The 824,068-nt window shown below is 45.3% G+C and overlaps 2 protein-coding genes across 4 annotated transcripts; both read left to right on the top strand.

The window, feature by feature from the left end:
• The first annotated feature begins 19,608 nt into the window (after positions 1-19,608).
• Positions 19,609-522,615, top strand: LOC115099247. Of its 3 annotated transcripts, XM_029616734.1 has the most exons (16): positions 19,609-19,736; positions 34,223-34,379; positions 60,259-62,482; positions 71,060-71,174; positions 113,284-113,366; positions 139,068-139,202; positions 165,737-165,798; positions 201,122-201,275; positions 263,165-263,334; positions 282,834-282,988; positions 311,236-311,313; positions 342,467-342,657; positions 416,082-416,209; positions 450,615-450,731; positions 509,430-509,540; positions 522,065-522,615. In XM_029616734.1, the coding sequence occupies exons 2-12, from the start codon at positions 34,227-34,229 to the stop codon at positions 342,567-342,569; spliced, it is 3,432 nt and encodes a 1,143-aa protein (XP_029472594.1). In that variant the 5' UTR covers positions 19,609-19,736; positions 34,223-34,226; the 3' UTR covers positions 342,570-342,657; positions 416,082-416,209; positions 450,615-450,731; positions 509,430-509,540; positions 522,065-522,615. The 3 variants fall into 3 exon arrangements, with proteins under 3 accessions (XP_029472594.1, XP_029472613.1, XP_029472603.1); XM_029616743.1 differs by lacking the exon at positions 34,223-34,379 and having other exon boundaries at positions 19,629-19,736; XM_029616753.1 differs by lacking the exons at positions 263,165-263,334; positions 282,834-282,988; positions 311,236-311,313; ... (3 more) ...; positions 509,430-509,540; positions 522,065-522,615 and adding an exon at positions 229,210-229,343.
• Positions 522,616-559,020: 36,405 nt separating this feature from the next.
• On the top strand, positions 559,021-773,742 carry RASEF (RAS and EF-hand domain containing). Its single transcript, XM_029616719.1, has 17 exons — positions 559,021-560,018; positions 614,832-614,978; positions 657,928-658,018; positions 692,783-692,878; positions 695,891-695,968; positions 701,301-701,416; positions 701,527-701,595; positions 715,357-715,441; positions 724,665-724,756; positions 735,219-735,453; positions 739,460-739,606; positions 739,709-739,856; positions 742,368-742,449; positions 743,649-743,763; positions 764,626-764,745; positions 768,641-768,717; positions 771,534-773,742. The coding sequence occupies exons 1-17, from the start codon at positions 559,672-559,674 to the stop codon at positions 771,637-771,639; spliced, it is 2,151 nt and encodes a 716-aa protein (XP_029472579.1). The 5' UTR covers positions 559,021-559,671; the 3' UTR covers positions 771,640-773,742.
• The last annotated feature ends 50,326 nt before the right edge of the window (positions 773,743-824,068 follow it).

The following is an 824,068-nucleotide window of genomic DNA, read 5'->3' as shown; positions in this document are numbered from 1 at the left end:
CCGGCACCTCCAGCAAAGGGCACGAGAGTTGCGAGTCCCGCAGAGGCATGTGCAACTCGCTCCATTGTTTTCACGTCCCATTGCTCTGTTACTCATAGCAACCCCTGCCTCAAGACTCCATGAAGAACCAATGCAGCTTGGGCAGAGCCACCTCAAGCAGGAGGAGAAGCACTGTCGCCATACCCTGGGGCTCTACTTTTACTATGAAGGGAAGGGGCACCTGCTAGCTCAATGTCTAGTGAAGCAGGGAACCACCCGAGCCTAGGAGTCAGTGGGGAGATGATCCTAGGCTACAACACTTCCGCTCCCAACTTACCCTTCCAGTGGCAATAACTATGGACGAACATGAATTCTCCACCCTCGCTCTGGTGGACTCCGGTGCGGGGAGAAATGTCATCATGAAGGCCCTAGTGGACCACCTGAAACTACCAACGGTCCCCAGGGACTCACTGCTGATCATTTCTTCTATCTATGGAGAACTTCTGCCTAGTTGGATCACCGCGATGACTGCACCACTGAGGCTATGCACCAGCATTCTACACCAGGAGGAGATAATCTTCCATATCATTAAGGTGGCCATGCACCTGATTGTGCTGGGACTACCCTGTTTACAACTGCACACTTAGCTTTGACTGGGGATCCCTCAAACTGACAAGGTGGAGTCCTCAGTTCCACACCTCGTGCCTCTTTCCTGTTAAGCCTCCCCCTTCTGTTCCGCTAGGCACAACTTCACTGGGGCTGCCACCGCAGTATGCTGACTATGCGGATGTATTCTCCAAGAAGGCGGCAGAGACCTTTTCAGAGCTCTGTTCCTTCGACTGTGCTATTAATCTTGTGCCAGGGACCATCCCACCATGGGGAAGGGTGTATCCCCTATCTCTTCCAGAGACCAAAGCCATGTGCCAATACATGAAGAAAATCTTGACAAAGAATTCATCAGGCCTTCCACGTCTCCGGCAGGTGTGGGGTTCTTCTTTGTAACCAAGAAGGATAGGACATTACGCCCCTGTAGATACTACAGGGGTCTATATGCTATAACCAAAAAGGACCTTTGCTGCTTGTCCCGGAACTATTAGATCAACTGCAAGGGGCCAAGATATTAAAAAAGCTGGATCTGCATGGGGCCTGCAATCTCATTTGAATCAAGCAAGGCGATGAGTGGAAGACCGAGTTCAATAAGCGAGACGAGCATTACGAATACCTGGTCATGCCCTTTGGCTTGTGCATCGCTACTGCTGTATTCCAAGCCATGATGAACGAGATCTTCAGGGATCTCCTATACGGATGCATGGTGGTTTACCTAGATTATATTCTCATCTTCTCCAAAGACCTCCGTTCCCATCGTTGCGATGTCCGCCAGGTTCTCCAGAGACTACAGGTCCATAAGCTATATGCCAAGCTGGAGAAATGCACTTTTGAAAAGGAGACCTTACCCTTCCTGGGGTACATAATTTCTAGAAGTGGCTTCTGCATGGATCCCAAGAAAGTAAAGTGCATTCTGAATTGGCCTCAACTCTCCGGTTTTCATCCCATACAGAGATTTTTGGGATTTGCAAATTTCTACTGACACTTTATTCCCAACTACTCTCACATTGTGGCATCCCTTTCAGTGCTCTCCAGGAAAGGGGCAAACACCAAGGACTGGCCTCCAGAGGTAGTCACCACCTTTCTTACACAAAGCAGGCCTTCTTCCAGGAACCGTGCCTCCACCACCACATGCCCTTTCATTCTAGAGGTTGATGCCTCATCTGTAGGGGTGGGGGCTGTTTTGAGCCAACTCTCTGAGAAGGGAGGCCTCCGTCCTTGCTCCTTCTTCTCTCAGAAGTTCTCCATGGCTGAACAAAATTATGGCATTGAAGACAAGGAATTACTAGCTATATAGATGGACCTGGAGGAGTAGTAACAGTGATTGGAGGGAGCACAACACCACATCATAGTACATACCGAATACAAAAACCTGGAACATCTTCTCTATACTCAACAATTAAACGCTCATCAAGCACAATGGTCCCTGCTTTTTGCTCACTTCGACTTTGAGGTAAGATACAGGCCTTCCACCAAAAACGTTTGAACCGATGCTCCCTCCCAGTCAATTGAGGTTGAAGATACTATTGAACCTCTGGGCCAAATCATGGATCCAGTGCAAATTCTCCTGGCTGCTTCCATGCCCGTTCCTCCAGAGAAGACGGTTGTCCCACGCCGTCTCCGTCAAAAAGTTTTGGAATGGTCCTATGATTCTCATGTCACAAGGCATCCTGGTCAGGCCCAGACCCTTGCACTACTCCACCAGTATATCTGGTGGCCACAGATGCAGAAAGACGTCAAAGCCTATGTGGACTCTTGTCCTACCTGTGCCCAGTAAAAACCTATAGTAGGACGACCTTGGGGGCTGTTACAGCCATTGCCAGTCCCCAAGGAACCCTGGACCCATCTGTCCACTGACTTTGTGGTAGGCCTCCCTCTCTCTAATGGCTGCCATGTTATTTGGTTCGTTAATCATTTCTCTAAAATGGCCCACTTCGTGGCTCTCCCTGGCTTTCCCTCCGCACCAGAACTGGAAAGATTGCTTACCACTCATATTTTCCATCTACATGGTCTATCTCGGCACAATGTCTCGGATCGGTGCATCCAGTTCACAGCTAGATATTGGTGCTCTCTCTGTTGAAAATTCAGTATTTCATTGGACTTTACCACAGCTTACCACCCCCAAGCTAATGGTCAGGTAGAATGCATAAACTTCACATTGATGACCTTCTTGAGATCATTCATCAAAGAGCATCAAGACAACTGGGCCACTCTTTTATCGTGGGCTGAATTCTCCCACAACTCTCACACCAATGCCGCTACCGGGACTTCTCCATTCCTGATTGTCTATGGGAGGCAACCAGCCCTTCCACTACTCGTTCCGCTATATGTTTCTTCCCCAGCAGCTCAACTGACTGTGCATGAACTTCAGGAGTTATGGATCTGGATCGAAGCTATGATACAGAAGGCCACCCTTAAAGCAAAAAAAACAACAGATATGCACTGGTGCGTAGCCCCACAATTCAAGCTTGGAATCAAGGTCTGGATAAGTACTTGCCAGATCCAGCTTAGGGTACTCTCCATGAGACTCGCACCATGCTACATTGGGCCTTTTTCTATTACCTGGCAGATAGGGCCTGTCACCTATCAATTATGCCTACCTGCTTCCCTAAAGGTCCATAACGTATTCCATGTTTCTCTTCTCAAATCTCTAGTACTGTCTTGGCCTACCCAAAGGGTCCCAGAACACTCAGAGATTTCTTCCAAGGAAGACCAATTATACCAAGTGAGAGAGGTTCTGAACGAAATAAGAAGTGGGAATATTTTTCTATTGGGATCTATATGCAAATAAATCTGGTAAAAAAAAACAAAACTGCATATATAATTTTGCTACAGGAAATGTTGCAAAGAAATAACTGTAATTCATATTTATTTTGCTAAGTTTGGCCCGCACAGTGAATTTCATGCATAGTTTACATATGTGCTAACAGTTAATGAATGGCTTTGCATAATTTACATCACAACAGCTCATTAACTATTAATAAAAATAAAATTCTGCCAATGGAGAACTATGCACACAATTTTACTCTTTGAAAACAACAAAAATCTCAAAGATGGCTTTTGCATACTAAAATGGCAAATACTGCACACTATTTACCTTTTTTGCGACAAAGCCATTTTTGTAACATTTTTCTCTGCTCAGTACATCAACTGAAACGTATGTTGAATTTATTGAGATGTTTTGATATTTCTTTTATATAATGCTATACAGTTTTATGTTAACATACTGTATTTTGAATGAGGTGTAATAAAGCAACACAGTCCAAGAGGCAGACAAACTTATAATTATATGCGCACCTTGTGTTTAAGAAAAATTAGTATGTAAAGACTTTTAAATAATGAAGGTATCAGTAAACTGGTGACCACTTTATTGTTAATGGTGACTAATCGGGCTTCTCCATCATTTACCCTCAAAAGATTATTCTTTTTAAATTTTCTGATTGCATGTAAAAAAACCCTTAAAAGACAAGAAGTCCCAAATCCAGATATTAGCTAATGTTTTGTATCCAAACTTGCAAAAGTAAATGAAGCCACCTCTTACCTGCAGAGGTTTGGCTGTCTCTTGGACTGTATTCCTTGATTTTTAGTGAGACAGCATTTTGCTCTTTTGTATGTTGCGTAATGCCACTTTGAGATTTTCTGGAATTGTGGCTTGTAAGTAAATAAATTAAACTATTTTAAGAGGTTCTCAAATCACTTGTCAATTTACAGAATTCAGATTTTCACTTATAAAAGAACAGGAAAAGACTGCCCTCTAGTGCCCTTGTAGCATAGCTTTTCATTTCTTCTGCTATACTCAATATAAATTGTAACAATGTGCTAAACATTAATCTGGCAGATACTGTAAAATGGAAAATCAGTAAAACTGCATGTAATACCTTTTTATAGTCGATTGTTCAAAATAATTTGTATGTAAAGTTTAGAATGATTTGTCAAAAAAGAAATGAGTGTATTATCATCATCACCATCATTTATGTATGCCATGTTTTTCTTGCTGATGAGTTCAAAACATGTTACAGCAAAATTAGGCATTAAAGTTCAGTCAGTATATATTACAGAGGCTATAGTTAGATATTATAAACAGAAAAGATAGACATGGTACATAAACATTGTAAATACTAACCATTTTGGATACCAAATACAGTGAGTTTAGTATAGTTAAAAGGGACTATTTGGTAAGGAATGTCTTTGGAGTCTTTAAGAGTCAGGGAGACTAAGGTAGAGGGTCTTGGAGAGATTCAGAGCGTGGTTGGGGTCAAAGGCTATTAGAAATTGCAAAGATTTCAGTCATTTCCTAGATGTGAGGAGGTTTGGGATAAGTCTGATGCCCCTAAGAAACAAGCTTTGTATGCCAATAACCTTAAACTCCTGCGAAATGTCTAAACTGAGAAATAAACTATGGGCAAGCCCCCTTAGTTCTCCCTTCCACTTTAAGCAGGGGCCCCGCAGCAGCAGCAGGAGATGATGTCAGGATAAATGCGACTCATGCTGCCTGGGGTTAGGGATCGGCAGGGGTTTGGTTTATCCCTGCCCGATCTGATGTTTGACTCAGGGTGAGGCAGCGGCTGCGGCAGAGGTGTTTTGGAGGGGCAATTTTTGACGCTTCAAAATTCTGCCCCCTGGGCCCACTGCCTCACCCTGCCTCATGATAGACTGCCCCTGTGCTATAAATACTTACAGAGAAACAACATGCTAGCCGAAATACTGCACCTCTATCACACATGCGCAACAGAGACAGACCCTTACCCAATAGGAATAAGAGACTACAAATTAGAAAGAGCATGCACACAAGACTGAAATAGAAAGCACAAGAATCCAGATTCTGTGAACAGTGGAATATTGAAGAAAAAGAAAAATACAAAGTAAAATTATTTTTTTTTTACCATTGTTGTCTGATCTTATTTTTTTAATCAGTTGGTCCCAGTCTCTTTTTTTCCCCTTGTCTGACTTTTTCTAATTCCTTTTGCAAGGTCTCATTTATTCTTTCTGTTTCTTCTCTCTCCTTCTGTCTTCTTTCCTTCCTCCCTCATAGTGGCTCTCTCTCACGCACATGCTTTCCTCACACAGGCTCCCACTCTTGCATGCTTTCTCTCACACACATAGGCTTCCACTCCCACACGCTATCTCTTACCAAGGCTCCCACTCTTGCATGCTCTCTCTTACATGCAGGCTCCTACAAGCTGTTTCTCTCTCTCTCACACCCACATGCTCTTTTTCTCAAACACACTTATAAGCTCTTCACTCCCACATACTATCTCTCTGTCACACATACACACAAACACATACACAGTCTTCTCACTCCCATGCTCTCTCTCATACATACATACAGACTTTTTACTCCCATGTTCTCTCACACATACACACACACACACTGACTGCTCACTGCCATGCTCTCTCTCACAAATATATATACAAGATTCTCACTCCCATGCTCTCTCATACATATACACACACAGGGATTCTCACTCCATGCTCTCTCTAACACATTCACACACACTGACTTCTCACTCCCATGCTCTCACACATACACATACAATTTCTCACTTCCATGATCTCTCACACATATGCACAGGCTTCTCACTCCCATGTTCTCTCTCTCATACATACACACAACCTTCTCATTCCCATTCTCTCTCTCTCTCACACACACACACACACACACACACACATATATACACAGGCTTCTCACTCCCATACACTCTATCAGGGCCTCTCCCTCTCTTCTGGGCTTCCTTGCTGTGACAGGACTCTTCTTCTGGGGCCATGCAGGATAAGCTCTGTAACAGCCCTGAGTCGGGTCTCCTCTTCTTGGGTCACATGGGATGAGCACTGTGGTGGCCCTCTTCTTCTCAGGCTGCATGGGATAAGCTCCTGTTGTGATCTTGCCTGTTATGCAGCCTCCCATCCACTCAAAGTCCCCATGGAGCTGCTCCTACTATTGCTCCAGTCATAGTCTCCATGATCCCATGACTCTGCAGGGCTTAGCCTATCTAACTCTGCCTCTGGCTTTACTCAGTACCTTGTCATTGAGTCTCCCTAGGTCTATGCTTGACCCTGACCTGCCTTGGATTGTTTTCTGTCTCCAGGCTTTCTAGACTTGTTTGCCTTCATTTGTAGCCTTCTCAGGCCTTCTGCTCTTGCCTTGTCCTGTGGTCTTCTCATGTCTTCTGCACTGTATTGCTCTGTGGCCTTTCTGGCCCTATGCTCTAGCCCTGCCTTGTGGCCTTCTCAGGTCTGCTTTTTAGCTTGTTGCCTTTGGGATTTTGTGTTCCTTGTCCTGTTCTGTTTAGTCTCTCCTTGTCTTGTCTTATCCTGTCCTGTTCTGTCTGTTCCAGCTTGTTACAGAGTTCCACTCTTACCCTCCCTCTGTTCCAGTGTTCCAGTCTTATCTGCACTCTGTTCCAGTGTTCCAACCTAACATGCACCCTGTTCCAGTGTCCCAGTCTGTTCCAGAGTTCCACACTTACCTGCACCCAGTTCCTTGCCTCAGTCTCCAGCCCTGCATCACCTACACCTTTTAATCCAGCCACAGTCTAAGTCCTACTGGCCAGCAGAACTCAAGGGCCTAACCTGCGGGGGAGGTGACTGGTATACGCCAAAGATCCTCAGTTCTGTCTGTGTCTGTCCTGAAGTCCTGGACTGCCCCTGTGGGGGTTCACCAGTCCTAGCTAGGCTCTCAGTTATAACAGCTCCACTCCACTTTCTTCTCGGTGTCGAGCAATGCTGATTGGGTGGATCTGAGTGTGAAGTGGGTAGGCCATGGCCCACTTAGGCCTACCTGTGAACACGCCACTGGCTTGAACAATCATCTAAGCAGGGTAGGTCTTAAGTTTAGCCTTGTTCTTCCCCATGATGTTCTCTGTGGTGAATTAACTTTGGATTCATCCAACTAATGTGGTATGTCCTCCTGCAACATGCATATATTCAGTGTCGACCATATTGCTTCCTTTCTCATTGTAGGTTTCTATGGGGAAACTGTCCCAGAATAGTGAAAATGGAAAAATTTTGAACTCTCACTCTTTTTTCTTGCCATCAGAATACTTCAGAAAATGCCACTGTGTCTTACTTTTAGTAGTTTGAAAAACAAAGATCAGAATTGATAGAAGACTTAAAAACAATCAATTTTGTTTTAATGACCCGTCATGGGATGCATCCTGGAGTCTTTCTTTTTCCCTTTCTTTTAAAAGCAGAGGGGTACCTATTTTAGAGAATGGGATGTTGTAAAAAAAAAAAAAAAATGCTGAACAGGTACAGAAATATTGCTACAGTATCATCATGCAGAGAAGATGCTTTAGGGGCTATGGTTTCCGTGGCAACAGATGAAATCCAATGACATGCAAATTCTAGGAATCAAAAAGTCAGCTGGCTCTGATGTTATACCCTAGGGTCAAGTATGATCATGTTCTACGGAAAACAAATTATACTGCCAAAACATTTTTATGCTACTGTTGCAATTCCAGAGAGAAAAAAAAGTATCTTATTTGTGAAAATTTGCTTTTGCAATATTATTTCTGTGGATGTTACAGTTGTCACTCTTTAGTGCAATCTACCATTCCAGGAAAAATAACATGATTTTTATCCAGCAGGAGAAAACCAACCATTCTTTAGTGACAGTAAACTTTAGGGTAAATGAATAAAAAAAAGAAAGGTTTTTACTATATGGGCTATTTGAGGATTGAAGATGATTTCACAACTTTTAGATGGCGAGGGAAATATAAGATCTTTCCAAGATATATCACTTGAATTTGACTTGGACCATAAACATGTTTTGAGTATTTGCAGATCAGATATTACATTCAGTCCCTTAAACTAAACAATTGGTTTCATGCTAATAGGGACACAATGTCTTTATTATACTGTCATTTGATGGGAAGAAAACAGCCCCTAGTTATGAAGAGCTTGAAATGAACTTGATGGAGGATCAATATGAGCATTTAAAAGAATAAGATCTATTACTTGTTATGTTGCGTTACATAAAATGCAATATAAATTCTTAATGAGGTATTACTATTCTCAAAAGTTAGCAGATTTCATTACAAAAGCAATGTCAAATGCATGTATTAAGGGGCAGATTTTCAAAAGGGTACGCGGCCTTGGAGGGAACTTTCCACCTCCCCCCACCTTCCCTTCCCTTCTCCTCCCTAACCCACCCCCCCGGCCCTATCTAAAACCACCCCCCCCCACCACCTTTGTCGTAGAAGTTACGCCTGCTCGAAGCAGGCGTAACTTTGCGCGCGCCATGTTCCGGTCTGGGGGCTGGTCTGGAGGCCGCGGCCATGCCCCCGGAATGCCCCCGGGCTGAAACCACACCCACAGCACTGCCCCCGGATGATGCGCCGACCAAGTCACAGCCCCGACACGCCCCCCCGATGACGCGCTGACCGTGTCACGCCCCCCGACACGCCTACCCCAAGAAAGCCCCGGGACTTACGCGCGTCCCGGGGCTTTGCGCGCGCCGGAAGCCTATGCAATATAAGTTTGGCGCACGCAGGGTCGTTTTAGAAGGGTTACGCGCGTACCTTATGCACGTAACCCTTTTAAAATCCGGCCCTTTATGTGCACAAACTGTACTCCTGATACAGCAAGATTTGCATACAAAAAATGTGCACATAAAACTGTGTGTGCTGCTCAGTGCACTCACATGTAAGTTTAGGATTAATCTATTTTTTGTACGCCGATGACGTGCAAATTTTGCTGCCTATTAAAGACTCATTGCAATCTACTTTGAAGATATGGGAAATTTATCTTTCCGCGATAAAACAGCTGCTTACACAATTGTCTTCTCTCATTAAATAGTTCTAAGACAGAAATTCTGTTTATATGTAACAAAATCACGTAAAAAATCGTAATCAACATTAATTCAAGCCCATCCTTTAACATAAAACATGAGGTTAGAGATCTTGGCTGTATCTTGGATACAGAACTTAATATGAAAGCCTTTATTAAGACCACTATCAAGGAGGGCTTTTATAAACTACAAATTCTAAAAAAATTAAAGCCTTTTTTACATAGTAGCGATTTCTGCACGGTGTTGCAGGCTCTTCTTTTAACTAAACTCGATTACTGTAATGTCCTATTGTTGGGATTCCCCGCTTCAACTATCCGACCTTTGCAGCTGCTGCAGAATGCAGTGGCATGGCTTTTGACTAATAAAAGATAGGATCATGTTACGCCACTATTGATGGAGCTCCACTGGTTACTGGTGCAATTTTGCATTCTATACAAGAGTTTGACTTTAATTCATAAATCTGTCTATGGCAATAACTCTTAATGGTTAAATGCCTCTTTGTATATACACACTCCACAATGAAACCTCAGGTCTCTGGGAAAAGCCCTAATATCTATTCCTTCACCTAAATTATCTCACTTAACCTCAGTTACAGAAAGAGCCCTCTCATTTGCAGGACCAGCTCATTGGAATACTTTCCCACTTGATATTAGGCTTGAGACAAATGTAAGCACATTTAAAAAATCCTTGAAGATGTGGCTGTATGAGCAGGCATACATGCAACCCGGCCAAGCTTAGAGCATAATTTCCCTCCCTATTTAGGTTTATTTTATGATGATTTTTATGATGATTTTATTTTATTTTTAATTATATTTTTACTATGGAATTAGTCCAAGATAATGTTTTAGGCATGTCATATCTGAATTGTTTTAATATGTTTAATATTATTGTAATTTGAGATTATAACTTTTTGGGCAACGTATATTGTTTTAATTTTGTTTTAATTTTTTTAAGAATGTTTTGATTATTTATGTATTGTCTTTTAAAGAATTCTGTAAACCGGCTTGAAATTATTTACGAAAGTTTCGGTATATAAAATGATCAACTTGCCCCTCCACATACATAATGAAATTAAGGACCCCTTGGGGAGGTATATTATATTGATAGCTGAATTATATCACACTCCGGTAATTCTATGTAATCTTTACGCCCCCAATAACCATAGTCCCAGTTTTTTTGGGGAGATATATCAGTTTTTGCAGCTTCATCTAGTTGATCTTATCATTGTGGGGGGCGATTTTAATACAATTGTTATGACTGTCGCTGCCCGATGTCTCCACTCCGCCCTCCTTACCTCTCTGGTGACTCCTCCCGCAGTTGACGGATGTTTGGCTGCTGCGGCATCTGCCTGCCGTCCTCTCCGGCGTCCCCGGTCCGGCTTGGGCACTGCCTCCCGCCATGTTGTCCAGTGGCCTTCGGGTGCGCGCTGCACGGCCCTGCTTCAAATACTTTCTTTGGCGCGAACCTCAGGGGCGTCCCCCTGTGATGACGTCATGCATCCCGGATACAAAAAGCCTACACTACTGCTAGCTAATCAAGTTAGCAAGGGTCAGGTATTCATACTGGTGAACTTCTTACGCATGGGATTTGCTCTCTGTACCTAGCTACTCTGCCTCTCCATTATTGGACTTACTCTATTTGGGGTACCCGCTCCTCGGGGGCCTCTCTCTTCTCTTTCAGGTCGCTGTCTGGAACCGGTACTCACTCCTCGAGGCCCATGTTCCCGGACTTGCTGCCTGGACTTCACTTCTGCCTGGAAGATACCGCTGCCTACACCATCAGTGAGTTACTATCTACTTCTCTCTCAGAGCTGTTCTCTGGAACCAGGTATTCGCTCCTCGAGGGCCTGCCTCTATTCCAGCTCCTGTGATTCCTACCGACAGAAACCGCTGTGTGAGTATTCAACCAATGAGTCTCTATTCCAGAACCCTGCACTGTACTCACAATCTCAGTTTCTCTTCACTACAGCACAGCCATTGTGGGATCGCTGTTCCAGAGCCCTGAGGGACTACTAGCCCAGCCAGGCTTCATCTCTGCTCACTACTGCCACCTCTGGTGGCTCCTCAATACTGTTAATAAAAGATCTATCTGTGTTGTGTGTCCTAAAGCTGAGCCTGACCTGTGGCCCCTCACGGGACCTCCCCCTGTGGGTGTGGTCAGCAGCCACAGTGTCCAAGGGTCCACCCAAAATCTTACAAACAATAACAGATTGCTAACTCCATGGATCCGGCACAGCTCAATGCCCTGCAGGCCATTCCGGGCCTGGCCCTGCGCATTTCTGAACAGCAAGACGCATTGGAGAAACTCACTTCAGCATTTCATCAGCTGCACACACAGAAGACCCAAGGCGCTAATTCCAGCAATGAAGGTCAGTTACATGAAGTAACTTTAAAGACTGCTGTACCGCTGGCTGCCTTCTCAGTTCCCCACAGCTTTTTCCAAGACTACTTACATTCTATCTTATCTTGATGGAAGGGCCTTATCTTGGGCCTCTACACTGTGGGAATGCAAGGATCCTATTTTGCAGGACATAGATGGATTTTTGGACTTATTTAAATCCATTTTTGATGATCCTGCTCGAGTTACCGTTGCCGGTTCTGCTCTGGTGGACCTGAAGCAAGGCAACCGACCACTGGCTGATTTTGCGATAGAGTTTAAGACTCTTGCTAAAGAACTCTGCTGGGACCCCAAATGCCTGAAGACCCTCTTCTTCAGAGGCCTGGATACTCGCTTGAAAGACGAGCTGGCCACTCGTGAAACACCTGACTCACTGGATGAACTAGTGGCTTTGGCAATAGGATCGATCACCGGCTTCGGGATAAGGTGAAAGAGCTCCAGCCTAATAGAGGATCTGGTCAGAAGGAGGCTAGTGCTAAACCTGCACCTCGGATGGTTCCAGTAATTCCTGCTGCCAGTAGAGATGAACCGATGCAACTTGGTCACGGACATTTGACTTCCAAAGAGAGAAGACTTCGGAAGAGGCATGGTCTATGCATGTACTGTGGACAGACTGGTTACGATGTCCCAACATGCCCAATTCATCTGGGAAACGGATGGGCCTAAGTCCTGCAGGAGGACTGTTCTTAGGCCTTACTACACCCTCTCCTCCTCTCTCTCTCCCAGTCTCCTTGATCTGCGGACCATCTAAGGTTCAAACTCTTGCCCTGGTGGATTCAGGGGCAGGAGGCAACTTTATTCTTCGACGCCTAGTGGAACATCTGAGGATTCCCCTTGTCACATTGAAGGTTCCACTACTCCTATCCTCCATCCACGGAGAGCCCTTACCGGGTAACATGACTTGCCAAACTGTACCGGTAACTCTCTGCAACGGAGCTCTCCTTATTGAGTCAATTCCCTTCTTTGTGTTAGAGAAGGCCATGCACCCTATCGTCCTGGGATTACCCTGGTTGCAGTCGCACCAACCCCAATTTGACTGGGCATCCTTGGAACTCTCCCGCTGGGGCCCAGGTTGTCATGGGAAGTGCCTTAAGGAGATTGCTCCTGTTATCTGCATGCCTATTACTCCAGCGATGCCAGGACTGCCGCCCCAATACGCATCTTTCAGTGATGTGTTTTCCAAAGAAGCTGCTGACATTCTTCCTCCGCATAGGTCCTATGATTGTGCCATAAGACTGAAACCCAATACTGAACCTCCAAAAGGACATGTCTATCCACTCTCAGCGATTGAGAACAAGGCGAATACATCGAAGAGAATTTACAGAAGGGGTTTATTAGACCATTGAAGTCTCCAGCCGGCACAGGCTTCTTCTTTGTGGGGAAGAAGGATGATACCCTACATCCTTGTATCGATTACCAAGGTCTGAACGAGATCATGATTAAAGACCGCTACCCCCTGCCTTTAATCTCAGAGCTGATGACCGGCTTCAGGGGGCCAAAATATTCTCAAAACTTGACCTGAAGGGGGCCTACAACTTAGTTCGCATTCATAGTGGCGACGAATGGAAAACAGCCTTCAACACTCGAGACGGCCATTTTGAGTACTTAGTTATTCCCTTCGGCCTATGCTACGCACCCGCTATATTTCAGAACATGATGAACGGCATCCTGCGGGACCTGCTGTATAAGAGTGTCGTGGTTTACCTGGATGATAGCCTGATATTTTCCCAGGATTTTCTCACTCATCTAGAGGATGTCAAGCAAGTACTACGCCGACTCCGTGAACACCGGATCTACGCCAAACTTTCCAAGTGCGTATTTCATACAGACTCAATGCCTTTTCTTGGCTATATCGTGTCTAAAGATGGCTTCCAGATGGATCCTCAAAAGCTTGAGAGTATCAAAAATTGGTCCCAACCTACCAGCCTGAAGGCCCTGAGACGATTCCTGGGGTTTACAAACTATTATAGAAGCTTTATAAAGAACTTCTCTTCTTTAACAGTACCCTTGACCGTAATGACCCGCAAGGGTGCCAATGCTTCAAAATGGTCTGCGGTGGCCATTTCCGCGTTTGAGAAACTAAAGACTGCCTTTTCCACGGAACCATGCTTGCGGCATCCTGACCCCAACAAGCCCTTTATCGTAGAAGTTGACGCTTCTGATGTCGGTGTGGGGGCTGTATTGAGCCAGACTGGAGACTCTAAAGCCTTACATCCCTGCTCTTTCTTCTCATGACATTTCTCCCCTGTGGAGAAGAACTATGGGATCGGCGATAAAGAGCTCTTGGCAATAAAGCTTGCATTCGAGAAATGGCGGCCTTGGCTCGAAGGCGCTCAACATCAAATAACCGTATTCACGGACCACAAAAATCTAGAGTATCCCCGCCATGCGCAACATCTTAACCACAGACAAGCTAGATGGTCCTTATTTTTCAATCGTTTCGACTTTGTGCTTAAATATCGCCACGGAGTTGAACATGCCTATTTCCCTATTGGAGGTTCTTTTGGTTATCCGACAGGCTAAGCATTTTAAAGCCCCAGCTATGGTGCTGAGTTCTATAAGTGTTTGGCAGATTTTGTAGGCACTCCCTTGGTATGTGCCTTCTCCGAGATGTTGGAATTAGGCTCCTTCCCGGCTCATACCAATATAGCCAATATTACCCTTATTCATAAGCCAGGGAAGGACCCTTTATTGCTGGAATCCTATCGCCCCATATCCCTATTAAACTTTGATCAAAAGATTTTTGCTAAAATATTGGCCAATCACTTGGTGGAGATACTTCCGACACTCATTGGGCTGGACCAAGTGGGCTTCATTCGAAAACGTTATGCTCTCGCAAAATCTTAGCTGCCATGACAATGTTTCAGCAACTGGGGACCCCATTCCTTGCTATCAGCTTCAATGCTGATAAAGCATTTGACCGGGTAGAATGGGAGTATTTATTCCATATACTGCGTAAGATGGGTTTTGAGGGCCTTTTCCTTAATGCAGTCTGTCTCTTATATCAGGCTCCTAAAGCGGTTGTAATAGCTGGTGGCTCCAAATCCGAGCCCTTTGCTATTGCTCGGGGTACTCGGCAGGGCTGTCCCCTGTCCCCGTTATTGTTTATCCTTCAGTTGGAGCCCTTACTCACATCTATCCAACAAACTAAGGAGATACGGGGGGTCCGGTTTCAGTCAGTTCTTTTCAATTACACAGCCTTTGCGGACGACATACTTGTTTTTCTCACAGATCCCCTTAGGTCTCTTCACCTTTTCCTTCAATTAATTTGGGCTTTTGGAGTGTTTTCGGGTTTATGGCTAAATATGCTTAAATCCACAGCATTGGCATCCCTGCCTGATATACAGAGGGACTGGGGGGGAAGATTTCCCTCTTCAATGGGCAGCCAATTCGTTTATTTACCTGGAGATTGTTATTCCCCATATGTTTTCACACCTTTACAAATTGAATGTTCATTCCCTCTTTAAGGCCACTCAAGATACGTTATGCACCTGGGCCTCCTTGCTGCTGTCACTGGGGGGACGGATCAACCTTTTCAAGATGAATATCCTTCCTAAATGGCTTTATTTCAGAACTTACCTCTTTTAATGCGCAGAGTTGACCTGTTGCAATTAGATAAAGCTCAGCGGCAGTTTTTTTGGCGGGGTGGGAAGGCTAGAGTCCCTTTGACCTGGTTGAGAGAGAGGTGGGGTCGAGGAGGTCTGGGGGTACCTGATTTGGCGTTATACAACTTGGCCAACAACCTTCGACTCATCCGGGATTGGGTCCTGGACATGTCCACTTTTATTAACGTCATAGCTGACACAGCGTTAACTGCTCCTCTGACGCTCACCTTTGTTTTGCAATCTGAGTCTACTAGGCTGCATATGTTCCTGGTGCAAAATGTTCTTACTAAACCAATTCGTCAGTCTTGGCTTAAACTTGTGCGATTATTAAAGATTGATCGAATTTGTGCCTATCTTTTGCCTGTTCAAGGGAATCCTGACTTTATTCCGGGCTCACAGACGAGTGCCTTCCGTCGTTGGGAATGCCACGGCATAACACAGTTGGGACATATCCTAACGCCCGAAGGGCAGACCTTGCCCTTTTCGGAGCTACGCGAGCTCTGTGCTCTCTCCGCGACAGAGGCGTTCCCGTATTTACAAGTTCAACCTACATTGCCTCGTTACCCTCAGCCTCACAACAGGCTTTGACCTTTCATTCTCTGGATAATATTTTTTAGTTTGAAAAGACACAGGTACCCTCGCTGTCCACCTATTACCGCCTACTTAAACAATTAACTGTAATTGACACTTGTTCTATTTTAGTGGAGCACTGAAATAAAGATGGGGTTTTCCTGGTTACTGAATACATTCTTAGAGCATGTTTCAAACGAGTATCCCAAATCTTAGTAAACATGTACTACCGCGAAATGCAGTACAAATTTCTTTGACGAGGATATATTGTGCCAAAGACGCATTTAACTTTAAGATATCGCCCTCTGCTGCTTGTGGGCGTTGTGGACATGTGTCTGGTACTTTATCTCATGCTTTTTGGGAATGTCCACCTATTCAGCATTTTTGGACCAAGGTGGTCAGATATTTGGTGTATGTGTTGGAGATTCACATTCCCTTCTCTCTGTGGCTACTCTTTGGTTGCATTTCGCACTGCATGTGCGAGCTTTGGGATCTTGGTTGTTTATTCATAAAGCTTGTTTGGTGGCCAAGAAGGTAATTTTACTGCACTGGAGAGAAGAAACACCTCCGCCTTATTGGACATGGCGTAACTGCCTCCATTGTATGATGCAAATGGATGCTGCAATTATGCGACAGTGGCTGCGACTAACGAAGACGTTCTTGACTATTTGGGACTCATACATACAACTTCTTCCGCATCGCTCCCGCAGTTTGATCATCAATGAGTGACAGTGCGTAAGATGGCAGTTCCTATCCTGTTTGTTATGGACAGTGTTTGATATTACTGTAGCTCTTATGGACAATCTCTTGCTTTGGGGAAAGGGGGGAGGGGGAGGTGGAGGGGGTGGGGTTTGGCTTGTAGCAATTTGCCATTTCTATTGTTCAGTTTGTTCTCAGACAGTGTCTCAGGAACACGACACTCTCTGTATTGTTGTGTGGCACTTACAAAAGAATAAAAATTGTTTTACACTAAATAAAATTGGCACTTAAAAGTTGCGTTATAAGGACTTTTCATGATGTTCTTCTTACCATTCGCATTTTTTGTTAATCTTCTCAGGTATGCAAGTGGTTTAAACCATCAATCTCCTTGTATTATTTATTTTATCTTAAGAAATCAAATCACATTATTTTTCAGTTATGTTGTTTGGCTGCCTTGTAGTTCCTGAACATTTCCTCCTATCGGACATTCATGGGGATGAGGGTTTGTTTTATTAGTACAATCACAGCCATCAAAAGCCTATGTCAGTGCGAGTTTAGGGAAGGGGCTCTGAAAGGCGAAAAAAAATGAAACCACGTGTCAATTCAAGCCTACGGAATGCCCATTGTGGGTGCACAGCCAGGTCTCCTGGGAGCCTGATACATTTGAGCACTAGGGATGCATAATTCTTCCCTAGTATGTCCTTTTTAATACAGCAGCTCATTAAAATATTACATCAGGTGCCTAGGAGATGTGGCTGTGCACGCTTTAGGAAACATGCGCGTCTTATTGCATCAGCCTGTGACAGCACAGATTGATGCAATTTGGTAGACAGGGAGTGAAACACAGTTTGTGCAGTGCAATCCGATAGCCACACGTGCTCCCAAGTGCATGATCTGGGTAGGTCTCATTTCTCCACACCATGCCCCCCAAGAGAATTTACACTTATATGTTTTAAAATAAAAATGCATGTGCATTATTTCCATCCCTGCTAGGGTTGCCAACTGTCCAGTTTTGGACAGGACAGCCAGGTTTTCAGGCATTCTTTATATTGTCCACTCAGAAGTACCGACCAGATGCTAAATGTCCAGTTTTGCAGGTGGATCCTCCTTTTTCCCACAGCCTCTTAGTTAGAGGAAGACAAAGGCAGGTTGGACCCTATCGGAGGAGAGCTGTGCTGTATCCCTGTCTCCTTTCCCATGATGTGATTGGACAGCATTGTGAGAGGAGGTGGTGCACAGCACAGCCCTCAACTCCCTGTAGTTCTGAAGATACATAGATACACTGTTTAGGCAGTTCACTGGCAGGATTTAAAATTTATGCAAATGAGGGGGTACCATTCTCCCACCCCACCCCCCTGATCCTCAAGTGTCCTGGTCTTTGGAAAATTTGGCAACCCTAATCCCTGCCCAGGCCTCACCCCTTGCAATACATACAGGGCCCGATGAAAAATGATATGTGGTAAAACTGTGCACTGACATTCAGTGCAGTTTTTTAACCCTTGTGGTAAAAAATGTAACTCCCGATGCAGTAAGCAAATACATTAAGCAAATGCTAATGCATCAGGAGTTAAAAAAGCAAGCAAACCCAAGTTAAAATGTGCGCTCAGGCTTTTGCTTATACTGAGCGCACATTTTAACTCAAAAGGATAGGGAAAGGAGTTTATGTGCATGCACATCTTTCCATTTGCTGCCATTTTTCTCCAAAATAAAAACTATCTCCATGCTCACTCTTTGTCCTTTAACCGTGGCTCACAAATTATCTTTTACATGTATAAAAGATGATTTGTGAACTGGAAAAAGTGGTGGCCATGGCTGCAGGGAGAGGAATGGCACTGAGTTTTTTATACTCTAGGCCAGGGCATATTCATTGTGGGTATCCTGAAAACCCTACTGGCTGGTGGGCCCCCAGGACAAGGTTAGGGACCACTGCACTAGGGGATAAGGAGTGAAGTTCTTATGCTCACAGCAACAAGGGTAAGGCCAGCTCCCAGCTTTGGGTGAGCCCCTGCCCCACGAGGGAGCAAGAACCAGCCTCTGCCTCTGACACTGCAGGTAAAGCACTGGGGCAAATGAAAAACTGCCTTCCCCTTCTTCCCTTCCATGCACAAAAAACATGCCTTGGGTGTTTTCTGTGCATAAAATATGATTATGCATACGAAAAAATGTTTTCAGTGTTGAAAATATTTTTATGTAAGTATAAAGCATATTTTATACACATAAAATCGATCTACAAGTTCTGGCACCTAAACCACAGCTTCTTCACATAGACTAACGTTAACCCTGGAAACTGTACTCCATCTCGGACTAGGAGTTAAGTGTCCAATGATGCATATGGGGGTTGGGAGGTGGGATAGTAGCTACTAGCTAATGCTATCATTAACATGGGATTTGCATGCGGGCACTAATCTGTAGGTACACTGCTGTAGGCAAAATTCTTTTCTGCATTAGCCATAAAGTGATTCAACAAAAAATGTATAGAAAGTGCACACAACTGCAGGTTAAATTGTGAACTCTGCTGAACCCCCTTATCACATCATCCGCAGTCAGGCATAGACTTTTACGCATATATGGGTTGCATAGTTTTCTGAAAGGGCCATTTCTGCTGCTAAAGCACTACTTTACCCCAGAAGTCCCTTTGATAATGACCCTCCCTATTTATTACTTTGGCAACAGATGTAGAAATCATCGAACCAATAAAACTCCCTGAATCGGAATCTGCAAACATTTGTCTTTGCAAACAAATTCTCTCTTTTCGAAATGGGTGAAATCGTTAGCACCCGGATCGCAAGTACAGCTCCATCTTCTCCCCGCCTCCCCTCTCCCAATTAGCCGCTCTGCTGCTTTTCGGAGTTTCTGGTGAGCGCGATAGATTGGGCACCGTCGCCCTGCAGCTCCTTGCCCCCACCTCCCACCTCCTCCGCGCGCAGGTCTCGGTCGGTTACTAGGGTGACTGTTTGATTACAGTGGGTTCACGTGCACGAGCACGCGCACGGCAGGCCGGATGAAGCCTGAAGCGACTTCTGTAGTTTCCCGCCGGTAACGGCCGTCGCCACCTTGTAGCTCGCGCCAACCGTCCGCAGCCGCTGCGTGAGGTAAGGAGGACCCCCATCGCTTCCCGCGTGAAAGACGTCACTACTCACCCCAGACAGTGGCGCGCCGGAGTCCAGATAGTGGGCTGCAGTCACACTGCAGAGAATGTGTGTACGTTACACACAATTGTATATTGTTTTGTTTTTAATTTAATTTTTTATTCTTTATATCTTAAGGTATTACAAACCTTTTCTGTCCACTAAGTCGCTAGGAACTGCCGCTTCATGGCTTGGGATTTATAGAGTGTCAATGATGCGGGCAGCTACGAGTGACTGCTGTAGAGAGGGCAGGTATGCAGAGCTATTAGGTAATAGTGATGTTCTAGAGATCACTCCTGGGGGAATTCTGCGCACAAAAACGTAAAATTCGGCAAACTTTATATTGGTCAAAATAACACAATCTACATGACAGACTTTAAGTAATTACATTTTAATACAGGAAAAAGTTATTACTTGAAGATGCAGAATTTTAAATATTTTGAGCAGAATTTCCCTAGAAATTCACTGTAAGCGTGTCCCTTCCACTCTCTCTCCCTACTCCCCTGGCCACTTTGCCCTCTCATGCCCCAACTTCTCCACCTGCCAGTATCTCTCCCCTCCACCTCTAGGCTCAACCCCTTCAACACTATCGCCAGTCCCAGAGTTTGACCCTGTTCTCAGTACTGCCCCTCACACAGGCTCCCTCTGTCCCTCCCTCTCTCACACACATGCTCCCTCTCTCTGGTACACATACACACACCCTCATACAGGCTCCCTCACTCTTGCACACACACATCCCCTCATACAGGGCCCTCGCTCTTGCATGCACACCCACACAAGCTCCCTTTCTCACACATACATCCTCACACAGGCTATGTCTCTCTCTCATGCACCCCTTCACACAGGCTCTGACTCACACATACACAATCCCTGCACCCTCACAAACACATGATCCCTTTTTCATATACACAAGCTCCCAATCTCTCAAACACATACACACTCCTTCACAATCTCCTCATATAGGCTCCCTCTCTCTTGCACCCACACTCAAGCATTCCCCCAAATGCTGTCTCACCCCCCTGCTCGCTCTCTCACTCCCCCATCTCTCACCCTCCCCTCTCCTCTCTCACACCCCTCCCCTCTCCTCTCACACCCCTCCCCCTGCTCTCTAACCCTCCCCTCCCCTCCCCTACACCCCCTCCCTCTGCTCTCTCACCCTTCCCTCCCCCTTGCTCTCTCAAACCCCTTCCCCCACACCCCCTCCCTTAAGCCCCTCCCCTCTCTCACATCCCTCTCTCTATCCTCACACACACACACATTCACTCTCACCGGGGCTTTCATCTTCGCCGCGAGCAGAGCATGTCCCGTGGCACGAGGGGGCCTTCATCTTTGCTGCAAATGGCGCATACTCCGCGGCACACAGGGGTGTTCATCTTTGCCGTGAACGGCGCGCCGGGGCCTACATCTTCACGCGCTATGTTCGCGGCATTCCAGGGTCTTCTCTGCCATTTTCTGCGCAGAATTGCCAAATTCTGTGCAGGGGGAATTCTGCACAAATTCTGCACTCCGCAGTAGTGCATAATTCCCCCAGGACTAAGAGATATAACTATTAGAAAACCAAGAAAGGTGTGTTAGATAAAGCAGAGTTGCTTACCCGTAACAGGTGTTCTCTTAGGACAGCAGGATGTTAGTACTCACTCATGGGTAACATAATCAGATGGAGCTTGACACGGAAAACTTCTGTCAAAGTTTCTAGAACTTTGACTAGGCACACTGAGCATGCTCAGCATGCCGCTATCCATGCGTCCACATGGTGTCCCCCTTCAGTCTTGTAAGATAGAATTATGAAAAAATAAAATAACAAACATAGTAGAAACCCAATTCCGTGGGTGGTGGGTGGGTTTCTTGAGGACTAACATCCTGCTGTTCTAGGAGAACACCTGTTACAAGTAAGCAACTCTGCTTTCTCCTAGGACAGTTAGGGTGGTAGTCCTCACATATGGGTGAATACCAAGCTGTAGGCTGCTCCCAACAACTGCTGTGGTGTGGAAAACCTAGGGAGAAGCCTGCCCCCAAAAAAGGATATGTTACCAGTGCCTGAAGTTCACTGACTCTGCGTTCCAAAGTAACTGCAATCAAGAAGATAACCTTCCATGTCAGGAATGCAGTTGCTCAAAGAGATCTCGCATGAGACGAGCCAGAACTACATTAAGATCCCAGCACACAACAGGAGGCCGCAGGGGAGGTTTCAGCTGAAACAAACCCCACATGAACTGGCTCACCACAGGATGCATGAAAATAGGTGAACCATCCACTGCGTGATGGTAGGCCCCAATAGCACTGAGATGCACGCTGACTGAGTTGGTTTTCAGACCAGCATCGGAAAGAGATAGCAAGTAGACCAACAACTTGGGAGTAGGACAAGAGAATGGATCCAAGCCATGATTCTCCAAATGGAGAACCACTTTCACTTCAGAGTGTATGATTTCCTGGTTGATGGCTTTCGAGAAGCTACCAGGACCCAAGACATGTCCTCAGAGAGGTCAAGTGGCCGCAGGGCTAACCTCTCAACATCCAAGACATCAGAGACAGTGCCCGGAGGTTGGGGTGGCGCAGCCTGCCTCGAATCTGTGTGATCAGGTTGGGGGAGGTCCCTAGGCTGATCGGTTCCCTGATGGAGAGGTCCCGAAGGATTGGGAACCAAATTTGTCTTGGCCACCGGGAGGTCACAAGAATCAAGGTCCCCCCTGTCCTGCCGGAGCTTCAGGAGAATCTTCAACACCAGTGGAAGCAGAGGATATGCATACAGAAGGCCCTTGTCCCATTGGCGGGCAAAGGTATCTGAGGCTGGTCTCCCGGTTCCCCTGAGAAAGGAGCAGAAATTGCTCACTTAGTTGTTGTAGGGGGAGGCAAAGAGATCTATGTTTAGTTCCCCCCAGAGGCAGAAAAGGCAATTCGGCACCGCCTGGTCCAAGGACCACTCAAAGAGGTGGAATGCTTGACTCAGGCGACCCGCCACCACATTCTCTGACCCCGCTAGGTATACAGCCCGGAGCAGAATTCCCTGGGATTGGGCCCAGGACCAAATTTGGACAGCCTCCTGACAGAGGAGGAGTGATCCAGTACCTCCCTTCTTGTTGATGTACCACATTGCTACCTGGTTGTCAGTCTGGATCAGGACCGTTTGACTGGTTAGGTGATCCCGAAATGCCCAGACCGCATACCTGATCGCCCGAAGTTCCAGGAAGTTGATCTGGCATGAAGCGTCCTGGGCCAACCAGCGATCTTCTGTGTGGAAGCCGTCCACGTGCCCCCCCCCCCCCCCCAGCCCAGGATGGAAGCATCCATAGTGAGCACAACCTGGCATGGAGGGGTTTGAAAGGGAAACCCCCCACCCCGCTCCAGGTTGGAGATAATTTCCCACCAGGACAAGGAGTCCTAGAGGGGTGGCATGATGCGCCCCTTGCACATTGGGCTCTTCACATGTGCAAGCGGGCTAAGGGGGTGACATGGACCGAAGCATAAGGCAGGCCGGCATCTGTCATCTGCAGCGGACCAAACTTGCCAGAGACACTAGAGCAAGCACTCAGTCATGAGGAAAGAAAGCCTAGCCTTGGGTTGTATCCAGGCGGGCCCCAATGAAGTCCAACTGAGTCGATGGAACTGTTATCGTTTTGAGGTGTTGAAGTGGATTCTTGGGTACTGCGGTGATGGCTACTCCCACGGGGAGGAGCCCTGTGAGGAACCGCAGTACTAGGCTAGACTCTATATATGCAGACACAGAGATTTTGTATTTATTATACAGCTTGATGGTACTGCCCGGGGTGGGTAGCAGTGAAGGTAACCCAGGTAGCCAAGTCCGAGGGTACAGGTACAGGACTTATGCTCCCTTGGGACCACTCAAAACCCTGTGGCAGGGCTTTGCTGGGGACCACTCAAAACCCTGTGGCAGGGCTTTGCTGGGGAGCCTGCTGAGGCCTGGGAGTCCGCTGTTGTCGAGAGTGGCTCCTAGAATTCCCTCACAGCACATGAGTATGCGGGGGCCAGAGGATAATATTTCCTCTAGTGATAAAAGGACCTGTCCTGATGTGAGGACTTCCTGGCTGAGGATGGAGGGTCCGAAGTGCTGGCAGAGAGATGCTGGGGGGTCTCATGGTGGTCTTTCAGCTGAGCCATAGTATCCCGGACCTTGTCCCCAAACAAGTTCTTCCCCAGTACAGGGCAGGTCTGCGAGCTTACCTTGGACTTCCGGTCAGAGGTCTAATGTTCGGAGCCATGCCAGCCTACGGGCTCCAATGTCCGCTGCTGCCACCTGAGTCACAGTCTCACTGAAACCCTGCTGGGCAATGGCCAGGATGGCTTCCTGCTGTTGCTGGGGAAGGCGTTTGACTACCTGATTCCAGAGGTTATTTATTTATTTATTATTTTTATATACCGACAATTGATCTGAGATATCACATCGGTTTACATTCAGGCACTGTAGGTATTTCCCTATCCCCAAAGGGCTTACAATCTAAGTTTTGTACCTGAGGCAATGGAGGGTAAAGTGACTTGCCCAAGGTCACAAGGAGCGAATAAAACTGGTAGGAGGTGATGCGAGTGATCAACTTCGCACGCTGATACACCTTCCTACCCAGGGCATCTGCAGCCCGGTATTCCCTCCCCGGAGGCTCCGAAGCATGGTTATGGGAGCATTTAGCTTTTTTGAGGGCTGACTCCACCATCGCTGATTCCACCATCACTGACTAGTGTGAGAACTGGCACCTTTCGAAACCTAAGGCCGGCTGGACAAGGTAAAGTGTGTGTGCCTTATGGTTCACCGGCGGTACAGAGACTGGGTGGTCCCACATCTTGAGTAGTAACTCCTTAAAGATATCATAGATGGGGATAGCAAGCACCTCTTTTGGGGCATCTACAAACTGGAGAACCTCCAGCATCTTGTGATGGGCGCCCTCCTCCGCCAGATGCTGGAAGGGGATAGACTCAGCCATGGCCCACACAAAGCCCGCAAAGGTCAGATCCTATGACGGGGATCTACACCTCTCATCTAGAGGAGATGAATCTGAGGGGATGTCTCCAGAGTCCTGTGACGAAGACTCTGAGGTATCATCCCCCCAGGGATCATTTGGGGCTTCCTCCTCCCTGAAGTCCACTGGGGCTCCCCAAGGAGGGCCCCTGCCCGAGACCTCTGGCCTCAGAACCAAAGACACCGATGGAATCGAGGGCACAGATGGCCTCGAGGGCTCCGAGGGCCCTGCTGGTTAGTTTACTATTTTACCACAGGAGGGACCAGGGCTCTTCATAGTTGTACATAAATGTAAGGTGTGGTGCACATTTATTATTTATTTATTTAAAAGTATTCATATCCTGTGCCCTTCAAAGTTTGGGGTAGTGCACAATGCTGGTATCTCACCAAAAGGACTCATTAAAAAATTATAGAAATGCTTGTTGGAGCAAAAAGGTCTTTAGCATGCTCTTGAAAGTTTTGGGACAGTCTTTCAATCACAGCTTATATGATAAAGAGTTCCAAAAGATGGGAGCGACTACTAAAATTCACATTTTCTTGTCTTAGTAGAGCCTGGTATAAAAATCGGATATCACGACATCCCCTATGCGAAGAACGCAGCAATCTCATGGAAGATTATAATACTTCAGAGCATTAAACCAAGAAAAAGCCTCAATAGCTAGCAAATTGTGCACAGTCAGCACAATTTTATATTTGATCTTCCATTGGATGGGAAGCCAATAAAGATCAGATAGAACGGGCGTTATATGAACTTTGATCCTACAGCTAGAAATCAATCTTGTAGCTGCATTCTGTAGTAACTGTAATGCTTTTCTTGTCAAGGGTACACCTATGTAACCTGAATTTCAGTAATCCAACATAGGTAGCTTCACAGCCTGAACAACAGAATGAATATCTGAGGGCTGTAAGGGAGACTTAAGGTAGTGCAATATAATCAAACACAACCAACAATACCATCAGGACATTACGATTACAACTTCTTTATAATATCTATACTCCTTGCCCCCACCTACTGCAGGTGTGTTGTGGCTTCCCAGCGTTCTTCTGCCCCGGTTGTGCTTCTCTCCCTCTCCTCCATTCAGTGAGATGCAGACATTCTTCCACTAACACTGCTGCTGTTCTGCTCGGGCAGGAATGACAGCAATGTTAGTAGAAGCTGGCAATATTAGCGGCATGACCCTTTCTTCTTCCCGCTCCAATGGCCTAGAAGAGGAACTGATATACAGTGGGGCGTGCGGGAAGAAGAGAGGACCATGCTGCATAAAGTAGTAGCAGCAGCAGCAGCATGGGCCCAGACTAAAATGAAGCAGAGTTGACGATCAGTGATAGGAGAAGAGCAGCGCTAGCCCCCTTAGCAATGGTGCCCTCAAATGGGATTCTTTGTTCTTGGGCCGCAGGGGGGTTGGAGGAAGAGGCTGCTGCAACTGCCATTTGTGCTGGGGAGAAGGGGGGCACGTGAGTGAGAACAAGCCAGAGGAAGAGAGAGCATGTATGGAGAAGAGTGATCCTTGGAATGAGGGTGAATTGAAGGGAGTGTTAATTAATGCTCATTCATTAAACAAAAAGTGGCTTGATTTATGATTTAATTCAGGAAAAAGGATTGGATGTGGTTTTTATCACTGAAACCTGGTTTAATAGTTCTCACAGGATAAGCAGGATGATAGACCTCACATATGGGTAACGTCAGTGGATGGAGCCCTGTTACGGAAAACTTTTCTGTCAAAGTTTCTATAAAGCTTTGACTGACACTGGCACACTGAATGCACTGCGCATGCTCAGCCTGCAATTATCCCTGTGACCACAGGTGTCTCCCCTCAGTCTTCTTTTTTCCGTTCTGCAGTAAGCATAGCGGTTAGGTGCTCTGTGAGAAATTCTCACAATTTTTCCACATGGAAACACTTAAACTTTTACTTCACAAACGCTTTTTCCCTGCCGGGGCTCCCTTCGTGTACATTTAATCAAAGCTCGGTGAGTACTATGCCCTGTTTTTCGGTCGGTTCCTGTCACCTCACTACGGTTCCCCGGCCTACCAACCAAATTGCGGCCTTCCCTCTCCCTATGTTTTCACAGTTAGCCCCACATAGCCTGCGAGTGTCCTCCTGTGACCCTCTGCCTGGTTATTAGCGCTAGTGGGATAGGGACTTTCACGGTTACCGTTGCTGCCAGGGCCTCTGTCGAATTCATACCTCGGTACCTTCATGCAGTCGATGCCCCCATCGCTACTGTCAGTACCCCCATCCAGGCCGTCCTGCCTTTTTTGATGCCATCGACACCCCTACCTCCACGGTCCATCGATGCCATCGATCCCCGCATCGATTCTTTCAGTGCCATCAATGTTTTCATCCATGGCGCTGATTTTTCCATCGATGTCATCGATGCCCGGGTGGATGCCATCGATGCACACCTTGCTGTTGTCGGTGCCATCGTTGATTCCATCGATGCCATCGATGCCCATGTCGGTGCCATTGATTCCATCGATGCCTGTGGCCATGCCTTTGATGCCCGTGGCCATGCCACTGATGCTGTCGATGCTTCGATGCTTCGTTGTTCCTATCAATGTGGCCATCGATTCTGTCAATGCCAGTATCAGTTTCCCGATGCCATCGATGTCTGTTCGATTCTTCGATACCACATCGTTTCCATCGATACCTACGCTGATGCCGTCGGTGCCTCCGTTACTGTTATCATTGCTCTGCCCGGGCCATCGACGTTTTTTCATCTATATTTTTGACGATACCCTCAAGGCCGCTTCTATGCCGCCATCGATACTGTCAATACTGACATAGCACGTACACGCAATGCCCTTGCCTAAACACAGTGCTCCATGCTTTGGGTTCTTAATTAAAGCCCCGTATCAGCCTACGACACTACATAGTGCCAGGAGCAGTGCAGGCATGCTGACAGTCCGTCATCATTCGCCATCCAAGACAGCGAGGGCATCCACCTCGGCGCTGGGGAAAGATCGGGCCGAGCACCATGGCACTCATTGTCACCGGCACAGTGACCGTCCATCACCGATGTCATCCAAGACATTGGTGCTATCCTACTCAGTGCTGGAGAATGCCTGGGCCAAGCAACATCGCTACTGCCACCGCCACTGTTCCACACGGTGCTGGCAGTCCTCGGTGCTCCAGAATGACCGGACCGAGTTCCGAGGAATTCTGCACTGGCGTCACGATACATCAAGCCGCTGCAAAGAGGGCCAGGTTCATGAGTCATAATGGCTCCCCTGTACCCGAGGTGTTCCCCACCAACACCGGTGCGGGGTTCTGACCCTCTACAAATTACTGTGGTAGTGCCAGACATGCTCAGCCTGTCTCCTCTGTACCTGCGCTACCATACCAGGTTACAGAGTTGAGTCGGATGTTTACGTCCTTCAGGATGTTCCCGCGATGCCTCCTGAAATCCACGGAGCCATCGATCTTCACCGGCTCGTCCTTCTGCGATCCATGACGGATGGTAAGTACTCTAATTCCGCTTCAGCGACAGTCCCATTGAGACCTGTTCTCTAAATCGGGCTATATGGTTCGAAAGTTCTAGGTTGTCTTGTCTTCCAAGAACCATATTAGTGTCACATATCGCTATTGCCAGCTATGTCGGACACAATACCAAGAGAACCTCTCTACCAATCATTTGGGATTGCATCAGGACATCCTCCCGTTGTCAGCAACGGGACGCTGTACTGATTAATACTCTGGCTTCTGGATCCTAATTAAGGACCGAAATCCCAGATGCATTCGCTGATCTGCTAAACACAAGATCCAGCAAACACTGCCTCAATTGCAAATCCACCTTGAGGCCTGGCGACAGGTCTCGACGTTTTCTTGTACAGCACACAGAAATGCGGGTAAAACTTTTACCGCTCACGCTCCCGTGGGAGATTACATGATATCTAGATTACATCAGCTCCGCCAGTTGGACACCTCCTGGTCTCTCAACTTGCCGGATATCAGAGCGGCCACCCCATTTGGTACCAAGGTTCAGGGTACAGTCCCCCGGATGCTACAAAGCGCAAGGGGGTAGGGTGGGGGAGTTTTAATCTCACTATTCTTTCTTTCAACAGAAAGTAGTTACTCTCCGCCCATCCTGGACCTCAGAAATATCAACTTTCTTCAGAAGGGACAGGTAAAATGGTGTCTCTTATCACCATACTTCCATACCGCAGTAAGTAGGGCTGCCTCTCTCCTCTAATCTTTCTATGTGCTTCATGGTGAGTCAACAATATTACAATCCCAAGCTCTGCCGGTTGCTCCAGCTTCGGCAACTTGGGTATTTCATTAAATCACTAGCAGTGACTGCTGTTTCTATATGGAGTAAAACATCATTCACACTTTTCCTTGCATGGACAACTGCATAACAACAGTCAATCCAAGCAAGGAGCTCTTATCTTCTTGACAACTCATTATAAATCTACTACCTGGGATTGCTGTTAACTACCATAAATCCCATATAGAACACTTCTGGACACCACAGTCACAACAAACTTCCTGTCCAACAACCGTGCAGACATTCTGACAAATTCCTATATGTCTCTGCGCGCATGCAACATAACCTCAGCCCCTCAATTCTTTCATTGCTGGGCCACAGGATTTTTTCACCATACATTTTACTCATAGGTCCAGATTTGCTATGAGTAAGATTCAGTGAAATTTCAATTATCAGTGGATCTAAGCTGTTCAACTGCTTTCGTCCCTGATCCATATTGCAGATCTAGAACCAAAACCTAGGCTGGTCCTGGTCATGCTCGCATTTACTCAGGGTTGCAGAGTTCGAATTAACATCTTCTCAACCCAATATGCGTCTATTCCACTCCATGCAGAGTTTCACATCAACTTCCTGGAGCTTCGAGCCATGCGTTATGCATTTATGCCTTACAATACTGCCTCTGCAACAAACCTTTGTGCATACAGACAGACAGCATAGTGACAATGTGGTATTTCCAACACACAAGCACGCACAACCTCTTAGCTGCTCTGCTAGGAAGCTGCGCAGCTCTACTCTTGGCCCTTGCTCACTCCATGCATCCCCGGGCCACTTATCTAACAGACTTACTGAACGCACTAGCAGACCTTCTCCATATAGGTTTCCATCCTCTCGGATGGTCTTGGACTACATGTGTAGCGAGAAAATTTTCTAGCGCTGAGGTCAACCAACCTTGCCCTCTGCGTCTGAATCAAACCATACGGTGGACAGATTCTACTCCCTACACATGTCTCGAATGCGTTCCCATGGACGCCTTTGCTGCAACAAAGGCCTCTTATATGTGTCTTGTTCAATGCCTCTCATAGCCAGCACTCTTATTATGCTGCATCGGGACGGGGTTCACTGTTTCTCAGACCCACATCCTGGCCAGTATGCTTTCCCATACTTCTCAATCTATCACACCAGTAACCAATTCGCCTTATCACAGGTCAGTCTCATATCATGGACTCACTGATGTTCTCAGGTACTGGTAGCATCACAAAAACCTTCCACACATACATTTTACCATTCAAAATGGCATGATTTACCACATGGCGCATACAAAAGGGTATTACCCTCTTTTTTTCTACACTACTCTTTTCTCTTACTCCCTCGGATTCTGCTCCCCAGACATCCTCCACATGGTACACCTCGGTTCCAATTGGCGCACCACTTGGGAGTGGGGATACCCAAATAACGGTTCAACCCTTTCTGAGTCAGCTTACCATGGGTTATCCACTGATTAAGCCGTCTCTATTTATACTGGTTACGGAATGGGGCCTCTATTTAGTGCTTACAAGACTCATATGTTCCCTGTTCGAGCCTTTCCATTCCTCTCACTTAACAGTCTGGCATGGGAAATTGTTTCCCTCGTAGTCATCACTTCTGCCAACAGGGTCAGGGAGTTCCACACCTTGTTACATACTCACCCGACCCTGAGTTCCTCCGTGACCGAGTGGTCTTATGTATTCAACTATTCAACTTCATATCCTTCTTAAGGTAGACGCAGCATCTCACCTTACTCAGAATATACTCTGCCCACTTTTTCCCAACACCTCTCTCTCACCAGGGTGAGAGGGTTTTCCACTCCTTGGACTGTAAAAGTGCACTTGCATTCTATCTAGACTGCACTACACTCCATAGGTATTACACCTAACTCTTTCCTTCTGTGGCAAAAGCCAAGCTGCGAGTTCCAGTGGGCAAACAGACCTTTTCCTCCTAATTGACGGTCTGTATCTCTTTTTCCTACCAACATTAGGCATTTCACTAAAACACCGTGTGTAACCACACTCTGTTAAGGCCGTACTGCCTCAATAGCTCACCTTCGGCCGGTGCCGCTTGTACATATTTGTAAGGCTGCGACCTGGAGCACTCTCCATACCTTCGCAGCCCATTATTGCTTAGATAAGACTGGCCGGCATGCTTCCATGTTTGGCCAGTCCATCTACTCATCTTCTTTTTGGTGTAACTACCCAACATCCTTCCACCAACCCGTTAAGGGTTTCAGGATGCCCTCCTTACCAAATTCCACCCCCGTCATTGTGCCTTTTGCACGTCTTTGGGTGCATTTGGTGCACTTTCGTGCATCCTCAGCTCGGTACTCACCCATATGTGAGGACTACCATCCTGCTTGTCCTGTGAGAAAGCAAATGTTGCTTACCTGAAACAGGTGTTCACACAGCACAGCAGGATGTTAGTCCTCACGAAACCCACCTGCCACCTTGCGGAGTTGGGTCTACATACGTTTTATTATTTTAGTTTCGCTTGCGCTTTTTGCTGTAAGTCGAGACTGAGGGGAGACACCTGTGGTCACAGGGATAATTGCAGGCTGATCATGCTCAATGCGCTCAATGTGCCAGTGTCAGTCAAAGCTTTATAGAAACTTTGACAGAAAAGTTTCCCGTAACAGGGCTTCGTCCACTGACATCACCCATATGTGAGGACTAACATCCTGCTGTCCTGTGAGAACACCTGTTACAGGTAAGCAACATTTGATAAATTAGGGTATTTCTTTGTTGCAGGTTTGTCCGAAGGATTATGAATTAATGTTTTATAATAGAGTAGGTAAAAGGGATGGGGGTGTGGCAATCATTTATAAAAAATCTTTACCAGCTAAAAGAGTGGTTTTAGAACTTGTTAAAGGATGTGATGGTCTATTATTGAAGTTGGATTTTGCCATTCCTATTGTTTTTTCCCTCTGGTATTGTCTACCTGACTCCACTCCATTTTGTTACAAACAGGTTGCAGAAGTATTGCTCTTCTTGGTGACTCGATATATTTATTTGATTATATTAGGAGATTTTAATCTTCATTTGGATAAAAGGTATGTCTTTTAAGATAGTTGATTTTCTATCATTGTTGGAGATTTCAGATATTTCTCAGATTGTTCAGGGACCAACACATGAGAAGGGTCATATGTTAGACCTTATTTTTGGTTCTTGTTTTGCTTGTGTAGATGGGAATTTGCAGTTTTTAGGTACTGAAAAATTGGCTTGGTCTGATCATTTTGCAGTATATTTTAAGGTTTGTTTTGAAAAAATTCCTTTCAAGAACATAAGAAGATGTGGGTAAAGCAGATGGTTAAAACGTATTGAGTTTTTAGAGAATTCATTGGATATAGAGGAGAAAATTGACAGAGAAGATGGAGTAAATTCTATGATATTTAGGCTATATCACTTACTACAACTAGGAATGGATTTTGAATGAAAAGAGTATGAGCAATAAGAGTATTAGATTGCCTTGGTTTTCAGATAATTTGGCTGATTTGAAGAGAATTTGTCATCGTTTAGAGAGGTTATGGAAAACATCAGGTTTACATGAGGACCGGGTTGAGTGGAGAAGGGCGAATACAATTTATTTTAAAGGTATTGTACAGGCTAAGAAACAGTATTTTACTAATTTAATTTCAAGTGCAAAAGGGAATTCGAGAGTCTTATTTAATACAGTGAAGGGATTGCTCAGATCTAATAGATCTGATCATCTGGTGTATAATGATTTACCAAATTGTGATCAAGTCACAAAAGTGTTTTTCAACAGAAAGTTAAATTGATTCAGAAAGAATCACATGTACCTATGCATCAGGAATTAATTTGTTATAATAATGCAAATGGAAATGGGCTGGATAAGTTAAATTCCTGTTTGGAGTTGCCATTGTCGAAATCATTTTGAGAAAGTAGTTGAGGAAAATGGCTTTGCGACTTTTGAAACGATTTCACTAACAGAATTAAAATTAGTTCTGAATAAAATGAAAATTACCAACTGTTTATTTAGATCCGTGCCCTTTGAAACACTTTTTGGAATTTTTCAGACAAAGTGTTAGATTTTTGTCTGTTATCAATGCATCTTTGGAATTGAGTGAAGTTCCTTTAGTTTTGAAAAAAACAGTGATTAAACCTCTTTTGAAGAAGGATAATTTAGATACGAGGAATTGTAAAAATTACAGATCAGTTTCTAATTTACTCTTCTTGGGAAAGATTTTAGAGAAGTTGTTTTTTAGTCAAATTTCAGAATATCTGATGGAAATTAATGCCTTGTATGATGCTCAGGAAGGATTTAGAAAATATTGTAGTACTGAGACTTCGATGGTTTCCTTGAGAGAAAAACTTCTCTCAGCTTTAGATAGGGGAGAAACGTCTTTGTTAGTTTTCATAGATCTGTCCAGTGCATTTGATTTGGTGGATATTTCAATTTTACTGCATTGTTGCAATCTTGTCGGAATTAAAGGCCAGGTTTTGAAGTGGTTAGCAAGTTTTCTAGATTGTAGAGAACAATTAGTTGTTTTTCAAGACAAGTCTTCCTCTTCATACAAACCAATTTTGGGGTTCCTGAAGGTTCAACCCTCTCCCCTCTTTTTTTCTAATTTGTTTCTTGCACCGTTAGGAAACTTAATAAGATCATTTTGGTTTATCCTGTTTATTTATGCAGATGACATTCAATTTTGGCTCACTTTGGAAATTGACCTTTAGATGTTGTAAACAACTTAAAATGTCTGTCTCCGAACTATTGCTCAGTGGTTCATAGAAAATAAATTGGTTCTCAATTCAGATAAGACAGAATTATTGAAAATTGGATTAGGGGAGCTTCCAGTGGGTCTTACTTTGAATGGATCCCAGCTAGTTCAAAAAGATTATGTTAAATCTTTAGGGGTGATTCTTGATGCAGATTTTTCTTTTGATAAACATATTGCATATATGGCATGTAATGTTTACCCCAAATTGAAAATGCTGAGACAATTGAAACTATATTTGGGGTTTAAAGCATTTAAAGCGGTTGCTTATGCATTAATCCTGTCTTCATTAGATTATTGCAATGCAATCCTTATGGGTTTACAAAGTAAACTAATTTGTAAATTATAAATGCTTGAAAATACTGCGGCAAGAATCATTTTGGGTAAATTTTGTAGAAGCTCTGCTAAACCGTTATTGTATGAATTACACTGGTTTTCCATTATGGATAGATCTATGTTTAAGAATTTGGTCTTTGCATTCAAAGTTTTAAATGACATGGGTTCTCTTTCTTTAAGGGGAATGCTGGAATGGAATGTCCCAAAAAGAAATTTACGTTCAACAGGAGGACCATATTTACAATTTCCGCCAGTGAGAAAATTCAAACATTTACGTTTGGGCCATAGGCCATTTGTGAATGCCATCCCAAATATATGGAATACTTTGCCTAGAGAGGTGAGGGAAGAGAACAATTTGTTAAGATTCTGTAAAAAATTAAAAACCTGGTTTATGTCAATGAACTACAAGACGTATTAGTTATCAGTACGAGTGTGATGGTTTATCCTGCTTGTTAGGCATTAGTCTCTTTATCAGGAAAGATAATGTTAACTTGCTGCAGACATATATGTCTATGAATTGTCTATGGTTTTAGTCATTTAATGTTATGATTATTATTGTAGTTTTGTTATTTTGTACATCGCTTTGGTTGATAAGATTTTATCTGGAAAGCGATTAATAAATGCTAATAAATAAATAAAATGTATATTAGTAAGAGAGCGAATTTGTGCAAGTGTGATTGACAGCATGTGTCTAAGAGAAACCATGTATGTGATTGATAGCGTGTGTAAGTAAGAGAGAGCATGTATGTGAGTGTTGCGACCATTGCTGCCCGACGACTCCACTCCGCTCTCCTTATCTTCTTAGCGACTCCCTCTTGCTCATGTGCAAGGTTGGCTGCCGTGGCGTCATTCTGCTGTCTTCCTCTGGCGTCCCCGGAGCGACTCGACGCTGCAATCCACCATGATTCACAAGGGCCTAAGGGTGCGCGCGCGGCGCGGCCCCGACTGATGTACCAGCAGTGGCGTGAACCTCCGGGGCGTCCCCCTGAGATGACGTCATCCGTACCGGATATATAAGGTCTCTGAAATCACTAACTAATCGAGTTAGCAAGGGTTACACTACCTAAGCTACTCTGCCTCCTCGGACTTACCAGGGGTACCCGCTCCTCAGGGGCCTCGCTCTCTCTTTGTTTTTCAGGTCACAGTCTGGAACCGGTACTCGCTCCTCGAGGGCCCATGTTCCCAGACTGGTTGCTGAATATCTCTTCTGCCTGGAAGTCATCGCTGCCTACTACACCAGTGAGTCACCATCTCTCTCTCAGAGCTTTCCCTGGAACCAGGTACTTGCTCCTCGAGGGCCTAACTCATTCCAATACCTGGGCTACTTCTATGAGACTGTTTTGTGAGTGTTACTATCTAGGTTCGGTACCGGAACTCTGCATACCATGCCTACTCACTATATTTAGTTTCTCTACAGCTCAGCCATCCTGGGATCACTGTTCCAGTATCTGAGGGACTACAGCCCAGCTGGGCGCTTCCAGCTCACTACTGCCACCTCTGGTGGTTCCATATACTATTTAATAAAAGAAATAGTGTGTGTCTGTCTCCAACCTCTGAGCCTGACTGATGGTCCCTCTTGGGATCTTCCCCCAGGGGCGTGGTCATCTGCCACCGGCCTAAGGATCCACCCTCAACTACCACAAATAATAACAGATTGCTAACTCCATGGATCCGGCACAACTGAATGCCTTGCAGGCCACACCGGGCCTGGCCCAGTGCATTGTGGAGCAGCAAGACGCCTTGGAGAAACTTACTTCAGCGTTTAATCAGCTACACACACAGAAGGTTCAAAGCCCAATTTCCAACCATGAAGGTCAGTTACAGGAGTTAACTTTGAAGACTGCTGTACCACAGGAGGCTCCTATCTGCTTCTCCAGAGAAATCCAGAAGACCCGGGGTTTTTTAAACCAGTGCTGCATGCATTTTGCCTTACAGCCATCTTTATTTCCTACGGGTCTCTCCGACTACCTATATCCTTTCCTATCTGGATGGTAGAGCCTTGTCTTGGGCATCCACCTTGTGGGAAAACAAGGACCCCATTTTGCAGGACATAGAATGATTTATGGACTTATTTAAATTCGTTTTCAATGACCCTGCTCGAACTGCTGTAGCCGGTTCTGCTTTGGTGGAATTGAAGCAAGGCAGCAGATCATTGGCTGAATTTGCCATCGAGTTCAAAACACTCGCGGCAGAACTTCGCTGGGACCCCAAATGTCTCAAGACACTCTTTTGCAGAGGCCTGGATACCCGTTTAAAGGACGAGCTGGCTGCTCGCGAAACACTTGACTCGCTGGACAAATTAGTAGCCTTGGCCACTCGGATTGATCACCGGCTCCGGGACAAGGTGAAGGAACTCTGGCCCAAGGTGTTACCTGGGTTGAAACAGGCTATCTGCACCTCGGATGGTTCCAGTAATTCTTGCTGCTGATAAAGGTGAACTGATGCAACTTGGTCATGGATGTTTGACCTCCAAGGAGAGAAGATTTCGGAAGAAGCGCGGCCTTTGTATGTATTGTGGTCAGCCCGGCTACTGTTCTTAGGCCATACGGCGACCTCTCCTCCGCTCTCTTTCCCAGTCTCCTTGACCTACGGACCGGTCATGGTTCAGACTCCTGCCCTGGTGGACTCAGGGGCAGGAGGTAACTTCATTTTCCAACGACGAGTGGAAGACTTGAGGAGTCCCCTCATCAAGTTGAATGATCCACTGTTGTGTCATCTTTTGAAGTGGGCTATGGACGTTCCCCAACACTGCCACTTCCACTGAAGTTCAGTGATGTCCCAGCAGCTTATTCCACCTCTGCTGTTATCCATACACCTTTTCAGCAAATTTTCTTCCACATTTAAGATCCACTTGTCATCAATGCAGAAGACTACTTAGATGCTAAGTCGAAGAGGATCTAGATGCTCATAAAAGAGGCAATACTTTTGAATACCATCTAAAATGGGAAGGTTTCGGCCCTGAAGAAAACTCTTGGGAGTCTCAGACCAATATTCTGGAGAAAGAGATGCTTCGTCGGTTCCACCTCGCGCATCCTTCAAAACCCAAGCCTGGTACCCGAAGAGGAAATCGCCCTTTGAAGGGGGGTACTGTTGCAACCTTCGGTGCCCGACATCTCCACTCCGCCCTCCTTACCTCCTTGGCAACTCCCTCTTGCTTAAGTGGAAGGTTGGCTGCCGCGGCGTCATTCTGCCGTTTTCCTCCGACGTCCCAGAGCAGCTCAACGCTGCAATCCGCCATGATTGACAAGGGCCTAAGGGCACGCGCGTGGCGCAGCCCCAACTGATGTACCAGCAGTGGCGCGAACCTCAGGGGCGTCTCCCTGAGATGACATCATCCGTACCGGATATATAAGGTCTCTGAAATCGCTAACTAATTGAGTTAGCAAGGGTTACGCTACCTAAGCTACTCTGCCTTCTCGGACTTACCAGGGGTACCTGCTCCTCGGGAGCCCCGCTCTCTCTTTGTTCTTCTGGTCACAATCTGGAACCGGTACTCACTCCTCGAGGGCCCATGATCCCGGACTGGTTACTGAATATCTCTTCTGCCTGGAAGTCATCGCTGCCTACTACACCAGTGAGTCACCATCTCTCTCTCAGAGCTTTCCCTGGAACCAGGTACTCGCTCCTCGAGGACCTAATTCATTCCAACACCTGGGCTACTTCTATGAGACTATTTTGTGAGTGTTACTATGTAGGTTCGGTACCGGACCTCTGCATAACCTACCTACTCACTGTATTTAGTTTCTCTACAGCTCAGCCATCCTGGGATCACTGTTCCAGTATCTGAGCGACTGCAGCCCAACCGGGCACTTCCAGCTCACTACTGCCACCTCTGGTGGTTCCATATACTGTTTAATAAAAGAACTTGTGTGTATCTGTCTCCAACCTCTGAGCATGACCGGTGGTCCCTCTCAGGATCTTCCCCCGGGGGCGTGGTCATCTGCCACCGGCCTAAGGATCCACCCTCAACTACCACAAATAATAACAGTGAGCATGTGTGTTATTGAGAGCATATGTGTAAGTAAGAGCATGTGTATGATTGAGAGAGAGACTGGTGAGGGAGGTGACTGGTATATGAGTGAGACAGGCTGGTCAGGAAGGTGACGTGTGTGTATGTGTGAGAGAGCGAGATTGGTCAGAGACGTTACTGGTATATGTGAAGGAGTCAGACTGGTTAGGAAGGTGACTGGTATATGTGAAGGAGACAGAGACTAGTCAGGGAGGTGACTGGTGTGTGAGAGAGAAAGACTAGTAGAGAGACGATGTGTTTGTGTGTGAGGTAGACAGACTGATCTGGGAGGTGACTGGTGTATATGTGAGAGAGAAAGACTAGTCAGGGAGATCACTGGTTTGTGAGAAAAAGACTAATTGTGGGGTCTAATTGTGTGTGTGATTGTGTGTGAGAGAGAGACTTGCTGTGGGTCCTAAGAAAAGACCGTGAGGATAGAGCTTCAGCAGCACTGCTGCTTTTGATGTGTGCTATTGGCCTGCAAGTAAAAGGATTAGGAGATTTGGTGAAGAGAGTAAGTAAAGGTGATTTTTAAAATTTATTTTTCTTGATTGACTACCATTTTAATTATTGGGTATTATGTGATGTCTGCTGTTTTGAAATATTTTATTGGTATATGGAGAATGTTTGAAAATTTGTAAGAGTTTTTAATTGTTGGATGTTATTTCCTTTTGATAGCAGGTCTAAATTAGCCATGCTGTCAGGGGACTGTCTGTCAGGCATCGGAGGTGGAGCTTAACCAAGCTGTTACAGAGTTTAGCTCTGTGCGGCTGTGCGTGTGTTCCCGTGTAGGAAGGCAGATTCTCCTCAGTCTGTCCTTTCTGCGAGTGGGAACGCATGCAGAGCTGCTGTCTCCTCAGCCGGACAAAAAAAACAAACCATCCACCAAATGGGAAAATTTCTGCCGATCCTGTTTGACTCCGCAGCACATCAGCGATACCACGACCATCAGGGTTCAATCCGTGTGCCTGCGGCAAAATTATGTCCATCACAGATGGACATGAAGTCTGCTACATCTGTCTTGGCCCTTCCCATGACCAGGCGACATGTAAGCATTGTGGATGCATGTTGCCTAGGGCCCAACGTCAACAGGCCTTGAAAATTGAAAAATTAAAATTAGCGCTGCAGGGCTCATATGCTCCCCCCCTTGGAGGCTCATTCCTTACTGGGGCCAGCGCCAAAACAGGCCCCCTTTCAAAAGCAAGCAGCCTCCCTAGAACCCAGGACCTCAAAAACAGGTGGGGTAAAATCGAAGGGCAAGCACCGTGGCATGAAGATCGTGATTCAGGCCAGAAAACCTGACGCGATTGCTGGACCTCAGAAGAGTCGTCTCCGGCATCGCCACCGAGGCCTCCAAAGTCAAAGAGCGCCGATGCGGCCTTGACCACACCGACACACTTATGGACGCACAAATCAGCGGCATAGCCATTGACTCCTTCGGCGCTGCCTTCGACGCATCCACTGACGCACCCACCGACGCATACACAGATGCACCCACCGATGCGTCCATCGACGCATATATCCGCGGTGCCTCCATCGAAACACAGGATGTCGAAGCCAACATCGAGGCACTCCTCATCAGAACGCCCTCCGACGCATACAACTCCAACTTGGCCTTCCACTTCGAAGCACCATTCAGATCATGGGTCTTCCAGGCATCTGACACAGAAATCACCAATGCATGTAACAAGACCACTTTTACAACGTCCTCAAGAGCCACCATCCCTGGGGAGTCATACTCCACTTCCAGGTTCGGACATGACCAAGTGAACACCTGACCCCAACAGACCAGAATCCCCTTCTGGGTCAGATGAGGAATGGGTGGATGTTTTGTCGTACTCCACCTCATCTTCCTCTTCGGTACAGGTCTTCTTGGACCTCTCCTCAGTTTCTCGAAGATGGCTTTCTTTTACGCAGTTGCAGGAACCCTTATCTAAAAGGAAACGGGTTCAGGAGGACCTGGGGCCCCACAAACAACACCCACAGGCCTCAGACTCAGACATCCTCCTGGCGGCCGTTCCATATCACTGAAAACGTGCTAAGCCACAACACACACAACCACCATTGCCAGATATGGCACAACAGGCCATCACTTAAATCGCAATGGCCCTCTCAGGATTCTTTTCCTCTCTGCAATCAGGTTTCTTGTTCCCACAATCTATTCCAATCAGCCCCCACGTGTCTCCTCCACAATTGCCGGAGCCTTCTCCGGACATGTCACCGAGGATACACTCACCTGCGCCTCAAAAGGTATCTTGGACTATCGCAGGAAAGTCACCAGAACATACTGTTCATTTGCCTGTGCCCTGAACCTCACCACAATTGCCTCTGCAGCCTGACTCCTCACCATCGTCACCAAGTTCATCTACAGTATACCCCTCCCACCCTCCAGAGGGACCCCAGGAACCTTACTCTCTACCGGAAGATCTCTCATATCCAAAGTTCATCGATAAAGTTGGCTCCACCCTCAACATCGAGGTTCACAAAATGCCGGATCCCAGGACAAAGACCTTGGGCATTTTGAAGATATTTGACCTTCCGTCCGAACCAACAGTACTCCCATCACTCCGTGTACTGGATGCGGTCCTGGAGAAATCCTGGGAAACACCATTCACTATAACTCCAGTTTCCAGGAAGACCGAACAAAAATTTTGTATGCAGCAATCCCCTTTCTACTCACCACCTCAACTACCGCACACTTCTATTGCTAACTCGAATAGCTAGCAAAATAAGAGACCTTAAATATTTGGCGATGATAACGTCATCTCAGGGGAATGCCCCTGAGGTTCGCGCCACAGCTGGTACTTGAGTCAGGGTTGCGCCGCGCGCGCGTGCCCTTAGCCCTCAGGAGAACATGGTGGGAAGGCAGCGTTGAGCTGGTCCGTTGACGCCGGAGAGGGTCAGCAAGATGATGCCGCGGCAGCCAAACTTCCATCAAGCAAAGAGGGAGTCATCAAAGAAGAAAGGAGGGTGGAGTGGAGACGTCGGGTAGCGACGGTCGCAACATTGGGACAAACAGTGTTAAAGAATTTCGCTACGTAAACAATCCAGGCAGGTTGTCCACAGTTGCAAGGTCACGCTTGAGCAGAAATGACACCGCTACATAATCCATCGCGTGACCAGGAGCTTGGGACTCCCATGACAGCATGGCTAATTCAGCCCTGCTATCGATGGGAAAAAGCAAGTTTGCTTACCATAAACAGTGTTTTCATAGATAGCAGGATGAATTAGCCATGCTGGCCCACCCGCCTCCCTGGACAGCCTTCCCTTACTGCTATGGTATAGACTGAGGAGAATCTGCCCTCCTATGTAGGAACACACGCGCAGTCGCACAGAGCTAAGCTCCGCCTCCGATGCCTGACGGACAGTCCCATGACAGCATGGCTAATTCATCCTGCTATCTACAGAAACACTGTTTACGGTAAGCAAACTTGCTTTTCTGTTCATCAGCTGTTTTGCAACATTTATTAGTATAGCTTTACAATTATTTCTGTGTGGGGATCTATAGCAGCTTGGCTTGTTCTGTTTTCTTAATAGAAGGTGTATTGATGTTTAGGGCTTGATTTAATATTTATAGTGTTGTCTTTTCATAGGTAAGGTTGTTTTCCATTGATAAGGAGGCTGAATTAGCCATGCTTACCGACGGCGCACAGTGTGGACCCTTCTGTAATACTCTGCCCCTGCGTGATTGCTCAGAGCGGCATCTCCTCAGTTTGCTTTTTTCCACATCAAGGCACAGGCTTGTGGAGATCCTTCTCTTTCTCTTCTCAGATTTTCAATTTTTTCACTACTTCACAATCCCAAAACAGTACTTTACAGTGTTCATCATGTCCAAAAAGACCCCTGGCTTTAAGTACTGCCAGTGCAGGTATATTATGTCTGTCACAGGCGGATATAATTATTGTTATATTTGTCTGGGCCCAGACCATGACCAAGCTGCATGCCAAGATTGTGGCTGCATGTCATCATAGGCTCAGCAACAGAGGGCCTAGAAGATTGCCCGACTGCGAGAATTATGCCCTTTTCCACAGTGGTCCAGGCAGTCATCCCTGGGTCCAAAGGCACACCATCAGGGCAAGCAGCAGTGTGCTGCATCCATGGGCCTATTGGAAAGGCCTAGAGGGCTTCAAAACCAAAAGCGAAGCACCCTAAACAACTTGAAGCCACAACTCTGCCAACCAAGAGTGGAGCTTCAGTGGCCAGAGAGATGGAGGTACATAAAAAAAAAAATGTTGTCTACCTTGTCTTCCGTACCGTCACACAAGAAAGCTGTGTCGAGGGCTTTGGCACACAACACACACACCGATGAAACACACATATGTCATCTTGCAATGCACAGCTGGTACCAAAGGCGTCATTGATGCAGAAGAAATCCATCATGCACTGTGCACCTCCAATTGCAGCGATTGACGCGCCTACTGGACAGGTGTACAGACTGAAGCATAATACGCAAGATACTACCAGGTCCACTTCGATGCATAAAGGGACGATGCAAAAAGCTGCGATGCTAGGGAGCGAGAGAGCCAAATATCATATGTCATCATATCCCAGAAGCATCCACCAGTTCCAGGAATTTCGACATCCCACGACTCAAAGAAAAGGATGCCTCACCCCAGACTGATGTCCTAATCTGTGTAGAACCTGTGCTGCACACATTTTCAGCCAAACCATGGTTGTCACCATCAAGACCACATTCAGTGATCTCCTCCAGCTCCTCTCAAAGTGACATGAGGATTTACTCCAGCCTGTCCTTGGAGTCACTTTGAAAGTGGAGGTAATCCCTCAGGAAGGCATGGCTCTTCCTGAGGGACAAAACTCTAAGGGTTCTCCATGGGAAGAACCCTTAGAGGATACACCACGTCATCCTCCAATTTCTGAATTTGAACTAGCAGCTATTTCACCACCTAGGAGCAGAAGACACCCAATAACTTCACCGTCTCATTAGGCAATCCCAGTGGGCAAGGAACCCGCTTTATCTCGAGTGTCTCAACTGATGTAGGCAATGGAGCAGATTTCTTTTACATTAGAAATCTTTTTACGTCTCTGCACTTGTAGGTGCAACCACTGGAATTCCCATTATGTGTCCCAGAACAGGAACCGGCTGAGTCACAACCTCAGCACCTTCAGACCACACCTACTCCAGTAGAAGAATCAAGTTTACCGGTTTCTCCTCAATTGGATCGATCCCCAGCTTCATCTCCAGCTGCCTTCGAACACCCCGATGAGCCCCCGGAGCATTCAACTCCACCAGAAGATCTTACTTATTCAAGATTTGTGGAGAAAATGGGAAACATCTTGAAAGTAGAAGTACGTAAGATACCTGATCTACGTAGAGAAATATTCAGTATCTTAAAGATTCTGGACATACCATCAGAGCCAACAGCTTTACCTTCACACACTGTCTTAGATTCAGTCTTACTAAAGTCATGGGAGTCCCCGTTTTCAAACTTGCCAGTTGTTAGGAAACTGGACCTTAAATTACACCTTAAAAAGTCATCAGGATGAAGAAGGAAAAGAAAATGAGACTCCACTCCTACACTCCACCAGAGAAGGGCAACAGAATCTTGGACAACATTGGCCGTAAAGTATTCCAAAGTTCCTTGCCAACCTTCTGTATTGAACAGCACCAATTTTATACGGTGCAATACCTATATGAATGCCTTCAACAACTGAAGCCCTTTGTTCAATTAGAAACCGGAGAAGAAATAACACCGCAACCGCTTCATGGTTTGGAACAAGGGCTCAGACACTTGCTGCGCTCAGTTTATGAATCATTTGAGACGACATCCCGTACATCTGCAGCATCCATTGCAGCTCATTGATGGCATGGTTGCAAGCTAGTGAGATCAAAGAGGAAGTAATGAAAAGCTCTCTGATCTTCCATGCTTGGGAACAAACTCAGGGAGACAGTCTGTTATGATTCTGTGGATCCAAGGAAGGAAGTAACAGTCTTACCTCAAAACTGGAGACCGAATGGAGATTGTAGAGGAGTATCGGGGGTCTGCACACAATCCAATCCATTATCCAGCAGACAAACCAAATCCAAGACCTGCCAGTTGTCGAGGCAGGCAGCAGACAAACCAAATCCAAGTCCAGCAAGGGGTTGAGGCACGCAGCAGACAAACCAAACCCAAATCCAGTCAAGGGTCGAAGCAGGCACGAAGAAACTCAAAGACATTGAAACACAAGCATTACACAAGCCTCTTGCCGAGGCAAGGAAGTACAGCAGAGATGCCGTTTATATCTCTAATGTTCCTGCTCTCTACTGCGGGAACTTCCGGCAGGGATGCTCAGCGTGACAGGGAAGAGGAGCCACAATGGAGCACGCTTCCCGTCACGCTCCTCTCTGAAGAAGCCATCACCAACGGCGGCCATTGCTTTTGTTTCAATGTCTTTGAGTTTCTTCGTGCCTGCTTTGACCCTTGACTGGATTTGGTTTGGTTTGTCTGCTGCCTGCTGGATAATGGACTGGATTGTGTGCAGACCCCCGATACTCCTCTACAATCTCCATTCGGTCTCCAGTTTTGAGGTAAGACTGTTACTTCCTTCCTTGGATCCACAGAATCATAACAGACTGTCTCCCTGAGTTTGTCCCCAAGCATAGAAGATCAGAGAGCTTTTCATTACTTCCTCTTTGATCTCACTAGCTTGCAACCATGCCATCAATGAGCTGCAATGGATGCTGCAGATGTACGGGATGTCGTCTCAAACGATTCATAAACTGAGCACAGAGACATGGTGGAAGGAGGATAACCAATGGGAGAGTGCTATACCGGGGTACAAATTATATTGCAATGACAGAGAGGAGCATCTGAGAGGCGGGGTGGCGCTTTATGTCCGGGATTTCATAGAGTCCAACAGGATAAAGATCTTGCAGAGACTAAATGCATAATCAAATCTTTATGGGTAGAAATCCCTTGTGTGTTGCAGAAGAGTATATTGATAGGAGTATTCTACCTTCCACCTGGCCAAGATGGTGAGACGGACAGTGAAATGCTAAGAGAAATTAAGGAAGCTAACCATATTGGTAGTGCAGTAATAATGGGAGATTTCAATTACCCCAATATTGACTGTGTAAATGTAACATTGGGACATGCTAGAGAGATAAAGTTCCTGGATGGAATAATGACAGTTTTATGGAGCATTTGGTTTAGGAACCGACGAGAGAGAAGTGATTTTAGATCTAATTCTCAGTGGAGCACAGGATTTGGTGAGAGAGGTAACGGTGGTGGGGTCGCTTGGCAATAGTGATCATAATATGATCAAATTTGAATTAATGATTGGAAGGGGGACAGTAAGCAAATCCATGGTGCTAGTGCTAAATTCTCAAAAGGAAAACTGATAAAATGAGAAAAATAGTAGGAAAAAAACTGAAAGGAGCAGCTACAAAGTAAAAAGCGTGCAAGAAGCGAGGACATTGTTAAAAAATACCATCCTAGAAGCACAGTCCAGATGTATTCTACACATTAAGAAAGGTGGAAGGAAGGCAAAACAATTACTGGCATGGTTAAAAGGTGAGGTGAAAGAGGCTATTTTAGCCAAAAGATCTTCATTCAAAAATTGGAAAAAGGATCCAACAGAAAAAAATAGGATAAAGCATAAGCGTTGGCAAGTTAAATGTAAGACAGTGATAAGACAGGCTAAGAGAGAATTTGAAAAGAAGTTGGCTGTAGAGGCCGTAGAGGATGTTGGGGAGATGCCAGTTCCAGAGATGGTTTTCAGGGGTGCGGTCTCAACATGGAGCGATACAAAGGCATTATGACATTTTCAGTTTTATTCACCATTCCCTTCCTAATAATTCTAACATTCGGTTTGCTTTTTAGACTGCCACAGCACACTGAGCCGATGATGGGTTTGCATTGGAGGTGGACCCTTGGCTGAGGTGGGGTTGATGCATCCCCTAGGTGAGGACTTACGGGTCCCCACCGTCAGCAGGTGGAGTGGGCTGAAGCTAGAGGCCGCTGGAGCTTCACCTGTACCAGCCTTTGTTCCCCTTGGGTTGAACCTTTGAGTGCTTGGGCCGGCAGGACTTAAGTGGGCCTCAAGGTTAGCTAGAGAAAAGTAGTAGTTCAGCTCAGAGACAGCAGTCCCGTCCAGGCGTAATTCTATCCTGGACGGGATTTGGTATGGAGGCTCAGGTGCAAAGGAACAAACGGGAACTGGAGACACCCAAGCAAAGGGAGGGCCTAAGCCTTGAAAGTCCACGTCCATGAGTATAGGCGAGGAGAGGCAATCACTGACAGGCTAGGTTCAGAGCTGGGCGGTGAATGGAAGCTGTGGCAACTCAAACGTAGAACTCTCTGGACACAGGAAAGTCCTAAATAGCGTAGTCCGTGCAAAGCAAGGGTCAGGGCGGCGAGAAAACAGAGGCATAGTCAATCCAGGCAGTAGTCAAGTACGGAGAAGGCAAGCGTAGTCAATCAGGCAATGGTCAGGGCACGGAGAAGGCAGGCGTGGTCAGGCATAGTGGAAGTCCGGGGCTGGAGAGAAGCTGAAGAGTAGTCAGGCGTAGCGTAGGTCTGGGGCTGGAGAGAAGCTGAAGAGTAGTCAGGCATAGCGGTGGTCAAATCCAGAGAGTCAATCCAACACATGGACGAACTGGAACTAGGAGAACAGGAACCAGGAAGACAGGAACACAACGATGAGACGATCCAGGAATAGCAACGAGTACTCGGAATACGAAGAGACCTGTTGCAAAGGCAATGCTATGGAGCGAGGCCTGAGCTTTTATACGCTGAGGAGTCTGATGTCAGCATCTGGGTCTGCAGCCAGGTTCCCGCTGCGGGCCCTTTAAAAGAATCAGTGATGTGTGTGCGCGCGCGCCTAGGAAGGGACATCTTGACTAGCAACACTGGTAGCGTGGCAGGGCCGGAGGTACCAGAGGGAACCCGAAGTTGGAGCTGGTGGCCCACCGCCGCCAGCGAGGAGGAGCCAGCAGCTGGAGTCCGTCTGGAAAGGTGAGAGGGCCGCACCGAGGGGCTGCTGCGGGCGGCATGTATAACATGATTTCTATGTATTATCCACTATGATACCTAGATCTCTTTCTTGGGTGGTAGTTCCTAATATGGAACCCAGCATCGTGTAACTATAGCATGGTTTTTTTTTTCCTTATATGCATCACCTTACACTTATCGATATTAAATTTCATTTGCCATTTGGTTGCCCAATTTTCTAGTTTTACAAGGTCTTCCTCGAATTTATCACAATCCGCTTGCGATTTAACTACTCTGAATAATTTTGTATCATCTGCAAATTTGATTACCTCACTCGTCGTATTCCTTTCCAGATCATTTATAAATATACTAGCCGTTAAGCCCGTAACAACGGGCTACATTAAAAAAATTTTTTCGGTCCATTTCCTTCCCCCTCCCCTCATTCTTCTCCCCTCCCCCTCTATTCTCCCTCCCCCCTCCCCTTTCTAGTCTCCCTCCCTCTCTCCTCCCCCTCCCCTCAGTCACTCCCTCCTCCCTCCTCCCCTCTCCCCCCTCCTCTCAGTCACCCCCTCCTCCCCTATGTACTCCCTCCCCTCTCCCCCCTCAGTCACTCCCCCTCTCTCAGCTCATTCACAACCCCTTCGGATGGCACAAACGGAAGATCTCCAGGGGAGGTCCCTCCCTCCCTCGCGTGCGCCGCCGCCACCGCTCCTCGCCGCCGCCACCACTCCTCGCTGCCGCCACCGCCATGTTTTCAAAGAGCTGACGCTCTGCTCTGACCGACGTGTTCGCCCCCACATGCGCAGTAGAGCTGCTCTCTACTGCACATTTGCGGCACGTCGGTCAAGCCTCATTTATCTAATAGATTGAAAAGCACAGGTCCCAGTACCGATCCCTGAGGCACTCTACTGCCCACCCCCTTCCACTGAGAAAATTGTCCATTTAATCCTACTCTTCGTTTCCTGTCTTTTAACCAGTTTGTAATCCACGAAAGGACATCACCACCTATCCCATAACTTTTTACTTTTCCTAGAAGCCTCTGATGAGGAACTTTGTTAAATGCCTTCTGAAAATCCAAATACACTACATCTACCAGATCACCTTTATAAGTGAAGCAGATTTGTGAGGTAAGACTTGTCTTGGGTAAAGCCATGCTGACTTTGTTCCATTAAACTATGCCTTTCTATATGTTCTGTGATTTTGATCTTTAGAACACTTTTTAAACGCTGGCACTGAAGTCAGGCTAACTGGTCTGTAGTTTCCTGGATTGCCCCTCCTTCATAGAGATGTCTCTTAACATAATCATTGTGAAGAAGTCTAGTATGTCCTTAGGCCAGGATATAGCAGACTTCACGGGACTTGAGGAGCCTGATCTTCTGTTTCTTTATGCCTGGTGTGAAAGATGTTACGCTCTTGCCCGCGGACCCCATCCCACGGACAGGCCCTCCACTTACTGGCCCGATGCCGCCATCTCTGGGTGTTGCGGTCCCGACCGCTTCCCTTCTGTTAGGGCTCAAGGCCGCCTCCCTCCGCTTCAGGGATCACCGCATTCCGCCCGCTCTGGACCCCGGGGGCTTCTCTCACTCCATGTGGCGGCCGCCATTACGTGCCTGCTTCCTGTCAGTCTCGCGTGCGAGGACGTCCGTCTTGAGCGCCCAGCTCCTGGAAGCCTGGCCCCGCCCGCGCTGCTGACGTCACGCCCAAGTCCCGATATAACCGGTGCTCAAACTCTCTCTCATCGCCTTGCAACGAGGTTCACAACTCCATAGTTGTTCTTAGTTGCGTTCCTGGTAATCTTCACGTTGCCTGCTTCTGACTCCGGTTTGCTTCTGACTTCCGCTTCAGCCTGCTGCCTGCCTCCGACTCCGGTTTGCCTCTGACTCTGCTTCAGCCTGCTGCCTGCCTCCGACTCCGGTTTGCCTCTGACTTTCGCCTCAGCCTGCAGCCTGCCTCCGACTCCGGTTTGCCTCTGACTTTCGCCTCACCCTGCAGCCTGCCTCCGACTCCGGTTTGCCTCTGACTTTCGCCTCAGCCTGCAGCCTGCCTCCGACCCCTGTTTGCTTCCGACTCCGCTTCAGCCTGCAGCCAGCCCCTGACTCCGGCCTGCTTCCGACTCCGCTTCAGCCTACAGCCTGCTTCAGACTCCGGTTTGCTACAGACTCCGCTGCCGCCCGCTGCCCTGCCTTCAGCCGGCCCTCGGCCCTGTGCAGCCGGTCCCCTGCCTTCTGGGTACTTGGACTTCCTATCCTTTCTGCTTGCTCTGGTCCCGGCCTACGCCTATCTCAGTCCCTGGACTTTCTGTCTCAGTTCCAAGTCCCGAGGACCCAGGACCCTACGGGCTCCTCCCGGGGGGGTCCTTGGTTCCTGGGTGAATGCCTCCAGCTTGTGGCTCCGCCTCCTGGCCTACCCTGCCTCCCTAGGTAGGTCGGCCCAAGGGTCCACTATCTCTCCAGCAGTGTCCAACTGCAACAGTTTGCAAGGCCATGGACTCGGCGGAGGCCCCAGGCCTGCAGACCATCCCGGGGATGGCACAACGCCTCCAGCAGCAACAGCACTGTATCGACACGCTTGCTGCTACCGTGGAACAGCTGGTCTCCCGCCTGGAGGCTTCTCCTCCGGAACCGCCTCCTGCCCCTCCGGCTCCAGCACGCAGTTCGGCTTCAGTGACTCAGCTACCCACGCCGACCCGGTATGCCGGGGATATCAAGACATGCCGTGGCTTTTTGAATCAGTGCTACGTGCGTTTTGCCCTTCTGCCTGCAGTTTCCCTCAGACGCAGTTAAAGTAGCATACATACTCGCTACTGGATGGTAAGGCTCTTGACTGGGCTTCACCCATGTGGGAGCGTCAGGACCCCTTGTTGCAGAATCTGCAGGAATTTGTCCTCAACTTTCGCCTCGCTTTTGATGATCCTGCACGCCAGACCACCGCGGCCTCGGAGCTCTTGCACCTCAGGCAAGGGACACGCTCGGTGGCCGATTACACCATAGACTTTCGCACGCTGGCCATGGAAGTTGGCTGGCGGGATGATTGCCTTAGGGGAATCTTCCTGGAGGGGCTTGCCAGCCGCATCAAAGATGAGTTAGCAGGCTGGGACCTCCCGGAGGACTTAAATGACTTAATTGATATCGCCGGCAGGGTGGATCGCTGTCTTCAGCAGCGAGATAAGGAGACCCGCTCCTACCGTAAGACATCACCGCAGTCGTCCACTGCCACCAGAACCCCAGCACCTAAGGTTCTTCCAGCCTCTGTCAACAGTGGAGAACCCATGCAATTGGGTAGATCTCCACTAACGCCCGAAGAAAGGAGCAGGCGCCGCTCGCAGGGCCTCTGTCTCTACTGCGGAGGCAAGGGGCACTTCCTCGCCAATTGCCCGGAACGCCTGAAGAAAGGAGGAGGCACCGCTCGCAGGGCCTCTGTCTCTACTGCGGAGGCAAGGGGCACTTCCTCGCCAATTGCCCGGAACGTCCGGGGAAACGACCGTGCCTAGGTTATACCGAGGAGCTACACCTAGGCTCTACAGGATCAGCTCCTCTATGTACCTTGCCAGTGACTCTTAAATACCCCGGTGGGGAACTCCAGATCCGGGCTTTCGTCGACTCTGGTGCTGAGGGGAATTTTATTGTGGCCGATCTGGTGAATCAGCTGTCTCTCCCCACGCAACGGAAGGTTCCTCTGCTACGGATATCCGCTATAATACATATTTGGTTGGCTTGAAGTGGTTGCAGGACACTTTTTTGCAGGAATCTAAGCCTCATAGCGAGGAATTTGTATGGACATCTAATGGACTGCCTCCTGCTTTTTAAAAAACTTGCTTAAACAAAGTTATTTAGTACAAAATATGGAATATAAAAACCTTACATCTGCATGAGGTGCTGTATACAGGCAAACACCGCTTTCATTATTCAACAGCCCCTGAAGCAGCTCAATAGAGCGAAACTCGGCCTGAGTCGGGCTTTTTACTTCGAAATATTAATAAATTCCTTGGTGTTTACCGACCTCCTCCAGAAGTCCTTATGTTCCTCGTCCAAGCACTGATGTTCCTAGTCCTGATATTCCTGGTCCAGAAGTACTGGATGTTCTATGTTCCATGTTCCAGATGTCCCTGATGTTCCGTGTTCCAGTCTTGGTCTTGGTGTCCTCCTTGTCTCCAGCTCTTTGTCCTCCTTCCAGGTTCCTTGCTACTCAACCTTCCCGGGCGTGCCACCATCGTGGTCCATGACCAGCCCATGGGGGGCTGTGTAGGGCGCCTCGTGGTACATGTCCTACCTTCATTCCTGCAGCCCAAGTCTCCGGAAGGCCCTTGCTTTTATGCTGAGGTCTGTTCCTGAATTCCGAGTTCAGAGTCTTGAATCTCGAGTCTTGTATCCTGTCCCAGTCTTCGGAGTACCTCGTGCCTGCCCTAGACTCTGCCAGAACCTGCTCCACTTCAGCGTAGTCCGCGACCAGCCACAGGCGGCTGTGTAGGGTGCGCCTTGGTGCAGGCCTTTCCTGAATCTTTGTCATGTCCTGGCTTCAAGTCCCCACTGCCTCGTCTGGAGTCTGCTTCACCTTCAGTGTGGTCCGTGACCAGCCATGGGCGGCTGTGTAGGGCGCTCTGTGATGCAGCACTCACCCAGTACTTTCTCCTGAATCCTTGCCTGAGACTTCCTAGTAACCTGGAACCTTGTCAGAGTCTTCTGAGTATCCTGAGTCTACTAGTTCCTGTCTCATCTTGTTCCTGCCCTTAGCCTCCGTCTGGCCTCATGCACTCGTCATTCCCAAGCGGCGGGTCCAGAAGGGCTATCAAGTGACCGGAGAGCTACTCCTGAGACCAGCAATGTGTTGCTGGGTGTCACTGGTGCGGGTTGGTCCAGTGGAGGGCTGAGCCTGCCTTGTTCCAGTTCCTGATGTTCCTTGCCTGGTTTTCAGTCCAGACTTGTTCCTGCTCCATCTGTGCCTGTACTCGCTCACTTCCCCACGGTGTGCGTCTTTGGGCTCCTCCCTGAGCTGCCTGTGGCCCAAGGGCTCAATCTCCCAGGAGCAGGTGACCGCGCCTCTGCATCCCTCAACAGGATTCGTAGCTCGCGCTCGTAATAAAAGAAAGCTTGGGCCTCAGATGCTGAGTCAAAGAGATGAGTTTGGTTATCATGGAGAACTCTGAGTTTTGCTGGGTATTGCAAAGTGAAGCGAACCTTCTGTCTTGCTAGTTGGGAGCATAATGGCGCGAACAGGTGGTGGCATGCAGAGAACGCAGGAGAATAGTCCGGGAAAAATATAATTTTTTTACCTTCATATTCTATAGTTCTTCTCTGCTTGAATAAGTGCAGATGTTCTTCTTTATGGTGGTAGTTCAGGATTTTCCCCAGAATCGGGCGTGGTCTGTTGTGATCAATAGGCCGACTCTCTCGTTCTAGAGGCCTGCTAGCAGATCTGGGGAGTTAAAGGCCTGCTTTAGCCAGCTTTCAAAGAAAGAGCACAAGTCCCGTTCTGGGAGTAATTCGAGGAAGCCAATAATCCGGAGATTGCTCCCACGGAAGCGATGCTCCAGGTCTTCCAACTTGGTGTCATGGTTTGCCAATTCCATCTGAGCAGCCCGTTCCTGATATTCAGCCCACCCGATTCGCGTATCAGCCATCATGTATGGTCAGTTAAGAGTGACTGAAGCTCATCGAAATGCAAATCTAGCTTGCCCAATTTTTTGTCTATGGCTGAAAGGATCATTGCTGCTATTTCTGTCTGATGTTGGAGGGAGAGCGATGATCTATGATTTGGGGAGTGGGGCCCCAGAGCAAGTCAGGATACGTCTGCTTGCTCGCACTGCATCACGTGACCTCCCTTGGACATTAGTAATTTAAACAATGAATGCAGCCCTTTTGACTGTTTTTATAATGGTCATTTAAAATCAAGTCAAAAGTTTTTCTGAGCATTTTGGTTTTCCCGTTGATAGCAGGGCTGAATTAGCCATGCTGTAATGGGAACTGTCTACCAGGCCTGGGAGGCGGAGCTTCAAAGTGGTGTCAGAGCTTTGCTCTGAGGTTGTGCGTGAGTTCCCGCGCCGTAAACCAGATTCTCCTCAGTCTGTTTTTTTCACGCGCGAGATCGCATGCAGAGCTTCAGATCTCCTCAGCGTTAGTAAAAAAAAACAAACAAAAAAACCCCCAAAAAACAAAAAAAACAAAACAGAATATATATAATGAGGAGGATAAGAACAACAGGAGGACATGCCGAGACCGTTGGGGTTTAAACCCTGCATTTGCGGTAAGGTTATGTCCATTACTGATGGACATGACAAGTGCTAGAGATGTCTGGGCCCAGATCATCAGCAGGAGTCCTGCCCCCTCTGCGACCGCATGTCCTTGAAGGCCCGGCGCCAGAGGGTCGACAAGATCCAGGCCCTGAGAAAGGTGAGGGGTGGGTCGTATGCTTCCCCCCGCCCCCTGTCGAAAGCCCACTCATCTCTGGGGTCCTCCAAGATGCAGACTATCCTAGTACGTAGGGCGTCTGTCCTCCCCTCCAGGCCTGGAGGGGAGGACAGGCAAAAGGGCAAAATGCACGGATCCAGAGGTCGGGACCCAGAGAGATCCGAAGATTGGCATTGACGGGACACGATGTGTCGATGAGCCGTACCAAGCCCGGATCTATGACGCACTTGAAGGCCCACGCCTCGGGCAAGCTGCCGATGCACGATGCACAAGCATGTCGAAGCGATGCACAAGGCGCCGCTTATGAAGCATCTCAAGCTGGCACCGACGCCTCATGCGTCCACGACGCCGGTGTAACGGTCAACGCAAGAGATGGCAGCACGCAGATAGTGCCGTTGTCAGACGCACGATTCCTCGCTCGCCGCACAAACAACAGAAGGCGCACGTCCCAGTAATGTTGACGCAGAGACCGGCGTCGTCGACGCATCTGCCGACGCAGAAGCATTCTTCAAAATGACTGCACACACACCAATTACAGCCCTCAAAGAAAAAGAAAATTGCTGTATCTCAGCATCACACCTCTATGCAGTCCATCCCTGTGTCCTCAAAAGCAGCAATCATGCCGGACCCTTGCCGTCAGCAAGTGTTAGGAGATTCAAGATGTTCTCCATCGTCAGTGGGCCAAAATTCACCAGAATCTCCTTCTAGGTCGGAGGAAGAATGGATCCAAGTGACAAGCCTCTCTTCTTCATCTTCATCAACTTCTTCAATTCAGGACTTCTCAGACTTGTCCTCCACTTCCAGACACCGTACCATGGGGGACATATTGCAGGAGCCGCTGCGTAAGAAACAAAAGGCACCTGAGGTACTACGTACCCACAGGCAGAAACGGACAGCATTGGATTCGGACACTCTGCTGGTGGCATTATCACACCGCCCATCAGTTCCGGTACGGCCGACCATGCCTCCTCACACTCAGCAAGCTTTTACTCAGCTTTTGGAGGCCCTGTCTGGCTTCTTTGAATCCATCCAATCTTCTTACCTACTCCCTCCGTCTTCACCGAGCAGCACGGCTCAGTCACCAAAGCCTTCGGAACATTCATCCCGGGAGCGCCCACTGTTACCTTTACCAAGGGATCCTTCTCCACCAATGCGGAGGCCGGACCCTCAGGATGTTCTTCCACAGCCACTTACTCCGGACCCTCCGCCAACATCCCCTGACACCTTGACTGGTTACCCTTCGGATCCGCCGGAGGAACCAGCAGAGCCAAATTCACCACTGGAGAATCTGACATATCCCAAATTTTTAGAAAAGATGGGCTCTGTTCTCCATTTGGACATACAGAAGGTGCCAGATCCCAGGGCAGTAACCCTAGGCCTGCTAAAGATATTTGACCTCCCGGCAGAGCCTACGTCGCTTCCCTCGTATACCATGCTTGACACCGTCCTAGAGAAGTCCTGGGAGACACCGTTCACACTACCAGCATTCTTGAGGAAAACGGACTTGAAGTATAAGATGAAGCAGTCTCCCTATTATACTCTTCCTCAGTTACCCCATACATCTATTGTCGTTGAATCGACAATGCACAAAGCGAAGAAATCAAGACTGCATTTGGCCACTCCTCTGGGCAAATACCTTCGTTTTTTGGATGACTTTCCCAAATGTTCATTCCAGGTGACTATGTTAGCAGCACGGATTCAACATCACCAGTTCTACATAGTCCAATATTTATACGAATGCGTTCAACTGTTGAAGGAACAGCTTCCTTCCGTGGACCCCAGTGCCTTAGGTCCTCAACCTATCCAGGACATGGAAGAAGGAATCCACCACCTTCTCCGCACTGAGTATGAAGCATTCGAAACGTCCTCCCGTGCTTCCGCGGCTGCGATTGCAGCACGTCAAATGGCTTGGCTACGTGCCAGTGCAAGTAGAGAGGACGTACATGACAAGTTGGATAACTTGTCCTGTAAAGGAGACAACCTCTTTGGCAGCAGATTCCAGGAAACGGTGGTTCAACTTAAGGAGCAGTCTGTGGCCGTACAGTCCCTGACGAATCCTCCATCCTACTCTGCTTCTTCGTGTCATTATTTTGCCCCGCTGCGACGACAGCCGTTCCAACGCCGGGCATACTGCCCATATGCTTTCTATTGCCCACCGGCGTACCAGCCACTGCAGAGACTGCAGCAACCACAGAGCCATGGTCGTAGAGGCTGCCCTCGATCTCAGCGACCCCAGGGACAGCAACCCCCTCCTACATCCAAGATGCCTCCGTCTTTTTGAGGATAGCCATGCCACCGTCACACTCAGTAACTGCAGGGAGGATAACAGCACACATTCAGGAGTGGAGAAAAATCACCACCGATCGTTTGGTGTTAGATATAGTCCAACAAGGTTATCAGATCCAATTTGTGAGCCCACCCCTGCTTCCTTATCTCTCAACCAGAGGAAACCGAATGAATCACACCCAGCTGGGGATAGAGGTAGCTTCTCTACTACAACAACAAGTAATTCGCTGCCTACCTCTATCAACCCAGAATATGGATTTCTTCTCCCCATATTTCCTCATTCCCAAGAAATCAGGAGATCTCTGCCCAATCCTGGATCTCTGAGAGCTCAACAAATACATAGTCAAGGAAAAGTTAAAGATGATCTCCCTCCAGTCCATTCTGCCCCCCTAATCCAACCCAACGATTGGATGTGCTCCATAGATCTGAAGAATGTTTTTACTCATATTCCAGTACACCAATCCTCCTGACAATACCTGTCCTTCCAATTCAATGGTCAGCACTATCAATACAAAATTCTTCCCATCGGACTATCAGTGGCACTCAGAGTATTCACCAAGTGCATGGCGGTGGTAGTGGCATTCCTTCATCAGAAAGGAATCATAATTTTTCCATATCTCGACGACTGGCTAATAGTAGCCTCCAATCCCAACATGCTACGGAAGCATCTTCAAGATTCAATCCTTTGTCTCGACAACTTGGGTCTTGTCCTCAACTACAACAAATCCAGTCTAAGCCCTGCTCAAACCATTCAATTCACAGGAGTCCAACTGGACACAACCCGGCACAGAGTTTTTCTGCCACAAGAAAAAAGACGCATTATCCGCCTTCTCTTACGACAGCTCAAGGCCACAGTCACCATCAGCTCGCCAGGTCCTGACAGTCTTGGGTCACATGGCCGCATCGATTCACGCAGTATCAAACACAAGGCTACACATGCGACGGATACAGTGGGATCTAAAATGATAATGGAGACAACACTCTCAACCGTTGACATGGAAAGTGGCCTTAACCGGAGACATGATAAAAGATGTAGATTGGTGGTTAAACAAAATAACGCTCATAAAAGGAGCCCCATTCAATTTGTTACCACACAATGCAGTTCTCACCACCGATGCCTCCTGCAAGGGATAGGGGGCACACCTAGATCACCTACAGACGCAAGGACTATGGTCCTTACAGGAAAAGCAATTTCAAATCAACCTCCTTGAACTCAGGGCGATAAGTTATGCATTACGAACTTTCGCCTCTCACCTGCAAGGTCGATGAGTCATGGTCTACACAGACAATCAAGTGGCCATGTTCTATATCAACAAACAAGGCAGGTCCGGTTCTTGGACCCTTTGTAAGGAAGCCCTCAACATTCTGAAATGGGCGAATGACCATTCGATTCAATTGCAAGTCACATACCTACCCGGCATGGCCAACACTCGGGCAGAAAAACTAAGTTGTGTATTTCATCCGCACTAATGGTCACTCAATCACAGAGTGGTGCAGACTATCTTCATGAGATGGGGAAGGCCGTCCATCGACCTTTTCGCCACAGAGTGCAACAGGAAAGTAACATGATTCTGCTCCATTTGGCCCAGCCAACACAGGACAGCCCAGGACGCTTTTCTCATTCCTTGGACGGAGACACTACTATATGCATTTCCTCCAATTCCACTAATTACAAAGACTATACAGAAATGCATACAGGATGCAGCGCAACTCATTCTCATTGCGCCAGCCTGGCCAAGGCAACCGTGGTACACACACCTCCTACAGTTGTCCATAGAAACACTGATTCGGTTATCGAACCAAGAGGATCTCCTATCTCAAGAAGAGGGAACCCTCCTCCACCTGACAGCATGGAGGTTGAGCGAATCCTTCTAACGAACAAAATTTTCCTTCACTGTGCAATATATCATTCTAGCATCCAGGAAACCTTCTACAAGGAGAAATTATCAATTCAAGTGGAAGCGCTACGCCTCCTGGTGCGGGACAAAAGGCTTTAACCCATTAACCTGTACACCTGAAGCCTTATTGGATTACTTCCACACATTATATGTGGCGGGCATAGCCACAGCTTCGGTCAGGGTTCACCTCAGTGCCATAGAGGCATTCCACAGACCGCACCTCGGTCAGCCTATATCAACTCATCCCATGGTATCTTGTTTTGTCAGAGGACTAGCACATCTCCGACCCCCGGTTTCAAAGCCACCAGTGCTGTGGAATCTAAACCTCGTCTTGGAAAGAGCTAATGCTATCACCATTTGAATCCATGGACTCAGCTCACATCAAGTATCTCACATGGAAGGTTGTTTTCCTTACAGCGGTAACATCCGCTCGTAGTGAATTGCAGGCGCTTGTTCATTATTAGCCCATATCTTCAATTCTATCATCACAAAGTCCTCCTACGGACTCAACCTTCGTTCTTACCGAAGGTGGTCTTGGAATTCCACCTAAACCAATCAATTGAACTGCCTATTTTTTGTCCAAAACCACATCAAAACGAAAGGGAAAAGCTTCTGCATACACTAGACTGCAAAAGGGCATTAGCCTATTATAAACAGCGGACCAATTCGCCATAAAGAGTCTCTCAACTATTCGTTTCCTTCAATCTGAATGCTCCCGGTTACCGGTAGCTAAACGTACCATCTCTAGCTGGATAGCTCAATGAATACAGTTCTGCTACCACAAACAAAATTCCAAGCTTTCTTCACATCCCAATTCTCATCAAGTACAGGCAGTGGCCACCTCAGTAGCAAACCTACGACATGTCCAACCATGACATATGTAAAGCAGCCACATGGGCATCCCTTCACACATTCACGTCCCACTACTGCTTGGACCAGCACACGGCGGAAGACGCCATATTGGGACGAGCACTTCTACAATCATTACCAAAGTAGACATCAAAGTCGACTGCCACCTGGACTGCATCCTTCTTCCATGCACACAACTTCATGAACCACTTAATCAGTGTGATGGGGAGCTTAGGACTCCCATGACAGCATGGCTAATTCAGCCCTGCTATCAACGGAAAAAAGCAAATTTGCTTATCGTAAACGGTGTTTCCATAGATAGCAGGATGAATTAGCCATGCTGACCCACCCACCTCCCTGAGCAGTCAACATTACTCCATATCCTACTACGCTTGCTTTATTACAGACTGAGGAGAATCTGGTTTCAGGCGCGGGAACTCGCGCAGCCTCAGAGCAAAGCTCTGACACCATTTTGAAGCTCCACCTCCCGGGCCTGAGAGACAGTTCCCATGACAGCATGGCTAATTCATTGTGCTGTCTACGGAAACACCGTTTACGGTAAGCAAACTTGCTTTTACTACTCAGTTTTGGTGTTTACAGTATCAGGAACATTTTTTTCTTATATTTCCAGCCATAATTAACCATTCTTGGGGGATACTGCTTATTTCCATATAATCATAGATAAGCTTGTCAGTAAAGATAAGCTTGAGCCATGATTTACATTTTTTTATTCAGCTCTGTGAATTGCTTCTGGAATTGAGTTCCATATCCTAGATGCTGCCATTGAAAATGCACATTCTTTTGAGTCTGTGACACAAGCCTGTTTCACTGATGAAATATCTAGCAAGCCTCTTTGGGCTGATCTAAGTCGCAGGAGGGCATTGGATCAATGAGATGTGTTGTAACTTATTTGTTTGAATACCATCATACTTTTTTTTAGATTGAATTCTATAGGAGATGGTGAGCCAGTGAAGATCCATTAATATGGTGTAATATGATCCCTGCAACTCCTGGAAGATATCAGTCAGGTGGCTACATTCTGGATTAGTTGCATTGGTTTGATGTTTGATATAGGAAGCCCAATATATACTGCATTGCAGTAATCCAGTAAAAATAGAATTGATGCTTGGATTACCAGACAAAAATCGTACTGGTCTAACACATTTTTCAAGCCACAAAGAGCTCGTAGTTTATAAAATTGGTAATTTCATTGTGGCACGCATGTTAGAATATTTCCTGACTTACACGTGTAAAATCCAATTTACGGGGAATAAATGCATGTAAACTATGCAGGTAAAATTTCCACACATATATTTTTAAAGTTTTAGTCTTAAAGTGCGCAAAACCTATCCAGATAAATTCCGATTTATCCTGCTAAGCAAAGCCGCTACTTAACTGGATAAGTTTTGAAAGCACTTCCTATTCATATAAGTCAGATAGATGAATAAGACTCAAAAAGAGCTACTTATCAGATATAAGTCTCAAATATCCAGATAAATCAAAATTTATTTGGGTAAGTGCAATATGTATTCACACATTATTTTACATGCACACACATGTTGTAGGTTACATTTGTGCATATTTTATAACCTGTGTATATCATATACACCAGGTTATAGAATGCAGAGTAGATTTTGGCACACCCATAAACATGTGTACATGGGGGTATGCACAGCTGTTTGAAAATTATCCTTTCTGCTTTTTAGCTTGACTGCTATATTGCTGAATATCCCCTCTAAGCTATTGTAAACCTTTATCAAATATGCTTTGTTATGAACTGAAAGTACATTTTGGTAAAAGAAAGATTAATGTACCTTACCCTTTTTTTTTTTTGTAGATGGAAGAATTATTTGGAAATCCTGCTGGAAAACCTCATTCTGAGACCATTAATGCAACTGATACACCACGCACAAGAGATGTCAAATTTGTACGGGCCAAACGTTTGGCTTACTTCACTAGAGGAGGACACAAGAACAGCCCTAGTACCAATAATGAAAATTCTCTCTCACCAACTTGTAAAAGTTCAGCCTTGAATTTTATAATGAACACTAAAGAACAAAACCAGATTTTCAGGTTAAATGATTTTCAAGAAACAAATGATGAAAAAAATGGGATCAAACTATTAGCTCAGAAATCATCTGAACCAATGTTTTGTGGGATGAAGAAAGAAACAGAAGCATTTAGAAAAGTAAGTAGTTTGGAATTGGATTATAGCCTTCTTGAAAATATATCTGTGCCAGAAATACAAAAGCTCAAATATGTGATGAATTGGGCACAAGAGTTTCTCAAGAGGAATTGTGAAGAAGAAAATGTACAGAGAAGCTCTTTTTTCCCAGAACTGTTGTTTCAATGTGATGGAAATAAAAAAGAGCCATACTTTAGAACAGAAGAAACTAGAAACTTACCTCCTACTTTGCCAGAATGGCCATATGACTATGATCTCAATGCAGAAGCTGACATTTGCAATAGCATTAGTCCTAGTAAGAACTTGAATGATACAGAAAAATGCACTTCCTTTGAATTTATAGGAGATACTAACTTTAAGAATAAATACAGAAAGGAAAAGACAGTCATCGGGAGGATTCCTTTGGATTCTAGAGAGACCTCTGTAGAACCTACTATTATTTGCCAAGCTGACAGTGTTAGAGGCAACAAATCTTTGATTAATGTCATCAGTACAACACAGGATAATTATTTTTGGGTTCCACTTGAGGATAGCTCAGATGATGAATGTGTGGGCAGAGCATTGAAAACAAATAAACAAATTACATTTTGTACAGAGTCCAAAGACTTTTCTGAATCTAAATGCAATACTTTAGAATCTGAAAGAAAACATTCATCATATCTGCATTCTCACATATTTGAAAGCAGTGTTCCCTCAAGAAAGAATTTGGCTAATATGAAAGAAGAGTGGAATGGAGAAAAAAAGTACACAACAGCAAATAATGAAAATGTGTCTAAGAATTTTGACTCAGTCTTGAAGACTAACAGTTCCCCTGCTAAGCAATATGCTGCAGACAGCATTAAGAGACAATATAAAAACAAACATATAGCTTTTACTGAAGAGTCACCTTTTACAAATCAGGTGTTGGAGGACATAACCTTAGATTTGATGGTACCTTGGCAAAGCATAGAGAACAGACATAAACCAATATTCAGCTGTGGTGAAAAGACTTGTAGGACTTATGAAGTGAAAAACCTGGCTGAAAAAGAAGGAACTAAGAATGGTGCCAATGTAGCAGGATTTATTGAGCATAATAAGGTCAATGACAACAACAGAGATGAAAGGCAAATAGACTCCAGATTATCTAACAAAGATTCCATCTTTTATGATAACAGTTCTGCACTGATGATACCTTCAGAAGGTATGTTATTGAAAGTTTGCCCAAAATGTTCAAGTGAGAATTGTTTAAATATCAACTGGTGCACTGAATGTGGCTGTGTTTTGATTGGCATTTTACCACAGCCTCGTAAACTTAGAATGGATCATACATCAGAGATGATTCAAAACAACTTAGCAAATGACTGTACTGTTTCAAAAGCTATCACTGAATTCTCAGAAAATTCTGTGATTAGTTCAGAAGAATTCCCTAAAGTAAAGATAAATGCAAGTGACCACAGGATAAAATGTTGGGAAGAGGATCCAGAGGTAAATTCAAATTATGATGCTAGTGTATTGGAAAAATATTATTTTTATTTGAACCAACTAAATATGGCTCAGAATAACAATCACGAGGCAGAAAGTCAGTCTTTACACTTCAAAGAATTAATTACTTTCTCCAAAGAGGAGACTTTTTCTAGGAAGCCTGGAAAAACATTTGCTCATGAAAAAATGTCTGAACAAGATGTGACTCAAGAAAGTAATAGAAGTGGCTATATAGATGATGAAATGGAGCTGTTTGGCAACAAAAACATCAATGCACAGCATGAGATTACTCACTTGAAGAGTCAAGAAATAGTTGGAGAAAGATCACTTTCAAACAGTAGTTTTCTGCATCTGCTTTTAGATGATTTGAAGGAAAGTAATGAAACAAAAACCACAAGAAAAAAACCTCTTATAGGTAAATAATTCAAGAAATTTGATTTACATAATGCTGATTTTTTAAACTTAAGGAAATATAGCTATAAATTAATCCATAGATTTTTTTTCTATAAATATTTCTTAATATGTTCTTTGTTGCATGGATTTCAAGTGTTATATAAACACCAATACCATTAATGTTCATTCTGTAATTATTATGCTTGTATGGGTGTTTGTTAATTTTTATATAGAACTTTTCATATGCAAACGGAATTTATGATTTGTTTTTAATCTGAAAATAATTTCTATCATTCAATACTGGAAACAGTATATAGCTGTTCATCTTAATATGTACTGAATTTAATTAGTTTTGATTTTGAAAGAGAACTTTATTTTTATATTAAATGTGTTACCAAATTATTAAATGATAAACCAATATCTCTTTGTTATTGATGCCATTTCATTATATTGTTTTATATGTTTTATGTTTATATGTATAAATAAAGTAATTATGAATTACTGTATACCAATTTTTTGGGAACTAGTTCATTTGCATGTGAGGTTACTGTGCATGTTATTACAGACGTGTTTATAATGAGTTTAAGCAAAAGTAAAATATTTTAGATTAGCAGAGGTATGCTTATAAACATAATTCTCACAGGACAAGCAGGATGGTAGTCCTCACACATGGTGACATCACAGGATGGAGCCCTATATGGAAAACTTTTCTGTCAAAGTTTCTACAAAGCTTTGACTGATACTGGCACACTAAGAGGTAGATCTTAAAAACATTCGCGTACACCAGATTTTATAAGATATGCGCAGGATTTACGCGCGCAGGGCTTTTAAAATCTAGCCCTAAGTGCACTGAGCATGCTCAGCCTGCAATTATCCCTGTGAGCCACAGGTGTCTCCCTCAGTCTTCTTTTTTCCGCTCTGCAGTAAGCAGAGCGGTTAGGAGCTCTGTGAGAAATTCTCACAATTTTTTCAACGGAAACACTTAAACTTTTACTTCACAAACACTTTTCCCTGCACGGGTCTCCCTTCGCGTACATTTATTCGACGCTCGGTGAGTACTATGCCCTGTTTTTTCGGTTGGTTCCTGTCACCTTCCTGGCCTGCCAACCGACTGTGGCCTTCCCTCTCCCTATGTTTTCAGTTAGACACACATAGCCTGCGAGTGTCTCTCTGTGACACTCTGCCTGGTTATTAGCACTAGTGGGACAGGGACTTCCACGGTTTCCATTGCCGCCAGGGCCCCTTTCAATTCCTTCGATTCCTCGGTAACCTCACGCAGTCGATGCCCCATCGCTACCGTCGGTACCCCCTTCAGACCGTCCTGGATTCTTAGATGCCATCAGTACCCCTCCCTCCGCGGTACACTGATACCATCGGTCCCTGCATCGTTTCTATCAGTGCCATCCATGTTTTTCATCCATGGCCCTGATTTTTCCTTGTGTTTCATCAGTGCCATCATTGCCCGGATGGATGCCATTGACGTACCCTTGTCTCATCGGTGCCATCCATGCCCGGGTCGATGCCACCATCGCCCGGGGCACTTCCATCGATGCCAGGGTCATTTCCATTGATACCATCCTTCATTTATTGATGCCATCGATGCCCAGGTTCATTCCATCGATGGGCATCGATGCCTGTTCCATTCCATCGAAGGCCATCGATGCCAGGTGGATTCCATCGATGGACATCGATGCCTAAGTCGATTCCATTGATGGACATCGATGCCTAAGTCGATTCTATCGATGCCAATGCCAATTCAAGGGTTGGCATCAATGCCAATGTCATTTCCATCAATGCCATCCATGCCAAAGTGGATTCCATTGATGCCAGTGTCAATTCCATTGATGGCACCCATGCCAACATCGATTCCATTGGTGCCCATATCTGTGGCATTGAAGCCATGGAAGCCATTGGTGCCCGAGTCGATCCAATCGATACCGTCGATGCCTGTGGCCATTCGTCGATGCCCGTGGCCATGCCACCGATGCCATTGGTGCCCGCCTCCATACTTCGATGCCCTCGACGCCCATGTAGTTTCCATCGGTGTCTTCGACGTTCCTATCGATGCGTTCATCGACTCTGTCGATGCCGGTATCAATTTTTACGATGCCAATGATGTTTTTTTCGATTATTCGATGCCACATCGTTCCCATGGATACCTACGCCGATGCCGTCAGTGCTTCCGTCACTGTCATCATTGCTCTAGCCGAGTCATCGATGTTTTTTCATATATATATTTTGACGATACCCTCGAGGCCGCTTCGGCCGCCATCGAAACAGTCAATACCGACATAGCACCACCACATAATGCCCTCGCCTGAACACAGTGCTCCATGCTTTGGGTTCTTATCAAAGCCCCGTATTAGCCTACGACACTACATAGTGCCAGGAGCAGTGCAGACATGCTGACAGTCCGTCATCTGTCGCCATCCAAGTCAGCGAGGGCATCTATCTCGCTGCTGGGGAAAGACTGGGCCGAGCACTGTGGCATGCATCGTCACCGACACGGTGACCGTCCGCCACCGACACCATCCAGCACATTGGTGCTGTCCTTCTCGATGCTGGACTATGCTCGGACCGAGCAACATCACCACTGCCATTGACACTGTTCCGCACAATATTGGCAGTCCTTGGTGCTCCAGAAACACCGGAACGAGTTCCTAAGAATTCTGCACTGCGTCACGAGACATCGAGCCACTGCGATGAGGGCAGGGTTCACGAGCTGTTAATTAGCTCCCCTGTTCCCGAGGCGTGCCCCACCGACATCAGTGGGGGATTGTGGCCCTCCACAAAATACTACCGTGGTAGCGTCTCCTCTATACCTGCGCTACCATACAGACATCAGAGTTGAGATGGGTGTCTACTCCCTTGATGACTCCTGAAATCCACGGAGCCAGCAATCTTCACTGGCTTGTCCTTCGGCAATCCATGTTGGATGGTAAGTACCCGCTTCTGCGGCATTCCCATTGAGATGTGTTCTCTAATTCGGGCCACATGGTTCGAAAAGTTCTAGGTCATGTACCTTCCAAGAACCGTATTAGTGTCACATATCGCTATGCCAGCTATGTCAGCCACAATACCAAGAGAACCTCTCTATCATTTCTTTGGGATTGCATCAGGGCATCCTCCCTTCTTCAGCAACGAGGCTCTGTGCTGATTAAAGCTCTGGCTTCTGGTTCCTAATTCAGAACCAAAGTTCCAGGTGCATTCGCTGATCTGCTAAACACGAGATCCAGCAAATACTGCCTCAAGTGCAAGTCCACCTCGAAGCTTGACGACAGGTCTCGGTGTCTCCTTGTACAGCACACAGAAATGCGGGTAAGAATTTACCGCTCCCGCTCCCGTGGGAGGTTACATGATATCCAGGTTACATCAGCCCCTCCAGTTGGACACCTCCAGATCTCCCAACTGGCCGGATATCAGAGCTGCCACCCCACCTTGTACCAAAGTTCCCGGTACACTCCCCCAGACGCTATAAAGTGCAGAGGGAGGGGGGAGGGGGTTTGGGGAGTTTTAATTACACTATTCTTTCTTTCAATAGAAAGTAGTTATTCTCCGCCCATCCTGGACTTCAGAAATACCAACTTTCTTCAGAAGGCACAGGTAAAATTGTAACTCTCATCACCATGCTTCCATATCGCAGTAAGTACATTACCTCTAATCTTTCTATGTGCTTCATGGTGAGTCAACAATATTACAATCCCAAGCTCTGTCGATTGCACCAGGTTCGGCAACTGGGGTATTCATTGAGGGGTAGATTTTCTAAATTTCGGCAAGCGCGTACTTTTGTTCGCACACCAGGCACGAACAAGAGTACGCAGGATTTCAATAGATACGCGCGTATCCATTAAAATCCTGGATCGGCGCGCGCAAGGCTGCGATTTTGGGCAGCCTGCACGTGCCGAGCCGCGCAGCCTGCCTCCGTTCCCTCCGAGGCCGCTCCGAAATCGGAGCGGCTTCGGAGGGAACTTTCTTTCGCCCTCCCCTCACCTTCCCCTCCCTTCCCCTACCTAACCCACCCCCCGGCCCTATCTAAACCCCCCCCTACCTTTATCCATGGATTTACGCCTGCGCCAGCAGGCTGCTGGCGCGCCAAGACCCGACCCGGGGACTGTTCCGGAGGGCGCGGCCATGCCCCTGGAACGCCCCCGGGCCGAAACCACGCCCACGGCCCCGCCCCTGAAACATCGTGTCAAGCGCGACACACCCCCAAAACGCTGCGTCACTCCGGGCACGCCCCCGACACGCCCCTTCATGCAAGCCCCGGGACTTACACTCGTCCTGGGGCTTGCTCGCGCCGCCGAGCCTATGCAAAATAGGCTCGGCGCGCGCAGGGGGGGTTTGGGGTAGGTTTTCGGGGGGTACGCGCGTATCCCTTTGAAAATCTACCCCTGAATCACTATCAGTGACTGCTGTTTCTCTGCGGAGTGCAATATCATTCACGCTTTCCTTGCATGGACAGCTGCATAACCACAGTCAGTCCACGCAAGGAGCTCTAACTACTTCATGACTTACTATACATTTACTAACTGGGATTACTGTCACTGCCATAAATCCCTTATACAACACTTTTGGACACCACAGTCATAATGACCTTCCTGTCCAGCATACGCACAGACATTCTTATAAATTCTTACATGTCTCTGCATGCATTTTTCCATAACCTCAGCCCCTCAATTCTTCTTTCTCGGGCCATGGGGTTTTTTCACTATGCACTTTCCTCATAGATCCAAAACTGCTATGTGTTAGATTCAGTGAAATTCCATTATCAGTGGGTCTAAGCTGTTCAAACGCTTTCATCCCTCATCCATATTGCAGATCTAGAACCAAAACCTTGTCTGATTCTGCTCATGCTCACATTTACTCAGGGTTGTAAAAGTTTCACCTAAAAGCTTCTCAACCCAATATACGTCTACTGCACTCCATGCACAGTTTCACCTGAACTCCCTGGAGCTTGTAGCCATGCATTATACCCTTATGCCTTCCAGTTCTGCCTCTGCAACAAATCTTTGTGCATACAGACAGACATAAGAACATAAGAACATAAGAAAATGCCATACTGGGTCAGACCAAGGGTCCATCAAGCCCAGCATCCTGTTTCCAACAGTGGCCAATCCAGGCCATAAGAACCTGGCAAGTACCCAAAAACTAAGTCTATTCCATGTAACCATTGCTAATGGCAGTGGCTATTCTCTAAGTGAACTTAATAGCAGGTAATGGACTTCTCCTCCAGGAACTTATCCAATCCTTTTTTAAACACAGCTATACTAACTGCACAAACCACGTTCTCTGGCAACAAATTCCAGAGTTTAATTGTGCGTTGAGTAAAAAAGAACTTTCTCCGATTAGTTTTAAATGTGCCCCATGCTAACTTCATGGAGTGTCCCCTAGTCTTTCTACTATCCGAAAGAGTAAATAACCGATTCACATCTACCCGTTCTAGACCTCTCATGATTTTAAACACCTCTATCGTATCCCCCCTCAGTCGTCTCTTCTCCAAGCTGAAAAGTCCTAACCTCTTTAGTCTTTCCTCATAGGGGAGTTGTTCCATTCCCCTTATCATTTTGGTAGCCCTTCTCTGTACCTTCTCCATCGCAATTATATCTTTTTTGAGATGCGGCGACCAGAATTGTACACAGTATTCAAGGTGCGGTCTCACCATGGAGCGATACAGAGGCATTATGACATTTTCCGTTTTATTCATCATTCCTTTTCTAATAATTCCCAACATTCTGTTTGCTTTTTTGACTGCAATTTATCACAATCTGCTTGTGATTTAACTACTCTGAACAATTTTGTGTCATCTGCAAATTTGATTATCTCACTCGTCGTATTTCTTTCCAGATCATTTATAAATATATTGAACAGTAAGGGTCCCAATACAGATCCCTGAGGCACTCCACTGTCCACTCCCTTCCACTGAGAAAATTGCCCATTTAATCCTACTCTCTGTTTCCTGTCTTTTAGCCAGTTTGCAATCCACGAAAGGACATCGCCACCTATCCCATGACTTTTTACTTTTCCTAGAAGCCTCTCATGAGGAACTTTGTCAAACGCCTTCTGAAAATCCAAGTATACTATATCTACCGGTTCACCTTTATCCACATGTTTATTAACTCCTTCAAAAAAGTGAAGCAGATTTGTGAGGCAAGACTTGCCCTGGGTAAAGCCATGCTGACTTTGTTCCATTAAACCATGTCTTTCTATATGTTCTGTGATTTTGATGTTTAGAACACTTTCCACTATTTTTCCTGGCACTGAAGTCAGGCTAACCGGTCTGTAGTTTCCCGGATCGCCCCTGGAGCCCTTTTTAAATATTGGGGTTACATTTGCTATCCTCCAGTCTTCAGGTACAATGGATGATTTTAATGATAAGTTACAAATTTTTACTAATAGGTCTGAAATTTCATTTTTTAGTTCCTTCAGAACTCTGGGGTGTATACCATTCGGTCCAGGTGATTTACTACTCTTCAGTTTGTCAATCAGGCCTACCACATCTTCTAGGTTCACCGTGATTTGATTCAGTCCATCTGAATCATTACCCATGAAAACCTTCTCCATTACGGAGAACATAGGGACAATGTGCTTTCCAACCCACAAGCACGCACGACCTCTTAGCTGCTCTGCAAGGAAGCTGCGCAGCTCTACCCTTGGCCCTTGCTCACTCCATGTATCCTCGGGCCACTTATCTAAGAGATTTACTGAACGCACTAGCAGACCTCCATGTAGGTTTCCATCCTCTCGAATGGTCTCGGACTACATGTGTAGCGGGAAAAATCTTCCAACGCTGAGGTCAACCGAACTTGCCCTCTGCGTCCGAATTAAACCATACGGTGCACAGATTCTACTCCCTAACATGTTTTCAATGCGTTCCCATAGACGCCTTTCTTCCATCAAGGACCTCTTAAATGTGTCTCTTCTGCTGCCTCTCATAGCCAGCATTCTTCTAATGTTGAACCGGGACGGGGTTCACTGTTTCTCAGACCCACGTCTTGGCCGAGACCAGTATGCTTCCCATACTTCTCAATCTATCACACCAGTAACCAATTCGCCTTCTCACAAGTCAGTCTCAAATCGTAGACTCACTGATGTTCTCAGGTACTGGTAGCGTCACAAAACCTTCCACACATAAATCCTACCATTCAAAATGGCATGATTTACCACATGACGCATACAAAAGGGTATTTCCCTTTTTCTTTTTCTACACCATTCTTTTCTCTTGCTCCCTTGGATTCTGCTCCCTAGACATCCTCTGCATAGGTACACCTCTGTTCCAATTGGTGTATCGTTTGGGAGTGGAGATACCCGATTAACGGTAAACCCCTTCTGAGTCAGCTTACCATGGATTATCCTCTGATCAAGCCGCCTCTATTTTCACTAGTCACGGAATGGAACCTATATCTTATCCTTATAAGTCTCATATATTCTCCGTTTGAGCCTTTCAATTCCTCTCATTTCACAGTTTGACATGGGAAATTCTTTCCCTCATAAATGTCATTTCTGCAAACAGGGTCAGTGAGTTACACACCTTGTTACAATCTCATCCGACCCTGCATTCCTCTGTGACCGAGCGGTTTTACGTATTCAACTTCATATCTTTCTTAAGGTAGACGTTGCATCTCACCTTATTCAGAATATACTCTGCCCATTTTTCCCAACACCTCTCTCTCACCAAAACAAGAGGGTTTTTCCACTTCTTGGACAGTAATAGTGCACTTGCATTCTAGCTAGATCGCACTACATTCCATAGGAATTCCACCTAACTCTTTCCTTCTGTGGCAAGAGTCAAGCTGTGACTTCCAGTAGGCAAACAGATCTATTCCTCCTAATTGACGGTCTGTATCTCTTTTCCTACCGACAAGCAGGCATTTCACTACAACACTGTGTGTAACCACACTCTGTTGCGTCCGTCCCAGCCTTCATAGCTTCCCCTCGGTCGCTGCTGCTTGTACATATTTATCAGGCTGCAACCTGGAGTGCTCTCCATACCTTCGCAGCCCATTATTGCTTAGATATGACAAGCCGGCATGCTCCATGTTTGGCCAGTCCGTCTACTCTTATTTTTGTCGGTTTAACTACCCAACATTTGCCACAGTCTCTGGCATCCTCAGCTCGGTACTCACCCATATGTGAGGCCTACCATCCTGCTTGTCCTGTGAGAAAGCAAATGTTGCTTACCTGTAACAGGTGTTCTCACAGGACAGCAGGATAATAGTCCTCACGAAACCCATCCGCCACCCTGCGGAGTTGGGTCTGTATACGTTTTTACTTTTATTTTAGTTTCGCTTGCGCTTTTAACTATAAGACGAGACTGAGGGAGACACCTGTGGCTCACTGGGATAACTGCAGGCTGAGCATGCTCAGTGCACTCAGTGTGCCAGTGTCAGTCAAAGCTTTGTAGAAACTTTGACAGAAAAGTTTTCCATACAGGGCTTCATCCTGTGATGTCACCTATATGTGAGGACTAACATCCTGCTGTCCTGTGAGAACACCTGTTACAGGTAAGCAACACTTGCTTTTCTATACCTAGATTCAAATGCTATCACCCGTGGTATATTAAATGTAAACTTTCTGAAATGTAGTTTTCACATATTTTTAGATAGGAAACCTATAAAGGCCAAACACATTAAGCCAAAAGTGACTGCTACTAAGAAGTACTGGGAGAAGTCCAGTCTTGCGTGGTCATCCTACACACATGGAGAAGTGAAGCCAAGGTTTGGTTACCATTTTATTTTCCATGCAATCTCAGTTGCAAAGTAATGCACATTTTACTATTTATATCCAAAAAGTATTGCGAGGGTACTAGATGATCTACAAATGTAGTAATATGAGAAACAGTGCTAAGAGTGTTTCTTATAGACCATAACCATAAACCCCAGTTTATTTTGACTCTGAGGCCACGACAAGTGTTGTGAAATTTGTCTCTTGCCATGGAATGCAGAAAACTGTCCTCTCATCGTACTTTAGCTCTCCTTGCCCTGCTGGTGCTGCTTGGTTCAGCTTGCTGGGGCCTTTGTTTTCCTTCTCCACCACTGCTATTTGGGCGGATCCAGCAGGGCTTCTTTCTCTCCTCACTAGTGCTGCTGAGATCAGGTCCAAAAGAAGCCACTATAGTCCAGAGCAGCTTTGTGTCACCTGATCATATTCAGCAGGAGACACTGGAAATAGGGGCAAGAAGGGAGAGGCTTGATGGATGGAGTGAAAAAAAAGGCTGGGGGAGAGGGAGAAGGGTTGAAAGGGGAGGAAATGAAAGTCAGAAATAAGAACAAAACAAAATAAGTCAATCCTTCCCCCAAACTAGACAAAAGAAAGAGGAGAAAGTAGACCAAAAAATATAGCCAATGTAAAAAATGAGAATCAAAATACAAAAGAATAAAAAAAAAGAAAGGCTTTAAGGAAAAAGCACTTTTCTAGATCTTAAATAGTTTCACTGGCATCCAAGTTTTCAAATTATTGTTCCATTATTGGGCAGAGCCCTCTCTTTTACCCGTACCTCAGTTGTGCTTACTTCCAAACTCTCGTATACCTTAGACAGCTCTAGCAGCAGATGCCACAGCTGGCATAACTGGTTGAAATGCTGGGGGAGAAATTGGAAGGGGAAATTGGAGGGGGGAAGGAGAAGAAGAATTTAGAGGTAAGATCTGGAGGAAGGTGACATTGGAGGAATGACCATATGGGAGAGACTGGCAGGAAGGGAGAAAAAGATGTATGAAAGCAGAGGAAAGAGAGAATTTCATAAAAGTAGAAAAACAGGCTGCAATGAGAGAGGGGTGTGTTTTGAACACAAAAAGAAACAGAACAAAGACAATTGGAGAAAAAAGGAATGAAAAGTAAAGAAAGATGGAAAAACTGTAATGGATAAATGAAAGAAAAATAATTCAAACACACACAAGAAAGTTAAAAAAAATCAAGAGGGCCATATTCAGTAAGCTGGAGAGGGCAAAGTTATCTGAATAAAGTTACCTGTATAACTTTAGCCAAACATTCAGTAGGACAAATCTCCTACTAAAGTTACCCAGATAAAGTAATCTGTAACAGGCCGATACAGTAAAGCGCGGGCCAGCTTGCGCGCTTTTTTACGTGACCTGGACGCGCGATCCAGTATACACTCTACCGCGTGCCTAGTGTGTGCCGAAAAAGACGCATAACAGTTGATGCCCACTGCATGTAGATGCTATGTTAATGGTGTTTAATGATGTATAATGAGCTGATTAGCTATTCCCCTCGATACAGTAGCGCGTGCCCAAAATAGCACGTCTTTAACCTGCACATTTTCTGCGTCTTTACCCTCAATATTTACCGCCTACCTTGATCCTGGCATTATTGTGGTGCTGTGCTCTTGACAGTCGTGAATATCCAACGGACAGCATTGGACAGCGTCATGGACTACATGTATATATTGGCTTTGGCGATCTTTTTTCAATGGATGCGAAGGTGTTTAAGAAATGTTCTGCGAGCGAATTCTAGACGGCCTATTGGAGACAACAGCCAACAGGAGTACCGGCACAAAGACCGGAGGAGGTATGTACATGTTTTGTTTTTTTAATATCTAAGGTAGCATTTTGTGTCTGGGCATCTACAATTATATGTCCCTGAGGTTCCGCTTCTATATATGAAGTGAATAATGAAGTGAATAATCAAGATGTATTAGGATGATTTTCTTGTGTTGTTTTTTACGCAGGCACAGCGGGACAGAATCGTCCATGCACAGGACAGGGACAGAGTCTTCCGTGCACAGGACAGGGACATTGGTAGACCAGGAAGGGCCATTTCCTGTAGTACCCGGATCAGTCCAGACTCCTGGGTTTGGCCCCCCATCTAGCAGATGGAGACAGAAGTTTAACAACAAAACTCCGCCTTATCTGGGCTGGTGCCACCTACAGTCTGGCAGTATTCTTCTGTCTCTAGCAGGTGGAGTAGGTACCAAACCTACAGTCTGAGTTAGGGCCTAGGGGAGTTAGTCAGGGTTAGCCAAAAGTTTCAAAAAAAAAAAAAAAAGGAAATAGAGTAGAAACAGAGACAGACCACAGTGTGTTTCTGCAGGTCGAGGTCTCCCGCCTCCCAGGGGGTTGTGAGGTCCTGAGGGGACCATCCTCCCTAGTTAAAGAGGCTGTGGGTGTTGAGAGTTGAGGACCCATCATTCAACACATGATGCTACTGGGGGTGACACCGGGGAGCCTGGCTCACTCCCCCCAGTAGGTTCAGGACCCAGAGGCGCCAGACAGGTACTTTAAAAAAAAAAAAAAGGGGACATTTTTTGATTTTTGCGACGTTCGTCTCCGGGAACCGCTACGATCGCGAGGGGGTGGTTTTGATATCGTTTCGCCGCGTTTTCGGGGTGCGGGGGTTACTTTTTTTGTCCCTATCATGCCGCGTCGGGCCGCATATTGGGCCTGCAGTGCGGCACGCACGCGCCTCTCGAGGGACAGCTTGTGTGCTGCGTGTGTTTCCGGCGGCGAAGGTGCAGTCGGTGATGGGCGCATTTGGGCAGCTGCCAGAGGTGATCCTTGCTCCGTTCCTGGACAGCGCGGGCATGGGCGCCATTTTAGGTACCTTGGGGTTGGCGACCTCGACTCTGGGCGCCATTTTGCCTCCTTTCCCGGCGGCGCAGCACTGCAGAGGGAGGAGGTTTTTCCTCCGCGTTTGTCCCCGCAGCGCGGAGTCCCTGAGGGGGACAGGATCGCGGTTGGTGGCAGGTCAAATGCTGACATTGATATTGTGGCTCCAGAACTGGGCTGAGGACGTCTCGTCGAAGGCCCAGCTAGTTTCTTTGCCATTTAAAGGTAAACTTCTTTTCGGCAAAGAGCTGGAGGACTTGGTCCAGTCCTTGGGCGAGAATAAAGGGCATCGCCTTCCGGAGGATAAGCCGAAGTCGAGAGGGTCTTTCCCTTCCAGGTCTCGTTTTCGAGGAGGTCAATGGATCCGGACTTCCAGAGGATTGGGTTCTTCCTTTCGTCGCAGTGCCAGTAGTCAGCAGTCCTACACTTTGTCCTTTCGGGGGCGGAGGTTCGGTAGACCCGGTTCCGGCTCAGGGGCACCGGTGGAAAGACTTCACAATGATGGGCGGCCGGCTCATTGCTCGGTCCCAGTGGTGGGCGGCAGACTAACGATGTTTTACGAGGAATGGGTCAAAATAACGTCTGATCAGTGATAAAACACAGTTACGCAGGGGGAGACCATGAACTGCTGACGGGGCACGTATGCCCCGTCAGCAGTTCATGGTCTCCCCCTGCGCATAGGCGCCAAAGTGCGGAGTGGTTCAAGACTCTCTGAAGCTGCTGCTTGATCTCGGAGCCATCATTCCAGTGCCGTCGGAGGAGCTTCGAAGGGGCCGGTACTCCATTTATTTCGTGGTCCCCAAGAAAGAAGCAACTTTTCGGCCCATTCTGGATCTCAAGCGGGTCAACAAATGTCAGCGGATTCCTCGATTCTGGATGGAAACGCTGAGATCAGTCATTGCGTCAGTGTGACGAGGGGAATATCTGGCATCTCTGGATCTCACTGAAGCCTATCTACATATCGGCATCCAAGCAGACCATCAGCGTTTTCTACGTTTCTCCATTCTGGGGCATTACTATCAGTTCCAGGCACCTCTGTTCAGTCTGGCCACGGCACCCAGAACCTTCACCAAGATTATGGTAATGGTGGCGGCATAGCTCTGCAAGGAAGGATATCTGGTTCACCCATACTTGGACAATTGGCTGATCCAAGCAAAGTCGGAGGTGCAGTGTCAGGAGGCGGTCCGTCGGGTGCTACAGTTGCTACGCAACCTCAGTTGGGTAGTCAACCTGTCCAAAAGTCGGCTGACTCCCACGCAGTCCCTGGAGCTTTTGGGAGCTTTGTTTGACACCCAGAGGGGCATGGTATCCCTCACGGAAGAGCATGTGATCAAGCTTCAAGGTCAGGTTCGGACCTTGTTAGCCAAGTCTCCTCCCATAGTTTGGGATTATTTACAGGTGCTGGGTTCCATGACATCGATTCTGGAATTAGTTCCTTGGTCTTTCGCTCATATGAGGCCTTTGCAATCCGCGTTGCTATCCTGCTGGAACCCAGTTTTAGAACAGTTTCATCTTCCGTTACCACTGACGGGATACGCTCGCTTCAGCCTGGCCTGGTGGCTCAGTCAGGACAACTTAAGGCGGGGTGTGCCTTTGGTAATTCTGGATTGGACGGTGGTCACCACAGATTCCAGCCTTTATGGTTGGGGTGCGGTTTGTCAGCGGACCTCAGTGCAGGGCAGGTGGTCCTTGCAGGAGGCCCGTTGGTCCATCAATCGTCTAGAGACCCGAGCGGTGCAGTTGGCTCTGCAGGCATGACTTCCCGATGCTACAAGGGAAGTCGGTACTTATCCACTCCAACAATGCGACCACGGTGGCTTATATCAACCGTCAGGGAGGAACAAGGAGTCGACCAGTAGCTTTGGAAGCTCGGTTGCTGATCTCTTGGGCGGAACAGAACTTGTTCAGTATAGCGGCCTCCCACATTGCCGGGGTCGACAACGTTCGAGCGGATTTCCTCAGTCGACATTGCATAGATCCAGGGGAATGGGAGCTCGCGGACGAAGCCTTTCATCGCATTTGTGCTCGTTGGGGACCACCCTGTGTAGATCTGATGGCGACGTTCAGGAACACCAAGACGCCCCGCTTCTTTGCCCGCCGTAGGGAACCGTGTGTGGAGGGCGTGGACGCACTGGTTCTCCCGTGGCCGGTGGATGTCCTTCTGTATGTGTTTCCTCCTTGGCCACTCATCGGCCGCATTCTTCGCAGAATAAAAGTGCATCAGTCAGAGGTGATTCTGGTTGCTCCCGAGTGGCCCAGGCGTCCGTGGTTCGCTGATCTGATCAATCTGGCCATCGACAGGCCCCTGAGATTTCCGGATCTACCAGACCTTCTACATCAGGGTCCGGTTTATTTCGATCAGGTCGAATGCTTTTGTCTTGCGGCATGGCTTTTGAGAGGAAACCTCTGAGGTCCCAGGGGTATTCGGATGCGGTGGTCTCTACAATGTTGCAGTCCCATAAGGTCTCCACTTCCTTGTCTTATGTCAGGGTCTGGAAGGTTTTTGATGCTTGGTGTCTCGCCAGAGGTGTTGTGTCTACACGGGTGGGAGTCTCGGATGTCTTGAGCTTCCTTCAGGAAGGAAGGGTTTGTCCTGGAGTTTTTTACGAGTGCAGGTGGCCGCGATCGGTTCCTTGCGTGGTAACATACATGGGCTAAGCCTAGCGGCACACCCAGATGTCTCCTGATTCTTATGCAGTGTGAAGCATTTGAGACCTCCTGAACAGGACCCATGTCCTTCTTGGAATTTGAATTTGGTTCTTAAAGCCTTGTGTTCTGCGCACTTTGAACCTTTGCGTGGGGTGTCTTTGAAAGATCTCATCCTGAAGGTAGTATTTTTGATGGCGATTGCCTCCGCTCGCCGACTGTCGGAGCTTCAAGCATTGTCGTGTAGGGAACCCTTCTTGAGGACTTCTGATTCGGGCGTTTCCCTGCATACGGTTCCATCCTTTCTTCCCAAGGTGGTGTCTTCTTTCCATTTAAATCAGTCTGTGAAACTACCAGCTTTCTCTGATCGAGACCGGTCGGACCCCGATTATAAGGATTTAAGGAAGTTGGATGTTCGCCGAGCTTTGCTTCGCTACCTGGAACTTACCAATGAGTTACGGGTGTCAGATCATCTCTTTGTGCTCTGGAGTGAAGCTTGTCGAGGTAATATGGCTTCTAAGACCACGATAGCTCGCTGCTTGAAGGAAACAATAAATTCCGCTTATTTGTTGAGTGGGCAGCCATTGCCAGTGGGCCTTCGGGCTCACTCTACTCGATCCCAAGCCGCTTCCTGGGCGGAAAGTCATCGGGTGTCACCCGAGGAAATTTGTAGAGCGGCTACGTGGAAGTCGCTCCACACCTTTGCCAGACATTACCGTTTGGATGTACAGGCGTAAGGACCAGGGACCTTCTGAGCAGGGGTACTGCGTGCGGGCCTCTCCGGATCCCATCCCATCCCAAGTAGATGAAGCTCTGGTACATCCCAGGAGTCTGGACTGATCTGGATACGTACAGGGAAAGGAAAATTAGTATCCGTACCTGATAATTTTCGTTCCTGTGGTACCACGGATCAGTCCAGAGTCCCACCCTATTTAGGGTCTTATCAGTTTGGAGAGTCCACGCTATTATATTCCTGTCTAGTTTTTTTTTTTGCAGACTGATCACATTATTCTGCAGCCCTTGGGTGCTCATCCCATCTGGGGGTGCCATGAGCCAATTTTTTTTCCGGTTGTAAGGTTGCTGTATATAGTTAGTTTGGGGTTTTTTATAATCCATTCTACTTTGACATTAAGTAATACTGCCAGACTGTAGGTGGCACCAGCCCAGATAAGGTGGAGTTTTGTTGTTAAACTTCTGTCTCCATCTGCTAGAGGGGGGGCCAAACCCAGGAGTCTGGACTGATCCGTGGTACTACAGGAACGAAAATTATCAGGTAAGAATACTAATTTTCCTTCGGCAGACCTGGATGTATCATTCGCCCACGGACAACTACCTTTGGCATGTCGGAGCGAGATATAGTCCGAATCTACAGGCTGAGCTCACAGGCAATCTTGTTCCTCTATGAAGATCTGTGCTACGACTTTGATCCCCTGGCCAATCGCCACCATGCTGTGCCAGGGTTGACAAAATGTCTTGATGCCTTAAATTTATTTGGTACCGGAAGTTTTCAAACCCCCGTGAGTGTCATTGCGGGTATGACATAGGCTTCCTTCTCACGGCATCTGGCACAGGTCTTGAAGGCCATGATGAAGCGGATGAGGAAGTATATTGTGTATCCTACCGATCCAGTGGAGCTGCAACAGATCCGCAGTGGGTTCATGGAATTGCAGGGATGCCGAACGTATTAGGTGCTATAGACTGCACCCATATTGCGTTTACCCCCAGGTCGGAGGAAGAGAGTTCCTTCCGGAATCGCAAGCACTTCCATTCAATGAATGTTCAAGTTGTTTGCGATGCACACCTTCGGATTCTAAATGTTGTAGTGAAGTATCCTGGGAGCTGCCATGACGCCTACATTCTGGCACATTCGTCCATGGGCACTCATTTCCCAGAAGGAAAGTGTGGTGAAGGCTGGCTACTTGGTAAGTGACATCGGCTACAGCCTGGGATTCTATATCTGGGATGTCCGGTATACAATATGTGTTCATTTATATATGTGATGTTTTTGATGCATTCCTGATTATTCCTCCTATAGGTGATGGCGGCTATGGCCTTAAGCCCTGGTTGCTAACTCCACTCCAGTCTCCATGCACTGTGGCAGAAAAATGCTACAATGAGGCTCATGGCAGCACCAGAAACTTTATCGAACGTACTTTTGGAGTTCTGAAAGGACGATTCCGATGTCTGGATCACTCTGGGCTAGCCCTGCAGTACAGTGCAGAAAAGGTGGCAAACATCATTGTTGCCTGCTGCATGCTACACAACATTTGTCAGCGATTTGCAGAGGTAGCAGAAGACTTGCCGCCAGATCTGCCTGTGGAACCGGCTGCTGAGGCGGACAATACTGCACGGGGGAATGATGTCCGACGAAGATCATCGAAACTTATTTCTCCTGTAAGTTCTTATCTGTTATACATTCATTTCTCCATATGGATATGGCGTTTTTATTGTTGCTCATAGCTCTGCAAAATTCAAGATATAATACTTTAAATGCCTGTACACAACTGTATGTTAAATCTTGTGTTGTGTTTCTTTCAGGAGCTGTGATCCATCCATCTAGCCATTTCCCAGCAAGCTGATCCATCCATCAAACCATTTCCCAGCAAGCACAAAAGTCGATTTAAATTAACAAATAATTGTGAAACAAATAAAATAGAGTTTGAATTTTCCCTTGTCTTCTCTGTGTTTTCCATTGCATAATTTAGAGGTCTTGAATTGTGTTCACATTTAATCCTCAATAAATAGCTACCTTTCCTTTTATTATAGCTTCTTACCTTAAGTTATTTCGGCGTCCCTGCGGCTCCGTGGGTCCATCGCAGCCATGGACGACTGTATGGACGCCGGGTGAAGGACGCCGCGCCAGGCCTTCTTCCGATGTCCACAATTAGGCGTCCCTGCAGCTCCGCGGGCCCATCGCAGCCATGGACGCCTGTATGGACACCGGGTGAAGGATGCCGCACCAGGCCTTCTTCCGGTGTCCACAATTAGCGTCCCTGCAGCTCCGCAGGTCCATCACTGACATGGACACCTGTATGGAAGCCGGGTGAAGGATGCGCCAGGCCTTCTTCCGGCATCCACAATTAGGCGTCCCTACGGCTCCGCTGGTCCATCACCTGTACAGACGCCGGGAGCAGGTGGCAGGACACTTGCTTGTGTAACGCCACGCCCGGACGGCCATTTTGTTAAACACTGACTAACAACATGCCACGTGGCAGGATGACGAACTTTACAGAGGGGGATGTCAGGCTGCTGGCATCCCTGATTATTGAAGATGAAGGCCACCTGTATTTCCGCCCTGGGCGCCCGTGGGACCAGGACTGGGCCGATGAGGCCTGGCGGGCGCTCAGGGCGCAATTCAACGCCCAGTCTTCCTACCCGAGGGAGGTAAGTTCGTAGGCCTATGTTGCGGTTGGCTAAGGTCTGGTCTATGTTGCTTGTAAGGTTCTAGCATGCAGGAAAAAACCAAGTAAAATTACATTTAGTATTTTGGGGGTTGTTTTGTATTGCTGTGGGTGAGAAAAGAAAAACTGACACTTGACTTGTTTGAACCAAGTAAAATTACATTTAGTATTTTGGGGGTTGTTTTGTATTGCTGTGGGTGAGAAAAGTAAAACTGACACTTGACTTGTTTGGTTTGAATTGTTTTTTGCCTCAAAAGCAAAGTAAAAGTTGTATATCAACTTGTGTTTCCTATTTCTGTTGTATTCCTGCCAGGTTGAGGCATTGAAAAAGCGGGTAAGGCGCATCAGGCGGGAGGAGCCCGAATACCACCGCAGAGCAGAGGAAGGAATGTGCTGTTAGCAATTGTCATGGTTGCCATGCAAGCGGCAAGGTCTTCTTTAGTAATGTCAATAAGAAATTTAACATTTGTACCATTCTGGATCTTTGCATGCGCAGCTGTGACACTTTTGCTATTTCTGTTTTCAGAGAGCACCATGGAGGGATCATCCACTGCTGAATCTGCTCCTCCAGAGGAACAGCAAGGTGAGGAACAGCAAGGTGAGCCTTTAATAGCATCAGCATAGTTAAAGTATGTGGATGTTTAATGCCGTGTGGCACGCCGATCACATTTGCATTTTTAAATGTCATACTCACTGTAATGCTAGAGGTTAGGGTCCTGTTTAAAAGTTCTCCTTCCTACCATTCTGGATGTTTGCATGTGCGACAGCAGTAACGCTTTCACTTTTTCTCTTTTCAGACACATCGGCAGAGGATGAAGGGGACGATGCACCGCCACCCGACATGGCCCCCCCTACCAGTTATTCCGCCCCTCCCCATTATTGTGCCTCCCCCAGCTATTGAGCCCCTCACACTTATTGAGCCCCTCCCAGTTATTTTGCCACACCCCCTCTCTCCTGCCCCACCTGCCATGGGAGACGAGGAGGACATCGTCATTGATTTTGTCAACCCTGTCTCTCCTGGGCTTCCAGGGGCGGGTCGACGGCCGGAGGCTGGCACAGCAGCCGGGGAAGGGCCTTCAGCCCTTGAAGGGTGCCTGGATGCTGTGCTGGTCCTCCTAGCACAGTTGATCCGCAGCCTGGAGGTCCAGGAGGGAATGGCAGTGCAGGCGGTGACCATCCTGCACGACCTGCGCCGTGGCCAGCGGGAGATAATTGAGCTCCTGTGCACAATGGCAGGAGCTCAGTCCCTGCTTGTCATGGCGCGGGCTCCTGCAGGACGGGCACCGTCTGATCAACGTCAATGACGATGATCCTCCTCTTCCCCCATGGTACGCTCCCTCCCCTTTCCTTCCCCATGCCTGCACAAAAAAATTATTTGTATTTTATTTTCAACCCAAAAAAACATTTTTAAATAGTTTTAAAATATATCTTTTTTTGAATCTAAAAATTGTACGAGTTTGATTTATTGCATGAAACTTTAGTGTGTTGTCGGGTGTGGCATGGCACATAAAAAAGAAACATCAGTTTATGCAAAAAAATAATTTTTATTTCAAATTTTCTCACAGGACAAGCAGGATGATAGTCCTCACAAATGGGTGACATCATCAGGATGGAGCCCAATCACGGAAAACTTCTGTCAAAGTTTCCAGAACTTTGACTGGCCCCTACTGGGCATGCCCAGCATGGCATCAACCCTGCAGCCAGCAGGGGTCCCCCTTCAGTATTCTTTTTTCCACGAAGCAGTTGTCACGCGGTTAAGGAGCTCTTACCACATGCCTGACACGAATTTCTTCACGGACTTCTTTAACTTTAAATTCGCCCCACAGGGGTCCCCCCTGTTTCTAAGTTTAGCCCGCGGTACTTCAGTAAGTTTTTTGCCGTTTTTAGTCGATTACCGTCGAGTTTGGCCTCTGCAGCTTGCTGGCCGTCGACTGTCCCGCGGCTAAATTTTTGGTCAATGGCCATGGCGTCGGGGTTCCGTCGGTGCCCAGACTGTTCGCGCACCATGTCCATCACAGACCCTCATAGAGTCTGTGTAATGTGTTTAGGAAGTGAGCATGATGTCCTGACTTGCACCAAATGTGCCCTTATGACACCTAAAGGTCGCAAAGCCAGAATGGAGAAGATGGGACTCCTTTTCCATGCTCGCACTCCGACGCCATCCATCGCATCAACGTCCTCGGAACCGGCACCATTGAAGTCGCACCATCGTCGACAACCTCCCGGTGACCGCCTGCCATCGACGTCTCCACGGCCATTGACTCCCGTCCCCTCCCCCAATGATCGAGGGGATCGGAGGGAGAAGCATCGTCATCGACATCGCAAATCTCGGACCGTCGAGGAATCGAAGTCATCGACCTCGGTACCATCCGAGCCACCACCGAAGAAGTCTCGACAAGAAGCGGCACCGTCCACTCCTGTCTCTGAGACACCGAGGCAACCCTCACCCAATCGGGGTTTGGGAGCCACGATTCCACCGGTGATGGTGGTCCCTCCGGCTCAGCCTCAGCCTCCTTCTTCCGCGGAGCCGGGTCTTGTTACCCCAGGTCTCCGGGAAGAACTGGACCGGATGGTCCAGGAGGCCATCGACAAGGCGATGCAACGGTTCCAGATTCCATCGGCACCGAGAGTGGAACCGGCCACTGACCCGATTCCAGCAGCACTGGCACCGCTGCTAGCCCGAATGGAAGCGCTCATGACTGCCCTTCCACCGGTGATACCTGGGTCACTGGCACTGATACACTCCCCGATGGCAGTCTCATCGGGTGGAGAAACACCGTATCGAATTCCTCCTTCGGGAGTTGTGCCATCGATGCCGTGTCGTCCCTCACCACCGATACATTCCTCGGGGGCGATACGCACATCAGCGCCACCGATGCCTCCGAAGGTATTCTCGATGCCCCCGGTGATTCCTTCGAGTTTCTCGGAGCCTCAACCGGGGCCTTCGGGTATCCAACCCCCTCGTGGTCCTACAGGTCAGCTACCTGATCCTTATGACATCTGGGGTGATGATACCTCCACAGACACCGATGATTTCCCTTCACCACCCTCTCCTGCTGAAAGTAGAAAGCGTTCTCCCCCAGAGGACCTCTCTTTCATAAATTTTGTGAAGGAAATGTCTGAATTGGTCCCTTTTCAGCTTCAGTCTGAGCAAGATGACAGGCACCAGATGATGGAGCTACTCCAATTTCTGGATGCCCCTAAAGTCATCACTTCCATTCCAATTCATCAGGTTTTTCTGGACCTTCTGAAGAAGAATTGGGAAACTCCTGGATCTGTCGTTCCAGTAAATAAAAAAGCTGACTCTACTTACCTTCTACAGTCAGCACCTGGCTTTCAGAAACCTCAGCTAGACCACCACTCTGTAGTGGTAGAGTCAGCTCAAAAGAAAGCTAAAAGGCTGAAGCCATACTCCTCTATACCTCCTACTAAGGAAAACAAGTTCCTAGATAGTATAGGTAGGAAAGTATACCAAGGGGCCATGCTCATTTCCAGGATAGCTTCCTATCAGCTTTACATGACCCAATACAATAGAGTCATTTTCAAGCAGATACAGGAATTCTCAGATACCCTACCAGAACAATTCCAACAACAACTTCAAGCCCTAGTAACTAAGGGCTTTGAAGCTGGGAAGCATGAGATCAGAACAGCTTATGATATCTTCGATGCTTCCACTAGGGTGTCTGCTGCGGCCATCTCAGCAAGACCCTGGGCTTGGCTTACGTCTTCTGACCTACGCCCGGAAGTTCAGGACAGGCTCTCTGACCTGCCCTGTTTAGCGGATAATTTATTTGGTGAGCAAATTCAGCAAATAGTTGCTGAATTAAAGGACCATCATGAGACCCTTAAACAGCTCTCATCGATTCCTTCTGACTTCCCTTCTAAACAACCATTTAAGAAGGACCCTAAAAGGTCTTTCTTCCGTCCACGGAAGTACTATCCCCCACAAACTAAATCTAGGTCAACGAGGCCTTACCAAAAACCTCAGCCTCGCCAACCTCGGAATAAAAAACCCGTGGCAGCTCCGCAACCAGGTCCTGCGTCGGGGTTTTGACTTTCACTTAGAGAGCAGATGCCTAATCCCTCTACCAAGCATACCAGTAGGAGGCCGATTAAGCCACTTTGCAGCAGAATGGCATCACATCACCACAGATCAGTGGGTGCTAGCCATAATCGCACGCGGTTACCACCTAAACTTCCTAACTCTTCCTTCGGACTCTCCACCTCTGCAAGCGTGGAGACTTACTGATCACTCTCTTCTCCTAGAGCAGGAAGTTTCCCTTCTCCTCCAGTCAAATGCTATAGAACCCGTTCCTCTCTTACAACAAGGACTAGGGTTCTATTCCAGGTACTTTCTGATCCCAAAAACGTCAGGAGGACTTCGACCAATCCTAGACTTACGGGCTCTCAACAAGTACCTTCACAGAGAGAAGTTCAAGATGGTAACCCTGGGCTCGCTTCTCCCTCTGCTGCAAAGAGAGGACTGCTCTGCTCTCTAGATCTGAAAGACGCTTATACCCACATTGCGATAGCTCAGGCTCATCGCAAATACCTCCGGTTTCTGGTAGGCCAAAACCACTATCAATACCGAGTGCTCCCATTTGGCCTAGCATCCGCACCATGAGTTTTCACCAAATGTCTCGTGGTGGTTGCAGCGTTTCTAAGGAAGGAAGGTGTCCACGTCTACCCCTACTTGGACGATTGGTTAATCAGGGCCCCAACCCAGCAAATCGCTCGGTCCTCCCTGACCCTGACTATTCAAACTTTGATTTCTCTAGGGTTTCTTGTCAATTACGAAAAATCCTACTTAGTCCCATCTGAAACCTTATCCTTCATTGGGGCAGACTTGGACACCTTACAGGCAAAAGCCTTCCTTCCTCATCAACGACTCCAAACCCTTGTGTCCCTAGCTTGCCAGTTGCAGTCTCAACGCACAGCAACAGCTCGTCAATTCCTTATTCTGCTGGGACACATGGCGTCTTCAGTTCATGTGACTCCACTGGCCCGTCTGGCCATGAGAGTCATGCAATGGACCCTGAAATCACAATGGATTCAAGCCACTCAGCCTCTGTTGACCATTGTCTGCATCACCGATGCACTCCGTCTGTCTCTTGCCTGGTGGAAAAATCAATCCAACCTCCTACAAGGCTTGCCCTTTCACCCACCAGCTCCTCAAATAATTCTCACCACTGACGCTTCCAACGTCGGCTGGGGAGCCCATGTAAACAGCCTACAAACTCAAGGATGCTGGTCTCCAGAGGAAGCCAAACACCAGATAAATTTCCTGGAGCTTCGAGCAATCCGATATGCTCTCAGAGCCTTTCAAGATTGCCTATCAAATCACATCATCTTGATTCAGACGGACAACCAGGTGGCTATGTGGTACATCAACAAGCAGGGAGGCACAGGCTCCTCCTTCCTTCTCTGTCAGGAAGCTGCGCAGATTTGGGCAGAAGCCCTCTCCCGGTCAATGTACCTCAGGGCCACCTACTTGCCGGGGGTGGACAATGTCTTGGCAGACAAACTGAGTCGTGTCTTCCAACCACACGAGTGGTCGCTCAATCCATTGGTAGCGACATCTCTCTTCCAGCAATGGGGTTATCCCCAAATAGACCTCTTTGCATCCCCTCAGAACCACAAAGTGGACAATTACTGCTCTCTCATTCACAGCCACCACTCTCGGCCCAGAGATGCTTTCTCCCTAACGTGGTCAACTGGTCTGCTGTATGCATTCCCTCCACTTCCTCTTCTGTTGAAGATTCTCGTGAAGCTACGTCAGGACAGGGGAACCATGATCCTGATAGCACCGCACTGGCCACGCCAAGTGTGGTTTCCCATACTCCAGGATCTCTCCATCCGCAGGTACATTCCCTTGGGAACGGACCCGCATCTGATCACTCAAAACGACGGATGCCTCCTCCATCCCAACCTCCAAGCCTTGTCCCTGACGGCATGGATGTTGAAAGGTTAATCCTACAACCACTTAACCTTTCGGATTCAGTTTCTCGTGTCCTGATCGCTTCACGAAAGCCTTCCACATGAAAATCCTATTCCTATAAATGGAAAAGGTATACATCATGGTGCACTTCTCAGTCCCTTGATCCCTTTTCCTGTCCAATCCCTAAATTCTTGGACTATCTTTGGCATTTATCAGAATCAGGTCTTAAAACCTCTTCCATTAGAATGCATGTCAGTGCGGTAGCCGCCTTCCATAAAGGAATCGTGGATGTCCCGATTTCGGTACAACCCCTTGTCACACGATTTCTTAAAGGCTTGCTCCACATCAAGCCACCTTAACGTCCTCCGGCCCCTTCTTGGGACCTTAATCTGGTTCTCGGTCGGCTCATGAAATCACCTTTCGAACCTCTCCTCTCCTGTGACCTAAAATACCTCACATGGAAAGTGTTATTCCTTTTAGCTGTCACTTCTGCTCGCAGGATTAGTGAGTTACAGGCCCTAGTCACCTATCCGCCTTACACTAAACTCCTGCAGGACCGGGCGGTACTCCGCACTCACCCTAAATTTTTACCTAAGGTAGTTTCGGAGTTTCATATTAATCAATCCATAATACTACCTATTTTCTTTCCCAGGCCCCACTCCAACTCCGGAGAACAGACTCTGCATACCCTCGACTGTAAATGAGCTCTAGCTTTCTATCTAGACCGTACAGTTGCCCACAGGAAGAGCACTCAATTATTCGTCTCTTTCCATCCCAACAAGTTAGGGCAACCTGTGGGTAAGCAGGCTCTTTCCTCCTGGTTGGCGGATTGCATCTCTTTTTGCTATCAGCAGGCTGGCATTCCCTTTCAAGACCGTGTTAAAGCACACTCTGTGAGGGCCATGGCAACTTCAGTAGCACACCTTCACTCGGTGCCAGTTCCTGACATCTGCAGGGCTGCTACCTGGAGTTCTCTCCATAAATTTGCAGCCCACTACTGCCTGGACAAAGCCGGAAGACAGGATTCCATCTTCGGCCAATCTGTCTTGCGTAACCTTTTCCCAACATGACGTACCAACACCCTTCCGCCTACGCGGTGGGGTGCGGATGTCCTTCCCAAATTCCACCCCAGTTGTTGTGCCTGTTGCACGCCGTTGGGTACATTTGGTGCAAGTTCAGACATCCTCAGCTCGGTACTCACCCATTTGTGAGGACTACCATCCTGCTTGTCCTATGAGAAAGCAAATGTTGCTTACCTGATGTAACAGGTGTTCTCACAGGACAGCAGGATGTTAGTCCTCACGAAACCCGCCCGCCGCCCCGCGGTGTTGGGTTTGTTTTCTTATTTTATTTTTTGGCACTGCCTGTAGCTTTGAAACAAGACTGAAGGGGGACCCCTGCTGGCTGCAGGGTTGGTGCCATGCTGGGCAGGCGCCCAGTAGGGGCCAGTCAAAGTTCTGGAAACTTTGACAGAAGTTTTCCGTGATTGGGCTCCATCCTGATGATGTCACCCATTTGTGAGGACTAACATCCTGCTGTCCTGTGAGAACACTGTTACATCAGGTAAGCAACATTTGCTTATTGTTTAATGGAATGAAAAGCTGAGGCGACAACTCTAACGGCACCAATCAAGTCTGTCATCATTTCCTTCATCAAAACCACGTGGGAAGCCAGCGCACCATTGATGTTGGCTCGGATCAACCTCATTTCCTGGAGCATGGAGTCATTGTGGTGATCCTGTCGAGAGGTGATTCCATTCATAAACTGCTCGCTTAGGCCGTTTATTCCGAATAATGCCTGTTCCAAGTCCTGTGATATTTCCTGTGCCGGTGAAGCAGCAGCCTGTAGCAGAGATGGTTCTGACGCTAGAAATGGTTCCAAAGCGACAGATGCTTCAGGTTGTTGGCTCTCAGGAGACACCTCGAACAGATTAAGTGTGACCACTTCCTCTGTGGAGACGTGTTGGCTGGGGGAGTCCGCATTCGACATGGGGAATACAAAATCTTCTGGCGTGGGAATGGATTTGTCGCTAGTTACGTCACCATCGTTCACGCGATCTGTGGAGAAAGATGGAGAAAGAGGTTGCAGTTAGCATTGTCAGTTAACCCATCAGGATCACAAAAGTCAACATCCAATGCAAACAAGATATATTTTTATGCCTACCTCGATTTGCTCCTGTGTCAGCGCCGAACTGTGTGTGCACGCCGACGACAACCTCTGGCCTCACAGTACTGAGAACCAGCTTCTCCACAGGTGTCAACACAATATTACAACATGGTCCTCCGCCGGTCCTCTTTGCTTCCGTGTCAGTTTTGGCAGCCTTTTCTTTTACTTCTTTTCTAGTGTCACGCCACCGGTGCTGTACCTGTTTTTACGTCCCTGGGTGTGACAGAAAGGGAGCTCACATCCTGCGCGATCTTCTCCCAAATCCATTTCTTCGTGGAGCAAGAAACCTTGGACTGGAAGAGAACTTTATATTTGTCACAGACAGCACGGCACAGGAACTCCTTTTCTTCATCTGTGAAGCAAGTGTTGTGGGTTCGCTTTTTGGACGGCTGGCTAGAACTTGTGCCTTCCTGCTCCTGATGTTCACTGTACTCTGCCTCGATCTGTGCAATAGTACGTTTTCCAGCCATGCCTGAATGGGAAAAAAAAGAAGAATGAATGGAGATACAGCATGACGGAAATTGACCGCAGCAGAATAAATGAAAAAAATATTGAACCAGAAACAAGAGAGGCCCATGGACAGCATCAAGCAACAGCCTGAACTAGTGCCTTCCATCGGTTGCCGATCTCCGGACTCTGCCTCTACTTGTGCAGTGGAATGTTTTCCTGGCATGATTGAATAGGAGAAAAAAAAAACGGAGGAAAGGGATCAATGAATGGAGCGATAATTAAGAACAGAATGACCCCGAAGGAAGAGGAGCACATGCAGAGCATACAATAAAGATTGAATACAATAAACAGTGAAAATCAACAAAACAGAAGAGGGGCACAGTAAACAGTGAAAATCAACAAAACAGAAGAGGAGCACATCATTGCTATTATTTCTTTGATTTGCATTTCTGTTTTACATTAATTTTGTAGTTCAAATCAACATAGAGAAACACATGCACATATATTGGACATATGGTAACAACCCCTGTTTTAGTTTAAATCATGAAATATCTTAAAAAACATCAAAGTCAATCCATTCTAAAGCTGTTTTTTGGTCAAATCTCACTGAGCAGCCTCGCAAAAAAGTGAAATAATAGCTTATAATGCCATGCATCGATGATCACCCCGGTTCCCCCCCCCCCTTCTGCCCACATCTCACCCTTGTCCTGCTTGAGAGGCTTGGGGTGATAACGAGAACCGAGGTGGAGAAGAAAGCAGATGCGGGGAAGGAGGGAGCTCCCAGAAGATTCTTCTCCTGCCTCAAAGTAGTGCTTGTAAGGGATTTTCTTTTCTTTCTTGTAACGGTGTGGCTAAAGAAAGTGTGCAGAATGAAGGAAAAGAAAACGGTTTCGCACCCGTGTTGATGCTGTGCAATCACCGTCTGACCCCCATTCATGGCGTGCAATAGCTTGTGATACCTCAGGGAAAAGGCAAGCACTTCCTGCTTTAAGGCCGTACATCCCGCCCACTTCACTCCTCTTCTAGCAAGATACCCAAAAAGTCGCACAAGTGAAAAAAGTAGCCCAAAATCCCACAGCTGAAAAAATTTCCCACACATGCTCTGAAAAAATAGCTCAACTGGGTATGAAAACTGCCCATCTGGCAACACTGGGTGCAGGGCCTGTAGAGCTGGGGCTGTGGAGTTTGAAACATGGCTCACTCGTTGTGACTGCTGGAGTCTTCTACTAGGGGCTGCTGGGTAGAATATGCAGATAAGTCTTCAGCCCTCTTCTGCTGCAAGTGGTGCAGGGCCTCTGGAAGCTGGGGCTGTGGAATTCGAAGCCTGGATCGCTTGCTGTGACCTCTGTAGTCCTCTCCTGTGGGCTGCTGGGTAGAATATGTAGATGAGCCTTCCGGTCCTCTTTCTTTAAGAATTTTCAGAAGTCCCCCTCTCCAGTGGGGGGCAGAATCCAGACCTTCCTGGAGGAGTGGCATCAAATAACCAAGGGCCATTGGGTTCTCAAGATTGTGGAATCTGGATACCATTTGCATTTCTCCTGGCTATCATCTCTCCTTCGTTGTTCCAACCTCAGTCCAGATCCATCCCTCTTAACACAACTCTAGAAGTGATATCACTTCTTCAAAAATGAGCAATAAAGCCAGACCCTGTGTCTCAACATGGACAGAGATTCTACTCCCAGTATTTTTTCATCCTTCAAATATCGGGGGGATTGAGACCCATTCTAGATTTCAGAAGCCTAAACAGCATTTTCTCTGAGATAAATTCAAAATTAAGTCCCTCAATACGATTCTTCCCAACATCCAGAAAGGGGAATGAATGCACGCCCTTGATATGAAGGATGCATATGCTCACATACCCATCCATCCTACCCAATGATGCTAACTTTGCTTCAAGGTGGATTCTTCACATTATCAATAAAGAGTGCTTCCCATTGACCTGTTAGCAGATCCAAGAGTCTTCACCAGATGCCTGGCTGTATTAGTGGCATATCTGCGGCATCAAGGTGGACGATTGACTTGTCACAGCCAGCTCCCAAGAGCTTGTCACAGCCATGCACAAGAAAATTCAACTTCTGCAGAGATTGGGTTTTAGGGTGAATTTCAAGAAGTCAAATCTGGAACCAACCCCGAAAATAAAATTTATCGGGGTATGGATTGATTCACTGTAGGAAAGGGCTTTTCTACCATCAGAACATGTGAAGATTGTGATATCACTCTTTCACAACCTGCTGGCTTCGCAATGCTTGACAGCCAGAGTGATTCTAGTGGGCCGACTTAAAAAAAGATGGGGCATCCATTTTTATTGGAGTGGTTTACAGGCCTCCAAACCAAAAGGAAGAGCTGGACAGAGATCTGGTTGAAGACATCCACAGGATAGCAAAGAAAGGAGAAGTGGTGATCGTTGGAGACTTTAATATGCCAGATGTAGACTGGAGAATCCCATCTGCAGAATCTAATAATAGTAGAGAAATAGTAGATGCCCTGCAAGTAGCTTTGTTCAAACAAATGGTAATGGAACCCAAGAGAGAAGGAGCTATACTCGACTTAGTGCTCACTAATGGAGATAATGTCTCAGACGTCCAGGTGGGTGCCCACCTCAGCACCAGTGATCATCAAACGGTATGGTTTAATATCACAAAAAGGACACGGAAAAGAAGCACAAAAATCCAAGTTTTGATGTTCAGAAACACAGACTTTGATGAAATGGGGAAGTACCTGGAGGAAGAACTAAAAGGCTGGGAAAACGAGAGAGATGTGGATCAACAGTGGACCAACCTAAAAGGAGCAATTACCAAGGCAACTAATCTATATGTTAGAAAAGTAAAGAAAAGCAAAAGAAAAATGAAACCTATCTGGTTCTCAAAGGAGGTGGCTGACAAAATAAAGGCTAAAAGAACAGCGTTCAAGAAATATAAAAGATCCCAAAAGGAGGAACACAAAGAAGAATATCTGGTAGAACTGAGGGAGACGAAGAAATTAATCAAGATGGCAAAAAGTCAAGCGGAAGAGAGGATTGCCAAAGAGGTAAAGAGTGGTAACAAAACATTTTTCAGATACATCAGTGAAAAGAGAAAAGTTCAAAGTGGTATAGTGAAATTAAAAGGTGGAAAGGATCAATGTGTGGAGAGAGACGAAGAAATGGCAGAAATATTAAACGAATACTTCAGTTCTGTGTTCACTAAAGAGGACCCTGGAGAAGGACTGTCGCTAGTTAACAAGAAACTGGAGGGGAGTGGAGTAGATGTAACTCCATTTACAGTAGAGAATGTATGGGAAGAGCTGGGGAAACTGAAAGTGGACAAAGCCATGGGGCCTGATGAAGTTCATCCCAGAATACTGAGGGAGCTCAGAGATGTGCTGGCGGGTCCGCTGTGTGACCTGTTCAATAGATCCCTAGAAACGGGAGTGGTGCCGAATGATTGGAGGAGAGCGGTGGTGGTCCCGCTTCACAAGAGTGGGAACAGAGAAGAGGCTGGTAACTACAGACCGGTTAGCATCACTTCGGTGGTGGGAAAAGTAATGGAGTCACTGTTGAAAGAGAGAATAGTGAACTATCTACAGTCGGGAGAATTGCTGGACCAGAGGCAGCATGGATTCACCATTGGAAGATCCTGTCAGACAAATCTGATTGACTTTTTTGACTGGGTAACCAAGGAATTGGATCGAGGAAGAGCACTTGATGTCATCTACTTGGATTTCAGCAAAGCTTTTGACACTGTCCCGCACAGGAGACTGGTGAATAAAATGAGAAGCTTAGGAGTGAGTGCCGAGGTGGTGGCCTGGATTGCAAACTGGTTGACGGACAGAAGACAATGTGTGATGGTAAATGGAACTCTCTCTGAAGAGAGAGCGGTTTTAAGCGGTGTACCGCAGGGATCGGTGTTGGGACCGGTCCTTTTCAATATCTTTGTGAGCGACATTGCGGAAGGGATAGAAGGTAAGGTATGTCTTTTTGCGGATGACACTAAGATCTGCAACAGAGTGGACACGCCGGAAGGAGTGGAGAGAATGAGACGGGATTTAAGGAAGATGGAAGAGTGGTCGAAGATATGGCAGCTGACATTCAATGCCAAGAAGTGCAAAGTCATGCATATGGGGAGTGGAAATCCAAATGAACTGTATTCGATGGGGGGAGAAAGGCTGATGTGCACGGAGCAGGAGAGAGACCTTGGGGCGATGGTGTCTAATGATCTGAAGTCGGCTAAACAATGTGACAAGGCGATAGCTAAAGCCAGAAGAATGCTGGGCTGCATAGAGAGAGGAATATCGAGTAAGAAAAGGGAAGTGATTATCCCCTTGTACAGGTCCTTGGTGAGACCTCACCTGGAGTATTGTGTTCAGTTCTGGAGACCGTATCTCCGAAGAGACAGAGACAAGATGGAGGCGGTCCAGAGAAGGGTGACCAAAAAGGTGGAAGGTCTTCATCAAATGACTTTTGAGGAGAGATTGCAGAATCTAAATATGTACACCCTGGAGGAAAGGAGGAGCAGAGGTGATATGATACAGACTTTCAGATACTTGAAAGGTTTTAATGATCCAAAGACAACGACAAACCTTTTCCATAGGAAAAAAATCAGCAGAACCAGGGGTCACGATTTGAAGCTCCAGGGAGGAAGATTCAGAACCAATGTCAGGAAGTATTTCTTCACGGAGAGGGTGGTGGATGCCTGGAATGCCCTTCCGAAGGAAGTGGTGAAGACCAGAACTGTGAAGGACTTCAAAGGGGCATGGGATAAACACTGTGGATCCATAAAATCAAGAGGCCGTCAATAAAGAGTGGGTGGCTCGCCAGAATGACGGCTACTGCCTGGAGATAATACCCTTATTCAATAAACATACACATGGTTACTGTGACTCCAACATCGCTCTAAGCTACAACAGCAAGAGGAAATGTGGAAAAAAGGATTCGCACTCACAAAGTGGGGAGTAGCTGGCTTGTTACGGCGGTTACTACCCCAAACCAAATAAGCCTGATACTTCACTTTCAATGCATATCCAGCATAGCTCTCTGCTTCAACGGCAGGGGAGAAGAAAAACTGATACTTCACGCATATCCAGCATAGCTCTCTGCTTCAACGGCAGGGCAGAAGAAAAACTGATACTTCACGCATATCCAGCATAGCTCTCTGCTTCAACGGCAGGGGAGAAGAAAAAAGGATTCGCACTCACAAAGCGGGGAGTAGCTGGCTTGTTACGGTGGTTACTACCGCAAACCAAATAAGCCTGATACTTCACTTTCAATGCATATCCTGCTTCAACGGTAGGGGAGAAGAAAAACTGATACTACACGCATATCCAGCATAGCTCCCTGCTTCAACAGCAGGGGAGAAGAAAAACAACCAATAAGGGCTGAATAACACAGTCTGGGTAAAACAAATAAGCATGGGTGTAGCTTGCTTATTGCGGCGGTTACTTCCCCTACTACCCGTAACTAATCAAGCTTGATATTTCACTTGGTTGCAGCTCCATCACTGCTCTCTACATTAATGGTGGGGGTGGAAGGGAAATAGAACCAAAGAGCTAAGAGAAACAGATATGTATGAGAAAAAAAAATGTGTGAAGCTTGCTGGGCAGACTGGATGGGCCGTTTGGTCTTCTTCTGCCGTCATTTCTATGTTTCTATGTTTCTATGTTTATGTATTTATGTATTTATTTATTTAGTGCTTTTCTATACCGACATTCATGATACAGATCATATCATATCGGTTTACATGGAACATAGGGAAATAACATTAACATAACCAAGAAGAAGCGAAAGCTACAATAAAACAGGAGTACTCAAACTGGGAAGAAGAGGAGCCAATAGCGGAGGAAACTCTGAACTAAATAATATCAATACAACCAAAACAAAACTATATTTACAGTAGCGGTAAAGTGGTGTGATGACTGGAGGGCCTTGGAGTGTGCCTGTAGCTGGGGAGGTTCCAGATTAAGGGAAGGCTTGTTGGAATAGCCAAGTCTTCACTTTTTTTCTGAATGTTAATAGACAGGGTTCTTGTCTGAGGTCAGGGGGCATAGCATTCCAAATGGTTGGCGCCGCTGTCGAGAAGGCTCTCTCTTTGGTGGCTGAGTGTAGTGTGGATTTGGCTGGGGGGGGGTGGGGGGTGAAGCGATCCCCTGTAGGCTTCTCTGATGGGTCTTGGAGACGTGTGGAGAGTGAGTGGGTATTGGATATCGATAGGGGTTTGATTGTAAACGGATCTGTGAGTGATGGTGAGACATTTGTGTAAGATTCTGAAGCTTACAGGGAGCCAGTGCAGATTTTATAGGATAGGTGTGATGTGGTCTTTTCTGTTGGCGTTTGATAAGATTCTGGTGGCCGAGTTTTGCAGCATTTGAAGCGGTTTGGTGGAAGAGGCGGGAAGACCTAGTAAAATTGAATCGCAATAGTCTAATTTGGAAAAATGATTTATTTTATTTATTTATTTATTTTAAGTTTTTCTATACCGGCATTCACAATAAATATTGCATCATGTCGGTTTACAATTAACAAGTGGATAAGGAACAAGAGGCAACAAATAACATTGATCTTAGTAATAATAGAATAATGATAATAATAGTGGTAATAAAACATTAAACAAGAGGAGGCTAAGGAATGCAGTTACAATAAAACAGGGGAGTAATATAACTTGGATCGTAGAAAAGAAGCAGGGGTTTAATTGGAGAAAATCAATGCCAGTCATTGTGCTTAAAGCAATGATGAATAGCCCTTATGAGGTAGGGATATTAATTACCATTGTAAGGGCAAAGTCTGATTTATTGTAAGATAAGATTTATTGTAAGATAAGATGATGGACTGGAGTACCGATCTGAAGTTCTGGAAGTACAGAAGCGGTTTGAGTCTCTTTAGCACCTGAAGTTTGAAGAAGCAGTCCTTGGTTGTGTTGTTGATGAACCTCTTTAGATTTAGCTGGTTATCAATTATAACACTGAGATCTCTTGCTTGGCTGACCAGGGTGTTGGTATGGGTCAGGTGAAGGCTATCACTGTGGTTGGGAGAAATAAGGAGCAGTTCCGTCTTAGATGTGTTCAGAACTAGGTTTAGGTTCGTTAGGAGGTGGTTGATGTCTTGAAGACAGTTGTCCCAGAAGTTAAGTGTTTTTGAGAGGGATTTGGTTATCGGGATCAGGATTTGGACATCGTCTGCGTAGAGATAGTGTTTAAGTTTTAGATTCGTAAGCAGCTGACAGAGGGGGAGAAGGTATATATTGAAGAGTGTGGGTGACACAGAAGAGCCCTGAGGTACACCTCTTGTGGAGTTGATGCGAGGAGACTCTTTATTATTGATTTTTACTTTGTATCCTCTGTTACTGAGGAAAGAGTCGAACCATTTGAATGCTGTTCCTGTTATCCCGATGTCTGAAAGTCGTTTGAGGAGAATGGAGTGATTCACCGTGTCAAATGCAGCCGAGATGTCAAGAAGTACAAGAAGGAAGGAGTGCCCAGTGTCCAGCCCCATGAGGAGGTGATCTGTGAGGGAGATGAAGAGGGTCTCTGTGCTTAAAGATTTGCGGAATCCATATTGCATTGGGTGGAGAAAGTTTGGTCTTCCAGGTAGTCTGATAGTTGGTTATTGACTAGTTTTTCCATAATCTTAGCAACGAACGGCAGATTGGAGATGGGGCGGAAATTGATGGGTTCCTTAGGGGCTAGGTTTGGTTTCTTGAGCAGGGGTTTGAGGGTGGCGAGTTTCAGAACGTCAGGGAAAATTCCTTGGGATAGTGAACAGTTTATGATGTCCGCTAGATGTTTGGAAATGGCGTCTGGCACCGATAAGAGTAGTTTAGTTGGGATTTGATTGAGGGGATGGTATGAGGGTTTCATTTTCTTTATTAAGGATTCTATCTCTAGGGTGGATGTAGGTTCAAATGAATCCAATGTAGTTCTGGTGTTTGACGAGAGAGAGATGGAGATGGGAGTATAGGTAGGGTTGATGGGCAGGAGTGTTAGGTTGGATATTTTTGCTCTGGAAGAAAGTTGTGAGTTCATTTGCCTTTGATTGTGCTTGATCATCCAGGATGGGTGGGGTGATGGTTTTCGTGAGATCCGATACATAGGAGAATAGGGCCTTGGCGTCAAAAACGAGGTTGTGGATTCTGTGGGCATAAAAATCTTTTTTTTTGTTCGAAGAGTGGAGGTCCTGTAGGAGTGGAGGACTGATTTGTAGGCAGCTAGTGTGCTCAGGCATGGGGTCTTACGCCATTTGTTCTCTTTCTGTCTGAGGTTTTGTTTAAGTTTTCTGAGTTCATCGGAGAACCATGGTTGTTTCCTGTTAGACGTCTGATTGATTTTTCTGGTTGTAAGAGGGCATATTTTGTTTGCTACTGATTCTGTGATGCTGTGCCATGAGAACAGCGCTGAGTTGGGTGTTGAGACATCTAGGTTGAGTAGTTCCTTTGTTAGGTGCTCACTAAGGATATCAGGGGAGCAAGATCTCCTGTAGTGAAAAGTAGATTGAGTGGGGTGAGAGTTGCGATTTTCTTTTCTCGTGAGGGTGGTGGAAATCAATGAATGGTCCGACTGGGGACTGGGGTGCATTCGGGGGGGGGGGGGGGGGGGGGGTAGAATGTGATAAGCCAGAGTTTATGAAGATGAGGTCTAAAGTATGACCTGCTTTATGGGTGGGTTTGTTGATAATTTGAATGAAACCCATAGCCTTGAGGGAGGTGAGGAATGCTTTGCAGTTGGTAGAGAGAGGGATTGAATCAACGTGGAGGTTGAAGTCTCCTAAGATCATAGCGGGGGCATCTAGATTGATATATCTGGCTATTGTTTCTACAATGGGGGAGGCGTCGGTGTCTAGGAGACCTGGCGGAGCATAAATGAGAAGGATTTGAAGCTGGTCAGATTTGAACAGGCCTAATTCTAATTTAGATGTAGACTTGACTGGTTGTAGAGTTAGCCTAAGTTCTTTCTTGGCCGCTAGGAGCAGGGCGCCGCCTCTCTTTTTTTGTCTAAGTAGAGAGAAAAAGTCGTAAAGATATGTAGGTAGTTGGTTTATCAGGGCTATGTCTGTGGGTTTAAGCCAAGTTTCCGTTATAGCGCAGATGTCTGGCTTTGAGTCGAGGAGATAATCGTTTAGGATATGTGATTTCTTAGTGAGCGATTGAGCATTGAATAAGGTCAATGAGAATAATGTAATGTAAGGGAACCTTTGATAAAATGAGAAAAATTGTTAGAAAAAAACTGAAAGGAGCAGCTACAAAAGTAAAAAATGTCCAAGAGGCGTGGTCATTGTTAAAAAATACCATTCTAGAAGCACAGTCTAGATGTATTCCACACATTAAGAAAGGTGGAAAGAAGGCAAAACGATTACCGGCATGGTTAAAAGGGGAGGTGAAAGAAGCTATTTTAGCCAAAAGATCTTCATTCAAAAAGTGGAAGAAGGAACCAACAGAAGAAAATAGGATAAAGCATAAACATTGGCAAGTTAAATGTAAGACATTGATAAGACAGGCTAAGAGAGAATTTAAAAGAAGTTGGCTGTAGAGGCAAAAACTCACAGTAAAAACTTTTTAAAATATATCCGAAGCAGAAAGCCTGTGAGGGAGTCAGTTGGACACTTAGAGAAGATAAGGCCATCGCGGAAAGATTAAATTATTTCTTTGCTTCGGTGTTTACTGAAGAGGTTGTTGGGGAGGTACCCGTAATGGAGAAGGTTTTCATGGGTAATGATTCAGATGGACTGAATCAAATCACAGTGAACCTAGAAGATGTGGTAGGCCTGATTGACAAACTGAAGAGTAGTAAATCACCTGGACCGGATGGTATACACCCCAGAGTTCTGAAGGAACTAAAAAATGAAATTTCAGACCTATTAGTAAAAATTTGTAACCTACCATTAAAATCATCCATTGTACCTGAAGACTGGAGGATAGCAAATGTAACCCCAATATTTAAAAAGGGCTCCAGGCGCAATCCGGGAAACTACAGACCGGTTAGCCTGTCTTCAGTGCCTGGAAAATAGTGGAAAGTGTTCTAAACATCAAAATCACAGAACATATAGAAAGACATGGTTTAATGGAACAAAGTCAGCATGGCTTTACCCAAGGCAAGTCTTGCCTCACAAATCTGCTTTACTTTTTTGAAGGAGTTAATAAACATGTTGATAAAGGTGAACCGGTAGATGTAGTATACTTGGATTTTCAGAAGGCGTTTGACAAAGTTCCTCATGAGAGGCTTCTAGGAAAAGTAAAAAGTCATGGGATAGGTGGCGATGTTCTTTCGTGGATTGCAAACTGGCTAAAAGACGGGAAACAGAGAGTAGGATTAAATGGACAATTTTCTCAGTGGAAGGGAGTGGACAGTGGAGTGCCTCAGGGATCTGTATTGGAACCCTTACTTTTCAATATATTTATAAATGATCTGGAAAGAAATACGACGAGTGAGATAATCAAATTTGCAGATGACACAAAATTGTTCAGAGTAGTTAAATCACAAGCAGATTGTGATAAATTGCAGGAAGACCTTGTGAGACTGGAAAATTGGGCATCCAAATGGCAGATGAAATTTAATGTGGATAAGTGCAAGGTGATGCATATAGGGAAAAATAACCCATGCTATAATTACACAATGTTGGGTTCCATATTAGGTGCTACAACCCAAGAAAGAGATCTAGGCGTCATAGTGGATAACACATTGAAATCGGCGGTTCAGTGTGCTGCGGCAGTCAAAAAAGCAAACAGAATGCTGGGAATTATTAGAAAGGGAATGGTGAATAAACGGAAAATGTCATAATGCCTCTGTATCGCTCCATGGTGAGACCGCACCTTGAATACTGTGTACAATTCTGGTCGCCGCATCTCAAAAAAGATATAATTGCGATGGAGAAGGTACAGAGAAGGGCTACCAAAATGATAAGGGGAATGGAACAGCTCTCCTATGAGGAAAGACTAAAGAGGTTAGGACTTTTCAGCTTGGAGAAGAGACGGCTGAGGGGGAATATGATAGAGATGTTTAAAATCATGAGAGGTCTAGAACGGGTTGATGTGAATCGGTTATTTACTCTTTCGGATAATAGAAAGATTAGAGGCCCTCCATGAAGTTAGCATGTGGAATATTTAAAACTAATCGGAGAAAGTTCTTTTTTACTCAACACACAATTAAACTCTGGAATTTGTTGCCAGAGGATGTGGTTAGTGCAGTTAGTATAGCTGTGTTTAAAAAAGGATTGGATAAGTTCTTGGAGGAGAAGTCCATTACCTGCTATTAAGTACAGTTAGAGAATAGCCACTGCTATTAGCAACGGTAACATGGAATAGACTTATTTTTTGGGTACTTGCCAGGTTCTTATGGCCTGGATTGGCCACTGTTGGAAACAGGATGCTGGGCTTGATGGACCCTTGGTCTGACCCAGTATGGCATTTTCTTATGTTCTTAAGACCCAGAAGTTGAGTAAAGGGGGAGATCATGATTGGTATGAGAGATCTGGTAGCACGGGACCTGAGAAGCTTGGCTGACTTTTCTTTGGTAAGCGCGCTGTGTTGTAGGACATGGATTGGGTAGCCTTGTGTCATGTTTCTCTTGTGGTGAGGGGCTGGGTGAGCTTTGAGTGAGCGTCCCTTTGTTGAAGAGTTGGGGCGTGGCTGGAGTTCGAGTGAGAGTCCTGTAGAGAGTTGGGGCATGGGTGGAGTTCGAGTGAGAGTCCTGTAGAGCTGGGTGAAGGGTGTGAGTTTAGTGAGGTTCCGTCTGCTGAGTGAGGCGGTTGAGAATTGAGTGAGAGTCTGTTTGCTGTATGAGGAGGATGTGAGTTGGGTCAGAGTCCGTATGCTGCGTGAGGAGGTTGAGTGGGCCTCCTGGTCTTCAGGTCCTTATGTAGGCGAGTGGATGGGCGAGCAGATTACGGGATTTAAGCAAGCTTCACCCTCCTGGACTGAGCATGGAGCTCAGGGTGCGTTATGTTGAGTCGGGTTGGCGTCTGGTCAGATTGAGAGGAATTAGTCGGTGGGTTGGAGATGGGCGACGAGAGTGCACTGAGGGCAGGCCCCTTTATCACGCTCCTTCGGCGTGCGGCACCGCGGGGAGTAGCCTTGCTTTAAAGGGCTTCCTTAGCTTTTTTTTTCTTGTTTCCTGTCCCCCCTCCCAGGCGCTGACGTCAGCGTCAGCGCAGCTCTTACCGGGCTGGTCGGGGCAGGAGCTCAGGGAGGGGAGAGCCTCACGTAGTCGGCGAGGCTGGGCTGGAGGCAGGGTAGGGGCCTGCCGGCTAGATCGGGTCCCGGCTTGCAGGTGGGTCCGGCACAAGAGGACCCACCTGCAAGTTGTCTTGGGTTATATGGCAGCAGCCATTTATTTATTTATTTGATTTATGTTCCGCTTTTATATGTAGTTCATTAGTCCCTATAATCCATATCCATCACCTGAAGTGGGGTCTGTGATGTCAATGGGACCAACTGATTCAAACACTGAAAACCAGAATACAACTCTCCAGAAAAATGAAATGGGAATTACATTGGTGGGTGAACTGCTGGATGGTTCAATTTGGAGCTCTGCTTTGCATGTTCCCCTATCAGCTACCGATGGAAGCCTCCATAAAGGAATGGGGCACCCACACCAGAACTTTTCAAACTCAAGGGACTTGATCCCTCAAAGAAAGTCACTTTCAAATCAATCTGCTGCAACTAAGAGCAATCAGATATGCGCTGTCGACTTTCACGCATCTTTTCCAAGGAAAGAACATTTTAATCCAAATAGACAATCAGGTTGCCATGTTTTATGTTAACAAACAGGGAAACACAGTGTCATGGACTCTCTGTTAGGAAGCATTAAAGATCTGGCAATGGCCAAGCAGGAATCAAGCTTTCCTACAAGCCACTTATCTTGCAGGAATCTTCAACATGCTAGCAGATCATCTCAACAGAGTTTTCCACCCCCACAAGTGGTCCGTACAGTAATCTATAGCTGACACTCTATTCAACTTTTGGGGTCTACCAGTGGTCAACCTATTCGCATTGGAACAGAATAGGAAGCTGAAAAAATTCTGCTCCATTCAGTCCAGCAAACTCAAGTTAGGTCAGGACTCTTTCCTGCTCAACTGGAACATGGGTCTCATGTACGCTTTTCTACTGATACTGCTGATTGCCAGAGCAGTACAGAAAGTGCTATAGAATTGAGCTCGGCTAACCTTCATAGCTCCAGCATGGCCTAGACAGATGTGGTTTGTATATCTTATACAACTTTCCAGCAGTCCACTGATTCATTTGGGGATGGAAGGAACTCTATTCCATCCAAACATTCCATTCCTAAACCTGATGGATTGGATGTTGAACCCTCAGTAATATCTGATCTATCTTTGCCCAGAGAGATTGAAGACATTTGTTTATTTATAATTGTTTATATACCGACATCATAGTTTCAGCCAGGAAACCATCAACTAGGAAAGCCTATGGCTTTAAATAGAAAATATTTTTCTTATGGTATCGGCAAAAATTCCTTGGATCCATTTTACTTCAGCCCAAGAAATTACTAACCTTACTCTTCTTTTCCAAAAAAGGCCTCACTACATCTTTTATAAGGGTACATCTCAACATAATAGAAGTTTACCATGATGTAGTTGATAATAAACTTATCTCGACTCATTTGTTGGTATTGAGATTTATGAAAACCTTATGGCAGGTTAAACCTCTGGTGCAAAAACCTCTGGTACCATAAGACCTGAATGTTGTCCTCTCTCAATTAATGAAGCCACCCTTTGAACCATTAGAATCAGTTTCTCTTAAATTCTTGACACTGAAAATAGTTTTCCTTGTGGCAGTAACATCAGCTAGAAGAGTCAGTGAATTTTAGGCACTGGTTCACTATCACCATATATGCAGCTCTTCCATAATAGGGTGGTACTCCACACTCACCTAAAATTTCTCACAAAAGTTGTTTCAATTTTCCATATCAATCCATCCTATTGGCTACCTTCTTTCTGAAACCACATGCGCACGAAGGGGAGAAAATCCTTCATACTTTGGATTGCAAGAGCCTATTACAAGAAAATAACTCAGCTGTATCACCAAGTTTCACAGCTCTTCATATCTTACAATCCTATCAGGCTTCTCAAAGCAGTCACCAAATGTATTTTGTCTAATTGGTTAGCAGATTGCATTCTGCACTTTCTATACAGTTGCAGGCCTAAAAATTACAAACTCTGTCAAAGCTCATCAAGTTAGAGCCTCTTCTGTTGCTTATCTGCAAGAGGTAACTCTTGAAGACATCTGCAAAGCTACAGCTTGGTCATCAGTTCACATCTTTACATCTCATTACTGTCTGGTCCATCTCTGAAGGACTGATAGTAAATTTAGACAAGCAGTTTTACATAGTTTGTTTTCTCAGACCTCACGGGGAGGTCTGGGTTGCTTATTCAGTAAATGCTCTGTGGCATCCCTCATCTTGGGAGTCCCCACATGTCATGGCTAAATCAGCCTGCTTATTGATGGAAAAAATAAGTTTGCTTACCATAAACAGTGTTTTCCGTAGAAAGCAGGATGAATTAATGATATGAACATAAGACTTGCCATAATGGGTCAGACCAAAAGGTCCATCAAGTCCAGTATCCTGTTTCCAAAAGTAGCCAGTTCAGGACACAAGTACCTGGCAGGATCCCAAAAGGTCAATAGATTCCATGCTGCTTATCCCAGGGATAAGAAGTGGAGATCCCCAAATCTACCTTAATAATGGTTTATGGACTTTTCTTCAGGAACTTGTCCAAACCTTTTTTAAACCCAGCTACACTAACCGCTTTCATGGCATCCTCCAGCAATGAATTCCAAAGTTTAATTATATATTGAGTAAAAAAATATTTTCTCCTATTTGTCTTAAAATGTACCTATTAGTAAAAATTTGTAACTTATCATTAAAATCATCCATTGTACCTGAAGACTGGAGGATAGCAAATGTAACCCCAATATTTAAAAAGGGCTCCAGGGGCGATCCGGGAAACTACAGACCGGTTAGCCTGACTTCAGTGCCAGGAAAAATAGTGGAAAGTGTTCTAAACATCAAAATCACAGAACATATAGAAAGACATGGTTTAATGGAACAAAGTCAGCATGGCTTTACCCAGGGCAAGTCTTGCCTCACAAATCTGCTTCACTTTTTTGAAGGAGTTAATAAACATGTGGATAAAGGTGAACCAGTAGATATAGTATACTTGGATTTTCAGAAGGCGTTTGACAAAGTTCCTCATGAGAGGCTTCTAGGAAAAGTAAAAAGTCATGGGATAGGTGGCGATGTCCTTTCGTGGATTGCAAACTGGCTAAAAGACAGGAAACAGAGAGTAGGATTGAATAGGCAATTTTCTCAGTGGAAGGGAGTGGACAGTGGAGTGCCTCAGGGATCTGTATTGGGACCCTTACTTTTCAATATATTTATAAATGATCTGGAAAGAAATACGACGAGTGAGATAATCAAATTTGCAGATGACACAAAATTGTTCAGAGTAGTTAAATCACAAGCAGATTGTGATAAATTGCAGGAAGACATTGTGAGACTGGAAAATTGGGCATCCAAATGGCAGATGAAATTTAATGTGGATAAGTGCAAGGTGATGCATATAGGGAAAAATAACCCATGCTATAATTACACAATGTTGGGTTCCATATTAGGTGCTACAACCCAAGAAAGAGATCTAGGTGTCATAGTGGATAACACATTGAAACCGTCGGTGCAGTGTGCTGCGGCAGTCAAAAAAGCAAACAGAATGTTGGGAATTATTAGAAAAGGAATGATGAATAAAACGGAAAATGTCATAATGCCTCTGTATCGCTCCATGGTGAGACCGCACCTTGAATACTGTGTACAATTCTGGTCGCTGCATACTCTTAATCTGCCATTCCAGTTCCCCTTCCCCCCCTCACCCCCTCCCACCCTTACTCACTTCCAGTCTCTCTCCCCCCACTCCACCCCCCCCACCCCCGCCTCCCCCCCTCCTCCCTTCCCTCCCTGTCCCAGCCCCCCCACCTCTCCCTCACCATGTATATTGAATGTATATAACAGAATGCATATAGATTGTACATAACTCCTGCCTTTTGTAAATTAACCCCCCTTTCCCTCACCTTTCCCAGCCTATTTAATTTCAAGTTACTGCCCTGCCCCTTCCCTTCCCTCCCCCCAGTTATAATATCAGTTTCAATGTAAAGCCCTGTTGGCTGAATTTGCTGTTATCTGGAAACCCATGTGATGTCTCGTGCGAATGTCGGTATAGAAAAATGTTAAATAAAATAAAATAAATAAAAAAATAATTGCGATGGAGAAGGTACAGAGAAGGGCTACCAAAATGATAAGGGGAATGGAACAACTCCCCTATGAGGAAAGACTAAAGAGGTTAGGACTTTTCAGCTTGGAGAAGAGACGACTGAGGGGGGATATGATAGAGGTGTTTAAAATCATGAGAGGTCTAGAATGGGTAGATGTGAATCGGTTATTTACTCTTTCGGATAGTAGAAAGACTAGGGGGCACTCCATGAAGTTAGCATGGGGCACATTTAAAACTAATCGGAGAAAGTTCTTTTTTACTCAACGCACAATTAAACTCTGGAATTTGTTGCCAGAGAATGTGGTTCGTGTAGTTAGTATAGCTATGTTTAAAAAAGGATTGGATAAGTTCTTGGAGGAGAAGTCCATTACCTGCTATTAAGTTCACTTAGAGAACAGCCACTGCCATTAGCAATGGTTACATGGAATGGACTTAGTTTTTGGGTACTTGCCAGGTTCTTATGGCCTGGATTGGCCACTGTTGGAAACAGGATGCTGGGCTTGATGGACCCTTGGCCTGACCCAGTATGGCATTTTCTTATGTTCTTATGTTCTTAGTGACTTCATTGAATGTCCCTTAGTTCTACTCCACTCATTATTTTATAGATCTCTATTATATATTCCCTCAGCCATCTCCTCTTCAAGCTGAAGAGCCTTAACCTCTTTAGCCTTTCCTTTCGTTCCATCCCCTTAATCATTTTGGTCACCCTTCTCTGTACCTTTCCTAATTCCACTATATGTTTTTTGAGATGCGGTGACCAAACCAGCACACAACACTTAAGGCGCAATTACACTAGGGAGCGATACTGAAGCATTCTAATATTCTCTGTTTTATTATCCATTCCTTTTCTAATAATTCCTAGTATTCTATTTGCTTTCTTGGCTGCCACCATACAGTGAGCAGAGGATTTCAGCATATTATGCACAATGATGCTTAGATTCTTTTCCTGGATGGTGACTTCCAATTTGGAACCTTGAATTCTCTTGCTGTAATTTAGCTTGCTCTTCCCTACGTGCATTACTTTGCATTTGTTCACATTAAATGCCATCTGCCATTTGGTTGCCCAGTCTCCCAGTCTTGCAAGGTCCTCTTGAAATTTCTCACAATCCTCTTGTGATTTAACAACTTTGAATAATTTTGTAACATCAGAAAATCTGATCATCTCACTTGTTGTTCCCATCTTAGCTCACTTATATATTAAAAAGTAGCAGTCCTAGTACAGATTCCCGGGGCACTCCACTTTTCACGTTTCTTCATTGAGAAAACTGAAAATTCATCTCTACTTTTTGTTTTATATGTTTTAACCAGCTTTCAGTCCACAATAGAACATTTCCTCCTATCCCATGACTTTTTACTTTCCTTAAGAATCTCTTATGAGGTACCTGGGAAACCTACACCGGGTTCCCTCTGCTGAGGGTCCCGGGACTGTTACCTCTGGATCACCTCACTACTGTCACCTCTGGTGGTACACATCAAGCTGTATAATAAAAGAGCTAAAATCTGTGTTTGTGCGTCCCGAGTCTAGCCCAATACTGTGGCTCCCCACGGGGCCCCTCCCCATGGGTGTGGCCATCTGCCACAGTACCCAAGAATCCACCCAAACACTGCTAAACCATAACACTTCAGGTACCTTAGCTGATTTTAATGATACTTTGCAGATTACAAACAGTAGGTCTGCAATTTCATTTTTGGTTCTTTCAGCACTCTGGGATGTATACGATCAGATCCAGATGATTTGCTACTCTTTAGTTTGTCAATTTGCCCTAATACATCTTCTGGGTTCACTGAGATTTGTGTCATTTCCTCTGAATGAGGAAATGAAACAAATATTACTTCTGGCATGGCTATCTGCCTTATACTTTCCTCAGGAAAGACTGAAGCAAAGAATTAATTTATTCTCTTCCAATGGCCATGTTCTCCCTTAGTGCCCTTTTACCTCTCAATCATCTAATGATCCAGTTAACTCCCTCACAGGCTTTTTGCTTCAAATGTACCTGAAAAACTTTGTATTTTGCATTTTTGTTTCCACAGGAAACTTCTTTTCAAATTCTGTCTTTGCCTTCTTCATCAATGCTTTGCATCTATCTTGCCAGAGCTTATGCTTTTTCCTGTTTTCTTCATTCAGATCCATTTTTTTGCAAATTTTGTTTTTGGCTAGAATAGTCTCTGTTACCTCTCCTTTACCATGCAGACAGCTGTTTGGCCTTCTTTCCACCTTTTTTAATGCATGGAATACTTCTGATCTGGGCTTCCAAGATGGTATTTTTAAACAACATCGTCCTGATGTAAACTCGAACTTTGCAGTCGCTCCTTTCAGTTTTTTCCTAACCATTTTTCTCATTTTATTATAATCTCCCTTTTGAAAGTGAAATGCTATTGAAGTAGATTTCCTTAGTCTCCTCCCTCCAGTTATCAAGTCAAATTTGATCAGGTTATGATTACTGTTGCCAAGTGGCCCTAACACCTTTACCTTGTTCACCAAATCAAGTGTTCTACTAAGGATTAGGTCTAAAATAGCTTTCTCCCCTTATCTTCATTCTCTGAGGTTCCCTTTTCTTTTGAAAGAAAAGAGAGAGGAGGCCTTGGGCACCTTGATGTAAACATTCAGTTTTTTTTTTAAATTAAGGTAGAACCTACCCAATGCCTAATGAGTAATTCTGACCTATTTACTATGCAAAACTGAAAACTGATTTTCATTGGATGCTATACTATCTGTTTTAGGAATTTAAAAGTCTTTATTTTATATAGTTTTTAAAAAGAGAAAATTGATATGACCCGCTCCAGACATTTATGCTTAGGTAAGCAATCTATAATGGAAAAGGAAAGATGCCATGCCTGCATCACTGGTATGCAAATTGAGCTCCGTCTCCTTTTGTCAGCTCTTCCCTTCCCTCTCTCTGTATTGAACCTGAGCACTGCCCTTCTCTCTCTCTTTCTCTACCTACTCTCCAGCTCTGTCCCTCTCTCTCTTTCTCTGAATTGTCAAATCCATGCTCAATCAGGGCTGCTGGCATCTGCGATTGAGCAGCTGTGGCAAGGGCTAGCCATGTTAAATACCTTTCTGCTTCCCTGAACAGTTGACTGCCTGGCTGGAATTAGTTATGATATCAATTGAGGAGAAAATATATTCCATTTATAGCTAAAATATTGTTATTTTTGTAACAAAAATGTAGGGAATATACCTCCTTGACCCCATCTGTGTAGAATGTATGTGTTTAGATTGTATTATTTTATGAATGTTTTATTTTACATGCCAAACTGATCTCTGGAGGCAGCGGAATATAAGTATTTTTAAATAAATAAATAAATTAAATCATGTTGGATGGGCTAAAATAGCAAAAGTAAGGTCATCTATCACATGTGCCTTTTCTGTCCAACGAGAGACTAGTGGTGTCTCTAATTTCTTTCTCCTAATACAGCTAAGATGTTCTTGAATACATATTTTAATCATCTATGTGGTTTTATCAATGTAAATCAGACCACAAGGGTACGAAACTGCATAAATGACTCCCACTGAAACACAAGTGGTAAATGAGCCAATTTAAAAGGATGCTGATTCGGAACAATTAGAGTATCATCATTAGAAGATCTCAGGGAAACATTGCATTGCCAACATGCAAAGTGACCCTTCTGTAAATTGTCTACATCTTGAGTATTGTGATGGCTAAATGTAGAGTGCAAATCCAACAGATATCAAGGGGATTGACCCTCTCATGTAATGTGGTTGCTCGACATCTCATTATGTCATTTTTATGTTATATATGTGTTTTTATTATGAATGTTTTATTTCTTTTGTACGTCGCTTGTGTTAAGCGATACATTAATTTTAATAAATGAAAATGAAATGAAAGACATAAATAATAAAACCAAAAGCAGTCCTAAAGACTCAAAAAAATAAATTAACAAGATGTTAGCAAGCCAGTCGGTGTGTCTGATAACTTGAAAAACAGATCACCCAGTTAATTCAGTCATTCACCTTGTTGAAATTATATTTTAGTTAGTTTTTAAATGCATCTAAAAATGTCCCAGAACAGTCAATGAATCAGGTTTTTTGTTGTGGTCGTGGACCCTTGGACCGGTTGGGACAATGGAAGGTATGCTATGGAAGACCACAGCAAGCGTCCCAGCCGGGAGGCGGCTCGGAGAGTCTCAGAAGAGGCTTCACCACTGGAAGTCCAAGGTCCCCCCAGGAGGAGCCCGTAGGGACCCGGACCTCTTGGACTTAGGTGGAGTCCTATGCGACCAAGGACCCAGGCAGCGGCTGAAGAGATGGAGGAGGGCTGGACCCAGGTAGCTGAAGAGTCTTCACCCTCGGAAGCCCGCGGCTCCCCCGGGAGGAGCCCTTGAGAGCCCGAGCCGCTGGGACTTAGGAGAATCCTTCTGGGCCAGCAAGTACGGGAAACCTGAGGTGAGGAAGAAGCCGAAGTCGGAGTCCAGGAGCAAAGCCAGGTCAGAAGCCAGGAGTCAGAGAACCAAGCCAAAGCCAGAGACGAAGCAGAAGACGGAGTCGTGTAAAGAGCCGGGTTGGAAGCCAGAAGTCAGACGTTGATACCAAAGCCAAGGGATGGAAGCAGAAGGGAAGTCAGGAAGCAAGCCGGGTCGGAGACAGAAGTAATCCAAAGTATTCGCAGCAACTAGCAAGTCAGGAAACCTGAGGAACCTCGTTGCAAGGCAAAGGCTGATGAAGCTGCAGGGTTTAAATACCCACAATAAACAATACAGTCTAGCTCAAATGAAAGGGATTGTATGTGGTCAAACTGGGGAAACCTCATATAGTGCCAAAATCAGGCTAGAAACTGCCTATATTGGCTACTTATTTTGAATCTCTAACTCCAACGATGTGGTTGTTAGAATACTTGTATAATCATCGGTGACACCAGAAAGACAGAATGCCAAGTAAATTGCTTCCCTTGGCTATCTTGACAATTCAGTGTGAGTCCACTATTGTGGGAGCTGATGATGGTATACTAGAAACAAGCAGAATGTTATACCAATCACAACTCACTGTTATGACGCCAAGTTGCTGTATATGAAACTTCATGCGGTAAGTGTCATAGTCCCGACACTGCAATGTTTCGAATTATATATCTTCCTCAGGGAATCACTCTGAAGCATGGAATATACTTAAGTATCTCGGCTGTAATAACACACTCGATACATAATGGGCAAATATGCTCCTTCTTTCGAGTGCTGTACGTGCGCTGATGGCGAAAGGCTGGCTTTCTACGGTCAGAGTGCTGCTTCTTTTTTGCGCGATTGTGATCTGTATTATTTACGATCTGCTCCTTGCGCTAAGCGCAAGGAGCAACTTGGCGTCATAACAGTGAGTTGTGATTGGTATAACATTCTGCTTGTTTCTAGTATACCATCATCAGCTCCCACAATAGTTTATTTATTTATTTATTTTTGGTTTTTTATATACCGATCTTCTTACATTGTATGCAAATCAAATCGGTTTACAGAGAACAATTAAAACTTGCTTGGTAGCATTACAGATAACGAAGAACTTTTAAGTAACAAATAAATATAAGAGAAAACATATAAGAATAATAAGTAACATGGTATTAGAATAATATTCCTTTTATACAGATGCCTTGCAAGATGCTGGTGAAAAAACCTTATAATAATTAACTTACATATGGATGTATCGAATGAAATTGTGCTTGGATGCAGGGAGGATAAGCAAAGGGAGGACACGGGGGTGGAGGGAGGAGAGGGATAAACAAGGGGTCTAGAAGATGGTGGGTTTAATGGGGAGGGAGGGGGGTGGAGTTTAAAGTGAAGGGAAGATTAAAGCTTTAAGGGGGGTGGAGTTATACAATTAGAGCGAAACAGAACATAATTGCAAGTTGAAAGTAGCTTGTGAGTAATCAGGGAAATGCTTGGCTGAAAAGCCAAGTTTTCAGTTTTTTCTTGAATGACAGGTGGCAGGGGTGTTGTCTGAGGTCTGGTGGAAGCGAGTTCCAAAGAGAAGGACTTGCGCTGGAAAAAGCCCTATTCCTTAGCAGAGTTTTGGCTTGGGGGATGACCAGGGTGCCTTGGTAGGCTTTTCTGATTGGTCTTGTTGATTTAATGGTATGTAGCTGATGGGTAAGATCGATTGGAGCTAAATTGTTTAAGGATTTGTGTATGAGAGTCAGGACTTTGTAGAGGATTCTGTATTTAATCGGAAGCCAGTGGAGATTGTAGAGGATGGGCGAGATGTGGTCTCTCTTATTAGAGTTGGTCAAGACCCTAGCTGCAGAGTTCTGTAACATCTGAAGAGGCTTAATGGTGGTAGCTGATAGACCGAGTAGCAACGCGTTACAGTAGTCAATTTTTGTAAGAATGATTGATTGCAGGATGAGGCGGAAATCGTGTGCGTGTAGTAAGGGTTTTAGTTTTTTCAGAACTTGTAATTTGAAAAAGCATTCTTTAGTTGTGTTATTTACAAATCTTTTGAGGTTCAGCTGATTGTCCAGAAGCACGCCTAAGTCTCTTACGTGGGATGTATTTTTGAGGTTGTCTAGAATGGTTGTAAGTAGATTGGGAGTAGAGATGATGTCTTTTTGTGGTTGATCAATTATAATGGAGGAGATCTCTCTGGGGATGAAGTTGTCATCCTGGGAGATGATGAGGTATTCTGTTTTGTCCTTGTTGATGACTAAATTGAGTTTGGTGAGGAGCGAGCTAATTTCTTGAAAGCAATATTCCCAGAAGATTAAAGATTTTTGAAGTGACTTCCTAATAGGGATGAGGATTTGTACGTCATCCGCGTAAACAAGATGTTTGATTTTCAGCTTAGATAGGAGGAAGCAGAGAGGTAGAAGATAAATGTTGAAGAGGGTTGGGGAGAGTGATGAACCTTGCGGGACTCCCAAGTTTGAGCTGATTGCCTGTGATTCTTTGTTGTTGATTTTGACCTTGAATGATCTGTTGTTGAGAAATGAACGGAACCAGTCTAGGGCAGTGCCTGAAATACCAATGTCAGCTAGTCGGTCGAGGAGGATTGCGTGGTTGACCGTATCGAAGGCCGCAGAAAGGTCGAGGAGAATGAGGAGTGGACTCACACTGAATTGTCAAGATAGCCAAGGGAAGCAATTTACTTGGCATCCTGTCTTTCTGGGGTCACCGATGATTATACAAGTATTCTAACGACCACATCGTTGGAGTTAGAGATTCAAAATAAGTAGCCAATATAGGCAGTTTCTAGCCTGATTTTGGCACTATATGAGGTTTCCCCAGTTTGACCACATACAATCCCTTTCGTTTGAGCTAGACTGTATTGTTTATTGTTGATATCTCAAGTGTCTAGCACTTACTGGACCTCTTTTTTTGGGTTTAAATACCCTGCAGTGTGTGACGTCACCCGGAGGCCCTCCTATGATTTTCCCGCGCTGGCCCCTTTAAGGGTCGAGCCCCCGCGCGTCGGGTCGGCAGCGTTCTCCCTGCTCGAGGGAGAGCCATGGCAGGTGAAGGATTAGGCCTACGTGGCCTAGGAGCGTTCCATACGGGCCGGGCCGGCCCGGAAGTAGGAGAAGGGACCGGAGCATGGCCCGGTCCCTTAATATTTTTATTAAAAAAGTGCAACATGGCTGGTGTTTTGTAGCCACTGCTTCCTCAGGGGCCAAAAATATCAATGTCATGACAAATTAGACTGTTGCCTAAAATGTAAATAAAAGCCAAAAATTTAACAACATCTTCATAGATATAATAAAGCATATAAAAGTTTGTATTTATCTGCAGCTACACTACCGTTCATGCTTTGGACGAAAGGTCTCAGTTGTTTAGAAATGGAGAACCAGAGGGATGAGACAGTGTCTCTTAAATGTCAAGCTGTGCAACAGCAGACATGACGTCATAGGCGCCGCAGCTGTAAAAACAAAAGAGATACTGATGTAAAAAGCATAAGGCAACAAAATGCCAATAAAGACCCTTATATTGAGTTCAAAATTAAGGTCATCAGTGGCCATTATCTGAAGTTTATAAATCTAACGTTGCTCTAAATGTAATAGATTTGAGATTCAAAAAGCTGATCAATCAAGCAATAGCATAAGTCATCAAAGGAATGATTTTTCTCAACACAATGGGTCACTTAAGGTGCAATTCCAATTCCCAAAAATCTCTGACCCAAAAATGAAATCAGCTCTTGCTTCTCCCAGAGCCAACTCAAAATGACCATGCTCTCTATACTTCTAGCTCCACCCTATGCCCTAGGGATAACCATTCACAGTCACCCTCCCTGGAGAGACTGAAATGGAATGGAATATCTCATTAAGCTGATACTAGATGGTAAGGGACCTAGGGCCATACAGTGGTTGACTAAGGGTCCTGCCACACATATCATATTTGTAGTCTTTGATTCTCATTCCACATTAGTTATATCATAACACTGATATATGGAAATAATGCTACCAACCTTTTTTCTTGTGTTGCTCATTGTAGATCACAATATGTCCAAAGATCATGTTCAGCTGAGGTGGGAAAAAGGACAGCAAAAGGGATCTGTCAGAATGTTCACCCTACAGGTATATAATGCAGGCAGAAATCTTAGAACTGTAAAGAATGAATGTTTTGCTTACCATATAGGCCTGTATTTGCAAAATTTGGAAGTGTGTATGATATATATTCCCCAAGCTGGCACAATTGTTTAATTACAGCAATTGAGCATTTACATGGTTCAGGAATTTTGCAGAATTGAGACTAAGCTGAATATAGTTACATTATGATTTGAAATGTTGTGGGCACTGGCCCACTGCTAGAATAAGCACTGAACATCAACAGCTGGAAAAGAGAAATTCTTTATTAGTAAGATATCTTGTGGAGCAATGTGGAGTACCACACCAGAGTAAAGTACACACAGCGCTCAAGGCTTAGAAGCTGTGCAGCAGGTTTTATACATCATCTCCTCCAAACCTGTACACCAGTGGGTAATTTCCTTTTCTTGCATAGCATCTTCTAACTAGTTAATACTCTTATCTCAGTTATGCTAACAATATTGTATTCCTTGTAGATTATGTAAGTTGAGCCCAGATAGTAGAAGCAAAACTTAATGCTGATTTTTTATATATTTTAGTATTCTAAGAGACCTGTGGCATACTTTAACTTATCCCAGGACAAGCAGGATGCTAGTCCTCACATATGGGTGACGTCACTGACGGAGCCCTATCCCGGAAAACTTTCTGTCAAAGTTTCTAGAAACTTTTGACCGGCATCCTGAGCCTACTGAGCATGCCCAGCATGCCATGATCCCTCGAGCCACAGGGTCTCCCTTCAGTCTTCTTTTTTCCGTGAAGCCATTAGCCTCGCGGTTATAGGAGTCCTGTGTGGTGAATTTTCACTACACCAAAAAGTTCAAAAAACTCGGAAAAACTTTAAAGCGCCATAGGGGTCTCCCTTTTTTCCACCGTCGGTAAGTCTTTAAATTTTTCTGGTCGGTTCCGTTACCGCTAAACCGTGTCAGAATGTCGTCGACGGCTGTCCGGCCTTCGCTATGGCGACGGGTTTCTAAAAGTGCTCGAACTGTTCCCGCACTATGTCCATAACGGATCCACACATCGAGTGTATACTTTGCCTCGGCGAGGGACATGACGTTTCGACATGCCCAAGATGCGCCGAGATGACGCCGAAAGGCAGAAGACTGCGCATGGAGAAAATGGAACATTTATTCCATCTTCAGCTAATGCCATCGACCTCAACTTCCACTCAGTCATCTCCAGCTGGAGCGATTTGGAAGGTCGTCCTTAAAAAACATAGACCGGATGAAGCAGGCGATCGGCCTTCACTGACCCCTTCAAAATCATTGATAAAGTCTACATCTGTCATTGAAAAAGGCGTCGAACATCGGCAGAAACATCATCATCGACACCGGAGGCCTCACGATCCTGAAGTGGATCCGATAACCGGAGTTCCATCGACAAGTCTCGAATCAACTCCAAAGAAGCCTTGGAGAGAAGACTCTCCATATCCACCGAGGCCTTTGACTCCTAGGCGATCCCCACCGATATCGGTGCCGGGAACCGTACCTCCACAGGGCCCTGCGGCGGTACCGGTATCGCCATCGCTGCCTCCCCCCATAGCTGCTCTGGTTTCACCAGCTATGAGGGCGGAACTTGACGGTTACATCTGCCAGGCAGTTCGAGACGCACTCTGTGACATGCCTCCGATGCCAGCACCGATCACAGTTCCGCCATCGTTGCCAGCACCATCGCCGGTACCGGTTCCACTTCCATCACCAGTGCCCATTCCGATGCCATCGCCGACTCCATCGCCGGTTCGAATTCAGCCAACACCGATGCTGGATATGTCCTTTTTCGTGCCAATTTTAGCGAAACTGGACACAATCATTGGTGCTATCCCGGTACAACCACCCGATGTCCTGGTGCCAACACCGATGGAAGAAGAAGAAATAGTGAAGGAAGTACCGATGCCTGAACCTATCCCAGGTCCATCGGGTATTTCACATCCACGGCCATAGTTTTCTCCACTATTCCCATCGAAACCACTGGAGAAACCATCGATGCCGTCGATTGTCATATCTTCCTATTCCATCAACTCCGCCTCGTCCATGTTCATCGGACATTTGGGAGGATCCAAATACTGATTCTTCCTCAGAGGACGTCCTCTCAGAACCTTCTCCTCCAGAGGAAAGAAGAAAATCCCCTCCAGAGGACCTTTCTTTTTCAAATTTCATGAAAGACATGGCTGATACCATCCCCTTCCAGCTGGAATCTGAAGAGGATACTAGACAAAAAACTCTGGAGGTATTACAATTCGTGGACCCACCTAAAGAAGTCCTGGCGATACCAGTTCACAAAGTCCTAGTCGACTTAGAACACAGGCTATAGGAGCATCCCTGCACCATACCACCGGTGAATAAAAGAACTGATGCTACATATCTAGTCCACAATATCCCAGGCTTCCAGAAGACTCAACTACCCCATCAATTGGTAGTAGTAGAGTCAGCTCAGAAGAGGTCAAAAAGAATAAAACCTCATTCATCAAATCCTCCTGGGAAAGACAACAGGTTTTTGGATACCATCGGCAGGAAAATGTTTCAGGGGTCCATGCTAGTATCCAGAAATGCGTCCTACCAACTCTAAATGACACAATATCAGTGTAATTTGTGGAAACAAATTCAGGAACTCTCAGAATCTCTTCCCCAACAATTTCAAGATTCCTTCAATACTATCATCCATAAGGGCCTGGAGGCTGGGAAACAGGAAGTTCGTGCAGCTTATGATAGCTTCGAGACATCTAGAATGTCTGCCACTGACATAAGTGCTCGCAGATGGGCCTGGCTCAAGGCCTCCGACTTGAGACCAGAAGTACAAGACAAACTTGCTGATCTTCCTTGTGCAGGGGACAATCTCTTTGGAGATAAAGTACGAGAAGCAGTTTCCCAACTGAAGGAACATTCGGAAACCTTGCGACAGCTCTCCTCTGCTCCCCAGGAGTCCCAGACATCCTCACGAAGACTCCCAAGGAAGGATTCAAAACGCCCATATTATAGACCACGGAGGTACTATCCACCTCCTGCCCGTGGAAGGTCATCTAGACCAGCACAAAGACCGCAGACCCGACAACCAAGAGCACCTAGAGCTCAACCCCCTCCACAAACAGGCCCGACTTCAGATTTTGAAATATCACCGGGGAACAGAAGCCTACCTCCCAATCTGACTCCAAATTTACCAGTAGGAGGTCGGATCACTTTCTTCCATCACAATTGGTCGCACATCACTACAGACCAATGGGTACTCTCGATAACATCTCAAGGGTACCACCTGGACTTTCTCACTGTACCAAACGATACTCCACCCACCTCATCTTGGACAGTAAACAATCAATCCACACTCTTACAAAAAGAATTATCCACCCTTCTGAGAGCCAGGGCTGTGGAACCAGTTCCCCGACCTCAGCAGGGCAGAGGATTCTACTCCCGTTATTTCCTCATTCCAAAGAAAACAGGAGGACTATGTTCCATATTGGACCTCCGGAAACTCAACAAATACCTGAAAAAAGAAAAATTCAGGATGGTATCATTGGGCACCATGCTACCTCTACTTCAAAAAGGAGATTGGCTCTATTCTCTGGATCTTCAAGATGCTTACGCTCACATTCCAATATTCCCTCCTCATTGCAAGTATCTGCGATTCCTGGTAGGAAGTCAACATTTCCAATACAAGATGCTACCATTCGGTCTTGCCTCAGCACCTCGAGTGTTCACAAAGTGCCTGGCAGTGGCAGCTGCCCACTTGCACAAGGAAGGCGTACATGTGTTTCCTTACCTGGACGATTGGCTCATCAGAAGCCAAACAAGACAAGGAGCTCTCAACTCACTCAAGCTCACAATAACTCTACTCCACTCATTGGGATTCCTCATCAATTACCAGAAATCCCACTTCATACCATCTCACCTGTTACAATTCATCGGAGCAGAATTAAACACAGACACTCGCCTCGTTAGCAGGCTGTCTCCGCGCACGCACGCAAATAACAGCTCATCAATGTCTCATTCTTTTGGGTCACATGGCCTCCACAGTTCACGTTACTCCTATGGCCAGATTAGCCATGAGAGTTACTCAATGGACACTCAGAAACCAATGGATACAAGCCATTCAACCACCGCCTTATCCAGTTCAAATAACTCAGCAACTACGGTCCTCACTCCTGTGGTGGACAAACATGGACAACTTGCTCGCAGGCCTACCTTTCCAACGACCGATTATGCAAGTGACGTTAACTACAGATGCATCCACCTTCGGATGGGGAGCACACATTCGTCATCTGCAGACTCAAGGTACTTGGACAAAACTCGAAGCTACATTTCAGATAAATTTCCTAGAGCTTCGAGCTATACATTATGTGCTGCATGCGTTCAAGGACTGCCTTTCCCACAAGACTGTTCTGATACAAACAGACAACACTGTAGCCATGTGGTACATAAACAAGCAGGGAGGTACGGGCTCATATCTCCTTTGTCAAGAAGCCGCACAGATTTGGAACTGGGCCCTAACGCACTCAATGTTTCTCCGGGCCACTTATCTGGCAGGCATTCACAATGTAGTGGCGGACCGCCTCAGTCGTCAGTTCCAACCTCACGAGTGGTCTCTAGATCCAGTAGTAGTGACCAAGATCTTTCAACGTTGAGGCCAACCAACAGTAGACCTCTTTGCATCTCAACTGAATTACAAAGTGGACAATTTTTGCTCCCTGAACAAACAGAAAAACTGCTTACCCAGGGACGCCTTTGCTCGCCACTGGAATTCAGGTCTTCTATATGCGTATCCTCCAATACCGCTAATAACCAAAATCCTAGTGAAGCTACAACAGGACAAAGGGTCCATGATACTCATAGCCCCATATTGGCCTCGACAAGTATGGTTTCCAATACTCCTCGATCTCTCGATCAGAGACCCAATTCGCCTGGGTACAGCACCCACTCTCATAACTCAGGATCAGGGCAGGTTGCATCATCCCAACCTTCAATTCCTATCCCTCACAGCATGGATGTTGAAAGCTTGATTCTACAACCTCTCAATCTTTCAACTAATGTCTCTCAAGTGCTTGTAGCTTCACGTAAACATGCCACACGAAAGAACTATCGTGCTAAATGGAATCGTTTACCACATGGTGCAAACAAAACAGTATTGATCCTTTTTCCTGCACTACATCATCTTTATTAGACTATCTATGGCATCTCTCAGACTCTGGTCTCCAGACCTCATCTGTAAGAGTACATTTAAGTGCAATCTCAGCTTATCACAATACCGTCGGAGATGCACCAATATCAGTGCAACCCCTCGTTAGTAGATTTATGAGAGGTTTAATTCAACTTAAACCTTCACACCGACCACCGATCACCAAATGGGACCTTAATTTAGTCTTAACGAGGCTCATGCGTTCTCCTTTTGAACCCATGGCTTCCTATGATGTTACATTTCTCACTTGGAAGACTATTTTCTTAATAGCCATCACATCTGCGAGAAGGGTTAGCGAGTTACAAGCACTTGTTACATACTCACCCTATACAAAATTCCTCCATGACCTAGTGGTACTCCGTACACACCCAAACTTTCTCCCCAAGGTAGTTACGGTATTCCACTTGAATCAATCCATCATCTTGCCTACTTTCTTCCCAAAACCGCACACTCACCAAGGAGAGAGGGCTTTATACACCTTGGACTGTAAACGTGCGCTTGCGTACTACTTAGATCGCACTACAGCCTATAGGAAATCCACTCAGCTCTTTGTTTCTTTTGATCAAAACAAACCTGGAAAAGCGGTGGGCAAACAAACTCTATCTAATTGGCTTGTAGATTGTATACAATTTTTTGTTATGAAAAAGCAGGCCTTCCTCTCCAGGGGCGAGTAAAGGCTCACTCAGTAAGAGCAATGTCAACCTCAGTAGCACACTATCGTTCAGTGCCAATAACTGACATATGTAAAGCCACGACATGGAGTTCTCTTCACACCTTTGCGGCTCAGTACTGTCTCGACAAGGAAGGACGACAAGATTCAGCCTAAGGACAATCTGTCTTAAAGAACTTGTTTCCAGCATGATCCAACTCCTTCCACATCCAACCTTTCGTGATTTCAGGCTGCCTCATTTTTCCCAACAGTATACCAGTTGTTGTGCCTGTTGCACAAGTTGTACACTGTTGGTCCAATACAAAGATGACACAGCCTGTAGCTTGTTAATCACCCATATGTGAGGACTAGCATCCTGCTTGTCCTGGGATAAAGCAAAATTGCTTACCTTGTAATAGGTGTTATCCCAGGACAGCAGGATGTAGTCCTCACGAAACCCACCCATACCCCGTGGAGTTGGGTCCGATACGTTTTATTATTTTATTTTTGGCTAACGCTCATTGCTACAAACGAGACTGAAGGGAGTCCCCTGTGGCTCGAGGGATCATGGCATGCTGGGCATGCTCAGTAGGCTCAGGATGCCAGTCAAAAGTTTCTAGAAACTTTGACAGAAAGTTTTCCGGGATAGGGCTCCGTCAGTGATGCCACCCATATGTGAGGACTACATCCTGCTGTTCTGGGATAACACCTATTACAGGGTAAGCAATTTTGCTATTTCAACAGCATTGACTGTTTCCACAGGTCTGATCAGTTCAGTCTTAATATGCTGCCTTTATTTTTCTGCTTCTTCAATGCCACCCACTAGCCTGTTTCCACAGAGAATCCCTCGAAGCAATCTTACAGGAATAATGATTCCCAAATCTGGCCTTTGAGACTTCCAAAAAGGTTTGGGTTTCAGGGTAACAAAACATCAAAATATGGAGAACAGATGCAAAATACTATATCATTGGTACCGTATACCAGTTAGATTTTGTAGGATGGGATTGAGTAACTTGGACAGGTGCTGGAGGGGCTATGGAGAAAAGGGCACTATATTTCATATGTAGTGATAAAGATATATTGGATGGAAATGATATCCTGGATATAGATAAGAACATAAGAAGTTGTCATACTGGGTCAGACCGAGGGTCCATCAAGCACAGCATCCTGTTTCCAACGGTGGCCAATACAGTTTAAAAGTACCTGGGAACTACCCAAATGATCTCATGCTACTAATGCTGGTAATAAGTAGTGTCTATTCCCTAAGCCAACTTGACTAAAAGCAGTTTATGGATGTCTCCTCCAGGAACTTGTCCAAACCTATTTTAAACCCAGCTAAGCTAACTGCCTTAACCACTGCCTTAACCACAACCTTCAGCAACAAATTCTAGAGCTTAATTGTGCATTGAGTGAAAAAGATGCTACAGAAATTTTTCTTCCTATGGACCCAGAAACTATTTTGCTGGGCCTCCCAACTTCTCGTAGACATGGGATTCCATTAGTGATCAATTTACTGATCGTGGCTAGAAGAACTATGGCCCAGCATTGGAAACTGCTGAAAATACTGTCCATAGAAATGTGGCTCCAAACAGCATGGAAGATGTTTTCAATGGAACTAGTGACTTACTATGTACTAGACACATATCAGAATGCACCAAAGGTCTGGGCTCCTTTTCTAAAATTAGCTGCCAAGAACTGAGGACGATGATCACCGACTTTATCACGTAGATAAGCAGGATGAATTAGCCATGCTGTCTGGGACGTCCTCCGGTCCTGTAGGTAGCGGGGCTCTCAAACTAAAGTTCTGAGTTTTGCTGTAGTGTGTGCCTGCTTGGCACTTCCCCCTCCCCTCTGTAGAGTCTCCTCAGTCCGTTTTTCTCCACGAGCCTTACAGCAAGCGGAGCTCTCGGTCTCCTCAAGCTTTCTGTGAAGAAAAAGAAAATTCAATGAAAGGAAGTTTATTTTAACTTAAACACCTTTAATAGTAGACTTAACTACTGCTTAAAAATAAGTCGAATTCTGGCAGAAAATGTCTCGTCCAGGCTTCAAATTCTGCAGTTGTGGGAAGATAATGTCAGTGACTGACAGACACATCTCCTGCTATATATGTCTAGGCCCTCAACATGACCAGGCCAATTGTGCTGACTGTGGATGGATGTCTCCTAGAGCACAAAGACAAAGAGCTGCAAAGATCCAAGAATTGAGAAAAACTGTGTCGGGATAGTATGCCCCCTTGGAGGAGTCGGCAAGATCCTCTCTGGGATCCTCCCGCGCTTTGAAAGAGTCGGTGCGTCCACGAGCGATGTCCATAGGCCACTCTGCATCGGCTGCGTCAGCAAAAACGTTTCCGTTGATGCCGAAGCATGGAGCAGGCGATGCATCCACTGCGTCAAAGAAGGCAGCAGTGTCGACCGGCGCTGATGCGTCGACAGGCATTGACATACTGATGCACCATCATTGACGCACCGATACAACCGGCGAAAGCAAATCCAGCCATGCTTCAGGATCAAAGCATGCGCATACTGCTTCGACGCACCAATGTACTACATGGTCATCTCATCATAAAAAGTCCCTGTTCTCGACTCCATCGATTCAAAAGACTCCAAAACAACCGAAAAAGCATGTTTCTGGCCATAAAAGGCAAAAGCAACCATCTCCTCTTTTAATTGTAGATGAGGACCCTTTATCATCTCCTCCTGATGCATCCTCACCATCTCTGTCATCAGACCAAGAGGAGCCCTTGCTCAAACGGCCTAGGAAGTCTTCATCAGGCACCGACAGACCTACTTTACCACCTCAAGCTCCACCACGAGGTGCGCCACCGACTGCACCACCTCAAGGAGAATTAGCATCCCAAGCAATGTCTCAAATTTCCTTAATATTATCTCAATTTCTAGCAATGGTCGCAGATCAAGGAGGACCCAGGCCAGAGCCCCCACAGGAGTCTCCACGTTCATCTCCAAGAAGCCCTAGCCCTGGTCCAGCTCTGGCATCGCCTTCTCTACCTCCGGCTGACCAATCACCTTTATCTTCTTCTCCTGGTTCTTCCACGGGGTACCCATCAGACCCTTCAGAAGATTCAACCAGAACCTGTGTCCCCTCCAGAGGACCTCACATATTCTAAATTTCTGGAGAAAGTGGGTCTAACACTGAATATTGAAACAAGGAAATTGCCAGACTCAAGAGTGGATGTTCTTGGGTTACTGTTGCATTCGTGCTTGTTCCTCGCCCTCGCTCCACCCTCTCTGCTTCTGTGGCGACTCCTTCCAGGTCTGACATACAGTTGCTACCACGGTGTTCTCCTGCCGCATCTCTTCGGAATCCCTGGGCTGGCCTGACACAACGGATCCGCCATGTTCCTGAGGACGTAAGGGCGCGTGCGCACGCGCGCTCCAGACTTTGTACCAGCAAGGGCGCAAATCTCAGGGGCGTCCTCCTATTGTGACGTCATCCATTTTCAATTTAAAAGGTCCTTGCTCGCTACTAAGGATCGAGTTAGCAAGGACTCGAATCTTTCTTCCAGTTACGATTCGCCCAAGCTACTCTGCTTTTGTATTACCAGGAGTATCTGCTCCTCGGGGGCTCTGCTCTCTCTTTTTGATTTCAGATTGTTGGACGGGATCCGGTACTCGCTCCTCAAGGGCCTACGTTCCCGAAGACTCAGAAAACTCCTATTGCCTGGAGGCAATCGCAGACGTGAACACAGTGAGTCCTTATCTGATAGGAACCGGTACTCGCCCCACAAGGGCCCATGTTCCTAATCTCTAAGACTCCCTTCAGTCAAGACGTTATTGCAGGTACGGAGATTGTGAGTTACCATTACAGATTAACAGATAGGAACTGGTACTCACTCCACGAGGGCCTATGTTCCTAAATCTCCTCTAGCCTCTCTTCTATTCCATAAGCCATCCTATACACAGTTATTGTGAGTTCTTATTCAGACTGCCTATAGGAACCAGTACTCACCTGTGGCTCCTGTTCCTGAATACTGAAGACTCTCTGTTGCATAAGAAGACATTACAGATTTCTACAATTGTGAGTGTATCATCTACCATTGGTTATGCCCTGCATACCCTGTCTACTCACTACCTATAGTCTCTCCTTACAGCTCAGCATCTTAGAGATTGTAATTCCAGTATTAGAGGGTCTTCAGCCCTGCCGGGCATATCAACTCACTAATGCCACCTCTGGTGGTTCTACTTCCAGTCTAATAAAGAGCTATCTGTATTTGTCTCAATACTCCAACCTAGCCGGTGGTCCCTCTCAGGATCTCCTCTTGAGGGCGCTGTTATCTGCCATCGGCCCAGGGATTCACCATTTCCATTAAGTGTTAGTACTTACACTAATAGAGCAGTATTATATCAACTGCCACTCTGTGGGAGCCAACCTACAACAGATCACTAACTCCACCTACGGAGTGTCATAAATTGCTAGCTCCTCGCCTTGGGGAGCAGCATTGAACAGTTACTAAAGGTGTTTGAAACTCCAGGAGAACCAGTTGCGCTTCCATCCCATGAAGTGCTGGATGCACTTATGAAAAGAGCCTGGGAAACAACACTTTCAGGCCCATCAACATCCAGGAAGTCAGAATTAAAGTATTGTATGCGCTAGTCTTCTTACTACTCCTATGTACAGTTGCCTCACGCTTCCATGGCAGTGATACAGAAAGCCCAAAATCAAGATTACATTCTAACACCCCTCCTGGTTGCGATTATAAATACATGAATGATTTTGGTAAGCAAGCATACCAATCCGGTATGCTTAACGCCAAATTACAACAGCATTAGTTTGCAATCACACAATATTTATTCGAGTACTTGCAGACCTTAAAGCCAAAACTTCAGGAGCGATCTCCTGATCAACAACTACCTAACAAATTCCATCAAATGGAGGAAGGATTAAGACACCTAATCCGTACAGTTTATGAAGGATTTGAAACATCCGTGAGATCTACAGCAAATGCAATCGCAGCAAGGAGAATTACATGGCTGAGAACAAGTGCTATCAGGGAGGATGTTCTAGAAAAGTTAGCTAACCTCCCCTGCTTACCTGACAACCTATTCGGCGACCAGATTCGGGAAACTATAGCGCAATTAAAAGAGCAGAAGTTAGCAGTTCAATCGCTAACTGCTCCACCAGAGATTTCCTCTTCTAGAAGATATTATTCAAGCTATAGAAAACCGCAGTATCAGTGCCGTCCTCTTAGGCCTTATCCACCTTCACAGCCTATGTATTATTCCACTCCACACCTTCAAACTTCGCAATCTCAGCTGCCTAGGCAGCGTCAGAGGAACCCAAAACAACCCAGGACTTCTCAAGACCAAAATCCGCCTAAACCTTCACAAGGTTTTTAGGAAATCTCACACCACCGCTACCACTTCCAGTCGGAGACAGGTTACTCCATTTCTTACCTGCATGGACTGCAATCACAACTGACTTCTGGGTTTTAAAGATAATAAAGGAAGGTTACTCCCTCAACTTCCAATCTTCTCCCCCTATGCCACACTCAGTACGCACAAGGCAACAGGTCGTACATTCTCAACAAATGCACCTGGAAATCAACAACCTCCTGCAACAACAGTGCATACACGAACTACCTGTCTCACACCATCACACAGGTTTTTATTCCCAGTACTTCCTCATTCCAAAGAAATCAGGAGGCCTCCATCCTATCCTAGATCTCAGAGCCTTCAACAAGCACCTGTTGACGGAGAAGTTCAGGATGACCTCACTCAAGTCCATCCTACCCTTATTCAACCCAGAGACTGGATGTGTTCCATAATTCTCAAGGATGCTTATTCCCACATACTGTTGCACAAGGCCTCCTGGCGGTACCTTTGTTTCTCGGTGAAATCACCGATCCCCATGGCTCCATCGACGCACATCCCACTCTCATCAGGGGAAGAGGACATGTTGAGGCTGGAGCCCATTCCGGGGCCTTCGGGAGTGCCCACACCGAGGACACCAGCGAAGTCCCCAATGCCATCGGTGCCATTTCACCTGGCACCGATACCAGATCTCGATTTATCGATGCCAAGGCCAGGACCATCAATGCTGGCACCGATACCTTTAATGCCAAGACCTCCTCTGGCTGGAGGAGTTCCAGGTTTTCCAATAAGACCTCCAATGGATGCCGGGGATCAACCTTATGATCCATGGGCAGACGATTCCTCTGAATCCCAGGACTCAACCGAGGTCCCGTCGGAGCCGTCACCTCCAGAGGAAAGGCGCAAGTCTCCGCCAGAAGACCTCTCCTTTATTAGCTTTATCAAGGAGATGGCGGAGACTATTCCCTTTACACTGCAGACAGAGGAGGATTCCAGGCATGAAATGCTAGAAGTACTTCAGTTCCTAGATCCTCCAAAGGAAATCATGTCTGTCCCAGTCCATGAAATTCTACAGGATTTGATGCAGCGGAACTGGGAGCATCCTGGAACGGTTCCTTCCGTGAACTGTAAGATGGACGGCAATCTACTTAGTTCAGCCATCCCCAGGCTTCCAAAAGACACAATTGGCACATCAGTCGGTGGTGGTGGAGTCCGCCCAGAAGAGAGCCAAGCGTCCAAAGTCCCATTCCTCAGCGCCACCTGGGAAGGAGCAGAAGTTTCTTGATGCTTTAGGCCACAGGGTGTTTCACGGAGCTATGCTCATCTCACGTATTGCATCATATCAGCTATATATGACACAGTACAATCGAAACCAGTTTAAACAACTACAGGTCTTTGGTGAGTCCCTCCCAGAGCAGCTTCAAGACCAGCTTAATTCCATCATTAAAAAAGGCTTTGACGCTGGAAAACATGAGGTCAGATTGGCGTATGATGTCTTCGATACAGCCTCCCGATTATCAGCGGCTGGTATCAGCGCTCGCTGTTGGGCTTTTCTGAAGTCCTCTGATTTCAGCCCGAAGGTACAGGATCGTTTGGCTGACCTCCCCTGCACAGGAGATAACCTCTTTGGTGAAAAAATCCAGGAGATGGTAGCCCAACTGAAGGACTACAGTGAAACACTTCGTCAGCTCTCGGCCACTCATGCTGAATTTTCAGCTCCCTCCAAGCGCCCGTTCAGACGAGAAGCTAAACGAACAGCGTACAAAGCCCGGAGTTATTATCCACCATCGGCACGGGCTCACCCATCCCGGCCATTCCAGAAGTCTGCACCACGCCAGCCACGGGCTCAAAAAAACTCAGCCTCCTGCCCAGCCTACTCCTGCGACGGGATTTTGACTTCCAACTCGGGAGCGAAGATCATCCCCCTCTGCCAAATCTGCCTGTTGGCGGCCGGCTATGCCACTTCTCCACCATGTGGCTAAAATTCACCACAGACCGGTGGGTACAGTCGGTCGTAACTCAAGGCTACATCTGCCTGTTGGCGGCCGGCTATGCCACTTCTCCACCATGTGGCTAAAATTCACCACAGACCGGTGGGTACAGTCGGTCGTAACTCAAGGCTACCACTTAAATTTCCTCTCATCCTGTCGGACAGTCCACCTCGGCCGGGGTGGACCCCCTCCGACCACTACCTTCATCTGCAGATGGAAGTAACTTCTGTTCTGCAAGCGAATGCCATAGAACCGGTTCCTGTTTCCCAGAGGGGACTCGGATTCTACTCCTGATACTTTTTAATCCCAAAAAAGACAGGAGGTACTCGCCCGATATTAGACCTTCGGGCTCTAAACAAACATCTTCGGAGAGAGATGTTTCGGATGGTAACCTTGGGCTCCTTACTTCCACTTCTCCAACAGGGGGATTGGCTTTGCTCTCTAGACCTGAAAGACACGTACATGCACATCGCAATTACCCCGTCTCACAGAAAATACCTCCGCTTCCTTGTCGGAGGCCAACATTTCCAGTATAGGGTACTTCCATTCGGCCTTGCATCAGCCCCTCGTGTCTTCACGAAATGACTGGCAGTTGTAGCCGCACGCTTAAGAAGACTGGGCACTTTTGTATATCCTTACCTGGACGACTGGTTACTGAGAGCTCAGTCATCGGAAGGAGTTCTTCACTCCCTCCATCTTACAGTGCGACTACTACTGTCATTGGGATTTCTAATCAATGATCAGAAATCTCACCTGATTCCATCTCAGTCCCTCTCCTTTATTGGAGCGAATCTCGACACGATCCAAGCAAAGGCTTTTCTTCCCATGGACCGAACTCACACATTAGTATTACTGGCACAGGCTCTGCAGTCTCGTCGAACCACAAAGGCTCGTCATCTACTCGTCTTACTAGGATATATGGCATCCCCGGTCCATGTTACCCCAATGACTCGTCTGGCCATGCAAGTAACGCAGTGGACATTAAAGTCCCAGTGGTCACAGGCACATCATCCCATGTCCGACATTGTCCATATCACCAGGCAGCTTTGCCTCTCACTGGAGTGGTGGATCCAGGAGTCCCACCTGCTTCAAGGGCTACCATTTCAAGCTCCAGAACCTCAGATGATCTTAAAAACAGATGCTTCTACTCTAGGGTGGGGAGCACGTGTCAACCATCTGCAGACTCAGGGAACCTGTTTGGCAGAGGAGTCACAACATCAAATACATTTTCTGGAGCTCCGAGCGATCAGATATGCTCTCTCTGCGTTTCGGGATTATTTGTCCAGCAAAACAATCCTGATCCAAACGGACAACCAGATAGCAATGTGGTACATCAACAAGCAGGGAGGAACCGGATCCTATCTGCTACCTCAACCCTGTCGTTGCGGACAGGATATTTTGGAAGTGGGGTACACGACCATCGACCTCTTCGCGTCACTTCATAATCGCAAGGTGGACAACTTCTGCTCCCTACATCGCAGTTGCCAAGTTCCACCTCGGGATGCGTTCGCCCTATCCTGGAAGAAGGGCCTCCTCTATGCCTACCCACCACTTCCTCTCAACAGCAAGACTCTCGTAAAGCTATGCACGGACAAGGGTTTAATGATTCTCATTGCCCCCTACTGGTCGCGACAGGCATGGTTTCCCATCCATCACGATCTCTCAGTGCATCCGCAGATTCCCCTAGGCTTGGATCCGTCCCTGATATCTCAGAGGAATGGCCAATTGCGCCACCCCAACCTTCAGGCCTTGTCACTGACAGCTTGGATGTGAAAGGTTGATCCTGCAACCTCTCAATCTTTCGGACTCTGTATCCCAGGTCCTGGTAGCTTCACGAAAACTTTCTACTACAAAGTCTTAACATTCAAAATGGAAAAGATTTTCTTTGTGGTGCACTTCAAAGGAGTTAGATCCTTTTACTTCCCCACGAATCAGTTTTTAGACCACCTTTAGCATCTCTCGGAGTCGGGTTTGCAAACCTCCTTCATCAGGGCGCATGTCAGTGCAGTGGCCACCTTCCATAGGGGTACAAGGGATGTCTCTATCTCGACGCAGCCCCTGGTAGTGTGCTTTATGAAGGGCTTGCTTCACCTGAAGCCTCCTTTCCATCCACCGGCCCCGGCTTGGGATCTTAATGTGGTATTAGCGCAGCTCATGAAACCTCTGTTTGAGCCTCTGCATTCCTGCGAGTTGCGCCATCTCACTTGGAAGGTCCTTTTCCTTCTGGCGTTAACGTCTGCTCGCAGGATCAGTGAGCTACAGGTGCTGGTTACATACCCCCCTTACACGAAATTTCTTCATGATCGGGTGGTCCTTCGCACTCATCCTAAATTTCTTCCAAAAATGGTATCTGAGTTTCATTTAAACGATCTATAGTGCTGCCTACTTTCTTTCCCAAACCCCATTCACTTCCTGGTGAGAGGGCTCTGCATTCCTTGGACTGCAAACATGCGCTGGCCTTTTATTTGGAACGCACTGCAGGCCATAGGAAATCCACCCAGCTCTTTGTTTCCTTTGATAAACTTAAGCTGGGAATCTCAGTAGGAAAGCAGACCCTATCCTCTTGGCTAGCGGACTGTATTTCCTCCTGCTATCATCAAGCAGGCCTTCCTCTCCAGGGACGCATTAAGGCGCACTCCATTAGAGAAATGGCAATGTCGGTAGCACACCTTCGTTTTGTACCTCTTCTTGATATCTGCAAAGCTGCAACTTGGAGTTCTCTCCATACCTTTGCAGCCCACTATTGCCTGGACAAAGATGGCACACAAGATTCTATCTTTGGCCAGTCTGTTCTGCGCAATCTATTTTCAGCGTAATAACCAACTTCCTTCCACACCAGCTGGGATTTTCAGGCTGCCCGTTATCCAAAGAACCACCCCTGTTGTTGTGCCTGTTGCACGTCTTTGGGTGTTTTTGGTACATGCACAGGCATCCTCAGCTTGTTATTCACCCATATGTGAGGACTACCATCCTGCTTGTCCTGTGAGAAAGCAGAGTTGCTTACCTGTAACAGGTGTTCTAACAGGACAGCAGGATGTTAGTCCTCACGAAACCCACCCGCCACCCAGCGGAGTTGGGTACGCTTGCGATATATTATTTTATTTTTCGCACGCTCTATTTTACTATACATCAGACTGAAGTGAGACCCCTGCTGGATGCAGGGTTAGTGCCATGCTGGGCATGCCCAGTAGGTGCCAGTCAAAGTTCTAGAAACTTTGACAAAAGTATTCCGTGATTGGGCTCCATCCTGATGATGTCACCCATACGTGAGGACTAACATCCTGCTGTCCTGTGAGAACACCTGTACAGGTAAGCAGTCATATTGACTGACCTTTCCAAGAGCAGGCCCAGGAATCTAATGCTGCCTGGCACTCCTATCTCATTATCTCCCCTTTTTAGAATCCACTGGTGCCTTTGCCCACACTGGAGCCAGTCTTCAGATGAGCCCTTGTTGTCAGTGTGAGCTTACAGGGTTTCGCCCCATAGGCTGTGCAAACCACACCACACCAGAAAGGGTCCATTCCCGTTATAGCATTGGGGTAAAGTCTACATGTAGAAAGTATATGCATACTTTAGCCTGAATTTTCAAAGCAGATTTGTACAAACAAATTCACTTTGAGAATTAGCTTACATCTATGGAATACAGCACAGCACAGCACACATGTATATCTGCTTGGCATCAGGTGTAAATGTGTGTGTAGATTTTTGAAAATCTAATGTATACATGCAAATGGTTATCCTGCCTTCTCCTCCCCCAGGAATGCCTCTTTCCGGTGTAAGTAAAATATTTGTGAAATTGCTTTTGCGCACACTTTTATAACTACAACATCTCTTGGCAATTTTCAAATGCCATTTTTGCAAATAAAACCAGGTTTTATGCACTTAAATCCTTTTGAAAATTCAGCCCAAAATAAATATTCTATGGAGATGATTTTTGAAAGGATTTACACAATTAAAACCAGATTTTAGATTTGTAAATAAACTTGTGAAAATTGCTACTTTTACATGCATAACTCTTTTGAAATTTCACTCCATAGGGCTAAATTTTCATAAGGTTGTACATGTATAAATGGACTTTTCAAAATTTTTATGATATACGCTACTTTTACATGCATAATTCCTAAACATATATATATATTTATATAGCTGTATCTCTCCCTATATATATATATATATATATATATATATAATGGGTAGGCAATATCAGTCCTGGAGTGCCACACACAAGTCTGGGTTTTGGGTAGTTGAGGTTTTATTTTATATAACCTATCATTAAAATCATCCATTGTACCTGAAGACTGGAGGATAGCTAATGTAACCCCAATATTTAAAAAGGGCTCCAGGGGCGATCCAGGAAATTACAGACCAGTTAGCCTGACTTCAGTGCCAGGAAAAATAATGGAAAGTGTTCTAATCACAGAACATATAGAAAGACATGGTTTAATGGAACAAAGTCAGCATGGCTTTACCCAGGGCAAGTCTTGCCTCACAAATCTGCTTTACTTTTTTGAAGGAGTTAATAAACATGTGGATAAAGGTGACCCGGTAGATGTAGTATACATTTTGCGCCGCCATTTTGCAAAATGGCGGCGCAAAATGGCGCCGGCCATAGACCAACACGATTCGACTGCAGGAGGTCGTTCCGGACCCCCGCTGGACTTTTGGCAAGTCTTGTGGGGGTCAGGAGGCCCCCCCAAGCTGGCCAAAAGTCCATTTAGGGGAAGATTGAGGTAAGAAGTAGGATAGGGATGAGGGTTATGATTATATGGACTTAAAATCAGATTTAGCTATTATGATTATTAAATATAAATTATATCATTTATTTATTTATTATTTTTATATACTGACATTTGATCTCAATTGAGATATCACACTGGTTTACATTCAGGTACTGTAGGTATTTCCCTATCCTCAGAAGGCTTACAATCTAAGTTTTGTACCTGAGGCAATGGAGGGTAAAGTGACTTGCCCAAGGTCACAAGGAGCGACAGCAGGACTCAAATCCTGGTCTCCTGGTTCATAGCCCAGTGCTCTAACCACTAGGCTATTCCTCCTCCTACAATACAATCTGTATTGTATCATTAATGATACAATACAGATTTACTTCATAAAGCACTGATAAATTAATAGTTTTATTAAATTTTCAATAAAAACATTAATAATTTTAAGAAACATTGTTTTGTTGGAATGATTTATTGATTAAATGAGAGTGCTTATTTTTCCCCCATAGTTTTAAGTTGGGTTTTTTTTGATATATATATATATATATATATATATATATATATATGTATATACATACATATACTCAGTCAGAGACATTCTCTAAAGAAGAATATATTTTATTTTACATTAGAAAAGTATACAATTAAATTCAATTGATAAATTTAATTGATTAGGTCAGATGAATTCAGACTAAGGGGGTCATTTTCTATAGTTTTCGCACGTGAAAAGTCTCTTTTCGCGTGCGATAGCTAGATCAGGGCAGAGTCTGCACTGGAAGGGGAGGAGTCGAGGCGGCATCGGGGCAGACACGGCGAAGACATCGCTGACGGCGAAAAGGTAAGGCCCCTTATTGCCGCTAGTAACACGCTCATTAGCACCACCTTTCATGGTGGTGCTATTAGTTTGCGAAAGCCGGCAGCGATAGCACCGCGGTGGTGCAATCGCTGCTGGCTTTCGCAGGCCCGCCCCCTGGTACCGCACGATTCACTAAGGCCTGCGATTTTAGAAAATCCAGGCCTAAGTCTGTTTAAATCAAATTAATTCAGATCAAGTCAGTTGATGTAAAAAAAAAAAAATGACAAAGTGATGCTTACCAAGAGTTAAAATTCTTTGCAAAGCCTCGGGCATGCTGTGATCAGAATAGGATAGCAGCAGCCCCAAATATCTTGAACGTATGGTAAATATATCTTTTTTTCTGTATACTTTTAACAATTTGCAATTAGCATATAACTGGCTAACATAGCAATCCTTTATCCTCGAGAGTTACTAAACTATTAATGGAGTCAGTAGCATGGAATCTTCTTAGCATTTGGGTAATTTCCGGGTTCTTGTGTATTCGGATCTCTCCTCGGTATGCCGGGGGCGGAACCTATCTGAACCTTGACAGCTTCCAGTACCTGAGGATGAAGGTTTACCAGACATTCCTCCACCACTCCCTAACTTACCAGGATTACCTGACTTCACCCAGCAGGCAATGGCACAGATTTCTTCCGCCCTCACAGGTTTATTTGCTTCTATACAATCAAGTTTGCAAATACCACAGGTGCCATCACACAATTTGGAGTCACCGTCTGCACCACCAAACTTACTTCCAGTACTGCCTCAACTTCCACCTATGTCACCACGAAGTCATTCTCCACCTCCACAACCGCAATCGCAGGATCCCACGAAACCATTCCTGCATCCTGTCTCACAACCTACCTCTCCTAATACTTCAACCGGATATCCATCCGACCCTGCAGAGGAACCACAAGAACCATACTCTCCCCCAGAGGACCTTTCCTACCCCAAGTTCCTCGATAAAGTTGGAACAACTTTAAATCTAGACACCCAAAAGGTTCCGGATCCTAGAACGGAGACTTTAGGTATCCTAAAGATCTTTGATCTCCCTTCCGAACCCACTTCATTACCATCACATCAAGTTCTGGATAATCTGTTAGGAAAATCTTGGGAGACACCTTTCTCAATTTCTCCAGTATCGAGGAAATTTGATCTAAAATTCAAAATGAGGCACTCAAAATTTTATTCACCATCACAATTGCCACACGCCTCTATAATGGTAGAGTCGGCACTACTGAGGGCAAAGAGAACAAAAACACACTCCAGCACTCCCCCAGGTAGGGATAATAAATATTTGGACGACTTCGCTAAGAAAATTTCCAGTCCGCAATGTTAGCAGCTAGAATAAATCAACATCAATTCTATATAGTCCAATATATATATATGAGTGTGTGCTGCAATTAAAACTTCTATTTCCACCAGGGGAAACCACACCACACCAACCCCACCCCAAGCACTGCACGATATGGAGGAGGCTACGAGACACCTCCTCAGAACGGTATACAAGTCTTTCGAGACAAATTCTAGATCATCTGCAACAGCCATCGCAGCCTGTAGAATAGCATGGCTCAGATCCAGTGCTATTTGTGAAGATGTCCACAAAAAATTGGCGAACCTCCCCTGTACAGGGGACAACTTCACACGTTAGACTGTAAAAGAGCACTAGCTTATTATAAGAATAGGACACAATCAGAATCCAGACCTTCACAACTCTTTCTCTCATTTAACGCTAATGCGCATGGACTTCCTGTATCAAAGTGCACCATATTGAGCTGGTTGACACAATGTATTCTTTACTGTTACGAAAAGAAGAACACTGTGCTACCTACAAAACCAAACGCCCATCAAGTACGGGCACGTTCCACTTCCATAGCTCATCTGAGACATGTTCCTCTTCTGGATATTTGCAAAGCGGCCACATGGTCATCTCTGCATACCTTCACTTCTCATTACTGTCTCGATCATCAAGCGACTGCAGACACCAAAATCAGTCAAGCAGTCTTACAAACTTGTATAAATCCATAACCAACATGACTGCCCACAATGTCACACCCTATTCTGAAGGCTTAATAAATAATCAACCGTGGCGTGACTAGGAGCTTGGGACTCCCATCAACAGCATGGCTAATTCAGCCCTGCTATCGATGGGAAAAAGCAAGTTTGCTTCCCGTAAAAGGTGTTTCCGTAGATAGCAGGATGAATTAGCCATGCGGCCCCTCCCTCCTCCCTGGACAGTCAAGATTACACAAACATCTATGCTTAATTACTGACTGAGGAGAATCTGTCTTCTTGCACGGGAACACACGCGCAGCCGCAGTGCAAAGCTCTGCACTAAGCTTTTGAAAAGCTCCGCCTCCTGGCCTTGATAGACAGTCCCATCAACAGCATGGCTAATTCATCTTGCTATCTACGGAAACACCGTTTACGGTAAGCAAACTTGCTTTTATTGGCTTTCATTTTTTAAAGGTAAAGGGGAACAGATACCATGTCACTATAAACAAAGCATACCTGAAAATACAATATACAATCCAATACATGTAAACTGAGATCCTCACACTCTATCATTTTAAATTAAAGCATAGAAAGTTCAAGCAAATGTTAAGAAAGTTTCTTGTAAGATTTATACTTTTAACATGATGTCTGCCATTAGAAGTACAGAAATATGGGGAGTCTGGCTAGATTGAAAATCCGGATGCTTTCTTTGGAAGAAGGTAGTAATGATAGGAGCTGCATATGTTAGAGATTCCAACACAGAATTTTGCAATGATTTACTAGACCAGTGGTTCTCAACCGGTGTGTCGCGACACACCAGTGTGTCGCCAAGAACACACAAGTGTGTCGCCACCCTTCCCGTTCCTCCGCTGACTCAGCTGCTCCCCTTCCAGAGCAAAATAGGTCCTCCGCCCAGGCTTAAAATGCTGATAGCCTGGGCAGAATGTGGCTGGACAGCTGGAGTCAGCGGCACCAGCATACTCTCTTCTTCTTGCCCCCTCGCCCCCGGCCCAGAAGAGGAAGTGGTGAGTAGCGGGTACGTGCACAGGAAGAAGAGACCATGCTAGTGCAGGCAGCGTCGGCCCGAAGAAAAAAAGAGAGGTGCAGCCTGAGGAATGAGTTGCGCAGCTCGGAAAAAAACAAAGAACATCATCAACCCCCGCAGCCGATGGGACTCCTTTCTCCGCAAGGGCTGAAAATGAAGAAGGTTGCTGCTGCCTTTAGGGTTAGAAGTGGAGGAGGCTGCTGCTGCCGCTAGTTCGGGGGAGGGGGGGAGAGTGAGTGAATGAGCAAGCATGTGTGTTTGAGATCCTGTGTGTGTGTGTGAGAGTGAGAGAGCATGTATGTGAATGACTGAGAGCCTGTACATGTGAAAGAGAAGTATGTGTGTGATTGAGAGCTGGTTTAGGTGAGGGAGCATGTGAGTATGTGATTGACAGCATGTGTGAAAGTGAGAGAAAGATAAAGCATGTGTGTCTGTGTGTGATTGAGAGCTGGTTTAGGTGAGAGAGCATGTGAGTATGTGATTGAGAGCATGTGTGAAAGTGAGAGAAAGATAAAGCATGTGTGTCTGTGTGTGATTGAGAGGTGGTTTAGGTGAGGGAGCATATGAGTATGTGATTGAGAGCATGTGAGAAAGATAGAGTATATGTGTCTGTGTGTGATTGAGAACTGGTTTAGGTGAGGGAACATGTGAGTATGTGATTGAGAGCCTGTGTGTAAATGAGAGAAAGAGAGAGCATGTTTGTAAGCATGTGAATGAGAGTCTGTGTGTGAGAGAAAAAACAGCATGTATGTGTGTGATTGAAAGCCTGTGTTTGTAAGCCTGAAAAGATAGCAGCATTTGTGTAAATGTGTAATTAAGAGCCTATATAAGTGAGAGAGAAAAAGCACACATTAAGAAAGGTGGAAAGAAGCACACATTAAGAAAGGTGGAAAGAAGGCAAAACAATTAACGGCATGGTTAAAAGGGGAGGTGAAAGAAGCTATTTTAGCCAAAAGATCTTCATTCAAAAATTGGAAGAAGGATCCAACAGAAGAAAATAGGTTAAAGCATAAACATTGGCAAGTTAAATGTAAGACATTGATAAGACAGGCTAAGAGAGAATTTGAAAAGAAGTTGGCTGTAGAGGCAAAAACTCACAGTAAAAACTTTTTTAAATATATCCAAAGCAGAAAGCCTGTGAGAGAGTCAGTTGGACCGTTAGATGATCGAGGGGTTAAAGGGGCACTTAGAGAAGATAAGGCCATCGCGGAAAGATTAAATGATTTCTTTGCTTCAGTGTTTACTGAAGAGGATGTTGGGGAGGTACCCGTAATGGAGAAGGTTTTCATGGGTAATGATTCAGATGGACTGAATCAAATCACGGTGAACCTAGAAGATGTGGTAGGCCTGATTGACAAACTGAAGAGTAGTAAATCACCTGGACCGGATGGTATACACCCCAGAGTTCTGAAGGAACTAAAAAATGAAATTTCAGACCTATTAGTAAAAATTTGTAACTTATCATTAAAATCATCCATTGTACCTGAAGACTGGAGGATAGCAAATGTAACCCCAATATTTAAAAAGGGCTCCAGGGGCGATCCGGGAAACTACAGACCGGTTAGCCTGACGTCAGTGCCAGGAAAAATAGTGGAAAGTGTTCTAAACATCAAAATCACAGAACATATAGAAAGACATGGTTTAATGGAACAAAGTCAGCATGGCTTTACCCAGGGCAAGTCTTGCCTCACAAATCTGTTTCACTTTTTTGAAGGAGTTAATAAACATGTGGATAAAGGTGAACCGGTAGATATAGTATACTTGGATTTTCAGAAGGCGTTTGACAAAGTTCCTCATGAGAGGCTTCTAGGAAAAGTAAAAAGTCATGGGATAGGTGGCGATGTCCTTTCGTGGATTGCAAACTGGCTAAAAGACAGGAAACAGAGAGTAGGATTAAATGGGCAATTTTCTCAGTGGAAGGGAGTGGACAGTGGAGTGCCTCAGGGATCTGTATTGGGACCCTTACTTTTCAATATATTTATAAATGATCTGGAAAGAAATACGACAAGTGAGATAATCAAATTTGCAGATGACACAAAATTGTTCAGAGTAGTTAAATCACAAGCAGATTGTGATAAATTGCAGGAAGACCTTGTGAGACTGGAAAATTGGGCATCCAAATGGCAGATGAAATTTAATGTGGATAAGTGCAAGGTGATGCATATAGGGAAAAATAACCCATGCTATAATTACACAATGTTGGGTTCCATATTAGGTGCTACAACCCAAGAAAGAGATCTAGGTGTCATAGTGGATAACACATTGAAATCGTCGGTGCAGTGTGCTGCGGCAGTCAAAAAAGCAAACAGAATGTTGGGAATTATTAGAAAAGGAATGATGAATAAAACGGAAAATGTCATAATGCCTCTATATCGCTCCATGGTGAGACCGCACCTTGAATACTGTGTACAATTCTGGTCGCCGCATCTCAAAAAAGATATAATTGCGATGGAGAAGGTACAGAGAAGGGCTACCAAAATGATAAGGGGAATGGAACAACTCCCCTATGAGGAAAGACTAAAGAGGTTAGGACTTTTCAGCTTGGAGAAGAGACGACTGAGGGGGGATATGATAGAGGTGTTTAAAATCATGAGAGGTCTAGAACGGGTAGATGTGAATCGGTTATTTACTCTTTCGGATAGTAGAAAGACTAGGGGGCACTCCATGAAGTTAGCATGGGGCACATTTAAAACTAATCGGAGAAAGTTCTTTTTTACTCAACGCACAATTAAACTCTGGAATTTGTTGCCAGAGAATGTGGTTCATGCAGTTAGTATAGCTGTGTTTAAAAAAGGATTGGATAAGTTCTTGGAGGAGAAGTCCATTACCTGCTATTAAGTTCACTTAGAGAATAGCCACTGCCATTAGCAATGGTTACATGGAATGGACTTAGTTTTTGGGTACTTGCCAGGTTCTTGTGGCCTGGATTGGCCACTGTTGGAAACAGGATGCTGGGCTTGATGGACCCTTGGTCTGACCCAGTATGGCATTTTCTTATGTTCTTATGTTCTTATGTGAGCGATTGAGAGCCAGTATGAGAGAGAGAGAAAGAGAGAAGAAAGTTGCAAGCAAACCATCCCTCCTGCTAATTCAAAACAATCTCAGGGCACCTGGATATCAAACGTTCCCAGGTATGCAGAGCAAAAAATTGTTTGTATCCTTATTATTTTTCATTACCGGGTCTTTGTGTCTGCTATTTTGAGATTTTATTGGTCGCTAGAAATTTTTTATATGAGTTTTTAATTATTGGATATGTCATTTATCCACTGTTTTGAAATAATCTGTTCTTTTTGTTAGTATGGTTTTACTGCCACTGATTTTATATTTCTTGATTTGTTTTATAAGGATGGGTGATGGTTTTTTTTTCCTTTGTTGCACTGCATACAGAGACTCTGGCTTGTTGCGGTTTCCAATTCAGTTTTTGTCGGCATGCTTCTAGTTATGCGTTTTGGTCTTTTTATTCTTTGTTAGGTGAGGGTCAGCACATGTGATTCATGTGAGGTTTTCTGCTGGCATGTAGTTTCTGTGTAGGGCTCTATAGCAACCTGACTTGGTCCGTTTTCCTAATAGGAGGTGTATTGGTGTCTTAAGGCCTAGTATAATATTTTCAGTGTTGCCTTTTCTTAGGTAAAGTGGTTACTGTTAAGTGCTGGAAATTGGTGCTGTTTTGGTGTGGGTCTGTTTACTGTTTATGCAATTTCTGTTCAGACAGAATATGTATCTTTTTCTTGTGTCATTCTTAACAATAAAAATAATACTGGACCTTTATTTTTTATTTTCGTGGTATATTGTAATGAGCAGTGTGTCAAACATGTGAGCGTGGTCTGGCAGGGTGTGTCACGATGGGAAAAAGGTTGAAAACCACTGTACTAGACAATACATATTTACAGTAGAGAAAGAAAGAATAGTACTATTTCACTTATTGAGCTTTGTTCTTAAGGCTTTTTTATTACCATACTACAGGCAGCAACAATACCAAAAAGACAAAAGAAAATCCTAATCAAAGACTTCAAAGTACTGGTTGTCATGACACAGCTCAGCTCAAGTCATCAAATCATCAAGCTACAACAGTGACTTACATGAATACATTTAATGCATGTAAGTAATTCTGAGAATTTTTTTGACTTTAAATTGTAATAGTGTCAAATATAGAACAGTGTTATATTTTGTACTGTTACAATATAATGAGGCCTGTGAATCAGTTTGTAACTGCAGTTTTACAGATTTTCTGCTTATCTCTTCATAGACAATAGTCACAATTGTAACCTTCTTTCTCTAGATATACACAAATAGTTGCTTGTTTTATTGCAAGTACAAGCCAGGAAAATCTCCAGGAAAACATGAGTTGTAGACTCTTTGCCCTTTCTCTGTATGACCTTATATATATATTTTGTCCCGATTTTGTGGGAAATATTTAAACAGCCTGTGGTGTTTGCCTTTGAAAATTTCAGCTGGCAAAGACCCTGGCTACAAAAATACTCATGGACATTGTACCTGTTTGCTGCTAGAAAGAAATTTGCCTATATGTTTGAGATATATATTCAGAGCTTACTAAAATGTTTATAGTGCTTTGGACAAAGTACTATACAAATGCAGTAATAGCAATAATAAATGGTTATAATAATGAGAGTTTATTCATTTATCAACCTGTGCATTTGTTCACTAGACTGTATAGTTGAATAATTAGCACAGAGAAATATAAGTCAGGAAAGCTCCTGCAACTGTTTAACTTGAAAGGAAAATTCTACTCTCCCACTGATTTTCTATATTCATGCCAGTAATTCCATTTGCCTCAGTTTACCTAACTATTCAGTTTTGTCTACTGTGCAACATGCCTTACAGATTAGGTAACAAAGGGCCTCATTTTCTAAAGTATCGCAGGCCTGCGTTAGCCAGCAGCAATCGCACCGCCGCGGTGAGATCGCTCCTGGTTTCGCACCCAATAGCGCCACCATAGAAGGTGTAGCTATTGGGCACGAAATAGGATGCAAAAAGGTCCTTACCTTTTCATCATCCACGGCATCTTCGCGGAGTCGGCCCCGGTGACGCCCCGACTCCTCCTCTTCCAGGGCCGACTCCGCCCCGATCTTCGTATCACACGCGATAAGGGACTTTTCGCGTGCGAAACGTCCCTTATCGCCTGCGATCTGTCTGGTAAATGACCCCCAAAATTGGTAACTAGATTTTCTATCTCAGAAATAGCTATCTGTATGTTTCTGAATTTTAAACTGCATTGGGATCTAGTGTTTGAATGAAAGATATTATATAAATCTAAATTATTGTTAACACTCATAAATTAAATTGTTCATGTTAACACTTTTAATGTATATTAACAATTGTGATCATGGTAGTATGCTTTTTAGTACACTGGTCTCAAAGTGGTCCTTTTTTAGCATTTAGAACACAAGTCAGAGTTTATGTAAGTTCTATATAATATCCCATTGAAAATAGTATGTTAGGAATTATTAGGAAGGAAATGGTGAATAAAACGGAAAATGTCATAATGCCTCTGTATCGCTCCATGGTGAGACCACACTTTGAATACTGTGTACAATTCTGGTTGCCACATCTCAAAAAAGATATAGTTGCAATGGAGAAGGTACAGAGAAGGGCAATCAAAATGACAAAGGGGATAGAACAGCTCCCCTATGAGGAAAGACTAAAAAGGTTAGGGCTGTTCAGTTTGGAGAAGAGACAGCTGAGGGGGGATATGATATAGGTGTTTAAAATCATGAGAGACCTAGAACGGGTAAATGTGAATCGGTTATATACTCTTTTGGATAATAGAAGGACTAGGGGGCACTACATGAAATTAGCATGTAGCACATTTAAAACTAACCAGAGAAAATTCTTTATCACACAACACACAATTAAACTCTGGAATTTGTTGCCACGGGATGTAGTTAGTGCAGTTAATATAGCCAAGTTTAAAAAAGGTTTGGATAAGTTCTTGGAGGAGAAATCCATTACCTGCTATTTCAAGCTGACTTAGAAAATAGCCACTGATATTACTAGCATCAATAGCATGGGATATACTTAGTGTTTGGGTTCTTGCCAGGTACTTGTAGCCTGGATTGGCCACTGTTGGAAACAGGATTCTGGGCTTGATGAACCCTTGGTCTGACCCAGTATGGCAATTTCTTTTGTTCTTATGTTCTTAATAAAGTAGTCAACTCTCCCATAACTCTCTCATAATTCCATTGTGGTAGAGAGTGCCATGAAAAAGGCCATGAAGACCTCTTTTCACTCAAACACACCTCTGGGTAAGGATCAGCATATCCTGGATAACTTTGGAAAGAAATCTTTCAGGGCACGAGAATCACGCAACATCATTTCTACGTAGTACAATTTATCTATGATCGCATTCAAAACTTAAAGCCATTCATTAAGACAAAGACTGGTGACAGTTTTCGCCACTTCCTCTCTACGATTTGGAGGAGACCATCCCACACTTTCTCCGGACATTATATGAATCCTTTGATACTACAGCAAGAACGTTTGCTGCTTCGATAGGTGCACGACGCAAAGCCTGGTTAAGAGCCAGCACATTTAGAGAGACTTCCATGATAAACTTGCCAACTTACCTTGTCTAGGAAACAACTTATTTGGGGAAAGTTAAGGGGAAACTGTAGCCCAAATCAAGGAGCAAAATGTAGCAGTTTAATCATTATCCACTTCAGTGGACACACATTTTTCAGCAAGAAGATGATATATGTCATACAAATACCCGTACTATCCTAGGAGATTATACAGATCTTACCACAATATCTCTTGCCGCCTCGGCAAACACATTGACAACAATCGCAGCCGGCTCTGGCTAAAGGACATCCCAGAGAACGTAGACAACAAAAACCGCAATAGCCACCAGCAAAGCCTGGGCAAAATTTTTGATCAAAAGGAATGCATCATCCATAGATCAAGTGGGGGCCAGAATTCAGCAATTTTTAACCTGTTGGATCCTGACATCAAAATATCAGTGGGTTTGAAGATAGTTCAGTATGGTTACCATCTTCATTTCAAAACTCTACCAATAATCCTACATACTGCTGTTTCATCTCCCGGCCCTGCACATCTACCATTTCTGGAACAGGAGGAGAACCAACTCCTACTGCAAAATGTGGTTCAAGAAATTCCTTTTATCCTTCACAATCAGGGTTCCTGTACGTACCCGGATCAGTCCAGACAGTGGGTTGAGCCTCCTTTCCAGCAGGTGGAGACAGACTAAAACTTGCAGGATGCCCTGTATCAGGACAGAGCCTATCCTCTCACCCTTTAGTATTCATCTGTCTCCCAGCAGGTGCAGCATCTCCCCTTCGGTTCTCTGCTGTAGGCTAGTCAGCCTCTTTATTCTCTTTAGGTTCAAGCAAGTATTTCTTTTGGTTCTTGTTTTTAAAAAAATTATAGAAAGTGAATCTCTGAAGGAATTTTTGCCTTCTTTAGTGCCTTTTTGTGTGGGAGACGTCCGTCTCCCAGCTCTTGCCCGGCTCAGGGGGGCTTGTCCCCTTTTGCAGGAGGGGGTTCCCTGTTTAGTCCTGAGTCCGTGTACGCTTCCAGGTGTGGGGACCGATGCTCTCTGGGCCTCGTTCCCCCTCTGGCTGCCGAGAGGGTTTTGAACCCGCTGCTGCGCTCAGTAAAAAAAAAAAAAAAAAAGGAGTTTCAAAGTTTTAACTTTCAGTAAGTTGCAGGTACTCACCTACCTCTAACTTATTTGCAGCAGTTGACCAGCTATTTTAACTTTTTCTGGTCAGTATAGGATTAGAACCGGCAGTCAGAGAAGCAGAAGGCAGCAGGTTCCCCCCTGCTCTCTCCTGCTGTGCAGGCTGTCAATCAAGCTTTGTTTTTTCAGCTTTTTTTTCCTCAGCCGAGGTTGCTATGTCCCGGCTGACAATCTGTGTTTCTTGTGGGCTGTCCTCCTCGCGTTTTTCGCAGCAGGGCCTCTGCACTGCTTGTCTGACGGGTGGGGAAGGTCCCTTATCAGCAGGACAAGCAAATTTAGCCCGGGGCTCCACTCCTCCCTGCATGGTTAGGCCTTTCCCGGGTCGGCAGAGCCCGGGAACGGCCGCCATCTTGGATTTTTCGTCTGGCCGATTTCAGTGCTCCCTGGGGCTGGGGGGCCGGATTTTTTCGATTTAACCCCCGATTTGGCCACCGCGGGTTCCCAGGAAGGGGGGTCCTGACCTTCCCTGGCCCCCCCTCTCCCCCCCCCGGTAAATCCAGGGTCCCTTTTTCTGCGGATTTCGTCCTCCTCATGCACAAATCTTATTTAGCTAGCCTGCATGAGATGGATGAAAGCCCCCCCTTGCCCCCCCCATCTGAAATCCCTCGCTCAGCGACGTTGACCTCTGGACCGGCTGCGGAGCCTCAGGGCCAGTTCGGGTGCGGGTGGTCCCAGGGGTGCCCCCCTCCTCCCCTCCCCCGGTGTCTCCTGGGTCCTCAGACCCCACTGCTTCCTCGGATTCCGCAGATGCCCCCACCCTAGAGGGGGATGACCCCAGAGCCCTTCGTCTTTTTCGTAAGGAGGAGCTAGAGCCTCTCCTCCCTTTTGTTTTGGAGGAGCTGGGTCTGGAAAGTCCCTCCATGGATAATCTCATGGCCTCACTTCCTAAGGATATGAACCCGGTTTTGGGAGGGCTCTGGGCTCCGGCCTCGGCCTTTCCCTTCCATCCCATGCTTAAGCTCCTTATCCTACGGGAATGGGAGGCTCCTGAGGGTTCGCTCCGGGTGGGGCGTGCGATGGATAAGCTCTATCCCCTCCCGGAAGAGGGCTTGGAGCTGTTACGATATCCATCAGTGGATTCTTATGTTTCTGCAGTGGCCAAGCACACCACGATCCCGGTGGAAGGTTCCACGGCCCTAAAGGATTCACAAGATCGTAAGCTGGAGGCTCACCTGAAGCGCATCTTCGACGTCCTGGCCCTCGGGGTTCGGGCGTCTTGCTGTAGCAGCCTCATGATGCGGGCAGGCCTCCAGTGGGTCCAACAGTTACTCTGCGCCCGGGAGCTTCCGCCAGGTGAGGCAGAACAGGTCGAACGTCTGGAGGCGGTAATCGCTTACGTGTCAGACGCCCTCTACGATTTGGTCCGTGTCCAGGCGAAGGCAGTGGTTTCAGCAGTGGCTGCCCGGAGGCTCCTTTGGCTTCGCCACTGGTCGGCTGATCAGTCCTCGAAGACCCGGCTGGGCACGCTTCCCTTCAAAGGTAAGATGCTCTTTGGCGAGGACCTCGACAAACTTATGGACTCCTTGGCTGACAACAAGGTCCATAAGCTTCCAGAGGACCGCCCTAAGGCTTCTCGGTCCTTCGCGGCCTCTCGCTTTCGCTTCAGGGGTCAGCGTCGCTTCGCTTCTCGAGGGCGGGGCAGTACTCCTAGGGGTTCTGCTCGTGCACAGTCCTGGTTGCAGTCCTTTCGTGGCAGGCGGCCCTTTTGCGAGGGCCAGCCTATGCGTAGCACCGCTAAACCTGCCACACAATGAAGTTCAGCTGGCCCATCCCTCGATCCATTACCTCGGCGGATGCCTCTCCCTGTTTTTCGAGGAATGGGTCAAAATCACTTCGGATCAGTGGGTCCTCGACATTATCAGAGACGGGTATGCTTTCGACCTCGTCAGGGAACTTCCAAATCTCTTTCTGTTCTCACCTTGCGGCCGGGCCAAGAGGGACGCGGTGGTCCAGACTCTCTCCAAGCTTCTGGATCTGGGGGCGGTGGTCCTAGTCCCAGAAAGGGAAATTGGCGCCGGCCAGTATTCTATTTACTTCACCGTGCCCAAAAAGGACGGGTCCTTCTGCCCAATCCTGGACCTCAAGAGGGTCAATCGGGCCTTCAAGATGCCCCACTTTCGCATGGAAACCCTGCGGGCGGTCATTGCGGCGGTCCGTCCAGGAGAGTTTCTTGCTTCCCTCGATCTCGCAGAAGCATATTTTCATATCCCCATCCACCGCGACTACCAGAAGTTTCTCCGATTCCACATTCTCAACCAGGACTTCCAGTTTCGAGCTCTCCCCTTCGGCCTCGCGACCGCTCCTCGCACCTTCACGAAGGTAATGGTAGTAGTGGCTGCGGGGAAGGGATTCTCGTCCATCCCTATCTGGACGATTGGCTCATCGGGGCCAAGTCGGAGACCTCTTGCCGGCGGGCGGTGGATCGAGTCCTGGAGCTCCTTGCCTCTCTCGGGTGGATAGTGAACTTTTCCAAGAGCAAGCTTCAGCCCTCCCAGGAGTTGGAATTTCTGGGAGCACACTTCGACACCCGAGTAGGCAAGGTTTTCTTACCTCGGGCGCGAGCCCTCAAACTGATCGGTCAGGTTCAGAATTTGATTGCTCTATCTTTGCCGACGGCCCGGGATTATCTGCAAGTCCTGGGCTCCATAGCTTCTACCATCGATCTGGTCCCCTGGGCTTTTGCTCATATGCGTCCATTACAGAAAGCTTTGCTGTTTCGTTGGCAACCAGTGTCGGAGCAGTTCCACGTAGTCCTTCCCTTCTTGGAGTCTACTGCCGATGAATTACAGTGGTGGCTGTCCCTTCCTCATCTCCTACAAGGGATGCCTCTTCAAGCTCCACAATGGACGATAGTAACCACGGACGCCAACTTGTTGGGCTGGGGTGCGGTCTGCCTATCTCAGTCCACCCAGGGGACATGGTCCCAGACTCAGTCGCGCTGGCACATCAATCGACTGGAAACTTTGACGGTCCGCCTGGCTCTTCAGGAGTTCCTTCCTCTGATCCGTGACAAGGCGGTACGAGTCCTGTCCGACAACTCCACCACAGTCGCCTACATCAATCGCCAAGGGGGCAATCGCAGTCCCCTGGTAGCCTTAGAAGCCAGCCACCTACTCGCTTGGGCGGAGCGTCACCTACAGTGCCTTGCGGCCTCTCACATCGCCGGAAAAGACAATGTTCAAGCCGACTTCCTCAGCCGGCAGTCGCTCGATCTGGGAGAATGGGAACTCTCGGACGCGGCCATGGCTCTGATAGTGGACAGGTGGGGTCCTCCTCATCTCGACCTCATGGCGACTCTGCGCAATGCCAAAGCCAATCGGTTCTTCAGCCGCTGGAGGGAACACGGCACAGAGGGCGTGGACGCTCTGGCTCTCCCTTGGCCAGCGGACATGCTTCTGTACGTGTTCTCCCCGTGGCCTCTGGTAGGGAAAGTTCTCAGGAGAATCGAACTTCACCGGGGTCCGGTGATTCTCGTCGCTCCCGAGTGGCCGTGAAGGCCGTGGTTCGCGGATCTCATCGATCTAGCGGTGGACGGGCCCCTGCGCCTCAGTCATCTCCCTCGTCTCCTCCGGCAGGGGCCTGTATTTTTCGACCAGGCCGATCGCTTCTGTCTAGCGGCCTGGCTTTTGAACGGTGTCGCCTGAGGCACAAAGGTTATAGGGAGGAGGTCATCTCCACCCTGCTGCGAGCCCGGAAGCAGTCGACTTCTCTGGCCTATGTGCGCATCTGGAAGGTCTTTGAGTCCGCATGTACGGAGGTGGGCGTCCTGGCGCGCTCCGCCTTGATTCCTTTGGTTCTTTCTTTCCTTCAGAAGGGTCTCTCTACGGGTCTCTCCTTCAGTTCCTTATGCGTTCAAGTCTCTGCGCTTGGCTCTCTCCTGGGTCGGGTGGATGGTCATGCCTTGGCTGCTCACCCGGACGTCATTCGTTTCCTGAGGGGCGTTAGACACCTCCGCCCTCCCTCTCGGGCCACGTGTCCATCTTGGAGTCTCAACCTTGTCCTTCGTGCTCTCTGTGCGGCTCCCTTTGAGCCTCTTCGCCACGCTACACTCAAGGATCTTACTCTTAAGACTGTCTTTCCAGTCTCTATCTCTTCTCCTCGTCGTATTTCCGAGCTTCAGGCGCTGTCCTGTCGGGAGCCCTTCTTGCGTTTTTCTGATTCCGGGGTCTCTCTCAATACGGTTCCTTCCTTCTTGCCTAAGGTTGTCTCCGCTTTTCACGTCAACCAGTCGGTGGAACTCCCCGTGTTCTCTCCGGAGGAGATTGCGGGTACGGCTGGGGGCGACCTCCGTCGACTAGATGTCAAGCGAGTCTTGCTTCGTTATCTTCAAGTCACCAATGACTTTCGCGTTTTGGACCATCTCTTCGTCCTTTGGAGTGGTCCCAACCGGGGTAAACAGGCTTCTAAGACCACGATTGCGCGGTGGTTGAAGGAAGCCATTTCCTCAGCATATTTTTGTCAGGGTCGTCCACTTCCTGAGGGTCTGAAAGCCCATTCTCTGCGTTCTCAGGCTACTTCTTGGGCGGAGAATCAGTCTGTCTCTCCGCAGGAGATTTGCAGGGCCGCCACTTGGACGTCTCTGCATACTTTTGCTCGGCACTACCATCTGGATGTACACGCTCTGGTGTTCGGTTCCTTGGGGCGGCACGTGCTTCGAGCGGGACTGTCTCGGTCCCACCCAGTTTAGGGAAGCTTTGGTACATCCCACTTTCTGGATTGATCCGGGTACGTACAGGAAAGGAAAATTAGTTCTTACATGTTAATTTTCGTTCCTGTAGTACCACGGATCAGTCCAGACGCCCTTCCCTGTCTGTCTTCTGTCCTCTCGAAGCTTGTTTTCTTGCAGGTCTGCAGATTTCATATTTCCCTTGGTGCAAGATTACTGAGCATTTACACCGGAAGCCTTGGTGGTTATTTTATACCAAGTTTATGCAAGAGCGTATAGGTATACTATGCTTCTACATTAATCTATGGTTGTTGCATTGAGCTTTTGGTTATTTGCTTGATTCTATTCTTGTTTTCTGCTTTGACATACGTTATATTGAAGGGTGAGAGGCTAGGCTCTGTCCTGATATAGGGCATCCTGCAAGTTTTAGTCTGTCTCCACCTGCTGGAAAGAAGGCTCAACCCACTGTCTGGACTGATCCGTGGTACTACAGGAACGAAAATTAACAGGTAAGAACTAATTTTCCTATTATATTCACAATATTTTTTCATTCTTTGGAGGACAGGCAGCATTTGACCGATCCTAAATCTTTGGATTCTCAATCAACATCTCCACAGAGAAAAATTCAAAATGACATCTCTAAGCATGATTCTTCCTTTCATTCAGCAGAATGATTGGATATATTTCCTAGATCTCAAGGATGCTTGTACACATATCCCAGTACAACCTTCCTTTTGTTTCAAAGTGGGAGCTCACCACTACCAGTACAATGACCTTCTGTTTGGACTATCTGCGACCCCAAAGTCTTTACAAAATGCATTGCAGTAGTATTAGCCCTTCTATGACATCAATGACTTTGAGTTTTCCCTTTCTTAGATGATTGACTCTTGGTAGCCTCATTAAGTGACACATTTCAAGCACACCTCCAATTTTTGATTCGATTATTAGGAATGTAGACAGCTGGGTGGCTGGTGGGCATGAGGATCGCCTGGTAACATGCCTACCTGATGCGAAGGTGGCGGACCTCCCGCGTCACCTAGATAGGATTTTAGACAGTGCTGGGGAGGAGCCGACTGTCGTGGTTCATGTGGGCACCAACGACATAGGAAAATGTGGGAGGGAGGTTCTGGAAGCCAAATTTAGGCTCTTAGGTAGAAAACTTAAATCCAGAACCTCCAGGGTAGCATTCTCTGAAATGCTCCCTGTTCCACGTGCAGGTCACCAGAGGCAGGCAGAGCTCAGGAGTCTCAATGCGTGGATGAGACAATGGTGCAAGGAAGAGGGATTCCGTTTTGTTAGGAACTTTTTGGGGAAGGGGGAGTCTCTTCCGAAGGGATGGGCTCCACCTTAATCAGGGTGGAACCAGACTGCTGCGTTAACCTTCAAAAAGGAGATAGAGCAGCTTTTAAACTAGAACAAAGGGGAAAGCCGACAGTCACTCAGCAGTACATGGTTTGGAGAGAGGTATCTTCAAAGGATACTAATGATGCATTAGAATTAGGGCATCCCGACAGTGAGGTTCCAATAATAAGAAAAGTAGTCCAAGTGCCTGTAACTAAAAACTCATCTGAGCTAAAAAATTCTAACTTATCCCTATCAATTAAAAAGCAGAATGAAAATACAAACAAAAAAACAAACTTTGAAATGTTTACATGCTAATGCCAGAAGTCTAAGAAGTAAGATGGGAGAATTAGAATGTATAGCAGTGAATGATGACAGACTTAATTGGCATCTCAGACACATGGTGGAAGGAGGACAACCAATGGGTCAGTGCTAGACCGGGGTACAAATTATATTGCAAGGACAGAGAGGAGCACCCGGAAGGCGATGTGGTGCTTTATGTCCTGGATGGCATAGAGTCCAACAGGATAAACATCCTGCACGAGACTAAATGCACAATCGAATCTTTATGGGTAGAAATCCCTTGTGTGTTGGGGAAGACTATAGTGATAGGAGTATACTACCGTCCACCTGGTCAAGATGGTGAGACTGACAAAGAATTGCTAAGAGAAATTAGGGAAGCTAACCAAATTGGTAGTGCGGTAATAATGGGAGACTTCAATTACCCCAATATTGACTGGGTAAATGTATCATCGGGACACGCTAGAGAGATAAAGTTCCTGGATGGAATAAATGATAGCTTTATGGAGCAATTGGTTCAGGAACCGACGAGAGAGAGAGAGCAATTTTAGATCTAATTCTCAGTGGAGAACTGGATTTGGTGAGAGAGGTAATGGTGGTGGGGCCGCTTGGCAATAGTGATCATAATATGATCAAATTTGATTTAATGACTGGAAGGGGGACAGTAAGCAAATCCACGGCTCTCGTGCTAAACTTTCAAAAGGGAAACTTTGATAAAATGAGAAAATTAGTTAGAAAAAAAATGAAAGGAGCAGCTACAAAAGTAAAAAGTGTGCTAGAGGCGTGTTCATTGTTAAAAAATACCATCCTAGAAGCACAATCTAGATGTATTCCACACTTTAATAAAGGTGGAAAGAAGGCAAAACGATTACCAGCATGGTTAAAAGGGGAGGTAAAAGAAGCTATTTTAGCCAAAAAATCTTCATTCAAAAATTGGAAGAAGGATCCAACAGAAGAAAATAGGATAATACATAAACATTGGCAAGTTAAATGTAAGACATTGATAAGACAGGCTAAGAGAGAATTTGAAAAGAAGTTGGCCGTAGAGGCAAAAACTCACAGTAAAAGCTTTTTAAAATGTATCCGAAGCAGAAAGCTGTGCGAGAGAGTCAGTTGGACCGTTGGATGATTGAGGGGTTAAAGGGTGACTTAGAGAAGATAAGGCCATCGCGGAAAGATTAAATGATTTCTTTTCTTTGGTGTTTACTGATGAGGATGTTGGGGAGGTACCCAAACTGGAGAAGGTTTTCATGGGTAATGATTCAGATGGACTGAACCAAATCACGGTGAACCTAGAAGATGTGGTAGACCTGATTGACAAACTTAAGAGTAGTAAATCACCTGGACTGGATGGTATACACCCCAGAGTTCTGAAGGAACTAAAAAATTAAATTTCAGACCTATTAGTAAAAATTTGTAACCTGTCATTAAAATCATCCATTGTACGTAAGACTGGAGGATAGCTAATGTAACCCCCATATTTAAAAAGGGCTCCAGGGGCGATCCGGGAAACTACAGACCGGTTAGCCTGACTTCAGTGCCAGGAAAAATAGTGGAAAGTATTCTAAACATCAAAATCACAGATCATATAGAAAGACATGGTTTAATAGAACAAAGTCAGCATGGCTTTACCCAAGGCAAGTCTTGTCTCACAAATCTGCTTCACTTTTTTGAAGGAGTTAATAAACATGTGGATAAAGGTGAACCTGTAGATGTAGTGTACTTGGATTTTCAGAAGGCATTTGACAATGTTCCTCATGAGAGGCTTCTAGGAAAAATAAAAAGTCATGGGATAGGTGGTGATGTCCTTTCGTGGATTAGAAACTGATTAAAAGACAGGAAACAGAGAGTAGGATTAAATGGACAATTTTCTCAGTGGAAGGGTGTGGGCAGTGGAGTGCCTCAGGGATCTGTATTGGGACCCTTACTTTTCAATATATTTATAAATGATCTGGAAAGAAATGTGACAAGTGAGGTAATCAAATTTACAGATGATACAAAATTGTTCAGAGTAGTTAAATCACAAGCAGATTGTGATAAATTGCAGGAAGACCTTGTGAGGCTGGAAAATTGGGCATGAAAATGGCAGATGAAATTTAATGTGCAAGGTGCATGCATATAGGGAAAAATAACCCATGCTATAGTTACACAATGTTAGGTTCCATATTAGGTGCTACTAGGTGTCATAGTGGATAACACATTGAAATCGTCGGTGCAGTGTGCTGCGGCAGTCAAAAAAGCAAACAGAATGTTGGGAATTATTAGAAAGGGAATGGTGAATAAAACGGAAAATGTCATAATGCCTCTGTATCGCTCCATGGTGAGACTGCACCTTGAATACTGTGTACAATTCTGGTCGCTGCATCTCAAAAAAGATATAATTGCGATGGAGAAGGTACAGAGAAGGGCGACCAAAATGATAAAGGGAATGGAACAGCTCCCCTATGAGGAAAGACTAAAGAGGTTAGGTCTTATTAGTTTGGAGAAGAGACGGCTGAGGGGGGATATGATAGAGGTGTTTAAAATCATGAGAGGTCTAGAACGGGTAGATGTGAATCGGTTTTTTACTCTTTCGGATAATAGAAAGACTAGGGGGCACTCCATGAAGTTAGCATGTGGCACATTTAAAACTAATCGGAGAAAGTTCTTTTTCACTCAACGCACAATTAAACTCTGGAATTTGTTGCCGGAAGATGTGGTTAGTGCAGTTAGTATAGCTGAGTTTAAAAAAGGATTGGATAAGTTCTTGGAGGAGAAAAGTCCATTAATTATCGTTAATTAATTAATTAATTAATTAATTAAAAATCGTTCCCTGTAAATAGTTACCCAGTTTCTGTTTGCTGATGTTTTTCTATTGTATGCAAAGTTTACTGTTCTATGTAATGGCAGTGCCAAAAAATTCTGTTTAATGACACTGTCAAAAAGTTTTAGTTTTCTGTAAACCGATACGATGTGCAAACGGCTATCGGTATATAAAAACCTTTAAATAAATAAAAATAAATAAATAAATTATGTTGACTTAGATAACAACCACCGCTATTACTAGCAACGGTAACATGGAATAGACTTATTTTTTGGGTACTTGCCAGGTTCTTATGGCCTGGATTGGCCACTGTTGGAAACAGGATGCTGGGCTTGATGGATCCTTGGTCTGACCCAGTATGGCATGTTCTTATAATCACTCTGATTGATACTAAATTTCCAAGAATCCTTACTGCAACCCACAGGACGACTTGAATTTATTGGCACCATCATAGATACAATACAGGTACAAGCTTTCTTGCCTTTGGAATGGGTGCAAAACTTGTACAAAGTAGCCAGTCTGTTGTTGAAACCAACAGTAATGACAGCCCATTGAGTCCTCATGCTTCTAGAACACTTGGCTGCTGCAGTTCATGTCATCCCACTTACATGCTTCCATATGCAACATCAACTTTGGGGACTAAGATCTGAGTGGTTTCAACTTCTTCGGCCACTTCACAAGAAAATATCACTTACCTCACTGGTGAAAGAGGAAATATGCTGGTAGTTACTACCATCTATAATACAGGAGGATGCTCCCCTACAACCAGTACCATGTCAGATAATACTAATTACTGATGCCTCCACTGTGGGTTGGGGTGCTCAAACCGGACATTTCAAAACACAAGGTCTCTTGTTGATTCAAGAATCGTGTTTCCAAATCAGTTTGCTAGAACTCAGAACAATGCGCTATGCCATTCAAGCATTCAATCATATTCTCAAAGGGAAAAACATGATGATACAAATGGACAACCAAGTAGCTATGTGCTACATGAACAAACAAGAAGGAAATGGGAAGCCTTGAATATATGGTACTGGGTGATACAGAATGAAGCAACTCTCCAGGCATCTCACCTGCCAGGCATTCAAAACAATGGCAGACAGGCTCAGCAGAATATTCCGCCCATATGAATTTCGTTAAACCAAAACTTAGCTGATTAATTATTCAGATTATGGGGATGCCCTTGTAACGACTTTTTCATGACCGAGCAGAACCAAAAATTAAATCAGTTCTGCTTCATCCAACCCAGTCTTCTTCGTAAGGCTCCAGATGCCTTTCTGATACCTTGGAGCACAGGCATTGTGTATGCTTTTTCTCCAATGCCACTCATATTAGGAACTATACAGAAACTGATACATGAACAAACCATGATGATTCATGTCATACCAGCATGGCTGAGACAAGCGTGGTATGCGTATCTCATTCAGTTTTCCACAAAACTTCCAATACATCTGGGAGACAAGCCGGTGATTTGGTGCATCCCATGCTACCATCCTTCAATCTAACTGCATGGTTGTTCAACACGTGGTCTTAAAGCAATGATTCCAATTCAAGATGTGAATCTTCAGTGTTAGGCGCACTGGCTGCGGTTACAAGCGGCCGGCTTCCCTCACCTCCGCCTCCGACGCTGGGACCTCCGCTGGAACCTGAGCGGCTGCGGGGAGACAGGCCTGCCGCACGCGCCAGGTCCCAACCACCTTCATGGCTCCTGCCGCCAAACTTACGTTTCCTCCTGCGGCGGGGAGCCGACCACTAACCTCATTTTCGCGGCACAAGGCCGCAATCCAACGGCTCCGGCAGTCCTCTCTGGGCAGGGCGTAGATTTGTTCGCACTGGGTTGCGCGAACAAATCTACGCCCGCGCGCAGGTTTGAAGATCTGCCCCATAGGGTTCTTCTTTTCCTGTTTAATCTTGAGCTCTCCAGTTTTCTCCTGTTCATCTTCTGTGTACTTTGAGGGTCCCTTCTCAGCTGATTGCAGTTAGTGAGTATCCAGAAGGGTAGCTCAGAATGGTCCCTCCCCTAGTTGAGAATTCCTGAAGTGATTTCCTTGGTCCCTCAGATGAGAGCCTTGGTTCGGTAGCTGGTTTTATCACCCAGTATGGACCTAGCTGTTTTAATAGCTGAAAGGCAGCGAGGCAGTGATGGTATATGCCCTCTCCCTCCGCAGCCGGAAACTGTTTCTATACTCAACTGGGAAGAGCTGAGCTCAGGTAAGGCTTATAAAAAAAAGAAAGACAGAGAAGAAGGTTTTTTGTAGGGCTTGCTCCTTCCCCTGATCTCTGTGCTGGGCATTCCTTTCCAATGTTTGTTCCCACATTGGAGAAAGGTTAAGGGAAGTGGGCAGCCTGGCGGGTTGAGCAGCCCTTTTTGGCTAGGCCCCGCTCTTAGACTTTTCGCTGTGCACCACGTGGTAAGCTGTATCGGCGTTTTTGTGTACCTTTTCCTGCGTGTAAGACTGCCCTTTTCAGGATTGTCGGTTTGTGCAAGCACGTCTGGCTGTGTGTCCAGATTGTGTATTCAGTTTTTGGACACTTAATCGGGCATCTGCTTGGACGTCCAGGTGATATCGGCATCCATGTTAGGTGCGTGCTTTCGTTGCGCACAATTTGGACTACATTGGTTGTGTTCTTAAGTTTGGGACACCTAATTTTTGGATGCCTAAATTTTGGACGCGTAAATTTTACAGCAAGTATTCAGCTGGACGCACATCTTCAGTTGCCTGTTAAGTGTATTGACAGACTGATGGCACCTATAAGTAAGACACCTAAGCACCTTTTCCTCTGTGCTACCTTTCACATTTGGGCATTTCAGCCTGGCATGCCTGGGTAAAGATGTATCAGGAGTGGTGCCTGACTTTGGAACTCCCTTAACTGGTTCGTCGGCAGGGGAAGGTAGCTCAGTGGGCACGGCACAGGTGCCTTCTGGTTTTGGCATGGATCCTTCTGCCTTTTCTTGGGTAGAATTTTTTCAAGGATTGCAATCCTTTCTTTAGGTGCAGTCCTCAGCCCTATCCAGTCCTGTCAGATCAGAGTTGCAGGTGGTGACCTCTCATTCACCCGGTACTGCTGTTAAGCGCTGAACTACTCCTAGATTGGCAGGAGGTCTTCCCGATAGGGATCCAGATGACATGGATGATGAGGCCAATACTGATTCTCTGGAGGATGGGGAAATTCCTCTGGGACTGGAATCATATAGGACTATGTTACGTTTCTTTGATAGAGATGAGTTACCGGCTCTGATTTCCCAGACATTGAAGATGCTGGGAGTACTTTGGGCAAATTCCATGTTAGAGCCAAAGAAAAATTCCATTTTGGTTTCTTTGCGTAAAGTTTCTTATTTTTTCCCTGTTATAGAGGCCATTTAAGAATTGATTGATCTTGAGTGGGGTGCACCGGAGTCTAATTTCAAAGGGGGTTGGGTTTTGGAAGGCCTGTACCACCTGGATCCAGTGGTGAGAGACAGCGTTTTCATTTTTAGAAAGTGGATGTGCTTGTCTGTGCCATCTCTAAGCGGATGACTATTCCCGTAGAGTGAGGAACGGCCTTGAAGGATGTGCATGATAGAAGGATTGAGGCCATCCTTAAACAAGCATTTGATGCAATGGCGATGACTTTGCAGATAGCTTCTTGTTGTTTTCTGGTGGCTCACTCTTGTTTACTTGTCTCTCAGGAGGTCAATGAATCTGGAATGAATTCCAGGTTAGTCATGGAGCCAGCAGCTGCCTTTTTGGCAGATGCAGGCTGTAATTTGGTCTGTACTTCAGCCAGAGGGGTGACTTCGGTAATAGCAGCCAGGCGTCAGCTATGGCTGAGAAATTGGTCGACCGATGTGACCTCCAAGGCTAAACTTACGAAATTGCCCTTTAAAGGCTCGCTCTTGTTTGGGAGTGAGTTGGAGAAACTGGCCAATAAGTGGGGGCAAATCCCTGATTCCTTGGTTGCTGGAGGATAAGAAGCAGATGCTGCGCTCCTTTAGCATGAGAGGTCGTGCTAGTAGATCCAAGCGTTTTCGACCCCACAGAGGACTTGACCTTTCAGTAGGTCTCAGTCCTTTCATCCCAGACTGCCCAAATGAGGTGTAGGCTCGTGTAGTGGAACCTCCTGAGCCTTCCAATGAAGGTTTGCTGACCCACCCCGGGGAACAGGAGATAGGGGTTCCTCACTCTTTTTTATCAGAGATGAGTTGAAATCACATCGGACTAGAGGATCTTGGAGGTGATATGAGAGGGTTATGCGCTGGAGTTTCGCAGTGTTCTTCGGGATGTGTTTATGGTGTCTCCCTTCACTCCCCGCAGAAGAAGCAGGAAGTGGAGTATACATTGTCAAGGTCCACTGCCCATGTCTCAAGAAAATATGGGTCGATACTACATTTATTTTGTTGTGCCCAAGAAGGAGGTGTAGGGTGATATCTCCTGTTTACAAATGATGCACCAATTATGAATTATAATAGACATGCACAGGAGAAATTCTGGCAGGCTCAGACCCTGCTACAGCAAGAGAAGGACTTTTACCCAGGTGAACTTTAAAATGCATTGCATCAGTGGATACTAGAGGCCTTATTCCATTGCAGTATAGGAGGTCTTATCAGATGTACCTGTTTGCCAGTTCCTGTGCAAATAAAGAAACCATACAGAAGAGACAATATGACTTAAGATCCTAAGCAAGTGTAAGGGACATTCAAGCAGAGATCCCCGTCCTTGGAAGGAAAAGGGTGGGGGGGGGGGGGGGCAGCCTGAGATAGTGCTGACACTCTGACATACAGCTTGGCCTGCCAACATGGGACCTGTTGGGCTTTCGTGTTGGGCTTTCGTGGACCCTTGCCCTGAGGTGGGATTGGCGCTACCTGTGGGGCAAACCCCACAGGTCTCCACCGTCGGGAGGCGAGGCCAGACGGGAAGCAGAGGCAAGCTGATGCTTCACCAGTTCCAGCCCTCGTTCCCCACAGGTTGAGCCCTTGGGTGCTGGGGCCGGCTGGTCTTAGGTGGCCTTCTGCGTGGCGGCCAGAGGAGGTAGAGCAGGAGCTGGACCGCAGGATGAAGTAAGACCAGGTATGGTAGGAGAGGAAAGTCCGAAAACGGGAGGTAGAGTCGGCTCCGGTCCGAGGTCAAGGCAGGCAGCTGAAGGCATGGTCAGTTCCTGTCCGAGGTCAGGGCAGGTGGCTGACGGCAAGGTCGGTTCTGGTTCAAGTTCAGGGCTGGTGACTGAAGGCAAGGTTGGTTCTGATCCGAGGTCAAGGCAGGTAGTGGAACCGAAGGAAGATGCGGCCCGGAGTCCAGGGCCACGAGGGCTGAAGCCAAGGCCAAGGTCCAGCCAAGGACCTTCAGGGAGGAGAGGAAAATCTCCCGAGAGAAGGAGGAGGCTGGGGCCTGAGACGTAGGAATGCTGAATAGAAGAGCTTCTGGAAGACCCACCATCACAGGAGACCAGAAGCAGGCAGTTAGGAACTCGTTGTCAGGTCGTCTGGGTGGTCTAGGAGAATTTCTTATTTAGTCCTGAGGCAGTGATGTCATTTAGGGGGCCGGACCTGGTTTTCCCGCTGTGGCCCCTTTAAGAGGCAGAATGACAGCATGCGCGCGCTAGGGGGAGTCCGGAGGCTTCAGTATTGGTGGCATGCGGCAGCAGCGGCTTCCCGCTGCAGCGCGGGTGCCTGGAGGCACGTCGGCTGCCTGGTCGTGGGTAAGAGGAGGTGCCCGCGGTCTTCTGAGGCCGATGGCGCTAACAGACCCCTCCCGAAGAAATGGGGGGGGGGAAGACCTGCAATGTGGCAAAAGACCCTCCACCCACCACGAGGGTATGCATGAGCTTATGCATATTTATAATCTGGGAAGTATAAGAAAGGGAGACAAGAAGCCCGGAAAGAAGAAAAAAAAGAACCTCCTGGCAGAGTGACCCGGAATCCAAAAAGGGAGCAGGGAGGCGAGGCATGGACCCCCGGAGGAGCCCCAAATCCTGAACACAAACCCAGGGAGAAAACCCTGAGAGCGAGATCCAGTGCTGAAGTGTCCCCAGAAGTGAAAGGGAGGGTCCTAGACTGATCAGATCTCCCTGCTATCCTGACGGGTGAGAGCCAGCCCAGACAGCTCAGCCCGTACCAAACCAGGAAGCAAGCCTTTCCCCTGCCCATGCTCTCCAGCACTCTAATTGGAACCTGCTTCAGAGGTGAACAGAGGAATCGTCTGAAAGTTCAAATCAGGGGTAAGTAAGATGGAAGTACAAAACTAGAAGTATTTAAATATACCACCTATAATGCACTGTTACTGGATTAGTAGATAGACTATCATACTAAACCTCTCATGAGGGACTTTGTCAAACGCCTTCTGAAAATCGAAATACACTACATCTACCAGTTCACCTTTATCCTAATCTTTATTACCTCTTCAAAAAAATTAAGCAGATTTGTGAGGCAAGACTTCCCTTCGGTAAAACTATGCTGACTGAGTTCCATTAAACCATGTTTTCCTAGCGTGTAGCAGATGGACTCATAACGAATGGGTATAGTGTGCTCGTGCCAGCAGTTGGAGACGGATCTGACGTCAGCACGTAGTACATATACCCCTGCAGGAAGTGCAGGCGCTCAGTAATTTCCGTCTCCAAAGCAGTTTGGAGCTACCTCACGCTCGCTGAGCGTTTTTCCAAATTCTAACGATTAAATTCATAGAAGAATCCTACCTGAAGACGAGCCCCGCACTCCTGCGGTGATACCCTCGGGACCCTACCCCAGTTGAGTTTCCCGAGGTGATTTCCGTGGTCCCTCGGAGGTAAGAGCCTCGGTCCGGTGGCCGAATCGTGGCAGGGACCTAGCCCCCAAGTGAGAAGGGCTCGGGCGCGGCATAGAGGCAGCCTCGGGGAATCCTAGGGACCTGGTGCCCCTGAGGCTAGACTCTGCTTCGCTCTCCTGGGTGGAATTATTCAAGGGGATTCACGCCTTTGTCAGAATGCAGTCTGATCCCCGAACGAACCCATACGTACCATATGACCCTGCCCCGGGACCCTCTAGACCTAGGCACGGCCACTTGCCACCAGGAATCCCCACTTATGGGGATTCAGATTGCTCTGAGGAAGAAGGCGAGCTCCCCGAGCAGGGAGAACTTCCCTCTGGGATAGAGCCGTTAGAAGGAGTACAACATAAATTCACGATCTTTACAGATCACAAAAATCTCGAGCATTTGAAGGAAGCTCATTTGTTAAATCCCCGACAGGCTGCTGGGCATTGTTCTTTGAGCGCTTCTATTTCGAACTGCGTTACCGTCCTGCAGCCAAGAACACTCGAGCGGACACCCTCTCCTGCTCTCTTGAACCAGAGGATACGCCTGACAGCCTTCTTTCTTAAGGAGGATCTCCCAGACCTGGTGTGGGCATTGTTCTTTGAGCGGACACCCTCTCCTGCTCTCTTGAACCAGAGGATACGCCTGACAGCCTTCTTTCTTAAGGAGGATCTCCCAGACCTGGCTGCTGGGCATTGTTCTTTGAGCGCTTCTATTTCGAACTGCGTTACCGTCCTGCAGCCAAGAACACTTGAGCGGACACCCTCTCCTGCTCTCTTGAACCAGAGGATACGCCTGACAGCCTTCTTTCTTAAGGAGGATCTCCCAGACCTGGTGTCTCAATGCCTGTCGGAGCTGGCTATCCCGGGCCAAGGCACCCCAGGGGAACCTAGAATGAACCCCCTGCTAGAGGGCCTTTGTCAAACGGCTCACCATTTTCCCCTCCTTCAAGCAGCACAGCAGCTAATTGATCTGGAATGAAATGCGCCGGAGGCCTCATTCAAAGGGGGTCGGGCCTTGTCTAGCATGTACCCCCTGGACCCGGCAACTAAGGAGCTGCTGGCGAGCCCCAAGGTAGACGCCACCATTCCAGTGGAGGGAGGGGCGGCCCTCAAGGATGCGCATGACCGGCGCCTGGACGCCATCCTGAAACAAGCCTTCGAGGTGGCAGCCATGTCCCTACGAATCGCGACCTGCTGCACCGTGGTGATGCGTTCCTGCATCACCACGGTTCCTGCATCTCTAGGAGACCCTGCGAGGCCCACCTAAGACCAGGCGGCCCGGGTAACCAAGGGCTCAACCTGAGGGAACCCCGGGTTACTATTGGCAAAGCTCCAGCTAGCCTCTGTCTCCTCCTGTGCTTCGCCTCTTGGTGGCAGGCGCTCTCCGGGTCCGACCGGAGGGCCGTACCAATCCTGCAGGAGGCCAAGGGTCCACTCCCTGCGCAACAGGTTGCCAAGGCCATGGACTCGGCGGAGTCTCCCGCCTTGCAGGCCATCCCTGGCCTACCAGCTCATGTCCGAGAACAACAGCAAACCGTAAAGCTTTGACTTCGTTTGTGGAAAGACTACGGTCTCAACTAGAGGAGTCTCTCAAGGCCTTACCGGCGCCTCCTCCGTCACCAGAGGAGCCGATGCAGATCAACCGCGGGCGCTTATTCCCTGAAGAGCGCCTTCGATGAAAGAAGGAAGGTCTTTGCCTGTACTGCGACAGATCCGGACATCTCTTACAAGCATGCCCACTTCGTCCAGGAAACTGCAGAGCCTGAGCCCGGCGGGGGTCCTGAGCTTGGGCACTACTGTGACTGGCCCCAATTACTACTTCTTGTGTTTTTCTCCCGAGAGTCACGATCATTTGCCACCACTGCTCTTGTAGACACTGGGGCGAGTTGCAATTTCATCCTGGACGACATCGTCATACTCCTCCAAATCCCACTCCAGCCTCTGGACATACCCCTCCGGATTGCATCCATCCAGGGAGAGCATCTCCCGGGACATATCACTCATCGCACCATAACCTTCTACCTCTCCGTGAGAACCCTCCATGAAGAAGAGATCTCATTATATGTCCTGAAGCATTCCATGCACCCAGTATTCCTCAGACTCCCATGGCTTCAGGTGCACGGACCTCAATTTGACTGGCAATCTCTACAGTTAATCCAATGGGGACCTCAGTGCCAGTACTGCTGCCTGCGTCAGGTGGGTCCACCGGTCACCACTCTGAACTCTATAACCCTGACTGGGTTGCCTGCTCCGTATACAGACTTCCAAGATGTATTCTCTATAGAGAATGCTGACATCCTATCTCCACTCCAGGAGTTTAATTGACCTATTGAGCTCCTATCAGGTACCACGCCTCCCAAAGGCAGAACCTATCCTCTCTCGCTACCAGAGACTAAAGCAATGTCTGAATACATTAAAGAGAATCTAGACAAGGGATTCATAAGACCCTCTGATTCCCCAACAAGAGCCAGCTTCTTCTTCGTGAAGAAAAAGGATGACAATCTACGTCTTTGTATTGACTACCATGGACTAAACTCGGTAACCCGCAAGGATCGTTATCCTTTGCCACACATCAGCGAACTCTTTGATCGTCTCCAAGGAGCCCAGATCTTTACAAAGTTAGACCTCTGATGGCATACAATGTTGTAAGGTCCAGCCAGAGGATATTTGGAAGACCACTTTCAATACCAAGGACTGCCACTACGAGTACGTAGTGATGCCCTTCGGACTTTGTAATGCCCCTGCGGTCTTTCAATGCTTGATGAATGAGATCTTCTGGGACCTACTGTACTCGTTTGTCATCGTATATCTAGACGATATACTGATCTTTTCCAAGGATCTGAAATCCCACCGTTCACATGTTCAGACAGTTCTTCAACGTCTCAGGGACAACCATCTCTATGCGAAACCAGAGAAGTGCATCTTTGAAGAGACTCGTCTTCCGTTTCTGGGCTACATTATTTCCAATCGTGTCTTTACCATGGACTCTGAAAAGCTTCAAGGAATCCAAGATTGGCCTCAACCTGTAGGCCTCCATGCCCTACAGAGATTCCTTGGATTTATAAACTATTACAGGAACTTACAGAAATAGTAAAAAAAATCTTTCTTTTTTCAAAATACATATGCTGAAAAAACTCAAGCCGTTATTATTACCAAGCGATTTTCGTTTAGTTACTCAAGCTTTGATTCTCACCATCCTAGATTACTGTAATTCACTATATCTTGGTCTACCCCAATCGACAATACAACCACTACAACTTGTGCAAAATGTGACAGCTCGAATGTTATGTAATGTATCACGCAGAGACCATATTACACCTAAATTACAACAATTACACTGGCTTCCAATATCGTTACATGTAACTTGTTACATGTAACTTTATACTTCCCTCTCAGTTACAATATATTATCCCCTGTTATCTGTAAACCGATGTGATATGCTTATGAACGTCAGTATATAAAAGTTCATAAATAAATAAATAATAATCATATCGGATGACATATAAAATTTTGTCCATTATTCACAATTTATTATATAACTCCAACTCCATCTGGCTATGTTCATTACTGAGAATATACAGGCCCACCAGTCAGCTCCACTCCTTAGATAAATGTACCCTGGAAATTCCTTCAATAAAATCTATCAGCTTAGCACTAACCCGAAAACGAGCTTTTTCAGTTGCAGGTCCAACGTTATGGAACTCTCTCCCAGATTATATTCGACTAACAGCAAATCGTAGAGAATTTAAGAAAATGTTAAAAACTCACCTTTTCACACGTGCATACAATTTACAATAATGAACTAATTACTCTGAACTCTAAAACTGCAAGCACGACTCAGCATCTTAATGTAAATGTGATGTATTTTAAATGATGTAAGTTATAATGTTGTGTATGTTTTTCTTGTAAACCGCCTAGACGGATAGGCTCCTACCCCACAGTGCGGTATATAAAAACTTTTAATAAATAAATAAAATTAAAAACTTCATCACCAATTACTCTACTCTAGCTGCTCCACTCACTGCCATGACTAGGAAAGGTAGTATCCACAAAGAATGGAGTCCCAAGGCTCAATCTGCCTTCCATGCCTTGAAAGAGGCCTTCTGCACTGGACCTTGTCTATGTCACCCAGATCCTAACCGCCCCTTCGTCGTTGAAGTCGACACCTCCGCCATTGGGGCAGGGGCAATGCTTAGCCAGTATTCCTCCAAGGGAGTCTTAGTACCCTGCTCATTCTATTCGCACAAATTTTCCCCTGCGGAACAAAATTATACAATCGGGGATCGCGAACTCCTAGCGGTGAAGTTAGCACTCCAAGAATGGCGTCCCTGGTTAGAAGGAGTACAACATAAATTCACGATCTTTACAGATCACAAAAATCTCGAGCATTTGAAGGAAGCTCATTTGTTAAATCCCCGACAGGCTGCTGGGCATTGTTCTTTGAGCGCTTCTATTTCGAACTGCGTTATCGTCCTGCAGCCAAGAACACTCGAGCGGACACCCTCTCCTGCTCTCTTGAACCAGAGGATACGCCTGACAGCCCTAGGTACATCATTGACCCAGCTTGCATAACCCTCGCAGTCCCCAACACTGTGCCAGCGTGGAAGATGGTGGACCCACGCCGTGTCCGCTAACGCGTCCTTCGCTGGGCTCATGACTTGAAGTTGGCCGGCCATCCCAGTCGGGCTTGGACCCTTGAAATGCTAAGGAGATACTTTTGGTGACCTACATGGTCATGAACTCCCACAACTATGTGGACTCCTGTCCCATATGTGTGCAACAGGAATCCCTGACTGGCCGTCCATGGGGGCCCCTCCAGCCTCTTCTGGCACCAACAGAACCCTGGTCAAGCATCTCAACTAATTTCATCACAGATCTACCTCCATCCAAAGGCCACACGGTCATCTGGGTCATTATTGACCAATTCTCGAAAATGGGGCACTTCATCCCACTCCAGAAGCTTCCCTCAGCTCCTGAACTGGCTAAACTTTTCCTCAAACACATCTTCCAATAATTCGATGCATTGGTGCTGTGACCTATCAACTACGACTCCCTGCATACATGGGCATCCACAACACCTTTCACATTTGCCTGCTAAAACCACTGGTGTTGTCCTGGACCTCTCAAAGAGCTCCCGCTCCCACTCAATTTGAGGCTGAACCAGAGGACATACTCCAAGTCAAGGAAGTTCTAGACATCCGCCGATATAGAGGCCATTGGGAGTACCTCCTATCGTGGAGGGCTTCAGACCGGAGGAGAACTCCTGGGAGCCCTCCCATCACATCTACGACAAGAACTTCCTTGCTGAGTTCCACCGCCTTCATCCTGAAAAACCCAAGCTGGTAAGGGGGAGGCCTAGAAGGGGGGGGGGGGTACTGTTCCTGCTCTGTCCAACCCCAACAGTGTCCTCCACGGGCGTCCCCGGTTCCCTCATAGCCTTCAACATGGCAGCTCTCCTCACGCTGGGGCTTGGCATCCTCCTCGGCGTCGGCCCCGCCCCCCTATTACACGCACGCGGAGCTCAGTCTAATTTTAAGACCCAAGTGTGGGAAGACCTTGGGCGGCGCCCGAATCTGATATCACTCATGCAAGATATATATACCATAGCCCGGCCCCTAGCTTGGGGCCTTGGCAATCGTGTCATATATTCCGGTGTCTCTAGTTTGCCTTCCTGCGTTCCAGTATCTTGTTCCTGTGTCTCTTGTTCCAGCGTCTCCAGTTCCAGCATCTCCCGTTCCAGCGTCTCCTGTGTCTCCTGTTCCAGCGTCTCTGGTTCCTTCGTCTCTCCATTCCTGGTATTACCCTTCGGACTGATCTCACGGTACTGACCTTTGCCTGTTCTCTGACTACTCCTGCTCGCTGCCTGACCTGACCTCTGCCTGGAACTCCGACTATTCTTGATCACTGCCTGCCCTGACCTCTGCCTGGAACTCCGACTATTCTTGATCGCTGCCTGCCCTGACATCTGCCTGGAACTCCGACTACTCTTGACTGCCACCTGGAACTTGACCTTCGGCTTGACCTGACTATGCCCAGATTGACCTCTGTTACCAACCATGCTTTGGCTGACCATTCTGGACTGATACTCTGGCCTTGATCCTCGCCATACACTCGGACTCTCTCTTCTGGCCTCCTGTGACCTCTGGTCTTGCCTGTCTGGACACCGACCATGCACCCTTGTTCGTGGTGCGCACTCCCTTGAACTATATCTCTAGGAGACCCTGCGAGGCCCACCTAAGACCAGGCAGCCCAGGTAACCAAGGGCTCAACCTGAGGGAACCCTGGGTTGCTATTGGCGAAGCTCCAGCTAGCCTCTGTCTCCTCCTGTGCTCTGCCTCTTGGTGGCAGGCGCTCTTCAGGTCTGACCGGAGGGCCGTACCGATTCTGCACCAGGCCAAGGGTCCACTCCCAGCGCAACAGACTGCGCTTCTAAGATTGTATTTTTAAACAATGTCCATGCCTGTTGTACACTTTTAACCTGTGCAGCTTCATCTTTCAGTTTTTTTTTTTCCTCTTTTTATCAAAGTTTTCCTTTTGAAAATGTTAGTGTTAGAGCTGTAGATTTACATATTGTCCCCCTTCCAGTCATTCGTTCAAATTTGATCATGTTATGATCACTATTGTCAAGTGGCCCCTCCACCACACATAAAGCAAAAACATTCTACAAGGTGCTGCTTCAACAACAATGGAATGGGGTTAGCAACAAAAGCAAAGTTTTAATTTTACTATCCCTTATGTCACAGACTTAGTACCTTGATGCACATCTACAAGATGAATGAGAATAATAAGATTACATTTACGTGTGTCATCAGCACTGATGTCACATATTCATACAGTAGCAATATAAGCCATCAGTGCCAATGTCATGTTTTCTCAGTCACAACAATGCAAAATTTGATATGCTAAATAAACACTAGATGCATTGTGCAGGGTCACTGTTGAATAATAATACACTAATACAAATACCTTGTTCTGTGGTCTTTGTTTAAATAGCCTGTCACAAGGGTGAGATAATACAATAAATATTTTATTTTGTCAGGTGCCTCATCCAAACAGCAATGCAGAACTACATGCCAAGATCCTGAGGATGCACTGAATAAGGTATGTACTATAATAGCTTTAACATTTCTCAGTTCACACCTTTATTTGTATAATGGGCCAGGTTCAGGTAATGTAAATTTCTCTGTGGACAAGCAGGACATAAATCAACCACACAAGTGAGTTGATGTTATTCAGCAGCACTGGCACAGACCTGCCCTTTCCAAGCTCAGAAAGAAAGACTTTCTGAGCATGTGCCTCCTCAGTCAGTTTTCTTGTGCTAATGTGAAAGGACTTCTCTGCTCTTTCCTCACTGGACTGTTATATTTTTAGGGTTTTTTGCTCAGTTATCTTTTCTGGTTTTGTTTACCCTTTGTACATTTTATTTATTTTCTCAAATCCCCCCCCCCCTCAAATTAATTTTCTTCAGTTGAAATATTGGAGAGGTATGTCGGGTAAGCAAGCCTAGGTATGCAGTAAATGCAACCATAAAATGGCTACAGTAGAGCAGCCTAATCTATGCTTTTGGTGTGTACTGTAGGTAGCTGCCATGACGTCACAAACTATAAAGCTTGTGGCAGAATGTCCTTGAGGGCTATCAAATATGACTTATAGGTATCCAATATTGCCATTTTAAACTTATTTTTGAGGTTTCTTCTACTAAAGCAAAGTCAGCCTCTTCTATGGCACACAAAGGACCTTCAAAAAGAAAAAGGTTGGAATCCTCGAAATGCCACAGTAAGGAGTCTTCTCTATCCTCTCATTGGCAGAGATTTCCTAGGTGCATAAATGCAGACATTAGCTCTCACTTCACTGTAAGAAAGAGCATACATCTGCATTGTCTGTATGGTTTTAAAAACTTCAGTGCCAAAAGATTTGACTCTGACAGTAATGGTGCAGAAAGACTGCATACTAAGGGGTAGATTTTAAAAGGTGCGCGCGGGAGTAGATTTGTTCGCGCAACCCGGCGCGAAGAAGTCTATTTCTGATTTTATAACATGCACGCGCTGCCACGCGAATGTTATAAAATACACGGTCGGCGCGCGCAAGGTTGTGCAAAATCAGCAGCCTGCGTGCGCCAAGCCGCACAGCCATCCTCCGTGCCCTCCGAGGCCGCTCCGAAATCAGAGCGGCCTCGGAAGGAACTTTCCTTCCGCCCCCTCACCTTCCCCTATCTAACCCACCCCCCAGCCCTAACTAATTCCCCCCTACCTTTATTTTACAAATTACGCCTGCCCGAGGCAGGCGTAACTTGCGCGCGCCGGCTGGCTGCTGGCGCGCCATGTTCCGGTCCAGGGGCTGGTCCGGAGGCCGTGGCCATGACCCTGGAACGCCACTGGGCCGGAACCACGCCCGCGGTCCCGCCCCCGGAACACCCCTGATGACGCGCTGGCCGCGACACGCCCCCGACACCCCCCCCCCCCCCCCAGGAAAGCCCTGGGACTTACACACGTCCCGGGCTTGTGCGCGCTGCCGAGCCTATGCAAGATAGGCTCGGCGCACGCAGGGGGTGAAGGGGCAGCTTTTCAGGGGTTACGCGCGTATCCCTTGAAAATCTGCCCCTAATTGTATCACCAGCAATCACATCAGTGTAGATGGACTTGGCACTGACCACATCAGCACCAAAAAAGTTAAAATGGGTTTGACTTTTATTCTAGTTCTGTAATCTGACACCTCCTTAATAGTTTTTCCAATGTAAAATAATACTTATATGCAGAAAATGTGGCATTACATTGTTGACTGTTACAGGAAGAATTTTCAAGCTTCTCCTTGGGAAACTGCCTTTGTTGAATAGACTTGCAGCAGTTGGATTATTAGTCATCCAGTTGACCTTTCCAAAAGCCTCAAGTTGAAGAGCAAAGACCACAGTCTTCCATGCTGTCACATCAAAAAATTGAATTACCTATTTAGATCTTCAATTCAGATTCTGATGAGCAGTTTTAATCATCTTATGGGTCTTGTGCTGAACCTTTGTTACCAGACTCTCCAGGACAACTCTGAACCCGTATCCAGAGACAGCCAGGAATAATATGCTTCTTGAGAACTCGTCTTATCCATCATGTATTCAAAAAATGGTGGATTGAATACATTTCAATTAAAGAAAGATCCAAATGTTGCAGATGATTTGCTTGGAGTCTTAAAATAGAGTAAAGCACCCAAACAGCCCCATGCAAAGCACTTCAAAACCTCCAGTCAAAGATGTGGGCTAATCTGCTTTCTAGATTGTCAATAGCAAGAAGAATAGACCATAAGTACAAGATCAAAGATTGCTCAGGTCATGAACTTGCACAACTCAGTAGTGGTAGATTGAGCACTTCAAAGGGCAAAAAAAATCCAAAATTTACACCAAGTGCCCAGGAAAAGATTACAGACTGCTGGATAACTTTGTTAAAAAGGCCTTTCAATCAGTAATGCTGTAGAGCAAAATATCAACAATCAGTTCCAGATGATGCAATGATCTATATAACATCTTTCAGAAGATCAAGGATGTTTCAGCTCTTTTTCCATCTAATCTCCACGGATCATTTCAACCTCATATTCAAGGTACAGATGTATGTTCAAAGCATTTGATAAAATGAATCTATGACAACTTTGACACATCTTCCACGTGCTTAGCTATAGAAATAGCATGACTCAGACATTCTGGTCTGAGTGATGTTCATTCTAAATTGGCTAAAGTCTTTGTGCAGGGGATAATTTGTTTGGAGATAAAGTAAAAAAGACAGTTGATATCATAAAAGAACATTGTCCAAGTTTACAAACTCTAATTACTGCTACTACAGATAACAGTTTTTTTTAACAATGAAGCTATCCATCTCAATCATTCAGAAAACAATTCTACTATTTTCCGAGGACAAGCAGGATGACAGCCCTCATAAATGGGTGACATCAGCCGATGGAGCCTTGCATAGAAAACTTACGTCAAAGTTTCTAGAACTTTGACTGAGCCTCACTGAGCATGTCCACGCATGCATTATACTAAGCATCTGTGTGGGGTCCCTTCAGTCTTTTTCCATGGAGCCTGATGGTTGTGGTTTGAGAGTCTCTTGATATTGGGATTTTTCTTTTAAGTTCCCAAGGGATTTTTTTCACCTCAGTTGTTCATTGCCGAGTCCCGCAGTCTTCCTGTAGTCTCTAAGTTTCCTTCTACAGTCTGTTCCCTTCTGGGCTGTGATACCATCAGTGCCCATCGCCATCAAATTAAATTTAGTGTCCCTTTTATTTCATATCAATTTGTCCTGAGGACAAATTGACATGGCTGTGGTGAGCAGCCAGGGAACCCCACAGACCTGGTGCCCCTACGGCTAGAACCTGCTTCGCTCTCCTGGGTGGAATTATTCAAGGGGATTCACGCCTTTGTCAAGATGCAGTCTGATCCCCGACCGGACCCATACGTACTGGATGACCCGGCCCCGGGACCCTCAAGACCTAGGCACGGCCACCCGCCACCCGGAAGCCCCACTTATGGGGACTCGGATTACTCTGAGGGAGATGGCGAGGTCCCCGAGGAGGGAGAACTTCCCTCGGGGATGGAGCCGTATCGAACTATGAGACGCTTCTTTCCTAAGGAGGATCTCCCAGACCTGGTCTCTCAATGCCTGTCAGAGCTGGCTATCCCGGGCCCGGGCACCCCCGGGGAACCTGGAATGAACCCCCTGCTAGAGGGCCTGCGTCCAACGGCTCACCATTTTCCCCTCCTACAAGCAGCACAGCAGTTAATCGATCTGGAGTGGAATGCGCCGGAGGCTTCATTCAAAGGGGGTCGGGCTTTGTCTAGCATGTACCCCCTGGACCCGGCAACCAAGGAGCTGCTGGTGTGCCCGTCGGTAGATGCCATAGTTAGCGCAGTTGTGAAGCGCACCACCATTCTGGTGGAGGGAGGGGCGGCCCTCAAGGATGCACATGACCGGCGCATGGATGCCATTCTGAAACAAGCCTTTGAGGTGGCAGCCATGTCCCTACGTATTGCGACCTGCTGCACCGTGGTGACGCGCTCCTGCTTATCACAAGCCAGGAACAACACCCCGGGAGAAGAAATGGAATCAGCCCTCTCGTTCCTCACTGACGCTGCCTCCGACCTAGTCCATACGGCAGCCAAGGGAGTGTCATCCTCAGTGGCAGCCAGAAGACACCTCTGGCTACGAAATTGGTCGGCCGACTCCTCTTCCAAGACCCGCCTTACAAGAATGCCCTTTAAGGGATCCTCCTGTTCGTCAGCGACCTCGAAAAAATGGCTAATAAATGGGGCGCATCTCCGTTACCCCGTCTACCAGAAGACAAGTCAAGGAGGAACCAGTGCCCTTTTCCTAGACCATCCAGAGGTAGAAGCTCTCAATGCTTCAACCCTTACAAGGCTCGCTACCAAGCACCTCATTCTCAGACCAGGAACCAGTCCTTTCGGACCAGGCACAACAAGAGGGGAACCGGCTCGGGTTCGGGTCCCGGCCGCATCCCACAATGAGAATCAGCCGACCCATCTGGGGGAAGAAACCATAGGGGGCAGGCTAACCCTATTCTACCACAGGTGGGTCGAGATTACTGCGGACCAGTGGGTCCTCGCCATTGTCCGGGAAGGGTATTACCTGGACTTCCTTCATCTCCCTCCGGAAAGTTTGTGGAATCTCCTTGTCCGCCCCTCAAGAGGGCGGCGCTGGAAGCTACCTTGTGGAGGCTCCTGTCCCTAAAAGCCATAATCCCAGTGCCTGCATGGGAGATAAATTCTGGGCATTACTCCATTTATTTTATTGTCCCCAAGAAAGGGGGCACCTTTAGACCCATCTTGGACCTCAAGTCAGTCAACCGGCACTTAAGGGTCCCAGGATTTCGCATGGAAACTCTGCCGTCAGTCCGAAGTGTAATACAGCCATGGGAGTATCTCACATCCCTGGATCTGTCAGAGGCTTATTTGCATATCCCAATCCATCGGGATCACCAGCGTTACTTATGCTTCAAAGTCCTGGATCAGCACTTTCAGTTCCGGGCTCTACCCTTTGGGTTAGCCACCGCGCCACGCACCTTTACCAAGGTGATAGTAGTGGTGGCGGCGTCGCTCAGGAAGGAAGGCATTCTAGTCCATCCCTACCTAGACGATTGGCTGATCAGGGCAAAGTCACCGGAGGAGAGCCACCGGGCAACCAACAGAGTTATATCTCTTCTGGAAAGCGTAGGATAGGTAGTCAACATAAACAAGAGTTCCCTGTACGTACCAGGATCAGTCCAGGACTCCTGGGTTGTGACTCCGCACCAGTAGATGGAGACAGACTAAAACTTGTGGGCGGAGCCATATATAAGCCCCTGTGCCAGTCACAGCCCCTCAGTCTTACTCTGTCTCCAGTAGATGGTGCAGGTCCAGTCACAGCCCTTCCTGACCTGATTCTGGTGGTTTGTCAGGTTTGATTTTTGAGTTAGTTTATGTTAAGGTTTGATTGTTCTGTGCTAAATTGGGTTTTCTTTTTAATTCTTTCCCGGTTGCCCTGCTTCCCAGGGGAGTTGAGATGTCCTGAGGGGACTACCCTCCCCCGGTCGAGGCCGCTGCCAGGGTTGAGGACCCGGCTGAGCTAGTGGCAGCGTCAGGGGTGACACCAGGGAGCCTGGTTCACTCACCCCTGCAGGAAATAGGGCTTTCAGAACCAGGGACAGCACGTTTTTTTGTAAAAAAAAAAAAAAAAAAAGTTTTACTTTTATTTCTCGCGGCTCTCCGTTGCCTGGCGTTGCCGCTCCATTTTGGTCGGTGGGGGGGCGTTGCTAGCAGGGGGAGGTCGCCGAATTGCGCCGTTTTCAATTGTTTTTCAATTTTGAATTTTTTTCCTCTGTGGTAATTTTTTCTTCAGCGCGCCTCGTTTTCCCGCGTTTGCTGGCATGCCTCGGGGTTCGCAGTGCAGGGCCTGCGGCTCGGCACGCGCGCGTTTGTCCTGGGACAGCCTTTGTTCGGCTTGTGTCCCGGGTGATGAGGGTTCCTCGGCAGCTCCTCGGGGGGCTAGGTTCCGGGTCGCGCGTTCGCCGCCACGAGCTGGGGGCGCCTCTTTTTCTCCTCAGGAGCTGTTCCCGCTTAGCGCGGGAGTGGCGGCCATTTTGGCCACAGGCCGGGAAATTTCGAAGGAAACAGTGGGGGCTTCGTCTTTGCCCCCAGCACTTTCCCCACAGCGTGACAAGGCGGGGGAAGTCCCCTCGGAAGGGATTCGTTCCCGGAGGGATTCTGGTTCTGATTCAGAAGACTCAGGAGAATTTTCTGAGGATTTTGCGCTATTGCTGCGCAAAGTTCTCAGGTATAAGCGCAGCAAGCGCGTACGGGGGGTTGTCTCGCGTACGGTTGTCCGCAAACCCCCACCACGAAAAGGGAAGGCCAGGAAGGGTGCGGAGATCGCCCAGAGCTCTTCCCAGGGGAAGCGGCTTCCCCGGGGGCTGCCGCAGGAATCGGATTCCGAGGTTTCTCCCGGAACGGATACTGAGGACTCTGAAGAGCCCCTGATGGGGGCCGGGACGGCTGCACCGGATGATACGGCACAGCCCAGTGCAGGGAAAGGTGCACAGGCCTTAGACGGGGATGACCCCAAGGTGGTGCGGCTATTCCGTAGGGAGGAACTGTCACCTCTCATCCCAGCCATTCTCCAGGAGCTGGGGATTGAGGCTCCCCCGGTGGTTGTCCGCCAGGAGGCAAATATGGATCCCGTTCTGCTCGGCCTCACAGGGCCGGCGGTCGCTTTTCCTTTTCATTTCTCATCCACGGATATCCTCTTCAAAGAATGGGATACTCCGGAGCTGGGTTTGAAAGTCAGTAAGGCCATGGATAAGCTCTACCCTTTACCGGAGGAGGCTCTGGAGCTCCTCAGACTCCCAAAGGTGGATTCGGCGGTGTCCGCCGTCACGAAGAGGTCTACCATCCCGGTCACGGGAGCAACAGCCCTCCGGGATATTCAAGACCGAAAGTTGGAGGTTCAACTCAAAAATATTTTTGAGGTTTCTGCCCTAGCAGTGCGAGCTGCCATTTGCACAAACTTTGCTATGCGTGCTAGTCTGCGCTGGGCCCAGGTTCTACAGGCTAATGCGGGTCTCTCTTCAGAGGAGGCTTCCCAAGCAGACAGATTGGAAGCGGCTATTGCATATGGGGCTGATGCGCTCCATGATCTTTTATGCACTTCAGCTAGGTCCATGGTAGCAGCGGTGTCGGCACGCCGTCTCCTTTGGCTACGCAACTGGGCAGCGGATGGTTCGTCCAAGGCTCACCTCGGGGCATTACCCTTCAAAGGGAAATTGCTGTTCGGAAAGGAGTTAGATGACTTGATGATTTCACTAGGTGAGAACCGAGCGTTTAAGCTGCCAGAAGATAGGGCCCGGGCGCGCTCTTCGTTTTCCAGCAGAGCTCGTTTCCGGGGACCCCGAAAGTCCAGGCCACAAAGATCCACCGGGCCCTCTTATAGACCGTCCTCTTCTCGAAACACTCACTGGCAGCAGTCCTTTCGAGGCAAACGCTTTGGCAGGCAAGGAGGGGCCCCGTCGGGTACGGGGTCCAAGCCTTCGCAATGAAGTTCGACCGGCCCATCCCTCGTTGTGTCCTCAGCACGTTGTCCCAAACGTGGGGGCGCGTCTATCCTTGTTCTTCGAGGAATGGGCCAGCATTACGTCGGATCAGTGGGTCCTCAACGTGATAAGACACGGCTACGAGTTAGATTTTGCTCGCATCCCAGTGGACAAGTTCCTGGTCTCACCTTGCAAAGATCCCAAGAAGAAGGCGGCGGTGCTAGACACCATTCGAAGACTAGAAAGCTTGGGGGCCATCTCTCCGGTTCCGACCGATCAGCACGGCAAGGGCCGTTATTCCATTTACTTCATAGTCCCCAAGAAAGACGGCACTTTCCGACCCATACTGGATCTGAAAGGAGTCAACAGATGCCTTCGGGTTCCTCACTTCAAGATGGAGACCATTCGTTCGGTGATCGCGTCGGTGAGGCCAGGCGAATTCCTGGCGTCACTAGATCTCACGGAAGCATACCTTCATGTGGGCATCCAACCAGCGTTCCAGCGGTTCCTGCATTTTTGCATTCTGGGAAGACACTTCCAGTTCCGGGCTCTGCCGTTCGGCCTGGCGACAGCTCCTCGGACATTCACGAAAGTGATGGTGGTGGTGGCGGCGCAGTTGCGTCGCGAAGGCCTCCTAGTTCACCCTTACCTCGACGATTGGCTGATTCGGGCGAAGTCAGAGAAGTAGTGTCGGCAGGCGGTAGCCAGGGTGCTACAATTCTTGCAGTCCCTGGGCTGGGTGGTCAACTACAACAAGAGTCATCTGGAGCCCACTCAGTCCTTGGAGTATCTTGGAGCCGTTTTCAATACGAAACGGGGCAGAGTGATTCTCTCACAGGAACGGATCTGCAAACTACAGTCTCAAGTACGACGTCTTTTGTCTCAGCACCGTCCACGAGTCTGCGATTACCTGATGGTTCTCGGATCCATGGCTTCCACGCTGGCGTTAGTCCCTTGGGCGTTTGCTCACCTGCGGCCGCTGCAGTATTCATTGCTTTCCCGCTGGAAACCGGTTTCAGAGGAATTTTACCTTCCTCTGCTTCTCGAGAGTCAGACACGCTCCAGCCTGAGCTGGTGGCTGGATTCCAAACATCTCTCATGTGGAGTGTCTCTTCTTCTACCCAACTGGACGGTGGTGACCACGGATGCCAGTCTTTCCGGTTGGGGTGCAGTTTGCCAAGGGAAATCGGTTCAGGGTCTGTGGTCAGAAGATCAGACCCGGTGATCCATCAACCGCCTGGAGTCCAGGGCGGTCCGTCTGGCCTTGCAAGCTTTTCTACCCCTTGTACAAGGAAAGGCGATCCGGGTATTGTCGGACAATGCTACCACTGTGGCTTACATCAATCGCCAGGGAGGGACGAAAAGCCCTCAAGTAGCGGAGGAAGCGTGTTCCTTGATGGCCTGGGCAGAGCGACATCTCAGCAATCTTGCTGCGTCTCACATAGCAGGAGTCGACAATGTCCAGACAGACTTCCTCAGTCGACACCACCTGGATCCTGGAGAGTGGGAGCTGGCGGACGAAGCGTTTCTTCTCATTTGCAGGACTTGGGGAACGCCCCACATGGACCTAATGGCCACGTGGAACAACTCAAAGGCTCCGAGATTTTACAGTCGACGCCGAGAAAGGGGAGCAGAAGGGGTCGACGCGTTGGCTCTTCCCTGGCCAGCGGAGGTGCTACTGTATGTGTTCCCACCGTGGCCCATGATCGGCAAAATCCTGCGGCGCATAGAATTGCATCCGTTCAACGTGATCCTCGTGGTGCCGGAGTGGCCGCGCCGTCCGTGGTTTGCGGACCTGATCCAGTTGTCAGTGACAGCGCCCCTTCGTCTACAGGGGTTTCCGGGGCTCCTTCGTCAGGGCTCCGTCTGTTTAGAGGATGCGGATCACTTCTGTCTCGCGGCATGGCTTTTGAGAGGAATCGTTTGTAGCGCAAAGGTTACTCTGATGCGGTAGTTGCCACGTTGCTGAGATCCAGGAAACAGTCTACGTCTCTGGCTTATGTTAGAGTCTGGGTAGTTTTTGAAGATTGGTGCGTAGAGCGGGGTCTGGATCCCACTTCTGCTTCTATTCCTGATATTTTGGCTTTTCTCCAGGCTGGGCTGGCCAAAGGTTTAGCGTGCAGTTCCCTTCGGGTCCAAGTCGCGGCGCTTGGTTGTTTGCGTGGTAAAATCCGGGGAGTCTCCCTGGCTCTCCACCCGGATATCTCACGTTTTCTTAGGGGAGCGAAGCACCTCCGTCCTCCTTTACGGCTCCCTTGTCCATCTTGGAACCTCAACTGGGTGCTCTCGGCCCTATGCTCAGCTCCGTTTGAGCCTTTGAAGCGTTCTACGTTCAAAGATCTCACGTTGAAGACTGTATTCCTGGTAGCGATTGCGTCGGCTCGTCGGGTTTCCGAGTTGCAGGCTCTGTCCTGTAGAGAGCCCTTCTTGCGCATTTCCGATTCAGGGGTTTCCTTGCGGACCGTTCCCTCTTTCCTGCCTAAGGTCGTATCGCCTTTTCATTTGAATCAATCGGTTGAACTTCCCGCTTTCGCGGTTGGGGAATCTTCCGACCCGAAGTTGAGGGACTTGAGAAAACTAGATGTGCGGAGGTCTCTTCTTCGCTATCTAGAGGTCACAAGTTCTTTTCGATTGACGGATCATCTGTTTGTGTTGACGTCGGGTCCGAAGAAAGGTTCTGCGGCGTCCCGCACGACGATCGCCCGTTGGCTCAAGGAGGCCATTGGTTCCGCGTACATTCTGTGCGGTAAATCTCCGCCGGTGGGTCTTCGAGCTCATTCGACGAGATCTCATGCTGCGTCTTGGGCGGAATCTTCTCAGGTGTCGCCTCAAGAGATTTGCAGGGCGGCTACCTGGAAATCGTTGCATACCTTCATTAAACATTACCGTTTGGATGTTCAGGCTACTGATGCTGGGGGATTTGGAGAGAGGGTACTCCGAGCGGGACTCTCTGCTTCCCACCCTCGGTAACTTAGCTCTGGTACATCCCAGGTGTCCTGGACTGATCCTGGTACGTACAGGGAAAGGAAAATTAGTTTCTTACCTGATAATTTTCGTTCCTGTAGTACCAAGGATCAGTCCAGGATCCCGCCCGCAGTGTTACGCTATAGTAACGGAGAGTCCGCTCATTGTTGTTTTAATATGCTGACCCCTTGTTTTGTTCGCTCTCCCGGTTGGGGAGTCTGTTTTCCTGTAGGGGTGTTGGAGTTATATTGTAAGTTTCTATGGTTAGCTATGTTGGCTTTTGGATTTTTTTCTACTTTGACATTACGTATGACTGAGGGGCTGTGACTGGCACAGGGGCTTATATATGGCTCCGCCCACAAGTTTTAGTCTGTCTCCATCTACTGGTGCGGAGTCACAACCCAGGTGTCCTGGACTGATCCTTGGTACTACAGGAACGAAAATTATCAGATAAGAAACTAATTTTCCTTTCCCTACAGCCTTCGCAGTCACTGGAATACCTAGGAGTCCGATTCGACACCCAGGAAGACAAGATCAGCCTGACCTCCAAGAGGAAATCAAAACTCCGGAATCGTTTGCAGAATCTCCTGAGCACCACCTGGCCCACAGCTTGGGATTACCTACAGGTCCTCGGCCTAATGGCCTCCACTCTGGAAGTGATACCATGAGCACAGGCTCATATGAGGCCGTTACAGCGCGCACTCCTATCTCGGTGGCGCCCACGATTACAGAACTACACCGTGCATCTACCTCTACCGGCCAGAGTACGGAATCAGTTACGGTGGTGGCTGCAGCCCGGCCACATGAGCCAGGGGTCAAGGATGTCCTCCCCAACCTGGACCCTGCTCACTACAGATGCCAGCCTGAGCGACTGGGGAGCACACTGCGAAGAGCTAACCACCCAGGGGTGGTGGAACAGAGAAGAGTCGGGGTGGAACATCAACCGACTAGAGGCACGGGCAGTCAGGTTAGCCTGCCTGCGATTTGCCCACAGACTTCGAAACAGAGCAGTCAGAGTGATGTCGGACAACACCACCATGGTGGCATACATCAACCGACAGGGCGGAACCAGAAGCCGACAGGTATCCTTAGAAATAGCCCCCCTGATGGCTTGGGCGGAAGCAAATCTCCAGGACATCTCCGCCGTCCACATTGCCGGGAAGGACAACGCCACGGCAGACTTCCTCAGCAGAGAAAGCCTAAACCCGGGGAATGGCAGCTGTCACCCACAGCCTTCCAGATAATTGTGGATCAGTGGGGGACCCCGGGCATGGACCTACTAGTGGACAGGTCCAACGCTCAAGTACCCAGATACTTCAGTTGCAGGCGAGATCCTCTATCCCACGGGATCGACGCCCTGGTGCAGCCATGGCCTCCAGGGATCCTGCTATATGCCTTTCCCCCATGGCCCCTGCTGGGTGCCATTATACACAAGATTCAGCGGCACAGAGGTCTAGTTGTTCTGGTGGCCCCGGACTGGCCAAGAAGATCCTGGTACGCAGACATGAGAAGACTACTGGCAGGGGATCCTCTACCCCTGCCCCCTCATAGGGACCTGCTGCGACAAGGTCCCATCCTCCACGAGAATCCAGCTCAATTCTCTCTTACGGTCTGGCCATTGAGAGGGCTAGACTGAAGAAAAGGGGATACTCGGGGCCGGTAATAGACACACTCCTCCGAGCACGCAAGTTCTCCACATCACTAACTTATATAAGGATCTGGAGAGTATTTGAAGCCTGGTGCGAAACTCGCAGCACCAATCCTCATGCCGCTAAAATCCCCATCATTCTGGATTTCCTGCAAGATGGACTTCAGAAGGGTCTGTCCCTCAGTTCAATTAAGGTTCAGGTGGCAGCGCTATCCTGCTACGGCCCCAGGAGTGCCGGCAACAGCATTGCCACACACCCAGACGTTTCACGTTTCCTGAAAGGAGTCAAACACATTCGCCCGTCACTGAAGTGGCCAGTGCCCCTGTGGAACCTCAACCTAGTCTTGGAATTCCTAGCGGGACCCGCCTTCATACCCCTCCGGGGCCTGTTCCTCCATTTGTTAACCTTGAAGATGGTGTTCTTGCTGGCCGTATGCTCAGCACACCGCATCTCCGAGCTACAAGCGCTGTCCTGCCGCGATCCGTTTCTCAGAATCACCCCAGGGGCTATCCATCTTCGCACAGTTCCTTCCTTCTTACCCAAAGTAGTCTCACACTTCCACCTCAACCAAACCATATCTTTGCCAACCACGGAAGGTTTGAAGAAGTCAGAAGGTCGAAGACTGCGCCATCTCGACATCGGCAGGCTGCTGTCCAGATACCTGGAAATGTCGGAAGCAGTACGAAAGACGGACCACCTGTTCGTCCTTTACAGTGGGAAGAAGCAAGGAGAAGCGGCCTCTCGGGCGACTATTGCTCGCTGGATCAAGGAAGTTATCAAGGCGGCCTACGTAGAAGCGGGAAAACCACCACCTCTGCGGGTCAAGGCTCACTCTACCAGAGCACAAGTAGCCTCCTGGGCAGAAACTAGGATGCTGTCGCCTGCAGAGATATGTAAAGCGGCAACATGGTCCTCCCTCCATACCTTCTCCATATTCTACTGTCTGGACGTCCAGGCAAGGGCAATCCTAAACGGTCCTCGGGCAGCCTCCCACCCAGTCCAGGAGTAGCTTTTGTACATCCCATTTGTAATGAGTCCATCTGCTACACTCTAGGAAATGGAGAGATTATTTACCTGATAATCTCGTTTTCCTTAGTGTAGACAGATGGACTCAGCATCCTGCCCGGCTGCCGATATACATGGGGTTTCACTGTTTCAAGGTAAGCCATGTTTTATCACATAGGGCATCCACCCTGCCTGCCGGATATCGATGGTTTCCGGTTGAGAACACTGGCGGTCTCCAGCTACTATCAATCGGTCAGGTTAATCATGTTTGGTTTATCAATCGGTCAGTCACACATATATCCATGAAGCTTTTGCAAGGAAGATTACTGAGTTGCTGCACTTCCTGCAGGGGTATATGTACCACGTGCTGACGTCAGATCTGTCTCCAACTGCTAGCACGAGCACACTATACCCATTTGTAATGAGTCCATCTGTCTACACTAAGGAAAACGAGATTATCAGGTAAGTAATCTCTCGATTATGTTTATATGTATGTTTATTCATAGCCCCTGAGGCAGCCACTAGAAGGTGGTGAAACTCGGCCTGAGTCGGGCGAATTTTATCAATTATTTAATATGTCTCCAACCATTAAAGATTTTGGAAAAGATTTTACTGGCATCTATTCCTTTTGTTGTTCCTCACGGCTTTTTTAGATTGCCTACCTTGTTGTTTTTTGGGCCCTTGTAAGACGAGAGTCACAGGTGGGGTCAGTGGGGGAACCGGTGAAGTTAGGCCTAGGGACACTCCCCCAGTGAACCCTAGGCCCTGGAGTTTGATGACTGCACAGGACACTGGAGCAGGAGATGCCCAGATGCTTCTCAGTATAGGCAAAGTCCGGCCCGCAGACATCGCTGGCATTCCTCTGGAGATAATGGACCCTGACCCAGCTGCATAGGTTCTTCAGCGGATTCTTCCAACGAAGCTGGAGAACGAGAACCAGGCGAGGCAGGGCGTGGACGAGTGGGTCCATTGGAATGTCGCTTGACTCCAGCGATTTCAAGGGATCTCTCCTGGAGTCGGTGGTCGATTCTGCCCGCTAAGTCAAATCAGTGCATCCAGGGACGCTGGGAGATCCTGTGCCGCTAGTTCGTCCTTGATTTTGGGCAAAAGGCCGTCCAGGAAGATGGTGCGGAGGCAAGACTCCTCCCAATGGAGCTCGGTGGACAACGTACGAAATTCCAGTGTGTAATCCATCAGAGGGCATCCGCCTTGCTGGATGTGCAGTAGTTCTGGACTGGCTTGGATCTGCCGATCAGGGCTCTCAAACATGGCTCGGAAACATTCCAGAAACCCTGAGAGGTTCAGCAGAATGGAGTCCAAGTGCTCCCATAAGCGAGTTGCCCAGGCCAGGGCTTTCCCTTCAAGCAGTGACAGAATCTAAGTCATCTTAGTTAGGTTATCCAGAAAGAGGATGGATTGCAGACAGAAATGCATATTACACTGGTTGAGGAACTAACGGCACTGCTGGGAATCGCCCGCATAGGGAGGTGGAGCTGGTAAATGAATCATTGGGCGAGCTGCTGGGGCCGCCACTGCGGAACCAGGTTCAGGAGACAACTGGGCAGAAGTGGAGATCACTGAGTCCAGACGAACGTTAAGGCATTCCATAGATACTGCCAAGTATTCCAGGACTTTCTGCTGCCCCAGGATTTTCTGTGCAAGTCCCGGAATCACATGTAGAGCAGAAGCCTCTGCCGGATCCATGGCCTTGGCTATCTGTTAGCAACGTAGATCCTTGGACCGACAGGGAGTTGGTCCCACCAGTGGGGAAGAGCCCCACAGGTGCCCACCATCGGCAGGTGAGGCCAGTGATGCCTGAGACCCTGCTGGGGCTTCACCAATGCCAGCCTTCGTTCCCCTCAGGTTGAGCCCTTGGGTACCGGGGCCGGCTGGACTTATGTGGGGTCTCAGGGAACTGGTCGAGAACAGGCAGGCAAAAGTCTTGGCAGGCAGCATATCTCGTGGTCAGGCAGGCAAGGGCTTTGGCAGGGGGCGTATCTTGTAGTCAGGCAGGCAAGGGTCTTTGCAAGCAGATTATATCGTAGTCAGGCAGGCAAGGGTCTTGGCAGGCGGCGTCGGAGAGAACAGGAACTCAGGAACAAGTAGTGAAGCTTCCAGGAACAAACAGGAGTCAGGAGAAGCCAAGGCAAGGTCTGAGGAGCAGGCCTTGCCTTAAATAGCCTGAGGCCTAGGAGTCCAGGCCCCTCCCGTGGGTGACCCTGAAAAGGGTTCACGTGGCGCATGTGTGTGCGCCTGGGAGCCCGGGGTTAGCTGGGAGGCCAGCACGGGACCTGGCCGCGGCCTGGTCTGCGCGTGGCCTCCCGGCAGCAGCCTGGTCTGGTCGTGGTGGCAGCGTGGGAGAACCGGAGAGGAGGCGTGCGGCAGAGTGTGCCTGTGGCGTTCCCAGCCGCTGCAAGGCTTCCAGGTCCGGTCAGCTGGGGTTTGCGCCAGTAAGTGAAGGGAGCCGGCTGCGGGCCTCTGCGGCCGGTTCCCGTAACACTAGCTGATACCAAACATGACCCCAAGAGGAGTTTGGAAGGTGCTGATAGCAAAAACATCTAGGGCATGGTGATCTTGAGATATGCGGGCAAGGTATAGCCCCTCTGGCTGGTGGGTTGTTGCTCCGCCTCTAACTCCTGGCATAAATATTGTATGGTTTCCTTATTAAAACTGAATCTGCATGACTTCCTTCTCTGACAGATCTAAAAACGGAGTCCTTGTCCTGTAGATCCGTGTGCAGAGTACCTCTTCCTCTCCTCTGTCTCTCTCTCTCCTCTGCCTTAAAGCCACGAGTAACCATATGGTGATTAGAGTCATTTTGAAAGGAAAATATGACCCAGTGTCTCACACCCCTCAATATGTAGCTGCTACTTCTCCTCCAAACCTCCCCTATGGCTCTTAAGGTCTCTGTTTGCTGCAAATTTTTCGTCTAAGGCCCAGTCGAATGCAGGAGGTTGGAACAATGAGGCAGCTGGTCCATACCAAAAAAAATCAATGTGTGGCTGTGACTAAGTTGAGTTGCTGTTGACTGGTTTCCAATTTACTCTGTCTATCTGAAGTGATAGAAAAAGTGATTCACCAACAAATAGAAGAATATTCTCCAAGGACAAGCTGGATGGTAGTCCTCAAACATGGGTGACATTATTGGATGGAGCCCCAGTCCGGAACTTGATCTCAAAGATTCTAGAACTTTCAAACATGCCCTATTGAGCATGTGCAGTCGTTATCACTCTGCCCCCTAGGCAGAGTACCTCATTCTCTTTTTTTTACTGCAGAGCTGTGGGATTGCGGGAGCCATGTGTGTCACGGTATTCAGCTTTGCTCTCTCCTCACAGTTTTTGTAATTGATTTTTTCTAGAGTTGCAGCTGTTTTTCTTTTCTTTACCTTATGGTAGTTTTCTTTTCTTTTTTTCTTTACCTTTTTTCCTCTTCTTTTCACTGTTTGCAAGCTGCATGGCGGGACTTAGTCACTGTGCAGCCTGGTAGAAACTAATACTATCCCTTATTAAATAAATACTGCACCTGCATTAGTATCTATGTCCTCTCCTTGCTCTGTCTGTTTTTGTATCTTTGTCAGGCACTGGCAGGACTGACAGAAAGCAGATCCACGTAAGATGCTGTGCCTGGGGACTCACTTGAGTTCTACCCTGGCAGGAGTTCCATGTCATTTCACCGATCAATTGGCATCGATGGAGGTTCGGACAGTGAAGAGATCGAGAACCACACTGCTCCTGTGGGGAGGAGAGCTCATCCTCCCCTCATTCAAAGGAACTAGTCTCCATGGGCAGGAGCCCTGGGTGACGTAGCCTCCCTTCCTACTTGCCTATGATGGCAGTTCAGTCTCCTTGTGAGAGAGGATTAGCAGGAGCCTGGGTAAGAAGCTTGTTGCTACAAATTTGGTGCCATACCCAGTAACGATTACTTATGCACATCTATGACCAGTGCACCGATGATCTGACATGTCGATGTCAGGACCTCGTTGGGGACCATAGAAACATTTAGAAATATAGAAAGGACGGCAGAAAAAGACCAATCAACCCTTCCAGTCTGCCCAGCAAGCTCCCACACTTATTTTCCAATACTTATCTGTTTCACCAACCACCAAGTTCAGGGTCTTTGTTGGTAACTGTTTGATTCAAATTTCCTGCCCCTACCATTGATGCAGAGAGTAATGTTGGAATTGCATCAAAGGTGAGCATAAGGCATAATGGTTAAGGGTAGTAACCGCCGCATCAAGCAAGTTACCCTGATGCTTGTTGGATGTTGTCTGAATGTAAATCCTGTTTTCCACATTTCCCCCTGCCGTTGAAGCAGAGAGCAACGCAGTATATGTATTCAAAGTGATGTATCAGGCTTAATTGGTTTAGGTTAGTAACCGCCGTAATAAGCAAGCTACCCCCACGCTTATTTGTTTTCCCAGATTGTGAAGTTTAGTCCTTGTTTGTTGTTGTCTGACCAGGACCAACATTAAGCACCATGGTCACCCTTGATGCCGTCGAGGTGACGGGGTACCTTCAATGCCATCAAGGTGTATGACTGCCCTTGATGCCTTAAGGGCCACGTGGGTGCCATCAAGCACCGTGCATGCTTCTAGCGTGCTGGCTGGGCCTTCTGTCTTGTAGGCATCTGCGGGTGCCATAGAGTCTCAATGCACCGGAGAAGCAGCATCTCCCTTAGCATCATCGAGTGCCTTGGGCCTCAATGTAGCAGAGTAGTGGCACCGACCTTTAGTGTTGGGGTCCAGGACTGCCATTGAGCACCATGGTCCCTCTTGACGCCATCAGAGCAGCCCTTGATGCCATCTATGCTATCAAGGCCATCAACACCCTTGATCTCATCGAGGTGCGTGTGTGGCCAACCTCAATGCCATTGAGGTGCATGGCCACCCTCAGTGCCATCAAGGCTCATGGCTTCGATGCTGTGGCCACCCTCAATACCATTGTGGTGCGGAACTGCCTCAATACTGTCGATGCCCTCAATGTCATTGAGGTACAGGGCCGCCATGGAGGCCATCAAGTGTGTTGGCCAGAGATACCATTCATTGCCGCTCTTGACGATGTCGAGTACCATCGAAAAGGCACTGGGATTGCCATTGAATTCTCTGGTCACCTTCCAGGCCATCGACCGCTGGGGCTCCTGAGTGCAGCTGAAGCCCTCGGGTGACAGGGGTTTTGGGCCTTGGATGAACCTGGTGCTGTTGAGCTCTGGCATTGCCATCTACTCAAGGCACCTTGAGCATCGAAGCATCCATGCGCAGTGGTTCAGTGCCCTCGAGGCTCCTTTGCAGTAACCAGACAGGGCACCGAAGGGCATCATGCTGTCCCATTTCTGGCCTATGGCTATCGGGCAACATGGATGCCGATGATCTCGGGGGCCCTGAGCTGCTGGGATCAGGGGGCATCGGAAGCCCTGCCTGGCTTCATGCACCATCGATGGTAATGAGCACAAGGGTTGATGTCGAGGCTATCGACAGCCATAGCCGCTGGCAAGGGATGCCATTGAGTTTGAAGCATTGACGCCCTCGGCCATATAAGTGAGCTGAGGAGAACAGTCATTGGTTCCTTTGAAGGCGACCTTTATACCGCTGGTCCATTGATGCCTTTGGACACCGGGGTCTCTTATCATTGCCACTGGGTTGTCGATGTCCGCGGGCACCTAGGGCACTGGGAATGGTGCCATATACTGTTGAACTGGTCAAGACACGGTCAAGCACCGTCTAAGCTCTGGGTGCAGCATCGTTTGGTGCCATTGTTGTGATCCATTGTTAGTACAAGAGCACCATGGGACCCACGGGCGCCGTCACCATGGTGGGCACTGGTGGATGCGGTCAGATGCCACAGGACACTACAGCAGAGCACCATGGGCACCGTTACTCGCCGTGTACTTCTCTGCTGCTGTTCCATGAGGGAAATGGCGGTAAGCCATTCGTGATATAATTTCAAGGGCTGTGTTCAGCCTCTTGAAGCATTATCAGATACTGGGGGTACCATGGGGATGATGCCATAGAAAGCCACCCACCCACCACGCCACACACCCCCACTAACTCCAAATGGAGTGAATAGGATGTTCCCATTTACTCCATTGGGAGTTGGTGCAACAATGGAGCACAGCATGTGCAGTCAGGTACAGGTTAAGTGCCTTGGGCACTGGCAGGCAGCACTGTCTCTGTTGGTGCAGTACACAGCCATGCTACGGCTCTGTCATCTTGGAGTCAAGATATCAGCCTCATTGTCTGTTCTGCACCATAAGGTGCTAGGGAGCACTGGCAAGGAAGGCATCATCACACACTCTGTGATTGTTTTTTGACAGCGTGCTGCCATCAACTCTAACAGGTGGTGCTTGATCCTTGCTGTACCGTGAGATTCTACCCTCAAGCATAACAAATAGGTTCATAGGTTTGCCGCCATTTGAAGGATGGGATACCCCTGTATGAGTACTGGTCAGCATGCTTGTACAACGGAGGGCACTATTTTTCCACTTGCCCTCTACTGTATGGGTGTGAATGTGTTTCCCTCATGGTGAGCACAACAGATTGTGCTCCGCAGCCACAAGACTGACTTAAGACTGCACTCATGGTTGAACCCCTAATGGAGTGGATACCAGGAGGGTAGTGTCGGGAGTCTTTCCCTTCCTCAGAAGAGGACTATGTCTTTTGACCGCTTCTATGTTAGAAATCTTTCGAACAGTGCTCTAGGCACTAATATTCTTCAGCATTGACTACTGTAACGCCCTTTTACTGGGACTCCCTCAGACAACGTTAAGACCACTTCAAATATTACAAAACACTGCAGCAAGGATACTGACTGGTAAAAAAAAAAAAAGAAGGATCATATCACTGAAACTCTAGAAGAATTACACTGGCTACCAATAGAACACAGAATACAATACAAAACCCTTTGTACAATACATAAATTAATACATGACAAAAAGGAAGACTGGCAGGAACACAGCTCTACAGGTACACGTCCCACACAGAAACCTGAGATCAGCCAATAAAGCACTCCTAACCATTCCTTCAGTCAGGACAGCGAGACTCACCCAAGTTAGAGAAAAGGCCTTATCCTTATCAGGCCCTACACTGTGGAACACAATGCCACTAGAGATCAGATTACAAAGAGACCTCAAAACATTTAAAAAAAAGTTTAAAAACCTGGCTTTTTAAACAAGCCTTTCACAAAGAGAACAGGGAATAGAATGTATGCAGGAACAGGCAGAAGATCACCAGCACAAAGCACTGTCTCAACATGTACGTCGGAGTAGTTTATTAGTTTACCTCACGGCTAACTTAATAGAATTAAACAGAACATGAGACTTATACCTGTAAAAAGTAACTGACAGGTATACATGGTAAAGACTTACCTCACTCAACAAATACGATTTATTATGACATGATGTAACCGAACCTTATTGGCACTTGTTAGAATGTACTACCGTACACATTTAACTACTTTAATTAACGTGCCTCTATGTAAACCGTTGTGATGGTATATAACTTAACAAAGGTATAGAAAAGATTTTAAATAAATAAAATAAATAAATAAATAAATCTCCTTTGTAAGGAAGCCCCTGGGACTCCGTCTCCTGTAGATTTATCGCCGAACCGAAGCCTCGATTCTTTTGAATTGGTGCATCTCCTTGTAGGCCAGGACCGGGAGACAGCAGCGGCGGGCATTGAACTGTTCTATCTGGGGTACCTCCGTTGATTACCGTGATGCCCTATCCCATCCGAGGGTGGCTGCAAGTGGCAGATTTGGTCGCTTCTGAACTTCAGCAATCAGTGACTGTAACCCAACTTTCACCTGGAGAGTTGAAAGGTTTTTTGGGATTGGGAGGCTTCGATTCCCATTGCTTTCCTGTCCCTTCGGGAAGGGGAGATATGACTGGGTTTCCAGGGTGACCCTTATGGGTCCCTCCCTGGACGCCTGGTTGCCCACCCCTACCATTTCCTGGAGAAGAGATGTCACTGCTTCTGAATGGCAGTCGCTCTCTATTCTTCGTGGGATCTGAGAGCCAGTCAGGCCGTAACGCTCTCCTTAGGTCATCCTAAGGCTCAGCAGGCCTATTTCGCAAGACTTGTACTAGGAGTGTCATGAAGATTAGGGGTTTCTCCCAAATCGGAGTTACATTTGATACCTGCTGAGCTCAATGGGTGTTTTTTGGAGGACCACTATTGCCAGTCATTCTTGCCTGTGGGACCCTACTTCAGCGAGGAGGGTTCTAGTCCCATCTAATTGGCAAGTATGCCTTTCAACTTATCGCCATGGCCAGGACTGAGGGACTTGGGGGACGAGGGACCCCGCAACAGAGGTGCTACTCTTTGGTTGCAGTGGCTTGCAACCTATACTTCCTTATTTTAGGGATAACCCTGGTTGAAGACAGGAGAGTCCTGGTTCATGCAACGGTTGTTCCATTTACTGGACCAAGTGCTTCCTTGGAGGAAGTATATGTAATCATGGCTGAGGTAGTATTACCTAAGCCAGGTTGGTGGGCAGTCTGTTCCCAGATCACATTGACCCTGCTCTGGTACCCTTAAGGTTTCCAGGCCAATGAAGAATTCCTGTTCTACAGGGGTTTGCACTTGTGGCACCTGGCTTCCTGTCTTTTAATGTAGTGTTTCTGGATTTCTTCCCTGGGGGATTCCATCTCATTTTCAGTTGTTCCAAGCAGGTTGAGGGCTCTATCTTGGTGGGTAACTCCCTGCTGGAATCGGCAGTGTGTTATTCGCTTGGGGTTGAGATATACAACCTTGTTCTTACCCCTGCAGTCCATCAGTCTGCGTCTTTGTGTTCTTCGCTCCTTCAGACTTCCAGTTGGAATGTTGAGGGGATAGGAAGAAAAACTAGGGCATTTGTGGTATATTTTAGTGTATACTTGCAGGGAAAAATACACCACTTTTTCCCTATATTTTTGTCAAGTTCTGGCCAGTACTGCCTTTAGCTTTTCTCACTTCACTGGGTTGTCCAAAATGCTTTTCTGCTCCCCTGAACTATCCTGTAGACAGGATGGATAGCCCTGCCCTTGACAGGGTGCACCGTTGGTGAGCTTCAGGCTTTATTTCCCTGCTCAGGGGTTTGGACTAGCAGTCCCATTCAGTGATTGCTTTTCATCCCCTGAAACTCTTGATGCTGTCCTGTATGGTTAGCTATGTCTGGTACTTTGGCAAATAGGGTCTGTCACAGACCCTGCTGTTGTTGCTGATTATTCTTCCAAGTGCTGCTTGGGTTTTTCTGCCTATTGTGCATATCAGCCAAACATGAGGCACACTTCTGCAGATGCATTCTGTCCTTCAGATGCCAGTGGACCATAGTTTCTTTCTAGAGAGCTTTCAGGCCCCAGTTGGTTTTTCTGTTGTCTTGTAACACCAAAGGAAACACAGCAGTCTTCAGCCAAGAGTTCTTCTCTTGTTTACATCTCTAGATTTTTCCTGTATCCAGGAGGTTCTAGACCTATTGTCGTTGTCAGGGGTTACTGATGTGAAACCCTGCTTGAAATGTTTTCTTGCTGGCATTCGCATCAGTCCCCTGCCTTAGGCTTTTCTGCTACACATTGGGGTTTTGTGTCTCAGTCTTTTCTATGGTTTTCTCTTTGTAGAACCTAACTCTTTTCCCATCTAGACCCCTTTGTGGGTCACCTGCCTCACAGGCAAAAGGACAGCCTATAGCTTGGGAATAATCCATGTGCGAGAACTGTCATCCTGCGTCTACTCGGAGAAAGCAGAGTTGCTTACTTGTAACAGGTGTTCTCACAGAACAAGCAGGATGGTAGTCCTCACATATGGGTAACATTACAGGATGGAGCCCAATCACGGAACACTTTTGTCAAAGTTTCTAGAAGTTTGACTGGCACCTACTGGGCATGCCCAGCATGGCACTAAACTTGCAGGCAGCAGGGGTCCCCCTTCAGTCTTCTTTTTTCCTTGCAGCAGTAGCCACGCGGGTTAAGGAGCTCCACAGAGATTCCTGACAGGAATTTTCCTCACGGAATTACTATAAACTTTCATACCCCACAGGGGTCCCGCTCTCGAATCTTTGCTTCTGCGGTACTCCAGTAAGTTTTTTACCTGGTTACGGTCTATTCCCGCGGTCTACTGGCTGTCAACCGCACCGCGGCTCAATTTTTCAAAGGCCATGGTGTCGGGGTTCCGTCGGTGCCCTGACTGCGATCGCACCATGTCCATAACAGACCCCCATAAAGTCTGTGTAATGAAATTTAATGTGGATAAGTGCAAGGTGATGCATATAGGGAAAAATAACCCATGCTATAATTACACAATGTTGGGTTCCATATTAGATGCTACAACCCAAGAAAGAGATCTAGGTGTCATAGTGGATAACACTTTGAAATCGTCGGTACAGTGTGCTGCGGCAGTCAAAAAAGCAAACAGAATGTTGGGAATTATTAGAAAGGGAATGGTGAATAAAACGGAAAATGTCATAATGCCTCTGTATCGCTCCATGGTGAGACCGCACCTTGAATACTCTGTACAATTCTGGTCGCCGCATCTCAAAAAAGATATAGTTGCGATGGAGAAGGTACAGAGAAGGGCTACCAAAATGATAAGGGGAATGGAACAACTCCCCTATGAGGAAAGACTAAAGAGGTTAGGACTTTTCAGCTTGGAAAAGAGACGGCTGAGGTGGGATATGATAGAGGTGTTTAAAATCATGAGAGGTCTAGAACGGATAGATGTGAATCAGTTATTTACTCTTTTGGATAATAGAAAGACTAGGGGGCACTCCATGAAGTTAGTGTGTGGCACATTTAAAACTAATCGGAGAAAGTTCTTTTTCATTCAACGCACAATTAAACTCTGGAATTTGTTGCCAGTGCAGTTAGTATAGCTGTGTTTAAAAAAGGATTGGATAAGTTCTTGGAGAAGTCCATTATCCCAGGACAAGCAGGATGCTAGTCCTCACATATGGGTGACATCGGTAATGGAGCCCTATACGGAAAAATTTCTGTCAAAATTTTTATGAACTTTTGACTGGCCCTGTGAGCCCACTGAGCATGCTCAGCATGCCATGATATTCTCAGCCACAGGGGTCTCCCTTCAGTCTTCTTTTTTCCGCGGAGCCGTTAGCCTCGCGGTTAAATTGGAGTCCTGAGGTGATTTTCACCATATAGAAAAAGTTCTGAAAAAGAACCGAAAAACTTCTACACCGCAGGGGTCTCCCATATTTTACATCACGGTAAGTTTTTCTCTTTTTGCGGCGGTTCCATACCGTGTTGTTTAGCCTAGAGTCGTCGACGGCTGTCCGACTTAATTATGGCTACGGGATTCAAGAAATGCCCGATTTGTTGTCATACGATGTCCATCACGGACCCACACTTAGAGTGTGTGCTCTGTCTCGGTGACAAACACGACATCCTATCCTGCCCAAAATGTGCCGAGATGACACCGAAGGACAGAAGACTCCGGATGGAGCGATCCGTAAGGTTGTCCTTAAGCGAAGACCGGATGAAGCGGGGGATAGGTCGTCACCATACCCGTCAGTTTCCTCGATAAAATCGTAGTCGGGCATTGAAAAAGGCATCGAACTCAAACAGAAACATCGGCAACGTCATCGGAGGCCTCATGATCCTGAGACCGACCCGATAACCGGCGGTCCATCAAAGGATCCTGGATCAGCATCTAAGAAACCTCGGAGGGACGACGCTTCATCAAGGCCTTCCACGGTGATCCCCACCGACACTGGTGCTGGGAACCGTACCTCCCCAGGGCCCTGCGGAGGTACCGGAATCGCCATCACTTCCTCCCCCCATAGCTGCTCTGGTCTCACCAGCTATGCGGGTGGAACTGGACGGCTATATCCACCAGGCAGTTAGGAATGCGCTCCTCGACACGATGCCAGCACTAACTCTACCTTCGAGGCCAGCGCCATCGCCACTCCTGTCTCCATGGATTCCATCGACGCCGGTACCGATACCGTTCCTGGTTCCATCGGAGACACCTTCGATGCCACTTCCGATATCCTCACCGGTCCCTTCACTGACTCCGCCAATGCCGATTCTGATGCCACTACCGGTTCCTCTGGAGATACCACCGATGTCGATGCCGGATTTATCTTTTTTTGCGCCAATTTTGGCAAAATTAGATACCTTCTTCGGCGCAATCCCTGTAAAACCTCAGGAAGTACCATTGCCACCGAGGGGACAAGACACTGTTGAAGAATCACCGATTCCTGGGCCCATTCCGGGTCAATCGGGGGTTCCACCTCCAGTTCCACCAATGTCTCCATTGTTTCCATCGATGCCTAAGAAACAACCATCGATGCCATCGGGGCATACAGTGCCTAGACCACATACACCGGATATATGAAAGGATACTGACACCGACACCTCTTCAGAAGCGGTCCTATCGAAACCATCTCCTCCAGAAGAACGAAGAAAATCCCCTCTGGAGGACTTATCCTTCTCTACCTTCATTAGGGATATGGCAGACACCATTCCCTTTCAGCTACAGTCAGAACAGGACGTCAGACAAAAAAACACTAGAAGTGTTGCAGTTCGTGGACCCACCTAAGGAGGTATTAGCAATACCAGTCCACGAAGTTCTCGTAGATTTACTTCACAGGTTATGGGAGCATTCCTGCTCCATACCACCAGTGAATAAGAGAACCGTTGCAACATACTTGGTACAACACATCCCAGGCTTCCAGAAGGCTCAACCACTTCACCAGTCAGTCATAGTTGAGTCAGCACAGAAGAAATCGAAGAGAATAAAAACTCATTCTTCGACTCCACCAGGGAAGGACAATAGATTCCTAGACAACATAGGAAGAAAAATGTTTCAGGGATCTATGTTAGTTTCCAGGATCGCATTCAATCAATTGTATATGACGCAATACTAGCATAATTTATGGAAGCAAATACAAGAACTCTCTGAAACTCTCCCTGAGCAAGTTCAGGAATCTTTCTCTGAAATAATCCACAAAGGTCTGGAAGCGGGCAAACACGAGGTTCGTGCAGCATACGATAGTTTTGAAACCGCATCAAGACTATCAGCAACAAGTATAAGTGCTCGAAGATGGGCCTGGCTCAAAGCCTCAGATTTGAGACCAGAGATATAGGAGAAACTGGCTGATCTCCCTTGTGTTGGAGACAATCTCTTCTGGGATAAAGTGAAAGAAGCAGTTTCCCTCTTAAAGGAACACTCAGAAGCCCTGAAACAACTATCTTCGGTACCTCAGGAGTCTCAATTAACATCCAGAAGACTCCCAAGAAAAGAATCCAAGCGCCTATATTATAGGCCAAGGCGTTATTATCCACCGCCTGCCCGTGGACGCTCATCCAGACTAACTCAGAGAACACAGTCTAGGCAACCAAGAGTGCCTAGAGCTCAACCCCCTCCACAGACAGGAGCAACGTTGGGATTTTGAAGCAATACCAGAGAACAGCAGCCTCTCCACTAATCCGACCCCAAATTTGCCAGTAGGAGGTCGGATTACCTACTACCAACACAATTAGTTTCACATTACCACAGACCAATGGGTACTTTCCATCACTTCTCAGGGGTACCACTTGGACTTTCTCACTGTACCAAACGATACTCCACCCACCTCATCTTGGACAGCAAACAATCCACAATTCTAAAAACAGAATTATCCACCCTTCTGAGAGCCAGGGCCGTGGAACCATTTCTCTGAACTCAGCAGGGCAGAGGATTCTACTCCCATTATTTCCTCATTCCAAAGAAAACAGGAGGTCTACGTCCCATTCTGGACCTCAGAAATCTCAACAAATTTCTGAGAAAAGAAAAATTCAGGAAGGTTTCTCTGGGCACCATGCTACCTCTACTTCAAAAAGGAGATTGGCTCTGTTCTCTGGATCTTCAAGACGCGTATGCCCACATTCCAATTTTCCCTCCTCATCGAAAGTACCTGCGATTCCTAGTAGGAAATCAACATTTTCAGTACAGGGTCCTACCGTTCGGCCTTGCCTCAGCACTCCGAGTGTTCACAAAGTGCCTGGAGGTGGCAGTGGCCCACCTACACAAACAGGGCGTGCACGTGTTTCCTTACCTGGACGATTGGCTCATCAGAAGTCAAACAAGAGAAGGAGCTTTCAACTCTCTCAAGATTACAATAACTCTACTCCATTCCTTGGGATTCCTCATCAACTACCAGAAATCCCATTTCACACCATCTCACCTGTTACAATTCATCGGAGCAGAATTGAACACCTTGACAGCAAAAGCTTTCCTTCCAAAAGACCGTGCACAGACACTCACCTCATTAGCAATCTCTCTACGTGCACGGACACAGGTGACAGCTCATCAATGCCTTACCCTTCTGGGTCACATGGCCTCCACAGTTCACGTCACTCCTATGGCCAGATTAGCCATGAGACTCACTCAATGGACACTCAAAAGACAATGGATACAAGCCATTCAACCACTGTCTCATCCAGTTCAAGTAACTCAGAAACTAAGATCCTCACTCCTATGGTGGACAACCATGGACAACTTGCTAAAAGGCCTACCTTTCCAACAACCAATTACGCAAATGACGTTAACTACAGATGCATCCACCTTGGGTTGGGGAGCACACATTGGTCATCTGCAGACCCAAGGTACTTGGACAAAGCTTGAAGCTACATTTCAGATAAATTTCCTAGACTCCGAGCTATATGTTATGCGCTGCATGCGTTCAAGGACTGCCTTTGTCACAAGACTGTTCTGATACAAACAGACAACACAGTAGCCATGTGGTACATCAACAAACAAAGAGGTACGCGCTCTTATCTCCTTTGTCAAGAAGCTGCACAGATTTGGGACTGGGCCCTAGCACACTCGATGCTTCTAGCAGGAATTCACAATGTAGTGGCGGACCGCTTCAGTCGTCAATTCCAACCTCACGAGTGGTCTCTGGATCCAGAAGTGGCGACCAAGATCTTTCAGCATTGGGGGTTAACCAACAATAGACCTCTTTGCATCACAACTGAATTACAAATTGGACAATTATTGCTCCCTGTTTCAGCAGAGAAACCACTTACCCAGGGACGCCTTTGCTCGCCACTGGGACTCAGGTCTTCTATATGCGTATCCTCCGATACCACTAATAACCAAAACTCCAGTGAAGCTACAACAGGACAAGGGATCCATGATACTCATAGCCCCATATTGGCCTCGACTAGTATGGTTTCCCACACTTCTAGACCTCTCGATCAGAGACCCAATTCGCATGGGCACAGCACCCACTCTCATAACTCAGGATCAGGGCAGGTTGTGCCATCCCAACCTTCAATCCCTATCCCACACAGCATGGATGTTGAAAGCTTGATCTTACAACCTCTCAATCTTTCAACTAATGTCTCCCAAGTGCTTGTAGCTTCACATAAACCTTCCACACGAAAGACCTATTGCGCTAAATGAAAACGGTTTACCAAGTGGTGCACACAAAACAGTGATGACCCTTTTTCCTGCACTACATCATCTTTATTAGACTACCTTTGGCACCTCTCAGACTCTGGTCTCCAGACCTCATCTGTAAGAGTGCATTTAAGTGCAATCTCAGCTTATCACAATACAGTCGGAGATGCACCAGTATCAGTGCAACCCCTCGTTAGTAGGTTCATGAGAGGTTTAATCCAACTAAAACCTCTGCATCGACTACCAGTTACACAATGGGATCTTAATGTGGTCTTAACAAGGCTCATGCGTTCCTCTTTTGAACCCATGAATTCATGTGAGGTTAAATTTCTCACATGGAAGGCTATTTTCTTAATAGCCATCACATCAGCAAGAAGGGTTAGTGAGTTACAAGCACTGGTCACATACTCACCCTACACAAAATTCCTACATGATAGAGTGGTACTCCGTACACACCCAAAATTCCTTCCTAAAGTGGTCACTGAATTCCACTTGAATCAATCCATCATTTTGCCTACTTTCTTCCCAAAACCACACTCTCATCAAGGAGAGAGGGCTTTACACACCTTAGACTGTAAACGTGCACTTGCTTATTACTTAGATCGCACTGCAGTTCATAGGAAATCCAACCAGCTCTTTGTTTCGTTTGATCCAAACAAACCTGGAAAGGCAGTAGGCAAGCAAACTTTATCCAATTGGCTAGCAGATTGCATACAGTTTTGCTATGACAAAGCAGGCCTGCCTTTCCAAGGGCGAGTAAAGGCGCATTCAGTAAGAGCAATGACAACCTCAGTAGCACACTATCGTTCAGTGGAAATAGCTGACATATGTAGAGCAGCAAAATGGAGTTCTCTTCACACCTTTGCGGCTCATTACTGTTTAGACAAAGAAGGACGACAAGATTCAGCCTATGGACAATCTGTCTTAAAGAACTTGTTTCCAGTATGATCCCAACTTCTTCCACACCCAACCTTTCATGATTTCAGGCTGCCTCATTTTTCCCAACAGTACACTAGTTGTTGTGCCTGTTGCACAAGTTCTAAGCTGTTGGACCAATACAAAGATGACTCAGCCTGTAGCTTGCTAATCACCCATATGTGAGGACTAGCATCCTGCTTGTCCTGGGATAAAGCAAAATTGCTTACCTTGTAATAGGTGTTATCCCAGGACAGCAGGATGTAGTCCTCACGAAACTCACCCGCCACCCCGTGGAGTTGGGTCCAATACGTATTTTTATTTTATTTTTGGCTAATGCTAATTGCTACAAAACAGACTGAAGGGAGACCCCTGTGGCTGAGAATATCATGGCATGCTGAGCATGCTCAGTGGGCCCACAGTGCCAGTCAAATGTTTCTAGAAACTTTGACAGAAGTTTTTCCGTAAAGTGCTCCATTACCGATGTCACCCATATGTAAGGACTACATCCTGCTGTCCTGGGATAACACCTATTACAAGGTAAGCAATTTTGCTTTATTTATTTATTTATTTCGAATTTTTCTATACCGACATTCTTGAACAAAGATATCAAATCATATCGGTTTACAATTGAACATAACTGTCGCGGTTATGGCGTTACATCGAACATAGAACATTGAGCAATAAACATAGGACAGGTCAACAGTTCAACAATAATATATAGTGAAATGCTTCATCATAGAGTAACAAAATATATATAAATAGCGGAACAACAACTGGGGCGACTGTATGCGTAATATCAAAATACGTTTAATGAAGTGTCATTATGCAGCTGCATAGTGGATAAGGCGTGGTGGTAGCATAGGGCATAAGGTAGCAATGAGAGTATGACTGAGTGGTGGAGGGAGGAGGAGTATGTAGGCAGGAAGGGAGTGAGGCATTGAAACAAGATTGACGGGATATAATGTGGGAGTAATGGGTGATCAAGTCTCCTTAGAGATCCTTAAGGATCGGGTGACTCCTTAAAGAGTATGGTACGGAAGAGATGGGTGCTCAAGTGTCTCCTTAAAGTCCTGATATGTCTTATGTCCTGAGGTTACCTTGTGTCATGTTATGTCTTTTGACCCGTGTCAGAGTAATGTTGAGATTCAGGAAAGGCTTGTCTGAAGAGCCATGTTTTAAGGTGTTTTTTAAAAGTTTGGAGAGAGGGTTCTTGGCGAAGCTCGGGTGGTAACGAATTCCAAAGGTTGGGCCCGGCTGTGGACATGGCGCGTTTTCTTAAAGTGGTTTTGATCGGTGGTGCGTATAGGGCTCCTTTGTAGGCGTTTCTAATAGGTCTAGCAGAAGTTTGAATGCGGAGTTGAGAGTTTAATTTGAGGTGGGCGATGCCGTGGATGTCCTTGTGAATCATCATTAGTGTTTTGAAGGTGATCCTGTGTTTTATGGGAAGCCAGTGAAGACTTTGGAGTATGGGTGTGATGTGTGCTCTTTTGTTTTAATTTGTGAGAAGTCTTGCTGCAGCATTCTGGACCATCTGTAAAGGTTTGGTAGATATAGCAGGGAGGCCTAGGAGAAGAGAGTTGCAGTAATCTAATTTTGTAAGGATGAGAGACTGGACTACAAGCCTGAAGTCACTGAAGTGTAGAAGAGGTTTCAGATTTTTGAGGACTTGCAGTTTATAGAAACATTCCTTGGTTGTATTGTGGATGAAAGATTTTAGGTTGAATAGGTTGTCAAGCCGCATCCCAAGGTCTCTGACGGAAGAGGTGTGATTTATGAGTGTATTAGTGGATTGTGGTGTGCTTTGTGGATTGATGAGATTGTGTTTTTCATCTGGCGAAATGATAAGGATTTCTGTCTTTGAGTTAAGGATGAGGTTGAGGTTGGTGAGCAGGTTGGTGATGGATTGTAAGCAGCAATTCCAGTGTGCCCAGGTTTTTTGCAGGGATTCGGTGATAGGAAGAAGAATTTGAACATCGTCGGCGAAAATGTAGTATGTTAGTTTGAGGTTGGCGAGTAGATGACAGAGAGGTAGTAGATAGATGTTGAAGAGCGTCGGGGAGAGGGATGAACCTTGTGGGATTCCTCTGTTTGATTTGATTGGGAGAGATTCTTTATTATTAATTCTGACCTTATAGAATCTGTCTTCAAGGAAAGATTTGAACCATTCATGTGCCTCACCTTGGATGCCGATGTCTGTTAGGCGTTCCAGTAGAATTGGAACGCCTAACAGACATCGGCGTATGGAAGGCGTGACGTCACGACGCTTGACGTCACGGCATGTGACTGCCTTGAGTGCCGAAATCGCACGGGCGTACACAGGCGTGCATTCATTCACTGCCGGTGGGGGCTGCCGGAGGCCGCTTTCGCCGCCGGCTCCCTCCGCCTGCATGAATGCACGCCCACCCGCCCGCCAGCTCCCGCCGCAGCCTGGATCGAACACGCACCCACCCGCCCGCCGGCTCCCGCCGCCGCCTGGATGAACGGGCGCCCACCCGCCCGCCGCCGCCTGGATCGAACGCGCGCCCACCCGCCCGCTGGCTCCCGCCGCCGCCTGGATCGAACGCGCGCCCACCCGCCCGCTGGCTCCCGCTGCCGCCGCCTGGATGAACGGGCGCCCACCCGCCCGCCGCCGCCTGGATCGAACGCGCGCCCACCCGCCTGCCGGCTCCCGCTGCGCCTGGATCGAACGCGCGCCCACCCACCCGCCAGCTCCCGCCGCCGCCGCCTGGATGAACGGGCGCCCTCCCGCCCGCCGGCTCCTGCTGCCGCCTCGATGACCGCCCGCCCGCCCGTGTGGAGATGGGGGATTCAGAAAGTGACAGGTATTTATATATATATATATATATATATATATAACAACTTTACGCTGCAAATGTTAGTATATATGGTGCAGTCCGGTACGTAGCTGTTTGAACACCACACTAACACCAGGTAGAGGGTAGGCGGTAAACTAACAGGTTAAGGACACGGCAAAATAGCGGGTTACAAAGGAGATAATCGGAGCGCGTGTCACAGTATCGGAGGGGAATAGCTAATTCGTTCATTAAATAGCTAATTCGTTCATTTACATGTCATATACATGCTGGGTGTGGAAAGGGTTATGCGTCGGTTTCAAGAGGCGTTAAGGACGCGTGAAACTGGAGACTGTATCGCAGGATCGCCTTACGCGTCCAAATTATGCGCCCACAGCGGGTTACAGACGGGGAATCTCCAACCGCACGTTATAGTATCGAGCTGATAGTGTGAAAAAGTTATCACAATTTGCAGTAACTTAGCACTTCACATAGGTATTAGTGCAAATGGCAATAAACTGCCTATTACCATAAAACATGCCCCTTTTCCTATCACATGCAATATTTAGTGCATTTTGATAAATCCTGGCCTGTTAGCTGGATGTGCTATTGAGCAGGTCTAAATTTAGCTGGAGAAATTTATCCAGCTAACTCAAAAGTTAGCGGCACAACTGCACCACTGAATATACCAGATAAGTAAGCCAGATAAGTTTATTTGACTTATCTAGCCAGCTAGGTTTTGAATGTGGACCTCTAAATGTCTTAATTATGGCCATCTTAAATATTTGACTGATGTATTAGTAAAATAAGAGCCTTCTATATTGCAGTGTTTTTATTTTATTTATTTAGGCGGTTTATATACCATCGTTCTAAAAGAAGATCATAACGTTTTACAAATTCAGCATTCATATTCTTGGTCAGCATTCACATACTGGATCAACATTCATATTCTAGATCAGCACAATGGCAAATACATATTAAAGGTGATATTCATACATATTCTAGGTCAACACAACAGCAGTTACATCTTCTAGGTCGATATTTCAACCTCTAGTACAAGATAACTCATGTGCTATCATAATTGATTGTAATCTTTAATTTCCATTTCATTATTCTTCACGTAATAATCAGTATGTTGTCATGTTACACTTTACCTCGTTCATTACTTATTGCTCAGAGTACTAACATTATTTCTGGTGCTGACAGTGAAGTTATCGGCATATTGGATTTTATATTGAATCATAATCATTTCTAAAGAGCCATGTATTCAGTTCACGTTTGAAACTCTTTCTTTCTGTTATCAGACGTAATGACTCTGGAAGAGAGTTCCAGAACTTGGGGGCGCACTATGGAAAACATTTGGTCTCTTATTTGTGTTTGGTGTGTGTTCTGTGCTGTAGGTACCTTTAGAAGTCCTTGCGTTCTTAGGGCTCTCTGTGGTGGGTATGGTTGAAGTGTCACTCCTATTAAGCATGGGTTAATGTTGTTGATGATATTAAAAATTAGAGTTAATACTTTATAATGAATTCTGGATTGTACAGGGAGCCAGTGCAGTGCTATCAGTGAGGGGATGATGTAGTCAAATTTCCTTGTCCCTAGTAAGAGTCTAGCTGAGGGAGTTTGTATTAACTAGTGGTTTTAATAGTCCTGAGGGTAGGCTTAGTAATAGGGAGTTGCAATAATCTAAGTTTGAAAATATTAGTGTTTGTAAAACAGTGCGGAAGTCCTGTACTGTTAGTAATGGTTTCAGCCAATGTAAAATTCTCAGTTTGGAGTATCCTGTTTTAATTAATTTGCTTATATGCTTTTTCATTGTGAAGTTCTTATTGATCTGTATTCCTAGGTCCCGTACTTGATCTGAGGGATTAATGTTAACAATTCTTCACAGCAAGCTTTACTTACCTCTTCCTCACTTCCTCAAGCTCGATTGCATGTGATGGAAGTTCATCTTTTAGACATGTGACATGATATTTTTGGAAGCAATTGCCATATCAAATTTAGATTAATAAAAGTCTATATAGAATCCTATACAGTCATTGGTGATTGGCATAACAGGTATTTTTAATTTTTAAAAATATTTTTTTTATATGTTGTAGCGTAAAACTATTATGGATTTGTATTTTATATTTATTTTATATATCTAATTTTCCTATAGGATGCTTTTATGTTTGTGTTTCATTGATTATGTTTTTGATTTATATTTATTTGATTATTGTTATGTGAAATTTCATAAGCTGTATTTTATTAGTGTTTTGATTGTTTTCCATTGTTGTTTAATAAAAAGGTAGACAGTTACAATTAAATATAAATAAATAAAAATAATAAATGCATACAGGTTAGTTTGACCAGAGTGGGATTTGTTGAATACATTGAATTATAGAATGAAAGCTAGGATAGATTCACCAGAGAAGTCATATCACACAAATCTGATTCCTCTCTTTGGATAATAGGGGAATTAGATTAAGGAAGACCACTGGGTGTAGTTTATTTAGATTTCACTTTCATGCAGAAGAAGACTTGTAAGTATTCAGAGAAACCCCAGGTTGGGTCATAAGATAGTAAATTAGGTTAGAAATTGGTTGACTGATAGGTGACAGAACCTTGTGTTAAATAGAATTCCTCTGAATAGAGATGACCAGCAGGATGCCAGAACTCAGTCCTGGTCCTAGTTTTATTTGATGGATTTGCAAGTGATATTGGAAAAAGTTAGATGGGTTGATGTGTTTCTTTACTGATGACACAGAGATCTTCAACAGTGTAAATGTCATCTGAAATGGAAACAATGAGGCAGAATCTAAAATAATGTGGTGAGGGAACGAGCGTATGATTCCAAAAGTGTACTGTAGCATGAGAACCCCATGGATTATGGGTAGTACCAACAATGCGCAACTCAAGAGTTAACCGAGCCATGTGGTTGGCAGTTTTTGCAAGCAGGGAAGGGGGTCATATGGAAGGAGGAATGATGGTAAGAGTGTATGTTTTTGTGTGAAATAGAGTGGGGTAGAGGTCATGATTCTATGGCAGGTAGCAGATTGTGAATAATTATAACAAACTGGGGGTTTTGATTATAAGAATAACATCCCAAATTTTTATTTCTGCTTTTCCCCACTCCATCTGTCATTATATTGTAAATATAGATGTTACATGTTTATGTTCATGTTTGGTTTCAGGAAATCCAAAGGGAATATGCCATTTTGTCTGTGTGGCTTCTTCTTCCTGAAGAATTATGGATAAATATTTTTTCGTTTCTGTCCCATAAAGAGCTGTCTCAGGCTGCACAAGTTTGCCACCGCTTTCGAAAAATTGCAAGTGATAAAACATTGTGTAAGTTTTCATTTTTTAAAATGTATTGTTGAAGAAATGGAGGACAAGAAGAGCCTTCCAAAGTCATAATTTTCTTTTGCACAAGGAGGACAATTTTCAGAGTGATCTTCCTGGGTAAAGATCCCATGAAAGTGACTAAAAGTACACTCTGGCTTTCACAGCATGCACATATTTACATAGATTAAAAAGAGGCATTCCATATAGCACCTTACATTTGTATTTTCACATGTATACATGCTGTTTATCACTAATTGGTCATCCACATAAATAGCAGGAGCAAATATACGCAGCATCTTTTTATATGTGTACTACTTAGGTAGTTTAGCTTCAAGGTACACATGTACAAATGTGTGCATATACCTTGCAACTAGTGAGAGGGATGGGAAATTTGCCACCTAATAGACCAGTTCATAGTATTTGCCTAATCACATATTAGACTAAGGAGGTAATTTTCAAAGGAGTTACATGTGTAAATGTATCATACTTTATCCCAGGATAAGCAGGATGCTAGTCCTCACATATGGGTGACATCATTGATGGAGCCCTGGTATGGAAAACTTTCTGTCAAAGTTTCTAGAAACTTTTTTTTTTTTTTGTATTTAAAAGGTTTTTATTGAAATGAGGTGCAGAAATTACATATCCATAAAAGTTTCTAGAAACTTTTGACTGGCCCTGTGAGGCCACTGAGCATGCCCAGCATGCCATGATATTCTCTGCCACAAGGGTCTCTCTTCACTCTTCGTTTTTCTGCGCTGCTGTAAGCATCGCGGAACAAGGAGCCTTGTGAGTTTTCTCACAGTGTTTGCTGACTGAAAAGTCATTTATTTTCTCATTCTTTTTCTCCCACAAGGGATCTCTCTCAGATTTCCACTGGCTGGTGAGTAATCATAGTCTCATTTTTACTCCCTGAGTAAAAAGTTTTTTCTCATAATTTTTTCCCTCATTTCATCGATGGCTGTCGATAGAAAATGGCTACCGGATTTAAAAAATGTCCTGTCTGTAATCAGACAATGTCCATTACAGACCCACACCTTGAGTGTGTCCTTTGTTTGGGGGACAAACATGATGTCTCAACCTGCCCTAAATGTGCAGAGATGACTCCCAAAGGAAGAAAACTTCGCCAAGAAAAGATGGAACATCTTTTCACTTACAGCTGCTTCCTTTTTCCTCAACGTCAACAAAATTGTCTCCAGCCGGAGTTTCAAAAAGAATAATATTGAAAAAACGTTGTCCGGAGGGATCCGGAGATCATCCATCGCCATCGACATCGACGGCATCGATAAGGTCAGTAATTGAACACCGGCCGAAACACCGTCACAGACATCGGCATACATCGACTCCAGTGGCGCTTCTCTCCCCGGAGGAACCGACTGCAAAGCGGCTTAAACTACAGGAAACACCGCTACCCTCGACGCTGGGGCCTTCACCTTCCGAAGAAATACCAATAGTCGAACCTCCACAGGGTTCTGTGGAAGGGGTATCGACGCCTCCACTGCCAGCGCGTTCAGCTGCTCTGCCTGCATCAGCTGTTCCGCAGGAATTGTTGGATTTTATCCGGCAAGTGGTGCTCCAGGCCCTTAAGGAGCAGATGCCTATTCCGGCGCCTTCGCCGATGCCGGTGCCTTCACCGATGCCGGTACCATTACCGATGCCGGTGATTGCACCGAACCCGGTGACTACACTGATGCTGACGACTCCGTCGATGCCGGTACCTGTACTGATGCCGACGGTTCTGTCGATGCCGGTGCCTACACTGATACCAGCCAAGGTGCCACCGGCACGACCATCGATGACACCGACGCCATCTTCAATTTCGGCCCCGATATCATCGATGCCAAGCTTACCTGAAGACCCAGGACAACCAGAACTGACACTCTATCAGCTCTTAGTGAAGGGATTTGATGAGGTAGTTGGTGCTCTTCCTCCCATGCCTCGGAAAGAACAGCCTGAAGGCATACCCTTCGATGACCCGCAACCAGGTCCTTCAGGGCTTCCCCATCCACCTAGACCTTCTCCACTATCTCCACCAAGAGAAGAGCCATACGATACTTGGGACGATGGACAAACAGACACCTCATCTGAAGATTTCATGTCAGATCCTTCACCTCCAGACCCAAGAAAGAAATCTCCACAGGAGGATTTATCCTTAACCAATTTCATCCACGAAATGGCTGACACAATATTTTTGACCTTGGTGACAGAAGATGATTCAGGGCAACAAACATTGGAGGTTCTCCAATTTGTAGACCCTCCAAAGCAAGTAGTAGCCATACTGGTCCATGATGTCCTTCTGGACCTACAACATCGGCTTTGGGAGCATCCATGCTCAGTGCCTGCTGTAAATAAAAGAATGGACACAACGTATTTGGTGCAGTCTCTGGCTCCAGCGGTGGTGGAATCTGCACAAAAGAAGTCAAAGAGGATAAGACCACATTCCTCAACTCCCCCGGGAAAAGATCACAGATTCTTGGATTCCCTGGGAAGGAAGGTTTACCAAGGAGCCATGTTAAATTCTAAAATATCTTCTTACCAATTATACATGACTCAATACCAAAGAAATCTGTGGAAACAGATGCAGGAGTTTATACCATCATTGCTACAACAACATCAAGAAGCAACCCAGGCAATTATCCAGAAAGGGCTAGAAGCGGGCAAGCACAAAGTCTGTGCTGCCTATGATGGCTTTGAAACAGCATCCAGAGTGGCTGCATCTGGAATAAGTGCAAGACGTTGGGCATGGCTTAAAGCCTCGGACCTCAGGCCTGAAGTCCAAGAAAAATTGGTTGACCTCCCATGTCTTGGCGATAACCTTTTTGGTTCCTAGGTACAAGATGCGGTTGCTCAATTGAAAGAGTACACAGAAACCCTGCGACAACTTTCATTGATTCCGCAGGATCCGGCTACACAGTTAACTCGTAGGCCTCAAAGAAAAGAACCTAGAATGCCCTTCTATAGACAGAAGCAGTATTACCCTCCAACATCTAGGAGCAGATCTTGTAGGCCGCAACAAAGAGCTCAGCCCAGACAACCTAGGGCGGCTAGGCCTCAACCCCCGCCACAGACGGGACCGGCTGCTGGCTTTTGAGGCCTTTCCCAGAGACCGAAGCCATCTCTCCAACCCTCATCCAGAGCTTCTGGTAGGAGGTCGAGTATCCTCCTTTTACAACCATTTGTTACAAATAACAACAGACCAATGGGTACTTGCAATAAGATCTCAAGATTACCAACTCAATTTCCTCTCAATTCCAACAGATTCTCCTCCGAGACCTCTTTCTCTAAAGGAAAATCACATAATCCAATTACAAGTAGAATTATCCACCCTTCTGAGAGCCAGGGCTGTAGAGCCGGTACCCCGGACTCAGCAAGGCAGAGGATTCTATTCCCGTTATTTCCTCATTCCAAAGAAAACCGGAGGCCTACGCCCCATCCTAGACCTAAGAAATCTCAACAAATTTCTAAAGAAAGAAAAGTTCAGAATGGTTTCTCTAGGCACCATGCTTCCACTTCTTCAAACAGGAGATTGGCTTTCTTCTCTGGATCTTCAAGACGCTTACGCTCACATTCCAATATTCCCTCCTCATCGCAAGTATCTGCGCTTCATGGTTGGTCATCAACATTTCCAATACAGAGTACTACCATTCGAACTTGCCTCTGCTCCCAGAGTATTCACCAAATGTCTGACAGTAATAGCAGCACACTTGCACAAGGAAAGTGTCCATGTCTTTCCCTATTTAGACGACTGGCTCATCAGAAGTCAATCTCAACAAGGAGCTCTGGCTTCTCTCAGTTGAACAATTACTCTACTTCACTCCATGGGCTTTCTCATCAATTATCAAAAGTCCCATCTCACTCAGTCTCACCTGCTTCAATTCATAGGAGCAGAATTGAACACCATCCTCTCAAAGGCCTTTCTACCCGAGGATCGGGCAGACACACTTTTCCTTCCGGCAAACTCGATTCACTCACAGAACAAGCAACAGCTCATCAATTTCTAACCTTACTAGGCCACATGACATCCACAGTTCATGTCACTCCTATGGCAAGGTTAGCCATGAGAGTAACGCAATGGACTCTAAGATCACAATGGATCCAAGCCATTTAGCCACTGTCCTCTCCAATTCAAGTAACCCACCAGCTATGTTCCTCTCTACTTTGGTGGGCGAACAGGGACAATTTGCGCAAGGGCCTACCCTTCCAACAACCAGTCCCACAGTTAACTTTAACTACAGATGCATCCACCTTGGGTTGGGGAGCTCACATAAACAATCTCCAAACCCAAGCTACTTGGACAAAACTCGAAGCAACATTTCAAATCAATTTCCTGGAACTTCGAGCTATACGTTATGCTCTGCATGCATTCAAGGACTGCCTTTCACACAAGACTGTTCTGATCCAAACGGACAACACAGTAGCCATGTGGTACATCAACAAACAGGGAGGTACGGGTTCGTATCTCCTTTGTCAAGAAACTGCACAGATTTGGGACTGGGCCCTGGCAGACTCAATGTTTCTCTGGGCCACATATCTGGTAAGCATTCAGAACGTAGTGGCGGATTGACTCAGTCGCCAGTTCCAACCACACGAATGGTTCCTGGATCCCTTACTAGCGACCAGGATATTTCAACGTTGGGGACAACTGACAATAGACCTCTTTGCATCACACCTGAATCACAAAGTGGACAAATTCTGCACTCTGCACAGACAGAATCACCAACTAGCCAGGGACGCTTTTGCTCGCCCTTGGAACTCAGTCCTTCTATAAGCGTATCCTCCAATACTGCTCATAACCAAATCTCTAGTGAAGCTACAACAGGACAAGGGGTCTGTGATACTCATAGCCCCATATTGGCCTTGACAAGTATGGTTTCCCACACTTCTAGACCTCTCAATCAGAGAGCCAATTCGCCTGGGTGTAGCTCCCACTCTCATAACTCAGGATCAGGGTCGGTTGCGCCATCCCAACCTTCAGTCCCTATCCCTGACAGCATGGATGTTGAAAGCTTGATCTTACAACCACTCAATCATTCAACCAATGTATCTCAAGTGCTTATAGCTTCACACAAACCTTCCACATGTAAGAACTATTCTTCAAAATGGAAAAGATTTACTTTGTGGTGAATACAAAAGAGTATTGATCCTTTCTCCTGCCCCACAACTTCTCTACCAGACTACTTATGTCATCTTTCAGATGCTGGTCTCCAGAGGTCATCTGTAAGAGTACATTTAAGTGCAATCTCAGCTTACCATAACAAGATTTGAGATGCACCAATATCCATACAACCTCTTGTCAGCAGGTTTATGAGAAGTTTAACTAAAATTAAACCACCAATTCAGCCACCAGTCACAGAATGGGACCTGAATCTGGTCTTAACAAGACTCAGGCGTTCTTTCGAACCCATGAATTCCTGTGATATTAAATTTCTCACATGGAAGACTATCTTCCTCATACCCATTACATCGGTTAGGAGGGTTACTGAGTTACAAGCACTTGTCACGTACTCACCCTATACAAAATTCCTACATGACAGAGTGGTTCTCCTTACACATCCAAAATTCCTTCCCATCCTCTCATCCCTTAGACACAATTCCAACCAACCTCCTCATCGCAATAAGGAACACCATTTCAAAGCCAATTGCAGACATCATTAATTGCTCTCTTTCCCAAGGTCTAGTTCCTGACCAACTTAAGCTAGCTATTCTTAAACCTCTACTAAAAAAACCGAACCTACCGACCACAGATCCAGCTAACTTCCGCCCAATAGCCAATTTGCCAATGATCGCCAAACTTATGGAAAAGATAGTCAATAAACAACTATCCGAGTACCTGGAAGAAAACTACATTCTTGCACCATCCCAGTACGGCTTTCGTAAATCGTTGAGCACGGAATCTCTCCTTATCTCTCTTACCGACACTATTCTAGCTAATATGGACAAAAAACAACCACATCTCTTGATCGTATTAGATCTCTCTGCGGCCTTTGACACTGTCAACCATTCATCTTTATTAAAAGGTCTGGCAGACATAGGCATTAAGGGAACAGTCCTCAGCTGGTTCAAGTCCTTCCTGGCTAATAGACAATTCAAGGTAAAGATAAACAACAAAGAATCACACCCGGTCCCATCCAACCAGGGGGTCCCTCAAGGTTCCTCCCTCTCCCCAACCCTCTTCAACATTTACCTTCTCCCTCTCTGTCGACTACTTACTAAACTAAATCTAACACACTACCTCTACGCGGATGACATCCAAATACTCATCCCAATCACAGAATCCTTACACAAAACCTTGATTCACTGGAACAATTGCTTGCAACTAATCAATCATCTTCTCTCCAGCCTTAGCCTCATTCTTAACAACAACAAAACCGAGATCCTAATCATCAATCAAGACGTCAACAACAAGCTGCTAAACACAGCTGACCCACTCATTTCAACCACTCCTATATTAAATCACTCACCACATGTACGCGATTTAGGCGTCATGCTAGACAATCAGCTTAACCTTAAAAAATTTATAAGCACCACCACTAAAGACTGTTTCTACAAGCTACAAGTCCTGAGAAAGCTGAAACCACTTCTTCACTTCAATGATTTTCGGATGGTTCTACAAGCCATTATACTATCAAAAATTGACTATTGCAATTCGCTCCTTTTTGGCCTCCCAACCTCATCCATCAAACCCCTCCAAATGGTTCAAAACTCTGCAGCCAGAATCCTTACCAATACGAATAAAAGAGATCACATCATCCCCATACTCAAACTCCTCCACTGGCTGCCAATTAAGCAAAGGATTCTCTATAAAGTGCACATAGCAATTCATAAATCCATTCACAATATATCCCCACTCCACCTAAGCACCCAACTACGTCTTCACTCTTCATCTAGACCTATCAGAGGAGCATATAAAGGCACACTCTATGTACCCTCAACAAAATCCTCGCTTCAGAAACGTGCCATATCTTCAGCAGGCCCCGTTCAATGGATCGCGCTCCCGCCAGACATCCGTCTAGAGCTCTGCCACTCTTCATTCAAAAAGAAACTTAAAACCTGGCTCTTCAGCCAAGCTTTTCCAGGACCATGAGCACGTTTTTCACCTCCAGCTAGTAAGAGCTCCTCTCCATCGCAATCCCCATGTTCTATACTACTACTTGACACTGTATCTAATCCCTTCTGCAGAACACATGTGACATTTCAGTTATGCTTTATTTTATGATTTTGATGCTCAATGAGACCTGTTAGCTAAGATGTTTTCTTTATGTTCTTAAATTTTACAATGTTAATTTTGAACTAGTTTACCCTGTTTCCAAGTTCCGTAACCTTGTTCCATGTACCGCCTCTAGGCGAAATTTATGTTCTGTTTCAATGTAAACCGATGTGTTCTGTATTTCATACAGGAACACCGGTATATAAAAATCTAAAAATAAATAAATAAATAAATAAAGTAGTTACAGAATTCCACTTGAACCAATCCATAGTTTTACTTACATTCTTTCCAAGGCCTCATTCTCACCAAGGAGAACGGGCTTTACATACCTTGGACTGTAAGCGTGCACTAGCCTTTTACTTAGACCGCCCTGCAGTCCATAGGAAATCCACTCAACTCTTTGTATCTTATGATCCAAACAAACTGGGTAAAGCAGTGGGTAAACATACTCTATCCAATTGGCTAGCAGATTGCATACAGTTCTGCTATGAAAAAGCAAGCCTTCCTCTCCAAGGGCGAGTAAAGGCGCATTCAGTAAGAGCAATGTCAACCTCAGTAGCACACTATCATTCAGTGCCAATTCTTGACATATGTAAAGCAGCAACATGGAGTTCTCTTCACACCTTTGCAGCTCATTACTGTTTGGACAAGCAGAGATGACAAGGTTCAGCCTACGGACAATCTGTCTTGAAGAACTTGTTTCCAGTTTAACCCTAACTCCTTCTACATCCAATCTGCTGTGATCTTCGGCTGCCTCATTTTCAACAAAAATACATTCTGTTGCTTTACTACAAAATGACTCAGCCGCTTGCTTGCTAATCACCCATATGTGAAGACTAGCATCCTGCTTGTCCTGGGATAAAGCAAAATTGCTTACCTTGTAATAGGTGTTATCCCAGGACAGCAGGATGTAGTCCTCACGAAACCCACCCGCCACCCCGCGGAGTTGGGTCCGATATGTTTTATTTTATTTTTGCTAAAGCTTATTGCTACATACGAGACTGAAGAGAGACCCCTATGGCAGAGAATATCATGGCAAGCTGGGCATGCTCAGTGGCCTCACAGGGCCAGTCAAAAGTTTCTAGAAACTTTGACAGAAAGTTTTCCGTACCAGGGCTCCATCAATGATGTCACCCATATGTGAGGACTACATCCTGCTGTCCTGGGATAACACCTATTACAAGGTAAGCAATTTTGCTTCCCACAATGTTCCAAATCAAGTCCTTAAATTGGTGTTTGAATTCTATGCAATGTGTCACAATTGGTGCTTGTGATTTGCTGTTTTTCAAACAACTTTTTATGTTCTGTGATCCTGGTTTTTTACATCTGCTTGGTTTTCCCAATGTATAGCTTCTGCCATGAACATTTGATCAAGTATACCACGAAAGAAGACTAGCAGTTTGTGTAATCATTTAAATAAATGGTCTTGTGAGTGCCCGGATTGTGCCAACTTGGTCCCAAAACTGATTGTGCGTCTAGATTACAAGTAACACAGGGAAAATTACCAGTACCCTTGCTTTGTTCAATGTCCACTGAAACAGGCACAATACACGATTGTTCTGAGGGAGTTTCTTATATACTCTCACACATACCCTCTCCCTCAGCTTGGCCTTGTCAGGCCAGACATCCAACCATATCCGCGCGTCCGGCGTGGACCCATCGAGGTCAGGAGCATGCTGCTGGCCCACCTCCGACCGCAAGGTCCCCAGAGCAATGCCAGTCAAGGCCACACCTCTCTCCACGAGAGGGCCGCCCCTTCGGTGACGTCAACCTGGCGACTCACCTACTTTAAAAATAAGACCGCGACTCCTGGACCTCCCTTTCGACGCCTGCTCGTCCAACTCGCACCGGCTTCGCTCTGCACGTCCAGCATGGACCCATCAGGGTCAGGAGAACGCTGCCGGCCCACCTCCTACTGCAAGTGCCCCCAGAGCAATGCCAGTCAAGGCCACACCTCTCTCCACGAGAGGGCCGCCCCTTCGGTGACGTCAACCTGGCGACTCACCTACTTTAAAAATAAGACCGCGACTCCTGGACCTCCCTTTCGACGCCTGCTCGTCCAACTCGCACCGGCTTCGCTCTGCACGTCCAGCATGGACCCATCAGGGTCAGGAGAACGCTGCCGGCCCACCTCCTACTGCAAGTGCCCCCAGAGCAACGCCAGCCTAGGCCGCACCTCTCTCCACGAGAGGGCCGCCCCTTCGGTGACGTCAACCTGGCGACTCACCTACTTTAAACGTAAGACCGCGACCGTAGGCGTCGCGCGCCTAAGGAGCACAACAAAAGGGGCATGCCCCTTAGAGCGCCCCTTTGAGCAGCACCATTGAGCCTCAGCCAGCATACACAACCTCTCCAACAACCAATAATCAGCTGCCTGGATACTACAACTTGGCTATCTCTATCCAGTTAAAGACCACTCCCTCAACTATCAAGTCCCGTTCGGAGAGACACCGATCTCTGATACATGTACCCATCAATAACTCCTGGGAAAACACAATCTTCCTAGTTTTCTAACTTATCAACGCCCAATCACTAACCAAAAAATGTATGCTAATATCAGAGATTCTACAGGACCAAGAAGCAGACTTTATTGCAGTTACTGAAACCTGGTTTAAAAAAACAGACCATGTAATAACAAATCAGATAGGACAACAAAGGAAGTAGATACCAAGGTCTTTTTCAATTCTTTATTGAAGTGGAGACGTGTTAAAAAATACAGCCCAACTCTGGCCGAGTTTCGCCGTTTACACAACGGCTGCCTCAGGGGCTAAAAATCAATCATAAAAAACATCATTTATTAATTAAAAATCCCAATAAATGAATATAAATGAAAATCAGTCATAAATAAAATTATTAATAAATAAGACATCGTTATTAAACTTCAAACTTGTAAGATTCCTTTTTATATAAAGAAAACATCTAGTGAATGGTGACGACATATTGAAAACCTCTACGATAAAAATTTGCCTATAAAAAATCAATTTAAATTGACTGGATTTTTGGGTTAAGAACATTTTTGAAAAGAAATGTATTACCTTGGATAAGTATGTTTGGACTCAGGATTACTAAGCAAGCTTATAGGCTTGTGCATCAAATTGATCTGTGTGTCTGTGATCCATAGTAGCTTTCAATCTGTAAGATTGTATAAACAATTGTATATATTGTTGTTGTTATAAATTTACATTTTGTTATTGAGGCTGTTCATTTTAATGAATTGACTGACCTTGTCTTTTTTGAAAATGAATCTGTCATGTAGATTCAATTCTTCCATTGGCACCTAAATGCAAAATCCATTATAATTATATAGTGAGAGTAATATATCAAAGATGCCAACCTATTAGAAACCAATGTGTATCATTGGGTGCCTAAGAAACCCCTAAACTTGTGCTCTTTAAATAAAAATTGTAATCATTAACAAAATGCTAGGGAACATATATAATATATGTAAATATGGTTGTGTATTCAGTCATAACTTTCCAAAATTAGAGTGATGTCTTAATGCTTTATTAGTTCGACTTATAAAATCTAGCAGTGATCGCACCCTGTGCCGAAGGTTTCAAAGCAAAAACGTTGAGTATTTATGCCCACTCAAAAAGTAAGTCGATCAATATACTTGTAAGAATAAAAGCAGTGAATTTGTCAATCCCAGCGGAAGGACAGTGTGTCGGTGCGAGTGCAACAAAATATCAGCTCCTTTTATGAAGTATGAAAGTGTTCGCATCAGTGAGAAATCATAGTGCTATAATAGAACGGAACGCGATGTGAAGATTCAAAGCAGCACAAAACACTCAACTTAGATTTTCTGAATGGATCTTTATACAAAAAATATATAAAGATAACACTCAACTTAGTTTTGCTGATTGGATCTGTATACCAAACATATATATAAAAAATGAGATGTGACAGATAGCCCGATTTACAAAAAATTCAATAAATAATTTGTTTACCTTGCGCTTTGCTTACAGATCAGAGTCTCCACTCCAAATGACAAACATTAGGGCTCTATTGCTTCTCCATTTTTAAACTCAAGTTTTGGCGCCAAAGGGAGCTGTCACTCATTGACCCGATTAAGAAACGGGAAAGCAATGAGAAAGCACTCTTAAAATGTGAAATAATCACATGATCGGATTATCAACTTTGAGAAAATGTATTAATTGGAGAGAAGGGGATTTAGATCATTTACTGTTACAACTAGAACAAATATATATATATGAATTTGACACATTGGCTCCTAATGGTCTGAACGCTGAAATAGATTACTCTGTTTTCCTATAGTATGTTTGAGAATAATTTAAATATTGTTCCTTTCAGTTTTTCTTATCCTCATGGTTTTAATTTGCCTATTTTTGTCTTTTACTGTTTTTACACATTCAATTTTCTTATTCCAATTTTTAATTAATATTGTGGTTTTTATACCTTGTGATTTTTAACTTGTTATTTTTGGACCAGGTTTTGCATTTTTTAGTTTTTTATAAAAATAATTTTTGTATTCCCTTAACCCACTTTTAACTGTTGATCCAACTCCCTAATTTTTTAGATGTAATTTACATTTTATATTGTTCAAACGGAACATTTCATTTTTGGTATTACATATAAGCTTTACATACACTGACAATTCTACATTCGCAGCACATAGTCTTTTGAAACGTCATCTTAGAGCCACGCCCCTAGTATGATTGACAGGTCGTTTTTATTCACTAACGAATTAAGTTACATTTTAATTTTAATTTTAAATTCGTATAACATTTTTTATAGTTATGATTATTTCACATTTTAAGAGTGTTTTCTTGTTGTTTTCCCGTTTTTTTAATCGGGTCAATGAGTGACAGCTCACTTTGGTGCCAAAACTTGAGTTTAAAAATGGAGAAGCAATAGAGCCCTAATGTTTGTCATTTGGAGACTCTGATCTGTAAGCAAAGCGCAAGGTAAACAAATTATTTATTGAATTTTTTGTAAATCGGGCTAGCTGTCACATCTCATTTTTTATATATATGTTTGGTATACAGATCCAATCAGCAAAACTAAGTTGAGTGTTATCTTTATATATTTTTTCTATATAGATCCATTCAGTAAATGCAAGTTGAGTGTTTTGTGTTGCTTTGAATCTTCACATCGCGTCGCGTTCTATTATAGCACTATGATTTCTCACTGATGCGAACACTTTCATACTTCATAAAAGGAGCTGATATTTTGTTGCACTAACACAGACACACTGTCCTTCTGCTGGGATTGATAAATTCACTGCTTTTATTCTTACAAATATATTGATTGACTTACTTTTTGAGTGGGCATAAATACTCGACGTTTTTGCTTTGAAACCTTCGGCACAGGGTGCGATCACCGCTAGATTTTATAACTCGAACTAGTAAAGCTGGTTAAAAGACAGGAAACTGAGAGTAGGATTAAATGGTCAATTTTCCCAGTGGAAAAGGGTAAACAGTGGAGTGCCTCAGGAATCTGTACTTGGACCGGTGCTTTTCAATATATATGTATATAAATGATCTGAAAAGGAATACGATGAGTGAGGTTATCAAATTTGTGGATGATACAAAATTATTCAGAGTAGTTAAATCATAAGCAGACTGTGATACATTACAGGAGGACCCTGCAAGACTGGAAGATTGGGTATCCAAATGGCAGATGAAATTTAATGTGGACAAGTGCAAGGTGTTGCATATAGGGAAAAATAACTCTTGCTGTAGTTACACCATGTTAGGTTCCATATTAGGAGCTACCACCCAGGAAAAAGATCTAGGCATCATAGTGGATAATACTTTCTCACAGGACAAGCAGGATGGTAGTCCTTACATATGGGTGACATCGAGGATGGAGCCCAATCACGGAAAACTTCTGTCAAAGTTTCTGGAACTTTGACTGGCCCCTACTGGGCATGCCCAGCACGGCACCAACCCTGCAGCCAGCAGGGGTCCCCCTTCAGTCTTCTTTTTTCCGCGCAGCAGTAGCCACGTGGTTAAGGAGCTCTTACCACATTCCTGACAGGAATTTCTTCGCGGACTTCTTTGAGGTTAAATTCGCCCCACAAGGGTTCCCCCTCTATCTAAATTTAGCCCGCGGTACTTCGGTAAGTTTTTTGCCGTTTTTTGTCGATTACCGTCGAGTTTGGCCCTCGCGGCCTGCTGGCCGTCAACCATCCCGTGGCTAAATTTTTGGTCAGTGGCCATGGCGTCGGGGTTTCGTCGGTGCCCAGACTGTACGCGCACCATGTCCATCACAGACCCTCATAGAGTCTGTGTAATGTGTTTAGGGAGTGAGCATGATGTCCTGACTTGCACCAAATGTGCCCTTATGACACCAAAAGGTCGCAAAGCCAGAATGGAGAAGATGGGTCTCCTTTTCCATGCTCACACTCCGACGCCATCCATCGCATCGACGTCTTCGGAACCGGCACCATCGAAGTCACACCATCGTCGACAACCTCCCGATGACTGTCTGCCATCGACGTCTCCACGGCCATCGACTCCCGTCCCTTCCCCCGATGATCGAGGGGATTGGAGGGAGAAGCATCGTCATCGACATCGCAAGTCTCGGACCGCCGAGGAATCGAAGTCATCGACCTCGGTACCGTCCGAGCCTCCACCGAAGAAGTCTCGACCAGAAGCGGCACCGTCCACTTCTGTCTCTGAGACACCGAGGCAACCCTCACCCGATTGGGGTTTGGGAGCCGCGATTCCACCGGTGATGGTGGTCCCTCCGGCTCAGCCTCAGCCTCCCTCTTCCGCGGAGCCGGGTCTTGTTACCCCAGGTCTCCGGGAAGAACTGGACCGGCTGGTCCAGGAAGCCATCGACAAGGCGATGCAACGGTTCCAGATTCCTTCGGTACCGACTCTGGCACCGAGATTGGAACCGGTCACCGACCCGATTCCAGCAGCGCTGGCACCGCTGCTTGCCTGGATGGAAGCGCTCATGACCGCCCTTCCACCGGTGATACCTGGGTCACCGACAGCACCGGTGCGTTCCCCGATGGCAATCTCATTTGGTGGAGAAACACCATATCGAATTCCTCCTTCGGGGGTTGTTCCATCGATGCCGTGTCGTCCCTCACCACCGATACATTCCTCGGGGGCGATACGTACATCAGCTCCACCGATGCCTTCGATGCCGGCACCGATGACTCTGAAGGTATTCTCGATGCCCCCGGTGATCCCTTCGAGTTTCTCGGAGCCTCAACCGGGATCTTCGGGTATCCAACCCCCTCATGGTCCTACAGATCAGCTACCTGATCCTAATGACACCTGGAGTGATGATACCTCCACAGACACCGATGATTTACCTTCACCACCCTCTCCTGCTGAAAGCAGAAAGCGTTCTCCCCCAGAGGACCTCTCTTTCATCAATTTTGTGAAGGAAATGTCGGAATTGGTCCCTTTTCAGCTTCAGTCGGAGCAAGCTGACAGGCACCAGATGATGGAGCTACTCCAATTTCTGGATGCCACTAAAGTCATCACCTCTATTCCAATTCATCAGGTTTTTCTGGACCTTCTAAAGAAGAATTGGGAAACTCCTGGATCTGTTGCTCCAGTAAACAAAAAAGCTGACTCTGCTTACCTTGTACAGTCAGCACCTGGCTTTCAGAAACCTCAGCTAGACCAGCACTCTGTAGTGGTAGAGTCAGCTCAAAAAAAAGCTAAAAGGATGAAGCCATACTCCTCTATACCTCCTACTAAGGAAAACAAGTTCCTAGATAGTATAGGCAGAAGAGTATACCAAGGGGCCATGCTCATTTCTAGGATAGCTTCTTATCAGCTGTACATGACCCAATACAATAGGGTAATTTTCAAGCAGATATAGGAATTCTTAGATACCCTACCAGAACAATTCCAACAACAACTTCAAGCCCTGGTAGCTAAGGGGTTTGAAGCCGGGAAGCATGAGATAAGAATAGCTTATGACATCTTCGTCGATGCTTCTACTAGGGTGTCTGCTGCGGCCATCTCAGCAAGACGCTGGGCTTGGCTTAAGTCTTCTGACCTTCGCCCAGAAGTTCAGGACTGGTTCTCTGACCTGCTTGTTTAGGGGATAATTTGTTTGTTGAGCAAATTCAGCAAATAGTTGCTGAATTAAAGGACCATCATTAGACCCTTAAACAGCTCTCATCGATTCCTTCTGACTTCCCTTCTAAACATATAAGGTATACTCACTGGGTAACAAGAACTATTTTCTTTATATTTATACAACTTGACAAGTCATAAGAGAAAAGTGTACAGCTTTATTATCATAAGTTTCAAAAAAATGTTTTGGAAATGTGTCCATAAAATATAAAATCACACACACACTCATTCATACCTTAAAAACATCCAAATGTACAACGGTGGTCAGCAAATGAGACTCCAACGAGTCTGTACAATATTACAATGCAATTTCAGTACAATGTTTTACTTATAATCCCTGTGGACATACCCACTTACAATCTATATATACCCAACCCCCACATGTACTTCATATTTCTCTTAGGCATTATATATGATACTGACACATTATTTCTCACAGGACAAGCAGGATGGTTGTCCTCACAAATGGGTGACATCGAGGATGGAGCCCACCACGGAAAACTTCTGTCAAAGTTTAAACAGAACTTTGACTGGCCCCTACTGGGCATGCCCAGCAAGGCACTGACCCTGCAGCCAGCAGGGGTCTCCCTTCAGTCTTCTTTTTTCCGCGCAGCAGTTGCCACGCGGTGAAAGGAGCTCTCTTACCACGTTCCTGACAGGAATTTGGTTTTTTTTCTTTCCGAAGAAAATTTGCCCCTCAGGGGTCTCCCTTCGACAAATTTTTGTCACCTCCGCGAAAGCCGGTAAGTTTTTTGCCGATTTTCATCGACTGCCGTCGATTTTGGCCCTAGAGGCCTGTTGGCACTTACCAATCCCGCGGCTAAATTTGGCCCTAGGCCATGGCGACGGGGTTCCGTCGTTGTCCGGATTGCACCCGGACTATGTCAATCACAGATCCCCATCGGGTCTGTGTTCTATGTTTGGGAAGTGAGCATGATGTCCTGACTTGCACTAAATGTGCCCTAATGACACCTAAGGGTCGTAAAGCCAGGATGGAGAAGATGGGGCTCCTCTTCCATGCACCCACCCCAACGCCATCGATAGCATCGACGTCATCGGAACCGGCACCGTCGAAGTTGCACCACCATCGTCAACCCTCCGGTGACCGTCCTCCACCGATGACTTCTCGGCCGTCGACTCCTGTCCCCTCCCCGGATGGGCGAGGAGATCGGAAGGATAAGCATCGCCATCGACGGCACAAGTCTCGGCCCGTCGAGGATCCACAACCATCGACCTCTGAACAGGCCGAGCCACCGACGAAAAAGCCTCGGTCAGACCTGGCACCGTCCACGTCTCGTTCGCAGGCACCGAGGAAACCCTCACCCTCCCGGGGTGCGGGGGCCGTGATCCCACCGGTTACGGTGGTACTTCCGGCCCTGCCTCAGCCTCCCTCTCCCGTCGAGCCGGGTATGGTTACCCCTGGTCTCCGGGCAGAACTGGACCGGCTGGTCCAGGAGGCCATCGAGAATGCGATGCGAAGATTCCAGCCTCCACCGGCACCGCCTCCGGCACCGATTCCGGCACCGCCTCAGGCACCGACCTCAGCACCGACTCTGCCACCGAGGAGGGAACCGACCACCGAGCCTCTAGTGGAAGCGTTGGCACCGATACTAAATCGTATGGAGGCACTCATGCGCGCCCTTCCATCGGTGATTCCAGTAGCACCGACTACACCATCATCTCCGGAAGGACATTCATCGACAGGAGAAACACCGTTCCGGATTCCCCCGTCCGGTGTCGTTCCATCGGTGCCTTCACATACCTTTCCACCGATTTATCCTTCGGCTCCATCGATTCCAAGATCGGCACCGATTCCATCGGTACCCCCGAAGCCCTCGATGCCGTTCACAGTTCCGCTTGCAGCACCGATTCCATCGATGCCTTTGGATCCTCTACCAGGTCCTTCAGGACTGCAAGCCCTACATGATCCTTATGATACCTGGGGTGATGATACATCTTCAGATACAGATTTACCATCCCCACCATCTCCTACAGAGAGTAGAAAACGATCTCCTCCTGAAGATCTCTCCTTTATAAATTTTGTAAAGGAGATGTCAGAAATTGTGCCTTTTCAGCTGCAATCTGAGACCGATGACAGGCACCAAATGATGGAGCTGCTCCAATTTCTGGATGCCCCAAAATCATCGCTTCCATCCCCATTCACCAGGTATTTCTGGATCTTTTAAAGAAAAACTGGGAATCACCTTCATCTGTGTCACCAGTTAATAAAAAAGCTGACTCAACATACCTCGTTCAGTCAGCACCAGGATTTCAGAAGTCTCAACTGGATCATCGCTCTGTTGTAGTTGAGTCTGCGCAAAAGAAGGCCAAGCGCCTAAAACCACACTCTTCCACTCCCCCTATCAAGGACAACAAATTCCTTGATAGTGTGGGCAGGAAAGTATATCATGGGGCTATGTTGATATCTCGCATAGCTTCATACCAACTTTATATGACTCAATACAACAGAGCTATCCTTAAACAGATGCAGGACTACGCTGACACATTACCGGACCAATACCAGCCACAGCTTCAAGCCCTCCTTCACAAAGGATTTGAAGCTGGGAAGCACGAGATCAGAACGGCCTACGATATCTTCGATGCTTCCACGAAAGTCTCAGCTACTGCCATCTCAGCCAGACGTTGGGCTTGGTTAAAATCATCCAACCTTCGCCCAGAGGTCCAGGATCGTCTAGCCGATTTACCCTGCTTGGGGGACAATCTGTTCGGAGAACAGATTCAACAGATTGTGGCGGAATTGAAGGATCACCACGAGACGTTGAAACAACTTTCGTCTGTTCCATCTGAGGTATCCTCCAAACCACCACCTAAGAAGGACTCTAAAAAGTCATTCTTTCGGCCACGTCGTTATTACCCTCCGTCGACTAGGCCTCGTCCGGCTCGATCCTCCACCAGACCTCAGCTACGCCAACCTCGGAAACAAAGACCTGCTGTAGCCCCACCTCCCGGGCCTGCGGCAGGCCTTTGACTTCCCGATACGGAGCACATGCCATATCCCACTCCCCCACATCCCTGTAGGGGGTCGTCTGTGCCACTTTTTGCAGCATTGGATACGGATTACCTCAGACCAGTGGGTGCTGGCAATTATCGCACAGGGTTACCACCTCAATTTCATAACTCTTCCGACAGACTCCCCGCCTCTTCAAGCATGGAGTCTATCCAGCCACTTGACTCAATTACAACAGGAAGTATCCCTTCTTTTGCAATCAAATGCTATAGAACCTGTCCCTCCCTCTCAACGAGGCAAGGGATTTTACTCCAGGTACTTCCTAATTCCAAAAAAGTCAGGAGGGCTACGTCCAATTTTGGACCTTCGGGCCCTCAACAAGTACCTTCAAAAAGAAAAGTTCAAGATGGTAACCCTGGGCACGTTACTCCCTCTGCTGCAAAGAGGGGATTGGCTATGCTCCCTCGACCTCAAGGAAGCTTATACCCATATTGCGATAACACAATCCCATCGCAAATATCTGCGGTTTCTAGTAGGCCGCGACCATTATCAATACCGAGTACTACCTTTCGGTCTGGCATCTGCTCCACGAGTCTTCACCAAATGCCTCGTAGTTGTAGCAGCATTCCTCAGGAAGGAAGATGTCCACGTATACCCCTATCTGGACGATTGGCTAATCAGGGCCTCCACCCCTCAGATTGCCCGGTCCTCCCTACAATTGACAATCAACACACTCCTTTCCTTAGGGTTTCTTGTCAATTACGAGAAATCTTGCTTCGTCCCATCTCAAACCTTATCTTTCATTGGGGCAGACTTGGACACCTTACAGGCAAAGGCCTACCTTCCGCTTCAACGGGTCCAAACTCTCATGTCCCTAGCTCACCAGCTCCAGTCTCAAGATACGGCCACGGCTCGCCAGTTCCTCATTCTCCTAGGACACATGGCATCCTCGGTTCAAGTCACTCCCATGACCCGACTAGCCATGAGAGTAACACAATGGACTCTACGACACCAATGGATTCAAGCTTTTCAGCCTCTGTCCTCCATAGTCACAGTCACACAAGCGCTGCGCCTATCCTTAACCTGGTGGACGACTCAGGTCAACCTCCTTCAGGGCTTACCCTTTCTTCCACCGGATCCGCAAGTAATCCTAACCACCGACGCTTCTCACATCGGTTGGGGAGCCCATGTGGACAACTTTCAAACCCAAGGGTTATGGTCCAACGAGGAAGCCGAACACCAGATCAATTTCCTGGAACTTCGAGCAATCCGCTATGCGCTCCGCACTTTCAAAGATCATCTCTTTCATCAGATAATCTTAATCCAGACGGACAACCAAGTGGCCATGTGGTACATAAACAAGCAGGGAGGCACAGGCTCCTTCCTTCTGTGTCAGGAAGCTGCGCAGATCTGGGCGGAAGCCCTCTCCCACTCCATGTACCTCAGGGCCACTTACCTGCCGGGAGTAGACAATGTATTGGCAGACCGGCTGAGCCGTGTCTTCCGACCGCACGAGTGGTCACTCGATCCTCTGATAGCGACCTCTCTGTTTCACAAGTGGGGTTCTCCCCGCATAGACCTCTTTGCGTCCCCTCAGAACCACAAAGTGGACGATTACTGCTCTCTCATTCGGAGCCAGCACTCTCGGCCGAGGGATGCATTCTCCCTCAAGTGGACAACCGGTCTGCTCTACGCATTCCCTCCACTTCCTCTTGTGTCAAAGACTCTCGTGAAGCTACGCCAGGACGGAGGAACCATGATCCTGATAGCACCTTACTGGCCACGCCAAGTATGGTTTCCAATACTCCAGGATCTCTCCATCCGCAGGCACATTCCTCTGGGAAAGGACCCGCATCTGCTCACTCAAAACGACGGATGCCTCCTCCATCCCAACCTCCAAGCCTTGTCCCTGACGGCATGGATGTTGAAAGGTTAGTCCTTCAGCCTTTCAACCTTTCAGATTCCGTTTCTCGAGTCCTGATAGCTTCACGAAAGCCTTCCACAAGAAAGTCTTACTCATACAAATGGAAAAGGTACACATCATGGTGCACTTCTCAGTCCCTTGATCCCCTTTCCTGTCCAATCTCCAAATTCTTGGACTATTTATGGCATCTCTCTGAATCAGGTCTTAAAACCTCTTCCATTAGGATGCATGTCAGTGCGGTAGCCGCCTTCCATAAAGGTGTACAGGGTGTCCCTATTTCAGTACAACCCCTAGTAACACGTTTTCTTAAAGGCTTGCTCCATCTGAAGCCACCCTTACGGCCTCCGGCCCCATCCTGGGACCTTAATCTGGTTCTTGGTCGTCTAATGAAACCTCCTTTCGAACCTCTGCACTCCTGTGAGTTAAAGTATCTCACATGGAAAGTGTTATTCCTTTTGGCTATCACTTCAGCTCGCAGGGTTAGTGAATTACAGGCCCTAGTTACCTATCCGCCTTACACTAAGCTCCTGCAGGACCGGGCGGTACTCCGCACTCACCCTAAAAATTTTTACCTAAGGTAGTTTCTGAGTTTCATATTAATCAATCCATCATACTACCTATCTTTTTTCCCAGGCCCCACTCCAACTCTGGAGAACAGACCCTGCATACCCTAGACTGTAAACGGGCTCTAGCCTTTTACCTAGACCGTACAGTTTCTCACAGGAAGAGCACTCAATTATTCGTCTCTTTCCATCCTAACAAGTTAGGACAACCTGTGGGTAAGCAGGCTCTTTCCTCCTGGTTGGCGGACTGCATTGCTTTCTGCTATGAGCAAGCGGGCATCCCTTTTCAAGACCGTGTCAAAGCACACTCTGTGAGGGCCATGGCTACGTCAGTGGCACACCTTCGATCGGTGCCGCTTCCTGACATCTGCAAGGCTGCAACCTGGAGTTCTCTCCATACCTTTGCAGCCCACTATTGTTTGGACAAAGCTGGAAGACAGGACTCCATCTTCGGCCAATCTGTCTTGCGTAACCTTTTTCCAACGTGATGTACCAACACCCTTCCACCTTCCCGGTAGGGTGCGGATGCCCTTTACCAAATTCCACCCCAGTTGTAGTGCCTGTTGCACGTCGTTGGGTGCATTTGGTGCAAGTCAGGACATCCTCAGCTCGGTACTCACCCATTTGTGAGGACAACCATCCTGCTTGTCCTGTGAGAAAGCAAATGTTGCTTACCTGATGTAACAGGTGTTCTCACAGGACAGCAGGATGTTAGTCCTCACGAAACCCGCCCGCCACCCCGCGGTGTTGGGTTTGTTTTGTTTTTACTTTCTAGGCACTGCCTGCAGCTTTGAACATCAGACTGAAGGGAGACCCCTGCTGGCTGCAGGGTCAGTGCCTTGCTGGGCATGCCCAGTAGGGGCCAGTCAAAGTTCTGTTTAAACTTTGACAGAAGTTTTCCGTGGTGGGCTCCATCCTCGATGTCACCCATTTGTGAGGACTAACATCCTGCTGTCCTGTGAGAACACCTGTTACATCAGGTAAGCAACATTTGCTATATCATTTATTCATTCTATAGCTGACCCCTGATGTGAATTTCTTCTATTTGGAATGACCGTTCTTGACTTCGTTATTGATGCTTATTCACGTGGTCTGACCACGTGAATAAGCATCAATAACGAAGTCAAGAACGGTCATTCTTGACTTCGTTATTGATGCCCATGTAAACAGTCTACAAACTCAAGGATTCTGGTCTCCAGAGGAAGCCAAACACCAGATAAATTTCCTGGAGCTTCGAGCAATCCGATACGCTCTCAGGGCTTTTCAAGATTGCCTATCAAATCACACAATCTTGATTGAGACGGACAACCAGGTGGCCATGTGGTACATCAACAAGCAGGGAGGCACAGGCTCCTTCCTTCTCTGTCAGGAAGCTGCGCAGATTTGGGCAGAAGCCCTCTCCCGTTCGATGTACCTCAGGGCCACCTACTTGCCGGGGGTGGACAATGTCTTGGCAGACAAGCTGAGCCGTGTCTTCCAGCCACACGAGTGGTCGCTCAATCCATTGGTAGCGACCTCTCTTTTCCAGCAATGGGGTTATCCCCACATAGACCTCTTTGCGTCCCCTCAGAACCACAAAGTAGACAATTACTGCTCTCTCATTCGGAGCCAGCACTCTCGGCCGAGGGATGCATTCTCCCTCACGTGGACAACCGGTCTGCTCTATGCATTCCCTCCACTTCCTCTTCTGTCGAAGACTCTCGTGAAGCTGCGTCAGGACAGGGGAACTATGATCCTGATAGCACCGCACTGGCCACGCCAAGTGTGGTTTCCCATACTCCAGGATCTCTCCATCCGCAGGCACATTCCTCTGGGAAAGGACCCGCATCTGATCACTCAAAACGACAGATGCCTCCTCCATCCCAACCTCCAAGCCTTGTCCCTGACGGCATGGATGTTGAAAGGTTAGTCCTTCAACCATTTAACCTTTCGGATTCAGTTTCTCGTGTCTTGATCGCTTCACGAAAGCCTTCCACAAGGAAATCTTATTCCTACAAATGGAAAAGGTATACATCATGGTGCACTTCTCAGTCCCTTGATCCCCTTTCCTGTCCAATTTCTAAATTTTTGGACTATCTCTGGCATCTATCAGAATCAAGTCTAAAGACCTCTTCCATTAGAATACATGTCAGTGTGGTAGCCGCCTTCCATAAAGGTATCGGGGGTGTTCCTATTTCAGTACAACCCCTTGTTACACGTTTTCTTAAAGGATTGCTCCATTTGAAGCCACCTTTACGTCCTCCGGCCCCATCTTGGGACCTTAATCTGGTTCTTGATCGCCTTATGAAACCACCTTTCGAACCTCTTTACTCCTGTGACTTAAAATATCTCACATGGAAAGTATTATTCCTTTTGACTATCACTTCAGCTCGCAGGGTTAGTGAATTACAGGCCCTAGTTACCTATCCGCCTTACACTAAACTCCTGCAGGACCGGGCGGTACTCCGCACTCACCCTAAATTTTTACCTAGGGTAGTTTCGGAGTTTCATATTAATCAATCCATCATACTACCTATCTTCTTTCCCAGGCCCCACTCCAACTCCGGGGAACAGACTCTGCATACCCTAGACTGTAAACGGGCTCTAGCTTTCTATCTAGACCGTACAGTTGCCCACAGGAAGAGCATTCAATTATTCGTCTCTTTCCATCCTAACAAGTTAGGGCAACCTGTGGGTAAGCAGGCTCTTTCCTCCTGGTTGGCGGATTGCATCTCCTTCTGCTATCAGCAAGCTGGCATTCCTTTTCAAGACCGTGTTAAAGCACACTCTGTGAGGGCCATGGCGACTTCAGTAGCACACCTTCGATCGGTGCCGCTTCCTGATATCTGCAAGGCTGCAACCTGGAGTTCCCTCCATACTTTTGCAGCCCACTATTGTTTGGATAAAGCTGGAAGACAGGATTCCATCTTTGGCCAATCTGTCTTGCGTAACCTTTTTCCAACTTGATGTACCAACACCCTTCCACCTTCCCGGTAGGGTGCGGATGCCCTCTCCCAAATTCCACCCCAGTTGTTGTGCCTGTTGCACGCCGTTGGGTACATTTGGTGCATGTTCGGACATCCTCAGCTCGGTACTCACCCATTTGTGAGGACAACCATCCTGCTTGTCCTGTGAGAAAGCAAATGTTGCTTACCTGATGTAACAGGTGTTCTCACAGGACAGCAGGATGTTAGTCCTCACGAAACCCGCCCGCCACCCCGCGGTGTTGGGTTCGTTTTTATTTTATTTTTCGGCACTGCCTGTAGCTTTGAAACAAGACTGAAGGGAGCCCCCTGCTGGCTGCAGGGTTAGTGCCGTGCTGGGCATGCCCAGTAGGGGCCAGTCAAAGTTCCTGAAACTTTGACAGAAGTTTTCCTTGGTTGGGCTCCATCCTCGATGTCACCCATTTGTGAGGACTAACATCCTGCTGTCCTGTGAGAATACCTGTTACATCAGGTAAGCAACATTTGCTTTATCCCAGGGCAGCAGGATATAGTCCTCACGAAACTCACCCACCACCCCGAGGAGTTGGGTCTGAAACGTTTTATTATTTTATTTTTTCGCTTACACTTATTGCTACAAACGAGACTGAAGGGAGACCCCTGTGGCTTGAGGGATACTGGCATGCTGGGCATGCTCAGTGTGTCAGTCAAATGTTTCTAGAAACTTTGATAGAAAATTTTCCGTGATAGGACTCTGTCCATTGACGTCACCCATATGTGAGGACTACATCCTGCTGTCCTGGGATAACACATATCACAGGTAAGCAATTTTGCTTTCTGTACTGCCTCCTACTTAATATCGTTGGGATATTAAGTAGAAACATAGAAACATAGAAATGACTGCAGAAGAAGACCAAACGGCCCATCCAGTCTGCCCAGCAAATTTCGCACTTTTTTTTTTTCTCATACTTATCTGTTATCTTGGCTCTTAGTAACCTTTTGGTTCTAATTCCCTTCCACCCCCACCATTAATGTAGAGAGCAGTGTTGGAACTGCATCTAAGTGAAATATCTTGCTTAATTAGTTAGGGGTAGTAATCGCCGCAATAAGCAAGCTATACCCATGCTTATTTGTTTACCCAGACTAAATAATTCAGTCCTTGTTGGTTGTTGTCTGTATATAGATCCACTTTTCTTCATTCCCCCTGCTGTTGAAACAGAGAGTTATGCTGGATATGCGTGATGTATCAGTCTTTCTCCACTGCCATTGAAGCAGAGAGCTATGCTGGATATGCATTGAAAGTGAGGTATCAGGCTACTCCCCGCTTTTTTTTGTGAATGCAAATCCTTTTTTCCATGTTTCCTCTTGCTATTGAAGCTTAGAGCAATGTTGGAGTCGCATTAACTGTGTGTATGTTTATTGAATAAGGGTATTCATGTAGTAGCTGTCATTCCTGTGAGCCACCCACTCTTCATTCACATCCTCTAGAATTTATGGATCCACAGTGTTTATCCCACGCCCCTTTGAAGTCCTTCACAGATCTGGTCTTCACCACTTCCTCCGGAAGGGCATTCCAGGCATCCACCACCCTCTCCATGAAGAAATACTTCCTGACATTGGTTCTGAGTCTTCCTCCCTGGAGCTTCAAATCGTGACCCCTGGTTCTGCTGATTTTTTTTCCAACGGAAAAGGTTTGTCGTTGTCTTTGGATCATTAAAACCTTTCAGGTATCTGAAAGTCTATATCATATCACCTCTGCTCCTCCTTTCCTCCAGGGTGTACATATTTAGATTCTTCAATCTCTCCTCATAAGTCATTTTATGAAGATCTTCCACCTTTTTGGTCGCCCTTCTCTGGACTGCCTCCATCTTGTCTCTGTCTCTTTGGAGATACGGTCTCCAGAACTGAACACAGTACTCCAGGTGAGGCCTCACCAAGGACCTGTACAAGGGGATAATCACTTCCCTTTTCTTACTCAATATTCCTCTCTCTATGCAGCCCAGCATTCTTCTGGCTTTAGCTATTGCCTTGTCACATTGTTTCGCTGACTTCAGATCATCAGACACTATCACCCCAAGGTCTCTCTCTTGCTCCGTGCACATCAGCCTTTCTCCCCTCATCGAATACAGTAGGAGGAGAACTCTTTAAAAAAATAATTACAAAAAAAAGTTTATAAAAAGCGCTGGCAGGGGTTAGGAAAATGGACGCTGATAAATTCTGCGTCCATTCTCCTAATCTGACTACCGGCTCCAGAAGGAGTGTATAAAGCAATATTAAAGTGAGGGCACTTAATATTAATTTATTCACTCCTTCACTTATTGCCCATTGGTCCTTTTCACTGATATTTGTCAGTGAAAGGACCAATCACGTTTCAGGACAGCTTTCTGAAAGGTGATTGGTCCTTTCACTGACATGTGACAATAAAGGGACCAATCAGCAATGTGAAGGAGTGAATAAATTAATATTAAGTGCCCGACACTTTAATATTGATTTATACACTCCTTCTGGTGCCTGTAGTCAGGTTGGGAGAATGGACGCTGAATTTATCAGCGTCCATTTTCCTAACCTCTGCATGTACGTTGTTTAGGAAAATGGGACGTTGATAAATTCAGCGTCCATTTTCTTAACCGGCGGATAGCCACGGACAGCGGACCTCTCTCCGGCTTGTGCTGTCAAGGAGGCGCTAGGGGCGTGCAATCACCGCTAGCGCCTCCTTGACAGCACGAGCCCTAATTTAAATATTGCATCACGCCCCCCAGGAGAGGTGCCTGGGGGTACGCTATGAAAGCGGGCACTGAACACACGCGCCTGCTTTCAGCGCAACATTTTTGCATCGGCCCCATAAAGTGTGTGTGTTTGGGTGTGCCTCTGATACAGGCATACTCTCTCTCTGTTACACAAAATGGGGCTGATGCAATACAGTGCGCTTAGCTGAGCACACTGTATAACCCGCAGTTGGACATGGGTTGTATAGGCACTAACTAATTCTCTTATGCAATAATGGGATTAGTGCCTCTACAACGCACATCCAACGCGGACTGAATATAATAACGCTTATCACATGCAAATGTATGTGAATGAGGCTATTAGGTATTCACTCCCGATGCAAAAATAAAATCTGCATCTAGTACGCACATTTAGTGATCAGAAATTAATGCCTGCCCAGAGCAGGCGTTAATAGCTGAGCGTTGCTAAAACTAGTCAGAAAAGCAGAAAAAACTGCGTTTCTGTACTGCCTCCTACTTAATATCATTGCGATATTAACAAGCTCAACTGACAAGCGTCCGTTCCTGAACCCCCTGGCTGTGCGGCTGTACAATATTAAGGAAAACCGGCGTCGGTTTTCCTAACTGGCGGATGGCCGATGCCGATTGGGTTCTTGTTAGCAAGGAGGCGCTAAGGGTGCGCAAGCGCCCCCCTAGCGCCTCCTTGCTAATGCGACCCGCTAATTTAAATATTGCATGGTGCCCCCAGAGGGGGGCACTGGAGGTGAGTTGAGAAAGTGGGCGCCGACTGTTCAGTGCCTGCTTTCTGCGCATATTTATTGTATCGGTCCCAATGTGTGTGTGTCTTTGGGTCAGAAAGAGGGAGACTCATACATACACACTCAGAGACAAAGTGAATGTCTGAGAGTCTCTGTATATGTGTGTGTCTGATACTGATTGGCAGTGTGGTTTGTCTCATTATTTGGCAATTTATTTCAATAGCTGATTGATTGGCAAGAGACTTTAACACCAGACTAAGAATCCAGTATATATACAGTATATAAAAGAGATGTAACCAAACTTGTTGGAGGCCCAATCAATAGCATGATTGGAAGGGTGACTGCAGCTCTGTTTGCTTATTATTGTTTTAGGTTGTGTTCTGCTACTTAGTTATTCAGGAAAAAGGTGAAATTCATGTTGGAGATTTTTTAACTCCGTTCTTCCAGGCTCCATGTCACATGATGTACCTCTCAAAGGTCAGTTTGGCTTGCCTTTTGGAACTGTTGAAGCATGCACTGCAGGGATAGTGCATGAGAGTCACTCATGGGCTGTTAAAAAAAAAAAAAGGCCTACATTTTCCTGTGTGGTGTCAGTAGAAAGAGAGTAGAGTAGGGAGAGGGACTGTAAGTGATAAGGGTGCCTGGTAGTGTTAACCCATTGGGGATCCTAAGTGAGGGGTGGAGGTGGAAAGGGAAGAAGAAGCAAAGGAACACAGGCAAAATAAATACTAATAAAAATTATCGGGGTACTCAGGTACTTAGGGTCTCTAAGCAATTGCTTAGTCTGTTTATGCTTACTTTCAGCTCTGCTGGGCAGGGAAAGTGATTGGTGTCAGCAATGAAGTTGGACATCAAAAGTGAATGACAATATTAAGGAGAAGGGCATCAAAAGTGCATGTCAGTCGTGATGGAGCAAGGCAGGAAGAGCGATTGTCAGAGTCTGAGGTAAGATAGTGGGATGTTTGAAGGAGAAGTTAAGGAGAATGAGTGAGGAGATGAGGTTACAGCAGTAGTAGAGGGAGAGGTACAGAAGCAGTTGGAGCTATTTGCTACACATCCATGATCTGAAGCAAAATCTGTGATAAAAGATAAATTATGAGGCAGTTGCCATCATAACAGTATTGTGGCAAGTGGGGAGCTGTACTTGTAAGTAATAGAGGTACCAGAAATGTGCTGCCAGGTTATCCTTCCCAGAGAGGACTGGATGTGTTTCTGTAATACTAAAATTGAAAAAGCACTATATGATCCTTTATGGAGGATTAGAAATATATTCCATTTACTATTAGTTTTATCTTCTGTATACATAATACACTAAAGTACCTGACAGCTTTGTCTGTCCATTGGGTCTTGCGGTGTGTACGTGTGATGTGCATGCCTGTGTGAATCTAGTGGGTGTGCGGATTGCAAGGAGGCCCCATTTGGTGGAAAAACATGACTGTAAGCTGGCGGAAGACCTAGCACAATCAGAAAAAGTTTCACTGGGTGACAGCTAGTGTTTTTATATACTGCTAGAGTAGAACACATGGGTTATGGTCATATGCATCTTGAACTTTGAATTGAACTTATATTTTCCATTGATTTGATATGTATTGAGATCCTAGCTCTTTGACAATGTAGGATATCTATTCATTTTTCATTCTTTAGACTTTTTATGGCTGTAATAAATGTCCATTATCTGGCTCCCCATTGTGTTTTGTAATGGGCCTGTTTCTCTATGTCTTTATTTTTTTGGGTTATGTTACTTCATTTTGATTTCTCTATTTCGCAGCAACATTGCCCATTTCTGTTCTGAAGTTTTCCATGAAAAATAAAAGGAAACTACTGTAGAGCAAATACACAGTCAGCATTACTGAGCAAGGAGGTATCCAAAATTCTAGATGCCCTCATGGAAGACCCAGAATTTTTTACTTTCATGTACAGAATGTACATCCTTTCCATCTGCTTCAGTCATAAAAATAAAAACAACAGTTATAAACTCCTCAAGGTAGTTTAGAAAGAGTATAGCAGCGATGGCATCTCAGTCCTGAAGAGCCACAAAGAGTCCAGATTTTCAGAATATCCACAATAAATATGCATGAGATAGATATGCATGCACTGCCATATTGTATGTAAATGTATCATGCATATTCATTGGGGATATTCTGGCCAATTCTGGCTCTCAAGGACCAGAATTGGTCACCCTTGGTAAATGCCATTTAGAATAAAAAATATGCTAAATAAACTGAAGGTTAAATATCAACAGCAGATTCACTGGAGCTGAGTTCCAGGAAATTTTCTTCCATATCAGCAAAGCACTGAGAAGATAAAAATAATGAAATTCCACAAATGCACTTGGAATGCACCGAAAATACTTTGTTAAAGTGATTCCTAAAAATGAACAAGTTCAAGGCTGTCACAGAGGCAAATAGGAATATCTACATGTCACCTGCTGTTATGTGCCTGCCTTAGCTGCTGTGTCATTCTCACGGTAGATTCCAGAACAAACAATTAACACCTTGAGCAAATAAAGGTGGTAATCAGGAGAAGTAGAAGGTTGCATCAAACATGTGGACCAACTTTTAAGGACAAAGTATGTGCTTTTTTTGAAGAAACAATAGTGGTATTTGTGAGGGGAATTGTCTCTAGAGCACCACACAGATAAGTCTGTGAAGTTTAATATGGTTGCATAGCTTGAGGCAGGGTAGTGGTGATGAAAATAAAAGTACCCTCTAGCTTTAGATAAAGTAAATAGTACCGGGGTGGCTGACTCCGGTCTTCAAGAGCTGCATATAGGCCTATCTTTCAGGATATCCACAATGAATATGCATGAATAGATTTGCATGCAGTGCCTCTATTATATGCAAATATCGTATGCATATTCATTGTAGATATTCTGACAACAAGGCATGTTTGCAGATCTTGAGTACTGGAGTTGGTCATCACTGAAAAAATAATTCATTTTCAACTAAAAATTTCTCAAATACTCAATTGTTCATTGTGTATGGATCACATTTGTCTTAAAAAAATATCTTGCTGCCTACCTTATCATGGTAACTGAATTAAAAAAAAAAAAAGAGTTACCTGCAGCCTGCTCCAAATGTACGAGAGAAGGGCAGGCTAAGCCAGAAAGTGGCAGGAGGCTGTTCTGTGCCTCTGCTGCTGTTACTGTGTTCGGGCTAGTCGACAAAGCATAGAAGTGATTGGAGGCTGCTTAATGTCTCTTCTACTAGAGAGAAGCACAGTAGCTGGGAGGAGCGGAAGGGAGCAAAGACCAAACTCCTGCCATTGCCATATGCAGGAGTTGGGTGGCAATGAAGGAAGCAGCAGGGAATTGTTTCTCACTCCTGCATCTACAGAAAGGCCAGCTTGCGGTGATAGAAACAGTGGGGAGCTCCCTGTGCTGGCTCCCACTGCTTTGTTGTGTACAGGTTTGGAGGGACAGCAATGATGTCATCAGTTGCTGTGAACCCTGAAGTGGGAAGGAAGCAGCACCGCTGTCACCGCCGGCACAGAGAAAAGTTTGGGGGCCAATAAACAGTGGGTGCCCATGGAAAAGCTCCCACTGTGGAAAAATGAAGGCCTGGGGGGCATTGGTGAAACAGGTTGTGCCCCGAAATAGAGTCCCAACTGCAGAAAGAGCAGAGAGCACTGTGAACTTTGGTTCCATGCCAAGACGGACAAGTTTAGAGTGTGAGACCTCACTTGTCAGTGTGGGTTAAACTAAGGTAGCTTGTGCTTATTGCTCTGCATGTGGAGTTGATATTTGGGAAAACTAGGTTTAAGGACACCAAGGGATTAACAGTGCTCACTCTTAGGGAAGAAATAGAAGCATTTTATTGATTTTTATTAATGTAAAGTGATCCAAAGTCTGTCCTACATTAAGAAAGGTATTTTGAGAAAGCTACAGGGTGTTTCTTTGAGAATTGGGATTGTGAGTCTTCTTTGTGTCTGGAGGTGTGTTGATACCAGAAAAATTTACTATGTGTAATAAGAAACTGTTGGAGGGTAGATGGAGAGAGATTTTGAGAGGACCAGAAATATATCAATGTGGCTGCTGCAAAGTGATAGAAAAATTAGTTTTTTTTGGTCGAGAGAAAAAAGAAATTGTTTGAAAGAGGAAACCTCTTTAACTCTGGCAGACATGAGTTCTAGGCAGTGGTACAGCTTTACTAGAAAAAGCTTTTGAGAGAGGGTAAGCAAAAGGAGAAATGTGTAGGGTTGAAAAGGAAATTAATTTATCAATAGAGTCACGTGGAAATATAGAATTCTATTGTAATTAAGCATTTGCATGAAAAAAAATGTTTGAATTTGGCTACTAGATCTAAGGTTTGTTTATCCAAAAACTGTAAAAACTGACTGGAAATCAGTGTTCAATTACTGGTCTGCACAAGTTCTTGGCAAAGTGAACTGCTGGTATAAAGTTGCAGTGTTTGAGAACTGTACAGTCTAGTTTGGAACTAAATCTCCCAAATTAATATTTGAGGAAATAAAATTCAGGAAGATTTCTTCACTAAATAAAACCCTTTTCTACTAGTGCTGCATGCAAGGGAGATTGATTCTCTGACAAACTTTTTTTTTTTTTTTAATTCTTTATTTATTGAGTTTTACAAATTATACAAGCAGTAACTTGCAATTGAAATTACAGATATGTATAAGAAAAATGAAAATAGGAAAACAATTATTTTGCAATTTGTTCCTTTAAACATATTCTGTATTTAAACAAGTAAAATGAAAGAAGTGTATAATTAGGAGCATTTTACATACATTAACTCAAGGAAAATTTGTAGAATAATTCCCTTTATTATTATTTATTGCCATCCTTCTCAACCCCCATAAGTGCTCTAAGGTGTTCCGGATCAGTAAATTGATATTTTTGACCATTTAACTTTATGGCACATTTGCAAGGATACCGAAGTGTGAATTGTTCCACCTTTTTCAAGAACATATTTTCTGAGCGCTAAAAAGCTCTTCCTCCTAGTCTGAGTAGCCTTCACCAGGTCTGGATAAATCCAAACTTTGTATCCATAGAATGTTTTTGACATATTCCTAAAGAAATATTTCAATATGTTGTCCCTATCTGATACAAAAGCTAGTGTACCAATATATTCCCCCTTTTCTCAACTAGCTCAATCTTGGGATTTTTCTATAAGGGCAGTTAGATCTATTGATGACCCAGATTCAATTATCTGCACTTCCCCTTCTTTAGTTTGTTCTTTACTTTTTAAAGAAGTATTAATGTAGAAAGCCTTTACTATGGTAGGCATAATCTGATCTGGCATATTTAATATTTGAGTAATATAAGATCTAAATAGTTCTAATGCATTCATCTTTCCAATAATAGGGAAATTAATTACTCGTAGATTTAATATGCGTCAGTAATTATATAGAAACATAGAAACATAGAAATGACGGCAGAAGAAGACCAAATGGCCCATCCAGTCTGCCCAGCAAGCTTCACACATTTTTTCTCTCATACTTATCTGTTTCTCTAGCTCTTGGTTCTATTTTCCCTTCCACCCCCACCTTTAATGTAGAGAGCAGTGATGGAGCTGCATCCAAGTGAAATATCTCGCTGATTAGTTAGGGGTAGTAGCCGCCGCAATAAGCAAGCTACACCCATGCTTATTTGGTTTTACCCAGACTATGTTATACAGCCCTTATTGGTTGTTTTTCTTCTCCCCTGCCGTTGAGCAGGGAGCTATGCTGGATATGCGTGAAGTATCAGTTTTCTTTTTTTCTCCCTGCTGTTGAAGCAGAGAGCTATGCTGGATATGCGTGAAGTACAGTCTTCTCCCATGCTGTTGAAGCAGAGAGCCATGCTGGATATGCATCGAAAGTGAAGTATCAGGCACATTTGGTTTGGGGTAGTAACCGCCGAAACAAGCCAGCTACTCCCCTCTTTGTGAGTGCGAACCCTCTTTTCTTCCCCGCTGCCGTTGAAGCAGAGAGCTCTGCTGGATGTGTGAAGTATCAGTTTTTCTTCTCCCCTGCCGTTGAAGCAGAGAACTATGCTGTATATGCATTGAAAGTGAAGTATCAGGCTTATTTGATTTGGGGTAGTAACCGCCGTAACAAGCCAGCTACTCCCCTCTTTGTGAGTGTGAATCCTTTTTTCCACATTTCCTCTTGCTGTTGAAGCTTAGAGCGATGTTGGAGTCACAGTAAGCATGTGTATGTTTATTTAATAAGGGTATTGTCTCCAGGCAGTAGCCATCATACTGGCGAGTCACCCACTCTTCATTGGCGGCCTCTTGACTTTATGGATCCACAGTGTTTATCCCACGCCCCTTTGAAGTCCTTCACAGTTCTGGTCTTCACCACTTCCTTCGGAAGGGCATTCCAGGCATCCACCACCCTCTCCGTGAAGAAATACTTCCTGACATTGGTTCTGAATCTTCCTCCCTGGAGCTTCAAATCGTGACCTCTGGTTCTGCTGATTTTTTTCCTACGGAAAAGGTTTGTCGTTGTCTTTGGATCATTAACACCTTTCAAGTATCTGAAAGTCTGTATCATATCACCTCTGCTCCTCCTTTCCTCCAGGGTGTACATATTTAGATTCTTCAATCTCTCCTCGTACGTCATCCGATGAAGATCCTCCACCTTCCTGGTCGCCCTTCTCTGTACCGCCTCCATCTTGTCTTTGTCTTTTTTAAGATACGGTCTCCAGAACTGAACACAGTACTCCAGGTGAGGCCTCACCAAGGACCTGTACAAGGGAATAATCACTTCCCTTTTCTTACTCGATATTCCTCTCTCTATGCAGCCCAGCATTCTTCTGGCTTTAGCTATCGCCTTGTCACATTGTTTCGCCGACTTCAGATCATTAGACACTATCACCCCAAGGTCCCTCTCCTGCTCCGTGCACATCAGCCTTTCCCCCCCCCCTATCGAATACAGTTCATTCGGATTTTTCTCTAGATTCTTCATCTTTCTCTGTAACTCATTCTCACTTTTTATCTGCACCACTTGTATCTTTTCAACTTTCAATAGACGTTGTTCTACTTCCTTAATTTGTTTTTGCTGAGCCATCAATATATCCGAATTGCCCTTAGCTACTTTATTAGTTTCTTTTACTACCTCAGTTAGTTTTTTAATAGAGGAATCCATTTTTATCAGAAAATTCCAAACAGTTTCCAAAGTGATAATTGATGGTCTTACAATCACTTCTTGAATGATCTTTTCTGTTTTTTTTGTTACTATCCTGCACAGAGGAAGGAATATCCTTCTGCTCTCTTAATTGCTTAAGATTCTCAGGTGTAGACAGTCCATCGTTAGGTGTTAGTTCTGTTCCTTCCATCACTATACTGATTTGTTCCCTCCTCTCTGAGTCACTCTGGTTGGTATCTGGTAAACTATAGGGCGAATCCCCATCTTTACCAGGTGGTGTTGGTATTTCTGGCGCTCCTGGACTTAGTGAGATGTCCTCGGCCAATAGGTTTCGATTATGCTCCAAATCTATTCCTATAGCGGCCCCCTCAACAGGAGTGATCTGAGGGGAATTAAGCCACTCTGCAACAGTCCTTTGCCCATATTCCATATTGGTGTACTTGAAGATGGAGGCCTTACCTTAGCCTTTTTTTAGTATGGGGCATCTCTACTTCATTAAATATGGAGTATAGTGCTAAGAGCTGAACTAGCAGAGAGAACCTTACAAATTCAATTACACTTCTCTTGTGAAGGAGTAGGAGAACATAATATTAAAGTATTTTAGCCTACCTTAGCCAGACAGCAGAGATCTTTTAAGAGAAGTCCATCTTCTACGGATATGTCTGCAAAACGTTTTAAAAGTTCCTAGAGGCTCCCAGGCGAATCCAGCCGAAGCCGGCCAAAGCCACGCGCACCTTGGACGCGCGACTTAGATGGCGCGGTTGATAGGCACGCCTCGGCAGCTACGCGCCGTAGGAAAGCTTTTTAGGCACCCTTCCGGGTCCTACGATGACGTGGCAGCAGCTGATTGGCTTCCCTCGGCTTCGTCGGGGCAGGCTCCTGCCTACCCCTCCCAGGCAGAATTCGCAAAAGTAGTCTGCCTATTAAGGCAGATAAGGAAATTATCAGCAAGGTAAGAACAATCCTTCTGCCACAGGGGTCCGAGCAAGCTCCCTTCTCCTCAAAGATTCCTCCGTGAAAGAAAGCTTTTTTGCTCCCTTCCGGGTCCTCCGATGACGTGGCAGCAGCTGATTGACTTCCCTCGGCTTCGTCGGGGCAGGCTCCTGCCTACCCCTCCCAGGCAGAATTCGCAAAAGTAGTCTGCCTATTAAGGCAGATAAGGAAATTATCAGCAAGGTAAGAACAATCCTTCTGCCACAGGGGTCCGAGCAAGCTCCCTTCTCCTCAAAGATTCCTCCGTGAAAGAAAGCTTTTATCCCAGGACAAGCAGGATGCTAGTCCTCACATATGGGTGACATCAGTAATGGAGCCATATGTACGGAAAACTTCTTTAAAAGTTTCTATGAAACTTTTGACTGGCACCAGAGTGCCTACTGAGCATGCCCAGCATGCCATGATATTCCCTGCCACAGGGGTCTCCCTTCAGTCTTCTTTTTTCCGCGAAGCAGTTAGCCTCGCGGTCTCTAGGAGTCCTGTGGAATTCTCCACAACTTTAACTTTGAAAAAAGTTTAGAAAACTTCAGCCGCAAAGGGTCTCCCCTTAGTAAACACCGTCGCGGTAAGTTTTTGGATTTTCGCGGTTCCGTTCCTTTTTGACAACTTTGTTGTCCCTGGTCATTGGCCGTCGACGGCTGTCCGGCACCAAAATGGCTTCAGGTTTCAAAAAGTGCCCCAAGTGCACCAGGAACATGTCCATTACGGACCCTCACCAGGATTGTGTCCTCTGTCTTGGTGAATCCCATGATGTTAAGGCTTGTCCCTTATGTGCAACATGACATCAAAGGGCCGTCGTCTCCGACTAGAAAAAATGGAGCAATTGTTTAAAATACAGCTTTATCAGCTCCATCACTCAACACAATCGTCTCCGGCTGGGTCGATTCGAAAAGTCGTGTTGAAAAAGCGTCTACCAGGTGAGTCGGGATGCTCCCTTTTCCTCCCCCTCACCATCGTCCAGGGCATCGACATCGGGCAGTGAAAAAGCCCGCGAAAAGAAAAGCATCGCCATCGCCACCGTAGGCCGCATACGGCATCTGCTACCTCGATACCCGGCGAGCCATCGACAGAAGAGGTGCAACTGCTAAGAAACCTCGGCTCCAGGATCAGGCTTCGGAGCCATCGACAGGGCGATCCCCGCCGATTCCGGCGCAGGGAACCGTGCCTCCTCAGGGCCCTGAGGAGGTACCGGCATCGCCAGTACCGCCTCCCCCCATGGGTGCTCTGTTTTCACCATCCATGCGGGCGGAACTTGATGTATATATACGTCAAGCGGTCAGAGACGCATTCATCGAGGCGATGCCACGACCTCAGCCTTCTACGCCAGCGATGCCATCGACACCGATTCCGATGACATCGCCCGTTCCAGCACCGGTACCCTCGATGCCGATTCCGGCGTACCATCACCACAACCATCGATGCCGATGCCGCCGGTTCCTGCGTATGGACCGCCGATGCCGTCGATTCCCATTCGGCCACCGGCACAGATACCACCATCGATGCCAGGTCAAGAATCCTCCATTTTTCAACCATTAATGGATAAATTGGATTCACTAATTCAAGTTTTTTCTACTTCACCTCAGGTTTGGATTCATACACTTCCAGAACCAGTACCTGGTCCATCAGGGTTATCCACCTATGAGACCACATACACCACTATCTGAGGTTCCTTTAAGCCTCTTAGACCATCAGGTCATCCACTGGATACTGGTACTGACTCAGGGGATGATATATCATCTGAAGAAGATATCTTATCTGAACCTTCACCACCAGAAGACAGAAGGAAATCACCCCAGAAGATCTTTCCTTCTCTAACTTCATAAAGAGATGTCTGACACTATTCCATTCTCGCTTTCTGAAATAGACACTAGGCAGAAGACCTTGGAGGTCCTTCAGTTCGTGGATCCTCCTAAAGAGATACTAGCTATTCCAGTGCACGAAGTCCTGCAAGAGCTAATGTACCGGATGTGGGAGCACCCTGGCTCTGTGGCAGCAGTTAACAAACGAGCTGATGCCACATATCTCGTCCAACCCATTCCAGGGTTTCAAAAATCTCAGTTGCCACACCAATCTGTAGTGGTTGAATCAGCCCAGAAAAAGGCTAAGAGACTGAAACAACATGCTTCCACACCTCCAGGCAAAGACAGTCGTTTCCTAGACAGTTTAGGAAGAAAGATCTTCCAAGGAGCAATGCTGGTCTCACGGATAAACTCCTATCAATTATTCATGAACCAGTATCAGCGTGACCTGTGGAAACAGGTTGAAGCTTTTCAACAACTTCCAGACCAGTTTCAAGAGGGTTTCCTCTCGTGCATAAGGGCCTAGAAGCAGGCAAGCACGAGGTGAGAGCCACTTATGATTGCTTCGAAACGGCCTCCCGTTTATCAGCCTGGTATCACGGCTCGGAGATGGGCCTGGTTAAAATCCTCTGAACTTAGGCCAGAAGTGCAGGAAAGGTTGGCAGACCTACCTTGTCTAGGTGAAAACCTTTTTGGAGACAAGGTCAAGGAGGCAGTGGCAACCATAAAAGACCACACAGAAACCCTAAAACAATTGTCTCAACTTCCTCAGGAGACACCAACCTTCTAGGAGGCCTCCTAGAAGAGAAGTGAGAAACCATATTATCGCCCTCGACGATATTACCCTCCTGCTACCAGAGCGAGACAACCACGCCCTACTCAGCGTTCTCAAGTTCGACAGAGGCCTACTAGGCCCCAGCAGCCTGCGCCTACTGCATCCACATCAGGCTTTTGAAAACCAGCCAGAGAGCAGAACCTTCTCGAAATCCTCTCCACACATACCAGTCGGAGGTCGAATAGCTTTTACCATCAAACTTGGACCTCCATCACAACAGATCAATGGGTACTCTCAATTACAGCTCAAGGCTACCGCTTGGATTTTCTCACTGTACCAAACGAAAATCCTCCTCTTTCATCTTGGACAGTGACTCAACACTCCACAATCCTGCAAGCAGAATTATCCACCCTTCTGAGAGCCAGGGCCATAGAACCAGTTCCCAGGCCTCAGTGGGGCAGAGGATTCTACTCCCGATATTTCCTCATTCCAAAGAAAACCGGGGGCCTACGTCCTATACTGGACCTCAGAAATCTCAACAAATTTCTAAAGAAAGAAAAATTCAGGATGGTATCGTTAGGCACCATGCTACCTCTTCTTCAAAAAGGAGATTGGCTCTGCTCTCTGGATCTTCAAGACGCTTACGCTCACATTCCCATTTTTCCTCCTTATCGACAGTACCTGCGATTTCTGTTGGAAGGTCAACACTTCCAATACCGAGTGCTACCATTCGGCCTAGCCTCAGCACCTCGAGTGTTCACAAAGTGTCTTGCAGTAGCGGTGGCACATCTTCACAAACAAAGAGTGCATGTATTTCCTTACTTAGACGACTGGCTCATCAGGAGTCAAACACAAAGCGGAGCTCTCACTTCTCTCCAGCTCACAATAAAGTTGCTTCACTCCTTGGGATTTCTCATCAATTACGAGAAATCCATCTCACACCATCTCACCAGTTGCAAGTTCATAGGTGCAGATCTCAACACCATCACAGCAAAAGCTTTTCTTCCAAGAGACCGTGCTCAAACGCTCGTTCTCCTAGCGCACTTCTATTCGCTATCAGTCTCGAGTTACAGCTCATCAGTGCCTCACCCTACTCGGGACACATGGCCTCAACAGTTCACGTCACTCCCATGGCCAGACTGACCATGCGACTAATGCAATATGGACACTCAAAGATCAGTGGATTTCAAGCCATTCTCAACCATTGTCCACTCCCATTCAGATAACACAAGATCCTGAGATCTTCCCTTCTCTGGTGGACATCAACGATCAACTTGCTCAAAGGCCTACCTTTCCAGCAACCAGTTCCACAAGTGACTTTAACTACAGATGCAGTCCACCTTGGGTTGGGGAGCGCAAATTGGTCATCTAAAGACACAGGCACGTGGACAAAGCAAGAAGCCTCCTTTCAAATAAACTTCCTGGAGGCTTCGAGCTATACGCTATGCACTACATGCGTTCAGGACTGTCCTTTCACACAAGACTGTTCTGATCCAAACGGACAACACAGTAGCCATGTGGTACATCAACAAGCAAGGGGGAACAGGTTCCTTACCTCCTTTGCCAAGAAGCAGCTCAAATTTGGGACTGGGCCCTAGCACACTCAATTCTTCTACGGGCCACCTATCCTAGCATGGCATCCACAACACATAGCGGATCGCCTCAGCCGTCACTTCCAACCACACGAGTATGGTCTCTAGACCCAACGCTAGCAACCAAGATATTTCAACGCTGGGGTCAACCAACAATAGATCTCTTTGCATCCCATCTGAACTACAAAGTGAACAATTTACTGCTCTACTCCTCTGGCAGCAGAAACAGCTCTGACAAAGGACGCCTTTGCTCGCCATTGGAACTCAGGCCTGTTATATGCGTATCCACCGATACTCCGCTCATAACCAAAACTCTAGTGAAACTTCAACAGGACAAAGGGGACCATGATACTCATAGCCCCATACTTGGCCTCGACAAGTATGGTTCCCCACACTTCTAGATCTCTCAGTCAGGGATCCAATTCGCCTGGGAGTAGCTCCCCAATCTCATAACTCAGGAACAGGGTCAGCTGCGCCATCCCAACCTTCAATCCCTGTCCCTGACAGCATGGATGTTGAAAGCTTGATCTTACAACCACTCAACCTTCCAACCACTATATCTCAAGTGCTGATAGCATCACGTAAACCTTCCACTAGAAAGAATTTATTCCTACAAATGGAAACGGTTTACTTTGTGGTGCTACTCAGAAAGCACTAGATCCTTTCACTTGCCCCCAATACCCTCACTACTAGATTACCTATACCATCTCTCAGACTCTGGTCTTAAGACTTCATCTGTAAGAGTACACTTTGAGTGCAATCTCAGCTTATCATATCAAGCTGGGAGACACACCTATCTCTACACAGCCTCTCGTCAGTAAATTCATGAGAGGCCTAACTCACATTAAACCTCCAGTTCATTCCCCAAGCATACAATGGGACCTGAACGTAGTATTAACCAGGCTTATGCGTTCTCCATTTGAACCCATAGATACCTGTGACCTTAAATATCTTACTTGGAAAACTGTATTCCTCATAGCCATTACATCAGCTAGAAGGGTCAGTGAACTACAAGCTTTAGTCACATACGAACCTTTTACAAAGTTCCTACATGACAGGGTGGTCCTCCGTACTCATCCAAAATTCCTTCCAAAAGTAGTCACGGAATTCCACCTCAATCAATCTATAGTTTTACCAACATTCTTTCCAAGGCCTCACTCTCACCAGGGTGAAAGAGCCTTACATACCTTGGACTGTAAGCGCGCACTGTCTTTCTATTTAAACCGTACTACAGTACAAAGGAAATCCAGTCAACTATTTGTATCCTATGATCCAAACAAACCTGGTAAACCAGTGGGTAAACATACTTTGTCCAATTGGCTAGCAGATTGCATACAATTTTGTTACGAAAAGCAGGCCTTACTCTTCAAGGGCGAGTAAAAGCACTCAGTCAGAGCGATGTCAACCTCAGTAGCACCTTCGCTCTGTACCTATTCTGGACATTTGTAAAGCAGCAACATGGAGTTCTCTTCACACTTTTGCAGCTCACTACTGTTTAGACAAAGAAGGAAGACAAGATTCAGCATATGGACAATCTGTCTTAAAAACTTTTTCCAGTATAACCCCAACTCCTTCTACATCCAACCTGCTGTGATTTCGGCTGATTCATTTCAACAACGATACTTCACTGTTGCTTCACCTTAAAATGACTCAGCCTCTAGCTTGCTAATCACCCATATGTGAGGACTAGCATCCTGCTTGTCCTGGGATAAAGCAAAATTGCTTACCTTGTAATAGGTGTTATCCCAGGACAGCAGGATGTAGTCCTCACGAAACCCACCGCCACCCCGCGGAGTTGGGTCCGATACGTTTTATTATTTTATTTTTGGCTAACGCTAATTGCTACAAAACAAGACTGAAGGGAGACCCCTGTGGCAGGGAATATCGGCATGCTGGGCATGCTCAGTAGGCACTCTGGTGCCAGTCAAAAGTTTCATAGAAACTTTTAAAGAAGTTTTCCGTACATAGGGCTCCATTACTGATGTCACCCATATGTGAGGACTACATCCTGCTGTCCTGGGATAACACCTATTACAAGGTAAGCAATTTGCTTTATGCTCCCTTCCGGGTCCTCCGATGACGTGGCAGCAGCTGATTGGCTTCCCTCGGCTTCTTCGGGGCAGGCTCCTGCCTACCCTCCCAGGCAGAATTCGCAAAAGTAGTCTGCCTATTAAGGCAGATAAGGAAATTATCAGCAAGGTAAGAACAATCCTTCTGCCACAGGGGTCCGAGCAAGCTCCCTTCTCCTCAAAGATTCCTCCCTGAAAGAAAGCTTTTATGCTCCCTTCCGGGTCCTCCGATGATGTGGCAGCAGCTGATTGGCTTCCCTCGGCTTCGTCGGGGCAGGCTCCTGCCTACCCCTCCCAGGCAGAATTCGCAAAAGTAGTCTGCCTATTAAGGCAGATAAGGAAATTATCAGCAAGGTAAGAACAATCCTTCTGCCACAGGGGTCCGAGCAAGCTCCCTTCTCCTCTGATTCTCTGACAAACTTAGGGCTTCATGTACAAAGCTGTGTTAGACTGTATGGTTTTCCTGCAGGTCCTTGGCTTAATAACAGCGACCCTGGAAGTGATGCCACGGGTGAGGCTGCACAAATGTCCTCTTCAGCGCTTCCTGGTGTCTCAGTGGAATCTACAGTCCTAGGATTATTCATTTCAGCTCCACCTGCTGATGGAGGTCTTTCCCAATTGCAGTGGTGGCTGCAGGTGGATTATCTACGGAAAGGAGTTTCGCTATCCCCTCTGGACTGGCTACTCCTGACAACGGATACGAGTTTCCTTGGTTGGGGAGCTCACTGTCAGGAGCTGACAGCGCAAGGGTGCTGGAGTGCAGATTCTCTCTGGAACATCAATCGCCTGGAGGCCAGGGCGGTCCAGTTAGCATGTTTACAGTTCGGCAACAGGCTGCAGGGTCTCTTGGTCCGTATAATATGGACAATGCAATGACTGTGGCTCAAATCAATCGGCAGGGAGGTACCAAGAGTCAGCATGTGTTGCAGGAAATAGATCATCTTATGGAATGGGCAGAGGTGCATCTCCAGATGATCTTAGCCTCGCAAATCACAGGATAAGAAAATGTAAGAGCAGACTTTCTCAGCAGGGAGTTTCTGGACCCAGGAGAGTGGGCGTTTTCAGATGAGGGGTTTCAGCTGATTCGGGATCACTGGGGTCTCCCATTGCTGGACCTTTTGGCGACTTTGTGCACTGCATAAGTTTCATGATTCTTCAGCTGCAGAAGAGATCTGAGATCTTTGCCCTAGTGCAGGCGTGGCTGGAAGACAAGTTGCTGTATGCCTTTCCTCCATGGCTCATGTTGGGCAGATTGATTCGAAGGATCGAACGCCACAGAGGGATGATGCTCTTGATTGCTCTAGATTGGCCCAGGAAACCATGGCATGTAGATCTGCAGAGGCTCCTTGTGGATTCACCTCTTCGACTTCCGGCGCATAGGAACCTGTTGCAGCAGGAGCCTGTCTTTCACAAAGATCAGACTCGATTTTGTCTTATGGTATGGCATTTGACAGGGCTTGCTTGCTGAAATGTGGATTCTTTGCGGCAGTGTTCTCGCTTTGCTAAGAGCTAGAAAGTTCTCCACTTCCTTGGACTATTTGTGGATTTGGAGAATATTTGAGGCCTGGTGTGAGGATCGCAGTACTCTTCCTTGTTCGGTCAAGATACCATTCATTTTGGAATTTTTGCAGGATGGCTTGACTAAAGGCTTGGCCCTTTATTCCTTAAGGGTACAAGTAATTGCTCTCGCCTGTTTCAGGGATCCGGTCAATGGTGGATCCTTGTCGGCTCATTCTGATGCTGTCCGTTTTCTGAAAGGAGTGGAACATCTTCGTCCTCCTTTGCGTTTCCGGTGCCCCTATGGAGTCTCAATTTGGTTTTGGATTTTTTGGTAGGCCCTATGTTTCGATCACGATGTACTCTGTTCTTGCGGTTTCTGACCTTGACCAGTGATCCTTGTGGCAAGTTGTTCTGCGCGTAGGTTTTCCGAGCTGCAGGCCTTGTCTTGCCAGGAGCCATTTCTCTTTTTACCGAACGTGGTCTCTGAGTTTCAATTGAACCAGTCCGTCTCTCTGCCATCTCTGGTCAGGGAGAGAGATGTAGAAGAGTCTCATCTGTTGCAGCCCTTGGATGTCAAGCTGCATATTGTCAGGTATCTGGAGGTCACTGGGCCTTTGAGTAGGTTGGATCACCTGTTTGTCCTCCATGGTGGTAATAGACAGGGAGAGCCAGTCTCATGTGCTACAATAGCTCGCTGGATTTAGGAGGTAGTTACGATCGCAAACGTTGATGCTGGGAAGCCGTTGCCTTGTCTTCTTCAGGCCCATTCCACTCGAGCTCAAGCAGTGTCAGGGGCAGAAATAAGATTGTTGTCTCCTGTCGACGTTTGTCTTGCTGCGACATGGTCCTCCTTACACACCTTTTCCAGGTATTATCATCTGGATGTGCAGGCCCCAGAGGACGCAGCCTTTGCACGTGTGGTTTTGACAGGACCCCGGGCAGCCTCTTGCCCTATTCGGAGGTAGCTGTTGCGATGCTGCCTGCGGGCCTAGCCGCAGCAGCCTCTCACCTTCCCCGCGGCCCAGTGCCGCTGCCATTCCTGCTGTGGTGGGTGAGCTGCTGCTGCCGTTCTCCCTTGCAGCCTGGAGGCCGCTGCGGCTGCTTCCATGCTGCCCGAGCACTGCCACCGTCCTCCTTGTGGCATGGAGCCGCCGTCTTGCTCCCCTGTCCCGCGGCAGGAGTGCCGCCGCTGCCTACTATGCGGCCTGAGCACCGCCACCGCCTGCTCTTCACGGCAGGAAGCCGCCGCTGACCTGCTTCTGTTTCGCGGCCTGATGCTGCCTCCAACCTAATCTTCACGGCAGGGACGTCGCCGTCACTGTCCCCAGTCCTGGCCTCCCTCTAGGCGCACGGCTGCACCTCTCCCGATTATTTAAAGGGCCTGCAGCGGGAAAAGCCCCGTGGCCCCACCTGATGACCTCATCTGGGCGTCCTCTTCAGCCCTATAAAAGGGCCCTTCGCCAGTCCCTCGTGGCCTTTGCAAGGAGCCGTTCCACTCCTGGATTCCTCGTTTGTTCCAGCTCTTCACTTCAGGAGGTTCCGAGATCCATCTTCGCTTCTTCAAGGCCCTCTGTTCTTCGTGGGAGCTCCCTTGTCTTCGTCTATGGTTCCTGGTCTCTCGTCGGATCCTGTGTCCTCGTCCGTCCTGTCTTCAAATGTTCCTGTCTTCAGATGTCCCTGTCTTCAGATGCTCCTGCCTTCAAATGCTCTGTCTCCAGATGTCCTATTTCTCTCCAGCTCCTCTCTTTGGATGTCCTTGTTCTCGGATGTTCCAGTTCTTCGTTACCCGTCTCCTCTTGTTCTAGTACTTCCATTTCTGTGTCCTATGGTCCCTAATTCTCTAGTTCCTAGTTCCAGGTTTCAAGCCTAGCCTCGCCCGTCGGACCCTGCCTCCAGATGACCAACCTGTGAGTAAATATGTATCTGATCCGGTGTCCATTTCCGGTCATTGGAGTCCTGTTCCATATGGTTCTTCAAGCGCTGCCCGGATTCCTCCCATCCTGAGCCTCAGTCCTCGCTTACCCGAGTATCCTGAAACCTTGCCTAAATCTCGAGTATCCTGAAACCTTGTTCGAGTCTTCCAAGTATCCTGAAATCTTGTCTAAATCTCCAAGTGCCTTGTCTCTCCAAGTCTCCAAAATGCCTATGTCTTGTCCAAGTCGCCAAGTGCCTTGTCTTCTCCAAGTCTCCCAAGTGCCTATGTCTTGTCCAAGTCATTTACCTTCTCCAATACAATCACTCCGATCCTACTCTTATAATCACTTCATAATTTATAGTACCTTTGCAGTATTATTATTTATTGTTTATGTTTATTACAATTTTCACAATTTGTAAGCCTCCAAGATTATTTAGATGTAAACCACAGTTTATAATCCTCTATATGTGTTATTGTTACATATGTTAAATGTTATATGTCTACTTTTGTTTTACCTGTAAACCGTTGTGAAGGCCAGTACCAAACAACGTTATAAAAAAATCTACAAATAAAGAAATAAAGAAATCTACAAATCTCCAAGTGCCTTTTCTTCTCCAAGTCTCCAAGTGCCTACGTCTTGTCCAAGTCCCAAGTGCCTATGTTTCATCCTTGTTCCTGTGTCATTGCCTGCCCTCTGCCTCTGTCCTGTCGCACCTGCCATTCCTAGGCGGCGGGTCCAAAAGGGCTATCGAGTGGCCAGAGGGCTAACCCAGAGACCAGCATTGCATCTCAGCCCATCACCTCAGTTGGAATTCATAGGAGCCCTGCTAGACATGTCAAGGACTTCCTACCTCAACAAAGGGCCATCAACCTGATGATCATTGTGGCAGATATTCAACAGAACGATATCAATCACACTATATAAGCCCAAAAAATTTTACTCCAGAACCTCCAAATCGTGAAGCACACATCATAACACAAAAAGGTAACTGGTATTCATTTTGTCACCAATATAAATACAGAACCTCATAAGCAATTAATAGTCCATATTTCTTGTGTATATGTAGGACCTCTAGACTGAGTGAGTCTGTCAGACATACAGACTCATTTTTTAGTGTATAGGTCCAAATTACTTTATTAATCAAAAAGTCAATTTTTGGATATTTTTATTTGTTTCTCTTAAAATTTTTAGACCCAAACCAATAATAGTCAATCAATTGCACAAACTAGTGTCCCCGTATACTGAACGAAACAGGAAGTAATAAACACAAACACTTTGCAACAATTTTGTAGCTCAAAATATTCATCTGTTGTAAATGTCCCAAAAAAATACTCATCTGTTGTAAATGTCCCGACATGATCGTGTTTCGGACCAACCTGGTCCTGCTTCAGGGGCAACGGCACATCCAGAAAAAATGGGGTCACCAAACGCACATTTTTAAGGTTCCATTTAATTTTAATTCCTTTTGCCGGCGGTCAGCGTTCTCGGCTGCAATTCAAACAGAGCCAGCAATTGTTGGCTTGACACATGTTGAGGTTGTTGGGTCACATGGATGCAACAGTTCCCTTGGCACTCTTGTACATGCAGAAAACCCAGTGGACCCTGAGGTCACAATGGCATCAGGCCACACAGAGCCTCAAGGACTGCATCCAAGTCACCCTGGCACTCCAGGATGCTTTGTCCTGTAGCAGGTATTCTCACAGGACAAGCAGGATGGTAGTCCTCACATATGGGTGACATCATCAGGATGGAGCCCAATCACAGAAAACTTCTGTCAAAGTTTCCAGAACTTTGACTGGCCCCTACTGGGCATGCCCAGCATGGCACTAACCCTGCAACCAGCAGGGGTTCCCCTTCAGTCTTCTTTTTTCCACGCAGCAGTAGCCTCGCGGTTTAGGAGCTCTGAAGAGATTCCTGACAGGAATTTTCCTCACGGAGTTAATTAAACTTAAATTGGCCCACAGGGGTCCCTCCTCTAACTTTTCTCAGGCCGCGGTACTCCGGTAAGTTTTTCACCGTTTTTCATCGAGTACCGTCAAGTTTGGCCCTCGCGGCCTACTGGCCGTCGACTGTACCGCGGCTTGATTTTTTTCTATGGCCATGGCGTCGGGTTTTCGTCGGTGCCCGGACCTGTACTCGCACCATGTCTATCACAGACCCTCATGGAGTCTGTGTAATGTGTTAGGCTGTGAGCATGATGTCCTGATTGCACCAAATGTGCCCTCATCACACCAAAAGGTCGCAAAGCCAGAATGGAGAAGATGGGACTCCTTTTCCGTGCTCACACCCCGACGCCTTCCATCGCATCGACGTTCATCGGAACCGGCACCATCGAAGTCGCACCACCATCGACAACCGTCCGGTGACCGCCCGCCATCGACGTCTTCACGGCCATCGACTCCCATTTCTCCCCCTCAAGATCGAGGGGATCATAGGGAGAAACATCGCCATTGGCATCGTAAGTCTTGGACCGTCGAGGGAGTGAAATAATCGACCTCACCACCGTCCGAGCCACCATCGAAGAAGCCCCCATCCAGGAAAGGCACCGACCACTCCTGCGACCGGGACATCGAGGCCACCCTCACCCGATCGGGATTTGGAAGTCGCGATTCTGCCTGTAAAGGTGGTCCCTCCGACTATGCCCCAGCCTCCCTCTTCCGTCATGGAGCCGGGGCTGATTGCCCCAGGTCTCCGGGAAGAAACTGGACCGGCTGGTCCAGGAGGCCATCGACAAGGCGATGCAACGACTCCAGGTTCCTCCGGCACCGACACCGGCACCGAGAGTGGAACCAGTCATCGACCCGATTCCAGCAGCGCTGGCACCGCTGCTATCCTGGATGGAGGCGCTCATGACTGCCCTTCCACCGGTGATTCCCGGGTCTCCGATGGCTCCGGTGCGCTCCCCGATGACAGCTTCATCGGGAGGAGAAACACCGTTCCGCATTCCTCCTTCGGGGATATTGCCTCAGCCATCGATGCCATGTCGTTCCTCGCCACCGATTCATTCATCGGGGGCGATACGCACATCGGCGCCATCGATGCCTTTGATGCCGGCACCGATGCCCCCTAGGGCATCCACGGTGCCCCCGGTGATTCCTTCGATTTTCTCGGAGCCTCAGCCGGACCCTTCGGGTATCAAACCCCCTTCTCGTCCTACAGGTCAGCCTGCTGATCCTTATGACACCTGGGGTGATGATACTTCCATAGACACCGATGATTTACCTTCACCTCCCTCTCCTACTGAAAGTAGAAAGCGTTCTCCTCCAGAGGACCTCTCATTAATTTTGTGAAGGAATGTCGAAATTTGTCCCTTTTCAGCTTCAGACAGAGCAAGATGATAGGCACCAGATGATGGAGCTTCTCCAGTTCCTGGATGCCCCTAAAGTGATCACTTCTATTTCCATTCATCAAGTTCTTCTTGACCTCCTCAAAAAGAAATGGGAAAACCCTGGATCCATTGCCCCAGTACACAGAAAGGCTGACACTACTTATCTAGTACAGTCAGCCCCTGGCTTTCAAAAATCTCAGCTTGACCACCACTCAGTTGTGGTAGAATCAGCTCAAAAGAAAGCAAAAAGGACGAAGCCACACTCCTCTACCCCTCCTGTCAAGGAACACAAGTTCCCTAGACAATATTGGTCGACGAGTGTTCCAAGGGGCCATGCTCATCTCCAGAATTGCTTCTTACTAGCTGTACATGATTCAATACAACAGGGTCATTTTCAAGCAAATACAGGACTTCTCTGAAACCCTGCCTGACCAATTCCAAGAACATCTTCAAATCCTTGTCAACAAGGGGTTTGAGGCAGGAAAGCTTGAGATAAGAACAGCTTAAGATATCTTTAAACACCTGTACTATAGTATCTGCAACTGCCATTTCGGCAAGACCGCTGGGCCTGGCTCAAGTCTTCTGACCTTCGCCCAGAAGTACAAGACAGGCTCTCTGACCTGCCCTGTATAGGAGATAATCTATTCGGTGAACAGATTCAGCAAATATTGGCTGAATTAAAGGACCATCATGAGACCCTCAAACAGCCCTCATCGATACCTTCTGACTTCCCTTTTAGACAGCCCTTCAAGAAGGACTCTAAGAAGTCATTCTTCCGCCCAAGGAAGTACTATCCTCCACCAACAAGGTCCCGAGTTACGAGGCCTTATCAAAAATCTCAGCCTCGCCAGCCCCGGAAGCAAAAGCCACAAGCAGCTCCCCTGCCGGGACCTGCTTCAGGTTTTTGACTTTCACTTGGAGAGCAGCAGCCTGATCCCTCTGCCAGGCATAGCAGTGGGAGGTCGATTGTGCCACTTTCATGGAATGTGGCAATCAATCACAACCGACCAATGGGTGCTAGCAAACATTGCTCAGGGTTACCACCTGAACTTTCTTGCTCTTCCACCGGACTCCCCACCTCTACAAACGTGGAGAGTATCCAACCACTCTGTCCTTCTGGAGCAGGAGGTTTCCCTTCTCCAGTTCAGGGCAATAGAACCCGTTCCTCTTTCGCAACAAGGCCTATGGTTCTATTCCCAGTACTTTTTGATCCCCAAAAAATCAGGGGGCTTCGTCCAATTCTGGACCTACGTGCCCTCAACAAGTACCTCCAGCGGGAAAAGTTCAAGATGGTAACCTTGGGCTCGCTTCTACCTCGTCTGCAAAGAGGAGACTGGCTCTGCTCTCTCGACCTCCAGGACGCATACACCCACATTGCGATAACTCCAGCTCATCGCAAGTACCTCCGGTTTTTAGTTGGCCCAAGGCACTATCAATACCGGGTGCTTCCATTCGGCCTAGCATCGGCACCACGAGTCTTTACCAAATGTCTCGTAGTTGTCGCAGCCTTTCTCAGGAAAGAAGGTGTTCATGTCTACCCCTATTTAGACGACTGGTTAATCAGGGCCCCAACCCAATCCTTCTGTGTCAGGAAGCTGCGCAGATTTGGGCGGAAGCGCTCTCCCACTCGATGTACCTCTTGATACCGCTAATAGGTCCTGCAGTTCAGAAATATCAGATGAAGTGGATCTTATATTCATAGCTCCAGCCTGGCCAAGACAACTATGGTACGCCTGTCTGATTTAGCTATTGGTTCGGCCCCAATACCTCTGGGAAACAGCACAGACCTTCTATCTCAGGAAGACATCACTCTAGTCCAGCCCATGTATTCTTCTCTACATCTTGGAGGTTGAAAGTGAGTTATTGAGTCACCTCCCTTTGTCATCTTGCCTTTGGATGTCGTAGTTTCCACTAGAAAGCCATCTACTGTTGCGTCCGTCGGTCTTCGACGGCTTCGCCCCGCCTACCTCTCTCTACTTGCGGCTCCTCCCGCTCACCTTGGACTGATGGCCGCCGCGACGTCTGTTTGCTGACCTCTCCGGTGTCCCCAGACCGGCTTTGGTGCTGCCTCCCGCCATGCTCCTTCAAGGTACCTCTAGGGCGCGCGTGCAAGCACGCCGCCCTCATCTTTATTTCCACGTTGGCATGAACCTCAGGGGCGTCCCCCTGTTCTGACGTCACGACTCCAGGGTATATCTGCCTACTGCATTTGCTAGCTCATTGAGTTAACAACCGGAACTCATACGGATGGGATTCGCTCTCCGTTCCTAAGCTACTCTGCCACTCCAGCTCTAACTGGAACTCTTACTACCCTTCGGGGTCACTAACGGGGTACCCGCTCCTCGGGGGCCTCTCTGCTTCTTTCAGGTGCTATCAGGAAACTGGTACTCGCTCCTCATCATGGTGTTCTTCACAGTCCTTGATCCCTTTTCCTGTCCATTCCCAAGGTTTTTGGACTATCTCTGGCATTTATCAGAATCAGGTCTAAAGATCTCTTCAATCAGAATGCATGTCACGTCTACCCCTATTTAGACGACTGGTTAATCAGGGCCCCAACCCATCAAGCCGCTTGATCGTCCCTACACACTCTAATTTCTCTAGGATTTCTCATCAATTTCGAGAAATCCTATTTAGTCCCATCTCAAACCTTGTCCTTCATTGGGGCAGACTTGGACACCTTACAGGCAAAAGCCTTTCTACCTCAACAACGAGTGCAAACCCTTGTGTCTCTCACCTACCAGTTGCAGTCTCAGTATACAGCAACAGCTCGGCAATTCCTTATCCTTCTCGGACACATGGCGTCCTCAGTCCATCTCACATCGATGGCCTGCCTGGCCATGAGAGTCATGCATTGGACTCTGAGGTCACAATGGATTCAAGCAACTCAGCCTCTGTCGACCATTGTCCACATCACCGACGCATTCCGTCTGTCTCTCGCCTGGTGGAAAGATAAGAACAATCTCCTCCAGGGATTGCCTTTTCATCTACCAGATCTTCAACTCATTCTCACCACCGATGCTTCCAACCTCGGCTGGGGAGCTCATGTGAACGATCTACAGACACAAGGATCTTGGTCTCCAGAGGAAGCCAAACACCAGATAAATTTCCTGGAGCTTCGAGCAATGCGATATGCTCTCAGAGCTTTTCAGGATTGCCTATCAAATCACGTCATCCTGATTCAGATGGACAACCAGGTAGCCATGTGGTACATCAACAAACAAGGAGGCACAGGCTCCTTCCTTCTGTGTCAGGAAGCTGCGCAGATTTGGGTGGAAGCGCTCTCCCGCTCGATGTACCTCAGGACCACCTACTTGCCGGGAGTTCACAATGTCTTGGCAGACAAACTGAGTCATGTCTTCCAACCGCACGAGTGGTCGCTCAATCCCTCGGTAGCGCCCTCCCCCCCTTTCAGTAATGGGGTTATCCCCAAATGGACCTCTTTGCGTCCCCTCAGAACCACAAAGTGGACAATTACTGCTCCCTCATTCGGACGCGAGCGCTCTCAGCCCAGAGATGCATTCTCCTTCTCGTGGACAGCCGGTCAGCTTTATGCATTCCCTCCACTTCCTCTTTTTTCAAAGACTCTCGTGAAGTTACGTTAGGCACAAGGGAACCATGATCCTGATAGCACTTCTGGCCACGCCAAGTGTGGTTAGCCATACTTCAGGATCTCTCCATTCCGCAGGCACATTCCCTTGGGAAAGGACCTGCTTCTGATCACTCAGAACGACGGATGTCTATGCCATCCCAATCTTCAGGCCTTGTCCCTGACGGCATGGATGTTGAAAGGTTAATCCTTCAGCCACTAACCTTTCAGATTTGGTTTCTCGTGTCCTGATTGCTTCACGGAAGCCTTCCACAAGAAAGTTCTTATTCCTATAAATGGAAAAGGTATACATCATGGTGTTCTTCACAGTCCCTTGATCCCTTTTCCTGTCCAATCCCAAGATGTTTGGACTATCTCTGGCATTTATCGGAATCAGGTCTAAAGACCTCTTCAATCAGAATGCATGTCAGTGCGGTAGCCGCCTTCCATAAAGGTGTCGGGGATGGTCCCTATATCGGAACAACCCCTCGTAACACGCTTTCTTAAAGGCTTGCTCCATATTCAAGCCACCTTTACAACCTCCTTCTTGGGACCTTAATCTGGTTCTCAGTCAGCTCATGAAACCTCCATTCGAGCCTCTTCACTCCTGTGACCTAAAATATCTCACATGGAAAGTGATTTTCCTTTTAGCTATCACTTCAGCTTTGCAGGGTTAGTATGTTTACAGGCCCTAGTTACCTTATCCGCCTTACACTAAACTCCTGCAGGACCGTGCGGGTACTCCGCCCACTCACCTAAATTTTTACTTAAGGTAGTTTCGGAGTTTCACATTAATCTATCCATCATACTACCTATCTTCTTCCCCAGGGCCCCACTCCAACCAGGGGAACAGGCTCTGCATACCCTCGGCTGTAACGGGCTCTAGCGTTCTACCTAGACCGTACAGTTGCCCACAGGAAGAGCACTCAGTTATTCGTCTCTTTCCCATCCCAACAAATTAGGGCAACCTGTGGGTAAGCAGACTCTCTTCTCCTGGTTGGCGGACTGCATATCTTTTTGCTATCAGCAAGCAGGCATTCCTTTCCAAGACCGTGTTAAAGCACCACTCTGTGAGGGCAATGGTGACTTCAGTGGCACACCTTACGATCGGCGCCGCTTCCTGACATTTGCAGGGCTGCCACCTGGGCTCACTCTATACTTTCGCAGCCCACTATTGCTTGGACAAAGCCGGAAGACAGGATTCCATCTTCGACCAATCTGTCCTGCGTAACCTATTTCCAACGTGACGTACCAACACCCTTTCGCCTCTGCCCAGTGGGGTTCAGGATGCCCTCTACCAAATTCCACCCCAGTGTTGTGCCTGTTGCACGCCGTTGGGTACATTTGGTGCAGTTCGGACATTCCTCAGCTCGGTATTCACCCCAAATGTGAGGACTAACATCCTGCTTGTCCTGTGAGAAAGCAAATGTTGCTTACCGTAACAGGTGTTTTCTCACAGGATAGCAGGATGTTAGTCTCATGAAAACCCTCCCGCCGCCCCGCAGTGTTGGGTTCGTTTTCTTTATTTATTTTTCGGCACTGCCTGTAGCTTCAAAACAAGACTGAAGGGGACCCCTGCTGGCTGCAGGGTTGGTGCCATGCCTGCGCCATGCCCAGTAGGGAGCCAGTCAAAGTTCTGGAAACTTTGACAGAAGTTTTCCTGATTGGGCTCCATCCTGATGATGTCACCCCATAGCAACATTTGCTTTCCACCGACGGACCCGGGTCACCGATTGGCTCTGCCTTCTCCACTTGCTCTGTCATAGGGAGGAGAAACACCGTTCCGTCTTCCTCCCGGGAAGTCCTGCCGATGCCTCAACCATCGATGCCAGTGCGACCAGCAGCGACGCCGATCGTCCATCGATGCCCTCGATGCCTGTATCTGTGCTCTTGATACCTTCATTGGTGCCTCCAGTAGCTCCCTCGATGCCTCTCAGAGCCTAAACCTGGACCTTCTGGAATACCTTCGTCCTATCCTTCTCAGGTTCTTAAAGGACAGGTGCTGATCCTTATGACACCTGGACCGAACATTCGTCTCCAGACACCGATGATTTACCATCACCATCCTCTCCTACTGAAAGCAGGAAGCGTTCTCCTCCAGAGGACTTATCCTTCATCAATTTTGTGAAGGAAATGTCTGAGTTGGTTCCCTTCCAGTTACAGACTGAGCAAGATGATAGACATTAAATGATGGAGCTGTTATAATTTCTGGATACTCTCAAAGAAATCACCTCCATCCCTGTCCATCAAGTTCTTTGGATCTTCTCAAGAAGAATTGGGAACACCCTGGTTCGGTAGCTCCAGTCATTCGGAAAGCAGATACCACATACTTGGTCCATTCAGCTCCAGGGTTCCAAAAACCTCAACTGGATCACCAATCTGTGATGGTGGAATCTGCCCAAAAGAGGGCACGGCACTCAAAGCCCATTCTTCCTTCCCTCCAGGCAAGGAGCAGAAAATCCTGGATGCCTTTGGTCAGCGTTGTCTTCCAGGGATCAATGCTTATCTCTCGGATTGCATCTTACCAGCTTTATATGACCCAGTACAACAGGGTCCTATTTAAGCAAATACAGGACTTTGCGGAGTCTCTCCCTCAGCAAGTCCAGGAACAGCTGCAAGCCCTAGTTCACAAAGGTTTTGAAGCGGGGAAACATGAAATAAGGTCCTCTTATGACATCTTCGACACCGCTTCCAGGGTTTCTGCAACTGCTATTTCTGCAAGAAGATGGGCCTGGCTTAAGTCTTTGGACTCGCGCCCTGAAGTCCAGGACAGATTGTCTGATTTGCCTTGCATCGGAGACGATCTGTTTTGTGAACAGATCCAGCAAACGGTGGCACAACTCAAGGAGCATCATGAGACCCTTTGCCAACTCTCTCTGATGCCTTCTGAATATTCGACCAAACAACCATTTAGGAAGGACTCCAAAGAGTCATTCTGTCGTCCAAAGAAGTCCTATCCACCACCGTCTAGAGCTCGCTCTAGGAGGCCTTTCCAAAAGGCCCAGTCAAGACAACCTCGTAAGCAAAAACCACAAGCAGCTCCTCAGCCGGGCCCTGCTTCCGGTTTTTGATTCCTGCATAGAGAGCAGCAGCTAGCTTCCACTGCCGCATGTACCTGTGGGAGGTCGATTGTGTCATTTCCACAACATATGGCTCACAATCACCTCAGACCAGTGGGTCCTAGCCATAATCTCTCAAAGGTATCACCTGAACTTTCTCACCTCGGCTGACATGGGGAACATCAGACCATTCATTACTCCTGGATCAGGAAATCTCCCTCCTCCTTCAATCCAGAGCAATCGAACCAGTGCCCTACTCCCAACAGGGCCTCGGATTCTATTCCCCGGTACTTTCTAATCCCCAAAAGTCAGAAGGCGTTCGTCCAATCCTGGACCTGCGTGCCCTCAACAAGTACCTCCAACGAGAAAAGTTCAAGATGGTAACCTTGGGTTCCCTCCTTCCTCTTCTGCAAAGAGGAGACTGGCTCTGCTCTCTAGACCTCCAGGATGCTTACACACATATCGCAATAACTCTGTCTCATCGCAAATTTCTGCGATTCCTGGTAGGCCCAAAGCACTATCAATACCGAGTGCTTCCATTTGGCCTGGCATCTGCTCTACGGGTCTTCACCAACTGCCTCGTAGTAGCAGCAGCATTCCTCAGGACTCAAGGTGTCTACGTCTACCCCTAACTCGACGATTGGTTGATCAGGGCTCCCACTCAGCAAGCTGCTTTGTCGTCCCTACGTTTTATCTTACACACTCTGATTTCGCTAGGATTTTTCGTCAACTACATGAAATCCTGCTTAGTCCCATCTCAAACTTTATCATTCATAGGGGCGGACTTGGACACCTTGCAAGCAAAGGCATTTCTGCCTCGACAAAGAGCTCTCGCTCTCATCTCTCTCGCATACCAGTTTCAGTCTCAACATCACTCAACTGCATGCCATTTCCTCATTATGCTAGGACACATGGCATCATTGGTTCATTTTACCCCAATGGCCCGCTTGGCCATGAGAGTCATGCAGTGGATTCTAAGGTTACAATGGACAGTCCGTTCAACCACTATCAACCATGTCCACATTACCGACTCACTTCATCAGTCTCTAGCTTAGTGGAAAAATCAGATCAATCTCCTCCAAGGCCTGCCCTTCCAGGCCCCAAATCCTCAAATATCTCTTACCACCGATGTTTCCAACCTCAGTTGGGGAGCACATGTTGCCAATTTGCAAACTCAAGGAGCTTGGTCTCCAGAGGAAGCCAAACACCAAATAAATTTCCTGGAACTTCGAGCAATAAGATCTGCTCTCAGGGTATTTTGGGATTGATTGTCCAACCAGGTCATCCTGATACAGACAGACAACCAGGTGGCTATGTGGTACATCAACAAGCAGGGAGGAATGGGCTCCTGCCTACTGTGTCAGGAAGTGGCAAGATATGGGCGGAGGCCCTTTCCCACTCGATGTACCTCAGGGCCACCTACTTGCCGGGAGTGAACAATGTGTTGGCAGACAAGCTGGGTCGCACTCTCTCAACCCCACAGTAGCGAACTCAATATCCAACGTTGGGGTTATCCTCAATTAGACCTCTTTGCATCACTTCAAAACCGCAAAGTAGAGAATGTTTGCTCTCTCACTTGCAGCCAACACTCACAACCAAGAGACGCATTCTCCCTCTCATGGGCCAGCGGTCTCCTATATGCATTCCCTCCACTTCCACTTCTCTCGAAGACTCTCATGAAGTTACTTCAGGACAAGGGAACCATGATCCTCATAGCTCCTCACTGGCCACGCCATGTGTGGTTTTCAATTCTTCAGGATCTTTCCATTTGCAGGCACATTCCCCTGGGGAAGGACCCGCTTCTGATCACCCAGAGCGACGGGTGCCTTCGGCACCCCAATCTTCTGGCCTTGCCCCTGACTGCCTGGATGTTGAAAGGCTAATTCTTCAGCCACTCAACCTTTTGGAGCCAGTTTCCCGTGTCCTGATTGCTTCGCGGAAGCCTTCCACGAGAAAATCTTATTTTTACAAATGGAACAGGTTTAAGTCATGGTGTTCCTCACTGTCACTTGATCCTTTTACCTGTTTCACCACGAAATTTCTAGACTATCTCTGGCACTTATTAGAGTCAGCTCTTAAAATTTCTTCCATCAGGATGCATGTCAGTGTGGTAGCTGCCTACCATAAAGGTGTTGGGGATGTACTCATTTCGGTACAACCCCTTGTGAAACGCTTTTTGAAGGGCTTGCTCCATTTCAAACTTCCACTACGCCCTCCGGCCCCTTCTTGGGACCTCAACCTGGTTTGGGTCAGCTCATGAAACCACTATTCGAGCCTCTCCAATCCTGTGATCTTCGATATCTCAACATGGAAAGTGATTTTCTTTTTGGCAATCACATCCGCTCGCAGAGCTAGTGAGTTACAGGCCCTAGTTACCTATCCGCTTTACACTAAACTTCTGCACGACCGGGTAGTACTCCGCACTCACCCTAAGTTTTAACCTAAGGTAGTATCGGAGTTTCACATTAATCATTCCATTATACAGTACCAACCTTCTTTCCCAGGCCCCATTCTAATCCAGGAGAACAGGCTCTGCATACCCTTGACTGTAAACGGGCTCTAGCATTCTATCTAGACCATACAGCTGCCCACAGGAAAAGTACTCAATTGTTTGTTTCTTTCCATTCCACCAAATTGGGACAGCCTGTGGGTAAGCAGATTCTCTCCTCCTGGTTAGCGGACTGCATATCCTTTTGCTATCAGCAAGCAGGCATTCCACTTCAAGACCGTGTTAAGCACACTCTGTCAAGGCCATGGCGACTTCAGTAGCGCACCTACGGTCAGTGCCACTTCCTGACATTTGAAGGGCTGCTACCTGGAGTTCTCTCCATACCTTTACAGCCCATTATTGCTTAGACAAGGCTGGATGACAAGATTCCATGTTCGGCCAGTCTGTCTTGTGCATCCTTTTTGCAACTTGATGTACCAACACCCTTCCACCTGCCCGTTAGAGTTCAGGATGCCCTCTACCAAATTCCACCCCAGTTGTTGTGCCGGTTGCACATCTTGGGAACATTTGGTGGATATCTTGGACATCCTCAGCTCGGTACTCACCCATATGTGAGGACTACCATCCTGCTTGTCCTTTGAGAAAGCAAATGTTGCTTACCTGTAACAGGTGTTCTCACAGGACAGCAGGATGTTAGTCCTCACGAAACCCGCCCGCCACCCCGCGGTGTTGGGTTCGTTACATTTTCTTATTTTATTTTTTGGCACTTCCTATAGCTTTAAACAAGACTGAAGGGGGACCCCTGCTGGCTGCAGGTTTAGTGCCATGCTGGGCATGTCCAGTAGGGGCCAGTCAAAGTTCTAGAAATTTTGACGAAAGTGTTCCGTGATTGGCTCCATCCTGTGATGTCACCCAGCTGTCCTGTGAGAACACCTGTTACAGGCAAGCAACATTTGCTGATTGGCTATGCGCTCTCGGTCTGAAAGACACACATATCCACATCGAGATCTTCCCCAGTCACCAGAAGTATCTTCAGTTTATGATGGGGAAATAACACCTCCTGTGCCGTGTTTTGCTGTTTGAGCTGGCATCTGCCCTCGCAGGCCTTTTCTAAATGTCTGGCTACAGTGGAGGCATACCTTCACAGATTGGGAGTGCATATTTTCCCCTATCTGGATGATTGGCTCGTCAAAAAGCGCCTCTTGGGCAGGGGCCAAAAGGTTCATGCACTTGACCATCTGGTTGTTGGAGTCTCTAGAGTTCAACATCATCTACTCCAAGTTCCATCTCAGCCCATCACCTCAATTGGACTTCATAGGAGCCCTGCTAGACATGGCTTAGGCCAAGACCTTCCTGCCGTAGCAATGGGCCATCATACTGATGTCGATTGCAGTGGAGATTCAACAGAGCTAGCAGGTATCAGCTTGGCACATTTTGAGTTGTTTGGCCACATGGCCGCCACAATGCATGTTACTCCCTTGGCATGCATGAATATCTGAAGCATCCAATGGACCTTATGATCTCAGTGGCTTCAAGCCACTCAGGATCCATCCCTACGGAACTCCTTGTTCTGGTGGTGAGAAATTTCCAACCTGGAAAGGAGGTAATCTTATAAATTCCTTGGGTTCAAATTGTCCTAATTATGGATGTGTCCAGCCAGGGTTTGGGAGCTAATGGAAATCCCCAGGGTCATTGGTCCACCCAGGAACATCTCTGTCAAATCAAATTCCTGGAGCTATGGGGATCTGTTATACTCTGTGGGTTTTCAGATATAGGCTATCCATTAAAAATGGGCTGATCCAGATGGGCAACCAAGTGGCTATGTAGTGCATCAATAAGCAGGTAGGTATGGGTTCTTATATGGTCCTGGACCCTCTCCCATGGGAAGGGGCTTAGAGCCACTTATCTGGCTAGTTCAGAGAATTGGATAGTGGATAGATTTGGTCACTCCTTCAGACCCCGCGAATGGTCTCTGGGCCAAGGGGAAGCGAATCGTATCTTCCACATCTGGGGAAGTCCGGAGGTGGATATATTTGTGGCTCCTTGGAACAGGAGCGTTCCTCAGTTCTGTTCCATATACAGGACACATGACAATCTAGCCTTAGATGCCTATGCCCTTCATTAGGACCAGGGTCTCCTGTATGCGTATCCTCCAGTTCTACTGGTGGCAAAGACCTTGTTGAAGCTCAAGGAAGACAAGGGGACTATGATCCTCATAGCCCCCCATTGGCCGAGATAGGTCTGGTTTCCACTCCTTTGGGAGTTGTCCATCCAGAAACCGATCAGACTGGGGACTTCCCCAGAATTTATCACTCAGGATCGGGGCAGATTGTGACATCCAAACCTTTAGGCCCTTTCGCTTACAGCTTGGATGTTGAGAGGTTGATTCTACAACTCCTTCTTCTCCCAGACAATGTGTCTTGTGTCCTTGTGGCTTCTAGAAAGCCTTTCACCAGAAAGTTTTATGGGCTGAAGTGGAGGAGGTTTTCCGTGTGGTGTGAGCAAAAGGTCCTAGATCTTTTCTCCTGCTCTATTCAAAAACTGCTTGAATACCTTCTACACATCTCCAAAGCTGGTCAGAAAACCCATTCCGTTAGAGTTCATCTGAGTGCAGTTGGCACATATCATCATGGTTTATAAGGTATTGAATGTTTCATGAGGGGCTGCTTCAATTGAAGCCTCCCCTAAGACCTGCCACTTTGTCTTGGGACCTCAGCGTGATATTGGCTCAGCTGATGAAAGCTCCTTTTGAGCGGCTGCACTCCTGTGACCTGAAGTACCTGACCTGGAAGATCTTGTTTTTGGTGGCGTTCACTTCAGTGTGCAGGGTCAACGAGTTCTAGACCTTAGTGGCTTATCCACCTTTTACTAAGTTTTTTTCTTGATAGGGTGGTCTTGCGCACCCACCCTTAGTTCCTGCCTAAGGTGGTGTCAGACTTACATTTTAATCAGTTCATCATCCTGCCAGAATTCTTTCTCAGGCCCCATTTGCACCAAGGTGAACTGCACAGTTTGGACTGCAAGAGATCCTTAGTCTTCTATCTGGAGAGGACAGAAACGTATAGACAGTCCACCCAACTTTTTGTTTCTTTATCAGAACAGGCTGAGGATCACTATTGCCAAGCAGATGGTTTCCAATTGGCTAGCAGCTGCATCTTCTTATGTTATGCCCAGGCCTGTTTGCATCATGGGGGTCATGTCAGGGCTCAGTCTGTTCGAGCCAGCATTGGTGGCCCACTTGCGAGCAGTCCCTATGGAGGAGATATGCAGAGCTGTGACATGGAGTTCTATCCACTGGTTCGCATCTCATTACTTTTTGGATAGGGATGACCGATGCGATAGCAGGTTTGGCCAATATGTCCTTTGGAACTTGTTTGAAGTATAGAACCCAACTCTTTTCCTGCCTAGGGCCAGTTCTTTCTGTTCAGGCTGCACCCATACTATTACCAACAAAACGTTGTTGTGTCTGTTGGCACCTGTTTTGTTAGTCCCTATTTTGTTAAGGGGTCCATCTATAGCTGGGATTCACCCATGTATGAGAACTGCCATCTTTCTTGTCTTCAGAGAAAGCAGTGTTGCTTAACTGTAACATGTTTTCCCCAAGGACAGCAGGATGTCAGTCCTCATGAAACCCACCCACCTCCCCATGGAGTTGGGTTTCCACTTCGTGGGTTTGTTCTTTATGTTCTTCTTAATTCTGTGTTAAAAGACTAAGAGGACCCTGCATGAATGCATGGTATATTGCATGCCAGAGCATGCTTAGAAAGGATCAGACATAGGTTTTCCATGCCGGCCTCCATCAGATGATGTCACCCATGTATGAAGACTGACATCCTGCTATCCTCAGAGAACACCTGTTACAGATAAGCTACTGTGCTTTCTGTGGAATGCAGAGGGTGAAAGCCAGTTTGGAGTGGATTGAGAATGATTTGAGGTGAAAGAAAGTCAAGACTGTGTGTGTGAGCTACACATTTGAGTAATTTTTAAGTGACAGAGAGGAGAAAGATAGGATGACAACAAGGCAGGTAAGACCCAGTGAAGGTTTTTTGAGGAGCAGTGTGATCACACCATTTTTGAAGGCAGTGGGAAGAGTTGCAGTGGAAAGTGATATATTGAGGATATGGTGGATAGAATGGATGACTTCAGAGGAAATAGAAATGAGAAGGTGAGTGGGAATGAGGTCAGAGGAACAAGTAGCAGATTTGCAGAAGGAGAGAAGATGGGCAGTTTCTTTGTGATTTTAAAGGAATGAAGTGGAGGAGGGGAGGTGACTTGCTAGAGAACTTAAGATTACTCTTCAAAAACTTGTCAAAGAAGTTGTCAGCCACAGATTGAGCAGAGTAAAAGTAGTGGTTGGTAGGAAGCAGAGGCAGTTTGAGTGGAGAGGTGAGTTTGTCAAAGAGATGGTGAGGGTTGGAGGCAAAGGAGTTTGTTACATGGACATTGTAGTCTTGCTTGTTGAATGTAACTGCAGATTGGAAAATATTTATAAGAATATATCAGAAGTTGATAAACATCCTTAAGCACACAATATAACACAAGGAGGATGTTGTGCCTTTTATTTCTTAATATTAAATTATCTCTAAATATGACCTTTTTTGTTTCAGGGAGAAAAATTCAAATTACTAATTGCCATTCCTTGAATGATGAATGGCTGATCAGCATAGGACTCCGTCATCCACAGTCCTTTGCACTTTACCGATGTCATGATGAGGCCAGAGGTACTACTGATGAAGGACTCACACAATTCTTTCGTAACTGCAAGGATTCTCTTAAGGTAGTGTCAGCAATCCAGTTTACATTTTGAACATTTAAGTATTTTCGTTTGTTACTGCAAATAGAAACAAGAGAGCATATCTTTCGAGAGAAGGGCACTTATTCTAGATTAGGCTTCTATTATAAATACTTGTCCCACAATAAAGCCTAATTTTCAAACAAGTGAGCATACACCCATACATGCACTATATCGGTGCATGAGCGGAGATGTGCTTGAATTTTAAATCATACACACACTTGTGCACGTATAATTTAAAATATACCTACTGTGCAAAAATATTCTCCTAATTTTAAGAGGTTACTCAAGCAAAACTACTTCGCATATCTCCCATAGGACTTTGCTTGCTTTTAACGCATGTATGTAAGTGGAAAAAACAGGGGAAGGGGAGCAGGAACAGGGAAGAGTGAACCAAAGGAAAATAGGGAGTGGGAAAAAAAAAGGACACAGACCAAATGAAACATAGGGGAATGCAAGACATCATTAAAATAACAAGTAATTTAAAATATTTTTTTAACAAACTTAGGCCTGGATTTTCTAAAATCGCAGGCCTTAGTAAATCGCGTGGTACCGGGGGCGGGCCTGCGAAAGCTGGCAGCAATTGCACCACTGTGGTGTTATCGCTGCCGGCTTTTGCGAACCAATAGCGCCACCGTGAAAGGTGGTGCTATTGTGCGTGTTACTGGCGGCGATAAGGGGCCTTACCTTACCTTTTCGCCGTCAGCGATGTCTTCGGTGTGTCTGCCCTGGTGCCGCCCCGACTCCTCCCCTTCCGGTGCTGACTCCGTCGCGAATCCGCCCCGATCTAGCTATTGTGCGATAGCTTGCCGGGGTTGGAGTCAGGGCAGCGAGGGGAGGAATCGGGGAGGCGAGGAGGCGGATGCTGTGATGCGAAAGATGCTGCGATGCGAAAACCGGCAGCGAAAACACCGCGGTGGTGCAAAGACTGCCGGCTTTTGCAGGCCCGCCCCCCATTTTCACTGGATTCACATTTTGCGTTAGAATGGTCACCATTCTGCATTAGAATGGTGAATCTAGGCCTAGATTAATCATTTTGTGATAAATATAGCAAAAATAGTGCCTGCGATAAAACGGGTATGGTTAGGGTAATTTTTCTGGTACTGCTTCGCATAGCTGTTTTACTGTGACGTGTTAAATTTATCACACCTGTGATATTTTCACATTGTAAGCTGGGAGAGAGCGAGAGAGAAAGCGCCTCTGTGGACGCTCACAAAAAAGTTAACATCAAGTTAGGTAGAGAGAACATGGTACAAATCTACTTTTACCTTTCATCCCTCCAAATCACATTAAATCTTCACTGATGGTAACTGTGCTGTTCGTATGTATGACTGTGCATGTAAAATTACCCCCCAGAACCCATCCCACCCCACAAAGTTCACCCCAAGTTACTAGTGCCCCCTCTTACAGTGGTATAAAAAGTTAAAAAATCAGTGGGCCTCCAAAGAGGCTCTCTCTCTCTCTCCTCCCCTCCCAAAATGGAATTTGCAATAAATCCCGTTTCAGTCGTAAAATACAGCTATTGCAGGAATTATGCCCAGAAGAAAAAGGTTGTAGTTATTTCCAGCGTAAAATCCCACAATTCTATGCATTATGTTATTGCACGCAACGGTAACTAGCCCTCATTTCCTTTTACTCCGCCCAAATTCCTCCCATGAATACAATTTTCAAATTTGCAAACACATTTCACGATGCAGTGTTTATCGCATGCATTACAGCGTTATCACTGGTGTTAGGGCCCTAGGTGAGGCTTGGTGTAGGGTGGGACCTGTCTGTGACTGGCTCCAGATCCCCTCTGAGTTTTTTATTGAAATCCATGATGAGTTGAGACGATACCTGGCAACCACATGTTCCTCTAACATCCCTAGCAATGTAGTTTGTGGATGGAAGATGCACTCCCTGTACCGCCTGCATGCCCTCCTGCGTGGCAAACCCTGCCATGGCCAGGATACTCCCCCAGTAGGGCTTACAGCTCTGGCTCTATTGCGGATACTTCCTTAGGAGGCATTTAAGTCTCTCTTGCCTGTTATAGTTGTTCTTGTTGTTGTAATTGATCATGTTGTTGAGCAGCCCGAAGTAGCCAGTATCCTACTGCTAGTACACTTCCCTCTAACACTATAGCTTTCAGAAGACAGGAAAAGTAAGAAAAACTGTTTTATTGGCCCAGCAGTGCTGTGTAGGTATGTCAGAGAAAAAGCCTCATTTTATCACATGCAATAATTGCCGCAATCTGCGATTAATGGCCACTTTGGTTCAATAAAAATTTTTTTTATCCCAGGACAAGCAGGATGCTAGTCCTCACATATGGGTGACATCATTGATGGAGCCCTATTGCGGAAAACTTTCTGTCAAAGTTTCTAGAAACATTTGACTGGCCCTGTGAGGCCACTGAGCATGCCCAGCATGCCATGATATTCTCTTCCACAGGGGTCTCTCTTCAGTCTTCGTTTTCCGCGCTGCTGTAGGCATCGCGGAGCAGGAGCCTTGTGAGATTTTCTCATAGTGTTTTACTGACTAAAAGTCACTTTTTCTCAAATATATTCTCCCACATGGGATCTCTCTCTCAGGTTTCCACCGGCTGGTGAGTAATCTTGTCTCGTTTTTACTCTCTGAGAAAAAAAAAATTTTCTCTCACTTTCTTCTCATCGATGGCTGTCAACATTAAAATGGTTACGGGATTTAAAAATGTCCCATCTGTAATCCCCACCTTGAGTGTGTTCTTTGTTTGGGGGAAAAACATGATGCCACAACCTGCACTAAATGTGCAGAAATGACTCCGAAGGGATGAAAAGCCCGCCAAGAGAAGATGGAGCATCTATTCCATCTACAATTGTTACCATCTCCCTCTACCTCGACTAAATCCTCTCCGGCTGGAGTCTCATAAAGAGTAATTTTGAAAAAATGTCCGGAAGGGTCGGGGGACCATCTATCGTCGACGTCATCGATAGCATCGACGAATTCAGAAATGGAACACCACTCAAATCACCGTCATCAACATCGACACACATCGACGCCTGCAGCGCTTCATTCCCCAGAGGAACCGACTGCGAAATGGCCAAGAGTTCAGGAAACACCGGTACCTTCGACGCCAGGGCCTTCACCCCATGAAGACGCACCAGTAATCGAATCTCCACAGGGCTCTGTGGAGGTTCCATCGACATCTACACCGCCACCGCGTACAGCTGCTCTGCCTGCACCAGCTGTTCCGCAGGAATTGTCGGATTTCATCCATCAAACGGTGCTCCAGGCCTCCAGATGTCGATTCCGGTGCCTTCACCGATGCTGGTTCCGACACCGATGCCGGTGCCTCCACCGATGCCGGTGCCTTCACCGATGCTGGTCATTAAACTGAAGCTGGTGCCCGCACTGATGCCAGTGCATACACCGATGCAGACAACCCTGTCGATGCAGGTTCCTACACCTTTGCCGACAACCTCGTCGATGCCAGTGCCTACACCGATGCCGGCACCACAACCCAAGTTGATGCCAAGACGACCATCGATGCCAATGCCGATTCCATCACCGATGCCAGACCTGATGTCAGACCCGATGCCACACCCGATGCCATCGATGCCGATGTTACCTGGGGCTCCAGGACATCCTGAGTTGGCACTGTACCAACTTCTCATGAAAAGATTTGATGAAGTGGTCCGTGCTCTTCCTTCCATACCATAAGAAGAGGTTCCTGGACGGATTCCCTTCGATGACCCGCAACCAGGTCTCTCAGGAGTTCCTCATCCTCCAAGACCTTCTTCCATATCTCCCCATCAAGATGATCCATACGATACTTGGGGTGAGGGACATAAAATCTTCAGAGGAAGTGTCTGTATGTCGGATCCTTCACCTCCAGACCAAAGGAAAAAATCTACACCAGAGGATTTATCCTTTACGAATTTTGTCCAGGATATGGCAAACACCATACCTTTCACCTTGGTGACGGAGGAGGATTCTAGGCAACAAACATTGGAGGTTCTCCAATTTGTGGATTCTCCAAAACAAGTAGTAGCCATACCTGTTCATCAAGTCCTCCTGGACTTACAGCATCGACTTTGGGAGCGCCCATGCTCAGTCCGGCTATCAATAAAAGAATGGACACTACTCATTTGGTACAGTCTGTTCCTGGCTACCAAAAGGCACAGCTTCCACACCAATTAGTGGTTGTAGAATCTGCACAAAAGAAATCAAAAAGGATAACGCCGCATTCCTCCACTCCTCCAGGAAAGGATCATAAATTCTTAGATTCTCTGGGAAGAAAGATTTACCAAGGAGCCATGTTAAATACCAGAATTTCATCTTACCAATTATACATGACTCAATATCAAAGAAATCTGTGGAAACAGATGCAAAACTTTACAACATCATTACCACAGCAATATCAAGAAGCAGCCCAAGCAATTATTCACAAAGGACTTGAAACTGGTAAGCATGAAGTCCGAGCTGCTTATGATGGATTTGAAACAACCTCCAGAGTAGCGGCCTCTGGGATAAGTGCAAGACGTTGGGCATGGCTAAAAGCATCGGACCTCAGGCCTGAAGTCCAGAAAAAATTGGTTGACTTACCATGTCTAGGTGACAACCTCTTTGGTTCCAAGGTGCAAGATGCAGTTGCACAATTAAAAGAGCACACAGAAACCCTGCACCAACTTTCATCAATTCCGCAGGATTCTGCTGCCCAGTCATCTCGTTGGCCTCCCAGAAAAGAATCTAGATGGCTCTTCTATCAACAGAGGTGTTATTACCCTCCAGCTTCAAGGGGCAGATCTACTAGACCACAGCAAAGAGCTCAGCCCAGACAACCTAGAGTGACTAGGCCTCAACCTCCACCACAGACGGGACCGGCTGCAGGCTTTTGAGGTTTTTCCCAGAGATCAAGGCCATCTCTTCAATCCTCAACCAGATCTTCCGGTAGGAGGCCGAGTATCCTTCTACAACCATTGGGTACAAATAACAGACCAATGGGTACTTGCAATAATATCTCAAGGTTACCAACTCAATTTCCTCTCAATTCCAAGAGATTCTCCTCCGAGACTTCTTCCTCTAAGCGAAAATCACATAATCCAATTGCAAGTAGAATTATCCACCCTTCTGAGAGCCAGGGCTGTAGAACTGGTAACCCGGTCTCAGCAGGGCAGAGGATTCTATTCCCATTATTTCCTCATTCCAAAGAAAACCGGAGGCCTACGACCCATCCTAGCCGTCAGAAATCTCAACAAATTTCTGAAGAAAGAAAAGTTCTGGATGGTTTCTCTAGGCACCATGCTTCCACTTCTTCAAACAGGAGATTGGCTTTGTTTTCTGGATCTACAAGATGCTTACGCTCACATTCTAATATTCCCGCCTCATCGCAAGTATCTGCGCTTCATGGTGGGTCATCAACACTTCCAGTACAGAGTACTATATTCGGACTTGCCTCTGCTCCCAGAGTATTCACCAAATGTCTGGCAGTAATAACAGCACACTTGCACAAGGAAAGTGTCCATGTCTTTCCCTATTTAGACGACTGGCTCATCAGAAGTCAATCTCAACAAGGAGCTCTGGCTTCCCTCAGTCGAACAATTACTCTATTTCACTCCATAGGCTTTCTCATCAATTATCAAAAGTCCCACCTCATTCCGTCTCACCTGCTTCAATTCATAGGAGCAGAATTGAACACAATACTTTCAAAAGCTTTTCTACCCGGGGGTCGGGCAGACACGCTTTCCCTACTGGCAAATTCGATGAACTCAAAGAAACAAGCAACAGCTCATCAGTTTCTAACCTTACTAGGCCACATGGCATCCACAGTTCATGTCACTCCTATGGCAAGGTTAGCCATGAGGGTAACCCAATGGACTTTAAGATCACAATGGATCCAAGCCATTCAGCCACTGTCCTCTCCAATTCAAGTAACCCACCAGCTACGTTCATCTCTACTTTGGTGGGCGAACAGGGACAATTTGCACAAAGGCCTTCCATTCCAGCAACCAGTCCCACAGATAACGTTAACTACAGATGCATCCACCTTAGGTTGGGGAGCTCATATAGACAATCTCCAAACCCAGGGTACTTGGACAAAACTCAAAGCAACATTTCAAATCAATTTCCTGGAACTTCGAGCTATACGTTATGCTCTGTCACACAAGACTGTTCTGATCCAAACGGACAACACAGTAGCCATGTGGTACATCAACAAACAGGGAGATACGGGCTCGTATCTCCTCTGTCAAGAAGCTGCACAGATTTGGGGCTGGGCCCTGACACACTCAATGTTTCTCCGGGCCACTTATCTGGCAGACATTCACAAAGTAGTGGCAAATCGACTCAGTCATCAGTTCCAACCACACGAATGGTCCCTGTATCCCTTAGTAGCGACCAGGATATTTCAATGTTGGGGACAACCAGCAATAGACCTCTTTGCGCCACACCTGAATCACAAAGTGGACACATTCTGCACTCTATACAGACAGAATCACAAACTAGCCAAGGATGCCTTTGCTCACCCTTGGAACTCAGGCCTTCTGTACGTGTATCCTCTGATATCGCTAATAACCAAAACTCTAGTGAAGCTACAACAGGACAAGGGGTCCATGATTCTCATAGTCCCGTATTGGCCTCGACAAGTATGGTTTCCCACACTTCTAGACCTCTCAGAGAACCAATTCACTTGGATGTAGCTCCCACTCTCATAACTCAAGTTCAGGGTCGGTTGCGCCATCCCAGCCTTCAGTCCCTATCCTTGACAGCATGGATGTTGAAAGCTTGATTTACAACCACTCAATCTTTCAACCAATGTATCTCAAGTGCTTATAGCTTCATGTAAACCTTCAACACTCATCGCGAATGCCGGTATAGAAAAATTTAAAATAAACACGAAAGAATTATTCTTCGAAATGGAAAAGGTGTACTTTGTGATGCAGGCAAAAGAGTATTGATCCTTTCTCCTGCCCCACAACTTCTCTACTAGACTACTTATACCATCTTTCAGATTCTGGTCTCCAGACATCATCTGTAAGAGTACATTTAAGTGCAATCTCAGCTTACCATAACAAGATGGGAGATGCACCAATATCTATACATCCTCTTGTCAGTAGATTTATGAGAGGTTTAATTCACCTTAAACCACCAATTCGGCCACCTGTCACAGAATGGGACCTGAATTTGGTTTTAACAAGACTCATGCGTTCTCCTTTTGAACCCATGAATTCCTGTGATCATAAATTTCTTACATTGAAGACTATCTTCCTTATAGCCATTACATTGGCTAGAAGGGTTCGTGAGTTACAAGCACTTGTCACGTACTCACCCATATACAAAATTCCTACATGACAGAGTGTTTCTCCGTACACATCCAAAATTCCTTCCCAAGGTAGTTACGGAATTCCACTTGAACCAATCCATAGTTTTACCCACATTCTTTCCAAGGCCTCATTCTCACCAAGGAGAATGGGCCTTACATACCTTGGACTGTAAACATGCACTAGCCTTTTACTTAGACCACTCTGCAGTCCATAGGAAATCCATTCAACTCTTTGTATCTTATGATCCAAACAAACCGGGAAAAGCAGTGGGTAAACATACTCTATCCAATTGGCTAGCAGATTGCATACAGTTTTGCTATGAAAAGGCAGGCCTTCCTCTCCAAGGGCGAGTAAGGGCGCATTAAGTAAGAGCAATGTCAACCTCAGTAGCACTCTATCATTCAGTGCCAATTCTTGACATATGTAAAGCAGCAACATGGAGTTCTCTTCACACCTTTGCAGCTTATTATTGTTTGGACAAACAAGGACAACAAGATTCAGCATATGGACAATCTGTCTTAAAGAACTTGTTTCCAGTTTAATCCCAACTCTTTCTACATCCAATCTGCTGTGATCTTTGTTTACCTCATTTTCAACAACAATACTTCACTGTTGCTTCACTACAAATGACTCAGCCTCTAGCTTGCTAATCACCCATACATGAGGACTAGCATCCTGCTTGTCCTGGGATAAAGCAAAATTGCTTACCTTGTAATAGGTATTATCCCAGGACAGCAGGATGTAGTCCTCACGAAACCCACCCGCCACCCTGCGGAGTTGGGTCTGATATGTTTTATTATTTTATTTTTTGCTAAAGCTTATTGCTGCATACGAGATTGAAGAGAAACTCCTGTGGCAGAGAATATCATGGCATGCTGGGCATGCTCAGTGGGCTCAGAGTGCCAATCAAAAGTTTCTAGAAACTTTGACAGAAAGTTTTCCACAATAGGGCTCCATCAATGATGTCACCCATATGTGAGGACTACATCCTGCTGTCCTGGGATAACACCTGTTACAAGGGAAGCAAATTTGCTTTCCCCTCTACTGCCAAAAAAATATATATTGTTTCCCATGTTAAATCCCTTGTTAATCTGCAATATTTTCTGCAAAATGGAGAAGGGGATCTAGCTTTTACATACTCATTATCATATTTGCATGCTAATACACAACACGATAAATATCGCACGTCTATCACATGTTAGATCCCATTTATCATGCCATAAGGCCCAAATGTGGCTTGATGAATGACCAAGTAATTTTGTAATCTGAACAGTGAGTGAATATGGCCTTCATGGTTACTAAATTTCAAAACTGCCCAACTTTCCAAAAAAAGCATGGGAGTAGCCAAGTGATATGCTCAATTTGGCCAAATAGTCATAAATTTTTATATATTTTTTTGTATTAATAGGATACATATATTATATATATATATATATATATATTTATTTATTTAAAGCTTTTCTATACCGACTTTCATGATACAGATCAAATCAAATCGGTTTACAGGGAACAGAAGCATTATAACGTTAACCATAACCAGAAGGAGCGGAAAGTTACAATAAAACAGGGGGATGTAACTGGGAGGTGATAAGCAGAGGGGGAAAGAAAAACTCAATAACTAATTACAACTAAAGAGATGTATATCTATATATATATATATATATATATATATATATATATATATATAAAATCTAGCTTAGAAAATAGGAAGTATTATAATTTAAGGGCGAGGAAATGTGTAATTATACTTGTTCCAGTCATAGTGCCAATACATTAGTTATTGCTAATAAGAAATAGAGCATTTTGTAGAAGTTCAGGATTATATACTACTGACTGCTGTTGTCTCCCATTTCTTGTTCTTTCACAATGCACAGTGATATTAATAGATTGATTTATTGAACAGTCCTTACATTAGAAAAGAAAAATTCAGTCATGGCAAGCTGATAGATAGCAAAGTGTTCAGTGTGAAGCTAATGTGAGACATACAAAGATTTATAGATGCTGTTATCATTCTCTGTATTTATCCAGGTTCTCATAAAGTAGTTACATAGAATCTATTTCAGCCCAATATGTACTATGCTCAAGTAATGACTAGTATATGAGATATGATCTCATCTCAATCCTACATGCAAGCTCTGCTCAGCCCAACGCTTACAGGATAAGGCCTTTCAATGAGTGTTGAACACAATTAAATTCTCTTGTTCTTTGGAATTCTCAATAGAATAGTTGTAATTTCAATTATTACTGTGAAAGGCTGTTTTCAACAGAAACAAGATCTAAAATAGCCATCATGTTTCCAATGTGCAAAACCAGATTTATAACATGTTGTGTTAGACTTCACAGAAGCACAAATATTGATTTTACATTTATAGGTTTATTTTGAATCACAAAAGAATAGACATTAAAAAATGTAATTGGGACCAGGCCGGTGTCTTAGTGACAGTACTGCACTCTGGGGCCGATGCAATACCGTGCGCTCAGCCGAGCACACTGTTTAACCTGCAGTTGGACGCGAGTTGTATAGGCGCGTCCACAGCCCCTTATGCTATAAGGGAATTAGTGCCTCCACAACGTGCATCCAACGCGCCGGGAATCTAATAGCACTCATCACATGCAAATGCATGTTGATGAGGCTATTAGTTATTCACTTCACATGCAGTGAAAAAAATGTGCATCCAATACGCACATTTTTGCGCTCAGAAATTAACACCTGCTCTTTGGCAGGCGTTAATTTCTGAGCACCCCAAAATGTTGTACAGAAAAGCCAAAAATATTGCTTTTCTGTACATCCTCCAACTTAATATTGTGGCGATATTAAGTCAGAGGAACGAAAGATTAAAAAAAAAAAAAATTGTTTAAAGTGCCGGTGGTCAGGTTCGGGAAACAGATGCTCAGTTAACCAGCGTCCGTTTTCCAAACCTGTGGCTGTGCGCTGATTAGGAAAATGGAAGCTGATAAATTCCGCATCCGTTTTCTTAACCAGCGGACACCCGCGCCAGCTGACCACTCCTGGGTGCTGGCTATCAAGGAGGCACTAGGGGTGCGCAATCAACCCTAGCACCTCCATGACAGCGTGACCCCTAATTAAAATATTGCATGGCGCCCTCAATTGAGGTGCCTGGGGGGGGGGGGGGGGCATTAGGAAAGCGGGTGCTGAACACTCAGCGCCCACTTTCAGCGCATTTCTTTTGCATCGGCCTCTCTATGTGAAAGTTGCCCAGTTCAATCCATCAGTTGATTTTTTTGCTTCCTGGGTTGTCTGGGAATGGTGTACACCCACAACCCATGGGAGGGATTCATGGTCAGAACTCCGAGGTGACAACCAGTGACTGTATTTAGGACTTGTGCTTGCATGGCCCCTGGCCAAAGATCTGCCGCTACAATGACCAGACTATGCATGCTAGATATAAAATAGAGGGGAAATCTATAGATTCATGGCACCACGATCTAATTCCTTGTTCCAGTTTAGCTGAAGATTTAAAGAAATAGGAAGAAACTGCTTGGCCAAAAATAATGAAACTTAATAATTTTGCATTTTGTTTTTCTTCTACCTCCAGTTTATTGCTGTTTACTTTTGATTATCAAGCATAACTTGATTGTAGCATAATATTTTATAGAAAATGAAAAAGGTAGTATTTATAATGTCAGTTTATTTAATATTATGTTAGTGCTTGTTGCTATTTGTGAAACTCCTGCATACCTATGGGACCAACATACTAAACATGCATTAAACTTAAACACATCCAAACATTCATTGTGCTTGCATTCATTAACCTACTATAGCTAAAGACTTATTTATTTATTATTTATTTTTAGATTTTTATATACCGGTGTTCCTGTATTAAAATACAGATCACATCGGTTTACATTGAAACATAAAAATTACGCCAAGAGGCGGTACATATAACAAGGTTATAGAACTTGGAAAACATGGAAAACAGGTTCGAAAAATAACATTGAGAAAATTGTATAGTCTCTTTGAGAAACCAAATCATAAAATAAGGCGTAATTGTCTAAGATAAATGTGATCTGCAGAAGGGATTGCGATGGTGAGAAAATCTTGATAGCTGGAGGTAAAAAATAATCAAAGTTCTGGAAAAGCTTGGCTAAAGAGCCAGGTTTTAATTTTCTTTTTGAAGGAAGCGAAGCAGATCTCAAGGCGGATGTCTGGCGGGAGCAATGTTCCATTGGACGGGTCCTGCTAAAGAGATGGTACGTTTCTGATGTAAGGATATTGTTGAAGGAACATAGAGTGTGCCTTTATAAGCTCCTCTGATAGGTCTAGATGAAGAGTGAAAACGAAGTTGGGTACTTAAGTGGAGTGGGGATATGTTGTAAATAGATTTATGAATTGCTGTGTATATTTTATAGAATCCTTTGCTTAATAGGCAGCCAGTGAGGAGTTTTAGTATGGGGGTTATATGGTCTCTTTTATTTGTATTGGTAAGGATTCTAGCTGCAGAGTTTTGAATCATCTGGAGGGGTTTGATGGATGAGGTAGGGAGACCAAAAGGAGCGAGTTGCAATAATCGATTTTTGTTAGAATAATGGCTTGTAGAACCATCCGAAAATCATTGAAGTGGAGAAGTGGTTTCAATTTTCTCAGGACAAGAAGTTTATAGAAGCAGTCTTTAGTGGTGGTGCTTATAAATTTTTTGAAGTTAAGCTGATTATCTATCATGACGCCTAGATCACGTACATATGGTGAGTGATTAATTATAGGAGTGGTAGAAATGAGTGGGACAGCTGGGTATATTAGATTGTTATTAACGTCATGATTGATAATTAAGATCTCGGTTTTGTTGTTGTTTGAGAATAAGGCTGAGACTGGATAGAAGATGATTGATTAGTTGCAAGCAATTATTCCAGTGAATCAAGGTTTTGTGTAGGGATTCTGAGATTGGGATGAGTATTTGGATGTCATCCGCGTAAATGTAGTGTGTTAGGTTTAGATTATTAAGAAGACGACAGAGAGGGAGAAGGTAAATGTTGAAAAGGGTTGGAGAGAGGGAGGAACCTTGAGGGACTCCTTGATTTGCTGGGACCGGGTGTGATTCTTTGTTGTTTATCTTTACCTTGAATTGTCTATTAACCAGGAAGGACTTGAACCAGCTGAGTACTGTTCCCTTAATGCCTATGTCTATCAGACCTTGTAATACAAGATGAATGGTTGACAGGTCAAAAGCCGCAGAGAGATCTAAAAGAATAAGGAGGTGAGGTTGTTTTTTATCCATATTAGTTAGAATATTGTCGGTGAGAGAGATAAGTAGGGATTCAGTGCTTAACGATTTACGAAAACCGTACTGGGAAGGTGCAAGAATGTAGTTTTCTTCCAGGTACTCTGATAGTTGTCTATTGACTATCTTTTCCATAATTTGTGGCGATCATTGGCAAATTGGCTAGTGGGCGGAAGTTAGCTGGATCTGTGGCCGGAAGATTTGGTTTTTTAAGAAGAGGTTTAAGAATTGCTAGTTTAAGTTGGTCAGGAACTAGACCTTGGGAAAGAGAGCAATTAATGATATCGGCAATTGGCTTTGAAATGGTATTCCTTATAGCAATGAGGAGGTTGTTTGGAATTGTGTCTAAGGGATGAGAGGATGGTTTCATTTTCTTGAGAATATTTTCGATCTCAAGAGCTGATGTGGTTTCAAAAGTTTCTAGAGTCGTATTAGTTTTGGTGGAGTATTAGGTGTAGATGGAGGAGAAGAACTAGATGAAGAGAAAGAAACAGTCAATTTATCAATTTTTTCCTTGAAGTATTCAGCTAGTTCGGAGGCTTTGTTGAGAGCTTGATCATCTGGGATGGTAGGAGGGGTTGGTTTAGTGAGGGCAGAAACGTAGGAGAAGAGTGCTTTTGAATCAAAGATGAAATGATGTATTTTTTTAGAGAAAAAGTCTCTCTTAGTTTTAAGAATGTTGATCCTGTAGGCATTGAGAGTGGTTTTGTATACAGCTAATGTTGTGGGGGATGGGTTTTTTCTCCATGTGGTGTTCTTTATTTCTTAGTTTTTGTTTAAGCAGCTTCAGTTCAGTGGTGAACCAGGGTTTTCTGTTGTCAGGCGAAGGTTGTACTACTTTGGTGATTGAAGGACAGGTTAGATCTGGCATTTTATTGGTGATGTTGCACCATGAAGATATGGCTGTAGAAGCGTTGGAGAGATCAAGTTGAGATAATTCATTAGAGAGATGGTTGCTAAGAAGGTCTGTGGAACAGGGTTTCCTAAATTGGATAGTGGTTTTTGGGAATGAAGTGGGAAGATGTCCTGAGAGCTTGAGTGTCGTGTTGATAATTTGATGGTCCGTCCAAGGGACAGGAAAACAAGAGGGTGAATCAGGGGGCAAGATACACTGATTAATGAAAATAAGGTCCAACGTGTGGCCTGCTTTATGGGTTGGGCTTTTATTATTTGTGTGAAAACCCATATAGCTGAGTGATGAAAGTAGAGTAACACAGTTTGCTGTTTGTGGTGAAGCATCGACATGTATGTTGAAATCTCCCAATAAAATGGCAGGTTTATCTGGGTTGAAATATTTGGCGGTAAGTTCAATGACCGGAGAGGGGTCAGAGTCTATAGTTCCAGGAGGAGCGTAGATTAGGCCAATTTGTAGATGCTCGGATTTAAAAACTGCAAACTCTATGTTCGATGTGATGTTTGAATATTGTAAAGTTAAACCTAGCTCTTTCTTGGATGCTAGGAACAGACCTCCTCCCTTTCTTTTGAGTCTAGGGATGGAGAAAAAATTGTAAAGTTGAGTAGGTAGTTGGTTTAATAGAGCTATATCTGTGGGTTTAAGCCATGTTTCTGTGATTGCACAGATATCTGGGTTTACTTCTGTAAGGTAATCATTTAAGATGTGAGTTTTTTTCGAAAGCGATTGTGCGTTGAAAAGTGTTAGGGATAGAAGAGAAAGGCCCAGGAATTGAGTGATAGGTGAAATCATAATTGGAATTAGCCTTTGTTGACGGTTGTAATGTTGTGGTAGAGGTTTAGTTTGATGATTGCGTTGTTTCCTGATGATAGGAATGGAGTATGAACCATGGCAAAAATGGTGATGTAAGGGGATTGGGAAACCAGTTAGCATGTTGGTTGTTGATGTTGACTCAGCTGTCTTGACTCTTGTTGCCTATGTAAACCTAAAGTTTTGAGGGTGAAACGCTGAGTTCTTTTCAAGATATGAAAGGAGAAAGACGTGGCCAATGAAGCAGGTTCTGTTCTCAGGGGCTGCACAAAGGGTGGTCCGAGTGATGAATGCTGGAGGTTGAGGTTGAGAGAGGACCGAGTGAAGTAAGCTGGAGTTTGAGTGTAGTCCGAATGATGGATGGTAGAGATTAAGTGCGGTTCGAGTGAAGAAGCTGGAGGTTGAGTGTAGTCCGAGTGAAGGATGATAGAGATAGAGTGTAGTCCGAGTGAAGAAGCTGGAGGTTGAGTGTAGTCCGAGTGATGGATGATAGAGATAGAGTGTAGTCCGAGTGAAGGAAGCTGGAGGTTGAGTGTAGTCCGAGTGATGGATGATAGAGATAGAGTGTAGTCCGAGTGAAGGAAGCTGGAGGTTGAGTGTAGTCCGAGTGATGGATGATAGAGATAGAGTGTAGTCCGAGTGAAGGAAGCTGGAGGTTGAGTGTAGTCTGAGTGATGGATGATAGAGATAGAGTGTAGTCCGAGTGAAGGAAGCTGGAGGTTGAGTGTAGTCCGAGTGATGGATGATAGAGATAGAGTGTAGTCCGAGTGAAGGAAGCTGGAGGTTGAGTGTAGTCCGAGTGAAGGAAGCTGGAGGTTGAGTGTAGTCCGATTGATGGATGCTGGAGGTTTGTTTGTTTATGGGTTTCTGAAAGAGGAATGTGACTCAGAGAGGGTCCCTGGTCAAAAGGAGGGCGGGTACATTTGCTTTGTAGTCGAGAGATTAGCAGCCGAAGGAGGGGATGACTGAGGTTGAAGTCAGGAGATGAATATCCTTCTTACTTTTTTTTTTTTTTTCTATTATCTACTTCTTCTTGAGACTCAGAGGCTGCACGAAGGGGCGCACAAAGGGGCAAGCCCCTTTGTCGCGCTCCTTCGGCGCTTCTGACATAAAATATTATTTTGTATATTCCACATTTAAGGCACTTCATAATGGATTACATTCAGATACTATAGATTAGGCGTGGCCAACCTGTGTCTCTTTCAATGCAAATTGGCTCTTGCTTTCTTGGTCACATTACAATTGAGTAGCACTGCAGCAAACGGAAGGGGAAGGACTGGAGCAGGAAGCACCAAAATAGAATAGAGCAGAGAAGGGCAATTCTGCTCCAGTCTCATCTCCCCCCAGTCCCTCTCCTGGCCTGACAGTACTGCTGATTGCTTCAGCGATAAAAGGGAGGGTCTGGGGAAGGGATCAGAGGGTTTTCTCTGCTTATCCCTGCTCTACTACTGACCCCACTTCTCCACCTCCACCCCTGGCTGCACTCAAAAACAGTGAAGGATAGTAGCAGATGAGATTGGAGCTGACAGGACAGCAAAGAAGAGCCCACCCTTCCCTTCCCTTCCCATCCTGTCCAAAACCCTCACCCCCATCTGCTACCTGATATACGGGCCGATATAGTAAAAACGCGGGAGAGCAGGCCAGCGCCTGCTCTCTCGGCGTGCGCACAGGCCACTCTCCTGTGTGCGTGATTCAGTATTTTAATTTATTAAAATTAGTCCCGTGGTAAAAAGAGGCGCTAGGGACACTACCGCGTCCCTAGCGCCTCTTTCTTGACGGAAGTGGGGGCTGTCAGCGGGTTTGACAGCCGACGCTCAATTTTGCCGGCGTCGGTTCTCGACCCCGCTGACAGCCACGGGTTCGGAAACCGGACGCCGGCAAAACTGAGCGTCCAGTTTTCGACCCGCCAGCTGCGGGTCCATTTAAAATTTTTTTTTTTTTTACTTTTTTAAACTTTCGGGACCTCCGACTTAATATTGCCATGATATTAAGTCGGAGGGTGCACAGAAAAGCAGTTTTTACTGCTTTTCTGTGCACTTTCCCAGTGCCTGGAGAAATTAGCGCCTACCTTTGGGTAGGCGCTAATTTCTGAAAGCAAAATGTGCGGCTTGGCTGCACATTTTGCTTTCTGAATCGCGCGGGAATACCTAATAGGGCCATCAACATGCATTTGCATGTTGCGGGCGCTATTAGCTTCGGGGGGGGGGGGGGGTTGGATGCACGTTTTGGGCGTGCTATTACCCCTTACTGAATAAGGAGTAAGCTAGCGCATCCAAATGCTGGCTAGCAGTGCGCTCCGTCGGAGCGTACTGTACTGTATCGGCCTGTTAGAGGGCTGTTCTCTGGTCTGCTGTCTGGAGGGAAAGGACAGGAGTGTAGTTAGGCCCAGCAGCTCAATGTGTACATATGACTTAGGGTTCAGCTGCCAGCAGAGAAGAGGAAGGAGTCACCCAAAGCTCCAATCAAGCCAGAATAATATGTGGCAAGAGAAAGAGGGTGAATGCTGAAAAGGGTGACCTGTCAGAGTCAGGTCTGAAAACTTCATCATGGTGCATGTCAGCGCGGTAGCCGCATTTCATAAGGGCATTGGGGTATGCTGCTAGTTCAACACAACCCTTAGTAACACGCTTCATGAGAGGCTTGCTCCACTTAAAACCTCCATTGCACCCTCCGGCCCCTGCTTGGGACCTTAGCGTGGTTTTGGGGCGGCTCATGAAACCTCCGTTTCAGCCTTTCCACTCTTGTGATCTCCGCTATATCACCTGGAAAGTAGTTTTTCTTCTCGCTATCATCTCCGCTCGCAGAGTTAGTGAGTTGCAGGCTTTAGTTACCTACCCGCCTTTCACTAAAATTCTGCATGACAGGGTAGTATTGGAATTTCATATTAATCAATCCATCATCCTACCTACCATTTTTCCCAGGCCCCATTCAAACCCAGGAGAACAGGCTCTGCATTCCTTGGACTGCAAACGTGCCCTAGCCTTCTATCTAGACCACACGTCGTGCCACAGGAAATCCACTCAATTGTTTGTTTCTTTCGACACCATCAAATTGGGAAATCCTGTGGGAAAGCAGACCCTCTCCTCCTGGTTAGCAGACTGTATTTCTTTTTGCTACCAGCAAGCAGGCATTCCGCTGCAAGACCGTATAAAAGCACACTCTATCAGGGCCATGGTGACTTCAGTAGCGCACCTATGTTCGGTGCCAATTGCTGATATTTGTGAGGCTGCTACCTGGAGTTCTCTCCATACCTTCGCAGCCTATTATTGCTTAAATAAGGCTGGCAGACAAGATTCCATGTTCGGACAATCTGTTCTACGCAACTTGTGTTCAGTTTAACTACCCAACATCCTTCCACCAACCCGTTCAGGGTTTCAGAATGCCCTCCTTACCAAATTCCACCCCTGTTTGTTGTGCCTGTTGCACGTCTTTGGGTGCATTTGGTGTATTGCTTGGGCATCCTCAGCTCGGTCTACTCACCCATATGTGAGGACTACCATCCTGCTTGTCCTGTGAGAAAGCAGAGTTGCTTACTTGTAACAGGTGTTCTCACAGGACAGCAGGATGTTAATCCTCACAAAACTCTCCCGCCACCCTGCGGAGTTGGGTTCACTTACGTTTTCTTATTTTATTTTTCGCACATACTTTTTACTATAAGATGAGACTGAAGGGGGACCCTGCTGGATGCAGGGTTGGGTGCCATGCTGGGTATGCCCAGTAGGTGCCAGTCAAATTTCTAGAAACAAAAGTGTTCCGTGATTGGGCTCCATCCTGTGATGTCACCCATATGTGAGGACTAACATCCTGCTGTTCTGTGGGAACACCTATTACAGGTAAGCAACTCTGCTTTACTTATACACACAAGCTCTTAATTATACATACACATGATCTCTCTCACACACAAAGGATCTTAATCACACATGCATACTCTTTCACACAAACAGGTTTTCAATCACAAACTTACACATACAGGTTCTCAGTCATACACTTCCATTCATGCTATCTCTCACACATACTCTCTTTCACATATACAGGCATCAATCACTCACATACATGCTGTCTCACTCACACGCACACACCCGGCACCTCAAACACATGCTTGGTTATTCACTCACCCCCCTCCCTCCCGAACTAGCGACAGCAGCAGCCTCCTCCACTTCCAACCCTAAAGGCAGCAGCAACCCCCTTCATTTTCAGCCGTCGCGGAGAAGGAGTCCCATCGGTCGCGGGGGTTGAAGTTGTTCTTCGTTTTTCTCCAAGCCACACTGCTCATTCCTCAGGCTGCGCCTCTCTTCTCTTCTTCGGGCTGACGCTGCCTGCACTAGCATGGTCTCTTCTTCCCGCGCAGGCACCCGCTGCTCACCACTTCCTCTTCCGGGCCACGGGGGCAGGAAGAAGAGAGCATGCCGGTGCCGCTGACTCCAGCTGTCCTGCCGCGTTCCGCATGGGCTATCAGCATTTTAAGCCCAGGTGGAGGACCTATTTTGCTCGGGTAGGGGGAGCAGCTAGGTCAGCGAGGGACTGGGAAGTGTGGCGACACACCTGCGTGTGCTTGGCGACACACTGGTTGAGAACCACTGGTCTAGAATATGACTCCCATAATGATGGTAGCTTTGGACAAGCAGTACTTATTTATTTATTTATTTATTTATTTATTTTATTTTTGTTTAAGAGCATTATTAACTAAATGCCTCAAGTCTTCCCCCATCTTGTCTACTCTTGGTTGCAATTTCTTCATCACTTAGCAAGAAGCAAATATTAATATCTTGCCACTTTCAGCTTGGGAATCCCCTCTTATGTGGTTGAATTCAGTCCTGCTTGTCCACAGAGAAAGCAAAGTTGCTTACCTGTAAGAAGTGTTCTCCATAGACAACAGGACAATTCAACCACACAATCCTTCTTTCTATAGAGTTGAATTTAGCTTGTAAAATGGCTGAGAAGATTCGCATGGTGGCAGCTGCCCATGCTTGGAAACACTTTTAGTTCTTTCTCATCTCAGAGAGCACATTCTTTGTCATCTTGTGATATCACTTATTTATGTGGCTGAATTATCCTGCTGCTACAAGAACACCCGTTACTAGCATATAACTTTGTTACTTTCCTTCTGTGTAAGTTTACTTGTGTCTAACTCATAACACATTTCATCAACATTGCATCCTTGTTCACATTTTTTGCATTAGATAATAACGTTTTCATGAAATCTAATGTTAAACATTATAGTTATGCATGTATTCTTTTCAAATCTAGGAACTAAACATTACAAACTGTAGTGGACCCAGATTCAGAGGGGATACAGTTCTACTCTATGCAAGTACCTTCTGTATACACCTGTCATCAGTAGACATTAGTTGGACTGGTACAACAGATGTGGGAGTTATTGCTCTTGCCGAGGCTTCTTTAAGGTATGTTTTTCTGTTTTTACAATTTAGAAACATTGCCATAATGTGATCTAAATTCCCCATTGACCTTTTCATCTCTATATGTAACTCCAACCTCATACTTCATCCAGACCAATTAGAAGCGCATACAAAGGCACATTGCAAGCCCCACAGGTAAAATCATCACTGAGCAAAAGAGCACTATCTTCAGGAGGCCCCCACCAATGGAATGCGCTCCCCCCAGAGCTAAGACTAGAACCAAGTCATCAGGAGTTCAAAAAAAAGCTAAAAACATGGCTTTTCCGTCAAGCCTTCCCAGACATCTAATGCTACCTAATCAAGTCTTTTAACCCAAATCATGGGTTATCTCACTGTTTTTCCTATTACGATTTTTTTCAACTGTACCTTAATTTTTGAGCTCTTTCATCTTTTGTATTTATACTGTACTCACACTCCATTTACTCTATCTCTTTTATATTTATTTTATATTTATTTTCTATATAATATTTATTACTATATTACTATGTTTAATTGGTTATCTATTCTATTTGTTCCAGCATTATTGTTAGTTCTATTGTTACCTGTTTTATTGTTCAACTGTTCTATGTAAAGCCCACTACTCTTTTTGGGCATTTAAAAGTTGTATGTAAACCGGATTGATTTGTAGTTCCTACAAGAACTTCGGTCTATAAAAATTAAAAATAAATAACTAAATAATGTCAAAATGAATTGCATATTCATTTCATTTTTCAAGATTCATGTCACTTCTGTATATTTCTACCAAAAATATCAACATTATACTTCAGTGGTGAAAACTCTTTGCATGTCATTTTTTTCTTGTTAATGGGCTCATTCAAATGTAAATGGAATGGTATAAAGTGCATAATTTGAGTGCAATAAACCTTACTTATGAAGACCAGAGCACAAATTATTTGCCAGCAGTTCACAAGACCCAGGAGAGAGGTAGCCATTACAGATCATGTTACCTAATGGCCAGACTCTGGGTGCATGTGTACAAGGTTCTAAGGGATCTACAGTCTGTGGTCCCAGCTAAGGATTGTAGCTGCAACAATTAGACTAGATGGGAGGTAAAAATGGGATAAAGCACCTGTTGTGGATATATGCTCATAACATCATAGCTCTAGTTTAAGTTGATTTTGTTTGTGCTGGAAAATCAAAAGAGCAAGAAGAAACTGCTACGTTAAAAGATATATCTATAGCTATGTTTGTTGCCAACAGAATTATCAGTATAATTCCATAAATAGAAGAATTGTAAATTCAGTGGTGTTAAGTGTCAGATCTTATTGATCTTTTTATATTTATGGACATTAACACAAAAAAATATAATGTCCACACTAGGTACAGGATAATCACTTGTGCTAATCAACCTGAAATAAAAGGCCAGTTAACATGGGGATTTCCTACCTTTCAACCACCTGATTAAGAATGTGCTGACAACCTCTTCTTAGCTTCATTCAACCTCTTCTGTGGCACCCTGTTCCTGATTCACACTTGTCCCCCACACAAATATGAAATCAAGTTTTACGATGCTGCTTATGGAGCCCATCCTGCGAGCAGCCTCTCACCTGCCTCGCTGGTCAGGCGGCGCCCGACTGCCTTCAGTCCATCTTCACAGCCCACTGCCACCGTTGTTACTTGTCCATGGCGTGAAGCCGCTGCCACCGTCTGCAGCAGGAAGGGCCGCTGCAGTTTCCTCTTCTCCGTGGCATTGAGCCGCTGCCGGGACGCTCCTCTTCGCGGCCCTGGTGCCGCTGCGCTCCACTTTCTCACGGCAGGAACACTGCCAATGCTGATGCTCTGCTCCTGCCTGTCCCTGGGTCCTGCTTAGGCTTGCGCGCACACCTCTTCTGGATATTTAAAGGGCCAGCGGTGGGAAAAATCCCTGCGGCCCCAAGAGATGATGTCATCTTCCTGCTTCATCTTCAGCCCTGTAAAAGGGCTCTGCTTCCACTCCTTGGAGCCTTTGCATCAGATCAATGTAACTTTCCTTTCTTTGAGTTAATTGTAAACCGGTGTGATGTGTTTTACGAATGTCGGTATATTAAAAGTTCATAAATAAATAAAATAAATAAATAAATCTTTACAGTTGCCTGTGGTCTTGTCTCTGGTCAAGGTCTTTGTGGTCTTCTTGTATCCAGATGGTTCTTCATGGATGTTCTTGATGTTCCTGGTCTCCTGAGAATGTTCCTGGTTTTGTTCTTCGTTAGAGTTCCTTCGTCATCTCGCAGATGTCTCTGATGTTCCATGTTCCTGATGTTCCTTGTTCTTGATGTTCTGAGTTCCTGATGTCCCAGTCCTGGTCCTGCTGTTCCATCTTCCGGCTCTTTGTCCCGCTTCCAGGTTTCCTTCTCATCCACCTTTCCTGGCATGCCACCGTCATGGTCTGTGACCAGCCCATGTGGGGCTGTGTAGGGTGCTTCGTGGCACAAGGCCTGTCTTCTTGTCTGCAGCGAAAGTCTCTGGAAGGCCCTTGCTTTTAATGCCGAGGTCTGTTCCTGAATCCTAAGTCTTGAATCCTGAGTTTTGAATCCTGTTCCTGGTCTTCGGAGCTCCTTGTTCCTGCTTCCGTCTATGCAATAGACTCAAGCCAGAGCCTGCTCCGCTTCAGCGTGGTCCGCAACCAGCCACGGGCGGCTGTGCAGGGTGCGTCTCGGTACTGGCCTCTCCTGAATATTCATGTTCCCACCTTCAAACCTTCATCTTCTCGTCTAGAGTCTGCTTTGCTTCCGGCGTGGTCCACAACTAGCCACGGGCAGCTGTGTAGGGTGCACTGCAATACAGTACTCACCCTGTACTAGTGCCTGAATCCTGAATCCGAACCTGTGTCTTCCAAGTTCCTCGAGTACTCGTCTGAGTCTTCCAAGTTCCCCTGTTCCATGTCTCATCATGTTTCTGCCCTCAGCCTCCACCTGGCCTCAACCAGTCATCCTTCCCAAGTGGTGGGTCTGGAAGGGCTTCCAAGTGGCTGGAGGGCTACTCTTGAGACCAGCATTGCGTTTCTGGGTCTCACCTGTGCGTGCAATTCCAAGGGAGGTCTGAGTCTCATCTTGATCCTGGTCCCGCCTTGTTCTAGCTCCAGCCTGTACTTGGACACTCTCACCTCCCACGGTGTGTACCTTGGGTCTCCTCCCTGAGCCATGCCGTGGTCCAAGGACTCACATCCTCTCAGAGCAAGCGATCGCACACCCACGTTCACAACAGGATGCAAAGGCCATGAACTTGGTGGGTGTGTTCCTGTGATAGGCTCAAGTTTTTGGACCCTTTTGATGTCTTGTTCCTTGTCAAGAATTTTTAAAAGATTTCTGGATTTTTTTTCTTCTGATTCTTGCCAAGAATTTTTTCAATTTGTCTGGAATTGATCCTCACGACCCCCAGAAGGCACCTGCATCTGTTTAGAATTGCCAACTACTCCTTTTCGGAGCACCTGTATTGTCCTGGTTTTATTTTTATAACGACCTGCAGGAGGCACCTGCACCCAGGTTTTCCATGTTCTTCAGTCCATTTTTGGAGCATTCTTCAACCCTCCGAAGGCATCTGAATTAAGGACTCATTTTTTACCTTAACCAGTTTTCAGATTTTTCCTGGGTTTACTTTTACGACCTGCATGAGGTGCCTGCACCCAGGGTTTCATCTTTTACTTGTTCTAAGTCCACTGTTTTTCCATCAAGAGCCCTCGACCCGCAAGGGGTGCTTGATCCGATTTTCAAGATCTCATCTGGTCCAGGTTCATTGGGTTTTTTCACGACCAGCAGGAGGCACCTGCACCCAAGGCCTGAGTTTGCTCCATCAGCTTCAACCTCTTCTCTGCGACATACTACTGCTGCAAATCCTCTGTACACCTGCAATGGTAAATTTGCGGTACCCTCTATTGACTTTACCCAGTCTTCTCAACCTTGAACAATGATGCCGTTTCTGAGATTACAGCAAGTATCCTCTGCCCGCTCTTAGTGGTATGGAGATGCTCATTCTAAAATCCACAAGGACTTCTGCCTCCGCTCTTGAAGTATTGCTGACCAATGACATCTATCTTACCTTCCTCAGCGCAGTGAGACTAAAGAGGCTTGGCTATGTGACTTTAATTTGTTCTTCTGTTACTCCAAGTCTGCTGAAGGTTCCATCTCCAACAGCATATTGGTTTGGAAGGAAACATTTTTCTGTCCTGAAACTGCTTTGGACATTTCTTTGCTTAATGTACAACTGGAGTTGCTTGTGGTGAAGCCATGCCTTCCAGCTACTCAACCACCTTACTGCTAGAGGCTCTTCTGTCAGTTACGTAGCCATGCCAGTCAATGTGTGAGACTCTGTTCCTGCTATTCCTTCTTGTGGGGATGACTTCCAAATTCAAGATCTGTGTAGTAACACGCGGCAGTAACCAGGAGATTGACTAGCTCCATTCTGGTGTACATTAAAAGACAAGGCAAATCCAATTTCAGCCCATGTTGTTGCCTCAATGAGATCAAGATTCACTCCCTGTTCTTATGGACTGCAGTTTTTAGTAGCTATCCTTTGTTGGCACCTCCCTGGTTTCTAGAGACCAACATCTTGTCTTGTATATCTTCTAAGTAAGATTTAGTCCTGGAATTCCTTCTTGGGCAATTGTCTTACCATCTTCTAGCATAAGGTCAAGTTCCACCTTCCACTGAATTTTCATCTAATAGCCACTCTGTTGGTTATGAGTCTGCTCTTCTGAACCTGCTGTTGGTAACCTTGTGTCCAGTTGGCTTGTCTGATTCAACTTCATGCACCATTTGCTGCCAAAGGATGTAATGGTATTTCTTCAAGTTCAGCTTGTTGCCTTCAGTGTCATCTTCTTAGTTAGTCCTGTTTCCAAACCTTTGGCCTACTGAAGAACCACCTGTCTCTAGTTATGCAAGCTGGCTACTCCTCTATTCTGGTACAACATTCTCAGCTATTATATCAAACAGTAATGTTGTGAGTACCATCACTACTGCTATAGGTGACATCAACCTTACTGTGCTCCGCACCTCCACTCAATTAATTAAGTGCCTTGGAATTGAATTTTTCTCTAAGATATTGCTTCTGATCTACATCCTTTCAGTCATCAGAGCTCACTTCGCCAATACCAGCTCGCTGTCTGATTTACGTATGTCAACTCTTCCAGCTATAAGATCAGCAACGGTGCGCTAACTGAAAAACTAGGATCAACTTTAATGACCTATACTTCAGCTACAACCAAGTGAAAGCTTAAGAATTGAACCGATTCTTCAAGATGCTACTATTATACCTGCGCCTTCAGTTCAGTCTGGGTTATGTCTTCTTCTGGGTTTTATTGTGTCTGTGTCCAGTCTTCAGTATGTTTCAAATGGCTCGTCACTTCAGCTCCTTCATCAAGCATCTTCAGATCATACGTTTGGACCCTGAAGTTCCCCAGCTGGTATAGAAGATATATTTTCCTGTCTTCAGCCGAAGAGAAGAGTCTGATGAGGAGGGCTCTGAGGAGGGGGTGCTGTTACAATGCTGCTCGCGGAGCCCATCTAGCTGTTCAGGTTTTCTGAATATGTAACGAGATTTTTGATAAATAACTATACAATAACATGGAAAACGATGTATGAACGTTGCACCTCTCTTCTAAACTTCTTCTCTCATTACCAGGAATTTCTTCCTCTTTATTTGAGATATTTTGTTATATCTGGAAATATCTTTATTGGATACCCATAAAATTTCTGGGATTGATTTCTGAAGAAAGTTCTCAAAATTAAGTCTCTGCCCTGAGTGGAAACAAATTGTACAAACAGCATTGTTCGTTCTTCCACGACCAAAAGATTTTTCCAAAATGAACGTCAAATCAAATGAGCGATCTCCTTTCTCTTCTTGCTCACTTTGAGGCAAGTAATGCATTTTTTCAATAAGAGGTAAATCTGGCTCAGGTATTTATAAGATATTCAAAAGATAACTTCTAAAGAGTTCACGTTATGCTAATAACCTCATCTTTGGAAAATTTAAAATCCTCAAATATTTTTCCAAGTTTTCCATCTTTATCATCTGAATATTTTCCAATTTAATCAAATTGACTTGAACTTTTTGGATCTCATTAATTCTCTGTTCTAATCCCGACATATCTGTTTCAATTTTCAGAAGATAATGTCGATTTCTCCATGGATGAAATAGCTTTTAAAATTTCTTCTAAAGTCACTTTAGAGGAATTTAACTTAGAAGCTTCACATACCACTTGTATGTCTTCCTCTCGCACTCCTTCCCCTGTGGGTTTTCCTTCTCCTCAAGCTCGATCCTGTGCTTCGCCAGCATAACTCCTGAAGCCCTCCAAACTTGAGCTCTCCGAGGGTAGTATACTGTCGGCACCCCCTCTCCGGACATTCGCTGCACTTGAAGCCGTTTTTATTTCCAGGAGAGCTGCTGTAATTAACTCGGGGTGCAAACTCTCGAGCGGTGCTTCTGGAATGGTTGGTGCGCCTGGGCTCAACGAAGTTTCCACGGCCAGGGGGCTCAGCGCCTGCTCTGTGCTGACTCCCCCAACGGCCCCTCCCTCAGGCTGTAGCACTGGTCCGGCGAAAACTTCTTCAATCCTGAGCTGTCTCGAGGTCGAAATAGGTGTTGAGGTAATTTTCCTAATCTTTGCTTTATGCTTAGGGGCGGATTTTAAAAAGCATTTACATGCGTAAATCTGGGTTTTACGCATGTAAATGCACTTTACTCGAGTAAGTGGGCTTTTGAAAATTGCTACAATATATGCCATTGAATCATCCATAGGATTTATTCGCATAAGTGCACTTTACGTGAGTAAATGGCTTTTGAAAATTGCTACAATAGTAGTTACATTTATGCGCGTAACTCCTTTGAAAATTACCCCCTTAGTGTGTGGCATGATATACCACTAAAAGGAATTTTATTCAGAAGAAAATGTAAGCAAAGTGGAAAAAATTCAGACAGTTCTGGAGCTCAGCGTTTAGCCGTTCACTCCTCAGCGGCCATCTTGCCTCCATTCACCGCGGCTGTGTACTTAAGGCCCAGCCATGCACCCTAGCATCGCCTCAGCAATGGATCATCTACACCGGGAAGCATAGTGTGTGTTGCTAGTCCTGTTCCTGCATTACAGTCCTGCCTCATCTCTCCAGCCCAGCCTGGCCTTGTCGTCTCAGCCTTCCTTGCCTCATCTCCTCACCTCTTCTTAGACTGACTTCTGGATTTGACCCTTGCCTGGACACTTAACTTTCTTATTTGATGTCTGCCTCTGACCCTTGCCCAGACACTGACTGTTCCTGTTTGCCATTTGTCTTTGATCCTAGTCTGGCCTTGGATAAACGCCTGTGCTATAACCATAGAGACTCTTGTCTAAGACTTGCCAGACCCCGTAACCCAAGGGCTCAACCCAAGGGGAAAGAGGTTTGAATAAATGAAGCTTCTAGACAGTGTCTTCTCTGTGTAGCTTTGCCTGCTCTTGGTTAGAGCCTATGGGGTCTCCATGTAGGTTGAGCCAATCTCACCACAGCAGCATGGGTCCACAGATCTTATAGCTTGCTGAGGCCATGGACTCAGTGGACCTGATCTCACTCCAGGCTATTCTTGGCCTGGCCTAGTGTGTCCAAGAACAGTAGAGGGTCCTGAACAGGTAACTGATCTGTTTGAAAGACTTGCAGTCCTTATGGATGCCTTGACACCAGCACCGGCACCTCTTCCAGCAGTTCTGCCTCCTCCCCTCTCTGTGTCTCTACCTCGAGCAGTCTCACAGCTCTCTCTGCCACCAAACTATCAGGGGATCCCAAAGAATGCTGCAGATTCATCAATCAATGCTGCATGCATTTTGAGCTGCAGTCCAGTCTCTTTCCCATTGATCGTCGTTAGGCGGTACTGTGCTAGACTGGGCCTCTCCCATATGGGAATGTGGACACCCTGCTTCAGAGTCTCCCAGATTTCCTCTATCAATTTCAATTAGTCTTCAAAGAACTTGGTCATAGATCCTCCTTGGCAGCTGACCTGCTCTGGATTTGCTAGGGTTTCCAAACTCTTGGGAAGTATTCCATAGAGTTCTGCACGCTTGCCTCCGAACTGCACTGGGGAGAGGACAGTCTTACTGCCATTTTCTGGCAAGTCCTTTTGGGCAGAATCAAAGATGCATTGACTGCCCAAGATGTTCCTAACTCATTGGATGCCTTGATCTCATTGGCTGGTCACATAGATCATCGTTTCCATAAAAGGGCTCAAGAGAATAAAGTTATCCGGTGCCTGGTGGTACTGGCACCCCATTTCCAGTCACGTCCAATCCCAGGGTCATCTCCAGAATCCAAAGTACCAGAAAAGCCCAATCAGTTGGTTTGAGCTAAACTTTCCTTGGAGGAGGAGCTCCGAAGAAGGCAGCTGCACATGTGCCTATACTGCACTAGTCATGGACATTTAGCATTACCGGGCCCTAAGAAATCAGTAAACTCCTGTGCCTAGGATTGCTCGGGGAGGCAACTGTAGTCCAGAACCTCGCCTCCCCACAACTATTGGTTCCCATCTCCATTTCCACTGAGCATTGTCCGCTGGATATAAAGGACTACTTGGATTCTGGCGTGGGACGGAATTTCATTGACCAAGCACTGGTTCATAAATATCAGATTCCTACCACTATCCTGGAACATGCAATAAACATCTCCTCTCTATTCAGAGATACTTTTCCAGGATGTCTTTCATAGAAACATATAGAAACATAGAAATGACGGCAGAAGAAGACCAAATGGCCCATCCAGTCTGCCCAGCAAGCTTCCCTCATTTTTTCTCTCATACTTATCTGTTTCTCTTAGCTCTTGGTTCTATTTCCCTTCCACCCCCACCATTAATGTAGAGAGCGGTGATGGAGCTGCATCCAAGTGAAATATCTAGCTTGATTAGTTAGAGGTAGTAGGGGTAGTAACCGCCGCAATAAGCAAGCTACACCCATGCTTATTTCTTTTTACCCAGATTATGTTATACAGCCCTTATTGGTTGTTTATCTTCTCCCCTGCCGTTGAAGCAGGGAGCTATGCTGGATATGCGTGAGGTATCAGTTTTTTTCTTCTCCCCTGCTGTTGAAGCAGAGAGCTATGCTGGATATGCATCGAAAGTGAAGTATCAGGCACATTTGGTTTGGGGTAGTACCCGCCGTAACAAGCCAGCTACTCCCCGCTTTGTGAGTGTGAATCCTTTTTTCTTCTCCCCTGCCGTTGAAGTTATGCTGGATATGCGTGAAGTAACAGTTTTTCTTTTCCCCTGCCGTTGAAGAAGAGAGCTATGCTGGAAATTCGTGATGTATCAGTCTTTCTCCCATGCCGTTGAAGCAGAGAGCCATGCTGGATATGCGTCGAGAGTGAAGTATCAGGTACATTTGGTTTGTGGTAGTAACCGCCGTAACAAGCCAGCTACTCCCCGCTTTGTGAGTGCGAACCCTTTTTTCTTCTCCCCTGCCGTTTAAGCAGAGAGCTCTGCTGGATGTGTGAAGTAACAGTTTTTCTTCTCCCCTGCTGTTGAAGCAGAGAACTATGCTGGATATGCATTGAAAGTGAAGTATAAGAATGGAGTGATCAAGCTAGTTGAAAGGCATCAGGAATAGAGGAAGGTGGAGGTAGTAATTTGGTTATTTGGTTTGGGGTAGTAACCGCCGTAACAAGCCAGCTACTCCCGTCTTTGTGAGTGCAAATCCTTTTTTCCACATTTCCTCTTGCTGTTGAAGCTTAGAGTGATGTTGGAGTCACAGTAACCATGTGTATGTTTATTGAATAAGGGTATTGTCTCCAGGCAGTAGCCATCATTCTGGCGAGTCACCTACTCTTCATTGGCGGCCTCTTGACTTTATGGATCCACAGTGTTTATCCCACGCCCCTTTGAAGTCCTTCACAGTTCTGGTCTTCACCACTTCCTCCGGAAGGGCATTCCAGGCATCCACCACCCTCTCCGTGAAGAAATACTTCCTGACATTGGTTCTGAATCTTCCTCCCTGGAGCTTCAAATCGTGACCCCTGGTTCTGCTGATTTTTTTCTTATGGTAAAGGTTTGTCGTTGCCTTTGGATCATTAAAACCTTTCAAGTATCTGAAAGTCTGTATCATATCACCTCTGCTCCTCCTTTCATTGGTTAAGTGCCTCTCACTCTTCAGACCAGTCTCCTCCACAAGACCATCTCCTTTTATGTGATTTTCCAAGCCATGAATCCGGTTATCCTTGGGTTACCCTGGCTTCAACAACACCAGCCAAGCATCCACCAACAGTTCCTGAAATTGACACGTTGGGGCTCCTCTTGTTTCACCACTTGTCTCACACCCTGTTATCCACCGACCCACCTGATTCTGGCTGCCACTATACTGGGGCTCTCGTCACAGTATGCTGAATTCGCTTATGTATACGCGATGCAACAGGTTGAAACCCTGTCCCTACATCGCTGTTATGACTGTAATATCAACTTTCTTTCAGACAAGGTGTCCCCGTAGGGAAGGGTCTAACTGTTATCTGTTCCAGAGACTGAAGCCATGAGTCTGTACATCAAGGAGAACTTGGCTATCTTCTTCCCCCGCTGGAGTGGATTTTTTCTTTGTGGGCAAAAATTATGGCACTCTGAGGCCCTGTATTGACCTCCAGGGTCTTAATGTCATCACAAAAAATAAACAGTACCCTCTATCTCTCTTCTCACAGGACAAGCAGGATGGTAGTCCTCACATATGGGTGACATCATAGGATGGAGCCCAATCACGGAACACTTTTGTCAAAGTTTCTAGAACTTTGACTGGCACCTACTGGGCATGCCCAGCGTGGCACTAAATCTGCAGACAGCAGGGGTTCCCCTTCAGTCTTCTTTTTTCCATGCAGCAGTAGCCATGCGGATTAAGGTGCTCCACAGAGATTCCTGACAGGAATTTTCCTCACGAAATTACTAAAAACGTTCATACCCTACAAGGGTCCCTCCTTCGAATTTTTGACTCCGCGGTACTCCTGTAAGTTTTTACCCGTTTTCGATCGATTCCCGTTGAGTTTGGCCCTTGCGGCCTACTGGCCGTCGACCGTACCGCGACTAAATTTTTCAAAGGCCATGGCGTTGGGGTTCTGTCGGTGCCTGGACTGTACTCGCACCATGTCCATAACAGACCTGCATAAAGTCTGTATAATGTGTCTCGGGTGCGAGCATGATGTCCTGACTTGCACCAAATGTGCCTTAATGACACCAAACGGTCACAAGACCAGAATGGAGAAAATGGAACATCTCTTCCGTTCTCAAACTCCGACGCCGTCAATTGCATCGACGTCGTCTGAACTGGCACCATCCACTTCACACCAGTATCAGCCACTGGCCGGTGACTGTCCGGCGTCGACAACTTCTCGGCCTTCGACTACCTCTACTCCCCCTCAGGACCGAGGGGATCGTAGAGAAAAACATCGGCATCGATACCGCAAGTCTCGGACCATCGAGGAAGGAATATCTTCGACCTTGCCATCATCCAAGCCGCCATTGAAGAAAACCCATCCAGAAAAGGCATCGACCCTTTCTGCGGGTCACTGAGGCAACCCTCACCCGGACAAGTATCGGGAGCCGCGACTCCGCCTTTAACGGTGGTCCCTCCGGCTATGCCTCTGCTTCCTTCTTCCCTTCCGGAGCCGGGGCTGCTTGCTCCAGGTCTCCGTGAAGAACTGGACCGGATGGTTCAGGAGGCCATCGATAAGGCGATGCACAGACTCCAAGGTCCCCCGGCGCCGAAATCAGTGCCGGTCGCGGAACCGACCATCGATCCCATTCCGGCAGCATTGGCACCGCTGCTTTCAAAAATGGAAGTGCTCATAGCCACTTTTCCACCGATGGCTCCAGTGCCTTCCCCGCTTACCCTGTTCTGCATTCTTCCATCGGGCGTCCTTCCGATGCCTCAACCATCGATGCCGATGCGCCCATCGGCGCCACCAATCCATCCATCGATGCCCTCGATGCCTGCACCGGTGCCCTCGATGCCTTCATCGGTGCCTCCAGTACTTCCCTCGATGCCTTCAGATCCTAGACCAGGACCTTCAGGATTACCATCGTCCCGTCCTTCTCAGGTTCCTACAGGCACAGGTGCTGATCCCTTTGACACCTGGACTGACGATTCATCTCAAGACACTGATGATTTACCATCGCTACCTTCTCCTACTGAAAGTAGGAAGCGTTCTCCTCCAGAGGACTTGTCCTTCATAAATTTTGTGAAGGAAATGTATGAATTGGTTCCCTTCCAATTACAGACTGAGCAAGATGATAGGCACCAAATGATGAAGCTGTTACAATTCCTGGATGCTCCCAAGGAAATAACCTCCATCCCTATTCACCAAGTTCTTTTGGATCTCCTCAAAAAGAACTGGGAACACCCTGGTTCTGTTGCTCCAGTCAACAGAAAAGCTGATACCACTTATTTGGTCCAGTCAGCCCCAAGATTCCATAAACCTCAGCTGGATCACCAATCTGTGGTTGTAGAATCTTCCCAAAAGGGGGCAAAAAGATCAATATCCCACTCTTCCTTTCCCCCAGGTAAGGAACAGAAATTTCTGGATGCCATTGGCCGGCGTGTCTTCCAGGGATCAATGCTTATCTCTCGGATCACCTCCTACCAGCTGTACATGACCCAGTACAACAGGGTCTTATTCAAGCAGATACAGGACTTTGCAGAGTACCTGCCTCAGCAATTCCAGGAACAGCTTCAGACCCTGGTACACAAGGGTTTCGAGGCAGGGAAGCATGAAATAAGATCCTCTTCGACACTGCTTCCAGGGTATGTGCAACTGCTATTTCGGCAAGAAGATGGGCCTGGCTCAAATCTTTGGACTTGCGCCCTGAAGTCAAGACAGATTATCTGATCTGCCCTGCATAGGAGACAATCTGTTTGGCGAACAGATTCAGCGGACGGTAGCGGAACTCAAGGACCATCATGAGACCCTTCGCCAGCTCTCTCTGATGCCCTCTGAGTATTCCTCCAAACAGCTTTTCAGGAAGGATACTAAAAAGTCACTCTTCCGTCCAAAGAAGTCCTATCCACCACCGTCTAGAACTCGTTCCTCGAGACCTTTCCAAAAGGCCAAGTCTTGTCAACCTTGGAACAAAAGCCGCAAGCAGCTCCTCAGCCGGGCCCTGCTTCTGGTTTTTGACTCCTGCATAGAGAGCAGCAGCCAGCCCCCACTGCCTCAGATACCAGTGGGAGGTCAATTGTGCCATTTCCACAACAGGTGGCACACAGTCACCTCAGACCAGTGGGTCCTTGCCATAATCTCTCAGGGTTATCACCTGAACTTTCTCTCCATCCCACCGGATTCCCCACATCTGCTGACTTGGGGAACATCTGACCATTCACCGCTCCTGGAACAGGAGGTCTCCCTCCTCCTCCAGTCCAGAGCGAGCAATAGAACCAGTGCCCTACTCCCAACAAGGCCTAGGATTCTATTCCTGGTACTTTCTCATCCTCAAAAAATCAGGCGGCGTTCTTCTAATTCTGGACCTACGTGCCCTCAACAAGTACCTCCACTGAGAAAAGTTCAAGATGGTAACCTTGGGTTCCCTCCTTCCTCTTCTGCAAAATGGAGACTGGCTCTGCTCTCTCGATCTCCAAGACGCATACACACACATTGCGATAACTCCATCGCATCGCAGGTTCCTGAGATTTGTGGTAGGCCCCAAGCACTATCAGTACTGAGTGCTACCATTTGGCCTGGCATCCGCACCACGAGTCTTCACCAAGTGCCTCATAGTAGTAGCAGCCTTCCTCGGGACTCAAGGTGTTCATGTCTACCCCTATCTAGACGATTGGTTGATCAGGGCTCCCACTCAGCAAGCTGCTCTGTCGTCCCTACGTCTTACTTTACAAACTCTGATTTTGCTAGGATTTCTCGGCAACTACGCGAAATCCTGCTTCGTCCCATCTCAATCTTTATCATTCATAGGGATAGACTTGGATACCTTGCAGGCAAAGGCATTTCTGCCTCGACAGCGAGCTCTCACTCTCATCTCTTTCACATACCAGCTTCAATCTCAACACCGCACGACTGCACGTCACTTCCTCATCCTCCTGGGACAAATGATATCTTCAGTGCAGATTACCCCCAGTGGACTCTGAGGTCACAATGGACTCAGTCCGTCTAATCGACCACTGTCCATATCACCGACTCACTTCGTCAGTCTCTAGCCTGGTGGAAAAATCAAATCAATCTCCTACAAGGCCTACCCTTCCAGGCTCCAGACCTCAAATAATTCTCAACACTGATGCTTCCAACCTCGGCTGGGGAGCCCATGTCGCTGATTTGCAGACACAAGGAACTTGGTCTCCGGAGGAAGCCAAACACCAAATCAATTTCCTGGAGCTGCGAGCAATCAGATATGCTCTCAGGGTCTTTCAGGATCGTCTTTCCAATCAGGTCATCCTGATTCAGAAGGACAACTAGGTGGCCATGTGGTACATCAACAAACAGGGAGGGACGGGCTCCTACCTACTGTGTCATGAAGCTGCACAGATATGGGCGGATGCCCTCTCCCATTCGATGTACTTCAGGGCCACATACTTGCTTGTTTGTGGACAATGTGTTGACGGACAAGCTAAGTTGAGCTTTCCATCTGCACGAGTGGTTCCTCAACCCCACAGTAGCGGACTCACTATTCCAACATTGGGGTTATCCTCACATAGACCTCTTTGCGTCACCTCAAAACCGCAAAATAGAGAACTTTTGCTCTCTCACTCGCAGCCAACAGTCTCAGCCAAGAGATGCTTTCTCCCTCTCATGGGCAACAGGTCTCCTATGTGCATTCCCTCCACTTCCACTTCTCTCGAAGACTCTTGTGAAGTTATGTCAGGACAAGGGATGCATGATCCTGATAGCACCTCACTGGCCTCGCCAAGTATGGTTTCCAATATTTCAGGATCTCTCCATTCGCAGGCACATTCCCATGGGAATGGACCCACTTCTGATCACTCAGAATGATGGGTGCCTGTGCCACTCCAATCTTCAAGCTTTGTCCCTGACGGCCTGGATGTTGAAAGGTTGATTCTTCAGCTACTTAACCTTTCGGAGCCAGTTTCCCGTGTCCTGATTGCTTCACAGAAGCCTTCCACGAGAAAGTCATACCTCTATAAATGGAACAGGTTTAAGTCATGGTGTTCTTCTCAATCCCTTGAACCCTTTACCTGCTCCACCACGAAGTTTCTAGACTATCTCTGGCACTTGTCAGAATCAGGTCTTAAAACTTCCTCCATCAGAATGCATGTCAGAGCGGTGGCCGCCTTCCATAAAGGTGTCGGGGACATTCCTATTTCGGTACAACCCCTCGTAACACGTTTTCTGAAAGGCTTGCTTCACCTCAAGCCTCCACTGCGTCATCCGGCCCGTTCTTGGGACCTCAATCTGGTTTTGGGTCAGCTCATGAAACCACCATTTGAGCCTCTCCAATCCTGTGATCTTCGCTATCTCACATGGAAAGTGATTTTTCTTTTGGCAATCATATCTGCTCGCAGAGTTAATGAGTTATAGGCCCTAGTTACCTATCCGCCTTACACTAAACTTCTGCAGGACCGGGCAGTACTTTACACTCACCCTAAGTTCTTACCTAAAGTAGTATCGGAGTTTCACATTAATCAATCCATTATGCTACCTACCTTCTTTCCCAGGCCCCTCTCCAATCCAGGAAAACAGGCTCTGCATACCCTTGATTGTAAACGGGCTCTAGCATTCTATCTAGACCGTATAGCTGCCCAAAGGAAAAGCACTCAATTGTTTGTCTCTTTTCATTCCATCAAATTAGGGCAGCCTGTGAGTAAGCAGACTCTCTCCTCCTGGTTAGCGGACTGCATATCCTTTTTCTATCAGCAAGCAGGCATTCCGCTTCAATACCGTGTTAAAGCACACTCTGTCAGGGCCATGGCGACTTCAGTAGCACACCTACGCTTGGTGCCGCTTCTTGACATTTGCAGGGCTGCTACCTGGAGTTCTCTCCATACCTTTTCAGCCCATTATTGTTTAGACAAGGCTGGAAGACAAGATTCCATCTTTGGCCAATCTGTCTTGCGCAATCTTTTTGCAACTTGACGTACCAACACCTTTCCGCCTGCCCATTAGGATTCAGGATGTCCTCTACCAAATTCCAACCCAGTCCTTATGCATATTGCATATCTAGGGTACATTTGGTGCATTTCTCGGACATCCTCAGCTTGGTACTCACCCATATGTGAGGACTATCATCTTGCTTGTCCTGTGAGAAACCAAATGTTGCTTACCTGTAACAGGTGTTCTCACAGGACAGCAGGATGTTAGTCCTCATGAAACCTGCCTGCCACCCCGCGGTGTTGGGTTCATGTTCTTATTTTATTTTTTGGCACTTCCTGTAGCTTTAAACAAGACTAAAGGGGGACCCCTGCTGGCTGCAGGTTTAGTGCCATGCTGGGTATGCCCAGTAGGTGCCAGTCAAAGTTCTAGAAACTTTGACAAAAGTGTTCCGTGATTGGGCTCATCCTGTGATGTCACCCATATGTGAGGCCTAACATCCTGCTGTCCTGTGAGAACACCTGCTACAGGTAAGCAACATTTGCCTTACCAGCCCCGAAGGATCTGTGGCTCCATCTGCCAATGATTTTATAATAGACCTCCCTTGCTCACATGGCTACACTGTGATATGGATATTTTCTCGAAGAAGCACATTTCGTTTCTATCCCAGGCTTGCCTTCTGCTCCTGAACTATCATGCCCCTTGATTCAGCAAGTCTTTAAATTACACGGCTTCCAGTTAACAGACCGATATTGAAAAGTCTTTGTAAAAAACTTGGCATTACCTTGGATCTCACCGCTGCTAATCATCTTCAAGGCAAAGGCCAAACAGAGAAAATCAATCAAGTTCTCAAAATTTTAATTTGCCTGTATGTCAACAAAAGACAAGATGATTGATTCATTCTCTTAACATGGGCCGAGTTTTCAAACAGAAATCATGTCAGTAGTGCCACAGGCTCCTCTCCCTTCTATATTGTGTACAGCAAACATTCACGAGTTCCTCAACTGATGCTTCTTTCTGTGCCCTGTCCATCAGCATGCTTCACTGCCCAAGAACTCCATGATCTATGGCTGCAAACCAACCGTTTGATCTCTAAGGCAGCATCTCAGGCTAAGAAGTATGCTGCCAAAATGTGCAGACCAGCTCCGTAATTCAAAGTGGAAGGCTTGGTGTGATTAAGCACACAGAATCTGTGTTTCAGAGTTCCTTCTCTTCATTTGGCACACAGATTTTTAGGCCCTTTCCCAGTCCTGCATCAAATGGGACCTGTCAGTGACTCAAACTTCCCATCACATTAAGGATCCATAATGTGTTCCATATTTCCTTTTTAAAATCATTACTCCTCTCTTGCCCTTATCGACAGCCTCCCAAACCTGCAGAGGTTTCTTCAGAAGAAGACTCCCACTGCGAGTTACGGGAAATCCTAGACTCTTGCAGAAGACACAATAAACTAGAATATCTCATAGCATGGAAGAACTATGGTCCAGAGGAAAACTTCTGGGAGCCAGCAGCCAACCTTCAAGCCCCCTTATTAATAAGGGAATTTCAACCCTATTTCCGCTGGAAAACAAGATCCAGAACCCTGCAGCAAGTCGGACGGCTAACCTGACCCACCCAGAGGTGCTTCTAGGTCACATTAGAAAGGGGGCCCTGCAAGGAGCGGAGGAAGATCCGACCAGCACAGGGCAACCAGGAGCTGCAGGGCTGGACGGAGAGGAGCCTCAAGGAGGAGAAACACAAGCTAGAGAGCGGTCTGTTTTTTGGCATAATGGAGAAGATATTGATGAAGGCATGATGCAGGAATTTGAACCTGATTTGGCCCCATGGTAAGACCAGAAACTTTTTCTTTAGAATCAATCTGGTTGGCGATTGAGATTTTGAATAAAAATGTGTCTTTACAAATTAGACATATAGTAAGGAAGATGAAACAATTGGATCCTCAAATATTAAAATGGAAAGAAGAAACCATAGAAAATAAACGGGAAGTGGACATATTAAAATCAGAAATGGGGGAAATGAGAAAGCAACATGAAGGATTGATAAAGGATAATTCATACTTTCTAAGGAAATTTGAAAATATTGAAAACCAACAGAGAAGTAAAAATTTGAGGTTAATCAATTTTCCTAGAAAAATTACAGTCACTCCTGTAGAAATGTGGACCAAGTTTGCATTGGAAAGTTTGAAATTACCTCAAGCTACACTTCCCCTATTATCGAAGATTTATTACCTGCCCATGAGGAAAAAAGTTCCAGTTGAAGGTAGAGAAATGCAAATGTTATCTCCATTAAATTTATCTGAGATCTTGGAAACATCTGCAGAAGAAGAGGCCCAACCTGCAACATTGATAATAACTTTCTTACTGGACTCTATTAGGGATTGGGTACTCAGAGCTTATTTTCGTAATAAAGCTGAGGTATTTTTGGTTATGAGAGTACAAATATTTCCCGATTTTGCTAAAGAAACACAGTTCAGGAGAAAACAATTTCTAGAATTAAGATCAAAAGTAGTACAATTGGGTGCACAGATTTTCCTCAGATTTCCCTGCAAGTGCCTCATTAAATTTAAAGATTTAAGTTATACCTTTTTCAGCCCTTTCAGTTGGAAAAGTTTATAAATGATAGATTGATTGCTAGGCCTGAAAGTAGCCCAATTCTAGAGCATATGTAACCTCATAGAGGATAAAGTGTTCAGTAGAAATTTACAATTCCTGCCTGGAGCTTTTCAGTAACTTAATTGTTATTGTCATTTATTTCCTATTAATAAGTCATCTTATGAGATGGATCTCCCGCACTGTATTGAGGGCTAAGAGATGCAATGATAGTATTTCAGTTGTTTATGAAGGGATTTTGGGATTAATATGTAATATTTTATTATCACTAAAGATAACGAGAATCGGATAATGGAAAAAGACCTTTATTGAATTTGCCCGACTCTGGCAGAGTTTCGCTCTTTAGTCGAGAGCTGCCTCAGAGGCAACTAAAAACAAATATATAAATTGTTAGAGTTGGATATTTCAGGCCCCAGCACTACGGTGCCATCTACACAGAACCCTCTGCTGGAAGGTCTTCGTCCTACGGCCCGCCATTTTCCCTTCTTGCAAGCCGCACAGCAACTAATAGATTTGGAATGGGCTGCACCTGCGGCCTCATTCAAAGGGGGTCGGGGCCTGATAGGCATGTACCCCCTGGATCCGGCAATCAAGGAGATGGTGGCGTGCCCTCAGGTGGACGCCTTGGTTAGCGCGGTGGTCAAGCGCACTACCATTCCAGTTGAGGGGGGGGGGGCGGCCCTCAAGGAACCTCACGACCGGCGACTGGACGCCATCCTGAAACAGACATTTGAGGTAGCAGCTCTGTCTTTGCGAATCGCAACCTGCTGCACAGTGGTGACGCGTTCCTGTTTATCACAGGTCAGGAACAATGCTCCGGCAGCAGACAAGGAGTCCGCTCTCTCGTTCCTCACGGATGCTGCATCAGACCTAGTCCGTACAACAGCCAAGGGGATCTCATCTTCTGTGGCTGCCAGGAGGCAGCTCTGGATACAGAATTGGTCAGCCGATGCTCCTTCGAGACACGCCTCACCAGAATGCCCTTTAGGGGTTCTTTCCTGTTCGGCAGCGACCTAGATAAACTAGCCAGCACATGGGGTGCCTCTCCAATACCGCGACTGCCGGAAGACAGGTTCAGAAGGAACCAGCGCGCCTTTCCGAGGCCATCCAGAGGCAGAAGCTCCCAACACTTCATTCCCTATAGGGGTCGCTACCAGGCACCTCGTCCTCAGGCCAGGAACCAGTCCTTTCGGCCCAAACAGCAGAAGAGGGGAGCCGGCTCGGGTTCAGGGCCCGGCCGCGCCTCCCAATGAGAATCAGCCGATCCATCCGGGGGACGAAGCTATAGGGGGCAGGTCTACCCCTGATGGGTCGAGATTACGTCGGACCAGTGGGTCCTCGCCATCATCCGAGAGGGGTAATATCTGGACTTTCATCATCTCCCTCCGGACAGGTTTGTGGAATCTTCATGTCCCATACACAAGAAGGCAGCCTTGGAAGCTACCCTGGCGAGGCTCCTGTCCTTGAAAGCCATCATCCCAGTACCTGCATGGGAAATGAATTCTGGACACTATTCCATTTATTTCATGATACCCAAAAAAGAGGGCACTTTCCGGCCCGTATTGGACCTCAAGTCAGTCAATCGATACTTAAGGGTCCCAAGGTTTCGCATGGAAACTCTGCGCTCAGTCAAGACCGCAGTACAGCCAGGAGAATTCCTCACGGCCTTAGACTTGTCAGAAGCCTACCTGCATATCCCAATCCATCCGGATCATCAGCGCTACCTACGCTTCAAGGTTCTGGGACGCCACTTCCAATTCCGGGCTCTGCCCTTCGGGTTAGCCACGTCGCCGCGGACCTTCACCAAGGTGGTCGTAGTGGTAGCAGCGGCGCTCAGATGGGAAGGAATCCTCGTCCATCCCTACCTGGACGATTGGCTGATCAGGGCGAAATCACGGGAGGAGAGCCATCGGGCAACCAACAGAGTGATCGCCCTTCTGGAAAGCCTGGGATGGGTAGTCAACCTCAAAAAGAGTTGCCTACAGCCTTCCCAATCACTGGAATACCTGGGAGTACAGTTCGACACCCAGGCAGACACAGTCAGTCTCACTACCAAGAGAAGGTTAAAACTTCAGACGCGTCTCCGGTCCTTGATGGGAGCCAGCCGGCCCATAGCTTGGGATTATCTGCAGGTTCTCGGCCTCATGGCCTCCACCCTGGAAGTGATGCCCTGGGCAAGGGCCCATATGAGACCTCTACAACACTCTCTGCTCTCTCGCTGGAGCCCCCGCTTCCGGAATTATTCCACGCACCTACCTCTGCCGGCCAGAGTGAGGACCCAGTTACGGTGGTGGTTGCAGTCCATCCACACGAGCAGGGGGTCGAAGATGTCCTCCCCCACGTGGACTCTGCTCACCACAGATGCCAGCCTGAGCGGTTGGGGAGCACACTGCGAAGAACTCACCGCACAAGGGCGGTGGAACAGAGAAGAGTCAGGGTGGAACATCAACCGTCTAGAGGCACGAGCAGTCCGGCTAGCCTGCCTGCAATTAGCTCACAGACTGAGGAACAGAGCAGTCAGAGTGATGTCCGACAACGCCACCACGGTGGCATACATCAACCGCCAGGGTGGAACCAGAAGCCGACAGGTATCTCTAGAGATAGCCTCGTTGATGACTTGGGCAGAGGCAAATCTTCAGGATATCTCCGCCGTCCACATTGCCGAGAAGGACAACACCACGGCAGACTTCCTCAGCAGAGAAAGCCTAAATCCGGAGGAATGGCAGCTGTCACCGGCAGCCTTCCAAATGATTGTGGATCATTGGGGGATTCCGGACATGGACTTACTAGCGGACAAGTCCAATGCTCAAGTACCCAGATACTTCAGCCGCAAGCGAGATCCGTTCTCACACGGGATCGACGCCCTGGTTCAGCCATGGCCTCCAGGAACTCTGCTATACGCCTTTCCTCCGTGGCCTCTGCTGGGCGCCATCATCCACAAGATTCAGAAGCACCGGGGCCTAGTTCTTCTAGTGGCACCAGATTGGCCAAGAAGACCCTGGTACGCGGACATGAGAAGACTACTGGCGGGGGAGCCCCTTCCCCTGCCGCCTCTCAGGGACCTGCTTCGTCAAGGTCCCATCCTCCACGAGGATCCGGCTCAATTCTCTCTTACGGTCTGGCCATTGAGAGGGCTAGACTGAAGAAAAGAGGTTACTCGGGGCCCGTGATAGATACACTCCTCCGAGCCTGCAAGCTTTCCACATCCCTCACCTACGTAAGGATTTGGAGAATATTTGAAGGTTGGTGCGACACTTACGGCACCAATCCGCATGCAACCACAATCCCTATTGTTTTGGATTTCCTGCAGGATGGACTTCAGAAGGGTCTCTCCCTCAGCTCCATCAAGGTTCAGGTGGCTGCGTTGGCTTGCCACGGTCCCAGGAGGGATGGCAAGACCATTGCCATGCACCCAGATGTTTCTCGCTTCCTGAAAGGAGTCAAGCACATTCGTCCGCCACTGAAGTGGCCAGTGCCTTTGTGGAACCTCAACCTAGTTTTGGATTTCCTCGCGGGATCCACCTTCAGACCCCTTCGGGGCCTGTCTCTCCGTTCTCTCACCTGGAAGATGGTGTTCTTGCTGGCTGTCTGTTCAGCACGCCGCATCTCAGAGCTACAAGCACTGTCTTGCCGTGATCCCTTTCTCAGAATCATTCCAGAGGCTATCCATCTTCGCACGGTTCCATCCTTCTTGCCTAAGGTAGTCTCACAATTTCACCTCAACCAGACCATATCCCTGCCTACCACGGCGGGTTTGAAGAAATCAGAAGAAGAGCGTTTGCTGCGCCATCTCGACATCAGCAGATTGCTGCCCAGATATCTGGAAATGACAGAAACAGTACGAAAGACTGACCATCTGTTTGTCCTTCACAGCGGGAAGAAACAAGGAGAAGCGGCCTCTCGGCCCACCATCGCCCGCTGGATTAAAGAAGTCATCAGAGCGGCCTACGTAGAGGCCGGGAAGTCATCGCCTCTACAAGTCAAGGCCCATTCTACCAGAGCCCAAGCAGCATCTTGGGCAGAATCTAGGATGCTGTCGCCTGCAGAAATATGTAAAGCGGCGACGTGGTCCTTCCTCCATACCTTCTCCAGGTTCTACCGTCTGGACGTCCAGGCCAGGGAGGACACAGCATTTGCGAGGGCGGTCTTACACGGTCCTCAGGCAGCCTCCTGCCCAGTCCGGGAGTAAAGCTTTTGTACATCCCACTTGTTCTGAGTCCATCTGGCTACACGACAGGAAATGGTGAGATTACTTACCTGATAATCTCGTTTTCCTTAGTGTAGACAGATGGACTCAGCATCCCACCCAGCTGCCTGTGTACATTGGTTTTACCGATTCAAGGTAAGCCTTATCACTTCTTACATGAGTCCGTCCACTCTGCCAGGTGTCGACGCCTTCCGGTTGGGAATGCTGGCGGTCTCCAGCTACTATCAATAGATCAGGGGAATCCTGTTTTCACTATTTCATTGATCGTCAGTACACATATATCCATAACAGCTTTTGCAAGGAAGATTACTGAAGAGCTTCACTTCCTGTGGGGGTATATGTACCCGTGCTGACGTCAGATCCGTCTCCAACTGCTAGCACGAGCACACTATACCCACTTGTTCTGAGTCCATCTGTCTACGCTAAGGAAAACGAGATTATCAGGTAAGTAATCTCACCATTCATCCTTTAAGTGAGAGCTGAGGCCCTCCATGAAGATAGTACATAGACATCCAGTGTCCCAATGTAGTTCAGATGCTAAAGTCTTGAATTCGATCATATAGTCTGTGAGCAGCTTATTACCTTGCTGGAGATTAAGCAAGGCAGATCCAGCGACGGTCTGGCAAGCCGGGTCAAGACTTGAAAAGTTTTAGAAATCCTGGTAAGTCATTCATGATAGGATCTTCACGTTCCCATAACAGTGAAGCCCAAGCCAAGGCTCGTCCTTCTAGAAAAGATAGGATATAAGTGGTCTTGGATGCTTCTGAGGGAAAGAGGATAGGCTGTAAAGAAAAATGCATACTGCATTGATTAATAAACCCTCTACACATTTTAGCTTCGCCCTTGAAGCGGGTAGGTGTGGATAAAGGAACAGTGGTCTTGATGGTCACCACTGGAGACAGTGATTCTTTCACTGGAGATGTTGAAGCATTTAGTTGAGCATGTAACTGATTGAAGGCAGTAGCTAGGCTTTCCAGAGACTTCTGTTGCTCAGTGATCTGCTGGGCTAGGCCAGGAATGGCCTTCAAGGCCGCGAGCTGAGCCGAGTCCATGGAGTTAGCAATCTGTAGGGTTTGAGGCATAGTGTGGACTGTTAGTCGCTGTGGAGATGACTCCTCCCATGGGGAGGGGCCCCGTGGGGAACCACAGTGATAGGCTAGACTCGAGAGCAGACACTGGAGATGGAAAGCTTTATTGTACTGCTGTAGATAGATGGTAATAAGGCAGGAAGAGATGGCACTGAAGTCCAGCAAGGTGCCAATACGTTCAGACAGCCTCAGATGAAAAGTCTCACCCAGATGTACAAGGTTGGTAGTGTTCCGCAGAGCGGGATAAACCGAACCTGGTGGGTGAAAATGGAGAGCTGGATCATAGAGGTACTCACTGAAGAGTAGTGCAGGAATCCTCCTGGTAGTTGGTGATGGTGGGACCAGCGGTGTGTGATGCAGGATACTTCTGAGCTGGATAGGCCCTCGAGGAGTGAGTACCCGGAAGCACAGATGATCCTGTAAGAGAAGAAAACCCCCGAGGAAGGGTTGTCTTAGTAGTAGAAAACCCCGAAGGGTAGTTGGAAGCGAGAGGCCCCCGAGGAGCGGGTGCCCAGAGCTTCTTCAGGAGCGAAATACCCCGGAGGGTAGTGAGGAGTCTAAGCGTGCAGCTAAACCAAAGTCCTTGCTAACTTGTTCGTTATGAGCAGAGCGGAGGCTTAAATACCCAGAGGTATTGACGTCATGCGGTGGGGACGCCCCCGAGGTTCCCGCCATGATGTGTAGATATGCGTCAGCAGCGTGTGCCCGCGTGCCCTAGGAGGCCAGAGGAAGGAGTATGGCGAACGGGGACGCCCATGCTGAGTTGGAGACGCCGAAGGTTTCGGCACTCGGCACCGGAGGCAGCCATCTTACCCATGGAGGTGGAGGAAGGCAAAAATGAGGTGAGGCAGAGTGGTCGCAGCCGTCTGCGACCGATTCGCGCAACACCATCGGCTCCTGAACTAGCTTGACTCTTCTTAACCTACGTATTTCGTTTACATGGGCTACCCCAAGAAATTGTCTCCGATCGTGGCCCTCAATTTGCTGCTAAATATTGGAGGTCCCTCTGTAAAAAGTTCAATATTTTAAACTTTACATCATCCTATCATCCGCAAGCAATTGGCCAGGCCGACAGGAATAATCGCTCTTTGAAAACCTTCCTGCGATCATATGTCAACAACCAGCAAGATAACTGGCTGACCTCCTGCCCTGGGCAGAACTATCCCAGAACACCCATATCGCCTCTGCTACAGAAGTTTCACCCTTTGCGGTAGTCTTCGGCCGTCAACCACGCCTACCTCTACCGGTTCCACTCATCCCAATCTACAACACAAACCATATGCTGGCTCTGGAACCAAGTAAGAGAATGGCTCTGTCAAGCAGCTGATCGGCCAAACATTTCACAGACACCCATTGTCGGACCGCGCCTCTGTTCCGGCCTGGACAGAAAGTCTGGCTTAATACTAAGCACATCCAGCTACGATTGCTTTCCCAACGGGTAGGCCCCAAATTTATTGGTCCATTTCCCATCCTTCAACGTGTAGGAGCAGTCACCTACCACCTCCAACTTCCAGCTTCCATGGGAATTCACAACACGTTCCACGTATCGTTATTTAAACCTTTGGTCCTATCCTGGCCTTCCCGAAGGCCTCCTTCACCTACACAACATTCAGTGAACCAGAAAACACCTTACAAGTCAAAGACGTCCTGGACGTCTGACACCGTCGAGGCCACTGGGAGTATCTCCTGTCGTGAGAGGGCTTCGGCCCGGAAGAAAACTCTTGAGAGCCCTCTCTCCACATTCTTGATAAAAACCTGCTCTAGGACTTCCATCGAGACCTCCCAGAAAAACTCAGACCGGTAAGGGGGAGGCCTAGAATGGGGGGTACAGTTGCGCGTTCCGGCCGCATGGGTGCCACGACCGGGCCTGCTCACCTCGCTCTACCCTCAACCAGCTCCGGTCTTACCTCTGCCGCTAGTTCCTACCGTCACGGTCGCTCATCACGGCCTTCTCCGGCTTCCTCCATGCCGCAGGCCTAGCAGCGGAGCTCCTGCTGGGGCTCTGCCCCAGCAGGAGCTCCGAGCCTAAGGGTGGGGCCCTAAGGGGCCCCACCCTTAGGCTCGCGTGCAGCTGAAGTCTTGCTATTTAAAGGGCCAAGCGCATTAAACCCTATCTGGATGCGAAGTGATGACATCACTTAGCCTGACTATAAATAGCGAGGCCCTGTCCCCCGCCTTGGCAAGCGGGTCATCACCGTGGTGTTCTAAGTTTGCCTAACTCTGTGTTCCAGCGTTTCCTTGTTCCAGTGTCTCCTTGTTCCAGCGTCTCCATGTGTTCCTATATCCTACTCAGGTAGTACCTCCTCGAACTTGTCTCTGGTACTGGCCTCTGCCTTCCTGTCCATTCTCTTGTTTGCAGCCTGGAACTGACTTCTGCCTGCCTGACCATTCTCTTGTCTGCTGCCTGGAACTGACCACTGCCTGCCTGACCATTACCTTCGTCTGCCGCTTGGAACTGACCCTCTTTTTCCTTGACTACGCTTGGATTGACCTTGGTATTGACCCCTGCTTTGGCTGACCACTTCTGGACTGATACTCTGGCTCTAACCCTTGCGTTTCCCTCGGACACCCTCTTCTGGCCTACTGAGGCTACCAGACAAACCTGCTTGGAATCCACCCACGGCCTTCACCTGACTAGACATGCAGGTGTTGCCTGCCTCGCCCGGAGAACCTTCCTGAACTGTTGTCTCCCTGAGGTCTCCGGAGCTTCCAGTTCGGATCTGGTCCATCACCTCCACATCAGCCGCGCACCCTTGTTCGTGATGTGCACATCCCTCTGCTACCTCTCCAGGAGTCCATCCGAGGCCCACCTATGTGCAGGCGGTCCGGGTCCATCCGAGGCCCACCTATGTGCAGGCAGTCCGGGTACCCAAGGGCTCAACCTGCAGAAACCCCGGACTGTTATTGGCGAAACTCCAGCTAGCCTCTGTCTCCTTGTGTGCTCCACCTCCTGGTGGCAGGCGCTCTCTGGGTCCGACCAGAATGCCATTCCAATCCTACACCAGGCCAAGGGTCCACTTCCAGCGCAACATATTCAACACCTTAACCAGCTAGATATTAACTAGATAAGTCATTATCCGGCTAAAATCTAGCCAGATAAAAAAGAGATGTACCAGGGACATTTTGGGGCTCAGGTTAACTTATCCAATTTTTAGGTATAACTGGCTAGGATAGGTGGTTAATTTTAGACCTGCTTCAGAGCTCGTCTATAGTTATCCAGCCTTATGTGGCCAGATAATTTCCCACTTAACCTGATATCCGGTTAGGTAGCAATGTGAAACCAAAAAATAAAAAGTAAATGGGCCTGCGACCAGACTTCCTCCTTTATCTCCTATCCCCCCCCCCCCCCAAATTACAAAAAAGTCCTATATGGCTGTGCACCCCCCCACCCCAAATCTCCTCCTAAATATAAAAAATTACCTAGAGTCTGCTGCTGGCCCCTACCACTCCCTTCTTCTTTGTATAAATATAAAAATTTGGAGCTGCCGCTGTACCCTCCCACCCCATAGTACAAAAATATGGCGCAGCACTCTCTCCATCCCGCCGAACCTACTCCCCATCTCCCCAAACCCTAAAAATCCCTGCTAGAAGCGGGATCTGACTTATCCGATTCCAGTGAGCTCCAGCTAATAAACGTATCATAGTTTATGCTGTAGAAGAGTATTGTTGTTTTTTCAGGAAAGAACAAAATCTCTTAAAAAAACATCTCTGTTATTCATCTCACTTGATCCAAATAAACAAGGTCAATACATAGGGAAACAAACCATATCATCTTAGTTGTCGGACTGCATATCATCCTGCTTTAAATAAGCTGGAGTTCAACTCCCAAAAAGAAAAGCAACCCTCATCTTAGGAGTCCCCACTTGTATGGCTGTATTTTGTCCAGCTTGTTCATAGAGAAAGTAAAGTTACTTAATTGGAACCTGTACAATCCCACCATCCTTCCCATAGAATTGAAGTTTAGATAATGAAAAGACTGAGGAGACTTGTGTGAGAAATCCTGTGCATGCTCAGAAAGGTTTTCCTTTCTGAACTCTGAGAGAGCACATTTGGGTTGGCGCTGTCAGATAATATCACCCCACGTATGGCTCATTTGTCCTTCCATCTACAGAGAACATCTGTTACAGGTAAGCAACTTTGCTGTATTAGGGGACCATCTTAACATGTATATAAAGGCCTTATTGCATAGCACACTTTTTATCTTGCACAAAAGACCCTTAACATACACATTAAGCCTTATTATATAGGCCAATATATAGTAATTTGATTTACCGTCACTTTACATATATAAATAATGTCTCACCTCTGATGTATAAAATATGTAGTTAACGTACATTTAAACATTTTCAAGTATTAAGAAATAATTCTTATATATTTTCAGTCTACAGAGCCTTTCTGTGAATGGGTGCAAGATTACAGATGATGCCATAAATGTGCTTGTTAAAAAGCATAGAAAAAGGTAAATTAATTTAATTAAGATTTCTGATTCACTTTTCATGACTGGTAAATCACTTCAAAGCAGATCACAGTGTAGTTAAATGGGTTAAAAAAGAAAAAAAAAACTATTATAAGAACAAAAGAACATGCCATACTAGGTCAGACCAAGGGTCCATCAAGCCCAGCATCCTGTTTTCCAACAGTGGCCAATCCAGGCCATAAGAACCTGGCACGTACCCAAATACTAAGTCTGTTCCATGTTACTGTTGCTAGTAATAGTAGTGGCTATTTTCTAAGTCAATGTAACGTAATTAATAATCAAGGCAAATATTCAGTAGGCCGGTTAGTGGACAAGTTATCTGGTAAATGTTAGCTGGATATCTTGTCCTGGATATTAAGTGGGATAAATGTCCCACTGAATATCCCTGATTAAAGTTATCCAGTTACCCTTAGCCATGTCACTTTAAACATAATCGGATATTCTTTTGAATATCACCGATTATGTATAAAGTTATTTGGCTATGGTTCAAAAGAGTATAGTTGGTCAAGTTGCTCTCCTGTATAAAACAATAACAAAAAAACAACAAAAAAGCACATAGCAGGCCTATAGGCCTAAACATGTCTCCCACCCGAGCTCCAAAGGTCCTGTAGGGCCAAACCTGCCACTCCTTCCACAAAGCACCCCATCCCAATGTTTTAAAAAAAATGGTTCCCATTTTGTTCCTAATATTTCATTCTCTCCAGGGACCCCTAATTCCTACCACCCAACCTTTTCCCTTCCACCCCTCATACCTTAAATTGTAGCTATTCTTCAGCCCAGATCGAGATAGTGTCATACTGCGATCCGTGTCCAGCACTCCCGTCGTTGCTAGGCTGCTGCGATGGGAGTGTACTATTACAATACAACTCTTTCTTGTATATTTTCCATACATTCAAATAAGGATATCCTCTATTCATTAATTCTTGCTCACTACTTGTGCTTCTTTTTAATATTCAATAATGCTGGAACAATTTTTCCTATACCAATGAGATTAAAGCAAACTTTTCTTCAAGGAAGCTGGATGTGAGCTGGTGAAATGCAAAAAACTGTTGTTATCTGTTGGTTTATCATGAACAGTTGCCAGCATAGTTAAAAATGAAATGAAAGGCTATTTTATCAAAAAGAACTTCTTTAAAAAATTAGCAGTAAAAATCCATCTGAAGAAAATATGAAAAAGCATAAGCACTGGCAAGTTAAATGTAATACACTGATAAGACAATTTGAAAAGAAGTTGGCAGTAGAGGCAAAACTTATAATAAAATCTTTTTAAAATATATCCAAAGCAGGAAGCCTGGGAGGGAATCAGTTGGGCTATTAGATGATTAAGGGGCTAAAGGGATACTTAGGAAAGATAAGGCCATCGCAGAAAGACTAAATTAATTGTTTGCTTCAGTGTTTACTAATAAGGATGTTGGGGAGATACCCATTGTGAAGACTGTTTTCAAGGGTGATGATTCAGATGAACTGAACCAAATCATGATGAATCTGGAAGATGTAGTAGGCCAGATTGACAAACTGAAGAGTATCAAATCACCTGGACAGGATGGTATACACCCCAGGATTCTTAAGGAACTCAAAAATGTAATTTCAAACCTAGTACAAGTAATTGTAACCTATCATTAAAATCATCCATTGTACCTGAATAGTGGAAAATAGCCAATGTAGCCCCAATATTTCAAAAGGGCACCAGGAATGATCCGGGAAATAATAGACCGCTGAGCCTGATTTCAGTTTCAGAAAAAATTGTAAAAACTATCCTAAAGAATAAAATCACAGAACATATAAATAGACATGGTTTAATGGGACACAGCCAGCATGGATTTACCCAAGGGAGGTCATGCCTTACAAATATGTGGATAAAGGTGAACCGGTAGATGTAGTGTATTTGGCTTTTCAGAAGGCATTTGACAAAGTTCCACTTGAGAGGCTACTAAGAAAGCTAAAAAATCATGGGATAGGAGGCAATGTTGTTTTGTGGATTGCAAATTGATTGAAAGACAGGAAACAGAGAGTAGGATTAAATGATCATTTTTTTCAGTGGAAAAAAGTAAACAGCGGAAGTGCCTGAGGGAGCTGTACTTGGACTGGTGCTTTTTAATATATTTATAAATGATTTGGAAATGAATATGATGAGTGAGGTGATCAAATTTGCAGATGACACAAAATTGCAGGAGGACCTTGCGAAACTGGAGGATTTGATGTCCAAATGGCAGATGAAATGTAATATGGACAAGTGCAATGTGATGCAAATAGGGAAAAATAACCCATGCTTACTTACACAATGTTAGGTTCCATATTAGGAGTTATTGCCCAGGAAAAAGATCCAGAATGTTAGAAATTATTAGGAAGGTAAGGGTGAATGAAATGGAGAATATCATAATGCCTCTGTATTTCTCCATGGTGAGCCCGCACCTTGAGTACTATGTTTTATTCTTGTCACCATATCTCAAAAAAGATATAGTTACACTGAAGAAGATACAGAGAAGGGTGACCAAAATGATAAAGGGCATGGAACGGCTCCCATATGAGAAAAGGATAAAGAGGTTAGGACTATTAAGCTTGAAGAAGAGACAGCTGAAGGAGGATATGATATAAGTGGTGGGCTGTGCTGAGCCAGGAGGCAGACTGTCCAGTGTCTAGCTAAGGAATAACTGTTTTATTAATTTATAATTTTGAGGGCTTCTGTGAATAATATATTGCTGTCTGTGCTTTCATTATTATCTCTCTCTCTTTCTAGATATTGACATTGTTTTATTAATTTGCTGTGGGGTTATTTAAGATTCAAGAAAAAAGAAAAAAAACTTCTAGATCTTTATTTGGTTTTAGCTGTCACTAATAATCTCTGTTTAGATATTAATATTGGGGCATAAATTTGCTGATGGATCATTTAAAGCAAAGGACAACAATTCCAGAAAACTTCCTGCTTGTAACTACCTTGGGGGCTGTCTGCTGACTCATAGAGCCAGCAGGGGACAATCAGAGGCAATCAGATCCTTTGAGGGCTATGCTGAGCAGGAGGTAGACTGTCCAGTATCCAGCTAAGGAATAACTGTTTTATTAATTTATAATTTTGAGGGCTTCTGTGAATAATATATTGCTGTCTGTGCTTTCATTATTATCTCTCTCTCTTTCTAGATATTGACATTGTTTTATTAATTTAAGAACATATGAACATAAGAAATTGCCATGCTGGGTCAGCCCAAGGGTCCATCAAGCACAGCATCCTGTTTCCAACAGAGGCCAAAACCAGGCCACAAGAACCTGGCAATTACCCAAACACTAAGAAGAACCCATGCTACTGATGCAATTAATAGCAGTGGCTATTCCCTAAGTATAATTGATCCAATTAAAGTAGATTAAAGGAAATTTTTTTCTTTGGAGTGACGGTAAACCGGCCGGAGCGTGCTCTAAATTCAGGGCCGGGTGGCAGAATAGCCTCAGGACCCAACCCAAAGTACCCCGGAAAGGTGCAGCAGCTCAGGCTTCCTTAACAAAAGATAATCAAATTGGAGAGCTCCTTAAGCTGTGGGGTTATTTAAGATTCAAGATTCAAGAAAAAAAACCTCCTAGATCTCTATTTGGATTTAGCTGTTACTAATAATCTCTGTTTACATATTAATATTGGGGCATAAATTTTCTGTGGGATATTAATATTGGGGCATAAATTTGCTGTGGGATCATTTAAAGCAAAATTCTAGAAAAAGTCCTGCTTGGGGGCTGTTTGCTGTGGGATCATTTAAAGCAAAATTCTAGAAAAAGTCCTACCTTGGGGGCTGTCTGCTGACTCATAGAGCCAGCAGGGGACAATCAGAGGCAATCAGATCTTTTGTGGGCTGTACTCAGCCAGGAGACAGGAAGTACTAAAGCTTCTCTTGTCCAGCTAAGTAAAAAAGTTTAAGTAAAAGGTTTAAGTTTAACTAAGTTAGACAATCAGGGGGAGGGTCTTTCCAAACTCAATTGCAGATACAGGGTCCTGAGAACAATCTTGACCAAGGGTTAACTGTTTAACTCCCTCCCTCCCTGCCCCTCTACGCACCCACCCCTGGGGTTGGCTTTATGATATAGTCTGCCTGAATACATTATTGGCAACAATATAGAGTGGAAATTTGGTAATTCCTCAGGTGTTATCCATCAAATTTACCAAAATGAGGATTATCCAATGCAACAATTGTGGAGCCTTTATATTGAAGGAAATCATCTGGAAACTTAGGGCTTGCCCCATTTGTTCAGAACTTTCTTTCCTCAAAAAGGAGCTGGCTAAAGCTAAAGCAGAATTAGCTGCAATAAAGAAAGTTTTACCCACTTTACAGTATTCCAAAATTAATTCCTCATTACCGCAAAAAGAAACAAAACTCAAGGAAAAAGAGGTTTACAGTGGGCTCAGGTAGGATAAGTCCTGTGACGCACAGACACCCATTCTGCACAATTGTGCATCCCACATGTCTCCCCCCACTTACACAGGGTGACAGGGAACCCAAAAATCAACATGAATTCGGTAGGCTCTGGTAGATTAAGACCGGTGATGCAGAAACACATGCTCTCTCAAGTGACACAAGTACAAAACGCCTTATCTGTATCACATAAGTATAAAGCTCTGTTGAAAGAGAAAGACGTGGTATCTGAAAAGAAAGAAGAAACTCAATGCATACAGAAATTCCAAAATACAATCAATAACCAAAGAAAAATGTTCATTCCCTGTACGTACCAGGATCAGTCCAGGACACCTGGGTTGTGACTCCGCACCAGTAGGTGGAGACAGAGCAAAACTTGTGGGCGGAGCCATATATATGCCCCTGTGCCAGTCACAGCCCCTCAGTCTTACTCTGTCTCCAGTAGGTGGTGCAGGTGCGGTCACAGCCTCTGCCTGCACTGATTGTGGTAGTTAGTCAGAATTTTCGGATTTTTTTTTTTTCTCTTTTAAATTTGATTTCTTTTAAATTTGGTTATTTTTTAGTGAGTAGAGTCCTGCCTGCCCTGCCTCCCAGGGGGGCTGCGAGGTTCTGAGGGGACCACCCCCCCCTGGTTGAGGCCGCTGCTAGGGTCGAGGACCCGGCTTACTAGTAGCAGCGCTAGGGGTTGACACCGGGGAGCCCGGTTCACTCACCCCTCTTGCAACAGGGCTCCAGGACCGTGGACAGCGACAAGCGGTAGGAAAAAAAAAAAAAAAAGTTTCTATTTTCTTTGTTTGCGCCGGCTCTCTGCTACTTAGTGCTGCCGCTCTGGTTTTTTTCGGGGGGGAGGTGCTGGTCGCAGGGGGGTAGTCGCGGCGTTATTTTAGTTTCGTTTTCATTATTTTTTTCTGTCAGCGTTGCGCTTGTATTTCCTGCATTTTTTTGCTGCCATGCCTCGCGGCTCTTCTTGCCGGGCCTGCGGCTCGGCGCGCGCGCGGCTTTCGAGGGACGGCCTCTGTGTTTCTTGTCTCCCGGGCGATGAAGGCTCGTCGGGGGCGTCTCGGGGGGTCCGTTCTCGGTCTGCGCGTTCGCCACCGCGCGCCAGTGCTCTGCCGGACAAACAGCAGGATCTCTTCCCGCTCAGCGCGGGAGTGGCGGCCATTTTGGCCACAGGCAAGGAAATCAGGCGGGAACCGGCAGGGAACTCTGCCATGCCTCCACCGCTTTCTCCGCAGTCAAGTCTTGCGGGGGGGGGGGTCGCTCCGGAGAGGTCTCGGTCTCGGGAGGGCTCCGGACTCGATTCCTCGGACTCAGCTTCTTTTTCGGAAGACTTTGCGCTTCTTCTACGCAAAGTCCTCAAGTGTAAGCACAGCAGGCGCAGGCGAAAAGGAGCCTCCGAGGGGGGGCCCTACTAAGCATGCCTCTAAGAAGCGGACGACTAGGGAAGTCGAGGGGTCCGCCAGACAGCTCCCGCGGGGGAAGCAATCCCTGCGGGGAGTCCCACAGGACTCGGAATCGGAGTTTTCCTCCTCGACGGACATGGATCCTGCCGAAGAGCCCCTGAAGGGGGCTGAGGACACGACGGCGGACGGCTCCTCTCAGCCTGGAGCGAGCAAAGGAGCTCAGGCCGTGGAGGGAGATGATCCCAAAGTGGTCCGCCTCTTCCGTAGAGACGAACTGATCCCTCTGATCCCGGCCATTCTTCAGGAGCTAGGAATTGAGGCTCCGCCAGTAGGGGTCCGTCAGAAGGCCAACATGGATCCGGTTCTGCTAGGTCTCACGGGACCGGCAGTGGCTTTTCCTTTTCATTTTTCGTCCACGGATATTTTGTTTAGAGAATGGGATACACCGGAGCTGGGTCTGAAGGTCAGTAAGGCCATGGATAAACTGTATCCACTCCCTGAAGATGCGCTAGACCTCCTCAGATTTCCGAAAGTGGACTCAGCAGTCTCGGCGGTGACAAAAAGGTCTACTATCCCGGTTACGGGAGCGACGGCCCTCAGGGATATCCAAGACAGGAAGCTGGAGGTACAGCTTAAGAAGATTTTTGAGGTGTCCGCTCTAGGGGTGCGGGCCGCTATCTGTACTAACTTTGCAATGCGGGCTAGTCTGCGCTGGGCCCAAGTTCTTCAGGCGAATGCTGGTCTATCCCCGGAAGAGGCGTCTCAAGCTGATCGACTTGAGGCGGCAATAGCGTATGGAGCAGATGCTTTACATGATCTATTGCGGACCTCTGCCAGATCCATGGTAGCGTCGGTTTCGGCGCGTCGTCTTTTGTGGTTACGGAACTGGGCAGCGGATGGCTCTTCTAAAGCTCACCTTGGAGCACTGCCATTCAAAGGTAAGCTGCTATTCGGCAAAGAATTGGATGACCTGATGGTCTCCCTAGGAGAGAACAGGGCGTTTAAGCTGCCTGAGGATAAGTACAGAGCGCGGTCCTCCTTCTCCTCCAGGTCACGGTTCCGTGGTTCCAGAAGATCACGTCCTCCTCGTTCCTCGGGTCCCTCGTACAGGTCTTCTTCCTCCCGGACCCCTCAGTGGCAGCAATCCTTTCGAGGAAAGCGGTTCGGCAAACAGGGAGGAACCTCGACCGCAGGAGCTCACAAGGGACCGCAATGAAATGCGGTCGGTCCAATCCTCGCCTCAGTCTCTGCACGAGATCCCAAATGTCGGGGCGCGGTTAACGTTGTTTTTCGAGGATTGGGCCAGAGTTACTTCGGACCAGTGGGTCCTCGACGTGATAAGACACGGTTACGCATTAGATTTTGTTCGAATTCCAGCGGACAAGTTCCTAGTCTCTCCTTGCAAAGCTCCGGACAAGAAGGTGGCAGTGCGAGACACCATCCGGCGCTTGGAAAGCTTGGGAGCTATCGTTCCGGTCCCGTTCCATCAGCGCGGCAAAGGCCGTTACTCCATTTACTTCATAGTCCCAAAGAAAGACGGCACGTCAAGGCCGATCTTGGACCTCAAAGGCGTAAACAGATGCCTACGCGTTCCTCACTTCAAGATGGAGACGATTCGTTCGGTAATTGCTTCGGTAAGGCCAGGCGAATTCTTGGCTTCCCTGGACCTCACGGAGGCGTACCTGCACGTGGGAATTCGGCCGGAGTTCCAGAAATTCCTAAGGTTTTGCATTCTGGGGCGGCATTTTCAGTTCCGGGCGCTACTGTTTGGTCTAGCGACCGCTCCTCGCACGTTCACAAAAGTGATGGTGGTAGTAGCGGCGCAACTACGCCGAGAAGGTCTCCTGGTTCATCCTTACCTGGACGATTGGTTGATTCGCGCAAAATCCAAGCCTCTGTGTCAGCAAGCAGTGGCCAGAGTCCTCCAGGTGTTACAGTCTCTAGGCTGGGTGGTCAATTTCAGCAAGAGTCATCTGGTACCGACTCAGACCCTAGAATACCTCGGAGCTCTATTCGACACGAGGAACGGCAAAGTGATCTTGTCCCAGGAACGCAGGGACAAGCTACAGTCTCAGGTGCGGCGATTGCTCTCTCTTCACAGTCCTCGAGTTTGCGATTATCTGACGGTCCTGGGCTCGATGGCTTCAACACTAGCCCTGGTTCCCTGGGCGTTCGCTCATCTGCGGCCGTTGCAGTCGTCCTTACTATCCCGATGGCGGCCGGTCTCGGAGGAGTTTTTCCTGCCTCTTCCACTCGAGGGCCAAGCGAGATCCAGCCTCCACTGGTGGCTCGACTCCAAGCATCTATCCTGTGGAGTGTCCCTGCTAGTACCCAAATGGACGGTAGTGACCACGGATGCCAGTCTCTCCGGCTGGGGAGCAGTTTGCCTAGGAAGGTCGGTCCAGGGGCTATGGACAGCGTCTCAAACCCAGTGGTCTATCAACCGGCTAGAGACCAGAGCGGTCCGTCTAGCTCTCCAAGCCTTTTTACCGTTACTAAGCGGAAAGGCGGTCCGAGTACTATCGGACAACGCAACCACTGTGGCCTACATCAATCGACAAGGAGGGACGCGCAGTCCACAGGTGGCTGCGGAGGCACAGCTCTTGATGACCTGGTCAGAACAAAATCTCAGCAACATAGCAGCCTCTCACATTGCCGGGGTAGACAATGTACAGGCGGATTTTCTAAGTCGTCATCACCTCGATCCCGGAGAGTGGGAGTTGGCGGACGAAGCTTTTCGGCTCATCTGCAGGACATGGGGAGTTCCCCACATGGATCTGATGGCCACATGGGACAACGCGAAGGCTCCACGATTCTTCAGTCGGCGTCGAGAACGAGGAGCAGAGGGCGTCGACGCTCTGGTACTTCCATGGCCGACGGATGTACTTCTTTACGTGTTTCCCCCGTGGCCGATGATAGGCAAGATTCTTCGGCGCACCCGTTTCTTGTGATCATGGTAGCACCGGAATGGCCGCGTCGTCCGTGGTTCGCAGATCTCATCCAGTTGTCGGTGTCGTTACCCATTCGTCTCCAGGGGTTCGCGGGGCTCCTACGTCAGGGCCCCGTCTGTTTGGAGGATGCGGATCACTTCTGTCTCGCGGCATGGCTTTTGAGAGGAATCGTCTGAAGAAAAAAGGTTACTCAGACGCGGTGATAGCTACTTTGCTGAGGTCCAGGAAACAGTCTACGTTTCTGGCTTATGTCCGGGTCTGGACGGTTTTTGAGGATTGGTGCGTGCAGCGAGGGTTGGATCCCTTTTCTGCTTCAGTCTCAGATATTCTAACGTTTCTTCAAGCCGGTCTGACCAAAGGCTTGGCGTGCAGTTCGCTACGGGTCCAGGTGGCAGCTCTTGGTTGTTTGCGGGGTAAGGTCCGGGGAACCTCCCTGGCTCTTCATCCTGATATTTCCCGTTTTCTTCGAGGGGCTAAACACCTCCGTCCTCCATTGCGTTCCCTCTGTCCGTCTTGGAACCTTAACTGGGTTCTTTCCGCTCTAAGCTCCGCTCCTTTTGAGCCATTGAAGCGTACAACTATTAAGGACCTTACTTTGAAGACGGTGTTTTTGGTGGCAATTGCCTCGGCTCGGCGTATTTCGGAATTGCAGGCGCTGTCCTGTAGGGAACCGTTCTTGCGGATTTCCGATTCCGGAGTATCCTTGCGGACGGTTCCTTCCTTCCTTCCTAAAGTGGTGTCGTCTTTTCACGTCAATCAGTCAGTGGAGTTACCGGCCTTCAGGGTCGGGGAGTCCACTGATCCCCAGTTCAAAGAACTGCGAAAGCTGGACGTGCGAAGGTCTCTTCTTCATTATTTGGAGGTTACTAATCCGTTCCGGGTAACTGACCATCTGTTCGTGTTGTTCTCAGGGCCAAAGAAAGGGGCCGCGGCGTCCCGCACAACGATTGCGCGTTGGCTTAAACAGGCTATTGATTCAGTGTACTTGGTAAAGGGTAAGCCGCTTTCGCAGGGTCTTCGGGCTCACTCGACTCGTTCCCAGGCCGGAAGCTTTTCAGGGCGGAAGCTTTTCAGGTATCGCCTCAGGAGATTTGCAGGGCGGCTACCTGGAAGTCGATGCATACTTTTATCAGGCATTACCGGTTGGATGTCCGGTCTACCGATTCTGGGGGATTTGGAGAGAGGGTACTTCGAGCGGGCCTCTCTGCTTCCCACCCTCGGTAACTTTTGCTCTGGTACATCCCAGGTGTCCTGGACTGATCCTGGTACGTACAGGGAAAGGAAAATTAGTTTCTTACCTGATAATTTTCGTTCCTGTAGTACCAAGGATCAGTCCAGGATCCCGCCCGCAGGGCTTCGCTACAGTAACGGAGAGTCCGCTCATAATATTTTCTTAGTTCTGCTGTTAGCTTGTTTATCTCTTCCGGTTGGGGAGTCCGGTTCAAGTAGGAGTTTTGCTGTTAGTCTAGTTAGAAGTGAATTTTTCTAGCCAATTTGTTACTTGGTTGCATGGCTACTTTGACATTACGTATGACTGAGGAGCTGTGACTGGCACAGGGGCATATATATGGCTCCGCACACAAGTTTTGCTCTGTCTCCACCTACTGGTGCGGAGTCACAACCCAGGTGTCCTGGACTGATCCTTGGTACTACAGGAACGAAAATTATCAGGTAAGAAACTAATTTTCCTTTGTGCTGGGTGACTCTGTCATCCGAGGCACTAATTTGGGAACTCTTCTAGAGGGAAACACTACAATTAAATGCCTTCCAGGATCATTGGCCGGCAGAAATGCTATTCAGATAGTCAAAACAATCCAAGAAGAAAGCAAAGAATCTAAAGCTGATATTATCATCCATCTGGGAACCAATGACCTTGCTAGTAACAGCATCCAAGCGGTACAGAGAGATTTCCAGTCTCTAGCAAAGCAGATTAGTCACATGGCGACAACCATTACCTTTTCGGAAGTGTTACCTGTTCATGGTAATGGGAAGGAGAGGCTATGCCATATTGATAACTTCAATGTATGGCTCAAATCCTAGTGGAAAGAAAAATGTTTTGGATATATTGGGAGCTGGGGCCGTGTATGGAACAGAAAAAAGCTCTTTGTCAAAGATGGCTTACATCTGTCTGTGGAGGGAAAAAGGATCCTAAGAGATAAATTGAAATCCTATGTCATAAGGCATTTAAACTTGAGGACGGGGGTGATAGTAGGACATTAAAATGTCACCCCCTCAAACACAAATACAAATACAAATGCAATGAAAAAGGGCAAAGGACATAACAAAAGTCAGCTAAATAAGTCACAAAGGGAGTCCAAGAAAAGCAGTAATCTGTACCAGAATAGCTGGAAAGCTACGAGCACAAATGCTCATAGTTTGGGCAATAAAATTCCAGCTCAGCTCTCTGCTGATGAGTTGCACCGCCTGTGGATATCCACGCAACATGCCCTGATCAAGGCCGGCCAGGCAGCGAAAAGGTATGCTGACCAGCGTAGAAGACCGTACCCACCTCTCAGGCCGGGCCAAAAGGTTTGGTTGAGCACGCAGTTCATCCGCTTGAAACTGCTATCATCGCGACTGGCCCCGCGATTCATTGGGCCGTTTCCCATCGTCCGGCAGGTGGGTGCTATCTCGTATCAACTTCGTCTTCCCCCGTCCCTCAAGATACACAACACGTTCCACGCCTCCCTCCTGAAGCCTCTGGTATTGTCGTGGCCTTCCAGCACGCCTCCAATGCCTGAACCTGTTGCCTCCGAAGATGACCTCACCTATCAGGTCCTGGAGGTAGATGTGAGGAAACATTTGAAGAAGTGGGAATATCTGTTGGCGTGGGAGGGCTTCGGTCCCGAAGACAACTCCTGGGAACCATTGGCTAACATCCTGGACCGGAATCTGTTGGAGCAGTTCCACAAAGACCACCCGGCTAAACCCAGGCCTCCGGGGAGGCGCCCTAAAGAGGGGGGGTACTGTTGTGTTTCACGGCCGTGGCAGCCCGTGAACGCGGTCCCCTACCTTGCCCGCGGCGGTCCGCCACCGCGGGAGCCTCCGGAGAGGGCACTGACTTCGGACCGTCGCTCCGACACAGGCCTCGGTGCTGTTCGCTGTAAAGCCTTCCTGCTGGTCCCGTCTTCTGCTCTGCCTCGCCACCCGACGAGAGAACCTACGGATCTTCCGAAAGGTATACCATCCTCCCGTCGGCCAAGGGTTCACAAGCCTGAGCATAACACAGGAGGACCTTGCATGACTGGAAGATTGGGCATCCAAATGGCAGATGAAATTTAATGTGGACAAGTGCAAGGTGTGCATATAGGGAAAAATAACCCTTGCTGTAGTTACACAATATTAGGTTCCATATTAGGAGCTACCACCTAGGAAAAAGATCTAGGCATCATAGTGAATAATACATGGAAATCGTCTGCTCAATGTGTTGCAGTGGTCAAAAAAGCAAACAGAATGTTAGGAATTATTAGGAAGGGAATGGTTAATAAAACGGAAAATGTCATAATGCCTCTGTATCGCTCCATGGTGAGACAGCACCTTGAATACTGTGTACAGTTCTGGTCACCGCATCTCAAAAAAGATTTAGTTGCGATGGAGAAGGTACAGAGAAGGGCAACCAAAATGATAAACAGCTTTCCTATGAGGAAAGGCTGAAGAGGTTGGGGTTGTTCAGCTTGGAGAAGAGACGGCTGATGGGGGATATGATAGAGATCTTTAAGATCATGAGAGGTCTTGAACGAGTAGATGTGAAGTGGTTATTTACACTTTCGGATAATAGAAGGACTAGGGGGCATTCCATGAAGTTAGCAAGTAGCACATTTAAGACTATTCGGAGAAAATTCTTTTTCACTCAACGCATAATTAAGCTCTGGAATTTGTTGTCTGAGGATGTGGTTAGTGCACTTGGTGTAGCTGGGTTCAAAAAAGGTTTGGATAGGTTCTTGGAGGGAGAAGTCCATTAACTGCTATTAATCAAGTTGACTTAGGGAATAGTCACTGCTTTTAATTGCATCAGTAGCATGGGATCTTCTTGGTGTTTGGATACCTGCCAGGTTCTTGTGGCCTGGTTTGGCCTCTGATGGAAACAGGATGCTGGGCTTGATGGACCTTTGGTCTGACCCAGCATGGCAATTTCTTATGTTCATGAATGGAAAACTGCATTTGGGATTCCTATACAATGTGTTCATGTCACTCACAACCAATTAATCTCTACCAGTTTCTAGCAATCCTATAACACTGAAGCTGTACATCACAGCTCCCATATGTTTCATTGCACATTGCAGAAAGACATCAACATAGTAATATGGCTGTTCATGTCCTTAGCTGTATGCAGTATGTCCGCCAGAGATGCACATTTGGCAGGCATGACGCAGTGAATAGGAATGGCCCAGAATGCATATCCCACAGCTTCATTTGAAACTGTATACTCCTGGAATGGTCTATACAAACTGTAGCTTACATCCTGGCTGTCAGAGCACGAACGCTGCAAACTGGATATTGATATGGGTATCATTAGCTGAGGGCTAACAGAGCACTAACAGGCACACTTAACCTGGGAGTCCCTGCACTGTGGACCCAAATAGGTTTTGGTTGATAAGTTACATTTCAACATCTCCAGGAGAGAGGATTTGAACAGCCATTTGTTTAAAGTTGACAAATTGAAACTCTGTAGTACTCAGTCACACTCTGTCATTAGTGGAAACTGTATTGTATGGGAATGCAACATTAGCAGGCCTCTACAGCATTGAGGGAAAAACTTTAGCCCTGCCACTATGGCTTATTTACATAAATGTGCAAGCCACATGTCATCTAACTGATGCAGTCACATCTCTGACAGCCCTCCATATCACTGCCATTTGCTGTATACACATAGCTCGGGAAGAATGATAGAAAGAAGCACTACTCTTACCTGTTATCCAACATTCATCATAGAGGCCATCTTCAAATTGTTCAAACAGTTCAGATTACATAAGTATAAAGAAATCATGTGCAGCTCTTGCAACTTAGCAACCACATCAAGGATACGCAATCGAGTAACACAGACCACTTGCATTTTGATGGAGTCGAAGAGCTTTCTGTTGCGGTAGATCCCCTCCCTGTAAGGAGGTGGGTTGATGGCTACACAAGTGCTGTCAATAGCTCCCAGAACACGTGGAAAGTTCGCAATGGCATAAAAAGCTCTCTTCAAGTCCAGCAAGTCCTGCCTTTCATGAGGGAATCTTATGTAATAATGAATGTGGCTGCGTACAGCTCTTAGGACCTGGGCCAGATGGTGGGAAATGATGTTTGCAACATTCCCCCAGTGACCCCAATTGTTTTTTGGAATGAGCCAGATGCCATAAAATACAGGGCGCACAATAGTTTGGTAAGGTCTGGTATACAGTAGGACCTTTTTGTGACTGGATCCAGCTCCCCTCTGAGTTCTTAATATAAATCCATGATAGCCTGAAAGCTCAGGCGATACCTCTTAACCTTGTGGTCAATCAGTATCCCCAGCAATGTGATCGGAGTTGAAAGATGCACTCCCTGTATCGCATGTGTGTCCTCCTGCATGACAAGTCCTGATGTGGGTTATCCCACTCCACCAGCGGGGCTTGCAGCTCTGGCTCTAGTGCAGGTACTTCCGTAGGAGGCATTTGAATTTCCCTTCCCTGTTGTTGCTTTTGTTGTTGAGCAGCCTGGAACGTCCAGTGTCCCAATACTAGTACACTTCCACCTAACATTCTGGTTTTAGGAATACAGGGCTGGCAGGAAAAGGTGTTTTTATTGGCTCTTCAGGGCAGAGTCATGCATATGGGGAGTGGAAATCCGAATGAACTATATTCGCTGGGGGGAGAAGGGCTGATGTGCACGGAGCAGGAGAGAGACCTTGGGGTGATAGTGTCTAATGATATGAAGTCTGCGAAACAATGCGACAAGGCGATAGCAAAAGCCAGAAGAATGCTGGGCTGCATAGAGAGAGGAATATCTAGTAAGAAAAGGGAAGTGATTATCCCCTTGTACAGGTCCTTGGTGAGGCCTCACCTGGAGTACTGTGTTCAGTTCTGGAGACCGTATCTACAAAGAGACAAGGACAAGATGGAAGCGGTACAGAGAAGAGCGACCAGGAAGGTGGAGGGTCTTCATCGGATGACATACGAGGAGAGATTGAACAATCTAAATATGTACTCCCTGGAGGAAAGGAGGAGCAGGGGTGATATGATTCAGACTTTCAGATACTTGAAAAACTTTAATGATCCAAAGACAACGACAAACCTTTTCCATCGGAAAAAAATCAGCAGAACCAGAGGTCATGAGCTGAGGCTCCAGGGAGGAAGACTAAGAACCAATGTCAGGAAGTATTTCTTCACGGAAAGGGTGGTGGATGCCTGGAATGCCCTTCCGGAGGAAGTGGTGAAGCCTAAAACTGTGAACGACTTCAAAGGGGCGTGGGATAAAAACTGTGGATCCATCAAGTCTAGAGGGCGTGAATAAAGAGGAGGCATTCAAACACTGCACGGAGCGGCAGTAGCCACAGAGGCATTCAAACACTGCACGGAGCGGCAGTAGCCACAGAGGCATTCACGGAGCGGGATGCCAGTGGCCAGTAGTTGGTGTTCCACCTTCACAGAGCGGAAGGATGGAGGGCTGCTATCTCAAAACATAAAAAAATAAAAACAGGGGTGGGTAAGAGTATGGGGTAAGGGTGTGGCCTGCTTGTTACAGCGGTTGCTACCCCTAATTGAGCTGGACGTTCACTTGGATGCAGTTACGGCGCTGCTGTCTAAATTGGTGGTGGGGTGGAGGGGAATTAGGGCTGGAGGGTACTGGAAGCCAATAGTAACAGGTGGGAGAGAAAAAAAAAGGGGAAAAAAATGGATAAAGTGCGTAGCTTGCTGGGCAGACTAGATGGGCCGTTTGGTCTTCTTCTGCCGTCATTTCTATGTTTCTATGTATAGGTATGTCAGAGAGAAGGCCTCATTTTATCGCTCATGATAAGTGCCGCTATCCCGCGATAACTGCCGCTCTGGCGTGATAAATACTTTTTTGACACCCTGCCCCAAATAAAAAAGATGGTGTTATTTCCCAAGATAAATCCAGCATTAGTATGCGATATTGTATCCCGAAATGTGGTAGAGGTCCCTCATTTGCCTAATTTTCTTGATTGTCCATATTCATTATCAAAGTTATATACTAACACATGTTGCATTAAGCATCGCTCATTAATACCACTTTATCATGCGATAGACCCGCTTTATTACGCCATAATGCTCTAACATAGCTTGATGAATTACCCAGATAGGTTGGATTGCAAAATAGCCTTAGCTTTCTTTCTGGAGCAGGCTGAAGCCCTCAGAAAGTCTATCCAGCTTTTTGCTCCTTTTGACCCCAACAAATCTGGAAATGCTTTTGCCAAGCATAACCTTTCTAAGTGATTAGCAATTGTATTTATTTCTGTTATGCCCAGGCAGGTCTGACTCTGGATGGGTATGTCTAGGCTTATATTGAGATCAGCCATCATGGAAGATATTTGCAAGGTTGTGACATGGCATTCAATTCACACATTCATATCCTATTACTGTTTATATAGACTCCTAGAGCAGCAGTAGGTTTAATGAATCTGTCCTGCATAGTATATTTGAATTTTAAAATATAACTGCAAACCCTAGGGCCCATTATTATTGTTAAAAAAAAAAAGTGTCATTAAAAGCGCTTGGTCCATTGGCACTGTTTTATAATTATCTATTTATTTTTTGGTTGAAGGCAGCCTATAGTTAGGAATTCCCCACCTCTGAGGACATAACATTTTACTTGTCTTCAGAAAAAAGCAAAAGTTGCTTACATGTAATGGAGGAGAGCATTATTTAATTCCTATCAGAGCTCAAATGCCTCTCCTTGGAGTTGGATCCTCTATTTCATTTTAGCTATTTTAAGAACTGAAGAGACTCCATGCAACATCATTTACACAGATGGCATGACATGCTTGGCAAAGCTTGCTAAAGGCTTCAAGAAGCTATGAAGAAGTCTTCTTTGGCCAGGGTCTATCAGATGACATCACCCACCTGTGAAAACTTACATTCTGCTGTTCTTGGAGAAACCCTATTACAAGTTAGTAGCTTTTGCTTTATTATGGCAATATCCCCTGATTTGTTCTTTCTGGAAAGAGATACAAATTATCTCAAATATAGTGAATGGAACATCTAAACCAAGAATTTCAAAATGTTTGCTAGAAATTGAAAAGTAATGTATAGCTCAAAAAATCCCAGATGCTTGGTACAGTGCATATTGTTAACTACAGGGGCATTTTAGCTAGATATTGGAGAAGTGTCACGCACCCCGCCCGTGGCCGTCCCGCGCACGGGACCGCTCACCTTCGGGGTTCCACAGCGGGTCCCAATTCAGTCACTCTCGCGGTCCAGCTAAGAACCGGCATCCTGCGGCGGCGGTCACCGGGCCTTCGGCTGTGCACCAGGCCTCAGGCCGAGCCTTGGCATCCTCAGCAATAGGGGCCACGCCCCTAGGCATGCGCGCGCAGACTAGCCGCTCTGATGTAGGCTCCAGGGCGGGACCTAGTTCCGTGGCATGCCCTGATTGAGCTCCTGTTAAAAGGAAGTTCCTGGCCTCACTTCCTTGCCTTGGCAATCGGGTCGGTTTGTTCCTGAGATTGCCCTTGTTCGTTTATCTTGCTTGCTTGACCCTAGTCTTGTTCCAGGATCCTTCTGTTCCAGTTCTGTTCCTGCTTACTAGTCCTGCTTGTGCCAACGTTCGTCTCCCTGGTCTTACCCCGGACTGACTTACTGGTAAAGACCTCAGCTTGTTCCTGACCTGCCTGCCTGCCTACCACCTGCCAAAGATCTCAGCTTGTCCTGACCTGCCTGCCTGCCTGCTGCCTGCCTAAGACCTCAGATTGCTCCTTGACCTCATCTGACCTCCGGCTCCTGACCCTTGCTTCATTGACCATTCCTCGGACTGACCTCTGGATTTTGACCTTTGCCTGCCTTACCTTTTCCATTGATTCTGGCTCTGTTCCTAGCCTTGTCATCACCATCACTATACTGGTTCTCTGCTTCAACCTGTCTTCAGCCTCGAACCCGATAGCGCTCCCCTAGTCTCAGTGGGCACACCGGACTTCCATTCTCCCAGGAGACCCTGCGAAGCCCACCAAAGTCTAAGCGGTCCGGGTCCCTACGGGCTCCTCCCGGGGGGACCTTGGGCTTCCAGTGGTGAAGCTCTACACTGCCTCTGTCTCCTTCTGTGCTCCGCCCCCTGGGGCAGTCCCTGCACTGTTCCCGGAAAAGGGGTCCACCCCCGAGCGCAACAGGTTGCCAAGGCCATGGACTCGGTGGTGTCTCCCACCTCCAGGGCCCTACCAGGACTGGCCACTACAGTAAAGCAACATCATCAAGCCTTGGAAACGCTGGCTTCTTCGGTAGAAGAACTACGCTCCCAGCTACAAAAGACTGCTATGGCCAATCCTGTGCGCCTCTCGGCAACTATGCTTCCTAAAGCAACTCTGGCACTACAAGCACCTCCTAGATACAATGGGGACCCATGCTCCTGTCCTGACTTCCTTAATCAGTGCTTTATGCAATTTTCACTCCAACCTTCCTTGTTTTTGAAGGAGATCACCAAAGTCACCTTCATCTTGTCCCGGTTGGAAGGGAAGGCTCTGGCATGGGCCTCTCCCTTATGGGAACGTTCTGATCCCATTCTCTACAAGTTGTCCAACTACATTGCTCTCTTCAAACAGACCTTTGGAGACCCTGGTCAGATGGCTATTGCCAGTCATAATTTACTCCACCTTCGCCAAGGATGAAGAACCCTCTCTGAATATACAGTGGAGTTCCGAACATTAGCCACAGAACTTGGGTGGCAAGAAGATTGCCTGCAAATCATCTTCCTAGATGGACTCTTGTCTGCTCTAAAGGATGAACTCTCCGTCCATGAGACTCCCACGTCTCTAGAAGACTTGATCTCCCTTGCTGGAAGGATCGATCATCGCCTCCGGCAAAAACGCCTAGAAGTAAAGGCTCCAAGCTCTTCTCCAGTACGGCCTGCAAGTGCACCCTGCACTCCTGCGAAGAATGCAGCACCACCACCTTCCTCCACGGTTAAACCCATGGAGGTGAACTGGGGACTGTTGTCTCCAACGGAACATCTCCGCCGTAGAAAAGAAAGGCTTTGCTTTTAATGTGGCACTTCTGGACATCATCTGCAGTTCTGCCTGTTCTGTCCAGGAAATTGCAGTGCCTGAACCCGGCGGGGTCCTGAGCTTGGGCGCAACTGTTTCTGGCCCTCAACTTTTGCTCCCAGTGTCCCTGGGCATCAAGGCCCACACGTTCGCCACCACTGCTCTCATCGATACCGGAGCGAGTGGCAGCTTCATTATGGATGATATCGTCAAACTTCTGGAAATACCCCTTCAACCATTAGAGTTGAGTCTTTGTATTGCCTCCATCCAAGGAGAACATCTGCCCAGTCTAATTACCCATCGGACCATGGCCATTCACCTTACAGTGGGTACCCTCCATGAAGAAGAGACATCCTTCTACGTGTTGAAACGCTCAACGCATCCGGTAATTCTGGGGCTTCCCTGGCTCCAGGCCCATCACCCCCAGTTCGATTGGCAATCCCTGCAGTTGGTACAGTGGGGTCCTAAATGCCAAACTACTTGTCTCCGCCCGGTGTCACCTGTGATACGGGTTTTGAAATCCACAACTCTTCCTGGTCTGCCTCCGCAGTATGCTGAGTTCAGTAATGTATTCTCGAAACAGAAAGCAGACACTCTGCCTCTGTTACGTAAGTTCAACTGTCCTATTGAACTTCTGCCGGACACGACGCCTCCCAAAGGCAGCACTTATCCCTTGTCACAGCCTGAGACTCAGGCTATGTCGGATTATATAAAAGAAAATTTGGAGAAGGGGTTATCCGATCCTCTGACTCTCCCACAGGAGTAGGGTTCTTCTTTGTAAAGAAAAAAGATGGTGGACTACGTCCCTGCATCAATTACCGGGGTCTCAACGCTATAGTGCGCAAGGACCGTTACCCACTACCCCTTAGCGAATTATTCGATCGTCTTGAAGGGCCCGAGTATTCTCCAAGTTGGATTTGAGAGGTACGTACAATTTAGTACGTATCCAACCTGATGACATTTGGAAGAAGGCATTCAATACTAGAGACGGCCACTACGAATACGTACTGCTCCAGCAGTCTTTCAGCACCTCATGAATGAGATCTTTTGGGATCTCCTGTACAACTTTGTTGTTGTCTATCTTGATGACATTTTATATTCTCTAAGGACTTCAAGAGCCACCGCGAACATGTTCGCATTGTCCTCCAGCGATTGAGAGAGAATCACCTGTACACTAAACTGGAGAAATGTTTGTTTGAACACACTTGTCTACCCTTCCTAGGATATATATCTAACCGTGGGTTTTCAATGGACCCGGAGAAAGTCCAAGGGATCCGTGACTGGCCCCAGCCATTCGGTCTTCGAGCCTTGCAACGGTTCCTGGGCTTCACTAACTATTATCGAAGTTTCATTGCCAACTACTCCTCCATGTTTGCCCCACTCACAGCTAAGACTAGGAAAGGGGCCAACACCTGAGTTTGGACACTTAAAGCCATTGTGGTCTTCCAGAGGCTCAAAGAAGCCTTCAGCTCCGGTCCGTGTCTCCATCACCCGGATCCCAAATGTCCGTTTGTGGTGGAAGTGGATGCCTCAGCAATCGGTGCCGGGGCTGTTCTGAGTCAACACTCGCCTACAGGCAAGTTAATTCCCTGTTCATTCTATTCACATAAGTTCTCCCCCACAGAACAACGCTATACGGTTGGTGACCGTGAACTGCTAGCAGTGAAGTTAGCCCTCCAGGAATGGCACCCCTGGTTGGAAGGGGTACAGTACAAATTCACCATATTCACAGATCACAAAAATCTAGAACACCTCAAGTAGGCTCAGCTTCTGAATCCCCGCCAGGCCTGGTGGGCCTTGTTCTTTTAGAAATTTAACTTCAACCTCTGTTTCCGTCCTGGTTTCAAGAATCAGCGAGCTGACACGCTGTCTCAGTCCTTTGAGCCTGAGGATCTTCTGGAAGTTCCTAGTTATATCATCGACCCTGCTTGTATCTTGCTAGCAGCAACCACTACTATTCCAGTCGGGAAGACTGTCGTCCCTCGCCGACTACGTGAGCGTATGTTAAAGTGGGCCCATGATTCGAAACTGGCAGGCCATCCCAGCCGTGCCAGAACACTGGAGATGCTGCGCCGACACTATTGGTGGCCCACCATGGTGCAAGATTTACGGAATTATGTGGACTTTTGTCCCACGTGCGCGCAACAAAAACCACCGACGGGAAAGCCTTGGGGCTTGCTACAGCCACTCCCAGCGCCTACTGAACCTTGGTCCAGTATTTCGACAGATTTCATCACGGACCTTCCTCCGTCACAAAACAACACAGTAATTTGGGTTGTGATCGATCGCTTCTTGAAAATGGGTCACTTTATCCCTTTGCTGGGTCTTCTGTCAGCCCCGGACTCCCCAAGGAGATTGTCTCCGATCAGGGACCACAGTTTGCCGCCAAGTATTGGTGCTCCTTATTAGAGATGTGCATTCATTTATCACGAATTAGGCAATTTCAACGAAATTGCCTAATTCGTAGTGGTTCGGGGGACCTGAACCATGAAACGGATTTTCCCCGAGCTTTGGGGAAAGTTCGTTTTTCGGGTTAGTGCAGGGGGGAGGGGCCCCCCAAGACTTGCCAAAAGTCCCTGGTGGTCCAGCGGGGGTCCAGAGCGATCTCCTGCACTCAGGCCGTCGGCTGCCATTATTCAAATGGTGCCGATAGCCTTTGCCCTTACTAATTCACAGGGGCTACCGGTGCCATTGGTCGGCCCCATCACATGGTAGGAGCACAAGATGGCGCTGGCCGTCCATTGCTCCTACCATGTGACAGGGGTTGACCAATGGCACCGGGAGCCCCTGTGACATCGTAAGGGCAAAGGGCCATCGGCGCCATTTTGATTTGTAGCAGGCCCGACAGCCCGATGGCACGAAGGGAGAGATCGCTCACGGGACCCCGCTGGACCACCAGGGCTTTTAGTAAGTCTTGGGGAGGGATCGGGATGGTGGAGGGGTTGTAAGAAAGTAAAATTGAAGGGTTGGGGTGGATTTTTTTCCGTTCCAGGTTTTTTTTTTTTTATTCATTTTTCTGGTTTCGGGTTCAGGTTCCAGCTTCGTTTTTACAGAAAAACAACCCGTGGGAAAACGAGTTTTCCCACAACGCGCCCGAACTGAAACCCGATCCGAGCCAGAAAAATGAAGCTCATCTCTACTCCTTATACCAGAAATTTGATATTTCTTTGAGTTATACCTCGGCCTACCATACTCAGGCCAATAGGCAGGCCGAGAGAACTAATCGGACTTTGAAAACGTTTTTACGTTCATACGTAAACGACCAGCAGAATGATTGGTCAGACCTCCTCCCTTGGGCCGAGCTGTCACATAGCACTCAAGTCGCAGCAGCCACCAACGTGTCTTTATTTGCAGTTGTCTTCGGAAGGCAGCCCAGTCTGCCTCTTCCTGTTCCTGTGATGGGTCCATCCCCTACAGCACAAACCATGGCGCATACCATCCGCCAAGTGTGGACTCGGGTAAGAGTGACTCTCGCAGGCTGCTGAGCGCGCTAAATGCACCTCGGATCATCATCAACGACCTGCTCCACTCTTTCGACCTGGCCAGAAAGTCTGGTTGAGTGCCCGGCACATCCGTCTCTGACTTCCTTCTCACCGGCTGTCCCCGAAGTATATTGGTCCTTTCCCAATACTCTGAAGAGTGGGAGCCATTTCCTATCAGCTCCAGCTACCCCAGTCCATGGGAATCCACAATATGTTCCACATGCCTTTGCTAAAGCCTCTGGTCCTGTCTTGGCCCTCTCGTAAAGACCCTCCTGCTCCACGCATCTCGGCAGAATCTGATACCTCTCTGCAGCTAAGAGAAGTCCTTGACGTCTGGCAATGCCGAGGCAAATGAGAGTATCTCCTAGCTTGGGAGGGCTATGGGGCCGAGGAGAACTCGTGGGAACCCTCTCAGAATATCCTTGATAAGGATCTCTTGATGTCCTTCCATAGACAGAATCCTGAGAAACCACAGCCAAGTAGGGAGAGGCCTAGAAGGAGGGGTACTGTTACACGCCCCACCCACGGCCGTCCTGCACACAGGACCGCTCACCTTCGGGGTTCCACAGCGGGTCCCAGTTCAGTCTCCTTCGCGGCCCTTCCTAGTCTAGCTAGGCCTTGGCGTCCTGTGGCAGCGGTCGCTGGGCCTTCGGCTGTGCGCCAGGCCTCAGAAACACGTGGCCTTGGCGTCCTCAGAAACACGGGCCACGCCCCTAGGCGCGTGCGCACGGACTAGCCACTCTGATGTAGGCTCCAGGGCGAGGCCTAGTTGCGCGGCACGCCCTGATTGAGTTCCTGTTAAAAGAAAGTTCCTGGCCTCACTTCCTTGCCTTGGCAATCAGATTGGTTTGTTCCTGAGATTGCCCTTGTTCGTGTGTCTTGCTTGCTTGTCACTAGTCTTGTTCCAGGATCCTTCTGTTCCAGTTCTGTTCCTGCTTGTTCCTGCTTATGCCAATGTTCGTATGTTCGTCTTCCTGGTCTTACCCTGGACTGACTTACTGGTAAAGACCTCAGCTTGTTCCTGACCTGCCTGCCGCCTGCCAAAGACCTCAGCTTGTTCCTGACCTGCCTGCCACCTGCCAAAGACCTCAGCTTGTTCCTGACCTGCCTCTCTGCCTGCCGCCTGCCAAAGACCTCAGCTTGTTCCTGACCTGCCTGCCACTTGCCTAAGACCTCAGCTTGTTCCTTGACCTCGTCTGACCTCCGGCTCCTGACCCTTGCTTCGTTGACCATTCCTCGGACTGATCTCTGGATTCTGACTTTGCCTGCTTGACCTTGTCCATTGATTCTGGCTCTGTCCCTAGCCTTGTCATCGCCATCACTATACTGGTTCTCTCTGCTTCAACCTGTCTTCAGCCTCGAACCCGATAGCGTTCCCCTAGTCTCATGGGGACACCAGACTTCCATTCTCCCAGGAGACCCTGCGAGGCCCACCTAAGCCCAAGCGGCTTAGTGGTGAAGCTCTACACCGCCTCTGTCTCCTTCTGTGCTCCACCCCCGGGGGCAGTCCCCGCACTATTCCAGGACAAGGGGTCCACCCCCGAGCGCAACAAGAAGATCCTTCCTTCCATGTTCAATGGAATGCTTACAAAAAGTGTGGAACATGCTACATATGGAAAAGCTGACTTGGGAGTTCAGAGCAATCAGGCAATTTTTTTGGAGATTTGGGCTCCCTTTTATTTAGTTATTTAAAAGATGTATTATTTTCTCCAGAGATACTAGGCATAAGCTAGACCTTCCTTTAAACTCGTGAGTTTCTAAGGAATCTTTATAAAGATTCATCACTGAGAAGTTTTATTGGAGTAGGGTTATGTTTAGCTGTACCCTTTTACTTGCTCTTTTTTGTTGATGTAAGTATAGCAAACTCTTACACAGCATTGCTGTTTAATGTAGAAGAGAGTGGGGAGGTGTGAGCTGGGGAATGAGTTATTAATTCTGTTCTTTATTATGGTTGATTTATTTTTTTCTCTTTTACCCTTTTCTTATTCTTCATCATAAATTTTGAGTATTTTCAGTAGGTCTCTGTTTAAAGAACAGATGGATGGTTGATGAGTACCTCTTCCCTGCTGTTGTCTTTCCTCTTTGTGCGAGCATTCTGTGACTGTTGGATTGTCTTGTATGTATGTGTGTGTGTGTGTATTGAATCAATGATGATGAATAAAAAGTGCTTGGAAAAATAATTCAACCATTCTGCAGTCACAATTACAGAATTTGTGTAGGCATAATATTTGCTTGTTGTACTTATATTCAACATCTGAATAATTTGCTTATTCAAAATGAAAAAGCATTATCCCAGGACAAGCAGGATGCTAGTCCTCACATATGGGTGACGTCATTCACGGAGCCCTTAAGTGGGAAAAACTTCTGGCAAGTTTCTAGAAGCTTTTAACTGGCTGCCTGAGGCTACTGAGCATGCCCGGCATGCCATGATATTCCCCTGCCACAGGGATCTCACTTCAGTCTTATTTTTTCCGCGCTGCTAACAGCATCACGGTTTATATAGGAGCCCTGTGAGTTACCTCACAACGAGAAAAAATTAAAACAAATTCCGCCCTTTACGGGTCTTACTTGTTTTGTCACCGGCCGGTGACAAAAATATCCATACGTTTTTTCACTAGAAAAAACTTCATTTTTCATCGACGGTCGACAGAAAAGACTTAGGGTTTTAAGAAGTGTCCGGCCTGCAACCGCACGATGTCCATCACGGACCCGCATGTCGAATGCGTTCGTTGCCTCGGCGGAGAACATGACATCGCCGCCTGTTCACAATGCCAGGAGATGACGGTGAAAGGCAGGAAACTCCGCCAAGAGAAAATGGCGCAAATCTTCCAAATCCAAACAGCGCCATCGCCAACGACATCGACAAAATCGTCACCGGTAGGCCTCACAAAAAAGATTTTACTAAAGAAGAGGATCCCGGAAGGTTCCGGAGATGCCTCCTCTCCAACACCCTCTGCATCATCCACAAAGTCGGTTTCTGAACCGCATTCCAAACATAGGCACCGACGGCACCGCTCCATTCCTCCATTGCCACCACCGGGGGAACCGGTCCCTAAAAAACAAAAATTGATATCGACCTCCGTAACACCCGGACAGGAATCGATACCATCGACATCGGTTACAGAATTGACTACATTAATCACACGGATAGTCAACGATGCCTTAAAAGATAAAATACCGGCGTCATCGCCGATGCCGACCACAGGGTTGATGCCGACTTTACAGTCGATGCCGACCGCCGAGTCGATGCCGACATCCGTGTTGATGCCGATACTGTCTACAGTGTCGATGCCGACAACCCTGTCGATGCCGATGCCGACTGCGGTGTCGATGCCGGAAGATGTAATGATGTTTCCAACTACCATACCGGCTGCTCAGCCGATGCCGGCGATCCCATCAACGCCGATGACAACGATGACTTCATCGATGCCATACACTACCTCTTCGATGACAGTACCATCAGCTTTACTAGATACATCGATACCTACCAGAAGTTCGATGACTACGATACCATCTAGACCCATCTCATCGATGGTTCCAATCTCTATGTTTACTTTTCAAACTTCATCGATGCCAACTCCTGCACCATCGATGTCCTTGTACACTCTAGCTCCAACTAGACCACCTGTACAAGAAAGACCAACTGTACCAAAAAAGGCATCAGGAAAATTTAGGCATACTTCCATTCCTGCTCCTGATACTTCCACATCTGAAGCAAGACTACATACCTTGCTTACTAGAAGGTACCAAGACCTCTTAGCATCCTTGCCCATAGCACCTGGTCAAGAAGAAGATGAACTAGAGGATGAGGAGGAACATACTACATCAGACCCTCAAGATCCCCTACAGGGACCTTCAGGGGTTCCCCCTGCTATAACACTGGAAACTCCTCAATACCAACACATGTCAGACACATGGTCAGACACAGGATCAGAGCATTCCTCAGAGGATTTTTTATCCGAGAATACTCCGCCTCAAGCTAAAAAACAGTCTCCTCCAGAGGATCTTTCATTTTCCTCTTTTATACAGGAAATGTCAGAGGTCCATACCATTTCAGCTACAATCTGAAAAGGATGACAGGCAACAAACTCTTGAGATACTGCAATTTGTGAATCCTCCTAAGCACAACTTAGCAATCCCAGTGCATGAAGTACTTTTACAACTTCAGCAAAGAATATGGGAACACCCTTGCACAACTCCTGGAGTAAACAGAAGAGTAGACTCTACTTATCTTGTGCAAGCTGCCTCAGGTTTCGAAAAGCCTCAACTTCCTCACAGCTCCCTAGTAGTAGAATCTGCACAGAAGAAATCTCGCAGATCCAAAACACATGCTTCCATCCCTCCTGGAAAAGATAGCAGATTTCTAGATTTAATGGGAAGAAAAATCTACCAAGGAGCTATGCTGAACTCAAAGATTGCTGCATATCAGCTTTATATGACGCAGCACCAGAGAAATCTCTGGAAGCAAATAGAAGAGATTTTACCATCTCTGCCTCAACAACAACAGGAGGCAGCTCAGCAAATTGTGCAAAAGGGCCTAGATGCAGGAAAGCACGAGATAAGGGCAGCCTATGATGCTTTTGAAACATCGTCTAGAACAGCTGCATCGGGGCATTACTGCAAAGACGGTGGGCCTGGCTAAAGGCTTCGGATTTACGGCCCCGGAGCTACAAGACAAGTTAGTCGATCCTACCTTGCCAGGGGGAGATAACTTATTTGGCACAAAGGTGCAAGATGCCGTTGCCCAGCTCAGAGAACATTCTGAAACCCTAAAGCAACTATCAACCTTACCTCATGACACTGCGACTCATACCACTCGCAGACCACAATGCAGGGAACCGAAACGTCCCTTCTACAGGCCAAAGAGGTACTATCCTCAAACCTCTAGGTCAAGACCTCCAAGGTCTCAACAACGCCCACAACAAAGGCAACAGCGAGCGGCAAGGCCACAGCCGCCTCCTCAGACAGGTGCAACCTCTGGTTTTTGAAAAACATCCCAGAGTTCAGAGCTAACTACCCAACCCTTATCCCGAATTGCCAGTTGGAGGGAGAATTTCCCATTTTTACACAGAATGGACAAACATTACAACAGATCATTGGGTACTGTCCATTGTTCATCACGGCTACCGCCTAGACTTCACATCTCTCCCTCAGGAGTTTCCACCACAAAACTCCCAACTCAACATACCTCAATTACAAATAGAATTATCTACTCTTCTGAAATCAAAAGCGGTGGAACACGTACCACACACCCAGAAGGGAAGAGGATTCTATTCCCGGTATTTCCTCATTCCAAAGAAAACCGGAGGCCTACGCCCTATTCTAGATCTCAGAAATCTCCACAAATTCCTAAGAAAAGAAAAATTCAGAATGGTTTCGCTAGGCACCATGCTGCCACTATTACAAAAGGGAGATTGGCTTTGTTCTCTGGATCTTCAAGATGCTTACACACACATTCCTATATTCCCGCCTCATCGCAAATACCTGCACTTCACAGTAGGACATCAACATTTCCAATACAGAGTACTACCATTCGGCCTGGCCTCAGCTCCAAGAGTATTCACCAAATGCCTGGCAGTAATAGCAGGACATTTGCACAAACAAGGTGTGCATGTTTTTCCTTATCTCGACGACTGGCTAATCAAGAGTCAAACACAACAAGGAGCAGTAACTTCTCTACATTACACAATAAAGTTACTTCACCAGCTGGGATTCCTCATCAATTATCAAAAATCCCACCTGCACCCGTCTCATCTACTCCAATTCATAGGAGCAGAATTAAACACAATCATTGCACATGCTTTTCTTCCAGAAGACCGTGCACTTACGCTGTCCCAGTTGGCGTACTCAATCTCCATACAACCACAAGCGACAGCTTGTCAATTTCTTATCCTACTAGGCCACATGGCTTCGACGGTTCATGTCACGCCTATGGCAAGACTTGCCATGCGACTCACCCAATGGACTCTGAGATCACAATGGATCCAAGCGATCCAACCACTACATTATCAGATCCAAGTAACCCACCAACTACGCTCTTCGCTACGATGGTGGACAATCAAGGACAATTTACGCAGGGGCCTACCCTTCCAAAAACCGGTCCCTCAGATAACATTAACTACAGATGCTTCCACCTTAGGGTGGGGAGCTCACCTAAACTCTCTTCAAACTCAAGGAACTTGGACAACACTCGAAGCCACATATCAAATCCATTTTCTGGAACTTCGAGCTATACGTTATGCACTGCATGCGTTCAAGGACTGCCTTTCACACAAGACGGTGCTCATCCAGACAGACAATACAGTAGCCATGTGGTACATCAACAAACAGGGAGGTACGGGCTCGTATCTCCTTTGTCAAGAAGTTGCACAAATATGGGACTGGGCCTTGAACCACTCAATGTTCCTACAGGCCACTTACCTAGCAGGGATTCAAAATGTCCTAGCAGACCGACTCAGTCGCCAGTTTCAACCACACGAGTGGTCTCTGAATCCCTCAATAGCGACCCAAATATTCCAACGTTGGGGACAACCAACAACAGACCTCTTTGCGTCGCATCTGAACCACAAGGTGGACAATTTCTGTTATCTACACAAACAGAAGAACCAACCAGCCAAGGACGCCTTTGCTCGCCCTTGGAACTCAGGCCTACTATATGCATATCCTCCAATACCGCTTATCACCAAGACACTGGTGAAGCTACAACAGGACAAGGTTCCATGATACTCATAGCCCCATATTGGCCTCGACAAGTATGGTTTCCCACACTGCTAGACCTTTCAGTCAGGGATCCAATACGCCTGGGAGTAGCTCCCAATCTCATAACTCAGGATCAGGGTTGGTTGCGCCATCCCAACCTTCAATCCCTATCCCTGACTGCATGGATGTTGAAAGCTTAATCCTACAACCACTCAATCTTTCGAATAATGTTTCTCAAGTACTTATGGCTTCACGCAAACCTTCCACACGAAAGAATTATTCTTTCAAATGGAAAAGATTTACTTTCTGGTGCAAGCAAAACAATATCAATCCTTTCACTTGCCCCACAACTTCTCTTCTAGACTATTTGTACTCTCTATCAGACTCTGGTCTTCAGACATCATCAATCAGAGTACATTTGAGCGCAATCTCAGCTTATCATGACAAGATAGGAGATGCACCTATATCCACACAACCTCTCGTCAGTAGGTTTATGAGAGGTCTAACTCACCTTAAACCACCAATTCGGCCTCCAGTCACACAATGGGATCTGAATTTTGTTTTAACAGGATTAATGCGTTCTCCTTTCGAACCCATAGATTCCTGTGATCTTAAATTTCTCACATGGAAAACTATTTTCCTCATAGCCATTACATCAGCTAGAAGGGTTAGTGAGTTACAAGCACTTGTCACGTATGAACCTTACACAAAGTTCCTACATGACAGAGTGGTCCTCCGTACACACCCAAAGTTCCTTCCCAAGGTAGTTACGGAGTTCCACATAAATCAAACCATAGTTCTACCCACTTTCTTTCCAAGACCTCATTCTCACCAGGGGGAAAGAGCTTTACATACTTTGGACTGTAAACATGCATTGTCTTTTTATTTGAATCGCACTACGTCCCTCAGAAAATCTAATCAGCTTTTTGTCTCTTATGATCCAAATAAGCCAGGTAAAGCAGTGGGAAAGCATACTCTATCCAATTGGTTAGCAGATTGCATACAGTTTTGCTATGAAAAAACAGGCCTTCCTCTCCAAGGGCGAGTAAAGGCGCATTCAGTGAGAGCAATGTCCCTCCTCAGTAGCACATTATCGTGTCAGTGCCAAATTATTGACATTTGGTAAAGCGAGCAACATGGAGTTCGTCTTCACACCTTTGCAGCTCATTACTGTTTGGACAAGGAAGGAACGACAAGATTCAGCCTATGGACAATCTGTCTTAAAGAACTTGTTTCCAGTATAAACCCAACTCCTCCACAACCAACCTGCTGTGATCTTCGGCTGACTCATTTTCCTCAACAACGGCATCACTGCTACCTACAGGACAAGGACTCAGCCTCAAGCTTGCTAATCACCCATATGTGAGGACTAGCATCCTGCTTGTCCTGGGATAAAGCAAAATTGCTTACCTTGTAATAGGTGTTATCCCAGGACAGCAGGATGTAGTCCTCACGGAACCCACCCGCCACCCACGCGGAGTTGGGCCTCTGCCTTTTATTATTTTATTTTTGCTAACGCTTATTGCTACAACAAGACTGAAGTGAAACCCCTGTGGCAGGGGAATATCATGGCATGCCGGGGCATGCTCAGTAGCCTCAGGCAGCCAGTTAAAGCTTCTAGAAACTTGCCAGAAGTTTTTCCCGCTTAAGAGCTCCGTGAATGACATCACCCTATGTGAGGACTACATTCTGCTGTCCTGGGATAAACACCTATTACAAGGTAGCAATTTTGCTATATATACAATAAATACAGACAAGTATTGTATGAAGTTTTGTGCAGGAAAACCAACAGTAATTTTGCATGAGAAATTTGATGTGCATTGGCTTTATTTATTTTTATATCTATTTGTTTCTGATGTCTGATATTTTTATTCTCCATAGTTGTCCATTAAACAAAACAAACAAATGGATTGCGTCAGATGGATGAAAACACAATAAAATAACTTTCAGGCAATTTTAAACACATTCTGAAAGGATATGTGAATATCCTATGGATTTTAACATTTTCCATTCTGTTCCCTTTTTTTTTTCCTTTCAGTCTGAACAAATTGGAAGTGTTTGGCTGCCACACTCTCAGTGAAGAATGTCTGAGTTATATGGCTTCTGAGTGCTCACATTTACAGACTCTGAACATTGGGTAGAGTCCCAAAAGTAACTGATGTCTGCTTGGCAATAATAGCTTCAAGCTTGGAAAAACTAATGATGCTGAATTTAACAGGGCTCAAAGTGGTAAGGTTATATGATTGTTTGATCTGTTATTTATAAATAAATTGATTCTATGGAATTTGTTTCTTATTATATATTGTAAGATAAGCATTCTGTGAAGTGTATGAGGATGCACACTAAAGTTGAGTATTTCTGGTTGTCCAGACTACATGGAAACATGATAGCAGAAAAAGATTGCGTGGCCCATCCAGTCTGCTCATCCATTCAATTAGTTTAGCATTATAATTCTCTCCCCTTTAATTATCCCATGTGTTCTTGAATTCAGATATTGTTTTTGTCTCTACCACTTTCACTGGGAGGCTGTTCCACACACTAACCACCCTCTCTATAAAAGAAATATTTCCTAAGATTTCTCCTGAGTCTATCCTCTTTCAACCTCATCTCATTACCCCCTCGTTCTAGAACCTCCTTTCCATTGAAAAAGGCTAACCTCTTGTGCATGGAGACCTTTGAGATATTGTAATGTCTCTATCATATCTCCCCTATCGTGCCTTTCCTCTAGGGTATACATGTTTAGATCTTTAAGTCTATCCCTATATGCTTTAGAACAAAGATCAATGACCATTTTAGTAGTCACCCTCTGGACCAAGTCCATCCAGTTTATATCATTTTCAATGTACGGGCTCCAGAATTGTATAAAGTATTCCAAGTGAGTTCTCCCAAGGGACCAATATCACCTCCCTTTTTCTGCTCACCATTCCTCTTCCTTTGTAGCAAAGCATCTTTCTGACTTTTACAATCTCTTTAGCCACCTGTTTGGCCACCTTAAGATCATTAGATACAATTAACTCCAGAACCCGCTTTTCCTTTGTGCTTAGAAGAATTTCACCTCCATTAGTTAGGTTTTTGCATCCTAAATGCATTACTCAGCATTTTTAAGCATAAAATCTTAGCTGCCAGACCTTAGCCCATTCCTCAAGCTTCGCTAGATCCCTCCTCATGTTTTCCAGTTCTTCCTGGCTGTCCACCCTATTACAGATTTTGGTATCATTGGCAAAAATCAAACCTTTCTTGACAACCTTTCCATTATGTCACTCAAAAATGTTATAAAGAACTGGTCCAAGGACTGATACCTGAGGCACATTGCTCGTAAGAACTCCTTCCTCAGAGAAAACTCCATTTATCACTACCCTTTGTTACCTCCCACTTATCCAGTTTCTAGCCCAGTTTAGTCACTCTAGGAGTCATATCAAGGGCGCACAATTTATTTATAAGTCTATTGTGCGGAACCGTGTCAAAGGCCTTGCTGAAATCCAAATACACTTCCTCTAGTGCTCTTCCTTGATCCAACTCGCTGGTCACCCAATCAAAGAAATTGATAAGATTCGTCTGACAGGATTTATCTCTGGTAAAACCATGTTGCTTCGGATCTTGCAATCCATTAGATTCCAAAAATTGCACTATCCTCTTTTTTAGCAGCAATTCCATTAGTTTGCTCACCATAGAGGTCAGACTAACTGGCCTGTAGTTCCCAGCCTCATCCTTACTTTCACTTTTATGGAATTGACTTTTTAATGTTGATGATATCTTTTTAATATATAAGAGGACAATTTTGAATAGCCTGTTGTAAAGGAAATGTACACAGGTGCTTTTAGTACCCAAACATATTAGGACATTTTGAAAAGGGAAACTGCTTTGGTAATTTCTTTTTTGAAAATTGCCTATAATAAACAGAAGCTAAAAGTGGTCACATAGATTTTCACCTGCTATTTGCTTGGGCAACCTATCAGGGACTAAACAGTGAGTATAGTGTATATTTGAAAATCTGGAGGTCAATATTCAGTAGGCCATTTAGTGGACAAGTTAGCTGGCTAAACTTTCCCTGTACGTACCCGGATCAGTCCAGACTGTGGGTTGAGCCTCCTTTCCATCAGGTGGAGACAGACTAAAACTTGAAGGATGCCCTATATCAGGACAGAGCATATCCTCTAACCCTTCAGTATTCGTCTGTCTCCAGCAGGTGTTCACCCTTCGTTCTCTGCTTTAGGCTAGTCAGCCTTCTCTTTCTTCTTCCTCTCGGATCAAGCAAGTACTTCTTCTTATTTTCCTTAGTAGTAAAGGACTTTTTCTTTAGTGATTTTTTATTTTTCTTCTGTGGGAGACGGTTCCGTCTCCAGGCTCTTGCTGGTCTCAGGGGGGCTTTGCCCCTTGTGCGCTGCATAGCCTGAGTCCGTTCCGCTTCCAGGTGTGGGGACCGAGTCTCTCTGGGTCTCGTCTCCCCCCCTCTGGCTGCCGAGAGGGTTTAGAACCCGACTGCTGCGCTCAGTTAAAAAAAAAAAAAAAAGTGAATAAATATTTAAAAGAGGAATTTCACTTTTTATTATAAGTTGCAGGTATTCCCCTACCTCCAGCTTATTTGCAGCAGTTAGACCCATATTTTTCCTTTTCGGGTCTCAGGAGGCTTGAAACCGGCAGCCAGATAGGCAGGAGTCAGTAGGATTCTCCCCTGCTTCACTCCTGGCCTCCAGGCTGTCAATCAAATTTTTTCTCTGCAGCCTTTTTTTCCTCAGAGCGGCTCTCTCTTTGCCGCGGGCAGGCAGCCTGCCTCTTTCTTCTGCCAGCCCCCATCGAGTTTTTGCCATGGGGGTTTCTTCTATGCCTCCCTGCCGGGTGGGGAGGGTCCCTCCTTGGCAGGGAAGGCAAATTTAACCCGGGGATCCCTTCCCCAGAGCTTGGCCAGGCCGTTCTCCGATCGGGAAGCCCGGGAACGGTGGCCATTTTGGATTTTTTATCGGCTCCGTTTTCGGAGCTCCCTGGGTCTGGGGGGCCAATTGTTTTGCAGCTACCCCCCGATTTGAGCCCCCCAGCCCACCAGGAAGGTTTTTTTGTCACCCCCTCTCGCCTCCCCCTTCCCTCCCCCACCCGGAATTTTGGGGTCGTTTTTTTTTCTGTGTTTTTTCCCTCCTCCTGCGTAAATTCCCTTTAGTGAGGCATGCAGGAGGAGTTGGAAGGTCCCCCATTGCCCCCCCCCCCCCCCCACGGGGACAAATCAATTTTTAAAAAAATTAATTAATTAATTGATTAAATCAGTAACAAAAATTTCCCCGCTCCGTGCCGTTGCTAGTTTGGCTGGCTGCAGAGCCTCCGGGGTCCCTTGGGGCACGGGTGGTCCCAGAGGTGCCCTCTCCCTGTCCCCCGACAGATCCCGGTACTCCCGGATCCTATAGCCAACCCGGGTGCATTAGCTAATCTTCCTGGTGCCGCCTTTTCTCCACGGATATGGCCCTGGTCCTGGCGGGATCCTGGTTTTGTCAAGCGTCTTTTCCTTCCTTCCCCGCCCAAACAGTTGCGCCTGCGGCTTTCGTAGGTTCCCCGGTCGGGCCGTGCCCTGAACGAGCTCCCCACTCGGTGGCATGCTTTGTTTAAAAAAACCCCAAAAAAACCCATAATCACTGCGTGGACTCCTTCTGCGGTCGCGTTTCAGGAGGGTTTTCCCGGTTTTCAAGCGGCCCCGGTATGCCTGCTGACCACGGTTTGCGAGGCTTTTTTGAAGCGCACTCTGATGTTTTAGCGCCGGGGATGTGTTCCACTATTTGCTGCAGTTCCTGCTGTGCGCAGGTCTCTCATAGGGTCATTGGCAAATTTCCTCTGCGCCCGGGACCTCCCGTGGCCAGAGGCTGCGCATTCGACCTTTCGCCGCCTCCAGCCGGAGGCGATTGCCTCGGAGATGGCCGCTACACGGCTCCTGTAGCTGCGACACTGGTCGGCCGCTCCGGCCTCCTTCGCCCGGTGGGGTACATTGCCATTCAGAGGTAAGCTGTTCCTTGTCCAGGACCTTGAGAGACTTTGGATTCCTTAGGGGACGGTAGGGGCCATCAGCTCCTGGTGGCCCATCTGTAACCATCCTGGTCCTTTATACCCTCTAGTCCACGCTTTCGGGGCCAGAGTTGGTATACCCCACGTGGGGACAGTGTCTCCTCAGGGGGGTTTGTCTTTCATGATCACAGTTTTTTGTTGCAGCATTCTTGTGGGTGCCTTCTCTTGCGCGAGGGTTAGCCCTCGCACTCAATCCTTACGCCTGCCTATACTCCGGAGTGTCTTTGCCTCATTCCTTGGTCCCCATCTGAGGCGGTTGCCTCTCCCTCTTCTCCGCGGACTGGGTCGGGCTCCGGTTGGACCAGGGGGTCCTCGATGTTCTCAGACACGGGCACATCTTCGCCTTCCTCATGTCTGGCAGGATCTTTTTTCTGTTTCCCCTGGTGGTCGGTCCCTGCGACATACGGTGGAGCTAACCCCCGCCAAGCTCCTGTGTCTGGGCACGGAGGCCCCGGTCCCAGCCAACGTACTTGCCGCAGGCCACTATCCTATTTTCTTCGTTCACTCTTAGACCTCACAAGAGTCCCCAGGCTCTCAGTTTCTGCTTCTCCGCATGCACACTCTGTGAGCATACTCGTGCCGTCCTCCCCCCAGGGCATTCCTGGCCCACTCATTTCTCTCAGTGGCATATTCCATTTTCCGTTTCATCGTGGCTGCCATAGTCTCTTCGTATTCGTGTCCTCCGCCGGGACTTCGAGTTCTGGACGCTTCCCTTTGATCTCGCAACGGAACCTTGCATCTTCACCAATGTCTAGGTGTTGATGGCCGCAGCTCTCCGCCGGGCAGGACTCCTCGTCTACTCTTTTCTAGGCGGTCTGGTGCGTCAGGGCCACGGCGGAGGTTCTTTGTCAGCGGTCGGTGTACCGCGGACTAGCTTTCTTTGCGTCCCTGGGGTGGATACTGTATTTCTCTTAGAGCAATCTTCAGCCCTTCCCGGAGTTAGAGTACCTGAGAATCCACTTTTGACACCTGGGTAGGCAAGGTCTTCTTGCCTTGTGTGCGGGCCCTCAAGTTGTTCGGCCGGTTTCAGAGTCTGCCCTTGCTCCCTTCTTTGACGGCTTGTGTCTGCCTGCAGATCTCGGGCTCCTCGGCTCCTACCCTCGCCCTTGTCCATTGGGCCCTTGCTCCAATACGACTGTTCTAGATAACTTTGCTGTCCCGTTGGCCACTGGCAGAACAGTCTCACACAATTCTCCCGTTCTTGGGCTCTACCGTCGCCGTCTCGCAGGGGTGGATTCCCCCTTCTTTTTCTTTTGCTACCAGGCCTACCTCTCCAAATTCCCCAGTGGACGATAGTGCCCACGGATGCTAGTCTTTCGGGCTGAGGAGTGGTCGGCCTCTCCTAGTATGCCCAGGGGACCTGGCCAGCGTCTCTGTCTCGCTGGCACATTACGGAGTCTTTGGCGATGTTCCTAGCTCTTCTGGAGTTCTTCCTCTCATACGCGGCAATGCGCTATGGGTCTTGCCCGACAACTCCACCACCGTGGCTTGCTTCCATCACCCAGGTGGTGCTCGCAGTCCGTGGGGTGGCCCTGGACACCAGCCTTCTCTTCGCCTGGGCAAAGCGACACCTACAGTGCCTGGCGGCCTCCCACTCCGCGGGATAGGGGAATGTTCAGGTTGCTTTCTCCGTCGTCAGTCACTAGATCCCGGGAGTGGGAACTCTTGGCTCAACCATGGTTTTCTCATCGACAGGTGGTCCCCTCCCACCTGGGCCTCATGGCGACTCTTCTCAATACCATGGTTAGATTTGTTCTTCCGCTGGAGGGACCACGCTCGGCGGGCGTAGTTGCCTTGGCTCTTCCTCAGCCGGCGGTACGTCTTTTTCTACTTCCCCCCCTCCCCCCCGTGGTCTCTGGTCGGGAAAGTTCTTAGACGGATAGTTCTCCACCGTTGTCCCATGGTTTCTGGTAGCGCCCGAGGGGCCATTTCAGGCCTTGGCTCAGAGTTTCTCAACCTAGCGATGGTCGGACCCCTGCGGCCACGCCATCTTCCTCGGCTCCTAGTCAGGGCCCTGTATTTTTTGACCAGGCCGTTCACGCTGTCTAGCGCCCTGCCTTTTTGAACGGCGATGTCTCCGGTTGTGAGGGTTTTTCGGAGTAGGCCGTCTTCACCTTCCTTCGGGCCCAGAAACGGTCGACTCCCTGGCGTACGTGGTCATCTGGAACATGCTTGAGTTTGTTTGTGCGAAGTCGGGTTTTTTGGCGTACTCCGCACCAATCTCCTTAGTCTTTTCTTCTCTGAGGCAGTCTCTCCGAGGATCCTTCCTTCATTCTCGGCGCGTACCAGTCTACCCCCTCGGCTTTCTCCTGGGTCAAGTGGCAGGTCATTGCTGAGCGGCCACCCGTTGCGACTTGGACTTTCAGGGGCATCAGGCATCTACATCCACATTCTCGCCCACTTGTCCGTCGTAAACATTTCACTCGGTTGTGCAGACCCCTCTGTATGGCTCTGTTCGACCCTCTCCGTCACGTCACCCTGCAGGCCCTATGCTTAAGACTGTCTTCTGGTCTTATCTCCTCTGCTCGTCCAGATCCAAGCGCTGTCCTGGCGGGATCCTTTTTGCGATTTTCCAACTTCAGAATAGCCCTTGTACGGGCCCTTCCTTTTTCGTGAAGTTTCGTCTAACTTCTTTGTCCTTCGGTCGGCGGAGCTCCCCGCTATTCTCCTGCGTCTGGTGACGGTCCCCATTATCTTGATTGCTATACGGATCTCCGTTACCTCGCTTCCATACGAGTTCTCTTGCTCTATTTCCTGGTCCCCAATGGCTTTCGTGCATCTGTCCATCTTTCTGCTCCCTGGAATAGGTCCAATCGGGGTAAGCCGGCTTCTGAGTCCACTATAGCACGCTAGTTGCAGGAAGTGATCTCTCGGTTGTTCTTTGTCATGGCCTGGTGGTTTCCCGAGGGTCTTCCGACTCATTCTTTGTGTTCTCGAGCTCCTTCTTGGGCGAACATTCTTTTGTTCTCTCCGTGGACGATTTGCACAGTTCATACTTGGGCGTCCTTATCTCTTTTTTGCTCAACACTATCGCCTAGATGTGTAAGCTCTGCTTCGGTTCTTTTGGGCTACCAGTGCTTCGAGTGGGACTGTCTTGATCCCACCCATTTAGGGAAGCTTTGGTACATCCCACAGTCTGGACTGATCCGGGTACGTACAGGGAAAGTAAAATTATTCTTACCTGTTAATTTTCGTTCCTGTATAGTACACGGATCAGTCCAGACGCCCTTCTCTGTTTGTCTTTTTCTGTCCTCTCGAAGCTGTTTTTTTCTTGCAGTTCTGAGCAAAAAACACCGGAAGCCTTGGTTGTTCTCATGCCAAGAATATGCAAGAGCGGGTAGTTAGGCCATGTTCCTTACATTTTCTACAGTTGCTCCATTTGAGCTTATGGTTACTTGCTTGATCCTACTTTGGTCTTCTTGTTTTCTGCTTTGACATACGTTATACTGAAGGGTTAGAGGATAGCTGTGTCCTGATATAGGGCATCCTTCAAGTTTTTAGTCTGTCTCCACCTGCTGGAAAGGAGGCTCAACCCACAGTCCTGGACTGATCCGTGGTACTACAGAACGAAAATTAACAGGTAAGAACTAATTTCCTTATGTTATAAAGTTAGCCGGATACATGTATCCCACTGAATATTCGGGAGAAGCTATCTGGTGCCCTCTCAATTCCACAGCTTACTGTTTTCCTCTGACAGACTCAGCTCCTGGGACAACCACACTTAAGGAATCTTGGGAATTCTTGCTCTCCAATGATTCAGGTAGCCCAGTGAATCGTAAATTATTGTGACAAGATCTGTTTTCCCGATCTTCAAGCTACTCTGCATGTTTATAGAGAGCCATCTGCACCGTTGATATCTCAGCCTTTTATTTTGGATATGGGAGTTTCTTTCCACCCTATCTATTCCTTTTATATTTTTATGCTGATTTATTTGAGTTCTGAGTAATCATTAATTAGGGGACTTCAGTTACTTTCTGTTTTCCTGTTTCTACCAACAAAGGGAGATGTTTTCTTCACTGAGAAAGAGCATGAGTCATCCAGGCCATCTTGTGTATTTGAGACCCTCTGCTCTATCTTGGCAAAGCATCTTTCAAAACCCATCATCAATGTAGAGATCTCGTCCAACTTGTCACAAATTTTTCAAAGTTCGGGTTCCAGGGCGCCACAATGGCAACTTTTAGATCAGTAAGCATCATAGCCTTCAATGAATCTTTCTGTCTTCCAGCTGGACTCCATTGGTATAGATTTTTCCTTTTCTTTATCTTCTTTGCAAATCTCGTTGTCATGACCAAAGCAGCAGCTACAGTACATGATAGGAGTAACTATACAACTGCAAGATGAAATCTTCGTAAATGTTTAGCTGATGGGGATGGATTGACAGCGAGGTGGCCGAGAAAGGGAAATCACATCCTAGCTCTCTCACCACACCACATGATCCCTCAAATGTATTTTTAAGGAGACAAGAAGAGTTAGTAGTAGCAATTTGTCTCCATCTCCAAATGTATCAAGTCCTTGCTGTAGACTATGATTATCTGCATGTCTTCCTACATGCAGTATCCCTGGGCAGAAGAGTAATGGGAAATGAGATGGCAATAAGTCATTCCTGTACATACCCAGATCAGTTCAGACCAGTGAGTTATGCACTTCCACCAGCAGATGGAGTCAGAGAACAAAGCTTCGAAGCACTGGTATCCCAAGTGTTCCAGCTGCAGCTCATCAGTATTCTCTGACTCCAGCAGATGGTGGTTGTGTATACCTGCAGCTCTGTGTGAGACTGATTTTCCCTTGCTCCCTGAGGTGCTAGGTTCAGTGTCTGGACCACCCCTCAGGTAGAGCCGGGCGAATGGGGGTTTGGTTACTCCTGGCAGTGCTAGCCCGTGTGGTTCTGGGTCCCCTGATAGCCAGGGGACTGGCTCCCTCAGCGACCCGAAGGCTCCTCCTCAGTGTCTGTGGTACAGGGAAGTAGCCCCTTTGGGGATTTTTTTTCTATTCTTCTTAGCATAGGCTTTCTTTTTTCTGTTACTAGAAGTTAAAGTTTTGTGTAAAAAAAATAAAGAGAACCGCTCCAAGTTCCCTGTTCACCGCAGCTCCCAGAGTAAATCAGTCTGCCCGGTGGTGCAGAGCCAGGCAGACCCCTGAAGAGGAGGGTAGAGGTTTCAGCCCTGGTAAGAACCTCCGAGGACGTTTTTAGGCTCCCTGCCTCATTTTTACCGCCAGCTCCGGAGCTATTTTTACCATAGCGGCCATTTTGTTTTTTTTCTTTTTGACCTCCCACACTGCTCCCCAGTGTTTCTGGGGCCGATTTTCATGCCGATTTTGGTGGGGGTCAACAGTGCTGGGTGGCCTCACCTGTTTTCTTCCGGGGGGGAGTTATATGCCCCTTTTTGCAGGAGGAAACATGGCAGAAACTCTTCTGGTTGAACCCTGTAAGGCTTGCGGGATATGGTCCAGCTATTTAGACCCCCTATCACTGTGCATGGACTGTGCACTGGTGAGGAAGGGTTCTCAGACAAGAGGACCAAACCTAAATAGTCTGCATGCAGATCAGGGTGACGTACAGGCGACGACGATCAGGATCCGGTAGAACTTAGTGCGGAAGGGAACGCCCCTCGTAGTCCAGCTGTTTAAGAGGGAGGAATTGCACCCCCTTATTCCCCAGTGCTTGAGGAATTGGGGGTGAGACCCTCACTGGAAGATTCCAACAGCGAGGGAGTGAACCTAGTCCCTAGACGGTCTCCGGGGTCCACCTAGTGCTTTTCCCATCCTGACGAAGAGATTTCAAAAGCTCATCGGCCGGGGAGTGGGAATCCCCAGAGGCAGGGCTTAAGGTCGGCTGGGTGGTGATGCAAAAACTATACCCGCTAATGGAGGAACATTTAGAATGCCTCAGGGTACCTAAGGTGGATGCGGCTGTATCATCGGTGACCAAGAAGATGACCATTCCAATGGCGGGAGCGGCTGCTCTCAGAGATGTGCAGGACCGCAAGCTGGAGCTGCATCTGAGGTGGGTGTTCGAGGTCTCCTCCTTAGGACTTCGGGCGGCGTGTATGTACCAGCATGATGCAAAAAGTGTATTTATGTTGGATTCAAAAACCACAGGACCCACCGTCTTCTGGGAATTTGTCAGCTTCTCAGGCGGCTTGTCTGGAGACAGCGGGTAGCATACTGTTATTGTTTGAGTGGATTCTTGGGTACTGGCCACACCCACAGGGAAGAGCCCTGCGAGGAGCCACAAGTACCAGCTAGACTCGGGACACACAAGCACAGAGATTTGTGTTTTATCCCAGGACAAGCAGGATGCTAGTCCTCACATATGGGTGACATCAGTAATGGAGCCCTATGTACGGAAAACTTCTTTAAAAGTTTCTATGAAACTTTTGACTGGCACCAGAGTGCCTACTGAGCATGCCCAGCATGCCATGATATTCCCTGCCACAGGGGTCTCCCTTCAGTCTTCTTTTTTCCACGAAGCAGTTAGCCTCGCGGTCTCTAGGAGTCCTATGGAATTCTCCACAACTTTAACTTTGAAAAAAGTTTAGAAAAACTTCAGCTGCAAAGGGTCTCCCCTTAGTAAACACCGATCGCGGTAAGTTTTTGGATTTTCGCGGTTCCGTTCCGCTTTTTGACAAATTTTTGTCCCTGGTCATTGGCCATCGACGGCTGTCCGGCCCCAAAATGGCTTCAGGCTTCAAAAAGTGCCCCAAATGCAACAGAACATGTCCATTACGGACCCCTCACCAGGACTGTGTCCTCTGTCTTGGTGAAGCCCATGATGTTAAAACTTGTCCCTTGTGTGCCACGATGACATCAAAGGCCGTTGTCTCCGACTAGAAAAAATGGAGCAATTGTTTAAAATACAGCTTATATCATTCTCACGAATGTATTCTCACGAACATTGGACTCCGACACTTCCAGGCTAAAGCACCTTTTAAGCTTTTAACCCGTACGCTCCATGGTGACACTTTATATTTATTTCCTGCCTTATCTTCTTTCCAGCTTGTTGCAAGCTTCCAAGTTCTCTTTCCCTGTTGATTGTAACTTTGACTTATTCCTGCCCATTGTTATCTTTCGTTTACTTGAATTGTTACTTCAGTTATACCATTGTTAAATGTAAACCGATCCGATATGGTTATTTACTATGAAGGTCGGTATAAAAAACTGTTAAATAAATAAATAAATAAATAAATAAATAAATATCAGCTCCATCCACCTCAACACAATCGTCTCCGGCTGGGTCGATTCGGAAAGTCGTGTTCAAAAAACGTCTATCAGGTGAGTCGGGAGATGCTCCCTTTTCCTCCCCCTCACCTTCGTCCAGGGCATCGACATCGGGCAGTGAAAAAGCCCGCGAAAAGGAAAAGCATCACCATCGGCACCGTAGGCCACATACGGCATCTGCGTCCTCGATACCCGGCGAGCCATCGACAGAGGGCGGTACACCTACTAAGAAACCTCGGCTCCAGGATCAGGCTTCAGAGCATTCGACAGGGCGATCCCCGCCGATTCCGGCGCAGGGAACCGTGCCTCCTCAGGGCCCTGAGGAGGTACCGGCATCGCCATTACCGCCTCCCCCATGGGTGCTCTGTTTTCACCATCCATGCGGGCGGAACTTGATTTTTATTTATTTATTTTTAGTTTTTATATACCGATCTTCCTACATTAGATGCAAATCATACCGGTTACATAGAACAAAAAGAAACTTGCCTAATGGCATTATATGAAACAATTCCGGCTGTACCATCACCACAACCATTGATGCCGCCGATGCCGCCGGTTCCTGCGCATGGACCGCGATGCCGTCGATTCCCATTCAGCCACCGACACAGATACCATCGATGCCAGGTCAAGAATCCTCCATTTTTCAACCCCTAATGGATAAATTAGATACACTAATTCAAGTTTTTTCTTACTTCACCTCAGGGTTTGGATTCATATACACTTCCAGAACCAGTACCTGGTCCATCAGGTGTTATCCCACCTATGAGACCACATACACCAATGTCTGAGGTTCCCTTTAAGCCTCTTAAACCATCAGGACATCCACTGGATACTGGTACGGACTCAGGGAATGATATATCATCTGAAGAAGATATCCTATCTGAACCTTCACCACCAGAAGACAGAAGGAAATCACCACCAGAAGATCTTTCCTTCTCTAACTTCATAAAGGAGGATGTCGACACTATTCATTCTCTCTCCTCTCGGAAATAGACCACTAGGCAGAAGACCTTGGAGGTCCTTCAGTTCGTGGATCCTCCTAAAGAGATACTAGCTATTCCAGTGCACGAAGTCCTGCAAGAGCTAATGTACCGGATGTGGGAGCACCCTGGCTCTGTGGCAGCAGTTTAACAAACGAGCTGATGCCACATATCTCGTCCAACCCATTCCAGGGTTTCAAAAATCTTCAGTTGCCACACCAATCTGTAGTGGTTGAATCAGCCCAGAAAAAGGCTAAGAGACTGAAACAACATGCTTCCACACCTCCAGGTAAAGACAGGTTGTTTCCTAGACAGTTTAGGAAGAAAGATCTTCCAAGGAGCAATGCTGGTCTCAGCAGACGGATAAACTCATATCAATTATTCATGAACCAGTATCAGCGTGACCTGTGGAAACAGGTTGAAGCTCTTTCCCAACACCTACCAGACCAGTTTTCAAGAGGGTTTCCTCCGTCTCGTGCATAAGGGCCTAGAAGCAGGCAAGCACGAGGTGAGAGTCACTTACGATTCTTTCGAAACAGCCTCCCGTTTAATCAGCCTCAGGTATCACAGCTCGGAGATGGGCCTGGTTAAAATCCTCTGAACTTAGGCCAGAGATACAGGAAAGGTTAGCAGACCTACCTTGGTCTAGGTGAAAACCTTTTGGAGACAAGGTCAAAGAGGCAGTGGCAACCATAAAAGACCCACACGGAAACCCTAAAACAATTGTCTCAACTTTCCTCAAGAGACGCACCAACCTTCTAGGAGGCCTCCTAGAAGAGAAGTGAGGAAACCATATTATCGCCCTCGACGATATTACCCTCCTGCTACCAGAGCCAGACGCCACGGCCCTACCAGCGTTCTTCAAGTTCGACAGAGGCCTGCTAGGCCCCAGCAGCCTGCGCCTACTGCATCCACATCAGGCTTTTTGAAAACCAGCCAGAGAGCAGAAAACCATTCTCGAATCCTCTTCCACACTTACCAGTCGGAGGTCGAATAGCTTACTACCATCAAACTTGGACCTCCATCACAACAGAACAATGGGTACTCTCAATTACAGCTCAAGGGTACCGCTTGGATTTCCTCACTGTACCAAACGAAAATCCTCCTCTTTCATCTTGGACAGTGTCTCATCACTCCACAATTCTGCAAGCAGAATTATCCACCCTTCTGAAAGCCAGGGCCATAGAACCAGTTCCCAGGCCTCAGTGGGGCAGAGGATTCTACTCCCGATATTTCCTCATTCCAAAGAAAACCGGGGGCCTACGTCCTATCCTGGGACCTCAGAAATCTCAACAAATTTCTAAAGAAAGAGAAATTCAGGATGGTATCGTTAGGCACCATGCTACCTCTTCTTCAAAAAGGGGATTGCGCTCTGCTCTCTGGATCTTCAAGACGCTTACGCTCACATTCCCATTTTTTCCTCCTCATCGACAGTACCTGCGATTTCTGGGTGGGAAGGTCAACACTTTCCAATACCGAGTACTACCATTCAGGCTAGCCTCAGCACCTCGAGTGTTCACAAAGTGTCTTGCAGTAGCGGTGGCAACATCTTCACAAACAAAGAGTGCATGTATTTCCTTACTTGGACGACTGGCTCATCAGGAGTCAACACAAAGGGAGCTCTCACTTCTCTCAGCTCACAATAAGTTGCTTCACTCCTTGGGATTTCTCATCAATTACGAGAAATCCCATCTCACACCACTTTCACCAGTTGCAGTTCATAGGTGCAGATCTCAACACCATCACAGCAAAAGCTTTTCTTCCAAGAGACCGTGCTCAAACGCTCGTTCTCCTAGCGCACTCTATTCGCTATCATCTCGAGTTACAGCTCATCAGTGCCTCACCTACTCGGACACATGGCCTCAACAGTTTCACGTCACTCCCATGGCCAGACTGACCATGCGACTAATGCAATGGACACTCAAAGATCAGTGGATTCAAGCCATTCAACCATTGTCCACTCCCATTCAGATAACACGAGATCTGAGATCTTTCCCTTCTCTGGTGGACATCAACGATCAACTGCTCAAGGGCCTACCTTTCCAGCAACCAGTTCCACAAGTGACTTTAACTACAGATGCGTCCACCTTGGGTTGGGGAGCACACATTGGTCATCTAAAGACACAGGGCACGTGGCAAAACAAGAAGCCTCCTTCAGATAAACTTCCCTGGAGCTTCGAGCTATACGCTATGCACTACATGCGTTCAAGTTTACTTGCCTTTCACACAAGACTGTTCTGATCCAAACGGACAACACAGTAGCCATGTGGTACATCAACAAGCAAGGGGGAACAGGTTCCTACCTCCTTTGTCAAGAAGCAGCTCAAATTTGGGACTGGGCCTAGCACACTCAATTCTTCTACGGGCCACCTACCTAGCAGGCATCCACAACACAGTAGCGGATCGCCTCAGCCATCACTTCCAACCACACGAGTGGTCTCTAGACCCAACGCTAGCAACCAAGATATTTCAACGCTGGGGTCAACCAACAATAGATCTCTTTGCATCCCATCTGAACTACAAAGTGAACAATTACTGCTCTCTCTCTGGCAGCAGACAGCCTGCCAAAGGATGCCTTTGCTCGCCATTGGAATTCAGGCCTGTTATATGCATATCCACCGATACCGCTCATAACCAAAACTCTAGTGAAGCTTCAACAGGACAAGGGGACCATGATACTCATAGCCCCATACTGGCCTCGACAAGTATGGTTCCCCACACTTCTAGATCTCTCAGTCAGGGATCCAATTCGCCTGGGAGTAGCTCCCAATCTCATAATTCAGGAACAGGGTCAGTTGCGCCATCCCAACCTTCAATCCCTGTCCCTGACAGCATGGATGTTGAAAGCTTGATCTTACAACCACTCAACCTTCCAACCACTATATCTCAAGTGCTGATAGCATCACGTAAACCTTCCACTAGAAAGAATTATTCCTACAAATGGAAACGGTTTACTTTGTGGTGTACTCAGAAAGCACTAGATCCTTTCACTTGCCCCACTACCTCACTACTAGATTACCTATACCATCTTTCAGACTCTGGTCTTAGACTTCATCTGTAAGAGTACACTTGAGTGCGATCTCAGCTTATCATAGCAAGCTGGGAGACACACCTATCTCTACACAGCCTCTCGTCAGTAAATTCATGAGAGGCCTACTCACATTAAACCTCCAGTTCATTCCCAAGCATACAGTGGGACCTGAACGTAGTCTTAACCAGGCTTATGCATTCTCCATTTGAACCCATAGATACCTGTGACCTTAAATTTCTTACTTGGAAAACGGTTTTCCTTATAGCCATTACATCAGCTAGTAGGGTCAGCGAACTACAAGCTCTAGTCACATACGAACCTTTTACAAAGTTCCTACATGACAGGGTGGTCCTCCGTACTCATCCTAAATTCCTTCAACAGTAGTCACGGAATTCCACCTCAATCAATCTTATAGCAGCTCACTACTGTTAGACAAGAAGGAAGACAAGATTCGCCTATGGACAATCCGTCTTAAAGAACTTGTTCCAGTGTAATCCCAACTCCTTTCACATCCAACCTGCGGGATCTTCGGCTGATTCATTTCAACAACATACTTCACTGTTGCTTCACTACAAAATGACTCAGCCTCTAGCTTGCTAATCACCCATATGTGAGGACTAGCATCCTGCTTGTCCTGGGATAAAGCAAAATTGCTTATCTTGTAATAGGTGTTATCCCAGGACAGCAGGATGTAGTCGCACGAAACCCACCCGTCACCCCCGTGGAGTTGGGGTCCGATACATTTTATTATTTTATTTTTGGCTAACGCTAATTGCTACAAAACAAGACTGAAGGGAGACCCCTGTGGCAGGGAATATCATGGCATGCTGGGCATGCTCAGTAGGCCACTCTGGTGCCAGTCAAAAGTTTCATAGAAACTTTTAAAGAAGTTTTCTGTACATAGGGCTCCATTACTGATGTCACCCATATGTGAGGACTACATCCTGCTGTCCTGGGATAACACCTATTACAAGGTAAGCAATTTTGCTTTATTATACAGCTGATGTGTTCCACCAGAGGTGGCAGTAGTGAAGCGATCCAGAGATAGCAGTCCAGGGATCCTCACAGAGGAGAACCATCTCACAGAGATGGTATAGGGAGGTCCTGTAGCAGGTTCCCAGTGCATCAGAGCTGTAGATGAGACAGACTGACAAAGTTAGATTACTCACTAAGTTGGTAGCTGTATGGTGGTGATTCCAGCAGGCAGAAGTAGTTGGTTACAGGCACCGAGGCAGGGAAAGCAGGCCCTCGAGGAGTGAGTACCTGATCCCAGTAAGGCTCCTGAAAGAAAGCAAAGGGCCCCCGAGGAGCGCGTACCCAAGTTAGAGAAATACCCCAAAGGGCAGAGAGAGCTTCCAGCGGCAGCAAGGAAGCGGCAGAGTAGCTCAGACCGGAGGCTTTCCATCCAACACGATCCTTGCTAACTCGATGAGCTAGCAAACAAGGGCAGGCTAAATACCTCCAGGAAGGGGCGGAGACCAGTGGGTGGTAGGCCGGGCTTCCCGTGCTGATCCCTTCAAAAAAAGGGATGGCTTCCCCGCCTGCATCTAGAGGACGTCGAGGGCGGGGCTTCCGCTGCGACGGCATCCCGACCGCAGGGATAGGCCTTTCGACGTCACGGCAGCTCTCAGGGGTCTGAGTGCATCGGACCATGGCCGGAAGGGGTAAGCTTGGTCAGCCTCCTCGGCTGACCAGCATAACACATACGTGGCGGATGCCTTATATGACTTGGTGCGTTCGGTGGCCCGGACTATGATCTCCTCGGTGGTGGCTTGGAACTCCTATGGCTCCGCAATTGGGCAGCGGATGCTTCCTCCAAGTCGCAACTGTGCAGTCTGCCTTTTCGAGGGAAGTTGCTGTTTGGAGAGGATTTGGATCAGCTGATGGAATCTCTGGGAGATTCCAGGGGCAATACTCTGCTGGAAGATAGAAAGCCCTACAGGAAATCATTCGTTCCTCGAGCCCCTTTTTTGGGATTTATGAAAAAGCAGGTCATGGAGGAGTGTTCCACCCTCTGGTTCCAGACAGACCTCTTCCCATACACAGTCCTTTCGAGACTCCAGTCTCCCTGCCAGAGGTGGTTTTGGTCAGGGAACCGGAACTGGAAAGTCTGCCCAATGAAATCAGGCCTGCCCACTCCTTGGATGGGATGATCTGGGGCAGGTTGTCCCAATTTTACGAAGAGTGGGCCAGGATCACCTCCAATCGCTGGGTGTTGGAGGTGGTAAAAGAAGGTTGTGCCGGAGGGGTGCTGTTCGCCACGGGGTGAGATGGTCGCATAATCCTATAGCTACCGAACCCACCCGTCTTTTTTGCTAAAATACTACCTAAAAGGAAGTGGAACAGCTACAAAATCTGTAGAAGAATTCCCTAATAGCGGGCAGATGTCTTCTAAGAAAAAAGCTGACTTGCAGAAGTTCTCGTTCACCAGAATGGCAGCAGAATCAAGAAAAGCTGGAGCGGACATAACTGAATGCACGGCGGGAGAGGGGGAAGGCACAGACATGGAGGCCCCGATTCTATCGCCTCAAGCAGCTTTGGATACCGCGCCTTCTCTGGCAGACCTACCGACCAAATCGCTTATGAGGGACTGGTTTATGGATCTCCTAGAAGATATGAAAAACAACAGAGAGACACTACTGAAGTCCTTCTCTGAGCTGCGCGAAGACTTTCTTTCCCTAGGGCACAGAGTCGACGAGATAGATTTACGGCTGGAAACTCAAGCAGAGACGCTAAAAGCACTGGAAACTAATAAAAAAGAAACCGCTTCCACAATACTCACCTTGCAGGAGAAATTAGAAGACCTAGAGAATAGGTCGAGATGCCAGAACATAAGGCTACGAGGGATCCTGGAAAGTGAGGACTTTATGGACAGTATGGCGACAGCACGTGCTTTCTGTGCTTTGTTACTAGCTCAAACAGATTTGGAGGCCGGATCCAGTAGAGAAGGTGAACCCCTGCTTTTACAAATAGAGCGAACACATAGGGCGCTTGGAGCGCGAAGAGACAGCGGGATGCCAGTGGTAGGTGTCCACCTTCATGGAGCGGAAGGATGTAGGGCTGTCATCTCCCAATTAATAAAAAAAAAACAAAAAACAAAACAGGGATGGGATCCATCAGGTCTAGAGGACACATATAAAGAGCAGGTAGTAAAATACTGCACGGAGCGGCAGTAGCCACAGAGGCATTCACGGAGCGGGATGCCAGTGGCCAGTGGTAGGTGTCCATATAAAGAGCAGGTAGTAAAATACTGCACGGAGCGGCAGTAGCCACAGAGGCATTCACGGAGCGGGATGCCAGTGGCCAGTGGTAGGTGTCCACCTTCACGGAGCGGAAGGATGGAGGGCTGTCATCTCCCAATTAAAAAAAAAAAAAAGAAAAAAACAGGGATGGGATCCATCAGTTCTAGAGGACGCATATAAAGAGCAGGTAGTAAAACACTGCAAGGAGCGGCATTAGCCACAGAGGCATTCACGGAGCGGGATGCCAGTGGCCAGTGGTAGGTGTCCACCTTCACAGAGTAGAAGGATGAAGGGCATCCATCTCCCAATTAAAAAAAAAAAAGAAAAAAAGAAAAAAACAGGGATGGGTTCATGGGCTATAGGTATTACCAATTATTAGGCTTTTCAATATTTGATGATAGTTAATGTGACTTTCAAGGCATGCTTCACTTTCGATGCATGTCCGGCATGACTCCCTGCTTCAATGACAGGGGAAAGGAAAAACTGATACTTCACACATTTCCAGCATTGCCCTCTGCTTCATGGCAGAGAGCTATGCTGCCGCTTACCCAACTAATCAAACTTGATATTTCACTTGGAGGCAGCTCCATCACTGCTCTCTACATTAATAGTGGGGGTGAAAAGGGAATTAGAACATAAGGTTACTAAGAGCCAAGAGAAACAGTTAAGTATGAGAAAAATAAGTGTAAGGCTAGCTGGGCAGACTGGATGGACCGGTTGGTCTTCTTCTGCCGTCATTCTATGTTTCTATGTATGTTTCTATGTCCTCGGGACATAATTCTTAACTTCCAAAATTTCAGTCAGAAAGAGCGCGTAATGGTGGCAGCCCGGAAGAAACAGCGCTGGTCTTGGAGGAATGCAGAAGTGGCCGTATACCAGGACTTGGCCACGAGCACCCTTACGAAAAGGTATGAGCTGCGGGCAGTAACTGAGGCCTTACGAAAGGCTGAGATAAAGTACCGCTGGAATTTCCCGTTCGCCTTAACGTTTCAGCACGCTGGCAAAACCTATCGTGTAAAGTCTATTACGGACGCCATTAAGGAGTTCCGGGAAGCGGGACTGAGCGGCAATTTCTCTGCTATTCAGAGAGACAAGGTACTACCTCACCCGGTCCCAGCCTCTAAGTGGCAAATGGTAGAGCGACCCAAACGGCGATTGCGTTCTCAGATTGGAGCAGCATCAGAAGGCTCTTCAGACCAGGGCTGACCATCTCTGTACCCACAAGGTTATTAATGATTTAATGTGTAAAGTACTCTTGATGTCTTCTGATGACTCTCATCCATCACTCTACACATTTCAATGGCTATGCTACGGCCAATGTGGGGGGTTGGTTTCTGCTTACTCGATGTATTGATAACTTGCTAGTAATTATGTTATTCAGGTTCTCTGTTTGCTTATAGTTACTTCTCTAAGTGTTAACTTCCTTAAGCTTGACGGGGTGGGGGGGAATGGGATCATTTTATCTGAGGCAACGTACTCTACACGCGTCCCGGGGCTTTACGCGTGTCGCCAGGTCTTTTGAAAATAGGCCCGGCGCGTGTAATCTTTTGAAAATCCGGCCCTACATGTGCAACCTGCACACAAATGTTTATGCACAATATAAAATTCATGTGCGCGAATATGGGCTCGCACACAATTCTTTTGAAGTTATCCTCAGAGTGTGCACTAATCACAATAAAAATAACAGAAGCGATAACACGTCTTAATGGTTTTTTGACATGTCAAGCACTGTCACTGCAATTACTGAGCCAAGTTGGGAGGGGGAGAAACCCCAGGCAATTGCTAATGAAGACTCATGGCGATTGAGCTGGAAGTCCAAAAGAGCAGGAAGAAACTGCTGGACCCAAAATCTATATATATACAGTATATGAGGTCAATATTCAAAGGCATTTAGCCAGAAAACATCCGTGATTCCATCATCTCCATCTTAGTATTATTTATAGAAATAGAGTTTTCAATATCTGAAAATCGTTGATTAGAATCCAGGGTAGTCTTAGTCAAATTTACTATAGCAGTTTCCAATGATTTTATGGCAGTCCATAAGGAGTCTAATGTAATCTCTGCAGGTTTCACCAAGGAGGGTATAGAACTCAAAGCAAACCCGGACTCTTCTTCACCTGCCACAGCCGTGGTTTCACCTCTCATCCCCTCTGAAATGGCTCCCAACAAAATTACCAGGGTCCCTGGATATTAAAGGGAGAATAGGGCCTCACCTGAGAGAAAGTCTCAGCTTTGTCCAATACTTCCATGGTAAAGGCTTCAGACATTCCTTCTTCCTCTCTGGCATTTAAAGAAGTCAAATATTGAGGCGGAGAGGGAGTGCTTAGAGCACCGGGACTCAAAGATATTACTTCGGCCATTAGTGCCGACGCCTGCTCTGCATCGGCGTCTACAGCAGCCCTCTCTACCGGCGTCATACCCGATACAGGTACGAAGAAGGTCTGAATCCGTGGCTGTGATGTCTCCGGTAGGGAAGATGAAGTTGAAATCTCCCTTACCTTTGCCTTTCGTTTGATATGCGGCATTATTCCGCGACACTTCATTAAGAAGAAATAAGTATCTGAAATTGAAACGGAGAGAGCTCCTTCACATCTATCTCAGACGGCAGTCATCTTGCTCTCCCTAACTTTTTCATGTTGACTTTTTAATATTGCAGGCACTTACCCAACTAAGATTTAGCTGGCTTGGTCATTATCCAACTAAAATTTATCCAAATAAGTTAGGAGCATTTTGGGAGAATTCTGGGGATGAGGATAAGTTAGCTAGGAGACTTATACAATTAATTTCAATAGTAGGAGTTATCCAAATAAGTTTTTCAGTTAACTCTAGCTGACCTGAGGAATAGGTTTAAACATATCCGGGAACATGTGCCCAGATAACTATTTATATTAAAAACAATGTATCTGGTTAAGTGGCAATCTCATGTAAAAAAAAAAAAACATTTTGACTTGTGAGGCTGGTGACTCAGTTCACCCATTTCCATCCAATGTCAGAAAAATGGGCCTTGCTCCCGCTTGCATGCTTCTTCTTTCTCTCCTTTCTGGTTAGCCAAAATTATAGTGAAAATGGCGACCTCCTCTTTCTTCCTCCTCCCCAACCCTAATCTTTCACCTACCTGGCATCTTTCCAAACCCCTTTTTGTTGCCAGGATCATGGTACACTCTACTATTTATTTATTTATTTAAAGTCTTTTCTATACCATCATTAAGCTAGGTGCTGTCACAGCGGTTCACAATAAGGCACATAAATTAATGTTACTAAATGTATTAAATTATATCAACTTAAACAGGTGCCATCAAGGTACGGTAACATAGTTTCATAATAAATCCTAATTGTTGGGTGTGATAAAACATGTCCATTTCTATCTTTATCAGCTATAAAATGAATTAATGGTTAAATCTTATCTTTTGGTGTTGATACGAGAATATAAAATAAAATACACACATATTGATTAAGGTGATGTGTGTGGGTGTCTTACTGACCGTGTTCTGCACTTTCCTGGATTCTACTTTCCATGCTCTTTGTGATACCCTTGCTTAAATAACCATGTTTTTAAACTTTTCCTGAATGTTTTGATGTCTCTTTCCAGTCTGATTTCTAACAGCATGGTGTTCCATATTGTAGGTCCTGCTAAGGATAGAGCCCTTTCCCTTACTTGCGTTAGTTTTGCTGTTTTGACTGAAGGAATAGTTAGCAGTGCTTTGTTTGCTGATCTCAGGTTCCTGTAAGGGACGTGTACTAGAAGGGCTGTGTTCAGCCATTCTGCTTTTTGTTATGTATTAATTTATGTATGGTACATAGTGTTTTGTATTGTATTCTTTGCTCAATGGGTAGCCAATGTAACTCAGCTAGGGTTTCGGTGATATGGTCTCTTTTACTTTTACCAGTCAGAATTCTAGCAGCCGTGTTTTGTAGTATCTGGAGTGGTCTTATTGTGGTGTAAGGTAAACCCAGTAGAAAGGCATTACAGTAGTCAGTGCTTGCAAAAATTAAAGCTTGTAACACTGATCGGACTTTTGTTGGCGTTAGCAGTGGTTTTAGTCTTCTAAGAGTCATAAGTTTGGTGTATCTTTCCCTTACTTTTAGAGATATGTACTGTTTCATACTTAGTTCCGTATCAATTATCACTCCAAGGTTTCGTACTTTTTCAGCTAATTCTAGTTTTGATTATTTTTGAGTGTGATTGGTTTTGAATGATCTCTATGTTTTTACGTTCTAAATGTAGGAATTCTGTTTTCTCTATATTAATTACTAATTCCATTTGGTTTAGTAGTTGTTTGATGATATCTAGATACATGTTGGCTATGTTTAATGTTTTTTCAATTGTGTCATCGATGGGAAATATTAATTGGATATCATCAGCGTATATGTAATGTGAGATATCCAGACCAGCTAGCAGGTGACATAATGGCAGCATGTATATGTTAAATAGTGTGGCAGATAGGGCTGATTCCTGTGGCACTCCTGTTTGAAGGTTTATTTTTCTGATATTACGTCTTTGATCTGTACTTGGAAGTATCTGTTATTTAGGTATGATCTGAACCATTCGATTGTTTTGTTGCTTAATCCTATTCTTCTAATCTATCTAATAGGATGTCATGATTTACTGTATCAAATGCCGCTGACAGGTCAAGCATCACTAAAATGAAGTGTTTACCGCTGTCGAAACCTCTCATGATGTTGTCTGTTAGCGCAAGCAGTAGTGTTTCAGTGCTGTAGTTTTTGCGAAAGCGATGTTGTGATGAGTACAGGATATTATTGTTCACTAAGGGGTAGATTTTCAAAGGGGTACGCGCGTACCCCCAAAAACCTACCCCAAACCCCCCCCCCCTGTGCGCACCGAGCCTATTTTGCATAGGCTCGGCGGCGCGCGCAAGCCCCGGGACGTGCACCAGTCCCGGGGCTTGCATGGAGAGGCGTGCCGGGGGCGTGGCAGGGGCGTGACGGTCGTGACGGCGTGGCGGGGCGTGGCCGCAGGTGTGGTTTCGGCCCGGGGGCGTGACTGTGCCCTCCGGAACAGCCCCCGGGTCGGGTGATTGGCGCGCCAGCAGCCCGCTGGCACGCACAGATTTACGTCTGCCTCCGGCAGGTGTAAAATCCAGCGATAAAGGTAGGGGGGGGTTTAGATAGGGCCGGGGGGGGGGGTGGGTTAGGTAGGAAAAGGGAGGGGAAGGTGAGGGGAGGGCGAAAAAAAGTTCCCTCCAAGGCCGCTCCGATTTCGGAGCGGCCTCGGAGGGAACGGAGACAGGCTGCGCGGCTCGGCGCACGCAGGCTGCCCAAATCGCAGCCTTGCGCGCGCCAATCCCGGATTTTAATGGATACGCGCGGCTACGCGCATATCTATTGAAATCCCGCGTACTCTTGTTCGCGCTCGCACAAATTTATAAAATCTACGCCTAAGTGTTCTGCTAATTGATTTGTAATGTTTTTTTCTATTAGTTTGGCAATTAGTGGTAGGTTTGACACTGGTCTATAATTGCTCAGGATGAGTGGATTGCTGTTTTTTTTTTCTTTAAAATTGGTTTTACACGATTGCCCCCTTTTAGTGTGTCTGGCATGGTTTCTTCTTTTAAGGATAAATTAATAATATTTGTTAATATCGGAGAGACTATGTTGGCTAATATTTTTATTTCTATGGTTGGTATTATGTCAAGTGCATGTGGGGCAGGGTTTAGCTTTTTTAGCATGGATTCAATTTCTAGCTCTGATATTTCATTGAATGTTGTCCATTGTTTAACGTCTCTTTTTTGCATTTTAATTTTTTGTTTAGTTATCTTTGGGATCTTTGCTTTTAGGTTCTTAATTTTGTCGTTGAAAAATGTAGCTGTTTCATTACATCTATTTACTGGAAGGTTTTGGGGAGGGTCAGATTTGTCATTTGTGAGATTTTTTACTATGGTAAACAATGTTCTAGGGTTATTTGAGAATTTTTCTATTTTAGTGCTGTAATATTGTTTCTTTGCGCTGAGAATTACTTGTTTATAGTAGGCTAGGTGTTTTCTGTATTTAGTTAGGTTTCATTTGTCTTATTTTTTTTTCCATTCTTTTTCTTTTTTCCTTAGATTTCTTTTGACTTCCTTTATCTTTTCATTATGCCAGGGGTTTGTTTCCTTGGGTTTCTTGATGCTAATACATTTTATTGGGTTTATCTCATTAGCTAAATATTTGGTTGTTTGCATCCATGCTGATGTTGCGGAGGAGCAGTCAGTGTAATCTATTTCTGTTAGTTTTTCTTCTAATTTGTCTTTCAGGGTTTCTATGTTATAAGGTGGGCGATATTTAAATTCAATGGGTTCTATTTTTGTGTCACTTGTTCAGTATATTTGATAGAGGATTGTGGCTTGCAGCATTGCTCAGCAAACAATGCTGGAAACATAATCTACCAATGGTTGCTGTCATTCTGTCATTGGGGGTAAATCAACCTTTAGATATAAATCCTGTTAAAAAAAACATTTTGAGAAAAGAGAAGAAAAATATGCAGTAAAGAATATGTCAGCCTATGGCCAGATTTAAAAACTGGATGAAAAAAGTGCAAAAACTTGATAGTTTTCTTTTTATTTGAAATAGTGCAGCATTTTCCCAATGCTTTTATTTTTTGCAATTTGAAGTAAGGATTTGCCAAAAGTTCCACAGAGCTTTTTCTACAGATCTTTGGGCCTGATTTATAAAGGCTTTTCTCTCATTCTATATGCATGGGAAAAATGCTTAGTAATTGAGGCCCTTGTACATTTTTTCTGTGGAATGTTTTCTTTCCAGAAATTACAAGAATTCAGCCTGATCCTTTAATCTAATCCTAACAATTTCAGCCACCAATGGTTGCCCTCCTAGCAAGCCTACCTGGGAGTTACAGTAATGTGTGATTTGAGGAGGCCTATTTCAACTATATACATTATGCCATACATTCAGAAGAAGGGCACCAAGTGGGAAAGATCACAAGGAGAAGCCCCATGTGTTGGCTAAGCTGGTTCGGGCAGTGTTCTAGCCACTTAATCCTGACATCATTGGAGCCTATTGGGGCCTTTAAGATCCAGGGACCTGCAGCATTTCAGCTGGACAATCATGAGGCGAAGCCTCCTGTGTTGAATGAGCTGGTTTGGGCAGTGTTTTTAGCCACCTTTCTCACAGGACAAGCAGGATGGTAGTCCTCACATATGGGTGACATCAACAGGATGGAGCCCAATCACGACACTTTTGTCAACGTTTCTAGAAGTTTGACTGGCACCTACTGGGCATGCCCAGCACTGCACTGACCCTGCATCCAGCAGGTTCCCCCTTCAGCCTTATTTTTTCTGCACAGTAGTAGCCATGCTGGTTAAGGAGCTCTCTGGAGATTCCTGACAGGAATTTTCCTCACGGAACTTCATTCAAAAACTTTCAAAAAAATTTAACCGCACAGGGGTCCCCCTATTGATATCATACTCCGCGGTCGAAAGGTAAGGTTTTACCCTTCTTGCGGTCGATTCCCATTGAGTTATCCCTTCGGGGTCTACTGGCCATCGACCACACTGCAAGCTAAATTTTTGTCGGAGCCATGGCGTCAGGTTTTCGTCGGTACCCTGACTGTTCTTGGACAATGTCCCTCACTGACCCGCATGGGGGTCTGTGTCATGTGTTTGGGTCTGACCACGATGTCCTAACTTGCACCAAATGTGCCCAAATGACACCAAAGGGTTGCAAGGCTCGTTTAGAGAAATGGACTTTCTTTTTCAGTTAAAAATGCGACTGCATCAATAGTTTCGACGTCCTCAGAGCCGGTGCCATTGACCTCTCGCCAGCACCGGGATACCACTGCTGTTCGCCCGGCATTAAGAATTCCAAAAGTGTCGATAGCCTACTTGTCTCCTCAGTAAAAGGACCGAGGGGAACATCGACACCGGCATCGGAAGGCTCAGTCCTGTCGATCCAGGCAAGGCTTCGGCATCGATGTCGATAGAGCCACCGACAAAAAAAGCCCCGTCCAGAAAGGCCCCATCTTCTTCTGAGACCGGGTTACCGAGGCGTTCCCCACCTTCAGTGGTACAGGGATCTGCAATTCCACCTTCACCAGTGGACCCTCCGGCTATGCCAGTGCTGCCTCTTACTCCGGAGCCGGGGTTACTCGCCCCAGGTCTCCGTGAGGAATTGGATCGGATGATCCAAGAGGCCATCGGAAAAGCACTTCAGGGCTTCCATCCTCCATTGATGCCGGTACCCGGTCCCCGAGCCGGTCACTGATCCGATTCCCGGAGCGCTCGCACCATTACTGGGTAGACTGGATGCGTGATTGGTGCCCTACCTCCGTTGGAACTGAGACCACCCGGTGGGTCCAGTGCCTTCTACAAACCGATTCCATTGTCATCGGATGAGGAAGAAACACCGATACCCATTCCACTGTCTGGGATCTTACCACCGACTCATCCATCAATGTCACTGGTTCCCTCAGTGCCTCCATTGATGCCATCGGTTCCTCCATCGATGCCGTTGGTGCCTCCCTCGATGCCGTCGGTGCCTAGCCCTGGTCCTTCAGGATTAGCACCCTTTCTGTTGCGACCATTGCTGCTCGACACCCTCACTCCGCCCTCTTTACCTCTGTGGCGATGGACGGCTGGTGGACGGCTGGCTGCTGGCTGGCTGCCGCGTCTGATGGACGGCTGGCTGCCGCGGCGTCTCTGTGCCGTCTCCCTCCGGCATCCCCGGACCAGCTCGACGTTGCAGATCCGCCATGTTGCCTGAAGACTTAGAGCACGGCACGCACGCTCTGACTGAAGTACCAGCAAGGGCGTGAACCTCGGAGGCATCCCCTGAGATGACGTCATCCGCTTCCAATATTTAAAGGTCTCTATTTTGCTAACAAACTGAGTTAGCAAGGATTCGCTAAGGACTCACTTCTGCTATCCAAGCTACTCTGCCTCCTCGGACTTACCAGAGGTACCCGCTCCTCGGGGGCCTCACTCTTTTTCTTTACTTTCTGATTGCAGATGGGAACCGGTGCTCACTCCTTGAGGGCCCATATTCCTGGACACTCTGAAGATTCTCTACTGCTTGGAAGCTATCGCTGCTACAAACAATTGTGAGTTACCACCCGCTCTCTCAGAGCTTTCCCTGGAACCAGGTACTCGCTCCTTGAGGGCCTAAACCTTTCCAGCTCCTGAGCTTCCTTGAGACCTTATGTGAGTTTTGTCATTTAGTTCTGTTTCATGAACTCTGCCTACTCTGCCTACTCATTTTCTACAGTTTCTCAACAGCTCAGCCATCCTGCATCGCTGTTCCAGTACCTGAGGGTCTACAGCCCTACCGGGCATATCAGCTCACTACTGCCACCTCTGGTGGTTTCAAAAACCTGTTTAATAAAAGAAACTAATGTGTGTCTGTCTCCATACTCCTCCCATCAGACAGGAGACTAATAACAGACTAATAACAGAGCTTTAATAACAGATTGCTAACTTCCTCACGGATAACACATCAGATTGCTAACTCCAGTGGATTCGGCTTAAAATATGGGATGTTGTTATCTCCAGTGGATCTGGCTTATACTTTGGGACGTTGTTAACTCCATGGATCCGGCACATCTCTCTGCCCTGCAGGCTATACGGGCCTGTCCCAACGCATCTCAGAGCAGCAAGAAACTTTGGAGAAACTTACTGCAGCATTTCATCAGCTATACACACAGAAGATACAAGGCACAGCTTCTAACCAAGAAGGTCAGTTACAGGAGGTAACTTTAAAGACTGCTGTACCACTGGCGGCTCCTATCCGCTTTGCCGGAAAAATCCAGAAGACCCGGGGCTTTCTGAACCAGTGCTGCATGCACGTCACCTTACAGTCAACTTATTTCCATGGCTCTTTCGAATACCACTTACATCCTGTCATACTTGGATGGAAGAGCCCTGTCGTGGGCATCTACCTTGTGGGGAATGCAAGGGCCTATTTTGCAGGAGATAGAAGGATTTATGGATTTGTTTAAATCTGTCTTTGATGACCCTGCTCGTATTTCTGTTGCCGGGTTTGCTTTGGTGGATTTGAAGCAAGGCAACAGATCACTGGCTGAATTTGCCATAGAATTCAAGACTCTTGCAGCGGAACTTCGCTGGGACCTCAAGTGTCTCAAGACTCTCTTCTGCAGAGGCCTGGATACCCGCTTAAAGACAAGCTGGCCACTCACCAGACACCTGATTCGCTGGACAAATTAATAGCCTTGGCCACTCAGATTGATCACCGGCTCCGAGACAAGCTGAAGGAAATCCGGCCTAAGGTGTTACTTGGGTTGAAATAGTCTAGTAATACCACTGTACCTCGGATGGTTCCAGTAACTTCTGCTGCTGATATAGATGAACCGATGCAACTTGGTCATGGACGCTTGACCTCCAAGGAGAGAAGATTCCGGAAGAAGCACAGCCTATGCATGTACTGTGGTCAGGCCAGCCATGATGTCTCTACATGCTCCATTCGGCTGAAAGGATGGACGGGCAAAATTCCTGCAGGCCTCACTGTGCCTTCTTGTACGCTTTCTCTCCCAGTCTCCTTGATCTATGGACCAGTCACGGTTCAGACTCCTGCCCTGGTGGACTTGGGGGCAGGAGGCAACTTCATTCTCAGATGACTAGTGGAATATTTGAGGATTCCCCTCATCAAGTTGAAAGATCCACTACGGTTATCCTCCATTCATGGAGAGAGCCCTTACCGGGAGACGTGAATTTCCAAACCGAATCAGTTACTCTCTGTACCGGAGTTCTATATATGGAGTCGCTCTCCTCCTTTGTATTGGAAAAGGCTGTGCACCCTATCGTCCTTGGGGTTAACTTGGTTGCAAGTACACCAACCCCAATTCGACTGGGCATCTCTGGATCTCTCCCACTGGGGCCCAGAATGTCATGGAAGATGCCTTAAGGAGATATCACCTGTTATAGGCACGCCTGCGACCCCAGCAGTACCCGGGGTTGCCGTTCCAGTACACCCCCTTCAGGGATATATTTTCCAAAGAAGTAGTTGATGTTCTTCCTCCACTGGAGCCCTATGACTGTGCCATAAGACTGAAGCCTAACACTGAGCCACGAAGGATAGGATGTACCCTCTCTCAGCTTTTGAGAATAAAGCAATGTCAGAAAACATGGAAGAAAATCTCCAGAACGTCTTTTCCCTACCATCAGGGTCGTCAGCTGATGCAGACTTTTGCTTTGGGGGAAGAGAAGACGATACTATACCCAGTGAATGTTCTTCAATATCTCGAGACAAAGACGATACAATAACTAGCAATGTTTTTCAATATCTCTAGACGAAGAAGATATTATACCTAGTGAATGTTCTTCAATATCTCAAAAACCGTATTCACGGATCATTAACCCTAGAGTATCTCTGTCACGCTCATTTCACTCGGAAGATGTGTCTGATGAACCACAGCACATAATAGTTCCGAAGAAGATATCCCTAGCAACCAGCCAGTCTGTTTCCACTGGTGATGCCCACACGGGCAAGACTGTCGAGGGAATTGGGCAGCGGACTTTTTAGTAAAATAATAAAATTAAATAAAATACATTTGAACACATAATAAAGAATAAAATACGGGAGCCGACCATAGGGGAGCAGCCAGAACACAAGACTGCTTCGGGATCGGCACCCGCACAAATGTCCTCATAACAAGCTGTTTCCTTGTTATGAAGAGGGTTGTAGAACCATCTCTCATCCAGCAACTTCTATTGGAGAGTCATCTTTAGAAATGGATCTTGGACACTTCCACTGAAACCTTCAGTGACGTCCACAGCAGCTCAATCCATTGCTGCTGATATCATCAATAACACTCTGCAAGATTCTTCCAAATCTCAAGATCCACCTCTCATCAATGCAGAGGATGAATTAGAAATTAAGATCAAAGAGATTCTGGATGTTCGTAACAGAGGCAAGACTTTTGAATACCTTCTGATTTGGGAAGGCTTCAACCCCCGATTTAATCTCTTGGGAGCCTCAGACCAATATCTTGGACAAAGAGATGCTTCATCAGTTCCACCTCATGCATCCTTCTAAACCTAAGCCTGGTACCCAAAGAGGAGATCGCCCTTGAAAGGGAGTACTGTTGCGACCGTCGCTGCTTGATGCCCTCACTCCTCCCTCTTTACCTCTGTGGCGACTCTCTCCGGGTCTGATGGACGGCTGGCTGCTGCGGCGTCTCCATGCTGTCTCCCTCCAGTGTCCCCTGACTGGCTCGACATTGCAGATTCCGCTGTTGAAGACTTAGGGCGCGCGTGCGTGCTCTGATTGAAGTACCAGCAAGGGCGCGAACCTCAGGGCGTCCCCCCTGAGATGATGTCATCTGCTTCCAATATTTAAACCAATATTGAAACAAACTGAGTTAGCAAGGATTCGCTAAGGACTCGCTTCGGCTATCCAAGCTACTCTGCCTCCTCGGACTTACCAGAGGTACATGCTCCTCGGGGGCCTCTCTCTTTTCTTTACTTTCAGATTGCAGATGGGAACCGGTGCTTGCTCCTCGAGGGCCCATGTTCCTGGACACTCTGAAGATTCTCTACTGCTTGGAAGCTATCGCTGCTACAAACATTGTGAGTTACCACCGCTCTCTCAGAGCTTTCCCTGGAACCAGGTACTCGCTCCTCAAGGGTCTAAACCTTTCCAGTTCCTGAGCTTCCTTGAGACCTTATGTGAGTTTTGTCATCTAGTTCTGTTCAAGAACTCTGCCTACTCACTTTTCAACAGTTTCTTAACAGCTCAGCCATCCTGGATCGCTGTTCCAGTACCTGAGGGACTACAGCCTTACTGGGCATATCAGCTCACTACTGCCATCTCTGGTGGTTTCAAAAACCTGTTTAATAAAAAAAATTAATGTGTGTCTGTCTCCATACTCAAGCCTAGCCGGTGGTCCCTCTCCGGGATATCCTCCCGGGGGCGTGGTCATCTGCCACCAGCCCAGGGATCCACCCACAACTAGAACAGAGACTGCTAAATCTTAGTAGTTTCTGATCAGTTTGCTAACTACTATCTGTTTGCTCCTCCCATCAGACAGCAGACTAATAACAGATTACTACTCCCAACTCCATCACAGAGCTTTAATAACAGATTGATAACTCCTCACAGAGAACACATCACTTTCTCCCTGCTGGAGATCCAATAGGTGCTGGAGATCAGCCTTATGATCCTTGGACTGATACCTGGTGGCGGGAGTGAAACAGATTGCCGAGTTCTTCGGATATCCTCTGACTCAAGATCAGATCCAGGGAGATTGCAAACAGAGGCACTTTTCAAAGTATGAAAACGAAATCCCAGGAGACCATATGGCCAATTTGGTCAGGTCCTTTTTCGAAAAGGTGATATTGGAGACTGGAAGGAACATTTTTCTCCAGCTCAGAGTGAGGAAATGGATGCCAGCTTTAATAAATACATAGCAGGAACTAAACTGGGAGCTAAAATGAAGTATGATGTTTACTGCAAGGCACTAAGTGTGCCAATATAATTTCTAAAATAACTGCATACCACACAATGGACCTGAATTCTCTGTATAAATATTTTACTGATTTATCTTATTTTCTTTACATTGATCTTAAACTCATGCTTCCAGTTTATGTCTGTAGCCTGAGTTTGCTTTGTGCATGTATAAATTTCAACTAAGACTATACTAATCCCAATTTTTTGGAATTTTTGTATGAGTTTTATATTGTTTAGTATATAATGAATAATGTTAATAAAATAATTATATGTCACTTGCAACGTCCAGTGGTATTGTCCTTTCAAGTTTTTAGACATTTTTGTGAAAAAAAACCCTCAACCAGCCCAATTCTAAGTTCTTGCTGACATATGAAGTGCTTGCAATCTTTGATTTGGTAAGGCATCTTTTATCCTTTGTATATATCCACTGGCATTTCCAGGTTAATATATATCCCAGGTTAATATATATAAAAAAACCCTCAACCAGCCCAATTCTAAGTTCTTGCTGACATATGTAGTGCTTGCAATCTTTGATTTGGTAAGGCATCTTTTATCCTTTGTATATATCCACTGGCATTTCCAGGTTAAAGCATATGCTCTAATCCCGTTAAATTATTCGTATCATGTTATATTTTTTCTACCTGCCTCTATCTTCCTTCCAGCTTGTCTTTAAGCCTCCAAGTTTTCCATTCCTTGTTGATTGTAACTTTGACTTATTCCTTTTCCTTTGTTATCTATTATTTACCAGAATTGTTACCTCAGTTTACCCTTTGTTAAATGTAAACCGATCCGATATGGTTATCTACTATGAAGGTCGGTATAAAAAACTGTTAAATAAATAAATAAATAAATAAGATACAGATGATCTACCATGAGAGCCTTCTCCCCCTGATGAAAGATGACGTTCTCCACCTGAAAATCTGTCTTTTATCAACTTCATCAAGGAAATGTCTGAAACCATTCCTTTTCAACTTCACACAGGAGAGGACTCTAGGCATAAGATGCTGGAAGTACTCCAGTTTCTTGATGCTCCTAAGGAAATCATGTCCATACCTATTCATGAAATCCTACTTGATCTCCTGAAAAGAAACTGGGAACACCCAGGTTCAGTTCCACCTGTCAACCGCAAGACAGATGCCACCTATCTGGTACAGTCAGCTCCTGGATTCCAGAAGTCTCAGTTGGATCATTATTCTGTGGTTGTTGAGTCAGCCCAGAAGAAGGCACGGCGTTCAAAACCTCATTCTTCCATACCTCCAGGGAAAGAGCAAAAATCCCTGGATGCGTTTGGTAGACGTGTCTTCCATGGCTCTATGCTCATATCTCGCATAGCCTCCTACCAGTTATACATGACCCAGTATAACAGAGACCTCTTTAAAAGGATCCAGGACTTCTCTGATTTGTTACCAGAGCAACTCCAGACTCAACTTCATAGTCTAGCTCAGAAGGGTCTAGATGCTGGAAAGCACGAAGTCCGCGTTGCTTATGATATCTTCGACACTGCCTCTAGAGTGTCTGCAGTGGGGATTAGTGCACGAAGATGGGCCTGGCTCAAATCCTCGGACTTAAGACCAGAAGTCCATGACAGGTTAGCAGACCTACCCTATGTGGGAGATAATCTCTTCGGGGAAAAGATCCGAGAGACAGTGACGCAGTTGAAAGACCACCATGAAAAACTGCACCAGCTTTATTCTGTGCCGTCTGAGTTCCCTTCCGCACCTAAAAGGACTTTCAGACGAGATTCTAAGAGGTCAACCTACAAGCCAAGAAAATTTTATCCTCCGGCTTCTAGAGGACGCCCTTCTAGACCTTACCAAAAAGGTCAATCCAGGCAGACTCGGGCTCAAAAGTCTCAGCCAGCTTCTCAGCCAGAACCAGCGTTAGGCTTTTGACTCCTTCCTAGAGAGTGTAAGCCAACCTCCTCTTCCATCTATACCAGTCGGAGGTCGACTATGCCACTTCAACAGCACATGGCACATAGTCACCACAGACCAGTGGGTACTTGCAGTGGTCACCCAAGGTTACCACTTAAATTTCCTGACTGTTCCAGCAGATTCTCCACCTCGGCCGATGTGGGGAAAGTCTGATCACTCCCTCTTGCTCGAACAGGAGATATCATTTCTCTTCCTATTCCGACCAATAGAACCAGTACCCCTCTCCCAGCAGGGCCAGGGATTTTACTCCCAGTATTTCCTAATATCAAAAAAGTTGGGTGGCGTATGCCCGATACTGGACCTCCGTGCATTAAACAAATGTCTGCACAGAGAAAAATTGAACATGGTAACCTTGGCTCTCTCCACTTCCTCTTCTGCAAAGAAGAGATTGGCTATGCTCTCTAGATCTTCAGGATGCATACACACACATCTCAATCATACCATCTCATCGCAAATTCCTGCGATTCCTAGTCAGCCCTCGTCATTTTCAGTACCGTGTACTACCATTCGGCATGGCGTCTGCTCCACGAGTATTCACTAAGTGCCTGGTGGTGATCGCGGCCTTCCTCAGGAATCAGGGTGTTCATGTCTACCCTTATCTCGATGATTGGCTGATAAGGGCTCCGACTCAGCCAATCGTCACCCTGATCTCCTTAGGGTTTCTGTTACCTCGCGACGCGCGGCGGCGCGGAGAGTGCGGGCATCCATGCCTCCCGGCCGACGTCTTCCGGTAGCAATGCGATCCGACGTGACCCGAAGCAAGCTATGCCCACCACGGCGCCTCTCACTTCAAACCGGAAGTTCCCGCGTTTGCGCGGGAACTTCAACTATTTAAAGAGCTGAGCCCAGCACAATCTCGCCTCAGCTACAGGCTTGCTTGTGCTGGTGCTCTTGTGGGATTCTGCTATTGCCTGTGTACTGATCTGGAGTGTTCCCTGGACTTCTCTGTTTGCTGCCTGCCCTGACACCAGACCAGACCTGGACTTCTCTGTTTGCTGCCTGCCCTGATACCGGACCGGATGTGGATTTCTCTGTTTGCTGCCTGCCCTGACATCGGACCAGACCTGGCCTTCTCTGTTTGCTGCCTGCCCTGATACCGGACCGGACCTGGAATTCTCTGTTTGCTGCCTGCCCTGATACCGGACCGGACCTGGACTTCTCTGTTTGCTATCTGTTCTCGACTGTTGGGGAGAGCGCCGCTCGCTAGCAAACACTACCTTGATCTACATCCCCTGAAGGTAAGACCACGGTCTACTGTGGATTCACATCCAAAATCAGAACAGGTTTCTAATCAACTATCTCAAATCCAAGATAGTTCCATCCCAAACCCTATCCTTTATAGAGGCCGACCTAAACACTATGTTAGCAAAAGTCTTCCTCCCCCAGGATCGCCCTTTCACCATCACATCTCTGGCGCATCAACTGCAGTCTCGAGTATCTTCAACTGCTCAACACTTCCTCATACTGTTGAGTCACATGGCGTCCTCCGTGCATGTCACTCCGATGGCTTGCTTAGCCATGGGAGTGATACAGTGGACCCCTAAAATACCAGTGGATTCAAGCTTGTCAGCAGTGTCCAGCAGTGTCCAGGTTACCAAACAGCTTCGTCTGTCACTAGCTGGTGGATGCACTACTCCAATCTCATTCAAGGCCTTCCATTTCAGGCTCCAGATCTTCAAATCACCTTAACAACAGACCGTATCCAACCTTGGGTTGGGTGCACATGTAGGTGACCTGCAGACTCAGGGAACCTGGTCTCCAGAGGAAGCCAAACACCAAATAAATTTCCTGGAGCTATGGGCGATCAGATATGCCCTCAAAGCCTTTCAAGATTGCCTATCAAACAAAACCATCCTGATTCAGACCGACAATTAGATTGCGATGTGGTACATCAACAAACAAGGGGGAATGGGCTCCTACCTCCTATGTCAGGAAGTTGCTCAGATATGGGCATGGGCACTTTTCTGCTTGATGTGCTTCAAAGCAACCTACTTGCCGGGAGTGGACAGTGTGTTGGCGGACAAGCTGAGTCACACTTTCCATCCGCCAAAGTGGTCTCTCAACCCCATGATAGCAGATGCGATATTCCAACACTGGGTTACCCTCACTTAGACCTCTTTGAGTCGGTACACAACACAAAAGTAGACAACTTCTACTCTCTCATTCACAGTCACCACTTCCAGCCAAGAGATGCCTTCGCCCTCTCCTGGGCTAGCAGTCTCCTTTATGTGTACCCTCCACTTCCTCTCATTTCAAAGACTCTCGTGAAGCTCCGGCAGGACAAAGGATTAATGATTCTGATAGCTCCCTGTTGGCCACGCCAGGTGTAGTTTCCAATCCTCCAGGACCTATCAGTACGCCGACACATTCCTCTGCGGAAAGATCCCCTAATAATCACTCAGAATGAAGGGTATTTCCGTCACCCCTAACCTCCAAGCTCTGTCTCTGACGGCCTGGATGTTGAAAGGTTAATACTCCAACTTCTTAACCTTTCAGAGTCGGTATCCTGAGTCCTGGTGGCTTCACGAAAGCCTTCAATGAGAAGGTCTTATTGCTCTAAATGGAAGAGGTTTATGGTCTGGTATACTTCCATGTCCATAGACCCCTTCATTTGTTCCACTGCGAGGTTTCTAAACTACCTCTGGCACCTGTCAGAGTTAGGCCTGAAATGTCCTCTATCAGGGTGCATGTTAGTGCGGTGTCCGCATATCATAAGGGTGTAGATAATGTCTCCATTTCAACCCAACCCTTAGTATGATGATTCATGAGAATCTTGCTCCATTTAAAAACTCCACTGCACCCTCCTGCCCCTGCTTGGGACATTAATGTGGTTTTGGGATGGCTCATGAAACCTCCATTTGAGCCTCTCCACTCCTGTGATCTCTGCTATCTCACCTGGAAGGGTACTTTTTCTTCTGGCGATCACGTCCCGCTTGCAGAGTTAGTGAACTACAGGCATTGGTTACCTACCCGCCTTACACTAAAATTCTGCATGACAGGATAGTGCTCCGCACTCACCCTAAATTTTTGCCAAAGGTAGTGTTGGAGTTTCATATTAACCAATCTATTATCCTGCCTACCTTTTTTTCCCAGGCCCCCTTCGAACCCAGGAGAACAGGCTCTGCATTCTTTGGACTGCAGATGTGGCTCCGGCTTTCTATCTAGACCGCACGTTGGCCCACAGGAAATCCACTCAATTGTTTGTTTCTTTTGATGCCATCAAATTGGGAAAATCCTGTGGGAAAGCAGACCCTCTCCTCCTGGTTAGCGGAATGCATTTATTTTTGCTACCAGCAAGCCGGCATTCCGCTACAAGACCTGTAAAAGCACACTCAGTCAGGGCCATGGCGACGTCAGTAATGTACCTCCGTCTGTGCCACTTCCTGATATTTGTAAAGCTGCTACCTGGAGCTCTCTCCATGCTTTCGCAGCCTTTATTGCTTGAATAAGGCTGGCACACAGGATTCCATCTTTGGCCAATCTGTTCTACACAACTTGTTTGCTGTCTAACTTCCCAACATCCTTCTACCAACCCATTCAGGATTTCAGGATGCCCTCCTAACCAAATTTCTACCCCTGTTGTTGTGCCTGTTGCACGTCTTTGGGTGCATTTGGTGTATTGCTCGGCATCCTCAGCTTGGTACTTACCCATATGTGAGGACTACCATCCTGCGTGTCCTGTGAGAAAGCAGAGTTGCTTACCTGTTACAGGTGTTCTCACAGGACAGCAGGATGTTAGTCCTCACGAAACCCACCCGCCACCCCACGGAGTTGGGTTCGTTTACGTTTTCTTAGTTTATTTTTCATATGAACCTTTGCTATATAAGGAGACTGAAGGGGGACCCCTGCTGGATGCAGGGTCAGTGTAGTGCTGGGCATGCCCAGTAGGTGCCAGTCAAAGTTCTAGAAACTTTGACAAAAGTGTTCGTGATTGGACTCCATCCTGATGATGTCACCCTTATGTGAGGACTAACATCCTGCTGTCCTGTGAGAACACTTGTTACAGGTAAGCAATTCTGCTATCCCTGATGTCATTGGAGCTTGCTAGGGCCTTTAAAACTGTGGTGCACCACCGTCACCAGTATATCAAAGTTGCATGCCTCTTTGTCCAGTTTTGCAGCCTTCTCCTATGAGTGCTGTTGGCTTCATGTTCCATGTTCTTCTTGTTCCTGATCTTCTCCGTCTGATGTTCCTGGTCTCGTCCCCCATCGGAGCTCCTTCTTTGTGTGTTCCAAGTCATGATGTTTCCCGTCGATAGCAGGGCTGAATTAGCCATGCTGTCATGGGATCTGTCAATCAGGCCCGGGAGGCGGAGCTTGTCAAAGCAGAGAACAGATCTTTGCTCTCTGCGGCTGTGCGTGTGTTCCCGCGCAGGCAAGTAACAGAATCTCCTCAGTCTGTTTTTTCTGTGAGCGGGATCGCACGCGGAGCTGTTCTTCTCCTCAGTGTTAACATAATAAATGTCAAAATCAGGGTTTTAAACCCTGTCATTGCGGCAAGGTAATGTCGGTCACGGACAGCCATGAGCGATGTTACCGATGCCTAGGACCAGATCACAATCGGGAAGATTGTGAATTTTGCTCAAGGATGTCACCCAGAGCACTGAAGCAAAGGGCCTACAGGCTTCAGGAACTTTTTGCCTCAACGGAACCATCGGAGGCTCATTTGTCGCCTGGCCCGCCGATTTCATCGGCTCCCTCGAAAAAGAGAGCATTTTCGTGGGATCCTCAATTCTCCATTCTTGGAGGTAAGGAGATGTCAAAACGACAAAGGCCAATGGATTGTCAAAAATCCACAGAGCCAGAAGCGCCGCAGCAGAACACATTGGCGCCAAAAACCTCGGTGTCTACACCTCCTGCGCCTAAGGCGCCTTATGCGCATAAAAAAGTATCGGCGCATAATACTTTGGCGCCTGCAGAGGGATCGGCGCACAACATTTCTATGCACATGGCGCCGACGACACTTCTGTGTATGACGCCGAAGAACCCTGCGCGCATGGCGCAGAAGAATGCTGCGCGCAGGGCACCAAAGACATCGGCGCGCAAGGCACTGAAGACGTCGGAACTCACAACCAAGGGTTTCGCTGCGCGATGGTGCTGTCAACATCTGCGCGTACTGCGCCATCACCTGCGCGCTCGACGCCAAGTGTGTCTATGCGCACGGCGCCAAAGACATCGGCGCCGATAACCCTTGCTTCCACGGAAACAGAAGGATATTCGCGCAAGTCTACATCCGCGCATAAATCTAAATCCGCGCATAAGAGACATGACCACTCATCTCATGTTTTACAGAATGAGTTGAAACGACGATGTAGCCCTTCACAAGGGTCTTCTTCAGCTTCTCCACCAATAACTTCACCTCGTTCAGGTACTTCCTTTCTTCGAGAGCTGATTCCAAAGAATTTACAATAAAACGTAGGAAACGATCACCGTCTTCACGTAGAAGTCTTACAGACTCGTCGTCTCACTACTATCATAAGCACTAACGACACTCCCACCATAGAAGGTCGGCAAAGAGGAGTGCTACATGGGAAATAGCTCTTCGACTTCTAAATCATTTATTATTTATTTATTGTTTGTTTTTATATACCGATTTTCTTGTATGAAATACAAATCACTCCGGTTTATATAAAACAGTGAGACGCCCAAAACGGGGGTAGGGGCTTTACATAGAACAATAAAACATAGAACAATAGAACAAGGTACAAATTGAACGTAGTATAGTTACAGGGAACATTCGAACTAGGTATAATGGTACAGTTACAGACTCAGAATGAGAACACCCAAGGAGAAAAGTGGGGGGGGGGGGGGGGGTTTATATTGAACACTATAACAAAATACAAAATTGAACATAGCATAGTTATAGGGAACATTGAATTCGGTGTAGTATTAAAGGTTTCAAAGGACATTTGAACTTGGAATAATGGTACAGATTTGAGGTCGGGACAATGGTACAGATTACAAAAAACAATTGAGTAAAGTAGCTTAAAAAGGGGACAAGGGAAATGAAAACAAGAGGTACTATGGAATATAGGGATTGCGAGTACTAGCACTTGAGTAAATTGCTCTGTGCTGAAATTTGTTGTGGGCATTAGGTCCGGGAAATGCCTAAAAAGAGTTTTCAAGTTATAAAAGTGATGCAACGTAGTCTTGTAACATAAATCATCTCATATACTACCTTCCAGAACCTTCTCACATAGAGAGGTAATACAGGTTGTTTCCTCTAACGCTTCTACAGATTCAGAGGATTCGAGGAACTTGACGGGCGATAAAATATGAAAGGATCATAAAGTATCTAATACTTCACCTCAGAATACTCCAATGCACCCTAAAGCAGGTGTCTCACGAGATCCAGATGGTCGTACAACAATGCCCCCTCGAACAAAAGAGGCATTTTATCAATTGTCTCAATCCTTAGCAGGTTTTTATGAAACTCTTCAGTCATCGTTCAAAATGACTAATATTGCTGCTGACAGTTCTCCGGAACACAAAATGCAGATTAGTAGAGAACCGTCGGTGGAGCCGCCGACATCTCCCATAACAAACCAACCAGCCTCGCCAAATTATAAACAGGATACATCTTTTGATTCTCCCTCACTGCAAACATCCCCATCATCATCTACGGAATTCCCATCGGATCCGCAGGAACAACCTCAGGAACCGTATTCCCCTCCGGAAGACCTTACATACCCAAAATTCCTAGAAAAATTGGGTACAGTACTGCATCTAGAGGTCCAAAAAAAAGCAGACCCTAGGGCAGAAACCCTTGGTCTCCTAAAGATTTTTTGATACTCCAGGGGAACCAACATCTCTTCCACCACAAGAACTCCTGCATTCAGTCTTACAGAAATCCTGGGAAACGCCTTATGCAATCGCAGCCGTTTCCAGGAAAACAGACATAAAATTTTGTATGAAGAAAACATCACCATACTCTCTACCACAATTATCTCATGCTTCAGTTGTGGTGGAATCGGCGATGCAAAGATTTAAGAAAACAAAGTCACATTCCTCATACCCACCAGGGAAAGACAACACATATTTAGATGAGTTTGGCAGGAAAATATACCACAACTCAATGTTGAATGCCCAAATTATGCACCATCAGTTCTACATGGTACAATACCTATATGAATGCATGCAAGCTATGAAGGGTGTGCTTTCCTCGACGGCGGATCAGATACCTCCGCCTCTTCATGACATGGAAGAGTGTTCTCGACACCTTTTGAGGTCGATCTATGAAGCATATGAAACATCATCCAGGGCATCAGCAACAGCCATTGCAGCCCGCAGACTAGCATGGTTACGTTCAAGTTCGATACGTGAAGATTTGCACGAGAAACTAACAAACCTCCCATGTACAGGAGATAACCTGTTCGGAGAAAGATTCCAGGACACAGTAGGTAAGCTGAAGGAAGAAGCTCTAGCAGTACAATCATTAACATCACATCCTAATTATTCGACCACACGTCGTTATATTGGATCTACTCGTAGGCAATCATATGCCAGGAGATCCTACAGATCTTATCAGTCTTTTCATACACAAGTTTCCTACCAGCGTCCTGCTCAACAACACAATACCTCAAACCAACGTAGAGGTAAACCACGTAACCAGAGACAGCAGGCACAACAGCCAGCTACTGCAGTAAAAGCGACTTCATCTTTCTAGTTACTCAGCCACCACCACAACATCAGGCTCCACCCGGCAGGATTCATTCTTGCCTGGAAGCCTGGGAGAGAATAACATCCGAACAATGGGTTTTGGAGATAGTATGTCACGGTTACCAACTCCAATTTGTCACAAAACCCATATTGCTTTCATCTTTCCACACTCAAGATTCACAACCTCCAACCACAACTGGGGGAGGAAATTGCTTTGCTTCGCAAACAGCAAGCAATTCGACAAATTCACGCAGGCTCCAAATCAGTAGCATTTTATTCCCCATACTTCGTCATACCCAAGAAGTCGGGGGGGGCCTTCGTCCCATACTAGACCTAAGGAAATTGAACAGATTTCTCACCAAGGAGAAATTCAAAATGGTATCGTTGAAATCAATCCTTCCTCTGATTCAAACCAACGATTGGATGTGTTCCATCGACCTGAAGGATGCTTATACACACATTCCAATCCATCCAACTTCGTGGCGTTACCTATGTTTCGCTACAGGCATCAACACTACCAGTACAAAGTTCTCCCCTTTGGACTATCAGCTGCACCCAGGGTGTTCACCAAATGCATGATAGTGGTGGTGGCTCATCTCAGACAACAAGGTATAACCATCTTTCCATATCTGGACGATTGGCTCATAATTGGCCCAACTCCCAACATCTTACTAGGTCACCTCCATCGGGTGATGCAATGCTTACAGGAATTAGGATTAGTGATCAATTTTCAGAAATCACACCTACAACCAACACAGCAGTTACAGTTCATAGGAACATGCCTGGATACTATTTGCAAAAGGGCATACCTACCAGGCGACAGAATATCGCACTTCCGTCACCTTCTACTTACCTTGAACCATACTCAGAGTCCGTCAGCGAGACAGGTGTTGGTAATCCTGGGTCACATGGCGGTGGCGATTTTCACATTTCCCAACACCAGGCTACACATGAGACGCCTGCAATGGGGACTAAAACGCCAATGGAAACAACATTCACAACCATTGACACAGAAGGTTTCGCTGACCGCCGAAATGAAAAAGGATATAGCATGGTGGCTCCTAGACTCCACCCTGTCCAAAGGAGCATTGTTCAGTCCCCCTCCTCACAACGCAGTCTTAACCACAGATGCGTCTCGCAAAGGTTGGGGGTGCACACCTCGATATTTACGAAACACAAGGGTTATGGACAATTTCGGAACAAAACTTGCAAATAAATTTATTGGAACTAAGAGCGATTCGGAATGCATTACGCGTGTTCCAGGACCACCTGAAAGGCCGCAGGCTAATGATCTACATGGACAATCAAGTGGCGATGTTTTACATCAACAAACAAGGAGGGTCCAGTTCATGGTCCCTTTGCAAGGAAGACCCTGATAATTTTCGAACATGCTCACCGCAATTCCATACATCTCCAAGCAACTTACATACCAGGAGTTGCAAAACACAAGAACAGACAGACTAAGCCGCATCTTTCATACTCACGAATGGGCACTCAATACAGAAATAGCCCAGGACATATTCATGCAGTGGGGGACACCTTCGATGGATCTCTTTGCAATGGAGATCAATGCTCAAGTTCCCAAATTCTGCTCGATAAGACCAAGCCAATTCAGGATCGCTCAAGATGCCTTCCTCATTCCGTGGACGACAGGCCTCCTGTACGCCTTTCCTCCCATAGCCACTCATAACAAGAACAATTCAAAAGTGCATAGCGGACAAAGCTCAACTGATACTCATAGCCCCGGCCTGGCCAAGGCAACCATGGTACAGTTTCCTTCTCCGGCTATCCATCATGAATCCAATTCGATTACCGAATCGCCAAGATCTTCTCTGCCAAGATCAAGGGACACTTCTACACCCGCTACAACTCATCTCTACACTTGACAAGCGTGGAGATTGAAAGGCTCCTTCTGGCAGAACAGGGAGTTTCCACGTCAGCACAATTCTTTTGTTACAATCTAGGAAACTCTCAACAAGGAAAAAATTATAGCTATAAATGGAAATGTTACTCTACCTGGTGCACTTCCAAAGGTGTACCACCATTGGACTGCGCACCGGAGTTGCTCATTGATTAGCTTCATGTACTATGGGGCGGATTTTCAGAGCCCTGCTCGCCTAAATCCGCCCAAAATCCGGGCGGATTTAGGCGAGCAGGGCCCGCGCGCCGGTGAGCCTATTTTACATAGGCCCTACCGGCCGCGCGCAGAGCCCGGGACTCGCGTAAGTTCCGGGGTTTTCGGAGGGGGCGTGTCGGGGGCGTGCCCGAACCGCGCGTCGTTTTCGGGGGCGTGTCGGGAGCGTTCCGGGGGGCGGGCCCGGGGGCGTGGCTATGGCCCGGGGCGGGCCCGGGGGCGTGGCCGCGCCCTCCGGACCCGCCCCCAGATTGCGTCCCGGCGCGCTAGCGGCCCGCTGGCGCGCGGGGGATTTACTTCTCCCTCCGGGAGGCGTAAATCCCCCAACAAAGGTAAGGGGGGGGTTTAGACAGGGCCGGGCGGGTGGGTTAGGTAGGGGAAGGGAGGGGAAGGTGAGGGGAGGGGCAAAAGAAAGTTCCCGTCCGAGGCCGCTCCGATTTCGGAGCTGCCTCGGAGGGAACGGGGGTAGGCTGCGCGGCTTCGGCGCGCGCCGGCTATACGAAATCGATAGCCTTGGCGCGCGCCGATCCCGGATTTCAGCGGATACGCGCGGCTACGCGCGTATCTACTGAAATCCAGCGTACTTTGTTTGGCGCCTGGAGCGCCAACAAAAGTACGCCTATTCGCGGTTTTTTGAAAATCTACCCCTATATGTAGCTGGTCTAGCAACATCATCCATCAGAGTTCACCTCAGCACCATAGCACCTATCATAGATCAATTAACGATATTCCTATATCCAATCACCCATTACTGTCTCGTTTCATGAAGGGGTTAACTCACATTCGTCCTCCGGTATCTAAACCTTCAGTTCCATGGAACCTCAACATAGTTTTGGAACAGCTCATGCTGTCCCCATTTGAACTCATGGACTCGGCACACATAAAATACCTCACATGGAAAGTGGTATTCCTGGTTGCAGTAACATCAGCACGAAGAGTTAGTGAGTTGCAGGCCTTGGTCCATTATCCTCCATATTTGCATTCCCTGTATGTACCAGAATCATTCCAGACGGTGGGTTATGTCCCCTGTCCAGCAGATGGAGTCAGAACCAAAAAACTCCCAGGGGAGGACCTATATAGCCACGCCTCCCTCGCCTCAATCCTCAGTATAGTTCTGACTCCAGCAGATGTGAGCAGGGGACACGGTGGTCCCCAGCACTTCTCTAAATTTATTTCTCTCTGAGGGATCAATTAAAAAAAAAAAAAAAAGAAGGAAAGGTTTTTCTTTAGGGGATAGGTTCGTAGTTTTTACTGCCAGGACCACTCCGTTTTAAGAGAGACACTGTTTCCAGTCAGGAACTTGCTGACAGGCTGTGTTTTTTGCCTGTCACTTTATTTCTCTCTCTTTCTATTCTTTTGTTTTCCTCTTCCTTGCCCAGCTAGAGTGTGGTAAGTGTTGTTTTTATTTATTTACAGTCGTTGGTAGGAACAGGAATTTGTGAGGGGTGGAAGTCGGTAGTGCCGACCGCTCCTCCCTAGCCCCGGAGTTTTACTTTTCCCCTCCTCCCCTTCGGGGAGTGATTGGAGTCCCGCCCTGCAGCTCTGCGACGACACATTCCCCGGAGCTGCTTCACCGTCGGGAACGGCGCTTTCCCAGACGGTCTCTTGGGGGACGGTGAGGGGTCCGGAGGGCCGGATAGCTTTATTGCTTCGCCGCTTCAGTTGTTGCCGCGCGCCTCATCACCCCTCCCCCTCCCTCCCGCCGCGATGCAGAGATCGCCTAACGCTTCGGAGCTCAGCAAGGGGTTCAGCAGCCCTCGGAGGGATTTTCTTCGGCTTTTCCTGAGGGGGAGTATAGCTTACCTGGTGGGCAGCTTGGAGGAGAGTCGGACCGCGCCGGCAGGAAAGCGTCATGCCCCGTTTCCCCTCAGCGCGGGAACGGCGGCCATTTTGTTAGCTGACTCGGAGGCAGCTCTCTCTGAGGAGGATGTCGACGCTCCGCTCCAGGTTTCCTCTCACAGTATGGGGTTTCTGAGCGCAACGGACCAGGGCAGACAAGGGGACGACACCTTGGGGGGCCTTCATCAGCACTTCCTGCTTTTTCATCACCAGAATTCGTCGTTTAATGCACAAGGCATTTTTACAGAGCAGGGATCCGAATATTGGGAAATTGGGGTCCCCCTCCTCCCAAACTGACTTGCTTGACCCAGCTTTCGATGGCGGACCCTCCCTTAGGGAGGGCTTCTTTGCCCACAGGGGGTGGCGGGGTCCGCTCGGGCCCCCCTCCCGTGGTCCCTACGCCACTGCAGCAACCATCGGGGGATTCAGGTCAGGATCCAGATGCGGATGATCCCTCCCTGGCGGCCCAGGTAGAGGGTGACGACCCAGGGGTCCTCCGCATTTTCAAGCAGCAGAGTTGGATGATCTCATCCCCCACATCCTGCAGGAAATGGATATCGACCCTCCTCCGGATCCTGGGGTTCAGGATCCGAAGATTAAGAAAGGGGATCCTCTGCTAGCGGGCTTACGACCCCTAGCGAAAGCTTTTCCCACGCATCACAACATCTTGCAATTGATTTCAAGGGAGTGGGATACTCCTGAACGCCAATCTTCGAGTCGGACGAGCCATGGAAAAATTATATCCTCTGCCTACTGATTTCTTAGAGATTCTTAAAGTTCCTGCGGTTGATTCGGCGGTATCTGCGGTCACGAAACATACTACCATCCCGGTCACGGGTGGGACAGCGTTGAAGGATGTCCAGGATCGCAAGCTCGAGGTTTACCTCAAGCGTATCTTCGAGGTCTCAGCGTTGGGGATGAGGGCTGCTATCTGCAGTTCCCTAGCACAGCGAGCAGCTCTGCGTTGGGTACAACAGCTTCTCACATCCCAATCTTTGCCACAGGCAGAGACTATTCAGGCTGATAGACTTGAAGCGGTGGTTGCCTATGGAGCTGATGCTTTTTATGACCAGTTAAGGGTTCTCGCTCGGTCCATGGTGGCGGCGGTGTGAGCTCGCCGTCTTTTGTGGCTACGCAACTGGGCGGCAGATGCTTCGTCCAAGACGCGCCTGAGTTTCCCTTCCTTCAAGGGTAGGTGCCTGTTTGGGGAAGATTTGGATCGGATCATAAAATCTCTTAATGAGAATGCGGTTGCACAAGCTACCAGAAGATCGTCCACGTTCTTCTAGATCCTTTTATTCCTCCAGGAACAGGTACCGGAATCAATGAAGGTCGCGTCCTACCAGACAGCAGACACCACGGGCGCCTTCTACACAATCACACACCTGGACCGGTCCTTTCGTGGACGCCGCCACGGTAAGGATACTCAAGGGCAGTTTTCCTCCTCAAAAGCTTCACAATGATGCCAGAGGGACCCACGAGGCGATCCCCCACCTGGGGGTCGCCTGCTCTCTTCTACAAAGAGTGGGTTCAAAATTACGGTCGGATCAATGGGTGCTGGACATCTTAAGACAGGCTACGTATTAGATTTTGTACACGAACCCCCCGAGACCGTTTTCTGTTTTCTCCTTGCGGTTCCCGCCTCAAAACAATTAGCAGTTCGACAGACTCTTGATCGTCTGCTATAGCTGGGGGCGATAGTCCCGGTAGCGGCCTCCGAACTGGGAAGAGGATATTATTCGGTCTACTTCGTGGTTCCCAAGAAGGAGGGCACTTTTCGACCTATCCTGGATCTCAAGACGGTCAACAAGTGTCTCAGAGTTCCTCGTTTCGTATGGAAATGCTCCGGTCAGTGTTAGCAGCTGTGCATCCGGGAGAATTCTTGGCCTCATTGGACCTTACAGAAGCATACCTTCACATCCCGATCCATCACCATCATCAGCGCTTCTTACGCTTCAAGATTTTGGGACAACATTTTCAGTTTCGTGCTCTCCCCTTTGGCCTGGCGACGGCTCCGCGAGTCTTCACCAAGATCATGGTTGTGGTAGCGGCGGCGCTCCGCAGGGAGGGTATCCTAGTACATCCCTATCTAGACGACTGGCTCATTTGAGCGAAGTCAAGGCGCACGGCTACCGTGCTGTCGACAGAGTGGTACAGCTTCTTCAATCTCTGGGATGGATCGTCAGTTTCTCAAAGAGCAAACTGATGCTGTCCCAATCGCTGGATTTTCTGGGAGCACACTTCGACACCAACCGGGCCAAGGTGTTTTCTGCACCCGGACAGAGCTCGGGCTCTACGCGCTCAAGTGACCGGTTTTTATGGCTCCTCGTCGCTCCCACAGCATGGGACTATCTTCAGTGTTGGGAACCATGGCTTCAACCATCGATTTGGTACCGTGGGCCTTCGCTCATCTCCGACCTCTCCAGAGGTCCCTACTTTCGCGATGGAACCCGGTGTCGAGAGATTTTCAGGCTGTGCTGCCCATTCCGGGTGTTGTCTTGAGCAGTCTACAGTGGTGGCTGGACCCTCAACGATTGGCTCAGGGAGTGTCTCTGCAGAACCCAGTTTGGGTGGTCGTCACCACGGATGCCAGCCTCACCGGCTGGGGGGCGGTTTTGTCAAGACAAGTCCTTCTCCAAGGCCGATGGACGGTAGATCAGTCCACTTGGCCAATCATCGGCTGGAGACCAGGGCAGTCCGTCTAGTTCTACAGGGGTTCTACCCACTGGTACGCAGTCCGAGCGGTTCGGATTCTCTCGGACATGCGACCACCGTGGCGTATATCAATCGCCAAGGGGGCACCAGAAGCCATCTAGTCTCGTTGGAGACCGACGAGTTGATGTTGTGGGCGGAGCTACACTTGCAGCGTCTAGCGGCTTCGCACATAGCGGGCGTAGACAAGGTGCAGGCAGATTTTCTCAGCCGGCAACACCTGGATCCAGGAGAGTGGGAACTCTCAGAGGACACAATGCGGAGGATAGTGCAGCGTTGGGGGATACTCCATGTGGATCTAATGGCAACCGCGACAAATGCAAAGGCCGCCCGTTTCTTCAGCCGCAGGCGAGAGCACAGCGCGGAAGGAGTCGACGCACTGGTTCTTCCCTGGCCTCGACAGTGTCTCCTGTATATCTTTCCTCCGTGGCCTCTAGTGGGCAAGGTCATCCGACGGATAGAGACGCATCAAGGTCCGGTGATGCTAGTTGCGCCAGAGTGGCCTCGACGTCCATGGTTTGCAGATCAGTGGAAGGCCCTCTTCGGCTCAGTCACCTACCACGTCTCCTTCGTCAAGGGCCAATATTTTTCAAGGAGGCAGATCGCTTCTGTCTTGCGGCCTGGCTTTTGAGAGGCGCCAATTAAGAAGGTGCGGATATCCAGAATCTGTCATCTCAACGCTCCTGAAAGCTAGGAAGACTTCCACATCGGTTACCTATGTCAGAGTATGGAAGGTTTTTTGAGCAATGGTGTGAGTCAAAGACTATTCTGCCAACGCAGGCCTCAGTAGCGCATGTGCTTTCCTTCCTACAGGTGGGGTCTGGATTTGGGCCTGGCCTATAATTCTCTTCGTGTGCAGGTGGCGGCCTTGGGAGCTTTCCTACGGAGTAATGACAGGGAGCTCCTGGCCTCACATCCGGATATTCTACGTTTGCTAAAGGGGGTAAAAACACTTGAAGCCTCCCATTAGAACCGCCTTGTCCTTCATGCCGGGGCTCACGAGGTCCTACCTGGGCCAGAGACCGCTCGCCTGTAAAACGGCGAGCCGCGCAGAGGAGGAAGAAGGAAATTAAAAACAAAAGAAAACTACAAGCAAGTAGGGGAAATCGCATCCAACCAGCAGGAAGTGAGTAAGCACGAACCACGCCCCCACGAACAATAGCCAGCCTATCAGGGCGATCCGAGAAGCCCTTTAAATCTTAGGGACGCCCAGCGGCGTCGCGCGCCGGGCGTCACGCGCCCGAAGGAGCGCACCTAAGGGGCTTGCCCCTTAGCGCGCCCCTTGGAGCGACCAGGACCCAGGAACAGTGCCCGCTCCCTCTCTCCTACGACCTCCCATCTTTACCTTCAGCGCACGAACCACAACAATCAACAAACACTCAACTAACCATCTGCCCTCGCAATCATCCACCTTACATCCGCCAGCATTCACACAAACTCACCAAGCATCCTCAAACTCTCAACCGGACCTAACAAAATACACTCAAGTTGTCCTACTATACACCCCAAAAAACTCCATCAGCATTATTCCAGCATGTATCAGGAGCACTGCAAATCACTTCAAACCTCACAATACAGGAAGCTTCTCATCGCGACCCGCCAAGACCGAAGAGAACCGCTGCAGGACGAGAAGAGGACGAGAGGCGGAAGTCTGGGCCTGCGCGGTCGGCGCTAAAGCCCGTCGGGGTAAGGCCTTCTTAAAACATCCGCTCTTACCTCCAACGAGCTCCCTCACCGACCACGCGGCTCTCCTCGCATCGACCCGCCGGCTCTTCAGGCGACACGCCCCGCTGCGATCGGCATCCAATCCACGCACCGATCTTCAGCCGACGTCATCTTCAGCCGGCCTTCTTCTTCGGAGATCTAAATCCCTGCCTATTCACGGCGTCGCGCACCAAGCGTCGCGTGCAAGAAGGAGTGCGACAAAGGGGCCTGCCCCTTTGTGAGCCCCTTCGTGCAGCCCTGCAGGGCAGCCCCTAACAGTTAAATCTGTTCCTGAGCTACTTTAGAAATAAGCCAAAACGTTCCTACAAATCATCTTTCAGCTCTCAGCTCTCAGTTCCAGGAAAAACATCCCAACACGATTTACTGTAATCTGGACTTTCGCCTGTGCTCTACCAATCACTCAGCATTCAACCAGCATTCAACCAGCACACAGCATTCGTCTCCCAGAACCCCAAAACATCGCTTCCAGAACCCCTTTCCTTTCCTCATGCATACCTACAACATCCCAATCATTCACAACCGAAGGAGAATCTCCATAATCGGAGAACCGAAGGAGAATCGCCATAATCAACTCAACCGAAGGAGAATCTCCATAATCAACTCCACCAACATCATACAAAAAAGAATTATTCCAATCATGACCTCACCATTGAACCAACTTCTAGGCCTTACACTACTCTCAGTAACCCTTTTCAATGCACAATCCCTAACTAAAAAAACACACATCCTCAACGACTATCTCCAGGATACCAATCCAGATATCTGTGCTATCACAGAAACCTGGCTAAAAAACACCGATATTGCTCTAATCAACCAACTTCCTATTCATATATACGACAATCTTCACTTTCCACAGACACAAAAGAAGAGGAGGCGGCAGTGGCATAGCCAGAATTGATTTTTTGGGTGGGCACAAGGTTAACATGGGTGGGCTGTAGGCATGCAGGTCTACTAGTTATTTTTTACTGATAAATAATGCCAAATTATGCAGCATAGCACTCACATCTACGCCTAAGTATGAGGTTTACTTAATGATACAAACATAATTCACGGTGATTTGTGGTACTTTAGCTTTCTTATTATTACGATTTTATACACGGCTCCTACCTGTCCATAAATTTTGAGAGAGCGGTTGTGTTGCTTATATTTAAATTGCTAACATCTCAAAATATAGATATATATTTTACCTTTGTTGTCTGATCTTTGTATTTTTCTAATCAGTTGGTCCTGGTCTCTTTTTCCCATTTTTTTCCCTTATAGCTCATTTCTTAATTCCTTTTCAGTGTCTTTCTTCTATTACTGTATTCTTCCCTTCCACACACACACATACACGCTTTCTCTCACAGACTCCCTCTCACACACTCAAGCTCTCACTCTCATATGCTCTCCCCCCCCCCCCCCACAAGCTCACATTCTCTGCAGACACACATACAAGTTCTCACTTTCTCACCCCTCCCCAGGCTTATATTCTTATGCACACACAGACGCACATCCAGGCACCCATTCTCACCCACACACATAAACCCAGACTCCCATTCTCACCCACAAACCCATGCTCCCAGTCTCACCCACACATATTCAAGCTCCCATTCTCATCCATACATATACACATTTAAGGTCCTATTCTCACCCACACATACACACATTCAAGCACCCATTCTTATCCACATATTCAAGCTTCCATTCTCACCCACCCACAAACCCAGGCTCCCATTCTCAACCACCACATACACACATTCGAGCTCCCATTCACCCACATATTCAAGCTTCCATTCTCACCCACATACACACCCAGGCTCCAGTTTTCACCCACACACACTCCCATTCTCATCCACACATACACATTCAAGCACGTGCACAGCTTCCGCTTTCTCTCCCAAAGCAGGAAGATCAGCTGCCTCTCCTGCTGCCACCGGACTCCTGCTATCTTCGGGCGTTGGCCCGTACGGCCCGCCGAACTTCCTGTCGGGGGGGGGGGGGAGCGGAAGCGCAGCGCACAACGTCCGCTTCCTCCCTCCCCCCCCAAAGCAGGAATCTCGGCGGGCCCATAGATCCTAGCGCGGGATCCTATCCCCGCGACAGCCTTGCAGTTCCGGTGCCAGTTGGGTGGGCACCTGCCCACCCAGGCCCACCCGTGGCTATGCCACTGGGTGGCGGCCTCCTTCTAGCTACCAAGAAAGAACTCAAGCTATCCGCACATACTATCAAGACGGAGTCCAAATTGGAATTGGGTCTAGCCAAGTCAAAACAGCTACAAATACTGCTAGTCTACGCTCCTCCTGGAGTTCTAGAAACAGACCCCTCGTCACTCATAGAATCCATAGTGAAACATATCAACTCAGACCTCCCAACTATGATCTTAGGTGATTTCAACCTTCACACTGACGCCATACCTCGCTCCTCAAACTGTGAAGCGCTCTTTCACCACCCTCAGTGCTATGGGATTCACGCAGATCATCAATAGCCCTACGCATAAAGCAGGACACACCCTGGATCTAATTTTCATCAACGCTAATTTCTCTTGCACATCAGAACCCTCTTGCACCCCAATCCCCTGGTCAGACCATTTCCTGATAGAATCTTCCTTCTCCATAGACAAACAGACACACACCTCTCCTCACCTTTCTACCATTCAATTCAGGAAATCATGCCCATCCGATATACTTAGTGATCAGCTCTCCAAGGAAATCACGAACCTAGACCTTTCCAATCCTGACTCAGCTCTATCTTCCTGGCATAAGATCACGGAAAAAGTTGCAAACAAATGGTGCCCAATAGTCTCCAAAACAATCAATCCTACAAAAAAAGGAAATCAACCCTGGTTCACCCCTAAACTAAAACAGATGAAACAGGAGCTATGTCACAAGGAAAATTTATGGCGTAAAACCCCCAACACAGCTACCTTGTCAACGTACAAAGGTTTTTTACATCACTACAGGACTTCTATTCTACTAACAAAAAGGGAATTCTATGCCAACAAAATACATCATCTCCAGTATGATGCCCAGGCCCTGTTCTCTTACTTAACTCAAATCACGAAATCAGCCCCTCCGTCTATTCCAGACGAACAAGCACTATCCAAGGCTAATGAACTTGCCTCATTTTTTCAACAGAAGATCCTGAATACGCTCGCCCTTCTACCCCCTAATACTTTTCCTCTCACCTCAGACGAGAATCCTCACTCCCTCATGAGAGCCAAGCTCGACAGCTTCGAATCAATATCCACCAAAGAGATTGAATCCCTACTAAAAAGACAGAAACCATCTAGCCATCCAGCAGATAATATTCCATCGAAACTCTTACTTCTCATTCCAAACACAATCTCAGGACCTTTAACAAGTATCATAAATTGCCTTCTAACTCAAGGGAGTTACCCAGACAGTCTAAAAACCGCGGCAGTCAAACCACTCCTTAAGAAACACAATTTAGACCCTAATGAACCAGCCAACTTCAGACCCATCTCCAATCTCCCATTCTTAGCTAAACTAACGGAGAAGCTGGTAAACACCCAGCTTTCAGAGTACCTAGAAGATCACAATATCCTATACCCTTCGCAATATGGCTTCCGCAAATCATGCAGCACGGAAACCCTCCTCATTTCACTTACAGACCATATCATAATGGGTCTAGACAAAGGCTACTCCTTTCTATTAGTCCTGCTAGACATCTCGGCGGCATTTGACACCGTCAACCACTCCATCCTTCTGGATCGCCTAGCAGATATTGGTATCTCCGGATCAGCCCACAGTTGGTTCAAGTCCTTCCTCTGCAATAGAACCTTCAAAGTTAAAATCAACAATAAAGAATCACCCTTAACAAAATCCACTCTTGGTGTACCACAAGGATCCTCCCTATCTCCAACCCTCTTTAATATCTACCTCCTCCCCCTCTGCCAATTGCTAACTGATCTCAATCTAATTCATTATCTGTACGCAGACGACGTGCAGATTCTAATCCCTTTCACAGAATCTATCTCAAAAGCGCTCACCCACTGGAATAACTGCTTTATATCTATCACCAGCCTCCTCAATAGATTAAACTTGGTCCTTACGCCTCAAAGACGGAGCTCCTCCTCATATCTTCTAACGAAGAAAATATTCCCCCATCATCCCCACACAACTCACACCTCACCCATAAGCATGTGAGAGACCTTGGGGTACTTCTAGATAATCGACTAAACCTAAAGAAAATGGTCAACACCACATCCAAAGACTGCTTCTATAGACTCCAGGTTCTAAAACGACTCAAACCACTACTATTTTTCCAAGACTTCAGGACAGTCCTCCAAGCGTTGCTATTTGCCAAGATAGACTACTGCAGTGCCCTTTTCCTAGGCCTCCCCAAATCTACCATCAAACCACTGCAGATGATACAAAATGCCGCAGTGAGATTATTGACCAACACCAGCCGTGGAGATCACATTTCACCCATCCTCAGAAACCTACATTGGTTACCAGTGAATTTTAGAATCCTTTTCAAATCAATCACCCTAATACACAAATCCATCCATCATCAACTCCAACTCGACCTCGAAATCCCCTTCAAACTATACTCCTCCAACAGACCAATTAGAGATATTCACAAAGGTACGCTGAATTTCCCCCCCAACTAAAGCTACACGCCTTTCCTCGACCAAAGACCGAGCGTTTTCAATAGCAGGACCATCTATTTGGAATAACATCCCTTCAAGCCTTAGATTGGAACCCTGCCTCTTAACTTTCAGAAAAAATCTCAAGACATGGCTCTTTCACCAAGCCTTCTCCGATCCTCCAGACAACCACTAGTCGCCTTTATTCTCACTTTATTCTCACTTTGACGAATGATCTTTTATCCTCTAGAACGTTGGACCCTGGCACTTCTAGGTTAAAGCAACTTAAGCTTTAACCCATATTCTTTATTGTATTATGTTACAATTACTTCCTGCCTTTACCTTCTTCCAGCTTTTTAAGCTTCCAAGTTTTTACTCCTTGTTAAATGTAACTTTGCCTTATTCACCTCTATTGTTAATTACTTTAGTTATTGCTTCAGTTATCCCCTTGTTCTATGTAAACCGATCCGATATGGTTATTACTATGAAGGTCGGTATAAAAAAGTGTTAAATAAATAAATAAATAAATAAATAAAATGGAATTTGAATTTGGTACTCCGGGCTCTATGTGGTCCTCCTTTTGAGCCTCTGAGTACGGCCACAGTCAAGGATGTCACTCTTAAGACCATTTTTCCTGGTGGCAATTAGCTCGGCACGTCGTATCTCCGAATTACAAGCTCTTTCATGTCGGGAACCATACCTTCGTTTCACACCAGGGGGAGTTTCCCTGCTGACAGTTCCATCTTTTCTTCCGAAGGTGGTCTCGGCTTTCCATCTCAACCAATCGATAGAGCTTCCGTCATTTGTATCCTCAGATTCTTCTGATCTGCGTCGGTTGGATGTCCGACGTTCTTTGATACATATTTGGAGGTCACTAATGATTTTCGACTCTCCGATCATTTGTTTGTCCTTTGGTCGGGGCCCAGGAAGGGTTGCATGGCATCTAAACAAACAATCGCTCGCTGGCTGAAAGGAGCCAATTATAGCTGCGTATATCAGAGTGGGTAAGTCTCCACCCTTTAGCTGTTAAGGCGCATTCTCTCCGCGCTCAAGCGACATCGTGGGCGGAAAGTTCTGCAGTTTCTTCTCAAGAGATCTGTAGGGCGGCGACATGGAAGCCGCTCCACACTTTCGCAAGACATTATCGTCTAGACATTTGCGCGCCGTCTTATGGTCAGCTTGGAGACAGGGTCATACGGGCAGGGCTGTCCGTGACCCACCCATGATGGGGAAGCTTTGGTACATCCCACCGTCTGGAATGATCCTGGTATGTACAGGGAAAAGAAAATTATTCCTTACCTGCTAATTTTCGTTCCTGTAGTACCATGGATCATTCCAGACCCCTCCCTTACTTGGGGGTTCTTTGTGGGCCATCCCTGCTTTCCTGTCTTCACAATATTTTTACTCTGTATCTCTAGTTATTACAAGCTGTGTCTTTGAAAACAGTACTGTTTGCAAGTTCTCAGTTACAGTTTTTTGAGTACACGTTAGTTGCTGTCACTTTCAGCTGTTATTTTCGCTATATTTTGAGATGAATTGATCCCTCTGGTTCTGTCTCTTCTCGTCTTGGCTTTGCTAGTCCAGTTACTGAGGATTGAGGCGAGGGAGGCGTGTCTATATAGGTCCTCCCCTGGGAGTTTTTGGTTCTGACTCCATCTGCTGGACAGGGGACATAACCCACCGTCTGGAATGATCCATGGTACTACAGGAACGAAAATTAGCAGGTAAGGAATAATTTTCTTATTTCATCACCAAAAGGTAGTTCTCCAAATTCACCCATCCTTCCTACCAAAAGTGGTTTCCCAATTCCATCTCAATCAGACCATGGAATTACCCACCTTTTTCCCTAAACCTCATGCAAATGATAGGGAAAAACTGCTGCACACACTAGATTGTAAAAGAGCTTTAGCACATTACAAAGAAAGAACAAACTCGGACTGCCGTGTTTCTCAACTCTTTGTCTCCTTTGACCCGAAGGCACCTGGATTACCAGTGGCTAAACACACCCATCTCCAGCTGGATAGTACTGTGCATCAAATTCTGCTATGATAAACAGAATTTACAATTACATTCTACTCCTAAAGCTCATCAAGTCAGAGCAGTAGCAGCCTCCTTGGCACACCTTAAGAATGTACAACCCATAGACATTTGCAAGGCAGCTACATGGTCATCGCTTCATACCTTCACATCTCACTACTGCCTTGATCAGCAAGCAGCCACTGATGCGAAGATAGGGCAAGCAATACTGCAATCTCTATCCTCCTGTCCATGGTGACTGCCACACTGTCAAAGATCACTTACAAACATATATATCATACACAATGTGATCGGGAGCTTGGGACTCCCATGACAGCATGGCTAATTCAGCCCTGCTATCGATGGGAAAAAGCAAGTTTGCTTACCGTAAACTATGTTTCCGTAGATGGCAGGATGAATTAGCCATGCTGACCCACCCTCCTCCCTGGCAGTCACCAAGTCTTCGACTATACTAAGGCTTAATCACAGACTGAGGAGATTCTGTTACTTTCCTGCGCGGGAACACACGCGCAGCAGCAGAGAACAAAGCTCTGTTCTCTGCTTTGACAAGCTCCGCCTCCCGGGCCTGATTGACAGATCCCATGACAGCATGGCTAATTCATCCTGCTATCTATAGAAACATCGTTTACAGTAAGCAAACTTGCTTTTCTTTCCAGAAAAAAACCAACTCAACTTTTTTTTTTGAATACTATGATAATTTCTTTCTGACCTAATATCCACTGAAAGCAAATTCCAAAATGTAGGAGCTATAGCTGAGAATGCTCTTGACTGTAGCCGAACTCAGCCCTTTAAATTGAAAGATGAGACCGAGTGCCCCTTGGCTAGATCTCACAGACACCCAGAATATATCGAGCAGCTTATCTTTCAAATAGCCAGGACCTAGGCTCTATAAAGCATGAAAAGTAAAGTCAAGATTTTAAATTGAATACATGCCTTAATGGGTAACCAATGTAATGTGTGTAGCATCAGAGAAATAGATTTTCTATAGGAGTTTCCTGATACCACCCTTGCAGTCACATTCTGGACCACTTGTGGCCTGTGTGTGAGCCATACACATAACCTGGGAAACATGATAGGGTAAACTCAGAATCCAAACAAGTTCCCAAGTCCTTTACCCAGACCTCTGGTTGTACTACCTCTCATGCTACCCTTATTACCACAGAAGACTGACCTAACCCTGGTGCCCCAATCTTTAGCAATTCTTTCTTCTTAGTGTTCAACACTAACTTATTCTCTGGGGACCAATCTGAAATTTCCACCAGACCCAAATTCAGGTCATGTTCTTCTTGTTTCTGATCTTCTTCGTCTGATATTCCTGGTCTCGTCCCCCATCAGAACTCCTTCTTTGCATGTTCCAAGTCCTGATGTTCTTTGTCCACAAGTCTTGATGTTCTTCGTCCAGAAGTCCTGATGTTCCTCGTCCAAGTCCTGATGTTCCAAGACCTGATGTTCCCGGTCCGAAAGTACCTGATGTTCCTCGTCTGAGTCCTAACGTTGCAAGTCCTGATGTTCCTGGTCCAGAAGTACCTGATGTTCCTTGTCCTAGTCCTGATGTTCGAAGTCCTGATGTTCCCGGTCCTGATGTTCGAAGTCCTGATCTTCCATGCACCGTGTTCCAGATGTACCTAATGTTCTGTGTTCCAGTCCTGGTCCTGATGTTCTCTTCGCCTCCAGCTCCTTGTCCTGCTTCCAGGTTACTTGCTTCTCTCCCTTTCCGGGCATGCCACCATCACAGTCCATGACCAGCCCATGGGGGCTGTGTAGGGCACCTCATGGTACAAGGCCTACCTTCATGTCTGCAGTGCAAGTCTCCGGAAGGCCCTTGTTTTTAATGCTGAGGTCTGTTCCTGAATTCCCAGTTCCGAGTCTTGAATCCTGAGTCTTGTATCCTGTCCCGGTCTTCGGAGTACTTGTGCCTGCTTCCATCCATGCCCAACACTCTGCCAGTACCTGCTCCATTTCAGCGTGGTCCGCGACCATCCACAGGCAGCTGTGTAGGGCGCGCCTCGGTGCAGGCCTGTCCTGAATCTTCGACATGTCCTGGTTTCAAGTTCCACTGCTTCCCCAGGAGTCTATTTCACTTCTGGGGTGGTCAGTGACCAGCCATGGGCAGCTGTGTAGGGCTCATTGCGATGCAGCACTCACCCTGTACTTTATCCTGAATCCTTGCCTGAGACCTCCAAGTATCCTGAAACCTTGCCTGAGTCCTCCTAGTATCCTGAGTCTTCCAAGTCCTCGTCTGAGTCCTCCAGGTATCCTGAGTCTTCCAAGTCCTTGTCTGAGTCTTTAGAGTCTTCAAGTCTTCGTCTGTGTCCTCAGTCCAAGTCCGCCAAGTATACTGACTCTTGTCCGTGTCTTCCAAGTCTCCCAAATCTTCTGTTCCAGTTCCATGTATCGTCTTGTTTCTGCCCTCAGCCTCCGTCTGGCCTCACGCACCCGTCGTTCTCTAGCGGCAGGTCCGGAAGGGCTACCGAGTAGCCGGAGGGCTACTGCTGAGACCAGTATTGCGTTACTGGGTCTCATTGGTGTGTGCAGGTCCAATAGAGGGCTGAGCCTGCCTTGTTTCAGTTCCTGATGTTCCTTGCCTGGTTTTCTGTCCAGCCTTGTCCTGCTCCGCCCATGCCTGTACTTGCTCACCTCCCACAGTGTGCATCTTGGGGCTCCTCCCTGAGCCGCCCTGTGGCCCAAGCGCTCACTATCTCCCAAGAGCAGGTGACCGCGCCGCTGCGTCCCTCAACAGGATTCGAAGGCCCCGCGGTTGTAACAATATTCAGATTTCCTGCGAGTTTCTAAAGAAGCATTCCTTGTTTTAATAAGGTTTATTATTTGATTGAATCTAATTTTGTTTCTTTAAAAGATGCTGCTTGTGCTGACCCAGATTCATTCCATCTCTCAGATTTCTTAGAACAATCAAATTTTATGCTTAAAGGAAGGGTTACCATGTTAGTTGAATATCAGCGTGAGTCTGATAAACAGTGAACACTTAGATTATTTTTTCAACTACGAAATTGTTGCGACCGTCGCTGCCCGACATCTCCACTACGCCCATCTTACCTCTTTGGCGACTCCCTCTTTGCCTGTTGGAAATTTGGCTGCCGCATGGTCATCTTGCTGGCTTCCCCGGACCGGCTAGACGCTGTACTCCGCCATGTTTCCCAGCAGCCTAAGGGCGTGCACGCGGCACGGCCCCCGACTCAAGTACCAGCAGTGGTGCGAACTCAGGGGCGTCCCCCTGAGGTGACGTCATCTTCTCCGGATATTTAAGGTCTCTGAAATTGCTAACTAATCGAGTTAGCAAGGACTAGGTTTACCGGGCTTTCCTACAGGTATCGGCGGATGGGATTCGCTCTCCGCATACCTTGCTACTCTGCCTCCTCGAACTTACCGGGGGTACCCGCTCCTCGGGGGCCTCGCTTTCTCTTTGCTTTTCAGATCGCAGTCTGGAACCAGTACTCGCTCCTCGAGGGCCCTCGTTCCCGGACTTGCTACTGAATACCACTTCTGCCAGGAAGTCTTCGCTGTCTACAACACCAGTGAGTTACCATCTCTCTCTCAGAGCGTTCCCTGGAACCAGGTTCTTGCTCCTTGTGGACCTACTTCATTCCAGCTCCTGGGCTGCTTCTAAGAAACTATTGTGTGAATGTTACCATCGAGGTTCTGTTCCTAAACTCTGCATACCCTGTCTACTCACTATATTCAGTTTATCTACAGCTCAATTATCCAGGATCGCTGTTCCAGTATCTGAGGGACTACAGCCCAGCCGGGCACTTCCAGCTCACTACTGCCATCTCTGGTGGTTCAATATACTGTTTAATAAAAGAACTAGTGTGTGTCTGTCTCCATGCTCTGAGTCTGACCGGTGGTCCCTCTCGGGATCTTCCCCCCGGGGCGTGGTCATCTGCTATCGGCCCAAGGATCCACCTACAACTACCACGAACACTAACAGAAATACATTTGGGGGGGTATAAAATACTTTGTTTCCGGACGCTGTTAAAGAAACCCAACAACATAAAAAATGGTTCCTGCTTAACGGAGGTAGAGTTTTGGTTTTGGGAGCCTCTTTTCAACTAAGATTTCCATATAAATGTATTATTAGGTATCAAGGAGTCAGATATTTGTTTTTTTGACCCAAGTTAATTTGAGGGATTTCTCCAGAATAGATTGCCTCCAACTTGTCAAAGTTAGTTTATGAGGATAAATTAATTAAATTGGCTTGCTTTTTCCCTTATTATGTGTCATGTAACTTTCTTCCCTAAATGTGGTCTAGAAACAGAATCCTGTTTCCTTTTTTTGCTTTATTAAAAATATACTTATGATCATAATGTGATGGATTACTGTGTTTTCCTATAATACAAATTCATCTTGATTGTATATCTTGAAATTATTAGGTAAAGAGTTTAAAAAAAGAAGAGCACTTTGCAATTTGCTTGCTTTCTAAAACAGTTTCCATCTTATTTATTTAGTTCCATTTTATTACATTCTCTATCAACAAAGTCCAAATTTTGTAATTAATACATGATGCTGATTCCAAATGCTCCATGCTTAACCTGGGTTGTATTTGTTTTTAACAGCTCAGTGCGGTTTGTGCTTTTAAGCTTTGATGTCAGCAGTGACATCTAGTGGTATAATGGGTGAGACAGTCAGTGCATGCCCTTTTTTCTCAGCCTTTTTTTTTTTTTTCTTTGCTCTCTGGTGCAGAAACCAGTGGAGGCAACCTGTTTTTCTCCATTGACAAACAGGGCTGAACTAGGCATCATATGTAGGTGACATCATCTGATGAAATTGAACAGACCCTATTCTACTAGAACTTTGAATCTACTGAGCATGCACGTGAATCTCAAGAGCCCCTCAGTTTTTTTTTTTGTCCTAGCTTCTGCACGAACATGAACCCTTTTTCATGTCTAAGTTTTGGTATCTTTAGTCTTTCTTTTAATTCAGTTATCTGAGTTGCCTTGCTGCCTCAGCAGCCTCTGAACAGCACTTTTCAATTTCAATTAAAAAAATTTTTTAAAACAAAGTCCAGTTTGATGAAGACCACACCCAATGGCTTCAAAGACTACGTGTGTGGTAGGGCGATGTCCATTACTGTTGGTCATGACATGTGTAATCCTTGTGCTGATAGTCCCAGACATAGGCCCCAGGAACTACACCTCAAACACAGGTCTCTTAGAGTCTGTCTTCCAAAGCTATTATATTATCTAAGCGTCCATGATTCCCTGAGTGGGGGGAAGAATTCTCTTCTAGGCCCTGTGCATGGCTTTAAGTCAAATCTCAATTTAAAATAACATATCATTCGCGGACAATATATTGGTGTTCATCACAGATCCTCACAACTCCCTGCCGGTGCTACTCCAAACTTTCCAGAATTATGACGCCTTTTCCGGGCTGCAGATAAATTGGGAAAAGTCGGAGGCACTTTGCTATCCTGCCGCTCTTAGGGAGCAGTGGCCGGGATCCTTTCCCTTCTGATGGGCAGAGGGTAAAATCAGATACCTGGGTATATATCTTTCTAATGACCCCACTACTATATACTCTCTGAAAATTCCCCCTCTGGTGCAAAGATCCCAGGCAATCCCTACCACTTTCACTCGGGGGTCGGTCAGCCTCTTCAAAATGGTGCTACTCCCACAGTGGCTTTATGTGCTTCAGAACCTGCCCCTTCACCTTAAGAGGCGGGATCTCCTGGAAGTCAATAAAGCCCTACGTTAGTTTCTTTGGGGAGGTAAGAAGCCATGGGAACCATGCCACTCTACATTTAAAGGGAAACTTAAGACTTGGCTTTTCAAACAAGCTTTCCCCTAGAGCCAAGAACACGAAGAAAAGTCTTTTCAAGCCCACAACGAGTTATTCAGATCTATTTTTTTTTTTCTTCCTTTGTTAATCAGAAATTTACACATGCTGACTTCAATGTAAAAACTTGTTACTTAGTTTTTGTTCAATGTAAAACTTCTTTTATTCTGTTCTATGTAAACCGCTATTTGTAGCGATAGTTACTGTTCTTTGTGAACCGGGGTGATATGTATATTATACAGGAACCTCCGGTATATAAATTATTTTAAATAAATAATAAATAAATGTATTTCTCTGGTGCACCTAAGGTATTGATGGGGTCTGGGGGGGGGGGGGGGGATCGGTGTGCTGGACCTTTCCCTCTGCAGTTTGGCAGGCAACATGCATTTAGTCCGCGACTGGATATTAGATTCTTCGACTTATATAGATCTGGATGCCGAGAGGGTGCTGGTAGCTCCAGTACAATTACGGTTTGTGCTTTCAGTCGCCCATGCGGGATCTCCCTGAGACCCTTAGACATAATCCCCTTTTGGAGCCGATCTGCTGTGCTTGGCGCAGACTCAACAAGATTTTAGGTACTCTGCCAATATGTGCTCACTTTCTTCCCCTACAAGGGAACCTGCACTTTACACCCAGCTCCCAGTCCGCTATGTTTGGGTATTGGGCTGATCAGGGGGGCCACGCAACTAGGCCATGTTCTTGATGAAAATGGCGCTCTTTTCTCCTTTCTGCAATTGAAAGAACAGTATGGACTGAAGGAAACCCATGTTTATGCTTACTTACAACTACGGCACTATATTGCCTCCCTACCCGCTGACTCTAAAACCCTCCCAAACTTTTTCAAGCTCTGCATGATGTGTTCTCCTTAGCTCAGCCCCAACCTTTTTCCTTGTCTGCAGCTCACAAGGCCTTACGGGGGCGGGATGGTGGACCGACTTAGGAACAAATGGCAGAGAGATGGAACAGAGATGGAATATTTTCAGTTACACCATCTTTACTTAAATCTTGCTTCAAACAAATCTCGAAGCTCTCCAGTAACATGTCATATAGAGAGACACAGGTTAAATTTCTTTGGAGAGCCTACCTTTCACCCCAAATTATGGCTAAGGTTTCCGCTCGAGAGACAGGGGCATGTGAACGATGTAATCAGCCACTTGCTACTCTGTCTCACGACTTTTGGACTTGTCCTCCAATCCGGCGGTTCTGGACCCGGATTGCCTACTATCTGGAAGATATTTTGAATATTTCTATCCCTGTCACACTGCACTTATTTCTTTTTGGTTCCATCTCTCCATCGTTAATCAGGGGCTCGGAGAACCGCTTTTTGTTCAAAAAGCATGCATAGTGGGGAAATGAATTATTTTGTTGTTATGGAGGGGTGGTGACACTCCGACCTTTTGGATGTGGCATAATGCTCTACACCGTCTATTACAAATGGAGAATCTGGCATCAAAGATATCCCCGCTTCATCGACAGAAATTCCTGCGAATTTGGGACAGTTATATACAAGCTCTGCCTCCGTGTTCCAGGAGCCTGATCCTCAACAACTGATCACTGTGGACTCACGCAACTTGGTTCTTTTTGTCAGCAGCAGCAGCAGCAAGGGACTACAATATTCAATCCTCACAACTTTGGGGGGGGGGGGGTGGAGGGATGAGGAACGTTGGATAAGTCAACAAACTGTAATATTGCTGTTATGTATCTGTATTACCACCTGAGATGCATAAGAGTTCCTGCACCTCAGTTGGGCTAAATGTTTGGGCTTTGCATTTGCAAAAAAAAAAACATTAAAACTAAAATAAAGTATAAACAGCACTGATAATCACAGCAGCAATAAACATTCTTGAAGTATTAGATGGTTTCCAACATAACCTTTACTGATGAATTGTGAGATTGATAAAAATTACTTACAGCTTTAGTTGTTTCAGAGAATATGATGTTACACTTTAAAGTCTTTAAGTAGATTTGCGATCTTCCTTTTTTTTAGTAAATTATTTGAATGGTTCAATTTAATTCCAAATGATAAGTCCAATTTCTCTTCCTCTCCTATCAATTATGGGCCAGTTTGTAAGCTCCCTCTCAATTAATAGGGGATAGTTCTCATGGTCCAGTTTTTGTCAAAGTCCATACAGAAAAATCCCAGTCACTCCTACTCTCCTGTAGTTTCTTCCTCTTATTCACAGTACTTGATAAGCACTTTTATATGCCTCTTTTCCTTGAATCTCCTTGAGATGATAGTGTACCTCCCTACTAGGTCCAAGCACTTTTCTCTGTCCTGCACTCCTTCATCCAGGAATGGTTGAGAATCCCACTCCTCTTCAGAACTCTTTATAACTCACCTGTGTTCTTTGACTGAGAAACACCACACCTTTAGTTTACATATACTGAGCCTCTGGGTGAGTACTCTGGCTTTTTCATCAAGCTTTCCCAGAGAGCTAAAAGCAAGAAGAACAAACTTTCAGCCTTGTCTTACAGCATTATTGTAATGTTCATATTGTGTCAGTTATATGTTTCAAGTTGTTTTCTAAGTTGTTCTCTAAGTTGATCTTAGCTGTTTCATAATAGATTTTACCTTGATTATTATCCGTTCATTATATTCGATATGTTCCATGTAAACCGCCTCCCCGGCGATAGTTATTTCTGTTAAATGTGAACCGGAGTGATATGTATTGTATACAGGAACTTCCGGTATATAAAAACCAAAAATAAATAAATAAATACTCAGTCATACAGAAAAAATAAATGTTACAAAAGGGAAACAAAAAATATGAGATGAGGAGGGTGGGGAAAAACTCCTATCTTGGAAGCACAAGAATTAGCAGGTTTCCAAACATGGTCTGCATTGTTCCAGACACAGTTTTCCAAAGAGTGAAAATGTTCTATTTGCTTTCTGAACCCAGATCTCAATCAAGAGACCCCAGAGGCCTTCCTCCTTAAAAATGAATAAAATCATGGAACAGCCATGGACATGCTGTCCCTGGAAGGGTCAACTAAAGATTCTACAGCCTAAGATGGTGACAAGGATTTATATAACTGAAGAGCATACCATTCTAAACTCCACATGGGGGAGCTACACACTCACACTTACTACTTCTCCATTTCCTTCCCATACCAATGGAATATTCCTTCTGATAGAAATCTAGTTCTGGTAGAGAACTGGAAGGATCTCTGCACATGTGTTATCAGTATCTGGGAGCTGGACCATGATGCTCCTAATTGCTACCATTGTGGCTGAATGTCTCCGAGAACTCAGAGAACTAGGTCCTGGAAGATGGAGAAGCTGTGCAGACCAGAGTCATTCTTCCTCTCAGAGTGAGGCCTCCTTGGTCTTCCTTCATGCTGAGTTGAACAGGAGCTCCTCAAGCAAACCTCCCCATAGAGCAGTGCAGATGCCTGGATCCACCGCCCCTTCAGGGTCAAGCAAGGTGTGGAAGTACCAAGCACAGAGGTTTTTAAGCCCCTCACAAGCCCCATGGGGCTCTCCAGTGCATAAAAAAAAAGAAGTGCCATGCATCGAAGCTGGCAGTGCAGTCAGTGCCATCAAAGCACAGGTTGAGTTCCATGCCATTAACACACCCAGCACTGTTGACACATCAGGACCAGGTACCATTGAAGCACACTCTGCCATCAACACACTAGCCCTCAGCACCATTGGTACAATCATCCTCAGCACCATCAATGCACAGGCCCTTGGCGCCATTGATGCAATGGCCCTTAGAGCCATCAAGGTGTGCCTCCCACCCTTTCCCAGACTATGAATTACCCCTATGTTCAGGATCTGAGTATCACATAAGATATATTTATCAATGTGACTTAATATTGAATTTCATCACACTGATCCAGTGCCCTTTCTAAATAATATCTCATTTTTGGCTCAACAAACCAGGTAGAATGATCACACCGGAATAAAACAGTAAATAACCCTTTACTAGTATTGTGTATGTAGGCAATAAATCCAACCAGAACAGTGAAAGGGAAAGGAATCATTAGTGAACATAGGATGCCAACAAATGCTGTAATATTTCACATGACAATAAACTTGCAGCTTTTTTCTCTTAAGCAATACAAGAACAACTTTGGTAATGGACCGTTGGCAGTGAAAGCAACATACTTATATGGATTATACTGGAATATGAAGTGCAAATAGAGATAGGTGGGAGGGAAAAGCAGTTAAGTAGACACATTTTTAAAAGGTAGTTGTTAGAGTGGCTGAGTGGTCTTAGGTGCCAGACTCAAGTGTTCCTTCTTCCTGTGTGGGGTGGTCTGGTATCTTGATGAAGGCATGGGTTCAAATCCCATTTCTGACATGCTCATCCTTCAATTTAATACCTCAGGCTTACTCCTTGTGGAGAAGTAGCCTTGTGGTTAAAGCAGCAGCCTTTAAACCCACAAAGTTAGGGTTAAATCCCATCCATTTTTCCAGGCCTGAGTTCTCTGAGACATTCAGCCACAATCCTAGCAATTAGGTGCATCATGGTCCAACTCCCAGATACTAATAACACATGTGCAGAGATTCTACCAGAACTAGACATGGGCATGCTGGTTTTATAACATGCACGTGCTGGTGTTGGGCCACGCACACATGCTCGCCTGATTTTGTAATCCATGCACGTATGTGAGGGCGGCACATGTAAGGCGTCGCTCACATTATACACATAGCACGCAAAAAAAATATGTTGACACTGTGAACCCGGACTGGACACAGTAATTTCTCTCCCGCAGCCCTGAAGCAGGCACACAGTGCCGAAACATGGCCAATGTCGGGCAGGCGAATCCGAACCCATAGGAAGCGATGAGGGCGGCAGCCCTTGATAAATATATGAGAATAAAAACGGACAAGTGGGTCAGATAAGTAGCCAGGGAGAAGGGATTTTATAAGTAAAAAGTAAAAGGAAAAAGGAAAAAGAAAACAAAGAAAAAAAGATGAATATAAAGTGTGAATAATAAAGAGCAATATACAGGGCAAATGAGAGGGATAACTAAAAGTGGTTATCCTTGAACAGAGCCACCGTACAAAAAAGACCACTGAGCAAGGTTTTCCCTTGAATCAGTGGGTGCTGGAGAACGATTATATTTGCAGCACACACCCAGCCAGGTGTTACGAATCCGGAAGTGGACCCCTGTTTCCGAGGTAAGGTTAGCACTGCCAAAGGGGGGGTTAACCCTCTCTGGTCCCTACCGTCGGAGGGCAAGGCTTGAAGGTTCGCCAGTCGAGTACAAGACTTCACCCTGGAAGCTCGCGGGTCCCCCAGGAGGAGCCTGTAGGAACCCGGCCGCTGGGACTTAGGAGACTCCCTCAGGACTGAAGATTGGTCTGGATGCAGGTGCCTCTTGCAGGTCATTGATTCCAGACAGCTGGCGCCTCCAGCAGGTCGAGTCAGTCCAGGAGTCGAAGCCGAAGAGTAGTCGAAAGCCGTTCCGAGGGTCGAAGCCAGGAGAAGGGTCCGCAGCCAGTCCAGAAGCAAGCCAGGAGAAGGGTCCACAGCCAGTCCAAGGTCAAGCCGAATGAAGAACGACAGCCAGTCCAGGGGTCAGAAGCCAAGAATCAGTCCAACAAGGAAGGAGAACAGAAGCGGGACGAATACCAGGAACGGAGACCAGGAAACACCAGCGCAGAATCCGGAACCAGAAACCTCAATACCAAGGCAAGGTCTGAGAAGCAGACCTTGCCTTAAATACCTAGAATGAGGGAGGAGTCTCAGAAGGGAGCCACAACCATTTCCTGTCTTGGCCCCTTTAAATCTTATCTTCAGCCGCGTGCGTGGCTTTCAGGCAGCCAGGAAGGGAGAGGAGTCAACGCAGCCCCGCTGGGTTCCGCGACTGGCCTAGGCAGTGGCCAAGGCTGCGGGAAGAACACTGGAGGAGGCTCCCTGCTCCTGCAGGAGCCTCCGGGCCCACCCGACGCCACGGGTGAGTACCTGGTCCTGTCCGCGGACCGCCACAGCCGGCGGCCATGACAGTCAGCCCCAGTCGCGGCTTGCCACGGCCAGCGGCCTTAACACCAGGCATTGTGTCAGAGCTCCCTGATGGGGACAAAAGGTACTCACTGTCCAGAATGAAGGATGCCAGTCTGGTCCATTGTCCTAGCTCAAAAATTTGGACTTTTGTGCTAGGGGGAGCCATTTTGGAATGAGCCCACCCCTGCATAACTGGAAATGTGAGTGCACACGAGAAAGAGTACATGTGTACTACAGATCCCGAGTATACACAAAATTTTGTGACTACTTTGGGGGCAGAAATAAGTGTTTTAAAATCTGGTTAGATTCTAAAATACTGTATCAAATGCATATATATATTGGGCCACATTGATAGGTATGAAAGTTAGGCTCGCTGTTTTGAACCTGATGGTAATGGAAGGTGAAATGACTTACCCAAAGTTACAAGGAGTATCTGCAGATTTTGGAACTCTGGGCTTCTCTGCTTCTTTAAATGCTAGGCTACTCCTCTACTAAGTTAGCATTATTAGAACCAGCAATTCACAGTGCAGACTAAGCTCCTTATTCCAGGATTTGGGTTCATCTGAGATGGATGTGCCTATGGACTGTCAATGATATGAGAACCAATATATCACAATGTATGGTTAAACTGGTATCTGTTTCAAAACATACATTATTAAGCCATCAACTTCAGAGTGCAAAAATTTTTTTTTAAAAATGCCACATTTTTTTAGGACCCTTACTCATAGAGTCAATAGAATGTGACAGACTCTTCTTATGGTATCGGGTCACTTTACTTTATTTGTATCATCTTTTTTCTATAGTTTTTCTTTTAAATAAAATTTGCATATTACTAATGCATCTCTTATTTTAGGGCTTTGTAATGGCAGTCACAGTCACAATAATTTAAGAGATGATACTCATCGCAATTGGCATCTCTCATCACAATTGGCGTCTCAAACTCAGTCCCGACACGATCGCGTTTCGGACCACAAAAGATCCTGCCTCAGGGGAATCACTCCTTCGAAACTGCTTCTCTGTGACGTCCAGCAAAAATCCATCCAAATTCATCCACTTATTGATCGACGGCTCTTCTTAAGTCCATAACTATTTTCGCGGTCTGCATTTAGACTCGCCTTACTTGAAAACCATGGTGACAAACCGGAACTCTTTAAACCCTTGGAACCGGAAATTTACGACAATCTACTCGGTTCCTACCAGGTCGTCCCTCCGGGCAATATTACACTCTCACAGAAGTCTTCTACAACGTCCAGCCTTGCAAATATATCCCATACTTAGTCTTCCACTAGGTCATCAAAGACTGGCAACACTCCAAAGAGACAATTTCATACTATGTCCTGCATATCGAGACCACACTTCAAGTCGGAATAGAGAAATAAACAGATCATTTCTCCATTAACCTAAGCTTTTTAAACAACACCCCTCATAGGGGATAGATAATTCATATATATACCCTCTCCCATGTCCAAATGCCTATCCAAAAATGAAGAACCCAACAATCATCTGGTTATAACATGTCTCAACAGTCCCAACAAGTACAACAGTAATAGAAAATCTTCAAATTAAGGAGTACCAATTGATCTTCTCATTAAGACCAAATGGATCCATGGAATTTAAAGTAAAGATCCAATGGATCACATGGAGGGAAGTCTGTTCATCCACAGACGGTGAAAGTTCTCTCTGTCCAGTAAAAATCACTTGCTGAGTCTGTTTCATTATATCATCTGCTCAACCATTTTTAAAAAGCCCCAGAGACAAGTGAAATGTTTGGACTCCCAGCAACTTGTTACATTTTATACACTTTAAATTGGGGATAAAAATACATAATAAATCATTGCAATAAAGATTATTTATATTGATTATGTAATTGCCTCTTTATGCTTCCAACTCGTCTTGTTTTAGAATTAGTGCAAGCAATTCCATATACATATAACTGATAGAAAAATATGTCTAATTTTAGTGTATGCTACATTTATGTTGTTAATTCTGTAACATATCAGGCAGAATCTTTTGTTTTAAATAGATTTGATCCTGAAACCTTGGGCATGACAGTGCTCTGCACTTACCACTTCAACCACTGGGCTGGCTTAATAAGAATATATGTTTTATATTGTAATTAACTGTTCTAGGAAAAGTAAAAAGTCATGGAATAGGTGGCGATGTCCTTTCGTGGATTGCAAACTGGCTAAAAGACAGGAAACAGAGAGTAGGATTAAATGGACATTTTTCTCAGTGGAAGGGAGTGGCCAGTGGAGTGCCTCAGGGATCTGTATTGGGACCCTTACTTTTCAATATATTTATAAATGATCTGGAAAGAAATACGACGAGTGAGATAATCAATTTTGCAGATGACACAAAATTGTTCAGAGTAGTTAAATCACAAGCAGATTGTGATAATTTGCAGGAAGACCTTGTGAGACTGGAAAATTGGGCATCCAAATGGCAGATGAAATTTAATGTGGATAAGTGCAAGGTGATGCATATAGGGAAAAATAACCCATGCTATAATTACACAATGTTGGGTTCCATATTAGGTGCTACAACCCAAGAAAGAGATCTAGGCGTCATAGTGGATAACACATTGAAATCGTCGGTTCAGTGTGCTGCGGCAGTCAAAAAAGCAAACAGAATGTTGGGAATTATTAGAAAGGGCATGGTGAATAAAACAGAAAATATCATAATGCCTCTGTATCGCTCCATGGTGAGACCGCACCTTGAATACTGTGAACAATTCTGGTCGCCGCATCTCAAAAAAGATATAATTGCGATGGAGAAGGTACAGAGAAGGGCTACCAAAATGATAAGGGGAATAGAACAGCTCCCCTATGAGGAAAGACTAAAGAGGTTAGGACTTTTCAGCTTGGAGAAGAGACAGCTGAGGGGGGATATGATAGAGATGCTTAAAATCATGAGAGGACTAGAACGGGTAGAACGGTCTAGAATCGGTTATTTACTCTTTCGGATAATAGAAAGACTAGGGGGCAATCCATGAAGTTAGCATGTGGCACATTTAAAACGAATTGGAGAAAGTTCTTTTTTTACTCAACGCACAATTAAACACTGGAATTTGTTGCCAGAGGATGTGGTTAGTGCAGTTAGTATAGCTGTGTTTAAAAAAGGATTGGATAAGTTCTTGGAGGAAAAGTCCATTACCTGCTATTAAGTTCACTGAGGGGCGGATTTTAAGAGCCCTGCTCGCCTAAATCCGCCCAAAACCGGGCGGATTTAGGCGAGCAGGGCCCTGTGCGCCGGTGAGCCTATTTTACATAGGCCTACCGGCGCGCACAGAGCCCCGGGACTTACGCGAGTCCCGGGGTTTTCGGGGGGGGGCGTGGCGGGGGGTGGGCCAGAGCACCGTGCCGTTTTCGGGGCGTGTCGGCAGCGTTTTGGGGGCGGGGCCCAGGGGCGTGGTTACGGCCTGGGGCGGTCCGGGGGCGTGGCCACTCCCTCCGTACCCGCCCCCAGGTCGCGTCCCGGCGTGCTAGGGGCTCGCTGGCGCGCGGGGATTTACGTCTCCCTCCGGGAGGCATAAATCCCCCCGACAAAGGTAAGGGGGGGGTTTAGACAGGGCCGGGGGGGGTGGGTTAGGTAGAGGAAGGGGAGGGGAAGGTGAGGGGAGGCGTTAGAGGATTCCCTCCAAGGCCGCTCCGATTTCGGAGCGGCCTGGAGGGAACGGGGTGTTAGGCTGCGCGGCTCGGCGCGCGCCGGCTATACGTAATACGATAGCCTTGCGCGCGCCGATCCAGGATTTTAGCGGATACGCGCGACTACGCGGTTCTACTAAAATCCCGCGTACTTTGCTTGCGCCTGATGCGCCAGCAAAAGTACACGAACGCGCCGTGGTTTGAAAATCTACCCCTTAGTTTTTGGGTACTTGCCAGGTTTCTTATGGCCTGGATTGGCCACTGTTGGAAACAGGATGCTGGGCTGATGGACCCTTGGTCTGACCCAGTATGGCATGTTCTTATGTTCCATCTTGAGCTGTTGAAAATGATTACAAATTCAAATTTGATTTGATACTGATGGAAATGCTTGTAAGGGATAACAAACTTGAAATGAAAATGTATAGAAAAAATAACATAATACAAAACTCTCTTAAAATACTGTTTTAAAATACAATGATGTAATAGTGGGTTCTTTGGGAATGTGGTATTTGCTTTGTAGTCTGTATTATGCAAACAAACTAAGGAGAAATAACAACACTCACTATGTCTTTTGTGAAACAATGTAACGATATATTTTTGTATAATATATGTACAAAAAACAGGTACTGAGACAAATAACAAAACAGAATATATACAATCTATCAGCAAAATAAGCAAGAGCAATTTCCCTAGCTAATAGGGAATAATTATATACAAAAGCCTAGTCGAAGCTGTCACATTTTCTGGTAAAGAGTGTCTCCTGGCTCCTCCCAACTAGTGAATCAGCGGAGTTCTTGATTGGAAACACGTCAGCGCTGAAGATCCCTTATTGGTATGAGATTTATTGTGCTATCTGTCAGCTTCCAAGCAGGAATCTGAATTATAGGATGTGTTGGGTTATATGTGTCTTTAGAATAGGACATGCTCTATTTGGATTTCTTTATGTAGTTTTCCTGAAATTTTGCCAAGCTACTGATAAGAAAAACTTACTGCATATGTTCTCTAAGATGGTGGACTTCTTTGTCCTTGTCTATTGCTTCACCATTATAGTGATTACTAGCTTTGTACTTTCCCTAAACCTAACACATTCTGTCCTGGGCAGTTGCCAGATGCTTCAGCGCTCAGCTTTTTGCTGAAATGACTTGTGCTGTGATAAGTAACTCTTAATATGCTAGCTGGCTTTAAGTAAGTAGCGGTCTTATGATTTTAATTAAGTGCTAAGTATTTATCTTCTTTGTGACCTTGAAGCTTAGAGAAAGGGAGGGCAGTATAAAGGCAGTAAAATGTGCCAGCCTGTTAAAGGGGGTGAGAGTGCTACCTAACATCCCACAAACCTGTAATTTCTTCATTGTGTTACCTTTTCTTAGCAAAAAATATGCAGTACTCCCTAACAGGCTATGTGCTGGCCTGGAGCACAATAATGGAGTCTAAGTTGTAATTTCTGTAGTACTAAGGAGGAAAAGGTGTGTGTTTGGAGGAGACTGTAAAGCATGAGGGAAGAACTTTTTTCTCAGTGAAACAAAATTACATACAATCATTATAAACAATTCATACTATATGGCAGTAATTTTTTCTCATAAAGGACAAAATTATATACTAAATAACATGCTAATACAAATGAATTGTATCCCTGTATTTTCATTGTAAACTGTTTGTTGCAAATAAACAAGATGGTAATTTATTTTCCTGCTTATTTGATTAATAAACTGTAGGTCAAAGACCGAGTTGTTCACAACATTGTGAAGCAGTGTCCTAAGTTGGAATCGCTGACATTGAGCTCCTGCTTGCAAGTAACAGATGTAAGCCTAGTAGAAATTAGCACCTATCTTCAAACAATTAGGTGAGTTGAAAGACAACACATAGCTAGAGTTACAAATGATACTTTAATGTTCTTAAAACCAAATCAGCCAGTTATTAATGATTATTTATGTACAATAACATTGGGGAACAATTTTTTATATAATTCCTGTTGAGTTCGATTTTTCAGCTATTTTAGACTTAAATAAGCATGCTGATTTCAAAATTGCAGTTAGTTTTCTTCTGTCATGTCAAGTTTTTTCTCTACAACCTATCTTAGGCCTGGATTTATCAAAATGCACTAAATATCTCATGCGAAAGGAAAAGGGGCGTGTTTTATGGTAATAGGCTGTTTAAGTCATTGATCTGTTGCAATATCACAAGCACAATTGGATCATCTGTGTTGACCTTAAAATCTAATTATTTTATTTATTTATTTATTTTTATATATTGACATTCGATCTGAGAAATCACATCGGTTTACATTCAGGTACTGAAGGTATTTCCCTATCCCCAGAGGGCTTACAATCTAAGGGGGTCATTTATCAAAATGCGCTAAGGTGTTTTTGCATGCGTTAAGGGCTTATCGCATGCGAAAAGCACTGTTAACGCATGTGAAAGTGCCTTTAATGCATGCGATAGCACCATATTGTATGGTGCGATGCAAATCTGAAAAAGGGTGGGAGTGCCAGTCTGTGAAGTGCTATTGTGCAGACTTAAACTACACCTTTTTCAGTAGTGTTAAGCTGTGTGATAGCTTGTGTTACAGTGTCAGTGTATTTTGTGATGTCTCCTGAAAGGCCTGTTTTAGTAGGTTTGAAGCTCCTGGAGCACCAGCCTAGCCATCTGGGGGAGGGGGGAGAGAGAGAGAAAGAGAGAGTACCTATCCATAATGTCCTCTCCCTAGATAGGTATTTGTATCCCTATGCGTGGCCCACCTAGTAACTCGAGGTGAGGTTTAGGTATTAGTGTAGGGGGTTAGGGGCCATTTTGACATTCAAAATGAGACATACAAACAGAATAGTGGTCTCTTGTGAAGATTTGATGACGTACGGAGAGAGGAAACACACCCAAAGATGAGAGTTGTGCAATGTTCTCTTCACCTAGCTTGATGTTACCCAGATAGAGTGTTCATCAAGCTAGGCTGAGAGAACCTTGCACAAATATCATCTTGGAGTGAGTTTCCTCACTCCGAAGGTCATCAAATCTTCACAAGAGACCACTGTTCTGTTCGTATGTCTCACTTTGAATGTCAAAGTGGCCCCTAACCCCCTACATTAATACCTAAACCTTACCTCCAGTTACTAGGTGGGCCATGCATAGGGATACAAATACCTATCTAGGGAGAGGACATTATAGCCAGGTGCTCTCTCTCTTTCTCTCTCTCTCTCTCTCATATATCCCCAGGGGTTGTATGCAAGAAATGCAACAGGTCTGGCACTTATCACAAAGTCTGAAAATGTTATCACAATTTGTGCTAACTTAGCTCTTCACATAGGTAATTAGCACAAATTGCAATAAACCACACCCCTTTTACTATCACATTTTGATAAATCCAGGCCTAAGTTTGTACCTGCTTCCTTCTTGGTCAGCAATGCAGATACACCAAGTATCCCTGTTTCTCACAGGACAAGCAGGATGGTAGTCCTCACATATGGGTGACATCACAGGATGGAACTCTGTACTGAAAACTTTTCTGTCAAAGTTTCTACAAAGCTTTGACTGACACTGGCACACTGAGTGCACTGAGCATGCTCAGCCTACAATTATCCCTGTGAGCCACAGGTGTCTCCCTCAGTCTTCTTTTTTCTGCTCTGCAGTAAGCATAGCGGTTAGGAGCTCTGTGAACGGGTCTCCCTCCGCGTTCGTTTATTCGATGCTCGGTGAGTACTATGCCCTGTTTTTTCGGTCGGTTCCTGTCACCTTTATGGCCTGCCAACCGACTACGGCCTTCCCTCTCCCTATTTTTTCAGTTAGCCACACATAGCCTGCGAGTGTCCCTCTGTGACATTCTGCCTGGTTATTAACTCAACTGGGACAGGGACTTCCATGGTTTCTGTTGCTGCCAGGGCCCCTGTTGATTCAGGTCCTTCGATTTCCTTGATACCCTTGCGCAGTCGATGCCCCCATCACTACCGTCGGTACCCCCTTCAGACCATCTTGGACTCTTAGATGCCATTGGTACCCCTCCCCCCATGGTACTCTGATGCCATCGTCCCTGCATTGTTTCTATCAGTGCCATCCATGTTTTTTCATCCATGGCACTGATTTTTCCTTGGGTTTCATCGGTGCCATCATTGCCCGGGTGGATGCCATCGACGTACACCTTGTCTCGTCGTTGCCATCCATGCCCGGGTCAATGCCACTGTTGCCCGAGGCACTTCCCTCAATGCCAGGGTCATTTCCATTGATGCCATCCTTATTTTATGGATGCCATTGATGCCCAGGTCCTTTCCATTGATGGGCATCGATGCCAGATCCTTTCCATTGATGGCATCGATGCCAGGTCGATTCCATCGATGTAATTTGATGCCTAGGTCGATTCCATCGATGGGCATCGATGCCAATGCCAATTCCATGGGTGGCATTGATGCAAATGCCAATTCCATGGGTGGCATCGATGCCAAAGTGGATTCCATCGATGCCAATGTCAATTCCATTGATGGAATCCATGCCAACATCGATTCCATCGGTGCCCATGTCGGTGCCATCAATGCCCATGTCTGTGGCATGCATGCCATGGTTGCCATTGGTGCCCAAGTTGATCCAATCGATACCGTCGACATCCGTGGCCATACCGTCGATGCCCGTGGCCATGCCACCGATGCCGTCGGCGCCCGCCTCCATACATCGATGCGCTCGACGTCCATGTCATTTCCATCGGTGTCTTCGACGTTCCTATCGATGCAGTCATCGACTCCGTCAATGCCAGTATCTTTTTTCCAATACCAACGATGGTTTTTTCGATTATTCGATGCCATATCGTTCCCATAGATACATACGCCGATGCTGTCAGTGCTCCGTCACTGCCAGTATCTTTTTTCCAATACCAACGATGGTTTTTCGATTATTCGATGCCACATCGTTCCCATAGATACATACACCGATGCTGTCAGTGCTCCTTCACTGTCATCATTGCTCTCGCCGAGTCATCAATGTTTTTTCATATATAATTTTGATGATACCCTTGAGGCTGCTTCGGCCGCCATCAACACCGTCAATACCGACATAGCACCGCCACGTAATGAACTTGCCTAAACACAGTGCTCCATGCTTTGGGTTCTTTTTAAAGCCCCGTATTAGCCTATGACACTACATAGTGCCAGGAGCAGTGCAGGCATGCTGACAGTCCATCATCAGTCGCCATCCAAGACAGTGAGGGCATCCATCTTGGCGCTGGGGAAAGACCGGGCCGAGCACCGTGGCATGCATTGTCACCAACACGGTGACCATCCGCCACCGACGCCATCCAGCACATCGGTGCTATCCTTCTTGATGCTGGACAATGCTTGGGCCGAGCAACATCACCACTGCCATCGGCACTGTTCCGCACAGTTTTGGCAGTCCTTGGTGCTCCAGAAACACCGGAACTACTTCCGAAGAATTCTGCTCTGGCGTCACGAGACATCGAGCCGCTGCAACGAGGGCCGGGTTCACGAGCTCATTAATCGGCTCCCCTGTTCCCGAGGCGTGCTCCACCAACATCGGTGGGGGATTGTGGCCCTCCACAAAATACTACCTTGTTTGCACCAGCCACGCTCAGCCTGTCTCCTCTATACCTGCGCCACCATACCAGGCATAAGAGTTGAGACGGGCGTCTACTCCTTCGATGACACCTGGAATCCACAGAGCCAGCAATCTTCACTGGCTTGTCCTTCGGCGATCCACATCTGTGGCATTCCCATTGAGATTTGTGGCATTCCCATTGAGATTTGTTCTTTAATTCGGGCCACATGGTTCGAAAAGTTCTAGGTCATGTACCTTCCAAGAACTGTATTAGTGTCACATATCGCTATGCCAGCTATGTCAGCCACAATACCAAGAGAACCTCTCTATCATTTCTTTGGGATTGCATCAGGGCATCTTCCCTTCTTCAGCAACGAGGCTCTGTACTGATTAATGCTCTGGCTTCTGGTTCCTGCTTCAGAACCAAAGTTCCAGGTGCATTCGTTGATCTGTTAAACACGAGATCCTTCAAATACTGCCTCAAGTGCAAGTCCACCTCGAAGCCTGATGACAGGTCTCGATGTCTCCTTGTGCAGCACACAGAAATGCGGGTAAGACTTTACCGCTCACGCTGCCATGGGAGGTTACATGATATCCAGATTACATCAGCCCCTCCAGTTGGACACCTCCTGGTCTCCCAACTGGCCGGATATCAGAGCGACCACCCCACCTTGTACCAAGGTTCCCGGTACACTCCCCCAGATGCTACAAAGCGCAGAGGGGGGAAGGGGGGGTTGGGGAGTTTTAATTACACTACTCTTTCTTTCAACAGAAAGTAGTTAGACTCCGCCCATCCTGGAACTCAGAAATACCAACTTTCTTCAGAAGGCACAGGTAAAATGGTATCTCTTTACACCATGCTTCCATATCATAGTAAGTACATTACCTCTAATCTTTCTATGTGCTTCATGGTGAGTCAACAATATTACAATCCCAAGCTCTGCCAGTTGCACCAGCTTCGGCAACTGGGGTATTCATTAAATCACTATCGTTGAATGCTGCTTCTCTGCGGAGTGCAACATCATTCACGCTTTTCCTTGCATGGACAGCTGCATAACCACAGTCAGTCCACGCAAGGAGCTCTAACTTCTTCATGACTCGCTATACATTTACTAACTGGGATTACTGTCACTGCCATAAATCCCTTATACAACACTTCTAGACACCACAGTCACAATGACCTTCCTGTCCAGCATACGCGCAGAGTCTAATAAATTCTTACATGTCCCTGCATGCATTTTTCCATAACCTCAGCCCTTTAATTCTTCATTGTCAGGCTATGGAGTTTTTTCACTATGCATTTTCCTCATAGATCCAAAACTGCTATGGGTTAGATTCAGTGAAATTCCATTAATAGTGGGTCTAAGCTGTTCAACCGCTTTCGTCCCTCATCTATATTGCAGATCTAGAACCAAAACCTAGTCTGATCCTGCTCATGCTCGCAATTCCTCAGAGTTGTAAGTTTGACCTAAAATCTTCTCAACCCAAGATGCGTCTATTCCGTTCCAGGCGCAGTTTCACATAAACTTCCTGGAGCTTGTATCCATGAGTTATACTCTTATGCCTTCCAATACTGCCTCTGCAACAAATCTTTGTGCATTCAGAGAGACAGCATAGGGACAAAGTGCTTATCCCAGGACAAGCAGGATGCTAGTCCTCACATATAGGTGACGTCACTGACGGAGCCCTATTGCGGGAAAACTTCTGTCAAAGTTTCTAGAAACTTTTGACTGGCACTGTGAGGCCACTGAGCATGCCCAGCATGCCATGATATTCTCTGCCACAGGGGTCTTACTCTAGTCTTCGTTTTTCCGCGCTGCTGTAAGCATCGCGGAGACAGGAGCCCTGTGAGTTTCATTTATTCACTTCTGACTGAAAAAGTCAATTTTTTCCAAGGATTTTCTCCCATAGGGATCTCACTCTCCCTTTTCTCACTGGACGGTGAGAAATTGATAGTGTTTTTACGTGAGTAAAAACAATAATTTTCTCTCACAAAATTTTTCATCGACGCCTGTCGATACTGACATGGCTTCGGGGTTTAAAAAATGCCCGATTTGTAATCGGACCATGTCAATCACAGACCCACACCTAGAGTGTGTCGTCTGTTTAGGCGAGAAACATGACATCTCGTCCTGCCAAAAATGTCAAGAAATGACTCCGAAGGGAAGGAAACTTAGGCAAAAAAAAAGGAAAATCTTTTTCACCTACAACTCCTTCCTTCACCTTTGACATCCACAAAATCATCCCCAGCAGGAGTTACAAAAAAAGTCCTGCTGAAAAAACGTCGACTGCAAGGATCTGGAGATACAGCATCGCCAACACTGTCGATGGCATCCATAAGGTCAGTAACCGAAATAAGGCCTAAGCATAAATATTGATGGGCCCAAAAAACAGCAGGGTAGGCGATCCAGCGAAACCATGAGGAATAGACAAAAAAGTGGATGCCACAAAATAGTCCTTTTCAATTTTTAATCAAGGAGACGTACAGAATCTTATACACATGCCCGACTCTGGCCGAGTTTCGCCACCAATGGTGGCTGCCTCAGGGGCTACAAACAAACATATATAAATATTTAATAAATAATAAATCACGTTAAAAACACAAGAATTAAAAACATAAATAATCATAAACATATAAATAAAACTTTCACAAACATTTACACGAACTCTCTTCAAAAACATACAAATTGTAAAGACTGTATAACAACTAAAATTGACAATGGAATGTGAACTTCAAAGAATGAGATGAACTGCTTAAGAAATATTGGAATTTAACTTGAACTATATACGAATTACAGTAAAAATGAAAAGTACCTTATTGGTCACAGAGCAGTATTCAAGTGATGGTCCGGACAAGATCAAATGTGTAACTACATCTATTTAAAACAAGTAGATCATGGTCAGCTATATATCAAAAATTATAATATTAAATGGATCGATTTGCCTCCACTTATATTAATTGCATAAAAAACCCCCCTTCAAAAAAATGTTTTTTAAAATTATTTTGGAAAATTCATATAAGATGATATGTATCATCATTGTTCGACAAAATATGTATCCAATCTTATTCAGATGTTGTGAATTTATAGATTGAATGTGAAATAATGATTGTTTAATTATTTCTCTTATTATGTTAAATAAAACAAGTGTTCCCTATAACATTTTAAAATAAAATAAAACTAGTGTTTAGAGAAAATTTATTTTTAGACTAACAAACCTCTAACATCTCTCAAGAAACACCCTAAGTGCACAAGTGATAAATTAGATAAATTAATATAACCAATAATTAATTTACACATAAAACCAAATTCTCTTGTATAACTAAAATCGCTACAAAGTAACCTCGGGGATGCAGGTGGCAAAATTTATCCACTCAAAATTGTGAAAGGTAACATCATCAAAATTGGAAATGGTGTACATTGAGTGAAAAAATTGAAAACAAATCGCTTTGCATCAGTAATAAATAAATGCATGTAAATAAAAAAATTTTTTTTTTTTTAATTTTTTTATCTAATAATGAATCTCCGCTTTCAAAAGTGCCCAATGTAGAAGGTATGTTTAGACGCCAATATCGGTCTAGCAACGCCGAGTATGGGATGGCTCTATACTGTATGATATTTCTATTGAAAAATAAATTGTTTCTAAAAAAATTTTTAAGATGTGCTCAGTGATTCATACCGACAGAAACTAAAGCAGTGAATGACTCTACATATAAATCAAAACAATCACCAGTCATATATGTGAAAATACGGTTCATCTCCTCTCAGTAAAAAGGTAAGAGTGGAGACGCCGAGCTAAACGTCCTTTACCTCTAAAAGTTGCGCTACACATTCTATTAATTAGCATCGGGGCAAAATTAGAAAAAATGATGAACATACCTGGCGGGGTTTAACTGTTGAAAAATATATAATGTACCGTGGAATTCTTGGACTTATACTAAACAAAGGAACACTAATAAAATTGCACATATAAAAAAGCATGGACCTTGCGTGGTATATATCTGTAAATGTGAATGAAAAAACTCACCAACACGCGTGTGTCGCCGCGGTTCGTCTCCTCTCAGTAAAAAGCAAAGAGTGGAGACGCCGGACGAAACGCCCTTTAAAGCTGAATTGGCGCCAAAAAGTGATAATGATTAGCTTAGGGGCGGGGTACCATGATTGACAAGGACACCGGGTGGGGTTATCTATTGAAAATTTTTTTTTCGTATAAGGTGATATGTATCATCATTGTTAAACAGAATGGGGTGGATTTTCAGAGCCCTGCTCGCCTAAATCCGCCCAAAACCGGGCGGATTTAGGCGAGCAGGGCCCTGCGCGCCGGTGAGCCTATTTTACATAAGCCTACCGGCGCGCGCAGAGCCCCGGGACTCGCGTAAGTCCCGGGGTTTTCGGAGGGGGGCGGGTCGGGGGCGTGTCGGGGGGCGGGGCCGAGCGCCGCACCGTTTCGGGGGCGTGTCGGCAGCGTTTTGGGGGCGGGTACGGGGGCGTGGCTACGGCCCGGGGCGGTCCGGGGGCGTGGCCGCGCCCTCCGTACCCGCCCCCAGGTCGCGGCCCGGCGCGCTAGAGGCCCGCTGGCGCGCGGGGATTTACTTCTCCCTCCGGGAGGCGTAAATCCCCGGAGAAAGGTAAGGGGGAGTGTAGACAGGGCCGGGCGGGTGGGTTAGATAGAGGAAGGGAGGGGAAGATGAGGGGAGGGCATTAGAGGATTCCCTCCAAGGCCGCTCCGATTTCGGAGCGGCCTTGGAGGGAACGGGGGTAGGCAGCGCGGCTCGGTGCGCACCGGCTATACAGAATTCATAGCCTTGCGCGCGCCGATCCAGGATTTTAGTGGATACGCGCGGCTCCGCGCGTATCTACTAAAATCCAGCGTACTTTTGCTGGCGCCTGATGCGCCAGCAAAAGTACGCCTATTCGCGTTTTTTGAAAATCTACCCCAATATGTATCCAATCTTATTCGGATGTTGTGAATATAAAGTTTGAGTGTGAAATAATGATTGTTTAATTTTTTCTCTAATTCTGTTAAATAAAACAAGTGTTCCCTACAACATTTAATAAAATAAAACTAGTGTTTAGAGAAAATATTTTTATATTTTCAGTCAACCGACTAACAAACCTCTAACATCTCTCAAAAAACACCCGAAGTGCACAAGAATAAGTTAGATGAATTAATATAACCAATAATTAATTTACACATAAAAACGAATTCTCTTGTATAACTCAAATCACTATGAAATAACCCCAGTAGTGCAAGTGGCAAAATTTGTCCACTCAAAACTATTGTGAAAAGGTAACATCATCAAAATAGGAAATGATGTACATTAAGTGAAAAAATTGAAAAAATGAAAATGAAAAGAAATCACTTTGCATCAGTAATAAATAAATGCATGTAAATAAAAACATTTTTAAGATTTATTTTTTTTCCTAATACTGAATCTCCGCTTTCAAAAATGCCCAATATAGAAGGTATGTTTAGGCGCCAATCCACGCCGAGTATGAGATGGCTCTATAATGTATGATATTTCTATTGAAAAATAATTTGTTCAATCTGAAGATGTGCTCAGTGATTCATACTGGCAGAAACTAAAGCAGTGAATGACTCTACATATAAATTATAACAATCACCAGTCGTGTATGTGAAGATACGGTAAAAAGATAAGAGCGGAGACGCCGAGCTAAACATACTTTATCTCTAATAGTTGCGCTACACATTCTATTAATTAGCATCGGGGCAAAATTAGAAAAATAATGAACATACCCGGCGGGGTTTAACTGTTAAAAGATATAATGTACCGTGGAATACTTGGTCTTATATTAAACAAAGAAACACTAATAAAGTTGCACATATAAAATAGCATGGACCTAACGCAGTAGATACCTGTAAATGTGAATGAAACAACTCACCAACACGCGTGTGTCGCCGCGGTTCGTCTCCTCTCAGTAAATAGCAAAGAGCGGAGATGCCGGACGAAACGCCCTTTAAAGCTAAATTGGCGCCAAAAATGATATTGATTAGCATGGGGCGGGGTTCCAAGATTGACAAGGACACCGGGTGGGGTTATCTATTGAAAAAAATGTGCCGTGAAAAACTCAAATTGTTCTCAATACATTCATAAACAGTCGTTCAAATACTACTAGATTACATATATCTGTACATAAATATAAAACACAAAGGAGAAATGAGGGTTAAATAGCTTATGTTAAGTGCGAAGCTCAAAAAAGATATTACCTAAAAAAACCTTTTAGTGGGTATTATAAAAGAGTCTGACCAATTTTTATATAACATAAAAACATCACACTGGATTAAAATAAACAGATTAAAAATTATAAAATGTATATTAATTAAAATCTGTGTATTCCAATTCCATTGTGATTATGAATGACACTAATTCCAAGGAATCTATACATTATTAGATATAGCTGACCATTAACTTTATAAAAATCAATATTTATGTTACCACTAATATTTTATAAAAAAACAGACAGATCAGTTTCATTGTTCAGACCATCAGGTGTCAAAGTCTTAAAATCAAAAATATATCTTTGTTCAAGTTGTAACAGTAATAGATCAAAATCACCTCCTCCTTGATTCGGTAAAGGTTGTTGAACAACACAAAATTTATAATCATCGAATCTGTGATTTTTCAGAATAGAATGTTCAACTAAAGGTTTAGCAGCAACTAATCGATTGATATTACTTCTATGCTCAATTATTCTTTTGTTCAGTGCTCTTACAGTTTTCCCTATATATATCTGATTGCATGGACAGAATACAGCGTATATTACTCCTTTACTCTTGCAATTTGTAAATGAAGTTAATTTAAAATTCTTTTCTCTACCTGGTATTTTCAAAACAGATGTTTTCATATTCACATTGCATACTGAGCACATCCCACAAGGGCGATGGCCCGGTGGTCTAATATCTTTAATTCGTTTGACCGGTAGAGCAGACGGAGCTAGCATATCCTTCAGATTCTTATCTCTTTTATTAGCAATCAATAGATCTTTATCTTTAAAAGCAGTTAAAACCTGTAAAATTGGCCAATGTTTTCTTAAAATCGTGATAATTTTATGGGACATAGTGGTGTAAGTCATTGGACAGACAATGCGTGACATAGATTTCTTCTCTTTTTTCTTTAACAGTTCTGAACGATCTTGGCTACGTGCCTTCAGATAACCTTTCTGAAGAAATTTCTCTGGATAGTCCCTATTACTAAATCTTGAGGCGATCTCTGATGCTCGTTTTTCAAAAGTAATATTGTCAGCACACAATCTGCGTAGTCTCAAAAATTGAGAATATGGAAGGTTCTTTAACAGAGATCTATTATGGCAACTATTAAAATGCAAAAGTTTGTTCGTATCTGTCGGCTTCCTAAAAATATCAGTACTAAAAATCCCATCTTGCAATGTTATCTGAATGTCTAAAAAAGAAATACTTCGTTTATCATAACTAATAGTAAATTTCAGATTGGGATCTAAAATGTTCAACCATGTATAAAAACTTAAAAGGGATTCACTATCTCCTTTCCAAAGCATAAAAATGTCATCGATATATCTCTTCCATAAAAACACATTCCCCATAAAATCATGATTTTCTAAAAACGTCTGTTCAAACATGGCCACATATAAATTAGCTATGGATGGGGCCATTGTGGACCCCATCGCTACTCCTTTGATCTGCTGATAAATGTTCTTATTGAACTTAAAAAAATGTTTTTTGAGAGCTATTTCAGCCAGATCAATTAAAAAATCATTTGGAATACGCTTGTGTATCTTTCTCTCAATCATTATCTTTTGGATAATGTCTAATGCGTCTGTCTGCGGAATATTTGTATATAGGGATTCTATATCCATTGTCACAAGAATTACTTCTTCTCCAGAAACTGATATGTTTTCTAAAATCGTGATAAAATGCGATGAATCTCTTATGTAAGAAGGCATATGAATAATCTGGGGTTTGAGAAAGGCATCTATAAATGTGGATAAGGGTTCCAATAATGACCCTATAGCCGACACAATTGGTCTTCCTGGCGGGTCAGTAAGGGACTTATGTATTTTCGGCAAAATATATAGGGTAGGCATCCTAGGGTGGTCAACCCTTAAAAACTCTAATTCTTTATTGGTTAAAAAACCCTAGGTTTGAACAACTGTTTATGAATGTATTGAGAACAATTTGAGTTTTTCACGGCACATTTTTTTCAATAGATAACCCCACCCGGTGTCCTTGTCAATCTTGGAACCCCGCCTCTATGCTAATCAATATCATTTTTGGCGCCAATTTAGCTTTAAAGGGCGTTTCTGTTACGCTTGGGCTGAGTTCAGGGGTAGTGAACACCACCCAAAAGGGTGGCTCCAGGTGGAGAGAGACAGGGATGGATGGAAACCGTGTCTGGGGCCCGGCTGGGTCAGGGCAGACAGCAAATAGCAGTGTCTGGGTCCAGGCTGGGTCAGGGCAGGAGGCAGAGCAGTGTCTAGGTTCAGGTTGGGTCAGGGCAGGCGGCAGATAGCAGTGTCTAGGTTCAGGCTGGATCAGGGCAGGCGGCAGATAGCAGTGTCTAGGTTCAGGCTGGGTCAGGGCAGGAGGCAGAGCAAGGCAGGTCAGAAGGCCTGTAGGCCACACACACACAGAAGGCCCGTAGGCCAGACACCGTAAGCGGGGCAAGGCAGGTCAGAAGGCCCGTAGGCCAGACACCGTAAGCGGGGCAAGGCAGGTCAGAAGGCCCGTAGGCCACACACACACAGAAGGCCCGTAGGCCACACACAGTAAGCAGGGCAGAGCCCGTAGGCCAAACACACACAGACAGTAGAGCAGAGGGCCCGTAGGACCGCACGCACAGTAAGCAAGGCAGGGCAGGGCAGAAGGTCCGAAGACCATACACAGCACAAGGTAGAAGGCCCGAAGGCCGCGCAAGGCAAGGCAAGACAAGACAAGGTAGAAGGCCCGAAGGCCGCGCAAGGCAAGGCAAGACAGAAGGCCCGAAGGCGCGCAAGGCAAGGCAAGGCAAGACAGAAGGCCCGAAGGCCACGCAAGGCAAGACAAGGTAGAAGGCCCGAAGGCCGCGCAAGGCAAGGCAAGGCAAGACAGAAAGCCCGAAGGCCACGCAAGGCAGGGCAAGGCAAGACAAGGTAGAAGGCCCGAAGGCCACGCAAGGCAAGGCAAGACAAGGTAGAAGGCCCGAAGGCCACGCAAGGCAAGGCAAGACAAGGTAGAAGGCCCGAAGGCCACGCAAGGCAAGGCAAGGCAAGACAAGGTAGAAGGCCCGAAGGCCACGCAAGGCAAGGCAAGGCAAGACAAGGTAGAAGGCCCGAAGGCCACGCAAGGCAAGGCAAGGCAAGACAAGGTAGAAGGCCCGAAGGCCGCGCAAGGCAAGGCAAGGCAAGACAGAAGGCCCGAAGGCCGCGCAAGGCAAGGCAAGGCAAGACAGAAGGCCCGAAGGCCGCGCAAGGCAAGGCAAGGCAAGACAAGACAGAAGGCCCGAAGGCCACGCAAGGCAAGGCAAGGCAAGACAAGGTAGAAGGCCCAAAGGCCATGCAAGGCAAGGCAAGACAAGGTCAAAGGACCACACGCACAGCAAGCAAGGAAGGCTAGAGCAGGGAGCCCAGGCGAGCTCGATGCCGAAGCCCTGAGGGAACTGTCAGGCAGGGTTATAAGGGAAAGCCCAGAACATAGAGAGGAGAAGGGAGATAGACTGGGCCTGTCAGGGGAGCCAGCTCTAGAGGGACCCCTGGTGGTGAGGCGGTTGCACAGCAGCCATAGCCGTAACAGTACCCCCCCTCAAGGCCTCCCCCTCCTCCTGGATCCCACTTTTGCAGGAGGTACTCAATAATAACGTGAGACCACTCCGGGGGCGATGCGGCAGATTCAACTCCCTCCCGAGGCAGCAAGGCAGTCCATAACCCTTCCTGGAGTAATAAGGCAGACGCAACCCCAACCTGGGGCAGCAACATAGTCCATAACCCCTCCTGGGACAAGGCGGCAGAGTTAGACCCCTCCTGGGGTAGCAGAGGCGGTGCAGATTTCCATAACCCCTCCTGGGGTGACAAGGGGAACATAAACCCCACCTGGGGCAGAGAAATAGTCCGTAATCCCTCCTGAGACGACAGCAGGACTGGTCCGGACCCCTCCAGGATCGGCATCAGGGCCGGCACAGACTCCTCCGGGGTCGGCGACCGTAGGACCAGTACGGGCCCCTCCCGAGTCGGCAGCTGGATCGTTACAGCAGGCTCAGATGGTTGAGTAACAAAGTCTGTTGGCAGGCCCGGTTCGGACCCCTCCGGGGACTGCAGCAGGGCCGGTACGGACCCCTCCGGGGACTGCAGCAGGGCCGGTTCAGCAGGCTCGGATGGCTGAGTCAGAAAGTCTGTAAGTAGGGCCGGTTCGGACCCCTCCGGGGACGGCAGCAGGACCGGTTCAGTAGACTCAGATGGCTGAGTCAGAAAGTCTGTCAGTAGGACCGGTTCGGACCCCTCCGGGGACGGCAGCAGGGCCGGTTCGAGCCCCTCTGGGAGTGGCAGCAGGACCGGTTCGAGCCCCTCCAGGGGCGGCAGCAAGGCCGGTTCGGCAGTGTCAGACGGCTGAGAAACACAGTCTGTCAGTAGGACCAGTTCAGACCCCTCCAGGGGCGGCAGCAAGACCGGTTCGGACCCCTCCGGGGGCGGCAGCAAGACCGGTTTGGCAGTTTCAGACGGCTGAGAGACACAGTCTGTCAGTAGGACCGGTTCAGATCCTTCCGGGGCCAGCAGCAGGACCGGTTCGAGCCCCTCCGGGGGTGAAGCAGCGGGCTTGGACTCCACTCGAGGCGATACAGCGGGCTCGGAACCCTCTCGGGATGATGCAACAGGTTCAGGCCCCTCTCGGGGTGATGCAGCAGGCTTGGGCCCCTCTCGGGGTGATGCAACAGGTTCAGACCCCTCTCGGGGTGATGCAACAGGTTCGGACCCCTCTCGGGGTGATGCAACAGGTTCAGGCCCCTCTCGGGGTGATGAAACAGGCTTGGACCCCTCTCGGGGTGATGCCACAGGTTCAGACCCCTCGCGGGGTGATGCCACAGGTTCAGACCCCTCGCGGGGTGATGCCACAGACTTGGACCCCTCTTGGGGTGGTGCAGCAGGCTCAGGCCCCTCTTGGGGTAATGCAGCAGACTTGGAACCCGCTCGGGATGATGCAACAGGTTCAGGCCCCTCATGGGGTAATGCAGCATGCTTGGATGGCAGAGCAACAAGGTTAGAATTAAGGCGCAGGGAGGACAAAGATTGTACTGCCGTGGGCTTGATACCTTGAGTCAGAAGCTCCTGCTTTTGTTTCTGGAGGAGCTGCTTAGAGAGGGCACAGGCAGTTCTAGGACGTCTAGGGAAGGTGCTCGTTAGTGTCTTAACTGCAGCTGTGGGAAGCAGAGCTCTGCTAGAGTTAATTACTTCTCTCAGCTTTCGTTTCTGAGGTTCTAGCGTGGAAGTTATAGAAGGCTTCTTAACCCGGTGAGTTCTAAGATTTTCAGAATTAATACTTGTTTCCTGGTAGCAAGTTTTTTCCAAAGTGTCCAGAGATGAAGTGCTAGAATGCTTAATCCATAAACTGTTACATGAAATAATGTTGCTAACTAGGCCAGAAGCTGAACGCCCGGTAGTAGAACTAGCTGAGCTTTTGGGAGAAACAGATGGCCCGTTAGCTTTGCAGCGGGGGCAGGGTTCGCCTGGAGGCAAAAGGCACGGAATACATGAACATTTCCACCATCCTGGCTGTGGAGTAGAACAGTTTAAACACTCTTGATAGACAGAGACATTTCTCTTATTGCAGTTACTGCACGACCAGTGTTCCTGACCAGCAAGTTGACAGGCTAGACAGTTCTTATAGCTTAGGTAATTCAAGGTCTGACAGGAATTGCAGGTATAAAACTTTGAAGGAGGCATCTTGTAATAGTGAAAAAAAAGTTGACTCACCGGTTTAGCACACAGACCTATCTCTTCCCCTGGAATTTGATGGCTTCGGCATACTGTTACGCTTGGGCTGAGTTCAGGGGTAGTGAACACCACCCAAAAGGGTGGCTCCAGGTGGAGAGAGACAGGGATGGATGGAAACCGTGTCTGGGGCCCGGCTGGGTCAGGGCAGACAGCAAGTAGCAGGGTCTGGGTCCAGGCTGGGTCAGGGCAGGAGGCAGAGCAGTGTCTAGGTTCAGGCTGGGTCAGGGCAGGCGGCAGATAGCAGTGTCTAGGTTCAGGCTGGATCAGGGCAGGCGGCAGATAGCAGTGTCTAGGTTCAGGCTGGGTCAGGGCAGGAGGCAGAGCAAGGCAGGTCAGAAGGCCCGTAGGCCACACACACACAGAAGGCCCGTAGGCCAGACACCGTAAGCGGGGCAAGGCAGGTCAGAAGGCCCGTAGGCCACACACACACAGAAGGCCCGTAGGCCACACACAGTAAGCAGGGCAGAGCCCGTAGGCCAAACACACACAGACAGTAGAGCAGAGGGCCCGTAGGACCGCACGCACAGTAAGCAAGGCAGGGCAGGGCAGAAGGTCCGAAGACCATACACAGCACAAGGTAGAAGGCCCGAAGGCCGCGCAAGGCAAGGCAAGACAAGACAAGGTAGAAGGCCCGAAGGCCGCGCAAGGCAAGGCAAGACAGAAGGCCCGAAGGCCGCGCAAGGCAAGGCAAGGCAAGACAGAAGGCCTGAAGGCCACGCAAGGCAAGACAAGGTAGAAGGCCCGAAGGCCGCGCAAGGCAAGGCAAGGCAAGGCAAGACAGAAAGCCCGAAGGCCACGCAAGGCAGGGCAAGGCAAGACAAGGTAGAAGGCCCGAAGGCCACGCAAGGCAGGGCAAGGCAAGACAAGGTAGAAGGCCCGAAGGCCACGCAAGGCAAGGCAAGACAAGGTAGAAGGCCCGAAGGCCAGGCAAGGCAAGGCAAGACAAGGTAGACGGCCCGAAGGCCACACAAGGCAAGGCAAGACAAGGTAGAAGGCCCGAAGGCCACGCAAGGCAAGGCAAGGCAAGACAAGGTAGAAGGCCCGAAGGCCACGCAAAGCAAGGCAAGGCAAGACAAGGTAGAAGGCCCGAAGGCCGCGCAAGGCAAGGCAAGGCAAGGCAAGACAGAAGGCCCGAAGGCCACGCAAGGCAAGGCAAGGCAAGGCAAGACAGAAGGCCCGAAGGCCACGCAAGGCAAGGCAAGGCAAGACAAGACAGAAGGCCCGAAGGCCACGCAAGGCAAGGCAAGACAAGGTAGAAGGCCCAAAGGCCATGCAAGGCAAGGCAAGACAAGGTCAAAGGACCACACGCACAGCAAGCAAGGAAGGCTAGAGCAGGGAGCCCAGGCGAGCTCGATGCCGAAGCCCTGAGGGAACTGTCAGGCAGGGTTATAAGGGAAAGCCCAGAACATAGAGAGGAGAAGGGAGATAGACTGGGCCTGTCAGGGGAGCCAGCTCTAGAGGGACCCCTGGTGGTGAGGCGGTTGCACAGCAGCCATAGCCGTAACAGTTTCGTCCGGCATCTCCGCTCTTTGCTATTTACTGAGAGGAGACGAACTGCGGCGACACACGCGTGTTGGTGAGTTGTTTCATTCACATTTACAGGTATCTACTGCGTTAGGTCCATGCTATTTTATATGTGCAACTTTATTAGTGTTTCTTTGTTTAAAATAAGTCCAAGTATTCCACGGTACATTATATCTTTTAACAGTTAAACCCCGCCGGGTATGTTCATTATTTTTCTAATTTTGCCCCGATGCTAATTAATAGAATGTGTAGCGCAACTATTAGAGATAAAGTATGTTTAGCTCGGCGTCTCCGCTCTTATCTTTTTACCTTATCTTCACATACACGACTGGTGATTGTTATAATTTATATGTAGAGTCATTCACTGCTTTAGTTTCTGCCAGTATGAATCACTGAGCACATCTTCAGATTGAACAAATTATTTTTCAATAGAAATATCATACATTATAGAGCCATCTCATACTCGGCGTGGATTGGCGCCTAAACATACCTTCTATATTGGGCATTTTTGAAAGCGGAGATTCAGTATTAGGAAAAAAAAAAAAATTAAAAATGTTTTTATTTACATGCATTTATTTATTACTGATGCAAAGTGATTTGTTTTCATTTTCATTTTTTCAATTTTTTCACTTAATGTACATCATTTCCTATTTTGATGATGTTACCTTTTCACAATAGTTTTGAGTGGACAAATTTTGCCACTTGCACTACTGGGGTTATTTCATAGCGATTTGAGTTATACAAGAGAATTTGTTTTTATGTGTAAATTAATTATTGGTTATATTAATTCATCTAACTTATCACTTGTGCACTTCGGGTGTTTTTTGAGAGATGTTAGAGGTTTGTTAGTCTGTTGACTGAAAATATAAAAATATTTTCTCTAAACACTAGTTTTATTTTATTAAATGTTATAGGGAACACTTGTTTTATTTAACAGAATTAGAGAAAAAATTAAACAATCATTATTTCACACTCAAACTTTATATTCACAACATCCGAATAAGATTGGATACATATTGGGGCGGATTTTCAAAGCCCTGCTCGCCTAAATCCGCCCAAATCCGGGCGGATTTAGGCGAGCAGGGCCCTGCGCGCCGGTGAGCCTATTTTACATAGGCTCACCGGCGCGCGCAGACCCCGGGACTCGCGTAAGTCCCGGGGTTCTCTGAGGGGGGCGTGTCCAGGGCGTGTCGGGGGCGGGCCCGAACTGCGCGGCGTTTAAGGGGCATGCCGGGAGCGTTTCAGGGGCGGGCCCGGAGGCGTGGTTACGGCCCGGGGTCCGGAGGGGGCGTGGCCGCGCCCTCCGGACCCGCCCCCAGGTCGCGTCCCGGCGCGCAGGAGGCCCGCTGACGCGCGGGGATTTACGCCTCCCGGAGGGAGGCGTAAATCCCCCAACAAAGGTAAGGGGGGGGCTTAGACAGGGCCGGGTGGGTGGGTTAGGTAGGGGAAGGGAGGGGAAGGTGAGGGGAGGGCAAAAGGAAGTTCCCTCCGAGGCCGCTCCGAGTTCGGAGCGGCCTCGGAGGGAACAGGGGTAGGCTGCGCGGCTCGGCGCGCGCCGGCTATACAGAATTGATAGCCTTGCGCGCGCCGATCCAGGATTTTAGTGGATACGCGCGGCTCCGCGCGTATGTACTAAAATCCAGCGTACTTTTGCTTGCGCCTGATGCGCCAGCAAAAGTAGGCCTATTCGCATAGTTTGAAAATCTACCCCATTCTGTTTAACAATGATGATACATATCACCTTATACGAAAATTTTTTTTTCAATAGATAACCCCACCCGGTGTCCTTGTCAATCATGGTATCTCGCCCTTATGCTAATCATTATCACTTTTTGGCGCCAATTCAGCTTTAAAGGGCGTTTCGTCTGGCGTCTCCACTCTTTGCTTTTTACTGAGAGGAGACGAACCGCGGCGACACACGCGTGTTGGTGAGTTTTTTCATTCACATTTACAGATATATACCACGCAAGGTCCATGCTTTTTTATATGTGCAATTTTATTAGTGTTCCTTTGTTTAGTATAAGTCCAAGAATTCCACGGTACATTATATATTTTTCAACAGTTAAACCCCGCCGGGTATGTTCATCATTTTTTCTAATTTTGCCCCGATGCTAATTAATAGAATGTGTAGCGCAACTTTTAGAGATAAAGGACGTTTAGCTCGGCGTCTCCACTCTTACCTTTTTACTGAGAGGAGATGAACCGTATTTTTACATATATGACTGGTGATTGTTTTGATTTATATGTAGAGTCATTCACTGCTTTAGTTTCTGTCAGTATGAATCACTGAGCACATCTTAAAAAACATTTTAGAAACAATTTATTTTTCAATAGAAATATCATACAGTATAGAGCCATCCCATACTCGGCGTGGCTAGACCGATATTGGCGTCTAAACATACCTTCTACATTGGGCACTTTTGAAAGCGGAGATTCATTATTAGATAAAAAAATTAAAAAAAAAATTTTTTATTTACATGCATTTATTTATTACTGATGCAAAGCGATTTGTTTTCAATTTTTTCACTCAATGTACACCGTTTCCAATTTTGATGATGTTACCTTTCACAATAATTTTGAGTGGATAAATTTTGCCACCTGCATCCCCGAGGTTACTTTGTAGCGATTTTAGTTATACAAGAGAATTTGTTTTTATGTGTAAATTAATTATTGGTTATATTAATTTATCTAATTTATCACTTGTGCACTTCGGGTGTTTCTTGAGAGATGTTAGAGGTTTGTTAGTCTAAAAATAAATTTTCTCTAAACACTAGTTTTATTTTATTTTAAAATGTTATAGGGAACACTTGTTTTATTTAACATAATAAGAGAAATAATTAAACAATCATTATTTCACATTCAAACTATAAATTCACAACATCTGAATAAGATTGGATACATATTTTGTCGAACAATGATGATACATATCATCTTATATGAATTTTCCAAAAAACTTTTTAAAAAAAATTTTTTGAAGGGGGTTTTTTATGCAATTAATATAAGTGGAGGCAAATCGATCCATTTAATATTATAATTTTTGATATATAGCTGACCATGATCTACTTGTTTTAAATAGATGTAGTTACACATTTGATCTTGTCCGGACCATCACTTGAATACTGCTCTGTAACCAATAAGGTACTTTTCATTTTTACTGTAATTCGTATATAGTTCAAGTTAAATTCCAATATTTCTTAAGCAGTTCATCTCATTCTTTGAAGTTCACATTCCATTGTCAATTTTAGTTGTTATACAGTCTTTACAATTTGTATGTTTTTGAAGAGAGTTCGTGTAAATGTTTGTGAAAGTTTTATTTATATGTTTATGATTATTTATGTTTTTAATTCTTGTGTTTTTAACGTGATTTATTATTTATTAAATATTTATATATGTTTGTTTGTAGCCCGTGAGGCAGCCACCATTGGTGGCGAAACTCGGCCAGAGTCGGGCATGTGTATAAGATTCTGTACGTCTCCTTGATTAAAAATTGAAAAGGACTATTTTGTGGCATCCACTTTTTTGTCTATTCTAAGCATAAACATTGACATCGTCATGCCTCGACATCACCATTAGCCCTCTCTCCGGGGAACCATCGCAGGAGATATCCTCTCCTCCTCCACCGGCGCCAGCCGTTCCAACCATCCCATAGGACTTGCCCATACTCATCAAAGAAGCAGTAATGCAAGCCCTAAAAGACCAGCTTCCAGCGACCATGCCAATGCCGGCGATATCGCCGATGCCGGTGATGTCCCCGATACCAGTGACGTCACCGATGCCGGTAACCTTGCTGATGACGATGGCACTCTCGATACCTGTGACATCACCGATGCCGGGATCACTCCCGATGCCGGGGAAAACCCCGATGCCAGTGACATCGATTCCATTGATGCCTTCGACATCGGTTCCAACGCCGATGCCTTCTATCTTGCCGATGTCGATGATTTCATTGGTTCCGGCACCGATACCCATCTTCTCCCTCGCACCGACACAAGGGAAAAAGGGAAATCATCGGTGACTGCAAGACATCCATCGAAGACACCAATACCTTCGATGCCAAAACCTTCACCAACGGTGCCACTCCTTCCTGGGGCTCCAGGATCTTCAGAGTCAGCACTGCATAGCATCATTATGAAAAGATATCAGGATTTTTTAGATTTTTTACCATCTAATCCAAGAGAGGGTAATCCAGAAGACTCTTCTCCTGGTGATCCTTTACCAGGACCTTCTGGCCTTCCTCCACCACCTAGGACTTCAGCACGTCCACAACAAACCCAAGATTATGATACTTGGAGTGATACTGCCTCAGAGACATCATCAGAAGATTTTATGTCTGACCCATCACTACCACATCCCAGGAAACAATCTCCTCCAGAGGATTTCACTTTTACTACTTTTGTACAGGAAATGGCGGATTCCATTCCCTTTAAATTAGAAACAGAGCAGGACACCAGGCAACAAACCTTGGAGGTACTCCAGTTCATTGACCCTCCAAAACAGATAGTGGCCATTTCAATACATGATGTTCTCTTATAATTGCAACATCGTCTATGGGAACATCCCTGCTCTGTTCCAGCAGTAAACAAGAGAATAGACAGTACCTACCTAGTCCAATCCACTCCTGGATACCAGACGTCACAACTTCCTCACCACTCAGTGGTTGTGGAATCAGCACAAAAAAGGTCAAAAAGAACAAGAATGCATTCATCAAACCCCCCCAGGAAAAGACCATAGATTTCTGGATTCTCTGGGTCGCAAAGTGTTTCAAGGGGCCATGTTAAACTCTCGGATTTCTTCCTATCACCTTTACATGACCCAGTATCAAAGGAATTTATGGAAACAAATTCAAGAATTTGTCCCATCTCTCCCTTCTCAATATCAGGAGGCTGCCCAGGCCATCATCCACAAGGGTTTGGAGGCCGGAAAGCATGAAGTCAGGGCGGCCTATGACGGCTTTGAAACTGCTTCAAGGGTGGCTGCATCAGGCATCAGTGCAGGAGATGGGCATGGCTCAAGGCCTCAGACCTTAGGCCAGAAGTTCAAAATAAGTTAGTGGTTCTCCCCTGCCTGGGAGACAACCTTTTCGGATCAAAGGTCCAGGATGCTGTGTCTCAGTTAAAAGAATACACAGAAACACTAAGACAGCTAATTTCCCTCCCACAGTATCCCCCTACACACACTGGGTGTAGGCCTCAGCAAAAGGACACCAGAAGACCTTTTTACCGACAGCAGAGGTAGTACCCTCCAGCATCTCGACCCAGGCCTTCCAGAACACAACAAAGGCCGCAACCACGTCAGCAGAGAGCAGCTAGGTCTCAACCTGCCCCACAGACAGGACCTGCTGCTGGTTTTTGAAATTTCATCCAGAGAACTCAGCCTTTTCTCAAATCCTCAGCCAGGACTTCCAATGGGAGGCCGGATATCCAAATTTTACAACAATTGGATACCAATAACATCAGACCAATGTGTCATATCAATAATATATCGAGGATATCAACTCAATTTCCTCTCTATTCCCACAGATTTTCCACCAAGTCAATCTCATCTCAGCGAAAATCATATGCTTCAATTACAAGTAGAATTATCCACCCTTCTGAAAGCCAGGGCGGTAGAGCCGGTGCCCCGGTCTCAGAGAGGCAGAGGATTCTATTCCCGTTATTTCCTCATTCCAAAGAAAACCGGAGGCCTTCGTCCCATCCTAGACCTCAGAAATCTCAACAAATTTCTGAAGAAAGAAAAATTCAGGATGGTTTCTCTAGGCACCATGCTTCCACTTCTTCAAACAGGGAGATTGGCTTTGTTCTCTGGTTCTACAAGACGCTTACGCCCACATTCTAATATTTCCCCCTCATCGCAAGTATCTACGCTTCATGGTGGGGCAACGGCATTTCCAATACAAGGTTCTGCCATTCGGACTTGCCTCTGCTCCCAGAGTTTTCACCAAATGTCTGGCAGTAATACAGCACACTTGCACAAACAAGGTGTCCATGTGTTTCCATATCTAGACGACTGGCTCATCAGAAGTCAATCTCAACAAGGAGCTCTAACTTCTCTCAGTTGCACAATTGCTGTACTCCACTCTATGAGCTTTCTCATCAACTATCAAAAGTCCCATCTTACTCCATCTTGTCTGCTTCACTTCATAGGAGCAGGACTCAACACCATCCTTACAAAGGCCTTTCTACCACAGGATCGAGCAGAAACTCTGTCCCTGCTGGCAAACTCGATTCACTCAAAGAAACAAGCTACAGCTCATCAGTTTCTAACTTTACTAGGCCACATGGCCTCCACAGTTCACATTACTCCTATGGCAGGGCTTGCCATGAGAGTAACACAATGGACATTAAGATCTCAATTGATCCAAGCCATTCAACCACTATACTCCCCAATACAAGTAACCCACCAACTACGTTCCTCTCTACTTTGGTGGGTAAACAAGGACAATTTGCGCAAGGGCCTACCCTTCCAACAACCAGCCCCACAGATAACGTTAAGTACAGATGCATCCACCTTGGGTTGGGGAACACACATAGACACTCTCCAAACCCAGGGTACTTGGACAAAACTCGAAGCAACATTTCAAATCAATTTCCTGGAGCTTCGAGCTATACGTTATGCGCTACATGCGTTCAAGGACTGCCTCTCACACAACACTGTTCTCATCCAAACGGACAACACAGTGGCCATGTGGTACATCAACAAACAAGGAGGTATGGGCTCGTATCTCCTTTGTCAAGAAGCCGCACAGATTTGGGGCTGGGCCCTGAACCACTCAATGTTCCTCAGGGCCACTTATCTGGCAGGCATTCACAATGTAGTGGCGAATCGACTCAATCGTCAATTCAAACCACACGAATGGTCCCTGGATCCCTCAGTAGTGATCAGGATATTTCAACGTTGGGGGCAACCAACAATAGACCTCTTTGCGTCACATCTGAATCACAAAGTGGACAACTTCTGTTCTCTACACAAACAGAAAAACCAGCCAGCCAAGGACGCCTTTGCTCGCCCTTGGAACTCAGGCCTTCTATATGTGTATCCTCCAATACCACTCATAACCAAAACTCCAGTGAAGCTACAACAGGACAAGGGGTTCATGATACTCATAGCCCCGTATTGGCCTCGACAAGTATGGTTTCCCACACTTCTAGACCTTTCAGTCAGGGATCCCATTCGCCTGGGAGTAGCTCCCACTCTCATAACACAGGATCAGGGTCGGTTGCGCCATCCCAACCTTCAATCACTATCCCTAACAGCATGGATGTTGAAAGCTTGATTTTACAACCATTCAGTCTTTCAACCAATGTATCTCAAGTGCTTATAGCTTCACGTAAACCTTCAACACAAAAGAATTATTCTTCCAAGTGGAAGAGGTTTACTTTGTGGTGCAGGCAACAGGGCATAGATCCTTTCTCCTGCCTTACACCTTCTCTACTAGACTACTTATACCATCTTTCAGAATCTGGTCTCCAGACTTCGTCTGTAAGAGTACACTTAAGTGCAATCTCAGCTTACCATAACAAGATGGGGGATGCACCAATATCCACACAACCTCTTGTTAGCAGGTTTATGAGAGGTTTAACTCAAATCAGACCACCAATTTGACCTGCAGTCATAGAATGGGACCTGAATCTGGTCTTAACAGGACTCATGCGTTCTCCTTTCGAACCCATAGATTTCTGAGATCTTAAATTTCTCTCATGGAAGACTATCTTCCTCATAGCCATTACATCAACTAGAGGGGTTAGTGAATTACAAGCACTTGTCACGTACTTACCCTATACAAAATTTCTACATGACAGAGTGGTTCTCCGTACACATCCGAAATTCCTCCCCAAGGTAGTTACGGAATTCCACTTGAATCAATCCATAGTTTTACCCACATTCTTCCCAAGGCCTCATTCTCACCAAGGAGAACGGGCCTTACATACCTTGGACTGTAAATGTGCACTATCTTTCTACTTAAACCGCACGGCAGTCTACAGGAAATTCACTCAACTCTTTGTATCTTATGATCCAAACAAGCCGGGTAAAGCAGTGGGTAAGCATACTCTATCCAACTGGTTAGCAGATTGCATACAGTTTTGCTATGAAAAAACAGGCCTTCCTCTCCAAGGGCGAGTAAAGGCACATTCAGTAAGAGCGATGTCAACCTCAGTAGCGCACTATCGCTCAGTGCCAATTCTTGACATATGTAAAGCAGCAACATGGAGTTCTCTTTACACCTTTGCAGCTCATTACTGTTTGGATAAACAGGGACGACAAGATTCAGCCTACGGACAATCTGTCTTAAAGAACTTGTTTCCAGTTTAATCCCAACTCCTTCTACATCCAACCTGTTGTGATCTTCGGCTGACTCATTTTCAACAACAATACTTCACTGTTGCCTCAATCTGAAATGAATCAGCCTTTAGCTTGCTAAACACCCATATGTGAGGACTAGCATCCTGCTTGTCTTGGGATAAAGCAAAATTGCTTACCTTGTAATAGGTGTTATCCCAGGACAGCAGAATGTAGTCCTCACGAAACCCACCCTCCACCCTGCGGAGTTGGGTCTCATACCTTTTATTTTATTTTTGCTAAAGCTTATTGCTTCAATACGAGACTAGAGTGAGACCCCTGTGGCAGAGAATATTATGGCATGCTGGGCATGCTCAGTGGCCTCACAGTGCCAGTCCAAATTTTCTAGAAACTTTGACAGAAGTTTTTCCGCAATAGGGCTCCGTCAGTGACGTCACCCATATGTGAGGACTACATCCTGCTGTCCTGGGATAACACCTATTACAAGGTAAGCAATTTTGCTTTTCCAACACACAAGCATGCACAACCTCTTAGCTGCTCTGCAAGGAAGCTGCGCAGCTCTACCCTTGGCCCTTGCTCACTCTATGCATCCTCGGGCCACTTATCTAAGAGATTTACCGAAAGCACTAACAGACCTTCTCCATATAGGTTCCATCCTCTCGAATGTTCTCGGACTACATGTGTGGCGAGAAAAATCTTCTAGCACTGAGGTCCGAATCGAACCATACGGTGCACAGATTCTACTCCTTACACATGTTTCCAATGTGTTCCCATAGACGCCTTTCTTCCATCAAGGGCCTCTTCAATGTGTCTCTTCCACTGCCTTTCATAGCCAGCAGTCTTCTAATGCTGAACCGGGACGGGGTTCACTGTTCCTCAGGCCCACGTCCTGGCCGAGACCAGTATGCTTCCCATGCTTCTCAATCTATCACACCAGTAACCAATTCGCCTTCTTACCAGTCAGTCACAAATCGTAGACTCACTGATGTTCTCAGGTACTGGTAGTGTCATAAAACCTTCCACACATAAATCCTACCATTCAAAATGGCATAATTAACCACATGACGCGTACAAAAGGGTATTACCCTTTTTTTTTTCTACACCACTCTTTTCTCTTGCTCCCTCGGATTCTGCTCCCCAGACATCCTCCACATAGGTATACCTCTGTTCCAATTGGTGCATCGTTTGGGAGTGGGGATACCCGATTAACGGTAAACCCCTTCTGAGTCAGCTTACCATGGATTATCCAGTGATCAAGCTGCCTCTATTTTCACTAGTCACGGAATGGAACCTATATCTTATCCTTATAAGTCTCATACGTTCTCCGTTCGAGACTTTTCATTGCTCTCATTTCACAGTTTGACGTGGGAAATGTTTTCCCTTATAAATGTCATTTCTGCCAACAGGGTGAGTGAATTACACACCTTGTTACATACTCATCCGACCCTGCGTTTCTCCGTGACCGAGTGGTTTTTATGTATTCAACTTCCTATCTTTCTTAAGGTAGACGTTGCATCTCACCTTACTCAGAATATACTCTGCCCATTTTTCCCAACACCTCTCTCTCACCAAAACGAGAGGGTTTTTTTCCACTCCTTGGACAGTAATAGTGTACTTGCATTCTATCTAGATCGCTCTACACTCCATAGGAATTCCACCTAACTCTTTCCTTCTGTGGCAAGAGTCAACCTGCGAGTTCCATTGGGCAAACAGACCTATTCCTCCTAATTGATGGTCTGTATCTCTTTTCCTACCAACAAGCAGGCATTTCACTACAACACTGTGTGTAACCACACAGTGTTGCGTCCGTCCCAGCCTCAATAGCTTCCCTTCGGCTGCTGCTGCTTGTACATATTTATCAGGCTGCAACCTGGAGCTCTCTCCATACCTTCGCAGCCCATTATTATTTGGCCAGTCCGTCTACTCTTATTCTTTTCGGTTTAACTACCCAACATCCTTCCACCAATCCGTTAAGGAGGATGCCCTCCGTTCCAAATTCCACCCCCGTCATTGCGCCTTCCACGCATCTTGGGTGCATTTGGTGCACTCTCGGGCATCCTCAGCTCGGAACTCACCCATATGTGAGGACTACCATCCTGCTTGTCCTGTGAGAAAGCAAATGTTGCTTACCTGTAACAGGTGTTCTCACAGGACAGCAGGATGTTAGTCCTCACGAAACCCACCCGCCACCCCGCTGAGTTGGGTCTGTATACGTTTTTACTTTATTTTAGTTTCGCTTGCGCTTTTAACTATAAGATGAGACTGAAGGAGACACCTGTGGCTCACAGAGATAATTGCAGGCTGAGCATGCTCAGTGCACTCAGTGTGCCAGTGTCAGTCAAAGCTTTGTAGAAACTTTGACAGAAAAGTTTTCCGTACAGGGCTCCATCCTGTGATGTCACCCATATGTGAGGACTAACATCCTGCTGTCCTGTGAGAACACCTGTTACAGGTAAGCAACATTTTCTTTTCTGTGTATGTGGGAGAGCAGAGCTCGTGAGAAGCATTGGGTGCAGTCGAATTGGCCTCCAAGATCTGACCTGGTGATCCAAACCTGGTGATCCAAACATTCTACATGAGCCACTTGTTGACAGAAAGAACATTATATTCCCACTTCTGCACATAAAACTGGATCTCATGAAGCAATTTGTTAAAGCTTTGCCAACTGAAAGAGACTCTTTCAAGTATCTCATTTTGGCATTTCCTAGCCTGTCGTTTGAAAAGATAAAGGCCGGTGTGTTTGACGGTGCACAGATTCAGCAGCTCATTAAAGATGAACATTTCTTCGGGACAATGTCAGAACTCCAAAAGAATGCTTGGTTGTCATTCAAAAACCTTGTCAAGGACTTTCTTGGAAATACATGAGCACAGAATTACACTGAAATTGTCCAGAAACTCTTGGAGAACTTCAAAATGCTTCATTGCAACATTAGCATCAAGGTGCATTTTCTGCATAGCCATCTTACTGACTTCCCGAAAAACCTTGGTGCAATCAGTGATGAGCAAGGTGAATGATTCCACCAAGATTTGAAGGTCATGGAGGCACAATATCAGGGTAGATGGGATTTACATATGATGGCTGACTATTGTTGGACCATCAGGCGAGATTGTCCACAGATTGAACACTGCCGGAAAAGCTATAAGCGTAAATATTTACCTTAATATGTATGTTTGGTAGCAGAACTTTACTACTTGTACACAATTTGACTTACAGTAACAATATATAGCCTTTGTATGAATAAAATAACTCTAAATAAACAGTATATTCAGGTAATTTTTTCTTTTATTTCCTTTGTATGTACATTTTATATGATTTTTGGGACAAAGGAAGGGTATCCTGTACCTCAAAAAGTTGACGTGATTGAGAAAAACTGAGGTCATTTTTTGATTCAGATGTCAAAAGTTAGTCAAAAACAAGTGTCATATCTAACTCAATGAAAATTGTGTTCCCCATTGTGTATTTGCAGTTAGGATTTGTTTTGAGCATCTGTTACATTCTAACTTCAGGTGTTAGATTTGTGGACCCTTGTGCTGGAAAGGGGTTGACGCTACCTTCTGAGAAGAACCAGTAGGTCCTCACTGCCAACTGACGAAGAGCATAGTGCATAGACTCATTTGGATCTTTGCCTTTACTCCAGCCCCTTTCCCCTTGGGTTGACCCTTGTGGGTTCTGGGAGCCGGCAGGTCTTAGGTGATAGTTTCTGGTGAAGACTGATGAGAAGTTACGAGAGCAAACCATGGTCAGGGCTGTCAGTAGACAAGGATGGTCAGGGCACACAGGCTATGATTGAAGCTGGTGGCAGACAAGGATGGCCAGGTCACAGGCTATGGTCGGTACCGGAGTTCAGTACAAGAGAAGGCAAGCAAGGCTGGACAAGGCAGAAGAGGAGGAAGGCAAGGCAAGACTGGATAAGGAAGAAGATGAAGGAAAGGAAAGGATGGACGAGGCTGAAAATGAGGAAGGCAAGTCACCAAAGCAGCAACTCACACTACCTGGAGGTAGTTGACCCGTTGCTGGGAAGAAGCATGAGTGCTGAGGGAAGCTTTTTATAGAGCGAAGGTCCTGACGTCATCAGTAGGCACCGGTGGAGATTTCCCGCCGTGGGCCCTTTAAGAAGGGCTGAGTCCTGCATGTGTGCGCCTAGAGGCGTGCTGGAGGAGAGTTTGAACAGTGGCATCTGACCGCGAATAGTTTTGTCAGCAGCGAACTATTGTATGGCCTGTCGGTGGTAACTCCCTGACCGTTTGGAGCAGTTGTGTTGCCTGGCCCAACAGCAAGGGGTAAGTAGGTGGGCTCCTAGGGGCATTCTGCGAGACAGCAAATTTGACAGTTCCCCCCTCTTAAGCCCACTCCTCAGGGTCCGAGGCTTTGGTTTAGAGGGGAACTGTCTAGGGAAGTCCCTTGAAGGTTAGTGGCAGGTTCCCAAGAGTTTTCTTTTGGGCCCAAAATGCTTCCAGGCAATGAGGTATTCAAGTTTGCCATGTTGTCTATGGGAATCCAAACTTTGTTCCACCTTGAACTGTGTGTCTTCTTCCAAAGTTACATCCATGGCAGTGGGAAGCTTCCTGGAGGGCCAGGAGATGATTAACGATTTCAACAAGGAAACATGGAACACGTCATGAATCCTTAGTGATTTGAGAAGCTTTAATTGAAACTTGAGAGGACCCATCTGCCGTTGAATAGAGTATGGTCCAATGAAACATGGTGCCAGGCAAAGGGAAGGAACTCTGAGGCATAGGTGTTGGATGTTAAGCCACAGCAGATCAACCTCCTTGAGTTGTGGTGCTTATCGTCATTTAGAGTCAGTAAATATTTTTGCTCATGTGGCAACTACTAATTTTAATTAAGTGGTCTGAGACCAGAAGATATGATTCTCCTGACCAGTGAGACAGGTTGCTAGGCAATTGATAGCAAGAGGCAGTGAGAGTGGCACTCATGGGTGTTTCCCATACACAATTTGGAAGGGTGAAGAATTGGTGGCACTGTTTATGTGATTGTTGTGGGAAAATTCCACCCAAGGCAGTAGATGGGCCCAATCATCCTGAGAAAGCTTTTGAAGCTCTGATTAGTTCTTTCATTCTGCTCATTACCTTGGGGTGATAGGCTGTAATGAAGTCCAAAGAGCTGCTGTGGCAAAGGGCCTTCCAATAAAGGGCAGCAAATTGAATGCCTCTGTCAGAGAGGATGTGGGATGGTAATCCATGTAGCTGAAAAACATATTGTACAAAGAGGCAGGCTAGTTCAGGAGCTGAGGGGAGCCCAGCGAGAGGCACAAAGTGAGCCATCTTGGAGAACCTGTCCACGATGACCCATATCACTATAAAGTCATGTGAGAAGGGGAGGTCCACCACAAACTCAGTGGATATGTGGGTACAGGATTCCCTGGGGTCTGGCAATGGCTGTAATAGTTCCCAGGGTTGGGCACAATCAGTTTTTTCTATGCGCAGGTTACATCCTGCTTGATATGTGGCCACTAATACTGGCATTGAAGAAGTTTGAGGGTTTTTTACATTCCTAGGTGTCCTGCTACACCGGAGTCATGCACCCATTTCAACTTTCTTTCCCGGAGTCTCTTAGGAACAACAGTCTTCCCTGCCGGAACTAAGGTGGTGGAAGCCAGAAGGATCTTTGCCAGATCAATGATATGTCATGATGCTTCTGAGGCATCTTCGGTTAGGAAAGAATGGGATAATGCATCCACTCAGTAGTTCTTCTAGGCAGATCGGCAGTGGTGCTCAAAGTCAAATTGAGAAAAGAAAAGGGACTAGAGTGCCTGCCGAGGATTGAGGCATTGAGTCTGCAGGAGATGGTCTAGGTTTTTATGATCTGTAGATGATGATTTTGTGTTCAGAGCCCTCCAGGATGAGTTTAACTATGAGAATTCTCTGTCTCCAATTGTATAGTTTTTTTTCTGATGAAGAAAATTTTTGAGAGAAGAATAAACAAGGTAGTAGTTTTCCTTCTGTGCTGCGTTGACTGAGGACAGCCCCAAACCTGAGGGAAGGGGCATCTGCCTCAAGCACAAAAGGATGGGAAGTGTCTAGCTGCTGGAGACAGGGTCTTTGGGTGAAAGCTTGTTTAAGGTTCTGGAAGGCTTCAATCACTTCCAGTGGCCAGTTTCTAGTATTCACTCCTATTTGGGTTAAGGCCGTGAGTGGAGTGACCAGGGTGGAATATCCATGGATACATTGCCGATAGTCATTGGCAAATCCAAGAAATCTTTGTAGTGTCCACAAACTCACTGGCTGAGACTATTCCAGGATGGCCTTCTGTTTTGCGGGGACCATGTTGAGTCCAATGCTGGAGATGATGTACCCCAGGAAGGGCAGTCTCTCTTTCTCAAAGAGGTATTTTGCACATCATCGGCATATAGGTAGAATTTTAGTTTGAGATCTGAGAGGAGTTGGCAGAGCGGGGTGAAGTAGATATTGAAAAAGGTGGAGGAGAGGGAGGAACCCTGAGGAACCCCATGTAAGAGAGGATAGTGGGCAGATGTGGCATTACCTATTTTTACAGAGAATTTTCTGTTAGAGAGGTAGGAAGAGAACCAAAGAAGGGCTAAGCCTGAAATGCCGATATCTTTTAATCGGGTGAGGAGGTGGTGATGGCATATGGTATCAAATGCGGCCGAAATATCGAGGAGGGCAAGAATGTAGCTGTTCCCTTGGTCCATGCCTCTGAGGAGGTGGTCGGAGAGAGTGAGGAGGAGGGATTCCATGTTAAAATGTTTACAGAAGCCAAATTGTGCGGTGTGAAGGATCTTGTGGTCTTCAAAGTAGTTGGACAGTTGTGAGTTGACAACTCTTTCCATTATCTTGGCTATAAATGGGAGGTTTGAGATGGGGCGGAAATTAGCAGGGTCCTTCGGGCCCAGAGAGGGTTTCTTAAGGAGAGGTTTGACCACTGCTAGTTTGAGTGTGTCTGGGACTATGCCTGTGGAGAGGGAACAATTGATGATGTCAGATATAGATTTAGCAATGGAGGTTGGAATGGAAAGGAGTGCTTTGGTGGGGATGGTGTCTGAGGGGTGGGAGGTAGGTCTAAGCTTTTTTAGGATAGACTCAACTTCTTTGGCGGAGGTAAGCTCCAGCGTGCTTAGGGAGGCAGTGGGAAGGTCAGTCCCTGATGGTGTGGGGTGCAAAGGGTTGGTGAATCTGGAAAGGAGGTTCGCTATTTTATTGTTGAAGAATTGTGCCAGTTCTTCACATTTAGCGTGGGCTTCAGAGTCAGGAATCGTGTGTGGGATAGATTTGGTAAGGCTTGAGACATAGAAGAAGAGTGCTTTGGGGTTATATACGTATTGGTGGATTTTTAAGGCATAGAAGTCCTTTTTGTGTTTAAGTGTGGTGATTCTGTAGCAGTGACAGGCTGATTTGTAGCTGGAGGTATACTGGGGAGGTGGGGTCCTTGCGCCATATTCGCTCTTTTTGTCTCAGTTTATTTTTCATAGTTTTTAACTCTGAGGTGTACCATGGGTTTGAATGTTTGGAGTCAGAGTTTAGTATGCGTGTGGAAGCTGGGCAGAGTTTGTTGGCTATCTCCAGTGTGAGATTGTGCCATGAAGAAAGGACTGCATCGGGGTTGGTACAGTCAAGGTTGGGCAGGGAGATTGCTAATGCTGAGATGAGATCATCAGTGTTGCAGGATTTTCGAGAGATTATGGTGGAGTTCTTGTCAGTGTTGCTAGGGGAAGAAGTGTTAATGGAGAAGAGGGTTTCAATAAGGAAGTGGTCAGACCAGGGGACAGGTGAGCAGGAAGGGGTTGTTGACGGTTGGAGACCGGAGTTGGTGAAAATCAGGTCTAACGTATGTCCAGCTTTATGTGTGTTGGATGTAATGAGTTGTTTGAATCCTAATGCCAGGAGGGAGTTTAGAAGGGTGTCACATGAGGATGTTAGCAGAAGGGAGTCGACATGGAGGTTAAAGTCTCCTAGGATGATGGTAGGGATATCGGAGTTGATATTATCAGCAATGAACTCAATCAGTGGTGAAGGGTTGGATTCTAGAAAGGCAGGTGGGGAGTAGACTAGACATACTTGTAGTTTGGATGACTTGAAGAGTCCGATTTCAAGTTTAGGCTGGGTGACTATGTGGATGGATTTAAGATTTAAGTGTTTCTTGGCAGTCAGGAGAAGGCCACCGCCTCTTTTTTTGGGTCTAGGGATGGATATAATATCATAGGAAGAGGTGGGGAGTTGGTTGAGAAGTACAATATCGGATTCCTTAAGCCACGTCTCAGTGACGGCGCAGATGTCCGGTTTGCAGTCAATCAGTAGGTTGTTGAGGATAGGGGCTTTTTTGGATAGTAATTGTGCATTGAACAGAACTAGCGAGAGGGTGGTGAGGCCTAGGAGTTGTGTCAGCAGGGAAATAAGGATAGGGATTAGGGATTTGCATTGGGGGGGAGATGGTGGGTGCGGGGGAAGGATAATCTGGAAGAAAGGTGGCAGATGCGAGGGATGGGGTAAGAATCCATTGTGGGTGAAGGGAGGGAGTCTCTTGGTGATACACAAGAGGGAAGCAGAGGTGAGAATGCAGGAGGGCAGCGGATACTTTATGCAGGGTCAAACTTGTACCTTTTATCGATTCAAATGACATAAAATCTTCAGCGATTTTAACTTTGCTGTTTGTACCTCTGACTGTGTATGTACCACCCCCCCCCCCCCCAAACCCCACACTGAGTTAAAAGTACCCCCTCTTACAGTGGTATAAATAGAGTGACATTAAATTCTATACAGAGGTTCTCTCTCTCTCTCTCTTCCTCTCCCTCCATGTGGAAATTGCCTATGACCCTTTCTTTTATCGCAGGTGCTATTTTCGCTGTATTTATAACAGTTTGATAAATCTAGCGGTTAGGGATATATGCTGTCCATTGAAAATTCACCTAAATTTAGGACCTAAAAACTAGGGCTCAGCTGACCTCATAATTTTTTTCCATGCAGGTATCTTGATGTGAGTGGATGTAAAAAGGTGACAGATAATGGGATCCAGGCATTGTCAAGAAGCTGCTTTCAGCTCAACTATCTTGATCTCAGTTCTACAGAAATGGGCAGAAGGGGGTAAGAAGATTGTCAAAACTCATGATATCAATTTTTATTTCCATGGATTTTTAAAATTATTTTTATTTACCATTGAGAATGCAAATAACGCTATAGATAAGTAATTGTTAGGGCACAATAAATGGTTTACATATGCCATATGAGTTTAATAAGCCTTATTCAAAATAGTGTGCAGTGTAAATGAGTAAAAAAGTGATATATGAAATATAAAATGTGATTGGTAAACAAACCTGATAGTGAATAGTGATTACAGTTCATGAAGGTAGGGCTGGGGAAGAGGGAACAGATACTATTTTAGTATCTTTTGAAGATATCTCCCTCTGAACAATGTGCTGCTGAGCTGCTGTCGGCTTTCCCCATGTTCTCATTTAAAAGCTGCTCTTTCTTCAAAGCCAAAGGTATGCTCAAGCAACCATATCCCAAGCAAGGGTACTATTGATGAAGAGAGTTGAAGAGAAGTAAGAAACTGTCAGGCCGATACAGTAAGGAGCGGTAGGAAGAGCTGCGTTAGTGCCGGGCACACCAGCGGTTGCCGCATGCCCAGTCCGGCTCACCTACCGCTCGATACTGTATGTAAATAGCTTGCAAATGCAAGCTGTGTCCAAGAAGCGTCCGTGAAGCGTTAGGCGCGCGCAACCCATTTTACTGTATAGAGCGCTATACAGTATCCTGGGTGCGCTGGCCTAACGCTTCACGGACACGCTGGTTTCTGTCATTTCAAATGACATTTGAAATGACAGGTACCAGGAAGTGGACGGTTCTCCTACGCTCAGGATTGCCAGTCCTCTCTCCCCTCCTCCCGAAGCAAGGCTGCTTTACGCGCCTTGCTTCGGGAGGAGGGGGAGAGAGGACTGGCAATCCCGAGCATAGGAGAACCGTCCACTTTGTTGCTACTTTTTGTTTTTACTTTTTCACTTTTTTTTTTTTTTCGCTTTTTTTTTTTTTTTTACTTTTTCGATTTTTTTCCGCTTTCGTTGCTTCGGGAGGAGGGGAGAGGACTGGGGCTGCCCCGGAGACCAGCACCCATGGACGCGGCCAGGGCCAGGTGAGCGGGGGCTGGGGGAAAGTTTGCCGCCTACCCTTACCCCTGCCTCTAACGCAGGGGTAAGGGTAGGCGGTAAGTTAGCAGGTTAAACGCGCGGCCAAAACGGCAGGTTAAAAAAGCGATAGTCGGGGCGGCGCGTTACTGAATGGGAGGGAATAGCTAATTCGATCATTTACATCTAATATACATGCCGCGGGCGGAAGGGGTTACCCGGTGATTTAAGAGGCGGTAAGAATGGTTTAAAGGGGGATAGTATATCGCGGGGTTGGACTAATGCGGCCGAAAAGTGAGTAGAAAGCGGGTTAGGAGCTGGGTAACCACGGCCACACTTTACTGTATTGACCTGTGTGTGTGGACCCTCATCCTCCATGAGCCTAGGGCCCTGGAGGTTTATCCCTCTCCCTGCAAAACAAACTCTGGTGGCCTGCTGTGAACTTTGCTGGTGAGAACTGAGAAGAGACCGAGAGGTGGGAGCAGAAGTGGCCCCAGGAACTACAGCGAGCTCCTGCATTCTGGGAGGTCCCCAAAGTGGAGGTTAGAGTCAGAATCTTGAATTTACAGCAAGTTTCAATTGTCAGCCAGTGAAGTTTCATCAACAAAGGTATAATAGGATCTCTATAAGCAGAGAAAGTCTTTTGTATTTCTAGAAATCTATTAATGTTCCATCTGTTTGATAATGATGTATGGTCATGTGATCTATTTGTGTGATGGGTGAACTCTCTCTAAAGAATACCAGTTATAGACAAGTAACTTACTTTTATAATCTTTTTTCTATCACTTTCTCCTTTCTCTAGGTACAATATATAAAACCTTAATTAATAACATAGGGTGGACAATAATGAAACTCCCAGGTAGTTTCGTTTTGAAAATTAGAATAAAGTACATGTATGTGTGCTAAAAATCACCTATCTACTTTGCATTTATGTGGGCTAATGAAAAAAAACCCTATTATGATCAAATATTAATTTGAGCTAATAGTATTTATTTATTTGTTTTTCTATACCGATGTTCATCGGACATATCACACCGGTTTACATTGTAGTTATGTTGCATTTTATAGAATATGATTCAGAACTGGACATCCATATTCCCAGTTAGATGTAGCATTCTCAAGTGAGGCAGGTGATAGATGTAAAATAGTCAAATTAGGGGTGCTCTTTTTAAATGCAGTTCTTTAAGTTATTATTTAAACCATGAATTCATATACATTCATGCTATTGAACTTTCATTTAACCTTTTCTTCAGATAACTTTATAATCAGTTTTTAAATTGCTTTTTTGTGTTTGACTGACCTTTTAAACGAGTTAGATTGTGAAAATCTGTGAAATTATTGAATTGAAATGAAGGTACTATACCTTACAATTTATGATTTTACACTTTTGATTATTATAAAATAACACCCAACAATACTCTTTTTGTTTATTGATGGGTCATGAAATAAGAAGTTGCATATCGGAGACTGATTCTGTCCCATGTGCTACAGGCACAAGGTTATGATTTTGTGAACTAAATCAAACTGTTTTTAATTAGTAAAATGATCTACATTAGAAAAGAAGAAAGAGCCCTCTGTTGGAGCTGATTTGCGTCAGAGGTTACAGAATTCCATAAAAGCAGAATAGTTGCCAGCAGGTGTAATGGGGGAGTTCTCTTTTCATCAAAGTTCCATCTTTTCAGAAGCTAAGAGCTGCTAATTAAAATACACAGAGGAGAATAAGCAAAGAACCTAAGAGCTTTCTTCATCCATTTTCAATTTCCATTCCTGAATCACAGTGCATTAAAATTCCAGATTGTATTTTCAAAGTAACTATAGCAACATCTTCATTTTCTATCTTGTTATGCTTTTTTTAAATATAGTTTTATCATACAAGAATGTCTGTTTAATCTCAGCCTCAGTCTAGTAGTCTTTATTTCTGTGATTTTCATATTTCATTTAAGGCATGCAACTAATAACATATTTTATAATGTTTCTTTTTGTAATACTGAATTTGTTAAGGCAATTTTTCTATATGTGATTCTGTAGTTTTAGCAAATAGATTACCTGGATTTCAAACTAATCTATTATAATAATAGTCAATTATTGTGTGTCCAAGAAATGCAAGAGGCTGCAGTGTTGACAATGGCCACTAGATGACAGTATATCAATTAAAGAAGGCTGCTGCAATACCACCAGTGATCATTTTTTCATTCATAATGAGAGAAGAGAAGGACAGAGGGGCACAGAAAGGGAACTTTTGGACATGGAAAAGAAAGGAACCAGAGGGAGCCAAAGCACAGGAGAAGGGGGATTGAAAAAGCAGAGGGAAATACAGAGTTAGGTTATAGGCATAGAGAAGGAAAATGTGTACAGAAAGCAAGGGGGAGAAGGACAGATGTGCATAGTGAACAGAGGAAGACAGAGGCACAGGGGAAAGGACAGGGAAAAGGACAGATAGAAATGCCATGTGTGACAACTTCCATGTGGAATCAGAATCCAAATATTACTAGCTATAGCTTAGGAGATACAACAGCCCTGCAATTAGGCTCCTTCCCTCCCAGAAAAGGGCCACAGAGGAAGTGGTATGGAGGACCATAAGGGGAGTATCAAGAAAGACTGCAGGGGGAGCAGCATAGAGAAGTGCAGGGGAAGCTTCAAGAACGACTGAAAGGAGAGCAGTGTGTGGGACCATAGGGGAAGCTGCATGGGAGTGTAAGAAAAGCAACAAGAGAGACTGCAGAGGGAGTAGCCAAGAGGACTACAAGGGGAGCAGCATGAGTCCACATGGGGAGCAGCATGAAAACTACATAGGTGGAACACCAGGAGAAACTACAGGAGGAGCAGCATGAGAGATTGCAGGTTGAGCAATAAAAAAGACCACAGGGGGAATGGTGAGAGAGCATGATGGGATCAGCATGGGGGACTACAGGAGAACTGTCAAGAGAACCTGTGAGAACAGCAGCATGGTGAACATCAAAAGAGAGTGCAGGGGGAGCAGCATGGGAGACTGCAGAGAAAACAGCCTGAAAGATTGCAGGGAGAGTAGCTTGAGTGACAGCAGGGAAGGATGGTATGAAAAACCACAGAGGAATCAGTGACATGGAATGCAGCAAGAGCAAACATACAAGACTGCAAAAGAAACAGCATAGAGAGACAGTATAAGAGAACATCAAGAGAGACTTCAGGGGGAGCAGACTTGTAGGAAGGGTAGCATGAGAGGCCACAGGGGAAGCAGCAACACAGAGTACAGGGAAGCAGCATAGGGGACTACAGGGGAAATTAAAAGAGAGATTGCAGAGAGAATTATACATTCTTTATCTAAAGAGATCCTGCTGGGAGATTCTGCCTATAATCAAATATTATTGTAATTTTAAAATATTTTTCTATTTCTAATAGACTTTCTGTACTTTTGATGCTGTTTGCCTCTTGCCCCTGGACAGTGCTAAGGAACACCTCCCCATTTCCTCCATGGTGGGTTACCACTTTGGAAATATAGCAGGGGGCGGCTAGCCTGCCACATGACTACTGGAAGGGACCGTGGGATTGGCTTGGGGAACAGTCTTCCCCTTTTCAGCCCCCTTTCCTCTGTTTTTTACTTGGAATGGTAGAAGGGGTCCTTAAGCTTGTACTGCCACTCTTCCCTTATACCAATGCTAGTGGATGCTGCTTTTCCAGGTGATGCTGCATACCAGTATTTGTGAGATGTCTCATTTGCTTCCCTCAATTGATATTTTTCACCCATAATACACTGAGCCAAACCACAGGTTCCCCCTAACTTTGAAGTGCCTTCAGATCAGGAATTTCTTCTGCAATCCCTTCTCTACATCTTAGAGCTGAGGTAGAGGGTGGGCTGGCACTAAGTTGTGGTAGAGAGTGAGCCCTGAGAAAAATACCAGAGGCATCATTCACATTCTCTGTCTGCTCTGCCTGTTCAGCCTCACCACCTTCAGTATCATCTATCTCCCCCTATCACTGAAGTGGATGCTAAGATGTACTGTATGTTCCTTCCAAATTTTCTTCTGCTAGTAGCCTTTCAATGTCTGTTTCAGGGAATCCCACACATCAGTGGCGGCAGGGGTGAATCTGGGCCTTCTCTCCACCTCAGGCCTTCTTCACCCTCCCTTTCCTTCACCTCTGCTGCCTTTCTTTGATGTGGGAAAACCTGAGGTCCAGGCTCCTCCCCCACTAGTCTGCATCATCACTGACACTGCCTGCCATTTTAAGGGCTGACCTGCAGGCTGTCCTTCTCGCAGGTGGCCCCACTGCCAAAGGGCCATACCAAAGGACCTTCCCTTTTGTGTACTTCTTCGTGCACATTGGGGAGAACTGGGGAACCCTCTTGACTAAAGCTTCCTCATTTTTCCTGAGCTACCAAAGAACCCTATCTGGCCTCCGCCCTCTTCTGTAAGATAGCTCACTTTCCCCTCCTGCCCTTCCCAACAAGTTTCCCTCTCTTGTCTTGCTCTTCCCTGACCTCCCCTCTCAGTAATCCTGCTACTAGGCTCTTTTAATCTACTAACTTAGGGACTCCCGGGAGCTGCCACTCTATTTTTCTCACCCAGCTCTTACCACCTCTCAACCTTTTCTTTCTCCATCCCACTACTCCTATTGGTGATTCTCCCTGGCAGGAGTAAATATGCACCCCATTATCACTCCTCCCCTCACAGGCATCCCAGAACTCGCCATCTATTGATACATTCTCCCAGAGAATCTCAATCCACTGAAAAACTCCTCCTCTTAAACACCAAATCCATCCACAAAAAACTTGATTCCCTACATGACCTGCTTCTGGACCAAGTTGCTGACATTCTCTAACAGAAACTTGGACTTGAAAATCAGATTCTTCTCAGCTCCATCAAATCTGCCCGCTGGCGTACAAATTTGCCCCTCCCCATGCCTGGGTAAATGTGGTGGTGGTGGGTGGCAATCCTTTTCAAGGAAACTCTTAGCCTCTTCATCCCCCCCCCTCCCCACGGAATCTGGATGGCATTGAAACCCTACTGACCCAATCTAATTCCCATCTCAAATGGGGGCTTTTGCTATTTTATCATCTACCTCAGAACAACAATGAATCTCTCCATGAGTTCCTAACTTTAATTTCTGAAATTATTCTGGAATACCCTTGGTCATGTATCCTAGGTGATTTCAACATTTTGTTGATGACCCTAACTCAACCAATACTGAAGACTTCCTATCTGTCCTTGATGCTCTTGATCTCACTTAACTGATCACACACTGGTTCTGGTACTTGTACTGCCAACACTCCAGTGAAACCTTTTGATTAAAGTTTACCACATCACTTCTCTCTCCTGGACTGACCACTACCTTATCCAGCTGGAGATGCTAACCATCCAAACCAATGCAATCACTATTAGACCATCTCTGAAGTTAATCAGACACACTGCACACCTCACCCCAGAAGAGTTCCTGCAGAAACTTCAGGCCCTAATGAACAAAGTCCCAACCTCAGCTACATCTGATAGGACTACCTCCATCTCATTGACACCTGGAGCTCTAATTCAGGAAAACCTCTGAACAAGGATTTTCAACCATTAAGAACTCCAGACCCAATCTCTGATACACTGCTAAACTGAAAGAACTAAAACAGGTAGAAGATTTGAATACCACTGAAGGAAATTTAATTCTTAGGCTAATAAAGACATCTGTAGAAAACTTCAGACAACCTACCACAAGACAAATGGAAGAAACTAATAGAACTTACTATTCCAAAACCATCTCCCAAGCAAAAAAACTCACTTAAAGAACTTTTCTGCACAATTAATAAATTTATAGGAGAGGACTATACCCATATCCCCATCCTTTCACACTACTGCAACAAGATCACTGAATTCTGTTGAAATTGGTGGTCCGTGGGTTTCCCCACGGACTGCCGCTGTTACCTCCAGCCTAGCCCAAGTTGCGGTGGGTTGCTGCTGCCAACTTCCCCCAGGCCAGCTGCCCTTTTCTGATGTGGTGAGACACCGCTGATGGCTCCTGCGCTGCACATCCCCCCCTAGGCGCGTGCGCGTCTCTTGTCAGACTTTAAAGGGACCAATGTGGGAAAAGCCCTGCAGCCCCTGAAGATAACCACTGGGGATCCTTATCATTCTGATTTTAGATCTTATCACAGTACTGAAATAGCTCTATCCTGCCTAGTAGATGACTTACATATATACCTACACCAAGGTCAACAGGCTTTCCTAGTGCTACTGGATCTCTCTGCAGTGTTTAACAGTTGACTATGAGCTCTCATAAACCATTGGTTCAAGTCATTCCTTTCATGACCACATTCAGATCATCTCCCTAGGCCAAGCCTCCTCCCATCCTTACCCCTTCCCACGTTGTGTACCACAAGGCTCTATCTTTACCCCACAGTTTTCATTGTTTATCTGGCCCTGTTGGGCAAGCTAATCAGAGACTGCAGAATCTGCTTTCATACTTTGCTGATAATATTCAGCTCCTATACCTTCTGGGTGCTGACTCTAATCTAGCCATTCCTGTCTGATGAGGATGCAGGCTAGTTACACCTCAACAAATTGAAGCTTAATCCCCAAAGACAGAAGTACTTTGGATTGGAAACATCAGACCAGTCCTTCATCTGCTCTAAATAGTTTGGGAAGGATCCTTGATACCATACAGCCACCAAGTCACAGCCTGAGTATCATCCTAAACTCCAAGCTCACCATTGCAATCTCAGATATGTTTGTTGCTAAGCTGCCTTCTTCTATTTTGCCAGCTTTGTCATCTCTGTCCACTCTTTGATGCCCCTGCTTATGCCACCATCATCCAAGGCCTATTTAATTTCCTGGCTAGACTACTACAGTTCCCTTGTCATTGGCCTTCCAAAAAGGCTCACTCACCATCTTCAACTCATTCAGAATTCTGCAGCATGGAGTCTTCTCAGTGCCCCACTTCTCAAGTCTCTGCACTGGCTGCAAATCTCTTACGACTTTATCTTCACAGTCCTGGTCCTGGCCTTTAAAGCCCTCAAAGGTCTTGCACTAAGATATCTGACCAACTGACTCTCCCTGTTTGCACTGACTTGCCTATTATGCATGCTACCAAACATTTGCCTGATGGTGCCTGCCCCCAAGAGAATACAACTTAGCACAAGGAGAGGGTCCTTTGCTGGTTAAGAACATAAGATATGCCATCAGACCAAGGGTCCATCAAGCCCAGTATCCTGTTTCCAACAGTGGCCAATTCAAGTCACAAGTACCTGGCTTGTATTTATTTATTTATTTATTTTTAGTTTTTCTATACCGATTTTCCTGCATAAAATGCATATCAAACCGGTTTACAAAAAAACTGAATAAGCAGGAAGTGAAATTCCTTAGTCTAATACATTTAAACATTTGTAACGACATTTTTTTTTTTTAAAACAATGCAAACAATATAATAATAAAGATTAAATTATTACCCAAACCATATACATACAGTTATGATATAAGGAGCACAAAGGTTAGCATGAAGGGGAGCACAAAGGGGAAAACCCCTTTGTCGTGCCCCTTCGTCGTGCGACGCCTGGCGTGCGACGCCTGGTGTAATAGCGCCATTAATCGGGTCGCCGCTGGCTGGTCATCGTGACGTCGGGGGGGGGGGGGGGGGGGGCGGGTCTTCAGATCGCTGATTTTCCCTTTCTCATATTTCTCTTCAGTTTTTCAATTTTGTTGTTGTTTTTTTCTCTCAAAGTGATTTTTTCTTGAAGTGCCCGTTGGTAGTGGGCTGCCCCTCTCCATCCGTGCCTGGTGGAATAGCGCCGTTAATCGGGTCGCCGCTGGCTGGTCATCGTGACGTCGGGGGGGGGGGGCGGGTCTTCAGATCGCTGATTTTCCCTTTCTCATATTTCTCTTCAGTTTTTCAATTTTTTTGTACCCAAACATTAAATAGATCCCAAGCTACTAATGCTGGTAACAAGCAATGGCTATTCCTTATTGATTAATAGCAGTTTATAGATTCTCCAGGAACTTATCCAAACTTTTTTTAAACCCAACTACACTAACTACCTTAACCATATCTTCTGACAATGAATTCCAAGGTTTAATTGTGCACTGAGTGGCAAATAACCTTCTCCAATTTGTTTTAAATGTGCTATTTGCTAACTTCATGGAGTCCCCTTAGTCTTTCTGTTATCTGAAAGAGTAGATAATCGTTTCACAGTTACCGTTCAAATCCTTTCATGATTTTGTATCTTATCCCACCTCAGCCGTCTCAGAGACAGATACACTCGCTGAATCAATAAAAAATAAACTAATTGATTTCAACCATGCTAACCCCACCGCAGCATATGACACCTGGGAAAATATTGTCAAAGAAATAGCTGATCACCTAAGCCCAGTCTAGACAAAAACAATCCAATTTGAACAAAGTATCTCTAAACAAAAGAAACCATGTACAATGAAGAATTAAGATGCTCTACATAATCGCTGAGAAAATATGGTGGAAATGCTTGACCTCAGAATTCATTGGAAAATACAGATCACTCCTATCTCAATACCAGATGTTAATCAACAAAGCAAAAAAAGAATACTATGCGAAACAGCTTCATGAGGTAATTTTTAACTCCAAACTCCTATTTGATGTCATTAAACACCTAATCAAAGACTAATCATCTCAATTTTGAACAACAACTACTTCTCAAAGAATGCCTACAATGCATATGCCAATCATTTGTTAGAAGAAATAAATAGGCTAAGAATACATAAGAACATAAGACAATAAGAAATTGCCATGCTGGGTCAGCCCAAGGGTCCATCAAGCACAGCATCCTGTTTCCAACAGAGGCCAAAACCAGGCCACAAGAACCTGGCAATTACCCAAACACTAAGAAGATCCCATGCTACTGATGCAATTAATAGCAGTGGCTATTCCCTAAGTAAAATTGATTAATAGCCATTAATGGACTTCTCCTCCTGCACTAACTACATCCTCTGGCAACAAATTCCAGAGCTTTATTGTGCGTTGAGTGAAAAAGAATTTTCTCCGATTAGTCTTAAATGTGCTACTTGCTAACTTCATGGAATGCCCCCTAGTCCTTCTATTATTCAAAAGTGAAAACCGAGTCACATCTACTCGTTCAAGACCTCTCATGATCTTAAAGACCTCTATCATATCCCCCCTCAGCCGTCTCTTCTCCAAGCTGAACAGCCCTAACCTCTTCAGCCTTTCCTCATAGGGAAGCTGTTCCATCCCCTTTATCATTTTGGTTGCCCTTCTCTGTACCTTCTCCATCACAACTATATCTTTTTGAGATGCGGCGACCAGAATTGTACACAGTATTCAAGGTGTGGTCTTACCATGGAGCGATATAGAGGCATTATGACATTTTCCGTTCTATTAACCATTCCCTTCCTAATAATTCCTAACATTCTATTTGCTTTTTTGACTGCTGCAGCACACTGAGCTGACGATTTTAAAGTATTATCTACTATGATGCCTAGATCTTTTTCCTGGGTGGTAGCTCCTAATATGGAACCTAACATCATGTAACTACAGCAACAGTTATTTTTCCCTATATGCAACACCTTGCACTTGTCCACATTAAATTTCATCTGCCATTTGGATGCCCAATCTTCAAGTCTTGCAAGGTCCTCCTGCAATGTATCACAGTTTGCTTGTGATTTAACTACTCTGTATAATTTTGTATCATCTGCAAATTTGATAACCTCACTCGTCGTATTCCTTTCCAGATCATTTATATATATATTGAAAAGCACTGGTCCAAGTACAGATCCCTGAGGCACTCCACTGTTTACCCTTTTCCACTGAGAAAATTGACCATTTAATCCTACTCTCTGTTTCCTGTCTTTTAACCAGCTTGTAATCCATAGAAACATAGAAACATAGAAATGACGGCAGAAGAAGACCAAACGGCCCCATCCAGTCTGCCCAGCAAGCTTCACACATTTTTTCTCTCATACTTATCTGTTTCTTTTAGCTCTTGGTTCTATTTCCCTTCCTCCCCCACCATTAATGTAGAGAGCAGTGATGGAGCTGCATCCAAGTGAAATATCAAGCTTGATTAGTTAGGGGGTAGTAGGGGTACTAAAGTAACCGCCGCAATAAGCAAGCTACACCCATGCTTATTTGTTTTAACCCAGACTATGTTATACAGCCCTTATTGGTTGTTTTTCTTCTCCCCTGCCGTTGAAGCAGAGAGCTATGCTGGATATGCATCTAAAGTGAAGTATCAGGCACATTTGGTTTGGGGTAGTAACCGCCGTAACAAGCCAGCTACTCCCCGCTTTGTGAGTGTGAATCCTTTTTTCTTCTCCCCTGCCGTTGAAGCTATGCTGGGTATGCGTGAAGTATCAGTTTTTCTTCTCCACGAAAGGACATCGCCTCCTATCCCATGACTTTTTAGTTTTCGTAGAAGCCTCTCATGAGGGACTTTGTCAAACTCCTTCTGAAAATCCAAATAGACTACATCTACCGGTTCAACTTTATCCACATGTTTATTAACCCCTTCAAAAAAATGAAGCAGATTTGTTAGGCAGAAGCAGATTTGTTAGGCAGAAGCAGATTCCCTTCCAGCTCATCAAAGATAGATCTAGAAGAAAAACATGAACTAGCTATATGGTCCACATTCGACAGATTATCCAAACTTCAAATCAGTCAAATCATCTCTAAAATAAAACCTGCAAGTTACCCATGAGACCCAATTATAGCTAGCCCCTTAAAACTAATACACACTGTTATCACTCCAACAATCACATCCAAAATCAATCAATCACTCTCCAAAGGCGTAGTCCCATATGGGGCGAAACAAGCAGTGATAAAACCTATTCTAAAAAATAAAACAGGCAGTACTAATGATTGGGAGAATTACCGTCGAATATCCAACCTGGCCTTCCTCTTGAAAGTCCTTGAGAAAGCTGTTCTATCTGTTATGATTCCTGCCCACGGAGCTTCTCTCTGCGAGCAGGCCTCTCCAGCTACTCACTGCCGGGACCCACTTCATGCGGCATGCGCCGCCGACTGTCTTTGCGGCCTAGTGCTGCTGCCCGGACTGCAGCCGCCGCTGCTGACTCCTCTTCTAGCGGCAGGAGCCGCCGTCGGGATCCCCTGCTTCAGCGGCAGAGAAGCCGCGGCCCTCGCTTCTCTTCACAGCCTAATGCCGCCGCCGACCTGTCTCCGCAGCATGGAGCCGCTGACACCATTGCCAGGGTCCTCACTAGACGGCAGGAAGCCGTCCCAGCTGTTGCCTGCACCTCCGTCGCCTCTGCTTCGCGGCAGTTTGCCGCTGCGAGATCCTGCTCCTTCGTGCGGCTGGGCGTCGCTGTCCAGGGTCCTGCGTTCTCTCTCTGGGCCTTCCTAGGTGCCGGCGCGCACCTCTTCTAAGATATTTAAAGGGCCAGTGGCGGGAAATGCCCACAGCCCCTCCGGAAGTCTCTTCAGCTCTACTTCCTGTCTCAGCCATATAAAAGGGCTTCTCTTCAGTCACTCCTGGCCTTCGGATCGAGATTCACAGTAATCTGTGTCTTCATCTTTGGTCCAGGTCATCCGTGGTCTTCCTCTGCTTTGACGGCTCCGTCTCCATGCTCCTGATGTCCGAATTTCCTTTGTCCGTACCTTCAGATGTCTTCATGTTCCTGATGTCCGATGTTCCTTCGTCCGTACCTTCAGATGCCTTCATGTTCCTGATGTCCTGGTCCTCCTTTGCTTCGATGTTCCTGATGTCCTGGTCTCATCCTCCATCTAGAGTATACGACGGTTCCAGCGTGGTCCGCGACCAGTCCCACGGGTGGGCTGTGTAGGGCATGCAGCGTCGCAGTCTCAGCTCTTGCTCTTGACTTGTTGTCTATAGTACCTTGCTCCTGAACCTTCGTCCAAGAGTCTTCGCTTGTGTCTACGTCCAAGAGTCTTTGCTTGTGTCTTCATCCAAGAGTCTTCGCCTGTGTCCTCATCCAAGAGTCTTCACCTATGTCTTTGTCTAAGAGTCTTCCATGTCCAAAGGCCTCCTTCTGTCTTCGTCCTCTGTCCGGCCTGCTGCCTATTGCCGTTACCCAGCGGCAGGTCTGAAAGGGCTTGGAACAGTCAGAGGACTGTTCATTGACCAACATTACGTTACTGGTCTTCTTGGAGCGTGCAGGTCCGGTAGAGGGTCAGACCTCTAATTTCCTTGTCTTCGTTTCAGCCTTATTCTGTCCCTTGTCTGCCCATGCTTGCATCGGCTCACCTCTCGCTGTGCTCTTGGGGCTCCTCCCTGAGTGGTGAGGCAATCCAAGGGCTCACATCTCCTGTCAGAAATGACCGTGCCTCCGCACTCACAACAGTATCCGAAGGCCATGAGCTTGGTGAGCTGTGCCTGATGGGCTCCAGTTTTTTGGACATTTTTTGGCCTTGATTTTTGCCCGGAAATTTTTACTATAGTTTCTGGACTTTTTTCAATTTGCTTTTGCCCAGAGAATTTGTTCACCTTAGTTCCTGGACTTTCCGATCACATAATTTTCGCCCAAGAATTTTGCTCCCAGTTTCCTGGACATTTAATCCTATGCTTTGAATTTTTTTTCCTTGCTCCATGTTTTTCCTCTACAGTTGTCTGGTTCCCACGACCTGCAGGAGGCGCCTGCATCCAGACCATCTCAGAGTTCAATTCCTCCTAGAACTTCCACGACCAGCAGGAGGCGCCTGCCACTGTTCCAGAGTTCATCTCCGTTCTTCCCACTATCTTCGAGCCTGTCTCTTGAAGTTCCATCCGTCGTGAGTGGCTTCTTAAACCAGCCCTAAGGGAACTTCACCTTCATAGTCATCGAAGCAATCCTCTTCAGCAGACTCTTGCATAAGTGCCACGGCGACACCTACTGACCATCAAGTCTGAAAACAACTTCACCCCTTTGTGAGTGCCTGAAGTATTCATGGATTTCCCAACATGCAACATCCTTGTACCAACCGTAAAGACTTTTCTCATCTAGCCATGCAAGCCTGGAAGCAGCAATCCTGAGCTTTTTCATTTTCGCCTACCTAGCCTCGGACTTCCCTTCGGACTCCCGCCTTCTGCAGACCCCACCTAAGTCCAAGCGGCTCGGATCCTCAAGTGCTCCTCCTGGGGGGATCTCAGGCTTCCAGTGGTGAAGATTCTGCGGGTCTCCCGGCTACGATCTCTGCTGAGGGCCTTCCCTCTGTATTGAATTCACCATATTCTTTAGACAAAGTTGCCTCCAGGATCAACTCTCCATCAACTGAACTATGTGCATCGGACTTCCATTTGAGTCCTCCTGACACCACTGCTATCCAAAAGCAGCTAGCAGTAGTAAGTCTGTATACTTACTCTCCTGGAGTTCCATCATCACAGCTATAGAGACCAGCTTGAAGTCTGATTCGTCTTTTTCTTGCTACCACCATGAAGATGACGCCTGTCTATTTGCCACTCTTGCTCTGACTACCAAGAACTGGTCCTCATTCCAAGTTACTGCTTGTCTATGCCTTCTGTTTATCCTAGACCTCTGGTTCTTGATCTCTGCCACCTTGATCTATTGAACGAGATGCAAGTCTGCTGTCCAGCAATCCTGTGTTCTGCTTGTTTCGTGTCTTCAGTGTTTTGTCTACGTCATGCCTGGATCTTCCACATTCTTCACCATGTCTTCAGCTACAGTATTGCCATCGCTAGTGTTTCTCACCAGGTATCTTCCAACTTCTGTCCTTGGACCTTTGATCATTTCCTGACGAAATGGAATGTTCCTCCATCCTTCCAAGCTGTTGATGATGCTTGGGGAGGGGTCTTTAAGGAGGGGGTATTGTTACGATTCCTGCCCGCGGAGCTTCTCTTCGCGAGCAGGTCTCTCCACCTACTCACCACCGCGCTGCTGGGACCCACTTCATGCGGCATGTGCCGCCGACTGTCTTCATGGCCTAGTGCCGCTGCCCGGACTGCAGCCACTGCTACCGACTCCTCTTCTAGCAGCAGGAGCCACTGTCGGGATCCCCTGATTCAGCGGCAGAGAAGCCGCAGCCCTCACTTCTTTTCGCAGCCTAATGCCGCCACTGATGCCATTGCCAGGGTCCTCACCGAATGGCAGGAAGCCGTCCCAGCTGTTGCCTGCACCTCCATCACCCTCTACTTTGTGGCAGTTTGCCGCTGTGAGGTCCTGCTCCTTCGTGCGGCTGGGCACCACTGTCCAGGTTCCTGTGTTCTCTCTCTAGGCCTTCCTAGGCGCTGGTGCGAGCCTCTTCTAAGATATTTAAAGGGCCAGTGGCGGGAAATGCCCACGGCCCCTCCAGAAGTCTCCAGCTCTACTTCTTGTCTCAGCCCTATAAAAGGGCTTCTCTTCAGTCACTCCTGGCCTTCGGATCGAGTTTCACAGTCGTCTGTGTCTTCATCTTCGGTCCAGTCCTCCGTGGTCTTTTTCTGCTTTGACTTCTCCATCTCCATGTTCCTGATGTCCGATGTTCCTTCGTCCGTACCTTCAGACGTCTTCATGTTCCTGATGTCCGATGTTCCTTCGTCCGTACCTTCAGATACCTTCATGTTCCTGATGTCCTGGTCCTCCGTTGCTTCGATGTTCCTGATGTCCTGGTCTCGTCCTCCATCTAGAGTCTACGGCGGTTCCAGCGTGGTCCGCGACCAGTCCCGCAGGTGGGCTGTGTAGGGCGTGCTGCGTCGCAGTCTCAACTTAGCTCTTGCTTTTGACTTGTTGTCTACAGAATCTTGCTCCTGATTCTTGTTTACAGAACCTCGCTTCTGACTACATCGGTTCCAGCGTGGTCTGCGACCAGCCCCGCGGGTGGGCTATGTACAGCATGCTGTGTCACAGTCTCAACTTAGCTCTTGCTTTTACTTGTTGTCTACAGTACCTTGCTCCTGAACCTTCGTCCAAGAGTCTTCGCTTATGTCTACGTTCAAGAGTCTTCGCTTGTGTCTTCGTCCAAGAGTCTTCGCCTATGTCTTCGTCCAAGAGTCTTTGCCTATGTCTTTGTCTAAGAGTCTTCCATGTCCAAAGGCCTCCATCTGCCCTCGTCCTCTGTCCAGTCTGCTGCCTATTGCCATTTCCCAGCAGCAGGTCCAAATGGGCTTGGAACGGTCGGAGGACTGCTCATTGACCAACATTGTGTTGCTGGTCTTCTTGGGGCGTGCAGGTCCGGTAGAGGGTCAGACCTCTAATCTCCTTGTCTTAGTTTCAGCCTTGTTCTGTTCCTTGTCTGCCCATGCTTGCATCGGCTCACCTCTCGCTGTGCTCTCGGGGCTCCTCCCTGAGTGGCGTGGCGATGCAAGGGCTCACATGTCCCATCAGAAGCGACTGCGCCTCTGCACTCGCAATACTATCTCAACTTGAAGTCTATCTAGACAACCTTGAGATTTTACATCCAAACCAATTCAGGTTCAGGAAAAATCGCTCAACCGAAAATTTACTCATATCCGTGATGGATCCCTTATTATGAGGATTTAACAATGTTGAATCCTATATCCTGGTGCTAATTGACCTAACAGCAGCCTTTGACACTGTTGACCATACCCTCCTATGCCATCAGCAGAATAAAATTGGGATTGGGGGCAATGTTATCAAGTGTTTCCCCTCCTTCCTATCAAAAAACTTTCCAAGCACTGGGCAACCATATGTCTGACACCTTCCAGATCAACGCAAGTGTCCCCAGGGGTTCAGCACTCTCGGCAATTCTATTCAACATCTACATGCTTCCTCTATGCAAATTGCTATCAGATCTAGGAATCACCTTCTACCTATACACTGATGACATTCAGTTATACATATCATGCACCAAATCTGCTGAAAATACAGCACTGACACTCTCGACACACATGAAGTTAATACAACATGAAGTATCCCAACTCAAACTAATCCTAAACACAAAAAAACCTGAAATCATACTACTAAGAAGAAACCCAATCATAGTTACACTCCAGCCACAAGACTTGGGTAACTTTAAAATTACACCCTCTGACCAAGTACGGGACTTAGGAATGTAAATAGATGAAAGCCTAACAATGGAAAAGTACATAAATACATTAATTAAAACAGGCTATGCGAAACTGCACCTACTGCATAAGCTGAAACCATTGCTGACCCATGAAGACTTCCGCACGGTCCTGCAAACCCTTCTCTAACATAGACTACTGTAACTCTCTTTTACTAGGAGTACCTAACTGTATAGTAAAAAAGCTACAACTTCTACAAAATGCCGCAGCAAGGCTCTTAATAGGATCTAGAAGATTTGATCACATCACGCACGCACTACATTGGCTACCTGTACAGTCTCGAATTAACTATAAAGTATTAACAGTAATACATACAACCATCCATTCTGATAACCCAGGTCTGGCAGCCATGAGACTACAACTATACATGCCACAGAGATCGCTAAGATCTCAGAATAAAGGATTATTACAACATTACTGAATACTCATCTAGCAAAAATAAGAAACCATGTGTTCTCCCTTGCTGGCCCAATACTATGTAACTCACTACCCGAGACACTAAGACTGACCCCAGAAAGAAATAAATTAAAAGTGAACTAAAACATGGTCATTTAAAAATGTCTATAACCTACTTTAAAAGTTACTTGAAATCAAAGCAAACAAAAATAAGGACAACTTAAAACTACCTGTGCTCAGAACAAGCACCAATAAGGTCAACGACATTAATAAACCAACAATACAAATAAACAGCCCATTACACCCCAACAACATCAAAATAAAAATCGAAAACTTATATTTTAAACCACTAACTTCTTATCCTAGAACCTTTAGTAAAAACTCTAGAACACCCCATTGACCTATATCTCACTTAATTACATTGTCAACGTTCATGCCTATGTATATTATGTATGTTATGTGATTACATTTAGTCATTGTTTAAGTCATGCCATTATATATATGTTATGTTGTAACCCATTGTGATCTTTATTTGGAACAACGGTATATATATATATATATATATGACTCATATATACCAATCCCAACCTTCTTCCTAAACCCTTACCTCTTTAACAAGATGATGCAAACTAAACCTGTACTATTTATTTCTAACATGTTAGACTCTGCTGTTGCTGAGTTGTTTCTATATATATATTTTGCTCTTTAATTGTATTATGTTATAATTTATAACTGTTCATTGTATGAATTTGTTACACTGTAAACCGGAATGAAGGCACTTCGCTATATTTTGGTATATAAAAGAATACAAATAAATAAATAAATAAATAAAATAAAATATATAAATTAAGTAAAATAAATAAAAATAAGTGGACCTCTGATTATTACTGTGCGCTGTAATAAAATTTGGTACTAAAAAATAGCAATCACAAAAACGAGGGAATGCAGGAGCAATTAAGAAACTTTTCAAAAAAATATAATAAATAAAAAACTAAATGAGGGAAGCAGTATCAGAAAAGCCGGTGTATGAGATGTAATCCACTGTCTCTCGCCCACAATGGGCCCCAGGCAGTATCACAACAGGTTTAAATCATATTCTGCAAACCTCAAATCTAAATAACCTACAAAAAAATCTTTTTTTATTTTATATAACACAAAATTTAACTTGTATTATAGAAATTAACCCTATTAAATGTTTTCTAAGGCAGTACCATATACCACTTTTCAAAAATAGCATACTGAATATTTAGCTTAGCATCCGGTCACAATTTAGTATTAAAGAAACCCAACATGGCCCATGTTTCGGTGTACAAAGCCTTCTTCAGGGGTTTATATTATTATCCTTAATCAACCAGACACTAACGCTCAGAATGGCAGACACCATGTGTTTCATTTGGAGAGTTGTTTCTGTGTTTGTGATATACTAAAAATAATAGTGCCAGTTTTAGCACGGGTTTTATTACATCAGCCTCATAGTGCATTATGAGGCTGGTGTTAATGTATGCTAAGCAGAAAGTGAAAAATATGGTTGTGATTAAGATGTGGGGTTAGGGTGCAAAGAGTGAGTGTTCACTCTTATGTTGCAGAGTCAAGTAAATTGCTTCTTGGTTGTGTGCCTTGATGTGAGTGGATTTGAATTATAAGATAGTTAAATTGGTAGAAAGTGCAGGTTCAATAAGAATTTTATGAGTCTGTTGTGTTCAAATGAGCATGGAATAGGTTTACAATGTTTGAGTGAGTTAAGAGGTTTGAGACACTGGGGGGAAAAAAGAGAAAATAACAAGGATTACTGAATAAGATTGAAAGTGCAGTTCAGTGAGTGCAAATAAAGATTAATGAACCTTGGAGAAGAAAATAAACAACAATCATATTAGCTCAGTGGAAGAATTATAGTATACTGGTTTAAAATTAGGTTTTATGGATAGTATGGAAAATAAAAGCTTTCTGTCTAGTCTAGCGAAAAAGGCAAACAGGATGCTAGACTTCACTATTAATTTGTAAACATCTGTAATGAGAACTAGAAAATAAAAAAAGCTGTTTGAACACTTATTTTTTAGAGTTTACATTTAGACCATTCACATTTAACAATCCTCGCTATTTTTATTTTCCTTTATTATACTACTTGAGATTAAGATTTTAATTTGCTCATAATATTTGATTTATAGAAACCCTAGCAACTTGTAGGTTTGGCCTACATTATTACCATAGCATCTCAAAGTGAATGGTAATAAAATAAATGAATTGAAAAACAATTCTGCCAGTTCATGTGCTAGGAGCATCAACCTTTTGTTGTAGCAAATGTATTTTGTTAAAAAAAAATGAAATAAAATGAGAATGATTGCTATTTTATATATATTTAATGACTGCATATAAACAGTTACTAACAAACTCCTAGATTTATCAAAATGCTGTAAATATAGCAGAAATAGCACCCATGATAAAAAAAAAAAAAAAAGGGGCGAGGCTAGGCTAATTTCCCTGATCAGGCATCACGTAGGTAATTTGCGCATCATGTGCTATGTTATCACGTTGTGCGATGCATCAGCATGTCAATCGTCATTAGCCGCATCATGCTCTATTAGCCGTGACTCACGCAGTTTTATGCACATTGCACAATTTTTTTGTTTTATATGAATATATATATATACCCACATCCTGCAGCTGCTTCTTTGAGGGTGTTTCAGGAGTAGGAGAGAGGAGATGAGGTTTTGTTGGAGCTTTTCATACAATTACTGAGTGATCTGTCTTGTTTTGTGTTATAATCTGTTTCCCTTTCCCTTGGTCTCTTTTGTCATTTTGTGTATGTGATCATTTTTGTTTGTTTGTCGAATTTGTTGGTCTTTTTGTTTGGATGGGTGGTGATGTGAAGGAGTGAGGAGGTATGTGAAGGAGGAGTGGTGGAGTGAAGAAGCTTGTAGAGGAGGAGTAGAGAAGTATCGAGGAAGAGTGAGGAGTGTGGAGGAGTGGTGGTTGTGGAGCGGATGGAGTGTGAGAGGTGTGGGGAGAGAGGAGAGGCATGAGGAGAGGAGGGGGAGGAGGGAGTAGAGGAGAAGGGAGGATGAGGGCAGAAGTGCTAGGGGAAGGAGGAATAGGAGTAGGAGAGGGACAGGGACAGAGCCAGTAGATTTATGTGTATGAGAAGGGATGGGAGGAGGCAGGAGGGGGAATGGGATAGGCAGGCAAGGATGGAGGGAGGAGGACAGCAGGCTAGGGATAGAGAGAGAGAGAGCAGAGGGGAATGGAGTTTGCAGGGCAGAGACAGGAGGGGGAGGAAGGGAGGGGAGATGGGACTGGGAGTGAGAGTGGGAGCGAGGAAAGGGAGGATACCTCTCCGGAAGGGGAAGTGGCACCCCATTCTGACAGCTAGGCAGCAGATCAATGAGATGATTATTACTGGGAACCTTGAGCATTACCCTTTGCTTTTTGGAAACCATGCTTTCTTAGTGTCCAGACAGATGAATCCAGAACAAGTGGGTTATTGCCTCCTTAGCTTGAACAGCTGAAAGGCAGTGGGTGCAGGAAGCCAAGCATGGTGGTGACGGCACATACCCTCTCCTCCCACAGCTGGAGACAATCTCTGTGCTCAGCCAGATAAGTCTGAGCTCCGGTAAGTTTAAAAAAAATAAATAAATAAATAAAAAAAAAAATATATATATATATACAGAGACTTAGCAGGAGGTTTTACTGTACAGGGTTTCATCCCGTCCAGTCTCCGAGCTCGGTGCACCATTCCAACGTTTGTTCCGCTCCATGGGAGGTCGAGGAACGTGGGCAGCATGGCAGGTTTAGCAACCTTGGGTGGCTAGGCCCCACTCTGAGGCTTTTCGCTGCGTGCAATGTGGTATGCCACAATGGCTTTTCTCGTGCTTTCTGAGGCTGCCCTCTGCAGGCTTGTCAGACCAGCATGTTCATCTCACTGTGCGTCCAGATGTGCACCCAGTTTTTGAGCATACAGTGAAGCCTATTGGCTGTGTGCCCATGTTCAGTGCCGCCTGTTGGTCGCGTGCTTACAGTCAGAGCACAAGTGGCTGCTCGCTTAAGTTTTTTTTTTGTGCTCTTTCATTTTGGCCGCCTGGGTGACCGTCTAGTTGTGCAGATTTTAGTAGCTTTGCGCGGGCGTAGATTTGTGTGCGCAATCCGGCACGCACAAATCTATGCCCGATTTTATAACATGCGCGCGCAGCTGCACGCATGTTATAAAATCCGGGGTCGGCGTGCACAAGGGGGTGCCCACTTGTACACCTTGCGTGTGTCGAGCCCTATGGGAGCCTCGATGCCTTTCCCCGTTCCCTCCAAGGCTAATCCGAAATCGGAGCGGCCTCGGAGGGAATTTTTCTTCCACCCCCTCCCCCACCTTCCCCTCCCTTCCCCTACCTAACCCACCCCCCAGGCCTACCTAAATCACCCCCTACCTTTATTTTATAACTTGCGCCTATTTTGCACACAGCTAATAGGCTTGTGCGTGTCGCCAGGCCTATGCAAAATAGACTTGGCGCGCGCAGGAGCGGGTTTAAAAGGGTTATGCGCGTATATTAAGCGCGTAACCCTTTTAAAATCCGCCCCTTAGGTTTTGAACATATACTTCTTGAGCGCATATTGGAGCACCTAGGTGTGTGTGCTTAAGTCCTAGACACATAATGTTTTGGCCACCTAGGAGAGCACATGCATTTTTTTGGACACCTAGTTGCGCCTATATATAAAAAAAGAAAAAACAAGCTAATGCATGCCTCCGCCCATAACTCAGCGCATTGTCAGCCATTATGGCACCTGTGCCTAAGAAGCCTAAGCGTCTCTCTATTTGCACTGCTTGTCATAATCAGGTGTCTCAGCCAGGAGTGCCTGCTGAATTGTGCCAGCGCTGTTTGGAGGCTCAGAGTGAATAAGAACATAAGAAATTGCCATGCTGGGTCAGACCAAGGGTCCATCAAGCCCAGCATCCTGTTTCCAACAGAGGCCAAACAGGCCATGAGAACCTGGCAATTACCCAAACACTAAGAAGATCCCATGCTACTGATGCCAGTTAAAGCAGAGGTCATTCCCTAAGTCAGCTTGATTAATAGCAGTTAATGGACTTCTCCAAGAACTTTCCAAACCTTTTCTAAACCCAACTACACTAACTGCACTAACCACATCCTCTGGCAACAAATTCCAGAGCTTAATTGTGAGTTGAATGAAAAAGAATTTTCTCCGATTAGTCTTAAATGTGCTACTTGCTAACTTCATGGAGTGCCCCTTAGTCCTACTATTATCCGAAAGTGTAAATAACCGATTCACATCTAATAGTTCAAGACATCTCATGATTTTAAAGACCTCTATCATATTCCTCCTCAGCCGTCTCTTTTCCAAGCTGAACAGCCATAACCTCTTCAGCCTTTCCTCATAGGGGAGATGTTCCATTCCCTTTATCATTTTGGTCGCCCTTCTCTGTGCCTTCTCCATCGCAACTATATCTTTTTTAAGATGCGGCAACCAGAAAGGTACACAGCATTTAAGGTGCGGTCTCCCCATGGAGCAATAGAGGCATTATGACATTTTCCATTTTATTAAGCATTTCCTTCCTAATAATTCCTAACATTCTGTTTTCTTTTTTGATTGCTGCAGCACACTGAACAGATGATTTCAAAGTATTATCCACTATGATGCCTAGATCTTTTTCCTGGCTGGTAGCTCCTAATATGGAACCTAACATCGTGTAACTACAGAAAGGGTTATTTTCTCCTTTATGCAACTCCTTGCACTTGTCCACATTAAATTTTATCTAACATTTGGATGCCCAATCTTCCAGTCTCGCAAGGTCCTCCTGCAATGTATCACAAACCACTTGTGATTTAACTACTCTAAATAATTTTGTATCATTGCAAATTTGATATCCTCACGTGTCGTATTCCTTTCCAGATCATTTATATATATATTGAAAAGCACTGGTCTAAGTACAGATCCCTGAGGCACTCCACATTTTACCCTTTTCCACTGAGAAATGGAACGAATCCCGGCCGCTGGACTCCACGCAGAAGGCTGCAATTTAAAGGGGCCATGGCAGGAAACTTCGGCTTGGCCCCTTGCGTGACGTCAGATGCCGGCAAGGATTTAAACCCAGCACCAGCCTTCTGTTCTTTGCCTTGCCACAGGGTTCTCTCTCCGGAGTTGCTAGTTGCTATTCTTCGTTCCTGCATTCCTGATCCAGTTCCTGCTTGTTCCTGTCTCCGTGTTCCTGCTCCAGTTCCTACTTGCTCCTGCCTCAGTGTTCCTGCTCCAGTTCTTGCCTGCTCCTGCCTCCGTGTTCCTGATCCAGTTCCTGCTCCGCACTCCAGTTCCTGTTTCTTCCTTAGCTTGACTTCCTGGTTCCTGACTTCGCTTGGCTCCTGATATTCCACTGGTCTGCTGCCTATTTCGACTACTGGTCCGCTTCTCAACTTGCACCTCCGCTGCCTGCCACGAATGCTGGACTTTCTTGACTCTGTTCCTCCTCCGCCTGCCCTGACCCAGACAGTTTATCTATGCTCCGTCACCAAGAGACTCCGCTCAGTCCTGCTGGTCTCCTGGCTCTGATCCTCCTCCTGGCTATGGACTCCGCTCCAGGTCTTCCTTCAGCGATCTCTCTTCATCTCCTAGCCGGCCCAAGGGTCCACTACCATAACAGATTGCAAGGCCATGGACCCGGCGGACCTCGCTGGCCTCCAGGCCATTCCTGGAATAGCTCAACGGTTACAACAGCAGCAGCACTGTCTAGATGTCTTGACCGCCACAGTTGAAAGACTGGCGTCCCAGTGGGATTCAACACCTCCGGTGGTCTCTCTGCCTTCGCTTCTAGTCCCAGGCCCTGGTCCGGCCGCATCTAGATTAGATTGTAAGCCCTCTGGGGATAGAAAAATACCTACAGTACCTGAATGTAAACCGGTGTGATATCTCAATTGAGATCGAATGTCGGTATATAAAAAAATTAATAAATAAATCTATGCATTTACCGGCTCCACCTTGTTATTCAGGTGAAGCTAAGCAATGTCGGGGTTTCTTCAATCATTATTTTATGCGATTTGCTCTCCAACCAACTCAGTTCCCTTCCGACCAGGTGAAAACCACTTACATTCTATGCTTGCTAGATGGGAGGGCCCTGGCTTGGGCCTCCCCATTATGGGAACCTAACAATCCATTGCTGGGGAGTCTCAAACAGTTCGTACACAACTTTAAACAAGTATTCGATGAAACAGCTCGCCAGTCTACCACAGCCGCTGAGCTCCTGCACTTGCGCCAAGGTTCCCGGCTGCTAGCTGACTACGTGGTTGAGTTCCGTATCTTGGCGACCAAGTTGGCCTGGCGGGAGGACAGCCTACGTAGCATTTTCCTGGAAGGACTGTCCTCTCGCATTAAAGACCACTTGACGGCAAGAGACCTCCCAGATGACCTCGAAGGCCTGATTGATCTGGCAGGAAGAATCGATTGCAGACTCCAACAACCGGCTCGAGAGATTAAAACAGTCCGTAGACCGGTTACCCTGGCTCTAACCTTCTTTTGATCTCTGACTTCATCGCTGGCTCTACCAAGCAGTCAGGCTGATGAGCCTATGCTACTAGGATGAATTCCCCTAACCCCGGAGGAGAGGAAGCGAAGTCGGTCGCTAGGCCTTTGTTTGTACTGCGGGGGCAAAGGTCATTTACTAACTCAATGCGGTGAACGACTGGAAAACTCCAGGGACTAGGTGTCATTGGGGAGCTGTCCCTAGGCTGCATCAATCCTGCTCCTCAATATACAGTACCAGTGACTCTTGAGTACCCTGGAGGAACATTCTCCACCTTTGTGGACTCCAGGGCAGGAGGGAACTTTATCCTGGCTGATTTGGTACAACAGTTGCAACTCCCTGTAACTCCTCGCAAATCTCCGTTATGGATTTCATCTATTCGTGGCACATTACTCCCAGGTAGTGTCTCTGCTTCCACAACACCTTTGATTCTTCACTCTGGAGTGCTCCATACAGAGGAGATCTCGTTTCTGGTCTTGGAAAAGGCCATCCACCCTATTGTTCTAGGGTTACCATGGCTCCAAAGACATTCTCCTATTATTCACTGGGACACTCTGCAAATAGCGGTCTGGAGTCCGCAATGATTCTCGTCCTGTTTACCGACACTACCACGGCCCAGTGTAGCCTTAATGGCCACCCCACTCGCACTACCATCTCAGTATGCTGAGTATATGGACGTCTTCTAGAAAGAAAGGGCGGAACTCCTACCACTGCACCGACCATTCAACTGCACCATTGATTTATTACCCGGCACGACAGCACCTAGGGGGCGAGTATATCCTTTGCCTTTTCCAGAGACACAAGCCATGTCTAGCTACATCAAGGAAAACTTGGATCATGGATTCATTCGTCCTTCTAAGTCACCCACTGGGGCTGGTTTCTATTTTGTTGCTAAGAAAGACGAAATCCTCAGACCCTACATTGACTACAGAGGACTTAACGCCATTACATGTCGAGACAGGTATCCATTTCCACTCATCCCAGAACTGTTGGATCGATTACAGGGAGCCAAAGTGTTCACCAAACTCGATCTCCGCGGCGCCTATAACCTTGTACGGATTCGCCCCAGGGACGAGTGGAAGACCGCCTTCAACACTTGCGATGGACACTATGAGAACTTGGTCATGCCGTTTGGTCTATGCAGTGCCCCTGTGGTTTAGGTACTCCAAGACATGCTCCATTCTTCCATCATAGTCTACCTGGATGACATCCAAATCTTTTCTAAGAATATTGCCACACATCGCCAGCAAGTAAAACAAGTGTTACAATGCCTGAGAGACAACCGTCTCTTCGCTAAACTAGAGAAGTGCGGTTTGAGCAAGAGTCACTATAATTCCTGAGCTATATTGTCACTTCAACTGGATTTCAAATGGACCCAGACAAAATGTCCACAATTAAGGATTGGCCTCGACCTGTGAGGATCAAGGCTCTCCAATGATTTCTCGGGTTTGCCAATTTCTACAGATAGTACATACCTCATTATTCTCAGAAGGTGGCTCCACTCAGCCCTTACCAAAAAAGGAGCTAAAGCTAAAGAATGGCCCTTGACGGCTTGCCAAGCCTTTGAGGACTTAAAGGAGGCTTTTCTATTAGACACTTGTCTGCATCATCCTGACTTTCAACGACCCTTCATTGTGGAGGTGGATGCTTCAGGCATAGCAGTAGGAGCAGTTCTCAGCCAGGTCTCCAACAAGGGGAGATTACTCCCTTGTTCCAACTTCTCTCGAAAGTTCTCAGCTGCAGGAAAAAACTATGGCATCAGCGATAAGGAGCTCCTCACTATTAAACTGCCATTTGAGGATTGGCGGCAGTGGTTGGAGGGGGCACAACACCCCATAGTGGTTTACACGGACCATAAGAATTTGGAATTTCTATGCCGCGCACAATGTCTGAATCCAAGACAGGCTCGCTGGTCCCTATTCTTCAGCCGTTTCCACTTCTCATTACGCTACAGACCCGCATCAAAGAACATATGTGCTGACGCTTATCTCGCACTACTGAATGTGAGGACTCACCCAAGTCTCCAAAAGTTATAGTTGCAGCTACGGAGGTACCCCCTCTCGGCAAAACCGTGGTTCCAGTTTGCTTAAGAAGAAAATTTCTCTCATGGGCACACTATTCCCTTACAGCTGGACACCCTGGTAAAGCAAGAACTCTGAAGCTCCTCGCTCGATATTACTGGTGGCCGCATATGGGACGAGACGTCCGGGTTTACGTTAGCTCCTGTCCTACCTGCGCCAAACAAAGATTGCTGCCAGGTCGTCCCTGGGATCTCCTCCAGCTTCTACCTATTCCTGTTGAACCGTGGACCCACTTATCCATGGATTTTATAGTCGACCTGCCACCATCCGAAGGGAAGAATGTCATTTGGGTAACCGTGGATGGGTTTCCTAAGATGGCCCATTTTGTCCCTTTGTCCAAACTCCCCTCTGCACCTGAGTTGGCCCAACTCTTTACACAACACATTTTTCACTCTCATGGACTTCCTTTGCACATTGCCTATGACAGGAGTTCACAGTTCACAACGAAGTACTAGAAGGCTCTTTGTAAGAAGTTTGGGGTTCGTCTGGACTTCACCTCTGCATTCCATCCCCAAAGCAATGGACAGGCAAAACATACAAATCGCTCATTAAAGACTTTTCTCTGAACCTTCGTAGGGGACAAACAAGATAACTGGGTGTCCATATTACCATGGGCTGAATTCTCATACAATAACCATACTTATTCTGCCACAGGAAAATCTCCCTTCCAACTGGTTTATGGTAGACAACCCAAAACACTGCTACCTCTTCCCTTGTCTGTGCTGTCTCCTACGGCCCAAATGACTGCTCAGCAGCTCCATTCTTTCTGGGAGTCTATATAAATCAAACTACAGCACACGGCTGCCATTGCTAAAAGGAATGCCATCAGACATCGCCGCCCAGCTCCAGTGTTTGAACTGGTTGACAAAGTATAGAAACATAGAAATGATGGCAGAAGAAGACCCAACGGCCCATCCAGTCTGCCCAGCAAGCTTTCGCACTTTTTTTTTGTTTGTTTTACTCTCACATACTTATGTTTCTCTTGGCTCTTAGTAATCTTTTTTTATTCTATTTCCCTTCCACCCCCGCCATTAATGTAGAGAGCAGTGTTGGAACTGCATCTAGGTGAAATAGTTAGGGGTATTAACCACCGCAATAAGCAAGCTACACCCATGCTTATCTGTTTATCCAGACTATGTAATTCAGTCCTTGTTGATTGTTACCTGAATATAGATCTACCTTTCTTCATTCCCCCCAGCCATTGAAGCAGAGAGCCATGCTGGCTATGCATTGAAAGTGAAGTATCAGTCTTGCTCCCCTGCCGTTGAAGCAGGGGGCTATGCTGGATATGCGTGAAGTGTCAAACTTCCTCCCCTGCCGTTGAAGCAGAAAGCTATGCTGGATATGTGTGAAGTGTCAGACTTTCTCCCCTGCCGTTGAAGCAGAGAGTTATGCTGGATATGCATTGAAAGTGAAGAATCATGCATTGAAAGTGAAATATTAGCTTATTTGGTTTGGGGTAGCAACCGCCGTAACAAGCAAGCTACTCCCTGCTTTTTTGTGAATGCAAATCCTATTTTCCACATTTCCTCATTGTCGCTGAAGTTTAGAGCAATGTTGGAGTTGCATTAACCGTGTGTATGTTTATTGAATAAGGGAATTATCATCAGGTAGTAGCCATCTTTCCCATGAGCCACCCACTCTTAAGAACATAAGAAAATGCCATACTGGGTCAGACCAAGGGTCCATCAAGCCCAGCATCCTGTTTCCAACAGTGGCCAATCCAGGCCATAAGAACCTGGCAATTACCCAAAAACTAAGTCTATTCCATGTTACCATTGCTAATGGCAGTGGCTATTCTCTAAGTGAACTTAATAGCAGGTAATGGACTTCTCCTCCAAGAACTTATCCAATCCTTTTTTAAACACAGCTATACTGACTGCACTAACCACATCCTCTGGCAACAAATTCCAGAGTTTAATTGTGTGTTGAGTAAAAACGAACTTTCTCCGATTAGTTTTAAATGTGCCCCATGCTAACTTCATGGAGTGCCCCCTAGTCTTTCTACTATCCGAAAGAGTAAATAACCGATTCACATCTACCCGTTCTAGACCTCTCATGATTTTAAACACCTCTATCATATCCCCCCTCAGTCGTCTCTTCTCCAAGCTGAAAAGTCCTAACCTCTTTAGTCTTTCCTCATAGGGAAGTTGTTCCATTCCCCTTATCATTTTGGTAGCCCTTCTCTGTACCTTCTCCATCGCAATTATATCTTTTTTGAGATGCGGCGACCAGAATTGTACACAGTATTCAAGGTGCGGTCTCACCATGGAGCGATACAGAGGCATTATGACATTTTCCGTTTTATTCACCATTTCCTTTCTAATAATTCCCAACATTCTGTTTGCTTTTTTGACTGCCGCAGCACACTGTACTGACGATTTCAATGTGTTATCCACTATGACACCTAGATCTCTTTCTTGGGTTGTAGCACCTAATATGGAACCCAACATTGTGTAATTATAGCATGGGTTATTTTTCCCTATATGCATCACCTTGCACTTATCCACATTAAATTTCATCTGCCATTTCGATGCCCAATTTTCCAGTCTCACAAGGTCTTCCTGCAATTTATCACAATCTGCTTGTGATTTAACTACTCTGAACAATTTTGTGTCATCTGCAAATTTGATTATCTCACTCGTCGTATTTCTTTCCAGATCATTTATAAATATATTGAAAAGTAAGGGTCCCAATACAGATCCCTGAGGCACTCCACTGTCCACTCCCTTCCACTGAGAAAATTGCCCATTTAATCCTACTCTCTGTTTCCTGTCTTTTAGCCAGTTTGCAATCCACGAAAGGACATCGCCACCTATCCCATGACTTTTTACTTTTTCTAGAAGCCTCTCATGAGGAACTTTGTCAAACGCCTTCTGAAAATCCAAGTATACTATATCTACCGGTTCACCTTTATCCACATGCTTATTAACTCCTTCAAAAAAGTGAAGCAGATTTGTGAGGCAAGACTTGCCCTCGGTAAAGCCATGCTGACTTTGTTCCATTAAACCATGTCTTTCTATATGTTCTGTGATTTTGATGTTTAGAACACTTTCCACTATTTTTCCTGGCACTGAAGTCAGGCTAACCGGTCTGTAGTTTCCCGGATCGCCCCTGGAGCCCTTTTTAAATATTGGGGTTACATTTGCTATCCTCCAGTCTTCAGGTACAATGGATGATTTTAATGATAAGTTACAAATTTTTACTAATAGGTCTGAAATTTCATTTTTTAGTTCCTTCAGAACTCTGGGGTGTATACCATCCGGTCCAAGTGATTTACTACTCTTCAGTTTGTCAATCAGGCCTACCACATCTTCTAGGTTCACCGTGATTTGATTCAGTCCATCTGAATCATTGCCCATGAAAACCTTCTCCATTACGGGTACCTCCCCAACATCCTCTTCAGTAAACACCGAAGCAAAGAAATCATTTAATCTTTCCGCGATGGCCTTATCTTCTCTAAGTGCCCCTTTAACCCCTCGATCATCTAATGGTCCAACTGACTCCCTCACAGGCTTTCTGCTTCGGATATATTGAAAAAAGTTTTTACTGTGAATTTTTGCCTCTACAGCCAACTTCTTTTCAAATTCTCTCTTAGCCTGTCTTATCAATGTCTTACATTTAACTTGCCAATGTTTATGCTTTACCCTATTTTCTTCTGTTGGATCCTTCTTCCAATTTTTGAATGAAGATCTTTTGGCTAAAATAGCTTCTTTCACCTCCCCTTTTAACCATGCCGGTAATCGTTTTGCCTTCTTTCCACCTTTCTTAATGTGTGGAATACATCTGGACTGTGCTTCTAGAATGGTATTTTTTAACAATGACCACGCCTCTTGGACATTTTTTACTTTTGTAGCTGCTCCTTTCAGTTTTTTTCTAACAATTTTTCTCATTTTATCAAAGTTTCCCTTTTGAAAGTTTAGCACGAGAGCCTTGGATTTGCACACTGTTCCTTTTCCAGTCATTAAGTCAAATTTGATCATATTATGATCACTATTGTCAAGCGGCCCCACCACCATTACCTCTCTCACCAAGTCCTGTGCTCCACTGAGAATTAGATCTAAAAATGCTCCCTCTCTCGTCGGTTCCTGAACCAATTGCTCCATAAAGCTATCATTTATTCCATCCAGGAACGTTATCTCTCTAGCGTGACCCGATGATACATTTACCCAGTCTATATTGGGGTAATTGAAGTCTCCCATTATTACTGCACTACCTATTTGGTTAGCTTCCCTAATTTCTCTTAGCATTTCACTGTCCGTCTCACTATCTTGACCAGGTGGACATTAGTATACCCCTATCACTCTAGTCTTCCCCGACACACAAGGGATTTCTACCCATAAAGATTCAATTTTGTATTTAGTCTCATGCAGGATGTTTATCCTGTTGGACTCTATGCCATCCTGGACATAAAGTGCCACAACTCCTCCTGAGTGCTCCTCTCTGTCATTGCGATATAATTTGTACCCCGGTATAGCAGTGTCCCATTGGTTATCCTCTTTCCACCATGTCTCTGAGATGCCAATTCAGTCTATGTCATCATTTACTGCTATACATTCTAATTCTCCCATCTTACTTCTTAAACTTCTGGCATTAGCATACAAAAATTTCAAAGTTTGTTTTTTGTTTGTATTTTCATTCTGCTCTTCATTCACATCCTCTAGACTTTATGGATCCAGAGTTTATCCCACGCCCCTTTGAAGTCCTTTACAGTTTTGGTCTTCACCACTTCCTCCGGAAGGTCATTCCAGGCATCCACCACCCTCTCCGTGAAGAAATACTTCCTGACATTGGTTCTGAGTCTTCCTCCCTGGAGTTTGAAATCGTGACCCCTGGTTCTGCTGATTTTTTTCTAACGGAAAAGGTTTGTCGTTATCTTTGGATCATTAAAACCTTTCAAGTATCTGAAAGTCTGTATCATATCACCTCTGCTCCTCCTTTCCTCCAGGGTGTACATATTTAGATTCTTCAATCTCTCCTCATAAGTCATTTGATTAAGACCCTCCACCTTTTTGGTCGCCCTTCTCTGGACCGCCTCCATCCTGTCTATGTCTGTTCGGAGATACGGTCTCCAGAACTGAACACAGTACTCCAGGTGAGGCCTCACCAAGGACCTGTACAAGGGGATAATCACTTCCCTTTTCTTACTCGATATTCCTCTCTCTATGCAGACCAGAATTCTTCCGGCTTTAGCTATCGCCTTGTCACATTGTTTCGCCGACTTCAGATCGTTAGACACTATCACCCCAAGGTCTCTCTCCTGCTCCGTGCACATCAGCCCTTCACCCCCCATTGAATACAGTTCTTCCAGATTTCTACACCCCATATGCATAACTCTGCACTTCTTGGCATTGAATTTCAGCTGCCATATCTTCGACCACTCTTCCAGCTTCTTTAAATCCTGTCTCATTCTCTCCAATCCTTCCGGCGTGTCCACTCTGTTGCAGATCTTAGTGTCATCCGCAAACAGACAAACCTTACCTTCTATGCCGTCCGCTATGTCGCTCACATAGATATTGAACAGGACTGGTCCCAACACCGATCCTTGTGGCACTCCGCTTAACACCGCTCTCTCTTCAGAGTAAGTTCCATTTATCATCACACATTGTCTTCTGTCCCTCAACCAGTTTGCAATCCAGGCCACCACTTCGGCACTCACTCCTAAGCGTTTCATTTTATTCACCAGCCTCCTGTGTGGGACCGTATCAAAAGCCTTGCTGAAATCCAAGTAGATGACGTCAAGCGCTCTTCTTTGATCCAACTCCCTTGTCACCCAATTGAAAAAGTCAATCAGATTTGTCTGACACGATCTTCCCTTGGTGAATCCATGCTGCCTCTGGTCCAGCAATTCTCCCGACTGTAGATAGTTCACTATATTCTCTTTGAGCAGCATCTCCATTACTTTTCTCACCACCAAGGTGAGGCTAACCGGCCTATAGTTACCAGCCTCCTCTCTGCTCCCACTCTTGTGAAGCGGGACCACCACCGCTCTTCTACAATCACTCGGCACCACTCCTGTTTCTAGGGATCTATTGAACAGATCACACAGCGGTCCTGCCAGCACGTCTCTGAGCTCCCTCAGTATCTTGGGATGAATCTCATTGGGCCCCATGGCTTTGTCCACTTTCAGTTTCCCCAGCTCTTCCCACACATTCTCCACTATAAACGGAGTTACATCTACTCCAATCCCCTCCATTTTCTTGCTAACTAGTGACGGTCTTTCTCCTGGGTCCTCTTTAGTGAACACCGAACTGAAGTATTTGTTTAATATTTCTACCATTTCTTCGTCTCTCTCTACACATTGATCCTTTTCACCTTTAAATTTCACTATACCACTTTGAACTTTTCTCCTTTCTCTGATGTATCTGAAAAATGTTTTGTCACCTCTCTTTATCTCTTTGGCAATCCTTTCTTCTGCTTGACCTTTTGCCGTCTTGATTACTTTCTTCGTCTCTCTCAGTTGTGTCATATATTCTTCTTTGTGCTCCTCCCTTTGGGATCCTTTATTTTTCTTGAATGCTGTTCTTTTAGCTTTTATTTTGTCAGCTACCTCCTTTGAGAACCAAATAGGTTTCATTTTCATTTTCCTTTTGCTTTTCTTTACTTTTCTGACATATAGATTAGTTGCCTTGATGATTTCTCCTTTTAGATTGGTCCACTGTTGATCCACATCTTTCTCGTTCTCCCAACCTTTATTTATTCCTCCAGGTACTTCCCCATTTCATCAAAGTCCATGTTTTTGAACTGTAAAACTCGGGTCTTCGTGCTTCTTCTACATATCCTGTGTGTGATATGAAACCATACCGTTTGAGGATCACTGGTGCTGAGGTGGGCGCCCACCTGGACATCAGAGACATTATCTCCATTTGTGAGCACTAAATCGAGTATAGCTCCCGCTCTCGTGGGTTCCATTACCATTTGTTTGAACAAAACCCCTTGCAGGGCATCCACTATTTCTCTACTATTGTTAGATTCTGCAGAAGGGATTCTCCAGTCTACATCCCAGCAGATTAAAGTCCCCAACGATCACCACTTCTCCTCTCTTTCCCATCTTTTGGATGTCTTCAACCAGATCTCTGTCATGCTCTTCCTTTGGTTTGGAGGCTTGTAAACCACTCCAATATAAATGGATGCCCCATCATCTTTTTTTTAGATCGGCCCATAGTGCTTCTTCATTGCCCCATCTTCCTTGCAGCTCAGATGCTTGGATATTGTTTCTGACATAAAGAGCCACACCTCCCCCTTTCCTATCCACTCTGTCCTTCCTTAACAAGTTATAGCCTGGTATTGCCATATCCCAATCATGAGATTCTGTGAACCATGTCTCTGTGATAGCAACAACGTTCAAATCTGCCTCCACCATTAGGGCTTGCAGATCTGGGATTTTATTGCCCAAACTATGAGCATTTGTGGTCATAGCTTTCCAGCTTTTCTCGTTACTGTTTTTCCTGGACTCCTTTTAAGACTTTAGTTGAGTTTTGTTATTCACTTCACTCTTTCCCTTTGCAGTTGTTCCACTGATGACAAAGTCATTCATCACGATGAGCTTTTTCCTTTGGTTACTGATCTGGAATTTCTGTATGAATTGGGATTCTTCTCTCTTTTCAGGTAACACTTCAATCTTTTTCTCAAGAACTTCTTCAGTGTTTAATATAGCGAAGGCTTTTTGTACTTGTTGCACTTGATATAGTGTGTGTCTCCGCATCACAGGTCTAATTCTACCCGAGCCCATTGTAATCCTGGTTTGTATTGATATGGTTTAATGGAACATAGTCAACATGGATTTATGCAAGGGAAGTCTTGCCTCACAAATCTGCTTCATTTTTTTGAAGGGGTTAATAAGCATGTGGATAAAGGTGAACCAGTAGATGTAATGTATTTGGATTTTCAGAAGGCATTTGACAAAGTCCCTCACGAGAGGTTTCTAAGAAAACTAAAAAGTCATGGGATAGGAAGCGATGTCCTTTTGTGGATTACAAACCGGTTAAAAAACAGGAAACAGAGAGTAGGATTAAATGGTCAGTTTTCTCTGTTATGGTAGTGGACCCTTGAGCCAGCTAGGAGATGAAGAGAGACCGCTGAAGGAAGACCTGTAGCGGAGTCCGTAGCCGGGAGGCAGATCAGAGCCAGGAGACCAGCAGGACTGAGCGGAGTCTCTTGGTGACGGAGCGTAGATAAATTGTCTGGGACGAGGCAGGCTGAGGAGAACGGAGTCAAGAAAGTCCAGAGTTCTTGGCAGGCAGCGGAGGTACAAGTCGAGAAGCAGGGATGTAAGGATTTGGAGTCTCCCGTTTGGCTCAATACAGCTCCCACACCGACATCAGAAGCATCGACCTGTGTGAGTGGGGGAGGGTATACTTGTGGGCTGCCCAGCTGTCAAGAATGGGTGTCTGTGGGTCACATGTCTTATCCTACCTGAACCCACTGTATCTCTCTTTTTTCTTGACTCCTGGTTTTTCTGTGGTAATGGGGAATTAATTCCTGAGTAATGTAATGTGGGTGAAATTCTCTTTATTGAAGCTAATTCAACTTTAACTTCAACCAGCTCCTTTTTCAAGGAAGAGAGTTCTGCACAAATGGAGCAAGCCCTAAGTTTCCAGATGCTTTCCCTCAGAATAAAGGTTCCACAATAGTTACATTGGATAGTCCTCATTTTGGTAAATTATTTGATTGTTAACACCTAAGGAAATACCAATTTACTAATTTATCTTGTTGCCAACTAGGGGTGGGTTGGCATAGGGGTAGGGTGGGAGGGAGTTAAACAGTTTAAACCTAGGTCAAGCTGGGTAGAGCAGGACACTTTCTGGAACTTTACTAGTCCTTTAGTTTTAAATGATCCCACAGCACTTATGTCCCAATACTAAGCAGATTATTAAAGACAGCTATACAATAAGAGAGATACTGGGGTTTTTTTTTTTCCTTTGTGGTGGTTTTTTTGAATCTTAAAGCAAACCAATAGCAAGAAACCAAACAAATTAATAAACAATAACTAGAACTAGAAGAGAAAGGGATAATGAAAATACAGAGCAGTATTTATACACAGAAGCTTCTACAATATAATAAATTGATAACTCTTTGTAGCTTATCTGCACTGGAAACAGTTGGCTCCTCTCCTGGGGTGTGCACAAGCAGTCTGTATTATTCCAGCTGGCTCTCAAATGGGCCGATTCAGTATAGTCCGTGGGAGAGCGGGCGAACGCCTGCTCTCCCGGCGCGCGCACAGGCCACTCGCCTGTGCGCGCGATACAGTATTTAAATTAGGCCCGGCGGTAGAAATGGGCAAAAGGAGGCGCTAGGGCCACTAGTGTGTCCCTAGCGCCTCCTTTTTGACAGAAGCGGCGGCTGTCAGCGGCTTTGACAGCCGACGCTCAATTTTGCCGGCGTCAGTTCTCGAGCCTGCTGACAGCCACGGACTCGGAAACCGGACGTCAGCAAAATTGAGCGTCCGGTTTTCGAATCAACAGCCGCTGGCTGACTTCCAAATTATTTATTTATTTATTTTTAACTTTTTCTACTCTTCGGGACCTCCGACTTAATATCGCCATGAAGAAATTAGCGCCTACCTTTGGATAGGCGCAAATTTCTGAAAGTAAAATATGCGGCTTGGCTGCACATTTTACTTTCTGAATCGTGCGCGAATACCTAATAGGGCCATCAACATGCAATACTTGGGAACCAGCTGTCATTTGCATGTTGAGGGCGCTATTAGGTTCGCCAGGTTGGACGCGCGTTTTCCGCCCCTTACTGAATAAGGGGTAAGGGAAAACGCGCCTCCAATGGCAGGTTAACAGTGCGCTCCGATGGAGCGCACTGTTAACCTGCCATTGGAGGCGCGTTTCAGACCTGTATCGGTCTGAAAGTTAGCTACCCCCAACCTCTGAGTTAGCCACACCCAAACTGGCTTTACCTGGACACTTTTTGGAACTTTACTAGTCCTTAGCTACTAAATGATCCAACAGCACTTATGCCCAAATATTAAGCAGATTATTAAAGACAGCTATACAAAAAGAGAGATACTGGGTTTTTTTTTCTTTTGGTGGTTGAACATGAAGTATATTTGTCTTCGCATTCCCTCTATGCAACTGGCGCCCAAATTCATTGGTCCATTTCTGGCATCTGAAAGGACTGGTGCAGTATCCTACCGCCTACGTCTTCCCAACTCATTGAGGATTTACGTTTTCCATGTCTCTCTGTTCAAACATTTAGTACATTCCAGATTCCATCGAAAACCTCCTGATCCTTCCAAAACAGCTGCAGAAGATGACACCATTTATCAGGTTCGGGAGGTCTTAGATGTACGCTTTCATCATCGAAGATGGGAATATTTATTGTCCTGGGAAGGATGTGGTCCTGAGGACAATACTTGGGAACCAGCTGTCAACATCTTAGACAAATCCCTCCTTCATCAATTTCATCGAAATCATCCGAACAAACCGGGACCCCCAAGGAGGGGGCGTAAGAGGGGGGGTACTGTTATGAATCCCGGCCGCGGGACTCCACAGCCGGGCTCTCACCTCCTCTTCTGACGGCTCCGGGCTGCTCACAGCATTCCCTGCTCCTCTCTGGGCCACGGCTGGGCCTCTCCACAGCGGCATCCCCACAAGGATGCTGAGTTCCCCTGTGCAGTCTCCGCCCCCTAGGCACGCGCAGAAGGCTGCAATTTAAAGGGACCGCGGCGGGAAACTTCGGCCTGGCCCCTTGAGTGACGTCAGGTGCCAGCAAGGATTTAAACCCAGCACCAGCTTTCTGTTCTTTGCCTTGCAACAGGGTTCTCTCTCTGGAGTTGCTAGTTGCTATTCTTCATCCTGTTATAGTTAGTGAGGTTTGGGTGGACCCTTGGACACTGTAGCAGCTGACCACAACCACGGGGGGAAGTCCCGTGAGGGGCCACAGGTCAGGCTCAGCTCTGGACACACAAACACAGATAGTTCTTTATTTAGACAGTTAGAGAAACCACCAGAGGTGGCAGTAGTGAGTAGATGTTGTAGCCCGGCTGGGCTAGTATTCCTCAGGGCGCTGGAACTGCGGTTTCTTCGGTAGCAGTGCTGTAGTGAAGAGAACTGAGAACAGAGTCCCAAATATGGAGAAGCCCCGAGATAGGGAGAGCTGGCCCTCGAGGAGTGAGTACCATGTCCCTGGAGGTAGAGAGATTTGTTGACAAAGTACTCACACAGCGGTTCCACGTAAGAGATGGCACTGGGGCTGGAACGGAGGCAGGCCCTTGAGGAGCGAGTACCTGGTTCCAGGGAGACAGCTCTGAGGAGTAGATGATGATAGTACTCACTGTTGGTGTCTGTAGCGAATTCTTCCAAGTAGAAAAGGAGATAGATGCAGACAGCGAGTCAGGGAACATGGGCCCTCAAGGAGCGAGTACCGGTTACCTGATAGCGACCTGAAAGAAACAATGAGGCCCCCGAGGAGCAAGTACCCCATTAGCAGAAAGAGTCCAATAGGAGTTGGAAGGCAGAGTAGCTGGGTACGGAGAGCGAATCCCATCCATAAGATCACTCTTGCTAACTCAATGGCTAGCAATAAACAGTAGGCTTAAATATCCGGGCAGCGTGACATCATCACAGGGGGACGTCCCTGAGGAACACGCCAAAGAGGAAATAAGAATGAGGGCCACACGGCGCGCGTGCCCTAAGATACCTGGACAGCATGGTGGGAGGCAGCACCCAAGCCGGTTTGGGGACGCCAGAGAGGATGGCAGACGGATGCCGCAGCAGCCAAGCATCCATGAAGAGCAGGAGGAGTCGCAAGAAAGGAAAGGTAGGCAGAGTGAAGCCGTCAGGCAGCGACGGTCATAACAGTACCCCCCTTCAAAGGGCGGTCTCCTCCGCGGGTACCAGGATTTAGTTTACAAGGATACGAGAGATAAACCTGATGGAGCATCTCTGTCAAGGATATTAGCCAGAGGCTCCCAAGAATTTTCTTTGGGGCCAAAACCTTCCCATGAAAGAAAGTATTCCCAAGTCTTGCCTTGTCTTCGGACATCAAGGATAGCTTCGACCTTATATTCTAGGTCATCTTCTGCATTGATGGGAGATGGTTCCTGAGACTTGGAAGAGAACTCACTGAGAATGAGTGGTTTCAAAAGTGAACATGAAAAGCATTGTTAGGAAAGCTCTGTGTTAGAGCTAGGCGTTAGCAATCTGTTATGAATCTGCTCCTAAAGAAGGGAGGAGCTATCAATCTGTTACGCTTTGCTCCTGTAGAGGGAGTAGTAAACAATTTTTTAAGGTATAGACTGCGGAGGTAGCAATCTGATATGAATCTGTAGCTGAAGACTCCTGATGAGAAAGGAATAGCAATCTGTTATCAGCGGAGTGCTTGGAGAGGACACTCAGCTGTAGAGGAATGTAGATAGGTGGATCCTTGGGCTGATGGCAGATGACTGTGCCCCAGGGAGGATATCCTGAGAGGGACCACCAGCTAGGCTTGGATATGGAGACAAACACAGATAGTTCTTTTATTAGACAGGTTAGTAGAACCACCAGAGGTGGCAGTAGTGAGCTGATATGCCCGGCAGGGCTGAAGTCCCTCAGGTACTGGAACAGCGATCCCAGGGTTGCTGAGCTGTAGAGACTATAGATAGTGAGTAGACAGGGTATGCTGTGTTCATAGCCAGAACTGGATGACAAAACTCACATAAGGTCTTAATGAAGCTCAGTAGCTGGAAAGGGTTTGGCCCTCGAGGAGCAAGTACCTGGTTACAGGGAAAGCTCAGAGAGAGCGATAGTAACTCACAATATCTGTATCTGCGATAGCTACCAGGCATAGAGAATCTTCAGAGTGTTCAGGAACATGGGCCCTCGAGGAGCGAGTACCTGGTTCCAAGGAAAGCTCTGAGAGAGCGATAGTAACTCACAATGTCTGTATCTGCGATAGGTTCCAGGCAGTAGAGAATCCTCAGAGTATTCAGGAACATGGGCCCTCGAGGAGTGAGTACCGGTTCCTATCGGCAATCTGAAATAAAGAAAAGAGAGCGGGGCCCCCGAGGAGCGGGTACCCCTAGTAAGTCCGAGGAGGCAGAGTAGCTTGGACGAATCCTTGCGAGTCCTTGCTAACTCGATACGTTAGCGAATACTGAGACCTTTTATTTTGGAAGCGGATGACGTCATCTCGGGGGACGCCCCCGAGGTTCATGCCCTTGCTGGTACATCAATGGGAGTGTGCGCTTCAGCAGGGTATGGCATTGACCTGGATGGCCAACTAGCTTGGAATCGTGCGCCCAATAGAGCACTTTTTTCCTGAGGTGTTTAGGCACAATAGCTTTTACCAGCGGGCACAGTATGAGTAGCCGCCAAGACGACTTTCTTCAGGTCGATAATATGCTGATGTTCTTCTGGAACATCCTCCAAGAGAAAGGAGCGTGACAAGGCATCAGCTCTGGTATTCTTGTCTCCGGGGCGATATTTGAGCACGAAGTCAAAATGGTTAAAAAATAAGGACCATCTGGCTTGTCTATGGTTAAGATGTTGCACATGGCGAAGATACTCTAGATTTTTATGGTCCGTAAACATGGTAATTTGATGTTGAGCACCTTCGAGCCAAGGCTGCCATTCCTTGAATGCTAACTTAATAGCCAAGAGCTCTTTATTTCCGATCCCATAGTTCTTCTCTGCCGGAGAGAAACGTCACGAGAAGAAGGAGCAGGGATATAAGGATTTGGAGTCTCCAGTTTGGCTCAATACAGCTCCCACACCAACATCAGAAGCATCGACCTCCATGATGAATGGCTTGTTGGGGTCTGGATGAATAGGCATGGTTCGGTGGAAAAGGTAGTCTTTTAATCCTCGAATGCGGATATGGCCTCCGCAGACCATTTAGAAGCGTTGGCCCCTTTCCGGGTCATTGCAGTTAAGGGCACAGTTAAAGAAGACTAGTTCTTTATGTAGCTTCTATAGTAATTAGTGAACCCCCAAAATCGTCTCAGGGCCTTCAGGCTGGTAGGTTGGGACCAATTTTTAATACTCTCTTGTTTTTGGGGATCCATCTGGAAGTCATCTTTAGACATAATGTAGCCAGGAAAAGGCATAGAGTCCTTATGGAATTCGCACTCGGATAGCTTGGCGTAGAGCCGATGTTCTCGTAGTCTTCGTAGTACTTGTTTGATGTCCTCTAGATGAGTAGACAAGTCCTGAGAAAATATCAGGATATCATCCAGGTACACTACAACACTCTTGTACAACAGGTTCCGCAAGATGTTGTTCATCATGTTCTGGAACACAGACACCGATGATTTACCTTCACCACCCTCTCCTGCTGAAAGCAGAAAGCGTTCTCCCCCAGAGGACCTCTCTTTCATCAATTTTGTGAAGGAAATGTCAGAATTGGTCCCTTTTCAGCTTCAGTCGGAGCAAGATGACAGGCACCAGATGATGGAGCTACTCCAATTTCTGGATGCCCCTAAAGTCATCACTTCCATTCCAATTCATCAGGTTTTTCTGGACCTTCTAAAGAAGAATTGGGAAACTCCTGGATCTGTTGCTCCAGTAAACAAAAAAGCTGACTCTGCTTACCTTGTACAGTCAGCACCTGGCTTTCAAAAACCTCAGCTAGACCACCACTCTGTAGTGGTAGAGTCAGCTCAAAAGAAAGCTAAAAGGATGAAGCCATACTCCTCTATACCTCCTACTAAGGAAAACAAGTTCCTAGATAGTATAGGCAGAAGAGTATACCAAGGGGCCATGCTCATTTCCAGGATAGCTTCTTATCAGCTGTACATGACCCAATACAATAGGGTCATTTTCAAGCAGATACAGGAATTTTCAGATACCCTACCAGAACAATTCCAACAACAACTTCAAGCCCTGGTAACTAAAGGGTTTGAAGCCGGGAAGCATGAGATAAGAACAGCTTATGACATCTTCAATCTTCTACTAGGGTGTCTGCCACGGCCATCTCAGCAAGACGCTGGGCTTGGCTTAAGTCTTCTGACCTTCGCCCAGAAGTTCAGGACAGGATCTTTGACCTGCCCTGTTTAGGGGATAATTTGTTTGGTGAGCAAATTCAGCAAATAGTTGCTGAATTAAAGGACCATCATGAGACCCTTAAACAGCTCTCATCGATTCCTTCTGACTTCCCTTCTAAACAACCATTTAAGGACACTAAAAAGTCATTCTTCCGTCCACGGAAGTACTATCCCCCACCAACTAAATCCAGGTCGACGAGACCTTATCATAAACCGCAGCCTCGCCAACCTCGAAAGCAAAAGCCTGCAGCAGCTCCACAGCCAGGACTTGCGTCGGGGTTTTGACTACCACTTAGAGAGCAGATGCCTAATCCCTCTACCAAGCATACCAGTAGGAGGCCGATTAAGCCACTTTACAGAAAACTGGCATCTCATCACCACAGATCAATGGGTGCTGGTGATAATTGCACAGAGTTACCACCTAAACTTCCTAACTCTTCCTTCGGACTCTCCTCCTCTGCAAGCCTGGAGACTTACCAACCACTCTGTTCTTCTAGAGCAGGAAGTTTCCCTTCTCCTCAAGTCAAACGCTATAGAACCCGTTCCTCTCTTACAACAAGGACTAGGGTTCTATTCCAGGTACTTTCTGATCCCAAAAAAGTCAGGAGGACTTCGACCAATCCTGGACCTACGGACCCTCAACAAGTACCTTCACAGAGAGAAGTTCAAGATGGTAACCCTGGGCTCGCGTCTCCCTCTACTGCAAAGAGAGGATTGGCTCTGCTCTCTAGACCTAAAAGACGCTTATACCCACATTGCAATAGCTCAGGCTCATCGCAAATACCTCCGGTTTCTAGTAGGCCAAAACCACTATCAATACCGAGTGCTCCCATTTGGCCTAGCATCCGCACCACGAGTTTTCACCAAACGTCTCGTGGTGGTTGCAGCGTTTCTCAGGAAGGAAGGTGTCCACGTCTACCCCTACTTGGACGATTGGTTAATCAGGGCCCCAACCCAGCAAATCGCTCAGTCCTCCCTGACCCTGACCATTCAAACTCTACTTTCTCTAGGGTTTCTTGTCAATTACGAGAAATCCTACTTAGTCCCATCTCAAATCTTATCCTTCATTGGGGCAAACTTGGACACCTTACAGGCAAAAGCCTTTCTTCCTCATCAACGAGTCCAAAGCCTTGTGTCCCTAGCTTGCCAGTTGCAGTCTCAACGCACAGCCATAGCTCGTCAATTCCTAATTCTGCTGGGACACATGGCGTCTTCAGTTTATGTGACTCCAATGGCCCGTCTGGCCATGAGAGTCATGCAATGGACTCTGAAATCACAATGGATTCAAGCCACTCAGCCTCTGTCGACCATTGTCCGCATTACCGACGCACTCCGTCTGTCTCTTGCCTGGTGGAAAAATCAATCCAACCTTCTACAAGGCTTACCCTTTCATCCACCGGATCCTCAAATAATTCTCACCACCGACGCTTCCAACGTCGGCTGGGGAGCCCATGTAAACAGTTTACAAACTCAAGGATCCTGGTCTCCAGAGGAAGCCAAACACCAGATAAATTTCCTGGAGCTTCGAGCAATTGATACGCTCTCAGGGCTTTTCAAGATTGCCCATCAAATCACATAATCTTGATTCAGACAGACAATCAGGTGGCCATATGGTACATCAACAAGCAGGGAGGCACAGGCTCCTTCCTTCTCTGTCAGGAAGCTGTACAGATTTGGTCAGAAGCCCTCTCCCGTTCAATGTACCTCAGGGCCACCTACTTGCCGGGGGTGGACAATGTCTTGGCAGCCAAGCTGAGCCGTGTCTTCCAACCACACGAGTGGTCGCTCAACCCACTGGTAGCGACCTCTCTTTTCCAGCAATGGGATTATCCCCACATAGACCTCTTTGCGTCCCATCAGAACCACAAAGTGGACAATTACTGCTCTCTCATTCGGAGTCAGCACTCTCGGCCCAGAGATGCATTCTCCCTCACGTGGACAACCGGTCTGCTTTTTTTTTTTTTTGTCAAAATCATTTTTATTAAGGAACATGTGTCTACAACACAGTAGCCTCGAAGGAGGCAATCAGAACAGATATATGACACAAACATGGCTGAAAAGAAACTGTTGTGCAATTACCAATGCAAATGTTGCAGCCGCACACACGTCCCCCTTTTTCTCAATTTATATACCTCCCCCAGCACTCAACCGACATATCACTCACCTCAATCACACTCACACATCCACCCATACATTCCCCTTATAACTCCCTTCCCCCCCCCCCAGGGAATGGTGTTGTAAGATCAAACAGCAAAGGAACCAAGCTTACACAAGTACAATTAGTTGGAAGAGAGATATGGCACTGTCCAGGTGAACGTTAGAACCTGAAGTCCTTGGGGGAATCACGATCATGTCCACGTGGTAATATATCCATTGTTTAAGAGTTGGGTTTATATATCCAAAGGGAGTAGAGCAAAACAAGCAGTCCAATAAGCACTAGAAGAAGCATCCAAAGGGTGGCCCGTTGAAATAGTATCCAGTCGTGCCAACTGCATAGTTGACGCCAGTTTAGAGTGCCAAGCGTGCAAAGGGGGTTGTGTCGTGGGTTCAATCCAGGAAGCTAATATCATCCGGCAGGCTAACAGAATAACAGTGCGGCCAAATCGATCAGCAGCAGCAGTGTGAGGTGTTATATTGCCGCGCAGCCCCGACAGCAGCACGCTCCCTGACCACAAGATATTAGACGTAATGCAGCAGGCCACATGAGAAAGGACACCATCCCAGAACGTCCGAAGAGTCGGGCACAGAAACAACCGGTGAGCCTGCGTGCCTGACGCAGCACCGCATGTAATGCATTGGGGTGAAGGCAAGCGGCCCATATGGTAGCTTCGAACATCATCACAGATAATATGGTGTAGGATCCGGAATTGAAGTTCCCGCAAAGTAAGATCGGGCACAGTGGAGGACATAGTTTTAAAACAAGTAAGGATGTCCGTATAAGAAATAGACCGCCCCCAGGCTTCCGTCCAGTAGTCTGCTTTATGCATTCCCTCCACTTCCTCTTCTGTCGAAGACTCTTGTGAAGCTACGTCAGGACAGGGGAACCATGTCCTGATAGCACCGCACTGGCCACGCCAAGTGTGGTTTCCCATTCTCCAGGATCTCTCTCGATCCGCAGGTACATTCCTTTGGGAATGGACCCGGATCTGATCACTCAAAACGACGGATGCCTTCTCCATCCCAACCTCAAGCCTTGTCCCTGACGGCATGGATGTTGAAAGGTTAATCCTTCAACCACTTAACCTTTCGGATTCAGTTTCTCGTGTCCTGATCGCTTCACGAAAGCCTTCCACAAGAAAATCCTATTCCTATAAATGGAAAAGGTACACATCATGGTGCACTTCTCAGTCCCTTGATTCCTTTTCCTGTCCAATCCCTAAATTCTTGGACTATCTTTGGCATTTATCGGAATCAGGTCTAAAGACCTCTTCCATTAGAATGCATGTCAGTGCGGTAGCCACCTTCCATAACGGTTTCGGGGATGTCCCTATTTCAGTACAACTCCTTGTAACACGTTTTCTTAAAGGCTTGCTCCATATGAGGCCACCTTTACGTCCTCCAGCCCCATCTTGGGACCTTAATCTGGTTCTTGGTCAGCTTATGAAACCACCTTTCGAACCTCTTCACTCCTGTGACCTTAAATATCTCACATGGAAAGTGTTATTCCTTCTAGCTATCACTTCTGCTCGCAGAGTTAGTGAGTTACAGGCCCTAGTTACCTATCCGCCTTACACTAAACTCCTGCAGGACCGGGCGGTACTCCACACTCACCCTAGGTTTTTACCTAAGGTAGTTTCGGAGTTTCATATTAATCAATCCATCATACTACCTATTTTCTTTCCCAGGCCCCACTCCAACTCCGGGGAACAGACTCTGCATACCCTCGACTGTAAACGAGCTCTAGCTTTCTATATAGACCGTACAGTTGCCCACAAGAAGAGCACTCAATTATTCGTCTCTTTCCATCCCAACAAGTTAGGGCAACCTGTGGGTAAGCTGGCTCTTTCCTCCTGGTTGGCGGACTGCACTGCCTGTAGCTTTGAAGCAAGACTGAAGGGGGACCCCTGCTGGCTGCAGGGTTGGTGCCGTGCTGGGCATGCCCAGTAGGGGCCAGTCAAAGTTCCAGAAACTTTGACAGAAGTTTTCCGTGATTGGGCTCCATCCTCGATGTCACCCATTTGTGAGGACTAACATCCTGCTGTCCTGTGAGAACACCTGTTACATCAGGTAAGCAACATTTGCTTTCTTTGAATCTCTCCAGAGAAACGAACTGAAGCAGCCAGAGGTACCATAGTCTTTATAGTTACTTCAGGTAACTGACCTTCATTACTGGAAGCAGCGCTTTGATTCTTCTGTGTGTGCAGCTGATGAAACGCAGAAGTGAGTTTCTCCAATGCATCCTGTTGTTCTGCAATGCGCAGGGCCAGGCTGGGAATGGCCTGCAAGGCATTGAGCTGTGCCGGATCCATGGAGTTAGCAATCTGTTATAGTTAGTGAGGTTTGGGTGGACCCTTGGACACTGTAGCAGCTGGCCACGCCCAATGGGGAAAATCCTGTGAGGGGCCACAGGTCAGGCTCAGCTCTGGATACATGAACACAGATATTTTATTTTTCTTGTTTTTGTTTGTAGTGAATCCTCAGATTTTCTTTTTCAAATATGTTTTGCATTTGAAAGAATGTCAAACTTTAATAAAAATAAAATTTAAAAAAAGCCTCTTTCACTTCACCTTTTAACAATGCCAGTAATTGTTTTCCCTTCTTTCCACCTTTCTTAATGCATGGAATACATCTGGACTGTGCTTCTAGGATGGTATTTTTTAACAATGTCCACACCTATTGCACACTTTTTACCTTTGCAGCTACACCTTTCAAATTTTTTAATTATTTTTCTCGTTTTATCTGTTTTCCTAATAGAAGGTGTATTTGTGTTTTCGGGCCTAGTGTAATATTTACAATGTTGCCTTTACATAAGTAGGATTGTCATTGTTTGAGTGCTGGCATTTAATGCTGTTTTGCTATGGGAGTTTTACTAATAAGTAATTGTGATTTAGTTTACCCAAGGCTTTCTGAGAGCCAAACCCACACTCAACATGTGTTAGAATAGGCCAAATGCAATATGGGATTCAAGATTCTTTTAACTTTTTTTTGTGTAGTTTACTGCTTGGTCCAGCATATTGTTTGAATCAAGGAAATGTGTAAGCTACTGAAGCACAGACTTTTCAATGATTTTGCTGATAAATGATATCAATGAGATAGGACAATAGTTTGAGAGAATAATAGGGTTAGAAGATGTTTTTTTTTAGAATTGAACATAAAGAGGCTTGTTTTAATGTGTCCGGCAGGATACCATGTCCAAGAGAAGAGTTAACCAATTTGGTTATAAATCTAGAGGTTTCATTTCTTATTAGTTTTAACAGTGAAGTTGAACACCAATTAAGAGGACTAGAGCTAGAATTTATTTTAGAACTGGAATAATTGATATCCGACTATGTAAGCATATCAAATCTTAGGTCTTCTTTTCCTTTAGAAAGTAGACTAAAAAGAAAACACTATATGGAAGAAGTTTGTGTTATGACCCTAAGTCAAATCTCTTAAACATTTGCAAAAAAAATTATATGTATGTATTAACAGTATGTGTCTTGCATTACTTCATTGTTATATTAATGTCAAAATTTTATTGCACAACTGTGGCTCCAAAATTTTCCCCTTCCCATGGAATTTGTTGGTCCTTACAGAATCAGCAAGGAGATGAGGGAGCCAGTTCAGCCAGGTTGGATCATGTCAGGAAGGCAAAGAATGGTTGTCTTACACCAAGCACATTTCAACCCTTCTGTTGTAAGCTTGGACTCTTAGGCTGAGGCGGGATTGACACAACCTGCAGGGAGGACCCCTAAAGTCCCCACCATCAGCAGGTGGACTGTATGAGAGAGGCCCAACTGAAGCTTCACTTCTACCAGTCCATACTCCCCTTTGGGTGCAGGAGCTGACAGGTCTTAGGTGGGGGCTTCTGCTGGTGGAGAGATCCATCAATGTAGAGCAGAAAATAAAGCATATATGAAGGAAGGCTAAGGTCAGATGCAGGCAGCGGACGAGAATGTCCAGGCTGCTACAGATCCCCACACAAAAAACTACACACTAGCAGAATACCTCACCGTGGACATACTCGCAGTACACAGAAAGACCCTCACCAAATGCAGAATAAGGAGACCATAAAGCATAAATAGAAATGTGCTGAACTGGAAACTGCAAGAAGCCAGACTCTATACAGTGGAACAAGGGAAAAACAGAAACATCACCATTCCTCATAAAACATTAAACAATGAAATCAAGAAATATAAATCAACAGTAATAGAAAAAAACATACTAATAATAGAATAGAACATCCAATAATTAAAAACATATACAAATTTGTACAAATTTCTCAAACACCAATAAATATTTGAAACAGCAGACACATCAGATAACACCCAATAATTAAAACCAGTAAGAATTAATAAATCCTCCACTTTATATACTTGGGAACTTTTAATTTACAATCATCCTGAGACTGTTGTGGATTAGTGGGGGTAGTGGTGCACAAACTTTCTCCTCCCTTACATACATTCTCTGATAACCACACTCTCATGCTTCCTGACACACACACACACACACACACACACACACCCTCACAGTCTCTAACACATACTCACTCCCTGACATATACATACACATGCATGCTCCCTCATACATGCCTGCTGACACACATGCCTGTTCCCTTGCACCTTTTCTGGCATACACACCAACATACACACATTTCCTCGCACATGCTGACACACTCAAATATGCACAATGGCGCTCATGCTCACACATGCAGACTCACACTCACCGACATACTCCCATTGTCACTCACTCTTTTCCCTTGCTTCCTCTGAATATATTAAAAAAATATTTTTACTTGCACTGGTGGTCAGAGGGAATCTAGACAGGGATATCTGCTGATGGTGCTGGTGTGGAAAGAGGTGGTCTAGAAGGCCCTGATGTGGGGCTGGGAAGTGTTATAATTTCTTCATGGTCCCAACATAAGGTGGAGACCGGCAGGTAGCAGAGCTCAAGAAGAGTCCTTCAGCTGGTTGATAAGAAGCAGCGGGCAATCTGCCTGCTGCCTCCTGCATCAGAAACATTGGCAGGATGCCAGGACTGGAGTGGAAAGAGGTAGCAGGATGTTTTCTGCCTCCATGGTGATAAGGGGAGGAAGGGATCAGTCCCATACTGCATCAAGGAGGCTGTGAAGGAACCAGAGAAGCAAAAGGCAAACCCAGGGAGCCGTGGGACAAAAAAAAAAAAAAAGAACAGCAATCCTTGGAGCCTCGGTGGGATCCAGAGAAACAAAAGGCAGGCCCATGGAGCCACAGGGAAAACATAACAAAAGGCAAAACAAAAGTGAACAAAGAGACTCGCGCTCTGCCAGGAGATCTCCTGTGGGTCCCGTTATTGATCGCAGCAGCTCTGCAGGTATGGGATTGCTGCAATCAACAGCAGTCACATGATTGGCCTGACCAACTTACCGGGGCATGCCCGAAGCCCCGATAGGCCAATCCACCCCTGACTACAGCTCCCGCTTGCTATTAGAATTGATAATGTTATATCCTTAGTTAATTATCTTTCTACAACTGTTACTTCTCATTCTCAAAAACAAAGTGAATGTGATATTAAGATTCAAGAAATGTTGGGGCAGATTAAGGAGTTCCAAGAAAATAGTATGGCATTAATTAAAGATAAAGAATATTCCCATCATAGGATGGAAAACAATGAGAATTACATAAGTAGACTAAATTTGCAATTTATCAATTTTCCTTGATCTCCTTTGATTGCCCATTTATAATTGCTAAAAAAAATACAATTTTGAATTGTTACAGATCCCAGCCAAGTCTTTTTCTTCCTTAACTAAATTATATTATCTTCCCATTATATTGGATTCTCAAGAGGAAAATATAGTGAGAGAAGAAGACCTGCCAGGAGATCTAAATTTATCAGATTTTTCACAAGATTCTAATGTAGATTCTAGAACTACACTTTTGGTAGCCTTTATTTTGGAATTAGATAGAGAATGGACATTAAAAACATTCTTTCCTACACAAAATAAGATTTTCTTGGGTCATAGAATAGTTGTGTCCCAGATGTCTCTAGAATTGGTTTTCCTAAACCTGTCCTAGGGACCCCACAACAAGTCAGGTTTTAGGATATCTACAATAAATATGCATGTGATAAATATGCATGAACTAAGTCTCCAAAATATGAAAGTTTATCTCATGAATATTCATTCTGGATATCCTGAAAACCTGACTGGCTGTGGGGTCCCTAGGACAGGTTTGGGAATTCCTGCTCTAGAATAACTCAGCAAAAAAAGAAAACTTTTTCTGACATTCATTGAGAAAGTTATTGCAGTAGGTTTTCATTTTATGTTGAGATTTCCTTGTAAATGTTTACTTAAGTCCAGGAAAAACAGGTTTCTGTTCTTTGACCCTAAACAGCTTGAACTGTTTCTTCAATCAAGAGCTGTTGCTTCATTTTCTGTCTATGCTTCTAGGGAATCTCTCAAGCTTAATGAAGTAGGTCTTGTTTATCAAGAACTTTGGGTTTGTCTCTATCTTCCCCCAAGTAGAAGTCTAATTTGGTGTAACATTTCTCTTCTATATACTATTTTCTTATGTTGTTGTATGGACTTCTTTATTTCTTGAGTCAAGTATTCTTGATGTTTATTTAAAAATGTAATAAAGAGAAATTAAATAAAAAATACAGAAAATTCTCAGGTTGATGTGTCTGTCCCACAACCCTCAGTTTATACTTCCAGTGCTTCTCTGTTAGTGTTGTGCTGGGAGTGGGTAGGTGAATAACTTTCTTCCAGCTGGGGATTTCTTCAGTGGGGAGGGGTAGCCAAGGTTTACACTAGTTATGGGAGAGAGGAGCAGGAGAGAGCCAACAATTAAAAAGTCATTTTTTCAAAAATCTCTCCCTCACGGGATCTCACTCATATCTCTCCCTCACCGGCTGGTGAGGTAACTCAGCGTTTATTTTTCAAAAACGTTAGTTCAAAATTTTCATTCATCGACGGCCGTCGATATCATCATGGCATCGGGGTTCAAAAAATGCCTGACCTGTAATCGTACAATGTCAATCACAGACCCGCATTTAGATTGCATCGTCTGTTTAGGTGAAAAGCACGACATTTCCTCCTGTCAGCAATGCCAGGAGATGACACCAAAAGGGCGAAAATTACGACAAGAGAAGATGGAACAACTCTTTCGTCTTCAATTAATTCCTTCACCATCGACTTCATCGAAATCATCACCGGTAGGAGCTACCAGAAAAATTTTGCTAAAAAAGCACCGACCGGACGGTTCGGGAGACCAACCCTCGCCAACACCGTCGAAGGTATCGATACGTTCGGCTACAGAGGTAAGGCCTAAACATAAGCATTGCCATCGGCATGCCTCGACATCACCGACCGTATCCTCCCAGGAGGAACCAAGCGAAAAACGGCCTAAACACAAGGACACCTCGCTGTCGCCCAGGCCTCCCACGATAGAACCGGCCACAGGTAATAATATCACCTACTCCACCGGTGTCGAGCGTTACCCCAGTACCACAGGACTTGACCTTATTCATCAAGGAAGCGGTACTACAGGCCATAAAGGAACACCTACCGGTGACTGCACTGATGCCGGCGATACCGCCGATGCCAGTGACGTCTTCCATACCTCTGACATCACCGATGCCGGTACACTCGGTACCGATGACCGATTTAGTTCCAGCGACGACACCGGTGCCGGGTACTTTCCCGATGCCGGGTACCTTCCCAATGCCGCGAGAATCCCTGATACCACGGACATCAGGAACTCCTACTCCATCGATACCGATATCGATGCCTCCTCTCTTTTCGGAGCTAACATCGATACTAACACCATCCTCGGCTCAAACATCGGTGCCTATTGTCACCTCTGCACCATCGCACAGAAAACCTGAAACATCGACGATGCCATCGAAGCACTCCTCGAAATCTTCAATACCATCGATGCCACACACTTCATCGACGATGCCGCTTCCTACTGAGCCCTCAGTATCATCTGAAGCAGCATTGTATTCCATTATACAGAAGAAATACCAGGATTTATTGGACTCTTTACCCTCAAATCCTCAAGAAGAGGATTCTTCTCCTCAGGATCCCCTACCAGGGCCCTCTGGTTTAATTCCTCCTCCAAAATCTGTACTAAAACCTCAACACACTCCAGATTATGACACCTGGAGTGATACTGCATCAGACACTTCTTCTGAAACTTTTATGTCTGATCCTTCTCCACCACACCCTAGGAAGCAATCCCCTCCAGAGGATCTTACCTTTTTTACATTTGTCCAAGACATGGCTGACTCTATACCTTTTAAATTAGAGTCAGAGCAAGATCTTCGCCACCAAACTTTAGAGGTCTTACAATTTGTTGACCCTCCTAAACAAGTAATGGCAATACCTATACATGATGTCCTCCTACAATTACAACACCGACTTTGGGAACATCCTTGCTCTGCTCCCTCAGTGAATAAAAGGATGGACACCACATGCTTAGTACAAGCTATGCCTGGCTATCAAAAATCACAGCTACCCCATACCTCGGTAGTTGTGGAATCGGCACAGAAAAAGGCTAAGAGGACAAGAGATCACTCATCCAATCCTCCTGGAAAGGACAACAGGTTCTTAGATTCCCTAGGCTGCAAGGTATTTAAGAACATAAGAAAATGCCATACTGGGTCAGACCAAGGGTCCATCAAGCCCAGCATCCTGTTTCCAACAGTGGCCAATCCAGGCCATAAGAACCTGGCAAGTACCCAAAAACTAAGTCTATTCCATGTTACCATTGCTAATGGCAGTGGCTATTCTCTAAGTGAACTTAATAGCAGGTAATGGACTTCTCCTCCAAGAACTTATCCAATCCTTTTTTAAACACAGCTATACTAACTGCACTAACCATATCCTCTGGCAACAAATTCCAGAGTTTAATTGTGCGTTGAGTAAAAAAGAACTTTCTCCGATTAGTTTTAAATGTGCCCCATGCTAACTTCATGGAGTGCCCCTTAGTCTTTCTACTATCCGAAAGAGTAAATAACCAATTCACATCTACCCGTTTTAGACCTCTCTTGATTTTAAACACCTCTATCATATCCCCCCTCAGTCGTCTCTTCTCCAAGCTGAAAAGTCCTAACCTCTTTAGTCTTTTCTCATAGGGGTGCAATGCTCAATTCTAGAATTTCATCCTATCAATTGTATATCACCCAATACCAAAGAAACCTTTGGAAGCAAATGGAGGAATTTATACCATCTCTTCCACAAGAATATAGAGAACCTGCACAAAACATCATAAATAAAGCTTTTGAAGCTGGTAAACATGAAGTAAGAGCTGCATACGATGCTTTCGAGACAGCTTCAAGGGTGGCAGCCTCAGGCATTAGTGCCAGAAGGTGGGCCTGGCTTAAGGCCTCAGACCTTAGGCCAGAGGTCCAAGATAAATTGGTGGACCTCCCCTGTACAAGGGACAATTTATTCGGTACAAAAGTACAAGAAGCAGTGACTCAGTTGAAGGAACATAATGAGACATTATGACAACTTTCCACCCTTCCACAGGACCCCACTACCCATGCCACCTGTAGACCTCAAAGGAGAGATGTGAGACGACCCTATTATCGTCAAAAACGATATTATCCCCCTGCGTCTAGACCCAGGCAATCCAGAACACAGCAGAGACAATCACGTCAGCAAAGACCAACTAGGCCCAACCAGCTACTCAGGCAGGACCTGCGGCGGGCTTTTGAAAATTTATCCAGAGAACTCAGTCAGTCCATAAACCCTTGGCCACATCTACCAGTAGGAGGCAGATTATCCAAATTTTATCACAACTGGGTTACACTAACAACAGATCAATGGGTTCTGTCCATAATATCTTGAGGATACCAACTCAACTTTCTCTCAATTCCCACAGAATTTCCACCAACTCAGGTTCATCTCAGCAAGCATCACATGCTTCAACTACAAATAGAATTATCCACCCTTCTGAAATCCAGGGCTGTAGAACCCGTGCCCCGGTCTCAGCAGGGCAGAGGATTCTATTCCCGGTATTTCCTCATTCCAAAGAAAACCGGAGGCCTACGTCCCATCCTCGATCTCAGAAATCTCAACAAATTTCTCAAGAAAGAGAAGTTCAGGATGGTTTCTCTAGGCACCATGCTTCCACTTCTTCAAACAGGAGATTGGCTTTGTTCTCTGGATCTTCAAGACGCTTATGCTCACATTCCAATATTCCCTCCTCATCGCAAGTACCTGCGCTTCATGATAGGTCACCAACATTCCAATACAGAGTTCTGCCATTCGGACTTGCCTCTGCTTCCAGAGTCTTCACAAAATGTCTAGCAGTAGTAGCAGCACACTTGTACAAAGTGTCCATGTTTTTCCATATCTACGACTGGCTCATCAGAAGTCAATCTCTACAAGGAGCTCTTGCTTCTCTCAATCAAAAATTACTGTTCTACATTCAATGGGTTTTCTCATCGATTATCAAAAATCCCATCTCACTCCATCTCATCTCCTTCAATTCATAGAATCAGAATTGAACACCATCCTTGCAAAGGCCTTTCTACCCGAAGATTGAGCACAAACACTATCCCTATTGGCAAACTCGATTTACTCAAAGGAACAAACAACAGCTCATCAATTTCTCACCTTACTAGCCCACATGGCCTCCACAGTTCCTGTCACTCCTATGGCAAGACTAGCCATGCGGGTAACTCAATGGACTTTAAGATCTCAATGGATCCAAGCCATTCAACCACTGAACTCTTCCATTCAAATAACCCACCAGCTACGTTCATCTCTACTTTGGTGGGCGAACAAGGACAATTTACGCAAGGGCCTATCCTTCCAACAACCAGTCCCACAATTAACATTAACTACAGATTCATCCACCTTGGGTTGGGGAGCTCACATAGACACTCTCCAAACTCAGGGGACTTGGACAAAACTAGAAGCAACATTTCAAATCAATTTCCTGGAGCTTCGAGCTACACGTTATGCGCTGCATGCGTTCAAGGACTGCCTCTCACACAAGACTGTTCTCATCCAAATGGACAACACAGTAGCCATGTGGTACATCAACAAACAGGGAGGTACAGGCTCGTATCTCCTTTGTCAAAAAGCTGCACAGATTTGGGCCTGGGCCCTGACACACTCAATGTTTCTCCGGGCAACTTATCTAGCAGGCATTCACAACATAGTGGCGGATCGACTCACTTGCCAGTTCCAACCGCACGAATGGTCCCTGGATCCTTTAGTAGTGACCAGGATCTTTCAATGTTGGGGACAACCAACAATAGACCTCTTTGCGTCACGTCTGAATCACAAAGTGGACAATTTCTGTTCTCTGCACAAACAGAAGAACCAACCAGCCAAGGATGCCTTTGTTCACCCTTGGAACTCAGGCCTACTATACGCTTATCCTCCAATACCACTCATAACCAAAACTCTAGTGAAGCTACAACAGGACAAGGGGTCCATGATACTCATAGCCCCGTATTGGCCTCAACAAGTATGGTTTCCCACACTTCTAGACCTCTCGATCAGGTATCCAATTCGCTTGGGTATAGCTCCCACTCTCATAACTCAGGATCAGGGTCGGTTGCGCCATCCCAACCTGCAATCCTTATCCCTGACAGCATGGATGTTGAAAGCTTGATCTTACAACCACTCAATCTTTCAACCAATGTATCTCAAGTGCTTATAGCTTCACGTAAACCTTCCACACGAAAGAACTATTCTTCCAAATGGAAAAGATTTACTTTGTGGTACAGACAAAAGAATATTGATCCTTTCACTTGCCCCACTACTTCTCTTCTAGACTACTTATACCATCTTTCAGACTCTGGTCTACAGACTTAATCTGTAAGGGTACATTTAAGTGCAATCTCAGCTAACCATAACAAGATGGGAGATGTTTTAATGTATTTCCGCCCTGGAGGCAACTGTTCAGTTCCTTGTAAACCGGTGCGATATGTATTCTTTACAGGAACATCGGTATATAAAAAAAAAAAAAAATAAATAAAAATTGAAAATAAATAAATAAATAAATAAATATCCACACAACCTCTTGTCAGTAGGTTTATGAGAGGTTTAACTCAACTTAAACCACCAATTCGGCCTCCAGTCACAGAATGGGACCTGAACTTGGTATTAACAAGGCTCATGCATTCTGCTTTCGAACCCATAGATTCCTGTGATCTTAAGTTTCTCACATGGAAGACTATCTTCCTCATAGCCATTACATCAGCTGGAAGGGTTAGTGAGTTACAAGCACTTGTCACGTACTCACCCTATACAAAATTCCTACATGACAGAGTGGTTCTCCGGACACATCCAAAATTCCTCCCCAAGGTAGTTACGGAATTCCACTTGAACCAATCCATAGTTTTACCCACATTTTTCCAAGGCCTCATTCTCATCAAGGAGAAACAGCCTTACATACCTTGGACTTTATCTTTCTACTTAAACCGCACTGCAGTCCACAGGAAATCCAATCAACTCTTTGTTTCCTATGATCCAAACAAACCGGGTAAAGCAGTGGGAAAACATACTCTATCCAATTGGCTAGCAGACTGCACACAGTTTTGCTATGAAAAAGCAGGCCTTCCTCTTCAAGGGCGAGTAAAAGCACATTCAGTAAGAGCAATGTCAACCTCAGTAGCACACTATCATTCAGTGCCAATACTTGACATATGTAAAGCAGCAACATGGAGTTCTCTTCACACCTTTACAGCTCATTACTGTCTGGACAAGCAAGGACGACAAGATTCAGCCTACAAACAATCTGTCTTAAAGAACTTGTTTCCAGTTTAATCCCAACTCCTTCTACATCCAACCTGCTGTGATCTTCGGCTGCCTCATTTTCACCAACAATACTTCAGTGTTACGACACTACAAAATTTATTTTATTTTATTTTTTTTTTTTGATGACGCAGCCTCTAGCTTGCTAATCACCCATATGTGAGGACTAGCATCCTGCTTGTCCTGGGATAAAGCAAAATTGCTTACCTTGTAATTGTTGTTATCCCAGGACAGCAGGATGTAGTCCTCACAAAACCCACCCGCCACCCCACGGAGTTGGGTCTCATACCTTTTATTATTTTATTTTTTGCTAAAGCTCATTGCTATACACGAGACTAGAGTGAGACCCCTGTGGCAGAGAATATCATGGCATGCTCAGTGGCCTCACAGTGCCAGTCAAAAGTTTCTAGAAACTTTGACAGAAGTTTTTCCCGCAATAGGGCTCCATCAATGACGTCACCCATATGTGAGGACTACATCCTGCTGTCCTGGGATAACAGGTAAGCAATTTTGCTTTATTTTTTGAACATCAGAAGGGCTTGAGGGAGTAGTGGGTGCATGGCCCAGCAGGTCCATGTATGAGATCTTGGGGAATAGGTGGGAATCAGGCCACAGGTCCTAAAGGCACTTTAAAAAAAAAAATTAACCGTGCTAGTTAACTGAATATCTTTGACATTATCTGGTTAAGTGGAAGGTTACCTGGCCACACTAAACCAAATAACTTTAGACATGCTATAAAACAGATCTAATATTATCTAGCTAATTTAGCCATTAGAGCCACCCCATAATGCTTTGTTTTTATCTGGCTAAATTGTAGCCAGATAATGATTTATCCAACTATCATTTAGCCAGATAAATGGCCCATTATTTAAAAAGTTGTGGTTTAGATGGCTAACTTTTGAATTACCTGACTAAAAGTCTTTGAATATAGACCTCTAAATATTTGGACACAAAGCAAGGTTGGAAAGCTATTTTATTTTTATTATGCAAATTACATTTATATTCAAATGTTTGAAAATGTGCCACATAATTGCTGAAAAATTTCAGAAACTTTGCCACAGAATCTACCCATGATGTGCCACAGGAAACTGAGGGCATTGCCTATAAGGGACTGATATGCTGTTTCTTTAGGAAAAAAGCTTATTAAAGGTAAATTTTAAATGTCTGATGCATACCAAAACAGGGAGATATGCAAATATATTGGGCCAGCATGCGCTGAGTGGATTTTAAAAGCCACCCGAGTATGCGCACAAATGAAGTTCTGAAAAAGGGGTGTGGCATGGGGTGGTCTGGGAGGGGCATGGGTGTTCCTGGATTTCATCTTGAAATTTATGCGTAAATACTTATGCGTATAAGCGTGCGCCAGGGTCCCCTGTCATGTTACTTTTCTTCTACTATGGATGGCATGTAAGTCATAAAACAAAAACAACTAAACACATCAGTGGGATTTTAAGGTTTGGGGGCTAACAGAGAAGAAGGGAGATTAATAAACTAGGGGGGGTTGGAAGTCCTATTCCTTACCTAGGCAAACTGGTAAAACTGGTAATAGCGTCAGTGCGCGTGAGTTTTAAAATCCCCCCCACTTACACGGTAAAATCGGCATTTGCGCACATAGGCGCTCATACACTTAAAATTGCGTGCACATGTGGATGTGTTCAGGCTATTTTATAATGTGCGCATATATGCATGTATGTTATAAAATCCCCGTGTCCCTGGGTGCGGGCCAACAAATACATGCACATATGCGCCTGCACACCTGTTTAAAAGTTACCATCTTAGTAAATGACAACTTTGTATTATGCTTGTCATTATCATCAACTAGTATCATGTAAGTATCTGTAAATAAATGTGCATTTCCTTTATGTTTCTGTTCTCCATTTTCCAGCATTTCCTTGTTGGCCAGTTATTGTCATACCACTTTGGAATGTCTGAAGCTCAGTTTCTGTAAGGAAGTCACTGGAGATGCCATAGAAAAGCTTTGCAAGAACTGTAAACGGTAAGAGAGTGAGAGCACTTCCTTTCAGAATGCTAAGTCTCTGCACTAATGGCGTCTATCTTCACTTCCTGCTCAGAGCTTAAGCATGTCATTTCCACTTTGCACCAGAGAAAGAATTATTGTTCATTTTTATATTGATATTAACCCCTAGATTCATCAAAATGTTATAATATCACATGCATAATGCATGTGGTAAGAGAAAGGGGCATGTTTAGGGTAATTTTTAGAATTACCACACAGTGTGGTAACATACAGGCTGATACAGTAAAGAGCGCTCTGACAGAGCGCACTTTTAGCCCACATTTGGCCGCGCGTTGTCAACGCGCTATTTTTACCCCTTATACTATAAGGGGTAATAGCGTGTCGAAAACACGCGGCCAACCACCCCGAAACTAATAGCGCCCGCAACATGCAAATGCATGTTGATGGGCCTATTAGTTAATCCCGCGAGTTTCATAAAGTAAAATGTGCAGCCAAGCTGCACATTTTTGGCAGGCATTAATTTCGGCCGGCACTGGGGAAGTGTACAGAAAAGCAGAAAAAACTGTTTTTCTGTACACCCTCTGACTTAATATCATAGCGATATTAAGTCGGAGGCCCCAAAAATTTAAAAAAATTAAAAAAATAAAAATAAATTTAAAAAAAATCTGCCCACGGCCTGCGGGTTGGAAGACGGTTGCCCAATTATGCCGGCGTCCGTTTTCCGAACTCGTGGCTGACAGCGGGTTCGAGAACCGACGCCGGTAAAATTGAGTGTCAGCTGTCAAGCCTGCTGACAGCCGCCACTTCTGTCAAAAAGGAGGCGATAGGGACGCGCTAGTGTCCCTAGCGCCTCATTTTACCGCGGGCCCTCATTTGCATGCCTCGGTTTAGTGAATCGCTCGCCCAGAAGCGTGGCCTGGGCGCACGCCGGCTCTCCCGCATGTTTTTCTGTATTAGCCTGATAGTGCTTTGCGTAGGTAGTATTACATGGTGTGGTAAAGTTTGTGCACTCTGCAATACTTCTATTTCACAGCTTGAGAGAGAGAGAGACTATTTATAAGACCCTCATAGTAGTCAACTATTTATATCTGTATAGGAGGGCCAGCTAATAGCTCAAGAAGAAATGTTGATGGTGGTTTAGGGATCAGTTTTACAAGCAGAGTGAGATGTACGAAATCCACAGTACACCTCGGAAAAGATTTGACATCATTTGGAGTGAGGAAAGTCTCACAAAGATGAGATTTCTACAGTGTTCTCTTGCTCTAACTTGATGGACTCTACAACAGGGTACCATCAAGCTAGGGCGAGATAACATAGTAGAAATCCCATTTTTGTGAGACTTTCCTCACTTCAAATGATGTCAAATCTTCACTGAGTTGTTCTGTTCAGTTCATACATCACACTCTGCATGTAAAACTGGCCCATAAACCCTAAATCACCACCAACACCTCACCTCGAGCTATTAGCTGTCCCTCCTATAGTCATATAAATAGTTGAATACTGTGAAGGCCTCCCAGAGTCTCTCTCTTTCTCTCTCTCTACCTCTACTCCACTCCATTCCACTCTCTTTCCCCTCCCAAGCCCAGAAATGGCTGAAATGCAATTTGTAAAATTTATTGCGAATTACGTTAGGGTCATTTTGAGCATATCGCACAACTTAACGCCAGGATAAAAGGTGTAGTTATTTCCAGCGTTAAAACCATGCAATAGCACACATTATGCTATTGCACGGTGCAATTTTGCCCTTCATTTAATTAATCCCGCTCAAACTCCTCCCCAATCCCACCCCTTCTAAAAATTTGTATTTGCACCATAACGCATGTGATAATCGTATTATCACAGCATTATGGCGTTAACGCATGCATTAACGCCATAACGCATATTGATGAATGACCCTATAAATAACTTACTATAAATTACAAGAAATTTTGGTCACAATTAGGAATATTTTTAAAAAGCCTTCAAATTACTGGGATGTATTTGTAAAATTTTGAAAGTATTTTCCCCAAATTTTTACTTTTGTATACCTCATGGAATGAAAAAAGTTCCACAGAAAAAAATGACAAGAAAACCAAAATGCATTTCAGGAATTTTGCCTTGTCATTAAATTTTGCCCATAAGACTACAAGGGGAGAAGTGAATGGGGAATAAAGTAAACAGATGGTTGCAAATAAGGAGGTCCATATTCAGTAGGTCAACAAGCAGTAAAGGTATTTGCGTAAAGTTATCCAGTTCACTTTAGCCATGCCTCTGAATATATTTGGTCAAAATGATACAGGTAAGTTTTCCCAGATAATTTTAAACTTAACTGGCTATATTCAACATATAGCTGTTTAAGTTAAAAAAAAATCTCCCAGGACAAGCAGGATGGTAGTCCTCACATATGGGTGACATCATCAGATGGAGCCCTGTCATAGAATACTTTTGTCAAAGTTTCTAGAACTTTGACTGGTATACTGAGCATGCCCAGCATGCCACTAACCCTGTAGCCACCAGGGGTCCCCCTTCAGTCTCCTTTTTTCCTCGCAGCAGTTGCCTCACGGTTTTCAGGAGCTCTGTGAGAATTTCTCACAACCTTTTCCTCATGGAACATTTTCTTTGAATATCAAAACATTTTCCCCGTCCCAGGGTCCCCCATCGACCATCGACCTCCGCAGATGCCGGTAAGTTCTTACCTCATTCTTTGCAGTCGGTTCCCGGCAGTGCTTTCATTGGTGCCCTATGATCACCGACCTCTCGCTGCCCTTATTTTTCAAAAAATGGCGACTGGTTTTCGGAAGTGCCCTGAATGCCCGAGGATTGTGTCCATTACAGACCCTCATGACGTCTGTGTCTTATGCTTGAGGCCTTCCCACGACGTCCAATGGTGCAACAGCTGTGCCCAAATGACCCCTAAAGGCCTGCTTGGAGAAAGTGGAGTATCTCTTCAAATCTAAGTGCTTGTCTCCATCTACTCCCGGCAAGACTGCACTGACTCGGAAACTGTCATCTTCATGGACTCCATCGCCATCGAAGTCTCAACACCATCGAGACACCGGTGACCACCAGTCACCGTCATCTTCACACTCAAAGGTATCGACATCCTCATCCTTGGCACCGAAGGACCAGGCCGAGCACCAAGAAAAACATTGACATCGACAAGATACTTCCTCTAGTGTTGGCACCGATAAGATATCAGCATTGGCATTGATGGAACCACCATCAAAGAAGTCTCGGGGAGAGGAGCCCTCATCCTCCTCTGGATTCGGGACACCGAGGCGTTCCCCACCTGCATCGATGCCGGGAGCTGAAATTCCACAAACTCCTGTGGACCCTCCGGCAATGCCTACCGAGCCTCCAACCCCGGCAGCTGTGTTACCTACACCAGCCTTCCAGGAGGAGTTGGACTGGATGGTCCAAGAGGCAGTCCTGCAGGCGATTCGAGGCTTTCAATCTCCACCGCCACCGGCTCCCATGCCGAGGCCTGACACGCTGCCTACGATGTTGGCTCCACTGCTAGAGAGGTTGGTCACCCTTATTGGTGCACTTCCATCAGTGCCTGCCCCTCCCGCACCGATAATGCCGACGAGACCATCGGTTCCCCTACCGGCACTGACTCCAATTCTTTTGTCGTCAGACAAGGAAGAGCCCCCTCTGATGCCGGAGCTGATTCCAGGACCATCAGGAGTCCCTCCACCGCAGTGACCATCGAAAACACCAATACCACTGGTGCCACTGCCGTCCTCGATGCTACCTCCACCTGTCTTGGTGCCTCCAGCATTTCATCGGTGCCACTTATTGATCCGGCTGGTTTTTTACTTCTACCTCCATCTGAAGGAGAGCATGGTGGAGGAGATCCACCTTACGACCCCTGGAGTGATGATTCCTCATACACTCAAGACTCTGAGGACCTTCTGTCCGAGCCTTCATCCCCAGAAGAACACCGTCGCTCCCCTCCAGAAGACCTCACATTTGCAACTTCATAAAAGCGATGTCTGATACCATCCCTTTTAAGCTCAAACTGAGGAGGATGCCAGGCATAACATGCTGGAGGTGCTCCAGTTCGTGGATGCCCCCAAGGATGTTAAATATCTCCTTGGGTATTTAATACCTGAATGTAATCTACTTTGACATACACTTTGAAGTGCGAAAAAGCAGAATATAAAAGCTAAATAAATAAATAAATGGCAGTTCCTATCCATGAAGTCCTACTTGACTTGTTACACCACACTTGGGAGCATCCTGGTACAATGCCACCAGTGAACAGAAAAACACTATCTACCTGGTTCAGTCAGCTCTATGTTTTCAAAAAAGCCAGGTACCTCACCAATCTGTAATCGTTGAGTCCGCTCAGAAAAAGTCTAAGAGGTCCCGGCCTCATTCTTCTGCCCCTCCTGGCAAAGAGCAGAAGTCCTTATCGCCTTCGGCCGAAGAGTGTTCCAGGGATCGATGCTTATGGCATGTATAGCAGCTTAGCTATATATGACACAATACTCGAGAAATCTATGGAAACAAATCCAAGACTTCTCCAAGACCCTGCCAGAAGAATTTCAGGAGGGACTGACTACCATCCTCCAGAAAGGGCTTGATGCTGGGAAGCATGAGGTCAGGGCAGCGTATGACATTTTCGAGCCTGCCTCCAGAGTGTCAGCAGCAGGAATAAGCGCCAGGCGCTGGGCATGGCTGAAATCTTCCGACTTACGCCAGGTGGTCCAGGACAGATTGGCAGATCTTTCATGCACAGGAGAAAATCTGTTCGGCGAGAAAATTCAGGAGGCAGTGGCGCAACTCAAAGACCACCATGAGACTCTGTGCCAGCTATCTACTGTTTCTTCAGACTTCTCGTCTACTTCCAAAAAACCATTCAGACGTGAACCCAGGAGATTCTCCTACAAACCATGTAGGTATTACCCTCCACCGTCCCATTCTTGTCCCACCAGAACCCCTCAAAGAGATCAAGCTCGTCAACACAGACCCCCAAAGACCCAACAACCTCCTCAGACTGGTCCAGCCTCTGGGTTTTGACTCCATCGTAGAGAACAGCAGTCAAAACCCCCTTCTAGCCACCTTTCCTGTGGGAGGTCGCCAACAAACGGCACACAATTACCTCCTGTGGAAGGTGCCAACAAATGACACACAATTACTACCGACCAATGGGTCCTTTCCATAGTGACCCACGGTTACCATCTAAACTTCCTTACGCTGCCACCAGACTCTCCACCACGTCCGGCATGGAGTCTAACCAACCATACTCCACTTCTCGAGGCAGAGCTCTGAACCCTCTTACAAACAAATGCTGTGGAATCGGTTCCACAACTGTAGCGAGGGACAGGGTTCTACTTTCGGTACTTTCTAATTCCAAAAAAATCAGGCGGCATTCGTCCTATCCTGGACCTTCGCGCCCTAAACAAACATCACCGCAAGGAAAAATTCAGGATGGTTACCTTGGGCACCATGCTTCCTCTCCTGCAACAGGGAGATTGGCTCTGCTCTCTAGATCTTCAGGAGGTGTATGCCCATATAGCCATATTCCCTTCACATCAAAAATACCTCAGATTCTTAGTAGGTCACAAACATTACCAATATTGAGTGCTACCATTCGGCCTAGTGTCAGCATCCTGAGTGTTTACGAAATGCCTGGCAGTAGTAGCAGCTTCCCTAAGGCAGCGCAGTGTCCACGTCTATCCGTATGTAGACTATTGGCTACTCAGGGGACCATCCGAGGAGGTAGTGCTTCAATCCCTCCATCTTACTATACAATTGCTGCAGTCCTTGGGGTTTCTCATAAACTATCCCAAGTCACATCCGAATCCTTCACACACACTCTCCTTCATCGGAGCAGATCTAAATACCATTCAAGTCAGAGCGTTACTCCAAAAGGACTGAGCACACACTCTCTCAGCCTTGGCCATATTGGTACAAACTCGCCGTAACACTACAGCTCGTCACCTTCTGACCTTACTCGTCCACATGGCATCCAAGGTGCACGTTACCCCAATGGCCAGACTAGCCATGAGAGTAATTCAATGGACTTTAAAGTCCCAATGGTTCCAATTTCAACAAGACCTGTCACACATTGTCCACGTCACCAGCCAGCTTCAACTCTCACTAGCTTGGTGGATTCAGGAATCCAATCTTTGGATTGGACTGCCCTTTCAACCCCCAAATCCTCAAATCACACTAACAACGGATGCCTCCAACCTGGGTTGGGGAGCTCATATCAATGACCTTCAGACCCAGGGTACCTGGACCAGGGAAGAAAAAAAAGCACCAAATAAATTTCTGGAGCTAAGGGCGATAAGATATGCACTCTTTGCATTTCAGGATTGCCTATCCAGCAAGGTAGTCCTCATTCAAACAGACAACCAGGTAGCGATGTGGTACCTCAACAAACAAGGGGGCACGGGCTATGTCAAGAGGCGGGCTGGGCTCTCTCACATTCCATGCTACTGAGAGCAACCTACCTGGCAGGCATGAACAATGTGATGGCGGACAATCTCAACCGGACCTTTCATTCCCATGAATGGTCCCTAAATCCCACTGTAGTGAACCAAATTTTCCACTAGTGGGGCCACCCGCACATTGACTTCTTTGCGCCAATTACAACCCCAAAGTAGACCAATTCTACTCTCTACACCACAGCTGCAAGACACTACCGTGGGATGCCTTTGCACACTGCTGGACAATGGGTCTTCTATATGCCTATCCTCTACTTCCACTCATCAGCAAGACTCTCGTGAAGTTATGACAAGACCGGGGCACAATGATCCTCATAGCCCCTCACTGGCCACGGCAGATTTGTTTTCCCATCCTACATGTCCTCTCAGGCCAGCAACCAATTCGCCTGGGCACAGATCCAACTCTAATAATGCAGAACAACGGACTGTTGTGTCATCTGAACTTCCACTCCTTGTCTCTGACAGCATGGATGTTGAAAGGTTGATACTACAATCCCTTAACCTTTCTGACAATGTGTTCCAGGTCCTCATAGCATCATGGAAGCCTTCTACTAGGAAATCTTATCGTTCCAAGAGGAAAAGATTCTCCTTGTGGGATACCACAAAGAAAATAGACCCTTTTTCCTGCCCCACATCGAGGTTCCTGGCCTACCTCTGGTACCTCTGAGTCTGGCCTACAAACCTCCTCCATCCGAGTGCATATCAGCGCCATAGCTGCTTACCACAAAAGTATAAGGGATGCCCTGATTTCAGCACAACCCCTTGTAGGGCGCTTTATGAGAGGCTTGCTACAACTAAAGCCTCCACTGCGTCCTCCGGTTCCAGCATGGGACCTCAATGTTGTGCTAGCACGGCTCATGTGACCTCCATTCGAGCCTTTGCACTCCTGTGAGCTCCACCATCTCACTTGGAAAGTGCTCTTTCTAGTTGCTATAACATCCGCTCGCAGGGTCAGTGAGCTACAGGCACTGGTAACATACCCACCTTATACCAAATTTCTCCACGATCGTGTGGTACTCCGCACTCACCCTAAATTTTTGCCAAAAGTAGTTTCTGATTTCCATTTAAATCAGTCCATAATACTACCTCCTTTTTTTCCAGAATCTCACTCACACCCAGATGAGCGGGCCCTGCATTCCTTGGACTGCAAACGTGCACCAGCCTTCTGTTTGGAATGCACTGCAGCCCATAGAAAGTCCACCCAACTTTTTATCTCCTTTGATAAAACCAAACTAGGAGTTCCGGTGGGCAAGCAGACTCTGTCCACCTGGCTGGCAGACTGTATTACCTTCTGCTATCATCAAGCAGGCCTTCCACTACAGGGACCAGTGAAAGCGCATTCAGTCAGAGCCATGGCAACGTCAGTAGTGCACCTCCGCTCCGTACCTATAAGCTGCCACATGGAGTTCTCTCCATACCTTTGCAGCTCATTATTGTCTCGACAAGGCTGGCAGACAGGATTCCATCTTTGGCCAGTCTGTCCTGCATAATATGTTTCCAGTTTAATAACCCAACTTCCTTCCTATGACCCACTGTGAAACTCAGGCTGCCCTCATTCCTGTTCTCCCAGGACAGCAGGATGTCAGTCCTCACGAAACCCGCCCACCACCCCGCGGAGTTGAGTTCGCTTACGTTTTCTTATTTTATTTTTTCGCTCATACTTTTTGCTGCAAACGAGACTGAAGGGGGACCCCTGCTGGATGCAGGGTTGGTGGCATGCTGGGCATGCTCAGTGTGCCAGTTAAGGTTCTAGAAACTTTGACAAAAGTGTTCCGTGATAAGGCTCCATCCTGATGATGTCACCCATATGTGAGGACTAACATCCTGCTGTCCTGGGAGAACAGCTGTTACAGGTAAGCAACTCTGCTTTCTTCTTTTCTGTACACCTTTTAGGCTTCTCCAAAATTAATGCCTGCTCCAGGCAGGCATTAAATTTGGCGAGTGAAAATGAGTGCCTTGGGCCCACATTTTCTTTTTTTGCATGGGGGGGAATAGATAATAACCTCATCAACATGTATTTGCATGTGATGAGCGCTATTACCTATATGTGTGTTTTGGATGCGCTAATACCCGTTTTGCATCAGGGGTTATGATCGTGCATCCAAAACACGCGTCCAATTGTAAGTTGAACTGTGCGCTGCAGCCAGCGCATGGTATTGCATCGGCCTGACAGTAAGCTCCAGTCCCTAGTGACTTATCCACCTTATGCTTTCTCATAATAGGGTGATTTTGCATGCACATTCCAAGTTCCTACCTAAGGTAATGTTGGACTTTCACCTTAAACAGTCAATCATCTATCCTCACAAAGAATAACAAGCATTGCGCAGTTTGGAAAGCACTAGGCTTCTTCCTGGATCAGACTGAAGCTCTTAAAAAGTCCACCCAGCATTTTGTTTGTTTTGACCCAAATAGATCTGGGATTACCATAGCTAAATACACACTGTTTAATTGGATAGCATAATGGTTCATGAGATAGATTTGCATACATATAACCCCCAGCTTGATGGAACCTTTAAGGAATTTGCAAGGCACAAACTCAATACAAGTGTCCATCTCAGATTATTCAATCTCTTCAAGTCCTAGGATAAAAGATTCTCTGTAGCAGGAGAGGATAACCTCCTGGTCCCTGGGTGTTAATTATCTGGTTTTTTAGTGAGAGCCATAAAGCAAGCTACACACATAACTGTTGTTCCAACACTTTACTGATGAAGTAGATCAAACATGTAATAAGGCACTTGGTACAAGTTTCTTTCATTCAGTCTCTATAAAGCAAGTCAAAATAGTAAATTTGACTCTGTGGTTCTTTGATCCCTTGATTCAATCCTTATGGTCCTTTCTTTATCCATGGCTAGAATGTGAAGCCTTCCTGGGTTACTGTGAAAGATGGAGTCCTCTTCCTAATTTAATTCTCACTTCAAAAATCTGATCTTGAATTCTCCAGATTTTCTTCTCCATCTCTGGTGTACTTCATTATGTATCTCCTTGATTCTTTGCTGTAAACCAGGATCATATCTATTGTGTTTAAATACCATAGTGGTTTCACCTGTTCTCCATACCTCTTACTTCTTCTTCTGTTGGATCCTGGATGGATATCCTTTCTCTTTCTTCTCCACTATTTTGACAGATGAGCAAAGGAATTACTTAGACTAAGTAATATTGTTGACTAGGAACATTTCTTCTCCTAGCCCTTGCTGGGTGGACAGAAAGGGTCCCAAAAACAATGTCCATTTAAAAATACTTAACTGCAAAAATCACTAGAGATATGTCATCAGTCACTGGTGTGAGTTGAAAAGTACTCTCTTTACTTGCTAGGACTCTTCAACTAAGGTTTTGGGCTTTTATTTTGAAAAATTAAGAGACTCAAAAGGAAACACTCCTTTCCTCTTGAAATCCAACTAAAAATCCTCACAGATACTAGAGGTCATTTGCTCTTATGGAAGGAGAAGCAAACCAATTCAGCAGCCTCTGGTGGAGATGCTGTGGCATAGGTGGCATTCTACTTTATACTGCCCTGATGTAACTGATAGACCATATCCCTTTAATAGGTATCCCAGCAGAGCCCTACACATCCAAAAGAGGCAACACATACAAGATCTCAGTCATATTCAATGTGGATATTCTGAAAACCCATCTAGTTAGATGTGTCCTAAACACTGAGTTGAGAACCACTGGAATAGCATACTGCATTTCTTTCTAGTATGCCCAGGCAACTCGACTTTGGAAGGGTATATCAAGGCTCATGGTATTATGGCTAGGGCAGTGTCGATGGCCCATCTGAAATCAGCCTTCATGGAAGAGATTTGCAAGGCTGCGAGATGATGTTTTATCCACACATTTACATCTCATTACTGTTTGGATAGGGACTGTCAGCATGGCAGTAGGTTTGGTCAACATATGTATGTATGTATGTATTTATTTAATTTATATTTCACTTTTTAGTACTTCAAAGTTGATCTGTCCTGAAAGGTCTTTTTGAGGTTTAGAATCCAAGTCCATCTCCAGTAGGACCTGTTCTTATTACTTCCAGGTTGTCTTTATAAAATTGAATTATAAAAATGCAAAAATGGCTGGTTGCCACTGTTGCAAAAGTGGACCCTTGGGCTGAGGTGGAGTTGGCGCAACCCACAGGGAAGAGCCCTATTAGTCCCCACCTTTGGCATGCGGAGCTGGCTGGAGCAGAGTCCCAACAGGAGCTTCACCAATATCAGCCCTTGTTCCCCTTAGGTTGAGCCCTCAGGTGCCGGGACCAGCTGGACTTAGGCACGGGCCTCTGTGGAGATGTAGATCCATCGCTCAGGGTGTTACAGGCCAGCATGGAAAGAAACGGAGTCAGTATGAGCAGTGGTTGGGGCAGGTGGCAGGCAGCAGAGACTGGTGCAAGCTGTGGTCAAAGGCAGTCAGAGTTCATTCAGTGTCGGTCGGGCAGAGGTCTGGGCAGGCAGAGTTCAAGCAAGTCAATGAACAGGCAGTGGTCGAAGGCAGGCGGAGGTCAAGCAGCGACAAGGTACAATCCAAAGTCAAAGCCAGGAGTCCAATCCAAAGTCAAAGCCAGGAGTCCAATCCAAAGTCAAAGCCAGGAGTCTAGTCCAAAGGGGCGAGAGGAAGAACAGCAGGACAGATGAGACACTGAAGACAGATGAGGGGAGGCAGACTACGAAGACAAGAACTCAGGAGAAGATCAGATTTGTGAGGGAACCAGAAACAGAGCACAGGAATTCAAGTAGACACACAACGGAAACAGGAACCAGGAAGCAAGGATCAGGAACCAGGAACACAGAGGCAAACCACTACCCAACAGAATTGACATATTGCCGAGGCATCTGAGGAGCACCGGAGGGAGCCTTAAATACAGAATGGCCTCTGACGCATCAGAGGGCGCTATGGGGAATTTCCCACTGCGGGCCCTTTAAGAGGCAGCAAATTCGATGCTCACGTGCCTAGGGAAGCCCAGAGCTGCCAGCGGCGGCGTCGCTCTGACTGGCATGTCGAGCCTGTTCGGGTGCGGCGGCTTGCTGCGCATCTGTCCGAGAGGGTCTGTTCCATCATCGGGAATCCCATTTGCAATTTGTTCCGTGACCAGCCAAATGCAATAACCACCAAAAACAGGTTTGCAAATTTGTTGTTCTGGTTCTTGTAGTTTCCTCTTTCATGTTGAGGCAACCTGGATCTAGGGATTTTCCCAACTGTGAGTACAGACTGTCCTGCTTGTTCTTGGAGAAAAGTGTTTTCTGAGGACAGCAGGATATCAGTCCTTACAGAACCCACTCACCTTCCTTAGGAGTTGCTATATTCTGTAACAAAGGGGCCTTGTGGGACAGCTCACATATGCTCAGTAAATGATGGAGAAAGCTCTGGAGGATATTCAGTGATCACACTAACCAGGGTTCTATTGGATAGCATCACCTATCTGTGTCCTGCTGTCCTCACCTGTTACAGTCAAACAGGTTTTGCTTTCTAGCCTCAAGGACTAATCCAGTTTCTTGGGGAGGGAAAGAAGCAGGGCACGATTACTAGTCCTGATAGCAGGCTTAGTACAAGGTTTCCAAAATATCACCTGTCACCACTTTACCAGAGCCAATCAGTGGCTCAGCAACAGGATACCAGCCTTTCATCCAAGCAAGCCCCAATTCAAAATCCAACACTCTTTTTTTGTCCTTACAAATTTATTGAAAATGTTAATTTACATGTTTTATGTTACTCAAAAAAAGGAAGAATGCAGGTGTAAATTTGTAACTGTACCAGGTCAGGAATGTCTAATTATTGGCTTGATTCTTTTTATGTTTCTACAAATTATATCTGCACTATCCCGCTATCCTGTTTCGCTAGTAGGAACTTACATTCCATAATGCAATTGAAGAAGAAGCAGAAGTGCTCTTTAAAATAGGTTAATTTTGCTGTGAGCCTATTACAGTTAAGCTTTATTTTAAGCTCCAATTAAATAAAGTTTTATTAATAATTAATCTTATGTTTTTACTGGTTGCTGCCAATAGTTTGGAAATATTTTTGAACCACTACTGATTGAAAAATTATGAGCATCTGAACCTTTATTTTACTTTTATGTTGAGTGCCTCTTCTTATTTATATGTTCTACTTTCTCTCATTCAGGCTCAAAATACTTCATCTGTATGGGTGCCACATCACTCCTGAACTGAAATCCATAAAAGAAACTAATAAAAGCATCAAAATATTTCATGATCTTTCCATCCCCATTAATATTTTAGGAGAATGAAAGAATTTTTCCACTTGTTGACATATTTACATGAAAATGTGCTGTGTCCTTATAAGGAGATGTAGTAGTTTGGTTTTATGTGGCATGTTTAGAAATATATTTTGAATATACTGCTATATTATGAGGATAATTTTCAAAAAGATCTTTGTGTATAAAAATAGCATATATCATAGCAAGTTTCAAAAGCCTATTTATGAGCCTAAAATGCACTTAGGGCCTCATTTACCAATATTGCATTGGTAACACATTAAGGGGCATGTCCCATGCAAATGAGGCTTATCATCACACTGCATGAAAGTGTCCAGACAGCCTATTTCTGCTCTTAGGTTGTATGAAATGGAGCAAGTGTCTCACACCTCTGTTGAGTTCCTGGACAGGCATTAGGGGAGAGAGAGAGAGAGAGAGAGAGAGAGAGAGAGAGAGAGAGAGAGAGAGAGAGAGAGAGAGAGAGAGAGAGAGAGAGAGAGAGAACCTTGCTATAGATCCTACTCCCTAGAAAGGTATTTGTATCTCCATGGTAGGCCCACCTAGTAACTCGAGGTGGGGATTAGGTATGAGTGTAGGGGGTTGGGGGCCATGTTCACATTCAACATGAGACGTACGAACAGAACAGTGGTCTCTTGTGAAGATTTGATGACCTTCGGAGTGAGGAAACTCACTCCAAGAAGAGATTTGGGCAACGTTCTCTCAACCTAGCTTGTTGTCAAGCTAGGTTGAGAGAACGTTGCCCAAATCTCTTCTTGGAGTGAGTTTCCTCACTCCGAAGGTCATCAAATCTTCACAAGAGACCACTGTTCTGTTCGTACGTCTCATGTTGAATGTGAACATGGCCCCCAACCCCCTACGCTCATACCTAATCCCCACCTCGAGTTACTAGGTGGGCCTACCATGGGGATACAAATACCTTTCTAGGGAGTAGGATCTATAGCAAGGTGCTCTCTCTCTCTCTCTCTCTCTCTCTCTCTCTCTCTCTCTCTCTCTCTCTCTCTCTCTCTCTCTCTCTCTCTCTCTCTCTCTCCCTTCCCTCCCCCCCCCCCCCCCCCCGGTAACTTGCTTAAGACCCATTGACAATTCAATAACATATATTATAGCAATTTTCAAACGTCCACTTACACACTTAAGTCCTTTTGAAAATTACCCCATGGTATATTAATTAGAAATTACCCCATTGTATATTAATTAGAAATATTAACACAAGAATACAAATATACTGTATTAATGTTACAATGGTTGTACTACAAAGTATGTGTATAGTGTAACATACTATTTTGCCTGATGTGGAGAGGAATATGACAATATAGCAAATAAAACAATCTTTTCTAACAAATGCTGTCTCTATGTTTAATCGACAATATTAAACAATTACCCAATGCATTTTTATTTTCATGATAGATTTAAGTTGTATTGTTTTTGGTAGATTTGCATGTTTTAAGTGATTTTAACTTGTAAAACCTTACGGGCAGATTTTAAATTGTCCGCACGCGTAAAATATGGGGGTTATGCGCATAGCAGAGCCTTGTGTGCGCTGCGCGCATTTTAGAAGGAGCCTACCAAGCAACACGCATAACTCCCATTACACGCAGAAGTGCCGGGCCAAAGAAGAGAGGCAGGGAGGGGGGGCGAGGCTTGAGGCGCCGGTATAGCGACCATTTGCTGCTGTGCTGGCATGCACAACTTGCTACTGCTCCTGTTGAGGAGCAAAAGGTAAAATTAAAAAAAACAGGGGTAGCTAGGATAGGGATAGGGGGAGGGGAGGGGAAGGGGAAGGAAGGTTAGGGTAGGGGGTAGGGAAGTTCCCTCCCAGTCTGCTCCTTAATTGGAATGGACTGGGAGGGAACTGGGGAAAGCCATGATGCCTTACTCCACCCCCCTTGCGCGCACCGCTCCGGATTTTATAACATGCGCGCGCAACACATCTTCCACCTACATGGACTCCCTTTTCATATCCTTTAAGACTGAGGTGGCCAATTCATGGCCGATTCTAGAGGAGCCTCTGTAAGAAGTTTGTAACCATGCTAGACTTTACTACAGCCTTCCATCCGTAGGGGAATGGGTAAACTGAGAGGATCAACCAAGTCCTCAAGAACTTCCTAAAATCTTACATCAATGAGAGGCAAGACGACTAGGCCAATCTTCTGTCATGAGCAGAATTCTGCCACAACAGTCATGTTGGCAGTTCTATGGGCTCTATGCCCTTTCAGATTGTGTATGGCAAACACCCCCAGATGCCTCTCCCCAGCCATTTTCTTTGCCTTGTCCAGCAGCCAATACCACAAGTCAAGAACTTCTGAACATATGGCAAAGGACCAACATCTCCTCACTCAGGCAGCTAGTCGTTTTAAAACAGAGACAGACAAAAATTGAAGACTAGTCCCCCAATGTAAGCTGAGGAATCTCTTGTGGCTAAATACTAAGAAACTTCAACTCAAGGTTCCCTCCATTAGATTTGCGCCCCAGTTCATTGGACCATTCTCCATCCTGAGACAGCTGGGACCTGTAACTTACCAGGTGAAGTTACCTCCTACACTAAAAATACACAGTGTGTTCCATGTCTCACTGATAAAACCACTGATCCTCTCTTGGCCATCACGACAACCACCTAAACCCATGGAAACAGTCTCTGAGTCTGACACCAACTGTGAAGTACTAGAAATTTTAAACTTCCAGAGACAATGGAACAAATTGGAGTACTTAACACCCTGGAAAAATTATGGACCTGAAGAAAACTCCTGGGAGCTGGCATCCCATCTACAGGCCCTCCTAATTGGTGAGAAAATTCCATCTTCCCTCAGAAGCCAAATCCCAGAAGCCTGGGGAGGGATCTTAAAAGGGGAGTACTGTTACAATTGGCCAGTGTCGGGACTTTATCCCAGGAAAAGCAGGATGCTAGTCCTCACATATGGGTGACGTCACTGACGGAGCCCTATTGCGGGAAAAACTTCTATCAAAGTTTCTAGAAACTTTTGACTGGCAGCCTGAGGCTACTGAGCATGCCTAGCATGCCATGATATACTCTGCCACAGGGGTCTCACTCTAGTCTTTGTTTTTCCGCGCTGTCCTCAGCATCGCGGTGACAGGAGCCCTGTGAGTTTACTCACTATTTTGACTGAAAAAGTCACTGATTTTTCTCATATTTTCCCCATTTGGGGTCTCACTTCTCATTTGTCACCGGACGGTGACAAAAACAATTCCGTTTTGACTTCCCATTCACATTCTCTTCTCAAGATTTTTTATCAACGGCTGTCAATAGAGACATGGCTTTGGGCTTCAAAAAATGCCCGGTCTATAACCGGACCATGTCAATAACAGATCCACATCTTGAATGTGTGATCTGTTTAGGAGAAAAGCATGAAATCTCATCATGCCCACAATGCCAAGAGATGACCCCGAAAGGGAGAAAACTCAGGCAGGAAAAAATGACACAACTTTTCCAGCTCCAATTAGTTCCTTCACCGTCTACTTCGACGAAATCATCTCCAGCAGGAGTCACAAAGAACTCCTTCTTAAAAAACGGCGCCTCGAGGGATCCGGAGATGCTTCATCACTAGTCCCGTCGACATCATCGACCAGGTCAGTGTCGGAATCGAGGCCTAAACATAAACACCGACGTCATCGATCCTCGGTGTCTCCGTCGCTCCCCCCCCCCCCCCCCCCCGGGAGAACCGACTGTAAAGCGCCACAAATCAAGTGATGCTCCGCTAACCTCCGTGTCCTTGGTTCCCTCGCCTGCACCATCAATATCGACAATCTGTGATGGAAGCCTTGCAGGCACAAGTTCCGGCATCATCGCCGATGCCAGCGGTTACGCCGATGCCGGCGGCCGCACCGATGCCAACGATGCTACCGATACCGGTGAACACCTCGATGGCGGAGCCTCCTCAGACGACGATGTCATCGGAACCATCTGTATCAATACCTCTCTCGATGTCACAAGTTCCATCGATGCCAAGATCTTCGATACCACCGATACCTTCGGTTATGGCTCCAATCTCGATGTCTTCTTTTCTTTCTACATCGACATTGACCATTCCATCTACTTCACAGCCGATGTCTGTTTACACGATGGCACCTACCTTACCTCCTCCTCACAAGGCATCGACATCGGGACAAAAGTCATCGACCAAATTAAAACACTCGATGACAAAACATCCACCTGCAGTTTCTGAAGCTCCGAGTACCGAAGCAGCACTGCACGGTATCCTGGCTAAAAGATACCAAGAACTACTAGCTTTCTTGCCATCTAATCCTGTAGAGGAGGATGTAGAGGACATTTTACCTGATGTCCCTCTATCGGGACCCTCTGGTGTACCTCCGCTTCATAGGACTATACCTACTCAGCAGCAACCTTCCGGCTATGACACTTGGTCTGACACTACCTCAGATGCCTCATCAGAGGAATTTATGTCTGATCCCTCACCACCTCAGGCCAGAAAACAATCACCTCCAGAGGATTTTTCTTTTCCAAATTTTGTTCAGGAAATGGCGGATTCCATCCCTTTCAAACTACAGGCGGAAAAGGATGACAGACAGCAAACTCTAGAAATACTCCAGTTTGTAGATCCCCCCCAAACACAATCTCACAATTCCCATCCATAAGGTGCTCTTGCAGCTACAACAACGCATCTGGGAACATCCCTGCACGGTTCCTGCAGTGAACAAAAGAGTAGATTCTACTTATCTTGTGCAATCCGCACCAGGATATCAAAAAACTCAACTTCCCCACCACTCGGTGGCTGTGGAATCTGCACAGAAGAGGTCCAGAAGAACAAGGACCCATTCATCAATCCCTCCAGATAAAGACAACAGTTTCCTGGATCAAATGGGTCGCAAAATCTTTCAAGGAGCAATGCTGACCTCCAGAATTTCAGCATACTACCTATACATGACCCAGTACCAGAGAAACCTCTGGAAACAAATGGAAGAGTTTGTGCCATCCCTGCCTACACAATATCAAGAGGCGACACAAACCATCAACAACAAGGGGTTAGACACAGGAAAACATGAGGTCCGAGCCGCCTATGATGCCTATGAGACGGCTTCAAGAGTTGCTGCATCGGGCATCAGTGCCAGAAGATGGGCCTGGCTCAAAGCCTCCGATCTAAGGCCAGAGGTGCAGGATAAGCTCGTCGACCTTCCTTGCCTTGGGGATAATTTATTTGGCACCAAGGTACAAGACGCAGTTTCACAATTACGTGAACACACGGAAACTCTGCGACAATTATCCTCCCTTCCACATGACCCTTCAACACATACTGGCCACAGGCCCCCACGAAGGGAGACTAGACGCCCATTCTACAGGCAAAGGAGATATTATCTAGGGATGTGAATCGTTTTTTGACGATTTAAAAAAATCGTCCGATATTTTTTAAATCGTCAAAAATCGGTACAGTGCGCGATACAATAGAAATTTTCATGATTTATCGTGAAAAATTGTTACTCCCGTTAGTGTCCACTAACGGGAGTTATTTGGGGGGAGGGCGGGAAAACCGGCACACCAAAACAACCCCTAAACCCACCCCGACCCTATAAAACTAATCCTTTACCTTCCCCCCCCCCCCCCCCCCCCCCGAACTCCTCCTCCAAAACTTTTTACGAGTACCTGGTGGTCCAGTGGGGGCGCGGGGACCGATCTCCCACTCTCAGGCCATCGGCGCAATTTTGGCTGCCACTCAAAAATGGCGCCGATGGCCCGATTAAAAAAAAACCCACCCAACCCTTTAAAGATGACCCCTGCTTGTGCAAGTGTGCCATCTTTAAAGATGGTCGCCGCCATCGTAAAGATGGTCGCCGCCATCTTTAAAGATGGCGTCGGCCATCCAGTGCTCCTACCATGTGACAGGGGCCGGCCAATGGCATGGATACCCTGTCACATGGTAAGGGCAAAGGGCCATCGGCACCATCTTTATGAGTGGCAGATGATGGCCCGAGAACGGGAGATCGCTCCCGGGACCACCACTAGAGCACCAGGTAATTTAAAAATGCTTTGGGGCGATCGGTAGGGTGGGAGAAGTTAAGGGGTCATCTTTAAAGGTCGGAAGGGGTTTTTTTTAATCGGGCCATCGGCGCCATTTTTGAGTGGCAGTCAAAATGGCGCCGATGGCCCGAGAGCGGGAGATCGGTCCCCGCGCCCCCACTAGACCACCAGGTACTCGTAAAACATTTTGGGGGGGTTCGGGGGCGTGGGGGAAGGTAAGGGGTCAATTTTAAAGGGTCAGGCCTCACTAAAAAAAAATTAACGATGTGAATCGGAACCGATTCCGATTCACATCTCCAGCGATCAGATTTTTTTCTCCCTCCAGCCGAACCCAATCGTTAAGACGATCAGGCACACGATTCACATCTCTAATATTATCCTCCTACATCCAGACCGAGGCCTCCCAGGTCCCAACAAAGACCACAACAGAGGCAACAGAGAACAACTAGGCCCCAAGCAGCTCCGCAAACCGGACCTGCCACTGGATTTGAGATCATATCCAGAGAACAAGCCTTTACTCCAATCCTCGGCCAACACTACCAGTGGGAGGAAGACTGTCCACCTTTTACAACAATTGGACGTCAATAACATCAGATCAATGGGTCCTCTCAATAATAGATCAAGGATATCGCCTCAATTTCATATCAGTTCCTCAAGATTTTCCACCGAGTTACTCTCATCTCAGCAAAAATCATATACTTCAACTACAAACAGAATTATCCACTCTTCTGAAAGCCAAGGCTGTAGAGTTAGTGTCCCGGTCTCAGCAGGGCAGAACATTCTATTCCCGTTATTTCCTCATTCCAAAGAAAACCGGAGGCCTACGCCCAATCCTAGATCTCAGAAATCTCAACAAATTTCTAAAAAAAGAAAAGTTCAGGATGGTCTCTCTAGGCATCATGCTTCCCCATCTTCAAACAGGAGATTGGCTTTGTTCTCTGGATCTTCAAGATGCTTACGCTCACATCCCAATATTCCCTCCTCATCGCAAGTACCTGCGCTTCACAGTGGGCCAGCAACATTTCCAATACAGAGTATTGCCATTCGGACTTGCCTCTGCTCCCAGAGTTTTCACAAAATGTCTGGCAGTAATAGCAGCACACTTGCACAAGCAAGATGTCCATGTCTTCCCATATCTAGAAGACTGGTTCATCAGAAGTCAATCTCAAAAAAGAGCTCTGACTTCTCTCAGTCACACAATTTTACAGTACTCCACTCCACAGGCTTTCTCATCAATTACCAAAAGTCCCATCTTACTCCATCTCAACTGCTCCAATTCATAGGAGCAGAACTGAACACCATCCTTGCAAGGGCCTTTCTACCCGAGGATCGGGCAGAAACACTGTCCTTATTAGCAAACTCGATTCACTCAAGAAATCAGGCAACAGCTCATCAGTTTCTAACCTTACTAGGCCATATGGCCTACACAGTTCATATCACTCCTATGGCAAGTTTAGCCATGAGGGTAACTCAATGGACTTTAAGATCACAATGGATTCAGACCATCCAACCACTGTCCTCTCCAATCCAAGTAACCCACCAGCTTCGTTCATCTCTACTTTGGTGGGCGAACAGGGACAACTTGCGCAAGGGCCTACCCTTCCAACAACCAGTCCCACAAATAACATTAACTACAGATGCATCCACTTTGGGATGGGGAGCACACATAGACACTCTCCAAACCCAAGGTACTTGGACAAAACTTGAAGCAACATTTCAAATCAATTTCCTAGAACTTCGAGCTATACGTTATGCGCTGCATGCGTTCAAGGACTGCCTCTCACACAAGACTGTTCTTATCCAAACGGACAACACAGTAGCCATGTGGTACATCAACAAACAAGGAGGTACGGGCTTGTATCTCCTCTGTCAAGAAGCTGCACAGATTTGGGGCTGGGCCCTGAAACACTCAATACTCCTTCGGGCCACTTATCTCGCAGGTATTCACAACGTAGTAGTGGATCGACTCAGTCATCAGTTCCAACCACACGAATGGTCCCTGGATCCCTTAGTAGTGACCAGAATCTTTCAACGTTGGGGACAACCAACAATAGACCTCTTTGCGTCACATCTGAATCACAAAGTGGACAATTTCTGTTTTCTACACACACACAAGAACCAGCCAGCCAAGGACACCTTTGCTCGCCCTTGGAACTCGGGCCTACTATACACGTATCCTCCAATACCGCTCATAACCAAACCTCTTGTGAAGCTACAACAGGACAAAGGATCCATGATACTCATAGTCCCATATTGGCCTCGACAAGTATGGTTTCCCACACTTCTAGACCTCTCAGTCAGGGATCCCATTCGCCTCGGTGTAGCTCCCACTCTCATAACTCAGGATCAGGGGCAGTTGCGCCATCCCAACCTTCAATCCCTATCCCTGACAGCATGGATGTTGAAAGCTTGATTTTACAACCACTCAATCTTTCAACCAATGTATCTCAAGTGCTTATAGCTTCACGTAAACCTTCCACACGAAAGAATTACTCTTCCAAATGGAAGAGATTCACTTTGTGGTGCAACCAAAAGAATATAGATCCTTTCACCTGCCCCACAACTTCTTTACTAGACTACTTATACCATCTTTCAGAATCTGATCTCCAGACTTCATCTGTAAGAATCCATTTAAGTGCAATCTCAGCTTACCATAACAAGATGGGAGATGCACCTATTTCCACACAACCTCTTGTCAGCAGGTTTATGAGAGGTTTAACCCAACTTAAACCACCAATTCGGCCTCCAGTCACAGAATGGGACCTGAATTTGGTCTTAACACGACTAATGCGTTCTCCTTTCGAACCCATAGATTCCTGTGATCTTAAATTTCTCACGTGGAAGACTATCTTCCTCATAGCCATTACATCAGCTAGAAGGGTTAGTGAGTTACAAGCACTTGTCACGTACGCACCCTATACAAAGTTCCTACATGACAGAGTGGTTCTCCGTACACATCCAAAATTCCTCCCTAAAGTAGTTACGGAATTCCACTTGAATCAATCCATAGTTTTACCCACATTCTTTCCAAGGCCTCATTCTCACCAAGGAGAACGGGCTTTTCATACTTTGGACTGTAAGCGTGCATTATCCTTCTACCTAAACCGCACGGCAGTCAACAGGAAATCCAATCAGCTTTTTGTTTCTTATGATCCAAACAAACCGGGTAAACCAGTGGGTAAACATACTCTATCCAACTGGTTAGCAGATTGTATACAGCTTTGCTATGAAAAAGCAGGCCTTCCTCTCCAAGGGCGAGTAAAGGCACATTCAGTAAGAGCAATGTCAACCTCAGTAGCACACTACCGTTCAGTACCAATCCTTGACATATGCAAAGCAGCAACATGGAGTTCTCTTCACACATGTGCAGCTCACTACTGTTTGGACAAACAAGACCGACAAGATTCAACCTATGGACAATCTGTCTTAAAGAACTTGTTTCCAGTCTAAACCCAACTCCTTCTACATCCAACCTGCTGTGATCTCGGCTGATTCATTTTCAACAACAATACCTCACCATTGCATCACTACAAATTGACTCGGCCTCTAGCTTGCTAATCACCCATATGTGAGGACTAGCATCCTGCTTGTCCTGGGATAAAGCAAAATTGCTTACCTTGTAATAGGTGTTATCCCAGGACAGCAGGATGTAGTCCTTACGAAACCCACCCGCCACCCCACGGAGTTGAGTCTCATACCTTTTATTATTTTATTTTTTGCTAAAGCTTATTGCTACATACGAGAATAGAGTGAGACCCCTGTGGCAGAGAATATCATGGCATGCTGGGCATGCTCAGTAGCCTCAGGCTGCCAGTCAAAAGTTTCTAGAAACTTTGACAGAAGTTTTTCCCGCAATAGGGCTCCGTCAGTGACGTCACCCATATGTGAGGACTATATCCTGCTGTCCTGGGATAACACCTATTACAAGGGTAAGGCAATTTTGCTGTCCCGCAACTTGCCACACTCACCCCCATGAGCTGTTGCCATGCTGATGGTCTCCTTAGGTGCACACGCGCTCAGCACACACCTCTGCTTGAAGGCCCCGCAGCGGGAAAGCTCCTGAGGTGCCTAGAGATAACGTCAGAAGCAGCTGGGGATAGAAACTCCAGCTGCACTCCCAAACGGCACCTCAGCAATGGGTCTCCTGTATTAACTACAGTACGTGTTGCCTCAGCATCTCACCAGCCTGTCCTGCCTCATTGTACTCAGCCTGCTTTGTCTCTCTAGCCTGCCCTGTCTGGTTGTGCCCAGTCTGCTTTGCCTTGCCTTTCCAGCCTGCCCTGCCTCCTTGTGTCTAGCCTGCCCAGCCTTATCTTTCCAGCCTGCCCTGCCATGCCCAGCTCCTTTTACCTTTCTCCAGCCCTATCTCAGACTGACCATTGGATCTGACCATTGGATCTGCAAAGGGAAGATTTTTCTGAGGGTATAAATAAACATGTGGACAAAGGTAAGCTGGTTGTTATAGTGTATTTGGATTTTCAGAAAGCATTTGTCAAAGTCCCTCATGAGAGACTCCTCAGTTAATTGGAAGGTCAAGGGATTAGAGGCAGTGTCTTACTGTGGATTGGTAGCTGGATAACAGACAGGAAAAAGAAAGTAGTATTAAATGGTTAATTTCCCAAAGGGACAAAAATTGTTAGTGCAGTGCCCCAGGGGCTGTATTGGGACCTGTGTTATTTAGCATATTCCTAAATGATCTGGAGAAAGGAATGATGAGTGAGGAGACCAAATTTGCAGGTGACATAAAACTGAGTCATTAAAAGAGCAGCGGATGGTGAAGAATTGCAGAAGGACATTATAAGAGTAGGAGACTAGGCTTCTAAATGGCAGATGCAATTTAATGTGGACAAGTGCAAATTAATGTACATAGAGAAAAATAATCCCAGCTTCAAGTACACAATGGTGGTTTGCATGTTAGGAGTCACCACCATGGAAATGACCTAGGCAGCAGTCAGAAAAGGCAAATAGAATGTTAAGAATTATTTGAAAGGAACAGAGAACAAACTGAGAATATCATAATGCCCTATATAGATCCATGGTGCGATCACACCTTGAGTACTGTGTATTAGAGATGTGAATCGTGTCCTCAATCGTCTTAACGATCGATTTCGGTTGGGAGGGGGAGGGAATCATATTGTTGCCGTTTGGGTGTGTAAACTATCGTGAAAAATCGTTAAAATCGTGAGCCGGCACACTAAACCCCCCCTAAAACCCACCCCGACCCTTTAAATTAAATCCCCCACCCTCCCGAACCCCCCCCCCCCCCAAATGCTTTAAATTACCTGGGGATCCGGCGGTGGTCTAGAACGGCGGCGGTCCGGAACGGCCCCCTCAATAGAATCGTGTTGTCTTCAGCCGGCGCCATTTTTCAAAATGGCCGCCGCAAAATGGCGGCGGCCATAGACAAAAACGATTCGACGCAGGAGGTCGTTCCGGACCCCCGCTGGACTTTTGGCAAGTCTTGTGGGGGTCAGGAGGCCCCCCCAAGCTGGCCAAAATTTTCCTGGGAGTCCAGCGGGGTTCCGGGAGCGATTTCTTGCCGCGAATCATTTTCGTACGGAAAATGGCGCCGGCAGGAGATCGACTGCAGGAGGGGTTCACCCCGCTGAACGACCTCCTGCAGTCGATCTCCTGCCGGCGCCATTTTCCGTACGAAAACGATTCGCGGCAAGAAATCGCTCCCGGAACCCCGCTGGACTCCCAGGAAAATTTTGGCCAGCTTGGGGGGGCCTCCTGACCCCCACAAGACTTGCCAAAAGTCCAGCGGGGGTCCGGAACGACCTCCTGCGTCGAATTGTTTTTGTCTATGGCCACCGCCATTTTGCGGCGGCCATTTTGAAAAATGGCGCCGGCTGAAGACAACACGATTCTGTTGAGGGGGCCGTTCCGGACCGCCGCCGTTCTGGACCACCGCCGGATCCCCAGGTAATTTAAAGCATTGGGGGGGGGGGGGGGGGTTTGGGAGGGTGGGGGATTTAATTTAAAGGGTCGGGGGTGGGTTTTAGGGGGTTTTAGTGTGCCGGTTTTCCTGCCCTCCCCCTTCCCCCGATTTACGATTTTTTAACGATAAATCGGGGGAATTGGTATTGTATCGTGGCCCTAACGATTTTTTGACGATTTAAAATATATCGGACGATATTTTAAATCGTCAAAAAACGATTCACATCCCTACTGTGTATAGTTCTGGTCATTCCTTCTCAAAAAAGACATAGCAGACATGGAAATGTACAGAGAAGGGTGACAAAAATGATAAAAGAGATAGAATACCCCCTTAATAAAGAAATGCTAAACAAATTAGGTTTTCCATTTAGCACTTTTTTTAACCTCATGGGCCATTTGCATGCCACTAGCTTACCGCATCTCATATTAACTCATTCTTTAAACTGTGTGAGTAAAAAAGAATCCATGCTAAACAAAAATAGCATGAATAGTTTTATTATATCAGCCTGGAAGTTAGTGAAGAGTGAAGTGGCTTATGCAAGGTGATAAGGACCACCTCCAGGATTTGAAACAGGATGCCCCTGTGCTGAAAACTCCTGCTCTAACTGCTAGGCTATTGTTCCAGATAGAATACCTGCAAAACGGATGTGATGAGGACTTTAAAAAATATATACTTAAGGACATCCAATCAAAGCAATGAAGTTATCTAGGAGCAAAGTAATTTCCCCAACTAATAGGGTATACAAAGTCTAGCGGAAACTGAAATCTTTACCTGAAGGGCATCTCCTTAACCCCAGACGAGTGAATCAGTGAAGCAAGTTCTCGTTTTGGAGACAAAGTCAGCACTGGAGACCCCCCTAACCTCAGTTCTCAGCAGGGAATCTGTCTGGGATAAGAAACGATGTCCTTTCGTGATTACAAACTGGTTAAAAGACAGGAAACAGAGAGTGGGATTAAATGGTCAATTTTCTCAGTGGAAAAGGGTAAACAGTGGAGTGCCTCAGGGATCTGTACTTGGACCGGTGCTTTTCAATATATATATATATATATATATATATATATAAATGAGCTGGAAAGGAATGCGATGAGTGAGGTTATCAAATTTGCGGATGATATAAAATTATTCAGAGTAGTTAAATCACAAGCGGTTTGTGATAAATTACAGGAGGACCTTGCAAGACTGGAAGATTGGGCATCCAAATGGCAGATGAAAATTTAATGTGGACAAGTGCAAGGTGTTGCATATAGGGAAAAATAATCCTTGCTGTAGTTACACGATGTTAGGTTCAATATTAGGAGCTACCACCCAGGAAAAAGATCTAGGCATCATAGTGGATAATACTTTAAAATTGTCGGCTCAGTGTGCTGCAGCAGTCAAAAAAGAAAACAGAATGTTAGGAATTATTAGGAAGGGCATGGTTAATAAAATGGAAAACGTCATAATACCTCTATATCGCTCCATGGTGAGACTGCACTTTGAATTCTGTGTACAATTCTGGTCGCCACATCTCAAAAAAGATATAGTTGCGATGGAGAAGGTACAGAGAAGGGCAACCAAAATGATAAAGGGGATGGAACAGCTCCCCTATGAGGAAAGGCTGAAGAGGTTAGGGCTGTTCAGCTTGGAGAAGAGATGGCTGAGGAGGGATATGATAGAGGTCTTTAAGATCATGAGTAGATGTGAATCGGTTATTTACACTTTTGAATAATAGAAGGACTAGAAGGCATTCCATGAAGTTAGCAAGTAGCACATTTAAGACTAATTGGAGAAAATTCTTTTTCACTCAATGCACAATAAAGTTCTGGAATTTGTTGCCAGAAGATGTTAGTGCAGTTAGTGTAGCTTGTTTCTTGTGGCCTGGTTTGGCCTCTGTTTGAAACAGGATGCTGGGCTTGATGGACCCTTAGTCTGACCCAGCATGGCATGTTCTTATGATGGGCTGGAGTTTTATGCCTCTTGGGACTACACATGGGTAGAAGGGATCTCTTTGTTCCCTTTTCCGAAAAATTGCCAAGCTAGGAAATTTTATTATGTATGTATCTTCCTGATCACCATATTGTCTGCCCTGGATAGTTGCCAGAGGTGTCCTTGACTAGGCCAGAGAAAGGGAAGAGGATCTGTGGGTGAAGAAGGAGGAGGGACTGTGTATCAGGCTACTTCTAGCAAAGGGAGATAAGGGAGGGAGAAAGAAAAGAGCGGGGGGGGGGGGGGGGCGGGGGCGGGCTACCCACAGCCCACAAGCTTCTGTATTATCTTTTGCTATGCAGTACTCCCTACTAGCTATGTGCTAGCCTGGTGCACAGCAATAGAGTCTAAACTGTACTTTCTGTAACAACAAGATGCACAAAGGTGGGGGTCGGAGGAGAATCAGCACAAATCAAGAACAGTCTCACAATGACACAAAACTATATGCAATCATTGTAAAAACTATATGACAGTATTTTTCTCTCTAAAAAAGACAGAAAATTATACACCAATACAGCAAAGAGAAACTGAGAGACTGTGTGTTTGTGTCCATCCCTGTGAGCCTAGGGTCCCAGAGGTTAAATTCTCCTCCCCACTGAAAAGAACCCTGACATCCCGGTGCAATTATACTGTGTTGGTGTGAGAAAGGAAAGAACTGGGTTTAAAAGTGGCCCTGGGAACAACAGTGTGCCCCTGCCTTCTGGCAGGTCCCCATAGAAGGAGTTGCATCAGTATCTATCATGCACTTTTTGGCAGGTATTGGTGATATGTTGGGTATGCCATCTCAACCAATAAAATAAAAAATTAGGGGTAGATTTTCAAAAGGGTACGCGTGTATCCTACGCGTGTACCCCCTGAAAACCTACCCCAAACCCCCCCTGCGCGTGCCGAGCCTATTTTGCATAGGCTCGGCGCGCGCAAGCCCCGGTACGCGCGTATGTCCCGGGGCTTGCATGGAGAGGCGTGCCGGGGGCATGCCGGGGGGTGTGGCGGTCGTGACGCGGCGTTTTGGGGGCGTGGCGCGGGTGACGCGACGTTTCGGGGGCGGCGCCACGGGGCGTGGTTTTGGCCCGGGGCGTTCCGGGGGCGTGGCCGCGCCCTCCGGAACGCGTAAATCCGGCGATAAAGGTAGGGGGGGTTTAGATAGGGCCGGGGGGGGGGGGGGGGTGGGTTAGGTAGGGGAAGGGAGGGGGAGGGGAGGGCGAAAGAAAGTTCCCTCCGAGGCCGCTCCGATTTCAGAGCGGCCTCAGAGGGAACGGAGGCAGGCTGCGCGGCTCGGCGCATGCAGGCTACCCAAAATCGGCAGCCTTGCGCGCGCCGATCCTGGATTTTAATGGCTACGCGCGTATCTATTGAAATCCTGCGTACTCTTGTTCGCACCTGGTGCGCGAACAAAAGTACGCGCTCGCACAAAATTATAAAATCTACCCCTTAGAGTTCACAGGGAAAATAATATGAAATCCCCCCCCAAACCACAAATATTAGAGCACAGCATATCCCCCATTTTATTTCAAGTCACTTCTTCAGGGAAATGTCTAATTATAATAAGTAATTTCCTATCTCTGCTTTTGCCTGGGCACTGCATCACAGAATACTGGTGACCTGCTTTATATTTTTAAAAGACTATATATACTGTATATTGGTTGTTCTCAGAGATATTGTGGGACTATAAATGCACATCAAGTCGTTTGTTTTTTTTTCTTATATCCCTCTAAGGTGACATGCTGCTGGTCTTGGCAACTGATGATCTATTTACTGAATCTAGAGAATAGTAATAGTTGTTTATCTTGCCTGCACTGCCCCAGCAATGTGGGTCAATACTGATTTAAAAGAACCATCTCTGATAGTGATAATATCATTCTCTATCTGTCTTTGACTTTTTCTTTTCCAAATGTGTCTCCTCTTCATGGGGCGTCACCTTCAGAGACTGCTGAGCACTAGCCAACTTGATGCAGCATCTGGGAAATGCACAGGCCAATGTTGTGGGGATCAGAATTCACATGCAAGGCCCAAGGAATTATCAGAAAAAAATGTAGTCAATACAAACATTGTGTTCCAACATATGAAAAAGAATTTCTCACAGGACAAGCAGGATGGTAGTCCTCACATATGGGTGACATCATCAGGATGGAGCCCAATCATGGAAAACTTCTGTCAAAGTTTCCAGAACTTTGACAGGCCCCTACTAGGCATGCCCAGCATGGCACTAACCCTGCAGCCAGCAGGGGTCCCCCTTCAGTCTTCTTTTTTCCACGCAGCAGTAGCCTCGCAGTAAAGGAGCTCTGAAGAGATTCCTGACAGGAATTTTCCTCACGGAATTATTAAAACTTAAGTTGCCCCACAGGGGCCCCTCTTCTACCTTTTATAACTCCAGTAAATTTTGACCCGTTTCCTGTCGATTACCATCGAGTTTGGCCTTCGCGGCCTACTGGCCGTCGACTGTACCACGGCTAAATTTTTTTCCATGGCCATGGTGTCAGGGTTTCGTCGGTACCCGCACCATGTCTATCACAGACCCTCATAAAGTCTGTGTAATGTGTTTAGGACACGAGCACGATGTCTTGACCTGCACCAAATGTGCCCTAATGATACCGAAGGATCGCAAGGCCAGAATGGAGAAAATGGAACTTCTCTTCCGTGCTCAAACCCTGACTCCGTCCATCGCATCGACGTCGTTGGAACCGGCACAGTCGACTTCGCGCCAGCATCGACCACCGACCGGTGACCGACCAGAATCGATGACTACTCGGCCATCAACACCCTCTACTCCCCCTCAGGATCGAGGAGATCACAGGGAAAAACATCGCCATCGACACTGTAAGACTTGGACCATCGAGGGAGCGAAATCATCAACCTCACCATTGTCCGAGCTGCTGTCGAAAAAACCCCATTCAGGAAAGGCACCGACCATTCCTGCGACCGGGTCACGGAGGCAACCCTCACCCGATCAGGGATCGGGAGCCATGATTCTGCCTGTAACGGTGGTCCCTCCGGCTATGCCTCTGCCTCCTTCTTCTGTTCCGGAGCCGGGGCTGCTTGCTCCAGGTCTCCGAGAAGAACTGGACCGGATGGTCCAGGAGGCCATCGACAAGGCGATGCAACGTTTTCAGGTTCCTCCGGCACCAACACCGGCACCAACTGTGGAACCGATCATCGACCCGATTCCGGCAGCGCTGGCACCGCTGCTATCCAGAATGGAAGCCCTCATGGCCACTTTTCCATCGATGGATCCCGGGTCTCCGATGGCTCCGATGCCCTCCCCATTGACAGCATCATCGGGAGGAGAAACACCATTTCACATTCCTCCATCTGGAGTTATGCCTCAGCCATCGATGCCTATACGTCCCTCGCCACCAATCCAACCATCGTGCCGATACGTGCATCAGCGCCACCAAGTTATCATCGATGCCATCATCGGTGCCTCCAATAATTCCTCTGATTCCTTCGGAGCCTAGACCAGGACTTTCAAGTATCCAACCTCCCTGACTCCTCTACTTCCTAGATGAAAGGGTGTTGATCCTTATGAAACCTGAGGAGATGATACCACAACAGACACCGATGACTTACCTTCACCGCCTTCACCCACTGAGAGTAGAAAGCGTTCTCCTCCAGAGGACCTCTCATTTATCAATTTTGTGAAGGAAATGGCTGAATTGGTTCCTTTTCAATTACAGACGGAACAGGATGATAGGCACCAGATGATGGAGTTGTTCCAATTCCTGGATGCCCCCCAAGGTAATAACCTCTATTCCTGTCCACCAGGTTCTTCTTGATCTTCTCAAAAAGAACTGGGAAAATCCAGGCACAATTGCTCCAGTACACAAAAAAGCTGACACTACTTACATAGTACAGTCAGCCCCAGGTTTTCAGAAGTCACAGCTTGACCCCACTCGGTCGTGGTGGAGTCTGCACAAAAGAGGGCAAAGAGGTCAAAACTTCACTCGTCTACCCCTCCTGGTAAGGAACAAAAATTCCTGGACAACATTGGACGCCGAGTCTTCCAAGGAGCCATGCTCATCTTCCGAATTGCTGCCTATCAGCTGTATATGACCCAATATAACAGGGTCATAATTAAGCAGATACAGGATTTATCAGACTCCCTGCCTCAGCAATTCCAAGACCAACTGCAAACCCTTGTAAGCAAAGGGTTTGAGGCAGGCAAGCATGAGATCAGAACATCTTATGACATTTTCGACACCTATCAGAGTGTCTGCAGCTGCTATTTCAGTGAGACAGTGGGCCTGGCTCAACTCTTCTGACCTTCACCCAGAAGTGCAAGACCGGTTGTCCAACCTGTCCTGTGTAGCAGATAATCTGTTCGGCAAACAGATTCAATGGACGGTGGCTGAACTAAAAGACCATCATGAGACCCTAAAACAGCTCTCTTTGATGCCTTCTGACTTCTCCTCAAAGCAGCCCTTTAGAAAGGTCTCTAAGAAGTCATTCTACTGTCCACGAAAGTCCTACCCACCACCAGCCAGATTCCGTGCTACGAGACCCTATCAGAAACCTCAGTCTTGCCAAACCCATAAACAGAAACCACAAGTAGCTCCCCAGCCGGGGCCTGCTTCAGGTTTTTGACTTCCACTTAGAGAGCAGCAGCCAAATTCCTCTGTTGCACATACCAGTGGGAGGTCGACTGTGCCATTTTCACAACATGTGGCATTCGGTCACAACCAACCAATGGGTATTGGCAATCATTGCTCAGGGTTACTATCTGAACTTTCTCGCCCTGCCACCGGACTCCCCATCTCTGCCGAAGTGGAGAACGTCTAACCACTCCATTCTTCTGGAACAAGAGGTCTCCCTCCTCCAGTCAAGAGCAATAGAACCTGTCCCACACTCTCAGCAAGGCCTAGAGTTCTATTCCCGGTACTTCCTAATCCCCCAAAAATCGGGGGCATTCGTCCAATTCTGGATCTACGTGCCCTCAACAAGTACCTTCAGCGAGAAAAGTTCAAGATGGTCACCTTGGGCTCGCTTCTACCTCTTCTACAAAGAGGTGACTGGCTCTGCTCTCTGGACCTCCAAGACGCATATACCCACATTGCGATAAGTCTAGCTCATCGCAAATACCTGAGATTCCTAGTAGGCCTCAAGCACTATCAATACCGAGTGCTTCTATTCGGCTTAGCGTCTGCTTCACGAGTCTTTACAAAATGCGTTGTAGTCGTTGCAGCATTCCTCAGGACACAAGGTGTTCACATCTACCCCTATCTGGATGATTGGTTAATCAGGGCTCCCACTCAGCAAGCTGCTCTGTTGTCCCTCAATCTAACCCTACCACTCTAATTTCACTAGGATTTCTCGTCAATTACGACAAATTCTACTTAGTCCCATCTCAATCCTTATCGTTCATTGGGGCAGACTTGGACACCTTACAGGTAAAGGCTTTCCTGCCTCGACAACGAGCACTGACCATCGTGTCTCTTGCTCACCAACTGCAGTCTCAGCATGCTGCGACGGCACGCCAATTTCTCGTCCTTCTGGGACATATGGCGTCCTCAGTCCATGTCACACCAATGGCCCGTTTGGCCATGAGGCTCATGCACTGGACTCTGAGGTCTCAGTGGACTCAAGCTATTCAGCCTCTGTCGACCATAGTCCACGTCACCGACTCACTCCGTCTGTCCCTCGCCTGGTGGAAAAATCAGACCAATCTCCTCCAGGGATTGCCCTTCCAGGTTCCGCATCCTCAAATCATTCTCACCACCGACGCTTCCAACCTCGGGTGGGGAGCCCATGTAGCCGATCTACAAACACAAGGCTCTTGGTCTCTAGAGGAAGCCAAACACCAGATAAATTTCCTGGAACTTCGAGCAATAAGATATGCTCTAAGGACTTTTCAGGATCGCCTGTCAAATCAGGTCATCCTAATTCAGACGGACAAACAGGTGTCCATGTGGTACATCAACAAACAGGAAGCTGCATAGATTTCGGCAGAAGCCCTCTCCTATTCGATGTACTTCAGGGCCACCTACTTGCCAGGATGGACAAGCTGAGTCACATCTTTCAACCGCACGAGTGGTCCCTCAACCCCTCGGTAGCGAACTCCATTTTCCAACAATGGGGTATCCTCAGATAGACCTCTTTGTGTCCCCTCAGAACCACAAAGTGGACAACTCATTCGCAACCAGCACTCTCAGCCCAGAGACGCATTCTCCCTCTCATGGGCGACGGGTCTGCTTTATGCATTCCCTCCACTTCCTCTTCTCTCGAAGACTCTCGTGAAGTTGCGTCAGGACAAGGGAACTATGATCCTAATAGCACCTCACTGGCCTCGCCAAGTGTGGTTTCCAATACTTCAGGAACTCTCCATCCGCAGGCACATTTCCTTGGGAAAGGACCCACCCCTGATCACTCAAAACGACGGGAGCCTACGCCATCCCAACCTTCAAGCCTTGTCCCTGACGGCATGGATGTTGAAAGGTTAATACTTCAACCACTTAACCTTTCAGATCCTGTTTCCCGTGTCTTGATTGCTTCGCAAAAGTCTTCCACAAGAAAATCTTACTCTTACAAGTGGAAAAGGTTCACGTCATGGTGCTCTTCTTAGTCCCTTGACACCTTTTCCTGTCCAATTCCGAAGTTTCTGGACTACCTTTGGCATTTATCAGAATCAGGCCTAAAGACCTCTTCCATAAAAATGCATGTCAGTGCGGTAGCAGCCTTCCATAAGGGTATTGGGGATGTTCCTATATCAGTACAACCCCTTGTAACATGCTTTTTAAAAGGCTTGCTCCATATCAAGCCTCCATTACGTCCTCTGGCACCTTCTTGGGACCTTAATCTAGTTCTCGGTCGGCTCATGAAACCACCATTCGAGCCTCTTCACTCTTGTGAACTCCGATATCTTACATGGAAAGTGATTTTCCTCTTGGCAATCACTTCAGCGCGCAGAGTTAGTGAATTGCAGGCCCTAGTTACCTATCCGCCTTACACTAAACTTCTGCAAGACCGGGCGGTACTCCGCACTCACCTGAAATTTTTCCTAAGGTAGTGTCAGATTTTCATCTAAATCATCATACTACCTACCTTTTTTCCCAGGCCCCTGCCAACCCAGGAGAACAGGCTCTGCATACCCTTGACTGTAAACGGGCTCTAGCTTTCTATCTAGACCATACAGCGGCCCACAGGGAAAGCACTCAATTGTTCGTCTCTTTCCACCCTAACAAGTTGGGAAAGCCTGTGGGTAAGCAGGCTCTTTCCTCCTGGTTAGCGGACTGCATATCCTTTTGCTATCAACAAGCGGGCATTCCATTTCAAGACCGTGTCAAAGCACACTCTGTGAGGGCCATGGCGACTTCAGTAGCACACCTTCGATCAGTGCCGCTTCCTGACATTTGCAGGGCTGCAACCTGGAGTTTTCTCCACACATTTGCAGCCCACTATTGCTTGGACAAAGCCAGAAGACAGGATTCCATCTTCAGCCAGTCTGTCCTTCGTAACCTGTTTACAACATGATGTACCAACACCCTTCCGCCTGCCCGGTGGGGTTCAGGATGCCCTCTCCCAAATTCCACCCCAGTTGTTGTGCCTGTTGCACGCCTTTGGGTACATTTGGTACAGGTTCGGATATCCTCAGCTCGGTACTCACCCATATGTGAGGACTACCATCCTGCTTTCCTGTGAGAAAGCAAATGTTGCTTACCTGTAACAGGTGTCCTCACGAAACCCGCCCGCAGCCCCGCGGTGTTGGGTTCGTAACGGTTTTATTGTTTTATTTTTCGACACTGCCTGTAGCTCTTAAATAAGACTGAAGGGGGACTCCTGCTGGCTGCAGGGTTAGTGCCATGCTGGTCATGCCCAGTAGGGGCCAGTCAAAGTTTTGGAAACTTTGACATGTTTTCCGTGATTGGGCTCCATCCTGATGTCACCCATATGTGAGGACTAACATCCTGCTGTCCTGTGAGAACACCTGTTACAGGTAAGCAACATTTGCTTTATCTAAATTCCAAGTATCAAAGTCAAGAAAAAGGCAGAATAATCTGCAAAACTGTCCAATGTACAAAATCAGAACACAACTTCTCAAACAACTCACAAATATCCAGATTACTCACTTTTTTGTCATATTACTTGAGAACAGTCCAATAGGGTTTTCCCTCTCAGGTTCCCACTACGGTCCCTTTCTTTCTCTAGGTCTCAGTGAAAAAAATAGGAAGCTTTTTCTCCTTTATCACACACTCACTGGCTTCATACTTCTCCAGTCAGATGATATCCCCATCAGCTAGGGAATCTAATCCTTCTAGATGGCCTGATGCCCTTTAATAGAAACAACTACTCTCTTCAGCTGATCCAATTACCAAGCCTAAAACCCTGACTCCAAACTACAACTCCAGCATCCTGTTACTCCTATGACTCATAGAGCCATCTTTTATACCACCAAACGTGCCCAACCTCTTTAGAGGTAGAACTCCTAAATGCTCTGTTTCAATTAATGCTCTCTCTCTCTCAAGGAAATTATCTTTTCTCCATACTCCTTGCATGACAGATCACAGTGGTGGCACTGCTCTTCCCCTCCTGTAGGCTTCAAACCCTTCTTCAACCTCAATCCTATTCCTTTTTTCCCTTTGAGGCCCTCTCTCCATTCATTTATTCACCACATTACCTCTCCAGGTAGCTGTCATTTATCAACCCCCTGATAAATCCCCTCTTCCTTTATCATCAACTTTGGCTCACACTTTACCTTCTTTCTTGAAAAACCTTCCTCTTCACTAATTCTTGGTGACTTTAACCTTCATGGCAATGTGCCTCAAAACACTTTGCCTTTACCTCCTCATTTGACCTTGAACTCTACTCTATCACTTCCACTCACCAGTCTGGCCACTGCCTTTATGGAGTCCTTTCTTCCAACTGATGTCTCTCAGACTTCTCTACCTCAGTTCTTCCCCTCTCAGACTATCATCTAACTTTTGCACTTAACCAACCTCCTCTCACCACCAACACCTTCAAGAATCTCCAAACTATTGACCCTTGTATTCTCTCCAATACTGTCTCTTTTCTATTTCACTAAATTATCTGAGTCAGTTGATGGGGCAGTTTCTTCTTACAACACTATATTCTCTGCTTTAGACATTTTTGCCCTTCCCCTTACACAGCCTGTACGATTCATCAAACCCCTCCTTGACTTACCCCAGAATTTGTTTCCTATGTTCCTATGCCCACTCTACAGAGTTCCTCTGGCTAAAATCCCATGCCCGTGCTAACCTCCTTCCAGTCTACTATTGCACTTGCCAAATAAGACTACTACATTTATATGACAAACCCCCGTCTCTATTCCTCACTATCCCTTGGCCATACTCTTCCTAAAACTGCCTTTACCTCCCACTCCTCTCCCCTTCCCTCTCTGACCAGACTATGGCTGACTACTTCCTTGACAGAGTTCACAAAATTAGTCTTGTTGTGATTCTGCTTGTCATGCAGCCTCCCAGCCACTAAAGGCCCTCAGGGAGCTGCTCTTACCCTCTCTCTGCTCAGAGTCACTATGATCCCATGACTCAGCAGGGTCCAGACTATTTAACCCTGGCTCCGATTATGCTCAGGGCCTTGTTATCAAGTCTGTTCAGCTCCCTGCTTGTCCCACATCTCTGAATGCTCTGTGGCTTTCCTCAGCCTTGTTCCAATTTTGCCCTATAGCTTCCCTAAGCCTCCTTCCAAATTTGCTCTGTGGCTTCCCTAAGCCTTCTTGTTCCAAGTTTGCTCAGTGGCCTCCCTAGGCCTTCTGCTCTTACCTTGCTCAGTGGCTTCTCTAGGCCTTCTGCTTTTGCCTTGCTCAGTGGCTTCCCTAGGCCTTCTGCTTTTGCCTTGCTCAGTCACCTCCCTAGGCCTTTTGTGTTACTTGTCTGGTCTAGTCTTTGTCGTGTTTGTCCTGCTCCAGTGTTGCAGCCTTCTCCAGTGTTCCAGATTCCAGCCTGTTCCAGTGTCCTAGCCTGCTTCAGTGTGCCATGCCTCCCTGCATCCAGTTCCAGACTCCAGCTCCACACTTGCCTTTCATTCCAGCCTTGCCTCGGCTCATCTCTAGTCCAGCACTAGCCTCAGTCCAAGCCCCTGTCTAAGTCCTGCCAGCTGCCAGAACTCAAGGGCTCAACCTGCAGGGGAGGCGGTTGGTATAGGCCGAATATTCCCTAGCTAAGTTATATCTTGCCTCTTAGCCCTGGACTGTTCCCATGGGGGTTCCCCAGCCTAGCTGGGTCTTCAACCACAACAGGTCTTGAATTCTCAACCAGGTCACCTCTACCTCTCTCTCTCCCATTTCTTTCCTCTACCCTTCTCTTGGACTCCGCCACCCTTTCCTCCATTTCTGAAATCACAGAGAAGGAAACTGCCATCTTCTACTTTCCTCCGAATTCACTACTTGTTTCTCAGCTCTATTTCCACTGCTATCATCCCTTCCATCTGTCACATCCTCAGTCTCTCACTTTCCACTGAAATAGTTCCTGCTGCCTTCAAACATGATGTAATCACTTCTCAAAAACCCTAATTGGACTTTGTCCTATGAGTCTTATGCAATGAAATATAAAAAGAAAAATATTTTTTTTAATTTTAAACAATGTAAACTGTATGCAGAATTGCTACAGAATTTTCCAATACTTGTTGCAGAATCTGCCCCTGAGCTGCTTGCATGCAACTCCATGACTGTGCTTCAGCTTCATCTGAGCAGCAAAGCTACCAAGTGTTTAACTAATCTCTAACTGGAATTAAGTTCTCTGTTCCTGTCTAATGTTTCCTATTTAAAGGGTTATCCCAAATCATGGGTCCCTCCCAGTCATATACTTAATGTGTATATTGTTGTAAATATATAGCATACATAATTTGTTCAGCAAATCCTGTCCTGTGGAGTATCTTGGTTGCCATTCCTTAAGGTGCCAACTGTCAGTAAACAAACAAAAATGATGTCAGTAAAAATAATTTCATATTAGTAAAAACGAAAGCAAATTTTCCAAAATTTCAGAAAAATTTGGTTTTCGGGTTAGTGCACACTAATGGGAAAAACAAAATTTCCCACAGCAGGCCAAAAGCGAAGCCTGAACTGAATTGTTTTACCGCTTGCACCTCTCTAGTAAATAGTGATATGCAATGGGATCTGACTCCAGGAGTTGGGAACTACATCTTGGTATACAAAAAGAGGTAAATTTTGGCATAATGAGTCCACCCATGCACAAAATGGCAAAGGTAAAATGTGTGTCCATCAGTAACATCCAGCAGACTGTCAACAAAAATAAACACATTTTAATGAGTTAGCAACTCGATCTCTTGTCTGCATTTACAAGAAGCTGAAGTAACCCAGGAAAAAAACACCTCCTGTCACACTATTCAGTACTAATATCTAACTATAATAAAAAGGAAAGTTGCCTCGTACCTGCATGGCTAGTATACAAATTGAAGTCTGCCCCTCTCCCTTTCTCTACTCTTTTGTTCTACCCCTCTCTCTCTGTAAGGAAACTGAGCTCCACCCCTGTATCTCTCTGTACTGTCCAGCTCCGCCCCACTCTGTATTGTCCAATCCATTGTCTACTACCACATAGGGAAATTGAGCTCCACCCCTCTCGCTGGCTATACTCTCCAGATCTGCCCTTCTTTCTCTCTGATTTGTCCAATTCCATCTCTGCTACCACATAGCACACTGAGCGCAGTCTGCACTCTACTTCTACACATCTCAATTACACAATTCCTACACTTCACAGTATATCCTCACCCTTGGATGGGTTTTTACTTCTAGTACGCAAATGTATATCTAAAACAGAAGTAGGAAACTTCAATCCTGGAGTGCCATAAGCAGGTCTGGTTTTCAAGATATCAACAATGAATATGAATGAGGTATATTTGCATGCAATGCTTCCACTCTATGGAAATATATCTCATGCATATTCATTATGGATGCCCTGAAAACCATATCTGTGGCCCTTCAGGACTGGAGCTATCTACCACTGATCTAGAATAAAAATAGAATGAATGAATATGGTAGTATTTCCCAACCCTCTCCTGGAGGCACACCTAATTAATCTGGTTTTCAGGATATCTGTAATGAATATACGTGAGACAGATTTGCATACATTAGAGACCCAGTATATACAAATCTATCTTATGCATAGTCATTATGGAAATTTTGAAAACTCAGCCGGATAGGTGTACCTGTAGGAGAGGGTTGGGAAACAGTGTTGTATGGTATTATGTTTCCTCTGCAAAAGAAGGCTAATTATATCAGAGAGACTGATCTGATCACCATTCCTAATTAGTAAATTATCCCCCATAGCTGCTAAATTTGCCATGTCAACAGACAAATCCAAATTGTAATCTTTAAAAGAGGAATTCCAACATCTAACAAGGGACTTATGTTTTGCACTTTTTTTGTTGTTGCACAGGTCTTCCTGTTTCCTCTTTATTCCCAATGTATTCTTCAGCTATGGTTCCATTTTTGTAGCTCTCCTATGACATCGATTTGTGCCGCAGCTCCTCAGAACTCTGCTATGATCTGACTCAGGTCCTGTTTTCTCTCAAAATGTTGCAAGTGCTTGACTTGCTTGGTTACATTAGTGTATTGCCTCTGTTCTATATATCCTTGCTTTCCATTTTTTGCTTTTGCTTATTTATTTATTTATTTATTTATTTATTTTTAGATTTTTATATACCGGTGTTCCTATATGAAATAAAGATCACATCGGTTTACATTGAAACAGAACATGAAAATTGCCAAAAGGCATTACATAGAACAAGGTTATGAAACTTGGAACAGTGTACATAAGTTCAAAATTTAACAATAACGTTGTAACATTGATGACCAAAAGATAAAGGAGAAAAAAAAAAAAAAAAAAGACTTAAACAATTAAGTTGACAGGTCTTATTGAGCATAAAAATTATAACGTATAAGTGAGAAAGTCTCAAGTGTCCTGCAGCAAGAGATTAGATACCGAAGTAGGTAGTGGTATGGAAAATGGGGGTTTGTGAAGAAGATATGTTCTTGCTGGTTGGAGGGGAAAAAATGATGATCATGGTCCTGGAAAAGCTTGGCTAAAGAGCCAGGTTTTAAGTTTTTTTTTGAATGAAGAGTGGCAGAACTCAAGCCGAATGTCTGGTGGGAGCGCATTCCATTGAATGGGGCCTGCTGTAGATATGGCACGTTTATGATGCGAGGATTTCGTTGAAGGTACATAGAGTGTGCCTTTATATGCTCCTCTGATGGGTCTAGAGGAGGAGTGAGGGCGTAGTTGGTTACATAATTGAAGAGGAGAGATATTGTGAATGGATTTATGAATTACGGTGAGTACTTTATATAGGATCCTTTGCTTTATAGGCAGCCAGTGGAGGAGCTTGAGAATGGGGGTGATGTGATCTCTTTTATTCGTATTGGTAAGGATTCTGGCTGCAGAGTTCTGTAGCATTTGGAGGGGTTTGATGGATGAATATGGAAGGCCAAAGAGAAGCGAATTGCAATAGTCGACTTTTGATAGAATAATGGCTTGTAGGCTTATAAGTGTAACTGAATCCCCCTTGTATCTGAGTTTCTTCCCCCTTTTCTGTGTCTCCACAGCATGCAGACTTCTCTCCAAAGAACTTCTGTCCTTCAGACCAGACTTTTTAAAGTACTTTTGTTGTCTCAGATAAGCCCTCTGGTGTTTGGGGTTTTTTTTAGACTTTGCTCAAGAATCAAACATTTTCCAATGGAAAGGAAACTGTAGGTCTAGGGATTATGAGATGAAACTCCAAAGGGAGACTCAGAAACAATGCAGGAAATATTTTTTTAAGAAAAGGTAGTGGATGCAGAAGTGGTGAAGACAAGAATGGTAACAGAATTCAAAAGGGCAAAGAAAAAACACAGAGGATCTCAAATGGTTAAAAAGATAGAAATGAAGAAATGGGGTGACAAAGTAACTTTTAGGATAACATTCTGCATGGGGGTAACCTGCGTGGAGTGACAGTTACAATCCTAAACAGAAGACACACTGGTAACCTGCAAGGAATGGCAGTTACCATTCTAAACACTGGGCAGACTGGATGGACCATTTTAGTCTTTATTTATTGTTACTATGTCCTTTGTGGTTTTTGTGAGGTCTAGTGGTGTGTATATGTCTGTAATCTAGATACATACAAATGCGTGCAAATAATATTTATTTTTAGCGCACACCTTTTCATTGCTAGCTTAAGGCGAGTTACATTCAGGTACTGTTGGTATTTCCCTGTCCCCAGAGGGCTTACAATCTGAGGGCCTTGTTTACTAAGGCTTTTTTTCCCCAATCTGTTTTATGAGGAAAAAGCTTAGGAAGTGAAGTCCTAAGTTTCTACCTGACACACAGGAAGGTAACATAACATGCCCATAGTCACAAGGTGCATCAGTGGGATTTGAACGATGGCTTCTCTGGTTTTCAGCCCACTGCTCTAATCACTAGACTATGCCTCCATCCCATGTTATTTGGACACATGGTAATAAACACAATACATGGCTGAATTAGAACAAATTTGAAACTTGTGCTAATTCAGCTACTTGAGTGTTTGTATTCTGCATATGAGAGTATTTAAGATGTGGGGTTGGTGCTGATAGTGTGTACCTGTGAGAGTGATTATAAGGGTTAGATGTGTTGGTGGTTTCTGATGATATTTGTGCAGGAGGTAGGAACATGACCACCACTTTTGAAGAAACAAGTGTAATATTTATTTTTTTTATTTATTTATTTAGAAATTTATATACCAGTATTAGTTGTGGACATCATATCAGTTTACATTAAACAAAAAAGCTTGGAAATTACATGATAACAGGGGAACAATGAACTGGGAGGGGGGAACAAGGAACAGTTATGAAGAAAAAGATAAAACAAAAACAACTGGTACCTCAATATGAGGAATGCATACAACACCATGTAGACAACATCATGTGGTAAGTTCTATTCTGGATAGGCTTATTTGAATAGAAAAGTTTTTAATTTCTTTTTGAATTTGCTCACACAGGGTTCGAGGCGCAGGTTGGGTGGCAGGGTGTTCCACAGGGCGGGACCAGCAATCGAGAGGGCACAGTCGCGTACAAACGAGAGGTGGGCTATTTTCAGTGAGGGCACAAAAAGGGTACCTTTGTTGGCAGTTCTGATAGGGCGGGTAGACTGGGGAGCAGAGAATGGAAGGTCTAACCATTTAGAGTTGTGGACACGAATGGCTTTATGCACTATGGTCAAGGTTTTATAGTGAATGCGGGAGGGGATGGGGAGCCAGTGTAGGTCTCTGAGGATGGGAGTGATGTGATCGTGTTTGCGGGAATTTGCGATGAGTCTTGCTGTGCGTTTTGTAACATTTGCAGTGGTTTTATAATGGAGTATGGGAGCCCTAGGAGGAGAGCATTACAGTAATCGAGTTTGGAAGAGATGGTGGCTTGGATTACTGTGCGGAAGTCTTGGGTGTGTAGGGGAGGTCTAAGTTTTTTAAGTACGTTGAGTTTGAAGAAGCCAGTTTTGAGTATAGAATTGACATAGTTCTTCATGCTTAATTGGTGATCAATGATAACTCCAAGATCCCTCACAAATGGTTGCGCTGAAAGGGGGTTGGGTTTGGAGGTGTTGGACAGTAGGGGTGAGGGGGAGATAAGCAGGAGTTCCGTTTTGTTCGTATTGAGGGCAAGATGTAGGTTCGTGAGCAGGGCATTGATGGCTGTGAGGCAGTTTTCCCAGTGCTCTAGGGCGTCAGAAATGGAGTTGTGTATAGGGATGATGATCTGGACATCATCAGCGTAGAGAAAGAACTTAAGTTTGAGATCAGAGAGGAGTTGGCAGAGGGGGGTGAGGTAGACATTGAAGAGGGTGGAGGAGAGTGATGAACTTGGGGGACTTCTTGTTGTAGGGCTGTGGGGCGGGATGTGGATTACCAATTTGGAACGGAGAATTTTCTGTTTGAGAGGTAGGATTTGAACCAAGGCAAGGGCCTGAAATGCCGATGCTTTCTAGGCGTGTTAGAAGGTGCTGGTGGCTAATAGTGTCAAAAGCTGCCGAAATATCGAGGAGGACGAGGAGGTAGCTGTGGCCTTGGCCCATACCTCTGAGGAGGTGGTCGGATAGGGAGAGGAGTAGCGATTCAGTATTGAAGTGTTTCCGGAAACCAAATTGAGATGCATGCAGGATCGCGTGGTTTTCAAGATAGTCCATGAGTTGTGAGTTAACAACTCTTTCCATCAGCTTGGCAATGAAAGGGAGGTTGGAGATTGGGCGGAAGTTGGAGGGGTCTTTCGGGTCAAGGGAGGGTTTCTTAAGGAGGGGTTTGACTACGGCGTGTTTGAGTGTGTCTGGGACAGACCCATGGGCCAGTGAGCAGTTGATGATGTCAGTTATAACTCTAACTATGGCGTTGGGGATGGCAAGTAAAGCTTTGGAGGGAATGGTGTCATTGGGATGAGAGGAGGGTTTGAGTTTTTTGAGGATGTTTTCGACTTCTTTGGTGGAGGTAGAGTCGAGGATGGTCATTGTGGGTTGGGATGGTGTGTGATGCAGTGATTTCAGAACTGTCTCTTTAGAAGCGATAAGAAACTGCACCGATGCAGGGTTTTTTTTCTACTTTGAGTCATTTTTGGCTTTGATTCTAGTGTCATGGGTTATAGTACAAGAGAGAAGTGTGTGAGTCATGCCAAGTTTTATGTGGGAGGAAAAAAAAATAATCCTCCCACATAAAACAATAGGAGATCTTCATTGCAAAGGGATACCACCTGGAGTTATTCTTACCCTCAAGAGGAGTACATTTATTTGGGGGGTGGAGGACTTCTAGGAGGCAAATTAAGGACACACATGCCATTTGTGGGTAGCAGCATTGCCAAAGCTGACCCCTACACTGGAGAGTGCAGGCTTACTTCACCACCTATATGGGGGGTAATATATTTTGAAAATTTGAAATCACCTTTAAATACTAGCCAAATATCTCACTTTATGCCAGTAGATATTCAGCAAAATATGCTATTTGCCTTCTCAAAACCAAAACTGTATGGGAGCAAATTGACTCCTAAGGGGGAATATGAGGCAACGGCAGATAAAATGACTTGCAGAAGCTCACAATGGTCACGAGCAGACGCAAGATTTATAACCAACCGATGGCAAACTCAGTTCTCGAGTGCCACAAAACAGGCCATGTTTCAGGATATCCAAAAGAATATGCATGAGATAGATTTGCATACAATGGAGGCAGTGTATGCATATCTTTCTTATACTTATTCATTGTAGATATCCTGAAAACCTGGCCTTTTGTGGCACTCGAGGACTGGAGTTTGCCATCAATGATTAATACCCATGTCTCCTGGTCCCAATTCATTATTCTAATTACCAAGACACCCTCCTCTCTTCATGGCTTAGCAGCTCTGAATGATCTCAGTACTATAAGAGATATTTTATTTATTTTAAAACATTTATAACCTACACTTATCCAATGCTTAAAAATTACAAACAAAAACACAAAAACAAATACACCTAAAAGTCCATCCACTGCATATGCTACGATTACCAAATCAGTTCACATCTTCATGTCAAGAACTTGCAAGTGCCTGTGTGAAAGAAAAGGAACTAGTATTTCTTGAAAATCTATCTTTTATTGAAAGGTGAAAGAATACAATGATTATGAAATTGTATTCTTTTAATGTATTATTTTATTATTATTATTTTTTTATATACTGACATTTGATCTCTATTGAGATATCACACCGCTTTACATTCAGGTACTATAGGTATTTCTCTATCCCCAGAGGGCTTACAATCTAAGTTTTTGTACCTGAGGCAATGGAGGGTAAAGTGAGCGCAGCAGGAGCGCAGCAGGACTTGAACCCTGGTCTCCTGGTTCATATGTATCACACGTAATCTGCACTGAATGCTCAGTGCAAGAAGTTGCAGAATATAAGATTTCTAATAAATAAATAAATAAATAGATAGATAGATAAATACATTTAAGCTGTGACATTACCATACAGCAATAGATCTTCATGACTGTCCTGTATACACAGCACTTTATGTGTTTAGGTATTACACTAGTTCTCAGTTGTCATATTAAGAATTACCTTTACTGTTTATATATCATCAGCATAGATTGGTGTATTGTGCCTTGATTGGTTATATCCACAGTAGTCAAGTTTACTGAGGGGCCGATGCAGTAAAATGCACGCTGAAAACAGGTGCTGGTATTGAGCATCCATTATCTTAATGTGCGCACATCCATATCCCCTGGGCACCCGATGTAATATTTAAAAGAGAAGCAGCATTAAAAAGGGTCACTAAAGGAAAAGTATGGATCCGTATAGCGCTCAATAGTTTATTGCATTAGGCGTTCAATACGAGTGGCCATTTTCACCCCGCTACTTTTTTTGTTATAATTCACTTCTGCAACCTCAGCAAAATATTAAGTGCCCCTTGCTATGGACGTCTAAATTATGTGGCCATAAGAAAAGTGGGTTTCTTTTCATTAAATCAAAATATACAATTATTTTCTCACAGGACAAGCAGGATGGTAGTCCTCACATATGGGTGACATCATCAGGATGGAGCCCAATCACGGAACACTTTTGTCAAAGTTTCTAGAACTTTGGCACCTACTGGGCATGCCCAGCATGGCACTAACCCTGCATCCAGCAGGGGGTCACCCCTTCAGTCCTCTTTTTTTCCGCACAGCATTAGCCATACGGGTTAAGGAGGCTCTCTAGAGATTCCTGACAGGAATTTTCCTCACGGAACTTCTTTAAAATTTTTCAAAACTTCTACCCCATAGGGGTCCCCCTATCGATTCTGTAGTTCGCGGTCGTAAGGTAAGGCTTTACCCTCATTTGCAGTCGATTCCCATCAAGTTTTCCCTTCGGGGCTTACCGGCCATCGACCGCACCACGGTTAAATTTTTGTTGAAGCCATGGCATCGGGTTTTCATCGGTGCCCGACTGTCCTCGGACAATGTCCATCACAGACCTGCATAGGGTTTGTGTGTTATGTTTGGGGTCCGACCATGACATCCTAACTTGCACCAAATGTGCCCAAATGACACCGAAGCGCCGTAAGGCCCGCTCAGAGAAGATGGAGTTTCTTTTTCAGGCAAAGCCTCCGACTCCATCAACTGCTTCAACATCGTCTGAGCCGGTGCCATTGACCTCTCGCCAGCAGCGGGACACCTGTGCTGCTCGACCGGCATCGACCACTCTGAAGATGTCGACTTCTTCCTCATTGGCTCCGAAGAAGGACTGAGGAGATCATCGTGAAAAGCATCGACACCATCATCGGAAGGCTCAGTACGCCAATCCAGGCAAGCCCTCGGCATTGGCGTTGATAGAGCCACCAAAAAAGAAATCCCATCTAGAGAAGGCCCCATCCTCCTCTGCGACTGGCGTTCCCCACCTTCATTCGTGCCGGGAGCCGCGATTCCACTTTCACCGGTGGACCCTCCGGCTACACCAGTATTGCCTCTTACTCTGGAGCACGGGTTACATGCTTTCGCCTGCACAGTGTCCATGTTGACTCCTATGAAGGATAGGGTTTGAGATGGAACTAGTCTGGATTTGGAATAGTTAATCAAAAACCCGAGAGATAGCAATGTTTAGATAGCTAGACGTAAGGAGGATAGAGCGTCCTTTTGATTTGGAGCCCTTATCAGCCAATCGTCGAGATAAGGATAGACATGGACGCCCTGACACCGCAGGTAGGCCGCGACCACTACAAGGCACTTGGTGAAGACTCTAGGTGCAGATGCTAGGCCGAAGGGCAGTACCCGGTACTGGAAGTGCCAGGGGCTGACTAGGAATTTGCGGTGAGACGGAGTGATCGAGATGTGTATGTACGCGTCCTGAAGATCCAGAGAGCAAAGCAAATCTCCTCTTTGCAGAAGAGGAAGTAGAGCGCCCAAAGTTACCATCCTGAACTTTTCCTTCTGCAGATATTGGTTTAAGGCACGCAGGTCCAGGATTGGACAAATGCCTCCTGACTTTTTTGGGATGAGGAAATACCTGGAATAGAACCCATGCCCCTGCTAGGAGAGGGGCACTGGTTCTATTGCTCGGGATTTCAGGAGGGTTGAAACCTCCTCCTCCAGAAGAGAGGAGTGGTTGGATGATCCCCACATCAGCTGAGGCGGGGAGTCTGCTGGTACAGCAGGAAGTTGAGGTGGTAACCTTGAGTCACTACAGCAAGTACCCACTGATCTGAAGTGATCGTGTACCATAGGTTGGTGAAGTGGCACATCCGACCACCGACAGGTACGGATGATTGAGGAGGTTGGCTTATGCTCTCCAGCGAGGAGTCAAAATCCAGCAGCTGGGCCCAGTGAAGGAGCTTGCACGCCCGAGTACATTTCATGCATACTCGGACATCCTCAGCTCGGAACTCACCCATATGCGAGGACTACCATTCTGCTTGTCCTGTGAGAAAGCAAATGTTGCTTACCTGTAACAGGTGTTCCCACAGGACAGCAGGATGTTAGTCCTCACGAAACCCGCCCACCACCCCGCGGTGTTGGGTTCATAATGTTTTCTTATTTTATTTTCGGCACTACATGTAGCTTTTTAACAAGACTGAAGGGGAACCCCTGCTGGCTGCAGGGTTAGTGCCATGCTGGCCACTGGTCCCTACTGGCCATGCCCAGTAGGGACCAGTCAAAGTTCTGGAAACTTTGACAGAAATGTTCCGTGATTGGGCTTCATCCTGTGATGTCACCCATATGTGAGGACTAACATACTGCTGTCCTGTGAGAACACCTGTTACAGGTAAGCAACATTTGCTATACAGTTCATCAGAAATCTACTTCTAACAACTGTCTGCTGGAGAGAAATCAGGCCATAGAGAAAAACCACAACAACAACAAAAAACACAGTCAGGAAGAAAAAGAACTCAAAGAAAAGGTACAGAATCGCCATCTCTTCCACCTCAGTTGCATAATTCCACTATTCTTTTCCTGCCTGCAGGCAGTGAATGAGCTTGGAGTCTGCTGTGACTCATTGTCTGAGGACTAACCAAGTACAATAACTGCATTTATCAGTTTTCATTTGTTTATAGGGTGTATGCGAGCATAACATACATCAGATGGGCGTCAGGTGCTGAAAATTCAGGAAATTGCAGCAAACTGCAGAGAACTTTGTGATTATTGTATTAAAGTTTTGCACCAATGTTTTCCCCATCGAAAATAACAGGACATTGTCACTGAAAAATCTGGCACAACTTTATTAAATGAGCTCCTTCTGATTTATGCAAGACAACGTGGATGCACATATACGTTGTAACAATGCACTGTACTGTGACAAGGAGCCAAGAGTAAACACTGTATCAGAGCCATCACAGTGTAGGAAATGGACATTTTTCATCAGTTTATAATAAGTTCCGGTAGTAGATTCCCTGAAACAAGCAGCTCACTGCGTTTTCATGTTTCTTGTCTTTTTTACTGAGATAATCCTGTTTGTAGGTATTTATATTATATTTAAGAAATCCCTCCAAAGGAAGGCTCCAGAATGGATTAAGAGTGCAAAAACAGTTCTCAGGGAAAGCCCAGGTAAGGGCAGAGAGAAAGCTGTGCACCTCTAGAGACAGTACATTAGACAAGCAATTTCACACAGAACTAATGGAGGCTACTTTCCAGGATAGGTGCACGCACATCTGCACATACATGTGAATCCCTCTAAATATACCCTAGTCAGGATCCTCTTGAATGCCCTGATATATCCTGAAAATTTGATATGAGTCGGATACCAAACATATTGGGTGATGCATCAAGCGATATTTTTCATCTCCCCACCAAGATTTCCTCCCCTATTACAATGACCTTCTTTGCATGCATAAAGAATGCAATTGCATGCAAAGAAGGTAAGTACTAATCAATTTGATTAGAAGGTGGTCAGCCGTGATAAAATAACACCTATTTGAAAAGCGTTAGATCCACGGACCTTACACCAGTCACATGGCTGGAACAAGTTCAACTGAGTGCCATTTGGAAAATAGCACCTACTAGGCAGGGTGCAAGGGTACATCTGGCCCCTAGCTGGATCCTTTTAAAGGTTTGAGAGGGATGCGGGAAGAGGATCAGAGGTGGGGGAGGATGGGAAGGGGGCCCAGGACCCGTTTTTAATTTTTTTTATTTTTGGGGGTGGTGGATATGGCACGGGGGCCAGGGCCATCGCTGTATGGCTCTTGTTTTTTCAGTTAACATTTTGGGAACGTCAGGGCTGCCTCAGTTGGTAGCCCCAGGTGAGACAGAGGTCATCACTGTTTGCACTCAACTTTTTTTTTTTTCAGGCCAGCGGCCCTTTAAGGCAATGGCAGTCCCATGAGGTTGGGGCTGCTGCCAGACAAAAGAACATGCTATACAGTAAGTGTTGCTTACCCCCCCCCCCCCCCCCCCCCCCCCCCCCCCCCGTGCGTATAGCAGGACCTCTCCCACAGAAAAACATTATGGCTTATAGGAGACACACCCAAATACATTGCCCCACACTTTGTAAAATATTCTAATAAAAAAAGTGTATAAGGTACAGACAACTATTTAAAATTTGCATCTCCGGTATGCTTTCCCTACAGTTTTGGAAATTTCATGTATCTGAAACTGAAATGTTAAAGCTTGCAAGAACGAAGTAATCCAAGCAATACTTAGTTATAAGAGACTGAGACTGTTGCATGAAAAAGATTTCATAGACTCCTACACTACCAGAATGTTATCCGCTTTGAAGTATCTGAAAGGCAGAATATAAACATATTTTATATATACCTTTGAGGCTTGTACGTTTTAAGGAAATAGGAGGGGGACTTATTTAGTTACCTTTTTATGGTATTTTACAGAATACAGATTTAATATATGGAGATGAATTGTTATTTTGAAATTGTATGTTTTTCACCATCATTCTTGTGCAAGTTTTCAGATTCGACCCGTGCAGTGTCTTCCAGCTCGCGTGCATCGTGTTTCCACGTATACAGGTAAACTTGCAAGACGACAGAAGTAGGACAGCAACGAATAAATCCCTTGATTTTTAGAAGTCAGGGATGAACACCACCTCACCCCTGGCTCTTCTTTGCAGCGGTTGCTTGGACGCAGCCGCTGGATATATCCAGCGGCGGCTTCCTTTCATTGCCGCGCTCACAAAAGCTCCCGGAACGCGCCGTTCTTTCCCCATGAGTGAGCGCAGCTCGCATTCCTCCGGCCGATCGCCGTCTGTCTCCAGGAAATCACACGGGGCCTCCCTCCCCCCCCTTGCACATATGCCACGGACCAAACCAAAGCAAACAATCGTAAGTGGAAAGGTGATGACAAACTTCGGAGCCGCACGTCACCGGCCAAAATAACCAAACCAGACAAAAAAAAAAAAAAAAGAAAGAACGAGAAAACAAGGAAGAATAAACGGACAGAAGCGAGGAGGCATTCACTGAAAGCCGGCGCTTGGTGCACTGACTCCGGCAAGTGTCCCGCACAGACGGAGGGGCGCGCTCACTCGCTGTGAAGCTGAAGGGGAGCCGCAGCAGCACCTGATCACCTCCTCCCCCACCCCCCCGCTCGGGAAGAAGAGGCGGAGGGAGGGACTGAACTCTCCTCCCGCAGTGCCCCAGCGCACCGGGACTGGGAGGAAGTTTGTCCGCCGCTCGGATTGCCAGGGGCAGGGGGGATCGGATCGCGCCGAGAAGGTCGCCGGGGGTCTCGCGCGCCGCATGGAGGCGGCGGAGGACGAGCTGGGCCGGCTGCGCGCGCTCTTCCTCTCCTGCGACGCCAACGGCTCGGGCCGCATCGAGCGCGAGGAGTTCTCGTCGCTGTGCGCCGAGCTGCGCGTGCAGCCGGCCGAGGCCGAGAGCGTGTTCCGGCGGCTGGACGCCGACTGCGACGGCGCCATCAACTTCGAGGAGTTCGCGCGGGGCTTCCGCGGGGCCCGCCGCCCGCACGGTCCCCGCCGCCGGGAGGGAGGTGGAGGGCGAAGGGACGAGCCGCCTTCCGACGGGCCCGGCCCGGCTTGGGACGACTTCCAGCTGCGGCTGGGGGAAGAAGCCCGCTACATCCCCAGGTAAGGCGCAGCCGCTTGCTCGGGGGGGGGGGGGGGCGGTTCGCTCCTTCCCTGCTCCCTCTTGACCGCTGTCAGCTTTTGCGCCAACGCAAGTTTTTTTCCCGTTTGCAGAACGGCGACTGCATGTAACTTTCTGCAAGATTTTTTTCATTTATCGCAGTTTATTTCCAGAGAAAGGAAGCAGTTGACCACCCACCTCCCTAAAAAAAATAAATAAAAATTCGTGTCCTAAATGGATTACGTGATTCTTTTATTGGCCCCGAGACTTTAGATGCCGAATCTTGGAAGAGGCTTACATTTCCAGCCCCTAGCGCCCACGTGTTTCTTTTGCACACAGCAAACTTTAACATAAGGTTGTAACAAAATCACAGCAAATCTGCTTCCAGGTTTAATTCTACAAGGGTAGAGCATCTGCAGCCTGCACCTCTAATTTATTGTGAATTAGTCGAAGATGGGTTTCGGTGACTTCCGCCTCCCTTTTTCTGTGCCGATCTGTGCGCGATGGCTCCAGAGAGAGAGGAGAACGTTTGATCGCCAGTGGATTTCTTTCAGAGCCCCAAGAATAACGATCTGGCCCTCTGAAGAAGACACTGTGCAGCTTTAGGATGAAAGGTCTTGGCTCAGAAGAGGTCTGGTGAATACCTCTGGCCAGTGAAGCTACTTGATGGAAAGCTATTACTTCTGATTCCGATATGCTGAAGGCGATTGATCGGCACCTTTCTGTGGAATGGTTTGCATTGTTGCCGCTTCCTTTTCTCTTATAGAAATCATCGCGGCTTTACCTTTAAATAATGCAGTCTAAAAGCAATGCAACGATAAGGGAATTGCCACTTGCCACCCGCGATCGTTTCTTTTGGGAAACTGATATTGTTCACTTTTTTTTTTTTTTTTAGAGCTGCTGATTGCCTCACTCCATAAACTATCCGGCATATGTCAGTCAGTGAGATTTCTGGGTCCTTTTTTTTTCTATGGGTATTGGAATTTGTTGTTGGGAGTTCTATATATGCTGCTCTGAAGTAGGACAGTTAATGAAAGTTTTTCACAGGAGGAAATTGTAATTACATTTTCTGTCTCTTCTTTCGAGATTTAATGCTGGGAGCGTTTAGAGTGTATAATATTGTACATGAAAATGATCGTGCCTGTCTGTGATTTTATTGTATCCTGGTTTCTTTCTGTGTTTGAGCAAAGCTGGCTTGGGGAAGCAATGGGGAAACATTGGAGGTGGAGGGAAGGGACTGCGCATTTATTTAATATTTTGAAAGTTTGCAGGAAGAAATAAAGCGTTATATTTGTTAAAGACGAGAAAAACAACAACAACCCAGATTAAGTGCAGTCGGAAACCTTTATGATCACGTTTTCGCTTACCATGCTTTTACTCTACAAAACTGGGATATAATGTAATTCTGCAGATGAGTCACTGTTGACTTAGCATCACTAAACCCCTCTTCTAAATAATAGAAATAAATGACACTCAAATTGCTTGGATTATTAAAATCGTTTTAAATTGGCCCATGTCATCAGCACAAACCAATTTTAGTAAGTTTTATAAGATACATTTATTTTTAAAAACCTATTTTGGTTACAATTAAGGATGGCATAAGAAAGCTTCATGCTAAATCTATTTATCTACTTTCTGTTTGTAGTCTGTCAATATAATCCATCTTAACATTTAGAAAAAACTCAAGACCTGGCTTTCCGCCAGGCCTTCTCAGATCCTCCAGACACTCATTAGACGACCGAAAAGCCATCATGAACAATGGATCCCCTTACTATCTCCAAGCTCGGAATAAGGAATAAGAGCCTACCCTGACTCTCTAACAGCTGTTATTATTATCCTAAGCACTACGTTCCTTAGTCTTTTCTTTCCAGCAGTCTTTGCTTCCAAGTTCTACCTCCCTTGTTGAATGTAACTTTGTTCTTCCTGTTACCTACGGTTTTTGTTACAGTTCCCCCTTTCGATGTAAACCGACCTGTTATGGTCCCTACCATGAAGGTCGGTATAGAAAAAGTGTTAAATAAATAAATAAAATTTTACTGCTTATGGTCAAACATGTAGAAATGCAAGTGCTTTGTATTGGGGAGGGGAACTGAAGCACAGCAGAGGAAACAGCAGCTTCTTTAGCTATGGCGTATTGGTCACCATATTTTCTAGCTCTGATCTAAATATTGTCTGAACTCTCCCCCCCCCCCATCCCCCACTGCAAAATGCCCACTGGTTTTGGTTCTGCTTCTGCCTTTAAAATTATTTTAGTGAATTTAGGACTGGATGTACTAAACACTTTTTTTCCCCTGAACGCAAAATTGGGAATAAACCTTTACTACAGGGGTGGCCAACTCTAGTCCGCGCGAGCCAGAAACAGGCCAGGTTTTCAGGATATCTGCAATGAATATGCATGAGATAGATTCGCATCACTGCCTTCATAATATGCAAATCAATCTCATGCATATTCATTGCGGATATCCTGAAAACCTGCCCTGCTTTACTACATAGTCCCCTTAGTACGTGGGTAAAGTATTGGACTGACGGTACTCAGGACCAGCTCTGGGACAAATGGCGCCCCGGGTGAAAATTGTTGATGGTGCACCCTCTCCGGCTGATCCCCCACCCATGATGTATAATACTAATGGAGCACCTGTAGAGTACTTCCTGTGCTCCCTTCAGTTATATTCTTTCCCCTTTCCGGTTTTTCTCTCCTTCCCTCCAGGCATTCTTCCACCCATACACACCTTTCCTTCCTCTGTCCCTCCTTCCCTCTAGGCATTCTCTACCACTGTCTCCCTACCTCTCCTTCCATCCCTCCAGGCATTCTTTTCCCATAACTCTCCTTTGTCTCTCCCTCCCTGCCATGGTCTTCCTCCTCTTTCCTTCTTCTAGGTATCCTTCCTCTCCCCCCACCTTTCTCGCTGAAAGGCATTTTCTTTCTCTTTCCACCTCCCTTCCCTCCTTCCAGGTATTCTGTCTCCCATCTCTCCCATCTCTCACCTTTCCTCCCTCCCTCCCCCCTACAGGCATTGTTTCCCCCCTTCCCTTCAGGAATCTGTCCCTTCTAGCACTTCTCCTTCCTCTCTCTGGCATTTTCTCCCACCTTCCCTCATTCTCCAACCTCCCTTCCCTCCCTCCAGGCATTCTCCTTCCTGGTGCACACACTGGGTGTGGGGTAGGCTTCCTGCAGTCCCTGAGTCCTTACTTCATACTTCTGACCTGTGGATTTTTCTCTGTCTGCCCTCGCAGACAGGAGAGACACAAGACTCTTCTTCTGCTTATTCAAGCCCGACTGCCTCATTCCTCCTCACTTGCTCTCCTCCTCCTGACCTGGCTTGGAGTTGCTGCACCGTGGCTTCCACCTCTCTTGCTCTGGTGCTCCTGCTTTTTGCTTGTGGCCAGTGCTCTTTTGGCACCAGGAGAGTGGTGTATTCTTTCTTTGTCTGCACCCCTTAAAGATGCAGGGATAGGTGCACCAGCAACAATTTCAATGCCTTCTGCGCATTTAAGGTGGCAGACTCTCTTTGCATGACATACCTCTCCTGTCAGATCCACATACAGCCTGCATCACTGCTACCTAGCCCACCAGCTAACCAGTCAAATGAGTGATGTCAGCAGTGCCTAGGGCATCCCTCATCTCATGGCACACCAAGCATCCACCCCACTCACCCTATCCGAAGGCTGATGCCGACAATACTGGAGTTTCTCCGAAGGATAGGTACAGCACACAGAGTGCCCATCCTGCCCTCTCTAAATGCCTCAGTCTCTCTGGGGTGTCCACTTCTAAGGATAACAAGGTAATTCATTCTTCTTGTCTATGCGTTTTAAGCCAACAAGGGTGCACACTGAGGGGGGGGGGGGGGGTTAAGTGATAGAAATATTTTTTCCTTTGTGAGTCTTTTTATGTTGAAAGTTATTCACTGTGTGAATGTGTGTAAAATAAAAGAATGTGTACCTTTTTTATTATCTATCCCATTTTAGAATATCTTTTCATATAAAGTTTCTATTTATTCTGTTCATTTAATGTGAATGCATCCTTCTATAGCAGGCTGCTGTTGCTGTAGGTTTAGAAACATCACACAGAAGCATCCCAATTTGCTTAGACTCATAATGGTATTATGAAACATCATATATTGATTTCTCCTCAGAAATGCTATAGAATCAGAAACCAAAGAGGATTTTAACAATTGTATTAGTTCTAACTGCTGACTAGAATATTAGAAACATTTCTTGTACTTGTGCTTCTCTTAAAGAAATGCAAACATACTACAAAACTGTCCTCTGGCTTGTCTAGGTTGACCTGTTAGCTCATTCTGTTTCATTGTAAACCGGTTTGATATGCATTTTATGCAGGAAAATTGGTATAAAAAAACTTAAAATAAATAAATAAATAAGTAAATATTTTTATTATTTCTTTTAAAAATCTTACAAGCATCTGTTAACTAAATATTATTTGAAAAGGCAATTTTCCACAGGAATTAGAACTGAAAGCAGCCACTGGATGTTCTATTTAGATTTGAACATATATTTTCTTTTGCATTATTTTCCATCTTGAATTGTTTTATGTCCGAGCACTGCCTCAGAGCAGGGTGAGTGAGTAATGATACACTTCTTTTGGTACTTTCCAAGTGTCTGGTCTGCAGGTATTTTTATAGGTTTGTTGCAATGTTTGCAGTAGTAATTTGAACTCATCCTATTCATTTGACTGCTTAAGTTGAGTAAGGACGTGGAAACATGTTCATGAGAATACAAGAGAGAACTAAATCTGACTGCAGTATAAATGTATTACTCAAGTTATAGTTTCCACTGACTGATGGCCAACCATAGAAGTGATGAAATGTTTGAAACAAGTGGTGTCAGTAGTATGATATGTGTTATGCAAACAGTTCTGGGATATTTCCTGCTATAAATGGAACTCTGTAATTTTATTCAGAAGATAGCTAACAATCTGTTTGTATAACATAACACCTGCATTTTTTTTTTTGGCTCTGTTTGGTAAGGAATTTTGCCATAAGCACCTAATAGATGAAATTCTCAATTTGAAAGCTCTTTTGTTAAATATGGAGGAGTAACCTAGTGGTTAGATAGCAGGCTGCGGTCCAGGGAAGTCAGGGTTCAAATCCTGCTACTGCTCCTTGTGATCTTGGGCAAGTCATTTCACCCTCCATTGTCTTAAATACAAACTGAGACCTAGATTCATCATTGTGCTATAATTTTCATGAAAATAGCACCCACAATAAAAATGGCATGGTTAGGATAATTTACCAGGTACCACATTGCATAGTGATTTTACCACATTTTGGGCAGCTGCTAGAGAGAGAGAGAAACATTTTATAAGACTCGCATATAAATAAACTATTTATACCACTGTAAGAGGGGCAACTAGTAACTCGGGGTGAGGTTTTGGTGGTGGGCTATGATTTGGGGGGCAGTCTTACATGCACAGTCAGAGGTGTGAACAGTACAGTAGAGATGAGTGAAGATTTTATGTGATTTGGAGTGAGGAAAGGTACAAAGATGAGATTTGTACATTGCTATCAAGCTAGGTAGAGAGTGTAACAAGGTAGATTGAGTGCATTGTACAAATCTCATCTTTTTATACCTTTCCTCACTCCAAATCACATCAGATCTTTACTGATGGTAAATGTGCTGCCTCTGACTGTGCATGTAAAACTGTCCCCCCCAAAACCTAGCACACCACCAAAACCTTACCCAAGTTCAGAATGCCCCCTCTTACAGTGGTATAAAAAGTTGACTAATAAGTGTGCCTTCCCAGGGGTTTCTCTCACTCTCTTTCTCTCTCTCACGCACAGCTATCATTTTCTCTGCCCAAACTCCTCCCACTTGACTAAAATTTTCAAATTTGCATACACATCTTGCGATACGTTATTTCAGGTAATAGGGCCCTCATGCCAGTGATAAGGCCCTAGCAAGATTTGATGAATGACCCTGTTAGATTGTGAGCCCTCTGGGGATAGGAAAGTGCATACAGTATTTCAGTTCCTGAATGTAGTACACTTTAAAGCATCTGAAAGGCAGAATATACAAAAAATAACTCCATTCATTTTCTTCCCCTTCTTTTGAATGTGCAGATGCTAGATGGGAAATGATCCTTTGGGGAAAAAGAAATTCTTATTAAATGAGGGACAGACAATTGCTGGGAGAAACAATGAATATGGTATTGAAAGAAGCATTGTTTGTCAAAATTGCAATGTTCCCTGAAGGAGTATAATGCTGAGCTATAAAGGTAACCGAGTAATGCAGAGGTGTGCCAAATTAAACAAGTCATCTACAGGAGTAGAAACCGTAGTAGTAGAGTAGGAAAAGTATTTATTCACTCAGAATAATTATCAAGCAGACAAATCTTGCATTTGATAGCAGTGAAGTAATAAACTGTGGTAACACTGTTGGTCCCCCGACAGGGCCATGTTTCTCAGTGGCTGCATTGGGAGGGACAGAGCAGGAGATTAAAACCAATCTTCACCAATGTGGTTAACAGACAGATCTTCACAGAGTTACAAGGTTGCCGTACAGATGGTTAAGCAAACACAGTTGCAAGCAGCAGACTGCATTGCTGGACGGCTTTCTTTGTTAAAGCCGTTTCCAACTGTTTTCTTTAACTGTCTGAGCAGCAACCTTGTAATTCTGTACCTTTGACCATGTCTGTGAATATCTGTCTTTTAACCACATTGGTGAAGATTGGTTTTGACTCCTGCTCTGTCCCTCCTGATGCAGCCAGTGCGAAACACGGCCTTGTCTGTGGACCAACAGTGTTACCACTGTTTATTACTTCACTGCTATCAAATGCAAGATTTGTCTGCTTGATAATTATTCTGAGTGAATAAATACTTTTCCTTCTCTACTACGGTTTCTGCGCCTGTAGATGACATTAATTTGACACACCTCTGCATTATTTGGAATCCTCCATGGTGTGTCTTGCTCTCTACTTGTCTGGTGGTTGAACTATAAAGGCAAACACTCTCAAAAAGGAAAATGTATTAAATATAATTTCCTTATCTTCTTGCTAGACCAGTCATTATGTATGGGATTTCTTTCCTCCACAGCTAATGGAGACAGAGGATTTATAACTCAGAGGATCTCTTTTATTACTCACTGAGCTATAGGGGAGGTGTGGTCCTGGCCAGTATCAGTAGTCTCTGACTCCAGCAACTGTGGATACTTGAAAAGGACATTAGTTAACAGAGCCTTGGTTTGGTTCTGGCCCGGATGACCCTTTGTTTCCAGGACAACAACCCTTAGGGGTTACTTCTTCCAGTGAAAGCAGTAATCTTTGTTGAGTCCCCTGACGTGTAATCACAATACCCCAAGGGGATCTGTGGGTGGATTCCTCAGGGAAGGGTACCTCTTTGGAAGGAACTGGAGAGTGAGACTCCTTTTTTTCCTTAAAAAAAAAACCCCAAAACAAATGGGGGGTTTCAGGACCACTTTCCCCTCATCCTCTCTCTTAATTCATTTCTCTTGCTCTTCTTCCCCTCCCCTACTGTGTTTATCCAGCAAAAAAAGAAAAAAAAAAGAGAGATGAGGAAGTGGAGCATTGAATTTGGAATAGCGGCAAACAAGTAATCAGAAATGGTGGCACCTGGGGAGTAGGCTCTGGGAGAGGCTGGAACAGCAGGAAGGCTGAGGAGAACAATTTACAGTGCATTCAAAAAGTATTCGGACCCCTTCACTTTTTCCACATTTTGTTTCATTACAGTCTTATTCTAAAATGGATAATATGCATTTTCTTCTTCTCAATCTCCACATATTACTTCATAATGAGAAAGTGAAATCATGTTTGTAGAAATTTGTGCAAATTAATTAAAAAACAAAACTGACACTATGTGACACTGTAGTGGTCTTTGGTAGGCCAAAGAACAGTTTCGCTGGACTCTTTCTCATAGATGTTTCATTAATTATAGAAAAATAAAACAGAAACAGCTCTACTTACTTTAGCAGTTTTCAAAAGCAAAAAGACAACAATGCAATTCACAGCTATCCAGTATTGGCCTTCCCTAGGCTTCTTTCTCTTCCTTGGGGGGCCTCCTGTTCTCTCTAGGATCTAGTTTTATGCCCTTCTAAGGAAAACACCCTCAGAACTTCTTGTTTGTGGCTTAAGCTGGACCAGGCTAAATGCCTGGTCCCATGCTTTTAAGGAGGGTCTTATATACACTTCTTTACACTCCCCTACTCGATTGGTTCATAAGAGTCAAGTCAGTGCAGGAAGGCCACAGGGCCTCAGAAATGAAAATCCATCTCCTACAGCAGTTAGGCCAGGTAACACTCTATGCGGAAAGCAGCCTGGAGCTGTTTTAGACTCCGGAATTCCTAGGGGCCCATTTCACTACAAGAAAAGCATGAATTATGCTTTCTCCGAGGACAAGCAGGATGGTAGTACTCAGATGGAGCCTGATATAGAAACTTTTATGTCAAAGTTTCTAGAAATTTCACTAGGCACACTGAGCATGCCCTATACTATGTGTCCATGCGGGGTCCCTCTTCAGTCTCTTTTTTTTTTTCCATGGAACTGTGGTTTGATTGAGCTTTAAAATCTTGGCTTTTGCCTAGTGGAAAACTTTGTTGTTTGTGTTTTTTCTCAATTTTTTTCTCTTTGTTCTGTTATCAGGTCCCTCTCGGTGCCTTCCTGTAGTGTCTCAAATCAGGGTTTTCGGCATTTCAGTAATTTTTTTTTCTTTCGCAGTTGATTCCCCCATGGTAGCAGTCCCTCGTAGTTCATCTTTTGGCCCTTTTTGTTTTGCCCATCATTGCCATGTCTGGTTTTAGCTAATGCCCCCCAGTGCCCTAGGACCATGTTCATCCCTGGTCCTTATGAGGTATGTATCCTCTGCCTAGGGGCATCGCATGATGTCTGGGGTTGCTGCTTCTGCACCCAGATAACCCCGAAGGGATGTTGGCTTTGACTCGACAAGATGGATCAGCTCTTTGGGTTGAGGAAGTCCGAGCCATTGGTGGCATCAGCATCAAAGGACCCCGGAGCCGCACTGATGGACACCATGCCATCGACATCCGCAGGACCATCAGTTCCATCAAGGTTGCTGGTGGATAGGGGCGTTTGACCACAATCGGTCTCCATCTCCTCCAGGCCGAGGACACCAGGTTCATCTTTTACCTCTGCATGGGGGAAAGACTGGGCTGAGCATCTAGGGAAGCCTAAGAAGCATCGGGACCAGTCCCTGTCGATGCATGGTGTCAGGCATGGGGATGCACCGGCTTTTGCCATGATGCCCCTGAAGCGGCCCTGTGGTGAGGAGTGCCCATCCTTCATCAATGCCCGGGGACCATGATTGTCTCCACTGGTCCTGGTGCCAGTCTCCAATCCCCCTCATGGATCTGAGGAAGATCTGGCGACCCTTCCTTCCTCCCAGTCGATGTTGGCATTGGCAACGTTCGAGGAGGAGCTGAAGCATCGCGTGTTGGTGGTGGAGTGGGCAGTGCAGGGCTTTGGTCCTGTGGCAGCAGTGGCACCGAAGCCAGTGCCGCCTGTCCTCCTACCACTTCTGGTTACCAACTAGTATGGCACCAAGGCCTCCCCCTACCGATATGGTGGTGATGGCCAGTTCTTTCTCCGAGGAAGCTCCGCTAAGGCCTCCAGAGAAGCCAAGGCCTGTAGGCCCCTGTCCAGTTCCATCAGTGCCTGCACTTCTGGACCTAGGGCCCCATCCCAGGTGGCATACAGTGAGGATGAGGATCCCTATGACCCTCTTGGGGGTTGTTCAAACAGAGTCTTTCTCTGAGGACTCGGATGGCCTCCCATCAGACCCTTCTCCACTAGGTGAGCAAGGGAATTCTCCATCTGAGGACTTAACCTTCTCAGAGTTTGTGAAGGTGGTGGCGGAAGCCGTTCCATTCCAGCTTTTGACAGAGGAGGATGCCAGGCACAAAATGCTTGCGGTCCTCCAGTTCATGGAACCTCCTAAGGAGATCATAATGGTCCCGGTAGACAAGTTCCTTAAGGAGTTGCTATGGAGGATTTGGGAACACCCCCTTACAGTGCCTCCCATTAATAAGAAGAAGGCAGACAGGGTTAACCTCGTCCTGAAGGCTGCCAGATTCGATAAGCATCAGCTGCCTCACCAGTCTGTGGTGGTCGAATCTGCCCTCAAGAGGGCCAAGTGGTATCCAGTCCATTCCTCTACACCCCTGGGGAAGGACCACAGAGCAATGGACTCTCTTGGGAGGAAGGTGTTCCAAGGTGCCATTCTTATTGCCTGTATCGCTGCCTACCTGCTGTACATGAGCCAAATACTTGCGGTTCAACTGTAAGCAAGTGCAGGAAATGGCTGAGCTGCTGTTGAGGCAGCAAGGCTCCCTCATGTCATTGGTGCATAAGGGTCTGGAGTGCGGGAAACATGAGGTCCGTGCATCCTACAATGTTTTTGAGATGGCATCTAGAGTCTCTGCAGTGGAAGTTTGATGCCTGCACAATAGCATGGCTGTGGGCCTCAAATTTCCGACCAGAGGTAGAGGAACAACTTGCTGATATGCCATGTAGAGAGAGAGAATCTTTTTGGAGATAGGGTGAGGGACTCTGTGTTCAAACTCCAGGACCCTCATGAAACTCTCTAACAACTCTCTGCCAGTACTCCAGACCCATCCTTCTCCAGGAGGCCATCGAGGCCAGGGCCAAGTAAGAGTTTCCCTAAAGGAAGTACTATCCTCTGCCACCTCCTCCTTCCATCAACACCATCAGAGCTCCCACATCTGTCCCAGGCAGTAGAGATCCCCCCCAAGCCCCAGCCAGCTCCTCAGCCAAACCCAGGAACAGGGTTTTGACTGGGCCACAGGGAGCGTAAGCCAGTCACCCATACCCTGTGCGATGGATCCTCTGGTCGGGGGCAGGCTGCAGTTCTTTGCAAACCAGTGGCCCAGTGTACCTCAGACTAGTGGGTTCTGTCCATCATCCATCAGGGGTAACAGTTGAACCTATTGGGTGTCCCACCAAATTGCCCTTCGTGCCCATATTGGGGGCCAGTAGCGCATCAGGAGGTACTACTAACAGAGCTGTCTTAATGGCCAGAGTGGTCAAGCCCATACCAGCAAGGCAAAGAGGGCAGAGATGCTGCTCCAGGTACTTCCTGATTCCAAAGAACAGGAGGACTGTCCCATCCTAGACCTGAGGGCCTTGAACAAGTTTCTAAAAAAAGAAAGGTTCAAGATGGTTTCCCTGGGCACCTTGATGCCCCGCCCCCCCCTTTTGCAAAAAGGGGATTGGCTATGCTCCCTCGACCTAAAGGATGCATACACCCATATCAAGATCTTCCCAGGTCACAGGACGTGGTGCCGTTCAGCCTGACGTCCGCCTCATACACAGGTCTTCACAAAATACTTGGCTGTGGTGGCGGCTCACCTCTGCAGACTGGGAGTGCATGTTTTCCCATATCTGAATGATTGGCTGGTCAAGATCATGTCTCAGGCAGGGGCTGCGTCCATGCGCTTTACCATTTGGGTGTTGGAGTTTCTAGGCTTCGTTCTCAACTACTCAAAGCTCTAACTTGGACTTCATAGGAGCCCTCTAGACATGGCTCAGGCTCAGGCCAATTCCTTTCTGCCTCACCAGAAGGTCGTTGCCTTGGTGACCATTGAGGCAGATGTTCAACAGAGCCATTGGGTATCAGCCTGGCACATGTTGAGGCTGTTAGGCCACCTGACTGCAACTGTCCATGTCACTTCTCCCTTGGCATGCTCGCACATGCACAGAGCCCAATGGACTCTGAGGTCACCGTGGTACCAGGCCACTCAGAGCCTTTGGGATTGTATCAGAGTCACCTCATCTCTCGGGGACTCCTTATCCTGGTGGTGGGTACTTTCCAAACTGGAACAGGAGATTTCCTTTTGGAGTCTCCCTACTCAAAATTGTTCTAACCACTGATGCATCCACCTATGTGGATGGGCTCAGCACCCAGGGCCTGTGGTCTGCTCAGGAATCATCTTGTGAAATCAACTTGCTGGAGCACATGGCGATTAGGTATGCGCTATGGGCTTTCAGAGATTGTAGTCATGTTGTGTGTCAACAAGCAAGGAGGCATGGGATCATACCTCCTGTGTCAGGAAGCAGTCCAGATCTGGTTGTGGGCCCTGTCTCACAGGATGGTGCTCAGGGCCTGTATATGGCTGGGATGCAGAACGTGGTAGCGGACAGGCTGAGTTGAGCCTTCAGGCCCCACAAGTGGTCCCTGGACCAAGGGGTAGTGAATCGGATATTCCGCCTCTGGGAGAGCACGGACGTAGATCTATTCGCATCCCCCTGCAACAAGAAAGTACCTTGGTTCTGCTTCCTGTACACATCATGGCAGGGTGGTCATAAGTTTTCCGTATTGGGCTCCATCTGATGATGTCACCCATGTGTGAGGACTAACATCCTGCTGTCCTCTGCGAACACCTGTTACAGGTAGGAAACTCTGCTATCTCTCAATAGAATAGCCAAGTTAATAGTTTGGGTACTGACCTTTCAGAGGCAGGTCTTGCCTAAGATTGGGCCTATCTTCAGCTGCTAGGCCTCAGGGCAGGATTGCTGGACCTGGGTCCATGGTCCAGAGTGCATATGAGGCCACTTAAGTAATCTCTGTTGCACTGGTAGACCTCATCCCAGGATTACAAACACTATTCAAGTACCACTAGAAGTAAGAAGGAGCCTGGATTGGTGGCTGTCCAATAGGGGAGAGCTGTAGCACTAGGAGGGAATCGCTCTAGAGTCTCCTTACAGGGGTATAGTCACTGTGGACACCAGTCTGGGGGGATGGGGAATGCACTGCCAGGGCCAGGTCGCCCAGAGGCAGTGGACAGAAGAAGCATAGTGGGCAATAAACAGGCTAGAAAAAGAACTATCAGATTAACTCTCCAAAGCTTTGTCCCGCTGATAAAGACAGAAACTGTTAGAGTCCTGTCGGTCAATGCCACAGCAGCGGCATGTAAACAAGCAAGGGGCACTTGCTGCCATATGTTATTGTGAGAGGCAACCCAGTTGTGCAAATGGGCAAAATGAAGTATTGTGTTAGCAGTAGCATATATAGTAGCGAAAGAAAATTGTCAAGCTGATTTTTCATTCAGAACAGTAGAGTGGAATCTAAGTCCAGAATCCTTTTAAATAACAGCTGATCGATGAGGTAACGCGAGTGCAGACTTATTGACATCATGGGTGAACTCCAAGGTGGTCATGTTTGTCAGCTGCAGAGCGGACCTAAGGCTCCAATGGCATAGGTACACTCAATTGGGCATGGCTCAGTCCACTCTATCTTGCCACTGTGGTTTCTGTTAGGCAAAATGATAAAGAGAATAGAGGACCATTCATTCACAATAATAGTAGTAGCCCCATATTTGCCAAGGAGGCCTTAACATGGAGACCTAGTGAGGCTGCTGAGCAGGATCCTGCTGCTCTTTCCCTAGGAGCAGGGCCTTTTCCAGCAAGGTTCAGTTCCAATGGAGCAGCTGGCTCAATTCTCTCTTATAGGTGGTCCTTCAAAGGAGCATGATTGCATAAGAGCGGGTATTCCTCGGCTGTGATCTCAACTATGTTAACAACGTCGAGGCCTTTCAATTTTTTTTAACATATGTAAGGATTTGGAGGATTTTTGAGGATTTCTGCAACAAGCAAGGAATCTCGTAATGGAAATCTGACATACCACGAAGACTTCTACAATCTGGTCTGGTTGAGAATCTGACCTTTTAATTTGTGAAAGGTTCAAGGGCCCCTATTTCATACAATTGGAACTGAGTCAAAAGCACCCAGATGACAGTGCACCTGGACATTGTACTGTTTCTAAGAGTGATAAAATAGGTATGCCCACCATTCAGACCATTAGCCCTCAGTGGGACCTCAACTTAGCCTTAAGAGCCTTAGTATGGCCGCCCTTTGAGCCAATAAATCAGGCCTTTATCAAGGACCTGTCCCTGAAGACAGCAGTGGTGATCTGCTATGCAGGATGCATCTCAGCGTGGCAGGTTCTTTCATAGAGAAACCCTTACTCATCGAATGCAGTGACTTTTCGACTGATGCAATCCTTTCATATTAACTAATCTATTTGTCTATCAACCCTTAATAGTAGACTGCAGGGAAAAAGATAAATGCTACAATGGTTAGATGTACACCATATACTATTGAAGTACTGAAGGCAAATGAATGCATGTAGAAAAAAGACAAGCTGTTTATTTTCTTTGGAAGTTCCTGGAAAGAGGAAGTAGCATCCAAAGCCACTGTAGCCAGGTGGATTAAGGAGACAGTAGCTTTGGCTAACAGTCTTTCAGGCAGGCAGGCCCTGGCAGTTCTGCGAACCCATTTTACAAGGGTGCAAGTGGCATCATGGGCCAAAGCATCGTTAGTCTCTCCAGATGAAATTTGTAGGACCACCACATGATCTTTTCTGCATTCCTTCATGAAGCATTACAGGTTGAATGTGCAGGCCATGAAGCAGGAGTCCTAAGGATAACCTTGTCTTCCTCCCACCCCAGCAAGAGGAATCTTAGTGTTACACTATCTTGGGTCCACTATCACGATTGTAACAGTCTTACCTTGGCTTGCCCTTGGACCATGGCAAGCAAGTGGGCAAGGGCACAATCCAGTACCCCTTGGTAGGCAGCCAATAAGAGAAGGTCCAGGCCGCAGTCTGGATCAGAGGGGCAGGTGGCAAACAAGAGAAGGTCCAAGGCACAATCCGATCAGAGAGGGAATGAGCGTATCCAAGGAGCAGCACCAGCACAAGCAATTCTGTAGCCGAGGCAATGCTGTGCTAAAGAGTGGTGTTTATATAGTCCCAGTTCCCTTGCTAGCGTGGGGACTTCCGGGGAAGGAGATGACGTGCCATGGTGGGAGGAGTCATGATGCGGCGGTGTCGACCTGCGCTGCAGCTGGGGAATGCCGCTGAGGAACGTGGCCAGCAGCCCCGATGGAAGCAACAGATGCAGCAGGACGCTGATTGGTAACACTTAGGTAACTCCCATACCTAATGACTAGTCTAGCAGAAGGATAAGGTTAAATTATGCTTACCTGATAATTTTTTTTTCCTTGAGTCCTGCTAGACCAGTCCAGATCCCACCCAGTAAGATAAGGGCAAAGAGGTTAATTGAGACTAATGGAGTCATGTGAGGTAGCCTGATAGCGCCCTCCTCATTCTGCTTCTTTCTGTCTTTCCCTCGCTTTACCCTTTGACACACTCAGAGTAGTCTTCAATACTTCTTAGTAAAGGCTCCAAGAATGGGGCATTAGGGGGATTTCTGGTAGTCACAGTGCTTTGGCAGTAGGCTACTGGTATTGACCAGGGCTCCACATTCCTTATAGCCCAAAGAGAGGTAAAGAAGGAGGTGTGTCTTCTGTCTCCATCAGTAGTGGAGGAAGATAATCCCATACTAAATGACTGCTCTAGCAGGACTCAAGGAAAGAACTTCATCAGGTAAGCATAATTTAACCTTTTTTCATTAATCTTGGGGGTTTGCTTCTGGATACCATGCACTTAGGGGTAGATTTTTAAAAACTGCGCGATCGCGTACTTTTGTTTGCGCAGCAGGCGCAAACAAAAGTACGCTGGATTTTATAAGATACGCGCGTATCTTCTAAAATCCTGGATCGGCGCGCACAAGGCTGCCGATTTTGGGCAGCCGGTGCGCGCCGAGCCACGCAGCCTGTCTCCGTTCCCTCCGAGGCCGCTCCGAAATCGGAGCGGCCTCGGAGGGAACTCTCTTTCGCCCTATCTAAACCTCCCCCTTACCTTTGTCCGTAGATTTACGCCTGCGAGAAGCAGACGTAAATCTACGCGCGCCAGCAGACTGCTGGCGTGCCGTACTCCGACCCGGGGGCTGGTCCGAAGGCCTGGACCATGCCCCCGGGCCGGCGCCACGCCCCCGGTCCCGCCCCTGAAATGCCGCGTCATCGGGTCCCGCCCCCGACACGCCCCCTTCCGAAAACCCCGGGACCTACGCGCGTCCCGGGGTTCTGCGCGCGCCGGCGGCCTATGGAAAATAGGCGCGCCGGCACGCAAGGCCCTGCTCGCATAAATCCGGGCGGATTTACGCGAGCAGGGCTTTGAAAATCCGCCCGTTTATTAGCCTTAAAGCTCCTTCCCATTACCTGGCCTGCTTAGGACAAGGTATCTTTTGGTGTGTCCCAAACCCCAATTTGTGGGAAAACAAGTTTTCATTTGAAAGTGATTTTCTTCATTTGGGCTGTATTGTGACCTATTTTAGCATTTACACAACTTGAAATATCTTAAGACACTTGACTACAAAGGAGTTTTGACTTGTAAGGCTCTTTGATATATTGGTTATTTATCAGCACATTTATGCTGTGCAATGGCTACAGTTTGTGTAATAGAGCGACTGTCCATAGATGCCAGATGTATCTGGCATTGTGATGGTGTTAATTAGCCAGATTGTGCTTGACTTGTTTAGTTAGAATTCTTAAAATAGCTAGATGCGCATATAAGCCTTTGTTAGGTGCTTGTGTATTTTGAGTTTTAAAAACTTTTCACTATTTTTTGCTTAAGGAAAACTCTGTATTGCATATGCACCTTCATTTGTGATACAATCCTTTTATGACAGCTGTGAGTGACTGCAGTGCTGTTTTTCTGGCAGAGAATGGTTGAGCATTCAAGTCTGATGGCAGATTAATAATCCATGGCCCTCTCTGGACTTGCCATCGGGAAGTGGTTGAGATGTGTCTATCAGCATGCTTTCTCTGTGACTTAGTCCCAAAACCTCTTTTCAGAGCAACATGTGTACTGACTGACAAGAGTTGTGTATTCATTTCGAACTGAAGTGAATCATCTTTTAGCCTCTGTAGCACTAAATGATAAGACTTGAAATATCAGATCAGACAATAAGAAATGAGGTAGAGGTAGCTGCATGTAAGGCTTTATGGTTGTTTTCACAGATGTTTTCCTATCCCTTGAAGAACAAAGTTGATACAAAACAATTTATAGCACCAGTGTCTTAGTAAACCACAGAACCAAGGATAATTTGGAGAAGTGCATGTTCGTATACAGAATATTCCCTGATGTGAGGCAAAAGACTGAATCAGTTGTTCTAGAACTGATGAAGAGCAAATAAACCAGTAGAAAATGTAATATTCTAGCTCCGGTTCAAATTGCTCTCTCCACCGCCATGCATTTCTTATGGGAAAAGTACCAACTTTGCTTGCTCTCTGAACCCCTGTAAATTACTCATCAACTTTAACAAGTAGAAAAGTTTTATGCTTCCCCCCCCCCCCCCCCCCCCCCGAGCATACCTCCACACAGTTTGGTGGAACTAACATCAGGCCTTGCAAAGTTATAAGGGTGGGGATACAAACATAAACAGAAACTTATATAGATGTTCAGTACCATTTTATAAGCCTTTGTTTATATGGAGCAGAGGCTAACAATAGAGCCTGTATTATTATAGAGAAGTAAGTGCGTTTATTTGTCATTACAGAGGTCCTACAAAGGCAGTACTACAGATAAGAGGCTCCAAAACATTCTCTCCCTCTTTTCTGGCTTGATTGCTTTTTGTTGATCATTCCTAGGTTATTTTATTTTATTTTTTTAAATCTTAATGCATTTTATTATTTCATATATTTATAATTCCTTTGGAATAAAAACTGTGCACCTGGGATTATTCTTATGTCCTGTTTTAAAAGAAGAAGTAACATTGCATTCCTTGAGTCCACTTTGGTGCTGAATTGTACTTTACTAGTGTGTTTGTTTATTTTTTAAAGTGAATTTAGTGTGATGAAAGGTGCCAAATAGACATCCATGGAGCGTTCCCCATTTATCCAAAGATAAGAAATAGTGCAGCACTATAAACACTTATTTGTGTTCCACTAGGTTGTGCTTTTGGATCTCTCTTCCCTTTAGCAACTAAGGATGCTCTGTGCTTATCCCAGGCCCTCTGTTACTGTTTTAGTTGCCAGACTCGCCACCACAACCATGAGAGACTGTTCTATGCTTCTACCACATTTTCTGTGAAAAATATATCCTGACATTTCTCCTCAATCTTCTTCCTTGGAGCTGTATCATATAGTTAGCCGAACAGCTCAATAGATGTTGCTATTTCTTAACTGTATGTACAATATAGGCCCATAATGTTACATTGAGAACGTATTTGTATTTGTTCAGATCAGCAATTCGGCACATCTACTAGTTGAATTTGTTATTCCCATAAACTCTTTTAACAGGTGAGCACAAATATGGTTTTAAAATATTATGTTATTTAGGAAGCATAGAAATCAATGAGTCAATATTTTTTATGTTTTGGGTATTGTGGAAAACTCCCCAAATCCTAGGGGAACTCTGTGGAGCCTTGCCGCCCCTCTGACCAGTTGTTGTCAAATAATGAAACCATATTTAGTAAATTTGGTAAGTTTTAGCTTTATTTAAATATAATTGCATGCAAGGGAAAGCAAGCTTCGCTATCTAATTCTGCTGTTGTCAGCAAGAGCACATTATTATATCACTTCAGATTCTACATCAGTAATTCAAAACTCATCATTTCGTATTCAGCCAACAATTGGAGATTAGCACCTCTGAAGGTGTTACCAGCAACATGATGAATTTCCATAGGTAAAACTCCAATCCTGCCCAGTAAATGCTTTGTTATCTATATTTCTAGCAAATTCTGTACCTTATGAGTAATAATTTTATGCCTATGTGCAATCCTTACATCTCCAAGCATTCTACCATTAGTTGCAAAGAGGATCCAGTTTGAACTAGTTATGGTCAGTGCAGGGAAAAGGTTATTATAGTCCTCAGCATGAGGCTACTTATTTTATGCCTGTTTCTATGAGACCTGTGCACTTGACTTAGCTAGATATGGAAAAGCACAATATAAGCCAAGCTGGGCTACTAAATTTCTACAGCATTCTGTGTCCATTAGAAGTAGTTTTATCTTAAAATGGAATCTTGAGATATCTGATTAGTTGATGATTTTTCTAAATCTGTATTTGTCACAATACAATTGTAAAGGCTTGACCAGAGATGAAAAAAATCTCTGTTGCCAGGTAACTTGAAATTTTTGGTTCCTAGCTGGCACCTGCAGTTGACCTGGGTTTGAGAAGAACTGCTATTGTGGTCACCCCAGGTATGAAGGGGATGGTGCAGATTGGGACTTCCCCCTTCTTCCTGGCCACATTGAATAAGGGATATTGAAGAGAGAGGGAAGGGTTTAGAGAGACTAAAAGGAAAAGAAGCAGGAGGGATGGGAAGTAGAAGGAACAGGGAAAAATAGATTGAGGTTTTTTTTGTCTATCAACAACTTGAAAAGGACTGAAAACCTGGCTAGGAAACTAAGAAGATAAAATAAAATGTTCTGACCATGGCCACAAGAATTTGTTTTTCTTGGTTCTTTAAAATTTTTGCTGGCCCCCAAATTTTCTAAATATGTTTCTATTCATGGACTTCACCTAATAAACGCAGTTAAACTTGGGCACATTGAAATTGGACAGGAGCCAGAAGGAAGTAATTCTCTTTTCATTCTGCACTAGATAATACCCAAACTAGACAGATAAACATTTCTGAACTTCCACAGTTTATTAGAAAAACATACAAACAACATTATAGTATATCTGAATCTGGTAGCTCTGTTGTTCATTCAGTAATTTTTCCTTCCTTCCAGGTGAGCCTTGCTACTTTTACTTCGCAGTATAAGCCTAGAACCCAGGCTTCTAAAAGTATAACCTGAAGAATACAGATAGAAAATATGAAATAAAAAAAATAGATAGAGGGCTTTCAAGAGTGCCACCCACATTCTTCCTAACACTGCTAATATAATTGTGGAATAATGCTATATTCCAAAATAGAATCTGAGAGTCTAATATTCAAAATAATATATGCCCTATCTTTAAGAGTTAGGCACCTAAACTTCTGAATTGAAAAATTTGTGGGCTCTGAGCTAAATTTAGGCACATTTAAATTACAAGGTGCCTTTAAAAAGGGGTGGGACCACAGTGAGGTAAGGAATTTAAGTGCCTAATGCTGATTTTCAGTACTAGGTGTCTAACTCTGGAGGCCAAATCTAGGCAGTATAAAAGCAATCCTAAATCTGGCCCCTGCACCCTCATTTCATTTATTAGGTGCTAAATAAAATTGTGGGGCCAACAGTCCCTTTGATCCCCACTCCCGATGAACCAAAGATTTAAAAAAACAAAACTGTAGCACTTCCAAGAGCACCCTCTAATCCCTCTTTCCAGCCCCAGAAGCTTCCTTTGCTACCCCCAAAAGTTGCATAATTAAGCTACGCAAACTTTTGGGGGTGGCAAAGTAGGCTACTGGGGATGGAAGTGGAGATCAGAGTGGTGCTTTCTGATGTGCTACAGTTTTTTAAATCTTTGGGCCTGCTGGAGTAGGGATTGGGTTGTGGGCACCACATTTAATTTTGGGAATGACTTAGCCGCCTAGCTAGGTGGCAAAGTTTAGGTATTAATTTAGGCTCCCATATTCAGTCTGATTTTTTTAATATACCTACAAATGACTGAATATAAGAGCCTAGATTAGGTGCCTAAGCTAATGCACATAGCATTTCTTTTAAAAATCGGGCTCTGTATATTTAATTTTTGTAGGCTCCCGACAGTGGTGTCTGTTAGAACCTGGTGGTGTGAGCAGGCCTGTTGATATGTGCACCCAGGTGATTGCAGCAGGTGCACATTCTGCAAGCAGGCCCCACACAGTGGACAGTCAAAGGACCACACGGGTTGGAGTAAGACCTGGCGAGGCTGAGTACGTTTCAGTGGGTTGCAACTAGAAGAATGTAATACTTTCAATATACATTTTGTAGCACCCACATTAATGTTATAAATATGATTTTTTCTTTGGCTTTTTTAAACTTTTCTAAAACCTTTTCTTATACAGCCAGGTCATTCAAATCCTTACATGTATCCACTTACACAAATTCCATAGATTAAGTGATGTCGTAACCTGATAGTCATTTAAAATTAAAATGGAAAAGACTAGAAACTCTAATTTTCTTGTCAAACCATTTAACTTTATCCAGCATCAGAATGTTTTCTTAGCCTTACTGGAAGCCATTTATTTATCTCTCCACAGTATGGATGTGATGTGAATATGAATAGTTTTTGCTAAAGAAGTAGTTGTGTATCTCTTTCTGTAAATGCAAGGTATCCTTAAATTCTTGCTAAGCTGTGGATTGTTGGCTTTGATGTTGACTCTGTGAGTAATCATGCCACCAGCAAACAAAGAATAAATGAGAAGTATTCAGAATTAGTGATCCAGGCGTTTTTAGTGAGATGATTTTAATTACTTTACTGGCATTGTATTTGGGTTCTTTCCTAAGCATTAACATTCTTTCGCTGATGGTATTTCAAGGCTATGGTAACGAATGTGTGTAAAAGCTTGCAGTGGTTTCATTTGGTGGTTGCCAGTATCCAGTGAAAATCTGTAGTCTTTATTATTATTATTTTTTTTTTTTTAAGGTGAATAGTTCTTATATTTGAGATGTTAAAACTTAGTTCCTGCTCTTGGTCACTCTTTTGATTCTTATTTTAGAGAAATTCATTATTTTAACATTAAGGTCACACAACAAATGAGACAGATACTCAAACAACAGTGAGCCTTAATAAAGCATCGCCTCATCTGTGCTATCTTTTGTTCAGTCAGAACCCAGGAATATGAGAGCTGGGCTCTCTTAACCAACAACATTTTCTTTCATCAGAGTGAATGGAGTCTTATAGGTCTGCAGGTTACTACTAAATTAATTCTGTATCTGTAGCATGCTGATGTAGTTTAACTCTGAACTATATGCTAATTGTTCAGCTAGAGCTTTTCTGAAGTGCTGATTTGTACATAAGAACTTCCACATTGCATCTTTGCCAGACAGGCTGTTGTAATTTTCTAGAATGCATTCCAGGATCTTGTCTTTTCTCCTTTTGGCCATACTTGAGCCCCTTAAAGTATGTCCTTGGTTCTGTACCGCTTATGCTTGGTGCTCCTTCCTCATCCTCTTCTCTTGCTGCCCTCCTCTCTGTGCCTGTAGAACCTTATCATTGGACTCTGCTCTCCTTCCTCTATGTCCATGAACTGATCATCCCCTATGTACACTACTTTCTTTCTTTCTGGCATAACCTACACTCCATTGCTCTGGCTAGCCATTCCATCCTCACCTCATCATTTGACCTCCCAAACACAATCTGAGAAGCCATACACCTAGCACACCCATGCACCCAGAATGTCTCTCGCCATTTTCAATATTCTGGGTTTATTTATTAAAATATTTATTTTTTTGCCTAGCACAAAATGTGCTAGGCAAATTACAATAAATTTCAGAAAACATCAAATGCAGGCATAAAATAATCAAACATTTAAAACAGATAACCAACAATACACATTTATCAAAACAAAATACATACAGCTGCCTAACTCTCTGTCTCCAATCCTTGTTGAGTGCTAAAGATATCTTATTTAGAGCTGCCAAAAGCCTCTTTGAAGCAAAAACCTTTCAGTTCTTTGTGAAACCGATGTCATCTTTGTGAAACTAATGTCATCCATGGACTGCAGGGAATCTGGCAAAGTGTTTGGACTAATGTAAAAAAAATATTCGTCTAACAGTCTCTGTGAAATGTACAGTCCGGACTAGAGTCAGGGTTAAAAATATTTTACTGGAGGATCGCAATAGTTATGAAGGTATCTGCATAAATTTGAAATGTGAATGTGCATTGATGCAGTAGGGTGCAGAGAGGCCTTAAATAGATGTTTAAAAAGGATCCTTGCAGAACACTAGCCTTGGTGGTATACCAATTGGAAGAGAAATTATTGAAGCAAATCTGTTGCTTCTTAGCCTTAAGAAATTATTGAAACCATGCATATACTTTTCATCAAATATCTAGTTCCAAGAGAATGGAATGAGAAATGAAGTCAAAGGCTGAGGATAACAGCAATCACATCCAACATCCAACTCTTACAGTAAAAAGTTGGAAGCTGACAGAAGCAGTGTCTTAGTGCTATGATTTTCCTTGAGTCCACATTAGGACAAATGCAGAATCTTTTTCCTTTCCAAAAAATTAATTAACTAAGAATATATGGTCTTCTCCAATAATTTAATAAATGTAGACACATTTAGAGATTGGTCCATAGTTAACTAGACTGCCTGGTGGCAGATTTTCCCACTTAAACACTGGCTGTATGAGAGCTTTTTTCAAATCATCAGGAACTCTGCTTTGTAGTGAGAAATTTAGAAGGGACACCAAAACTTCCAATACCTCATTGTTAAGAGACTGTAAGATTGAAATAGGACAAGGGTTTAAGGAGCAGAAGAAATTCTTTAGATTACCCATAATGTTTTCAACCTCTGTTTTTCCCCCATGTGAGAGAGTGCCCCTAGTGTTCCCCTATTTACCTGTGCAGGACCAGATAAAGGAGAATTTGCTCTGTGGGTGGGATCCTATGGGGCAGGTGTCACTCAGAGGGTGTAACCAGAGCCTGAGGAATAAGAGCTGCAATCCAGTATGAGATGCCCAGGTCTCCAGGAGGAAGGCAGCTCCTGTTGAGTAACGCTGTCCAAACACAGAGCTGAGACGAAGCTGTATGAGTATTAGGGGAAGCAGTACAAACTGTGAGTAGAGAGAGAGTACACTGTCTGAAGGTAAAAATCATATATTGTTGTGTATATGATTTGTAGCTGTGAATAAAGATCTAATGTTTTAAGAAAAAGTCTGACTTCATCCTATGTCTCCAGGCCTGTGGGATTCACGGCTTGTTTCCACACCCCCACATATTTGAAAGTGTACCAAAATAGACCTGGGGAAGAGGGAGAGGCTGCCACAGCCGGTAATAATAAGCTACTATCAGAATTCATTACCTGATGTTGTACTTTTTTAGCCAATGGATTTGCTTTGTTGATACTAAACGTTGTGTAATGCTATGGACTAAATGATAAATCATATTGCAATGTACTGTATTCTCCAGTGTTGCTACTCTGTTGCAGACCCTAATATGCAGACTGGCAAAACTCGAGACAAACTGATAGACATACCCTGACCTGACAAAGACCAAACAATAAAAAAGGAAACAGTAAAGGGAACAAGAAGCACAAGACTTAGCACGTCAAACTGTTCAACAAATACCTCCTGCAAGAGAGCCCTAGGGTATTACAAGTGAAGGACTCAGCCTCATCTTCAGTCTTCGCAGCTTTTTGTATCCTTTGATACTATGGTCCATGTGTACCATAGAGAAGGTACAGAGTATATAATGTTTGAGAGACTGGTGTTTCCTCCTAAGTTAAACTGGCAAGGGTATTATGAAAGGGGAAAGGTTCCAGAAAGTGTAAGGTCATCCAATGGTCAGAAGGGGAGCGTATTGTAACACTCTGACTGGCAGACTGGTTCAGCCCCAAAGGGCTGGGTTTTGAAAAAGGGTATATTACTCTGGTAGAATGGAGGAGGGGATTCCCTCAGTCACCTAGTCAAGAGAAGGAGACAGTTGTGACCCCCTCCCAGAGTTTCAGGGGAAAAGAGGAGTTGGGTAGAGATACCCCATAGGTTTCTTAGCTTGAGTAAGGAGAAAAGACAATTGAAGAATTTAATATTGGAATTACAGAATGAATAAAGGAACTTAAGGAGGGCCTTCAGGACCAGAAGGTCAGTCCAATCAGACACAGGACCAGCCTGTGTCTGATTGGAGCTTCTGAGCAGGGTTCAGGAGCTGTATTCCATTTACAGGAGAGGAAGTGAGTTGCTTTGCAGCCATCCTACAAGTTGTGACTAACAAATTAGATTTAAACTGTTGTGAAAGTTAAGGAAGTCGGGCCTAGTCAAAGGCTGAAGAAAGACTGTTACATAGAACTGTGATTTGACCTTTATTCTGAACTCTTTGAAAAAGGATTGAGAGGGAAACTGATGATTTTTTTCTGGAAGTGTGTATTCTGCAACTTTTGGACTGATTAACCAGTTTAAATTATCTTTTCTTAGAGTACACCCTTTGTAGTGGATAGTGAATTTGTGAAGATGTATGTTTGAGTATCCTTGAATCAGTTTGGCCCTGTAGTTTATCTGCCTCCAGCCCTCGACCCAGCTAAGACTGATTTTCTCACTTTGGGTGAATTACCGCAGGTTCCCCGAAGCTGAAAAGGTGACTCCAGATGGACAGGAGGTTATAAATGGCACCCAGCTTTCGGGGCTCATGGCTGGGTGCGGACATTAATACTTCACTGATTTATGTCCCTTTTTGACCAAATCACATTGAGTTTTACATCAAAACAGCTAAAAAGTGCCTTTTTGCCTCTTACCAGGAATTTCAAACATGGACACGTTTCCTGCTGACACGCTGAGGAAGGCACTAAGAAAGAGAGCGAGCACTTCCCCACAGAGGTGGGCTGCTGCAGAGAGTGTGGGACATCATCCCCCACATGACCTGGAATGGCAAATGGCAGCACAGCAGGAAGAAGGGCAGCATGAACCTGTGTAGGCAGTTGGAGCCATCTTGGAGGAGCAGTGTGGAGAGGTAGCAGCATGTGCTTTGACAGAGAGTGAAATTTGGAGCGAAACAATTGCACAGCCAAAAAGCAGCATGGCCTATAACCTCTGGAGGCAAATTTGGTTGAACATAGAACGTGAAGACACCATTGGGAGAGGAGATGCTAAGCTTTCCATCAGATTCAGGAGCCACTCCTGATCCGTTTAAGGTACACATTCTGCCGGGAGGCATTTTATGAACATCACACTGGCCTTGCAGGAGCAACAGGAGGACATGCACAGCGATTGGTGCTGGAAGAGGAGGCCAGTGCAGTACCATCTCTATTTTGTTCCCAAAGTAGTGCAATACTGTTTGCAGAATCTGGTTACTTCCAGAGTTTCATTGACAGAGCTATTCCATAATTCTTTGTATGTGGCAACAATGTGGTCAGCCACTAGATGGCCCTAGCTTAGACTTTGTCAGCTTAGGAGGAGACAGCATTTCTGCATAGGCCCTATCCTAGAGGTTTGCCTATGCGTGAAATTCTGCTAGTCCATTAGGGACGGGTTAGCCCTAGTTAGTGTGTTGTAGTGTAGATTTGATTTTGAGGGAGAGAGAGTAATTTCAGTGTGCTCTCTAATTTAGGCCCATAGCTTAGCACAGAAAGGAGAGACACTGCCTTGATAGGTCCCCTGAATTGGTCTGGAGGGAAGAGAGAGAGAGATTTTTGCGGTTTTTCTGAAGTTTTACCCTGAGCCTTCTGGCACGCAGAATTTCCTCCTTACTGGGTCAGGAGGGAGCTGTGTATCTTTTCGCCCATTCCAAGAGGAAGTTGCAGTGACCGAGCAGAGAGAAGAGAAGTGCTTTAATAAGAGAGTATTTTTTTCCACCAAGAGGGAAGAAAGTATTTTCGGTCACAATTCCTTACCCTGAGCTGCAAGCTGTAAGGATTGCTTCAGTAGTGGGCTTTTCCTCCAGGAAGGCTGCATCTGTTTTATAGGGGAATCAGAGGAAGAGAAGAAAAGAACAACATCTGTTAACCCCAATGGAGTTTCCACCCCTGGGATACAGGACACTTCCATGTTGGAGTTTGGGATTCAACGTGGACCTCAGGTACTGAGTAAGGGATCCAGTTACAGTTAGGACACCCCAGTCCACTTGGGACACATCCCCATCCATGGAGGATAAACAAGTTTCAAGCCCCTGCATTGGGAGACGCATGCACAGAGGTAGAGATCAGTTAAATTGTGGCTTGTGTACAGATGAGGACACTGGATGTAAATGGACACTTCATTTTATGCACTTGCTGATTCTTTTGCAATCAATAACAGTAATCACCAATCTCTACTCTTTACATTGGCTCCCATTCCATTACAGAATTCAGTACAAAGTCCATAATCTAATATATAATGACTCATCAACCTAGCTTTGCACTTTTCTCCGCATCTACCAACCTAACAGACAATTAAGGTCCTTACATAAAAACCTACTAGAAATCCCATCAGTACGGCTGGCACACTTAGATATCACCAGATGACGAGCTTTTTCATTTGCAGGCCCCATACTCTGGAACTCGATTCCAGGCTATCTAAGACAAATAACCTCTCACAAAGAATTTTAGTGCAGCTTAAAGACCTATTTATTTTCAATTGCATTTGCTTTCCCCAGTAAACCCTAGCAGGCTGCTTCACAGCATGCTTCCCACCTTCTCCCACCTTATCTAAACTCTTGTTCACTTATTCTTATAGACTATATTTTAAGACCTAACAATATGTGTTCTAACTGCATTATATTTATTGTTTTTAATATTCTATTATGAGTATTATCTTGTAAACCGTTTTGACAAACCTTTTATGTTGTAAAAGCAGTATATAAACTTTTTTAAATAAATAAAATAAATACATTTGAATTTGAACACCCACCCAGTGAGTCCAATCTGGTTTCTAGGTATACCTGTCCCAAAGAGCTAAGGTAACACACACAAGGGAGATTGCACATCACTGCCTAGGCCAGGAAGGGTTCCTTCACTCCCATAGAAAGGACCCACCCCTTGGGAAAAGAATGTGAGGAAAGAGACTGAGGAGGTAGCTCTGTTTTAAAAAAATTATTCTGCGTGCCCTTGGAAAGAATGACAATGCAAAGAAAAGGGTTACAAGTGCATTTTATCTTTTATGATCAAACTCCTATACCACATAAGATAATTTAATTCTTCCAAACATGATCATTTCTCATGCTTCTTTATTAAATACTCTCTTTTCTTTGCTAAGCATCTCAATGCTTATGGGGCCATTGTAATAAAACCTGCACTAAAATCAGTTAGACCTTACCTCCTTGGGCACTTAATATTAATTTATTCACTCTTTCAGTGTCTGCCAAATTGGTCCCTCTGCTGTCACATGTCAGGAAAAAGGGCCATTCCCATTTCAGAAGGCTGTCCTTACAGAATTCTGAAAGGGGATTAGTCCTTTCACTGAGACCAATCAAATATCATTGAGGGAATATCCCTGCTGGAGATAGTCTTCTCCGGCAGAGTTCCCAGGTGGGGAGGGGGGGGGGGATTTAGGGGGCTGGGGAGTTGCTGGCTCAATTAAATTTTCTACTGGAGCCGGAGTGGGCTGGGAGGAGGACCAACTCTATACCTGCCAACCAACTTTGTTTAAAAAGTTGAGCCAGACCTGCAAGACGTGGGGTTGGGGGGCTGGTTTGACTCTGGGCCTGGACTTGAGGGTGTGGTGGTTTGGCATTAAGGAGAGGAGGGGAGGAAGGGAGGACTTGCCGGGCTGGCTGTGGGAAGTTAACATGTGCTCTGAGCAGGCATTAAAATTCCCACGATTTAGGCTGTTACCTTGCAGTTTGCATGCACCCACTTTAAGCTTGCCACAAGTTTCTTAAGGCAGGTTTTTTCAGTGCTAAAATCTTTATTACATATCTGGGTATGGTTAGTGCCGAAAGACCCACGAATGAAAACCCATGGTAGACTTAGGGCAGCTTATTACATTATCCCCAATGTGTGCACAGGCTATGGTTGTTCGGAAGTTCATGATTTTTGGGTTAGTTTTAAAGGATTTTTAACTAATGTCCTTCATGGATAATTCCTCTTGTGACTGATTTTGGTTTCTAGAGAATAAAATTCTGTCATGGAGAAAAGGTATAAGATTCAATAAATTTAGTAAGCATGTGGATAAAGGTGAACCAGTAGATGTAGTGTACTTGGATTTTCAGAAGGCGTTTGCTAAAGTTCCTCATGAGAGGCTTCTAGGAAAGGTAAAAAGTCATGGTATAGGTGGCAATGTCCTTTCGTGGATTACAAACTGGCTAAAAGACAGGAAACAGAAAGTAGGATTAAATGGACAATTTTCTCAGTGGAAGGGAGTGGGCAGCGGAGTGCCTCAGGGATCTGTATTGGGACCCTTACTTTTCAATATATTTATAAATGATCTAGAAAGAAATACGACGAGTGAGGTAATCAAATTTGCAGATGATACAAAATTGTTCAGAGTAGTTAAATCACAAGCAGATTGTGATAAATTGCAGAAAGACCTTGTGAGACTGGAAAATTGGGCATCGAAATGGCAGATGAAATTTAATGTGGATAAGTGCAAGGTGATGCATATAGGGAAAAATAACCCATGCTGTAGTTACACAATGATAGGTTCCATATTAGATGCTACTACCCAAGAAAGAGATCTAGGCATCATAGTGGATAAAAGATTGAAATCATCAGTTCAGTGTGCTGCGGCAGGCAAAAGAGCAAACAGAATGTTGGGAATTATTAGGAAGGGAATGGTGAATAAAACGGAAAATGTCATAATGCCTCTGTATCGCTCCATGGTGAGACCCCACCTTGAATACTGTGTACAATTCTGGTCGCCGCATCTCAAATAAAGATATAATTGCAATGGAGAAGGTACAGAGAAGGGCGACCAAAATAAGGGGAATGGAACAGCTCCCCTATGAGGAAAGACTAAAGAGGTTAGGACTTTTCAACTTGGAGAAGAGACGGTTAAGGGGGGATATGATAGAGATGTTTAAAATCATGAGAGGGCTAGATGTGAATCGGTTATTTACTCTTTCAGATAATAGAAAGACTAGGGGGCACTCCATGAAGTTAGCATGTGGCACATTAAAACTAATCGGAGAAAGTTCTTCTTCACTCAACGCACAATTAAACTCTGGAATTTGTTGCCAGAGGACGTGGTTAGTTCAGTTAGTATAGCTGTGTTTAAAAAAGGATTGGATAAGTTCTTGGAGGAGAAGTCCATTACCTGCTATTAATTAAGTTGACTTAGAAACTAGCCACTGCTATTACTAGCAACGGTAACATGAAATAGACTTAGTTTTTTGGGTACTTGCCAGGTTTCATATGGCCTGGATTGGCCACTGTTGGAAACAGGATGCTGGGCTTGATGGACCCTTGGTCTGACCCAGTATGGCATGTTCTTATGTTCTGTTGGAAGACATGTTGTCTATGAATTTCAAGAGGTAAAACATTATGAAATAAGCATAAATATCCATTAATTGAAGGGTACAATTTAGCTGTAACACCAACTATTATTAAATTCACAAACAAAATTAGAACTTTAGGTTCTAGAAAATTTGAAAAGTTTTATCAATTGGAGCACACTTGTGAATAATATTTTCTCACTACTATTATTGCATTTTTACATATATCATAGATGAATCATTATATAGTGTCCGGTCAAGAAAAATGAATAACCACGCACCAAATCAACAATGCAGAAAAATGTCAAAAGAAAATATAATTGATGCAGTAAATAAACTGCCTTATTTTAACATGGAATGATTTGTTAGGAAAATTAGAATAGTCCATAGGAATATAAGTTGAAAAGTTTGTCTTGTTCCAGAGTTGGTATTGATAGAACACTGGAAAGAGCGGCTTAGTATCTGGAGAGGTGGAATCAGGAATCGGGTATCTTTCATCTACGCTAGCTACCCTCCTTTCAGGTTGGGCTCTCCGGTGCTGGTGATCGGTGATATATGAGTGTTGAGCAAAGCGAGAGAGAGAGGCCTGTAACTGAGCAAGGGGAACACACCAGGAAACCAGAAGCCAGGGAGGAGAGAAAAAAGGAGTGCAGACTGTAGAGTCAAATGAAGAAGTTTTCCAAATACAGGAATCAAAGATGTGAGACTGCTCTGTATCAGTCTTAGTCCATTTCGGAGATAAAATGTGCTGGAACAGTAAGGAAGCATGTGTTGTAAAAGATGATTGTGATCAGAAGATGAGTATCATTGCAGAAGTAGTTTGGACAGTTCCAGTGCGGTCATCTCCTTCTCAGCTTGAACCTCCGGGTTCAAGCTTTAGCAGGTAATGCATGGATCCAAACTTTAACTTTTTCAGCTGTAGGAGAGGTGAGTAATGCTTGAGGTCAAATTGTGGGCTTGGCTTTGTAGTACTGATCTGTTTAAAAGTCTAAAAAGCCTTAGAAATCCAACTTTGTTATATGAAATAATCAAGTTTGTTGATTAAAACAAATCACATTGAGTCATTTATGTTCAGAGCATGGATGTCCAGTAATCTTTTCAAATGCGTTCAAATTAGTGTCTCTGGCTGCCGCACCTCTAATACTGCTGGAAGGGCTGCTAGTAGTATCTTTCAGGAGCTAGTTAAATCACTTCAATTTTAATCAATCATTTATTTCATCATTCCAGTTTGGTCTGTGAAGTTTATATTTATTTTATTGCAGTGGTCACTTTAGTATAGGCTAATGTCCATTATCAAACAATATTGACAGTCCTAAACTTTTGGTATATGCATAGGTTAATTTGCAGTTGCAGAAAGGAAGTCTATGGGGTGGCCATATGTTACGAGAAACAGTTCAAAATTATCTTATATAGGGAAAAATATGACCAATGTAAAGTGTATATATTGGGGTGATCAAATCAAAACAGAAATGCCCAGTGCTTCAGTAAATGAAAAAAATATCTTTCCAAGAATTGTGTGTCATATAAAAAAGAATTTAAGTCAATTGGAAAGTATTAAAGTAGATGTATTATTACAACTAAATGTTTTCTTATCAATAAATTGGTGAATTAAAGATTTATATTTAATCTTAAAGATCTAGCATCTTCCTGTGGTTCTGATTTAATGCCACAAGAGACAATGTTTGTAAAATACTTATTTGCAAAGCATACAGTTTGATATATTTTTGCATATTTAATATTGATGTAATATTTATAAATATTTTGCTGAAATGCTAGTATGTAAAATGTAATTGAGTAACGGGTTCAAATTATACATGTATATATTATTGCAGTAATGTGAGCATTTTTTCTCATTTTTAAAAACGATATCAAAAGAATTAACTCAGTTAAGTTTTCTGTTAATTTTCAGGCACAGAGCAGGGCTGAGGGCATACTAGTATTTTGAATGGCATTGCATGTTGACAGTTTACAAGAACAGAGCAAGATTTGTTGAGTGCTTGAAATGAGTATACCACAAGACAGTTGACACAGCATTTTGGAGGTGTTTGCCAATACCTTGAAAGAACAGAGCAAGATGAATAGAGAATGTTTGAAATGAGTACATTATAAATCATTCCCCACAGCATTTAAAGATCTGGAAGTGAGAATGGTAGCATTTGCTGAGCTCCAAGAGCAGCAAAGTAAGATATATATTGAGTGAAAAAAACAGAGCAAGATACATGATTGGTTTGAGGCAGTAGACTATAAGACAACTGATACAGCACCATTGTTTGAGAAGAGGAGGCCAATGCCACCTGTGCACTAAAATGCAGTATTTAAAATTTCCCCTGAAAAAGCCCTAGCTGAGGGTGAAACTAGGGCCTTTAAGGGGAGGAAGCAAGATGGCGGCGTGAACTGGTTGGTGGTAATACTGCCCTCAGTTTCTTTAGAGATGATATTACCTAAAAAATGCTGCCTAAAAGGAAAGGGAATATAGTCTACCCCTCGGACTCCGGGCAGCGTCTTTTATCACCACATATACCGGGAAAGCAACTGAACAGGGGGAGAATGCCCCCGCCACGATGGTCGATGAAGGAGCATAGACATCAATGGAGGAAATTAACTTGAGCCCCCTGGATCCTCGTGTTCCATTGGCTGTGAATTCCCCAGGCTTTCCTCTGTCTGCTGTGAATCAGGATGCCGACACAGCTTCAGTGACTCCGGAGGGAGGGGGGCAGAGAGGAGGAATGCCCTTGACCTTCTTGCGGGATCTTCGGAGGCTCCAGGTGGCGCTGAACCAAAGGTAATGCTTGTTACATCGACCCCGGAGAGGGAGCAGGAGGTGTGTGAGAGAGCTACAGTTGCATCAGGGGAAATTTTGCTGGAGGAAAACTCTTTGGAGAGGAAAATGGGTGAGCCTCCCCATTTTCAATTACCTCCTAAACCAGTAATAGTAACTTTGGAAGCAATATGGGACCTTGTAGCAGCTCTGGGTAGTTCGCTGCGGGATCACAATACAAAGCTGGACAATTTCAATATTAAACTTGAATCATGTGAAGTTCAATTAAATGAGATTAAACCTCAGATGGACTCTATGGAAATAGCAATGCAGAAAACTCAGGATTGTAATGTTAAACTGATTAAAGATTTAACCAGTGTCTCACGTAGACTTGAGAAATTGGAAAATTACTCAAGGCATTTAAACTTACGATTTTTGAATTTTCCTAAAATAGTGGGCGAGATTCCTTATATAACTTTAAAGAAATATTTCCTTGAAATTCTTAAATTTGAAGAAGACTCCTTGTGTCAGCAAGATGTATTTTCTTCCTATTTCCACTAAAGAAAAAGTTTCTATGGTTCATCGTCCTGAGATACTGGAAAATCTAACTTAGTTTCTGGAGGATTCAACGGCTGAGTTTTATGAGCATGCAACTCTCCTGGTGTCATTTGTGCCTGAGAAAGAACTTAGGGCCAGGTTTTAAGAGATACGTGAGGGCGTAGATTTGTGTGCGCACCCAGAACGCACAAATCTATTCCCGATTTTATAACATGTGCGTGCAGCCGTGTGCATGTTATAAAATCCGAGGTCGGTGTGTGCAAGGGGATGCAAACTTGTGCACCTTGCACGCGCCGAGCCCTAGGGGAGCCCCGATGGCTTTCCTCGTTCCCTCCGAGGCCGCTCGGAGGGAACTTTCCTTGCGCATCCCCCAGCCCTACCTAAATCTCCACCCCCCACCTTTATTTTCTTATTTATGTCTGCCTCTAGCAGACATAACTTGTGCATGCCGGCCGGCTGTCGGTGCACAATCCTCTGGCACGGCTGCTGTGCCGGAGGTCTCTGTCCCGTCGCCGGGACTATGCAAAATATGCTCAGTGCAGGGATTTTAAAATCTGGCCCATAGTGAAGTCCTGAGAAACTATTTTAAAGTTATAACTGTTCCATTTTATGGATCTCTTGTTCATATATATACAGACTTCGCTCGTGCAACACAAGATAGAAGGAGAGATTTTCTTGCAATAAGGGCACAAATTGTCTCCCTAGGTTTTTCCTATATATTGAGATACCCATGCAAATGATTTTTTAGATCCCAAATTGAATGTTTTATTTTCTTTTTGCGCGAACAGCTTAAATCATTTATTAATTCAAGGAGTATTATATCTATCTCGCCTGGTATTTACAGGTCTGAGGAACCATAAGATATGATTGCTTTAATATGTTAAGCCTGTTTCTCCTTGATGTCCGTTTTTCCTTTCTTACAACAATGTTTCTTGTTGGAAAAATGTATATTTCCTGAAAATTAGTTTACCTAATTAGGTTTATATGTGATGATAGCATTTTTGTTTTCTAATATAGTAAGAATTTGTCTTGCTTGTATTTTGATGAAAATGATAAAAATAAAATAATAAAAAAAATCAACTAGGGCCTTTGTTGGAGTCAAGAGTCTGAGTCCAGCACAAAGTTAGGAAAAAAAGGGGGATATTATGAAGGGTCTTGAGTTTTGCACAAAGCTAAGCAAACAAGTTGGGGATTATACTCTCTGTTATTGTGGATATAAGAGAAGTGACATTTTACACTTGGAAAATATGCTGTACTACATATTTTTTGACTCTCTTCATGAAATAAGGTTCTCTGGATATGGGCAGAGCCATTTGAAAAAGGATACTGCATTATATTATTGGGTAATGTGTTTCTGTTGTGAAATTTGGAGATCAAAATGTTTGTTTACATCATGAATATTCATTTAATGTATTATCAGTAATGTTATTGTGCATTATTTTATTATTCATATAAATGGATGCGGTTTTATGGTTTGGGTATGATTAAAAAGGTGTATGAATGGGACATAGATGAAGAGTGTATGATTTGTTTTATTTTTGTTTGGGTCATAGATCTGTTTTTGGAATCCTATTTAAGAAATGTTTCAATAAAGGAAATGTAAGGAACGGTGTGAGCGTGAGCTCTTCTTGCTGCGGCAAATTGACGCAACCTCACAGGCAGGCCGACAAGGCCTGTGCTGACAGCTGGTGAACGCGCTTTGGTACGGAGCAGGGTAAGGCTTCAGGGAACTAGCAGAGTCCAGAGACAGTCCAAGAGTCGGGATAGGCAGCTGACAAGGAGCTATCACAGTTCAAGACTAGGATCAGATCCAGGTGGTAATAAAGAGGTATGTCAATGTTCCAGGATAAAGTCAGAACCGGAGAGACTGGTCAAGACAAACAAGACACAGGGAACAGAGAACAAGATCAAGAGACAAGGCACAGGAAGACTCCAAAGACAAGGGTAAGACAGACAGACAAGATGAGGAGACAGACAGGGTAAGGCTGAAAGGCAAGCTGGAATAGGAAAGGCTGAAGGTGAGCTGAATGAGGCAAGACTGATGCAAGGAGACCTCTTGCTGAGGTGCTGGTCTGTAACAAAGCTGGTGTTTAAATTTGCAGATGACACAACATTATTCAGAGTAGTTAAAGCACAGGTAGATAGTGATAATTTGCAGGAGGTCCTTGTGAGACTGGAAGATTGAGCATCCAAATGGCAGATGAAATTTTAATATGGACAAGTGCAAGGTGATGCATTTGGGAAAAAGTAACCCATGCTGTAGTTACATGATGTTAGGTTTCATGTTAGGAGTTACTACCCAGGAAAAAGATCTAGATGTCATAGTGGACAATACATTAAAATTGTTGGCTCAATGTGCTACGGCGCTTTAAAGCTCAAACAGAATGTTAGGAATTATTAAGTAGGGAATGGTGAATAAAATGATGAGCGCCATAATGCCTCTGTGTCTCTCCATGATGAGACTGCACCTTGAGTACTGTTTTCAATTCTGATCAACACATCTCAAAAAAAGATATAGATGTACTGCAGAAGATACAGAGAAGGACAACCAAAATGATAAAGTGGATGGAATGGCTCCCCTATGAGGAAAGGCTAAAGATGTTAAGGTTGTTCAGCTTGGAGAAGAGACGGCTGAGGGGAATAGGATAAAAGTCTATAAAATCATGAGAGGACTAGAACAGGTTAATGTAAATCAGTTGTTTACTCTTTTAGATAATACAAGAACTGGAAGGCACTCCATGAAGTTAGCATGTAGCACATTTTAAACAAATTGAAAAAAATTCTTTGACTCATGTATTATTTAGCATTGGAATTCATTGCCAAAGGATGTGATTGAGGCAATTATCATATCTGGTTTTAAAAAAGTTTGGACAACTTCTTGGAAGTGAAGTCCATAAATTGCTGCTGCTTAGGTTGACTTGGGAAATAGCCACTGCTTATTACCAGCATTAATAGCGTGGGATCTATTTAATGTTTGGGTACTTGCCAGGTACTTGTATCCTGGATTAGCCACTGTTGTAAACAGGATGCTGGACTTGTTGGACCCTTGGTCTGATCCAATATGGCAACTTCTTATGCTCTTATTCTGATAGGGTAGAAACTGCCACACCTTGCAAGTTTACCCAAGTCTTATGTTAAAGGTAGTAATATTTACAATCCAAACCAAGCAACTGTCAAAACTATAACAAAATTACTGTTAGCAACTTTTTTAAGGGGTGACCAGCTTTCTTGATAATCCAAACAGTGCTGTTTGAACATGCTTTGCTTTTGGACTTGGCTGTAGAAGCCGTTTTGTGCTATATAATGCTTTTTCCCAAATGTCTGCATTTCAGTACCCCCACACTGGAAAAGTCAGAATTCAGGGCCCAGAGTTGGCTGTCATCTGAATCCAATTTCTCTGCTGTCAAAGCAGACAGGGGTGTTGCAGTTGCATCAGAAGTATCAAGGCTAATTGGACTGCAAATGCAAAAGTGACTCATTCTCCTATCTTGTGACACTACTCCTCTGAGTTTCCTTAGTATCCTGGGATGTACCTCATCCAGCCCTGTGGCCTTGTCTATGTTCAGTTTTCCTAGTTCCTACCATACATTCTTCTCTTTAAATGGGGCTGCGTCTATCCACTTGCATTTTGCGCTTTTGTCAAGCAACAACAGTCCTTATTCAGGGTTTTCTTTAGTGAACACCGAACAGAAGTATTTAATAATTCTGCTATTTCTTCATCTTCCTCCACACATTGCTCCTTGTTTCTTGAGAATACCACCTCTGGCCTTCCTTCTTTCACTGATGTATCTGAAAAATGTTTTGTCTCCCCTCTTAATTTCTTTGTAGTGCTTTCTTCCACTGATTTCTTTCCTCGTCTCCTTCAGCTTCACCAGATATTCTTCCCTGTTCTCTTCTTTTTGGCATCCCTTGTATTTCTTGAACACTGATTTTTTTAGCCACCTCCTTTCTTACATATGGGCAGATACAGTTTGGCTGCGTGTTTTCGATGCGCTAGCTTTACCCCTTATACAGTAAAGGGTAATAGCATTGAAAACGAGCGGCCAACCCCCCCCCCTGAAACTAATAGTGCCCACAACATGCAAATGCATGTTGATGGCCCTATTAGTTATTCCAGCGTGATCCAGAAAGCAAAATGTGCAACGAGGCCGCACATTTTACTTTAAAAAATTAACGCCTGCCCAAAGGCTGGCGTTAATTTCTGCCGGCGCTGGGAAAGTGTACAGAAAAGCAGAAAAAACTGCTTTTCTGTACACCCTCTGACTTAATATCATAGCGATATTAAGTCGGAGGCCCCAAAAATAAAAAAAAAAATAAAAAATTAAAAAAAAAAAATTTCGGCCCGAGGGTTGGAAGAAGGACGCTCAATTATGCCGGCGTCCATTTTCCGAACCCGAGGCTGTCAGCGGGTTTGAGAACAGACGCCGGCAAAATTGAGCGTCGGCTGACAAACCCGTTGACAGCCTCTGCTCCTGTCAAAAAGGAGGCGCTAGGGACGCACTAGTGTCCCTAGTGCCTCTTTTTACCGCGGGCGCTAATTTGCATAGGCCACCCTCCTGAATCGCGCGCCCAGGAGAGTGGCCTGTGCGCGCGCCTGGAGAGCGGGCGCTCATCGGCTCTCCCGCGCGTTTTTCTGTATCGGCCTGATAGAGATTTGTTGCTTTAGTAATGGCTCCTTTTAATTTGTTCTACTATTGATCTACTTCCTCCAACTTTTCCCGGCCTCCTAGATCCTTCACAACTTACGTCCCCATTTTACCATTTGAAATCCAAAACTTGGATCTTAGAGTGACTTCTCTCCCTCCTAGCTGCTGCAACAAGCCATATTGTATGATAGTCACTAGTGTCAGGTGAGCACCTACCTGAACATTAGATACATTATCCCTATTTGTAAGCACTAGGTCAAGTATTGATTCTCCTTTCGTGGGTTTCATCATCATTTGTTTGAGCATAGCCCCTTGAAGGGGCTATGCCCCTCTCTCTCTACTTCTTGCTAATTCTGCAGCAGAGATACTCCAATCCACATTAGGTAGATTAACATCTCCAACAAACAACAGTTCTTCCTTCTTTCCCACCTTTTTGATGTCTTCTGCCAGATTTCTGTTCAGTTCTTCCATCTGATTTGGAGGTCAGTAGACCATACCAATGTGAATGGAAACATCATCATCTTTTTTTTTTTTTTTTTTTTTTTTTAAGACAGGTCACAGCGCTTCTTTTCCCCATGCCTCCTGTATTTATCTAGGGCTAACGCTGCCCAATGTTTACGAATTAATTCAGAGATTTCTTAGACTTCGACGGCTGTGTTCTTCCACAGCAGAATATGTTACCCAAGCTCAGCAGATGGTATCCCACTTTCGGGAAAGAGGGTATCCAAATAAGGCACTGAAGAGGGCATTTAAGTGTGCCCTATATGTCAATAGAGACCTATTGTTTCTACCACAATCCCAAAATAGTGATCCGACAGTGAACTGCATCTTACCATTCTCCACACAGAGCAAACTAATCTCTGAATTAATTCGTAAACATTGGGCAGCGTTAGCCCTAGATAAATTTTTTTAAAGCGGGTCTTAGGTTTACCTTTCGGAGGGGTAGAAATCTCAGGGATATCCTGGTTCATTCTGCTGGGACACCCAGCTGAGCTCTATATGAGGGCTGTCATAGACCATGTGGCTGCTGTTCAGTTTGTGACCACACTTCTACCATTACACAATTTGTACACCCTAGTACCAAGCGAACATACACATTACACACTACCACTGATTGTGACTCATCAGGGGTTATATATGTCATCATTTGCCCCTGTAAGCTATTGTACGTGGGAAAAACAACGCGCAGTATAAAAACCGGGATCATTGAACACAGATCCAGTATTAATACCATGAGAGAGAATGCCCCCTTAGTTTCACGTTGGTTAGAAAGGTCTCACACACTGGCTGACCTTTACTTCTTTGTGATTGAAGTTATCACTCCCTCATCAAGAGGAGGGGAGTTTCCTCTGACCCTCTTGAGGCGGGAGCAAAAATGGATTTTTCGTCTGAACACTGTTGCCCCACATGGGCTTAACACCAAGCTTGAGTGGAGTCATTTTTTATGATCAATACAGCGCTCCAGTTCCCTTTACTCGATCTGTGGAGCATTCCGTTTTACTTTTTGTCTTGTTTACAGTCAGGCAGAATAGTGCTAGCTGTGGGGTTCAGCGCGATTGAAACTACTTAGACGCGAGCGGGGTAACCCGTTGCAGTCTCCTTATAATGTTAGTGATGTCACAAGCTAAGCTCACGCTGATTGGGTAGAGTGACTGGTTAGCCAATTGTGCGATTTTTCGCGCCCAAACACAGCGTTTAAAGGTTCAGGGATTAGACAGCTCGGGTGCACTCCTTCATAAAACTATGTTGGTTTGACACAGGTATGTTAACAATATAATGTATATGTACACCATTTTAATATGTGCACCACTAGCTGTAGTCTGTCTCCAGTCTACCCTTTCGATTTCTGGTAGTTATTTACTCTTATGCATTTACAGATTGTCGTTGTTAAAATTAATTCCCCCCCGAAGCAGCCGCATAGGCGAAACACGGGACCGTGTTGGGGGTCTTCATGCAAGATTCTGTGCTTGAATTGAGGAGTTGCCTGAATAAAAAGATAACTGTTACAGCTAAACTTTTGACCAGGAATCTAACTTATTCTTGCACTTGTCGTGGACGTTGATATATTTTGAGTGCAAGCGGTGCTCCAGTGTTTTTCTGGCATTAACGCCATAACACATTTTGATGAATGACCCGGATAGCTTGCAATGAAAATGACCTTTTGTGATTGTGCTTTGTTATGGCTCAAGACTTCACCCCTATTGTGTGGTTTTGAAAATTGCTACAGTATGTCACTGAATTGTCAATAGATTTTACGTGCAAAAGTACACTTTAAGATGGTAATTTTTAAAATAAGTGTGCGGGTGTGGTTCCGGCCCAGGGGCATTCTGGGGCATGGCTGCGGCCTCTGGACCAGCCCCCGGACCGGAACATGGTGCGCTGGCAGCTGGCTGGCGCGCGCAAGTAACTTGTATTCTCACAGAACAAGCAGGATGGTAGTCCTCGCATATGGGTGACATCATAGGATGGAGCCCAATCACGGAACACTTCTGTCAAAGTTTCCAGAACTTTAACTGTCCCCTACTGGGCATGCCCATATACATATATATGGGTGCGCAGCCACATACACTGAAATTATATAACCGTGAAAGTATGCTTGCAAGTTATAAAATAGGCAAGGCACGTGTATGTATGCTCCTAATTTTAAGCGTGTACACGAACAGCAGGAAAATGTCAGCTTTTGCATGCATAAGTGAGGGAATTTTATAACTTGCATCAAGGAAATGACCAGTTTAGCCAGTTCATCCTCCAGTTTGCTCAGTCTATAGCTAGATCATCAAGATCCCCCTGGATTTTTAGCATGCACTCCCCTCGGTTAACCCAGAGCCCTCAAGCAGGTCATATGTTGCAGACTTACTCCTGATCTATAGCTGAAGTAAAGTTGCACTGAAATGGACCTAGATGCATGCCCATGTTTGTGTATATATGTATGCGTGTTTCTGTTGGCCCTGCACCAGAACACCCATGCCCCACCTATATTCAGCCCCTTTTTTTCTTGATGCGAGATATTTGGTACATGTGTACATATGTGGCCATAACATCGGAAGGGCGCAAATAAACAATACATGCGCATGCATCTCCAAATTTTTAAAATTCACCCATTTGCATGTAAATGGGCTTTTGAAAATTGCTACAATAGAATGTAACATGTATGTGCATAACTCTTTTGAAAAGTCAACTGTAAATTTTCAAAGAAGTTATGCATGTAAATGTAAACTGTCATAGCAATTTTCAAAAAACATTTACGCATGTCAAGTGCACTTATGTCGATAAATTCTATGGACAATTCAATGGCATATATTGTAGCAATTTTCAAAAGCCTACTTACATGAGTGCATTTCTATGTGTAAACCCCATTTGTAAGCATGTAAATACTTTTGAAGATCAGGCCCTTAATGCATAACGCTGCATTTTTTGTATTAAATCTTAGCTAACAGGCCATAGACCATTTATTGTGCTTCGCTAGATCCCATTTCATGTTTTGCACACTTTCCTGGGTGTCTACCCTGTTGTAGATTTTGGTATCATTGATAAAAAGACAAGCTTTCCTGTTAATCCTTCCACAATGTCATTCATGAAAATGTTGAAAAGAACCGTTCAAGGACTGGTCCCTGTGGCATACCACTAGCAGCGTCCCTCTTCTTACAGTGAGCACCATTTTTCTATGTATTCAGTCAAAACACACGTGAATCAGCAAACAGGAAGACAAATTTTGTGTAGTGTAAAAAAATATATGCATGCACTTCAAAAGAAGAATACATGGACATACACACAAAGGGGCAGATTTTCAAAGGGTTACGTGCGTAACGCCCGAAAAGCTGCCCCTTCCACCCCCTGCGCACGCTGAGCCTATCTTGCATAGGCTAGGCAGTGCACGCAAGCCCTGGGACGCACGTAAGTCCCAGGCTTTCCTGGGGGGGGCATGTCGGGGGGGGGGGGGCGTGTCGCGGCCGGAGCATCATCGGGGCGTTCTGGGGGCGGGGCTGCAGGCGTGGTTCCGGCCCAGGGGCGTTCCGGGGCATGACGCAAGTAACTTGTATTCTCACAGAACAAGCAGGATGGTAGTCCTCACATATGGGTGACATCACAGGATGGAGCCCAATCACGGAACACTTCTGTCAAAGTTTCCAGAACTTTAACTGTCCCCTACTGGGCATGCCCAGCATGGCACTAACCCTGCAGCCAGCATTTATGAGGATGAACATCCTGTTGTCCTGTGAGAAAACCTGTTACAGGTAAGCAACATTTGCTAATTAAAGGTAGGGGGGGGGGGGGATTAGGGCTGGGGGTGGGTTAGATAGGGGAAGGGAGGGGAAGTTGGGGGGGCCGGAAGGAAAGTTCCCTCTGAGGCCGCTCCAATTTCAGAGCGGCCTCGGAGGGACAGGAGGATGGCTGCGCGGCTCGGCGCACACAGGCTGCCGATTTCGCGCAGCCTTGCGCGCGCCGACCCTGTATTTTATAACATGCGCCCAGCAGCGCGCACATGTTATAAAATCGGGAGTAGATTTGTTTGCGCCGGGTTGCGCGAACAAATCTACTCCCGCGCGCATCTTTTAAAATCTACCCCAATATGTCTGTTTTGTACTGTGCTTTCATTTGCCTCATCTGAATTGATCTTAGGTGTACTATACAGAGGAGCATCTGTGAGATCCTTGACTGCAGATAGAAAAAAAACTGCAGTTATAAAGCTGGAAAAAAACACTTCCTGAAGACCAGAGATCTGACTCATTAATGGTTTTATCCCTTTCTGTAGGAGAAAATCCGTGGATACATCTGGCCCAGGAGCAATTAGATGAGCAAAATTGTTTATGAATTGAATGTATTTCGCAAGCACTGTATGTAGCACATGAAAAGCCATCCTACACATGACTGCAAATGCACATTGAAGAGGGCAACTAAACAGAAGGCAGGTTTCTCTTTTCTGTGTATTTGATGGTTTAGTGGGACAGCTGTCACTATATATTGATTTCTGTAGATAGATTGATCTAAGTTTATCAGACTCATTTCAGTGCTGAAGATGCAGGGGAATGTAGCTAAGGACATAGCCCCTGATTAATAGAAATGCTTGCTCTAGACTCAAAATGGTGCACAACCATTTATAAATGAAGTGCATAGTGGAGAGACTTCAGATGCACTAGGTACACAGTCATAGAATATTTATAATGCAACCACAAAGAGCCTGTGACTATGGGAACAAACTTCAGTGAATTGGACTTAAAGAAATTCAAGGAAAAGTGAGCACATTTTTGTAAGACACGATAGATAAGTAGGATAAAGAAATTAAGAATCTCAGGAGATTTATTGTTCCAGGGACTTTTCCTTTTAATAGGGGTCAAGACAATGGGGCAGATTTTAATACCTACGCCTGATTTTATAACATGCGTGCGCAGCCGCGCGCATGTTATAAAATCCGGGGTTGGCGCGCGCAAAGGGGTGCACGCTTGTGCATCTTGCGTGCGCCGAGCCCCAGGGGAGCTCCGATGGCTTTCCCTGTTCCCTCCGAGGCCGCTCCAAAATTGGAGCGGCCTCGGAGGGAACTTTCCTTCCGTCCCCCCCCCTCACCTTCCCCTTCCCTTCCCCTACCTAACCTGCCCCCCAGCCCTATTTAAAAAAACCCCATACCTTTGTTTTCCAAGTTACGCCTACCGGCCTAGAGGCCCTATGGAGGCCTCTGGCCATGCCCCGGACCGCCCATGCCACGCCCCGGGGCTTGCGCATGTCGCCGCACCTGTGCAAAATAGGCTCGGCGCGTGTAACCCCCCCTACATGCGTAAGGCTTTTAAAATCTGCCCCAATATGTTTTCATTTTGTTGGCAGAATCGCCGCTCTCTTATATCTTCATAGGTGAAGTGTAATGCACATAATATACAAATTCTGGTGTCACTTCAGTGATAGCAACACACACTCTCCACTACTGGGTGAGAAGGAGAGCTCAGAGAGGCAATGAAGGATAGAATTGGGAAAGTGAATAGCAGGGGCAGGGAGCATTGGAGAGAGAAAAAGAAGGGATGAAATCTAGCTATGAGTGAATAGGGTGGTAGAAAAATTAGATGAAAGGAAAAGATCAATGTCAAAGACAGATGTTGGGGAGGAAGAGAATAAACAAACACACAACCTGCAAAAATATATTCAAAACTTGCATATAAAGCAGCAATGTCTCCCAAGACAAACAGCAACAATCCAAGGCAGCACTACAAATATTACACCAGGCCCTAAACACCAATACTCCTCCTTGGGAAAACAGAACAAGCTAGGCTGCTACAGATCTGTACACAGAAATGACACACTAGCATAATGCCATACCTCGGTCTCACATACACACATACACAACACAGACCAAATAAGAATAAGGAACCATAAATTAAATATAGAAATATACAGGCAAAAATTGAACTGGAAACCCTAAGAAGCCTGACTTTGTGTGCAGTACAATACTGGAGAAAAGATACCGAAATGTATTTCTTCCTGTACCGTCTGCCTCCCGAGACTGTCTCGGGAGGCAGACTGTCTCGGGAGGCAGACGGCGGCAGCGGCTAGCCACAGCCGCGAGTTCGCCCGGAAAGGAGAGCAGGGCAGCACATGACGTGAGTTGGGTCGGCTGCGGTCGCCCACGGCCGACAGTCAGAACAACCAGAGTGCAGGAAGATGGGTCAGTGATAGAAAAGTCTATCACCCAAACTCTATGAATAGTCCACCACATCAGTGACTGTTGCTGAGTACTAGTTATAACATCTGCTAAGAGGAGAGCTGCTTCGTCTGTTGTCCCAGCCTGCACTGCTACTCTGAATTTTAGGTTCAGGCCACTGGCATTGATACTGCATATAAAGAACCACAGAACAGATATCCCTTCTGGTCATATCAGTAAGTTATTTGCTTTGTCTTGTAGTCTAATTGGGGGGGGGGGGGGGAGGGCAAGGGAGACCAGCAACAAACTAAACAAAGTGGAAAGGGTGAATAAGTGACTGGGATTACTATGAATGGGGTTTCATAGTTGATGACAAGTAAAGGTCAATTGGCCCATCCCCTGTTCCCAGTTGGCTTCCTTTCTGTTTTTTTGCCCCTGTGGGTAGATGATTGTATAAATTCCCATGCTTAAAGCAGCACCAGTTACCCCCTTATAAAATGATTTGTTACGGAAACACTTTTACGAATATGTCCATTTGAGTAGTATGAACTTTGGAAATCCACAAACCTTGAGAGAGGTTTATAGAAACAAAGTTTAGTGAAAAGAGGGCTTATCTATGATTTAAACATAGCATACCTCATACCCTAAGTGAGAATTATACCCCTAAACCAGTGAGCCTCATTTAAAATTCTCTCAGGCCCTTAGAGAATAAGTGGGAGTGATGAGGATGAGTTTGCAGGCTGTTCTTCTGGGATGGAATGATTTAGTTTTGTGTTGGGTTTTTGTTAGTTGAATTGAGTTTGGCTTCGGGTTGGTTTGCTTCATAAATTCTTCAGCTGGAAATGAAGGGTATCCTGGTGGGGATGATTGGTTGGTATTTTAGCAGTGGTATTGTCTAGTATTTATATTTATTTATATTTAATATTTTGTTAATGTGTAGGTTTTGGGAGGGGGGAGTATAATTTCTGCAGGCAAAGCCCATACCCAATGTGTGTTATAATGGGCCCAAGAACATAATACACAATAAAATAGCATAACATACATACTATCACTATAAATATAACAAAATAAATACAAAATATAAAAAATCCCTACTTTATTCTGACCCTCTCTCTAGGCAGCTGGAACAGACTGCAGTAATAAAATCAGAATTACTTTATATTGCATTACTTTGTTTACCTTTCCAGTGCCACAGCATACTTTTCCAGTGGATTTATTTATTTAAAAAATTCATAAACCACCTATCAATTACCTGCAACCATTCTGGCTCCAAATAATGGACTTTTCCACTGAGCTAAAGGAATAAGAAGGGAGAGGGTAAACAAGTGATTAAGAGGGCTTATGGAGGGACAGAAAGTGAATGAATGATTGGGAGTATAAATATTGAAGTGGAGAAGCTAAGTAATTGATAAATTATGGAGAAGGAGAGGGTGAATGAGTGAATGGCGAGGGTATTCAGGAAGAGAGAGATGGGGAATCATTTGGAAGGGTTATGGAGGGAGAGAAGGTGAATGAGTATTGGGAGAGGTGAGTGACTGAGGGTTTTATGAAGATATGCTGATTATGATGCATTTTCACAATTTATGTCTTGAGTGTGTAAAGATGTTTCTCACAGGACAAGCAGGATGGTAGTCCTCACATATGGGTGACATCACAGGATGGAGCCCAATCACGGAAAACTCCTGTCAAAGTTTCCAGAACTCTGACTGGCCCTTACTGGGCATGTACAGCATGGCACAACCCTGCAGCCAGCAGGGGTCCCCCTTCAGTCTTCTTTTTTTCCACACAGCAGTAGCCTCGTGGTTAAGGAGCTCTACAGACATTTCTGACAGGAATTTTCCTCACGGAATTACTAAAAGTTAATTTGCCCCACAGGGGTCCATCCTCTAACTTTTTCAAGCCGCGATACTCCGGTAAGTTTTTAACCTGTGTTTCCGTCGATTACCTTCGAGTTTGGCCCTTGCGGCCTACTCGCCGTAGACCGTACCATGGCTCAATTTTTTGCCATGGCGTCGAGGTTCCGTCGGTGCCCAGACTGTAATCGCACCATGTCCATCACAGACCCCCATAAAGTCTATGTAATGTATCTTGGACGAGAGCACGATGTCTTGACCTGCACCAACTGTGCCCTTATGACACCAAAAGATCGCAAGGCCAGAATGGAGAAGATGGAATTTCTCTTCTGTGATCAAACCCCGACTCTGTCCATTGCATCGACCATCGTCAGACCAGCACCGTCAACTTCGCGCCAGCATCGACCACTGGCCGGTGACTGTCCAGCATCGATGACATCTCGACCTTCAACACCCTCTACTCCCCCTCAGGACCGAGGGGATCATAGAGATAAACATCGCCACCGGCATAGAAAATCTCGGACCATCGAGAGAGCGAAATCATCAACCTCGCCATCGTCCGAGCCGCCATCGAAGAAACCCCGTCCAGAAAAGGCACCGATCTTTTCGGCGACCAGGTCACCGAGGCAACCCTCCCCCGAAAGGGCATCAAGAGCCGCGACTCCGCCTTTAACGGTGCTCCCTCCGGCTATGCCTCTGCCTCGTTCTTCTGTTCCGTAGCCGGGGCTGCTTGCTCCAGGTCTCCGAGAAGAACTGGACCGGATGGTTCAGGAGGCCATCGACAAGGCGATGCAACAACTTCAGGTTCCTCCGGCATCGACACCGGTACCGATTACGGAACCGATCACCAACCCGATTCCAGCAGAGTTGGCACTGCTGCTCTCCAGGATGGAAGCACACATTGTCGCTTTTCCACCGATGAACCCTGGGTCACCGATGGCGCAAGTGCCGGCGCCAGTGCCCTCCCCGCTCACTCTGTCATCGGGAGGAGAAATACCATTTCGCATCCCTCTTTCGGGAGTTCTGCCTCAGCCATCGATGCCGATACGTCCATCGCCACTGATCCAATCATCTGTGTCGGATATGCCCATCGGCGCCACCGAGCCATCCATCGATGCCCTCGATGCCTGTGCCGGTGCCTTCGATGCCTTCATCGGTGCCTCCAATTATTCTTCCGATTCCTTCAGAGCCTAGACCAGGAACTTCAGGTATCCCACCAACCCGTCCCCCTCTACATCCAAGAGGGGCAGGGGCTGATCCCTATGATACCTGGACTGATGATTCCTCACCAGACACTGATGATTTGCCTTCACCACCTTCACCCACTGAAAGTAGAAAGTGTTCTCCTCCAGAGGACCTTTCCTTTATAAATTTTGTGAAGGAAATGTCTGAATTGGTTCCCTTCCAATTACAGACTGAGCAGGATGATAGGCATCAGATGATTGAGTTGCTCCAATTCCTGGATGCCCCCAAAGTAATAACCTCCATCCCTATCCACCAGGTTTTTCTGGATCTCCTAAAGAAGAACTGGGAACATCCTGGCTCCATTACTTCAGTCCACAGAAAAGCTGACACTACCTATTTGGTGCAGTCAGCTCCAGGCTTTCAGAAACCACAATTGGATCACTAATCTGTAGTGGTAGAATTGGCACAGAAGAGAGCAAGAGGTCAAAGCCTCACACTTCTTTTCCCCCTGGCAAGGAACAGAAGTTTCTAGATGCCATTGGTCGCCGAGTCTTCCAAGGTTCAATGCTCATCTCCCGAATTGCCGCTTATCAGATCTATATGACCCAATACAACAGGGTCATTTTTAAGCAGATGCAAGACTTGACAGACTCCCTGCCTCAGCAATTTCAAGATGAGCTCCAAACCCTAGTAAACAAGGGTTTTGAGGCAGGCAAGCATGAGATCAGATCATCTTATGATATCTTTGATACTGCTACAAGGGTATCTGCAGCTGCTATTTCAGCGAGAAGGTGGGCCTGGCTTAAGTCTTCTGACCTTAGCCCTGAGGTACAAGACAGGTTATCCTACCTGCCCTGTGAGGAGATAATCTGTTTGGCGAACAGATACAACGGATGGTGGTGGAACTTAAGGACCATCATGAGACCCTAAGACAGCTCTCTCTGATACCTTCTGACTATTCTTCTAAACAGCCCTTCAGAAAGGACTCTAAAAAGTAATTCTTCTGCCCGAAGAAGTCCTACCCGCCACCAACCAGATCCCGTGCCACAAGATCTTTTCAAAAAGCACAGTCTCGTCAAACATGTAAGCAAAAACTGCAAGCAGCTCCTCAGCCTGGGCCTGCTTCAGATTTTTGACTTCCACCTAGAGAGCAGCAGCCAGCTTCCATTGCCTCACTTACCAGTGGGAGGTCGATTGTGCCACTTCCACAACATATGGCACTCAATCACCTCAGACCAATGGGTACTGGTGATAATTGCTCAGGGTTACCATCTGAACTTTCTCTCCGTGCCACTGGACTCCCCCACCTCTAATGACGTGGAGAACATCCGATCACTCCATCCATCTGGATCAAGAGGTCTCCCTCCTTCTCCAGTCCAAGGCAATAGAACCCGTACCCTACTCTCAGCATGGCCTAGGATTCTATTCCCGGTACTTTCTAATCCTCAAAAAATGGGGAGGCGTTCATCCTATTCTGGACCTACGGGCCCTCAACAAGTACCTCCTGCGAGAGAAGTTCAAGATGCTAACCTTAGGCTCGCTTCTTCCTCTTCTACAAAGAGGAGACTGGCTCTGCTCTCTGGACCTCCAGAATGCATACACTCATATTGCGATAACTTCATCTCATCGCAAATACCTGAGGTTTCTAGTAGGCCCCAAGCACTATCAATACAGAGTGCTTTCATTCGGCCTAGCATCTGCGCCAAGAGTCTTCACATAATGCATCGTAGTAGTTGCAGCCTTCCTCAAGACCCAAGGTGTTCACGTCTACCCCTATCTAAACGTTTGGTTAATCAGGGCTCCCACTCAGCAAGCTGCTCTGTCGTCCCTCAATCTCACCTTACACACTCTAATTTCATTAGGATTTCTCGTCAACTACGACAAATCCTACTTAGTCCCATCTCAAACCTTGTCGTTTATTGGGGCAGACTTGGACACCTTGCAGGCAAAGGCTTTCCTGTCTCGACAGCGAGCCCTCACTCTCGTGTCTCTTGCACACCAGCTGCAGTCTCAGCACTCCGCGACTGCATGCCACTTTCTCATCCTCCTGGGACACATGGCGTCCTCATTTCAGGTCACAACAATGGCCCATTTGGCCATGAGAGTCATGCAGTGGACTCTACGGTCTCAATGGACTCAAAGCATTCAGCCCCTGTTGACCATTGTCCACATAACCGACTCTCTCCGTTAGTCTCTCTCCTGGTGTAAAAATCAGATCAATCTCCTCCACCGCTTGCCCTTTCAGGGTCCAGACACTCAATTAATTCTCACCACCGATGCTTCCAACCTCGGATGGGGAGCCCGTGTGGCCAATCTGCAGACACAAGGCTCTTGGTCTCCAGAGGAGACAAGCTGAGTCGCATCGTTCAACCGCACGAGTGGTCTCTCAACCCCTCCATAGCAAACTCCATCTTCCAACAATGGGGATATCCTCAGATAGACCTCTTTGCGTCTCCTTAAAACCACACAGTAGAGAACTTCTGCTCTCTTTCGCAGCAATCACTCTCAGCCTAGAGACGCATTCTCCCTCTCGTGGGCAACCAGTCTACTCTACGCATTCCCTCCACTTCCTCTTCTCTCGAAGACTCTCGTGAAGTTATGTCAGGACAAGGGAACCATAATCCTGATAGCACCTCACTGGCCACGCCAAGTGTGGTTTCCAATACTGCAGGATCTCTCCATTCGCAGGCACATTCCCTTGGGAAAGGACCGGCTTCTAATTACTCAAAACAACGGGTGCCTCTGCCATCCCAATTTTCAACCCATTCTCCCTGACAGCATGGATGTTGATAGGTTAATCCTTCAGCCACTTAACCTTTCTGAACCAGTTTCCCGTGTCTTGATTGCTTCACGGAAGCCTTCCACGAGAAAGCTTACTCTTGCAAATGGAACAGGTTCACGTCATGGTGCTCTTCTCAGTCCCTTGACCCCTTTACCTATCCAATCACGAAGTTTTTGGACTATCTCTGGCATTTATCAGAGTCAGGCCTAAAAACATCTTCCATCAGAATGCATGTCAGTGCGGTAGCCGCCTTCCATGAAGGTATCGGGGATGTTCCTATTTCAGTACAACTCCTTGTAACACATTTTCTGAAAGGCTTTCTTCACCTCAAGCCTCCACTGCTTCCTCCGGCCCCTTCTTGGGACCTTAACCTGGTTTTGGGGTCGGCTCATGAAACCACCATTCGAGCCTCTTCACCCCTGTGAACTTTGATATCTCACATGGAAAGTGATTTTCCTTTTGGCAATCACTTCAGCTCGCAGAATTAGTGAATTACAGGCCCTAGTTACCCATCCGCCTTACACTAAACTTCTGCAGGAACGGGCAGTACTCTGCACTCACCCTAAATTCTTACCCAAGGTAGTTTCAGATTTTCATCTAAATAAATCCATTATACTACCTACCTTTTTTCCCAGGCCCCATTCCACCCCAGGAGAGCAGGCTCTGCATACCCTTGACTATAAACAGGCTCTAGCATTCTACCTAGACCGTACATCTGCCCACAGGAAAAGCACTCCATTTTTCGTCTCTTTCCATCCTAACAAATTAGGGCAGCCTGTGGGTAAGCAGACTCTCTCCTCCTGGTTAGCGGACTGCATATCCTTTTGCTACCAGCAAGAGGGCATTCCATTTCAAGACCGTGTTAAAGCACACTCTGTGAGGGCCATGGCGACTTCAGTAGCACACCTACAATCGGTGCCGCTTTCTGACATTTGCAGGGCTGCCACCTGGAGTTCTTTCCACACCTTTGCAGCCCACTATTGCTTGGACAAAGCCGGAAGACAAGATTCCATCTTCGGCCAGTCTGTCCTTCGTAACCTGTTTATAACGTGACGTACCAACACCCTTCCGCCTGCCCGTTAGGGTTCAGGATTCCCTCTGCCAAATTTTATCCTAGTACCTTGCACACCTGGATACATTTGGTGCATTTCTCGGACATCCTCAGCTCGGTACTCACCCATATGTGAGGACTACCATCCTGCTTGTCCTGTGAGAAAGCAAATGTTGTTTACCTATAACAGGTGTTCTCACAGGACAGCAGGATGTTAGTCCTCACGAAACCCGCCTGCCGCCCCAGGGTGTTGGGTTTGTTACGTTTTCTTATTTTATTTTTCAGTACTGCCTGTAGCTTTTAAACAAGACTGAAGGGGGACCCCTGCTGGCTGCAGGGTTGGTGCCATGCTGGGCATGCCCAATAGGGGCCAGTCAAAGTTCTGGAAACTTTGATAGGAGTTTTCCGTGATTGGGCTCCATCCTGTGATGTCACCCATATGTGAGGACTAACATCCTGCTGTCCTGTGAGAACACCTGTTACAGGTAAGCAACATTCGCTTTGTGTGTTGTAATCTGCTTTGTTCAATATATTTGAGAAAAATAGAATATACGTTTTATAAATAAATTAAAATAACATATGTATACGTACATATATGTACACACACCACACATGCACGTGTACACACACATGCACACATACACATATTACTTCTGGGGGAATTCTGCACACAAAAACTTATAATTCTGCAAAATTCTACATATTTTATATTGGTCAAAATAATACAATATACTTGACAGTCTTTAAGTAATTACATTTTAAATTAATACAGAAAAAAGTTATTACTTAAAGATGCAGAATTTTAAATATTTTGAGCAGAATTTCCCTACAAATTCACTGTAAGCGTGTCCCTTCCACTCGCTCTTCCTACTCCCCTGGTCTCTTTGTCCTCTCATGCCCCAACTCCTCCACTTGCCAGTATCTCTCCCCTCCACCTCTAGGCTCAACCCGTTCCACTCTATCACCACTCCCAGAGTTTGATCCCATTCTCAGTACTGCCCCTCACACAGGCTCCCTCTGTCTCTCCCTCTCTCACACACATGCTCCCTCTCTCTAGTGTACATACACACACCCTCATACAGGCTCCCTCATTCTCTCGCACATACACACACATCCCCTCATACAGGGTCCCTTTCTCTTGCATGCACAGCCACACAAGCTCCCTTTCTCTCTCACACATACATCCTCACACAGGCTACCTATGTTTCTCTCTCACACACCTCTTCACACAGGCTCTCTCTCACACATACAAAATCCCTTCACACAGGCTAGCACTCTCACATACACATGATCCCTATTTCATACACACCAGCTCCCTATCTCTCACACACATACACACTCCTTCACAATCTCCTCATATAGGCTCCCTCTCTCTGGCACCCACACTCAAAGCACCCCCCTGTTCTCTCTCACACCCCCGTACTTACCCCTCCTGGTCTTTCTCACACCCCCTGCTCAACCCCCTACTCAACCCCTGCTCTCTCACTCCCCTCCCACTCCCTCCCCATCTCCTCCCTCCTCTCTCTCACACCCCCTTCCCCTCCCTTCCCCTCCCCTCTCACACCCCTCCCCTCTCTCACTGCTCCTCCCCCTCCCCCTCCTCTCTCTCTCTCTCTCACACACACACACCTCTCTACATACACTCTACAGCGGCCTTCATCTTCGTCGTAAGTGGAGCGAGTCGCACAGCACGCCAGGGTCTTCATCTTTGCCATGAACAGCACGCGCTCTGTTTGCTTCATGCTGGGGTCTCCTCTGCCTTTTTCTGTGTAGAATTTCGCAATTCTGCGCAGGGAGGAATTCTGCACAAATTCTGTGCTCCGCGCAGAATTCCCCCAAGACAAACATATACAAACGTAAATCTATCTTTCAAGAGAATATGCCTCTCTTGCTTCATTAAGATAATCATTTTTGAAGCAAGAACACTTGGCTGCATATTGTTGCTAACATAAACAACAACTCAAGATTATTTTTAAGTAAAATATAAAATATGCTTTATTACATAGGCTTTCTTACATACATCTCTTTCATGTATGTAAGAAAGCAAATTTAGGTTTTCTTTTTTTTTTCTTTTTTTACACTTAAGGTATGCTTAGATGTTTTATGTATGACCTCCTTGGTAAAAAGTTTGTCCTAGAGGCACTTGTCCATGCTATGCATTTTAGATCTATTGCTGTGTTATCTTTTTTGTTGTTGTTGTTTTTCCTGTTTGTGATTTTAACAATTAGTGCAGGTAATACAGTTTGCACTTTAGGATGGCATGTCAGGGCTAACATCTCCTGAGGAAGTAAATAACAACTGGGCTGAAACAGTGCTATCTTTCTGGGGGGGGGAATGCCAGAACTCACATGCAATATGCTTGGGTTTTTGTCTTTCTGTTTTTTTAGGGACTAAAGGGCAAATCAAGCAGGCGGAGGAAAAAGGTGCTGGTACTCAGTACCAGCAAGTACCCCCTGAAAAAATGCCCTGGGGTAGAAAATGTTGCTCTTAATATTTGTTCAGCTATCTTTAAAAAAAAATGTAAAAATTGAATTGTTTTTAAATTAAAGATAACATTAAACACAATATATCTACCAAATACTGTGGAAAACAAACATACACTGAACAGTCAGAGATGTTTCTATGTAAATAATGTTTTTTCATAATCATTTGTAATAAGGGCATTCATATATTGTGACTTACATTTGTACAATTTCACCCAAGCCACATGAGCTATGATTATAAATTTGTGACCACTACAATAATTTGAGTTTAGGTGAAATTGCTCTAATGTAGGTCACAGTACTATGAATACACTTGTTAGGAATGATTATGAAATAATTTTCTTTCAGCTCTAACTATTGGGGTAGATTTTAAAAGGTTGCACGCGGGCGTACATGTGCGCCCGATTTTATAACATGCGCGCGCAGGCTCATGCATGTTATAAAATCCAGGGTCGGCGCGCTGCTTTCCCCCATTCCCTCCGAGGCCACTTCGAAATCGGAGGGAAATTCCCTTTCCCCCCTACCTTTTTTTTTTTTTGTTGTTTCCAAACTTACTTCAGCCCTGGGCCGCTGTGCCTGGAGCCTCGGGCTCCACCTCTTTTTGCAAGCCCCAGGACATACACGCGTCCCTGGGCTTTTTAAAATAGGCCTTACGCACGTAACCTTTTTAAAATCCGGCCCATTCTGTATATGTTTGTTTTCCATGGTAATTATTAGCTTTTTAATTAAATACATGGGTGTCACTGTGGCATCCATATTGAAATATGAACTAAAGATGTTCTGCATTGTTGGAATATAGGCTGTAACACAGTGAAAAGTTAGCTGTGATAAATCTTTGGTACCAGAGCTTGCAGTACTTACAATTTTATAGAATTCACTTCTATAATCTACACATTTTTTCTTGTATAAAATCAGTAACTCGTGAAGGTTTTCAAGTAAGACTGGAAAACAAAAAGGGCAGACATACATGGGGGTACTTAGTCTGTATGCATATTTCTTTTGGACTATGCAGTAAGCCACATTGCAATTATTAATCATTATTTTATTTTATTTTTTTATTATAGGCAAGATCAAGTCAGTGTTCTGTATCAGAACATCAACATAGTAGAACCACGATTGATTCAACAGTATGAGCATGTTATTAAGAACTTCATTCGTGAGGTCAAACTTCAAAGCACCGAGATGGAAAATCTTGCCTTTGCAGTAAAAAGGTACAGTATGGCCTTATCAACTACTGTTTTATTCTTTAGAACATGGTTAAAATCTGTGGGCTGTATTTTAAAAAGGTTACGCTCGTCAGGCCTAATTTAAAAAGGCCCAGCAACGCGCGTAAAGCCCCGGGACGCGTGTAAGTCCCGGGGCTTTACTAAAGGGGCGGGGTGGATGGCAGGACGTGGTAGGGTGGGGCAGGGGCGGAGCCAGAGGCCTCCGACATAGCAGCCTTTGCAGCTCTGTTGGAGGATCACGTGCCAGCAGGCTGCCGGCGCACATAAACTGCGCCTGCCTAGAGGCAGGCGCAAAAGGTATGATAGAACTTTTGGGGGGGGGGGTTAGAGTAGGGCTGGGGGGGGAAAGATAAGGGGGGAAGGAACGGGGGAAGGCAGCACGGCTCGGCACACGCTAGGTGCACAATTGTGCACTCCCTTGTGCGCGCCGACCTCTGATTTTATAACTTGCGCCGGGTAGCGCGAACAAATGTACGCCCACGCGCACCCTTTTAAAATCTACCCTTGTGTGTTGCTGATGGGGAGCAGTCCCTTTTTCAAATTTTCATCAGTGAGAATTATGATTTCCTAGCGTGTAGCAGATGGACTCAGGACCAATGGGTATAGTGTACTCCTGATAGCAGTTGGAAATGGATCATATTTCAATCTGACATCAGCCCTAGTACATATACCCCTGCAGGAAGTGCAGCTCTTCAGTATTTTCCATCTCCATAGCAGTTTGGGACTCTATGCATGCTAGCACAGCATTAGAGTAATTTAGCAAAGAAAACAAAAAGAAGAAGAAATCTTACCTCTACAGACGAGCCTCGCTCTCCTGCGGTAACACCCATTGGGTCCCTCCCCCAGTTGAGAATTCCCAAGGTGATTTCCGCGATCCCTCGGAGGTAAGCCTCGGTCAGGCGGCCGACCCTCGGCGGGGACCTAGCCCCCGACATCGGGTGAGGCTGAGAGGCAGCGGGTGCAACTTCGAGCGTGGCGGTGAAGGTATTTTCCCTCTCCCCCCGCAGCCGAAGACCGCCCAGAACAAGACCAGGAAGCGCCCAGACAAGGTAAGGTAGAAATCTATTTAAAGTCTCCGGTCTCCGAAGGTCGAGGAGTCGCACAGGTCGCCAGCCAGGACCAGTGCCACTGGGTTGATCTGCTCTAGCAGGGCTAGACCACGGTCAGATCCAAGGGTCCTCCCAAGTGGAGACCCTCTGAGGTGGTCGCCATATTGTCCGCGTGGTCGCAGTCACCATTTTAATTTGTTCACCGCCCTGTCTGCCATCCCGATCCGTGCGCATAGAGGCGAGCCGTGTGCACAAATACCTTGTGCACACAACGTCGTGCGCCCAAGTATTGTGTGCACAAGCGACACGCATAACCATGCCCTTACTGTGCCAGGCACATAACTTTGATCTGTGCACACAACAGCTTGCACATCTCCGTGGGCGCGTACCAATCCTACACACACAACTTCGACACACCGGAGCGCATAACTGTATTTTACGCTCACAAGTCATGGCACCACCGGAAAAGAAGCTCAAGGCTCAGGGCCTTTGCCCAGCATGCCACATTAGACCTGCACAGCATGAGGATGCCTCGGCCCTGTGTATACAGTGTAAGGAGGCCCAAGGGGATCCAGCCCATGGTCATCCCCAGCTGGTACCGGGTTCCAGCTTCTCGAACAGTACGCCAGACCTAATGTCTCCCAGTGGGACCCTCCCTCAAACGGGGCTCCCCAGGGCGACAGCGCCTCTTAATTTAGACCCAGCATCTATCTCCTGGGTGGAATTCTTCAAAGGCCTGCATGACTTCGTCCACATGCAACCGTGGCCTCCGATAATACGGCCACAACCTCCGCCAGAGGACCTCAACATCCCGGGACCCTCTATGCCCAGGGAAGCAATTCCAGCGCCCAGAAGCCTCACCTTCGGGGACACAGACAACTCGGATGAGGAATCAGAATCCCTGGAGGATGGGGAACTCCCTCCGGGGACAGAGCCACACCAAACCATGGGCGCTTCTTCATCAAGGACGAGCTTCCAGACCTGGTCACACAAAGCTTGAAAGAGCTCACTATCCCGGGCACAAGTGCCTCAGGGGGAACCTAAGACAAATCCCTTACTAGATGTCAGACCTCCCGTCATTTCCCACTATTACAAGCCGTCCAGCAGCTAATTGACCTGGAATGGGATGCCTCGGAGACTAAGTTCAAAGGGGGACGTGCCCTGGCAGCCATGTACCCTCTGGACCCAGCTGCCAAAGATCTCTTGGCATGTCCAAAAGTGGACGCCATGGTCTGCGCGGTATCGAAGCGCACTTCTATCCCAGTGGAGGGAGGAGCAGCACTCAAGGACGCTCAGGACAGACATCTGGAATCCATCCTCAAACAGTCTTTTGGCATTTCCGCTGTCTCTACAGATCGCGGCCTGATGTGCCGTGGTGACACGCGCCTGCTTATCACAGACCAGGAACAACACTCCTGGGGAAGCCCTGGAACCAGCAGTATCATTCCTCACGGATGCCGCTTCTGATCTGGTGCGCACCGCAGCTAGAGGAGTGTCATCAGCCATGGCAGCCAGAAGACAACTCTGGCTCCAAAGCTGGTCGGCCGACACATCCTCCAAAACGAGATGCCCTTCAAGGGAACCCTACTGTTCAGAAGTGAACTAGAGAAGCTAGCCAACAAATGGGGCGAATCCCCACTGCCACGGCTACTGGAGGACAAGAATAAGAGAAACCAGCGTCCCTTCCTCTTAACTTCCAGGTGCAGAGGATCACAGCGCTTCAACCTATACAGAAGCACATATCAAGCAGCTCGCCCCGCAGGCAGGAGCCAGTCCTTTCGGAACAAGCACAACAAAAGTGGAGCCAGCTCAGGCCCAGGCCCCAGCCGCACCCCACAATGAAAATCAGCCGACCCGTCTAAAGGAAGAAGCCATAGGGAAAGACTTGCCCTATTCTACCAAAGGTGGGTCGAGATAACTTTGGAGAAATGGGTCCTAGCCATCATTCGAGAGGGATATTACCTGGATTTCCACCACCTCCCTCCGGACAAGTTTGTGGAATCCCCCTGCCACGACCCTTCCAAGAGAATGGCAGTGGAAGCTACACTGACCAGATTGCTAGCCTTAGAGGCTATAACACTGGTGCCCACACAACAAATAAATACTGGACATTATTCCATCTATTGTATCATTCCCAAGAAAGAAGGAACATTCAGGCCCATCCTGGACCTCAAGTCGGTCAACCGCCACCTGAAGATTCCTCGTTTCCGCATAGAAACCCTACTTTCGGTAATAAGGGCGATAGAACCGGGAGAGTTCCTCACATCCCTGGGTCTGTCGGAAGCCTACCTACACATTCCGATCCATCAAGAGCATCAGCGTTTTCTACGCTTCACAATCCTGGACCATCACTACCAGTTCCGGGCACTACCATTCGGGTTAGCCACAGCACCCCGGATGTTCACAAAGATCATGGTGGTAGTGGCAGCAACACTGAGGAAGGAAGGAATCCTTATACACCCTTATCTAGACGATTGGCTGATCAGAGTGAAATCCCCAGAGGAAAGCCACCAGGCGACCAACAGAGTCAAAATTCTACTGGAGAGCCTTGGGTAGGTGGTCAGCACAAACAAGAGCTGTCTGCAGCCCTTCCAATCTCTAGAATATTGGGAGTCCGGTTCGACACCAAACAAGACAAGATCATCCTGATACCGACAAGGAGATCAAAACTGATGACCCAGTTGCGAACCCTGTTGAGCGAGCTTCGCCCCAAGGCATGGGACTACCTCCAAGTCCTCGGCCTCATGGCATCCACACTGGAAGTAGTGCCATGGGCAAGACCTCACACGAGACCCCTACAGCGCTCACTACTATCACGATGGAATCCGCTATCCCAGAACTACACTGTACGTCTTCAGCTCTCGGACAAAGTTCGGACCCAACTACGATGGTGGCTACAAGAAGGCCATCTGAGCCAGGGAGTGAGACTATCTTCACCAACCTGGATCCTGCTCACAATGGATGCCAGCCTACGAGGATGGAGAGCACACTGCCAGGAGCAAACCACCCAGGGGCAATGGAACAAAGAAGAATCAGGATGGAACATCAATCGCCTAGAAGCCCGGGCAGTCAGACTAGCCTGCCTACGGTTCAGTCACAGACTACGAGACAAATCAGAGTAATGTCAGACAACGCCACAACAGTGGCCAATATCAACCGTCAGGGAGGAACCAGAAGCCAACAGGTGTCTCTGGAAATAGACCCCCTAATGTCATGGGCGGAAGCGAACCTTCAAGAGATCTTGGCTGTCCACATCGTGGGGAAAGACAACGTTACTGCGGATTACCTCAGCAGAGAAAGTCTAGACCCAGGAGAATGGAGGCTGTCGACCACAGCATTCCAATTGATAGTAAACCATTTGGGAACACCATGGACCTCCTGGCAAACCGGTCAAACGCCCAAGTGCCCAGCTTCTTCAGCCGCAGGCAGGAATCCCAATCCCAGGGAATCGATACCCTGGTACAGACCTGGCCACAGGAAACTCTATTATACGCCTTCCCACCATGGCCCCTATTGGGCGCAATCATCTACAAGATAGAACACCACAGGGGACTAGTACTTCTAGTGGCCCCGGATTGGCCAAGAAGACCGTGGTACGCAGACATGCGAAGGCTGCTGACAGGGAGCCCCCTCCCGCTACCTCCACACAGAGACCTGCTCCAACAAGGACCGATCCTCCAAGAGGATCCAGCTCTATTCTCTCTTATGGTCTGGCCATTGAGAGGACTCGCCTGAGGAAGAGCGGATACTCGGGGGCAGTAATTGACACCCTGCTCCGAGCACGCAAGTTCTCCACATCCCTAACATACATAAGGATTTGGAGAGTATTCGAAGCCTGGTGTGAGGACCGCAACATCGTTCCATGCTCAGTCAAAATTCCTGCGATTTTGGAATTCCTGCAGAACAGACTACAGAAGGGATTGTGTCTCAACTCCATCAAAGTACAGGTAGCCGCATTGCCATGCTATGGAACCAAGAGCGAGAACGGTAGCATAGCCTCTCACCCGAATGTCTCCCGCTTTCTGAAAGGAGTCAAGATCCAATCACCCCTAAAGTAGCCGGTGCCTCTTTGGAACCTCAACCTGGTCCTAGATTTCTTAGCAGGAGCCTCCTTCAGACTTCTTCGCGGCCTGTCTCTCCGACTATTAACATTGAAGACAGCCTTCCTGGTGGCAGTCTGGTTGGCCCATCATATCTCTGAGCTACGAGCACTGTCCTGCAGGGAGCGTTCCTCAGACTCACCCCGGGAACCATCCAGTTACGCACGGTCCCGTCCTTCCTCCCCAAAGTGGTTTCTCACTTCCATCTCAACCAAACCATCTCACTACCATCGCCAGATGAGCATAAGAATTTGGAAGAGTATCGCAGTCTATGCCACCTCAACGTCGGCAGACTCCTAGTCCGATTCCTGGAAAGGTCGGAATCCGTACAAAAGACGGACCATCTATTCATCCTTCACAGCAGGGAGAAGCAAGGGGAAGCGGCCTCGAGAGTAACCATAGCCCGCTGCATCAAAGAAGTCATCAAGGCAGCCTACGTAGAAGCAGGCAAGCCACCGCCTTTACAAGTCAAGGCCCATTCCACTAGAGCCCAGGCAGTGTCCTGGGCGGAAACCAAGATGCTGTCACCTGCCGAGATCTGTTGGGCGGCGACATGGTCCTCCATCCACACCACCTCCAGGTTTTACCTCCTGGATGTTCAGGCTCGAGAGGACACAGCATTTGCAAGGGCAATACTAAGTGGGCTACGGGCAGCCTCCCACCCGGTTCGGGAGTAGCTTTTATACATCCCGTTGGTCCTGAGTCCATCTGCTACACACTAGGAAATGGAGAAATTACTTACCTGATAATTTCGTTTTTCTTCGTGTAGACAGATGGACTCAGCATCCCACCCACGGCTGCCGTTATTCATGGAATCCTCGAGTGACATCCCCGAGAGTGAGTGATTCACGGTTAAACCATGCTTTCTCCAGCTAGGACACCTATCCTACCGGGTGTCGACGTTTCTCGGTTGAGGGCACTGGCGGTCTCCAGCTATATCCAATTCAACCGGTTCAAATTAAGCAAGTTATCCAGGTTATAAAGTTAATCAAGTTATTCAGATTGTTCAGTCATACATATATCCACAATTGTTTTCGAGGAGAATACAGAAGAGCTGCACTTCCTGCAGGGGTATATGTACTACGGCTGACGTCAGATTGAAATCTGATCTGTCTCCAACTGCTATCAGGAGTACACTATACCCATTGGTCCTGAGTCCATCTGTCTACACTAAGGAAAACGAAAGTATCAGGTAAGTAATTTCTCCATTTTTTTAAAAATTTTTGGCACCTTAAAAAGGATATATAAAGGGAGTTAAGTGTTTGTGGATGGGGCTGGTAATGGGAGGGGACTGTGGTGCAGAAGAAGGGAGATGTAATCTTACAATAGAATTGATTGAGAATTATATCTAGCTCACTTTTAGTGTATGTCTATTTAAATGTTTTCTTTGGCACTACATGTGTTTTTCATTCTAAGCAGCTCATATTTGCGTTACTTTCATATAAGGTGCTTGGTGTGGGAACATGAGATGATGGTTTTTTTGTGCATTTTAATTTGCATAATAATCTGTCTTGAGAGGAGTAAACTGTTATTTCATAGGCCCTTTAGTTCATGTAGATTTCCTCCTTCTGCGATTCTCACAAAACAGGTTCACCTGGGCCTTTGGTGCCTGTTGATGTTTTGGATTTGCTTATTGATAATACAATGCCTGAATCTAAAAGGGAGTCCTCAAAAGACTTGCCAGTCAAGTAATGTATCAAACAAATGATTCAAAAACTTTAGTTCAGAATCAAAAGCAGCAAACTGGAAGCAAGTAGGACAATTTGAAAATAAAACAGTAAACCCATTTGAAGTACAGTACACTATTAGAACATCCAGCCCTTTACTCAGGATATAAAACCTGATTAACAGAGGTAAAAGAGAGAATTACCAAGAATATTAGGGCAGTTAAAGCTTAAAGTGTTGATGTAGCTAGGTGACCCATAAAATTCTTTATAGTTTTTATCTATTAAAAATTAAGAGGATGGGCAGTATATAAATTGAAGCAAATAAGTAAATATGCAGATCATTTATTTTTTCAAATATGGCTACTGTAATCATGTTGAAATGTGCTAGATGTTTCTATATTATTTTAAATACCTCTGAACTGAGTATGGGGAGCAATGACTGTCTTTCATTTAATAGTTTTGGTGAACATATTTCTTTATGTATTAGTTCAGATTTATTAGAGAAAGAAGGAAGGTCCGAAGTAGTATAGTGAAATTGAAAGGTGACAAGGAACGATGTGTGGAGAGGGAGGAAGAAATGGCAGAAATATTAAACAAATACTTCAGTTTGGTGTTCACTAAAGAAGATTCTGGAGAAGGACCGTTGCTAGTAGAGAAGATCGTAGATGGGGAGTAGACTAAACTCTGTTTACAGAACAGAATGTATGGGAAGAGCTAACACACTGAAAGTGGACAAGGCCATGGAGCTTGATGAGGTTCATCCCAGGTTACTGAGGGAGCTCAGAGATATGCTGGTGGGTCCACTGAAGGACCTTTTCAGTACATCCCTAGAAACTGGAGTGGTGCTGTGGGATTACAGAAGAGAGTGGTGGTCCCACTTCACAAGAGTGGTAACAGAGAGGAAGCTGGAAACTACAGGCTAGTTAGCCTCACATCGGTGGTGGGAAAATTAATGGAGATGCTGCTGAAGGAAAGGATAGTGAACTATATACAATCTGGTGGGTTGTTTGACCCGAGGCAGCATGGATTCACTGTTTCCTGTCAGACAAATCTGATTGATTTTTTTGATTGGCTGACTAGAGAATTGGATTGAGGAAGAGCGCTTGATGTGATCATCTTGGATTTCAGCAAAGCTTTTGATACAGTCATACATAGGAGGCTTGTGAATAAAATGAGAAGTTTGGGATTGAGCGCCAGGATGGTGGCATGGATTTCACACTGGTTGACTGATAAGAGACAGCGTATAATGATAAATGGAACCTACTCTCTAGAGAGAACTGTGTTAAGCGGCGTGCCACAGGGATAAGTGTAGGGAACGGTTCTGTTCAATATCTTTGTGAGCAACATTGTGGAAGGGATAGAAGAAAAGTATGTCTGTGTGGCTGACAATAAGATCTGTAACAGAGTGGACATGCCTGAAGGAGTAGAGAGAGTAAAAAGTGATTTAAGAAAGCTTGAAGAATGGTTGAAGATTTGGCAGCTGAGAGTCAATGTCAAGAAGTGCAGTGTCGTGCATCTGGGATGTGGTAATCCCAAAAGAGCTGTATGTGATGGAGGGTAAAAGACTGAAATGTATGGACCAAGAGAGGGATCTTGGGGTGATACTTGTTGATTTTAAAATTCCTACATGCGTCAAAGCCAGAAGATATGCGCATGACTTGGCCCAGCGTGCACCACAGGGATTTTAAAACCCGCACGTGTACGTGTGTATCTCCCACTACATGCACAAATCACAAATAGCAAAAAAGGGGCAGGATCTAGACCAGCCATGTTTGTGGTATAAAGTTTGGGATAGATTTTTAAAAAATATGCGCGCGAGCGACAGTATGCGCGCGCTACCCAGCACACACACTTGGACACGCGATTTTATAACATGCGCGTACATATTATAAAATTCCAAGCAAGGGGAGGTATAATTTAGCAGGTTCGCATGGCAACAATTGGGGCCTTTCCCAGTTCCCTCCCAGACCGCTCCAATTAAGGAGAGGACTGGGAGGGAACTTGCCAACCCCCTACCCTAATCTCCCTTCCCCTTCCCCTATCCTACCCTGCCCCTATTCGATCCTAGCCCCCCCCCCCCCCCCCATTTTTTTTAACTCACATTTTGCTCCTGCAAAGGAGCAGGAGCCATGTGTGCATGCCGGCACAGCGGCAAATGGCCGCTGTGCCGGGCACCTCTAGCCCGCCGCCTGGACCGCCCCCTTTAAGGCCCCGGCACTTACACGCATCCCGGGGTTTACGCGCATGGCCGGGCCTGTTTGAAAATTGGCCCGGTGCGCGTAAGGCCCGGCTATGCGCGTAAACCCCAGGATTTACACCCGCAGGGTTTTATAATCTGGCCTTTTGCACATAAGTATTTATGTGCACAAGTGCACGCCGGAGTCTCCTACTGCATAACTTTACTTCTGCTATGGACGATGTGTAAGTAATAAGAACATAAGATATTCCATACTGAGTCAGACTAAGTGTCCATCAAGCCTAGTATCCTGTTTCCAACAGTGACCAATCCAAGTCTCAAATACCTGGCAAGTACCCAAATATTAAATAAATCTCCAGCTACTATTGCTTAATAATTAATAGCAGTTTATGGATTTTTTTCTCTAGGAACTTATCCAAACCTTTTTTAAACCCAGTTACACTAACTGCTATAACCACATCCTCTGGCATTGAATTCCAGAGCTTAACTACACGTTGAGTGAAAAAGAATTTTCCTCAATTTGTTATAAATGAGCTACTTGCTAACTTCATGGAGTACTCCCTGGTCTTTCTATAATCTGAGAGAGTAAATAACCGATTTACATTAACTTGTTCAAGTCCTTTCATGATTTTGTAGACTTCTATCATATCCCCCCCCCTCAGTCATCTCATCTCCAAACTGAACAACTCTAATTTCCTTAGCCTTTCCTCATAGGGCAGGCGTTCCATGCCCCTTATCGTTTTGGTCACCCTTCTCTGCAATAAAATAACAAAAGCTAGGCTAATCAGTGGGATTTTAATGGTCGGGACTAATAGGCTAAAAGGGAAGCAAGTTAGCTAGGGGGTTTAGGAAATCCTCTCCTTAACTGGGGAAACAGGTAATTGTGTCGGCATGTGTATCTACTAAAATTTGCCCCACTTGCACGCTCCAGTCATCATTTGTGTGCACATGCACGCGTCAATATAAAATCGTGCACTCATGTACGTGCATATAGCTGATTTTATAATGCACGTGTATACATGCATATCCACACATATGTTATAAAATCGCTGTGTCCAAGTGCGCGTGCGGGCAAATGCTTGCATGTGAGTGCCCGCGTGTGGGTCTTAAAATTTACCTCATAGTGTTGGATCTGAAGATGGTGATGCAATGTGACAAGGCGAGAGCTAAAGTCAGAAGAATGCTGGGCTGCATGTAGAGAAGAATAACCAGTAAGAAAATGGAGATGATAATGTCCTTGTACAGGCCCTTAGTGAGGCCTCACCTGGAGTATTGTGTTCAGTTCTGGAGCCTATATCTCAAAAAGGACAGAGACAGGATGGAGAGGGTCCAGAGAAAGGTGGCAAAAATGGTGTGGGGTCTGTTTCAGAAGACCTATGAGGAAAGGCTGAAGAGAGGAAGTGCAGGGGAGATATGATAAAAACCTTCAGATACCTAAAAGATTTCAGTGATGTCTGGACTTTGAATCTTTTCTGTTGGAAAGAAAACAGTAGAACTAGGAGTCACAAAATGAAACTCCAGGGAGGACGGCTTGGAACCAACATCAGGAAATGTTTCTTCATGGAGGAGGTGGAGGCCTGGAATGTCCTTCCTGAGGAGGTGGTGAAGAAGAAAACAGTCAAAGAATTCAAAGGGGCATGGGATAAACACTGTGGATCTCTAAAGGCTAGAGGACAGAAATGAGATAAGCATGCATGGGGATAACTTGCTGGTACAGCGGTTACTATCCTTAGCAGAATGCATGGAGATTATTACCCTTAACCAACATGCCTTGATGCTTTTAATGCAACTGCAACATTGCTTCCTGCTTAGATGGCAAGGGGAAAATAGGAATTTGATTCGGACGACAACTGAGGGCCCTGAGTTCCAGACATAAGGGAAAAAGCACAGGATTGATTCTCTGGCCAAGTCCTAAAGGAAATGAAGAAAGCGTGCATGGGGGTAACTTGTTGGTGTGGTGTTACTATCTGTAACCAATAAGTCTTGATATTTTTGATGCAACTCCAACATTACTCTCTGCTTCAACAGCAGGGGAAAAGGGGAATTGGATTTAGCAGCAACCGATGAAGGCCCGACTTTTGTGGTCTGGGGGACTGATAAGCATGGGGGTAACATGCACAGAGCAGCAGTTACTATCCATAACAGAAGGCATAGGATTACTACCCTTAACCAATAAGCCTTGATGCTTTTGATGCAACTGCAAAATCGCTCTCTGCTTCAAAGAAATGGGGTGGTGGGGGTGGAGGGAAATAGAAATTTGGATTCAGAGACAACCAACACGAGCCATGACCTTTTTACAGTTTGGAGTACTGATGCATAGACATTGAGGATAAAAATACAGGACTGCATCTACGGCCAAGTCCATAAGCAAAACATGTCAAGCAGCACTGACTGATAGATGGGAGTATCCTGCATGGCTCGGCATGCAGGATACTCCCTGGATGGACCATGGGTCCTTTCCTGCCATAATTTGTGTTTCTATGTAGTTTAAATCAGATGATTTTGGTTTATCACACATACATAACTATCTCTCTCTTTGCTTTTACATTCATATCCAGTTTGATTAAATTGAGATGTGAGATGTATTTGTTGTACAACACACGCATGTATGCAATTGCACTGTCATACACACATACCTTCAACTTTTCACATGTAAACACACACATACAGGGTATCAGAACCCAGTGGATTCACTCTCTAAGGTGAGTACCATTTGTAGAACCAACCTGGGCACAGGTGGGATTGCAAAACATACAGAAAATATGGAAGGCAACAAGAGAGAAGCAGAAACACTGTTCAGTGTTTATTGAGGAAGGGACCACAGATAGTTGGGAAGAGAACCACACCATTGTAACCCCTTAGTAGGGTTTTTAATCCCAGGGCACACAAACGTTTTATTTATTCCTCTTAGGGGCTGCTCTGGCTAGCAATTTACTCCATGCTCTAACTCTTAATCCTGGGGGGATTCTTTTTATGGGGGAAAGCTCTCGCTTACTGCCCAAAAAATGATGTGTTTCAGTGTGTGTAGACCAGTGGTTCTCAACCCTGTCCTGGGGACCCCCCCAGCCAGTCAGGTTTTCAGGATATCCACAATGAATATGCATGAGAGAAAATTTGCATACACTGCCTCCATAACATGCAAATTTTCTCTCATGCATATTCATTGTGGATATCCTGAAAACCCGACTGGCTGAGGGGGTCCCCAGGACAGGGTTGAGAACAACTGGTGTAGACTGTAGGTGCACCCCAAGAGGTGAGATGCTGGGACAAATCAGACAGGACCAGGCTCTAGGTGTTAAAATTTATCAATTTGATAATAAATAAATAAAAGTCCATTTGTCTATAAGTAGTGAAGTTACATCTGACTGTGATGCATTAATTATTTTCTCTGTAAAATATGTATCCTGTGTTTAGATCTTTGGGTGGAGCTCCATAGTGATACTTACTGCGTAAAGCTCACCCAGCGAGCAGCTAACTGGGAAGCCTATTGGAGGGGTCCCCAACTTCTTAACAAAAGCTTTACCTTAGCTTATCTTGCTGGAGACACTCAGCCTGTCCTGGTTCCATGGGTGGAGATCCAGTTGGGGGTCTCCTGATCTTGTTCTTTCATCCTTAGTTGATATTTCTGGGAGGACTTCTCATAGGGAAAAGTCAAGTGGGTTCAGGTTTTACCTCAACAATGCAATCCCAGTAGGGAGGGGGATCCAAAAACCTTCCCACATTGTTCAAGTCCAAAAAACTATTGCTAAAGTTTAAACTGGATACATCTTCTGCCCTCACTCTCTCGCAGCAAGATCCATCACTGTTGCTTGTCCACCTAGGGTTTAGAGTGGGCTCACAGGTCTTTAGTTCTCTGGTGAGAGCCCTTTCGTCCCAAAAGGGTATCAGGCATAAAAATCTGTAAATTATAGTAGAAGGACCCTCTGGCAGGGAGTGCAAGATGAGGTGTCACTTCTAACTGAAACCCCATCTGGGTGAAGCGGTGAGGCCCCACCAGAGTGTAAAACTTAGACATCTTTACCCTTCCAATGCTTTCTCAAACTGATCCTAAAGTGTCCTAAAATGGCTGGCCTAAATAGTTTTGAGAAAGGTTTCATACTGAGTGTAGGTGCCCTGCACCTCTGTAAGGTGAACATATAATCATCAACCTTCCTCCTCCTCCTCGATTGATTTTTAACAATAATTTTTTTTAAAAAAGATTTTTTTATATATGCTTGTGTTATCCCTGAAAACACCTACAGGATTCTTCCGTGGCAATGTAATTTTTAAATGCAATGCTGCGACTATTTACTCAGTGCTACTCAACGAGAATGTTAATAAAGGGTATAAAAACAGACTTCCCCGTTTGTGGTTGGTGTGTCCATCTTCTTCTGTGTTATCCCAACATGTTTCAGACAGAAATGCCTTTCCTCAGGGGGTTCGATGTTTCCCAAGACCAACTTCACGGAGTCTGCAACCCTCTTCTCAACAGTTTCTCCTGAGCTCAATGTGTTGTGCCCCAAAGCGATCTTCCTCTCTGGACCGCCCGGAAGAATAACCTGTCAGGGAAACCGACTCCTTATATATATTACTGCTGGGGCTCAAAACAACCAATGAGAAATCTCAACATTGCGACGTAGTTAATGATGTCTCAATCGGACCTGCCAGAGAACTCGCTCTGTAGACTGATGGTATAAGCCTCGGACCTGAAAGAGGCACTCTGAACTGTCAAGTCATAATCAATGACGTCTATGTCACACCTGCGAAAGAACTCATTCTATAGGCTGATGCTACGATCCTCGGATCTTAAACAAGGCTTTTCGAGCTGTCAAAATTGTGAACAGAGGAAACCTTCCCACGGGCTTTAAAAGTCCAGATATTTCAATCTTTGGAACGATCAGGTAACGAGATGACTGGCATATCCGGTAAATTGTCACTATTACTCCAGTTGATCATTCATAAGAGAATATTGAAATTAAGCTCGTCATTCATGCCACGAGGTACAGAGGTTTGCAATGTAAATATCCAGAAGGCTTCTCGTGTATTAAGCAATGATCGTATATCCCCACCACGGGGTGAAGGCTGTATTTGCTCAATGATCGTCCATTTCAAATCTGCGATTGTGTGGCCAAAATCCACCAGATGTTGAACCATGGGTGCCGTAAGCTTCAACGTGGTAAACCGTGATTTATGTTCCCCAAGTCTCACTTGGATGGGTCTGGTGGTCCGTCCTATGTATAATTTTGGACATGTACAAATAATGGCATACACCACATTATTGGACTGACAATCGGTATTGCTCTTCCTCCAAATCTTGTAACCTGAAGGCGGAACTTCCCATAGAACACCCATAATGGTCTGTAAACACCAAGAGCAATGGCCACACTTTCGATGACCCACTAAAGGGTCCTCTCTGTCATAACTGTCTATCTGGGCATGTACTGTCTGATCTCTAATGTTTTTCCCCCGTGACATATTTTTTCAGAACCACCCACATTCGCCATGTCACGGGGGAAAAACATTAGAGATCAGACAGTACATGCCCAGATAGACAGTTATGACAGAGAGGACCCTTTAGTGGGTCATCGAAAGTGTGGCCATTGCTCTTGGTGTTTACAGACCATTATGGGTGTTCTATGGGAAGTTCCGCCTTCAGGTTACAAGATTTGGAGGAAGAGCAATACCGATTGTCAGTCCAATAATGTGGTGTATGCCATTATTTGTACATGTCCAAAATTATACATAGGACGGACCACCAGACCCATCCAAGTGAGACTTGGGGAACATAAATCACGGTTTACCACGTTGAAGCTTACGGCACCCATGGTTCAACATCTGGTGGATTTTGGCCACACAATCGCAGATTTGAAATGGACGATCATTGAGCAAATACAGCCTTCACCCCGTGGTGGGGATATACGATCATTGCTTAATACACGAGAAGCCTTCTGGATATTTACATTGCAAACCTCTGTACCTCGTGGCATGAATGACGAGCTTAATTTCAATATTCTCTTATGAATGATCAACTGGAGTAATAGTGACAATTTACTGGATATGCCCAGTCATCTCGTTACCTGATCGTTCCAAAGATTGAATATCTGGACTTTTAAAGCCCGTGGGAAGGTTTCCTCTGTTCACAATTTTGACAGCTCGAAAAGCCTTGTTTAAGATCCGAGGATCGTAGCATCAGCCTATAGAATGAGTTCTTTCGCAGGTGTGACATAGACGTCATTGATTATGACTTGACAGTTCAGAGTGCCTCTTTCAGGTCCGAGGCTTATACCATCAGTCTACAGAGCGAGTTCTCTGGCAGGTCCGATTGAGACGTCATTAACTACGTCGCAATGTTGAGATTTCTCATTGGTTGTTTTGAGCCCCAGCAGTAATATATATAAGGAGTCGGTTTCCCTGACAGGTTATTCTTCCGGGCGGTCCAGAGAGGAAGATCGCTTTGGGGCACAACACATGAGCTCAGGAGAAACTGTTGAGAAGAGGGTTGCAGACTCCGTGAAGTTGGTCTTGGGAAACATCGAACCCCCTGAGGAAAGGCATTTCTGTCTGAAACATGTTGGGATAACACAGAAGAAGATGGACACACCAACCACAAACGGGGAAGTCTGTTTTTATACCCTTTATTAACATTCTCGTTGAGTAGCACTGAGTAAATAGTCGCAGCATTGCATTTAAAAATTACATTGCCACGGAAGAATCCTGTAGGTGTTTTCAGGGATAACACGAGCATATATAAAAAATCTTTTTAAAAAAAATTATTGTTAAAAATCAATCGAGGAGGAGGAGGAAGGTTGATGATTATATGTTCACCTTACAGAGGTGCAGGGCACCTACACTCAGTATGAAACCTTTCTCTGACTCCATTAAATATTTTGTATAAATCACATCAACAAACAAAACTTTTCCATTTGATAGTGTAGGTATTTACTTTATTTAAAATCACTTGCAAACATACATTACCCATTGAAAAGTTTATATTCAATTGTTTAGCGACAGAGCTTGGCTCTTGATTGTTTTTGATTAATAGCAGTTCGCTACTTCGGTGTATTTTTGGATATTCATTGGTCTAAATAGTTTTGAGGCATCTAACCACAGCCTTCCAGGTGGGGGGGGTCTGAGATGGAGGGATGTCTCTTTAATAGTGTTTTTATACAGGGACAGCGACATCTGGTGGTTGCCACAGCGTTAATGGAAGACAGAATTTGAATCTAACTAGCAAAACTGAAAGTGGACAAAGCCATGGAGCTGGATGGGATATTTAGGGAGCTCAGGATCTAGCAGGTCCAATAATGGATCTCTTTAAATGATCTTTGGAGATGGGAGTGATCCCACAGGACTGGAGAAGGGTGGATGTCATCCCTCTACATAAACGTGGTGAGAAAATTAATAGGGAGATTTAAATAAAGAAAAGGATGATAAATTATTTAGAATCTAGCAAAATGCAGAATCTGAGGCAGCATGGTTTTACCAGGGGATGATTCTGTCATACAAATACGGCCCATTTCTTTGGTTGACTAGAGAATTAGATCAATGTCATGCACTGAATATAATTTGGATTTGAGCAGAACTTTTGATTCAAAATGATAATGGAATTTTAAAGTGTGAGTTAAGTACAGAGTATCTCTAGTGGCAAACAAGATGATAAGGAAGCACTGGGGCAATTTGTATGGAGCTGCATTTACAACTCAGAACAGGAGTGGTATGACAGCATTAGGCTTTCAAAAAGGCATTAGGGTAACCTACATGGAGTAGCGGTTATAGTGCTAAGCAGCAATAATATGATTGTATCAGGTCTCTGAGAAAGCCTTGGGGGAATCTACACAGAGCAGTGGTTACAACCCTTAACAAGTGGTATGACAGCATTGAGCTTCCAAGAAGCTGGTATGACTTGAATGTCAGGGACCATGGTTAAAACCCAAACTTCAATGAGTTTGGGGAGCTGTATGTTTTAGTTATTTATTTTTAAAATTTATTTTATTTATTTATTTATTTATTTATTTAGCTAGCAGCAGCCTTACTAACTTTGGTGGTTGTGGGTATTATTACAAAACTTGATAACAAGATATTGAAGGGGACCTGCGTATTGGCTGAAGTATTGGTTTTGTAAGAATTAAAGGTGAAGATGGAAAGGCTTGAAATAGCCTACCAGCAAAGGAAGTGGAGGCCACCGCTGTAACATATTTTAGGTATTGTGGGGAAGAGTGGGGGTGTGATTTTAAAAGGGGGTTTGTAGGTTTGATTATATGTTGTATTATATGATATTATATTAGGTGGGGGTAGGCTTTTATATTGTGGACCATTTTGTGAATTTTTCTTTCTTTAAAAGTATTTATTATCTGCCCCTACAAAAAATGTCCGGGGTGGGGGTACAATTTTTGGATTTAAGCAGTATATCAAGTTTATTAAATAAAATCAATAGGCATGTTTGTGACACATATGGAGAACACTGTGTTGCGACCGTCGCTGCTCGACGTCCTCACTCCGCCCTCTTTACCTCTGTGGCGACTCTTCCGGGTCTGATGGATGGCTGGCTGCTGTGGCGTCTCCATGCCGTCTCCCTCCGGCATCCCCGGACCGGCTCGACGTTGCAGATCCGCCATGTTGCCTGAAGACCTAGGGCGCGCACGCTCTGATTGAAGTACGAGCAAGGGCGCGAACCTCTGGGGCGTCCCCCTGAGATGATGTCATCCGCTTCCAATATTTAAAGGTCTCTATTTCGCTATCTGAGTTAGCAAGGAGATTGCTTCGGCTTCACCTCCCAAGCTACTCTGCCTTCCCGGACTTACCAGAGGTACCTGCTCCTCGGGGGCCTCGCTCTTTTTCTTTACTTCCAGATAACAGATAGGAACTGGTACTCACTCCTCGAGGGCCCATGTTCCTGGACACTCTGAAGATTCTCTACTGCTTGGAAGCTATCGCTGCTACAACAATTGTGAGTTACCATCGCTCTCTCAGAGCTTTCCCTGGAACCAGGTACTCGCTCCTCGAGGCCTAAACCTTTCCAGCTCCTGAGCTTCCTTGATAACCTTATGTGAGTTTTGTCATTCTAGTTCTGTTCATGAACTCTGTCTATTCTGCCTACTCATTTTCTACAGTTTCTCAACAGCTCAGCCATCCTGGATCGCTGTTTCCAGTACCTGGAGGGACTACAGCCCTGCCTGGCATATCAGCTCACTACTGCCACCTCTGGTGGTTTCAAAAACCTGTTTAATAAAAGAACTAATGTGTGTCTGTCTCCATACTGAAGCCTAGCCGGAGGTCCCTCTAGGGATATCCTCCCGGGGCGTGGTCATCTGCCACCGGCCTAGGGATCTACCCACAACTATATCAGATTCATTATGGATTGCTACTCCTTAGCAAGATGATATCTGAGACACTACAAGATTGCTGACGACTCCTCCTTTAGGAGCCATTAATAACAGTTTGCTATCTCCGCAGTCTAACAGCAGATTTACATCACACTGGTAGGAAAAGGATTGCGAGGTTGGGTAAAAAATCCAAGGGAATGGGGGCGTTGATGTTGGGTTGCATATGGGAATTATATATGTATGAATCTCAGCTGGGAAGACTGGATGAGACATTTCAGTGTTATCTGTTGTGATATACACACAAATTAACTGAGCAGTTTAGGTGTGAATCCCAAGATGATTGATTGGGCTAAAGACTAGTTGAGTGATAGAAAACAGAATGAAGTGGTAAGTAGCATTCACTCTGAGGAAAAGGTTGATTAATGAAGTACTTGAAGGGATCTGACCTTGGGCTGGTTCTGTTAATATCTTTATGTGCATGCAACATTACAGAGGATTAGTAGAAGTTTCTCACAGGACAAGCAGGATGGTAGTCCTCACATATGGGTGACATCACAGGATGGAGCCCAATCTCGGAACACTTCTGTCAAAGTTTCCAGAACTTTAACTGTCCCCTACTGGGCATGTCCAGCATGGCACTAACCCTGCAGCCAGCAGGGGTCCCCCTTCAGTCTTCTTTTTTCCGCACAGCAGTAGCCACGCAGTTAAGGAGCTATGCAGAGATTCCTAACAGGAATTTTCCTCACGGAATTACCAAAAATTAATTTACCCCACAGGGGTCCCTCCTTCAACTTTTTCAAGCCGCGGAACTCCGGTAAGTTTTTACCCATTTTCCATTGATTACCGTCTAGTTTGGTCCTCGCGGCCTACTGGCCGTCGAACGTACTGCGGCTCAATTTTTTCATTGCCATGGCATCTGTGTTCCACTGGTGCCTGGACTGTAATCGCACCACGTCCATCACAGACCCTCACAAAGTCTGTGTAATGCATCTCGGAAGTGAGCACGATGTCCTAACCTGTACCAAATGTGCCCACATGATACCAAAAAGTCGCAAGGCTAGAATGGAGAAGATGGAGCTTCTCTTCCGTGCTCAAACCCCGATGCTGTCCATTGCATCATTGTCATCAGAACCAGCACCATCAACTTCGTGCCAGCATCGACTTCCGGCCAGTGACCGTCCGGCATCGATGACTTCTCGGCCTTTGTCACCCTCTACTCCCCCTCAGGATCGAGGGTATCGTAGAGAATAAATATCACCACCGGCATCGAAATTCTCAGACCATCGAGGGAGCGAAATCATCGACCTCACCATCATCCAAGCCGCCAGGTATCGGGATCTGCAACTCTGCCTTTAATGGTGGTCCCTCCGGCTATGCCTCTGCCTCCTTCTGTTCTGGAGCTGGGGATGCTTGCTCCAGGTTTCCAAGAAGAACTGGACCGGATGGTTCAGGAGGCCATCGAGAAGGCGATGCATCGACTCCAGGTTCCTCTAGCACGACACGGATACCGATTGCGGAACCGACCACTGACCCAATTCCAGCAGCGTTGGCAACGCTGCTCTCGAGGATGGAAGCGCTTATGGCCGCTTTTCCACCGATGGACCCTGGGTCACCGATGGCTCCGGTGCCCTCCCCGCTTGCGTTGTCATCGGGAGGAGAAACACCGTTCCGCATCCCTCCTTTGGGAATTCTGCTGATGCCTCAGCCATCGATGCCGATACGTCTGTCTGTGCCACCGATCCACCCATCAGTGCCAACGCGTCCATCGGCACCATCAAGCCATCCATTGATGCCCTCGATGCCTGCACCAGTGCCTTCAATGCCTTCATCGGTGCCTCCAGTTATTCGAGTCCTTCGGAGCCTCAACCAGGACCTTCAGGGATCCCACCACCCCGTCCTCCTCTAGTCCCTAGAGGAGCAGGTGCTGATCCCTACAACACCTGGACTGATAATTCTTCACCAGACACCGATGATTTGCCTTTCCCACCTTCACCTACTGAAAGTAGAAAGCGTTCTCCTCCAGAGGACCCTTCCTTCACAAATTTTGTGAAGGAGATGTCTGAATTGGTATCTTTCCAACTGAACAAAATGACAGACTGAACAAAATGACAGGCATCAAATAATGGAGCTGTTTCAATTCCTGGATGCTCCCAAGGAAATAACCTCCATCCCTATCCACCAGGTTCTTCTAGATCTCCTCAAAAAGAACTGGGAACTTCCTGGCTTTGTGGCTCCAGTCCACATGAAAGCTGACACCACCTATCTCGTTCAGTCAGCTCCAGGTTTTTGCAAACCTCAATTGGATCACCAATCTGTGGTTGTCGAATCTGCCCAGAAAAGAGCAAGGAGAGCAAAACCTCACACTTCCTTTCCCCAGGCAAGGAACAGAAATTTCTAGATGCCATTGGTCGCCGTGTCTTCCAGGGATCAATGCTCATCTCTAGATTTGCCTCTTATCAGCTCTATATGACCCACTATAATAGGGTCTTATTTAAGCAGATACAAGACTTAACAGGCTCCCTGCCTCAGCAATTTCAGGAGCAACTCCAAACCCTAGTCAACAAGGGTTTTGAGGCAGGCAAACATGAGATACGATCATCTTATGACATCTTTGACACTGCAACCAGGGTATCTGCAACTGCTATCTCGGCAAGACGATGGGCCTGGCTCAAGTCTTCCGACCTTCGCCCTGAAGTTCAGGATAGATTGTTCGACCTCCCCTATGTAGGAGAAAATCTGTTTGGCGAGCAGATTCAACGGATGGTGGCTGAACTAAAGGACCGTCATGAGACCCTGAGACAGCTCTCTCTCATGCCTTCCGAATACTCTTCAAAACAGCCTTTTAGGAAAGACTCTAAGAAGTCATTCTTCTGCCCGAAGAAGTCCTACCTGCCACCAACCAGAACCGTTCTACGAGACCGTTTCAAAAAGCCCAGGTCTCGTCAGACACGGAAACAAAAACCGCAAACAGCCCCTAAGCCAGTCCCTGCTTCCGGTTTTTTGACTCTTACATAGAGAGCAGCAGCCAGTTACCATTGCCCCCACATACCAGTGGGAGTCGATTGTGCCATTTCCAACAACAGGTGGCACTCAATCACCTCAGATCAGTGGGTCCTAGCGATAATTGCTCAAGGTTATCGTCTGAACTTTCTCTCTATTCCACTGGACTCCCCACCTCTACCTACGTGGAGAACATCCGACCACTCACTGCTCCTGGAGCAGGAGGTCTCCCTCCTCCTCCAATCCAGAGCAATAGAACCAGTGCCATACTCACAAAAAGACCTAGGGTTCTATTCCCGGTACTTTCTAATCCCCAAAAAATCGGGAGGCGTTCGTCCAATTCTGGATCTACGTGCCCTCAACAAGTACCTCCAGCGAGAGAAGTTCAAAATGGTAACCTTGGGCTCTCTTCTTCCTCTTCTACAAAGAGGAGACTGGCTCTGCTCTCTAGACCTCCAGGATGCATACACTCATATCGCGATAATTCCATCTCATCGCAAATACCTGAGGTTCTTAGTAGGTCCCAAGCACTATCGGTACCGAGTGCTTCCATTCGGCCTTGCGTCTGCACCACGAGTCTTCACAAAATGCCTCATTGTAGTTGCAGCCTTCCTCAGAATTCAAGGTGTTCACGTCTACCCCTATCTAGATGATTGGTTAATCAGGGCTCCCACTCAGCAAGCTGCTCTGTCGTCCGTACATCTTACTTTACACACTCTAATTTTACTCGGATTTCTCGTCAACTACGACAAATCCTACTTAGTCCCATCTCAAACCTTTTCGTTCCTTGTGGCAGACTTGGACACCTTGCAGGCAAAGGCTTTCCTGCCTCGCCAGCGAGCTCTCACTCTCGTGTCTCTTGCACACCAGCTGCAGTCTCAACACTCTATGACTGCACACCGCTTTCTCATCCTCCTAGGACACATGGCGTCCTCAGTTCAGGTCACTCCAATGGCCCGCTTGGCCATGAGAGTCATGCAGTGGACTCTAAGGTCACAATGGATTCAATCCATTCAGCCACTGTCCATGTAATCGACTCACTCCGTTTGTCTCTCACCTGGTGGAAAAATCAGATCAATCTCCTCCAGGGCTTGCCCTTTCAGGCTCCAGACCCTCAAATAACTCTCACCACTGATGCTTCCAACCTCGGCTGGGGAGCTCATGTGGCCGATCTGCAGACACAAGGATCTTGGTCTCCAGTTGTTAGTGTTTGATGCAAGTAAAACGTATCTGAGACATATGATAATTCAATTCAAGTCCCGACGTGATCCATGTTTCGAAACTCTTGGTTTCTGCATCAGGGGTATTGAATTGGAAAATAGCAATCTTCTTTATATACCAAGTCAGTGTTTTCCCGCCAGTGCTGCTTTAAACCAGCCAGTTTAGAGACAGCACCAAGGGTTTCGAAACATGGACCGTGTCGGGACTTGAATTGAATTATCATATGTCTAAGATAGTTTTTGATGCAAGTAAAACTTAACAAACAAAAATAGACTGATATCAGGCCATATGATTAAGCATAAGGCAAGGAAGGTCTTTGAACTGGTAGTGCCTAGTATGATGGCTATGATTAAAATGTATTAAAATTTATCTGGGGAATAAGCATTCTGTGGTGTAAAAAGATATTAAAAATGCAGGAGAGAGATAGAGGAGAGAAATGAAGAAAAATGACATTGAAGAAGATTTCCGTTGTCCCAACCTCTACTGTCCTCTTGTGGTGTGGCGCTTTTATTTACGCTGTTGTGGACTTTCAGATTTTTTGGGGCCCTTTATGCATTTCACTTTTTTCTTTTCTCCTTTCTCCTTATTTTTCTCAGTCTCCCACACCCTTGTTACTTTTCAGTCCATATTCTTCTTCAGGCTTGTTACCCTTCTTTCTTTCTCACCTGTCTCTTTCATCTTATTTTTTAGTCTTCTCTTCAAGTCCCATCTTATTTTCTGCTGCCACATCTCACACTATCCCTTCTAACACCAGTTCAACATCTTCCTCTTACCCTTTCTGGCTCCAGTTTATCTCTCCTCTCTCTCTAACCAAGCTTATCTCTTTGTAGGTCTTCCTTCTGATATTGACATAGTTAAAGGCAGCTGGAAGCTTGAAGCAGGGGCACCATTTTGCTCTGCCAGGTCATGCAGAGATCCTGGACCTGCGCTTACTGCTGCCAAACATTCATTTTATTTATTTATTTATAATCGTTTATATACCGAGGTATAGCAAGCTGCCTTCACTCCGGTTTACAGTTTAACAGCATAATACAGATAAAAGAGCCACATATTACATATCAGGAACAGTATAACTGATTAGCATATAGCCTGGATGCCTTATTACATTTTATAAACCAGCGAGTTGAACATGTGTTCCCGTGTACAAACAGTGTAACGGGTATAACGAGTAAACGAGTAAGACGAGTAAACGGGTGAACGAGTACAACTAGTAGGCGCGTATAACGTGAGAATTCAACGGCAGGGGAGAAGAAAAAAGGATTCGCACTCACAAAGCAGGGAGTAGCTGGCTTGTTACGGCGGTTACTACCCCAAACCAAATAAGCCTGATACTTCACTTTCAATGCATATCCAGCATAGTTCTCTGCTTCAACGGCAGGGGAGAAGAAAAACTGATACTTCACGCATATCCAGCATAGCTCTCTGCTTCAACGGCAGGGGAGAAGAAAAACTGATACTACACGCATATCCAGCATAGCTCCTTGCTTCAACGGCAGGGGAGAAGAAAAACAACCAATAAGGGCTGAATAACATAGTCTGGGTAAAACAAATAAGCATGGGTGTAGCTTGCTTATTGCGGCGGTTACTTTCCCTACTACCCCCTAACTAATCAAGCTTGATATTTCACTTGGATGCAGCTCCATCACTGCTCTCTACATTAATGGTGGGGGTGGAAGGGAAATAGAACCAAAGAGCTAAGAGAAACAGATAAGTATGAGAAAGAAATGTGTGAAGCTTGCTTGGCAGACTGGATGGGCCGTTTGGTCTTCTTCTGCTGTCATTTCTATGTTTCTATGTTTCTATGAGAGGAGTTCTTACAATCAGTGTGGTGCGAGTATAACTGAGAGGGTAGTGTGTCTGGGCAGGTGCATTTATGTTAGCCAACGCCATCTGTGAATATGATTTGAGAGAACTGATTGCGGTCTAATATGCTAGAACAGCATCGAGTGAAAGTGAGAAGTTTTTCTCCGGTTTTGCGTATCTAATACATTCTTAAATGCTAACTCCTATAAGTGATTGGGGACATTTTAAAGCTATCTATAGCCAAAGAGATGGTAGCATTTCAGAGTGTACTGCATAAGTGTATAGTCTCCTTCTCTTTTCTCTGTGTGTACTCATAAGGGTGCTTCATCTGGCTCCACTTTGAGAAGTAGATGGCAGGACTGTTATTTGCCTATGTGGGTAGGAAAAACCAAGGGGAATGGCAAGAGCAGATATAGGGTCTAAATAAGTGGCAACCCCTCCCCGTCTCCTTGGGTATGAGGGGACATTGCAACAGATGCTTTCACTTATTGAGAGAGAAGTGAGGCAGCAGTGGCAGTTATCACATGGCTAAATGGTCTGCAGTAAACATGTGGGAGAGAAACCAGAGATGTGACAACAAAGATTAAGAAAAGAACGTGAAAGACCCCAAAGAATCTTTGATGTGGGTGATGTGCTCCCATTCCCCCTCTTGCTTCAAATGCCAGACCTTTCTACTAGTTTGGATCTGGTATGCTGTCATAGGTTGGGACTTAGAAAAATACTTAAATTCAGCTTATTTGAAAGATCAAGGAGTCATTCAAGACTAGGGAGACCCTCTGAAACAGTCTGAGAGAATCAGTATTAAGAGGACAAGAGAGGAATCTGCAGATGTGTGCTGAAGAGAATATCCTCCTGCTTGTGACTTACAAAGCTCTTGTGACATAACTTACTGGATTAAGAGGAATGCATAAGAATAAGGTCAGGAAGACCCAGGATACCCAGAGGGTCACAGCAACCAAAATTACTTTTGTTTTTACACTTCCTGAGATTTCCCTTAGCCACAGGGAGAAAAGTATCCAGGCAGTCAAACACCAACATTATGGAGTCGAGAGATAAATCTGTTGGAATCAAAGCAATCTGAGTTAATATTGATCAGATTTTCTTCTAGTGGTGAAAACTGTAGTGTCCAAGCTGAAGACTGCTAATTCAGAACTGTAAGTTTGTATAACACCCTGCACTAAGTTCTTGAATAGAAAGAGGGCCCACTGCAGAAAATCACAGACAAGGCCTGCCTAAAAGCATTTTTTAAGAGAAGACCAGGTTGAAGATACTTTGTTATTCTTTATATTTAATCACAGGCAAATATAGTATATCATTATAAAGGGGACCAACAGCTTCCTATCTTGGGTGAGATCTAGGACTCAGAATATTAAACTTATTACTGGTTGGTGTGGAGAGTGTGTGTGGCCTAGTTAATATTTGCATGCTGCTGCTGTGTTTGTTTAATCCTGTCCTATTTTCCTATTGCTACTTATTAAACTCTGTTTATTTTACACGTTTGTAGTTTTCTGCCAGAACACTCTGACACATTTAATAACCATTCCTATGAGGTATACACTGGCACTTCCTAATCTGTGCACATTGTTCTTCTGATAGGAGACCCCAAGTTCTTTCCACAGTCAAATGCTTCTGCACAAGAAACTTCTTATCATAAACAGTTTTAAAAAAGCTTCTAAATGTTAGCAACATGTATAGGCCATGGGGAGGAAGAGGAAGATCCAGCCAGTGATCATTTCACCTATTATGGTTGGAGATAATTACCTCTTATGGAGGTAATTTTGAAAGGCGTTACATGTGTAAATGTAACATACTATCATAGCAATTTCCAAAAGCCATATACATGTGTAAAGTGCATTTATATGTGAAAACCCTGTGGACAATTCAATGACATTTATTGTAGCATTTTTCAAAAGACCACTTACATAGGTAAAGTGTATTTACACATGTAAAACCCAATTTTAAGTGTGTAAATGGTGTTTAAAATCAGGCCCTAGGAAGGATAGTTTTAAAAATCTTTTGCACACAGGGATGGTAACTTTAGAATGACTCACGGGTGCCCATATATGTGCAGGAATTTAAATCATCCATGCAAATGCAAGCATACTATTTAAAATACACCTAGCACACATATGTGTGCTCCTAATTTTAAGCGGTTACACAAACAAATGTTCCTTAGTGTTCGGGCAGGTCATTCCCCATGAGTGGGTTATGCATCTCTGCCAGCAGATGGAGATGGAGCAAAAGCTGACGTCACGTCCATTTAGTCCCGTCCCGACATCAGCCCTCTGGTATTCTCTGTCTCCAGCAGATGGTAACATACATTTCTCTTTGGTGGTATTGCTGTGCATAAAAAAAAGAAGAAAAGAGAAAATAATCGAAAGGAGAATAACGGAAAGACGAGACATCTACATAGCCACCACTTGCCTCCTGAGGTTGATAATGTGCGGTTCCCTCCCTCAATAGAGTGCCGTCAGTCCGGTAGCCTTGACTGGAGTGGTCCTTAATTTGCAATTATTGGTTGCAGGCTGAGAAAGGCTAGTCTATGAAGGCTCAGCCCTCCCCCCACCCCACCCCCCCCCATAGCCGGGACCCATTCCAGCTCTCAGCCAGGTAGGGCTGAGATCAGGTAAAAGTTTTTTACTTTAAAAAAAAACAACAAAAAACCAGTTAGAGGAAGAAAGAAAGCAGGAGAAAGGGTCTGTTATCTTGGCATTTGGCTGTCTTGCTCACATCTCTGAGGAGTTCAGTGAGGTGAGGAGGTAGTGCAGGCACGATAGGTTGAACAGCTGTTTGACTAGGCCCCACTCCCAGGCTTCTCTCCTTTTGGTGCGTAATAGGCCACGAGTTGATTTTGCGCATTTTTCACTGCAGGCCATTTGCACGCACCTGTGCATCCAGTTGTGTACTCAACTTTGACATCTTTTTTTTGTGTTGGTACTGGGCGCCGTTTAGGCGCCTAGTTGGATGTGCGACCTTGGCATATATGCTTGTGCACACATTTTTTGTGTCCATTTGGGCGCAGGTTTTATGCACATGTAATCTAGGCACGAGCTTTTACCATTCTGCACACTTAGAACTGTGATGAAGAAGCCTAAGAGCTTATCCATTTGTGCTGCATGCCACATCAGAGCCATTCAGCCAGAGTTGTCTTTAAGCCTGAGTCAGCACTGCTTGGATGCTTAGGGAGATTTAACTCTTTCTGATTTTGCTGACGATGGTCCATTTCCTTGGTCAGCGGGGAGTGGGACAGAGAGCGGCATGGCAGGGATGTTCCCTCCCTCGGTCGATCCATGGACTGAGTTATCAGGAGACACTCATTCTCAGGATGTCAGCTATAGGCCTATGGGGTCTGAAATGGACCCATCGTTATTTTCCTGGGTAGAATTCTTCCAGAGATTGCAGACATTTCTACAGGAATGGTCCTCTTGAGTCGGCATTGCCTGCTAATATAGGTCCGTGCACTCAGAGTGTTCCTCCACCTGTCTCCATGGTCAAGCACTGTGGTGCAGCGCAGTCTGGCAAGGCTCGAATGCAGGTGAATCAAGATGATACCAATGATGATGGTGGTGGCTCTCCCAGTGAAGAAGGGGAGATTCCTCCAGATTGGAAGCCTTATAGAACTCTTCTCCATTTTTTCTCAATTCTTCTCCATTTTTCATAGAGATGAGTTGCTGAGCTTGATCTCTCAGACCTTGAAAGCCCTGAGAGTGGCTGGATCTGACTCCTTGGGGATGCAGAAGGATCCCATTTTGGTTACCCTATGCAAGGCAATCCAGGAGTTGATTGATGTGGAATGAAGTGCACCAGAGGCGTCCTTTTAAGGAGGATGTATCTTGGCAGGTTTATATCTCTTGAATCTTCAGTCTAGAGAGCAGTTGCATTTCCCTAAGGTGGATGCCTTGGTGTATCCTATCACGAAACATATAACCATCCCTGGTAGAAGGAGGTGCAGCATTGAAGGATGCTCTGGATAGAAGGATTGAGGCGATCCTAAAGCCAAGCCTTTGAGGCAGTGACGATGAACTTACAAATTGCTTCTTTTTGTGCTTTGGTAGCTCTGGCTACCTTGCGTCTTTGTCAAGATTCTGCTAGCGCTGTGTCCAATCTTGGACCTATGATAGAACCAGGGACTGCCTTCTTAACTGATGTGGGCTGTGACTTGGTTCACACAGCAGCCAGAGGAACTGCTTCGGTTATTGCGGCCGGCTGGCAGCTGTGGCTGCTCAACCAGTCGGCGGATACTATTTCAAAGGCCAAGCTTACCAAGCTGCCCTTCAAGGGTTTGCTTTTGTTTGGCAGTGAATTAGAAAAACTGGCAAGTAAATGGAGAGAGATCCAGGACCTTGTTTTCCAGAGGACAAGAAACCTATTACCCAGTCTTTTCAGGTGTGAGGCCGCTCTCGAGACTACTGGCGTTTCAGTCCTTTTGCCCCTGAGAACCTCAAAAGGATGCAGGATCCAGATATGGAGTCCTCAGTCTTCCCAGTGAAGGTTTGTGGGCCTACCTGGTGGTGCAGAAGATAGGTAGTCGCCTATTTTTATCATATGTGGGTCCAGAGTTCTTCGGATCAATGGGTTCTCGAAGTGGTTTGGAACATGTATTCTCTCGTATTTTGTCACATTCCTCTGGATGCTTTTATGGTCTGTCCTTGCAACTCCCCTCAGAAGAGGGTTAGAAGTGGAGGAAGCGACGTTACAAAGGCTGTTTAAACCTGGACGTGGTGATTCCTGTTCGTGAATCTCAATGAAAAACGGACCACTATTCCATTTATTATGTCGTGCCCAAGAAGGAAGGGTCATAACGGCCCATACTGGATCTCAAAGGCGTTGACCAGCATTTGCGAGTCACGCATTTCAGGAAGAAATGGTGCACTCTGTTATAATGGCGTACAAGCAGGGAGTTCCTCATGTTTTGGGTACTTGCTAGGTTCTTATGGCCTGGATTGGCCACTGTTTGGAAACAGGATGCTGGCTTGATGGGACCCTTGGTCTGACCCAGTATGGCATGTTCTTATGTTTCTAGATCTGACAGAGATATATCTACATATGCTTCAATTCCAGTATGGGCTGGTTTGCTATTCTGGATCATCATTACCGTTTCAGGCCTTGCCTTTCGGACTAGTCAGGGTACCCAGGATCTCTTTCCAAGGTCATAGTGCGTGTGGTAGCGGCGACTGCAAGGAGGGGCATTTCTAGTTCACCGTTATCTGGATGACTGATTGATTTGAGCCAAGGACGTGCAAGAGACTCTTCACACTTCCTGCAGTGTGGTTTCCTTACTACAAGAGCTAGGCTGGGTAGTGAATCTGGCCAAGAGCAATTTGCAGCCTTCTTAGACCCTGGAATTTCTCAGGGTTCGGTTCAATATGAGGCAGGACAGAGTATTTCTGCTGGAGTCTCAGATCTGCACATTGAAGATGCGAGTTCGATCCCTGCAGAACTCTGTTCGTCCAACTGTGTGGACGAACAGAGTTATGTGCAGGTCCTGGGGTTGATGGCTGCCACCTTGGAAGTGGTTCCCTGGACGAAGGCTCATATGCGCTTTCTTCAGCGCACAATGCTTTCTCGATAGAGTCTTCAGTCACAGAACTATGCAGTGAGGCTGTGCCTTCCGTTAGAGATGAGGTCCCAGTTGGACTGGTAGTTACAAGCAGATCATCTCAGGAAGGGAGTTTCCCTGAAGATGCCGGATTGGTTGGCACTCATGACAGATGCAAGCCTCCAGGGCTGGGGGGCTCACTGTCAGGAGTTAGTTGTACAAAGGCGCTGGAATGCAGCAGAGCATCAGTGGAACATCAACAGACTGGAGGTATGAGCAGTTCAGTTAGTGTGCCTGCAGTTTGCTGAGTGCCTAGAGGCTCAGGCAGTCCAGATAATGTCCAACAGTGTGAGGATAGTGGCTTACATCAATCATCAGGGTGGAGCAAAGAGTCAACAGGTGTCAGAGGAGTCAGATGCGCTCATGGTGTGGGCGAAGCAGCATATCCTAAGTATATCCACCTCTCATATTGCCAGAAAGGACAATATCAGACTCAATTTTCTCAGCAGGAGAAGTTTGGACCCAGAAGAATGGGAGCTGGCAATCGAGACGTTCAGTTTCTGGTGATCCACTGGGGCCTACCAGATCTAGACCTGTTGGTGAACTTCAACAATGTGAAGATTCCATGCTTCTTCAATCGCAGGTGGGACCCAAAGTGATGCATAGTCACTGTCATTCAGGAGTGCCACGTGGCGCCCTGCTGTATGTGTTTCCACCCTGGCCTTGATAAGAACATAAGAACGTGCCATACTGGGTCAAACCAAGGGTCCATCAAGCCCAGCATCCTGTTTCCAACAGTGGCCAATCCAGGCCATAAGAACCTGGCAAGTACCCAAAAACTAAGTCTATTCCACATTATCGTTGCTAGTAATAGCAGTGGCTATTTTCTAAGTCAACTTAATTAATAGCAGATAATGGACTTCTCCTCCAAGAACTTATCCAATCCTTTTTTAAACACAGCTATACTAACTGCACTAACCATAGACAGGCTGGTACAGAAGATTGCAAGTCAAACGAACACCGTCTTTTTAGTGGCTCCGGATTGGGCTCCGAAGGCCATGGTATGCTGATTTCCAGAGACATCTGGTGGGCAGTCCCCTCCGGCTACTGTCTCAGATGGATCTATTATGTCAGGGGCCCATTCTGAATGAGGATCTGGGTCAGTTTTGTCTCACGGCTATTGAAAGGGCTTGTTGTTGAAGCATGGTTATTTGCCTGCTATAATTTCCACTCTTCTTTGGGCCCAGAAATTTTCTACTTCTCTAGCTTATGTTAGAGTTTGTAGTGTCTGAGGCCTGGTGTTCAGAGCGAGGTACTCAACCACTCAAGGTGGATATTCCTTTGATTTTGAATTTTTTACAGGATGGCTTGCTTAAGGGTTTGGCCCTTAACACCTTGAAGGTTCAAGTTGCAGCACTGGCTTGTTATAGGGGAAGAGTCAATGGAGGGCCTTTGTCTTCCCATCCGGATGTGTCCCGTTTGTTGCAGGGAGGTTAAGCATCTCGACCCCCATTGCAGCTTCCGGTGCCTTTGTGGGATCTTAACTTGGTCTCGAATTCTTGGCAGGTCGTCTTTTTTTTTTATTCCCCGACCGCTGCATACTCTTTCCTTTCTGCTGCTTACCTTGAAGACAGTTTTTTCTGGTAGCAGTTTGTTCAGCATATCGGGTTTCTGAGCTGCATGCTCTTTCCTGACATGAGCCTTTTCTCCATATGACTGTGGGTGCTGTTCAACTTCGCACTGTGCCCTCTTTGCTGAAGGTGGTTTTGGAGTTTCACTTAAATCAGTCCATTTCCCTACCCGCTTTGGACAGGGACAGAGATGAAGCTGAGTACCGTATTCTGTGTTTCTTGGACATTGTGGCATTTACTGTGGTACTTGGAGATGACTAAAACTGTCCGGAAGTCTGATCGCCTGTTTGTGCTCCATGGTGGAGGTAAACAACATGGGCCACGATAGCCCGCTGGGTTAAGGAAACCATTATGGCAGCCTATGTGGCTGCTGAGGTTGCATTGCCGAACCAGGTTAGACCGTATTCCATGAGGGCTCAGGTGGTATTGTGGGCGGAACTTCATTTGTCACCTGCTGAAATTTGCTGTGTGGCAACAAGGTCATCTTTGCACACCTTCTCCAAGCAATACCGCTTGGATGTTAGGGCTAGGGAGGATGATGTCGCGTTTGCACAGGCGGTATTGATTGGACCGCTGGCAGCCGCCTGTCTTAAGCTTGGTATATCCCAATCGTGGGGACTGACCTGCCAAACGCTGAGAAAGGAGAATTACTACTTACCTGATAACTTCCTTTCCTCTAGTAAGGGCAGGTCAATCCTTGACCCACTCTTGGCTGCCGATGTTTTAGTTTGTGGTTAGCCTTTCTTTGGGTGAACTGTGCAGAGTATGATTCCTGCTCTTCATTGAAAACTGGTAAGTGGCTTCTCTAGCCCTGGTTTACTAGCTATGTTCCTTTTTTTGGCTGAGCTCAATGTTTCTGTGGTTGGGAAACATGAATGGTAAATTGTTAATAGTAATGTCAAGTGTAATCAGTTTTGTTCCATAGTTTGGCTTTTCCAGAGAATACTGGTGGGCTGATGTCGGGGCTGGTACTAATGGCTGTGACATCAGCTTTTGCTCTGCCTCTATCTGCTGGCAGAGGTATATAACCCACTGGTGGGGATTGACCTGCTCTTTCTAGAGGAAAGAAAATTATCAGGTAAGTATAAATTTCTCCTTATTCGCAAATCAATCTTAGGAATTTGTCACCTTTAACACACCCAGCTAAGCAGATTTTGAAACATGCACAAGTGAAGCAAATAGCCAGTTTGAGCAATTAGTCCGCTGGTTTGCCCAGTTTATCTCTGGATCATCAAGACTCCTCTGGTTCCATAGCCTGCACTCCCCCCAGTTTACCAGACCTCTCACCTAGTTCTTTTAGGCCTAAAACAAGGTGTTTTTTTTCCATATTTACACTTCATCAAGAGCAGAATTAAATAAGTGCAGGCATGGGACTTAAGATCTGTATTTATTTGTATAAACATTGATCCTGTCCTGGAACAATCCTTACATGCCTTAACTCTGCCTCTTTTTCCACATGTTGGTTTGCTCATATATGCGCATATATGTGCATAATTGGGCCATTTTAAAATATGAGTTGCTCATGCTCGGCCCAGATACTCGCTTATATAAGCCTTTTAACACGAGCAACTCTTTTAAAATTCACCCCTAAAAGTGCAATTACATGCGCAAAACCTATTGACAATTCAATGGCATATATCGTAGCAATTTTCAAAAGCCCACTTACACGCATAAAATGCATTTATGTGCATAAACCCCAGTTTTAAGCACCCCATTTGGGTGAGTTTTCAAAAGAGTTACACATGTAAATGTAACATGCTATTGTAGCAATTTTCAAAAGCCATTTACCTGCAATAAGTGCACTTAATGTCTGTGAAACTTATTGATAATTCAATGGCATATATTGTAGCAATTTTCAAAGGCCCACTACACAGTTAAAGTGCATTTACACTTGTAAATGCTTTTGAAAATCAGGCCTACTGTGAGTAATCTGGATTATTTTATTTTAATTTTTAATTTTTGAATGTTTTACATTACAATTCAAGAAAATCAACTTGAATTAGAAAGCAGCCATTATTAAATCTTACATTCACTATATAATGAAACATACAAGTAGTAACACATCACATTCTGCTAAAGTCCACAATTAGAAGGGGGAGATATACTCAACCTGAGGTAAGTTTATACATCAAAGAAATTATAACAGATCTATCAGTGGGTAGCTTTAATATGATCGTACTAAGCTAAGGACAATATGCACTCACTCCACTATTGGCACAGGTGATTCATTCATATTAGGATTTGTATCTTTCAGAAAGTCTGCCAACTGCTCTGGAACAAAGAATATATATATATTATTTCTATACTTAATCATGCAATTACATGGGTACTTCAATAAAAACATTGCTCCCAAGCTTAACACTTGAGGTCTCAGGTGTAAAAATTGCCTTCTCCTTAGTTGTGTGAACCTTGCCAGATCTGGGAAAGCAGACGCTTTTAACCCCAAAAAGAGCTCATCCCGAGTATGGAGAACTTTTGAAGTAACCATTCTCTGTCTGTATCTAACAGGAATGTAACTATCAGCGTGGCAGGCCTGACTTGATCCGTCTGCGTGGATTCTAAAATGTTTGTTACATCGAGTTCCGGTTCAGATGTAGTTGGTAGTAGAATCTGGAATCCCTTATTGTTTAAATCTAAGTTCTTCTTATAGGATGGAATATAGTATATCTTTGACAGTGGTGGAAAGGCTTGTTCTGGAATCTTCAATATTTGGACCAGATATTTCATCCACATATCTCGTGGGGTAACCAGTGGGTCTTTTTGGAAAGTTAATAAACCTCAAGTTTTTCCCCTTAACTTGATTTTCCAACTGTTCCATATGATTTGATAATAACTGGTTTTCCTTGATTAATTTTTCTTGAACATCCAAAGAGTCTTTTAGTTTCCCTTCTAAAAATATTACTTTATTTATGTTCCCTGATTTATGTTCCCTGATGTTTCTTTCTCCATTTTTTTCTATTCTATTAGCCATCTTGTTAATATAGGCCGCTAAAGGGTTAAATTGTTGAAAAAGATTATCATTGACGTTTTGTATTGCCTAATGGTTAGAGCAGTGGGCTACGAACCAGGAGACCAGGGTTCGAGTCCTGCTGTCGCTCCTTGTGATCTTGGGCAAGTCACTTTACCCTCCATTGCCTCAGGTACAAACTAAGGGGGTCATTTATCAAAATGCGCTATCCAGGTAGAGAGTCCATCAAGCTAGGTTGAGAGAACCTTGCACAAATATCATCTTGGAGTGAGTTTCCTCACTCCGTAGGTCATCAAATCTTCACAAGAGACCACTGTTCTGTTCGTACGTCTCACGTTGAATGTCAGTGGCCCCTAACCCCCTCACTACTACCTAAATCTCACCTCGAGTTACTAGGTGGGCCACCCATAGGGATACAAATACCTAGCTAGGGAGAGGACATTATGGCTAGTCTCTCTCTCTCTCTCTCTCTCTCCTCCCCCCCCCCCCCCCCCAAATGGTTGATTGCAGGAAATACAACAGGTATGGCACTTATCACAAAGTCTGAAAATGTTATCGCAGTTTGCACTAACTTAGCTCTCCGCATAGGTAATTAGTGCAAATTGCAATAAACTGTATATTAGAATAAAACACACCCCTTTTACTATCGCATGTGATACTCATCACATTTTGATAAATCCAGGCCTTAGATTGTAAGCCCTCTGGGTGATGGGAAATAACTTCAGTACCTGAATGTAATCCACTTGAAGCGCTGAAAAAAGTGTGAAAGCGGAATATAAATATAAATAAATAAATATATCAAGTGAATTACATCAGGTTTTTAATATTTCTTTCTTAGTAGGAAAGTAAAAGTTTTGTACTTCTCTTCCAGATAGTGGTTGTGGCTGTGCTATCCGTATCGTCTCCTGCCCCGCCTTGCTCCACGATAAACCGCTGCTCTTCTCTGGCTTCCCTCTCTCCTGAGGGCCTGAAGCCAGACTCCGATCTTTCACCGCGTTGTTCCGGGGGTTCTAAGATGTTAAGGTTGTATATCTCAGCAGGGTTTGCTGGAGGTCGCCGATCGATCGGGGACAGAGTTATTTGCAGCTTTTGTGGGGAGCCGGTTCCTGCTTCCTTCCGGTCTCCCCACAGCGAGCCCACTCCCGATTTCACTGTGTCCCACATCATATAAAGATCCATCGGGCCGGTAATTGGCACCGGAGTGGAGGCGGTAAGGGCCTCGTGCTCCTTAGCCCTCCGCTTCCTGGCTGAGTGAGGCATTTTCTTTTAGGAAATTTCTAAATCTGACCGAGCAGACTTCATGCGACTCTCTTTAGTTCCGCCATCTTGGATCTCCCTGTCTGTCTTCGTAATCTGGATTTTTTCAAGAGAGACTCGGTACTTTATGATTGGGACCACAGAAGGTCGGGGAAGAAAGAACAGAGTGCTGACTCTGGGAGTGGACAAGATCTAAATTTTGGGATATAAAGTAAAGAAGTTTTTGGATTATACATGTTCTTCGTATCAGAACTACTATTTTTTCTGCTGTTTCTGCCTGTTTGCTTTGGACTTGAATTTTGTTTATGCTGAACTAGTTATTCTTGCAAGTAAAAACATTTTTTTTTTCCTGGAGCTCAGTTGGCCTTACAGGAGAGCCTGCTTTAAATCCACAGGACGCAGAGACAGTAGTCCCCAACCCTAGCTGAGTGAATCCAGTGCTCTGCAGGATTGGGAAGGTTACACTTTATTTTAGTGGGTGGATGTGGAATGGAAGGGCTCTTGGCCCTATTGCATTTCTTTATTTGGATAGGTAGGAGGGAGACTCAGCTGGCTAGACTTAGGGCACTCAAACCATGTTCCTAAACTTGACCTGCTAAGTCATAGTCAGCTAGATTTGGGATGATTTTCAGCTGATATTCTATCTGGTTAAATTCAACTGAAAATCATCTTAGCTTAGCAGCCCAAAATTTGGCTAGCTAAATTAGATACTGGCATGTTTTAAAATTGACCCCAAAGGACAAGTGTCACCCCTTTCTTTCATTGAGCTTTAGGTGATGGTATAAGGAAAAGATATTTGGATGGTACAACAAATAATTTATAAACAAGTTAGTTGCCCTGCAGCCTAATGATAATAGTACTCTACTAATTCAAAGTATTCTAGCTGAGTGATCATGATATCTGACTGTAGGCTGGAAACATATGTATGAAATCTGACTTTTGGCTATTCACCAAGTATAGGGGGCATCCCTGTGATATTTTGCCCCTCCCCGACAAAGTTAGGTCGATGCCATTTTGGAAAATGGTGTTGACCAAGCCTAGAGCTAGGAGGTGCTCTGAGCCCCCACACTGCTACGAGTGATACATTTAAAGATATGGGGCCAGGAGGTGGGGAGGGCATGTAGGGGCCCATGACCACGATGGCATTTTTTGGGGGGAGGGGTGTAGGCCTACCACAGATCCTCAGGACATTAGTTGTTTTCGGAAGCGGTGGTCCAGGGGAAGGAGGGGATTGTAGTGGCCCCTGGGGGGTTTCTGCTGCTGTGAGGGGGCTTTGGTTGGGCCAGGGGGAGTGACTGTAATGGGGAGGGGGGAGTGGCATCACCACATGATTTTCCCTATTTCTTTCTTTTTACTTTTTCATTGTGGGGCTGCGTTGGCAGGTGGCTTCTGGTTCAGCTGGGGGCAGGTCTATGCAGACTCGCAAGGTCATTTCTGTGTGTAGCTAGCATTTGGTCTGGGAGATGTTAGGATATTTGGGCTGTGGCTTGAAGGGACATGATGGTTGTCCTTTTAAGCAGATGAGGGGAAAAATGATGCGTTTTTTGGTTACTTCTGCCTTTAGTTTCTGAGACATGGTTTATAACTTAGAAAGCGATGAGGATCTAATGTGAAGGTCTTATTTTTATTGCACGTCATTAATGAGTGGAGACATTTATTTATTTATTTAAAAATGTATAGTCTGTATTATCATCAACTCTAGGTGGATTACAAAATTACATGCTGAGAGATCTGTGTTTTCGTTATCTTTACATCATGTTACCGAATGATATTTTTTCAACTTAGATTCCCATTCTCTAGCACCACGAGTTACTCCGGCGCCTTCAGATCAACTTTCCTATTTCCAAGTCCAGATGTGTCGAATTGAGTTCATATTGAATCATCTGTAATTGTATGTCAAATCTTGCCCACTACAGTTGCTATTAAATATTGACTAGTTGTAGTGCAGGGATGGATTTTCAAAAGGGTGCTGAGCATCCATCTTAGGTAACTAAATTAAGCTTATTTTTAATCACAGTCTAGCTGGCCAAGTTGTGGCTGTAAATTCACCTCATTCTAAAAATCAATCCCTAAATTTAAGATTCTATTCAGTCTCCTTCATTTAGACCTAAGTTAAGTGCCTAGCACTGAGCCCGTAACTTTCTTCCTTAACCTGGCTCTGCCCACTTTTTAGGTGCCTAAATGTAGGTGCTAAGTTGGGGGGGGGGGGGGGGGTTCATTTAGGGAGATCTGGATGTCAAGCTGGTTTGTTATATACTATGGTGTGAATTGCATTCCAGTCAGGAGGCTCTGTTGGCTGTCCCCAATATTAAGTTGTTGAGGAAAGCTAGGTTGAGAGCTAGAACTTTCATAATAAAGGCTTTTACTGTCTGGAATAAACTGCCTTCTGAGGTCAGGTTAAAGACTAATTACCTGGCCTTCCACAAGACGTTCAAGGGTTGGCTCTTCCCATGATGATTTGAGAGATAAAGTTGAGAAGAGGCTTTCTGGTTTTAAGCTCTTATTCAATTAAGTAATGTGTTTATTGTTTTGGATGTTTGTACTGTTTTGGTTGTCTGTTTTATGGATATCTAATTGTGTTTTTTGTTCATTTGTTTGGGATATATTTATAGTTTGTTTTAAATGACTGATTATATGTATATTTATAGGTGTTTATGGTTGTAGATTGATTTGGACAGTCCTTAAGGGGAGGGAAAGTGGATAAATATATTTTAAATTTTAAAAAAAACTCCTTAAGGGAGTTATTTTTAACTTGCGTTATGGCATTTTTGCATGCGTTAAGGTGTTAATGCATAGTGCAATGCTAATTTTTTAAATGGGGAGGCGTCAGGGGCGGGAGTTTTGTAAAAGTGGGCTGGTTTCACACTTTGCGAAGCCATATTGCACACCTTTTTCATTAGTGTTAAGCTGTGCGATATGCCCATAATGCAAATTGTGAATTATTTTTTTTTTTCACAAATTGTGTTTTGGGCATTTTTAGACTGGGAAGGATTGGGGGAGGGACCTGAGAGGAGGGAGAGAGAGAGAGACTGACTTCTGGGGTGGCATTGTAGTAAGCAGCTATTTATGCTACTCTAGGAGTCTCACCTAGTAACTCGAGGTGAGGTTTAGGTAGTAGTGTAGGGGTTAGGGGCCACTTTGACATGCAGTGTGAGGTCTACAAACAGAACAGTACACTCTTATGAAGATTTGATGTCCTTCAGCGTGAGGAAACTCGCACAGCAATAAGATTTGTACAGTGTTCTCTCAACTTAGCTTGATGTCACCAAAGTAGAGAGTCCATCAAGTTAGGTTGAGAGAGAACACTGTTCAAATTTCATCTTTGTGCGAGTTTCCTCACTCCAAAGGATATCAAATCTTCACAAGAGTGAAACGGTAGGAAATGCACTTTGCAGTAATACCTATGCGAAGCACTAAGATAGCACAAATTGCGATAAATAGGCTATTACCATAAAACACACCCCTCTTCTTATTGCATGCGATAGTTTGATAAATCTAGCCCTAAGTTAGGTGTTTAACTGTATATAGGTAATACTTAAGTATAAACTTTCAGGATTCATTAATATTGTGTTTGCATGCATATTATGCAAAATTTCATCCGCAAAGGAGGATCTGAAGTTAACTTTTCTTGGATTATAAATTTGTTATACTATATGGTTTGTTTTTTATCATCTATAGGCAGGAAAATTGTAATGCACACTACCTTATGTGCTTGAGAATGTTTCCTTTAACTTGCATCAGTAGACTTGTTGAACAGGTTTTGTAGGGAATAAACAGGTGCCACATACCAGTTGCCAAGCAGGAAAATTGTTATTGCATACACACAGGTGGCTTTCTTTAAGGAACAAGTGAAACTGCGTAGTTGAAAAAAATAACAAACCATGACCAACACGCTCATCAGCTTCACTGTGATGTTGCTAAAGCATTTCCCAGTAATAACATCAGCAGCCCAGAAAATGAGATGTCATATGGAGAACGTATTGCCAATGCTAAGCTGCATGGTTGGTTCTGCAAATATTCTATTACTAGGCAATGATGTGTAGCTATTTAATTGGGCTAACTGTGTCTCAAAATGAGGGTTGCATGCTCAGATAACAGAGATTGATCAGTATGGAGATTTAAATTCTTGCCCCCACCCCCAAGTTATGAAACTTGCCATGAGTTTTTCCTTTGCTTGCTTTGGATTCCATTTTTTATGCATATTAAGTCATGCCAGACAAATTTGATCATATACCAGTATTTAATTAATATTTTACTGTTGTTCTCTCAAGAAGCATATTAATACTATTAAGTTGGAACCATTCAGTTTTAAAGGATTTGCTATCCTGTTTTCTCTTTCTGTACTGAAACAAACAACCTGTATGGAAAGTGTAATAATCATGTTATTTTTTATATAATTTTTTCTTTTATTAACTACAACTACTACTGAACATTTCTATAATGCTACTCAATGTATGCAGTGCTTTACAAACAACACACAAGAGACATTCCATCTAATCAAGGCAAACATGCAGGTCAAGAGACAATGGTTAAAGTTAGTTAATAAGGCTGAAGGCAGACTATCTGGTTTAAGATTTAGAAGTAGCCTCAAAAAGGTGGGTTTTAGATGGGATTTAAACAAGGCAAGAGAAGGAGCATGACACAGCTCAGGAAGTCTATTCCAAACACATGGTGCAGCCAAGTGGAAAGTCGGGAATTGGCAGTAGAGGAAAAGGGCATAGATAGGAGTGACTTGTCTGAGCGGAGTACAGAGAGAGAGATACGAGAGGTAGTAAGGAGCTGCAGAGTGAAGGCATTTTTGTCACATGAGTAAAAGGAGCTTGAACTGTATGCAGGAACAGATTGAGAGCCAATGCAGTGACTTCAGAAGAGGAGTAATATGGGTGTAATGACTTTGGTGAAAAATATTTCATGCAGCTGAATTTAAGATGGATTGTAGTAGAGAGTTGACTCGCCAAGAGACCTGTGAGGAGCAGGTTGCAATAGACTAAGCAGGAGGAAATACAACTACAACTGTTCATATTTTATGGACATACATCATACTTGATATGAAGTTTAACAAAAGTCTAATTTTTACAACAGATGTAACAATATATATAGTTAAGACCATCAGACTTTAAGTGTACAGCCAAAGGCATTCCTTTTTTCAGTTTACAATAATATACAGATTTATTAGCTAACAATCAAACAGAATCATAACAGTTTATACCCAGCAAGTGGATTCTTATAAGGGGTGATTTTCAAAACTGTCCATGTTGGGACAAAGACCATGCGTACCTTTTACCAAGTTTCAGAGAGAGAGAGTACATGCACAGTTTCACTTTGAAATTGGCTGTGGGTACAAAGTATGTGCAGTCACTTGCATCTGGGTTTTTTTTTTTGGTTTTTTTTTTAGGTAGAGTTTTGCTGGAAAAGCATGCACAAAGATTTGAAAATGCTATCAGCATGCATTTTTTCCCTCTCCCAATCTAGACACACCTCTGGAAATGCCTCCTTTCAATGTGGCTAAAAGTACACATGCTGTGGAACAGTGCATGCACTTTTAGCTTCATTAAGGGAGGGTTATTTTCAGGTGGCCAATTAATTTTTTTAATTTAAAAACATAAATCCCCCATTATCCCAGGTTCTGAACAGTGAACACAATTTCATTCACAGTATACATAAATAGGCATAAAACAGAGAATACTATTAATACAAAATAAACAAACACATAAAAACATTAGATACAAAAGAGGGCTGCTGTAAAGCTCAAAACTGATTCTTAGAAAGCCTAAAACTCAATAGATGTCAAAAGAACTGTGCAGATAAAAATACGCATATGAGGTACTGTACTGATTAAATTGTTACCATAATCCTAAAACTTTCAGTAAAATATAATGCAGATATCAAAATACTGTGCAAAATATGCAAAACTTATAGAAGCCCAAAAACATCTGTAAACACTGCTTCCTACATTTCTTTATACAGACTTCTTTCGTAAAAGACTCAGGAAATGTGGGTAAAATATTCTTACCCACATGAATTGCTTTGAAAGTTGTCCTATTCTGGGGCAGTTTTCAAAATTACCTGTATAGGTGCAAAGATCGTGAGTACTTTTATCTACGAGCTTTATACTAGTACTTAAAATGAAACTACAAGCATACTTTTCCTTTGAAAATTGTCCCAGGAAAAAGTATCTGCACAGATTTGTACCTGCTTTCTGTTGGTGTTTGTAATTTGTACACTTGTAATTTGGAAAATGCAAAACTATGCACATTGTTGCCTCTCCTAACCTAACTCATTATCTGAGCCTGTCTGCTTTTACCCAGGTAAAAATACACACATTGTGTATGTTGATCCCCATTTGCGCTTATATCTAGGGAAAGGATGGCAATATTTAGACATTTTATCTGGATGAATCGCCATTCACTAGAGATGTGCAGCCCCCAAAATTTCATTTCATTTTATTTTTTTCTGATTTTGGTTTAATGTTTATTTTGTGGAACCAAAACAAAAACTGACTCCCCCCCCCCCCCCCCAAAAAAAAAAATATCCTAAAACGAGGCTTCACCAAGATCTATCCCTCTGCCTAGACTCCCTGTGAAAACATTGCTGGGTACTGCCCCGACAGCTACTTACCCTTCCCCAGCCACAGGGCTGGCTGTTCAAACACGGAGCTGTAGAATAAAATGCCACTAGCCGGCCTTTAGACCAGTACTAATTTGACATCGCTGCAATGCTGCTATTGCCGTTTTTAAAGGACACAGGCAGTGCAGAAGGTGAATGGGCATTCCTCCTGTACTTTCACTAACTGGGACCCCTAAGGAAGGAATAAGTGGAGGCCAGGGCAGTCCTCAGCCCTGTCAACTTTTATAGGGGAGAGATTGGTTAGAGGGGCCTGAGGTGATTCTGGGCCCTGAGCCCCAGCAGCTTTTTTGGGGGGAAGTCTCAAGGAACCCCATCCCGGTAACAGAGTGTTCTTTTTTTTTTAATTCATTTTTTTTAATTGAATGATTTTTATTTTTAGAACTAAAGGAAAAGAAAACATTTTATTCGTTTTTTCTTTCTTTCTGTTTTAAAAACAAAATGAAACAAATGCACATCCCTACCATTCACCCAAGTGGGGGTGGCTTTTGAGAATTTCCCTCTTATTGTTTGTTGTGTTTTTGTTTTTACTCTTAATTAAAATGAGATTTTTGAATTATCACTTTTTAATTTTAGAGCTCAGGATAAAGCAGCTATGCAGCTGAGTGAGCTGGAAGAGGAGATGGACCAGAGGATACATGCTGCAGAGAACAGTATAAGAAAGGAGGTGAATCATTTAGATTTTTTTAAATTTATTCTAGGAAATGAGGGAGATATGTATTCCTCCTTTTGGAGTGTAGCAAGAGGATGAAACTTTAGATTATTTGCAAATTTGTTATGATTGAATGAAATGCTGAGAGAATGAAATAGGTGGGCTGGTATGTTTTTGTGCCCACTCTCCCATAAGTATAGACTACAGTGTATGAAAGCAATGGTCGGCAGTTGAATTTACTGCCTATCTGTAGTTTTAGTCCTTGCCTTCTGCCTAGGATATCAAGGTTCAGGTGTCATTCTTGTTGAACATGCTGCTATATTTGTGATTATGAATTAAAGTACATTTTTTAAGGCTCTTCCGCACCTAGGGGTTTCAATAGTCTTCTCTCTCTTTGAGTGGTGGAAACATTTACACTTTTTTTTTTTTCATAGTAAATATTGAGAACCTTCAAAAGTAGACACCATGCTGGAGGGGTGACATATACTTTTTGTTTTCTTTCTTAACATTGTGGATAATAGTTATTCAACTGGATTTTCAAAAGGATTTTTCCATTGATAGGGCTGAATTAGCCATGTGATGTGGGTGATGTCATCTGGCGGCACTGAACGGATCTGTCTTTCCAAGCTACTAGAGCTTTGAGCTCTACTGAGCATGTGTGGGATTTCCACGTGGGCATTGCCTCACTCTCCTCAATCTGTTTTTCTCTAAGTTGTCCATGGATGGCTTTTCTGTCTCTCTTCACATATTTTTCCTTAGTCTAAAAAATATTTCTAAAACTCGCTGTTTTAGCGATCCACAACAGCACTTTTCAGTGCTTCAAAGCCTCGAAGCTTCAATTTAAAAAAGAGAAGAAAAATTAATCTTCCAGAACATGGCGACAAAGAAAAGAATTAGTAGCTTTAAATCATGCGCCTGTGATCAAATCATGACCGTCATGGATGGACATGGGCAGTGTTATTTGTGCCTTGGTGCGGATCACAACCAACTGAACTGTCCTGTTTGTGAACAGATGTCCCCAAGATCTCAAAGATCTTGAGTGGCAAAAGAGAGCTTAAGGGCAAAGAGAGAGAGCAAGTTGGCTTTGAGAAGTCATTAATCCTCCGCCTCCTTCAGAAGCAGCCGAAGCAAGTCCTCAGGAAAAAGCTCTTCACACCCCAGGTACGTTGAGCCCTAGACAGCCATGTTCCACAAAGTCAGTCAGATTGCCTATCAAGGCAAAGCATCACGACTCAGATGCACTCTGTGCATTTTACAGTGTCTTCTAAAAAGAAGAAAGACACCATGCAGATCAAGCAAAATTTGCATCACAGAAAGATGCATCAAAGTCATCAATGCAAACGACGCATGCAGCCTCAGGACACTTAATGCATGACACATCAAAACAATCAACGCCTGCTGCACCAGAGTGCCTGACACATGGAGCATCTGTGCACCTGAAGTAAGGTGCATCATACCATTTGATGCACTGAAGCACCTGACATATGAAGCATTAGACCACGGCCCATGGCATGACTCACTACTCGACGCATGCTGTGTTGAAGAAGCCATCGCACAACACATCAAGATCCCCGACACAATATGAGTTGAAGGGCTCAGGACATAAGAAAAAAGAAATCTTGACACACCAACAGTCAACATTGAAGCATGTATCAATGCAAATTATAAATACCTTGACACAGTTGGTACAGAAAGAGGCAGAAATATGCCACATCAGTTCACATGAGGCTCCAAACCTCTCTCTGCTATCTCATCACGCTACAGCTTTGACAATCAAGACACACAGATCATCCAGTTACTATTCCAGTGCTGCCAATGTGCCCAGGTGAGCACTAAGCACAAGAAATATTAAAAACTGCCTTACCTACCCAACTATATGTGGTATATGGTGCTTCAGTGATGGAGGCTAGACTTTGACTGCCGCCTCCCATTACCAGAGCACTGCCAGTCTCCCAGTTACTAATTCAGGCTCTTTGTCTACAATCTCTGGAACTGATTTGTTCAGTTTACCACCTATAATAGAGTGGGAATCTGTTCTAGTCTCAAAGGAAGAAGCTCCTCCACTGACACAGCAAACGACAGAACAAATAACTGAAACAGTAAGCGGTTTCTTTGCTTTCTTTGTTCCAGAACTAGAACAATCAAACTTACCTCTAATCTACCATATCTAGCCATACTCACCATAGAGAATCATGCCAGGTGCTCCACAACTGCCAACATCATCATCTTTGGGGTGTATGCAATCAACTTAGTGAGCGACTACTACCTGCCACAGCTCCCTTTGGATTACAGAATCCTTAACTCTTACCACATTCCTCATGGTCCAGTATTCACTCACTAGGTAAGATCTCTGCAGCAACACTGGCATTCTTTTAGATCTTCCTCTGGGGCCATCAGACCAAACTTCTCCACTGGAGGATCTAACATACTTAACATTTATGGAGAAAATGGGCACGGTGATTAACATAGTAGTGTGTAAAGATCCAGATCCTAGAGCAGAAGTCAAGGGCATACTAAAGATCCTCGACATCTGCCTTACCAACCCATGAAGAACTGGATATCATCTTAATGAAAGTATGAGAAATGCCTTTCTCGAACATCACAGTCTGGATCTGAAATTTCGAATGAAAAAGTCACCAGAATACAACTTCCCCCCAACTTTGGAGAATAGTAGTATTGGAATATTCCCTCAAAAAGTTAAGAAAAAACTGTCTTCAACCAACACTCCATCCAGGAAAGATTACTAAATCCTGGATGACTTTGGCAAAATGTTTTTTCAGGGAATAATGCTAACAGCAAGGATCACAAAACACTAGTTTTATGTGGTCCAATACATCTGACTGTAACCAGAACTCAAGACCCTTCTTTCATTCAGAATCAGGAAAACAGATCTTATCAGCCCCCTTCTATGATTTAGAGGAAGACATCAGTTACCTACTTTGTTCAGTATATGAATCTTTTGATACCAAGGTTCGCACTTCTGTTACATCTATTGGAGCTCACTGCATGGCATAGTTAAGAGTGAGCAGTATTCGAGAAGATGTTCATGAAAAGCTGGCCAACTTGGCCTGTCTTGGTGAAAATCTGTTCAGTGAAAAATTAAGGGAAACTATATCCCAAAACATAGAATAGAATGTAATGGTCCTATCACTCTCCACAACATCAGAACCGCTTCCCTCTAGCAGAAGACTGTGTCTGGCATATAAACAGCTTTATTACCCTAGGAGACCTTTATTACCATCAATACCATCTGCTGCCCTTACCAGAGCAATGTCAGCAAATGCACCCAGCACTAGCAAGAGGTTGCCCAAGAGAGCGCCATCAATAAAAATCACAACAGCAGCGAATCCAGGTCGAAGTTTTTGATCAACATGGTACCAGTGTCAAATAATCTGGAGGGAGGCCTCCTGCGCAATATAATCAGATGGCCAAATTTTAAAAGGGCCATGAGAGTGCATTTTCTGAAGAGCCCGGCCACACGCATAACCCTGTTAAGCACCGACATGCTGGGCCCTGCAAAGAGGTGGGCCGGGGGGACGTGGTCTGGGCAGGGGTGGGTGGGCCGGGATAGTGCACACCAGCAGCCAGCCGGCGCACGGAGATTACATCTGCTCCCAGGGAGCAGTAAGTATTAAAATAAAAAAATTAGGGATAATTAGGGTTAGCTTAGGGGTCGGGGAGGAGAGGGGAAGATGTGGGAAGGGTAGAGTTAGGGATAGGAAAGTGGGGGAGGCCAGATTGTGTCGCTGCATGTATTTTTCTAAAATTCCCCCTTGCGCGCACAAATCACGGGCCGCCTGTACATGCACACATGGATTTTAAAAACCAGCATGCATGTGCGTGCGGCCATCGGATTTTATAACGTGCATGTTATAAAATTGGCGCGTCCATGTGCATGTGCCAAGAACCGCATGCACGTGAGTCTTAAAATCGACCCCAGAGATTCTACTACCAATATTTCCTAATCTCCAAAAGTCAGGAAGCCTACAACCCATCCTAGAGCTTTGGAATCTCAACCATATTTATCAAAAGAAATTCAAAATGACGACCTTGACCACTTTTCTTCCTTGAATTCAATGGGGAGATCGGATGTGCTCTCTGGATCTCAGGGATGCATTTGTGCCATACACATACACCCTTGTTTTTGGTGTTACCTCGGTTTTAGAGTGAACACAGTTCACTACCAATACAAAATATTTCCATTTGAACTGTCAGCTCATCCCTCCCCCCCCCCCCACTCCGAGTTTTCATGAAATGTCTTGCAGTGGTTGTAACTTATTTACGGCATCAGGGAATTCAAATGTTCTCTTATTTGGATAACCAACTTCTTGCAGCCCCAAAAAGGGCCAGTCTTCAGGAACATTTACACAAAGCTGTGAAAACCCTACAATCCCTGGGATTCCTTGTTAGTTTCGAGAAATCAGTCTTGGAACCTGCTCAGCACCTACAATTTATTGGAGCTATTAAAGGTTTAGGGCATTTCCAATTCAGCCCACTTCACATATAGCTCCATGGCTCTCTTTGTGTGCAGGTTTGATAAGCATGCTCATGGACAAACGATTGCTTCAGAACTGCAGCTTCCATGAATCTTTCCAAAAAAGATATTATGGATATTGGGCAATAATTTGCCATGAGATTAGGATCAAGAGAAGCCTTCTGTAACATAGGACAAACCCAGCCCTATTTTATTACTGCTGGCATGTTGTCTTCTGATAAAGAAGCAATGACTATCTTAGCAATTGAAAAACTTAAGTCATCATGTAAGAACTTAAGACTGACAGGCAGATTTTAGATGCCTGGCACGCATACATTTCGGCTTTTACGCGCACCGGGCAAATTTTCCAAGAGGCTCAAGTGCCAGGCCTCTTGGAAGGGGGAGGGGGCAGGCCAGTATAGAGGTCATCTGTAGGGGTTTTGATAGGGAAGGAAAGTTCTTTTTGGTTTTATTAGATCTTACAGCAGCATTTGACACATTGAACCATAATATCTTGTTGTCATGGCTATCGAATTTGGGGTCTGCCTCAACTATGTTGACTTGGTTCAAGACCTTCTTAACCGATTGAAATCAGCAAGTAGTTTTGCCAACTCAGGTGTGGCCAGCTGCTTGCCCTCTTATTGGCATTCACGGAGCGGGATGCCAGTGGCCAGTAGTTATTGTTCCACCTTCACGGAGCGGAAGGATGGAGGGCTGCTATCTCCAAAAAAAATAAAAAAAAAACCAAACAAAAAATAATAACAGGGGTGGGTAAGAGTATGGGGCAAGGGTGTGGCCTGCTTGTTGCAGCAGTTGCTACCCCTAATTGAGCTGGATGTCACTTGGATGCAGATAGGCGCTGCTCTCTAAATTGATGGTGGGGTGGTGGGGTGGAGGGGAATTAGGGCTGGAGGGTACTGGAAACCAATAGTAACAGGTGGGAGAGAGAAAAAGGGAAATAAAAATGGATAAAGTGCGTAGCTTGCTGGGCAGACTGGATGGGCCGTTTGGTCTTCTTCTGCCGTCATTTCTATGTTTCTATGTTTCTATGGATGATTAATATTAAGAGATTGGGATCGGAGGTATTGTGTTATTCTGGTTCAAATCTTACCTAACAGATTGTACATAACAAGTAAGGATTGCTGAACCATTTTCTGTTTCTACTGGTGGACCACAGAGGTCTGCACTTTTTGCTGCCTTATTTAATATAACTATCTTACTCCATTATGCAAATTACTTGCAACTCTTGTGGCAAACTTCAAGTTATATGTGGATGACATTCAATTTTTTGTCCCTGTGATGTCTTGGAAACAAACCTTCGAAGTTACTGTCTTTTTTTATTGGCAATCAAATGGTGGCTATTTTACAATTATCCCTTATTGTCAATAAAATTGAATTGTCATACTGTCTAAATATCCATCGTATGATCCTACAGTACTCATTTTTGAAGGTTGCTAATTACTCATAAAATCTTATGTTTGCAACTTAGGTGTTACTTTATATCTGGCCTTATCAATGCAAGATCACACTAGAACTTTTGTGAAACTCACTTTTTTCAAGCTGCAGAACTTCCGCAGATTAAACCCTTACTATAACCAAGTGCTTTTCGCACTACATTGCAAACTTTGAATTTTCCTACTGTATAGATTATTGCAATTCTCTTTGGGGTAGACTTTCAAAGGGGTACGCGCTGCCTGTTCCCTCCGAGGCTGGAGCGGCCTTGGAGGGAACTTTCCTTCCGCCTCCCCTCACCTTCCCCTTCCTTCCCCTATCTAACCCACCCCCCCCCCCCCCAGCCCTATCTAAACCCCCCCCAACCTTTGTTGGCAGATTTATGCCTGTGGAAAGCAGGCATAAATCTGCAGGCGCCAGCGGGCTTCTGGCGCGCCATCACCCGACCCGGGGGCTGCTCCGGAGGCCTCGACCACACCCCCGGGCCGGCGCCACGCCCCCGGGCCTGCCCCCAAAACGCTGCATCACTCGCGGCCCGCCCCTGAAACGCCGCGGCACTCGCGGCACGCTCCCCAACACGCCCCTGACACGCCCCTCCATGCAAGCCCCAGGACTTACGCGCGTCCCGGGGCTTGCAAGCACCGCCGAGCCTATGCAAAATAGGCTCGGCGCGCGCAGGGGGGGTTTGGGGTAGATTTTCGGGGGGTACGCGTGTATCGTATGCACGTACCCCTTTGAAAATCTACCCCTAATTCTATTCAGGCTTTACAAATTGTGCAGAATTCTGCTGTCCATTTATTAACCAGTCGAGTTAATATTCCTATGTTTCATTCATTTAATTGGCTCCCAATCTAGTGGTGTGATAAATATGCTGCCCTGTTGATTCACAAACTCCTTAACAACTCTGCAGCTGCTTGGATCAATTTAATTCTGTCTAGATATAAACCTTCTCGCTCTCTTCAGTCTGGAAACGGTGGCACTCTAGAAACACCTTCTTTAAAGCTAACCCACTGCATCAAGACTAGAGACCGGGCCTTCTCAGTCACTGGTCCACTTTTGTGGAATCCCTTCCCAAAGCAAATTAGGCTCATACTTGACACATCTGGCTTTAAAGGCCCTGAAGACCTTTCTCTTTAGGAATGCTTTTAAACGAGCAGAATGTGTGTGTAACCTTTCAGATACTTTTAGTTTTTAAGTTGAGATTAATGCCTTTGTATTTGTTGTTTGTCTTTGTAACATTTTATGCTTGTTTTAATGTACTCCGTTTTGAACTTTGTAGAATGCGGGTTATAAATATTTAAAAATAAATAAACTGAGACTGAATGTATAAAAAAGACTGAGGTATTATATTTGTCTAGGATAAACTCCATGAAGTTTCCAGTTTCTGAAGATTAAACAAATAAATAAATAATATAGACATTCCCATCTCATTATAGGCAAAGAACCTGGGAATTATAATAGATTCTTTTCAGTAATTTTTGCCTCAAATAAAATATTTGAAGAGGTCTTTTTTAAAATTATGGGGTTTTATGCAGATTGAAATCATTTCTCAGCACAGGATTTTCATAATGCTTCAGTCACTTATTTTGACTGGCCTGAATTATGATAATGCACCGTATCTTGGACTCCCTATGTCGACCCTGCCACCTTGCAGGCAGTCCAAAATACAACAGCCCAGATCCTACCTGGTATCTCACCAAGAGATCACTTTACCCCTGTTTTGATGGGGTTACACGGGTTGCCTGTAGCTGTGTACATTACATTTTAAATCTTACTCTTAATATATAAGGCATTAAATAATGATTCCCCTGTTTGCCTGACTGAGATGTTCATGAGAAACAAGCCTTTCTGTCTGTTAAGATCAGAGGTACAGAATTTACTAGTTGTTTGCCTTTCATTCAGTTCTTTTAAAGGAGGTGGTTGGCCCTATGCTTTAAGAAGTGAGACCTCTTTTAAGGGTTTCCAGAAGAGATTGTAGTCCAAGCTATTTGTCTGAGCATTTAATCTTTAGGTGAAAGTCTTGATGACAGTTTCAGCGTAAGATTTCTGCTGGCTGGTGATTGTGAGTAAAGTGAAGTGAAGTATAGATTGTTGTGTTTGTGTTTTATGTTTAGATTTTATATATGTTCTTTTTGTTAGCTGCCTAGGTTAGTAGATAAGTAAATTTATAAATGTTTTAAAATAAATTACATATTGCACAGGCCTGTGCTCAAAGTACAGATAGAAATAATGCCACAGTGCATAGAAGCACAAAGAGGGACAGAAAAGGAAGCATGCAATGTGAAAAGGTTGGATCAAAGGATGCACAAAAACAAGATAGAACACAGCAAGTATGACGATAGACACCACAAGAATACAGACAATGCACTTTTGAAGGACAAATACAGACATATTCAGGGAAATATAGGCTGGATCTCCTCAACTATTTGGTCTTCCATCAACCATGAGGTCTTCTTTGTTTCTCAGGTTCTGCTTATCCATTTTACACAGAAAGATAGGAGTCAAGACATGCTAGACTTTCTAAAGGTGGCAGAAGAACCCACATCCAACTCACTCCTGGCAGAGTTTCTGGTGGTCTGGGGGGGGGGGGGGGTGGTGGTGGCAGGGAGCGTTTGATTAAAAAACTAAATTGGGGAAGCAGGAGGTCAGGGCAATCTGAGACCCCCAACAAATTTTACTATATAGGGGGTGTCTGGGGTATTATGGCTTGGTCAATTGGGGCCAATTTGAACATAATGTGGTAGGGGGGTGGGAATTGGGCCCACAATCATTTTTTTTTTTTTTATTATTTTCACTATGCTACTTAACTGGATATCTTTGACTATCCAGTTAAGTAGAATGTTATCTGGCCTCATAAGGCTGGATAATTTAAAAACCTAAGTGGCTATATTGAAACATATACTTCAGTCAAAAAAGGAACACAACTGTTCAATCGCTGTGTCAAAAAGAATTTTTTTCAATTTCCACTTCAAACTGTTTTACTATCATTGTGAAGATTTTTTGATACTGATTTGTAAAGCCTACATGACTGTGGTGAAAAATTGTGATAAATGTGTATTCATTAAAACTATTTTTTGAATATTTATAGGAATTGGTTGAAGGTTTCATATAATTGTGTCGGCGTCCCTGCACCACGAATGCATGTTGTTATCATTAACCTCCAACCTCCTCCTTCTGTGAGCTATTTTTTATAAACAATATTTTTTACTCTTTTTTTTTTTAATGTGTTATATGACATCCAGTAAAGTTGTTCTTATGGACTACAAACTTTCAGTATTCTTTCCCATGACATTGTGTCACGGTTGCTTTAGTAGTATGGTAAATACCTTAAACCCATCTGCTATAAATCAATCTGTTATTAAAAGTCCCGACACGTACATGTTTCAGACGCACTCGTCTTTCCTCAGGGGAGTATACTATGCAACAAAGTTACAATCAGATGATCATTACCACACCGTCCTTCACAGACACGCTGTAACTTAGCTTGAAATTCTTCACTGCTTTCCTTAAACTCCACACAGGTTCACTGTTTCTGAAAGTGTCCACATCTTGAGCCTCTCCCATTCTGGATGTCTGTGTCTGTGTGCGTGTGCTGTTAGGTGGTTTTGATATTTCACAGGTTTGTCACATTATATTGAAACATAGCCAGTTAGGTTTTTATATTATCAGGCTATATGTAGCTGGATAACATTTGGTAAGTAAATTTAGCCGGACAACTTGTTCACTAAAAGGCTTACTGAATATTGGCTCAAAATCTGTTATTTACTGGTTGAGAGATGGAAGGAAAGGAGAAGAACCTAGAGAAGGACAGTTCTTCATGGCCAGCCTCAGTTTTGCTGGATTACTGGAGAAATCTAGTGGGTTAATTTGCTAATGTTCTGTTTTCAAATAGATATATAATCCAGTTTCAGTCCTTTTTTTTTTTTTTCCATTTTAAGCAATCTAATTTCTGTGGTCATAAAATTAGGGTTTTGTCTGATATGGTTTGGGGGTGGAGGGGAGAAGGGATGTGTGTGGTGGTGTGAATGATGTGTGGTATGTCTGGGGATGAATGAGGCGCAGGAGTTGGCAGTATGGGGGGTGGGGTTTGGGCAGAAAATGAAAAATGCGATGGGATGAACGCATGAGGGCGGTCCTTGGTTGTTTGTTGTTATAACCAATTTGTACTGTAATGGCTATTCAATATGTTGGTTGTACTTGCTCAGTGAGGGACTCACTGCGTGTATGTGTTTCATCCCAATAAAAATTATTTTGAAAAAAAAAAAGAGATGTCTGTGTATGCACCAAGAGCAACTTCTGATGATGCCCAAAACATTTCTTTGCTTCTGTGAAAAATGTTTGTTTGAGAAGAGAGATGTTTTTAATGTAACCCCCTGCCCCTTTCCTTGGGGATTATCTCTGAGGCTGCAGAGGTGGTAAGTGACGTTACTGCAGTCCTGGGATCAGTCTCTGTCCACCAGGGATCGCCAAATTGGGACCAAAAATCTGGGAGGCCCAAGGGGAGACTTACAAAAATAAACTCAAAGTCCACACTGTGACTTGGTTCCAGAATAAGAGTAGAGTTTATTGTACAGTCCAAGGAAAATAGAGTAGAATTTCTGAAATCTTTCAGAAACAATAGTGTCTCCAAATACACTCCAACAGTAGCAAAAAAAATAAAATAAATGAGTCACAGTCTCTAGAAGTATTCACTCCTTCCTTCAAAGTAGATATATATATCAGTAAGTCACCTTATCTTCTGCTTTGACCCACTTGGCTTAGGGTCCCTGCATCAGATAAGCACCCTTCAGCAAAATATCTCCAATGTAGCCTATCCCAGTTAACAATATGTCTCTTTTCCTTGGGAGAAATCTGCCTTCTAGGTGACACACCAGTGGTCTTGAATAATTTCACTCACCAAACACTGCTCTGCTTACGATCCTGGTCTAGGGCCCCACACCTTTCTTCTCCTGTCCCAAAAAGCCTCTCAGTGCTGCATCTCTCCTCACAGCATCCCCTTTGGGGGAATGCCACCCCATCACTTAATATTAGCTGAAATCTTTGCTAAATCCCCCTCCAACTCCTCCTTAACAGGAAGGATCTTGCAGTTTGCAAGAGCTCTGCATTAGAGGAACTCTCTGTCCTTTAGATGAATTCTTAGAGAGCAAGAACCCTCTAACATAGCGATTCTCAACCAGTGTGTTGCCAAGCACCGGCAGGTGTGTCGCGTGCTACCAGTGTCCCGCTGCTCTTACCTCCTCTTCCTTCACCGAATGAGAGGCAGACGGTCTTCCACTGCTTCCGTTGCCGCCTGGGCTATCAGCACATTCAAACCCGGATGGGATCAGCAGCAGTGTTAGTGGAGGCTGGCAACTGCGGCTGACCCGGAAAGGGGCCAATGCCTCTAAATGGTTTGCGGAGGCCATTTCTGCGTTCAAAGATTTAAAGACTGCCTTTTCCACGGAACCATGCCTACGTCATCCGGACCTCAACAAGCCATTCATCATAGAGGTTGACGCCTCTAACGTCGGTGTGGGGGCTGTTCTGAGCCAGACTGGAGATTCCAAGTCCTTACGTCCCTGCTCTTTCTTCTCATGACATTTCTCTCCAGCAGAGAAGAATTATGGAATCGGTGACAAAGAGCTCCTGACTATTAAGTTGGCATTCAAGGAATGGCGGCCTTGGCTCGAAGGTGCTCAACATCAAATTACCATGTTTACGGACCATAAGAATCTAAAGTATCTCCGCCATGCGCAACGTCTTAACCATAGACAAGCTAGATGGTCCTTATTTTTTAACCGCTTTGACTTCGTGCTCAAATATCGCCCCAGAGACAAGAATACCAGAGCTGATGCCCTATCACGCTCCTTTCTCTCAGAGGATATTCCGGAAGAGCCACAGCACATAATCGACCTGAAGAAAGTCGTCTTAGTAGCTACTCATTCTGTGCCCACTGGTAAGACCATCGTGCCAAGGCGACTCAGAAAGAAAGTGCTCTATTGGGCGCACGATTCCAAGCTGGCTGGCCATCCTGGTCAACACCGTACCCTGCTGAAGCTATAGAAGTATTACTGGTGGCCAACTATCAAGGAAGATACACTCTCCTATGTGGCATCTTGTGCCAACTGTACCAAGCACAAACCTACTTCTGGCCAACTGTGGGGATTGCTGCAACCGCTTCCAGCTCTGGAACAGCCCTGGATGCATATCGCTACTGATTTTGTAGTTGATCTACCCCTTTCTGGAGGTATGAATACCATCTGGGTCACAGTCGACCGCTTCAGCAAGATGGCCCACTTCGTGGCACTGCCTGGCTTACCTTCAGCCTCTGTACTTGCGAAGCTCTTCATAATCCATATCTTTTGCCTCCACGGCCTACCGTGGCTTCACCACATTGTTTAATAAAAGATCAATCTCTGTTTTTGTGTGTCCTAAGCTGAGCCTGACCTGTGGCCCCTCACTGGACTGCCCCCTGTGGGTGTGGTCAGCTGCCACAGTGTCCAAAGGTCCACCCAAACCTCACTAATTATAACAGGTTGTTATTGTTTGAGTGCAGGTGTAACTGTGTGCGGATTAGTTTATGTGCATTACTCCAGAACCTGGGAGTATATTAGGTCGATTCTGTTTGTGTGTGTGTATGTGACCAAGGTGAGGTATTTTACTAGCATGTAAGCGTTTGTATCAGTCTTATTTTCTCAAGAGGACATGCATTGGTAGTAAACTGCTGTATTTTCATAAGTAGGGCTATTGAGCCTGTTAGTAGGAGTTTGTGTTGCTGTTACTGGGATGACATCAGACCCAGAATATCTTTTTTTGTAGGGTGAGTTGTATGGGGAATGTCATAATTCTGCTTTACATCCATTATTGTGGGTCAGAAAGTTCCTGTGGATGCAAACTGTACTTTTACATTTAGCCTCAAGACTGTCACGTGTTCAGTGTGTCATGCATGTGACAACCATCTGTCAGGTGTGTCCCGACAGAAAAAAGGTTGAGAACCACTGCTCTAACAAACCTTCTTAGTGACCCTAGGCAGAGTTACATTTATAAACTCAATCAGTTGAAATCGTTCCTTAATTCTAAAAGACTTCTTGGTAGGAGGACTGTTGTTCCCTCTTAAATTACCTTGAGGGAGGTTGTTATCAATTATAGATTTGTTGGTTGAGATTTGTATTCTGTTTACTATTTCTATACCAGTAAGCTCTGTTTTGGGATATATATATATTTTTTTTTTTTTAGTTTACAATTTCTGTGCTGCTATTTTCTTTCTCCCAGCTCCCATGTTTTCTTATTTGGGGCTCTCCTACTACATTGGGGACTGATAGGAAGTATATATATATATATATATATATTTTTTTTTTTTTAAATTTAATTCGTTATTTTTTTCTTTTGTTCACTTTTATTCCCCCCCCCCCCGTATTCCTCCCAACTTATTCTAGTCTAGTCATTGCAGCCACAGTCCTCAGCCTAGATCATGCACCAGGGCTCCTTCCAGAACCCTGCAATCATTGACCTTTAATCTGACTGCTAGGTGTCCCCATTGCAGGATGATGGGCCTCCCTCCTCTGCAGCATCCCCAGCCTCAGCTGATCTGGGAAGCAGAAAATCTAAGATGGGAATCAAACCCAAGTTCTTCTGCCTGGCAGTGTGTAGCACTGCCTGTTCAATTTTATTTGTTTCATGATAGGGAAATTTCAAACCCTGTGGATGTAAGCGCTGATTTTCAAAGGGAAACTACCCATGGAATTTCCTTTTTGGAAAGTTGGGACTGGTGAGAACTGCAAGTGTAAAAAAAAAATACTGTGCATAAAGAGGGTCATTTTCAAAGCTATTTCCTTGAATAAAACCATGTATTCTATGGGAATTTTTTTTTTTTTAAATTATCTACCATGTATTAGAGACATGCATTCATTTGAAACAATTGAAAATAATGCAACAAATGAGGCTATTTTCTGTTCATTCATAAGAAATTGCCATGAATTCCGAATAAAATGAACCAGAAATTTCCTTCTATAAAAAATACCCAAAACCTTTTTGTATATTTGTGTATCCGTGACATTTTTGGGGAAAAAAACAGGCTTCCTTTGGCCCTGGAAAACCCTCCCGTACAGCAAAACGTAAACTCGGGGCCCAGGCTGTCCATCTGGGCCTGGGAAGACCCTCTAAACCCCCACTTCTGGCCCAAAAAAACATAATCTAGTTTGCCAGGTGACCTCCCCACCCCCCAATTTCAACATGCTAGGTTTGGGGATCTCCCATCCCGACCCCTACTTCCTTCCCGAAAAGGGAGTAAGTGGCGGGGGGGGGGGGGGGGGGGGCAGAAAGAGGGGCATCAGGAGCGATGCTTGCTGACTTGCTCCCATCCACTTCCTGGCCCTTTAAAAATGGCACCATCTGCCCTAGAGGACGGCACCGAAGTCATAGTTGCATGTTTAGTCAGTGAATCTGATGGATAAATATCACCTCACCTGTCTTACTTTTTGTTTTAGTATGTTTTCAATCAAAGAAAAAGTATTGCACAAAAGTGGTTTCTGCTTTGCCATGTACAGTATGGTAATATACAGTATGTAAAATATTTTTCTATCCTGCAATTGGGCAGGATAGAAAAAAAAAAGCATATTCTTGATATCTGGGAATACAGCATTTTCCTGTAGTGACCAGCCCTTTCATGATGTTTGGGGTGAACATTAAACACTCTTTAGTAATGGTACAGAAGAGTGTTTAATATTCACTCCAAGAATCCATCTGAAGATGCATCAAGATTCATTCTAAATCTGGGTTGACCAAAGAAATACCCTATCTTTTTTATAGAGCACTTGGCAGCTTTTGTGTGTGTGTGTGTGTGTGTGTGTGTGTGTGTATATGCCACTGATCCTTCCACCACTGTTGAGTTTGTACAACAGACTACTGCTTGTATTATGAATTTGTCAATGGAACAGAGAAAGGTGCAAAGGAAACAGAAAAAAAAAATCAGGGAAGGCATACCGTCCTGTTTCCATCCAGTAAGAATGCATGGTTATTAGGTTTCACAGTAAATTTACTTGGAATATCTTTCAGTAAAACTACTTCCATTTAAAGAGGTAAGGAATGTAATCAATAATAACACCACCCTCAAAGAAATTCTTTGCTTTCCATTAACTAATTTCTTTGCTTGTGATTCTCAGAACAGACATAAGCATTAAGAACTGGGTTACAGCAGCTACAAAACCATAGATTACATATAAATTAAATACAAGAGCTAAAGGGACCAGTCAAATCTCAAGCATTTCATTCTGTGGTGGATTATGTATATATTAAAGATCAATAAATAAGCTGTAGATGACACCTTTCTATTAGTCTAACATAATACATTCGTGACTAACTTTTGTGTCACAAGTTTATTAAGTTAATCCAATAAAATGGTATCACCACTTGTTTGCTTTACCTGTATTATGTAATCTATCTCCAGGTGAACTAACATAGCAACCACACTACTTTATTCAAGTTTGATAGATTAGAAATGGTTGAGCTTGTCTCATTCCCTAGGAACATATCTTCTACCTCCTAAAAGTTTCTAGCTTCTCTCTTTTTTTTTTGCAGTTATGAGAGAGGCTAGTAAATTTAGATTTTAAGATTTTGTTTTGTAAATATAAGTGACATGGAATTGCCATTGGAAAGGTGTAGAATGCTATACAGAGAATAGTCCATTCTTTTATAGTGCTAATGATTTTGCATTCTGGTATCCACAAATTCTTTGTTGCTTCAGGTAGGATATGCATTATGGACATGTTAGCTTCAGTAACTACAATGAGAATCAGCTTTCTTTAATTTTACCATTCATCATTGGATAAATACCATCATAAGAGATATTTCTCTCTGTTAGAAAATAAAACCATCCTCAGCTGGCCTGAGGAACAGGAACTAATAGGGTCATTCAAAAAAATGTGTTATGGTGTTATCGCCCGCAATAACACCATAACGCATATGTTAACACCATAATGCATGGGATATTAATGGTTTTGCATTGCGTGAATGCAAATTTTTCATAGGGGCGGGATTGGGGAGGGGTTTGGGTGGTATTAATGAACATGAGGGGCAATATCGTACCGTGTGGTAGCATAACGCATGCTATTATGTGTTTTTAGCACCGGAAATAACTACACCTTTTTTCCTGGCGTTAAGCTGTGCAATATGCTTGAAACGGCCGTATCGCAATTTGCGAGAGAACATTGTAGAAATCTCATCTTTGGGAGACTTTCCTCACTTCAAATAACATCAAATCTTTCCTGTGGTGTACTGTGCTGTTCGTATGTCTCACTCTGCATGCCAAACTGGCTCCAAAACCCTAAACCACCACCAAAACCTCACCTCGAGTTATTGGTTAGCCTGCCTGTAGCGATATAAATATTTGACTACTATGAAGGCCTATCACAGAGTGCAAAAACTTTAATGCACCCTGCGATACACTGCCTATGTGAAGCGCTAACATTGCGTATGGTGCGGTAATTCTAAAATTATCATAAACACACCCCTTTTTCTTATCACGGGCATTATCCATGCAAAATTATAGCATTTTGATGAATCTAGGGGTTAGTTTGAAACCGAACCTGGGTTTCTCCCTCTACAGTGCTGTCACTGGGCCATCAGGCTGTCTGACCTGTAAATCTTGGCCCCTAGGGCAGGTGTGTTTGGATTAGGAGAGAGACCGTATTGATTTACATGTAACTTTGTATCTGATAGGATTATTATCCACTGAGGCAGAATTTTTCAAGAGTTTGTATTCATCCAGAAAATGATTAGATCCTGTTTAGAACTGGGCTTCTCAAGTTTTGTGGTTGTTCCAGTGCTCTTGAAGGTGGGGTATTAGTCTTTTATTTGTTTCATTTTTAGACCACCTTTGCAAGTGCACATTCATTCATATCAGTTTACAAAACAGAAAAGCATGTTAATTTCATGAATATAAAACATATACAAAAAGCAGCTGCAAAACTAATTCAGAGCATAAAACATGGTATTCATCAATGTAAAATATCTGCAAAAATGTTTTGCAAATACAGTCTTTGGGATCAAACATACAATCAGTCATAACTTATACAAAATAGCTTCATTTAACACCTCAAAAATTTAAGATACATTACATTTTAAAGACTGAGGAGAGGAGCCAGGTTTTAGTATTTCTTCCTAATTGCAACATATCAGAAACCTGATGAATATTCCTGGGCAACCTGTTACATAAGGGGCTGAGAAGAAGGATCTACTGAGTCTGTTAGCTTACTCTCCCTCAAAGATCTGCCCGGAACATATTTAACTAATCTTTTCATGCTTGACAGAACTGGGATGTGATATCGGTGAGAAAGGTCAGTACATACCTCAGCACTGTGTTTACATAGTGAGTTCTGAGCACTTTCAGTAATTAAATCTTTGGAAATGGAAAAATCTACTGATTAAAAGTGCCCTATTCATTGACAAAATGATTCACTACTTAACAGACAAACTATTGCAATCCAGCACTGTATGCAGATTTGCAGTTACACAGTTATGTTGTTGCTTAAACAGAAAATCAGTGTTTCATTGAGTCAAGCTCCCTTCTTATTGTCAAATGACTTTTGCTACATGATAATCCAGGAGAAAGCAAAACACCCTTCTACGAAAATACTGTGCATTTGTACCAAATTCTGTAATTGTGAAAACAATTCTTCCCTGACCCCAAATATTGTGACTAACTCAGAATTGCTGTATTAGCACATTTCCTTAGTCTGTAGGCACCTGTACCCATCCTGACCTGCTCTCCATTATTTGAAACGCATAGCTCGCAGCTAGCCACTTTAAGAAAAAGCAACTTTGTTCCATGCATCAGTGTTCAGTTCCTGTCTTGAGACATCAGGATCATACCAGTAAAATACATTGGTAGATACCTGCTGGCCAGCCCCATTCCTCACTACTGAGTTGAACCTAGAACCTAATTGTACCTTAGCAGAATCAAAATCCCTAACTGAAAGCTGTAGGCATCTCAACATCTTGGTCTGTTTGAGCCCTTTCTCTTGTCTCCCCACCTCATTGTCTTGAAAGGCAGTCTTCTCTCTCTTAAGAGGCACACTGACACCAAGCAGTAATTCTGTTGGCCTCAGCTGTGTTTAATAATTATCACACCCTTTTCTGTCTACTACCTTTGTCTTCTCTGCCAAGGCCTTCCAAACTACATTTCCCAGCAGTCATGTGCTTCCCATTCTCTTTCTGGTACTACAATACCCTAGCTAACTCTCGTTTTAGTTCTTCTTCCTAGTATTCCCCTGGACTCCCTTTAGAGTGCCCTCTGCCTTGTGGACAGTCTAATTGTTCTGTTTTTCAGTCTGCTTCTGCATTTGTGAAACACCTATTTCATCACATCATTCCCAACAATTTTTTAGTTTAGGTCAGGGTAGAAATTGCAGATTCTGAGAAATGATGTTGTACACTTCATTTTCTGTCAATAAACTGACTGAATTAGCCCTTACATATGGATGATGTCATCTGGCAGCACCAAATGGACTATGTCTCCAAGCTAGCAGAGCTTTAAGCTCTACTGAGCATGTGCAGGAATTCCTGTGCAGGCTTTGCCACATGAGCTTCCTCAGTCATTTTTTGTCTGAGCACAGTACAGAAGTGAACTCAGTTGATTCTAATATTTTTTTCTCTAAAAATTCTGTAAACTCTTAAATTCTATATTTTTTCTTCAGTCTCTAAGGGGTAGATTTTCAAATAGCGCGATTTGGCGTACTTTTGTTGGCGCATCAGGCGCAAACAAAAGTATGCTGGATTTTAGTAGATACGCACGTAGCCGCTAAAATCCGGGATCGGCGCGTGCAAGGCTATCGATTCCGTATAGCCGGCGCGCGCCGAGCCGCGCAGCCTACCTCCATTCCCTCCGAGGCCGCTCCGAAATCGGAGCGGCCTCGGAGGGAACTTTCTTTTGCCCTCCCCTCACCTTCCCCTCCCTTCCCCTACCTAACCCACCTGCCCGGCCCTGTCTAAACCCCCCCCCTTACCTTTGTCGGGGGATTTACACCTCCCGGAGGGAGACGTAAATCCCCGCGCGCCAGCGGGCTGCTAGCACGCCGGGACGCAACCTGGGGGCGGGTCCGGAGGGTGCGGCCACGCCCCCGGACCGCCCCCGAAACGCTATGTCCCGCCCCGAAAACACCGCGCGGATCAGGCCCACGCCCCCGACACGCCCCCCTCGGAAAACCCCGGGACTTACGCGAGTCCCGGGGTCTGCGCGCGCCGGGAGGCCTATTGAACATAGGCGCATCGGCGCGCAGGGCCCTGCTCGCGTAAATCCGGGCGGATTTACGCGAGCAGGGCTCTTAAAATCCGCCCCTTAGTATTTAGTTGACTCACTTTTGCAGCCCAACAATGGCACTTTTCAGTGCTACCCAATTGAAAAAAAATGAAATGTGTCCTCGTCCATCATGTCTGACCAGAAGAAGATGTCAATGACAGTGAGCGGGTTTAGTGTCTGTGGAAAAATTATGTCCTTCACTGATGGACATGAACCATATTACCAATACTTCAGACCGGAACACGACCAGAAGAATTGCTATGCCTGAGGACGGATGTCCCTGTGCTCTCAGCATTCTAGGGCACTTCATATTGAGGAATTGTGTAAATCTCTCCAGAGTCTCAGTAGGTCCTCCACTTGCAGTAAAGTCTTGTCTGCCTCATCAGTAAAAGAGTTGAGGGGGAGCTCCTCTAAAACATGTATTTATTTAAAAAATTTTCTATACCGTCGTTAAGTTAAATACCATCACAATGGTTTACAGAAGGGCACGATAAAGAGAAATATGGGTGGTATAGATTACAAATTACTCATTTGCCATCATAGTACGGTAACAATGTAAAATAATAAACATCTCTGAATGCTCAAGCTGAAGCTGCAAGGTTGAGTTCCACCAGCCATACTGTGTAAAGACAAAGAGGAAGCAATCATTAGAGCCATCACAGCTTATGTCAAAAAAGCATAAACATTCTAAATGAAGTATATCGACACTGGAACCATTTAAGAAAAGTTTAAAAACATGGCTTTTTAAACAGGCATTTTACAAGGAGGCGGGAGAATAGAAATTATTCAGGAATAAGCAGATAAGCACCGACACACAGTACTTAGGACAATACAGTAGAGTAGTCTATGAACCCCACATCACAACTAGCATATTGATAACACTATGTATGATAAATTTACCCGTAAAAGTACTTTCAGTACACTCAGTCATGACCCACTTCTCTAAAAATTATTTTGTCTAATGATATATTGTAACCGAACCTTTGACGGCACCTGTTAGAATGTACTATAGTACACTTTTACCTACATTAAATATGTGCCTACATGTAAACCGTTGCGATGGTATATAACTTAGCGACGGTATAGAAAAGATTTTAAATAAATAAATACATTTAAATGTGGTCATCTTTGGCACCATTGGCACAAGCAGAATTTGCATTCACGATGCATCTTCCACTGATGCATAAAACATACTGAGGTGCTTAGCGAATAAAGTGCTGAGGTGCTTGGTGAACGTCAAGCTGAAGCACTCGACGCACAATGCTCTGATGCAACTGAAGCGAGCAGCCTTAATGCACACCTCTACTCTTCGGTCACATGATGTGCAGGATTTTATATTGCACAATCCCATGATGCATAATGCAAGGACACATGGCACAACTCTAGTGCAGCCAATGCAATATCATCAACCTTTACCAGATTCATCGATGCACATCTCTAAGACTTGTTGAAGCATGCCAAGACATCCAAGGCATATAAGCGCTCTACTGCATCGAAGCCACCAATGCATCAATCTCAGGCTTCAGTTTATCAAGCTGCTTTTCCAACACAGCTTTACACAGCCCATCATAGATCTGCAGGAGAGGAGGTCAGGTTGCCCTTAACCCCTATAATAATCAGGGCACTCATTCAGCCTAGATTAGTGGCAGAAGGACTTTGCCTGAGATTGCAGAACCAGTATCCTCCATAGTACTGTTTGTTTCTTACAAGCTGCCCATGCTCATGCGGAAGCCTATCTTGCTCTCAGAAGATGATGTCCCACCACCTAGTCCAGGTCAGAGAACATATCAGTCGCTTGACCAAATCACAGATTTGATTAAGTTTCTTTACATCTCTGACCAAGGAGATGAAAGGAATATTTCAGCCTCTTTTTTCCACTATTGCTACTGTGATACCACAGACTGGAGTCCCAATCATGCCTATAGGGATGAACTCATCATCAGAACCCATGTTTTAAGGGGTGGTTCTTCATCTATTGCAGCAGATTCTCCTCTTCGGAATGAACTGGAAGCCCCTGCTGGTTTGCCCTCTTGATCATTGAAGTCCTGAATAAGTGAACCAGTACCTTTAGGCTCAGATGAAGACTCTGCCAATATATTCTCCAATCCATCATGGGATTGTGCAATTCTGGATCCTCTAGACCATATCTCTCCTCCTCAGGATCTCACCTATTCTAAGTTTGTGGAAAAGATGTGTACAGTACTGGGCATACATATCCGTAAAGACAAAGACACACATTCTGAGCTCCTTAGCTTTTTTCAGATACTGGATACTCCAGCTGAACCAGCAGCCTTTCCAATTCACAATATCCTCAACATTCTACAGATGAGAGTATGGGAAACTTCCATTTCATTCACTCATACGGCTAGAAAGCTGGACCTCAGAGTCCAGCAATCATTGAGATTTGGAATTGTCCAGCTGCCTCACCTCATCTGTAGTAGTCAAGTCTACTATGAAAAAGGCAAAGAAGACATGTATTCATTTGAATTCTCCCCTAGGAAAAGACCACAAACTTAATATTTGCAAGAAAGTTTTTCAAAATATAATGCTTTCTGCTTGGTTCTTTGTATTCATGACTGCATTAAAAAACTGAAGCCTTTCCTGCCTGCCACTGAGCAAAGCAACTACTATCCTCAATCACTCCTGGATGCGGAAGAGGGCATTTACCACCTACTTCAGTCAGTCTATGAATCCTTTGATTCTGTATCACGTACCTCCCCAGATGCCAGGGGACCTAGATGCATGGCATGGCTTTGAGCAAGTAGCATCTGTGATGATGTCCACAAAAAAACTGGCAGACTTCCCGTGTATGAGGAAAGCTCCAGGATGCAGTTGCTCAGATAAAGCACCAAATTGTGGCAGTGAAATCACTTATGACTGCTCTTGAACAACCTTCAACCTTCTGCCCATACAAATGATGATACTTCCACAGGAACCTCTACTGGTCTTTTCAACAGAACCTTCTGCCACCCCTTCCAGCCCAGCATCAACAGCCACTTCTGGCTAGGCCTCAACAAAAAGAAAGCTATCAGCCAAAAATCACACAGGCCCAGTCCAAGCCAGGGCCTAGTTTTTGATTCCTCCAAATAATCTGTTCCCTACTCTCCTGGTAGGGGGAAGAATCCTACATTTCATGGAGGAGTTGCATCTGTTGTATTTCTACCAGTCACCGTCGACATTACTCAGTGCTCCATCCAGATCCATGTCATCTACTATAGCTTTGTCTGGAAGACCAATTGCTTCTCCAACAAAAAGCAATAGAGCCATTCCCAGTGACTCAACATACATAGGCGAGACATCCAGGAGCAAGTAACTCCAATGCAAGGCAAAGCAGAACTGAAAGAGAAGTCCTTTTATAGAGCAGGAAGCAGGCAACTCCCTGGGAGAAGTTTAGAATGGCCACACCCGGTTGGCCCTATAACTAAAGAGAAGAGCTGCGGGCCGACCCCTTAGGAAGAAGGGGCGAGGCCCAAACCAGAAAGTCAAGGAGGAAGCAGAGCAGGCCTCAGGTAGGCCTAGATGGCAACGGCGGCCTCCCAGGCCATGGAGCAAAACCGGGATAGACTGTCCAGGCAAGGCCCCGGTTTTGGTGCTGCCTCCAGAGAAAAGGTGAGAGGCCTCTTGTGGCACAGCTACAAGAGGAATCGTAACAGCTGCAGCACACTGAGCTGACGATTTCACAGTATTATCCACTATGATGCCTAGATCTTTTTCCTGGGTGGTAGCTCCTAATATGGAACCTAACATCGTGTAACTACAGCAAGGGTTATTTTTCCCTATATGCAACACCTTGCACTTGTCCACATTAAATTTAATCTGCCATTTGGATGTCCAATCTTCCAGTTTTACAAGGTCCTCCTGTAATTATCACAATCTGCTTGTGATTTTACTCTGAATAATTTTGTATCATCCACAAATGTGATAACCTACTCGGCGTATTCCTTTCCAGATCATTTATAAATATATTGAAAAGTACCGGTCCAAGTACAGATCCCTGAGGCACTCCACTGTTTACCCTTTTCCACTGAGAAAATTGACCATTTAATCCTACTGGTCTTTTAACCAGTTTGTAATCCGCGAAAGGACATCGCCTCCTACCCCATGACTTTTTAGTTTTCTTAGAAGCCTCTCATGCTTCTTTTTGAATGGGTCTCACTTTTGCCTGTTTCAGTGTACCAGGGACAAAACCTTCAGAGAGTGAGCAATTAGCTATCTTCCAGATGATTCTCATATGCTATATCTTTTAGATTCTTTACAGTACAAAATTGAAATGCATCTAAAGGCGATGACACACCCTTCAAAGCAGATATTACTGAAATAATGTCCCTCAAGGCAGGTAAAGAAACATCTGACCACAAGCTAGGCATTTCTGATGACCTGACCACATAGCTTTTTGAAGCAATAGGACTTAATTGTTTTTGTGTAGCAAGAATTTTAACTTCAAAATACTCAGCAAATTTATCACAGTCAGGTCTCATGCTGCCCCATCCCATGGGGTTAGAGGTTAGCCTCTTTTCAATAGTAAATAATTCCAATGGTCTGCTAAGGGATGATTCCAGCAAGTTGGTAATCAATAGACTTTTGGCTTGGTGACAAGCCTTTCTATTTTCTAGCAAATTAGTTTGGTACTCTCGCCTTAAGGGTTCTGTAGAATGTTCTTGCCACTGCCTCTCTTTGTTTTCCGAAGTATCTTACAAAATTCTATCAGATCTCATGAAAACTAAGGGATGAAACTTGAATTACAATGAACCCCCTTCTCCCGTAAGGGAGCTATAGTATCAAAAACATTAGAGAGACTGGCACACTATTGTTCAACTAAAGAATCAGTGGCAAAATGATCCATATCTATTCTCCGTCACCTCATGAACTTAATCCTTTCAATATTATGTGTTTTTCTGCATCCATTGATGATGTCAAATACAAAGATATGAACTATGTCCTGCCCAATGGATAGGAACAGCAATTAACTGCCCATAATGTATGGCCATCAACACAGATAAAAATTCTTTAGTACAACTATATGCATTATCATCTTGCTGAATAGTAAAATCACCTAAAATCAGAAATTTTTGAAACCTTAAGGACAAGGACATAATACAATCCAGCAACCCATTGAACTCATTTGCAAATAAATTTGGTGAAGAATAACTAAACAATAAACCAAATCCTGAGCCTTTATCAGGAGCGCTTCAACTGGGGAAGGGATCACTAACAGTAGCTGACATATATCCAAAGAAGACCGACTAATTATATAATGTCCACTTTATTATGTATAGCCTGTGAATTCACATAATCCGTATGTTTCGGATTACTGCTGGCAAGCTTAGGAAAAAAGGGTCCTAATGGAGAAGGGATAATATTTATTAAAGTATGCTGGCCAACAGGATACCTAAATTGATTACTGAGTCTTGCATACCTTCCCTTCAACAGTAATAAGACCATCCAAACCAAGATTCCTGCTAAAAGCTAGAACATAATTAATACATTAAAAATTCTTAACCAATAGCTGCATACTATGTACATGGAGAGAAAAACAAAACATGCCAACATATACATATTTTAGAAGACACAAAAAGTCCAAAGAATTGCAGTAGAGTTCCAGGTTCGGGGTCTCACAAAGATGCTGGCCCATAGGCAAAGGCCCACCAGGCAGAGGCCTGCCTAAACAGCCCACTTCTTATGTGGGTATTGGCATTGCGTCATGACGACGTCACTGGCATGGTGTTTCGTAGTCCAATGACCCAGATTTGTAGCAGCCAGGATAAGATGCCAAAGGCTTCTAAAATGTGCTGTGCATCAGAACCAGGAGATAGTAAGAACAACCAGCCCCAGGTTGCATAGGAAGAGGAAGCAATCCAAGACACTGTGTTCTCATTGCTATAGGCTATCTCAAGGAAGCTGCAATTGGCTCAGGAGGGAGAGAGGGTTTTACTCGGTGTGGATGCTAGTGAGGGGAGGTGGGGGGTGAAAGTTAGGAAGGTAATGTGGGTGGGAGGGGACAATGGGAAGTGTGCGTATGTATATATGGAATAAGGGGATTAGAGATGGTGTGAACTGTTTGTATGTGAGTGGGCGAGGGGTTTTAGGAGAGCGGGGGACAGTGGAGAGAGTGCGAAGTGTGAATAAGAATGAATGAGGGATTGCGGAAGGGAGGGGATGAAGGGGGATGTGTGTGGAATAAAAAGGGAATCTGAGGGTCTGTGGATTGTATGTGTGAGAGAGAGTGAGGGGGTGTGGATTATATAAGAATGATTATGATAGATCTTCTGGAGGATGTGAGAGTGGATTTGTCCTCCTTCCTACTCCTAATCCAGGATAACTGTCCCTTGCATAAACCCCTTTTCTTTTCCTCCCTTCATCCTTTTCCTGATTCTCTATCCCCTATCTCCTCCTCCCCTCCTATCCCTCTGCCCCTACCCCTGAGATCCGTTCTCCATCTCCCTCTGAGTTTCCCTCCCCTAGAGTGAGTGAGAGGTGCGGGGGGCAATAGTGGGTATGGGGGGGGGGGGAATGAGGGATTGGAGGAGATGCCAGAAAGAGAGTGAGAGAGGATATACTATGGAGTGCGAGTGAGGGAACTGGGAGGGGGGAAAAGTGAGGGTTTCAAGAAGCTGTGGGGTATGAGTGAGGTGATCGGAGGACTGTGCAATGTGAATGAGATCTGAAGGGTTTGTGTGGAAAGAGAGTGAGTGAGAGGACCAGAGGTTACATGGGATGAGAGTGAGGGGATTGAAGACAGTGTGCATGAGAGAGAGATTGATGTTGGGATGAGGGAGTGGTTGAATGGATTATCACTTCCTCTCCAGATCCCAGATCTCTCCTTTTTCATACCCCATCCCTGATTCTTATTCCCTCATCCCCCCCTCTGTACCTCTATCTTCCTCCATCCCTTATCTGTCTACCTCTTCTGTATGAGATTCCTTCTTCATTTTCTTACTCTGAGATCCCCCGTCTCCCTCCCCAGCACCAATCACTAAGATCCTTTTTCTTCAACTAAAGGGCCAAATAAACTGGAAACAGAAATGTCAGAAATCCATTTTATAGAAATAAAAAATGGCCTTACGTATGTAAATATGTGCAAAATTAAGCAAAAATGCCAAATAAATGTCACTAATGTTTGAAAGATCTTCCACAGAATTTGGTAACTCTTGATGTAGAATCTTGAAAAATTTGCTGCAGGAAACTGGGAGCATTGATTTGTATCCCTACTTGAAATTGCTAAACTAGTTACAAGGCTAAATGACTAAGGGTGTGCTTAGTGAGTGAACTTGAGCACAAGTGCCTTTCTATTGACTTTCCTTTGAGACTCCACCTAGAAGATGAATACACTTATCAGGGGCATTCCTATGCCCTGTCTTATCACTCAGAATTTTATTGTTTTTATATTTAAGATAAAGAATGTTTTCTATGACCTTTTTGGCTTGTCTTGTTATATAAAAACAAAAAACACACCCGGAAAGTAAATGGAGCCTGCAAAGTTATTGTTTACTTTGTGGGCTGTTCTGAATGGCAAATGCTGTTGTCTCTGGTAAATACTGACCCAGGCCTGCCTCTGCCTTATAGCCACATGAGACTTTCTTCCCTCCCTTTCCACGCATTCCACCTCTTCACTGGCATGGAACATCTAATTAAGCAAATTGTACTTCAGATTTCACGACTGATGTCAGGAAAGTCATGTCTGTGTCAGAGTCAAATAGAATGTTCTTTTCTTTTATTTAATAATCATACTATAAATCTCAAGCAGGTGACAATGTTTGCCCACGGTACGGTGGGCAAACATTTTTACGATAATGATGATTTTCCCTGAATATATTCGGCTGCTTGCCCCATATACCAGTCCAAATGCCAATAAAGCTGTAGCGTTTTTAATGTCATATTTATTTTATTAGGTGCCTTCAATCAAACAAAATCCCTCGATAGGTGCAAATCCATGCACAGGTAGTGATGCCATGGTTTACTTCCCTGCATTGATTTCCATATGTTGCGGCATACTGTGACATTTTGACATGGATGAATTTTACTTTGTGACTTGTGATCCCCTGTGGGGATCACAACTTAACAGTGATCCCCACAGGAACAAACAGCCTGTATTAAAACAGGCCACTATCATTCTTTTTCACCATAGTATAATGGAAAGGGGAGAATCCATATTTTGCAGTTCAGTATACAGACTTCATATTTGGGCCATAGAATGACTGTAAAAAAACCCCAAAAAACAAAAAAAATATGTTCAGTTTGGCATTCCACAGTGTCCTAATCATTCCTTAAATCATTTGGGCCAAATTTACTAAGCTTTTTTTCCCAATAGACACAGAATGAGATAAAAGCCTTAGGGGCAGATTTTAAAAGCCCTACGCACGCCAAGCCTATTTTGCATAGGCCCAGCGACATGTGCATGTCCCGGGGCTTGAAAAAAGGGGTGGGGTGGGGGCGTGGCCAGAGGCCTTCGTAGGGCCGCTAGGCTGCGGGATCGCACGCCGGCACTTGGCCGGCGCACGCAACGTACGCCAGCCTGCAGGCAGGTGCAACTTGTAAAACAAAAGTGTGTGTGTGGGGGGGTGTTTAGGTAGGGCTGAGGGGCGGGTTAGGTAGGGGAAGGTGGGGGGGCTGGAGGGAACTGGGAAAGCCATCGAGACTCCCCTAGGGCTCGGTGCACACAAGGTGCACTAGTGTGCACCCCCTTGTACGCGCCGACCTCAGATTTTATAACATGCGCACGCATGTTATAAAATCAGGCATACCTCTTAAAATCCGGCCTTTAGTAAATTAGGTCTTTAGTCTCACTTAATCCTTCCTGCCCAGTATTTGTCTCCCTCTAGTGCTCTACTATGCTGTGTACTGAAATAACAATGTAAGTGACTGATGAATCATGATTATCAAAGCTTAAAATGTGTGGAAAGAACTTTAGCTGACATAATAACTATTACTTAAGTAACTCAGAGTCTCAGTTTGGCAGTCTTTAGCAATAATCTTTAAATAGGAATGAACTGTCCTTGAACATTTATTCCAATATAATAAGTACAACAAAGGTTCCTTCAGGATTATGAATGCTTGATTTCTTGCTTTACCAATTATTTTCTTTGGGAAACAGCACCTGCAAACAAAGTATTGTGGCCAATATTAAGAAAATCCTTGCCAAAGGGAAAGTGAGAAGGCTTGTGCTTTTATAAAATCTTTCCTGAGTTTTTATTTAGCCTAGGATATCGTAAATGCTTGTTTCTTTTGTCATTTTCTTTTAAACTAACCAGACTGATGCCACCCCTCTGCTTCCTTTGGTCTGATAGGCTGAATGGGGTTATATTAAAAGTTTTGATTGGTGTAATTTTTCAATGCAAAGCAGTGCAAACGTTAGTCACTGTGGTCTCTATTCTGTATAGACAAGAATGAGGCTGAAGTATTGGATTGCACAGGTTTAGACAGAGCAATAGATGAGAACCAAATTGACTAGTGATATTGCTGTTGATATTGAATCAGTCAGTGAAGAGTGAGCCTTGCCTGGATTGGGTCCTAAAGAGTTTTGCTATTGGCAGAATGACAATCTGTTTTCCAAATATGATGCTTGAATAACAGGTAGCTTCGGAAGTTAGGATGTTGTCAGGCAGTTCTAGTAATAGATGCATAAGATGTTTCATGCCATTTTGTGCCTTATTAAACTTATAGGTCTATGATCACCTGATCATTAACCAAACCCTTTCTTACCTGATAGCCTTGTGATTTATCTGAAAAGTAATGTGGGACAGAGAGTTGTAAGGGGCAGAAGAATGATAACCCTCCTTAATTCTGAGGTAAGGGGTATTAGGAGTTCTATAGGCCTTTTTTTTTTATGGCCCAGTAGTTCTTCCTCTCTCCTTTTTCTTCCATCTCAGTCGTAACCAAGGCTGGGATCTAGTGGTATGAGCCTTCATTCACAACTAGCTGGGGATTTTTCCCCTATTTTAATAAATTTACCCTTCCACTGTCCTAGCAGGGTCATTACTGCAATGGTCCTCAAGCCAGGAGCCTTGTGGAACTCTGTATCATGGTTCTAATTCTAGCAGCCAGGTGTCCCCCTTAATAACAGACATAGGGTCCGTGAATGCTGCCTTTGTAGCATCTCCAGCTGCAGCCGACCCAGGGTGCGGAAGACCCGATCTAGGAATCTAACAGGACCCCTTCCTAGGGCAATGATTGAACCAGCGCTTTGTAGGTTATTTCAAGGATTGAAGGAGGCTTGGCCTTTATATTTCACCTTGAGTTTCTCCTGCTCCGTTTAGGATCCAGAGCTGAGATCTGGTGCCGTGAGTCTTTATTAGCAAATGCCTGGGGATTTTTATTCCCTGTTTTATATCCCTTCCCAACTTGCTTCCCCCCCCCCCCCCCCCCCCCCCCCACTCATTGCAGCAACAATCCTCAGCCAGGGACAATGCACAAAGACTCCTCCCAGCACCCTGACGTTATGGGCCCTAAATTCAGCCACTAGATGTCACCATTGCACAATGGCTAGGACTTCCTCCCCACCAGGGGCTGTGAACACTGCCTCTATAGCATCCTCAGCCCTAGTCAACCCAGGGCATGGGAAACCTGGGCCGGGATTGAATCCAAGTCTCTTGACATGGTATTGCACAGCACTGCCACTGGGCCATCCCTCTTCACTGTTTTCATGTCCCCATATTTATCACTAACTCCCTACTACCACTGATGATGTGGTAAGAAAATATCCCTATAGATTCTGAAGGGAGGAAAACTGAACAAGGAGCATTTTCTCAGCAATGGCATTTTCCAGAAGAGGATGCAAAAGGCTGCTGATTTGCCAGTCACCACTGGTAGTTCTCCTTTCCTTGGATAATGTTTTATTCTTTTTTTTTTCCTCTGGTTGATCCTATTCTTGTCCCTTCATCCCCACTTTTTTGTTCCCGTTATACAGGTTGTGTTCCTCTAACCAGCAGATGGAGACACCTGGCTCTATATGTTGTAAAGGAAGGGGAAGTCTGATGAGGACTGCAAGGATGGGAATATTCTGCATTTTTTCACAAGGGTCTCCTAGAGAGTCAAGCTGTCTGACATAGAGTTTTTCATTGTGATGTCAGCAGTAGCTTGACTCCAACATTTCAAGATGTCCTAGAATATCTCATCAGGACACATCTGAGCTTCTGGAGGAGCTGGCTGTGTTTGTACCCATTGCAGAGGCTTTTGGGTTTCTCAAGATATGTGTGGTGATGGCAGGCGGTGTCAGAGTGTTGGGAAGTGCAGCTGGGCTAAGAGCAGCTCTACCCAATCTTCCATATGGTAAAGCCAGAAGAGAAATTTATTGACTTATAACAGTGCTTGCTGTGTGTGTGTGAGGAGACTATGGCTACATCAGTGCTGTGCTGTGAACTGGTGGTGTAGTTGAGAGTCTAGGCATAAAGTTGGCTTTGCCAGAGTCCGAATCATCTGCTTCTGAAACTGCTGGAATTTCAGGAGGGAGTATGTTTGGGACTTGGTGTACTAGTGACTGGAGTTCTCAGCCTTAGTCCTGGCTCAGTACACTCCAGACCCAGCCAGGAGATCTTCAGCTACCTGGGCATGTGATATTGCCCAGGCCATTCGTATTGTAATTGCTCACAAGAATACTGTTAAAAGCATTTCTGGAATTTTATCTAAAAGTAAACATTCTGCTGCCTCGGCTTTTAGCAAGCTATAGGGCATCGGTACAGAATGGAGTCTCTGGGTTCTCTGGCCTTAGCAAGTCCCCCTATGCCCAGGGAGATAACCCTAATGACGATTTGAAGAGCAGTAATTTGCCTGTAAGCTACAGTTTGACAAAATGGAATTACAGCACTCCTCTCTTGGTTAGAGGACAAGATGAAGGCTCAGGAGGGTGCAATTTCTGAAATGCCTAAGCAAGTGTAACCTTTTGTGGCAGATGGCAAGTTTCCTAAGGGTCCATAAAATAATTCCTGTAACTAGGCTAGCTCCTCTACCATATCCCCAACTCTTCTATCTCCAAGGGGTAGATTCTTCTTTTCTGGGCCCAGGCATTGGAAACCTCCTCTGTGTGTGTTACCATAGCCCTTTGGGACAGGCACCTGGACAAAACAGGCAGGACTTGCTGGATGGGTGTTCAAATTAAAGTTTACCAATTATTGATTATATGAAAATCAATAGAATGAAATAAGAAAGTGTCCTAATACAGCCAAGTGTAACCCTCTGTGGAAGTGTCCCTTGATACTAGAACTTAGAACTAGTGTTTCATCCATGTTGTGTTATGAAGACATGTCCCAAAGGGCTTTCCCCACAGTACTGGTGTCCAGAGGGCATTTCCAAGCGCCAGCCTGCCTGTGTCCTGTGGTGGAAACTCCAATTGGGTGTCTCTGTATGTTCTTTTCCTCTTCTCTGTTAGAATCCTTTTCAAAAGACAGACTGCTGAACTTTCTGGAGGAAAGGCCTCCACTGTAACAGCTCTTACAATCTAGCTTCTAGGTAAGGAAGGGGGCAGCAAAATACTTCCTTCCCAATCAGATGGAAAAACTCAATCTTGCCAAAATACACGGATCTTCCTTACAGATCTCTGCAATTTCCTCTGGATGGGGAGAAGGAGTATACAGATCCCTCATGGACCTCTGGAGAGGGGATCTCAGCCTCCTAGAAGGTACAGGTTAAAACAGAAAAAACCCTAATTCTCTGAGCAAAAATAGAAGAACACTCTTTTTATCCCTATTCCCTCCAGCCTATCTCCTAGACTTGACAAGGCAGTGCCTCTCACTCTTTTTTCTAGCCAGAGGGCCTAACTTGGAGAGCATACTGAACACACTTTTCCTTCATGCAAACAAAACTACACTACCTCCTAGTCACATGGGCTAATCCCCACTTGTGCATAAAGGACCTCCAATTTCTGCCAGCCTCTGGGGGAGGTACAATATTAAATGGCATGATCCTTCTGCTAGGAGCTAGTGGCCATCATGGTGTCTCTACACAAGTATGGATATTGATTTAAAAGTATCATAGAAACATAGAAATCAAGGCAGAAGAAGACCAAACGGCCCATCCAGTCTGCCCAGCAAGCTTTGCACTTTTTATTTTTTTTTTCTCATACTTCTGTTAGTCTTGGCTCTTAGTAACCTTTTGGTTCTATTTCCCTTCCACCCCCACCATTAATGCAAAGAGCTGTGTTGGAAATGCATCTAAGTGAAATAGCTTAATTAGTTAGGGGTTGTAACCGCCGCAATAAGCAAGCTACACCCATGCTTATTTGTTAACCCAGACTATGTAATTCAGTCCTTGTTGGTTGTTGTCTGTATATAGATCCACTTTTCTTCGTTCCCCCTGTGCAGAATTTGTGATGAATCCTTGGTCAAACAATATTTTTTATGTCATAAAATAGAAAATGTGGAAAATGGTGCTAAGAGTAAGAATTTGCATTTGTTAATTATCCTTTTGTTGCTAATATGTCTAGGAAGGTGTTAAAAAGAGATGTTAAAGATTTCTCAAATGTCTATCCTGCCCTTGGGCAGAGTGTATGATTTACAAAGTAAGGTTTCTAAAAATGCTTCCTTTGAGAAAATGGTGACTAAGAATAATCTTTCTGAACTGCGTACCCTATTAAGGGGGTAATTTTGTGACAGTCAGTATATATTCGATGTCAAATATTTGTACAAATTCAACCAATTTTCATAGGGAAATTACATGTGTGCTTTTCATTCTGAAAATTAGCCCTCCAAAACTTCCAGCACCCACTTACACCTGCTAAATTGTGTGCAGACATTTTCTGGGAAATTTTATGTACATTCTTTTTGAACATGCTAAAGTATGCACATAAGTGCAAACTCCTTCCCACCCCAGCCGCTGGGAACGCTTCCGCCCAAGCCGGGTAAATTTATGCGTGAACATGCCATATATTGGGCAGACAATTATAATAGGCTATTTCTGTAGGTAAAACACTGTTTTAATGCAAGGAAATTTATTTGAAAATTACCTTGCCCATTTGCAGTCATCTGTGGGATTAGTGCCTCCTTCATGGGAGAAAACTGTACACTATTAGTGATTTTAACCTGACCTAAATTATGTCTCAGTCCTTTTATAAGAATTCAGAGAAATCTTTTTTGGGTCCGATGATCAGGGATATCGAATATTGCTAGAACAACTCAGTTCTTTAAGAAAGCATTTTTGACATTAAGATGAGTTTGTTTAGATCTAGGTACGTGTTTCTACTTAAACAGCTACTTCAAGTGTCAAATAATTTTTTAGAAGAAAATATATTCTGTGATCCGGAGCAACGTTCCTATATCCTCATTGAGATTGAGCCTTTGAACAGGAATCTTTGTTTCCTAACTCTTTTTTTAATTCCTCCACGTATGAGGTGTGATTATGGTTTGGCTGTCAATTTTTGTTTGTTTGTTTTGGATACACTTTTTATCCTTAGATTCTGATAATGATGAGTGAACATGTAGTGTGCATTTACCATTGATATCGTGGCTTGTTAGCCTGATCATACAGTTTTTTTTATTTTCCTTTTCCTCTCAAATTAGCTGGGGAGGGGAATTATTATTTTTTCCTCCTCTTTAACCCTCCCCTTTATGTGTGGGAACTCTTTATGGAAAGATTGCAATGTATATACTTTCAATTATTCGTATTCCTATTGGATATGTTCTTGTGTAACACCCCTTCTGCACTTGGACAAGACAAGGGAGTATATTGGGAAGCTTCTGGGCTGCCATGCAATTCATGGGGTTCTCTGGGTTTCTTCTAGGGGGGGGGGGGGGGGGAAATCTTGGGGCTGGGAACAAAGACACATCCACTTCATTTTGGGTTGTTCCAAAAGTAGAATTTATTGAAACCTTTGATGGGTGGTGATCATTTAACAATAGACACAGTTCTTGTGGGTTACATCTGCAATGGAAATCCTGACAGTAACAAATAAAATACATGAACAAATAAGCAGGAATCTCCAGTTCCGGTGCAAATCTAGCAAACTTTAAGTGTTGTGCTACCCTCTTTCAAGCCCATAGGTACCTCCTACCCTAAGATTTTGATAATTAAATTCAGTAATCATGATGATCCCAACAATACCTCTCCCAGAAAAATCCAGCAAAAGATAGTATCTGATGAATTTATCATCTGTAAATTTGTGTGTGTGTGTGTGTAATCATAGAGGTTCTGCACTCAGAGGCTAGGAGCTCCTACCAGAGCAGATTCACAGTGTAGAACCATAAGAGTGAAAAGGCTGTGTCTTCTGCAGAGAATCTACCCTGTAAAGCCAGAGGATTTTGTCAGAGAAAGAGAAATTACCAATTTGATTTCGGTACTAAAAAAGGAGCGATTTCTATTTCTAGGAGATACCCATGGTCATTTCTTCAATTGGGCAAACTAGGCAATCGCCCAGAGCACTACAATATTGGTAGCAACAGGAAGGGGCGATGCTATCATCGTAGGTGACAAAACACATATTTTACCGCACCAGCCACTGAGGGGTATCTGGAAAATACTACTCCTCCCACTGACCTCATTGCAATATGTCTCCATGGACACACATACCTTGAGGGACCTTGAAACTCCCTTGTACTTTTTATGTTGTAATTTACTTTTGTTTATGAAAAAGAAATTTAACCTTTTATCTGTCCAGGAGAAGCGGAAAGCTGAGGATGCCCTTCATGATCTCAAACATCACTATGAAGCTGAAGTTGCTGATCTCCAGGTGGCAATAAAAAAGTTGAAAAAAGTAAGATTATTAAATATGTTTTGCAGTAGCAGTGGTGTACCGTAGCTGAATGCAGAGTTTTACAGCATTGAACAGTGTAACTGCCAATGGCAAACTGGAAGTCAATTTTCAAAGGCATAACTTTGGGTGTTAGGATCCTAAATTGGTGCTTTTGAATATTTACTAGGGCCAAGTGCCTAATTTTAGGCTTCTAATTTCACTAGCTTCCCTAAATTTAGACCCTAAAAAGTAGGAGGCTACAGGGTTGGAGTTAGAACAGGGAAAACAAGTTAGTAACTTAGCACTGATTTTTTATCACTAGGCACCTAATTTAGGATTCTAATCTAGGAAGATAATAGCAGGCCCACATGTAGGAGAATTTTCAGCTGAAAGCCTAAGATGCTAAGTGTGGCTGAAGATAGCCTCCTAAATTTAGGGGCTCAGCTTTGTTTGGATATTGGCCTCTTAGTAGTTAAGTGAATGACAGTAAGTACTCATTGGTCTGGCATGTTCCCTTCCACCTGTAAAGGTTTCCTGAAGCTCAGTGTGGCTGTTGTGGCATGTTTGGTTGGATAACTTTGAGAATTAGGTAATCAGGATTTTTGAGTGCTTAATGTGCTAACTACTAAACTACATAAAAACCAATATCTGGCAAATGAGTTTCATGTTGTATTTTAGCAACAATTTTAGCTGATTTGCTGTGCTTACATTTAAGCCTAGGAACTGGTATAGAAAGCTTTTCAAACTTAATCTAAGAGGTTGACAAAAGCGATGCAGCTAGGTTTTTATGTTTGGAGGTGGATAGGCCCCAAGTGATGGTAAGCAAAGTGCTTGCATTTATATTGGTAGACAGCCTCTCCCTTCCCCCACTCTGGGTGCCAAAAGAAATACAAGGAGAACATTCCGTAACAGAAAGAACTGTAATAAATATAAATACATTTGTATTTTTAGCCTGCCTTTTCAAATCATGCTTAAAGCCTGCTCCCAAAAAACTTAAATTTACATGGGTACTTGATGCAACAGAAGATAGTGACTTTGAAGTGTCAGTTGGGAAAATGAGATTTAAACCCTGATTTTATTGTGTGACAGAGTATATACCCAAGAGCCCCAGAACACTTTAAGGACCAGCTCTTGCCTGGTCCACCTTTAAAGCCGGTGGAGCGCACTGTTAACCCGCGTTTGGACACGCATTTTCGACGCGCTAGCTTTACCCCTTATTCAGTAAGGGGTAATAGCGCGTCGAAAAACGCGTGGCCAACCCCCCCGAAACTAATAGGGCCATCAACATGCAAATGCATGTTGATGGCCCTATTAGTTATTCTCGCGCGATTCAGTAAGTAAAATGTGCAACCAAGCCACACATTTTACTTTCAGAAATTAGCGCCTACCCAAAGGTAGGCGCTAATTTCTGCCGGCACCGGGAAAGTGCCGGCACCGGGAAATTTCTGCCAGCACCGGGAAAGTTTTTACTGCTTTTCTGTACACCCTCCGACTTAATATCATGGCGATATTAAGTCGGAGGTCCCAAAAGTAAAAAATAAAAAAAAAAAAATGTAAAATTGACCCGTGGCTCGCGGGTTGAAAACCGGACGCTCAATTTTGCTGGTGTCCGGTTTCTGAACCCGTGGCTGTCAGTGGGTTTGAGAACCAATGCCGGCAAAATTGAGCGTCAGCTGTCAAACTCCGACTTAATTTCATGGCGATATTAAGTCGGAGGTCCCAAAAGTAAAAAATAAAAAAAAATAAATTTAAAATTGACCCGTGGCTCGCGGGTTGAAAACCGGACGCTCAATTTTGCTGGTGTCCGGTTTCTGAACCCGTGGCTGTCAGTGGGTTTGAGAACCAATGCCGGCAAAATTGAGCGTCAGCTGTCAAACTCGCTGACCTCCGCCGCTCCTGTCAAAAAAGAGGCGCTAGGAACGCACTAATGTCCCTAGCACCTCTTTTTACCGCGGGCCCTCATTTGAATACTAAATTGCGAGCACAGGAGAGCGGTAAAAGTCTCCCGCGACTTTTACTGTATCTGCCTGTATGTGAGTAAGCAGGGTAAGGCAATCCCTGGAACATAACTGGTTTGTTTTATTTAATTAACTGTGAAATGCTGATATGCTGACACTGTAACCACTTAAAGGAGAAAACCTTGATAACCTGTGTTTGTGCCACAACTTGGTTCTCAGCCCAGTGCTCCAACCACTAAGCCACTCTTCCAGAAAATGTTTGCTATAGTTCTGCTTAGATTTGGACAACCAGCAGTGCTTTAGTGGGGAGACATGTTGGCATTAGAAAACCCAGTATACCTATTGAAAATAGTACCATATTTACACTAAAATTGTTTGGTTAAAATGGAGGACAACTAAAACTCAAGTACAGTTTCTACATTATGTACACTCGTAGCCACTGTAAAGTAAAAAAAAAAAAACCCAAAACAAATTTTTCTGCATTTGTTGTTTCCAGCCCAAATAATGACAGGCCATGTGCAATTTTATGAAAAAAATGCCCACTTCTACACAATGCATTTTGGTGGTTGGCAAAACAATATGAGGTAGATCTTAAAAAAGTACGCCGGATTTTATAAGATACGCACGTAGCCGCGCATATCTTATAAAATCCGGGGTCGGCGCGCGCAAGGCTGTGCAAAATCGGCAGCCTGCGCGCGCCGAGCAACACAGCCTGCCTCCGTTCCCTCCCGCATCTCCCCAGCCCTACCTAAATCCCCCCCACACTTTGTTGTGCAAGTTACGCCCGCCTCGGCATCCCCCAGCACAGGCCACAGTGCCGGAGGACTCAGGACCGCCCTCCCGGCCCGCCCCCGACCCCGGACATGCCCCCCAGACACGCCCCCTCCCACCCCTTTTACGAAGCCCCGGGACTTACGTGCGTCCCGGAGCTTTGTGCGCGCTGGCGGCCTATGCAAAATAGGTGAGCCGGCACGTGCGTGCCCTGCGCGCGTAAATCCAGCAGGATTTACATGCGCAGGGATTTTAAAATCTACCCCTATGAGTATTGATATGTACATTTTGCTTATCTTCACAGCTGGAAGAGCAATCTAAATCTATAAGCCTCAAAGAAGATGTGACAGCATTAAAGAAAAGAATACATGACCTGTCATTGGTAAGAATTAGTTGCTTCGATTTATCTATGTTCAAGAAAACAATACCTTATGGTATGCAGATTCAACATGCCAGCACTAAGCATCTCAGGTGTATAATACAATAAAGATCAGTCTCTATGATAAGTAGAATATTACTGTTCAGAAATAAAATAGGTGATTCACCGTCTGCCATCCAGTGTCTAAAGACCTTGTAATATGATTTTGCACTGTGAATCAGTAGTGAGTGGGGAAATGAGTCCCCACAAGAGAGCACTGGTTCATGTAATGACTTGACTCCAACATTACATCAGCAGCAGGTTGCAGCATCTCTTGCTTCTGCCCAATTCTTCCTTGTTCACTGGTCAGCAGCTGAGCTACTAATTAGTGGTTATTTCAGAAACTGAGTCCATGGAAATGAATGACCCTCTATGTAAGTTATGTTGAAGTAATTTAGGCAGAGCCGCTCGTGGCTAGTATTTAGTTTGAACTCCTGATGCAGGTGTGTCCTAGCGCTGAAACATTGTCAGTAGTGGGTAGTTAAAGAAACAGGAGCATTCTGATGACTTTCTTCAGCAGTGCTGAGAGCTGGGACGTGTAAAGAATATAAAAGAGGCGCATAGCCAGTTAAGTGCAGTTTTTACAATTTTTTGAGAGATTTTAGTATTAAGGATTGAAGTTATTGTTTGAGGAATCAGATATTTTTGTGTAATTATAAAATAAAATTGTGTATCTTCTCAAAATAGGCTGGTAGGTGGGAATTGGTAAATGAGTCGAGGAGTGCTTTCGCATGATACTGTTTGAAGCCAACTGCAGGCAAGAGACTGTGGATTAAGACATAAGCACACACATTAACTGATACTAATTTCTATTTTAGAATTTTCTAGTTATCGAAGTGGCACCTTTGGGCATAATATTGCCTTTTTTTCTTTTAAGAAGTTAGTTTTTGTTCACATTTATGGAAGTATTCACAAGCTTATAGTATATCATCATCTATGGATAATTCTTGTCTTTGTCCAATAATGAGAATCACCACAAAGAATATAGTTTTCTCCATCCCAATATGACTGTTAGAACTCTGCACCTAAGTGTTCAAAAGTTCCATAGAAATAGCTGATTTTGATGTTTGCCCATGTTGGTCATGCAGAAGACTCTTATGATTTTGTTGATCTCAAAGGTTTTGCATTAGTCCTTATAGAACATTCGGTTTATAGCAGCAACCTTTAATTTATGATTGTTAGTACCAGTGAATTTTTATTATTTTCTCCAAGGATGACAGTCTTCACACAAAGGACTGATGTAGCCCCACCTGGAAAAATTATGTCAAAGTTTCTAGAAGTTTGACTATGTCTCACTGGTCATATCCACACATGCCAGTATATTATGCATTCACATGGGGGACCCTTTATTCTCTCTTTTTCCGCAGAACCCTTTGTTTATGGTAATGCCTCACTTATCTTGTTCTGGTCTTTGTTTTTCCTCCTAGTTGTCCCTAGGTAAGGTTTTCTGACATTTCTATTAAGTTTATTTTTGCATCTGTCCCCTCTGCTGAGGTAGGGTCCTTTGTTGACCGCCATCTCATTTGTTTCAGTCCAACGTGTCTAGTGGATTCTGGCAATGTCCTTGAAGTCTCAGTAGCTGCAGGCCACTCAAAACCTATGGGACAGCATCTGAATCACTCCACCGCTCAGAGATTCCCTGTCCTGGTGGTGGGACAATCCCAGTCTGGTCAGAAGAGTCCCTTCCAAATTTTCTCCGATCCAGATTGTCCTCAACATAGATGTGTCCACTCTAGATTGGGGAGCTCATGTAGATGGGCTTTACACCCAGGACTCGTAGTCTGCCCAAGAAAAATTTCATTCAGTAAACTTCCTGGAGCTCTGGGCAATCCAGTATGCTCTAAATACTTTCATTGGCTATTCAACAAAGTTATCCTTGTCCAGACCAATGACCAAGTGATAGTGTATTACATCAACAAGACGGGAGCTACAGGATTGTAACTTGTATGTCAGGAGGCCATCCAGCTGTGGATCTGGGCTATCTCTTGGGGGGGATGGTTCTCAGAGCCACTTACTTTGCTTGAGTGGAGAATTTGCTAGAGGACAGATTGAGTCTGGCCTTGCAACCACACAAGTGATCCCTTAATTGAGGGGGTAGTGAATCAGATCATCTGCTGCTGGAGAATACCTGTAGTGGATCTGATTGCATCAACTTGAAACAGGAAGGTCTTACTCTTGTGCTCCAGGCAGAGGATGCACAGCAAGTTAGTCTTTGATGCTTTTCTCTGCATTGGGACAAGGGTCTTTTGTACCCTCCAGTACCCCAAGTGGCAAGGACTTTGAAGCTCAAAGAGGACAAGGGAACCATAATTCTCATAGCCCCCTTATGGATGAGACAGGTCTGGTTCTTGCTCCTGGGGGAGATGGCCATCAGGAAACCGATCAGACTGAGGATTTCCCCAGATCTCATCACTCAGGATCAAGGTACGTTGCAATAATCCAACTTTAAGTCCCTCTCGCTCCTTGCTTGGATGTTGAGAGGTTGATTCTGCATTCCATTGATTTGTCTGATGATGTGTTTCAAGTTCTTTTAGCTTTCAGAAATGATGTTTTGACCCTGCCTTGAACATAGGAAAGGTGGGTAACAAATATTTTAAAATAAATAGACAGTCCTGTGGAGTTAAGTGGAGCATGTTTGCCATGTGATGTGAGCAAAAGGTCCACACAAAAACCACTTGATTTCCTTCCAAATTTGTTGGAGATTGGTCACAAGACCAACTTGGTAAGGGTCCACCTTAGTGTGATTGGTACATATCACCACGTAGAAAGTAAGTCCATCTCTGTACAGCCTTTATTTGTACATTTTATTTCATTTGAAGCCTCCCATCAGACCTCTTGCTGTGTCATGGGACCTCAATATGGTTTTGACCTAGCCAATGAAGGCTCCCTTTGAACCACTGCATCTCTGTGATCTGAAGTACTTGATCTGGAAGGTTGTGTATTTGGTGGCAGTCATTGAGCTTCATGCTCTAGTAACTTATACACCTTATACCAAGTTTTTCCATGATAGGGTGTTCCTGTGCACCCTATCATTCTTTCTTGCCTAAGATGGTGTCGGAATTCCATCTTAGTCAATTGTCTTTCCAACATTTTTTCCCAGGCCACATGTCCACCAAGATGAACAAGCACGGCACAGTTTGGACGACAAGAGAGCCTTGGCCCTTTACCTGGAGCAGACTGAAATTCATAGAAAGTCCACCCAACTTTTTGTTTCTTTTGATGCAAACAATCTGAAGATTGCCATTGCCAAACAGACTATGCCTAATTAGCTAGGAGATTGCATCTCCTTCTGTTATATGCCCAGGAAGGCCTGAATCTGGTGGGCCACATCAAGGCTCATTCTGTTTGACCCATGGTAGTGTTGGTGGCTCACATGCAATCATGGAAGAGATCTGCAAGGCTGCGAAGTATTCTCTCCACTTATTCTTATACTGTTTGGACTGGGATGGCTGATGTAACATTAAGTTTGGCCAGTCTGTCCTTTGGAATTTGTTTGAGATGTGAAACCAACTCTCTTTCCTTTTTATAGCCTGTTGTTTTCGTTCCAGGCTCCCCTTCTAGGTTAAGAATAAAATAAAAAAAAGCTTGTTGCCAATAAAAACATTGCTATGCGTATTTTATTTGGCAACTTGTTTTATTGCCTATTTTTTTGTTGGGAGCAGCCTGTAGCTAGGGATTCCCCATGTGTAAAGGCTGCCATCCTGCTTGCGCTCAGAGAAAGCAGAGTTGCTTACCTGTAACAGATGTGCTCCAAGGACAGCAAGATGTCAGTCCTTATGAAACCTGCCCACCTCCATAATTCTTTCTTTCTTTCTTAGGCCTGGATTTATCAAAATGCACTAAATATCGCATGCGTTAGGAAAATGGGTGTGTTTGATGGTAATAGCGCACTTTGCGATAAACAGCCTATCTTAGCACTTCACATAGTTATTAGCGCAAACTGCGATAACTTTTTCGCACTTTACGATAAATGCCAGAATTGTTGTATTTCCTACCTGCAACCACTGAGAGAGAGAGAGAAGCTATAAGGCCCTCATGCTAGGTAGGTATTTATACCTCTATATGAGGCCCACCTAATTACTTGAGGTGAGGTTTAGGTAGGAGTGTAGGGATTAGGGGCCACTTTGACATTCAAAGTGAGATGTATGAACAGAACAGTGCTCTCATGTGAAGATTTGCTGACCTTCGGAGTGAGGAAACTCACCCAAAGATGAGATTTGTGCAATGTTCTCTCAACCTAGCTTGATGGACTCTCTACCTGGGCATTTTTCGCATGCAAAAATGCCTTAACGCATGCGAAAACGCCATATAGTGAAATTATGAGACTGAAGGGACCCACATGTGGACATGTAATACAGTGGAATTCGTGGGGATGGCCAGTGAGGCTCAGTCAAAGTTCTAGAAATTTTGGCACAGTTTTTCTGGGCTGGGTTCTATCACATGACAGCTTACTGTCCTCAGAGAACATCTTTTATAGGTAAGCAGCTCTTATTTTTGCTAATTATTATTGGATGTAATCACTGATGATATGTAATTGTTTTTTATGCTTGGTTTTGTAACTCTGTGCTTGAAATTTGTACCCACCTTAAGCTTTTTGGGAAGATGAGTAAATAAAAAAATAAGTAAATAAGTTTATATACTCTGGGCCCTATATTCAGTGTTATCCAGATATGTAAGTTAGTTGGAAAAGACTTATCTGGCTAACTAACATGGGATATTCAACAGCATGGCTCTGCTGCTGATTATCCCCATATTTGGCGCTTCTTAGACAGATAAGTTATATCTGGATACATTATCGGTATTTATCCGGCTAAGTTAATCAACAAAAGTAGAGTCACCCCGTTACACCCATTACCCACCAACTGGATATCCGGCTACCTACTTAGCACTGAATATTTATTTATTTATTTTATTTATTTATTTATTTGTATTTTTCTATACCGGCATTCACGGAGTTCGTATCATGTCGGTTTACATAAAACAAGGGGTGAGAAATACATTATAACGTAAATAACTAATAACATAAGAGTATACATTAAAAAGTAAAACAAGTGCATGGAAGAAAAAGTTACAATAAAACAGGGGTCATTCTAACTGGGATTAGAGTTAGAGGAAAGATAAAAAGTTTAACAAGAAGTAAAACATTGTAGTGATTGGTAGATAGTGACTGTTTCAGTTTAATAGGAAATGTTTAAGAGGAATATGGGCCTCTAATTGTTTTCTATATGCTAACATTTCATTAGCAAGTATGTCATTTATTTGTTTGCTCAATTTGATTGCCTTTCCTTCTCTTTAGGAAAATCAGAATCTTAAAAAGGATCTTCTTGAAGCCCAGACAAGTATAGCTTTTCTCCAGAGTGAATTAGATGCTTTGAAAAGTGATTATGCAGATCAGAGTTTGAACTCAGAAAGGTAAAACTGTTGATTTTGCTGCAACAGGAACAACACATTTGGTTTCAAAAGGTGAATGAAAGAGCTTTGGCAATTATTTGTTTATTTTTTATTATATTTTTATTCTGCAGGGATCTGGAAATAATCAGAGAATACACAGATGACCGAGATAATCTGGCACGGCAGATTGAATTGTTGCAGTAAGTTTATTATTCAAAAAATGCTGTTTCTCTCAATTGTTCATCTGTGTTAGTTGCCTGTTGCCAATAACGGGGGTTTTTTTTAGATGAATGCATGGGCAAATATTTTCTTACTATTACACTACTAATTCATGACATATTCTGTTTTGTTAATACCACAAACAAATGGATCAGTGTGCAGATAACACAGAGATGAGGAAATAAAAAAAAAATATATTTGGGTGCTGCGTTAGCATTTAATGTGGTTGCATATGATCAAAGAATTTTTAATAACTTCAAAGAGATGAATGCATAAATAAACAGTAAAAGTCCTTTTAATCATAGAATGTCCTTTTAATCAGAGATCCTGATTGAAACACAAATATAAATCTATTACAACAAACCCCAGCAATGAACAGGTTGAACAATTACTCAATAATGAATTGATCTTTAACAGTTCAATCCCCCAACACGGGACCTTGTTTCACAAGGCTGCATCAGGAGGTACAAGTTCAAACTGAATAGGTATCAAGTATTCTCTGTGAACAAAATAAGATAAAATAAAATAAAACATTAAATTACAAATCCACAAAAATAGGCATAAGTGAGAGATATAAGAAAATCATACATACCCCATTCAAAAAGAACAGCATACAATCTATTTTAAGGGGATACCAATAACAGGCTTAGAAACAAGGTAACAATTCCCTAAAGAAGTATAAAGAAAATTTTGGTACATCAGTTAAATGCATAAATGAAAGACAATGTAATTGTTCTAAAGCAGGTTAGACATGTAAAATGGGTAGCCAGGACTTAGACTCCTTCCACAACTGCCCTTTTACAATTAACCCCCCCCAGGAATAACACAAATACAGAACTGGAATCAAACAGGCCGCAGTTTTATTGTACAATAGGTGCCCGAGCCCACAACGCCAACATTTAGGAATTCGAAATGACCATCTGCCACCTCCCAGCAAGATAATCACTACTAGCCAACCTGCTAGCAAGTTCCTGTGATCCTTGAAACTTATTATCACTGCCCTCGCCACATCCTAGCAAGGAGCCCAAGTCAGGAAGACCCCCGCCACCTCCCAGCAAGGAGTCCCAAAGTTGACAACTGCACCCAGTCAACCTTATAAATTATAACTTGAATGAAGTCAATTCTGAAATAATAACACTGCACCCAAAAGGCTCAGGCAACCCACCACAGGCACAGATCACTGAATTTGTGACCCCCAAAGATGCGGCCAAGATTCCTTCTGAAAAATTCTTTCCAGAGCCTCCTGAAATGAATTAAGGAATAAGTCCAGACTGATAAATAGGTGAACTCCATCATCCCTGAAAAGACCGCCCTCTAAGTCCCACGACCACTCATGATGGATGTGCCGACCCCCCAAAAGGCTTAACCAAGAGCCAATCTGTTGATTGGCTTTGGCATGGCTTCTGTGCGAAATTTAATTGTTCATTTTAGCAGGCCTTGGTATGATGTCAGACCAGCAAATTACAGCAGCAGGGAATAGTATAGAAATAAACGTTAAATCCTTGTGCACCATGCTGATAGATTTGCGTCTTGACATCTTTCCACAATTGTTACCCCGCAAATGAATTATCAAGACATAACATTTTAAACCCATAACGTTTTAAACCTCTTCGTAAACACGGGATCAACTCATCCCACATCATTCCCCTATGACCCAACCACTGAACCGAAACACCCCGACCAGAAAAGTCTAAATGAGACCTATAAGGGCGTCTGCATGCATGTCTGTGCACCTAGAAAGAGAACATAATTAGGTAGAGCACTGAAAATTACAAAGGCCCAGGATGAACATATCCTTCAAACGCATCTGACTTCCAGCATCCGATCCTTTGAATCATCCCACCTGACAAACCCGCAGAAGCGGCGGAAGTTGCCTCCCCAATCCTAAAAGAATGTGCCCCAAATTTCCCAGCATTTAAACCCAAGGACAGCAAACTGGTCCGCAGCACCATCTGAAAATGACATTTTGTCAGAGGACGGAGATCTGCATGGACCAAGAACTGGGCTGTACCAGGGGCACGCAACTGAGAATATGTTACTGTATTAGCTACCGGGCAAGTGCGCAAACCTGGAACAGCCCTTAGTATAACTTAGAACCCCTTTCCCGCTTGATCAGCTTTTGATTTTGGAATATACAACAGCAAGGAAGTAGGTGATAACATCACATGCCACACTAGCAAACCAGTGGATTCAGCCCCTTTTGATGCCCTGGCGACTACTTCACTAACCCTGAAAGCTCCAAACAATGCCAGCACAAAAGCCTCCCTAAAAAAGCAACATTCATAAGTGGATGTGCAAATGTCAGGCAAAATATCCCATAGCCTCAACAGGATGTTGTGTGTAATGGGCAAGCACCTGTCCCCAGTACGAGTGGAATCTCTGGACCACCCAACCAACTACCGCTGAATCACAAAACGGCCAATTTGAAAACCCCAACCATGAACCTTCATAAAAAAGGAAAAACTGTATAACTGTTTATTGATGGAGGCTTTAGAGCATCCTTCAGCTCTGGCCTTTTCCATAAATTGCAATAACAAGACAACCGAAACAGGCCCCCAAGTCCATCCCATAAAGGAAAGGAAAGAAACCACCTTATGGGCGCCTGTCATGTAACCACTCCAAGTGGATGGGGCTAGTGATGCTCGCAGCAGCTTCCAGGCTTCTGGGAACCACATTTCCATAGGAAAAGAGGAACCAAAGATCCAGCTGGATCCGCTTCTGAAGCAAGCTTCCGAAACAGCTCCCACTTGGAACGAGAAAGAGAATCAGTCACACAATTAGCAAAACCTGGGACATGACGAGCCCAAATGGTCACATTCAAATACATACAGCGAAGAACAAGCTCACGCAGCAATTCGGAGATCATCAAGCACTTCGCCGATCTTTTATTAATGGCCTCGATCACGCCCAGATTGTCTCACGAAAAGAGTACCTTCTTATCTCTCAAACGCGAACCCCATAAGTACACCGCGACCACAATTGGGAAAAGTTCCAAGAAGGTAATGTTTCTGGTGATGCCAGATAAATGCCAATCCTCAGGCCAAGGCTTGGCGCACCAAAACCTAGAGACCCTGTGGCATCCGTGTACAGCTCTAAGTCATGATTAGATATCGAGTCAAACTGCCAAAAGGAGCTCCCATTGAACTCGGACAAGAATTGATCCCAAATAAACAAATCCTCACACATTCTAGAAGTAATACAGATGTGATGATGGCTCTTAGATACACCTCCCATCGCAAAGGATGACCTACGCAGGAATACCCTTCCCATCGGAATTACTTTGCAAGCAAAATTTAAACTGCCCACTAAGGATTGCAATTGTTGCAGAGTTAGCTTCGGCTTACTCGAAGCTTCTTTAACTAATGCCCACAAAGCTTCAACCTTTCAGGTAAATGAGAAATCATATCGACAGAATCCAATTCAATACCTAAAAATGTCAAGCGAGTACGTGGGCCCTCTGTTTTCTCGTGTGCCAATGGAATACCAAATCATTTGGCAATATCCTGAAAACTTTGTAGCAGATTAAGGCACTGATCAGCACTAGTTTTACCCTCAAGTAAAAAATCATCTAAATAATGAACAATATTCCTGGATGCAGAAACTTGTTCCACTACCAAATTAACAAAGGAACTGAAGGTTTCAAAGTACGCACAAGCTATGGAGCAACCCATAGGCATGCATTTGTCAAAGTAATAAGAGCCATTACAACGAAAGACTTCGAGCAATTGTCAGTAGGAGAAATTGTCAGTATGAGCATCCAAGAATGGCTTTTTAATGATGTATGCATTGAGAGTTCTCTGTTTGAATTGGGTATGTAACCCCCTTCTCTATCCCTCTATTTCTGGGCATTTTCATCTGTCCTATTTCACCTTACACACGGCTGTCTATACACATATTTTGCCAGTGCCTTTGTTATTGTGTCCTCAGCTGTTACATCTTCACCTTTTACATAGCTATTTTGTGGTTACATCACTTTAAATGATTTTGCCTACATTCATTTACGTCATTTCTTTAAAGTAGATTTTTATTTTGTGTTGACATTTAGCCTGCTGGCATCTTTTTGGTTTGGCACGCATCCCCATCTCCCACTTGTTAAGCCATTTTAAAGCATTTGTTCACATTTATTCTAAAACTTGTGAACCTTTAAAGCAGATACTTGATAGTCCTTTAAACTAGTTTCTTTTTTTTCTCCAATATTCCTCTTCACACTGCCTTGTTCTGGTGTTATCTTTCACATAGCTTTTCAGTAATCACATGTCTAATCTGCTCTAGAACATTGTTACATTGTCTTTCATTTATGCATTTAACTGATGTACCCAAATTTTTATACTTCTTTAGGGAATTGTTTCCTTGTATCTAAGCCTATTATTGGTATCCCCTTAAAATAGATTGTATGCTGTTCTTTTTGAATGGGGTATGTATGATTTTCTTATACCTGTCCGCTTACCTTCTCTTCAATTTGGCGGTTTGAGCTTAGGCCTGGTCGTGGCACTGTGCCTTGCCATGGCGCTTCTGTTGCGGCATGCGTGGGACTCAGTCGGGAGTTGATCACGGCGTGGCCTTTGTGCGTGCGGGACGTGGAGCCTCTGCCTTCGGTTCTGCCTCTGGGGTCGGGTTGCTGCCGGGATCCTGTTGGGCGTGGGCTGGAGCAGCTCGAATGGTCGGGGCTCTGCTGTCTTTGTTGGGGTTTCTGGCTTTCTCTGTCGTCAGGTCTCCATAGGCCCGCAGGTTGTTTACTTTTATTTTTAAAGGGCCAGTAGTTTTTCCTCACGGCCCTATTCTTTGACATCACAGTGCAGGGAAAGTCCTTTGATTTTTTGGCTGACATCCTTTGATCTTCACTGACTACCCTGAATTTCACTGTCTGTCTGTGCTGTGCCCGGTTCTCTATCTGAGACCCCATGTAAGTCCAGCCGACCCCGGCACCCTCTGTAGTATTTAGACTATAAAGGAGTAGCTGTTTTTTCCTGAGTGAGAGTGAAGATGAAAACTAGAATAGAACAGAATGTAAAGCCAGCATATACATTTAATAAAACATGTGTGTTTCATATGTATACTGTATTTATATAATTTGAGAATTTAGAATAAAATGCTTTTTGCCTTCTCATTGTGCCAGTGTACAGCAACTTCATTCCATTTGATAATACAGAAACTGATCCTCTTTTTTTTTTTTTTTTTTTTAATAAAGACAGTCACAAAGGGACCTTAATGGTGGCAGGTGGGGAGGGAGGGAAAAGACCACAGATCAAGTAAGACATGTGACAGCACAGTAGGCACAGTGGGTGGATCAAGTGGTCCCTATCTGACGATATCTTGTGTGTATCTATATTTCTAGGATGAAAAAAGTGCCTTTGAAGAAAGTGCCTTTGAAGAAAGTGCCTTCTTCAAAGCTCTCATAGTAACAAAACAGAATATAAAACATATATATAATTGTGTGCTGCATTAGCGTTGCATATGATCAAGGAATTTTTTATAACTTCAAAGAGATGACTGCATCTCACCATAAATAAACAGTTAAAGTCCTTTTAATTGGTGGATGTCCTTTTAATCAGAGATCCTGATTGAAACACAAATATAAATCTATTACAACAACCCCCCAGCAATGAACAGGTTGAACAATTGCTCAATAATGAATTGATATTTAACAGTTCAGTCTCCTGAAACAGGACCTTGTTTTGCAAGGCTGCATAGAGAGGGACAAGTTCAAACTGAATAGGTATCAGGTATTGTTTGTGAACAAAATAAGATAAAATAAAATAAAACTTTAAATTGCAAACCCACGAAAATAGGTATAAGCGAGAGGTATTGTTCTGGGCTTTTAAGAAGTGGACCCTTGAACTGAAGGAAGGTGATCCAGCTCGTGAGGTGGAATCCTTCCTTCAGGAGGCGAGACTGGACAAAAACTAAAACCCTGCTAAACTTCACCAATACCAACTCACGTTCCCCTGAGGTTGAGCCCTTGGGTGCCGGGGTCGGCTGGACTTATGTCGGGTCTCAGATGGTGAAATTCAGGGTAGTCAGCGAAGATCAAAAGGTATCAGTCAAAAAATCAAAGGATTTATTTAAAAAAAACCAATCACTGGTATCTTAATAACATGAATTAGAAAACACAGGGAAAAATCTGTAATCACCAGAAAACCAAAGAAATCTCAAGAAAACCCAAAACCTTGGAAGTGACAGGAGACTAAAAAACAAAGAACCTGGCACTTAAAAAGAAACAAAAAACATTGCTAAGGCACTAGTGCAGTGCAGGGACTTTCTTTATATAGTCCCTGCACTGTGATGTCAGAGAAGAGGCCACAAGGAAAAACTACTGGCCCTTTAAAAATAAAAGTAAACAACCTGTGGACCTATGGAGACCTGACAAGGAAACTCAGAAACCCAGACGAAGACAGCAGAGCCCCGACAGTTCGAGCCGCTCCAGCTCGACAGGGAAACCCGGAAACCCCGACAAAGACGGGCAGCGACCCAACCTTGGAGGCAGAACTGAACGCAGAGGCTCCACGTCCCGCGCGCACATCAAAGGCCACGCCGCGATCAACTCCCGACTAAGTCTTGCGCACGCCGCAATGGAAGTGCCGCAGCAAAGCCCAGTGCCACAACCAGGCCTAAGCCTGTACCGCAAAATTGGAGAGAAGGTAAGTGGGATCGGACATACTAGTCCAACCCGCGCAACAGTACCCTTCCCTCTAGGCCAGGGGTCGGGAACCCATGGCTCGCGAGCCAGATATGGCTCTTTTGAGGGCTGCATCTGGCTCGCAGACACGTGTCGCCATACTTCGCGGTTCCCCGCTGACCCAGCTGCTCCCCGGTCCTCCGTCGCCCGGGCTTAAAATGCTGTCAGCCCGGGCGGAACGCGGCAGGACAGCTGAGTCAGCGGCACCGGCGTGCTCTCTTCTCCTCCCCCCCGCGGCCCGGAAGAGGAAGTGGAGAGCATCGGGTGCCTGCGCGGGAAGAAGAGACCACACTAGCGTGGTCTCTTCTTCCGCGCAGGCACCCGATGCTCACCACTTCCTCTTCCGGGCCGCGGGGGGGAGGAGAAGAGAGCACGCCGACTGGAGTCATCCGGGTGCCTGCGCGGGAGTCATCGGGTGTCAGCCGGGTGCCAGCGCTGGAGTCATCGGGTGCCTGCGCGGGTCTTCCCGCGCAGGCACCCGATGCTCTCCACTTCCTCTTCCGGGCCGCGGGAAGAAGAGAGCACCGGCGTGCTCTCTTCTTCCCGCGGCCCGGAAGAGGAAGTGGAGAGCATCGGGTGCCTGCGCGGGAAGAAGACTGCAGCGCGGCTCGGAGGAAAATGAAAATCTTCAACCGCGGCCGATGGGACTCCGCCTTCGCCTCCGCGAGGGCTGAAAATGAAGGAGGTTAGCGTTGGGAGGTGGCTGCTGCTGCCGCGAGTTCCGGGGGGGGGGGGGAAGAGAGAGAGTGAATGAGTGAGCAAGCATGTGTGTTTGAGATCCTGTGTGTGTGAGTGAGAGATTGCATGTATGTGAATGATTGAGAGCCTGTATATGTGAAAGAGAGTATGTCTGTGATTGAGATCCTGCCTGTGAGAGAGAGAGCATGAATGTAAGTTTACCATTGGGAACCTGTATGTGTAAGTTTGTAATTGAAAACCTGTTTGTTTGAAAGAGTATGTGTGTATGATTGAGATCCTTTGTGTGTGAGAGAGATCATGTGTATGTATGATTAAGAGCCTGTGTGTATAAGTAAGAGAGAGATCATGTGTGTCTGTGTCTGATTGACAGCTGGTTTAGGTGATGGAGCATGTGAGTATGTGATTGAGAGCCTGTGTTTAAATGAGAGAGAGAGACCATGTGTGTCTGTGTGTGATTGAGAGCTGATTTAGGTGAGGGAGCATGTGAGTATGTGATTGAGAGCCTGTGTGTAAATGAGAGAGAGGACATGTTTATAAGCATGTGAATGAGAGTCTGTGTGTGAGAGAAAAAGACAGCATGTATTTATGTGATTGAAAGCCTGTGTGTGTGTAAGCGTGAAAAGATAGACAGCATGTGTGTAAATGTGTAATTAAGAGCCTATATAAGTGAGAGAGAAAAAACATTTGTATATGTGAGTGACTGAGAGCATGTGTGTATAGGTGTGTCATTGAGAGCCAGTGTGAGAGAGAGCGCTGGTATGTGACAGAGAGGAGAAAGTTCCAAGCAAACCACCCCACCTCCTGCTAATTCAGAACAATCTCAGGACACCTGGATATCAAACGTTCCCAGGTATGCAGAGCAAAAAAATTTTTGTATCCTTATTATTTTTCATTACTGGATCTTTGTGTCTGCTATTTTGAAATATTATGTTGGTATCTGGAAATGTTTTATATGAGTTTTTAATTATTGGATATTCCACTCATCAGCTGTTTCGAAATATGTTCTTTTTGTTAGTACAGTTTTACTGCTGATGATTTTATATTTCTTGATTTGTTTTATAAGGATGTGTGATGTTTCTTTTTTCCTTTGTTACACTGCATACAGAGACTCTGGCTTGTTGCAGTTTCCAATTCAGTTTTTGTCTGCATGCTTCTTGTTATGCGTTTTGGTCTCTTTATTCTATGTTAGGTGAGGGACAGCACGTGATTCAGGTGAGGTTTTCTGCTGGCGTGTAGTTTCTGTGTAGGACTCTATAGCAGCCTGACTTGGTCCGTTTTCCTAATAGGAGATGTATTGGTGTCTTAAGGCCTGGTGTAATATTTTCAGAGACTTATTGTACTTTAAAAGTGTGATCTTACATAAAATGCACACATTTACTTGTATTTAGTTTTAAACATATTGTATGGCTCTCATGGAATTACATTTTAAAATATGTGGCATTTATGGCTCTCTCAGCCAAAAAGGTTCCTGACCCCTGCTCTAGGCCCTCCTCCAGGAGGTTTGGGTTTTCCTGGATGATCCGCATGGAATTGTTTAATTAGGTTCTTGTCTAAAATATTAGAAGCTGGTTCCCAAGAGTTCTCTTCTGGGCTATATCCTTCCCAGGACAAAAGATACTCCCATCTTCGTCCACGTTTTCGAACATCCAGGATTTCATGCACTTGATAGATAGTGTCACTCTTCGTCGCAAATTGTAGTGAGTCAGGAATTCCTCAAGTGGGACAAGAGAGTATGAGTGGTTTAAGAAGAGAAACATGGAAAGAATTGTGAATCTTTAAAGAAGGAGGTAGTCGAAGTTGATATGTTACTGGTCCCAACTGTTTGAGCACTGTGAAAGAAACAATGTATTGGCGAGCCAGACGCATGGAAGGAACCTTTAAACGGATATTACGTGTACTAAGCTAAACTCTGTCTACTTGCAAAAATTGGGGTGTCGGTCTACGATGGCGATCAGAAAATCTGTTGGCTGTTAAACCTGCTTGATTAATCATCTGTTGAGTATGATTCCACAATTGTTTCAATTTCTCGGCTGTTATTTGGGAGACGGATGTCTCCCACACAAAAAACAGAAAGGCACTAAAGAAGGCAGAAATTTCCTTCAGAGATCCTTCTTTTTTTTTTTTTTTAAACAAGAACCAAAAGAAGTACTTGCTTGAGCCTAAAGAGAAAGAAGAGGCTGACTAGCCTACAGCAGAGAACCGAAGGGGAGATGCTGCACTTGCTGGAGACAGACGAATACTGAAGGGTGGCACCCGAGCAGGCAAGGTATTCTTACCTCGGGTGCGAGCCCTCAAGCTGATCGATCAGGTCCAGAATCTGATTGCGCTATCTTCCCTGACAGCCTGGGATTATCTCCAAGTCCTGGGCTCCATGGCTTCTACCATAGATCTGGTCTCGTGGGCCTTTGCTCATATGCGTCCATTACAGAAAGCTTTGCTGTCTCGTTGGCAACCAGTGTCGGAGCAGTTCCACATAGTCCTTCCGTTCTTGGAGTCTACTACCGACGAATTACAGTGGTGACTGTCTCTTCCTGATCTCCTGCAAGGGATGCCTCTTCAAGCTCCACAGTGGATGATAGTAACCACGGACGCCAGCCTGTTGGACTGGGGTGCGGTCTGCCTTTCTCAGTCCACCCAGGGGACATGGTCCCAGACTCAGTCGCGCTGGCACATCAATCGACTGGAAACTTTGGTGGTCCGCCTGGCCCTTCAGGAGTTCCTTCCCTTGATCCGCGGCAAGGCGGTACGAGTCCTATCCGACAACTCCACCACAGTCGCCTACATCAATTCCCAAGGGGGCACTCGAAGTCCCCTGGTAGCCTTGGAAGCCAGCCGTCTCCTCGCTTGGGCGGAGCGTCACACATCGGCTTCTCACATCGCCGGAAAAGACAATGTTCAAGCCGACTTCCTCAGCCGGCAGTCGCTCGATCTGGGGGAGTGGGAGCTCTTGGACGCAGCCATGGCTCTGATAGTGGACAGGTGGGGTCCTCCTCACCTCGATCTCATGGCGACTCTGCGCAATGCCAAGGCCAATCGGTTCTTCAGCCGCTGGAGGGAGCATGGCGCAGAGGGCGTGGATGCTCTGGCTTTACCTTGGCCAGCGGACGTCCTTCTGTACGTGTTTCCCCCGTGGCCACTGGTGGGGAAAGTTCTCAGGAGAATCAAGCTCCACTGGGGACCGGTGATTCTCGTCGCTCCCGAGTGGCCGCGAAGGTCGTGGTTCACGGATCTCATCAATCTAGCGGTGGACGGGCCCCTGCGCCTCGGTCATCTCCCTTGTCTCCTCCGGCAGGGGCCTGTATTTTTCAACCAGGCCGATCGCTTCTGTCTTGCGGCCTGGCTTTTGAACGGCATTGCCTGAGGTGCAAAGTTATAGGGAGGAGGTCATCTCCACCCTGCTGCGAGCCCGGAAGCAGTCGACTTCTCTGGCCTATGTGCGCATCTGGAAAGTTTTTGAGTCCGCGTGTACGGAGGCGGGTGTCCCTGCGCGCTCCACCTCGATTCCTTTGATTCTTTCTTTTCTTCAGAAGGGTCTCTCTAAGGGCCTCTCCTTCACTTCTCTATGCGTTCAAGTCTCGGCGCTCGGCTCTCTCCTGGGTCGGGTGGACGGTCATGCCTTAGCAGCTCACCCTGACGTGATTCATTTCCTGAGGGGCGTTAGACACCTCCGCCCCCCCCCCTCTCGGGCCACGTGTCCGTCGTGGAGTCTCAACCTGGTCCTTCGTGCTCTCTGTGCGGCTCCCTTCGAGCCTCTTCGCCACGCTACGCTCAAGGATTTCACTCTAAAGACTGTCTTTCTGGTCTCTATTTCCTCTGCTCGCTGTATTTCCGAGCTTCAGGCGCTGTCCTGTCGGGAGCACTTCTTGCGTTTCTCCGATTCCGGGGTTTCTCTCAGGACGGTTCCTTCCTTCTTGCCTAAGGTTGTCTCCGCTTTTCATGTCAACCAGTCGGTCGAACTCCCAGCGTTCTCTCCGGAGGAGATTGCGGGTACGGCGGGTGGCGACCTTCGTCGGATAGATGTGAAACGAGTCTTGCTTCGCTATCTCCAGGTCACCAATGACTTCCGGGTATCGGACCATCTCTTCGTCCTTTGGAGTGATCCCAACCTCGGTAAGCAGGCTTCCAAGACCACGATTGCACGGTGGTTGAAGGAAGCCATTTCCTCGACGTATCTTTGTCAAGGTCGTCCGCTTCCTGAGGGTCTGAAGGCTCATTCTCTGCGTTCTCAGGCTACTTCATGGGCGGAGAGTCAATCTGTCTCCCCGCAGGAGATTTGCAGGGCCGCCACTTGGACGTCTCTGCACACTTTTGCTCGGCACTACCGTCTGGATGTACACGCTCCGGTGTTCGATTCCTTTGGGCGGCAAGTGCTTCGAGTGGGACTGTCTCGGTCCCACCCAGTTTAGGGAAGCTTTGGTACATCCCACTGTCTGGACTGATCCGGGTACGTACAGGAAAGGAAAATTAGTTCTTACCTGTTAATTTTCATTCCTGTAGTACCACGGATCAGTCCAGACGCCCTTCCCTGTCTGTCTTCTGTCCTCTCGAAGCTTGTTTTCTTGCAGGTCTGCAGATTTTCATACTTTCCTTGGTGCAAGATTACTGAGCATTTACACCGGAAGCCTTGGTGGTTATTTTATACCAAGTTTATGGAAGAGCGTATAGGTATACCATGCTTCTACATTAATCTATGATTGCTCCGTTGAGCTTTTTGGTTACTTGCTTGATCCTATTCTTGGGTTTATTGTTTTATGCTTTGACATACGTTATACTGAAGGGTGAGAGGATAGGCTCTGTCCTGATATAGGGCATCCTGCAAGTTTTAGTCAGTCTCCACCTGCTGGAAAGGAGGCTCAACCCATTGTCTGGACTGATCCGTGGTACTACAGGAACGAAAATTAACAGGTAAGAACTAATTTTCCTATGAAATGCTTGTGCAATTGAAAAAAATTATATAAAATCATATAAAATTTACATCATCCCAACAAATATATAATCAATATAATAACAAACATGTTATCTAAAGAAAATTAGAAAAGTAAGAATAATGTCGACTAAATGGCCAAGAATAGTGCTGTGGTTCTTGTAGATAACTGGCACTGCTTAGAGTGACCTGCTTCTTTGTAATGGGATATTATTTAGTACTTTGGGTTTGAGTATTGGATAACAAACTTTGAAATAACCTTCAATATACCTTGTGGGATAATGGCTGCACTATATTTTTCCTTTTCAATAGAAAAATGCTCATTTTAAAGGTATGCTTTCCTATGTATGAGGATGAGTTTGTGTCTGATGAAGGTCCATGACCACGACCTAATTTACTTGTATTCATAACAGCAGAAATAAAGTAGGAAGAGCTTTTAAAACTTTTAAACATTGATCTCTAAATTAAAACTAAAAATAAGGGGTTGGGGGTGGGGGTGGGGTAGATATTCAAAGCTGGTCGTGTCAGTAACTTAGGGCTGGATTTTCTTTCATCACAGGGCTTTCTGAATTTGGCGGTAACAGGGGCACGGGTGGGCGAAGTGGGGGGTGGGCCTGTGAAAGCTGGTAGCGATCGCACCACTGCAGTGTTATTGCTGCCGGCTTTCGCACCCAATAGCGCCATCATAAAAGGTGATGCTATTGGGTGATACTGGCGGCAATAAGGGGCCTTATCTTTTCACCGTCAGCGAAGTTTCTGCGGCGTCCGCCCTGACACTGCCCCGACTCCTCCTCTTCCGGTGCTGACTCCGCCCCTATCTAGGTATCACACACAAAAAGGGACTTTTCGCGTGCGATACGCTACGAAAATGACCCCCTTAGCCGGTTAGAACTTACCTGGCTAAGTTACAATGTATATTCAGTGGCACGACAAAGCCACTGAATATATATACGTATATGTACACAATTAGCCGGATAAGTCTACACGGCTAAGTTTAGAACTGCTCTATGGGGTATCTAAACTTACACGTAGGCTTATACATCTTACTCCAAATACCAGTAGTTAGCCATGTAAGTTATAGAACTTACTCCGCCCTCGATCTGCACAGTACACACCTACATTTTGGGCGTGTAATGTTTAGCCGTATAAGGAACTTATATGCTATTTAGCTGGATAAGCGAGACTTATACGGCTAAGCAGTGGCAATTGAACATAGGCGCATATTCAGCGGCCGCTACTTAGCTGCATAAGTCCCACTTATCCTGCTAAATAGCGCTGAGCGTGCTTTGAATATTGGGCCCAGGGTTCTTAATGATTTTGTTTTAATTGCCAAATAAATTATCTAAAGATTGGTAGTTAATTTGTTTTTTAATAAGTGAAAATAGCTAGTACTACTTTTTCGCCTTGGTATGTAACATTCCTGTTTCTTCTGTTGGATTTTAGAAAAGCAAATCGAAAACTACATGACAGTAATGATGGTTTAAGGAGTGTGTTGGAAAACAGTCTGACCAAGTACAACAGATCTTTGGTATGTATTTTCTTATATGCAGCATGGTCATCTCTGAATGCTGTGACCATGGTGCTAATAATTTAAAGCGATCTAGCTGTTTAAAGCAGAGCGTTAGAAAATTTGCTGCCATAAAGCCACCTACTTTTCACTAGCTAGTTAAAATAACCTGCTCATATTCTGGGAAGTCTCAGGGTTGTTAGGTTGATTAGGGCTTAGTTGGCTTGCTCTGAAATGTCAGTGCTAGTCTGCTTAGTTATGTGCTTTCGGGCGGATTTTCAAAGCCCTGCTCGCGTAAATCCGCCCGGATTTACGCGAGCAGGGCCTTGCGCGCCTAATTTCCATAGGCCGCCGGCGCGCGCAGAACCCCGGGACGCACGTAGGTCCCGGGGTATTTGGAAGGGGGCGTGTCAGGGGCGGGGCCGATCGACGCGGCGTTTTGGGGGCGGGGCGTTTCGGGGGCAGGACCGAGGGCGTGGTGCCGGCCCGGGGGCGTGGTCCAGGCCTTCAAACCAGTCCCTGGGTCGGAGCACGGTGCGCCAGCAGTCCGCTGGCTCGCGTAGATTTACGTCTGCTTCTTGCAGGCGTAAATCTACGGACAAAGGTAAGGGGGGGGGGGTTTAGATAGGGCCGGGGGGGGTGGGTTAGATAGAGGAAGGGAGGGGAAGGTGAGGGGAGGGCGAAAGAGAGTTCCCTCCGAGGCCGCTCCGATTTCGGAGCGGCCTCGGAGGGAACAGTGACAGGCTGCGCGGCTCGGTGCGCGTATCTTATAAAATCCAGCGTACTTTTGATTGCGCCTGGTGCGCAAACAAAAGTACGCGAACGCACTTTTTTAAAAAATCTACCCCTTTAGGAATAGCTGGATGTGTTTTAGCCATCTACATTTAGGTGAATTTTCAGCCACAGCCTAGCAAGCTAAATTGTAACTAAAAATGCACTTAAAGTTAGCTAGCTGTACATTAGCTGGCTCTCTTGCTGCTTAGCAGCTTCTGAAAAATCTGTCTTGATGGCCTGAGTTTACTTTTTCCTCAAAACTGGGCACTGCCTCTGAGAAGATATTCAGCAATCCTCACAGGAATGAGTTAATAGCCCGTCATTTCTGGGAGATATGTTGTCAGCATCTCTGAAACAACTATCATATTTGGCATCCTAGTATATTTGGCACTCTGAGCAGACTAAATATGTGAAAAATTGGCAAACCATTCACAGCTCTTTGCGGTCCCTCCAGAACGTTGCTGGCAGATCACTGAGAGGAACCTCACATTACCATGGTTGTTGTGGCAGGTCATATCTGTTGCCTGGAGCAAGGACTACTATATAACTTTTTTTTAATGCATAGTTTGTGTTAGTAAAGGATGCCAGAAGGAGAGTGATAGAAAATATAGTGCTTCCTTTGTCCTTTTAGTTTACATCTATTGCACTTCTATTGTTACTTCTCTCATAAGACTTATCCGGTTATCTTTCTTAGTTCTAGATTTATTAAGCTGCAATAACGTGCGATAAACAGCATTTTATAAACTTTAAATGTTTGTTTATCGCATGATATCACCATATCACAGCACTATTGCATGATATTCCCAAAGATTCCCCCTCATGGAAATGTATAAATTTGCCTAATACATGCAAGGCAGCTAATGCATAGGCAATTCTATGATAATAAAATAATGCAGATGACTTTGAAAAAATTCAGCCACACTATTTTATCACATTTCATGGAGGTGTAATTTGTTTCCCGGGGACATTGGGATGCTAATGCACATCTCAATGTCCTCAGAAGGCTTGTTAAAGTTACAGGCCTCCAAAAATTACATCCCTGCTGCAGAAAAATACCATCTGAGTTCTTATTAGACCCCCATGTGCACCCCAGGGTCACCCCAACATAAATCAAAAATTACTGTGAAAATTGGGAGGTGATGCCCTGCTCTCTATTCTAAATTCACACCTTTTTCCTTCAAATGCTCCACTACCCACAACAAAGCCCCTCCCCCAGCAACCCTACAACCCCTATCCCCTAGATCCCCCTTACAAACAAAATCCCCGGCATCAACCAGGATCAGAGCTAGGGAGCGCTCCAGGCCACCATTACCCATCAACATGACTTCTAGTAGGTAGGGAGTTTCTCCAAGGACAAGCAGGATGGTAGTCCTCACAACTGGGTGACATCATTGGATGGAGCCTGGCACGGAAAACTTTTGTCAAAGCTTCTAGAAACTTTGACTAGCACACTGAGCATGCCCAGCATGCGCTAACCACACATCCACGTGGGGTCTCTCTTCAGTCTCTTCTTTTCCACGAAGCTGTTGCCATGTGGTTCAGGAGCTCACGCTTTTTTTGAGCAAATATTGATTTTCTTTGCTTCCAATGCATCTCGTAGGGTCCCTCAGCCTTTCATTCAGAGATCAGTAAGTTTTTTCATGTTATCGCGGTCGATTGCCGATGGCGCTCCCTCTGGGTACCCGCCGATCATTGACCGCACATCACATGTTTTTTCCAATGGCATCATCCGGCTTCCACCAGTATCCCCAGTACCCATGGAATATGTCCATCACAAACCCCCATGAAGTCTTTGTCCTTTGCCTGGTGGCCTCTCACGATGTCTGTGTTTGTGATCTTTGCGCCCAGATGACCTTGAAGGATCGCAGGGCCTACCTCAATAAAATGTAAAAATTGTTTGGGGCCAAACGTTCCGAGCAGTCCTCTGCATTGGGGACCTTCACCCATTTGGTAAAGAGACCCTGGTCTCTGCGCCCCTGAGCTTCCCTCCTCCTGTCGGGCCTGGTCCCGAAATTGGCGCAGGAGACTGGCCGTTGTTCATCTCATCCTGCTCTTGGTCGGATTCCTCGACGTCTCCATTGGCCTCGGGAAAGGATTGCAGGGATCGCCGGGACAAGCCCAGGAAGCTTCGACATCGATGCTCCTCTTCTTGCCAGCCAGACTGTGAGAGGGCATCAATCTCGTTGCCTCCCATGAAGTGTCGAGGGCAGAGGATATTATCCCCTCCGACCCCCACTGATGCCTCCAGGCAGCCCCACTGGCTCCGGTGGAGGGATTGGGTCCCCCGATTCTGCTGGCTCCTCCTCAAACTGTTCTTTCCTCACACGTATTCGAGGAGAAGCTAGAAAGGCATGTGCAGATAGCAGTCGGCCAGGCCCTGCAGGGCCTCAAGCCTCCAGTTTCCCGGGTACTGCCTCTCATCGCAAGAGCCTGCTCCACCGGTGCTTATACCATTGCTGGAACGACTCAATATACTGCTCAGTATGTTACCCACGCAGCCGGCACCAGTGCCACAAGCCCCTCAGAGGCCTCTGGGTACACTGCTGCCATCGCCACCGCTCCCCATACCCGTGAGTGACTCCTTGGAGGAGGACAGACCATTGGGCTCAATGGTGGGTCAGAAGCTTGCGGTGACTCTTCACCATCCAGCTCTCCCAGGGCCCTCGGGGTCGATTCCACCAATTCCCTCTGGTGCCTCTGCCTCCGATGGCACCATTGGATCCCTCAAGAATTCGAGGCCCTCCAGTGCTTCCCTCAATGCCATCGAGGCCCAGGCCCTGCATCTAGGTGAGCCTTCATCCTCCCGCATCCCCGGAGGGTCACAGCGAGTCGGAGGTCTCCTACAACCCCTGGGAAGGAGAAGCATCCGTATCTTCATTGGATGAATTGGAAGATTTACCTTCTGAACCCTCCCCCCCCCCCCCCGGAGGAATGGCGACAATCCCCCGCACAGGATTTCTCCTTCCCAGAGTTCATCAAAGTCATGGCCGAGTCAGCCCCTTTCAACTGTTGACGGAGCAGGACTCTAGACACAAAATGCTTGAGATCCTGCAGTTCATGGTTGCACTGAAGGAGGTAGTGGCGGTACCCATCAATGAAATTTTCAAGGACCTGGTAACCTGCTTATGGGAGCATCCCATCTTGGTGCCACCGGTCAACAGAAAAACTGACATGTTGTACCTGGTTCAGCCTTCCACCGGGTTTGACTGCTGTCACCTCCCCCACCAATCTGTGCTGATAGTCAGCCCTCAAAAAGGCTAAGAGGATGTGCACCTACGTCTTAGCTCCGCCAGGGTGTGAACACAAAGCCCTAGATGCGTTGGGCTGTCGAGTGTTTCAGGGCGTCCTGCTGATTGCCCGCATAGCTTGTTATCAGCTTTACATGGGGCAGTATTCTTGGAATTTGTGGAAGCAAACCCTGGAATTCAGTGAGCGCCTGCCTCAGCAGTTCCAGGAGGATTTTCAAGCTGTCGTCCAACAGGATCTCGAGTGTGACAAACACAAGGTCCGTGTAGCTTATGACGTGTTTGAAACAGCAATGAGGTCAGCTGCAACGGGCATTGGGGCCCACTGCACAGCATGGTTACAGGCCTCAGACCTGCGTCCAAAGGTCCAGGACCATCTAGCTGGCCTGCTCTGTACTGGGGAGAACCTATTTGGCGAACAGATTAAAGAGGCGGTGGCTCAGTTGAAGGACTGTCAAAAGACCCTTCAGCAATTATCGGCTAGTACATCTGACATCAAGCCCACTAGAAAATCCGCTTGGCCACATCCAAAGCGGCCTTTCTACTGAACTCCCAGGTATTATCCTTCCACTGCAAGGTCTGGGCCTCAGAGACCAGTCGTAAAATCCAGGCAAAGGCAGCCTAGGCCCTCTCGGGCACCCACGGCTCCACCACAAAACACCGCACTGGATTTTGACTGGTGGCGAGGTAGCAAGAGACAGCCACGGAATCCTGGCCCCCCCCGATTGGGGGTCATCTCCGACTATTTGTGGATTGTTGGGACTCGATCATGTAAGACCACTGGGTCCTGTCCATTGTTTGCTAGGGTTACTGGCTTCATTTCCAGTGACTTCCACCCTGCTCCCCGCCATTTCCCGGTTGGGGAACAGCAGGAGACAATCAAATACTTTGAGTGGAGCTCTCTGCCCTCCTTTCCACGCAAGAAGTCGAGCCTATGCCGACCAGCCAATAGGGCAGGGGTTTCTACTCCCAGTCTTTTCTTATTCCCAAGAAAACGGGTGGCCTCCGGCCCATACTGGACCTGAGATCTCTATACCAGTTCTTGGTAAAAGAGAAATTCAAGATGGTCTCGTTGGGCACCCTAATTCCCCTTCTCAAGGGGGGTGCATGGCTCTGCTCCCTTGATCTGCAAGACGCGTACGCTCATATCCCCATTTTTCATGGGGGTTGGCAGTACCTCCGATTTCTGGTCAGCCACCAACATTACCAATACCGAGTCCTGCCCTTCAGCCTGGCATCTGCCCCCCGAGTTTTTACCAAATGTCTGGCATTGTCTGTGCCCATCTTCGAAGGCAGGGGAATTCATGTATTCCCCTACCTCAACGACTGGCTCATCAAGGGCAGTTCTCACCAAGGGGCTCGGACTGACATGCGCTTCACAATAGACATGCTGGAGCCCTTTGATTTTTGATCAACTATCCCAAATCCCACCTTCAGCCAGCCATGCAATTCGACTTCTTTGGGGCACACCTAGACACTGTCCAGAACAAGGCCTACCTACCTCAGGTTAGGGCAGAGACCTTAGCGGCTCTTGCACATAATGTTTCCGGCTGTAATCAAGTCTCTGCTCCAGCTGCTGGGCCATATGGCAGCAACGGTGCATGTCAACCCGTTCACTCGGCTACACATGCACAACTGCGCTCTCAGTGGTGTCAGGCATCCCAGGACCTGCATGCCCGCATTATGGTCATGGACAAGTTACAGCGGTCCCTTCTATGATGGACAATTCCCGAGAATCTGGTGAGGGGCTTTCTGTTTTTGGCAGCTCCGCCCCAAGCCATACTCACCACCGACACTTCTCAGACAGGGTGGGGGAGCACATGTTCTGGGATATTGTACACAGGGTTTCTGGTCACATCAGGAGATGCGACTTCTTCAGATCAAGCTTTTGGAGCTGAGGGCAGTCCGTTATGCCCTACAAGTGTTCAGAGAGCTTCTCATGAGCAAGGTGGTCCTGGTGCAGACGGACAGTCAGGTGGCCATGTGGTACCTGAACAAGCAGGGAGGAACCGGGTCATTTCCTCTCTGCTAGGAGGCAGTCCAGGACTGAACATGGGCTATCAACAACAGTATAACTCTCCAGGCAGTGTACATTCTGAGAGTGGACAACACCCTAGCCGATGCCCTGAGTCGGACATTCAGACAACACAAGTGGTCCCTTAAGCAGGAGGTAGTGAACTGCCTCTTCAGCTGTTGGGGAACCCCGGACATAGAGCTGTTCACCTCTGTGGAAAACAGGAAAGTATGCCGTTTTTGCTCCCTCGGCAGGAGAGGCAAAGGATCGATAACAGACACATTCTTGATCCTCTGGGGGACAGGCTTGCTGAATGCTTACCTGCCCCTTCCTCTCATCTCCAAGATACTCCAGAAGTTGCAACAGGATCAAAGCTCCATGATCCTGATCGCTCCCTCTTGGCCCCATTAGGTCTGGTACCCGACACTTCGGGAGCTAGCGTTGCATCCCCCAATCCATCTGGGAACAGTACCAGATCTCATCACCCAGGACCAGGGCAGACTCCGCCACCCCAACCTGTGGACCCTGGCCCTTATGGCTTGGATGTTGACCACTGATGGTGGAGGCCCTCGGCCTATTGGAGGAAGGTATCCTGTGTTCTTCTGGAGTCCAGGAAACCTTCCACCAGAAAATCCTACAATCTGAAGTGGAAACTGTTCTCCTGGTGCGAGGGTTGCGGCTTAGATCCCTTCACTTGCTCCCCCTCTGCTCTTCTGGACTACCTGTTGTCTGTTTCTGACTCCGGCCTACAGATCACATCAGTGAGGGTACACCTCAGTGCCATAGGGGCATACCATCATGGTGTGGATGGTTCTGCAATTTCTTGCCTTCCACTCATGGGCTGTTTCATGAGGGGTCTCCTTCAATTGAAACCTCCCACTCGTCCAACTCATGAAACCCTCATTTGAGCATTTGTGCGCTTGTGACCTGAAGTACCTTTCTTGGAAGGTGCTTTTCTTGGTGGCAGTCACATTGGCTCGCAGGATAGGTGAACTACAAGCGCTGGTGTCGTACCCTCCTTACACGAAGTTCTGTCATGACAGGGTGGTCCTGCGTACACACCCCAAGTTCCTACCCAAAGTGGTTTCAGAGTTCCACCTCAATCGTACTGACACCATTTTTCCAAGGCCTTACGCTCACCATGGTGAACGTGCTCTCCATACCTTAGACTGTAAGAGGGCGCTCAACTTCTACCTGGAGTGGACGGCGCCCCATCGCACCTCCACTCAGTTGTTCGTCTCATTTCACAAGAACAGATTGGGTGCCATTGTCTCCAAACAGACACTGTCCCACTGGCTAGCCGATTGCATTACCTTCTGCTACATGCAGGCAGGTCTACAGCTTTCTGGCCATGTCAGAGCTCACTCTGTCCGGACCATATAAGTTTTGGTAGAGCACTTGTGGGCGGTTCCCATCCATGAAATATGCAGGGCAGCAACCTGGAGTTCCCTCCACACTTTTGCTTCTCATTACTGCCTAGACAAAGTCTGTTGACAGGACTCTTATTTCGGGCAGTCCATCCTCCGGAACCTCTTCCAGCCATAAGAAGTTGTAAGGACTAACATCCTGCTGTCCTTGGAGAAAACCTGTTACAGGTAAGCAACTCTGCTTTCCAGGATGTGGAGGTGGGGGCCCTAGAACACCAGGTATTTATTTTGTAGTAAGGGAGGGGTGGGGGAAGTGGATGAGGATGGGACCTTATTTATTTATTTATTTATTTATTTATTTATTTATTTATTTATTTATTTAAAGCTTTTTTTATACCGGCATTCATGATAAAATCACATCATGCTGGTTTACAGGAAACAGTGGAGTGATAACATTGAACGAAAAACTGGTGTTTATAGGTAGATATAAAAAGTTACAATAAAACAAGGGAAAATTGAACTTGGGTGAGAAGAAGAGTAGCTGGAATAATTTAGGCAATAAGAATGAACAGAATAAATTAACTTATTTACAAAGAGGTCATGGTGGAAGGGTGGGTTGAAGGGCCATCGGAGGGGGATCTGGCTATGGGGGAGTGGATTTGTTGGTGGCAGGAGGTATTTGAAGGAAAAAGGGAGGAGTTAGGGAAGGGGTGGGGTATCACCATACAATTTTTACTGTTCATTTATTTTTTGGGAAGGTCAGGGCCGCCTCAATAGGCGGCGGTGGGGTGCACAAGTGGGGGGTGGGATCTAATAAGACCCGGGGGTATAACCTTTTTTATGCGAGGGGGGATGTTTGGGCTACTTGGCACTTTAAAGCCCTGGCCGAGTTGGACCAACATCGTGTGTGTGTGAAGGCCTTATAATGTGGCAGAATTTTTATCTTGGGTTTCTCCTGCAATGAAAAATTGCACCACAATATGCAGTACTGGGCCCCTCCCACATTAAAAAAAAAATCACCCTATTAGCCAAATAAGTAGCACTTGACTTATCCGACTAAGTAACGGCAAAGTTGGATAAGTTGAAAATTATCCGGATAAATGGCACGTAACTGCTCTGCACATTTGTTTACTTCTTTAAAAAATATATTCACGTAACTTTCATCGTAAGTAGGCTTTTACGCATGTAAGTCGGCAGATTTTCTAACATGCATGCATCAATGAAATTCCCAGTTTTACCAATTTGTCTACAAGTTTGCCCAGTCCATCTGTAGTCATTGAGACATTCCTGGCTCTTCAGCCTGAACTCTCCCCAGTTCACCCAGGTCTTCTGTCCAGTCAGAATTTCACATCAAAGATGTTTACTGTCACATATGCCAGATACAGAGCAGGTGTAAATATACGTGAGTAAGCTTCCAAATCTACATGAGTACATTTCTTATCAAATAACATCTAGCATGCATAAATGTTGGCCCCGCACTTGAATACCCCTAGACTGCCCCTTTTTTTTACACACACAAATTTACCTGTGAACCCTTACTTACACGTGTAACTTTGAAATTTATAAAATAGCATATATGCTAATTTTTACATGTGCAACCTTTTGAAAATTCACCTTTAATGCTTTACATTACATTAGAAAGTGAAATACCTTAGAAGACAAGAGAACAACCACATAGGGCTAACACACTCATTATTCATACGTAACCCTAATTACCCATGTAGTTTTATGTATTGCCACTCATGTGTTACAGAATAAAAATTACTTTTGAAAAAAAAGAAATTGAAATACCTTACATAGAAATGGAATATCACTTTTGATTTATCATGTTGTATGTATTGCAGCGGGTAAATAACACTTCACCAGGAAGTACTATTTCCATAAGCAGTCCCAAATTCAGTGGACGTCAGTCTCCTCATTTTCCATCTTATGACAGGTAAGATTGGTTTGTATTTTTAATATTCTTTTTTGTGCTTGGAAACATGTTTTTGACTTTACTTACATCTGTGCTGTTTAATTATGGCAATATAAAAATTAACTTCAGGGAGGAAAGCCCTTAGAATTGCCAGGATCACTTTTCTAAAGTAGACCTTTTTTAGGGGAAAAAATGTTTAGGAGAATTAACTGGGAATGAGAATTAATCTTCCTTCCCCTCCTCCTCCTCCCTTTCATTGAGCCCCTGACTATGAACTGTATGCTGCTTCTGAAGAACCTGTGGTGGTTAGGTATGGTGCTTTATTTTCAAATGGAAGCAGACCAAATGGTCTAGCAGTGTGCCAAGTTGCCTTATAGTTTGCTATTTGGTTGCGTGCATGTAGAAATTCTTCACGTATCAAAAAATGAAAAGTAGACAAGATAAGATGGTAACTTTTAAACAGGCACGTGGGCACATGTCTCACATTCGTTGGCCTATGTCCAGGGACTTGGCCATTTTATAATATATATGTGTATATGTGTATACATGTGCGCACAATTTTAAGTGGGTGTGCCTATGTGCACAAATGCTTCTGCCACGTAAGTGGGGAGATTTTAGTAGATGCTCACCGACGCCATTTCCATTTTTCCCAGTGTATTCCCAGTTCACCCAGGTAAGGGATAGGACTTCCAAACCACCCTAGTTTAATAGCCTCTTGTTTCCTTGTTAGTCCCTACCTTTAAAACCCCGCCGAGCTATCTATTTTTCTTTATTTTATTATTTACGCGTCCTCCATAGCAGAATTATGTTTCGTGGCAGGGGACCCCGGTGTGTGCCTGTGCATGTATTTATGCACAAATTTGAGGTTGAAATCCAGGAATGCCCATGCCCCGCCCCTTTTCGGAACTTTTTATTTGTGCATGTAGCAGGAGATACATGCATTCGTGAGTGTCTTTTAAAACCCGCTCTGCTCGCTCCTGCCCGACACATTCGTGTTTCTCCCAGTTTGGGCGTATGCTAGGTTTTAAAATTCATCTTCATGTACATATATTGACAGATTTGTCCTTAAGCATGACACTTTACTTTTGTGTGTTCAGACAAGTTCAGAAAGAAACTGTTCTGCTTGTGTACTCTGCAGAGTTGTAAGTGAAAACAAAACCACCACTTATACTTGCTATATACATCAATTAGAAATTTGCTGTTTTAAATAATTAATTCTGAAGTTTTTTAAGCTGCTTCCTGGCAATTCCCCCAAACCTTTAAGAACAATTTTAGCAAGAGAGTCACTAATTATGCCACCCACACCTTGTCTGTTTGGAACTTAGTAGATATGTCTATGTGGATGAGACGATGGTGCAAGGAAGAGAGATTCAATTTTGTAAGGAACTGGGGAATCTTTTGGGGAAGGGGGAACCTTTTTCAAGTGACGGGCTCCACCTTAACCTGGGTGGAACTAAGCTGCTGGGGCTAGCCTTTAAAAAGGAGAGAGAGCAGCTTTTAAACCAAACAAAGGGAAAAGCGGACAGTCATTCAGCAGGGCATAGTTCAGAGGGAGGTATCTTCAAAACATACTCCAGGAGAGTTAGGGCAGCCTAACAGAGAGATTCCAATAAAAGCAAACGTAGTCCATGTGGCTATAAGTAAAGATTTGCTTGAGCTAAAAGATTCCAAATTATCCCTATCAACTGAAACCAGGCTGTTAATAAAAGCACACTTTGAAATATCTCTATGCCAATGCCAGAAGTCTAAGTAAGATAGGAGAGTTAGAATGTAGAGCAATGAATGATATGAGAGACTTAACTGGCATCTCAGAGACATGGTGGAAGGAGGATAACAATAGGATCGTGCCATACCACAGTACAAATTATATTGCAATAATAGGAGCAATTTGGTGGGGGGATGGCGCTTTTTATCCCGAATGGCATAGAGTCTAAACAGGATAAGGATCCTGCAAGAGACTAAATACACAATAGAATTTTTATAGGTAGAAACCTTATGTGTGTTGGAGAAGAGAACAGCAAGAAGAGTATACTACTGTCTACCTGGCCAAAATGATGAGACAGATGATGAATTCTAAGAGAAATTAGGGAAGCTAACCACATCAGTAGTGCAGTATTAATGGGAGATTTCAATTTCTCCAAAATTGACTGGGTAAATATAACAACAGGACATGCTAGAGAAATAAAGTTCCTGGATGGAATAAATGAAAGTTTTATGGAGCAATTGGTTCAGGAAAAAATGAGAGAGGAAGCTATTTTACATCTAATTCTTAGTGGCATGCAGGAGAGAGGTAACGGTGGTGGGACTGCTTGGCAATAGTGATCATAATATGATCAAATTTTAATTAATGACTGGAAGGGGGACAGTAAGCAAATCCACAGCTCTAGCACTAAATTTTCAAAAGGGAAACTTTGATAAAATGATAAAAATAGAAAAAAACTGAAAGGTGAAGCTTTAAAGGTTAAGAGTGTGCAACAGGCATGGACATTGTTAAAAAAAAAAAAAAAAGCCAACTTAGAAGCACAGTCCAGATGTATTCCACGCATTAAGAAAGGTGGAAGGAAGGCCAAACAAATGCCAGTATGGTTAAAAGGTCAGGTGAAAGAGGCTATTTTAGCCAAAAGTGCTTCCTTCAAAAATTGGAAGAAGGATTCATCTGAAGAAAATAGGAAAAAGCATAAGCATTGGCAAGTTAAATGTAGAACATTGATAAGACAGGCTAAAAGAGACTTTGAAAAGAAGTTGGCTGTATAGGCAAAAACTCATAATAAAAGCTTTTTAAAATATTTCCCAAGCAGCAATCCTGCAAGGGAGTCAGTTGGACCATCAGATGATTAAGAGATTAAAGGGATACTTAGGGAAGATAAGGTCATCGTGAAAAGACTAAATGAATTCTTTGCCTTGGTGTTTACTGAGGAGGATGTTGGGGAGATACCTGTTCCGGAGACAGTTTTCAAGGGTGACTATTCAGATCAACTGACCCAAATCAAGGTGAACCTGTAAGACTTAGTAGGCCAGATTGACAAACTGAAGAGTAGCAAATCACCTTGAATGGATGGTATGCATCCTAAGGTACTGAAGGAAATAAAAAATGAAATGTCAGGGCTATTACAAGTAATTTGTAACCTATCATTAAAATCATCCATTGTACCTGAATGCTGGAAGGTGGTCAATGTAACCCCGATGCATAAAAAGGGCTCCAAGGGGATCTGGGAAACTATAGACCGGTGAACCTGATTTCAGTGCCAGGAAATATTGTGGAAACTATTATAAAGAATAAAATCACAGAACATATACGAGGGTAAGTCAGTAAGTAAGTCACAAATCTCTCTACTAAGGTAATAAAACATATATCTGTAATGTTGTTATATTCCATAGATGGCAGCACCTTAGAAGTGCTTATGTACATAAATAGTTATTTAAACTGTGCATGCGCAGGGGCTGTGTACACAAGGAAAATGGCTGCCGTGTTGACATATTGTACGGTCGAAGAACAACGTGCTGTTGTCCGATTTTTATGGGCTAAGGGCTTAGTGGCAAAAGACATTCATAAAGAAATGTATCCAGTATATGGAGAGAAATGTCTCTCGTGTAAAGCAATTTATAACTGGACCAATAAATTTGCACAAGGACGTGCCAACGTGAACGACGAAACCAGACCTGGTCGACCTGTAGAGATTGCGACAGAGGCAACTGTGAAGCAGGTTGAAGAGATGGTTCGCACTAACCGGAGGGTAACAATTGACGAAGTTGCCAAAGAAATTGGGTGTTCTCACGGATTAGCATATTCCTTAGTGCACGATGCATTGAACTTTCGCAAAGTCTGTGCAAGATGGGTTCCCAAACAGCTGACCGAAGACAATAAGAACAACTGGATGGGTGTCTGTTTGGAAAATCTCTGCCGTTATGCAAACGAAGGTGAATCAATGATGGCACATATTGTTACTGGTGACGAGTCATGGGTGCACCACTATCAACCAGAAGCAAAACGCGATTCCATGCAGTGGAAGCATCCACTATCACCGACACCGAGAAAGTTCAAGCTTGTGCCTTCTGCAGGAAAGGTGATGTTGACTGTGTTTTGGGATCGAGATGGGATACTCTTAACCAGTTTTCAGAAGCGTGGTGAATCTCTTAATTCGGCTTCCTACTGTGCTACTCTCTTAAAGCTTAAAGGAGCTATTCGTAGAAAACGCCCAGATCTGGAAAAAAGAGGAGTGCTGATTCTTCACGATAATGCCAGACCACACACTTCGAATGAGACTCGTCAGACAATTGCGAACCTGCACTGGGAAGTTCTTGAACATCCACCATACAGTCCGGATTTGGCACCCAGCGATTTTCACTTGTTTGGCAAACTGAAAAGCCATCTCGGTGGTAAACATTTCACCAGCGATGAAGAAGTGGAACAAGAGGTGAAGCGCTGGTTACGATGCCAGCCAAAAGACTTTTACGCAGAAGGTTTTGACGGACTTTTCAAATGCTGGGACAAATGTATAAATGTTCGCGGCGATTACATTGAAAAGTAGTTGGTTTTTCCAGAAAAACTGTTTGTGACTATATTCTGTATATTTCACAGTAAATAATTCATCTTTTGCATTTAAATAAATTTCATGAATATTAATCCCATGTATGTTTGTGACTTACTTACTGACTTACCCTCGTAGATAGGCACGATTTAATGGGACACAGCAAGCATGAAATTACACATCTGCTACATTTTTATGAAGGGGTAAGTAAGCATATGGATAAAGGTGAGCTGGTAGATAGTGTATTTGGATTTTCAAAAGGCTTGTGACAATGAGAAGCATCTAAGAAAACTGAAAAGTCATAGGATAGGAGGCAATGTCCTTATGTGAATTGCAAACTGGTTAAAAGACAGGAAACAGGAAGTAGGATTAAATGGTTTGTTTTCAAGTTGGAATGCCTCAGGGATCTGTATTTGGACCGGCGCTCTTTAATATATTTATTAATGATCTGAAAATCAGATCATTAATAATGATGATTGAGGTGATCACATTTGCAGATAACACAAAATTATTCAGAGTAGTTCAATCACAAGCGGATTGTGATCAATTGTAGGAGGACATTGTGAGACTGGAAGATTGGGCGTCCAAATAGCAAATGAAATTTAATGTGGACAAGTGCAACATGATGCATATAGGGAAAAATAACCCATGTTGTAGCAACATGTTGTTAGGTTCCATTTTAGGAGTTACCATCCATGAAAAAGATTTGGGCATCATAGTTGATATAACTTTGAAATTATCGGCTCAGTGTTCTGTGGTGGTCAAGAAAGCAAACAATGTTAGGAATTATTAGGAAGGGAATGGCAAATAAAATGGAGTATGTCGTAATACCTCTGTATTGTTCAATGGTTAGATCCCACCTTGAATACTATGTGCAATTCTGGTCATTGTACCTCAAAAAAGATATAGTTGCACTGGAGAAAGTACAGAAAAGGGCAACCAAAATGATAAAGGGCATGGAACAGTTCCCCTGGAGGAAAGGCTAAAGAGGTTAGGGCTGTTCAGGTTGGAGAAGAGATGGCTGGGTGTGGGGGGACATATGATAGAGGTCTGACCCAGTATAGTATATTTTATGTTGTTATTGCACAAATGGCTTCACCTAATACCACATGGACCAATCAGATCCCATTCCATGGAAGGTTATTTGTGACACTCTTAAATGGTAGCTCCTAGTAATTCAAGGAAATTGTGTGTGAACATCTGAAAGAACATAAAATGAATTATTGAACAATAACATGTTTAAATGTTTGAGACCAGTGTAACTGCTTTCCACATACAATTTAGAACAGTGCATAGGGGATATGGCATTCTTTTCAGTTATTCATGTTAGAAACTAAACAATCATGTGATTTGTTGTGTGCAGCACAGTAGTACATACACTTTCCATGCTTTGGAAATAGATGTTACTGTCCACTGTTAGCTGCAATCAGTTCTGTCCACCTGTGGTCATGGATTAAAGTGCTTATGCTTGAAATATAAAGTGAAACTGTTATAAACTCTACTTTTGAATAAAGTCTCTTTGGAGTAGTATTCTAATTCTTTATAATTGCCATTTTGTTGAACTGTGTTACCAAAGCACTATATAAATTAATCTTCTATGGAAGTGGGAGAGTGGCCTAATAGTAAGAGCAGAGGGCTTTGAACCAGAGAAGCCAGGGTACAAACTTGGGAGTGAATTATTAAAGATGTACATGCTTAAAAATTAGCATATTTGCATGTATGTAAAATGTTCTCACATAATTACTATTTTATAAACATCAAAAGTATGCATGTACATACACACATGAATAAAAGGGGTAGTCTAGGGGTGTTCTGAGGTGTGCCAACAGTTATGTGCACAAGTGACTATTTTCTAAGACTTACGCATGTACATTTGGCAACTTACTAATTTTGCAGCTGTTAATTATACATAGTAAATGTCAGCAGAAAAAGTGATCCATCCAGTCTGTCCAGCATTCTTTTTTTTATTTTATTCTTAGGGGAATTGTTGCTATGTGCAGGTTACCTCAGTCAACACAGTTTTTCCTTTTCTTCATCTCCTCTATTTAGCCACTAGTAATCTTCTGTATTTATCTCATGCTCTTTTAAATTCCATTATGGTCTTTGTCCTCACTGCCTCCTCTGGAAGGGCATTCCATGCCTCCACCATCCTTTCTGTGAAGAAATACTTCCAACAAAATGCAAACGAGGCAGTAATGTAACAAGAAATGTTGTAAGCAATCCTTAATACTTTGTCAAAGATACATACATTTATGAAACTAGTCAATGCATTATCACTTCTAGTAATTACTCTCCAAATGTCTCTAGGTGAGACCTCACAAGGTTCTTCCAATGATTTCACTAGTAGTTCCTCTTCATTTAAATTAAGTATCACAGGCTCAGGAACAGGTTGGATATCTGTTGTTGCAAACAGTTATCTATATATATAGAGAAAGCATCTCGTAAGTTGCTGAAAATAGAAAATAGAACTTCTAAAGTGGAAACTTAGGTTAAAACACAGTCTGGTGTTATTGCCAGTATTCAATTAACCTCAGTATCAACAATTACAGATAGTTTAATAATACATCAAAAATGTGAAGTTTTAGAGAATTATATATGATCTAAGAACTTACGATTGTTGAATTTCCCTATAACTCGCTTCCTATCTGGAATCGAGTTATTTAAAAAATATGCAATAGAGAAATGTTACACATGCTGTCCGCAGCAGACCTGCGGCACAGCCCCCTCACCTTTCTACTGTAACTCCAGCCACTGGTTCCTCCTCGCTGGCGGCGGTGGGCCGTCAGCTTCGTCCTCGGGCTTCCCTCGATGCCTCCGACTCTGCCACAGTCCCTGGCATTCCCGGTCCTGCTTCCACTTCTCGTCGGGCCTCTCTGCGTGGCCCGCAAAGACATGCTGTTACTCGCGCCGTGCCCCTCCCTAGCCGCGCGCGCATGCATCATTGACTCTTAAGTAGGGACCGCAGCGGGAACCTAGCCGCAGCCCCGGATGATGATGTCAACCCAATCTCAGTATTTAAGCTCAGGTTTCGCTCCCTAGCGTTGCCTTTGCAACAGGTCCCCTCGCTGGTTGAGTACTCGTTGCTCCTCTTCCAGCTTCTTTAAATCCCGTCTCATTCTCTCCACTCCTTCCGCCATGTCCAATCTGCTGCAGATCTTAGTATCATCCGCAAATAGACAAACCTTACCTTCTATCCTGTCTGTGATGTCGCTCACAAAGATATTGAACAGGACCAGTCCCAACACCAACCCTTGCGGCACTCTGCTCATCACCGCTCTCTTCCAAGTAAGTTCCATTTACCATCACACATTGTCTTCTGTCCTTCAACCGGTTTGCTATCCAGGCCACCACCTTGGCACTCACTCCCAAGCTTCTCATTTTATTCACAAGCCTCCTGTGCGGGATCGTATCAAAAGCTTTGCTATAATCCAAGTAGATGACATCAATTGCTCTTCCTCGATCCAATTCCCTAGTCACCCAATCAAAAAAGTCGATCAGATTTGTCTGACAGGACCTTCCCTTGGTGAAACCATGCTGCCTCTGGTCCAGCAGTTCTGCTGCTTGTAGATAGTTCACTATTCTTTCCTTCAGCAGTGACTCCAATACTTTTCCCACCACCGAGGTGAGGCTAACCGGCCTGCAGTTTCCAGCCTCCTCTCTGCTCCCTCTCTTGTGAAGAGGGACCTCCGCTGCTCTTCTCCAATCACTCGACACCACTCCTGTTTCTAGGGATCTATTGAACAGGTCATGCAGCAGACCCGCCAGCACATCTCTGAGCTGCCTCAGTATCTTGGGATGAACCTCATCATGCCCCATGGCTTTGTCCACTTTCAGTTTTCCTAGCTCTTCCCATACATTCTCTTCCATAAACGGAGTTTCATCCATTCCATTCCCCTGCAGTTCCTAGTTAACTAGCGACAGTCCTTCTCCGGGGTCTTCTTTAGTGAACACTGAACTGAAGTATTCATTTAATATTTCTGCCATTTCTTCATCTGTTTCCACTCATTGAACTTTTTCACCTTTTAATTTCACTATACCACTTTGGATATTTCTCCTTTCACTGATGTATCTGAAAAATGTTTTGTCACCTTGCTTTACCTCTTTGGCAATCCTTTCTTCCACTTGACTTTTTGCTTTCTTGATTTCTTTCTTCGTCTCCCTCAGTTTTATCAGATATTCTTCCTTGTGATTCTCCCTTTGGGATCTTTTATATTTCTTAAACGCTGTTCTTTTATCTTTTATTTTATCAACCACCTCCTTTGTGAACCAGATAGGTTTCATTCTTTTCTTGCTTTTCTTTACATTTCTAACATATATATTAGTCGCTTCAGTAATTGCTCCTTTTAGTTTGGCCCACTGTTGTTCCACATCTCTCATTTTCTCCCAGCCTTCTAGTTCTTCCTCCAGGTACTTCCCCATTTCAACAAAGTCCGTGTTTTTGAAACTCAAAATGCGGGTCTTTGTGCGACTTCTCCGATCTTGTTAGTGATATGAAACTAGATTGTTTGATGATCACTGGTGCTGAGGTGGGCACCCACCCGGACATTAGAGACATCTCCATTAGTGAGCACTAAATTGAGTATAGCTTCCTCCCTCGTAGACTCCATTACGATTTGTTTGAACAGAGCTCCTTGCAGGGCATCCACTATCTCTCTACTACTGTTCGATTCCGCAGAAGGAATTCTCCAGTTTACATCCGGCAGAATAAAATCTCCAACAATCACCACTTCTCCCTTCTTATGCATCTTTTGGATGTCTTCAACCAGATCTCTGTCTAGTACTTCCATTTGATTTGGAGGCCTGTAAACCACGCCAATAAAAACGGATGTCCCATCATCTTTTTTTTAGTACGGCCCATAAAGTTCTTTCTATACATTCTTATGTATAGCTCAGAACTGCCTCTCAGATATGGTAGAAAGGATTGATTGAGAACCCAGTTTAAATTTGGCTGCTTAAGCAACTGTTCAAACGTAAATCTTGAAGCCAATGCATCTCTTTCTGCAGTATATTATTTGAATTCTTGTAACTGAACAGTAAGAATGTGGAAAGAGATCTAGGGATATTTCAGAAAAAGAGAGAAACAAAGCAGCCCCCAGCCTTAGCAGGATAAATGAGGAAAACAAAATACTCCTACAGTTAAGAAGCCTATAAAATAAAATTTGCAAAAATCCAATTTTAACATGGTCTTACAATAGCCATATATCAAGTGATGCAGCAAGGTTTAATGGATTCTCAATTTAAAAATGTCAGAAATAGTGTGGTGTGGTCAGGCTGTTCTCATGCACAGAAACCCAAAAATGGATTGGCTAAATAATGTGAGCATACTACTTACTGAGGTTATGTTAAATTATTTGATCATACTAAACTTAGCATGCATAGTTCTCACTTCCTCTTGTTTTTTCCTGCTGGTTTCCAGGGGTATTTTGCTTGTCAGTGCAGAGGGAAGTGAGAGAGCTAATACATGCCAAGTGAGGAGGTCAAAGGAGAATGGAGAGTTTCAGGAGAGCAGAAAGCTGCCATCACTGTGTTTTTGGAACCCTCTGTCTTCCCTTTCAATGAGGATCTTCAAAATGCAGTGTCGGAGGATGTGAATAGGGCAGTAGGGAGCATGCCAAGGGGGATACTCAAGGGAACAGGCATCTAACCATTCCCCACTCGATGACCACCCTATAGTATAGATGCCACAATGGCTGCATCACAAAGCTTCCAAACATGACCATTTTTCCAGTTCCCATAACTTGTTAAATTGTACTTTCTGATTCAATAAACATCTAATTACTTTTTCTTACCTCAACAGAAAAATCTCAGATCCATTAATTACAATATGAAATGTTAGGCTACTGTATAACTAGCTACTGTACTTTGCAAAACTGATGTCATATTGTTTGGGGAATGGGAGGCATATATAAAATGTACTAATAATACATATATATATATTTTTTTTTTTTTGTCAGGTCCCCACGTTCTTCTTACATGGATGACGATTATGATTCTCTAGCTCTGTGTGATCCTATGCAAAGAATAAATTGTGAAGTGGACAGCCTACCGGAAAGTTGCATTGACAGTGGTTTGTCTACCTTAAGAGACTCAAATGAGTATGATTCAGAAGTGGAATACAAGCATCAAAGGACTTTTCAAAGGTCACAGTGTCCGCAGGAGAGTTTTGGTGGAGATGCTTCTGATACAGATGTAAGCTCTGAAGCTTAATGGATTTTCAAAATGAGATTTTCTTTTGAAGCCATACTGACTCTCTTGTAAGATTGATCTCTTCACAAAGGTTAAAATACAAATAAATAGAAAGATGCCGGATGACCTGACACTTTAAAAAGGGCACTCTAGCTTCATCGAGATAGATGATTATTGGAAGTGTTGCTTCAGTTTTTCATCCAATGAACTCAAACTGCTGTAAGAGTAACAGGTGCATGGAAATACATTTTGAGAGGTATCACAACAAAAGTTAAGGCTAAGGGGCTAGAGAATGTGCTAAAGGATATTTTCCCCCATTTTGGGTGTTATTTTATCACAACAGAATTAGGTGGCAAATATGTGCATAAGTTATACTAATTTTCAAAGTGGACTTAATGCATAAATCCATTTTGAAAATTCTCCCACCAAATTTCCCTGCACAGAGTTGTAGCTCCTAATTTATGTGCAGAACATTTTTGTGAACATGTATGTACATATGTTTGAAAATTCAAACGTATATGAATAAGTTCACACCCTGTCTCCCTGCCTCCGAGAATGCCTTTGCTGAGTTCAGGTAAACTTATATGCATACACAATATACATGCATTAAGTTGCCTGCATATTGGGTGGGCAATGATATTAAAGCCCATTTCTTCTTCAATATCATTGCCCACCCAATATGCAACTGTTTTATCTGGAGAAATAGCTTTTAAAATTGTCATCTTTGAGGGTAATTTTCAAAAGAACATCTGCAGCTTAAAACACACACAAATAGCCTTTTATAAAATGCAAGTAAACATATACGTTTTATATATGTGTGTAAGATTACCCTGACTGAGAGGAGACATTTCTCGAGCTGGGGTTGGAAAAGAGTTTGAATTTATGTGCATACATCTGGATTTCCAAAAGTATGCGAGTACATTTTCAAGAAAATTTTCTTTGCACGTGTTAGTAGGTAAGTGTGTGTGGGTAGGTTTGGTGATATAATTTTCAAAGCAGACATATGTGCATAAGTCTGTTATGAAACTTAGTATAACTTATGCACAATGTTACAAAATTATTCTCTTTTAAGTGAATTTTAAAAGCCCTGTGTTCACCAAAACCGGGAGATATGTGCACAAGTCGGGCTGGTTTGTGCCAAGCGGATTTTAAAAGCCGTCTGAGGATGCACATATTTCCCACTGCGCATAGATGTAAAACCTTTCTGAAAAAGGGTGGAGCATGGTCGTGGTCTGGGGCACGGGCATGTTGGGCCCTGGCCAAGAAGTGAGCACATAAATACTTATGTGTCCCTGCGCACGCCGTGGTCCCTTGCTGCATATGTTTACTTCTGCTATGGATAGCGTGTTAACATTTAAAACAAAAAAATGTAGGCAAGTCAGTGTGGTTTTAAGGTTTTGGGCTAACAGGGGGGAAGGGAGGCCATTAGGGAGGATTGCAAGTACTATCCCTAAACTGGGTGAACTGGGAATGAATAGGAAAAATGGAAAACAGCATCGCTGTGTGTCCTTTGTAAACTTGCCCCACTTACATGGTAGATGCGGGATTTGTGCACACGTGCACATCCATTTAAAATTGCGCGTACATGCACACATGTCCAGCCTATTTTATAACATGCACATATGTTATAAAATGGACACGTCTCTGGATGTGGGTTGATGAATGCACATACATGCGCACTCGCATGCCTGTTTAAAAGTTATTGTCCCTGTCTCTGTGGGAAAAATGATTAATACATGTGTCCTTACGTGTGCTGGAAACAGAATTTAAAGAATGCGAGAGGCAGCTGCAGGAAGACTGTGAATAATATACATGTTCCTGTTGCCAGGGATTTCTGGTATTGCTGCATTGGTCAAACTATTGTGGATAACAGCCTTAAGAAAACAGCATTATAATTAGCTAGGCTCCTTGGTGATTGTGCTGTGTCTCTTGCAGCAGTATGAGAATTTCCCAAAGGTGATCAGAAGAAAGGAAGCTGTGTGGGCTTGCTGGCCTATGTATCATGACATAGAAACATAGAAATGATGACAGAAGAAGACCAAACGGCCCAGCAAGCTTTCACACTTTTTTTTTCTCTCACATTAATGTAGAGAGCAGGGTTGGAACTGCATCTAAGTGAAATATCTAGCTTAATTAGTTAGGGGTATTAACCACCGCAAAAGCAAGCTACTTATCTGTTTATCCAGACTATGTAATTCAGTCCTTGTTGGTTGTTGCCTGAATATAGATCCACGTTTCTTCATTCCCCCCTGCTGTTGAAGCAGAGAGCTATGCTGGCTATGCATTGAAAGTGAAGTATCAGTCTTGCGCCCCTGTCGTTGAAGCAGAGGGCTATGCTGGATATGCATGAAGTGTCAAACTTTCTCCCCTGCCGTTCAAGCAGAGAGCTATGCTGGATATGCATTGAAAGTGAAGTATCAGGCTTATTTGGTTTGGGGTAGTAACCACCGTAACAAGCAAGCTACTCCCCGCTTTTTTGTGAATGCAAATCCTTTTTTCCACATTTCCTCATTGCCGCTGAATCTTAGAGCAATGTTGGAGTCGCATTAACTGTGGTATGTTTATTGAATAAGGGTATTATCACCAGGTAGTAGCCGTCATTCCCGTGAGCCACCCACTCTTCATTCACATCCTCTAGACTTTATGGATCCACAGTGTTTATCCCACGCCCCTTTGAAGTCCTTTACAGTTTTGGACATCTTTTGATAATACTTGTGGTGGTCAAAAACTAGCATCATGGCTTTTAAGAAGTTCAGTTTTCTTAAGATCAGTATGGCTACAAATTTTCAGTAATTCACTCATTTAACTATACAAATAATATTGAGCAAATATGTACTTAGAACAGTCTACAAAGCTTCAAGAAGCAGCTCGGTTTGATTTTAATGTATGTCAATCTTAAACAGATTAACAGATAAATGATGTGGTTTCTGTCAAAATACAGAAAAGATTTTCTGTTTTAAAGTAGTACATTTTGTAGTAGATTTTCTATTTTAAATTATTAAAGTTAGTAAATTTTGATGGTTGATCCTTTCTTTAGCCTTCAGTAGAACTATAAGTGGCCTGTACCGATGTTCTATTAAAGAATTGCTTACTTTTAAAATAAATCTAAATAAATGTGACTATGTAACCCCTGCCATATTCCCCAACATATTATGGTAAAAGCCTTTTGTATTTATGACAGCAAAAATATGTTGCACCATGAAACCTCAGTCTCTCTTAGCTAAAAGGGAAAAGGAAAACATTACATAATGGTGACATAGTGCAAATTCATGAATTCAGTGCAGAAAAAAAAACACCCGTGATGTGATCAGCCAATGCAACAATTGGACTAATTTTGGTCACATTAGTTCAGGTTTGAAAAAAGTGGTAACATGCTACAGCAGTAACCTTAAACACTTATTTCTCCTCAGGGGAGACTAGACTCTAACAGGAGAAAAACACAAGCTGTTATATTGATTTTGTTTCTTCTTTGCACCTGACTGAAATGTAACCTATTTTTGATAGCAAACACGGATTTCATTTAAGCCTGTATCGTGTTGAGAAATCCCATGCTCTCACATGTCTCAGGATGGATGGTGTTGACTCCATAACAGGCTGCAGACATCTGGGGAAATCTGTGGGGCCACTTGTGGGCATCTCCAAGCCATGTAGCAGCATTCCCTTAAAGCAATAATGAATAACTGCAGATTACCTACCACAGTAACAGTTTACACTGTATGATATCTGTGTGTGATGTGTATGCATCATAGGGAGTTAAAATGTAAACCCTCCTCCTCCTCTGGCATTGTACCAGCCCTTTTATTTGGTAAGGATAACAAAATCAAGCAAATTTCACTTTCTGTGTCAGAACCAAAGAACCTTTGGTTCTGACACAAGTTAATATTTTAGTTATATATTGTGTTTCATTATCTCATGTGTTAATGAGTTTGCACCTGACTGGTACATCACAGTTTTTGATAGCTTTTTTCTTACGATATGGGATGTTGAAAATAATACTGTTTGCTTCCAGGTTCCAGAAATTCGGGATGAAGAGTCATATGGAACAGACACTAGTAATACACTATTAGACTGGAAACCTTCACGGCCAGTCAGCCGAAGCAGTTCTGGGGCCTCGGGAGCCTCTCAGCGAAAATGCATCTCTGCCCTCCCTCCCCAGGTACCTTTGATTGGTATCAGCCATATTGTTTCTCTCTCTCTGGTGCTAAATTGTTTCATTGACTTGGTGTCATTGATTGCTCTGCTTTGGTCTCTTCTTCAGGCTGATGCAGCAGACAGGGAGCTCAAGTACCCCAACACGGAGAAGGCTTATAAGATTGTCCTTGCTGGGGATGCAGCAGTAGGGAAATCAAGCTTTCTTATGAGGCTTTGCAAAAATGAATTTCGTGGAAACACCAGCGCCACATTGGGTATGTTGCCAGCACCATTACATGCATTATAAATGTGTACTACTTCATCAATCTGAACCTTATAATTTAGACAAGAACTAAAAGACACATACAAACCTTCAGCAGCTATTCCAAAAGCAAAGAGCTTTTGGGGTTTTTTCCTGGTTAATGTGTATCAAAGAATTTCACTTAAAATCTCTTCTGTCAAATCTTTATCTCTGATTATTAATAGATAATGAGCCCTCTGGGGACAGGGAAAGGCCTACAGTATCTTCATGATATCTGCTTTGAAGTGCCTGAAAAGCAGAATATAAATCAATCAAATACGGAGTTAGAATACTAGTCAATCGTCTTTTTCGCTAAAGCACAGAATTGACAATGTTGGCTGCTCTGCATCGTGCCTGTACAGCTTTGTGATAATCACTGTTGCGCATTTATCCTTTTATTTCTTGTCATTTCCATTACAAACACATTGGGAGTAACTCTGCCTTTGGCTTCTGGCTTGTGCCTGTGGACACGTTCTGGATTTATTTGTATGGCTAAATGACAGCTCTTCACCTTTTGAGGCAGTAATACCTAACACAAAAGGCTAGAGGTGTATTTTTTGGATTGCTGTTTCAATGGTGGTGACTGCTCAAGTCAAAGGAAATTATGGAAATAAAATAGGCAACTCTTAGATAGTGGGCATCAGTCATTATTCACTCAATGTGGTTTTCTATCTGGTATTGTAAGATAGCTGTCCAGCATATATTTGTATAATATTGATACTATGGAAAAGATTTCAACAATATGCATATATTTGTGGGGGTGAGGGGGAACATCTCATTTCCTTATTCAGCCAGATCTAATATCTTTTATCGCCAATTTTTCTTCTTTCTCAAAAAAAATATGCCCAGATAACTTATCTGCCAAGATCAAGTAAAACTATAAAACAAATCTTGCTTTATATTCTGTAGCAATCTTAGAACTCTGTATGTCAAAATCAGATATCTATTTAATAAACCTCATTGTTTTAAATGATTGCAACCTAATCAGCTGCTGGTCAAACAGAAATAATAAATGGAAGCAGATTTTCTAGAGGAGCAGTTGTATATAATACATTAGAAATCAAATTATAAAACTCGGGCATTTTTAAGATTCCTGACTTGTCCCTTAGTATTGTTTGATTAGTGTGTCAAGGCATATAAGGAGTGATGGGCCCACTGAGCAGCCCCAATTTTCAAAGCGGACTTGTGTGCAAGTCAGAATCCCCCTGTACCTTACATTGGATCCCATGTCCGGGCTGAGTGTACCCTTGCACCTGGCCTGTTCGGTACCATTTTCTGAAATGGCGCCAACCTGACCTTTCCCCAGCCATGTCACTGGGCTAAGGTCCGGGCAACGGAGCCAGGCAGACCTTACCCCAGTCACATGGCTGGGTCAGGGTCAGGTCGGTGCCATTTTGGAAAATGGTGCCAACCGGAATGGGTGCAAGATGCACCCATCCCCAACGCGAAATCCAATGTAAGGTAGAGGGGGGTCGGGGGTGACATTCCTGCTCCTTTTTTTTTATGGGGGTGGGGGTTTTGTTGTAGGGACTTTGGGGGGCTGGGGCGGTTTCGTTGAGAAACTTCAGGGGGGGGTTGATTGATTTGCTTGAAGGGGTGGGTATGGGAGCAGGCATCCGGGGCCTGAAAGTAAGTGTTTGTTTGGGAGGGCCACTGCAGCATGTATGCTTTTAACTTTTCCCATTTTGGGGGAGTCCGGGCTGCCTCGACCAGCCACCCTGGATTGAGATGGGATCAGCACTGACCCTTAACCTTCCTGTTTCCCGCAAATGTTTTTGGGGGGAACAACACCCCTTTAAGGCAATGAATGCCCTGTGAGGTTCGGGCCGGTGCTGCATAGTTTGGTAGCAACACAAAAGAACATGCCATACAGTCGTGATGCTTTTTTGGGGGAGGGGGCCCTACTATTGCAGCAACCCCCCCCCCCCCCCCGCTGCGATAGTGGGACTCCTCCTGTGAGAAAACAATGTGACTTAGTGGATTTAGGGATAATTTTAGCCAGATAAGTAAACATGCCCTAGAATGACCCATCCCGATCCCCACTTAGCCAGATAAATAGTTATTTAGATAAGAGACTATCGCTCAGCGTGGCAAAATATTCAAACAGCACCACTTAGCCGGATAAGTCTGAACTTATCCGGTTAAGTGGCACTGAATATCAACCTCTCTCTATTTAGGCAGATTTAAGAGTAAGCCCTAAACAGGACAATTTTATTGGTTGATTCAGTTTTTAATCTTAAATATGCTTATGCAGTCAGATTTTTATTGCTCGCAGGGGCTTTCTTGTTGTTGCAGTATTTTTCTACCAGAGGTTAGATTTAGCTGTTCATACAATCTCAACTTTTATTTGATGTGCTATTTGATCACATAGCTTATGTGTCTCTGTAAATCCCTGCGTACATCTGGTAGTGCTATTGAAATGATGACAATAGCAGCATTACAGTAAACAAAAACGTTGACAGTTTTATTATTGTTTTTAATAAAGGAGTCGATTTTCAGATGAAAACTTTGGTTGTTGATGGAGAGCCTACAGTGTTGCAACTATGGGATACGGCAGGACAAGAAAGGTAAAGATAAATCAATAAATATTAAACTTGATTTTATACTAAAGTTGTCATGGGGTATTGATAAGTACTAAAAACATAAGTCGCTGTTTCAAGAACATCCATGTCTTTGTACAGGTGCAGAATTTGTATTTCCAGTTATCACTTTCATTTTATTTTCAAATTCTTCTTGTTCAGGTCATTCTGCCATTTCATCTTTTGCTACTTTGGAAGAACATGACTTCCTCAGATCAAACATCCTTGCCACCCAATTAAGGGGGTCATTTTAAAATTGTCTGCATTGATGCAAAGTTTGTGGATACTTTTTACTTGCAGATTTTACACTAATTTTAAAAAGGAAAGTACACAATTACTTTCCTTTTGAACATTATCCCAGAAACATATTCATATCTGCTACTTTGTGTATTTCCAAGAAAAATATACACATACTTTTGAAAATTCAAACGTATGTATTTAAGTGCATACCCTTCCCCAACCCTGCTCCCAGAATACCTCCCCTTACTGCAGGTAAAGTACACACGCAAGGTCTCTATGTGTGTACTTTTACTCTGATCCCATTTCCACAGGTAAAGGACTAGTTTCATCTGCGAAAATGACTTTGAAAATAACCCTCTAATTATTCAGAAGTACAAAAGTGAAATGCTTTGATCTGCAACTTTTTCAGAGAGCTCTGGAGTCAAAATAAATTTCTTGATTAAATTGATCTAGGGCCAGCCAGGATAGCTGAATGCACACTACTATGCAGAGGACCTGGGCTTAATTTCCAGAACAGGTTTGCTGCTTCTCGGGCTGACTAGGGATACCGCAGAGACAGTGATTACAACCCCTAAGAAAAAAGCATCCACTGCATCCACAAAGCTGTCACATATGCCTCTGCCCTAGTTACTAAACAGATTAATCATGCCTGTAATGTTTTTACTTGCGAAAATAATTTTAATCAACTGCTGTCAATAATAAAATAAATCCTTACAGTTCAGGGGTGGGGGTAGAAAGATTCTGCCTACCAGTGACAAACCTATTTAGAATTGTTGTTGGCTACCTAAGATATCTGTGCTGCGGCATTGGCCTAAATAGAACATGGATGTCCTTGGCAGGTAATGCTAGCCACTTGTGTTCTAAACGTAAACAGCAAAGAGTAGCATCACACCTGGAACAAGCAATGCATAGCTTTTATCAAATAACTTTGCTTATTTCTCCCAAAGATTTCGAAGTATTGCTAAATCATACTTTCGGAGAGCTGATGGTGTCTTGTTACTATATGATGTGACATGCGAGAAGAGCTTCCTAAATGTACGGGAATGGGTAGATATGATTGAGGTAAGAACTTTCTCTGGGGAGACAAAACAGATGGAACATTTATGGTTCTGTTTTCTGAATGCTGTCTTCTGATTCAGGTGTTCTTCAGAATTAGTGTAGAAACACATGTAATGCCCATTTTCCATCGATAAGCAGGATGAATTAGCCATTACATGTGGATGTCGTCATCCAGTGGCACTGAATAGACTCCTCTCCAAGCTAGTAGAGTTGTGAGCTCTACTGGGCATGTATTGGAGTTCCCATGCCGGCATTGTCTCTTGAACCTCCTCAGTCATTTTTTGTTCAAGCATCATGGATGTATACCAAATCTCTCCTCTTAATTTTTCTCAAAATTCTCTTAATTTGGCATATTTGCCTCAAAAAATCTTCTTTGTTACCTTGCTACCTCTGCAGTTCCACAAGAGTACTTTTCAGTGCTACTAATAAAACAAAAAAAAAAAATGAAAACAAAAAACATGACCCTACCTCCCAACATGTCTGGCCAGCAGAAAAAGTCAATAAAGGTGAACAGGTTTAAAAGTCGTATCTATGACATGATTATGTCCACCAATGGCCATGAGTTGTGTTACTAATGCCTTGGACAGGAACACGGCCAAAAGAACTGTTATGATTGTGGACGGATGTTCCCATGCTTGCAGCGTTCCAGGGTGCTTCACATTGAGAAACTGTGTAAATCTCTCTAGAGTTGCAGTAGGCCCTTATCCCACAGTGCAGTGTCATCTCCCTCGCCATAAAAAGAATTGAGCAGGAGCTCCTTAAAAACTATGCCATCTGTTCAAGCCTAAACTGTGGTGTCTATTTCCACCAGCCTGTCTTGCATTGCAGACAAAGCAGTTTCAATCATTTGAGCTGATACTGGCACCGTCGAAGTGCCCTTCATTGGTGCCATTGATGCAAGGAGAGCATCATTGTTCCAAAAACATGAAGCATCAAGTCACCCATTGTATCCTACACCAATGCATTCAATGTAAGGCACATCAAAGCACTTGATACATGATGTACCGATGCACTTGATGCTCAATGCACCAATGCCTGTGAAGCGAGCATTGATGCACATGGCACCTCCCATCTATTGATTCCATGATGTACAGTGTGAGGATACATAGCATAACCCCTAAACGATATCATTGTCTTCCACCGGATTTCTCTATGTGCATCTCCAAAGACTCATTGAAGCATGCCAAGTCATCTAAAGCGTCTAAGCATCTACTTCATTGAAGTTACCGATGCATTGCCTCAGTCTTCATTTTATCAAGCTGTTTTGCCAAAACAGCTGTATGCAGCCCATCCTAGATCTGCAAGAAAAGAGTCAGGTTATTGCTGTTCCACCCTCCCTACCTAGACTAGTGGAGGAAGGATTTCTCCTGGAAACTACAGAACTGGGATCATCCATGCTTCCGCTCACCTCAAACAGATAGCTCATTCTTATGCAGTAGCCTATCTTTGTCTCAGAAGATGTCCCACCACCTAAGCCAGACCAGAGGACACACTGGTCACTCGACTGAATCACAGATTTGGTGAAGAGTTTCTTTACCTCTCAGACCAAGGAGATAGAAGGAACATTCCAGCCTCTCCTTTCCACCATCACTATGGTGATACCACAGACCAGAGTCGTGATTTCACCTATAGGGGTAAATTCATCATCAAGGGCTATTCATTTATTTATTTATTTAAAAGGGTTTACATACCACTTTTACAACTAAAAAGTTGGGCAAAACGGTTTACAAATAAAATACATAATAAAAGCCATGTAAAAACAAATAAAACAGGTATCAATAAACAACTGTAGGAAGGTGAGGGATAAGGAGAGAAGGAAAAAATAAAAGCGAAGGCTCCAGAAATAGTAATTAAATACTAATTGACAGCTTATAGTGGTGTCAGGGGGTGTTAAAGGCTAAAGCAAAGAGGAATGTTTTTAGATATTTTTTTTTTAATTCTGTGTGTGATGGTATTTGTCTTAGAAGGTCCGGGAGTGTATTCCAGAGTGTGGGGCCAGCAACCGAGAAGGCACGACATCTCGTGATATCTAGTCTGGCTAGCCTTACTGATGGTGCATCCAGGAGATTTTTGTGTAATGAACGAAGTTGTCTGCTGGGCTGGTAAATTTGGAGTAGAGCGCATAACCAAGTTGAAGAGTCTTTGTGAATTAAATTATGGACGATAGATAACATTTTGTACTGTATTCTGAATTTTACTGGGAGCCAATATAGTGAAGATAGTATTGGAGATATGTGTTCTTTGCGGCAGGTGCTGGTCAAAATACGTGCAGCTGTGTTTTGTATTAACTGTAAAGGGCAAAGAGCATTGTCTAGGAGGCCAAGGTAAAGGGCATTGCAGTAGTCAATGCCTGTAAAAATAAGAGATTCTAAAATTGTACGGAAGTTGTGTGAAAATAGCAAAGGACAAAATTGTTTTAGTAGGTGTAGTTTATAGAATGCATTTTTTTACTATTGTAAAAATGTCAGGACATAGTCAATAAGCACACCAAGGTTTTGAGCTTTTGATATGATGGGAATCAATTATATCATCTAAGAACAAGTGAGAGGCGGGGCTGCAGGCAGAATGAGGAATAGTTGATACGTGTATGACTTCTGTTTTAGAGGTATTTAGTTTTAGGCAGTTGTGGGAAATTTTGAATTTAATATTCAGGTTGCTAAGAAGATGACAGAGGGGTAGTAAGTAGATGTTAAATAGAGTAGTGGAGAGTGAGCGTTCATCATCTATTATAGCATTTTCCAGTAAGTCAGAGGTGATAAATCAGGCCACTCCTTCTCAGAGTCAACAGCAACCACCTCCCAATTTGCCCTCTTTGTCATGAGAATCCTAGATAAGTGAGTCAGTGCCCTTAGATTCAGATAAAGTCTCTTACCAGAATATCCTCCAACCCACTTCCAGATCCTCTAGACCAAACCTTGCCCCAGAGGATCCTCACCTATTCTGAATTTGTGGGAAAAGTTGGATAATTTGCGCCCATATATGCAAGGACATAGACCTCCTGAGCTCCTTGGCCTACTTCAAATACTGGATACTCCAGCAGCTCTTCCAGCTCACAACATCTTCAACAGCATACAGTTGAGAATGTAGGAAACTCCCTTTTCAGACACTCCTATGGCTAGAAAACTGGACCTTAAATATAGACTTCAATAATCACTGAGTTTTGGTGTCATTCAACTGCCTCACCAGTCTGCTATGAAAAATGAGAAGAAGACACAAATTCACTCAAATTCTCCCCCAGGAAAAGACCACAAATTCTACCTAATTTTGGCAAGAAAGTTTTTCAAAGCGCATTGCTTTCTTCTCGCATATCTGTCCACCAATTCTACATGGCGCAGTATATCCATGACTGGATTCAGAAACTGAAGCCTTTCATACTGAGCAAGGCAACTATTATCCCCAACCACTCCTGGATGCAGAAGAGAACATCCACTATCTACTTCGATCAGTCTACAAATCCTTTGATTTTATTGGATTTATTTCTTCAGCCTCTATTGGAGCTAAATGTATGGCATGACTTTGAACCAGCTGCATCCGCAAGGACTAAACTGGAGGACATCCCCTGCTTTTTGTTGGCGAAAAGCTCCAGAAGATACTCACACAGATAAAGGACCAGAATATGGTAGTACAGCCTCTCTTGAAAGCTCTTAAACAGCCCTCCACGTTGAGTCATCACTTCTACCCATACAGATGACCATGCTTTCACAGGCAGCCCTATCAGTCTTTTGAACAGTACTGTCTGGTACCTCTTTCAGCACAAAATCAATAGCGACTTCTGGTTACATCTTAACAAACAGAACACAGTTTGGCAAAATCCACACAACAGGTCTAGCATACCCCAAACCAGGGTCTGGTTTTCAATCTTTCCAAATAATCCATTTCCCGCTCTCTCAGTAGGGGGAGGAATCCAACATTTCATGGAGGAGTGACATCAAATCAGCAAGGACACTTGGGTCCTCCGAATCATGCAGTCTATATACCAGTTTCGTCTCTCCTGGCCACCATCCCTTCCACATTGTTCGACGCTCCACCCAGATCTGTCTCATCTGCTGCAACTTCGTTTGGAAGCCCAGTCTCTTCTCCAAAAACAAGCAATAGAGCCAATCCCACCGTCTCAACATACATGGAGCTTCTAATCCTGATATTTCTTTATTCCCAAGAAAATGGGATTGTGGCCCATTCTGGACTTGAGACATTTAAACAAACATACTCCAAGACAAATTCAAAATGAACTCCCTCGCACGATTCTCCCTTACACGTAGAAGGACAAATGGATGTATGCCCTGGATCCAAAAGATCTATGCGCTCACATACCCATTAAGCCTTCACATTGACTCTACCTCTGCTTCCAAGTCGAATCTTCCCATTACCAGTACAAAGTACTCTTGATTGGCTTGTCGTCAACCCAGAGGATCTTTACAAAATGCCTCATGATTGTGGTGGCTCATTTGCGGCACCAGAGAATAAGTCTTCCCCTACCTGGACGATTGGCTCATCACTGTGAAATCATAAGAGGAAATGCTCCACTCTCTGTACACAGCAATATGTTTTCTGCATTGCTTAGCGTTTCTGGTCAACTAACTGCGTAAACACCATGACATCGCTCATCTACAAGCTCTATCCTCTCCACCCTCAATAGCCAGAAGGCTCCTTGTGGCCCTCTGTCATGTGGTGGCTATCGATGTGGTTCTGCTGACACATCTTCATATCCACTACCTCCAGTGGGGCCTGTGTACCCAGTGGGATCAACTAACTCATCCTCTTTTATCTCCAGTGCAAATAACAGCAACAATGAAATGGGAGTTGCAGTAATGGTTATGCCCCTCGAATTCTCCAGGAAGGACCCCTCTTTTTGTCACTCCCTATCAAATGGTGCTGGCAATGGATGCCTCCCCCAAAGGTGGGAGCGCACACAGCGACCATTTGAACACACATCTAGTCTGTTCAGGATCGCCGTTGTCAAATCAATCTACTGGAGTTGAGTGAAATCAGACATGCTTATCAGTGTTCATTCATCTCCTTCAGGGAAAGAGCATCTAAATTCAAACTGACAACAACATTGTCGTTTTTACATCAACAAGCAAGGAGGAAGGGGATCATGGTTTCTGTGCTAGGAAGCTTTAAAAATCTGGAATTGGGTAGAAAGAAATCTAGCTGTTTTACAGGGTACCTATCTGCTGGGCATCTCCAATACACTGGCAGATCGATTCAGCAGAGTTTTTCAACCACAAGAGTGGTCTCTGTAGCAATCAATGACCAATGAACTCTTCAGCTTCTGGGCTTTGCTGTCAGTGGACTTTTTGACATCATAAGAGAATGCAAAACTAAATCAATTTTGTTCAGTTCTGCCAGGCTATCACAGTCTAGCTTAGGATGCTTTCCACTTTGATTGAGGACAAAGCCACTGTTAACACTGATTGCCAGAAGAGTGCAGAAGGTTTTTCAAGACCGTGCTTGGTTGCTCCTTATAGCCCCAGTGTGATCCAGACAGATTTGGTATGCATATCTCATACAAATTTCCAGCAATCCCCCCATATATCTGGGAACAGATCCTGCATTGTTAACTCAGGAAGATAGAACATTGTATCATCCCAACCTCTCATCCCTCAACCTCACAGCTTGGATTTTGAGCGTTCAGTGATCACAGATCTCTACTTAACCAACAAAATGTGTAGGCATACTAGTCTCATCTAGAAAGCCTTCATCTAGAAGAAATTATGCCTTCAAATGGAATAGATACTCCAAATGTTGCCAACAGAATGCTTTGTGCCCATTTGGTTGTAAACCTAAGCATCTGCTGAAATACTTACTCCATCTTTGTCACTCCGGTCGTGTCACCTCTTCAATGTGAGTGCACCTCAGCGCTGTAGTGGCTTACAATTCTCAACTGGGTGGCAAACTGATCTCTAATCAACTGCTGATATCTCTTTTCATGAAAGGTCTATGGCAGGTCACGCGCCTAGTACAAAAAACATCTGTTTCATGAGACCTGAAGCCTCTCATTGAGCCAATGGAGCCAGCTTCTCCAAAGTGCTTAACATGGAAGCAGTCTTGGATATTTGCATAGGCAACAGATGCAGTTGCTTCCAGTGCAAAATTTCAAAGACACCATACCAACAGCTTGAGTGATGTCACCTGTTCGATGACCGGCCCTCTCCTGCTCCAGTGCTAATTCACTGAAGAGAAAAATCTGTGCATGTTCAGTAGTCCCTATATCGCAATGACAGAGAGGAGCTTCTTGGTGGCGGGGTAGCGCTTTATGTCCGGGATGGCATCGAGTCCATCCTGCATGAGACTAAATGTACTATCAAATCTTTATGGGTAGAATTACCTTGTGTGCTGGGGAAGAGAATAGTGATAGGAGTATACTACTGTCCACCTGGCCAAATTGGTGAGACAGATAGTGGAATGCTAAGAGAAATTAAGGAAGCTAACCAAACTGGTAGTGCAGTAATAATGGGAGATTTCAATTACTCCAATATTGACTGAGTAAGTGAACCTGGAAGATGTGGTAGGCCTGATTGACAAACTGAAGAATAATAAATCACCTGGACCGGATGATATACACCCCAGGGTTCTGAAAGAACTAAAAAATGAAATTTTAGACCTGTTAGTAAAAATTTGTAACCTATCATTAAAATCATCCGATGTACCAAAAGATTGGAAGATGGGCAATGTAACCTCGATATTTAAAAAGGGATCCAGGGGTGATCCAGGAAACTATAGACCAGTGAGCCTGACTTCAGTGCCAGGAAAAATCGTGGAAACTGTTATAAAGAATAAAATTACAAAACATTTAGATAGACATGGTTTGATGGGACACAGCCAGCATGGATTTACCCAAGGGAAGTCTTGCCTCACAAATCTCCATTTTTTTGAAGGGGTGAATAAACATGTGGACAAAAGTGAATCAGAAGATGTGGTGTATTTGGATTTTCAGAAGGCATTCGACAAAGTCCGCATAAGAGGCTTCTAAGAAAACTAAAATGTCATGGGACAGGAGGTGATGCCCTTTTGTGGATTGTAAATTGGTTAAAAGGCAGGAAACAGAGAGTAGGATTAAATGTTTAGTTTTCACAGTGGAAAAAGTTAAACAGTGGAGTGCCTCAGGGATCTGTACCTGAACCAGTGCTTTGTAATATATTTATAAATAATCTGGAAAGAGGGGTACAATGAGTAGGAGATCAAATTTGCAGATGCAGAGTAGTTAAATCTCAAGCGGATTGTGATGAATTGCAGGAGGATCTTGCGAGACTGGAAGAATGGGCTTCGAAATGGCAGGTGAAATTTAACGTGGACCAGTGCAAAGTGATGCATATAGGGAAAAATAACCCTTGGTAACTCCAAGATAGAACATTAGGTTCTATCTTGGGAGTTACCACCCAGGAAAGAGATCTAGGTGACATAGTGGATAATACATTGAAATCATCGACCCAGTGTGCTGTGGCAATCAAAAAAGCAAACAGAATATTAGGAATTATTAAGGGAATGAAAATAAAATGGAGGATGTCATAATGCTTCTGTATTGCTCCATGGTGAGACCGCACCTTGAATACTGTGTGCAGTTCTTCTGGTCACTGCATCTCAAAAAGAATATAGCTGCACTGGAGAAAGTGCAGAGAAGAGCGACCAAAAGGATAAAGGGCATGGAACAGCTGCCCTATGAGGAAAGGCTGAAGAAGTTAGGGCTGTTCAATTTGGAGAAGAGATGACTGAGGAGGGATATGATAGAAGTCTACAAAATCATGAAAGGACTTGAACAAGTTAATGTAAATCAGTTATTTACTCTCTCAGATAATAGAAGGACTATGGGACACTCCATGAGGTTAGGAAGAAGCTTATTTAAAACAAATCGAAGAAAAGTTTTTAACTCAGCCCAAAGTTAAGCTCTGGAATTCATTGCCAGAGGATGTTGTTACAGCAGTTGGTATAACTGGGTTTAAAAAATGTTTGGATACGTTCCTAGAGGATAAATCCATAAACTGCTATGACTGTAATTAATAAGCAATATTAGCTTGTGATCTATTTAATGTTTGGGTACCTGCCAGGTACTTGTGACTTGGATTGGCCACTGTTGGAAACAGGATACTGGGCTTGATGGACCCTTGGTCTGACCCAGTATGGCATATCTTATGTTCTTATAAGTAGATGTGCTACCTCTTGAAAAGAAGTTGTTGCAGCATACCGGACTGAGAACCATGGCGGTCTGTACTTTTAAATTTGCTGCTAGGCAGAAATGGGGATTGAGAAAGGCTGTTGAGTATCCCACTGCAAAGCAGGAACTGCAGGACTGCTATCAGAGAGCTGGTATGCCTGCTGAACAAGCTCATAGGGAAACAAGATTGCAGGGAGGACAGATTTAGGCAGTGAACTGTGAAGAGATAAGAGACTTGCACTGAGAAGACAGAGTGGACCAAGAGAGAGGCAGGAAAAGCCGTCAAGTCACGATAATCATTGTGAAAACAAGAGGATTGCGGAGTTTGGCGGTCACAGGTACAGCCACCAGGTGGTGTATTTACAAGACCAATTGTGAGCCTGAGTTTTTAAGGAAGGAGATTGGGCTGGGTGGGAGGGGAAACGGAGCATGAATGAGTGAGACTGGAATGGAATGGGATGGAAGGACGTGATGCTAGGGAAGTTGGGGAGGGAGTAGAAAAAAGAAAATTGATGCTGGACAGCACAGTGTGTTATTGGGGTAGGAGGGAGAGAAAAAGAGGTGCTGGCTGCATGGTGTGTTGATGGGGTGGGGAGGGATGGAGAAAGGGGGTGCTGGCTGCATGGTATGTTGTGGGTGGGGGAAGCGAGGGAGAAAGGGGTTTTGTCCAATAAATGTGTTAATGGGGGGAGGGAAGGTGAAAGTGCTGCTGGTTGCTTGTGTGTTAATGTTGTAGGGAGAAAGAGAGAGAGAAAGGGATGCTGGCCACATGTTATTTATTAAAATTTGTATTTATTAAAATGTATTAATTGCTTGTACCAAGGCCCTAAGCGATATACATAAAAACATGCATAATTAATACAATAAATATTAAAACAACTCTTGCACAAGCGTGTTTTAAATATATGACAATTACTATCAGTAATGGTGGTGGCCAACTTCAGATTTACATTCCAGATGCCTGCAAAATCAATAATAGAATAAAAGTGTCAAATGAAAGCTAGTCTTAGCAAAAATGACTTTAAAAGTGCCTTGAAACTTTTTGTATTCTCGCTAAGTCTTAAGGAATTGTGTTCCATAGCAGTAGCACGGTGACAGAGAATGCATAGTCCTTTTTCACAAACAGTCCTGCTGCTTTTACTGATGGCACTTCACGGAGACCTCTCTGTTGAGATCGAAGAATTCTTGTGGGTTGATAAATTCATAGCATAGAATTTACCCATGGGAACGAACTAGTACTAAGCAATTTGGGAATTATAAGTAGAACTTTATACTGAATTTGAAACTGGACAGGTAGCCACTGAAGCTGGACTAGTATAACAGTAATGTGGTCAGTGTGTTTCTTTCCACTAATTAAGCATGCTGTAGAATTAGGATTTTTGACATCCATATAACAGGTCTTTTTTTGAATCTGTAGAATTAGGATGTGCATTTGTTTGCAATGAATATTTCCTATTTCATTGCATTTCGGGAGGCCGATGAAACGATAGGGAAACCCACAAAATTTCTTGTGGTTTTCTTATCGTTTTGGGGGGGAGGGGAGAAAGGGCACAAAAAAACCCCAACCCCACCCCAGCCCTTCAAATTTAATTAATTGCAAACACCCCCCCCCCACCAAGACTTACCGAAAGTCCCTGGTGGTCCAGCGGGGTCCCAGGAGCGATCCCCCCCCCTCTCGGGCTATCAGCTGCCACTAATCAAAATGGCACCGATGGCCCTTTGCCCTTATCATGTGACAGGGCTATTGGTGCCATTGGTTTGGCCGAATCACATCTCTACTGTAGAATTCAATAATAACTGTAGAGTTCTTAATGTAGAGGCTGGTGGTCCTATTTATACAGCATTTCAATAATCTATTGTAAGTAGTATAGATGCCTGGGCCACTGATTGACGTCATCAGTTTCTAAAAATATTTTTTAGACCACAGAGTACTCGAAGCTTATAGAAGACATTTCTTGTGACTGTTTTAATATGCTGATGAAATGATAATTTGGTATCTAGCCAAACCCCAAAGCTTCTTGCATGTGGGAGGATGGAAGATTTGTAGTCATCCAGAGTTATTGAACGAGGAGTGAAATCATCACTTGAACATTGAATTAACATGAATTCAGTTTTATTAATGTTGAGGGCCGATTTATTGTATCAAAGCCATTATTTAATGGCTGACAAGTAGATTCCAATTAAACTGGTGGTATCAGTTGATGTGGGAAGTAAGAACATAAGAAATTGCCATGCTGGGTCAGACCAAGGGTCCATCAAGCCCAGCATCCTGTTTCCAACAGAGGCCAAACCAGGTCACAAGAACCCGGCAATTACCCAAAACACCAAGAAGATGCCATGCAACTGATGCAATTAATAGCAGTGGCTATTCCCTAAGTAAACTTGATTAATAGCAGTTAATGGACTTCTCCTCCAAGAACTTATCCAAACCTTTTTTGAACCCAGCTACACTAACTGCACTAACTGTACTTTAATGATAAAATGGATGTCATCTGTAAACATTCTGTAGCCATCACATAATCCTGCTAAATCTTACAAATGAGTGCAGGGTAGATGTTAAATAGTAGCAAAGAAAGGGCAGAGCCTTGGGATATGCCTGTGGGATTTGTAAACCATACAGAGTTCTCATCTACTATTCATATTTGAGAAAATTGTTGAGACAAGGATGATGAATATCATGATAATACCTGACCAGCAATACCACATTTCCTCAGGCGAAAAAGCAAAATGTTGTGATCTAGCATATCAAATGCAGAAGATGTGTCTAGCATTACTAATACATAGCTAGGTCAAACAGATGTATTTTGAATATGGGAATAAGGCCTCACAGTTATTGGCAATTAAGCTGAAAAGAAAAGTGGCAAGATCACAGTTAGTGGGGATAAAAACAAAGGAGGGGCAATTAGTAAATGACCCTAGCAAGAACTTGCAGAGATTTAAAGAATTTTATCAAGACCTCTATCAGAAAGAGGGAAATTTTAGGGATGAGGATATTGATGTATATCTAGTGGAAGTCCAATCGCCACGCTTAACTTCTGCCTATCAGAAAGCCCTGAAGAAAGAGATTATGGGATTGAAATAGAGGCGACCATTAAAGCATTAAAACTAGATAAATCACCTGGACTGGATGGATACACAGCCCATTTTTACAGGAAAGTTTCTGCCTTCCAAAAGAGGGGAGGGATAAGACTAACAGCGAATCATATAGACCTATTTATTTGCTCAATATCGATGTAAAGATATTAGCGAAAATATTGGATAGACTAGCGAGAGTTCTGCCTCTTTCAATACATGAAGATCAATGTGGGTTTAGAACAGGAAGAAGTACTTCCAACAACATTAGGAGGGTTCTAAACGTGATCTCGGCCTCAGAAAAAAAAATCAGGAGGCCCTCCTTTTGGCTATTGATACAAATAAAGCCTTCTGCAGGGTGCACTGGGCATTATTTATGTATAAGGTACTTGAGAAATATGGGGTGGGGGGAAATCAGGCATGTCAAAGTCAAGTGAGGGTACTCTGATATCTTTGAATTGGAGCGCGGTTCTAGACAGGGATGTCTACTGTGCCCACTTCTGTTTGCACTAGTGATGGAGCCGTTTGCTGAGGGGATTAGACAAAATAGATACATCAGGGGATTTATGATTGGAAAGGTTGATTTTAAAATTTCTTATTTGCTGATGATGTGATGTTAACCCTGACCAATCTCCTGATCTCATTACCAGTTCTGGTGAAAGAAAATGGATGCTATGGAAAAGTAGAAGGCTTTAAAATCAAAATGAATAAATCTGAAATTTTGGATTTATTCTTGACACCAGCATTGGCGGATAGGTTACGGGATGGCTTTCCCTTTAAATGAGTTACTAATTATATCAAGTACCTGGAAGTAAAATTAACAAGAAATGTCTCCAAATTAGCACGGTTGAATTATTCATCTTGGTAAATACTGTAATATAAGACATGCAAAGGTAAGGCAAGATAAATCTTTCCTGGCTGGGTAGACTTGCAGTCTTGAAAATTAATGTATTGCCCGTCTAAATTATTTGTTTCGGGTACTTCCAATTATATTGGACTCAGGGGAGTTGAAGAAAATTCAGGGGAAATTTTTAGATTTTGTGTGGCGGCAGAAACACCCTCGACCTTCTAGGTCTATATTATTTATACCATAGGGCATGGGGGAAGGGGGCTGGGAGTCCCAAATGTGGATAGATATTATAAGGTAGCACAACTTAGGGCAAGCTTGGAATGGTTTAAAATGGAGAAAGTGAAACAATGGGTTCATACAGAGCAATATTTTCAAAAAGATACTCCCCTACAGGCTTTGCTTTGGAGTAAACAGGGTACTCCTGCGAGGAAACTTTTACACAATCCATTTACGAGAAATACATTGGTGGTGTGGGACTCATTAAGAGGGAAATTGCTTTCTTGGGGAAATTGGTCACCACTAATGACAATAAGGTGTAATGTGGGATTTTTGATGGGGGTTGGAAAATGTCTGCTTTCAGCAATGGGAAAGAAATGTGTTATTTTGCTTAGGTTGATTCTTCACAGGGTTGGGTGCTGCTTGATTGTCTGAAAGAGAAATATCACTTAGGAAGGGGGCATTTTTATGTATATTTGCAAAAACATAGTTATATCCAGAATACGGTGGGTAAACAGTGAATGGGTATGGGATACTCTATCTTTAAAACATATTGCATCAAAGGACTTTGTATCAAGGGATTTATCTAAAATATTTACAGAAGATTGAGTCATCCTCCAGACATTCTTCTTCTTAAATACAATCTTGGCTGTTCAGAGGATGATGAGGTCCGGAGTGATAGTAGATGTTGTGTAGCAAAGACGTCTGTCTCAGCCCAATTGTCGGAGAACTTTACCCCAGCGCAATTGGAGGAAATGTGGAGATAGAGGAATGATGGATCATGTGGTGGTCATGTCTCATTATTATACATTTTTGGGATATGATCGATGGTCTCATTAAGGACATTACACAATTTACAATGGAAAAGGAATCCATTAACTTTTTTTGCTTTCTGCATCAATTGAGGGGATGCCAAGGTGGATGGATCGGATGATCATTCAGATCCTAACTGCAGCAAGGTATGAACTTGCGGTGAACTGGAAAGTCAAAAATGGGCCCTGCAAACTTGCAGTGTAAAGAAGACTTTTGTTTATTTATCTGATGGAAAAGCTTACAGCCTCATGGCACAAGACAGACAAATTTGAAGCAACTTGGTCGAGGTTCCAAACCAGGAGTGAAGAAAAGAGTGCGGCTTTCTTACTGGACTGGGGGGAGATTTGAGGGTTGTTTTCACAATTTATTTTTTGTGAGATTGGTTTGCTTATTGTATTTGTACTCATATTTGAAAATGTTTTGAATAAACATTAAATATAAAAAAATCACTTTTTTAGGAATTTCCTGAAACTGAATTGAAATGGGTCGAGGATGTTATGTTCTTCAACAAAGAGTTAATGTAGGGGGAGGGAAGGATAAAAAGGTGCTGGCTGCATGGCATGTTAATGTTGGGGAAGGAAGGAAGGAGAAAAGAGTGCTGGCCGCATGAATACTTTTAGGGACCATTGTAATAAGGCACACTAATGTTAACTCTGGTTTTTACTCCTGTTTCAGTGAGCATTTTTCCATGATAAATTTACCCTGGTACTTAGGGTGTTGTTATATAAAATGTGCACCTAAACAGGAGAATAAACCAGCACTAGAATTAGTGTTGATGCATGTAGATGTTATTTTAATGAAGGTATTATCTATTTCCCAGCAATGCATGGAAATGTGCTAAAGGGTAGACAACTTAAGGGACATGTTCTTCATGCTGGAAATTTAACTCCTGGGTCTAGTAGCCATGTTATTCTATTGCTCTGTCCATGTGGAAATGTCTAGCTGCTTCCACAATATAATAAGACTGGCAATAAAAAATGTGAGTTTATGCTACCTCAGACACAGGAATTAAATTTTCAGTGTAACCTCTCTGAGGTAGGCTCCTACAGTGAAAAGTAGAGTCTGCCATTGACTCTGACTTGATACCTTTTTTTATATTTTAGAAAACTACCACTGAAAAACAATATAGTTCATATACTTTAGTGGTGTTAATAGTAATCGATTTTCTGATTTGGTATCAGCAGCTGATTGGTCTGTGATTTTGTAACTGTCTTGTTCAAACTTTTCCTTCACTGATTTTGTAACTACTGTTTTACTGTGCATTCACTGCATTTTTCTCTTCCTCAGTCTACACATAGGGGCGGATTTTAAGAGCCCTGCTCGCGTAAATCCGCCCGGATTTACGCGAGCAGGGCCTTGCGCGCCTATTTTCCATATGCCTGCCGGCGCGCGCAGAGCCCCGGGACTCGCGTAAGTCCCGGGGTTTTTCGAGGGGGGCGTGTCGGGGGCGGGGCCGGTTGGCGCAGCGTTTTGGGGGCGGGACGTGGCGTTTTGGGGGCGGGCCCGGGGCGGTCTGGGGGCGTGGCCGCGCCCTCCGGAACCGCCCCCGGGTCGCGTCTCGGCGCACTAGCGGCCCGCTGGCGCGCGGGGATTTACTTCTTCTTCCGGGAGGCGTAAATCCCCCGACAAAGGTAGGGGGGGGTTTAGATAGGGCCGGGGGGGTGGGTTAGATAGAGGAAGGGAGGGGAAGGTGAGGGGAGGGCGAAAGCGAGTTCTCTCCGAGGCCGCTCCGATTTCGGAGCGGCCTTGGAGGGAACGGAGGCAGGCTGCTCGGCGCGTGCCGGCTGCATAAAATCGGCAGCCTTGCGCGCGCCGATCCTAGATCTACTAAAATCCAGCGTACTTTTGTTTGCGCCTGGTGCGCCAACAAAAGTACGCGAAGGCGCACTTTTTTAAAATCTACCCCATAATATCCCATAATGACAAAGTGAAATCAGGTTTGTAGAAATGTGTGCAGATTAATAAAGAAAAAACAAACTGAATTTTCAAATTTACATAAGTATTCAGAGCATTTACTCAGAACTTTGTTGATGCATCTTTTGCAGCAATTACAGCCTCAAGTCTCCTTGGGTATGACATTACAATCTTGGCACACCTGGATTTGGTGATTTTCTCCCATTCTTCTCTGCAGATCCTCTCAAGCTCTGTCAGGTTGAATGGAGAGCGTTGATGCACAGCTATTTTCAGGTCTCTCCAGAGATGTTCGATCAGGTTCAAGTCCAAGCTCTTGTTGTACCACTCAAAGGCATTCACAGACTTGTCCCAAAGCCACTCCTGCATTGTCTTGGCTGTGTGCTTAGGGTCGTTGTCCTGTTCGAAGATGAATCGTCACCCCAGTCCAAGGTCCAGAGCCCTCTGGAGCAGGTTTTATTATCTCTTAACAAGGATCTCTCTGTACTTTGCTCTGTTCATCTTTCCCTCAATCCTGACTAATCTCCCAGTTCATGCAGCTGAAGAATATCCTCACAGCCTGTTGCTACCACTACCACGGTTCACCATAGAGATGGTGTTTGTTAGGTGATGAGCGGTGCCTGGTTTCCTCCAGACATGATGCTTGGCATTCAGGCCAAAGAGTTCAATCTTGATTTCATCAGACCAGAGAATCTTATTTCTCATGCTTTAAAAGTTCCCTAAGTGCCTTTTGACAAACTCCAAGTGGGCTGAAATGCCTTTTACTGAGGAGTGACTTCTATCTGTCCACTCTACCATAAAGGCCTGATTGGTGGAGTGCTGCAGAGATAGTTGTCCTTCTGGAAGTTTCTCCCATTTCCACAGCAGAACTCTAGAGCTCTGTCAGAGTTGACCATCAGGTTCTTGGTCACCTCCCTGATGACCTTTCTCCCCCAATTGCTCAGTTTGGGTGGGAAGAGTCCTGGTGGTTCTAAACTTCTTCCATTTAAGTATGATGGAGGCCACTGTGCTCTTTGGGACCTTCAATGTACAGCAATTTTTTATACCCTTCACCAAATCTGTGCCTCGTCACAGTCCTGTCCCAGAGGTCTACAGACAATTCCTTTGACTTCATTGCTTTGATTTTGCTCTGCCATGCACTGTCAACTGTGGGCCCATATATAGACAGGTGTGTGCCTGTCCAATCAATTGAAATTTGCTACAGGTGGACTCCAGTCAAGGTGGAGAATCATCTCAGGGATGATGAATGGAAGCAGGATGCTCCTGAGCTCAACATTCAGTATCATAGTAAAGGGTCTAAATACTTATGTAAGTGTGATATTTCAAGTTTGTTGTTTTTTAATTTGCACAAATTTCTACAAACCTGATTTTGCATTGTCATTACGGGATATTGAGTAGAGTGAGGAGGGAAGAAAATTCATATTATCCATTTTAGAATAAGGCTGCAACATAACAAAATTTTGAAAAAGTGAAGGGGTCTGAATACTTTCTGAATGCACTCTAAATTTGTAATAAGATGGAAATTACTGAAGCCCTATAATCCCTTATTTGAAAATTGTTTCCTTCCTCTAAGTTTTTGCTTAATCCTCTCACCTCTGTATTTAAGGTCTGAAATGTAGATTTTTTTTCTTTGACATTGTCAGACATTTCAAGGAGGGATTCATATTTCCTTGTTACTATTCTTTATGAATTATATATTTAACATAGGCTTTCAATTTTTGCATCAGCCCCTTTTAATGCTTAATTACTCTACCCATGCCCTGTCCCCTCACCACCATGCTCCCCTACTCCACCTGAGGGCGCTCCTAAGTTTATTGTCTGAGCTCCAAAATCATAAATCTGGGCCTGCATGGAAGGGTGCATCAAATAAAACCAGGTATAAAAGGGACTTCTCCTTCCTTAACACTGAAGAATAGGTTCTAAAAATCAGTGGTGAAATTGGCCAGGCTCAAAGGAGAGGAGGATATGAGTATCTCACATTGGACAGGGAACTGGTAAATCAAACTTGATTTCCCTTCTGTGACTTTTAACTCTCTGCTAAGTGAAAGTCTTGCTATATATCTCCATACCTTATTTATTTATTTAATAACTTTTATATACCGGCATTAGTAGGAGATATCATGCCGGTTCACATGACAACAAAAGAGTGGAAAATACATTATAACAGGGCGGTGGGTGAAGAATAACAGTAACAGAGGAAGGCAAGAAGATATAGGTCAGAAAACTGATTAACAGTAACTAACAAAAAAATTCAACAAGTAATAAATTAGAAATGTACTGAACGGATAACAGCACCAGCAGAAGATTTGCAAAGTATCTGGGCCGATCTGAGAGGGGAAGCATCTGGGGCAGAGGTTGGGAGGAGAATGAGGATTAGTCTGGATAGGCTTGCTGAAACAACCATGTTTTTAGTTTCTTTTTAAATTTAATTGGGCAGGATTCTAGATGAAGCATCGTGGGCATGGAGTTCCAGCGTGTGGGGCCTGCAATAGAGAGAGCTCGTTCCCTAGTTGATGCGAGGTGTGCTGTTTTTAAGGAAGGGACTTGCAGGGTTCCTTTGTGAAATCTGACCTTCCTTGTCAGATTCAGGATCTTGAACCCAAAACCTTGCATCAAATAACTCCAGGGCACGTAAACATTTGGTGGCTCCAGCATTCAATTAGTTTATTTTTTCTTCTGGGAAATGAGCAGTAATGTACAAACAATATGAGTCATAGGCTGTAACTGTGCAGATAACTGCAACAAGCAGCCAGGATAATAAAATCCACTACCCTTTAGCAGCAAGTAATTAGTTTAGCTACTTCCAAGAAACAACCAAAAGACACTTAGTCTGTCTCTCCAGATAACCCGATATTACTCATTCATGAGCACTAGTTCAATCAAGATGAGGATTATCCCAAAAGGAAAAAAAAACAAACATATTGCTGTTGTCTGTGTCTATACTTCTGCCCAAGGCTCCTTTGTGTAAAACTAGACATTAGTGCTTAAGAGTTGTACCTTGGCTCTTCATCATCAGAGCAAGACCAGTAAGGCCACTTCTGGACTGAGAAAACAAGAAGGCCTTAGGGAAATTGGCATAACCCTAGATCAGGTCGTGTTCCCTTGAGTTAGAAATCCAGGCTTTCTTAGAAGACTCCTCCTCGCTTGAGAGAATCTGTGTTATACCCCCTTCTAGAGGTTCACACAGAATATAATGGCAGCTAATGAATATAAGTGACAAAAGCAATAGGATTTAAACTTGGTCTTGTCAGCTTTGATGAAAGCCTCTTTCGAACCAATGGTGACTAATGAATTAAAATATCTTCCTTGCACAATACTTTTCCTCAAAGCAATAATCTCGGCTTAAAGAGTCAGTGAGCTGCAAAGATTAGTAGTCAACCCTCCTTTTTTTTTTTGCAAACTTTCATGAACAGGATAATAATAAGAATTCACCCAAAGTTTATGCCAAAGGTGGTTTCAGAATTCCACATAAATCAGGTCATAGTTCTGCCTGCTTTCCTCCCAAAGCCTCATTTAGACACATCCGGGCATACTTTGGATTGTAGAAAAGCTTTGTTGTTTTGTCTGGAAAAAAACAAGCCTCTCCAGAAAACTTCTCAGTTATTCTTCTCATATAACCCAAATAAACAAGGGGAACCAGTAGAAAAGCAAACCCTGTCTTCTTGGCTATCGAACTGCATTTCATTCTGTTACAAATCACTTGGACTACAGCTTCCAATGAGTATTAGAGCTTATCAAATTCGAGCGTCAGCAGCTTGTGTGGCATTTCAACAATCAATCTCAGGTCAAGACATCGGTAAAGTGGCAACTTGGTTATCAGTTGACACTTGTTAAACTTTATTGCTTGATCAAGAATCACAAACAGTTCTTTTGATCAAGAAATTCTCTGAAATGTATTCAACTAATGCTGCGACACTACCACATCCAGCATTCTCTGCATTGCTTATATATTACTACATCATTATGCATCATATCAACTTCAAGTAACCCTCATTTTGCGAGTTTCCACTTGTGGGACTGCGTTTTGACCTGCTTATCCATGGAGAAAGCTGAGATGCTTACCGTGACAGCAGGACAAATCAGCCACACAATCCCACCCTCTTAGCATGGCCAGGGAAAGAGTTGAGACTCTCATGGGGCTGATGCATGGAAACTACCACACCTACGGGCTGATACAGAAAAGTTCGTGGGAGAGCGGGCGAGCGATCCAGTAAATAAATTTTATGTAAATGAGGGCCCGCGGTAAAAAGAGGCACTAGGGACACTAGCGCATCCCTAGCGCCTCCTTTTTGACAGAAGCGGCGGCTGTCAGTGGGTTTGACAGCCGACGCTCAATTTTACCGGCGTCGGTTCTCGAACCTGCTGACAGCCATGGGTTTGGAAAACGGATGCCGGCATAATTGAGCGTCCATCTTCCAACCTGCAGGCCGCGGGCAGATTTTTAAATTTTTTTTTTAAATTTAAAAATTTTTTTTATTTCTGTACACTTCCCCGGTGCCGGCCGAAATTAACGCCTGCCTTTGGCAGGAGTTAATTTTTGAGAGTAAAATGTGCAGCTTGGCTGCACATTTTACTTTCTGAATCGCGCAGGAATAACTAATTTGCATGTTGCGGGAATAACTAATTTGCGGGAATAACTAATTTGCATGTTGCGGGCACTATTAGTTTCGGGGGGTTGGCCGTGCGTTTTCCAACGCGCTTTTACCCCTTATTGTATAAGGGGTAAAAATAACGCGGGCTAAAAGTGCGCTCCACTGGAGCATACTTTACTGTATCGGCCCGTTACTCAGAGAGGTTTTCCTCTCTGAGTAAGCATGTCCAGTCTGATGCTGTTGGATTATGTCATCCCACTTGTATGACTGATTTGCCTTGCTGTCTGCAGAGACCCTACTTTCTATGGAACAATGATTGCATCTACTAGTTATGCCTTGGAGGTACTTGAATGTCTCTACCATATAGCCTTTTTTGCTTCTCCTCCAGTGTATACATATTAAGGTCCTTAAATATGACCTCTTAGAGCTTACTGTAAGAAAATAGAACATACAATTCCATATACTATTAAGTGGCATTTGAAATAATGTGTCAGAGTTAAAAATATATATACAGTATATATATATAATATAGGGTCACTTTTAAACAAAAAAATCCATTAAGGTGGAAATCCAACTTGGATAAACGTTTTTGCATAAACATATCCCACCTTGGTTTTTGATTGGAGAAAAGGCAATTTAACAAATTAACCTCGGGATTCATCATTCCACTATAATTATCATGTATGATAATGCTCTAACGCACATGATAAGGCCACATCAAGATTTGATGAATGACCCCCTAAATAAACTAAACTAAACTCTCTCTCTTTCTCTTTATATATAAATATAAAAATATGGCATGATTTTCAAAAGGATTTATGTACGTAAAAAACAGTTTTTCATGCATAAATGGTCTATTTAAAATTGTCCAAGGGGTATGCATTTAAAAGTATGTACATAACTCACTTATATGTATATAAATATATATATGTAAATATTTAAAAGAACCTATAGATTCTCGCTTGGGTTCCCAATATCCTCTGAACTGTCAGGCAATTACAGAAGGATACCTTCAGTGAAAAGACATTCTTGCAATGCATTTTCCCACATAGATGAGAAATAGAGCTATGTTTTGCGTTATATTTATTACTAAAAAAGTGTGTATGTAAAATGATATATGAGCCTTTTAATGCATATTTCTTTCAGTTTGTATTTGAATTATTTCTAACAAATCTATCCACTTGCATTTCCATATTCATATTATATTCTGTGCAGACATGGACCTGAATGATTTAAAATATTATATGTTTTCATTGTAGGATGCAACTCATGAAAATATTCCAATTATGATGGTAGGAAACAAGGCAGACCTTCGCCAGGTGACTGCAGAGCAAGGGCAAAAATGTGTTCCAGTAAGCTATGGAGAGAAGTTGGCCATGGTAAATTCAATAGTTATTTAACACAGTAGAGTTTCCAGTGATTTTGAAGCCTTATAGTAATGCATTACTGAACTATGTTAATATTTAGTTTAATAACAAATCAGTAGGAGAGAGTGTCTAGCTGTCTCCCAGCATATTAAAACAAAAAATATAGACAGACTCCAAACTACAATGTAATTGAGTAACACAGTTCTAGTAGTAGTGATAAGATGTCAGCAAGCCGGTTGGCATAACACTTAACATACGTCACTCTATCTACTCAGTCATTCACCTTACCCCAATTTTCCATTGTGTGCTGAAACACCTCAAAACATTATTACTTTGTGTGTAAGTGAGGCTCCAACTTTTGAAGTCATCTGAAAGGACACACGTTTGTTCAGATACGTTGTTTTGTAGATTGCATCCTCCTGATGCAATGTAATACAAAACATTGACTAATATCGGGGCTTTCACTTACACACAAAGTGATAATGTTTTGAGGTGTTTTATTTGCTCCCAAAATGAAAAATTGGAGTAAAGTGAGTAGACCGGATGACCTCAGACACCAACAAGCTTACTGACATCTTATCACCACTACTACAACTGCATTGCTCAATTACTGTGAGTTTTGGAGTCTGCCTCTGTTTTTTGTTGTTAATATTTATTTCAAATCAGAAATAAGCTTCTGTTCTAGAGTTTCAAAATCAAATCTAATTTTCAACATGCTTTAAGAGCATAAGAAATTGCCATGCTGGGTCAGACCAAGGGTCCATCAAGCCCAGCATCCTATTTCCAACAGAGGCCAAACCAGGCCACAAGAACCTGGCAAGTACCCAAACACCAAGAAGATCCCATGCTACTGATGCCAGTAATAGCAGAGGCCATTCCCTAAGTCAACTTGATTAATAGCAGTTAATGGACTTCTCCTCCAAGAACTTATCCAAACCCTTTTTGAACCCAGCTGCACCAACCACATACTCTGGCAACAAATTCCAGAGCTTAATTGTGCATTGAGTGAAAAATAATTTTCTCTGATTAGTCTTAAATGTGCTACTTGCTAACTTCATAGAGTGCCCCCTAATCCTTCTATTATCCAAAAGTGTAAATAACCGATTCACATCTACTCATTCAAGACCTCTCATGATTTTAAAGACCTCTATCATATTCTCCCTCAGCCATCTCTTCTCCAGGCTGAACAGCCCTAACCTTTTCAGCCTTTCCTCATAGAGGAGTTGTTCCATCACTTCATCATTTTGGTTGCCCTTCTCTGTACCTTCTCCATTGCAACTATATCTTTTTTGAGATGCAGCAACCAGAATTGTACACAGTACTCAAGCGGGTAGGTTTTAAAAAATTGCTCGTTTGTGTACTTTTGTTTGCGCACCAGGCGCAAACAAAAGTACGCTGGATTTTATAAGATACGCGCGTAGCCGCGCGTATCTTATAAAATCCAGGATCGGCGCGCGCAAGGCTGCCAATTTTGGGCAGCCTGCGCGCGCCGAGCTGCGCAGCCTGCCTCCATTCCCTCCCTTCCCCTACCTAACCCACCCCCCCGGCCCTATCTAAACCCCCCCTACCTTTATCCATGGATTTATGCCTGCCAAAGGCAGGCATAAATCCGCGCGCGCCAGCGGGCTGCTGGCATGCCGAGACCCGACCCGGGGGCTGTTCCGGAGGGTGCGGCCATGCCCCCGGAACGCCCCTGGGCCGGCGCTACGCCCTGGGCCCGCCCCCAAACGCCACACCACGCCCCCCAAACGCGGCGCCACTCGGCGATGCCCCCAACATGCCCCTTTTCAGAAACCCCGGGACTTACACAAGTCCCGGGGCTCTGCGCGCACCGGCGGCCTATGCAAAATAGGTGCGTCGCGCGGGAGGGCCCTGCTCACGTAAATCCGGCCGGATTTACGCGAGCAGGGGGTTTAAAATCTGCCCCAAGGTGCGGTCTCACCATGGAGCGATATAGAGGCATAATGACATTTTCTATTTTATTAACCATTCCCTTCCTAATAATTCCTAACATTCTGTTTGCTTTTTTGACTGCTGCAGCACACTGAGCCGATGATTTTAAAGTATTATCCACTATGATGCCTAGATCTTTTTCCTGGGTGGTAGCTCCTAATATGGAACCTAACATCATGTAACCACAGCAAGGGTTATTTTTCCCTATATAATCACCTTGCACTTGTCCACATTAAATTTCATCTGCCATTTGGATGCCCAATCTTTCAGTCTCGCAAGGTCCTCCTGTAATGTATCACAATCCACTTGTGTGTTTACTACTCTGAGTAATTTTGTATCATCCACAAATTTGATAATCTCATTCGTTGTATTCCTTTCCAGATCATTTATAAATATATTGAAAAGCACCGGTCCAAGTACAGATCCCTGAGGCACTCCACTGTTTACCCTTGTCCACTGAGAAAATTGACCATTTAATCCTACTCTCTGTTTCCTGTCTTTTAACCAGTAATCCACAAAAGGACATCATCTCCTATCCCATTACTTTTTAGTTTTCTTAGAAGCCTCTCATGAGGTACTTTGTAAAATGCCTTCTGAAAATCCAAATACACTACGTCTACCAGTTCACCTTTATCCACATGCTTATTAACCCCTTCAAAAAAAATGAAGCAGATTTGTTAGGCAAGACTTCCCTTGGGTAAATCCATGTTGACTGTGTTCCATTAAACCATATCTTTCTATATGCTCTTCGATTTTGATCTTTAGAATAGTTTCCACTATTTTTCCCAGCACTGAAATCAGGCTCACTGGTCTATAGTTTTCCGGATCGCCCCTGGAGCCCTTTTTAAATATTGGGGTTACATTGGCCACCCTCCAGTATAAATGTAACAACATTTGTAGCAATTTTCAAAGGCCATTTACCTGTGTAAAGTGCTCTTATACAGGTAAATCACATGGACAATTCAATGGCATATAATGTAGCAATTTTCAAAAGGCCACTTACATGGCTAAAGTGCATATACATGTATAAACCCCGGGGCGGATTTTAAAAGCCCTGCTCGTGTAAATCTGCCCGGATTTACGCGAGCAGGGCCTTGCACGCCGGTGCGCCTATGTTCCATAGGCCTACCGGCGCGCGCAGAGCCCCGGGACTCGCGTAAGTCCCGGGGTTTTTCGAGGGGGGCGTGTTGGATCGGCGCGGCGTTTTGGGGGCGGGACGCGGCGTTTCGGGGGCGGGGTTTCGGCCCAGGGCGGTCCGGGGCCGTGGCCGCGCCCTCCGGAACCGCCCCCAGGTCGCGTCTCGGCACGCTAGCGGCCCGCTGGCGCGCGGGGATTTACTTCTCCCTCCAGGAGGCGTAAATCCCCCGACAAAGGTAGTGGGGGGGTCTAGATAGGGCCGGGGGGGTGGGTTAGATAGAGGAAGGGAGGGGAAGTTGAGGGGAGGGCGAAAGCGAGTTCCCTCCGAGGCCGCTCCGATTTCGGAGCGGTCTTGGAGGGAACGGTGGCAGGCTGCGCGGCTCGGCACACACCGGCTACACGACATCGGCAGCCTTGCATGCGCCGATCCTGGATTTTAGTTGATACGCGCGGCTACGCGCGTATCTACTAAAATCAAGCGTACTTTTGTTTGCGCCTGGAGCGCCAACAAAAGTACGCGAAGGTGCACTTTCTTAAAATCTACCCCCCCATTTTTAAGCATTTAAATGCTTTTGAAAATGAGGCCCATAACTCCTTTGAAAATTCCCTCTTTTGCGAGTTCATTTTTGTGGTGGTTCATGTATTCTTGTGACACCAGTGCCATTTTCTCAAAGCTCTTCTGGGAGTAATATCTCCCTTCTGCAGAGTCCTTGTAAAATAGTCAGTTATTTAATTATTTATGGGTGGAAATATGTTTTTTAAACAAATGCTTGAAACACATATTTTGGTTAACTGTGTTTTTTTTTTTTAATTTCAGACATATAATGCACTGTTCTGTGAAACAAGTGCAAAGGAAGGATGTAATATAGTAGAAGCTGTCCTTCATCTTGCTCGGTATGTTATCCTGTACGGTATTTGTTTTAATATTCTTCGTATTTCAAACCTGTCATATCGGTTATTAATTTAAAAGTCATACCGAACATTTTCATGGTTCAAGGATGGGAACAGAAAAGGTTGATTGGATTCTTAGAAACATGAAATACTGGGTCTCAGGGAACACTGAAAAACTTCAGTTTCTACTCACTAGTACAAATGCATTAGGAGCATATCCAGTTCTCTGTAAATACCTTGGGGGTGGGGGTTTGTATTAATAGCTAACTTACCTTGTGATCTGTTTCCTGGAAGCCAGGATCTTATGAGCAAGTGTATATAAAGACATTGGAGAGCTCTGCAGTGAGCAAATAACTCCTGACAATGTGGCCGGTTACAGTGAGAGCTTTGCCCAGCCTTGGGACATTGCTTACAATGTGCCTTTTAACCCCTGAGAAGCTAACATGTGAGTGCAGCTGGATTTCCTGGAAGATATTAGACACGTTACTTTTCAGAGTATGCTGAAGTGCACCTCTAAATAAGTGTGTTTGTGCATAACACTGCTACAAGCAGGAGCTGATAAAACTGGTCATATCCTAAACCAAATGCTGATTTACTTTAGATTTTTCAGAAAGGATTTTAAAAGTTAAATCTGAATTATTTTTTTCTGATTCCTCTGTTTGACTTTATTTGGTCAGATTTGCCTATCAGAAGGTGTGTGTGAGGAGAGGGTGCTCTTAAGAAATCAGAAATCGCTTCCTGGTTTGTTTTTGTAGGAGGAAAGGTGTTTCACTTTCACAGGGGCTTAAGATATTTTGAAATAAGATTTTTATTTTTGGTAGTTGGGGAAGCTTCTCTAGAGAATGTGAATTTCAGGACTATTTTTGGAGTGGTTTTGAAAGTAGTTAGTAGGAGCGAGAGCAAAGAATAGACGGGGATTTTTTTTTATTTTGTTTGAGGGGGTGAGAGGAAGGTTAGGAGCTCATTCACTAAGCCATTGTATTTTTCACAGTACACGCCTATGTAATCCAGCTACATTTTAGCTGGATAATGTGTTACCTGAGCAAACTTTAGCTGGATAAGTGGGGAAAATATCAAGAAGTCAGTATTTATCCAGAGAACTTGTGAGTCATCTGGCTAAATGCCACTGAACATTGTCCCCATTGTGTCACAATTATTTCAAGAGGAGTAAGGAGGAAAGTTGTCATTTTGGCACGACTTTCCCCGTTGAAGCATCAAAGGAGATGTTTGTATGAGGTATGCAGGGCTATCATAAGGATGGGCAAGAAATGTGACCTTCCTGGGTGCCACACCAGGGGGGGGGGGGGCAAGGAGAAGAAAGATAAATGGGAAAATGCCATGCTGCTCTTTTGAGTCAGTCCGTGAGCGCATGAGCCAGAAATGTAAGGAGATACCAAAAGCGACTCTCACCTGGAGTGCCCTGTGGCTCTGCGACTTCCCTGGAGGTATGGCAAAGACACCTCCCTAGTCCCCAGATGTTAGCAGTATTCTGTGTTGTGATGGTGAAGACACAGCAGTTGCTTTGACCATTGCTGGAATTGTTCTGAAGGCCGTATGAGTGGAAGTGCTAGGGCCAGACCCTCGTCCAGTGATGGCGAACTCCAGTCCCCGAGTGCCACAAACAGGCCAGGTTTTTAGGATGTCCACAATGAGTATGCATGAGATACATTTGCATACAGTGGAGACAGTGCATGCAGACCTTTCTCATGCATATTCATTGTATTATATCCTGAAAATCTGGCCTGTTTATGGCTCTTGAAGAGTGCCATCTCTGCCCTAGTCAGTCCAGCACTGTACAGCTCAAATATTGTGTACTGGCTCTATGGCCATTGTAAACTTACTAGGAGAAAATGTAGTGATTGTTATTCTCTCCTACGGTACAGTGTAAATGTGTTAGTACAATCTTTTTGTGCACAGGCTATTGTGTCCATATGCTACGTACATATTTTTGTGGTTTTATAGAAACTGATTAGTAGAATGATCTGAAGAGCTTGTTAGCATGTTTTATGAAAGATTGATGCAGGAATGGCCTGGCAGTGCTGTTGCAGAAACCGAAAAAAGGGAGTTGGTAGAGAGGGAGGTATGAGAGAAGGGAAGGAAGCGTTGGGGGCAGGGATACTATAGTCTCTTCCATCAGTATGCACCCAACCCCATGCACCTCAATTCCCACTCACACATACCACCCCATACCAGACCCCAGCATACACACCAACACACCTTCCTGCACCCATACATGCCCTACCCCCCACATCCCCTCCAAATAGCCCCTACCTCTCCACACACACAGCCTCCACAACCCCCTCCACATACAACAAAATACCCTTCTAAGTTGCCATACAGTTCTACACTTACTCGTAAAACAAATGATTGAATTCTAGTTTTTAAAATTTTCATGGAAAATAATACACTGTATATTCATATTGTATATTTCCAAGTATTCTATTATTGAAAAGTGCAAATATTTCACACTGAATCCTTAATATTTAAACCAGATAGTGAGAGTCAATATATGCTTGTATGACTTTTGACGACTTGACGAAACAAAGCTTTGTACTGATTTTATCTTTTCTGATTTTTGCCCGAGATGTTTTTGATTCTTTGAGTGACATTAGAAAAGATAAATCATTATTTCAAAATTTGTCTTCATTTTGCAAACCTACTTGTTTGCAGAATGGTGAGATATGTTCAGGAAAATGTGCAGTTTGGTAGTTTAAGTTTAATGCTGGACTGAGCATGTGCACTGTGTGAAGCTGCTTCATCAGCCCAACAACATAAATTTGTTTTGAGCTGAATTTGTGTCCTTATCTATTCCTCTGCAGTGAGGTGAGGAAACGGAGTGACAGTGAGGATGACAGGGGATCTGTAACCAACCTGGCAGGAATGGCCTCCAGAAAATCCTCGCAGACGAAGAACTGCTGCAGTTAATCAACAGATTTCCCTTTTATTTGTCGAGAACATCGCTTTTGATAGCTGCCAGTTCTGAAAGGACTATTTTGTGTTTGTTTAAAAAAAAAAAAATAGGAAGAATTTAAATATCTCTAAGTTCTTTCCTGATGGTTGACAGATGGAATCTTGGCCTACATTTACACATGCACACACATGCTGGCTTGCCTTCTGATTTGGATTAATCTGACCTTGCTGTCATTTTTATTCAGTCCTCTGAGCTGGACCTATCCTGTCTTGTTCCAGAATCAACATTTTGTGGTCTGTTTTATAAAGTGAGTCAGTTTGTGTTTGCTTGGTATGTGGAGCATTTGTCAAAATAAGTCAATGTGGGGTTGGGCAGGAAGGTTATTGTTGCTCTCGGTTGCTGTGTCACCTTGTGGAAGTGATCGTATCGCAGCTGGTGATCAAGCAAGTATGTAGTTCACAGGCTGTCCTTGATAGGGCAAAGTCAGCTACGGCTTGGAGGAGCAGATCCAAATGACACGCCCTGCTTCAGAGGTGGCCTGGACTGAACCCACAATAGGCACCTGGCATACGAAGTCAGCATGGGATTTTTTTATACCGCCTTCCTCTCCACTGAGGTAATTTCTGGCATGATAGTCAGCCATGTGTAGATTATATGGGGTCACATTCACTGATTGTTTTTCCTACAGACACATGTTGAGAACAACACTTTCTGCTCCGATGTCTTCATGGTTTTGTGCTGTTTTAGGTATATTTTTAAGTAGTTTTAACTACCTTGTTCAATTTTGTACTTTGTGTGCCATTGAGGGAGATCCATGTTGCTGACATTAAGATTGCTAAGATAATTGGTCTTATAGTGTACGTATGCACTCTTGATCAGCATTTAAAGAACAAGCTCAGTGATACTTTTTTAAATAAAAAGCCATGGTTGCCTATAAAGTCATTTTTAAAAAATATTGTATACAGGATGCTGGTACAGAGATACTACAGTATATACAGGGGCATGCCAGACTGATTGGGTAGCCCTATTATCCCTAGTGGGAAGTAGTTGATTTACATTGTACAATATGTATGGATGTCTTTGAATTGGGTAGTCAGTTGTTGTTAATGCCTTGCTAGTAGTAGAGTTCAGCAAGTTGCTTGTGCATTGACCATATGTTGACTCTACCTTGGCAAGTGACTAGAAACAAATGTAATGGTATCTTGTATTATTTATAACTATGTTTTATTGTGCTTTTTATAAAATAGTCCCCCTCCATAACATCACAGAATTAGTCTATTAAAACTCTTTTTCAACTTTTTTTGGTTAAAAATAAAAATCATCTTCAGAGACTTTGTAGCTATAAAATTGTGGCTTGGCCTGAAGATAAAGTTAAATCTTCTCCATTATTGAAATGTCTGGCATTGAGAACATGTTTGAAGACTTTCAGACAAAAGTTAAAATGGTGTAAGCCTACCCAGGCTTCAGTTAGTTTTGTAAATCATTTAAAGTGAAAAAAAACAAAACTACATATCCAAATCTGGTGGATCTAGAATTCAAAATAATAATCAGACTTAAATTTTAAAATAAAATATGCACAATTACTGAAGGGCAGTTGTCCACTCCAATTTTTTTGGAGACTTTAGTCTTTATTTTATTTTATTTTTTGCCAAACTGGGTTAAAAGAAGCCTGCGTTATTGTAAGCTTTCTGTGTAATTACATCCCTCTCAGTACCAACTAGTTAGGAAGTTGGAACTGGCATTCGACTCAGCTGCCAGTGTGTGCAATTTAATGAAGCCTCCTTGGTATCATGTGACTTGAGCTTTTTGGAATGATTTCTCAGGAAAATACAGAATAAATTCTAGGATCACTTTCTATTGTATTTTATAAATGCTTGCTGAATCTTTGAAGACCTGCATGAAGTTAATCTGCCATGTCTTTGTTTTAGGTAAGAAGGATAAATCATGTGCCATTGCTAGCTGCTTTGAAGGCTGGTAATCAGTAAAATATTTCTGTGGTGTAAATTTCCTTAACTAGATTTTTTTTTTGTAAGTGTACAGTATTTACAACTAGTGTCTGCTGTGTAAATAGACTTTAGTGTACTATGTGAACATGAAAGTAAATGGAAATCACCATGCACAGGTTACTAATCCCTGAACCCCCACTGAAAATAATAAGGAAGCTGGGGTGAGAGGGTGCAATTAAGAGTCAATATATTTTAGAATGTGAATTGAAGACATCCTCCAGTTGTAGGCAAATCACTTTATGTCATTGTATTTTAGTTTATTCAGCTATATTGGGTAATAAGAAAAGTTCCACGGTTCCTTCATCTTTCTTTTCATTTGCACATGTTTTTGAGGTGTCAGAAACGTGCCACTCTGTCTTCCACTCCAAGCATGGCTTTGTTTCTGTTTTTGAAGTACTAAAAATTGTGAAGTGCTTTGTTGTCTGGTTTGGATGGAGGTGCTTTATATATCCAAATTGCCATTAACACGTGCTTCAGTAACTTTGCAGTTAATTCATCATACCTTTAATGCTCAACCCATGGAATTGAATAAGCCAAGCAGCAGTTCACACAGGCAGCTCAGAAGAAGAGGAGCGGAAGTTGGGACTTCTGCCTGCTTCATAGCAGATTTTCCATCAAGATGCTTTTGTAATTACAGGAAAAAAAGTGATTTATACCCTCTGTTTTGAATCCCAAGCTCATTGTGTAATGAATTGATTTCTTTTAATATGAAGGGTTTAGTTTCCTGTGTGTGCGCCTTTATATGTATGTATATACTAGGGATGTGAATCGTTTTCCATATCGTCTTAACGATAGAAATCGTGTGGCAGGGCAAGAAAATCGTGTTAGGCACGATTTTTTAGTTAAAAAATCGTTAAAAATCGTTTTTTCCGATTAGTGCGCACTAACTCGAGTTAGTGCGCACTAACGGGAGTTAGTGCGCACTAACGGAGAGTTAGTGCGCACTAACTGAAAATGATACAATTTGACACTTTTCAGGTCAGTTAAGGTCAGTTTAGGAATGAATATGTATTCCTATTGGCTGCCCTCTTATTTATTCATGTTACCAAGCTTCCCACTGACAGTATATGGGGGATGGGAAATGGAAACAGTTGGTAGCTTGACAAAACAAGTAATGTGATCAGTCAATGTGACTAGAACTTGTGCCCTAACCCTGATACCAGGGGTATTGTGATCTTCCTGCACACAGTGCCCTATTCCTGATACCGGGGGTGTTGGGATCTTCTTGCACACATCTCGGTATCAGGGATAGGGCACTGCATGCAGGAAGATCTCAACACCCCTGGTATTAGGGATAGGGCACTGCGTGCAGGAAGATCACAACACTCCTGGTATTAATAGGGATAGGGCACTGCATGCAGGAAGATCACAACACCCCTGGTATCAGGGATAGGGCACTGTGTGCAGGAAGATCACCCCGGAGGAGTGAGGGTCAGGCAGCTCCCCCCTGTCTGTGAAGCCAGCCTCTCACTAGTAATGCAGGGAGGGAGCTGTCTCAGACTTCACCATCCTCCTCCCCCCCCCCTCACCCACACACCATTCACTAGCTGGGACATGGGGGAAGTCAGGAGTGAGGGTCAGGCAGCTCCCCCCTGTCTGTGAAGCCAGCCTCTCACTAGTAATGCAGGGAGGGAGCTGTCTCAGACTTCACCATCCTCCTCCCCCCCCCCTCACCCACACACCATTCACTAGCTGGGACATGGGGGAAGTCAGGAGTGAGGGTCAGGCAGCTCCCCCCTGTCTGTGAAGCCAGCCTCTCACTAGTAATGCAGGGAGGGAGCTGTCTCAGACTTCACCATCCACCCCCCCACCTCACCCACACACCATTCACTAGCTGGGACATGGGGGAAGTCAGGAGTGAGGGTCAGGCAGCTCCCCCCTGTCTGTGAAGCCAGCCTCTCACTAGTAATGCAGGGAGGGAGCTGTCTCAGACTTCACCATCGTCCCCCCCCCCCCTCACCCACACACCATTCACTAGCTGGGACATGGGGGAAGTCAGGAGTGAGGGTCCGGCAGCTCCCCCCTGTCTGTGAAGCCAGCCTCTCACTAGTAATGCAGGGAGGGAGCTGTCTCAGACTTCACCATCCTCCCCCCCCCCTCACCCACACACCATTCACTAGCTGGGACATGGGGGAAGTCAGGAGTGAGGGTCAGGCAGCTCCCCCCTGTCTGTGAAGCCAGCCTCTCACTAGTAATGCAGGGAGGGAGCTGTCTCAGACTTCACCATCCTCCCCCCCCCCCCCCTCACCCACACACCATTCACTAGCTGGGACATGGGGGAAGTCAGGAGTGAGGGTCAGGCAGCTCCCCCCTGTCTGTGAAGCCAGCCTCTCACTAGTAATGCAGGGAGGGAGCTGTCTCAGACTTCACCATCCTCCCCCCCCCCCCCTCACCCACACACCATTCACTAGCTGGGACATGGGGGAAGTCAGGAGTGAGGGTCAGGCAGCTCCCCCCTGTCTGTGAAGCCAGCCTCTCACTAGTAATGCAGGGAGGGAGCTGTCTCAGACTTCACCATCCTCTCCCCCCCCCCTCACCCACACACCATTCACTAGCTGGGACATGGGGGAAGTCAGGAGTGAGGGTCAGGCAGCTCCCCCCTGTCTGTGAAGCCAGCCTCTCACTAGTAATGCAGGGAGGGAGCTGTCTCAGACTTCACCATCCTCCCCCCCCCCTCACCCACACACCATTCACTAGCTGGGACATGGGGGAAGTCAGGAGTGAGGGTCCAGCAGCTCCCCCCTGTCTGTGAAGCCAGCCTCTCACTAGTAATGCAGGGAGGGAGCTGTCTCAGACTTCACCATCCTCCCCCCCCCCCCTCACCCACACACCATTCACTAGCTGGGACATGGGGGAAGTCAGGAGTGAGGGTCAGGCAGCTCCCCCCTGTCTGTGAAGCCAGCCTCTCACTAGTAATGCAGGGAGGGAGCTGTCTCAGACTTCACCATCCTCCCCCCCCCCCCCCCCTCACCCACACACCATTCACTAGCTGGGACATGGGGGAAGTCAGGAGTGAGGGTCAGGCAGCTCCCCCCTGTCTGTGAAGCCAGCCTCTCACTAGTAATGCAGGGAGGGAGCTGTCTCAGACTTCACCATCCTCCCCCCCCCCCCCCTCACCCACACACCATTCACTAGCTGGGACATGGGGGAAGTCAGGAGTGAGGGTCAGGCAGCTCCCCCCTGTCTGTGAAGCCAGCCTCTCACTAGTAATGCAGGGAGGGAGCTGTCTCAGACTTCACCATCCTCCCCCCCCCCCCCCCCCACCCACACACCATTCACTAGCTGGGACATGGGGGAAGTCAGGAGTGAGGGTCAGGCAGCTCCCCCCTGTCTGTGAAGCCAGCCTCTCACTAGTAATGCAGGGAGGGAGCTGTCTCAGACTGGTATCAGGGTTAGGGCACTGTGTGCAGGAAGATCTCAACACCCCTGGTGCCAGGGTTAGGGCACTGTGTGCAGGAAAATCACTTAAAATCTACACTTACCAACAATCAATTACATATATTTGAACTGTGTACAGTTCCAGCCAGGACCACCTTTCTAAAATGCACAGTGATTGGCAAATTCAACATGCACTAGCATTTCAGGTGCCTGCTAACAAAAATAATAAACAAACAAGTTCTAGTCACGTGAGTGCTGATCATTACATTACTTTTTTTGTCAAGCTTCCAACTGTTTCCATTTCACATCCCCCCAACCATTACCTCAGTGTTAGCCTTGGTAACATCAATAGATAAGAGCACAGCCAGCCAATAGGAATACATATTCATTCCTAAGTGACCTTTACTGACCTGGGAAGTGTGAACACTTTGTTTCATTTTCTGTTGGTGTTCGTTAGTTTCCAGTTCCATTTCCCATCCCCCCAACCATCACCTCAGTGGTAACCTTGGTAACATCAATAGATAAGAGGGCAGCCAGCCAATAGGAACACATATTCATCCCTAACTGACCTTCAGTGACCTGGAAAGTGTTTATTTGTATCATTTTCAGTTAGTGCGCACTAAATCGAGTTAGTGCGCACTAACACGATTTAACGATTTTTAACGATAAATCGTTAGAATTTCTATTGTATCGTGTTCTATAACGATTTAAGACGATATTAACATTATCGGACGATAATTTTAATCGTTGAAAAACGATTCACATCCCTAGTATATACTGTGTGTGTGTGTGTGTGTGTGTGTGTGTGTGTATATATATATATATATATATATATATATATATATATATATATACATATACACACACACACACACTTTTGGACTTCTGTGCATCATGACCAAAGTTTGCCAGAAATTTCTGAATATTGGTGCTATGTGGATAAATGAGGCCTACCTTGGGATTACCCACAAGTTATCTGGATATATTTTATTCTGCTAATCACTTAAAGGTGAATATTCAAACATTGCACACATAAAAATTAGCAGTTACACATGTAAAATAGTATATATAGTGGTATTTTAAAAGCTCCAACATAATACGTGTAAGTAGGCATACATGAGCAAACTTGCACGTGTTTAAAAAAAATAAATAAATAAAGTAGTCCAGGAGCGTTCCTGGGCAGTTCAACAGTTAACATGTCTAAGAGACTATTTTAGATCCTGCAAAAGTAACGTGCATAAGTCTGATATTTGCCCATATTTACACCTGCTAATTATCTGGTGTAAGTGAGAATAAAAGCCTTTATTGTCAAATACAGATTGGGTAAAGGGTGTGTGTGTGTGTAAACTGGGGGGAGGTCTGGCTGAAGAACCAGGAAAGTCTGGATGAGCAGAAGATGGACTGGGCAAACTGGTAGACATAAAACATAAGAACATGCCATACTGGGTCAGATCAAAGGTCCATCAAGCCCAGTATCCTGTTTCCAACAGTGGCCAATCCAAGTCACAAGTACCTGGCAGGATCCCAAAGGGTAGATAGATTCGAAGCTGCTTTTCCCAAGAGTAAGCAGTGGATTTCTGCAACTCTAATTTAATGATGGACAATGGACTTTTCCTCCAGGAACTTGTCCAAACCTTTTTTAAATGCAACTACACTAATAGTTTTAACCATGTCACCTGGCAATAAATTAGAGAGCTTAATTACGTACTGAGTAAAAAAATATATATTTTATTAGTTTTAAATGTATTACCTAGTAACTTCATTGTGTGTTCCCTGGTCTTTGTACTTTTCAAAAGAGTAAACAACTGATTAACATTTACTTGTTCCGATCCACTCATTTTATAGACCTCTATTATATCTCCCCTCAGCCATCTCCAAGCTGAAGAGTCCTAACCTCTTTAGCCTTTCTTCATAGGGGAATTGTTCCATCCCCTTTATCATTTTGGTTGCTCTTCTCTGTACCTTTTCTAATTCTGCCATATCTTTTTTGAGATATGGTGACCAGAACTGCACACAATACTCAAGATAAGGTCACACTGTGTAGTGATAGAGGCATTATGATATTCTCTGTCTTATTCTCCAATCCTATCCTTATAATCCCTAGCATTCTATTTGCTTTCTTGCCTGCTGCTGCACACTGAGCAGAAGATTTCAATGTGTTTTCAATGATGACATCTATTTATTTATTTTTTTTATTTATTAGGTTTTATATACCATCACTAGGACAGACCATCGTAACGGTTTACAACATAATAAAGGTTTACAACATAATAGAAGGAATAATAACAATCAATGATACTAAGACAAATACAATCATAACAATCTTCTTGTAAAATCAAAACAATTAGAAGTAGAAATAAAAGTGTATAAAAAGTGTGGCCTTGAAATTCATAAAAACAAATACCATGAAATCAACTATAAAAATTCAAGAGCTAAATAAAGTTATAAAATACTAATATCTCTAATAAAACATGGAAAACAGGCCTAATAATAAGCTAAAAAATAAAAGCAAAAGTAAAAGAAAATAATCTAGATCCTTTTCCTGAGTTGTGGCTTCTAATGTGGAACCTTTCATTGTGTGGCCTAAATCTGGGTTATTCTTCCATAAATGCATCACTTTGTACTTATTCACATTAAATTTCATTTGCCATATGCATGCCCAGACTCCCAGTTTTGTAACATTCTCTTGCAATTTCTCACAATCCTCCTGTGATTTAACAACTTTGAATAATTTTGTCATCAACAAAATTTGATCACCTCACTTGTTCCCATTTCCAGGTTGTTTATAAATATATTTAAAAAACAGTGATCCAGAACCCATCCCTGATGCACTCCATTCACTTTCTCCATTGGGAAAATTAACCATTTAGATCAATTCTCTGTTTTCTATCTTTTAACCAGTTGGCAATCCACAATAGGATACGGCTACTTATACCATGACTTTTTAATTTCCTAAGAAGTCTCTCATGAGGGACTTTGTCAAATGTTTTCTGGAAATCCAGATACATTATGGGGCAGATTTGAAAAGACTTACACAGGCCGGGCCTATTTTCAAAAGACCCGGTGGTGCGCATAAAGGGCCGGATTTTAAAAGCCCTGTGCGCGCAAATCCGGCCGGATTTACGCGCGCAGGGCACTCGCGCGCCAGTGCGCCTATTTTGCATAGGCTGCCGGCGCGCGCATAGCCCCGGGACGCGCGTAAGTCCCGGGACTTCGTAAAAGGGGCAGGAGGGGGGTGTCCGGGGGCGTGGTGCTGGCCCGGGGGCGTGGCCAAGGCCTCCAGACCAGCCCCCGTGTCGGGTGATGGCGCGCGCAGATTTACGCCTGCCTTGGGTAGGCGTAAATCTGCCGACAAAGGTAGGGGGGGGTGGGTTAGGTAGGGGAAGAGAGGGGAAGGTGAGGGGAGGAAGAAGGAAAGTTCCCTCCGAGGCCGCTACGATTTCAGAGCGGCCTCGGAGGGAACAGGCAGCGTGCGCCGGTTGCACAAATGTGCACCCCCTTACGCGCGCTGACCCCGGATTTTATAAGATACACGTAGCTACACGCGTATCTTATAAAATCCAGCGTACTTTTGTTCGCGTGCGCTGTTTTTGAAAATGTACCCCAAAGCGTGTAGGTCCCGGGGCTTGGAAAAATGGGCGGGGCGGTCCGGGGGCAAGGTGGGGGCATGGCCAGAGGCCTCTGCAGGGCCTCTGGCCACGGGGATCGCATGCCGGCAGTTGGCAGGCACGTGCAAGTTACTGACAGGCGTAACTTCAAAGGTACAGGGGGGGTTTCTTTAGGGCTGGGGGTGGGACAGGACAGGTAGGGGAAGGTGAGGGAGTGAACGGGGAAAGCCAGCTGGTCTCCCCGAGGGCTCGGCGCACACAAGGTGCACTAGTGTGCACCCACTTGCGCGCGCCGACCCCTGATTTTATAACATGCGCGCGGCTGCGCACGCATGTTATAAAATCGAGCGTACATTTGTGCACGCATACATTTTTAAATCTGCCCCTATATCAACTGGCTCGCTTTTATCCATGTGTTTGTTTATACCTTCAAAAAAAATGTAGGAAATTTGTAAAGCAAGACTTCCCTTGGCTAAATCCATGCTGGCTTTGCTCATTAAACTATGCCTATCTATATATTCAGCAATTTTCGTAAAACTGGTATTTTCCTTGCCAAGAATAATTTTACAAAATCTTCTGACTTACACACATAAAACCTCTCTCTCAGAGAGGGTAAATTCATAAAAAGGGGGTAATTTTCAAATAGATTGACAGGGTAAGTATGTGCACTTTACCTATGTAAGTAGGCTTTTGAAAATTACTACAATATATGACATTGAATTGTTCAAAGTTTTACACATTTAAGTGCACTTTATGCATGGAAATGGCTTTAGAAAATTGTTGCGATAGTATATTAATTTACCCTGTAACTCCTAAAAAAAAAATTACTTCCAAATTGTGCATCCTCGCATATATTTTTAAAGTTAGATGCAAAAATACGCACGTAAAGCAGTTGCATGCTACTTATCCAGGTAAAAATCCAATTTAACCAGCTAAATTTTGAAATCGGCACTTGTTCTGGATCTTCCTTTCCGCAAAAGAAAATATAATCCACTTGTGCTTTATTTTTTTACCTTTTGAGTTATTTGGCACTCTATTACATCGTCCCCTAATGCTACTTCAGTGTGCACACGTTTAGATTAATAAATCTGACCTTATATGGATTATAGTGCAGACAGTGTGCTATTTTGATAACCTGTTTGGACTGTCTGTACCCTGTATCTTTCTGCACAGTGCTGTGTATATCTGGTAGCACTACATAGATGATTAATAGCAATAACCGTTCTGAATGAAGTCTCACCGATGTTCTGCACAGACAAAACATTTTTTCAGATTTTTCCTGAATGTCACATTTTAATAATTTTTTTTAGCCAACAGTTTCACTCACAAAGATTCTGAATAATCAAATCATTAACCTTCTAACTTTAAACTGGAGATACCAGAGTTGTGCTGTCAGAGGATTCTGCAACATTGCCAGAGTAACTACAAAATATACCATTGCCTATTCCCCAGCCCTCATTATAAGGCATCTTTTTTGGCACAATGCATGTGCACAGGATGTAAGGGAATCAATGATTTGTAACAAAAAAGAAAATATATTTATTGTTCTACTTTCAGTTTAGTTACACATTTTACCAACAGTCTCCATATGTTAAAAATAGTACCAAAAATCTCCTTTCTAAATTCTAGGAAGCAGCATAAGCATTTGCACAACTATTTGTAGAAGGCATGAAAAAAATGAAATATATATATTTTTAGGGTTTTTTTTTTACATATCTAATTAGTCTCATGCTGATCATAACTTGGCACACCATGTAGAAGAGATTAAAAAGCTGATCATTCTGAATAGAGAAACTATAGGAATTGAGATAGTTTCATAATCACAAAATTAATAGTTATAATCAACAATTAATGTTGCGCTCGGGGGTGGACCCTTGTCCTGGGGCAGAGGTGGAAGGCCTCCTGAAAGGGAACAGGAGGTAACTGCCCCCAGGGGGTGGAGCACTGGAGGAGACAGAGGCTAGGAGGAGCTTCACCACTGGGAGCCCGTAGGGACCCGGGCCGCTTGGACATAGGTGGGCCTCGCAGGGTCTCCTAAGAGAGTGAATGTTCGGCGTGCCCACGGAGACAGGGGAAACGCGATTGGGTTCAAAGGTGGCTGCTAGTTGGAACAGGGAGAACCAGAACAGAGTTGGTGATGACAGGGCGAGGTACAGAGCCAGAATCTGAAGACTAGGTCAGGCAGGCAAAGGTCAATGTCCAGAGGTCAGTCTGAGGAATGGTCAATAAAGCAGAGGTCAGGTACCGGAGGTCAGACAAGGTCAAAGGCAGGCTGGAGTCTTGAGGCAGGCAGCAAGGAGGCAGGCAGGTCAGGAACAAGCTGAGGTCAGTACCAGTAAGACAACCCGAGGTTACTACCTGGGTAGACAGATAGACGAACACAGGAACAAGCAGGACTCAGGAACTAGGATGCAGGAACAAGTCAGGAACAGAACTGGAACAGAAGGATCCTGGAACGAGACTAGGAACAAGCAGGAACAAGTACAAGCGCAGAGGCAATCTCAGAACAAACAGACGCGATTGCCAAGGCAAGGAAGCAGTGTCAGGAACTTCCTTATATTGAGGGATCGGCGCGCTGCGGAGCTAGGACCCGCCTTTGGCCCTACATGAGTCCGGGCAGTCTGCGCGTGCATATGGGCATGGCTAACATGGCCAAAGACGCCAAGCTTCTGCGTGAGGCCTGGCGTCTGCCTCCGCGGGACGCCGGGGCCTGGCAGGACTGGCAACTACCGCGAGGGAGGTCGTCCCGGGGCCCGCTGTGGAACTATGAAGGTGAGCAGGACCATGCGTGGAGCGCGTAACAATTAATAGTAGTGTATAAAAAACAGTACAGCTACTACCAGAGGAGATGCCACTTCTGCAGAAACCTTTCAAATTTCAGTTCTGCAGAAACAATTCAAATCTCAGATCTTCAGAATTCTTCAGCATGGAGATATTTGTATCACTGTAATTTTTGTTGCATTGCTGAAAAGGAGGTAGGTCTAAAATGCCTCATTAAAGACTCATTTGTGCCTAATCTGACAGATTTTTTTAGCTCCCACGCAGCCTCTACACCAGCTGTGAATAACAATTTTTTAAAATATGCCAGCCATCCCAAATAGCTATTCACTATGGGTTAGATTTTTAAAACATACGCGGGCGGCGCGCACAAGTGCATTATTTGCGTGGCAACACATTGCGGTCTTCCCCACGGGCCGATACAGAGCGCACTATTAAACCCGCATTTGGACACGCGTTTTTGACGCGCTAGCTTTACCCCTTATTCAGTAAGGGGTAATAGCGCGCCGAAAACGTGCGTCCAACCCCCCTGAAACTAATAGCGCCCGCAACATGCAAATGCAGGTTGATGGCCCTATTAGTTATACCTGCGCGATTCAGAAAGTAAAATGTGCAGCCAAGCCGCACATTTTACTTTCAGAAATTAGCGCCTACCCAAAGGTAGGCGTTAATTTCTCTCGGCACTGGGAAAGTGTACAAAAAGCAGTAAAAACTCTTTTTCTGTACACCCTCCGACTTAATATCATGGCGATATTAAGTCGGAGGTCCCAAAAGTTACAAATAGTTTAAACATTTTTTTTTTTTCAAATTTTTATGGGCTCGCGGGTTGAAAACCGGACGCTCAATTTTGCCGGCGTCCGGTTTCCGAACCCGTGGCTGTCAGCGGGTTTGAGAACCGACGCCGGCAAAATTGAGCGTCAGCTGTCAAACTCACTGACAGCCGCCGCTCCTGTCCAAAAAGAGGCGCTAGGGGCGCGCTAGTGTCCCTAGTGCCTCTTTTTACCGTGGGCCCTATTTTAAATAAATTAATTTACTGAATCGCGTGCACAGGAGAGTGGGCGCTCTCCCGCGATTTTTACTGTATCGGCCTGCCAGTTCCCTAACCCATACCCTAACCTCCCTTCCCCTTCCCCTCTCCTACCTGTCCCCTGTCTCTATCCTAGCTACCCCTATTTTTTATATTTTACCTTTTGCTCCTCCAAAGGAGCAGTAGCAAGTTGCACGTGCAGGCACAGTAGCAAATGGCCTCTGCACTGGCCGCCTCCAGCCCCGCCTCTTTGCTGAGCCCCGCCTCTTGTGGTTGTAACAGGGGTTATGTGTGCGGCTGGGCCCCTTCTAAAATGCACGTGGCACGTGCAAGGCCCGGCAGTACGCGTAACCCCCAGATTTTACACATGGGGTTTTTTTTAAATTTGGCCTTTGGCCTTTTCAGCTTCAAATTGAGTGACTTGAGCCCTAATTTACTGATTCTGATCAAAAGAAACTTTTAAATCTACACTGATAATATTCTAATTGAACTAACAGAATAAGCAGCACCTGATTGGCGACTCTACCTCTGTCTCATGATTGAAAGAGAGCAGGAGTCTATAGTCAGGCATTTTATTAGAGTACAGTCAGTTCATAAATTGGAACTTTATGTTATAAACCTGACTTTCTATTTTTAACAAATCTATAACGTTTTTGTTATTTTCTCCACCTCCCCAAATCATTCTGCCCTGCCTCCTGTCTGTTGCAAGCAAAATTTTATTTTTTAACCAAGTAGGTGGCCCTGCTGATTTAATAATAAATGTATCGTTCCATTGAAAAATTCCACATTGAAATGACAAGACCAGGAATTATGGGCATTTATTCTAGAAAGGGGGTAGCATTTTCATTCAGTAGTGACTATCACTGCTGCTGAAGTATGTACATTTTGAACTGTACACAAAGAACTGTGTTTTTTTTTTTTTCTTGGATGTCAACATTTTAAGCAAAACAATAGCAATGCCTTGTGTGCTCTCAGTGCTCTGTGACTGAGTGGCCTTTTCTGTCTGATCATGTTGCTAATTGATTAAAGCAGCAGGACTAGCAACTTCAGGTTTCACCTACATAGCTGTAGGTTTAATACACGGCTCAAGGATTGGTCTTCTAACACATCAGTGGACACAAATAAACCTACTCAAGTGAGTCGCTAAAAACTCATACATCATTTATCTATGGGAGACCCCTCACTAGCAAAATTCCTCGGACTAGTGAATTACTACGTTGGCTCCTGCTTTTGGTTTTAATCATGTGTTTTGTTTTCCTAATTATTCTGTTTGTAAATCTGTGGATATATTCACCCACCCTTTGTTACAATGCCCTTCCCCAGAATCATTGTTAGGTTGCTCCTACTATATTACTGCTCTAGTGTATTAAGATGATGTCTCCATATAGTTCTGATAGGAGTCGGTGCAGCGGTGCTTTGACACACTTTATTTTATGATGAAAATGATTAAGTAGGAGTAATTTTTCAAAAAATATCTTTAAATACTAATGTCTTCTCTAACTCAAAACAGAAAACCATAATGAAAAAGATGATCTACACAAGTTCATCGGTTTTAACATTTTACTGAATTCCCTGTAAGTACTGTTGCTTTAAAAATGACAGGAAGCCATTGAGGCAGATCATGGCATCATGAAACATTTGATACCTTGCTTTAAAAATGGTAATCACTATACGTGCATTGAAATGTTTTTTGTTTCTTTTTGTGTTTCTGAGCAAGATTTATTTGTGCTTGTGGCTTGTTTCGTTTAAATGAGCTTTAAATTTGTGAACTTGTTACCTGAATTCTGAATACATTTATTTATTTTTAAAGAAATGTCTTTTTACATTTCACTCTGACAAAAGCTGTAAATAAGATTATTTTTATGTAGGCTACACAAAAGTATTTTGTTCATAGTGTGTTCCTTTTTCCAAAAAAATGCAGTCAGCTTATTACACTGTATAAGCTTAATTTTTATTAAAGTAAACATCATTCCTAGAGGACCCTTAAAAATTGATTACAACTTTCTATGTGCCTATGTAGCAACCATTGGACTATGGCAACAGTGTTTGCTTGCATAATTAAATAAAGATGTGATAAGATTTCGGCTGTATGTGTCTGATGTTTGTTTGCATTTTCCCCTGCTTCTTTAGGCTTCTTGCTCAGTTGGAACTGGAACTGCAATCTGGCACCATGCGCGTTCATGTTCAACTATCCAGGGATTTTTTTTCCCTTACTTTACATCACCTCCCAACTTACCTAGCCCACTCATCACAGTGACAGTCTTCTGTGACCCTGCAGTCATGGGCCCTAAAGCATCCACTTTAGGTTCTCAACCTTTTTTCTATCAGGACACACCTGAGCGATGATGCTCACACACGTGACACACTGAACACATGGCCATCATGGGACTAAATATAAGCATATGCTCTGCATCCGAAGCAGAAAGCCTGTGAGGGAGTCAGTTGGACCGTTAGATGATCGAGGGGTTAAAGGGGAACTTAGAGAAGATAAGGCCATCACGGAAAGATTAAATGATTTCTTTGCTTCGGTGTTTACTGAAGAGGATGTTGGGGAGGTACCCGTAATGGAGAAGGTTTTCATGGGTAATGATTCAGATGGACTGAATCAAATCACGGTGAACCTAGAAGATGTGGTAGGCCTGATTGACAAACTGAAGAGTAGTAAATCACCCGGACCGGATGGTATACACCCCAGAGTTCTGAAGGAACTCAAAAATGAAATTTCAGACCCATTAGTAAAAATTTGTAACTTATCATTAAAATCATCCATTGTACCTGAAGACTGGAGGATAGCAAATGTAACCCCAATATTTAAAAAGGGCTCCAGGGGCGATCCGGGAAACTACAGAACGGTTAGCCTGACCAGTGCCAGGAAAAATAGTGGAAAGTGTTCTAAACATCAAAATCACAGAACATATAGAAAGACATGGTTTAATGGAACAAAGTCAGCATGGCTTTACCGAGGGCAAGTCTTGCCTCACAAATCTGCTTCACTTTTTTGAAGGAGTTAATAAACATGTGGATAAAGGTGAACCGGTAGATATAGTATACTTGGATTTTCAGAAGGCGTTTGACAAAGTTCCTCATGAGAGGCTTCTAGGAAAAGTAAAAAGTCATGGGATAGGTGGCGATGTCCTTTCATGGATTGCAAACTGGCTAAAAGACAGGAAACAGAGAGTTGGATTAAATGGACAATTTTCTCAGTGGAAGGGAGTGGACAGTGGAGTGCCTCAGGGATCTGTATTGGGACCCTTACTTTTCAATATATTTATAAATTATCTGGAAAGAAATACGACGAGTGAGATAATCCAATTTTCAGATGACACAAAATTGTTCAGAGTAGTTAAATCACAAGCAGATTGTGATAAATTGCAGGAAGACCTTGTGAGACTGGAAAATTGGGCATCCAAATGGCAGATGAAATTTAATGTGGATAAGTGCAAGGTGATGCATATAGGAAAAATAACCCATGCTATAATTACACAATGTTGGGTTCCATATTAGGTGCTACAACCCAAGAAAGAGATCTAGGTGTCATAGTGGATAACACATTGAAATCGTCGGTTCAGTGTGCTGCGGCAGTCAAAAAAGCAAACAGAATGTTGGGAATTATTAGAAAGGGAATGGTGAATAAAATGGAAAATGTCATAATGCCTCTGTATCGCTCCATGGTGAGACCGCACCTTGAATACTGTGTACAATTCCGGTCGCCGCATCTCAAAAAAGATATAATTGCGATGGAGAAGGTACAGAGAAGGGCTACCAAAATGATAAGGGGAATGGAACAACTCCCTTATTAGGAAAGACTAAAGAGGTTAGGACTTTTCAGCTTGGAGAAGAGACGACTGAGTGGGGATATGATAGAGGTGTTTAAAATCATGAGAGGTCTAGAACGGGTAGATGTGAATCGGTTATTTACTCTTTCGGATAGTAGAAAAACTAGGGGGCACTCCATGAAGTTAGCATGGGGCACATTTAAAACTAATCGGAGAAAGTTCTTTTTTACTCAATGCACAATTAAACTCTGGAATTTGTTGCCAGAGGATGTGGTTAGTGCAGTTAGTATAGCTGTGTTTAAAAAAGGATTGGATAAGTTCTTGGAGGAGAAGTCCATTACCTGCTATTAAGTTCACCTAGAGAATAGTCACTGCCATTAGCAATGGTAACATGGAATAGACTTAGTTTTTGGGTACTTGCTAGGTTCTTGTGGCCTGGATTGGCCACTGTTGGAAGCAGGATGCTGGGCTTGATGGACCCTTGGTCTGACCCAGTATGGCATTTTCTTATGTTCTTATGTTCTTAGGTGTCCCCCACTTCCTAACAATGGGTGCAGAGGGGAACTAAGACATTTCCCTGTACAACTCACCATACAAAAATGATATTCTGATTCTGGTCTCAATAACAACATCACAAAGTCCCTGTACTACCAGGTGCATTGTAAAATAATACAAACAAACCCCACTCTGTGTATGTCTATCAAACCTGCCACACCTCAGCAGCACTAACTCCAAGAAATGAAACAGCAATAGGGCTACCCATTGAAAGGCAGCAGTTCACCACCAGTGCAATATAATATTGAGAGAATGCAACAATTAAGGCTGATACAAATCCCTACATGCTAGTAAAGCACCTCATCTGAGTCACACACATACAGAATACAAACAGAACTACCTTCACCTAATATGGAATAAAATATCACAAATTACAAAGGTGGAAACAAAACCTGGAATGGAAACCCCAAGACCTGCATGCAGTGAAAAACTGGAGAACTAGAAACAGAAATATATTTCTTCCTACATTAAGCATTAAGTATCTGGAAAGCAATACAAAACTAGGAAGTAGAATAATCTGTGCTTCTATAAATATGTTGGGTATGCACTTTAAGAACATAAGAAATTGCCATGCTTGGTCAGACTAAGGGTCTATCAAGCCCAGCATCCTGTTTTCAACAGAGGCCAAACCAGGCCACAAGAACCTGCAATTACCCAAACACTAAGAAGATCCTATGCTACTGATGCAATTAATAGCAGTGGCTATTCCCTAAGTAAACTTGATTAATAGCCGTTAATGGACTTCTCCTCCAAGAAATTATCCAAAACTTTTTTGAACCCAGCTACACTATCTGTACTAACTACATCCTCTGGCAACAAATTCCAGAGCTTTATTGTGCGTTGAGTGAAAAAGAATTTTCGCCGATTAGTCTTAAATGTGCTACTTGCTAACTTCATGGAATGCCCCCTAGTCCTTCTATTATTCGAAAGTGTAAATAACCGATTCACATCTACTCATTCAAGACCTATCATGATCTTAAAGACCTCTATCATATCCCCCCTCAGCCGTCTCTTCTCCAAGCTGAACAGCCCTAATCTCTTCAGCCTTTCCTCATAGGGGAGCTGTTCCATCCCCTTTATCATTTTGGTGGATGGTGGCAACCCTGGAAGTAGTGCCGTGGGCGAGGGCACAAATGCGACCACTTCAGTGCTCCCTGCTGTCACGTTGGAACCCACTGTCTCAATTATTCGATTCACCTCCACTTACCAATGGAAGTATGCTCTCAGCTCCAGTGGTGGCTGCAGGAAGCTCATCTGGACAGGGGTATACCCCTGTCCCCTCCAAACTGGCTGGTCTCACAACAGATGTGAGCCTCCGGGATTAGGGAGATCACTGTCAGGAACTGAGAGCCTGCGGTGTTGGACCAAGGAAAAGGCACTTTGGAACTTCAACTGCCTGGAAACCCGGGCAGTCAGATTGGTGTGTCTACAGTTCAGCCACATACTCCAGGGTCAAGCGGTCCACATAATGTCAGACAACGCAACAACGGTAGTCTACATCAACCGCCAGGGTGGAACCAAGAGCCAGAAAATGTCACAGGAGATAAACCTCCTTATGGAATGGGCGGAAATACATCTACAGATGATCTCAGCCACCCACATCCACTTTCTCTGTGGACAAGCAGGAACAAAGTAGCCACACAAGTGGATGATGCCATCTGAAAGCACCAACACAGAAAAAAGCTCTCTCTGAGCTCAGAACATTGATTGTCGTCTGAGCACATGTGGGAGTTTCTGTGCTGCCACCACATTAGACCCATCAGGTTTTTTTCAGCCGCCTCAGTGTTGTGGTGGGAAAAATTGTATTGCTCTCTAGTCGCTGTCAAAGTAAATTGTTTTCCAGTATGTTTGGTTTGTTCCTTCTTTTATTTACTTCCATTTTCATTTCTTTTATCTTTTCAGTCAAAAAACAAAAATCTCATTTTCAGCTTAAAAGAAGTATCATTCATGTTGGGTAAGTCCCCAAAATCTGGGAAGAGTCCATTCAAGCTCTTCACAAAATGCTGGCACAAAATGGGAAGTCAGACCTACATGAGCTTTGTCTTAGATGTCTAGGTCCATCTCATGACTCCGCAAACACTGCTCCATGTGGCAAAATGTCACCACAAGCTGATAAATACAAAAGAATGAAACTAAAGTATGATGGGGTAGATTTTCAAAGGTACGAGTGGCATACATGTGCACGCGCTACCCGGCGTGCACCATGGACGGCCGATTTTATAACATGCACACGCAGGCGCGTGCAGGTTATAAAATCGGGGGTTGGCACGCGCAAGGGGGCGCACACTAGTGCATTATGTGCGTGCTGATGCCCGCAGCATTCCCCTGTTCCCTCCCCCAATTCTAACCTTCCCACCCCTTCCCCTAACCTTTCCAGCTCTAGCCCTATTCTAAACCCCCCCCCAACCTCTATCTTACCTTTTGCGCCTGCCAGCAGCCTGCCAACACGCAATCCTCCGACTCAGTGGCAAATGGCAAATCTCTAGCTCTAATAATATGAATAATCGAGAGCGAACTAGTGATGATCATGCCCTTTTCTTTTAACGTCAAGCATTACACTAGTAAAAGAGATACCAGCAATATTCCTTTAAAAAGTGATATCGCTAATATACCAAAGAGAGATTCTATCCATACTTATACTATAAACAGTGCTCCTACTCTCATCAGCATTACCAACCACAACAGATCCAACCAGCTTGGTCTAAATGCAAAGATAGGCCTTAGCTAAAACAAGTACATCAGCTGTCTATCACTGATTTATTTTTGTGAGTCAATGTAGATCCTTTACATGTTCACATCAGTGTTACTTCAATACCTGCTACATCTGTCTGACTCTAGATTAAAATTCAACTCGGTAAGAATTCATTTGAATGCAATTTCTGCATAACATCATCATTCAGAAGGCCAACTTAATTCTTATCATTGAATAGTTTTCAAATTTAGTAAAGAGTTATAGCATTTGAAACCTCCAATCAAGATCCCACCACTTTAGAGGACCTTAATATAGTTCTCACTCAATTAATGAAACCACCTTATGAACTTTTGGCTACAACTGACATAAAGTTCCTTATTCTGAAACTGCTATTCCTTGTAGAAATTACATCAGAACGCAGAGTCAGCAAATTGTAATTATTGGTAGTATATCTTCCATATACTCAAATTTTTCTGAACAAAACTTTCTTGAGGACTCACCCAAAATTCTTGCCTAAAGTAGTCTGTTTGATTTAAATCAATCTATTACTCTTCCAGCTTTCTTTCTGAGCCCATGTTCTTCATCAGCCAAACGATCTCTTCATACCCTAGATTGCATAAGAGCCTTACTATTGTATATAGACTGAACAAGCCTTTCAGAAAGTTTTCTCAATTGTTTCTATAGCATTTATTTGAAGAGTTTTATATACCGTTATTCGGAAAGCCATCATAACGGTTTACAAAGTGAACAAATTTTAACAAATAGGTTTTGAGATATCATAACATGTTGTAATTACAATAATAAACATAACCAAGTAAGTCTCTGCAGATATAAGGTTGAATGTGGAGGGAGGTTAGTTAGGTTGAGAATTAAGGTTATGAGTTCATTTGAGAGTTGGTCTGTGTAGATGATTGTGGATCCATGAAGAATTTATGAAACAGTAACGTTTTTAGGTCTTTTTTTAAGGTTTTTATATTGTGTTGAGATCTTAGGTCTTCAGGTAGAGTGTTCCAAAGATTAGGGGAGGCGATGGAGAAGGCTCTCTCTCTTGTTGTTGTTAGATGAGCATCTTTTACAGTGGGGATTGATAAGAGGTTTGAATTGCTGGATCGTAGGTTTCTTGAGGAGTTTTGAAGAGTTATGTTAAGGGTTTTAAGTCCTTGATGATCATTGTTAAGGACTTTATGGATGATAGTCATGGATTTGTAGGTGATTCGTGCAGCGATAGGGAGCCAGTGAAGAGAGGACAAGATGGGCGTAATATGGTCATTTCTTTTTGTTCCAGTAAGGACTCTAGCAGCAGAGTTTTGAAGTATTTGTAGTGGTTTGAGGGATGAGAAGGGTATACCTATTAGAAGGGAGTTACAATAGTCGAAGGTGGAGAAGATAAGTATTTGAAGTACAGTTCTGAAATCATCAGTGTTGAGAAATGGTTTTAAATGTCTTAGGGTTAGGAGTCTATGGTAACCTTCTTTGGTTTTGTTTGATATGTGATTCTTAAATGACAAGTCTTTGTCGATGATGATTCCGAGGTTCCTGGAGGGGGATGTAGGGATTATAGTTGTCATATGTTTGTCAGGAATTATCAGGGGTGGTGGAGCTGGGTTCTGTTTTTTGTCCATCAATATAATTTCGGTTTTGTCAAAATTGATAATGAGTTTTAGGGAGTTTAGGAGATGTTTGATAGAGATTAGTAGATCTGATGTTTTTCTGTAGGTGTCTTCAATTGATTTTTTTATGGGGATCAAAAGTTGTATGTCATCAGCATATAGGAAATGTGTTATTTTGTTTTTTTTGAGAAGTTGGCAGAGGGGGAGAAGGTATATGTTGAAAAGGGTGGCCGATAGTGCAGATCCTTGGGGGACGCCAGTGTTGAGGTTGATCATTTTTGATGGGTTGTTGTTGATTATTACCTGGTAGGTTCGGTTAGAGAGATAAGAGGAGAACCATTGTAGTGTGGTGCCTGTTAATCCAATTTGTGAAAGTCGTTCTAACAGTATCTTGTGGTTTACTGTGTCGAAGGCGGCTGAGAGGTCGAGGAGTATGAGGAGGAATTTTTCTCCTTTGTCAAAGCCTCTTAAGATGATGTCATTTAGTGAAATGAGGAGAGATTCAGTGTTAAGATTTTTCCTAAATCCATATTGGGATGAGGGTAGGATTTTGTTTGATTCAAGAAAGTCATCCAGTTGAGTATGGACGATTTTTTCAATGGTTTTGGCAATGAATGAAAGGTTTGATATTGGGCGGTAGTTGGTAAGGATTTCCGGATCAAGGTTGTTCTTTTTTAGAATGATATGAATAGACAAGGATGTCCAGTTAAAAAGCAAATGTTTTCCAACTGGTTATCTCATTGAATCTCTTTGTGCTTCTCTAAAAGTGGGAAATCTACTGCAAAAGGTGAAGGCTCATCAGCTAAGAGCCATAGCAGCCTCTAAAGCCCATTTGAGTCAAGCCTCTATTCAGGTCATCTGCAAAGCTGCCACTTGTTCATCTATACACATGTTCATCTATACACATGTTCATGAAGCATTACAGCTTAGACCAAGATTCTCGCAATGATAGTAATTTTGAACAAACATAGTCGCAGTGTAGGAACTCCTGTGCACACTCAGACAGACTTTGGCAGAGCTCAAAGAAAGCTGTTTTGAACATCAGTGCCATCAACCACTTGTGTCATTGAATGGAGAATACCTATTATTTATTTTATTTTTAGATTTTTATATACCGGTGTTCCTATATGAAATAAAGATCACATCGGTTTACATTGAAACAGAACATGAAAATTGCCAAAAGGCATTACATAGAACAAGGTTATGAAAAGTGAATTACTTATTACAGATAAGCAATTTTGCCACTTTTGTTCCTATGGAACCTACTCCTGTTGTTGCTTTTGTAAGTTTGACCTATCTGTCCACCAGGAGTATAGGTTGACTGCTGAAGTTGGTGGTGCATCAGAAAATTCACTGCTGCCATGTGACCAACCCTCTAAGCTGTGGCACTAGCCTGACATCGTCAATAAAGGCCAGGCCCAAAATGTCCCCTTTGAAATGTTAACACGTGTGACATTAAGAGGGCCTTTGTTGATGATTTCAGGCTGTGGGAGGTAGTTCAGCATTTTGGCAGCCCGGAGCAGGAGCAGAGCTTTACTTTATCAGTAACTGGTGCCAGCAGCCAAAAACAGCTCCTGGCAATCTGCTGCCTGAGGAGAGGGATGGGATAGGATGAGATGTTCCTTCTGCCTCCACCTCACCTCTGCTAAGATAGCCAAAAGAAATATATTCTCCAAGAGACAGGCCTGCATCAACTCACCATACAAAAAAATAATAATAATAATTCAAATTTTAGTGTCACCTAGGCCACAGCCATTCAAGCACCTTTCACTGCCAGAAACTTTTTGAAATAACATAAAACCCTTCAAAAAAGGACACTCAGAACCTATATAGAAAACTTGCCAAACCATAACAAACTCCCAGGAGTCAAAGAGCAGCAACTGTACTGGGAAGAGGCAACACTGCAAATATCACTATAGGCCCTAGAACACCAATACACCTAATGGAAAATCAAAAACCAGACACTATATGGCAGCAGAATCTCTCAACTCAGTCACACACACAGATCACAAACCGACCCTTACCTAATACAAAATAAGGAACTACAAATTGAAAACAGAAAAATGCAAAAACTGAAATGGAAATCCCAAGAAGCCCAACCCTGCATGCAGTGCAACAGTAGAGAAAAAGAAATGCATTTTCTCCTGAATTGAGCAAAATGCAATTCCTAAATCTGACATATCCCACTCTCTAAAACTGAAAATAAAATATTTTCTGTCTTTTTTGTCTGGGCATTTTATTTTTGTGATTGAGTTGATCCTGGTCTCTCTTTTCAGTCTTTTCCATTGCACTTTCCATTTCTTCTCTCCTCCTGTCTTCTTCCTTTAGTTTCATATAGAAACATATATAGACATAAAGGCAGAAAAGGACCAGTCTACCCAGCAAGTTTATGGTCGTTTCTTTTGAGCCATACAAATCCCCCATTCTTATCAGTTTCCCAGGCAGTCAAAGTCAGGGCCCTTGTTGGTTGCTGTTAGAGTCCAATTCCTTGTTACTCTCTGCGTCTATGGCAGAAGGTCATGTTGGAGTTGAGAGTAACGGTGGAGTTGCATCAGGGGTTTCAGGCTTATTGGTTAAGGGAAATAACAGCCGCATCAGCAACTTATACCTATGTTTATTTTTCTCGGACCGCAAATTCAGTGTCCTAGTTATTTGCTGTCTATATTTAATTCCCTTTTTGTCCTTTCTCCCTGCATCTTTCCTACATCTGTCTCAGACATTGATCCTTCATTTTCATCTTTTTCTCCATTTCTCTCTTCTTTGCCTTTCTATCTATTTATAATTAAATTTCCACTCCTCTTCCCTGTCTTTAACTCTTCAGTCCTCAGTCTCTCCTTTTTCACTTTTCACCTATCTACCAGTTTCTATCTTCTTTCCTAACACCCTCCCCCCCTGTAACCCTCCCAGTTCCCCATCTCTCACTTATTTTCCAGCATCCTATTCCCCTTTGTCTTTCACCCGTTCCTTGGTCCCCCATTTTCACCACCCTCTGTACTCACCCTATCTTCATCTACCTTTCTGTGCTCTCTCCCCTCACCAGCTCCTGCTCCTTCCCTGGCCTCCAGCCCACTCTTCAGTCTCTTATCCCCTACCGGATTCCTATTACTCCTTTTTTCACAGTCTCCCCAGCCCCATTTCCCCCATCTATCACCCCTTCACAGATCCATTCTTTTCCTCACAGCCCCCCACTCTTTTTCTACTGCCTTTCACCATCTCTGCAGGACATTCACACTACTTCTCAATACTTCCCCCCTTCAGCCCCTTTCTCTTACCCCCATCTTACCCCCCCTCACACATAATCCCCATCCCAGCAATCTAACATCCCCCACCAGTAACCACCCAATTGTCAAGTCCCCAATGCCCCCAAAGTCCCAGCTCTCCACCATGCTCTGCCCCCAGCTCTGCTAGGGCTCCAACTCTTAACACTGCCCCCTTGTTCCCCTGTTCTTCCCCCTCCTGTCCACCCCAGTACCTGCTCTCCCTGAGTCCCCAAATCCCATTTTTCCCATGAGCTCCCCCAGGCCACAAATCCCTTTCTTCCCGTGCTCTTATCCCATCCTTCCCCTGTTCTCCCCCTCAGTCCTTGCCTCCCGTGTTTCCCCTGCAATACCCCAGTCCCTGATTCCCATTCTTCTTGTTGCCCCTTCCCACCAGTCCCTGGTTTCTTGTTTTCCCAAGCTTCCTCTGCACTGTCCCTTCTCTCCCTCTGCCTCCAACCAGCACCTCTAAGCTGTTTGGCTGTAGCTTAAATACGGCTGTCGCCTCCTTCCTGCAGCCCCACGCTAAAACATTCCCTGTTTAAACTGTGGGGCTTTGTATCTATGGGGCCCTGCATGGTTCACACATCTGGTTTTAAAAATGCACAAGGCCACATGGTTCTAACAGCAGACGTTTGAACCATGTGGGCCTCAGTAAAGACAGAGCATCACAGTTAAAACGGGATTTTTCATTGTGGGGCTGCTGGAGGAAGGAGGCGCCCTTATTTGATCTCAAGTGCAACATCATTTAGGTGCCAGTTGGGGAAAAGAAGAATGGGTCTTGGGGGAACACAGAAGAAACCAGGAGGCAAGGCGTGTGACAGCATCTAAAGTTGGTGGTGCCTGTGCACTATGAATGCTGTGCCCCTGCTTTCCATCCGCTTTAGCTCATCCAGCAATTGTTCCATAACCACAGCATTAGAATTTACCTTTTTTTTTTGCAAAAAGTTACTTTAAAGCTACAATTAGGAAATTGGTAGAACAAACCAAAGTTACTTATCTGTAACAGGCATTCTCTGAGGAAAACCGGATATAAGTCCTCACAGGTAGGGAGGGGTGATATCATCAGACAGAGCCCCAGTTGGAAGCTTTGACTTATAGCTTCTAGAGCTTTCAGAAGCTCTACTGAGCGTGTGTAGGAGGATGCATAGGGAACAAATAAGTTCTTTAAGCTAATAAGAGAAGTCAACTCTAAGGGGGAAATGGAGGATTCGGTGAGGAGTTACATCCTGCTGTCCTCAGAGAGCACCTTCTCTAGGAAAGTAACTTTTGCTTTCTCCGAGCACAAGCAGGATGTTAGAATTCTCAAAGGTTGAGAATCCCTTAGCTACAAGTTAACTATAACAAAAAGGGGAAAATACAACACAAACAGTGCCAACAGATCCAAAACTGTTTTTGTTAGCAACAGGTCATTTTTGAAAATTTGGGAGATTTTTTTTGTTTATATTGTTTTGTTTTAAGGTAACAGTAAAACAATGTGGAAGTCCTATTATCTATGCACAATACTTATAAATAGCAGAGTATAGCTATTTCATGGAGGAAAAAGACTTCAAACAGGGTAAATACACTAGCATATACCTCTAGGTTTCAATGTTTCTATCATCAAAAACCTCTTTATTTACTTGTGTAGAATCAGCTTCTTAATCTTTATATTAAACTCTTAAGTGCAAATTTAAAAAAAATGTAAAAATACTTATATTTCATTGTGGATCATCCAGTACAAAATCATCTAATGTGGCCAGCATTTCACCAAGCGAGTCTACTCTTTCTAATGTTGTATCGATAACTTGGGCAGGACCGAACACAACACATTTTAAATGGTACCAATTGGGTCCTTTCCCAAACACCAGAAGCCAAGCCGCCTCTATTTAAAATCAAATAATCTGTTAAAAGATTCTCTTCTAGAAATCAGAAAGATCTGAGTCACCTTATCTGGTAAACTGAAGGGACATAATACTACCCTCTCAATATCCAGGCTAGGAGGGTTAGGGACCTGTTGGACTGGAGTAATATTCCTTGATTCTGTGTGATGACCATGGGAGATTTCATCTACCAAATTAAATCCCTGAAAAGGTTGGAGCCAAACTTGTCTCAGCCAATATGGGGCTTTGAGAATCATAATTCCATGTCCCTTGTGTCAGGACAGTCTTTATCACTAGAGGAATATAAGATTGGAAGCATCAGTGGTTAGGTCAATTTGTATGGGATCAATTTGGAAGGGAATTCATTTTGCGAGATTTGATTGGATCAGTCACCAGACTGAGTCCTTGAGCTGTTGGATGATTTGGAAGCTGTCTTGGAGATGTTGAGTGCTCTGCAACCTGCTCAACACTCAATGTAACCCCTTTTTTGGAGGATTGTTGCTCCTAAGGGCACATAACTAATTTATATCTTCGGGGCTGCTCTGGCTAACATATTACATCCCACGCTTGACTCTCAATCCCTGTGGGGAATTCTTTTTTATGGGGGTAAGCTCTTGCTTGTGGTCCGAATGATGAGAAAAAACCTTGAGTGTAGTCATTTGGTGCTTCCCATCATGTGAGAGGGACTCAGACAGGAGCAGGTCTGGATGTTAAACAAAAGTTTACTAATTAATACTCATAAATGAAAGTCCATTAATAAGAAGCATGAATTTACCTCTGGTACAGGTATAACAGTACAGGTATAATTCTGAGAAGGTAGATGTCCTTTCTCCAGACCTCTGGTCCTTCTCGGGCTTAGTGTAGGAGACAGACACACACTAGTTCTTTTATTAGACAATATGGTAAACCACCAGAGGTAGCAGTAGTGAGCTGGAAATGCCCAGCTGGGCTGTAGTCCCTCAGGTATTGGAACAGCGATCCCAGGGTGGCTGAGCTGTAGAGAAACTAAGAAAGTGAGTAGGCAGTATATGCAGAGTACTGGAACAAGTCCTTAATGGTAACACTCACACAATAGTCTCTTAAGACAGCCCAGGAGATGGTATACATTAGGCTCTCAAGGAGCCAGTACCTGTACCCAGGGAAAGCTCCGAGAGATAGATGAAAACTCACAATGTTGTAAGCAGCGATGACTTCTTAGCAGAAGTGATATTCAGGAGCAAGTCCGGGACGTGGGCCCTTGAGGAACGAGTACCGGTTCCGGACTGTGACCTGCAAAGACAAAGAGAGCAAGGCCCCCCAAGGAGCGGGTACCTCTAGTGAAGTCCGAGGAGGCAGAGTAGCTAGGGTTGCAGAGAGCGAATCCCATCCGCAGCAACCAGGAGGAAGCTAGGTAACCAATCCCTTGCTAACTCGTCTTGTTAGCGAAAACTGAGACCTTAAATATCTGGAGCTGGTGACGTCATCTCAGGGGGACGCCCCTGAGGTTCGCGCCAACGCTGGTACATCAGTCGGGCTGCGCTCGCACCCTTAGGCATCTGGTCAACATGGCGGCTTGCAGCGTCGAGCCGGTCCGGGAACATCGGAGGAGGACGGCCTGGAGACGCCACAGCAACTAGCCTTCCATCAACCCCGAAGGGAGTCGCCAACGAGGTAAGGTGGGCGGAGCAGAGACATCGGACAGCGATGGCCACAAGAGCTGGGAGGGTTCAACCACTTTGGCTTCCAAAAAGAAGGAGAGCTCCTTTAGAAGAAGTTCCTGATGCGGAGAGGCATAACACTAGACACTCAGTGGGAAATTTGTGGATTTTCCAATAGATGAAGTCTGTAGCCATTCTGAATAATGGAGATAACTCAGCTGTCTGAGATTATACTGGGCTAATGGTTTACATAAAACCTCACCCTTTCCCTGACAGGGAAGTTCTCTGGAATGGATGCTAGGATACTGGTTCTATCTTCCTGGATCCAGCCAAAACCCCATCCCAGATTTTGGTTAGGGAGCAGATTAGTTTTGGGGCCTATGTTGTCTAGATCAAGAGCAAGGACCTTGCTATTGATGGGATGAAGGGGTGGGGGAAAATGCTACTTTGGAGGATAGAAGTGTCTTCTGGGCTTGGTACACAATTAGGGAGGATTGTGTGGTATATGGGTCAGAAGTGATTGTAGAGAGAGAGGCTAGTGCGGTGAGGTGCAGACCATGGAGCACCTGCTTGCTTGCTGACTCCTTGGGGAGACCTGAACGAAGGAGGGCTTTGCAGCAGAATTACAAAAAGAACCATTACGCACGTACGGTTCTTGAAAAATATCTAGCTTGTGACAAAGAAACCACCTCAGTTCTTAGAATGGCTGCCTTTTTGTCCTTGATATGTGGATTGTTTCTTGTTTTTCACAAATCAACACAGCATCTCTCTAGCTAGAGTTGTTATCTGTGATTGTGGATAAGTGGTCTCTGATGTCATCTGTTTTCTACTCAGTTTACTAATTAGCTACTGATTATGGACTTTTACTGTGTAGTCAAAATGAAATATGTGTACTTTAGCTGTTATCAGACAGTTTGATAATCATTGAATAATGATATAGCCTATTATAATTGATATCTGTTATGGAAAGAAATTATGAATGCTCTAATAAATTTGCACATCATAGTAAGCAGAATGGAAGTAGTTTTATAGCCTACCAAATATATTTGATAAAACAAAACCAGCCCAGCAAATTAAGTAGAAAGAGTACAACTATTAGGCTACTAAAATACATTGAGATATAAACTTTCAGGACCACTAAACGTATTGCTACTATGCAGTAATATAATGTGCATTCAAATGAGGCAATTAGTAGAAAATGTTATGATAATTGACTTATATGTATTAGTGCTGGATTTTCCATCAGTATTAGTATTTAATGTAAGTCTCAGTCAGTGACCTATGTTGACTTGCAACACCGGACTCCTCCATTTCTATACTCCCACACCACAATTGGGCCTCTAGGCCCATGAAGCCCCACTGCTATACTCCCCAACATGATTGGGTCTCTGGTCCTGTGATCTGTCCCACCTCTTGGGAGCCAATGTGTCCCATTGGTCAGTGGCTCACTTTCTCCCCAATGCACCCCCTCCCCATTTCCAGCCTAGTCAGCTAGAATGGCCCTGATTCCCTTGAACCCCCAAACACTCACGTAACATCCCCCAAGTCATTTCTTAGTTGAGTGGCATTGTTCTGGCCTTCTCCTGGACACAAGTCACAGCCTAGTCTAGCAACAAGCCCAGTCCATGTGTAACCCAGAAGAAGATGGCAGAAGATAGTCAATGAAACTGACATGTCACCCCCAAGCAATACAGGAAGTGAGAGGAGAAAATAACAAAATAAATCAGCTCAAAAAAGCAGAAAAGGTGTCTTGGAAGTACAACAAATCAAGGGAGAACAATTGGAAAGTCATTACTATAAATGCTTGTAGTTTGGGCAATAAAATCCCAGACCTGCAAGCCCTAATAGTGGAGGTGGACTTGGACATTGTTGCTATTACAGAGACATGATTCACGGATTCTCATGATTGGGATATGGCCATAACAGGCTATAACTTGTCAAGAGAGGACAGAAAAGGGGAAGGAGTAGCTCTTTATGTTAAAAAAAATATCCAAGCAACTGAACCGCAAGGAATGTGGGATAGGGAAGAAGCATTATGGGCCATCCTAAAAAAAAGATGATGGTGCATCCATTTTTACCAGAGTGATTTACAGGCCTCTGACTCAAATGGAAGACCTAGACAGATATCTGGTCGAAGACATCCAAAAGGTGGGAAAGAAGGGAGAAGTGTTGATTGTTGGAGATTTTTATCTGCAGGACGTAGACTGTAGAATCCCTTCTGTAGAATCTATCAGAAGATAGAGATAGCGGATGCCCAGCAAGGAGCTCTGTTCAAAAAAATGGTAATGGAACCCTTAAGGAAGGGAGTTATACTTGACCTAGTGCTCACTAATAAGGATAATGTCTCTAATGTCCGGGTGGGTGCCCACCTCAGTACCAGTGATCATCAAATTGTATGGTTTGATATTGCAGATAGGATACAGAGAGGTCACACTAAGACCCAAGCTTTGTTCTTCATTTTCCATGTAAATATGTTATTAAAAAAAGGGGACAAATGTTTTAGTTTTTTCCTTCCTGAGCAACCTAAATCTTTTATTGAGTCTCGTAGGTCACTTACTTCCTCCCCAGCGCTTCATTCTTCCTGAGCTAAGTGTTCTTTATGCTGGCTTAAACTATGTTAATGCCTTTTTCTTAATAATAGTTTCTTTAATTTGCTCCCATATGGATTTCTTCTCTCTCCTCAATAATTTTTCTGCTTGGTCTGGATATATAGTTTTTTTAGTTGATATATTTCTTTTTTTTTGTTTTCCATTGATTGATATCCATATATTTCTGTCACATACAATTCATCTTGTTTGTAACTTTGACATTTAATAAACAAAGAGTTAAAAAAAAAGTTAATTTTTTCAGGACAAGTCAAAGGAGCCTGGCAAGCCCTGCTTGGTGGTCCTGACCAGGGTTGAGAGGGGTTTCCTGATCCAGTCCACTTACTGGCTGGTTAGGATTTTCCCACTGGGTTGTTTTCAGGATTTTTGCAATTTTTGTGGTAGGAGCCTTGTGAGATATCTGGACCTTTCCGGGACTCAGGGAATGGGGAACCCATGTTCCTCATACCCAGGGATAGGGAAGACCTGCCTTAGAGATGGTGACCTGCTACAAGGAACAACTCTGGTGTTAATATCAGTTTTGGGACTAAGAAATATGTTTGTTTGAAGATCTCGGAGGAAGATTTTGGCTGCCCCTTTTTTCTACCCTGGTAAGGAACATCAAAAGCTGTGTGTTTCAGGACCCCCCTCCCAACTTAGGATCTGTGAAAGTGAGTGAGATCAAGAGGACCTGAGGAAAACTGTGATTAATACTAAATTTAAGTTACATCTGAGGATCCCCCCTTCAGAGTCTTCACCTGGGGATGAGAGATAATTGAAAATCCTGGGCAGAGACTGGGTAATATATTTTTGGCCAGTAGTAAGGGGCTTTTTCAGCCCAACAAAGAGATCCCTGATCACCCGTGAACCTCATTAATTCAAGCCCTGGATGGTAACTGTTTCCCTTGCTCAGGACCCAAGTAAAGAGACTCTTGCACAGATAGAACTGTATCAGTCACCTGTGGAGCCTAAAAGGATTAAGTTGAAATTTACCATTTTCCATCAGATTACCCATCTGTAAAGATATTGATTTTGGACACTTAACTCGAGTTTCCTGTCCCTTATTTCAGGTGCTCACAGCATCTACTTGGTTGAGAAAAGAGTATCCCTCCCATGAGAATACAAACAAAGGACATTTCTTTCACATTGGGTCCTGGAAGTATATCTTAGGGATGTGAATCGTTTTCCATATCGTCTTAACGATAGAAATCGTGTGGCAGGGCAAGAAAATCGTCTTAGGCACGATTTTTTAGTTAAAAAATCGTTAAAAAATCGTTTTTTTTCCGATTAGTGCGCACTAACTCGAGTTAGTGCGCACTAACGGGAGTTAGTGCGCACTAACTGGGAGTTAGTGCGCACTAACTGGGAGTTAGTGCGCACTAACTGGGAGTTAGTGCGCACTAACTGGGAGTTAGTGCGCACTAACTGAAAATGATACAATTTGACACTTTTCAGGTCAGTTAAGGTCAGTTTAGGAATGAATATGTATTCCTATTGGCTGCCCTCTTATTTATTCATGTTACCAAGTTTCCTACTGACAGTATATGGGGGATGGGAAATGGAAACAGTTGGTAGCTTGACAAAACAAGTAATGTGATCAGTCAATGTGACTAGAACTTGTGCCCTAACCCTGATACCAGGGGTATTGTGATCTTCCTGCACACAGTGCCCTATCACTATTAATACCAGGAGTGTTGTGATCTTCCTGCACACAGTGCCCTATCCCTAATACCAGGGGTGTTGTGATCTTCCTGTACACAGTGCCCTATTCCTGATACTGGGGGTGTTGTGATCTTCCTGCACACAGTGCCCTATTCCTGATACCGGGGGTGTTGTGATCTTCTTGCACACATCCCGGTATCAGGGATAGGGCACTGCATGCAGGAAGATCACAACACTCCTGGTATTAATAGGGATAGGGCACTGCATGCAGGAAGATCACAACACTCCTGGTATTAATAGGGATAGGGCACTGCATGCAGGAAGATCACAACACCCCTGGTATCAGGGATAGGGCACTGTGTGCAGGAAGATCACAAGACCCCGGAGGAGTGAGGGTCAGGCAGCTCCCCCCTGTCTGTGAAGCCAGCCTCTCACTAGTAATGCAGGGAGGGAGCTGTCTCAGACTTCACCATCCTCCCCCCCCCCCCCCACCCACACACCATTCACTAGCTGGGACATGGGGGAAGTCAGGAGTGAGGGTCAGGCAGCTCCCCCCTGTCTGTGAAGCCAGCCTCTCACTAGTAATGCAGGGAGGGAGCTGTCTCAGACTTCACCATCCCCCCCCCCCCCCCCCCCTCACCCACACACCATTCACTAGCTGGGACATGGGGGAAGTCAGGAGTGAGGGTCAGGCAGCTCCCCCCTGTCTGTGAAGCCAGCCTCTCACTAGTAATGCAGGGAGGGAGCTGTCTCAGACTGGTATCAGGTTAGGGCACTGTGTGCAGGAAGATCACAACACTCCTGGTATTAATAGGGATAGGGCACTGTAAGAGATGACTGTAGTAGATTGAATAAAGATCTGATGTTTCTGCTCTCCTCACACCAAACAAAAACAACACACAAGCAGAGAAGCCCTTCTTACAAAGCTGAGCTAGTGAGTTAAGTAGGAGGAAAAGTAAACATACTGGTGCCAGTGTGGCTACTTAAAAAATACACTTACCAACAATCAATTACATATATTTGAACTGTGTACAGTTCCAGCCAGGACCACCTTTCTAAAATGCACAGTGATTGGCAAATTCAACATGCACTAGCATTTCAGGTGCCTGCTAACAAAAATAATAAACAAACAAGTTCTAGTCAGGTGAGTGCTGATCATTACATTACTTTTTTTGTCAAGCTTCCAACTGTTTCCATTTCACATCCCCCCAACCATATTGGTAACATCAATAGATAAGAGCACAGCCAGCCAATAGGAATACATATTCATTCCTAAGTGACCTTTACTGACCTGGGAAGTGTGAACACTGTTTCATTTTCTGTTGGTGTTCGTTAGTTTCCAGTTCCATTTCCCATCCCCCCAACCATCACCTCAGTGGTAACCTTGGTAACATCAATAGATAAGAGGGCAGCCAGCCAATAGGAACACATATTCATTCCTAACTGACCTTCAGTGACCTGGAAAGTGTTTATTTGTATCATTTTCAGTTAGTGCGCACTAAATCGAGTTAGTGCGCACTAACGGGGAGTTAGTGCGCACTAGCTCGAGTTAGTGCGCACTAACACGATTTAACGATTTTTAACGATAAATCGTTAGAATTTCTATTGTATCGTGTTCTATAACTATTTAAGACGATATAAACATTATCGGACGATAATTTTAATCGTTGAAAAACGATTCACATCCCTAGTATATCTCCTCCCCCACCTACAAAGGATCCGTCCTTGGGAGTAAGAGGAATCTGAAAGAGCTTAGCTGGTGAGAGGTTCCAGCCCTAAAGAGAAACAAATTATTTTATGCCCCCACCTGTGCAGGATAGGCCCACCGGGGTGAGGTTACACTAAGAATGACAATCATTTTGGACAAGCAGTTTTGCGCAACCTGTTTACCCAGTAGTCCATTCTCCAGAGGGAAGCTGGTTGCTTTTTCAGTAAGTGCTTCACAGTGCAACCCTCAGCTTGGGACTCCTCACATGCCAGGTCTAATTCAGCTCTACTTGTCAATGGAGAAAAATATGTTTGCCTACCATAAATGATGTTCTCTGTAGATAACGGAATGAATTAGCCATTCCCAATACTTGTCCACCTCTCTGGAGAATCAACTACCTAGCTAAAACTGAGCTCTTAAAATGGACTGTGGGGCTTATACTGTTTTCGTAGTAGAGTGAGAAAAGCTCTACTGAATTAGAGAGAAGGGTCATTTGGTGGCATCAGATGACATCACCCACATGTCGAATTCATCCTGCTGTCTATGGAGAACACCATTTATAGTAAGCAAACTTGCTTTTATTTTGGAAAAACTGGAAAATAATTTTCTTGCAAAAATTATTCTTTTAATCGGTTTGGATGACTGATGCTCTTCTGACTTTAATGACATTTTAAAAAAATCTTAATTTAGAACCTAGTGTCTCTGGACTGTCTTACATGAAGCTTATTTTTTTTCATTCTTTGGTATTTGATCTCTAATATAGAGTGTTGTTAAGGTATCTATAACTCTTTCATCAAAAATATGTCCTTGGCTTTGATGATTACAGTTCTTTCAGTCCAGTGGCAACCTGTTTCAACTCTGCCATCAGCGATAATGATGAGGAATCAAAAGCTAAACATCCATGGCCTTCTTGGCAGCTATATATTTGCCCTTGTAGTCTTCTTCCTATCTTGCAGTAGTAATTCTACAACTATGGCCCAAGGACCGTGGATCCTTTTGGAACCCAAAGCAAATACAGCTTTTGGCTGTCTGATTGATTTTCCACATTCTCGAGGTCTTCTTTCAGATTTAAATATTCTACATACTATAATGATTTGCCTTCCTTCCCCATTATTATGCTTGAAATAAAAGTACACTGTTTACTTTTCTTTCATTTTGCTAATGAAATATGCTATATTTTGTTTTAAGTTGGTATCTCAGTGATTACTAATGCACACATGAGTTCCTACTCTCAGTAGTCTGGTACACCAAGGCAGCCAATTACTATCTTCATTTTGTCATATTCTAACAGAATTAATATAATACTTACACCAAAAGTGAGCCCAAAATGTATTCATCCTCATTAGCTGCATTCGTATTTAATTTATTTATTTACAGGCATTTGATATTACACTTTTCACCAACAGATCCCAAAGCAGTTATAATTACAATTGCACTTTGATCTTAGTTTACAATAATCACAGAATTCATAATCATAAGGGCGGAGTTGGAAGAAGTAGTAGAAAGATGTAGAGTAGCCAGGGTTGTTAGACTTGTGGCAGAGCATGTCCAATGGACTTGTCTGCTAGTACTGTTGATCAGAAGGGTGGAACAGGAATGAGTATAGAAGGAGTAATGCAGGCCTTATTAGAAGAGGATAAGAGAAGGTAGTTAGAATAAATCCTTTGGGCTAGATGAGCGTCTTAGGCTGGGAATCATTGCAATCATGGGGATTGTGTGAAAGCTTGAGAGAATAGCCATTCCTTGACTTGTTTTCTGAAGTTAAGGTGGCTTGTTTGGAGGTGAAGGGATAGAGATAGTTTTTTCCATAATTTTGGGTAATGGCAGCTGAATGCCTGCGGTCTTGTACATGTGAGTTTAGCAGCTGTCAAAGGATGGGAAGAGAGGAGGGCCATTTGGGAACATAGAAGGTCTCTTGTGGGTGTGTAGGGGAACAGAAGCTTGGAGAAAATAGGAAAAGACAGTTGAGTAATATGAATGTTTGTGTGACAGCCTATGAGCCTAAATACTGGACTAGTGCCATACTGTCTTTTTTTTTTTTTTTTTTGAAATTTCAGAGGTCCTAGCTGCAGCTGACATATGCAAAACATGTGTTGGGGAGAAGAGGACTTGTTAGAAAGATGCACTGGGGCCATTGGCATCTTGGGAAGAAAGGTCAGTAAGGCCTCTGTTGGGATCCTGCAAATTTCCATCTGATGTGCTTTCCTAGGTGGAAGTGGTGCAGCCTTGCTGGATATTAACAGCCTACTGGCAGCCTTGAGAATCATTGGTATGATCTGTCTTCTAAGCAAACTATACTGCTAATATTACTGCCACTCTGTTTCAAACAGCCTGGGATGTGTAGCCATGCCAGTTTACACCAATGATGTCAACAGAATTCTGACTGACTTGTTATCTACAACTTGCATGTGACTGCAATTTATGTGATACTTTGGACTTTGCAATAAGCAAGAAAATACTGCAAGAAAAAGAAAACGTCCTAACTGACTTTGTAAAGCAGAGCTGCGTTCTTTGGGAAACAAATTATTCCTATTAAGAGTACTTGAAAAATTGTTATTATTTATTGCCATTCTTAATCCTTTTCTTTTTATTAAAAATAAAATTGTTAAATCTTTTTATCTCAAGAATTGTTATTGCAGAGGTTCTCCAGATAACATCTTCCCTCAGGACGGATACCCTAACTTTATCCATGCTTCTCCTCCCTACCCCGGGAGAATTTGCTGGCTGGGCTTAGGACCCCATTTCTGCACAGGAGACCCAGTGGGGAAGAAGGCATCAAACAGTGTCCCCTGTGAGCAGGGGCAGATTGCAGGAAAATATCAGCCCAGGGGAGTTTTTCAAAACCAGCCCAAGGGGTTTCTTACTCCCTTGTGCACTTTCTCTGCAGCACATGCATCAACATGCCAAGTCAACTCTGAAACCCGGCAAAATTAAGTCCAAATATTTCCAAAATAAATGTCACATTTTTCCTAAGTAACTAAGAAATAGAGCATACTCTAGACCAGCAGAGAGTAAGCAAAGCTGTAGATCCCCATTCCATCCATACAAATCAGTTGGGGCCACACCTCACCTTTGTCATACATGTGGAACACAGACAGACCCTCACCAAAAATAAAATGAAGAGATAAAGTATAACTAGAAACATGCAAACAAAAACTGAACTTGAAACTGCCGCAAGCCAAATTATATGGAATGGTAAAACAAATATCTATCGTCACTAAACATCAAACAATAACATCAAGAAATATAAAACATCAATCATAATAGTAAATCCAAACTCATAAAAAGAATAAATATTTTAAAACAGCTGAAGAAAAGATTATCCACTGATTACAAACATATAACATTGTTTTTTAAATTTACCAAACATTGATAAAATATTTCAAAATAGCAGACACAGCATACACTCCCCAATAATTAAAATTAAAGCTAAAATAAATCCCCTGCTCTCTGTTTCTGGGAACTTTAGATTCCAGTTACTCTGAGATTGTTATGGATTAATAAGGGGTGGGAGATATGCACAGTTTTCTTCTCTCTCTAATACACATGTTCATTCTCATACAAACTCCCGTATATTTTCTCTCACACATGCTCACTAGATCATACACTGTCTCTCGTACATGCTCACTGGCTCACATGCTCTCTCTCTCACAGACATGCTCACTGTGTCACACACTCATGCTCTTGTTCACACACATGCTCACTGGCTCATTTGCTCTCTCATATACATACACACATGTTCACTGTCTCATTCTTGTTCACACACATGCTCACTGGCTCAATTGCTCTCTTTTATACTCGCACACAGGCCCACTGGTTTAAATAGTCCTCTTGCTCAAACTTATGCTCATTGTCTCTCTCTCTCACTCACAAATATGCTCTGGTAAACACAACAAGCCCAACTGTATTATGCAGTGCAACAATGGAAAAACAGATTCATAGTCACAACTCACAAAACATCAAGCAATAAAATCAAGAGATATAAAACCTTCATAATTTTAAAACCATGAAAAGAAAGAATATATCAAAGTAGCCGACAAACATAGGGGGCCCAATGTTTAATGGGCGTTCAGCACTAGAGATGTGAATCGGAACCGGAATCTGATCGGTTCCGGTTCTGATCCAAATCTTAAAAGTTTTATCGCCCAGCCCGATTTGAGTTTTGATTATCGACTGCGCCTGATCCGATAATCAAAAAACCCTCCCCCACCCTCCCGAACCCCCAAAAAAGGTTTTAAAATTACCTGGTGGTCCAGCGGGAGCACGGGGAGCGATCTCCCGCTCTCAGGCCATCGGCTGTGTTAATAAAAATGGTGCCGATGGCCCTTTGCCCTTACCATGTGACAGGGCAAAGGTAGCGCCGGCGCCATTTTGAATACTGGCAATACGGCCTGAGAGCAGGAGATCATGCCCAGACCCCCGCTGGACCCCCAGGGACTTTTGGCCAGCTTGGGGGGGCCTCCTGACCCCCACAAGACTTGCCAAAAGTCCAGCGGGGGTCCGGGAGCAACCTCCTGCACTCGGGCCGTATTGCCAGTATTCAAAATGGTGCCGGCGCTACCTTTGCCCTCACTATGTCATAGGGGCCGACGGTCGGCCTCTGTGACATAGTGAGGGCAAAGGCTAGCGCCGGCGCCATTTTCAGTACTGGCAGCCGCTAGCCTTTGCCCTCACTATGTCACAGGGGCTGGCCGTCAGCCCCTGTGACATAGTGAGGGCAAAGGTAGTGTGGGCGCCATTTTGAATATTGGTAATACGGCCCGAGTGCAAGAGGTCGCTCCTGGACCCCCGCTGAACTTTTGACAAGTCTTGTGGGGGTCAGGAGGCCCCCCCAAGCTGGCCAAAAGTCCCTTGGGATCCAGCGCCGGCCATCCCGTTCTCCTACCATTTGACAGGGGCCGGCCAATGGCACGGATACCCTGTCACATGGTAAGGGCAAAGGGCCATTGGCACCATTTTTATTAGTGGCAGCCAATGGCCCAAGAGCAGGAGATCGCTCCCCGCGCATCTGCTGGACCACCAGGTAATTTTAAAAGGTTTTGGGGGGGGGGGGGGCCGGGGGGGTGGGGGAGGCTAAAGGGATCATTTTAAAGGGTCGGGTGGGTTTTTTTTTATCGGGCCATCGGCGCCATTTATATTAGTGGCAACAAAAATGGCGCCGATGGCCCGAGAGCAGGAGATCGCGCCGGGTCCCCCCCCCCCCCACTGGACCACCAGGTAATTTAAAACATTTTGGGGGGGTTCGGGAGGGTGGGGGATTTGTTTTAAAGAGTCGGGGTGGGTTTAGGGGTTGTTTTGGTGTGCCGGTTTTCCCGCCCTCCCCCCTCCACGATTTACGATTTTTCACGATAAATCGGGGGAATTTCTATTGTATCGCGACTCTAACGATTTTTGACGATTTAAAAAATATCTGATGATTTTTTTAAATCGTCAAAAAATGATTCACATCCCTATTCAGCACTACTTAGCCGGATAAGTAGGACCTATGTGGTTAAGTAGCAGCTGCAGAATATGCGCTTACATTTAGTGGCTGCTACTTAGCCATATAAGTCCCTTATATGCCTAAAAAATTAGCTGCATAAGTTGTGGGTGGGCAGTGGGTGGAGGGACTTAGCCGCATAACTTATGCAACTAAGTAGCAATATTCTGTCTTAGCCACATAAGTTTATCAGCTACGTTAGACAGTTGTAACTGATACGGCTAAGTGCAAATATATATGAGTATATTCAGTGACATAGTTATATCCGGCCAAGTTACTTAAATGCCATCTTTCAATATTGGGCCCCTAATGATTTAAAAAGTCACATAAATTTGTTCTAATATCTCCCAAACACCAATAAAATATTTTAAAACAGCAGACACATGAAATAGCCCCAAATGTAAAATAATATAAACTTAAATAATTAAAAAATCTCCAGCTCTCCAAACCATTAAATAAATAAATACCTGGCATCTTTTCATTTTCCAGAGATAGTTATTGATTTAGGTGAAGAAGGCCAAACAACCTTTATCCTCTCTCTCCCTCCTTCATTCACATAGACACTCTCTTTCTCATACACATTCTTTCTCTCTTATACACATGCAGGTTCTCACACTCTCATGCACACATGAGGGTACTGTCATACAAACATGTAGGTGCTCTCTCTCTCATACATGTGCAGGTGCTCACTCATTCACATATTCAGGCTCTCTCTCTTTCATGCACACATGCAGGCTCCCTCTCTAATATTCAGGCTCTCTCTCTTTCATACACACATACAGGCACGCTCTCATGTACATGTTCAGGCTCTCTCATACACATATGCATGCTCACTCTCATGCACATATGCAGGCTCTCTCTTTCATACACACAAGCAGGCTCATTCTCAGGCACATATGCAGGATCTCACTCTTTCATACACTCATGCTGGTGCTTTCTCTCATACACACACACACACACACACACACCTCTCTCAGGCGTCCTTCTTTCTCATTTACTGCTGGAGGGGGAAGTGGGAGAAAGCGGCCCAGCAACTAGGCTAGGTGGACACAGGAATCTCTACCTGCTACATCTGGGCATGGATAACAATAAGGTGATCTTGTGGATGCTTCCAAGTGACCCGGATTGGCTGCTGTTAGAGATGGGACACTGGTCTGACATTGGTCTGACCCAGCATGATATGTCTTAAGGTATTATGACCATGACCCAAAATCAAGATGCAAGGATCTCCCTTGTGCAGAGGGAAGGAAGATGGAAGATGCACAGTCATAAAGTGGAAGTGGCTATTTACTTTTATGATAAAAAGACATTTCAATGAAAAATGTTAATGATTTCTTGGTAATGTAGATTACAGTTTTATCATACTTTGGATGGAAAGTGCATTGGTACTTTTGCTGTTGCTTTCATTTCTGTAATAAATTTCATTGTAATTGGTACTCGGTATCCTTTCTGTACTGTTAAGTTTTAGTAATATTCTTGAGGGAACATTAGTAAGTACCTTTTTGGTATCAAGTTCAATAAAAAGTCTTCTCAGGCAATGCTTAGCATCACTATCTCTGACAATAATGCTGCATGAGTTTCTCTCTATTTGATTTTCTGTTTTTTCATGACAGTTTGTGTCCTGGTGAAAGTGGGAATCACCATCACTTGCTGAAACTGAAACCTGGCAGTTCTGCCTCTCTTCCTACCTGTGATCTCTCTACCACCTATAATAGGACCATATTTCCATTAAACATCCCTTTACTGATAAAGGGAGCAAACCCAATCTATAAATTCCCTTATGCTCTGAACTTTCAAGTCTTTTTTTTTCTCCATACAGAAAATTATTCCTGCATCCAAGGCTATGCACCTACAGAGAAGCAAGTTCCAGTACTAAATTCAGTATTTTGGTTAATATGGGAAATATAACTCTTATCTTTCACTAGGGAATGTGCTAGATATATATATATAGCAGAATTGTGATTAGGATACCAACAAGTCCTGAGAGTGTGCAGTTGAGCTGACATCACATTGAAGCTAGCAGAATTCCCAGGGCAGATGGACTTTCACTAGGAAAGTAGAAATAGATGGCTTGAGCCATCCTATACTTACGCGAGCACCAACTGAAAGTGGGATGTTTCTTAGGGAACGAAAAAGATTTGCCAACAGTACCATCTAGTGGCCACAGCAACAGTTGGGACCTCTTTGGTGTAATCTTATTTCTTTAGGTATCCAAAGTTACTGGCACTACTGCTACTTACCACTGCTATAGCTCTACTTGATATATGGAATGCTATATAAAAACAAAAAACAGAGAGCTTACAATCTGATTTAACAAAATGATTTAACTATTTCTCTGTTGAGCATTTCATAAAAAGTCCATGCAATGTAACTAAAGTTTCATTATAAGTCTGATTTACTGCTATAGGAATTAAGGGCTTGATTCATCCATGGAGTCTGGAGATAACGATCTTACAATACTTGGGTTTTGCTAAGTAGCTACTGTTATAAAAGGGAACATTCAGAAAATGGGCAGGAGAGCTAAAAATATATTTGTCATGGCATCGCATGAGAAGAAACACAATAGATGCTCCATTAATATCCTCTATTTCACTAATGAACTGGCCTGCAAAGGTCTATTCGCCCACACACATTCTTGCCTTTTGTTTCTTAGGACCCTCAGAGTTAAATTTGTTTAATCTTGCTTGGTACCTACTGCAATATTACAGCTTCTATTATAGTCAATGAGAGAGATTTTGTCACTTGCTGATTTTTTTTCCCATGTAATAGGAAAAATAGAAAACCTTGCCCCCTATATGAGTTCTAGCCTAGGCTAACTATTTTTGGATTTTAAAAAAAGTATCTCTGGTTAATTTAATCTGCTTTTGAACCTGGTATCATTTATAGTTGATTTTCTGGTTCCAATTGCTTTTCATATAGAGTAAACCATAGCAGGGGTTCCTTAAAGTGGGGTGGTTGGTTTTTGGATTCAAACAGCATTTGAATTATAGTTGCTACTTAATCAGAAAAAGCTATTTAGGAATACCTGTTTTGTATTTTTTTAAATACTTTTTGCTGGGTTTTTCTGGCTTTATACTATGGGGCAGATTTTAAAAGCCCTACGCGCGTTGAGCCTATTTTGCATAGCCCCGGTGACGCGCACAAGCCCCGGGAAATGCGCATGTCCCGGGGCTTGAAAAAAGGGGCGGGGCGGGGGCATGGCCAGAAACCTCTGTAGGGCCTCTAGGCCGGCACGTGCAACCTATGCCTGCCCAAAGGCAGGTGCAACTTGAAAAACAAAGGCCTCGGAGGGAACAGGAAAAGCCATTGGGGCTCCCCTAGGGCTCGGTGTGCCCAAGGTGCAGAAGTGTGCACCCCCTTGTGCGCGCTGACCCAGATTTTATAACATGCGTGCAGCTGCCAGAGGCAGGCGTAACTCCATCAAATAAGGTGGGGGGAGGGGGGTATTTAGGTAGGGCCGGGGAGTGGGTTAGATAGGGGAAGGGAGGGAAAGGTGGGGGTGATCGAAAACAAAGATTTGCATCGTGGAATCTTTTATTGGAGGACTCTGCGTTTCCAGACAATGTAATACAAGGAACTCCCTGATGCAGCTGCAGACCGGCGAAATGCTGGCCAACCTTGGAGTCTTTAGAATGGACGATTTACCAAATGAACATTGATTTAAGGCACAGGAGGAGTTCGCATACACTCAAGCTAAATTCATTTTGATGCGCTGAACAACATAGTACACTTAAAAAATGGAGGGTTTTTTTTTAAAGACTCATGATTAAACAGTCCAACCACTCAGGCAACGAGTTTGCCAGGGTTGATTTATGAAGTCTTTGTTCCTCTTTTATAATTTATCTATTTGGGGTTCTTCATTTTACCGTACTTGTGGGTACCAGTTCATGTACTGTTCATACAAGGGACCCATTACCTTGTTTTCAGTTTTTCAAATTATAAATTTAACAGCTTCTCTTGAACATTTAACATCACACATATCCATTTCCCATACCTTACTCCAATAAAACTTTAAATTTGAACAGTAATATAACAGTTATAATGTTTCAATTTCAGTCTAACAAAACCAACAATTACTATTTGTTTGCACTGCAATCTTAGATCCTTTGCACAGTGTGCTGCAAAACATAAAGGGGTAGATTTTCAAAGGTGTACGCGCGTAAGATACGCGCGTACCCCCGAAAACCTACCCCAAACCCCCCTGCGCGCGCCGAGCCTATTTTGCATAGGCTCGGCGGCGCGCGCAAGCCCCGGGACGCGCGTAAGTCCGTGGGCTTGAAAAAGGGACGGTCGGGGGCGTGGTCAGGGATCGGGGGTGTGTCTGGGGGCGTGTGGGTGGTCAGGGGGCGTGGCCGAGTGCCCCGACACAGCGGCCGGTGTCGGGGCCTGCCGCGCCGGCCCGCATAAGTTACTACTGCCCGGAGGCAGTAGTAACTTCTCCGATAAAGGTAGGAGGGGGTCTAGATAGGGCTGGGGGGGGTGGGTTAGGTAGGGGAAGGGAAGAGAAGGTGTGGGGGGGGGGGGTAGAAAGAAAGTTCCCTCCGAGGCCGCTCCGATTTTGGAGCGGCCTCGGACGGAACGGGCAGCGCGCGCAGGGCTCGGCGCGCGCAGGTTGCACAAATATGCACCCCCTTGCAAGCGCCGACCCCGGATTTTATAAGATATGTGCGGCTACGCGCGTATCTTATAAAATCCAGCGTACTTTTGTTCGCGCGCGTGTATGTTTTTAAAATCTACCTCAAAGTTTGCATAATACGAGTGAGGTAATCAAATTTGCAGATGATAAAAAAAATTATTCAGAGTAGTTAAATCACAAGCGGATTGTGATAAATTGCAGGAAAACCTTGGGAGACTGGAAACCTGGGCATCCAAATGGTAGATGAAATTTAATGTGGATAAGTGCAAGGTGATGCATATAGGGAAAAATAACCCATGCTATAATTACACAATGTTGGGTTCCATATTAGGTGCTACCACCCAAGAAAGAGATCTAGGTGTCATAGTGGATAACTCATTGAAATCGTCGGTACAGTGTGCTGCGGCAGTCAAAAAAGCAAACACTGAATGTTAGGAATTATTAGGAAGGGCATGGTGAATAAAATGGAAAATGTCATAATGCCTCTGTATCGCTCCATGGTGAGACCGCACCTTGAATACTGTGTACAATTCTGGTCGCCGCATCTCAAAAAAGATATAATTGCGATGGAGAAGGTACAGAGAAGGGCGAACAAAATGATAAAGGGGATGGAACAGCTCACCTATGAGGAAAGACTAAAGAGGTTAGGGCTGTTCAGCTTGGAAAAGAGATGGCTGAGGGGGGATATGATAGAGGTGTTTAAAATCATGAGAGGTCTAGAACGGGTTAATGTGAATCGGTTATTTACTCTTTCGGATAATAGAAAGACTAGGAGGCACTCCATGAAGTTAGCATGAGGCACATTTAAAACTAATCGGAGAAAGTTCTTTTTCACGCAACACACAATTAAACTCTGGAATTTGTTGCCAGAGGATGTGGTTAGTGCAGTTAGTGTAGCTGGGTTTAAAAAAGGATTGGATAAGTTCTTGGAGGAGAAGTCCATTACCTGCTATTAATTAAATTGACTTAGGTAATAGCCATTGCTATTACTAGCAACAATAACATGTGATAGACTTAGTTTTTGGGTACTTGCCAGGTTCTTATGGCCTGGATTGGACACTGTTGGAGACAGGGTGCTGGGCTTGATGGCCCCTTGGTCTGACCCAGTATGGCATGTTCTTATGTTCTTACAATAAATGCAGATAATGAAGCCCATAGGTGCCAGCTCTGTGGGTGCAGTGAGTGCTCAACTACCCCAATATTAAGCAAATTCCTTTACTGTGTCTTGGCTTCTAGGTGAAGTCCTTAATGAAATATCCAAAAATCAGGACCACAGTTTAGGGTTTTTATATATCATTAAAGACTTTTTCAAAACTGTTTCCATTTTTTCTATACCCTATTTCACTGCATGCACTGATGTAATAAAAGTCTGATGTTATTTTAGAAAAAGGCAGTATTTTAAGACAAATTTATAGTTATTCTGGTTTATCTTTTAACAAAAATGATTTTACTTATTAGTATGCAATGTTACGGCTGAAAACACTGAAATTTTATTTGGTAGACAGATCATATTTCTAGTTAAGATCTGAAAATTCCTTGAGTTTACCATTTAATATAAATTCACCAAGATACCATAACTCATTATATTGCATGGCCAACTTGTATCAGCTGCAACAGATGTAGCCAATCATGTTGCCCATGGGAGTATCCATACATCTCAATTTTCAAAGCCAATTCATGAAAGGTTGTCTGTTGCTACACTAACCTCTGCAGGTCTGGAAAGATGTGGTACCTGGTACCTACATTCTGAATGAAGTGGTGCAGAGGCACCTATACTGCTTTCTCTTCTGACAGAGCTGATGCCTATCCTTAATGCTCCAGTGAAATGCACCACTATTTTTCTGCATCTCTTGATCCATTCTTTCAGGATTATGCTGTTCTGTTGCTTCTTGGCCCCCAGGATATCCTTTACTAGGGATGTGAATCATTTTTTGACAATTTAAAAAAATTGTCAGATATATTTTAAATCGTCAAAAATCGTTAGAGTCGCGACACAATAGAAATTCCCCTGATTTATCGTGAAAAATCGTAAATCGGGGGAGGGCGGGAAAACCGGCACACCAAAACAACCCTAAAACCCACCCCGACCCTTTAAAACAAATCCCCCACCCTCCTGAACCCCCCCAACATGTTTTAAATTACCTGGTGGTCCAGTGGGGGGGTCCCGGCGTGATCTCCCGCTCTCGGGCCATCGGCGCCATTTTGGCTGCCACTAATATAAATGGCGCCGATGGCCTGATAAAAAAAAAACCCACCCGACCCTTTAAAATTACCCCCTTAGCCTCCCCCACTCTCCCGACACCCCCCAAAAACATTTTACACATACCTGGTGGTCCAGGGGGTCGCGGGCAGCGATCTCCCATTCCCACGCTATCAGCTGCGCTAAAAAAAATGGCGCCGATGGCCCTTTGCCCTTACCATGTGACAGGGCAAAGGTAGCGCAGGCGCCATTTTGAATATTGGCAATACGGCCCGCGTGCAGGAGATCGCTCCCGGACCCCCGGGGATATGATGGAAGTCTTTAAGATCATGAGAGGTTTTGAACGAGTAGATATGAATCAGTTATTTACACTTTCAAATAATAGAAGGACTAGGGGGCATTCCATGAAGTTAGCAAGTAGCACATTTAAGACTAATCGGAGAAAATTCTTTTTCACTCAGGGGCAGATTTTAAAACCTGCACGCGTGTGCAGATTTGTTCGCGCAACCCGGCGCGAACAAATCTACGCCCGATTTTATAACATGCGTGCGCAGCCACGCGCATGTTATAAAATCCAGGGTTGGCGCGCGCAAGGGGGGTGCACAATTGTGCAACTTGCACGTGCCGAGCCATGCAGCCTGCCTCCATTCCCTCCGAGGCTGCTCCGAAATCGGAGGGAACTTTCCTTCTGCCCCCCTGCACCTCCCCTCCCTTCCGCTACCTAACCCGCCCCCCAGCCCTAACTAGAACCCCCCTAACCTTTGTTGAAGAAGGTACGCGTTCCGGCCAACGGCCGGCCCGCAATCCCGGGCACAGCAACAAATGACCACACTGCCTGGAGGCTCAGGCCCCGCCCCGGACCGCCCACGTCCCGCCCCTTTTTGCAAGCCCCGGGACAAACGCACGTCCCAGGGCTTGAGCGCCCCGTCGAGCCTATGCAAGATAGGCTCGGCATGCGCAGAGGGAGGCAGGGGTAGGTTTTCTACCCCTCAACGCATAATTAAGCTCTGGTCTTTGTTGCCAGAGGATGTGGTTAGTGCAGTTAGTGTAGCTGGGTTCAAAAAAGGTTTGGATAAGTTCTTGGAGGAGAAGTCCATTAACTGCTATTAATCAAGTTTACTTAGGTAATAGCCACTGCTATTAATTGCATCATTAGCATGGGATCTTCTTAATGTTTGTGTAATTGCCAGATTCTTGTGGCCTGGTTTGGCCTCTGTTGGAAACAGGATGCTGGGCTTGATGGACCCTTGGTCTGACCCAGGTTGGCAATTTTTTATGTTCTTATGTTCTTACATGTATAGTATTCTGTCTGGTCCAGATGTTGCTGTTCAAATGGATGCTTCCCCTCTCTATCTTGTCCAGCTGTGCCTGCATACAAGCATGGCCTGAGTGTACATGGTGGGGAAAATCAATCTATTGAATGTTATCTGGAACTTTATAATTGAGGGCTAACAGTTGCTTAAATACTATGTTCTCCATAATTAGTAAGGGCTGGATATCCAGGGCAATCATTTCCTTGAAGCAGGATGTCCCCACCCTATATGCTGCCTGCCTCCTACTGTGGGACAGTGTTGTGGTAAAACACACCAACCTCTCCATGGTGACTTGCCACTGATGTGGATTTGGGGGCCTGTCACCTCACTGGAGGAAGGGGCTGGGGGGAGGGGGCACTGTTGCCTCTATTGGTAGATGTTATCACCAGGCTAGTACTAGTGGCTTCCCGTTAAACCAGTGCTATTGGGTATTCTTTTTTTAATGATACTACATGCTGCTGTTAGTAAGAATGCCCACTATATTTCCTCTACTAATGGCCTTACTACAGTGAATACATTCAGCATAACACTAGTCCTTCCTAGCTCTAAAGTACTACTACCCCTTGAATCTCTTTGCAAGATCTTGTCTCACTCCCTGCAGGCTTGAGTGCTGCTGCTGAGACTGTTATTAAGTGCACACTGACAGGAAAAAAGCCAGGGACATCTCTCATGTTTCTCACTATCTCTTCTTCCTGGGGAATGCTCTTTGCCCTGGTGGTATCACTTTCTGCCTCCAGTGGCTGCTCGCTAGAGGATAATATTGTTATTGTTATATATGTTTAAGGTTCACCCATTAAGGTTTAATGTTATATATGTTTGTTTAATGTCCACACATTAAGGTTTAATGTTACAATGTATAAATAGTAAGACACCCCTGTCATACTATTCCAACTGTTATAATGTGAACCGATGTGATGTACTCCAACGAATGTCGGTATATAAAAGCAAATAAATAAATAAATAAATAAATAAATATACTAGTAACTGGACTTCCCAAGTTCTTAACTATTAGAAATTCAATACCCTTTGATTTTGAGAATCCATGACATGATTAATCGGAATCAGTACTTTCTTGCAAGTCCTGCTACAGACGCTACTCAGAAGGAATCATGGAGGAGCACTGTGCTGCTTTTGGCTGCTCCACTACTACTGTCCTCACTCTTGCTCCTCCATAACCAATGCAACCCTTCACTGACTCTGCCTTCTCCTATTCCTACACCATAGGAACAGTTAACACTGGGAGCAGGTGGCAGGTACTCTTCCAGCTTCAGTTTCTTTTTCCTCAGTCCTGGCTATGGTTTCCCCCTTTTAAAAAAAATGTCTCTTTAGTAAGGGCAGGGAGTCTTGGTTTTCTCAGTGCTATTTACTTATTTATTTATTTATTTTCTGATTTATTAAATACTTCTCCTACATAGGCTACAAAGTAGTGTAGAAGATAAACATAAATACAATTATGAAAAATAAAGTTGTGTAACTTAGAAACAGACAAAAAACAAACAATCATCCAAATCTGTAACAGAAACAGACTGGAGTTCTGAAAAAGAATTGGTCCTTTCATTGACAGCTGTCAGTGAAGATATCAATCAGAGACCAGCAAAAGGAATAAATGAATATTAAATGCCGATTCAGCTCTCCGCTGTTCCAGCATTTACTATTTAAGCAAGCGGGAGAAGGAAGAAACCTCTCTTCCTCCTGCTGGCATAAACTGGCTGGTTTGTGGGCTGATGACTTGGGTATGATGTTTGGGTTGGGGATGGGAGTGGATTTGGGGGGAGGAAGCTTGCTTACTCACTACTGTTCATTATTTTGGTGGTTCAGAAGGGAAGGGGCTCATGTGCCTGCTACTGTTCATTATTTTAGGAGATCAGGAGGGGGGTGGTTGTTGTGATTTTTTATTTTTTTGTTTTGTTTTTGTTCTTCTGCTGTCCAGCATTAGCAAGAGAACTTTATCTGGCTAGCACTGATATTCAGCCCTAGAAAGACTCCCACCCCCCATCCTGTCTCTGTTTTTATCTAAAGTTTTTGCCATGTAATAAGTTACAGGACTAAAACAGCTGGGAGAGAAATTTCAAACCAGGATTTGTCCAGCTAAGTCTGGAAGTTAGCAATTTTCAAAATTGCTACAATGTATGCTATTGTCAATAGCATACCCCCATTAAATACACTTATTGCCAGTAAATGGGCTTTTGAAAATTGCTACGATAGTATGTTACATTTACATTTTCCTTTGAAAATTTCCTCCACAGTTTATAAATTCAATTTTAGATAATGTTCACCTATAAGAAGGGGAAGAGAAAGTAATTGATATCATGAATTCATTTTTCTTTAAACCAAGAAAACCTTTCTATGTGTTTTCTAAGGAGGAAATCCCTGCTTTTGTGCTTTTCGTGGGGCTTACGTGCAGTAAAGGGTTTAAATGATCTTGACATATACATGTCTGTTTTTGGTTTTATGCCCACTGTCCATCACAGTTAGAGCACTCTGAATATGCTTCACTTATCCCTTTTCCAGATGTGCATGATGATATCAGGGAGATACACATATGCAAAAGGAATCATGGGGAAGGAGAGATTTAAAATGGAGCTGCAACTGTTTGCCACATTTCTTTTGACCTTAAAAGACAAGCAAACCTCTGCTCAAATGAAAGCGCTAAGGAATGACAACCCACTAACCTTTTTCTATGGCAGGATCCGATTCATTTTAGTTGCTCTTCCATGATCTTTTGCCACACCCTTTGGATGCCTATGAGAATAAATGTAACTTCCCTTACCTTTTATTTTTCTATGAAACAAACTTGATATACGAATATGTACTTATAAAAAACAAAAACAGCCACAGATTAGCATCTGAAATCATGTGCACGTTTGACCTTGATGCTGTGGAACATACCATGGTGCCGCACTTATTCTGGGGCTCTAAATCTCTTTAAAAGAAGGCCCTTAGTGTGAATGTCATGTTTTCATTCCGCTCCTCAACCCCTCCACCCCTCGCTTTCCTCAAACTCAAAGAGGTCATTATTTGTATATAACGGTTTTGAGTATACGTACAAGGGCTGAGTTTTGAAAATGTATCCCACTGACCGCATAAGTTTTGTGTGTACAACATTTTGTGCACAAAAAAATCAGGACAAAAAGGGGCATCAGTGCAGATGTTCCAGTGGTGGCGTTATACTTTAGCTATTGAGTGCACATACGTCTAGTTGGAAAAATAGCAGTCCTAACTTTACTCAGAAAAAGTTATGACTTTAAATATATTCAGGAGGAGACGTATGCGCATGCATAAATCCCTCTGAATATCCATGAAAAGCTACACATGTCACTTTGCCCGGAGAAATTTGCCATTCATCGGTTTATTATATATTGACCTCAAAGTTTTCCAGCTTGAAGGAGAGATAGGGAGAAAAAAAAACCTGTAGAAGTAACTTTTCTTCTTTTTTCATCCTCCTAAAGGCATCAGCAAGAGGGAGGGGAGTTATTTACACCATCTAATTTGTTTCAGAATTAACACAAACTCAATGCAACACCTTGTTTTGAGGTTTTCATTCCATTTGAAGCCACTAAAGTAAGAGCTGGTAAGGCACCCCTAGTGTGAACTTGGTGTGTTGTTATACTGCAGGGATGATCTCCACGTTTCTATAACGTATTCCATAAAAACAGGAACAGTGACACAGGGTAGAGTGGAAGCATGTCTTGATATGCACAACAATGGTGTGTATATATATATAGATATATATATATATAGATATATAATGGAAATGGGGAGAATCTACAGTATCTGCTTCATCCTTCTTTTTCATGAATATTTAAAACTGCCAAGTATACTAATGAATAAATGCATAAGCTGTGTCGCATGCTGTATTATTATGCTTTGTATCTATTTCATCTGAGGCTCACTGGGAAGTTAGAACAGCTCAACTATAGGAACCTTTTAGTGTTTGAAAAGCAGTTAGATGATTTTGAGCAATCAATGCTGGCAAAATGCTGTTTTGTATACTTTTCCTTTCTTCAAAATGAAAGAATATGTGTCAGATGCACATTAAATACCCAGAAAATCATTTTGTTGTTTTCCTTCTGAGAACTCACAGCAGCAATGTTAGGATTCTTGAAAGAAGAAAATTTTCTTCGTGTAATAGATACATAAAAAAGGAAAAAAAAAACCCTAGAAACTAGGTACTGCTCAAAAGAGGTGTCAAAACCAGACTGAAGAAGGCTGTCTTGTTTAAATCAGCAGTTACTGGAGACAGAAAATACTTCATATCCCAAGGCTTCTCTACTGGATCACGTTTTGGTATTAATCTACCTCCCCAAAGAATTTTCATGTTCGCATAACTCAATACCATAATTTTCAAGTTGAAAGAAGGCATGTGATGATCATGATCTGCCTTCTCCTAAGTGTTAAAGAACCCCATTTCTAACAATTCTTTGTTTCACTGATTGGTAAAGGGATCACAAAGACAAAAGCAGTCAAAGAATTCAAAAGGTCATAGGATAAACACTGTGGGCTAGATTTTAAAAGCCCTGCACGCGTAAATCCTCCCGGATTTATTTTGCATAGGCCCACGGCGAGCGCGAAGCCCCGGGATGCACGTATGTCCTGGGGCTTCGTAAAAGGGGCGGGAGGGGGCGTGTACAAGGGCGTGCCTGGGGGTCAGGGGGTGGTCCGGGGTGGGTTAGG

Source organism: Rhinatrema bivittatum, chromosome 1, assembly GCF_901001135.1.
Source record: "Rhinatrema bivittatum chromosome 1, aRhiBiv1.1, whole genome shotgun sequence".
Classification (NCBI taxonomy): Eukaryota; Metazoa; Chordata; class Amphibia; order Gymnophiona; family Rhinatrematidae; genus Rhinatrema; species Rhinatrema bivittatum.
Note: the sequence above shows the minus strand (reverse complement) of the source record. Positions and strands in the feature narration are given on the sequence as shown.

Bases quoted from the DNA above. Each gene is read 5' to 3' on its own strand.
- LOC115099247 (XM_029616734.1), top strand. From the start codon at position 34,227: ATGCTGGAATGGAATGTCCCAAAAAGAAATTTACGTTCAACAGGAGGA. The intron at 165,799-201,121 runs GTATGTACTATA...GTTTGGTTTCAG, and splicing joins CTGAGGATGCACTGAATAAG to GAAATCCAAAGGGAATATGC. The intron at 263,335-282,833 runs GTAGTGTCAGCA...TTTCAAATCTAG, and splicing joins ACTGCAAGGATTCTCTTAAG to GAACTAAACATTACAAACTG.
- RASEF (XM_029616719.1), top strand. From the start codon at position 559,672: ATGGAGGCGGCGGAGGACGAGCTGGGCCGGCTGCGCGCGCTCTTCCTC. The intron at 658,019-692,782 runs GTGAATCATTTA...TTATCTGTCCAG, and splicing joins AGAACAGTATAAGAAAGGAG to GAGAAGCGGAAAGCTGAGGA. The intron at 701,417-701,526 runs GTAAAACTGTTG...TTTATTCTGCAG, and splicing joins CAGAGTTTGAACTCAGAAAG to GGATCTGGAAATAATCAGAG.